The following is a 1,072,005-nucleotide window of genomic DNA, read 5'->3' as shown; positions in this document are numbered from 1 at the left end:
TACTGGTGTATTCTTTTGAGGTTCATGAGATCCTCGTGGCTTATGATCGCTTGGGATCGACATGTTATTGCGGGAATTCGGCAGTCTCTAGGAACTGAATTCCACCAATGGATTGAGTGGCCTGTGTGTGTCATTTGCGATTGACCTAAATTAATGGGGAAACTCATTCAACGTCACATCTGTGCCATGTATATAAAAACAAGACCGTAGCTTCGAATGCGAAAGCAAATAATTATCACAACCATATTTCACCCCGACAATACCAGGCAAGGACCGAGAAAAAGTGTGTTATGTCTACGAGGTGGGGTGTCTAAGTACCTTTTGTATACCTACCTAGGTATTATATGCATATTAAGCCTGTTTAAGCATAAAAATAATTGTATCCGGTGAAATATTGCATCTGCTGGGACACCAATACCCGGTAGGTGTGCCCCGTATATTGAGCGCTTGGCACGGTTAGATATGGAGTATAGACTTCAATCATCTTATTATGGTTCTCTATCAACCCTAACATCAAAGAAGGCAACTCATGCCCTTCCCCTATGCACTAACCCCGTTTTGGTCTAGTACATATTCAGCCCAATCCACCTCGCCCGTGTCAACAGCGCGCTTATTCCTTCAGCCTTTTCACATGCGTTCGGCCCACGAGTTCGGTTATCGGTAACAAATGAGGATAACCATAGGCATATGATCGACAAATTCCAATTATGCCATACCATAGCCCCTTAGCGTCAGCTAGCGGCAAGAGGGAGGTAAATGAAAGGAGAGCTGTTTGATTAGACCTCGAGATATGTAACAACTTTGTTTCCCACTTTTGTCATTTCTGTGCCGTCCCTTTCCGTGCCGTGCCGTTGGTGAATGTAACCGACGCCGTAGTTCTCTCCGTGAAGCCACACCGGTGGAGTAGAAGCTTCCGGCGTGGTTCCCGCCCAAGACATCAAGCCAAATTCAGTGGGCCTGGGCTTGTTAATAGTTTATGATGTTGAGTTGAGTCATATGACAGTAACAGATACTCTGCCAATACCAATTTAGAGACATATTTGCTACTCCGTACTCCGTACTTTGAACTGTTTTCTACGGAGTACTTTTCTACTCATCGGATTTTCGTAACTGCCGCGGTGGAGTTGAGTGGGTACTTCCGACGATCTCAATCACGGCGGCTGTTTCCAGTCTTTTATTGAAACTTTTCCCCGAGGTCCAGTACGGAGTCTTTCCGAGGATAATGCTGAGTTTCACATTATGTATACTTTGTAGAGCTGTCATGCATACTATTCTATGGTTGTTTTCGGAAATTCCCGATGCCGGTAAACCCATTTGAACCATGGTTCACTTGCAGTCGGCCTTGGTCTGGACTCTAACCTTTCCAGGAGTGGGATTCGAAATTTCCAAGGTTATTTTTATGCTTAAACAGGCTTAATATGCATATAATACCTAGGTAGGTATATATCTAATGTCTAATGCTATACACTCTATATAGAATCACCTAATTCTGATCCACAGTAGGGTAATCAGTATAATGGAAGGTGTTGTCCTCAAACGGTCCATAAAACCGAGTTCGGTCATAATGAGCCATGGGGATCTTTTCCTTCAGTCTGTGCACTAAGTCCGGGTTGCTGGTAAAGTATCGGCCATACAACAGAGCATCGTACTTGCCCGATTCCACTACTCCCCAGGAGTTTTGATCGTCCCATCCACCCGCGGAAAAGAACGGGGTGGAGCCGAAGATCTGGCGGAAACGATCAAGAGTCACATCCAACAAGCCCCAGCTTTTGAGGAACTTATCCTTCTCTTCGGCGCCAAAGATTTGTTCAAAACGCTGGGACAGGTTAGCAGTGTACCATTAGATAGATACAAACAAAAAAAAAACATACCGGCTCAATAAAGCTGACATACGACAGCGATGGGAGAGTCTTCTTCAGACCCTCACACAAGTGAGTCCAAGTCTCAATGCGCTGTTCTCCGCGCGCTTGATTGAACATACCAAACGGCGACAATCTAATAGCCAGATTCTGCTCACCAATGGTCTTGGCCACCTGCTCCATCAACTCAAACACAAACTGGCAGCGCTTCTCCGGAGTACCGCCGTAAGCATCGACACGCTTATTGATGTTTGAGCTCAAAAATTGCTCCGGAAGGTAACCATTTCCGCCATGGATCTCCACGCCATCGAACCCAATATCCATGGCAGTCTTCGCGGCAGTGCAATAATCGCCGATAGTTTGCTTGATGTGTTCCACTGTCATTTCGATGGGCGGGTGATTGGCGTAAGGCACGGACTGGGTGGAGCCGACGGGCGGATGCGAATAACATTCCGTCGGCGAATCCCACACAGAGGCCGAGGGGCAAACTGCCGGCGATCCGGTCATCTGAGGGATCGTAGCGCGCCCGGCATGCCACAACTGGCAGAAGATAACCCCTCCCTTTGCATGAACGGCGTCCACGACTCGTTTCCAACCCGCGGCTTGTTCGGAGTTGAAAAGACCGGGTACCCCGGGCATACCATTGCTCTGTGAAAACGAAGTTAAAAATGGAAAATGGAAAATGAAAAATTAAAGTTTGAATAATTGTCATTAGCCGTGCGATTCCAAGGGAATTACTCGGTCCTCCGTACAATATCCGTTCTCATAAAGGGGACCGTGTGCCACCAAATTGGGGTTCGATGCTTACCTCGAGTGATGGTGGAATCCCTTCAGAGATTATCAAGCCACCTTTGGTCGCGCGCTGGGAATAATACTCCACAACCGCATCTCCAGGTATCCAGATACGATTGGGGTGATCCAGGGTGCTGGAAGGATTCAATGGTTCTCCCCGGTTGCGGGTCAAAGGTGCATGGACAACACGATGCTCAAGGGTAATGTTGCCATTTGAAATAGTCAGGGGTTTGAAGAGACCGGAGTCTTTTCCGTTCAAGTAGTGGACGGTCATGTTTTTTTTGGTCTTTCTTTTTGTTTTTTGGTTCTATGCCGTTTTACTATGTAATGAATTATTGAGGAGGGAATTACAGAGAGAAAAGAAGAAAAGAGGGAAAAAAGAGAGAAACCACCACACACAACTCCTTTTTCGCCCTATGTCGATCACTAATTAAAGGCATTGTTGCTGTCAAAACTGTCATAGTGCCTCGGCTAGTTATTATAGGGTTCAACTAAGACCCATTTCTCAATTTGGTAAAACAACGGTGTTAGTGGCGAACCGGTGCAAATTTTTGGATCGGACTAATACGAGGCACTAGAATCGATACTATTTGCCCGGCTGGTTGGCACCTACGACGCTCGTGCATATGGGTGGAGTATAAACTGAGTCTAGTGCCGTCTAGTGTTATTCATGGATCATAGAAGTCCCCCAGAACCATTCAGAAATGAACAATGGCCCGGTGGTGGGGTCTAACGCACCCCCTTGAGCAATCATCACCGTCATGGATCCCGCGCGCCACTGTTCATAGTCGGCAAAGTAGTGGTTCGATAGCTTTCAAGTCCCCGCTAAAGATCGTCTTTTTGCCCATCCTCATTTTCACGATATGAAGTTCTTTATCTTGTCAGGCCCCTGCTCCTTTGGACTGTAGGGGGAGAACTTCACCTTCAAGTCCATCATGACTATCGAAAACCCGACAGATGTCTTGCATACTATCAATACTGTCACACAAGCTCTATGTATTCCAATCGTGACTATTTTCGTAGTATTGCGATTTTATACCCGGTTTCGATTCAAGCAATCCTTAGGGGTTGAAGATCGTGAGTTTGTCCCTTGCAGACATACATTTTTCGGGGATTTTGCTAACCATTCTCTAGTTGCCTGTACAATTGCTTGGGTACGTTGAGCAAGATAATTCAGTGCTTTCTTAGCCAAAACTGACTTTTTGTGCAGTTTCTGTTTATGGGATATTGTGCAATCTCCCTCGTCAGTAGGTGCTATACTTCCCACATGGTAACAACCACATACTTACTCTACTAGTCGGTAAACATGGTGGAGGATATCCAATTACCGAACTCGACACTAAAGAGCAAATCGCATTCAAAAAGTTCTGCTACATTGCGACCATTCTCTACTGTCCGATGGCACTCTTCGTCAAAATCGCCCTCCTAGCCATTCTCACCCGCATCTTCGCTCCCTTCCGCGGCAAAGTCTGGTTCATCTATATCTTCCTCGGCTGCTTATGCTGCTACTACACCGTCGCCCTGATCGTCAAGATTCGCATCTGCGGTCCCATCCCCAGATACTGGCTCGGTGACCAGGTGCCGGGAACCTGCCTGGACCAGACCGCCGCCCTCATCGCCGACTCCGTGATTAGTGTCGTCAGTGACCTTATCATCCTTATTCTCCCATTGCCATTGACATGGTCTTTGCAAATGTCGCGCAATCGAAAGCTTCGCGTGATAGGTCTGCTTGGCGCTGGTGGACTGGCCACCGGATTCAGTCTTTACCGATTGGTCCTGGTGTTGAGAGGTTCAAGTGATGAGGGCCTCATGTTCGTTCGTGTCATCTTGTCCGGGTATGTCATAAACCCCTTCCCTTTCTTGGTCTTTTTCCTTTTTCTAACGTCTAGTAGAAATGCCGAGGGAGGCGTCGGATTGATCTGCGCTTGTCTACCTGTCCTCAACGTCATGTTCGCCCATTACAAGAAGAACTATTCGTCGCAGAAATACTACCAGAACGGCGGCTCGTCCCATCCGTTGAGTGATAGGAGATCGGCTCCGGCTTCCAATGTTGCTGCTGACTGGGACAAGGTGACGAACTTTGGTGACCAAAGCCATCTGATTTCATTTGCCGGTCCTCCAGAGGGCGTCGACTCTGCCGACTCTATCCACAACCAGGATGGCATCAGGAAGACGGTGGCTGTATCACAGACCGTGGAAACACATTAACGGGAGATGCTGTTATCAAATGTCTCATTATTATATACCCACTCATTAATACCCTAATGAATTTTCTTTATGTCCTCTTTCTTCCCCTCCTGTTACCTGCATATTCTGATTTAGGTGTACGTGCATTATTATCACTTATAAAGGTGGTGTATGTCTCATGTCGTTTAGTTGTCTTTGTTGGCATAGATGTATACCCTTTGTATTCCCAGACTATCAAAAACAAATTAATTCCCTCCCTTCTCTTCTTTGTTCGAGGACATCTTCACTCATCAACCATTTTAATATAAGTACCCCAATTTCCCCCAATCTACTCAAATTCATCACCCAGTTAAGCCAAGCCGGTCCTCACCAAAACCATGCCTCCAGTAATCTCATCCTGGCAAGACTACCTCCTACACGAATGCCGCATCTACAAGGCCAACTTGGATACCCAAGCCAATATCCTGCGGTGCGATCCAGATAGTCGAGGTAAGGAGCGCATCAGGGATGTCATTCGCGCGGTGTGGGAAATAGCTATTCGAGCGGATCTAATCATTAACATTGCACTCAGTATGGTTGTTGAGGCTTCCGATAGCGAGATCATTCGTCGGAATACTGCCTTTTGGCACCGTGGACGTGATGGTCATTACAAGTTCGAGAATGTGTTTCTTGGAGTGAAGCTCGACATATGCCCTGTACTATGGACTCTTAACAAGGACCCATGTCAGTGCAGATGTGATTACTTTGCCGGGGGTCTTGAGAGAATCGCAAGGCAGGTTTCATATCACCTGAATGTTTAGATGGTTATCTATAAAATCATTTGTTGCAGAGTGCTTTTTTCCTCCTACCCCCCGTAGAGTCGCCTTTAACCTCAGATATTGTTTCTCTCCGTACCACTTTCTTGGCTGTAAAATTGGTGGATAAAAATAGCAATTCAAAAAAAGAAAATGCAAAAAAGAAATCTCTCCCTCGGGGAATCGAACCCCGGTCTCCCGCGCTTATCGGTATTAATGACAAGCGGAAATCATCACCACTAGACCAAGGAAGATAAGATGGTTGAGTTACTGCTCGACCACTTGGCTGGTTAATGGAAGTATTTGGCCATATTGACTTCATGAACGATCTCTGTCTAAGTATACATCCACGCACAATCCGCCTATGTACAACATTCAAATAACAACTTTGTATACTTAGCTATCATATCTATTTTTAAAATCAATTGTAATTTGTTTAAATATTTACTAAATAGGATATAATTACATTATTATTCCTTCGGGGAAATTTTAAGATGCAAAAAAAACTTCCCCCGAACAAAATCGTGGAATATATATCTACAGTGAGGGTAAATATCAGTTGACGACATTGTATCGAAATAGTGATTATTTCTGGGGAGCCCGCAAAGCAATGCCCTAACCGTATACCAACCCCAATAGACAAAAAGAGTATCATCATCTGAAAGCCGAATTTGGATCAAACAATCCGGAGTTAGACCACAACCCATCCAATCCCGTATCAAACCCAAGGGACCACGACCCATCAATAAAAGGCCATTGAAACATATCAGTTTCGAAGTCATGATGACCACCAGGCGCAGAATTCTCTCTAGCAAGAAAGCTGTTCTCACCACCAAGGCCAGGCGACGACGAAGTCCTTCCACGGACATGAGAGCCGTGTGTATCATGGGATTCAGAGGTTCGTGCCCTAGTCGCATACGCGTCCCTGCTCGGACGAGATCGGATATCACCATATTCATCCAAAGTACCCGCGAGGGCGAATCTCCTGGGACTGTGCATCCCAGCCTCGGAGTGGGTTTGGTTACTCTTGACCATTTCGTAGAATCGATTTGCTTCTTGGACCGTTCGCCACTGGGTATTGTTAGTTGCGGATGTTTGGTTAGATATGTTGTGGAAACACTTACCCAGCTGCGACCGACGGGCCAGAGTTTACTGAGTCGTTCGAGGTAGTCAAGATTTCGACTTTTTTCTTCTTCGGCCCGTCTGAGACCGCCTGGATATCGTTGTGGCGCGATTGTTCCGTACATGTTGATATGAGCAGCGACAAAGACGCTGAAGCCCGAATATGGTGACATGACAGGTGCACCAGAGGCATCTAGTGCATTGAGTATACCTCCGATCTGCTGAGCGACTTCAAATAGCTGTTTGATTGTGTCGGGTTCGCCTTGGGCGTCATCATTTGTGTCGTGGAAAACGTCGGAATGGGGTTTGAGGTTGGATAAGAAGCGGTCCCGGTGGAGAAAAAGGATGCTAAGGGAGATGTAGTTAGTATCGTTATTTGGAATCTGTTAAATAAAAATACATACCTCATGCAATGAACCAGATTGATGTATGCAAACAACTCTCCGTACCCAAGTGCCACGTGCGACTGAACGCTGGTAGCTGGGAACCGAACTGTTACATCCTGAAGAGACCTCCATTCATCCAGTTCCTCCTTGAGGACCTGCCAAGTCAAGAGGAGCGGGGAGGCGGAGTCATTCGAAGACAAAGAAGCCAATGCCCGTCGATGTTCGTTCGCAAATCTTAGGATTCGTACGAATATATCAAATCCCCGAGTAACAATTGTGAGACCATGCTCAATCGTAAGATCCCTTGCTAACAAACAGTCTTTATTCATATCAGCAGGCATCAACCTGCTAGCTGGCGTATGATTAAACGTGAAGTCTCGATCACTGATGGGGAGAGGAACTGAGATCTGGGAGAATGATAGCGCAAAGTGCTGACGGGCTCCGGAGCTCAGCTCGCAGTCTTGCGCAAAGCAGCACCAGTACGTTCGGACCAGCTGTTCGTATTGTGTTTGGGATGCGTGGAACTCCTGAGGATTGTGTTCCATGCTATCATCGGCCATCTTCAGAAGGGATTGAATCATGTATGTCGCCATACCTAATGATTGTCAGATAGTGCTCTACGTCCAACCAGAGATTCGATACATACCGCTATACATCCAAGCTTGATAAGGTCGCCCAGCGCCCCACTCATAAAATGAGAGCATCACAAGGGACTGGGCAAGATAAAGCGAGGGGGCATCGAGCACGCGCTGCGCAAGGTTTTTGCGTGCATAGTCGGCATAGGTTTCTTCTTCTTCGAGTTCATCGCTTTTCATAAACCGTACGCACAAGGAAAGGACCGAGGCCACAAAGACGGAGTCGACCGAGTGGACGTTGGATGATATGTCGGAGATTAAAGAGGGGTAATGAAGAAAATTAGTAATTGGGAACTTCTTTCTGTATGTTTCCACTGCGCTCATGATGGTTGCCGGTGACAGCGCTGCTATGGGATCCTTGGATAAATCTTGAGCCATGGGGGCATTCTCAGGGGTGCTTCTTTCCGCATCTCCAACTACCGGCGATAAGGCGGCTGATGCCTTTCGCTTTTTTGGGGTTTTGGATGAGATAGTATTCCTCCGTGGCCTCTGACTTGAGGCGCGGGGATCTGTCAAATTACATCCTTGGTTCTTGGTCTTCAAGCAACGCTGACAGGGCGGTTGCCCTTCATGGACGCATTTGACTTTTGCTTGTCTGCATAAAACATCAGATAAGATGACACAACTAAGAGTGCCGATAGAAACTTACCGACAAGCGTCGCACGATATTGACAGCCTCATCGAGTGTACATACGGCGAAGAGTGGAGTGGGCCGTGGTAAGAATAAGAAGTGGCTGTCAAGTATCGTGGGGTATTAAGACAAGTTCAAGCCATCGGATCAATGTAGGGGCGCAATCGCACCAATCCAACCATTTATGTTGATTAATTGAACAATTTGCACACACGTTTGAAGGAGCAAGAGTTACGCGGATATCTTAGTATCCGAATCTGGTTAGCGCGATCAGCTGACTTGGATCTATGAAGAATTTCGATATGAATTTTTGAAGAACTTTAAATTCTAGTTATAATTATATTAATATTGGGTGTCTCTATAGTGCTAATGAACCGTATAAAAAACCACCGAAACAGTCAATGGACGAGTCACTTCAAATGTTGGTTGCCACTGTCCACTGTTGCACCCACGCATTGAACTTATCAATTTCACGCTCATCCGTGGCCCACGACGTCACAAGTCGAATCACGGAGTTTCCATCGTCAAGTTGCTCCCAAATATAGAATCGGAACCTTTCATGGAGTGTGCGAACCAAATGCTGGGGAATGGTGACAAACACCTGGTTTGTCTCCGTCTCCGCAGCCAACTTATAACCCAACTTCTCGAAGCTGGTTGAGATCTTCTGAGCCATCTCATTGGCATGTGTGGCTAGTGTGAAGAACAAGTCTGATCGGAAGAGCTCCATGAACTGAACTCCCAGAATACGGCCCTTGGCCAGCAAAGCGCCATGTTGTTTGAGGTGGAAATCGAAACCATCGGCTAGCTCCTTCTTGAGGACGATTGCTTCTCCCATCAGAGCACCGGCTTTGGTGCCACCGATCCAGAAGATATCGGTCATGTCGAAGATCTCCCGTAGAGTGAGATCGTTCTTCTTTGAGCAAATTGCTGCGCCCATTCGTGCTCCGTCCATGAAAAGTAGGAGGTTTGATTGCTTGCAAATGGCGGAGAGGCTGCTCAGCTCACGTTTTGTGTAGACAGTGCCAGTCTCTGTGGCATTAGAGATATAAAGTAGTCGGGGTTTAGCGTAATGAGGGTAGAATTGGTTTTGCTGGAGCGCCTTTTGGAGATTGGTGGGCGTCATCTTGCCATCGACTGCAGGCACGAGGATAAGCTTGTGGCCGGTTGCCTCAATCGCACCTGCCTCTTTGCAGGCAATGTGACCCGAGTCCAGAGTAATAATAGCCTCATAAGGCCTTAGGCAGCTGGCGATTCCAATGAGGTTTGCGGAGGTTCCGCTGGGAACAAAGAAGATACCTGCCTCGTCCTCGGTACAGCCGATCTTGTTTCGGATCAATTGCCGGGCACCGATGCTGTATTCATCATTTCCATAGGAGACTTGTTGTGTGGAGTTTGTTCGCAAAAGAGCTTCAAGGATTTGTGGGTGAGCTCCCTCGCTGTAATCATCCATAAGGCTGTATGGAGGGCATGCCTCATCTTGGCATAAGCTTGTTGAGGGCATAGTGGGTATTAATTGTTTGTGGATTTGGTTGAACACAACAAACAGATTTCCAAGGTTGAACAAGGTTGAGCTTTAAAGAGACAAGTGAGGAAAAGAAAAGAAAAGAATTATTTGAACCAGTACTACATTATAGATAATGGAAAAGAATCTTCGGGAATAATTTTCTCGGGAATGTGGCCACTTTATTCCCGAGATTCGTCAGTCCCGGGAATCCCATGCGGGCATTTCCACTTGCGCAGTTATTCTCAGGTAAATTTGTGGGCCGGGAACATGGGGTAGCACCACTTTACTGCGGCCTCTCCAATTGGTATAAACAGGTCTCAATTGAGATATTTCAAAGATATGTTGTGAGACATTCTTCCAGTTGAGGTAATATCTGATCGAGATTAGTGTCTCTGATCGACACCCGGTTCCGGGCTCCGGGCACTCTGGAATCGACGATCAAAGAGTCTAAAAAGACACACAATGGTCACTTGGGATGCCCCTCACAATACCCCTCATGAGGGGTATTCCGTGAGGGGTATTCCCTTAGACTCTTTTGGATTTGTATCACATTGAGAATAGTTTCGGTGACCGATATGAGAGTTGCTTGCAGTGATAAAAGTATTGCATCAAGTCCGAGAACACCACTATTGCGGTTATATGTAGTCCTTCCCAACACTCAACCCGTGCAGGGTCGCATGGTCGCATGATCGATGCTTTGAAGGCCCAAATCTCATCGTAAACAGTGGGATCCACTCCCCGGTCTTCTAGAATGTTCAAGAATATCAGGTTTCATTTGCTGGTATTAGTAGATATTTCGGGAGAAGGTTCCGTATTTGCCTGCTTATGGAGGTCACTGTCGGCCATGCCAAAGTAAAAGGGATAATGAGAAATATATGAAAAATTATAAGCAACCAGATCTCAGGATTAAATTACTAGGGAACAAGGTTTGAATAATAGGCGACACTAGCGTGTGATAGTCCACCTGGGCATATACAGACTCGGCGAATCAGAACAGCACTCATGCTCGGAGGTCGCCGACGGTTGGGTATGATTGAGGTATTACTTTGTGTTTCATGAGAAGCTGACCTCACGACGATCTTATAAACTCATAAGCCCATAAGCTCACTATAAAACACCACTTATAAGTGGAGCGAGCGCATGAGCCTACCTAATGGGCTGCAACTTGTCATACGCCTTGCGATCCCTTTCGACTCTTTTGCCACCGATCGTACCCAAAACAAAGCTTTTCCATGTATCAAAATAGAATCACACTTGAGGTCTAGTCTGAACAAATCGCGATATATCGCGAAAGCCAAAAACACCCTGATATGGCCGGGTATCTAGCCGATGAAACTAGGAACCAGTACTATATACACATTGGACCAGAATCCACCAAAGACCCGAAAAAAATAATGTACAAAAACTCCCACAAATAATGCAAATAGCGTTTAATGCTTTTGACCAAAGTCAAAGCAATTTAATCCTCATGCGGCGACGCAAGATGCGCCCGCTCGCCTGGTAGCCCGTCTTCCGTAGCAAGACGCTGGTAGACCCGGACACGCCAGCCACGGATGACCATGTAGCATGCCATAACGCCGACAAACACACAAAGAAGCAGAACAAAAGAGAAGATACCGCTAATGCTGCGGATAGCATCGTATGTATGCTTGAGGATTTGGGTGGTCTTCTGTGTTTGGGTATCGACTGCATCCGATGAGGTGCGGTTGGACCCGTTGACCGCATTGTCTTCTGCCGCGCTATCGCTTGCTTGGTACATGGTCGATGGGTCAACCGGAATGGGCGTGGTTGACTTCCCTCTATATCCGACAAACTTCCAGTCGGGGGATTTGCTTCGGTGCATTTCGGACCTGCCTAGGACAGTGCCATTGACATCCACTGCCTCAGCAGATACCCAGTCCAGATATCCACGGGCGATGTACATGGTTTCGAAATCGGATCGGGTGGTCTTGCCGATAAAGACAGGGTCGTGGAACTCGGAGGCTTGTGCGTAGAAACACCACTCTGCGACATCTGTCGCGCCGTTCCAGCTGACCCAGAACGTGGTCACCATGTTGGTTTCGTCGGTGCCGTAGACGGACGCTACCATGTCTGGTGGGGCCGTAGGGCGACCGGTGAATTCGAATTTGTACCCGCGGTAGGAGGAATAGCGTGGGGAGGTGAAGTTGGCAGTCATCAGTAGTTCTCCATCGGCGGCATGTTCGGAAATATACCCCTCTTTGCTCCAGCAGGTGAACACATTGTCATTCGGAAGTAGCTGGGTATTGCCGCGGAGTCTCGAGAGCTGGTGATCGGGGCGGTTGTAGCGACGGATGGCTTTTGCGGTCATGGGCTTCACGCTGGTATCCAACTCGACGAACAGGGATGATGACATATTTTCCTCGTTGAATTCCTCGTCCGAGGCATTGTTCAAAAACGAGATAATATGGTGCGTTCCATTCGACTCGATAAATTTCGCGTCGTGCTGCTTTGAGAAGGTGAAATCTTGCTCGAAATCACTATAATGTCCACCCAATCGCCACATGATGTTTCCATCTATGCAGGAGATGAGGTAGATGGTGTTCGTAAACCGCGATGAGATCAAGAAGTCCCCGATTTCATTCTTGTCAACTGAGTTGATATGCACATAATCCCAACCAGGGTGTCCCTCTACCGGAGAATATGGGGTGTAGTGGACAGTCTCGGGTAAAGGAATGTGATTGTAAGAGTCCCACCACTGGACAACCTCGGCGGTGTTCAGATCGATCTCGGCATACCCGCCGGACTCGAGCCAAGTAGACTCTTTCGGGCGACCAAATTGCTCTAGGGTAATCTCATGAGAAAGGTAGACCGTGACCAGCGCAGTCTTACCGTCGTCCCGGATGTTGAACTCGTGAATGTCAAAGACGCCGAGATCCCTCCGCAAAGGAAGCTTTCGTTGGACTTGATAATCATTGGTTAAGACCAGCCCATATCCGGAGTCTATTTTCGAATCCCACGAGTTTTGCAAGACCATCGAAAGGTGTGGGTCAGGGCCCAGACTGTTGACGACTTTGAAATCGAAGACGTTCCGGTTGTCGAACTGTTGCGAGCCAGTCCAGATGAGGCGCTATTATACCGAAACATGGTCAGCTGTCGGGGTCTGTATCGCGGGGGGCATTGGTGTAAACGCACTCCTTCACCATCGTAGATATGGGGGCCGATCTGATACTGCTCGTACAAGGTGGACGGTGGATCGGGGCCAATGTGTAGGTAGGGAGCGACGAACCAGTAACCGGGGCTAATGCGATCGCGGTTCTCGTACTGGACGTTGAATTTCACTGCCCGAATATCGGGGAGCTGGAGAACACGGTGTTAGCGGGATTAAACAATTTGTAGGATATGGGACACGGACCGTAACGAATGACATGAGATCATCGCTGGAATATTGCGCCAGTGCGGTCTGGCACAGCCATAACAGCAATGAAACGCTCAAAAACAGCATTCTTCAAAAGAGCGTGGTATAAGGAAGTCATTGAAGAAGAGAAAAAGAAAGGGGACCATCGCTGGGGGTCTAGACAAGGTAAGATATGTGCGGATCGAGGGAGACGCCAAGTCCTGTGGGCGAATGGTAGGGGCGGAAGGGCCAGGTAAAGACGGTTATAATTGGATCCTCTGATGTAGCGAAGGGGGTGAAACGTAGAAATTGTGGTGCTTTCTTCCCGTCAGGCTCCATGAAGATCTTCAAGTGGACCTCAAAACCCATGAGGCCTCGTCAGCACTTCTCGGCTGTCGGTAATATTACCGACTATACGGCAACAACATTGGAAATGAAGTATGAAGCTGTTAGCCTTACCCCGTAGACCCCCATTGTTTAGCGCTCTCCAGTTTTATCCAAATAAGCATAATTCCCTGAATCTTTAGTATGACTCCTTCCATACTTGGCATTGCCATAATGGGAAGATCTTCATTTCCCAAGGCTTACCGCCTTGGATACTGCCAGACTGATCCCTATAGATGCTACACACTATGTAGTATATTAATTGATGAAGCAGTCCAACAACGACTATTCTGATTCGTTGACTATTCCATGCTCGTAGATGCCCTGGAAAATCGGTATGAGTAGAAAAACGGCACAAATCATATCTTTTTTATATCCAGCAGGTCTACCCAACCCGAATATTATACAGAGTCAGAAGGTAACCGAACTAACCCTGGGTAGCCAGCGCCCAGAAAAACAGAAAAACATATACTACCCCAGAATGCATGCTATGCAAATCGCTCCAAGGACCAAAAAAGAGAAAACAAAACACGAGCTGTCAACTATCGTAAACAGCCCCTCACTCATCAGGATCACTATAATTCCAAAGCTTCTTCCTCTCCGCAACCCACCAAAGACCAACCTTCTCAGCCTTCTGAGCCCAATCAAAAGCCTCAGGCCCATGCTTGGAATGAACCTCCGCAGCAAGCGAGCTCATAGTCCAGCCGGTGACAGGCTCAAGCTCATACGGGTCCTTACTCAAGTCTGTGAACCGGTACTCGAAGTCATTGTTCAATGGCAGGTTGAGACGCCAGGGCACAGCCGCGGAACCAACACTCAGCATCGAGCCACCGGCATTAATAACACCCATGTTCCAGGCTTCGCGGCCGTTGTGCGAGGTGCGGTATGGCCGGATGAGGGACTGGCCCTCGTACTCGTTCATCAGATCCAGGGAGATTTCTGTGTCGTCTGCGTTGAGGGAGTTGGTGTTCACGAGGAGATCGAGGATTGTCGGGAGGATGGATACGGCGCTGCCGTTGACATTAAGGTGCATGCGGGGTAACAAGGGGTGGTGGAATACTAGGGGTACGCGGAAGTTGCTGATGTGTGGGTTGTGATAGGTTCCTGTGACGGGGCAATCTTCTCCAAATGCTTGGCCGCTGTTTTGTTGGTTAGATGTCAGGTTTGTTGGTTATTTGTGGGTGGTTAATGCACGTACTGGTCTCCCACGAAGACTGTCAAGGTCTCGTCGGCGATCCCGGCTTCTTCGAGCATGCCCATTAGGTCACCGAGCCATGTGTCGACAAAGCGGTTTGCATTGAGAAACCCGTCCATGAGTTCGTGTTGTGATTTGTGGAGATCGCCGAAATATTTATCTCGGTTCCAGCCTTCAGGTGTGCCCCAAGGGTGGTGAGTGGTGCTGGTGAAATGTGAAAGGAAGAGTCTCTTGTTCTGACGAAGCGTTTCGTCGATCAAGTCTTTGATGTAGGGGCGCGCCTCAGTTTCGGCATAACTGTGCCAAGTTAGTATTTACACACGAGGAACAGCCTCGGGGCATTCTGCGGAACATACCCAAAATAGTTGATCTTTTCCATTTCCTCATGGAAATATTTCGCGTCCTCCACATCAATATCTTCCGAGTACAATGTCTGCTTGAAACCGAGCAGATCCATAAGCCGAGTCTGTGCCTGGAACTCCCCGGTGACAGACTGCGCATAGATGGTTTGCCACTCCCGTTCCAGGTGACTGTTGGTGGAATTACCAGAGGCGGTGGAATTCTTGCGTTGGTTGAATAGATCCATGATGTGCATCAAACACGGCTGGTATGGAATGATATCATTTTCATGCATAAAGTCCACCGGAAGCGGTCCAAGACCGCAGTAGTTGACAAGACGCGATTTCGCAGAGAGAGTGCTCCCCGACAATATCCCGTCGAAGCTGAGACCACCTAGTCCGGAATTCGTTGAATTAACCGAGGAACCGAAGCCAGATTCCTCCCCTGTAAGCATTTCTGCCACGGGGGTGATCTGAGACAGTTTGTCACGTAGATCGGCTTCGTCCTCCTCATCGTATAATTCATATGATTCACGGATTTGGTTGTACAAGCGAGAATCGTTTTTGAGGGGAAGAGGTCCTTTCTACCGCTTTCCAAGAACACAAAGACGATGTGGTTGATCGGGATGGCATGGTCCTTCAGAGCCTCCTGCAGAGGACCAAGTGGTTCCAGATCAAGGTTGCTTATCCTCATGGGATCTTGCACGGGATTATAGAAATAGTGTCGCGGTTCCGCTGTCTTGTTCTGGTTTTTAGAATCGGATTCGTTTTCGCCTCTCTTGGACACACTTTGAACGGTCGAGTTAGGCGCCTCCAGACTAATTTCCAAACTAATTCCGTCCGTGTTTGAATTTGAATCGGGATTCACAATCCATCTCTCAAACGCAGCAGGAAGAGGGCCTCGCGCCCAGGCTGGCTTATTATTTCCATAGGCAGTGTTACCCGAGTCATCCAATGTCGGTGCCCACCCCTTATAGTGCCCATTTGCAGGTTCCCGATATTCCTCTGCTAGCAATTCAGGCAGCGGGAAAGTTTCGATGGTCATCCGACGAGCCCGAGAGTGTTCGCCGAGCATGGTGAAGGGGAGAGCCCCCGTCATATGATTGTATGGGATCGACGGCCGGATCAGCCAGAGTCCGATCGTTATTCCAGTGCCCACAAGGGTCCAAAACCGAGGTTTATGCGACACTAAAATCCTCAGATCCGAGGGCCCCGGTAACACGGCGGAAGACTTGGCATCTTCGAGATTGGCGAGGGCACATAGCCAGCGGGTCATGAGATTCCAGATCCCTTGAGCCATAAGCCAGGAAGCCACTGCGATCACTGTTGTAGCGGCAGCCATAGGCACCAGACCGCTCAATATCAAGTTCATTCCCTGCCGACTGGCGCCCACGGACCTGGCTGCATCCCATCGAATTTCGCTGCCGGTTTGAGAATAGAAACTAATTTGCGACGACGTTGCTAATAAATCAATGCATCTGAGGGTGAAAAGTCAATATCGTTGGCCGGCGCATTCAAGGGAAAAAGGTGAACCAACGCGACAATCGCTGAGCCGATAACGGCGGCTACTGACCACCGACCGGTAGTTTTATATAAGAGAATCCATACTGTAATGAATAGAAGAACCTCCTGAATAAAAAAGGTTGGGAAATAAAGGGCCAAAAGGTATAGAGGAAGAGATCGATGTTGGTATATGTGAAGCAACTTGGAGCAGATACCTGCAAGCACCAAAATAGACAAAATCAAGCGCTGCGGATGATGAAAACGAGTGACAATCATAATGGCCTAACGCGAAAAGCGGCCAACATGAGGAAATCTTTCGACACGGACTGTTTTCCAATCCGCATATACTGCACAATATAGGGTGCACAATATAGGGGGGGGGGAAGAAAAGAAAAAAAAAAGGGAAAATACGAGAAAAATAAGGAGAAGAAATTGACTGCTCGCGTGCTCCACAACAGCATACTATCGGAGTTGTGCCATGGGGGCGCCACCTCGATTGGATTATAATTGTGAAATCGTCGGATCATGCGGGTGCACTAGCCAACACACGGTGGACCTGAGTCAGGGGGTCTTTGCTCAGTCCTGGAGATGATGGGTGTTTTGATGTTTTGTGTACATTTCTCTTTTCGATGATCGGCGTTCCGGGGAATATCATTTGTTCAGCCTTAAGAGGTCAAAACATCTTCAAATTACAAGTTCAACATAATCCATGTCGTATGGAACGGAGTGGGCCGGGATTCTGCGTATCCGAGAACGAAAACGAAGAGCCCCGTAGCCCTATAGACAGTTGTGGTTCAGGGGGCCGGGGCCTGCCGGAAGCATTGGATGGAACACTGGAGGCATTGTTAGTGTGGGAGCCAAGGATATATAGTGAAAGTCTTGGCTGATGTGTTTTTTGGGTGTTGCCTGCTCAGCCTTGCCGTACTCGGACCCCGTTGACGACAAACGGCGCCAAGTGCAGCGCCATACAACGCATAAAACACACACCTTGGCACTTTATCAACATATTGGAAGGAAATTACAAGCAGTAAGTAGAGCCATAAAATTGGGTTTTGGTTTGGAATTCAGATATCGAGTCTGTGGGGGTGTTGCTAGCTAGTTATCAATACGAATACGTAGTAAGCCCCATGCTCTCACCAGGCATCACTTTTGTAAATCTCTTAGAGCAAGCACCATCTTCAGATCTTCGTATAGAAGCCCACGCCCCTTAGACCAAGCCAGGAGACCAGCCGTCTTGATCACATTCTTGATCTGGCGACCGTTCAACTGGGACTTGGCCACCTGGTCAAGTTGTTCATCCGTGAAGGCCTCAATGTTCGATGTGCGGGTTAGGAACTGTGTCCAAATCTGGCGCCGGGATTCCGCATCGAGCTCCTTGTAGGCGAGGGAAAGGTGGATCCGAGACTCAAACGCAGGATCGATATTCTGTGTACGGTTGGTGGTCAAGAAGAGAATACCCTGAGGAAAAAGAGAGAAGATCAGTAACATGTCATTTTGCGTATTTTCCCCCGCATCCTCTGGCTTTGATGACCCTGAGCATTGGGGCTTACCTCGTAGTATTCAAGCATTCTCAAGAAGATTGAGACAAGTTCATTGCGATTGAGATTGGTTGAATCACGGGCTTCCATGAAGACATCAGCCTCATCAAGCAACAGAACAGCACCCCACTTGGGAATCAGCTTCAGGATGTCTTTCAATTTTGCTTCGAAGCCTCTGGCGTCAACTCCAAGGTCACCCGCACTCATGATATAAAGAGGAACTCTCATGACCTCAGCAACGCTTTCCGCAGTCAGGGTCTTTCCGACCCCCGGAAGACCGCTAAGCTGCATAATGAACCCTTGGCCTTTTCCCCGAACGACATCGTCAAATTCATCGACTTTCTTGGATTGAGCTTTGGCAACGGCCAAGACCACTTCCTTGAGCCCCTGCTGCTCCCGCGGTAGGACCAGTGAGTCAAAGGCCTTCTCATTCCACTCAATGTCTTTCAATTGATCCACGAGGAACGTACTCCATACTTTATCACTCAAAGAATATCCATAGAGCGTTGGGGTTGCAATGAGGCGCTGTGAATCATCTAGTTCCCCATCAATTTCCCTGTCAACGCCAACGGTGACTGAGACGACCATGTGCGCAAAAAGCTTGTATGCGTCGATGTCGATGATAACGCGACTATTGACATGATGGTTGGTGTCCCTCGAATTTTTATCCCGACTTTTGGAGATTGTGCCGGTCGAAGCCTCTTCATAGGCTTTGAAATGGTACCCCTTGTATGCTTCCCACTTCTTGCCCCGTGCAATCAACAACTCTTGAATAGTATCCTTTTCTGGGTGGTATCTAAGTGGAAAGTATGGCAATGAGGTGATTGGCATCGTGCCCACAAAGCTGGGTATCAGGAAACCGGTATATTTGTATCCGAACTTGCTTCCGTCGAATCCAACGTATTCCATTTCGAGATAATCATTTTCCGATGTTTCATGTTTCGATGATGCTTGTGTGAGCAAATACGCACGTAGAGTTCCACAATTGAAGAAAGAACCACATCTTGAGGTTCCAGGATCGTCCAAACCAAGTTGTGGGTGATGACCCCTTTGGCAACCAGGTCATTCTTGCGGTCAATCACATCCCTGAGCTCCTCGTCCATGATGCGGTAGAACATATCCACATGGGTCTTGGTTGTTGGATCCTGCTCTTCATCTCGCAGTTTGATAATTGTTTCCCATCGATGAACAAAAGGCCGGAAAGGCGATGCGATCTCGAGGCGCTGCAAGGTCGTCGTCACACCAGGATAGTCGTCCAGTGCCCTTTTCAAGAACCCCTTGAGACGCTCGCTTTGCACTATAATGGAGTGGATAGACAAGCTCCTGCGTCCATCATAGCACTTCTTTTTTTCTCACGAGAAGTGCGTATTGTGCTGACTCGGCATCCTCGACGGGATCAGGCAAGTCGATGGGTACCTTTTTGCTCCATGACCTTTTGCCATATGCATCGGGATTTTTCTGGTAGAGTGTGCGGAAATTACAGAGGGTACCTACGGGCTCATACTGGATATCCTTGGCCTCGGGTTTGGTGGTACTACCATCGATGGCTTTGATCATTAGCGTGGTTAGGTGAATGGTAGTCACGCATCAGAAAGGCCATATACTTACCAACTCCATCTGAGATTTCGATCGCCATGATGAATGTAACTGGAGGATTGGAAGGGAAAAAAGAAGATCTGAAATATGAGGGGGGGGTAGAGGGGGTAGAGGGAAAGTTAAGTACTTAGGGAAGGAACCAAGATTGGAAGGAGGGATTACCCTTAGATGTTTGCTCTACGCGTAACCATCCATGAATGTCTTATGCTACTATTACACCTTCTATCAGTAGCTGTCAACTGTTACATGTAAGTATTATTACTGATATTATTTAGTCCATTCATGGATGACTGTTAGGCGTTAATGGCCCAGGTGAACAATAGTCATAGACTTACCAATCCATACCATCGCTTCAATCACTATGCACAGGTCTGGTAAAGAGAACCAGGAAGATCCATAAAAGTGTTGGATAGGCAAGCCGAGGTAGATGGGGGAATGTATAATAATGCCGTATGTTGTGTTTATGTACCTTTTATATGGAGTTGCTATACAAAAGATACCTAATCCTTGCAGGGAAGGTCCTCGGATGTGTTGGCAGGATTATAGAAAGATGATCAAACCACATACTTCATATATGCTTCGTGTAGAGTTCTACGATAAAAAGACCTCGGGATGTTTCACACCTGGACACACTGATTGGTCTTACACCATCCCCGGCCATTGCAGATCCCGATCCACAACATCATACCATATTTATGAGGGGAATCCCCGACATTTATCCCCGGAGGAAGAAAAAAAAGAGAGAATCTTCTATATAATGTTTATGTTCATCAATTCATCAAATGCCTGTCACTATCCAGAAATGTTCTATGTATCACTTATGTTACATTCGCAATGGGCCGCCCAACTCCGAACCCCCCCCCCCGCCAACTCATTCTGTGTGGAAAGCCGTTAGACGAGCCCTAATAACCTCCTCCGAATCCTGCGTGTCTAGCTCACTGAGCACACCTGATCCAACATCATAAATCAAGCCATGAAGCTGAAGTCCCCACTCACGGATAGCATTCAACACAACACTCTTCTGCTTGACAATATTCAAGCCCTCACGAACGTTCAACTCAGCCAGCTTCGACGCCGCCTCATTACTGGGCAATGACTGCAGAAGTTTGAGATTGCGCTCACGCAACCGGCGAAGGGGAAACAGCCACGGGTCCAAAATACCCAGGTTCTTGTTGCCCATGGCGGCCGCGACACCACCGCAGGATGTGTGCCCGCATACCACGACGTGATGGACGCGCAGGTATTGCACGGCGTATTCGACAAGGAGCTAAGGTCGCCCGGGTGGAGGACATTGGCGATGTTGCGGTGTACGAAGACGTCACCGGGTTCGAGACCTAGGAAGGTGGTTTCTGGACAGCGAGAGTCGGAGCACCCGATCCACAGAATCTGCGGTTTTTGGCCCGTGGCGAGGGTAGGGAAGAGGTTGGGGTATTTGCGGGCTGTCTGTGCGGCCCATTCTTTGTCCAGGCGCAGGCCTGCTGCATATCGATCTGCGGGATCCATGTCAGTCTCGGTCTAGTTCTGGGGCTTAGGACGTCCGTCCATGGTCGAGGGTGATGCTGCGCTGGTGCTTTGGTGACTAGCGCAGGAGAATGGTGTGGAGGTTGAGAAGGGCTTGGTAGAAGGCGCTGCCGAGAGAGCGGTCATTCTGCGTGTCACTCGAGACTCAGTCGTGAGCAGGGAACCAGGTAAGTACCTGGAATCCCCCACCCAACAACCGGTACGTCTCACAGAGTTCCGACAAGTCTTGACCGGGTGTAATGAGAGATGAGAGATAAGAAAGAAACTGGGAAAATTTTATGGGAAATTGAATTTCCAAGAACGCGCGCTCACACACTTACCTTCAGACATAATGGAATACTAATTAATTGCGGAGAGAAATACGGAAGAGAGCAAGAAAGAGGGTCTTTTTTAAGCTATATAAACTCCCCAGTGATAGGAGTAAATAAAGAGTGGAGAGGGAAAACGGCGAGTCCCGAGTAATACAGAACGGGCATATTGGCAAATCGGGCTCTTTCGATAACGCCGAGCGATTCCGAACTATCAGGGTCGTATACTACAAGCCACCGTTTTAATGGCTCAATTTAATACATATTTTGCAGAAGGGTTGGAAATGTAAAGGCTTTTTGAAAATCAGAATATCAGAATAAGTACATGAGATCTTTTTTATAGATTTCAAGATGCACCACCACGGCCACCGACACTCAACAGGGTCTTCTTCTGTTCCTCGCTGATCTGAGCAGCAGGTAGAGGGCGGGCCCCCGCGACAGTTGGTGCGGGGAGGAACCCGGTTTGTACTAGATACGAAGCATACAAGCCGACCAATTCCTCGGTCACGCCAGCACCGGCTGATGCGTCAACGCCCGACCAGATAGCATCGGCACGCAGAGCCGTCGCTGCGTTCACATCATCCAATTCTGGTGCCTTGGTGTTGGAGGGAAGGTCTGAAGTAACAAAGTGGTACAGGGGCATACTAAAAAAGGTTAGTGTGAATCCGTCAATGGACCGAAAAAAGGATGAAACTTACAGAGCATGCTGAGACTCCTTGTCATTGTGCTCGCCATCGTTGACATATTGCTCAAGGGAAGTGGACCAAGGCACGTAGTCAACCTGGGGGACATTGTATCCGTAGAGCTCTAGCGCACCAAGGAACTGGTTGAAGCGCAAGCGAGGGTGTCCAGTAACATGGGCGACGTTAACGCCCGTGGAAGGTGGGTGGAAGGCAGTGGCAATGACAATACGAGCCACATGGTCGACAGGGACCATGTTCACGGTGTTGAAGATATTTGGGCGAAGACCAATTTGAATGCAGCCCTTGAGCATACGGATGAGGAAATCATCAGTGTTAGTGGTTCCAGTGACCGAATCACCAAGAACATATCCGGAGCGAATAATAGTTCCCCTCAGGCCTCTGCGGCCGGCCTCTTTGACAAGGTATTCTCCAGCCCATTTGCTTTGGCCGTAACCGGTTCCAAGGCCAACTCTGCTGCCTTCCATATCGTCGTCTTCGCTGATACCATTTCCACCAGCGGCGATGATACGCTCGGATTCTTGGACGTAGTGATCCTTATCCAAAGCACTGGTCGAACTGACGAAAGCAAACTGCTTGGCCTTTCCACTGGCGCACAGCTTGAGGGCATCGATGGTACCCAGAACATTAGCCGGTCTCAGTGTGGCATAGGGGTAGACCCAGTGGACAAGAGCTCCGTTGTGAACCACAGCATCGACACGGTTGGTGAGGTCGTCCCACGTTGTCTGGGAAAGGCCAAACTGCGGCTTTCCAAGATCACCACAGAGGGCTTGCAACTTGTGGGTCCATGCTTCGTCCCAGAAACCATATGCGCGGCAAGTGGAGCGGAGTCGCTCAAGTGCCTGCTCCTCGGACTTTGCCCGAACCAAAGCTACCACCCTGGTGGAAGGAGACTTACGGGTAAGTAGGTCTCGGAGGATATGCGCGCCTAGGAAACCAGTGGCTCCAGTAAGGAACACCGTGGGTTCGCTAGTGAGCATAGCCTCGGTGCGCTGAGGGAATGTCTTGGGCAGTTCATTCACAAGCTTGACAGCATCCTTCGAGTACTCATCATCCGGCTCATTAGTAGCTTGCACAGCTAGAGACTTGTCATCGCTAGTTGCAAATGATTCCATTGCGAGCAGGCGGTCAATCTCGCTAGCAAAGCCCTTGAGGGTCGGGCTGCGGAAGATAGCGTTCATGCTGATGTCAATAACACGCCACTTGCGACGAAGCTCGAAGAACATTTGCTGTGCGAGGATACTGTGGCCACCGAGATCAAAGAAGGAGTCATCCGGTCCAATCATGCGAGATGTCACATTAGGGATGAGCTTGGCCCAGACTTGAGCCAGTGTCTGCTCGGTTTCAGAAAGGGCCTGCACTGCAGACGAGCGGCGGCGGGGCGCAGCGGCGCTCAGCTCTGCAGTGTCTGGGAATGGAAGTGCGGGTTTGTCGACCTTGCCGTTCGGGTTCAGAGGCATGCGCTTAAGGGGAATGATAACGGTTGGCACTGCGTATGTAGGAAGCTTGCTCCGGAGGTGCTCACGAGCATCATCACGGAGAGGACGGAAGCGACGCAACAGGCCAACCATACCCTCAGATTCGGAGTCATCATCGTTAAGGCCCTTGCTCTCCAACCATGAGGCCCACTTGTTCATATCGGGCACAAAGTAGCTGACCAACGTGGGTTCCTCGTCCTTATCTCTTCGCACCAAGGTCACGTTCTCACGGACCAGAGGGTGCTGAGAAAGATGGGTGTCAATCTCTCCAAGCTCAATACGGAAACCACGGATCTTCACTTGGTCGTCGGCGCGGCCAGAGCATTCAACATCTCCAGACGGCGTGTAACGGCCTAGATCACCACTGCGATAAAGGCGATCACGAGGACCAACGTAGAATTCGCGCCAAGGCTCGTTCTTGGATTCGGCTTGATCCTTTTCCGCCCAGACTTCAGGCTTCACAAACCAGTTGGTAAGGAACTTCTTCGCACTCAGTTCCGGGGAACCAAGGTAGCCCTCTGCAAGACCTGCCGCACGGACGTAGATCTCGCCGACCTCTCCAACAGCACAGAGGCGAGTGGGGTCATAGCGGTTGACAACCAGCATCTGCACATCCAACATCCCGCGACCAGCCATAATCACATCCTTCATGTTGTTCAAGTAGCCCTCGTTGCTGGCGTAGCTAGGAATTTCAAAGTAGCTGACAGCACGCTGGGTTTCAGTTGTTCCGTACATGTTCACAATGCTGACATTGGGCGCAAGTCCCTGGAGTGAGCGGCAGTCTCGCTTAATCAGAATATCACCCACAAAGAATGCGTGGTGAAGAGCAGGGAATTGAGCGGAGGCACCACCGACAAGAATTTGACCCATAGCAGGCGTAAGGTGAGTGATGGTGGCACCGTACTTCTGCATCCATTCAGCAAGCTTTTCGTTTTGGATGTCCTCCCGGGCGGGCACCAAGAGTTGAGCACCCAAGAACAATGGAGTGAAAATATCTCTCTGAATAGGATCGTGAGCGATGCCGCTCAGCATAGTGAACTTCTCGTCTGGGGTGAGCTTGAAAGTCTCAGACATCCAAGGGAAATAATAGGCCAGAGAGAAGTGTCGGCCACGAACGCCCTTCGGTCGGCCTTCCGAGCCGGATGTGAAAGACAGGGTGGGAATAGAGTCAGGACCAACGATGACACCAGTAGACTTAGACTTCAATGCAACCTCGTTGGCGAAGACATCTTGACCGTTGACGGATCCACCGGCAAGAGTTCCATCATCGAGTAGGGCAAGCGCAGGAATTTCAGTGCGGAGCTCAAGATTCTCGTCGATGAAAGTACGCACAATGTCCGCAAGTTCACCTGCATCTCTTGTAGCCTTGGCAATGTTCACCAAAGCGCGGGGACGGGCAACATCAAGGTAGATGTTTTGACGTTCCGGAGGATAGGCGGGGTCGATAACCGAGAACGTCGCACCGGCCTTCAAGATTCCCATGACAGCAACCACCAGGTCCACACCACGGTAGGCATAAACCATGACAACCTCTCCTCGCTGAATGCCAGACCGTACGAGATGATGGCCGAGGATGTTGGAAGCCTCGTTGATTTGGCGATAGGTGAACTCGCGGTGAGGGGAGCTGTTCGACTGAGTTTCAACCACACACAACTTGTCTGGGTGGCTTTCAGCATTGGCAGTAAAAATATCGTGGATGGCACCACGGAAGTTAGACCAGTTCAAATTGGATGTTGGGTCGGGCAAGAGTGCGCGCTGATCTTCGGTCATGAAGTCGATATGGCCGATAGCCTCATCTGGGTTGGCAGCAGCATTACTAGCAATACTGGCTAGTTGCTTCAAAACGATAGCAATACGAGCACTCGAGAAGAGACGCTGGTTGTAGTATGCGCCCAGTTCGACCTCAGTTGAACCCGGGGCAACATTCACCACCAAATCAGTAGTATCGAAGGTGTTTGCAGGATAATCCTGCGACGCAGCGGGGGCATCATATGCGGCGAATCGGAAGAGGACCGGTGTGCGTTCGGACTTGGACTTCTCCTGGATATACGAGCGAAGGCTGCCCAAGGGCACGATTTGGGAGGAGCCCTCCTTATATGCCTGCGGGGCTTTTAGCAGTAAACCCTATGGCAAGAAACATACATACATACCTTTTCTACTTTGGCATGGAGCTGGGCAAAAGACTCCGAGGTATCAATGGGCACCCGGATGACGAATGCACGACCATCCTCGTTGGAGTTTGTGCCCACAGCGATGTCCTCATCACCGGTCAATCGCGCTACCAGAATAACGTATGCAGTCAGGAAAGCAGTGAATCCAGATGATGAGCCCGAAAGCTTCTCCTTAGGGAGTTGAAGAGACTCAAAAGCTTCAATGACTCTCTTGCTGTCGGTCTTTTGTGTATCGGGATAATCGCGGGTCAATGGAGAGACAGTCAGGTTGTTCAACCTTTGTGCCCATATCTCCAGGCGGTCCTGCAAAGAGGCCGTTCCTACAGCCATCATTGCAGTATGTTCAAAATAGTTGGAGAATGAAAGATACGATGACTCAATATTAAAATTACCCCCCCATAGTGGAAAAGTCCGATCTCGCCGCTATTTCTGCCAATGAGAATTGAGGCGCTGATTAGCTGTTTTCCCCACATAGTGCTCACCGCCTTGTACATGGTGGGGTGGCGCCGGAGTTGAGGTTTCTCCAGCCCAGAGCGGCACAGATTGGCAGAACTGAGGCGAGGTTGTACATTGTAGGGAGTACAAAGTAGATTGTACCAGGAGGTTTAGTTATTTACCTTTGTCTGACATATCCACTGAATAATTTGTATGATACCTTAAGACCATGCTTGCTGGGCCAGCCATATCTCAGGTGCTGAGATTATAACTACTGTAAAGGTCTGATATCGGTGAAGAGGGCATGTAACTAGATGGAAGTTCAAGGTACATGTATATATGTACAACATAGCATATGCCGGTAGTTTCAAGATATGTATCTATGGTTTAGTGAAACATCACTGGTACACATATCATATTATAAAGCCTTCACGTGGCTCCATTAGTCTAGGTCAATGGTAGGTACCTACAGAAATATATATGTTGGAGTGTTCAATGTTCATGAATCATTGCTATTTCCTTGTAAATGAACACAATATGTATATAGGGAATAAGAGTGTCAATTACCCTAATTGTGTAAAAGAGAGATACTAGCATATCTTGAACATATACCTGCTTTATACATGCTTTATACACCAGAGCTTCTATGTTGTATGTTCACGGACCACCCTTCCGATGAGGTCATATAAGGTTTCCAATTGGCTGAGTCATCATTTGCGTTTCGAGCTCAGGCAACCTTGTAAGGAATCAACATCCCCATCCTAGTCCGAAAGATTATTATCAAGGGGTCGATTTTATATTTGGTACATCATTGAAACCCATAGTGAAATCAATTTAGCCCAAGAGATTCAGTTGGGAGTGTACTGAGTTGCCTTCAAATCTACCGTCATTTTCTTGCCAAGACTGCGTTGGCCAAATCCGGTCTCGTTCGAGGCGGAGTTTCAGGAGAAGCGTCGCGGTTTGAAGCCACACGTGTTTTTTTTTCCCTTCAACTTTTGACGGGCCTCTATACAGGTCCTCTGGTTTGAATGTTGGGAAGATGATTCCTCATAGGAGTACAGCTCTCCTGTCTGTAATCGTTTTTGTCGCGCTTTTGCTATTCATTTTCTCGTCCTCTCCGGTGCCTGATGCCGGCGAGCAATCAGCCACAGGCCCGGCCAAGTTCGTGCCCACACCAAAACTACCTTCATTAAGCAACTTCCACCTGCCCTCGTTCCGCCCTCCCTCCCACGAGCAGCCCGAGGAACAGACCAACAGCACACACGGCGAGTCGAAATGGTACAGCACCCTCGAATGGTTGAACCCATTCTCCTCTGCCATCACCTTGGATGAGAATCGATCCGTCCTCCCTCCCCTCCGCGAACGTCGACCGATCTACACATACTACGATGCGAAGTATAATCCCAACAAATCCAATGGCAAGGATCTCAAGGACTTGCAGAATGCCGATGCGGAATTGCTTCTCGCGTGGCGTCGGGCATGGTTTGCACAAGGATTTAAGCCCGTGGTATTGACTCCGGGCGATGCGATGAATAACCCCAACTATGAAATTGTTCAGAAGTGGAAACTTGCGCCCAAAACACAGAACGAGGTGTTCGCTTGGCTTGCGTGGGGGCACATGGGCACCGGCTTGCTCGCGGACTTCCACTGCTTCCCTATGGCGCGTTATGATGACCCGATGCTCTCATACCTTCGCCGGGGAACTGCCCCAGAGTTAATTACCCGATTTGAAAACCTCAAGAATGGCCTCTACGCGGCGGACAAGTCGCGGATCGATGTGGCTGTTCAGAGCGCAGTTCTGAAGCTCGATGATAAAACCCAGTCCTTTATTGATCTGATTGCACCGGAATCGTTCAAGGTTGAGCCGCCGAGTGCTTTGGCGTTTTATAAATCTGCAGCTATTACCTCTCACTACTCTGCCGTGCATGAAAAGATGACCCAGAACCCTGCGAGTGGTCAACTGGCTCTTGTCCAACTGATCAACTCCCACCTCCACAATCACTTCCATAGCTCCTTCCCCGCCGGACTGGCCGTGCTGAAGCCGTTCCCTCAACACACTACCGCGTTGGTGGAACCTGCTCTTCGGCTGGCAAAGGCTCTTATTCAGTGCCCCGAATCGCCCATTCCCGACTCTTGTCCACCCAATGAACCTGAGTGCCGTCCATGTGGATCTGGGTCTGCAAAGCAACCCATGCGTATCAGCCAGCCTTCGACCTATAAAAACACCACCTTCTTGTTCACCATCGGCACCCTTCCTCACCCCTACACTCTTATCAGTTTGCAGAGGAACTCGGAGGAGATCACCACACCAGAAGTTCGTCGGGAGACCGAGCGCGACGCATGGTTGTCTGAGGTGACCAAGGAACACCTTGGACCCGAATTGGGTTCTTCATACCGGGGAGTGATCTTCAAGCAGGTTGTCGCAGGTGAAGATGCTGTCGGGACTTCTTTGTGGATGACAGTGGAATCTCTCCCTGCCCAGGCAGGCCAGAGTCTCCCCTCAGAACTCTTGGACGAGTTTGAATGGCAGTTTGGTTTCAAGATCCCTCGTGGGGGTAATATTGATCCCGCAACTGAGAATGACAAAGACTCAGCCAAGAGCGCGCAGGATCGCACGCCAAGCGAACAAGGCGTCGGCAAAGAATATGAACTCATCCAGAAGGCCCGTGAGGTAATTAAGAATAAGGAAACGAACCGTATCAACATCAAGGATGTTGTTGAGGCTTGGAACCTTGCAGACACAGAGGTTTGGCGTTTTGTGAAGGCCTATCGGTAAGTTGTTGCTGTCTCAATGTCTCATACACTCTTTGCTAATTCCATCATCATATAGGGCCCGAAGTGTCGTTGAACGAAAGAAGTGGGAAGAGGAAGAGAAAGCCTTTGCAGGATCGAGACCGTGAGCGTGCATTTGCGGGTTACCATTTATGGACCATTTCTTTATATATGTATTGTAGCATATCTTTCTTTCTTTTTTTTTTTTTTTTTGGTTTTGGCGTAATTCAGATATAGAAATTTGACCAAGGCAGATGTTAAAGACTTATTATATACATAGTAATATATACATAGTTACATAGGTAGTTAGTAGTAATCCCAGCAAAACCACTGGGTCCTGGAGGTGCCAAGCCGGAATCCGACGGTCATCCGACTTCCCCCATCGGACAGTGGCGATCCCCGCAAAGATAACAAGGGGCCCACCTGATATCGAATCTAGAGAACTGATCTCATCTGAACTTCCCCTCCTTTGATACTGACTTTTTGCAAGACTTCATTTTAGTAATAAATTTAAGCCCTTGCGGAATTCCTCAATTCGCTATAAAACCCAAGATGCGCACCTGAAGTCGCCCTTGAAAGCCTACCTCTAAATATCGCCACAATCACCACATTTCCACCATGGCGCCGGGAATCCTAGAGACGGACTCCACAGTCGTGGTTGAGAAGCTGACCAGCCTCTCTGCATTGACTGAAGACTGGGATGACACTATTCGGTTCTATCTCAACGGCACCAAGGTCGCGATAGACACGATCAACCCGGAAGTGACTCTACTCGAATACCTGCGGGGTATTGGGTTGACAGGTACAAAGCTTGGATGTGCCGAGGGAGGCTGTGGTGCTTGTACTGTGGTGGGTTTGAGTCAACTATATTGGGTTATGCACCTAGTGCTAACCAGAGGTGTTATCGGTCAATAGGTCGTCTCCCATATCAATCCTACAACGAAGAAAATCTACCATGCATCCGTGAATGCCTGTATTGCTCCACTCGTTAGCATTGACGGTAAACACGTTATCACAGTCGAAGGGATTGGGAGTGTGAAAGATCCCCATGCTATCCAGCAGCGGATTGCGGTCGGTAATGGAAGTCAATGTGGTTTCTGTACTCCTGGAATAGTCATGGTACGCCTATGTGGTCCTTTCGCTTGATTCTGTTTTTTTTTTTTTTGTTTTTTTTTGGAAGGGATGTGAAGTTGACTGATAGCTTCAAGTCTCTTTATGCCCTGCTGCGAAACGACCCGTCTCCCTCGGAACACGATGTTGAAGAAGCCTTCGATGGAAACCTTTGCCGATGCACAGGTTATCGACCTATTCTAGATGCTGCTCAGAGCTTCAACTCAACCAACAACTGCGGAAAGGCCTCTGCCAATGGTGGCTCGGGCTGCTGCATGGAGAAAAAGGGCTCCGGTGGCTGCTGTAAAGGGTCTTCCACCAACAATGGGGAGAACGAGACAGCCGATTACAAGTTTCCTGCGCCGGACTTCAAGCCGTACAGTCCAGACACAGAGTTGATCTTCCCTGCCGCTCTGCGGAAACACGAATACCGACCCTTAGCATATGGTAACAAGAAGAAGAAATGGTACCGACCAGTGACCGTCGCGCAACTGTTGCAGATTAAGAACGTCTACCCAGACGCTAAACTAATTGGTGGAAGCACGGAGACGCAAATTGAGATTAAGTTCAAAGCAATGCGATACGCGGCTTCCGTCTATCTGGGAGATATTCCCGAATTGCGACAATTTACCTTGCACGACGATTGTTTGGAGATTGGTGCAAATGTGTCTTTAACAGACCTCGAACACATCTGTGACCAAGCGGTAGAGAAATACGGTGAAGCCAGAGGCCAGCCTTTCGAAGCGATTAAGAAGCAGTTGCTCTATTTCGCTGGGCGACAGATCCGAAATGTCGCTTCCCCGGCGGGTAACTTGGCCACTGCATCACCAATCTCTGATCTTAACCCGGTTTTGGTAGCCACCAACACTATTCTCGTGGCCAAGTCTCTCGAAGGCGAGACTGAAATTCCAATGACCGAATTCTTCCAGGGATACAGAAAGACTGCCCTCGCCCCGAACGCAATCATCGCTAGCTTGCGCATTCCAGCTGCTAAGGCGCAGGGAGAGCACATGCGAGCCTACAAACAGGCCAAGCGGAAGGATGATGATATCGCAATTGTCAACTCCGCGTTACGGGTGACTCTTTCTGAGACCAATGATGTGGTCAGCGCCAATCTTGTGTTTGGTGGTATGGCAGCTATGACAGTTTCAGCGAAGAATGCCGAGGCATTTTTGGTTGGCAAGAAGTTCACGAACCCCGCAACTCTAGAGGGAGTCATGAGTGCACTGGAGCAGGATTTCAATCTGCCGTTTGGAGTTCCTGGTGGTATGGCCAGTTACCGGAAGTCTTTGGCTTTGGGATTCTTCTACAGATTCTACTACGACGTACTTTCAGGACTCGAGGTCAAGGCTTCGGATTTGGATCCAGACGTTATCGCTGAGATCGAGAGAGAAATTTCCACAGGAGCAAAGGATCTTGAGACCTCCGTCGCCTATCAACAGAAGATTCTTGGACGAGCCACTCCGCACGTTGCAGCGTTGAAACAGACCACAGGAGAGGCTCAATACACAGATGATATTCCTGTTCAACAGAATGAGTTATTCGCCTGCATGCTTCTGTCTACCAAACCTCATGCCAAGATCCTCAGCGTTGACCCGTCCGCTGCATTGGACATCCCAGGTGTTGCGGACTACGTGGACCACACGGATCTTCCTAGCCCTCAGGCAAACTGGTGGGGGCAACCCAAGTCCGATGAGCTTTTCTTCGCTGTCGATGAAGTTACCACAGCTGGTCAACCGATTGGTGTAATCCTGGCAACTTCCGCTAAAATAGCTGAGGAAGGCATGAGGGCTGTCAAGGTTGAATACGAAGACCTCCCCAGTATCCTTACGATGGAAGAGGCCATCGAGGCGGAGTCTTACTTTGAGCACTATCGCTTCATCAAGAATGGTGATACCGAGGAAGCTTTCAAAAAAGCTGACCACATCTTTACCGGAGTTTCGCGAATGGGTGGCCAAGAGCACTTCTACCTGGAAACCCAAGCCTGTGTGGCAATTCCCAAGCCGGAGGATGGTGAAATGGAGATTTGGAGTGGTACCCAGAATCCTACCGAAACGTGAGTAGCGATCTATTCGACTGTGTATCATCACAGAATAAAAGCTAATCGTTTACAGACAAGCCTATGTCGCTCAGGTGACAGGAGTATCTGCGAATAAAATCGTATCGCGTGTGAAGCGACTTGGTGGTGGCTTTGGCGGCAAGGAGTCACGATCTGTTCAGCTGGCTGGTATTTGTGCCGTTGCGGCTACAAAAATGAAGCGACCCGTGCGATGTATGCTCAACCGCGATGAAGATATATTGACTTCCGGTCAGCGTCACCCGTTCCTCTGTCGATGGAAGGTTGGTGTGACCAAAGAAGGAAAGCTCCTTGCGCTCGATGCAGATGTATTCGCCAATGGAGGTCACACGCAAGATTTATCTGGTGCCGTCGTGGAGCGAAGCTTGTCGCACATTGATGGCGTGTATAAAATACCGAATGTCAATGTACGCGGCCGGATTTGCAAAACCAACACTGTTTCAAACACAGCTTTCCGTGGCTTTGGCGGACCACAAGGCCTGTTCTTCGCTGAGTGTTATATATCAGAGATTGCAGATCATCTGGATATTCCGGCCGAAGAGATCCGGGCCATCAATATGTACAAGCCAGATGATACGACACATTTCAACCAGCCTCTCAAAGATTGGTATGTGCCGTTGATGTACAAGCAAGTGATGGAAGAGAGCTCTTACAATGAGCGTCGGAAGGCTGTTGAGAAATACAACGCGCAGCACAAGTGGTCCAAACGTGGAATGGCGATTGTGCCAACCAAGTTCGGTATCTCCTTTACAGCTCTCTTCTTGAACCAAGCAGGAGCTTTGGTTCACATCTACCACGATGGCAGTGTCCTTGTAGCACACGGTGGCGTTGAAATGGGACAAGGCCTCCATACAAAGATGACCATGATCGCCGCGGAAGCGTTGCAAGTGCCGCAGGCGAGCGTCTTCATATCTGAAACCGCAACTAATACAGTGGCAAATACCTCGGCAACCGCTGCTTCAGCAAGCTCCGATCTCAACGGCTATGCCATCTTTAATGCATGTGAACAAATCAACGAGCGTCTACGTCCCTTCCGTGAGAAAATGCCTAACGCCACCATGAAAGAACTTGCCCACGCAGCTTACTTCGACCGCGTCAACCTCTCCGCACAAGGATACTACCGTACCCCCGATATCGGCTACGTATGGGGTGAGAACAGCGGCCAGATGTTCTTCTACTTCACACAAGGAGTTACTGCAGCCGAAGTGCAAATCGACACACTGACAGGTGATTGGACGCCTCTACGCGCCGACATAAAGATGGATGTGGGTCGCAGCATCAACCCCTCAGTGGACTACGGCCAGATTGAAGGCGCCTTTATACAAGGACAAGGCCTCTTCACTACGGAAGAGAGTCTCTGGCACCGTGCCTCTGGTCAGCTATTCACAAAAGGCCCGGGCAACTACAAGATCCCTGGCTTCCGTGATATCCCGCAGATTTTCAACGTGAGTTTGCTTAAGGATGTGGAGTGGGAGAACTTGCGCACCATTCAACGCTCTCGCGGTGTCGGCGAGCCGCCCTTGTTTATGGGTAGTGCGGTCTTCTTTGCTATTCGTGATGCCTTGAAGGCTGCACGTAAGCAGTGGAATGTGAAGGACGTGCTTTTTTTGGAGTCCCCTGCTACCCCTGAGCGTATTCGGATTAGCTGTGCTGATCCGATTATTGAACGGGTGAGAGTTCAGCCAAAGGAGGGAGAGAAGAGTTTCTTTGTTGCCATATAGTGGCTGTGAATTTATGATCGATGATTTGTATGAGAGTATACCATGTCTTGGAGTTTTTGTTTAGTATAGTCAGACAATTAGATTGAAATACTTTCTATCATATTTATACCAATTTGGTAAGAGGCGTTGTATGAAGTGTATTGTACTCTTTATAATGATATTCAATATGGAATGGGAAATTATGATTTTTAAATCAAGTGGCATTCTTGATTCTAAACCAGAAATGCTGTCTTATTGGGAATTATTATGATAGAACACTGGCCCCATATAGAAACAAATGGCCAAGGCAGTACAGTGAGATGGTGGGGATGGCACAAAAAGAGAGAGAGAGAGAGAGAGAGAGAGAGAGTCAGGATGCAGAGCACAGTTCTCTTGCGAAAAGCGAAGATAGAAAACAAGATTAAGGAAGACGGGAATATATCCCCATCATCGTTTTACATCATATTCAACGTAGCTACTTCCCCTCAGATCAGGACCCGAGTCCACCTGCAATGCATGCTCATAATTCCTTTGCCCTGCAAAACCAAGCTTCTCATCACCATATGACGGCTCACTCCGTACAGGTACAGATGGTGCCGCCGCTGTATACTGAGGGACAATGTGTCCATCTCCAGACATATTCCTCGGAATACCAGTGAGTGGAACTTCAGTAAAGCCATTCGGATCTTGGGGTGGTGGTCCACTATTGGGCACAGGATCCAGGATATGACCCTGGCCCCCCTCGCCGCGGTTTTTGTCGCGACTCCAGAAAAGCATCATGGCACGAGTGATACCAATCAAGGCAATGAACACCCAGAGCAGGAGAATGACAGTGGCAATGATGGCTTCGATGCGCACCGCTGCTTCTAGTTTGTTGATCACACTGACGACAACCTCGGAAATTTTGTTGGCCGTCTGGTCGCCTGCATCGGCAAGGAAACTGTCGGAGGGATCGGAGGTGTCATTGATGCTGGAGGCGGCACCGGCGGAGAATGTGTCGTTTGGAAGAGTGGGGAGGGAGATATGTGCGTGCTCAGCTACCCAGTTCAGACCCTTTTGGAGTGCCTCTGCTTTGAGGCCGATGAGGCACTCGTATAGCTCGTAGACAGGTTCTTGTAGAATGGTACCTTTGAAGGTCTCGTTTAGAACGCTGGATGTGTTGTAGATGAAGAAGTTTAGAGTCCCGTTTATGGCGTGCGTGCTGGTGTTGACCCAGCCGAAGACGTTGTGGTTTAGGTCGGTGTCGAGATTAATGATGGCCTTGTTGGTGTCGGTAGCCCAGTCCGTCGAGGCACTTTCCAGTGCATCAACGACCTTGTCTGCGAATTCGCCCACCTCGGCGCTCAGTGCGGGAACAGTTTGTTTTACCGAGTGCAGGAGGAGGTATTGACACAGACAGGAGAATAGTGCCGCTAGTGCAAGAGCCAACACGAAAAGAGCAGGGAGGGATGTTGCGTAGGCAATGGCCCATCGAACGAGAATCTGTCGGCGACTGTTGCTGAAGTGACTTGCTGCCTTGATACCTGCAGCGGCGGTGTATGGCCGTGAGACAATGTAGACAACGTCCATAGGATCATGGGCTTCCTTGCGAACTAGCTGGGAGCGCTCTTTCATTGAGCGCCATCGGCGGATTTCTTGCCACACGATTGGAATGCACACCAATATGGCAGCAATGATCAGGACAGCAATGAATATCTTGCGTGCCTTTAGTGTCAGCTCGGTGACACCGTTAAAGAAATCGTTGATTCCTTTGTTGTCATTGCAGAAGGTCAACTGTGTCTTGGCAGGGACCGGGAGAGCGGACCGATCAAAGCTGTAAGTGCCCAAAGTGCCATTGACCAAATCTCTGACTTCTTTAAAAGGTGTCTCAAAGAGGGTCTTTGTGTAATTTTGGATCTCTTTGAAGTTGGGGAGGACGAGGCTGTCCAATTTTTCAACCGTGCGGTTAACTGACGACGGAAGAGACAAATTCTCCAGCGTAGTAATTGTGCCGTTGAGGTTGATTGGACTAGGATCGTCCGAGAACACGCTAGCCACTTTGTTGATTGTCTCGAGGAATGAGTTCAGTTCGTCTTTGTATTTGTCGACGGTACTCTCAATGTCGCCACTGATTGTCTTGAGAGTTTTGTTGATCCACTCAGTAGCTTCCTTGATCAATTCAATCCCGGCTCCTACTGTGCCGCGGACGGCCATTGTAATGAGACAGGCGTAGGTGGAGTACATCATGTTAATGACAAACCAAAGGATCTCCCCGACGCCCGTGATAGTCATCAACAACACGGATTTCAGGGCAGAAACAGCCTCATCAACTGAGGAAGCCACAAGCTCGTTGGTACCCTTGGATAGGTAGTAGGGCATTGAGGCCATCGCACTACCCATGGATTCCACCGACGTGCATGCAGAGAGAGCCTCACGCTTGGCGGATGCCATGTTGGACTGCAAGTCGCCAACTGCAATCAACACCCGGAAGAGAACAAGCAGCAAAAGTATGGTCCATCGATTGATCCATACTTGTGAAAGTCGAGCTCGCAGACCGAGATAGGGAGTGAGGCCATCTGGATGTAGAGGAATTATCCGCCCCGTGCTTGAATCGTGAGCTCCATAAGGTGGGAGCAGCGGAAAGACTGATCGGCCGGATCGGGTGAATACCATTGTAGCGATTATTTTGCTCGAAAGCGATAGTTGTCGAATGTTTCAGGTGTGATCTCGTCCAGCGAAGACCAGGAATGCTTGGGAGGCGTAATTAAATCAAGAAAAAATATGCAAAGCCTGCAGCAAAGCGGAGAGTCCTTAAAAGAGGATAAAGAGAGCAAAGGAAAAGTCCGGACTAGTGGAGGGACATGGTTGTATATGATTTCTTATAGATGTTGAATGAATGGGGGGATCAATAGATGAATAGACCGGGACTGAGAACAATAGAATCAAAATAAAACAAGGGACAATGAATCTTCAAATATAGTAGCCTGCAAACGTCACTTAAAAATTGTCAGACATCCTGGGCGGCAGCAGACATAACAATAGCCCAATGTCGCTCATAAAGAAGCAGTCTGATGGGCCTTGGCAACCCCGTATAGTCGAGACAGCCCCAATCAGAGTGAACCATAACCATTTCGAAACAAAGAAAATATAAAAATAAAGCCTGAAGACAAGGAGTCTGTGTAATGGTTTGTTTCATGAAGCATCAGAGCGTCTCACTGGCTACTGTGTGTGTCGAAAGCGCCGGAGTGGACAATCGGCCAAATATAGCCACCATGGGCGCTTAGCCGCCCACGACTGAGAGCCAATAGCCGGACAGCGAAAGCTGGTTGATCTAACATCATGCTTGTACAGATATTTTGGTTCCGTGTCATGCGCGTAGACTGCAGCCATGTTGTTTGACATCTGGGGGTTAGTCTTTGTTTTTGGCTGTTGCCGCTTAACTCGAGTGTTCCAGTCTGTGAATCGATTCACCGAAGATCGCACTCGAGTGCAGAGTAAAACTTCCACGAGCACAACTTGGAGTAGTGGGAAGATGACTGATCAAATTAGAATATATTCCATCATGATTACAGGTAATTTAGTAAGTCCGCTAAAGGATGGGGTGCGTGGAAAAAAATACTTGATGCTTAATCGAGTCGTGGTCGCTGGCGCTGAAAGAGCCACATCACGTGACATCCACGAGATCAGAGAGAAACGTGACCACACGTGATCAAACCGCACCCTAACAACTTGCAACTACATGTCTTGAATTATACGTCAAAAAGACCCTCTGGTTCGTAATTAATTCCCTGTGTTGTGTTCATGGCAATTTAAGAGATTATGACTACTCTACTGGCTTTATGTAGTATCTCTTCTTCAGGTGAATTGCTTCAGGTGTGTTTTCTAGAACTTCCACGCAAGAAGGTTGATATAAAGCAGCAATTGCCTTCAATATGAGATCAAATTCCTGAGTCTAGAGCTAAGTAATATTAAAACTAGCTGAAGAAAACGTCGCTCGCAATGTACTTCCTGTTCGTGCGGCGTTCGCGCGGCGTCCTCCAAGCCTCCACGTCAGTTCTGTCGCTTCGTCTTCGATGTAGTTGGGTGGCGAGCAGAAGTGTTGAGCAGAGGCTGATGCCGTCGGATATAGCTCTGCAAATTCCTACTCTTGATAGATCGCATGTTGTGGAATAAATATGAAGTCGGAATCATGGGGGTATTTGTGTGGGGGTGACAAGCAAGCCGTATTGTCGTTTTGATATTTCCAATTGCATGTCAGGGCATTTGCTCAATACGGATATTCCGTATCACGTATTAATCCTTTGGGCACAGAATCCAACGGAAGCTTCCGTCTTAGAGAAGGTCCCAAGGTTCAACTTGAGACTCTTGTCAAGTAAGCGGGACTGGAACTGCAACTTGATGATAACCATAAACCCACAGCACCGGCAGAGCTCATCAAACCTTTTTCATACCTCGATGCTTCACTCAATTTGCCTGACCAGCCTTAAGCAATAACTTTGCTGGGAAAGAGACATGTAAGTATCTTCATTTCTGTCACATTCGCCCGGCCAGTCGCAACTTCCGATCGAAGACCCTGTGGTGGTAGCACGTGCACAGACTGTTTGTCTCATCCATTGTTGTCGAACTGCGATGCTTATCGATGCTTATCGATGCTTGTCCTTTCTTGTTGTCTTCCTTTGTCTCCATCTCTTTCTCATCCCAGTCTCCTTTCTTTCAAACATCTCCTCCCCACACACCCAATAACTTTGGCTCGTGCATCTCACTTTTCATCTCTTTGACTGACAAAAGCCATTGTCCCAAAGAGCACAAAACGCATTTCACCACATGGTGCATGACATAGACGCATGGGCCAAGCTTTGAAACCCCACACAGTAAGTTGTCGCACATCTTCACGCGTTGGGTCATCCCAGATATCCATGGACCTTGGCTGATGGATAAACCAAGACAGCAGCCACAATTGTAGGACCATTTTCCCGGTTTTGAGTGCCCCAAGGACAAGTCATTTGGGCAGAGTCGTGTCTGCTATCGTTCTGTTGACTGATGCATGGTCGGGACAGTACACACAACCTCCCGCGTAAGATCAAATCCCACAGCTTCCAGTGTCCCAAGGACTTCTTGGTAAGTCATTTGTCTTCAAGATGTATCACTTCTTGTTCTGTTGACTAACACATGGTCGGAGCAGTGCAAACAACCTGTCGCATTCAGATCAAAAGCTAACAGCTTGTCACTGTGTTGAAGGCCGATCGTGGTAAGTCATCTCTTGTGAAGACAGATGACCCATCGTGAATTTGACTGATGTATCCTGCAGCGAAATATCTTTGTTGAATACTTCGAGAGCAATCTTGGGTCGAAGAGAACCTTGTGCCGACCGAGGAATATTTGGTACGCTCTTTGTGCATCCTTGATGAGCCTCAACTGACACATCAGAAACTCAGTGAGCAGTAAGAAACTGCTATAGGCTTTTGCCTATCATCAAGTGAGTCTTCTTGTGAACCATGGCATCGGATATCCATGACTCCCAGCTAATGAATAGTCAGCTTCATTCCCATACTTGACAGAGAAAATCAAATACCTCTTTCTTATTTCCACTCGGTATGTCTTCCAACTCTGAAGAAAGGCATAACTCGATGGAGAGTCACTAACAATCCAACAGTTCACCACATCATCCGAAATGCCTACCGTCTTGAGCAAGTTTGCCGATGGTAATGTTCTCCCGCATGACCCCCAACCTGCGTCTGAACAGAGACCCGACGTAAAGTCGGAAGTACACACCCAGCTACCCAGCTCCGATGAGCTCAAAGCTCAGCTATGCCTTGAAAAGGCTCAGTCCTCCGCCACAAAGCAGTACACAACTCGCAGAACGCGAGTGCCAGAACTGCTTAACCCTGTTTCGACCAGTTCTGAGATGGCGCTGCCCGAATCAAGCCAATCCGCAGAGGAACAACCCGGCATGACTCAGTCCAAGTCAGATGATTGGGATGATAAAAAGGCTGGGCTCACTCTGGGCAATGGCCAGTTGAGGCTGAAGATTGAGAACTGGCAGACCCCAGCCCCGACATTTACCGTGGAGAACAATCCCAAGGGCAACCCCAAGGGCAACCTTCAGGGGGCTGTTGAAGGTCCAAGATTGGTATATATTGACTTCACGATTCCCACCAATCACCCAGGTGGCATTCCGGGGACCATGCAATCGATTGAAGCACTCTTCATGTTTCCACAGAAGATTGGCATGAGAAACATCGAGCCAGGTTGTGCAGCGGCTGATCGAGAGTCAAATAATCCAAAGAGAGAGAGCCATTACATCGACTGGACATCCCGCCGGGACACATGCGGCTGCCGAGTAAACTGGATGAAGGCGAAAGAAAAATCGCCAATCATCAAGTTCAAGTTCGTCAGTAGACGGAATGCTAGACGCCAGGAGCAGATGATAGCCACCGTTGATGAGCGTGACCCGTTTTATCAGATGATTTCTGAAAAGGACCCTGTCAGTATACAAACTTCACCATTATTCTTGGAATTTAACTAACATATCATAGAACACTTACGGCCAATACATGGCACTTCCGGTCCGGATTTGGCTGCGCATTCAATGTATGATTGCAGAGACTGGCGACGCTGGCGACAGCAAACTGTTTGGAAAGTTGATTGCCGATCACAATCCCCCTTTTCGAAGGAAGAATAAAGGGAGAATGGCATCAAAGAACATGCCAAACAGAGCCCAAGAATCTTCCACAGCTGAAGAAGGAAGTTCTAAGGACGAAAAGTCCGATGCGTCAGTTGTGCCAAGCACGCGGCAGTCAGTGTTAGGGCAAGAACATACGATGGAGTTAATGGGAAGTCAAGAGTTGACCGAGGAAGAGTTGCTTCATGAAGAGTCTCCACATGAAGAGTCGACCGAGAAAGGGTTGACCAAGAGAGTTTCTACGCTCACTATTGATACCCAGAAGAGCAACAAAAGGTCAAAGGGCAAGGGTAAGCGTAAGGGCAAGCGCATGTCTGGTTTGTCTGGCTCCGACTCAGGAAAGAAGGACGCAGACCACGTCACCGGTCACAGCACAGACTATGTTACAGACCAACGTGACGACCAACATGGTGACAACCGGCGTGTTGACTTACTTTCGGGGGTGCAGGACATCGCTCGACAGGATGTCCCGACTGAGCAGCAGCTTGCGGCAGTTGCTGGCCAACAAACAGTCAATGCCCCCCGATCCCCTACCACCCCCATCACCTCCAATGACTTGACTGCCCCGTTTTCTCCATCATTCGAGACGGCCCGAACCCACCTCTCCCCCCACTCCCCCTCCCCTCATCCTCACTTTCATCTTTCTTCACACCTATGAGCAGCCCATGGAAGAAAGAGGATGAGGGGGAAGGGGGAGTGCAAGTGGAAGAAAGTGAGCCAGCAGAGACTTCAGATGAGCTGTGCTTTACTCCGCGGGGGGATGAGGTAGGGCTTCGGTGTCCTGTCTCGGACAACAGGGACGAGGTGTGGTTTTCTGGTAAGTTACTTACTCTTGATATCGTTATTGATGCAGCTGCTAATTATTATTTAGACCCTGAAGAGTACCTTGGCGGCCACGAGGCGCAGGAGCCAGTCTTGTGTCGAAGTCAGTCTTTTGATGTGGCCAGTCTAGGTATGCAATCGCATTTTACTTGGGTTCTGCTTTGAATAAATGCTAACAAAAAAATTACAGGGCTCTTTAGGGACCAGGAAACCGCATCCTCGTCCCCAACAGCCGACCCTCGATCGCCCTCCCGTGCCTCTTCCGCCTTACCTACCACAGATTCGGCTGGATTTGGGACAGATGCTCCCAGTTCAGATGGCGCCGTTCAGTCAGGTGACCAAAGTCCAGCCGAGTCTAGCCGGTGTGGCAGGAAGAGTGTATACAAACAGAGGAAGCATGACAAACGGATGCGCAGGAAGTTGATAAAGCGTCAGCAAGAGCGCAGCGCGGACACCGAGCGCACCGTTTCAAGTGCTTCCTCTCAGGGCGATGGAGTGGAAGGTCGTTCTCCGTCTCCACCCGAGTCGTTCGAGGATGATGAACCGACTCCCACAGCCAAGCAGTTCGGCAACATCGGAGCCCCAGCCCCTGAAGCACAAATGGACTTCCCCACACTCGGCATTGTCTGCGAGGAGAAAGACTGCCAAGTCCTCTGTGTTTTGGGGGATGGGGTATCCGTTGTTTGCCCTAACTGCGGACCGTTTTCCTTGGTCCGCTACTGCGGCAAGCACCACCTGTGGGGGGATGCCAAGAGGCACTGGCTGAATTGCACGACGCAGCCAGTCCTGGAGCAGCACTTGGCCGGTTTGATTCCGTACGACGATCTCGTGGGTCCACCAATGCTTCCCAGCCTTCACCAGTGGGACAGCCCTGAGCGCCATCGTCAGGCGCTGTGGTTCAGCTCCGCCCGCGACCGAGGTGATTACTTTGTGTTTGCGGAGCTGGACACCCCGGTAAATGCTGCGGACGCTCCAGCCAGTCACGCAGGGCGTGAATGTTCACCTCGAATCGCACAATGTGTGCGATTCGAGGACAAAGAGAAGGACCGGTTCCGCCGGTGCCTGGCAATTTGTCTCTTCGGTAAGTTTATATCACTTTCACTTTCTTGACACTTCCAGCTTCATTTCACTTTCAGTTCCCTTGCACTTTGATATCTTACAACCCTCACAATTTCCTACCTTTTAGATCATATGCTAATACTTCTTCTCTTCCAGCGGCGGTTGAACATCCAGCCCTCGTGGACTATCTTTACCGGCTTGTCCGGGACTGGATGCGGGCTCACAACATGTGGGCCAGTGACAAGGACATGGACAGCATGTTGCGCCGCCAGATGGGACTCGAGATGGGTGGCACCATCGATAAGAGCCGTCTTGGCTTGCGGCATGCTTGTGAGACGGAGTGGGTCGGTGCTGACCGGCGCCACTGCGAGGATCTGACCTGCGCAAGCGAGCGTCGCCCCACGTTGCTCGGTAACCACCGTATGGGGTTGGGCTTCCGGAGAGTGTGCGAAGCCCTCGAATCCAACTATTGGATTCTGAGGGCGCACCGAGCCACCCATCCTTCGGTGAGCGACGTGGTGGCTCGCACGTGCGGGGCAGGTTTCTCGGAGGTCCTTTCAATGGACCGGCGGTTATTCTGCCGTGGCGTCGGTTGGGACGGGGCGGGAACGGGCCCCATGGAGTTGGAGATGCCGTGGCCAGGGTAGGGAGCCGTCCCCTCCCTAGCCCTAATTCTTTGTACCGGGGTCCTGGACCTGGGGTGGCTGGTTTGGAGAGAGATATCATCAGTGCGAATTCGGTGGATGCCCCCCAGGTCCAGGATGCCCATTTATGTATTACGTTTTCGGTGGTGGCGGCGGTTTGGAGGGGAAGTTGATCGCCCCCTCCTTTGTTCATAGAAACAAAGACCGTCGCGTGGTTGTGCGCTTGTCCTACTGTGCCTGGTTCATTGTTTTTAGGTGCTGTAAGTTACATAGCAGTAGCTGTACATGAGTATACTGGTAGATTAATCATGCAAAGGAATATGGATATAAGGAGAATTGGGGTTTGTTACACATATCTTGCATCTTTATATCCAATTTTCTATTGGCATCGTAACACTTCTATGTATATCTTGTCACTTCTCACACATAACAGCCCTGTATATCTTTCTTTACTGGGTGATATACTTCTTCAGACCTCTCAAGCGCTCCTTGGCAGTCTCAAGGACATCATCGTCCTTGCACACCGCAAAGCGGAGATAATCCTCAGCGATGTGGGTGTTGGCATCAGTGTAGAATTCAGTGGGAGGGATAGCAGCTACGCCAACTTCCTGGATGAGGAACCAGCAGAGCTTGAAATCACGAGGACGGCTAGCAACATGGGGCGGGAAGGGATAGTCAGCCGGGAGCTTTACAGAGGCCATGTTGACAAGCACAAAGTATCCACCCTCAGGATCAGAATACTGTAGAGATTGATGTCAGCAAGATCAATATATGACAAAGTAGATTTGATAGTTGGGGGTTTAGTAATCACGTACCGGGATACCAAGCTCATCAAAGACCTCGCAGAACCGCTCAATTTTACCCTTCATGTCTGTGCGGCTCTCGTCCCAGAAGCCCTCTTTCTCGGCCTGCTCGAAAGCAACAGCAGCAGCTTCCTGGAGAGGAGACACACTGCTGTAACAGATACGGGTGTGTGCACCAGCCACGTACTTGATCAGGTGTTCGGGGCCGATGAGGTACCCAACACGCCAACCAGTGGCGTAGAAGGCCTTGCCGGCAGAGCCCACGGTCAAAGTGCGCTCGTACAGCTCTGGGGACAGAGTAGCGATTCTAGTGTAGGGAACGTAGAAGAGGCGGTCGTAGACTTCATCAGATAAGATGATAAGGTTGTACTTGATGCACAGTTCACCGATGCGCTCGAGCTCCTCGCGCGAGAAGACCTTGCCAACAGGGTTGTGCCTAATATACTGTTAGTTGAGACCCCATTTGTCTAATCAAGGCTGCTTACGGTGAGTTCAAGACCTGCTACAGTTAGCTTAAATATCCATTGAAATCTTGGGGTTGTATGCTTACAATCATCTTTGTCTTAGAGTTCATGGCACCCTCGAGCTCCTCAAAGTTAATAGTCCACTCCGATGCAGGAGAGGTCTTGGTGGCACCATCCTTGGGCGGGTGGAGAGGAACATAGCGGATAGTACCGCCGGGCATCTCAATGTTGCTAATATATCTATTCCAAATGAATTAGTATCGCCTCAATCCTCCCGCAATATCGGAGCTGCTTACTGGTCAAAGAAGGGCTCGAAGATAATGACCTCATCACCATCCTCGATGAAGCCCATGAAGGCACTGAGCATGCCTTTTTGGGTCACTTGTCAGCGCCAAATGTCCATTTATGTATAAATTATACTGATATCTCACCTTCATTTGCGCCAGTTGTGATCGAGACCTCGGTCTCGGGGTTTATCTTCTTGCCAAAGAAGGGGGAGTAAGCATCCGCGATAGCCTGTCTGAGGCGGGGGCGACCCTATATTGTATGAGCACTTGTGTAACCATGCGCACATTCGTTGGCGTCCTCTACCTTTGTCGGAGAGTATTGGTTGCATTCCACTCGGTCGAGCGCATCCTTCGCAGCGTCAAGAGCGAACTTGGGAGGGTTATAACCACTGCGCAGAAAATTGCTCGTCAATTCCCATCTCTTGGAGTAATTGGGGGTCAAAATGGGTGACTCACAAGAACCCTTGGCCCATGTTCACAATCGGCTGAACTGGCGAAGCTGCGGCGGCTTCATTGACGATTGACCTTGAATTCAAATTAGTATATATTTCCCAACTTGTTTCCCGGAACTGCATACCAGACATCCTGGCGCTGTCCTGCCACCCGCTTGGCGGGGCGAAATGGATCGGGTCGCGAAGCTGTAGCCGACATCGCTCTTGCGCTGTAACCAGGTCGTAATGTCAAAGGGGCGGAAGGTAGGGTTATAGACCTGCAATTCCGTGATTGAGCGAGTATATTGCGATAAGAGCGGGAGAACATGAGTAATGAAGAAAGTAAGAAGAGGAAGGTCAATATATGGAGGAGTTAGATTTCCCCACCATGGCGTGCTCCGCATTCGGCTCTGACGGCCCTCGGGACTTAGACCAGCTTGTTTTTTTTTATTTTGTTCGGGTCATTCGGAGATTATATAATACTCATATGTACTTATATCTACATATTGACATATAATTTGTACATCTAGGTAGTAGATTCCGTTGTTTGCTCATTTTCAGGCATCAAGGCTTGTTACTTACTAATTAACGCGTTGAACGCGTCGCACCCGCGGGTGGACGTTATCATTTCTACGTTTACCTCACCTTGAAGTTTTTGAGTAACTTAGTGAATGACCAGATCATTCTCCGGTCATCATGGTTTCCTGCCCAATATGCGAAAAATCTGTCTCCCAATTGAAGATCAATGACCACATCGACTCCGGCTGCCAGAGCTTCGTTGAAGAACCGTCGTCATCTCCAGGAGAACCGACTTCCTCCCAGAAGGGACCCGTCCCTAGCATGTTCCAACCTCCGTCCGCGCGCAAAGCTTCTGCCCAATCGAACATCTCCAAGGAGTCACCGTCTCGTCCTACCACGACCCCACGCGCTCTCAACGGCAAGCGATCATTTATTGAGGAAGACGAATCTACACAGGAGCGAGATGGACCAAAGCAACAAAAGGTTGACTCCAAAGAGCCACAAGCAAAACGTCCGAAGATCAACGCCTTCCACAAAGCAGCACCTCTAGCGGAGCGTATGCGACCTAAAACCCTGGAGGAAGTATGCGGCCAAGAACTTGTCGGATCGAACGGCATCCTGCGCGGACTCATCGAACAAGACAGAGTACCGAGTATGATACTGTGGGGCAGCGCGGGGACAGGGAAAACGACAATCGCTCGAGTCATTTCGTCACTGGTGGGCAGCAGATTCGTGGAAATCAACAGCACCAGCAGCGGCGTGGCAGAGTGCAAAAAGATATTTGCCGAAGCTCGTAGTGAGCTGGGGCTCACTGGGAGAAAAACGATTATCTTCTGTGATGAGATCCACCGATTCTCCAAGTCACAACAGGATGTTTTCTTGGGCCCGGTCGAGAGCGGCCAGGTCACACTCATCGGTGCCACAACCGAGAACCCGTCGTTCAAGGTCCAAAATGCACTGCTCTCACGATGCCGGACATTTACTCTTGCGAAGCTCACCGATGAGGATATCACTTCGATCCTTCATCGTGCTCTCCGGGTTGAAGGCCCAAGTTATTCGCCCTCCGAACTAGTGGACGAAGAGCTGGTTCAGTATCTCGCCAGGTTCGCTGATGGAGATGCTCGGACTTCGCTGAATTTGTTGGAGCTAGCCATGGATCTGTCAAAAAGGCCTGGAATGGACAAAGAGGATCTAAAACGATCTCTGACCAAGACGCTCGTGTATGACCGTGCTGGAGATCAGCATTATGACACGATCTCTGCCTTTCACAAGTCAATTCGAGGAAGTGACCCAGATGCAGCGCTCTACTACCTTGCTCGCATGATCCAGTCGGGTGAAGACCCCCTGTATATATCTCGACGGCTGATCGTTGTCGCTTCCGAAGACATTGGCCTGGCCGACAACACCATGTTGTCACTTGCTATATCGACACATTCAGCCGTTGAGAAGATTGGACTCCCAGAAGCACGAATCAATCTGGCACATGCTACCGTTGCGATGGCGCTGTCGAAAAAGAGTACTCGCGCGTACCGTGGCTTGAATAACGTCTCTGCCGCCTTGAACGAGCCAGGAATTGCGGGCTTGGCCATTCCTGTTCATTTGAGGAATGCGCCAACTAAGCTCATGAAGGAGCTGGGCTATGGTGCAGAGTACAAGTACAACCCAAACTATGTCGACGGCAAGGTCCAGCAGGATTACCTACCAGAGCAACTCCTCGGTCGTACCTTCCTGGAGGACTTGGATCTGGGTACGCAGAAAGACCGTGATTTGCACAGTATTTCATATCAAAGAAATTGATTGTCTTCACTGTTTGATCATGTCTTTCTTCTTATACACTACGTCCAGGGGGAAATATGACATGGCAGCATTCCTACTTCCACCGCCCCCGAACCACGGAAACTCCGTACACTAGGTGAACCTTATACCTAACGATGCGCTTTACCGGATTAGGAACCGGCCTCATGGGCCTGGTCGTGCCTGCTTCGCCTCAAGTGACGCCGTTGTGCCTCGCTATGATGTCGAAGCTTCAGCCAAGCTTTGGCCTGGTTATAGACGGTGCTACTAGTCCGCTTTAGGCAACTTTCGAGGTGCCCAGGTGTATCTACTTCTTCCATCTTTACTTCGCATTCCTCATTCTTCACATTATCTACCTTCGCAAAGGATCGACAACTTGTTCAAGCACAGAGAGTCAGTCTGCTATTAGGCTCTGCCCTAGGCCCCTCCTTTCGCTCTCGCTCCTTGCCTGAACATCTTTCAAAATCTCGATCATTCCCATTCCTCTCGTTCATCCTCGAAGCCATGATAGCACAAGCTTCTGCTACACGGCACCAGCCGTCTCCATTCTCTCCTTATCCGAACCGTGGGCGTAAATGTGCGCCACATGCACCGCATACACCGGGCTCCATCTATCTTGTGAGTTCGACCTATCTCTCATATTGCCCTCCTATGTCCCTGTGGTCCTCGTTTTAGGCTTGCGTGTCTCGTGAATTCTTGATACTGACTATCCAGTCTCCCATGTCTTCACCCGCATCAACCATGCCTTACTTTTCCGATCCCAATATGGAACATGCAATGCCACAGACGTGGCAACTGTCATCGACGACATCCATGACACATGAGACCCAGCCCATAGATCCAGACATACTTCAAATGGTCAACGAACTCAACGATGACCCAACAGGCAGCCAGCCTCATGAGCTTGGTAGTCCACCCCAGGATCTGGGTATTATTGGCGGCCCAGTTCGTTTTCATTCGATTATGACGCCTTCCACATTCGAAGATCAACTACAAAACGACCAACTACAAAGCTCCCTATCTCCTGGAAGCTCGAAATCTCAACCCTCAACATGGCCTTCCAGCGCCAATGATTCTTGGTCATCCGCCTCGCCCGAAGATGATTCTGGTGAAACCCAGCCATATGCTGGGCCAGTACGTCCATCTCCGTCTCTCAAAGAGCTTTATCCCGATGGCTTTATCTTCTGGGATCCGGCGGACCCTGCGAAGTCTGACAAAATCCACGAAAAGATTCCCCTTACTCAGGCCGAACTTCGGCGACAGAGAGAAGATACCGCTGCACTTAAGAGAGCTGGTGGCTCATGTATGGTGTGCTATCGGGCCAAGAAGAAGTGTGGAACAACTACACCATGTCCTCCATGCTCTTCTAAGGGTAACCGAATCTGCTTTCGAAGTTGGGGAGATCTGTGCCTGATTGGGCCGCCTACGGGGAACTCTCTTACTATCCTTAGTTTCCCATCCCAAGAGGCGAAAGATAATTTACAACGAATGAGTGAGGAGGTCTTCAATCGCATGGATGCCTTCAAAGCGGTTGTCAATATCCGCAAAACATATGGCGGAAACTGCACTGCATGGAATTGGACAGTAACGGGGTCCAGTATCACACTATCGAGTAAAGCAGAGTGTCCTCTCGATGATTTTCTTACTGGGGTTACCAGTGCCCTCACCCTCGTGGATCTGGTCAAATTTGGAGATCTATACAAACACAGCGAACTCGTCTGGACTGCACTCGGAATGGTGAAGTTGTTTATGGCCATCCAAGGCTTGGCGGAAGCTCGAATCCGTACGTCCTGGTTTGAAAGTACCACCGGGCGCCTCGTCTTATTTTATATTTTGATTCTCTCTTTTCGGAAGCTCGCACAAACGTCCCAGGACTTTTGCCCTGGTTTGTACATTGCTCTGTGTGGGAAGGCCAAGCAGAACAACAGGGAAAACCGGTCACGGAAAGAAAATGTGATCGATCCCGCTTGGATCGCGGCAGCATTATATTACCGAGTTGTATGCGGCTTGCAAGATCTTCAAAAGAACGCAGCCGTTGCGAGAATATTTGGCTCCTTTAGCTGTTATCTGACTGGTGTCCGCGAAAAACTCGAAGATATCCTGCGCAATGTGTCCCCCAAACACGGGGCTATAGGCAAATCCTCCTGTAGGGCGTTTCTTGAGGATGTAGTTCCCAACCTCCCGTCATCTCCAGATGTGGATATGGCGTTCTGGCTCGCAGACTCTGAGGAAATGTCGTCTTCTGTTTTTCGCCGGCAAGACAGTCCCTTTTCGCCACCCGCCTGCCAAATGCAAGCGTTCTTGGCTGATCATTTCCCTCGGCCGGGGCATATGGTGAATCATGTTGAGCCGCACGATGGGGTCTTCCAATCATCGGCGAGTTCTCACAATACGATTACCCAAGAACACGATCCATTTGATGACATGCCCTTTACCGATCAAATTGAACCCTTTGACTCGAATGGTCTGTTGATCCTCAGTAACGACTATGACAATCCATTCGATCCAATGGCTACGAGCTTTGTTGATACGATGCCACTTGATACTACAATGCCACTTTATGGCAATTTCCGACAATCCCTGTACAATTGTTGAAGGCTTTCACACCAACATTCGCTCACCACTATTGCTTTTTGTTACAAATTATCCATGGGAGGAACATATGACACTCGTTTGAAGAAAGACGTTAGCTGCTGGACAGGACGTGAAGTTTTTTTTATGGATTGGGATAGACGTCTAATTGCTTGTGGTTAGCACCAGGTGGTGCTATGTCTAGAAGTTCGCTCACTCGCTCACTCTTCTAGTACAATATAATCAAATTGACTTTTGAATTATCGAAAAGTAACCAAAAGTAGTACATAATTTGGATGATGTCTATAATCTGTAACAAAACCAAAACAGCAAGGCGTTGTCATTCCGCCCGCGTCTGGGCGCGTCTCCAGAATCCTCCCACCGCCAAACACCTCCATCTCTCCACGCATTCTCATGGGCTACGAGCCCCTCCCCAATCAATGCTGAAGAACTCTTGATCCAGCCATCTAATTAAACCTGAACACGCCATTCACCATGGCCTCTGGCCAACCCTTCGCGTCGCGCTCTTACGCCGGCACGAAACTCCCAGAACGCTCGGTAAACACGAACGCAATGCCCTTCAGCGCCTCATCATTCTCACGGCATCGCGGTCTGGGAAACGCCAACCAAGGCGACTTCAACGGGCCCGATGCCCAAAAGCAGATGCAACAGTCTGCGCCCACGCCCGCAACAAACGCGCAGTCCCATGGTCCAGCGCAGGACGCGAATCCGTTGAACAGACTCACGGAAGAGCAGAGGGAAGAGATTAACGAAGCTGTAAGGGATACCCCGATCCATCTATGAAATTACAATTTTCCCCAATTACCATACCCTCCTGCAACCCCCCACCTCTCCCTCTTTCTCCTCTCTCACACACACATTTCCCTCGACGAGTGAAAAGAAAACGAAAAACACAACCCCAAACCAACCCCCATCCAAAATCCCCCAGCTAACCAAACCACCTCACCAAAAGTTCACCCTCTTCGATCTAGACCGCGACCGCCACTTAGACTACCACGAACTCCGCGTCGCCTTCCGCGCCCTGGGCTTCACCCTCAGCAAACAAGAACTAATCTCCCTTCTAACGACCTACGGCGTCCCCCGTCCACAAGTGCAACAACAACAACAAGCCGCCGGTAACCAACATGGCCCCGGTCAACCGCTCACCTCAAACAAAGGCCCTGTCTCGAACCCGCAACACCCGTCCAACCTGCTCATGCCGCTCTCGTCCTTCCAGGCTGTCACGGCGCTGAAGATTCTCGAGCGGGACCCGCGCGACGAGATCCTGCGTGCGTTCGAGCTGTTCGATGAAGGCGCTAAGGGTTTTATTGATCTTGAGGACTTGAGACGTGTTGCGAGGGAATTGGGGGAGACTGGGCTTGAGGAGGAGGAGCTTAGGGCTATGATTGAGGAGTTTGATCTTGAGGGTGTTGGTGGTGTTACGAGGGAGGCTTTTGTTGGGATTTGTTGGCAATGAGTTGATAAATAAGCCAGGTGGGATCACTTGGTCATCCTTGTTGGGGATTGGATAGGTTTGGTCTCTCTAGGAGACTAAGACTTGACTGAGAGTTGATTGTTTGTTGTGCATGGGGTTTTTTTCCTCGGTGTTGGGATTTGAGTTACTTTTCTTGTGTCTGTTTTTCGTTTTACTTATGCTTGTTTTGGGAGTAAGTGTCTCTTTTTGTGTTTATTTTGGGTTAAAATCATACTTCAAATGGATATTCATTCCTCTATACGATATCTACATCTACATCTACATGCTGAGCAGAGCATACTTGCAAAATGGAGATGCGGTATCAATTCATAGCCCAAAGGGCCTCAACGTATCTACTCACGAAAAATGCATACAAAATTCAATAAGACAGTAGCCACAAGAAAAGAAAGAAAGCCCAAAACCCCAGATCGCGGATGATAGCATATTATAAGGATCAAAGGATCGATAATACATGTAACGACATGCGCAATCATCCGCATTGACGCCGATACCCAAATCTCCCCGCAAACCCCAGAAGCACGAATGCAAATAAGATCAGGTTCAATAGAACCCATAAACTAGAATAAAATCAGAAGCAAAGGGGGTGATCATGAGTATCGTGGCGGGGGGCCAGGGGGAGGAGGCACATTCTGGTATCCGACATTCTGGTATCCGCCATTGGGAGGCATATTCTGATATCCGGCATTGCGGTATCCATGCCACTGGTCCATAGGCTGGCGGGCAGTGGGCTGGGGCCCATTGTAGCGGCGGTATGTACCAGGGGGAATAGCCTTGCGGGCCTTCCGCAGCTGTGCGCTGCGCTTGCAGCGACTATAGATACAGAAGAAGATGGCGAGTAGGATAAAGGTGCCGACACCGACACAGATACCAATAACCAGCTTCTCGTGCTGACGGATCCAGCCCAGGGCCGAGGAGCCCTTACATTGACCTGCACTGCAGCGACCGCCGGAGTCGCAGGGTGTACCGTCGAGGTAGTTCTGGTTCATACCAATACATTCCTGGGCACCGATTGAGTGTTGGAGTGAGGGTGCACCGCAGACGAGACTGCAGGAGGGACTATTTGTGTTTTCGCAGGCCCAAGTGTCGTTGGTGTTCAGCAGGGAGCCTATCACCGTTCGACACTGGTAGTCGCGACTTGTGCATTGGCCGCTGGCGCAGCTGAGTTTCTGGCTCTTGTCGCCGCAGCTGGCACCGTCGTCTTTGTATTTGTTGTCGGGACAAGAGCTCGAGGTTCCGCTGCAGGTCTCGGCGATGTCGCATTCGCCGGTGCTGGCGCGGCAGACGGTGTCGGCGGAGGCAAACTGGCATTTGCTGCAACAGCTGTCGTTCGCGTCGTCGCACACGGCACTGTCTTTGAATTTGCAGGTCTTGGCATCGCAGCAGGAGTTGTCGCTGCAGCTTTCTTCGCCGCCGCAGTCGCATTGCTCGTCGGCTTCGACGATGCCGTTGCCGCATTGACTACCGCTGATGGTCACGACGCCACGGTTGTCCGATAAACAAGAGGACTTGATGCTGTTTTTGCCAATGGCAGAGCAGATGTTGCCGACGGTACACTCCGAAAACTTGGTCATCGAGTTTTTGGCATATGGGTTCATGATGTATTCCGCATCGGCATTGCAGGTCGACGAACTCAGCGGACAGCATTGAGATGAGGCATCTAACTTATTGGTGCAGGCGTCTTGGTCGCAGTCGTGCACTGCTCCAAAGGTATGCCCAGTCTCGTGGGCAAACACCTGCCAGGAAGAACCGGAATTGCGAACTACGACGTTCGCACCGGTCACAGAGTTCTCTCCGGAGGTAACCAGGTCGGAGGAGCATAGACGACCCATCCATGAAACTCCAACCTCACTGCTTGTTGGACAGTTTGTCATCAAAGTCCAGTAGGCATTATCATCGGAATTAGATGCACGCCACTTGGAGAATTCATTCAGACGCCAGGTGACATTTCCACCATTGCAATCCACGTTCCATGGGGTAGCAGAGGAGCCCTTGTTGGAGCAGCCTGTCTCGGAGATTGTAAGATTGCGCAAACCAATGGACACATTGAAAGATTCTTCATAGAGACTTGAAGCCGTGTTAACGACGTTGATAACCCAATCCTTGGCGGCCTTTTCGGGGGTGGAGTTGGTGGCCATGAACGATTCGGTGAATTCACAATCCGTTGCAATTCCGATCAAGGCGACTTTCTTCGTTTTAGGACATCCACTGGTATCACCGATGGTCGTTTTCAGATTCACACCACCAGTGTTGCCCGAGACACCGCCAACATCAGACGAAGACTGTCGCTTGCCCAATCCGAACATCGAGTTCAACGAGGCAACACCCCACTGACCATCTGTTTCGTCCATGTCATATCCGAAAATCGAATTGGACAGATCAGCATTGTATCCGAGTTGATCCGCGCCGCAGCCTTCGGATGCGGGAAGCGACCGCTTGAGCTCGGAGTGCTTATAGTGGAACATATCGGAGTCACGGTAGATAATCATCGATTCCCCATCTCTGGGTTCGACGTCGGCATCGATCGGGCGCTTCTTGTCAAGGTAGGTCGATTGCAACTCAATGTGGTGCTTGTCATTGTTGACACTGAAAGCACCTTCAAAGAGAGGCTCTAGACCATCCCTTTTGACGGTGATTCTGGCCCAGCCCACGGGTGTCCATCTCCCCTTTCCGGATCCTACCAGGGCGCGACCTTGGAAGACTTTGTGTTCATGTCGTTGGATCGGCTCGGCACGTTTTATGGTGCCATCGGCGCCGACGTATTGCACGTAAGCGTCCTCGGCCAAGATATCATGATTGGGCTCGAGTTCTAGCTTTATGCGCTTGTCATCTTGGTGTAAGGCGAAGGTGATATCAAAATGTGACAGGTGGTCTATTTGATGTGAAGGAGTGCGAATGATGGCATTATCGATAGGCGTCACCCGTCGAATGGCCTCTGAGGCTTGTGATCGTGCTGGAGATTGTCAGCGGCTAGGCAACGGGGCTAGACAACGGGGCTAGGCAACGGGGGGGTGGCTGGGCAACGCTGGTTGTAAGTGGATATTTACCTTGTGTTTGTTGAAAGAGCGATGAAAATGCACCGATTAAGGGCAAAATAGTAGAAAACCTCATGGCAATATCTCGATCTCAGGGTCCTTTCCCCGGTCTTTGGGAGGGAATAGAGTTTCCAGGGCCCTGAGTGGCAAGGGAAATTTCAGGGTCCACCTAGGGTTTAGAGGGGTTCAAGTAGAGTGGGATATTGAAATAAAAGAGAGAGAGAATCAACGAATGACTAGAAAAGGAATACAAGACAATTCAATCAAGAAAGTGATGAAAGGGAAAGAGGTCAGAGGGATCAGATAATCCGGGCTCAGCCGTACAGGGCTTCAATGCCAAGGGCTTAGGAATCCCCAAACCAGAGGGCTTGGCAAAAAAGTGGACTGAAACAATTCCCAGTTTAATCGGCATTTTAATATAGAGCAATTGGATGACACTGGTTTACTTGGGATTCTTTAGTGGAGAGATAACCTATTTTTATTGCAACATCCAATTATACTGTCTATTACATGCTTGGCATATAAGAGGATCCATGGGCGATACACCGTTGGCATATATATATATCCAAATATGTTAAAATTGTACGGAGTACAAATCTGTACCACATAACATACACAGTCAGGGAAATAAGTTGATCGTCAGGGTCTTTGGTTGCCCTTGATTCATAGTATGTACCTGTACATCCAACACGTAAGTGGCTCAGGACCTAGGCGCTTCCAACCGCTTCGAACCTATTAAAGACCCCCCACGCTTGGCATTTAAGGCTGCCAAATAATACTCCGTAGATCCATGTCTATTTCTCAGAATGATATATCTGATGTGCCAACTGCGCAAAATGTGGAATTGACACCCCACATATAGGACACTCCTCACTCCCCAAGGGTTCATCATCATCCCAGCCATCGTCCGACTGGGACTGTATTTCAGGGGAACCTCCGGACAACCGCGGCACATCAGATGATGACTCGGGTTCCTGCACAGTCCAATCCTTAAGTACTGTCTCCTGCTGTCGAAACATCTTTCCGATATCTCGTCCACTATTTTGTTTCTGATCCCCCGCGGTCTCCACCATATTGGTAACTGCAACGTTCAACAAACTGAGGTTCCACCCAGACTTTTCAGGGTGTAATTTCCGGAACATAGACAAAACACATTCTCGGACCAGTCGCTCGGCCAATGCATCGATATTCTCATCCAAGTTGAAAATAAAGGGTGGTAGGGGCGCTGAGCGAGAGATGCGATTGTAACTGTGCGTACGCACCGTACCCAAGTCTGGCGGAGGTCTTGGCCGGGTCGATAACCGCAGAGTGCGAGGATGAGCACGCCATCTCCCTTGGGGGGCTGTATCATCACTCATATCAAGTAGGTCGGTTCTTACGCGGCGGATCAGACTTCGCGACAGCACCACTAGCTCTCGTCGTACACCCTCGAGCGTATCCAACCGCCCGTAAGAGTCCTCGATGCTGATCTGAGTGGGCACATCGCGACCCTCCAGCACCTCGGAATTATCTACACCATGGAGAATGCTCCACATGCGTATCCCGATCCCTTTCACTGAGCCTGGCCCGCCAAGGATTCTGTCCAGTAAAGGTGGGCCCATGCCAGGGGACTGGCGGACATCCTTGACCGTCACATTCTCGTCGACGCTCTCTTGCCCTATGACATGGGATTGTAGTTTCTGGGAAATGCGAGAACCAATTCCAGGAATCTTCCGGATCTCATGATCATCCAAGAACTTGGACACGTTGCTAGTATTATCTTCTGTTGTAGTATATGGCGGCAGAAGAGTTGTTTGGCCGTTGGGCTTGTGAACATTCCCGACCAATTTTGCCAATAGTTTGGAGGTTGAGATCCCGCCCGTAGCCGTGAAGCCTATTTGATGTTCCAGCTTACTCCGTATATGACCTTGTAAATGAGAGGCAACGAGCAACCTCATTTCCAACGAAGACGGATCAGTCGGAGCGACGAAGGCTTCCTCCATTGCAGGGAAGGTCGACCCCTGAAAGCGAGTCGCGTCGTAAGGAAACCCAACGGTCGGGTCCTTCCGATCAAGATGGAAATACGAATTCGCCAAGTCATTTTGATTCAACACGCCAATGTTGTAGTCAATCATTTCCGTGACGTCGAGAAAGAGCTCGTCAAAGCCGAGTTTTTCGACACGGCCGCCCCAGACCACGGAGCGAGCCAGCAAATAAAGCTCCTTGGAGGCATTTCGGAACTTGGTCAAGTCTTCACCCAGAACTATTACCACATCGGGACAGATGCGTTTGGCATCTTTGATGAGCTGCAACTTGTGCAGACCTCGCCGTCGGGCTTCGTAGTTACAGGTCACCACAATCTGCTTTTGCTGAACTGCCAAGGGAAGTGACCTTAGTTCAGGTTGCTCAACTTCGAAAACAGAGGCATAGAAACAGTCATAATCCTGGATATGGTTAGTCAAAGGATGGTACCTCGGAGTGGGGAGGGTTACCAAGTGGAGGATGATACGACTGTCGTTCCGCACTAGTGGAGTCATGAGCCTTGAGCTGATTCAGCTGTGACCATGCGAGCTCCAAGGTTGATTTTCTGGTGCCTGGCAAAGACCCCAAAGCTGAAAACAGCTGAAAACAGAAACCCCAAGGCAACTTCCAAGGAACCCATATTTGTGGCTGGTGTGTGTGGCGTCAGTGGCTTAGCGTTATTAGCCTTGCTGCCTTGCTGCCTGCGTGGAGTATAGTTCGTTAACTACAGTAACTATGTATTCTTTCAATATCAGGCAGCTCAGCTACAGGCAGCTACAGGCTATTTCAAAGTTGATTGGTTCTTCTTCCAAGGCTGCTTTCTCTCTCCTTTAGACATATCCACCCAAAGAGAGACCCGGTGCTGCCTTATCCTAGTCGATCGGTCAAGCTTTCCTCCGGCATGCCCTGCACGAAATTAAAAATGCCACCTAGGAAGATCGTCGACACCATTAGGTGGAGTTGGATGTCACACTGCCACCCCCAACAATAATAAGATGGATAGTTATAACCAGTGAATCCGGCGCAGTTTCATCTATTTTCTACCAATTATATTCTAGAAGACCCTCTTTGATGCTTGCGGCCATCACGTGTGATATACCACAGTGACAAGGGTTTAGATCGGGCTTTGATGTTGGGGACACCATATGTATCGACCAAGTATGTTGTAGACAAAGGAATAATAGAAGATACTTCAAAGTGGAATTCAACAGAGATTTCTCTACTCCCGTACACATTTTTAGTCTTTGCCACCAAAGTACGTACCCGTATAGATGTAGATCAGAGACCCAGAGACCCAGAGACCCACGGGCCCTGTTCTTTTTATAGATGAGATGTTTTTCTTTTTTTTTTTTTTTTGACTGTGATTTTTAAGAAATAAATTAAAATTGTTCTAGATGAACTATGTTAGTGTTAAATTCCGTGCTCTCCGTGTACTTCATACTCTCCATAACTCGTACCCGTGTAGATTAAATTAGAAAAAAGGTGAAAAATAGTGTGTGGATGGGTGGCGTCGATAGTTTTACACTTTTACGCATCCACTTGAGTCTGGAATGAAAATCTCTGACTCGACTGTTTTTTTAACGGAGTCCTTCGGAGTATATGGGGTACGGAGTACGGAGTATACACCCTATAGAATACATAATGTGTCAAAAGTTAAATGTTTAAGTCTTTAATCTCCCCTTGTGACATGCATCTTTCATCACTTTCATCACATCCAAGCGCTAACCTCCTCTATTCTTAGTTCCAACCCCGCCAAACACATTCCTTGACTTTTTTTTCTTGTTCTTCTCTTTGATGATACACATTTGATCCTTCTAATTCCTCTCTACATTTCCACCATGTCGTGTCTATCGCCAGATGCCACAACGACAATAACCTCCCGACCAAAACTCACCCTCCAAACCTCCGCTCTCCCTCGCACATTTGGCACTTCAACCACCGGCCTATCCTTTTCCTTCGCAGCGGCACCAACTTCATCCCCCACTATTCGAAATACTTTCAAGAACGCCTACGAAGTCGCATCCCCATCCTCCGCAACTTCCCCCACCAAATCCACCCGCTACAACAAACCAACCTCCCCCTTCATCCTCCACCCGAACAATAATCTCTTCAACCACCGAAGCCCGTATCAACTCCCCATCGGAGTGCGCAGCATTCTACGAAACTCCCCACTAGAACCCTCAACGCGCCGACGATCAGGCTCCATCTCAGCGGGCGGCAATGGCCCCAACGGCGCAGGCTCCCGTCGCGTCTTTTTCCCAGCAAAGAAACAAGTCAGCTACCGGTACCCACTGGAAGAAGAGATCCGCACAGAACGCTACACGGCGCAACATCTCGACCTCGTGACGGAGGAGGCAGTGCAAGCCGAGGCAGACACCAACGCCCAATCCCCACCTGAGACACGCCCCGCCCCCTTCCAGAACATCGAAGGCGAAAAAGAGAATTCCGATTCCAGCCCCTCGTTATCAGAGACAAGTACCTCGGATGATACCAGTGCCGATGAAGGCGTGCGCGGGTCCTCTCTCTCCAAAACCGAACGCAAAAAACGCCGCACGGTGCAGATAGAGCGACAGGTTCGCGCGGTGGCTCTGCTAGATGGCTTTGAGGCTGATGGATCCTCTACGCCGCAGACGCCTCGGCAGGGTCGGGCTAAACGTCGGAGGGAGTGGAAATGGACTCTTGGGCCTATCGATCTTGGGCCTGTCGATAAGGCCTCGAACAGTGGATCCGAAAATGTCTCATTGTTGCATGCGGCACAGGTTAATTCTGGGTCTGAGTCTCTCCGAGTATCCACCGACTTTGCGCCCGGTCATTAATTGCAACGTTCATGGTTTTATGGTTGATGCCCTTTTTAGGGGGGGGTTTTCTTTCTCGCCATTTCTTATTTTTTTCTTCTGCATAATAATGGCGATGCATATAATTTACTCACGAATCATGTTGTATAGAGGTGTTGTTTGGGTTTATCCGGTGGTTCTTCGGCGCCTATGCGCTCTTATTTTTCCCCATTGGCTATGGTTTTAGCATCTTATCTTCTATGCATTATATCCCCATGGATCCTTCCGATGTATACATATTGTATGCACTTTTCCCAATTTCATCAGGCACCGCAAAACAAAACAGCGAGTGACCGTCAAAAAGCCAAAATTCACAAATCCAATTCTTAGTCGTTTCCTACCTTTACCAGGGTCTTAGAAGTTTCTTGTTTACGATAGCGGATCTCGCCGGGTGTTTCCAGGTCACGATACATACCAAAACCTGCTTTTTGGCTCCCAAAATATCCTACGGGAAACCTTGTCCTGCACGATTGAATTGGCGATATACCCCGATATTCTTACGATTTTTTGGGAGCCCAGTCAAGATCTTCGTAGTAGTCCGACGGGATATAGGGCCCCTGTCCATAGGATCAATATCGAGGCCCAATTTATGCAGAACAGCAGCAATGCTACCAACGAGACAACCATGAGAGCCGAGTTGAAATATTAAAGACACTGAAATTGTAGTTTGAGCACCCAGAAAAGGTGTAGTAGATGTACACTTAATGTGGGTTTCGCATACAAAAGGTACATGATGGCCATGGGACGTTCAATAACTCGTCGGGGTTAAACGGTAAATAACGGATATTTATTTTATACAGTCGATTGATGCAAATGCAAAATAAAAAACGCCGAGAACAAATAGAGATAATTCATACATCGTCAAGTCTCCGTCTCAACATCTGGCTCACGACCAGTGAGACCACCAACTCCGATCTTCTTCTTCATCTTCTGGAGCGCAAACTTAGCCTCATTTTTGGCGAAAGCAGCATTCCGCGCAGGCTTCCACTGCATGAGACCACGCTGCTGTCGCTGCTCACTGTGTTTATTCGCCCTGTTTACCTGACTGGTACTCATATTGCTCTGTGCCAAAGACGAACTAGCTCCACCACTGCCACTAACCGTCGAGGGTCCCTTAGTCAAAGACTCGAGCTCGTCATCTGAGTCCGAAGTGTCGTCATCATGGTTCTCTCCGCTTTGGAAACTAGCTCGATGAGAAGAAGCTTGACCCTTGAGTGGGGGAGGTGTGTACGGGTCATGACGAGGTTGGTCCCGGCCAGGTTCAGCGACCTTGCGGCCGATGGAATCGGTGAAGGCACGCGGGTCTTGACCAAACGCACCACTCCAATCTTGGCCGTTGTTATCAATCCACCGTTGACGCTCGGCGGGCGAGGCTTGCTTCAAGATGTCCCGTCCGTCGATCAAGGACTGCTCGTGCTTTTCCTGTAATTCTGCGGGAACTTCGATGTTCACGGTGCGGGAACGCACACCCTGTGAAAGACACGCTTCCCAGGTCTCGAAGGTCTCACGGGAGTCGTTGTCAACGACGAAACGCTCGTGCGATTCGTCAATGCCCGGTGAGAACTTGCAGCGGAATTGTAGACGTCCCACTTCTGTCAAGTCTTCAAGTCCAGGTGTTTCCTTGGCCTTCCAGTTCTGCTCCGTGACGTAATTTTGTGTCAAGCGAGCACCCATCTTTGTCGTCCAGATGGGAAGGTCGATGTCTGTTTCCTCGTTATCGACAAGATGTTGGAGCCACAAAACGGCGTATGCTGCTGCGCTTCGCTTGCCCTGGTTGTGGAACTCGAACACAATCGGGGAGCGGTATCGGTGCTTCACGGGCATGCGTAGTGTGTCGCGGAAAGACTCATCGGAGGTATCGAATACCGCGTCATTGCCTTGCATGTGGCATATGTGTCGGGAGAGTTTGCCAACGCTGCCACCGGTGCGTAGCTTGATCTTAGTGTTTCGACCGTAGTCCTTTGCGAGGATAGTTTGTCCTGCAAATTCAAAGGTGCCAACATCCCAGCCAAGCATTGGAGGTGGTAACTTGGTCTCTACATGGCGGAACAAAAGAGAAATACGTATGCGTCCAAATCCAATACCACCATCGAGGGGATACCAGCGGGTCACTTGGGAGCTAGTTTGCAAGATATCGGACAGCTTGAGGGGGACCACGCCAAGAATGGGATCATGCTCGCGATAGCGTTGGTCTCGGACGGTGATGGTCACAACGGCTGAGCGCCAGTCGCGAACAAATCGTTCAGTTCCTGCGTTGAAGATAGGCTTGGAGCTCACAGCCTTTGCACGAGTGCGATAGATCTGAAACATGCTGTTAGTATCTAGAATTTGCAGGTGAGAGGATGTATCTACAGATACGTACCAGTTGATCGTTCAACAAAACCTTGCAGTAACTAGTTGGGAGTTCTTCACCCTCCTCCTCTGTGTTCTCACCGTATGGCTTTGCCGGCTCATACTCCTTGCCCTTGCGGTTCCCATCACTGCCCTTGATATTGGCAAGCTGGAGGTTGACGATCTGGTGCACAACAATGTGCACAATACCGCTAGGCCAGATTGGATCAGGTGGTGTGTGCATAACGGCATCCTCTTCTTCGTTGTTGATGGCCCCCTTTTCGTCTTCGAAAGTCGGATCGCCTTTCAGGTTTTCAGGAAGGTCTTTCTTCTTGCCATCAGTACGCAGCTCAGGGCGGAGTTTTGGTTTCCCAAAGTATCCAACTTCCCAATGCAGCTGACCGGGCATTTCACTGCCCTCATCCATACCCTGAAGCTTCGACACCTGGGGATACATTTTACTGGGATGCTGAAGCATCTCACGGATAGGTAGCTCGACCTTGCCAACAATATCATCCGCAGTGTTGCGGTCAGAGTCCCAGAGCTCAATGCTCAAGTTTTCATCGGCCTTGATCAATTCTGGTGTCACAAGAAGGGCGGTAGTCTCTTCCCAAATTGGATTGAGGTCATCCGTAATCACACGTGTACAATACATGGGCTTGCCGTACTTCGAGAAGGACAGGTTGATGTATGGATCACTGCCACCACCCTCGCTGCCGCGAGTATCCTGTTTACTCAAGCCGACGGCGCGGTGAATGCGAATCCACATCACACCCAGAGCCAAAGTATCTTTGTGGATGTCATCTCCTGTCAACATCATGCCAAGATCCATGGTCATTGACTTGGGGGCTGCGAACATCCCACACGCGGTGCTAATGGCGGAGTTGACAAAGTTGGAAATCAAGGGTAAGTTCAGGAGATTCACTCCCGTTCGAAACATTGGCATGCAGCCAGCCCTGACGTGGGGAATGCCGACCAAAGTGAAAGTCACATCCTTCATGAACGGTGCTTCGGGCATCATTTGGAAGCGCATGCGGACAGTCCCGACAAGTTCAATCAGCTCCACGAATACGGGAAATGGCACACCAAAAAAGCCTCGAACGCCTAGGTAGAAGACCAGTTGCATGTGCATATTGCGTGCTTTTGACGAGGCACTCTGGCCAGTCGGGCTTGCGTGATAGGCAAAGGAGGCTTCCATGTTGTAGTAACTTCCGCCTTCTTCAGCAGCAGCGGCTTCCTGCGGGTCCTTATTCTTTCTATTTTCCTCGTGGATGTTGTCCTTCAAGCCCTGCACATGATCGTCTGGAAGAGCTCTCATGCTCAGAATTCGGAGTGGGTTGCTACCCTGATCGATTTCTGCGATGCGAACATTCTCTACAACCTTGGGTGCAGAGACTTGCATAATATCTTCGATTGTGTCGGCCACGGGTGTCAACATCTCTGGGTTAACGAGTCCCCACATAACGGCGAGGAAACTGTTCATCCACTCGACGGATTCAGGAAGGAGATTCGCAGTGGCCTTTTGAACTGTTAATATTTCTACCCATGAACAAGATCATACATTGGGAAACTTACCATCTGGCCACGAAGCTTCTCACTGCTCCATTCCATCGCTCGACCACTGCGAATCACTTCCTGCATCCACAACCATACTCCACTCGTAACGCATGCGGCTAAGGGAATAAGGCCCCAAAGAGATCCTCCGCACATCCGTCCTAGTATGATTATGGCAATAGGTATCCCAATGCAAAGGGCCGTTGCGCGCTTTTGCAATGAATCGAGCATAGGCTGATACGAGACAGTTGGCGTGGGATGGAACAGAACATTCGTCTTCTCTCCTCGAATGGGAACATCGGAGGTTGTGCCTTCGGCAATGGGATCGGGGGGTGCGGTAATGTCTTGCTTTTCTTTATACTCTGCAAGATCTTGGTCGGCACTTGTTTGGACATCCTGGGATACATCTCAGTAATATGCCCTCCATGGACGGAATTCTATAGACAACTCACCGTGGGTTTTCCAAGATTTGCATTCGGGACCGTCAACTGCGAATGGATTAGACTCCATTCATAATTTGTTAGAGATCATCCCACATACCATTGGATTCTTTACAGCATCCATAGATGTCTCGTCTTGATCTTCAACACCGATGTCCTTGCCTGTAGTCGGGTCTGTAACGGTGTGCATCTTGGCTTCGGAGACTTCGCGTGGCTTATGAGCGACAGCATCTCCATCCTTTTGAGCTGCTTGCTCTAGTGGTGCGCCCGAGGTCTCTTGCGCTTTCGCACGTGCAGCGCTTTCTTTCTTAGCTCTTCGTTCTTCGTCTATCCTGCGATCACGTTCCTTCTTGTCGGCATCGACATGTTCCATAAAGTGACTAATGGTTGGAATGGGATTGGCACCACTCCAATGCTCCCCAACCCGCCGGTTCTGGGGAGACTTAGGCTGCTGACCTGTGGCCATCTTGGAGGTCGGTGAAGTAAAGCAAATGAATTGTCGTTCGGCTTTCTTTTTTATAAGGCTAATTGCTTCTGATTGTACAACGCTGTGGAAGACGAGTACCCCTTCTCAGCATCACCCCGAGAATAGAGAAATTGAGTGAAGAGAATTTAAGAATTGTAGAGAAACATAGGAAATTTCAAGATCGGCGGGATGATGGAAGCTTTCCCCAGAGCTACGTCATTGACCTGGGAAATGGGGCTATGACGATGATACAAGAGATCGACCACCTACCATTGATCTGTCTAATCTAGATTGCCCAATGCGCACACAAATACTGCTATCATCTCCCCACATTATCATGCCTATATTAGATTGGGCCTGGCCAGGGGTTGTTGGTTGTCCATCTCAGCGGAATCCCGGTCTTGGCATTGACAGCTCCCACTTGGTGAGTTGGCACAGCTGTCCATTGGCAATGCAAAGTAAATGCACTGAGTCTGGAACTTTGAATTTCATTCGTTGTTTCTGTTGGATTTTCTCTTATTTGCCATGGCGTGGCTACAGGCTACAGGGGTGGCTTCCAGCTGAATCCGTGTAATATAGCATATGATGTCATCGATCGTGAATAACCAATGGACTTCAATCTATCCATAGATGCATCCTGGACATTTCCTGACCGACGTTCAGCGTACATCGCATTAATTTGCCTTCATTATACCTGCATATCGGATTGAGCAGGAATTATGCTGGTGAATGAGGTTCACAATCACATATGCGGGATATCTTGCGATAATAAGTTGGATAGAGAAGTGGATTGATCGACAAGAAGCGCGTTTCAATGCTGCACTAGGTACTGGATAAAGATAATGATATGTCACGCAGCTGTAAAGACGCGTACATCGAAGTAATGATGAGCACAGGGGTCCACGGGTAGCCTGCCTACGTACGTAGGTGGTACCTAGCCTGTTACAGCGAATTATAAGGCTGATAGCTGTTTGGATCTCCCAGGTCACATGATCTCTCTTTATAATACAAAGTACATACAATCTTCACTTTCTCCCCTCTTCCATAGCTCTACAGCCTACAATATGAATATTATTATACTGCATACTTCATAATTTCATTAATAGTAGTATCTTCAACAGTAGCCATGACCCTGAGAGCCGAAGAGGCTAAAAACTAGTACTCCGTGCAGAAACCGCGTCGGCTATTTCGACTAGCTTTCCTATAATATATCCCGAGGTCTTCGGCCCAAATGAACTTAACTCAATGTGTATTAATACCTTTAGATCGAGCCCTCTGCATCTAACTTGGTATTCAAGGGCTGCCTATCGACACTTAATTTAGGCATTGGTCACGTGGTAATATCAACAGGTCAAAACTGTGATATATTGTTTCATCTACAGCATGCACCTTGGTCCCCGATAAATCAATGAGGTTTGCAACAAAACGAACACGATGCTAACCGAGGCCGAAGGATCTTAGCTCAGATCAAAGGAGAGCGGGAGGTTAGACATATATAGTGGCTGAGAGGTACCACAATTTAAAAGAGAGGTGAAATCAAAAGGGGTTGCCGGATATCCCTCGGTATGGACTATATTATAAGGGGAATCCATGGATGTAGTGAATTGAGGCTTATTTTCAAGTTATGATAGCAATCCATGGGTGCAACGGATATAAAACCCATATTTGAGATCGATGTCCATTTCTATTGGACAGATGTGGTCCACTATACGGATTACTATTGGTCGGGTCTTTTAGGCGACCATTCAGCGTGAAGCATGCATCCATATGGGGCTCGACCTCCCGAGGTCACAACATTATCGACCAAGATTTGGTGTTGAAGGTACTTCATGATCGAATTCATTCAATTGAATTCATTTGTCATGTATAATAAATGGATACTTTGCATTTCAGCCTTGGAATATAGCTCCCACCTAAAAATATGTGACCAACATCAGATGATCCCAGCAACTTCGACACAATCTTTACTAAATCCAGACAACAGTGGGCCGCTATGATCTCGGTACACTAACCAATAGTACCGAATGGTATTCAGTCGGCAGCGTTAGCCTACCAATCACAGGTGCCATTTCCTTTGCCAAAACAGTCTTGTTACAAGCTATACTCCGGCCATCGATAATCCCACCATCGGCAGGGATATTCTTCCCGATTACTTTCTTCCAAGCGTGTTGGTTTGTGTGTTTCACATTTCCTACCCTCGCTTATAACCCATCACTGACAATGAATAGCGGGGCCAGGTCGCAATGAGCCGAAGGCCATCTCTTGGTCACTCTTCGCAGTCTGAACCCCTTCCATCTGTCCAAAATGATAAGGATCCTTCTCCCTACGACACAGCCGAGCTTGAGAATAGAGAGGCCTCGCCTTTGACCCCGCTCGAGTCGACATCGACAGTCTTCGGTGCATACCATCCCTGGAGCACGCCTCGAGTTTCCGGGGAACAGCCAATGAATGCCAAAGTGGCCATTCCCCGACTCGACCTTCCACTTGCAAGCAATAACGGTCGAGTTAGTCGAGCATGTCACAATTGTCGCAAACAGAAGAACAAGTGTTCTGGTCATCGCCCTTCTTGCCTCCGGTGTCAGGAGTCCAACGTTCTTTGCGTCTACGTCGACGGAAAGCGAGAGAGAAACGCTAGGTCTGAGGTTCTCCTAGATGTGGTCGCCCAAAATATTTACCCCAGAACTTAGACAACTTACAGTAATAACGACCCAACTCCAACACTACGAAGCTCTCGTGCGCGAGATCTATCCCAAATTCGACACCGAGCTGGCCAAAGTCGTTGATCAAGCTCTCGGAAAAGTGAGTGAAGACCCCATGGTCCGGCCAACCGAGATTAGACCCCTTGATAAAACTAACAAACTACAGATATCTAGCCTTTCCATGTCATCGCCGACCGTCGCCAAAACACCAGATGAGGCAGACTCGTCAATCCGAACGCCTTGCTACGTCGATCACACCGTGGAGGACTTTAATGGAGACATTTCACTGCAAGCCATTGGATTTGTAGGAGAACATTCGGCAACGGCATGGTTATACAAGCTTAAGTGCTTGATTGGTCAGACAAGTTCCAATTTGGACGGTCAATTCGAGGAATCATCCCGTCCATCGATTTCTTCCTGTGCATTCTTTATGAATGACACCGCAATCCCGCCAATAAACGATCTAGATGTCTTCGCATATCCCTCACAAGCGACCGCCGATGAACTTGTGGACAGATACTTCCAAGTTGCGCACGCCTCCTTCCCCGTCGTCGGCAAAGAAATCTTTCTAAGCCAGTGTCGATCATTCTATTCGAACTCGACGACACTCCCCGGAAAAAAATGGATGGCGCTATTGAATATGGTGTTTGCGATCGCTGCAAGACATTCCGAGCTTTCCGGAGATCAATCTCAGCTAGATCACGACATTCACACGGTGTACTTTTCTCGTGCCTGGCGATTACACACCAGCGAGAGTGTGTTATTGGAGAATCCCAACCTGCAGCAGACACAGGTAGAGGGGCTAATTTCACTTTACTTGCTTTCCATCGGACAGGCCAATAGGTAGGTCGAATACTGCGACTGCGAGCCTTTACTTTAGCCACTGATTTTAGTTTAGGGCATGGAGAAAATGTGGTATTGCAATCCAGTCAGCGGTCGCGATGGGAATCCACCTTCGTAGCGAAAGCTCCAGCATCACGCACGTGTCCAAGGAAACAAGGTATCGGCTATGGTGGGCGTTGTACCTGTTGGACATCCTGCTCTGTGTCATTACTGGACGCATGCCCAGAATGCAGCAGGAACACTGCACGACCCCTTTGCCGGTGCCTTACAAGGAAGAAGATTTCAGGGATGAGCATGTAATGAGGCTTATCTTGGACATTCAATCCAGAGGCCGCCTCATGGCTTCTCTGCTCTCCTACGATCCTTCGACTGAACCGAACGACCCTTTAGCCAATTCGCCTTCTCCGCAATCCATGTCTCAATCTGCCTCCCCCAGCCAGCAGCTCCAGGCTAACGTCTCATTGTACTTACTTTATTCCATTGACCTGGCAGCTGTGATGAGGGAAACAATCGAGATTTTGTATTCCCCTGAAGCGGGACGAAGATCTCGGAGTGACACCGAACTAGCCATGGCATCGCTCAACAGCGCCGCTGACAATTGGTTTGCGCGGCTCCCTCCGACTTATCGTTTCGCAGAGGCCAGAGATGACCGAGCCTTTGTCCGTCAGCGCACGAGTTTGGCTTTCCAATATTATTCGACCAAGCTTGTCATTTCGAAACCTGCCCTTCGTTCTCATATGGCCGGTGAAGACTCTTTCGCTGGCCTTGACATCTCAATGGCAATGGTTTGCCTCAATTCAGCAGGTCAGATGCTTGATCTCTTGCCCAATGAACCAAACATCTCCTGGCTCTTGGGTTGCTCACCTTGGTGGTGTGCTCTCCATTACCTCACGCAAAGCACCATAGTGCTGGTAACGCAGTTGCTCACCCAGAATGGAGCGAGCGCCAGTGAAAGAAACGAGTCATTGGGAAGAGTCGAAAAAGCTCTGCGATGGTTGAGTGAGTGTTCCCCCAAGGATCCATCTTTCAAGCGGGCTTGGGATCACTTTGCGGAGCTCTTGTCATCCCAAGGATTGAAAGTTCCAGAATAAGATCTCTCGTCCTGCTGCCACACCCCTGGTCCTCGTGGGTCCCTTTCCCTTTATTTACTTCACATATATAACAAGAAGTATTACCCACTTCCTCTGCACCGCCCGACGTATCATCCCTCTATTTTATATATATCTATATACGACTTCAAACCCGCAAGCTAGAGTGCGACGCCTTATTGCTTAGACATTCTGCGCAATATGTCATCTTAAAGTGGATATAAACCAGCTATGTAATAAATAGGATGTCGCCAATTGATGTATTCGAGGGTACGCGTCACGGCAGTGATCCTTGGAACTCAGATAACGATCAACAAGGCAATGTCCAAATATTGTCCATTCAAATAATGGTTCGAATACCCACTTCCAAGGTGGGGAATAGGCAGTCTTAGAATATATTGGCCCAGTTCAAAAGTAAAGATGTAATGATAGTTGCCACCTATACAAAGTATGTTGTGGATGGAACACCCGGGGCTCCCATGCAATGACGTCAACGCTCTTGGCCCAAACAGGCTTACATACATAGTCTGATGTCCGACAGCATATTGATACTAAGCCTCAACTATCTCTCTCTTTCTCTCTCTTTGAAACAGAAAGTCTGTAAAGATTATTATACATGTCCGACCAAATGGCCCCGAAATACATTGTAAATTCCCATCCCCTTCTCCCCCAGTGAACCCTACTAACAAATAAGGTAACCTTCCACGACTCAGCTGCGACTGAGGAGATCAATTCCTACATGCACCAAATCCAGGTAGAAGGGGGGTTCGTCACAAACCGATTTCCGGATATGATCGCGAGAGGCTTTTCGTACGTGCCTTTTCCACCGAGACTAAGACTTAACGGGGGCTTTTTACTGATTTATGCTCTAGAGCACATATAACAGATTCAGTCCTTCATAGGCTGGAATCCGACTCTATTATTGATCGTATAACGCCCGATGCTTCTTGAGCTTGTCGTTGTTCATCCCCTCTGCGATACCTGTATAGTTTGATATTCCTTTCTTTATCACTCCTGTATATTACGCACATAATGACATGATGTATACCCAACCGTACACTGTCGTTGTACTTGCTGTATTTAGTAGGTTCAATAAACAATTCTATAAATTCAATCTAATATGAGCAACGATTGAAGTTACATAATATGGATGTCACCCCGGGGCCTGCCCAGGTGGGCATTCTATTGACCTATTAGCTAAGCTGTCCCCGATCTCCAAGGTTATCAACCTAAGCCCAGTTTGGAACAGCGTAGAATATGTTCCCCGCGGTCTAACCCAAATTGCAATTAAAACAGATTGATCTCTTTTATCATTGGTGCATAAACTATTCTACTGCGCGGATTGAAATTACCCCATTCGGATATCGGCTTGACCTGGGTAAAGCCCTAGACCCAATATAGACCTCGGGAGTACGTTGGAATAATCGACGCTAAGCAGCTATGACCAATCACAGCAAGTGAAGACAGTTCTGTCCGCAATTCAAGTTCGATCCTTGGGTCAAAATTGAACGACTCAGCCCTACTGAGCCATAATCTGGGAGGCCCGAGCAGCTGATATGGATCAATATGCCGCGTCGGGCTAGCTTGGGGTGGGGAAATTCAAGTAGGCCGCGAGTGTATTCGATAATGTCATACTATGGGCGTTCTAAATGGGGCTCTGTTGATCGGGGTCCCAGGTACAACTCGCGGGTGAGAGCTAGCTTTAAATTTCTCAGCCTTGGTCAAGAATCTCTGATAAAGGGAAAGTAAAGGATGAAAGAAAGCAATGACATTGACAAAAGGCGAATTAAAGTGGTCTGACCAAAATATCTCAAAAACAGGACTGTTCAAGGCACATCGGATTATTCTAAGAATACCTCGTATAGAAAAAAGGCAAAATGTGACATATCAAAAGACCAAAATGAAGAGGAAAAACAAAAAAACAACAAAAACAGAAAAACAGAAAAAGCAAGGTGTGCATTGAGCACAAAGCTGCTCTACTTGCACACGTCCATCATAGCATCATATCCCAATAATCCCAATTAACATCGTAATCAGCCAAAAACGGAGGTTGAAACGTGAACTCAGAATTGAGAGCCCAAAACTCGGTAGGCGGATCAAAACTCAAGCTGGTATCCGCCCATTGGGCAGTTTCCGCAATCTGCTCGTTAGCATAAACGGGGTCCGAGATCGTGCCCATCCATGAAGATGATGGGTAGTATTGCTCAAGAGTAGTGCTGGGCATAGCTGGCGGCAGCGTACTAAACGCAGCGATATTACTAGTTGAATGATTGAGGATGATACGACGTTCGAGGTATATCGTGCCGAAATAGGGAATATCCAGCTTGATGCGACTAGGCTTTCCATTCTCGTATTGGTTTCCTTCGGATTCGTCAAGTTGCGAGGGTTCGGACCCCATTCCTACCGCCTTGATAAGCTTCAAAACGTGCAACGCGCGAGTTGCAATCTTGTCATGAGAAGTGGTCTTTAGTTGCTCTAGAATAGCCACAACCCGGTCGAGAGCTAGGTAATCCTCTTTGGTGAAGTCATGTGCGCTAGATGGTCTGAGTGCATTGGTAATGATTGTCATTGCCGTAGTGAAGGCTTGGAAATCAAGAACCCTCGACTCAAAGCCGCTTTCGGCGGTGCGTCGGATGTTGACATAGCAAGCGATGATGTTGCGGCAGGCGTGGAGACAGGTTTGCCGATTATAATAATAGAACTCGTCGGTGCTTGACGTTAGGAGGAGAGGAAGGTGTAACCAGGCCATGAGCTGGTAGTACCACATCCGATAGTGAAGGTTTCGGAAACACAAGGACCGCTCGGAACACTTGCCTGGTGGAACACTTTCGGGTGACGCTAAAGCAGGGGGAATGAACGCTTGAAGTTTCTGATCGATGCTCTGTGTCATCAGCAGCATGGCCGGAGTGACCTCTGTGAAGGTCTGATTGCGCTCAATGATTGACCCGGCTATCCGAGCAAGCGGGTTCATAACGGATTCTTGGTGGGGAGGCGAAGTTTGAGAGTCGCTTGGGTTGGATTGATATTGATCTAGTGCCGTATTGGATATAGATCCATGCACTCCAAGAATCAGTGCAAAATGTCTGTCAACTATGAGGATGTGTCTCCAAATGAATGTAGCCCGATGTTGATACGCGGCGCTTTCATTGGGAGCTGGTTCAGCACGGTGGAACCCGATTAGCTGAGCGATGTTGGCAGCTCGACAATTACAGAGCCATGCACTTCGTAACCTCCCGCCGTGGCTGAGGATCAACCCTCGCAGAACCAAGCACTCAAGCCCGTCGATGCAACTGACAATAGAGTCATCAGAGCAGACGAACGTGGAAACACGGTTGACGCATTCTTCAGCTAGGAGACATGGGAGACAGGGAAGCTCAAGAGAGGGCAAATCTAAACCCGAAGGGAGTTGTTGGAGACACAGTGCAATCCACAAGACCGCCTTACCAACCGCGGTTGGGTGGCTATGTGCAAGCTCTTGCACCGAGGACGAAAGCAATGTTTTATCGTAGTCGTCGAATACCTGCACGCGCATGATCCACCAGATACTGCTAGCCTCTGATATAATTTTCAAAGTCTTCTCCGAAGGTATCAAGGCTAAAAGTTCGCGACGCAGTCTCCCCCAGTCGCGGTTGATCGTGGTATATGATGTGAAATCGGACGCAACGGTGTCTGATCGTTGGAAACCTAGCTAATCACTAGTCAGCGCGAGCTAACGGGAACTGCACATCCTTGATCCAAGGTATCACACGAACCACTTGGTTGTCAAAACGAGACAGGAGTGGAGTATTGTCTGCAGATGGTGTCGCGGTCGCTGGAGCCACGATCGGGGGACTCGATTGACTCGATTCGGGACTGGTTTCCACCGAATCTAGGAGTGATTTCGAATCCCGCTGTTGACTGCCCCCACCGCCGACTCGTACCAGAAGCGTTTCCAACAGGTTCTCCACCCGAGCCATCCGCTCGTTCAGATATGTGCGGTCCGACTCGCGGGGATTCTCAGGCTCCGGCAATTCTTGGCTGCGACATGGAAGCCCCCGGGCGAGACATTCTTTGCAACTTTGGTCGCTATCAGAGGCAAAATTGCAGCGGACTTTGCGATGTTTGCCTATTTGTGTAGAAAATGTTGTTAGGGATAAATCAGCCGCTTAGATGCAGGGGCTCTTGTACATACATTGCCAGCAACTGCGGGTCCCCTTTCGGATCTTCTTCCGAGGCTGATCCCCGGCCCGCGACTGTGGATCGTGGGTCGATTGCATCTCGGATGGGGTGGGAATGTCTCACTGCTCAGATAAAACTCGAGTGGTAATAATTCAGAATTCAAATTTATCCCACTTAAGTTGTGCAATCAAGGGTTGAGGGGAAGCCGGGGGGAAAGCCGCGGCGCCCAAGTGGCAACCCGTCAAACAAAGCCCCCCAAGCCTGATCGAGTCAACGCCGTCTGACCGCTTATCTACAACTATAAGAATAATAAATGCAATGTATCTCACTGTCTTCATCGTCGTTCCCTTTTCGCAATTCACTCCGAAAAGGTCTGGTTCAACCATAATGTCATCGCCTTGAACTGTAATCCAGGGGGTAACTTCAAAGCGAAGTCCGTGATTGGTTCAACGTGGAATTCTCGTGGCACAATGCTAATGCTCACGTCGGGAAGTTCAACCTGATGATGACAAACTGTTAGATAACAAGTAAATCTTGTGAAGATCACCTCACCTTCATCTTCTCGGCCATCTCCTGAATCGGATCCAACAGGACTTCGTCTCCTCCCGCGCCAACAAAGATTCTTGAAACGGGAAGGTCCCTCCCCACCAGCCCGCTGGGGCTTTCGCGGGGCAGTTGTACTAATCTTCCACAGTTTGACCCAGAAATATCCGTGCCCAGCTATTCAAAGTCTGAGCCGAAACAATGTCTCTATCCGCATTTCCGCTGGAGCTCGCGTGATTGATTCCGAAGTCAACCCAGGGGAACAACAACATCGTCCCTCTGAGGGGTTCATCGACCGAAAATCTTACCACGATCCCTTGAGGATGTGGGTGAGCGAGATGTGATAGTAGCGCAAGTGCAAGATGGGCGCCTGCCGAGTCCCCTTGAAGAACAATATCTGACGGTCGTTTTCCCAGTGTCTCGATGACATACCGTAGGACTATAACAGCCTGTTGCAACTGACGAGGCCATCGGGCTTGGGGGGCAAGGAATAGGCAAGGAACAGCGCACCGATACCATTTCCATGCTGTTTTATGTCTGCGGAGAGAGCTTCGAGATGGGTAAAGTGACTTGGTAGCGCGGGGAGGCAGTAGGCGCCTCCGGGAAATTAGATAGCCAAATTTTCAGCAGCAGGGTTACCCAGCCAGAACGCCGTTGTACCTTCAGCGAGAACAAGTATGTTGGGTGAGGCTTTTTGCTGGCTCATGTAGGCTTTATAACTTTTCTCAGCAGAAGCGGGGGTAAGAACAAGTCTGCGAGGTGTTGTTAGGATTATTCCTTTGTTAGATCAAGGGCTTTGGATTTATTTGAGTGTTCAGATCTAAACTCACTGAATCTGCTCCATTGATGCATATCGAAAGAGGGCGCGGGTAAAAGACAGTGCAATGTGCTTGTGAGCTGTACCGCCCCCTTTTGACCGCGGAATGGAGCAATGCTGGCAGTACATATTGCAATGACAACTAGATACGTAAGTTGCATGAGATGTCATGTTTGTCAAACCCAGGGATCCCTCATTGGCTGCTTACAGGATTTGACCACTGCAATCCCCAACCCCAACGCTAAGGGAGCCATGGGGCGCGGTGATACATGTATAGTTTCAAAATTGATCGGAAAATATCGGGCACAAATATCGCGACCTGAGAATCCGGACTTTCAGATTTCAGAAAGAAAAAAGACGTTCTGTTGTGTTGGGTTTCGGTGCAGGGAGCTTTGAGTATAGTGTGGCAGATCCGCCGACTCGGCGGAAGGAAGCCTCACCCTGCGCCAATCGGCCAATTTTTGTTCTCTCAGGTTCAGGGTGCACAAAATCAAAGGGGAATCAGAAGTAAATGAGATAGCGACCTCGGAAGAGTTCCAAGGTTATCTTGACTTGATAAATTGATCGGGAGTTCATAGAAAGGGAAGTTGAGATCTGAAAGTGGAAGGAGACAGTCCCAGGGCTGTCTTGAGGCCTGTGTGAACAGATAGCCCCCAGGTCCAATTAAATTATCTTTTCCAGGTGGTATGTGAGTTTGAGATCAGCATTCACTGGCGTTTTGATGCTTTGGCCATTTTTTGAAATTCAATATGTGTCTGTTAAGTCTTATAAAACAACCATCCATCCTAACTAGGGCTGCAAGAGTATGGATATGTGGGAAAATCAACATATAGGATCATTTTGACCCTACATTACAGACTTACCTTCCATATCCTTGATCAATTATAGTTATTTTCAATATTGCGAGTAGGAATAAAACTAGTAGATATTCGCAGATAGGAAAGGAGTACATAACTTGCAGGCACTGCAGCCATTCTAATGGGGTCTACAGGGTACATACTTAATTTGAAGAGAGCAGAAGAAGCAGAACTAGCATGTAAGCAGATGACTGTAATGCAAAATGGAGGCAAATGTATAAGAATTTCACGTTAGAACAGAATAAAAGCACTAGATGCATATTGTGACATGGCGAACAAAGACAGACAAGAGTAAAATACAAATAGCAAGAACAGTGATATACAGTTTGACCCAATCACAAACTCCCAACTCATGGGGACAATTGATTCCGAATTTTCTTTCCTTTAGTCTTTTTATCCCAGATCACTCTACGCTTCCTCGATTCGATGTTTCCGAGGCGGCGCGATGTCGACCTTGTACTACGAGCTGAAGGACTTTGAGTCGGGTGGTAAGTCGGAACTATATGTTGAATCTCCTCAATGGCAAACTGTAACTGCAATGCTTCAAACGAATCATAGATTCTGACGCGTGAAATTCGGCGAGTTCCACGTTTAAAGGCCCCCAAAACCAAATGTGCCACGGTCTGTCCAAGTTTGGTCCCCAGCAGTGCCTCAAATTCCGGGGTTCCAGATACCCAATCACGTATCTGCTCATCCGGCCAAGCGAGGCCATTATATTCGGTATAAAGCTCGTCCCTGACAAACAAACGGGTATCCTTATTGCAAACATCGAGCAGATAGACATACTTCAAGGTATCAATCGGGAAGTGATTCTCGTAAATGGCCTGGCAGACTTCCGACATGTATACACCCTTTGTTCTCTTTATTTCTTCAACAATTAATACCCCAGGCGCAATTAGCCCTTCCCAGGTACTGATCTCCACCTGGTGTTGAGGGTTTAGTGGAGTATCAGATTCAGCTATGTGGATCTTTTCCCACGCCCCACCGGTGGGTCCCATTATTTCGAGGTCTCCAAATTCGTGTTCAATCTGGAGTGGAAGATAAGCAGGCGTGTCCGTGTCTATTTCAAGTTGCTTGAACTTCTCGAGGTCTTTGAATTTCAGCTTAGAAGGTAGAATTGGACATAGTAAAACAGACGGGTCGGTTTCTGGGCATTCGATCCATTGCTGTAGTAATCGGCCAAGGGCTTGTCGCCTACCGTATTTGAGGGTGGGAGGTAGCATTGGAGAGAAGTTAGAAACTTCAAATTGGCATTGGTATGAAGTTTGCTGTAAAAAAGGCGATATCAATCCAAGGCCGTGAAGGGACATTGTAGGTTTCTCTGTGTCAAATTTCGTTGATCAAGGCAAAGTTGATGGATATTAGGGACTTATAGATGTTACGCTTCGTACTAATCTTTGGCCTTTCCACTGAGCGCCTTTAATAGACAATGGACAAAGGGATGGACTCGAAAGAATCGTCGAAACCAAAGGGCTAAATTTAAACCATGCAGTGTTTAAAGAGATATACTATTTGTTTGATTGGACTCGAGTGTGATCATACCTAAATAGTAACATATGCCTTCAAAGACTGCTATCATGGACACTCCATTGTCTTTGACATTTCGTGAGCCATGTGCATGGGAATCCGTGGTTGCTGTCATCGACAATAAAGAGAGTCGAAATGGTAAGCAATGTCAGGGTCCTAAAATAAAATATGAGAACAATGAAGGTTAAGGCTGACGACGGGTCAAAGCCACATTATTAGCTACTAGAATGAGAATAGATTCTCGTGAACACACAATTACGATATGTTAAGATTGCCCCAGTACAACACTCATCAATGTCGATATTTCCAGAACATCCTTAGATGCTAGCAGCTGAAGAGTTTATGGTTAGCGTGATAACCCTTGAAAAATGCGTTTCTTTGTCCAATACTGGTGGTCGGTCATCTCCAGAGCCTGATAATATTACTCGATTCTTTGTCTGTTTGTCATTGCTTTCGACTAATATACTACAGTTTATATTTATTCCAAAGCATCATGGCTAATATTATAGAAGAACAAGATCCCAACAAAAAAGGTACTTCTGCGCAGATGTTGTGGAGCTGAGCGCCATTTTCAGCCATTTCAGCCTCCCCTGCTGATGCTGTATAATAACGTTCTGCCACTCACAGCAACTTCCATGCCGCCCGATATATCTATGAATAATATCTTGATGACCCCAGGGGCCATTACTTAGCCTGAGGCTGAGCCTATCTGGGTCCCAGCCACACTACATAATGTCGGCCACCGGGGTTGGAGAATTGGACGATCTAGTAGAGCCAATGATACGATAGCCCTGAATCATTGGCGACTTATAGGCGCAACATACGATATCATATGTTGTTTTAGTTATTTTAGTTGATACATCGTTTATTTCTTTTGTCTCACGTTGGACATTTCAACCGAACGCTTACAGCTACCTGTTCTCGACATCGGAATACCGCCGGAGGTATAGAACTGGCTAGCGCCTTGTTATACCTCTGCGGTTCCTTCGTACCATGATAGGCAGCTATGGGGAAGCATTCACGTGTCTACATAAACAGCCTCGAGCAGAACGAACGTCATTCCACCCCATCTCTCATCCATCCCACGTGCAATGGCCCGCCAAGCCAAGTTGGCTTGGCGGATGACTGGGGTTGGCTGGACTGGCTTGGCATTCCGTTCCCTTGACTTGGCAAGGAGGTTCAAGCTTCCCAGGTAAACTCGAGGATTACGCACGTGCAAATCTTCCTTGTTTCTTATTCGTTCCCATAAAGAACAGTTACTGTGTAGCGATATCATTGTCTCTAGGCACTAGGATATTTCGGAGATTTGTGCCTCGATATCACTATAGGTTATCTTGGCGGGGGACTCTTGGCAGGCTGCTCGCTTGCAATTAGCTCCAAAGCTCCTTGTACTTAACGGAGGTCCTTTCGCTCTAAGTGCAACTCGGTTCATCACAATCGGCTTATCAAGATGCGCGCCTCTTCAATTTCCGCGCTGGCATGTTTTGTCGCGTTCACGGCTGCCCAGACCTTCCAGCGCCTGGGTGGTTGTCCCGACTTGGGATGTATCTTCCCGCCGGATCAGTATGTAATGTTTCAATTGCGCCTAATTTCAAGCTTCTAATAACTCTTTGCAGGGTTGACTTCCTAGCGGGTCAGTACTTCGACATTCGTCTCGAAGTACACTCCCCTGTCAATGGTTCTGAAGCTCGTGTCGGAGAGCCAGACGAAAACTTTACCTTCACCATCGCCAAGAAGGGCAATGGAAAGGGCAAGGACAGTGCTCCTGTTACTGCAACGGAATACTTCAAGATTGATGAACCCGAGCTAGAGAGGTGGGACTTCACATGGTTTGAAGGTAACAGCTTCCTATCATTCACTTCTTAGGGAGCACAAAAGCTAAAAGAAACAGATCGCTTCGCCGAGGACGCAGAAAAACCTTCCCTCGTCAATGTGACTTCAAAGATCTACAGGAGAATCGCCCTTTATGAGCCCGGCGAATACGAGGCTACTCTGACCTATTACGGGGAACAGAAGACAGTCGCTAACTGGCTTGTTCGTGATCTCCCTACCAAGCGGCGAGCGAAGAATGTCGTCATGTTCGTTGGAGACGGCATGACAACCAACATGATCACTGCAGCACGTCTTATTGCCCACCGCAGCATCAACGGCAAATACCTGACGAAGATGGCATTGGACAAGTTCCCTGTGCTGGGACACCAGATGACACACTCCATGGACTCGTTCATTACCGATTCGGCCAACTCCGCCACGGCTCTTTACACTGGCCACAAGACTACCGTCAATGCTCTGGGTGTCTATGTAGACTCCTCCAGCGACGCCTTTGATGATCCGAAATTCGAGACAATCGCAGAAATATTCCGCCGTCAGCACCCGAAGTCCGGTGTTGGCATTGTGTCAACTGCGTTTTTGGCAGATGCTACTCCTGCTGGATTGGCTGCTCACACTAGCGACCGTGGCGAATATGCCCATGTCATCGGCGCATTCTACGAAGGTCTGAAGGACTACGAGTGGACAAACTGGGATGGCCCCGATGTGCTCCTCGGTGCTGGTGCAGAGGACTTCCTCGAGAGCGAAGAAACCCGTGATTACTACAAACTCTTCGCCGAGAAGGGTTACAACGTTGCCTGGAACAACACCGCTCTGAACAACGCGCCAACTGACGAGAAGCTGCTCGGTGTTTTCCAGAAATCCAACCTCGCTACTTGGCTTGATCGCAACGTCTACCAGTCCAACCTTTACAACCAGAGCAACTACCCCGATGGTTCAGACCGCGACGCAGACGATCTGCCCGGACTCAAGGACATGACTCTCAAGGCGATTGACGTGCTCGACAAGCGCCACCGCAAGGATGGCTGGTTCCTTATGTCCGAGGCCGCCAGCATCGACAAGCAGATGCACACTCTGGATTACGACCGTGCCCTGGGCGAGCTGCTCGAACTCGACGATACCGTGCGCGCAACAATCGAGAAACTCGAGAAATTGGGCCAGCTTGAAGACACCCTCATTGTTGTCACAGCCGACCACGGCCACGGCTTCGATGTCACCGGCTCGGTCGACACCGAGTACATGGAAGCTCAGGAAGACGACCGCAGCAAGCGCAATGCGGTCGGATATTACGAAAACTCCGGCTTGTCGCAGTACACCGTCGCTGGATCTAACGCTTTGCGGTACTCCGAAGGTGTCCACTTCCCTGCTCAATGGGACCCGAGATACACCCTGCACTCCGGTGTTGGTGCCTTCCCTGACCACCGGGAGGATTACCGGGTTCACAGCGAGGGTCCCCGCGAACCTGCTGTGAAGGACGAGAAGAAGGGATACGTTGCTAACTACAAGGATGCGGTTAGTGGTTTCATGGTCGATGGAACCCTCCCCCTTGATGCGGCGCAGGGTGTCCACTCGTTGACCGATGTGCCTGTCTTTGCGCGCGGCCCGTGTCAGGAGCTGTTTGGAGGTGTGTATAGCTCGATTGACATCTTCTTCAACATGGCGGAATGTCTTGGATTGTCAGAGACGAAGCGAAATGGCAAGCCTCCCCATGGTGGAAAAGCATGATTAGTATAATTGGGTACCATTTTGGTGATGGCATCATTTTTTTAAGTAATTTTGAGCCGAATAATTAGAGAGACTTTGCTCAATTTGTATAAGAGAAGAAGAATATGAAATTATGTCGAGAATTCAGATTTCCAATTTTAAGTAATAAACATCCTTTAAAATATCAAGCAACACCTGCAGCATGCGAGGTATACGTGTACAATTGAACAGCAGTCTATATACAATGGCCCAGCCAATTCATGCCATATATCAGTCCATATTTACCAAAGCAAATCTATAAAGCAACCGTTTCCAACACTGGAGACATTTTAAATGTTCGCCATAATAATCGGGTTTAGGTGGCGTTGTTGGCACAGGTCCAGCTAGCCTTGGACGAGCTCTCATTGATGGCCACTCCCGAGACGTAGAGTCCCAATCCACACTAGTCTTGTCAGCCAGGAATTCCGAATTATGCAGAGGGGCAAAACATACAATAGCACAAGCAATTCCAAGAATGATCACGTTGATAATAGTTAGGGTGGTCTTTTTGATTGACGAGAACCAGTTTCCCTTGTTCATCATGAGCCAGAAAATGGCAGGGAGGCCGTCTGTTCTCAGTCAGTAATCCATTTTCCATCAAGATCTTAGGTTCAAAATTCGACTTACAGCTAAACCAGCTTCCAAATAGTGCACTCTGCAGAACAAGTTAGTAGACGCACGGTGATAAATGCTTAGAGAACATACAATCAAACTCAGCAACTCGTTGAACACCGGAATGGACTCGGCGATGATCCACGCAACAGTCCAGGTACTCAGGCCGATCGCAACCCATGTTCCCGTAGCCAGGAGAGTCTTCTGGTGCATGTGGTGCGAGCGCTCGCCGCGGAAGATTCGAACATAGATATACTTGCAAGCAACGTGACCGAAAACAACACCAGCAACAATGACCTATTAAAGATTAGAACAGACTCACAAATCAACCGCAAGGAGACAAGTAACATACCGTTGGGATGGCGAGGCCGTAGGCAATCTTCTTCATCATAGGTCCAGCTGACGAGAGAGCGGGAGATGCGACATCCGGGCCCGCATAGCAGTAGATGACCATGGCGGTCACAACGTACATAGTAGTATCGACAATCTGGAGCATAGCGAGGGCCTTGGGGAAATCGCGGGGATCTTGCATCTCCGACATGATACCGAAGAAAGAGACGTGGGCAATGAAGGCGAAGACGATGTTGGTGACGGCCAAGAAACCTTCCTGGAAGGTCGGGGTAGCGACGATATCGTTCTGAACATCAGCGGGCGCCTGGACACCGATGGAAACCATGGTGACGATGGTGGCGACCAGGATACTGATGGCGGAGATGATGGACATCCAGAAGACTTTCTCTGCCGTGCGTGGGAGGGCCGCAACACAGCTGACGATCAAGCCGACAACTCCGAAGACAATGGTGCAGGTACCGTGGTTCGTGATAGTGTTGAACAGGACCGAGAAGGTGAGAATGTGACTGGCCATCAAGAAGATGATGAACAGCAGCTGGCCGACGAAGAAAATCTCGCGTCCGATGGGGCCTAGAAGAAGCTCACCAGCATCGCCCATGCTGTGGACCTGGGGGTAACGCCGCTTGAACTGGCCCATGGTGTATCCAGTGTACCACGAGATGCCGGACAAGAACATAATAATGAGGAATGCCCTGGGAGATGGTCAGTTTTGTTCCTGCATCATGGAGGCAGACGTTTCCTTACGGGACAATTCCAAGGGTTGCTACTGCGGACGGAAGAGATAGGATACCAAGCGAGATGTTTTCAGCGACCATCACTAGATGAACAGTATTAGAAAGGGGATGCTATTGACTGGGGTTAATGATGGGGTCTCACGCGTTCCAGCTTGCCTGTATAAAAGTCAGAACTTTGCTTTTTGGTGCAACAAACACAGTAAATAGAGTGAGATACTGACCACCATGGCATGATACGATACTTCACTTCCCCAGATTCTTCGTTTCCAAAGGGATCGTCTGTAGGCTCTACCGGATAGGCCTTCTTCTCCATGTCGGTTGACTCATTGTATACTTCGTAGTCCTGAATAGGACGAGGTGCTTCAGGGACGCTCATATTGTTGAATAGTATATGATATGGAAAAGCGAAGAAAAGAAACCGTCCAGGGCGAGAGAAAAAGGCAGCGAAAATCGCTTGTGGAGGCCCAAAAATGAACGGTTGGCCAAGAGCTTTTGCTTGGCGTCCGAAATTATAAAGGTTAATAAAATCTTCTATTACCAGATATGTGCTGGTTGAGAGATGCTCGTGACTGCGGGGAGGGCAATTGTTGCCGAATGACGAACTCGCTCAAACACACACTGGGGGTGTCCGGGGTAAAATGCCAATGAGGTTGCAACTTTGAAGATGGCGTTGAAAAATGCGTTCATGGGTTTGGCTAGCGACACCGTGGGATGCTTACCTAAGCGTATCTTCACCGGTGCGCCTTCCACGTTTGTGGGGTATTCGGCGTCTGGCGAGCCAACCCCGTACACGGTATGCACCCAGGCCAATACATGTTACCGGCCCGGCGTACCCGGCCCGGCGTTGAACAGCCCCCCGGATGCGCCCCCAATATCTCTCTTCAGCGATAACGTTTTTAGAAACTTTTAGTCAAGGTTTTATGTATTGTCCTTAGATTGGGTTTACCCCAAATTTCAACCCCAGATCATACAATTTGCCTCTAAAAGAACCAGTTGTCACGAGAAGCTCGAAAAATTAAAGTAATGGTGCATAAACTAAAGTCCGACTGTGGCGCTTTTAACTTTATTACGAGAGAAGCACTAGAATTTTCTGGAAGCAAGATTCTCACCTATCAGGTCTCAGAGCCCGATCTCGGGAGAGTCAGCCATGGCAGGGGTTGTTGGCCAAAACCCCGGGTCTTGGCGGGTTGGGTTCCTATTCCTGTTTCAAGGGAATCGGGGTCACTCCAGGATTGAATCCCGCATGGAGCCGATCCATTTTCTTAGTTGGGATGCGGGGTGTGGGAATTCCTTTTGGTGTCCAGAGCATACCTCTGCGCTCTTTTCATTAAATCCTTATTCAAAGACCAGCAGACAGTTTGGTGCAGAATTTCTTAATACAAGTACCTTTTGTGTGGTACTACCATACAAAAGGTACTTATGATTAAAATTTCTTCGTAATATTTCTCCACCGCACTATTGTATAGATAAAAAATGAGCGTAATTTCAGAACATATTCAATATATGGTATCATGATTAGAGTACAAGAGATTACTCTAAAGAGAAAGGTGACAGTCGAGGGAACATCAATAGTGTGCACTTTTTTCATCTTCTAGTAGGAAAACACGTTTTGTCTTCTTTTTGGAACTCACAAAGTAGACCCGATTCTTAACATCAACTTATCTTTTGAATATCCTATCTCATAGTTAAGAGATATGAGTTATGAGAAATTTTGATTATAAGTACCTTTTTTATTGTGGTACCATACAAAGGGTACTTACATCAGTAAATTTGCATTGAGCTACTAACGGGTACATTGTCTCCCGTGCGGCCCAACCCGTTATTGGGCTAAGTACCTAGAAACGGTCTAGTAGAGAAGCATAACAAGAAATTGGAGTATTTCAATGTCACCTCGGGCATCCTCGGAAGGGATCATTGTTATATGCGAATAACATTAAATTCTGAATTGACTCTTGTTCAATAGATATCCGAGACATTTGTGCACAAAATTTCAATGTTTGCTCAAATTATGCCGGTTATCCGGCTTACATGAACCCGGCTAGGAATATGCCATTGCCCCTTTATGCACTACTGAGCTAGGCTAGTGAGGAGCCACCGTTTTTGCTACGCAGACGCGTTTGCTTGGTGTGCCATGCTTCCGAATTGCCCGAGGCATGAGTGCGATGCAATGTTGCGTAGCACTTGATAGTACCTAGTATGTTTTGACGCTGATATTGTAGAATTCACTAGCTGTAATAAGTAAGCCTTAACTTGTTAGGTCCCAGAAAAGATGGGAGTCGACAAGTTGAAAGGCCAGGGAGCGACGGGGTTCTCGTACGCTACTCGATAATCGCTAATTAATTACCTTCCCCATCTTCCCCATAATGGGGCACAAATATCAATTTCAAAATGTGGACTTCTTATGCTATGTAAAACAGTCTCGTAATGCTTCGTGAATCAATGTAGCGATATTACACGTAAAAAGAAAGAGAAAAAAAAAACCAGCAGCGACATCGCTGGAACGATACCGTGACCTCCGAGGTATTTTGTTTCAGTCGCAAAAATGAGCTGGAGTCCGCCGACGTACTATCCGCCGACTCGAGCTAATTACCTATTATGGTCCAATGCGAATGATAAGGGACAGTTTATGAGGTGTCACAAGTATTATAAGATCATCTTGCAACTGTAGAGGGGCGGGTCGCGTGACAATGTCGATGTCTACACTTGCATTTTTAACGCATTTTTCATGTCAGTTCCATTCGAAAGTGTTCCTAAATCGTTATTGGTCTCGTGCTTCGAATAAATATGCATCGCGGAGAGGACTGGCTTGTAATGGATGATAGCTGGAGAAGTACGTATGTATATGGAATTGTGACGGACCTTAGCTTATATATATTTTCGTCGGGTGGCCAGACTCCTCATGGGTCAACACATTCAGATAGATCCCACTTACCTTATTTATCTGTGTGACCCCATTAATAGCGAATACATATATACATTCCTCTCTATTGAGAACATTCTCTGAGTAGCATGCTCCAGAATGTTGCACACATCGGCCATACACTAACATTCAATTCCGGATCTGATTCGGATCAAGATGTTATCTCCACGTGGGAACGGTAAGCAACCTTGGAATACAGCAAAACCATGATGGTACAGTATGAATTGGGATAGAAAAATCTAGAAATATACAGAATAATCAACCCCCCGGCCTCATATTCAATGATGTCACTATACTATTCTCGAATCATGAAATTGCCCACCACCAACGTAGCTATCATCGGGGGAAGTCTTTTCGGCCTCTTCCTAACCCTAGCCCTACAAAAAGGCTTCATAACATGCACTATCTATGACATCCGCCCTTGCCCCAAATGCATCGGCGAGCTATCGTAATCTCCCCAAATGCATCGGTCATCCTCGACAAGCTAGACGTTTTCGCCCGCATCCAACCCGAAAGCTACGAGCCCTATGACCTTAACTCCCGTACAGCGGACCGAATACGATGTCGGAAACCGCTCGGGCTATGGCTACTCCGGAGTGCGTGTCTACCACCACGTCGTGATTAGGGAGCTGTCGTCTAGTGGCGCAAGCGCACATTCCCGTTCTCTATAGTAAACAGTGGGTCCAAACCTCTCCCGGGTCGCACATGGGCTTTTGCCAACGGCGGAACATGGGGGGGGGGGCAGGGGGGGGGGGGGGGCAACCTACCCACACAGCGCATATACTATGTATCCACTCTCGTGTTCGCACTCGTGTTCGCAAGGTACTTTACCAAGACATCGTGCTGCAATCCTCCAACGCCGTGGCGTAACAACAGATATACCCACCACCCAAATCTCCCTGGAAACCACGGCGGAGCAGTACAGCCTCCCTGTGATCACAATGAACCAAACCCACGGGGCCTTTATGATGGTTGGTGGTAGCTTGGCAGGGAGGTCGACAGAAAAGGATTTATCGGATCTTGGAGCTCAGTAGGCACTTTGACAAACGGTAAATGCTGGGCATGGGAGAAGAGGGAGAGAATAATGGATTTGACTTGAAGTGGCTGTATCTAGTGAAGATCGAGTGATTGAGCTGGACAAACTGTCAATTGTCAGTTTCGCTTTATTCAAAAGTAATGGAACCATCTCATTTACCTGTTATATTACTTTCTTCAAGATTGGTAGCCTTGGACTAACTACAGCACTGTGTTGAGAAAGGGAACTCTAAAGTTGTTGCCTAGATGGCTCAACTTAGCGTAGGAATCCTTCAAAAAGCCGAGACAGCCATTTTTCAATAGTTTTAACATGTGGTGGAAGCAATTTACTCCTATGTGAAACTTCGTATCGTGATAATTTGCATAACTATACATGCGACCGTCAATCGAGTTTACTCGTACTAAGTCAATTCTTCATCACATGTCCAGAGAGTCCGAGCCGAAGGCAGCTATCTATTCGGCTTAGAACTAGATTATCATGAGCTACATTACGAGTGTCTAAAAAGAAAAAAGATGTAAAGCAGTTCTAACTGGGTCCCAGACGGTGTAGAAATATAGCATGGGCCCAAAAGCGCAGCACCAGCTTCATAAATTCACCTCGCATCGGTTAAGTACAAAGTACATCAAGATATCTTTGTCAATCCTGGCTGCTATTCTCAGACTTCTCACCAAGCAACACTGTCTCCTGCACCGTTTTGGGTGCAGTAATAGTTTAGCTCATCACCTCCGATGTGCTTTCCCTGAGACTCGCAATAGTATAGCAAGTCCTTCTCGTTCAGAAGTGTACAATCGGGGCATGTATCCCATTGCTTGCTACCAGTGTTTCGGTTCTTATAGGCAGTGCATGCCTTTTCAGTCGCAGCTTTGTTGTATACCTCCTATAATGCAGTTAGAATTGCATTCCATAGGGGTATAAATTTCCATCTTGTACTTACCACTCCTTTGGCAGGGATATCGATGCAAACACCTTGAGTGTGCAGGTCGGCGAAAGCACTGCGAAGAATCAGTGTCTGTATCAATGATGTCAATCTGGAGAAGGTCTTACCCAACAGCAAGAGCTGCGATAATAAGTGAAATGGACTTCATCTTGATGGCAATGGTATGGGAGGTAATTATCAGGCTGGATTTGGAGGATTGGGTGGCAGACGTAGATTTAAATGATGCTCGAAATGCCAGAGAAGCGGTACGTTAAAAGGTACTTAGATAGTCCTTCTAAATCCTTCTAAATTGAGTTTACCCGTCTCTCCGCACGTCAGGTCATACAGATCCCCATTGTCGAAATGAGACAATATAAGACATAATTTCCGAGCAATCCCCATCGGAACGATGATCTTTGATCTGCATTTCCCTATTTGACTCCCTGGCACTTTATAATCGCTCCTGTCATTCTGCAAGGTCCCTTAATGCGCAATATGTCTCACAACCAAAACCTACGTGGGTACTATAGAGCTGATTAGGAAGAATTTAGAGTTTAGCTAGCCGTTTAGGTTCTAGGCCACCAGCACGTGGGAACTGTATCTGTCAGGGTTCGCGCTCCGGATCTACAAGATGATTGACGGGTTCAGCTCTTCATTTCAAGTGGCTATCTAGTCGTAAAATGAATTTTAATCCTCATGGTTGATATTACCTTCGTCAACACATTCAAAAATTCCAATACCAAATAGTGTTTCTACGATCTCGCACGGAATCTTCTGGTTGAACTGGATTTGGCCCCCACGGCGTCTCACAGCCCCTTATCAGGATCGGCAAATTTGCCCCACGGCCGTTACACGCCCCAGGTCTCAATTGCCCCGTGGCTTTCTTCAGGACCAATGCATTTGACCAGTAGGATCACTAGTACACAGCCCATGATCTACATACATCATCCTCCGGAGCTCCTGCGGGAACTCAAATTGATTAGCCTGTCGCAATCTCTCCCCATCGTGGCTTGATATCACCAGCATCGGTACATCCCCGGCTATTCCTCGGAAGTATACAGCTGAAACAAGGTGGATTCTGGCGTGACTATGCTGAGATTCTATGGTGATGGTATGTTGTAGATCTGCTGCGGTAATATGGCTCCGTAGGATGGTCTCGTCTAGTTTGACAAAATATACCATCCTTCCGGGGCTGCTGGAAAAGCCGTTGCCTTCCCCGAGAGACTCTAAATAGCGTGTCCTTTCCGTCGCTGAATTTGCGATATCACTTCCCTCAAGACCCATTCTCGGTCAATACCCCCGGACTTTTACCAAACTCCTCCTTGTCGGACATCATGAAGATCGACTTCGTCTTCCTTGCTTCTCTCTGTGCCAACAGTGCATTCGTTTCTGCCCTGCCGGCCGATACAGCCGACACGGCTGTTCTTCTTCTGGAAGATGGCACCACACAGACTATCAACAAGAGAGACCTAGCTGCCCATCTACCTGGAGTCTCTCTGTCTCCACCTACCGATTCTCCCCCGAAGTTCATTGAGACTGGATCCAATGATTCCGCCCCCTCGAGACGTCTGGCTAAGCGCGACGGCGCCCAATTCATCATCCCTCTCCCCGACCAGAAATTCCTCGGCTGGGACCTCTCGATGTCTAGCATCGTGCACGCCAACGAAGCCGATGCTACCGCTGCTATGGCATCAGGTCAAATGATCGCAAACAGCATCACCGTTGGTGCCTCGTATACCGCCACCGTCGAAGGATTCCTTAGTGTCGGTACCACCGTCAGCTACCAGTACACCGAAACTGCTACTCTCACCGGCACGGTCACGATGACAATCCCCAAGAACAAGTGGGGTGCGATTGTTAGCAACCCTTTGACCAACCGCAGAAGCGGATACGTCTTCAGCGGACAGCCCGGAAGTGGACAATATGAACACTTCCAGGCTGATTCTTTCACCCAGGATACTTACAAGTACGGAGCCAACTCCTTGTCCTGGGTCAAGGGTGTTGTTACCACCTGTTTGGGAGACTCATACCCTCTGAAGCGCTGCGTCGGAGAGGGTAGCTTGGAATAAGTCTTCAACCTTTGTGACTTTGTCGGCATTTTCAGGGTTTGAGTCATGGATATTGCCCACGATTTCACTTCACAATATGCCTGTTTGGGCGCAATAAGATGCTCTGGCGGTAGAGGTCTTGATTTCCTGTTATTTTTTATGTTGTATATAGCAGCTGTCTATTTCCAACTGAAGTACTAGTTCCAGCGCAATAAATATCCAGTTCGTGTTAAATATAGTATTGAAACTATGAGAGACTATTTGTCGGATTTCGAACCTAATGTGACTGGAGGTCCCAACAAAACCCCTCCCCCTAGTTTATTTCTCTCTCTCTTTGCATCTAAAATATGAAGACCTGTGGGATTGCCGTCGAAAATGAGCGCTTTCGACACCAAAAACGGGCGCCTTTCCATTCGTAACGTTGGACGTCAAGCTGTTGTTTGATTGCCCACAGCCCTGGAACACCACTATTTTGCACCCGCCTAACATCGTTAGTCGTCCTCCAGCCCTGCCCAGGTGCCCTGGTGATGTTGCGCTCAACTCAAACACTTGTTCCCCCCATTTCCATTAGCTACCAAAATGGGCTTCTGAGGCGAGATTTTGAAGAAAGACCCTTTGGCTTCTAGGCGCAAGTGCCTTTCAAACGATCAGTTTGTTAATGGTGTTGAGATCACCTGATCCTGTTTGACAGAACTGGCAGCTACAAATAGCTTCCCCTCCCTCTTCTTCTTCTTTTCCCCTTACATATAGTGCAGTTAGCTTCAATACAGTCAAATTGCCTGCTCTATCCCCTATGACAGAAATAAGACGTGTACGACAATGTATGCAAAATTGACATGTAAAATTCTCTAACTAACTAAATTGACAAAGTCCGTTGTTTTTCCAATCTGTACGGACATCGATGATTAAGCAATGTATGTATTTTTGTATGGTACCGTTATCATGACGGTCCATTGATTTTCCGGTTTGTATTGACCTGGTAATTTCTACCATGCATCATGCATGGTACTCGACACCCTATTATCTCAAGAAATGAGAGGGAGAGTCGGACCGGGAAGACTTTAATCCGACAATGAAGTCCATTCTCCGCCCCCACACCCGCCCCACCGCTCTTTCGCACGGTCCTCGCGCCGTCATCTAGGAACTGCGCGGGGGAGGCTCTTGTCTCCATCCAAGTACCTCACCCCACTCGGAAAAACCATTTGAGCAGTAAATCATATGAGGCTGCTGACTGTTCAATGCCCGGTATTCCATCAAGTCGCGGCTGTGAGGCGTGTCGTCAACAAAAAAAAAGAAGTGTGATGAATCAACCCCCAAATGTTCGCGGTGCACTCGCCTACAGATTCCATGTGTCGGTAATGGAGCCCGACGCTTCAAGTTCCAATAGCTGAAATTCACCCCCTCAAAACCGAAACAGCGTCCTACTGAGAGGTCAGCCATTATTGTGGCGCCCCCTACAGCCTATAAGGCCGATGGCAGCCAGCCACGAGTCACAAACACTAAAGTTAAACGAGCCTACCATACCAAAGGTAGAACTGAGTGCAATACCTGCAGGTATGTCCCTTCAGGCAGTGCTTAGTGTCCAGCTCTAACTAAGCCACTATCAATAGGACTCAGAATTGCGACGAGGTGAGATTGGAATGCAAGCAGTGTGTTTCTGCTGGCCGTAAGTGTGATAGCTATGCTACTGCACCTGTCTTTGGGCCCCACAAGCCACAGAACCTCCTGGTCCGGGCCCTTCAGATTGTGGCCAATCCCATCTCGCCTCTCCCTAGCACGAACCCCAAGGAACTACGCAGCTTCCGTTTCTTCGTCGATGTGACAGCGCCCTCTCTAGGAGGTGTCTTTGATTCTACATTTTGGAAGACAGAAATTCCTAGAGCTTGCCACCTCGACAGTGCGATCTGGCATGCCATTATTAGCCTCGCGTCAGCTCATGAATCTTCTATATCCACTGTACCTGTTGGCACGTCTACAACGCCTGACAATTTGCATACCCTCCTGCACTATAACCTAGCCGTCAAGGACCTGCTGAAATCGTACTCACCCGAGGGCTGGTGGCTGGTTCTTACCCTTTGCATTCTTTTCACATCCATTTGCTGCTTGGAGAACAAGTACCCTGAGGCACAGATGCATTTCAAGTCTGGGTATCAGATGATCTGCGAGATTGACAAGCCTGACCATTGCCCAAATGGATCTCTGTTGAACAAAGGAGCTCCAAAATGGAACCGGCTGCCAGGCCGAGTACCCATACCAATATCTGTTGCCTCGCTTCGATCCATGCTCGAAGCCTTCGAACTGCAAGATCGAAAGCTCGACGCTGCCAAAGATCAATAGCCTACTACGCCACTTACAAATTTGGTTGGCTTCGATCTCTACCTAGGTAGAGATTTCATGTTAGTCGTCTTCTACGGTGTCTCTAGTGGATGTTCCTTTGGCCGCTGTTACAACCTGCCCCTGGACTGGCGAGTTACAAACTAGGCCAAAAAGATCACTAACTATATATATGAGCATTACGCTCAGATAGACGAGGCTTCGATACATATAGTGCGTGACATGACAACCGCACACGAGGAGAACTATAAAGATTTGATATATCTTCGGGAGGCCTGTCCCTACGGGCGTCCAATTGACGCCTTCGACTACCAAGGTGCACCCACTCTGCATTTCGCGAAGTTATCAAGCTGTTGAATGGATAACGGCCCACAGACTTCAGAGAAAATAAAGACATCATCAAGCTGTTGAACGGATACTCACCCACGTCCCTGGAGAGCAACGAGAATGAACCGCGATACACTGTGTCCTTTTGGTGGCAGAGGATGATGGAGTATTCTACCTACTACCTTCAGCCCGCAGGGATGAAACGGAGCTATGACCACACTAGACCTCTGCATAGCCCACAAATGGGCCCATACCCCCGGCCCAAAGCCCAACCCACAGTGGGCTATGGGCCCAATATTCAAAGCCCAACCCAACCCACAGCCCATTAATGGGGGCCCATAAGGCCCCCATCAAAGCCCATTTCTACGCACAAATACAGTCTTGGCATGCATAAAGTAGCTGATTAATAGCTGTATTTTACGCAAGTTCCAGCCTGTATATTCAGTATTATTATATTATCACCATCAGAAGTACAATATTGTAGGAATTGAGTAGATATTATACTGAATTCAACATCATGATGCCAGATTTCATACAAAATCACCCAAAAAAGATCCAATTTGACCATGAATTCATACTATTATAGCGTACTGAGTATCAGTATGAAGAGATATATATATTATCTAGATTGAACTAGGTGCATCTTTCTGTTGAAGTATAAAACCAAGTATCAAATTCATGTTTTGTAGGTTTACATGACTGAACTTTATACTGACGGATACCTATCTCTCCTTCTTTGTTTCTGCTTTTATAGATAGGTGATATTATAGCTGATCTCGAGGTAATAGAGGTTTAAAAATATATCCTAAGCCATCGGGTGAAATTTTTTGGATCATAATATTGCGAAATAGACCGGGAAATGGGCTGGGAATGGGCTATCTATGGGCTTTTGATGGGCTAAGCCCACTTAATATGCACGATGCAGCCAATCATATACGAGTATTATAATCATACGTTTCAATTCTGACTAGCACTATGATGAATCCTCTGTTTATTGCATCAATTTGCTGTTTAATGCTACTATCAAGATTCAAGAAGTGGCCTTTTGTAATGTATGACCTTGAAGCTATCCCCCTAAAGCCCTATATCCTTCCTACTATACATTTCATACTATACATCTTCATCTTTGAATCAATCTTCATTATTGAATCGTCAACTGATCATGTCGCAAAGCCAGCAAACCGAGTTTGGATCATCTCAGTTCGACCCATTTGAACCTGACCTCGATACTATATCATTTACTACCTCTCACCAGGCATCCAGCAGCTACCACCGTAGTCGTTCATCGTTTCTTCAGCCGTCTATTCCTTCGTCAATTGCCTTAGAAGCAGAACATTTTCAGTGCTTTCAACGAGTTGGTCCTGGTAGAATAGGCACTTATTTTCTTTTCGACGCGATGAATCACAGCAATTGGGTTGATTGGTGGTTACAGACCGACTATGGATCTACCAACACGATGATTCCATGGGACTCCCAGCATGGTTCTGCTTCGGAGACTTGGAAACAGTATGAACAAGTGGCGCATATAGTTTCTGGGAGCCCGAAGGTGATGTGCAAGCGTTGCGGTCTTATCCTTGAGCATCCTTATGGCACTAAGAAACAAACTGGCAACGGTAAGAGTACTGAAAAGGTCAACCGTCATGGTACAACGACTATCACTCGTCATCTGGAAACTGCAGCTTGTAAAAAAGCTACAGGGATACGGAAGCAAAAGGGGGTAATGAGAGGGTTTATTCAATCGGTATATACAGTCCTATCCTTCTTTCATACTACTTACTTATATCAATATCAATATAGGGTCATACCGAAGCGGAAGCATCTTTCTCGCAAGAGGACTGGAACGATCAACTCCTACAATTCATTACCATCAACCGACTCCCATTCCGACTTATCGAAAACCCATCCTTTCGTCTCTTGATTTCGCAATCACAGTTAGCCCCAAGCCCTTTGGATATACCATGCGCTACTACAATTCAACGTCGGCTATCTCTTCGTGTGAAAGAGCGGCAAAAGAATATACTTAGGATGCTACCGGAGCATGCAAGGATCTCAATTGCATTGGATTGTTGGACATCTCCATTTGGGCAAGGATTTATAGCCATTACTGGCTATTTTATCGATGCTGACTGGGTCTACCGCGAGGTGCTACTCGGTTTCAAACCCCTTCATGGAACACATTCCGGTGTGAACCTAAGTACAACTGTCATACAGACGGTTACTCAGCATGAAATTGAGGACCGGATATTTAGATTGACCACTGATAATGCGTCGAATAATAAGACTCTGGTTGATACACTACAGCAATCTTTGCTACAACAATCTTTATCTAATGCACGGGATATCAACATCATCCGCATCCCCTGTCTTACGCATGTGATCCAATTGAGTTTGAACCAGCTACTTGACCGTCTCAAAGCAGTCCCTCAGAATGAGACTACAGAAACCAAATGGACTGAGCAACAAGTTACTCTCGCAAGGGCGAATACAAAAAAACGGGATATCTCGCATACTTTGAAAAGAATACGAGCACTTGCTGTATACATCCGCGCTAGTCCTCAGCGCCGAGATTCATTTATCGCACTTCAACCTTCAGGGCAAGGGATTATGCTTCTCCAAGATGTGAAGACTCGGTGGAATTCAACATATCTTATGCTCCGGCGAGCCAAGAGACTCCGTATCTTTATCATACAATTCTGTGATCAGTTCAATGAGCAAGACTTCGCACTAGATGATGATCAATGGCGTCAGATTGACTATCTTCTTTGTCTTACAAAGCCATTCTTTGATTATACACTTGCTCTCTCAAAGACACGAGATGTGACATCACATCTTGTCTTTGAGATCTATAATTTGCTATTTGAGCATATTGAACGATCAAAAAGACAATTGAAACGAAAGCGAGTTGTATGGAAGCAGCAGATGCTTGCTTCTCTCGATACTAGCTGGTCAAAATTACGCGACTACTACAAGGAGACTGATAAAATGCGAGGGCATATCTATGCAGTTTGTACAATGCTGTCGCCGGATAATAGATTCCAATTCTTTCTTTCTAATGACTGGTCCGACGCTAAAGAGCTACGGGATCAGTATCGAGTAGCATTCCAGGATGCACTTACTCCAATCCAGGAACGTCTTGATAGTGCTAAGGGCCCGCAAGGGTCTTCTACATCGACACCAAGATCAGTTCTTCACAATCTTGTTCGAAGCCAGAAATCTATCCCCAAGTCAAAGCCGGTTGTTGATAAAATAACGCAGTATCTTGATGGCAGTAGGTTGAATCCTTCCGATCACTTATCTAATAGATACTAATGTTGATATAGATATAACTGATTCGGAGCCGCTCTCATTCTGGAAAGAGAATGAATCTCGTTTCCCAGCTATCGCTTCACTTGCACGGGATTATCTTGCAATCCCAGCAACGGGTGCTGGTGTGGAACGTCTGTTTAATACTACGCGCGATATCTGCCATTATCGCCGCGGCTCTTTGAAATCGGGCACCATCGAAGAGCTAATGCTATACCTCTGTACATCTAAGTTTGACCTTGATGTACAGGAAGCGGAGGAATTGAAGCAGTTCTTTACTTCTAATGAGATCGACGCATTGATGGAAGAGAAGGATGAGACGCCGGATGATGTTGAGATTGATGAGATTAGTGATACTGAAGAACAGGGTGATCTATCTGGGGATTTGATAGATATTGATAACTACAGTCTTGACGGAGATGATGATGATGCTGCTGCACCACAATTACCGACTACTCATACTCAGCAGCGTACATCAGGGAGGAAGAGGATGCGAGTTGAGGATGATATGTATGAGCATTATTAATATAATTCAACCACCTAGCATCTATCACTTAATATCTTCTCAATCAATCATATAAGCTTATAAGAAGAAGATGGTTCATGTACGGCTTAGACGGTAATTGGAATACCCAAAAAAACCAGGGAAAAATGCATTACTTATGCAGCTGCGATACATTGGTATGTTTGTATTGTTTGATGAATAATGGGGGCCCATTATGGGCCGAAATGGGCCCTGTGGGCTTTCACTCTGGGCCCATAACCCACCGATGGGCTCGAAGGATGGGCCCAAAGCCCAACCCATTCGTGGGTTGGGTTGGGTTGGGCTATGGGCTTTGTGGGCTATGCAGAGGTCTAGACCACACCATGGACAAATACTTGGAAAAGGATGCGATTTTAGATATCGATGCGATACTAGGCATCGAACGTGATGAGCCCGTTCTTTCCAATTCCACAGAGGACGATGTCTACGGAAATACCGGAGGGGCCTGAGAAACGAACGACAACAGCGGCGAGACCCATGAGCGAGGCCAACAAGGCCAAGCACAGGGAAGAGGTTCGGAATTGGAGTCAAAGAAGGACATCTACGGAAGTCCTGTATGAGACCGCGAATACGGTATTATGTGTATGAACATGAGAAATAAGGAGTGAGGAAAGGGGTGGTGCTAGCATCACTCTTACAGTTGAGCGTATCGCAATGAAGTTGCCAACCACATCCTGCTTGGCGATCTGGTTGCGGTAACTTTAGATTGGGTTTATAGAAATTATAATGGGTTAAAACTATGCTATTTATAACCATACCACGACATAGCGGTGAGTATTATGGGACTTTACAACTAGATAACAGGGGTTGGCTGCGGTGTGGACTTGCATGGTAGTGTCGATCCTGAACTTTATTCGAGCCACTTCCAAGGCCGAAGGAGCGAGTCAATCGAGGTATGAATGAGATGCCTCAGCGCCCAGACTCTCAGCCCCGTAATAATTTACAAGTCCGCGGGAATTTCTGAGGCTAAACATCACAGCAGGAACTTAACGTCATTCGCACTACTCTATAAACGGGAGGTGGCCAGATCAGGGCCCAAAGCGTCCACTCGGTTCCAACCAAAATATAGGGCCATTCTGCCTTGGCCCCATCGCAGTAGAAATATTAACCTTTGGCCAATGACCTAAATATATCTATCGCTTGGCAGACTTGGCATGAGTGCGCGCAACATTCGACCTAATTCGGTTAAGGCATATTGGATATTCCTTTTGTGAGAGTCGAGTGGGTGGCTAAAAATAAACATTATTGTAAGAAGCGGTCACGCCTCGACATCCTTGCTCTTATCCCTGCCATAGTCCAATCGCTCCCATCTCATCACCAACCCGCAGACGAGACAGATGGCACCGCCGGCCACCACTAAATAAAACTCCCGTCCAATCACCGTGGCCACAGCGTCAATCCCACGAGAAAGAACCTCGGGATTGCCGGACTGCCACACCGCTGACGATACCCCGGCGAGGGCCTCACGCAGTTCTGTTTCCGAGTACCCGTTATTTCCAATGGCGTCTGTTAGTAGGTTGTACCCCACATTTTGGAAAATCGAGCCCGCAATCGCCAGGGCAATTGCAATCCCGCCCATCTGTGCCATATTGAACATGACCGCACTATCGACGCGGTCGCGTGGGGTTTTATTTATCACATTCGAGACGCCTACCCCGTGCTGGAAAGAACAGCCCAGACCAACGCCAATAACTGCTTCCAGGCCCAAAACCTGGGATTCGGAGACATGAGGACTAAGTGTGCCGGCCATAGCACCAGCCCCCGCGATGGTCGCAATACCCGCAACGATGTAGATCAGGTTGTAGCGGCCAAAGACCGCGAGCGACGCTCCGACGAGGATGACCACAGCGATGAAAACCAGAACAAAAGGAAGAAGCCGGACAGTTTGCTCCATGGCACTGTGGCCACGAGCGAACGCGAAGAAGAGCGGTGTGTAGTAGAGCGTGATAGCGTACGATGCGCCCGCACATCCGGACGCGATCCAAAGCGGAAGCAGGTCAACCCGACCAAGCAAGTGAATGGGGATAGCGCGTTGCTCAGAAGTTGTGCCAATGCACCAGTATTGTTGGACGATCCATCCAACCAGGACCACCCCGAAAACCACCCAGGTCGCGATAGACGCACCAGAACCCCAGTCCCACACAGGACCGGAGAACTCCAATGCTAGGGCAAATAGTACTGGGGCCGCCATGTTGAAGGCAATGCCGATGGGGTCAATCGCCATCAATCGAGAAACCAACGGAATGTCTGGCCCTAGGTATTTGCGCGGGAGGCAGAGAATGGCACCCGCGAGACTGAGACCCACCCAGGGTAGGTTCATGTAGAAAGCCCACCGCCAGGTGGTGTGTCTGTTTGAGGCGAGAGCGGAGCCGATAGGGCCGCCAATGACCAGACCCACGGCCCATATTGCGCTCAGAAGACCGAATAGACGAGGTGTCTCATCGGGCGTGGCGAAGACGGCGACAAATGTCAGGTTGCTATGTTACTATGAGCTCTATCAGTTTAACAACATCAGAGATCGATCGCAACATACCTTTGGTATACAACAGCACCACCGACACCCATGATGATCCGTCCAACAATGACCGTAGGGAGATTGGGGGCTGCGCCAGCGACAGCAGCACCAGCCATAAAAATCACAAGGCTAGCGATATAAATCCATTTCATGTCGACGCAATACAAAATCTTTCGGGAGAAAGATAGGACAGCAAACACGGCGAGACTGAATGACAGGCTGATCCATGGCAGAAGCGTAATGTTGCCGAAGGCCTTGTAAAGGGCGGGTTGGATGTTGGCCACATTGCTCACATCATAACCTAGAACAATGACTTCGTTAGAACGATGATTTGGGATGCGCGTGGTGTAATGATATATGGGCTCAACCGACCATTAATGAGGGTTGTCAGAACAAGGACTCCAAGCGTTCCCTTCCACTTCCAGTCGGGGATGTGGCTGCGAGGATGAGTCTCAAGGGACGATGAGCTCTCGTTTTTTCCTGAAGATGACATAGCGAGGTTGACCCTGAAATATAGGTCTTGGCAATTAAGGAGTCAATACACAGCAGCAAAAGGTATTAGGCGCCAGGGAAGGGTGATTCTTATAAATAGATACGACCTTTATAGACCGCAAGAGATACAGGGCATGAATCATGGAAGAGATGAGCTCCATCCTTACCCGACGAGGAGCCGCCTAATGTATTTCATATATGGCCTCCCATTGCAGGGCTAATGCAAGATGGGGCCAGGATACTGAGTATCTCGTTCTTTGTACTGGTCAGAATCTATTCTAGATCCGAGCCCACTTATTACCACCTCCACCATGCCCGTACCCGCCCATAAAGACATCTAAGCCGGTGCTGTGGTCGTAAAAGAAATATAACTCGTATCACGTCAGCCCAATTGCTGATCTGCCGAGTTTATGTCTCATCTGCCAGGCGATGGATACGTGGCACCGTAGAGGCACTTTACAGCCTCAACTAAATAATCATGATCAGCATGCCGAGAGAAATGCTGGCCACGCTAAGTTGGAAGTCAGGGTTGGTAGGGCATACCGTATTAGGAAGAATGTGCCGCTCAGTGCAGGTGGGGGCTGTCGGTAAGGCATTCAGCCGTGCCACCATCGTATCTTCCAGCGATCATAGGCCCTTGTCCATGTATGCTAAATTAAGATTCTGCCACGGTGGATTTACTATACAAGTATATCATCGCATTTCTTAATGATGATGAAAATATTAATATTGTTATATTAATATTGCGACAGCATGCTGGTGAATTCACTCCATCTTGCCTACTTTCACCAGTGTTATTTAGTCCTGTATACGCTTTAACATCACCATATAAGATTATTACTTTCTTCTACTTCGTCTCTCACACCATGTCCGAGTCAAAGGCGTATCTCAGCGCCTCCTCTACTGGTACCACAGCGCTTAACAGCCTCTCTAGGCAAATCTGGCTAGTCCTAGCCCTTGTGGTACTCGCCGTTGCAGGGCGTCTGCTTCTCTCCTTCTATTCCACCTGGCATCATGCCCAGAAAGCTCGCAGTATAGGCTGCGGAGAACCCCCTGTCTACCCTGGCCGGGACCCTTTCGGTATTTCCATCCTCCTCGAGACACTTGAAGCAGCCAGGGAGAAGCTGCTCCCACAACTAGCAGAGAAGCGGATGGCATTTCTATCCCGTCAGCATGACAGATACGTTTTTACCTTTCGTATGTGTCAGGCTGGTCGGCAGAACCTGTTCACGGCCGATCCTAAGAATATCCAGGCTATGCTGGCGACTCAGTTCAAGGATTTCGGTTTGGGTGATACGCGTCGTAACGTAGCTGATCCTGTTGTTGGTCATGGAATTGTGAGTGCTTCCCCCGCATCGAAGTATCGTTTTTCTCTTGGGAGTGTGGGGAGGTTCGCTGACTGGACTTAGTTTACTACCGATGGCGAAAGTTGGTCGCGTTCTCGATCACTACTACGGCCTCAGTTTACACGAGATCAGATGAGCAATATTCACAGAGAAGAACGCCATGTTCACAATGCGTTGCGTGCCATTCCGATGCTATCTGATGGCTGGTCCTCTGCGGTGGACATGCAAGCCATCTTCTTTCGTCTTACCCTTGACTCGGCCACAGAGTTCCTGTTCGGTGAAAGCTGTGATAGCCAGATCGCTGCTACGCAAAAGGAAGCGGGACATGCCTCTGATGATACCTTCCTCTACGGGTTTGACCGGTGCATGTGGTATCTCGCCGAGCGACTCCGGTTTGAGCGGCTCTACTGGATCATCAACAATGAAGAGTTTCGGAAGTGTATCAACATTGTGCACTCCTTCGTGGACAAGTACGTTCGCTCTGCTCTAATTCAGGCGCAGCAGGAGGAAGAGAAACCCCAGGACATCGAAAAGGTTTCATCACAGTATATCTTCCTGAAAGCTCTGACTGGTACTACAAAAGACCCGGTCAGGTTGCGCGATGAATCTCTAAACGTCCTCCTGGCAGGCCGTGATACAACTGCTTCTCTACTGAGCTGGTCGATCCTCCTTCTTGCACGACACCCGGACATCTTCGCAAGACTTCGAAACGATATCCTCGAGCAGTTCGGTAGTTACGGTCAACCACGAAACATGGAGTTTGCGTCTTTGAAATCATGCCAGTACCTCCAGCATTTTCTCAAAGAAACCCTTCGTCTCTACCCGATCGTGCCCTTCAACCGCCGTTGCGCGGCAAATGATACCACGCTCCCTTGTGGTGGTGGGAAAGACGGTACCTCCCCGATTTATGTCCGCAAGGGCCGCACAGTCATGTACAGCACTTATGTCCTACACCGTCGAAAGGATATCTGGGGCGAGGATGCAGAAATCTTCAACCCAGACCGGTGGATCGGCCGGAATGTCACTTGGGAGTACATTCCGTTCAATAGGGGACCCAGAACATGCATTGGTCAGCAGTTTGCTTTAATGAGAGCTAGTTATGTGCTAGTGAGATTGTTACAGAGGTTTGATAAGATTGAGGATGTGAACTCTGAGAAGGAGATTCGTTTTGGTGTTTCGCTTACTTCTTGTCCTGCTGATCCGGTGACTGTGAGATTGCATCAGGCAGAGACAGAGGTTTGAATGGTTTGGGCAGGATTGACTGTTTTTATGATTGGGTGTTTGGTGGAATATTTGAGAATGCGTTTATTTTGGGATCTAAGGAATTGTACGTGGTAATTAGATTTGCAGATTATATATGCATTTATACGTACCTAGAATAGGTATACACACACACACACACAATTTATTAACGCCCGGCGGCTAAGCCGAAAGGGCAACTATCTCTGATCTACTTTACATGTCATAATATATATAGTACTGTGTCTCCTCAGAGCCCATACATAAAGCCTTGCAATATATGTCATCTCAGATGTCCGTATCGCAGCGGATCCTCGCGAGTTAGTAATTTTGTTAGTAGGCTGGCTTGAAGGCATTTCTCCAAGTGTTCAACATCCTATTTTCGGCAGTTGAAGCGCGTCTACCATCGGTAACACGAGGTGGTTGGTGGGTTAGAACGGCGAAAGGGGGTGATTTATGTACGTTGGCATGGTCAGGTGGCCTCGAGTCGGCCGGTGGCGATGGCGAATCGTATTGAGGCCCGTACTGCCTCTAAGTTCGGCGTCCACTTCTGATCATCGGAAGGCGACTTTCCTCCTAGGAAGAAGGATATATTTCCACGGTGGGTGTTGGTACATTGTAGTAGTTCCGTCCGGTGCGCCGTCCATTTTTGACATCGAAATAGGAAGTGCTCCACGGTCTCTCTCGCTTGTCCACACGCACACTGGTCCGTGTCTGCTACGTTGATTCGATATAGATATCCATTGAGTCTTGCCATGCCGGTTCGGAGTTGAGCCAGCACGCTCGCTTCTTTCCACGATAATCGGTCATACAGTTGCCGGGTGTGTTTGCCTGGGAGTGCTGCATCAACTCGTTTTGCGTGTCTCCCTATATTCGCTGGTAGGTCATTGTTGGGAACTGCTTGGGACCGTGCAATATTGAGTGTTGTTGACTTCATCCTTGGGACCTGCTTTTGCGGGACAGCATCTTCTTGTGTCGCGGCTCTGGCCTGTTCCTTGGCCAGACCCCGCAGTTTATTGTCTTCACTCGTTGAGATCCACCGGACGTTGATCTGGTTTCCATTTCTCCTCAGTTTTCTCATCAACTTGTACAGTTGGTAGACGAATTCCTGACCTGACTGTTGTCGAGGGTTCCTTAGTGTCAGAGCCGCCGCTTTGTTGCTCGTGAGTAGCGTAATCCGGTAATCCTTCACTCCAACTACCATGTTCAATGCATGTGCCATCGCTGCTAGCTCCGCGGAGAACGGATTTTGCTCTGCTCTTGCACCCAATGTGACGGAAAGGGTCTTCAATCTCAGTTTTCGATACCGAGGTGGCTGCCTCTCGATCGCCACCCCAAATCCGACCAGCTCGTTCCGAGCCGAACTGCTGGTTGCGATCTGCATTAACCCGCCTAGTACGATCGGTGACTGCGGAGTTGCTTCAACGCCAGCCTGTACGCGTGCTTCCCATGGTGCCAATGTGAACGGATTGATGGTTTCTAGTGTTTCCATGTCGATATGCTTGAGCGCATCGGCTACCTGATACAACGGCGAGCGGTGGTATCTTCTGAACTTCCTGATCCGATCTGTATTTCTGCGGAGAGGATTGGTTTCCGGTAGAGTGTGTATGTCCGTCCACATCTTAGCGGCCCGTCTCCAGATTCGAATAGGTATACAGTGATATTCGAAATCAGTTTTACCGCCATTCTCCCTCTCCTTATTTCCCAAGGCTCCACCTCAAGAGTACTAGTCCGTATTAAAAAGCCTTTCCGTAAGTCTTAAACTTGTCCCTGTATTGATGATGAGTCATCGTAAATTACAGTAATCATAGGTCCGATGTCTCAACAGCATCATGAAAGTCTTAGCCCCCTTAGATTTGCTGATATATCCGTTTTCGAATTCTCAATAGAATTAACGAATTCTTTGTCGAAACTAAGTTGTGTGACAGTATATTATTGCCTTTGACTGTAGAGAGAACGTGGCTAGCATAGTCTCAGTAATAGCCTAAGACAGCCTCTCCTTGACTACCCTCGACTAAACAACAATTGGACATCCTTGGATGACCCTCTAACTAAGCATTCCAACAATGTCTACCCCAAGGCACTGTTAAAGATGACAGAAGTTTTGTAATTTTCTGAATGTTTGTTCATTCTCGCTCCCGCTCTCGGTCTCTGTTCCATTTTGACTACGGCCCAAACTTTATTCGGTGGTATGAATTGAATTATTGAGTCAGGAGAACCACGGGTATTGACATGCCACCTTCAAAAAAAACCCCAGATGGTAGGGGCTAAACCGAAAGCTACCGATCTCTTAAAGCATTGATGATCGATCCAAATTTTGCCCTCCACCTCCTATGGGCCAGAGAAAGCAAAAATTCAATCGAACTGCCAAGAGTACCCTCAGATCCGAACATAAATCACAGATGACGTGATTTACCGGAGACTAAAGCAGACGGCCATTGCCACCTGGCTCTCGGCGAGTTAAAAATCAGGTTTGCATCTACTTGTTATGGTAATGCCAAGAGTCCCGCTAAACCCCGCGCTCGAACTCTGCTTGGTCCGCTCCGAAAGGGCTTGGCAACGCCCGTCAAACATCCGGCTCTAGAAAGCGACAACGCTACCGCAAATAAGAATAACAATAAAATGGTTTTTATGTAGCCAGTTGCAACAATATACTTAATGTGGTTGCTCAATCACAGATAATGTTTCAAGATATATTGTTGAATAAAGCCACATACCTCAAGAGATATTTATCTACCAAACCGAATATAGTGCTAAAGAGGATAGCGAAAGAGTGCCTAGACAAACCTTTAATTACACAACCAGTTGATCTAATATTTGCGCCAATTATAGTAGATATGGATTAGGTCTGGCCATTCGTCAGTACCTTGGCTCCATTTCTTTTTTAAAAAAAGGAAACATATAATTATCACTTGGTTGAAACTTTTATACCCTGAGCAGATCAAGGATTTTTGTGATATTTTCTGGTTTTAACCATGAAGTCAACGAGTAAGCCAATTCCGAACATAATTAGCAGCTAGTACATGTTTTTCAGAACCGCGAGCAATGTTTTTTTAGCATTTTCATTTCAGGTTTTCCCCTCCATACAACACAAAGAAGCGAACTCGTATAATTTTACACGGGGCATGAGCTTGGGGCACCGGCTAGAAGATCGATTAGTCTAGTCATAAGCAAGCCAGGGAAAGGGGTTACTTACGGCATCTCCGAGGCTTATCTTCTTCTTTGACCCAGCCCCTTGGGGTGGTATACCAAACTCCAGAATCCTCGTTTCTATAATATTTCTTAGCAAGCTAGTTGAGGTTTGCTGTGGTTCGAAAGACTCACTGGTACCTGCAAAAAGAGGTAAAAGTGGCTCCTAGGAGTGACGTTCCGTTGGAAGGGCTTGAGTCGCAAGGGTACTTGTAATATGGATAGGTTTGCTTGACCTCGCAAGCGTTCTTGTCGTCGTATCCGTGGTCGCCGTGCTTGCCTCCACCCCGCTCCTCAAAGGTATCGGGATGCGGATCCGCAACCGGGGTTGCTACAGCGAGCTGGGTAGCAAGGGGAAGAAGCGCAACAAGTATATAAGATGACGACTTCATATTAGAGAAAAAGATGAAACGTGGAGGATTGAAAATAAAGAAACAAATATAAATGTGGCAAGATAACTGGTACTGTTGTTTGGGTTGTAGGAAAGAACAGTGGTGAAATGTTATTGTCTCTCACAGGAATTAAGTAAATCTTCACTCACTTTATACAAGATCCAGTGGCGAGTCTTGTGGCCTCACAAATACCTTAGTGATCATGAAGTAGGTATTAGTGAGTTTGAAGAAATACAAGAGCAAATGGCTCTGACTGCTTCTCTTTCCGGTGTCTAGACCGACTCAAGCCGTCATTCTATAACGCCAAGGATCTCCTGTAGGAATCTTCGAACCGGTGGAAGGGAGACATGTACGTCAGTAGTGCTCGCAAAACCTACAATTTTAGTACTAGGAGGCTAGTATCCAGAATCAGATCGCGTGGTTATACCACTCGTGATCAACAGAAAGTCGGTATCAAATTATGGCATTACCTAGTGGTGATGAATATCAACATTCCGATAGCGTTTTAGCAGATGTGGTTGAATACATCGGTTGGAAAGCCGATCCTCAATCTCTATTGGCTCGGTACAAGGGTGATCGATGGTTGGAAAGCTTATATTCATATGCGAAGGCTTCTTGCCAAGTGAAAATAGAATCATAACTAGTACTTGGACAACAGTTTGTTTTGGGGTCTAGTTTCACTTCTACTTTTCGCAAATCCTGATATCTAAGGTCAAAGCTTTTCTCATATTCGACAATCTTGATACTATAGGTAGTTACTGTCTCAACAGCTTACGGGTTAGTACGTCGGACAGCTGTAAATAGAAGCCGGGCATGGCTAGGAAGTACAATATAAGCACGAGTAGGTAGCACCATAGCAAGGGGATCTTACGAGCTAGTCAAAATCCCCCTTTGCATTGGTTGTGCTGTTTGCATAAAAGATTCTACGGTATTTAGCTGTTAACGGTGCTATCGATTACTGAGGTGTGGGCTACAATTAGATTGGTGTTTCTCGGCTTGGGACTTGAATTATGTGACAGAAATCGACGTGTATGACCATGTATTGTAAATTGAGATATATAAAATTCTCTAACTAACTAAATTGACAAAATCCGCTGCTTTAACAATCCGTGCGGACATCGCTGATTAAGCAATGTATATACTTTTGTATGGATCCCGTATCATGACGGTCCATCTATTTTCCGGTTTGTAAAGGCCTGGTAATTTCTACCATGTATGATATATAGTACTCGATATATCCCCTAGTTTTTGAAGCTTTTCCGACCTTTAAGAACTGCAACTCTCTAACTGCTTCACAACTGATTCCTTTACCAATCTCTCTTAATTCGACGATTACGGGCGCCCACGGTGTCTACGGGCTATGGGCCTATCGATAACTAGTTAGGGCCTATTTTCCGCTTACGTAAGGCCCATGGGCAATGCCAACCCGCCCGTCCATAGGCGATGTCGCAGTCTAGGTTTGGCTAAATACTATATGTTCGAAAGCTTTGTCAAACATTGCGAAGAGACATATATCTTTTCATCCGCATCAAATCCGCTCAACGCTAAACCCTAATTGATTTCGTGCATACGTCACTTCTTGCACACGCCAATTCTTGCATGCCAAGAATTCAGGACCCCCACGGAATCATCTAGGTGGCTAGGAAGCATACACTTCTATACCCAAGATTGCAAAATCTATTACCGTCGTACTCCGTTGTGATGCTAGCGTCATTAAGTAAAAGTCCATCTAACATTGACCAACCGTTTAGTTGGCTGCCTCGGGAATTTATCCGCTCAAATCCACGAACGGCTTCTGAGAGATGACGACTACAGAGTAAAATTTAGCAGGAGGTTATGGGATCTTTAAGATTTGAACGATACGTAAGGTTTAACTCAAACTTAAAACGTCTTTTTCACGACATAGCCGTTATTCGCAATTAGGATTCCAGGGAGGCGCGCTTCCTCCTGCTGCCAAGTTGAGCCATATTTAGACCGGATACCATAGCGGCAGATCGTATACCCATATTATGGACGAATACGGGGTATATGTCCGGGGGTAAAAAGTCTATTATTTCTCCCAAGTCTCGGATTTATATTCCCTACCTTGGCCAAAGCTGGGCAGCACATTCGGCATTTATGGCCGAACCTTGAAAGGAATCCCAGTCTCAGAGATCGACCCCTAGACTCCTAAACTGATATGGAGACTTATGGAGTCCCTTACATGTACCCCGCATGTAAACTAGTCAAGTTAAATAGAATCCCCGGATTCCCCAGGTTTCCACTAAATTTCCCCACGGGGTTTACTTAGCCTATAACATTACGCCTGTTTTCAACATTTGCACAATATGGAGAAGAAGAGCCTGTCTGATAATGACAATGACACTCCTACTCATGTGGAGACTGCGTCTTTGAACGATGCCCAAATAGGGGATATTCTCTCCCGAGGATCCACCGAGTCCGCCGATGAACACAATCGTGCTCCAGACGGGCAGTTACGTCGCAGCTACACCAAGAGCGGAATTCAGGGACTGTTCTCTTCCAAATATGTATTCTTGTGTGCACTCTTCGCTACCATGGGAGGTATCCTCTTCGGTTATGACCAGGGTGTGGTTTCGATTACGCTTGTGATGCCTCAGTTCCTTGAGCAGTTTCCCGATGTCTCCCCAACTGCCCCTGGAGCTGGATTCAAAAAGGGCCTTATGACTGCTATTCTTGAGTTGGGGGCTTTCATTGGTAACTACTGTGAAACAACTTATCACATTAAGGCCGGGACTAATAAGTCGCAGGTGCTCTGAACCAGGGTTGGATCGCTGACAAGATATCCCGCAAATGGAGCATATTTACTGCTGGCTGTATTTTTCTTATTGGTGCCGCCCTACAGACTGGAGCGGTCTCCTATGCTATGTTGACCGTGGCACGCTTTATAGGAGGCGTCGGCGTGGGAATGTAAGGCCGGAAACCAATTTCCGACGATCTTTGCCCGTCGATCTTTGCCCTCATTCTAATTTCTAAACAGGCTTGCTATGGTCGCCCCGCTTTACATCTCGGAAATTGCTCCTCCTGAGATTCGAGGCACTCTGCTGGTTCTGCAGGAACTGAGCATTGTCACTGGTATTGTCATCGCCTTCTACATTACCTATGGAACGCGCCATATTCCAGGACACTGGTCATGGCGTCTTCCATTCCTGATCCAGATGATCCCAGCTCTCTTCATGGTCGCCGGTGTTTTCATGTTGCCTTATTCTCCTAGGTGGCTGTGTCAGCGTGGTCGAGATGAAGAGGCTCTTCGGACACTTGCCAAGATTCGTGAACTACCCACCAGCGACGAGCGAGTTCTACAGGAATGGTGCGAAATTCGAGCTGAATGCACATATTGCAAGGAGGCATCCGAAAAGAAACACCCCAATCTAATTAACCCTGGATTGTGGAATACCATCAAGCTACAATTGGCATTGTATGTTGATTGTTGGAAAATGCCCATCTATAAACGCACCCAGGTAGCTGTGGGCCTGATGTTTTTCCAACAGTTTGTTGGTATTAACGCTCTCATTGTGAGTCTACACCCCATTGCGTGAAGTTACTGGAAACCTTTCTAACTATTGACGTGTCTAGTATTACTCGCCGACCCTATTCGAAACAATGGGCCTGGACTACGAGATGCAATTGACCATGTCAGGTGTGATGAACATTTGCCAAGTTGTCGCCTGTGTCTGGTCTCTCTGGGGCATGGACCGCTTCGGCCGTCGCAAGCTTCTTCTGGGTGGCGCGTTTTGCATGTTCCTCGCGCATTTCATCATTTCCATTCTGGTTGGAAAATACAATGGAAAATGGACTGATAACACTGCCCCTGGCTGGGCCAGCGTGGCTTTGATTCTTTTCTTTATGTTGTCGTTCGGAGCCACCTGGGGTCCTATCCCGTGGGCAATGCCTGCGGAGATCTTCCCATCTTCCCTTCGTGCCAAAGGATGTGCATTCGGTACCATGTCTAATTGGGGCAACAACTTCATAATTGTGAGTAGCCCCAGTATGCTGAAAGACTGAGCCAGTTGGTTAATTCATTTTAGGGGTTGATTACACCTCCAATGCTCCAGAACATTGGATTTGGTACTTATGTCTTCTTTTGCTGTTTCAGCGCTCTATCCGGGATATGGGTATATTTCCTTGTCCCTGAGACCGCCGGTCGTACTCTGGAACAGATGGACTCTGTGTTCAAAGATAAGTCCACTATTGAGGAAGCTGAACGCCGTGCCGCAATTCTTTCCGGACTCATGGAACGGTCTATGGAGCGACCTACTAGCTCATAGGTTAGTAAAGCAGCGAGAGCGAAGCTATTATATGAGAAGGCTTTCATGAAATACTTTGTAAATTTTCTACATCCCTTTACTGATGTAACAGTAAATAAAGAATTCGGATAGCTTGTAGGACTTTTAACCTAACCCCTGTTTTCGTTCCACATCTCCGCTTCTTGTCCCATTCCCTTCTCTTGCGTGGATAAAAGTCCGATGTGTATGTACGTAGCTTCTTGAACATCTCCCGACCTTAACTGAGGATATTTACGGTAGGACTTCTCACAAGGTGTCTTGGGCAACCTGGATATGCGTGTAAATTGTAGTAATTTAAGAATTGCTAAGCACCAATGAGGGTGATTGGTTTCAAATATTTCGAACAGTCGGTGACATCTCGTCTCCGAGGTATATTTAAATCCGTAATGCGCCAGCTTATGAACATTTCAATCCTCAGACCTCTCCGGTAATTCCTTCTTTTGGCGCCACATCCCACAGAGCAACAACAAGAATGGAATCGTTGCTAGCAAGATGAATGCCACCAGCGTAAATGTCCATCCCCGACCCATTGCTGTCAGCATAGGGTCGATGGCAGCTGAGGCCGCGGCCGAGAAGAAAGACCGCACCAAGTTGTTGGCAGCGGTAGCAGCAGCAGGGTTAGCCGTGTGCAGATCGACCAGCAGGGTAGAGGTGGAGATGAAACCGCCAGTCTGCCCTACACCAATGAAGAACAGAAGCACCTCTGGAGCCGCAAGAGGCGCGCCGTACTTTAAGACCCAGCCAAATGCCAGCACAGTGACACTGGCGAGGACAACGAGGGGAATAGTAACCATACTACGGGCCTTCTCAACGGAGATCGAATCCTCGGCTGTGTCTTGTTCGGAGGCAGTGGAATTGGCGGCTTTGTTGGCAGTCATGCGTCGGTAGTTCCAGTCCAGCAGACGCCCTGTCACAACTGAGGCCACGATAGACCCAGTGCCTAGCGAGATATAGCATAGACCAATCTCAAGCTCGTCTAGGCCGTACTGTGCTGTGTATATCTCCGTGATAGATGAGAGGACTGTCATGTTTCCACCCATAATAATTCCCGTTACCAAAAGAATGATGATGGAATTTGGATGGAACACAAGTATCAAAGGCTTCAAGGGGTTAGGGAACTGGAGCTTGTGCTCAATGGTTTTCTTCGGCGAGTCGCTGCTATCAGGTCGACCAAGACTATCCTTGTCGGAAGGATCCTGCTTGTCCCCATTATGGCAAGAGAAGAGATGAATCAAGGGCCGATTCCACGGCTGTGCAGGAGACGAGCCATCACCAACGACATTTCGGGCTGTTTCGGGGAGAAAGAGGAGGAGAGGCAATAAGAATACACCGGAGGCAATGGTTAGGAACCAGAAAATGGACCGCCAGCCTAGGTATTGGGCTAAAAGACCTCCGATAATCGGACCAATGGCGGGGCCCATAAAATTGCCAGCCATCACAAAACCCATCATCGATCCTCGCTCCTGTTTCGTGCTGATATCGGCAACAGTAGCCGCGGAGAGCGCCACACTGCTGCTGATCCCGGAACTCTGTACGCATCGCAATATAATCAGAGCAGCGTAGCTGTCTTGCAAAGCCAGTCCGATATTTGATGCGATGTAAATCACAAAACAAATTATGTAGGCTGGTCGACGGCCTGTTCTGTCTGCGAAGTCACCGATGAACATGGGCGCGATTCCTTGGAAGATCTGGTGAAGTTATCCACATCCGTTAATATATGGATCTGTATTATTTGTATCAAATGGGGCGTCCTTACCATGTAACTCGTCACCGTCAGGTTGATCATGGATGCTGATACATTGAGGTCACTAGCCAGCGTGTTCAGAGCTGGAAAATAGATCTGGGCCGACAAGGAGGAAAAGAGACCAGCTCCAGCAGCCGTAGCAACAATGTATCTTTTTTTGGCAGTACTGAAGGAGCTGTAGGGTGGAGGCACAGGCTCTGCCAGCGTGGTTTCCGAATTCATTATTGTCCGAATCGTTAGGACCTGTGCAAAATGTTGAGATAGATTGAATGAATTGGATTATTTGGCAATTATGAGGTTCTCCTCGTCCCCTTTTCCACTGATTAATCACAATGAACAACTCATCGTCGACCCAGCAGGCAACACCAAAAAGGCCACAGCATACGGTGACGTCAAATTAGGAGAAGGGTTCCACTGTGAAAGTCGAAAATATGTGGATGATGTGATTGAAAGTCTCGAACACAATGATCGACTACTCAAAAATTATCCGTCGAAGCGCCAAATAATTACCTAGCCGTATTATTTTCGGGGACACACGTAACTTTGCCAATACCGATGGGCGGTTGTCGCGGGAGCCAACGGAGCCCCTGGGAGTTACCTGGGTACTCCGTAGTGGATTAATATTCGGGAACCCCCTGGACCTGGAGATCTGCAGGGTCGTCATCATGGAACCTTTCGGACAAGCTCACATGGCTCCAATAAGCTCATTTGGTTGGTCGTAGGTTCTCCACTGATACACACTGATTCCCTTAAGACCCACATCCTCGGATGCTTGTTGCCCCGTTACAATGACTTATCAGATCGAGAATTTGCGTCGATTTGGATTGTTCTCATGCAAGGTGATCAGGGGACGATTCAATTGGCCTCCTTCATATGCATCATCATTAAACTCAATAGACAAATGTGCGGAGTATCAAACTAAAATAGATATGTTCGAGATCCTGCAGACGATGAAACCCGAAACGCGCATGGCTGATCTTCAATGGCGATATGCTTACTTAGACTCCTAGTCTCAATTATGTGGTGATCTCCAATTTCTGTTGTGTAATGAATTCACCTTTGTGTCCAATTAATCTCCTGAGCCGAAGGCTTGTGCCAACTCAAATTAGACAAGATGCTCGTGAAAATCCACACTTTTCTATTCTATCAAGTCATATTTTATATTTGCGGCAAGTGTAGCAGATCATAGGATCACATCATCGCATATCATTCTCTGTCCACTATCCACTGTCCACTGTACATTGTGCACATGGTCCTCATCAGAGCACAAACTATAGCATTAACATGACGCAAGCTGGGGAGAGTTCCCACGGATGATCACTTAGTGGGTGGCATACAATGCAGAGTGCAGATGCAATTACCTCCGGTACATGTAAATCATGCCTTCTCGGGAGAACGAGAACGTATAGTATAACGTATACTTTGTGCAGATCCATTGTTCACTTAAGCCAGCGATATTTAAATGGACAGGGTCCCTCGAATCAACCCAGCAATTCAATCAAACCAACCGAAACTCCCCGGTCACGCCATTCAAAAGCCTTTCTTTTCCCCAAGTCAGACACCAACAATACCCTGAACACAAAGTCCAGACCAACATCATGGCTACTGAAAACTTTGACTCCGTGCCAACGGTCACTATCATCGGCGCAGGGCCATGCGGCTGTGCCTTTGCAGCGGATTTAGCCAACCGCGGAAAGTCAGTCATGCTATACGCCCATCCCGATCATCGCGGGGGGACGGATATGATCGAAAAGAACAATGGCTGGTTGAACGCAGCTGGAGAGATCAGTGGAAAATTCCAGGTCAAAACCACCAGCGACCTCTATATTGCCATTCGACACTCCCCTTTTATCGTCACCACAGTCCCCTCATATGGACAAGACACCATCTTGACGTTGCTGAGTCAATTCGACCTGCGAAACCATACCCTCATCATCAACGTGGGCAATTTCTTCTACCTCTCCGCCCGCTCGAAGATCAATGCCCATGCCATCCTCGAGACTGACATATCCCCTTACGCCACTCGCATCCAGGGTGACACGGTATTCGTCAAGGGCTGCAAGAAGACTCTGTCAATCTGGGCCGAGCCACCGAACACCACACAGGTCGAGCGACTTGACCCCCAGGCGGAGCTCGGCCTCCGACACAAGGTCGAGATGATCTTTTCTCAGAAGCTAGTGTGGTGTCAGAATCTGCTCGAGGTTGGGTTGAACAATGTCAACCCAGTCGTGCATTGTCCTGCGGCACTCATGAATGCGGGCTGGATCGAGGCCACCAAGGGCGATTTCTACTTCTACGCTCAGGGAATGTCGCCCGCTGTCTCCCGCGTGACTGAAAAGGTGGACAAGGAGCGCCTGGCAATATCCCATGCCTATGGGCTGGAGATCACCCCCATCACGGCATACATGAACCAGAACTATAACAATGATCGGGAATACTCTGACTACCACGACTTTGCTTCAGGTTCTGTGGTACACAACAAGACTAAGAGCTCACCGTCCTCTCTTAATCATCGCTATTTATTGGAGGATGTTCTCTATGGCTTGGTCCCCTGGTATGAACTCGGCCTGAAGTGTGGTTTGGCTTCGCCAACTATCAGAGCACTTATCGAGATGGCTGCAGTTGTTAGTGGCTTTGACTACTTTGAGCACGGAAGGACCTTGAAATCCGCTGGACTTGGTGATGCGACTAAAGATCAAGTGCTTCATGCCTTGGGTGGACCGGTGGATAGTACTTCTAGTGTCCACGCACCCTTGTCAGACTCGCCTATTGGCAATAGGCTGGAGTTGCATGCTCCATTGCAGACGGCTCAAGTCGGGGCGTGATAGTCTTTTCAACATTGTTCGAAGATAATCTCTTCGCGTTTGCAGTTTTGATGCTTTTTTGGATTTTCCTTGCTGTTTATTTTCCTTGTCTGTTCGGCTCCAATTTGCAATGATGATGCCGTGGTCAAAAATTAGAATACATCTACATAAATAAAATGTTGATACTGAATCGTTGACCGCTAGGAACCTTTCTTATGTGGCACTCAGCCAAGTCTCTCCATGCGTGGGTGTACAATCCGGATCAGGGGGATGTCTTCTCTTGGTTTCACACCCAACCCATGAAATGGCGTGTTGATGCTGTGTGGTACAGGTACTTGATAGTTCTTGTAACTAATAGCCAGATGCGGAGAATTTATTTTTTGGGAAGTGAACAGGCGTAGATACATGTAGTAGCCAGAGTATCCAACCGACCATCCAAAACGCGAGCTTTATTGATAAGAAGTAACCCCCACTCGTCAGCCTCCACCCTGTATATGAGGTGCTCTTTGATTTCCCTATAGGATAGGCCCTGCTGGAAGTCTTCTAGGAATTTCAACCACCATTCACGGCCCTAAAACTAGAGAGATATATCAGTTGGGACATGCAGACATGGGACCACCTGTATGCTAATATTCACTTACTCGGCGCTTGCTGAGTCCACTCCATTGCGTCTGTCTTGGTTCCCAGTTTTGCACGTTTTGTGGACAAGCCCGGTTTAAACGGAAGCAAATGAACGGGGCGAATGGCTCTCTCGTAGCCTATCTTCATCCCAATTTTCTCAATCAAGTTTGTTGAAAAAGTGCCCAAGCTAAGCAGGTACGATAGGGTGTCATCAACCCTCTCGGCGTATTGCCCACCTAATAACTATGGTCCCTAGGGACGATCGAATAGCCACCGGCATTACCAACTCCAATGTAAAAGACCGAGCCTCACAAAATCTCATTTACAAATCTTTCCGTCATGCCTGCATCATGATTGTAGAGTCCCCAGTGGTACGGGTCAAAGGGGTTATTGGAGTATTGATCATTTATTCAAGTCTCTGCCACAGTTGAATAGCGACTCGTACGCGCCATATGCCTCTCCGGATCAGAAATCGAGAATTTTGTATTCTTCGTAGGTTGCTTCCTTGCAGGTTTCCAGTGGTGATTTTGTCATTTTGTTGATTGTACTGATGCTCAATCTCATAAATCCGCTTGTTGAGTTACTTGACCATGACATCGAGGTCCGTCGTTTCAGCTTTGATGAGCTCAGCAAAACACTTTGATAGCGTTTGGAGTGTTTGGAGTCAAATGACCGTAGCCAACGACAGACTTCTTTATTTTAGATCCGCCAGGGAAAGAGTTTGATTCGAATGCCTCTAGAGTAGGTTAGGATTCGACACCCGGCGTCGGCTCGGTCTCGGGACCATCACGGGTGACGAAAGGCCCTCGAAGATGAGGGATCAAGCAAAATCATGGTTATAGAAGGTGCAGAAGGATTTGAAAATCGATATAAAGGGTGGGGTGGAAGATGTAAAGTAAATAGAGGGAGATGAAGAAGTGAGAATGAGGTAGCTGCCAGACCTCAAGAATGGAAACCTTTAGGTGAGCACCTTCCCAATTCCATTTTCATCATACTTTGAATCGCTTGTCCCCGCAGGTTCAGTGCATACAGCAAAGTGCAAAGTTCTCCACGGGTCAATATCTACACGAACTACGTTAATACTCTTCACGTGCGTTATGACGTAGCATATCACATCGGTCTCACATTGACATTCAAGAGTGATTTTATGAGGCTGTGCCACGATACTACCAAGTTATTACTGAACATTTGCAACGAACGAAGCCTATGAAAATACTGGTGGCTTGATTACTAGTCGGGTGAGGCACACGTGCGTGTCCGATATTGTGCCACGGGCTGTTTGTTCAACACGATCTGGCTTTCTCCAATCTTCCGCAGAAGCATCTCATGAAAATCCACAATCACCAGACCTTTGGCCTGATTTTCCCTAGACCTCGATGTAATTTCCGGCGAATACATAGAAAGCCACTCTACCAAAAGCGTTGGTGTAGAGAGAGACAAGCAGCTTTCATACAATATATTCGAAGACATCCAAAGGGATTCCGTATTAGTTTTCTAAGTATATAGTACTATGTGGTAGACTAGCGCGGTCTACTGCTATAGGTACCCCCATCACACTCCATATTCTTCGCAGACATGGTCCAATTGTACCAATTCACCTCCTCGTCCATGTCCATGTTGCTATCAGCTTGGTCTTCGGTGGTGAAATCGGTTGATATGCCCTCCTCAGACCACAGCCAAGGTACGACGGCTGGGGTGGCAAGTTGACTGTCAAATTGAGCTTCCGGTGCCAGTGAAAACTGGTTGTGTGATGAAGCGGTGGGATTTTCGCGTCCAAATCCGATTCCTGAACTAGGCGCCAGGCCTGAATCGAAGTTTGTTGGTTCAATGTTTGACATTTCGTACCCGAATTGCCGTCCCTCTGCAGCGAGATACCCTGGCTCAACAATGAGAGCTGGGCAGAGATATTTTTGACCGCGATTAGGATGCACACTTGACTGCGTTGTACCTGGAATGTGTATCAGTGGATCCGGCGGATTGGGAACGGCGAAACCGGGGGCAAGTGAGTGGTGATCCGTTTTATCTGGGTGTGCCACCAGCTGGCGCCATTGGTCAAGGAATAGATCTGCAGAATTTGAACCAGGTGGAAATGGCCCAGTACTCGACGGGAGTGGGGTAACGCAATAGACCTGCTCAAGCTGTTGGACAGCTTCAGAGTCGTTTCTCAGCCGGCCGAACTCCATATCTCGATACTTCCTAGCCTTGGTCATCAGCTTTCGGAGTGGAATCCAGATGCGTAGATTCCTTTCCATGTGTGATTGATTCGGTATTAGCCAGGAACTATGAAGAGCTACCCAGGCTCGTTCAGAAAGAGGCGACCACGGGCGTCGAGAGATCTCTAGCATTATGTAGACAATGGAGTACCAATGGGTATAGGTCTGGAAAACCCAGCGCCAATTTCTACATGCGTGTTCGGTGTTCAGGGCATGATTGTACTCGGCGACCTCGATACTCGAAATCAATAGCTTTGTCCGCAGCTCTTCCGAGAAGTCTTTATTTGGGGAGGAGAACAACAGAGGCAGGTAGATAAGCAGAGTCATCTTGGCCAGAAGAAGCCGAGCGACCGTAACTATCACCCAGTATCTGATGTTCCCTGACTCGGTTGAGTATTGAAGAAAGTCTCGTTCAAGACCTTGGTATATCTGTTGCAACAAGCGACTTTGCTCTTCTAGACTTGGTGCTTCGTCTTTGAACCCATGAGCCATCATCTGCCGCGTAACTTCGCACATGCCGAAGGAGACGCGCGCAACGGACATATCAGTCAGGGCATCGCGAGGTTGGAGCGTCCGCTTTGATTCAGGGTCGAGGTCAGTGTCGTTTAGGTTAAGAGGTATTTTAGTGTCAAAGCTCGCTTTTGTGATTGTGTAATCGGTTCCTTGGTCCTCAGATGCTCTCACATCCAACATGCACAGGGTCCACCAGACTCTTCGTCGCATTTCAATCTCAAATGGGCTGAGATAATCGAAATGGGTTCCATCACGATGTAGTCCCAGAGCTTGACCCATTCGAATTAGCAGTCCTGTCATCATCCACACAAACCTCGGACTGTCATGTCGGCGAGCAAGAGTAAGAAATATTGCAAATGCCTGCACAAGAACCAAGTCTGGTACATTCAGAAAGTCAGCTCTTGCAAGAGCATGTTCGAGGCCTTGGCGATATTTGAGATTAAGCTCGGCTTTGGTGGTTCCGAAATTAAGTAATATCTAAATACACCGAGACGTGAGCCTGAAACTCGCATGTTTGAATCTGTGAGAAAGTTGAACGTCCAAGGATTTGGCTTACATCTTCTTCTTCCATCGAGGTGATAGCAGCGTAGTATATGGCGAACATCAAGGCTTCATTGGCCGGTGTGAGTCCCTTCATTTCACGGCCGCGCCAATCGCGAACCATATTCTTGATAGTGGGAATATGAACGATTTGAAAGATAATGTTCACATTCTCAGAGAACACATCTAGGAGGAACGGAATTTGAGAGGGAAGTGGATGAAGATCGGTTAAAGTAGGAGAAAAAGGACTCAAATTGTGCCCAAACAAGAATCCGTGACGCTCCGCGGGGGTCCGTTCAAGTTCTTGCGTGGAAGGGGTCATGTCCGGCGATGGCTCGTCATCCGAGGTATCAGATTCTCCTAATGGGAGACCACGAGCATCTGCCTTGAGACAATCAAGCTACAAAAGAAATTAGCTAGCCATTCATGCGGTGAAGCAATGCACACAACCCAAGGCCGCATACCTCGTCATTGACCCGAGACCAGAAGCCACTGCTAACGTAGCGGCTTCGGTTGGAATCCTGAAGCACCAGTCTCCCAAACTTATTTTGCACATTAGTAGTATTAATGGAAGACGGGTTCGACTGTCGGTCATGTGCCGAGCTTTCGGGCGAACCGACGCCGGATGATCCTCCGGCAGAGTTAGCTGCTGATTTAGCCTGTTCTAGCTGAACGCGTAGCCCTTAAACCAGGCTTTCAAGGTTGTGAAGTCTCTCCATTACGTCTTCTGCTACTGGTTCAGGTTCCTGGGAGGCCTGTGGATTGGATACCGCGCTGTTGAGGCGGTCGAGATGGCGGGCCCATCTTGGTGGACGTTCTGTTGGTGGACGCACACACGCAATATTTGCGCGACGGCAATTGGAACAAGGCGCTCGCTTGTCGCAGCGGACTTTCCGACTTCGGCATACTACACAACTGCGCAGCTTCAGGGGGGTAGCGTTTTCGTTTCTGCCTGAGGTGTCTAATCTCGCGTTTTTCTCGGCATCCGAGGCCGACACGAGCGCGCCCCCAAGGACCTCGGAGACTGTGACAGGAGGCTCTTCGGACATCTTGCGACCGTTGTAGGCTTGTTCCAGCGAGTTAAACAGGTCCAGCACAACCTTGATTATCCTGATCTCGTTAGGCGAATGGCAAGGTCTGGAAGCGTTGACTGTCTGACTCAGTAGCGTAGATAGAGTGGGATAACCAATTAGAGAACGGCATGTCAGCCTCGATTCTTTACCCTCGGGCCCTCCACCTCATTCGAATACGAGTCGCGAGAAAAGAGCGAGACATATTACATTAGCTCGGATGACTTTCGCTTTCTCTATAGTTCACGACCAAAAATGTATATTATAAATCCTATTGTCCTGTCCAAGATACTTAAAAGAACCCATCTCTACTATCTCTCCCATCGAAATACACCCTTCCAATACCTCGCTACTTGAGCAACCCCAACCTATCTAAACAATGACGTCAAACATCAAGTCCGTTGCATTCATTGGCGCCAGCACCGGCGTTGGCCTTGCCGCCCTCAAACACACTCTCGCTGCCGGGCACAAATGCATCGCGCTGTGCCGTGATCCCTCAAAACTCACAGCCATCTTCCCTTCAGAGTCAACACCAAATCTGAAAGTTATCAAAGGGAATGCACACTATATCTCCGCCGTATCGCAGTGCCTCCAAACCGACGATGGCCGTATCGTCGATGTCATCGTATCCACCATCGGCGCCAAGCCACGTGGAATGACTGTCGATGATCCGGACGTCTGCAAGAAAGGCGCGGCAACTCTCCTAGATGCTCTCGCCCAGCTTCGAAGCACCGGAATCACCGGCACTCCACACATAATCGGTTGCAGTACAGTGGGCTTTTCCCACTTCGGCCGCGATATTCCTATCGTTATGATTCCCATCTACAACCTGTTTGTCAAAGTCCCCGGAGCAGACAAGGTAGTCATGGAAGACCGTTTTGCGCAGAGTGGGGAATCGTTCACAATCATTCGTGCGAGCCATCTTGTTGATGGCGAGTCGGATAAGACTATCCGCGTGGGTATCGAGGATCCTAAGACTGGTCCGGAGTCTAAAGCTGTCGGGTATACTATCTCTCGGGAGGATGCGGGAAGGTGGCTCGCTGAGAACCTTGTCTTGAAGATAGACGCGAAGTATGTGAACAAGAATGTGACTGTTACATATTGATGGAGGTGGTGCTGGAGATGGATGAACTAGCCGAGGAGGTTTTACTATCTGCGATTATGGAAACGTATAACTTAGGAATGATACATTGTAATTAGTGGAATACATCGCAGAGACTCTCAGATACTTATCGAAATCCATACTGTCCGTAGTCTGGTCGCCACATCAGCTCGAACGACCATAAAGACTGGACACACTCGTTTATGGGGTTGAAATAGGACCCTGAACTACGAAGTGATGCAGCACTCACCTATCTTTCGAGGACAATACAAGACGAGCGGCCATCCGCTATGCACTCACCCAGGCAGTCGTTCCCAGAATCACTACCATAACAGTCGCATCCGGAGTTGACCCTCCACAGAAGATAAATTGATGCATGGATTGATTAGCACCTAGTAAATCGAAAGGGAGCTATTCAATAACAAATAACAATCGTGTTGTGCGTTTCGGGGCGCTCAGGCTGTGATCTGCTTGAACTTTTCTTCAGTCAAGTAGCTAACGCAGGATATCTCTTCTGTTTCCCAGGGGTTAAAGATGCACAGGAAGTCGTTCATAATACTATCCGAGATGGAGATCCACCTATTAAAGGAGATAAATTCCCCCGTTTCAAGTTCATAGACATTGCAATATAGTTGGAAACGGTAGAAAGCACGCATCAGTCGTGTCTTTCCCGTTCTGCTCAAAGTCTCCTGAACCTGTGATCCCTTTGTCTTCTCAGTGAGATCACTCAATGTTTCTGTCACATACCATCCCACCAATGGTTGAACAATGGAGCAATAGAATCTGGCCATGGACGTCACCTCTTCTATGCTGAGCACTTTGTGCAGAGGTGAAGACCAGGCTTCAGATTGGATTGGGTGGTAAAATGTGAGGAAATTGTCGATTCCTTGTGCAGTGCGTTGATTTGAAACCTCCATAGAGCTAGACTTGTGAACTGCATAGGCCTCAACAATCACGCTACCCAATGTTACCTCCAGGCTTTGACATAGCAAGAGCCTGCGATCTAGCTGGTATTGATGATAGTAGATGGGAGAGGCTTGTACTAGGCTCCTAAGGTTGTCGATTTCTAGAATCGAAAGAATCTGTCGTCGGATCTCAGATGGTAAGCTTTCGAGTGGCGAAGGGACCGGAGGGGCTTTCGAACCCAGTTCAGTTTCAGCCACTTGAGGCAGGTTGGCCTTTCCATTTTGAGGGACCATTCGGGCCTGGTGAATATTACCTGCTGTTGGTTGAGCTAGACCTAGTGCGAAACGCAGTTTGTAGAACTTTGAGTGCCAAATCGTACGTCTCACTCCAGAGGGAAACCTTCTCTTCCTGCTCGTTTTAGGCTTTTTGAACGAAATGATGGGTAAGAAGTAAACTCAAGGGCGGGAAGAAGTGAATGTGAGGGAGAGAAGAAGTCCACGGGTGAAGAGGTAAAAGAGAGTTCAACCTTAGGTCGCGGTGGCAGTTGCAAGCTGATGCCCATTTGTTCTTTCATTTCTACAAAGTATTTTCGTTGAACACGTACCTTATAATGGGCAAAAGCGCTAACTCGTAACTGCTTCCTACCTCGTATTTGAACAAAGGATCGATGGTACTAGCATATCCACCTACACTTGGGGAAATACTCATCGTGTTGCTTGGCATTGTAGATTGACGAGAACATTCTGTCACTCAGTATCTCGCCGTACTCACAGGGATAACGAACCCTCATATGGATGGCCAAATAGTGATTATTTATCCACAGTTGGTCAAGCTTGTTGTGCTACAGGCTGAGAGGGTCACCAGTAACTAAAGGCGACATTCACCCACCTATATATTAGAGTCTATGATTCCTAACCAAACGCAAACACCTACTAGTTCATATACTACTATAGTATATACTTGTCTTTGTTTCCCAACTAGGTATGCATGCTAAGTATAGTCAGAGTGGTTTAGAATAAATAGGCCCTTGTAATTTTTCGCGTTTAAATACACCAGAAGAGAGTTGGGTTATAAATTGGCCCCTGTGAACTTGCAAGGATAGCAAGGTGAAAAATGCATTGCTTGATCAAAGGTTATGCATAAGCGGCCGACTACTCTTGTAGATATAGATAGGATAGGCAGGGGATCGGCTTGTTTTGATGGTCCGTAGGTGGATGCACGAATAACTGGGGAATAATCCACCATCCTTGCATGCCCTATGAATAAGATGTTGGCGTAGGAATATCGTTTCAGAAACCCGTACATGCAATTCAACTGATGCATACATTGGAGGGTTGGGCGAGGAGAATTCGGAGTTTCAGCTGTTCGTTGAGTTCGGGCTTATGTTTATGATATTTTAATCTATTATTTATATTGTAGAGCCAACCTGTGCGCTCCTAGCATAATCTATATGCTATGTATGTACAATGCGTGTAGTGGAAAAAATGAAAATGAAGCAAAATGCTGCAATATGCATTACGATAAAGCAAGATGGAGCTGTTTTAAGTATCGGTGTTGGCGCAGGTGAAGCTGTTGCTGTTGGAGTTCTTGTTGATAGCTGTGCCGGAAGCATACAACCCAAGAACGCACAGCGCCAAACCGAAGCAGGCAATGCCGATGTTGAGGATGGTCAGGAAGATCTTCCGCGGAGTGGAGAACCACTCGCCGCGGTTGAGGTGGAGCCAGTAGATACCGGAGAGACCGTAGCTGAACCAGGAAGCGAAAAGAGCACTGATCAAACTGTTCAGGTCGCTGAAGACAGGAATGGCCTCAGAGATGATCCACGCAACGACCCAGCAAGCCACACCAAGACCAACCCAGAGACCGACGGAACGCTTGTTGCGTTGATGCATCAGATCTGACTTGGAACAGAGGCGGAAGTAAATGTACTTCAAGCCGATGTGGCCGTTGACGACACCGGCGCCGACAATGGTAGGGATAGCAATGCCGTAGGCAACCTTGCTCATCAGGGGGCCTGCGGACGTGAGGGCAGGGGAATGCACGTCTGTGCCAACGTAGAAGTAAATCACAACGGCGGCGGTCAGGTAGAGGGAGATCTCGAAGCCCTGGAGCATGAACAGGGACTTCTTGAAATCCTGGGGCGATTCCATCTCGGCAATCAAACCGAAGAAAGCGACGTGGGCACAGTAAGCGAAGACGATGTTGGAAACCGCCTGGAATGCAGTGTAAAGGTTGGTCTCGACGGTGGCGTGGATGACACGACCGGGGTGACTTTCGACACCCACGGAAATCATAGTGATCACGACAGCGCACGAGATGCTGAGGAATGATGCAAATGAGATCCAAGTCATACCCTTCATCGTACGGGGGATGGAGAGGACGATCGAGATAACCATACCGACGACACTGAAGACAATGGAGCAGGTGCCGTGGTTGGTGAGGGTGTTCATCATGACGCGGAAGGTGAGGATGTGGCTGCCCATGACGAAAATACAGAAAAGGAACTGGCCAGTACCGAAGAGCTCACGGCCAAACTTGCCTAGCAAGATCTCACCGGCATCACCCAGGTTTTGAATGTGAGGGTACCGTTCGCGGAAGAGGCCAATGTTGTAGCCAGTGTATGTTGCGAGAGATCCGAGGCCGATAATGAGGATGACACCAGGGACGAGGCCCAGGGTAGCGACGGCTGCGGGCAGCGACAACACACCCAGTGAGACTGACTCACAAATCATGAGCAATCCACATTGCCTGAAGACACCTCACGTCAGCATGGTCGATGAAGAGACTCTGTTCCGAATGATACATACCACCACTTCAAGGTTTTGTACTTGATCTCAGCGTACTCCTCATTGCCAAAGGCATCGTGGACCTCGCCAGCCTTGAGCTGGCCCTCCTCTTCGAATTGTGGCACATCCTTCCGTTCAGCGATCTTATCCTGCTCATAAGCAGGTGGTGCTGTGTTGACCTCCATTCTGTGTAGTTGAAAGGCAGAGGAGTGAGAAAGTGTTGAAGAAGATGGGTACAAAAGATGAATTGTAAGATCCCACGAGGAAAGAACAAACCAAAGTGGGCAGTCAGGCAATCTTATTGTTTCCCCGATTTTCTCGCGTGCCAAACTTGGAATTTTGCCCCATGGGACGGAATGGAAAGTTCCACAGAAATTCGATGCAACCTGACGAATTCACCAATGAAGGTTTTAGTTTGGCCCCGAATCCGGAGATCTGGCCACCGACTGACCAATCTTAGTGTCCGGTTTGCCTTGCTGACTCATTCAGATTGGTGATAGAAATTGGTCGCAAAAAGTTAATGCAGCCCCAGTCCACCCCCAGTCCCACCTGGGCCACCTGGTACTACATCGTAGCCTACAAATTGCTTGATCTTTGACACATAGGTACAGTGTCGATCACCATTCCCGTTTTAAGGTTTAGTATTTGTTGGGGAAATTTGTAATTTTGTGTATATATGTATCTAACTAGGTGTTGCGAAATTGTAAGTTGTGGCTTTTTATTTTTATATTGAATAACCTTTTTTTTTTCGGGAGATCATTTTCTTCGCAGGGACTCGGATTCATTCCGGCTGCTCACCTAATGAATTTACCTTCACCGGGTGGCGACTCAAAAGCGCCCCACCCGAACTCCGGAGGAGAGGACCAACTCCGGCGTGTCCACGGGTGGATTCAAATTATGTAGGCTAGTTCAGGCTAGTTCAGGCTAGTTCTGTACCGACATATCAACCCGAGTCTAATATCTTCATCTACGGCTGTCAATGCCACATCAACCTCTACACCTCTTCTAATTCGCCTATTTATCCCCAGATTCCAGATTCCAAAGTATTAGTATCCTGTCTAATAGGTAAAGTTCCACTTCTAAATGGACCAAGCTTTGAGTTTTTGGTTTTGTACCACCTAGGGATGTAATGGCATAAGATAAGCTTAATTCTGATAAGCAACGTGGCTGCCTGATTGATAACCATAGAAAACGTCGATTAGAGCCTTCTGGGACGTATAGGCTCTGTTTTAGACCAGGATATTGACCTTGCTTCCATTCAGGCATGACCTACCATCTATTCGAGGGGTGTTCAGATGAGGCATCAAGTCAATGTATAGTTATTGGTACAAGGATTTCTTGGAGCTGACCTCGGGAACTTTGAACTACCACGCCCTCGCTGTACATAATGAGGATTTCATAAAGAGCGGTACGGATGAATTGGAAAGCAGACTCTGGCAAAAGTCTAGCAGGCGTGGCGAACACACATCTGTGCAGGCCTGAGGCCACGAGTTCATTGCGGATCCACTCCGAGGCCGTTTGTTCCCGAGATCGGTCCACGGTCTCCTGGGGGGCAGTGAAAGCTTAGTAATATCCGTGCAGATGTCCACTGTACCTGCCGTTCTTGGACTAGTGGGGCGAGGAACATTCTTTGGCCCAATATGGATTAGCGTTGACTCTTGTCAGCAACCCCATCAACCTTCCTTTATCGGCAAGTTAACGGCGAGGCATGAACGAGAGGGGGTCTGACCAAGCTCTTTCGGAGTTTGAACTATAATCTCGACATACAAGAAAGAGTCACTATATACCGCGTCGGCAACTTTACTCATCGCTATATGGCATGACTCCACAGCCGCCACCCATCAACCCTTCATCATGGCAGCCGTTGCCACGGCCTCTATCGGACATAGAGCTGGAGGGCATACTGGATGCAAATGAACCATCCCAATGGATGCAAGGGGGGAATTATTTTGATACAAATCCGGATTATGAATTCCAACCATTTCCCTCAGATATCAGTGATGTGGAATGGGCGCAGTGGACTAATTCTGAGTCACACGTCATACCAACTGCCGATGCACAACCTGAACATCAGGATCATGGAGACTTGAAGGGGTTTGAATTTGTATATGACTCTGCCCCGCCTTTAGCAGCAGAATATGTTGGCCCGTCCTTGCCGCAACCAAGTCTCACCAATGTTTCACAGTGGCTTGACGGGGCGTATCGCCCTCCTGTATCATGTTCCTATTGTCGCAAGCATCGGCTGCAATGTTTGATACTTCGCACTACCCCTGCCAATCCAAATCCTAAAAATGCTTGCTCAAGCTGCGTAGCCCTTTTTCGGGAATGCAGCTTAGCAAAGGGAGAAAAACGTCTCCCGTCGGTCTTTGAAACTTTCTCTCCGGTCTTAGGTCATCTCCACGGTGTGCCGGAAGATGCAAACCCATTGTCCGCTCCCACTATAGACAATACCGATGAACGAAAAGAACCAAAACAGTTTCTCAGAAAAGGAGCGAGAGTTCTCCGCGAGTGGTTCTATCAAAATCAAGAATATCCTTATCCAACAGATGCACAAAAGAATCAGATGGCACAAGAGACTGGCTTCTCCCAAAAGCGCATATCAACCTGGTTTGCAAATGCCCGCCGCCGTCAAAAGCAAAAGATTCAGACCGCAGGACTTTCTTCAACATCCCGTACTCGCTCAGGCTCCCCCATGGTCACCAGCACGCTGTCTTCCCTAACCCCCATGGAGCGATGGCAGGCTTCCCCACCAGACGATGAACCTGTTCCAGAAGCGGCAATTCAAAATGCTATCGCCTCTGGGCCGATAGAATTGAGCGATAACATTGACCCGTTCCAGCTCGATGAGTCTACCATGGATTTCTTTAATTTCGACCAGACCTCGTCACATCTGGCATCCTCAGTATCGAGTATTGGGAGCAAGGCATCTGAGACATCCGATAGCACCTCTTCAGCATGGAGCTACCATTCCTCAGCAGACACTGGTTTGCCATTTCCACTGCTCCCCAAACCAACTAAACCCAAACGCATTCGAGGACGGCAACGACCAGCGGTAGACCATAATTATCAATGCACATTCTGTATCCAGTCTTTCAAGAAGAAACACGACTGGGCCCGTCATGAAAAAAGCGTTCATCTCACCCTTGACTCCTGGGTCTGCACTCCAAATCTCAACGACGTTCAACAAGCGTTCGAACTGCAGCTTTCTGAATGCCCCTTCTGCGACGTCCTTTTCCCAACGCCTGCTCATTGGGAAGAGCATGAATTCCAAGTATGTTCTGAGAAGCTTGCCCCAGAGCGTTCATTCAGTCGAAAGGATTATCTATGGCAGCATCTACGCAAATTCCACGGTTGCACAAAAGTCCCCGTGGCTGACCTCGAAGCCTGGCACGGATCGAGCGCCAATGTCGAAAGCCGCTGTGGATTCTGTGGGTGTCCACTGTCTACCTGGTCAGCTCGGGCAGAGCATCTGGCGTGTCATTTCAAGAACGGGTCTCGTATGGATCAATGGGAAGGTGATTGGGGTTTGGATGCATCTGCCTTGAGTGTTTTACGCAACGCTATCCCGCCGTCTCAGCGGGCCGTTGCAAATTTGTCTACTTAGCGTCTAAATACGAATAATGAAATAATGATCACATAATACATGCCATTGAAATACTCATATAACGCTGATCGTTAGCGAAACTACATACCCAAGCTATCCTAGTATGCCGTAGTCTGCCATTCGCGATTGTACCAAGTCCCCATGCCCAAAATAAACAACAGAACACTACCATCCCTCACGACATCCTTGAAAAGCTGCACTACCATTCCCATTCCACCAGACTTCCCGCCAAGCAACACCTTGCCTCCAGTCAACAGCAACTCTCCGGTCACAAAAATCGCAAAGGGATTCTGTGCCGTCGCAGGCTTTGGCGGGGGACTACCGAACAACGCAACCGAAGCCCCAACAATGAACAGCAGGTAAACAGCAACCGCCAAAGCAAAGACAGTGTGCAGCGTCTTCCAAACCCGAGCACGCTTCTGCTCCGCCTCTGTTGGCGGCGTCGCTCCACCCAACATATTGGCGATGAAAGGCGGCACGCCAAGCATTGTTGCGATAGCAGCGGGCGAGAATCCAGGTGCCGGCTGGTTTCCTGCGCCAGCTGCAGGTGCTCCTGGTGGGGCATTGGGGTCACCGCCGGGTATAGCACCCATGAGAGAGTTCAGGAGTTTGATGGTAGGGTCTTCGGCGTCGTTGGGCGGCTGGCCCTGTCCTTGGTCCTGTGCGGATTGTCTCAACATCGCGCGGAAGGCTTCTTGCTGGGCCTGGATGCTATTTGGAGCTTGTGGATCGGGGTGCACGCCCTGGCCTGGTTCCGGTGCGGATTGTCGAAGCATCGAGAAGAACGCTTCCTGCTGCGCGCGGATCGCTTCTGGTGATTGCATGTCTGGTTGAGGCGAGGGTGAGGGTCGGAACTGGGGATTTTGTGGTCCTGGGGAGGGAGATGCGGAGATTTCACGTTGAGGTTGAGGGGATGGGGAGGCTTCTTCACGCTCTGTTGTAGTTGACTTCAGTTAGCATTGTGTGTACAGGCGTGGACGATAAGGTGGCATGTCTGCTTTGCTATCGGGAGCTCCGTGGTTTGAAGCCGGAGATTTGGGTTTCATTTCTTACCAGCTTGTGGCGTGCGTCCACTCAGACTGGTGATTTTGTCCAGGCGCGCTGAGCCTCCTTCCTTGATCTTTGCCTCGCGGCGCTCGCGGCGCACTCGGGCGGATCGCTGTGCTGGTGATTCATCTGCCATCGTTGCAGGATCTTTAAGAAAAGAGATCAAAGTTGCTAGAAATTGGGAAACAACAAGATGGGTGTGCTAGATAGTAGTGATCATAAGTGGGATGTCGTCAGGCGAAGGTGGCCGATCTGGATGTTTGCCGATCGGTGTAGTCCCGTGGCGATAACGAACACCAGCCACAACACTTCCTCAAGAATCAACGACCACGCCTGGCTATCTCCTTAAACCATTCAATTTGTCAAATGCTGCTTTCTTTCAAGCTGCATTCCGCCACCCGGGTTTAATGCTCACTTTACTGGGTGTATCAGGTTAAGTCTACATCAAGCATGACAAGGAGCTTTGCTGGATGACCAGTAGTAGGTATATCTCAGTTGAAATGCAGTTGAAATACAGGGGAAACATTACAAAATCATTTGGGTATGTTCTTCTAACCTATACGTATACAGACGTCTATATTCAATAACAAAAGTCCTGCACGAGCTGAGTAAACACCTTCTCAAACTGTTGAAGACTCTCAACTTCGACCCATTCCTCCTTAGCGTGAAGGCCCTCTCCTGCCGGGCCATACACAATGGATGGGATACCAACAGCGCCGAGCAAGGCCGCATCCGTCCAAAATGGACCAGCCTTGACAGCGGGCTTACTCCCCAGCACGGCAGAGGCACAAGCAACCGCCTGCTGCACGAACGGATGATCAGCTGCCACCTTCTGTGTAGGGCGTGACATCGTAATACGCGGCTCGGCATATTTGAAACGAGGCTTCTGCTCAGCGGTTTCCTTCAGCAGTGCGCTGATGTCTCCTAGTATGGACGCTTCCGTTTGAGCTGGGACAGTGCGGAATTCGACTGTGATAGTACACTTGTCTGGATAGGATGAAGGCTCTTCGCCACCCCGAATTAAGCCACAGTGTAGCGAAGCCTGGCCCAGGAGATCATCGACTGGCAGCTGAGATTGGTACTTCTCCAAAGCCTGTAAGAAGGATCCGGCATACAGGATAGCATCTTCCCCTGATACAGGGTCGGACCCGTGCGCAGCAACTCCCAGGATATCAACTTCCACCCACACGAATCCTTTGTGGGCAGTAAATATCGCAGCTTGGGTTGGCTCGGGAAGTACAGCAGCATCGGCACGCCAGCCAGCCTCAATGACATCCTGCGTTCCCTGTGAGGCATCCTCTTCGTCTGATACTGCAGCCACAATAACATCGCCCCGAGGCATGCGGCCGCTAGCTTTAGTTGCTGCAAGGGCAGCTAAACCTGCAGCCAAACCCCCCTTCATATCGAGGCAGCCCCGGCCAAAGATAACCTCTTTGCCATTATTAGTTCCAATTGATCCGGATAGGGGATCTGCCTCGTAGCTGGAGAGACTAACGGTGTCTATATGGCCGTTGAACATGAGAGACTTGCCACCTCCGCTGCCTCGTAAGATTCCCACAAGGGATGGTCGTCCAGCAACTTTCTCAATCCAGTGATACTCGATGTCTCGATGGGAGAACCAGGCGGCAAGATAGTTTGCGATTTCGGTCTCACCGGCTCCGTCTGCTACAGACAAGGTCGGGTTGGAAGAGTTGATTTGAGTGAGGGTTTGAGTTAATCCCACGGCATCTTCAACAGAGACGTCTTTGGGGACTGGGTACTCGCGTGCACCTTCAGTGCTGAGAAGAATGACCACGGAATCCTTGTTCAGAAGTGACGTAGCCTCCTTTGATGTAGCCAGCTGTCGCAATGCGGCCAATGATGCACCTCCACATGGCCCAGCTGCCACAGACTTGGAAGTCAGATACTGCACAGCGCAGTGGCTCTCATAAGATGAGACGGTGACGCAGGCATCAACCAGGCGCTGCATATCGGGCCAGGCAGTAGAAGATACAGTGCCGCAGTCCATACCATCCATGATCGTGGAAGAAGTTTGAACAGTAACCGGCTTTCCAGCAGTCAAGCTAGAAGATAGACAAGCAGCCGTGTCAGGCTCGACAGCGACGACAGACATAGGTGTGCTCTGCGACTTGCAATGCTTCGCGACCGCATGCGCAAGGCTGCCCACACCAGCAGGGGTAATCATCAGACTACCCGATAGACCAAGCCGAGCAAGTTCATTCTGAACTTCGTGCATCATAGTAGAATATCCCTCCACGATCCACGTAGGAACATCCTCATACCCCTCGAACGCCGTATCCTGAATGAGAAGTACACCCTGTTCCACACGCGTCTCATCCACAGCCTCCTGCACGGCCTGATCATAGTCGCCCTGAACAACAATCAACCGAGCCCCTTCCCCGGCGATAAGATCCCGAGTCCACTGGTTTAAAGACCGAGGAACGAAGATTCGCGCTTCGATACCAAGGAGTCGAGCCATGAACGCAACTGCCCGTCCATGGTTTCCCATCGAGGCTGTTGTCAAGACAATCGAGGCTTCCTTTGCTCGGCTTGAGAGTTCATCGAGCGAGACTGTAGAGGGTAGGCCGAGTTGCCCGGCGATTGCTCGGAAACAGCCCCATGATGCGCCCAAAACTTTGAATGATGGTAGGCCGAACCGGTTGCTCTCGTCTTTCACGAGAACGTGACCAACACCTAGTTCAGTTGCGAGCTCTGGAAGTTGGACTAGTGGAGTTGGGGCATAGTTGGGGAAGGATTGGTGGAATGCTTTTAGGCCTTCGATTTGCGGGGAGGCACTGCGCTCATTTGCTGCCGCGGGGTTGAAGTAGATCGATCTTCGTGATGACATGTTGGTGTACATTCGCATATAATTTATCAGTGCGCAATGCAGGTACTTTATTTAATGTTGTGCCATACTTGATAAGTTGAGCCTTCTAAAGACATCGCGCCTTCTGACGACATGTCGGGTCGAGTGGGGACTCCGCCTTCTCACGACATCAACTCCAATAAATTTGTGGAATTTAGTAAAAGGTTTTACGATTTTTATTCTGTGCGTTCCATTGGGCAGAATTACCTCTCTTGGTTTTGGCACTAGCGCTTATATACAGTTTGGTAGAAATGCACAACAGGCATATGTGAGGTTTCTTATTTCCACATACTTCTTTTTTGTCTCAAAACTTATATTATCAAAGAACATATTCGAATCTAGGTCTGATTTAAAGCCACTCTATTACAACTAACAATGCCGATTACTTTTGCCCTTCAGCCTCTAGCCTAAATTGATCGTAGTGGACAACAGCTTCGAGAAGAGCTTGCGTACCCAGAGCACTGCGACTGTCAGGTTCTGAGAAAATCTCCAAAGAAATGAGAGGGACTTACCAATCCTGTGGACTGCAATATTCAGTCGGATGGTGGCTCACACCATCCCGGCAAGGGACAAAGATCATCGCAGAGGGACAGTGCTTGCTAGTATAAACAGTATCATGGCCCGCACCACTAGTCATGAGCATCGATTTCTCAGGGCCAACCAGCTGATCCGCCGCAGCCTGAATAGACGCCACGCAGTTGTCGTCAAACTTGACAGCCGGCGAGTCCGTATCCAACGTCCAGTCAAAGGACACACCCTTGCCATCTCGCGATGCAATAACATCAAACGCCTTAAGGCATTCGTTCTGCACGGCATGTACCACACTATCCTGCGGGTGTCGGATATCAAGAGTGAAAGTCACTTGCGATGAGACGGTGTTTGTAGACGCGTTCGAGGGAACTCTAATAATACCAGTCGAGGCCAGCGCATCGTGTCGCTTAGCAATATCATGTGAAGCGGCAATCATCCTAGATGATGCAAGCAATGGATCCTGACGGGCGCTAAAAGGTGTCGTTCCAGTGTGCGCATCTTTCCCGTGGACGGTCATAGTCAACCATCTGTATCCCTGGGCACCCCGAACAACACCGATTGATCGGTTATTTTCTGGGAGAAGTGGGCCCTGTTCAATGTGCAGCTCGAAATGGGCTCCCAGGGGGTATCCAGTTGCTGGATCACTAGAACAAGCAATGTCGCCCAGATATCCGTGTCTTTCAAGCTCGGATCGGAGAGTCACACTGGGATCGTGAATGTCGCGCAGGTCCCAGGCTTTTTGGATTGGGATGGCTCCAGCCCAGACACCCGAGGAACACATTGATTTGGGGAATCGGGCACCCTCCTCGCTGTGGATTCTTTGTTAGTAACAATCTAAATGACATGATAAAACAAATTCTGATGCTTACTTGGTCCAGTTGACCACTCCGACATCGTAGTTAGTCTGGAATCCATTTTCCTTCATCGTCCGAAGGATCTCCAGTGCAGCCATGATACCGAGAATACCATCATATCGACCACCCCGAGGCTGGGTGTCGAGATGACTTCCCATTGCGATCATTGGAGCAGCCGAGTTCAACCGGCCTGATTGCCGCGCAAACATATTTCCCATCTGGTCTACAGAAAGAGAGCAGCCCAGTTTCTGGACTTCGGTGGCGAACCACCGACGAACACGGGCATCATCATCATTGAGAGTCAGACGAGCCATCCCTGTATCTGTTGGGTTTCTGTCATAGCGTTAGATTGTTTTCAATGGTTGTGTGCGAAATTGTTACATACTCGCCATAGCGATGCTCAGCACCCCATTCACAAGTCTCGTGCAACGTGTTCCATAAACGCTCCGAATTGATCTTGAGACCCGATGGTGCTTGTAGTCGGGTGGCGGTGGAGAATCGCCGGGCGTTGGAATGAAGGGCGCGTGTTGCGCCTTTTGTGCCGTACATTTTGCGAATAAAGTGACACTAGCCAAACAATTGATCTTCTGACAGAACCTATGTAATTTCAAGCAGAGCGGGGAAGGTGAATGTTTGGAATATTAAAGGGCTTCATTGGGTTAAAAATCGTCTTCTGAAGGCCGTCTAAGACTACTCACTGACAGCGCCTTCTCGCAACAGGTGTGGATACAGTCGCAGGAATGATCGAATTTTCTAATCGGGTATTTTGACTAGAGAGTCGAATAATTGTCAGCTAATTAGAAAGACCTACGGTTATTGGTTCCAAGATCGAACGGCTCATCGCGGGGGCGCCTTCCCGCAACATCTGGGAACCCTAAATCTCTTCCCGGAACTACACCCCTACTAACCCTACAAGAGGTTGGAAATACAACACGTCAAAAATGCACGTAGATGGAGTACTTGTTGAAGCTTTGTTCAAGCAAATTTTTAAACACTGGTTCTCATAATATCAGTACTTCTGTGGACTCACTACATAGCTAGTGCGTAGTTGTAACCACACCACTATAAACCCTAGAATGATCCTATCAACATGCATGAGGTTAATAAATCGCACCTGTGGAGATACCTTGAACAATAAAAAACGAAAATATTTCAATGCGCGATGATGAAATACCATTTGCAGCCTGTTTTTGCCAAGCATATATATATGAGTCTCCAACCGCCAGTGCGCCATAACTGATTTTGTTTGCAGTATACTTTGTAATATGAGTATCTTATGCTTAAATCTTACCCTTGAATTTTTAATAATACCTAGACTAGACTTTCTATTCTAAGATCTATTCTCTGTACTTTTGCATCTTAATCTTGGGTACTATAGCTTTCTATTTAATTTGTATAGTAACTCGTTAAAACAGAGCAATTATTTAGTACACAAAGTATAAAAATGGTATTTAAGGAGAGAATTGAAAGGTTTTGTACGAAGTTGTCTATGGGAAAATGCTATGGCGCACTGGCGGCTGGAGGCTGCCGTATCCCTTACTCCAGTGACAAGAGCTAATATGCAGCATGTGCTGTTCAGGAACTAACAACAGACTTCCCCGATTTCCTCGAGGCGGCTCCTTTCACAATCTGAAAGATGAAAGGGAGGTGGTCGCACCTCCCACCTATATAACCTAATACATTGACCAGCCACCACTTGCACAGATAACCTGTCCCGATACCCATGAGGCATCGGGTCCAGCCAACCACCCCACAATCCTCGCAACCTCCTCCGTTGTGCCAAGGCGCTGCTCGACAGGCGTTGTCGCCTTCTGCATGTCGACGATTTCCTTAGGAATGTTGTCCAGCATATCGCTAGGTACAGGTCCTGGCGCCACAGCATTGACCGTCGTGCCATTCCCGCCCAGCTCGCTGGCCCAGGAGCGCGTGAAGCTTTCGATAGCGGCCTTGGAAGCGCTGTAAAGGCTGACGTCTTTGAAGCCGGCACGCGCTCCCACGGAGCTTAAGTTGATAATACGGCCCTTAGGTGCTAGGTTTGGAACCACAGCCTGCGTCATGAGCATAGAACCTCGCACGTTAAGGTTGAAAACCTTATCGTAATCCTCAAGCGTTATGCTCCGCATATTGTTCACCGTCTCGGTGGCGGCATTATTCACCAAAATGTGGATTTGAAGGTCATCGCTGCCAAAGTAAGTCTTGAGCTGCGTAATGACCTCCTGAGCGCCCGTGGTCATTGACAGGTCAGCCTGGCAGGCCCATGTGATCGGTTTGTGAGGGAGTTGGCTGATCTTAGCCCTAAGCTCCTCGACAAGCAATTTACTGTTGTCTGAGACGTAGGTGATACACACCTGTCTCTCGTTAGCCTTTGAGTTCTCTCCTTTTCCCAAAAATATCAAAGAATGACTGCGCATTACAGCAAATTATTCCTTACATTCGCACCACGGCGGGCAAGCTCCCACGCAATGCCGGCACCGATACCACGGGATGACCCCGTTACTATCGCTAGCTTGCTTTGGAGAGGAAGCGCGAACTGGCTTTCGAGGTCCCCCATTATGTCGGTCGTTAGGGATGATGCTAGTTTGCGAAGAAAAGTGACTCGTTCTGAGGTCTACTGTTCGTTTAACTTTTTCTTATGGAGATGAAAAAGGAGGGGTATCTAATTGAGATTTTTCAAAGGGACTACGATCGGGGCACTAGCATTCTTATAGTCAGTTCGTTTGTTTGTTGCTCAGTGACGTCGTAAAATCGGGGTTCGGTGATAGGGTGTTAACGCCGGGATTGACGCCAAAGAGGGGAGCTTACGCGATAACGCATGGCACCAAACCGGAAGAGGCAATTCACAGGCCCGTTGACACGACAAACTAAACATCAAATTTAAAGTACCCTATATAGATATAAGAAAATAGTGAGATATTAGTATCCCCTTCCCTTTCCACGTCCTGTTCCCCCTTTCTGTTTCAATTTCTTTTCTTTTCTTTTTTTTTTTGCTTTGTCCATTTCCCTCCTATGTCAGATAGATCGTTTTACTCGTAAGTTGATTTAGATAAATATCTCAGACCCAAAGCTAAGATTTCACGCTCACCAACCCAATTTGTATGTTCCAAAAAGGAACATATTACGAAACAGAAAAATAGTCCCTTCGGTAGAAATAGGATCTATATAGTACTTGGAAGGTTGCGTGTATTGGAGACTTGTTGACGATGAGTCATGCTGGCTCTGCGAATAGACAGTGCCGGAGGACTCACCAGGTAATTAGCACCATCGAACATCGCCTCTCAGGTAAACATAATGAGAATATTATATGTAATATCAAATCTAGACACCGGAATCATACTGGGTCACATCATCGCCGTGCACATATTTCGACCAGTTCGAACAGGTAGAGTTTAGCTGAGCATAGTCATACTTGATTTCCGATTGGCGTTCGAGAATTTGGACGGCAAAACCCTCAGACGTGTGCCAGGCAATGTGGCAGTGCATAAGCCAGGCCTATTAAAGAATAGGGTTAGCAGAGTTGATTCGGAAAATTGATCCATTGGATTCTTACACCAGGGTTGTTAGTCTTGATTGCAATGACCAAGTAGCCACTAGCTGGCATCATTGCAACATCACGTCGGGGCGCATTCACAAGCGTGAGAGCGTTGGGGTTTGAAGAGTCAAACTCGCCATACCCGGAGCCCAAGACCCAGAAGTCGTGACCGTGAAGATGCATCGGGTGGTCTTGGGCGAACGGAGAGTGAATGACCATGTACGCCCACTTATCAGCCTCTGGAAGATGGATGACACGCTGCTTCTGGGTCCATGTATTGTTGCCCTCTGCAACTTGAAGTAGGGTGGGGTACTCCCACTGGGTACGGAAAGAAGTCTTGTTCATGGTCCAGAGCAAGGCATTGTCAGTGACCTCGACAGCAACCTTTTCTGATGCATCGTATGTGTAGGTCTCCGAGGCATTGATGGCCAGGTAGGGGATGAGATCAGAAGAAGCTTCATCCGCACAGGAGTCTGTGTAGCTATAGGCGGAGGTAGTGGGATCTGTGGTGGATGTGCTATTGTAGCGAATGATTCCCTTGACATTATCAACCGCATCGGTCTCGGAACAGGATACTTGGGGAATAGCACGTAACCAGAAGTTGCCGCTTGTAAGGTTTTTCGCTGTGACAATAACATCGTATCGCTGCCCCATACCGATACTGAGCTCAGTGGTATTGTAAGGTTGGATTGGAACAAAGTCGGTTGCAATGACCTCAAGGTGGTGGCTGTCAATCATGAAGCGGAAGTGTTGGTCTGCCGCGGCATTGACAAGTCTCAGACGGTATCTGACCGTTGGTTCGAATGAAGTCTCGAACCGCGATCCATTTGTCCCGTAGGTATTTGTTCCGTTGATCAGACCGTTGGGTGCCGTGGGTGGTCCACCAGTAGCGGCTTGGCTGACCAATTCATCTGCCGTTTGCTATAAGGGTCAGTATTCATCAGAACTTTCCAATAAGTATTCGATGAAAGCATTACATACGTGGTACCAATCATTTAAAAAGACGTGTCCAAGATCAACATCGTAGTTGGCAGTAGCAGGGCCATTAATCAAAATACCACCAAATGCTCCGTCCCATGCCTGGACGTAGAAGTGTGAATGGTACCAACCAGTACCGTATTCGACAGCACGCCAGCGGTAAGTCAAGGAGTCACCCGGAGCAATTGGGCATTGTGTGATACTTGGAACACCATCCATACCATCGGTCCAGTTTTGACGGATTCCGTGGAAGTGAAGACCAGTGCCATTGTTTTGGAGTGAATTGGTGAAGTGAACAACTTAATATCAAGGAATTAGTCTGCGGACTTGAGCATTTTTGAGACGGACTTATGTACCAACAGTATCACCCCAGTCAGCAATGATGGTAGGTCCAGGGAAAGATCCATTGATCAGTTGTACAGGCATCTCAATACCATCCGGTGCAGCAGTGGTGTTTTCGATATTGAGCCAATATTCCCGGACCACACCAGTATCAGGAACCTCCTCGTAGTAGTTGGTTGATATATCATATCCATCTTTCCAGCATGATCGATCAGATGCGCTGTTCACGCACGGTGTGTCCCTCGTCGACTTCACTGGTAAGCTTGCACTTAGAGCAGTGCACAACGAGAGAAGAGAAGAAATGAAAAGGCCTCGTAGAAGCATGCTGCTGAGTACACCCGAAAGAGTGTGAAAACAGGTAATAGGATACGCAACTCCAATCTGAAGACACTTGGGTGCAAAGAGAGAAAGAGATTCTAAACCAGCCTCGAGGAAGAACGAGACTCAGAATTGATGATCTAGCTGGCTCGTGATGTTATAAAATTAAAACTGCTAGAAATATATTTTCCGCGCATCAGGATCCTCGTTCCCTGAAAGTGTACGTATGGTAATGCAGAATCAAATGCTCTAGGCTACTACGATCTACCTAACGTCCTTCCCAATATGCTCTACCAAGGATGCCCCAAAAACGAAACCAATACGGGAATGAACGGGATGACTTCTCTTAGCAGCATCTAGCGGGAACAATTAACGCAATAGCAGATATCAAGCCGTGTTTCTCTGGTCTTTTACTATGATAGAAAAAATGATATCCGAAGTTTACGTAGTCAGCGGGGCCTCGGAGGGCGATGATCATCGATCGAAAAATGGTATGTACTCCGTAGTTTACAGAGTAGTATTCCCCGCTGCTAATATTATTTTTAACTTGCGCGTCAAGTGGGGACTTCCTAAGGTTATTTTCAATTGATCGACTCAGGCTTATCGACGGTACAGGAGGGGCCTTTTAAGCATATTTCCGTATCTTAATTTTCAAACTCGCCTTTTCAATCAGTCCTCACTTAACATTTTAAAATCACATTTCTCTTATATTCCCTGGCATAAAGCTCGAGGTATTAGGCTGAGAACTTTTCAACTCAGCTCACTTAATAGGAATTATTGAACAAAAAGTGACAGGGGTTGCGCGGACAGTCAGGTACAAGAAGTCCATACCAGCCGGCCAAAGTGGATCCGAGCCATCGTCAGCTACGCAAAGCAAGCTTTCGGTTGAATGTGGACCCCAAGAGACTTTCCGAAAATATACAGACCAGTCTGGCCTGTCAGCCTTGTGAAAATTGCCTTCGGAGAACAGAATTTGAGAGATCTTGCCTTCATTTAGCAAACTTCGCGGTGGGACACGCTGTATGGAGTACGAGAGATACCTTGGCACGGGGATTCCTCGAATTCGACCCTAGAATACTCCGTACATATAGTCGAATACAGTTACGGATCTTGACGTGGGCCGTGTCCTATATTCTGCTAAATATTTATTAGCGCGCTTCCATGGAGCTGGTCGTGCCTACCATTTTGTAAGGAATTCAAGTGCGCATATTCCAGCCAATTCTTTTGTCACCACTAGACAAGGGCAGCATAATGCACGTACCCAAACTTTTCTACTGTTTCCTCATGCAAGCTTGCTGGAGCTATGCCCTTGCAAGCCCATCTAGCCATGTTAAACGTGCGGCGGAAACAAATGCTACACTCTACGCATACGGAGTGAACGCCTCTTCATGGCCCATTGCTTACGGACTCGATGATGGTATGTGTCTCTGAAAGAATCTTTATTCTGCTTCACTGATACTGATACCATACCCAAGGCCTCTTGTACATTACAGAAACCCCAGACGACAGCGCTGCCAACGTTACCCCCCTAACCTGGGATCTTGCTTCAATCACTGGTGAATGCTGGATTGCCAACGCAACTTTCGTGAATGGCACTGCTGCAGGATCGTTATTCATTGAGCAGAACAACGCCCTCGGCGTTTTGCCATTTACCCGAATCGCATATATCAACGGAACTGTTTCCGGATTTGCTCTGTTCGCCTCGCAATTGGTGTACAACAACAATACTGCGCTTGAAGCTCAATTCTGGGCCAAGTCAACCAACACTTCCGGTGTTTATGGACTTATCTGGACCCCTGATGGAGACACCCCCACTGGTGACTTCCCTGTTGTTTTGAAAGCCTCGGAAGATTATTAGCCGTTGGAAGGAAGTCCAGAGAGTCGTCCTGAATGGAGTATGGTCTATGTGAAGCAAGGTTCATAATCTAGTGAAACCGTGTTTGAACAGACGACATGCCCTCTCCATATTCTTCTGAGGAGAGGAAAGTTTGCTCTTTTGGATAGTTAATACAATAGCAAATTGCTGAATTGCCACCTGATAAGTTAAAATATTAAACAAATTTGGCATTTCACAGTAATCCAATCATAGGCGATCAAGGTTAGACTCAGAAAATAGAGCGAAGAACCCGCAAGGGACCTGCCTTATACCAATTCGCTCCAGGTAGCATATTCGACATTAGGGGGAAGGTCAACATCGAGGGCACCATCACGGATACCGCCAGTAATGTCCATCGGATCAACCGAGACAACCCAACCACCACGGTCAAGCTTCGAGTCTTCTTGACCTTGGTGTGAACCAATCAAAGAACAAACAGTAGCCTAGTTTGAGCTATTTCAACCCTTATCTCGTCGCGTCTTCTTCAAATACAACTTCCGGTTATAAATTTAACCGCGCTCCCCCCTAAAGTGGGCCACGACTCGACATCCTTTCTTTCGCATCTTCAGCATGGCATCGTACAGAAGGTCTTATTCATTCCACATTCGAACTCGGATTCAGAAATTCCCATGAGGTGTAGGCCTTATGGATGAATCGGCATTCTGAGATTTTACCGAGCCTCTCAACGCATCTGTGCCGCGCCACACTACAGCATCATATTCTGTATCTGAAGATCTTGACTCTTGGCAAACGTTGATCACATTCAGACTATGGCTATTTCTGGCGCTAGGCTGGATGAGCTTGTTCCAATATTAATATCTCTTGGCTGAAGTAACGCGAGATGCCGCGTCATTTCCATGACGAACCGACTCAGACATCATTGTCAACATCATCAGCATTGGTATTAAGAGACAAAGGTTCCCGTAATGTTTCCTTGGCTGTCAACTGTAAATCTTATTGTCGTTCCTTTAGGCTCTTCCTGAGCCGCGCTTGATAAAATGCGATTCTCCGCTCTTTTGCTACCGCTGACAGCTACCCTCGTCTTCGCGATCCCCAAGTCGAGCAGCTCGACCACATCGGACAAGCCAACTGTGACCCTCGGTTATACCACCCTTCAAGCTGCTGCTGGAAATGAGACTCTCGGCTACTACAAATACCAGAACATTCGTTTTGCCGCGGTTCCTACAGGTGACCTTCGTTTCGCCAAGCCGCAATGGCCTCCTACCGAGTCTGGCATCAACAATGGCACCACTTATGCGAACGCCGATGTCGATTGCTCCTCGGAGGAAGACTGCCTCTACATGGACGTGTGGGTTCCGGCCAATTCCAAGGGAAAGAAGCTGCCCGTCATGGTTTGGACCTATGGTGGTGGATTCACAGGTGGCTCTAAGTCGGAAAACACCCCCGAGGGTCTCTTCGACCTGTCCAAGGAATTCATTTTCGTGTCTTTCAACTACCGTCTTGGAATCACCGGTATTGCCAACTCTGTGTCCCTCACTCACCAGGGCGCCACGGACAATGTGGCACTGTACGATGTTGAGCATGCCTACAAGTGGGTGAAAAAGTATATCAGCAAATTCGGTGGTAACCCCGAAGATATCACTGCTTTCGGTTTCTCTGCTGGTGGCAGTATGCCCTTGTTTATGATGACTCGTTATGGTGGTCACAACTCACAGCTCTTCAACAAGGCTTACATTACTTCTCCTGGCTTCGTCCCTGGTGCCGGTCACCATCAGGGTGAGACGTTCTACCAGAATGTTTCCACTGCAGTTGGCTGCACCGGTGGTGACTTGACTTGCATGCGCGCGGTCTCCTTCACTAACTTGACTGATGCTGCGACCGATGTCTACGATGCCTATGGCTATCAATTCCAGCCCCGTGTTGACGGTGACTTTGTAGCTGACACCTACGAGTCGCAGCTCTACCAGGGTCGCTTCAACTTTGACGGACCTCTGGTTATTACCCACGAGCAGCATGAGAACAATGGATCGCCAACATCCGGTGTCAATACCACTGCGGATGTAGAGGCTGAGCTTCGCGCCTTCTTCCCGGCTATCACCGACGACGCTGTTGGGGAAATCATGGACGCGTTTCCTGCCTCTGACTACGCTAGCCCTGGCTACCGCTTCGCGGACATGAGACAGTCCTTCGATCTTACTGCGCACAACTATGCTTTGACCTGTGCCCTTGACAACAACACTTGGAACGCCATGGTTGCTCTTGGGCAGTCCACTCATGGTACTGACCAGAACTACTACTGTAAGATTCCCTGTAAAATAGTTAAGTGGTTAGGATGACTGAGGCTAACGTATTACTCAACAACAGGGTACAGCACTTACTCTCTTTCCTCTTCCAGCTCCTCCAGCAGTGCTGATTCTGGAGCTGGTGTCGCTATCAGCGGTAGCTCCTCCGTCAGCTCGACTGTTGCTGTATGTGTTCTTATCTTGATTGCGAAAAGAAAATCCCCCACGACTGACTCATTCTTTCCCTCGCAGCGCAAGATGCAAAAGTATCTCCTTTCCTTCGTCCTCACTGGCAACCCCAACACCAAGTGGTCTAGCGACAAGCTCCACTGGCCTAAGTACGGCAGCGATGCTACCGAGCTGGTTTTCAACACCACCATGTACACCCAGACTGATGACCTGGCCAACATCAAGAGTACGTACTGGAACAAGGCTCTGTGGTACTAGGCGAAGATTGTATCGGATCTGAATACTGAGAGAGTCCTGCTGTTGTTGGAACAACAAAATTTGAACAGGTATTTCTACTTCTGTATACAACCTGTCTCATCGGTACATGATCAAGATGAATACATTCACAATTCGAATATCCACATCTATCTTAAGTGGTGACTTGTGTCTAAATAACCAGCCAAAAGCCCGCACACCCAAATTTGGGTACTGAGAATCGTTTTAAAGAATCTTCTGTAGCACTTGAGGCCTTTCTAAACCTTTGGAGACTTCCAATGGATAGATTTCAAAGTTTCAAAGTACTGATCATAACTTTCCAAACTCCCCACATGTGGTGGGTATGTGTCATGTCACGCACTATATATATACCACTATATCTGAGCATTACGCGATATAGTGGTCTTTTTGGCCTAGTTTGTAACTCGCCAATCCAGGGGCAGGTTGTAACAGTATGGCGATGATTAGCGCCACCAGGGGGTAAAAAACGGTGTTTGACTAAGGTCTCTGTCATGGTAATTCAAGTCTTCTTATTTTCTGCCAGGCAACCACTCGAAATATTGGAAACAGAAGATTCGACAACCTGATGACTATATCGAGTAAATACCGTGGTGAAATAAGCTGGCCTGTCCCGGCAATCGACTTGACCGAATGAATTAAAACAAGACAAGACACGCGCACCCGGAAACAATGATCTAGCCGCGTTCTATTCTTTAATGTCCGATTTGGTTTGCAAGGGTGTCTAGCTTAATAATGCTCCTAATCGTCCTGGCCTGTCTAAAAATCATGCGATCCACGCGTTAGTACGCCGTTAGCCTAGGTATATGTAACGACAGACAAGGGTAGCCGCATGATGGATTTGGCGCTTGTGCGGTTTTAGATGGACCGCACGGGATAGGTTTGCCGCGAAAATACTTTCTCTCAACAAGTTGTACTCCGTACGTCCAGGCCCCTTTCCTAGTGTGTACTCCATAATCGGAATTTGCTTGGATGTTTGTTTTGTTGGGGCAATGTCGAGCAAAAGCATGGAGTTAGCGCGGCCTTTTCTCGGGCTTCTTTCACGCTCTACGGAGTACGGAGGGACTTGTCCCACAATAATCTTTGTTATCGAAAATTCTATTGTGCTTATTGGGCAGTTTGGACTTTTTTCCCCGCTACAATCCAACGATCGTACTATTGTAAATAGTACAAATACAGCTTGATACCCCGTCGGATCGCCCGGTGTAGCGTGCATGGTCTTGGGGGTTCGGGCTGCATCACCTCTCCTTTTTTTTTGTTGGGAAACGAGTGGGAAAAGGTGGACCTTGGACTTTTTTTTTTAGCAAGGCAGCTAAAGGCTAGAGCAGAGCAGTGTGTTTAATTCGTATTCCACTGATCTTCATGGCGCAGTAGTGTACAACAGAGGGGCATCCCGCCGTCAAATGTACGATGCATACGACATCGTAAGGCTTGATACTACCTAACCCGTGCTAAGAGATAGGTTCAACTTCTAAACATTGGAATGTTTCAGATTCAAGGATCATTTCGAATTATTTCCACCAATGCAACTTGGAGAACTGAAAAAAAGGTACAAAGTACAAAGTACATATTGTACTAGTTAAGACTAAAGAAACAAGGGCTGCAAGGTACCCCCCTTTTTGTCCCACAATCATTTTACTCCCCACAATACAATCCAGCATACAAAACGTTGTTCTTTAACATTTGAAAATGATAATAATAATAAAAAACATGGGAACTAAATTAAAACATATTGTAAATACGGAGCGTCGTGACCAGTGGAGCCTACCCATGTGGCTTTGATGTTTGAATATCAATTATTATCCCTTGAATTGCTTCGTATACTTCGTACTACCATATGTATCTATGCACAATGCCAAAGTTTGAGACGACTATCTAGGTAGGATCATCAGATCAACAGCGCCAATAGCGCCAACGCAAAAGGATCATGTAGCTTACTCATCCTGGACCCCACATTCTCCAGTCCCGAAATCGGCGATCCGGTCTCATGATGAGCCTCCATGATGGCGAACTAAGTTATATGGGGGGGGGGGATACTCGGTCCGAAAATCCTGACATCATATCATCATATTATGACATATCAAAGTGAAAGTAACCTCGGGAGTCGTAACATAAAGCAAAAATAATCTGGGGGAAGAAAACAATCTATGCAGAACGGGTATGTACGGAGTCGGAATACGGAGGCCCTCCTCAAATATTCGAATGCGGCATACAAAGTAGAAGGCCTGCATTTGCGGGTCTGGCCTAGGGGAGGACTGCATACGCTTGTATCTTTGAATGTCACTGACTTGCATGTCTCCTGTGGCCCGCCCTCCCCTGGACCGCGACCATCCCCGGACCTTGGCCCTTGGCTAAAGCCAAGGTTACAACCCCCGCCTATTGGACTCGGACAAAGGGTTCGACACGAGAACAATTAGGCCGTGGTCGGTTGAACTAGCGTTTCTTCCCGACTAGAAACCCCCCAATGAGGTGGCGGACATATCTTAGTCAAAATCCTGGAGGGGCAAGCTTACCCCGGAGCAACGGAAGGGACCTTCCAACCCCCGCATGGCCGAACCCAAACTCATATTCTGATGTGATAGTTGCAATGAAATAGCCTCAGGATTGAATTGTAGTGTATTGAGAATGTATCTCATTCAATCCTGATTCGGAGATTGAAGTGGATAATGTAAATGTACATACTAACTATAGGCCGTCTGCGGCTAGACAGAAGTGTAGAGTGGTATTGTATTTGAACTGTAAGGGCGCACGGACCATTCCCAATATGGAAGGGAAGGAAAAGGGAAGTGGCACATCCTCCCGGACTACTAATATTGTCGTGAATCCCCTCTTGCATCTCCTTTTTCTTTTTTCTTCTCTTCTCTAATTACTATACCCTGTTTGATCATCATTATTTATAAAATTATAACCTTCCCGACTCTCAGAGTGAGTTCATTTCCAACCCCCACTATTTGCATTACATAAAAGAGCTCATCCCACCTTGACTCTTCCCCAATTCGGACCTTTCGCAATTCATTTCCTCTGACATCCGATCTCGTGCAGAATATCATATAGTTCCATTCTGCATTCATCCCTCCCATTGGACTCCGCAATCATGTCGGACGGCCCCATTCAGCCTCCCAAGCCCGCAGTGGTAAGAATCACCTCCTAACTGGGATGACCAGACCGGTGTAGCTCCGGTGACCACAGTAGCAAGGGCTAACAGTTGGTGATATAGGTGCATGAAGCACACGCGGTCGACACTTTCCACGTTCCCAAGGCGTTCCACGACAAGCACCCCACCGGCACTCACATCAAGGACATCGAAGAGTACAAGAAGCTTTATGAAGAATCAATTAAGAGCCCCGACACTTTCTGGGCTCGCATGGCCCGCGAGCTCCTCACATTTGACAAGGACTTTGAAACCACACACCACGGCTCCTTCGAGAACGGCGACAATGCCTGGTTCGTCGAGGGTCGGTTGAACGCATCGTTCAACTGTGTCGATCGTCATGCCCTCAAGAACCCAGATAAGGTCGCCATTATCTATGAAGCCGACGAGCCCAGCGAGGGTCGCAAGATCACCTACGGAGAGCTGATGCGCGAGGTGTCCCGGGTTGCCTGGACTCTCAAGGAGCGTGGTGTCAAGAAGGGTGACACGGTCGGCATCTACTTGCCCATGATTCCCGAGGCCGTGATCGCTTTCCTCGCTTGCTCGCGTATTGGTGCTGTGCACTCCGTCGTCTTCGCTGGTTTCTCCTCCGACTCCCTCCGAGACCGTGTCCTGGACGCCGCGTCCAAGGTCGTTATTACCACCGACGAGGGCAAGCGCGGTGGCAAGGTCATCGGCACTAAGAAGATTGTGGACGAGGCTATGAAGCAGTGCCCCGATGTGCACACCGTTCTGGTGTTCAAGCGCACCGGTGCCGAGGTGCCCTGGACCGCGGGCCGTGACATTTGGTGGCACGAGGAGGTCGAGAAGTACCCCAACTACATCGCCCCTGAGCCGGTCAGCTCCGAGGACCCTCTCTTCCTGCTGTACACTTCTGGTTCAACCGGCAAGCCCAAAGGTGTTATGCACACCACTGCAGGCTACCTGCTCGGTGCTGCTATGACTGGAAAGTACGTGTTCGATATCCATGATGATGATCGCTACTTTTGCGGTGGTGATGTCGGTTGGATTACCGGTCACACCTATGTCGTGTACGCCCCTCTATTGCTTGGCTGTGCCACCGTCGTGTTCGAGAGTACCCCCGCCTACCCTAACTTCTCCCGCTACTGGGATGTCATTGACAAGCACGATGTCACACAATTCTACGTTGCACCCACCGCTCTGCGTCTGCTGAAGCGCGCTGGAGATGAGCACATTCACCACAAGATGAGCAGTCTGCGTATTCTTGGATCAGTTGGAGAGCCCATTGCCGCGGAAGTCTGGAAGTGGTACTTCGAGTCTGTCGGCAAGGAAGAAGCTCACATTTGCGACGTTCGTTCCCCTTCCCCCTGGACCTTTTGGAATAACTTCTAATTTTGGGATTTTTAGACATACTGGCAAACTGAGACTGGCTCCAATGTCATCACCCCTCTCGGCGGTATCACCCCCACCAAGCCCGGCAGTGCTTCTCTGCCCTTCTTTGGTATTGAGCCTGCCATTATCGACCCCGTCTCCGGAGAGGAGATTCTTGGCAATGATGTCGAGGGTGTTTTGGCCTTCAAGCAGCCGTGGCCCAGCATGGCCCGCACCGTGTGGGGTGCTCACAAGCGTTACATGGACACTTACTTGAATGTGTACAAGGGTTACTACGTAAGACGCCTCGCAGCCTGACTTTACGGAATTGACACTAACTCATATATAGTTCACTGGAGATGGTGCTGGCCGTGATCACGACGGCTACTACTGGATCCGTGGCCGTGTCGACGATGTCGTCAACGTTTCTGGACACCGTCTGTCCACCGCTGAGATCGAGGCTGCTCTTCTCGAGCACCGTAAGTGAAACCACGGTACATTCCAAACTTCCAACTGAGCCTAGGCTAACTTTGAACAGCTGCTGTTGCTGAGGCTGCTGTCGTTGGTATTGCCGATGAGCTGACCGGCCAGGCTGTCAATGCCTTCGTCGCCCTCAAGGAGGGCAACGGGTCAGAGCAGATCAGCAAGGACCTTGCAATGCAAGTCCGCAAGTCCATCGGTCCCTTCGCCGCCCCCAAGGCCGTCTTCGTCGTGGATGACCTCCCCAAGACCCGCAGTGGCAAGATCATGCGCCGAATCCTGCGGAAGATTCTCAGTGGCGAGGAGGACAGCCTTGGTGATACATCAACGGTAAGCTCACCGCCCCCTCAGCAATATAATACTCGCAATCGTATACTCCGAGCAATAGCTAACGAAATCTTCTTTACAGCTCTCCGACCCCAGTGTTGTGGACAGGATCATCGAAACCGTCCACGCCGCCCGCCAGAAGTAAAGTGAAGGTCTATGAATTTGATGATAATGACGTCGGAGAGCAAAATTCCTAGTGAGATTTTTGGAAGTAGTATTATGGTCTTTTGGAGATTATACACCCCCGACCACGGTCCATTTGGTTCATGGCAAAATTGAACTTGACCTTGCGGGAGGTTTTCTTTTTCTTTTATTTTTTTTTGGCCGGTTTCAGAATCACTACTTGTATTTGAGATTCCCTTGGCTCGCTCAGAAGCGATGTGAATAGTATACTTTTTTTGGGTTTCATATTTAGTTCGTGCACGTTCTCGTGAAGTTTTTGGATATATATGTTTACCGGAGTCAACCTCGATGCGAAGAATTTGCCTGCTGGGTAGCTTGTACTCCGCGGTCAATAGTCTAAAAAACCGAAGAATAAAAACTAAGAGATCTATCTATGAACTTATTGTAGATGACATCCGCCGGTTGCGGCCAAACGTTTTATGTGACTTGCCTCGGGTTAAATCCGGGTATACCGTATATGTAGCATGAGTTCGTGCCCAATAGGGTGTAATCTTTTACCTGCGTTGCCCTGGCTCTCATTGGACGCAATAGGTATGGTATTATGCACTTTACATAGTAAATAATCGCTGTTATTTCGCCGTGTGCCGTACGTCCTTCGCGGTACCTAGGTATCCATCTCAACTCGCTTAATAATGAGTTTAAGCCACAGCGCTGGCTTGCGATTTCTCATGCGGAGAATACGAACCTCGTAGGTTTAGCTTCATGTTGTGCAATTACCAGAGGTAATTTCTTAATAATATCTTTTATCGAATTCTATTTTCAAATGTGGCCTAGAAGATTGACCAAGAAATAGTACTAGCACCGATGAGGCTGACAGTTTTTAGCTGTTTTTATAGTTGCCTCCGGCGCATGGGCGTCCGGCGGTCTACAGTGGCCCTTGAACTGCATGGGACCAGCTGATATGCGCACGTGGTTGTAGCGATCACTCGAAGACTTGAGATGATTGGATGGCGGTCAACTATTCGGAACTGTCATCCTATCGGTTACGAGGTGCTAGACACATATGGGCCTACCTTTTCTCATATCAAAAGTTCTGTGATGATACCAAACAACCATGCCGAGATAAGCGTTGCATGTGAGTTTTCGGTCGAAATTTTTTATTAACTGAAAGACTATTGAGAGGTCTATTGAGAGGTCATGAATATAGCAAGAACAATAAAAAATAAAAAGTTAGAGAAGTCTGGGCTTCAAAGTAGACTCGAGTAAACGGGTATACATCACTGGGGTGGAAAGGTTTCACCTTCGGATCACTTGTGAATGACAATACTCGTCAATCAATAAGATATTTCACCTCGAGCTGCATTGAACAACAATGAGTCACTCGTCAATAAATAGACCGAAGACAAGTCTATTGTCCTTGTTCTGCACCGCATTCATTGGAGAAATCCGATTTAGGCAGCTATCACGTGACGGAACATTGTGACCCGGACCTTACCTAACACAAGTCTCCAGCCCTGGAGCAAACTTAACTCTTCCTTTTCTGTCGCGTCTTCTCCCTCTCTTCTTCATCCCCCCGCGCCCTCCTGCTCGCAATTCTCTTTTCTCTTAATCTGCACTCTCTCGAAACTGCGCGCAATCAACCTATGACTTCGTGAACACCCGACAAACTCCAACCGACATCATGTCTTTCGGATTTGGAGGGTTCGGCCAGAACAACCAAAGCAGCGGCTTTGGCACTGGTACTGGCTCTGGCTCTGGCTTCGGAGCTGGCACCAACACTGGTGGAGGTAGGTCTTTTCTGTTCCATTTTTCAGATGCCCCTTGTGTTTCCTGAGCCTATCCCCAACTTGTCCCCTCCTACTCATGTCCTCGGCTTTTCCCTATCTCGATAACCGGTGCTCCTAATTCCGACCCGCGATGGTGCCACGCGCAAGGCGAAAAATATCAACATACAACCTTCGCCGTGCGATCAAAAACCACCTGCGGACCATTTTGGATGCATTAGCGACACCACAACAAGATAAGGAATGCAAGGGCTTCTTCGAATCCAAGTCTCTCTGACCGCGATCCCCTCCGTCATCTAGGCTTTGGCTCGACAGCATCCCCGTTCGGAGGTGCCTCTACTGGAACTGCAGGCGCCTTCGGCGGTGGCGCTTCCAACACATCGACTGGCTTCGGATCTGGTTCCGGCACTGGCGGAGGTACGTGCTCAAGTTTGAGCTTCGCGCTGCTCTCTCGATTTTTCCTAGCGAGATCCCCCGTCGCATCACACAACCTTGCGATTCAGACGCTCCCGCACTGATCGCGCACGTGGAATATGTGGATTTGCTCTTCGGTCCCCCTGGATCGATCGCTCGTGGCCTTCTCCTGGAGTTGCCACTTACCTGCGACTTACCCACATTTTGGCCGACATGCACCCGAGGACCTCTCTTCATTAATCTGCACTTATTTGATCGCTCCATTGAAGGGTTGGCCATGTTTACTAACTTTTAATTTTCATTAGGATTCGGAACCAATACTACAGCCCAACAACCTAATTCCCTTTTCGGCAGCCAAACTCGCCCCGGTGGATTTGGCACTACCAACACTTCTAACAGCGGATCTCTCTTCGGAGGAGGTACTCAGACTGCTGGCACCACCGGCGGCTTCGGTACTGGTGGAGGATTCGGTTCTACCGGCACCACTGGCGGCTTTGGGGCCACTCCCGCTGCAGCCCCCACGGGTGGAAGCCTTTTCGGTGGCGCCAAGCCCGCGGGCTTTGGCACTTCGGCTACGGGCACTGGCGGATTCGGCACTAGCGGTGGCTTCGGATCTACTGCTGCCCCCACCACAACCCCCAGCACAGGCTTTGGTGGCTCAGGTACTGCCTTCCAAGGAGCTCTACCTAACTGCGAAGGTACTGGCGGCACCCCGTTCAGTCCCTGGAACGAGAAGGATACCAGCTCAGCCAACACCACGAACCACTACCAAAGCATTTGCTTTATGCAACCCTACAATAAATGGTCTTTCGAGGAGCTGCGCCTAGCGGATTACCAACAAGGTCGCCGTTTCGGCAACGGCAGTGGACAAGCCGGTGGGTTTGGCGCTCCTGCTTTCGGCAACGCCACCGCTGGTGGATTTGGTCAGCAAAACACTACAGCTACTCCTGGCGGCTTTGGCGCTAGCACCACTCCCTTTGGAGGGGCTGCCACAACTGCGCCAACCGGCTTCGGTGCAACCCAGACCGCAGGTGGATTCGGCTCCACTGGTTCTAACCCATTGTTCGGCGGAGCGGCCAAACCAGCAACTTCTTTATTCGGCGGTGGAACTACTCCTGCAGCTTCATCCGGAGGGCTCTTTGGTGGAGCCACACAGACCGCTGGTGGCTTTGGAAGCAACACCGCTACTGGAACTGGATCGGCTTTCGGCAACACCGGCGGGTCTATGTTCGGTGCCAACAACCAGCAACAGCAGAACAAGCCCGCATTTGGCGCCGCCGGTGCAACTGGCGGTAGCGCCTTTGGTGGTTTCGGTAATGCCCAAACAACTACTGCCGCGAATCCGTTCGGAGCTTCGACCGCCACAGCTTCACCCTTTGGTGGCGCAACTCAGCAGCCAGCAACAAGTGCCTTCGGTGGTTTCGGTGGTGCAACCCAACAGAACCAAGCTCAAACTCAACCCAAGTCATTGTTTGGCGGTGGTGGATTTGGCGCTGGCACCCAGCAACAGGGAACTGGCACAGGTTTGCTCGGTGGCGCGGCTGGCACTACTCCAGCTGCCGGATCCTCACTCTTCGGTGGAGCCCAGCAGCAGCCCCAGCAGGCGGGTAGCTCGCTCTTCGGTGGTCAGAATCAGCAGCAACCCCAGCAGGCAGGTAGCTCACTCTTCGGTGGTCAGAATCAGCAGCAACAAAAGCCGGGTGGTCTCTTCGGATCCACCCCAGCTCCCGCCCCTGGTGGTTTCTCTGGCTTCGGTGCCTCACAGCCCCAGCCAGCCGCTGGCGGCAGCAGCTTGTTCAACACACAGAACCAACAACAGCAGAAACCCGGTGGTCTCTTTTCCTCGACTACAGGAACTGGCGGCGGCATGTTCGGCGGTGGTCAAACCACCACAGGCCAGGGCGCCGGCTCTTCCCTCTTCGGTGGTCAAAGCCAGCAACCTCAGGCCGGTGGCCTAGGTGTCAGTGCTTTCGGCGCCTCAACGCCCGGACAACAGTCTCAGCCTACCCCTGGTAGCTTCCAAGCATCGCTCCTCGATGGAAACCCATATGGAAGCCAGTCCATCTTCTCTGGTCTTCCTGCCCCTGGTGGATCAGCTCCCGGTCCTCTTGCCACGCCACTGTCTTCCAGCATGAAGCAAAAGCAGCGAACTCCGTTGCCGGTCTACAGGATTACCCCCAACGCTGCCAATCGTCTGATTACCCCTCCGAAGCGTGGATACGGTTTCTCCTACTCTTCCTACGGCTCTCCCTCTGGCAACACTGGTACCCCATCTGGTCTTGGTAACAGCTTGTTGGGTGCTGGTGGCGGCAGTAACAGTCTCCGTGGTAGCGTCAATGGCAGCATTGGCCGTACCTTTAGCAAGAGTTACTCTACCAGCAACCTTCGCAAGACCTTCGACCCAGAGGCGGACAGCATTCTTTCTCCCGGTGCCCTGCAGGCTGGCAGCGTACGTGGTAGCAGCAACCTCAAGCGTCTCACCATCAACCGTGGTCTGAGAAACGAAATATTATCGACCTCTACTCGCACTTCCCCAGCCCCTCGTCTCACCAACGGAGAAGATGCTGCTCAGTCTGCCGACAAGCTGAAGAAAAAGGTTAGCTTCGACTCTAATACCAACGGCCTCAACGGCGCAGACCTTGTTCGCGTTGAAGCTCAAAGTCCCGAACCGTCTGCTGAGGAGCTTGGCTTCCTTCGCTCTGTGCGCAAGAGCGGTAGCCTCAACGGTTTCGATGCCACCGGGACTTCCGACCGTCCTGAGACGGAGTCTGTCCGCCGAGAGCTTGCTGTTGTCCCCGAAAGCGCGCCGCAAACAACCAACGGTGCTACCGTTAAGCGTCTCACATTCATCCCTGGCGGTGACCCACGGCCTGGTGAGTACTGGATGCAGCCTTCTCGTGCCGAGCTTGGCCGATTGAGCCGTGACCAACTCAGACAAGTCGTCGACTTTACCGTTGGACGTCAAAACTGTGGATCTGTCACTTTCAACGGCCCCGTTGATCTGACTTCCCTTGATCTGGACAACCTTTTCTCCAATGTTGTGGATATTGGTCTTCGCAAGATTACTGTCTACCCCGAGGAATCCGTCAAGCCTGCCCGAGGCAAAGGACTTAACGTGCCATCTACCCTCCGGATTGAGAACTCCTGGCCCCGTGGTAGAGATAAGAAGAGCAACTCCCCTGTCACTAGTGGTCCTCTGTTCGACAAACACATCGACCGTCTGCAGAAGGTTGGCGATACTGAGTTCGTTAACTACGAGACTGAGACTGGAACCTGGGTTTTCAAGGTGGCTCACTTCACTACATATGGCCTTGACTACGATGAAGAGGAAGGTGAGAGTCTTGACCAGAGCACCATGAGTGCCCAGGGCCCTGACCACCCTACCCCCAGGGCTCACTTCGACCAGTCCACGAATTTCGATCAGTCCACCACCTTCTCCATTGACGAGTCCTTCGTCGGTTCTATGATTGGTGTTGAAGATGATACATTCGATTTCAAGAAGCGCAAGCTGGTCCCTGGCTCTTTCGCCAACCAGGCCATGCCTGTGGAGGATGATTATTTTTCTGAGGGTGAATCCGAGTCTTTTTTAGAGGAAGGCTCCACGGGTTCGACTACTGAGAACGACGACGATGTCGTCACCGAGAGCCAACAGTCTGGCGATTCGGTAGTTGGATCAGATGAGGCAGATGAAATGGATATGGCGGGTGCCTTTCCGACTCCTCATCGCACCGTGGAGCGGGACGACTACCAGAGCACCAATGGTGATCTGGATACCACTTACCCTATCTCAAAACACTTCGGCAGTCCTGCAAGGCCTCAGCTTGATCTTAGTGGCGACTGGGCTGAGCAGCTGCAGCGCACCATCAGCCCTCGCAAGCAGAATCGTGATGCCTTGCGTGAAATGCAGGCGAACGCTTTCCTTGACCGCAACCTCGTGAACGATGAATCTCCCACGACCACTGCGACAGCCCCTGCAAAGAAAGGTTTCTCGAACAGCATTGATCTTATGAACTCTTTGTTTCAGCAGCCGCGCAAGCAAGCTCCCCCTTCTCCGCTAAAGGCTGCTAAGGCCCCCCCAAAGGGCTTTGAGGTTAGAACTCCTTTCTTATGTTCACACTGATTATCATTCCCTTTGTTTTCCTCTTGTGTCACTGCATCATGTACCTATGGAATTGCACACCACCTGTCAGATAGTTTACCAAATGCGATAACCTGAGCTAAAACCTTTTTCTTCCTTCCAGTGGCCCTACAACAAGCAACCTAAGACCTTTGCTGGCGATACAACACAAATGAGCGAATCTGACGCCGCTTTCCGTGACTCTTTCAAACCTCGCTGGGGTCCCATGGACTCCCTTGTCTGCGCGAAAAACGATATGGAGGACACAATATTGGGGGTGAACCAGACCTGGAAAGAAAGTTTCTCCGTTTTCAGCGAAGAGCGTGATATTGCAGTGATGACTTACAACCAATCTGGCGAGGTATGTTTAGTTGCTTTGTCTGTGTTGATTGTTGGCACTTGGTACTAATGATGATACAGGTCAAGGAAATGCTTGATGTCCAGCGACTTCAGTCCTCTATCCAGCGTGTTGACGGCACTCCTTTCGTTCGTATGGCTAAGGTCGACCTTTCGCAGTTCCCTCTTTCACCGTCTACCCGTTCCCAGTCGGAGGAAGAGCGCTTGGTTTGGCAGCTTCTCAACATTCTTTTTAATGACGATATTGAGGACGACATATCAGCGGGTGTACCGCCGCGTCTACGACAACAATTTGCACACCGGATCAAGAAGGACCGACTCTCACGTCTTTGGGAGGGTATCATTCGTGAAAAGCACTCCCAAAAGCTGGATCTGATTCGCTCCCCTGTGGAACGCGCCGTTCATCTGATTTGTTCACACCGAGTGGAGGAAGCTTGTAAGACACTGATCGAGTGTCAAAATCCCCATCTGGCGACTATAGTCGCACAGATTGGCCGCGATGCTACCTCCCAGGCCGACATCGCGAACCAGATCGATATTTGGCGTGAGACCAATGTCCTCTCAGAGATCACTGAACCCACGCGAGCCCTTTACGAACTTGTCGCAGGAAATGCTCTCCACAGCGAGGGCAAATCGGGCGGTGCGCTTGAAGACCGAGCCTCCACATTTAGCTTCACCGAACGCTTCGATCTAGATTGGTTCCAGGCGTTTGGTCTTCGTCTATGGTATTGCACTGCTGAAGATGAGCCAATTGAGGTGGCTGTTGCCAAGTTCCTTGAGGACTTGGCTTCCGGACAAGAACCCGCCTTCCCACACCCGTCGCACCAGGCCAGTACACATGCAGTCCTGCAGCCTGGCTCTGATACACTTGGCCGCGAATCTCCTCTTTGGGTTTTACTCAAGGCCTTCTCGGTGATTCAAGGCCGCGGCACCCAATCCATTCAATTCCCGGCATCTTTCCTTCCCGAATCCGTCTCCGGTGACCGCCTCTCCAACCGACTCTCCTTCCAGCTACACCACGTTCTCGCTGCGACCGTCGGACAAAACCAGGCCATCAAAATCGACCAACACAAAACCGACCAACTCGTCTGGGATTTCGCTTCTGAACTTAGTGCAGGTGGAAAACTCGACCAAGCACTATTCGTCCTACTGCACCTCTCCCAAGCCAACGACCGCAAGCGCGCCGTCCAAGAAACTCTCGCCCGGTTCGCCGCTCAACTCCCCGAGCCCTTCGCCGCCGACGGCTCCTCCCACCCCGCATGGCAATATTTCGTCACCGAGCTCCAGCTTCCCGAGGCCTGGATCTGGGTTGCCAAGGCCCTGCACGCTCGCGACATCGGCGATTCTGCCCGTGAGGTCGACTGTCTTATTCGCGGCAAGCACTGGAACGACGCCCACGCCACATTCTGTCGCATCGTCGGTCCAAGCACCATCATCGAAGGCGATTACCGTACCCTCGAGGCTCTGGTCTCCGGCTTCGGCGACGGGCCCGAGCGTAAAATGCGCGGCTGGTCTTCTGGCGGCGGTGTCTACGAAGATTTCCTCCGTTTGGTCAACTCCACTAGCGGCCGACGTGATCCAACTCGTCTGAACCGTTTGGTTAATGCTCTTGTTGCAATGGGTGATCGTATCCAGGGATCCAGTCTCGAAGGACTGGAGGAGCGTGTTGCGTTCAAGGAGATGAGCCGGGCTGTCGCCGGCTGGATTACGCACGAGGATGTTCATGTGAGTTCCCTTCTTCCTTTTCCGTTGATATATTGTTTTTGTTCATTGCTGACTTCTATCTTTCTACAGTCTGTTGAATCCTCCGCTGTCCTGGGTCTTCCCTTGACAGGCGATGCTCGTGTGTTGCAGACCGCAGAGATGAGCCGTCGGTACTACGGTGTCATCATGGCGGGTGGTTATTAAGTTTTTTTCAAGGAGATAAAGGAAATCATGTTCCAGTTTGCATATGTTCATTGTGGAATTAGCGGGCACTAACTATCCAAAGCCCAAGCACCTCTGATCTTTTTCTTTTGTTTTGCCTCTTTTTTTTTACTTTTTGCCCCCTGTGTTCTGTCCCCCAAATGATCTCAAATGGTTCCCATGACCTGTATTGTACTCTACCCTATTGCTGAAAAACTACTATTTGAACCAATTCATTCTGTCCTTTTATCTCTCTGGTGTAGACTTTGTAGCAGAATAGAGAAGGTATACTTCGTAGCCATACCTTCGCGATTACTTACAGCTCTGCTCATTCGTTGCAACCCTAAGTATGAGTAAAAGTCAAGCCGCCATGAGTCTACATATTCGATGGACGTTGATTTGATTCAGCAAAAAGATGAAAAGTACATATACGTATGTGTGGATGTGGGTGAATAGGAGAAGCGAGGTTGTGCAGAGGGAAAGTGCCTTCTATGCGGAAGGAGCTATACTTCGCTACTTTGCTACTTCTCTCCTCTTCTTCTCTTTTCTCTCCATGTCTCTCCTATTTATTTTATCCCGCTTGTTATACCTTATTCATCATGGAGCTCCAACAGATGCCAGAAGGAAGTCGTGACGGAAATACCCTGACATTACCTGGTCCCTTCGAGCACGTTCCGGTAGATCACAGCCTCAGGAGAGTCGACAGTGGATATGGCCCTGGTTTGACTGAAGTCCCCGCCGCAGCCCCAGCTACACATGCATCCCCCAGCGATGCCAACAATGTCCATAATCAGCCCGAAGCTGTTGTTGAGGGCTCAGGTCCGCCAGTTACAGAGCCACACATTGAGACCACACAAACAGGACCGGACGATTCCCAGCAATCGTTTTCGGCATTCAGCAAATACGAAAAGTTATTCATCGTGGTCATGGTGACTCTTGCTTCATTCTTCTCCCCTCTTTCCGGCCAAATCTACTACCCCGTCATGCCAACATTGGTACGGAACTACCACCTCACCCCGGAGCTGATCAACCTCTCAGTCACAACATATATGATCTTCCAAGGCCTGGCCCCGAGCTTCATGGGCACATTCGCCGACACTGGGGGAAGACGTCCAGCGTATATCATTGCGTTTGCAGTGTACACCGCTGCCAATATCGGGCTGGCGTTGCAGAACAGTTTCGCAGCGTTGCTTGTCCTCCGCTGTCTCCAGAGTGCAGGGAGCAGTGGCACCGTGGCCTTTGGGTATGGCGTTATAGCGGATATTGCGACTACAGCAGAGCGTGGGAAGTATATTGGCCCCATGGCAGCAGGTGTTATGGTTGCGCCTGCGCTGGGCCCTGTTATCGGTGGTCTTTTGGCCAAATTCCTCGGCTGGCGCAGTGTCTTCTGGTTCCTGGTCATCGTTAGTGGAGGATACTTGGTGTTTTATGTGCTGTCTATGCCAGAGACGGCGCGCAAGATTGTTGGTAATGGCCGTGCAGTACCAAATGAGTGGTGGCGCAGGTCGGTCATCCAATGGTGGTCGAAGAGGCAGGCACAGTCGGATGAGGAAGGGCAAAGCGCAGAAGGATCTCAGCAACAGTCCCCGCATACTAAGAGACTTAGGTTCCCGAATCCTCTCAGGTCCTTTGCCATTCTACTGGAATGGGATGCTTTAATCATCATCTCGTACGTCGGGATTGTGATGTTCTCGAATATCGCTCTGTTGACAAGCACTCCCAATATCTTTGGTCCCCTGTATGGATTCAACGAACTCCAGATTGGTCTCTGCTTTTTGTAAGTTTCAGTTTCTTCTTCTTTTATGATTCCCACCCAGGGTTCCATAGACTAACACAAACTTCCAGGCCCCTCGGAGTAAGCTCTTGCCTCGGCGCAGTCCTATATGGAAAGGTCATTGACTACAATTACAAGCGGATAGCCCAAAAACTCGGAGCCCCGGTAGACCGGAAGAAAGGGGACGACTTGCGCAATTTTCCAATCGAGCGCACTCGCCTGCAAACGGTATTCCCAGCAATGGCCATCGGCGTTGCGGCGTTCATCCCATATGGCTGGGTCCTGCAGCAAAGAGTACACTTAGCTGCCCCGCTAGTACTGCAGTTTATCATAGGATTCTGTTTCGTTGCATCCCTGAACTGCCTCAACACCCTTCTTGTCGACCTGTTCCCAGACAAGCCCGCCACAGCTGCGTCGGCATGCAATTTTGTTCGCTGCTGCCTTAGTGCTGTTGGGGCTGCTGTCATCAGCCAGATGTTGAGTGGCATGGGGTGGGGATGGTGCTTTGTTTTCCTGGGTTTGGTCATGGGTGTCGGAATGGGATTGCTCTGGGTTGAGAATGTGTATGGGATGGGTTGGAGAGAGAAGAGGTTGCTCAAGATCGAACGGAAGAAGATGGAGAAGGAGGCGAGAGCCGCTGAGATTCAGGTCGAGGAAAAGGCTGATGCTGTTGTCACGAGGAACTGACACTCGCCCAAACCAGTGAAGCAAAAGACGGGAGATGATGGTTGTACTATTCCGAGGCGTCAGACTTTGTTTTTACTGCATTCGATCGTCTATTATGAGTACAGGATTCACTTGATGGAAATGGAGAAAATGGGAATATGCTACATAGCCCGAATGAAGACATCAAATGCATCAAATTTGCTACCGACTGTACAATAAAGGGAAACCTAGGCGCGATAGAGGAACACGAGGGGATCGAGCAGAGTAAAGAAAAGAGAAACACCACCCTCCCCGGCCGGACCAGGCAAACAAGAAACAAAAGACATTACCGGCCAGGGAGAGGGAGATATAAAAGAGGTCTAGATGTGATAATCATCCCCGACCTGTTCCTGCTTCTTTTTGAGGGACAACAAAGGGAGAAAAGGGGTTGTAAATGGAAAAAGGAAAGGTGAGAGATGCGTTTACATGCCAGGGGAGATCAGCTTGCCCTCAGCACGGCTGTTGGGGTGCCAACCACCGGCGTAGGGGGCAGCGCCAAGCTCCTTCTCGTACTGGCGGATACGGGCCTCCAGCTCGGGGCGGAAGTGGCGGATCAGACCCTGGATGGGCCAAGCGAAGGCCTCACCCAGAGCACAGATGGTGTGACCCTCGACCTGCTTGGTGAGCTCCTGGAGCATGTCGATTTCGCGCTCGCGGGCATTTCCGGTCTCAAGACGCTGCATCATCTGCATGGTCCATTTGCTGCCCTCACGGCAGGGAGTGCACTGACCGCAAGACTCGTGCTTGTAGAAGGTAGACAGACGGGAGATGGCGCGGACGATATCTGTGGACTTGTCCATGACGATGACGGCAGCTGTACCCAGGCCGGTCTGGGAGTCCTTGAGGGCGTCGAAGTCCATGAGCTGGTTGTCGGCAACGGTCTTGGGGATGACGGGAGTAGATGAGCCACCGGGGATAACGGCGAGCAGGTTGTCCCAACCACCGCGAACACCTCCACAGTGCTTCTCGATCAGCTCGCGCAGCGAGATGGACATCTCCTCCTCGACTGTGACGGGGTTGTTGACGTGACCGGAGATACAGAAAAGCTTGGTACCGGCGTTACGCTCACGACCGAAGGAAGAGAACCAGCTGGCACCACGGCGCATGATGGTCGGTGTGACAGCAACGGTCTCGACGTTGGTGACTGTGCTGGGGCAACCGAACAGACCGACTGCGGCGGGGAAGGGAGGCTTGAGACGGGGCTTGCCGGCCTTACCCTCAATGGACTCGATGAGCGAGGTCTCCTCACCACAAATGTAGGCACCCATTCCTCGGTGAATGTACACGTCGAAGTCGTATCCGGAACCGCAGGCATTCTTGCCGATCAGGCCAGCCGCATAGGCCTCGTTGATAGCGTTCTGGAGAACAGTAGCTTCGTGGTAGAACTCGCCACGGATGTAGATGTAGGCGGCGTTGGCGTTCATAGCACGACCCACCACCAAGCAACCCTCGATCAGCTTCTGGGGGTCCTTGCGCATGATCTCTCGGTCCTTGCAAGTACCGGGCTCACCCTCATCTGCATTGACAACCAGATAACGGGGGCGAGGGTCCTTGTCCCAATCCTTGAAGTTCATGAACGACTGTCGAGTAGCGGGTCAGCCCGGGTATCCCAAAACATTCGTGTTCGTCCGAATTGCGTATAAACCACTTACGTATTTCAATCCTGAAGGGAAACCAGCACCACCACGGCCACGGAGGCCAGATGCCTTGATCTCTGAGATGAGCTATTCATGGCATTAGCAATTGGTAATTCCCCAGCCCGTCAATTGTGCGACAACCCACCCAATCATCACCCTTCAAAATCATATCCTTGGTCCGGTACCAGTCACCATATTTCATTGATGACTTCAAGTCCGCTCCATGGTGTCCGTAAAGGTTGGTGAAGATCCGATCTTGGTCCTTAAGTCCGCCATAGTGCTTCACGGGAGGCGCCTCCGACACAGATGCGAAGGAGCGGGCGGCCGCCCCCTGGGCGCGGAGGGAGCGGGTCGAGAGGTGGGAGAGGGAGGAGGTGGAGGGAGCCGCCGCTCTGGATATCATGATGACGGCGGGGGTGACAATGCGTGGTGAGGGTCAAAGGGTCGTGGAGAAGGAGGGAAGGGAGTCGTGGAGCTCACGGCAATTCCTGCGCTTGCTGAATGATCCGCCTTTGGGCGCAATATGATTGGGTGGTAATACTTCACGTGATTAAGTTGCTGAGTAAGGACTTCTGATTGGGTCATGACGGCCTCAAGTATGTTGTATCACGTGATATATATACATGGCCGCTTTAAGTGGCCTGTTTCTCTAGCATGTGTTCGAATTGCACTTTTCAGTGAATTCTCATGGCTATATCTTCTGTCATTTCTCGTGTTGTTTCGTCTTCAACTCACGAGGGCTAAGGTAATGGACACAAAGCAAGCAGGCTGGACCGTAAATAACTCTTTCATTTCCATCTCTACTTTCTCTTTATTTACTCTTGTGGTACATAGAGACATGCCTGCTTCAACATAGACAGTGATCCCTTCATCTTGAGGATCTCAAATGGCTCAAGAGGGATCATCACCATTTCCGAGCCTGCCACTGTCCATGCCCATTGAAGCCACTCTGAGTCCAGCCACCCACTACCCTCGGAAAGCCAATCAACTCCATCACCGGATGCCCACGAGCTTGGTTGTTCCGCCTTAGTGTATTCTTGGAACTGGCGAAGTGTTTCACTGGCTTCATCCACGCCAGAAGGCCGAGGGTATTGCTCAAGCAGGAAAGTAAACCATCGGTTGAGACGCGGTGACAAACTTTGTCGTGCCTCTGGCGAATTATATGTTGCAACAAGCAAGCAAATAACCGTTGCAAACATAGTCTGTGGATCGGTGGATATACTCGGGACGGCCTGGCTCGCCACTCCGAGGGCGTGCTGGAAGCATGTCTGAGCTGGCTCCTGCATTTCAGCCGGGAGAAGGCCGAAAAGCTCGCCTAATCTGAACAGCTCACCATTTTTGGTGATGAGTGACGGACGCTCCAGGATGCGCACTCGGATCCGGGACATGACATCTTCTGAGAGAAGGCCGGCCGGGACGCGTGCCATTAGTTCATATAGGAGGACCTTCGTATCCTCCCAACTTTCACCACGCTTGTGTTCCCTGCCACGCGCGATTGTCCAAGTAGCGATAACCAAGGCAGCCTGATCTAATGTTATCAGTCCATTGCGGTAGATTTGGGAGTGTGTCTGGTTCAGAGTGGTTGGTTGCAAAGGCAGATGCTCCGCACTGGCTTTCAGGTTTGTGGCATGTGCCATGAGCTCAAAGCTAATCTGAGCGAGAGCAGCATAGATACTATGGCCGTTTCCATATCCTGGGGGAATGCGAATAGAGTCCTCGGTTATCTCAAGCAATTTACGCTCACGTGTGTTGGATTCCATAACCGTCAATGCGTTGAACAATGCCGGTGAGAAGATCGAGTGCTCCATCTTTGTTTCGGGGGCCAGTAGTGGGTAAAAAGGATTGAAGATGTAATAGTGGTCCTCGATATTCTCGGCAACCCGAGGGAACAGTTCTAGCTGGCGAGCCTTGGCTTCGCCGAGCGGGCTGTCGGGCTTCACACCCAGGTGAACAATTCGATAATCGGTTGGGTTGCCGGCAATGCAGAATCCATAGTTTATCAACACTATGTTATAGTCAGTCTTTGTGGTGATTCAGACGTTTGAAGGGATTTGATATCATGCCATAGCAAACCCAATACGTACATTGTTCATTATTACGAGGGCCATAATTGTTGGAAATTTCCTGGCCTGCTGAGTGATCTTCAAGCACAAGAAGGCCAATATCCTTATCACCCGCTCGCCACTCAACCTTTGCCATTGGTCGATGGTTTGGAAGGTCAATGAGTGGAAGCAGCGCGGAGACTCCATCCTCTGGAAGATCGTCAGGCTGAACCGCCCCAGATAGAACCTTGGCCGAGAATGCTCGGGAGGTAATGATAGTTGAAGCCCAGAGATACAGCTCCCTGCATACAAATCAGCATAATGTTTCCTCGGGCTGGATAAAAGGGACAGAATAACAGAATCCCATACTCACCACGTATACTGCTCACAATCCGGGTATCCAATTTCCCCCAATTGAAGATAGCCCGAATCATACTTCTCCTCCCATATCTTAATCCTCTCAACGGCAGCCTCAGGAATGCCAGTACCCTGAATCCAATCTACATCCTCCTCACCAAAGAACAAAGGGGTGGTCAGCTGACCCGGCTGAGGCAGGGTACGAAGATACGGATACCAGAATCCCTCGGCGCCCCGTAGATATTGGCCCATGAGGAAGAAGGCAAAAGTCTCCTCCGGGCCGACCTGATCGATCCATGTCCGCGGGAGGTCAACACCGTGTTTGGGGAATGAGCCCCGTGGTGACTCGTAGCCAATGGCATTGTACCAGGACATTGACAACTCAATTGGAGTGTTGATCACCCGGGTCTCTTTCGGGATGGCTTCTGGCCAGTCTGCTTTCACTTGCAAGTGCACGCCGCGCGAGGCGTCTTGTGCGATGCGCACGCTCTTGTCGATCGTGCCACCATGCTGGATAAACCAGTTCAGTAGATCTGTATGGCCTATTAGACTTGGATCGACTTGTCTGTTTTATTTGTGTTAGATCTGTTTTAATATTCCTGGGTTGCAAATACCTGGGAATGACGTATCTCCAGACTGCACTTACTCGGAGGAAGCTGCCATTTTTGAAGCAGGTGGATTTTATTCGATCTTTATTTTTCTCACAGGTACGACTGTTTGCCACACTGTTATCCAAGAATGAACGGACTTGGGTGTATCGGTCAAAGTCCTGAGGAAAGAATTGATGCGGGATGGTGGGGCCCGCTTTTTTCTCCCAGTCCGTGAGATTCGACGTTCTTATTTACGCATCTTGGAAGAATGATCTATGAAATATGGGCACTTTAAGGCTGATCTACAGGGGTTTTATACTAATTTCTCAAACTAAATCAATTCGCTTCTCCAGACTTCAACTATCGTACACAGGCGAATGCCAACAATCAAAAGCCACGGACTCGTAAGCCGTTCCCAGGCAAGGTAGCATGCGATACATGCAAGGACACAAATAAAACATCAGACCAGAAAGCTCTCCATGCAGAACTTAAGGATCATAAATGCAGAACCCCATGGCTACTCCATCGATGGAAAGTGTATATACAAACGCCATGCCGCGACGGCAACGTAAAAACCCCCACCGTTTCTCCCGGCGGGATGCACCGTCACGGCCACGCAATCAAATGCAAATGAGTCCCTTAGTTCGAGGTCGAGGACTTGCGGCCAGGGACCACAATTTCCACCAATCCATCATCCTCGCCATCACTGCTGTCGTTTTGCTCGTCTTCATAATGGGAGCTCACGGCCCGGGATCGGCGTAAGTTGTTGTATCGGCCGGGGCCCGAGAGGTTGGAGTAACCAAGGGATTCATTGATGATAGCCTCGTCCTCATCGTCGGAGTCCATCATGCCAATGCCACTCGGTCCGACCATCTCGCCCATCTCATCATCGTCGTCATCCTCGACTTCGAGAGGAACACGAACCTGGCGCCTCACGGATTCGGCATGGCCATCACCTTCATCTTCAGATGAGTTGGTCGACAGTGAGTCTGGAGGGCTGAATCCCGATTCTGGGAAGGTAGGTGAGTGTTTGGCATTGGCTGAACCAAAGTCACTATTAGGGAACGCGGAGCTGCCTCCCTCCGCATCATCATCGATCCCTGCAATTACGAATGGGTTGCTCGGCCAGTCTGACTCTCGGTCCCCACTTCCTTCAGCCCCTCCGTCTTCCTCGTCGCCCTCTTCATGTTCTGATGGTTGTTGCTTTTGGGCGGCAAGGCGCGCGGCTAACTGACGGCGTGCCCGGGATGGACCGAGGCTCAATGGAGCAGGTGGTGGGGGTAAGATAGGAATAGGTTGACTGGCTGAACTTGTCAACACCTATTAGAAAGTCATGTTAGTAAATAGGAAATACATTTCATGGCCGATGGTCTGTGAAAGGAACGGGAAAAGTGCAGAAAACCAGTTCAGTACAAAAATGACAAGATTCTCTGGGCTGGGATTTGCAAGGCGTTGTCGGCAGTGAACATCAGCCAACAGGCATAACACCAGTTTGAGTCAAACCCACAGAGATTACAAGAGAGGGACACTGTAAATAGGCAGATAGAGATCCGGAACACCCGCAGGAGGTCAATGCCATCCAAAGAGCGTTAGCGATCAAGCCCTCTACCTGAAACCCCAGCCTGGTTGCCTCCCGCTATAGATTTCGATACATTTAGGGGAGGGGGTATTAAGATCAAAAACCAAGAAGAGAAAGGGAGAATCGAGAAGGGGAATATAACGGGGGATGCACGGTGTCGTTTAAGGATCGTGCCCCGTTATGTCAATCGGGAAGAGGTCACCCACATTGTCAGTGTCGCCTTGATCGGCATTGCCGGAGTCTCTGTCGTCCTGGTCCTCCATTTCTTCATCTTCGTCATCGCTTGAGCTGGCAAAGCCACTCAAAAGAGAGGTGCCACCTCCAAATGTTCCACCGGAAGCACTTCCTTGGCTGAGATCGAAACTCTGGAAGGTTGAGCCACCGATTCCTCCATTCAATCCTGCATCCGCCAGAGCATTGGAGTTAGAGAATCCTTGGCCAGAGTTGGTATTGTTGAGGCTAGTCTGGCGAGACCCAACCGACATATCGGGACGAACGCCGCCGAGAATGGCATTGTCCCGCTCGCGAGTCTCTGACAAAGTCTGTTCGACGTACTCAATCCAGTCAGGATTCAGCACGCTCTCCATAACGGACCGTGAAAGCAACTCTGGCGGATGGCGCTCGCTGAATTTAACGACTTCCTCTGCAACAAGAGTAAGGTGTCCCATGTATCCGAGGCGGATTTGCTTCGTTCGCTGGGTCTCATCACTGCGCTTCTGTCCTTCAACAATTGCGGTGGTGATTCGACCGGTGTCAAATACATTGACAGCGAGTGCCCGGTTGTAGCCACGCTCCATGGGCCCATTGAAGACTTGTTGAATCACATCGTAAACAACATTGTGAAGGAAGTTGTTCCATGGGAAACGGAAGAAGAAGCCCTATCAATGGTTAGCATAGATGTTCACCGTTTTCCAAAAGAAATACCAACCAGTATCGTTGGGACCACTTTGTTCTCCACAAACTGGATCTTCAAGTAATCACCGACAACGGGTCGCCCGTCAGTGTCGAGTTGGATATATTGTTCGGCCGAATCCTCATCGCCTCCGTCGTTCAGAACGCTTGTTTCCTCGGCCTGTGCAGTAACACTCGATGCTTCTTCTGATTGATCGGCAGGGGCCGAGTTTGACTCTGATGCTTGTTCCTTCGAAAAGAGAGGAGCTGGGACATCTTGAGAGACAGAAGCCACATCCTGGTTGTCCTGTTCAGGCTTTTGCTGCTCGCCCTGTGCTTCACTTTCAAGATTCATGCTGCCAACTTGGTCAGGGAGACCAATAGTAGGCGACGAGGGGTCAATGGGTTCGGAGGAACTTTCAGATGGATTTTTGATTTCTTCGGAAGACACCGTTTCTGCTGCTGTGGTTTCCGGGGGAGGAATTTCGCTGACCGTCTCTGTTGGCTGCGAGTCTGCAGTAGTCGTTGTGTCGGCACTCGATTTTGTGCCCACTAAAACACCAGATGCACCAACATCCTCAAATCCTTCTTCTTCGCCCGCGTGTGGCACTTCTGTGGTCTTGATATCTTCCGGGGATCCAGAATCGAAGGCTGAATCGTTTGCGAAATCGGCCGTGGTATCATTACAATCAACTCCGGAATGCTCATCTTGGTGTGGATCGAAAACCCCTTCACGGATCAACCGCTCACGCTCCTCGTCTCTCTGCTTGACGTACTCATCACTGCCTGGTTCATTCAAAAGTCCCATATTACTGCAATGAAGCAGCTCTGCCATCAATTCACACGTCTTGAATCGGTCGAAACCAAGCGGCTCAATTTGCCCACCCCATGCAGAGTTCAACTTTCCTCGCTCAACAGTCTTGAGCTTATTTCCATCATGAATAGTGTGCTGGGAACTTTGAATGAGAGCCATGAACTGGGGAATATGTTTGGCAAAGAGGCGCAGCAACGTTCCAAGGTAAATTGGGTCGTAAGTGGTGAGCATTGTATCGGGTCCGCCAAGGGACTCCGGATCATAGTCGGAATTGTTCTTGCGAATTACCTCAATGACAATACCCACGCCTACGGTCAGGGGATTGCCGCCCTTGAGCATAGCATCGATAAGCTGCTGTACGCACTGGGTCGAGACAAGCTGACGTGTCAAGCTGTTAGGACCAATACATGACTGGTCGTTCGGGCTTGCGTTTGCAGATATAGTAATGATCGCTTTCAGGAAGTCACCTGCTGAGGTTTGAACTGATGCTGGGCGATCGGGCGACAAGAAACACAGAAGGTTGGGGATCAAATCCTGGGATTTGAGCCAGTCGACAGTACCCTGTCCACCCTCTGCTTTCTCGAGACTGATAATTTTCAAGAGAAGATCCATGACCATCGGGTTATCAACATGCTGCAACAATGCCGGGACAATCCCATCGAGCGTCTTGAGGAACTCCAGCATCTCCTCGGTCTTTTTATCAAGCAAAGTCTCGTTTACTTTTGTGAAGTAGCTTGCCTGCAATGAATCAAGAGGTGGGGATCGTCGCAGGAAGCCCCAGAAGTCTTGCAAGTATGAAGGGTTGGCCATCATAGATTCGAGGATGGACCAGGTCTCTGATGAGAGAATCTCACAAGCGATATAAGCATGCTTCAGACGATTCTTCTCAACTTTGTCTAGGTCCTCCGGGTCAAGAATATCCCTCAGCGGATCCCCTTCCTTCTCCTCGTCTGTGTCCGTCTGCTCCGCGGACGCGGCATCACCCTTGTCCTTCTCCGAAGCGTCCTTCGTATCATCTTCATCGTTCTCTTCATCATCACTCACCAAGCTTGGTGCAGTGACATAGTCCATAAGCCGTTTCAAGACATGGTCCTCGCGCAGGTATTCAATGAGTTTCGTATTAAGCTGTTTCAGTTCTTGAATGATTTCGGGCTCGTCTAAGAGTTCTTCGAGAGTGACATCGGGTTTGTCAAGTAGGGTATCGATGGTGGAGATATTCGCATATCCCCCAAAGCGCCAAAACATGATGGAGTATATAGCCGAGGGAAATGATTCATAAAATAGATTCGTTTCGTTCGTCTCCGGGATGTCGTAACGGAGCAGTCTATGGTACAAGGGTTGGTCGAAAGATCGGGTTCCCAGGAGAGGTTGCGCAACAGGCCGATACACCGGCAAGCCAAGCGTGGAGTCCACACAGAGACCAGGTCGCGCAGATTGAGTGGGGTACGTTCGACCGTCACGGCTGATAAATGACTGGAGCTAGAGAGATAATCGATTGAAAAGTGAAGCGGTCTAGCGCTGTGCGAATAGAGAATTATTAGCAATCGGGTTCATACGCTTGCATCACCAGCAGTCCCGATGATGTGTACCCGTGAAGCAGGCCGCCTTCACCGAATGGGTGCGACGGACGGATTTGGAGGATCTGGTCAGGGGGGTTTAAAGGACCTTCTGAACCAGAAGACAGAGCCCTTAATAGATCGTACCTTCAATCTTGAGGGAATGACGAAGAAATAGAGAAATCTGAACCTCCCTGTGGGTTTGGGGAGGGGAAGATGAAGAAATGGGGAGTGGAGTTGGAGAGTCAAAATGAGCAGACTCGACACACAGAGAGTGAGAGAGTGAGACGCTTAGTAGTGACTCAACTCCTGTCCATCAAGGAAGCAGTTGAAGAGAGAAGAGAGGTTCCGCTTCGGGGGAAGCTGTGCTGATCGATTACCGATCCCTGATGGCCACGAGCCCTGTAGAAGCAGGGGCGGAAACACGTATGTAATCACCGCGGGGATAAAAACCTCCAGATAAGAATGAACTACCAGATCCCTGAATATGGGTGACTTTGATGGGAATTATATCTTTATTATGTTCTTTTTTTTAATCTTACTTTATTTATTCCGGTGCTTTTAAATTTCCATCTCATCTCATCATGGGGTCAGCTGCATGAAAATGACGGTGGGTACTGGGTACAATCCTTCCCCGCCAGATTTGTGTGCCAAAGAAAGTATCCAATACCTTCAATGTCCTGTCCCACGTCGTAGCCCAACTTAACTGCCACGGTGAAATACAAGGATCTAGATACTAGCGGATAGTATGTATATTATCTGATGATTCCACTCCATGCCTTTTGCGAAATCTCCTAGCAAACACCTCCTGAGGTGAAAACTTGGGTATAAAAACCATCTGAACTGAAACTTTGAATGAAACTTTGAATGGACTTTACGATCACGTGTATATTGTAGCCTCAGGCACCAAATGACGTTTCCTGTATACAGTTCTGAGCTTGTCTACTTTTCTAATACAACGATCAGGTGCACAATCATAGATCACATCATCTTTGAGGAACCGCTGAAAAGCCGTGTGCATGACCAGCTGAGCGGGGAAGGGTGCCGTATCAACCCTACTAATAGTCGCATCAACATAGTCTATATCAACATTCTTATAGACTGCGCTTGATTTCCATTCATACGCACAAGTATGTATGGTCTAAAATTTAGATGCTAATTGGACTTATTCGGTCAAGGTTCTTATCACTGCCTAGAATGACACTTCATCTGTAATTAGTTACGGGCGACTAAGTATGCCACCGGTTCATAACTCTCTTACTGGTTCATATTGCCAGGCATTAATTTAGATCGTCGTACTATTATAAAGTTGAAACTCGAAATTAATTATATAGTCAAAGGTTATATGTGGAAAAGCTCCTACTAAAGGCTCTGGTTACCGAAGTAGACCAGCAATTGCAGAAACTTTGCCGTATCTGAGCTGTCGATTTCTAGATAAGCGTATGATATATTCTACCTACGTAGGTTTTATATAGAGTGCACTCACGATAATATTGAAGCTTGGTGTGGTAACGGAGATCAATACTCTAGCGTTTCCCGCATTAAATATAAAGAGTTTAGAAAGCATTCGCTAAATACACATCCTAGTAGTGGCCAACGTGAGAGAAGGACTACTAACTCACTTCTCAGGGTGTTTTCCGTTTTCCGTGAGGGTTTAATGTCGGTTCTTGGTTAGTTCTCTATATATTTGTAGGTATCGTACTTGGTTAAACATTCCGGCGTTTCCGTTAGGTCGATAGAATCGCGGCAACCACTCCGAGATTCTAGAAAGGCTTTACATAGAGGGGAGAACTCGGTCAAGTATCTTTATAAGATAAGTACACTGCTAATCCTCTCATCTTTTTTCTTATTTCACTAGACGACCTAGTCATCTAGTTTCGAGATTAATCACTTATTCACATTTTAATTCACGGTTTATAAAACCCACAAAATAAATGTTATAATTATCATTATTAAGCTAGCTAGTATTTATGAATGGCTCCAATTCATAACTTTTACGAGGCTGCGAGAGGTGGAATTGACTACAAGGTGCAATAGGGTCTCGCCTATCACAGCACATCCTTTATATTTCCTTTGCGAAGCTCCTACGGTACATATACAACGCGTTTATAAAGGGAAATGCAGTGAGTTTTTTGTTTTCCAACCACGAACGAATGTATGGAAACGAGAAAAAAACAAGCATTAAAAAAAAATCGCATTCTTAGACCGCGGACGCACTCCTATCAACAACGATACCTAGGTAACCGCAACAGTAACATCAACAGAGCCTGCACCAAGGGTTCCAACGCCTCCGTCCTGTGGGCACGGCGCCACCCGCAGTAGCGGCCGCACTGTAGGTCTTTCCACTCCAGTTAAGGTTTGCGTGGTGCGCCACGTTTGGGGCGAGAAAAGGCGCTGGTGATCTAACAGTGTCCGACAGTGACTACTGTTGTGATGGCATATACCCTTTACTACCAGGCAGCAGCATATTCGTCTAGTCTATCGGGTATAGTTCTGTAGGCGATATGCCGGTGGTCATATATTCCTTCACCGGACGGCTCGTCGTGCCAAAGTACCGGGAATTTAATTGGCACCACACTGACACCCTTTTCCTAGCTCAAATTGCGACTAGTGCCCCTATCACTGCTCTCCAATCCAAGGTTATACATGGAAAGGTCCCCTGCACAGTTTATGCTTTTTGCCGCCTTCGCATACTTCTAAAAAGACTAGCAAAAAGACATACTGTAAATAATTATTACGCAACTACTTAGACAGCTTTCCTAGTCGGTTTGGATAATCTCAATTGGTGTTATTGATTGGTTTAGGACTGACTTACCTTTGTTTCGGATTGCGTTCATACCATCTGATGTCCCTGTAGATCTGCAGATCAGTCCTAGAGGCCCTCACTGTCGGCGCAATACTGGATAGTACTCGGCACTTCGCTACCAAGATTACAACCCCACACCCTGGGGCCAAACGAAAAGGGGCCGCACGAGTTAAAGCTAAGACGGGTTAACTCAAAATGAAAACGGAATGCAATCTCCAAATCCAAAGTCACTGTTGGTCTGCATTAAATTGAGAATTAAAGGCAACTATCAAAAGGACGCGTACGGAGTGTATGAATGTGAGATAAAAAGCTTCCTCCTCAACCACTACTCTGAACTACACTTATATTTCGACTGGATCCTATGAACAATGTATAATGAAGGATGTAGTATCAGAAGCCATAACTTTATTCCAATTACATAATATATTGTGGTACCTAGTTAACTAAGTTCCGCTCTACAACATAAGCACATAAGATGAATTTAACTTTTAACCGTGCAGGGCTCAACCGTGCGGCACAAGCCCGAAAAGGCAATCCGGGTACATAGTCCGCCTCGATTATACCTATGTAGGTAATTCTCCGAACTATCTCCAGTCCAAGTGGGGCAAAATCATGTACAAGACTGGTTCGCCTGCTTGAAACACCGGTAGGGGCTGAGTGTAAATAGTTTAAAGACATAACGAACGATATTACGTCTTACGGTGGATAAATTAATAAAAGAAACCTTGATGTATGTCGTAATGAATCAAATTGTAGTTTCATCTTGATTCCAAGGGTCCATACGTGGACTACATACACATATCAGCGACATGTCAAACTTATAAGAGAGAAACCTCTCGCATGTAGCATTATCAGCACCCAATTATCATTCATTCATTCATCCTTTCTTTCTTCTAGCTCTTGTTCCATCATGTTCACCAGACTTTCGCTCTTTTCTCTTCTTGCCTCGACGCTGGCCGCCGGGTTGTCTTACGACAACATTGACAAGGCTGCCACTCCCCGGGCCAAGGAGCTCCTCAAGTATATCCAGTCTCAGTACGGCTCGCACTACATTTCTGGTCAGCAGGAACTGTCCAGCTTGGAATGGGTGAAGGAGAATATCGGCGTCACTCCGGCCATCCTGGGCACCGACCTCATGAATTACTCGCCCTCTGGCGTTGCCCACGGAAGCAAGGGTGAGACTATCGAGCAAGCCATCAAGTTTGACAAGGAAGGCGGTATCAATGCTCTTGTCTGGCATTGGTATGCCCCGACCTGTTTGCTCGAGACCGAAAAAGAGCCATGGTATAAAGGATTCTACACCGAGGGAACCTGTTTCAATGTAGCCAGTGCTCTTGGCCGCCGCGGGAATGGAACGGACTACCGACTATTGATTCGGGATATCGATGCCATTGCGGTTCAGCTCAAGCGTTTGTCGGATGCAGACGTTCCGATTCTCTTCCGCCCGCTTCACGAGCCGGAAGGTGGATGGTTCTGGTGGGGAGCTCAAGGCCCAGCTCCCTTCAAGAAACTCTGGGACATCGTCTACGACCGCATCACCCGCGTGCACAACATTCACAACATCGTGTGGGTCTGCAACACTGCCGATTCCAAGTGGTACCCCGGAAATGACAAGTGCGATATTGCCACTATTGACTACTATGGCAACGCTGGTGACCACGGTGCTCTCGAAGATAAATTCGACGAGCTGCGAAATGTCACCAAGAGTGAGAGAGTCCTTGCGCTGGCGGAAGTTGGGTCCATCCCTGACCCTGAGCTTCAGGCAAAGGAGAACCTTCCCTGGGCCTACTGGATGGCCTGGAACGACGAGTTCATCAAGGATGGGAAGCACAACTCCCAACAATTCCTGAAGGACACCTACAACAACAAGCGCGTTGTTACCCTCGATGGCACTACAAAGGTTAAGAACTGAAGCGGGCTTAGACCTTAGCCAGGGAATCATAGATCTATGATCTGTGACCATGTTTTGCTAAGCTGTACCACTAGTTGGGTGTGGATTGGGGTTCTTTTCACATGTATTGCACAAAGCTTTATTCAATATTGGCCTTGGATGTCCATTCTTTTGTTTCGATCTTTCTTATTACTGCGCGTGGACGTCGTGGCGCCTATGCATCCCGTGTTTAACCATTATACTTTCTATTGTGATGCATCATGTGAGTGATTACATGTGGCAGGCTTTCTACCTTTGATATTATAGAGAGATAGTTCCTTCCTTTTTAATTCACCTATCTCTCTCATTTTCTACTTCCTTTCCTAAAACGTAACTTCAGTTGTTTCTTTCATGTGATTATTTTACTCGACTAAACCACCATGTTAATCCAACTGGCCAAAATGCTTCGAACATCAGGCGAACTAAAAACTACTTGATTCAAGCGATTTAAGGCGTTTTACATAGGCTGATAGTTTACAAAATACATGTACTTCTTATTGGATTCCAGTATTGATTCATCGGCTCTGCTATTTTACTCTATAATGCACATTTGGATTCTTATAGTTCTGCCTATTGCTTCATCTTTTTACTTTATAATAACTAGCTGAATAGTGGGAAATGGCTGGGAGTATGGCTGCCGAAGACTTAAACTGTACGGCCAATTCTAGATGGATACAGCCAAAACATAGATAAAAACAAAGAAAATAATTCCAAGGTGGTATAATTGTATGGCTGCTACATATAACTACATTTAGGAAACAATGTGCGTATATGATGAAGTAGACATGAAGTAGGAGATAAACAAGCATTGGTCCACTGTGTGGGGAGTGGAGCAACCCCGAATGTACTCCGTACAGTCGGACCGGACGAACGCATCTACCCGTGGCCGCCATCAACAACTAAGATGGCGAATCAGACGCGTTCCAGTTCTATCTACGGAGTAGTAATCTCCACATTAAGCGAAGGTTAGATATACGAAAGTACGGACTGTGCTTAGAAATAACCCCCCTGCTCATTAGAAATCCACCCGAGCTAATTTGGAGTCTGTTCCTTTTGATATCTTCCTTGTGATATCTTCCTTATGATATCTTCCTTATAAGACATAAACCGCAAGCATGAGCCAAATGTTTCTATATCACGAGTATCATATGTTCATCAATGCAAAAGCATGGCGCCCTTTTCAAGCCTCCGCGCCACCCTAACCCAAGCATATCCTCCTGCTCCAGCTTTCACTGAGGCAAACGTCCCCCCAGGCTCGCAAAATGGTCGCGTTTTTATTGTGACAGGTGGGAATGCAGGTATTGGACTTGAGCTGTGCAAGATCCTCTACACCGGCGGAGCAACTGTCTATATGGCTTCTCGATCTCAGGTGAGTCCAGACACTTGTCTTTTGGCTCCCAACTCTCCTAACCATCTTGAACTCGCAGACCAAAGCAGAAGCGGTCATCAAAACGATCACTGAGGCATCGACATCTAAGAATACCAGTGGCGAACTGAAGTTCCTGCATCTGGACCTGAACGATCTCTTGGTCGTCAAAGCAGCAGCAGAAAGCTTCGCGAAGCAGGAGGATAAGCTAGATGTGCTGTGGAACAATGCCGGCACCGGCGCTAACGCCGTCACGATCGGCCAACGCACAGCCCAAGACTTCGAGCCTATGATAGGAATGCACTGTATTGCGACACTTCTTTTTACTAAACTCCTCCTCCCACAGCTGCGCGCCGCCGCCGCCGCCGCTGCTTCCGGCGGGACTGGCAAGACTCGTGTTATCTGGACATCGAGCGCTCTGGCAGAGGCCGGCTCACCACCCAACGGCATAAATTTCGACCTTTTAGACAAAGGAACGAAGGACCGCACTGAGAACTACGGGGCATCCAAAGCGGGCACCTGGATCCTCAGTCGGGAATTTGCTCGTCGATACGCCAAGGATGGAATCATCAGTGTTTGTCTAAACCCGGGCTTCTTGAAAACAGCTTCCTTCAATGGGACCCCTGCAGCCGTCATGTTCGTCTTGAACAAGGTTCTCCTGAGTGATGCGATCTACGGCGCGTACACGGAACTTTATGCTGGACTCTCGCCCGATGTCACGTTAGAAAAGAGCGGTTCGTACATCATTCCCTGGGGCCGGATCCGCCTCAATGAAGCTACTCCGCGACAGGATATCATCAAGGCCGGGGATACCAAGGAGGAAGGGGGTCTGGGTTATGGGAATAAGTTCTGGGCTTGGTGTGAAGGGAAATGGAGCAGTTATGTTTAGGAAATCAACTTGGAGAATGTAGGTTTTTGAATTCAATTCGTTTTTTATTTTCATTTCGTATGAGAAATAGCACTGCTCAATATATATGAACGGATGGGCGGGCATTTGGCCTAGCGGTTGTCGTTGGCAACCATTTGGCACCGCTACTTTGGATCCCCGTCCATCCTCAGTTTGAGTGCCGTTTGATCTCAAGCTGCCGGATCGCCTCCGGGCGATGACTTTTTTATTTTTTATTGGTACTTTTCGATCACAATCCACAAGTTTGTACATGTCATGCGCAAAGACCAAGACGCAACTAGTTTTGAACAATACCCTTGTTAAGTCTAGCTTGTCCTTCCAGAATCCAGACCTAGGTCCGGTAGGAAGCAGGCAGTATCTCTTCTGTAAGCTTATCATACTTAAGCTCAACCAGGAAGATGGCTGAACTTGACAAGGGAGGTTCAGAGCCAAGGCCCCTCGAAAGGATATCAGTTCAGGTGGGCACCCAGGCCACAGGTTCACGCAGCCCCCAAGTGGACCTCCCGGGACCTCGGGAGATCAGTGAGCTTATCTAATAAAGGGTCGTGCTCAGTTTTACTCTGAGGGAAAAGCGGCATGACCTCAGGACCAAAACGGAAAGGGAAAGCCAAGAAGTAGCTCCAGGCAATCCGGTCTACGTACATAACGTATTTACTTACATAGGAAATAATTCAAGACTTCTCGTTTATTCTATACTTTCGCCAGCTCTTCCCAGCTCTATCCCAGCTATTGGTTAATCACCACCTCGGCCCACCCATCGCGGTTTTATTGAGCACTGGCCACGCGCGGTCTGGAATCGCTCTCAAAGTCCGCTGCCTATTTGCCCTCACCCTCACCTTTCAATAATAACCCCCCCCCCCCCCCAACCCACCATCATGAACCGACTATTCGGCACAAAGAGTGCAGGCCCCAAGCCGACTCTTGAAGGCGCTATTGGCAATGTACGATGCCCGCACAAGCCCGATCCAAGGCATCCATCCCCGCCCCTCAAGATAACCCCACTAACAATAGAACAGGTCGACACTCGAGTTTCCAGCATAGATGTCAAACTAGCAGCGCTCAACTCCGAACTCTCCACATACCAAACCAAGATCGCCAAGATGCGCGACGGGCCGGGCAAGAATGCCCTCCGACAGAAAGCGCTCAAGGTCCTTCAGCGACGAAAACAATACGAGGCGCAGCGCGACCAGCTCTCCCAACAATCATGGAACATGGAGCAGGCGGGGATGATGCAGGATAATTTGAAGAATGTGATGACGACGGTGGATGCGATGAAGACCACGACCAAGGAACTCAAGAAGCAGTATGGAAAGGTCGATGTGGATAAGATCGAGCAGATGCAGGATGAGATGGCGGATCTGATGGAGGTCGGGAATGAGATTCAAGAAAGTATCTCCCGGGCCTATGATGTCCCTGAGGATGTCGATGAGGCCGAGTTGGATGCGGAGCTTGAGGCGCTGGGCGAGGAATCCATGTTCGAGAGCAGCATGGGTGAGAGTGCTATGCCGAGCTTCTTACAAGATGAGGTGGCGCCCCCGCAGTTTATTGATGAGCCGCCTGAGCAACATAAGGTCAAGGAGGCCGCCGGCGGACTTGGATAAGATTAATGTTAAAGCGTGCTTTTGTTTAGCGGCAACTAGGTGTTCTTCTCTGTGTCAAGGCACAGGCAGTGGAGTTGATTGGGTGTTTATTTTAACTTGCAATAAGCTACGCTCATATCATATTTTAACCACTCATTCCATCCATGCGTCATACCATAGCAATTAGCATATGCATTTCCATGCTCCATGGATCTGTTTTTGCTGCAATCAGTGACGTGCTAGGTCATTCCTATCGTCCCAGATATGCATCTTCTGTGTCATGCAAAGCATAACTAGAGATTAAGATGCCTTGCCCATACCCACCAGCACCAGCAGAGCCACATTCATCACAACGATGACAACCCACACAAGAACTGTAACCGCCGAAGTGAGTAGGTTATTCCGCATCGGAACTGTCATCACATCAACTTCACCCTCTCGCTCGGAAGGTTCTTCGGTCCGAACGGACATGTAGCGATTGAGACAAGTGAACCAGATAAGTGGCGCTGAAACAAATGGTAAAATAACACTCAAGACAACCTGGCTCGCAGTCAAGGTCTTGTCAAGACCCTCCTTGCCAACAGCCGCAGCAATGATGATGCTGGGAATGATACTGATCGAGCGAGTGATGAGTCTTCGAAGCCATGGTCGAATGGTCCAGTTCAGCATCCCCTCGCTCACCATTTGGCCGGCAATTGTGCAGACAATTCCAGCGGAAATACCCGATAGCAGCAGGGCGAGAGCAAATACCAAGCCGGCAGCTGGTGCGATCGACTTGGAGAGCAAGTCGTGAATTCCGAAGAGGTCGGCATTGCCTCCGTCAGGAACGTCATAGAGAGCCGCACCCGCGACAATTAGGATTGCGCTGTTCACAAATAGGGCGAAAGTAAAAAGTGACAGTGACAACTCAATGATCGAGTACTTCATGCAGCCGCGGATTGCATGGATCGACGGGCGATATTTGACTTCGCCGTCGGCGTTGCCTAGAGGCACTGTAGTCTCCACGTAACCAGAATTGACGTCGAATTCCTTGAGACGGGATTGAACCACGCCGCTACCAAGAAATAGAGAGTGTGGCATAACAGTGGCACCGAGAATTCCACAGCTTTGGTAAAGACTGTAGGTGCGTTAGTAGCTGAGAAATTTTGCGGGGGCAGCGACGAGGCAGATTGAATAGACTTACCCTTCGGATTGAACGATGGCCGAAGATGGCAGGTATCCGCGGAATACTTCGCCAACCGACTGGTCCTTTACGAGAGAGAGCTGAATGCAAAAGCAAACAACAACACCTAACACCAAAGCCATGACAAAGAACTCGAACAGTCGAAGCCCCCACATCTTGCCATTGGGTCGGTAGAAAATGAGAATGAAAAGAACATCCACCAATGTGATAGCACAACCAGCTACCAAGGGGATATGCAACAGTAAGTTCAACGCGATCGCTGATCCAACCACCTTTCAAGTTTGTCAGTACATCGATTCAAATGCTCTGGGCCAAAACGTGACACTCACCTCTGCAATATCAGTTGCGATAATGGCCGCTTCTGCGAGGATATAGAGAATAATCACCATCCATTTCGGAAGATGCTCTCGGCAATTTTCGGCCAGGTTCAGACCAGTCACAGAGCCCAACTTGATACACAGGGACTGCAGAAGGATCGCAAATAGGTTGGAAAGCAGAACGATGAACAACAAGGAGTACTTGAAGTCTGCACCGGCTGCGACATCGGTGGCATAATTTCCGGGGTCGATATAGGCGACAGCGATGAGGAAACCAGGACCGATGAAACGGCTGAATTTAACCAGAGTTTGAGCGCAGTTCAGAGTAGAAGACGTCAAGAAAGTAAAAAAAGGTTGGCGAGGTGATCCGCTGCTCCTCGGGGGTGAATCACCTCCCGGGTCGGCAGCGATCACTTCGCCGCTTGGCACCTTTTCCTTTCCGGGGTCTCGATCTTGCTGACTGTTGGGTCTGTCATCGATGGATAACGGATCATCACCTGCTGCATTTGCAGAATTGGCATGTCTGCGATGGACTCTGGAATTGGCGAGACCATTGAAGTCATTCCGCGTAGTGGTGTCCGGACTGAAGGGCGGTGGGCTTTGATTCCAGCTCGGGTTTTGAAGTGTGTCGTCGGTCCGCGAGGGGCAATTCATGGTTGCAGGCTTGGCTCGGTTGTCTTGGCTCAATTGTCTTGGCTCTGTGGATGTTGATGATTTCTTCAACTAAGCCTTGGATTCTGGGGTGCCAAAGAAGGTCAACATTCAATGGGTAACTTGGGGAAATCCTGAGTCCGAAACCGCCCGATGTTCGTTTCCCGTTCTAGAACAGGAAACCCGTATGGAGTATGTAAACCACACTTGTCTCACTTGAGTTATCGCTTCAAATCCCCGTGATTCTACTCTTCTTGATTTGTGTCTTTTTATGTTAAGGGTTTTGAGGTTTAAGTGCCTTAATGTCTTGCCACCGGAGGTCGCAAACGGTAGATGGAATTCCACACAAACAGTAAACGGTCGGAGTCATACTTGTATGCACAGTCTACATAAAATATGATCAGAAGATCGGGGGGAAGTGGCTTGGGAGTTACTCTACATAAGTGCATGTAAACACAATGTATTTATTCTCAATTAGGCCAGTCCTGCCGGCATCGGCACAGATGAGTTGGATGTTGTGGTTAAGAATAACAAAGAGGAATGACAATTGCAAACTAACATAGGTAAACTCTATAAGAGAAGTGAAATATAGATATTATATTTTTTAAGTAGATGTATCCAGTAATGCCAATATGCCAATATGCCAATCAAGGATCTATCCAATATATCTACGTATAATCCACATACAATCCACCCCGATTCAACAGGAATAACAAAAATAACAATAACAATCAAAACAAAACAAAACAAAACAAAGAAAAAAGAACATGCAAGGACTGTATGCATACCTAAAATAACCCCAAATCCCCCCAAATGAATGGGCAATAAATACAATAATATGCAATATGACATGTCCTGTCTAAGTACATCGAAGGTTAATACCCATGTTCACCGCCAAGTCCCTTGGTTGCCCCTCGCAACCTCTTTACCCGCACGTTGTTTACTCCTCCACCATCAATCCAGCCAACCCCAAGGATCGTCTCACACGCTAAGTCAAGGCAAGTGGATCAATATCTTGATACTCGATGACGGTTGCTGTTGGCAGCAAGGCGCCGTTAATTCTTCAAATTCCCCAGCTTGCCCATCGTCTGATCTTCTCTTTTCCTTCCACCAGGCCTATCTGCTTCCCCGCCTTTTTGTTCTTTGTTGAAATTTAAGGGTTATACTTGACTATCACCCTTTTCCTTTTGTGCCCGCGTTGTTGTTTTATTCTGCGTTTGTTTCCACAGATCCCGTGAGTTCAAACTGCAACTACCCGTTCCCCTCCGCAGGTCTTCATCCACTCCAGCTGCTAACAAGATGTATTTAGTTGCTGGTCAAAGAGGATAGCAATGGCTGCGAGTACCTCTGGTCCCCAAATCTTTGACGATGCGAACCGATCCCCTACCAAACAGTCCATGTTTCGGGCCATAATGTCGTCCAAAACTCATAAACGAAACCAATCAGCCGACGATGCCGTGGCCCCGCGGCCTCTGCAGAGAAGCAAGCCAACCGAGAACATCCCTTTCCCATTCACGGAGGAGCCTGGTTTGATTGCCGGCTACCGCCCGCTCAGTGAGATTGTCCCCAATCGTGATGCGGGCGATCATGGAGTGGCCGGGCCAAAGATGGGTAGCAAGGAAAGCAAAGGTGCCCTACATAAGAAGACCAAGAGTGCTGTCTCATTGAAGTCCCTGAGAAATTACATGGAGCGGAAGGATAGCAAATCGGATGAGACGCCCGAGCAGAATGAGGATCTGTCGCCGAAGAAGGCGAAATCATCCAACAGTCTCTCGGCCATCCTCAAAAGGTCCCAACGGGGAAGAAAGGATGGCTCAAAGCAGAGTCGCGATAAAGAAAACCGCAGCCCGACCGACCTGATTGATAATATGCCATCCCCAGTCTGGTCGCGGGACTCAGCCTCGGTTCACAAAGAGCCCACTGGTCGTTCGAGACCGAACTCGACCGTCGACCTAGGGCGAACCGTGGCGGACGAGGTCTCTCTCTATACGCCCAAGGGCTACGGGCCAAGCCAGCAACGCAACTTCTATGACTACCATCAACCCTCCCTCGCCAAATCGAGCGATTCCAAACCTCGCCCCAAGTCAGACATCCTAACAGGAAACCGCAAAATGAAGGATATTCTGGGGTTGCAGCGCGCACCTTCGGGAGAAAGCGACCCTGTTCGATCTGATAGTGCCTCTTCTAAGAGCAGGGGACCACCGAGTCCACGAAAAACATCCCCGCCTACCATGAAAGAAGAACCCAAGCGGCTTTCTCGTGTACAGGCTGCTATCTCGGCATTTAATGCAAAGGAGCGAGATGCTGAAGTGCATCAGCATCTGAACTCCAAGGACCTCGAAAGCGAGTTCGAGAAGCTGCTGGTTTGTTGACCCGGTCATACTTGATACAATTTGAATTACAAGGCTAACATGTCTTTAGGATGCGAGGAATATCCCTCATAACATGAGAGACAAGATGCGCTCGCTTGATACCAATATCAAGGCCGATTTTATCCAGAAAGATCGGACGGAGAACATCACTCCTCTCAGCACGGGAACCGGTGATAGCCGTCGAGGACGCGGCAAAGAATCCAAAGAAGACTCCCAGCCTCAGGACCGTAAAGGCTCTCGGTCACGATCTAGGAGCCGCGGATTCACCTTCACCAAAGGCCCCTCGTCGCCTGGTAAAAAGTTGCGACGGGATAGTGAAGCATCAAGCCGTCGGCCAAGGTCTGTAGATCTTTCCCAGCCTGTCGGTGTCTACACCACCCTCTCGGCCAATGCTTCAACGGCATCACTTGCTGATGCAGCTGCTGTCGATACCGCGGCGGATCCTTCCGACTTTGTGCATTACTTGAGAGAGATCCAAAAGCCAGAGATGGTTGAAGTGGGAAAGATGCACAAGCTGCGTCTTCTCCTACGGAACGAAACTGTTCATTGGGTCAATGACTTTATCACTGAAGGAGGAATGGACGAGATTGTACAGCTTCTCTACCGAATTATGAAGATGACCTGGCGGTATGTATTCTATTTCCCTCTTCATTCCGATCAGTAACTAACCTGTTTTACAGTGAGGACCATGAAGACACCCTTTTGCACGAGGCATTGCTCTGTCTGAAGGCACTGTGCACTACATCTGTGGCCCTGGCACACCTCGCTTCCATCGAGGAAGAGCTTTTCCCCGCTCTGCTGCATATGCTGTTTGACGAGGAAAAGAAGGGTCCCAGTGAGTTCACCACTCGAGGAATCATTGCAAACCTGCTATTCACGCAGCTCTCCACTGCTCCGGCTGGTGAATTGGCGACCAAGCGCGCCAAACAGATCCTTTCTTATCTGAAGGATCCTGCGCCACCAGTGGATAACCAGCCGCTGGCCTTCATTGCCAACATTTATCAGTCACGACCCTATAGAGTGTGGTGTAAGGAGGTCACCAACGTGACCAAGGAAGTCTTCTGGATTTTCCTTCATCACCTGAATGTGATTCCCCTCCCCAAGTCAGAGGACCTTTTCGGGGAGAAGACACCAGTAGACACTCGTCCTTACAACGAGCGCCACTTCCCAGTCCCTCGTCCTCCTGTTCCGGCTGCCCCATACGTTGGAGGTGTTGAATGGGATGCGACCAACTATCTTGCAGCACATCTCGATCTTGTGAACGGCCTGATTGCCATGCTGCCCACCCCTGATGAGCGAAACCAACTTCGTGATGAGCTCCGTGCATCTGGTTTTGAGAAAGTCATGGGTGGTAGCCTGCGTACTTGCAAAGAGAAGTTCTATTCTTCTGTGCATGATTGCCTGCGAACCTGGGTCGCAGCAGCAGCCGATGATGGCTGGCCTTATACCTTTGTGCGCGAAGGTCCGCCCCGAGCAGGCGAACCTGGCTCGCCCACCAAATCCCCCAAGAAGTCCGCGCCGGGTTCCCCTAGAAAGGGCCTGATCGACGAGCGGCCGCCCAGGCTGGAACTTGCTCTGGACTTCTCGGACAACCGTCCAGCTGCTGGCCCGACTACCCCGTCGAGCGATCTACGCAGCTGGCTTTAAGAACCGGGTGCGCAACCCCCCGGTTCGATTTAACGAATTTCCCATTCCTCTCTTGTCTTTATTTCCTATCTTTTCTTTGGCTTTCACACTATCATGACTCGGCGTTACGGCTGGTCCTCAAGCAGCCCCATCCCAACTTATCTTGTTGGTATTTTTTTGTTTACTTGACCTTTGGAGTTTATTGGTGGTCTGTTATCTCTGACAGGCGTTGGCATTCTTGGTGTTATTGGCATGTTGACTGCATTTCCTTGTCCAGAGAAGTCCTGCGGACATGATGTAATGAAGCCAAATATTGGCACAGGCGACGGAGCAGAAAGCGAGAAAGAGACAGACTGATGATCTTTTCCCTGTCTCTTTCTCCTTCTCTCCATGGTACAGCGACGCCTGTTCTTCCGCAGGATTTCTTCATGACAAATGACCTATGAACAGATATGAGAATTGAATGAATCGACAGTAGTTTTTCTTATTGAATTTTGAGATTTTGAGATTTTCTAGTAGGCCGTAGATGCAAGTAGGGAATCTAGTTGAATATTGTACAAAATATCGATATCAGACACAAATCGACATGAATGTGACTACTAGCTCTGCTCAGACGCCGTATTATCCTTCTGATCCCTTCTCGGGCCAGGAGGCGGTGCACTGGAGAATACAGCCCGGACACCAGCGAAGAATTTCTCCCGAATCTATGAGACGAAATCATGTTAGTCAAGATATAAATGCGCATAATCCCCAAGACAGACAGGGCACTTACCGCATGGAACGCAGTATCATCTGTATCCCACTCCATGAATAGCACGGAATAGATAATGACAACTATAGCATAAAAAGTCAGCATCCTTCTTCGAAATCCATGCACAATATCCACTGCAGGTTTACACCCAATTCATCTCCAATCTCCAATCTCCGTGTAAACCCGCAATCTCAACAAGAAGAAAAACTCACATCCAATAACAACCCACTGCGCCAGCGTAACAGCCTTCATAAACTTCGGCCGGGCATACTTCAGCGCCGCGCGACGACGGTACTTGCGCTCAAGTCGGAACTGGTGTTTCTGCGACAGCTTGGACATATCCGGTGGCCATTGGCGCTTTGGTTGGTAAGGGCTGTAATAGACATCTTCGAAGGAGGGAGGTGATGAGTCGGTTTTGTTTGCGGAGAGGCGGAATGGTGAGGGGTTTTTGGTTGGTGGTGATGCTGCGAAAGCTGTGAATGGAGTCGTGGTGAAGAGGCGGGTGGTGCTTGGGTTCTGTTGGTCCGGTTTTGTGGTTAGTTTTGGGTTTGGATTTTGGGGTTAAGGTATCATTGAAGAGGAGCGAAGAGCGTTTTAGGCTTATGCTTTGGCTCTTGCTCGGGTGTGCGTACAAGGTGCCATGATGGGCGGGTGAGTTGGAGCTTGCAGGATGAGGCGCTTGTTATTGTGCTTGTGGGTGATGCGCACGCTGTTGAGGCGGCGGTTAGGGCGCGTCGGAACATGGGTGGTTATCTGCTTGGTTTGGTTGTATTTTTTGGTCTGGTTGGAGGAGGTATATTGGCTGGTGGTTCTTGGGAATATGGATGGTGGATAGCGAGGTGATTTGGTTATCTTGGTCTATGCTTTTGGCTTATTATTCTTAAATCTGGCCCTATAATATATCCTCCCCTGATAGCTCAGCTGGAAGAGCGCAAGACTGTAATTGCCCTGTTCTGCAAGGAACTTGTTATCTTGAGGTCCCTGGTTCGATCCCGGGTCAGGGGATTATTTTTTATTTCGTTTTTTTGTTTTTTTTTTTCTTTTCATTTGGCTTTCTAGTAAAGATAGGATAATGTAGTTAGTGTAAGAGTAGCCCTACGTGTCTATGTAGGGACATTCTTCCTTGCAAAAGTTCCCTTCGTGAGATAACCGGCCCGCCTAATTGGATTGATTGCCTATGTACAACTCATATCTTTGGAAACCCCCCCCCCCCGACCCGGGATTGTATATGGCTTTCTTTATCTTTCTTACATAGACAAGGTATCTGTATATCCGCAGTTAGAGTCCTTTGCTTTCCTATGCTTTGAGAAAAAATACATCTTGATTTATTTTTATTGGTCCCTGACCTCTAACGAATACTACTGTAGGAAGTGTCAAAATCGAGGTTATAGTACAATGCCGCGCTAGTATACCAAGGATACTTGCCTTCGGCGCCCTGTGCCATATGGGGTAGTTCCTCTATATTTATTTACGCTTTAACGGCCGATGCCACGGATTCGGCTTCGCTGAGGCTGCCCTTCAATCTACCTAAAATCCCAAGCAAGATTAACATTGACCAGTGCCCAATATCTGACGAACCAGTATAATAGTGTTCGGGCATAGTGGCCTCTTTCTCTTTCCATGTGATCATCCTCGTTCTGACGGCCGCATTGATATACTGGTGGTTCAGACCAGATACCTAAGCTCGTGCAAGTTCCGCTTAGTCCTCTTTACCCGCTTGTGTACTTAAAACACGTACGATGTTGGTATATTCCTTAAACGATTTGCTTCCTTGCCTTTTTCTGGTATATCTGAAATTTGTAATATCGCTAATTAGGGAGATCTGAAGAAGGCTTCAAGGGAATATCAACAACCTTAGTCTTCTTGTGTCCCGATATAAGAGGCCGTAGAAGCGATGACCGACCTCTAACAGAGAAGAGACCCGGATCAACCAACCCGGGCTCCCAGTTCATATCTAGTTAAGTGGACATAATGAGCCTCTAACGGAAGAGATAGTATATACTCCGTAGAAATTATATATATACATCTTTTAGGTTACGGGGAACATGGAGGTGCGGATCCACATCCCGTGTAAAATATATATATCCCATACAATCAACCCATTTGAATGGCGGAGTTTCAAAGATAGTATAAAGGTACGAGTAGTATTCTATATCAAATAACCTAGAAGTTCATAGAGACCACGATAAGCGAGGAATAATATTAAAATATTGATAAACAATTATCTGCCTTCTACAAATGATGCTCCCCTATAGGCGTTCTCTTCAAAGCCTTTGGTAATTAATATCAGTAAGTAGAACTAGATCTGTAGTATATTAGAATTTAGGATACTGATCTATGATCTTTGGCTTCTCTTCCTGACTTCTAAAAGGATTTTGAAAAATAATATAAATTGTGTAAAGTTGGTCGACCCACCGGAGACGTAATGTTGAAGACCCGATAGCGGATATACCACTGCCGATCAATTAAAGGTTTAGACCTAAAGATTAGTTACTCCCTACTAGATACCTCCGAGGTTTTAACTATAGAGGCGTATTTCCCGTATAGATGAGTACCTATTAACCACTAGCGAAGTACTGTGATTCGGAAAGGATCGCATGGTTTCTATTTAGTTGGGATATCCAACGGTTAAGTACAGCTAACTACAGGGTGCGAGAGCACCCATGGGCGCCGAAGCGGGCCCGGGCGGGACCGTGGGGTCCCGCATAGAAAATATAAGTGCTAAAAGTGTTAAGTTACATAAGAAAAGGGGCTTCTGGGATCTCATCCTCCCCCACTGAATCGGAAATCGGTCCTCCGTTTCTCTGAGCGGCTCACGTGAGCAAAATCCTGAGCCCAGAAGTCTGTCAAAGAACGGTAGTGTGTGGTCGAACCCGTTCGGGCACGCATAGTCATATACGTGCAAACAAAGGGAATTTCTTGGCAAGTTTTCCTAGAATAGCTTCACAAAGGCCTTTGAGAGACGTTTCATCTTCCCAGAGTCCTATTTTGGGCCATAAAGGGCTTTGTGCAAAGCGAAGGTGTAAAAATAACCCCACGAGGGATCAAAGAGAAGGGTAGCGATATAGTGTAGATAAAGAAGGAGCCTTCAAGGTGCAAAATCGACCTGTTTTGGTCCGTGGGTTGTCTTTGAGGCCCTCACTGTGAGCTTCTATAGATGCGTATACCCCCCTCTGGCAGGTGATTGTTCTTCCTTCCTGTCCTCACTTCTCTCTTCCTCTCTTTCTCTCTTCTCTCTCCCTGTCTCTCTCTGTCTCACTCTGTTTTTTATCAATTTCTAACCTTTTCCTCTCGTTTAGGGTATTTCATTTATCAACAATGAGTCGACGAACGCGTTCTTCGACATTTGACAACGCGCGGGGGACGGAGGAAGCCTTTGCTATAGCTAGACGGAGTCATACGGACTCCATCCCTGAGCCTGGTCGCGTTTCCGAGATTGTGCAGGCTTACTGTGCGGCAGAACCGGGTCCTTTCGACAGAGAACTCACTCTTGCGGCTCGGCTCGAGGCGTGGGCGGTTAAGATGCGGGCCCTTACCGACGATTTGGACCCGTCTGGGCCTATTGACATCTCAGACGTCAGCATCGAAATCGTGGATTCCCTGGAGCGGGGCGTACGTGGTCGTTCATTCGAGAACATGGCCGTTCGGCGCGTTCGAGAAGTGCTGGGTGTGATAGACGCCTTCCCTCTCTCCCCGGCCCCGCCTGAGGCTCTCGGAGCTCTAGGTGGAGGTGCCGCGGCTGGTGGCACTAGTAGTGGTGATGGTGCGGGGAGTGACGATGACGACAACAACGGTGGTGTGGGTGCCGCTTCGGCCGGTAACGATGGTAATGGCGATGCTGGTGACGATGGTGAGGGGGGAGACGGTGGTGATGATAGTGAGGAGGGGGCCGCGACCGGTGATGCGGGTAGAGGCGGTGCCGCGAAGACGGTCGACCCTACGCCCGTTGTCTCTGTCGTGCCCGCTTATGGCAGAGTGGGCAGTTGGTCGCACGTTCTTCTAGCTGCTCCCGCTGGGCTGGCTCGTTCGGCGGCGCAAGTGGATCTTGGTATGTGATTTGTTCTTGCGGCGTTCTCCTGTGGAAGCTAATTGTTCCGTTAGGCACCGGTGTGGACGTTAATGGTTTTCCTATCCTCGCTCGTCTCTCTGCGAGTGCTACCGATCAGTTGTGGTCCCGTGTGGACCCGCAACGCCCTTCACTCGACTGGCGGGTGAATAAGCCTCCTCGTGTTTCCTCGCTCGTGAACGCTCGGGCGGCGCTAGGCCAGCTGATTGGACATGAGGCTCCTTCCGGGGCAGCGTGCGTCCCTTGTTCTCGCGGAAATGGTCCTTTCGTCTCATGTCGTATCGTTTTTCTGCCTAGCTCGGGTTTTCAGTGGTCATTGGCGTGCGCTTGCTGCCAGTATTCGGGCGCCGCTAATAAGTGTTCCCTCCTTGAGTTTCCTTCCGAGCCTATACTTGTCCGTTCGGTTGCTAACGTTTCCAGGTGCCTCCGGCGATTCCTCCGATACACCCCGCTGGGTGTATAGACTTGTTTCCTTGTTCCAGCCGAACAGCATTCTCCTGAAGCACCCCAATTTAGCTCGTCACGAGGCCGCTCGTCAGGCTGCCATAAAGGCTAAGGCCGGCGTTCCCGCCCCGGCCGTGACTAGTGGTGACGACAAGAGTAAGGGCAAGGGTAAGGCTGTTGCGGGACCTTCGACTCCCGGTAAGAAGCGTGCGGCAGAGGAGTCCTCTGCCGAGAAGGAGAAGGCTGGTAAGCGGAAGAAGAAGAAGAAGAAGAAGAAGAAGAAGACCAAGGAGACTCCTGAGCCTCCCAGACGGGTAGATGCGACTCCTCGCTCAGGCCCTGTTTTTGATTCCGTCTTGTATCAGACTCCCCTGGATTGGCCCATGGTATACCGTGCCGAAAACGAGCATTGGTTCATGGACGTTTTTGAGCGACTCCGCGAGGTTCGCGCACGTACTTCCCATGACTATGACGCGATGCGTGCGGTGGCTATCTCGAAAGGATGGTGGTCGCAGGAGGATGAGACTTCTGAGGAGGAAACTGATAGTGGTAGTTCTGCCTCGACCGACATCTTGAATAAGGCCAAGTGATCGTGCGGGTCCCTGGGGTTAGTTACGGTTCTTTCCTGGGGTTTCACGCCCCAATTCTTTGTGCATTAGTTTCTTTCGAGGCTTCGTGCCTCCGTGCTTGCGTTCAAGCGCTGATTCTTGAGCTTTGCCCCTTCTGGGCGGCTCCTTCTGCTGTTTGTAGCAGGTAATGCGATCCTTTCCGAATCACAGTACTATAGCTCATTTTTTGAAGACCATTTGTCACCTCGACGAAGCAAGAGGTGATATCTAAGGTATCAAAGGGTATCGAAGCCCTAGGGAATATATAGGCCTTATAGGTCTCACCGAGGGACACGGGCCGCCACAGCACTAAGCCGTTGCATGAGCGGCCAACATCGGTGGACCTGAGCGCTTAAAGACTGCTTCTGGAAGGGCCAGGCATACTAGAAGGACTAGCTAGCACTGACGTACCACCTGCGGACATTCAAAATACTAGGCACAATTGCCGCTAGTCTGTTGGATACTAATAAGCTGAGGGCCATTAAGGGAGATATAACGGTCGATGGCGGGGCTATATTCTTCCTAGCGACGCTAGTTCTTGTAAGAAAATGAGTTGGTGGAAATCGAGCCCGGTGAAGGGTAGCTGACTTTTCATATATAGCAATCCATTGACTGTGGAATTGCCTTCTAAACCAGCTCGCTAGTAGTAACCTGTAAAGGAAAGATGATGCTCTTACCGGTCAAGGGCGCTAATGAGACAGTCGAGTGGAAGATCTGGGTTCTGAGTACTATCTTGAAAGAACTATACTTGTAGAAAGAGAATGAGACCTTGCTTTATTCTCCCGGTAGACAACTCGGTGGCACTGAGAGCTTTGAGACTGATGTCTTTATAATCGGAGGCGGAAATGCGTAAGAAAGCGAAAAAGCTTCGAACAATATCCATACTAACCTGCCACTTGATATTAAAGGGCTATAGCCTTTGCTGTACGCCTTAAAGCCCTGGGGGTTAAGAGTGTTATGGCTGAGCGCAATGCTTAGATAGGGGACAACTGGACTCTCCGCTATGACTGTATGCATTTCCATGTCCCCACTTCACTGTGCCACTTGCCCTATATGGGTAAGTTTCTCATATCTTAATATCCGACTAAGCGTGACTGATATGAAATCTGGAAACTAGAGCATGACAAGAAGCTTTTAACTCCCTACCGTCTGTCGAAAGAGGATTTGGCTTCCTAGGTACAACGATATGTTAAGGCTTTTAATCTCAATATGATCACTTCGGCACAGATTCAATGGATAGAGTATGATCTATCGACTAAGCGGTGGGTGGTAAAGTTCCAGACTCCTGCTGGTTAACGTACAGTAATCTCTAAATACGTTGTTATGGCCATAGGTATTGGCTCCCAAAAAATGAATATACCATCGATAGTAGATAGCCACCTGTATAAAGGTATCAGCATCTATTCAGAGCAATATAAGAATGCCGAGAAACTGAAGGAGAAAGGAGCGAAGGTGGGTGAAGCCCCACCGAAAAATAAACTGGCGGAATCGAGATTGACCGCGTTACTTCTACTATAGTTAGCTATCATAATTAGCTCCGCCAATACAGCCTTCGATATCCTCAGGGATTGCCACGCCGCAGGACCCCAAACAACAATAAACGTTCGTTCTCCGACGTATATGATCCCAGTGGAGCACCTCGATCACCCAGCCAGCCTAGGTGCCTATAACAGGAGTGTTGAGCGCGCAGATAACATTTTTATGACACTCCCGTCATTCATAGACGCCCAGCTCGCCCGCGGCTTGCTTGCGCTTTTCGCATCACAGGAGCCGGATCGCTACAAAGCTCTGGCGGCAACTGGATTTCCCGTTCTGGACAGCACCAACCCCAAATGTGCTTTGATGCAGAATCTGATTGAGCGTGCTGGTGGGCATTATGTTGATGTGGGCGTTATGTTGATGTGGGCGGTACCAAGATACTGGAAGAAGGCAAGGCTGGTATCAAGGCTAATGTTGAGCCTGTTGCATACACGGCGACGGGGCTGCGGTTTTCGGATGGCAGCCATGTTGACGTGGATGCTGTCATATGGTGTACGGGATTTTCCGATAAAAATGTGCGCGAAACTGCTATTGAGATCCTAGGCAGCTCTGCAAGTCAGGCTTCTAGCAGTTTCCGGAATGATAAGATCGGCGAGGCCAATGGTACGCAGAAGCTCGGCCCTCGCGAGATTGCGGCTCGCATTGAGGCCACATGGGGCATTGATTCCGAGGGCGAGATCCGTGGCTTGTGGAAGAGGCAGTCACGCCTTGATGGCTTTTGGGTTATGGGTGGCTATACACAGCAACATCGGTGGCACTCGGGGACGTTGGCGCTTCAGATCAAAGCTGCGTTGGAGGGTGTTTTGCCGCCGGCTTATCTGGATACGCCCATGTGAAACAATTAATGGGTCTATACTTTTTGTCTTTGACAAGAAATTAAGCCTTTCAAGGTTGTAATTCGGTTGAAGGGGATATTGCTTGAGCCAGGTCGGGCGGTTTTAGATTATAATACTCAAATGGGCCAATCAACCAATCACATCCCCTGATAGCTCAGCTGGAAGAGCGCAAGACTGTAATTGCCCTGTTCTTCAAGGAACTTGTTATCTTGAGGTCCCTGGTTCGATCCCGGGTCAGGGGATCATTTTTTTTTATTTCTTTCCAAGATTTTAGTACTTTTTATAAACCCTGTTGAAACCACCTGGAAGTTCACTCCCAACTGCTATGTTGTTGATATGGCATATCGTAGTGGGGTTATATGTACGGAGTATGTATACCGTACTTGCATTGCAGGTACGTGCACGGGATCTGCATTTTGATGCCTCGGTTCCCATCATATCGCCGTTAATTATGTACTTAGCCTCCAATGCATACAGTACATAAAACGTCTCTGTTTCGTGTTCTTTATTGGCACTCGGTATCTCCGTATCCCTATCTAGAGCTCTTAGCCACCACTTGTAGTCGAGACCAAGCGGCCTCAATATGGCTTGGAACATCCACATGAGCAATGAAACCACGCCCCTGAGGACCATAACCATCTTTATCGTCTCTCAACCTCGGTATTTCGCCCATGATCAGCTCCAAAAACCGACTTTGTGACCACAACTCGGACGGCGGCGACATGTCTGAATACTCAATGGCTCCATCACGGGACAATTGCACTTGGGGCACAAATACTGGGCAACTAACAATCGAGACCGGAGTTTGGGTACCCTCATAAGCCTTCTCAAATGATGCCTTGGTCCTGAGCATCATCGTGGGGTCCTGAATGATAATGCAAGTGGCTGGTGCCTGAAAGCCCGCTTCATCGAGGACTTTGCGAGAGAATGAAGCATTCTGTCCGCAATTCGTAGATTGGGGTTCAAGGAGAATCTGACATCCTTCTTTGGTGATGAGAGATCGATCGAAGAACTCATCTAGAATTCGTTCGAGAACTTTGGCTTCAGGGAGACCCTGGATCTCATCGGCGATGCGTGAATAGACTGGATGGGATTTTACTGCATCATACAGGAGATTGGTCGAGTGCCCGATACCGCCACACAGTACGAGAGCTTTGGTAAGAGATGGTCTTTGCTGAAGAGTCTGAAAGAGGACCTCGGCACTGTGGAGAACGGCTGAGGCGCATATGACAATGCAGTCGACTGAGGATGTGGTGGAGAGATCGGGTAATTGATTGTCGCTGAGAAATTCTGATAGGAGGTTGATATCCGCGACCATAGAGGAGTTTGCGGCCATCGTGTTAGTCCAAAGTAGTTCGTTGTGTGAACAATCACCACCAGACACGTAAGTTTATGATGTAGCACAAAAATAAAAAACTGGAATAAAAAATAATCCCCTGACCCGGGATCGAACCAGGGACCTCAAGATAACAAGTTCCTTGCAGAACAGGGCAATTACAGTCTTGCGCTCTTCCAGCTGAGCTATCAGGGGAGTTGATTGTGATAAGCTCCCTTTTTTGGATTTATGAAGTAGAATACTCCGACAAAAGTGCATGTATGGATTCACCTGTTCCTCATTCGTGGAGACCCATCCTGATGTCGATATCATATCCAGAAGCTCCGGAATAACAGGGTTATGTAAACAACATCTGAAAACATATTGAATATATGAGTAGCTTCGTGCCGAGCTGATCTACTTACATGACGTCGCAAAACATGAGTCCGGGCCATCCCCCACACGCATGTGATATGCGATCCCCCCCCGGGGCCGATTTCACATGCCCCTTGTGATCCACCACTCGGAGATCCCGTGACTGTCATGGATCAACGATGATGCGGCCAAATGGACCTCGGTACTTCCTTAGAATGCGACTACGGCCAGCAACGGTTATCCAAAGGGGAAATATCACCGATTCCACAGGCTTGATTTATAAACCATCGGTTCCCCGGATATCTGGGCTACTTTATTATCCTCACTTTTGCCCTGTTCTTCATCCTCACACCTCTCCCATACCCCCATCACACATTGACGTCATGTCTAACGGTGAGTGCTGTGCATGTGATCACCCATGGCTATGCATTCAACAGAATGCTTGGTTTATGGTTGCTTGTTGGAAGTTATAATCGGAATAGAACTAGCGAGCTAATTTCTATTCATAGCCCAGCAACGTCTCAACCAGGTTTCCTCCCACTTCGGCCCTGGCGGCAAGAAGGGAGCTGCCGCCATCATCGAGAAGCACCCCGATGACATTGTCGTGACATGTGCCCTCCGCACCGCCCTCACCAAGGGTGGCAAGGGTGGCTTCAAGGATACCGCTGGTGCTGACCTGCTTGCCGGTGTCTTCAAGGCTGTTCTGAACAAGAGCGGTGTTGACCCCAGTGCCGTCCAGGACATTGCTGTCGGCTCCGTCCTTGCCCCCGGTGGTGGTGCCACTGAGTTCCGTGCCGCCGCTCTCGTGGCTGGTTTCCCCGAGAGCACCGCCGTCAAGAGCTTGAACCGTCAGTGCTCCAGTGGTCTCCAGGCTATTGCCGATATTGCCAACGCCATTCAGTCTGGCATGATCGATGTCGGCATTGGTGCCGGTGTTGAGAGCATGTCCTCCCAGTACGGGTATGTTTCAAGGCCCCGGAATTCCCTCCTTCGATAATATGGCTAACAAGTTGATACAGACCCGGTGCCGTGACCGAGTTCTCCGACCTCCTCGAGAGCCACCCCGAGTCCGCAAACTGCAAGGTCCCCATGGGTGTTCTATCCGAGAACATGGCCAAGGACCGTGGCGTGACCCGTGCTTCCCAAGATGCTTTCGCCGCTCACTCATACCAAAAGGCCCTTGCCGCCCAGAAGGCCGGTCTCTTCAACGAGGAGATCGCTCCCCTGGACGTGAAGTGGACCGACCCCAAGACCGGCGAGGAGAAGACCATCACCGTTAAGGCTGATGACGGAATCCGCCCGGGTATCACCGCCGAGTCCCTGGGAAAGATTAAGCCCGCCTTTGCCAAGGACGGCTCCATCCACGCCGGTAACGCCTCCCAGATCTCCGACGGTGCCGCCGCCGTCCTCCTCATGAAGCGGTCCACTGCCGAGCGTTTGGGCCAGAAGATTCTCGGCAAGTACGTCGCTGCCAGCGTTGTCGGCGTCAAGCCCCTCCTCATGGGAGTCGGCCCCTGGAAGGCTATCCCCGTTGCACTTGAGAAGGCCGGCATCACCAAGGATGATGTCGACATTTACGAGATCAACGAGGCATTCGCTTCCCAGTGTGTCTGGTGTGTTAATGAGCTCGGCATCCCTGCCGAGAAGGTTAACCCCAAGGGTGGTGCTATTGCTTTCGGTCACCCTCTTGGCTGCACTGGTGCTCGCCAGGTCAGCACATTGTTTACTGAGCTCAAGCGCACAAACAAGAAGATTGGTGTCACCAGCATGTGTATCGGTACCGGTATGGGTATGGCCGCCGTCTGGGTGTCGGAGTAAACGAAATTTATGTTTCGATTGTACATTTGCACAGCGATTTGGCTTTTTGACCCCCCTTTTTTTTTCTCTTTCGGATACACAGATTTCTCGTTATGTATTGAATACTACGAATACCAAAAGATTGGAACTGCACATATATGCTTGGCTACTTTTTTGCTCCTCATTTAATAGGAATATTGCTGTAGCTTCCCCACAGATGCTTCTGTTCACCTAGTCCAGTCTTTCCAATTCGTCGCCTACTATATAATCTGGTTATATGTACTATATACACCCAGCTGAAGGTAGATGATCAGCGGAATTTCTTAAAGGCATCAGTGGCACTCATTCCCTGCGCAACAGCCTCTTTAGCCTGCTCATCCATAGCAGTCAATTTAGGCATGAGCTCAAGCGCTGGACCAAGCAACTCGCGAGGAATGGCAACTACTCCTTCCAAGGGGTCACAGAAGATGATGTCTCCCTATAATGCATTACAATGATTAGACCATGAACTTTGCCATGAAGCAATCAGCGAACAACAATAGACCAACTCACAGGCGAAACAGTAACACCCCCAATTGAGATTGGCACATCACGAGCACCAGCCTTGGCCTCGGCACTGGTACCAACGGTAGAACTAGCACGAGCGAAGATCTATTACCAAGTAACAACGCAATCAGTAACTCTACTGACAAAACCATGAGAGATCAAGACAAACCGGAAGCCCAGTAGCTTTCAATTCCTTCAAGTCCCTGACACGGCCACCCACAACCGTGGCTTTGATCCCGAGGGCTTTCATCCGAGTTGCCATGATCCCGCCCGTCACAGCGCAGTGCTGGTTCTCGGCCTGCTCGATAACGACGATGGATCCGGCGCCGGAAGGATCCGACGCTTGGAATTCGCCGACATAGTCTACCCAGTGCTTACCCGGCGGGAAGCCGTGCTTCTGGGGATTCTCTGTTGCGATTGATGGTGGGCTGGCGTCTTTGGCTAGGAATTTGAATGTTGTTGCCGGGGCTGCAATCTTGGGCATTGTTTCATTCCGTCCTGTTGTGGGGGAGAATGGTACTGACGGGTATATGTTAGTGGGATTATTGGTGTAATATATAGAGGTGTTGGGGAGCGTTGGATTGATGGCTTACCTAGATCTGCGAGGTAGCCTGCTCTTGGTGTGCTGCCCTCGGGCGTCTTTTGTAGCTTGACGAGGGCATCAGATACCTGGATAATTAGAATGTTAGCTGTATTATTTGATGGCTTGTGGAAAAGCAATGTTGGCATACATCACAGGGCGAGTAGTTCTCGGTCAATGTCGCAAGTTGCTCGTTTAGCGTAGCCATTTTGTTCCGATGCGGGGTTTCGCGGTGGGAGGGGCAATATGCTGTTGGATTTGTATAGATAATAGTACTGTACAAAGTAGAATTTAGACAGGAAGTAATAGAGAAATAGGATGAAATGTCCATTCGCTGATCAGTCGAAGCACATGTCCGTAGGTCCGGATATCGGATGAATACTACATCATCGGAGATCTATAACTCGGAGCCTTTAAAAGGCACGTTTCACAAGCTTATTGCTTAATTCTGGGATATTCAGACACAGACTATCATCAAATTCTTATATATACGTTTTACATATTATGTATAAAGCTGTCAATTATATATCTGTAGATAATTCTGTTCTTCACACGGACCATAGCCGAGGTGATGGATAAGAATAACGTGTCTCCCGCATGTACAACTTGCAGGAAACGTGGGGTACCAAGTGATTTTCGGGGAAATATACCTTAAAAGCAAAAAGCAAAGCATAAATATATTGTTTATTACATAGTAGTTACTACTGCAAGTACCGAGATTCGTGTCTTCCATTGCCGATGTTCTACTTTATGGATTATTTTCTCAATTCAAAGCAGGGATTTTGCGATATAGCAGGCTTTTAGAATTTCGAATTGGCCTATTTACGATGCATCTTCGTGAAATTACAATGCAGTACGAGTAATGCTGGAGATAGAAAAAGATACGCTCATTCTACGATATATATATCTCTATACGATAACAACTATAATACGATAACTATATATGGATATATAAATCCGAGCAGGCTGTCTTCAACATAGGAATTGTGCACAGAACAGGGGCATTTTCCTAATATAGCCCGACACTATAAACTGTTGCCGCGGAGGCAGCCTTGGATGTGGGGGAGAATGTGGGGAGCCAAGTCAACATTGGTCATCAACTGGAGGAAACCTTGGAATGGAATAATTCCGATCCTTGACTTTGGTAGCCGTGGATATAGACAGTTCATATATCCCTCGAGAACAGCCCAAACAGCGAGGAACCCCAACAATGGCACATAAACCCACATATACCGATCAACAGCTGGAGTTGTACCTGAACCGCATCGGGTATTCCCACTCCGCTCAATCCGAGAGCAATCTTCTCCAGCATCTCCGCCGGGATATCGAGAACGATGCACTTTCGACGCTATGTCATCTGCAAAGACGACATCTCGCTGCCATTCCATGGGGCAACTCAGGGCTGCATTACTCGCAACATCATACTATCTCTCTGAACCCGCAGAGTCTCTTTGAGAAGATGGTGGAACGGCAGCTAGATGGATACTGCATGGAGAATACGGGAATATTCTTTATTGTATTGCGGTCCCTGGGGTATCTTGTTTACGCCACTGGAGGTAGAGTCAGTCATGCTGCGGCGAAGGGAGTGGATAATGGGTTATATTTGGCAATGTAGGTTCTCCGACAGCTTAGCGTTCTGAGCCTTTGAGCCGAGCTGACACCATTGATCCGGCAGTGGGCATATGGTTTTGATTGTGATAATCGGAGGGGAGAAGTACATGGTACGGCATAAAGATCTACTGAAGCTACCGCATGGACCACATACTAACGGATGAGGACAGGTTGATGTTGGGTTTGGAAACAATTGTGCCACTGCTCCACTATTACTTCAAGAAGGTGCTACTGCTACGGCCATTGCGCCATCCAAGATGCGTATTGTCAGAGAGAGCATTGCCGAGTTTACGGATCCAAGTCAAAAGATCTGGATCTATCAAACAAGATACAACCCCGAGAGCAAGTGGTTGCCACAGATCTGCTTTTCCGAGGTGGAGTTCCTCCCACAGGATTTCGGGGTCATGAACTTCTCCGTCAGCCAGAGCCGGACTAGTTGGTTTACCCAGGTCTTTGTCTGCATGCGAATGATTTTGGATCAAACTGGAACAGAAATCATTGGGCAGTGCGTCATGTCGGGCAAAGAAGTGAAAGAGAGATTGCGCGGGCAAACGGAGATCTTGAAGGTCCTGGAGACTGAAGAGGACCGTGTCAAAGCCCTGGCCAAGTATTTCGATATGCACCTTCGTCAGAGTGAGATCCAAGGTATTCGGGGGATGACCTCGGAGCTCAAGTAGACATGATTGAGCGAACTACTAAGGAAATCCGAGAGAATAAATGATATGGTACAACGTTTCTAGAGAAATTGTAGTGGATATGTATGGTCTCGAAGTAAGAAAGGCGCAGACGTTGAACGTAAAGGAAAAGAGGTTGCAATTTTTGAAACTAGTAGATCCGATTCTCGATCTATGTCTCGGGTCAGCGTTTCTGCACGGAACTGGGAATCAATGGACACGGGATCTGTTATTCGTACCTTCCATGGGTTGCTGACTTCGAATCCGGTGGGCGCTTTGTGGTTGCTGGACTGCCCGCGGAATGACCCTGTGATGCGCTGATCTCTCTCCATCACTATTGTTGATTGTGGTTAGTCTCATATAATTCTTCTCGGACGCTTTTCTACCGGCCGATAAGCTAGTAATCACTCACTTTGCTGTAAAATTGTTAGCCAATGTGCTTTAGCCAAGTTCCGACCGCAGCCGACAAGGATGGAACAACTTACTCTATCCCAGAGGTCCTGGTTCCAGCGCGCCTTCTTGCCATCGTTGGCAAAGCGCTTGACATAGTGAAGACCGTAGCCAGACACGCCAAACATCTGTAGCAATTGGTGAGCTATAGCCCTAGAAGGCATTGACCAATGGGACGTACGGTCATGATAATCCCATAGGGAAGCAGGGCCTCGAAAGGGACACCCATGGCGTGCGGTTGTATGGGTATGTAGGTAATCGGAAAAAGGAGTCAAATTAGAATCAAGAGCCGTAAAGCCTCTTACGGACTGAGGAGAATAGATCGATCGCGGAGAGTGTGGAGGGGAGTGTCTCTTCCTACAGCGACGGGCTTGAGGTCTCCCCCACCCAAAATGGTTTAGCCCCCGCTGACTCAGCACGCTGCAACGACACTCACAGGACAAGGGGCGTGAAGGCCGTTGCAGATCGCATTCGATTGTAAAAGAGACAGGCCTCGGTGTACGGACTGTCCTTCGACGCGTCTGGTACGCTTTTGAATTAAAGATTGCACTGGTTTCTCTTGGGGTGAGTTTCCTCTGTTTTGCGACGCGCTTGCGATGCCTAGCCACTCCAGCGGCGGACTGACACCTCTTGTTTGTTTAGCTTTAACTTTGCGCCTGGAGACTTTGAGCGTCAATCCCGAACGATACTTGTGTTTGTAACAATCTTCGGAACTATTTCAACCAGCCTCGAACCCGTTCTTGATCCAGATGCACCCCCGGATCAGCGCCGACGTCAGCGGGGTGCTTCTGTAACCGGATCGGTTTAAGCTTCTTTCACGAAAAGGATATTTCAGTCAGCCTGAGCGCATACAATAAGCACTGCTGTGCTCAACCTGGCGGTGGCGGTAACTTTCACTATGGCGGCGACGGTGCCGCCAGCAAACGATGAACCGGGCAAACTCGACCCGCCTGTGGACCCGACCGATAGCGACCTAGATGCGGAGGGCGAAGAAGAAACCGACTTGTATGAAATGGATCAGCAGCTTCAAGATGCCGTTCACCGAGCATACACCGGAGAAGTTGATGGGGATGGCCCGGAGGAAGGTGGAAACAACTCAAGCGTCAATGGGTTGAACGGAGAAGACGACGACGACGACGACAATGACGAGGCTGAACCTGTTGGAGCTGTCAAACTACCTGACGACGACGCGGGTTCTGAAGAAGACTATGCGGAGTCTGAGACAGCCGACGCGGATGCCGATCCCGGGTTTGAGGCAAATGACCGTGACGCTTCAGAACCCGAATCAAGTGATCACGAGTCAGAAGCCGAGGACTGGGAAGCTGAGAGCAATGGCGGCGAGGATGTCGAAACTGACATCCGTAGTGGCTCAAACTGCTTGTAAGTGGAAGGGCTCGATGCAGGACCGAGCGCATAATTAGGACGTTAAGGTACTAACAACGGACCAATAGGGTTTGCAGTCAAGACGAGGAACACGATCCAAGTGAAGATTTTGAGGAATGGCTCACTTGTGCTGTATGTGGTGATCACTGTACGTGTCGCTCCGTTTACTCTTTACCCTGATTATGTCGGCCTGTTCGCTGACTCGACATCCCAACAGCTCATCGTCAATGCGCGCGCGAACAAGAGGCATATGATGAAACGGAAGGTACGCAAACATATGGTCATTGACTTCTGTCTCATCACCTTTTACCTCTTTGATGTATTACACGCACTAACATCGCAACATCCAGACCCATGGAGGTGTCCTAGCTGTGTTCACAACAATCTAGAGCCCGACACGATAACAAACCCGGTGACAGAAACCGGACTCGGAGCCTCAGCCCTTCCCAAAGAGCTTCTACCCGCGCACGCTGGCACACACGACGAGGGATTCCATTCTATCTTCAACACAGGCGTCGACGACGAGATGCTCAATAGCTCGCGGTCGCTACGCAAGCGAAAGGCCTCGTCAATCGAGGCCGAAGAACACACACCTGTGCTTCGCAAAAGACTTCGACAAACTTCTTTCCGCTCTGATAACCCAGTTTTGAATGATGCGGCCTTGGAGGGCGGGGATCCCACTGGTGATGGTGATGTCCACTCTCCTGCTCGGACACGTTCTGTACGCGTGCGACGCACTCGTGCAGTGGACCGAGAGCACTGCCGCGTGGTAACTAGGCAATTTGGCAAATTGATTATTGGGTTCCGGCTGGATGAAGCAAAACTGTCTAAAATAACAGGCTCTCAAATCCGCTCCGGACGCAAGAAGAAGAAAGCACCAAAGCCCCCACCTGTGGCTCCAGAACCCCAGGCACATTTCGTTCCCCTTCCCCCAATATCCTACAACTCCATGACTTTGTTCGACCGTGAGACCGACGACGCCAAATCAAAACCATATGGAGGCATTCTGTCCGAAACCGAACAAGATACATCCAGGACACTCCCCACACAATTCGATCGCGACCGATTCGAACAGGCACGCCTGAAAGCCGAAGATGAATGGCAACAGAAAGTGAAGGAAGCAGAACTCAATGGCGAAGCCACTGCGCATGCATCACAAAAGGTCTCTGGCCCTCCTTCAAAGATCAAGTCTATCAACTTCGGTGGCTACGAGATCGAAACCTGGTATGCAGCGCCTTACCCGGAGGAATACAGCCGGAACCGTGTTCTGTACATCTGCGAGTTCTGTCTCAAATACATGAACTCGGACTTCGTCGCCTGGCGCCATAAACTCAAGTGCCCTGCGAAGCATCCCCCCGGTGACGAGATCTATCGTGATCGATCAATCTCAATCTTCGAAGTTGATGGGCGCAAGAACCCGGTGTACTGTCAAAACCTTTGCCTTCTTGCAAAGCTTTTCCTTGGTTCCAAGACTCTTTACTACGACGTTGAGCCATTCTTATTCTATGTTATGACTGAGTTCGACGATCTGGGCTGCCATTTCGTTGGCTACTTCAGTAAAGAAAAACGTCCAAGCTCAGCGAACAACGTTTCCTGCATTCTTACCCTACCCATCCACCAACGCAAAGGCTACGGAAACCTCCTCATCGACTTCTCATACCTCCTTACCCGCATCGAAGGCAAAAATGGATCGCCCGAGAAGCCGCTCTCTGACATGGGTCTGGTGTCGTACCGGAACTACTGGCGATTGATTTTGTCATACCAACTTCGTGATCTGAAGACACCTGTCAGCATTGCAGATCTCTCTGATCGCACTGGAATGACAGCAGATGATATTGTATCTGCCCTGGAAGGACTTCGAGCTCTCGTGCGAGATCCCATCACCAAGACGTACGCCATCCGTCTCGATCACAAATATTACAACGAGGTTATCAGTGGCTGGGAAAGCAAGGGCTACGTCCAGCTCAATCCAGATGCGCTTCTCTGGACACCTTACATTATGGGCCGTAGCAACCAGTCTCATTTCGATCGTGCTCCCATACACACCGTCGCCCCTCGAGATGACCCGGATGAAGATGAAGATGAGACCGAGACAAGAGCGACTGACTATGAGGGCAATGCCCGAATGGTGAACGGGTCGGATCGAGACACTCTCGCAGACTCCGCTGGACCGCCTTCCACATTGGCTCTGCGGCCTAATGGCCCCCACCATTCTACAGCGTTCAACTCTGAACCACCTGCAATCCCCAACCCTGCCGCTGGAATCCCACCATCCCGGTTCGAACTTTGGCCTCCTGTGCCTCCTGCAGCACCACCCAAACGCAGACCTGGTCGCCCATCTGGTAGTACCAAACTCAATAGCATGACAACGACACCCACGGCTGCCCGTACTAACAGCAACGGTCGCGGCAGACCTCGTCGACCATCCGGGCTGGCAACGGCCACTCCTGGAGGCAGCATTCGTCGTGGGAGAAGCTCTATCCTCACAGATTCGCCCGCAGCCGAAGCAACACCTAGCAAGGCCAACGGTCCTGAACTGGAGCAGAGCGAAGTTATTGAGGAAGAAGCTGTCGTTGATGAGGATGTCGAAAACGTGGCTCCTGCACCCAAAGGAGCTGCAGACATGAGCGAAAAAGAACCAGAGCGTGTTAATGGGGATGGTGCCGCCAAGGAACCCGTCAAAACCAATGGCATTGATGCTGCCGAGCCCGAGCCGTCCGAAGACAAGGACACAGAAGCGCCCAGGACCCCCGAGAAGAAGAGCAACTCCATCTCGCGGTCACCTGGAACAGCAATCTCCCGTCGATCCAATGACAACCCCAAGACACCGCGATCAGTCAACCGGAAGGCTTTGGTCGAGAAAGTTCACGTTATGATTCCCGCTGATCCAGGGTCTGCTTCCAAGTCACCAGGCAAAGGCGAGGGTCAAAAGGCCGGGGCCAATACCAATGGCACCGACGCAGATTCAGACGCAGACGCGGATGCGGATGCAGAGATTGACGCCGAGTACGAAGTCGATGGGGATGTCGTGATGCAAACATGATAGTCGTGAAGCTCATGATTCGTGGAAGCTTTTTTTTTGCCTGCAAAGCAAGTTACGCATGTGGACAGGGCGTTTGTTTTAACGAAATTTCTGATTCCTTTATTTCTCCCTTCTCTCTTCTTTCACGTGTCCCCGGGAACTGCATTGTCCCGCCGTTTGATTTAATATTCTTTCTGCATTTTTTTTCTTGTTCAAAGGCTATCTTACGCTAAGTGGGTGCCCAGGGGCGACATGAGTGTTATGCGGCACTCGCCGATCCTCTTTTGTCCATTTACTACTAGTCGCTTTTTCAGGGATTTCATCCAGCACGGAGCAGGGATGGGGGTGTCTGGAGTTTTTGCTTGGGTGTTTTCTTTTCTTTCTCTTTCTATCTAGCTGCGACGAATGAGTACAGTGTGTGATTAGGATATCTTATGTCAATGTATCAATTACTGGGTAGCTCTTTTTCTCTAGTGTAAATATGGAGTAGATCTGTGCCTTGCATACGATATATCCAAGAATGGTGTCATGTCGCGCAGGACATGTTGAAAACGTCGAAAATAGGAGAGATCTGTTAGATAAGATGCCGAAACTGGGAAGATCAGCAATAATGTTTTTTTTTTGTCTAGACCCAATAGCCAATTGTCGTCCCAGCCAAATACGAGGGACAAAGCGTCATACTACAACATAGATCTCGATAGCTGGGGTTGATCTGCGGCTATCTGATGTGTTCCACCAGGGGGGCCTTGCTGCATATCCAACATAAGTAAGAAATACTCCGTATAATCCTTGCAGTAGAACTACAATGGGTTTAGGCGACTGAGAATACACAAAACTATCGAGCAATAATCATGATAGTCACAATCATGCATAAGTCTATCGGGTATTCTACAACGGGAGGATTTCAGACCAACCCGTTTTAGGAAGGTGAGAATTCGGGATACCCGTGAACGGTCCAGACATCAGCTTACCAGATACGGAGTGCGAGTAATACCAACTAGCATCTTAAAGGATCACTAAATCATCAGGAATATACAGGTATCTTACCTCTTCTGGAGTAGTACAATAATAATATAGTAGACATTTAATCTATAGTAGTCCCGACAAAGCTCCGATCGACAAAAGATCGGCGGCCACGGCGCCAACACGGACCGGTCAGCTGTCAGGGAGGGAACACAACCATGGAACGGGCCCCAAACCACCATGGAACCATCACAGGACCAACATTTAAGCATAAACATAGTAGCGCCCACCTAACAGCTCCTAACCACTGGTTCTCAATGGAGATTGCCGCTGTCAAATATGCGCCCTTGGATTGGATTTTAGTTTTGACTGGTGCAATTCGCCAAGTTAATCCCCTAATAAATTCCTCACCGGTTCTCCGTGAGTCTAAAAATTTCCCTATCCCGCCCCGTCTAAGTACCCTCTTCAGTACGGAGTAGTGCTCCATCAGCCCCCCCTTCTTTCCTTTTCCTTCGGTGACTTGGTGCATTCAAGTGCCGAACAGGGGTTCCATTAATTGGCCTTTTTTGGGGGGATTGTTCTCCACGGGGTTCCCTTTTGAGCTTCCTTCCTATTATTTACCGTAGTCAGTAGAACATCCCGGACACTAACAAGTTCCCAGTTTTTTTTCCAATCGGGGCCGCAGTGGATTTCGGCCAGGGTGTGCGCTGTACTTTTAAATTGGGAGAAAAAAATTCGAAAAAATTCGCTTCCTTTTTGGCGGTCACTTTTTAATTTTTCGTTTTTCGCACTCGGAACTTTCTTTTCTTCTTTTCTTTCTTCTTGTCCCTACTTGTTAGCACATGTATCACACCCACCTTTCGTTCAATTATTCCGTCCAATATCTGGACGAGTCATGCTAGTTTCCACAAACTGAATCATGACTCTCCAACAGAGGCAATGGTGGCTTTCTCCCCCGCCATGACCAAGATTAAGAACCAAGATTTGGGACTTCTGCCCTGGCGCTGGGGCCGAATCCCGGAAGTCAAATAGAAGTGACAGGTCGTGCTCCCAGCGCTTGGGCTTGCTTGTCACATAATGATGTGCATCTAGGGCTGTGAGTTTTTTTCGGGCTTATCAACTGCATTCCCAGGAACTTGTCGCCCGGACATAATGCCATGGATAAGAACCACAGCTCAGACCAGGTCAAACCATCAAACAATGCCCATACCCTAGGTGTGTTTTCCCGCTTTCCACCCCTCACTTTTACTTTTTCTTCTCTCTTCCTTATTCGACCCCCCCTTTTTGTCAGCTTGTACTTATCCCGAGATCAGTCAGCGAATCGCAGACGTTGTTTTCTGGAAGCTGGGTATTGGCGCCGGAAAACCCCCACTCAGCGGGTCCCATCTGCTCCAGTCACTTGCCAATAACGATAGTATCACTCTCGCTGCAGGATTGAATATTGGGGCCGGACTTTTGTCGGGCTGATCGGCGTCTGATCGAAATTGATTCTTGCTATCCTCACCCTTGCATATGATCGCTGTTATCAAGCTCCCATGATGTGGAGATAGGTCGTGAACTGTGACAGGAATGCTTGTCATAGTCAACTGCACCTGCAGCCCTCCGTATCACATATTGACAAGCGATGATCATCGCCATGTTACCTCTCCAAACCCGGACCCCGGAATATCTGCATGCAAGTTCAGATTTTGGATGTATGTGTTTTTTTTTTTTTGTTGCGAATACTGCCAAGAAAAGGACCTGATAACGAAGAGGACAAGCGGCCCCTAATGCCGAAGGAGTGTGAAATGCAAGTTCCTCGGAAAGACGCAGCAACCAATGTCTTGGATGCGGGACCCACATCTGCACTGCCGATGCAGCCAAACCTATCTGGAAGGTGACTGAACAGGAGGGGGAAAGTACCGTACATCCTCAGCCGCAAACCGAGGGTCAGCGAGTGTGGCGCAAAGCAGTCCCCGTAGTCCATACTAGAAAGTACCGATTTTTTATTATTATCAACGAACGCCCGATCTGCAAGCTGCAGGACTGCCCCAAACTGGTCTTCGGTATTGGTGTGTTTGTTTTCTTTCTCTTTTCGTTGGCTGATGCATGTTGCCCTGGCCCCATAGCTTGATCGAGGGATTTCCGGCCGATGGAACCAACCAGCGTCAACGCTGGCACCCGACTGCAGTCAACATACAGTAGCTTGCATGGGATCTTGGGTCTGCATGTCTTCGAAATGTGACGCGTCACGAGGAAAGTTCTGCGTTGCAGCGGTGCGTTGTTCGTGGTTGCATCTCCCCCCTTAAACGCCTTGTCCAATTCTCTGCGCGGCCTGGTTTTTCCTTCTCGCTTTTCCTCGACTCAACTCTTTCTTCCCTCTCTCGCTTCCCACTGTCGCATCATGACTCGGCATGTATCGCTTCGTCGTCTCGGATCGGAATAACAGCGCTCTTGGGATTTTACGTGCCACTGCACTCGATCGTGTCTGTGGAGATCAGCTTTCTCATTCATTTTGTCAATCTGTGACTGCGTCGGACCTGGGCCTTCGAATGCGCGTGCGCTGAGTCCTTTGGATCCTTTTCATTTTGGGCTCCGACCTTCGTCGCGTGGCACACGCATCCCTGAAATTGAAGAATTCACGCGCAATATTCGAATATCGGGTTTATCACAACAAGAAGCTTTCAGGACATCAAGAAAAAAAGGTATTGTCTCTTCGAATTTTTTTTGTTTGTTGTTTGGGGAGGAGGTGCCCAACCGAGTGTGGGAGGTCTAGGGCCTTCAGGCATTCTTTGGTTCGGGATGACATAAGGAACCCAACCTTGGAACCATGGTTGGAACCTTCATTGACAAGCGGCCGTTATATCCGCCCTTGTCGGGAAATCCTTGAGCTTCAAAAAAGGAACCGTTTTGATACCGGTTGAACAAACAAGCTAATCATTACAAGATCGAGATCGAGTGTGGAGACCCAGGAACAACCCCCGGACATAGGCGATGCGGCTTGATCGTGCATATCTCCACTTTTGACTGGAATGCTTAGACGCCGGACCAGGGCCCGAGTCCACCTGGCGTTTAGACCAAAACAGTTACGACAAGAAAAACCGGGTCTGATCACCTGCATAACCGGCGCCAACCTTGTGGGTTTTTTACGATCAACCTTGGAAAAAGAGCAACAGACGCGGACTAGCGGACTAGCGGTTCGCCGTTTCTTTCGGACCAACGAGAAAGACCAGAAAGTCAGAACCAGAAGTTTACTGCACATCCGGATCACCATTCGCCCCCTCAACCGTGGGTAGCTGAACCTATTTCCACTTTTTTTCCTTTTCTTTTTTTTTTTTTTTTCTTTTCACAAGGCAGTCACCAACTTGGTCTTGATCCACCTCAGCTGCTCTCGTTTTTGAAGAAATTGCTACTGTGGTAGAATTGGAGGATCTCTTTTGGATTTCTTCTATTTTGGTCCTTTTTTTCCCTTTCTGATTTCCCTTTTTTTTTTTTTTTCCATTAAAATCCTGGATAATTCATTGGGTTAGTTGAATTTTTTTCTTTTTTCTTTTTTTTTTCCCCTTCCCTTTTTTTTTGTGGGATTCTGGAATCTGATTTGTTCAAGACTGGGAGATTTGGACGCCTGTGATCCAATTGATTTTCTGATTTTTTTTTTTCTGAATTTGAATCTTTTTTATCTTTTTTTTTTATTATCTTTTTCTCTTTTGCTCCCCCAATTTATTGATAATAATATTTCTTTTTAGATGCAAAATCTCGGCCGGAATATCTACATTTTATCAGCCGTTATACCATCAAAAAAAGAGATCCGCTTAAGGTTTTTGTCTGGAACCGTGCTCGGTTGGCTCTTTCCGCTTGCAAACTGACGACACCACTCCGTTTTCGTCACTTTCGACACATCCATCTCTCCAACACTCTCTCTATTCTCTGAATTTGTCCTTCATTTTGTCTTGTCTTCCATGGTTGAAAAGTCCCGAGGAAACAGAAAAAAAAAATCATTACCCCACTACAGCTGCCACCCCTCTCCGACGACATCGTGACTCGTCCAGGGTTCTCTCTTCTGTCCTTATCTTCTCTTGACTGGATTTCTTTCGGTCCAAAGACCCGTTCCTTCCCTTTCCCACTCTTTACTTTGTAAACCACAGATCACTTATACCTGGTCTTTGTATTCCCGAGGATCGACCCTTAGTATCTTTGCTGGTTCACTGTCTCTCAAAAGCAACCGCAAATTTGGGCTGGTTCTCTCCACCTTTCCCCCGTTTGTCTGTGACTCTTCGTCTTGATGAGTGCGACATTCTCCGACGCCTCTCTCTCGCGCGAAGCTCAGGGGTGAGTCGTTCTTCCCGTGTCTACTTTGACAGGGTCGCAACTCTTACGCGGTCGTCCAGGGAATCCCACTGACAATGTTGAACAACACCAGTTCTGACTTTGACTTGATCATTCGCCAGCAGCCCAATCGGGCCCGCGTGGCGGGGGGCAAGGAAAAAGGTACGTGGAAGCTCTCTTTCTTTCTCCCTCTCTCTTGTTCCTAGCTAGTCCCCGTGAAGCGGGGAAGCGCGGAACTGACAGAAAAGGAACCGGATCTAATGGCGCCTGCAGAGCGCAAACCTATCGATCCGCCCCCGATCGTCCAGCTCCGGGTGCGAGAGGAGGGGACCTACCTCGCACAGTAAGTGTGCCGTTCACCGTGGCTTTGCGCACGTGGCTGACTTTGGCGCAGGCATTACCTGCAAAGCCCTTACTATTTCATGTGCTGCAGTCTGTACGATGCAACAGAAGAGCGTCCTGTGCCAGTCGCACCGTCGACTGCATTAGCAGGAACCCTAGTTTCGTCACTTCACCGGTTGAAGGATGTGGACAACAGCGGTTAGTTCTGGCTGGTCTTGGAGTGGCGGAGCTTGTTCACTGACGGGCTTTTGTAGATGGTGGGTTTTTCGTCTTTGGAGATCTCTCCGTGAAGATTGAGGGCGAGTTTCGCCTAAAGTTTACCTTGTTCGAGATGCGCAAGTGAGTAGCACGGTCGGGAGCCTAGTCTGGAATTCAATAGCTAACAAAGAGCCAACAGGGACCGTGTCTCCTATTTGAAGACCGTTATTTCAGAACGGTTCACAGGTAAGAATATGTGCCTCGGAGAGAGCTGGCATAGTTGGGTTCTGACAAGCTTGCAGTTTCCCCTCCCAAGAGCTTCCCCGGAATGATGGAGTCAACCCACCTTTCCCGATCATTTGCGGATCAAGGTGTGAAGTTGCGCATTCGGAAGGAGCCTCGGACCATGTTGTACGTGCTACGAACCCATGGGAATGTGAATCCGTGTAGTTAACAACCGCAGGAAACGAACCACACGACCGGATGAGTTCCATCCGCCAGTCCCTACTCGATCCCCGGAGCGTCAGGCGGTGCAGATTCCTCCATCATCTAGCTATGGAGGTTATCCACCCGCGGCCCGAGATTATAGTTACTACGGCCAGCAGCCGCCGGTCAAGCGTCATCGTACCTCGATCGATTATGGCAGGCAGCAGGGCATCTACGATGTGGATGGTCGAATGGCCCGTCAAATGGATCCATATAGCCAGCCAACAGCTGCCATGTACGCTGGTCAGCCAGCAAGCTACCAAACACCTGCCGCCATGCAGACTTACTCTACAGGGCAAGTGGTGCCGGACTATGCGGCGGTTCGTATTCTTAACCCTCCCCTTTGCAGGTTTTGGGAAGTTCTGTGAGCTGACCCCGGTGGACAGATGTACCCAGGCATGCAAGCCTCAGCGGGCATGCAAGCATCAACCGGCATGCAGGGATCAGCCCCCATGTCTCAGATCCCCGATCCTACCGGTCAAAGCCGATCTAGCCAGCAGCAGCAGGCTGCTGTGGGGCAACTGATGGCGATGAACCAGCCTGGCACTCCTGTACGACACCCCTCTGCGAACCAGTGAGAGTGTGGAATAGAACACCTAGCTAAGGACTTTTGGACCCGAGACAGACCCCGGATTCGACTGGAGCGATGATAGCTCAAGGATATGCCCGGTCCGGATACCCCCCTAGCTCGGCCATACTTCCTCCTTTACAGCGGAACCGCGACTATCCCCAAGGGACTAATGGATCCGCGCGAGGTTATTTCGACCAAACCCCTCAGGCGAATACCCCTATTCTTCCATCTCAAATGGTCAACGAAGGCGATCGATTTGGCTCCGTGGCCGGCCCAGCAACCTTTGATCACCCCGACTCCTCGAATGGAACGCCCCAATGATTTGCTTGACGTCCTCGACGTTCTCGCTTTATGCTTATCTTCTCTTTTTTTTCTTTCTTCTGTCTTGATAGACTGGGAGGAGTGTTTCATTATTTTCTTTTTTTATGCTTGATGCTTTAACTGGGTGGCTAAAGGGTTTCTTTTTTTTTATACAGGCGCTGGCGGATATAAAAGGGGGAGGTCTTTCTTTCATGGGATTGGGAGAAAAGTGAGATTATTCTTAAGCCCTTCTTGTATATACAGGCCCTTTTTTAAAAGCAGTCTCACTAGCTACTTGCGAGTGCTGCTTCTCTTCTTTTTTTTTAATTGACGATTTACAAGAATAGTCGGCTTCTTGACTTTGACGATGTAAAGACTTCAATGATCTTAGCCTAAGTTGATATATGAGGGACGTTATATGTAAGGACACCTCCGTGTCTCTTTTAGGTGTCTTTAGGTGTCTGTAGGTGTTTTTTCAGATGTATAGGATACACCGTCTAGAGGATGCTTGATATCTTCACGTACCTTCCTGTTGTTTGCTACCTTCCAGGTTCCCCAACATCTCTTCTACTCTCTACTCCTTTTGTTTTACATCCCCATCTTTCCTCTCTTCTATCAGTTTCTCTTTTTTCATTTCCCCATCTTCATTTCATCTCATGGAGTCCATCATGGAACCCACCATGGACCCTAACGATAGCCCTCTCAGCAACCTCGACGTGTGGTGCGACTGGAGCGGCGTTCCAGAAGAACCAGTGTCCATCACAATCGCCATGGAGGTAACACTGAAAAACCAGGCCTCAAGTCTTCTCTTTGGGTCTCAGTACTGACTGTCGTCTAAATTAAGCTACAAACCTGCGGCCATCCCAACCTCAATTTACCCATCCTCAGCATTCAGTCACCAAACACCGTGAAGATCCCGTCTTGGGTCATCCGGTTGAAGCCTGACTATGCCCACTATGGTGCCGACACTCCGCCTGAGAAGGAGGATTGCCGGCATGGCCTGGAACATAGCGACGAGACCGAGAAATACCCTGCCAAGAATGGCTCTGTTCCTGACTCTGGGAGTGTTGTTGTTCATGATGATCCCCAGGGTGTCTCTCGTCAAACTGTGGATATCTCCGGGATGTACACCAAGGTTGATGGCTCGGGTAGCTCAACCTCTTCTGACCCTCGCAAGAGTCAGGTCGACAGCCTGGGTAGCCAGCACTCCTCCAACCCTCGTAAGAGATCCGCCAAGGCTGCTTCTCTGCCTGACTCAATCGCTCCTGACGATGAGTACCAATGCACCCGGCACAAACTTATGATGACCAAGAGCGACCTGCCGCTGGAACTGGAGCCAGTGTCTGAGGAAAATAGCCCCATCATCGAGAAAATCAGCAGCTTCATTTCCAGTCTAGAGTATATCAACGTCACGCCTGAGAATATCCTCTTGCCTCAAGACTCTGTGCCAGTTTCCCCGAACATTACATCTGAGCATCCTTTGCTAAACGGCAAGGGAGCGACAATTCACAATGTACCTGAATCTGATGAGACTTCTCTCAGCAAGATCGACCTGAGCGGCACAGAACCACTCACCGAAGCGAACTTGCTCCATCGGAATTATGATACACTTTCTACTCGTGGGTGCAACGGAAGCCTCTCTGATACCGAAGATTCGGACAAAGAAAAAGAGGACCTGCTTCTCTCGCTTGAATCCATTGCATCACCATCATTTTTCTCGTGTTCTGGGTTTAATGGACTCCCTCTGTCCCCGACGTCCGCGGAAATTGACAAAGAGCACAACAAGCCTAAACTCATCTTGGACAATTGCATTCTTTACGTGCAGACCCCTTCCAATGTCTACTCTGCGACATACCAAATCGCGATTGCGCTCAAGGTCAGACTGCAGAGAGGAAAATCGAGGGAATGGTGGGAGTTGGTTGTGAATGGACTACCTCGACTCGCCCAATTCGAGTCTGGTTATCTCTACTTCCGAACACCCCCGGGCCAGGGAATGGAGTTCATGACTTCATCATTCAAACGACATACCCTCGTGGAAAGCTGCTTGATGGCCCAGTTTCACGGTGGGAAATGCCTCGTGGTTCCGTTCCGTAAGTGCAACGCAGAAAACTACGGACAACTCAAGGACCACAAAGTCAACACAGTCATACGCGCCGAGGTGGTAGACGCCAGCGATCCATCGTCCTATCTGATTAAATACAATGCTGTTTGCTCCATTGACCTCATCAATCACAACTTCTGGACCGAGAAGTGCAAATTCGACCTCTTTGTGCATGGTGGTCCAGACGGCGAGTTCAACGCCGTTTTTGCAGCAAAAAAGCCTCTGATAAACTCGGTTCGGCTGCAAACAGCGCTAGATGGAATGGGAATCTCGCACATCAATGTCATTAGCGTTCCCCAAGCTCTGGAAATGTTCACGGTGTCGTGGGAAATCACGCTGCCGCGAGGAAAGGCCGTAACCTGGCTGCCATGGATTAAGACCACGCTCAGCTGCCGTGATGTTGAAACTACCCTCCAAGAGGATTACGCCATCTTTAGCCCCAATCATGAAGTGATCTCTCCAAAGCGCCAGAAGGTTGATGTTGATACTGGGAGCCAATTTTCACGTAGCCATCTGGGAGTGCTTTTCGATTTTAAGCCCCCAGTTATGGTAACCCCAGCTCCATATCTCCAACGTGGAGCTCTTCTCAGCCACAAGCCTAAGATCGATGGGTCTCTGTTTGGCAAACCAGCTTCCAAGTCTACAAGTACACAGACTGTTGCGGGAACTCCAGTTGCCGAACCAAAGAAGCCAGGCCGTGCTGTCGGATTGTGGACCCTAATCAAGTTCGTCTTCCAACTGCTTAGTTTCTTGGCATCTGTTCACACCATTTACTGGTCGTACTTGCTGCTGAAACGTGGGTTCCGTCTTGACTCCCGTGTTCTCCCCACTTCGTGCCCGGAAAACGAAGTGTATGTCTATAACCCACTGGACTACGCAGAAAATGTTATCAATGCTGACTTGGAGAAGGAGTTGGAAACTGTCTTGATGGAGTTCAATATCCAGCCTGAGCCCATTCGATTTGAGGTTCAGCCGTCTGTCAACACCACACCTGCCGAAGTCACCCCAATGCCCTTGAGAGACCGTATTGATTACCTCCTCGGATGGCGAGGACCAATTGCGCGGGAGTAATTATTTGGGGAATGGGATTGCTTAATATCGTTACGAAGGAGAATACTGGGATATGAATGAGGTATTGCAGAATGAGACGCAGCCATTGCTGTAGTTAGTAGATAACAAACATAAAGGGAAAAAAGAAATCTATTGATTAAGCCATTGTCCTACTCATTCTTTTTACTATATCTTGTTTTAGAGTTGATAATGTCGGTTTCTATCTAGGTAGTGAGGTATACCAACTAAAATCCCCGATCATGAATATTGCATTATAGATGGGCTTACTTTATAAGCTCTAGCAAGTTGAATCAGTTGAATAACATGGGTAGCTCATCTCGATCTGGCTCTTTATGGACGATAAGCTAGGTTACCAAGTTACAAACTTGGTGTTAATACTGTATCCTGACCTACCCCTGAGTAATGAATTGAAGCCAAATATCAAACCAGAATAGGCCAATGTTGTGTGTGACCTTGGTACTTAGGCGCTATGCAGGTACGCCCCCAAATTAGATTAAGCTCGCCATACAAAGTAATATGACTCGATCGAACCCGCTTCCCCGAAGGATTTATCGTGATCTCATACCGACGCGCGGCATTGGTTTCATCTATTTTGCTACCTACATACTCCGTACATAATATAATCTTATACCTCTTACACCTCGATTATCCCCTTTTCCCACACTCTCTACCTGCTTATCCCTAAAAGATTCCAAGCTTCGCACTCACTATGGTCACCAAGCAAATGTAACCTCATCCCTATCATTCTCAGGGAATCATAAACGCTTACACAGTTTCTAGCGACGTCGATGTTTTGGTTATCGGTGCTGGCCCAACCGGTCTGGGCGCTGCCAAGCGTCTCCAGCAGGTAGTAAGTCAGAATAAATTAAAAGACAAAAATATCGAAAATATTATCCAGCGCAAACTGACGGACCGGTGGAATTTAGAAAAGCGCCTCGTGGTTGATTATTGACTCGAATGAAACCCCCGGTGGTTTGGCTTCTACTGACATTACTTCGGAGGGCTTCGTAAGTCAACTCTGCAGCAAGGGAGTATAAACGCGATCGGATACTAACTGCTATACAGCTGTTCGATGTTGGTGGACACGTCATCTTCTCCCACTACAAGTATTTCGACGACTGCCTCAATGAAGCCCTTCCCAAGGCCGAGGATTGGTACGAGCACCAGCGTGTTTCCTTCGTGCGCTACGATGGTCGTTGGGTCCCTTACCCTTTCCAGAACAACATTTCCGTCTTGTCCAAGGAAGAACAGGTTAAATGCATTACTAGTCTGATGGATGCGGCCCTGGAGGCTCGCGCCCGTCCGGCCAGCAACAAACCTGATAACTTCGACATCTGGAACACCCGTAATGTTGGTGAGCGACTGAACGAGATCTTTATGCGCCCGTACAACTTCAAGGTCTGGGCTCTGCCCCCGAGCAAGATGAACGCTACCTGGCTGGGTGAGCGTGTTGCTGCCCCCAACCTGAAACTGTTGACCAGTAATGTTATCCTGAATAAGGTGGCCGGCAACTGGGGCCCCAATGCTACTTTCAAGTTCCCGGCTGAGGGTGGTACCGGCGGCATCTGGATTGCTGTGGCCAATACCATTGCTAAGGATAAGACCCGCTTTGGTGAGCACGGAACGGTGGTCAGGGTTGATGCCGATGCTAAGAAGGTCTACCTGAAAGACGGTAGGTTTGAACTACACATATATATATCATCGCCAGCCAGCAAGCTAAAGTAGATTGCTAGGAACCGTTGTTCACTACAGATCACTCATCTCGACTATGGCTGTCGACTACTTAGCTGAAGCCATGGCTGATACCAAGCTGAAGCAGCTATGCAAGCCTCTCTTCTACTCCTCGACCAATGTCATCGGTGTCGGTGTTCGTGGCAAGCTCCCTGGACGCATTGGAGACAAGTGCTGGGTATGTTAACCTCAACAAAATATATAAAAAATAGCATCTAACAGCCATAGCTCTACTTCCCCGAGGATAACTGTCCCTTCTACCGAGCCACCATCTTCTCTAACTACTCCCCCAACAATCAGCCGAAGAAAAACACCAAATTACCTACCAAGCAACTTGCTAACGGCGATAAACCCACTTCTTCTGAGCCTAAAGAAGGACCATACTGGTCTATCATGTTGGAGGTCTCGGAGTCGCAGTACAAGCCCGTCAACCACGACACCCTGTTAGCCGACAGCATCCAGGGATTGATCAACACCGAATTGCTTAAGCCCAAGGACGAAATCGTCAGTACGTATGTGCGTCGTTTTGACCATGGTTATCCGACTCCCAGCTTAGAGCGGAACGGTGCTCTGGATGAGATCTTGCCTTACTTGCAGCAGAAGGATATTCTCTCGCGTGGTCGATTCGGTTCGTGGAAGTATGAAGTCGGGAACCAGGATCATAGGTAATTTGGCCAGTCAAAAAAAGAAGAAAAAGATATATATGTCGGCGAATGATGTATGCTAACGGAATGTAGTTTCATGCTGGGCGTCGAAGCTGTTGACCATATCGTCTCTGGTGCTGTCGAGCTCACCTTGGCCTACCCGGACTTTGTTAATAGTCGTGCTAACACTGAGCGTCGCTTAGTGTGAATACTGTTGTCTGGTGAGGGAGATGGTATATCATAATACGAAGCCGCTGGATATCCTAGCGAATTTATATTTAATAATTGGTTGAATTCTCCTAGGCCCTTATTTTTTTTTTTTTCATTTATTTCCTACTATCATTTAAATCCTAGGAATGTACCTCCATTACCAGGAAACTATCAAGCCTTCCACATCATCTTTGTTTTCCTCGGTACGCAGAGAATTGCAGAAGTATGTACAGCAATCGCTACAGTTAGCAGATGACCAGAATAAAAGACGAAGATATATTGTTGAAGCCACTATATACACAGTTATAACCCATTTAAGCCATATCTATACTCCTATACCCCCATCCGATCCAAATAATACCCCAAAATCAACTCAACAGCCCACCTCAAAACAACATCCATCCCTGCGCTCCCACACCCCGGTGCAACCTCAACCCCAACATCAGTCCTAGCCCTAGTCCCATCCCCAATCCTCCGAACAAGCTCAGCCTCCTCCAGAGCCTGACTCCCGTCCTTCTGATCCTCATCCCCATCCTCAGCAATCAACAACCAAGCATGATCCGTCACATACCGCGGCCAAACAACATCATCCACATACCCAGGCGGATCGACCCAGAAATTCTGCGGTGGCCGATCATCCTCAGCTTCAAGATCAATATCCGTTCCTGTCTTTCCATCCCCACCATCTCCCCCGTCTTCAGTACTCTGCACTGGCGGTTCCGGCGCCGGTCCAACAGTCACATACCCACTCCTCCCCTCGCGTCTAGCCTTAACAAGCCCATACGCCGCAGGTAGGAAGAGAGGGAGATTTATAGCGTCATGGACGGAACGGAGGACGTGTTGCTCTTGCTCCGGCGGCGCAAATAGCAAAAAGCCTTCTAAGAATGCAATAGTCGGGCTCTCGGTGCCTTTTCCTGCCGCTTTATTCCGTAGCCGGGAACTGACAGTATCCCTTAGGTCCTGTACGATCTCGTCTGACACACCGGAATCTGTCGCGTCGTTTTGGTCTTCCTTGCTCCGTAGTCGCGGCGGGAGTGTCCCGTTTTCGCGCACGTAGTGTAGTGCTTGCGAGAGGAAGGGGACGTCAATTGCCGAGGCTGTATCCCAGTCTTGGATCTTCTCGCCGGAGGCGGTTGTGGTGTACGGGATTCTAGGGTGCGTGTGTTAGTACGGTGTTTGTGGTTTGGTGTTGGGATTAACGGAGGATTGTCTCGTTTGAGACAGGGTAGGTATATGGATGGCGCTAAAGCAGAGGTGTACGCACTTATCGTCTGGGAAATAGAAATCATCTTCGTGGATTATGAAGGTGTTTAGAGGTGAGTCTTCCGGCTTGAGATTCACCCCGCAGAATACACGCTGCAGTAACCGTGCGAGGGTCGTCTTGCCACTGCTCGAGGGCCCCGAGATCCCTATTACCACGGCTTTTTCGTGAACTGGTTTGCTCATCTTTCTTTCCCTCGATAACTTGGAAGAGATTGGAGAATTGAAGCTTTACAGGCGCCAGGTGAGGGGTGCGATTGTAAGAAAAAGCTTATCTTATCGTTGACCTCATAGATCCAGGCACAAAGCCGCTTTCGTATTTCGTATTTCGTATACATCCATCTATAAAAAGATATCTGAAAGACACCTGGAAAGAGTATCCGGATGCACACATGATATATCAGATTATCAAAGACTTACATCACCAATGACAGAGGCACGACTATTAAGGTTACAAGCCACGGGTCTACCTGATTAGGATCGGAACCTTCAACTTGACTCTATCAAGTCCATTCAACTCTTCTCCCCTTTTGATTTCTCCCTTTCAGAACCACCCACCTTCTTTTTTTATCATCACCATGGGCAGAAGATGGCAGAACCCAGGCGGCTGGGGAGCGAGACACATCCTTGACACCGCCCCGTTCACCTTATGGGACGACCTTAACTGCAAATATCGACCACCAACGAAAGAAGAATACCAGTGGATTGACAACAAGTTCGAATACAGAAGTATCACGATATCCGGTTGGTATATACGCATCGAGACCAATAACCCACCAAACCCAGTTCCTCTCACAGTCGGGTGTAAGCCAGCCATATTTATCGGAATAAACGAAACTTTCCCCCGAGCCCTTGCCAAAGGCACCTTATTCCAACCCACGAATACAAGACCCTTGTCCTCATCTGCACTTGCCACGAATGGAATTCCCAACAGATGTCGACAACGTCACTCTCCTCAAAGCGTTGAAGCCGCTAGCTAATGTACGTGCGGTTGTGTATCTGCCTTTGTGGACTGTGGTCGAGCTTGAATACGGAGATAACCGTGTTTATGAACGGATGTCACTTCCCGGGATTGTTGCTGGACGCACAACTATGTATCATCATGTAGAAGCGCCCTTCTATAGCTTGATGAAGGATCTGACTGCAACCCGACAGCTTGATCTAGCTCAACAAGAAGAACCGCCGCGGAGGTTATTGCAAGGAAAAGATATCAAGCCAGGGTCATGGGCTGAAGTTCGTTGCATGAGCTCGGGCTTAGTGAGCTTGATATCATACGGGAAGTTGCTTCAGAAGCCCGTGTCTGGATACATAGATATTCCTTTTGATCGGTGGCATTCATATAATCTCCAGGCTTGTTGGGGAGTTGGGGACGAAGCTATCTCTGATGGTATCGGTGGCGCACCTATTGTTAGCTGCGAGAATGGTGGAGTTACCGGTTTCTTCCATCTCTTTGATGGGAGGAATTGTCTTAGTGCTCATCTTGATGAGCTGGTAGCTGAGGGATGGGAGGTTGTTTAATGGCTAACCCACTTGGATCACATAGTTTTAGGGTATTCCAGGGTAAATGCTACACATGTGGCTAGTACTGATACTCATATTCTTAGCAGCAGTTTATAGCTAGCTAGCTCCAATGAGATGTTTTTAGCATCTTTCGAGGAATCACATGTTTGAAACCTTAGTCTACTTTATCCTATGTTGCCACGCGTATACTTGGCGTATGACCTAATTCTTTCCCCTCTTGATTTCAATAACCCGTCATTCTTTCTACATGCGTGTGGAGTATAGTGTAAAAAAAATCTGAAATGCCGCTAGAACGCAAAGGTGCAAAGAAATATCATGGCCGGAACGGCCCAAACAACGAGGGCGGCCTCTGAACACCGTCCCCGGTCAAGTCCACCACAGAGTGCATCGGCATGAGTCGCACTGGACCAGATGCTCCAGATGTTCCAGATGCTACAACACAATCCCCGATAACTGTCCCACGCTCCACAAAGCCAGTCTGCGAAGGTCCAGACACAGGGACCCCAGCCTCAGAAGCCGAATTCAACCCGGGAACGGGCTGCAACGGCGCAGGAACCGCATCCACAGCACCCTCACCCATAACCTGGTCATGCTCCGCAAACCCAATCCGTCGCCGCTGGGCCGATGGCCTCTGAACACCAATCGAATCGGAGTCGGCATCGGACTCCAAACCCCGAGGCCGTTTCTGCGCCGATGGCTTGGATGCACGGACCCTCTCTTTATCGGGAATCGGCAATTTATGCCGATCAAATAGCCCGAGTGGATGTGTCAGCGGAGCCATGCCAGCCGAAGCCTCGTCGGACATGGGCAAAAAGGGCTCGTTCTTAATGATGTCGCTCATGGTACTATCTTGAAGCGGGTCATTTCCCGCATGTTTCGTCTCCTCCGCGGTCATATTTTTGCTGCGGTTGAGCATCCGGTATTCGAGGGTGTCGCCTAGGACGAGGGTTTCAACGTAGACTGGTCTTTTCTGGCCGATTCTGTGGGCTCGTTTGATGGCTTGGCTTTCCACGTTACGTTCCCAGATTGGGTTGACGATGTACATCCTTGAGGCTTCGGGGATGTGGAGACCATGCGAGGCTTGTTTGACACTCATCAGTAGAACACGGACCTCTTCGGTTTCGCGGAATTCGCTCAGACTCTCGGTTTTGACATTGGATCCCATACTTGCGGTACTGGCGTATGTGCGGAATTTGACTGCTATTAACTCCAGGCCTTGCTCGACCCAGGAAGCGACGTTGTCGTGTTCATAGAAGATGATTATTTTCTCGGTTTTCTGGAATTTTAGCACTTTGTCTAACAAGTATCGAAGCTTGGCTGATGCTACTCCTTCCAGCTTCGTTTGCTTCAAGGGAGAGGTTTCTGGGAGAGTGCGGAAGTTCAAAGTTTGATCTTTGTCTTTCTTTTTAGTAGTAGCTGTCTGGCTGTGTTGAACTAGCTCCCGACGAACTTTGATACCCTCTCCTGCGAGACCGTCGGCGGGATCAGACATGCGGAGACGGCTCACCACAAATTCTTGCGCGCGACGGGCTTGGGTCATACCCATGAGCAGAGGCTCGTGGTCGGTGTCTGTGGCATCAAGGGCCCACATGTTGCGAGCATGCTCTGGGAAATGCCGAACGAAGACTCCAAGCTCATGCATCTTTTTGAACCCATTCCAGCCGGGGGAATTCATTGCCTTTCGTCCGATCAGGATGCCCTGTTTCAATTGGTTGAAATCTGCCACTGTCATCTTCTCTTGGTTCTTTTCCAGATATTCTAGAGCAATGTCGACAGTGCTTTGGACATTGTCATTGCCAGCCCACCAAAATCCAGCCAGCCGTAAGTTTTGTATCAACTCAGTGAGCCTGTGTTTGTTTTTGTTTTTCTTGTTTGTTTCGTCGCCCTCATAAAACATATAGTCGGGACCTTCACGTTCAGATGTAATGGCGTTGACTGCGAGTGTAAAGAGGAACATGTTGATGTATAGCCTGTCGTAGAAAGTCGGCTCAAGGTAGACCACTTTGTTATACAGCGGTGGAAGAGTGATCTCTTTTTTGACCGTTTCGTACCGGTGTCGCACAACAAGACTCTGGAGGGTCGCACGTAGAGACGGAGATTTTCGAGAAATCCCATCTTTACCTACCGTTTTTGTGTAGCATGCCCATTCTTTAGGATTGTTGGCCCAAGGCATGAGTTTGAAGAAATTATGAACCATATCGCCCAATTTCCTCAAGTCCGGGTCTTCATTGCCCCCCTTTCTGCGGGTTTGAGGGATGGAACCGGCGTAATCGTCGGGTGACGATTCAGTATCATCTGTGCCCACTTCCTGTGAAGCAATGCTAAGTTCCACTCCATACATTTCTGAGAGAGGAGTTCCCGAGATCATCCAGCGGCGTTCAAATTTCAGCTTTCTTAGAAAGTCGACCATTTCCGTTGTTCTACCCGCAAGGTTGTGCCCTTCATCGACGATAACTCGCAACCAGTGAAGATCGAGAATAGGGGCATCCGACTTCTGCGCACGACTGTTGCGGTTTGCTTTCTCTTTGCTGCATCGGCCTTTGGAGAACATCACAATATCAAAGTCCAGAAGGTCGTCTGTTGATGGTGTTGTGTCCTTCGTTCGCAGTACTAGGAGTTTCAGATCGCTAGTGTGAGTAGCGATCTCACGTTCCCAGTGGTCCATCAAGTTTTCCGGGACAATAACGAGTGTACCAGAGCAGAGACGAATGTGCTCCGCCGGCTCGGCGTACCCTGATGTAGACCTTTGATTATCGCGTTTCGCCGGTATCATGTAGGCACCACTCTGGGCCATGCAGGCCTTCCTGCAATTATCATAATTTTTCTTTTTCTTTTCCAGCTGCGAATCAAAAAAGTCCTTCCAGGGCAGGGAAAATCGACCAACAGCAGCAGCGGTCATTTCCATTAATGTTCCAGTCTTGTTCCTGATGGGGTTTTCGAGTGTTTGATACTCCACCGGGATTTGAGGGAAATGTCCCCGCGTAGCCAATATCACAGCAAGGCTGATGAGGGTTTTCCCACATCCCATGGACTCTGCCAAAATCCCTAGTAACAGTCAGTATAGTTCACTAAGATATTCACAAACCAACAATCATTGGGAAAATCAGCGCCAATAATGTAAGCACCTACCTCCACAGGCCTCGGGATACAATATCTTGTCCCTCAGAATGCTCCCAGACTCCTTATTGTAATAGAACTCCAACCCAGTCGGACCTCGCCAAGGCTGGAATCTCGGATCAAGCGCTAACGCCGGCTCTGCCTCCCGCTGCACCATCACAACAGCAGATTCGCGCTGAAACGGATGAAGCTGTGTTTTAAGGCCTCGAACCGAATCGCCAAGCAATGCCTCCATAGAGTCCCGGGAGTGCAAATTTGTTGCGCGATCCAAGTCCAGAGTGGGTTCTTGCAGCGTATTGAATATGTAATACAGGGATTCTTCTTCTTCGCTATCGGGCTGAGTGTTGGCAATTACACCAGCATGGGCATCAACCAAGCTGTTCCATGCTTTGGAGGAGTTGTCGATCATAGACATGATGAGTTTGAGATGGCTTAGGAGAATATTTTCGGTTTCACCTCTTTTCTTTTTTTGAATGGGTTTCTTTTGCTGTGCGTTTGGTAGTACGAAAACTTGTACATTGTTGCTGTCAACAAGAGAGCGTGTTCGAATCCATTCGTGTTTTTCTAGCAGCGCTATCTCGGAGTCTGGGTAGCGGGGCTTGGAGGAGAATTTGCCTAAAACGCCGGCTGGGATATAGCCATCCATATGCGCATCCATTGTCTCTAGGGTATGTGGTTCAAGAGGCTCATCTGTAACATCCGCCTCGAGGGTCTCATTTTTCATCCTTAGGTCGAGCCCACCTGTCACATCTGGGCCGGGAGGCGCATCTAGCGCCTCTGGGTCTTCCCATTTCATATCGGGTTCAGGAGTGGACATGGTACCGAAAAACGGAGGAACCCCTGAAGGTCTGTGGTTCATTTGTATTGGTCTTATAATGGGGCCTGGGGCCCATTGTGCTTGCCCCGACATGGCGAATACCTGTAAGAAGAAACAATATGAGATAGAATCTGGAGAGATATTGGCAGAATAGTGACCGCTTTTGATAAGCGGCTCCGCCCTGTCGGGTTGGGGGTGGATCAAAGAGGGTCCGAGCGCCCACGGGTTGGCTCCTTACGGCAACGTCCTTTTCTTTTTTGACAGGTTTTACAACGTCCATTAATGGCTATATTAACCTCATTAATTACACTGTTATGACTATTAATATTATTCATTAGAAGTACGATGAGCCATCATCAAATTACCACAATCTAATCTATCACACGCCCCAACCAATGAATCCATGACTCCTTAAACAATGCACCAAATCCAAATTCCATTCTCTGCCCAGGCCCCAAACAGGCCCGAGCTTGATCTCGAGCTTACTGGGTCAAAAAGTCCTCAATCTCAAAACCCATCCGCTTAAGCGCCTTCTCCTCCAAGTCTCTTCCAACAATCTTCCTCAGCACAACTGTGCGAGCATCCTGCAGCCGGACCTCAACAGGATTCCCACCCATACGATCCAGCTCCTCCTTACTGCACTCACGAATATAGACCGTGATATCAGGACCCACGCACGCGCGCCACAGCGACGCCATCCACTGCCAGTGATCGAGCGGCGCGTAGGAGTCGCCGATGGGCGTGGAGCAGGCGAATGCGTCAGCCGTGGTGAGCTGGTAGCGCGGGACGAGCGCGATCGGCACACCGTAGTTACTGCCCGTTGTGATGGCGCTTGTCTCGGAGCCATTCTCGCTTGACTGGGCTGGGGAGTGGATGTGCATGTTTGCGGTTTTGGGGATGAGGGTGCGCGGGGAGAGGTTTGGGGCGGGGGTTTCCTCGTCTGTTGTTATAGAGCGGGCGTCGACAGAGCCGGCTCTTGAGGTGGATTTCACGAAGCCGACGACGTCGTCGGAGATCCGGTGCCAGGCTGAGATGGTGTTGAGGTAGTCGACTGTCGCGTCGCCCATCTGGCCTGCTTCTGCGGAGTTGGGGCGGGGTGCTTTGATTTCTGGGCCGTCAAAGACTCGTACGTTATACTTTGCTTCCTTTCTTAGGAGGTTGTTGAGGTATTCGACGGCTGTTTGGACGAGGTCTGGGTCTTGGCCGTCCACGGCGATGACGGGGCCGCGGGCTGGGGGGATGTCGTCGCGGAATGAGGGGAGGAGTGGTGGGGAGATCTTGGCGAGGACTTTGATCTTGTTGAGGAAGGGGATTGTCATGACTGTTGCTTCGACACTGGATCCTTCTTGTGGATAGGGTGTCATGGGAGTCATCACCGGTGTTGTGGTCTGGAGTGGCGGTAGCTTCAGACTGGGGTCCGGGTGTGGCTGGCCCGGGACACTTTGATATGGCCGTTGCGGTTGGAGCATGGGGAGATGACGTGGCGGCATATCAGGACGAGCACTCCACGGGGTCATCGGGTGCGGTGACTCGGGAATGGCACTGCCAGGACTGTGGTCCCGGTAAGAGGGATGTAAAGTTGGCTTGAATGAGCCGTGGGATACTCGGCGACGTTTATTATCGGGAGATCGACCACTGGGTTCCTCCCAGTGTCTTTGGCGAGAACGGGGATCGTGGTCCATCTTTGCCGACTTTGGTACGGGATTGGGGTCCTTTTCGTGGCCTTGGAAGCTTCTTGGCGGCATGGCATTTGGGTGCGGTGATGATACTGAGAAATTTGATGGTGGTCGATACCCAGGCCCACCGCTGGGTGTGAACGGGGTCATGGGGGAAGCGGGTGCATTCATCAATCGACCACCACATCTGTTACAGTGCGATGAACCAGATGGATTGTGCCCAATTCCAGAGGCCGAACTCCGGGCGCTTCCATCCCGACCATACCGCCGAGGCTGGTAGCGGTAGTCAGGGTATTGCTGCTGATGCCGAGCTTTTTCCTCCTGAGGTAATTTGTCAGTGTTTTTGAAATCACATTTTCAGAGATGCCAGTCTTACCTCTGCAAGTGCCTTCCATTTGCTCTTATCATCCTCCGACAGAGATCGCCACTGTTCTCCAATAATCTTGGAGATTTCGGGATTGGCCAAGCCCGGATTGTGAGCGACCACCATGGCCTGATAATGCTGACGATACAGAATAAAAGCTAGAAATTGGACCATTAGCTATGTCCCATGTATTCGAAAGATCAGATCTGGCTAACGAAGACCAAAAAAGAAACAATCGAAAAAAGCCACTTGCCAATCTCTAATGACGGTGCGGACAGTATCGACTCACCATTACGAGGCCGGGGAATTTTCGGATCCGGTTGACAGAGGCAAAACTGCATGGCACTCTCTTTCTGTGATTTGACGGGACTGGTACTGCTGGCGGAAGATGAAGATGACCGATCTGATCTGTCGCGCAATGGCAATTCCTTGGTTGAGATCATGGACCCGACAGGTTTGGCGGAGCCATTTGAGGACATCTTGTGTGCATGTGCATGTGGCTCTTTGGATGCATTTAGGGATATATGTTGATGTGTCCGATGTACTGCTGATCGAGGCTCAGCGTATCTGCCTAAAGGTCCCACTGGACCACCGTCGGCCGGGTGTCTCATGGCCATGGCAGACAATTCTTCGTTCATGACTTTGTGATCGAGTAAATTGCTCGGTCTAGGCAGAGTGGCTTGAGCAGACTCATAGCGTAGAGCAACAGGGTGAGGGAGAACTCGATCGTAAGACATTTATTTAATACTTTTCTCTCTCAATGAAAGGGCTCGAAGGCGAAGTTTGAATGAAAGAAATACCACAAGGGAAAGGTAAAAGGGGAGGGGGGGAAAAGCATAAGCGTTGAAAGAGAAGGCAGAAGTGAATAGGTTTGGAGAGCGACTGGGCCCTAAGAAATAACAAGAAAGAAAGAGGAGGGGGCTAGATGTGAGCAACAAAGAGAATGAATCCAAATGAATCCCACTGAATCAAAATCGGGGGAAAATGGGCAAATAATCCCAATAAGAAATGATTGAAAGACCGGGGAATACCAGGGATTAGGACACAGCGAAGTATAGCGTTTGGACCCAAAAGCCCTAAACAGCGCAGGATTCTTTGTCTGGTGTTTTTTTTTCCTCCCCCAGAATCCCTGTCTAGCGGCTGGTTCTTTGACAATAGCTCCAGATTGCTCTTGATATTTTGACCGAGCCAACCGAGATAAAAAAGAAATTATCACCGAAATCAAAACAATTAAGAAAAATTAAGAAAAGAATTAAGACAAATTGATAGCCAGTGGCTTTTCTTTGTTATACATTCATTCTCATCCTATACTACTACTATGGAGACTTCTTGAAAATCTCAACCGTTATACTCCGTACTTCTAACTGACACGGTACCCTTCAGATTATTAGGTAGCTCCCAAATAGAAAAAAAAAAGGAAAAGAAAAAGAAGCAAAAAAAAAGGAAAAACGAGGTGTCAACTCAAAAAAAAAAAAAACGAACTAAGAAAAATCCCCCTAAAATCCCCCTAAGATCCTCCTAATTTCCCTAATCCTCCTAATTTCCCAAGGGCCAAGGCACTAGAGTCATTGTTTTCTTTGTCTCCGGATGCGGCGACCCGCTTGATCGAGCTGGTCCACGAGGCTCCACTGACCAGTTCCTGGACGTTGATTGGTCGGGGCATTTCCAAAATCAGTTCCCCGTCAAATCCAACAAAGAAATCAGTTTGACTGGAACAAGTTAGACAACTTAGACATATTACATAGGATAAGTTAGATATAGACTTTGGTTTGATTGTCTCATGGCATTGTCACCTGGACTGATCTACGGAGTATATTCTTTTCTATTCATACTCATTATATTCATTCACTATTATGTATAATCATATTTCAAATCAACACTATCTCTCCCACGCCGGGATCCGGGATGATCTCATCGCCGATCTCTCGATCCACCATGTCTACGGAGTAAATACATACGTTACAGTCAAACTCGCTGGGACTCTAAACAATACCACCCTTTCCCCCCCCCCTATTATTTTCTCCTATGTCTCGGGTAATGGGTTGGTCTGGGTCTTCCCGTCAAGTTCCAATAACTCTTCTGCAGGTTCCAGTTAATGGTTTGACATTCGGTACTACCGTGTCCTTCCTTCCAAGGCTGGTTCAGAGTCAAGGGTTCAAATGTTCAGATCCACCCGTGGACCCTTTTTGATTGTCCTGGAACCTGGTCATTGCTCCGCATCAAGTATAGTCGGGTTTGCGTTTGATGCTCGGGTATCGACATCATTTGCTACATGTACGTATAGACCTCCCCGGGCACACACTTGCGAGACGTCATATTTGTCACCGTTCTTTTTTTTTTTTTTTTTTTCGCTGCTCATTTTTGAGTTGTTTGTGTGAAGAATTGGTTTCTCATTGATCTAGACAATGTCTAAGCTGCAAACCCCCGTCGGTTGTGGCGCTTCCCTGATGCTCTCCCTTTGGGTCCCTTGGGTTCAACAAAAATATCAATTTCCATGGTCCATTTCCGCTGCCCAGGAGCCGGTGAGCTAAAAGTCCCAAATGCATTTTTGGTGCCTGAATTCAACAGTGTCACAATCAGCAAAAAATGGGAATGACGACCTGTCGATCCTTCCCCCACCCCACGTTTCTTATAGAAATGGTAGGGAATGACGAAGAAAGAAAAGGGACCACTTACCAGAACAGATACTTATCTGAAATTCTCACACTGTTTCTTCTCCTTTGACATCATGACCTGGAACCCACTCTCAACATAAGGCTCCACGATATCTTCTCACCCAGGGTCCAAGTTCTTCCCTAACCTATTTCCCTCAATGCCCGCCGCATAGGGCTGCCCAGTCACGAATGCGTTCGTCGCAAAAGCAATTGGTATCAAAAAGATACATAGTACCACGACTCCACCCCCTAGCCACCTCGCGGATACTTCCCATCCCACCCTTCCAGGATCCCCACCGAATCCTTGTACCGACCACCTGCAGACCTGAACCCAGGTGGGAAAGTCACATCGACCGTCTGCGTCAAAATGAGTTTCGGCACCGTTGTGCCCCATCGCGCGGGCGTGTTGAGCTGACCAATAACCGTTGCAACACGCCGCTCAACCAATTTGCTTACTGCGTAGTCCTTTGTAACCAAGCTTCAGATATGACCGTGCGGTCCTGACGGGACCGGACCGCTTCCTCGGAAAGTCCATTTGTCGCGGCTGCCTCGCCACTGCTGGAGCTAAGACTTAAAAGTCTACGAGGTGGGTCTAAGGCAGTTGGTCTAGTAGATCGAGTTCTTTGTTGTCGATTACGGCGCCGATGCTCTTGCCTTTTAGGGGACTAATCGCGTTTCGGGTTGTTTCGGTCAGACATGATGCTTGTTTCTCCCGTGTTTATACTTTCCACGGGTGTTATATTGCCATTGAACAAAGCCAGTCAATCCATACCCTTGCCTTGTGACTTGTCGGATTGGTTATCGCTCTGAATCTCCGAATACGACTAATCACTGGTCAAATATGCTAGCTGCATGGAATAAATATGATGCTAAAGGGAGGATATCGGGGAACCTCTGTGACATCAAAAGCCACGAAAATCTTGCAGGCAGAGCGTAGAAACGGTTAAACACGCACGTCGTGGTCACTGAACGGTTAAGTGCCAGAATAGGCCCGGTTGAGTAGTGGCGATCTCAGGTCTTCTTGTTTCGGATATAAAACAAGTCGCCCCAAATACTCTGATGGCAAATTGTAAGTCGAGATATGCTCCCAGGTAGCAAAACCAATGCGATACAATGTAATCAGAAACGAATGTCTTTCATATTCTACGGGGAACCAAATGATTATCCAGCATTACAAAGAATTGGAGATTATGACGAAATCTCCACTCGGACAAGAAGCACCGGCAAGGTCTAGATTGACCGCGTGGCTCGGAAAGAGCCGAGTAGACTAACATCAGACCAGACAAATCAGACTTGCCGGGTTGAACTTCTTTTTACTTGTGGAGCAGACTGGGCCACAATTTCTTGATCTGGTATTTTCTTCCGTATCTAAGCCTCTTGCTGATATTTGGGTTCTCCTGTTCTTTCACATTCTCCAGTCCGAATAGTGGAGATGGGTCTAGACTTACTTACTTGCATCTCTTACAAAAACCCATCACACAAGGTCACGTCCAGTGGCGTTCTGTTTCGCATTGTCTTAGGGATTTGTCATTCTTTCGACCTATTTGCCGTCTGAGACGCAATTGTTTCTCGGTACTATTGATATGCCAAGACATTGTATACTGCAGATCTCTAGAGCGGAGTACCTGTGAGACACGATGTTTCTATTGGAAAATAGATGGATAAGGGATAAAAAAAAGTATGGGGAAAAGATACGATGGAGATTGACGAACTATGTAATCATTTTCTTTTTTCTGGTTGTAACACTGAGAGGAGACATCTAAAAATACATCCAAAACATTGTAGTATTATCTTGAATATGATATTGGAACGTTTCTGATATTGTTTTGAGCAAAATGGATCGTATTTCTGAACCCCTATGTCACCAAGGACAAAGGTCGCATAGGCGGCTGACTATTCCCGTACATGATACCCGGAATGGGATCAGCGGTTAGTTAACCAGTACTTGGTCATTCCTGGGTCTTCATAGTCTGAAGTCGTCCAGGGCTTATCCGCCTATCATCATGAGACAGTGTCTTACAAATCCAGGGGTTGTCTGCTCAATGACCCATGCACTGGCGTTTGCAAGGTCTGATATGCCAATGGTTCAGACCACAGGCCAAGTATAGAGTCAAATATGGTTAGTGGAGGCTGTTAATTTGCAAACGTCGTACGAGGCTCGTGGTGGCTGTCAATGAGTCGCTTGGTGAGACCATGTTCAGTCTTTGATGTGTATAAAAGTTGAAGTTCGGCCGGTCGAGACTGAATCATGACCCGAAACATTCATTCATCATTCCGTTGGTGATTCTAAGTCGGTCGGATTCAAAATTCGCACTGGGAGGTCTTGCATATGAGTAAAGGAGCACTCTGTTGATTCAGGGCGGACGGAAAGCTATAGTTGCTGGCGGCCCTGGATATGTGTTGTGTTTTAGATGCATAGTTGGCGGGGGCGAGTTGCATATGCATCATTGAGAATACAGTTATTTTGGTGTTTTCGGCACTCTGTAGATACCCACACCACAACATTTTATGAACTTGACATAGTTGATGAACGAAGAAAAGAAAATGTCAGGGTGCTGATACCCAGTCACATGACCCGATGAAACCACGCTAAACTCCATTTGGTGACCACAAGCCCTACTTCCCACACGTGACACGTGACTTGCACCTCGCTAAGCCGGCGAACTAAAAAAATCCACAATACAGACTCCTTCGACGACAATCTCACAAATCGACAACACCCGCGCTACCGTCTTGACCGCGCCGCCTCCGTCAAGATGAAGCTCAACGTCTCCTACCCGGCCAATGGGTCCCAGAAAATTATCGAGATCGACGATGAGCGCAAGCTCCGTCCCTTCATGGAGAAGCGCATGGGCACCGAAGTCAGCACTCCCTTATCCTTCATCCTTCCCCGACTCCGACACCAAATCGATGAACAATATATACACACACACATACGACTATGGAGAACGACTGGCTAATTGGGATTTCTTTTGATTAGGTTGCCGGCGATGCTCTCGGTGATGAGTTCAAGGGTTACGTCTTCAAGATTACCGGTGGTAACGACAAGCAGGGTACGCATACAATCTCTCTCCATTCCCAGTGTCGGAACAACAATTCGATGATGGAAAATGGAATCCCAACGCACACAACGAGAACAAAAAAATGCTGACGATTTTAATTTACAGGTTTCCCCATGAAGCAGGGTGGTACGTACACAGCCGCACAACAACCTGGGGAATGATCAAAAAAAATTATATCCCCAGGGATCCAACCACCAAACCGCAGGATACTCATCGAATTTATTTCTACAGTTCTCCTCCCCACCCGTACCCGTCTGCTCCTTGCCGACGGCCACAGCTGCTACCGCCCCCGCCGCACCGGTGAGCGCAAGCGCAAGTCCGTCCGCGGTGCCATCACCGGTCTGGACCTTGCCGTCCTTGCTCTGTCCATCGTCAAGCAGGGCGAGGGTGAGCTCCCCGGTCTCACCGACACCGTTGTCCCCAAGCGTCTCGGCCCCAAGCGTGCCACCAAGATCCGTCGCTTCTTCGGTCTCGACAAGAAGGACGACGTCCGCAAGTTCGTCATCCGCCGTACCGTCACCAAGGAGGGCAAGCAGGATTACACCAAGGCCCCCAAGATCCAGCGTCTGGTTACCCCCCAGCGTCTCCAGCGCAAGCGCCAACGCGTTGCCATCAAGCGCCGCCGTGCTGAGACTGCCCGTGATGCTGCGTAAGACTTCCCCCCTCTTCTTTTTCTATGCTCTGATCAATTTATCCACTGGGTGTATTGGTTTGATTTTTTTGGAGGAAAAAAAAGAAATTTTGAACTAACGGTTACATAGTAACGACTACGCTAAGCTCCTTGCCGGCCGTGTCCACGAGGAGAAGTCCAAGCGTGATGAGCTCCGCAAGCGGAGAGCTTCCTCCATGCGGAAGTAAACTTCCAAACCCGCGGTTTTATGATTTCGTTCTGCGGCGATGGGGTTTAATGGAGGAGCTTCACGTCTCTGGGATGATTTGAGGGGAATTCACAAAAAATGAATCACTCTCAGGGGCGCGGAGGATACATGTCTGATAAAAAGAAAAGGGAACAAGAAAAGAGACGGGGAACAGGTTTCAAAACGTACAAAGCAGGCTGAGTGGTTGATACTCCCTTGTGTTTGGCTACGGTGATTTCGGGCCTTGGGAGTCGCATGCATATCTGTGTTGAACCTACCTTTTTTTGATGACCCTTTTTTTTTTGAATGGAGTGCATGCAAATTTCAATACTCAGTTCTGTCAATTGCTCGAGGCTTTTTTTCTCAAGGAGTAGGCGTAGTTTATATTGGGTATGGGAGTAGTCGATTGTATATCCCCCCTCGATTTATATCCTTCCCCCCCTCTTTGTGGGCTCTTAGGTCTACTCCACTTGGATGAAGTCACTTATATACACTAGTTCAATAATGCCATTACCTTAAATTCCCCCGCTTCCAGGCGCAGTTCCCCCAAGGGTCAGTATATGCACGGGTCACGTGTTATATAAGGTCTGAACACTTAAAAAGGCGTTCGGAATTATGTTTTTCAAGGTTATGATTGCACTTTGAGGTCAATAGTACGTATTGCGAGCAGAGCTATTACAAAGAACTTCCACTATCGGATGTTGTTTCTACTCTAGCTCCGCGACTAGTAGTGCCCAAGTCGTGTGTGTTCTGCTATATAAATTCACATATGTTGTAGGATCACAGCAGCATATCAAATTTAGAAAAAGCTAAGTCAACACAAAGCCATAGCAACAATTCCTCCATTGAAAAAAACACCAAGTCTAATTTTAAACGCTGTGAAACAGCCCTCAGGCTTTGCAATAATCTAAACTAAATAGGAAGTACTCTGCATAAGAGAGTACATACACACATGCACGATGCAACCGAACCCAGCCAAGGATAACCAACTTCCGCCAGAGAGAACCAGCGTAAAACCAACATTTAAACGTTGATCTCTCTCTTCAAAAGAAAAAACATAGTAAACAATAATAAAACACCCGGGGACTAACATCCTCGTCCAGCTAATAAAAAGGGTCATAAAAATCGTATTTTTTTTTGTTTCCCGCTCACTCCACGGTTTCCGCAACCACGCTCGTAGGTAATCTCTAGGACAACCCGTAGATTTGATCCTCTGTCTTGATGTAATAACTCATTCTCTGCCTTTGATTTACCCCACGGTGTGCGAGAACAAGAAGCTAACTGACTCGCCGTTGTGTGTACGACGGCATGCCTCTGCCAGTGTAGGGCTGATATCGATCGTATGGATCTTGTCGCACTGCTCTTGCTTGTCGCCCAATGGGACAGTGTTGCTGACGATAATGCTGAGAGAGAGAGAGAGAGAGTTAGTCAAAAGTGTCCCGAAAACGTAAATCATTCAATATTCCAATGACTCGATGTTGTTATCTGGGCGTGTACATACCGCTTGAGGCAGCTGCCGTTCAGGTTATCAATCGCCTTGCCGGACAGAATACCGTGTACAACGATGGCGTTGACTTCGGTGGCACCGTGCTGCATGACGGTTTCGGCAGCCTTGGCGAGAGTGCCGCAGGTGTCGGCCATATCGTCGACGATGATAGCGATCTTGTCCTTGACATTACCGACAAGGACCATGCGCGAGACCTCGTTGGGACGGGCACGTTCCTTGTGAATAAGCGCGAATTGCAAGTCCAGGCGATCAGCAATGGCAGTAGCACTTAACAGCAATCCAAATTAGCCTTTGAACTACCCCCGTTATATAGATACATGTATAGCATCCAGATAGGCACAACTTACCGCTTGGCACCACCAGCATCCGGGCTGACGATGACACAGTTGCTGACGTCGAGGTTCTCACGGATATACTTGAGCATGCTGGGCTCGGCGTACAGGTTGTCGACGGGGACGTTGAAGAAGCCCTGGATCTGGCTGGCGTGCAGGTCCATGGTGATAACGTGGTTGCAGCCGGCAGTCTGGAGCATGTTGGCCATCAACTTGGCGGTGATGGGAGCACGACTCTTGTCCTTCTTATCTTGGCGGGCATAAGGGAAGTTGGGGATGACGGCTGTGATGCGGCGGGCTGAGGCGGTCTTGCAAGCGTTGATCATGATCAGAAGCTCCATGAGTCCATCGTTGATATCATTGGGTTTCGTGGATTGGAGAATGAAGACTGCGTAACGAGTCATATATATGAGTGGGGGTTCTTGAGATCACGATTAAGGTGGGATGCTCGTACCATCTTCGTCCCGGACGCTCTCTCCGATTGTGACACTAGTTTCTTGGTTGGAGTATTGCAGGACCATAATCTTGGTCAACTCAATACCGAGCCTGATCCATAACTCTAGGATTAGCCGCTGGCCCAGTCTTCCAAGTTTGACCTAGTCGGTTACACATACCGATCAGCAACTAGGTTAGCAAGCTCCGGGTGACTGTTGCCAGTCAGGAGCTTAATGGAGTTGGTAGACATGATGTAGGGCTTTATGAAACAGTAAGAAGAGAGAGATTCAATTCAAAGAAGCACAAAACACACTCTTCTTCAAGATGACCGTGTTCGGCTCAAAAAATCGATTTTCCTCCGCGGCCCCGCATGTCTTTTTTTCTATGCAGTCCCGTGACGGACTCACCGCCTGATGACATAAACCCAACGCCAAGCCCTGGAGCCCTGGGGATCTATATGACCTGCATGTGACATTCTTCTATACTCATAATGACTAGGAAAGAAGTACGCAGCGAATTTGAAGGGAAAAAAAGAAATAAATGCAGCAATTTAAGTACATAAAGAGGGCTCTGAAAAGAACACGGTTGACCTGCACTTCAACCGAATCCCTTACCAGGTGCCTCAGTTTTCATCTTCTCATAAACTAACTTCTCCTCGCTGGCCCATGCCAGCCTTCCATACTCGTACTTTCTCATTCGTCCCCAATAAAAAGAAAATCCCATAAGAATCAAGAGAAACGCCAGGCAATGCTTTGGCTGGATGAAACCATTCCCATGCCGTAGAATAGGATAGTCTAGGCAAACCCGAAGTACTCACTGCCAGTCGTCACGGCCGTGTAAAGGCGTTGACGGAGATCTTCATAACTTTCATACTCGGGAAGATCAAGCTCTGTTAACAATAGTTAGTAAAACGAATTAATGCAGCCAAGAAATGCGGGAAAAAAACTTACGGTTGAAACAGGTATGCGAGCTAGGAAGGCGATCTTTGTGGCCATAATCGCGATGGATGTTGAACTTGCTCACACCGTTCATACCCTCAAGTTCCTTGAAGCCATTGAGGGGAACCTTACTGGTTCCAGTGACGAACTGCAAAAGCTTGGCACGCTCCTCCTTGTCGAATGAGCGGACGGCACGCCAGAACCATTGGATCTGTGAGGAGGAGGCGGAGTAGTTGTGATACTCGGTGTTGTTCTTCCACTCATCCACATCGATCTCAGGAAGACCGGAAATCAAAAGTTCCAGCTCTTGCTCGTTGAAAATGGAGATCAACTCGGGAGGGATGATTTCGTGGAAGCCCTTGAGGAAGTTGTCCAATTGCTCGCGAACAGACTCGACGAGGCGATATTCAACCACGCGCTGAACGTACTCCTCTTTGTTCTCCTGTGTAACGGGAATGTCGTGACCACCGGGCTTTAGGTCGATAACCTGCTTCTCGCCAAAGTCATCGGTTTCAATGGAGAAGGTCTCGGTAATGATATCGGTAATGTCGTTCTCCAGCATCCACAGAAGTGATTTGTAGTAGTCCAGGTCGAGAGTTTCCATATCCTTGATAGACACGGATCGTCCGAGGATATTCTTGTAGACTGCTCGGCTGAAGTGGCAGTCGAGAACACGGCCTTCGTACAAGGCCTTACCAATGATCCGCCCAATGAATTTGAAGAACATGAGATGTTCCGAGTTGACGCCACTAAGGCGGTTGGGGTGGAAGGTAGTCCGATCAGCGGCGACAGGGATGAACAAGGCGTAGTTGGGGTTGAACATGCCACGGGCAAGAACTTGGAACCATTCTCTGGTGACACCACCAGCATCAACACCCTCCTCGCCATGGAATCGTACGTTCAATTTGCCATACTTCAATTCATCGGCGCTCTTGAAGTACAAGGACTTGAAAGAGTCAAGGAAAACCTCAGCTCTGCGCACAGAGAGCTGAAGAGGAGGATGAGGGTGGCGAGGCTCGGCACCGCGGGAGTGAACACGACGGGTAAAGTAGTTGCGCTTGTTGTCGAATTCCAGGACCTTGGGGTTCTTGACCAATAGGGAGAATGTACCGCTCATGAGGCGAGGGTTCTGGCCGACGAGCTCGTTGAGAATCTTGCGATGTTCTTCGGTGAACCGGAAGAAGATATTCTCCATGCTGAGACCAGCATCAGCTGTTGCAGTGCTGTTGACTGACAATTCACGACTGCCACGAGACAGCGGCTGGTCCTTCAGCGTGGTGTTCTTGCAGACGACCATCAATGCCTCAATGAGCGGGAGAAGAATAGTAGCCACGTTCAGCATATTCTCCTTCTGCCGAATGACAGTCAAGCAGTCGCTCAGCTTGTTCCAAAGCGGGCCGAAAGTGGCGCTTTCATAGAGTTTCTTGAGAACATCCTCCTTGGGGGCGGATCCAGGCTCAATATCCTTGGACTTGTCCGCTCGGGCCTGGTCAAATAGATAATCAAGTGCGGTCAGGATACGTAGCAATTTCGCCTGGTCTGAGCTAGCTGGGGAGAACTTCGCTAGAGCAAGGCCTTGCATGTCGGTACCAGTCTTGGCCTGGTGGATATGAGGAAGAAGATCCTCCAAATCACCCAAGATGGTGTCGCTAAGGGCCTGCGCTTGAGCAACCAGTTCATTGCCGATCACGTCTCTAGCTCCAGGAATAGCGGAAAGATTGTTGATGGTGGAAAGTGTATCGCGGAATGTCTTGCCATTGCACTCACGAGCCGCAAGGATGTGGACAACCAGTCGGAAGTTGTGATCCGGAACGACAGGAGGCTCGATGGTTCGCTTCTTGCGCTTCTCGTCTTCAGCGGGCTCCTTGGAATCTTCAGATTTCTTGGCTTCAGCTGAAGTAGCCTCTTCATTCTCTGCGGTCTCTTCGCCAGCGGCTCCAGGGGTTTCCACAGTGGGAAGTGGAGCGTCGGTCATGGATGTGTCCATGCTGGAATCGGCAGCCTCAGCAAGTTGATCGGCGGATGCTTCGATTTGAGGTCTCTCGGGCTTCTTGCCCTTGCCCTCTTCCTGCCGCTCCTTCTCACGACGAAGAAGGACGGTTAGTGGTTGTGTGATGCTGCTAAGGAGGCTAGACAGTTGCTCCATGCAGTTAGGGCTTTCCATTATCAACTTGCGGTCAAGGAGAGAAAGGAGTGCATTCAGAGCGAACTTGTTAGCTCGGTTTTCTTTGCCTTTGCCCTTGCGCAATGACTTGAGTTTACCACCTGAAGCAGAGTCATGCTCCGTCAGGAAGAACCAAGCAATATGAGGGTTGAACTGCGAAAGGAAAGACAGCGCAGCGATACATTGTTGGATGACCATAATTGGGGTCACTTCACTGCTGACGCTCGAAGCAGTCTGGATAGCGAGGGTTCGCTTAGACTGCGGTGTCTTTTGTGTTCCTGGTGCCTTTGCACGCAGAGAAAGATGAGAAAAGCTGCGTTCAATCGCAGTGGAATCAACGCTGCCATCCTGCAAGATCGAAAGAAGAACACTGATCACCTCACTCCGGTTCTGGCGGTTCTCACAAACATTGTGAAGAATATCGTTCAATTGATGGCGAGCATTGCCCTGAAGAGGCATAAACATCAGGCGGAGAAGGGTTGCAACGCCAGCCTTGTCGAGCATTTGAACAATTTGACGTCTCTGCTCTTTCTTCGGTTCTTGGCCTGCAGCAGGTTCAATTCTCTGTCGGTGGTCGATGGCACTCATGTCACCAAACTGGGCCATGCGTCGGCCGCTACCACCCATACCACGGGCTTCGGTCAAGTACTCTGGACCCAAGGTTGCGAGAACATCCTCGGGCTGATCGGCCAGAACAGCCTGGCGTAAAGAGGGATCAAGAGTGGCAAGGAAGCTGACGGCATCCATTTCTTCCGCCGGTTGAGTGCTAGGAGCTGCAGCGCCAGCACCACCAGCAGTGGCCGCCTGTCGTCGCGCGGTCTCACGTTCGCGCCGGCGTCGATCGGCCGCTTCTTGTTGCAGCAATTCTTCGCGGATCTCGGCAGGCAAGGCTTCAAGGAATTCTTGGTTTATCTCAGTATCCTCCTCACCCGCGGCGGCAGCCTGGGATCGATGTTCAGCAAGCTGTTGCATGATGACTTCCTCCCGGAGTTCCTCAGGCAGAGCCTCCAGATACTCCGAATCAATCTCGAGACCGGTGATATCAACTTGGCGGCCTCTGATGTTCGTGTAGACTCGACGAGTAGGTTCAGTGGGCTGGGCTTCGGTTTGAGTAGATGGGCCAGCGGTTTCAGCCGCAATATTGGTTTCTTGGACGTCTTCCATGGGCTCATCAACCCCAGCAGCTTGGCGCTCGGCTTCCTGTTGTTCTTTCTCTGCCTGAAGTCGGGCGTTTTCTTCCTCCTCCTTCTGCTTAAGCTCACGCTGTTTTTCTTCAGCGGCAATGCGATCTTGGCGGTCCTTTTCAGCCCTTTCGGCTTGAACACGTTTGCGTTCCTCTTCCGCGAGCTTCTGGCGCTGCTTCTCCTCCTCGATGGCAGGGGGAACCAAGAGCTTGAGAATGGAGTTGATGACGCGCATGCTCCGCTCAACGTGCTGGTTGCCGAAAATAATGCGGGCCTCTTCTTGCCAGCGGTTTCTGGTGGTACCAAGACCAAATTTGACGGCAGTGTGAGGATCGTCGCCGCGAGTGCGAGCTGGAGGGCCTGCTCCTCGGGGGATTCCAAGCATATCCTGAATACGACCAGGCAGGACTGCCCGTCGGTCGACATGGACATGAATACCATCAGGGCGAGTGACAACACCGAAACCTGGCGCCGCCTGTCCGCCAATGGCTTGCATAATGGCATTCATGAAGCTAATTGGGCTATCCATGGCAACAACTCGGCCACCTGCAGTGTCCATAGCCTGGCCCCAATCGGCGAAAGGATCAGCAGCAGCGCGGGGTGGAATGGCAGGATCTGGGCGGTCAGTCCGGACAAGAAGAGGGTTAATGCCATCGTCGTTGCCGCGGGGTGCGATTTGGGTTCGGTGAACACGGTGGTAAGGCTGGATGGGAACAAGACCGGATGGGCGACCCGGCATGATTTCAGTGACAGTAGCCCAGGCCGGCGGCGGGCCTCCGCGGAAGCGGGATTGGGGATGTCCTCGGGCCATTGGAGGTTCATCGCCTTCCCATCCCCATGGCTCAAGAAGATCATCGTCTTCTGGGCGAGTTAGTAACGATCTGACAAAATCATGGAAAGAGGTGACCTCACCTTCCATATCCCCATAGGATCCTTGTTCCTCATCGAAGTCATCCATGTCCTCGTCAAGTTCATCCATTTCGTCTTCGTCTTCAACTGGACCGGATGTCAGCAAGGCGGGTCGTGGCAGCGGCAGTGGGAGTTGCCTCAGCAGGCTAAGGAAGGACAAACCATCTTCATCGAGATCATCAAGAATTTCTTCGTGAATATCGCCACCTAAGGCATCTCCATGGATATCGTCAACACCAGAACCATTCAGGGCACGGAATAGGTCACCAAGGTGTTGGTCTTCACCTTGGTGTCTAGTGGATTGTCTGATGTCGGCCATTTCATCTTCGAATTGGTTCATCATCTCGACCTCCTCCTCGTCTTCGGTCATTTCTTCGCTTTCCCATTCGTCCTCTTCGCCGTCTTCGAGGCTTTCGTTGTCTCGGTCACCTCCAATTTCTCCGTCATACATGTCATCATGCATGTCCGAATGGTCGTGATCTTCATCTTCATCGTCCTCGTCTTCGTCATCATCTTCATCCAGGATGACTTCGACTGCATCTCCGGAAAGACCTTCGATTGGACCCATACCCTCGTCGTCTTCGTCACTTACGACTTCACCATCATCTTCAGCAACATCCTCGTCGTAGTCCATTTCTTCGTCATATTCATCATCGTACATCTCATCGTCCTCACCCTCAGATTCTTCGGTGCTGCTTTCTTCCTCGTCATGACGAGGCTCTAGCATGCCAAGGGTAGAGTGGCGGAAGAGGTCAGGTGTTTCTTCACGTTCATCTTCCATGTCAGAAACGGAAGTTGCGGATGAGATTTCATCATCTTCGTTATCACCTTGAATAGGGATGTCCGAGTTCTCGCTGAGAAGCACGGCAGTCTGGGTAAGTTTATTCAATGGACGAAGAATATACTTAATGACACGCCTGGAGGATGGGAAGTTCAAGTCGACATCGGCGACCGAAGAAGTGAGCGCGGGGATAAAATTCTTTTCGAACATGGTCTTCGCGAGCTGTCTGGTTGAAGTTGGGAAGCCCGCGTCATTGGTAAAGGAATAACCGCTGAGCATTTTATCGAAGAGGTCAGCAAGAGACATGAGCTTAGAATACTTGGCATCTAGGGGTTCTGTAGAGGCCATAGCATCTTTGTAGGACCGGAGAGCATGCTCCAGCACAAAACGGCGGACAAAAGCAAGCTCAGGCTCATCGTCTTCATACTTTGGATCAGTGCGACGTCTACCAACGCCGCCAAACTCGCCGGTCTTGGTGCAAAGCGCAACAAGCACTTGCATGGTCCATGTAGAGGTGATGCTGCGCTTTTTGAACACCAAAGACTCGTCATGATCCATGGTACCGAGGGGAACGAGCACGTTCAACAAATAGTTCAAGACGCCAGAGCGGGGTTTGGAGGGCGTAGTGGCCAGAGGATCAGCCTTGCGGGAAAAGTTGATGAACTCGACCTTGGTCCGGTTGTAAGAGGATAGAAGCTCCGTCAAGCACTGGAGAAGCAAGCAGCGGTAGATGTAAATCGGATGGTCATCTGCCTTGAATTGGGGCTTCTCTGCCTTCTTGGAACCGCGAGATGCTTGTGCTTCGGCAGTGCTCGCAATTGAAGGTGTTGGCTCTGCTGGTTCGTCCACGGCCATTTCAACATCGGTTTGAGTATCGGATTGGTCAGCAGCTTGCTCTGGGAATTCAGGACCGGCTTCTTTGTCGTCCACATCCTTGTAGGACAGAAGCTCCGAAAGCAGATAATGGATAACACCATCCGGGTTCTCCACAATTGGGGCTTTGAGTTCGGCACCCTTGGTTGGGGTCTTGCCCTTGTCCTCCTTGCTCTTGTCCATGTCTTCGGGGGCAGATGTTTCACCCGAGGCAGATGCTTCGCCTGCTGCAGATGATTCTGGCTTGTGCTCTTCGATGAGGATACCTGGTCTTCCTCGCTTTTGTGGCCGATCTTTGTCGGCCTTCAGTCCAAGAACCTGTGGACGTTGATTGTCATATCGGAGTAACCGCAGCTTTTCATTTGTAACCTCCACAAAGATATCAGGAGCTCTCAGCACGAGGTGATACATATGTCGCACATAGCCGTTCGTGTCAATCTGACGGGTATTCTTGGACTCAAAGTTGGCAACAATTTCACTTCTCATGATCTGCCGAATAGTAGCTTCGTCCTCGACGATATGACGAAGGATCAGCATGAAGGCGCTTTGGAGTTTATCATTTGTAGCACTGGAAAGTTGCTTAACCATCACAAACAATCGCTGAAGGTTTCGCTTTTCACCAAAGCGGGCGGCAATGCTGCGCTCGCGAGTTAGAATGACAAGAACACGGCACATGGAGAGCGCCAGTGTATCATCCTTGCCCACTCGGGGTAGGATCTCGACAAGAGCCTCAAATAGCTGGGTCTTCTCCTCGAGTGAGACAAGGGGATCTTCAAGACGGGCCGGTTCATCACTGCTGGCGTTTGGATCATCAAGATTTGGCATGGTCCAGGAAATCTTGGGAGGCTGACAATCATCAGACAGCAGCTTCTCGAGAATGAGCAGGACATGTCCAACCCAGGGGAAGGTTTCTTGCTCGGCCTTTTCGGGGGTTGGGAGCTTGATAAATCCAAGGAAAGTCGAGAAGCAATCTTTGAGCTCTTCAAGAGTGGCGGTGTACATGTCACGATCTTGAAGGGTCAGCGCGAGAATGTGTGCATAGGCTGCGATCTTTTTGCCAGCTGTCTGGAAGTTCTCCATTTGCAGGGACACTAGCGATTGAACGAGGGTCTCTCCAACGTCTCGACGGAAGTTGACAGGCTCGCTATGCTTCTTAATAGCCGAGGTGATCAAGTCAGATAGCTCGAAAGAGACATCATGGTGTTCGTTTAGAATGTCCAGGGCCCGATCGATCAGGTTTGACCGAATGTTTTGCCTCTCTGCGTCTAGGTCTTCGACTGTGACCATATGGCGACGTTTGACCGGTTCTCCCAGGGAGGCCCCGGTAGCTTCAGATGAGCTTGCTCCGGTACTGCGACTCTCGGGACGACGCTGGCTCGATGATTCGCCTCGATCATCGCTATCCATATCATCATTGTCGTTGAGAACATTGTCCAGAGCTCTCGCCAACCCGTCGTGCATGTCGGAGTCAATATCACCTCCGGGGAAAGGAGAACGTTGCATTGCGTCAGACACGGGTCGCCCGGTTGCTTGAGCCAGAAGCATTTGGAGTGCTGCAGAGCGGTCTAGCGGAGTGGCGCTAGTAAAAGGGTGAACCTCTCCAAGACCAGCATCCTCGAGGGAGTCGATGCCAGAAGCAGACTCGGGTACTCCGGTTTTGATATCGCCGGGGCCCGGGGGAACTCTAGGAGGGGCACGTAGCCACTGCTGCGCCTTGCAGTACTCTTCGGCCGCCATCAAAAGATTGTTGCAACGATAGAGGGCTTCTTTGTTAAGATCAACATCTATGTACCCTTTCTCGAGCAAGGCAGTTGCTCGTTCCGTATGGACGACAAATGGTTTCTTGGGCATCTCTACCAAGATAGGCGGGGTATCTGCTTTACGAGCCGCGCCAGCCTCGTATTCGCCATCCAAGGAGCACCGCATGATATCAATCAACAATCGGACAATTGGACTCGAAGACTGAGTCGCAAAGTCCGAGTTCCACATGTCTTTGGCCATGGGCAAAATCTCCATGCGAAGTTCCACCAAGAGTTGACCTGGCTGGAAGTAATCGGGACGGTCTCGGTCTCGTTCAGGATGAGAAGTCAAGGCTTGTGTTTGGCTAGAGTCCACGATGAATTTCCCAGAGGTGAGGTCTGCGAATAACCCAAGGATGATCTTAATTCCACCATACCCAGATGCAAGTCGATCAGCAAGCTCTTTGTCCTGGTCTGGAATGGACTCCGCAGATGGGAGGGACTTGATGTCGCCCAAGAAGACGTCACAAATGTCCTTCAACACCTTGAGGCCGTTGTTCTTATTGAATGAAACGAGAACTGAAGTCAAGTAGTTTGGACTGGGACGGTCTGTTGAGACTTCATAGAGAAGGTGCGAGAAGTGGGAAAGAATGACAATGAGATATGCGAACCGGTGCTTGGGGCTGTCACTCGAATTGGCAGGGTTGAACTGCAATTGACGAAGAATACCTTCGGCAATGGCGTCTGAGACCAGGATAGCATTCGCCTTCTGTTTCTGGAGCGGATCTGCGCGTCTCTTGCCAATGATACCGAGTCCGAGGTTGTGCAAGAAACCCGTAATCGATGTTGGCAGAGCGCTTAGAAGGTAGCGAAGCGTACGCGCATTCTTGAAAGCTGGACACTGTTCATCAACTTCGGTATCGTCTTCGTTCGGGCCCTGGCCGGGCTGGGCCGGAGCAGTCTCTGGTGCACCAGTGCTCTCCTGTTGAGGTTCGGCGCCAGACGTTGTTGAAGGCTCCTGGGGGTTCCCAGTAACCGGAGTAGCCTTTGACTTCCCAGAGCCATGCTTTTCAGAAGAGGCTTGTGTCGCTTTCAGCCACTTCTCGGGGATGTTCTTCTCCAGCAAAATCCCTTCCCACACGCAAGAAGCAAGAAGGTTGCTCAGTGAGGAGATTAGAGAACAGTATTGGTCCGCAAGATTGGCTTGGGCAAAGATGGAGGTAGATTGGCCAGGGCGAGTTTGGTACAGTGGTGACGCGAAAACCTCCCGAAGGACATCGGTAAGGAGAAGAACGGCATTCAAGTGCCTCACGAAGAATGTGCCAGATTTAGCAGCAGCCGTAGGTTCAAGGGCTGGTTTTTTCGAGTCTGCTGGCTTAATCAATTCCGTAAAGAATCCCGATCCAGTGGGCGCAGTCCAAAAGGCCGAAAGATTATCCACTGCTGCCTGTGCGCGTCGAACGAGGGACGGAAGAACAAGGTGAGGCTTCGTTTCCGCGAGCATGTGAACAAGCACGGTGATCTCTTGGTTGGCGTTGGTGCTGTGGAAATCAAATGCCAAGCTTTGGAGGGTCGCAAGATCCAACAAGAACTCTGTACCGCCAGCGAGGATGAATGATGTGCAGTTCGTCTGGTTCTCGAAGAAAGCACCCAGGAATCGCAAGGCTGGGAACAGGTAGTCCGTAGCCGAGAGACCATGAGCATCCTTATCTTGAGGCTCGAAGTCGGGCCCTGGCGAAGGAAGAACATGATCCAGATCCCCAACAACAAGCTTAGCGCCGTTAGGAAGAGTATTGACGTTGAGCTGGGGAGCACCAAACGAGGCAGGGTCATCTGTGGGTGCATCCACAGCTGTGCCGATCTCTCGGAACAATGAGAAGACATCTCCTAAAAGAGTTGTTTTGCCGTCGGCGTCTTGGGTCCACATCTTTGTGCCCATGCCAAGCTCCCATGCCTTGACTCGCCCCAGAATGTTGACACGAGCAGCCATTACAAGAACAGCAGACATAATAGAGGTCTTCAATGCCGGGTGGTGTCGGACAAGCTCATCAAAGGTCGTGCCTAACGAACGAACCAGTTCTGCGTCATCCTTTAGACACTTGACATGCTCAGGGTTCTCGAAGATCTCGAAGAAGCTTTCCAGTGCATCGGAGGACTGAAAGAGGTCCAAACCAGAGGAGTTCAAGCAGATGGCTCCAAATGCACCAGGGATACAAGCAAGAGCATCAGCTGCCGGCATAATGCCAGGGGCGAGAGGGGTGTTCTGGGGTCTGACGATAGCATACTCACGATCCTTCTGCTTTCCCTCGGACTGGATCGCGGCTTCAGCACTAGGCGGTTGAGTGGCGGCGGGTTCCGCCTCGGTCTCAGCCTCAGCCTCAGTATCGCGGTCTTCGGGCTCCACAGCCGGCGGTTTCTCCAGCACCTTAAGTTCACGGCCCATGACAGCGGCAAGAAGGCTCTTGCTAAGGCCAGCCTCGGCGATGACAGCATAACTAGTAGGCTCATTGTGAATGAAGCTGCTGAGAATGTTGACAGCATTGCTCCAAACATGTGAGCCGAAAACACGAGCATTCTCGAACACAAGCCGAAGAGAAGTCAACAGCTGAGGCGAATCGATCAAGTTTCGCAGAACACGATCAAAGCCTCCGCCATTGTGCTGCATGATATGGTTGACGAAACGGAACATCCAGCGCAGGGTCTGCTGCTGGAAGTAAGGAATTTGATAGTCAATCGAAGGGTTCTTGTATTGAGCAGGGAATCCATCCCCGCGTTTAACCTTTTCAAACGCGGTCTTGGTCTCGTGGTCAATCAAATCAGACATGGCGTCAAAGCCCTTTGCTGTTGTCAGTGTACCCAGTGCATCCCGGACCGCATGCACAAATGTGTCAAGGAACTCCATGATGCGGGAATAGACACGGCGGGATTTTTCAGTCCGCAGATTCAAGATATCAACAAACATGGGAATCAGACCTGCTGCAACCAAGGTCTCCGGTGTACGTGTGCTCGAGCTTGGGAGAGTGCGTAGGAGTGCAAGTAAAGCATCTCGCCACTCATCGTAGTAGGCATCATCCGGGTCGTTGTTCTCAGGGCCTAGTTCATTGACCATTTTACGGGTCAAGAACATGAGAATTCCGTGGTTGACATTGACACTCAAAGCTGCGCAGACGTCAACGGCACGAGCCTTGTGCTTGGCCAACGCATCCAGTGCCTGGATCGCCAAAGTTTGGACAGACCGGGAAACCTCGAGGTCACCACTAGCACCGAGATGAACCACCTCAGCAAGCTGGTAAGCAAGCTGAAGACGCTTTGGCTGTTCTAGATCGGTTTGGAGAACCTTTGATTGGAAGGTACTCTCCGGGTGGACGTGGGCCAGGTTGGTCACTGCCAGTGCCTTGATGGAAAGGATCTGTTCTCGCGTGGCACGCGACCCTGTCAACGCCTTGGCGACTCGAAGCTTTTGGAGCAGCTCATATTTTGATTCAAGGGGCAGATGAGGCAAGTTGGCCGCAAGAAGATCTTCCACCTTTGCAGCTGAAATTTTCGAATAGGAAAGCTCTAGGACTTTGCCCGCTCGTGTGGCCTCTTCTGCCTTCCCACCAGCGATAGCTGGTGATTCATCTCCATTCGAGCCCTGGTTGGAATGAGTGGGGTGTGTCGCACTGCGTCGCAGTGGGGTTGGTGTGGTTGGAATGTGGGAGCCCTGCTCTGTTTGACCAAATTCGGAGGTCGTTCTGACCTGTTCGGGGCCCGAGGGATAGTACAGAACTCGAACATCTCCCCATTCCTCCCAGCCATCACCATCACGCACGAGGGAAACCAGTTCATTGGCGTTGATTTTGGTCTGGGCTGTGGTTTCCTTCCCCTTAGTTGAAACAGCGGGGGATGCGGCAAACGGTGTTTTACTAGCGATGACTGGACGCGGGAAAGGAGCTGCAATCTTCTGCAACTTTTCAAGATCAAGAGCATAGTGGGACTGCAATACGGACTGTTGATGGGTGCCACGCTGGCGAGAGTGGTATCGTTGAGCTAAGCAAAGAGACAGTCGCAATGTAGATTGTAGGAGAGAGAGTGAGGTGGTATTCAACAGGTCACCCAGGCGATCGCTGCTGCTGTACAGGCTGCGGTTTCCACATTTCTCGAGCAAAAGACGAGAGAAATCAAGAACTGCTTCCACAAGCTCTCTATCTCCTTCAGGGCCGTATCCCAGGGCATTTAGTTTAGCATCAACACCCTCTGATGGCTTCTTGCTCTCATCGGCTGAGTATGATTCCTCCAAAACACTTCGGGTGAACAGCTGGGTCTGAGGGCCAGTATTCAGGAAGTATTTCTCCACAGCTGAGGCTAGAATCTCGTCGAATCGGTCTAGGACATTGATCCAATGGTAGAGATCACCACGTGGGAACGGCCATAGCTTAGGGAATGTGTTGAGAAGCGACGGGAGCTCTGGAACGGGAAGACTTGTGGCACGCGCTATGAATTCTTGCAAAAATGGTGACTGTGATAGAAGGAAAATTTTTTAGTTGGGTTGCACATCAGGCCGCCGGAGAGTAACTTACGATTGTAGCCTCATGCTTTTGGCTGGCTACCTTCTTAATTCTCCCCATGATAACGATCGGTGGGCCCGTCAAACATGAGGGAGTTGAGAGATTCCAGGAGGGTTGTCTCCTAGAGAGGGTGGATTGAGAAGGTCGTAAAGACCGGTGTCGCGGAGGAAGCGCGAAGATGCCTTATGACGTTTTTGGTGCTGCTTTGCTGCCTCAACGAAAACCGAATCGACTCGGCGTGATCAACACCTGGGAAATGTCTCACTGTCAATAAAAAGGCAACCCAAAGAGATCCTAAATCGAATTTACCAACCAATCGTGAAGGAATTTGAGTAAGAAAGCTCAACTCGAGAGCTGAGAGGATGAGATATCGGGAAGTCGGTCAAATAAGGGAAAACGGGTGCAGGTCGTTATCCCTCAAAGTCTGACGTAGAGGTAGTGAGAAGGGTATGTCAAAAGGAAAAGATGACAGGAAGGGGGGTTGGTTGATAAAAGAGAAGAGAGAAAGGACGAGCCAACGTGAAGAGAAGCTGGTCTTGCCGGCAGAAGGCAGAAGGGCGGAGCGGCTCTCTGGCTGATTTCCCCCGCTAGGCCTGAGGCATCGACTGTCTTTCCACTTATCTTAGGCAAAAAAAAAGATGAACCTTGGAATTGTTGGATTTTATTATACAGAGGAATACACTGGAATTTACTTGACTACAGTCTCTCAACTACTCTTTTTTTCTAAAATAAAAAAGGATGTGGGACTTCGGATTCAAAGCTCGCTCCAATTTTATTGATGCGCGGTGAACCACATCTCTATGAAAAACGCATGCACACTATACAAACAACCAGCCTTGAACATTATAGAGATCTCTCAAACAAAATTCACATCGTTTGATATTCTCACATATACAATCTTTACTCCCTCCTGGCAGGCAGGTCTCCGTCCCATTGGATTTTCATAGTCATGGGGAATGGAGAGAAGCTACTGTGCTCGGCATCCATATACATGGCGATTCCTCCCAGTCCATCGAGCCTCTTCAAATGGCCTTGGGGCCCGGGGGCACGTCGGACATTATCCAGTCGCCCAAGAACCTTGAGCATAGTGGAAAGTGCAAGAGGGCACATCTTAACGCCAAGGCATTCATGAGGACCGAAGCCAAAGTGAGTGTACAAGCTCATGTCACGGTCAAGACGGACCTTGTCGGGATCGGGGAACGTAACAGGATCGCGGCCTGCAACAACCTATATTTCGTACGGTCTGTTAGTACCTGAATGCCAAGATAGGGAGAGGAAAAGGACATCAAAGGACTTACCAAGTTGCAAATGATCTCCTGGCCAGCTTTCAAAATGACCTTCTTACCGTTATCTTCGACCACCGTTGGCTTGGTGACAAAGCGTGGCAATGCCACCGAGCAGCGGAGTCTCGCTCCTTCCATAAAGCTGTATATAGTTAGTATGGCCTCTTACATTCTAACCGGGATATGAAGAAACTTACTATCGCACAAGAAGCTCATCGGCCTCAGGAGTGTCCTCCCTAGACAAGCGCTGGATCTCAACCAGATGCTCCGCCGCTTCTTCGGAGAGGTAGTAGTCGATGCACTGGGAGAAAAGCTGGCCTTGATTGGCAACCAAAGCACCAGCCGTGGGAAGAATGTGCGACCACACAACGTCCTTAACTGGTAACTTGCTATCGAGCAAGCGTTGGATCATATGGACACCGTATTCACTCAAGATGTCATGGCGGTGTAGGCGGTTTACCAGGTTGGAAATGAATCCAGTCTTGGCAACGAGTTCGACGTTAGCTAGCGTCAACTCGCCCAGTTGCTGTGCAACATTACGAGCAGTCTGGCAAAGTTGGAAAGACTTGGACACGTCAACATCGTAGAAAATAGAAGCGAAGATCACGGCCAGAATCTGGTACAACTCCTGCTCACTGAACACGCCTCTTGGGTTTGATTCTGTCTTGAGAGACAGGGAGAAGACGTTGGCACAGAAGTGAACTTGGGCGAGAACGGCAACATCACGAACGATGTCGATCTGATTGACGCCAGCAACCTTGTAAGAGTTTCGTTCGAGGAGTTTCAGGGTAATGTCCTCGTAGAAAGCCTTCACTTCTGATTCCCACTTGTCACGATGTAGAGCAGCACCAAGCATCTTTCGGGAAGCCGCGTTAGCAGGGAGATCACCCGACAAGGCGAAGTCTCGGCCATAAGGACGGCCGCTATTCTCCATCAAAAATTGAATCTTTTCACCCCACACTACCTTGAACCCTTCTTGGTCTTTCAAGATCTTTTCGCAGGCAGAATGGGAGTTGATGAAGAGGGCCGGAGCTTTATAAAATGGTCGGTCAAAGCTATAGGTTTTAGCCTTACCAAGGCTGGCCAGGATCTTCTTGTTCTCGTCGGGCACAACCATTGGGAAGTGTGCGTAAACAGAGTCACCGCGGAAATGGTTGGGGAAAGCCTTCAGGACCAGTTTGTAGAAGACCTGACCTCCGTCAACGGAGACGTCATTGTTGATCTCATTGTATGCCCAGTTTGTAAGATGCTTCGGTGTGAAATCGACAGTATAGAAGCGATCACCACGAACCAAAGCAACTGCGTCTGAGAGAATGGCCCTGGAGGTTGTAAAATTGGTGCATAGACCACTACCCGGGGTCATAGCCTGTTTGGCCTCTTCGAGAATGAGGCCCGGGTACAACTCAACAAGGTCGGGGTGGTCATAGAAATGCTTAAGCTGGTCCGCAACGTATGGGTCTGAGTTGATTTCTTCAAAGGTTTGATAAGAAGCCAAACCAAAGTACTGACGGAATTCGTTTAAGGTAGCCAAATTCCAAGAGCGTGCCTGCTTGATGCCGAGAACTTCAACCCCTCTGAAAACATCCGGCACATTCAAAGCACCGAAAGCTCCAGCAGGATCCTCAACACCCTCCTCAAAGATCTTGACCAAATCATTATCATCGAATTTCCCATCTGCTTGGCGTTGCAATTTGGCGAAAGGACGTTCTTGAGGATCTGCTGGGAGCTTTGATTCCCATTGGCGAAGACCCCCTGTGAATTCCTGCAAGCTAAGTTGCTTGGGATCTTGTCCATTAAATAGCTCTTTATAAAGATCCTCTGACCATTTTTCGTCCCGAGCCGAGACACAAGAATGCCAGCGATAAACAAGATTGAATTCGGCAGATACTTGGTTTCCGGTAGCCTGGGCAGGCGCCTGGCCGAGCAAGCCATCCTTTATCTCGGCACGGGGATCCAAACTCCACACACTGTCTGTTCGGTTGATGTTGAGAATGGTCCGGACATAGTCCTTTAGAATGATGTTAACATAAAGACCACAAGTAACCAGTCTTGCGGTCTGGAAGAGATCATTATCCCAGGTGGCATAAGCTTCAGCATTTGACTCATCCGGCTTCGTAAAACGTCCACATTCATTGATAGCTGCCAATTGGGTGACAACCGAGTTGTGGAAACGGTTGAACATGATGAGAAGGACACCAACGCCCGGGGGAAATCCCAAAACCCGCTTGGTGGAAAAGCAGTCGGGCTTCAACTTTCCATCCTTGAATGTTCTGACTGTATCCTGTTCTTTCTGGTTGTTACCATAAAGCGGAGACAAGTCCAAATATGAGGATGTCAATGATTTCGTTTGGTCCCTGGGATCCGTTTGGAACAAGTCTAACAACTGTTAGTCTCGATGATTCTGCGATCTCTCATTGCATAGATCTCAACCAATAGACAATAACCTACCATGGATGATAATTGAGGCAAGATAGAATAGCACGCTAGAAATCTTGTTCGGGTGCTCCCTGAAATCCTTCCGGGCCAAGAGACTATCGAAAAGAGCCTCTGGTTCAGGAAGAGCAGCAGGCTGCATAGTCTTTGGTCGAACAGACCGTGCATATGGAGTACCAGCAGCACCAATCTGAGGCCAGAAAGTGTTCTAGGGCTGTTTAGCAGATATTCCCAAAATGTAAGGGGACAATTCCTACGTTTCCAGATCCATCAGCCTTCCGGTATGCCGCATCGCGTCCAAGATAGCTGTATCACCAGTCAGTCACTGCCCGTCATTTTCCACACAGACTAACATGACTCACGAGATAGGCGGGTGCTCCAAATCACCCCACAGTTGGGTGAGGAAGGTATTAGTCAGTTCCTTTCCATTCCGAGATGTCGAAGGCAAGCCAGCAGCAAGCTATAGAGGAGTTAGAGTGAGTACATAGCCAATTCCTCGCTGAAACACAAACCTGAATCACGCGCTCCATGATATAATCTCTGTCATTCACAGCCTCACCAGTTACGGCAGATTTAGCAACCTCCGCCAAAGTTTTGGCATCTTTCAGGTCAAAATGGAGCAGGTCCTTAGCAAGGCCCGTGACAGTTGGCTCTTGTACATAGCTGCCGTCGCCAGTTTGAGTGGGCAAGGGCCGCAAAGCTGCAGTCACAACTTGCTCGATCTGAGCAAGTTTGCTGCTGGAATTGGACTCTTCAGCCATGGTGAATTGACGATATAATACAATGGAATAGTATAGAAATTCAAGTGCGAACTGTGATTAACCCGTTAACTTCAATGTCATAGATTCCAGCCGGGTGGTATTTTGACTAAAGGTTTTAGAAGACTTTGAGCCAGGGCCGAACAGTACAAAGTAGAAGTCGAACAAAAGGAAAACAATCAATAACAATTAATGATGTAGCGATTAGTAGCTTACCGGTATATGTTAAGCAGAGTTGGGTAGGCTGAAGTATCGAGGTAATAAGGTGAGGAGCCAAGGAACAACTCAAAGTCGGTATAGTTATAGGGGAAGCAGCAAAAGAGCAACACAGCAATCACAGGTAGTTAGGGTAGTTAGGAAAAGAAGAAGTGAATCATCATGCGATCATTTCGGCGGAAATGGGATAGGATACATTATTATAAGCTTCCCGTGGGAATCACGGAGTAAGCCGAGAGCCATCAGCCGAGCAGAGCGTACGGCTGAATGCACCTCACATTCTAAAAATCCAGGCGTGCCTCCATTCGTGGTCATTCTCAGCGCAAGGTGGACCTGGGTGAAGAGGAACGCCCCACTGGCTCCGGGCTGCTATGAGCAATTGGATATCTGTGATTCGCACACGCTATACGAACTATCCCCTGTCAAATCTTATGGCATTTTTGCCAATACGATTGCCTAGCTATATTGATAGAATTGATAGACAGGGGCTATATTACCACATTCAATGGTTTAATTTAGTAGCCTCGCAAGAGGATGTGGTCTAAACCGCACACTGTGATTGGAGCAATGACAGCGGCTTAATGGGTCCGAGGATCTGCGACATGTTCAGGCTCTGCAAAAACAATGTTTTCTTGGAGAAAATAGTAATAAATATCAATAACAATAACAATGTAAGGTAGAAATCCCCAATGGCCTTCTGGGGGTTGTCCCAGTTGCGACGTTGATTGGCGGTGCTGTTCGGCCAGACTAACCGTGCAGGACAGAGCTGAGACCTACGGGGTAGACAAGGCGATATCATTCGATCCTGATTTGACGTTACCCATTCTGTATTACAGTAGCTCGTTTTTCTCAGCTCCCACAAACCCCAGCACTGCCTTACAACCCCCATGCCCCACTATTATGCATATTGCGCCTCGTACTCTAGCTACCGAGGGGGACGGGTTGCTTCGGCTGACAGGCAAACTGACTTGGGAGGCCACGGAGTACGGAGTGCATATATAACCTTTGTTGTCCCAGTAGATAATGGCATTCACAGTTGCCTTCTGAAATACTGCATTGAACATGTGCCATTGGCGGACAGGTCGGTCCAATTTCCAAGGTGAAGTGAGTGCAGAAGACATCATCCGGAGCAGAAGCAACAAGACATAGCCATGCGCTAAAAAGAAAGCCAAGACAAAAAGATTCTATGTAGCACCCTGTACAACAGTAAGCTGCCAAGGCAGCCTTAGAAGGCATCCCAGGAATGCACAAATATTGGATAACTATTGGATATTTGGCCTCAGGTGTCAACACGTGACGTCAACCGAGGCCCGACTTGTAGATTGTTGGGACTGCACTTTTTGTTGGCCAATCGCGATTTCAAGTTCCCTTGGTGGTCTCAAATATAAGGTCCATCATCGAAGCATTATATCTTCTTGAGCCAAGTCATCGCCATGGCGGCTGGTAAAGTTACGCTCGTCGTTCAGCCAAGGGGTATGCATACATAGCTCTTGTTTACCCAAAGCTCTCAGCAAGACCACAAAGAGAGTAGTAGCCTGAAAACATCGCTAATCTAAACGCAGGCAAGCCCATCAAGAAGCTCCCCAAGGAAATTGAGATTCCTCTCAATGCCTCCAGTGAAGAATTACACACTGCGCTCTCCGCAGCATCCGGCTGCTCAGTCCACCGGATGAGAATCACCAAGGGCAGTGACCACAGCGTGGTCCCGAACTCGATCAACACGACCATCGAGGACACTGGCATGCGAAACTCAAGCGTGATCTACGTCAAGGATCTCGGTGCGTGTCTATACCCCATATCATGGACAATGCGAATCCAACCCCTAAGATCAGCATACTCTTCCAAACCAACAAAAACTAACATATAGTTCTTCAACGCAACAGGACCCCAAATCGCCTGGCGCACCGTCTTCATCATCGAATATCTCGGCCCCCTCTTGATCCCCGCGCTATTCCTCTTCCCACTTCGACCCCTCCTGTACTTCACCTTCGACAAGCCCCTCCCCTTGCCCTCCGACCTCCAGCTCCTAGTCTGCACGCTCCTCACTGTGCACTTCCTGAAGCGCGAGTTCGAGACAATCTTCGTGCACCGTTTCAGCAGCGCCACCATGCCCGCCCGCAACATCGTCAAGAACAGCGCCCACTACTGGGTTCTGGCCGGTTTCAACATCGCCTACTGGGTGTTCCGCCCGGACGCCACTGCCGCCACCGGTACCCCCAACCAGGCTCTCGTGTACGCTGGACTGGCGCTGTTTGTCTTCGGTGAGCTGGCGAATCTGAATGCGCACTACATCCTGCGTAATCTCCGTCGGCCTGGTACTACTGAGCGCGGCATTCCGTCTGGATTCGGTTTCAGCGTCGTTACCTGCCCCAACTACTTCTTTGAGATTCTGGCTTGGTTGGGTATTTTCCTTGTCAGTCAGTTGAACTGGAGTGTGCTGTTCTTCGTTGTTGTTGGTGGGTTGCAGATGTGGAGCTGGGGTTGGAAGAAGGAGAAGCGCTACCGCAAGGAGTTTGGTGACAAATATAAGAAGAAGCGCGCTGTCATCTTCCCTGGCCTTGCCTAAGAAGTTGGCGGAATGGTCAAGTCCAGGCTTGGTATTTGGCTATCCCATATGCTATGGCAATGGGCTGAGTGACTGAGGAGGTGGAGAAGAGGAAGAAAATTATCGCGAGGCATCAGATTGCCTTTGTTAACGGCTTGACAAAAGTCCCAACAGCTTATCGAGCAACCCTAGTTGTGATGATAAGCGGTATGCGCTAATTACTGATATCATGAGGCGATGTATTATTTTAGTATCGGACATAGTAAAAAATGAATGATTATCATGTTCCTTTTGCAGCTATGCATACCAATTGAAAACAAAAATACGCCATATGTTGAAGTCTCCACGACCAAACGCTGACCAACCCTAAAACAGTACCCGTGAACGAGAGAAAGATCCCAAGCAAAACGCCATTCCCCCCACGTGAAAACGGTGGACTCCTAAATACAAGCGCCACTTCAAGAACAAGGTTCTTGGGCCTCAGGCTGTCTAATCGCTCTGTGTCTTCTTCTCCCATATCTTGTAATATGGCTCTAGTTCGTGAGCACAATCCCGGCCCTCTGTATCTTCACACCCATGGAATTGGATCACAAGATCACCATCCTTGTAGGTACCATCCAAAGAAGCACCCGGAGAGCCATGGCTATAGGAGCTCAGAATGCGCTGAGGGACCAACGCGGCTCGGGCAAGGACAGTTGGGTGCCACTGCATGATGTGATCCTAGCAGAATTTAGGTCAGGATCGAGGCTCTTCAAGCTCTATCTATACAAAGATAGAGTAATGGGGTAAAATATTTGTCTTACCAGTCCATGGGTCTCCGCCTTAGCGAAGTTATAGTTGCGGTAAAGCGGGTCAAACCAGGCGTCTAGGAAGAAACGGGCATACTCTCCATTCTTCAAAATGAAGCTTCCGGGGTTCAAATTTTCGCTGTCTTGGGTGATGATAAGTTCCACGTCCTTTTCCTCCTGGTACGCGAACGTCTTGATAATACTATCTGGCGGCACGATGGGCACATCCCTCATCAGTAAGTCATCCAGACGGCCCTTCTCCAGAATGTGAGACTTGAGGGATTTGGTAGGGTTCATGATTAAAGCATTAGCCGCGAGATGGAAGAAATATGCCGAGCGAGGATATGTAGCCATGGCATGGCGCATGGCCGGTGCAACCGCCCAGCTCATTGGGGCATCGCCAACGGCTTCGTCGTAATCCGATGCACTTGCGAAGAAGTTGGTGTAGCCTGTTCCCGCGTGAGGGTTAGATCAAATTCATTGCGAACGAAGCTCTTCCACAATCTTTCATAGAAATATTTCTTACCATGACGCTTGGCATAATCCTCCCGGTTTGCAACGATCTTTTTGAGACAGCTATCGCTGTACCGTTGACGGTCTAGCAGTGTGACGATTACCACACCAGAAGTACCCACCGGAGCGACAACGGACGTAGAGGTTGATGAATAGAGGTAGCGGAGGAGATAGATAAGGGATAATATTGCGAGTGCCAGAACAGCGGCCGACTTTAATTGTTTCCTGCGATAGGATGACATTCGAGACGAACGCGAGAGAGGTACAGGATGCGGGCTCCGCCGCGGAGGTAACGCGAACTGCATGAAGGCGTGTATTCGTCCCTATTGTGAGATTATACAAACAGGGACAGTATTTCGGTTTAAATCAAATCATAATAAGAGAGAGGGCAATGTCGAAAGTCGAGACTTGAAGAAAGATACTTGAAGATCGACGCGGGTGCGAAGATCCCGAGATGTGGCGTCCGAATGCGGCCCACCTTCTGGCCGCATTCCAACAAACTTCCATTAGAGATCCCGCATCCAGTGCGAATTTATATTTAGGATATTAAAGATAATCAGGAATAAGAAGTGTATTACTTGTTGATTGGCTGAATAGTACAATATTTATTGGACAAGAATTACAAAAAGAAAAACAGAAAAATTGCCTAATATATTTTATAGATCAGCCCTAGTAAATGTCATAGAGACACCCCTTATATACATTGTTAGCTCTTCTATATAGACCCAGATGATTTCTTAGAGTTATGAGAGTCTAAAACAACATTGCTTTTCCTTGCTTCCTAGAACGGAGGAGGGTTCAAGTCCAACCCGTCAACCGTCAACCGGAATTCATCTCTTGAATAGCTTCCCGCAACATCCATATCAAGTCGACCTCGCTCACAATCCTCCAAGTCGATCTCGGAAATCACAAGCCCATTTTCGATGCTGGAGCCATCAGCTGCATCGTCAGTGGAGACTTCCCAAATAGGCTCAGCCACGACTTCACCCAAGGGTCCGACAATGCAGGAGCCACCACGCGAGATATAGCGGTCTGGAGATTCTAAGAGCCCATGAGTCATTTGAACACTTCAGTAAATAATACATCACGTACCTTCAGTAGCTTTAGCCTGATCAGTGATCCAGGATGGTAGCTCATTGTAGCGCACGCACTGATTGCAAGAGAGCACGAAAGTGCGGCCTTCGCCACCAATAGTCCGCAGGAGAGGCAGCCAAGTATCGCGGCTGTCAGCTGTGGGTGCGAGGTAGATGTTCACATTTTGCGAGTAAAGACTTTGACGAAGCAAAGGCATGAAGCTTTCCCAGCAGATAGCGGCGGCAATAGTAAGCTTGACTCCATTGAGCTCGGTAGTGATAGCTTTCAGAGTAGAAGGGGAGCCTTGGGCCCATACAAGACGTTCTGAGCCAGTCTTTTCCAACAGGTTCAGGTCAGCATTAATTTATAAATGTGTTGCATTCAACGCCAAGTCAAATCGACTACGTTTCACAGCAAAAATTAATGACGATGTACTTACTGGCATGACCTTTCTTCTTTTCCCCAGAACACCCCGCAATGGATCGACATATAGCGCGGAGCAGTACATGCTCCCCCCGGCCTTTTCAATCAACCCAGTTGCAATAAAGACACCAGTCTCGCGGGACACCCGCTCGAGGAACTCTCTTGTCCCATCACCACGGTGGTCTCGACCTTGAGCCACAGGGAGCTTGCGCTCCACCCAGTCATCTCCCGCTCCAGCAGGTGTATCACCTAGGTCAACGGCAGCACGGAAGTATTCGACAAATTGGTCCCGGCCATAGGGGGCACGCGCGCCAACAGCAGTTCCAAAGTCACAAGTACGAGGATACCCGCCTAGATAAGCTTCTGGGAAGAGCAGGAGATGGACACCCTTTGAAGCTGCATGCTGGGTGGTTTTCTTGAGAGCGGCGAGAGTCAACTCAAGTGTAGACAGAGTGCGGGCTTGCGCCACAGCAACGGTGATTTTCTGAGGCATTATAGTGTAATCTTCTTTATACTAGTGAAATATTTCGAAGGCGAGGGTTAAAGGGAGTCAAAATAAGTTGTCACCCCTCCGAGCATTTAAACTACTCCATTCGGACTCTTTTCGGAGGCTGAAATGTCCGACGGAATTTGGTATGCCGATGAGCTTGCATGGCAATTTCACCAATATTTTGAACTTAGCCTTGAATCTAATTGGTCAGATATCTCTATAAACACACTCAAATGAAGCCAAAGATAAAATAACGAAGTCTTTCAGCTTTCGTCCTTCTGGTAAATATTTAGTCACGTGGATAGATGGAGCCAAAATGGAACCGGCATCGGACATTTCAGTCCGATACACTCAGTGAGCCACCAAATGCCGAGTCCGAATGGAAAGAAACAAAGTGGCACCTCCTAGAAAGAGACAGAAGGCGCTAGCTTGTCGACGGTGTCGATCACGGAAGCAAAAGGTGAGTGTACTCGATTACGGCCTTAAATCACAGAAAAACCAACCAAAGCCAGTGTACCGGAAGCAGGCCATGTGATAATTGCACAGCAGCGAACAGGGGTAAATATATAATGGCACAAACACAAGTAAAACTTGTCTGATTACATATAGAATGCATCTCAAGTGAGCCAGTGAGCCGAAAGGCTCGTGTTAGTACCGAGTAGGTCAAGTCAACTATTGCACAAGTACCCTGCTAACTGCTTTTATAGATACACCCGAGCACTCGAAGAAAGAATTATAGATCTCGAGTCTCAAATTTCAGATGAGAGGTCAGCAAATCTCTCTGCAAGCCCGAGAGCACGTACACAAGAGTCTCCGCATCAAAGAGGCAATGAAACAGACCATGTTTCTCGGGCTTCTTTTGCGTCAAGGCCACCATACTCTCGCAGTATGCCCCAGGATGGCGCATCGCCAGATTGTATTCCTCTAGGATACTCGGGCCCCGGCCCGTCAGTAGCATTACCAGCCCCCCATACAGTGGAGGGCCTGCCAGATCCTCATGGCCAATGTGGACATTCCAGCCTATTGATTGGCATACTAGCTACTCTCAGAAGTACCGATTCCTCGGGATTCCCCCGAACACAGTCTGAAAGTCCGAATGCCCACCATCTTTCTCAATCCACGGATCGGGTATTACAAGCAGATCGTGTCCCGCGGCTTTCAAATGAAGCATCTGACCGGTTGGTTCAAATATATTTGGAACGAGTCAACCCACGATATCCCTTCCTTCATCTCGCTACTTTTCTTGGTTGGCATGAATCGTGGAAGGCCCATTCGCAGATGGGTAGGGCGAGACATCAGCGGTCTCTATGGAAGGGCTACTTTGTAACCATGGTATGCATCAAATACTCGTTAGTCCGAGTTTATATTAATTTTCGATACACTAGGTGCATGCTGTTGCCCTACTTCTCACACCTCGAGTCTCAGTCGATGACATTGCTACTTCTCAAGTAAGTGCGTATCAAATACTATATCTACGACCAAAGACCAAAGGGAAGGCTAACAATTTAGTCTTTGTACAACACTGCCATGCAATATCTTGCCCACGTTTTCGCGCAACCTGATCCTGTTTTACATGCCCAGGCATATCTCCTTCTGACTCTGCATGCACTTCATTCTCCATCATCACAGATGATTGTCACCATTGTCTCTGCAATGATGAGATATTGTGTCATGGCCCAACTTCACTTAGCTGAGAGTGAGCCGCAGGTGCCGAATCCTGCGTTTTCCTTGGAGGTCCAAACGCGCCGTCGAGTGTTTTGGTCTGCTTATGCTTTGGATCGATTTATAAGTTGGATTTATCACATTCCAAACAATATCATTGATGAACACATTAGCGTGGAGGTAGGCCATTTCTCAATAACCCCACCTTAGGATCTATATCTGGAAAGGACATTGAAGATGCTGACAAGGGTAGCTTTTTTCAAACGTCGGAGACGCAGACCTTCACCACGAAGGATCAGAGGACATCCGCATTCGAATAGAAACACCATCGCAGAAGACACATGTCTCACCAGCCCTTCACCTATTCCGATGCAGACGTATACAATCGCGGATCATCAGCACCATGATGCGGTCTGATTTCAAAGAAATCGATGCCTCAACGACATGGCGAGAACATATGTTGGGCGAATTGGACTCCTGGAGGTCTCAATTACGGCTATTGAGCGATGTTGCCTCCAAAAGCTACACGAGCGATCGATGGGTTGGTATGGCTTATAACTACACGATCCTCCTCTTACACCAGCCAACCAAAGAAAATGTCTGTAATGGCTTTGGGGACCGATCAGTCCCAGCCTGTGTTCAGATCGCTATGACATTTAGGACTTTCCAAAAAGACCGACAGACAGCACAACTATGGCCTGGGGTATGTACTCGAAAACCCGTGTTCCTTCGCATTGACTGACTTAGTCCGGTAATTAGCTCTTGAGCCAAGTCGCCGTAGGTATCACCCTTCTATACTGCTTCTGGGCGACTCCACCTCAACATCAAACCATGGCTTACCGATCACGAGAAGTCCCAGACGCATTACGCGCCTGCTCAACTGCACTGGCCATTCTTGCTGAGCGATGGGTTCAGGCCGAACCTTTGCGCGATGTCTTCGATGTTCTAGCCAAAGAAGTTCCAATATACGGAACGGCAGAGGAAGACCCGCCACCGAGGCGCATTTCGGCGGAGTCTGCTTCCTACATCCAATCCCAGATGCCTCTGCTTACGTCGATCGTCATGCATCGGGGTGTCTTGCGCATGATACGCGAGATGACTACAGAGGATTTTCCTCGGAGTCTAGATGAGGAATTCCACCACCCACTGCCGGCATCGCATGACCAAACTATGCTTGGGAGTTTAGGTGGTCACATGTGCTCCGAGGAGTGTCCATTTTTCCATGAACCAACTCATCCTGGATCGATGGCTGGCATGGGTGCCCAGGCTTTTTCTCCGCTTGAGAACGGGATTAGCAGTGCTTATGAGGTTGACGACGAGTCACTCATGTATCCACTCCTCTTTGGTTCAGCGGAGTTTTGATTTCAGTAGAGTGGGACATTCCCTTTATACAAACTTGTTATCGATTTGGCGTAAAAATATGGTTAGATGAAACGTCTTGACAACATTGAAGTGAACACGAAGTAAGATTGGAGTATAATACAGAAGACCCAATATGCAAATTGAAAAAGAGACCGCACCCAAATTAAAAAGCTGTGGCCATCATTTCCGCCATGAGAAACGAGATAACGTACAAAGATGGCACAAAATCCGTGGTGCCCAAAAAACCGTCCATCGCTCTTCAGGATAGTGATACAAGCGCCTGTTCATTCCCCTCGGCACGCAAGGTCGTACAAGCTGCTCTAACGAGCATACGACTGGGTGCTTCGCGGAGATGCGCGAGGCTTGGTCATTGCGTCAATGTCCAGGTTTTCGATTTTGTTCCTGATTTCCAGCCTGTGGTCCCGCATCCATTTGCCCAATGACGGGGGCTCAGGAACGCGAAAGGCCTTGCGTTGCTTTGCGAATTTCTCCTTAATCGCCGGGGTCTGCATAATCTGGTGTCGAAGGTTCCATCCGAAAGGACCGAGCTCCTTAAGGCGTGTTGGTCGATCAGACAGCAAGTAGTTGTCTAGACCCTTGGCCTTGTAGATTGATCGCAAGGCACGACGAGTGACCTTGATAAACACCGACTCGCCCAGAGCCTCGCTCTCAATCTTCTTTCGGCGCACGTTGGGCTTCCAGCTTCGTCGTGTCTTGCCTGCGTTGCGTCCCTTGGAGATCTTGTTACCGAATCGGATCGAAGCGCCGCCGTAGAGACCGGAGTCAGCCTGCTTGTACCATTGGGATGGTCCATAGGGGTAAACTGGGGCGGTTTCCGGTAGTTTCGGAACTGATTGCGTCGCCGGCGTTGTTGAGAAGGCTCGCTTCGGTGTGGCGATGGAAAGACTGCGGAAGGCCGAAGTCAAAGAGAAGGGGGCGGCCATTGCAGATCTTGTGTGTAGACCTGCCATTGTGTTTGACAGGTATCGGACTCTCGCAGAATGTCGAGAATGCAAAGAGCCGGAAAGTCGTTATAGACAACAGGCGGAGGAGAGGACCAACAGGGAAGAATTTGGGGCAGCTCACCGCCCTGGGGGCGGCGTTCTCATTCGACGATCCCTTGCTCGCGAATTTCGGCCAGAAGCATTATCTCACAGAGAACCATCGCGTTACCTTTCTTTTCTATCTAGGCTATTCCTTTGAAGCTTTGATTTACTTTAACTCCCTTCTTCTCAACCCATTGACCCCTCTTCCATTAATACTTGTGGCTCTACTCGGCCACACCTCTTCCAAATATGGTCCAGATCAGTGAAGTGAAGGGTAACTCGCGCGAGAACAGGACCGCAGCGCATACACACATTCGGGGTCTAGGCTTGCGCTCTGATGGAACTCCGGAGAGCAATGCAGATGGATTTGTGGGACAGGGAGCTGCCCGTGAGGTGAGTGGATAGCAACACTGAACCCACCAGGGTATCTGGCTCGCAGTAACGACAACTAACGATTAAACCATGAGACAGGCATGCGGTGTTGTGGTGGATTTGATTAAGTCAAAGAAGATGGCTGGACGAGCTGTCCTGCTTGCTGGTGGCCCTGGCACTGGAAAGACTGCTCTGGCTCTTGCTGTATCACAGGAGCTGGGAACAAAGGTTCCTTTCTGCCCGATTGTTGGCAGCGAAATCTATTCCGCAGAGGTCAAGAAGACCGAGGCATTGATGGAGAACTTCCGGAGAGCTATTGGTATGCAATGCGACATTAGGGAAAGTGCAACAAGCGTGGATATCCAAGCTAACGTATGACAGGCCTCCGTGTTCGCGAAACAAAGGAAGTTTACGAGGGAGAGGTGACTGAGCTTACCCCGGAGGAGGCCGAGAACCCACTGGGCGGATACGGGCGCACAATTAGCCATTTGATCATCGGATTGAAGTCCGCTAAGGGCTCTAAGAAGCTGCGCCTGGACCCCAGCATCTACGAAGCCATCCAGAAGGAGCGTGTCACAGTCGGAGACGTCATCTACATTGAAGCCAACACCGGCTCATGCAAGCGAGTTGGGCGATCCGATGCCTATGCGACCGAATTCGATCTCGAGGCCGAGGAGTATGTGCCTGTCCCCAAGGGCGAGGTTCACAAGAAGAAGGAGATTGTTCAGGATGTGACCCTTCACGACCTGGATATGGCAAATGCCCGGCCCCAGGGAGGACAAGACGTGATGAGCATGATGGGCCAGCTGATGAAGCCCAAGAAGACGGAAATCACGGACAAATTGCGCCAGGAAATCAACAAGGTTGTCAACCGGTACATTGATCAGGGTGTCGCGGAGTTGGTTCCCGGTGTTCTCTTCATCGATGAGGTACGTGGAGGACATTATGCTGTGAATTATTGGATCTCGTCTCTAACCCCATTTCTTCTCTAGGTGCACATGCTCGACATTGAGTGCTTCACATACTTGAACCGCGCCCTCGAATCGTCCATTTCCCCTATCGTCATCCTCGCCTCCAACCGTGGTCACACCGTTATCCGGGGTACTCACGAAATTAGTGCCGCACACGGTATTCCCCCTGATCTGCTTGCCCGTCTTCTTATCATTCCCACCAACCCCTACGCGCCCGAGGAGATCAAGACTATCATCCGGCTGCGCGCCAAGGTTGAAGGCCTCAATATCACAGAACCTGCCTTAAACAAGGTCTCTGACCATGGCAGCAAGGTCAGTTTGCGGTATGCCTTGCAGCTGTTGGCCCCCGCAAGCATTCTCTCGCGCGTCAACGGCCGCCCCGGCGCAATCGAGGAGGCTGATGTTGCTGAATGCGAGGACCTCTTCCTGGATGCCAAGCGCAGCGCAATCATTGCCGATCAAGACAGCAAGAATTTCCTGTCATAAATGACTATGAGACTTGAGAAAGTTCCATGATGTTGTATACCAAAGTGGTATCTTGGATGTTTATTGAAAAGGCGAATTGTTTTGTGTGGGCCTGGTGTTACGCTAATGCTATGTATCAAATTCTATTTCTAACTTATTGCAACTTCTGGAAGATAAATGGTTGTAGACCCAATGTGTAGATGCAGAGGTCATCGGATGTCGCAAATGCAACCCCGGGATGAATCACGTGTCTCACCGTCACCCGTTCCTGTTCCAGCGTTTGTTAATCCTATCAGCACCTTTGGTTATTTTAAACTATTTTCTCTTTGTATTCCCTAATACTCCGACAAGGCCAGTCCACCTAGTTTGAAGAGTGAAGCCACCCTAACAAGATCCGACCGAACCGCCACTCAGCATTAAACAGCGTCACCCGCCCCAGATAAAGGTGGAGCCTACATCAACACATCAACCACCATTGCAGACAGCAGATCTTCACTTCCACCCAAGCTAAAACATACATCATACAATCACCATGTCAAACCCACTGGACACAGACGCCGGCTCGGAGATGTTCGCCAGCTACGAGAACGAGTTGAAGCTGGTGCAAGCCGATCTGAACCAGAAGCTGGACCAGATCGCCGAGGCAAGCGGCGAGCAACGGAAATCAGCAATCGGCATCGCAACACAAGTCCTCGAAGAAGCAACAGAATTGGTGAGTCTATCAAGCCCCCTCAATCTGTTTTCATGCGCCACAAGAGAACAGCCAACAACCGCAAGAACAACCAAAACTTACCCAATCACTCCTTATCTAGCTCGGCCAAATGCGCATGGAGAAGCAGAACATCCCCTCAGCAGCCCGGTCAAAAGTCAACATCCGCTTCCGCAACTACTCAACCGACATCGACGAGGTCAAGCGCAAGCTCAAGTCCCTCTCGGATGACCGACAAGCACTCTTCGGCGATCGGTACACCGACGAGCCGCAGGATGAGCACCTCGAACAAAGACAGCAGTTGCTTTCCGGTACGGACCGACTAGAGCGCAGCTCCGCACGCTTGCAGCAGAGTCAGCGCATGGCGCTGGAGACGGAGGATATTGCTCGCGGCACGCTCGGCACCCTGCATGAGCAGAGGGAGCAGATCACGAATGCTCGGAATAACTTGCAGCAGAGTGAGGGATACGTTGATACTAGTATCAAAACTTTGAGGGGCATGGCCCGTAGGTACTGACTCCCCTTTGTCTCGTTCTGAACTTGATCTAGACGTGGTTGCTGACCTTTCATGTGTTGTTTAGGATGGCTACCAATCGGATGATCACTATTGCTATCATTACGGTTCTGGTTCTTTTGATTTTCGCTGTCATTTACGGCAAGTTCCATTAGCGCTTGGGTCTTACGCTGGCGTTTGTATACTCGGCCTTATCTTTCATGTCCTTTTATTTTCTGCTCTTACGTCTACACTAGCAAGGCTATTGCCTGTCTCCCTCTCTCTGTCTCTCGCATCTTTGCCATTATGTATGATAGCATCCGGCATGTCTTGATACAGTTAGACCCAAGTCTCTGCTTCAAGCAACCCCGGTCTCTAATACGACGGCTAACAGCCCAAACAAGTTCCAAGTCTTTATTATCAAGTACCAAATAGCTTCAATTGGGGGGGGGGGGGGGGTATCTCATAACGCCAAATAACAGAAGAGAAAAAATATACATATCTCAACACGCTTAGTTCATAATCCTCATCGCCCCAAAAACAGCATTAACAATAACACCCACACAAACAGCAACCCCCTTCCTCCAACTCCAAACCCCCTCCTCTCTGCGCAACCACATTGCACATCCAACAGGCCAAAAGAACCCCATAACAGCCCCCCAAAGCATATCATCTATTGCTCCGCGCGATCCAGATCCAATCCCGCCCTCATCCTCCCCACCCCCACCCCTCCCCACCAAGACCACCCTGCACCTGCGCCGCCGTCGACCCTTCATCCATCCAGCGGTCCTCAAGATCTCGCAGCTGGTCCCCAGTAGGCATAGTATCCGGTGTCCGGGAAACAGACTGCATAGCCAGGAACTGGGAGCGCAGGGCGGTGACCTCAGCGGCCGTGAAGCCCGCCGAGAGGAGACGGTCGAAGCCGCGGGGTGCGGGTGTGGTAGTAGTTGACTGGGACTGGGACTGGGATTGGTATTGGCGGCCAGGTTGCGCAGGTGTGGAGAGGAGAGGCGAGACATCTTTCGCAGGAGATTTCTTGTCTGCGTTGGTTTGCTGCTTCTTCTGTTGTAGAAGGATTGTTGATGACACGCTTGCTTCGTTGGCTAGGTCTGCTTCTGAGAGTGCGATGTCACCGATCGAGCAATGGATGTAGAGGCGTGGGCGGGTATCCCGCACTGCCTGCTTGCCTTTGTCATGGTCGTTTGGGGTCTCGGGTTGGTCTGCTGCGGGGCGAGGGCTCCGGCTGGGTGATGGCGGGAGCTTTAGTGAGACTGCTAAGGCGGTTGTGTCTTCGAGACCGCGGCCGGCGTAGATGAGGCGCAGTCGGTGGGATGATAGTGGTTTGGGGAGTTCGGCTCGGATTAGTTGTTTTAGGCCTGCACCTGTTGTGGTCTCGGGCTCTGGGACGTCTAGTTGGAGGTCGGGGATGGAGGCGGAGAAGCGGACGGTGATGAGGAGCGGGTCGGTGTCTGGTTCGCCTACTCCGTATGGGGAAAGGAAGGGTGAGGCCATATTTTAGGTAAGAGGTAATATTGTGCTTTTATGTGGAATGGATTGAGGCCGCTCTATACAAGCAATGACTGGCGTGGTGCAAGTTGGAGATGCGGTGCTTACCCCATTCCGGGGCCTCGGACCATATCCGTCAGGTGACACAATCTAGACAAGTGCATACATGTGCTATCGCTTTTCTACAATCCTGGAAGACTAATAGGAAGGGAAAACATAGTGTTTCAAGAAAGCAGGTTTAAGGTAAATTTTGTGATTTTTTTTGAGGTAAGTATGTCACATGTCATCATCAATGTCCTTCGGACTAATCTATACACAAAAGATATCACATGGTTGATCTTGCAAGGGTTCAAAAGAATGTCTCCGCGGACAAAAAAAGAAACAAAGGTTCATTGGCTGAGCCTCTAACCTGTCTCATGACATGGCCCGCCAACTTGTAAGCCCACAGGAGCCCACAGCCACCACGGGGCGCAGTAAAAAATGCAGAAAGAAGAAGGGAAGTAGACAAAGGTATCAACTGGATATCAAGCGTATGTACTGAAACAATAGGGTAGTCGTGGAATCCCAAAACCCCCTTTGAAAACGCCGTCCGATGCACCGAGAAGAAAGACGCCGAAAGGTCCCGTATAAAACATATCAAAAGGAATGCTCAAGCTGTGTGCTTAAACATGCTTAAACCATGAAAGATTCGCCGCAGCCACATTCTTCCTCTGTAATCATGAGTCAGTAAACCGAAGCTTGAAAAAATGGTGCAATTTTTGCAGGGGGCCACATACTGATGTTGGGGTTGCGGAAAACAAATCGTCTGCTCAGCTTATCCTCTTGCCAGTCCATTTCACTGCCAATAATACTGAATAGAGCCTTGCTGTCGATGAGGACCTTCACGCCGTCCTGCTCGACTACTTCATCGAATTTTCCTGGCTTCTCCACGTACTCCAGGTGATAGGCGAGGCCAGAGCAGCCACGGTTCTTCACACCCACTCGAATGAACTTCGGTTCCGGCTGCGCCATCAATTTCCGAAGCTGCTCGGTGGCCACCGGGGACAGTTTCATGGCTGCCTTTCTTGCCCGAAGCGGCCGACGGGGCTTCGGGGAAGTCTTGGAAGCGGCCGGAGAAGTCGTAGTCGGTTTCGATTTTTGTGCTTCGCCTTCCCGTAGGCTCACATTGGACAATGTGCTTTGTGATGCGTTCTGGTATGATTTCATGTCGGGAGGAGGGAATTCAGCTGAGATGGACGTGTCGGCGCCGCCGCTGCTTCGAGGAGGCGGGAAGGAGGTTGGGAGTGAATGAGGACGGTAGGCGGTTGCGGTTTGCATGTCCCGCTTGGAGGATAGGTGAGCGTTTCCATATGATGAGAAAGTGCGTAGGCGTCCTACCGAGGGCTTTGCCCATCGGAGGAGTGTGGCGGATGATGTCACAGGACGTTGCATGGCGGTAGAGAAGGTCATGGTCGAGGAGCAAGCAATGTGAAATGGGAGTGAACCTCGACTAAAATTGCTATTGGGTCATAGGATCTTGTGTGAGAAAGATGGTGGAAGGATTGATTAACAAAGTTGAGAAAGAAGAATCAATGACTGTTTTGAGGATTCCCCCGTGGCCCCGAGTTAGTTACGTAAGGTAGTTGCATGACGCAGATTCAGCCAATCAGCGTTGATTAATTTCTACACACCGGCAATTGTAGCAGTGGCGCCATTTCTCAAGGTCCCAGGCTATTTTCGACGGTTGGTAATTATAGACTAATCAAAGGAGCTTACTTTAGCTGAGCCCACTTTGCCCTATATAAATTAATTTAACTACCTTGGTAGAATGACCAACTCAACAACTCAGCATTGCCCAGGTGATTTCCAATGTTGTCATCCAATGCGTTTTTCGGAAGCTGAGTCATCATACACTGGCGGAGAGTTCCGTTCCTCGGAGGGACCTGGCTCACCCCTCATGAGGATGCCACACCTAATGCAGTCATGTGGCGGGGAATAGTATCAAACTGTAGATTATGGGTTAGATAGATCTACCGGTTTAATATACAAATATACTAAAAATTGTTCCATTTTTTTTCTTTCTTTTATCCCAGATTGTAAACACATTGCCAAGTGTAGAGGACATGTGGCTGGATCGGCTGACAAAGTGGCTGGTGTCCCTTTTTCATGAACTTCGAAGCAATTGAATCAACTCGACTTTAATTTAACCTTACTCTTTTGGTTCCCGAGGTCCAATGCTGGCGATCTAACCGTTGCAGATCTTCTTGTCTAATACCATGGACGCCTCACCCCTTACCCAGCAGAGTAGACCCGAGTCCTTCAAACCTAAGATTGTCCAGCTCTATGAGAATCTCTTCAAAGTAGGGATATAAACATCCATGAATGGCTGTGTTTGATATTTACTAACATACTCCTTATAGGCGCCAGATGATGCAGATCCCTCGGAGGGCTTTTGGAGAGAACTCTTTTTGCTACCTCCAGACCGGAGCCAACTGCATGCTATCCTAGACCATTTGAGCCCAGACGATACAATCGGTCTGCAGGTAAGCCATTACAGAAAGTATCTCGGAAAGTAAAGATAGACAGCTAATGCAATTACTAGATCCAAACCCAGCGTTTCTTTGTCCGTGCCATTCGCGAGGCAGCAGCTGGGGTCGCCCCGGCGGATTCTTATGCACTAGATGTAAGAACCCCGTGATCAATATCCGAGACATATTCTCTAACCTTGTTTCACAGACATTGACTGTTTTCTTGACGAGCATCCTGAGCAAGAAATACACAAATCCAAGTTCGGATGTCATCACTGTTCTTGCGGGACTAGACGAAGTGGATCATGTCATTTCCGACTTCGTGGCCGTCTTGGACAGAATCATTCGAAATGGCAGTAGCGGTAAGTCTTTGCCTGTTCTGCTCTTAACCGAGATCGTGGCAGTTGATCCTAATTTTTCCAGTCGATGTGCGGCTCAAGGCCATCAAGACTGCCATTGCCATGACCAGCGGAGCATACAAAACTAGCCTGGTCTCCTATTTTACACACAGGGATCTTTTCCCATCGCTTATGAAGGTTTGATTTAATCGTACTGCTTCTATGTATGCAAATAACTGACAGTTACGAATAGTATGTTTCTGATTCTGATACCCCGCTGCAAGTGTTCGATCCATTCCTCCTTCTGGGGCTATTGGCAAACTACAACAAGTTTGAATTCCAAAATCCCTACCAGCTTCGACTTGATGATTTTGTGAACGAGTCAAATATTGAAAAGGTTGCCAAGGGTGTCGGTCTGGCCTGTAATCGCCTGCGAAACGGCTACATTGCTGTCCAGGATGACATTCCAGAGGGCTGGAGCTTGACCAACACATTGATTTTCTTTGGACTACGAGCTCTCGCTCCTGGTGCCAGGGACAAAGCGAACCCTCCTTCGGCGGAAGAAGCGAAGGCCATGTTTGCTGATCTGTAAGTGCTCTGCGTGGAGAACCCATTGATTCATAACTTACAATCCTGGCAGTCCGGCACAAGAAGCCGCAATTCTAATGGCCACATACGACTTCACAAACGCCAATAAACTCTTTGGTTATCATTTAGTTCATCTGGAACCAGAAAGCAGCGAGGAAGAATCTCCTTTCTCGAGCTTCCTTTCATTGTCCTCCTATCTCCTCCAACATGCATATCGATCCCCGCGGGTCGGGCACTATGCCGAACTAAACCTGTTTACCCTTCGCATCCTAGTCGAAGACCCGACCATCTGCAAGCAAATTTGCAGCGAAGATGTCAAGCGAAAGGTCCGCATCTGTCGACAGAAACAGCCCTACCTCCCCGTAGTCAGCGGAGACCGGGTCCTCGCAACCGTCATCTTTGATATCGCCATCGATACTATTACGCATAACCTTCGCCGGCGCCTTGACGTCAACATCTACAGGTATGAAACAACCCTCCACTCACTGTATTCATTAACCATGAAATAACTAACAAACCTCCCAGCCACACAATCGCAATCACCCTCCGGCTCCTAACCTACCTCTCAAAGAACAAGATCCGCCTCACCTACCACTGGTCCGAGCTCTGGCGGACTCTGCTCTCCCTCATGCGCTTCCTAACAACCTACGCCTCCGATCTAACCAGCAACCCCAAGATCCAAACACTCACGACCTCCCTCGCAGACCTAATCGCGTTCTGCGTCTCGGGCGGCGACACCTTCCTCCCAGACCCAGCCTCCTACGACGACCTCTTCTACAAGCTCGTTGAAACGGGCCCCATCATCTCCAAATTCCGCGATGCATACGCATTGTCCCGCTCCAGTAACGCAGGAGCAGGCGTCTCAGCTTCCAAAACACCCGAGGCAATCTCCCAAAACGAGCTGCACTCAGCAGCCATCGACACCCTCCAATCTGTGTCTACTCACTTCTACACCCTCCTCTTCCATTCGGAGGGCGCGGACGCCGCTGCTGTGACTGCTGCTGCTAGTCCCAAGGCTGATGAGCCTGCGCCGGTGGCGTTGCCGTCAATTAGGAAGAAGAATCTCTCCCCGCGTGAGGTCCACCGTATCATTAAGCAGGGCTATGATACGTTGAGTATTCAGCCGCCTGAGGGTCTAAGTTCTTGGGCTAAGTGGCGTGAGGCGGAGTGGAAGAGTGAGTTGAAGCGTGCGGCGCGATGTGCTGTGGATGATGCTAGGCAACTGGTTGCTTAGGTGTCATTTTGTGGGGATCTTTCTTTTCTTTCTCTACTATCATGGGACTTGATATGGATTCAGGATATCTGTGGGTGGTGCCGGAGAGGTAGATCACTATGTAGGTAGTAGTTGTGGTATCATCGAGTTTTCTATTAAGATATCCAGTTGAGAATTCATATTTTCTTCCTTAGTGTTAAGTCATTATTTGCTTGCATTTTATAACTACCAAGTAATGTCATTGAGATGTCAGAGCTCGATCTCTCAACTACCGGTATATATTGTGACTTCAGAATCCTACGAGAAATATGGAATATTCTACGTCCTTTTTGAGGTTAAGTTAAGCAAAGTATTTTGTATTCCAGGCCCGCAGGCCACGCTTCTTGAATCGAAATTTAAAAAAAAAGAACAAGTCGCTGCTGGAAGAGTGGCCACCCCCACCCCAACGCAGGCAACAAAAAAGACAGAAACCCCCCCCCCCCCCCTTTCCCCTTCCCTCCCCCAAAGAAAAGCTCTCTCTGCACTCAGTGAGTGCTCTCCGCCGGCTGGTAGCTGGTAGCGAAGTACTTCTCAGAGTTCTTGCTCAGCCACATGGACAGCTTGGAGATCTCCTCTCGCAGGCGGTTTGTGGCCTGCATATCCATGTTGGTCTGAGCAATCAACTCAGGCATGGTGCCTACACAAACACAACCATTAGTACAATTCTCAACCCTCACAGTTGAGCTCGAAGTAAGGTGAACCGGAACGGGATACATACTGAACAAGCGGATCAGGTGCTCCGCTCCGTAAACATCGATGGGGCCCTTATCGGCCAGGTCCCCGGTGGCAGCCTCGAACTTCTTGCGCAGCCCGCGGTACTGGGGGCGCTCGTGGCGGTAGAGAAGGATCTTGTCCAGACACTTGTCGAAGTACTCCTGAATCCCGGCAACCACTTCCTCCAGCACGTCCTCGTCTGCCGACGAGCCCGACCGCTTTGGAAGCTCTTCCTCGTGCCAGTCTTGCAGGATCTGGCGGACTGGGTATTTCGCTGGCAGAGCGATCACGCACTGGTTCTTGGTTACTTGCTCCCAATCATCGACAAGTAGGGACTTCAAGTTGTCTGGCATGAGAATTCGGACAGAGGGGCGGATGTTGAAGCTCTCCTCCTATTGAGTATTGTTAGTATGGGGTCATAAATGATATAGTTCATTTTGTGTAATTTTTTTCTTGGTTTTGGTTCCATTGAACCAAATGTAGTAGATGTGGTAATTGCATACCTTTTCGATTTCGCTATCACGGGCTCGCTTGGTGCCACGGCCGGGAACGGAGCCGCGCTCCTCGCTGTCCCGCACAGAGTCACGGTCGGAACCGGCACGCTTCTTAGCGGTGACCTTGGTGTTCTTCAGACGGAAAGAAGCTTCAGCTTCGCGACGCAGATTGTTGGCCAATTCGCGGTTGTCTTCGGTGTGCTTGCGAAGACGGTCCTCCAGGACCCAGTCATCCCAACTGTTCTAATGTTAGCAAATTGTTCCATGAAAATGATCTTGGACATAATGGTTTTTAGAAACAGGTGCAGTAAAAAGCAAGAGGCATTTTTGGGATAACAGAGTGCATAGATCAAGGTCAAATCTTCCGTAGTGGCCCGGGCAAAATTTCCAAGGTTGGAGGGGGAACAATCTCAACACAACAGCCAGAATGCAAAGGAACAGGGGAAGAAATGCAACAAGTCAGACTTACGTATTCTTCCAGCCCTTGTAGTGGACTTGGTATTCAAAGGGGCTCTTCTTGTCGCTGGAGTCCTTGTGGCGAACATCCAGGATCTTGGCATCGTAAAGGATCTCATGGTGGAAGCAGAGGACCTTCTCGTCCTTGCTATACATGGAAATAGGAGCCATTTTTGTCGGAGAAAGATGAAAGATGTGCGTGTCGAGGTTGATATGACAGATTGCAGACCTTCAAGCTCGAAGGTGTAGAGAAGATGTCAGGATGTTTCCTGTCTTGCGGGAAAAGGGTGTGATACAAGCGGCAACAGCCACGATCAGAAGAACGTTGGAAGTCTTCAGGACTCCAACGGATTGTAACACTGCAAGTAGATCTTGCAGGCTTGAGCAAAGACAGTCAAAGAGGAAGATGCACAAATGGCAGTACAGGATGCTTTTGACAGCAAATTTTGATTCAGCCAAGTGGAAGAAGGTGCAAGAAGGAACAAGATTAGATCGGACGAGAGACCAGCTCAGGAACAGTAGAAATAATCAAGACTTTAGAAGAGAGAATGGGTTGGCGTAGTTGGTGATGTAGATGAAGTAGAGTCGAGTGGAAGAAGAAGAAGGAAAACAAGCGAAGATGAGTGGCCCCTTGGAAGAATTAGGCGCGGGCAGCTTATTGTCACCTTTTTACATTGACAACTATTCATACATTTTCTATTTATTACAATAATACAATAGGAACTATTGATCAATTCCCATTCTTCTATTCATTCTGTTTCATATTCTTTTTCGTTCACGTGAATCTGGTCAATTTTGGTTCGCGTCAAACGGGAGGCAGAACTACAACTCCTACACTCGTCAGGGGGAAGATAAGGGAAAACTACTACACTCTTCATATTTGTGTGTACTGTGTGTACTACACACTACATACTCATCATGCCTCCCTCTGAGGAGTCCATCCTCAGCAATTTCCTGCTCTCACCAGCCCCGCTACCAACAATCATGTCACTGCAAAAGTTCACAGAGCTCTTCCCAAAACGTCTGAGAGCCCATCCGCACATCAGGACTTTGTACCGGGAGCTGCAACAGGTCCGAGAACAGGACATGGACCGAGTCAATGAAAGCATCGACAACGAGATCAAACAAGGTGAGAGGCAGAGAGCAGAGCTCCGAAAAGCCATCCTAGCCACTGGAGTCGAAGCCTCAAGTTCTGAAGAGCAGCGCGAGATGGACATGGATCTTCACTTGTTCGGTCAGCCGCCTACTGCTGCACCGGGAGATTATCACTCGGTGGCTAGTCTCCTGGCTGAAATGGAGACGGCCAGCGCTAATATCGAGCATGAAATTGCTGGTATCGATCAAGAGGCTGCGGAGATTTTGGCTCAACTCAATACAACTGTTGGGGATATGAGCGATCTCCGTTACGGCAAATTACAGGGTCCAGCGGGGACTGCTGAAGATGTGGCTGGTGAGGCGATCAAGGGCCTGCAGAACCTCGAGGATGTTTGCTATAAGAGTAGCACTTCTTGAGAGTTATGCTTCTGGCTCATTGTGCATTGTGCATTCTGCATTGTGTCCATTTATTCTTTGCAATTGAGCAAATACCCCCTGAACTATTGGTATGTGGTTTCAATGTTGGTTCTGGCAATTAAAAGACCTTAGCTGACATATCGATATGCAGAAAGAAGGCAAAATATCACGGGCGCTTTAGTGTCGCAATCTTGCTTTCGAGAGCTGTCTGGTAGTTCGCCCATGCATCGAAGTATCGAGCTCTACGTTCTAATCTTGAACTCGTGCTGTGTTGTCACCACTTCCTTCTTCGGAGCTATGCTGCAGGGCAACCAAGCTACCTACTCTCTGCTCTTTGCAACAGCACGAAAATTGTTTTCTTGGAAAGGCCATCTAACTATTACATTCTTACGACACAAGTCCGAATCTGGGCCATGGCCGTGGCCTTGGATGAATGCTTCTATCGCGCCAAAGCTCATGTCCACCAGTCATGCCCAAATCCAAACCATGTAGCAAATCTACATCAACTGTTACCTTTACAATGTTTTAACGCTTGGCTTGATTCTGGACACCAGTTTTAGACCAAGTCTTGACTATCCAGGTTTACTTTGCATGAGACAGAACAAACATAGTGGACTACTGAGAATCCATGCATCTAAAGCCATGTACATATTCTTAATCCCACCAAATCTACAAATCATTAAAAAAAATACGTATATACTATGTGATTGTAATTCCAATAATTAATTGCACGTCCATTTCTGGCGATAAGAAGATGTGGGGAAATACTCTACGCGTGCCGCGTTCGCGTTTTCCTCCTTCAACTCCAATTGAACATCACACTACATCATGCCCTCCATAAAGCTACAGCCACACTGCTCGAGTCCGGCAAAGGCGACTACAATTGCCTCAACTCCGAACAATCCCCTTCCAGCACTCCTTCAAACACCCTCAGGCCTAGCCCTTCTCGAGCTCCAGGGCACAATCAATATCCCCTCAGGGAACGAAGAAGATGACTTAGACTACTCTACATCTACGGGCGATCCGGCCTCCACCTTCGAAACTCCGATCGGAAAACTCATGTTCCCAGACTACTCGATCCACAACCCAGACGACACAAAATGGATGAAGCGCGCTTACATGTATGTCGGCCGGTATCAGCGGATGACTGGGGAAGTTAAAAAGCTGCCGCGGCCAATTGCTGTGCTACAGAAACGCCAGGCGTCGGAGGGCGAGGAACTGGAGGTTGTGGAGATCGTGCGCTATAAGATCTTCTTCAAGAGTCGGCCGGAACCCGTGACCAATGTTTGATTGGGTTGGGTTGAAGGTTTTATTTTCTTACATTGGAATGGAACAAACTGGCGAGGCGGGATCTTCTGGAGATGGCATCTATTGTGTACAACATGTACTGGAGCTGCAGAACTTGGAGGACTTGGGTGAAAGGTTATGACATGCATGGCTGGCCCAACTGAACATGGCCTCGCGCTTTGCTACGGAGAACAGCGGCTTCTCTCCACAACATTGACCTCGTGGTGTGCGAAAACATCAATTCGGCTTCTGTGGGTATACAGGCCTGAATTCGAACCTCCCAAGGTTCACCAAAGAAGGACCCAGCTCTGTTTTACCATAAGGCCAACCCGCACAGACAGCAGAATTACCGGCTCTGCGTGAATGAATGACTTCAGCATTGCCTCATATGTTTATCTTAGATAGCCATCTCTCTCTATTGATCCGGAGATGCGGGCTTGGAATGTGACACGTCTGGGCAGGGATCCCCTCACCAGCATTCTATTTTTCTCCTCAACCCCAACCCAGCTGCCTTCAAGCTCACTCATAAAATACCTTGACCGCAACTTATATCAACACCAAGGGCTGGCAGAGGGATGACATGCGTCTCGGTTCACACCTACGCCGATACCAGCGCAGCCACAATCAACAACAGCACCAACGATGACCATCCCTGAAAATGAAGATATCTTCCCCGCGAAGATGGGGCCCGAATATGTCGGCTTCGATCACATCCATTGGTATGTCGGCAACCCCAAACAAGCCGCCTCGTACTGGATCACTCGCATGGGCTTTCACCCCATTGCATACCGCGGCCCGGAAACCGGCTCGCCCTATCTCGTGAGTTATGTTGTGGCCAACAGCGGCGCTACTTTCGTTCTTACGGGGCCGGTTTGTGGGCCACCGAACGAAGGCTCGGAAGACGGTCTCTTGCGCAAGGCTTCGGATTATGAGCGGACGACATTGGCTGAGATCCATAAGCACTTGACCATACATGGCGACGGGGTCAAGGACGTCGCATTCCGGATCGCGGGCGATATACAAGCTGTATGGAAGCGGGCTGTAGGTAACGGTACTCGCGCCATCACCGAGCCGCGGACGGTTGCTGTCGAGGGGCATGGATGCATCGTCTCTGCAACTGTTGGGACGTACGGGGATACTGTACATTCTTTGGTGAATCGTGAACAGTATTCGGCGAGCGCTCCCTTCTTGCCGGGATATCGATCGCTCGATAGTGAAGATCCGATCACACAGCTTCTCCCACCCATTAATCTTCTCGAGATTGATCACTGTGTCGGGAATCAGTCGTGGGGAGGAGTGGACAGCATTGTCCAATAGTGAGTAGAATCAATGCCATCCTTGTTGGAGTGTCGCTCTAACAAAGGAGCTTTAGTTATGAGGACTGCCTCGACTTCCATCGCTACTGGACAGTCGACGATAAAGATATGTGCAGCGAGTACTCAGCGATGCGATCAATTGTCATCGCTTCACCAAATGAAACCATCAAAATGCCTATGAATGAGCCCGCAGCCGGCAAGAAGAAATCACAGATTGAAGAGTACGCAACCTACCCCTATTCTTTTATTCTTTCTTTCTTTCTTCTCTCCCGCGTCCTCTACTCCCCCACATACCAACCCTTCTAACCTTCGCAGATTCGTCGACTACTACCACGGTGCCGGAGTGCAACACATAGCCTTCCGCACGCACGATATCGTCGCTGCCGTAACGGGGCTCCAAGCGCGTGGTGTCCAGTTCCTCAATGTACCAGCTACATACTATGCGGATCTGCGGAAACGCCTGACACAAGTGTCTTGGACGCTTGGAGCGGATGTAGATGTGCTCGAGCGGCTGAATATCTTGGTTGATTTTGACGAGCGTGGATACCTACTTCAGATCTTCTCCAAACATGTCGGGGATAGGCCGACGGTGTTTATAGAGGTCATTCAGCGGAATTCGTTTGATGGGTTTGGGGCCGGGAATTTCAAGAGTTTGTTCGAGGCTTTTGAAAGGGAGCAGGCTCTGCGTGGGAATCTATGAGCACTAGTGGTTGCTTTGGGGATCTTAGATCATGGAATGATTGAATTGGTATGGGGGAGAAGCGCCATGTTATACCCAATCTAAAGACTTTAGTTAATATTCTGGGAATCATAAGTGAAGCTAATAAGTTCCTCCCTATCCTTGACTATCCCAATTCCGCACACCAAATACCCGCGCGGAAATAGTGCGCTCTCCAACCAACACCAATTCCGCCCTAACTCATAAAACAACGAAAACACTCTCAATTGACGAGATATATGAAAGATATAGAAGAGATAGCCAGATATAGAATCCAATCAAGGTCAGCACTAACCAACCCAGGAGAAAAAAAAAACACGGATTAATTACACAAATCATAAATCAACGGCTCACCTCCGACTCCCGACGGAAGTATCAAGGCAATATCATATTATCCCCACCCCAACCCCGCTATATAAATCCATATAAAGACTTCCCCAGAACCCCGATATCCAATTCCCAGACTCCTAACCCTCCACACAATCAAAACAATGGCCCCTATCGAGCGAATCACCCTCTTCAAGATCCCCAACGAGGCGGATCGCGCCCGCGTACTGGAGCAGTACAAGGTCCTCGCCAAGACCGCTACAAAGGTGAGTGCATATTGTTCTCTTCTATACATCCACAATCCTATTCCTGTGCAGCCCGCGTCGTTCGGCTACGTACATGCATGTACTACCTAGCCATTCGGAAGAGAGCGGAAGGGGAAAGGGACGGGGGTTGTCCGGAACGAAATGCACTTGAGCGGTTATTAACGGATGTTTTTCTTTTTTAGGACGACAAGCCATACATCGTCGCTGCTGCTGTTGGCGCTTCGATCCCCGATCCTCGCAATAAGGGGTACAACTTGTCTGTTAAGACGACATTTGCTTCGATTGATGATATGAAGTACTATGATACCGAGTGTGAGGCCCATAAGGCTCTCAAGGCTTGTGTTGGGCCTGTTAAGGAGGATGTGTTGACGACTTTCTATGAGAATATTTTGTAAAGAATCTTAAAATCTAAAGATATTCGGTTTTTGTGCATGTTTGATCTTTTCGTATAAAGAGAGTATAGAGCTAAGGTAGAGGAGCTAGCACATGCAGAAGCTAGATAATATGGTGAACAAAGTCCATTGATGATGTACATTGCATACGTCTAGTACGCCCTGCCCGAGGATCGGAGATAGACATACACACTAAAGGAAATATAATTCAACAGGTAGCAAAACACCGATGCCTTCCAAAAATGGCATGCTGAGAGCTTGGAGGAGGTCGTAAAAAGGGGGGGGGGTGTGCAAATCATAATATTGGCTCAAAACGGGGGAAAGCAGGCACGGGGAGGGAAATCACGACAAAAGCAAATGACCCGGCCCATAAGCATGGTGCAAATGCGCAGGATAGGACGTGATCGCAGATCCTCACTATCTCTTCTGCGCATTCCAAATATACAGAACCGGATACTGCTATCCGGAGTCAAGGCGTAATAGAAACAACGGTGTGATCAGTCAAGGGCACGACGGAGGTCGCTCCATTTCTGGCGGAGATTCTCGTGGTTCTCGGAAATCTGTTTCGAGTTCGTCAGTCTCGGCATCTCACGCTGAGTATTGAAGGAGATATCTTACCTCTGCCCACTTCATTTTCGTGGCAACCAGCTCCTTCTCCATGTCGGACATGGATTCTTCCATCGCACGGTTCTCGTTTTGCACCTCGATGTTCCGCTTCATTATCCGTTCCATTTCTAGGCGAAGCTTCTCCTCGACTTCGGCCGGCTGCTTGTCGACCACGTTCTTGAGTTCGCTCACCTGGAGTTCCAGCGCCTCTTTGACGTCGCGCAGCTCCTCATTCTCGACCTTGACGTGAACCAACTCGGAGGCCAGTTGCACATGCTCCTTGTCTGATGCTTCGGCACGTTCCTCGAGAAGTCGGACACGCGCACCCTGCGTGCCCACGGTGTGCCGCAAGTGCTCCAGCTCGACTTCACGCTCTTTCTCGGTTCGAGTCTTTTCCTCCCATTCGGCGGTGTACGCGGCAAGCATCTCGGAGGTGAGGGGAATGGCACAGGCGTCCTGCACCATTATGTCGGATCGGTAGATCTCCTTATCGGAGGCACCGGAGCTTCCAAAGAAGCCTGACTCCAGGATCGACGAGGTGGATGGCTGCTTATCGATGTAGGCATCGAACAAACGCTCTTTCAAGAAAGTAGTGAGCACACTCATGTCTTTCATTTCAAGTAGCGCGTCTGCATTTCGTTGCATGATCGCAACGCCGAATTTGAGAATAGTAGTCTCTAGTCCCTCTTCAAAGATCAGGTCGTAGATGCGAAGCACCAGTTGTAGCGGGAAACGGTAGGCGAACAGTGTCAAGAACCACTGGGTGGCGTAGAGCTGAGGAGGAACTCCACGGCGCCGGAGATGGCAGTAGAGAGCGGGTTCTAGGTCTTCTAGAAGTCGCTCGAATTGGTATAGACTACGGTGAAGCCCGGGCATATCCTGAATGAACATGTCTCGTAGAGAGTACTTGTTCATCAGCTTGACCATCATGGCGAAAGCATCGACTTCGTCCATCTGCGTAAAACGTTAGTCAATGAGCTCAGTTAGCTTGATTAAGGGTATACTCACGTTAAACAGCAATGGCATAGCAATAAAGTTCATGCCTTGCGCGTATCCAACTCCCGTATCATACAAGGCATAAGCCTTGCACAGCCCAAAGAGGCCTTCTTGGCTGCCCTGGGAAACAAAGTATTTCGCGTAGCTAGTGCGGGCACCCAGGTCTCGCCTGATGATCTTCTCCAACTTTTGCAGCGCAACGGCGTCTGTCTTTGCTTTCTTCAGACGCTCGGCCTCATTTTCCTTGGGCAACTTATCTGTGTCTCCTTCGTAAGATGGACTAGGGGCAGCACTGCTAGACCGTGATATGGAGCCCGAGTGGTGGGAGCGGACTGAAGAGCGCGACGACGTGCTTTCAGTACCATTTATTGTTCGCCCATCTTTGTCTTGTGGTGTGCCACGCGCCACGAGTTCTCGATAGATGTCCTCCATCTCAGCAGTCTGACAATCCGCCAATATTTGCCAAATCACTCCCCGGATCGTCTGAGGAATACCTCGTTTGATGGCAGCATTCAGTTCCTCTGAGCTTGCCAAGGCCTGGGGCCCATTGTTCACCAGGTGCTGCCACATCTCCCAATCCACCGGGATTGAAGCATCAGCCACAGAACCCGTTCTCCCAGCAGCGACAATCGTCGAAGGTGAAATGTCTCCTGATGCTGCCAAGATACCCTCCTCTCCTTCCTCCGGGATGATAGGGGGGCTAGCCCCAGACTGGCTGATGCTGGCCTGGCCCGATCGCACACTCGTCTGATCGACCTCTGGCGCATGGCTCTCCTCGCGCAGACGCAGCATTTTGAACTGATCCTTCAAGCTATTCCGTCTCGGCTTCTTTGAGCCGACGCTCGAGACGTCATCGCCATCACGAGCAATCTGATCTAGATTGCTGCCGAGGGTCGATACGGAGGTGGCCGTGTTGCGTCGGCTGGCAGAGTGGGGTGGGGATTTGATGTCCTTCGCAGTGGTCGAGGTTGAGCTTCGAGAGAACCACGCAAAGGGGCCACTGGACTTTCTAGGAGGGGCTGGCGGGGGGGCAGGTGGATTCTTGTTCACAGGAGGAGCCGCCCATGGGATTGAGGGCAGACCACCCGACAGACCCATCAACCCTGCGCTTGCCGGAGGAGCGGGATCGTTCTTGGGAGGTAACGGAGGCGGTTCTGGCTTGTCCCCTGTGCCCTGTGGCTTGCCCGTCGGGTCGTCTTCCTTGCTGTTCATCAGGTTCACCTCGTCGAGTGAGGATGATGTTGATAAACGGTGGGATGTGAGTAGAGGCGACTTCTGGAGTGGACTCTGATCGTGATCTTCTTCGTTCTTCTCTACTTCTGTCTGCGTAACCTCGGACCCTTGCTCCGGCTTGTCACCCTGGGTGGGCTCATCGGTCGCGGTATTCACCTCGTCGTTGGTGTCATAGTTATTTTCATCGTTGGTATCCGTTCCTTCATCCTGCTTCTTCCCCTTTCTCTTGTTCTTCTTATTTTTCTTGTTACACTGTCCATCTTGCCCCTCGCCATCCTTCTCCTGGTCATCGACGGTCTCGGTCTTCTTCTCGTCCTGCGATTCAGAAGGGAACGGAGGTTTATCCGTCGATTCCGGAGACATAAGTGAGCCAATTGGAGGACTGTCGGTCAACGATCGGGTGGAAGTGGACTTGGGGATGGTGACGTTGAGGTTGTTGTTCTCCTGGATTTCGGGTGTTTCAAGGGCGTCGTCAAAAGACTCCTATTCAGATGGCGATAAGCTCGTGTCAAGAAAAGCTGGGGGTTTGGAAAGATTCGAGTCTTAACCACTTACCCCTTCGTATTCGGGACTGTGTTTAGGCATAGACATGTCGGCCATAGCTGTTTCGATGACCTCACAACAATCAGAAGATCAAACACTCCATAGGATCGCAAGAAAGCAAAGGCTCAAAAGAGCTAAAGGACAAGAATTGCAAGGGAGTGGAATCCGCGAAAAAAGGAAAAAAAATATGGAATGAGGAAGGAATTGAAGGGATTTGACGAGTTTCAAGTCGAATGGCCAGGTACACTCGCCGCTGATTGGCGCCCCAGGGCGGAACCGACAGGTCGGAGACGTTGGGAATGCATTTGCATATTCTACGATGTGTATGTTGTTATATGTCCAAAGTATTATAATTAGCCGATCTTTATGCATATATATATTATGTTTACTCCGTAGTATGTTTTAATAAGAATGTCTTAACATGGTATTTTGGTTTCTCTAGGAATTCAATGTCTTATGGTGGCACTATATAGTGAGCAAAGGGGTAAACAAATAGTCCAACTGATATGCATAGATAGGTATGGAGCTATTGATTTTTCACAAAGTCTTCTCAAAATCAAGCCATCTTTCTCGTCGCAATGGATCCAGCTTCTTCAATTCTGAGAGCCAGCTCAGAATCTGGTCCCGATCCTCAGAAGACAGGCTGCCTTCCACCTTGGATGCGAGAAGGGTGCACTCAATTAATGCCTGGTAGATGTATTTGCAGTCTTCAGCCCCATCCAGCATCTCCTGGACCTCTTCAATCTCATTTCTAATGTACCCCAGCCGGTCGGATGAGCTCAAATTGGGAGCCAGAGTTCGTTCAGCCATCGACGGGTCAAACACACTCATCAAATTTTGGTGATAAAACCAAAGTGACTGATCATAAGGATCAATAAATGCTTGATGAATGAGAGATAGTTCTAAAAAAAACCCCCAAATTAGCATAAGGCAGACTCCGATAAGACAGGTTAGACCAACCATCATCCAACATTCTTCTCCGATCGTCATCGCTGGCAGATTGCTCATCTAAAAGGGATTGGATAAGCTTTGTCCGGTAATGCCACGCGGAGAAGTTGGAAAGGTTGGCGCCAATCATCTTCTTGGCGTATTCAAATTCCTTCTGAGTCATGCTTGTTGCTTCTTCAGCAGTGCCAAGTTCCTTCAAGGTCTCGACCACGAAGCGTCGATAACCCCACCCGTGGAAATTCCGGCTATCGAGAGTCAACATCTTGCCCACAAGGGCAAGTTCTTGCTGCCAAATTTGCCGGGCCTCGGGAAGAGGTAGTAGACGGCGAGCTTCATCCAACAGCCACAAACGATAGTTCCAGATCCAGTAGCACTTAGGGAAGCTCCGGAGAAGGGGAATCAGGAAATGTAAATCATTTATGATTAACTCTGCGATTGAATGGGCAGCAGTCTCATCGTCCGAACCCCCTGCTTGGGAGAATTGATACTGCAGTACCTGCCGACGGTAGTTCCAGGCTGTGTAGTATTCTGGATTGCTAGACAGCAACTCCGAGATCTTCTTCAATGTCTCGAGTGTGTACTCATGCTCAGCCACCTGTCATGTGTCAGGCTGTGTTTGTACGTGAAATTTATAAGATGACCAACCTTTTTAGATACCAAACGCTCGAGATCCTTGTAATTTTCTATCTTCTGCAGCTCTTGCTGTCGTGCCTCGGCGGACTTCTCAACTGGTTTGTACCGTGGCACACCATGCTATCGCAATCGTCAGCCCGGAACGGTACATCCATGGGGAGTTAATCTCACACTGGGCATTTTCACTTTTTGTTTGACAATAAGAACCAAGTAAAATGTGTTACCTAGGTAGGTTGCTTCGTGTTGATCAGATGCCCGCCAGCTAGAATTATCTCATTGGTGCATGAGGCGGTGGGGTAACTTACGTAAGCCCTTGGAATCCATTTTGTATAGCTTCACGTGATCAGCACTCTTTCTACTTTGGGGACTTGTCTTTGCTTCATCGCCTTTCTCGTCTTGCCGCTATGCCTTCAAAAAGAGGCCTCCTTATACATTCCTTTTATTAGCTCTAGGCCATTACTCGTATACAGCTTATCGACCTGCATCCAGAAACAATGGTAGATATGCAACGTCATTCCTTCGAGGAAACCTCTATAGGAAGTCACAAGCATCCTTTGACTTCACACTCTCGATCCGAGTCTTCCAAGGACAATGGGCCTGTCCAACTGACTGAATTTGCAACCATCAATTTGCCATTCTTTGAAACACCTACTTCTCAATCATTGTCAAAGCCCAAGGCCCAACCTGTTCTGACACCCGTCCCTCGTTCCAAAGAAAATCGGGTGTCATCACCCAAAAGAGGTCGCAGCAGAGTGAGGAACAATGGGAATACAGCAGTAGCACGAAGTTCCTTCCGAAGTCCGATGTCACCTGATAGATTCATCCCAAAGCGAGACTTCGTGGAACCAACATCAACAACCTTTCGTGTGGCCAAGCATCCACAGCGCCTTTCACCTCAGGAGAGACTATTTCGACGACTTCCTCCCGGAGATGATCCATTTCTACCCTCAATCCCGCGTAGGACTTATGTTGCCAACAGACCCCGGCAGCCAACTCGACTCCAGCAGATCCCACATCAACGGCCTCGTCTAGTCACCGAAGGCAATATCACAGGCAACAATGCTGCACACGAATCTTTGAGACAGGTCAGCTCTGGTGCAGTTTGGAACGTGGGTGGGGCTTCTGCAGTCCTCGGCAGTTCCCTTGTTGCAGCTCCTGATGACACGCCAATCACGTCGACAAATGGATCATCAACTGCACCAAACTTCGTGGCTCGGTTCTTACTCAAGAAACCCAAATACAGTGAACAAGAAATCCATGAGTCAAGGCTTGCGCTTGCTTTGGGAATTGACCCAACGACTAGGCAGCTCGGTACTACTTGTTTGCGGTATCTGGATGCTCCCCTCAATCCAGCATCTCCAGACTTTGAGCGCCTCTCTCCATTTGATTGGAAGGACAGTGCTTGGAAGAAAGTTGAAAAGGAGCGTTGTAAGTGTAACTGTAGTTTGCAACAGCCACTCCCTGACCCCACCTTTGGAATGAATTTACCATTTACAGATAAAATATATATGATATTTTAATACAACTTTTGGAAATTGTGAGACTGGCGGTATCCACAGCCTTCTCCGGGGCATCAACTGACTCGATTGTTTCCCAGGGCGCGCATCTCCTGCCAAAAAAGAGATTGTTCCACCAAAGCCTTTTCGAATTCTTGACGCTCCCTTCCTTCGGGACGATTTTTACTGCAGCACTCTTGCATACTCAACAACTTCTGGGATACTGGCTGTGGGCCTGGGCCATCAAGTATATCTCTGGTCTGAAGGCCATGGAGTGGATTATCCCCCCTTTCCAGATCTACACCCCTCAAATTATGTGACCTCCCTATCGTTTTCTTCTGAGGATGGCGAGCGAAGCATCCTTGCAGTGGCCCGGCGATCTGGTCAGTTGTCTCTATGGAGCACATTCGAGAAGCAAGCCCGGTTTGAGATCAGTCATCCCAGTACCCTTACATGCGTGGCATTTAAACCGAAAACATCACGGCGACTTTCAGAACGGTTCATGCATGTGCTAGTCAACGTGGAAGAGATTGTTGTTGGCGATGACTTTGGGAATATCTGGTACTATTCGGTTGAGTGGTCTGACCAAGAAGATCAAGCTAAGTGGAAATGGAACGGGTCCATGACACTTCTTGCGAAGATCTGTGCACACACTCAACAAATCTGTGGACTGGCCTGGTCACCCGACGACAAGTACCTTGCCACGGGCGGTAATGACAACGCCTGTCTTCTCTTTAAACTGGCCGAGATTGTTCCACCGCAGCATTTGAAGTATACGGTCCCACCCATTACGCCCCCGGATTCCCCTAGCAGCTTCAGTCTCGATGTATTTCCATACCTTGCACTAGGCACCGCAAGAAGGCGGTTGTCTCTTAAACGGCCTGCTCTCCCATCGTGGCTTGCTGCTCCGATTAAGCCTCCGGTCACAGCTGCGCTTTTAAACCATGCAGGCACTCTAATTTCCGGTGGTGGGCGAACAATTCTGGTCCCATACGGCCGTCAGAAGCATCGTCTGATGCACTCCGCGGCGGTTAAAGCAATTGCATTTGCGCCATGGCAGTCATCCCTGCTCGCGACGGGGGGAGGTACCAACGACAGAGCTATACACTTCTATCATACCCGGAGCGGAGCCTGTCTCGCAACCATCAATGTCTTTGCGCAGGTGACCAGTCTTATATGGAGCGAAACTCGACGTGAGATCGCCGCTACTTTCGGTTATGCACAGCCAGATCACCCATTTCGAATTGCCGTCTTTGCCTGGCCCAGCTGCGCACAGGTAGCCGTCGTTCCCTGGGGGCCCTATGGAACCACCTGGGACGGCCCCGACACTCGAGTCAGCAACTTCGACTGCGGAAGAGCACTATGGGCAGTACGATATCCAGGGAAAGTCCCTCGTTGCTCGGGTGTATCCTCTAATAGACCGGACAGTCAGCCATCGTCACCCTCATCAGGCCGGAGTCGGTCTACAGAGCGAGGAGCCCCGACCCGGGGCCGCAAGGTCAATGGTCGCAAGGTCGGTGCTCGGATGGTCGCTCCCAAGGAGAAAGAAGGCGGAATGTGGTGCACACGAACAAAGGAGGAGGGATGCATTATTGTCGCGTCTAGCGATCAAACTGTGAAGTTCCATGAGGTCTGGACTGGAAGAAGGACAAGTACTATCTCTGCTTGTGGACTCTTCGGCGGAAGCGACATTCTCGAGGGCCTGGAGGGCATTGAGAAGACTGGTGGTGAAGTCATTCGTTAGTACTCTTTGTCTTCTTGGGTCTGAGTACTAGGTACTCTCACTATCATTAAAGGCCTATATTTTTATTAGTTTAGTGCTACAAAGAGGGAACTTGGGTAAGTTTTATCATTCTTCGTTCTGAGAATTGAATTCTTGCGTTCTTGTTTTCTATAGTACAATTGAGCATTCATCTTCAGAGTCGGAACTTGATTCGGAATCCTCTTTCAGATCCCACTTTCTTCTTCGGTGTCTGAAATCGGTCCATATCCAAAGCGCACTAAGGCTGTGGGATTGGACTGTGTATGTGAGCTCCGGTGTACATTGTTGACTAGGCTCATGGCTAGATGTGATATCTACTGTCGAGTGGAAAAGAAGTTCAACATTCAATATATAACCCCTCCAATCAACCCTAAAATCTCACATTCCAACTAATATTATGCAACCAAATACATTGACCTCTGCATTAGTCCCAGCCTATTACACGAACTATATAGGCTTATAGAACGCTGATCCCACTCCACCTTTCTTCAGCTCCCCAAAACGTATCTCAGTTCTTCGATCTTTTCATTATTATATCTTCTTTTCTCCTAATTACCTCTCCGTCACACAATCCACCCCAATTCCCTCAAAATGCGCCCTCAAACCCTCATCCAATTCATCCTCCCATCCACAATCCTCGCCGAATCCCCCGATACCTCCCTCGGCTCCACCCTCAACGTGACCGTCATCGGCGCGCGCCACAATCGCTCCACCTTAGAGTGCTGGGCTCTCCAGCCGGGATTCCAAAATTCCGATCAACCCGGGCAGGTCGGGACCGCTACGCTGGATCTAGGGAGTACCGGTGGGAACGCGTCGTTTACGGTGTTGCCGGCTGGGTTTGATGGCGGTAGGCATAATGCGCCTGCTTTGCAGTAAGTCATATTATCCTTTTTCTTTTTGATATACATGTCTTTGGCTATTTCAGAATCATTGGTTCTGAATGAGTTGTTCTTTATACATGTTTTTTGGGGTTTGTTTTTATAGGGTCCACAGTTCTTGGCTAATTCCACACTTATAGATGGGTGGTCTTCCTCTCCGGCTTAGCGCATATCACGCTCCCTAACTCGACAACCGAGGCCTGGATTCAAGGTGGCAAGAATGGGGCCATTTTGGCCCTCGACACGGCTGATGTCAGTGCATTGGGTCACTTCACTACCTATCCCTCACAGGATCGGACCACATCCGTGCTGATCCCCCTCGGCGAGAAAGGGGTGCCGGGTCATCGGGTCCTGCATAACGGTCCCTGTCAGGGGGAGGAGTTGCTGGTATAAATATTTGGCTATGCATAAACAAAGTCGTATATAGGATTTATGCGTTTTATTACCTTAATATACATCTAAAAATAACATCCAAACAGCACATCCAGACCTGTACGGTAGCTACTTGAGGAAGAGATATCAAGACACCAAGGTAGAATTCAATAGACATTGATAGAGACGCAGAGGCGCTCGGTAGAGGCACAAGATATCGAAAGCAAAAGATAAAACAAAGAAAAAAAATGAAATGCAGACCCGGTCGGATGCATCGAAAAATAAAAATATGTTCTTTTATAGACCGTTACCCCCTTCTCCCATCTCTAATTCGTACAACTTCAAAGAGACACGCTTATTTCCTGCCGCCCTTGTTCTTCTTGCCGACAGAAGCAGAAGACTTGCTCTTCTTTGATGGCGGGGGCTGCTGCTGAGCAGCATCGTCAGACTCGTCATCTTCCGTGTCGGCAATGAAGTCAACCATGGAGCCATCGCTATCCTCATCATCGTCCTCATCCTCGTTCTCCTCGAGCGATTCCTCAGCATCGGAAGAACCAACAGACTCAGCAGCCTCAATGTCCAAAATAGGCTCTTCGTCATCATCCTCATCGTCACTTCCATCATCCTCGTCATCTTCAGACTCATCGACGCCGTTCATCATTGACTCATCCTCATCGTACGCCTGGTCGCGTATTGACTTCCGCGGCGTCTTGGCCTCGGTCTCACTGTCCTCGAGATCTTCCTGGCCCTCGACGTAGATAACATTATCCTCGTCCTCGCTGTCCATACCCTCATCGCCGCCGCGGATTGATTGCCGCAGTCCCAATTGGGCATCGAGCATGTCGAGCTTGCCCTTGAGGAGCAGGAGGGATGGCAGGCTGGCAGAGCGCTGGTCCATGACCTTGTAGAGGGAAGTCATGCGCTTCAGGAGGTCGGGGTGGCCAGCCAGGGCTCCACCGTGAGCAACGCAGGTCCACTGCACCCAGACGAGAAGGTGGCCGTAGCGGCCAGGCCGGGAGGCGAGGCGCTCAGCGAGTTTTTGAAGCAGAGTCGCGGCAAGAGAAGAGTCGAGACGCTGGATGGTAGTGCGGATGATGGAGGTGTCACCGGTGTGGAAACAAGACTCGAGCATGCCGTTATCGTTGGTCTTGAGCGACTGTGTGAGGACAGTAGCAAGTGAGACACCGGTGGGAATCTGTTGCACTGCAGCCTGGGGCTTGCCGGGAACCAATGCGCCCAGGAGGACGTCGTCGTCAAGCTCGGCCTCGACATCGACTTCCTGGCCTGCGTTTGCGCGTAGGAGTTCTCCGAATGAGGGCTCTGCGCCCTCTTCTTCTTCCTCTTCCTCCTCGGAATCGGATGCGTTCTGCATCTCAACGTCCTCGGTCGCTGCGACTTGCTTGGTGGGCTTTGTCTTCTTCTCGGTGGAAACCTTGGACTTCTTGTTGTCCTCGTCATCGGAGTCCTCATCACTACCAGAGTCGGATGCGTCTGGTTGTGTGTCCTCCATCTCTACATCATCATCGACCAGGTTTCCCTGCTCGACATTCATGCGAGACTCGTCAACACGGGTCTCGCCTGAGCTCTTAACTCCATTCGTTGTGACGGAAGAAAGTGCTGAGCCGGACTTGGTCTTCACCACGGTCTTGATTCCGGTGAAAGAAAGCTCATCAGTGTTCTCATCGAGGAACTTAACACGCTCAAATACAGGAATCACACCACCTTCGGTGTATGCAACCACGAGAGTAGGGCCCTGGAATGATATGGCGGCGACGGGAACGCAGGCGTTCGAGGAGTCGGTGTTGGTGATTTTGAGAGTTGCGTTTGCTTTCTGGGTCATCTGTTTCCGGTTGGCCTTGGCACTGGCAGAGGGCGCACTTTGGGGCTGAACAAATGGCTTCGTGAAGAGTTCGATGCTACCATCTGCGGTGACTGCAGCAAGCACTTGCTTCTCCGGGGCGGCAACACCATCAGTTTGCAAAGTAATGGACGAGACCTCCTGGTCGGCGACAAGGTTGCGAACAAGCTTCTGGGTGGTGGCATCAAATACGTTGACAAAGCGGTCACCATCGGATGCAAGGAATGCACCCACTCCAGCAGACTCGGAAGAGGACGAAATGACGGTGTGGATAGGGTTGCGCATGGCAGGGAACTGAACCGGCTCGTCGGCCTTCTCGGTATCTATTAAGTACGGGGTCTGGGAAGCGCAGATAAGAGGAGGGTTCGAGGGAACGGGGCGGGAGAGAGCAGTGAAGACTGAGGATGCGGGGAGGTGGATTGTCCTATAGGTATATCATTAGTTAGGAGCTCGGTGTAGCCCAGCAAATATCAACACTTACTTGGTGCTTTGTCCGGTGCGCAGGTCCCACTGGACAAGCTTATTGTCACCACCGATACTCCAAGCCTCCTGGGCGGGCCGATCGGCCGTGAACTTGAAGTCCTTGATACCCTTGTCGTGTGCGCCGGTCAAGGTGCCAACCACCTTATCTTCGGATGGAGAGTACATGCGGATATCCGATGTGTTTGTGCCGAATGCAACCACGATATCGCCCTGGTCCAGGCCATCAACAGCCCCATTGACATCGGAGCCGCGCTTGCGCTTCTTTTTCGACTGGTCACGGCCCTTGCCCGAGCCACCGTAGTATCCCCAGTCCAAAGAGGTCACCGTTTCCTTCGGCCCCAGAGCATGCTCACACTGGAGGCGTCCTGTCTGTGTGTCGTGAATGCGAATGTGCTGGCCATCGAGGCCTTGGATAACGGACGCAAACAGGGCCAATTGGTACTCTGACGGGGAGAATGCAGCGCGCAGGATGGACGATTTGCTGCCCGCATATGTCATGCCCGACGCCGGCGATGCGGCGGCCGAGGCGACCTTGGTGGATGGGCGAGTCGTCTTCTTTCCCATCTTGGCTGTAACTTTTTTTTCTTATCGTTTTTTTTTCTCGCAGTCGAGGGTATGGTGGTGTGAAGATAAATATCAATAGATCAGACCCAAATAAAGACAGCAAAGATTCCGATAAGACTCTATTTTTTTCCGCCCCTAAGGAAACAAATGGGGGTTTAGGCTGGTGGTTTCGCAGTTGATCCGGACAGGAAAAAAAATGTTCTGTAGAGCCTTGATGGGCTAGTCCTAAAGGGGTTTAGACTGTCAAAAGTTCTTATCTAATCATATCATCCCGTGATGCTTCAATGTGTACCTACGTGTAGGTACTATCCATAGTTAAGTCCTAGGGTAACTCTGCTACCTATTTAATTCATTTTAGTCAAGGTTTCATAGTGGTTTGTTTTCCACCTTCGTTGAGAACTTTTTTGTTTTTAGCTCTGAGGCTTTTATAATAAGACTCTTTTTTTTTTTTTTTTTTTTGGACGCTTTTGGTTTTATCATCCCTTTGCCGAGCGAAAATATATAATAGACCATTTCAACATATACTTCCTGCAGACATCCCCAGAATCTATTTTGTAAAATTAGACCAAAATCCCAATGAGTTTCAGGTTCTTCGTGTGACCCAAGCCAAATTCGATATACATATACGAGAAACAGGACAGTAGCCAAATAAGAGCACTCGTCTCGTTATGGCGCTCACAGATATGTATACCCGAGCCATCTAAAATGTCCAGCACTAAAACTTTTATGTCGTATACTTTAAAGCATATGGACTCCCATTGGGCAGATCTTTGAGACCAAAAGTACCCCAGGTCCCGAATCATGTGACATACGTATATATGCCTAACCTGTAAGGGTCGAGGTGCAGCTAGCTGCCCATCGATGTAGTAAATGCAAAGTGCTGATTGGAAATTTCCAGGATGCTAAGCGGGGAACCAGGCAGTGACTAGTCTACTATATCATCTATAGGTGTTTCAAGATTCCATAACATGTTCCTTGCGCCGAATATGTACATATCCAAAGGTGATGTTATTGCTTATGTATTTATCAACTTTGGAATGATGTACAATACGTGTACTCATCATGTTATAGTCACGTGAATTCTCGAGTGGTGACGTGACTCAGACCCCCGGCCTAACCCGGATGTAGACAGAACCCTAGGGCTTTGAGTCATCCGAGATATGCGTCCACTGGACTTTGACAGTTTTATAAAACCTGTATAGGGAATTCTGAGATGAAGAAAGCCAAAAGAATAAAGAATAAATAAATAAAGTATATATGAATTTCATTCTATCATCATATATTAACCTCAATACAAGGGAAAGGACAAAGTTATGAAAAGAAAAGAAAAGAAGGAAAAAAAAAAAAGTTCCAGGGGTATAGAACCAATCAAGGGGTAAGAAAGTCATAGAATCGGGACTAGTGTGGCTGGTGGAACTGGGTAAGAGGAGAGTGCAAGGCGGCCGTTTGTACTTAAGGATTCTGGCATCCCCTCCCGACCATTTTTCTGCTTCCGTCCTGGTTTCTCCTATTTTTATTCTCCTGACCGCCCTACAACATAACAAACGCGTCTTCGCGTCATTTCTTCCTTTTAACCGCCTTCATCCCCGAATTCTTATTTTTTTTATTTTTTATTTTTTATTTTATTTTCTATTTTCATAATCCCCTTTTATCCTGATCTTGCCTCAGGCAATCAATCACCCCGGGAACTTTTAGCTCCATATTCTTGGTCTATCCAAGTCATCTAGACCTGGCCTCAATTCTACTACATCACGTGACAGACTTTATACCGCCTTCTTGGCAGTATAAATACCTCGTCTCCGATCGCATTCTCCACTCTTCCTATCTCTCGATCATCTCTGACCTCACTCTTCTTCCCTCCCCCGCCCGTCGCGTTTATTTGCGCCCACACGTTTGATATCAAACCTCATCAACCGTTGAGTCCATACTACGTGACCTTGGTTGCTGCTAGTGTTTGTTCACTCGAGATTGTTTGCACGCGGCAAGATTGTTACGCGGAGAGATCCTACGGGTGTTTTCAGTTGATCACTAGCTTTCAAAACACCTTGCCATAACTCTCACATCTTCAACTCCCTCACTCTTCCCTAACTTGTATTCTTGCTTATCCAACGCGACCCCAATGGCGACTCCGCCTCCCGAGGTTCCTCCTGTCACTAAGGAGGACAAGCCTCAATTGCCTCCATCGCCCACTGGTCATTCTGCACTTGACTTTGCTGCACCCACTAGGTAAGTGAACTAGCTTCATATCTGCTCTGTTCTTGATCTGACTGGCATGACGGTTACGCAGCGCACAAGATGTCGCAGTGAATTCCAGAAGCGACGCATCCGCGGATACCGAGGTTAAATCGCCTGCTCTGAATGGCCACACTCCTGTCGCGCCTTCGAATACCAATGGTACAACCGTTGCCACCTCACCGCCCAAGTCCCCTGAGCATCAGACCCCCCAAGAAATGATCCAAAACAAGACATCTGCTGCGGGATCTGCTCCACCCGCGGAGTCAAAGCCGACCGAAGAAAAGATCAGCACTCCTGCTGCAGCCAGCGCTGCGGCTGAAAGTGTCGTTTCGTCCACCCCACAGGCTGTGGTAAACGCTCCCACATTTCCTGCATCTACAGATGGCCCTAATGACACACCTGAGCCGATGGCCATCGATACCACCCAAGGAGTCTCGACTCCCGTGAAAACCGACCTTCCTCATCATCCTACCCCGGCACCTGCACCTGCACCACCTGCGCTCACCGCGGCGCAGCCCGTTGACCAGGAGATGAAGGACGCATCAGAGGCCCCGCTATCTCCTTCCAAGATTTCCCGACAACGGGATGCTGATCTCAGCGAAGAACCAGCCCCCAAGCGGACCAAGGTCGAGGGTGACGATTCGGTTATTAACTTTCAGGCACCTGGATTCAACTCCCCATCTGCTGCAACACATGGTCCAATCCGCACTACTGATGGCGGACCGGGGCTCACTAAAATGCAACATAAGTTCATTTCAAAGAGTCTCACAAGCCTCAAGCGCATGCACGATGCGCGTTTCTACAAGGAACCTGTGGATGCTGTCAAGTTGAACATTCCGCAATACCACACTATTATCACCCAACCCATGGACCTAGGAACTATGGAAAGGAAGCTCAAGAACAACCAATATTCTTCTCCCCAGGCTGTCGCAGATGACTTTGCACTGATGGTCAATAATACGATGGTCTTTAACGGTGCAGATCACCTGGTCACCCAAGAGGGGATCAAGCTGAAGGCGACATTCGAGAAGCAGATGACTAACCTCCCCAAGCCCGAAGAGGTTGAAGAGAGGAAGCCAAAGAAGAACACTGAGAAGACGTCTGCCGCTCGCCGGGAGCCTCGGACTTCTCTACCAAGTCAGCCCAAGGCTGCTTCTCCCCCGTCTCAGACATTTGCACTTGGACCCGAAGGTCTCCCCGTCATCCGGCGCGATTCCTCCAACCCCGACGGTCGTCCGAAACGGTCCATTCATCCCCCAAAGCGTGACCTTCCGTATTCTACCAAGCCAAAGAAGAAGAAGTTCCAATGGGAGTTGCGCTTCTGCCAGGAAGTCTTGGATGAGCTGCACAAGCAAAAGCACTACAGTTGGGTCATGCCTTTCTATTATCCCGTGGACCCTGTGGCTTTGAACATTCCCACATACCACAGCGTCATCAAGAAGCCCATGGATCTGTCGACTGTTCAATCCAAACTTAAGACCGGCCAGTATGAGAATGCAAAGGAGTTCGAGAACGATGTCCGCCTCATTTTCAAGAATTGCTACCGCTTCAATATCCCCGGTGATCCCACTTACATCTGTGGCCAGCGGGCTGAAGAAATCTTCAGCGCAAAGTGGACCCAGAAGTCGGACTACCTCGAAGCGCATGAGCCACATCCCGAGCAAAACACAGATTCCTCCGATGAAGATAGTGAAGAGGATGCAGAGGAGAGCGAAGAAGACGACGAGAAACTCACCCTGCTTCAGAAGCAGATTGCCGAGATGTCTCGTCAGGTCGAGGCTATTACCAATAAGAAAAAGAAGACACCTCCTTCCTCTAAGAAGGTTGGCAAGACGAAGCTTGCCAAGAAGGATTCCAAGAAAATCAGCTCTGGAAAGCGAGACAAGAAGAGCAAGATCTCTCAACCTGGCAAAACCCGCGCCATCACCTACAGCGAGAAGCAGATCATCTCGAATGGTATCAGTAGTCTTCCTGATAAGAGGATGCAGCAAGCGCTCCAGATCATCCAGAACAATGTTCCTCAACTCAAGGTAAGATTTTCACGCGTTTATTACACAAACAAATTCTAATATATATTTCGCAGGGTACCGATGAGGCCGAAATTGAGTTGGATATCGACGAGCTCCCTAACGATGTCTTGCTCAAGCTGCTCAACTTCGTGAAGAAGCACGTACCGAATCTCATGGATGATGAAGAGGAAGAGGATGTCACCGCCAGCAATGTGGCACCTCCCAAACCCAAGAAGAACAAGCCAATGAGCAAGTTCGAGCAGGAAGCTCAGATCAACATGCTCCAGAACAACCTTTCTCGTTTCCAGGGTGGCGCTCACTCTCCTGATCCAGTGGCCTCGGTTGAACGCAACGAAAGCAGCGATGATGAGTCTGATTCGTCCGAGGAAGAGAGCGAGGAGGAGTAAACATACTCTTCTAACTCAATCTCGCCATTTCCCCCCCATACGGATGATGGCCCTTCACCCTGACTTGCGTTCCAAGCGTCGTTTTTCCCCAGTGCCTCTTTGAACAATTTCTCGCCATATCTTTCTTTTTCAGTCACACCGCTGATCCTGACGGGCTGCTTGCAATGCGCTATGCAATCCCCGCCAGCAACGTCTGTACATACTTTGATTTTGAATACCCCTGCACCCGGCAAGGTTTTTACTGCCACCGACGAACCTTGCGATCAAGATTGGCCGAACAGGATTCTATTCACTTAACCACTTGAATTTCCCTTTCCCTACACCTGAGTGTGCACTTTTCTCCCGTTTCGTTTCACAGCCAGGATAGGTGGATGGGGTTGCTCTATTTCCCCCGACGACGTTGCGGTTGGAAGAGGTGAACCGAAGCTTTGGCTTCAACTTGTATGATTACGAAAGAAACGCGGAAATGCAAAATGAATATGTACTTGTAATAGTAAGGTATCCGATTTTCTATTAAGTATGTAGTTTGAATGTACGGAGTACGAAATATTGTATTGCGAACCACCTCGTTCTCTTATTCCGTCATTGGTCGTGACGCGTCGGGTCTACTTCGGTGTTCGGCGGTGAACTTCCCCAGTTTCTTTGCAACATCAACATGATTCCTCCCTGCGACCCCTCAATTCTTGAGCACAATCCCCAATTCAAACGACTATATGAGAATCTGACAACCTCCCTCCTTGATCCGGATGCCTCAACGCGTGCTCACAGCGCGAGCCCAGCTCGCACAGCTGTGGTGGAAGTAAGTTGTCGACACGCTGTTGCGCAGCACATACTCAACAGACCCAAGCACAAAAAGAGCTCTGACAACACTTTATCACTAGGAGCTGAAGCAATGCCAGACCCAAAATGCGAAAAAGCGAATCAAAGAGCATATGCTCCGGCAATTGGCCTTTGCCCCAGACAGCAACCTACCCGCAGAGGTCAGGACAACCCCCGCCATAGGGCACCAACCCATCGAGAGGAAAACAACATCCCTAACGAACCTAATACATCCAGTGCCACGATAACCTCGCTATAATAACCCTCTACCTAGAGACCCCATCCAGCGCAATCGAAACCACCACCCCAAAGCCAGAAACCGAGACCAAGAAACCAGATGAAGCACTCACCCTCCTAGCACCAGACATCGAAGCCTTCTACACCAATATCCCAGCCTTCATACTGCCCTTATCCAAAACTCTCTCATCCGCCATTCAAGACCTCCGCGCTCTATCAACCGCAAACACAGACCCAGCCACCGGGCCCGACGCAGATGTCCCCACCCCACAGCCCTCGAACCACAATGCACGCGCCCGAGCGCGCGACCGCCGAGTCCGGACCTCGATGGCGCCAGTTCCGCCGCTCTCGTCACAGCTGCAGGCACGGGTGCGCGTGTTGCGCCACACACAGCTGTCCGAGCTGCCAGTCGCTCGGCGGAAGATGGCTGCTACGGCGGCGGAGGTTGTTGCCGTGCGGGCGCGAGTTCTGGAGCGCACCGTTGTGACTCTGGAGCGGGCGAAGCATGGGGCTCTGGCGCGCGCGACGAAAGCTAAGGCGGAGCACTTGGCTGTTGTTGCGCAAGGCGTGGAGGGGAAATTAGAGTATGTTTTGTCTTCCCGGGTTTCAGCTTTCAGTCTTGCTGTTATCCTTTTTGATGGGATTGGTCTTTTAACGATTTGGACAGGGTTACGAAACTGGAGATTGCGACTACGCTTTATACGCCTGAAACACTTGCTGCTCTTGCTCGGTATAGGCAGCATCTCAGGCAGACAAAGGAGCGCTTGCAGCACCGTCGGAAGATGACGATTCAAGAGCTGAGAGCTTACGGTGATGTGGAGGTGTCTGATCCGGCTACCGATATTGACGCGGATGAAGGGTCTTTCGCGGATATTGCTCGCCGGTATGGGGTTTTGGCGAGAGAGGTTGAAGAAGTAAAGATTGAAATTGCAAGATTAGAGAAATGAGCTACGACTACATACCTCAGGTAGTACATAGTATAATTAAGATATTAAGATCCGGCTTCAACACATGCAGTGTTAGATCTGTAGATCAGTAGACCCCGGTAGCCCTAGGGACCTCCTTGGTGACCAGGTAAGAGAGCCCAGCGCGCCCCAACCTCACTTCTTCCTACAGTCCCCAAGCCTAATTGTACAAGTCTGGTTTCTACAGGTTCCATAGAGAAAATGCCAAATGGCCGAGCTTAAAAACCCCGAGGTCTCAGTTCATTATCATTCTCTTGCTGTTTGCTACCTTTCAATCACCGCAATTCATGTTGTCACATACTGCACCCTCATCTATGTCTGGTACTAGGGACGCGAGAAGAACAATAACCGGCCCATACCCTAGAGACCCACGCAATTCTCCCGTAGGATGGTTTTTGACGTCGATGAGCTTTGCCTTTTCTGCATCGATGTCATCGTTCGGTACCTTCTCCTCATTCTCGTCCTTGTTGGGTTTTAGAACGGAAGTGGATGCCTCTTCGTCTTTCTCAGCTCGAAGCATTGTCACGGTATGGTAGTCACCCAATTGTATGATAATTGGGCCACCACTCCGGAGGGAATGAGCTATTCAAACGCGGAAATGCATTCCATGACGGCTATGCCCCTCTAGCTGAAAAAGCCATTGATTTTTTCAAGAAGCTTGGGGGATTGTATTTGAAACGCCAACGCGATTTTGTGGAACGAACAAATCCGGTGGATAGTTGGACAGAGGGGTTTCGTAAATCTAGACCAGAGATGGCGAAATAGAGGACTTCCCTCTGAATCATTGCTCACGGGTCGATGATTCCGTATCCCACATGTCTGGGTAAACGTGCTCATTGCCCAGTTCGTTGCCGCCTCTCTCGCTTCTAACCTCTTCCTCGCAACTGCTTGACGCCTGTGGAGGACTTTGCCGTTGCACAGAGGTGGCTATAGATAAGCTGGTCCTTACCTCAGCCGTACATGACAGGTGTGCTCTTTGGGGACTGCCTTGTCGCTGTCATTGCTGTCATCGCTGTTGATAGGATAGGGCATATTATGTAGCCATTGATGCCCATGAAGCGAATTTGAAGACGATTAGCCAGGAATGACGGGTGCTGTATGAGACTGGTAGATTCAAGTTCGCCAAGATTCAGAGTTCATTAACCCGCCAAGTCTTAAATCCGGGGATGTCCCTGGCTTAACCCCGCGAATCACATGACCGCGCCAAACTTTTTCTGCCCGAAAGAGTCAACGCTACAAGATCTACTCATTCGCCACATTTCTCTTTGAACGTTCTGAGAATTATTCAAAATGGCCGACGACGGACTGAACATCTACGATGAAATCGAGATCGAGGACATGACCTTCGACCCGAATATCCAGATCTATACATACCCTTGCCCATGTGGCGACCGCTTCGAGATCGCGATCGACGATTTGCGCGACGGCGAAGAGATCGCCGTGTGCCCCAGTTGCAGTCTGATGATCCGGGTTATTTTCGACTTGGTATATTTATCCATCACAAAACCAGACGTATGTCGCTTTATGTGATCAGTTGGCTAACTATACACCCTGCGGGGTATCCACAGGCGGATCTTCCTAAAGCCGATGCGCAGAGTACGAGCGGGGTGGCTGTTCAGGCTTGATCGTGCGACAAAAGAGATTATGCAAAATACCCTTGAAATGATTTGAGTCAACCTCAGCCCGAAGTGAAGGATCATGTTGCTGAGTTTTGGAAGTCAACTCGCAGCCGTTCTCATTATTTTGGCGGAAGTGGTTCGAAATATTGGATATTTTGCCATTCTATTGCTAGATGCGACTGCTCGCCATGGACTACATAATGCGCCTCGCCGGGTCAAGTGGTTTTGATCTACCAGACTTCACCCCAAACACCGGATCGCGCGAGCATGTTCTATGTTCTGCTGCAAGTGCGAGTGTCGTCTACCTGCATCTTGCCAAGTGACTCGGTGCCTCTGGGAACTGTTGCTCTCGGTGACTCGCACTAGGGTACCCGCCGTACCTCGCTCAACATCTTTAACGTTCGCTCGGGCTCCGTCGAGTTCGTCTAGTGTGAGTTTTGCCTTGGACAATATCACTTGGCCAGCCAGGCAAGACACCACTTCATTCATCGGGTTGAGACTCTATATTTTGGCTATGTACATGTCGTGTTCATTCAAAAAGAAAGAACAACACTTTGATACTCCCGTTGAATCGGCGATGAGATGGCCCTTTCTTCCGCCTTCGCATTGCGTTCTCGCTACAGACAATCATTCTATACCCACCTAGTGCATTTACCTCAAACGATACCCGCAACTATGCTCCCAAATCATTCGTTCATCCCCCTCCATAGTAAATCTATGAGAAAGTAGCAGCACCAGAAAGATTTCAATGCAACCGCATCATAAAATAAATACTAAACTACAATATGTAACATCCCAAACAAAAGCTGGAACGGCAATGATCTTCTTCTTTCTAGGTAATCGATAGCCCAGCAAGACGGTTCACTCACTCAACAACCTCACTGTAAATATCCTTGGGCAAACGCAAGGTCAACTCAGAGTTCAACAGCTCAGTCAAGTTAGATCCATCACGCAGGTAGATCCACTGCCCATTCACGAAAGGCCGGGAATCCTGCTTCTCATGCATGTAATCGCCCTCGACAATCCAGTCATAACGCTTCGGCCCGGAGATGGGCGAGCTGAGCCAGATCTGCTTGTTGGGTGGTTGCTTGTTGAGTACATAGGTTCCGAGTGCGGGAACGGAGATGTTCAGAACACCAGCCTAGAAGAACAAAGTGGGTTAGTAACTTATTATAATTTATATGTCATGGCAACAGAGGGACTGTGTGTAGGCTGAGAAAGATAGGAAGAAGGAAGATGAAGAAGACTGGGAAAAATATGATATATAGAAAAGAAAAAGAGAAACATACACTGTACTCAGCCTCAACATCCGACCCCTCTTCCTGTGCCTTCTCCAGTTCACTTTGCAGGACGTTGAAATAATGCTCCGCGTACTCGTAGTACTCCTCCGGCGTCAACGGCGAGGGCTCAGTGATATGAGCAGCAGCTCCGGCAACAGAACCCGACTGCGGGTTCGGGGATGGGGGGTTTGCTGATTCTGGGTGAATGCCTTTGCGGATTGCTGGGGATGACTGGAAGGAGCGAGTGAACTGCGAGGCGGAGCTGGGGCGGATGGCGCAAGCCCGGGGAAGCAGAGTTGAAGTTGTGGTTGTTGTGCGGATGGATGGGCGCACGGAGGCGAGCAGAGCTCGGGGGGCTGTGCGGGATAACATTGCTTTATGAAGGTGTTTGGATTGGGATTGTGGAAGATAGTAATTGAAGGTTGGGGGAGCTGTTCTGATGATGGTTGCGGAGAGATGGGATAATTTACATCATCGTTGTTCACCGCCTGCTTCATTAGGTACGATTACGGGCAGTACTTATGATTGGATGGAGGTATAGATGACAGTTGCTTGATGTGGTATTTTATTTACAAACAGTGGACTATAGATCTTGTGTACATATGATGATTTAACTTGTCAAATACTTTGATTGATTTATAGGCATTTGATGGTTGGCCAGGTTGAGGATACACTGGCTTGTGCAATAGGTCTGTCGCCACCGCTGAGACTATAGCATCTAGGAACTTCAAAAAGTAGGAATTGTAGTATATTTTCGAATTTATTTCCTTCATGATAGAGTACTTAAAATTCGGGTTGAAAGATATGTGATATCTGCAAATGAGTTTTGTCACATTTCAATCTAGGGTTAGGAATGACCACTTCGCCTTCCGGTGATGACCTTGGATTGAGGATCTCGGTATAATCCTAGGGGTTTATATTTTTGGGAGTTTAATAGCAGTTCCCCTCATTTCGTAATCTAGGTGATTAGTGAGGCCACAGTACAGAGCTGCATATGCCGTAAATATTTACATGGTACCCACATTTTCGAGTACCTATTTAACGAGTGGTAGACAATGCGAAGACAACAGGCTGAAGTTAGCAAAGGAATGAGAGGTTTAGTGTATGCTGTCGATGGCATAATTGCTCACAACAACGCTGACACGCATGCGGAGAGAATGGAGTGCGCCTAGGCAGGCAGACGTGGAGGCTGCTGCCGCTGTAAATGTCGGAACGGCCATACCAAAGAGCCTGATGACCACAGGAAGGAGATTGGTGTATAATGAAACTGCAAATGCAAAAGATGTACACGAGTGTGCATACTTGTCTGGAATCAACAGAAATAATGTGTCAACAGTGGTACTAGCATCAACACTGATAACGATATTTCCGGCGCCATTAATGATGAGACCAAGGAGACTTGTATCGCGCTCGCCCTCATATTTAGAAACTGAAGGCACAGCAATGGTGAATATCTCATAGGAACACGAGGTAGACTTGTTATATCAACCAGGTATGCATGATCTCGCACTTTCTTGAACCAATGAGTGAGATCCTTTAAGACATCTTCGTATAGGCAGCTAACTATAGCTACCTAAACATGTCATAGAATCATCCGTTGTCTTCGGTATATGCCCAGCGCCATGGGTGCCTGGCGGGCAAGACCACGCGTCACAATCTAAAAATGGTCCTCGATAGTTAGGCTGCTTGATCATTGAGGCCGGAGACTAGCCGAAACTAGTAGGAATAGGATTCTAGAACGACAGTTTGAACACGAGCGGGAAGATCCGGACAGAACAAGATTGGTAAGTCATGAGTGATGAGCCAGCCGTATCTTTCCTATTCATTTTCGGGAATTGTAAGATGTGTACGGAGTACGGAGTACAGCGTACAAAGCCAGCAGGGCTGCGCAGTAGGATGACGTGGGCAGGGCGCCGGAACCTGGGAAAGTGGGACCGGGGCTAGAAGCGAGTCTACGTTGTATGGAGACAAGCCACATTACTTGCCAACGCGGCCAGAACAACCCTAAGAATGCGATATTTTCTTTTTTTTTCTTTTCTCGGAGAAAATTATTATTATAATAATAGTCCGGGAATTAATAGTCCGAAAAAATATGTTGTATAGTCTATAGTCTTGAATGAGAACAAATTTAGAGTCATGGTTCACGTCAGTAGGATCACAAAGAGATCGGTGGAATTTAGTCTGTTTCAGATCAGAGGAACCCTAGTCTTGGTCATGGGAATAGAGTACAGACATGCATATGCCTCGGAACTATGTCCGGGACCTTGCGGTGGAGGCGGGAGGTGACTGAAGTTTGATCTCGTAGCGACCTTGTGATTCTCGCTAGTGGCAACTATTAGTCCAGGGGGAGTTACAATGAAATCAAAGAATGAATGAAACCCGGAGAATTAGTACCAAAGGACACTCCGGATGATACGATTGAAAAAAAAAAAAAACCCCCGAGAAACTGCTTGGCACGTAAACCTTGTGCTATCTGCATTCTGCTGGGTATACGGAGTACTTGTGGACCGACTATGTTTTGACAGCCTATAAGAGAATTAGGAGTAAGAGCATTGATCCCCAGTCATTATTCCAAGGGAATCACTACTCCGTCAGAGGTGGCACAAAGAAACCAGAACCAAAACTGACGAAAAAGAAAATTAGGATACGCCTTTGTTGGAGAACAACGGGTTAAGAACATTCGAATGGGGCGTCAATCATAATGCGATGTACCGGAAGAAACACCGGCGTGTAGTCCGGCAAGGCTTGTCATGGCCGTTTTTCGGCAACAGATCGGCAGGGGTGCTGAAGAGGGGTTGGTTTCAGACCGCGCCCCCTCTTTCTTCTAGCCCTAGAACAACGCCCCCAGTCGACCCAGAAGTAAGGAACATACCGGAATACCGGTGAAAGGGAGAGACGGTCTGGATCTTATGTTGCATGTGAAACATGGCGTCGATCGGGGGTTGGTGTCACTATGAGTGGGCGATTCGATCCATACTGTTTTTATGTGGTGGCGCCTTCATAGTCGGTGTGTCATATTAGTCAGTTTCAGTTGACGCCCATGATTTTGTTGTGATTTGTATGAATCGATGAGTGCGGTTATTTTTTTTTTTTTCTACTTGAATCTGAGCTATTGAATCTTAGTCTTACAATCTCACATACCTTGGAACCAAGTTAAATTAATGTAGTGCAATGTTTGGTGTTTTTATCGTGTTCCTAGGGTTGTGTTCAATAGCACATTGATATGATAGGTTAACCAAAGACCCAGATGACGATGTATCTAGGGTGCGCCTATCAGAGAGGCTCCCCTGACCGGGAGCCAGGGAACTGCGCGGTCGAGTCCATGGTGAACCATTGAATGATGCAATGCCATCCGTGGTACGTTCTTGCCCCCACTGCACTCCAATTTATGTCGGACTTTTGTCATTGGGCTTTAAATCTCCCAAGGTTGTCTCTCATTGCATGCCTTTGTATTCTGCCAGGGGCAAGCCAATTATTGTTCACGCAAAGTTACAGGTACCAGGAACAGAGTTTCAGTGTATTTCCCCGTCACTGCAAGTCAATGTCAAAACTCGATGTAACAAACACCGCTATTGTTACCCCATTATGGTCCAGGCTATTGTGGAGTGGCATACGGATCTTGGCTGTGGAGTTAGACCAGATGGGAACCTACTTGATACCGAAGAACTGAAAGAATTAGTGTCAATTAGCGCCTTGGGGAGTGAATTCTCATTGTAAATGTAAGAAATGTCAGAAAAGACGCTCGGTTCAAGCCAATCACCGTGGTTCGAATTTCTGTCAACGGGCCATGGAGTCCATTCAGATCCATCCCTGCTTTCCCCCGCGCCAATGATATTTTTCATGCAACGTTCGATCTGGCCAGAGGCATGGATATGAGGTAGAACCCGCCTCCTCGGCCCCCAACATCCAATGGCCACTTCCTATCTCCACTCCACCGTGAAGAAATGGAATATCTTCCAGCCAGCGAGTTGGGCTGGTAGGTTTGACACACTGATGCCTGGGGGATTTAAACCCTCCACCTCCCTTGATCTTTCTTTTCTTCTTCTCTCTCTCTCTCCATCCACCCAACTTTCCTTCATTTATTTTCTGGTCTTCTAGTCCTGTGCCGTGCACGGTCTGAGCCTCACTTTCCTTCAAGACTACATTCCTTTTTACAAGGTCGAGAACAGGTTTCTCTCTTTTTCCCTCCTTTTTTTTTACAAGTCCACTCCTTTTGTGACTTATCTTTCCAACTTATTCAAAATGGTCTCTTTCACCAAGCTTTTCACTGCCGGCCTCGTCGCCACTTCGGCTATGGCCGCCCCCATGCAGGCCAAGCGCAGCACCTCCAGCAAGCGCGGTGCCGCCTACAACGATGTCACTACCGTGTCTGCTCTGACCAATGGTGGCACCATCTCGTGGGCCTACAACTGGGCCGGCTCCCTCTCTGGCTCGCTCCCCTCTAACATCGAGTTTGTCCCTATGCTCTGGGGCCCCAAGATGTTCGGTGGCTGGGTGACCGCCATCGAGACCGCTTTGTCCAGCGGCAGCAGCTACATTCTCGGATTCAACGAGCCCGACATGGCTTCGCAGGCTAACATGAGCCCCACCGATGCTGCCAGCTACTACCAGACCTACATCACCCCGTGGTCCGGCAAGGCGAAGCTGATTTCGCCCGCCGTAACCTCCTCTACCGAGACCGGAGTCGGCCTTGACTGGTTCGAGTCTTTCATCGGTAGCTGCAGCAGCTGCGGTATTTCCGGTCTGGCCGTTCACTGGTACGGTGACACTGCCGATGATTTCAAGTCCTTCGTCACCAAGGCCGTTGACACTGCTTCCAAGCACAGCCTGTCTGAGGTCTGGATCACCGAGTTTGCTCTCACCGCTGATATCAACGGCGCTACCGACACCGCTACTACTGCTGCTTTCCTTGACGAGGTTCTCCCTTGGTTGGATGAGCAGACTGGTGTTGCTCGCTACTCTTACTTTATGTGTGCTGAGAACTACTTGCTCTCCGGTAGCACTCTCAACCAGGCTGGCCAAGCTTACGTCTCTGCGTAAGACTGCTTGTTTGACGTGTTGAAAATAACAAAAATAAAAACAACGAAATCACCAAAATAGAGAGCCCGAAGGGGATTCGAGCAATTTACATTTCTTCTTGGGTTCTGCTGGCGATTGATCGCCTTGGGAGGGTCATGTCTGTTCATATTTTCCAAGGAGTTTTTACGCAAATATCCAAAATATCCACCACACCATTTCATTTTATTTTTATTTCAAACCATTCCCCCGTATAAACGTAATTCTGTAGTATTAAGGTGATGAGGTGGCGGGTTGACAATGGCAAATCAGGCCCGCCACAATACATCACTGCAGGCAGATCTAACAATGCGACATTGTTTAGCCTAAAGGTCCCAGTCCCATTGTCTTAATAATAATGCTGAAACTTGAAACCTCGCTTTCAGGTCTATTCTTTGACTCTAATTTAGTGTATACTATCACATCCTATTGTTTGTTTCTTTGTTTCTTTATGTGTCTCTTTCAAGCACTAACAATGCATATTGAAATATCGAGTTTCAAGGCCACAATGTATAACACTTCTTTAGTCACAAAGGGCATTTCCAGTATTAAATAGTGGACATATTCCCCTTGCCGTAGAATTTCTAACCATCCAAGCATCCAAAACATCAAATCAAGCATAATTGCTCAAAGCTAACATGACACTCCAGCAGCCGCCGCCACTCAAAAATTGGCCGCACTCCTTCGACGAGAGATATATATACAGGCGTTTTAACATAGAAGATCGCCCCGACGACCATAAGGTTCTCCACGATTTAGCACAAGAGGTTTTTGATATTGTAGCGGTTGAAGCTCTCAACGATGGCAGAGCTATCACCAACATTTTCCGATCGAGTTATTCACGCACTAAAATCCAATTTGAGTGGCGCAAGCGAATACCGAGGTTACCAGCCGCTGTTAGAAATCACGTCACGGACGCTGATCTTCTCACTGGGGCGCTTTATAAATACCTCAATTGTATTCAAGATGAGTTGCAAAAGGAGTTTGAGAGACAGCTAACGGAAGAACGAGCAGCAAAAGCGGCAGCACAAGCAGCGGGCGCAAAGATGGTAGGTGGAAAGACAGGAGGTGGACAGGCAGCAGGAGGACAGGCAGCGGGACCAAGTACAGCACAGCAGCCATCAGCAAGGTCAGTACAAAAGCAACCAGAACAACCGAAGAAATTCGACTATTGTCGGCCCTACATAGTCCCCAATGGTGATGTCCAGATCATCCGAGCAGATCACCCTGACATGCCAATTGCAATTAGGGTGGGCGACTTTTTAACTGACAGAGGAAATCCACAGGATGTATGCCCAGATGGGGATTGGATCAACATCGCCAATATCAAATTCGAGGTGTTCAGAGAAAACCTCATCCAAGAAGGCTATCTGGTACCCGGGGACACAATCTGGTTACACCATCTCTCTCTGGACCAAATTGATCCTGCGTTGATTGCTAACCCACAGACTGGCGAGGTACGACTGGCATCCTTCAATCTCGCATCTACACTCCTGCGAACTATCCGTGAGCATTGGCCTAAACTTCGAAATCCCTCCCCTGATCCCTATAGAGGTACCAGACGCTCACCTTTGCCTAGACCAAATATGACTATTATCATCCGGACTGGGAACACAACAGGTAAGGACTCCTTTCTAATTCAGTGCGATTGTTAAAAGACATGATGCTAACATTCTTCTTCTATAGGTGGTGCCCTATCTGCTAAACAGCCAGCATTAGCTCGTCCCACTGAAAAAATAGGTGGTAATACACTCGGTCCTAACCGCCGTTCTGAACAGATAGCCCGATATGCCGCCGACAGACACGCCAAAACCAAGCGAAAGAGGGCACAGGCGGATGCAGCAACAGCAGCAGAAACGGCAGCGGAAACTGGAGCAGAAACCGAGGCTGAGATGAATGCTCCAGAGGCCCAGAGAAGAAGGCTAGGGGAAGCACACAAAACTGTCACTGTCCCCGCTGATGGCCCTGCACCTAGTCCTCTTTTCGTCCCTGGAGCTGTCCCTGGCCCTGTCCCAGATCTTAGTCCTGGTCCTACTTTCGCCCCTAGTCCTCTTTTTGCCTTTGTCCCTGGCCTTAGTCCTGGTCCTACTTTCGCCCCCTCCCCTGGTCCTGGTCCTGATCCTGATCCTGGTCCTGATCCTGGCCCTACTTTCGCCCCTGCTGCTGTTGGGCAGCGACAAGAGGAAGGAGGCGACGAAACCTCTTCTTTGTTCAACCTTTTACGTCCTATAATCCTTGAAACGGGACACGGGGGCGATTATGGCCTTGAGCAACAACCCCAGGAAGGGGGTGACGGTGATTCTGCTTTTCAGGGGCCTTTAGACCCTGCAATCTTTACTACTGCAGAACTTACAAGCGAGGATAGAGCCGCCATGCAAACATTCCTCCAGGAGAATCAATGGGCCGAAGGACCGATGGAGGAGGGAGACCCGATGGAGGAGGGAGACCCGATGGAGGAGGATTGAAAGGAGCAATGAGGACAAAAAGGTAAGGAGAGTAAACGAGGTAAGCACCGACATACCTCATTATTATTGTGTTTCTTTAATGTTATACCATGCGAATATTGTATTCCTATCTATCTAAACTGCCATTCTCTGATGCAGAAACAAAACCCATAAAGATAATTCTTCCCCCTTGTAAATATAAAATCCCAAAAGAGTTCTAGATCTCAATGTAACCTGACTTTAAATGAATTCAAAGTCTCGAACTATAGTCTATGTTCCTGTGGATGGTAATTTAGATCTCAAAAGTCACATTTTTGTTTCTCGATTCTGAGTCCGCTTCCGCTGACTTTGAAGCCGTATGCTGTTGTTACTTTCCTTCCGAATATCTTTGCAGGTTGAATTTTTATAGAAGTAGAACCACATAGCTGAGTTCCTTGAGAGACTGTAGTCATTGGGAAGGCAGAAAGACAGACATAACCACGTTGTTGCGATATTTCAAGCGCAGGTAAATGGCTTACTTATTGACCCCGACTCAAACTTATCAACCTACGAAGCATAGAGTCAGCAATCTTCCTCGGAAGGTGAAAGGAATAAGGGCTTACCAGTTCAGCAATGCTAGCATAGGTACCGCACCCGAAAATAATCATGCCCACCAGGAATACCACACCATTCAAAATCGCAGGCTTCAAATTGTGCTTTTCATACCATGCACCCTCTCTCAAAAGCATATACCACATGATTGGTGGGATATAGAAAGACAGACCAGACACGAACAAGGAAGAAATGATAGAAAGCAATTCGGAAAAGATGGGGATGGCCTCAGCAATGATCCAAGCTAGGATGGTAACAACAAACACAAGACTAAGCCATGTGCTCCAACCCTTCGCGGTATTGACGAAGCGAACGACTGAGTCCCGGTATATCTTTCCATGGATATATCGACAGACGACTGTTGTATTGATAGACCCAGAAATGAAGATGACTGGAAGCGCTATGCCGAAGACAACCCTTGAGATGACGGGGCCCGCAGACAGCAAAGCAGGTGATTGCACCTCTTGCCCGACAAAGGCGTAGATGATCGACCCTGTTAGGGTGTAGATAACAATTTGGATACCTCCTAGCCACCATAGCGTTTTGACATAGTCCTCGGGGGTATGCATATCTTCCATGAATGACGGCAGACATCCAGCAAAGGAGTAGGCAAAAACAATATTATTGGTGGCTACAATAGCCGCAGAGAAAGTGAGACCAGGCTTCGGCCAAGCAGACCACGGCGAGAGATCCGCAGAAAGGTCACCCGAACCATTCGAGCTTTGAATACCAGTCGCAATTATCGTAACTCCAATGGCGATGACAATCGACGCGAAATCAATATAGCCCAATATCGCAATCTCCGCAAATGACGGAGGAATAGCGAGCAACATCAGGATTGCAGCAGATGCAACGCTAAAGATAATCGAGCACGAACTGCTCTGGGTAATATTCTGGAATGCAATCGCACCGGTCAAGCAGTGCGACCCAATCACGAAGACAAGAAGAGCAACAAAGCTGCCTACGAAAAGTTTTGATCCCAAATTCCCCAGCAGAAGTTGTCCGACATCTGCATAATGACCAACTTGAGGATACCGCAGCTTGACTTCGCCGATATTGTACCCCGCGTAGATTGCGACGAAGCCGAGTCCGATAGTTAGGATTACGCCTGCGACCATTCCCAGAGCAGCGAATGCAGATGGTAGACCTAGGCTCCCCAGGGCGATCGCCTCGACTATCGAAATGACAGTGAGTCGTTTCCAGCCCAAACGGCGGAATCGGGCATTCCCTTCTAAGATTCCTTGTAACTCAGGGTCCTGATCTTTAGGGAGAGCTTCGCTGGCCATTGTGTCGAGATCTTGTGGGCAGTTTATCGATGAATTGGTGATCTGTATACCAGACTGGCATAGGTGTAAGTGCAGCCCAGGAAAAGGAAATTTAACAGAAAAAAAGAAAAAATCAAAATGAACAAGAAAGGCGGATCAGATAAGATCAAAGAGTTAAAACCGACCGATGGTCGGACCAGCAGAGTGGAGTAACCCCCTCAGCAACATGACACTCTCTACCGAGGATTCTGTACCCTTATGGCTTTATGAAGATAGTCTAGATGTGGAGCACAGTGGAGTCAGTCAACACGACGTTTATCAATCACAGGGATTGAGATACGGGGAGAGACTGGTGATTCGCAAGATTCCTGGCGCTAGATTCGGTTAAACTATACTCTGCAGGAAAAAGATAGGCCGTGTCGGAGCAAGCCGCAAGAACAATGAGACACTGGCGTCCGCTAGGCTTATACTGGATAAGCACCTGAACTTCCAAGGCTGCTAATGAAAATTTCAAGGTCCCAACTCCCGAAGGTTGTACGTAATTGTTTCAGCTCGTGAAGAATATCTCTTACTTCCCAGGTCGTTGATGGGGCAGAGATTTTTTCTTCAGGTGATGTTGGTTTCTACCGCCCTCAAATATGGTACAGGTTTGTTAAGTTTTCTTCTCGTCTCCCGCTTGTCTGTCTGTTCACGGAGCCCTCTTCTCGATGGGTGATAGGAGACAGCCATGTTGTCTTCTGATTCCGAATAGTGAATGAGTAAGCGCTTGATCTCTGATGTGTACAAAAATGGTATCAACAATGAATGCCAAATCCGATAATTGAATGCACAAGGAATAATCGAGGAGCACATCGCTCGTACATGTGAACGAAGGCTTGTAGCCAGGTGGAGGCCCCGCGTGATTACGTGATCAAATTTAAGTTCCAGGGTGCCGAGGTTCCCGACCTCGGCAGGCCAAACTTTCAGAAACCAAGCTAACCAAGATAGGAATAGCTGATTTGTCTATAGCGGCTCTACTCTATACATATTCAGGAACAGCTACACTGGTGTAAACACCAATCTTAAAGCTACGCGTCTGAAACTTGGAAGATATCGAGTAACTATCTAGGTAGAGGGGTGTGTTCCGTGGGATCCGCCAGTGACTATGGAGCCCAAATGCTCAGCCATGACTTTATCAAAAGACTCTCACGAGAACTGGTATTCAATCTTGATGGGCAGCGAGTATATGGTATGAATTTCAGCAACTGGGTAATGCTGATGTCCCTCCATAAGTGTGCACGCACCATTTGCTACAGCCTACGGGACCCTCCGCCTGCGCTGTCTCATGTGAGATGGCGGTCGAGAGGGTTGGAGAGAGGAAGAAGAGAAGAAGAAGAGAAGAGGTAGGAGGGGGGTGGGTGTCCTTTTATACCCCCAACAACCCGTACCTTCCTAAAGTTGACAGTCCCCTTGCACCTTCCCTGGTTGTCAATGTCACATGTATCCATAGGTCGCACCTTCCCACAACACTCTTCGTTTGTATCAGCACGGCCTGCGCGTGAGAAACCTGGGAAATGTCTAATCGCTATCAGCCGATGGTGTTCACGAGCACGCTAGGCAGAGAGTTCTGTAAACCTACGGAAAGGCTTCACAAAATTTATCGCCGACCGTTAGCACTATGAACAAAGGAAATCATCATTTCAGGAACCCTAGAAATCACAGTTGACTGATATCTGCCCTTCTATGTCAGATTGCTCAGGCAACAAGCATAGCTTACTCACTATCGGTAGTATGACATTGGTTCACTGAGCAACACGGGCAGAATGTGACTATCAAAGATATGACAGAGTATAGGTCTATAGAATTGTAGGCAACACTGTTCGAGGAGCGCATAGAGGTAGATAAAACGCTTAAGCAGGGTCAATAATCTCATGAAAAGTCTGCTACTATAGCCTGGATTTCAGGCTTCGAATAACCGCGCATAACGCATATACAGATCAAAGTGAGAGTAGATAGTCATAGTGCTGTATTCAAAAATTACGAACTCGGATTGGTATTTAGACTGACTCCATTGGACGATGTCTCCAAGCAGACATGCATATCCTTTGATGCACTCTCCATTCCCTTGAGAGTCGGATCAGACTTGAACGGAACTGGAGCATCAACATGCACATCCGAGAATAATAAAGCCAAGGGCGATGATTTCCAAATATACTGATTTCTCGTGCGGATGACCGTGACAATAAGAAAGACAACAGTCAGCACCACAAGAGCAATAGGAAGACTCATCCACGGCCATCGCACGTGAACGAAAGACTGGTTCGTCCAAGCTACACCATCGATACTTCCGTCGCAGACCTTTGACCGGGAATGGGTTGTAAGTGAAGATGCTAGGGATTTGAAAAGTGAGTTGATGTCGGCATAGCCTCCTGATTCACCATACAATGCTTCGATGATATCGGATGGCCCATTATCGGACTGCCAAGTTGGCCGCCCTCCAAACGTATAGCCGTTGCCTTGGAGTAAGGGACCCACGGAGTTATGCATCGCTAGCAGGCTCTGCCAGGCGACGTTGTATGTACAGTTTTCGTTAGCTTGATATGGAGGTTGATGTCGTGTCCCGTTCACGTAACAAGTGTCGGGGATCAGTGCAGGGTTTTGGCCCCCGGATTTGGATAACAGATAATTTGTTTTGCTAGTAGTTGGGGTGCGCGTTTCTTCGAACTGACCGTTTTTCACTGATGCGTTGTATGTGTCGACACAGAAGTAGAGCGCGCACTCCGTTGCGGTGATCGGGGGTGGCACCTTGTAGCCGGTAGCGCTGATGGCGGTAAAATTGACAATTAATGGTAGGTTTTGTGCATCCAGCTGAACTAGATCTAGCTCAGTTGATGTATTCATGGTGGTCATTGTCAACCCTGACTTCGTGCTGAAATGTAATTCATTCGGCAGAGTGTAGTTATAGACGAGAGTAGTGTTCAATGGAGGGGGAAGTGAGTAAGGTGCATCTGCATGGACAGACTCGGTGATATTGATGCAGCGACTACAAAACCCAAGAGATTGGTATGGAGAAAAGGTGCAGTTTCCACTGGCACAGTCCATCACGATGGTTTTGCTGTCAGGGCTCTGGCTCTGGAAAATTCCTGTGTATATGGCACCGAGAGTCACGAGGGGCACTTTTTCGGCGCCGGGGGAGGCTCCTGCTCCGATGTCGGTGTACAGACTCGAGTTGCAGATTTGTATTGACGATCGGCCTGGGGTGTGAACAGCCTGTTCGTTGATGGCAATCACTTGCTGGACGAAGGGATCGGTGGCAACCGCGACAACGAGGATAACGCATCCAAAGGTGACCAGGTGTCTGTTAATATTAGCATATTTCTACAGGTATGTATGCACTTCTGCAGGATACCTTTCCCAAAGAATCGACCGAAGCACCTATCAGAACTCACCTAGGCAGGAATCGGAAGAGTACCATCGCCGCCCCTAGTGGGCCCCTACTGGCAGCATCCAACAGCGCCATATCGCTCAGAGTATTTCTCCGAGTAAACCATGACCATTTGAGTTGAGACAATCCTTCCGTGACGGCGAAGGCCATGGCGGCCTTCATGAAAGTGCTCAGCACTGATACCAATGCGTTGAGCGTGATACCATAGGGCCAGTCTGGTATTGGATTTCCATCGTAACTCGCGAGCACAACGATAATCGCAACTAGAAACCCCAAGGATAAGACACAGCTGAGAACTTCTAGGATCCAGTTGGAGCTCCAGCTTCCTAGGGGTGGGGCGGCTTCGGGCTCGGGTGGAGTTAATGGGAGCTCCCTGACATCTCGGAGCCTGTTGAGTTTGATATAGGGAAGTTTGGATCTGTCGTTAGGCCTCATGCTTATGGTACTCGTTCATAACGAGGATTTGGAGGGGCTGACTGGACATGAAACAAAACATGGACTAGTGGAAATAAAAAGGTTGAACGTGTGGCAGTTAGTAGCTTCAGTAGTTAGCAAATCAGGGCTGTGCTGACCTGCAGGATATCGGGGTGGGTTTGCACCAATCATAATTTATTTAGGGGCCATAAGATTGCTGATATATAGAAGAAAGCCCATGGCCGTATGAACCATGTGCATAAATAATGGAACAAGACAGGTAGATACAACACAAAGAGTCATACGGTTGGTTTTGTCATAGCCGACCTCTAATCCCGGAGCAACTCTTCATATATCGGAAGCTTCCAGTCCTTGACGGGATCCGCAGAGAACCTACTGAGAAGATCCAATCTCAAAAAGGCAGCAATTCCCATAAGATGGTTCATGAGAGCAATACCGAATGCCGTGGCCGAAATCCTATCCCAAAGCCCTCCGTCATTGGAAACACCTTCCTGCACCTGGCTCATAAAAGGGCGGAAATTCTGTTCATACGCCTGGAGTGTAGCCACAACAGGGTCTGTCGTATCGGTCCCTTCCACAAAATCCTTCTCAGAAGGTTCACCACAGTGCCTCCCAATCTCTCCAGCCAAGACATAGGCACCAACAATCCCAGAAGTGGTCCCCATTCCTTTCATTGGTGACGGACAATAAGCAGCATCCCCGACGAGCGTGACACGACCGCGAGACCAACAAGCCAACTTGACAAGGCCCATACGCTCACAGTAGAAGTTGTCAGCATCTTTGAGAGATTCCAAGATCTCATCCGATTTCCACCCCGCCCCTTGAAGCATCTCCTTCAATGCTTCCTTTTGCTCCGCAACATTACCCTGCAAACGGTTCTTGAGCTTCTCTGAATCCGCCCGACCGCCGATATATGCCTGAATTTCGTGCGCATTGTGTCTTCGAGTCATGATACCTCGTCCTCCAGGTGCCCTGTACGTTGTAGCAATATACCCTTCCCCATCTTTAATTGGCTGAGGGAAGGTAAAATATCCGACATAGAGACTGTTGAGGGGATGGAATGCGTCGGGGGCTTCGTTTCCGAACATCATCTTTCGAGTGCGCGACCCTTGGCCATCGGCACCAATCACGAGGTCAAAACGGTCTTCGGTGGCATTTGCAAATCGAACGTTGATCGATTTTTCCTTGTCGTTTTCCTCGAAGCTCTCAATTGATGTGCCGAAGATATAGTTGGCCCGGCTCTTTGTTACATCATACATGATTCGACACAGATCGCCTCTCATGATCTCGAAGTTGGTACTAAAGCCCAGATTGACATTTGCAGAATCGTTGGCTGGGAAATAGGCTTGCCGTTTGCCCGCTTTGTTGACCATTTGCATGCCCTGCTCTGGGATGGAATGGGCCTTAAAGGCCTGTTCGAGACCCATGCGCTTCATAACTTCGACTCCGTGGCTGCGTAGATCGATTTGGAGCCCCGAGGCCCGAAGGGAAGGAGAACGCTCGATGATTGTGACGTTGTGGCCTAGCTTTGAGAGCCAGAAGGCGAGAGAATTGCCGGTGATACCTGCGCCGCTGATGAGGATCTTCATTGGTGCCATGGTGCTTCAAACTGTGGGTGGTCGACTTGTCGTAAAACAGAAAGGCAAGGTGGTCTCAGCAAGGAGAAAGGATGTTGGCTCTGAGGAGTTTAAATAGTGAGTCCGGACAAAATATCAGTGTGGAATAGTTGAGGCCGATTATCTCCGCCCCGTGTTAAGACCGCTGCTTCAGCCAATTGTTGAAATCAGAAAAGGTTAGTAATAGCCCAAGGAAGACTTACTCGCGCAGTACGGAGATTATACTAGCATAATTGCGATTAGTTACATATGTAAGTTCTTTTTCCAGTATTACCGAGTTAAGATTGTATATAGAGTGGCAAAACCAACAAAATTACAAGGTCTCCTAGAAGAACAATATACATACATGGCTCAGAAAGAGAATTACTACTGTATGAAGGTATCAAGGAAACCCAGCATCTGGCAAAAGAAAGTCCCAGTCCAAGTCCAAGTCGTATCCAGAATCAGGACCTTCGGACCCATCATCAAGACTCGACCCGGATGCAAATCCAGCATTGTTGGGAATTCCCAATAACGAAGAGTCAGCCTGAGCCAGTAAAAGGCCATGGCAGAATTCAAGGCTGTCTTTCGCACTCCGTGCCATAGACAATTCACAATCGGCGCCCGTTTGCACCGCCTCGACCTTTGCCAAGATCATGCTGAGAAACATATGACCTTTGATATTTGTCTCTCCGTAGCGAATCCGCTCAGAAGAGAGAGTAATCAAGTTATTGACAGAATGCTTGAGAAGCATAATATAGTCGAAGTTGCGGTGCAATGTTCCGTCGATGTGTTGAGCTTCGAGCTGGGCTAGGAGCTCAGTGGCAAGGACAGCCATCGCGCACCAGATACCCTCTCTGAATAAGCCCCCACCGCTGACCATTAGTTTGGAGAAGCCTTCATCTGGTTCAGGCGACATGATAGTCATGGCTGTTTCCAGGCTGACCTTTAATGAGAAGGTAAATAATGGGTTTGTGCGGGCTTTATTTGTAAAGTGACAATGCAGAGGGATCATGAATCGACGCACGAGATAGTCAAGTAAGTTTCGGTGGAATGGCGTGATGCTGGAACTTTGATTCTTCTTCATGAAACTGTGGTATTCCCGAGACGCATTGCTGAGTTCTGAACTCAAGGCAAGGACATCCAAGTAAGAGATTTGTGTGTCCAAACTGGCCAAGAGACGGAGTATCCGGAGGCGGACTGGCAACGATTCAAGCAGCAATATTTGGAATGAGGTAGCGGTGTAATTGCCCTTGGGATGAGGCTGAAGTACCGTGGTAGTTTCGTTAATTTCATCGTCGTTGATATTTGAAGGGGCCTCAGTGTCATACTCGGGGATATTGGCTGGCATGGCCGAATCTAAAGATGACTGCACAGTCATTTCGACAATTGTGGTCCATAGCCTCCTACGAATTTCGGCCTGCAACACAGATATTTTCGAGAGATGCTTGGGATCTCGGTGTAGGTTTATTTGCATGGCTTTGTGGACGAGAGATCCCATGGAGGTCCACACAAGATCAGCGCCGATCGAGAAAATTTGTCGAGCTATAATTGTGAGGCAGTCAATTTGCAGCGCGGAAACACTCAATCGGTCCTTTTCCAGTGGCCCAGAAAGCCATGCCTGAGCAGCATATACCCATCGATGAACCGCTTTTCGGAATCCGATCTCTGTAATTTCCTCCTTTTGCAGACTTGACCCTATGCCAATCACGAGAAGAATTTTAAGGCGTAGCTCATTGGAGGCATTATGCGGATCGTCCCAATATCTTCGGTAATCAGCCCAAAAGGAAGGTATATGAAGTATCCGGTGTGTTGACTCAAAGGATTGCAGATATAAGGTTACCATCATATCTGATATCTCGCGAGACGGGAACTCAAGGCCAAGCTGGGGATTCGATAGTGATCTGCTAGGCCGCCAGGTCTTGATGCTTCTCGCTGTGTGTTTGCATTTTTGAAGTAGATCACCGACTTGAACAAGAAGGGCTTTGGTTTCAGCGCCTTTGAATGTTTTCCCTTCACCTTTTCCAGTAGCCTCGGTATAAAATGCCAGAAAGGGCTCAAACTTGCGACATAATTAGCGGCATGATTTAAAGCGTATGTTAATGCATATCGTACCTCTTTAGCTGTGCCCATCCACATACTCCATCGCATAGCTCTAGTTTTTGTGAAAATCCACTGAAGACCTTCTGGTTGGGACGGGCGGCCAAATATTTCCCGACCCGTCTCGGATAGGTCATGCACAGGTGTTTGTGCCGAAGACTGTTCTAGGCTCTGAACCCGTTGCAAAAGGTCTGTAATGGCCGATTCTGAGTTTTGGACTCGCCTTTGCTGTTCATTATGAATTTGACCAGGAAAAACCGAACCATGATGTGGTGCTCTTGCTGGTGTCGGAGTCCCTGTCGCAATGGTGCGAGGCTCTAATGGTTGGCCATGATCTCTAGATGGTAGGGATTCTCTGAGTGGTTGAACATGTGACGATGGTGAAGGTTGAAGGGTACCCAGTGTTGAGTGTCTTGAGGTGCCTTCTAGAGATTGTAGTGGGGATCTGGTTTGATCGCCGTAAAGTTTGTAGGTACATCGTGTGTGGACGGAGACACAACGCGTGCAAGGGTCATTTCGGTCACAGCGGATTTTGCGACGGCGACACTCAATGCAAGACCGAGCTGGCCTTCGGCGTCGATGGGGTTGAGACTCTTGAGACTCCATGGAGAACTTGTTTGGAACTGATGTTGATAGAAAGAAAGTCCGTGAGAGCGGAGATTTCGGTAAATGAAAATGCCGCGTTATGGCCGCTTATCCCCGTCGACAATCAACCACCGAGAACAACCTTGGAACTTTGTAATAATTGACCAATGAACTGTACTTGAATTCTGTTCTTTGTTCTTACATATTATCCAAAGTCTTGCAGGGTTAATGACCTGCAGGTTCTTTGGTCCTTGACCCCTTGTGCATCGAACCTGCATATCTGTCTCATCTCCGACGGTGTTGCTTGTGCTCCGTCGGACGGATAGGGAACATGTGAAATGTGAAGTGCAACTGGTTTGATTTAAAAAAGAGGAAGATAATGCAATGATCTTTAGTTCATTAATTTATTCAACTTTGATCGATCTATCAAATGGCTCTTCTATCCCTTTTACTCTCGCCATGGACTATGGCCGTGGCCATCCCCGTGTGGTTCGCGTTCTACTACATATACCCCTATTTAGTTTCATACGGGCACTTAAGTCGAGTCCCGGGTCCTTTTGTTGCTAAATTTAGCAACATATGGGTCGGATTAAGTGCCAGACATGGCCAGAAATATGCAGCAGTTGACACGGCGCATCGAAAATATGGCAAAGTCGTCCGTATTGGTTTCAACCATGTGTCTATCGCCGATGAACGGGCTTTGAATGTTGTTTACGGGCACGGAAATGGGTTCCTCAAGGAGTAAGTCATATCTCTTACTAGAATTGAGATTTACTAGTGTTAACGAAACATGTCTAGTCACTATTATGAAGCATTTGTAGCGCGAACCCCAGGCATGTTCAATGTTCGCGACCGCGCCGAACACACACGCAAGCGGAAGATTATATCCCATGCTTTCTCTCCCAGATCAGTCGCTGAGTTTGAGCCGTTCATGGCAGAAAACCTACAGCGATGGATAACCCAGCTGGACCGGATCGCGGCTTCTCGGCCACAACACAATGGGAAGGAATTTGCTCGATATAACGCAATGCCCTGGTTTAGTTACCTTGCTTTTGACATAATCGGAGATTTGGCATTTGGTTCACCATTTGGAATGGTAAACAAGGGAAAAGACGAGACTGAGACGCAGCTCGTGACCGGAGGACCCATTTCATACACCCCGGCAGTCGACGTGTTGAATAGACGAGGCGAGATCTCTTCGACATTGGGCCTTCTTCCAGCTCTACGCCCATGGGCTCGATATCTCCCAGATCCATTTTTTAGCAAGGGCGTAGCGGCCGTGGAGAACCTGACAGGGATTGCTGTCGCCGCTGTCGCATCACGACTGGATGCCGCGGAGAAGGGAATGGTCGATTCGCGCAACGATATTCTTTCGCGCTTACTACAAGCAAAAGATGCCAATGGAAGGCCAATGGAGCGAGATGAACTCATAGCAGAGGCCCTGACGCAGCTTATCGCTGGCTCCGACACAATATCCAACACGGCCTGCGGGATATTTTACTGGATCTTGCATGGAGAACGCAATGCACCGGGCACGATAATTCCCCGACTACAAGAGGAGTTGGACCAAGCAATTGACCCCGAAGCAAAGATCGCATCTTATTCTGAGATCAAAGATCTCCTGTTCCTGCGAAGATGCATTGATGAAGCGATGCGACTTCATTCTACCTCAGCTATTGGTCTGCCACGTTTGGTCGCCGATCATAGCCCCGGTGTCGATTTCGATGGCTTCCACTTCCCCCCTGGAACTGTACTTTCAGTGCCCTCGTACACTATCCATCATATGAAAGATATTTGGGGAGACGACGTCGAAGAATTCAAGCCTGACCGCTGGTTGAACCTGACTGCCCGACAGAAGACTGCTTTCAATCCGTTCTCATATGGCCCCCGGGCATGTGTTGGGCAGAACGTTGCCATTATGGAGCTGCAGCTGATTATTGGAACTTTGTTTCGTCGATATGAGTTCGCGTTGTACCAGCCAATCATGGAGTCACACGAAGGATTCTCGAAGAAGCCCAAGGAGTGCCAGGCAGGCCTTAGATTGAGAGAGTATAATTAACATCCTGGGTTTTTTAAATTTATATATGGAGCTGATAGGGGCGAATGGATCATATTCACAACGGGAAGGAGCAAATCAATATTTATTAATTCAATTCAAATCACATTACCAAAGAACATATCTTCAAGCGATGGAAACTCCTGCTCAATACCCCATTCGTTACAACCCCAGGGATCAGTGACATTTTGCACTGACTGCGGCATGTAAATTTCTGTGCTATTCTCTCCCATCGAAGTCATACAGTCTTCTTGCTCAATCCGATCTGCAACATGTTGCTTCATGATGTTTAGAGACCACCGGCTTACAGGCTCGGCTTTGCCTCCACATTGGATATGCGAGACGGCTTGTTCCATGAGAATGATTATACTACCCACATCATCTAGATGAGCCACAAACTCGGCCAGAGTCACCATTGCAAATGAACAAAGCACGTTTTCGTAAGCAGGGTGGATATAAGTGGTCAAATCTGACATGGAGACAAATAGATTCAAAAGTTGATGCGACTGGCTAACCGCGAACCGCATTAAGGGGAGTGTTGATTCCTCTGGTGTAATTCTAGAGTCGCTCATTTCCTTGGGTTGAGTTTCGCTCATATGTTGGAGTGCGCGACGTGCCAGGATCAAGTAGGCGCAGGAGTATGCAAACCGTAGTGGTTCAGAGGAATCAAGCTCTATAAAAATTGGACTTAGCATTTATGTGAGTCCTGAGATTTGAGATTGCGTACTGTATACGTTCTCCTGGGACTTGCGCAAATTGTCGATTTCGGGCCAAACGGCACTTCCTCTTTGTATCACGTTAGAGCTTATGATTTCCCAAAGGAGTCGGTATAACTTGACTCCAGCTAGTACGAGTTCATCGCGTGCATTGTATGAGGGAAAGTCGAGGACTTTGATGCATTCGTCAAAATACTGGCTGGATATGATCGGTGGACGACCAGAGCCCACCGAAAACCTGAGATCGGTGTTAGATTTTCTTGACATAGATATCGAACGGATCGGAAGTTGGTCATTGTAACGCACTGTAACTGACAGAGACAGATCAAGTTCCACGTCCGCATTATTTCTTGTGCTTGGGCTCGTTCGCTTTCATCGGCGTCGCTTGTGTTTGGAAGCTGCCCAAATGGAGTAGTCATAATTACCCGCATAGCAGCCGTGCCACTGAGGAGCCACGAGGTACCATGATCAGGACCCAAAGTTGGTCGCAGGTCCCACATGGAGAAAATCAATATCGACTGTATTGTGTCGAGCGAGGCGGTGGAAGAAAGATGTGCCTGACCAAGCAGTCCGTGAATATGGCGATACAAAGCTTGATGTGTTGATGACCCATGCAAAGAGGGAGTGATATGAAGACCTGCCAAAATGCAAGTACCAAACAGGAGCGGCGATTTGGTGCGTAGCTGAACGGGGTCTGTACTCATGAATAACCATCGGTTGGATAGTTTCGAGAATCTGGAAAATCAACCTCGGAACAGGTTCCAAAAGAATATTATAGAAAGCATGCTCACCCTTTAAGAAGCATGATAGCAAGTTCCTCGGAAACTATACCGTTGATTATAATGTCTTCAGTGCTATCATCGCTGGACGAGGGTTGTTCATGTAGCGTGATGTTCTGTCGGATCTCTTGGATAAGATTCATGGGTGCATCGCGTGCAGTTCGTTCAATAGTTGATGAAGTTATCTATATTATCCAATCAATTATATTGCCAAGATGAGCTGTAGGTATCCAAAATTTACCCCTGGTCTATTCCGGCAGTCACTATCACTGCGGATAGATAGTGATGCTTGAAGTTGACTCAAGGTAGTTTCCACCGCACAAAGCCTATTTTTTATCAGTATATTGGTCGAGCCTAACAAAGTCGAGCCATAGGAGGGTATACCGTGTATGATACTCATCGCGGCTTGTCACAGAATCCGCCTCCGCGTCCAGCAGCGGTTCGGGATGACTGCGCGAAATGGCCTGGAAAGAGCACCTAATTCTAAAGATGGTCAGATATGAAAGCCCAGTAACCTGATTTCTCAAAATCTGGCTATCTACCGGAGAACATCGCAACGATGACATCGGTCAGAGTTGCCTGTTTCACATCGCGTTTTCAAGCGCCGACATGCCTCGCAGGATCGCGCTTTGCTCGCTTTTGGCTTGCCTGGAGCGTTTCTATTTCGTCTTCGCTTCTTAATACACGGTTCGGGCAAAGGCATAGTCAGGTGATAATTGAAGTTTAGTTAGATGACATGGATCAGAGAGGAACGGAGATGGTGTGTATCCCACTCTTGGAGACGGCGAAACTGTTGGTCTCATGTTTGCCTGCAGATGCGGGCATATGCGCCTTGTTTGTCAGGCTCTTATAAACTGATCGACTATATATGACTACGTAATTATCCCACTTGTGTAACGTCCATTGAAACCACATGCTCTAATATGTATGTTGTTTATGTGGATACCTACACCGCTGGCTTGAATCTCAACCCCCACCTTTGGCCTGCTATCACACTGATAACCTCCACCACTCCACTCGAAGTCTTCAATCAAAATTAAAGTCTTTATCCGATTACATCCACTGTGCTGTCATAGTGGGTGGGCCTAGCGAAAGGCAAAAGACCAAAGTATGGGGAGCTGAACTTTATATCCCCCGTCGGAACAACACAGCAACTTCACTATGGAATATGTTGGGCAACTGAAGATTTTACTCGGATACAACATCCGAGACATTTTCTAAATGATTTCGATTTATCAACTTGTTTAATGAAAAATGCCAAACAAATCACCGCGTAAAATGTGCCAATAGCGCCAAAGACCGAGCAGCCTCATCATCAATATCCAATAAAATACAACCAAACTCCAAGCCTTTTGACACCTTGCCTAACCCAAAGAAAAGAAGATACCCCAGCTTAGACTGTATTCCCTACTGGAGCCCCGAAAAAGTACCCCGTGAGGGTTTTGAACGCTTCGGATATCGACGTCTCGTTGTTCAATTCGTAAAGTTCAGAAGAGCGCATCATAAGAGATTTTGATTTCTGATCAAAATAGGACTCCAATAAACGCGCATGCCTTCCCGCCAATGAGATAAGTAAAATCTGTAGAATACCCCGTTAGCAATTTCAAAAGAAATAATGATATAGGGGAAAGGGAGAAAAGAGAATTACCGGTGCTATTTGATGGTGGACCAAGCGCACTTTGCTCAATTGGCCCAACATCAGGCGAAGGCTGATCAAGATTCCTCCACGGAAACAAGTGTTACCGTCCGCCTCTAAGTCATTGTATATGACTGCTTTGAAATGCGGAAATTCCCTTCCGGCACTATCCATCGTCTCAAAAGCGCCAAATGAGGGGAAGCCAAGTACGGGAGCGCCATACTAATACAAGCCCTTGTAAGGGGTATAGTCGCCAGGACTGTTGAATATCGTTAGACACGATGAACCGATAGACCGACATAGCTCCAAATAGCAGTGGACTTACTCCTTCGAACGCCACGGCCCGTAATCATCGAGATTTAGTTGGTGGAAGGCATAAGAGCTCCAATCAAGGTGGATATTGTATGCAAGAGAGAATGGGTCTGAATGAGCAGGACTATCGGGTGCACAGGCCTCCTTGAGTATCTCATCGCTGGGTTGCGGGAGGTTGGGTCTTGGCGCGGGGCTTGAGCTCTGAGTTTTGATCGAGACTCAGATGGCAGAGGTTGACGTTAAACTCCTTGAGCCATGACGCGTCATGTTTATGCTTTTTAAGGGCTGCTATGGATTCCTCAAGCTCTATCAAGAACCAACGCTGGTCTAGATGGTCGTCTGTTTCGTGGACTTTATTCTTTGAAGGCATGTTTTCGTAGATGAGAGATTTAAAGTTGTATGGCGATCTATAGGTTGGGAGGAGTGGTGGGGTTGGATGAGCATAACTGGATAATAGGCAGATTTATGTTGGAGATATTTGGCTAGTGTGTGAAGGTAAGAGTGGTGGATAGTCAACGTGATGGAACGTGATGAGATGAGTTGCTGAGCGACCAGAAGACTATCAAGCGGCTACCCAGTATGAACAAGCTCATCTAAATATATCCCCTTCTACTCTGTACTCTAAAGCACTTTTTATCAAGCCCATGCACATGCATCATTTTGAACAAAAATCTCTCAAAACCAGTCCTTCTTACTCAATTGTTAGCCTCCCACTTCCTACTTCAACCTTCATTAACCAAAAACCCCTCAAAACTACTCCGTAGTCGCTTTATATCAAGGCATTAGTCGCCATGCTCCATCACACACCAAAGGGTTGGCAAAAGTCGGTAGCCAAACGTGGGCTTCAAGAAACAACACTCCAGGACGAATATGAATTAGTACGGACCGTGGGATACCTCGAGCAAATCGTCTGTAAAAGTGATAGGGACGATTCTATTGGCAATCACCTTGCGAGCCGAAAGGGAGATTAAAGAAGTATAGTTGCACATCACGTCTGTGCCCATGTTGTGAAGGTGATCAACTACCTACTTTTTTTACCTATCTTCCATTCTGTGTGGTTTCTGACATGGTGGTTCTATTCATTATTTGAAAGTGTGTTGTGTCGTATGATTTACTATCTACTGCGTATAGGGCATTTTAATCAACTCCCAAAGGTCTAATTTTCAAGTAAACGAAAGCAAACTGCATTAGCAGCGCTAATCTTACGGTTGATTCAATATTGGGTGTTGGAAATAAATACGAACCAAGTGCAATTCTCAACATCATATATCTATTATTAAAACTATTTATTCGTCGAAATTGCATAGAGCTCCAAATTTCGAAAAGTGTTCAAGGCGAATATACCTCGCGAAGCTGAAGCTCCGGGCACTTGAATTTTGGATCAAGTTCCTTTTCCGACAGGTCAATTGATTGTCCGTGCTGAAGAAACCGAGCAATTTTGACAGCATCCAAGACACCCCGCGAAAGAGTGAAGATCTTATCCATTTCCTCGAGACTGCGCCCGGCGGTCTCGGGAAACAGGTAATAAATAACAGGTATCATCAATGCATTGCAGCCCGCGAAAATGACAAAGTATGTCTGTCCCATGCTGTTGAATGCAATGGGCGTGACAGCAGTGAGTATGATGCTGACCGCCCAATTTATGCTGATGCTAAAGCTGTTGATAGTCGTGCGTAGATGCAAAGGCGCAATCTCCGTGGCGTAGAGGTATGGTATTGCGCCAAACCCGATGATGTAGCTGAAATGAAACAGGAAAATGAAGAAAACAGCACCGCGCATTGCGAGTGGGTTGTCCGCTTGAGTTCCCAGGCCAGCTACTAAAGCCAGACAGATGACGTTTCCGATTGCACTGCCTAGAAGCAAGACACGGCGACCAAGCCTCTCGATTTTGAAAACACAGAAGATCCCACCAATGGGACCGACTAACTGATAAACTGCTGCTAGAACCGTGGATGTTGAATTACCTAATGAAAGGTTGTTTTCGAATATTGCGGTTGCTAATGGGCACAAAATTAGTCAATACGCCATGGGAATAGGGGATAGATGATTCGGGGTACGTACTGTAAAACGTGATGACCGTCGAGCCGGTGAGTTGTAAGAACAACATCGCCAAAGCAGCAATCATGGCTCGGTGGAAAGTTCTTTGTGGGCCCATGTGGAATATTTGTCCAATTGACTTTTCTTCAAACAAGTCCAGTGATATTTGGACATCCTTAATTTTTGCTTCCACGACTTGATCATCGACAGATGTATCTTCGAGAGCTGCCAGGACTTCACTAGCCTCGGAGAGTCGACCTTGTCGGATAAGCCACCTGGGGGATTCCGGTAACAGACAGATGAACACCAGAACCGCGATAGAAAGAAGCATCACAAAAGCGAAAGGAAATCTCCAGGCGACGTTGCCTTGCGTGAATGACATCCCAAAGTCGAGAAAAAGGGCAAGGGCACACCCCAAACCGCTGAATATTCCCTTCATGCCGACGTGAGCACCACGCTTGTTGGCAGGAGATATCTCAGATTGCCAGAGAGGGATTGTGGCTAGTAGAACACCAGTGCCTACACCTAGGATTACCCGAGATGTGACGAGGTGGGCGAGTGAGCCCGCACTAGCCATCAAAACAGCTCCAATGACTTGGACGACTGCTCCTACCATTATTGCGCGTCGGCGGCCAAATAGGTCACCTAGCCATATGCAGGAAAGAGTTCCGAAGAAGCCTCCTATGGTGTAGGAGGCTACAACCAGGCCTTGTATTGTTGACGCATGTGGTTTATTATCAGCTGCAGCAATGTTCATTTCAGGGAACTGTTCCTCGAAGCTCTTCAGTGTCAAGACACCCCCGAGTAGTGATGCATTGTAGCCTATTGTGAGGATTCCAGGCATTAGAACACCCAGAATGGCGACGATATTGAGGCTATTGCCCCGAAGGCCGAGGAAGCGTGGCATGTGTAGGGCTGGATGAGGATCGGTGGGTAATATAATTATGATGGATCGGCAGGATTGGGATCGACACTGATCAACAGATCGACAAAATCTTCTGCAGCCGCTATCAACTTGATGAAATCCCCGAGATTTAAAGAAACTGAGGGCAGTCGAGAACCGGGTATCTCGGCTCGATAGTACTAGGCTCTAGACATTCCATCATGTTGTGCATTATATTCTCATCGCCATAAAATCAAAGTAGGGTGTTTAAGCCACATGACCCAGAAGAGGACATGCAAGGCTAATGGACTCATTCTTCTCGGCTCGCTCTAGAGCCAATGGCTTTCAGTAGCCAGGCCGACAATATCGAGAGGGAAAGAGAAACACAGAACAGAAATGGCCCTTGTGACAGGGCTAAAGAATGTACAGAAAGGGAGAGTAGCAGGAGAGGGAAATGAAGAATTGGTAAATGGCTCGCTCGGTATGGTCGTTGCAGAAAACACCAAAGTCTGGAGTAACTGGCACCCAAGAGCCGACGCAAGGGGAAAGCCCCCATATGAGGGTCTAGACATCTTCAACCCAACGCGCTGAATGTTTGATGTGCTGCAACGTACGGAGTACGTGGTCGTTTATTCGCAGGTTAACCTTCGGCCTGCAATAAAAGAAAAGTAGGGCTGTTGCGTATTGTAGATCACGCATGAAGCATGCGCTGTCAGTTATGGTAGTGAAATAAGATAGCATGAACAGATATATCCCTCGATCACAACATTATTCCGATAAAAGCCCGCCCGGGCCGACCCTAAAGGACTCCGATTTTCTAAGTTCGTATGAAATAGAGCATAAAAGCCCCAAACTTACCCCAAATGCCAAGGGATCAAGAATTTCACATGGAATGATACTCTACAATTGGGTTACAATTCCTCTACGTGGTACCTTCCAAGACTAACCTCTCATTCAGTTTTACCAATTGAAACTACACCTTTTGCCAGAACTCCTTTGGGGAGCAAGGGGATTTCAAATGATTTTGGCAGCGAAGATCGAAGATACACAGGTTGACTCATCCTCTGACTAGTCAGCTTTAACCAAGCTTAACCCTAGAGAGCAATCGCGTTGTACCGATGTCTATAAATGTATAAATATTGCATAAAATCTAACTAGCACTTTTGAAATCTGAGGTAAGGTTAATTGACAAGATATCCAGTAGGATAAGCAAACTCCTTGTGCTTGATGGCTTTACTCGACCATGGAACATCCTCGTTCTTCCATTGTGAGTAAACAGTTTCTCCACCAGCGACCAATTGGTGGATATTACGCCTGGTGCTGTATACCATATTCCAGGCCAGCTCTTCGTGGAATTCAGCCGCGTTGTTGCTCTCGATATCTGAGTCCCGAGAAGCCGAGCCGGCCTTTCTATATGTACCAATTAAGTTGGGAAACGGAGCCCAGCATTCAATCTTGTGACGCCCATTAGCACCTGCGCACAACTCACTCAGGGCATCATCTACCGGCTTATCCAAATGATCAATGGAAAGCGCTGAAACAATTTTTCTAGCACCCTTGGTCGTGACTGCATAGCCAAACATGCAGCAGCCCATTTCAGCGCGGTAAATAAATCGCGTCGAATCCTCAGCCAATTCTGGATATTGTTGCTTCCACTGGTGGGTGGGTCCGCCCCAGGTGGCTCGGTGGTGGGCCCTTGGAACTGTGGGGTCCATGGGGATAGCGTAGAAGCTTGTTTCGTTGGCGTTCGGGCCCGAAGCACATCCACCGATCCAGAGGAGATCCCAATCTATTCCGTAAGGAGCTTCCTGGGATACGAATTTGGTTCCTTTCAAAGAGTGCAGCCCGCGTGCAAATTCCCCAAGCTGGGACTTGAGGTTCACGTCCCAGTCTGCATCATCTTCCATAATCAAAGCAGTCGAATAACCATTGCTTATCACACTGTTGGTTTCCACATCCACACGTTAGCACAGCCTCTGGATAACGGGGATGAAGTATGACTGTACTTGACCAATGCGTTCATGTGCGCACGCCAACATGCCACCACAGTGGGCTTCACGAGTGAGGGATTCAGTCCCTAAGAAAGCATCAGAAGATTATCTGGGGATTATTGAACTGAAAATCGTACATCAGGCATGGCCTTGGGATGTAGATCATCCGGTCGCACTCCATCGAGCCATTCCACCTTGAACCCCGATACCGAGGCTGCCAGTGTCAGGAAATCGCGCTTGTCGGTCCGCTCTTTCATACTGATGGCATAGATATGCTCAAACTAAAAATCGATGTCCAAGTCAGCAATTAAGTCTATAAGATAGTAGGCAAGGTCTCACCCCAAGAGTGTTGTTCTGGATATGTTCAAAGACACTATCGGCCATGTAGTTCCGCGAGAGATCGGGAAGCGAGGGAGACCATGATATATCCCCGAACTTTCTGACAAGCAGTGTGCACAGGATATAAGCAGTAAGAGCCGCTGCCACGGCCACTTGAAGGACGTTTCTCCTAGCGATCATGGTGGGCAGCGTTAAAAATAATGAGGAATGATGAGAATCAAGTCATTCACACCACCTCGGAAAGATTGAAGTCTAAGTAAATGAAAAGCATTGCGATAGAAAATAATTTTTCTTTTTTACATCCCTCGAGTGCCGGAAACAGCTTGCTATGGGTGCATCGCGATCGAGCTTGTCCAAATGCGGATCTGACATACACGTGACAATGTGGATCCGCGGGTGTTCGTTGCCTGATATATAAGGCCTCCGATAGCAGCTTGGCAGCTTATTTACTTTAACCACAATTAACTACCCTCGATCCTATCGTGTGTTAAAGATATATACGCCGAATTCAGGTCAACTCCGTATTTACCTATATGAGGCATAATTCAGCATTGCTTAAACATCTCCAAAGTATCTTTGACCTGGTTTGACGTGTCCCCTTGGCACCCTGCACGTGATACCACAGGGACTCTCATGTTTATTCTCAGGCCTGACGCTCTATCATCTACTTAATCTTGACTCCCAGCCCATGTTTTATCAACGGACTTTGCATAAAACTGGACCAATTATGCAGCTTTACCGTGCTTTCCTCGCTTAAACGAACTTCCTCGCCTGTCCGCATGACCATCTCCTCCTCGTACGCCTGTATAGCCGCGGCACGATCCTCAATGGTGAAATCACCCCGGTTCCAGAATGACTCAATTGCTTTACATGCGGTGTAAGCGTCCTTCATAGCGTGGTTGAGCCCCTGACCACGCTGGAAAGTCATCGGATGAGCAGCATCACCCGCCAGAGTTACCCGGCCCTGACGATTATCCCACTGATGCTCCAACAGACTTGGGTCCCAGTTTCGAAGCTTGGAATACCAGACCTCGTGATCGGGGGGCATCCACTCAAAGACACTGCGCCAGGGGTCGACAAACCGACGGGCCAACTCCTTCTGGTGTGCAACGTGTTCTCGCATGGTTCGTTTATTGACATGGTCGCGTGGTTCTGGGAAGGAGATATAGTGGGCGAAAGTCCAATTTTCCGGGTGGTCGATATCGTCCCCATCATGGAGGCTCAACCAAGCACAATAACCCTCGGGATGAGGACCCACTTGGTACAACGGATGGTGGGGATGGGCACGTAAGAATAGGGCGTGCTCACGCGTATGCTGGGTATAACAGATGGTCGAGGCGAAATCAGTCGGCGTGACTTTGGCAGCTTGTTCTCCAACTAACAGTGTACGTGTAGTCGAATGCGGACCATCGGTGGCAATTAGAAGACTGCCAATGACTTCTGTGCCGTCTGTGAACTTTGCAGTGATATGTTCGCCGGCATCAGAGTAAATAATACCACAAAGGGACTTCCCCCAATGCACGTCGAGGCCTTGGAGAAGCAGCGCCCGGAATTTGTCTCGGCGCAGGCGGTACACTTTGGACGACTGGAGCTCGGCGATCAGAGCTCCATTCTCGCCATTGATCATGGGGAGTGGAGCATTTTATTTAATAGAGACATGCGGGTCAACCTGTGCCTGCTCGAGTCCAGCCAAAATGTCCGCGGGCACGAGGTATTGCAACGGTTCATAGCCCCAGTGCAGTGCTATACTCCAGCTTCGATTGCGACTCGGTTCTTCTTCTTTTTCGAAAATTACAAAAGGGATTCCAGCCTAAAGCATAGTAGTATTGTTAGTGAGGCAGATTTGACATAATTGGTCCTCCAACCTTGTTCAATCCATGGGCCAGAGCGAGACCTGCCGAGCCTAAGGAGATGCCAATTATTAGTCCGAATTCAAAATACAGATCGGGAAAAGGAAGAAGGCTTACCAGCGCCGATGATGATGACTTTTCTATGGCCGCTGATAGCAGATTGAGGTGTGTTAAGAGGGACATGGGTCGTACTGCTCTCTGCTCCCTCGTGTTTGGCTCGCTCCTTAGTTCCGTTCATGATGGTTATTTTCGTACTGATACCAAGGAAGGTAAGATTGCCAAAATCGAACTGCAGTAATATATCAATTCCCCATGGGACCCAAAAGTCTTGGAATTCGATATACGGTACTTTCTACGCTCGACCAAAGCGGGGTTAGAGTAAGCTATGCCGAGAAATACATCCTAGTCTGCGAGCCTTTTGATATCATGAACCACGCCATCTATAGATTTATCCCCCTCATTTCCTGTCATGGTAACTAAACGCTAAATCCAACAAAATTAAAGATAAAAATCAAGAGAAAACAAAAGAACAGGTCTATCTATAAACTATCTATAAGAGAAAATCTCAAACCAAGCCGTAAAACATATTTAGATAGCAACTGGGCCAGCACCCAATCTATCTTTTGGCCCGATACCTTTGTGTCGAACCGCAAACAAACCGATTATCAGCCCCAGCCCAGCTAGACCGACAGAACACCAGAGACCGGTAGCGTATTGCTCCGCGAGACTGTGTCCTTGCTGGATGTCGACAGCATCGGTAACAGCCGCCGAGATAGCCAATGCAACACCAGAGCCAATTTGGAATGCAGTGTTGAGCTGGTTTAGGATGTTAGCATGTAAAGGCTAGATTACAGAAAAGGAAAGACTTACCATTCCACCAGCAAGACTCTTGACTTCGACCGGTACACTGGTGAGTACCACAGTACTCGTTGTGACGAAGATGAAAGACACGGATGAGATACTGATAAGGGATGTGGGAAGGACATTGAGCCAACTGTGAGAGTTAGTATAGTTTATGCAAAGGGAAATGGCGATACGTACAAGCCTGCTTCAGGATTGGAAGTCAAAGCACTCGAGATGGGGGCGACCACAGCCAGAACCAGTCCAGCAATAAGGAGGTGTTTCCCATTCATGAATTCGAGAAGTTTTCCCGTTCCAAGAGAAACAATGAAGCCGATTGCTCCCATGGGCAAGAAGCGAAGTGCGGTATCACCAGCAGAAAGCTTGTCCACTTCCTGTGCCATAAGGACGATATAGTAAATCACGTTTTGGTAGGTACCATAGCCAGCTACTTATAATCAGCATTGCCCGAGGCATAAATTCGGGAAATAGGCAACTTACTGAAACCAATCACCCAAAGACCAGCAAAGTTGCGAATCTTCCACAAGGAAAGCGGCATGATAGGGTTACTGACGTATTTTTCAAAGATTGTGAATCCAACAAGAAGACCAACGGCCAATATAAGCAGCACAATAATGAACGGCTGGTCCCAACCATAGGTTCCACCACTGGAAAGCACGAATTGGAGAAGGATCAGACCAGCTGTCGACATCACTGCGCCAATATAATCCATTCTTTCGTGCTTCTTCTCGGAAGGAACATCGCTTGGAAGGACGATAAAGCCTAGGATTCCCAGGGACCCAGTGATGATGACAATCAGATAGAAGATGTACCTCCAGCCCAACGATGAGGTCAAGAAACCGCCAAAGATGAGACCGGTACAGAACCCTAGGGTCCCCGATGCTCCATAGATCGACAGTGCACGGGTGCGATCAACACCACTGAAGTAGGAGCTGATGATTCCAATAGCCGATGGCACAGTCATCGCAGCTCCAATTCCTTGGATGCCACGGAATACCGTGAGTTGGATAAAGGACTGCCCGAATCCAATGGCTAGGGTCCACACAGAAAGCCAGGCAAGACCCAGACAAAGGATCTTCTTTCGTCCATAGCTGAGTAGGTTAGCATCGTGTCAAGTCTAGAGACAGTGGAAGGAAATATCATACCGATCAGATAAAGCGCCGGCTAACAAAAGGAAGCCACCAAATGACAAAGTGTATGCAGAAATCATCCATTGCAAATCGGTACTAGACACGTCAAAATCCTGTTGAATTGACGACAAGGCAATGTTGGCGCTTGTCATGAAGACATTGTCGAGAAATTGAGAACCGGAGGTGACAAGCAAAATCAAAGACCCTTTCCAAGAACCAAGGCGGCCAAACTGATGCGGGATCTTCTCAAAAATAAGAGCATCCTCGCTGCCAGCCGGGGAAGGAAGCATGTGTGCAGGTGTAACAGCACCCGAGAAGTCCGGACTAGAGATTACATTAGGCTCGATTACTTTTGGGGCTTCCATGGTAGGTGTTTCAGCACCACCATGTGCCTGAAGGCCACGCGGTCGACTGAAATAGTCAACAATGCCCATTATGATTGTGAAAAATAGAATGAAGATGAAAACGGATGGCCAGGGTAGCACTGGCACCTACTTTCATACTAATATACGATTTACTATCAAACTAAAAATCAAAATCTTCAATCGATCCAGTTTAAAAAGTGGAGTGAGGCTTCTCGGATTACCCTTTCGAGCAAGATCTTAGACTGGAGCATGTTCTCTCGGGTTGCCTATTTGAGATAGAAGACCCACGATGAACCCACGAGGAGTGGAGAGGAGAAATCACTGGCCCTGTCATTCGCACATGGGAGATAGTATAGGATTATTATGATTAAAATGTGGCTCTGATAACGCAATACATATGCTTCGTGGCCCTATTGCTCATATTTTAGAAAGCCAACGCATCAGCTGGCGTTCTAAAGATGGCTATCAGTTGAAATCTTCAATCTCCGTAAAAAGAAAACTTAGCGGCAAACGTTATCGGGCCGAGCGCTAGGACCCACGGGATCCCGGTAGGGCTCGTTGGCGAACTCGCCGGTTTTAGGGCTACTTGATGTTTTCCAAAGCTATATGGCCTCGGATATAACACCTATGTAAAATTTAGGTATTATTTAGTCTTCGCTTTATTAAAAATATGCTATATCTCTACTATTTTTGGTACCTGGTCAAAATTTGAGATTCGCCACGCCGATTCTGATTTTTACTCTGCCGCCCCGACAGCTCATCCCACATACATCCATCACCCACAGGCCGTCTTCTAGGCCTGTAGTTCTCCCCGAGTGGGGGACCGGTCTTCTCCGCTGTCGAAAATTTCAAAATCTCCCCGATTTTCCTTTTAGCAGTTTGCATATTCCGCATAAAGTACAGCTCTCTAACCAAGGAGGAATTGCGGTTCCCACGTATCCTATAACGTGACTACTGATAACATATTTCTTCATTTTTACCGAACTTCCAAGGTTGCAACCTTGTCAAATTGATCAACGATGGATAAACTACGGTAACTACGGTATCTACGTAACTACCCCTCCAACCCTCGGATCACCTTTGCCAAGCAAAACGTGAGCAAGAGGAACATTCTCTCCTGCATTGCCAAGCTGATCGCCAGTCAAGCAAAAGCTCTGACCACTTGGGCAGCCATTGATGATTTATAATAATAACTGTTAGATCTACGAAGTAAAATTGGAGTCTCCATGGCATAATAATACCATGTTATAAAATTTGCGGTGCTGGTACTTGGCATGTAACTCTTACTGCGGGTGCTTCACCACATTTCACCTTTTCTTATGTATAATTCGCTATCACCATGTTGTAGTATTATATTACACGCTTCTGCATAGTGGAAAGGACTTAGCTTCGCACCAACCCCTCAATCTACTCTCTCGTTCGCAGTACTTATGAGATGCCTGGCAATCAAGCTAAATAGGGACTATTCATACTACAAAACCCCGAGTCTCTCGACATGAATGAAGCAGAAAGAGCCAGCACTGCTATGCAACAACCTCAAACGAAAAAAAAAAGATAAAATAAAAGGCATAATAGAGCCCGTGAAAAGGTGCAGATATCCGAGGCTCGTCTAATCCGGCTATTGAAGTCTAAATGAATGACGTCAGTATGCAGGCCATGTGCCAAGCATCCAGGGTCACTCCCCAGTGGACACCAGGGGACATCACTCTGGTCTCTTTTACCAATCACAACGACCTCTTGGAGAATACTTCCTCCACATTGGAAGTAGATCGAAGAGGCACCCCACAATGACGTACAATATTATATATCGTCATATCTTTTCTTCTGACAGTCGCGAAATTTCATATAAACTAGCACATATTAGCTTACATATTAGTATATTGGTTGATAGTCACAAAACAACCTTGAAATTTACAGACTTGGGGAACATCGACGATCGCGATTCAGCCTCATCTGCCATGCGCGCCACCCGAACCTTTTGCGGGTAACACATTATCGAGCAGTCATCAAATATTTTCTATCAGCGTCCGACGTCTCTTCTGTCGATATTGGAAGAACCCCGCCTCGGCGCGAAGAAATAGATGACGTTTACTTTCAATCAAAATGTCTCGGCACAGCAGCTGGCCGACCTCCTACCGAACGGCGTCGCCATCCTCACCCACCGATATGAACTGGTCTCCGTGAATCGCCGGTTCCGAGAACTTATACCATGCCCCAGCGTCAATTTCTCCGAGTGTTGGTTACGCTCAGTCCATCCGGACGATTACGAGCGGGTGTCCAATGGGTATCGCGAGGTCGAAACCTCTAAACGGCCGCTACGTCTCGAATACCACACCCGTGACCCGGACTCGATTTGGTGCGTCATGACTTTGGATCGGTTGGATGATAAAGATGTACAATGCTTTAGGCTAGGCGACGGTGGGGTATTCATCTGTACAATCGCAGATATTACCCCGGAGAAAAAGGCTGAGCTCCTACAGAGGCAGGCGGCGGAAGAGGCGCAGGAGCGCAAGAAGCAACAAGAGCGATTCATCGATATGATTAGCCACGAAATTCGCAATCCTCTATCTGCGATAGTTCATTGCACGGAGGATATTCAAGAGGCAATCTATAACAAGAAACCAGAAGAAATCTCAGTCATGGACATCACCGAGGCGGCCGAGACAATCAGTCTCTGCATCAGGCATCAAAAGAAAATCGTCAACGACGTTCTCACCTTTTCGAAACTTGATGCGTCGATGCTGCCGCTGTCGCCACGAAAGGTCCAACCACAGCGACATCTGACCATTCCGATGGCGATCTTCCGACCCGAGCTCCGAAAACACAAAATACATTTCGAATACAAGGCCGATGTTTCCTATGCCGAATGTGACATTGATTGGGTCATGGCAGATCTGGATCGAATGGGTCAGGTCCTCGTCAACATACTCTCGAATGCTATCAAATTCACAGCCCAATCAGAGAGTGAGCGATCGATCCGAGTCTCAGTGGGTGCTTCGGTCGAGCGTCCAACTTCATACCCGCCAAATATTGTCTTCTTCGATTCTAGTGAATCGGCGCTTCGCAGCGATATGACTAGCAATTCCGAATGGGGAAGTGGGGAAGTGGCGTATATCATGGTCTCCGTCAAGGACTCCGGTATTGGGGTCACCGAGGAAGCCCAGAAACGCCTTTTCCAGCGTTTCAACCAAGCAACCCCCAGAACCGAGAGCATCTACGGTGGCTCTGGCCTTGGTCTCAACGTGTGTAGGAAGCTCTGCCACCTCCATGGGGGTGAGATTGGCGTGAGTTCCAAGAAATCTCACGGAAGTACCTTTGGGTTCTTTTTCAGAGTACGCAGAACAACCAACGATGGTGTCGAAGGAGATGAAAGCTTTAGTATTTCTGCAATCGATCAACTGTGCGTTGATATCCAGACACTGGGAAATAGAATGAGCGGTGTCAATCAAACCACGGAAGAGCCCCAGATGTCGGAAAACCCCCCCGAAGATATCGTCGTTGAGGCACAGCCAGGTGGCCCGAAGGACAAAGACACACTCCATACCCATGAGATAGCGCTCCAGGTCGAGAACGATCAGAGCCAACAGGCAAATCAGAAACTAACCGGTGACGGTCAGCGTATTCTGTTGGTTGAGGATAACGTTATCAATAGGCGACTTATCTCGCGCAGGTTGAGTACACTGGGCTTTGAGGTATTGGAAGCTAGCAACGGGAAAGAGGCTGTGGATGCGAATCAAAATGCGTCATTCGACTGCATTCTCATGGATCAGCAGATGCCTGTGATGGATGGCAACTGTGCCACGAGAGCAATTCGTGATACTGAAAAGGAAAGTGAAAGTGGAGGACATGTACCTATTCTGGGGGTCACGGCGAATGTCAGAGACGAACAACAACAGGAAATGATCGATGCTGGAATGGATGATATCATCTATAAGCCTTATGCGACTCATGAGCTTGTTGAAAAGATCAATCGCATGGTTTCAAAGGAAGGCAAGCCATGACGACCTAAGGCGAGGACTGTGAGGACTTTTGCACATTATGGAAGCATGCGAGATATGTATTTGTATAATAGGCTGAGAGAGATAAATATACCAACGTGATAAACACGATCATACAGTCCGAAAGTCCTACAGCCGCCATCACAAAGGGCATCATTCCACCGTGAAAGCCTACAAGACGCGGAAACTCAACTCTATCCCAGGAAATGCAACCAACGCATCTATGAACGTTCCGTAAACACCAACGGGCAACCATCCTGTGTCAAAGGTTAGCACAAGGTACGAGTGAAACAATGCTAGAAGATGGGTTGATAGGGGTACTAACCATGGGAAACAGTGTAGCAAAAACTCGAATCTCCTCTGATTTGTCCGTGGCATGATGCTTCCAGTCAAGTTCCAGCGCCGCTTTCCCTATCATACCAGCCATAGATAGCGGCACGTATTTCTTTGCGAGGCAATCGTGTGGTCCGGCGCCGAATACAAGCCAATTCTTAGTCTTGGACCCGGCATCCCCGGAGATCCAACGTTCGGGATCGAAGTTATCGGGATTAGGGTAAACATTCGGATCATGTAAAGCCGGATAACAGGACGGGATGATCATGGCGCCCTTGGGGACGGTATAGTTAGGCGTGACAGGAAAATTCCTCGTGGCGAGATATGGGACCATAATAACGGGTGGACGGTGGCGCAGAAGCTCCTTGATGACTGCATTGGTGTAGGTGAGCGACTCGAGCATGGGAAGATCGAAAGACTTGTTTTTATCTCCACCGCGAGCGTCCAGGTTTTCTTGACGCAATTTATCGAGCACGTCGGGCCGCTGGGCGAGGATTTGGAATAGCCAAGTCGTGGCACTGCTCGACGCATCCTGAGAAGCAAAGAGGAAAGTAAACAGTGTCTCTCCGATTTCCTCATTTGTGAACTCGCGGATTATGTTCGTTGGCTTCTTGGCGTCTGTCTCCCCTGCGGCGATTCTTTCGTGATATCGCTTGGATTCCATCATATGGAGCACCCAATGGTCTACGATACACGTTGGTGTCGCACCAGTGGCCATGTTTGCTTTGCAGGCAGCCGCGCATTTTGCAAACTCGGCATGGACGGCGTCGGCTGTGCGCTTTCCGAGCCAGGGCTTGGTGAACGGAATGTATAGCGACAGAGGCACGTTGACTAGCTCAAGGGCAGCTGTAGCAAGGTAGAAGTCATCTGCAATCTTCTTGACCGCGGCTTGGGAGATATAATCGCCGAAAAACGTGCGACATGAAAGTGCGCAGTTGATCTCGCGGAACATAGTCATGAATTCCTGTGGTTGTCCTCGATTCGCCTTGCTGGTGGCGACAAACTTGCCGAAGTAATCAGCTAGCACCTTCTCTTGCACCGGCAGGTAAGTAGCCATGGCCTTGTTGGTGAATAGGGGGGTCAGCCCCCTGCGGTACTCGACATGATCTTTACCCTGAAGAAAGACCCATGCTTTGTGACCTAGGATATCCTTTGCGACCGGCACTATACATGGCTCGGCGTATGCGGGCGACTTGAACACTTTGTGGGCTATGTCTCTGTCGGAGGCTAGAACGACGAATCTGTAATAAATTGTGTTAGTTTGGAACATTTTATGGATTCCATAGAGTCCGATCAAACGGTAATAGATGTGGGCCCTTACTTGTGGAAGACAGACACACAGCTGAGTGGTCCACTCGCCCACTGTGCAAGATACCCCTCGAACTTCGGGTGCAGGGCTTGTATAAATGGGCCCATTAACGGAATCTTGAGTGGAGGTCCAACTATAGAGCCTTTTCGTTTGATATACATGACTAGAGGGCATCAGCATGTTCTTATCGTATTGAAAGCTCTCCTTACCTTGATCATAGACTAATATGGCAATTGTAATAATCACTGCGTACTGCCAAAATGACAAGCCCATCAAGTAGGCCAGCAGGTAGCTTTGAGACTGGGCATGGTTGGCAGGCCATATCTGCGGCAGCTCATTCTGAGCGGTGGAGATGTTGGCCATCTCAAACGCCATGTTGGAGCCCATGATGGTAGATGATAAGGGCAAGTTCCCAAACTGTTCCTTTTTTTGAAATGGGCAGAGAATACCTACATAAGTAGGGCATGTTTTCTTAGTAATGGCATGATATGGATGGATACTCCCGAGATATCCACAGCTCAGACATATTACCCGATTAGGACTAGACTCCGATGCCAAGCAGGGGTAAGGCGGGGTCTAGTCCTCTTTTGATTTGGGCTCGGGACATTAACCTGAGGTCCCCATATAACGAAATAATCGCCTGGGAAGTTCAACATTGAACCGATTTTCTGTCACTTACGTTTGCGACGTTCCAACTCTTTGTACCGTGTCGTGGCCTCAAGAGCGGTGTGGGGTTCTAGTTTGAGCTATTCCTAAAGCTAACACGTTCCCCCTTTGGGTGCCCACCAATATTCTTTCAAAATGCGTCAATCTCTCCGCCGGTCCTGTGCTGCATGTGCCAGATCAAAATCCAGCTGCGATCTCCGTACACCGCGCTGTTCCCGCTGTGTCAAGCGGCAAGTCGAGTGCGCCTACGCGAATGAACCCTCGACGGGCCCGGCAACTTCCGGATGGCAGAATCGGGCATCAACAAGCCCGCTAGATGGGCCCGGCACTTTAACTAACTACAAATTCGGGTCTCTTGATCCTTTTGAATCGTATCCACCGACTAGACTTCCCCGGGAACACGTTCAACGTCTGATTTACACCTGTGTGTAGGCCTCCAATGAAGCATTGTCGATGAAAGCCTAGCTTACTTACCCATTTAGTCCTCCACAAGATCGCCTTCCAATACTACCCTCTTGACCTTAATGCGACTTCAAATCCATTTCTGATCTCTTGGTGGCCACTTGCCCTGGGGGATCCTGCACTATTCCACGTCTCTCTACAGACGGCATGTCTCGACGAAGAGTTGTTGGCCCAGAAAGGCTTTCAGACCTCCGAACTTCTCATGGCAGACTCGGTGGCCTTGTTACGACGCAAGGTTGAATATATGTCATTAGCTGTTCAAGACGGGACTATGAATTCAGTCATAACTTTGGCAACCATCGAGGTGAGATACCACCATAAGCACTCTCTTTTCCTACTGTTTTATCATTAGAATCAACCCCTGATTATGTATGACTCTTAGTTCGGGAAAGGAAATATAATGGTCGGCGAAATGCACGTCAATGGATTGAAAAAGCTCGTCGATATGAGAGGTGGCATCAACGCAGTAAGGCAGACAAGCCCGCTTACCGCGAGAATGATCAGCTGGTAAGCCAACCCCTTTGTCACTCATACGATGTATATTGACATGTTACATAGGGTATCGATGCTCATTATGGGTCATCCTCAATTCGAGACCCAAGATGACTTCGGCATCGGAGATGGCATCCCTCCAATCCCGGAATGGCAATTCGACTCGACCGCGCTTGACGATCGGCTATTTGACCTAAGCACCATAGAAGTGGACTATGCCGTTAAGAATGTCTTCAATCGTCTGCGCAATATCTTTCAGCGAGTGCGCAATATACCTTTCCCAGCTACACAACTTCACGACCTTACTTGTTTTGTTATCCACCGACTCCTCCTCTCCGCTCTAGCTACGACAATATCTCTACCATCACCGATGACGGAATCCATTCGCTACGGAATTATACTTTACATGTTCATCGCTCAGGGGCCGACATATTACTCGCATGCAGTCATACTGAATACGATTCTCCTTCGATTTATGGAGAACCTCGAGCATCTTGCGTCAACGCCCCGAGTATATGATTTACTTGATGTGTGGTTTGCTGCGGTCGGTATGGTGGCTTCTGCTGGGACAGCTCATCACCAACAATTCATGAAGAGGGCACGAGATGTAGCCGCCGCTCTACAACTGGAAAGCTTTGGTGACACCCTCATCCACATTAAGAGTGTCTTGTGGTTGGAGAAACCGCAGTGTGAGGATCTCTTTCGATCACACTGGGGCACTATCTTTGATCACACGGATCAATCGGAAGTATCAGACCTCTCCATGTCGGTTTCGCCATACAGCAGTAGCGTGGAATATATATGAAATACAATTTCATTCAACAGTTTCTATGGACAGAGCATAACTTGTGTGGGAAATCCTTGATCACCGAAGTAGTCGTTCGTACGCGAGACTATGATAATGAGCACCACGACCCGATGGCTACGTCTGAAACACAATCTCTACCAAGTGGGCGTTCACTCAGCCCTTGGCTAGTCAGCCCTTTGTGAGGGATATGTTTTGTTCCATGGTGGAGGAAGCGCTACACTCTCTCAGTATGGTTCAAGGCCACAAGTGTGGGGTGTAATGGATCATTCTGGCATCAATCTAACGGCGTGCCACAACTGCACCACTGTGAGGCCCGGCCCCGACCAGCTTTATCGCGCCATTTTTGGCAAGCCCATTGCTATACTATAGCGAATTTAATTTGAGACCGTTTATTATGCAGTCACTTTGGCAGCCCAGATGGAAAGACATGACATGTTTTATATTTCTTTTCCATTAAGCTTCCAAGCGTCCATACCTCAAATACGATCAAACTGTGACCAAGATATATCTATGCGGTCATGTCCCAGAGCCAATCCCTTACCTACAAATGTGTATACATCCTACGCACATATGTAGTAGGGGCAAGGCGCTGATCACACAAACTGAAACCAAAAAGTGCGTGTACAAAACAGCCAACTGTGCGTGTGCAACAAATCCAGCCCCCAAATCATGCCAGTTCAGCGCGGGCCTTAAGATCCCTGTGGAAAATATCGAAATGGGCACGCATTTTCTTTCCAAGCAGAGAAGGACTCATAATGAACGCAAGGAGACCCTTGAGATCCTCACTCTGCGTGAAAACAGTCGAGGCACCCTCATTGGCCGGTTCGATGTGGAATTTATGCAAACCAGCAATGGTAAACACGGGCGGGCCTTGCCAAGCAAACAAGCTCTCGGTGTTCTCCTTTTGTCGTTGAGAGTCTTCAGCTTACTTTTCTTTGTTTGTGTTTGGGGGTAGAGTGTTATTCTCACCTTGACTTCAGCGACGAACTTGAAGTTCTCAATGTTGACTTCGATTTTGTCTCCCGAGGAAAGCTCTTGCGGGGTCTTGGTGGTGTCCTTAAGCTCGATCCCCTTGAGCCATTCCGTGTGCCATTCCGGGTATGCTGAGAAGTTGAGTAGCTAGGGGCGCGATAACTAGTCAGCTTGTTTCGCCAAGAATCCGGGTCTTAGGGCTGGTACATACAATCTCACGCACTTTGGCAGGCGGTGCGGCTATTTCGATTGTGCTTGTGATCATTTTGGCGGTGGTATGGTTAGGGAAGTTGGACGCGCGAGAAAGAGGGGATACAAATAAACGGTGTCAATATCAGGTGAAGTGCGTGGATATAGGACAGTGCATATCCTTACTGCATTCATCGTGTATCCCCACCCGACCTGCAGATAACCTCAACCCTTCTTTGTCTCTCATTCGTTCATGATATCTTTTCCCCTAGTTAAATATGCGACGTCTAGATTAGGCTACATCCAAGAAAAATATATGAATGTTGAAATAAATTGTCTATGTTTTGAGTCTAGCGTCTAATCAACTTCCAAGGTTGCTGCGATATGAAATAAAGTCCAGCCACAATATTATGTAGCAGTCATGAGATGGTCAGGAACAAGTTAATAAAAAAAATCCTCTCTGCGGCCATCCGCCCATGACGAGTCGTATATACATAACAGACATGAAACAAATATATATGCAAATTTCACGTACTTCTAATAATGCACCCGCATGATTCAGATTAAAGCTCAATACTGAGGCTCCATACTGATCCTGCTGACACGCCGGCCATTGTTCTGCTCTCTGTCGGCAGCAAGCGTAGAGGCGAACTTACTCTTCGCGCGAAGCTGCGGTCCCTTCCAGTAGAAAACGTAGATGGGAGTTACAACCAGACAGGAAAGACAAGCCAGAATCGTGGTTGCATATTCAACATGCCACTTGTTGCCGATATTGGTGTACATGGGCGTCGCGTACATGGCCGAGATACCAGCGAGAAGATCACGCGCGAAAGCGTTACCACCCGTCGCAGAAGCAGAGTAGACGCCATAGGAAGCGACCATGTAATCGACAGAGGATAGGTAGATGGCAAAGTTGGCGATACCGACACAGCCGGAGAAAATCATGGATCCGATCCAGTGGACGTTTTTCGAGTCGCCGAAGGATGTCCATGCGAAACCGAATAGACCGATGGGCTCGAGTGGTGCAAGGAAGAGCAGCCACTTGAGACGGCGCTCGGGCGGGATGGCGGCGTCACCATGCCTGAGTCGCAGCTTTTGATCACGCATGAACCATGGGAAGTAACTGAAGTAAGCGATGAAGTAGGCGGCGTTGATGGGAATAACTGCCCACGCTTGTGCGAGGGTACCAAAGCCCCACCCTTGCTCGTAGACGATGGCGAAACTCTCGAGGAAAGTGAAGATCAGAGCGTCGGAGAAACCAGACAGAAGAGACAGACATAGGACGATGGGCTCGCGCAGAAGCATGTAGAATGGACGCGCCCAGATCCTGCCGGCTTCCTTGAGGGAAATACGGGGGCTCTTCATCTCATTGGGTCCGTAGATATTTGGGTCTTCTCCGGTCTTGCGGCGGCGCTTGGCTTCTCTGTCCATGATAATGGTTGAACGACTCTCGGGCATGAAGAAGATGATGATCTGGGTGACTCCTCCGAAGATGAGTTGAATCCAGAAGAACCATTGCCAATCAAGGACTAAATATCAAACACAGGTGTTAGCAATAGGTCGCAAACTGGTACATAGTGACCTCGGGGGAAGGTGGGTTGCTTACATCGCGCAATTGGTCCTCCAATCACACCACCAATACTAGTACCGAGGCATGAAGATAAAACGATGAATGCGAGAGGGAATTGTTGTGTTTCGGGCTCGTAGATATCGGCAATAAGACCGAGAGTGACACTACCACCAGCAGTAGAGAGACCACCCTATATTATGTTAGTTTACCAAATTATCAAGATACTAGCTTGCCGAGGGAGAAACTAACCAATGCACGAGCGACAACAAGACTGCCCCAGTTGGGGGCAAGGGCTGCAGGGAGTTGCCAAATGTTGATCAAGAACATAGAGAGCTGGAGGATAGGCCAGCGACCGAATTCCTCAGACCAAGGAGCCCACAGCTCACAACCAATAGAATAAGTAACCAGGTAAGCCATTTGACCCGTGCGAGCATGTTGTTCGCTAATGTGGAAAGCCTCAGACAAATTTTTGACAGCGGCAGGATAAACCGAGGTGTTGAAGTTCATAGAAACCTGAACGAACGCGACCGCGGCCAGATAGGTCCATTTCTTCCATCGCGGCCAGCAGTATCCTAGGATTTCATAGCAATCTGCTTCCTTTAGCTCGCGCTTTCCGTCGGCGCGTTCGCTCTCTTTTTTTTCCAGCGCGGCGGAGATATCGACGGGGCCGCTAGATTCACTGTCCGTGCCATTGACCGATAGAGGTCTACTTTCGCTATGAACAGCTTCGGTGTCTTGATCTGGGGGAGACATCCTTGCGTGCGGGGGAAGGAGCAAAAGGCGTGAGAGGAAAAAGTTTTGTGGACCTTCTCCAGGTGTTATAAGTACGGAGTCCCTGGGTATGTACGGAGTATGCGCAGACTTTTTTTTTTTTACTTGGGACTCCACGGGCTGAAACCGGATTTATAGTGGATCTACACTGCAGAGTGGTGGCGCCCGTGGCGTGCAACGCCGTACTGAGATTAGATCTAGCGATGATAATTGCTATGATTGGAGATGTGGAACAATGACAGTTATATATATTACAATATATTCAGATGGTCACATTATTTAATGTGTTCATAATATATTCCCAATCATCCTAATATCCTATATGGGAATATCAAAAAAAGAAGAAGAAAAAAAAAAAGCCTTGTGAATTGATCTGCGGCATCCCGAGGTCCCTTCCCTTCTTGGCATTCCCCACATAGCCTGACGTCAGAGCACTCTACCATTGTCCATTTTATGCGTTGGTATTTGGTTATAGAAGGTTCTAACGTTCGGGTGCCACTTATACTCTACCATATCCAAACAATGAGATCTCCGGGAAGTCTTGGCTGAGCTGAGGGAATGTTGCTTTTGACCCTTGAAAGTTGAAGGGTGTTGTACCACTTAGATATATATGTACAGAGTACGCCGTACAGACTCGATTGCTATACAAGATATGAGGGGAAGTAAGAGGCTGAGAATAAGAGACGGGGAAATTGACGTGAAAGCCACGTATGAAGTCATATCTGCGGGTTCCAAGGGTAACATGAAGTTTAGGAACTACGGGGATCCCAAATAACCAATCAGGGAATATCCATGTCAGCCGGGAGATCTTCGGGCATAAACTGAATTCGTTCATAATTGATGCACAGACCTCCACGAGCTCACCTCAGGTTTGTAATCGGGAATCTTGAGTGATTATCACCTCTTGATCCGTGCAAGGTACATTCATAAGTGTAGGTCATTGTTGACTAAACATCGTGCTATACCTAAGGTGGGTAGCGGTGGGCCAAAATGACATCATCATTCTGACTAGGACCAAATAGCGATATCGTCGGTGTGGACCAGTGCGAGCGTGATCTCTTATCGTTGTGGCTATATCAGAGCTAATAATAATAGGGAAGCCTAAAGAGAAAAATAAACATGCCCCAAGTTTTGACGCCTGATAAATAAATAAACATTAAGTCCATATTGATTGGAAAGCTAGACAAGAATCCTTGGAGTGATAACAGAACTGTGGAACTAGAAATATGTATTTGATAAGTGTTAGCATGTTCAGATATTCCGAATTAGCAATCCAGGCAAAGAAAGGGGCAGATACTGAAAAAGGGGATGGACGAAAACAGTCAAGTTGGTCAGTCAAGTTGGTCACTGCACCCGCCCGTAATGTGATGCATGTGATAAGGATGTGTTCTTTCTGAACGCGACCCTTGACAAAATGTACGCACGCAGGGCTTATGGGATCCTCCAACCCATCTTATCTACGCCCTTGCAATGTTAAACTCGTTTCATCATGCCTTCTATCGCAGATTGTTGATATAACCAGGTTCCGATGTTGAAAATGCGCGCGTCTGGCGCGCATTTTCAACATCTGTTCAGCCCTGGTCGCATGCAACCTCTGTCACGCAAGGAACCTCCACGTTAGACTGTGATGAGGATAGCCTTTATCGCTACACATCGGGACGCTGGCTTTGGAATGAGAAGGAGCAGCTTTCTCGTCGCTATGTTAAGTTCAACCTAGCAGAACTCGTCAAGATCGCGACCCAGGCGACAGGGTCTATGTCCTGCGTCGAAGTACAGAAGCTTCCAGAGGGGAACTTTAACAAGGACTTTCTTCTTACGATGAACGATGGGAAAGAAGTGATTGCAAAGCTCCCCAATCCTAATGCCGGACCGCAATACTTTACCACAGCTAGTGAGGTGGCGACAATGGACTATGTGAGGGTTGCTTGACTTTGTGTTGCTAAGACTATATACCCAATTTCTAGGTTCGGAATGTCCTCAACATTCCAGCCCCGATAGTGTACGCTTGGAGCCCCTCCACCGACGATATCGGAGCCGAGTATATTATAATGGAGAAGAGCCAGGGAGTGGAACTTGGCAAACTGTGGAATGATATACCAGGTCCTGAAAAACTTGATATTGCTCAACAACTCGCTAGATTTGAGAAAGCACTCATATCCACTCGATTTCCCATGTATGGAAGCCTGTATTATGCCGATAACCTGCCTAATATCCATTCAAATCAGATTATTGAGCTTGCGGGTGAAAGGAGTACTGTCGGTGTGGAATTTGCTGTTGGTCCAACAACGAATCGAACGTTCTTCGATGATGGCAGAAATGCCGTTGAAGTTCACCGAGGGCCCTGTAAGTGTCTTCCTCGTTGGAAAACCGTCCTAACATGTGTTCTCTAATAGGGCATCTATTGAGGATTACGTTCTTTCTCGTGCCCACCACGAACTTGCTTGTCTACAGACCTTTACACATTTCCCACGTCAGCAAGGACTCTTTTATGGGCCTGGTCAATACCAACCTACCGCTCATCGCAAGAGGGAGAAGAGACACTGTGGAATTACCTCAAGGTTGCTCAATATTTATCACCGAAAGACAAAGAAATATCCGAGCCGGCTCTATGGCACCCCGACTTACATGGGGATAACATCTTCGTGAACCCGGATCGGCCAACAGAGATTCTCTCTATTGTTGATTGGCAGGCAGTGAACCTATCACCCCTATTTCTTCAAGCGCGTCATCCAGCCATGATTGAATTTGAGGGGCCAATTCCGGAGGGACTACAATCTATCAGTCTGCCCGAGAATTTCGATGAGCTCAGCGCGGAAGAGCAGCTTGAGGCGAAGAAGCTTCGTGCTGCTCAGTCTCTCTACAAGCTTTATACTATCCAAATGATGCAGGATTATCCTGAGATTGCAGCAGCATTGCGGTTCAGAGATTCACTCCCTGGCCAAATCACGGGCCTTTCAGGCTCTCTCTTCAGTGGCGGCGAACCAATTGTTCAAGGCATGCTCATAAGACTACAAGAAAAATGGGCGATTTATATAGGGTCTTCCGTGCCTTGCCCACTTTCCTTTATCGAGGAGGATAAACAAAAGCAAAAGGAGGACGAGAAAAAGTGGGCGAGTGGTGTTGTACTAATGGAGGAGTTCCTAGATCAAGTCGGTGCATACAGAGGATGGGACGGCTGCGTGAACCACAGTAGCTACGAATACTATTAGCTACGAGTACTATAAAGTGCGATTGGAAAAATGCCGGCATGAATTCTTGGATTCTCAATGCGCGACAAACGAAGAGATAAGTCAGTGGGAAGCAGTGTGGCCATTCATGGGCAAATGAAGAGGTCGCATAGGTACTGTTTGTTGCTCCCACTCATCTAAACTATACATGTTTTCTTCTTTCCTAAAACAGAACCTTCAACGCGTCAAGTTCTTCATTGCCAGCACAGTGCCCCACCAACTACAGTGATCTCTCGACAATTCCAGTACTTACCCACGCCCACCTATGCTGACCCCAGTTTGTACACAGGCAGCATGGATCGGAGTGATCTTTCAACTTTCTCCAAGTCCATTTGTGGTTTCATTTCGGAGGTGATGTCTCTGGCAAACGTTCGTTGAGAGGCCGCGGCAAGGTCAGACAAAATATCCATCACCTATCAAACCTTGCACGAAACCTTACAACGTCACGAGACATTGATTCGCGAGCGGTGGACGAAAAAAGACTCGGCAGCAGAGACTAAAGATATGCTAATTGCCTGGCCGAATATGCCAGTAATGCATCGCCCGGACTTCCAAGCTTTCGCCGACCATAACAAAAGTATCATATACCGGGACTCTTACATCTGGCCTTACATAAACCAGGAGAAGCTCCTGACCACCAAGACGCTGCCCATGCTGCTGAACTCACGAAATCGCCACCACCCTTCGAATTTTACGGCCGTCGACTTCGGTGCTACGAATATGGGCAGGGTCAGCAATGCAGTTGGGCTCATCTTTCTGGATAACCATACGATGATTATGAACCGCCTGACAGAGAATATCAAAGACTATGGGAGGCTTGTGGCTTGGAGCGAAAAACCCAGATTCCTTTGAATGGATGACAAAACAAAAAAGCAGTGCATTCCTGGACAGGGACTGCTGATACTGGAAATACAAGAGCGACTTTTGACCTTCTTGTTGAAGTGCTGCACGCAGCTTCTCCATGATATCCCCGAGTCCACCTTGACCAGTGACTCCTTCCCTGTTTTACCAGAACCGCCCCTTAAACCCGAAAGTGAGATAAGCGGTTTCAAGTCTTTGGGTGTGATGGCTGCAGAAGCCCCATACCGCGTCCCAGCACAACTGGATCTTGGCCTTGTCGAGTCACTGCTCGCCACAAAGGCGTCGACTGCAGAAGATCACGTGTGGGCTTTGCGCGAGGATCCCGATTATTTTTTTAGGACACTGCAAGAGGCCAGGGACCATCGTCAGGAGACGTTGAAAGATCTCTATGGAAATATCCACCCGCTTATGAACCGTGATCGGTCGGAACTCTGGGCACACATTATTGGCTCTGTTGTCTCGAAAGCGTACCTTGACCTAGAGCTGTTCTCCGAAGTTAGTAGCTAAGCTAAGAAGTTGGTCTCGTTACAAAAACAGTATGTTGACGAGATCTCGCCTTCAAGAGGTTTGCCGGAGGAGTATCTACACACATTGCTTCGGTTCCATTGTTACCTCCACCTTGGGGCCACAGAACCATTATCTAATCTCCAATGTGGAGTTGCGGCCTCCCCGCCTTTGCGGAAATACTTCGCTCGCCTGCCACCCGACGCCCAGTCGACAGATATCTCGGTCGTGCTCAAGTGCCGCTACAAGATGGGAAAGGTGGAGAACAGAGTGCTTTGGCTACTTCGCACTCTGTCTAAGAATAGCTCTTGCTTGGCTTTGGTTGGTATGCCTCTGATTGTCGACGAGCTAGAGCGACTCCTCCAATCAGACCCAAGAGCGCGGGACCTACTCTCTTCATACGTCACCATGGTCCTTGGTGACATCTCCATTATTTCCCAGTGTTTACACCAGTTGGAGATTTATTACCCGTGGGCCCGGGAATTTGCCATTGAACTTTCTAATCGTGAGGAAAACTTTGAGCAGGACTATGTAGAGTGGACCAAATCATGGGCACAGATCCTCGAGGGCCTTCGTGATACAACCGTCCTCACTCGAGCCTCGCGGCTCGGCGACCCTTCAGGCGGGAAATTTACCTATCCCGTCGAAAGGCGTCGTACTAAGGAGAGCGTGGCGGCGCTGCGCAACGCTGAAGCCCACCTGGATGCTTTCTGGGCCGATAATGACCGGGTTATGGTCAGTTTCAGCGATCAATCGAGTAGCATTGCTGTGCGGAGTCTCCTCTCCCAGCAGCGCATCTTAAAGCGCACTACATAGTGGATTGAGCCGATAAAGCCTTCGACTGTCGGAACTGCGGGTATTAACGGAAAAGGCAGCATCGATACCTACTTTTCACACAATCCTACTTCTAAAGTCTCTTCCAATGTTTCGACAAAATCACTCGATGTTGCAGAACCCAGAAGGAAAGTCAAAACCCGTGGAATACCTCAGCACCCCATAGCCATTACAGAAGCGGAAATTCTCACAAGACCCGATACTGCTGGTCGTGAACCCACCCTTTTTGTTGATGGTCGTGCGCTCAAGGTCTTCCGAACAATACTTTTTAACCCTACCCGGGAGAAGTCCCATGGAATGACCTTTTGCATGCAATGACTTCAGTTTGGTTCACGGCGATGAAGCTCTACGGGTCGGCCTGGCAGTTTCAGCCGACCAGGCTGGATTTCCAGAGGAGTATCCAATTTCATGAGCCCGATCCGCGGGCGAAACTCCCATTCAGAGTTGCTCGACTTTACGGCCGCATGCTGAACAGACGTATGGTTGGGACGGCTATATGTTTGCCTTGGCCGAGAAGTGAGTTAGGGATGAGAAGTGAAAGTTAGCTAAGAAGTGAAATTTAATGAAATCTTCAATGACAAATACTTGTTATCGAGATGGTAACCATAAACCTGAAATATCAATTAAAAGGAAATACAAGAGCACAAGGGGTTAGAAGCCTTAGACTAGAGATATTGCTTGCGCCCTGCAAGGAAAAGGAGGAGAATATCTCTATGACAACTTTCGAAGTTTTTGTTCGCAGGAATATTGGCGAATTCCTACTATTGCGAGAAGCTCATCGTTGCTGAATATCTTGTCCCGAGCAGTCATATAGGACCACAGTCACCCAGGAAGATGTACTGGAACTTAATGCCAAACAATACACCCTTAAACACGATGGTCCCGTTCCAGCCGATGTAATTACTTTCATTGCCGCTCATGGAGTTGGTCTGCCGAAGGTGACCTTTTCTTTAACCCGATGCCTCATTTGACATCCTTAAAGCTTGGGGACAAAAACGGAATGAGCCGCTGTGGGACGAGCTGTGGGAACAAGCTGCTAGCTTCCATATTCGTGGCTTAGAGTGGGATAGAAAACAAGGATCAGCTCAGTATGGATTGTATATAATCACCGTTTTATTCTTGAAAATCACTACAAATTCAACAATTTCCTAGATACATTGATTGATTTCGCGTGGGACCTCTTCTTGATGACCAACCATTTTCGTGAGCAAATGTCATGTCCTCTAGTCGGAATTGCCCACAGCTCTGGCGGAAATATCATGTTAATCATGAATTGACTTCTCCCAACCTTCAGTACCAACATAACAGGCTACTGATAATTTTTCCAGGACAAATCAGGCTTGCGTACACCCATGTATGTAGGTAAGAATAGCCCCCAAGTCTTGGCAGCGATCTTTACAGGTTCCATGGTTAGGTCATGGTTAGCGCATTCGAAATTTTCGGTTATGTGGGGCCGGATGGCGGGCGGCCCCACCCAACTCGCCCGCACATTGTCCAGGCCCCCGTACAGACCCGATATTGACTTACAAATGATTTAGATTCTCATCATTCTTGGAGAGGCACTCTGGGGCTATATTTGGGTGAGAGATTGTAATCCCTCTTCATATTAGGACTCGCTCTAGCATTGGATGGATAGTAGTACTCGAGAGATCATAGAACGTTACAACCATTAGTGCTGAGTCTGGTAAGGCTTGTCTTGACGTTTTTTTCTTGCGTCGTATCGCGCCTCTACACCGACAATCCATATACATCCTAGGCTCTGTATTGATTGGTCAGTTCTCTAACCCCTGCTAGCATGGTATAGTTCCGGACCAGGCTCATTACGGAGAACTCCGTACTCCGTACTCAGGTATGTGCTCAGGCAGCATAGTAAACTAGTTGTTGTGGGGCGTGGATTATCAACAAATCCTTCGCTAAGCGTGTTACTGTTAGAGCCTTCCAAGGTTAAAAGGACACCCGTCCCCTGCCCCTCTGACTTTCTTCGGGAATTATCCCCCCAATCCCAATACATATTAGTTTTTTATTTTTATTTCTATTTTTTATTTCTTTTGGTTTACTTGCATTATGGTCGAAATTCAGGACTATACAAAGGCTCTAGAGGTGCTCAAAGAGTATCCTGGGGATGGCCTCCACGTCGATACTCTCCTCGACTCGGATAGTCATGGAGCCTTGACCTACAATGACTTTCTCGTTTTGCCCGGTTCTATCAGTAAGGCAACCAACCATGGCTTAGTGGTAGTTGTCTCTAATCTTCCGAACAGCTTTCCCGGCATCTGATGTTTCTTTGGAAACCAAAGTAACCCGGCGTTTCACCATCAAGGCCCCTCTCCTGTCTTCTCCCATGGACACTGTGACCGAACACAACATGGCCATTCATATGGCTCTTCTGGGCGGTTTGGGTGTTATCCACAATAACTGCCCTCCAGACGAGCAGGCCGAGATGGTGAGGAAAGTGAAACGCTATGAAAATGGCTTCATCCAGGACCCTATTGTTCTGTCCCCGGACACGACAGTCGGAGAGGCAAAGGAACTGAAGACTAAATGGGGATTTGGCGGATTCCCCGTGACTGGTTAGTTGGGTTTCTCCTAGGATTTTGTCTTTCGCGCTTTGTTTTGTTTGGTGGTTCTTACCTTATTCCGTTCACAGAAAAGGGAACACTCCATTCGAAGCTTCTCGGCATCGTCACTAGCAGAGACATCCAGTTCCACAGGAACCCCGAGGATCCAGTCAGGGCTGTTATGGCGACAGACCTCGTCACCGCACCCGCAGGCACCACCCTCACCGAAGCCAACGAAGTCCTCCGGAGTTCGAAGAAGGGCAAGCTGCCAATCGTGGATAAGGATGGATCCCTGATTTCCCTACTCTCCCGGAGTGACTTGATGAAAAACATTCACTATCCTCTTGCGTCGAAGCTTCCATCCAAGCAGCTACTCTGCGCTGCGGCCGTGAGCACGCACGACGCGGATAAGGTCCGTCTCCAGAAGCTCGTCGACGCGGGTCTGGATATTGTAGTCGTCGATAGCAGCCAGGGCCACAGCAAGTTCCAGATTGCCATGATCAAATACATCAAGCAAACCTTCCCCGATATCGACGTTATTGCGGGTAACATTGTTACCCGGGAGCAAGCCGCGGCGCTGATTGCTGCCGGTGCGGATGGTCTACGGATCGGTATGGGTAGTGGCTCGGCGTGCATCACGCAAGAAGTCATGGCCGCTGGTCGTCCTCAGGCCGCCGCCGTGCGCAGTGTGTCTGCCTTTGCCGCTCGCTTTGGTGTCCCTACCATTGCCGATGGTGGTGTCCAGAACCTGGGCCACATTGTGAAAGGACTTGCGCTAGGTGCCTCGGCAGTTATGATGGGAAGCTTGCTTGCCGGTACCACTGAGTCTCCTGGTGAGTACTTTGTGAGCAATGAAGGACAGTTGGTCAAGGCCTTCCGTGGTATGGGAAGTATTGCTGTCATGGAAGACAAGAGCAAGAGTGGTGCTGGCAATAATGCCGGTGCTTCGCGGTACTTCTCCGAGAATGATAAGGTCAAGGTTGCACAGGGTGTTGCGGGCTCCGTGATTGATCGTGGCTCTATTACTCAGTTTGTCCCTTACCTTGTTGCTGGTGTGCAGCATTCTCTCCAGGATATCGGTGTCCAGAATCTTGATGCCCTGCGTGACGGGGTGAACAAGGGATCGGTTCGCTTTGAGATGAGAAGCGCGAGTGCACAGACTGAGGGTAATGTCCATGGCTTACACACTCACGAGAAGAAGTTGTACTCTTCTTGAATATGGGACCTGTGCTTTCCTCGCATGTTGCCTGGAGTTCCTTCTATCTCATAAATCACCAAAAGTTCAAAATTTAGTTAGTATACTCATATATATCTACGTTTGGCAAATTTATCATCTCTTGAAGACCTTGAAAGATACGAGTTAGTTACAAGAACCTTTCACGTTAAGTACCTTACATATAGTGTTTTCATACAAAAGATACTTATGTCTTGAAATTTGCACTAGACGCGTGATGCGGCCCAACCCCTGGGCAATAGGGGTTGGTTGGGCTATGCGACTCACCCAATAAAAGCTGAGTTTGTTTCTAATAAGAACCTTTTAGGCAGCTATTGTGGCGCAGGTTGCTATTACAGCCCTGGCACTTACAGACCTTGACCAGGTCCATTGGACTGCAGAAGCAGCCTTTGTGCTCAGCTTGATAGCTGGAAGCCTGTCTGTCTTTTATTATTGCTTGGTTCAACAAAGAATGAGTGGCCTTTTTACTACCGACGATATCAAAGACTTTTTCGGCAAGCCTAGCAGTTCTCAACGACTTCATAACCTGGAGCAAGATATGGATAAAATGATATCAACTATACGGAAGAACGATATCGGCGATGAATCAACCGTGAGACACAAAAGAATGGAAGAGCTTGAGTCAATGATAAAGGAGTTCAAGAGCAAAAATCGATGGAAGTCTGCTTCCTTCCATTCTATATTGATGATCAAGGCACCTACCCTTCTTTTGAGATACGCACTAGCCTCCTTTGTCATTGGAATTGGTATCTACCTTGGGTGTTTAGCGTTTAACGACATAGGCTCCCAAAAGCCTCGGAATTCCTACCGTGCAATCTTTATTGTCTATATTGCGACCAGCTTTCTCGGCCTTCTGATATATTACGTGCCCTACATATTAAAGGAATTGGAGCTGTCGCCAGCACGTCGCCACGCACAAATTATAACCAATAAATTTACGAAACTAGACCCGGAAGAAACGGAGCTTCTTAATCGCATCGGAGCTCTCCTGAATTCAGATGAGCAGGAAATTCACGAAGAAGGCGGGTCTGGAGAGCGCTATACTAGTCATGCTCTACGTAATGAATGAGAGAAAAGCTCGTCAGACGAGTGAAGTGCTCTGGTTGATACTTGGGATACTAATTGCCGGAAACAATTCATTTTACTAAATGTACTAGTAGCTATGATGGTATAATTGAACCGTAATCTATCAGTACGCATTAACAATCCCTTATTTTTGTATCCCCTATTCGGGATGGATTTGATAGCTTAAGGAGGATTGCGAGGGAACGCACAAAAGGGAGGATAAGCCTCGAGTCTTTAGTATTTCATCCCCCCCCCCCCAAAATTAACGAATCATGGTCAACACGGCCAAACTTGAGCTCTACATCGCACCGGGACGGTTATAGCTCTCTTGGCGCTTTTTACCTAACAATGGAGTTCTTGAGAAGTGACTATTTTAATCCTTTTTCTATAGTAAATATAAATACGGTTGGAGGTTACGTTTTATTCTATTTTAAGAAGATCATATGTAAACGATGGTAATTCCATAATTATAGTCGCTATTAAGTTGAATTACGTTATAATTTCCCCTTGTTTTAACTATAAGGTAAGAACTATAGGGTAAGGAGAGATCGCCTAGAAAGTCATTCTGAGCTCCACTATGTGTCTATTCGATTACCTTCTCTCGCAATGGATGTTCCCACTCAACCGATGCCAAGAATGGTTCATCAACATGAATATACTTCAATACCAACGATTTCCGAATCTTTTTGGCGGCAAGTGAGTTCACCGTCCAGGTCAACAACCAATCGTACGACAGAACATAGCGACTCATAAAGTGAGAGAACCAATTTGCCCAGGCATGCATGCGGGAAAGGTAAAGGGACTGATCCCCGTCGGACTTCACAGGAGCTGATCGGGTCTGCTGATAGTCTGCGAACATCTTACTCAGAATGACTAGATCCGGCAAATCATTCTCGGTTCTCGTTTCCAGTATCTCATGAAGCCCGTTGCACAAAGCCACCACATCCTGGATCCCATTGTTAAGGCCGCGTCCCGCGTTAGGCGTAAATTTATGACAAGCATCTCCAGCCAAAACAATTCGCCATCCCATCGGTCAGACGAGTAGCATACACGTCCTTAACCTTTAACTTGTCGGTTACCGGAAAACCAGCAAATTTAGCTGCAAAGGCTTGTCGATCTCCCTCTGTATAGTCCACGCGCGACGTCGTCGGCTCAGGCAGTCTCTCGTAAAGAAAGATCCACCCCCGCTCCCGACCGGCTAAGAACATGGTTGACATATCCTGGGACTGTGTATCGGTGGCTTGTCCACAGTCGCCGACCCGAGGAAAGCTGCACCACATGCATTTGTAGAGAGCCGGGAAGGGGACGGCCGCATCCCAATCACGCTGAGGGACTTCCTCCAGCGCTTGTTCGCGCATTATTCGACGAGTCTTGCTGTGTACGCCGTCTGCTCCAATGACAATAGATCCGTCGTAAGTGCTTCCATCGGTGCAAGTCACACGCACTCCGGTCTTATCGGATTCGATGGAATCTACTTTCTTATTCAGAAGGTAACGATCCTTCGCCGCTGTGGGCAAGCTCTCGAACAGAGTTTCAATGAGCTGGGCGCGATGAAATGCGACTGGCGCAGTTCCGTGGCTGATAAGAGGTGATTAGTATAGATCTCTTTTTACGAATAGATGAGAATCGTAGAGCGGATTAGTTATCAAATACATCAGGGAAAACTTACTTCGTTTTCAGGACTTGGAAGATTGCTTGAGAGTTAACAAATTGATGTCCATCTCGTGTCATAGACTGCGTGTGCTGAAGCTCTCCTCCTATCTTCAACAGTCTTTCCAGAACTCCCAACTGATGCATGATTCTGAGACTCGGCGAAGATAAAACAAGGCTAGCACCTTGATCCAGAACCGCAGAGCTCCTCGATTCAAGGATTAGGAAGTCAATGCCTGCGTGGTGAAGGGCGTGGGCGGCGGTTAGACCGACAGGGCCACCGCCGACGACAATGACTTTAAATGATTTAGGTACCATTGAGTTGGCTTATATTTTCAGGGTACGAGGCCAAAGGGTATGAGGGAAAAAAAACTGTATAGAATAATGTACATCACGAACGGTCCTTGTTACTTGGACAGGGCTTTATAGTTTTTTTGGGGTTTCTTTTTACTTTTAAATATACTTTTATAGATCCACGGGGCCAACGGAAGAAACATATCCGGTTTACTCAGCGGAAGTACCCCCGGACCTACCTAGTTACCTAGGTCTGGGACGGGTAGCACGTCAGCGTCAAACCCCGCTGAGTCATCAGCTAGCGTCCCTTTTGGTGAGGCTTTGCATCAGAATCGTGATCATAAATATACCTGCCTAATGATCGGACTCGTTCTTACAGCTGACAATTGTGATTGGACCCTAGAAGCCGGCCATTCGAGAAGCCGAGACCTCGGGAGGGTACTCTGCTCCCTCCCGGTGAGTCAACCTTTGGGTACTATATACAGAGGTCAACACGGCTTAGTTTCCAACTTGGCCATGTCGTATTCGTGACCATTTTTGCCCAGTAAAGGTTACTCTCTTCGGAACCCTTTTATCTGACCTGCCGTAAAGGGGGGGGTTACTCACGATGACGGATAAAGTGGATACATTTAGTATTGGCACAGGAAGAGATGTGAAATGCCCATCTTGATATATAATGATGAAGTCCGAGGAAATGAACTATCATATTTCAGTGATGCAGTGGCTTTATTGTCTAGTACGACGCATTTGACAGGGCCTTTTGTGATAGAGGCTGTCCCTCTTTGGTGTTTGTCCCTTGTCCGGTTTCGCAATGTTCTGTCGCGCAGAATACGTACAATATAGCCATTGTACTGCGGCCCTATGGCCTCATCTGACTGGCATTATATGGTACATTATCTCGGAAATATTTCCAATGTCTGCTCTGCGAAGAACAACTACAACCCAACAAAACTTGAACATCGGCAAAGCAAGGTAAACGCACTGGGGTGTGACAAATACGAGTCTGCACGGTCATCTTGATCTCCACCCTGTTCTCTCCTTGGCTCTTTCCTTCTCCCTGTCTGCTCCTCTCCAACCTTTCGAGATTTATCATTACAAACTTCGTTCCACTAACTCCTGAGAATTGCACTCAAAATTCGATTGTCTCATTGGTACTACGCGGCTGTCCATACCCCGGGCCCGCGTATCAGGGGGAAGTGCTTACCCCGCCGAGCAAGGTCATCATGCACTGAGATAGACACTGGACATAACCGGCATCACCATTTTAATCACACAGCTATCTGCATCTTACAATTCTCTCCCACACGTTACATGACACATACGACCATAGGGTGTGGAAAACAGGGCTTCCCGTCCGCTCAGCCGTACTTAAGCCACACGCCGGTGAGTTAGTAGTTGGGTGGGTGACCACCAGCGAATCCTCACTGTTGTATGTTTTTGTTTTTTTTCGCCCGTTCTTTCGTTTGATTATCTATCATGAAATTTTATTTTGTAAATGTTGGCCACTATTTACTTTCTTAGATAGTGAAATCTTAGATAGGGTAATCCCCTGGTGTATGTTGCATGCGTGTAGCCTGGGGCCACGAGAATATACATAGTTACATACAACATTGTATATACAGAGAAGAATTAAAAATCGTTCTAAACTCAATTATGGCATTGAAAATTATATGACATATCTACATGTATGTATCTCCTCTATAACTACTGAATAGTTGATCATCAACCCTAAACCCTCTATCCTCACAACCTCCAGTACCTCCAGTACTTCCGACAACTACTACTCAGGCCACCGTTTACGAAAGTGCTCCTGTTGGTCACGGAACCGCCTTGTATGGAATGAGTACGCATTCCACGCTGGGTTACTCATTTGGTTGCAACGATAGCGGAATGAATAAGGAGTAAAGAAAGTATGGGCTCTGGTATCCTGTGTCAAAAGGCATTACAGGCACGTCAAAGAATATAGAAAGCTGGTTGATGTTGTAATAAAATTATCATTTCTGTGATCATGTTCACTATCTGGTTCTTGTAAAAGAGAATTTTCACAGAAGAAGATTTTAGATGTCAGCGTTTCTACACAAGTCAAGACAGCACTGAAGACAAGAGCTTCTTCGCAGGACATTCGCCTCTACATAAGATGCCAGTGCAAAGTAACGAAGAGCATCTACGTCATCCACAGCATGTATGCTAGTCTGTAAGCTAGGATGTGAAGGTATACTATCTTGCGCGTCTGAGTCCGAGTCCTCTCCGACCTCGCACCAGGGAAGTAGTATACGATGCAAATATATCTGTACCTTTGAGTGGAGCCCGGCAATCATGGGGACATCTTTCGAGCAAATTTGAATATCTCAAAGCAAGAAGGATGTTCAAAGCGTCGATTTGAGCAACAGCACGGCCGCTTGTGTCGATCAAAATCAATCTCACGTGGAGCGCTCTGTGATCTTGAACAGTTGAATCCCAAGATAATTTAAAATCTCTGAAAAGATTGACAGGCTGAAAGACTTCCGGCCAAGTGGGTAGATTTTTTGGACTTACAACCGCCCAGAATATGGAGATGCATTGATTTGTATGGTGCCAAAAGCTTTATATGGTTTAGAGCTCCGCAAAGCCCATAAAGCCTATAGCTCAGCCCAACCCAACCCGTAAATGGGCTGAGCTTTGGGCCCTACCTTCGGGCCCACCGGTAGGCTATATGCCTAAGGAGAAGCCCACTGCGGGTTAATGGGCCCCCAGATAGGCCCCAAACAGTATAAATATACTGAGAATTCAGAAGTTGAACCCCCATACTTATATAGCTACTGTCATTATAAATTCCAAAAATTTAAACTCTATATAATAAGTAGAAGGTAAGAATATAGGGGTTTTGGCCTGTGAGCGCTATGGGCCTTCGTAGTCTCGGGTTTACCGCTCCCTCGCAGCCACAGCTCCGGATTTCAATCACCCTGGGAGCTTTTTTTCAGTCGATTGGATGCTCTCTGATTACTCAGTGATACTCAGTGTCCAATCTGTGAGCAACACTTAGCCCACCTCAGACTATATCCAGAAGGGATTAGCTCCTATAGGGTCGTTTATACTACGATAGTTAGTTCGTTGGTACTGGTATCGCTTGCTGCTGCTTGTATTTCAGAATAACTAATTTTCGGTATTCAGGCCTCTCTGGTTCCAGTCCCTCGCCGTCGGGCTCAGGTGTATTACCGGCATCGTTGACTGTCGTGACTTCATTGATGAATTGGGTGAGTTGATTCCCGGGGCTATACTGTTGAGTGTTGCACCGCACACGGCTTCATGGACGCCACACACTTTAACAAGAACTGCCTCTGCGAGATAATTGACCTTGGAGCTGATCACAACTCAAGATAGCTTGACTCGGTTTTTACCCAAAGCACGATTCATGGAATCATTTATTGGCCTATCGGATCTTCGAGAGATCGCCGGGACATTGAAATACTTGATGTGGTAGACTCGTCCGATCTACAGATTTCGCTCTCTTTGGCTCCAATGATGTAACACCCAGTCAGGGCTCATTCATTTAGAAAGGCGACTCGAATGATTTGGGAGTGCCGGTCTGGACAAAGCTTGTGTAATAGTTCTGCATGATCTCGGCGACCGTAAACGTTGGTAACCGTCAAAGGGCGATTTGACAGAAAGTCTATGGCTGAGCCAGCAGCTTGTATGCATGTTTTGTCAACTCCCAGATAAAAGTTGCATTTTATCGTTCAACATTTTGCCTCTGGGTAGCGTCACTGTCAAATCATGAACACTCAAGCACTTTCATTTATTCTCGACAATTGGAATCTGATTACTGAGAGTTATTACAATCGCGTAGCTCCAACTACTGCACCGACTTCCGAATCTCTGGCTTGTCATCCTCTTTTTCTTTCATGAAACCAGCAAAGAAGTGGGCCATCTGCCCGTAGTCATCCACCTCTCCGACCCAACTGACATACTGATCAGGACGAATAATCACGCTGGCACCGCGGCTTGGATCAATTCCATAATTGGCATAAGCCTGTCCATGGCCCTCGTGGTAAGACTCCTCATCGCTGTAGACTTTCCAATAGTCCCATCCCATGTCGCCGTGATGAGGGTGGAACGGCTCTGGAAGATCCAAAAGCTCGATGCTCGTTCGTGGCCCCGAGTGAACAGTCAGAACCTCGATCACGCTATCGATCGGCTTTCCAGGTGGTGTGAAGCGACGGAGGAACGAGTCCGGAGCTCCCAGCGACTTACCCAGACTCTTGTAGCGTTGCATGTTCTGAATGTCGGTAAGTCGTCCGGGGAAAACGATCATTCGCCAGCGACCGTTGCTCTTTAGCAATTCTTGGAGGTGCCACGGTCGGGCATCGGCGTGATTCAACACTTTGAAGCTAGGAATGCGCTTGCCGATATCGATCTTGGTGGCCAGCTGGGGCTTGCTAATTGCTCGACGCTCTTGGGTGCCCAAAATGTCGTTGTCGTTGCTTTGAGCTGCGGTTTCGTCCTCCTTTGCGACGAGGACACTGGCGTCATAGTTGACAGCTGTAGTGATAAAGATTAGTATTTGATTTGCCCCGAGTCGCATGGATAACTTACCGATACCACTGGCGAATTCGTTTCCTTTTTCGAATGCCTTTTTGAATTCTTCCATGTTGACACCCTCTTCGTCCATGATGTCCTTGGTCGGGCGTCCGGAGAAAAGTCGCGAGAAGCGATGATCGAAAGCGATTAGCTTCTGGGCAATATCCCTTCTCTCAGACTCGTAGGTTGAGAGAATGGACGGGTCACTAAGGCCCTTGACCACATGCGCGAGCTTCCATCCCAAGTTATACGCTGTTGTAACTGTTAGCGTTTATATATGAGTCTCGGGAATGATAGACTTACTATCCTGCATACTAACGTTCATACCCTGACCAGCCTTAGGAGAGTGCGTATGGACAGCATCGCCGGCTAAGAAGACACGATCACGCAGCGAAAAGTGGTTGCCTACACGCTGGCCAATCTGGTAGGCAGTCCACCAGTCGCAATACGCGTAATCGAGCTTATAGGGGTGTAGAATGCGTTGGGCAGACTGTAGGATAATCTTAGGAGTGATCCAGGATCGGTCTGCTTTACCGCCCTTCTTCTGATATTCTGTCGCCTGGAGCTGGATATAGAGTCGGACCAATTTGTTCTCACGCGGAATGACCATCACACTGCCTGCGTTTGCCGAGTGAATAGCGCATCGGTGGCGGATATCGGGAAAGTCGGTGATAGGGACAATGTCGAGCACTCCCCAGACATAGTCGGTCGAGTCACCTTCTAAGCTGAAACCGCATTGCTGACGTACCCAGGAGTGAGCTCCGTCACAGCCGACCATGAATTTGGCCTTAATGTGCTCTTCTTGGTTGGCGTTTGACGTGGCTTCTATCGACTTAATAAGGTCCTCGGTGTTATCGGCGACTAAGTTGCTTCGGAACAGGCCATCTGCGATAGCCGTCTGCTGACCATCGGCAGACTTCTGATGCTGCTGCCGCTGCTCAGGTGTGGATTCTTCACCGGACAGGGTTCGAAGCGTCACGTTGATAGGGTAATCTTCGAAATCTCCTACTTTGGCCTCATCGAAATCAAAGGCGATCGGTAACACACCGCGTTCCACGGCGATGTCACTATGCTCCTTGATTGAATCAAGGAAGAAGCGCTCGATGCGACCCTGGTGGAGCACGACCTGTTGGAAACGACTAATTCCAGGAATGGTGTCTGGAATGCGATCATAACGGGAGAGTTGGCCGTTGTCATCGGGGTTCCACAGGCAAATCTCGACCATGTGATTCGCTTCACGCCAAGCGCGATGACCAAAATCAAACGAGTCGAAAATCTCCAGAGTGCGGCATTGCAGACCATCTGCCTGACCGTTGAAGATCTGGGCTCCAGTTAGCATACAGCTTGCAGCGGCAAGGGGAAGAAAGTACCTTTGAGCCTCGCTTGTCCACGATGCGAGTTTTAATGTCAAAGCGACTTAGCCAGTTCGCCAGCATCAGCCCCGCGGGCCCGGCACCGACAATGAGAACATCCACATGGTCCTCTTTCGCTGCGATAGTGTGCGTCATGATATTTTCAGGTGAGGTTGTTGGGATAAGAAGCCCAAATGTGATGTTGCCATGAGACCTCTGAAGGACAAAGGGCATTTATATGCTCATGGGCTCCCCTTTCAGGTTCGGGGATTGTTATCGGATATTGTGGGGATTGCGGGGAAAGCAACACTATTGCTTTCCCCCCAGATTCCGGGGATTGCGATGCCCTGATTGGAACAGGCTCTGTCTCCTCGGAGCCCGAAAAGTTTTAAGGTTGGGTTGTTCGGAGGCGCAAAGTTTATAATTCGCGTCCGATCCGATCACTTTCTCCGATTTCCGAAGTCCAGGAAAGTCAGAATCATGCTCGAAGGCCTGGAGTTCATAAATAAAATACCTCAGCAAATAGATATTGAGATTATTTTATCAAGGCATTCTAGTTCAAATCCAAATCTAACTCCAGATACAGCCAGTCACCATGGCGCACCGCTTCGATCCCAACTTTACCGACCATGTCATTGATTCGATGGGCCCCAAAACTCCACCTCGCTTACGCCAGCTCATGGCCGGCTTGATCCGACATGTCCATGATTTTGCGCGCGAGAATGAGCTTACGATCGATGAGTGGATGGCTGGCGTTCAGTTAATGAATTGGGCCGGCCAGATGAGCGATCACAAGCGCAACGAAGGACAGCTCGTTTGCGATGTCATTGGTCTTGAATCGTAGGTATATCCTTATATCCCTACCATCTTTACGGTCGCACCACTCACACCAATACAATAGTCTTGTCGATGAAATCACCTTCACACTAGCAGACGAAGCTAAAGATGCGCCAACTGCCACCGCGATCCTGGGCCCATTCTTCCGTCCGGATACTCCGTATCGCAAGAATGGAGATGATATCGTCCTTAATAAGCCCGGCGATGGGGAAATGTCGTTCATGCACGGTCGCGTAACGAACTTTTCGACGCAAATGCCCCTAGCGGGTACAACCGTCGAAGTTTGGCAGGCGTCAACGAACGGATTATACGAACAACAGGACTCGGAACAAACCGAGTTCAACTTACGAGGCAAGTTCCAGACGGACCAGGACGGCGCTTATTCCTTCTACTGCTTGCGACCGACGCCTTATCCCGTCCCAGACGATGGTTTGTACTCCCTTGCCTGAATTGGACGTATATACAGGGGTAACGAAAATCCCGATCTATAGGACCTGCGGGCAAGCTTCTTCAATTGATGGACCGTCACCCTTTCCGCCCGGCCCATATCCATATCCTTGTATGTCTTGATCTTCCGACTGGAACTATATTCTAACAGAGACTAGGTGACGAACGAAGGATATCGTCCTTTGACTACACAGATCTTCGATCGAAGCGATAAATATCTCGAGAATGATTCTGTCTTTGCGGTCAAAGATTCGTTGATTGTGGACTTTGTGGAGCGTCAAGGGGACGAACGCGCAGGGCTTGAACTTAGATACGACATAAAATTAGTTGAAATCTGAATGAGTGGAATAGGGAGTGCAACATAGTGGGGGCTTTGGGAACCAATTGAGGATTTGCAAGTGTAATAATACATTCGTTCATTGATCAGCTGCGCTTCTACATCGGATGAGGTAGAATTTGTATCTGCTTTGTCAACCCCCACAACCCCCAGCACTCTCTCGCTCAAGGCCACACTTCTTCTCCGGCGTATCTGCTTGTGCAGTGATGGCACTACCAAGTAGCCCTCCACCAGGCGCGTCCCGTCGCCGAAAAGCCTGCGAGAACAGCAAGTGATGAAAGGAAAAATGCGATGGTCTCCAGCCGTGTGGTCGATGCCGCAGTCAGAGAGTCGAGGAGCTGCAGAAAAAGACCCATTTGAATGGCCTTAGTTTTGTTATATTATTTCATTCGATGTATTTTAGCGTATGTGGACATAATGGTGGTCACCTGGGCAGCACCGCCACAGGGGAATTTGCTGAACCGAAGATGATCATCATCAATAGCACATGACTATCTACGAACCACGCAACTCTAAATATCTTCACCTGGAAGTGATGTCCGAAACTCCGGAAGACAAGGGAGGAGGGGGGGGGGGGGGCGCCTTGCATTTCCCCAGGTTTCGGGGACCCCCCTTCACAAGGTTCCGAATCCGAGTCCGAAGGATATAGTCACGTCGGATTAAGCCTATCTGAGCACGCAGAGGCTGGGAATTACCCCGGGTACCATCGTTGAGCTCCCGTCGGAACAGCTAGCATACCCCAGAGTTTTGCATTTCCTGGGGTTCAGGATGTTTACCTATATTACCCCCCCCGGTTTCCTCTGTCAATGGATCAAATTCCATTTCTTCATTCCCTCTTATTCCCTATATCTTGACCACCGAACATTTTCAAATATCATGGGGTCCATCTCTGACGACGGCATCTTGGATGCGCTCATTGTGGGCGCGGGCTTTGGAGGTGTCTACCAACTCAAGCAACTTCGTGACAATGGCTTCAACGTGAAACTTGTCGACTCTGCATCGGACTTTGGTGGTGTCTGGTACTGGAACCGATATCCCGGTGCCCGCGTGGATAGTACAGTGCCACACTACGAATTTTCTGACCCTGGATTATGGAAAGACTGGTCATGGAAGCAGCGTTTCCCTGGTAGCCAGGAACTACGGGATTACTTCTCCTTCACGGCCGACAGATGGGACTTGAGAATAGACACGGAATTCAACACATTCGTCTCGTCAGCCGTATTCGATGAAGAGAAGAATCACTGGAACATCACGAGCTCAGCTGGAAAGAAGTTCACGGCTCGGTACTTCCTGCTCAACACCGGTTTTTCGGCCAAGAGACACATTCCCAACTGGAAGGGTATCGACAAGTTCAAAGGCACATGGGTTCATCCTTCATACTGGCCCAAGGAAGAGCCTGATCTTCGCGGTAAAAAGGTCGCTGTCATCGGGACTGGCTCTACAGGTGTGCAGCTCGCTCAGGAGCTCAGTCAAGTGGCGGGGGAATTCGTTCTCTTCCAGAGAACTCCCAATCTGGCCTTGCCTATGAAGCAGATCAACTTCAAGAAAGGGGAGCAAGATTTACCTCGCAAAGATTATCCCCACTTGTTCGAAAACCGCCGGAATAGCTTCGGTGGCTTCAGCTTCAACTTCACTGCGCGCTCCACGTTTGATGATCCCCCCGAGAAGCGAAAGGAGGTGTATGAAGAGCTCTGGAAACACGGTGACTTCCACTTCTGGCTTGCCACCTATCAGGATATGCTTTTCACCAAGGAGGCAAACAAAGAGGCCTATGATTTCTGGAAATCGAAGGTGAGAGCGCGACTCTCGGATTCCCGTCTTCGAGACATCCTGGCTCCCGAGATTCAGCCCCACGGCTTCGGTTGCAAACGCATTTCCCTAGAGAATGGCTTCTACGAGATTTTCAACCAGCCAAAAGTGTCGCTTGTGGACGTCAACTCCACGCCGATCGTTGAGGTCACCGAGCGAGGAATCAAGACAACCGAGAAGGAATGGGAATTCGATTACGTCGTCTGCGCGACTGGCTTCGACGCCGTGACCGGTGGTCTGCTGCAGATGGGCATCCAAGGCAAGGAGGGTCAGCTTTTGACGGATAAGTGGAAGCATGGCACACAGACGTACCTGGGTATGGCCGTGTCGGGCTTCCCGAACATGTTCTTCACCTACGGACCCCAGGCACCCACCGCGCTCTGCAATGGTCCAACATGCGCAGAATACCAAGGAGACTTTATCGTCGGAATGATGAATTATATGAGGGAGCAAGGCCTCAAGCGCGTCGAGCCTGGCGTTCAAGCCGAACAGGCATGGGGTGAAGATGTCCGCAAGTTTGCTTATTCTTCATTGCTGCCGGAGACGAACTCGGTAAGTTGCTCCTGCTAAAAAAATTTGTGAAATTCCTTTTTCTGACTGGGTTTTCTTCTAGTGGTATATGGGAACCAATATCCCCGGCAAAGTTCGGGAGCCTCTCATCTACTTAGGTGGTGTTCCAAATTACTATGGCGGTCTTAATAAATGCTTGAAGGGAGGATTCGCCGAGTTTGAAAAGGCGTAGGCCTTCTTTTTCTTTATGCACATGTGAGCTACGAGGTTTTCAATATTATGTACTAGTTATGAATGCATGCCGTTTTTTTTCTTCTCCTTTATGGAGGTTATAAGTTATGGAAAGCCGACCGATATGGAGGTGAACGTTCAATGTTTGCCCAAGAGCCTGGACCTTCGGAACCTCTAAGGTTTCTTCCGCACATGCACCTGGGCACAAAGTGCTTATGAATAATTGGACCTTTTTAGACCTCGAGGAGATACAAAAGCAAATGACTTTGAAAGAATAGCTCGTCGTGAATTAACGTAGAGTTGTATTCATTCTGAACTATCAGCTCCCAATCGGTTAACAGTTATCTAAATCAGAAAAGCGTAGCTATCATTCATTTCGGAGTTATAAAGCTCGACAAAACCAAGAACATTTTCAGCGTGATAGAATCCACTGAATAGCAGAAACGGTGTTGTGACTAAACACAGACCACTCGGGAAGAGTGTTGAAGAACCAAAAACAATGAGGCATGCCGTTGTAGAGATCCTCCTGAACACTCACCCCAGCATCTTTTAAAGCAGCTGCCAGGACTTTACCGTCATCCCGCAGGGGATCACATTCTGCAGTCGAGATATACACGGGCGGGAACTTGCCCAATACGGTATCATCAAGCAACATGAAGCTGCTAGCGTCTTCAGGCGTTGCACGCACTTGCTGGAGAAACTGTGACATGACGGACCGAGTAAGGACCGGAGCACCCTCCCCGAACTCCTTGTATGAGTTGTGGGCTGCTTGGAATTTTGCGGGGATGTTGTCCGGGTGAACCGTGACGGGGCTGACGGCAACAACACCAGCAAGAGCGGTCGCAGGCACCTTGGATTTGCCGGTCACAATCTGTCGCGCAGAAAGAAGAGCCAGCGTCGCACCAGCCGAAGTGCCAATGGTGAAGAGACGGCTTGCATCGGCGCCAAGAGAGCTCGCATTCGCAAACGCCTAGGGATTTTTTTTAGCAAGAGACGCAAATGGAGCCATTATGATTATCTACCCATTCGATAATAGTCATCGTGTCTTTCAGCTGCGCGGGATGCTCATGCTCCGGAGCGAGACGATAGTCGACGCTGATGAGAATTGTGCCAGCCTTTTCGGCAAATTCTCGACACAGGAAATCCTCGGCGTCAAGGTCACCGAGAATGTATCCGCCGCCATGCGTGAAGACCCCGAGCGGCAGAGGGCCCGATGTCGTACCGGATTGAGGTGTATAAATGCGATATCCAACACCTTGGGCGTTGCCATTTGTCACTACTACCGCGTCCGTGGGAGCTAGGTAGCCCGGGGAAAGGGCCGCAAACAGACCCGCGAATTGGGCACGGATATTGGAGACGTCTCCCTGGAGGGCAACTCTACCACCAGTCGCGGCCTCTAACTAATAACAGCGATCTAGATCAGTATATGGAGGAACAGCCCTATTCGGGAAGCGAAAACTCACCTGGAGCCAGGATTCCGCGTAACGGTCAGCCATGATTGAGCTATGTAGATGAATATTTGGTATTTAGATAGATAGCTGAAAATAATATAATAAATAATGACAGGCAAGTTAAAATGAAGTTCCAACTATTGTATATTCCATCGCTTTGGTCCTTCGGAAATCCTTTCGGACTTGGGGAAATTAGGGTTTGCGGGGTTTTGAAGTTCCATTTCGGAGACCAAAGGGAGTCGAGTCTCCCTAAACGGGGGGCTATCGGAGTGGCAAATTTCCTTCGGGCAGCGCTTCGGAGTACGCATTGAACATGATCACACTAACGATCTGTTGTGTTTGTAAAGTTCCGGGAAAAGAGTGGTGAAGCATTGTTTATCTCCGACCTATTTTCCCTTCTGCCCTGGAAGTGGGGAAGATGGAACTTGTGCGACGATACACAGACTTTCAGACATTGCGGCAGAAGCATGTGTTACATAGATCTGAACAACCGGTAATTGCAACGTCAATGATAGTGAAATACCAGACAATAAAACCGATCAAAAGCTTTCGTTCTCAAGTATATTATAATATTCTAAAACAGATGCGCAAGGTGGAAAGTGTGTAAAGGCTCTATGTCAAGCCAAATGGGAGCTCTCCCGACTCAATACCTGGTTCCCAGGCCGGACCCGGAGTGCCATTGCAAAACAGTTGGCTCCAGATGGGATTGTTCTCCTCAATCTGGAGATTATTTGTGAACTCCAATGACTGGAGCCGGTCCAATTCATGGAGTCCTTCGTTTCCCGGACTGATACCCCTGCAAGAAGACAGGTTCTGTGGCAAGGATGGCGCAGAAGACAACGAACGGACCTCGCCGAGGGAAGGTTTCACGTCACCAAATAGGCCCTCAACCAGGGCTTTTTGATGATTCAGCCGGCGTTCACATCTTCGTTTCACAAATTCATCACAAGCATTGCGAAGATCTTGCAAAATATGAAGGCACCACCTTGCCAGTGTGTCACCGGCCTGGAAACGGTCCAGTAGTTCCTCAGCCAAACGCATCGTACGGTTTAGAGGGAAAAAACGGTCCAGATCCGCGAAAAACCCTAGACCTAGCAGAAGCGCCGAATTAAAGACTGAATTGACTATATAGGGTAGCCGTTTCGGTATTTCGTCCAGGCGTAGGAAGCCCTGTAGGAGGTCGATGGTAAGGACGGCCGAGTTCACAGAAGCATGAGCCAACAGAGTATCAGAATGTGATGTTGATGGTGATAATACGTCATCCCCGATAGTCGATGGTAGTGGATTGGTATCATTGGCACTGTGCCTCTGGGCCATATCTATTAAATATGGGCGAGTGACCAGCATTATCGTCCAGTAATACGCCTCCTTGAGGTGGCAGAGTCCGATGTTTGGTTTATTGGATCCATAATAGACGCCGACATGTTCCTCTGGGGGAATTCGATCTGCCTCGAGACCCTCTCGAAAATGAGAAGCCCATTCCCGATGATGTCTACTGACATGCTGCAACACAGCAGGAGAGACTTCCTGCTTAGTGTAGATTTCAGAGAGAATCTTCTCAAAAATATAGCATAGATCAGTGGACGCAGAGTACTCCTGCTTTAACATAGTGTCGCGACTCTCTGTTGTGGATGGCTGTTGACCAAGGCATGTACTTAGGAACAGATCCAACACTCGCAAAACCTTCCATACCCGCTCGCGTCTAGACTTCTCCGCCGCCGAGAACAGAATCGAAATATCTGCTCGGTGAATGCCTAACGAATGAGCCGTCCGGATGGCCACGCCGAGATGCATGCTGGCTGCAGTGGGACGTGTCGCGTTGAGAAGATACGCGGCAATAAGGCAATATATCTGTACTGTGGAAATATTGGCGGACTCGAGGTGCTGTGCCGATGCCAGGTAGCGCCCGTACGTGAAATATGCGTCTGCTTGCGTATCGCGATCTTGGGGCCCGCACTGAGCTCCAATTGCTAGTACAAGGAAATTGATGCAACTTGTGGCATCGGCGGCGGCAGGTCGCTCTAGCCACGGAATGATCTCCGTCGCCAATTCTTCATATCCGAAGAGATCAAGGACGCAACTTGTGGCGCTCGCATACCATCTAAGATAATAATAGGTGTCTGTTTTTGAGGGCCGCGGAGGCTCTATGCTCGCCTGGATCCAGTTGATCGGCACGCTGGGATCTTCATCGACAATGTCATTCTCTGGGGGCTCTTCCGCGAAGTGGTTGGGTCCTAGCGCGTTATAGGCGACCTTACGGATGCACTGCAGCAAAGACAAATTGGCGGAGGGCCCGAGGAAAATATATGCTCCCTGATGATTGCGAACTAACCGAGACGTGTGAGACACCGTGGAACCTAGTGAGGATGAAATCGAGAGATGGCTGGAGATCGTCGTGAGAGAGGGAGATCTCGAATCGAAGGTTGGTTCCTTGCAGGAATCCGGAAGTCCAGGGCCATATGCAGCTGCAGGAGTATCATAGTTGCCATTGCCATCGGGTTCTGAGCCTGTGGAGACTGAATCCCTCCTGCTTTGCGACGGCGGCTGACGTGGATGACAAACAAGAGGGCGCTGTTGACATTCACCCTCGACCCTTCGCCTGCGACATCTGCCACATGGCTGCACACCATCGCACCTTTCCTTCCGTCGCCTGCAATTTTCGCAGGCTTTTCGGCGACGGAAAGAACCTTTTTGTGGAACGAGGCTGGCTGGTAGTGACATAGAGGCCTGTGTTGCTTCACCGAACATACTACCTAACGTATATCATGAATGATACCGCCCATGGTGAAGCAAGGAAAAAGATTTGCATCTTCTTAAGCTTCGTCCATGGCTGGAAAGTGTGCGGGGTCGATGATGGTGGCGCTTATTTTACATACGTAACGTAGTTGATGATATACATTACGGTACGGCTAGTGGCAGGCGGGGAATGGAAACCGGGGTATATTCCCCACAAAGGTCTCTCTCATCCATTCATCCGAGTGGTGTTCACCAACTCATTGCCCAGGTGGCCGGCTTCACTTAGTCACCAGATGGTAATCAAACCTTAGACCTTGGAACGTATTGCACTAGTCAGCTGGCCACACTAGTGAGCTAGCCACCCCATCAAAAACTCCATTACTACGCGTCTCTTCTAAATTCTAACACACACCATGCCATTAATACACAGTCAGAAACGTTCGAAGCACCAGATCGCGACGGTAGGAATCCTATTAGCTATGAAAGCTATAAAAAATCAACCAAAGCTATCTATACGCCAAGAGTCAACACTATATAATGTACCCAAGCTACTACTTTCAAAGTAAGAGTTACCTATAAAGATACTTTATAGTTATAAATATTAGAGTATTATCTTATTTGATTAACTAGTATAGTACGACTAGAGACTCTAGAATTAGCTCTATAGTTTAGCGAGAGAAGTGGTTTATTATCGTTACCTACTAAACACTGATTCCTTTTGTTGCCTTAATATAGGGAAGGGTTTGTTACGATATATTTTTATGAGGTTATTCGCAGAAGGATGCCTTAGGCATGCAGTGTCTGGCAGAGCGGTAACCTTTCGTGTTCCGCCTGCCTCTCGCCAAGGAAATCCTGTAAAGACGTGACTTCATTTCCCTTTTTGTTACACCCGGTTTTGCCGATTCACCCATCCATCCGGGGAAGGCTGTATATAATGAAGGGTCATAGAGAAAACTTGAGGGTTCCTCAAGAAACAGTCTTTGACTTTCATAACAGTTTTGTTGACTTCCATTCTCTTACCTGACTGACAGGCATCTACCCTGACTAGTAGTATATTCTTACAGGGTTCTAGATCTTCAAGGAAATCCATCTAATCGCCCTCGCTCTAGTAGTAGTCTAAAGCCGGATTAGGGTATCGCCGGGCTAGTAAGTGAAGTATTCCGAGGGGTTTTCCTAGGAGTATAGGCTAAAATAGTAAAATAGTGGATTAATTGAATAGCCGCACTGTGAGATTTTTTAGATAGGATCGAGACCGCTAAGACGAACGGTTACGTTAACTGCGCCCGTCCGTTTTTGATAGGAAGGGTTACACGTAATAGGATTAGCGTATCGCATTTTATTAATATTACTTACTTAGCCCGCTTATCCCTAACTAGTTACACTCAGTGAGCACTTAGTAACTAATCAAATCAGAGTGCTTAACTAGATAATGATCAGTGAGTAGTTAGTTACCGCCAGTCCAGGGGCAGGTTGTAACTATGTGAGGTATAGATAATATCGTTTACCGTGTGGTTTATTACGATATGATAGAATATTTGGATAATCTAGACCTACTAATAGCTGCACACTAAGCGTTGAAAGCATCAGAAAGAGCTATGTTACCTCTAGTTAATGGGTTGTTTGATATACAATCTCGTTCCCCAGTCCCATATTTCTCGTGTGTCGGTGGGAGCCTCGTCCTGTGGGGCAAGTCGGTCCGGCCGGACCGCGACTAGGTTACATCCATACCTAGGGTATGATGACATTTGCCGAGGTCTAAATAGGTCCTGATAAATGTTTGATTAACCCAATTCCGCCAGACACTCGGATTAAAGACATCTCCATCCATACCGCCGTGGCACGATGACCGTGCAAAATCTTCCAACCGTCCGAATCGTGGAAGTAGGACCCCGAGATGGGCTACAGAACATTCGGGATTACATCCCTACATCGACAAAACTGGAATTAATCAGGAGGCTAAAAGAGACGGGGCTGGGTACTATTGAGTTAACATCTATTGTTTCGCCTAGAATTATTCCACAGTTCGCGGATTCTCGGGATGTGCTCGGAGATGAGTGGGTTAGGAGGATGGGTGGGAAGGATTTGAGGTTTCCTGTTTTGGTGCCAACTGTTCGAGCGTTGGACATTGCGGTTCAATATGGGGTTAAAGAGATTGCTGTTTTTGTCAGTGCTACTGAGGGGTTCAGTAGGGCCAATATCAACTGCTCTGTTGAGCAGGGTATAGAGAGGGCCAGGAATATTGCTTCTTTGGCATTAAAATCAAATATTGCTGTTCGAGGGTGAGTGAGTACACTTACAGTTTCTCAGAATTATCATCCTGACAGCCGCAGTTATGTCTCATGCCTATTCCTCGACCCATACGACGGACCAACGCAACCAGCGTCCGTGCTCCGCTGCGTGAAAGAACTACTCGATGCAGGATGTCATGAAGTCAGCCTAGGCGACACGCTAGGCGTTGCCTCCTCGTCAAATGTACGCAGCCTCATAAGCTTCCTTTTTGACAATGACATTCCGCGCGAGAAACTCGCAGGGCACTTCCACGACACATACGGTCAAGCCGCAGCAAACGTGTGGGAAGCATACAACTGCGGGCTGCGAGTTTTCGACTCAAGCATAGCGGGTCTTGGTGGCTGTCCTTTTGCGCCTGGAGCCAAAGGCAATGTAGCCACAGAAGACCTGGTTTATATGTTCCACAATGCGGGTATCAACACTGGTGTCGATCTATCGAAGCTCGTTGATACTGGAGTTTGGATATCAGAACAGCTTACAAAGACGACTGGCAGTCGAGCTGGAATCGGCGGGGTCGCGAGCGAGTTCAACTGAAGCATTTTGTGCCTCGACTCATATTTAACTTCAATACACTCTGGTAGAGAGTCATCTTCGGATGTCACCCGAAGCGCGTCTTATCGACTGGTTTGAGGGGGAGACTGAGCTGGAGGGTCAGTCATCGGCTAGGTGTTTCACCACAGGCAATCGTTCAATGGTGTTACTCAGGCTTTCATGGAGTCATAGGACGCCGAGCTTTGGTGACGGCGTCCAAGGTGAGAATCGTTGCACCGAGGGTTCTACACCATGAAATCACCCATCACCAAAGCTCTGGCATGGCTGTATACAAATTTCAAGAGGTCGTCGGTGTTTCGGAGTCAGCCGGTCACATCCAATTACTCACCATCATCGCCTTGCTGAGCGGCCTGAGGGTTTCGGGTTAGACTGTGGGATTCTCACTCGGTGCTCCCCCCGAGTCTCACACTTTCTATTACGCACTCACCCTTCTCAACCTATGTGGTACTAAACATATTAATTAATTCCAAGTCAATTGTATTATATAGTTCTGTCCCACACACAACCTAACATATACGACCATAGGGTGTGGAAAACAGGGCTTCCCGTCCGCTCAGCCGTACTTAAGCCACATATTCTGCACAGTCAATACTCAATTTGCCCTCAGCACTTAAGCGGCACTCTAGGGCGAATGCAAGTGATATGGGTGAGAAATCTTGAGACTGGGGTGAGAGAGGTGAGAGCGGGGTGACAATTCTCACCCTTGGGGTGATAGGGTCAACTTACTTAGTTACAGATTCAGCTCGCTTTGACATAATGAGAATAATTCTCTCCCACTATGTGTTATGCAAGTTCTGCCGGACCTTTGAGATTCTGTTAGGATCGCATGGTTTCTATTGGGTAGTACTAAGCTATAACTGACTAACGAACTAACTAGTTATATAACTAGATTTAATTATATAATCGCTAAGCACTCGCTTGTTCTAACTGCCTATTCACTTATTAGTTCCAAGGTTATATACTCTCTAGTTAACGTAACCGGTAAGCGAGCCCGCCATATAAGCCAGCCGGTCACCCAACCCAAAACGCGTCCATGATTTAGCACATAGTTAGTTCAGCCACCCACTATGCCATCAATTCGCTCCCAATCCTCTAGAAATTCAATAGAGCAAGAGGGTAGGATTCTGTTAGCTATCTAGGCTTTCAAGAATAAAGAAATCTCTATAATTCGCGAAGTGGCGCGCCGTTTTAATGTACCACGTTCAACGCTTTGAGACCGATTACGGGGTTACCAAAATCGCGCGATTTCTCGCGCAAATTTATCTAAATTGACGGAAATTGAGGAGAAATCTCTTAAAAAATGGATTCTTTCTATAGGTCTACGTGGAGCTCCCCCCTGTCCTTCTACTATTCGAGAAATAGCGAATCTTCTTCTCGAATAACGTAGAACTACCCCGGTTATTCCGGTTAGTGAGAAATAGGTATACAACTTTATGAAATGGTATCCTCTACTCTCCTCCTAATTTTTAAGACGCTATAATCATAAACGTACGAAATATAAAGACCCGAAAGTTATTAGAGAGTGGTTAATCTTATCTAAAAAATAATTCTTTAATTTGGAATGGAATGATATGACTGACCGCCTCCGGATCCCAACCGTCTTGGCCCACATATGACCCAGATAAGAGCCTCACCCTCTACTTTAGGCTTCGATCCACCTTCCAATCGACTCTCTCCCACCCTGCTCGATCTAACTGAAAAGGGCTCAAATATCACACCAAAGCTCCTCGGATACAAGATCAGTACTCAGGATCGCTCAGGGCTAGTTCCGGGTGGCTTCATCATATGGCTTGTTTGGGAAATTGTTCCGGGGCTACGCCTTGGCGATGGTGACGGCGCTGGTCCATTTTGGGGTCTTGAAAGCCACGAAAGACAGCAAGTCCGTGTATCCCTTCTTAACGCTCTTGTGTAAGTTCGATATTCCTTCTCTCTCTATCACTGAATCTAATTATTATTAATGTTTTAGCAAGCTGAAGGAGCATGGGTGGTACCCGAGCGTGGGTAGGGCAAGAAGTCTTGTTTGGCACCGAGACACTCAAACACTGTATGCGAACCACGTTATCTTAGCTTACTTACTGATTCAATATAGCTACTTCATCGGTCGCTTCAGCAAGACCATGGAGGGTGAACCCAGACGTTTGGCTGAGCCTGCCCAACGGATCGCGACTTTTGAGCTTGCTTTACCGGACGCTCCAGTCAGATGGAAAGACTGGGATAAGGATACTTCACGCTGGAAATGGTAGCTAAGGAGGAAGTAGAATGTTCCGTTCGGCCTCACATTGATCTTTGCTTTTCTATGCCAGGAAACAATACAATCATATAATTGACGGACGTGGCGAACTAGATGGTCCCCATTAGGCGTTACGCGTCCAAACCTGGTTCCGCATGCCTGTGCCTGTGTTAAAAGCTGAGTCTGCGAGGGCTGGCAATCCAACATGATAAAGACTCTGACAAAATGACACTGTTCTACCCGATGTGCTTCCTCTGTCGCGATGGTAAATTACTGGAAAATACTCCAGTCCCCATACTCGACCGACATCTGCCTTTCGCAGGAAGGTTGTTTGCCCGTACGTGGTTAAGAATCCATATTTTAGGCGTGCCTCAAGCATGTATCGCGCAATTTGGCCTATAAGTATATGTTAGTAAGGATCTCTTCCTATCAATAGCTTATAATACTGACCTAGTGCGTGCCTCAACGTTTGTTCTGTGTCACCATTCTCAATATTATTCAATAAACCACCCTACCGGCAAAAGATACCATGGCAACCTCAGCCTCTTACAGTGCGGCTAGCCTCCTACTCGAACCCCTTCCTGATCTCGATATTTCCTCTCGCCGTACGACCAGGCACGCGTTGCACCAGATACACTTCGTTGGAGCCCTGCAACTATAGGCCAACTTTGAGGTAGATGTTACGAATACATATAACGGCTAAGCCTGGGACCCGCGGGCTGTAGCTTCCAGCTTGACGGGCAATTCTCTCACCGGCTCAGTCCATGAAGAGCAAGTTTTAGTGTCTGACGAGCGCGGTATACAAGGTCGACTTGAGGGACGAGCGGGACAGTTCTGGGAGCTATCTTTAGGGCTCATGTGGGCACTTGGGTCCTGAGAATCATTCAATGGACACAGATATCAACAATAGATCAAGCGATCAGGTCAAGAGGCTAGAGGGAAGTGCGAAGCAACTGCAGATGGAGCTCCAATGGGAGCAGATATATCCCATTCACCGACTATGTCTGATCAAGAGAACTTCCCAACCTCTCCACGTGTGTCCCGCACAACATGGAAACATGCGACCCCATCGTTTGCCAGTTGTGCGACAAGCCCATACTCCCAGTCGAGATACCCTTGCATATCCTTGCGAGCGTTACTTGTTCCTTCATACGGCCTTTTATACACGTCGATCGGCTGCGAAAGCCACCGCGATTCTGTCTCGAGGGGATGGCCGGCAGCTACCCAGGCACTTGTCCCTCCCACCAAATACAAAACGTCTCGGGAGACTGACTTGCGTGCATCGTCAATATTCATGGCGGCAACGTCACCATCGTCCGAGGTCAGCACGATAGGGCCGTCACCGTTGATAGCTCTCAAATCTCGGGTAAGTTCGGGTCCAGAAGCAAACCATGCGCCCGGAATGTGGCCCTTGCGGTAGGATGGACTGCGGGCGAGATCAACGAGAGTCGCGCCTGTGAGATTTTGAAGGTCATTGATTGTGATAGCGCCCTCATTTGAAGAATTCCATGAAGGGGCTTTGGGCGACGGAAGTTCATCAGGCACTTTGGATTGTTCTTCAAAAACATACACCTCCCATCCGAGCTGTACGAGCCAGCTGGCTGTCATACGCGCTCGCACACCGTCTGTGTCGTATAGAACAATTCGAGCTCCTCGAACACCGACCCATTCGTCGGTCGCTTGTACTAATTGACCACCAGGGGCATTAAAGAAGCCGGCTGGGTGTCCAAGGGCGTACTCCTCCGGGTCTCTCACGTCCAGCAGGTAAAGAGTCCGATCTTCCAACTCCGCGGTAAATCGAGTGAGCTGGTCACCATCAATAAAAGAGACGCCGACGTGATTCGCCCATGATTCTGCGTACTGCCGCGCCTTTTGTGATGCGTCCGCTGAAGGACTTGGAATACGTTCCGTCTTTTTGGTCTCCAGCTCCAAGCCTTCTAGCGTCCATCCGATCGTCCCATTTCGGAGGGCGACCACTTTATTCGGGATCCGAGAGTTGATCAAAGATTGGGTTCCAACAATACTCCGCGTTCGACCTGCGCAGTTAACAACGACTGTGGTTTCCGGAGAGGGTACAGCCTCAAAAAAGCGATACAGAAGTTCTCCACCCGGACAGCTTCGGCCACGAGGGATGCTCATAGTATTGTATTCCACAAAACGTCTGGCATCCAAGACAACCACATCAGCTTCACTCTCCAGGACATCCTTGACATCCCGCGCGGATAAGGATGGGGTGTGGTTGATGGATTCGACAAGCTCGCCAAACGCCTTCGATGGCACATTGACATCGCGATAAACCTCACCAACGAGGGCGTAACCAGAAAGCCCGCCTTTCAAGATGGAAACATCCCGATACCCAAGAGCTAATATCCGTGCGGTAGCCCGATCTGCATAACCTTCGCCATCGTCGTAGACAACAATCGGGGCCGACAATCGAGGAACTAACGGAGGCAACTTCTTCTCGATCTCTGAGACTGGCACACTTAGTGCGAATATAGGATGTGACTCGGAATAGGGGCCTTCTTCGCGGACGTCGAGGAGGGCAATTTCACGTTGATTTACCCAATGCTGGCGCAAGTCGCGTGCGGTTATAGATTTTGCCATTTCGCTGCTCAGATCCCAGGATAAATAATTCTCTGATCATTTGAAATTGAGAAGGAAAGAACCGATCGAAATAACGACGGAGCGATCTTCCACGATATCTCGGGTGTTTTTTTCTCGGAGGTTTTTGAATGAACCCGCAACCCACGACAGCCCCAAACATTGATATTCAGAAGCACACGCAATCCTGGCGCTTTTATTATTCTCTACTGATACATTTCATCATAATTTTTGATTTTGAATCATGAATGGAATCTGTTGCTCAAGAGGCTGCTGTACCCCGCTCGAGGCTCGGTTGACGCCATCTCAGCGCAGGATGACCAATCGTGCGATTCCACCTGGTGGACATCAACTCCCCGACCTCGGGCCTTGTCTTGCTTGTTAGATCAAACTGACACATTCAACAGAGTATGAACCCCACTCGACAACGAAATTCCTGCGAAGCATGCCGTAAGCCGAGCCGTCCTTCAGTCCCTTGAATGTATAGCTAATGATAAAATAGGGGCACGGAAGCTCAGATGCTCAGGCGAAAAGAGCGGTTGCTCTCGTTGCCGAGGATTAACATTGACTTGTAAATTCAAAGACAAAGGAGCACCCGGAAGGCCGAGAAAACGTGCACGACAAGAAGAGCCAGACCATGATCTGCCGGACGGAGAGGAGCAAATAGGATCGTCAAGCTCCTCTCACTTCTCGCCTGTCGTTTCTCAGTCGCCTTTTGGTCCTCATGAAGCCGGCAATATGCTAATGGCGGCCGGTGAATTCGACTCATTACCATACGAGCTATCCGGGAACTGCGGATTCGATTCCTCCCACTGGGAGATGCTCGGGAACGGCGATATGTGTTCCTTTCCCCTTGGGTTATTGCAGACATCCCGCCAGAACACATTACACGACCCCGAAAGACCTCCAATAGCCTTAGATCCATACATCTCTCCCATGTCGTTCTCACAGTCTTGTAAATGCGACGAAGAAGTCTCCGATCTAGTTCGGAACCTGAGCCGCGCGAATATGTCACACGATATCATTCCGATGCTTCGAACAGGCGTGTCCCTCACAGAGCGGCTACTGATCTGCCCTATGTGCTATGATGTGTCCAAGCCGCCCCGAGTAACGGTTCAAAACGTCCTTCTCATCGGCCAGCTCATGTTCGAAGTAACAACGGGCTACCAAAAGTACATCCGCTGGCTGGATAAACACTGCACTGAGCTAGATGCCAGGAATGAGACTAGAACCGTCTATCTTGACTCCGGGCTTGGAGTCCCGTCAGAACTGAATTTACAAATCGGCGGCGAGAAACTCAGAGATCTCGTCGTGCATGGCCTCCAGACAGATGCCGAACGGCTTTTGGTGTTGGGCAAACAGTTTGCCCAGCGACAACGCAATCGGCATATGGTGGGCCATGAAACTTGTCCTAATTCTGAAGGTCGTTGTCGGAGCAAGGAGGATGCTGTTAATCACGACCCGCTCGATCTTTGCCCGCATGATCCAGTAGCGCGGAAGTTGGTTCCGTGTTTCCGTATCGTTGATGAGGTTCGCGGGATGATCAAGCAAGTTGCAGATGCCGTTGTGTGATACCCGTTGTTTATAACATATTCTTTTAAGTGTGGCCCTGAAGATTATAAAGGGCCGACATTACATTCATTGTTTCTTTCGGTGGCCCTAGCTATCTCTTATGTCTTTCTACATATCATCTTGAACGAGAAGCCAACAAAACAGTATTAATTTAATCAGTGTTATCTAACCCTTACATGTTGACCCCACGCCGTGGCAACCATTCACTTTAGGCTTTCCACAAGACGAAGGCAATTTCCCAAGCCGGCAAAAGCATGAAGATGTGATTTCAACATCTGCCTCCACAAGAGCAAGCGAAAGTTGTTTGTTGATAATATTTGCCTCCGCATGACGACCCAAGAGTTGAAGGCACTCGTGATAGCCATGCAAAGCCCAAACGTTATTCGGGTGTTGATGGGCACGTTTAGGTGTCGGGCAGAGTCCCAAATCTTCAGCATAAGCCTGTGCAGCCTGTTCAACTCTGCCCTGTTCCAATGAGAGGGCTGCATATGGATGCCGAGCTGGAAGCATCCACCCCCACGGCTCTGCGAAAGGCAGCTCGTCTTCCAGAGTAATCGCTTCCCGTAATCTGGAAAATGCTTCGTCATAATCGCCTCTTCGATACTCAATTTCGCCATCCAACATGGCGGATGCAACTTTGAGAATGTCGGTGATTTTGTTGGGGAAGTCGAGACGTGTGGGAGGGACAAGTGTGGAAGCAATCTTGAACAGTTCCCGTTCTTTGTCGGCTTCCTCAAGCTGAGACGTGGCCGCATACGCGATGGCCTTTCCATAGTGTCTCATAACATTCGTTACACAATATAGATCCTTATCTTCGAGTGGGTCGAGCTTCTTGAGTTCTTCCCACATGCCAAAGCGAATGAGCACATGGACTCTGACAGCCTTGAAAAATTCCATCCAATTTGCAAGTGCAGGTGTTTCGACCCGGAGGATTTCTTCCGTGATAGTCGCCTCCATTCGATCTGTGGCGGACAACGCCGCCTTAGATTTCCCACCAAGCATCGCAGCGTAGATGAGAGAGTGATAGTCATGCAGACGGTAGTAGCTATAGAATGTCAAGCCGCCATTCTGTTCAAAGTATCTATCATCTGCGAGAGTCGCTTTCAGATTGTATTCCACAGCGCGACGATAATCGCCCACAAGAACATCGATATGAGCAGGCATGTGGAAGGTGTGGCCTGTATCGGGGAAGATTTCCCGGATCATCTCTGCTGCCGGCAGAGCAGCCTCAGGAGTCGCCGACATTTCCATCAAGTGGATATACATGTGCGCGGGACCAGGATGGAGTTCGACATTCAGCATCTTCAGAGCGCGATCAAGCAGATCTTTCACTTCGAAAACCGGGGATGATGCTATCGGGAGCCCCGTGGAGGCATCGTATAACTTTCGCGGAGCACAATTCATCAATGCATCGGCGAAGAGTGTGATAATGTCGAAATCTTCGCGACCGAAATTTATATAGACCTCTCTCATGGCATCGGCGTACGCTCGGCTACATCCGGCAAGATCCCTACTTGGATCATCGTTGGGGTAACGTTCTGCAAGAGCCTTGATGAGCGCTTGCTCCCACTCTGATGCATTGTTTGCCCGCCTCAGCGCTTCTTGGGAAAATATATAACACTGCTTGATCGCATTTAGTCGATCTCTTTGATCGAACAGTGCCCATGTCTTGTTGTAATTGGAGCCTGAGCAGAATGATATTCCCCAATAGGCCATGGCGCAATTCTGGTCGTGCGCAATTGCTTGCTTGTAGCAGGTGATTGCTTCATCGTGATTAAAGCAATATGTCCAGACAAGTGCCCTGTTGATCCATATCTGGGCTTCCTGGGAACTCGTGCTGACCTCGCGACCAAATGTGCCCAAATCAAAGTAGGGGTCGCTGGAAGCCCTTGCAGGTGGCTGGGCGTCAGCAATGTTCATTGTGCAAGCTAGATGGGCCGAGGAATAACTGTGCTGTGTCAGAAATCGTTCTGCGAATAAGAAATAATGTCGAATCTAAAATAGCACATGAAGAAGTTCCCACAAATTATGAGGGGTATGTATGGAGTCGGAGGGTTTTTATTAGCGGCGGTTAGATCGCTCGATTTTGATTTGCCTCTCGGACCTTTTTTTTTAGAAGCGCAGGGTGCGGAGTAATTGAACGTTGGGGTAAATAACATCATTTTCATATAATATCGATTTTAATGAAGAACTTTGTGTTATGGATTTATTCAGTTGGGTTTTGTCATGAAAGGTCCGGGTTTGGACTTTGGTCTATGGGCTAGAACTTGTATACAGGGTGGCCGCAACATATCTAGACTTCTCTGTAGATTTCCCCTCTAACGATTCTTCAAGTCATTATCCACAACATCCTCCAAGATAGTCTCGCCTCTTTTTTCAGCCGCAAGTTTAGCTAGCTTCAACCGTCTTGTGTCACGCTCCGTTTCCTGAGTTACCCACCATGTTATCACGGTCAAAATCGCGCAGGCACCCACAAGACCCATGGCCACAGAGAAGGGCACTGTGTAGTCTGGTGCATATTTGCTTTGGAACAACTGCGGGCCAATGGCACCACCGATCTGGCCGTAGCTGTTGACGAATCCGATAGAGAAGGCAGATCCCGTAGCCCGGGAGGTTGTTTGTACGCGCCACGGCCTATCACGTTATGAGCTATACATGAACATATCGATCGGGGTAGGATATAGAAAACTAACCACATGACAGGATACCATCCTGAAGTCAAGGCATTTCCGATCAGCGTTACCGCGTAAATTGCACCGTTACTTGGGTGGGCAACAAAGACGCCGTAGCAGACTAAGATGATGAGAAGGAAGGTGAGCGGGTACAATGGCCGGGGAATCCGGCTGCGATCTGCTGTAATTCCTGTGACCGCAATAAACAGGAGACCGCAGACCGTGATAGGGATATTGAGGAGTTGGGCTTGAGCGATGCTCCTGATAGACTGTCAGCAATGCCCGTTGAAGTCATCCTTGTCTTTCCGACTGAATGCGGAAGGATATACAACTTACGTGTAACCGAGGTTGGCGATGACTGTTGATTGGTAGAAAGTGACACCGTTGGTTCCAACAGTAAAGGTAGCCCAAATGGCCGTAAACAGCCATAGCCTGCGATCTTTCAGTGAGTCGATAACTTCACGTAGCTGAAAGTGTTGCTCGCTTGCACGAGGAGCATTAGATGGTAGTCGAGCCTGAATAAACTTCTTCTCCCGTTCAGTCAACCATTTGGCTGTCTCGGGAACTATATCGCATTTTCTCATGTTAGCCTGTGTGTTGTGAGAGCGAAAAAGGACCCTTACAGTCTGGGAGCAACAACCAAATCACAACCGAGAAAAGAACGGTCGCAATGCCTTCTGAAAGGAACAACCTAGAATAACTTTAGCACGTATTGAAGAAGAGGAGTGGATATAAAATTTACTTACCATTGCCATCCAGAAAGACCCCCTGCGCCAGATACGGTGTCGAACGCATAGGCAAGAAGACCACCGAAAATACCAGAAATATTTCCGCAAATGTCTTTATATTAATTGTAAGCAAAGTTTCATGCAGCGCGAGTTGATTTGGGAGCAGATCTTGTGCAGCTTACAAAAGTAGAGTAGTCGCAAGGACATCTCGTCCGGGCGATACCAGTAAGTCATCTGGAGAATAACACCGGGAAACTGTCCAGCCTCGGCCTGTTGCGGGGTTAGTGTGTTTTATTCTGAAATAATGAGACTTATCGGAGCCGTAGCTTACTACACCTAGCAAGAACCGTGTCGCATATAAGCCGCCCTTATTCTTCACCGCAGCATTGCACATGAGAGCGATCCCCCAACTCAGCATAATCCTTGACTGCCATTTTGAAGGAGAGCATCTCTTGAGCAGTAAATTTGAGGGTGCTTCTAACACAATGTATGGGACCTAGGACGTTCGTGATTAGCGATATGCCTCGGCCACTAAGTCAGGACTTCATCAAAATCTTACATAGTAAAGGACATTCACAAGATTGTACTCGTTGGATGTAATTCCAAGCTGCGTCATGATATTCTGATCCGTTCCCTTGTTCATGATCCGGGCATTGGATGCCTGTGAGGCTATAAGTTCTTCTGTCACATACGGGTATCCTGGAAGGGGTGTTAGTACGCACATTGTTGCTGTCCAGGTTCTTGAACATAAATATGAGTGAACAAAGTGTCATCAACCGCCAGTCAATCTTGCGTAGTAACTTTTTCTCTTCTGCCGCCGTGAGCAATGTCCGACCACTCATAAGCTCTGGGTCGTAGCCATCGATGCTTTCCTGGCTGGATGAGGCTTCAGCGAGAGCTTCACCACGTCTGGCAAAATGGAGATCATGAACGGCATTGCTTTCACTGGTGGAAGTAATATCAGTGGCTGTGGTTTTACCCAAGTCTTTGGATGAAGTGCGCCCATGTTCTTCGTCTGCCATTGTCGCAATGTTGCTTTCGGCAGTACAGTGTTAAAAGATCACTGTTGATAGTACGGTTAAACGCGAGCAGCCATTACTAGATCTCAACGTCTCTCCTTTATCAGTTCGGAAACCCTCCGAAAAACATTATCGAAGCTTAGACCAAGCTCCAAACCTAGCACAACAAATATTGTATCATAGTCCACAAGTATTGCAATTGACATGGCCTAGGCCATACTATTATTGAGTTTGTAGGTATAAAATCTACTCAATTGGGTTTAATATAGAGGGCGACAGTCTATTCGAATATTTCGGGAACAATCCGTTATTTTTCTCCAATTATTCTCTCCCGGCGGGAATTCAGTCAGGTCCAGTAGTTAATATATTCTAATTAAGCACTTTTACTGAATAAAGCATTAGTCATTTTGCAGGATCTTCCAATATAATACCTGAAAATAATCTAAATGCAGTGAAGTCGTGATTTACGGCAGAGTTCCTGATCACGCAAACGGAGGATATCATGATGAGATCTGAAATCCCACGTGGCGCAAAGTGGAGATCCACCTACATTCGCACTCATAACCTTTTTCACTTTGTATACCTACGTAGGTATCAACCTTGCGGGTTGTTAATGGAATGGATCTTGAAATTGCCCGATTGGAATAGATCAATAATACGATCAAATGTCAGTCCCGAGACTGCCGTAAAGCCAAAGATATCGCGATATTGATAAACCCCCCATCTCTCCTATATAGTGACGCGATTGTCTCCAGAATAAAACCACTGTGATTGTGTTAATTTTGCATATTTTGTCCAAATCCCTTGCATAAACTATGGCAACTTTGACTCAACCTCCACCCCCCGTTCCTACAGGATCTGATATCCCGACATACAGTCAGGTTCCAGAGACTTCTTTTGATCGTAAGTTTTTCGCATCCTCCATTCATGCTGTACCGTATAGTCGTGGAAATTGACAGCTCATATACTTGGAATAACATGGCTAATGTGCAATTTGTATATAGTGGACTGGGCGGACCTCGCCACCTTGGATCTATCTCTGTTTGACCAGCCCGGCGGCAAAGACCAGTTAGCCAAGCAGCTCTTCGATGCTATCCAGAACATAGGTCAGTAGTATATGGTTCAAACCCCCTACTTTTTACACCTGTAATACTTACTTAGATTCAGGCTTCTTTTATATTACCAACTTCGGTCTCTCGCAGGAAGATGTTGATCGGCAGTTCTCTATTGGCAAGGAGATATTCAAGCTCCCAGTAGAAGAGAAACTCAAGTTTCGTGCGGAGCTTGAGAAAGGCGGTTACAATGGCTATAAGCCAATGGGTCTGCGAGTAAGTTGAAAATCGATAATATACGGCAAACAAAAGATCATCTCTAATATATCAGCTTAGGAAATCAGTCCGGGTGTTTATGACAACACAGAAATCTACAACATACCCAAATTTATCCCAGCTCTCGAGCTTCCCCAACCGGACATTGTAAATCGCAATCGTCCCATCATCGAGGGCTTCGCACGCCATATTCATGACCAAATTGTGGCCAAACTTCTCACGCTCTTCGCAATCATCCTCGAGCTACCAGAAGACTATTTCCTGAAGGTCCATCGCTACGATGAGAAGAGCGACTGCCACCTACGGTATATGAAGTACCACCAACGTACAGCGGAAGAAAATGAGAAGGCCGCCGGGATTTGGTCCAAGGGTCATACCGACTTTGGCAGCTTGACTTTGCTATTCCGCCAACCCGTTGCTGCACTACAGGTTCGCACGCCGGAGGGCGAGTGGAAGTGGGTCAAGCCGTATCCCGGCAGCATTACGGTTAATCTTGCGGACTCACTCCATTTCCTCACCAATGGTTTCCTCAAAAGCAGCATTCACCGTGTAGTTGCACCGCCGCCGGATCAGAGGAACGTAGACCGTCTTGGTGTTTTGTACTTTGTTCGACCGGAGGATAGCCTCGAGCTGCGGCCGGTTGTAAGTGAAGTGCTGCATCGTCTGGGGTATGATCAGACGATCGATAATAGTGCGGTTGGTATCACTGCTGGTGAGTGGGTGAAGGCAAGAGTCGCCAAGGGAGTTGACAAAGGTGTGGCTCGGAGTGAAGTCGGAGATCAACCTATTATTGGAGGTGTGATAGCTAAATATTATGATTAGAGATTATGTACATATTTATGTTTTATGTGCTTTTATGTCACCGCAGATGAGTCCGGTCGTGGCTTCCTCGAAGGCGTCAACCTTTTGAGAAAGGAGCGGCCTTGGCCCAAAATAATTTCTTCCATCTCCCTGCTCACTTCTCTCCAACCTTGTCGACTCCCTTTGTCCAATATCATCCCAATCCCAAAAGGCACTCTCCGCTTCATTTTGGCAATGGCCAACTCTATCCCCTCGTGCCGCTAATGAGTGGCACGATCGCGAGATTGGGGACATTTGAGTACCAACTTGAGCGAACTTGATTCATTCGGCATCCAAAATGACCGAATGGAGGCTTTATGTGCACAGGCTCCAAGCGTACGTCGCCAGTATTTACAAGAGAACAAGACACCTTGCTAATCGTAGAAGTGGGTGCTTTTCCTCTTGTGATACAGTCCCAAGTTAAGATTCGCGCATTCTGTCAGCACTCGACTTAAAACCCATACCACCAAGCAGTTCCTCTACCACTCTCTTACATCCCTGCTTTAGGAGTCGTTAGAACAAGCACACCTCGAGACCGACATGCAAGAGGCCGCAGAAATGGTTGCATGGATCATGCACGACAACACCGGATGATTTTTCACTTTCATTCGTAAGTCAGATTAGTACGTATCTTATCAAACATGTTATTCTAACCAGTTTTTATAGACACCTGCTTATATCACAAGACCACCACGAGATATTCCTGACAGCTTGTCCTGGTACCACGTCTCCGGTTACTACCAGTGCGTTATTCGACCGCGGGACACTTCGCCCGCCAATGATTTCTCGAAATCACCTGATTGACGACCCCTGAGCGTTACGCCACGTTGAGATCCCCGCAGGGATGGTGGTGGATCAATCGTTGCATCACGGCCACCCCAACCGTCAACCAAACCTGCAGTCGTCGAACCATAACTGAGATTCTATTGCTCGACGGTTGCAAACGGGATACAAGCACTGTTGGACGACCAATCCTTAGGGTGTCTGTAATCCTAATGTCAACTTATGCCGCTCGCCCCTAAGGGATTACAGGACAGTATTTGACCGCTAGGCCAAAAGATCATAAGGACAAATATAACATCTCGTTTGCCTCTGTAGCGGTATAGATATTATGCCGCATCTCCCGAAGGCTCCAAATACTGATTTTCTGTACCCGCCTGGCTGGGCCCTTGAGTCGAGGTATACGCTCAAAAAGGGAGCCAAAGACTTCGTCCGACATGCAGGTAAACCAGCGGCCGATTTATTAGTCGGACTCCCGAAATTCCCGATTCAACCAGCCTTGACTTTGATCAGACGGCACCACGGCGTACAAAAACAGATATATCAAGTACCCGAAAGGAGAGGACTGATCTATCGGTCCAAATCTTTATAACAAAATCCGAGATTCAATTCAGATGGCGACAATTATCCTGACCGACAGCTAGTAGGTCACAGGAATGCCCGCGCCTCCCGTCCGGTTCCTTGCTGCCGCCGCAGAAGTTGAAGTACCCGAGTCAAGTTCCCACCTCTGGACCTCTGGTCGGCGATAGGGCGAAACCGAGGTCGTTGTCTTCTTTCATATCACCAAATGTGGGTTGATTTCTGATGGCTCAATCCTTTTACAACTCGCACCTTTATTTCTCGTCTATCCTTGTGCCTTTGTGGATGTCCATCTTGGACGTAACCTTGGTTTGCTCGAGACTCCGAGAAGTTATAGCGATAAACGAGAGTAGTGCACATGATCAGACATGATCATGTCTGTCTTCGCTGGGGACCTAACATATAGCACAAATGTTTACTCCATGGGTGACCCATGTCAATGTACATCAATGTCTAATGAGTTGCCGCTGTGCTAGAGAGTAAGAAAGTAGCTAGTTACTATGGCTTTAAATATTGACTCCCGCTAAAGCTTTAGATGACGAATTAGATCTTTTGCCAATTGAATACCCCCTAAGTTGCGAAAATATCGCCTTTGAAAGAATCAGAGTTGTTCATATTTTGAGGTGTGTTCGTACGAAGTATAGCGGCATCCAATACTTGTGGCTTCACATATATTCCCCTTTCTCAAAGTTCGGCTTGCATAATATCAAATGACGCATCTCCCTCAATGGTCTCACGGCCAGCAAGGAATGTCTCCCATCTCTTCGCGTTAAGGATTGGAGCCGTAATATAAGGTTCCATTGCGTCCAGGCCATCCAAGAGCTCACCCAGTCGTGGCAGAAGAGCATCAGCTGCGTTGCATTCCATTTCAAACTGATCTGCTCGACTAAGGCCCAGATTCTCGACGTACCAACTAGAGTCGGTCTTGACCACACCAGCTTCGTACAGAGCAAGTAGATCGGAATCAACTCCCCCATCGACCGCAGCCTCATATCCCATGCGATGGCCTATTGCTAGGACTATGGAACGGCAGTGAGGGAGCATGCGATTGTTGTACGCCTCGCTTCTGTGCCCTTCATGGATACTGCTCTGGAGCTTGCGCAGGTCTGCAATGTAACCTTCTTCATGTTTTGCCATTAATGTATTTGGCTTGGTGGCTTTGGGGATTTCATATCGACCAATGAGGATTTCAGTCGCTAGGCCTATGATGTCTTAGTCATATGATATGTAGATGCTAGATTTCAGGGGACATTACGAATGGAAAGAACCAGGATTTCCCCTTCTGCGATACCATTGCATCGATTGAGAGCCTACACCGGATTGTCAGTACTTCATATTGAGCGATCTTTTGGTTGTTCTCGAATTATCTCACCTCCATCTCCACCAGCTGATTGTGCATAAACACTCCCTGGGCACCACACCGCCCAAGAAGATTTCCAAAGCTCTTCTGGGTGTACTGCAGCATGGCACCCTTGAAGATAACTGCGAGCCCATGTCTGACAGAAAAGTCAAGTGAAGTATCAGAGAATTTGGTTGTAATCCAATTTGCAAACGGTTCCATAACTGCAGTCTCCGCTAGGGTGTGCAGGATGGGCAGCTGCTGGGTACGAAATGAGATGATTGGCTTCGGAGATCCTTCAGGACCAACAACTGTTCGACGGAGGCTGTACTTCCCCACTATGAATGCGGCACATCTCAGACCGGGTATCGCCGATAGGCTCAGAGCCAGTGTTCCAAATCCTAGACGATTAGTTGCCATCAGGAATTGAGTTCACATGTTAGCGGGCTTTCTGGGACTGCCTAACATGGCCGTTGATGGGAGGCGGACTTGGTTGAATGAAGTGATGGAGTGGTCGAGAGTTCGTCCACAGGCGATGGGAGGGAGTAATCTGGACATCTTTAGTTGGGTTGAAATATTTTCTTTGTGGTTTTCCCTCTCACGCACGTTGATGTTACCCCATTACACATCTTTTTCCCATCGCCAAGTGCAACTATGAAGGGGCGAATCCCTCGATCGTCGTCTCCAACCATAAGGCGTGCGAAGACGATAGCAATGCGAGGGATTCCGGCTATCGGCATTGATGGCGGCATAAATCTGGACATATTAGTATACTATTCCTCATGCTTTTATTGGGCTTTTGCTTACTTTGCTGCTCCAGGGGTGGGACTGTGGAGAACAAAACTCCCATCGGACTGCAACGTCGCAGTGGTCTCAAGGCTTCGTGCATCACAGCCATGGTCAACCTCGTTGAGCATAAAACAAGCACTATAAGGTGATGAGCGAGCAGATTCTCTAAACTGGTATTGGTAGATGAATCATACCAAACATCAAAATTCAGAATTTTCTGCATCACAGGTTGTAGATCCGGCCTCTTCATAGCATAAGGGGCGATGGTGCCAGCAACCAGATTGTATTGAATCGAAAAGATAATGTGAGCCACAATATCCCGGATGATTATTGCATCCATATGAGATTCCCAGAACTTGGGAGTGAGACGAAGGATGTCGTCGATAGTGAGCCCTATAATCTTGTTAATCCCGGTCCACTGACTTCATGCTATATAACTAACCATGGTGTCTGCCTATCGATCTGGCTCGGTAGTAAGAACGTTCCAGACTTTCATTGCTTGGTGCTTCATATCCATTCGACTGAAATAGAGGAGTAGATAAAAGCCGGACGGTTGAGTCTGTTGGGATTTGCATGCTGGAAGGTGGGAAGGAAAATAATCCAAATGATGAACTGATCTAAAATATAAACGGATATATGTGTGATTAGAGACTTTATATACAATGAACATTCTAGGTACAATATATCGAACAAGTCCTAAACTCTAATGCGCCACCATCTGCGATCGCATCTAGTTCAAGTCATGCCAACTTGCATATCGCCCAGATTCTTAGTGCGTTAGTAACTTCAGCTATTACCCTTGTTACCAGCCAGCCACAACACCTTCCTCCCTGCAACATAGTGGCACCGTAGGTCATCTGTCCAACCAATGTGGTGTTTTGTCACAAGGGGTATTTTCGTCCTAAGTGCGAAAGGCCCTTAAACATATTGCCTATCGCTGTATGTAGGGCCCACTATTTGGCGATACACAAGCGTTGTATGAGGCATTAACATAAAGGAGCTAGGTAGCTCGGTGCTAAGCAGATGGGCATCCTTCTACGCACGCTGAGTTACGGAATACCCGGCTTGCAAGTAATGTATTGTGACTGGTATAGGCCCACTTATTCCCAGTTTAAATATCAAATTGCAAGTTAGTGCTCACTCCAGCCACGTATACCCGCTCAGCTACAGTATCGGAAAGTAACAGAATAACAGGGTACCAGAGCAGCAGCGCAGCAGCATATTAATCCACATATCTGTCAAAGATCCCAAAGGACGCAGATAGGATGCTAATCTGCCTATATGAATTCCATCTCACATTTAAGAATTAACTCCGATCAGCGCCGCTCCGTGTAACCCCATTCATGCCAAGCACATCACCGATGGGTCCCGAGGTCTTCAGTAGATCATGCAAACTTTCATACATAAATTTGTTTACTATGAAGACGAAAAGTGTGTGTTCAAACGTGATTAGGCTCCTCTGAGATTAAAAAAAAATCCACATCGAGTTTATATTGAGCCCTTCGGTATCACCATATCTGCGCTATCATAAGGATCACCATATCTGCGCTATCATAAGGTCAAACAGAGGTATCCCAAAGTAGACTGCGACATCGCCCGTCCATGGGCCCCTAGGAGGGGCCCAAGGCCCATGGGCACGCCCATGATGGGCATTGCCCAAGTGCCCATGCTTGTATAAAGTCACCCAAAATGGACGTATGACCTACTGACTAAGGGCAATGCCTAGCTGGTAAGGACAGGTAACATCATGCAAAAAGGAGCAGTTGATTAACTTGGAAGAGCTAGCTCGATATGCAAGGGTCATTCTTCTCAGCTTTCAGGTCATTCGGCCAGCCTTCACGGATGCAACATGCATCATACATTATACATAGGGTTCAATAAGTCTTTACCCACTACCCCCACTTCGTAAATCACCCCAACAACCACCCGTCTTTTTTTTCTCTCTCCTACACCTCCCCATAGCATTGACGCAGGATGCACTAGGTTTACGACGTATAAAAAAAGGTGAACTATCTCTATCCTAACGCTCAGCTATTATTTATAGTTACTAGAGCGGTACTACGCAGTCGAAGCTAGCCCTTGATTTTATATACCCGTAAAACTATCTATAATACAATCAAACGCTTCTAATAATACTAGAGTCTAAATTTAAGACCTCGTACCGGCTGTCTAAGGATCTTTAGTAATCGAACTCGTTATTTGATTTATATTCTAGCCTATCGGTATCCTTTTTAGACCTATAAAGAGCTAAGTACTACTATACCTAGTTATCCTTCTCGCTTGTTTATTATTAATATTTTAAGGCTAATCGGTCTTATTAAATATAGGATAAAGAGGAAAATCCCGATCGGAAGATATTTAGCTCGCTAACGATACCGTTTTATTCGATGATAGTACTATATATAGTTAGGAAATAATATTTAAATTTCATTCCCAGATGGTGTATCAAGTTTACCTCAATTGGACTGGAGACCAGTACAATGGTCGAGAAATTCTCATCTTCCCAAGCAGACTCTATGCGGATGAATTTTACAACCGGTGTATCACGACCACAGCTACTGGGACTGTCAGTCTGCTCGATGATATCGTGAGATACAGTCCTCAGTCCTGGACGTTCACCAAGGCTACAGAAGAATCTCGCCCTTTCTATTTCATTGAATCAAATGCCAAGGACCTCATTCCGACTATCATGGCTGCTCGAATCAGTGGATACGACAACAACCATGCCACTAGCGCCATGCCAATCATTCCCAACGATGCAACATCCGACGTGGAATATGTGTCAGGTGGTGCTTATTATATCCGCACCAAGTCCACGCCCCACTTGTACTAGTTCCTCCAAAACCAAGACTATGGAACAATCACTCTTGATTCCAGAAGGGCAACCAGGTTTCAAATCAATCGAGACGACTCAGCCAAGCCTTCACACGCACCGGCAAACGATCGTCGAGTTCTTGAAAGAAAGGACGATATCCAACTGGTTGCACTGAACCAGAGTGGAACTCAACCCTTCGGTGTCTCCGGGGATTCTGTGTCGACTGCTGTAGCTTCCTTCCGGTTCGCTTTCGGTAGCTTTTACAATAGAGACTTCGGAGTTAATTGGAGTGCTACGTCCAATCACACCGGGGACCCAGCTCTGGCTTACAAAGTCCAATATGCCGGTCAGGAGTGGGAGCCTGTGAACTAGGATCGAGACTAAGGCATAGCCATATTTAATCCCTTTGATTCAACATCTTTAGGTTCTGTGAATGTGGCTGATCACAGCAAATATTACCGTGCACGATTGTTTATTTCTTGCGTTCTTAAATTGAAGTTCAGAGGCTAGTAGCAATTCAGATTTATTGATACCACTCTCTTGGGGAGCCTTGTATGAAATTCTATAGCTAACCATAAGCGTTTTCTCTTCTGTGGGGGATGCTAATTGACCGTGAGCACATGTGATAAATATCATAAGCGACTAAGAGAGTATTGGGCTTCAAAATTCCCTCCGAGAACACGACGGCTGCGGCAGCATCAGGGGAATGAATCACCAGACAGCAGGGGGTCGGGCGGCGACGGCAGGAACTATACGGGAGCCCTGAGCATTTGAAATCTCCGAAATAAGTTGCCGTCAGATGCATAGCCGTCTGACACATGGCTTTCTCGCTATCTATGTACAGGGGTAGACTAAAGGTTCTAAAAGTTCTGAGACTTTGGCAGAAAAATCCAATAATGATGGTATTCATAACAACCATCTCTTTTCCCCAGCTTGGGCTCAGACATAGCCAATGAACATCTAAGGCTGGTACGTAGAGGAATTATATACAGAAACAAAACAACCCCCAAGTTCAATACATAATGGTGAATCAAGCACTAATGAGAGCTTGCCGGCCCGTTAAACTTTAGCAAGGGTAACGCGCAATGCCCGAAGGGATAAGCTCGTCGCATCCCCATCATGATCAATTGCGAACTCAAACTCTGGGAGACCAACGTTGCCATACACCATAGAATCAAGCAGCATCCAGGAGAGGCAGGAGCCAACAATGGGCCCAGCATCTTCCGAGACATCAAGGCTATAGATAACAGCCAAGAAGGAGATCCGCCCCGGAGTCTCAAGACCACTAGGCTGTAGACGAATGCCTATCGCAGAGCGATCTGTCACTCCTTGCAGAGTCATCAAAGACTTGATCATGTCGACCGAGTTGCTCGTCCATGCTGAGACTACCAAACCAGGCCCATCATCGGCCGTGATGGTGATGGAGGAATTGGAGGAGCCGCTTGTCAAGGCATATGTGCCCCCAAAGCGTTCAAGAGCTTGGTCTTTGGCTACTTCATCGAGCGCTGGAAGCATAATATCGGCCATCATCTCCGCGATGGTAGATGTCATCGCGTGTGAGTTCTCACCGGCGACTAGAACCGTGAAGCCAGTATTATGATCTGGTGAAAGGGCGACAGTACTGGAGTACAGTCCGATATCCCCAGCCTTGGTGTATAGGTCAACCCGACGAGGTGTCAAAAATGTATAAATTTCCCAGGGGGCGCCCACGGAATGTTGCAGGGATGATGTGTGTGCTACGGGCTTCATCCACCTCCTTGTCACGGCAGGGTCAACAAGGGCGCTGGAAAGAACGGCACGGCCGAATGTGGCCATATCCTTTGCTGAAGAGAAAATGTTTCCAGCACTAGTAATGTGTAAGCTAGGGGTACATGAAACGGCTTATTAGCACTCACGGAGATTCATCGCCGGACTCATAATTAAACCAACTGAAAGTCTCATTGTAGGGAATCACTGCAAAGCTGGGGTCCGGTACATAAAGGCTGGACCTAGTCAAATTGAGTGGCTTGATAAGACGGTCTAGTAATATGTCTTCGTAGTCGGCTTTTCCGATTGACTCCAATACATAGCCTAGAATTTGATATCCTGCGTTCGAGTATATCGGTGTCTGTGAGGTCGAAGTCAAGGGATCTAATAGACCACGTTAGGGGCATATCCAGATTCAGCGAAATCACCCTACTCACGCGTTTTTAAAATGCCGCGAAAAAATTCTTGAAAACATTCCCTCCGTCAGCCAAACAATTCGAGCGATAATGTAAGCAAACACAATTGACTTACCTTCCCTATCGCACGTATCCTTACTCCCACAAGGCAGTTGCTCATTTTTTGAAAGCGAAGGGAAACCCAGGCTTTGAAGAAGGTCCGACTGGAATCCAAGGTCTCCAAATGCATCTAGAATCCAAGGTCAGTTTCCTTTCATATTGCGCATTTGGGTCATCGGGGTATTATTCTCATACAGTCTCTTGTAAGGCCCGCTTGGTGACTAGCCAGTTCGCCAATAGTCACATCTCTCCATTGCAAATAATTAATTTTGTCCTTTGTTTGTGCTGTGCTATACCTTGTTTGCAGCTCAGGCACGTATTTCGAAACAGGTTCGTGGAAGTACCGTGTTCCTCCCAAGGTCATGAAGAGAAACATAGTCCACAGCTTTGATATGCTGCCAATGCGGAACACGGTATTCTCGTCTACCTCTTGAACCCCCACAGATCCCACTTTAATTGGATCGTCTGTGTGGTAGAAACCGAAGGCGGAGTCGTCCTCCTCGCTGCTGAAGACTTGCACTGCGAAAGATATAGAAGGCAGACTTCCATCCTCAATGGCACCATTCAGCTTTGAGGTCAGCTCCTCAGCTTTGCTGAGAAACGTGGGATCTTCTGACAGAGCGGTAGGGGCAGGGAAAGCCGGTCCCAGAAGAGGACACCCAGTTGTTTTGATGGCTTGGGCTGAGAGGGCCAGTGCCGATAAAGTCCACAACACGCGCATTATAAAAAGACGATCAATACGTTGACCAGTCGATAGATGTGTACAGATCTGAAACGTCTAAAGCCGGGGGATTGATCCCCATATATAGGTCCAACCTTAAATTTCCAGTACAAAAGAGTGGACATAACTGACTTCCTATTTGGGCTCTAGGGATGCCTTGGGTTACACCCGGCAATCGTACTTTTGAGTAGTCTGGAATACTTGAATACTTTGGCGCCGCCGTCAAACTCAATTAAACTCATACACGTTGACAGAATCACCTACAGGCAATTACACACAGACAACCCCAATATCGGGATCAAAGTTCGGGGCAATGAGCCCCACATAGTTAGTCCGCGCACTGCCCCGATACTAAGCAATCCTAGTCGTCCTAGCGATCATAGCCCTCCAAGCCGTCCATTGATTTGTAGATGATTTTCACCGCTCAGTCGGGACATTTATTTTCGTTGTGAGATACGCACAATAGCTTAGAGCTACCTCTTAGTTGCATGAGGTGGTTTGTCCTTGATCCGTCATTGGCCGCATCACCTAATTAGTTCTCGCACGCGATGTGCTACTTCTATTTAGTCGGGCCTAGGGACCTTGGCAGATGAGAGTTCTTTGTTTGATTTTGTATGGAGTACATAGTAGTTGTAATGGTCCACGGCTAGCGCGGGGCAAATCCCCAAATTTTAACACCTTCTCTTTCGCTCCATTTCGCTCTCGCATCCGATTCCCTACTTTTGTCAACACCTCCTTCGGCTTTAAATGTCAAGCTCGTAGTTCTAAGACATTCCCCTTCCCCACTTGGCACCTATTGCTGGAGATAAACAAGGATACGCCCTGCGGTAGTCCCTACCAAGAAACCGATCTCAAGTACCGAGACAATCACAAAATCACCCACTCACACTCTTTCCCATAATTACAGTTTTTCGCGGGGGCAGCTATTCTAGTTTTCAATATGGCAGTCTCCCAGGCTTGGCGGGCTTATTTGTTTCGTTTTGTAAATTCTTGGGCGTTTTATGGTATGTGCATATTTTAACAACATTCAGCAAGAAAACTAACTCATCGCTATCCACGGATGGCCAACTGGAACAAATTTTCTCTGAATTTGTGGCACTCGGAGTCCGTGGTCGTCAGGTACTTCAATCTTGACCCCTGCAACTCCTATAGCAAAAAGACAAGAGCTATTGGATCGTGTTCGTCAGCCAAGCACTTGAGCGTCTGTTGGGTGATTGTCCCCATTGGCTTCGTGCCTGCCATGAGCCTTCTCTTCCTCCGATGGCTCTTGGGTGTGGTTCAAAGTCATGTTAAAGGCAAGTTAGGTCGGCCTGCCATTTGCAACGACTCATCGTTATATGAGTTAGCTTCCAACTGGGAGAAGACTTTTCTTCGCCTGCCACAGCTGCTGGATAATACATGCACTGTTGCAAAATACGAAGAGGATTCACAACAGTCCTTACAAGCTGTGGTTGAGGCTGAAGCTTTTGATGCACAGGTAGCGTAAGAAAGCGAAGAAGGATGCAAACCCATGGCTGGGATTTTAACCAGACTACCACATGCAGCTAGTCATGCAACGCCTTCTCGTTTATGCAACAACGCCTGCTTCCGAGGGCCCCGCTTCAAGGACAGTTCTTGTGGTATAGAACTGGAGGATTCATCGGACATTGCCAGTATCTCCAATCCCATACTCAACGAATTTTAATGCTGGCCCAATGCGCAGATTGGCCACTCTTATGAGTGGGGTGAGCCCTGAGGACCTCCCTATAGTGAGGATGATGGGGAAACTTCTGAGTAGCAAATTCGGCTTAGTGGACCTCGAGAGTAGTCTAAAATATCAACCCTTTGTAGCCTAATGCTGCAACTGAGACGGATGTGCCAGGCTAATGAGAAAGCTAGAGATTCAAGAATCTCATTATTATGACACAAAGCCTCCTCGCAGCACTTTCGATGGCGCACAACGCGATTTGTCTCACTGCAAGGTTTGTGAAGTAGAACCTTCTGGGCCCTACTCACAATCAGCAGGTATACTGCATTATTTAGGTGGGTTTACCCAGTCCTTTTATCCCATCTCTTCTTCTCGAAAATCTAACTGGATTAAATCGAAGAAGCCAAATTTATTCCAATCTTATTTCAGGGAAGAGAGATGCCAAGCGCAGAGTAGTGAATCAGTTCTGACATCTAAATCAGCTTCCACCTGGCGCAGATTAATAGATTCTTCATACCTGGCGGTATGTAAGCGCCATCCATGGTTTACTCCGGACCTTCCGCACCCACGACCCCTCCCCATAAGCTGTAATATATATATAGCCTTGAGAATAAGAATATTGTACGGCGTAAAGACATAAATAACATTTAGACTACTAACAAAACAAAAAGGTAAAAAATGGGGCTCAGCCGGGAATCGAACCCGGGACCTCATCTAAATTAGGTAATTTCTTTTGAAATCAGAGATTTCTCCCGAAAGATGAATTATCCCACTAAACCACTGAGCCGCATAGCGGATGTTTTGACACTTCTGCTATCATCCCGCAGGCCCCGGAACTACTAATGCAGACAACACCAGGATGTCAACAACCACAACTATATGCAGGTCCACTATAAAATACCAACCTGCATAACCTTGCATCTTCCTAAATTCTTAATTTTAAGGATCTATATTTCTCGAAACCTACATTTGCTAGTCCCTAATGTCTTAGAACAGCACCCCCACCTAACGGCATATACCGATCTCAGCTGTTCACAGGAAGACAAGTCGAATTTTATTAACAAAATATTTTACTAAGAAACGGATCACTTAATCGTTTATAGTACCGCAAATACCAGCAAACCCATAATATCTAAAACGAACGGTTGCTCTTCATAGCACCGGGGAAGTCATCTTGAAGCGCCTCCCATAGCGGCTTCCCTCCAATCTGAAGATCTTGGAATGCTGGACAAGTAAAGTTGAGTAAAGGCACAGCGAGGATATTAGTGACAAACTCCAACGGCTTAGCTACGGTCGAGTATATCCCAGCAAGCGCGTTGGGGCTGGCGAACTTCAACACTTCAGTCACGAAGCACAGCAAGTTATTATCCTTCAGCAGGCCAGCCAAGTTCAAGACACCACCTGTCAAGTCCCCTAGATCAACTCCAGCAAAGCTGTCTACTTCGCCCGTATTGCCTCCAATACTGTATTCAGATTATTGTTAGAAACTGCTCGATATGGGGAAGGAAACTAACATGGGCTCTTACCTGCCAAGCTCCGGATATCTCGATATGAAGCCAATGACATCCACATTGAGTGAGATGAGTCCGTAGTCCACTGGCGTCTTGTACCAGTTTTCGGGAATCCTTTCCCATCCTTCGCGGTAGGTCAGATTATGTTCCGGGCCGTAAATGCCATAGAAATTCCGGAGGTGGCTCTTAGCTAAGATGGGCGTTAGCAAATCTCACATTACCAGTCGCATTCAACGGTATATTACACCAACTTACTGAGTGTTCCCTCTGGATTTTCAGTCGAGTGATTTCGAAACAGCCGACCTGCGAAAATGTAACCGGCGTTGCGCGCAATGAGCCCAGTCACAGGTCCGTAGTAGAAATCCGGGTTTGTATGGATAGTTTGATCCATACGGATCTTTGCGCGTTCGGCCATGAGACTCATATCGTAAGTGCCGTCGGAAGACATATTATACCAAGTCATGAACTTGTCCATGTTCAGTGTCCAGCTGTTGCCCGTAACGTAGAGATCGTCTCGCGTGTTGGAGGAGTCTGCTTCGATAAAGTTGTGTGAGCCGATCAGGCCCTGGGGTTCGCCTGCAGATAATGTTAGCGGTCGACAAATATCTGCAACCAAGTGAAGATGCTCTAACCCAGAACACCGCCCAAGTTATTTAGAAGGTTGTTAACGCCAGTATCGGGACCCCCGATAGAGAAACTGGGATCGAGAGACAGCACGTCCCCAGTCCAGACAGTACCCATGATCGCGAGGACGGTAGCCAAATCAACACCCATGCCATAGACTATAGAATAAACGTCAGAATATGCGGCATCAGTACTTTGATGGGGTAATCATACCTTTGTTGATCGCGGCAATCACATTTACGAACTTCTCACGTTTAGCTTAGGAGTTCACGCCAGTTGCACAGGAATAACCTACCGATACTACACCGCTGCGCGGAATGTATCCATGGTTTGCCAGCGCATTGAGACCTGGACAGGGGCCTCGCTGGTCACCATTCTCGAAGTCTGGGGGTTGAAATGTATGTTCACCGGTAACTAGAGGCATTTCGTTACAAATTGTGACGGGGTAAGAGGAATTGTGTGGCGTACTATCAACAGGCGATTTCATCAAACTGAATAGAAACCGCTTTTCATGTTCCGTCTTCGGCTTGCCTTGGTCCTGGTTGTTTGCGTATGGGCAAGGCTTGTGCATGCCTTGATGTCCTGAGTGGCCATCATGGCCGTTCATCGACCCCGGGAAGGCTGATACTAGATTAATAAGCGACAGTGGCCAGAGCAACAGCCCTGTAGTGAAGATGCGCATGATGAACGAATGTGTTGGTCCTCCACTAGAAATCCCAGTTTCCCCTTGGGGTCGAAGGAATGTTCATGTAACGAGTGAATGACGAACACTGTTCTAGAATAATGGAATAATGTCTCCCTTAGATATTCCGCGACAATTACGTGCCTCGGTAAATCTTCGAGTTGTACACATGCTGATAAATGATAATCCCCTGAATGGCCCGTCCTAGCGCCGGAGTCCACTATACAATATAATCAATTACGCCCCAAAAGGAGTACATCATGGGAACAATTCGGCAGCTGTATGGTAGTCGTATTGCCGCTGCGAATAGCACGGCACAGACCCCTAATTTCTGTAGGAGTATGGTCGTCCGTTTGGCTATATCGCGGGTGGATTATGGATATATTTGTATGTTGATGTTGATCGGACCTGAATTGGGAATGTTGGAACACTCTTGTGGCGGACACGGATCTTGGCGCACGCCTCTCGGCGAAGTCAAATCTTAGTTCAATGACAGCGCCGATCACAGTCCTGGGTTTTTAAGCTACATATGCGTCAAAAGGTGGGTGTAGATCGTAAATATCGAAGCGGTCTTTCCCTCATGCAGCAGGACTGTAGACCCGCTACGGATAATATTCGGATGTTCTCCATGGGGTCTAACCGGCAATGGGCCAGAATAGCCTTTTTTTCGGAGCCTGTCCCGCTTGTGGGTCTTCCTAGAGACGACTAGGGTCAATTATAGGAATGGAACGCAGAAACCCGTTCCGAGTGGGTAAAGTGTCAAAATCCGAAGTTAAATCATCGACTTGTCAAGCTCTTTGGTTTGCTGAATGAACACTAGACCGTTATTTGCGGCCCCTAAAATGCCTAGAGAGGACCAACAGCTGGGGAAAGCCTCGTACAAGTGCAGATCCCAATTTTCTAAATCAGCCACCATGTCCACGACACCTTTTCGATGGATCCCAAAAGACGTCCAAGATTACTGGTTGGATGGCTGTATGGAAAGTGCTTGTGCGGAGTACCTGTGTCTTTTACGTCAGGAGCTTCTAAAGCTGTAGACTAATTCCAAGCCACGATGTGGTGCTTGGCAGGGAGCTGAAACAGTGCCCGAAATGCTGATAACGGCAGATCTGGCACCCAAACACCTAAATAAGTGGATATGTAAGTTTCCAGCGAGGACGAACGCGGCCCTTAAACTTAGGGTGTTCATACGCTAATAGTCCCAACAGAGAGGCAGAACAACTCTTATATCCTAGCCAAGGGATCGTCATGAATCTCATAAGATTAGATTCTCCTGGCTCGCCTGATCAAATTCGGCCCATGTCTTCTCTGTCAGTCTCTTGATCGAATGCATCCTTCCCTGCAAACTTCACCATGCGTTTGTTCAGTACAGCAGCCCTCGTGGCCGCCTTGTTCGCAACAACTGTGATAGCAGGGATAGAACAGTTGGCGGCCGTTTTACCCTCGTGTGCGGTAGGTAGTGCGGTCCTTTTGTCCCTCTTTTGGCGCGAATCCATAACACTAACCCTTCGAAGCTGGAATGTATGATGACTTCGGTGTCACAATCGTCCTGCGAGACAACCGACCAGGCATGTCTATGCAATGATGCACAGTACACAGCTGTTCTCCAGAAATGTGTTGTTTCTAGCTGCACAATTCAAGAATCTCTAAGTGAGTTAATGGTTTCATCTTTCATCCCACTGGTTATCACTACTAACATACACAAGCTACAAAAAACGTAACAACATCGGCGTGCGGGGTCCCTATCCGGGACCACACAAAGATTGTTTCTTATGCAGGGGTTGGAGGTGGAATTGTAGCCCTTATCGCTTTCATTCTCCGGATGCTGGCTCGATTGAGCTGCTGTGGTGGCATCTTTGGCGCGGATGATTGGACGATGATATTAACAATGGTATATACCACCTTCCCCTTTGCTCGAACCGAATTTTGTTCTCACTGGAAAATTACAGGCTTTTCTCATTCCACTTTCAGCACTCTCGGTCGTCTGTATGGTTGCCTTTGCAGTTGGTTAAACGCACGTTCACTCGACTAACCGTTATGTATAGTGGCAAATGCAGGTTTAGGAAAGGATATGTGGACCCTTCCTTTCGACAATATCACCCATATTCTTTATGTGAGTACTACTATACCCCCTGGCTTCATGCTATTGCCAAGGCAAATTTGTCTAATTACGCTAGGTCTATTTTTGGGATGAATTGCTCTATCTGAGCATTCTCCCGCTGACCAAAATATCAATTTGCTGTTTCTACCTTCGTATCTTCCCTGATCGGACGTTCCGGACAGCAACTTACGTGGCAATTGCATTGAACATGTGCTACTGGATTGCCTTTATCTTGATCTCAGTGTTCCAGTGTCGACCTCTACCCGGGGCGTGGCACCGCTGGTATGAAGAGGAGAACTATAAGTGCAACCATATCAACGCACAGGGCTGGGCAGCGGCAGTGCTCAACATGGTCCTTGATATAGTTGTCATGGTGCTGCCACTGCGCCAGCTATACCGTTTAAACCTTTCAGTGAAACGGAAATCATATGTGATATGCATGTTTAGCCTGGGTATTTTGTATGCTTCCCTTCTAGCCTGTCCCGCAATTTCATGGACTAACTCATGAGCTCAGTGTCACCCTTGTCAGCATCCTGCGGCTGAATTCACTCATTCACTTTGCTTCCACCACTAACCTAACATGTGAGTATTCCTTCTCTCTCTCTTTCCTCTTTCGATATGTGCAATTTTATTGACATCTGTAAGGGGATTACGTGACAGTTGGGTATTGGAGTACTATTGAATGCGATGTTGGCGTTATATGTGCATGCCTGCCTGCCATTAGATCCTTACTACGTCGTGTATCCCCCGGACTCTTTGGCGATACTGAGCCTGCCAAATCATCATATGCTATGAACTCTCATTCCCGTGGGAATGGGTCTCAATTCGCGGGTATCCCTGGACAGAGCAAGAGTGCTGATCGGCAATTTTACCCACTTGATGAGGTGGACACCTCTGATGAAGCGCGGCTACATCACCCCCACCCGGTGTAGTTTAAGGGTTGAGATGGGGGTGCCTTTTTATGTGGGGAAATTTCTTTAGTTGTCTCCATTTCATTTCTGTTTTCGTATTTATTTGTTTATTACTGGGTCTTACAAAAGAGATAAGACGTTTCTCTTTAATGTTTTTAAATATGTATTCAGCATAATCAAGCATGATAAAAACTCTAGTTATTCACAAGTGTGATACTTGCTTTTAATGTTAGATTAACCCCATATAATATAAGAGGATATTTCAGCCGGCGTTAATGAAATAGGAGCAAAGCAACATAGCATCGCTACATCCCCGATTCTACAACAACAATAAGGGGCTTTAGCTTTCAGGCACGGAGTAATCCTTTACATGCCTTTTAACCGAAGAGTGGAGCAATTCCCAGGTGGCTAGCTTTGGGGTCTCACATCCAGTATAAATATCAAATCCTGATCTAGTTACTCCGTAATTTCCCCGATAATGTGGCTTAGCAGTACGGAGTACAACATATCTAATCCGTATGTCCCCCGGAACTCTAAAATGGGGGGCGTATCTTCACCGTTAGATTGGCGGCTGTTCAGTACGATCGGCATGTCAAACGGCATATAGAAGACGCTAGGAGGTCGGCACGAATGGACAAGATCTAGAACGTATTGATTGGCCGGCCAGTCCCACAAGCCAAAGGTATCAACGTCTATCTCTATTTTGCCAAGACACGGCTGCTCTTAGACCTAGTTCAATACGAGTGAGAGCCATTCCTATGTACAGAATAGTCTGTTACCAGGCTGCATTGGCGTCGTGTCGCGGGATGGATGCCCATTCATGATACAGGCTAATTGGAAAGTGGAAGCTTATGTCGATCACTTTGTAAAGAAACCGAAGGAATGTACTCAGTAGCACGGCCAAAGATTGTATTAAGGATGCTCGCGGTGCTTTTGCTTCTATGGCGATCTGATAATAGAGCCAGGAGAAGGGGTTTGTGGGCATTCATATATCCCAAATTGCTCGTTTTTCGTTTGCTTGGGATTTCTTCTTGGCTTCTTTTTTGTTTTGCTTCTGGAGTACTCATTCTTTCTCTTTCGTCATGCGTCTTGCTGCAGTAGTTGGACTACTGTCCACCTTTTCAGTTGCCTTGGCTTCGTATGTGCACCTTCAGTCCCTGCTCAGACCTTAGTGACACAGAGGACTAACGCCATAATACAGTGATCATGGACCAAATCATCGATATCATGAAACGCACAAGCGGTCTTCGGATAACGGCAATTCCGCCACGAAGTATGATTATGTCATTGTTGGCTCTGGCGCTGGAGGTGGCCCTGTAGCGGCACGATTGGCTATTGCAGGATACAAAGTGCTTCTTCTAGAGGCAGGAGATGACCAGGGGAATGCGACCCAGCAAATTGTTCCCGCGCTGCAACTCCAGTCCACTGAGTACGAGCCGATGAGATGGGATTATTTTGTGAACCATTACTCGAACTTGACTCGTCAAAAAGAAGACAGCAAGATGACTTACCGGACAACTGCCGGTGATCTCCATGTTGGAAACAATGCGCCCAATGGCTCCGAGCCTTTGGGGATTCTATACCCTCGAGCAGGTACTTTGGGTGGATGCTCTGCTCACAATGCCATGATGTAGGCCATATCTTCTGCTGATGCGCACATGGCTATCATATGCTGACCGGTACCTTGATAGCACTATCTACCCGTACGAAAATGACTGGGAGCAACTGGCCAGTCTCACTGGCAATGATTCATGGTCTGCCTCAAATATGCGACAATACTTTCAGAGACTAGAGCGCAACCAATATCTTCCCAGCAGCATATTGGGCCACGGATTTGACGGATGGCTTACAACGAGTCTTACAGACTTGCGTCTCGTCATTGAAGACCAAAAGCTTCTGTCCTTGATCCTGGCCGGTGCGACCGCCGCGGGTCAAACACTGTTGGGTAAATTGATCACTACGGTCACGGGCCTTGCAGGAGTCCTACTACGTGACCTAAACAACCCCCTTCCCTCGCGCGACTACGAGGAGGGTCCATACCAAGTTCCTCTCGCGGTGGACGTTCCTGAGTACAAGCGTACAGGTCCTCGAGAATTCCTCATGAAGACAGTCAACGCTGTGAGCTCCGATGGTTCGCGAAAATATCACCTTGATATCCAGTTGAACACCCTGGTAACGAAGCTTCGGTTCGACACCACTGGAGCTAAGCCACGGGCTACCGGGGTTGACTATCTTCAGGGGCAGAGTCTCTATCGTGCGGACCCCCGGGCTTCCCGGACATCGTCTAATGGGACACCAGGCAGCGTTAGCGCTGCTCGTGAAGTGATCCTGGCTGCAGGCTCATTCAACACTCCCCAGCTGCTGAAGCTGAGTGGCATTGGTCCAAAGGAGGAGTTGTCCAAGCTTGGAATTTCAACTCTAGTAGATCTCCCCGGCGTCGGTCGCAATCTTCAGGACCGATATGAGACGGGCACAGTGGGCAAGTCACCTACCGATTTCGTCCTCACATCCAAGTGTACCTTTTTGTATTCTCTTCCCGACCCATGTCTGGAACAATATGAGAACGACCCCCTCTTCAAAGGCACATATACCACCAATGGAATTGCCATCGCCATCATTCGCAAGTCTTCTGTCGCAGAGGATGAACCCGACCTATTGATCTCAGGAGCACCCGTCAACTTCCCTGGCTATTACCCTAACTACTCTTACGAGGGTCTCAAAGATGCCCAGCACTGGACCTGGATTACATTGAAGTCTCGCTCCCGCAACAATGCTGGCACGGTTGAGCTCCGATCTACTGATCCGCGTGACACGCCCCTTATCAACTTCCACTCGTTCGATACCGGAGTGACCACAGATGGTGCAGATGATAAGGACCTTCAGGCTGTATACGAAGCAATGCAATTCTCCCGCACAATCTTCGATGACCTTATTCCCCTCGATGGCGGATTTGAAGAGGTCTGGCCGGGTCCCAATGTCACTACCGAGAGTGAGATGAAAGACTTCATTAAGCAAGAGGCATGGGGCCACCATGCCTGCTGTACTGCTGCTATCGGAGAAGATGGAAATCCTGAGGCTGTGCTAGATGGTGACTTCCGTGTTCGTGGTGTTGATGGCCTACGTGTTGTTGATGCTTCGGTCTTTCCCAAAATTCCGGGGTACTATATCGCCCTGCCCATCTATATGATCAGTGAGAAGGCTGCCGAGGTTATCATTGCCGATGCTGTATGATACTAGTACTGGTACTTGGTTTGCAAACTTCATGGCTTGTTTATTTTTTGGCCATCTGTGACTGTGTCCGTCTTCCATCCTTGTATAAGTTCTTGACTTGAATATTTTCTGATGAGTTCCTAAAAGCATATAGGCCTCAAGCCGTTGTACAAAGCATACCTATTAATAATTGTATTTGTTTTTTTTTTTTTTTTCTTTCCTTCGAAATAATAGGATAGTATATGGACAATGCTAAGCTTAAAAGGCATCCCATTTGTATGAGCGACGCGACTAATGCCTACTTTTTTGAACACAATTTTATCTACCATAGCAGGGATCTAGGATATTATGGTAGCAAAATGAGAATTTCTATGTATAAAAGGTTCCAAAAACTAGATACTAACACCAGTAGATGCAATTACGTCGAATTATAGATCATGCAGCTGTAGCCAAGGCAATAGGCGCAGCAATAACAGGTTCAATCTCAAATCGCATCTGCGGCGCGATCGAATTGCACCAAGTGACAATACGAGTGATCTTCATCGTGCCCCTGGGGAATGAAGAAAGAATAAGACAAGCCGCGGCTTTACCCAACTTCGTCCCGAGGAGCTCTTGATACTCAGCACTACCATGTTTAAAAACCATACAATCAACATTCTGTGCCTGTGACCATATGACACCCCATCTGGGGTATAGCTCATGACGTATATATGGAGCTGTTTCTTCATTCCCGATGTCAGTAAAGATAACATGTCTCAGAGTTTTCAAGTTAAAATCAAGCAGATATTGGGCTCGAGCAACCTCATTCCAATGAGGACCGTCTTCTCTACAAATTCTCTCAGCAATAAGAACTCCACGAGCAACCCGATGTTCAAATTCATTAGCTTCGAGCGTGTTTTCCCCCGGGTCCCGTCGAAGGTGTGTGTAGCGCCACCGCGGACCGCCGCGAGCGATATTCATCGATTCGACATCTCCACCTTCTAGTGCCATTGGCTCGACGGTGAAGTACGATTCATTGACTGTCCAAGGCCTTGGTTGAGCTTCGTCGGTCATATCCTCTATAGCTAATGTTGCTGGTTGAATTCGGCACCCTGGCGCTTGAGAATCGTCGATCCATGCTTGGTATTGTGCTCCTATATTTCTGTACCTAGTGACATCCTTCACTGTCGGTTCGACTCCGGTCCTCACTCTCCCGGTTGAGGTGTCGGCCGAGCCTTCAAGACGCTGGCGCTTGCTGCTGGCGCTACTATCCCTCGATCCATAAAGACCTCTGTTTTCAGCATCGGCTTGAGCTTGGTCATCTAGAGAACGCCGACGCCTCCTGTCACTAGAATCGCTCGGCCATTCCTGGCTAGTAGTTTCGGTTTCTTCGGACTCTGGCGCGCCTTCGTACATTTCTTCGTCGCCATCATCGTCGTACATTTCTTCGTCATCATCTTGGTTCAGATCAAGGCTGTCTTCATCAGCTCCATTATAGTCATCTTCGTCGGTATTGTATTCACCTGCACTCACGAAAAGAGAGCTTTCTCCTGATTCTGGGAATGATTCATATTGGGACTCACTGAGACCGGCATCACTCATCTCGGGAGTAATGCCCGTGTGTGAATTTCTTGTTGCGACAGAATAAAAGTCACCACCAGATGAAATCTCGTTGGAATCAGTATCACTTACCTCGGGCGGGCTGTCTGTGTGACGATTTCTTGATGAGAGGGAATATGGGTCATCACCAGATGCAGAGTCATCGTCGAGATTTGTCTCACTCATCGCGGGTGATATTCCTATGTGAGAACCGTCGTCGGACACGGTAACCTCGCTGGGTGGGGGAGCTGGGGGATACTCATCATCACTGCTATACTCATATTCACTGCTGTCTTCACCTTCACTGCCGGCTTGGGATTGGTTAGCTGGAGCTGCGCCTCTGACTACGTTCGTAGGAAGTGGTTGACGTAGGGCGCGGTTTGATGCTATTTCCCGTAGGCGGTTAGGTTGGGCTCCAGAAGAGTCGCTGTCGTCGTCACAATCGCACCGGCGTCTTGGAAAACACAACAGCGAGTGGCGAATCCTCTTCAACATTGTACTGGTATTTTGGTATAACTAAGACAATTGAAGTTAAATTTAATGAAGTGTTAGTGTTGGATAATGTGCTTGGAATGAAGAGCATGAGACATGCAGAAGGGGGTTATATAGGTAACTTTGGACATTTGAATGACCTTTGTTGAAGTTATAGTTAGCCTCATCGTGATCAAACACAAAATTTACCAGAAATAGGATCAAAGAAAATAAAAATAAAAGATGAACAATCAACAACAGCCCGACGACGTGGACAAGGAAGTGATCCAAACATAGCCTTGGAAGACAAAGAGACTCGAAGTGGAGCGGATATCCTTGAGAAAACCATTGGAATGAGAATGTGTCAATGACAATGATAATGACATGGTATAGTAATTTAAAGATAGTAAGCTTGAAAGTCGAGAGGGTTGCAAGAATAGAAGACAAAAAACTTAACTTGAGGTTCATTTTAAGAGTGTTGCCAATACCATCTTTTGCATCAACTGGACAATCTCATTGTGTGGACGAAATGTACAAGTATATCATCCTACCATGGTGAAAGAGGCACTATGTTGGATCGCCAAAATCGAGGCGATTTTAGACTATAGGGTGTTCGAGGGTGACAGGTTCTTAGGAGAAATTATATCTACTTAGTGTTTATACGATATCTCAAGGGGAATAATAGAAGTAGTAAAATTTTGAAATTCCTGACAGGCTCAATATGATGGCCTCATCTATTTGGAGTTGTACTCTAGTACAACCCATTCAATCATCATCGTCAGATATAGTATATACAGTTCGCAAAGTATCAACAAATTCAATCTATATTTAAGCATTCTCCTTCTGCTCAATGGCACCCTTCTCCTCGGTCCGCATCCAAGCATCCACCTCAGCAGCCTCACCCTGGGGCAGGTGACGAGCCATGGAGACAATATCCCACGGAGTCTGTGCATCGCGGAAGACATGGTTCAGAGCCTCCAGGTTGCGGTTCATAGTCTCGGGGAAGAAGAAGTAAACCGAGATTGGAATGCAGGCAGAAATGACAGCGTACACGATGTAGTACCTGTATCCAATGGTGTCGAGCGCGACGGGGGTGATCATGACAACCACGAAGTTCCACAGCCAGTGGTTACCAGTGGAGATGGCGGACATGGCGACACGGAGACGCATAGGAGCGACTTCGGTACAGTAGAGGAAGTTACCGCCGAGGAAGCCGACGGGGTAGAAGGAGTTGAAAAGGAAGATGAAGACGGCCGAAACAATCGACGCCTTCTGGTTGTCCTTGAAGCTGTTGGTGATGGCGAGGACAATCATACAGACAGACATACCAGTACCGCTGATCATGAAAATCTTTCGGCGGCCGAGTCGATCGATGGCGAAGAAGGAAATGAAGCTGCAAATGAACTTCCAAGTCATAGCACACGAAGACAGAATGCGAGCCAGGTCGCTGCTCATGTTCAGGTTCTCTTCGAAGATTGTTGACACGTATGTCGAGATCAGGTTACCACCACACATCTGCTGGAAGAATTGCAGTGAGACGCACAGACAGAACCGGTATAGAAGGCGCTCATCATCAGGCTTGCTGAAGCTGAAGATATCCATAAGGGAGGTGCTGTTAACCGTACTCTCGAGCGAGGTCTCAATGCTGGCAATTTCGACGCGGACGGTCTCATCCCCGTCAGGCAGACCCTTGTAGGCGGCGAGACTGCTGGTAGCCTCTTCAATGCGACCAACTCGCACGAGCCATCGAGGAGACTCGGGAAGCAAAAAGACCGAGAACACGACAACGAGGGAGAAGAATAGGGAAATGGCCAAGGGAATACGCCACTGCAGTGCGCCGGGGACTTTGCTCAAGCCAAAATCAATCCAGTTACAGAGAACGTAACCCAAACAGATACAGATACCGTCCACAACAACGTGTTGTCCACGATGTTTGGCCGACGTGCACTCTGACTGCCAGACAGGAACGGCAACACTCAGTTGACCGACACCGAGACCGAGGATAACACGGCCGACAATGAATTGTGGCAATCCATAAGCCGCGGTCTGCAGCACTTGGCCGATGATAGTAAGGATAGCACCCAAGAAAATGGTCTTGCGGCGACCGAGGCGGTCACCAAGGAATGTACACGACAAGGCTCCGAATAGAGCACCGAGCTGGAAGGACCCGATCACGGTACCCTTACCTGTGGAGTGTTGTGCGCGTTCGGCACCCGTGGTGTTGATTGTGTCGATTTCCGGGAAAACACTGACCCAGCTCTGCAATGTAGCCAGAGGGCCCAAGCCAGACTGGTTGTAACCGAAGACGATGAAGGCCGGTGCTACGATGAGCAATGCCTGCGCTACGCTCAGCGCCTTTCCTCGGAATAAGCTGACCATGTTGGAGTGTGTGTAGAGAAGGTCACTCTGAGGGATGAGAGAAACAAAGAGAAAAAAAGGGCGGGTCTCTCCATGAGTTTATACCCTGCTTCGGTCAACCTCCTCGTGGAGACCCCGCATCAGAAAAATTAATACATACTGTACTCGGTACAGTATTCTGTACCTGTGGGCTGGATAATTCCACTGTGGATAAATATATCCACCACGGTGCCACTTTTTTTGTCAAATTTCGACAAATGTCCGGCTGTGACTCGGTCATATCGCCGACTCCACGGGGTAGGTTTGGTCCCGGTGTGCAAGGATCCCGCCCCTTTGCCACTCCCGAGTGAAAGACCACTTTGATCCATGGGCTTAGGGCCGAAAATCAAAGTTAAGTGGCGGGCCCGGGGGGGGGGATGATCTCGCTGACTGTCGAAAATTGATTGGAGGAAATGCCGAAAATCGGAGCACAGACGGGGTTCCGATCCCACCTGGGCATCTCGCTCATATTACCAAATCTGGAATGAAGAGAGGGTAGGGGCAAAACCTGTTTGGGGGAATTTATTTTCCGACGAGTGCCGGGCATTAAATTTCAGAAATTTCCCACCTGGGCAGTTGTTCGGTTTGGTTCCTGGCCACTCATTGCCTAACTCGGGCCGGTCTCGGCATTCATAGGTCAAGAAAAGGCTTGAGCTAGCCCTAAAGGCTTGTCCACTTCTGCCAAGCGCCAAGATATCAACGAATCTAACCTGGGGATGCCGAGGGGAAATGCAATGCACCCCACCATCTCGGTCACTCTCCGGATTTGCCCGTATTGCCGTACACTGTTTCTTATATATTCAAATCGTGGGGGATTGTGTCATTGGAACGTCGACGAAAAAGAAAAGGAAGTCATTCTCGTTAAGCGAGCCACCTTGTCCTTGACGATGTACATCGCATTCTTCGCTGGTGGATCCCTTCCCGCGTTCTCCGAGAGATGTCCGAAAAGTATTGTTGAGAAAGACTCGGTCAAGATGACACACCTCCACACCGTGGACGTATTGGGCTCACCCGCAGTCAGAGATTTCAATATTATTTGCGGGGTCTAGCGGATGTCTATGATAAGAGTAAAAAAGTTGACCAATAACTAAATGGATGTATTGAACAAACGTATGTCAGCGGCTTTTGTAAGGGCCAGATTGAAAGAACATGCTCGCATCTACACCGCATAGCATAGAGGCTCAACCACCCTAACCTAGGGATCTTCTCGGCCTTTCTCTCCCGTGGTGCCCTGATACACTGCGGTTGTTTGCATCTATCACTTCCAATCCTTGATCAGACCAGACCATAGACCCCCATCCGACCCCCATCCGACCCCCATCCGGGGTCATATTGCAAATTTTTATTCATGGATAGCATCGGCAAAAACTTTACATCGGTTAGGCGCGGAGTACATACAACTTTTCGTCTGAGAATCCCCGATCTCGGGAATCCTGCCCAGCTGAGCTCTAAAGGATTGATATTATTTTATTAATAATATTCGAATTGACCCTAGAAGCGAATTGCCTGCTAAATTAAGCGCGTCATATCCATGTGCCTTTGTGCGCGTGACCCAGTTTCCCGCCCCCAATAGACTACGACATTTGAAGTTCGACCTTCCCTCGCAATTCAAAAAGTTTACATTTCAATTCGATAATTGAATGTAGTTATCTTACCCTCGTGTCTCAACTCATCTGTGATCAACATCCGAAACAATATCACCTACTACAAGCTCCTCGGTCTTCTCTGGAAGATACACTTTGCCCGAATTGCGAACCCGAGAGCCAAGGTATTATTAGTATCCCGGGCCTCTTGATGAGGGTCTCTGCCAAGGCACATATAATGTATGTTGTACGTAGTAAATTTGGTATATTATTACCTTGGGTAACACCATAGCCATTCTGGCCACTCGGTTAAAATATTATTTTAAGAAAAATTGGATTTTGGCGAGGCATAGGAAACCTCTTTCCGAGAATCAAAATCCACAGTCTCAAGAAGGCTAGAACCACTTCCAAGGTTCAAACTCTATATAAACTTTGATCGCATACTTTATTCTCCTACAACACACAACACACAACACACAACAGACAGTACATATGTAGCTTATATTGACAGAAATTTCACACTCACGTTGTTAGAAGGAAATCAACCAAAAATATATTACTACCTAAAACAAACAGTCGATCTATTTAAAGAAAAAATTAAGACCAAAAAAAGCAAGACCATCAGCTACAGGATTCAACTGTGCACACGAATATAACAGCTAGCATGTGTACAGGAGGAAGAGATACCACGTGGTATACCGTTTGGGCTGACACCTTGACCTGTCGGGGAAACTGACATCTAGACAAGAATTGCTGCCCAGTTCTGCACTGCGAGGCTTGAATTATGACCGGATGGGTGGATCCTGGGATCTGAGGCTCACCGGACAACTTTCTCGACATTATCTCCGGTCTTAAAATTGATACTCATTTCGGCTCTCTACTGATTGAGATTGAGTATGTAAGATCATCAGGAAGATCTATTTGGCTACTTGGAGCTGGAAATTCTTGACAATTACCTTGCCTGACCAGCTCAGTCATGGCAATATCTAGTTCAGCTATCTCTACTTGGCCTCACTTAGCTTCATTATAGATATATACTCGGCGGCATCATCAACTATATTTGCACTGTTATATTAGCTAGACCCTGGTGAACCCCCTATAACCATCATGTAGGCCTTGACCGCCTGCTGTATCTCTACTATCGCGGCCTCATATGCCTGGATTATTAGTATAGGGCCCCATGGTTCCCTCCACTTGCTAGAAAACTGAGGCCAGGCCCAGAAGGAATTGCAGATTGATATCTAATGCCATATTCTAACTTAGTTTTAAATTTGAACAAACAAGGGAGGTTACATATTATAATCTCATTTTCATGTGTTTTCATAAGCCCGAGACAGCAGGCAGAATAAAAGGCGGTCGGTAATGGGCGAATTGTAGTTTGTCTTCACTGCTGAATGACCTCACCTTGACAATTAATTTCCCACTCGTCTTTCCCCTACCACCCGAGTTCACGTTGTCGCAAATCACAATGGACCCGCAAGAAGATGTTGTGCCAACCGAATCCCTGTTTCGCCCAGCAAAAAAGCGCAAGTTCATGCGACGACGTCCCGATCATGACACCCCAGACACCCAAGAGGCCGATAACCAAAATGACAATCATGGCGCGTCACAAGCTCCTGCGAGCAATAATATCCGGCGTCCACGCGCAGTTAGAAGGGGCGGCATTGGATTTTCTACCGCATCACGACTAGGAGATGATCAGGGCCAGCAACTAGCGCTAGTACCAGCGGCCGGAGAAACCGAGGATGAGAAGATACGAGCAATGAATGAACGTTTCACAGGATATACTGGTCAGACAGTGGATGTTGACAAGCACATGTACGAATCCTTTGCTACAACTGATCGTCCAATTCGTTTGATGTGGGCTAACGAGATAAGGATGGCATTCATAGATTCCGAGATGGCTAAGCGCTACCAGCCTGAACCAAAAGTGGATCATTCAGGTTCCAACCAACCAACGCAAGAGGAAGTCGCCGGGTTGCAGTCGCTGCCTGGACATCAGACACGCGAACCTGCATCGCTAGGCAAACTCCATGAAATCGACCTCGGCCACGAAGCCACATTACGAAACATCGCGCGGACAGAAGCTGCGACTCGACAAATGGAGAAGGGAGAGTTGTCGACATCAGTGGATCATGCTGCGTCAGAGACGGGTCGCCCTGGCCCAGACGGCAAGTCATGGCGCAATCGCAAACAGAGGACAGAAGCGGACATCGCAAGAGATCGTCTTGTAGAGGAGGTCCTACGTGAGAGCAAATGTGCGTGCCATTTCAAAGTGAAATCCTATACGATCTGTGTCTTTGCTAACACTAGCTGTTATAGTGGAAATTTATGATGAACACGAGGAGGAAACACATCTTGATGACCAACAGGCTGCTGATGACCGAGTTGCTGAGCAATTTAGGCGAGACTTTATGGATGCGATGCAGTCTCGGCGTCGGACTCGGCCTGCAGCAAAGCCAGTGGCCAATGTTGAAGCGCCTCGGGGTCCGAAGCTTGGAGGCAGTCGCAGTGCAAGAGCTGCAATGCGGGAAAAAGAAGCACAGGCGGGAAAGAAATGATTGTTTCTCTCATCCAAAACGGCTTGTTTCCCTTGATATGTCTTTTACTCGATATGCATACGATACCATAATGATTTTTGCGCCAATGCTATTTCTGGTGTCCTTTTCAAAGGGCTACCGACCAAGTACATGCACTGCTTTCAACCGCGGGTGATCTGCGATTTGCGGCCAATTACATGTATACTTCTGGTCCCAAATATTAAGATGGAGTAGAACTATTGTAGTAGTATCTTCGGTATAAGGTTTAGGGTATTATTTCAAGCTAATTAGGTATGTAGTTCACAAAATTTTACATTTCCAAGGACATCGGTGGACTATTTTTTGGTATATATATATATCCAAAGACATACTAGGTGGTTGATGCAGCTACTTCGATAGCTAAATGTTACCTTGTCCATTGCTTTTGCCCAAGCCTTGGAGCAGAATATAAGGGCAATAAGATATAAAAATCGAGTACGAGAAAAGAAGGGCAAAGGAAATGATTACTATCTTGTTTATTGGGTACATCTTGTCCGGTATAGAACCTTTTTGCTTCGTTTCGAAATATAGTAAACTGCCTCCCCAGTTTATCTTTACTATCTTGTACAGCCTATTCTTTTCAAATACCCCATGTATCTCCAATATTTACAGATGTAACTATCAAAAAGATGCGAATTAGGAGGGTGATATCCGTGGATCTGAAGCTATGGTGAGTCAGCACAGCTGTTGACCACGAATGACTAAGCCAGATCTTGAACTGCCCGTTTGGGTGCTAAAGCCAAAGCTACACCCGCACCAAAAAGACCCGCCCTTCTCCTGCCTCCAACCAGCCCCTCTGATTGTCCGTCCGATACGCATGGTCACGTCTTGATTTGTCTTCAGGCGACTTAATCCAAAATATCCACATACCCCTTGTGACAGCTACGACTCCCTTCCCAGATACACCCGCACAACTTTCGCGATGAACCCTTCCAACCCACCTCAAGCTGCTGAGTACGGTGGAGGTAAGTGATCCCAGATATGCCATTCCAATCGCGCCTGCCGTTGCGATCCCAAAGAACGCTTGACCCTTATTCACTGCGCAAGATGCTAATTATCGCACGACTACAGATGAGGTGTCTGCTATTGTCCTAGACCCGGGATACTCAACCACTCGCGCGGGCTTTGCCGGTGAAGATGCTCCAAAGTCACTGATCCCAACCTACTACGGAAAATACAACGCCGACGGCCAAGAGAAACTCGTATTTGGCGACGACGTCTTCGTTACCCCACGACCCGGTCTGTCCATCCACAACCCGATTGGCAAGGATGGAATCGTCGAGGATTGGGATATGGCAGAGAAGGTATGGGAGCACTCATTTATGTCGCGACTCACCGGCACGAAAGCGGGTAACCCCTTCCAAAACGGATTAAACGATGTTTCCGCAGACGAGCTCCCTACGGAAATGGAGATGGAGTCAGAGGAGAAGCCCTTGTCGGACAGCCCATTGTTGATGACAGAGCCTGGATGGAACCCAGCGAAGGCACGCGAAAAGACCATTGAAATCGCAATGGAGAAATGGGATACCCCGGCCTTTTATCTCGCGCGCACTGGTGTTCTTGCGGCGTACGTATCCCAGGCCCACTGATTATGATATGCCTACCATTTACTGACCCAATTCCATATGCAGTTTCGCTTCCGGCAAGGCATCCGCCCTTGTTATTGACATTGGAGCTTCCAACATCTCTGTTACCCCGATCCACGATGGCATGATTCTGAAACGGGGCGTGCAGCACTCTCCGTTGGGCGGTGATTACATCTCGTCGCAGATCAAGGCAATCTTCAAGGCCAACTCCCCACAACCCATCACAATCACGCCGCATTACCTTATCAGCTCGAAGTCGGCTGTCGAAGCTGGCCAACCACCCCAAGCGAAATACAAGACCTTCCCCGCCGACAAGGCACCCGATGCGTCGTACCGTGCTCTTCTTGAGGAGCGCACACTGTCCGAGTTCAAGGAATGTGTCGTTCAGGTTTGGCCCGGACCCACAAGGCTCTCAGCTCCTAGCCCCACGGGCGTCTCCAACGAAGATATGGCTAGAACTACCCCCGGTCGCCCATTCGAGTTCCCCGATGGGTACAACCAAGTCTTCGGTGTCGACCGTTTCCGCGCCGTGGAATCTCTCTTCGATGCCAAGGCTGCCATTCCAGACCCCGACTCGTCTTTCCCTCCCCCAACACCCGCCCAGACTATCCCAGAGCTCGTCAAGGCTTCTTTGGCCGGTGTTGACGTCGACCTCCGCCCGCACCTGCTGGCTAATGTCGTTGTTACCGGTGGATCCAGTCTGCTTTATGGATTCACTGATCGTCTGAACCACGAACTGATGCAGATATTCCCTGGCCCCAGGGTGCGTGTCACTGCTCCCGGTAACACCTCCGAGCGACGCTTCGGCTCCTGGATTGGAGGAAGTATCCTGGCTAGTTTGGGAACTTTCCACCAAATGTGGATCTCCAAGAAAGAGTACGAAGAGCATGGGCCGAACATTGTGGAGAAGCGTTGCAAATGATCCCATGTCTTCGCATTTCACTCGTGTCGGTTTCGTTTTTGATGTTTATGGGCGTTACTGCGCTATCTTGGGCGCTTGAAAGGGGGTTTTGAGCAACTCCGGATCTGGCCTGTCTGCAAGGAAGGACCTACAAAACTGATCTAGATATTTTGTGTACGACTAATGCCACTTGATTTGATTTGTCTGAGAATAATATGCGAGGCATAAAGGTGCACAGCAGTGTACCTCAACTATGTAAAGACATGGCGTAGTAACAAGTCCTAGTAATGATATCGGAACGATTTTGAATATAATTATTTTTCCGACTTTCGTATAATCATCCACAATATGTATTTAATCCGAGATGTCCATTGGTGGGGATGCTTTATTCTTCTGCATCGATGTGTTGGCAGCCAACACATCAATGCCGGGGTGGTCCGTGTTTGGTTTATTTATATTAGCCATCCCTGCCCAGGTGGACTGTCTGACAATTTCTTCCCCCGCGAGCATTGCCAAAATACTCTAATACACATCAATTCAGAAAAGCGACCAAGGGGGAAAAAAGATAAAGAAACAAAACTGGGATCAAACGAAGCGCACATGACCATTAACATACATCATCATCATGAATACTCGAATTCATGAGCACAAGAAAAGAAAACAAGACTACATCAACATCGTTACATCCGAGGCTGCGGGCCAAACACGCTAGAGTCTACAGGATATGAACACAATCAAAATGCGAGACAGTCAAGGGTATGAAAATGAAAACGAAAGGGATATCGCGAGTCGAGGTCAAAGGTCAAAGCAGGCAGACACACAAGGGGCAGTATCCTCATCGGTTAGCTCGGGCAATGAGCCAGTGGAGGACAGCGTCAAGATTGGTTTCCTCCTTGGCGCTGATACCATAACAGCTTACTTCGCGATGAGTGATGGATTTCAGATCCATGGCCTCGATGATCTCATCAACAGACAGCTTGTCTGGAAGATCGGACTTGTTCCCGAGGATCAGGAGAGGGATACTATCCAGTGTGGGCTTTTTCATCAGGTCGTGGAGTTCTTCTGTCGCTACTGGGAGTGCGGCGCGGTCTGCCGCATCCACAATATACCTTTATTGACATTGGTTAGTATGCTGGAAGGGAGAGACGACCCAAGAAATTAGGAAAAAATAAGCCAGTCTTACACGATCGCGTTGACGCCCCGACAATACCGTTCCCACATCGGCCGAAATCGAGGTTGGCCGCCCAGATCCCAGCTGCGGGGATATATTAGCGCCGCTGTGCTTGATCGGGAAGGACGAACATACCATTTCAATGTCACATGGCCTTTCTGCACTCTTTTCGTGTTGAATCCGATTGTCGGGATGGAGCTATAAGGAGTTAGAAACTGGCTGGGACGGAATGATCTCAGATGTGAGATCATCTATAACATACTCAATAGTGAACTCTCCACCCTATTCCCTGTTAGCAACCGGGACTCATAACCTTGGAAGGAGTTATCAAATCGACTTACCGCCAACACACGCAGCAGAGAAGACTTGCCAGCATTCTGAAGACCGATCATGGTGACATCCATCTCGCTGGCCCTATATGGAGTTCAGCATGGCTTCATCTGCGGGGACGGGCCGTGGTCTCCCGAGAACTGCATCTATCAAACGGCCCACTTACCAGAACATCCTCAGAAGCCAGTCATAGATAGCACGAAATATGCCGGCCATAAGGAAGGGAGCGGAATATGAATATGAAAATGAAAATGAAAAAAAGGAGAGAAGAGAAAAAGTGAGAGTATAGTTGAATAGAACTAAAAAAAAAGTAAAGCCAGTAGAAAGATTAGGAGCTGAGAAGTTGCCTTGTGTGTGGAAAAAGCTCAGGATGACAAAAGCCAGAGAGTGGGGTCAACCTTGTAACTGCGCAACAGGTTGATATTCTTGATATTCTGGGATTTCTGGATTTGGTGAAGAGATAAAAGGTAAAGAGGGAAAAACAGAAGAAAAGAAAAAAAAAAAGAGCAAGATCGTCACACCGTAACAAGAGATCAACCTAGAAACAACAATTTAAAAAGGCCTATTATTAGAGGGAAAGATGTTTTTAAGGGGATAACCGCCGGCAGATATCAATAGAAAAGGATATTCAAGGATATTGAATCTACTATTTCTTCTCCATGGAGAATTGAGCGATCTACCTACACACATGACCCGAGGGCGCTTAGGCTCTATTGGCTTCAAAATGGAGGGGGGTGAACGGCGTTGTGCAGCATATCCAGCCCGTGTGGCGTTACAAAAATTTCCACATTTCTGGGTCGTTGGTGTTGCAAGTTTAATGCAGCTAGAGTTTACCAGGATTAGGGGTTCAAGAGCATGTCAGGAACTGGCAGTTGAACTAAAGTTTTAGTATGTTGTAGGGATATGAACGGGATGAACGGCAACCTCTCGAATGTCGAACTTTCCGGATATTGAAGCCTCAATTTGGCCTCAGGCCACAATGCATATCACCACGTGAGGATAAGCATCCGGCTCCACCCTCGAAAAATTTCCCCAAGCAGAACAGACCTCTCGTCTTCGTTTGGCAGCTGCCATTGTCGGTTCAATTCCTGTGGTCTAGTGGCTGATATAATATTGGGCGGAGGAATCGAACCGATACTGTCGCGCTTTTATCTTTACATTGACGGTCGCATTTATTGTGCCGTTCAGTCTTTCTTTTTCTATACCGCATCAACCGGCTTTTGAGAGCTGCGAATTTCCATCATGGCGCCCGCAGCCACAGAAACCCAGTGGTCAGTCGAATACGACACCCTGCGCCGGGAGAACCTGTTCAAGAATCCTCCCACGGATCACACGGCTTATCCATCGCTGGCCGAGTCGATTCGACCGCATATCGATTCCTTCAATGCTCTCTTTGACGACAGCAAGATTCTGGAGGCAGGATTGAAGGATATCGGCACCAAGACCTTCCTCGATGGTGAACTCGAAACCTACGAGCAGAAGAAGGCCCGTCAAGCAGAAGGCGTTCGCCCGCCGAAGCGGAATCGCTTGAACGTCCGCGTGCGTGAAATCTTCCTCGAAAAGCCTACCCTGCCCCCCACCAACAAGTACACCACCCGAAACCGTGAAATCTACCCCTCGGAATGCAGAGAGCGTCATTCGACGTACCGTGGTAAGCTCCGCGCTCGCCTCGAGTACCAGGTCAACAATGGAGACTGGATGGAGTCTGTCCGCGAGCTCGGTAATGTCCCGATTATGGTGCGCACCAACCGGTGTCATCTCGAGAAGGCTACTCCCGATGAGCTTGTTCGACACAATGAAGAATCGGAGGAACTGGGCGGTTTCTACATCGTCAACGGTAACGAGAAGCTCATTCGTATGCTGGTCGTCGGCAAGCGCAACTACCCCATGTCCATCATTCGTGGTTCTTTCGTCAAGCGTGGTCAGACCTACACAAAGTTCGGTGTTCAAATACGATCGGTCCGTCCCGATCAGACTTCGCAGACCAACGTGCTTCACTATCTCTCCGATGGAAATGTCACCTTCCGTTTCTCATGGCGTAAGAATGAATACCTTATCCCCGTGATGATGATTCTCAAGGCACTTGCCGAGACCAACGACCGCGAGATCTTCGAGGCTATTGTCGGTGGTGCTTCCTCCAAGGGCATGAACAACACTTTCGTCACAGACCGTGTCGAGCTTTTGTTGAGAACCTACCACGCCTACCAGAAGCACAGCCAGTACGATTGCCGGTCCCACCTGGGCAAGGCTTTCCGACCTGTGCTCGGAGTCCCCGCTGACATGCCCGACGAGGAAGTTGGCACAGAGTTCCTCCGCAAGGTTGTTCTCCCCCATCTTGGAAATGAGAATGTCACCGAGGCTCAAGATTGGGACAAGTTCAAGTTGATCACCTTCATGATCCGCAAGCTTTACTCTACAGTCGCAGGAGACTGTGCACCTGACAATCCCGATGCCGTCTCCAACCAAGAAATTCTGCTTGGTGGCTTCCTTTACGGAATGATTCTCAAGGAACGTATCGAGGAGTGGCTCCGTTCATTTGGTCCCATTGCCCGAGACTGGTCCATCCGAAACAACGGCGCAAAGTTCACGGATGAAGCATTCGAACGAGATTTCCTCTCCAAGATCGTTAAGCGGTCAAACGAGAATATTGGTAATGCGCTCGAGTACTTCCTCTCCACCGGTAACTTGGTCAGTCCCACGGGTCTTGATTTGCAACAAACTTCAGGTTACACCGTCATTGCAGAGAAGATTAACTTCTACCGTTTCATCAGTCACTTCCGCATGATTCACCGTGGTAGTTTCTTCGCTCAGTTGAAGACTACCACTGTCCGCAAACTGCTACCAGAAAGTTGGGGTTTCCTTTGCCCCGTTCACACTCCTGATGGATCGCCTTGCGGTCTGCTCAACCATTTGTCGCACAAGTGTTTAATTTCTACGGATAACCTGGATGTATCTCATCTGCCCCGGACTCTGGTTCAGCTTGGTGTCAAGTCTGAGTCTTCCGTGGCCCTGGATGAGAGCGTAGTCGTCCAATTGGATGGCCGAATCATTGGTTACTGCTCGCCCAAGCAGGCCCAGAGAATCGCCGATACCATCCGGTACTGGAAGGTCGAAGGCAAAAACAACATCCCTCGTGAATTGGAAATTGGATATATTCCCAACTCAAGCGGCGGTCAATACCCAGGTGTCTACATGTTCTCCCAATCAGCGAGAATGTACCGCCCCGTTAAGTATCTGGCGCTGGATAAGCTGGATTACGTCGGACCATTCGAGCAGCCCTTCATGGAGATTGCCTGTGTGGAATCTGACCTGATCCCCGGTCTTTCGACCCACATTGAGTTCACGCCCACGAACATCCTCTCTATCGTCGCGAACATGACCCCCTTCTCCGACTACAACCAATCTCCGCGTAACATGTACCAGTGTCAGATGAGCAAACAAACCATGGGTACGCCAGGTACCTCGATTGCCCACCGTACCGACAACAAGTTGTACCGCATCCAAACGGGTCAAACGCCAATTGTGCGGCCACCTCTCTACAACGCCTACGGTCTGGACAACTTCCCCAACGGTATGAACGCAGTTGTGGCTATTATCTCCTACACCGGTTACGACATGGACGACGCTATGATTATCAACAAGTCCGCACACGAACGTGGCTTCGGTCACGGTACAGTCTACAAGACCAAGGTCGTCACTCTAGCCGATAACGACTCCCGACGGACCAAGTCCAAGCGTGAGGTCACCAAGCTGTTTGGATTCGCCCCCGGCGACGAGGTCAAAGAGCAGGTGCGCAACATCATCGACGAGGATGGAATGCCGCACTTGGGTGCTCGCGTCAAGGAAGGTGACAAGATCGCTGCCTGGCACAATGTCCGCTTCGACCCTGCCTCCGACTCGTACGTCAATGTCGATGGAGTCACCCACTACATGAAATACAAGGATGCCGAAGAAGGTTACGTCGACAGCATCCGTATTATGGGTTCCGAGTCTGGCAACGAGCCCGCTCAATCGCTCAGCGTCAAGTACCGTATTCCCCGAAAGCCCGTCATTGGTGACAAGTTCTCCTCTCGTCACGGTCAGAAGGGTGTTTTGTCTCAACTCTGGCCTGCGGTCGACATGCCCTTCTCCGAGAGCGGCATGCAGCCCGATCTGATCATCAACCCTCACGCTTTCCCCTCCCGTAAGTTCCCATTGCTCTTAACAACAAAGGTATACATTCATCTAACATCTCACCAGGTATGACAATCGCTCAAATGATCGAGTCCATGGCCGGGAAAGCTGGTGCCATGCACGGTCTCCCACAAGACTCTACTCCCTTCCAATTCTCCGAAGAAAACACCGCAACCGATTACTTCGGCGAGCAGCTCCGCAAAGCCGGCTACAACTACTACGGTAACGAGCCGTTGTACAGTGGTGTCACGGGCCGCGAGTTCTCCGCCGACATCTACATGGGTCTGGTCTACTACCAGCGTCTGCGTCACATGGTGAACGACAAGTTCCAAGTGCGTACTACTGGTCCCGTCAACGCGCTCACGGGCCAGCCCGTGAAGGGTCGTGCGAAGGGTGGTGGTATCCGTGTCGGAGAGATGGAGCGTGATTCGCTCATTGCTCACGGTGCGGCCTTCTTGCTGCAGGATCGTCTCATGAACTGCTCCGACGCCCAGCACACCTGGATCTGTCGCTGCTGTGGTTCCTTCCTGTCCACGCAGGTTGCTGTCTCCGGCTCATCCCGCTCCCGCACTGCTATCAACCCTGGTGCTGCTGCTGCCGCTGCCAAGGCTGCTCCTAACCAGCAGAGCACCAATGCTCATGCTGTTGCTGCTATTGGTGCTGTTGGTGGTGTCAATGGTGTTGTGCGTTGCCGTCGTTGTGCCCGTGAGGCTACCTTCGATGACTCCCGGGCTGAGGTCTGGGAGGACGGTAATGGACACCGCTACGTCGGTGGTGACAATGTTACTATCGTTGCTGTGCCTGGTGTGCTGCGGTACTTGGATGTCGAGTTGGCGGCTATGGGTATCAGGATGAAGTTCTTGGTGGATAACTGATATATTGGTCTCTGACTGGGGATCTCAAAAATTGTTTCCTTGTTTCAATGTCATAGGTGGCGTATACCTGGTTTAATGATTATACTCATCTGCTTCTTGTCTTATTTATTTTTTGCAAATATTCCTTTGTGTACGAACAGCATTTCCTACCAAAATCAGAAGTGTTATAAGAGAATGGTCTTCGTATGGGCTACTGCCAGCTATAATCTTGACAAGATATCCCATGCTGTTATTACTTTTACTGCTACATCTTTTCTCTCGTTGGTAATCTCCTTAAAATGAGCCTTGAATTTGCCAGAAACATGTAAAGTAGGGTCCCGCATGGTCACCTGCCACAACCAGTAACCCCGAGAGGTAAAAAAAGGCAAGAGCGAACAGCCATCCATTTTGGGAAGGTACCTGGGATGTGAACATATAAAAGGCCTCCCCCCACCCTTCCACCTCTTCTCTTCTTCTTCTTCTTCTTCTCTTCTTCCTCTCCCCAACCCTCTCGACCGCCATCTCACATGAGACAGCGCAGGCGGGGGGTCCCGTAGGCTGTAGCACATGGTGCGTGCACACTTATGGAGGGACATCAGCATTACCCAGTTGCTGAAAGTCATACCATATACTCGCTGCCCATCAAGATTGAATACCAGTTCTCGTGATAGTCTTTTGATAAAGTCATGGCTGAGCATTTGGGCTCCATAGTCACTGGCGGATCCCACGGAACACACCCCTAGTTAGTTCGTTCAACTTTACAAAGGGATTCAAGGATCTCAGGATTTAGTTATAACATAAAATATTCATTTCACTGATAAGTGTCATACTACATGTCAATCTCGCTATACTTCCAATCCTTCTTCCAGATATTATACTTCACATATTAACTTCAAACCGAGCCTTTCTCCTCCTCAAGCTCACTCTGCACCAAACCGGTCTTCGCAGACGGGAACTCCCTTGTGCGCACCTTGTTCTCAAACAGAACATCCAACTCAGCATAAGAGCGGCCCTTGGGCTCAGGAAGTCTGAAGAACGACCAAACAAAACAGAGAATGCACAGTCCACCCCAGAAGAATCCAGACTTCCCCCTCCAATTCCACGCATCCACATTCAGCATATAAGGAATAATAATACCAGTCACCAGATTGAGCACGTTATACGTATTCCTCGCCAGCACAACCGTCTTAGTGCGAAGTCTCGACGACGGCATCTCCGAAACCAGCGAGAAACACACCGGCCCGATAGTCGAATCATAGATGAAGGTATACACAAGCAACATGGATCCCGTCGCCCACGAGAGTGAGCTAGTCGCCGGCGCAATCGACACAAATCCAATGACAAACAGGATAACAGCCAAGATCGCCAGACCACCCACATACAGCGTGCGACGACCAAAGTACGTCATAAACAGCCACGAGCTAAACGTACCAACAACACCAATCGCATACTGCGCCAGCGACATCGTAAACGACTGCGAGTCCGCCAGTCCAGCACGCTGGTAGAATACAGTCGAGTAGCCCATCAGACCGCTACCACACAGACTCTGCACTGCCCAGACACAGCACGCGATCTCCGTGCGTCGCAGATCAGTCCCCTTAAAGCAGTCCATATAAGAAGCACCAGTCTCGGTCTGCTGCTCCATGGCATTCGTATACACAATCATGGAGACAGTTTCCTCAGCGCTGAAATTGGGGTCTGCGCGCGTGAGCCGCTTCACAGACTTGATAGCGTCTTCGCGTCTGTCCTTCCGCACAAGCCACCACGGACTCTCGGGTGCGAGGTACACTCCAATGAAAATCGGTACCGGCCACACCCACTGGATGGCGAAGGGGATACGGTATGCCCACTGGTCGGTGTGTTCGACAAGGCCCTTCAGCACGCCTGAGGCGATGAGCTGTCCGAAGACCCAGCACAGGTTGACGTAGGTGGTGAGATAGGCGCGCAGAGCGACGGGGCATACCTCTGAAGCGTATGTGACTGTGAGAGTCTGGTAGACGCCCAGGGGGATACCCATGAGGAACTCGCCAGCGACGAGGGTCTGGACGTTTGGCGCGAAGAAGAGGATGAAGATGAAGCCGACGGTTGTGGCGAGACAAGTCATTAGGGTTTTGCGGTATCCGTAGCGTTCGGAGACGATACCGTTCACGAAGAGGCCTAGGATCTGGCCGACGCTCATTGCGTTTGTTAGGCCTGCCTGCCAGGAGGCGGCGAGGCCGTATTTCCCGTCTGACATGAGTTCGCCGTATTTCATGTTGAAGGCTGGGAAGGCGAAGAATGAGCCGATCAGGACTACATCGTAGCCTTCCATGATGATGGCGCAGGAGAGGAGAAGGGACCAGGCTACGGCTTTGGGGTAGAGCTTGAGGGCTTCCATGGCGGTCATGTTGTGCTCTTTTTCGATGGCGGCGTGGGCTTCGGTGGTGGTTTGGAGGTCTGAGTAGACTGACAGGCCATGGCCTGCTGGTTCGATTGGGTCGGCATGTCGCTCGACATGGTCGCTGGCTTGCTTTTCAGAAGCCATTGCTGGGATGGGGGTTGCCAATGGTGACTCCGAGGATGATTCCAGATTGTTACTCGATGTGAACCGGACTGGATAGAAGAGAAGTATTTCATGCGGGCGTCGTTGGTCATTTATATACAAAATTGTGCTAATGGTCGTCGATGGTCGTCCATAATGAGCGAGGATGGGACCGGGGTTCCATTGGCCCACTCGTCCGTCGAGTTTAATCCTTGCTTAGTTCCTGCAACAAGCGAGAAGAGTGGCGTGAGAAGACTTTCCCCGGTTTTATCTGCACGGGGTAGGCTTGGGTTAGCCCACTATCCCCGGATTTTCTGGGGGGTGTCGTGATTGGACTGATGTCGGGCCGGGCAGGGATGAAGAAGGATATTTTCTTCTCATTGGCCTTTTCGTCCAGCCGTGCTTCGTATTGGCCGTTTTAGGGCTGTCGCTTCCCCCGATCCAGTTAGAGGGAGCCGGGGGAAGACGCGAGTTTGATTGGTGAGATGTCGGCCCGACTTGCACCCTTTTTCCCCTCATTTCTGGTCGATTGAACTAACGGAGGTCAGTTAGGCCCGGAAAGAGAGACGAATCGGCATACGTACTCTCGGCATTTCACATGGTCAGACATTTGGTCTGTTCGGTATGTTTTCCGGGTCGTGGGATTAAGTGGAATTCAGTGAAATTTAGTAGAAATAAGTGGGAATCCCTATAATACTGAAACAGCCCCCAACTTTCGTCCAGCATTAAGAAACCCCGCGGGCAAATGAGTGGCACAGAGCGTTCCTGATAATGACTGTCGGCCCGACATTCAGTCAATGAGAGCATTGGCCCTCCCTACATGATATCGGACTGCGTTGTCGAGTCTTGGAGAAGTACTTAGTGCAATGATTATCTAAAATCGAATGCTTTAGGCATATATATATGGCCTCCTCGCTTTCTCCTATTTTGGGCTTTTATTTTCTCTTCTATTACCATTTCTTGCATTGCAATCCATTACATCCACCATGTCTCCCGCTATAATTAGCGAAAAGTGGTGGAAAAATTCCATCATCTACCAAATCTACCCCGCCAGCTTCAAAGATTCCAATGGCGATGGTATTGGCGACATCCCTGGGATTATCTCGTCCCTCGATTACATCACAAGCCTTGGTGTAGATGTGATTTGGCTGTGTCCCATGTACGACAGCCCGCAGATTGACATGGGTTATGATGTTGCCGACTACCAAAGCGTGTATGGCCCATACGGTACTGTCCAGGACATGGAGACCCTCATCGATGCATGCCACAAGCGAGGACTTCGAATCATTCTGGACCTAGTGGTGAATCACACTTCAGACCAGCACAAATGGTTCAAAGAGTCCCGATCTTCAAAGACAGACCCCAAGCGCGACTGGTACATCTGGAAGCCAGCGACATACGACGCCGATGGGAATCGTCAGCCACCAAACAACTGGCGCAGTATTTTCGGAGGCAGTGCGTGGGAATGGGACGAGCCAACACAAGAATATTATCTCCATCTCTTCTGTGTTGAACAGCCCGATGTCAATTGGGAGAATCCTGAGACTCGTCAAGCAGTCTACGAGGAGGCGATGGAATTCTGGCTGCAGAAGGGCGTGGATGGTTTCCGCGTTGATACGGTCAACATGTACAGCAAGCACCCCGAGTATCCCAATGCTCCCATCCTTGATCCAAAGTCTGACACACAACCTGCTTTCTCGCTGTTCTGCAACGGTCCTCGCATTCACGAGTACATGCGCGAGATGAATGACGTGCTTTCCAAATATGATGCCATGACCGTTGGCGAACTGCCAAACACACATACCGTGGAGGGTGTTCTGCGCTATGTCTCAGCAGCTGAGAAGCAGCTGAGCATGGTTTTCCAATTCGATATTGTGGAACTCGGCCATGGCAAGGATTATAAGTTCCTGACCACTTTGCCGGGCTGGAACCTACGAGAACTGAAGACTGCCGTACAGAGCACACAAGATATCATCAAGGGCACCGATGCATGGACCACAGTGTTCATGGAAAACCACGACCAAGGCCGCTCTGTGAGTCGGTTCGGCTCTGATAAGACACCTGGATTGAGGGTTCGGTCTGCGAAGATGCTTGCCATGATGCAGGGCACACTTTCCGGCACGCAGTTTATCTACCAGGGTCAGGAGATCGGAATGGTAAATGCACCCCGGGAGTGGACGATTGACGAATACAAAGACATCGATAGCACCAACTACTATCGAATGATAAGCAAAATGTCTGGCGACGACCCAGCCGCGTTGAGCGTGGTCATGGACTCGCTGCAGCATTTGGCGAGAGATCATTCCAGACTTCCCATGCAGTGGAGTGCTGAGGCCAATGCCGGCTTTTCGCCAGCCTCATCGGCAAAGCCGTGGATGCGCCCGAACGACAATTACCCCGAGATCAATGTGGAGCTCCAGGAGAAAGACTCATCTTCTGTGCTTTCCTTCTGGAAATACATGAATGCGCTGCGCAAGGAGTATGCCGATCTTCTGGTCTTTGGAGAGTTTGAGACCATCGACGAGCCAAATCAAAGTGTCTTCACCTATACCAAGAAAAATCACAACCAGACCCTTTTGGTGGTTCTCAACTTCTCGGATACAACACAGAAGTTTGAGAAACCAGCCTCTGTGAAGAGTGAAGATTGGAAATTGTTGGCTAGCAATGTAGATGGGCACAATGAGGACTTACAGGCGTTTGAGGGTAGAGTGTTTTTGGTTTAGGGCTGAGATATACTACTGGTTAGATAGCCCATACTCAAATTGGTTTAGACATCATTACGGCAGATTACAATCGATTGTCCTTTATGAATGATTCGAGTCAGATCTTTCTATCCAATCTTCTACGTAAACTACATGTATGTATGATATACCTGGTCTGAAGACACTGTACACCCCAGTTTCACCCCGGATCACCCCGGATTCCCCGGGTTTATTAAGCTTTTAATTAATGCATATATGTATGAATTAGGCCTACCTAGGTAAGTCGCACATGTTAATTTCTCATCGCTCCCAACGACCAACTTCAGTCATACGGAGAACAACCCGGTGGCGCTACGCTGAAAGAGTCCTAAGCGCCAAGCCTCCACTCTTCAACGTCCAACGCGGGGAAAAGAAGTACATATTTCAACTAAACATCATTCTACCCCTGATCCTTGAAGTCCTTGAATTTGAAGAAGAAATGACTAGTCCAACTTCCCAGTCGCGAGTGCCAAAAGCATGCGACCCATGTAACCGCCGCAAAGTTCGCTGCAACGGCCAGCAAAGATGCCAACAATGCGAGCACCTGGATCTCATGTGCACATACACAGAGAACCGTTTATTGCGATCAAGAAAACACTCACTACGCCGAGGAACTGTCATTTCAAAATATAAGAGCGCCAACCCCAAAACCACTACTCTGACACCACTTCTCTCTCCACCAACAGCTTCACCCTCACCCCAACTACCAACCTCGTACTTTGAAAGTCTACTCCCAGCCTACATGTCCTATGTATACCCCTTCAGTCCAATAATTACCGAGACAGAAGTGCGCGAGTCACTCATAAAAATGAACACGGAAAGAGAGCACGCAGCCTTCATCTACGCCTTCACCGCAGTAACACTGGACCTAACGCGCTCTTCTCAATTCACCACCAAATCCAGCCCCCAACCAGCTTCAACACAAATAACCGACCTAATGCGCCAGTCCGTGGAAACCCAACAACCACTAGTAATAGGCTTCCGGCCCTCAATCCTACGCGCCACAACAAGCATCTTCATCCAGATGTGCGCTATGAGTCTGGGCCACTACGATCTGGGTTTCTTCCACCTCCGCGAAGCAATCAGCATGATCCAGATGCTTCGCATCAGCGACAAGACCGTCAACGCAAGCCTCACGACGGCTGAGCGAGCCCGCCGCCAACGACTATACTGGCAATGCTTCATCCACGAGCGATTCATGTCGATCGTGAATTTCTCTCCGGTGACACTACCCCCGCACACGCAGTACCCAGAAGAAGACACCTTCTTAGGCACAGAGATCCAACAGGGCTGGACGCAGGTGATCAAGACGTTCTGCATGCTTGACGCGTCGTTTATCAGTTTATGGATTGGCGACCGGACGCAGGTGACTGCGTCCTGGGTTGAGCGGAAACACCGCGAGCTGGATGATGCGTTATGGGAGGTTGAAGTTTCAGCGCTGTCGGAGCTGCAGCAGGCGGATTTGGTTATTACGCGACAGTGGATGCGGACGTTGTTGTGGCAGATGGCTATGTCGAATTGTTTGCTTAGTTCGCATGCGTCGTGTCCGTCGTTGGAACTGGAGATGCCGTTGAGATTGTCGAGTCAGCTCAGGCAGTTTTTGACGAAGATCTCGCAGAATACGATTCGGGTGCATGGATCGTCGATGATTAGCAAGTTGTTGGAGATTGTTAATACTATTGCTGATGTGGTGATTCATGTGCCGCAGGCGACGAGGGAGGAGACGACGAGTCGGATTGATGATATTGTTTTTATGCAGGGGGTTGTGCTTTCTTTTCATAATTTGCAGGTTATGCCGAAGGATATTCTGTTGGATAAGTTTCGAGTGATTAGGGGGAGATTTCCGCATATTGAAGTGGCTATGAAATTGGCTGTTTAGTTGGAGATTAGAGATATTCTGTGAAGGGGACAGGGGAAAGACAGACCTACTACTAATGGGAGATGGATATAAGTTGAAACTAACGTTAACACTCGAAAGCTAAGCATAATTCAATGACATACATCAATAATATACCTAGAATCTGAAGGCCCACTGACTGCATTCTTCAATGTAAGGTTCGCCCCGACAAACTCATAGGGACTGAGAAGGTGGTTTGCGTCACCGATGAACATCACACCCTCCAGACCTTCATCGTTTTCGAAGGCGTCCTTTGTGGTTGCGGATCTAACAAAGTCTAAAGCGAGGGCGAAAGATAGGGCAGCGAAACTTCCGCCGGCGACGACGATGCGCTTAGGAACTGGGCAGGATGCGGCGTCATCTTGGAAAGAGGATGCTGAGTATAGGAATTTGCGACGGTGAGGCAATTTAAAGGGCAGAAATATTTAGGCAACCTAGAACTAAGTTCCAGGATCTCCAAATAGGTCTTCATTTGGGCTCATAGATAGCTCGAACTATTTTATATCGAAGTTTCTATTATGGCCCATCGAGAATCTATTAAAAGCATCTATATATTACGTAGAAGTACGAACACACACGCCTTCATAAGCTATAATAAGACCGGAATTCCAAAATCCGAAATCTCATGCTGCAGTTAAGTTAGGTATGTGGTCTACAGTTATCTCAGAGTAATAGTATATCGCAAATGACGATTGTTAACAGCCACCACTAAATTTAGCTTTCCAATATAACATTTCATGGTGCTATACAATCAAATAAGGAATTTCCCATTCATAGTTTCTGCAACTTTACATGTGCTATATCGTAGTTATACCGTAACAAGTCCCCAGAACCCTTTCTAACGGGCCGAGGATCTCTTGATCTCTTGACCCACTATGATTCGGCCTTTTTGCCTAAAGTCAGCAAGAGTGTACCGTCTACATTTCCCTTATTTCTACAGTCCCTCGTCTTATCCAATTACTGGCCTTGTACGATGTATATGTAGGAAGAATGGAAAAAACGAGAAAGGGGGAACCGGTCTTTCGGGCATTGAGGAAGTTTGACGGCGTATTATGTTAAACCTCTAAAGGCAAAACCAACCAGAAAAGGTAATTCATAGGTCCTCAGTTTACATACAGAAATTCATTCCTCTAACCCGTTTACAACGCAGATGTCACGTTGGAGAACTCGCCCTTCTGGAGCTTCGTGTCCCAGAAGATAGGGTTCATGTCATCGAATCCGTGGTGCACCCATCCCTCTTCCTTGACGTGGTACAGGTTAATGAAACCACCGGAGTAGGCATCACGGTGCATGGCAGCCAGAATGGCTCGGCGGCCGAGGTTCAATGCCTCCTCTTCAGTCAGCTCGTATTTGTACTCAGCGTCCAGCACACCGTAAGCGAATGTCTGACCGGATCCAACACAGAACAGGTTACCGGGGAGACGGGTGCCGTCGGAGTCAATGTAGTACAGGGCGGGTCCTTCTTGGGGCGTCATCTAGAGCTCATTGTCAGTTTCCGAACCTCGTGGCTATGAATGAATGTATAGGACGTACTCCTGCTAACATAGTTCCCATGCTAAGTCCGTATCCCTTGTAGGCGTAAGTGAGGTTGGCAAGAATCTTAGACGCGGCCGCAACAGTGATACGGCGCTTGTGTCGGATTTCTAGATAGAAATTCATCAGCAATGTCCTTCCACCGCCTGCAAATATCAAGAATCGAGCTGAGCTTACCATGCAGAGTGCACTGCTGACTCAAATACCGCAACCAATATTGACAATCCTAGCAATTCGCAACAACCATCAGCAACCAACGTCCATCACACCATCACTCGTCATCATCACTTGCGGTCCAAACTTACAGCTGCACCACCGGCCATCGTTCCCAGGAGACCTGGCGTCGGCTCGTTCGACTTCTTGTCCTCGCCCCGACTCAACCGCGATACGGGAATGACCTTCTTGACTGTCTGACTGGCAATCCAGTTGCCGGCTGTTGCTCGCGAATCGGTACACACGATCTAACCCAATATATCCATTAGCCCAACATGCTCCACAATCAAGAAAACCATGGTATAACCGAAATATAGGAAAACGTACGATACCGCCCTGGAACCGGAAGGCCAGGGTTGTTGTGCCGTGAGCGAGCTTGATAGGACAGCTGGGATTGGAGTGGTCATCGGTCATGGCACGCAGGAAAGCAGAGTGCTAGATAGAAGAAATCAGCATAAGTCCATTATTCCGCTTGCTTCAATCATAGATAGGTTCTGGCGAGCGATTCTCTTAGACTTAGCTGTGATGACGGCGCAGCTTAGGTTGACGTCAGGATAGACGTACATCCCCCGACCAAACCGCCATCCAAATCAAAGAGAATCTGCCCCCGGTATTCATCGGGAACTCACGTTGTCGACAGGAGGAAGGCTGAATTTCAGTGAGAGCGGAGGGACGCTCGCAGTGAGGTCCTGCTGCTCTTGCTCTGAGTACATCTCATTCTGATGAGGAGGGCGCGAGTATTGGGCAACAAGTTTATCCATTGTGTGCTGATGTAAGAGAAAATAATGAGAAAATTAGAAAAAAGATGCTGGAAAGACGTGAAAGGGATTCTGGTGAGACAGGCAGGTGATGGTTGAAGCTCCGCTGGAGCTCGGGGTTTCCGCGTCACTCTGGCGCCTGCGGTCACGTGCATCCTCTACAAATCGCGATACGGAGTATTCATTTGGTATCATTTTTAGGAGAAATTGGAAGAAATTGGAAGAGAAAAAAAATAAAACAAACGACGAATTAATGAATTAACGAATTAGCGAATTAAACTTGTACAATACACAATTTGCATATTTCCTGAGTATAGACCCCCCATGTTCAGTGCCAGCCAACGCCTTTCCCGAAAACACCTCTCAACGTTTGGTGCCCAATCTGAAGCGAAGAACCGAATTTACACATAACAGCTGAAGTATGTCCGTATCAAACTAAAAAGGAGACCACTAGACCTCGGAGAAGGATTGAAAAGATCACGCAGGCGATGGCTCAACCACCATCTTCGCGGGCAGAGCACCGCTACCCACTGGTTCGGTGAAACCCTCAGTCACAGAGACATTCTCGAGAACATCGGACTGACGCTCCGACGCATCATCGATTCCATTGACACCGGCACCGCTGACACCACTGACACCGTTTGCGTGAACTGGAGACTCCCGGCCCGCGGCGGTGTTGATAGGCTGAACGCTAGGTTCCCATTGACGGAGATCATTCTCAGCATCCTCGAGGATCTGGCGAGCCAAGGGCTCATGGTCATACGCCTGGCGTGCATCACCAGGAACAACGGGGGTGTCGTCAATGTAGTTGAGCAGGCGACGAGCATGGCGGGCCAGAATGGTCTGCTTCTCGGCGCGCTCAATAACAGCCGCCAGGTGGATATCATAGGCCTCCTTTAGCTTTTGGCGAGTCTGCAGATGATATTAACGTTAGCCAGTTCAAACTAACCTCACACACCACACAAAAGATAGACGAAATCAGAATCAAACCTACGATGTTAGACAGCTGTGCCTCAGCAACCAAGTTCTGAGCCTCAGCTCGGACAAGCTCATGTTCCAGCGTGACCAGACGCTGGCTCGAAGGATCCTTGTACTTGAGCTTGGCAATCTCGTCAGTGACCTTCTGGCGCTGCTCTCGCGATGGCTGCACCGAGGCCTCCATGTTGCGAATCTCCTTCAGGATACCACGGTAGTCCTCGAGGTTCTGCGCAAAGCTGTCTTCCTGTTCACCGATCTCAGCAAGCAGGACACCGAGCTTGTCGGAGATGTCGGAGACATTGTCGTCTTCAGTCGCCTCGCCCCATTCAGAGAGCTGGGCGGCGATCGAGGTGCGCTCACGACCGGCAGCTTCGTGGGCGCCGATGGCGGTGTTCTCGCTCTTGATCAGCTTGGTCATCTTGCGGCTGAGCTCCGGCGCTTGCATCCCACGGAAGGTGGAGATGCTAAACCGCTGCCGGGGGGGCTCTCTGCGCGAGCGAAATGAGAGGTTGCGATTCCTAGACTTTAGTTTAGCCAAAGTGATGTGTTGATAATGTATAGGATACATACATATTGTTTCTTGTATGTAGATATAGTCAATACAAGTTAGGGTTATGGTAGAGGGGATATGTTAAGATGAGAAACCGAGAAAACTGAATCTGGGGGAGGTTATGATAAGTCGGCAGCGCCTTCCTATAGATGACGATGGTGACGAACCCTATTTCTCTCCTCGTCTCTTTTCTTTGCCAGAGGAAGTGCAGTCCCGGTGGCTGACGTCATGAACGGGGATGGGCGGATGTCAAGTTGAGCTGTTCATCCACGCACCTTTCCGATTGCGGACATTTCAAGCTTAACGTTGTAGAATAGTCATGAGTGGTGATGGTCTTTAAGTCTCTTGAGTTATATGTATCATGGTATCATGAAAATATCTAAGGTTGATCGTCATTCTCCACTCTTGGCTTATATTAACGTACTAGCAGTACTAGATCTGCAGACTGATTAGTTAATTATGATATTATATCCATAGATATTACATCCATGCACTTCATAGGTATATAATCATACACAAGGCATTAGTGGTGCCCTTTTCCCTTTTGATTTTCAGATTTTGAATATGCGGCACAACTGCTACCTTCCTAATTGGGAAACATCTCATTCGATTATGCCTAAAGTGGAAGATGAGGTGAAAAATAGGGATTAAATTCATGAGAGATCCCACCCTCTATCCTCTCAATTAGAGGCAACTAAAAAAAAAGAAGTTCGCAGGGCCAGAGGAAGCAGAATTCCTCCTAGCCAATCCTATGGTACACAACCAGCTAATCCTGCATAAAATCCAGACCCCCGAACAGCAAGCCGCAACGCCCGAAACAGACCAGAATGACTGATCCGCAGAATCATTCGTTAAAAAAAAAGAAACTTTCATGTGAAAAGATCTCGGGGCCAGACTAGGAAATGTCGTCCGCATCAGGGTTATGCGAGTGTTCATTGTCAGATGCATGGAATGCATCGCCAAACGCCGAGTTATCCAGATCTGGCAAGTCAAGACCATCGTTCTGCTCGCTATAAGCCGCCAAGGCGTCTCCGGCACTGTCGATGTTGGTAAAGTCGAAATCTTCACCGATCGGGCCATGGTCTTTGCTCTCGTTGTTTACCATTACCCAGTCGTTGGCCTGGCCATTGGTACCAGCGTGAAGCTGGTCGCCCAAATCCATGTCAACATCACCAGACATATCAGCGCCGTGGATTGGTTGTCCATTGACAGAAACACTTGAGACTGCGCCCACGCCCACGCCCGGGCTGCCAAATTGGTTGAGTAGGTGGGAGTCATCGTCCATGACCATATCATTGGTAAATGTCTCAGGCTCGTCCTTGTGTTCAGGTTCAATCTTCTCCAATAAACCGCCCTTCTCGACACAGGATACCTTGGGCTCGGCAACGATTTGCTTATTCCAGGCAGTCTCAACTTCCCGGACTATCTCGTCAACCCTGTATTTGGCCTTATCTTCGATGTAATCCAATTGCGGGGTTTCATCCTCTGTTGGGATAACCACTCGACCCTCCAGCCTCCAAATTTCTGGGCCCTTTTCGGTAGGGTCGGCCGCCGACTCTCGGAGGCGCAACTCGGCATCCTTAAGCAAGGAGCTTCGGTTGAAACGTTGCATCCGGCGAGCATGCTGTTTCTTCAAGTTTTCGATTTCGGCGGTCATGTCCGCCACCTTTTTAGAGACCCGCTCAGCAAACTCCTCTGCCTTGGCTGGCTCCATCTTGTTAGCCTGTGGGGCGTCGCCCGCCTCCTGGCCTTCTCCCCCAGAGGTTCCAACAGGAGCATCGAAGAAGCCTGCAGTAAGAGATTCGAGCTCTCCCTTTCGGCCCAGACCCAAAGAAACTGGTGTGATTTGTGAGACGCTGTATGGCGACGCGAAGATTTCCTCCATCCACTCGTGATGTTGCTGGTATCGCATCTTGCTGACATCGCGCGGCGTTAAAAGATCCATAGCGTCACCACTAGATACATCCTCATCTTCAATAGCAAAATCGGCTGTTGCAGAAGCGAGGGCAGCCGACGGCGCACGGTGTCCGCGCGGCCCTTTGGCTACGGGTGCATTGGGCGCGACTGCACCTGGATGACCCTGGGGAGGGTAGAAACCAGGTCCACGAGGCGCAGCAGCTGGGTAAGCACCTGGTTGTGCGAAGTTCTGCTGGGCCATTTGAGGGAAGTTGATCACTGGCCAGCTGTTGCGATCATGAAGCAAAAAGTCCTTGCGGGCCAATTGACCTTGGCTCTGGAGGAAGCGGCGCTGGCCCATCATACCCTGGATTTGCGGTGTAAGTTGGATTCGGTTTGCAGGGGCATGGTCCTGAGGCGCCGCGCGGGTGTAGTGCACAATCCACAGTGATGGATCGGGCTGGGGTGCATTGGGTACTTTGGACGAGGTAATGCGGTAGCGCTTGCGGCAGTGTGTTGCCATGGGCTCATTGGGAGGGTGGAAACCGCTTCGGTGAAGGTACATCTCAACAGTCTGTGTCCTCACATATTAGAATAAAATCCACGTGGAGGAAGGTAAGCTTCATTGCAGGAGGCATACATAGCCGCGAGATTCAAAGGTAAAGGCCTGTTCCTGGTCGGCCCAGATATACCCATCACTAGCAAAATTATTGCCTAGGTGGTTTTGCGGTTGCCATGTAAGCATGACAGTTCCATCCGGGGGACCATCGAGGAATGTCCAATGCATTGGCTGGGATTGGCAGATCCGGGGTGCGCTCGTCAGATATTCGACGGCGGTCTCGGAGGGCATCATGTGCATGCTAGGGTATCGGTTGCGCGAAACCAGGTGCATGTGGGGGAGCTATCATAATTGCGACAAGGTTAGAGTGGGGGGTTACAGATCATGGGGCAATCGATATAGAAGGTGTTGGGGTCTTACCAGCTGCCCCGGGATGCGTGTGGCCGGGTCATCCATATTGGCGCTTGATTGCCAAGTGCAATCAACTTTGGGAAGGTATGAGTAAATTAGGTTCAAATCAAGCCAGGAAATTGGGATGCGATGGAAGTAGACAAGGCGAGAGCAATGAAGGATGGAGGTGTTCAGTGAACGCGACACTACGCGGGAGATTTTTGATACGGTATCCGATATCAACCTAATCTGCATAACACCTGAATTTACAGGCACCAGTTATTTTTACCTAACTATTGTCGTTCGAAATTCATTCAGTCATTCAATCATTAATTCTTGTATTTCTATAGAAGTAGACAATAGATAATGAATGAATAATTCTCCTCAATCTCAATAAGGAATTTCCCAAATTGGATGTTGACAGATGGGAAAAAAGGCGTGCTCTACACCTTTTTCTGCATTATAACCCTCTCTCTTTTAAATAGACAAATAGATACACCAGTCAAGATCAAGATACACAAATGGTACGATATACTCTTTCACCCTTGAAAGGAAATATATATACAAAGTGCTGCCCCAGCCTCGGCCTTTCACACCAAAGCGGCAGCTCTCCACCTAAGCTTTTGCCAATTCCTCCGCATTATGTTCTCCAGTCTCCAACTTCTCCACTCAAAATCCCCTTCAGCCATCCCAGTGACCAATAAATATCAATAGTTTCTGCAGTCCTACCAATCCAAGCTGAGCTGGCCATTAGTTCCTATGTGATGTAGTACGCCTCTGCCGATCTTGGCTTTTTTTTCCCCCTTTCACCCCGCGAATAAGTATGCCTCCACCCTTTTCTCTCTTCTCTCTTATTTTCACATTAAGACCAGTATTCTATTATCCATTGTGACATCTGACATCTTCAATCCACCATGGGCTTCTTGGAAAGGCAGGAGCTGCCAGATGATGTAATCCAAACAGCCCCTGATGAAGATGTTGAGAAGATTGCCGTGCCCGCTCACGAGGAGAAACCACCCGCTGTAACCTTGCCGGCTATTGATCCCGAGCTAGAGCGGAGAGTGGTAAGGAAACTGGACTGGCGTGTTCCAACATTATTGGGATTTTTCTGTATGCAAACTCCAGGCCATTAAACGAACTTATGCTCTAATCGTGTATTTCTGGGATATCTAGATCTCCTCGCTTTCCTCGACCGAAGTAATATCGGGTTCGTCCGCAACAGCATCTTTGGACCTGCACGCAGAATAGCACATCCGCTGACAATCTAAACCATAGCAATGCTAAAATCGCCGGCATGGAAGAGGACCTCGGCCTCGATGGAAAAAGCTATGCCTGGCTCTTGACAATCTTCTATATTTCATACACATTGTTTGAATTCCAAGCACTGATGTGGAAGATTGTCAAACCGCATCAATGGGCTGCCTTCGTGGTGTTCTCCTGGTATGAATCCTACGTGCAATGCTGTCGATTAGCCGAGATGGCAAATGTATATGAGTCTATGGATTATGAACTGACGAATGATGGAAAGGGGTTTGATGGCAACTTGTCAGACAGCGGTCAGCAATTGGCAAGGCATGATGGCGCTTCGGTTCCTGATGGGCGCCTTCGAGGCTGGCTTCGGTCCCGGTGTGCCCTATCTGCTGTCGTTCTTCTACCGTCGCCATGAGCTGGGTCTCCGTTGCGGTCTGTTTCTGTCTGCCGCGCCGCTGGCAAATACATTCGCCGGTGCCCTGGCGTATGGTATTACTTCGGGACATGCTGCGTTAGCAAATTGGCGATTGCTGTTTCTGGTTGAGGGTCTTCCGGTCTGCGCGGCTGCCGTGTTGGCGTGGTTCTACTTGCCAGATAGCCCGCTGGACGCGAAGTTCCTGACCGAGGAAGAGAAGGATGTTGCGCGTGCCCGTGCACTTCAGCAATCCGGCGAACAAAATCGCACGGGCAAGATCCAATGGAAGGAATTAGCCATGACGTTGCTCGATGTGAAAGCGTGGCTTACAGCAGTAAGTCAAACATAATCACCATTGTATCCTTGTGTATATTGTACGGGGAACTTACTCAAGCTGAACCGCGTACCTAGTTGATGTACTTCAGCTGTAACGTCAGTTTCTCGTCTCTCCCCGTGTTTCTACCTACCATTCTCAGGGAGATGGGCTTCACGGCCATCAACGCTCAGGGGCTCACTGCACCTCCGTTCTTTGCCTCATTCCTGGCGACGATCGCGACCACCTGGGTGGCGGATCGCATCCAGCAGCGTGGATTGACGATCGCGGCTTTGTCATTGGTTGGTGGCGTGGGGTACATCCTTTGCGCGACTTGCACATCAGTGGGTGTGCGATACTTTGGTGTGTTCTTGGCGGCCTGTGGAGTTTTCCCCTCGATCGCCAACATCCTGCCATGGGTTCTGAGTGAGTCATTTCCTTTTCTGGTCATTAGAGTTTCTTCTTGTGTAAAGACCTTTTATTGACTGAACGTGTTACGTTGTGTGTTGTGCAGACAACCAGGGCTCCGATACTCGCCGTGGTGGAGGTATTATCCTGTTAAACGTGATCGGCCAGTGTGGTCCTTTCCTGGGCACCAATATTTTCCCAGATGAACAAGCCCCAAGGTATGTAAAGGGTATGGCAATCTGTGCTGCTTTTATGTTCTTCACTACATTCCTGGCTTTGTGTCTGCGTGTGCTTCTGGTATGGGAGAACCGGCGCCTTGACAAGAAGTATGGGCCTCGTATTGATGAAGACCCAACAAAATGTGTGGATGGCCCGGTAGCGGAGGATAATTATGGTGCCAATTATCGTTTTGTGTTGTGATTTTTTTGTATTTAGCAGAGATCACTGTATATACTCTTGCGTTTGCTTGCGTTTTCTTGCGTTCTCATATATATGCCCCAGCTGAAGGCTGTGATGACTATGATGTCAGAAAGCCCTCATAGGCTCTTTGAAGAGAAAATGAAATTTATTTCCGTTGAATTCACGAATACACTTAGCAACTTCAGGTGGATCTCATTTCAAATAATAATTGCTCCCATTCTGTGACCCTGGTAATTTGGCCCCATCCTAGTCGCCCATACAAAGTACATCCGATGTACCAAGAGCCACGCAAACACCCAATCTATACATCCAGACAAGCTGAACACCAGTCATTCCACAGTATAAGAGTTCTGGATCAATGTACTATGTTACTACCTGATAGTATTCAAGAATTTACTATGTAGTTTACGTATATACAAACGGTTGTACTCACTGGAAACCTAGTCCGTGGGGCAAAGTAAGAAAGACCGGGGCAGAACGCTCCGGCCACTCGTGAAGCAACAAGCTAGAAAAGCTAGAAACGTCACTTTGAGAGCGATTTAATTCGTGCAACATAGCTCACCGGGGAGCTCACCGGAAAACCGGAGAGAGTCGGAGCATTATGACATCTCGATAGGTGGGATGGTGGGGTATGACTGTTGGCATATAAGGTTGAGATCCCCGCTGTGCTTTTTTCCCTTCTTCTTCTTCTCTTCATCATTCCATTCACGAATTTACATTACAACAGTAACTATCTACTACCATATCTACTTGTTATACCATCAGGGCTGACTCTCGTTTAGATCCCAAACGGACAAGTACATACTGCCCTTCCTTTGGGAGCCATGGATACTCTTTGGCTGGGCACATTATCCCTCAGGGATCAAGGTATCTCAGGTAACTTCTGGGTATGAGCCGGTGTTCGTTCTTGCGTCGGTGGTGAATCCAATGTCTCCAGATATCAGATTCATCTTCGGCGTGGGTTCGTTCTGAGATTATACGGCCTTTAACTTGATCTGGATAATACCAGCGAAAGGATCATGCCCTTCCCCCTCCCTCTCCCCCAAAATAGAGTAGACAAACTAACCAAGGCTCAAAGTCATATCTTCGACTTGATCTCTGAACCATTATGTCTCCTCCCGCTGCCATGTTTGAGTCTGCTACTGTTGCCCCTACCGGCATCAAGGGCAAGGTCATCGTCCCCGAGTCGGTGACCACCACCCTGACCGGCCAGGGCCAGTCCAACCTCCTTGAGCAGTTCGGCAACAAGTGGGATGAGTTCAAGTTCGCCCCTATCCGCGAGAGCCAAGTCTCGCGCGCCATGACCCGACGCTACTTCCAGGATCTGGACAACTACGCCGAGAGCGATGTTGTCATCGTCGGCGCTGGTTCCTGTGGTCTGAGCACTGCCTATGTGCTCGCCAAGGCCCGTCCAGACCTGAAGATTGCCATCGTGGAGGCCTCCGTGTCACCCGGTTAGTCTTGTCCCATGCGAGCAGACTATCACACACTCTCTCGTAGACCTCCACCACAAAACCAACACAGCATCACTAACAAACATATTGTATAGGCGGTGGTGCCTGGCTAGGTGGTCAGCTCTTCAGTGCCATGATCCTCCGACGCCCCGCAGACGCCTTCCTGACCGAGCTCGGCGTGCCCTTCGAGGAAGAGCCCACCAACCCTAACTTCGTGGTCGTCAAGCACGCCTCGCTGTTCACGTCGACGCTCCTGTCCAAGGTCCTCGCCTTCCCCAACGTGAAGCTCTTCAACGCGACCTGCGTTGAAGATCTGATCACCCGCCCAGACGGCGACGACATCCGCCTCGCTGGTGTCGTCGTCAACTGGACCCTCGTCACCCTCCATCACGACGACCACTCCTGCATGGACCCCAACACTATCAACGCCCCTGTCATCGTCAGTACCACTGGCCACGACGGGCCATTCGGCGCTTTCTGCGCTAAGCGTCTCGTCTCCATGAACGCTATTGAGAAGCTGGGTGGCATGCGTGGTCTTGACATGAACGCGGCTGAGGACGCTATTGTTAAGAACACCCGTGAGGTCGCTAAGGGTCTCATCATTGGTGGTATGGAGCTGTCTGAGATCGACGGCTTCAACCGTATGGGCCCCACCTTCGGCGCTATGGTTATGAGTGGTGTTAAGGCCGCCGAGGAGACTCTGCGTGTCTTTGAGACCCGTAAGCGCGAGTGTGCTGAGTAAATTCGCCCGCTCTTGTGCTAGCTCGCTTTGTCGTTTCTGCTTGTTTCTTGTTTGATGCTGGTGGACTCAATGGAGGTTTATGCAGCTTTGATGATGATGATTTCTTGACAAATGCACTTCACACTCGTTTCGTGAAAATACTCTTCCATTTGAATCCGTAGACAAGTTCTGTATTACTGTATCTCGAGAAGTTGATCTTGCTTTCAAATTATGAATTAGTTTTGCCAGTTGAGGATAATACTAGCCGCGCATATGTTATACTACACTTTCGTAACCTAATATAAACAGATAGATAAGCCACGCAATCCAGCCACACCTCCCACGTATAATCAATCTCTTTCCACAAACCAGCTTGTAAGAAAAAAATAATCAATCATCCTTCTGCTCTCTCGCCGTTTCTTCTGATGCAGTACCCGCACTGGCCTCGGCGGCAACCACCAAGCTCCTAGCGTTGCTCACCTCCCACTCAAATTCTTTCAAGGCACGTAACTCACCCGACATGAACAGTCCACCGATCAAACCATCCAAAATGCCAGCGCCAAAGTTGAGCGTGCTGACCAAGACGAGGATGAATCCGATGTACGTGCGGCTGCCAACCCACCACACACCAACCATGCAACCAATAGAAACCACAATAGACACTAGGAAATGCGCCAGCCGCCAGCGGCGCTGAGAGCGTTCACGGGCCACGTATTTGTGGATGATTTCAATGATGTGGTCGTATGTGTCTGGAGAAAGGGCGGCATTGGGGGAGACGGGCTTTGAAGTTGTTTTATGCAATGCAGGAGAATCAGGAGAGGTTGGGGCAGACTCTACGGAGTGAGGAGGGTATGCTGGTGCCGAAGAACGGGTGATGACAGCCTCGACGGCGAAGTGGTCGCTCAGCGAGCAGAGAAGAGTGGGATGGCGCTGTGTCATGGAGATTTGAACTGACTGAACTGACCAGCTAGACGGCGGGAATGAAGGCGGGTAACCACCGTCGCCGATGAAGATATAATCCAGACGTTTGCCGCGCGGGTCTGAGGTATCTTTGTCAATGACAATATCCTCACCCTTGACTAGACGCTTGCGCATCTCCTCAGTCCAGCGCCAGGTATTGAATGACCCGTCGCATGTAGCTCCATTCTCGGCAAGATTGAACTCGGCGGTGGGAATAGGCCGATTCCGTGCTTTTTCTACTGGATCAATTGCTGCCGCCAGAGATGAGTCCGGATGCAGCTCACGCCAGGCGTCGCGGACAGGGCTCTGCGCGGTGATGAGACGGTGCGCGAAAGAGGAAGGCAGCATGTTGAAGTCACCAAGACCAATGACTAGATGACCACGTTCCGCAGCGCCGCGCATTAACTTAGCGATCTCCCATGCCTGCGCGGTCCGGTGACAGAGATAGGAGTCGTTCGGTTCACGCTCATACGGCGCATGTAGGTGAGTGCAGAACACCTCGGCGACGTCAGCGGTACCAGGACCGAACCGAACACGTGCGCTGGCCACACCCTTTCCCACGAACCAATCTCCTCTGAAGAATGCTGTTGGTCGGCCATTCAATGGGTAGCCGAACATGCTGCTTTCCTCGATGGGCCATTTTGACAGAATCGCCAATCCCGCGCCAAATATGCCCCCGTAATAGAATTTTCCATACGGTAGGATGTGTCGAGTCTGATCGCGAATGCTTTCATAATCCTTTTGGGTCCAACATTCTTGCAGTCCGACTATCTCTGGCGGCGGGTTGGCTACTGCCAACTGCCGCCCAATCTCCGACATGCGTTCATGGCGGTACTTGGCGATGTATTTGAGACCCCAGCAATTGAAAGTGAGAATGCGAATGTCACTTGGAGCTTTGGAGGGGATAGAGCTAGCCATTGGGCCTGGTATTGACCAGAATGAGCCTTTGAAAGCTAAATTTAGGGCTATTGGTCGATCAGGAAGAGCTCAATAAGATGCTAAACAAAGATCGATGTTGTTCCACCTGACAGTCCACGAGGGTGCCAGTTAGTATGACGCAGCCAACAAAAGTTGCCCTTGGACTCACCGCTCGCAAAATACCACACCGCCTTGATATTATGCGTCGCGACGCGTCCGATTAATTTTCATATCGGGGCTCGAGTTTGGTGATTGTTGACATATTCTCGGCGCATTTGCTTCTGTTTCTTTGGATGTTTTACGCATCCCTCTTGTACAATGGATCCTCAGCCTCGCCGCCGGGACCCTCGCGCCCAATCTCCCGCCGAGTCTTCCTCCGATGAACTCGCCGCCGGGTCCGACCATGACGAAGCCGAACGCCGTCGCGCCAGCTGGACTATACAGAAGGGCTTCACCCCACTTCGCCCCAAGAAGTCCGGCCGCTTGTACAGCGAGTCCGAAAGCCCCGACGAGCTAGCTGTGGATGCCGATGAGTATTGGCGTTCCTCACGCATGCGCAACCGTCGCCGAAGCGCTTCGCCGATCAACCGCACTACCATCCATGACGACCATTCGCAGGGCGGCTCGGATGATCATGTGGAAGGCGACGTGACTGGCTCCGACGAGAACCAGGCTGCCGACGCTGATGACTGGTCTGACCGTTCTGCAACGCCTGTTGCTGCTCCGCCACCTCCCAAGCCCGAGCATCTGGACTACAAGGAGAAGTTCGTTATGCGCGGCCACCTCCGCGGAGTGTCGGCTGTTCAATTCTCGCCTGATTGTACTATGATCGCTAGTGCTGGTATGTTTTATACTTATGATCTAGCTACTACGTGACTTGTAAACTGACTTTGCACAACAGGCGCCGACGCAGCTGTCAGGGTCTGGGACACTGCGAGTGGTAGACTCATCCACGTCTTTGAGGGACATCTAGCTGGTATTTCTACCCTTGCTTGGACCCCAGACGGTGGCTGGATTGCGACTGGTTCCGATGACAAAACTATTCGCTTCTGGAACGTGAACACTGTAAGAAACCTATCCATTATTTTATGTCCTCAAACCTTTTACTAATACTTTGATGCAGCTCAAACCTCACACCAAGGTCTTTGATGGTCATCAGAACTATGTGTATCAAATTGCTTTCACGCCCAAGGGCAACATCCTTGTCAGTGGCTCCTACGACGAGGCCGTGTTTATGTGGGATGTTCGCCGAGCCCAGGTTATGCGATCCCTTCCTGCTCATTCCGACCCTGTTGCCGGTATTGATGTTGTGCATGATGGAACGCTCATTGTGTCGTGCGCTCTGGATGGACTTATTCGTATCTGGGACACTCACAGCGGCCAGTGTCTCCGCACCCTGGTTATGGAAGACAACCCGCCTGCAACATGCGTCAAGTTCTCCCCCAACGGCAAGTACGTCTTGGCCTGGACCCTGGATGGCTGCATTCGGATGTGGAGCTACGTTGAGAGTCGTGTCGTTAAGACTTTCCAAGGCCATGTCAACGATAAGTACAGCTTGTCGGGATGCTTCGGTACTTATGGACCCCGCAATGTGACCTACGACCAGCCTCTGTGTTTCGCTGTCAGCGGCAGTGAGGATGGTTCTATCCTCTTCTGGGATATTGTGAGCAAGCAAATTCTGCAGCGCCTTACTGGTCACTCGGGTGCCGTGCTTTGTGTTCATACGGGTACACTGAACGGCAAACGTATGGTTGTGAGCTGCGGAGTGGACAAGACTGTTCGTTTGTGGGAAGAGGTCGATGAGAATGCCACTGGATCTGACGATGATGTGTCCAGCGATGGTGTTACCCCTACCCCTGAGTCTCACTCGCAGAAAAGCACCCCCACGCTTGATGCAGATGGTGACAATGCTATGGCTGATACTTCTGCTGTGCCTTCCACTACTGCCACCCCGGCAGAAGATGTGATAATGGCATAAGCTGATCTTTGTCATTTATCTAACGATTTTTCTTTCTTTGCATAGGCGATTGCTTTTCGGGAAAAGGAAAATACCCCGGCGTATGGTGTTGTTCTCATATGGACAATTTGTGTTTCCCTGCTGTTTTGTCGGCATGGGCTTTTTATTCTTACGATGCAACCTCATCTGATTGATAACTTCATCTGATTGATACTTGCATTGGATCCCAACATGTGACATATCAAGCGAGTGTAATTATCCAGAGTCTGATAATTCAATATTTCACTCCTCACATTGAGCAGCAGAGCTTAGTCTGTCTTTGAATTGGTAAAATAATTACATATTCTAGGTGGCCCTACCCTTCCTGCGCTAGCATTCAATTCCCTGTTTGATTATAGGGAGCGGAAGGGAGACCAAAGACTACAACCTTGAAAGGAAGTCAGACTTATAAGACATGAACATAGTGTTTGCGACAAACATATTGACTAAAATGAAAGAATGACTACATTTGCACCTCAAAATAAAGACGAACCCCATGGAGTAAGTATGTCGATACTTGTCTTGTCCATGCTAAGTCCCGTTAGGCGACTATTTATAGAACAAATCCGAAGCCCTACTTGGCCCCTGTTATCTTTCCCTCCATCTAAAATGCCCCAGGAACTATTTAGGTAGGTGCATCCAAGAGAAGAGGTAATGAAGCACCGCTCATTTGTAACCATTTCTGGAACCCAAGGCAAGGATCTAACAATACTCATGTCATATTCTATTCTTGGGTCCGCAGAAGCTACAAAAATAACTCCATGCTCGTATTTAAGCAAAACACTTACCCCAAATGGCTATGATTTACCCAGATCTTCGGCCTGACCACATAGTATGATCCATTTTCCGTCTTAGGACCATGAACGGGTCTATTCTGCTAGCATGTTGCCTGCAATTTCTTACACTTTATATCTGAGACAATTAGCATGATACAAACAAACCGCCCAAAAACAATAACCTGACAAAGGCTCCCGGAATCAAGAATTTATGTATGCTACTGGATTCAATGCTGATAATATAGTAATATTGAAGTGAACACTCTTTAGATGTTTCTACTCCGTATGTAAATGCAAGTTGGGACCAATTGTCCACAATGTGACATTGAGGCCATATAATAGCTTGCAAAAAACCAATCCTACAACAAAAGTTTCATTCCAATTCCCGTATGTCCCATATAACTTATATTTGTCATGACACGCTGAATAAATTTGGTTGGATAATGGAGCAAGTAGCCCCAAATGAACGCACAACGCCGAAAATCACAGGGTATCTCTTTCAACAATTCGTCTAATTGCCGACGATTTGACTCGCCGTAGCAGACGCAGGATCTGACTCGCTGGGTAGTAGACCAGACCCAAAATTACCAGCCCAGCCAGCGGGAGGTGTGGCATATGACTGAACAGGTTGAGCCCCATCAACTTGGTTGGTAGCTCCTTTCCCAGCCAAAGAAGACCGACCAGGCGTCTGTGTCTTCCTCAGCCCATCGTCATTCAAAAACCGACGAAGCGACTCCTTGCCAACTTTATAATCAACCACCACAAGCAGTTCATCGTATGTAACTTGCGGATTCGCATGGAAAGCCTCACGGATTCGAGCTCGATCTTCCTCCTTCAGTTTTGACGGTCGGCCAGAGCGGGCTTGTGAGTGGTTATTGACACGATTGCTCTCTCGGAGAATGGTTGATTTGATGGTCGAGAGGGGAATATGTGGGTATTCATTCTGGATCTGTTTGTAGGTCCATTTGGCTGTGGTTCTGAGCACACAGAGCCGGGTGCGAAGGAATGGATCGAGTTCGGCCCCACGTCGACGAGATTTTTTCTCGGGTTTATCTGGGGTCTCGGGCTTCTCGAGCCCCTCGGGCCCCATGGTAGCGAGCTTGTGCCTGAGGAGAGAGGTGATGAGGGGTGGAATGGGAGTCTTTGTTGGTCACGATGTAGCAGGCGGTATGGATGGCACATTTTCTGCCGAGTGCTCGGCTCTCACAGGAAGGTAGTACAGTCAGTACGGAGGACCTAGGACCTACGCAGTATGTCTCTCTCATTTCTGTCTCTGTTGTACAAATCACAGGTTACACATGGTCGTTTGTAAGAATTATGCTTAACATCACGAATATTCTGTTGTTTGCGAATTATTGGTTATTTCAACGGTTGGCAATAACTGTAAGAGGAAACGAGACATTGAAACATATATTGTAGCATGATCTTAGACATTATCTCGAGCTTAGATACGGAATACATATTTAATATTAAAGTCATCAAAGTCTTATGTTGCCGTGTTTAGGTGAAACACAGTGCTGGATAAGTAGTATGTTGTAGGCTATGCTTACAATATTTGAATCGTTGAGGAGTGTAAGAGAAGTATCTACGATTTATCTTTGATCTTTACTCTATACTTCGTATTTAACTCTCAAGTAGGAAGTCTTTCATGTTGCTTTCATTAAGATTTTCTTGGTGGACCTTTTCCTGGGGATGGGCCCCTATTTTGTAGTTGCTCCATTTAATATCATCTAAGGGTTTGTTCGGTTCACTGGTAAACAATTAACCTGAAACCAAGAAATGAATCCATATTTGCAAAGTTTTCACGGATTACTCCGTAGCTACATGTATAATTATTCTCTAGCAGCAGGGTAGTATTGACTCTATGAATTATATATAGACAACGAGTAAGCATAGTGGGAGGCTGTCATCGTGATAATCATAATAATTGAGGTGTGCTATAGGCTGTCAGAAGAGACAAGAATAGAATATCTGTGATTTAGGGCGGCACCCCAGCGCTTGGCCATGTCTCACATTGATGATCGGACCATAGGGTGAACCCACATAGGTCTCAAATTTTATGTTTTACACCTTCATAGTTTCTGAGATGTGTATGCAGTGCACACAGAAGAAATGTGATTCCTATGTTGTTTGTAGTGCTCTGGACTCGATTGGTCGCGTGCATCATAACAAGATTTTTTTACCAAGAACATTATGTGTCCATTAGAAGCCTGTAAGGGGCCCACCGAGTAAGTCTAGAACTGGGATTGTGCGAGGATCTTTGATCGGCATTTCAGTCATGCTTGAGCCCTGCAGCTTTTTGTTCTCATCGGGGCTTGTGTGTGCGACACCCCGCGAGGGGCACACGTCATACATAAGCTGTAATAGGGATGTTCGATTCACAACATATGAAGAAGCGGACCATGGATACTCAAGTTTCGGCTCTGCAGGTACCGTCGAGTGCCTTGGGTGAACTCGCGTGATATATTTTTAAATTAATTTGAATGGTCGAATCATAATTCGCAAGCACTACGGAGTAGAGGTAATTGACATCCCGTGTGGCTGGTGTGGCGTTATTTAGGGAAATTCCTCGATTGGTATGCGTTTCCATGGGTGGGCGACCGGGAGAACTTTTAGTGCTATCTCCTTTGGGCTGATTCTTGGGCTGGTACCATGGTAACTCAAGTGGCAAACCTAGGATCTGATCTGGAGGAAAGCTTTAAATTCCCGTTATGAGCTTCAAACTGTTGGTGTATATATACCTCAACTCCTTTTAATTCATACGGGAGTAGACAATATTTTGGGTAAAATAATAAATATAATGAAATTAAAGTATAAATACCAAGTCTAATGGAAATAGTAACATACCGAGTGGGAGGTCTAGACTGAAACGGGGTCAGGAGCCAATCAGTCCCAAATTCAGGGGCCAAGTTTAGACTAATCGTAAAGTCGTGTAATCTACGGTCGAGACTTTCCTCCCTCTCTTTTCTTCTTTTCACAGATCATCGCATTGCGAGAGGGGGAAATTCCATTCACTAATCTCCAATCGCTTCCTCTCTCCAACCACCCTCGTTCAATTGTCTCTCGTTATTTACAGTTCCTGGTTACTCGAAAACCAGTGTCTCACAATCCCACCTCGTCCTCGCGACCCTTTCGACTCATTCATTATTATTGATCTTTGGATTTCTTTTCTATAGCGGGTTGATCCTGCCTTTTGCTTTTTGCTTTTTTTCCCCCTGTGACTTACCCACAGTCGCTCCATATATCGTTGCCAACCCGTCCGATCATCGCGCCAATCGATCCCTACATCCTGGATGAATACGCGCCTCCTTGGTTCAAACTGTTAGATTCAGATTGGTATATCGTATAGAACATAAATTGTGCTTGGCCAACATGCAGAACTTCGTCTGGGCTCTGCTAGGCCTGGCCATTGTGCCTCAAGCCCTGGCAGCCGACACCCTATCCACGAGCGGATTCAACCTGTGCATGACCGATTCCGCTATCAATGTCCAAAAGATGGATGTTACCTACACTCGCTCTACTGGAGTAGTTGTCTTCGACGTGGCTGGTACCAACGCGATGGAACAGAATGTGTCGGCGTCTATCACCGTCACTGCCTATGGCAACGAACTCTACAGCAAAGAATTTGATCCCTGCGGCACGGAAATTCATGTCGACCAACTTTGCCCCGTTCCCAAGGGTACTTTCAAGGCCAGCGGATCCATGGACGTTCCGTCTCAATACGCTAGCCAGATCCCTGGTATCGCATTCAACATCCCCGACTTGGATGGTCAGGCAAAGCTTGTGCTTAAGTCCAAGGGAGCCCAGAAGAACGTGGCGTGCATCGAGTCCGGACTGACCAACGGCCACACCACCAACGTCGGCGCCGTCAAATATGCCTCGGCAGGCATTGCGGCGGGCGCTCTAGCACTGACCGGTGTCTCTGCCATCGGCTCGGCGGGAACTGTTGGATCACCGTCTTCCAGCCCTGGATTTGGCGATGTAATGGGCTGGTTCCATTCCATGGCCACCAATGGCATGCTCAGTGTTGCCTACCCCCAAGTCTATCGCAGCTTCTCCTCGAACTTTATGTGGAGTACTGGTATGATCCCTTGGCCTGGCCTGCTGCAGTCTATCGATAAATTTCGGGCGTCCACAGGTGGTAACTTGACCACGGAGAGCTATGACTACCTGAAGAATTCCTCCACGACCCAAAGCAGCTCGTCATCCACCAACACAACGAAACGAAGCTGGGATTACACCATCGAATTCGGCACGATGGTTGCTCGCTCAGTTGACGCCTCTGCCGATGCTAGTGTTTCGAACAGCTCTTCGAGCAGCGACGAAGGTACATCCTCAAGCACGGTTAACAGCCTGAAGCAAGTCGCTCAGGAACTGATGGTTCCTTCTGCCGACGTCTTCATGACTGTTCTCCTGATTTTCGCCATCGTCATCGCTGTGGTTGTCGTCGGTATTCTTTTAATGAAGGTCATCCTGGAACTGTGGGCGCTGTATGGCAACTTCCCCAACAAGCTAGCCGACTTCCGGAAGGATTATTGGGGATTGATGGCGCGCACAATCACCAACATGATTCTCGTGCTATACAGTATCTGGGTGTTATACTGTGTCTACCAACTCCGAAAGGGTGACTCGTGGGCAGCAAAGCTGCTGGCTGCTATCACCCTTTCTCTCTTCACAGCACTTCTTCTTTTCTTCGCTATTCGCATTGTCTACATGGCTCGCAAGTACAAGAAGGCCGAGGGAGATGTCGACAGTTTGTACGAGGACAAGGAAACTTGGAAAAAATACAGTCTATTCTACGATAACTACAAGAAGGACTTCTGGTGGATCTTCATTCCCGTCATTGTGTACGCATTGGTCAAGGGCTGCATCATCGCCGGTGGCGAGGGCCACGGTCTGTTCCAAAGCGCCGGCCAGCTCGCCTGCGAAATCCTTCTGTTGGGACTCCTAGTGTGGAGCCGTCCGTATGCCACCAAGGCGTCAATGGGAATCAACATCGCCGTCCAGGTCGTCCGTGTTCTGTCCATTGCTTGCGTCCTGGTCTTCGTTGAAGAACTCGGTCTTTCCCAAACAACAAAGACCGTTACTGGAATTGTTCTCATTGTCGTGCAGTCCACCCTCACTGCAGTCCTCGCCATCCTCATCGCAGTCAACGCCTTCATCACCTGTTGCCGCGAGAACCCGCATGCTAAGCGGAGAAGAGAAGCTGGTAAGTCAAAGCTACCTTGTGATCCAACTCCCATCCCAACATGTGCACATACTGACGATTCCTTTCTTATAGAAAAAGCAAACCGCGACATCGATGACCTGACCCCCTTGGACGCTCGAGACTCCCTCCTGATGGACCACCCACAGCGCAAGCAATACGCCGAGATGAACAACTTCAACTTCACCGGCCCTTACGAGTCTTACCGAGATGAGCCCAAGCGAGCCAGATCACCTGGCAGTAACGAACGCGATGGCCTAGTCCGCAATGACTATGGCGTCGCGCACGGGCGCAGCACAAGCCCCGAGAGCCACCACTCGCGAAGCTCTATCGAAGGCCGTCGTCCCACAGCTCCGGGATACGGAATGGCATATTAAAAAAAAAGAAACAAAAAAGAACAAAAAACAATCAACGAAAGCGTCACAGACTTGATATGACGTTACAATTCTTCTTGCTTCTCTCTATATTTTTACCTCCCTACTCGACAATCTTAGATCGGGCGCGCTGTGGCTTGGGAGTTACTTTTTTTTTGACGACTTTTTAGCGTGCTTGAAAATGGCGGCTGGGCATTTCTTGATCTTCCCGCCTTTAGATGCATCTTCTTGTGTGATATCACTTCCATTCTTTTATTCATCTTGTCTCTATACATACCTCATTCATTACCATGTTTACCATCTATCATTTATATTACCGCTTGCAATTGATGAGCATTTCTTCCATATTCAGACTTTTAATCTTGTTCATAGTCTTATAATCCTGGCAAATTGTATATATTACAACTAAATAATCTCGAGGAATATATATATCTATCCTCTTGGGAAACGGTTCTAGGAACAGTCCGAGGTTGAGGTCGAGTATTCCATCCTTCTTCAAATAAAGGATTTGAACACAATCGCTTATAGTTTTGAATGCTATATAACTTGTAATCCTATGATTCTCCAGTTAAGACAGGTCTGACGAGACAGAAATGTTGAATTGCATGGTGAAAGCGAGATAGATGGATACATAGACAGGGCAACCAGCATTGCGGAAAGTCAACTTGCTGAACAAGCTTGTGAAAATCACTCCTTTGTAATTCAATCCTTAGATAGCATGTCAGAAGTTGAATGCTTACATTATAAGCCCAAGCAAACCTTCATATGGATATCTGTGAACTGGACAATCGCCAAGTCACGTGGATTGCGTGGCCCTATCTAGAAGACGGCCCATGTAATTGATTTGATCATAACACCATAAAACTGACTATTCTGAGCTCAAAAATACGAGGAAATTTATGCAAAAGTAGATATAAATCCCAAGCAGCAATTTGACACATACGCGATAGCTCTATGTGACTTGGTGGAGGCCTGTCGCGCTTGTTCCCAGTCATAGTTAGTTACCATGGCTGGGGAGCCTCGTAGCCCCTGCAGCTTGTATTTAGAACTTTTAAGTATCCAACACCGAAAGCCCGCAAGAGAGCCAGCACCGAAAAACCGCAACACATCCAACAACGAATACCCTACGCCCTACGCCCTAAGTCCTACACCCTGCCGCCTACGGGACCATCTACAAATAACTCCTTGAGCACTTTCGACTTTTGATTGTGAGGCTAACATCACAACAAAAAAGTAGTGTATCACCGAGCTCGAACGAAGGCTGAAGACTCGCTGTCACCGAATACCGATCGATTTCCCCTCCCGCTTAGCACAGATAACCCCGACTCAAGCTTTCCAAGGCTGATTCTCGAACCTCGCCACTCGCGAACAAAAGCACGAAAGCACCGCACCAGATAACCTTGAAGTGAAGTCGAAGAATAGGGGCACCGCCAATACAACCAGCTCAGGGGTTTCCATTTCGCCTTGGCTGGCGGCCACGCAATTATCAATCCCCGAGGCCCAAAATCGCTGGCCTCAGGTAAAAAAAAAAGACTTAAAAAACACATGAAAGAAACGAAGTCGTATCTGAAACGAGAAGACACTAGATGCTAGATAGGTCACTCGAAGGAACCACGAGCAGATTAGCGCTGGTAGGGGTGGTAAGTGCGGTGTCCACCTCGGCCGCCACCACGGTAGTTCGCACCAGGCTTGCCGGCGTTACGGGGTCCAGTTGGAGCATTAGCGGGAGCAGTACTCTGGGGCTGAGGAGTGGTTCCTGTTTGAGAGAAGTGTTAGTTAGTGCGAGCCAATAAAAATCGGAATGGAATTGGGATGAAAGAGGCACAATATGCAAAGACTCGTAAGAATCACATACCACTACCCGAACTTCCATTGCGTCTCATACCTGCTGGTCCAGTCGGGACGTGAGGCTGAGGAACTTCATCGTACATGCCCTCCCACGAAGTTGGGCCACCCTGCTGCTGGTAAGGAGAGAAACCGCGAGGATCCATGGAGCGGTTAATCTGCTGCTGTTCGTACTTCTGCTGCTCGAAGGCAATCTGCTCGGTCGCATTGTATCCAGGTCCGGTCTGTCCTCTGGCTGCGTTTGGGGTTCCGTTGTTGTAGTTGGCGGCCATAGCGGCGGCGTGGGGCACAGGGCTGGCGGCATCGCTGCCTGGACCAACGGGGGTATTGGTTTGGTTGGGCTGCATCATAGCGGGGTTCATCATGTTGGGCATGGCCTGCTGAGAGCCAGGGCTCTGAGGGCCGGGGCTCATAGCACCTTGCTGCTGGCCACCCATCTGTTGTTGCTGTTGCTGCTGACGCATCTGCATCTGCTGCATCTGCTGCATCTGTGCGATCATAGCGGGGTTCATGTTCATAGCGCCGCCCATGTTCATACCGGGCATTCCTCCCTGACCGGCGGCCATCTGATGCTGAAGCATGGTGAAGTATTGTTGCATGCGTTGCCAGTATTGAGCCATCATTTGAGGAGTCATCGAACTACTACCTTGTCCTTGCTGAGGGGCTTGCTGCTGCTGACCTCCATCGTTCTGGTTCTGGTCGCGGTATCCTCCGTTGCGGTGGCCGCCTCCTCCACGTTGATCGTTGTTCTCACGCAAGTTGCCGCGGGGCTGTGCCTTTTTGACCTCAATTGGCTTGCCCAGAATCTCAAGAGGACGGGAAAGAGCCTTCTCAACAGCAGCATCACCGTCGAAAGTGACGAAACCGAATCCGCGGGGACGTCCGGTGTCCTTGTCCATCATAAGAGTGGCATCCACAACACGGCCGAACTGCATAAAGAATTGCTTAAAGTCCTGCTCAGTAGCCTCCTGGCTAACACCACCAACGAAAATCTTCGAAGTCTTCTCCTGTTCGTCGCGGGGAATAGCACGCTTGGGATCAATCTTCGATATTGGTTAGCAACATTTCACGTTGTCTAATTGTCCCAATTGCGGGGGTAGCTCTTACAATCTTTCCATCCAGATAATGCTCCTTCACCATCACAGTATTGACAGTCTTGGCGTCACGGAAAGTCAAAAACCCAAAGCCACGAGAGCGTCCAGTGGCACTATCCCGCATGACAGTGCACTCCTGAACCTCACCGAATTGAGAGAAATAGTCACGGAGGGACTCTAAATGAAGATCAAGATATGTCAGCCAGATGACGCGTCTTCTGCGTAGAAAAGATATATTTACCGTCTGTAGTTTCCCAGTTCAGACCACCGATGAACATCTTTCTAGTAAGCGAATTGTCATTGGTTAGCGGATTGTCATTGACCAGCGCAGCTTCAGCGAAAATATGACGAATTGAATATCCAGGGATATCACATTCAATGAACGGCATGATGAAAATAATGAATGTGGGAAAACATGATAGCGGGGGAGGGTAGAGGAAGTGAATCAAGGTGCAAAGGTGGGTGGGGAGGTATTGCTATTCATGGGCTATTCGACTGTGAGAAAAGCCTCGCTATTCTGGGCACAACTGCCCTCGAACAAGCAGGGCACGTGCTAGGTCGGTACATAATCTTTGAACCTCGTAGCCACGTCAATGTATACTTGGATGGTCTTGAGCAATTTTGATGTTCATGATCAGGATTTAACGTCAAGCCCACTGGTTTACATGGGCCTGGATGCAGAATTCATGTCCTCCTCTTTCTGGATTGCTCAAGCCAGAGACAGGCGAGATGGGAAGCGTGGAGGTGCAAGTATTTCAGTCGTAAAAAGTGAATTGTCACTGTCTGTCTGTCTGACTCGTGAAAACCTTTGCCTTGTCTAACACAGAGTCTCAAGCTAGATAGCTACTTCTTGCTCTGCCCTATCAAGGTATATCGACAGGAAACTATATAGTATCGGCTGTACTATATATGAATCGTTTGTGACAAAGGTCCGTGGGTGGCGTGTGGCTGATTTGCGCAAGCAATTGTCTTGACCAAGGGCTCCAGGGGATTGTATGTATGTGCGTTTTGAGCCTCTGCTTGATTCCGTGGGGCGAATGTCGGAGTATCCCAACATATGATCTGTAGATCACCTTTGGTAGACGTGGATGGTTGTGCGATAGGGTTCTTCGAACAGACTGGTTGATTGGTCGCCGAGCCCGCATTTTGTTTTCCCTCCTTTCCAAGGTTGAAACGCGCGCGTCGCCCACCAACCGGCGAAATTTTCCTCAAACAGCCCACTGTCCACAGCCCAGAGAAATCTTAACCCGTAGCTAGGAGACTCCTCCCTGCACCCAGAATTGTAGTCGAACCCATGAATAGCAATTGACGCCACCTAGGCTTGTATCGGCGAGGTAAAGCCCGAAACCAGACAGATACATGCGATTGGGGTAGAGTTCGAACATAAGATGTAAAAGAAACACAGTTAGTGGACTTACCCGTCTTCTTTGATTCCTGTTCCGTGAGACTCGGGCTCGACAGGAGGGGGTGCCTGGGTAGTGGCAGGGGCGCCATAAGCGTTTCCGGAGCCATTGTGATAACCCGGGTCAAACTCCGACGACTGGGCAGGGTGCGATTCATATGTGGCAACAGGAGCAGGTGCGAAATCCTGCCCAGCAGATTCTCCAGCAGGAGCAAGGTTGGTCGCGTCTAGATCAGTAGGCTTCGGCGCCTCAACTGCTGCAGTGGTGCGATTGGTGGAATCGTCAGCATCGTAGCTAAAATGAGAAAGTCCAATTAGAATTTCATCACTCAATTTCAGGGCGAAGTAGAAAACATACAGATCAGCAAAGAGATCATCTCCATCCTCTGGATCAGCCATGATGAGATAGTGAGCGGTGAATAAAGCGATAACAGAGGTAGTCACGGGAACACGTGTAACCCTAGTAAATCAGAGTAGAGTAAAAACAAAAGTAACGAGAAGAGTAGAAAATGTGAGAACAAGCGAAGAAGTTGTTCAGAAGTCCAGGACCGCGGGAATCCCCAAGCGGAGCGCTTACATAATGCGTTGTTCTTCACGCCGGACTCGGGATGAAAGCTAGACATTTTGTATCTATACAACATTAGAACCTACGAATTTGCTTTGATTTGCCTTTCATTTCGAGTCTATTCCTCTCAAATATGCTCCATTGATCTTCTATTCAATCCCTACATGGCCTGGCTGCAGGATATACCACATTCATTCTATTACAGTGCCACCCCGCACGTGTATTAGACTCCCGCATGAGCACACCACTTTCGGAATCCCCACACGATGGCGAACAAGAAAGGCCAGCAGGTATGTCTATCTTCCTAGCTCTGAGGCTATCTTGAATGCTTCTGTGACATTGAGCTAACTGGATCGCCAGGAAATGGTCCAGGTTGGTCCGTATCTTGTCCCTCCCCTTGCATTTTAATCGCAGCTATAGCTTACATGGTCTTTCTCGCCATTTCACAGATAAGTCGGAGTAAGTGAAAGCTTTATATGCACTTTTCTACAGCTATAAAAACAGCTGCCAGGTCTGTTTAATGCTAATATCCTTTGAAGACGTGCCGAATCGCCCTTCTGGGCTGGCCGAAATACGTCTTCAAACCAGGGATCATCGAAGTTCTATGGCTCGAATACTGTTGTTGGCGCATCATACTCACATGCCAATATTGTACAGTATGTTAGCAATGCATCTTACAGATATAGCAATTGATCGGAAACGATGACTGACAAGTGTCTTCTTTCGCAGACCTACCTCCTCCCACTCAGCCCCAAGAACACCACCGAAGCCATCGACGACAAATTCTGCATCAAACTTGTCTCGCAAGTCAGGAAACCTAGTCGCCTCACCTCCCCGGCAACCTTACCCCGGAATTATGACTGAAGGGGTCGACGAGTGGAGCCGTGACCCCACGGAAGAAGATGAAGATGATGATGATGACGACGAGATTGTGTACGATGATGATGAAGATGAATTCGGACTCCCTAGTCTTGCTAGTATGAGGCGGAAAAGATCTGCACCTTTGAAAGCTCAGAATATTGATTTCAGTGGTGGGGCAGCTGGAAACTCCTCGACACTTGGGTATGGGTTAGCAGCTGCAAACAGGCTGCGCGCGAATAGCGCAGATATTGCGGAAGAGCGTGGTGCCCCACTGTATCCAACTGCTCGCAAGGGGGATGGGAAGATCCTTCGGCCTCAATACAAGGACATCCTACAAGGTATGTATGAGTTGGATGGCTGAAAAAAAGTAGGATCATGCTGACATTTATAGACCCTGCTAATGCTTTGAATCTCATCAACCACTCCGCACCTCCTATAGATGCTTCACCCAAGGAGAGGGACATCCATTCGAGTCGCATTACACGAATTAACAAGTTCAAGCGCATCTTGCAAGCAAGTACGGTATCTCCCACCGAGCTGCGGGATCTCGCATGGTCAGGTGTCCCTGAGGAGGTGCGGCCAATGACTTGGCAACTTCTCCTTGGCTACCTTCCTACAAATAGTGAGCGCCGTATCTCCACCCTGGAACGGAAGCGCAAGGAGTACCTTGACGGAGTCCGGCAGGCCTTTGACCGTGGTAGTGGGACAAGCTCTGCAAACCCCCCTTCAACTAAGGGCCGCGGCAGAGGACTTGATGAGGCGGTTTGGCACCAGATTAGCATTGATGTTCCACGCACCAGTCCCCACATTCCGCTTTACGGCTATGAAGCTACCCAGCGGTCTTTGGAACGCATCCTTTATCTTTGGGCCATCCGACACCCAGCAAGTGGCTATGTTCAAGGTATTAATGATCTGGTCACACCATTCTGGCAGGTCTTCCTGGGCGTTTACATAACCGATCTAAACGTTGAAGAAGGCATGGACCCAGGTCAATTGCCTCGGAGTGTGTTAGACGCGGTGGAAGCGGACACTTTTTGGTGTCTGACAAAGCTACTAGACGGTATCCAGGACAACTACATTTATGCTCAGCCTGGCATTCACCGACAGGTCAGGGCACTACGAGACTTGACAGTGCGCATCGATGCAGCACTCGCAAAGCATCTGGAGCAAGAAGGTGTAGAATTTATGCAATTTAGTTTCCGATGGATGAACTGCTTGCTCATGCGGGAAATGAGCATCAAAAACACGATACGCATGTGGGACACGTACATGGTACGTTTTCCCTCAGGAGACTGTTTTGTATGATACTGATCGTCATTCTAGGCCGAGGAGCAGGGCTTCTCTAGATTCCACCTTTATGTTTGCGCCGCATTCTTGGTCAAATGGACAGATCAATTGGTCAAGATGGATTTCCAGGTACGATTTTGTAATCGAATATCGCCATTATTAACATGAACTAACGTTCTCGCAGGAGGTTATGATGTTCCTCCAGGCATTACCAACGAAGGGTTGGACCGAGAAAGACATTGAACTCTTACTCAGCGAAGCATTTATCTGGCAGAGTCTGTTTCAAGACTCACGTGCTCACCTCCGGCCTGCTGGTGATGAACCTCCTGAAAATGGTATCTTTTATTGATAGTAATCATAATTCATGATCCGAATTCTCAACTTCTATTTTCGGATGCTTTTCCCCCAGGGCAGACATGGTCTTTCTCGCTCAGTTGAAATGGATGCCCTTTTGGTTGAATGCCCACAGCAGCTTCAAGAAATCATTCTCATCACACATTCTCGCGCGCCTATCCCCGAGCCCAGTGTCATCCTCCAGGACCTGGCGCACCTTCTCACGAACTAGCTCTGCAACCTTGCCACGCTTCTTGCGCGAAGCTCCGCTCTTGAGTGCTGCTTCGAGGCGGGCATTTGTGCTCTCTTTGAAGAAATCAGGAACATCGTCATCGTCCATCTCCATGACCTCGTCGGCTGGTTCCTCGACAGCCTCTTCCTCTTCCTGCTCCTCGCCCATGTCAATTGCCATGGCATCGTCATTGGCGACTTCAACTGGGCCATCCTCCACAGGAATGTCATGTTGCGCACACCATGTCCGATAGTTTGCCTCTAGCAATTCCATGATGCTTGTCGTACCAATGAAACTGGACCGGAGAGTCTTGTTCTTCCGTACGAAAACAATTCGCAAAAGACCATCCCACTCCTCGTAGTTGATCTGTGGCCGTGGGTTCTTGGGGACCATTCGAATAACGCTTGACTCGACCTGCGGCGGTGGCTTGAAGTTGTTCTTGCCAACCTTCATGATATGATCAATCTTGGCCCACATTTGAGCATTGACTGAAAGTCGACTGTAAAGTTTGTCGCCGGGCTTGGCGAATAAACGCAGAGCGAATTCGCGTTGGAACCTGTATGGAAGGTTAACATGTAAGCTTTCAATTACACAGAACGGCTCTGAAAACTTCCAGCCTTGATGACGGGGACTTACATGAGTACGCAGGAACGAGGCGCCGGAGATGTAGCGAGGAGCTTGAATGTGAGAGGAGAAGAGATCTTGACTCTGTTAGACTTGGGAAGAACCTTGGGAAAAATATCTGGAGTTGTATGTACCTGGTAGGGAGTATTACTGATGCAGACATCGAAGTATGGGAGCTCCGTCTTCATGACATCTCCAAGAATGACCTCCAGGCGCTTTTGGTATGGGGTGGACTGGAAGCGTTTGGTGACTTCTGCAGCCATACGAGGATCCAATTCCACGGCAATGCATTTCTTTGCCTTTTCCAGAATCTTGGCTGTCAAGTTACCAGTACCGGGACCAATTTCGAGGACGATCTGTTGATTCACACTATTAGTGTTTGTCAAGCCAATCCATGTCTTTTGTAACTCACATCGCTTTGCTTGAGCTCGGCCTTTTCCACAATTGCAGCTAGATTCCCAATCTATTAGCTACAGTAGATATAATGCAGTGAAAGCTAGTCCCTACCAGCAATACCAGGGTTCTTCAGAACGTGCTGGCCAATATCAGTGTTCATCTTGAAGATGCTGTGAGCAGCTTTTGTTTTGGCAGCAGCATCTGATAGACCCTGTGAAGCGGCGCTATTGCGCTTCGGCTTGTTAACTTTGGGCATCTTGGAGTAATGAGCCTCTGGAATTTGACAGTTATCCAAAGAGACGAGAGAAAACGTGCGGCAACAAAGCACATGGACTTCAATGTGGGCGGGAACTTTTTTTACGATAAGATTGTCGGCGCCGGAATTACAATTATCCGAGCCCGCCTTCGCCTTCTGCGCCGGCGATGTCGAACCCTTTGACTTGTGTTGTGCCCAACATGGCGTCTGGACAAAAGAATTTCCTAGATCAGGGCGCGCCTGAGAACTACGTCGCTGGTCTAGGTCGTGGTGCGACTGGTTTCACCACTCGCTCCGATCTTGGCCCGGCGCGTGAAGGACCTACGCCCGAGCAGATCCAGGCTGCTCTAACCAAGAGAGCTCAGCTTCTAGGAGCTGCTGCACCCACTGCCTACGGGGCCACTACTCGCGAGAAAGGTGGAAAAGAGGAAGATAAGGAGGAGGAAGATGAGCGGTTCCAGGATCCCGACAACGAGGTCGGACTGTTCGCATATGGACAGTTCGACCAAGAAGACGACGAGGCAGACCGCATCTACCAAGAGGTAGATGAGAAGATGGACAAGCGCCGGAGAGCTCGCAGGTTAGTCATATCCCTCCCACCCCCCCTCCGAAACCATTTGTTTATCGGGTCAGCCCCGGTTGTTTGGACAGAGTACCGACTTGAATCGCTCGCCACCTACAGGGAAGCTCGAGAGAAAGCCGAACAAGAAGAATACGAACGCAATAACCCCAAGATCCAACACCAATTTGCCGATCTGAAACGCACACTCGCCTCGGTATCCGAAGAAGACTGGGCCAACCTCCCGGAAGTTGGAGATTTGACGGGCAAGAATCGGCGAGATAAACAGAATGCCCGACAGCGCCACTACGCCGTTCCGGATAGTGTGATTGCTGGCGCGAGAGACTCAGCTCAATATGGTACGACAATCGCCGAAGACGGCACGGAAACGGCTATCGACCAAGGAGAAAGCGCCGACGGCACCATGACAAACTTCGCAGATATCGGTGCGGCGCGTGATAAAGTGCTGAAGGTCCGACTTGACCAGGCTGCGCTAGGGTCATCCGGTGATAAATCCGGGACTGCTACGAATATCGACCCCAAGGGTTACCTCACCAGCTTGACACAATCAGAAGCCAAGGCAGGTGAAGTCGAGGTGGGCGATATCAAGCGAGTTCGTACCCTATTGGAATCCGTCACCAAGACCAATCCTAAACATGCTCCTGGTTGGATTGCCCTAGCTCGTCTGGAGGAGCTTGCTGGCCGGATTGTCGCCGCTAGGACTCTTATCGCTAAAGGCTGTGAGCTCTGCCCCAAAAGCGAAGATGCATGGCTAGAAAATATTCGACTCAATGAAGGCCACAACGCCAAGGTCATCGCAGCGAATGCTATCAAGAACAATGACCGTTCCACAAGACTGTGGACTGAGGCTATGAGATTAGAAACGGACACCCGTGCCAAGAAGAATGTTCTTCGACAAGCTATTTTGCACATTCCCCAATCGGTGCAAATTTGGAAAGAAGCTGTCAATCTAGAAGACGATCCCGCCGATGCGCGCTTGCTGTTGGCAAAGGCTGTTGAAATCATTCCGCTGTCAATCGAGTTGTGGCTTGCCCTTGCTCGCCTTGAAACCCCCGAAAATGCACAAAAAGTCTTGAACGCTGCCCGCAAGGCTGTTCCTACTAGCTACGAAATCTGGATTGCTGCAGCTCGACTCCAGGAGCAGATGGGTACATTCGCCAAGGTCAATGTCATGAAGCGTGCTATTCAGTCTCTAGCCCGAGAGAACGCCATGCTGAAGAGAGAGGAATGGATCACCGAAGCCGAGAAATGCGAAAGCGAGGGCGCTGTGCTTACATGTGGTGGTATCATCCAAGAGACTCTCGGATGGGGCCTGGATGAGGATGATGACCGAAAAGATATCTGGATGGACGACGCAAAGGCCAGTATTGCCCGTGGTAACTATGAAACGGCCCGGGCAATTTACGCTTACGCCCTGCGGGTCTTTGTGAACCGCCGATCAATCTGGCTTGCGGCAGCGGATCTGGAGCGCAACCACGGCACCAAGGAAGCTCTCTGGCAGGTCCTGGAAAAGGCAGTCGAAGCGTGCCCCCAGAGCGAGGAGCTCTGGCTCCTCCTTGCCAAGGAGAAATGGCAGTCTGAAGATATTGACGGTGCTCGACGAGTCCTCGGTCGTGCCTTCAACCAAAACCCCAACAACGAAGATATCTGGCTGGCTGCTGTCAAGCTAGAGGCCGACGCCAAAAAGACCGACCAAGCCCGAGAGCTTCTGGCCACTGCCCGCCGTGAGGCCGGCACAGATCGCGTGTGGACCAAAAGCGTTTCTTTCGAGCGGCAGCTCGGTAACATCGACGACGCTTTGGATCTAGTCAACCAAGGCCTGCAACTCTTCCCGAAGGCTGACAAGCTCTGGATGATCAAGGGCCAAATTTACGAAGCGCAGAACAAGTTCCCACAGGCGCGCGAGGCATACGGAACAGGCACCCGAGCCTGCCCCAAGTCTGTTGCGCTGTGGCTACTCGCTTCCCGACTGGAAGAAAAAGCGGGCGCCGTCGTCCGGGCTCGATCCGTCCTCGACCGAGCCCGTTTGGCTGTCCCCAAGAGCGCAGAGCTCTGGACTGAAAGTGTGCGCGTTGAACGTCGCGCCAATAACATCGCCCAGGCCAAGGTCCTCATGGCGCGCGCGATCCAGGAAGTCCCAACATCGGGACTTCTGTGGAGCGAAAGTATCTGGTATCTCGAGCCCCGCGCTCAGCGTAAGGCACGCAGTCTGGAAGCTATCAAGAAGGTCGAGAACGACCCAATTCTGTTCATCACTGTCGCGCGCATCTTCTGGGGCGAGCGTCGGTTGGAGAAGGCCATGACCTGGTTTGAGAAGGCTATCGTCTTGGATAGTGATTACGGTGATGGCTGGGCTTGGTATTACAAGTTCCTTATGCAGCATGGCACTGAGGTTAGTTATCCCCATCTCCCCCCCTTTTTTAATTCATTCCTTGGGCTCTGTGTTATCTTTGGAATATCCCGCTAATATCTATATGTTACAGGAAAAACGAGCAGATGTCGTGTCGAAGTGCATCTCGATGGAACCCAAGCACGGTGAGATCTGGCAGTCCATCGCGAAGGACCCGGCCAATGCCCACAAGACTACCGAGGAGATTTTGAAGCTTGTCGCAAATACAATCAACTAGCTGGCATGTTCTTTGCGGGTGTGTAATCTACAGGCGTTTCGGGGGCAAACCGCCCATGGAATTCAATCTTCGACAGGGATTTGTCTCTGTTAGACTCATGTCTAAAAAGTCCAGAGTTCTAATATGTAACAATGTAATAACTTCTCAAGATAACCAAGTTATAAAGTAGAATTCCTGGGTATAGAACAAGCTTGACCTCATCTTCCAAACAGGGGTCATGGCTATTCAGCTTTTTAGTTTCTTTGTCTTCTCTGAGCTTTCCCTTCATCCTCCAGATGTCGACCGCTTCGCCTTGTCCCTTAAGAAGTGATACTGTACATGACCATAATAGGGAGAAGGTGAAACATAGGGGACAAGGCAGAGGCGATCGAGAACGGATAAGACAATATCTTCAAACTCCAAATTCGTATGCAAATCGTGTGGCGTCACAAAATAGTGACAACCTCCCTTGGTAGTACCCAGACGCCGTGAGCCACCATCCAAAACCGTGAGTATAGCAAAAAAAGAGCAAAAAAGCATGTAATGTAGCATGTATGAAACGTGGAAAAAAAGACAACGGGGGTATAAAATTCTCATGCGGCCATGGACAGACACTCGTCGAGTAAAGAGCTCAACTGATCTCGATCACCAAGCGTGCCGCCTTCCCAGTCTAGCAGAGAACCGTCTTCGTCTTCATCTTCGTCCAAGTCCATCTCGTCTTCGGGTTTGATTTCCTGATGTGGCTCACCAACGCCGTTCTCCAACCGCTCGTGTCTTTCAGTCTCGAGTTCGTCTTCGAAGTACCCGTTCATGATCTGGTCTACAATGAGTGGCATGTGGCCGAGGACACCACCGCCCAGCTCCAAAGTTAACCGCAGATCTCTGACGCCCAATGGTTTTCGAATGTTGGCCTCTCTCGCTTCAACGGGGAGTAGACCTGTGGCGGCATCCTTCACAATTTCTCCACGTGTGTATGCGAGCTCTTCGACTTCCAGTTGGTGTCGGTATTGACGCATCATCATGTTGTTGATTGTACCGGACGGGCCATTCGAACGGGTGCGCGAGAATACCGCGGACAAAACTTCCTTCACGAAAGTTTCCGTCGCGATTGCCATGAACTCAGCGCATGGCAGCCCAGCACCGCTGGGTAGAGATTCCTCGTAACATATGGGGACCATGCGGGCATGGATGGATTCGGCATCGGGGAATTCGCCTGTTTCTGCGGCGAGGGGCTGGGCATATCGTTTTCGGATTTCCAGTTCCCAGTCTGCAATGGAGGAGGATGGTTAGGGATTATTTCCTGATAGGGGACCACGGGAACGGAGAGGATATCTCGAGTTCGACGCGAAGGGTTTCGCCTTACTAGTTTTGTTCAGCCCGCCTGCACTTGCGGGAACCTGGCTAGGCAATTTGAATTGCTTAGCTAGATGGCTTTCTTCTAGCTCTGTGGGTACCGTCTCATTGGGATCTCGCTGGTGATCATTAGCTGTCGGTTCTGGGGAGAAGGTATTCGTCATCGTTTGCGACTACATACCTCTGGGATTCCCTTTATGCGCCGACGGTCCCTCGGAGGTAATTTCATAACCTCCGTCTTCAATCTTTGTTCCGCAGCATCTCCGGAGACGGGTTTTGACACCGTTGATGGTTTATCATTGGCCGATACCCAGTTTGCGACGCCATGATCGGGGAGGTCTCGCGTGAGGTTTCCGATGAGCGCGCATACGAAGTTGTTATGTAGATGTTCATTTTTAGGATCGGCGTATAGGAAGTAGTCGACTCGTGATGAGTATTCGCTCTGGTTGTAATGTCCTATCGGAAAACAAGAGGTCAGGAGGTGATCGAACCGAGGTCAACGCGTAGGATGGAAGGGGGAGCAGTCTGCGCGGAGCTCAAGCAATCGCTCTCCGAGGAAATTATTGCGCATCATGACATACCTAGTAAGAACAGAGCTGTGGACTCTTTATACTCGGCCCACTTGTCTCCGATGGCGGCCTTCAGGTCCGTGTAGGCATGCTCGAGCTCTAGCCGCGGCACCGATATCAGAGCTCTGGAGGTCTTTGCGGATACTGAGCCATTGGGCACGGCGCCCTTTGGATTTGAGATAGAGTCACTGCGACTCAAAGCCGCCGGATCAATCTGCATGGTTGCTGAACTCGCGAGAGCGCGACGGGCGACGCCGAAGGGCAGGGAATATTGGCACCTACGCCTTCATCAAGGAGGATTCTAGGGGTTCAAACTAGAATAGAGGAAGAGAGGATGTTGTCATAAGAGAACCTGATGAATTGAAGATGAAAATTGATGGAGTGAAAGAGATGGCGATGGGTTTGGGTGGAAGGGGAGGTTCCGACTTGCGGTTCCCCGCCAGACGCCAGAAACGGATACATCGATGTGCGCCAAACTTAGCAGCGTGGCCTTGAATGTTTACATATATTTCTCTACATTGGAATTTTAGATGCTTTTCAAATTGATTAGCTAGATTTTCAAGCTAGCTGCACTACATCTTCACTTAATACTCCAAATAGTTGTCCGATCTCCGCAATGATCTCCGTGATCTCATTCGATAATTGGCCTGTCACCAAAACTAGAAGTACAAGGGTCAGTATATTGTACTGGATATAACCAGAAACCAAAGAAATACTCACTATATGCATAAAGCAAAGCACAGTCCTCATCTGTGGTTTGTTGAGATGCTTCACGATCCAAGCGATAGCGATAGATGCGAGCAAGCAAGCGGTCTCTGGCATGCTCAATGCTAGGAAGCACATCGCTCAAAGGGTACTCGAGTTTCATTGATGAAGCAATCACTAGAAGATAATCAGCACTGCATCAAGGGAAGGGAAGTTACAGGAGGACTGACCTGATAATAGATGGCTCACGCGAGCAGACAGCTGTTGCCGTTCTAATTTTGTGTATTGAAGAAGGCTGATTTCACCTTCAGTGGCCACATCATTCTTCATCAGCTCGATGTTCATAGTGTGGAAAGAGTTCACCATGCTGCGTGTACGGCGAACAATATTGGCATAAGAGGCTTCAGGGAATGCACTCTTCAATTCAAATTCGGAGCCCGCCGCAGCTTGAAGAGTCTCCAACCGAGACAAAAATCTTTCAATCTCCAGCTTCTCTCGGGGCGTCATGTATAAAACAGACCTTTCACCTTTAGCCATAATGGATAAGGGATCGCGTTTCCAAACAAGACTAAGGTGCAGCCAGATAAGACTTAGGCTCTCCTTGAGCCTACGTCTTGCGCTGATGGGCCAGATCATTCGAGTGATGATGATTCCCCAAATACATCCAGACAATACAGCAACAACTCGATGAAGTGCAATTTCGGTCATGATTGGATTAGAACCACCTTCGTCTTCGTCCAAATTTGCCGCCTTCTGGGAGAGGGAATAGCCGTATAGCACGGAGAGGTTGTACGTGAGCATGATGAACCGGCCCATGGGCCCATTCCCACGAACAATAGTGATGTATCCAGTCCAGACTGCCATTATCCATCCCAAGAACGCAAGAGCAAATACATTTCCAGCGGTGATGTTCCATGCTAGGATAGCAGCGACTGCCCCCAAACAAGTACCAAGAAACCGGGCATACCCTGTCGTGTTCGAGGCCCCGATTGTCATTGAGCAAACCAGCATGTAGGACAAGAGACCCCATTCTCCCCGCCAACGTCCATAGAACGGACGAGTTGAAGGAAGGAAAGCAGGCAGGGCGTAGAGTGCAGCTCCTGCCCCAACCTTGATCGCGTATTTTGTATCATCTCGTCGGAAGAACCCAAGACATTTCCATAAACGGTAACCGAGTCTTTGTTTAGTTGTATCATGTACTGAGGGGCCTTTTTGTGTTTGAACATTGACAGGGAGTCTATCATGTGCAATCAAGCCGTCTGATGCGTGCCTAGCATGTCCATGGAGGTGCTGCCCAGTAGCGGGTGAATTGGAAGGTCTGAAATCTGCTTCTGTAGGTAGTTAGCATCATATCCACGTCTCAACGATTGGTATGTGGAGGTATACGTACCAGCATCAGAAGAGGATATTTTAGTGGTCTCCGTGTTTTTTGACCACTGCCAGACTTTTAGCCATGACCAGGTTCGCCCATTAGGCCGCTCTTCGACTTCCAACTGCAGCTCATCTAAAATGGAAAGCATCTCTCGGAGCTGCTCACCAAATTCGAGGAGGGAAAAGCTGAAATGGCCACAGCTGGCTGAGACCTCCTCAAGATCGGCTTCGGCTTCGCGTGTCTTCAATTTCATGGTTTCCTTTTGTTGATACAACGCCGCGAGTGTGTTCTCGCGCGATTCTTTGTAAAGATCAAGCGCCCGGTCAAGACTGATTCGCAAACGACCATTCACTGAGACTTTGTAGTTCGGTGCAGGCCCAAATGGAATCTCCTTGAAGATTTCTTTCAACGTAAAGGCCAACGATCGCTGTTTCGAGTCAGTCTTGAATGTACCGAACACTTATCGAGTTCCAACTTACCATTGCAGGACCCAGATGAGAGATGAATATAGTGAAGACATCTGCTGGAAGAAGTGCGGGTCTGGGTGTTGATTCAGCACTTCCAAGATGGTGGGAACCGCCGGGAGATAATTCCTCCTCTGGTCGCTCAACAATAGGCTCCAGAAACGACCCATCGGGGAATGACCAGGATCGCTCGAGGGGCGTGAAATAGTCCACATGAGTCGAGCTAGACTGCTGATCTTCCGGAGAGGCAGATTCACGCGCGATAGTCTCACGAATCAAACTGAACTGGAGGGAAGCTGCATTACGCAGTCCTCCCATGTTATGGGTGATATCTTGCACCCAGCGGACGAGGTTCTTTTCGAGCCTGTACTCTTTTTCGGTGCCTGCCACATAGTGCTCAAGTTTAGCTTCTCGGACGAGCCTGTCCAGTTGGCTATAGGCCTTGCGGTGCCTCGCCTCTGCATCAAGGAACTCGGCCGATACAAGGACCTCCTCAGTCCCGCTCAAGAAGCTTTCCGTGATAAGTGCCATCATGAGAGCTAATGTATCAGTCACCGTGACGAGGTTCGAGCGTAGCTTTTTACGCGCAGATATGGGGAAGACGAAAAAGGATACAACCATGACCGCGAATACGCCCATCAGGACCATCTTCAAGACTTGGAAGATCTTGGCAAGAGACAAGTCGCCGCTTTGCACAGAACCCTCCTTGGTCAAAAGGGTGATTGTTGACAGCGCAGTGAGTGAACAGGCAACGTTCACTAGAGGATCTCCCAGTCGTTGCTTGGTCCAACCGACAAAGCCAAGGCCACCGCCACAAAATACTATCAGAACCATCGCATGGCCAAGGGCAGGCGATTCCAATGTGTCCTGGAAAAACATCTCCACGAACATGCTGGTAATAGTCAAGAAGGTAGAATAGCAGAAGGCCAGGAACGCGCAAATCAAGGCCTTGAACATCGCACCCTGGGATCTGGCAGGGTGAAAGTAGACCGTGACTGTAGCCACCATGTGTTTCCCATCCTGATGACCCAGCATGGCCGAGATCGCGGGGATAAAAGTTGCGAGAGATCCGACCAAATACGCAAGACTGTACTTCAAGACCCCGATTCCCGGTTCTGACCTAACGAACTGATTTGTCTGCGTCCATTTTTCATGTATACGGCGCGTGAGCGCGTCGAGGTACCCCTCATAATGTTGGATCTCGTTTGTGAGCAGCCCGCGCCTTTCCTCGGTGTCGTCGGAGATGGGTGTGGAGTTTCGGAGGTTAACGAGGCCTTTCAGGCGCTGGCCTGTTTTCGGGAGAACAAATGTAGCCTGGCGGAGCTTCACCGACAATTAGTATCTCTCAAGTCAGAAAATGCGAGAGCACATACCGTTGGGCGCGAGCGGCGGGAGCTGCTGGGAGTTCCCGACGGCATCTTTTAGGTTTCACGTACTTCGCGTGGACTCAGGGCGTTGTACAAGCCCCATGGCACATGTTTTGATGACTCGCCCTTTCTCCGCTATTTAAGAAGACGTCAGAGGGTTGTGCGGAGGTGCAGAGAGCTATGCAGGTGAATTTGTTGGCAACGATTGGAAGGTAATTACGGCCACTTCCAACTGTCATTGCCACGCACCTCTTTGTTTTGCTTTTTGCTTTTGTCTACAACTTGGGCGACTTGGGCGACTTGATATTAATAGATTTGATTCTCCATACTTTCAAATCTCTTTGATTAACAAAGAAAAGGTCAAGCTCGATCTTTATAATTTCGCAGCAAAATACAGCCACAGCTACTTCACAATTATTTCAAGCCTTCCACTTTCCACACCTTCACCGCTGCATCAGCACCAGCTGAGATGATCTTGGATCCTCCTGCCACCCACCCGACGCCATGGACGCCCTCCTTGTGAGCATTCTGTAACTCAATCCAATCGCCTGGCTTAGCCAAGCTCCAAACAAAGATGTTTGTGTCCAGCGATCCACTCACAACGTGTGAGCCGGCCTCGTTCCAGGCAAGTGATGTGATTCGTGCAGTATGCGCCGTCCAGCGGTCCGTCACCAGGCTGCCATCGGAAACCTTGAAAACCAGGACACGTCCCCGCAAGTCACCCACGGCCAAGTGTGAGGCGTCAGGGGAGAAGGCAAGAGCAGAGATTGCATTGCGAGAGGCATTGATGTCTGCCCGGGGAGAAAGCCGAGAGCTGGAGATGGCACAAATCTGAACAGATCCATTCTCACCTCCAACGGCTGCCTGAGAACCGTGTGCGGCTACAGTTGTAGCTGCAAAGTCTGTCTTGTATTCTCCGGTCTTCTTGCCATCCTGGAAGATCTCGACGGTTTCAGCTTCGCCAACAAGCACGGTCGTGCCACCAGACGCAACGCCCTTAGGCTGTCCATTGAGCTTTGAAGCGCTGCCAGTGTATGTTTTTGCAGCGGCATCGACAGAACGGAGGGTGTCGTCCCAGCCGACACTGTAAATTCTACCGCTTCCCTCTGATGTGGTTGCAAGCCCGGCGACGTAACCGGGGTGGGCATCCCCTTCGATCTCCTCAGCCTTGCCTGAGGCTACGTCCCAGTTGCAGACTCTTCCGTCAAAGCTGCCTGTCCATAAAGTTTCCTTGTTATCCACAGTAGTCTGTGCCAAGGAGGTGATGCTCTTCTGGTGACCCGAGACAACCTGGCGGGGTTCGGGGGTTCCCTCGACCAGGTAGTTCAAGTCTCCACTGAGAGACAAACTGATAAGCAGGTTATCACTTCTGCCTGGGGGCCAGACCACGCCGACTTGGTGGTCTCGAACAGCCATAGCACCCTCCTCTCCCAAGGTCCAAGTCTGTGTTGCTTTGCCAGCTTCCACATCCCAGATCTTGACAGTCCGGTCTGCACTCGCAGTAACGAACTTTCGTGAGTCCTTGGCCCAGGATACACCAAAGATACTGCCATTGTGTTCTCCTTCGCCGATTTGACCCTTGGTCTCGCCAGTCTTGCCGTCGTAGAGCCAGATCTTCCGGTCTGCGCCAACACTGACTAAGTGCGAACCATCCGGGCTAAAGCCAACTCCGTAGATATAGTTTGAGTGCTTATCAGCAATTCCGTTGTTGAACTTGAACGGCGCTCCGTGGTAGAAGACCGTCTTCTTGTCGTCACCAGCAGTGGCGGCACGCAGAGGCCGCTGCTGCCTAATTGACACGGTGTTGAGCTGTTGGGTATGGCCGTGGATCTCTCCAACGGTGTTTCCACTATCCCAAGTAATACAGTGGCCATATCTCTGCTTGCCATCGCCGACGGCAATAATACGCTGGGAGTCGCCGTCCCAGGCCAAATCGTTAATTCGACCATTAACAATGCTGTATTCACCCTTGGTGATTCCTTCGCCGACACAATCCCATACCCTCACGATTCCAGCAGCGTCACCACTTGCAACGTAGAAACCGGAGGGGGCGAAGCGTGCGACAGTTGTCTGCGCCTTGTGTTCGGTGTACTGCCTAGCGACTGCGGGGTCATCGATTGAACGCAGGAAGATGGATTTGTTGGACTATAATTGCTTGCGTCAGAACAAGGCAGTGTTATTGTAGAGATTCTTAGAATCACATACTGCATAGGCCAATCGCTCGCCTTTAGAATCAGAAGAGAGCTGGGTGGGCTGGCCGCGGGTGGTGGAGGGGCTAGGAGCCCAAATGGACTCTTTGAATATGTCAGGATAATAAAAGATAATATGAGGCTGTCAGGTTCTCACCATTCGTAAGTGACATTGCTAAGGTCTGCACTCTCAACCAGAGGAGTTGGGAGAAAGCAGAGGGAAGTCCGTTAGTCCACTGTTTATTGACTGACGTACCCGGGCCACAATAGCGGGGAACACAGCCACGCCTTGTCTACATAAAACAAGCATTTGAGAATATGTAGGAAAGAGAAATATCATGGTCAACACATACACTATATATCTGGTAGCTCCAAATATTCTAGCACAAAGGACGTTGAAAGTCGTAGCTCTCAATAAAATCAATGCATAGCGCTAAGAGTAATAATACACTAAGTCGTGGCCCTTCCACCAGACACCGGCCTGTACTTGTACAAGGAAATCTCCCCAAATCTGTTTAGAATCCCAAAAACAATGACTCCAAAGTAGTATGTTCGGCTTAGAAACCTCCAGGGCCCTCCATACGTGCCCGCATCTCGGCTGCGAGGATTTCAGGGTGTCGGTGGACACTAGGCATAAGACCCATGCCGATGGCTCTCCGGAGCGCCTTAGCAATTTTGCGCTGGTTGACAGGTCGGAGACCGGTGATGGATCGGGGCTTGATACGGCCCATGCTGGTCATATATTCAGACATGACGGAGAAGTTCTGTAATAACAAAAGAGCCAACAGTTAGTTGCTGCTAATCATGATATATACTCCATCAAAACAATGGTTCCATTGGCTCGAGGACTCCGTACCTTGTACAAATCCATAGGATTGAGGTTCAATGCATCGAAAGCATCTGTCTGAGGGTTCTGGCGCTTTCCCCATTTCTTCATCTCGGCCGGGCTAAGATCGTGAGGGGAGTAGACGTCTCCAGCCTTAAAGTCACGGGTTTGATATCTCTCAAGGGCTCGGCTCTCGCCTTGCGCCTTCTGGTCCTCGAGGAACTTCAGGCGACTGGGTAAACGGCGCCGTTGAACCACTTGGGAGGCTATCGCAACACATTAGTCGCTGATCACACTCAAATAAATGTGTTCCATATCACCAAATGGGACAACAAATAGATCATCTGGGTGTATCGGGTCCATCACATACTCTGTGAGCTTGTGGCGCGCTGGGAAGTGAAAGCGCTCATGGCAGCGGTAGAGCTCCAGCGACAGAGCGACAGGCCAACATTGGCTGTGGTCGCGGCATTGCGCAGCAATGACGACGAGGAAAAGAGGTTCAAAGACATCTTGACCTTTCAATCCCTGATTAGTTGTAGATGTTGAAGACGGTGATAGGGAGACCGGGCAACGCGGAGATGAGATCTTTTTTTGCCAAGCCTTCTTCCGCCTCCAGGTCTCTCCGCGTCGCGAACCCCCATTTTTCATGATTCCATGCGGATTGCGAGTCAACTTGGGACTACACGTTTTTTTATCCAATTCCTCTTCCTTAATTTGAGCTATAAGCTCACCCCACATCATCCATAATGCAGTCCCATCTCACGAGACGGGTCTTCCGGGCCATTATCAACAACGAACCACTTCGGTTCTCCCAATGCCATCGAAATCGTCTATTGCACACAATCACTCCTGCCCGTGTACGACCTGCTATGTCGAGTCTCCCTTATACATCACGACGCAACCTCTTTGTCTTCAGCTCGGACCCCGAGCGGTCACAATCTACTTTGCCCTCTGAAAAGGGCCTGAAACCAATGGCTGACTTGATGAGGGCACTCAAAGATAGAAGCAGAACTCCTCCGAGTGATATTCTTGCAAAGGCATTCCAAACTTTTTTCACAATGCGGCTTGAGACACCAATGCTCATCAGTCATTTCCAAGCCCGCGCGCTGATCGTCACCTTCAAACATCTAAGGGCCCAGCAGAACGAGATGGAGGAAGAAGACTGGCAGAATATTTTCTCGACTGAGAACCTCGAAAAAGTGTTAGATGTACTCTCTGAGTCTGGCTGTGCCCCACAGGCTCGCGAGGTTGTCATGAACCTTGCCCGATACGCATATCAAGAACTAAACCTCGATCACGGATTTGGTCCAGGGAAGATCAGCCGGCCGGCCCTTGCTCTCTATATCAATATCTTGGCTATGAATGGCAATCCGGAGGATGCTAGACATACCTTATTGAAGTTTTGGGGTCAAATGAGCAAGGCTGTCCCGTCACCCTGGCTCACAATTATGAAAGGATTTGCCATGAAGGACGATCTGCGACAGGTGCGGAAGATTGTTGATGAATGGGGAAACCACGGCAACAAGTTTGACCAAGCCTCGCATGGAGAGATCGTTAGATTTCTCGTTGACCACGGTCAGTGGAAAGCGGCTCAAACTGTCTACGACTCTCCAATTGCCGGTAACTCAGAACCCTCCATGGCTGCGAGAGAGGCTCTCATCAAATATTATCTGTTGAATTCGCGGGTAGAGGCGGCGGAGGAGATCTTCAAGTCTCTCCCCAATGAGCCCACCGAAGACACTGCTGGCATAATTTTGCTCTGGGAAGCAGCAAAGGGGAGCAATGCTTCTGCTCTTGCGCAAAAGGTCCATGCATGGATTGCGAAGGATTCTCAACTCAAGGGCTCCATCAACATTGACCTTGTCAATAACCTTATTCAGTATGCAAATGCGACGCAGAACCCCCAGTTGGCTTCTGATTTCATGGCGCTGGCAGGCCAGTGGGGTCTCACCCCAGATAGCCAAACTCATATCTTAGAACTGGAGTCGCGCATCCAGGCCGGCGATGTCGATGAGAGTTTGAAGATCATTGAAGAGAAGGTTGACGCGACTTTCCTCACAAGCCACAACCTACCAATTGCAAACAAGCTCATCACGATGCTCTGTCGATCCGAGAAAAAGGACGCCTTATTCGACCAAATATCCTCCCTCCTAGACCCGCTTTTCCAAGAGAACGTGCGTCTAGAATCTGCGACCATTGCTGCATTGACACACATGCTCCTTTACCGCAACGACCTCGAGGCTGTTTCAGAGTTGCTACGTCCACGACTAGGCAGCTACAGCGACGAACAGAAGATGCCGGTGCGCGACGCGCTCGCCGAGTACATTACAGACAAAAGCCAGTCCGATACAGACGTGTGGAATGCATACGAACTTCTGAAGATCGCATTCCCGGAAACGTGGGTCTCAGTCCGCACCAAAATCATGACCTCCTTCTTCAACCGGAAGCGCAGTGATCTTGCCGTCTTGGTATTTGGACATATGCGTCAAGCCGACGAACCCGGTCGACGCCCCAAGGCAGACACTTATGCGCGCTGTTTCCAGGGCCTGGCTCGCACGGCAGATGGGACCAACCTGGAACTTGTGCACAACATGTTGAAACTAGATCTTGAAGTGGATCTCAACACAAGAATCCTAAATGGTCTGATGATGGCATATGCCGCGTGCGAGATGCCAGAAAAAAGCATGGAAATTTTCAAACGGATTCTTCAGTCGGAGGAAGGCCCTTGTCACAAGACTATCACGATTTTCTTCAAGGTCTGCGAGAAGCATCACAATGGTGCCCAGGAAGCTATCAAGATGATGGGTAAGGTTAAGAAGCTGGAGATCACTGCGAACCGCCCGCTCTATTCGGCGTATATGGAGGCCTTGGCAGCGCAATGCGAGTTTGATCTGGCCGTTGAGGCTATCAACAACATGGAAGCTGAGATTGGGCTCCCTCCTACAAGCAATACGTGAGTACATATTCATTCGCTCTCTATGTTCTGATCGCTAATATATGTCCTAGCATCGGGTTGTTCTACAACGCTATCCCGTACCAATATTGGAAGGATGAGGTGGAGAAATGGGCGAGTGAGAAGTATCCCGAGCATTGGGAGCATTTGATGACGATTAAACGCACCGATCAAGAGGAAGGGCTGGAGTTTGACGGCATCTCAAATGAAGTGTCGGTGTAATAATTTTTGTATTTAAATAGCAAGCCAATGTATCATAGTCCCATAAAAGCACCGAGAAATCGTACTGTTTGAAAATCCCCTTCCCTATCGGTGGTGCCTGCAGGCAATGGGGTGCTCGCGGCGGATATCGGGACCTTTTGGGATATAGCGACATGCTGGGCAACGAAAACAAAGTCGGCGAAAAGGGAGCGACAAATATCATAAGAGTAGACATGTAATAAAGATAGGTCAATACATCTTTAGATATTCATCATGCCTAAACTCTGGGTTAATATGGTCTTTAGTGTTCTTTTAAATAAATATATCCCCCCCCCCTCTCGCATACATATATAGTTCCTTTCTCCACGCAACAATGTTTTCTGGGATTCTCCCAGTCTCTGCGCCCCTAACCTTGGAAGCTAGAAACAATTCGATGTGATTTCCCCCACAAGTCATAATCCGCCTTTTGAACTGCATGAAATCAGCTCCCAAAGGGGGGCCAGACCAGGCGGTTGTTTGCCTTGTTTCAGCCGCATATTCTCGGAAGAAACCCTGTTCCATCAGATCATTCAACAGCGTGGGACTCCAGTGATATTGAGAAATCGGGATGAGCCATTTGGCGCTTTGGACTGGTCAACAGCGCTAGTATTCCCAGCCCATTCCACACGGTCTATTAATTCGCCATCACAGGGAATTCATTGGGCTGGGGCGCATGTATGTAGCACTGATTAGCGCCGAGGCGCTCCCACCAGCTACGGTCAGCTGGGATTAATAAGTGCTGATGGTTTTGCTTTTTATTGCTTCTCACTGAAGATATATCTTCACCAAAGTGCAGCTGGCGTGGTTTAATCCCAGTTTTCGCGAGTTTCTTTTTTTGATGCTATAGAACACTCGGGCACTATGGCTGAGTCTTTCGTACGCCCGCCCACTGGCTTGACTCGTTCGAGGACACTTATCGATCTGGAAGACTTGGCTGCGCAAACTGGTCGTGGCAGAAGACAGATTCGGCAAAGGCACCAGGATCTCGCTAGCAGGATAACTAGAGTTTTTGTGAGCCACCTCCCCCAAACAAAACCGCTTCTTCAGAACGACAATAGCTAAAACGCAAAGTCCCCACGCGATTCCAATTTTGATGAGATACTTAAGATTATCTCTGACGAGGAGACCCTGAAGAAGGACTACCTGAAAATCACCGGACGACCCAACCTAGGCCTAGTTGAACAAACCTTCACGTATAAAGCGACTGATGCGGAAGAGCTTACATTTGAGAGAAAGGATACCTGGTCCGCGTGCTTTGAGCGGTTACGCTCTGCTGCAGAGAAAAATGAGAATGAGTTGGAAATCTGCCTCGTTACCTCCGACACTACGCATCTTGGCCGCACGTTTTCCTTTATTCACAGAATCTTCTTTGTCGGCCATGATCGTTTTCAACAAGCTTATTCCCTGACGAGTCAAATAGCCATCCGTATTCTCCACAACCAGTGGAAATTCAGTGATCAAATAATGGCTAGCATTACCGAAAGCCTATGTCCAAAGGAGGGTTCTCTCTCGGCATGGCAACCAAAGCTGCCATTTCAACGTACAGTACCTGGTCGATCCAAGCTCTTATTCCTGTACTAACTAGGCATGAAAGGTAAAACAGCGCAAATAGAAGGCTCCGCCCAGGTGCCATTGACGTTTGCGTTCAAATGGATTGATGCTCCGTACTACGCGACGGACCTTTCAGTTTACGTGCTTCGGCCATATGGAAGATACCCCCAAGTAAAGACATTGGAGGTGATTTTAACCTCGACGCAATATGACCAGACTCGACGGGCGATTGTGGTTGTCAACTCTCACAACACCCTAGCGGAGTTACGCCACTTGCTCCCCCAAATATTTCAACATGAAGTTTCCGGGCTTCCTTATATATTGCGGCTCTTCCGAGCTTTCTGTGCTAAAACCACCGATGAGACCGCCACTTTTCTAACAAAGACATGGGACGATATCAATTATATGGTGAGCATTACTACCCGCGACAACCAACCCTGTACTGGGGCTGATTTGTCTAGGCTTACGAAGGACGGCTTCGGCCCTCTGGAAGCAAGATGAAATATCTTCGGCATCTAGAAGACTGCCACCATGTCGCTAAAGATTGCTGTCAAAAAAACCGATGTACCCTTCAGGTGCTGCTCGACCAAGTTAACTTGATTCAAGGACCACGCACTAATGACGAGACAAACCTAATTAATGAGCTTGAAATAGCGAGGAATGATCTAGAGTACCTCCATGACGAAATTGAGTCCTCGTTGCAAAGAATACCGGATGTATGTCGAGACATTCGCGAGCAATTGGATTTTGTCCAAATACGTCGAACAAACATCTTGGGCATTCTCGCTGGACTATACCTACCACTTGCGTTTGTGACCGTGAGTTCTTGATATGGCCCCCTTGGATTCATTTATTCTGATTCATTCAATTCCAGAGTTTCCTAGGTATGAATCTTGAACAATACACGCAACTTCAACCATCTTGGCGCAATGTCACCAGGACCAACCCGGACAACATCACCACCTCCCATTCCGAGATTGTGGACTCGGGAGCCAACCAAGCATGGTCTTTGGAATTATTTTTCGAGATTGAAGTGCCACTTATGGTTGGCACAATACTTATACCCCTTGTCATCGGAAGCATCATTCGAGCGTTCCTGCGAGCGATTGGACATGGAAGAACTTGGTGGCGTCTTATAGTTGCTTCTTTGGTTGTCTGGTCAGTTACCATCACTTTGAAGAGCTTCAGTGCCTCGATCGCTAACGGCCGTTGCCGCAGTTATTGCACCCTCTCATCCCTATATGATACTTCACGGCGGGGCCGTTGATGTTTATACCGTTCTATTTGTTTATATTGCTCAATCTTACCATGTCTATCCAAGGGAAGAAGAAAAATTGGACTTCCCTCATCTACTGGTACATGAACACGTGCTTCATGGCAGTGGTTACGCTTTCTCCGGTGGATGATAAAGGTGCAGCGATCATGGGAGCCATCTATGGAATTTCTCTTTTCGTTGCCTGGTGGCTGAAGCCGGATTTGTATTACAGATGGGACCAAGGAAGAAGGTATAAATCGAAGGAAAGCTGATAAACCAGCGTCCGGCGATTGTTTCCCTGTTCTATGCAACTTCTTAGCTTGGATATAGGGGCCCAAATTAGAAAATATCTTCCGAGATTGGGAGGCCAAGTCTTTTAGTTCAGAGTCAATGGAAAGAATCCAAGTCCTTGCCATCGCAATTGCGGGTCTAGTCCTAGATGGACGATACGATAGCGAGGGTAGAAATATAAAATTTCCTTACAGATATCAAGGATCCCTGGCTATACAAAAAAAGTGCCCAGACGGGTTGAGCACAAATGAACCGACGTTGCTGCAAATCCACAGAACACAAACAATGAGCCATCGAGATATTTTAGCTATGGCAATAGATAAGACCAGACTAGAATTGAAGAAAGCTATATTAAACCCAGACCAAGTATCGAGAGCACCTGGAAAAAGAAAAACGAACATCAGGAAAGAACATCCGATCATTCTCCTCCCTAACCACATCTCCATCAATGATTTCAATCCGTCTGTCTTGACTATAGACTATCCCTCAGTGAACCTAGAAAACACATCCGTCGTCGCAGTGGCATATTCCCTCTCAATCGTAGCCCGAATGATCTCATTGCGTACCACGGGTCGACAAGAATAGTCTTTGGCACAGTAAAGGAACCCGTTATGATATCCACTGACCGGATCACTATCCACTGGACCCTCTCCCGGCTGGAAGTCAAATGCCCACAGCAGCTTAGCAATGGCCAGGAACATATTGCGTTCGGCTAGGTGGATGCCAGGACAGATCCGGCGCCCGACCCCGTAGCCGTAGTGATCGCGACGCTCCCATGTTCCTGCCACATAGTCTGGAGCCAATTGAGAATGTTTGGCAAAGCGTTCGGGGATGAAAGCAGTTGGGTCATCGGGTTGAGACGGATCCATGTGTATTCCCCAGGTGTTGACTAAGACTGTTGTGCCTTTGGGGAGGAATTTGCCATCGACCCAGTCATCTGGCATAGAGGTTAGAAGATGATAATGATTTGGAAGGAAGGGCAACGAAGGAAAAAAACAATAGCCCTACCCTGTCCCAGTGCATGGGGAAAACAGAGTGGAAGTATAGGCCTCCACCGGTGACCTTCCTTGACAATCATATTGATATAAGGAAGTCGCTCAAAGTCCTCCCAAACAGGCGACCGGTTGTAGCCGACCACAGCATCAATCTCAGCCTGCGCCTTTCGTTGAACATCGGGGTTCTGGATCAATGCTTGCACAATAGCTAAGGTGAGACTGGAGGTGGTGTCTGACCCCCCTTCCATCAGAACACCGCCGATAAAAGCCAGTTGGTGCCAGGGGAGATTATGTTTCTCCTGGCTATCCAAGACCTTGTCCATAAAAGTACCATTGTTGTGGCCCTCTTCCCGTCGCTTGATCACCTTGTTCAAGATGTTGACGTAGAGGGTCTCCATCTGCACACCGATGGACTTGGCCCGGTCGATATAGTTGTTAAACATCCATTGTGGCAACAGTTTCAACCATGGGAATAAGTCTACTGGTGGTGTTGCGCCGGTTTCCATGACTTGCGACCATTCCTCCATAAGTTTATAAAGCCGTTGCATGTTCGATCCCTTCCGGTTCGCCGTGCGGATTCCGAATACTGTGGTGATAGGTGTTTAGGGGTTATTCACACAGTGAATCCATTTTGGGAGACATACCGATCGAGTTGGTGATACTGTTACTGTACCGCTTGGGATGGGCCATATGGTGCTCCGGGTCGATCATGTAGTCTCGCACGAGCTGTATAGCTTCGGCGTTGACGATTTCGGTTTGGTGGTTTTCCACCATTGTCTCCATGAAGTGCTGGTGAACCAGTCGTCGGAAGGTGCGCCACTGGTCGCCATAATGCATGACCAGTAGGTGATTGCCCTTGGTGATGAGATCGTGCGACACAAAGGAGTGGGGCCGGTGGCTGTAGATGCCGCTCTTGCGATCGAGGACTTCTTTGACTAGTCGGCGATCGGTGATGACGGCCATATTGCCATTTCCGATCTTGAGCATGTATAACCCACCATACTGGGCGGCCCATTCGGTGAATCTGAACCCCGCAAGACAATGGCGGTGAGAATTTCCTGCGTGCTTCGAAGGAGAAGGGGGAGGTCATTTGACATACTTGATATGGGTGTACTTCTTTGCGATCTGGTGAATGTTTCCAATAAAGGGTAGAGTAGGTGGTCCTACTCCAGATGAGTAAATCCACTCTCAGTCTATCTTGAAGCTGAATACTCACCGGTGGGCATGGTGTTAATTCGATGACCGTAGGTGAAGGCATATCGCACGAGCACGATGACTGGCAACAATACCAGGAGGGATAGCAATGATGGTTCCATAGTTAAGGAGATTTGTCCGGGTTGAATCCTTTGGGCGCTTGGGTTTCTTCTACATGGAGATGAGTGTGGGGTATGCTGACTTATAGATCGAAGGCAAGGGGGCCATGCCCAAGGTACAAAGTACATAATGGGATTAGTTGCGATCGCCAAAGAAACTGCCCAGGTGGGTTACCCATAGGAGTGTGCCACAGGTAATATTCCACTTAGAATTAGCTCGAATCTACCCCGAGAGACAATTCTAGAGTTAGCTGAGGGAAGGAATTTCATATCCCAAACAAGGGCTATTAACAATCTTTATTATTCGAGGCTCTGATGTCATGAACTAGGAGACACAGGAGACTGGGGCCCTCTATCTGAAGGGTGGAATTCATGGTCATCTGGTAGTGAGAATTTATGTCTGACATAGAGTCAAGAAGAATGACTGCATCATCCAGGAGGAAAGCTATCGATTCTGATTGTCTGGGTGCTAGGTGGAACATCAAGTTCTTAGGACTTGCTTAGGTGAGGCTAACAAAGTCGTCCCAATTTAGCATTCACAGACATATTGACCATACGTTGGTAGTTTCCTCGATGGGATAATACGTTGGAAGCAAATCGTTTTACTATTATATCCGTACTGTGCTTTATAAACAATCATTAGATGATTAGCAATATAGTTTCACGAGCATCGGCCCCAACACTCGTCCAATAGGTTCTCGTGTACAGCTAGAATTGACCCCATTTCAGAGCTTTGCTTTATCCAGATCCCCCTTCAACCGCGGAAACAACTCCAAAGCTGCCCCGCTGTCTACCTGTCGCTTGATCTCTTCCGGCAGCTCATACGCCCCCAAAAAGTCTGTGAAGCGTTGGATTGCGTCCTGCGGCGCATTTGGGAAGTCACTGCCGAAGAGCACATGGCCCGGTGTAGCGAACTCGAACAACGCCTTCAACGTGACCGGGTTTGATGAGATGGCGGTGTCAAAATAGAAGGTCCGGGCAGCCTCCACCAACTCTTCAGTCGACAGACCGAGCGTGCGTGGCATCAAGGGTAGCATAGTAGCCGCCCGGTGGATTAGGTATGGCAAGGTTCCACCCGCGTGGGAGAGGATGATCTTGCATCCCGGGTAGTCTTGCAAAATGCCACTTGTCAGCAGATCCATGGCGGCCCGGCCAGTCTCATGCGGGTAGTCGAACATGGGCTGTGGTAACCAGGTGTTGATGAGCTGCGTATCGACTGGATGGGTTGGATGTATGAAGACCACGGCACTGCGGCGGCTAAGATCAGCCCAGATAGGTCGAAAGGCTGCATGTCCTAGGTAATTAGAGCCCTTGCCGTAGCGGGTGAACAGTGTGACTCCATCCGCACGGAGAGTGGTGCAGGCGTAGTCAATTCCCTTCAACACGGCCGCTGTATCGAACAGAGAGGGGACTGAGGCGAAGAAACCATATTGGCGCGGCTGAGCGTCCCGAATGGCGGCCGCGTATTCATTACAGCTGCGCGCTAGGGCGGCAGCTTTGGTAGGATCAGGCTCGATGCCTGGTCCCGGTGCGGTGACGGAGAGAATGGTGGTAGTCACCTTCATCCGTCGTGCCATATCTTGGTCTAGCTCCAGCGTCCAGGGTGGCGTATACCAGCCTGAAGGATCACCACCCGCACGATCTAGGGCTATTAAAGGTTAACCAATGGGGACCCGTTTTAACATGCGTGAGACTGACCTTCACGCATGGCTGGAGGATAGAAATGGTGGTGCACATCGATTTTCGCCATCATGGAAATTATGATAGCCTTTGAAAATCAGTACTGGGCATTTCTTCCTCAAATACAGATCCCTGCCAAGCATGCCATGCGACTGACTACATGGGGTCTTCCCCTTTGCATCCAGCGACCGTACCACCCTGATTAGCGATCATCATGATACTAGAGAAGGACCTTGAACGCGGATCAACGGTGCCGGGTGAGTTTTGCAGGGGTTATGGAATACTCCGAAGAAAGGGCAACATCGAGAGAGGAGAAATACGGTGTGTGCTTACGGAATATGCACGCATATGTGCGCTTCAAAGTGAAGGTCTTCATTTATGGGCGCTTAGTCTTCTTATCACCCTATCCTGCTGCTTCCAAAAGAGGAAATATCCCTCCGAAACTCCTTTGGGGTGATCGTCTTCCCTGCAGCAACACTTTGTCCTTCCGCTATAGCGCTTGATCTCGACCGGGCCTTGGCGGTGCCACCTTCAGGTGCTCGCCGAATACCCAGATGACTAGCCAGAGGTATAGTTCCTGACCATGGGTGGATATTTCGGCTATTAGAGAAACGACAATCCCAGTGACGGCTTAATTAGACATCGCTTGCAGTCTCGCTCTCTACGCCGCGCTCGCGGGGAAATGTCACAACCTCGTCGCCTAATGCCGGCGTGCCATTGGTTATCAACCCCAACTGGCTCACTGATTCCGTGGATATTGAACTCGTGGCGGCAACTTTCAAGCGGACGCGCGACTTCTTTAATATCACTATAAGCACATTCTCATTGGTCCTGAACACTTCCCTCGCTCTCAGGTCGCTACGGATGCGGAAATTCTGGATCATGCCCGGAAGAGCTTTGATATCATCTTCCATGACTCCTGTACCTGCGCGATGGGCTTGACAAATAACACCCAGGCGGTGGTTGACTCCAAAGCTCGAGTCATTACCGCTGACGCCCTGCGAGTTGAGAATGCCTCGGACTTGTTGTTCCTACCACCAGGTCGCCCCGGGTCTACGATTTGTAGGTCTTTATCATCCGTTACACATACATTTCTTCAAATACGAAGTGGAAGTAAATACTCAATTTATCACGCCTTTCACACCTTTCACGCTCCATCCTATGCAGATTTCACACCTTCCCACCTTCCACACTCCCCCCTATGCAAATACTACCAACATGACAAGCATAATGGGATCTGTCCCTAATATGCCTTCTCATTCCTCACTACATGGTGATGACGGCACGGAACCGCACACTTCCCTCCATCATAGCCTCTGTAGAAAATAGGAAAGCATGTCAGAGAAAATAAACCAATCAACAAAGGAAGAATATATCATACCGAATGCTTCGTTGCACTGTTCCAAAGGGAATTCCTTTACCAGACAATCGATGCCATGTAAGTCGGCAAACGCGATGGCTTCCTCGGAATCGGTGGCATGCCCACTGGGCCAGCTCCAGATGGATTTGCCCTTTCCAACCTGAAATGTGGTTAGCATTTTCATCATTCTAATCCTCCGATCATCTCTTCCGTTTTTTTTTCTGTCTGGTTTTCCGATAGTAAAATCCCACTTACCAACATCCCAGTGTGCACCTCAATACCGCCAACAACTACTATTGTCAGCTTTCCAACCAAAGGCCTAAACACTCAAATGCTTTAAAACCACCCAAGAAAAGCTTACTAGACAGAATCAACAACTTTCCCATAACACCGAGGCCCTGAATCAGCGGATTAATAATCTCCGGCACAGGTGCCGTAGACACGATCAACGAAGCGCTACCCAATTTCTGCAAAGCAGCGACGGGATCCTCTTTACTCGTGTCAATATACTCATGCGCCCCCAACTTCCGTGCAAATTCCTCCTTTGTGGAGTCTCGCGAGAGCGCCACGACACGGTAGCCAAACTTGTTCGCATACTGGAGCGCCAGATGACCGAGTCCGCCCAGACCCTGGATGGCGACCACTTCACCGGGGGGGATGTTCATTTTGCGCATCGAGTTGAACACCGTGACACCGGCACAGAGCATAGGTGCGTATTCGGCGGCATTGACATGGTCGGGAATGTGCACAGCGACTTCGCGGCGGATGAGACAATATTCGGCGTCTACCGGGGTGGGTGGGGTCAGGTTAGCATTGAGATATTATTCCATTAACTGAAATAGTGATACATCATGGAAGAAGGGAGAGAAGTAAAGAAAGGGCAAAGACATACAGCCGCCATTTCGGGAAATGCCGTTGACCTGCCCGTTATCGCACATCTGGAAGAAGCCCTTCTTGCATGCCCCGCAGGTACCTGTCCAGTGTTTCATGCATCAGTATAGTCTCGTCAAGGAACCAGCCCTTTTGAAGACCGTACCATCGTGCCCGCCGTGCCATGCACCTCCAATCCGATCTCCTTCCTTCCAAACGGTTTCGCCCTCCCCAACGGCTGCCACGCGTCCGATGATCTCATGACCGGGGACGAGGGGACTGTATAAGAACTGGAGATTAGGCAAAACGTCGTTTATTCTATGATGGGATAACTCACAATCCTCCTCCCATGAGATTCGTTTGCGCAAAGTGGTCCGAATGACACACGCCGCAGGCTTCGACTTTGACCAGAATCTCGTCGCGCTTGGGGAGATTCAGTGTAACCTCTTCTATGGTTAGGGTCCCGCCTTGTTCCTTGAAGGCTGCCTGCTTGTAGGTGCTGGGAATCGAGGAAGCCATGGTGTGTATTTTACTGAAGAATTGATAGATGCGCGAAGTACTTTGTTTCTTCAACGTCAGTGAGGTGTGAGGGGATGGAGATATAAGGACTATAGTTATATATATATGTTTATTTGATTTGATCTATCTTTACTACTAGGTAAGATATGGAGTCGGAGTTTTGGAGATCAGTCTATCCCAAAGTCAAAGTAACTAACAAATGTTGCAGTTGATTATAAACCCTGTAAGGTGGATACCTTGGGCTTTATCAGCCGCAGCTTGACGTGGGGATTTATCGGCCGTTGAGACTATACTATCTCCTATCTCCGGAAGATATTTTGATTCCACTGGCTGGGCAAAATTATGATTTATAAACAAAAGAAAACGAAGCACATACCTAGAGGCAGACCTCGCTCAAAAGGGACAAGAAGAAAAGAAACCCCATTACCAAATACATCCCAGTGACGGATCCAAAGGGAGTATTCCGTCTGCCATTGGTGCTCCCCCTCGCCGTGGAACGATTCTAGAACCGACGACGAGGCAACAGGCAGGAAGCAACCATGTACAGAGCACCCGCCGAAATCGCCATTACGTAGACATCACTGATCGAACTCACAATCACCTTCAGCGCTGCCGTCTTCAATGCTGGGGGCAGCCGCTCCATCAGAGTACTCTGGGCGCCGGCAACGGCACCTTGGATGTCAGCCTGCGAATATCCCCTATCGGCTAACAGAGAAGTGAGCCCGCTGAGGGTCTTGGTCTGGAAAATGGCACTTGCGATGGCCAATCCCAGCAGCTGACTCTGGCCCTGGCCGATGTTCATGAACTGGAGACACTCAGCCACGCGGTCGGGGGTCACAATGGCCGGACCCACCGCGTAAGCGGCCTGCGTGGTAGTCATTCCAAGTCCCATCAGGATGGAGTACCCGTAGACGTTGGCGGGGCTGGTATCCAATTTCACAGTGTACATCAACACAGCTCCAATGAGCATGAAGACACCGCTCAACAGGTACCAGATGATAAAGTAGCCGGTCTTGGGCATGACATAACCGCACAGTAGAATAGTAGCCACGTAGAAGCAGACGAAAGGCAGCAAACGCACCGCCGACATGATACCGGAGTCGCCGTGGACAAACTGGAAGTAGAGTGGGATATAATAAACTGCCACAAAGAGGGCGGCACCACCACAAGCCATGATGACATAGAGGAGGATCATCGTGGGGTCTCGCAAGAACTCGCCGGGGAACAATCGGTCCTTTTTGGTGGTCCCCACACAGAAATACTGGCTGGCGAAGAAGGCAATAGTGCAGACGGCGGACACCACGTACAGCGCGATATTCCGTCCATCCGTCCAGGACCATTCGACACCGCCAAATACGATGAACAAGATGATGGAGATGTGCATTCCTGCAGAAAGGATGGTTCCCACCCAGTCTAACTCCACAAGTTTCTTGAGGAAGCTGCGGCCTTCGCCTGCTGGGCGTGGTAGGGAGGGCAGGAGGAATACATAGATGGGTGACATAACTCCAAAGATGACCAGATTGAGATAGAATGACTGTCCACTGCAGTTAGTATACTCGGCCGGAGAAATGCGAAATGGATTCCACGTACCCATCGCCATGTGGCCGAACTATCGGAAAAGGCACCGCCAATGATGGGACCCAAAATACAGCCAGTACCGTAGATTAATCCAACCAAGCCCACATACACTGGCTGCTCCGTGGGGGTGGTTAGGATGGTAATCAGATTCAGATTTCTAGGTCATAATAGTTAGTGCTCTGTATCTCGTTCTGCTTTGCCTGCCACGATACAACTTACCCCAGATACATGCCCGCTCCTCCGGCTCCCGCCCACACGCGTCCGACAATGATGGCATTCATACTAGGTGCAGCACCACAGAGGGCACTGCCAGCGGCAAACATGGTCAGACAGCCAAGGAAGAGCCATTTCGTATCGAAGATAGCGTAAGCTTTGCCTAGCGGGAGAATGAAAACAACCGATCCCAAGGTAAAACCCACGCCGAGCCAACCCAGCCGCGTGTACTCGTTAAAGTCACCTGCGATGGGAGCCTGGATATCTGCCACAATGGTATTATCCAGGCCATAGAGCAGGTTTGCAGAGAAAACGGCAATACAGACGAGTAGCCAGCGGAAACCTACGATTTCCCGGCCCGGGGCTGCATCCTTCTCGGCCTCCTCAGCTTTGATCGGGGTTGATTCGTCCACGCGGTCCGGGGTTTGACTTTCGAGCACGCTCTCACTTGGCGTCGAAACGTCTATACTCATGGCGGGAAATGAACCGAGCGGTATTTAGTCAAGTGTTTGAAGGTCCACGGGTTCAGCTATCTAGGTACCTGCCCAATGGAGTCGTAATAAGGTGGAAATGATAGGCAGAAATATAGATATTCGCTGGAGGACGCCGGCAAAAGTATTGATGTCCATATTGCCCGACTGTGGGTGGTTATTTAAATATTAGCAGTGCTGGAAGAGGATATTTTGGTGACAATGCATTTCTTCTTTGGGACATTCATCTTTGTCAGTTGGTGATCTGACCAATCGTAGCTTACCATTTGACTGACCAACTCCGAATCTCCTTTGGGAATCCGAGTGGGGTCTCGGGAATTCCCGAGCTTACCCAATCATTTGCGGAAATGGCCAGATGGACCCGCCTATAAAATTAAATTAAGTGGGTCTGGCTGGACCTGCATCTATGGATCGGCACTGGAATTTCTAATCGTTTCCAAGATTTTTAAGGTCGGAAAAGCTAACTTGCCTCGCTCGACCGGTCAGCAACTATGTTCAAAGCACAGAAATGCACAACCAGAGTTTGAACTCTCTCCCATTCATCACTTCTCGCTATGCTGGCGACACAGTGGAGCTTCTCTCTCTCATGACATCGACATATCTCCGCGAGATATGCGAAGCGCTTGCCTAGTATATGGAAAGCTCGCCAGCAATAGGTGTCAACTTGGCAGCAATATCGGCGAGTCGAAAGAGGCGCGAGTCCTTTGCAGCTAGGATGTTCATGGTTGAGCCGTAGGTATTTGTTAATGAGACCGATTCTTATTTCTTGTGGCAGTATGACTCGGAGTATCCTTGTCCTGCTGGCTGTTCGAGGACGACTAGTGGCTCTAGTTGCACAGTTTCCTCTATTTGGTATTTAATATTGTATATCGTGGGCTGTCTTTACGTTACATGCACATGAAGCCAAAAACTGGATTCAATCAGAATTTATTTCGCCGAGTTATAATTTGAAGGCTTGTCTGACCTGCATTTCCCCCAAGAAACACTAGTTTCCATTAAAAAAAGGTCCGCTATTCAGTCACTGCGCCCATTGAGCTGTCGGGCGAATCCCTTGGTATCATCAATAGTAGCCTGCCCACTCTGAATGAGGGATCTCAGTTCATTCGCCAATGCAGGTGCCCGCTCTGCCTCTGGTATTTCTCCTTCATTGACTACCACGGCGTGGAAGTCTAACACTATGCCTTCTATCTGGTTATCAATTTCTTCTTGTAGTGATTTGAGGCTTTCGGCCATGATTCCACCGTAGACATTCTTGGCATGTGAAGAGTATTTGGAAAATAACCTGGAGTTTCTCAAGTGGTCTTCCATGTGACTCTTTCGCCGTTTGTCACAACCTGGTCCTAATATACGGTTAATGACTAAAGATGATGTTGCCAAGATGAATCTTCGCGTACCTCCCTCACTGTTACAATGATTATAACATGGCTCCATGAGCATCGAGATAAATGAATCAGTGTGATGCTCTAGCATGTCTCGCTTGGTAATTCTGAGAGATTGTTAGACCCGTTGCCTCGCTCTATGTTCAAGTGAAGTTTGCCATACTGTGTCTTTAGGATGAGGCTTCTCATCTCATTCTTGATGCGTGTATTGATATTCTCTCGTCTATGTCCCATGTTGACAATGATGTTTTGCAGCGCGTGGGGCGCAAGATGCTGATGCTCTGCAAATATGCAGGATATTAGAACGAAACATTAAAAAATGAGTGTTTTCAAAAGAGAATGACGACTTGCCTTGGATCTTGGAACGTAGTAGTTGAAATGACAGGTCAACCCCATCAGTCAAAATTTCAATTCCTGACTCCAGCCAGTCCATTATGTCTTCCCAAGCGGGATCCAATGCTTCACGAGTTCGCTGCGTGAATTGCTCATTCCAGGGCCGCTCATTACTTTGTGCTTCCGTCCTCCACGTACCATAGTGTCGACAGAATGCAGCGTATGAGCCGGGGTGCCACTAAAAGATCATTCAGTAATGTGCGACATATTTTTCAAAATATCTTTCAAAAAGTGAGAATTACCTTTACCCAGCGCTGACTGATGTTGAGGCTTTCTTGTTTCCACTGGGCTCGAGACGTATCTGTTTTATGAAGACGTCAGAGCTAGCGAAGGTAAGGAGAGGTGATTCTGCTTACCGATACAGAAGATAATAGAATTGTCAAAACGCTCTCTTAAGTCTCGAAACATGCAAGCTACATGGTCTTCCGACGATTGAAAATCCTGTTAAATATCAGAAAAAGAAGCATGAGCCATTCAAAGCATTCTTGTTTCTAGGCATACCCGACGAAGAGCATCTTGAGATTCATTCAGAATACGGCGAAGTTGGGCAGCCTTTTCTGCAGTGACCGGGTCTGTACCAGAAAGGGCCCATTGACGAATTGAGCCCACCATTGCCGGGACTTCATCTTCTAAGAAAGCTGTTGTTGCGCGCATTTGAGCTTCAGCTGGGACTAGCTGGCAATAGCGGCGCAGCTCTCGTATACCAGTCAGCTCGAGATACCTATCTGCCTGGGTTGGGTCGCTGTTCCGATGTTCAGAGTACAGTGTGTTGCTGACACAAAATACCTGGATGTCGTCATATTTCCTGCGAAGCTCGCGTGAAACGTTGAGGTTTCGCCGGTTGATGAGGAAGCGCGTAATGCTGCGTTACAAGTTAGTGTTAAAGTTGGTATAATTAATGATCAAGGCATTGACTTACTCAAAGTCCAATTCGTCTATCTGGTCACTGTCCTGGAGTCAACGTAGGTCATGGCAATGAGGGAAAGCGATAGTCACCTGAGTTCCGACTCCTTCAGTGACCATTGGAGCCGATCGTCTCCCTGTGATTTTATTCTTTGCGACTTAGCCTTCACCTTTTGGGCATTGACCTCCCCGAGCTCTTTGTTCATTTCCCGGACGCGTCGGCCATCTGGCCCTTGTTCACGGGAGACCTCTTCTGGTGAAACATCCTATAGATACAGTCAGAAGGACTTGTGCAGGAATAAATGGGTGAGCTTAGAGAAACTATACACACCTCTGAGTTTGTGCAAATAATTCTTCGAGGCTGATCCCGTCTACACCTTCTCATGATGTCACCAACAGATTCGTCAGTCCCAGCTCGAGAGATGTTTGCCACAATAAAAACCTCATCGCATTGATGAGCAAGGTATCTCTCAGTTGCTCGCACTCTTGCAAAATTGAGATCTCGGAGTCCTATAAGGTATTAGTCAAGGCTAATATGTGAACCTCTATATAGTTCCAACACATACCAGGCAGATCAGTCAAAACCAATCCAGTCCTTAAGATAGGTGAACTGAGATATACCCTACAAAAGCATCAGATTAAAGCTCATTATAGAAGACAATGCTCAGCGAACCTAATCAATTTGATAAAAGGCCATAATGCAGGGCCACCACCCTCCGGGTTATCAGCAGCAAGATGGTCGAGAATAGATTTACATTCTTCGACGTCACCGGCAATGACTGAGTATTCGAGCGCATCAGACCCACCTTGTCTGTTTATTAAGCCGGCGTATGCCCAGCCTTCCAGCAGCGCAAGGATCTCAGAGTGTGCACCCTCAGACTCATCTGATAAGAACTCAATTGTAAGTCTTGGCTGAGTCTTGAAAAGCGAGTGAAGTGTTTCCCATGATTTAACAGCTGCATCTTGGCATTTTCGTTGTTCCTCGATTGTCTGAAGCTCCCTGTAGATGGAACTAACGTAGTATTTTCGGAAGTCTAGCAGGAGATGCTCAAGTAAGTTTCCCCTTTCCTCTCTGTTCATGAACTCTGCTTCGATGCTAAATGGACCGGTATGGTTTTGATTGGTGTGACGGAATTCCGTCACCACACAGGTGCAGGCTGATCCCTCTCTGCTCTGAAATTTGGTGTCAGTGAAAGGAATTTCAGGGTAAACGGAGAACCGAAATGAGAGCATTCACATACGGATCGTGCTATCTTCTGGTCAAGTAGTGAGTTGATCAGCGAACTCTTGCCTGTAACAACATTAGAGACGGTACCCAAATATGAGAATGCTCGAAAATTTCCATACCAACTCCAGAGTCTCCAATAAAGCCCACAGTACGTGTGACCGGATACTGGAATCTGCTCATCTTTTCGGTATGCTTATACAGAGTGTACAAGCTCGTCGATTGATCTTGTGTCAATTCCGAAAGACGCATTGCGCTGGCGAGACTGGCCAGGTGGCCCTTAACGGCTTTCAGTCCATCCTGAAGCCTATTATTGTAGATTGGGGCTGGGGGAAGAGTTTCGTCCCGGATATCATTGGATATGGTCTCGTTCTCGTCCTCATTCTCATGAGATGAAGTAACCGCTGGAGTACTGCCACTACCTGCTGGAAAAGTTCTGGGAACTTGTACGTCTTCGGTATGCACAGAAGCAGCTACAGATTGTAGGCCTGAGCTACTCAATCCCCTACCGACGTGGCTGGTACTTAATGACCGAGAGGCGTTTTCTCCGGTACTTCGCCTCGGACGGCAAGGGTGTATGCGTCTCGGCCTTGGACTTGGGGAGGCATTGTGTTGATCAGCATACGTGGATGGTGACCGACCGGGACTCAATCGCGAATTTGGTGAGTTTCGTCGAGGGGTAGTGACTGATAATGTTTGATCTGGCTGCAGGTTTTGAAAGAGACTTATCAGTGGTTGAGCTACGGGCAAGGTTCTGGGTATGCCCGAGGCTTGCCGAATTGGCAAACCTCTCTCACTGCCACTACCGTCTTGAGACGAGGTGGGTGTGAGTATTCTTCCCGACTCAGAAGCAGTAGCGAAGGTGCCTCCCGATAAAGGGACACTCATTTTGATTGAAATCGGTTGAGTCTCTTGTCAACTACGTTCTTGGGATCATGTGGTTTATTAGGTGAAATCTTTGTGATAAAAGGCTAGCATCCCCTGGCGCCTATTTCCAACACTTGTAACACTGGTGCCCCGCCCCCTCCCCTCTTCATGCACGATGCTGCGCCCTCAGTTGGCGCTGTTTTAGTCGCGGATCACAATATTTGGCTACCTTAGGCCTAGGGCTTCACTTGAACTTGGGCCCTTCTTAAGATAATCAAAACAAACAGCCGTATTTATTTTGGTAATTTCGCGTAGCGAACAGATGCTACAATCAGTTCGATAAATTTGTAGGTCCCTTGGGCCACTTTTAGCCCCCACGAGTTGGGTGGCGCGCGTGCATTTCATCCCTGTAACAAAAGGCCGCGAACTCTTAAGTGCATTGTTAGTAACCAATAGATTCCATGAAACTTGAAACATCAGGTATCTTGGCTGTTGTCATTGGAAATGGGAGTTTTCAGTTCAGTGGGTTGCTCCGTAGGGGGTAATTTGTTTTCAAATACTTTTTTACGAGGTCTGATTACCGAAAAACATGTGCTTTCGCTCAACGTGTTTTGACTTAGCCAGCATAATACTGGTTTTGTCCTCTTGATGATCCGAAGAAGTAAAACTATAGTTTTGAGCCGCGCAATGGCCTGGAACACCCGGAAGTCTTCTCCAGGAACCGAACTCAATTAATATTTATTGGAGGAAAGTTGGGATCATCGTTACAAAAGAAGCTAAGGGTCGAATGATTTCGGAACAGTCGGAAAGTGGACCCTTGCTCTACGAAAGCTGATATGGAAATAGTCAAATAAGAAGTGATCAGCCAAGTGCAAAATTCCGAAGTGATGGATTGATAAACTTCTCCCTATCCAAACGACGAGACGAAAAAGGGAAATTGAATGCCAGTGCGCCTACGTTGGTGTACTTATCTGGGAATGGGTGCAACGGCATATCACAAAGTTCGGCGGTAATTCCTCGCGCGTGACAGTCATAGGCGTCTCGGCCGGTGGAGGCTCGACCAAGATGCAACTGACTACCTACGGACGCGCCATTTGCCCCCCAGGGGCTTTCTCTGGGAGACGACGGGTTGTATGTCAAGCCAACCCTGACCAATACAGACCGGTGTACTTATTGGCAGCAGGTCGAATTTTGATGAACTAGCCAAGGGAACTGAACAGCTACCTCGACACCGTTGTGTTGGATCGTATTTTAGCATATTTTAACTTAAAATTAATGATGATTATACGCCTATCATATGACCCTATCTAGTAGAGACCACTGATTGTTTGAGTATAGGCTATTGAAGAAACCTGTAACACTCGTCAGGGCATATCATGTTGAGAATCGTATTTAACTCTCATTAACTACCACGGAGTTAGGGTTGTTTGAACCCCAACCCTAATCCTAACCCTACCTGGTCTGTATACCTTCTTCAGTGTCATCCTAGCAATATATTTCCCAACGAGATAGCTTTCATTAAATCGCACAATGACTCTCGTACTGTGGAATCTAAACTGACACCCGAAACTATGTATCTACTTTTTTTACTACCAAACAAGAAAGCAACACCCCGAACAAAGCCCTCTTCTATACATGTAGCCTGAGGCTGCAGTAGAGTAGAGTGCATCTTCCATCAATGACGGGGCGTTTTGGTGAGATAGGTCATCATCAGAACCATGGTGAAATTGAATGCGATAAAGCAGATGAAAACGCCAATATTGCGATGCCGATGGGAAAATTGATAGCCATATTGTTGAAACTACTGAATGATTAGTTTCCAGACTAGATTTGTTGCCTTGACTTCCTCTGTTCTGATAAGAACTACTTACGTATGATTGTCCGTCGCGATACCGGCAATATTGACACTCCATCGTGCTTTCTGGATTGAGCAGATATCCCGTCGCGGCTTTCAGGAAATCGTGAGCATACTGGCCACAGCTTGTGCCATTTGCCGCGTAGAAGATTGAAACCTCCGACTCCTTGCATCGTATAGGCAAATCTTGCAACGCATCCACAGTGACGCCCTCACCCAGGTAGAAGAGGGGAGAGATATTGTAAAACCAACGCCAACCTGAGGGGGTTACGGGCTTTGGTGAAAGCGTCCCGGCGAAGGTATTGCAGAACATGAAGAAGAATCCATTGGCGGCAAAGGCTGCCTCGATGTTGGGCATCAGGGATGCGCACAGCTGAGCTAGACTGGTGGCGAAGACACCAAAGAGCTCGTACATAAGAAAACTGTACCCTGCGCGCGAAGGGGTGGTGAAATAGCCAACGGGGAAGTACCACAGCAGCCAATAGACCAACGAACTGAGAAATGTGAATGGCAATTCCACGATAAACGTGGATAAGACAAACGCCAGCCAGTGGTAGGTCAAACTCTCTCGCTCCCGGTGGACAAAAATATCCCGCAAGGTCACAAAGCGCGGCTGCACCTGCAGTCCCAGTGGGGGGCCCACAATGAATGACATGAAGGCAGAAAAGACCCGATTGTACGCCCCTCGCTCCGTGTTTGGGGACTGTAGGTACGTTAGAGAGTTGAGGAGGGAATTTCCAACGCTCATCCAGAGCTTCGACGTGACATAATCCGGTTCTCTCCAGTAATACAGCCACGTTCGTTGAACAACCACCCACAGTTGCACATGGAACGGTACTGAGTACATCGACTGTTGCTCTAGCTGCGGTGCGTGCTCATCAGCGGGGACCAAGCTTTGTTCCGTTTTCTCTCGCTCCTTGGCCTGTTGGCTGTCACGCCAGAGACCAGTCCAATCCATATGGGCGTCGTTGCGAGATCCAGCCCCAATAACCGCCAGGAAATACTCTGCCGGATTCTCCTCTAGGCTGCAGGGGCGACTCCGTGGGTGAAAATACTGGATTGCCTCCTGGCAGCGTGTTCCCAGAGGACCGTCATAGACCAAGTTGCCTCCGCGGCTTAGCAGATACAACTTGTCAAACTGGTCGATGAGCTCGGCTGCCGGTTGATGGATCGTGCACAGAATGGCTTGGCCCGAGTCCGCTAGACGACGAAGCAAGCGAGCGATCAACATGGCAGATTGGCCATCGAGACCCGAAGTTGGTTTATTTAGGAAGAGGACTTCTGGTTTCGATGCCATCTCCACACCAATACTAACTTTCTTCCGCTGTTCGAGATTAAGTCCCGCCCCTGGGACACCAATCAAGGCATCTGCGATATGTTCCATACCCAACCACTGAATCATCTTCTCGACGTAGGCATTCTTGTCTGCCACAGAGATAGACTCTGGGCGTCGAAGTCGCGCTGTCATTTGCAATGCCTCGCGCACGGTTTGAGTGGGAAGATGAATATCCTACTGTTGCACGTATCCCATTCTACTTCGGAAGAACGTGGGAAGCACTTGACCGTTAAGCGCTAGTGTTCCTGTGAGATTCCCGATGGTGGAATGACCGGCGAGTGCGTTCAGGAGGGTAGTCTTCCCGGCACCCGAGACACCCATCAGAGCCTTGAGTTGGCCACTCTTGACCGAACCACTCAGATTGTTTAGCAGACGTTGATCGCCCTCCTTACCTTTAATGTCGAGAGAGAGATTGGTCCATGCAAGATTCTGGCTCTTGTCGGGATCCTGATGTTCTTGCGATTGATGCGCGTCATTGCTTTGGCCAACCGATGTCTCTAAACTTTCATTTCCGCGGTCCGATCCTGTTTCGCTATCGATTTTATCACGGCGACGTACTCCCCGTGGGCCTTTATTGTAGAACACGGTAGCTAATTGACCGGCGGGTGTTTTCAGCATCTCCATCCCGATCCTGTTTAAACTGTAGTGTCAGTCGTAAAGTTTTCCATGAACAAGATGCTAGCCCATGGTGACTTACCCAGAGCAAAAGGCAAAGAAAGCAAATAAGGCCGTGTTAATCCCTACATTTCGCCAGAGGTGGGAGGGTTTGAATCTGTACTGGGCATGAATGTACGATGCCCCGGACGGGAGACGATCTCCAGGTTGCAATCCCACTACCGCACAAACCTGATGGGCCATGTTGGTCTATCCTAGCCCCGATGGGACCCGATCCGAGGCACTGCACTGGTAGCTCAGGTCTTTAAATTCGTTCACCATCACCGACTCAAATGCATAATATAACGGCTGTCACATATTAGCATGATTTGAGCATGATTTGTCCAAACCCTATGACACGGTCTCCACTTACATTTAGATATCTCAACTAACCGAGCCATACTTGCATCTGTGGTGGGGGCACGTAGAGCCCCGTATAGAGGACATACATGTTGAAGAAAATTCCCACCGGGAGTACAGCCCGATGCATGTTGGGAGAGAAGATGGCCACCGAGCGAAAGAACATCGACAGGGCAAGATGCTCTATGTAGATAATCATGAACCAGGTGAAGAAATTACCAGCCGTCCGTTGGAAGCCTGTCAAAAAATATAAGGGAATATTATAGCAGATGGCCGCCACCTTCCACACAACGTCTGTGGTAACCAAGCCAAGCGCGTAGGCAATCGGTCGAGATATCTGGTATCGTTTCTGCTTTAGAATGAGCTGTCGCTGAGCAAACCCATTACCAAATTCAGCCATGGACTGCAGAGCTGGGACCAGGACCGAGTATAATAAAGCAGACGCGAAAATGAACAGGGAATCAGTCGACCGCTTCTGGTTTCGGAACAATGTGCCCAACACCAGACTTTGGACGACTATAGTGGCGAGCTCCACCGCCCACAAGCTGTAATCACTAGTGACGATACGAAATTGCCGGCCTGCACAGTACCAAATCTGATGCCAGATAGATAGAGCAAATGCCGATGTTTTGACGAGGGGATTGGGGTGGGCTTGGGATTGCTCCTTAGCCACCTGCACCGAATTTTGCATTTCCTGGTAGATGGAACTTGCAATAAACGCACGCTCAAACTCCTCCGCCGTTCGTGGGACCTGGTTTTCCCTATTTTCCTGTGCTCGTCGCACGTCTGGATCAGCAGACATCACATTGAGAAAGTCGGCCACGGTAGTGGTTGATAAGCACTCAAACCCGAGATCTTCAAAATATGCCTTTGCATCCTGGACTGGACCGTAGTAGATCTGACGGCCAGAGTTGATCACCAGGACTTTGTCAAAGTAGGTGACAATTGCATCACTTGCTTGATACACGCTCATCGCGACGACACATCGACTTTGTGTCGTCCACTCACGCATCATCTCCATGAATTCGACCGCCGTGGAAGAATCCAGTCCATGGGTTGGATTATCCAGGCAGATCAGGCTGTGAGGATGTGTAAGTCAATGGATTTTCATTGGTACACAAATGAGCACAAGATATCACCTACCGAGCACAGGTGGCCAGGGCCTCCGCCAAAGACACCCGCCTTCGCTCTCCGCCACTGACTCCGAATCTTCGCATCTCCCACCTTGGTATTCAGGACATTTTCCAGACCAACTAGCTTGGCCAGCTGTGCCACCATCGTGTCAATTTCCCGGGCCGAGACTTGGGGGCCGCAACGTGCTCTAGTCGCAAAGCGCAGGGTCTCTGCCACTGTCAAGGTAGGAAAGTGGTCATCAGATTCGGCTAAGGGAGACCTTTCTGTCAATATGTGTCCAACAAGCACCAAATAGCAAGATTCGAGGACTAACCGCAAAAGAGAATATCTTGGGGCCGCTGCTTCATCACATCTAGCAGCGGATGACCACCGAGAGTGAGTTCTCTCTGGATCTCCTTGTATTCATCCCACAGGCCCGACAGTGTCTTCAGGAAGGTTGTACACCCACTACCCGGTTTACCTATTACCAATAACATTTCTCCGGGGTCGATTGTACCTGAGAATCCGCTGAGGATGGGTCGGGAATATTGCTTCCTTTGTCTGTTTTGCAGAGGACTCAACAAGCCAAAGGCCGACTGGGCCGCCGACGTGACGGTGGGTGCATCTTGCGACTATTACCTGTTAACAGCGATACCTTCAATTGAGATCAGCGGTACTCACTCCGGTTCCGCTTCCGACTGCTGATATCTTGTCGAAGACCACCCCAGTGTCGTCGGGAATGGTGGCCTGGCGAATTTCAAGGAAGTTCCTAACACTGTCTGCAATCGATTCCCCTGCTGCTGCAGTTTGGGACAATTTCGAGGACGACTCGTCGGTTTCAGCCTCAGACTTCTGCATGGGTGCCTTTGTCTTGTCTAACGACGGATGGTAATTATCTACCATTATGAGGATAGGAAGCGCTGCAAGACTATCACAACCCCTTCATTAATCATGGAAGAATCACATTGCGGACTAGAAAAGTGGAAATTGACGGGTTCAAAAGGAAAATAGAAACGATAGTCCATCTCCTGTTACCTCCTTTCGCTGTCCAATCTAGATATATGGTGGTTCCCCAAAGGAGTTTCGGAGTCTCGAGACAGTCCCAATCGGGCAAGTGTTCTGGGCTCACTTCCGACTTGTGGCCCAAGGGAGAATGCTAAGGTGGATGGCCTAGTGTATCTCTCAAATGGTCTGAGAGCCAATGGTTATTTCTAACTTATAAAGCGCAATGCTGCAAACTCCGAACGGGGCCAAAACATTTTATCGCCGTCTTCACGTCGCTTTTATCTATTTTCTACTCGTTCCCACCTACATTCACATTCCAATTACAATTTCGAAATTCATTCGAAGATTACGGTGCTCACAACTGGTATCAAAGGCACCCATGTGCTTATCACAGGTAAGAAGGATAAGAAAACAGATTAAGCTACGTGCAAGTAACGCGGGAACTAGGAGGTACACGGGGTATGGGAGAAGCAATGGTGCATAAATTCCTCCAGGAGGAAGCAAATGTATCCTACTGTGCCCGGACCGTCACCAATACTGAGTATGATGACTTCTATCCGACGCTCGCTGAGGGAAATACCGCCCGCGCCGTGGGCACGGCATTCAATGTTGCTAGCAAAGACGTTCTCGTCAAGTGGGTCGAGAGCTCTGCTGAGCGCCTCGGACGAATTGATGTGATTATAGCTAATGGTGATTGCTTTCCCTGACATCTCCTGGTTCAAATGCACACTAACCAGCCGCAGCGTCGCCAATGCATATGGAAGGCGAGACGGACCACTGGGAGAGCAGTTTCGCGATCGATGTCATGGGCTTCGTCGAGCTGGTCAGGGCGGCCACCCCGTACTTGGAAAAATCCCCCCTGGCATCCATCATCGTGCAGAGCTCCTTCATGGGGCTGGAATTCTACCGCTCCCCTCCGGCGGCCTACGGGCCCTGCAAGGCAGCGCAGCTGCAGCATGTCCAAGAATTGTCCCACTTTCTGGGACCGAAGGGCATCTTCGGGTCAATGCCATCTCGCCGGGGCCAATCCTTTGCAAGGGCGGTCCTTGGGAGCTTTATTCAAAGACCAACCCGGAATGGGTGGAGGAACAGCGACTGAAGATTCCTCTTAAACGGCTGGGCTGCCCGACGGAGGTAGCGGCCGTTGCAGTGTTCCTAGCTAGTCCTCTGGCCAGCTTCGTGACGGGCACGAACATGTTAGTCGATGGTGGAATTCATGTTGGCACGCAGTTTTAGAGTCTAGAACACAGAATGAGACCAGTGAACCATATTTGAAGCTCGGCTTGATTGTTATGTCAAAAGAAGATCATCGCTCTGACCAACGATATCCTGCCAATCCAGTTGGTTGCTTCCAGATCCCTGGGCTCGACACTCCCATATCTCCTCCAGAACACCCAACGCTCGTTGTATATTCTGGAAATTGCGTTTCTTTGCCATGAGGCTTAGTCGAATACGGATCGTATCCATGTGGGAACTGTGTGTTGCCTCGGCTCCCACCAAGAACAGAGGGAAAAGAAGGGCAGATTCGGGAACATCATCCAGAGGAATGTTGGCCACGTATTGCAGAGTTGTAGAAACCCCCACCTCAATTTTTGAGTACAGAGCAAAGGTGGCATTCTCCTGTTGCTCCCAGTGGGTATCATCGTGCACGAGCTTCAAACTGCGCAAGGTCTGGCGGTAGAGGTGAATCAAGGCAGCGCAGCGATATGCGTATGCTAGTGATTCTAAAGTTTGCAATGTGTCTGGTGGGCACCTCCAGTTCTTTATCTTCTGCTCGATTGCTGACCACGAATTTGTCGTGTCTGGAATTTCCTCATCTGATGAGAGGTAACCATATGCGAAACTCGAGCCGTGGTGGCAACTGATCTCAGAGATAAAGATTAATATCTCAGAACCAACTCCTAGATAGGTATCAACAACATCTGTGATTTCTTCCAAGTAATTCCCCGGGATCAAAGGAGGTTTTCTGAGAGTGACACTGCCCAGAATATCGTGGTACGCGAAATTTCGTAGTACCCACCGCCCTTCTGGGCTTTGCTTCAGAGCTTCGGGCCCACAAAGCACAAGCCCATCCACGCCGACTGTTGATCGAGAAGATTCAATAATTTGCTGCACGCCTATAAGATGCTTGTACCACTTGGTGTGATCTCCAAGGCACACTTCGGATGTTAGAAGGACAAGGCTAGCCGCTGCGTTTGTCTCCCGACTGGCAATATCCTCTGAGATTAATGCCTTTGCTAATGCGCGGAGGGAAGTGGCTCTCGCCTCTAGAGCCGTTATATGATAGGCATTGTCATAAAAGGAGAGGTGGCCCGATGACCAGGCGACCAAGGCATCTGCTAGGGCGGGGGATTCTACCGCCATTGGGAGGAAGTCTAGATGGAGTTTAGCTTTGGGATTATTTCTTGGCTATATGACATGGAACATACCAGAAATAAAGGAGTTGTACTGTTGGCTTACTGTTAGGAGCTCGGCCAGGACGTCGATGTAAAATTTCATTGCATATCGTCGCTTGGAGGATTCGGCCATTCCGGATGCATGCAGAGAAAGCGAATTGAGCGAAGGATCTGAGGGCCTAGCTAAAGGTAGACTAGTTTGCTCATATTGAGCCTCATCCTGCCCGAGAGATGTCCTTGGACGAGGTAATATCCGGAGAGCAGGCTCGCGGACACACTCGAGGTTAAGGCGTTTGCATGCTCCACAAACAGGAAAGATATTTTGAATACATTTTTTGTGTCTGTTTTCGCATTAATAGAGGTTCTGCCAACAATTGCATTCCTTAGGTCCGGGATACCTATATCGACAGGTCAAGCAGCCAGTCTTGTCGTGTTTGGAGCCGTTTCGCCGTTTCACATTCTGAGCACTATCAGGCATGATAGTATAAAGATGAACAATAGTTCCAGTATATGGTGCTTCTGTGCAAAATGCTCTTGTACTATCTCACATCTGCATTCGTGATACTAGTACCAGATAAGACTGGGATAACAAGAATTGTTGTCATTGGGTGTTGTCATAGGGGCCTCGGGACATCAGCCTCGAGCGGGGCGTTGACAAATCATCCCTCCCGTCCACGGGTGCCGCTGTGTATCTTTCGTACAGTAATTACCAGTTGATTACCACTAGAACCCGTTTCGTCCTGAAAGCCCTAATGGCAACAAGAGTACGTGTAGGAATTACGTGCGGAGCGTAATGCAAGCTTATTTGTATTCAAATAGATTACTAAAGAAACTCGGTTCAAGAACAACTAATCAGCGGTAGTGATGAGCAACTGCTCTACGTACTACGTACGCGGCCGATGAACAGATAAACTGAACTTGGTTGCAATTCAACAACAGAAAGTAAAGCGATAAATAGTGTCGATTTCACCATGAAAACACACTGGGCCTGGCGGCTATATTCTGTGCCAGTCGAGCTATATCAAGGCATTCGGATAACAACTTTCCCCGTATGCGTTGCACTCCACAAATGCTCATATGCATCCCTCGTCCTTCCGAAATCAAAAACACTGTCAATCACAGGCCGAATAGACTTGGCTTGGAAACATTCCAGCATATCCTGCAACTGCTCCTTGGAGCCAACCACCACACCACGCACAATGCACAACCTATCCAACGCCAGGAATGCAGCGTCCGGGCCACGGAGATCTTTGCCAGCGCCCAAGGGATCCGGGTTTGTGATATGCCCGATACAATGTATAAGGCCGTGCATTGCGATGGCATCAAAGGATGCCTGTAATGTGAGAGTCCCGCCAACTTCAATGATATGGTCGACACCATGCCCGTTTGTGATTCTCTTGGCTTCAGCCGCCCAATCTGGGTTCTGTCGGTAATTGATTGTGTGTGTTGCGCCGAGTTGTTTTGCCTTCAACAACTTATCATCGGATGACGAGGTGACAATGGTTGTTGCACCAGCTGCATGGGCAATCTGCAATCCAAATGTCGATACTCCTCCCGTGCCCTGCAAAAGGACAGTTTGGCCTGGTCGAATAGGGACCAAACCGTAGAGCGCGTTCCAAGCAGTGAGGGCTGCACATGGCAAGCAAGATGCTTCTTCGAACGAGAGGTAGTCTGGGATGTGAACGACTCCAGTCTTTGGAAATATGAAGTATTCGCCCAGTAGACCTTGGATTTCACCTCCGAGTTGGGACAAGAGCGTTTGCGCATTAAGTCGGCCGGCTATGTGGTCTTGGGTGAAATTGGCAAGAACCCGGTCGCCGACTTTCCATTCAGTGACGCCTTCACCAACTTCTTCCACGATACCTATAGATTCGTTAGACCACAGTCTATAAATTCAATGGTAGGTAAAGGATCATACCGGCTCCATCACTACCAGGAACAAGAGCATCAGGCCCAGGGAAAGGGTAAGTTCCCATAGCAATAATACCATCTCTCCAGTTCAGGGAGACTGCTTTAATTCGAACTAGTATCTGACCGTACTTGGGAGCCGTTTTGGGGACATCACAAAGGACCAAGCTATCAAATCCGGTCTTGTCGGGGAGAAAATATTGCTTAAAAGTTGACTGGGCCATTTCACTGAACACTCGAGAGAAACAATAGAGGAGCTGGTGTACGTCTTCTAACATTGCAAGAAACCTGATATTTATACATCTAAGTTGTCGAGAACTACAATTTGATTACGCCAATTACGCCCATCACGCCCCGCCCATTGCGCCAATTACGCCGATTACGCCGAACACGCCAAACACCCCCACACTCCACGGCTAGTACAAACATCTGGTTTGGTATTTAAATGGAGGAGCCATCGAGTAATCTATATTCCTACTAGCCTGCAACATCTAGATTATTCTGCGAGCCGTTTTTGTGAGATCCCATTGACATGTACATATCTATCAAACTGATGATTTAAGCTACCATTTTACATTGAACTGCCAAACGTTTAAAGGGAGGCATCATATAATGTTGAATTGTAATAACAGTACTATATAAATATGTACTATAAATCAGTTATCGATCTAGTTTATCTTTCTATTTCTCTCCACCTAGCAGGGCCCGCTGCTGGTTAGATACTATGTATCGATTAGAGTTAGACACGGCGGTACTCTAAGTCGAACAAAATGTAAAATCAGCACAAAGAATCAACAGTGAATGAAAAAGTAAAAGGTTAATCATAAGTTGGTGGTCCAGGAATCCATGACCATCGCACTCGCATGCAGCCACTGGGCTTCAGTGCCGATGACCATGTCAGCAGATGTGGCCGAGGGCATCGATAGAGACTCTGTCGTCCCTAAAGAAGGAGATGGTTCTGGTAATGATCCAATAGGCATCATTTCCATTAAGTGCATGCGTGCTTCAAAATTAGGCACTGGCTGATGTTGTGATACCTCCAGGCTGGTCGGTGGCAGCGCCCGCTTGAGTGGGTTGGGCCGGAACTCCGGTTGGCCGGGGGTGAGGAACGAAGTTTGGTTCGACGGCGGCCTAGGATTCTGGGCCCTGGTAGACGCGGCATGGCTGGCACGCGGTGCTTGTCTCCGGGTGAGACCTTGTTGGACTGTTTTGAGGAGTCGATCGGCCTGGCAACTGACTTCGCGCACGACCTCCGCCGCGTTTTTGGCTGCCACGAAGTGATCGCTCACGAGATCCAGCGTGCGAATCGCCGTCTGCAGCGACTTGCGGGCAGAAGGAGTCGGTGGGCAGACTGAGTTGGCGAGCACAAATCCTAGGGTACACAGGATGGCATCCCACTGGTACTGGAAGATGGGTGACCAGCCGCGCAGCAGATCTGTCTCGGAGAGCACTTGGTTGAGGATACTGGTGATCGCCATAGCGTGGTTCAGACAGGATATATTGTAACCGTCGGTCAGTGGGGTCACAGAGGAGCTCACAGGGGGGAATCGGATAAAGGGCCGCAGTGTCGATATGACAAGATGGTGGTAGTGGAGCTCCAGCAGGAGGCGTTGGCGCTGCAGCCAGAGCGGGCTATACGGAGACAGATTCAGCGCATCCCGATTGGTGGAGAATGGTTCCCCGCCCCCCTTGCGAGGATTACATAGTGACTGTGGCACATTTTGAACCCAGTTATGAATGGCCGTCATCTCCTGTCCGAGAAACTCGGCCAAAGTCTCGAGGAGGCGCGGGTCATCATATAGATCCTTGGCTTTATCCCCGTTCAGCAACTGGGAGCATTTCCGGTGCAATGCTGTCTGCACGCCCTGGACGAGAAATACGAGCTTCGTGCACTGGACATGGAAGCTAAGCCAGCTGATGTCCTCATGATTCGTGAGAAGAACTGTGCCAGATAGCTGGGCGTGCACGCGATCATCTCCGGGTAGCCCGCAGCTCACATGCGACATCTGAATGAGTGGCGGCCGACCCAGGGTCATTGAGAGCTGGCTGTCAATCCGATAGAGCGTCCACCAAATTCGGCGCTGTAACTCCTGCTGTTCGGGGGAGGTCCCGTCCAGCGGGCGGATATGCAGCCGCAGCGCGTGGGCGATTCGCAGTGTGGCACCTAGGTTAATATGCGCCGTATTCAACAGGGAAGTGTTGTACAAGTACACAATCGAATAGATGTGGCTCTGCACAAGCATGATGGTTGGATTTTCGAGCTCACTCTGCAGCAGCCTCTGGGCCCTCTGGTAGTAAGTTCGACTGGCTAGATTCGCGTGCTTGGCCTGCCATCCAGCATCCGAATCTCCCTGCTGGTTGTCATCACTGACGAAGAACGTGCTGCTGTACTGCATACAGACTGCCAACAGCACATCTACTAAGGCTGATGGCTTCCGGGAAGACATTCCATCCGTGGAACTTGACCATAATGAGTCATAATGTTGCTGAAACTCGCGTTCATCGAGGATGGGGTATACACAATGAAAGGACTGCCAGAGCAGATTGAGAAAGTGTTCCTCTTGTGACCGGGTCAGATCCTCGGCCTCCTCGGTTCCGTCTGGGAGCTGATCCGCCTGGCTGGCTGGGCTTGCATCCCATCGAGACGGTTGGTGGGTTGGGGCAACATAATGAAAGCGTGCAATGCATGCTTCCAGCTTCGAATCTTCTATTGGCTGATCGAGTGTTTGGGATAGATAGCGACTGATTCGGGAGACAAAATATGAGGACGACAAAGGCCCATAGTGGATCTGCCTTGTCTGCTGGAGGCCTTGCCATCCTTCTGTGGTATTGGTGAGCTCTGCAAAATCGAACGCGGTGTGGGCCGCATCCGACACTGGTGGCGTCGCAAACCCCGTCTGTGCTTGGATTTGCGCTCCATCTTTGAGTTTCGCGATCTGATCCTGAAGGTCCTTGACTTTATTTCGTAACCGTTGCATCTCTCTATCGATACGGATCAGCGGGCCATTTACATTCATCCCGATGTGATCCTGAGGGAGATGTAGGTTGGTTTCCTACCGGTTTGCAGCCGGGAGCGAGGTGGCCTCCTGTGGCTTTGTGTTGCTGCAAGAGGCTCCTCGATTCAGGCAGTTCTGACATGGCTGCTTGTCATCGCATCTGACGCGATTGAGCCGACACCAGTCGCAGGCCCGAGCGACCTGGTTGCGCTTTGGTCGTGGAGCTGTAATAGGCGTGGCCGATCTGTCACGGGAGGCGTCGATCGTGGTATTGAAGTTGGCGGAGAAAGTGGAGTACATGACGGAGGCGTGGGGTGGGAGGACAAAACAAATCAGATATCCATTCAGACCAGCTTCATTCGACTCCAAATGGCGGTCGGAACCTTAAAAGGAATTTCCCTCTGGACTACTCGAGAACTTGACGGGGAGGGGGAGGGGAGGGGAGCGGTAGATCGCGCAAAGGGAAAAAGAGTCGTGCAGGAGTCGTGTTGGCGGTGGATGCCTGAGGTTGCAGATCTTGGCCTAGGCAAACTGACAAAAGTACATGCAAAAGCAGGGATGACGGGCTACCCCTGCACAGCATGAGACTTGCATACCAAAAAGGGAATAAGAAACGAGAAGCAGAGCGGGATGCTACCTACCTACCTGCTAGTGTGTTATCTCGTCAGCTCCAGGGCTATTATCCGTGAATCCTTGGCTGAATTCGCCACATCACTTTGTTCGAATAATAAGCGAGTGTGATTCTATCATTGGTCCAAAGTCAGTTAGATAAGATAGGTAATAGACCTTAGATCCTTCTAACTACCAAGGTTGCAGTGAACAGGGAATCCAATCCTGCTACTTCGTATAGATGAGAGAGACTTTTATGAACCTACGATCTTGCCCAGCTTTTCCAAGTATTAATCAAAAAGCTTGGCTTTATTTTGGTAGAATATACAACAGTTGCATATGTAGGTTCGACGTCTATATTGCCATAGAGGTAAAGAATGCACTAGTACTATAAAAAATATATAATCCCGGTCAATACAGATCGCAGGCAAAACCTACATCATTTATGCATTGATGGTGAAGAAATAGATTGATTAAGCGGAAGAAACATACATAAATGACCCTGAATAAAAGAATAAATAATACAATAAATTAAATCAAATGAAACCCTAACGTGAGTCCTATTATGCTATTTACCTACCATCTAGCGCTAAGGGATTCTCCACGTTCACAGCATACTCACCCCCACGTCCTACCTACGCAGGCATCATGAACTCCTACCACACCTCAAAGGCGTGCTAGGACGATCACCTTATCTCAAAAATTAGCTCCAAACTGTGAAGGAACCGGAGTGGCGTCCGCTGTTCCGCTGCTCTTCTGGGCGACATGCATCGGCTGCAGAAAACGGAGTTGCCATTATGCCATTCCTTATAGTACAATATGCATTAGTGTACAGGGATGAAGATCCTATTTTACTAGATTTGGTGAAGGGTCCGAATTTCTTATTCCAGGTACGATGTAGTAGCCATATAGGAAGACTAATATACATCCGTGCACAACTAGACTATAATTTCACGTGAGACCGGAACAAACACTCAGTTTACGGAACACAGGGTTGCCTAGCCGCTTACTTAGGGCTTACTTGGGGCTTTCTAGGGGCTATGGACTAAAGCCATACGCTGCTGGAAGTAAAGTAGCTAATTTATTGAGGCATGGGATGTACGATGGATGTCAAGAAACGGGATGCCGCACCAATCGGGGACTTTAACTAAATTGAATATATCCACATGAAAAACATACTAGATTAATTGTACGGATACGGATGATCTGATCTGCATAGAAATAGGGATTTGAAGCAGAGCTGACATATATACAACATAGTAGCGTCAATATTTTCACCGAGCCTTGGCAAAGAAACGCCCTATGGAGAGGGGGAGAGGGGTTGATGATCACATTCTAGTGCACATCCTCTAATCTAACTAATCAAATTGAGTGAGAACCTCTTGCGCCTCGGCAAGTTCCCGCATAATGGTGTCCCGCTTCTTCGGAGAGCGAGGACGAATGGCACAGCCATAATCCTCGGGGCAATGAAGAAACCCTCTACTAGCGCCGGAGTGAGCTGAAATATCATTGTCGCTAGCGGGGGGGTTGAGGAACTCAAAGGCCCAGAACAGCTTGGCAACACCGATGATCAAGTTGCGTTCCGCCAAGTGGATGCCCGGACAGACGCACCGGCCCGCCCCGTAACCCAGGTGGTCTCGGTGTTCGGATCCTGCGTAACCCGACGCCAAGGCTGGCGAAGTATTCAGGCTCAACATGCTCTGGTTCCTCCCATTGCTCACTATCATGGTACATGCCATAGACATTGAGAACGATGCTTGGTCCTTGCGGAATGAGCTTACCATCGACGTGGCCATCTAAGGGTCGTTAGCTGATATATTTAGGTTTGACTGCACATTATCCGTGATGACTGGCTTGGCAGGAGAGAAAATATCCGATTTAACCGACTTTCAGCGACGGCATGAGGGAACACCCAAAGGGCTGCCGGGACGCCACCGGTGGGACCCTTTGATGATCATGTTGATATAGGCCACTTTGGACCAGTCAAACCAAACCGGGGAACAGTCATAGCTGATAATGGAGTGGATTTATGTATGTGTCCTGCAATACCACTCTATTAGCTTTCCCGCTTGAGCAGATTAGAACGAAATACCCGATCAGCATACTGTGTTGGATTTTCCCATTCGACCAAAAGGCCTACAATTGCAGTAGTCGAGGATCTTTCTAGCATTTTCAACATACTTAGCCTGCACTTCTGGATACTCACTCATGGCCTGGATGATGGTCAATATAAGCGAGGTATCGGAGCCTGTTTCTATCAGAACACATCCTAGGAATCTTAGCTCATGCTCAGAGAGCGGGGTTCGTTCTATTGTATGCAGAACCCGATCCATAAAAGAGTCGCGCTGAATATTCAGTTGGCGGTGCTCCTTCACCTTATTCAGTACAGTCTGGTACAGTGACTGTATTAGATCCCCCACTACACCCGCCCGGATTTGCCAGTTGCCCAGCAGACATTGTGGTACATAGCGCAGCAGAGCAAACGAGTGGACATGCTAGATGGCGGCACTTCATGTACTCGTCGTGGACGGCTTTAGTGCGAATACCAAAGACAAGCGACTTGGTGATGCTGTTAGCTGTTACTGTGCCGCTTGGGATGCAGCATGTGATCCTCTGGTATGGTCAGATATTCATGTAACATCTGTTTGGCCTCCGCTTCTTGCACCTTCCAGTGCTCGCGCTCGCAGTATGAAATGATGTATTTCTTTACATAACATGCGTAATTGCTACCCCTACTGCATTTGGAGGATATGGTCGCTAATGACGATGGTGTTGTAATGTCATTTGAAGGTGAAAAGACCGCATATTCCCTATCCCACTGGGAAAACCTACGCGAATCACATAGCATGCTACCCGAGTACATCACAACTGGTTTGATCGTTACTGGAATGTGCATCGGACTTTGGAACCTGCAGTTCGTTTCTAAAAAGTGCAAGGGTTGGAGGACCTGTGCACCTGTTAAATGTGACGTTCCACTTGTTTATTGCAATTACATACCGGCCAGGAGTTCTGAGACTCCATTTCCTACACGAAGGAGATATGAGGCCAGAAAAAAATGCGCTGGCACTGCTAAAAAGTATTGCTAGAAGATGAGTTGGTGCGAGCTGTAGGAGATCCATGTTGATAGATGGCGCTATCGCCTCAAAGACGGATGTAGCTCATTATGCTTCAACAACTAACAGAAATGTCTGCCTAAAAAGAAATGAAAAATACGGGAAAATATCAAAAACGGTCCTCGTCTGCCCGACAAGGAGAACAAAGGAAAGAAACTAACTCCGTTCCCATGAGGCCTGCCCTTCTCAGAGCCCCTATCCCCATCTATTTCGCACAATCAAAAAAGTCTATAGAGCAATCTGAACTGGCATCTCCATCCTCAGAGTCAGAGTCCTCAATCAACCCCTCTTTCAGCAGCACAGCCTTCATGTTCCTCAGATCAAACTGAACACGTTTGTTCACAACCTTGATGTCTGCATACGCGGTCACTGCCGCCGCAGGGTCACTCATGTGGTGCACGGCAGGCTCTTGGAGCGGTGAATGATACCACGCGTAGTCATACGAAGGTCCTTGGCGGGGTTTCACGACGTATGAGGCCGGGAGGGGACAATCGGTGTTCTTTTGCTTTGCGGAAGCAGGTGTGCTTGTGGGGTTCCGTTTCTTCGTGGTGGAATGTACCGCGTCTCCGGCCGAGGTTGAGTATGCAGTATCACCAGGCTGACTATTTTTTTCAAGCGCAAGTAGAGCCTGTGTTTCTATTTCCTGTTTCGTTTTCTCCATCTTGAGAAGGTCTAAACCAGGGGGGCTGGGGAATAGGAGAAACCCGGAAAATAGTGCTGATGTGTGGAGAAAGAGGAAACTATACAGGGAGGAGGAGGGGAGACTATTAATATAGCTATGTAGAAGCAAACTCTCCCTCAATTCTCGTTTGCTTCCTTTGTTGTAGCCTGTACTACAGCTGTTCTGCTATTCTGTCACTAATATACACAATTTCCATCACCGGTGGTAGCATCCCAGGAGGTTTCTTGTGAGTTGGGCTAGAAATGCCCCACGAAGGCCCCTAGATAGTCAGTGAGACTAATTTGGCCGGCCTCGGTAGAATCCGGTTCCGGCTTGCAATCACCAAGAGCCCATTCCTTCTTCAACTGATTCAACCACGCCTTAAACTACATCTCCTCGCCGTTAACCAGGATGCCGCCGCCAGAAATCTCTCCTATCTTCGGGGGAATGGAGATGAAATACTCAACATGCTGGGAAATACATCTCTTCTTGTGCATCACACCCTCCTCTATTTTTACGCGGTCCGGACACAATTGTTCCAAACTGATGGGGCAGGTAGAAGACCCATTCCGGGTGGGTAACCGCATGTTGGAGGACTGGCTACTACTAAGGTGGGGAGAAAGCAGAGGAAGAATCATGATGTATTCAACCTAGCAATCCAAGGTTTACATATCCTGGTAAACTCGTCTGAACAAGACTCAGTCTGCCAGCAAACAACCATGCATGGGATGCTCCAATGCTACCCTTCAATTTGGGGTTCGCACATGATTGTGAGTCAAAAACGATTCATCGTACCAGTCTGTCTTGGGAAAGAAGCAAGCAAGGGATATTTTGTGACCATAGGTAAATTAGCCTTGACCGAAGCGCTTTCGGGATTTTCGGCCCAGTTGAAGCCACATCTCTGAAGAAGTTTGTCCCATGAAGCGGTGTAGGTTAAATAAGATTCATGTTAATTTCTATCACGCTTTGGCACAATCAGAGGACCCGTATAGCAAACCTGTTCAGGAAATGGCATCTTGATAGGATTTCACATGATACCAAGATTGATGTTTACGCTCGAAAAGTACGTTATTTCGGCCTCAATATGTGTACGTGAAGGTAAAGTTAGTAGGTAAACAAGATTGGTAGGCTACCCGAGCTGTACGGGGTAGTTGGACCCTCGAATGCCCGCTTCATGCTTCCTGTATCTGGGGTGAATTTCTGTTCGTCTAGTATGAGCTTATTGCTTATTGACTGATCTCTGCGCTCTGCCAGCTTTGGACAATATGGATAACAGGTATGATGTCGTGGAATCAACCTGTTCTGGCACCATGTTGCGGATTGCAACGATGCTTAAGAATAGTCTCGTGTTCTCTCCACAACTTCGTCCTGTTCAATGTCCGTAGACACCGCACCAGCGCCCGCTTCATCATGCCAGAGCCGAATGGGTGAGGTGGGCGTGGTTCCCATCAAGGGAGTGATTCCTATCAGGGGAGTGATTCTCGTCAGGGGATAGGCGGGAAGGTACTTCTCCTTCCCATTACCACCCGCGCCCGCTCCACCATTATCCACCTTTCACTTCTTGTCAACTGCCCTGCTGCCACCTCAGGCCGGAGGCACAGCCGAATACGACTCACGCAATATAGAGCTGTCCTGCAAAAAGGTTCAGCTCTATCCGGAGCGCATCGGGAATATCGACAGCACCTGCACCCTCTGATATGTTGTGCAGAGAGAGTTTGTCGAGCGAATCGAACGCAAAACTCCGCCATGGTGCATACTGGTGGAGGGTCACTGTTATTGGTTGCTTCATCACTGGAAGAATGCAGCGAGCCTCGTAAGGACTGATTCTTATCATTTGTGTAACTTTCTGGCGTTGCCGAGTGATGGAGGTTGAGCTTGTCAAAATCCCCGTACTTCTCGCTGGAATGAATCCATGACCTTCCGTGGTTCTCGCACCAACACCAGCACCAGCTAGTCCAACATCCTTCTTTTCGCCCTTCCGACTTCATAGTCATCTTTCGGGTTGTTCTTGCGACCCTTGCCACTTTTGGGTAACTGAAATCATGAAGCAATAGAGAGGGGGACAAAAGTTGGTTCTTCTTCAAAGATAGGGGAACAATGGCGTTCGCAGCTCGGGCTGCGGTTCATTCAAATTGCTGGAAACTTCTTGCTGTGGACGCCCAGCTTCGGGAGCTGCCTACCTACATCTGTAGGTAGTGAGCCTTGGTGTGAAAGAGTTGCTCTTTGTCCAGTCTGTTATTTTCGCTGTCCTGGTGGTTGCATATGGGGCTGATGGACTTGTCTTGGTCGTTTTGGTATCAAGCCACATCATATTTTCAGTGCCTCCTTGTATCGCGTCTTTCGGTGCTTCCACTTTTCTCAATTGTCGCAGCTGTCCGCAATCTTTCACTTGGTTAGAGGCGCCGCCTACTCGGGATAATGATTTGCAATTCAATGCATTCGATAACTTTTCATCGGTGGTGTATTAGTTTAAATAACAGAAACCACAGGGTTGGAACAGTTCGTAAAGTGCCTTGATATCGGTTTTCTTCATTCGACTTACATTTGACGCGTCATTCCCTTCGCTTCCTAGTGCCATACCTCTGGTAGTATGCACTTCTCAGTCCTATCTTTGGGATGTCGTCGAGATCCAAAACATTACATTTCGTCTGGGCATTATTTTAGACGATGCACCTCGAAACCACATCATCCCTCACGGTGTTAATTTTGAAATGAGAGGCGGCGACGTTGTGAGGTTCAAGCTGTTTTTGAATTGTTAGAGACTTGCTAACGGGCTTTAGCTGGACACATTAACACTTGCGCGTATCCAGTTCATGCTCTTTTTGAGCTCCGAGGTAATCAGAAAATGAAGTTGGTTGACACTTCTTACCCTTCTTCCTTAATCGCTGATCGCCTCCCAAGAGGATGATGGTATTTCCGCTGCAATATTTCATTTCACGTCAGCGTATGACACCAGAGAAATCACCGGGTGTCTTACTATAGCCAGTCCCAGCTGACTTGAAGATATCTCCAGCCTGCGCGTTCCCATTCGCTGTTTTAGATAGTTAGAAATATGACTTACGTTTAGGCTTCTCACTTCGTATTTGCACCTTACCTGTTGGGGGAAACAGCGACGTCTCCTTTCTTCTCGCATCAGATATCTCTCTCTTGATAACTTCCCCCCGCGGGACTATATATAGCACACCTCCCTCCTTCACCCCAGTATTTGCGAAATGGAATTCGTCAACAATGTGGTGTGAAGATCACTTCTACTCGTTCCGATTGGCGGAAGGGATTAGCTATATCCTTGGATTTTAAATGATATGCCATCGTAGGCTGTGAACTCACCTGAAGGGATGGTGGAGACATCAAGGTCACGCCTGGTCCAGGAATCAACTTCAATCAACCCGAAGACTGGTGGGTTGTGGGGTCCTTCAGTCAATGGTCTTGCTGAGAGACGGGTGTAAGAGAAAGTACGAACATGGTTTAAAGAGGCAGTGATAAGTTAAATAAGCAGCCCGTGGTTTTTCATGTCTGGTTTGATGCCAGAATGTTGGAAGTTGATGAATGGGAAGTTAGACAATGGTGCTCAGGATATATATGGAGCTGTTGGGAGATCTGATGAAGTATGTTAAAGAAATGATTGGCTATGAAAGAAGAATTCATGTGACCAGTAGATAAACAGGAATGACAAACAGGTTTCAATATTTTATAGAGCAAAGAACACCAGTGCACTTCCATCAATGGACTGAATGATATGGATGTCTTACGAACCCACCTCCACCCCGCCAAGTCCGGATGATTAGCCAATTCAGCCCCCAAGTCCCTAGCCCCCCGGGGGCCAACTTCATTTTAATATTCTAAGATATTCTAAATACCCTCATTTACCCACCTATACCTATCTAAATTCTACTAACCACCTAACAAATCGCCTCCAAAATGGCTTCGGGTCTAATCCTAAACCCCCACCTCCTCCTCCAAACCCTCCCATTAGCAACAAGCACGGGAACCCTCGCGCACGCGCTACTAGAACTGACAACAACCACGGGCTTCCTCCCCTCGCTCCAACCCACTTCCGACAAAGTTCTACCAAAATGGTACTCCCACGTCTTCAATCGCGCAGTATGGACAGTACTCGCCCTGAACCTGGGCACGATAACCTCAGCCGTCGGCACGCTCTTCTTGAACCGCTATTACCCACGCAAGCCGCTGCAGACGACGGCGTTTTACTGGATCGGACTGGCAGGTGCGATCGGACATTTGGTTTTCGTGCCGTTTGTCGCCGGCCCGGTTAAGAGGATTGTGGATGATGTTGGTGCTAAGGAGGATTTGGGGGAGAGTGGGGTTGGCGCGTCGGTTGATATGGCGCGTTGGGTGGGGATTCATCGGGTTCGGATGGTTGTTGCGGATTTACCGGCTTGGATTGCTTTTTTGGGTGCTGTTTTGACCTTGTGATTTTGATTTTTGGGTATTGGTATTTAAATTGGTGTTAATGTTAATAGTGTATATTGTGATGTGTTAAGATGTGTACTAGTATGTCTGTTTGTGTAGATAGAACGCTTTCTCCACCCCTCTAAAATACCAACACGCTAATGCAAATGATACAGTATAAAACAAACAAAATATATCGCTAGATCAAAGAAATATATGTAGACGCCGCCGGAATCTACAGACTGAAGATCCCACTCCTCTTCTTCCCATGCGGGTAAACAATCAAAGCGGAGATAAACAGCCCAACGGAAATACCAATAGCTGTCTGGATCATACCATATCCCAGTGAGGTAAGCGAGGTATTAGATGTCGTACTAGTAGTACTAGAGGCCTTCCCAGATGCAACAGCCTCGGCGTACTCCAATCCAGAAATAATCGACCCACTAGACGCAAGACCCGACGGGACGAGGGTAAAGATACCAGGAATAATAGCAGCAGCGGCATGACCATGCCACAAGCGACTATACAGATTGGCCAGTAGGCCAATGGTGAATGCGCCAACCGTATTAGCGACCTGATTTGATCCGAGCTTCTTCGTGCTAAAGTAATTCGTGACATAGCCACAAACACCCATGAAGATCGTAATGGGCAACTGTTTCGGCTTGGACTGATTAATCAGTGCAGCGAAGAGACAGAATAGCGCAACGAAGGGGAAGTGCTGGATATATTCGTTCCCCCAGACCTCCGGTAGATTCGAACATGTCGACTCCTTCGTAGCGTTGCGGTCCATTAGCCCGTAGATTGTCGTGCCGACCGTAACGCCGTACCCGAGGAAGAGAGAGTAGATAATCGTGAAGACGAGACGGATTGAACCCGCGTTCATCTGGTGAGACTGTAGCTCAAGACTACTGCTTAGCACGGCGAAGCCCGGTAAGATCATTGCGATGGAGGACTGCGCCATGGCCGAGAAGCAGAAGACGCGCTCGCCGTTGTGTTGGATGCTGCCGAACGCGCGTGCGATGAAGGAGGTGAGGACCGCGGCGATGACTTCTAGTACGTTGGAGTAGGTTGCTGAGTTTGGCGCGACGACGTACTGCATGAAGCCTACTAGACAGCCTAGTACGAATATTATGGGTAGGTCGACGGGGCGGGCGCTGAAGGCGTATGGGCCGACGGCGACGCTGGCACAGCCGGTTAGGAAGATGAGGAGCCAGCGGTTGTAGCGTGGTTTGCGTTGCATGATCTCATCTAGATCATGGGTTGCTTGTTCGACGCCGATGACGTCGTGGACGACACTTTTGAGGATGTTGTGTGTCTCTGCGAGACGGGAGAGGTCTAGACCCTGCACTACGCGGATGATCTTTACCTCCGCGGTGCGGGTTAGCTGGTCGTCGAAGGACATGAACATGCATCCCGGGATGTACATGAATTGGGCTTTGATGTCCAGTACGTTGGAGGTCATCATCATGTACTCTTCGAGGCGATGGGTGGGAGCGCCGTATTTCATTAGAGCACGACACAGCTGCATGATGTACTGTTGGCGGGCGAGGATGGCGGCAATGTGGACGGTGAGCTTGATGTTCTTCTTGCTTTTGCCCTTTTTCTTCTTTCGTTCTTTGGGATTCACGGGTGAGGGACCCGTGGCTCCGGGGACCCCGACCCGACCCAAATCCATGGATGCATTGATGAGGGAGGAAGTATAGCTGTGGGTTGGTTTGCTGGGGTGACTGCCGTTGTACCATTTCAATTTCTCTTTCTTTCCACTCGGTGTCACTGTGCCGGATGGTGGGGTGCTTTCTGTATCTGGGTCTGTTTCTGAAGTTGTAGAGACAACACTCATCCGGCTTGCAGCGTGGAGGTTGTTAGCGTATACACGGAGCAATTGTGACAGAAGTCCTCCGGGTGGACTGCCGGGTGTTGCCGTCCCATCTGGAGTTCCTGGGGTTGTCGAACCGGAACGCGGTTCTTCGATGCGTGGAGGCCGTGCCTCGAACTGTGGCCCCATTCGTTCCACCAAGAGCCGAGCTTGCGAATCGTTGTCTGTTCCTGGGAGCCGGGCTTCTTCATCGGCTGCCTGGCGGGCCTCGAATCCTCGGATATCGTCTGTTGCTCCATAGTACTCTGGTAACATCGGCGAATCCAAGCCATCAGCCTCCCTTTCGTGAGGTCGGCCGAGCTTCTCGGCGATCGTTGCAGCCCGATTTCGAACCCGCTGGCTTGCCGTCCGCCATCTTTGGGAATTCGAGATACTAGGCTTCAGGCTAGTTTCGTCTAGGTGAAGGGTTTCTGTGTTGGTATCGGCATTGTGGTCCTTGTCTTCAGCTCGGTCCCTTTCGGGTATCTCCGCAGAAGGATGACGGATCGGCGGAAACTTCTCCTGCGCCTCCGACATGGCGGGGCCCGGCAAACTTCAATTCTTTCGGAAGTTGGCGGAAGTGTAGTGACTTTTGTCCTTTCAGATATAGGATGAATAGGAAGTATCAGAGTAGGACCTCTTTCAGCGGACCCCCACAGCAAAGACTTATGTGGCAACGGTCTACCTACAACATAGGTAGTAACAGAGGGCCCCCACAGACGGTCGGAAATGATATATTGAGAAGAGAGAAAAGGAAATCGGGGAAAGTGAGTTCCTTTTGTCCTGAAATGAGGAGAACCCGGTACCCAGGTGTATAGCGTCCAGGGTTCGTTTCGCTAGATAATGCCTGAAAGCCTGATTTTGGCCTGATTTACGCCTTGACCATGCCTGATATTAGACCGCTTTTAGGCCTCAATATACACTGTACTGTAAACCATTCGGCATGGAACAACTATTATGCCCGGTATATAGAAAAATGAAGCGTTTCATCCAATTCATATAGCTCTATTTCCGGGGTGGTTTACAATCGCAACTTTCAATTGAAGCTTTTGATCCCATATAAAATTCAAATGTCTCCATTTCTGGGGTGGTTTACTTTTCAAATGAAGGCTTTGATCCCATACGAAAACTCAACGGCAGAACCAGGGTACATTGCTTAATAAGGGATCTGTAATGGTATTTCAGGTATCTTTATTTTTCTGCCAGGCCAAAATCAGGCTTTCAGGCATTAATCTAGTGAAACGAACCCTGGACGCTATACACCTGGGTAAGAACCTGGTCTAATTTGAAGGCTCCACTCCACGTAATGCAATTTATGCATTGAAGCATAGCAAGATTTGTTCCTGGCCTGACCCAATTAGGAACAGGAACAGAACATATCCCAGTCTCTGATAGGCTGATTGAATTTATATGTGACACCTTCAAGGAACTACTACCCCGGTGACACCTGACATCTCACATAAAAATAAATAAAAATAAAAATAAAAACAAGCTTCTCATTCAGCCACTAACCCACACTAACTTCCATTTCTTGCTGATCTCTACATAGCATTTTCTATTAACACATTAGCACGGTTATACTAACTACTTGCATAGGTTTCTTAAATTTTTCATCATTTTCAAAATATCCCGTATAAAAAGCAGAATTTTTCCTTAGTCTGGACTCTAGACTGCGCCTCCCCAGGGCTATTATTAGCATATGGACCATGGTTCCACCTGAAGAATCAAGATGGTCATGCTGGGGATTCTAAATAGGCCTAGAGACGCTAAGAGATTCTAACCAAATGAAATATGCAATATTGAATTAGTTATAGGTATGGTATAATAATGTTCGAAATCAGTTTCACCTCTGTTCTTCCTAATCCGTATTAGGGGCCGTCACTATGTAGATGTCGCACCTTAGGATTACGTTAATTGTAGCTGTCTGCCCTTCTATCTTTTAATAATGATACCCCTTAGCCATATTAAATTGCACTATTCTGTCAGATTCATTATAGTAGTAGATTTTGTCATATAAATGACTTTCGAATACTACTAGTATGGTGTAATGGTATTAAACCCCGGAAAATCCTCGGGTCGCCAAAATAACGACATGTTAAGCTTGGTCAGTAGATTCTGCCACCTGGGCAGGGCACCAGGCTGGGCAAAACATTTACTACACAAGTGCCAGACCCGCAAGAGATTTTACCAGCGCTATGTGTGAAGCAGCGCGTCGAGAGCCATAGAAGTTGGGAAATTGCTATTTAGGACCTTTGATTCTCTGAATTTTCAGATTACAGGAAACATTTATTCTGTCCCAAGAGTTCACTTATTCCTCTCCTTCTCCTCTGGTGACAGCTCAAAGACACCCTCCGTGGCAGAGTCCACACTGGGCAAGATGACATTTCCGACCAAACGCTTATCGTCGGATTGCATTGTCGAGTAAAGCTTCAGCTTCGTATTCAGTTCATCGCGGATCATGCAGTCTTCGAATTTCCAGCTGGCAGAAAGTGCATCCAGTTCTTCGAAAGACTTGTCGCGGAAGTAGTCTGTCCATTCTGGGATCATGTACTCGGCCATGGTGATAACGCGAATGCCCCGGAAGACATGCATGTTCATCCGCCACTGCCACGGATACTTCTTCCCATATTGCGAAGGGACGTTGTCCTCAAACCATTTGTGAAGTGGCCCAAACAGCCCTTCCTGAAGATGGGCATCGTCGTAAGCCCACGAATCCACCGCCAGCTGTCGCTTTTTCTCGATAATAGGGTGCAGAAGCTTGATCCAAGGTGTATTGGACTGAATATGCACAAGGTCCATAGTGTTCAGATCCTTGTAGGTCCATATGCTCCAAGCTTCTCCATGGGAAAGAAAATCACAGTTAACGGGATGGCTCTGTGCGTATGATTATGATGGTAGTACTTACCAATGGAGTCAGCGGTGTAGATCTCAAGCTACTTCTCTAGAATGCTGTACCGCTCCTAATTATGGACTTCCCTATCTGAATTTGTTTCTTCCTTTTTGTATATAGGGCCAAATTCTCCATTCCAGATAGGGACATTGTTCTTCTTCATAAATTCCACTTTACGGTCATACATCTATCGGCATTGCGACCTATATGACATCTCATAGAATTAGGGTGTTTATAGGATTCTAATTAGCCCTAGAGATGCTAAGAGATTCTAACTAAAGAAAACATTCTATATTATTATAGGTATAGTACAGTCAAATTCGAAATCGGTTTTATCTCTATTCTCCTAGAGCCCTTAAGTTGCGCTAATCCGCTAATCCGTATTAGAGGATTTTTCGGCCCCCATATACAACGTACCTTTGATTACATTAATCGTGTCTCCTAGAGGTCTAGTCTAGAATAATCCTACCCTTCTATCATTTAATGACAGCCTAGCCGTATTGCATAATACGGTTCTGTCCAATTAGTTAATTACAATAGATTTTGTCATACAAATAACTCCAAGGTTATACGCCTGGCCCCCCACAGCCTCTACCAATATACAGGCTTCGTCCCAGCACTTTTCAAATGGCGACTGAATATCCAGTCTCGTATTTAAGCTGGAACGACAACGGGCCCGCCTCCATCGTTCTCATCCACGGCGCTTTCGTGACTGGCAGTTGGTGGGACCTCGTCGTCCCCCATCTCTCAACCAAATATCACATTTTGGCCCCCGACCTGCCAGGCCACGGCCAATCGACCCAACAAGAATTCTCAGTTCAGTCCACCGCAGATTTACTGGCACAACTTATTCGCGACAAGGCGATTGGCTCGCACGCACACGTTATAGGACACAGTCTAGGCGCTCGAGTAGCCATCCAGATTGCATGTACCTATCCCGACCTAGTGCAATCAGTATTTGTATCGGGATTCATGTCAATTCCTCGCACCGTCTTCACACCTTACATTCCCCGTGCGATGTGGGCGATGCAGCATGTCGAAAACCTCATACCGAGGTCGGTGATTAGATGGGCTATGGACGGCACCGATATTCCTCATAACACAAGTACTACCACGCTCAAGCTTTGTCGGCAAATTGCGACTCCTTCGCCTGAATTGCAATGGCCGGAGCCTTGGGCTGCGAGGACTTTGATTGTGGTTGCTGCAAAGGGAGGTCTAGTACCCAGTGGCGATAGCAAGGAGGTTGGTCTTCGGTTAATGAAGACTGGTCGCGAGGGAAATCCTGAGACGATTGCTTACTTCCATTCGGAAATGCGACATCCGTGGAATCGGCAAAATCCGAAGCTCTTTGCGGATACTGCCAAGGCGTGGATTGAAGGGGAAGATATTCCTGATGGTTTTGAAAAGCTTGTGCTTGGATAATATGGGGGACAAGGTTGTCCGCTAAGTTAGTATCATAGATAGATAGGCTTGAGGGGCATGTTATTTGTGTGGTAAATCCAGTTAAGTAACTAGCGAGTCAAGTCTGGGTTGGTAGAGAACTATAGTATGGCAGGTCAATAAGCAAGGAGGCCATGTGATATACGATACCATACATGGAGTCTAAAATTACCTACTTTAAAGATCGATTCTTTCGAGTCTTCCTTTTCCCGCTTGGGGTTCTGCCGGTTTAAAACTCCCCCAAAATAGGATTATATAATACAAAAATAAGACCTTAACTATACAATCCAAAATGCCAAGACCACTCACTGTTTTGTAAACCTTTGTAATTTGTAAGGATTTGCTCTCCGCTTATCCTTACAAATTAATGAAGTGTCACTGTATAAGTATGACCCCCCAATATAGTTGAATAGTTTAAGCAATCAAGTTAATGTTTACTGTAGTCCCCTGAAGTGGACTCCATCTCTTTCATCATTCAACGAACTGTCCAATCTAGAACCTACCTACCTAGGTAGATCGCCAAGAGATCTACGATAATCTAAGCCGATCGAAGGTACCTCGGTAAATCAGTGAATGTGCTATATCCGTTATGTCCGTAGGGAAACCTAAGACGCATTAGAGTTGCTTCAATCTTACTATTTATATACTACGTAGGTCACTTGGGGATTATAAGACTCAAAATTGAAAGATACTGTACAGCCCCTATTTATTCTACCGTTTATATATATCGCAATCCTAATTGGTGACCTCAGTGCTGTCATCTCTACAGCTATCCGACACTCCCGACCCCACATCAACATCATCATGCCTCTCCAACTCTTCCTAGTTCTCTACAATCTACACAATCTACTTTATAAACCAACAATATCTACATAAAACCATCCACAAAGCCACAAGACTAAACCCCATGCCCGTCTCCAAATCAAAATCAAAATCCAACCCCCTCACATCCCCCGCAACACCGATAGCCCTCCACCCCCACCACCTCCTCTCCCCACCCGCAGACCTCCTAACCAACACCGCAACAACCCTAACAATAACACCAACCCAAGAAACCAAACCCTCCTCTCCCGCCTTCACAGTCGACCGCATCCGCGCACACGAAGCCCCAGACAGCCCAGACCGCACCGTCCTCCTCTATACCGTGTACGGGAAACCATGGCCGAACACAAGTCGGGTGATCTGCGACACCGAAGGCGTGCCGGTTCTCGTATTGCGACGGGCTTGGTTATCGCGGAAATGGAATGCGAGACTTCCTGATCAGAATCAAGATTTATTGGTTGCTTCTGTGCCGTGGACTGCCGATGGACCTGGGTCGAGGGTTGGGGTTGGGGGTGGTGGGTTTAGGCTTGAAGTGCGGTTTTCGAATGCGCTTGCGGTTAGGGAGGGGTCTGGGATTGTAGGAGGAGTTGGGGTTGATGTGTCTGGTGCTGACGAGCCGCCGCCTTATAGTGCTGTTTCTGGGGTTGGGGGTGGGAGTGGCAGTGGGAGTGCTCGTTGTGAGGGGAATGCGGGGATGCTACTGGACTCCCAGAAAGTACATCCACCACCCCCCAATTCACATTCTGGGAGTCCAATAGCTTCAACGCCGAGGCATATACAACATACCAACTCTCCATCCATTCTCCCCTCCTACGACTCTGTCCGTCGAGACTCGCCTAATCCTCTACGAGATCTGCTTGATGCACTCGAGCCGCCGCTGGAGCCGGCGCCGGCTGCATTGTTTCCTGCGTCTGCATCTGCATTACGAAATGCCAGTTCCAGTTCCAGTTCCGGTCCTGCTGATGCAGATGCCCATGCAGCCCCCGGCTCAAAAGTGGAGTTAAAAGTGATGCATCAAGCTGCCTCGGGCACAGGTGTGATGATGGGTAACCAGAAGATCATGCATATCACGCGACACAATTCGATGGACTACAGTAAATCTAAAATGAAATTGAGGCCGAGGTGGGGGGTCGAGGTTTCCGAAGGTGTTGATTTGTTACTGGTGAGTTTTCTTTTTGTTTTATTAGGAGCTGTGGGCTTCCCACGGGTGTTGGTCCTATTGATATGATATTCTGACATCCCACGTAGGCAGTGAATATCGTGTTGGTTATGGCTGAGTCTGTGTCATCTCAGAATAGATGGAAGTAGGCATTGTTCAATGGAGTTGATTGGTGTAACATGATGAAATTTGCATAGAGTTATGTAGGACTAGACTGCCTGTTTCCAATGGGTAAGAATTTTTGATTCTAAAGGATCATCTTGCCCAAACAGCCTTCTCTTCTCTCGCTCGCCAAACTTTTTAAACCATACATTCGTCAGGGGAACAAATCTTCTTTTGTTCCGTATTAAGTATTTCGTTGACTCCAGGAAGTCTTTCTCATCAAAAAGGAAAAGCAAAGATAATGTCAAAGCAGTGTCAAAACCAGCACTTTCGCACTAGGAATATCTAATTCCAAAAGCTTACAACTGAAGCTTAGCCATGCGCTTGGTCATGAAGTCGAAGAAGGAGAACTGGCTGGGCTGGTTGCCGTACTCGTACACGAAACGGCTAGCCAGGTAGCTGCCGAAGATGGCACGGAGGTAGTTCTCAGGGACCTAGGATTGATTAGCGGCGGTTCAAAAAAATAAGATAGACAAGAAAGAGGGGAGACATACACGTTCCATGATGGTTTTCAGACCGATCTTCCCCAACAGACGACGGGGCAGAGCGTCGCCAAGAACAGAGCGACGGAGCGCAACATTGTCCCAGAGCTCGGTCATCTGAAGTTCCTCATCAAGCTTGGTGATGGCCAAGCTGAGACGGTCACTGAGTACACTGCGAAGCACACCAGTCTGCTGGTGTTCGCGCCAGATGGCCTCGAACTCGAGAGCGGCGTTCGACTGGATGACATCCTGCACGTCACGGACGTATTCTTTGTAGAAGTCGGGAACGGTGCCGTCCTCACGGACGCACATGTTCTCGACGAACTCCTCGTCGTTGAAAGACAGCGAGGCGAGGACTTCCAGGGAGGAAGATGTCACACCACCCTTGTTAGCAGAGGCATCCTTGTACAGGATGCAGCCAGCCTTCTCGAGGCGCAGCTTAGCGTCCTGGGTGATGAACAGGTTGGCACCTTCGACGATGAAGGGGATGATGGCCTTGTTGTCTTTGATGAGCTTGCCGACGGATGCAAGATCGATGGACTCGGGGCGGCCACCACAGGGCACGAACACGTCGAACTTCTCCTGTGAGCGCAGGTGGTATGTGTTACGGAAGATCATGCCGTTGTGGACGACCTCGCCGCTGGGGAGCTTGACGTTCTTCTCGTCGACCAGGACGCGGTAGCCCTCGGGGGACAGCTTGGTCATGTCAAACTGTGAGATCATCGCGCGCTTCTTAGCCAGGCGGAGGAGCTCTTCGTGGTTAAGACCGTTCGGGTCGTAGATCACACCGGCTCCATCAACAATGGCGCCGTACTTCTCGTTGGAGAGCAGAATCTCGTTGGATCCAAGATCGCCGTCGGGACCACCGGTCTGCAGCTTGAGCTGTGTAGAGGGGTCGATGTTCAGCTTGCGCTGAATTCCGAGCACGTACTGGCGGACGGAAAGAGTGGTCATGCCGTAAGCGTCGTGGGGAATACCACCCAGCTTGGGGCTCTTTCCAGTGAAGAACGACTTCCACCAGGGAGCGCCACGGCCGCGAGCGTGTTCGGTGGCCCAGTTGACGAGCTCAGCGGTGTTCTCGTCAGGACCCATGAAGAGGATCTCGTCCTTGCCGTGCAGGTCAACAATCGGATCCTTGATACCGGGGCTGACGGGGGGCAGGAGCAGATCGAGAATGCTGTCAATGTACTTCTCGAAGGCGACCCGCGCCTTGTCCTGGTGGTCAGCATCCAAGAGGATGACACCCTTGGCACCGCCTTCGGGGATATCCTTGTTCTTGCGCTGTTGGGTATTGGCCAAGTTGTAGTTCTCATCGAACAACGAACGAGCGTTGATGTTGTATGCTTCACCGTTTCGACTCTTGACGATACGGATACCACCACGAGCAATATCACGGAACCGCAGGTGGAAACCGCGGAACTCGGAGCTGATGACCAGGAACATGCCGTAGAGGGGCTGGGGGTATTCGTGTTCTGGCAAGAAGTCCGGCTTCAAGCGGAAGCTGAGAGCCACCTTGGTCGGGGTGAAGAAGTTGGTCTTGAGGATGGAGGCGTTGAACACGCGGAAGGAGGTCATAACCATCTCGTCGTGCTCGTTGAGGGCGGTGCCACGGATGAGCTGCTTCAGCTTGGCGCCATCGAGGACCTCGTCGACCTGCAGACGCAGATAACTGAGGGTGGGGAGGAAGTCATCACCAGACTCCTGGGTCTGAACGTAGTGGGTGTTGGCGAAGTCAAGGTAGAGCTTGTGGATCAGCTCGGGGTATTTGTTGATAATCTCAAAGATGTAATCAGCAGTGAATGTCTCCGTACGCAGACGCTTCTTGATCTTTGAAAGCAACTCCGCGTGCACACTGTTGTTGCTGTCCAAAAGAGCAGCCAACGAAGTGTATTCTGAACCCAGACGGTTAAGGAACTGTTGTACGAACACCCATGCGCAGTGAGCGTAGATTGTCTCCTGCAAGCTCAGACGACCAGTGGCGAAGTGACCCTGGAAGCGGTTCTGAGGGATACAGTACAAGAGAGAGACCTCCTTCATGATCTGGTGGATAGCAGCCTCAATGGGAGGGAACTTGGCTGAGATCTCGGAGTTATCTGAGGGACGCAGGTAGAGCGAAATCACAGTGATTCCGTTGGAGAAATTCTCCAGGTACTTGCGCGAGCTGGTCAAGCGGTAGTAGTGGTACAAATCCGACAGGGCACTGAACAAGCCCATAGCGGATCCCTGGCGGTACGCAATGACCAGACGCTTTTCCCGGCTTCCCTCGATCTCGAACATCTCGATGACGGGACCGGAGCGACCAACGGCTGTGGTGATGATTTCCTGGTAAATCGCCTTGGTGTTGGGGGTGGCCTTCTGCAGGAAACGCTTCTCGCCAATGATATCGATGTTGGTTTCATTCGGTGAGGGGTTGGGGTTGGCAAACAGGCACTTGTACACGAAGTAGCAGCGGAGCTGCTGGCCGTTGTCGCCTGGCAGTGTGCTAGGCGAGCGGAAAGTCTCCACACGGTAGCTGTTGGCACCCTTGGAGTGGTTGACGTACTTCTCGTCGATGCGCTGCTCGTAGCGTGGACCATCGACAGAAACCGCACCGGGCCTGCTGGTATCGATGTAGACAGCATGGTCCTCGGCCTCTTTGTCCAGACGAATCTCCAACTGTTTATCATCGCGAGCATAGGCGGCGACTTTGGCGGCGTAGAGGGACAGGATCTGGGTCACAATGGCATCCACAGACTCGGTTTGGAAGTATGTATCGTCAATGCCAAGCTTGTTATAGAACCAGGTGGTTTCGGAGATGACGAAGTCACTTGGGAAGAAGCCCTTCTCCTCCAATATGTCCATAACTGCTGGGAATTAGCCAATTGTATCATCTCGATATCATCAGTCAATTCCACTGACCTTGTTCCATCTGCTTCTGCTTGCCCTCGAAGGTAGCCGCGATATAGCCCGGGTCCTCCTCGGGGAGCACACGGTGCGGGGTACCGGGAATCCCCAAGTGAGTGGGCTGCGGGGACGGTTGTCGCAAAGCACTTCCAACGGCATGATCTAAGTGCTTGTTGTGGGGGGGAAAGCGTTGGAAACCGATGGGGGTGCCGGAGCCGGAGCTTCCATCCTGGCTCGCAAAGAGCTTAGGCTGAGGGCGAGAAGGCAAGCTCGCGCCAATGCTATTGGGAGTCTCCGACTGTGGGGTAGAAGCGGGAGACGACATGATGTAGTATGTGAGGAAAATCTCTTAACACGTAAGAGCGAGAAGATGAAAGAAGCTGTATTAAGTCAATTAGTAGCTGAGATGAATCATCGAGTCGGCACGTGTGGAGATGAGATAAGGCGACACAAAGAATGTTCTTATCTCAACCAGGTAAAGTTGAGATAACAAGCAAGGAGAGACAAGAAGGAGAAGAAGACTTACTGGCAAATACAATGATCACCGATCGTCGCCATGGACTGAAGGTGATGAGAAAAGGGAAAGATGGTTTTTTGGATGAGAGGAACCAGAAAATCCGGGGAACCCTAGTCCTTTTATACAGAAACCTGATTGTTAACCTTGACAACTCTTAATAGTAATTATCTCTATTAATCCCATATTTTAATCTCTATTATCTCTATTAATATATTAATACATACTTAAAATTGATTTCTATTATTATTACATGTCCCGCAACCCCCCCTTGACCAGTTATAGCCGATGGTAGGCGGGAGGTTCTACCGTATAGAGGTCTCGAAGCCCATTGCGATCCGCAGTTCCACTTTGGTCCACCCCAAAACGCTCATTCTCTGTCCACTTTTGACTAAGAAGCGGCGATACATTGCACGCTGATTGGAGCTTATCGCCCCTCCTTCCGAGCTCAAGCCGATAGAAAATCCCGCTGCGTCATGCGGGCCGATATGAGGGAAAAAAATTGCCTCAAATCCTGGAACGTGGCTGAGGCGAACTAGTTTACAGGAACAGGGGCAAAGAGAGGTGAGCGGGTGACCTGCAAGAGACTTGAACCTGAAAAAGGAATAGTCACCTGAGATGTCTTACTAAAGGGCATGGACGATGGACGATGTATACAGGAGGACCTTGGAATGATGCGATCTCTATCGAACATCGTGGAATGCAATGTGTCATGGAGAACCCACTCGACTCACTCGACTGGGATAAGAAACTTCGGGGGGTTTTTTGGTTATGCTAAATGCCTCATTCTCAATGTTCCAGCCCGAATTACCCCCCCAGATCGCATCGTGATCGCCTACCCTACTCATTTAGATCCACTGGTGGCTGTCTCGGTCCGGGGGATTTGCGCCATTGGGAGATAGTTTGACGAGTTTGACACGTTTGGCCAAGGCCAATTGCAATTTGATGCGATCTTTGCGAATGTCACCGGGCCGGTGATCGAAGGGCCGGTGACAAACAATAATATCTCTCTCTCCATGTGTATGTCATATATCTCCAACCGGAGGGGCTCTCTAGGGCTGGTACCTGGATGACTTGCGGGGTAAAACATAACCATCACCTTCTACACAGTGCACAGTCTGCAGTTGTACATCGTTATTCGTTAGAAATGGCGCATTGGGACCTCTTTACCCCAACAACTATATCGTCTACATTTTTTTTACGCATCCCAAGAAATTCATGGCGGGGCCTTTACGTGATAGCGGACTCTCGGCGGGCCTGCGATTGGAAGGGTCCGCCGGCCACCGAGATATGAAGTAATTGCTGTCCTCTAGGGGAAATGATATTCCGTTCCCGTGACGTAAAAATGATAAGCCTCAGGCATTGGAATCGCAATTTTCGCTCGAGTCTGAAGACCCAGGAGACCACTCCCGCTCGGGTAGCCTTCCGATCCCCCAGGTTTTCTTCAATTTACTTGGATTTACCTAGTTTGCTTGACACATAGAAAGTCTTCCCCATGTTTCCGAAGGTTTCCCAAGGTTTCCCAAGGTTTCCTGGTGATTGATTGGTCTTACCATCTGACACGAGCTCGGACGCCAAGTTCACAGCTATCTGGATATATTTTCACCGGTGTTGGCAGTTAAGGGGAAGCTTGTGCAGTCAACTTCCAAGATAGGACACGGGGCACTAGCAGGTCAGAAGATCATCTAGAAGATAGTCAGCTTGCATTTTTGAAAGCATATTCTCTGCAAGGTTGGAAGTGGCATAGAGTTCAGGGTTGCAGCTCCAAAGTAGGTCTCGTTCCTGAAGGATCGTGACAAGCCCAAGGGATACTTATAATTAGATAAAGATCTTCGAAGACGTGCAAGGGCCGGAATAGAACCCGATTCCAAATCTAACAATTCGTCAGGGCTAATCTGTAGATCGGGCACCCTTCCCAGCAGAGCAAAGAGTCGATTATCTGGTCTCGATCTTTTCCGATCGAAGTATCCCCTGCGTATCGATCGCATCAGCCCTGTGTTCGCCCTATCATACATATATGGACTTGGCTGGAGGGGTACACCAGGGTACTTATGGTAGGTATGCCCAAGACTGCCTACTACCAAGTCTAGCACCTACAAGGGTAACCCCGTCTGTTGATAAGGCAGACAAGTTAACCTGAGGTGTTGGGTAGACCAACATTGATTCAAATATGTATATTCAAGTAGTCCGAATAGCTAGTAGCCCATAATCACGTCAGCTCATAACCATGCATCCATGATGCATGGGATGTGTTGTACATCTTGTACCTGACGAATCCATCCCACAGTTAGCGCCACAAATGTCGAAAATGGTGTATCTAACAACACACTGGGCAGCCAGCTCATCACACCCGCTCTCTGGCCCTATCTCTACAATCTATCGCAAGTACATGGTCAAAGGTATCTCTAAACGAGCGGTGAAAGGGACAAGTCACCACGCCGAGAGCTTATCTTACGTGGTCACCAACGGACGAAAAGAATGTTATGATCTACGACATTTCACGGGGTACATGGTGCACCTCGATACGCAAGTATATTAGACATAGCGCAGAAGTTCCTGATACCACAATATGATACTCCGTAGCATATTAATGTTACTATTATTATAAGCAGATACTACGGGGAAGCCCATCCGCGATCTAGAGGTCCAAAATTCCCGAGAAATGCGCCTTAGATCACCGTCGGAGACCCGGTACCCAGGAAATCAGGAAATTAGAATCTGTGGAATGGACATTCTGGAGATTTTAGAGTAACACTCCCCCCTTTCCCCCAGATAACTATCCATTTGTGAGTACGTATGTACCAGTGGAGTGGAGCGCATTGCATATTGAAAATAGTCAAATCGCTACGGTGGCCCCTTGAATCCGGGGGAGAAGAATTGTGGAGTTCCCTATTCGGACGTCGATCAACGGTTGAACGGTGAAGAGGATTTTGGTACTTTTGTAGCTCAACGTTTGTGCCCCTGAATTAACCAAGGAGGTGACGGTGAATCATTGGAAAAAAATCTAACCCCGGGTCATGGATCGTATCCCTGGGTTGGGCATCGTAAACCCTTTGGCATCGACTCCGTATACGATGTAAACACATCTCAAACAAAGGATTTGATATGCGCCTCAAACTGTTTCGGCCCCTGGCATGGTCCACTACTCTCCCTTGTGATTTACCTGAAGTTCCGAAAATATTACAGGTTTATTTGTGGCGCTATGCGATATACTATTTCATACAAGTTTTATCGTGTGTTGGATTGGACTTATACTATAGGCGGGTCTACCGGTACTTGAGCTGCCCCTTTTATCACATACAACCCGACCCAAGTGCCTTTGGGCAATCTTATCAATTTTTAGAAGATCGTCCTGATTAACAATGCACCTCGGGAAACGGTGAGCACGACAAAAGAGAAAAAACTCCTGATTTGAGTGCTTTCAATAGACGGTGAAAATGGAAACGCCTCCAAAGTCGGATGATACCTTTTCCCCAGCAGAGCACAACATACAACAATATATATATATAACATATATTTCAGATCATATCAAATAATAGTTCCGATACCTGTCGCCACCCCCAAGCCGCCCCCCTACACCGCAACGGAGAAATCCCTTCCATAACCCCGGCAATCTGGTCGCTGGGCCCCAGTTTTTGTTCTCGAAAGGATCGCCCGTATCCGCTCTCGTGCCGAGGTCAACAGCGAGTTTCCTCCGGGAAGCGCTAGAAGGCGTAGAATCATAGAAAAAAACCCTTAAACTAGCACTAATTCATTAGTTTTAAATAGAGCCTTGCCGATTCAACCTGTTTAATCGGCTTTCGCTAGCTGTTCCCGTCTTCCAAGCTAGTTGTTTCTATGGCAAATAATGTCAAATAACACAACACATAATATCAATTGATTCATCGATTCTCACCCCCTGGGTCCTCTCCCCCACACTAACGCGTCAGGCCCCGTTTCCTTTGTTTTTTATTTCTCCCCGACAGGCTTTCCGGGTTGGGCTCCCGCTGTTCCGATGGGGAATGTTCCCCATCCCTACCTCGATAACTGGGTTATTGGGCGGTTTAGAATGAGGCGAATAGGCTTGGCGGGCAGATCTCTAGGGAGTAAGCATTAGGCCTGGCCAGGTATGCGTGTACTGGGTACTTTCGTGCTTCCCCAGGGAATGTACTCCTCCACACTTTTACGGGATGGCTTTTTTTTTTGGATTTGATTATATGTTTTAGGGTGTCTCATATCTTATTATTATATTATTATTTATTGATAGGAGAAAAAAAATATAAACCACCCGTTGACCCTGAAATCGTCTTACCTTTTTTCTAGTTCTGTTCATACTCCTGTGAAATTATTTTCAAATACTATATATATCAAGCACTGTCAACAGCTTTGCTATCATCGTTCACTTTGGTCGTCTTCAAGCCTTCTACCGGAGCAATACTATCACTGCAATAATCAAGCTAATTGAGCCTCTTCACAACCATCGTCACAACTACACCCTATCATCCCAACAACCACAACTCACTTCTCGCCTCCCATCAACACCTATTACTATTACATCTCGCAAATACCCGAACTCAATAATCCCTTTGATCCTTGTACGTATAACTCCCGTCATCACTTGCCACATCACATCGCTCCCTCCGACCCGATCCACCGAAACCGGGCCTCGGGCAACTTCGGAGCCACAAGCTTCCATCTATACCGGAGCATATGCCAAATCCAAGTACAAAGCACAAGCACTCTGCACAAACAGAAAGCTGACCTTCAACCTTGTGAATATAGCTCCAAGAATAATCCAGCCTTATACATTCCTCAAATTCCAGCCGAGGTTGTCGATCAATTTCATACTTTCCTCAAGTATAAAATCCAACAAACCAACAACTTCATTCTTCAACATATTTAAAACACCCAAAATTCAAGAGTCCTACTCTATCCTCTCAACCTCTACACCTTCAATCAATAAATCAAGAATTCCAAATCCAATACAATGGCCACCGTCGCAACCAAGACCGCAACCCCCGTCATGCCTCCCTCCTTCTCAATGTCGCAGGACATCTCCCGCGCCATGACAGCCTCAAACCAAAAGACAGAAAAGAACCGCTCAATCCTCATCGACGGCATGCCTCCCGCGCCTCCACCATCGCCCGTCGCCTTCTCCAAGGGCAAGGCTTGCTACAATAATATCCCCAGCTTGAGTCTGGAGTGATTCAACCTTTTCTTCTTTTCTCGGTTTCGGGTTTCGCTCTCGCCATCCTTCTTCAATACCTCTTCTTCTTGGCCTTCCCAAGAAGAAAATGTTGTACCATCATCTAATATTCTCTGATAATGGTCTTGCGCATTTGGACTTTTGGGACTGTTTGGCGGATTCGCCCTGTCCTGTCCGTTGTTCTCTCTCTTCCCTTTTTTTTTTTCTATTCGTTCTTGACTTGATATCCGCGATGCTTGTTAGCCTTATGTCTTTCTCTTTTCGTCATTCTCTTTGTCTTTCTTTTTGCTTGTCGCCTATTGGATTTAGCGTGTTGCATGGCGGCGCGGACATTTATTTATCTGGTTCTGGTTTTGCGCGATGGGACGCCTTTAAAAGTCTGGGGAATTGGTGTTTTAATTTTGGGTTTCCCTGGGCTTTCCAAATCAGAAATGAAAATTGGATATTATTATTATATACTACTTTGTATACCTTTGTGTGTGACCTTGATAGGGACAATCCACACCCTTTTTTGTTCATGATTATTGCCCGGTATATATTAAGCACCGACTCTATTGTATTACCTTCAATAGCTTTGCTACTACAACTATACTTGCTGCAAAATAAAACCAAAGCAGTCCAGTATTTGGACTCGATTTCGGGAAGTCGAAGATACGGTGTGACCATGACTCACATAATGGTTGCTAGAACAGTTGCTAGAACACTACTTTCGTGCGTGGGAAATACAAAGTACCAAATACATAGTACGAAATAAACAGCCTAGAACCTGTAGCCCGACGCGAGCAACGAACCATCTGCTTGGTGCATGTGAAGATCTGCCGATCCCGACGTCACCAGTCTCGCATTGAGGAAGGAGATGGGGGTCGCACAACCTGCTGTGTTCTATGGAGACGTTCTAGATGCCAAAAGGGGAGCACTGGATACAGGATACAATTGGTTCAAAGGACAATCTATTATGTCTTATCATGGTTTGCGTGATCGGTGATTTTCTAGGGGGAACAAGGATTTCATTCCTGCATTGGGTTTGTGGATGACGTTACCCTCTAGATCCACCTAGACACTCAAGTGGGCTCTTTTTAGCGGAATTTGTAGCTAAGATGGTTCCATCGATGGGCTGTTCCCCTAGCCAAGCTGGGTGGGGCTTATCTCCAATGATTGCTTGTTTTGGGACGATTGTCCCAGGTTATGATGCCATTCCTCCGATATCGTAGAAAGAGAAAGTCAGTGGTGTCTCTCCATCATGAAAGTGTAGCCTCTTTACTTCCAGCAAGGGTATCAATATCTCTTCATCGGCTCCTCGGTCCCCGGCACTTCCACGTGACAATACAAGTCGGCTACGTAGCAATAGCGTAGAGACTACAACGCAGATCCAGTGAGATTCCGAAATCCGGTGGCTTGCTCAGGCTCCGGATGGTGGACTCGAAAGACACAGGGTCTAGACCTAGACCCGAATTCTGTGTCGAGGTCAGCACACTGTCGATCCGCACATTCATGAAGTAAGATCATCGCTGTCAGACGTTAACTCCAAGTCGGAATCAGACTCCGCCTCTGCCTCATTAGGATTGAGCCCTTGAATCAGCATTTCAAGAGTCGCCTTGGCCTCCAAGTCCCCTCTCGAAGCACGTTCGTTCAGCTGCTCGATCTCAGCAAGCTGCGCCTCGGTACGGGCCCAGCCTTGCTGTCTGTCTGTCATATTCACCTGCCGACGTGTACTCATGACCGTGCGAACGGTATCTCCCTCTCCCCTGGCGTTTTTGATCCGTTGCAACCTATGGAGGAACTGTGCCTGGTGGGACGGCGCTGCGGGACGACGGGGTACGCCGAGGGGTTCGGCGCCCTGAGAAGTCGCGGGATCGACGGTAGAAGCTGTAGCTGAGGGTCCCTCAGCAGGGCCTTGGGCCTGTGTTGGCCCTGCGCTGGGAGCGAGCTGTGCTTTCCGACCGAGGATCTTCACGCTATTCGCGGCCACAAGCTCGTAGGAGGGTCCACGGTGTAGCGGTTGAGGGAAGTGGTTGTCCGGGTCGGTTTCTGCGTCTGGACTAGCGAAGACTAGTTCAGTGCCAATTTGATCGGCCCAGGAGCAACTAAACATTTGGTTGTGGTATGAGATGATTGGGTTGCTCGTGTGGAGGTCGAGAATTTGGATTCGTTCGTTCGGGAGATTGCCTGTCTCGGCACTCTCGATCGGAGGATAAGCTTCGCTTGGAAACCCTTGGCTCATGTCATCTGCAGGGTTCTGTGTATCCTCCAGAGACGTTGCTTCTTTTGGACGGCGGCGTGGAGGGCGCACTGGGCCATGGTGGGCAGTCAGGTCCAGGTTGAGATAAAAGCTCTATTTAATTGATTAGCGATATTGAGAGAAACTAGGGTTAACTATTCTCACCTCAGTCTCTGTGCCATATTCATATTCATACTCCTCATCTTCGGAGTCGACCATTGTATCCATGATGAAATGCAAGCCAAGGTCTGGGATGATAATCCATGGATGGTCTGGAACGAAAAGCGCAGATAAGATAAAGATGAGTCAGCTTTCTGCAAACGCCCGCGGGCCCCGTGAGATGGCTGATCTTCCCCTCTTTTCCCAATTGGGACAAAATCAACATCGACCTGGTGGCAAATATGGCCAACATGTGCATTTCTGGATGTTTCAATTGGAGGGGAGGGGAGTGATCCCTACAGAATTGACTTTTTTTCTTTTTTCGGCCACAATACGTAAAAAAAGATTAGAAATCATATTGGAAGTACATCCATATACTAAGATTATAGTTACAATCTTGTCTAGAACCAAGTAGTGTGATGCCCAGCCCTTCAGCCTTATGAAAAATAAAAAAAAGCCCACTATCTCACCGCAACAACTCTTAGACAATGAGAATGGGATCATCAGTTTGTAAGTTCCGTCGCTTCCGCTCCGGCTCTGGACGGATACGCCCTATGCACTCGGTATATGGCATCCGGCTTGGCTATGACTTTTGTGCATTTCCGCTTGCTCCCGGTCTGACGAGTTCAAAATATTGATTCTTGTCGCTCTTTCCTTTTATTTTTTTTTCCCTTTTTGGAACTTCTTGATTGGGATATATTCTAGGACTCGGAACACCGGGAGTTCGCTAACAAAGGGACCTGCGTGTTTTTTATATAGGTAACCCCGCGGTCCTGTTGTGCGTCCTCCTTGTCCCAACTCTCGTTATCTCTCGTCCCACCATAGTTCCTGGGGAATGCCCGACCGCTGCAGCCCTACCACTCGAATCCCACTGCATTGAATCCCTAGCCTCGACTGCAATTCCCGAAATCGCAGTCTATGAACATACCCCACATAGTTGTTCGGCCCTGACAGTCTATGTCGACTCGCTCCAGCAGATGACCCGGAAGGCCAAGGCAACAATTGCCGTGCTCTCGACCCTAATCGCTTATGTATCCATCAACAGCATAATCCACGTACTCCGGCCGGCTGCTTTTGTCTGGTCTGCGGAGGACTGGGAGGAGCGGAGCTGGATCGCGAGCTCGCGCTCGTGGTTCGACCGCAAATCCTGCCGATGGCTCGGCATCTGTGGTGCAGCCCATTTACAAACCGTACACGGCGAATTCGGACATCGCGATCCAGCGGAGTGGGGAAATGCGCAAGATGCCGAGCCAGAGGCACCATGGCGGTCCTTTTGGCTTAGCGGGGCCAGTGAGTCCGAGTGGGATGCCGAAGAGCGGGCTCGGCGGCAGATCCCGGACTACGTTTTCCACTATGCCCCACTCGTTCACCTTTATTCTGGCGAGCAGTTCTGGCCGGGAGACATCGCAGAGCACTTGCATCATACTACTCCGACCCTGAATTACACTCCGATTCAGGCCCAATGGGACCATCCGACGCTGGCCGATCTGGATGAATTGAACAAGTGGGGGCCGAGACACGTTTTCTTGACGAGCAATGATGATGTACAAACGCGTCCACCATGGCTGGAGGGTGACAGGAATATCCCGCAAACAGATGGGAACCGCAAGGAAGAATCCTGGGCTGATTGGGATGGTCGAGTCGATGGTGAAATTCCTGGTGACACGGAGGAAGATCGTGCCAAGTGGTACGATTTTCACCAATTGCAACAAGAGGCTGCAGATGCACACGAATCAAACACCGATGAAAATTCTCAAGCTCAGCAAATACTCAAAGAGGAGATTCGCAAACGCTACGGTGGAGAGGAGATCTACGATGGTGGTGCCGGTGGTCGAAGCGATGCCCCTGCAATCCTGGTGGTGATGGACAAAGGCAATGGAATCGTCGATGCGTTCTGGTTCTACTTTTACAGCTTCAACCTCGGTAACACTGTTGTCAACGTGCGGTTCGGCAATCACGTCGGCGACTGGGAGCATTGTCTAGTGCGATTCCACAATGGCAAACCAAAAGCGCTCTTCTTCAGCGCCCACCAAGGCGGCGAGGCGTATAGCTACGAAGCCGTTGAGAAGATCGGACAACGGGTAAGGACTCAAATAACACAAGTAGCAAGTATAACTTGACTAACTTTACCTTATCAGCCCGTGATTTACTCTGCCGAGGGCAGCCATGCCATGTACGCCACGGCCGGAGTGCACGAGTACCTTCTCCCCTGGGGTCTGCTGCACGATGTAACCGACCGCGGTCCACTATGGGATCCCCTCCTCAACTCGCAGGCCTATACCTATGACTTCGACAGCCAGAATCTGCGAGCCTCCACCTTCAGCCCCTCTGCCCCAACGGAATGGTTCCATTATAGGGGCCACTGGGGTGACAAGTTCTACCCACTAGGCGATAATCGTCAGTATCGATTTGCAGGCCAATACCACTTCGTGAACGGTCCCCTCGGCCCGAAGTTCAAACATCTCAACCGCCACAAGGTGTGTCAGGGCCCCGATCGTTCTCCCTGCATCATCAAGAACTATGTCGAGCAAGGGAAGCGGCCTCAACGATGGGGCGCAAGCAGACCAGGAGAGTAACTTTTTACGGAGATCCTTTCAAACTTGGAATCTCTTAACTCTCGCTCATCTGTTACGGTTACGAATTATCTACCCATGTCCCCTTGTCGTCGGAATCTTCTCAAACCACACCCATTTATACCCAACCCCAAATTTAGCAAAACACCCCGGAGATGATACTTGCTGAAATATCTTTTATTTTCTTTTCCTGTGCTTTTATCTTTGATGTTTACCCCAGATACCCCCTTTGTTACTGAAAATCCTTAACCAAGGCCAACAGTATAGAACTCTCTCACGAATGAGATCATGACCCTTCATTTGATTTGACACGGCTTGCATGTGCTATGGCGTGTTTACTGGCTTTTATTCCCACCCTACTCTTTATCTTTCGGATCCCGGGCGTTCTGCGTGTTTATTGCTCTTTGCTAGAAAGCTACGAACAATCTCAAAAAAACGATTGGCCTATTACGAAAGTACCATTGCGTTTATATTTGGGTAAAGCTTAGGCGCTATATCCCTTTTTAAAAATCTACTGCTGTAGAAAGATGTTTGGATGATGCTTAGTATGCAGGCCAAGGCAGCGGTTGAGATCCAGCCCTAACTCTATATCAACCATAAAGACCACCTGGATTTACAGCTGCAACAGTACAACAGAATGAAAAGCATGTTCCACTATTGGGGTAGTAAATATATGACAAGAAAACATAAATATTTTATTCAGTACGGGACCTCTATCCCCGAATCTCCCAGAGTCGGATACCACCTTGCTCATTACCAACAGCCAACTGCTCCGAGTTCGGTGAGATAGCCACCGAGGAAATGCGACCCAATGGCGTATTGGAAGTAGGCCAGTTACGGTATACCGTGCAGGTAGGAAGGTGAACTAAAAGAAACACCGTTAGCAAAGAACACACAAAAGCACAAGTAGAGTGAGAAAACATACCAAGACGCAAAGCATCACGCTTCCACCGACTCGCCATAACCATCATCTGCCCATCAGGCGCAAAGACCAAATGGCTAATGGGGGTAGTGAGCTGATCAAGCACACGCACGGGGTCAGGGTTACGCGGGATACCCGACTGAGCGGGAGAATCCTTCTCAGCAGCCGAAGCATTCGCATACGCAGCGGCCCATTCACGACGATCATAAACGTTAACAATACCACTGGAAGAACCAATCGCAACCCAACGATCTCCACCAAGCTGAGTCCGGCCCGAGCGACCACCAAGACTGAGAACCGTCGTGCCGACAGCACCGGCATCGACCCAGCGCGCAACAACACGGCCGACACGTCCATCCCACTCAGAGACCTCACCGTTCTTCGACACGACTGTCATACCCTCGCCGTCAGACCACCAGGCGAAGTCTGCGACACCGCCGCGGCCGTCGACGCGCACCTGTGCGATCCACTGCGCGGTGTTGGCGTCCAGGACGTTGATCAGACCGCCGCCCTTGCGGGCTGTGCCGACTAGGCCGACGAAGCGGCCGCATGGAGAGAGCTTGAAGCGCTCCATGGACTTTTGCTCTTCCTTTCGGTCGGAGGAGCCGTTGACTTTGTCCACTTTGCCGGTGTCCAGGTCCCAGATGTGGAAGTAGCGTCGGCGGCCTGAGGCGAAGATTTTGTTGCCTGTGGGTGCGGCGAAGGCGGACGTGTGGATTGGTGTGCGCTTGATGTGCAGGGAGGTGAGGAGGGGATTTGGTGCGGGTGCGGAGGGAGAGATGTGGTGCAGGAAAAGGGTAGAGGCTGGTCCGGAGGAGAGCAGGAGCGGGTAGTGCGGGTGGAAGGTCAGGGAGTCGACGGAGGAGGGTTGGGATTTGCCGATGTCCTTCAGTCTCTGGATGTCGATGACTTCCTGGCGCAGCTTGCGCTTTGTGTTGGAGCGCGCGTTGTCTTCTATGCGCGTCAGGTCGGAGGCGTTTTGGAGGAGCTTGGCTAGAGGCTGCATGGAGAGGTTCTCGTTCTCGTCATCCGAGTCGATTTCCTCATCGCTGCCTGAGTCCGAGTCCGTCTTGCGGCGCTTGAGCTCAGGCGTGGCCCACTCCGGTGTCGGGTGCAGGCGTGTGAACTGTCTGCGCAGTCGTCGGACGTATTCCTTGCCGCTGACTACATCTTCGGCTTCGGTGTTGCGCAGTTTGCGCAGTCTGGCTTGGCTTGCTAGCGACACGGCGAGGCGCTCGTCGTCGCTATCGTACCATACTGCGGGTTCATCTTCTTCTTCGTCGTCCTCGGCGTCCGACGGGGTTTCCGGGGATGGGATAAAATCAGTGGTGGGAGGTGCACCAGAGTCAAGGAAGAAAAGCTAGATTAAAACAAAACTGTTAGATCGAAATCCAGAGATCTGTAAACGCATGGGAGTGGAGTCGCATACATCTGAATCGGCTAGAGCAGCCAAATCCTGGCCCTCGCCTTCCTCGGCATCCTCGCTAGCATCGCTCTCATCATCACTTTGCAAAGTGAGAGCCATACCAGCTTCGCGGTCCTGCTGGTTCTTCAATGCGCCCATGAACCCCTCATCGTCGCCAAAAAGCATACGCTCTAGCTTCTTCTCCGCCTCATCTTTCTCGGGCACATCGTCCTCATCCGAGCTGGTTTCGTCGTCCATCTCGACATCTGAGTCCTGCGGGCGGATATCGGCCGTAGTGTTCTCGAACGGAGACCGGGTGGTCGTCCGCTTGGACTTTTCTTTTAGCCCTACGTTAGGCATGGTGGTTGGTGTGAGGATATCTGCCAATCAAGCACAGCTGCTTGTAGACTCGGTCACCGAATTGATACTTGAATGCAATAATGCAATTCTAGGCTGCGAATGTTCCTCAGGCGGAGCTTGAATATTTTTCTTCTTTGATTTTTCCAGAATGGGCAGATGAGAGCGGTGTGGAAGGCGGCATATATTATTGCCTTGGATTTAAGGCGACAACTCAGGATGCCATCCAAATAACCTTGGAAGCTCCAAGACACTCATTTGACCTCTTTTTCGTCCTCTTTAGAAGAAATTGACGAGAAGAGCCATAGCAAGAGACAAAGAGTGAATTTTCTCACATGAAGAAGGTGGCAAGTGACATAATATTTCATTGGATGCCTGAGGTTCGATTACGAGTAACTAATAACTACAACAGTTATCCAAATGCACAACCTACATAGATGCATGCACATAGATAGCAGGGGAAACGGTGTTAATCATATTTATATTCAAGAGCGAAAATCATATACACGTTAAAGACTACTAGCAACACCACACATTGAAAACAAAGCAGGTATGAAATTTCCAAAGTCAGAACACAAAGCAATATTTAACGATGTGTTACACTAGCTTTCGAGTCATGTTCATCAGTACTGCTACCCGAGCTCGGAGGTTCATATGGAGGAACAGGATTGTGATCCTCAGGAAGTAAATGCTCGGATTCCTGGAGAGCGTCTGCAGTAGCCTTCGGTTGCGATGTGGTTCTCGGAGATTTCCCGGGCTCTTCATCATCAGAGTCAGTTGAATATGACTCGTCCAGGCCAGCAAGAAGAGCCTCCCGGCGGTGAGCATCATCGTCTGTGGTAGCATCTCCAATCGTGTCATCCACTGCGTATTGCGAGACTGGTTTCTTGATAAATATGTCGATGATATAATACTGGATGGCGTTCATGATGACGGGGAAAAGAAGCATGACGAAGAAGATCTGGACAGCGGCGTTGCCTTCTGTCCACCTTAGAGCCCAGTCCCCGACCTTGACAATGAAAGGTAAGAGCTCGATGAGGAAGAACACGCATATCTTCATGCCGAGCAGGCCCATGAAATAAACGATGGCCTGTTTGAGCCACCATGTTACGCGTGGGGGTTGGCCATAATTGCCCGACTCTATCGATTCTGGGGGGTTTGCAAGAGGTGTGTAGGATACCAAATGGTTGAGAACACGGAGAAGGAGAATCAGAATGGGGATACCGAGGGTAGTCTGTTGTATCTGTTAGCCAGAAGCTCCTCAAAAAGAGATCAAAGCAAGATCAGGAGAAACGCACGTCGATCCCCAGGTTTAGTAAGTAGAATGAGCATGGGTTCGGCTTGTATGAGCTTCGAATCTCCAGTTGGCCCGCAGAAAACATCGACATGACCAGATTCAGCATGTGAAGCATCACAGATCCGAAGACTTGTTTTGAGACGTCGAAGGCCCATATCTTCAACGGGCGCTGCGGTCGTTCTCTCCATCTCTTATAGACTAGAGATAATAATGCGAGGCCACCAAGAGCGATCTGAACAAACACAGAGAATGGGCCAAGCAGCTTGCATTCTCCTCCTTCGCCATTTGGATCCTGCCCTGGGCTTGAAGAATTTGTTTCATGATAGTTTAGTGTTTGTGCACCAGAGGGAGTTGGAGTGGTGACCGCGATGAGTGTGGTCGTCGCTATCGAAGCCAACGAGCTGGTCGCGGTGTCCATCATTTCTTAGTCTGGTAAAACCAGAAAGATAGTGAGGGATCTCAGTTGGAACGTGACATATGCTGGAAACCAGATGGAATAGTAACCCCAGGGCCTTGGAACCTTGGAAGGTTTATCAAAGGCGGAGACAGCCGGACGTCATACGCGTGACATCGAAGTGGGTGGCAATGAACCAGATGAGCGGATAAGTAGGAACAAGCCTGAACTTGTAAAAAGTAGTTCCTTTCTGATGAGGATAGAAAAAAAACACAGGATATGGAAAAATAATAAGGGTCAAGTGAAAGGGAGTTTGCAGGGTGCTGCGCCCTAGGCGGTGTCAGGGTCCCCGCAGCGGGATCGACAAGGCCGATAGCATTTCCCTTCCAGGGTTTGGATGGCAGTACGGCTATTTTAAGGGTCTTTAGTCTTGGCATGATATTCTTATTTTACTATCTACTTGGATCTTTGATTTTGATCTGTTTTATATACATAGTCCAAGTCGATGCCAAGCTTAAAAATCCCCTGCAGAAGAGTGGGTACCTCTCAGTGATGCGCCAGCCTTACCTAGATAGATAGACCCTAGTTTTAGCTTGATGTCGTGTATCCAGATGACACAAAGCTCGAACAAAGCTCGAAAACATCTCAAGACTCGACTACTTTGTCACTTCCAGTAGTGTGGCACACGCAGAAACCTTCGCACCTAGCATCTAGCTATAGCACACAGAATGTTGGAGCAAAGTGGAGGGTCGAATTGACGAAGAGAGTAATAGTAGTAATGGTTAAATAGAATAAACATAAGAAGAAATCAGATCTCGCCGGCGTGTTGTTCGCACGATCATTTCTGGGTCAATATATGACGACCAGAACCAGCCTCGCCCACCATCATACCCTCTGAAATAAGAAAAAAAAAACCCAGGGAATAAAACGCCGGAAACCCCTCAACCAAGCCGCGGTTGAATAGTATAGCCGTTGCAATACCATGCACAGCTAAATGCTAGCAGAGGGAAGAGAAAAAGAATTCGTCACATCATTCTATCCCGTGTTGCTGTTTGAGCCGTTCTAAATTCTCCTGCCTTTCCGTAATGTCCTCTTTCGTACGGACCATCTTCTCTGGCTGATGATACAAGACTATAGATGACACCCAAAGTTAGTCATCTCCAAATAGTCTCAGGTGCTCATTGGATCCATATGCAATACGTACCAACCAAGTATCTGTTCTGGAAGTTGAACCCATTGAGCTTATCGCATGCCTGTTTGGCGTCGTGAACGTCTTCGTAGACAACGAATGCGGTTCCTTTGGAGGTATTGGCGATACCCTGGCGAATTTGACTGCAAACGAAATGATATTAGATCGGGTTCTGACACACGAGACCATGGGTGGCTATTACCGAATGGGGCCAAATTTGCCAAACAGGTCGAACAGTTGCTCCGCTGTTACGTTGTAGCTATTGAGAAAGATATCAGCGATCTGGTCGCGATTGTAAAGGGCGAGTTGCAGGTTTGATCTGCCGGAGAAGCGAGCCGGAGCAAAGCAGCGAAATGATCAGGTACATACTTGAGGTTCTTGACGAAGAGAATCCTGTAAAAGAAGAAGAAAAAGGTTAGCGCTAGTCACTTCTAAATGTCAGGGATCTGCTAGACCCAACGATCAAGCAGTTGATGGCGAAATGGCACTTCTGTCGACGATCGGGGGAGGGGCATGGAAAAAGTATTCTCACGTACCGATTGGCTTCGGGGGCGAGCTTTCGGCTCATTCTCAGAGGCGAGAGAGTCCTGGAAGATGTTGAATGAAAGTGTTGACAAGAAAGATACGCAAGGTATCAGTTGCAGTGTTGGAATAGCGAAGAGGCAGAAGATCCGAGCAAGGCGCAAGGACAACCACGAGGTTTGTCTTGGCAGTGCGCTTACTTATCGCGGCTTAGTGGCAGTTGGTTCTTAAACCGTATGTGACCAGGTCATGTGATTGATATGAGTGTGGTGATCGGCCAAACTTTGCACGTGATGGTATCGTGATGGTATCGGACTGTATCATCAAGACAGACGCTCTCGGCGTTGCCAACTTCTTTTGGACTACAGAGAATTGAGCATCCGGGAGGGAAACAACCAAGTGAACACAATCGCATGTTATAATGAGTACCTTTTGATGTTGATCTCTTAGATATACAATTCAAATCCTTTAAAGTAAAAAGTGCTAGCAGGACACAACGTAATGTGGCAGCCCGCAGCTGTACCGTATACATACCTTCAAAGTTGCTACTACTCGACTCCCGCTTCCTCCTTTGCCCCAACACCTCGCGCTCATCCGCTTCTCTCTCGCTTTCGGCGCTTCATCCATTCGCATATTTGTCATTTCCCATCCAGTTGACAGGAAACGATTCCTGGCTACTGGACCTCATTCGATTCCCTTCCCTACCTGCCCGCAGGTTGCGGCGCGACTCTCGGCGCCTTTGTCCTCCCGCCGCTCGATTCGAACCCCCTCAACGCTCCGCGACCACCGTCGACCACCTACTTCGCCCTCAATCTTTCATCAAATATCAATCATAAACTTGCGGTCCGTCGTGCGCATGCTCTCCTGCCAGGAATGACATTCCCTTCGCCTGCGCCGGCCTCTCGCTAGCCCGTGTGGTCCAGTATCCCCGCTTTGCACCCACCTACCGCAAGCGCATCTTTTCGCACCTCCGACACTCCATCTTTAATTTTTCCTTCACCTACACTTTCACTGGGTTGCGAAAATGATGAGCGCGGCATCATTCGCGAATCCCATCGGCGGCCGCCCGCCGCAGTACCGTACTCCGTCCCCTCCTCTACGCGCTGTCGAACCTATCACTCCATCCGCACCCTCGGATTTTCACTCCTCTTGGGTCAACCGCGGCCCTACTCGAGCTGCCAGTCTCGATCGCGATCAGCGTCCTTCAAATCACAATCGACATGTCGCCGCAGAAGGTGGTTCACACCAGCGATCGGGCCATGGCCGCTCAAGCTCGACCATCGACACACTTGCGACGATCGCCCTCGCAACCAGTCCTACCTTCGCATCACTCCCTCCCAATCCGCCTTCCCCCGACCTTCGGTCGACAATTCCCTTATTTCCACCCGACTCCGCAGAGTCTGAACGACCGGCGAAGCGGGCACGGTCGGCGAGAAATCCGTCGCCCTACCGCCCGCGGCCAGGAATGCTGACAGAAAACCCACACCCAGCTGGGCTTGAAAGCATGACAACCGATGCAGAGCTTTTACTCAATCTCGCGCGGCCTACCAATTTCCACCCGGGCAACCACACTAAACGAGTCAGCATCGACGAGACCTACCACCATTATACAGGCGATGCAATTCGTCAATCTCGAGTTGGGTTTGCTGCCATTGGACATCCTGACCAGGGCGATGTCAAGATGAATCACAATTCCGAGGATGTACCTTATGCCCGCATGCGCTCTCGCTCTGACGGGTCAGCCTTCATATCTCGTCCTGCGATCCGTGGAATTCGTCCAACTACTAGCTCTGGCACTTTCCCGCCAATCGTTTGGGAGGATGAACACGAAGGCAAAGCTTGGCATCCACCAGCTGATACGCCTCATCATACTGCTTATGGAGCTCATCCTCCGGCCGATCCCCAAGAACCTCAATTCCCCCCAAAGCCCCTGCCCATTCCACCAAAAGTGGAAGAGGAAGAGGGCGATACCAATCAAGCAATCTGCGGGGCATGTCATTTAGTGCGCATCCCAGTTGAGACCGAGGAACAGGACGAAGACACGTGGATCAGTTGCGATGGATGCAAACGATGGTTCCATATCGTTTGCGCCGGCTTCAAGAATGATCGAGAGGTTCGCACAGTCGACAAGTTTATCTGTCGTCAATGTCGATCAGTTCATGGCCAAACAACTTTCGTACGCAAGTCCTCGCGGGCCCGGACAGCTATTGACTACGCAGGCCTGAACCAAGGCCTCGTCAAAGCTGCCACTGACTCGTTGGAACATCACTATCTTGAGCCCATTCGACAAGGGAAGATCCGCTTTCAACCTGAGAATTTCCCCCGAATGAAGCCTGAGCTGGTCACAGCAGAATACTTCGAACGAGGAAATGGGTGGACGGAGCCTATTGTGATACCTGCCTGCTGGAACTCCTGCGAGCCCGTTTCCTCGGAGAATCCAGACTTTGAATCTCTAGTACAGGAGGCTTCGTCTCAAGAGATGTTCGATGATCTTCTTGAGAACCACCCAGAGCAAGAGACCCATATTGAAGAAACAGTCGATTGTGGCCAAGACCGTTTGGGTATGATCATTCCGCGGGGTCTCACCGTCCGTGCTGTAGCAGAGCTTTACGGGCCTGAAGAAAGGGTTGAAGTGATCGATGTCAAGTCTCAGCAAGGAGAGGACAAAAGGTGGAACATGCAGAAATGGGCCGATTACTACGAAAGCAATGAGTCGGACAAGCCTGTCCGGAATGTCATCAGCTTGGAGGTATCTCAGAGCAAACTTGGCAGGCTCATCCGGCGACCGAAGGTTGTGCGTGACTTGGATCTGCAAGATGCTGTGTGGCCCGAGGAACTGAAGGCAATTGGCGAATATCCCAAAGTTCAGTTCTACTGCCTGATGTCTGTTGCCGACTGCTATACCGACTTTCACATCGACTTTGGAGGATCTTCGGTGTACTACCATATCCTGAAGGGCAAGAAGACTTTCTTCTTCATTCCTCCCAAAGACAAACACCTCAAAAAGTACGAGGAGTGGTGCAACTCTCCCGCCCAGGACTCGATTTTCCTTGGAAACCAGACCAAGGAGTGCTACCGTGTGGATCTCTCCGAGGGAGACACCATGCTGATTCCGTCCGGCTGGATTCACGCAGTTTGGACCCCAGAAAACAGTTTGGTTATTGGTGGCAACTTCTTGACCAAACTGAACTATGGGATGCAAATCAAGATACTCAACATCGAAAAGGAAACCAAAGTCCCCAAGAAGTTCCGATACCCTTTCTTCCAAAAGATCCAGTGGTATACGGCTCAAAAATATCTGGAGGATGACCCCGTCCCGCAAAATGTGATGGAAGCATTCATGCAAGATGAGAACTATCGGTTCCACCGTCAGTATCCAATCTACTACGAGTTTGGAGAACGCGCCAACCAGGAACCTCCGGGTTCTCCCCATCACAATGCACGGTTTTATTCGCAGGCGGAGTTGGAGGGCTTACTTGAGTTAACTAAGTATTTGCTACGGACTGCTCTCATTGCGGGTGGCTATACCGTTGATGGAGTTGTTTCCATAGATGTTCGAAACGCAGTCAGACGCTCCATTCCCAAAGGCACGGGAGATCCCGTGGACATGATCAGGAAATTCGGAATTTGGGTCGCCTGGAAGCGTGGTAACGAAAAGGCGCCACTCTGGACTCGACCTGGCATCATCGAAAGCAATCCCAAGGTTTCTATTGCGGACAAGAAGCCTGCAGGACGCCCAAGCCGCCGATCTGAACGTAACGTCGACAACCAACGCACCTATGCCGAGAGACAAGCGGTTCAGTGGCCTTCAGAAGAGGCCCCTGCAACTCCAAATCCCCCATCCAGCAGCCTTGCTTATGCGCAGTCTGATGGAAGTGCAACACCTGCGCCATTATTCAGCGTTGCTCCAGAAACGAACATCAAAGATATTACTACACCCAAGCCCCGGACTGTGCAACGAGCCTCAGGTCTTGGTCCCAAGCGAGTTGCATGTGACGCCTGTCGCAAACGACGCATCCGATGCCGACACAAAGATGAACCCGGTGATATGGTGCTCAACGGGCAAGTCGCTGTCAATGCCTTCACACCGGGCTCCGGGGTGAGCACCCCATCCTCCTTGGCACAAGATGCTGTCTCTGCTTTGAATTCTTTGGCAGCGATTGCGTCGCAAACTGGGTTCCAAAACAATGCGCATCTTGTTGACCTGGAACGATTCGAGAGCTCGGCACGGTTTCAATCAGCGGTTATGGGCAACTCCACGATAGCTGCGAATCGTCTCATTGATGTGAGCCCTGACGGAGCCAATGGAGGAAAAAAGGGCCGCAGCAAGGCATGCGATGATTGTCGGAAGAGCAAGGTTTGTGATCCTCCCCCCCCCCCAACCCAAAAAGCTTCTTTTACTCCTTTTCATTTTACTAACCTGAGACCAGCGCCGTTGCATTCACGATGAGTACGGCCGGATAGATCCAATCAAGGCTCAGGAACGCTCTAAACCTCGTGCGAATGCTTCCGCCAAACGAGCACGCCCTGCCGAAGAGGATGACATGCCTTCCATGGCCAAAAAAACGAAGCAGGAAAGCACATCGCCCATGACACAGCCTGCTACATTCTTCGATCATGATGGCGACGAACTGATGGGGCAAGACGACCTGATGGATGCTTATGATCACGAGCCTTTTAGTCAAATTGACTCAGCTAAGCATCTGCCTGAGGCAGATCAGGCACCTCAAAATCAAGCATTGTATGCATCACCACCTGCTTTCCAGGCTGAGTCAGTGGATGCAAAGGAATTAAACTCTGTGTCTGTGTCTTCATCCAAGCCAAATACCTCCTTGGTATCACCGCCCACGTCGCTGGCCGACGAAATGGATGGGGTCCAAGAGGGAGAGGCCGTACAGTCTGTGGAAGGGGAAGTGTCAACTGCTCTCCACACACCCAACTCCAGTTCTCGACATTCGTCTCGCCAACCTCGACACGTCGATCGGTTCGCACCCGATGCAACTACAGCCCGGGCTCCGAAGCCGGCAGCACGAGCCACATCTTCCACGATCGGGGCACGCAAGACCACTCCTGTTCCAGTATCGACAAGAAAGCCTTCATCACGTCCCTCATCTTCACATGCGAAGAAAAGCTCTCCGATGTATGAAAGGCACTTCCATCGACACGCCCCTACATCGTTATCTCCGCGTCAGCACAAGCATACTCAACACCTCACTGGGGACGAAGATGCAGACGAGGAAAGTCTTCGTTTGATACGAGAGCTCCAGGAACAAGAATTTGGTCTGCGGAAACGATCAACCAGGGTTTAGTCTCGCAGAGGGGACGATTGGTACAGATGGGAGAAGTAGAATGGATTCTGCTTTATGTTTTTCTTGTTATTCGGGATATCAATTTACCAAGGGTTCGGGATGGGAGATCCGGTGTTTTCTTTTCTTTTTTCTTTTCTTCTTTCTTTTTCAAGAATCACGTTTTCATGTTATTTCTGGCGTTTTCTGGGTCTGGGAGAACTGGGGAGTTTTGTCTTTTGGCTTTTGATATCAATTGTCGTTTGCATCAGGTTCTTTCTTTGTCAATCTGCCTTGCTTTGCTTTCTAGGTCTGATTTCACTTTTTTCCCTAGTTTCTTTATTCTATTTTATTCCCTGTGGATTGTTTGTTTCATGTCGGGACCTCTTCACAACCAACACTTTGCTTGATAATCGTTTGTTGGGCCTTCTCTCCTCCCTTCGGCTGCGCACAGCAATGAGGCATTTTCTGCAAGTCTCGTATATGTACTTCTTTCGTTTGTCTAACACAATCTGCGTGGTTTACCCTTATGCATATATTAGCTATAGGGCTATGTAGCAATTTGTTGAATCTACGTTCTTTGATATGTTTGCTATTGGGTTTTCATGTCGGTTGCTGCCCGATGATATGTGGCTGTTACTTGTCTGTAAAGGTTTATCTATTGATTCGACTTTCATTGCCATATCCAGCCCCTCCAAATCGAAATTCCAAGCAGGTGCTACATATTTTGGCTTATACGTAGCGAATAGCCGAAGCCTACCGGTGCGTCGGAGATTGGTGTTTTCCAATCACATGTCCTTGGAGAGAGAGATATTTCCAATTGACCTACATCTAACAATGTAGAGAATACTGGACCCATATTCTGGAATGATCGAATGCAGCCTATATGCCGGATATAATATAGTAAGCGCTGGTTAAACCCCTGTATTCCCCTCCCCCACAATGCAGCCTAGACAACACAAAGATATGATACGTGATAACACATTACCAACTGCATGACATCGTATTCAACATAATCTCCGGGTATGTAGAGCCGAGATCGATCCACTACATCGCCACCACACACCATACCACTTCCCGCTATGCATCGAGAACACCCTTCCCCTTCCCCTCTACTCCCCAAAATCCAGGATATCCAACCCCAGCTTGGCTAGGTTAAGACAGAGACCGTTGCCGGTTCAGTAGTCCGCAGCACTAGTGGTATAGTATCTGTCATCGCCTCAGCCGAGCTACTCCAAAGCAGAGAGTACAAGCCGTCCGCGCCAGTTTGTCTCGCATAAAAGTTGGCCCCGGTCACAGTGACTAGGACGTAGCTCCCGTACGTATACCACACGTTGCTAAGCCTAGTTGTGTTGGATTGCTCTCTCGCGGGTGTACCGGTGAATCCGACTGGATTGGAGTCCGTATTTCCTCGGTCTAGACACAGCATGTTGGTATTGGTCGAGAGGGTAGTGGAATCATCGGTGGAACTGGTGCTGTTACTGGGGTGTGCAACGAAGGTGTTTCCAGTGGAGGCGGTGACTATTATATGTACATGGTTAGATGTAGATCTGTGGATTCTTGTGGTTTGCCCATGGGGTAAAGATCTTCAGTTCTTACAGTTGATTGGGGTCATTGCGGCCATTGTGGTTGTGTCTACTTTGGACTCATCTGCAACTTGAGCAGTACCTATCAAAGTGATATGAATCAGTTAAGTCTGCTGATTTTGGTGGTTTGGGGGGTGGATTTGATACCGTTCCTATAGAAGACGGGCAGTCCGCTAATGCCTGGGCCATATGCATACAGCTTGAAGGGCTCGGTTGTCCTTGACTGTCGCTTCTCAAGTGGGTGCGCAGAGCAGACTAGCCCAAAGGCTAGAAGAAAAATAGAAAGAAATAACATCTTGCGATAAACAAGTCATACAATATGTTGGAAGGGGGTGTACACGGCAGTGTGTCAGGATTAAGCAAAACTTATAGAACAGAAAGGAGTCACGAGGGCATAGTCGATGAGATAACAGTTGGTTTAATTAGAAGCAGGCAGCACATTAGGAATTATCCAATGACATGTGTGGTTCTCATTACTGGTCCCTCTCTTTATTTCCTAAGATTGTGATCCAAGCCTCCTTTTGTGATTTGGACTGGTACGAGCTGACGATGATACGTAATTTGCAACCTCATTCCCATGATCCCAGTCAAGGAGAAATACCCCCGTTGTCATCATCTGGCTGTGTTCCATGTTGAAATGCAGATCCCGACTATTACATCCCCAATGGTCAGATCAATCATCCACTCACCATGCATGCGCTGCGTCAAGACTCCCACGATAATCGACAATCCTAGACAGACCAGCTGAAATCTCTATAAAAAAAAACGGAAACAATATGCGAGATAGCAATATTAATTCGCAAGCCACACACGTGGGGCACTCGTATAATCTGAGGCTGAAACGGGTTACACAAAGATAAAACAGGACAACGCGTCGGGGAGCATAACCCAAATACAAGCCCTGCGAACCGATCTGACTGCGATCGAACTAGAAAATAAGATCTCCCGATGTTCAATCTCCGTCATTGGCTCTCTTTGCAAGCTTTTGATTTGACAATCCGAGACACACAGCCCTAGTTGCATGGAATATCCACGCTCTCCATCTTCTCGATAGTACTCTTACGAGAGACAGGCAGTAGCGAACACCTGCAGACTCAAAACGGCCAGTGCGCACGTAGTATGATGGACAGCGCCACGATCCAGCCGCTGGGAAGCCCCCCGAGCCGAGAATATTCCTACGGTTAGAATGGCAGATGGTCTACGGGGCGCCTTGATCTTACTACCCGGATATCCACTAAGAACATAGCCTCAACACCCCAGTAGAACAATGAAGATGACACTTCGCCATGCCCATTCGTCTGTCGGGTCGCCTTGTGTATCACAAGATCCTGTTTCCCATGGCATCACCGGTAAGGCTGCCCGGCCTATCCTAGTGAGGAGGTACGAATGCAGGACACCTCGTGAAAAGAGACATGGCGTTCTTGATCCTGGTCAAACCTCCCCTTGTCATGCTGTAGGATTCTGATATATAAGATACCGGCTTAAATAGAGGACAGTTCTCTTGTGTATCAGCAAGTCTCATTTGTTTTCTTATACTCGAATTCTTTTGGGTTTCAGTCTTGAAATCTCTATATAGAGCTTTATTCATAATCCAAAGAGAATTGAGCGCTATAAAAGTGCCCTACGTGGGTAAATCTGGCAGCCATGAAGTTTCAAGCTCTTCTACTCCTGACATTTAGCCTGAGTGCTTCTGTCGCGGCCATTCCACATGATCCTGTCGATTCAGTGAATATCCAACCACAATACCACAGACCCACGACAACCAGTACCAAACCAAGAACCACCACCAAGATCAACAAACCGACAGGAACACCCTGTGCAGGCAACACTTCCCGAACCCGGTCTAAATGGTGCCAATACGACATCAACACCGACTACACCCAGATAGTACCAAATACAGGCGTAACCTGGGAGTACTGGCTCAACCTCGAAGAGCTAGAAGCCGCACCAGATGGATTCAGCCGACCAGTAATGGCCGTTAACGGGACAATCCCGGGCCCAACGATCTTCGCTGACTGGGGCGACTGGGTCGTGATCCACGTCACGAACAGCCTCCACAAATCCCAGAATGGAACGAGTATCCACTGGCACGGGATCAGACAGAACTTCACGAACGGCAACGACGGCGTTGTCTCCATCACGCAATGTCCCACAGCACCAGGCTCAACCATAACCTATAAATGGCGGGCTGCGCAGTACGGGTCATCGTGGTACCATTCGCACATTGGATTACAGGCGTGGGAAGGTGTGTTTGGCGGGATTGTGATCAATGGCCCTGCTACGGCGAACTACGAGGTCGATAAGGGCAATCTGTTCCTGACGGACTGGTCGCATCCCACTGTTGATGAGTTGTATTTGGAGGCTCAGACGGTTGGACCGCCGACTTTGGATACTGGCTTGATTAACGGGACGAATGTCTTTGGGAATGGGACGAATTCTACGGGCACGCGGTTCCAGATGAAAGTTAATCAGGGGTCTTCGTATCGACTGAGGATTGTTAATTCGGCTGTTGATACGCACTGGAAGTTTATGATTGATAATCATACTCTTACTGTTATTTCGGCGGACTTTGTACCGATCAGACCATATACAGCGAATTATATCGACATCGGAATGGGTATGTGGTGTTTATTTTTTGGATATCAAACCCCCAGCCCTAACACCAACCCTCCTCCTCTTCCAAACAGGGAAAAAAAAGCAACAACTAACAAAAAGGAATCCCCAGGCCAACGCTACGATGTAATCGTAACAGCAAACCAACGCCAAATCTCCGACTCATTCTGGATCCGCGCAATTCCCCAAGAAGCATGCTCCGAAAACGCAAACCCAGACGACATAAGAGGAATAATGTACTACGACAACCGCCCAAGCACACCAACAACAAACGCCTTCACCTTCCTAGACGAATGTATCGACGAGCCCGTCACCAGCCTCGTACCACAAGTTTCCAAAACCGTCTCAGCAGCAGACTGGAACAACCTAACAGACGTGACACTGGGACGCAACAGCGCGAATCTCTTCCGGTGGTACCTCAACAGCACAACAATGCAAGTCCTCTGGGAAGACCCTACATTACTACAACTCTTCAACGACGAAAACACACCCAACTTCACAGAATCGAGTGGCGTGATTGAGCTGCCGCGGGCGCACGAGTGGGTGTATCTCATGATCAACACGAGTTTCCCGGTGTCGCATCCTATACATTTACACGGACATGATTTCTTTGTTTTGGCGCAGGGGTCGAATCCGTGGAATGGGAGTGTTGCGACTGATAACCCGCCGCGGAGGGATACGGCTATGTTAAATGGGAATGGGTTTTTGCTTATTGCGTTTGAGACCGATAATCCTGGGGCGTGGCTTATGCATTGTCATATTGGGTGGCATACGGATGAAGGGTTTGCGTTGCAGTTTTTGGAGAGGGAGGATGAGATTGAGCCGTTGATTGATCGGCAGGCTCTTGGGAAGAATTGTGATTCTTGGAATGCTTATGATGCGGCTTTTAATATTGATCAAGAGGATTCGGGTGTTTAGGGGATATGGGTATGTGAGCATGTGGTTCTAGATGGGTTTAGTCATTATATAGGTGTGCTTCGTATGTAGGTAGGTCGTGTTCTGATGTTTTATATCTTTGATTGATCATGTATTGATCATTTTTATCTTCTTTCTTTGTTATACACATATACAACTTGATAGTGAGGACCAACAATAAATATCAAGTAGGTCCTCCCGTCCAAATGAAAATTGCCGGGGAATACTGCTGGTATCATGAAGATGCGTACCTGAGAGACATGCCGGATGAAGTCTGTCTCCCATTAACTCTTCTTCGCAATCATCACAAAATCCGTTGCCAGGGTCAAGTTGAGCACCCGGCCTTCAAAAACAGCCTAACGCGAAGGTGTGAAATGCAGGCTCGGGCATTTCTGAACGGGTGAATGGCTCTAGATTCGAGAATCATATATGCGAGCAAGTGAAATACATTGGTGACTGGACAAGGATCATCGCATTGACAAGCAAACACATGGGAAGTAGTCGAGAAAAAAAGCTCAAATGGGGGGGGGGGGGGGGCGGCATACGCCCGGCCTTCTTCTGGATCTAGCCATTTCAGCTAGAGATTCATCCGAAGGTTTCCTAAATAGAGATTCCAAGCTTGTCAGTAACAATTATTGTATTGTAGTTATCCAGGTTCAACTTACTGCTTTTCACGGTACCGATCCAAACTATACAAGCCATGATGCCAGCAATGACAAGTAGCACAAGCCCAGTCATTATGACGATAGCAACGTAAAAACGGTTATTTTTCAGGTGCTGTAGCGAAGGGCAAGTGGTTGCGCATCCCAGACGCCGCATAACCCAGGCATACAGCTCCCGGGGTATATGGCTTCACAATAAACCGAGGTGTCTGTCAAGGGCGGTGATTCTCAGTCCAGGTTATTGCCATGCTCCAGCATATACGGAGTACCAGGACCACTCTACTGTCTCACTGGTGATACACACACAGCCTATAGATATCATGTAAACAAGTGTCATACTCGTAGACACAGTAGATGGTGGAGAACATACCTCGCCCCATTTGATTGCGTTATTCGGCACCGATTCGTCCTCCCAGGGATTCTTATCGGCCCATTTCCCTTCGACAAGGTAAATGGGGGGGGATCCCCCAGTTGACGTGGGCCGAGTTCGCCGCTTTCATACATCCACGTCTGTATGTGCCCAATTTCTGTTGGAAGATAATCTATCGGTAGGATGCTTTCTGTGGGTTGCAGGATGAAGGAGGTAGGACATACCGGACTAAGCACCGGCTGTGTATCCTGTGACCCTTCCATTTTGGAGAGTGGACAAGAGGAAGGAGGAGGAGATGTGGATGCTGAGGCTAACTTTTGATGCATTGAGGGTGGCTCCTACTTCAACTCGATGGTTCTACCTATGTAGGTATGTGCTATATGTTATTATCGTGATATATATGGCTTTCTGCTTTGCGCAGGAACACGATTTTTATTTTTGATATTGTTTGCAATTCACCATGTTCTATAGTATAGTGACGACAAATCTGCCTATTCGGGTAACAGAGCTTCGGGGTTTTATACCGCTTGCATTCTTGTTTTTTTCTCCCGCAAGTTGTTAACACTTCTTTAGCAGTCGATTCAAAATAGTAAGTATGTTGTAGAGATGGGGAGAGAAGGAAGCAAGAAGTAAGGACTGCGAAGTGCACACCATGGATGCAATCATGTATGACTAAGCGAGGTTGGATTCCATGGATTTTTGAAACAAAGGAGAGAACGATGGCGTATGACAATGCAGATCTGACACAGAATGTTATGCCTTATGCTTGAATCACACATGCTGGTGCCTATTTATCTATCTATAGATATAAGTAGGAAAGAAGGGGAGACAACAGATGATCAAGACCATATGATACTGGCTACAGTACATAGTTACCAAGGGAATAATAGCACTATGGATATTCTATTCACGAGCCTTCCAAGGCTAACATACACAGAATCGATATATCGTTAAATCTTTCGTCAAGCCCCCCGAATCAGATGGTACCGCAATTTTTTTTAAAAAGAAAAGGATATACTCCAACCCATCGGTAAGGGTTTGTCTTGTCGTGGATCAGATAATAGTAATAGTCACCATCACCACTACAAAACCAGTCCCACTCAAAGCAGGGTCTTCATGTCATCCATGTTACGGACACCAACGAGGTTGCCGGCCTTGACACGCTTGAGTGTCAGGGCAGCAATCAGGGCAGCACCAACACCGGAACCATCCTCAGCAGCCATGATGGAAACCTTGTCCTTCTCGGTAGGGGCCCAGTCGAGGATCTCGCGCAGGGCCTGGGCACCACGCTCCTTGAAGAGGGGGTACTTGGTGAAGACCGAGCCGTCAGCACCGACGTGGCAAGACTCGATGTTCTTCTTGGTGCAGATAGCGGCGACTCCGCACGAGGACAGACGAGCGGCACGGGTACCGATCAGCTCGGCGAGACGGCGGATAAGCTCCAGCTCCGGCTCGGTAGGGCGGATGTTCAACTTGCTGTCAAAGAGATCCAAGGTCTCGGTGAGGTTCTCATAGGGGTCCTCTTCGATGTGGGCGAGGAAGGAGGCATCGAGCAGGTAGGGCTTGCGGAGCTGGGTGACGTCCTGGCCGTTGAAGATCAGACCGGGGCGGTTGTCGACCAGGTCAATTAGTGCGAGACGGAAGATCTCGCCGAGGTAGAGACCAGCGGTCATCTTCTCGAAGGCTTGCTGGCCAGGGCGGGGGGAGTCGCGATCGATGATGTCATCGTATTTGGTGAGGGGCAGGACCACGTGCTCATTGTCGAAGGCTCCGTATTCGCAGTTGATGGCGACGGGCATGTCGGCGGGCAGGTTCATGTGGGCCAGCTTGGGTATGGATCCTGCGTTCTCCATGTATGCGGCGTTGACGCCGGTGCCGAAGATGCAGCCAATCTTCATGGCGGAGTCGGTGTAAGAGGAAGCAATGAGGGTACCGGTGGTATCGTTGATAAGGGCTGCAACTTTAATGGGAAGACCCTGTAGCCTTGTAAGTCTTCTGAACCTGCATGGGGAGGGTGGCACCATCCCAAGGGTAAACATACCCGCTTCTTCAAGATCTCCTCCAGAGGGGGAACGACATCCTTGCCCTCGACACCGTCAATGTCGAAGCCCTTGGTCCAGCGCTGCAGAATACCGTGATCGATGTACTCCTGGGTGGCGGGGTAGGAGAAAGTGAAACCAAGAGGCAGCTTGGTGAGGTTTTCTCCAGTGTGGTGGGTCTCGACGAATTGCTGCAAGCAGTCGGCGATGTACTCCCACAACTCTTCGGCGGTTCCAGTCCGCAGCTCCTCGGGCATCTTATACTTGGATTGTGTGATATCGAACGCGCCCTTCTCCTCAGTCAAGGTAATCTCGCAAACACGTAGGTTGGTGCCGCCCATATCGAGGGCCAGGTAGGTACCCCGCTCATGTCCATCGGGGAAGTCCAGGACCCAGGTAACGTTCATGGGCTATTTGCTAGGTCAGTGGATGTTAAGGTCGGGATAATGATGCCGTTCTCACAATGTTGCCACCCTCAACGCTCAGACCTATTTTTTGTTAGCGATGCATATAATCGGACAGCTGCAGATAAGTGGTCTCACCCTTCTCGAGCTCCTTGACGAAGTGGTTCACAATCTCCTTCAGCTTGGAGCGATCGACGGTGAAAGCCTTCTCGAATTCCTTAATGGGCTCCAACAAGTTCTGGGGCAGTTCGTGCATGGACCCTGTACAACATAGTTAGATTAGGAATATCGCCAGGGATTGGAAGAGCCTCACCCTTCCGGGAATGCGGGTGCTTAGGGCCAAGTCCAACCATGATGAATATGAAGTATATGGGAAGAAAATAAGAGAAGAAAGTAGGAGGAAAAAAAGTGGGAGGGGGGGAGAATGACGATATGGAGAATATAACGTGGGGCAAGTGTAGATGTCTTGTTTTGGACTGTCGGAGAGAAACTGAGAAAGTCAATTGGGGCTAAGGTGGGCTGATGGGACTTAAGGGGGAGTGTGTTTTTTTTTTTATTAATTAGGAGACATCTTTGGACTAATAAATATTCTATTATTCTAGTTGAATGTTATAAAAATAGTATAAATCCTCACTAATTGAGGAATATTAGTTATTTCAGTCCTCAATCAGGTATGTTCCAACTGCAAACGTTATGATCGGCGAGATTAATCTCTTGGCACGTGGACTATCTCATACGTTATCCCTACTCCGTACGGAGTACATAGCTCCTAAATATCTACAACATACTCCATATATGTACATAATACACTGTAATAAAAGAACATCTCTCCTATTTCTGTCTTATTCTGCATATTAAAGTCAATTCATGAAAATCATCTCAATGTGACAGCTTACGCGCCAAATGGGGAAAAACATGGTCGAGATCCTCAGATTGGCGGTGTGCCTTGTCGTGTGACTCCAGCTTTTCGCGTACTTTATTCTGATACGCATCTGTCAACCCCAGAGTTCGATCGACCTCCTCCGTTAGTCGGTCCACTTCGTCCTGCAGCCGTTCGTCTCGCGTCTGTAGCGGGGCATTCTCCTCCGCTCTTTTCTGCGGGTCTGGATTGGTTTCCTCCCACAGCGCCTCCAATTCTTCTCCCCATCCCATAGCCTTTGCAAACTTGCGCACACCAGCATCACAGTCCCCAATCACCAACACATCATCACTCCGCGATCCAAGGCCACCGACACGTTCCATGTTGATGAGCACGCGAGGCACACCCGGGCTAACAAAGGAAGGCAGACTGGCAAATGGCTGGACGGATAGACTAGTTCCCATGACAATGCAGAGATCGGCTTCTTCTGGCAGAGACCGGCTATCGAAGAAGTCGGATGGTAGAGCTTCGCCGAAGAACACAATGTCCGGCTTGACTAGGCCGTTGCACTTGTGGCAGTGGGGTACGTCGCCCTTGGATACCATCTGATGCATCTCGTCGTCCGGGAAGGTCTCCTTGCATTCAATGCAGCGCTGTGACGCGAAACTGCCATGGGCCTCGACGATCTTCTCGCCTGGCACACCTGCCTGGCGCTCGAGGCAGTCAATGTTTTGAGTAAAATGCTTCAAGAGCATCCCTTTGTTGTAAAGTAGTTTCACAAATGAGTGCACGATGGTCGGGCGATAGCGTCCGGGATAAAGCTCGTGCGCCAGCGCATAGAAAGGCTTGGGATTCTGCCGGAAGAAACTAATATCAAAGACTGCCTCGGGTTCTGGTAGATCTAGATTTGCCAGGTTGGCGTAGATTCCAGTGTCAGGTGAGCGAAAGTCTGGGATGCCTGCTGAAGTGCTGATGCCCGCTCCCACCTGCATTTGGTTAGCTTCGACGCACTGTTTTCTGGAGATTCACGTTGCATACCATCACCACAACTTTCTTCACATTATGCTGTTTAACATATTTGGCCACCGCCTCGATGTTGCGTGCCTCAAGCACCGTGGGGGATGTGGATTCATCCACCTGGGTCGATGATTCGTTGCCCATGGTGCGCCGGTTTGGACGTCTAGGTTTGCGACGTCCGATGATGGCGGCTGAGGGCTTGACAGATAAAAAGTCAAATCTTGAGACTTTTTAATGAAAGTCGCTAAAAGAGCAGCAGAGAAGGTTAACAGAAAAAAAAAAAAAAAAAAAGGGAAGGGAAACAGAAAAAGAGCAATTGATATGGGATCGCGCGCGTGGGGTAAAAATGACGTCGGCCTGATTCACAACGACATTAAAACACACCAGATAAAAGGACAAACAAAATACAAAGAAAGGGGTTCAGGACAAGGATGGCAGGTTTTATTTGTTCTAACAATTTGGAGTCTCAAACTCCCGTTGGTCTTGACGTAGCACCGTAACTTCAAGCTCGAAGCTGTAAAACCCACTCTCACCGCCTGCAACCCCCCTACAACTGGCGTGGCATCAACAAACCAACTTGCGACAACCAATGGCGCCCAGAATGGCTGCAACCTCCAATGGGCATAATGCCATGTCCCAAAGCCCTCCAGGCATCAATGCCTCCCCCACAGAGATATCTCCTCAGCCACAGCCCGACATATTCAACGCCAGCTCCGTCGCCGAGATCAAAGCCACGTTGTCCCACCTACACACCCAAGAAGCGTCTGTGACCGCCCGCCTCGATGCCCTAGTAACATCCCAGAAAGACCTCTCCCGTGAGCTAGGCAGGCTGGACCTGATGCGCGCCAACATCGGAACCCACGCAAGCACAACCCGCTCCATCAGCCATGGAATGCTCTCCGAAGCCGCCGGTACCGCCGACCGAATCTCCAGTGCAGTCCGCCGGCTGGATCTCGAGCAGGCACGGGTGAAAGCCACGCTTGAGGTTGTCGAGCAGGTTGCCGAGCTCAAGGCGTGTGCGCTAGGCGTGGCAGGGTCGATGGGCGCACCCCAGGACTGGGAGAAAGCCGCTAGCTTCCTACACCGTGCAGCTCAGATCCCGGCTTCAGTCGTCAATGGCGCATTTGCCGCGGAGATGGTTCCTACGGCTGAAGTGCCAGACCCCCCAAGTGTGACGCTTGATAACGCGGCGGAGTCGCTATGCGGGCTGTTCCTGCGTGAGTTTGAGAAGGCGGTTAAGGAGAATGATGGGGCCAAGATTACGCGGTTCTTCAAGCTATTCCCGCTTATTGGTCGCTCTGAGGTTGGACTCGATGTTTATGGTCGTTATGTGTGCCAGGGCGTTGCGGCCAAGGCTCGGGCTAACCTTAACGGGGCTACCGGGGGTGCTCAGACTAAGGATGGGTTCTTCTATGCCAATGCGCTTACCAAGCTGTTTGAGCATATTGCGCAGATTATTGATGGTCATGGCGGACTCGTTGAGCACCACTATGGTCCCCGTAAGATGGGACGAGTGATCGAACGGCTCCAGGTCGAGGCTGATGTACAGGGTGGTATCATTCTTGATACTTGGAGCGACGAGCGACATGTGGATCGCAAATTGATGGATATCAAATCCTATGCTTTCACTTTCTTGGTGCAGAGCTTCCTGCCCGCGCAGCGACCAGGCCCGGCTCAGTCACAATCCCCTGCCATGGGGGCGAGCACTGCTGCCGATGAGGAGGGGGTAGATATGAAAGAGATCGATGGTGTCTTGAATGAAATGGCTATCATGTTGGGCCGGTGGTCATTGTACTGTCGGTTCCTGGCTGACACATGTAATGTGAGTTGTTACCTCTGCAATACCAATACCAATACTAACAACTTCTCTAGTCTTCTGGTGAGGGTGAAGCGGACGACGACAAGCGATTTGAGCTTCCCAGCTTCTTGCGAGAGTCACCTCTGGCCCAAAAGATTAATGACCGTCTCGTGTCCCCCTTCAACGCAATGACAACCTTCTTCTTCCGCCGTTCCGTTGAAAAGGCTTTCCAGCTAGACGAGTCCCCATCGGGTCTCACGCTGAACCCCCAGCGTCCACTGAAAGCCGACCCACCACACATCACCTCAGCCATCGACGACATAATGTACATCGTCAACAAAGTCATCCAGCAGTCACTCGCAACTTCCCAAGATGCAGTCGTGACAAACGTAGTCCCGACACTATCCCGCGTCCTAGGCTCCGATTTCATCGGCATGACACAGCGCAAGATGCGCGACGAGTGCTACCCACGCTCAATACAAGGCGGCCAACCCGCCGAACAAACGACAATCTCCTTCCTAGTCCAAATCAACAACCTCGACCTAGGAGTCGACTACATCCGACGAATCGTACAAAACAACACGGGCTCAAAACCCGACACCACAACCACCGAAGCCACCTCCCACCTCCTCACAATCTTCGCCAGCCCAAGCACCGCCAAAAAAGTGCACCAAACCCTCCAAACCCTCTCAACAACCTTCGAAAGCAAAGTAACCGACCTCCTAACAGACGGAATCCAAGTAATCTTCAACAACACCATAAAATCCCGTCTCCGCCCAATCCTCGCAGACGCATTCCGAGACATCGAATACGCACCAAACCCCAACACCCTCGAACCAGACAATCCAAACTCATCCTTCGACAACAAAGAACTCGTCAAACCGCGCTTCACATCCTTATGGAACGACCTATTAACGCCATTCGCGCGGATACTGACACCATCCGCCTTCGACCGCGTCCTCGGCGTGACGATCGCGTATCTAGCCCGTCTACTGGAAAAGAGACTTTGGTCTTACGGGTCTCGGATTAACGCGCTTGGCGCCGCGCGACTTGAGAGGGATGTTGCTGGGCTTGTTGGCGCTGCTGTTGATGTTGGGTATGTTGCTGGTGCCCCGGGGAGATATAAATATCGCGAATTCTTTGCGCGGTGTGTGCAGATGACGCTTGTTATGGGGATGGATGAGGATGAGTGGGATGAGGTTCGGAGGGGTGGGGTTGCGGCGGAGGTTGTTGAGAAGCTTGGGAGGGAGGATTTGATTAGGGTTAGGGGGATGGTTAGGAGGTAGGAGAGAAGTGAAGTGAAGTCTTTTGTTTTAGGGTTGATTGTTTTGATGGGGAGATTTTGTGTAGATTGTTTTTGTTCATTTGACTGGTTTTCTTTTGTTTCGATTCTGATTTTATGTTTGTGTTGTTCGGCTTTGGCATTTTCTATTATATCGAGTTCTAGACTGTATGTAGACTCGCAACGGACATGTTATTTTTCATATTTACATATCCACATATCCACATATCCACATATCTACATCCACCTACATAGAGATGAGCTTTAATAATAAAAAAAGTCTTAGATAATAAATAAATTTGTAAATCAGGCTGTCTCGCTCTATAATGCAGACGCAAAACCAGAAAACATAGACAAAAAAGCAAGGTATTTCCCTCGCAATTCAATGAAGCACGAAGCAGTTTGTGTACACGTACAAAACCCAGTTTAATATCCCCGGACCATTACCAGGCCATTAAAAAGAAACAAAGAACCATGGAGCGCCAGGCCAAATAAGACCATAATTCAAGTTGCTTTTCCCGAGGGAGGTGTAGTTTGGTTTGAAGGTGAGGTATGTTTGGTAGCGCGGGAGGTGATGGGGAAGGTGAATAGGAGTGTGAGATGTTGGATGGTATGTGAAGTCGGTGGTATAGAGTTGGTTGTAGAGGTGATCGAGGAAAGGTCGAAGGGTGGGTTTGTTGGAGGTATAGCAAAAGCCCCAGGCTTTTTATTGCAAAAAAGGAAGCACGCTCAAGGGATATCGAGATAAAGCGAAAACGCGAAGAAAATCAAAGCTTGCTGGACGAAATGGCGTATGCGAAATTTATGCCATGCAAAAGAGGAGGGAAAATGAGTTTGAAAAAGAAAAAAAAGGCAAGAAGCAGGAGAATGGAGTGGAACTGATTAGTTCTCCGTCTTCTCTTGGACCGGTCTTAGCACAACGGGCTCAGCACCCTGTGCCTCGGCAGGATGCTGCTCAGCAGCCTGACGAGGAGCAGGAGCGATCTTGATTTCGTGCAGACCGATGTCACCTTCGCTGCCACCGCGGCTGCTCTGGCTGATCTCGCCATTGGGCGAGTGGCCCTCGAGCATCACCTCGCGCGGGGAGCTACCGAGCATCATCTCGCTGTGTTCGCCGATGCCGTAGCGCTGCGCGGCGGGAACCTGGTGGCCGTCTGCGAGCTGGTCGTGGTTCTGTGGGGTCCAGGCGAGGTAATCACGGCGGACCTCGACGTAGTCGTAGGCGAACTCGCCAAGCTGGTCGTCATCCATACCGAGGAGCTCTGCTTCCTCAGAGGCGCGCAGGTTCAGGCCGGGGATGGCGTTGATTCCGTAGGCGATAATGGCGGACATGACGAAGGAGTAGGAGGCGGTAGCGACGATGTAGGCGATTTGAATATACAGTTGCTTGTAGTTGTGGATAACCCAGCCACCAACGCCGGTGCCGGTGTTCACACCGTCCAGACCAACAATAGCGTCATCACCGAAAAAGGCGTTGAAAAGTAGACCGACAATTCCAGCGATTCCGTGCTCTGCCAACACATCCATAGAGTCGTCGATTCGGATCCAGTACTTGATCTTAGTGGAGTAATTGCAAACGATACCAGTCACAATTCCGAGAATAACACTGGCCCAGGGAGAGATAAATCCGGAGGCGGGTGTTGCAGCAACCAGTCCTGAGATGGTACCGGAACACCAGCCGACCATCGACCACTTGCGAGCCAGACGCCAATCGAGGAGGACCCAAGTGATGGCTGCAAAGGCGGCAGTCAGATTGGTGTTCCAGGAAGCCATGGTTGCGCGCAGGTTAGCTCCGAACGAGGAACCACCGTTGAAACCGAGCCAGCCGAACCAGAGGAAGACTGTGCCGAGAAGGATGAGAGAGACGTTGTGTGGGCGGAAGTTGAGCATCATGCGTTCCTGTCGGCGACCAAGGACCATCGAGTAGGCCAGGGCTGTGAAACCGGAACCAATTTCGACGGGACCACCACCGGCGTAATCCAACACGCCGTACTTGAATGCCCAACCGTTGACGTTCCAGACCCAGCAGGCTAGGGGACAGTAAACAATAGTAGCCCAGATGAAGACGAAAACCATGGCAGGGAGAAGCCGACCGCGTTCAGCAACAGCACCCATAACGATAGCTGCAGTAACACCACAGAATTGCATCTAGAGATTAACAATTAGCACCCTGAGAACCAACAAAAAAGAAAAACCAAATCAGTGATTTCCCAATGTTCAATCGTACCTGATAGAATGCATAGAGCAAGTTAGGAACCAATGGAGAACCAGGACTGGGATCAGCCAATGTGTTCATTAAACCGAAGTTGCGCATGTTGCCGATATAACCATTGGTCGCAGTCGGGGAGAAAGCCAGTGAATAACCCCAGAAATACCATTGGAAGGTCACGACCGACAAGGAAGCCATACAAGCCCAGATCATACTAAGGGCAGACTTTCGGCGCGCCAATCCCGAGTAGAGAAAGCCCAGACCAGGGATCATGACCATGACCATGGCCGAGGCCACGATGATATAGGCCTGGTCGCCTGATTGAAACCATTTGTTCACATTTTCGGTGCCTATAAATGAGGGAATCAATGTTAGACCATTATTCCCTTAACAAGATAGAATAGACGCATACGGGAATCGCCGCCCAAATCTGCGTTGGTCGAAAGGTCGTAGTTGGAAGGAGCTCCGATCCAGTTGTAGGAAGCATAGTCCGGGGCGTACGGGGCTTTCCCGCTAAACGCCATTGTTCAAGGAGCTCGAAGATTTGAAGGATCGTAAGATTGAGGGATAATAACGAAAGTGTCGAATGTCGAGTGGAGAGGGAAGAAAGGAAAAAAATAAGGATGTTCCAGAAGTTAAGGAAAAGAGAAGAATTCGCCACGAATATAAAAATAAGGAAACCCGAACTCTTCTGAACCAAAAATCCAAAGATAAGTCGGATCGACACTGGTGGGTCAAATCAAATGGTAAGCAGAAAAAAAAAGCAATCCACACTTCCCAAATATTCTCTCCTTCACTAGTCCAAAAATCACTGCCTAGCACCGAAAAGTTAAAAGAGGATGAAACAGTTTCCCCGTAAAAGAAATATTTGGTAGGAAGGCGCGGCTGGGGGGGAGAAAATCGGATTGCAAAAAGAAAAAAAAAAAAAAGAAAAAAGTGGTTAAAGTGGTCTTGGGTCAGAGATTGTGACAATAGCAATGGGATAATCCCGATAATACTATATCCCTCTCTCTCTCTCTCTCTCTCTGTCTCTGGCTCTCTCCGTGTTTTCAAGTCTTGGAAATATATAAACTTTTCATTTGATTTCTGTATACATCAATTAACATAATAACACAATTGCTATGACCCTCGTCATCCGGCGTAGATGGCCGCAAGATAGGGTGGCAAGGGATGATAAGTATGGGGTTGTCCCCTGCCAATAGTTCAAGTCTTGGCCTTTTGAGGGATATACCTGCTCTCACATTGGGGAGATTACATGTAGATTATGATCCCATGTACCAATGTCCAGGTGACTCAACTCCGGGGAATAGTTCCTGGGGTTTCGGGGGAAGTAGATTCCACAGCCTCCGCGGACATGGGTCTACTTCTTATATATAGCTATATATTCTTCAGAAATGAACTCCTTCATCTAAATCAGAAATAGATAGCTTATCATAAGTATCCTGCAGTGAACCCCTCTCTTTTTTGCCAAGGGCATACGGAGTATACCTATGTTCATAGGGAGGATAGAGTCGGAGTTCCATATTCTAGAGATATCGGAAGAGAAACAAGGGAGCTTATCTTCTCTTTCGGATATCAGAGCTTCAAATTCCATAAAATTCCTATCGGCCACCAGCAATTGGACGAGTGACGCTGTATTCTGGTGGATGTGATTGGCTACAGATAAAGTCCAACTTGCCACTTGCACTAAGTGGGTCCAGACCGTAAGCTAAGCCTTTCCCTTTTTGTATTAGCGTATCGAAGTGGGAATGCGCCCAACGATTGGCGACAGATAAGGTCTCCCCGTTTCGCCTCTTCGATTTCTCTTGGCTTTCCGTTTTCTCCCGATGACCCGGGTCCGGCAGGCATCTTCCTACACTTTAATTTTCTTCGCCGTGTTCGGATCCTTAGCACCGATGCCGGAGTTTTAACCCTATCTCCAGAGTACTCGATGTCCTCGATGTAAACTGGGATGTGCTATTCAAATATTCAAATTCGATCCGGAGTAAGAAGGGGGAACATTGTCATATTTACGTGTTTCTGTTGATCTTCTATCTGGATGTTCTACGGAGTAGGAAGAAAATACCTTATTTCCCTTATCAGTGACTTTCTGCAGTGTCAGCTAGGTGATCCACTCCCAGGGTCTTCAGCCTCCATCTAAGCCGAGACAATTCTCCATACATTTTGCACTTGGGGTATTTATAGCGATGCTATTTTGGAAAATTCTCATGTCTTTGAGTATAGAGTAGACTCTCACGGAGTATAGCTTGATTATATATAGGCTACGGAGTATGTATATGTACAACCCATTATACCTCGCTTATGGGAATTGCCTGGAATCCAAAATATGCAAAGCACGCACAGTATATATATTGCTTCAAAGACACGCTACAATCCTCACAAACCCCAACCATACCCTCAACACCAAAGCAAAAACCAAACCCCAGGGCACCACTACTATTACAATGATACTAAATAACGAACACAAACACTTAACTTGGATTAACGATTATAAGACTAGTCCGCCGTATATGCGGCCTTCTCATCTCATGTTTTTTCCATAGTCCTCACAGAGGTCTTTTTTTTTAGATACCTTCTCCCCTTTCGAATACTTACCTCTTCTCCATTTCCCAAGGCTTCAATTGAATCCCTCCCTAGCTAGACAGCAATAGGCTTAAAATGTGCGACTTTTCGATACACCCTTAGGTAGATACCTACCTAGCTAGATAACCTAGAATGAATCTACCAATGAGATGCAGAAAGACTGTCCAAAGTGGGTCCCCCTTTGGCTTCGCTTAGAGCGCACATTTTGACCGACAGACCATAACAGCACGGCCGGCTGGCCCAATGGCAAGGCGCTTGACTACGAATCAAGAGATTGCAGGTTCGATCCCTGCGTCGGTCATCTCTTTTTTTCTATCCCAAAAGATATATCACCAAAGAATATTGTTTTTGCTCCACGGGCAAGGGAATCAATCACACCTAGGTGGTTCAATTCTTCCTCGATCACAGTTCATAACGATGTTTTGCGGAGGTTCTACCTACTTTAATCTATGAATTATGTAGAAAGAATCGGAGAAGGCACTGGGGGAGACAATAATGGCCTGGATAACCACATAAAAGGCCATCTTGTCATATTAGCCCTAAGTGGCTTCAAGTCTAGATCATGATAATGTATCGAATGGTTGTCTTGTACCTGGGTTCAAGTGAATGTCAGAAAATAGTCGTTGACCTCAATCTCCAAGCCTGCTTTATACTATCTACTACATTCTTAACATTATACACACACCTCTTATATTAGTTTTATTTTCCGCGGCAAAATGATCGATTTACACTAGCAAAAATGAGAAATTAATCTTGATCAAAGATAAAGAACGCTTCGGCCAACAAGCTCTATCCTAAGCGAACAAAATAGTATTAAATTGATCGGATCGTTGAAAGAAGCCTCATTCATCTCTTTGTCGGAATGTTTCTCGAAAAGAGCTTCCCTAGTATTTCAAGCGAAGAACCACAGGCATGGGTCTACTAAATAAAGTAAGGATCATCTTCCTTTGTTTTATACTACGAAAGCCAAGTCTTTTTTCTGGTTGGCTCGAGCTCCGAATATTTTCTTTCATATACCCCAACTAACCAAGTTCCCTTGAAGGCAAACATGGGAATGAAAGAAATCCCTGTTTTAATGCTATTGTGGGCATGTATTTCTTTGCATAGCCCCTCGGCCCCCTGATATGACGAATGATCAAGGAAAGGTATCCCCCAGGACTCAGAGGTAAATTCCAATTGGTACCAGCCGCACGATGACAAAAAGGGAGTATCTTTCCGCTAAACAGACATTCTCAAAAGGAGACATTGATGAAATGGTGCCAAAACCCTTTGATTGCCAAAAAATTCCGGCCCTTGAAAGTCACTCGAAATAAATTCCCCGCGTCTCTTTATACTTCCCTAGCTTATGGTCTCTGCCCTATAATTGCAAAAAAGAAAAAACAAAAAGTCAGCCGGAAACTTGAAACCAAATTGAGACTGGCAAAATTACCAAAGCTTCCACGAAGGCACCCATGAATTCTTTTTCATTGGCAAAAAAATCGGGGGTGTTCTGAGTGCTCCGGGTCAAATACCTGGGCAAGTTCGTCGTCGATCCAGAGTACCCAATCAGAATCACCCTGAATCAACATGTTTCGGGGATAAGGATCAAGGTGTACAATCCTAGCCTCGTGGATTTCAATTAGGAGCTGATGGAGCTTGCGAGCTCTTTCCTCTGTGTAGTTAGAGATATCAAACATGTTCACATCAGGAATATATTCCATCAGGACACCATTTGGGCGAGCCTGGGGATCAAGACCCCGAGGAAAAGTTGCATCATAGAATTCCTTGAGGTGAGGTTGCCAGCCCTTCGCCTCGGGGTCAATATTCTCAAGCACTCCATAGAAGCCAGGCACAGACCCTCGTTCGCAAAAGCCTCGAGCCTTCAATCGACTGTATGCGCGGCTCTCATTTTTGAAAAGGTCGATAGAACGGAATGGTGGGTGGATCTTCTCCCATCTATAAGGAGGGAACTACCAGGTCTGTTAGCTATCGCAGGCGTGCGGTGTGACTTCCTCACTTACCACTTTGAGCACGCAGTCTTTGTCTTGCCAGCGGGCTCGGCACAGAAAGGCCCTATCCGTCTGTTTGATGACCTCAACGAGTTCCACGTCGGCAATGTCAATATTGGGTGCATTATAATCCATAATCCGAAGACATATTGGTTCCAAGGCAAGAGGTCTTGAAGCCAGGTGCAATAGTGAAAGAGAGACCGGAAGGGATATATAGTGATGGCTGTCTTTCAAGGAGAAGGCAGCAGGACATGGCAGAATGGGGCCGATTGTAGGAATCACAATTCCATCTCTTCCTACGTGCATCTCGTATAAGACCCGGAGCTCACAGTTGGGCTTGGCTTATGGTATCTGGGAATGATGGCTGCGAATGACAATATATACCGCGCCCGCTGGTGATATCGCGGCCTCGGCCAGTGTTGCAATTCTCCGAAAGAGTATGCATGGGTATCTCATCTATACGGTCTAGGAATGTGGGACTGGGAAGAATTGCTGAGCAGTGTGTCTATATAGTAGGAAGACTGTCGAGAAACCAAGGGAATGAAATGATTTTTCTTTATTAACACATCTCTATCTAAATTCCTAGAATATCCTAGACAGGACTACTAAGAGGTTTTATAACTAGAATTCCAGTTAGTGGGGGATGAGTAACCCTAACGTTGTGATCTATGCAAGATGAGTATACATAATTTTGGTTTTATCAAATGGTAAAAGCATCTAACAAGACAAGAATATTCGGCCGCTTATGCGGCCTTGCCATGTCTTTTTGTTGGTCTTTTGGATGCTCTTTTTAGGTGTATACGAAGACGGTAAAAAAAGCATATTCTGTGCAAGAGAGTTCTCTATGTATAACCTTTGACATCTACCTAAAAAACCACCAACACAGACCACCAAGAGATAAGCCGCCGACTACATGGGAAAACACAGCATATATGCCGACAACCGACAATTCTATTATGTATATGGGGGATATCAATCCAAATATGATAAACTACACACGCCTATGCCATAGACACCTCTAAAATCGTAACAGGCCATCCGAACCGTACACTCGTTGTATCGGTATATCAGACATTGACGCTATAACCGGAACCCACACCACGCCGACGACGGATCGCATGCAGATACTTACGGCCTTCATCCACCCAGAACACCGAACTGGCAATGAAGACCAGCTTGACCAACGACCCGAAGCCGAGAGCCTCGGTCTGGAAGATGCGCTGCAGGAAGGGCAGGTAGATCACGCAGGCCTGGCCGGCCAAGGATCCAAGAACAGCGTAATTGAACATCTTGTTTCCGAACAGAGGCATTTCACCGCGCAGGACGGACTTACCCTCGCTGCGGCAGGTCAACGCGTTGAACATGTCGAATAGAACAAAGCAGGTGAATGTCATGGTGGTGTCGTGCGCGGTGACGACGCGGGAGCGCTTCTCGACTGGGCTGCCGTCGGTGATATCGCCCATCTCGTGGATGTAGATTGACAATGTACCAATCATGATGACCATGGCTGAAGTGAGGACGCGCTGGATCAGGGGTTTTGTCAGAACACGGGCGGTCTTGGGTCGTGGTGGGCGGTTCATGATGGTAGGATCGACGGGCTCGACACCTAGGGACTGGGCGGGCGGGCCATCCATGAGAATATCTGTAATAATTGTTAGAGAAATACAGGGGATGGATCAGGTGCAGGAGTACTCACTGATCCACAATATCTGCATAGCATTCAGCGGATTCTTGAAGCCAAGAGTGGTGCTCAGCAGTACAAGACTGAGTGCAGCCACGCTGGTACTAAGCTGGAACGTAATGAAGTTCTGGATGTTATAGAAGATGCCCTTGCCCTGTTCAATTGCCCGCAAGATAGTCGAGAAATCGTCGTCCGTCAGAATCATGTCTGCTGCCTCCTTGGCAACGTCGGTGCCGAGCTTGCCCATGGAAATACCTATGTCGGCTTTCTTCAGAGCGGGCGCATCGTTGACACCATCGCCGGTCATGGCAACCACATCTCCGCGGGCTTGAAGTGCTGTCACAATTTTCATCTTGTGGTCTGGGCTCGTACGGGCAAAGATCGAGACCGTTGAGATCGCCTGGGAAAGTTCGGCAGCAGTCATGCGATCGAGTTCATCACCCCCGATGACTGAGCGTGAATGCGGGGAATCACTGACTGGCATCCCAAGCTTCTTCGCTATAGCCACAGCTGTTGTCTCGGCGTCGCCAGTAATCATGATGATTCTGACACCACCAGTCATCAAGCGTCGAATGGATTTGTGAACATCTTTACGGGGCGGGTCATTCATACCCACAAGTCCAGCGAAGACCAAGCCGTTGTATCGCTCGTCATCATCACCATGAACAATTTTCGGGGATGACCGACTGCCAAAGCCTCTGCCACCTCTAGATGTATCACGGACAACTCCACTGGCAAAAGCGAGGACCCTAAGACCCTCTGAGGCCATATTCTCTGCCGCTTCCCGGATAATTTTGCGACGGGGTTCGTCTAGGATTACTTCCCGACCATCCTTGGTGAGATAGGTATCCGATCGCGCTAGGACCTGTTCGAGAGCACCCTTGATATAGGCAACATGGGGACCTCCATTTGAACCACCAGAATCGCCGATAACAACACCCATCCATTTCCGCTCGGAGCTGAACGGGGTCTCGTGGACACGAGCGCTGATACGATCGCGAACATCATCTTCTCCCAGAGTATCCATTAGATCCAAGATTGCCACATCGGTGGGTTGACCCACCCATCGACTCTTGGCAGCAGCCGAATCACTGTTGATGGTCGAAGAAAGTACTGCCGCAGAAGATGCGCTGGCGGGCGAGTTTGCGTGCATCCGTGACAAACGAGAGTTGTTTGCAATATTACCAACGCGAAGGATTGTCTGCGCTGCAGGACCAGAAGGAATCACCGAGGTCGTTTCTCTTTGCACCTCGAATGGCTCTGGACAGTCGAAATGCCACATTTTGGTAACTGTCATGTGGTTGAGAGTGAGAGTTCCAGTCTTGTCCGAGCAGACGACATTGACAGAGCCAAGAGTTTCAACGCTGGGGAGTCTCCGCATGATCGCCCCCCTCTTAGCCATGCGCAGGACGCCGAGAGCGAGTGTGACAGTGACAATGATAGGCAAGCCTTCCGGGATCGCTGCGACGGCCAGCGACACACCGATTGTGAACATTTCGAGAATCTTACGACCTTGGATAAGACCGATGACTACGATCAATCCAATGACACCGAAAGAGATATAACTCAGCTCCTGGCCCAAACGATCCATAGATAGTTGCAAGGGTGTTCGAGGGCTCTCGATTTCTTGTAGCGAAGCTGATATACTACCAAACTCCGTCTTGGCGCCGGTCGAGATAACGATACCCTGACCGTAACCTGAGCGGACTAGTGTACCCATGAAGGCAACGTTGTGCTGCTCGTTCAACCGAATGTCAGCGCCAACAGCACCGGTAGCCGGTGCATCATAGAACGGAGACCGAGGGGGTTCTATTCCTTTTGGCGCTGGAGTGGTCCCACCAGATGCGGTGCGCAGAGCCTCCGCATACTTCGCCACAGGCTCGTTCTCTCCGGTCAAGTTCGACTCATCAATGCTGAGATCTGTTGCAGCGGTGATTCGAATATCGGCGGGAATACGGTCTCCGGTAGTGAAAAGAACCAAATCTCCGGGCACAAGTTCATTCGCGGGGACAGTTGAAGAAGCCTTGACCGCGGCAGACGCCGAGCCTGGGCTTTTGCTCCGAATTTCATCCATTTCTATAGATGAACCCACGGGTGACGTACCACCATTCTCAGTTGCCATGGAGGAAGCTGTTGGAAGATCTCGGATCAAATGGGCATAATGGGGTACAAGTCGGCTCAATGCTTCCAACGACTTCTCCGACCGATACTCTTGAACAAAGCCAACAGTCACAACAATTGTTACCGCAAGAGTAATGCTGATGGCATCGTCGTAGTTGCCCATCACAAAAGAGATTCCAGCAGAGCCGAGGAGGAGGAGAATCAGCGTCTCCTTGAACTGTTTAAGGAACCGCAGCCAGAGGGGTTCTGGCTCATCGTGGGGAAGCTCGTTCGGTCCATCTCTAGCCAAGCGTATCTCTGCCTCGGCGGGTGTCAGGCCGTGTAAAAGGGAGGTCCGCAGTCGCTCGGCAGTTTCATGAGGCTCGAGCCACGAGTACGTTGAGGTCGACGCCTAGAAAACAAGACCATGTGTTAGAAACTCCGTTGTCTAGGGGCGCCGAGAAGTGGAGCAAGGATATAGCACACGTAGTACATCAATCAAGCAAGTATACTTACCGACGATGGAGCATTTGGCGGTCCGGTCATATGTGTTGTGGAGGGGGGCCGAAGAAAGTCGGCGTTTGATGCATTATGCAAAGGCAATGAAGGTGTTGCGGACCTTGACATTGCTCATGCTTTGGGGGATGAATTGTGAAAGACAAGAAAATAAGACTTTAGATATCCTGAAAAGAAATTTTCATCCCGTCTCGATAAGAATTGACTATGCTTCGACAATTCACGTTAGTTGCGATCTGGCAGCAGCTTCACACGGGGGCGGCTAGACTAACGGCTAGATTTGCGGAGTTGGCGCAAGTCGGCCGACAACAAACAAGGGACGGAAAGATGACTTGAGACCAAAAATCCAATTCGAGGGAGCCTTTTGCTATAATCCAAACCGTAAAATGAGTCCATTCAGAGTATCGATTCCACTTAGAAGAGGCTAGGTCCCATGATGATGCTTTACCCGTTGTGGCCTAGCTATTTCGGGTAGGGAGTTTATCCGGATACTACATTTAGACTAGCGCAACATATCACGTGTAGGGCAGAGCATAGGATGTACTCCATAAGAGCAATGATTTATATAAGAGTTTTCTATGGTTTTCTGAGAAATATTTTGGGAAATTTTATTCACGATTTCTTTTATCTTTATCTGGATCCTAAACCATGTACGGAGTAGTTTATTTGCTGATAAAACTCATTCTTGTAGTACTTCGCCCTTCGTACTGCTCTGGTATTCCTTTGTGTACCCTACACGTGACTCGACATTCCCAGCCCCCTCAATTACATCAGCAAAAATCCCGCCCAGGCCACAGCTGCCGCCTGATATTCCCACCGACGCGCATCTTCCCGTTCCTCCTTGGTTTCTCAGCCAACTCCAAGATATCCCTCGCGCGCACATACCCTTCCCATCTTCATCGTCTTCGATGTCTTGAATTCACGCGATCAAGTGATAAACTTTTTATCCTTTTAGTCACATATCTATCTTTTCATACGATTACCGAGTGCGAGTCTTCGCACAAGTCATTGTTTTCCCGGCTTCAGCGCGTCGTCCATCTGCACCTCACCCCCGCGCCGGGCGGGTCCTTTCCCCTATTGGATTTGGCGAAAGAAATTTTGCCGTTGTAAAGTATATCGTTGCGACAAACACATCATGTTCTATTCCGAGACTCTCCTGTCGAAAACCGGGCCGTTGGCTCGCGTTTGGCTGTCGGCTAATATCGAACGCAAACTTTCGAAGTCGCATATCCTGCAGTCGGATATCGAGAGCAGTGTCAATGCTATTGTTGATCAGGGTCAGGCCCCTATGGCTCTGCGATTGAGTGGCCAATTGCTGCTCGGTGTAGTTCGAATTTACAGCCGCAAGGCTCGCTACCTCCTCGACGATTGCAATGAAGCTCTGATGAAAATTAAAATGGTACGCACTCTTTTGAATCAGTAGTGATTTGGTTCAGTCTAACCATATACCAGGCTTTCCGTCTCACAAACAACAATGACTTGACTTCGACTGTCGTCGCCCCAGGTGGCATTACTCTTCCCGATGTACTCACTGAATCTGATCTTTTCACCAACCTCGATACCTCTCTGCTCTTCCCTCAAACCCTCGACCTGGAGCCTGCTGAAAAGCGCCCTGGTGGCATGGATTTTGGAAGCCAATTCCTCCCAGACAGTAGCTTCCGCCGCTCTGTTTCTCAGGAACCCGCACGCCTTGAAGACCCTTCCCTTGTTGATCTTGACTTGGGCGAGGATGAATTACCCCTTGGAAATGACCCGACTATGGAAATTGGTCGAGATGCTCCCGCGCCTCGCCCCGTGGAGGAGGATCTTTTCAATGACGCCGGAAAATTCAACGACGACGACGATCTTGGACTGGACCTTGGAGATGATGACGCTCTCGACAAGATGGACCTTGGCGATGATGTCCACGACAATCTGAATGACCTACTCCCAGATGCCCCCATGGACTTCAACAACGATGACGACTTTGGCGGTGGTGGCGAGACGCCCCGTGCTGCCGACAACCGATTCGACCGTGACTCCGAAAGCCCCCTTTCCGATGCTGGTTCTGATCAAATGAATCAACTGGAAGAGGAATTCAACCGAGATGTATCTGCAACACCCGATGCCGTTAGCGCCCAGCAGGGTCAGCGCACCAAGCGCCAGAAACTTATGGGACTCGACAAGGAAGTCGCAATCTCCAGCTCTAAGATCAAGGACCAGCAAAATGATCGTTCTTCGATTTTGAAGCCCGCGTCATTCTTGCCTCGCGACCCCGTCCTGCTCACCCTTATGACCCGTCAGCAGAATGGCAACTTTGTGTCTAGTGTGTTTGGCGAGGACCGTGGGCGCGGATGGGCACCCGAGCTGCGCGGCATGCTCTCTTTGGATTCTGTCAAGAAGGCCGGTGAGCTGAAGCGCAAGCGCGACAGTGGCATTTCCGATATGGATGTGGCTGCCGTCGACGTTCCTGCCCTGGAGCTTGGTGACGACGAAGCCATCGTCCCGATCGACGAGGGCATTGCTCTCGATACGACTATGAACCTGCGCTCTGAAATTGAATTCCCTGGAGATGACGAAGACCATGTTTTGCACCTGAGTGATGACGAAGGCAACAACCAGCCCATGGACGAACTGGACGATACTATGGCGCACCCCGTGGATACCGAGCCGGTCTCAATGGGCACCAAGCACGCTGTGCATATTCTCCGCGAGAAGCTTGGTAGCTCAACCACCCAGCAGAAGCAGAGCGTGTTGTTCCAAGATCTCCTTCCCGAGCAGCGGTCTAGCAAGGCCGATGCCACAAAAATGTTCTTCGAAGTCTTGGTGCTGGCCACGAAAGATGCTGTTAAGGTCGACCAGGGAGCTAAATCTATTGGTGGCCCCCTCAAGATCGCTGGCAAGCAGGCACTCTGGGGCTCTTGGGCCGAGGAGAACGCTTCTGGTGCCATGAGCCAGCTTAGCCAGGCTCTGTAGAGGGTGTGTCCTCTTGACCAAAATTTCTGGGATCTATTGGCGCATCTTTCTCTTCTTGTACAGCTCAACTTTGGGATGGAATATCTCGATTTGAGATCAGGTGTTTTCTTTGGGGATAGCGTTCAATTGAATGACTATCAGGAGTTTAGGGCTGGCTTGGAGACATAGGACCTTGGTTACTGTTGGGGTTTTTGTTTGGGCATCTGGTCCCTTGGGAGCGTTGATAAATTGATTTTGTTGCGTAGTAGTGTTAGCTCTAGCTTAATTGAACATATCTCTATCTCAAACAGGTTTTATTTTTGTCTAGACCGTGGATCGGAGAATTATGTGGCTCTTACCACATGGTGCAACGTTCCCACGTGTTTATGTTCTTGGCGCCCGATAACAGCCAAATGTTCCAGTTAAAAGACGATGCGTATTGTAGAATTTAGGTAGAATCTAGATATAATTATCCACGTTAGAATTATACTTGGCGGGATCACTCCCGAGGTCGGCTTCGAGAAAGCGGAATTAGGACCCCGTGAACTAGTTTATCCCCGGGATCGCCTTGATTGATCAGCTCGGACTTTTGATTTCCATTTTAGACGCTAAGAACATTTTCCCTTCTCTTTCAAGATACTGACTCACATATCCACCAGTCAATACATATACCTAGGCAGCTCCAGACCGTTCGTTTTGTTTTCCATGACTTCATCGCTAAAACAAAACAAACCAGATGAGCAAGTCTGACGTTTGACCGCCGTATGCCAATTGACCATGTCTCCGTCAAGTACAGACATATCACAACCGGACCTCGGCGAAGAAAAAGCCCACCTTGACCCCGAAAGACACTCTAGCGATAAGAGCGACAACGGATTCGACCGCACCAAGTCCGAGGACGTAACTTATGCCCCGATAAGCTCCCCGGGTCCCCACAATGAAGGCAGCGCACCACTCCAGAAACAGCGCTCGAATGCGTCTAAATCAGTCACATCCAGGTCCCTGGAACGCAGCTGGTCATTGAACGACGGCGTCAGCATTGGCGGCCATGAAGTCGACGAGGCCGCGGTGGCGAACGAGGATGATGCATATACTGTGGGCTGGGAGGAGAACGATCCTATGAATCCGCGCAATATGAGCAAGGCCCGACGGTGGTTGGTTGTCATTATTGTCTCAATGGGTTCACTTTGCGTGTGAGTATACGGCCGGTTTCGTCTCGCTTTCTCTACATCGCATAGATGCTGACCTACTGCGTGTAGGACTTGTGCCTCTTCGATCTATACTACGACATATGCCCAATTGATGAGTGAATTTGGGTGTTCGCAAGAAGTTGCGACGCTTGGATTATCTTTCTTTATTTGGGGTCTTGGTTCGTACCGATATTGTCGTCTTTCGCGGGCCGGACTGTACTGACTCTTTTCGATTTACTTATAGGCATTGGACCACTATTTCTTAGCCCATTATCAGAGGTAAGAAAAAAGTTTCACAGAGAGATAATTGAGTTACTGATCTGATTTTTGCTTAGTTTTATGGCCGGAGAAACATTTATATTTGTTCTTTCAGCCTGTTCCTCGTTTGGATCATTCCATGCGCATTAGCTAAGAATACCCAGACCATGATTATCGCTCGGTTCTTCAGTGGACTGTCAGGCAGTGCCTTTTTGAGTGTTGCTGGAGGTACTGTCGGTGATATGTTTGATCGCCATGAGCTTGCATTCCCCATGATGCTCTACACTGCGAGCCCTTTCGTGGGACCTGAAGTCGGGCCTCTGGTTGGTGGCTTCATCAATGCATTTACCACATGGTATGTTTTCATATTGAATTCTGGTATCGATTGAAGCTTATACCCCCGCAGGCGTTGGACGTTTTATGTGCTCCTGATATGGGCGGGAGTGATGCTCGCCTCGATAATATTCCTAGTTCCGGAGACCTATCACCCAGTGTATGTATCCCCAGATCCTGGAACGGTTGCAACGCTAACCATGTTCTAGACTTTTGCGGCGTAAAGCGGAGAAGCTGCGCCAGGAAACCGGGGACGAGCGATGGAAAGCTCCGATCGAAAAGTTGCAGCGTTCTGTGAGCCAGACCGTGCTGCTCTCCATGAAAAGACCAGTTCTGCTATTAGTATTGGAGCCAATGTGTCTATGCCTTTGCATTTTCTCGGCTATCCTGTTGGGTATTCTGTACCTCTTCTTTGGTGCTTTCCAGCTAGTCTTTTCGGAAGTTTTCGGGCTAGTAATATGGCAGCGTGGGTTGTGTTTCCTTGGTTTGTTTGTCGGCATGGTTATAGCCATTTTGTCAGATCCATTCTGGCGCCGAAACTACGTTCGCCTGGAGCGTAACCATGAGAAAGCCACGAAAAAGCTCGATGACTTCCAACCGGAGTGGCGACTGCCCCCAGGTAAGCTTGCCAGCAAATTGTTCAGGTGCCAAGGTTCCAAGAAATCAATGGCTGACTTTGACGGAATAGCGATCCTGGGAGGACCCTTGGTTACTATAGGACTTTTCATTTTTGCTTGGACAATCTACCCTAATGTCCATTGGATTGCGCCTATCATTGGCAGTGCTGTTTTTGGTGCAGGGTAAGATCAACGTTGCAATCTCACCTAGCTGGACGACCATCTATTGGTATGATGCTAATGGATTGTGTTACTGTTAGGACAATCCTAGTCTACTCGGGCATTTTCACATTCCTAGTCGATGCGTATCCAACTTTTGCTGCCAGCGCTCTGGCAGCGAACAGCTTCACTCGCTCATCCTTTGGAGGCATATTTCCACTGTTTGGAATGCAAAGTAAGTTTGTCTGCACTGTCTCGGCGCAGCGACAAGAATTGGAAGTCCGTGCTTTCCATGCAGTGCATCTTTACGATGTGGGTCGATGCGTTCTATTCTGAACAGGCCGATCTGTAGCTCTTCCTCAATGCTTGACACCTATGTTCTTGCCTGCACACAGTTGAGACGTAATGATTATGGCTAACCGTCATGCAGTGTACCACAACCTTGGATATAACTGGGCAACTTCCTTGTTAGCGTTCCTGACCCTTGTCATGACCCCTTTCCCGTAAGTGCTGATTTTGACGTACTTGATTTACTCTTACGTTATGACCTACCAATCTACTATTCCAGTTGCATGTGGCCCTGGCGACAGAGAACTCAACATAAGCTGTTCTGTCCACTGTTGTACTGACGTTCATAATAGGTACCTATTCTTCCGGTATGGCAGCTGGATCCGAAGTAAGAGCCGATTCGCGAAATCCCAGGCGTGATCGATCCTTCCGTGCACATATAATACCCGTACATACATTAATCTTAAGCGGGTTGGCTGCTGGCTGGATTGCTCCTTTACGAGGGGAGCCACATGTCTACCCTCGGTGCCATATCAACGGTTTACCAACCGGTTTCATCTGAATACGGTGTGCCGTAGGCGATGAACACGGCATCCCATGACCGGATATTGGGAACCTCCTGGGCTGAGACGTTTTGGCTTGGGGATGGGTCAGCACCTGGCCTGCAACCAGAGATCAAGACCTAACGCCTGCAGCTGCTGTACCGTCTGCAGTTCAAAAGCCAATGCAGAAAACCATAGTCAATAATACGCATGATCGGCAAGGATATATGCTTCATATTCTAGCTCTACTTGATTCCATTTGTAAACAATCTTGCATATTCGATCTGGCGGTTCCTGACCCCAGGCAGACCATGAATCCTTTGATAATACTAGCGTGCTTGACACAGGGATAAATAGATCCCACTCCAAGAATAGAAATTGGACGGACCTGGCCCGGGCTTTAATTCTCCGACGGCAACCCCCAGTCTGTCGGGCCAGTTGTGAAGCATACGAGCGTCATGTGGTCTTGGAATACAGTCACAGGCAATCATCCCCAACCAACTTCCCCCCCGGCTACAGACAGACATGAGAATCTCTTCTTCGGAGTATAGCAACCGTCATAGCTGAGCGATATATTGAGAGCCTTCTAGCCTCGGCAGAGCCAACCCCAGCCCAGCCTCGGAACAAAACGGGTCGGAGCACGATGCCGAGAACCGTGGAAGGTCTGGAGCGGGGTTTCTCGGAATCAATTCGCCTGTGGCAGAAGAATAATGACTCAATTGGAGATACTTGCATTCAACGTTCATGGGTAATTCAAAAGAGAGAACAAGGTCTACAATCGACCTGGTTCCTGCACGTGCGCAATTACCCCCCGCGGGGTTACTAATAGTATAGGTCATCCGGTATGCGCGGAACCCGATCTGGTGCAGGATTCCAATACAGCCAATCAGAGTCCCTGAACGCGCTTAAATTACCTGTTGTTTCCGGTAATGTTGTGAAAGATGTAATACTTGGCAAAATCAAATGCCGGGCCTCCAGTGACCGTTGCCCTGAACGTCAGCATGTGAGTATGATGTACATATATATAGCTTTTTAGTTGTTTTTATGGAAGATGTTGAAGGATAATATTACTCTACGTTCTAGAAATTCATGATCAGAGATAGCTATTAAATTAAATCACGCCCAACGAAGGATTAATAGGTTGGGTAGCAAAAAAAAAAAAAAAATAAAAGCCCAGTAAAATTAATTAGGTAAAATAGTGGCTGTTTTACGAAGTATAGCCAGCCCTGCCCAGGTGCGCCTTTTTAGAAGTGCGAAATATAGCGCGAAAATTCTAAAAGAAATTGGGAAATAAATATAGGAAAAAAAATAGAAAAAAATATATATTAAAAAATTGTATTCCGTCACTCACGCGAGTCTCATTTAGTCCTTTACCAATCCTTTACAATTGGACTGTGTCGTGTTAACCTTAGGAAGTGTCTTGCTTAGACACCTAGTCACGGGAACACTCTGATCGAGAGCCCTTCTTGGGAGTCATCCATTTCTTCTTCGACCTTCCCCGCGAATAATATTTGCCTCAACTTTCATTTCTTTATTTCTCTAGCTTCTCGGCCTCGTATCGGCACGGCTCTCGCGTTTGGAGAGAAATTCATATCTTCCCCGCAGCCGAACGAACTCGTCCACCTCTCCACTCCCAGTTCAGCCCCGAACCGTTACGGGATTTTTCTGTCAGCTTTGCGCCAATTTCTCTCCATCTACAACCCACATTGAAATCGTTCAATGTGTCAGATCATCGTACATCCGTCGCATCTCCAGTCGATTGTCCCCCGTTACACCCGTGACTCGACTCGCCGTGATTCCGGTTCCGATTCCCCGCCAACTGTAGTCGCAAACGCGCGATTATAGGAACCACGGACTGGAGACCCCTCCGACCTTCGAGAGGTGACTTGGGTGGATTTCAAGTCTCAACACGGACGATCAGCAATTTGCGATCGTTCTTTTTTTTCTCTGTCACAAGCTGGACTGAATCTTGTGCACGTGGATCCGCTGGCCCGCCGAGATCGCAGCGCGGATGGTATCATCGGTATTGTCGCCACCACGATTTGTTTCTTTAGATAAACACAGCAAGGCACGGAAAGTGGTTTAATCGGTTTGAAGCACCGCTTTACCTCACTTTTGTGGACGTGTCCATAGATCACCGTTCTCGGGATACATGCCGAAATGAACATGGAAGCCAAGCACGGCTCCCCGGTTCCTGCACGGGACTACAGTGGGGATCGCGACTCCGCTGATATCACGGAACACGAACAATCGGACGTAAAGCCCAAGACTAATGGCGATAGCAAAGCGGACCGCAAAGCAGCCAATGCCAAGGATCCCTCCCGACCGCGACGGAAGAAGGCCCGACGAGCTTGCTTTGCATGCCAACGAGCTCATTTGACTTGTGGTATGATGATAGATTGATCACAGCCCTTGTTAGATATCTGACTAATATATATTGGATTTAGGCGACGAACGACCGTGTCAACGTTGCATCAAACGTGGGCTTCAAGATGCTTGCCATGATGGTGTTCGCAAAAAGGCCAAGTATCTCCATGATGCTCCCGATGGGGCGTTGATGCCAGCTGTTAGCAGCAGCAACAACACCAATCTATACAACAACACGCTCCGCAATAATCTGCCTATATCTAGAAATGGCACAAATGCTGTCAACTCCAACCAGCAACACAGCCAACATAGTCAACAACACAGCCATCAACATAACCAACAATCAACCAATCCCTCGAATAACAACTTTTACCCTACACCCCAGACGCAGGCATCATCTTACAATCCCTATCAAGAATCCTCCATGAGCCAAAGCCCGTTTACCACGCAATCACCCGTTTCACCCACTTTTAACATGAAAAACAGCACCAATGGTCGAAACCCGAGCCTTTCATCGACTCTAAACCAGCAGCCTACCCCAGGTGCCCTCTCTGGGGATACAAGTCAGTCTCAAAATCCTCTTGCAGGGCCATTTTTTGATCCTAGTGATCCAGCGCTCTTCAACTTCGATCTATCGAGCATGAACTTCGAAAATCGATACGGTGCTCTGGAATTCGGCATGCTTGGGCATATGGCCACCGGGGCGGCCGGTGACTCTCCGACCGATTCCGCAGGACAGCGAGGGTCGATCGGCCGCAGTGGGTCTGCCCAGTTCTCCACACCAGCTCCTGGGTTTGGAGAAAGCCCAGGGAATCAACCTTTCATGTTCGGTGATCCTCTCCTAAATGAATGGTCGACCGGGCCGGCCTCGGGCCAGCATGTGAATGTCGGCGGTGTGTATGGCCCAAATGCCATGCTCCCCGAACACATGAAAGCAAATGCACCACATGCATTTGCGATTGAAAGTGGACCAGCAAGCTTCACTAGCCCTGGCTCGGCCCCAAGCCCGAATATTGCAACGGCTGCATTCGATGACGGCCCATTCAATAATATCGCTCCTGCTCCCAAGTCCAACAGCCTGGTGCCGAATGGACAACGCCAAGTGACGTCAGCATCGATCTTGAAGCACCCAAATCTGCAGGTTGGTCCTAAACGGCGCCACCGCAATCCTTCCTCAATATACGAAAGCGTGAAGGAGCCCTATGCTTACACAAGTGGCTTCCACAATCTGACTGCTTTCATCCAACGTCGCTTTTCGCCGCAAAAGACCGTGCGAATTGCCAAGGCGCTTGCATCTATTCGACCCTCTTTTATCGCAACTACTAAGACCCTTAATCGAGATGATCTTATTTTCATGGAAAAATGCTTCCAACGAACTCTCTGGGAGTACGAGGATTTCATCAACGCATGTGGAACGCCGACTATCGTCTGCCGACGCACTGGCGAGATCGCCGCCGTAGGCAAGGAGTTCAGCATCCTAACCGGATGGAAGAAAGACGTGCTTCTAGGAAAAGAGGCAAATCTCAACGTCAACACCGGTGGTTCGGGCGTACCCCAGTCCGGAACAACGTCACGCGGTAGCTTTACACCGCGCGGTACAACATTAGAGAATTCTGGCACTGGACGCCCCCAGCCGGTATTCTTGGCCGAACTTCTCGACGATGACAGTGTCGTAGAGTTCTACGAGGACTTTGCGCGTCTGGCATTCGGCGATTCTCGTGGCAGTGTCATGACTCGGTGCAAGCTGCTCAAATATAAGACCAAGGAGGACATGGAGGTTGCACAGTCCGATGATAACGGAAAGTGGAGCAACCACCTCCGCAAGGGTGGCATTGCTGGCGAGGCTGGTATGAACCAGCTCGGTTTCAAGGACGGAAAGGTCGAATGCGCGTACTGCTGGACAGTGAAACGCGATGTGTTCGATATCCCGATGCTCATTGTGATGAATGTAAGTCTCTAAGGTCATACAATCTTTCAGATTTGTGCTTATGCTAACCCGCTCTCTTCTAGTTCTTGCCATGCATTTGATTTGATTTTTTTTTTGGATTTGTTACCTGCTCTTGTTTCAGATTACCCTTTCATACCCTTGACAGAGCCTAACATTAGGCTTGTCTTCTTTTCTTCTGTCGTTCTACCTGGTACATATTTCCTGGTTCTGGGATTGTATGATTTCCTTTGATGTTGATTTCATTCGGGCCACTGGCCGACGGGGTCTTTTTTTGTTCTATGTTCTCGTATATATGTTATGCTTATTGGATTCCTGGAATCAATTCCAGGATTGTGGATATGCTTTTCTTGTTTTATTTTCCTTTTGCGGCGCTCAAAAGGGACAAAAAATGATATCTCTGGGACGGGATCGTTACTGTATGAGCATAATGCCATGATATTGAGTGGGGTCATTTCTGACCTCGTTGAGCCCTGGACCATCCATGAATCTAAATTTAAACAAAGAAATAAGCTTAACTCAACCTTCAATCCAACCTTGGAATTGCATGTGAATTGACGCCTGATAGACAAGGCACCTAATTAGGTATCCTTATCGCGATAACCCCCACCACACCAGGTTCGGTCATATTCAGACACACTCAACGCCAGCATCACGCCAAGCCATTGCTAAATCACACAATCAGTACACCCCAGACGAAACGACACTCTTCACAGATCTGTCTGTGCCAATATCCACGCTTCACCATACCCCCACCCGAACATAATCATGTCCAAGCCGCGCGATCCGGTAGCTGGGCCCGACTCCCCAGAGCCTCCTTTCCCCATAAGACTGTCAGGCCCAGTAATCAAGGGATTTGGCCGTGGGAGCAAAGACGTAAGTCCATGAATCTGGGAACGCAACCTCGTTGCTAGACTCGCACAGCGCAACAGGCACAACAAACTTACCGCTGACTCGCTTTTCCGGATGACTACAGCTCGGAATCCCCACCGCCAACATCCCCGCCGATGACCTATCCGAGAAGCACCCCGAGCTGACAACCGGCGTCTACTATGGCGTTGTAGCACTCGACCCGAAAACATATCACCATGAGACATCCGAGGGCAGCACATCCACAGCGGTGGTTCTGCCTGCTGTATTGAGTATCGGATATAACCCTTTCTATAAGAACACCGTGCGATCTGTGGTATGTGATGTGATATATAATAAGCCACACGAAATGCCGCCAAATGTTGAAACCCGCATTTTGGTGGGGTATCGGTATCGATATCAGACTGACGCGGTTGCTCAATTCAGGAAATCCATATCATGCCCGCTCTCACGGAACCATCGCCCACCGCTGCGGGACAGGAGGGTCATACTAAATTCAATCGTTTGCCTGATTTCTATAAAACGCGACTCAACCTGCTGATTCTGGGTTATATCCGGCCGGAGTTTGATTATGTCTCGCTGGAGGCGTTGGTGGAGGATATTCGGGTGGATTGTGAGGTTGCGCGGGAGAGTCTGCTGCGCGAGGCTTACAAGTGTTATCTTGTTGACGATGGTAAGACATCTGGGAAAGTCAGCGAGGATCGTGCGTGGTTGGTGAGCTTTGATTAAGTGGGGTCGGATATGGATATCATGCCATTCGGGGGTTGGTAAAATGATTATCCTGCATTGCGATTGTTCTTATTCTTACATAGTGCAGATCAGATCATTTCGCTGTATAGACATAGAGGAAGCATATATTTGTTGACATGTTATCTGATTCTACTCGGTGCATCTCCCAAGCATGAAGATGTGGCCAGGTGCAGTTTAGGGGGATTTCTCTTACTTTCACCTATTCAAAATACATAGACCGATAAAATTAATTTACCTTATGTCCTTTATACCTTCCTGGTCATATTTTTGGATCCTCGGCGTGTTCGATAAGCTGGCCGTTGCAATGTTTTATATCGTTGTGTCAACTGCTTTTATAGAAATTGTTCCCTCCACCTAAGGTTGGAAACATATACACTGTGTAGCTTCTACTATAACGTAGCAATCTAAAGAGAAGAGAATAACCTGGTGCCAGTTGATAGGAAAGTTAAAACGGAGCCGAAAAGATCCCAAGAGTGAGTATGAATTGAGGTGTGATCAATACGGCACAAATGATGGACCGGATTCTTCACGGCGACGTTCTGATTTTTCTTCCCAGTTATTTGATCGACAGGGCAGGGGTTTGGTGGGAGTTACTTTCTTGTGTCCGACGGTATTCTTGATGGGGGCACCAACAACCTTTGCGTTCTTGGATCCGGTAAGCCCAGGATCAGCAAGAACCAACAGCTTGACACATGGATCAATGCTAGAATTCTTTCAGGCGATGACACGAGTTGAAGGGACTCAGACTTGACTATAGCCTAGGAGGGGTGTGCATCACACTCGTGATCCTTCAACAAGTTAAGACCAATAAAACACAGTCAAAAAGACCCACATAGTACAACGTCATTATAGAATCTCGAAGGAAAAAGAGTCATGGCATAGTGCAGGGGCTTCGTTAATATTTTCTATATATTTTCAGTTCACTTATCATTTAAACTCCGCGACAACGTAGGGAGTTGAACGGCGATGGCACGTGACTGTCACGCAACGCGTAGTATAGACCAGTGTAATGATATGGTTGTTTTTACTCTACCACCTTCATCGAGCTTGCGTGAATAAAAAAAAAAATAGGTAGCTTCTCTTTGATTGAGCGTGTCATCCTTAGTGCAGGGGCCATGCTAATCTTCTCTGTATATTTTCATTTGACCATATGCCCCGAAGGGCGGAATACCTCTGCGTTCGGTTCCATAGTTATAACCTCACTTTGAGGCATAAGCATACCGCCTTCTTCTTTAGACAGGGGAATTATCCTATGGCAGAATCATACCGCCTACCAGCTTGGTCTTGACGTTAATTACCTGCAACATGGGTTAGACCTCCGCAAAGCCTACAAATGGGCCTGGATCCCGGGCCCAAAGCCCATCAATAGGGGCCCATCAAGGCCCCCATCAAAGCCCATTATTACGCATGACTACGGTCTAGGCATATATAAAATAGCTGATCAATAGCGGTTTTTTTACGTATGTTCCAGCCTGTATATACTACATAGTACACAGATATCGAGGAGCTAATGCTATACCTCTGTATATCCAGGTTTGATCTTAAGGTGTAGGAAGCGGAGGAATTTAAGCAGTTATTTACTTTTAATGAGATCTAGGCATTAATGAAAGAGAAGGACAAGATGCTAGATAATATTGAGATTGATGTGGATGCTAATTGAGTTTGATGCGTGCTGTTGTTCCTTTGGAAGGTGCTTTTGCTTGAACTTGATGGCTCATGTAGAAGCAAAATTGGTCTCAGTTATTTTGAAGCTTGGTGCGTGTCTTGACTGTAGCACTGGGGAATGCATACCACCAGTCCGCACGTCAACCTCGCCCGGGGCCCCCACTACAACCAACCGCCCGCGCGTCAACCTTCCCGGGCCGCCAAGATAGCCGAGCGGGGCCTGCCAATGCCCCATCAGGCCCCACTCGGTGTGGGCATGATGCCTCGCGCTGGGCAAACATAATCCTCCTCCAGCACCAGTCCCGCCCGAATGCCAATGTCCTGGGGTCGAGCAACCAGAGACTTTGGGTGATGGGGATAGCTTCAATGTACAGTACACGGTATAGAGCGGTGTGGTACGCCGTTTAATATGTATTGGGCATAATTCAGGCATATTAAGACATCAGCCCTACAAAATCAGGCATTTGGCCGCTATACCTCTTTGCATGTACTGTTATGTATTTCTTTCTTTCTTTTTTTTTTTTTTTCCAAAAATTCTGTCATCAAATGTGCGCCTAGGCCACTAGTTTCCTTTTTCTTCCCTCAGAATAGACCAAACTGCCCACATAGAATAGAATGGTCTGTACTCGATGACGTCACCCAAGAACCCTAAGCATTGGCATTGTAATACCAAGAACAGCAATCCGAGCAATCCGAACTCCAAGCTGATATTCCCACATATAAACATGGATACATGCCCCCCTAATTTAATTTAATCAACCATCCCAAATTCAGACCATGGTCAACGTATTCCAACGCCTCACTCGACGTCGAGCCCAAAGCTCCGGCAGTAACCCAGCAGACATAGACGCAGATTCTACGGGCCCTAATTCCGCAGCATCTCATCCGCACGGAATACAGCGGACAGTGAGCACGAGCTCCCGTAACCACAGCTGGCGATATGAAGAGCCAGCACCCCGACACCTACTCCTGATTTCCGACACCGTGGCGTTCGATACTCACGTAGTCCACCGCTTCCAGGCAGAAGGCTTCGATGTGATCTATATCCCATTCCTCGGCAGCGGGAATGAAGAGAAGGACGCAAAAGCACTGACGAAGGCCGTGCATGACAAAGAAGACGAACTCGAGAATGGAGAGCGGTATGCGATAGTCGGTACGTCTTCTATTCCACTTTCTTTGTCTATTATGTACAAGCTTCCGCTATTCGAAGCAGATACCTCATTCCTTGCAATATATAACAGAAATCCGACTAACCTTATACTCCCAGCATATCACCGACCCGCCTACCTCCTCCTAGCTTTGCACCACACAGTATCAAGCAACACAAACCCATTCCCACACCTATGCGCCTTGATAGCCTACTATCCCCTCTCCTCGACAGACCAATTCACCTACAGGGAAAAAGAAAACTGCGAAGTGCCAGGCTGCTCAGACACAAGTTCAATTTTCGGTCCAGCCTGCAAGTCAACATATCTCCCAATCCAAATCCACATCCCAGGCCCACGAGTCCAGCCCTGCGCGCTGTGGCCATGGATCGGTATTAGTGTCACAGAAGGCGACGTCACATACAAGAAAAAACATCGCTGCTATGTGTACACGTACCCGGGGTCCAGAGCCGGGTTTGCAGAGCGGGAAATCGCAGAAGAGAAAGAAGGCGAGGTGGATTCGCAATTGAACGTCGACGATGAGATCAGCTCGCAATTGGCGTGGAGTCGGGTGATGGGATGTCTGCGCCGCTCGTTTAATATCGGGAGTCATTGGGCTGTTACTAATATTGAGACTGTTTGGGAAGAGTATTGGGATCGTGTGGTTGGTGAGCTGGAGTTGCGGAAACGGCATCTTGAAGGTTCTGGCTCTGAGCCCGCGGTTGCGATGTTGACTGGTCATGGCCATTATGGTGAATTGGGATGTCCCGCTGGTGAGGTTTTTGTCAAGTGTATTCCTACCGATGCTGGAGGTGAGTTTTTCTTTTTTTTTTCTTTTCCCCCTTTTATTTTATCTACGATACGGTTCGGGGATTTACTGATTGTATATTGCAGGCTCTGATATCTCAACCTTGAGAGATTTCTTCGCTCATGCGTATATCCCTGCTGGGCCGGTTGATCAGGGTGTCCGTCTTTTGTCGCGCACTGTAGGTGTGGATCGCATCGTGGATGAGATGTTGTTTTCCTGTCAACATACTGCTGAGATTCCATGGTTGTTACCTGGTGTTCCACCAACCAATCGAGATATCAAGGTAATTGTCGTCGTGGTGGCAAGCTTCAGTGCCAGTCAGATTACCCGCCAGAGTCTTTATTGGGATCAGGCTGGTGTGCTTGTGCAGGTTGGATTGTTGGATCCGGGACTTGTGCCGACGACAAAAGCCGCTAAAGGATATTGAGTGCTAGGTGGTGTTTTAACCTGTTTTTCTGTCTTGTAGATGACTGCATGGAGGTCAATAGGGACCACCAGGATAATAGACATACTCATAACCAGCATCGTCTTTCTATTTATCTTGGTATCTGTCCATATAGCTTTTGGGGCAGCACCCTGTTCAACCGCTTCAAGAAGCCGAGAGGAGCTTAAGGTCCTAAGGATGTGTAGTTGGCAAAGCCATCCGGTCGCTTTGACTGGGTCGACTCGAATGGCGCTGTAGAAGGGCCACTATTCAGGCTCTCTATGTCTGAATTAGGCTGAGTGGATCCTCAATTAGTGTAGGGAAAGGCAGGGTGGGAAAGAAACCATAGGTTAAATTGAGTTAATGGCTGAGATAGAGAGAAGGAAGAAGCAAAATCAAACTAGGTGGGGAGCAAAGGTCCTATCTGTCTTAGACAGCCTTGCTGCCTCAGCAATTAGATAGATGGGTTTACTATTTGGCAATTATCTCTTAAATTCCGAGTAACTATATAGTTGAATACTTTGGAAATTAGTATGTATATTTGTTCAAATCTCCAGGAATAAACAATTGTACTAAAATTTCTTTTTTTCTTTTTAACAAAAAATATAAAAATTATAAAAAATAAAAACTAGAGGCTCTGCTTTTGATTACATTGAGTACTAATCAGGGGCAGGTCTAAATTGCCCAGGGGTCGCTAGTCTAGACCTCGACAGATCTGGTTCGTGGCACCTAAAAGTACCCGGGGAAAGCGATCGTCATGCACAGCACGAAGCATTGGGAGCGTTAAGTGTGCGCCGTCACCAGTTAATGGACAGGGGCAGGTGGAGACTAGCATATGTAGGCGCCACTATGATTGGCTTCAAAGTCAGGCGTGCATATTGACAGACTTGCGCTCCAATGATAGACGATGTCTAAAAAAATCACCAAAAGAGGCAGTTATGTCTACATTTGGAAAACATAAAAACATATATTTACTCTACTTTCTACCTTCCAGAAAACATCCACTTTCGATTTTCTCTTCCCCTTCTCAAGTTTTTACTTGATCACCCTTTTGTTGCAATTGCAAGCTTCTTGCCTCTAGTGTCTTCTACACCACGCTTCCCGATGCAATGGGTCTTTCCGTCGAAGCTATTATCGCAATCATGGCATTATTTGTCGCTTTGATCCAACCTTTATGCGCTCTTTGGAAATACATCTCGAAACAGAATTCCAAGCGAGGTATGTCTAAGATTATGGTTTCTGTTCACTGGCTTACTCTCCGTTTCTTTAGAGACTCTACCAAAATATAACACCCAACTCACCTCATCTCCACGCATTTCGCAAGATCCAAGATGGCCTCATGATAGACACGGTATGACCTACCCAAGCATGGGATGCATCCATAAGACATGTGGCTAATCTATACCTCGTATGCTCTAGATAATCCCCCGGGACTATACAAAGCACGGAAGTGGGAGTGGGAATATCATACATAGCTATGGGCGACGAAATATTCCACCTGGGACTTAATTATTGTTGGTTTATGAATTGTTGGGTTATCTGATTAACCCTGATGTTTCAAGGTGTCTCCTTATTGTACGGGGTATGGTAGTAAGGGCTATATGTAGCGCGGAAAGTGTCGTATATAGAATTAGAAGCAGCGCCGCCCTAAAAAAAAGAGTATTGATTTCATTTTTATAGGGTTCAAGATCAATTGTAGGTCGGCCACCTGTTACAGCGAGGTGTAAAATATGTATACAAAAGATGAAATTAGCGCGAAGTATACAAATGGTATACGTGCGTCGAGAAGGCGGTGATGCATGGAATTTTATGTGATATATCACCTTTCCCTCACCTCCCTCCATCTCTTCCCTCCATTCCCTCCATTCCCTCCATCTCTTCCCTCCTCAATCTATGTTTTTATTTTTATTTTCGGGTTAGCTTATACATATGATCCAATATGGGGGACAGCCCGAAAGTGTTTAGCGTCCCTCGTTTTACGTTAATCGTTATCACTAGCTCCGTTTCTCCCCAATCGGAACCGCTAAAAAGAGACTTGACGAACTCGAAGGATCTAGAAGCAAAAGCTGACACCTAGTCTGAAAACACGTAAGATTAAATAGACTTATATAACTAGTTAGATCAGATTCAATATATAGGAAATAAAGCTAGATAAGAGTAAGAACCGGTAATAGACTAAAAACTTATAAACTCAGCCCTAAAAGCCAAGCCCCGTGGGACCAACGTTCTCTACCATGGTAGACAACTGTCACTACGAATAAGTCTTGGCACCTTTGGTCCCAGGTGTGTTAACTAACACTTTTGCGAAATGTTCTTACATCATCCTACAACTTGTAGGCAAGCTGGACGGTACAGAAATCCCAATCCGGAGGCAAGACTGAAGCAAGATCCTCGTGATGAGCGCTTTCAGACGCCACTCACCTGAAGCGTCCACGAGGCGCTGCTTGTGACACCTATTGCATCATGTCGATGTCATACATATAATAACAATCATTACGATCAGTATCCGTCGGGCTTCGTCAATCATGCGAAGACGGATGAATATGTCTCGGGCTTCGTCGAATCATGCAAAGACGGATGAATATGTCGCGTATGATGTCGAATTTCTTCCCAAAACTGGTGGTAGCCCGGCAACACCGCGCTCTCGGCGCTCTCGGCGCTCTAAGAAACAAATGGTTATTCCATCCTTCGTCCTATGCCCCATTCCAGCCGCCCCTTTTGCAAGCTGGAATCAGACAGACCAGGTATATTTCGACAGGACAATCCCAAACTAGAGGAAACAGCCATGCAGGATACATCTCATCAAGATATTTTCTTGCTCTATCTGCATCAATCGTGTTCAGTGTGCTCGTATATTTTCGACACCAGGGCACACTCAAGATGGACTCGGCCAAGACCGAGCAAGCAAGCGGGTCAGACCCAATCCTGGCGCCTCAAGCAAATGAAGCGTCGCAATTACACTCGGGCCCTTGCAATACCTCCGAAGAACGATGCAAAGACATCTCAAACCTCCCGAGAGAGAAAGCAGTGCTCACATCTGCACCAAATGTCCCTCCATCGATTACTCGAAACCACCCTGTTCTCCTCGAGGTGCCGTTGATAACTTCCACCAAAGTGAAACAATTGACTAGTCAATACAAGTACGAGCAATGGAATTTCAATGGCACTGTCCCTGGCCCGTTCATACGAGCTCGAGTCGGCGATGTCGTGGAGATATCACTGACGAACCGTGACGAAACCGGGAACCCGCACAACATCGACTGCCATGCAATTCAGGGACCGGGGGGTGGTTCTGCACTGACAACAGCAGAAGAAGGCCAGACCAAGACCGCGAGGGTTCGGCTCCAATGGCCAGGTCTTTATGTGTACCATTGTGCAGCAGCACCGGTACCAGTGCATATTGCCAACGGCATGTATGGGCTCATGTATGTGCAACCAGCCGAAGGGGATCTCGCTCCGGTAGATCGCGAGTACTATGTGATGCAGAGCGAGTTTTATCACGAGGCGCCGGAAATCGAGGACAACGGAAAACCGTCGTCGACAGTGGAGTTTTCGTATCCCAATGCGATTCGAGAGGAGCCAAGTGTCGTTGTCTTCAATGGACATGAGTCCGCGTTGACAAGAGATAAGCCCCTCAAAGCTTCTGTGGATGAGAGAGTTCGCATATTTTTTGGGAATGCAGGGCCAAACCTTACGAGTTCGTTTCATGTCATTGGGAGTAACTTTGAGAAGGTCTATCGCGATGGCGACGTTGTTAGCCCCCCTGGACAGTTTGCTTCGACCGTTAGTGTTCCCCCGGGCGGTTCTACGGTCGTTGATATGAAAATGCAGGTTCCTGGGACGTATACGCTTGTGGACCATGCCATATTTCGTCTTGAGAAAGGTGCTGTGGGATATATGAATGTAGCCGGGGAACCAAGGACTGATATATACCAAAGCGAAGAGCCACCTGCTCCTTGTGTTGGCTGCAAATTACATCCTTAATATTGTGATTTTTTGAATTCACAATTTGTTGTTCAATTGATGAAAATATTCTTCCAGTGGATCAATGACGGTCAACTTTATAGATGTCCATGATATATATGTTGCCCATACGTGATGTTGAGTGTCTGACAAAGAAATTATTTTACCTAGTGCTGTACGCAGGCGTAGGCAAAGGTTGTTAAAAATTGGTTCAAGATAGCGAGCTATCGAAACTAAAGTCTGACTGACATCTTGGCGTGGATGGAAAGTAAGCTGATGTATCCCCACGCCGAGATATGATTTGCTGGTAGAAGCAATGTAGACTATCAATACTCCGTATCGTAACTTAGTGACTCATCCAGGGTAGAGGGTAACTATATTTGGTCATCTTTTTCCCGCTTTTAACTTAACCTCAAGCACATCTTCACTCCACCCTTTTCCCCAACATGGCGAACAACCAATCCGCAGAAGAGATTATCAAGCTATTGAATCTCTCCCCACACCCAGAAAAGGGATACTACGTTGAGACCTTTCGCGACCGCAATTCATCAAACAATCGCTCACATAGCACCTGCATTTATTACCTTCTCGAGGGAAAAAGTGGCCTCTCGCAATGGCACCGTGTTCTCGATGGCGCCGAGGTATGGCATTACTACGCTGGCGCCCCTATGCAACTCTCACTATCCTGGAATGATGGAACACCCATCCGGGACACGATTCTAGGGATTGATTTTGCAGCGGTAAGTTATTTTTCTATTGTATATTTCTCTATTATGTGTATCACGGCCACTTGACAATGCTTAATTTCTATACAGGGCCAGCAGCCTCAAAAGGTTGTTGAACGCCAAGAGTGGCAGCATGCTCGAAGCCTAGGGCCTTGGACACTAGTTGGTTGCACGGTTGCACCGGCCTTCTTATTTGAGTCGTTTGAGATGGCTGAAGCGGGATGGGAGCCTCGCTCGGACCAAGATATTAAAGATGAGTGAGAAGCGATTCGGGGATTTGATGATCTGCCAGACGAAATGGAAGCAGCGGGATGGATAGATAGGAAGTTCCGCCTAACGGGACGTCAAACGCTGTTGAGATTACTTTTCTATCCAGTTACCCTCTTATCAAATTTATCTTGCAATTGTCTCCGAGTCACTGCGCTGGTCAGATCAAGTCCCTCGGAAGGCATCAACGTCATCCGAAGATTTTGGCACCAAGAGCAGGGTGGCCAAGTTTCCATCTGCCAGACTTGATAAGAATATTAGGGCAATGGGTTTCTACGTTACTTAACAGGCCTACATCACTCTTTTACATCCTATAATGGGTAAGATCTAGGTGACTTAACAATGTAAGTACAGGTGCTAAACAAATCATCATATCATAATTTACATATATATCAAGGAAACTAAACAACACTCATCACCACATGGCGGGCAGCTTTTGACCCTCATCCGGCACGCTGAAATACCCTCTATTTGCCAGGTGCCGCTGAAGTTCCCGAAACTTGCTGGTTTTAGCCCTCTTTTCAAACAGGATATCAATCTCCAAGTAACTTAACCCAAATGTCTCCGGGAGTCGCAGGTAGCACCAAATGAAACACACGGCGCTAAATCCCAGAAAGAAGAAGCACGATTTGCCCTTCCAATCCCATGCTGTGGGATTCAGCATTCGTGGGGTAATGACATTGGTCACGATAGAAGCCACATTATAAACGATACGGGCGAGGATAACACTCTTGATGCGCAGCCGGGTGCAAGGGATCTCCGCAACGAGCACATAACATATAGGCCCAATGCTGGTGTTGTATATGAACGCGAGGAGGGTAATGAGACCCCCAAGAGCCCATGACTGGGCATTTGTTGTAGGTAGACACCCGATACCACCTGCAACCGTGAGAATAGCCATTGAGACCGCGAGGCCAATGAGGTAGATCCTACGGCGCCCGGCTCGCCTCATCCAGAACCACGACAGGATCGCGCCAATTATAGCTATGCCGTACATACCGATAGCAAGGGTGAATGAATTTTGAACGCTGAGACCGGCTTGTTGATAGAAATACGCTGCGTAAGTCCCCGAGCTGGAGAAGGAAGCTTGCTGTGTAATCCAGATCATGCAGGCGATCTCCGTGCGCCGGAGATTAATCCCCTTAAAGCAGTCCAAGTATGTAATTTGACCGTTGCCCAGATGTTTTTCCGTCTCATTGGTATGTGTCATCATCGCTACCACCTCGTCCACGTTGAAAGCGTCGTGTGCTGTGGTAAGGCGTAGTAACGTCCTTCTGGCCTCCTCAGGCCGCTCCTTGCGAATCAGCCACCCTAATGGCAGCGTAAGATTCAAATATTTGATAGAAGAATTGAGTTAGGGGAACACCTCATACCTGGGGACTCGGGTGCGAAATAAACTCCGATTATAATCGGAACGGCCAAGACCCACTGTAAGGCAAGTGGCATGCGATATGCCCACTCCGTTTCATTTCCTGCTTGGCTGCGAACTACTCCAACAGCACAGAGCTGTCCCATCAACCAACAAATGTTCATACTGCTCAGAATATATGCCCGAAGTGCAACTGGCATCACCTCTGCCGCATACGTTGTGGCTAAGGTCTGAAAGATTCCCCACGGAATCCCACATAGAACCTGGCCGGCTAAGAACATCTGGACATTCACGGCGAAGAAAGGCAAGAATATAAAACAACACAAAGAGACCAAGGCCGTCAGTATTGTCCGGCGATAGCCGAACCGGTCTGCGAGGAAGCCGTTCATAAATAACCCGATGATTTGGCCTACCACAGCCGCAGAGGTCAGGCCCGATTGCCACTTGGAGGAAATTTCAAAGTTTCCCGGTTGGGATGGGTCTGGGGCTCCATATTTCTGATTGAAGACCGGGAATGTAAAGAAACTGACGAGAAGTGTCGTGTCGTAGCCTTCCATAATGATCGTTGACGAGAGGACAATTGACCATAATATTGCCTTTGGGTAAAGTTGACAACCGGTGAGCAGTGACATCTTTCGCTCCGCTCTAGTGGCTGCTCTGGCACCCGATGACAGCGGTTGTAGGCTGGGGATGCGGGCCGACAGATCGGAAAAGATGTCCTCATCGTGGGAATTTGACCCCCGTTCCAGGGGAATCTTATCAAAGGAGATTTCCGTTAGGTCATGGCGAGCTTTGGATGCCATCTGGTGGCACAGAGGAGGGTTTGTGAAAGGATGATTCCAAAATATCCGGTTTGGCCTTTATTCAAGAATTGTTGGTATCATTATTGAATTGAAGGGGCGGAAGTTCATTGGAAATGGAAAGGGGGAAAGATTTGGGATTTTTCCCCAATGGTCACTTGGTATCAGGGCTGGCACACGTTGTTGACTCTCCGGGTAACACGGTTTGATCAGCGAAAGCGTGATAATTGGATATGATATGAGTGGGGAGTCTTCGTCTTCCCCGGTTCTCTGAGGAAGAGGGTTTATCGACCGGGGCTAGACATCTTTAGACCTCACTAGAGACCTCCCTAGTCCTCGCTAAAGTCTGGTCTTTGTGGAGTAAACCCATGTGAAGGTTCTAAGTTTTCCCCAGAGTTCCCCTCCGGAATGAACGGGTGTCCCGTGCCTAAGGTAGTTAGCGTCGTATTCTTCTGTGTTTCTTCTGTGTTTCTTCTGTCTTCCTATTTTAACAGAACTACTTTCGCTTTCTCCTGTGACTCGAGGTATTGAGAACTGCCCAACACTTTCAAACTTGATCCTTCCTCGACTTGACTAAATGGAAAACTTACCAATTGAAGCCACAGGTTGGCAGATTTCCTATTCTAACTAGCAGAGACCGGGGAATTTTCGGCGCTTGATTCAATCCAATCCCTTTATTACTTATTGAGAAGTTCGCTCCGAAACATTGTTGACTCTATGATACAAATGGGGTGCTAAAAGGAGGCTTCCATTACTTGAAAGACACGCTAGAATCGCGGTCTTTAACAGGCTTTTCGAGCAGCGAAACTGGGACGTTGCTCACTCGCATAAGATTATATTCAGTGACGAATTTAGCATTGATGATTCCCGCTCAATCACCAAGGCGGGAAGTAATGAAATGTCTTCGTAAACACATATAATAAGAGCATGGGAAACAGTGAAATACTCTATCCGGGGCTAAAAATCTGCTAGTCTAGCAGAATACACCTTCAAGCTCACGTCAACTCCGAATCCCAGCTGCCATTATAACATAGTCTCACTCCCAAACCTAATGGTCTCGCACATGACGCATGGCCGACGGTCACATATCGCCGTTGAAAATGTTTTAGTTGGGATACGACGCCTAGCAGTTACCCAGAACCAAACGCTGGAGACGCAACAAGGTGCTCAACGGGAAACGGTGTTATACTTCACCTACATCAATAACTCCAACATCAGTCTCATCTCCGGAGGTGTGATTGTTTTATACCGAGAATGTCACGGAGTCTCCCATTGCGCCTATCCAATTTCCTATTTGGGCCAATAGTGGGCGGGGCTGAAGGATGTAGGAGCTCCGCAGAGATCCGATTTAATTAAGGACCCATTTAATCAAGTACCGAGTTGAGCTCCTTTTTACCCCCCACATTATTATAGTGTATAGTTGTTTTTACCCTATGGACTACCCCATGATATCTTTGTTATTTAGATAACTTTGTCAATATCCTTCTCCGGTCAAATATTGACTTGTACTATCTACTTTCGAGTCCAATTGTAATACCGCCTCATGTTTACTCCTTTGAGCTATTGTCAGATATCTCGGAGCCAAGATCCTACTTGAAACGGCCCGGTTTCATTGAGGAAAGATTTACGTGAACTGGGATGAGCACTCGATTCCAGATCAGGAAATGATCCGGGCATAGACAGGAAACGCAATGTCGCGTATTCCAAGTCAACAAGGAGAATAAGCGATATTCTCACAGTACCCTTATGGGGTGCCTCCAAGTGACGTGATCTTTTCCTATTCCCACACGGTCGTGAAAGAGCATCCCGATCACCCCCATTCCTGTTGCTTAAGCTATATAAAATATCTGGATATAAGAAGGAGCTGCTGTCCTCCACTTTCTTCCTCCATCAAAATCAAAGCCGTCTGTCTCATCAAAAACAGTCAAACCACAAAGCCTTCTTATCCATTATATTGCAAGATGCAGCTCCTCTCTCTCGTCAGTCTCATGGCACTTGTGCCGGCAGTGTTCTCATCTCCAGTGACCGAATTCAAGAATATCGCGGTCCGAGCTGATGATCGGGGCACCGAAACCATTGCTGGCCTGGGAGCCCGCAAGCAGGCGGTGGTTGACGCTGGCGGCAACACCCGTGACCTCGCGATTGCAATGCTGGAGACGACGACAATGACCACCGATTACACCTATGGTATGTACAGGTAGTAACCAGATTGTGAAACGAGTAGGGTGTTAACAATCATACCTACAGGTGACGGAAAGAGTGGTGATGCCACCAACTTCGGTGTCTTCAAGCAGAATTGGTACATCTTGCGACACTCTGCATCCGAATTCCTCGGACAGACTGTTGCCGATGTTGATAATGGCGCAATCCTCAAGTAAGTTCTCTGGCTTATAGACTACCACGATCATGTTGGCTGATACTCGCTAGCTCCGATCTGGGCAAAGATATCCAAGCCCGCCACGAGGGTGAGGAACACTACGGATATGAAACCTGGTTCAGTGGCCACCGCAACGGAGAAAGTGGTGTCAACAACCCCGGCACGGCTGATATCAATGGTGAGTTTTCCTATTCCATGAATCGCTTGACTTATTCTCACATCGTGGATAGCGTACATCGATGCTGTGGCATGGATTCAACAGCAGATTGAGAGCGATGAGAAGTATCAGTCTGATGATACTCGGTTCTGGGTTGATGTCCAGGCCATTTAGGGTGCCTGAGAAAGCATAACATTCCCTGCCCCCCTCAGGTTAGGGTGACAAGGGACACATTTGACTTAGCTCCTCTGGAGATTTCACTTCTTACACTCGTCTGGTCATATCACTTTCTGCAACTTTATCGCAAAAATACGATTGTTTATCGAGGAGCCGTTCCTACAGTATAGAAAGGAGCATTATCATAAACAGGTTCCATTTTGTTGGGCTTTCAGGTAACCCAGCTGTATCGCCTAATAAGCTCTGAGGTCGGCATATTACGACTATAAATGAAGAGCTATTACCCTACAGTGGACCTCAGCCCTATGGGTTGAAGGAACTGTTGCAATTAATCAGCCAAAACAGCGACGCCTGCTCGATTTTACTCATTAAAAAGTGGCCAGGAGTGAAGACTAAAACGGAAAGGTAAAGGTATACCTGAAATTCGATGTATTTGTACAGTAGTCCGAAGAGCCTTACTTCAGATATCAACGTTATTAGTCCTAGGGTCCTGTCACAGCTACACAATTACAGCCCCAATAGGCCCCGCAGCTCAACCAATTCCTTGCTCACACCTCCAGCGCTAGCCAATGTTTTACGGCTCGCCTCCTGAGCAATAGGAATGACATCCTCAACGCGCACGGAAGAGTCCTTAGCCAATCCAGCCACCACGACACCTAGCAGCGTATCACCTGCCGCATTGACACTGACAATGTCATCAGCACCTAGAATAGCAGCAGGCGGGAACAGACGCATGTAAACACCACCGAAAGGCACATCCGACGCAGGCGACGCGCGGGAAAGAATATACGGCGCAGACTCCGGATCCGTAAGACGGGGATCTCCAGGTGGCAGAAGCTGAGTGAGTAGAGCACCCGCACCACCAAGCTTGGTAACGATACAGGGAATGAAAGGAAGCAGCTGAACAGTCTGCTGCGGAAGGCCCTCATCGACGAGAGACAGCGAAGTGACTGCAATGAGACGCTCACGCGAGCCTGCCGGAGACATATTCATCGTGTTAATGATATGCCACCATTCCGCAGACTCGAAAAGAGAAGATTCCCGCGCAGCAGTGTACATAGCCGCCAGCTCGAGACGGTTCGGACACGCAAGACTGATAGCATTATCTGGCACAGTCTGATTGGTACCGATAGTTGCGCCGGTGCTGTTTGCACCGCTGCCGAACAGACGTCGGGATTTGGCTGTTGAAACGGGTTCGAAGGCTACGCGTGCGCCGTGTTTGCGTGCTACAGCACTCCACTTGGCCATTACTTCGGGCCGCCAGTTGGCATCGATAACGACCCAGTTTGGCTTTGTGCGTTCGAGGAGAGGTTCCCAGAAGCCGTCGAAGTCGAGTTGAGATTCGGGTAGCTCGACGATGCCCATGTCGGCCATGGCTACTAGGAGGTCCTTTTTGACGTCGTTGATTGCGATGTATTGTGCTGTGCGGGTGGATGGCGTCGCTGGGAGGACTTGAATGCCTGCGGTGCTGAGGCCTTCTTTTTCAAGGGTTGATAGTGCGGCGCGGCCGCTGAGATCGTCTGCAACGACGCTGCAGAAGAGCACATCGCTACCGACGTAGTTGGCGGCAACGGCAACGTTGTGGCCAACGCCGCCTAGGCTTTGGCCGATAACTGCTGGGTTGGAGGTGTGCGGTACTGGTGCAACCTGTGTGGGTTCGTCTCCGAATGGAGTGTAGTCGCAGGATAGATCGATGGCTAGTGAGCCGGCTACCACGACATCTGCCTTTAGGGTCGGGGTAATGGGTGCCTCGGTGATGGCTGGTTTCGGGATATCTTCAACTTGACTTGGCAAAGCTACACCTGGGATTGATGGCATGTGTCTAGAGGGAAGGAGATCTCCGAACTTAGCATTGATTGAATCTCGTATCTCGTATCTAGAAACAAAACTCACCGAGACCCTGTTCCTAGGTCAGCTTGTTCAAGCTTGGCAAGTTCCACAGCTACTAGGGTTGCACGCTTGACATTGGATTCAACCAACGCCCGGTTAGCGACTACGCTCTTTCCACCGCTTAGTTCCTTGATCTTAGCAAGCACAAATGGCGTGTTGTCACTGCCGTTATAACCCTCTACATGGGAAAGGCGGATAGCTTCTTCAATGACAAGATCCATCTCGGCTTTAGGGATTGAGTGCTCCAGGGGGACGGGGTTGGCGAAGTGGATTCCGGAGGCTACTGGAAGCTTTGATTGCGCATCTGGAGATTCTGTCAACGGGAGTGTAGCTTTCAACGCATGGGGTAAACTTACAAACTATGGCAGCAGCTTCAGCTTCATTTTGAATAACTCGGGGACTGCGGATGCCGCTCTCTCGTGTAAAGAAAGCAGGGAAGTCAACGGGGCCATCTCGGCCATCAGCAAATGTACCCACGCAGACACCTTCGGTCTCCAGGTATTCGAGCGTTCGAGGAATGTCCAAGAAACTCTTGCATCCAGAGCTGATCACCGTCACCGGGGTTCTTCCAAGCTCAGTAAGATCGGCTATAATCATTTGTTAATACCTGGGGATTCTGGGTTTGTTTCCACAGGCTTCCCTACCAGAGATATCCATTGAGTTTTCTCCTCCGCGATGCACACCACCTAGAGCAAGTCAGATGGGCTACATTTTCGATTGAACTTTGATCGTTGGATTTACCTAGTCCACCAGTACCAAAGATCTTGATACCAGCTAGTTCTGACAGGATCATAGTGCCCGAGATTGTAGTACCGCCATACATAGGCTTACCAACCATGCCCTATTATATATCAGTTTCAGTCCTCTGAGCCATTGCAAAAACAACTCACCATGCCACAGATATACCCGAGATCTCTACGAGACACTTTCAGAGCGCTCTTATCTTGAGCTGTCGAGGCCAGCTCGATAAGCTCTTCCGTACTCAGGCCAACTTTGGCCACACCACCAAGGATTCCTATAGTCGCAGGAACTCCACCATTGGCTCTCACAACAGACTCCAACAAGGCGGCGAGAGCAATATTATCGGGATAAGGGAAACCTACAGCCGATCAGTCTTGGCTTCCCCGCTTTTGAGCGAAGCTCTTCAATCCCAGGAATGAACAGGGAAAGACTCACCGTGTGTATAGATTGTCGTCTCGAGTGAGACGACTGGTTTCCCTGTAGCAACTGCATCACGCACCTCTTCTGACACCTTAAAGAACTTGCTCTGGGCAAGACCATGATAACGACGAGCAGACGACAGTTGCGTTCCCTTCAAACAGCCAGACTTTAGAGCAGCTCGAGATGCGAACATCGTGCGTGACAACATGATGATAGCTGAAAAGAAGATTCAGCTATACCTCCAGCCAATTTGAACCTGCACGTCAAGTATGCAAGAAATAAAGAAGCAAGATGAGGAGAAGCTCCCGAGATCAACTAGGCCCTTATCAGTGATAAGCCGGAGTGCGCGATGTGGCCGCTTCGGCGACCCTATTATACAATGGGGACCACGTATCATCAGCTTCGCAAGCTTCCCAAGGTTCATCGACCAGACACATTCACAACTTGGATTCTTGAACCTTTTGAATCTTGGAGAAATTGTGTCCTCCAGGTATTCATAATGAGGTTTTTCACCGCCACGGTGCTCGGGCTGCTCGCGCCCAGCCTGTGCGCCGCAACCAACCTTACTACGCCTAGTCGATTGGATCTTCCGTCCGGCTTCAAACCACCGCAGGTTTTCAGAAACACAAATCTGGTTCGGAATACCAATTTGGAAAAGAGCTATGTGCGGGAAACAGTCAATGTTGTTGTGGAGAATGTCGACAACAAGCCTCAGAACGACTACTACATCCCCTTCTCTGCTGAGGTGTTCGACCGTATTGGAGGCTTCGAAGTGAGGGATAAGAAGGCCCCCGAGAAGGGACGTTTCGACGTGGACTATACTGAAGCTGTATCATCCGAGTGAGTATCAATTGGGAAGCCAATGGCCATGCCAGGGGTCTAGCCTTGTACTCGGCGAGGCACATACAATGTGACACCAATTCTAACATCGATTGAAACAGCGGCAACCAATACTTCGTCATTCACCTTCCCGAGCCTCTAGCCCCGAAGTCGCAGATTACCCTTGGAATCTCGTACTCGGTGCTTTCCTCTCTCAGCCCGCTTCCCGCGACCATTGGACAGGCGGACAAGCAATACCTCACCTACTCCTTCTCCGCCTACATGCCATCCGCCTACACGACGGATACCCAAAAGACCAAGTTGAAGTTCCCCAGCACCAATGTGCCGGATTACACAACCACTGATGGTCTCAAGCCCGGCTCGGACCCCGAGCGCAAGGGCGCGACATACACCTACGGCCCATATAACACAGCCAAGGTGGCCCCGGGCACCGATCACCCAATTACTGTCCGTTACGAGTTCACTAAGCCCGTAATCACCGTGAATCTTTTGGAGCGTGACTTGGAAGTCTCACACTGGGGCGGCAACCTTGCAACCGAGGAACGGTACTGGCTCCGCAACAACGGCTCAGAGCTGACCAAGCAGTTCTCACGTGTCGAGTGGACTTTCACCAGCTACCAGAAAGCGCCTACTTCTGCGGTCCGTGAGCTGACATATCCGCTTCTTCCCGGCTCTGTCGACCCTTACTTCATTGATGATATCGGCAATGTCTCGACCAGCCGCTACCGTCCAAGCGTTGGTAAGAGCGCGGGTAGCTTGGAGCTGAAGCCCCGCTACCCTATCTTCGGAGGCTGGAACTATAGCTTCCGCATTGGATGGAACAACGACCTTGCTTCGTTCCTGCGCCGTGCCGCGGGTGTCGACTCCGACTCCTATGTCCTCAAGGCCCCGCTCATTGAGGGACCTAAGATGGCCGAAGGTATCCAGTATGAGCGCGTGATTGTGCGTGTTGTTCTCCCCGAAGGTGCTCACAATGTCCGCTTCGAGATCCTCGAGGGAGCCAACAGCAATGGCCTTCCTGGTGCGAACCACATTCACGCTCACGTGAGCTCTCTCAAGACTTATATGGATACCCTGGGCCGGACCACCTTGACCCTGGAGGTTGATAATCTGACCGACGAAGCGCGTGACTCCAAGTTCGTGGTACGTATTGATTTGTATTGTCACTTGTTTATTTCGCACTTATGCTAACTTGCCATTAGGTTACATACGATCACTCCATGATTGATGCCCTACGCAAGCCTTTGACTATCTTCGCGGGGCTGCTCACAGTCTTTGTCGCTGCCTGGGGCATTGGAAAGATTGATGTCAGCATCAAGAAGCGGTGAACTGCGTGAAATGGATTCATATTGATATCATATTGTCACTTTTCTATAGTCGTGTCCAAGAGATCTCACCAATCGACTTGTATGTTTACAATGTTTTCAGCTTTCCTTCCAACGTTCCTTCCAAAGTCCATGTAATCTTGAAGTTAGGGTCGCTCCTTCCTCTGAACGTACTTGCCTACTTGGGCATACACTATCAGATCGCAATTGTAAACAAACCTCCATATTGACTCAGGTATTACCTCGTGCTCGCTCCTCTGCGATTTATCATCCTCTTTCCTTCACTCCCTGCGCGTCCCATCCTCTGCAACCATGCTTCAAATAAAAGAATCACCGGGTAAACCTCGTCCACCTCCCGTGGACGACAACACCACGCAAGACTCGCCATCCAAAGCAAACCTGACTGGCACGCGCGACCGCCTCGGCCCAGTGATGCTCTTCATCGCCCGAGCCTCGAACCTGACCGACCACAGCTACCCAAACGCAACCGTGACCACCAAACAAATGCACGAATACCTCCGCTCACTTCTGGTGATCACCGTCGCCGAGCACCGCAAGCGATTTGGTGTCCTAGGTCTCCGTCCCCACAAGGTGCAGACAATCATCCAACCCGCCCCGAACCGAATCCCAGGCATCAGTCGAATCGGCAAGTTTCTCGCAATGGCCCTCGAAGAAGCCCGCGAGTCCAAGACTGAGTGCATCTTCGTCCTGCATGGCTGGGATGGCTGGACAACCGACAAGGCGACCATCACTGACCTGTGCGAGCCATTCCGCGACGTCCCTTTCTCCATCCATGTTTATGCCAACCGCGGCACGCCTCGTGAGTTCTTTGAAGTTAACGGTCACAAGGTCAATGCGTACATCAAACACAGGGTTGCTGCCGATGATCCGGCTATTGTTGGTGATCGTTCGACCGCGCTTTTCATTCGCATGCTGGAGGTTCTGCCTCGCTTGAATTATGAGAAGTACTACCCTGTTGTTTCGGATGCGGAAAAGGATACCCTTGCCAAGTACGATAAGCGGATTTCTGGGATTTACGAGCATGATGAATACGAGGATCGTCCAAAGGTTGAAGGTGCAAAGCCCGAGACACCAAGGCCCGGCGTTTAATATGGCATCGGTAAGTACGAACAATAATACCCGGTTTGTCTTTACCAATGGATTTTGACTTTATTCTTCTCGTGTAGCTTGATACTTTCCAGAAGGATCTAGGAAGGATGACATTGATTCATGGAAGCGAGGTTGGAGAGGCTCTGGGATGTTAACAAGTCGGAGGCCATCAATTAGCAAGCAGCTAGTCCAATACGAAATCTTTATCAAACTCTTTATTGCACACGATAATTTGGGTACATATGTATGTCAGGTAATCTTCCAGTAAATGACCGCGTACGGTTTGTCAAATTAGACTGAGGTAGTAATTGTACAGAAGAGCAAGATATTGTGGTCATGACGCAGAAGAAAAAAAAAGCAAACTACCTAATGCCTAATGCCATCCATTGACCGTACCCGTCCCAGCAAGAAGTTCATCAAGCTCATCTTTTCGGCTCTTGTACAAATCCTGAGCCTCCCGCTCACGCCGCATAACGAACGATACCGCTTCGCGGAGTCTCTCAAGTCGCCGGGTCACAGCTGTTTCCTCAGAGATCTGGAGTGTGCGGAAAGCGTCTAGCTCATTTTCAGCTGCGGGCAAAGCAGCACCAGCCTCCAGAATCTTTGACCGCAGCGTCTTGGCACGGTTCTGGTATCCGCCGTAGTGCAACGACAGCTTCTTTTCGAGCTTGTTTCCACGCTCAGCAGTAGCAAAGAGGGATGTTTGAACAGTGTCAAAGGCCGCAACCATGCGTTGTTCTTCCTGGAAGGCATCCTGCTCATCATCCTCGTAATTCTCAAGACCGGGCAGAGACCTGGCGCGAGCTGATGACCAGCCGTCGTCGAATTTCTCTTGCCATTCCGACTGCTGTGCTTCAGCAGAGGCAATCTCTGCGGCAATAGACGCTCGTGCTGCGTCCAATAACCGGTCATCCAACTGACTCAACTTTGGTGCTTGGCCCTTGATCTGCGCGTCGGGGACGGGGAATTTGCGAGAGTCATGTGCAATCAGGATGGCAGCTTCGTTGGCGATCAGGCCTTCGATGGTGCCGGTGGCCTGGGAGGCACGTTGCAACAAAGCGTTTAGATCAAGAACAGCGGGACGAGGCAGGCCTCGCTGGTAAACTTGTGATTGACGCTTGAATTCAGCCTTGGCGGCCTTCTCTCGTGCCTCGTTGTTACGGCGATCACGCTCAGCCGCATCCTCTTCGCTGATCTCCTCAGATATGGTGGGCTCAGTGGTCTCAGATGGAGCATCAAATTCCCACTCGGATTCTTTGGGCTTGGGAAGCGAGGCCAGCTTGCTGCGCATCTGTTCGCGAACGAACTTCTCGTGCATTTTAATGTCTCGGGGTGTGCTGCCAATGAGCTGACTACCCTCTCCCTCCCGGTTCAAAGACAGATGGTCTCGTGGGGTGTGCAAGGGCGTAGCACCGGCTCCAATTCCAGGCATAGGTGTTGCACCCATGCCATTCGCCTGGCGGAATGGCGTGGCCATGGGGTTGGGGGTGACAATCGCTTGCCGCCGAGGAGCAATCCCATCAAATCCAGTTGATGAGCTGCCCTCGTGGAGAGGTGTGTTATCCCCTCCCAGGAGGGAAGACTGAGTTTCAGTCAAAGCTCGAATGTTCTTGATTTCGTTTGCAATGCGATCCTCCTCGGGGGCAGCTCGCGGGGTTCTGATGGGAGTCCCTCCAATCATAGTCGAGTAATCTCCAAGGAGTTCCCGGGTGCCTGCGTCATCGTAGCCCATTCGACTAGCTTTCTCCCCAGCCATTCCCATCTTGACAACATGTTCCAGTTCGCTTTCGCTGACCTGCGGTGCTGGCAAGTTCAATCCCCGTCGCTTGTTGCTCTGTTCAGCCTCGCGAATCTTCTGCATTTGTCCTGCTCGTGCAGCTGCAGCAGAGGCGGCCGAGGTGCTGCCTTTATCGTTCTTGCGCTTCTTGCGCTCCGCATCATCGTCTTGGTCACCCTTTCTTTTATTTGCGAGTTGCTGCTTCCGAGGATCAAATGCTTCTCGTTGGCGTTCATTCTGATCTTTCTCTTCAATTGTATCGTAGAATCCAGGGGCGGCTGGCTTTTCGAATGGAATGTCTGCATTGTAATCCATCTGGCCGGGCTTCCGCGTGACGACCTTGACGTTGATACCAGCATTCTTGAGTTCGCGACGCTTCTGGAGAACGGCCAGTCGACGTGACTCTTCTAATTGACGCTCTCGGGCCTTACGTTTGGCCTTTTTACCCTGTGTGTTGGCAAGACGAGCACGCGCTTCGCTCAGCATTTCTTTCTCGTCTTCATCCAGATCGATCGTATCGGGACGGGCAGGCTTGGACTCAGGGTCGGGATCGAGTTCACCGGGTCTAAAAAGAATCAGCAACACGAACATCATGGCCTTTCACAAAAAAGTTCACGTACCGTAGGCGGCGAACATCGTCCGCACTGGGGGCGGCGCTCTCCTCGCCAGGTCCTCCCAGACCGAGCTCGTCATTTTCGCGAGATTCGGCCTCGTCCAAAAGTTTCTGGTAGCGTTCGAGACATTGTGTGGCAGTGCGCCCGACGATGGGAGCAATTGTGCGCCATTGCGTGGGCATCAGCTTTGCAAGGTGGAGCAGTTTCTCATCCTCTTCCCGCGACCATTCGACCTTGCGAATACCCGGGTCCAACCATTCAATCCAGCGCGCCTTGCATTGCTTTGGGGTTTTCCGTGCGAGCAGAGAGGAGACTCGAGCCCACTGGTTGAGACCATATTTGGATACCTGCGATCGAGTCAGTTTTTGCTTTATCAAACGTTGGCTATGGGGGTTCCCGGTGAGTCAAAAATAACGTACAGCTGCCCGAAGCACTTCATCCTCAATGTTGGTCCTAATAGAATGTTAGCGACCAAACCTCGTGGGCGGATTCCAACAGTGACACTTACCAGACACCTCCTTTGACGACAGGCATGGCGTGTGATCGCGCTGAGCGCAGTATCAAACCTTCAAAAATCGATAGTAAAAGATCAAGGGTGCCACCAGAAAGATGGAGAATGACAACCCACTGGCGTATAGGGAGTTCACGCGCCGTAAGTGATGACAGCTTGAAGCGGAAGAAAAGCGAGTTCGCAACCAAGCGCGGTAAACGTGGTAGCCGCGATCCACCGCCCCCGCGCGTGCTGAGATAAGCAGATCCAGAAATTTTTTGGACCGGAAAAAAAGATAAGCCAATATTTTCGTACTATCATCGTTGACTGTCTGTCTCTGTTGTTTTCCACAATGTCGACCTCAGTGGATGCCCCCAAGCAATTCAAGCAAGCTTCCCGTAAGGGCAAGAAGGCGTGGCGCAAGAATGTCGATATCACCGCCGTGCAGGAGGGTTTGCGCGATCTGAAGGACGCCGAGATCACAGGGTAGGCCTATCTTTGCTCCTTTTTCTTTTTTTTTTTTTTTGGCTCCTTACTTTCAAACTGAGATTCTAATACTCTTTGCCTGCTAGTGGTCTTGTCTCGGAAAAGCCTTCCGACGAGCTTTTTGTTCTCGATACTGTCGGTAATGAAGATGTGCGCAAGTCTATCGCCAAAAAGCAAAAGAAGCCCCTCAAGTCAGACGAGATCCTTGCCCAGCGGTCAATGATCCCCGCCCTGGACGGCCGGAAGCGTGTAAACCCGAACGTCACCGACGGAGTCATTGAGCCGAAGACGAAGAAGCCCAAGAGCGACTGGGTTAGCAAAAAGGAATATCTCCGCTTGAAGCAAGTAGCAAAGGAGGGAAACCCTCTGGGCAAGAAGACCGAAAATGACTTCTACGATCCGTGGGCGGAGGATGCCGAACCCACGCTCACGTACGACGACCCTCGCTTTGATTTCCTGCAGAAGCCCAAGCCCAAGGTTGAGCCGGTCACATTAAAACATGCACCGATCTCACTTGCTGCCAACGGAAAGCCCATCCCCTCTGTTAAGATGCCTCACGCCGGAACCAGTTACAACCCTGTGTTCGAAGAGTGGGACAAACTATTGGAAACACATGGTGCCAAGGCAGTCGAGGCTGAGAAGCTGCGGTTAGAAGAAGAGGCCAAGGAAGCTGAGAAGCAGCGTCTGATTGAGGAGGCCCAGAACGACAACGGCGAGGTGAAGTCGGATGACGAGAGTGCCTGGGAGGGCTTCGAAAGCGAGTACGAGAAGTCCGAGTGGCTGAACAAGAAGCGTCCCGAGCGGAAGTCCAAGACACAGCGCAACAAGGTCATCCGACGCAAGGCAGCAGAGGGGAAAGCGAAGTGGGAGGCAGCGCGGATAAAGAGAGATGAACAGGCCCAGCATATTCTCAAGATCACCGAGCAAATCCAGCAACGGGAGCTCGAGGGTGAGAATCAGTCAGATGCGGATGATTCTGAAGACGGTGATGACATTGCCCTCCGCAGGAAGACCTTCGGTGGCAAGAAAGCGTACGTTTTTGTTCATTTTCATATATCGATGTTGCGGCTAACAAGTTATTGCAGTGTACCCGAGCAGCCATTGGAGCTGGTGCTTCCTGATGAGCTGCAGGATTCTCTACGTCTCTTGAAGCCGGAAGGCAATCTCTTGGATGACCGATTCCGAACATTGATCGTTCAGGGTAAGCTCGAGTCCCGCACACCAATTACCCAGGCACGCAAGGCCAGACGACAGATCACGGAGAAGTGGGCTGCGAAGGATTTCAAGACTGGGTACGAATGATTTTGCATATTCCCTCTAAAAGCGCGTGCATTTTGTTATCTGGACATATAATGTGGTCCTAAGGTTAGATGAGTTAGGATCAGGTTTCATTTCAATACTTTTCAAGCACTTAAACCAGAGTAATCATTCTATTTGTAATAATTGTATATATATCGTATATAAATTGTACATAGTATTGACCTATCGACAACATAGTCCAAGTATAAAGTCCAGTCGCTACCTGGTCAACTATCAACCCCAAAATAAAAAAGTGGGTCCCGAAAATTTACTTGCTTATCGTCTTTTTTTATCTTTCCCATCTTCTCTCTCACCACCAGAACACAGAATGGACAAGACAGCGCTTTCCAGTAATTGGAAGAAGCTGCAGGCGACGTTGAAGAAAGATCCTACTGTCAAGCGCAAGCCCTCCGACCGCGAATCCGGAGATGGCATCGTGAAGAAACGCAAGTTGACAGAGAAGCAAAAGCCATATAACCAAGACGCCAAACCAACCCTCAAGCGCAAGAGAATGTCTGATAAGAAAGAGACTGGCGATTCAGCCGCTGTACCCGCTAAGGTCGAGACGAGTTCGCGTCACAAGGAAAATGAAGGCCGTTCATCAACGTAAGTGCTAGATCACCGATCATACAGCCATATTCTTTGGACTGTCCCTTTACTATCAGCTACTAACTATCCACCTCCAGCGCCGATCTAGGAAAATATGTCGCAATGGATTGTGAAATGGTGGGCGTCGGACCAAACCCCGACAGCGACTCTGCACTTGCCCGCGTCAGTGTGGTGAACTTCAACGGCGACCAAATATACGACTCCTACGTGCGCCCGAAGGAGATGGTCACGGACTGGCGCACGCATGTGAGCGGGATTGCCCCGAAGCACATGGTGGAGGCACGAACCCTTGAGCACGTCCAAAAAGAAATTGCAGATATCATGAAGGACCGTATTCTCGTCGGTCATGCCGTCAGCAATGATTTGGACGCTCTCCTCCTCAGTCATCCCAAGCGCGATATCCGAGACACGAGCAAGCACGCGCCATATCGGAGGATCGCGGGTGGTGGATCACCACGGTTGAAGATGTTGGCTGAGGAGTTCTTGGGAATCACGATCCAGGAAGGATCGCATTCTAGTGTGGAAGATGCTCGGGCTACGATGGCTTTGTATCGTCGGGAGAAGGATGCGTTTGAGCGGGAGCACTTGAAGAAGTGGCCCGCTCGCATGATTGCCGACACTAGGGGAGAAGGGCGAGGGCCAGAAAAAGAAGAAGAAGAAGAAGACCACACGCAAGCGCTGATGTGGTTGAATATTCGATATAGCTTTCGAAGAGACATGCTTAGATACTCTGTACATGTATACCCCGATCATTGCCAATTGAAGTTTTGCATTATCACGAGAATTTAGAAGTTTCTATTTTTTTATTTTACTTTCACGACTTCAAATGCATTGAAACATCTATAATGTACTTGTAGAGATAACTAGTTAAGTAGATATTTGTAGTCGTCGAATTTCCACTTAACGCGGAGAACGGAAGAACGCGTCGCGCCTCACCTCCAATCTTTTGCAAGAATCAGCGCAACCACCCAGACCGCAGAACCAAGGCAATACCTCTCCGGTTACAAAGTTCAACAACATAAGAAAAGACTGGCAACCAATTAATCCTACCAAATATCCCGGATTACACCGTTACTGCCCCGCTAGCCTTCAGACCCGTCCTCTACGAAGAGCAACCGACACAATGCCCGACATGTACGCCATCCAGCCAGCGAGCTCACAATCCGAAAAGAAAGTCTCGACTCTGCAATGCACACCTAATATCATTCCATGCCGGATTCACCACGACGGGCCAATTGATTCCTTGGATCGGTATTGGACAGTGAAAGACGAAAAGGGTATGCAAGACAAACAGCTCTGGCTAGAGAAATCCAGATGGACCAATGTACACACAAAAGCTAACATCTCTTTTATATCCAGATAATACACTAACGGCGCATTTCCGCGGACGCAAACTTCGAGGTCGGCGCGTCGCCCTTCCTGATGGCTATCAAGGTACGAGAGAACGCCCAAATAAGCTCCCCAAAAGTATGCAAACTGCAATTGAATTATGATTGGCTAACTCTATACCATTGGATATATATAGGTGTAGTCGCAACACCCACAGACCGCGTGTTACCCGCAACTCAACGGGCAGACAGTGACGGCGTTGAGGATGCAGAGACTGAGCCCGAGGAACCGGTGAAGATTATGGAGATGCAGTCAACCTTTGATGAGTTTGTAGTATGGGGACATGAGGCTCTTCCTGCGGCAGATGACACTTTTGTCAAGGGAGTGGAGGAGTGGCTGCAGTTTGCGGACGCGGTATGTTTTTCCCCTCTAATCCTAATCTATCTGGGGGATTCTTTTTTCTTGGTTCGTTTCTAATTGTCTATTAGATGCATACAACCCCAACATCAGTAACGAATGGAAAGGAGTCTGCTGCTGCTTGAGGAAGGCTTGTTGGGTTAGGATGGAGTTGATGGAGGCTTTTTGTGGAATCTAGGTTGTATATCAATGCATCTAATAGCATAATTTTGTGATATATACTTAATTTTGCTTGAAACTGAGTACTGAAAACTCCTTATAATCTTTATCAAATAAGAACTATGTGTTGAAGAAGGCTTGAGAGCAACTGTCTATGGCTCAATGGATACACTTAGGGCTCAATGTACCAGAATATCAAAGCTACAGTATTATATAGATAAGTTCTAACAATAAACTGAAGTATCAAGGCATTGCAACAACACCATCTCATAGATCTACACCAAAACGATAAGCCTGACCGCCCCACCCGATAAAGCTGGATAAATCATACAAAAAAACATCTTGAACCTCCCTACAACCCAGCATTAAGCCTCTAAACATGGCCGACTCCCCAGAAACCTCGGACCTCGCCCCAGAGGCCCTAATCACCAAATTCCAAGTGACCAAGCTCCTCAAACAAGGTCCGCCTCACCCACCCCTCACCCCGCAACCAAAAGACTAAAAAAAACCCCCCTCCAGACCAAAACGGCCGAAGAATCGCCCTCCTAGGCACAATCGACAACACACAAGGCATCCTAGTAGCCGAACGAGCCGCCTTCGCAACCGAATCCCTAGCAATCCTCCAAGCCTTCCACGCCGCAATCACTCGAATCAACAACCTAGGCGACAACGACATCTACCGATGGTACCTCGCCTCCTCAGGCGGCCACAACAACGACCCAACACCCGCCGAAGCAGCCAACCCACAACAAGACCTGAAACTCAACCTCATCTGGCCCTGCACCGCCCGACACATCAAGAAATACTCGGACCAGCAGCTGCGCATGGTAACCGAGACGGCGGAGATATACCGCACGCACGTGCGGCCGTACATGCACGCGAAGCGCGAGGAGGGACAGCTGGGCTGGGTGTTTAATATTCTGGAAGGAAGGACGGAGCAGGAAGATGTGATTTTGCGGGATGAGGGACACGGGCCTGAAGATGGGTTTTTGATGTTGCCTGATTTGAATTGGGATCGGAAGAGTTTGGGGTCGTTGCATTTGTTGGCTTTGGTGGAGAGGAGGGATATTTGGAGTTTGAGGGATTTGAAGAGGAGTTTTGTGCCTTGGTTGAAGTATTTGAGGGAGAGGGTGCTTGAGGCTACGGTTTCTATGTATCCTGGTTTGGAGGAGGATCAGATTAAGCTTTATGTTCATTGTGAGTTGTTTGGGGGATTACATTGTGTTGCATTGTGTTGCACTGGATATTCGGTGAGGGGAGTGTTTTTTGCTGACTTTGAATACCACAGACCAACCGACTTACTACCATTTCCATATCCATGTTGTCAATGTTATGCTCGAAGCTGGTGCAACGCAGGCAACGGGTAAGGCTTTTGGATTGGAGAACTTGATCTCGCAGCTTGAGACTTTGTCTGGAGATGGGGATCCTAGTCTGGCTGATGTTGATTTGACATACTCCCTGGGTGAGGCTAGTGAGCTGTGGACGGATATTTTCCTGCCTTTGAAGCAGGGAAAGCAGCCTGGTCGATAGAGGGGGAGTTGTTTTTGAGGCTATATCAGATACATATTGACCAAAAAGGCTCTAATGACTGAATGAATCAAATACAACACCTGCAACGCTATAGATCTAACCAGAAAGCATTACAGTATACAAATCCTGAAAACAACGAAAAAGTTAATGGAAATAAGGTATTAGTATATACATTTTAAAGTCATATCTACACGTTGTTCAATCATACATGTTCCCGCACAATGATCCGTTCAGCGTCATCCCTTTCCGTGGAAGTCTGCGTAACCTCAAATGTGCGATGAATCCCCAACCCCAGATCAGGCAATCGAGGCGAAGGCCGATCAATAGTCAACCTCTCCTCACTGCTACTCGGGCTCGTGGAATAGGTGGTGTCTTGAGGATCTCTCTGACTCTGGATAGTCGTGACAGTGACGGCAAGCTTATCCGGTCTCAAGCGAGACTGCCCGCTGTCGTCCAGCGAGCCTAAAGGAAAAGGTCGGTTTTCAGGTCCTCCCAACGGGCGCGAGGCAGACCGTGAGCGTCCGCCGGGAAATCCAGATGAGTAGTATGGGTCTGAGTGGGAGCCGGTCCAGATGCGGAGGAGGGGTCGGAGGGTTGCGAGACTACCGGCTGTGATGCCTAGGCCTGCTTCGACGTTGGACCAGATGGCGATCTGGTATGTTGCGTCTATAATGACGGGGTTGGTTAGATTTCTTCATGTCTTGGTGTATTATTTGGAGAGGGTAAGGGACATACAGAGGAAGTCGGGGTCATAGAATGTTGCGACGAAGGGGACACGGACGATAACCGCGGATGAAGCACTATGGAATCTCTTGTTAGTGATCTGGAAGAATGGAAACCCCGAGATGAAAAAAAAAAAAAACATACATGCAAGCCATGCTTAAGATTCCCATAACGGCGATCTTGGTCTGGCGCTTCATGTGAAGTTTGCGGACGAGGAAGATGGGCAAGATGCCGACGGTGAAATCACACAATGCGGCAAATCCACTGTAAATGTAGGTCATGATAACGATGATCTTCATATCCATACATTTCCCTATAATAGTAGGATCGTGGGCCAGCTTTGTCCAGAAGTATTCCAGTGGCCTGCACTGGAGGAGCATGAGGAACATGAAAACCAGGCCGGCGATGACAGTCAAGGCCATGACGGTATAGAGGGTCCAGATGTGGAGGGGTCTGATAGTGATGCGCATTAAGAAGATGCAGACGGAGATCTTGCATCCAACCGAGGCGAAGCAGTAGGCGATTTCGCAAAGCCACCAGTATTTCATTGCGGTGAGGCGATTTTCGACAGTGAGGTTTTCCAGCTTATGACCTGTACCATAAATCGAGCCTCCGATCATGGTTCCACAGAACATGGCATACCATAGCTGTGGTAGATTGAGTTTGTTAGATTTCTGGTTATAAACTCCACAAGAACAGGTTCGGGAAGATCGGGAAGGATTCAAGATTGAACATACCAATGCTATTACCATAACCCCATCATCCCATCCAAATGCCTTTACGATCCAACCGCGCACATAGATGCGCAGCATCACCGTGATGGTGGCGATAGGCAGGAAGACCGCGGCGACGGTCTGAACCGCCGTCTTTCTTTGCTGTTCATCGGTCATATCGGCAGAGGTTTGACATGCCGAGAAGGATTCATATGTGTGGGGGAGAAGGATTCTTAATAAGTACGTTCTCCTGTCACGACCCGCTAAAACCTACAAAACACAGGGGCAAACATCGAAGAACTAGAGCCTTTTAGCCCTTGACCGGCCCAAAATGGAGTCTTTGGTTGACCCAAGAAATCAACGCTAAGCTAGCCCTGAGATGATCGACGACACGGCACACCTCAAGAGGTTTATCCAGGATCAATTGGATTTGAATAGGAGCTAGAATGTATTCCCCCATCAAGTCATGCAAAACATCTAGGATATATTAATTAACAATATATGATTGTAAAGTGTTTTAAATATTAAAAGTACCCCATGCCATGTGGGAGTGAGACAAGAAAACGGACATTCGGCATAAGGAATTCCACTAGGGTTTCAGGAGGGCCGATTTGGGCAGTTTTCGGCAGAGTCGTCAAAGCTACCATGCCGTTGGGTTCTAGACAGTGTAGCTTGATTTTTGACTTCCCCCCCGTTCCCATAATTTTTTGTTTTTTTTTACGAGCTCCGGAATTGACACGGGAACTTAGTGTGCCAATCCAGTTACTACTAGTGGACACTAGATGTTTTCAGAAAGACTGGCCACTCTTTTATCCGGTCTGTTAAAGCAAGCAAAATGGCGATCATGATCAGTCCGACGCTAACGGCCTCCACTAGTGTCTTCAAGGAAACAATGGCTTTCTCCGGTATCCTCAGGTATCCTCAGGTATCCGCCTAACTAGGCATTTAGCGTGTGGCTTTGTCATGGCCCTGTTATCGCCCACTCTTACTTGTTCACATTTCCCCAACAGCGGGGACTAGCAGTGCCTCGGTAATTAAAGTTCTCCTTTTGGGACGTTGAGCGAGGTAAATCTTGATTTTATAGCAGGTCAATGCGGAAGTGTCAAATTTTAACTTACATAGGAGGTTTCTGTTGCTATTAATACGTTACATACGGAGTAGGTAGGGATGAACGTATGGCCCACGTGAAAATGGCAAACGACAAACTGCAAACAATGTTCTGCCTGAAACAACCTTATTTCTCAGGTTTCCAAAGTTATTGCTTAGTTACTCCAATTGCAAGTACAACCCAAGACAGATACATAATTCTCATGTTTCATATTAATTCAGTTCATCTATCTCTTTTTCAACTCAAACATAAGAGGACTACGGAGTATATCCAACTATCAAAGTGCAATTAAAGTACGATCAAATCCAATTTAAGCAGCAATTAAAGCAATTAATATCGGCCCCCATAGAAAACGTGGAAACGGACCCCGCAATCCTTCGATCCTTCCCCCCTCTCAAACCTCACCTTAGCCCAAAGACATACAACATCACCATAACCATAACCATAACCATAATCACCCAAACCACCAAATAATCACAACACCATGGCACACGTCGATGTCCCAACCACCCAAAAGGCCTTCGTGCCACTAGGTCCGCCCTCACCTCATCCCCCATCCCCCATCCCCAAACCCCAAACTAACCCCTCACCAGAAAACAACCCAGAAGTAATGTCCCACCTAGTCCACCAACTAGGCCTAGCCCCAACCCTAGGCTTCACCGATGTATTCTCCATCGACGAGCCAGACCTCCTAGCCTTCGTCCCACGCCCCTCCCAAGCCCTCCTCCTCGTCTTCCCCGTCTCGCAAACCTACGAAGCCTCCCGCGAAAGCGAAGACTCCTCCAAACCAACATACACAGGCTCCGGGCCCTCCGAGCCCGTAATGTGGTTCAAGCAGACAATCCGGAACGCATGTGGACTGATCGGACTTCTGCACGCGGTTTCAAACGGCGAGGCCCGGAAACATGTCATCCCCGGCTCGGATTTGGATACCTTGCTCCGTGAAGCTGAGGGACTGGAGCCGATCCAGCGTGCGGATCTGCTGTATGATAGTAAGGCGCTGGAGAGTGCGCATGCTGGTGCGGCGAAACTGGGGGATACGGCGGCGCCGGCGGCGGAGGATAATGTCGATTTGCATTTTGTTGCTTTTGTTAGGGGGGTTGATGGGACGCTTTGGGAGTTGGATGGGAGGAGGAAGGGGCCTTTGGCGAGGGGGGTTCTTGAGGAGGGGGAGGATGCGCTTAGTGAGGCGGCGTTGGAGTTGGGGGTTCGGAGGTTTTTGAAGATGGAGGCACAGGGTGGGAATCCGGATTTGAGGTTTAGTTTGGTTAGTTTGGGGCCTTTGTTTGATTAGAGTAGGAGGAATTGGGGATGAATTTGTTCTTTTCGGGGGTGTTTCTGGATCTGGTATTCGGATACATGGGATGTCTTTTTGAGCTGTGCCTTGAAGGCAATAGTATGTTATCAAGTACATTTAATAATATGTGTCTGTGTCTGACATTCCGCCGAAAGAATAGTTATGATATATCCGAACTGTGATATTTCAAATATTGCACACATTTTTGCTTTTCAATCCCAATGCCGACTCTCTTCGAGACTAAAAAGGTCAACCCAGTAGGCTACCTCTTCTCATGCTCGGTGATATCAACAGTAGAAGAAATAACAGAATCCGTATTAGGAGTATCGGCTGTCTTCTCGCCGATCTCCTCTTCGGGGACCAACTGCTCATTTTGCGGGACAGAGTTGCCCTGTTTACCAATTGTCAAGAATGGCACCAAAAGCAAAGATGCTCCCGAAGCTGCAGCCGCAAACCAATAAACCGAGAGATAAGGCCGAATCGCAGGCGTGGAGGCGGTCATACTAAGAGCGACCGAGCTCTGCACAGAAGTAGCAATACCAACGCCCAGGTTGCTACACAACTTGATGACGGTGTTGAAGATACCGCCGGCGACGGATTGCTGGGATGGCGGGAGGGTGGACATGACGTACATCTAGATGAAGTTAGTCCATACTCCCAAAGACAAGGAATGGGAATGACGCGGGGTGTTAAATGTACATTTGTGACGTTGAATTGGATGTCAGCACCAACAACGACAAGAACTAGCCCTGGAAAAATAAATGCCCAATAGCTAGATTCCTGCTTCATGAAGCTTAGGATAAGGAACGCGGCTGTATACGCCAGTGCTCCGATGCCGGTTAATATTTTGTTGCTTATGCGGTGCAATACCAGACCGCAGACAACGTTGACCAACACTCCGCTGACAACCATTGGGAGTAGCTGGACGGTAATCTCAAGGGCAGACAGATGTTTCAGGTTTTGAAGGTAGAGGGAAAGGAAAAAGCTGACGGCCGAGAACCCCATGAAGCCAAGGGAGCAAGTTCCAATGAGCTGAACAGTTAGTTTCGATATATATCTTGGAAAGTGAGCACACATACAAGAGAGAAGTTACGATCTCGCCAGACCCAGAGAGGCATGAGAGGGTTTGTAGCAACAGATTGCCAATACAGAAACACCACGAGCAGGAAAAATCCCACAATAAACAGAGCAAGGACGTATCCCGTTTTCCAACCATCTGGAGCATCTCCAGCCAGCCTATATATAAAAAATAGTCAAGTCAGCGGATATCCCAAGAAGACATGTATACAATTCACCAGGGAAAAAGAAAACATACGAAAGCGAACTCGAAAAGAACGCAAACCCAACAACAACCAACCCCATCCCAAGAAGATCAAACTGCTTCAAAGCCTGAACACTCAAAGGCGTCCTAGCAAACCCATCAGCCGGCACCGTCCAGACAGTCAAAACGGTAAAGATAGCATAAACAACGGCAAGAGCCCAAAAGGAAGCACGCCAGTTATACAAATGCGCCGCGACACCAGAGATGATCATGCCGCCGACAAAGCCCAGCGGATTTCCCGCGCTGAAGCAAGCAAAGGCAAGGTTCTTGCGTTTTGAGGGTTTCTCGTAAGTAGCGCCTAGAGCGCCGACCGCGGGTGGGACGACTGCGGCTGCGAATAAACCTAAAACCCCAGAGAAGACATCCATGTAGATGGCGTTTGTTGCGAAGCCGGCGATTAGTAGGGAGATGGTGAAACCGCCCATACCGATTATGAAGAGGACTTTGCGTCCGAACATGTCGGCTAGCTTTCCAAAGGTGAGTAAGAAGGCACCGCTTGTGAGGCTGTTGTGGTTGAGTGCATGGTTAGTTGGTGTATAATATACATGGTGTGTGACGTCCACGGGTATGTTGTATGATGTATGACATATATGGGGATGGGAAGAGATAAAGATCAAGATCAGATCAGATCAGATCGAGGGAAACTCAAATTAAGTAGAAAAATGTGGGGAGAACGTACGAAGCACCGGCATTGATCCAAGTGATTTCAGCAGAATTCATATGTAAATCCTTGCCAATTGATGCGGTTACTCCCACAATACAGCCCTGGAAGAATGATTGCTGGCCAATGGCCATCGTGGCAGTTAAGACGAAGAGAACTTCTTGAAATGTGCTGTTGAAACATTTTGGACGTTCCGAAATATCGACCGCTGCATCATTGGCACCGTTTTCTTGATCTTTCGCCATTTCTGGAAGATCTTCCACGGAATTTGGAAAATTCTGTCTATTTCAATGAGGCTGAATTCGTTCGGCAGGTTTAGGGGGTTACACACGTCAATCTAAGCGAGAGACGTTTTCCCACGTTTTCTGAAAGAAGATATATATTGCAATAGAAATTGGAGCCATTTTATTACTTATTGAGTGTTGCATTCGCAATTCGAATCAAAAAATATGAAAATCTTTTGTCAGCGCGGAAGGCCGCCGCGCTGATCGTGGGATTTGGCCCCCTGGAAGGAATAAGGAAGCGGTGTGCTAGCTCATAGGACTGCTCCGATGTATACACCTGGGCATGTATGTACAAATATGCAAGCACCACATACATCATATACAACCTGCACCAAGTATGTATCATCCATGGATGACCTCGTACACATAAGTGCTGAGTCAATAGGCAAACCCCGCTTATTCAATAGACAGCATCGGAAATCACCCAACGTAACGCATCTGGCCGACCTAAAAACATGATTTGCATGGTTATGCACATTCATGTAGGTCTGCATCCCTCTCACCCCCAGGATCAACCCAGCACTCACGAGCGTTGAACCGGAGAACCTCATTACCAGCAGCCCACCAACCAGCCGTCAAGTTGCGCGCAAATACCTCGAGAGCAGAATACTCCTGGAGTTGACCATTCTCCGTGAAAAACACATCCTCAAAAATGGATTTTAAGTTCGGTTTTCGAGAATGCAAGTCCGGAACCGCAGCGATGACCCGTCTCATCGTAATGGCCTCACTCACCCGTGTCAGATCATCAATCTGAGACAAGGGCGGTGTATTGTCAGCGTTACCGTTACCGTTGACATTGGCATCATGACCACTCTTGCGGCCAATGACAAGGATCTCATACGGTTTTCGCCAAAGACCATCCAGTGCTGAAATCGGTTGTCCGTCCCACGTGGTCTTGACCCAGATCCACTCCTCGCAGATAGAAAAGCCCGCGCCGGCCAAGGCCCCGTATGCTGCTCGCCGGGCCTTTTCTGCATTCGTGATCCATATCGCCGCTATAGACTGTTCGCTTTGGATCGGGGGTTCCGAGTAGGGTTCAGATGGATGTAGCCGCTGCTTTGTTTTCGGGTCGTGCGAGTGTACACAGAGTATATCCCGTAACCCTTCGGTAAGCACATCCATCTCGGAATAGTGATGTGTTTGGTAGTGCTTACTGCGTCGCACGGATTTGTTTGGCCAGGGCGGGTCCATGAGGATGAAATTGAATTTCTGGTGATGGGGCAGTCCGGGGATGGGGTAGTTATTAGATGTAGATGGACGGTCGACTTCGGCTTCAAATAGAGGTAGTGTGCAAAGCACAAAGCTCGACTCCGGTGGGACGATATATTCACAAGGAGGATTTGTTTCATCACCGTGCCCGCTTCCAACCCTGATTATTGCGGGCTCTGGTGATGGATTTTTGGTAATGGCAAGATCTGATAAGGCCTCAAAGTCATTCGGTGAGGTAGTCGATAGAATCATTGGCGGTTCATTTTTGGTCGAGACATGGCCATTTGACACAGAATCCAAGGGCGTATAATCGTTTCCCCTCCGGCGCTTCCGTGGATGCTGATTCGGGGCTGTGCTGTCATGAAGTTCAGATTCACTAGGTACAGCTCGAGCCTCGCACCATCGGCGATAATGGGAAAATCCAGCCTTGATAGCTTCGAGGGAATCCCTTACGAGTGGCAGTATCAGTTCCGAGTGGAACCGCCTCTCAGAGATAGGAATGGTGTCGAGGAGCCTGGCGAGAGCAGCGGGCTTTTTAGGCTCAGTAGAGGGGAATGGCTCTTTTATAGGTGAGCATGAAAGGAGGTTCAGTGTCTTTCTGTGTATGCTCTTTTCTGTTCCTGAACCGGATTCTGGGGCTGGTTGTTGGCGTGGTGTTGGTCTCCCTTCTTGCGCGAGCGCAATTGAATGTGGGATGTCGAGTAGGTATATATTTGTATCCTGGAAGAGAAGGGCAGTCTCCTCTTGGGTACTATTGCTCATTTCTGATCTTGTATCTCTCTTGTTGGTGATGTGGAAATGAGCGACGGATTGCACCGGGTAGTTGTGGAGGTTTCAGCTCTCAGCCTCATATAAATTCAACATCGGAGGGATTTTGATATAAAATTGATTCTTTTCATTTCGATTGAATTCGATTTATTTACATTCAGCACGATACAATCTCTTTCCACATCTGCATCAATTCACTATGCTCCACTAGGCAGCCAAAACCTCGATCTTAAAACAATAGACAGAAGAGAAAAAAAGGCCTACCGTAAGATCACAAAGATACAAGGTCATTCAAAAACGCTGAAGATACAAAACTGGGCCTCCACCCAGAAGAGACACAAGACTTTTTCACCACCGATTCCCCATGCATCCAGTTCCTCTCCCCGGTCCGATTCTCCCCTGCCGGCGATCCAGCGTCCGATCAGGGCGAAGAGATAGGACAGTGAAATCACAACACATAGCTAGATAAACCCGCTTGGTCTCCATGAGAAACTTCAAATATGAGAAAAAAATAGAAGATAAGATGATCAAGAAAATTTATACATGTAGATGGGAAGGCAGATCGATTAGAAATCATACGCGAAGATGGCATCAACGCTGGGCGCAAAAAGGCATGTACGTTAGTATTGCCGCATTACACGGTTTAGGGTCGATCCGAGAATGAACTCACCCGTCCACGTCGGCCTCCGCCCGACTGCCCCTGCACAGGCTGCGCCTGGGGGTAGTATTGCGGAGGGTATTGATACATCTGGGCAGGGTTGCCAACGGGGCTGAACTGTTGGTAGTTGTTCTGGGGAAGCATCTGGTTCGGTCCGGTGGACAGCGGGGGAGCCTGCTGCGGTTGCATAGATCGCAGGTTATCCACGGCAGGCGAGCCAGCTGGGTAGCCATAGTTGGCGCCTGGCATGCCAGGATAGCCCGTGGAAACGCCGCGAGCCTGTGCCGCGAGGAAGGCTTGGTATTGCAGTTGTTGCTGGCTCAGCGGTTCCTGGCTGTATCCGCCTGCACCGCCAAGACCGTTCAAGTGGTTTCCGAGTCCGTTGCTAGAGTATGGATCGAGGGGCGGGGGGTTGGACTGGTCGGCGGAGATAGGACGGTTGTCGGGGTTCTGTCCAAACGCGTTGGGAGTAAATTGCCCATTATACTGTCTGTCCATGGCAGGTTGGGCTGGGTAGCCTGTGCTTCCGTGGCGAGAGGATTGGCGGTGTTGCGGTTTCTCCGGGGTGGGGTGCTCACGTCCGTGGTGATGCTCCCGACCGCTACCTCGCGAGGAGAGGCCGACTTCATCCATCAGACGCTTATAGCCTTGGCTTGGGGAAGCTTTGAGCTTTGTGAGAACCTTGGACACGTTCTTCACGACTTCAGTCCGCATAGACTCGTCAAAGAACGGGGTGGTCAAGACCTTGAAGATCAGAGTCGCACCAGATGTCTGGTCGCTCAGGATCTTCTCCAAAACTTCATCGCCGGGACTGAAGAAGAGTGCCTTCAGAACAATGTCGCGAGCATCCGGCTCGTTGCGCTGGTTGATCACCTTGAGAACAGTCAAGTAGGCAACCTTGTGGGTGCAGAGGTGAACAAGGTGAGGCACGAGTCTCGGGGCCAACACTGTTCGGCGGTGAGGGAAAGTGCACGTATCAAGGAACCAAGTCAGCAAAAGAGCTCCGTTGGCATTAGTAGCCAACTGCACACTGTGGAGAGCGATAGCAGATGCAAGCATCCGCTGCTGATCCTTGGTGGCATGGTGGCTTTCGAGACAGGCTCGCATCGCTCGGGCGCCGAAACGTCCCTGGGCGATTTCCCACATGCGGCTGAGCATAGACTCAAAGATAAAGCTATTGAAGGGGTTGGCAAATCGCAGGCAGCACTGCAAGACATAGTTTCCATACTGATCCAAGAAAAGAGGAACAGTGTAAGGACGGAGAGCATCAACAATCAACTGCATCTGCCCAGGAGTCTTCGCGACATCAATGATCTTCTGTGCAGCCCAAGTTCCATTCTTATGAACACCAATTTCGGAGAGATGGGGTGCAATGTGAGACAGCATCTGCTCCTTGGTAGATTCGGAGCAGAATTCAAACAGTTTCTGAACCACGGTGTTGCCCAAGTAATCGGAGGCTAGCTCTGCAACTTCAGGAAGCATGGCCTCGGCAGTCTCCTCAATCTCTTGGATCGAGCATGCGCCATTATCAATGCGCTTCCGGATGTCACGGAGACGAGGGGCGTCGAACATCCGGGACTGGCTCGTTTCCTGGACCGAGGGGATCTCATCCTCGAAAGCCTTGAACGCGATGGAAGTCTGGATGCTTGCCGTGATGTTCTTCAAGTCATCTTCACTTGCGCCGAATTCTTGCACGATTTGAACCATCTCAGGCAACAGATCAGCCAGAGCTGGAATCTGAGGGATAACGTTAGCGTTGTCCGCTCGATCCGCCCCATCTGCCGTTGCAAGATTTGATCTGAAGTTTTGGTCAGGAGTTGGAGACGACTGGATGCCATTTGCACCAGGAGTACCGGTGGCTGATGCACCGGGAACCTTGGCATAACCAATTCTAACGGGGCCTGCGCCTGGGAAAATCTCTTTGCCATTGAGCAGCGACTTGGCTTGCACGGCGCTGTCAAGGCGATCAAAGTTGACAAATCCGCAGTTCTTGTGGGTTAGAACACGAGTAGACTCGATCTTTCCATACATGCCAAAGATGGCCTCTAGTGACGTGACAGTAGTGGAGACGGGAATGCTACCAATCCAAAGTGCCCGGGTAGGCCCATCCTGGTTGTTCTCATCTGCCATTTCGCCGGCCTGTCGGCCACCCATGGCTGGAATACCGTTACCGCCAAGATGCATCAGTTGAACTGCCTCGGACAATTCGTCATATTCACCGTTCTCGGGGATCTGCAGGTCAGCAGCACTGAAGCTGTTGTCGAGGCGGGAAGGTGTGGCAAGGTAGTTGCGGATGGATGATCGCTGGGGAGGTGCCTCCAAAATGCCAGCAGTTCGCGCCCGGGGTCTGCTAACAGAGGCATGGCTGGCGAAAGCCTGGACAGCGAGATTATGCTGGTGAATCTGGGCCTGTGTGGCGGCAAGTTGCGCCGCAGTTGCAGCAGCGGTTGGCGTCATATTGCCGGAGGGAAGTTGGGAGTAACGGCTCTCATATTCAAGATCCTCGTCATCCGCGTACTTCTCCTTAGCATTGACGGAGTATGATCGGAATCGATTATTGTTCTTCATCATCGCCAACTCAGCCAGGAGTGGCGGCAGCGCAGAAGCTTGCTGTTGCTGCTGCTGCTGCTGCTGCATCAAAGCTTCCATCGAGGGACGTGCAAGAGAGGACATTCCCTGTTGGGGGGTCTCAGCAAGCCCCAAGTAATCCAAGGTCTTCACATCGGTGTCCGCAAGTCCATCCCTCGAGAAAGCAGAGTGGCTGGGCGAAGTCGGCCCCTCCGAAGATCGAATGCTGGTTAAAGTTGTGGCCCTCTCACGACCCGTCGACCAGTTGGTTGAAAACAACGATGGGCCGAAGGGGCCGCCACCTCCCAAGAAGTTGCTTCTTTGTGGCATCGAACCAGCTCGAAGGCGAGATAGCGACGCCGGGTTGGGCACACTGGTTGTACTCGCGATCTTGGAACTTGTATCTATGCCGGAAACGCCGGGAGGCCTAAAGGGACTAGTTGAGGGTGTTGGCCGTGAAGTCTGCGGCATATAAGGCTGCTGGAGATCCATCTCATTCAGTGTGCCCATTGGAGGGAAACGAGATGGAACTGTGCCAGCGCGAGCCCGGCGACCAGGGCTGTCCATTGAGCCATTGGTCGTAGGCATCAAATCGGGAAAGCTATCTTGACTCGGCGATTCGGGAATATTCTCGCGGAGCGGGGTTGAATGGCCGCTAGTAGGAGGTCCCCAAATACTAGGAGAGATGCCTTCTTGGGCTTGAATTTCACGGGCTCTGCGAGAAGAGTCAAGATGTCAGCCAATTGTCGCGTTTTCATGTCCCATAGGAAGCAAACCTACCGCTTCGTGTATAGACGTGATGCTAAATCATGAGAAGGGGAGCCAGCCCCCGGCCTCGAACTGCCAATGGACCCCGGGGAAGGTCCAAACGGCATTCTTGGGTTCCCAGACCCGGCCAGTTCACTGGGAGAGCTGCGCCCCGTCGAGGTACCCGACATGGGTTGGGTGGTTGGGATGTAATTGAAATTCATCTGACCGTCAGGTCGCGAAACCGGCAACATTATGGATTATCACTTTATGCCTTCAGCGAGGCAGTGCCCGAATCTCTTCGAAAGTATGACCTCCGCGCGAATGCCAAAACGGAGTAAAGTCGGAAATTAAATGTAGCTCGATCGTTCAGAAGTGTGGGACAGTAATCATGGGATAAAAATGGAGTGAAAGATCGAGGACACTAGAAACCGAACTCGAAATTAGTTGATGTTCGAAATATGTGTGTTGCTATCGGGAGGTCGCAAAGTGGGAGGGGTCGACAAAGCAATTCCACACAGTTGAGATGGATTATGGGAATATTTCGTACCGAGTCCGATGCTTTCCAAGTGCAACCACCACTGTGTAGTGTCGAGAGTCTTTGATGATAATCTCACCGTTTGCTTGGGGTGTATGACAATCTGCGGGTGCCCCAAAACAATCGAGTTGAGCTAAAGAAAAAAAAAAAAAAGACAAGTCCTTTTCTATGGTCGTCAAAGGCTCAAAAACACGGCGAATTCACAAGGATGGTCTGGCACAAAGTGCGTCAAGTGAGAAATAAAGGATGGAAAGGATGATCCGGGTCCAAAGGGATCGAGGTGGCTGGAAGTTGAGTTAGTGTTGCGCTCGCGAGAGTGTCATTCAACACTAACCGAGAGTTGAATTCACCCTAAGAATGCAGAAAGCCAAAGGAAAAAAAAAAAGAGAGGTGAGAAAGAAGTCAAAGGGAGGATGAGAAGGGGAGATGAAAAGAAGGAGAAGAGATGTTGGGGAGCTGGCCGGATGCCCGAGGAAGATGGCTGTGGTTGGTGGAGGGCCCTCCTTCAGCTTCACCCACAATTTGATTGTTGATTCAGATGAACTTTGGGTTCAAATATGGATGACTGAATGATTGAATGTAATTGGATCCATTTACGCTATGACTCTTATGGTTGGTTTCATTTTCTATTGATTTCTGGCATATTCAAGGTACATAAGTACCTAGACGGATATCCAGAAGTACTCCCATAATGCGTCTTGCGTACATTCAAACATCCGAACATCCAAACGGGAATAAATATCGGGAATCGGCATCCTCCAGGCGTTTGGCAATGGCACAGCCCCATCGATGTCATTGATTTCAGGCAGACTCCATTCTGGTTAGACATGGGGATGTATCAACAAATCTAAAAAGAGGTATATATCCATGGATGTTTAGTACAGATACAAGACGTTTATAACCCCAGCATTCCCTCCAGAAAGTTCAATTCAAGGTTCTGTCGGAAGAAAAGCGTTCATGGCATGACCACGAAAAGAGAGACAAGAGTGGAAACGAAAAAAAAGCCCCGCATTCCAGTGCGTCATGTCTCGACGCTTGAGTCCTTGACAGGATATAGACAAAGCAGGCTCATCGCGAATGCAAAGATATCGTCCTGGAGTATGGGATATGACACAATTGGTCATGTAAGGAGAACATTGAATTGACTGAGGGGTTGAAACCATGAGACCACAAAACACTGTGTTTTGGGTGCGCGCAAGGGATATGGGTCAGGTACGTGTCCTCGTTCTTGTTTCCTACCAGAGGCGTCAGGCCTAGAGCCCTTTCGGGCTGGTCAATAGTGGCTGTGTTAGGAGACGTAACTAGGCCAGGCTTGATCTGTCGACTGCTAGCTAGCTTGAAGACCTCCAGGGAGCTTTCTGGATCTTCAAGGTGTTCGCCAAGCTTCCAGAGGGATTCGGTATGGCGGAAGAACCGGGAGGTTCATGGCATCGTGATACGTAATAAGATGGATTGTCACTTCTAGCATACTAGTTGAAGTAGTATCAGTCACTATGCAATGGAGGTAGGACCAAATGAACTATCAGAGAAACCTTGTGTCGTTGCTTCAAGGTCGATGTACTTTGTAAACACGTTAGTCAAGACCATTGGTCAGACCATTTCTGCGCGCCTGAGGCACCAACTTTTCTTTCGCGCCACTACCTGTTCAAGCCACTCTCCTTACAACTTGCCCGCAACGGTATCTTTTCATCTCTTCAACTGCTCATATTTAAACGTGTGGCAGAGTCCACATTCTATATGTTATAGTTATCCAATTTTGTGCTGATCATTCATACGCGATTCAAGCCTAGTTTGTCGCGCGCGCGTCCCCCTCTCGCGTCCGATGCTTAATCGTCCACTTTAAGGCACCTGCCACCCCAGTAACACCATGACCGGTATTATGGAAGAAGACCCATCGTCTGGGCTTCAATCGTCGGAGGAAGAGGAGATGCCCGTGGAGTCATTGGTCAAAGGGCGCGCGAAACGAAGTACCGCAGGACTGCACATGTCTGCCCTTCTTGAGGCCGCTGCGGATGACGACTTGGCGCTTCTCTTTGAAGAAGTCGAAGACGATAATGAGTTTGCGGATGTGTTAGACCCCGACGCAGAGGATGAGTTGCTTGAATCGTCGGATGAGGATGAAGACCAAGGGCCAAATGCACAGAACGACTACGAGGGCGAACAGAAACTACAAAAAGACGAGCGCAAGAAGCGCAGAGCCCAGAATGACCTCCGATTCCAGACCTTGCGCAAACGAGTCAAGATCGATCCGACCGCCCCATCCGCCATGTCCGCCGCTCCTCGTCCGAAGAAAAAGTCGGAGCGTATCTCGTGGATTCCTACTGTGGAGGATGGGCCTACTCGGCAATCATCGCGTCGACAGACCATGGTCAACAAGGAGCTTACGCATGCTCGTCTCAAGGACAGCCAGGAGAAACGAGTTCGCATCATCGCTACAATGAAGGAGGCAGAGAAGCGGAAGGCCCATCTGAAACCGAAGGAGATGACCCAGGAAGATCATCTTGCGGAGGCTGCAAGAGTGGAACGGCTGAATAGCAAAAGTTTGAACCGCTGGGAGCTATCGGAAAAAAGAAAGGCGGACGAAAGACGAGCGAGGATCGAAGCACTACAAAATCGCCGTCTAGATGGTCCGGTGATTTCCTACTGGAGTGGTGTGGCTACATGGACGAACGGACGTCTCACAAGAGTGGGCAAGATCGACATCAAACCAAGGGCAGATAAGGAGGAATCGAGGAAGAAAAAGAAAGAGAAGGAAGACAAGGAGAAGGCTGCGGCAGAGGCAAAGGCCTTGGGATCTGCAACCATTGTTAGACCCGCCTCTGTCTCTACCACAGGTACATCACAACCGCCACCAGACTTCCATGCAGTTTCTGCTCCCACGAATCCAACAAATCCCGCTCTACCTCCTCTCACCTCCACATTAGACCAAAAGACGCCTGAAAACAAGCCACCCGAAAATGCCGCTGCTCCGGCTGCAGAGAATACAGAAATTCCCGTGGTGTCTTCTGGGGCGATCGTCAGCCAACCAGATTTAAACTCTTCAGAGACGAAGACCATCACGACACCTCCTGCCGAGCAGAGCAAGGACAATGCTGCGGAAAGCAAAGCTCCAGAGGTTGACGCAAATACACCAGTACCACCCTCTGAGCAAGATCAATCCATCGCCACCGAAAGGCAGTCCTCAGAGTCGTCTAAACAATCGGACAGAAATATGTTTGCTGTGGAAATTCCAGCGTCTCGTCATGGATTAGATTCTGCGGGCAATGGCCCTACTCAAAAATTACCTGAACCGTCCCCCACCAAGAATGACGATGCTATGGATATTGATCAACCTCCAGCGGCTGCAGCGGCTGCAGATTCTACCAAGATTGATCAAAAGATTCCAGAATCAGCAGACCAGGCAAGCTTGGCCACTCCGCAGGTTGCTGGTGCCCAACCGACTTCCATAGAGACGCCTACATCACATGCAGCGGGGACGGTTGTACGAGAACCGCCAGTGGACGAGTCTCGGCCAGTTGAATCCACCACTGCTATCAGCCCTGGGATTGCACTGGCCCTTAAAGCCTCGCCGGCCACCGCAGCGCCTGGTCAAGCCACGGTGCCCGAAAACGCCCCAGTCCAGAGCCTAAACCAACCCTCCACATTACAGTCCGAATCACAATTATCAAATGGAATGGTGAAGGAACCCACACAAACACCACAACCCGAGATTCCAGAACCCCCTCCAGTGATCGAGCATACGGGGCGCTGTCTCACGATCTTGGAAAACTTTGATTATGCGACCGCCAACCATCGCAAATACAGCATGTACTTCAACGCCAAGAAACCTGCTCGTTTGACCAGTACGTATCATTTCGCTTCATTCTTAGGAATCTGTTAAGGCTAACCTTACACAACAGAAATCTCGTCATCGCTTTGTGTCATCACCTCATTGCCTTCGCGTTACCGCGATCCAGACACCGCTCTTCCTTACGCCAATTCATACGCATATGGCCAAATCCGCCGTCTGCTGTCGGAAGGGTATATCTGGAGTTCGATGCTTGGATGCTTTGTCGGCCCGGCCGAGGCTGCCCGCGGAGTGCCTGAGCGTTTTACAGGCAAGCCGGGTCCAGGTACAGTACAACTGCAGACCGATAAGGCTGAGGGCCAGGCCGGGTCTATTACAGGGAAAAGCATAGACAGAATGGCTCTCAACAGCGAGGTTCCCTCGACGCCTACCCCGGCCGCGACTCGCGCAGCGCCTCCAGAGCCAATGGAGATTGATAAAGCATGAGTGATTATTTGTACGATATTTAGTAGATACCCAGATAGAATCGAGACCTAATGGCCCCAAACGTCAGCATCACCTCTACTCCACATTAATGGACTTTGTCTAAGACCCTACAGACTTTTCCACGTCAAAGGTTCACTCTCCTATGATGTATTCTATGTTGACAGATGTCACCGGCCCCACTGTAAAAAAAAATCAATCTCGAATTCGCCCTGTGGTATTTTATACCCCGATCTGGCTCATCCAAGGAACGAATTCGGGATCCGGCGGAAAGCAAACGGGAAAGAGGAAAAAAGACCACAAACAAACTCCTAATATAAGAAGGTTATCTTCAGATGTAAACAAGTTGAAGAATATCTTCCGGGAATTGTTCTCGAAAGCCCCGGTTTTCTCCATAGACCCGAAACACGGAAGATCGACGATTAGCAGCCCTCGAGGTCTGGAGTGATGCCTAGGCAGTCCCACATATCTCTGACGAGGCCCCTGCCTCACTATATCGTAATAGGTAGACGTGTCCAGGGTGTGTGTCAGTGTATGTGGCACTTAATATACTATCCCCACAGAGATTCTCGATTGTTCGATCGATTTTGGTTGTCGCCGTAGCCGGCAGTTATTCTTTACCATGTATGGAGTATTATCTTTGACTATACTTTGTACAAGGGTTAAAAAAAAAATTAAGGTATGTTTTATGTAAATAATGGGCGATGATGTATTTCATACCCACCAGTTCACGCCATCTGGGTCTTTATATGAAATTTAAAGTCGTCGAGGCAGTTATGGCGTCATTTTATAGAATGTAGTTTTTCTTCCATGGTATATGATATATGGTATGTACAACATGTATACAAGTTATTAGGTTGTAGATTGTGAGGAATGTCTATCGATCACGCCAGATCCGATCCCCTCCGGAGATATGGTCCCTGCGCTACTGCATGCATATACTTGGAAAGTGTACATCTGTGCGTTGAGGACTATCTGAGAAAATGCAACATCCCTAATGAAGTGAAGAAGTAGTGGAGAATTGATCATGACAGATCAGATCCCAAGAAATGGAAACATGCCATAGAACAAAAATACCCAAATACAAAGACCGACTATTTATGGACAGCCCTAAAGGTGCTCGTCACAAGTGACTCAGCTGGTCTAGATCGGGGGATTGCGTGTCGAGGGGCAAGTACCCTGGGAGTACCTGGTAAGTACCCGGGAAGTACCCGAGCAGTTCTCTTGTGCTGGGAATATACCTATAAACACAGTCGGGAGTGACTTACCGGGTACTTGGTGTCGAATTATGTTTCAGAGAGTCTAGACGTGATCGTCTCATCCTACCGCAACAGCACGTTTCTCTTTCTCTTCTTCTTCTCTTCAGGGTTGTTTTTCCACCCATCCACTTTATATTTTTATGTTTATATATATATTCCAATCCATTCCCCTCTTTTTTTTAAATTACTTCCTTCTGTGACACTCTTCACTTTCTTCGGTCTCAAGTGCAACTTTATAGACTTTACAGACATTTCCCCTTTGGTATGTCACGCCTTATCTCTATAATCCACCTTATCTCTCCCCACTCACAGGCTAAAGATAGCCCGTTGCATCAAATGCTCGTGTGTGTGTCAGATGCTAACACCTTATCAGCATCTACTTTTCTTCACCCCACGTTTCTCAATTATACATACTCCGGGATTTCTTCTATTTTCTCAAAAGCATTTTGTATTCCCAATTGCACCGACTCGGCACATTCCAGTTGAAATCAATACTTTGGACACAAATCCCTCAGTCTGTGCTCCCCCAGGGGTCCTTGTGCTCCACACTGCCCAAGTGGCTCCAGTCTCGGCGATAGAATCTTCTTGATAAGATAGTGAGGCATTTGAAAGCCTTCACCGCCACCCATGACTCAAACAGCCCCCTTTCAACGCCGCTCCCCTTCCTCTCCTCATGCCTCCAAGTCCAAGTCTACTCGTCCAGCTTTACATCGACGGGGGACATCCGGTGCCAACGTCTCAATCTCCAAATTGGGCTCGGGACAAAAGGGAGCGAGCAAACCACCAACGTCTACGGACGATATCGAATTTGACATGGCCAGTTTCTTGAACTTTTGGTATGTGATCAACCCAAAGCTCTTATCTTTGAATCCTGCAGGGATCATTTCCCTCACATGCCTGTTGCCGTCATTTGTGTTCCATACACCGGTCTTTTGTTCAATGGACATAAAGCTGACCCAATTCCAGTGCCATGTGTGAGAACCAAATTACCGTTCCCAACAACACTTTGTTATATTGTAGCGAAAGGTATGTAACAATTCCTCCCTCGGCCTATATTTAGAGCCATTGATATCCTCTTCTTTCCTCTCTTTCCTCTCTCCCAATTCTTTGTTTGGGACCTGCATTCATTACATATCTTGGTACTCGAATACTTATCATTTCCTTTCATCTATATAGTTGCCGCCGCAAAGACTCCTGCAAACCACTCTCAGCATCACTCCCATCCATGTCCTCAATGTCTTCCAACACTACACCTCCCACATCTCCCCCTCTCTCTCCACGCACAATCGTGGCCCCATTGACCCCAACCAGGGTGCCAAGCCACTCCATCCCTACCATGCGGATACCCAGCCACGTGCATGATGCCAAGTCAGATCTTGACCCCACCGAATGGAAGCCCGTATTAACGCGCAACGCCTCATCCCTGGCCTCCTCCGACGCATGGAACTATCTCTCCCAGTTCCACCGCGGCAACGGCGAGCCCATGCTCTCCCGACCCACCGTCCAACGCAGCAGCTCCAGCCTCCCCGCCCTGGCCGGAGGTGTGGCTCACAGCCACAGTCACGTGCCCAGTCTGACGAACACCCCGTCGACCGTGGCTTCGTCTTTCAGCAGCACCGCCTCCGACTACCTGGGTAGCATGTACGAGGCTCGTCCTCTGCCCCCTCGTCACAACCCGTACTTCTCCGGTACGAGCGTGACCAAGGGCGTCGAGCTGGTCGTTCCGCACATCGCTTCTGCGCATGAGGATCTCGGCCCGATCGGTGTTTCGGACAGTGGCTCTATCTTCCCGGCCAGCAGTGCTGTGTGGGAAGATAGTTCGTATGAGAAACGCTCTGCTCCTATTTGCATGGCGCGGGGTATTGGCGGCCGGCCCGTCGAGACTTGCGTGAAGAACTGAATTGAACAAAGAAAAAATGGACTTCTTTGCTGTCTCGTAAAATCAGATGAGCTTTTGTTTCTTTTTCGGTTTATTTCTCGCGCCCCCGTGTCCGTTTCTTTTCTTTTTTTCTTTGAATTCTGGGTCTGAGCGAGGTGTGGCTCTTCAGCGTCGAAAATGATATGATCTGATGGATTTTGCTTCTTATTTATTTATTCCCTACTATCTATCCGAGCGAATATAGACTTTCTTAATGCGGATATCTCTGGTATCTAGATCAAATGAACCTTTTGAAATTATTTTCATCTCTCTCTCTCCACCAAGATTCAGTAAATTAAGCAATGTTAGTCTAGTTCTTTAATTCAAGCTTATTTATTTGTGGATACATCTACCAGATCTAAGGTGCTTATCTACTGTACAGATGTACTATATGCACGTAATGTACTATGTAGTTGGGTTCAGGCTGATAGGCCGGTGGCGTAAATTAGGGCTAGTCAATCTCAGCACCGGTGAAGGTTTCATATGCTAGACTACACACTCCTATCCTACTACATCTAATGAATCAAGGCACAACAAAAAGAAATAAATATCTTCTAAGAAAGGCGGGCAATACTAAAATACCGACCAAGAACCTCACAAAGAAGCATAAGAATCGAAACAATAGAGGAACGTCCTGAAACCTTCGAAATCCATCTCATCTATCATCTCTCTGATAAATAAACCCATCTCTCACAATCGAATATCTAGGCCCAAACCCTAGAAATCAGAAGTAAAGCAGCACATATAGCACCCCTTAGCCGGCTTATAGACAGCCGAAGACTAGGAATAAAAGTATTAGTAAACCAAGATATACACAGGAAAAGAAAGAAAAAGAAAGAGAAAAAAAAAACTCACATAAGGCTTCGCACACTTCGCCTGACTCTCCTCCTCAAAACACCTCCCAACACAGAAAGTATTCCCCTCATCCTTCCCAAACTTCGAGTTCGTGAACAGCGGAGGCGGCGCAACCTGCGAACCAGGTTTCAGCGAGTTGATCGGTGCAACATCGCCCGATGCTCCGGCCGAGTCATCCTCGTCCTCTGAACCGAAGGGGGGTACCTGGAACCGAGATGAGTCCCGGGACTGGTCTTGGTTGGATTCCGGGTGCTGAGGAGCAGGAGCACGAGCAGGAGCCTGCTGGACTGGCTGTGTAGCAAGTGGTTTGGAGACAGCTGGGGTTGGGTAGTTGTATTCGTATGAAGGTTCTGGGGCCTGATACGGGGCAACGAATGCCTGGGAAGGGCGCACGACGAATGTACTGTGGATCGGAGTTGGCGATGATGCTGGGGCTTGGATTGGGGTGTGAGGACTCGGGACGGGGTTTTCATAGTCGTCGTGGTTGGCGTCGTAGTTGCCGTAGTTGCCATTGTAGTCGGGGCTGTAGTTCTGGCCCTGGTTCTGGTTTTGGCTTTGGCCGTTGTTCGCGCCATTGAGGCTTTTGAGGTATTCTAACTCCTCTGGGCTTGGGCCGTATTGTGCCGAAGCGAGAGAGGCGCTGAGCAGGAGAAGGGTGGAAAGATGCATGTTTAAATAGGTCTTCTGTTTTCTTTGTTGCTGCTGTATTTTGTTTCTTTTCTCTGTGTTTTTAGGTATATAGATTGCGGCTGGTTGTCGATTGTTGGCGTTGGTTGGCGTTGGTTGTCGGATGTCGGAGGCGAAGGTACAATCAACGCGCGGGATCAGGGCTAGTTATTAGTATTTCACGCGTACATGGGGAATGGAGGGTTGTTTTTAGGTGTTGCGCTGGTGGCATTTTTGGGTGGCTGTGGAATGTGGAATTTGTCTACATTGGCATGCACAGCATAACTCTTATATGATATGTATAGTGTATAAATTAGGTAAGGTGAGGTTGTCGAATTGAGTAATTAGTCTATTGGTTTGTGTAGCTAGTAGTTAATTATTGTTCTTGTATTTGATTCTGACCTGGCCAGGGGTATGGACTTGGCTCATGATAGCTGCATATCAACATTCGCGGAAGTGGGTTGATAAATAGGACAACCGGGGGTCCCTTGATTAGTATCACTAGGATTTAAGACACGTGCGTAGATTGACACAATATATATCGGAGATTGTATGTTGGAAATAAAGTCCACATCCGTGTACCTAGGTAGCCGTGTTATGATATGTTGGTAAGGTAGTAAGGTTATTAGAGACCATGGTACAATAAACTTAACCTAAAATCCATGTCAAATCGTCAGGTCATCTGCCCAGTGGCAGCCCTGGGAGCCCTGGGACATCGGGACCTGTCATGTTCACGTAAGGATTTTACGTAAGGCATCCAGGTTTCCAACCTTGTTTCCAAGTTTCCCACAGGTTGTTGCATCAGGTTGCAGCAGGGTTGATGCTCTCAGAGGCTGACATGAGGCTGGAAAGTTGGGTAACTCAGGGTTATGATGAGCTACTGACTCACAGTCTTCCCCTCATCGATGTAGGTACCTAGGTAGCGTAGACTCTTGCTGGGTTATGTTCTATGTTTTGTCAGCAAGAGGATATTAGGTATCCATGGATACTAGCCTGTCTATTTCCCCTTGATCGAGCTGTGGATCTGAAGAACAAATTCGCCCAAAGAAAACAGAAAACAGAAAACAGAAAACACCATGCAAAGAGACAACATTGGAAACCACCTAGGTAGACCAACTAGTCCACGGAACATTAGGTGCCACTGACGCATGGTTACTCATCAAGCATTTACCGCCATATTCTTTGGAGGTTCCACTGCACATAGAAACGGGGTTCCCATACCAAGAGCAATATCAAGAGCCTCCATATCCTGCTGTTCGTGTTAGTTCCGCCACTGCATTGGTGGCCAGTAGTGAGACTCCGACGCTGAAGAAGACCGGTCATGGCCCGATCACAGGATATTCTCTCGACGCTTCACATCCATAAGAACTTCTTAACACACCCTTCCACCTTCGCATATCCGCGGAGCACGGTCCGGACTCCAAACCCCTCGTTAGCCATCAATATACATTATAGAACGCAAGTCTGACGCTCATTGCGTATTCCAATGTTGGTGTTGGTGGAGCCCCTCCAATAGCCTCGCCGGGAACTATTTTCCTCGTTGTGGGTGGATCCAATTGGACGGGGTGAATGATAGGGCTTTCCCTTCCAAGTTGTCCTTCCATTTCCTTGGGAAAGCAGACTTCGTACCTTTCTTATGGTGGCCGCTCGTGTCCTGTCAGGGAGAAGTGGCAACTAAAGTCTCGAGACGATGACATCGCTGGGTGACAGGGATCCTTCCAATATTACCTCCAAGTGATGTCGAAGGGGTCAAGCCTTCGGCTTCGAAGCCGGTAGACCTCGCACCTGCTTTCTCACTCAAGTCTCATATCTATCCTGTCCATGATACATCACTGTTACCGACAAGAAAGCCTCATATTGACGAGAAAACGACCACAGGAAACTGCCCCGGTCATGCATCTGACCAAATGGGGCAACTGCCTACCTTGGAAGGTTCCAAGGTTACCGACCGTGTTGTGTACTGACTGACCTGGACAGATCGGATGTCACCCACAAGCTACAGCGGATGGTGACAGCGTTGCTTGTTCTCAGGGTTCCTGAAAAACACGACGACACGTTTTTTTGTGCTGTGCACAGAGCCACCGTCGACCCCGATCACGACCCCCGTCGAAAGCCCAACACCAAAGCAACCTTCGACTTGGCCCGGATGAAACGGCCTCGAATCACCGATCGATGCTCCCATTATTGCGTATGGCTCAGATGATCACGGCGTTCTTGTATTCCGTGACGATGAGACCCCATGCTCAAGTTAACATCCGACCCGAAGACGGTCATCAAACATGGACTTTTCCGTGTCTTGCAAGATCAATAGACATCATGCCCCTTGGCCTGAACCGACCTGAAACCACATATGCTTCATCGCTGATGTACAAAGATGACCCACGACACCGTCCGCGAAGAAGAGTTTGGTGACGGTGCCCATGGCCCCGTACTGCACTACCGGTCACTTACTTTCGTTCCCATCCCCATACCCGTTCCCGTTCAGTTCCGCGAAACGCCTCCATCAAGCCCACATGCCCCATAAATACCCCGCAAATATCCTGGAGGTGATGGAAAGTGAGATGTTCCACCGGACTCAAGACACGCTATACTGCGGCATTAAGGACGTGTTTCGTATGGCCAATAATCGAAGGCGTTGGTGTGAAGAACTGGTGCCACATCATGCTCGCAGAGAAGGACATAGGAGCCAGGGGTTGGGTTGGGTTGGTATATAATACCAAAACCAACGGCAGACTCTGCATCAAATGGTGGTTCCATGTCAACCTCCCCGAGTTGTGGTATTCAATCCAATACCCAGGCACCACTGCCAACTGAATATTATCATGAAGTGTTGGTGAATCGGTCCTTCCATCTACCCGCGTCCACGACCCTCATAGCCGGACGGCCATGTCATTATAACCCTTGCTCTGGTTTAAACGGCCAGCAATCGATGCCTAGACAGTCTCACAAGACATTCAAGGCGTGATTCTCAAGTTTCAAAGCCTTCGGAGGTCGTGGTACCGGGAACGAAATCTTCAGGATCATGCAATCGATGCCTGGGGCGAAGAGCCAGTCGTGCTCTTTATAAGTCGCGGTCGAGGATACGGCAATGTATACAGTGTGAATATGGAGGATTCGATTGTCAAAAAGACAAGGAGAGGGAGCAGGGGGCTTGAAGTATCTCGACGTTGGAGAAAGGGAATGCGGCGCTAACAAAGGGTCCTAAACGGAAAGAGCGAGTCAGTATGCGGTTTCTGTGAAAGCTGAATGCTGTTTAGACAAGACCGAAAGAACTTCACCTCTTCAATATGTTTCCTTGGGGGTGAAAGAAAACAGAACCCAGTCCCAGGGATACCCAATAAACCTGTTCGGGTTGCGCGAGTTGACGAGACAACGTTTCTGCAGATCGTCCACAACCAGTATTCACAGCTTCGGCTTCGAGATATAGTGGAAGGTTCGTCTGAGCGAGTTATCGAGAGATGGAGGGTCGAATTTCATCTTTACTAAAGACACTTGCAGTTAGTTTAATCGCAAATAGTTCGAGTCCACTTGGAGAGTCCAGCCGTCCCAATTGGCTCCCGTGTCCCGGGGTCTATCTGGAATAGTGGAACAGAAGTGGTGCAAAGCGTTGTCACTGCACTCGACAAACAAACTACTTTGAACAGAAAGCCCAAAGTTGCCACGGATGCAAGAAACGAATATCTTTCGCCTCTTTGGAATCAAGGATCTATCCGGAGGGAGATATCGGCAATCCAAATACACATGCGAGTACACAAATCCGAATACATGGCCTCCAAATTCGCATCATTTTTCCAGAAAACCACCGACCAGGACCAAAGCTCAAAGTTCAAAAACCCAGCGAAAAAAAAAAATGATCAAAAGACATGAGCTTAGGTTGGGCCAAATATGATGCTTGAATGTTTCTCTATGGAGAAAACTACGATTGACGATTGGCTGGCACTTTTCTCCGGCTGATTCGAAGGTCGTCACAATCGTGAACAACTACAATGCAATTCTTCTTTGATTTTTTTTTTGGAGATATCTTTTCTTTATTCTAACTCTGGAAATTATCCAGTGATTGTTAAACCGATACAACCTGGAGAGCTCTAACTTGGAAGTATACCATTTATATTTCGTTTCCTATCCCTGTTTGGGGTTCGGCTTAGTACCTAAGGTATCCCCTCCCGGGCCTTTAGGTACCTTCAACTGCCTGCCCTTTAAAAGGTCCCAGCTTTCTCTTTTTGATCTCGAGTTCCATCTTCGAATCCCATCTCCCCGGCCTTTCTACAAATTCTATGTATAAGACTATCTTCCTCCAAGTTGGGTGACACTTGCCTATAAACACGTATGGCCGACCGCTCTGTCCCCCCACCCCTCATATCTTGTCAATACTCATACTTCGCCCTCTTAAGCCCTTTCATCCTTTAGAACCTGTCGATTTATCCCCCACTCCAAATGGCCAGTAGTCCGGTTGCTAACTGCTAAGAGGTTGTGATATTCTATAGGTAGACACAGGTCGGATACCAGGAATCCTTCTTGATCAGCTTCGAGCAACGATAGCCCAGACCATCCCCAAAGTCATTTCCCACATAGGAACAGAACCCTTCCCTCTGACAGCACAACCCTGACCCAGTCCCAAACCCCAAGATGCCAAATCTCAACGCAGCAAACTCCATCAATGGCCAAGGAGGCCAAGGAGACCGCAACGAAGTCCGGCAGACTGAGTCGACAAGCGAGAATGCAGCACGGTGAGTAGTCATCTTTCCCCGATCCACCCCGAATTGCAAAAGAGACCTTCCCTCCATTCTATCTCTCTCTTTCTCTTTTCCCCCAAACGCATCTCCCCCTCGTAAACAAAAAAACACCCTTCCGACAACCCTTAAATGATCGAAAGCTGAGATCTAGTGACCTCCCCACCCAGCCTGAACAGCGAACACAACAACGACTCACATGAGCGCCGCCAGCAGATCCTCCAGCAGGAACTCGACTTGAACTACTACCGGAAGTTCCTGGAAGATTTGGTCGCCGTCATGCGTGAGGCTCATAGCGATTCTGTCGCTCAGCTTGTTTCGCTTATTCGCTCCGGGGCGTCGAAGGAGGAGATCCACAACACCCTTCAACGCGTCCAGGATGACAGCTGAACAGAGCTGGATGGAGCTGAACGTCACACTCTTCGGTATTCGACTTTGCAATGAGAACCTGCGCCGTGGTTCGTGGCTTTGGGTGATTTGCTTTGTTGATTTCTTGGAGCGTGGCCCAGTGAATTGAACCTTGGGAATGGGGGGTCGGCATAATCGTGAACTATTCATGCATGTTGATGACTTCTAAACGAACAATCATGAGAGTGCCCTTCTTTGTTTGTTTTTTTTTTTTTTTTGGCCTAGGTCTTGGGAAGACATAAGACAAATCAAATCCTGCAAGTCCGGTGGTAATCGATATAGCTAGCTCCCCCACGCTTTGGTTTTTCTGGGCCATCTATGTTCGTTTCTGGGGTAGTTTGCCCTATGTGATTTGATTATATGGTGTGTCGTGTTCTGTCACATGTCATATCGCCCTAGTATTATCCGGGGGGTATGCATGAATAGGGTTATTGAAGAGGAGAAGAAAAATGACGATGTGCCCGACTCAAAACGAGCAAGAAAGAAAAAGAAAAAGAAAAAGAAAAGCACTTGTACTTGTACTCAGTGACAATGACAGGAGGCGATGCTGAACCAACAGCTATCATCTCGTTGATATGGGAACGTTGATATGCCTCAAGACGTCCAGGATGTCAAGCTGCAAAATACATACCATACCCCGGTATCAGAAGTGAGAAACGACCAGTGACAGCACAGCTTGCCACTAACCCAAACTTGTGTGGGACCCGATGCAAGCCAATCAACCAGTACACGACAAATTGTCATCCCCGTCAATGGGACGAAAGAACATCGGAACGAGGATGAAAAATGATGCGAACATCAAGTTCGACACCTTACCTCAAAGAACGCGATAGGGACGTGTCCCGGGGTGGTGTGGATTGTGCCGAAATTGAGTATCTGTCTCTATGGGGGCGAGAGTTGCGGTCAAAACGAAAAGAAAGCGGAGGGGAGAGGTAAGTCGACGTTGCGCTCGTCTATACGATGAACATGAACCACCTCCCCCCGTCCAAAAAAACAAAAAAAAACGGGAACACCGATCGATTCTCTGCTCCCTTGGACATTGGAAACGGAAATATCCTATAGAGACCTAGGGCTGCTTAGTGGTTTCTTGGAAGGGCCTCGAGTGGAATGGCAACGCTTGTGGGCTTACGGATTCTATCTCCGTGCGGTTTCGAGCAATGGAAGCACAGGATGTAGTGGATCACCCTTGCGCGCTTCTTTTTCTGTAGACGCCTCATCTTCTCTCTTACGCATTGCTAGAGATGTCCTCTCAAGGCTTTGGTCTGTTTTGAAAAGAGGTACTAACCCCATCTCAGAGATCGAATTGAGGTTCAGCCTTGCTCTGTCCGTTTCTGTTACCTGTACGGAGTAGACGGGGAGAGACCCAGACCTCTCTTCGTCTCTCACTCCCTCTCCTAGAGGCAAGAGTGACAATAGTTCCAAGAGTCTTCAAGTCTCTGTCCTTTTCTTTTGAATGGAAAGTCCATACTAACCCATCTTCCATTGTTGACTGTGGGAGATGATGAGAAGAGGTGAACCAGGGAGAGGGTTTCCCGCGACCCGAGACGCCTACAGTAGGACGACACCGCGCCGATTCGATACCCCGTGACCATAACCAGACTTCGTCGAATTCGAACTCGATTCCGATCTTTTTCTATACACAAAATGACAATCCCATCCCCTATCCTCGATCACTGCCATGCCGTAACAATACCCGTCCCCTACTGATCGCAACCCTGGTTCGCAGCAGGCTAGCATCACCAGCATCATCAGATCAGACAACTGGATTCCATCGATGGGTTTAGTTGTTGTAGCTGGAAGACAAATGCAAAAAAAGCCAAATGCAACGCCAGCGTCAATCTAACACCAAACCCGACGCCGACGCCGACGCCGACGCCAAACTCGACGTCAACGCCCAAGCCAACGCCAACGCCAACACTAAAGCCAACGGCAATGCCCAAGCCAAAGAACGTCAAATCCAACACGAACACCAAATTCAACATCAATATCAAATTCACCTTCACCTTCACCTTCCCTTCCTTCACCGATCAGGGGGCGATGGGAGAGGCAGAACGCACAACAGATCGTGTCACGCCGCGCGTGAACAGTCATGTTGTGAATCTAGCTAAACATCTATGCAGACGGGACTCGGTTTGAGGCTGTATGCGCATGCATGCTCCCGTTTTGGATGGTTTTGGAATCCCAGGTGACAGAGTCTTGGGCTGGGCTTCAACGGCAACGGCAACGGCAACGGATTTGGGAGCTGGGATCCTTGGGGTTGGAAACTATATTCTGGGAAATCTTATAAGTCGAAGACTGCTCATGGGTGGACTATACATATGTCAGAGGAGGGAATAGAAGACCTCAGGACTTGGTATTGTTCAAGGGCTGTAGTGTGTTAGTGTACAGTGGGGTATATCAGGTCCACGGGTTAAAGAATCTTGCAGTGGCAGGCCTAGGTCGGTATCCATATTTTCAAGGAGACAGGTCAAATCTACGTGAATACTGCGTACCTGGGTACGTAACATAGAAAATAGAAACAGAATCATTCTTATTGATCTGGAGGAAATCTCATTCTTCATCCAATGTAGCACCCATGCCACATTCCCGTACCTATCGTGATCATGCTTACATATAACTTTTGTTTTGGACATATCTAAGGAGTGCAACGGCCAGTGTACCGGGGGTACAGTGAGCAGTCACGGACGGTATAACGAGCGCACAGCCAGGCCAAGAAACGCTCGAGACCAAGACCGTAGCCACCGTGAGGGGAGGTACCATACCTATTGTTCGAATGTTAGTATGGACGAATAGACGATGTAAGAAAAACAAAGGCAAGATATCAAAACTTACTTGCGCTGGTCAGTGTACCAGTAGTATGGCGAGGGGTCCATGCCCTCGTGCTTGTAGGCGGCCATCAGCTCATCCCAGTTGTCCATTCTCATACTGCCTCCAACAATCTCGCCAACACCGGGCATGAGCACATCGACACTCTCAGTGACACGGCGGTCCTCGGGAGCCTTCTTCATGTAGAAGGCCTTGATATCGGCGGGGAAGTGAGTCAGGAAGATGGGCTGGTTGATGATATCGGTCATGCGACGCTCAGCAGCCTCGGCAATATCATCACCGAACTGGTGGGGCTGGCCCTCCTCGTTGGGGATTTCGTGCTCGATCAACCACTGGATAGCATCGTCGTACTTCATGCGACGGAAAGGACGGGACGGGGGCTTGAAGTCCGGGTTGAGCTGCTTGATATATCCAGCGATCTCGGGCTCAGCCAGAGTGTAGTCAATCACGCGGCAGATGACATCCTCGAGGTGGTCGAGCAGATCAGTGAAAGTGATGAAGTCCAACTCGGCTTCGATGTGCGTGTACTCAGACAAGTGGCGACGGGTCAGGGACTTCTCGGCACGGAAAGATGGGCACACACAGTACACATCACCCAGGGAGGGGAGACATGTCTCGAGGTACAGCTGCGAGGACTGGGTCAGGTAGGCGTTCTCGCCGTAGTAATCGAATCCGAACAAAGTGCTGCCACCCTCGACCTGGGTCTGCACCATGGCGGGAGGGGTCACCTCCAGCATGCGGGTCTCCTCGAAGGCCTTGCGGAAAGCACGCAGAGTAGCGGCGCGCACCTTCATGACGGAGGAGGAGGTCTCACCGCGCAGAACCAAGTGGCGGTTGTCGTAGAGAGTCTGCGGGTCGGCGTCCGGCGCCACACGCGTGGTAATAGCCTCCTTGTCACCAGCGGCCTTGCCGATGATCTCGAAGAAGTCGGCGTGCAGCTCGCGGTCGTTGGGCGCGTGCTGCTTGGGGGGCACGGCGCGCATCTCACCGTGGATGGACATGGAGGTTTCGAGGGTGAGGGTCATGATGTCGTAGGTCTTGACCATGTCGCCGGTCAGGACACACTGCAGGTACCCGTAGCCGTCGGTGAGAGTGATGAAAACGACATCCTTCTGGGCGCGGGCACGGTGAACTCGGCCCAGAACGCGGACTCGGGTGCCAGCCTCCTCGGACTCGGGGGTGCGCAGCTTGATGATGGCCGGGTCAGTGACGTCCAGACGAACGCGCACGGGCTTGGGAAGCGAGGTGTCCTCCTTGATCACGACCTTCTTGGCGTCCTCAAGGACCTTCTGGCGCTTGTCGGCCTCGGCCTTCTCGCGGATGGCCAGTTCCTGTTCCTTGGCGGCCTTCTTCTTGCGCTGCTCCCAGAGGTTGTTGGCCTTCTTCATTGCCGACTTGGTAGCGGGCTTCCACTCCAACTTGGCTGCGGGGTCGACATCCTCACCGGCGGCATCGGTCTGGGACTTGCGTGTGAGGTACTGAATGCCTTCGGTGGTGGGGGGGTGTTCCACGTAGGCGTGGACGAGGGTCTTGTAGGGAGCGGTCTCGGTGCCGGTGGCGGGGGACTCGTCTCTACCGACGTCTTCGTCGATGTAGATGTTGGTGGACGCCATGGTGTTTGGTCTAGTCCTTGTAGACCGAGGCTGTAATCGAGTTGCGGAAGAGTTCTGTGGGAGCGATAATTAATATAGGGTCGAATCTGTGAGTCATACACTGCAAGGCTAAAAGAATCCAGGTAGGACAGATTAGAATGTGACAAAGAGCCGACCTTACCTGATAACGCAGAGAATGGAACTCTTATCTCTTCCCAATTGCAAGTTGTCCAAGGGAGGAATCGCACATTGAGGTAGAGGGGTAAATTTCCGATAGATGCGGGATTCCCCACGGGTGCCTGAGGCATTCATCAAACTGTATATCTCGGATATGGTTCGGAGTGTATATATTTTTTGGGTTGTGATCCAAGGCAGACTTGATTTATTCAAAAGTATCTAATATCAAACACGGATTCCAATCTGATTTGAATGTATTCATCTATATTATTCTATTGCTCTCGCCCACAAGATGTAGAGTATATATATATATATATATATGCTTATAGTATATAGTATACCAAGGGATATCCCACTTAATTGAAACAGATCAACATTTTAAACTCATTCGCGAGTTGAGTCAGAACCTTACCTAGGCAGATTTCCCCTATTGTGCTCATGACAGAGCTGACATGGGATATTGCAGTTTCAAGGTAGTCATTGGATCGATATATAAAGGAGGTCACGGGACATGGACTCCTAGTATGTCCCCGGAGAGGCTACGGAGATTAAAAGAAGAGTATTTAAAAGACGTCCTCTCGGTAGTACCATCTGGTACTCCATACAATTTCTATTAATCTCATGAACATGTCAGGGGTAGGGGATTGAGTCCTGATCCAGTTCTGCAGGAGCCACGGGAACTCGAAGTTTGGGGAACCCAAACAGTTTTATATTTTATATTCTTATATTCTTATACGGGGTATATATATGTTATATATGTTATATTGATCATTATATTTTATATTGAATATGTAACATAAATATACAATCCAATAGAGGACAACTGCATATCTATCTCCTATAAATCCAATATCAAGAATATACTGAAGTTAGTCCCGCCCCCCTTAACCCACTCTCCTCCTATTATCTCTCTTCCCCTTTTTAATGTTTTTTTTTTCCTTTCCATACCTTACCTGGATTCACTTCCTTGCCTTTCATTCCTTTTCTCTACGCTCTTTTTTTAACCCTTTTTATTTCTGTTTCTTCTATTTATTTTTTTAAGGATTATTTTCTAATTTTTTTTGGTAAAAAAAAAAAACTAGTCCAAGCCTGTCAACTGTAAACTCTTCCCCCAATTTCCCCCCAGTCTTACCCCCTTTTTTTTTTTTCTTCAGGTGTTTTTTTTTTCCCTTTTGGATTTCCTAGCCTCTTTGAGCTAATGATTTTTGTTTGTAGTCTTGGATCTTGAACTTGGATTCTTGTTCTCTCTCCTCTCTCAGGAAGCTGGATATACTGGTTTTGCATGGGGGATTGACATATATATAAGTGGCATTCTCTAAGAGAAGAGAAAGAAAAGGACAGGTTTGTCTTCTATCCCCATTCCCCAATTTCACCCTGATTGAATGAAACATTCCAATTGACTTTGGGAACTTCATTTAGACACGTCTCCATTTGAAGAGCTTCGTCTTTTTTTTTTTTTTGATAATATTCCTTCTTCTCCACCCGACTCCTCCCTATTTTTCCCTCTTGGCTGTGGAGTCATCTCCTGAATGGTGATCTGATACTCCTCCCTTTATTTTTTATTTTTTTATTTTTTTTCCCTTTCTCCTCCTCAGAGCCTCTCAGTCTGGTAGTCAGGGCCTCTTATCCCCGACTAAGACTAGGTTCTTGTCTTTGGACAAGTGTTGGATCTATCTCGCCATGCAAGCCTCGGATGTATCGAACATCCCGAATAATTCGCGTCTAATCCCTCCTGGGTCTAAATACGCGTTGAACGGTGACACTGGATTTTCCCACGGAGCTTACAACAACAACCACCCCAACCCTATCCAAGGATTCTCGGATCGAAACGCTCGTCGCGCCAATATCCCCGCTATAAACACTGCCGCCGGCCAACACTCCGATATGGCATCCGGCTTCGATATGAACTATACCCCCCTTCTTCCCTCCCAGCTGCTAGTAGGCAGTCCTTTCCAACCAGGAACTCCCTCGGCTTTTGCTTCGCCTCAGTTTGCCAATTTTGGTGGCTTCCCGCAAGCGAATGGCAATGGACACGCCCAAAACAACCAGAACCATATGCACAGCCCAACGCAAGGAATGCAGAACCACGGTTTGTATGGAATGATGTCACCTGATGGCATGGGTGCCTCACAAATGATGGGACCTCAATCGCCAATCAATGGTCTTGGAGGTATGGGCAATGCGGCTCTGGGTAGCCCCCAAGCTTCCGTGGCCCCGGGCATGTTGTCAGGCACTAGCCGTACCGTGTATCTTGGAAATATCCCGGCTGAAACATCTGCCGAGGAGATTTTAAATCACGTGCGTAGTGGTCAAATTGAGTCGGTGCGCCTGCTCCCTGATAAGAACTGTGCCTTTATCTCCTTTTTGGATAGCAGCTCCGCCACTCATTTCCATTCAGATGCCATCTTGAAGAAGTTGGCCATCAAAGGAAATGATATCAAGGTCGGTTGGGGCAAGCCTTCACAGGTCCCCACCTCAGTCGCCCTGGCTGTGCAACAGTCGGGCGCGTCGCGTAATGTTTACCTTGGAAACTTGCCCGAGGAGACATCCGAGGATGATCTGCGGGAGGATCTGGGCAAATTTGGGCCCATTGATACCGTGAAGATCGTGAAGGAGAAGGCGATTGGATTCGTCCATTTCCTGTCGATCAGTAATGCCATGAAGGCCGTCACCCAGCTCCCCCAGGAGCAGCAATGGCAAGCGCCAAAGCGGGTGTTCTACGGCAAGGACCGTTGTGCGTATGTGTCCAAGACTCAGCAGCAAAATGCTGCGCAGTTCCTTGGAATCGCACCCGGATATGCGCACGTTCTGAACACCGCAGATCGTGATCTGATTTCTAATGCGCTTGCGCAGCAGTCTGTTGCCGCGGCCGCCGTCGCAACGACAGCCGGCGGTGTTAACAATCTGGGCAACCGCACCATCTACCTTGGAAATATTCACCCCGAAACTACTATCGAAGAGATCTGCAACGTCGTGCGCGGAGGCTTGCTGCACCATGTCCGATATATCCCAGATAAGCACATCTGCTTCGTTACATTTATCGATCCCACCTCGGCCGCCTCCTTCTACGCCCTGAGCAATCTGCAGGGGCTGATGATCCACAACCGACGCCTGAAGATTGGATGGGGCAAACACTCCGGCCCTCTCCCACCCGCCATTGCGTTAGCAGTCAGCGGTGGTGCATCACGCAATGTCTATATTGGTAACTTGGACGAGGCCTGGACGGAGGAACGCCTTCGCCAGGACTTCTCGGAGTACGGTGAGATCGAGTTGGTGAACACACTGCGCGAGAAGAGCTGTGCATTTGTCAACTTCACAAACATCGCCAATGCCATCAAGGCTATTGAGGGAATGCGCAATCGGGAGGACTACCGGCGATTCAAGATCAACTTCGGCAAGGACCGCTGCGGAAACCCACCGCGTCAAGCCGGAAACACCCAGAACGGACAGCAGAACCGCAACGGAACCGGCATGGAAGGCCAGTCACCACCATCCGTTCTCAACGGATTCCAGCAGAACCTCAGCCAGTCTGGCTCCCAGTCCAGCCCGACTCGCCCTGCCCTTTCCCCAGCATCGGGATCTACCGGCTCCCAAAATGGACAGCACCGCCACCCGCTGCAGAACGTGACCTCTCCCTCTGGAGTTTTGAATGTCGGCTCGAGCAATCCCCTGACCATGTACCTGAACCAGATGTCTGCTCATCAGGCACAGGATCAAGAGAACCAACTCAACGACTCTATGGCCCTCTCTAGCTTGCAGTCCCAGTCACAGCAGTCGCTGTACAACAGCGTCAGCAACGGCGACATGTCAAATGGACACATGGACCCACCTATGCACCAGCACAAGTCCACCAACAGCTACCTGAGTGTGGCAAATGGATCAGGACACGGTCACCACGCAAGCACTAGCAGCCTTAGCGTGCCCCGTGCTTCGCACTCACGGGCTGTCAGCTTGCCCTCATTCTCCCAGGAGCCCTTTGGACCTGTCTCTGGTCAACCCAGCCACACTCGCGCAGGTGCGGCCCACCAGCCTCAAAGCAGCTTCTCCAGCTTCTCTGCCCTTGGTGGACTGAACCACTCAGGATTTGGCCTGGCCATTCAAAACGAAAACTCTCTGCCCGGCTGGGCTGAAGAGGAGATCGGAGCCAAATAATTATCTGCGCACACTCCAAAGGATTCAGCCTTGGACTCATTGTCCTCGGTGAACCTAATGCCACATTATTCTCTCTTCTTACATATAGTCCCTTCTTGATTGTCATGTCTTTCCTCCCCCCATTTTGATTTGATTCGTTTCTTGTATTGGTCATAATCTCTTTTCCACTTTGGACTCTTTGCCATTCACTTTCAACCCTTGTCTTTTCTTTACTTTTTTTTTTGGATTTTTTGGATTTTCCCCCTTCGTCCGGACATATTCCGTTCGCAATGATTTTATATTCCCCTATTAATCCTTTTCACGCCACCTTTGCTTCTTTTACCACCTTGTATTGCTAGCTGGCCTTGAGTCTCTTCCTTCTTTCATCTTTGACTTTTTTCTATCTCTTTATTTTGATTGGGGGCTGTGAGTACGCTGCATGTTTCACTGGATGATGACCATGGAGAGGGACGAGCGTGGCGGCGATTACCACGTTGCATAGCGACTACTTTCGATTTTGGTCCTATTGGCTTTTATTGCTAGCAGAAAAATGGCCATCTTCCCACCACACTTGAAACATTAGTTAGAAATGTAAATGATCATCTATCCATAATAGAAATCAGCTAGATTTTACACATGAAAACGATGGATCAAGACACATGTCTTTCTATTGTATTGTCTTATTGGATTCATATTACATGTAGATACAACCAGTCTCTTATTTTTGATTTGTTTTCCCTCATTTTGCTCATGTAGATAGATATCTGCCGCTGACATCTTCAATATTCAGACCACGTGACTGATAAAACCAAATCGGGTAAAGATCGGACACATCAAATTGGATGCTTCAAACCACCTCATCCATTCGTCTCTCCTCCACAACCCCAAGAAAGCCATTGCAAAATCTGCGTTATCTTTGCATTATGGCGCTTCCACCAGAGCAAATCAACATCAAGCGTCGGCGCGAGGAAGAGCCGGTCGAGACCCTATGTAAGAGAACAATCCCCTTGTTTTTTGCCCCGCAATATATACCCCTTTAAAGAGATACATAATACCATGGAAGTGGTTATCACTCGAGATGAAAATTTGACCGGCACATTAACAACAGACACTGACTTGCTCCGCAGTCATTCAATCCGCACTCCACCAAACCAAGCGGCGCTTCACAGACTTCGTCTTCCACAGAGTCACTCTGAAAGCCAGCGAGAGCGCGAGTGGAGATGCATCCCCAAGTCCACCAACAACGCCAGCTGTGCAGCGGCTCCTGCGGAGCCCGCGCTCAGTAAGCAGTCTTCATGTAAACCGGCGCGCGCCAGCATCCTCGATGGGCGTGCCCATGGTGCGGGCCACCTCACCAGGAGCGGAATTCCGCGAAGCGCAGCGCGTTGCAAATGCACGCAAAGAAGCGGAAGAAAAGCACCGACGTGCTGTTTACGGGGGGCCTTCTCCTTTCACTGATCTACTGCCCAGCTCTGATGTCTCCCACCAACCCGTGGTGCGTGACAGCAGCCCAGCATCAGTGGAGACATCCTCCAGCCGCGCGCAGGCCCTGCGTCGCTTCCAGATCTCGCGCTCAAATCTCGACTCACTAAGAAGTTCCCCTGGTGGAATCCAGAAGCGACGCACTGGTCCTGCTCCAGGTGTGGCTGTGCTCGTCGAGCAGCTGCAGCGGAATGCGCACTCGCGCAAGGCATCAATGGTCTCGGATCTGGTTGCGGAGGCACGGTCTCTCTCGTTAAAGCCCAAGGAACTTGTCCAGGACATCGACGCCAGACCCCCGTCACCAGTTAAGCCACGCAAACGCCCTGTCGTTAACCAGGCCGAGAAACGGTGGCGCGAGGAGCGCAAGGGTGCCATCTCGGCTGCGAAGCAGCATCTATCAGATACCTTGGAGAAATCTGCTCAGACACAGCAGAGGAGCTGGGATCAGGAGTCTGAACGCCTGGCCCATGATTTGGAGCAGGTCGCGCTGGAGCTCGAGCGCGAGACTAACCAAGACCATGGCATGGACATCGATGTCCCTGGCAAACCGGCCCCTCCTCCGCCTGCATCTTTACAGCATGCTTTCAGCGCAGCTCCTAAGCCCCCGTTGAAACATCAGCCCCGGCAGCCCAAGGGACCGAGAGTCGCACCTACGCCACCGCAGCCTGCGGAGCAAATTGAACAGGCTGTAGAGGAAGATGACGAAGGTGACTATGTTTACGATGTATACGTCCGGCGTCCACTATCGGAAGCTGAGATGCTGAAGAATCCACTCGCTGAATACGAGTCCGACCAGCAGCAAAAGGATATCGCCAAGGCTCAGCCTGGAGTCGGTGTTATTGTCATTACCGCTGAGGACGAGGAGTACTGGGACGATTTTATCGAAGATGACGAGGAGGAGTGGGATAGTGAGGATGCGGACTCTAATGGTATGTGATGCTTTCCCTCCCTTTGCCTCCTCTTTGCCCTTTACTTGCCCTATTCATTCCCAACCCATAGACGTCCGCTAACACTCTTCGACTACAGCTGAAAACCACCCCGGCAATGATTACCCAGATGAAGAAGTGTCGTCTGATGAAGACGAAGACTTTGACTTTGACGATTCAGCGAGCGAGGATGGCGGGACTGGGTACATGTCTCGCTACCGTGGGCACGTAGACTCGGATGAAGACTACTGATTCCTGATTTGGTTGTTTATGGCTAGCATCAAACTAGCCCGCTATGCGACACTGCCCTTTTCCCACCTCTCTATCTTTGTTCTTGCTTTAGCAGAGCTCCGTTGATCGGGCGTTTGCTTTGATTTACCTCGGATACCTCAAGTTAATATTTCCATCAAATAAACCAAGCTTCGTTCGTACTTTCTTACCTGCTGCGGCTACTAAGAGTCAAGACTTGATCAAGTAACTAAAATAATACATTGGGAGCACCAGCTAGAGACGGGGAAAAGGTGGCTGGGACTAATATTGAAACGCCTAGCTCAAGATATCTATATGCTACCCACAGTGTCTACATGCCCGCAACTGAAAGAGGAAACTGGTATATCAAGTAGGGGTAAACGAGCGCTGCATAGATGTTTAACGGTATATGATCCCCAGATTAGACATGTCGTATACCTGTCTCCTTCCTAAACCATTAACCTACCATATCCAACACCCATGTAGTGTCGGTGAAATAAAGAATTATCCCCGAACCGAACAATATCCCCGAAACAAAGAACCAAGATGAAAGAAAGCCCCCTCCCCCCACCGCCGACCCTGCATTGAAATTGAAACATGAAACGAAGCCACTAACTACAACCTATTCAAAGTACCACCTTTCTATCCAGTATCCCCAGCCGCGAAGGGATGCATACATACAAGATAGGCCTTGGCAACCAGTAGCACCAAAAGCCCCATCCAACAGCGTCAAAAAAACAACCCTAACTTAACCCATGTCTCCCCACTACAACCACACCCCCCATTTACCAATTCCATACCTATCCCCGAGCACCATTCCACCCAAATCCCGCCCCCTCCCACCAAAACCGCAAAAAAAGTATATCCAAAAGCACTCTCCGTAAATGAACCTCGTTCAAGGGGTGTCGTCGGAATAACTCCCTGCATGGAAAGTGTGTCAGGCAATCGAAGTTAAAACCGCACGAAGAGGGTGTGTGTGTGGGCCAACGTTCAATTCTCCGATCTACCCCGGGGGAACCAACCAGGGGGCACGGGTTGTGTTGGGGGGGGGGGGGGGCGGTGCGGCTTTTCGTTTGTTTAATGTCGAGATAGGAAGGAGTTAGTTATCGTGCCACGTGGGTTAGGTTTTTTGGTGCGATGCAGTCATCCTAAGATGTGATGAGATTTAGGGATGGGCCGGGGGCCGGCGTATTGCGGGGTAGATATGCAGATGAAGTCATTTGGAGGGTGTACTGGGCGGGTAGAGAGGTGTTGGTGTTGTTGGTTTGTTGAGAGATGGTTATTGCTTTGATGATTGCGTTGGTGATGATGATTGTTGTTGAGTCAGGTGTTCAGATATACATGTCGGTGTGTCGATCTTGTATCTAGTGCTTGATAGCTATAGAGTTCATTGGCTAGAGAATATATTTACTGTTGGTCATTTCGAAGGTTATTTCTCCAGTTGGCTGGTTTTATGACGATTTACAGTGATCATCTATATTAACTATAGTTATTGTATACATCCTTGTATACATCCATGTAGTGTACATCTTGCTACGGAGTACTCCGTCCAGACCGGAGTTTGGCGTAGCTAAAGACCGAGATATTCTTCGCTGTACGAATCAGTCTACCTGCATACCCCGAAACAGTGAACTCTGCATGCTGCAGGAGATCTATCCTATAGCGGTCACTAGTGTAGCGCGCTATAAGTTGTTGGGCGCAATAACCTAGTAGCCAACCCAACAAACGACAAACAACTTCTATTTGACATGAAATAGAATTCAATAAATAGTTTTTATAGTTGCACTTTCACGTGCACGCGCGTTCCAACGGCGCTTGAGAAATGTATAATAGCCTTTCAGGCAAGGCTGCATATCAGTCTACATGCGGACACTCAAAACATTTAAGACAAGGCTACCAAACCCCACTACCACCTGCAGAAATAGCCCCATGCCTACCGGGAAACGCGGCCTAACACATGCAAAGTGTCGAAGATCATAAAAAGAAAGATAAAATTCGGCACGAAACCGGGAAGATCCCGGTGCACGATGCCAGATGTCTCGTAATCTTCACGCATTTACCTTTTATGTACCTTCAGACGACCGGAAAGATCGACTGAAGAATACTTAGGTACTTCTCCGTGTTCTCCGGTTTCAATAAACCCACATTGATATTATTCACGTTTCGGCTACCCCGAAGTATTTCCATGGGTTGAAACAAAACTATGTTATAGCTCGGACTTGTTCCATGGTTCACTTTCATATATTGCAATCTAATATCTCAATTCTGGTTGGGCGGATATAACAGGCGAGACTCTTTGTGAAGATGTGAGGCTCTGCAAAAGGAAATTCAAAAATAAAAAATAAAAATAAAAAACTGTCACGCTAAAGGTAATTTACTAATCCACGAAAAAGATATTACCTGTAATGCCATTACATAGTACAAACTACAAAGTAAAATACAAGTACGGATCATTTTACCCCGAAATCCTTCAGCCCTTTCGTTGATTCACTGATGTACTCCCTGTGTACTCCGTACTCCGTCTGCACGTCTCCAAACATGAAATCAACCGTGCAACGTCCTGACTCGCAAAAGAATTTGTGAGAAAGACCGACGTCACTCCCGAAGAGAATCCGCTTTATTCAAATCTTTGCCCCCCGGCTGCAATGGTCCAATGGGAACATTAACTATCGAAGGCTGTTGCCAAACAGAGTCAAGATATGCGAGTTGTCGTCAGGTTCATGTGCTCGGGGACTCTTGAGGTATCCGCTATTAGTTGGGCTTGAATATCCTGCAGCGGTCGGAGGAACATCGGAGAGGATAATTTGACCCATTAACTAGGATACACTTGGTATCTATGTGATGTTGCAGTCTTTGAAGCGATCCTTGAAGACTCATATCTATAGTTGCACTGAATTAACCTGACGATCAATGCCAAGTCTGCTATACGATAGTGCCCGATTATACTTTGGCAGGTGCTAATAATATTCGAAGGGTAAATGGACCTGCCAAAGTGGGTGTGTATGGAGTCGAATGGATCCTCTGTAGTTTGGTACTTCGTACTCTGTACGGGAGTACATATAGTATGATGATTATACTTCAAGCTTATTATTACTCGTTCTGAATTTGACCCGGAACTCGGAGAAATTCATGAAATCATGAAGGGAAAAAAAGGCTATCTAACGACCTGCTAAACTAGGTATAGTTCCTTGATGCAATCAGTGGCAATCAGTGTCTGATGTCTGTCTCCTTCAAAAACAAATACGACATCAAACCTCAAAGCTGAGACGAAATACTACACACCAAAGACCATAGTGCGCCCCCTCTCCCCACCCCCTTCCTTTCGAACCACTCACCACTCAGACGAATCCCGAAGCGACACATTCCGAAGACCAATATCCGACACCCAACAGGCTCGCGAATTCAATCCATCAGCTGAAACATCGAAGTGCAGAAATAGCTCACGCCAGAAGGCCCGATCCCGGAGCTAATGACCCGGGTCTCTGGCTTCGGTGTGATGATGGCAGCATTAGTGCTTCGCCTTGTCGTCCATGCCCGGGGGCTGATTGGTGTGGCTGGGGCAAGAAGTACTACGCACGTGCGGGCATTGACTTGATCGGTGTACTCACCGATGGTTTATAAAGGACGCCGTGCATTTGACTGTTTACTGCTTTAGGGAATCCCAAAGGGGGTGTACAATGTCCGAATGTCAACGCGCGTGCATTCAACCCATGATCGCCGCGGTCGCTCATGATCATAAGTCGTGGAAGGTGATGCTATTGTTGTTAGTACTCTTGTTCATTCTGACGAATGGGAGATGATTCTAACTGTTGGTTTCTTGGACTTTTTTTTTCCACTTTTCTTGTTTTTTGGGGCTTATTTTTTTTTTTTTTGCTTTTCGAAGGATCCTCCATGTCACATCTGCCCATACGCCATCCACAGAGACACACACATACACACACCCTGGTCACCCCCTTCTTTCCTAACCCAAACCCACATCACATCCAATCCAAGCAGTGTTCAGAACACCTTGCAGTGAAAATCTCTTTCTCGTTAAATCATAGGCTGTAGTACATCGTAGATATGGCGACATCCCATCGTTTCACTGTATATCCTTCGATCGGGTGCTATGTAACAGATTCCGTGCCAGATCAGGCCGCCAGTGCTGATTGGAACCCACTGTGGGAAATTTGATATTCTACGGGATCTAGTGTGTATTCACAGGAACCAGGGTGCCTTTTGCAATACATTATCCCATAGTAATCTTCCAGAGAAAAAGAGACGATCGGCCAGAATTATCCTATCTGGATCTGACATTGACATTGTTCTCCACATGATGGGTGAACTTTGCATATACGCCCTATCAAATCACAATGCGATACGGCTATGTTTAACCGGCAGTTTGTGAGCCGATTTAATTTAAGGTCTAGAGACTGGTCTACGCTACTCTGTACAATATGTATATAACTATGTATGCTCATACGACCGTACTGCACAGACCAAAGTTGAACCAGACAGATCGTGTTCTCTAGGGCTGAAGAGTTGTCTGCAAATCAGAAATGGAAAAAACAAAAACAAAAATAAAAATAAAAATAAAAATCGGGTTCGTATATTGTACAATATATTGTATGTGTAACCATCTACTACATATATACCCGTGGATCTCCGGGTAAATTATGCACACCTGGGAGGCCTAAGATAAGGCAAACCTCCCCCCTACACAATCACGAGATTCTAGAACAATAACCAGGACCAAGCTAACGATAACGTAAGACGAAAAGAAGAAATAGATCATCCAAAAAGGAAAAATAAGCACAGCCTCCGTGAGTTCGTGACGAAATCCCACGTGTCACTAGTGCTTATGAGTATGTACTCCTCACCTCTCCACAGCCAGGATCAAGTGGCTTCTTGGCTTAGGGGGCGGACAATGGTGACTATGACACCTAGGATCGGGATTATACACTCCAAAATTATGCCGCGCAATATACGGAGTACATTGTACTCCATCTTGATAGCTACTAACCCCCAGGAAGGGAAAGGTAGGCGAGAAACAAATAACCTTGGCACATAAACTGGAGTTATACCCACTATTCCCCGTCGTGAAGAAGATCGGCAAGGGAAAAATAGACATCCAATAGTGGACTGGGGATTATAGTATTATTGAAGGACGGGAAGACATCATGCAATAGATATTTTTTTCCTTTTGATTCTAGAATTCAATAGAGAGTTTCTTGTGGATATCCCGCGTAGCGGATTGGTGCGTTTTGACAATTCTTGTATATTAATGTCAATATCATGACTGATGTTACCCACGCGGAACAATGTGCCATATACATAAGGAGTACGAAGTACGGAGTACGGTTTAGAGTCAAGCTGGTTGATAGGTAATATCACACATATTCATACTCCGTAGCCTTACCATCATTATCCTAATGTGTACTAGCGTGATCCACTATTTGATCAGTAAGGCGTAATTAACGTAATGGAAATATAAAATACAGTGACATCTAAGACAGCTTATGTATGTACAACAAAAAAGCTAACCTTGTATTTTAGTATTTTCGGCCGGAGATTCTCATTCGCTGCTTCGCTTATCATTTTTTATGATTTGCGCGTTGATCGATTCTAAAAGCGTAATCCGGAGTCTAATCCGTTTATGGAGTACGGTCCTTTGAACTGAACTGGTAATTTATTTTTTCAGACTCAGAAAATTGGAAAAAAATTCCGCCATAATTCCGCATTCCGCCTTCTCTCTTTGTCCTTGCATTTTCCGCAAACCCTCCAGACCCTCTTCATGACTTGCCGAAAAGTTAGATCTCCTTCAGACAAAGGTGACAGAAAGTGACAGAGTACGGAGTACTCCATACCCACCTCACCCTAAACTGGATATGGAAAAAGGAGCTGGAAGCACTAGTACGGATACAGGATATTGAGCTAGCTTGGCATGTCATTTTCTCTATTTATGATTCGTGAGGCGGACATCCCGTACCTGGTCCAATAATACAATGTTGCAGGGATATATTAAATTAGTATGATGCTAACATGACGATATTGAATATCTAACCCCGAGTGCCGAGCTAGCACAGACACAACCAAAAACAGGAACATGATCGAGTCCAATTTCATTGCGGGTGAGCAACGATGGATCGAACCGTGCAGGATTGGGCCGACCCCCGTTTAATCGTTTTTAGTGGGAAGGATGGCGTGGGGTCCAAGAAGCGGAGATATGCGGATTTAAGACCTTCCACTAATATGTATTGCACATCAACCATAGTCTAGTCTATCTGCATCTATTGTATTAAATGTGGAAGTGTATTGCGGACACGAGTATGTATACTCTAGTTATAACTAGTTAACTACTACTCCGTACATGTAGTAAAAACACTTAGTTATGTATGGGATATACAGCTAATGCTTATACTAATGTAGGCGTCGTGTCTAGCGCGAGAGAAATCCTGCATTGGTACCATGCGGCTGAGATATACACCGAATCTGCGTGGGTGAAAAGGTAGAAGCTGAAGTTGCCCCCCCCCCCCCCCCCCCCCCCCTCCCCGTATGTAGTTAGATAGGCGGCCTCGGATCCGAATCGGAAGGCCGAGAGGAGTTACGGGGTGCGCTCAGATGGGATTTAGTTGCTTATTAATTCATATTTTTCCCTGACAAATTCTCACCTTAATGGATTCTAAGGTTTGAAGTAGAATAGCCAAGAGATAGTTCGTTGGAGATTACCCGAGAGACCCATGATCTGATGTTGCAACACTGGCGTCCGGCTTTTACGCCTTTAGCGGGCCCCAACTGCCAACAGCCAACAGCGCACAGCCAACAACAGCCAACACTTTGCGGCATTACCGGGGGTTTCGGGATGGTCGCTCTTGCATGCAGGAGGTCACTGTCAGGTGTTCTCGCGCCAATGCAGGATTCTCAATGTGCTCAGCACTTGTTTTTAGTTCAATCGGTAACTTGTTGGCTAGTTGGCTAGTCGGTTAGTTGGTTAGCTGTATAGGTATGTGGCCAGCAATGTAACCAATATACAGAGTGCAACGTGCATGCTTCACTAATCCAAATTAAGCACCATTCTGCGGTCTTAAACGCTCAAGTCCAGTAAAAGTATCATGCCACGCGTTCTTAGATCTGACAGTTCGGCGTAGTTCGGAGGATCGACTCCGATCCTTGGTTCGCCTCGAGAACTATCTGAGCCTCAATAAGCCCGATCCATGGTTGGACAATGAGGGGTTTTGAGACCTCTGAAGTAGGAATTATCCCTAGCTGGAAAATATTTGGAATCTCCTCGGGAATGTACCAGGCAATATAGGTATCATTGTAAACCGGCTTCTACATGCGTCAAGGGGGAGTACCTACTTATACAGAGTACAGATAGAATTACAGATTGGAGAACATTTTGTCTGGTCCGTTGTGGGGGAAGAGGAAATCTAGCTATCCCCTCTTCCTCTCTAGGCAACGATTCTTCCCGCTCTAAGCCCGCTCTAAGATTGTGGGTTCCCCCGAGTGTTGCGCAGTCACTGCGCGTCTCCGGTCCAGGGCCCATCCAAGACATGTTGGATCCTGATATCCCTACCATGCAGCATCCATGGTGCATTTTTCGGAAATTTGCGCATCAAACGAGTCATTTTTACCCTTGTCGGGGTTACCCCGTTTCAAATGTGGGAATTGGAGACTTTCAGGAAATGAGCTCGAGAGGAGAGTCCAGAACTAAATGGATTCTAGATCGAGGTCGGAAAAGGCCCCCAATTAAACTACAATGGCTCATATCTAACAACCTTGCAACATGCACAAGCATTCTCGGATAACATACTAAGAAACTGGGACCCGATATTACCCAATTAATTGCGTGCTTTGGTCGTGGGGCAGTCGGCGGCTATCGCTAACGTTTAGCACCAGGACATAGCGTTCTTAGGTTGCTCACTTGGGCCGGGTGCAGAAAGACCTGGAGAAACAGACAAGAATTTGGAATTTCACAAACTCTGCATATACTAGATTCTCATAATTGAGAAGCTAGAAACAAAGAAAACCAAAAAGAAAAAAAAAAAAAAATAACAAAGAGAGAAAAAGTACAAAAAAAGGGGAGTTTCGACACATCTGATCTACGCGGCTCAGACAAAGAAAAAGAAAATATGAAATCATTAGATATTTAACGATAGGAGAAGATAATTGGTTAGATACATATGAATTTTGGACCAATCTGCCCACGTTATGAAATTTAAATGAAATTTAAATTTAAATATATCAATTTGTTTTTATTTTATTATTATTTTAGTTTGGACGCCCTAGCTGATGGTTGGCCGTTAGAGTGCCAGGGCATGCCAATCATGCACAACATGACTCGCGCGAATGTGACGATAATTAAACTTGAAAATTACCATGTTCTTTTGCTGCAACCGTGGATTGAGCACCGGCGATATATCACTATTCAGGAAGGAGATGATCAATGGGTCGCAGGCGGGGGGTCAAGCGCGATGCATACTATCTGCATATACGGTTTTAGTGTACCACTTTGCGACGTTGTCTGATGGGGTTCCAAAAAGTGAATATGAGGGAAAATGTAACCACTCGGGACTAGTATTGTACTAAATGTACTAAAACCATTTATATTACCACTATAACCTCACGTGATTGAAACGGGCTGCGGCTACGCGACTGACGAACGCCAGAAGTATTGTGATTGGACTTGGTGGAGAGCGGCAGACAAAGAAGCCAGAGTGGGGGACGAGGGGGAAAGGCTGGTTTTAGCCCCGGGGGGAGCCATGTTGATCCGATCTGCACGGAATCGGGGGCTTCAGGGACTAGGATTGCCTGTGAGGAGAGGCTTGCCAAGGGGGGTCTCGGAAGTAACGGGCCATACAGAACGGATGGATGACGCCCTAATTGAGTATGGATTTCACGCTTGCGCAAGTTGACTGCGCCGCAGAGATACGATCACAACGCTTCTGCCTTTTCTTGTTGTCTTTCTTTTTCCTGTTTTGTTCGTTTCTGGTCAATTTGAAGAGATTGCGTGGATCAATGTCTTCGAGTGATTAGAACATATTTATATACCTGATACAATGATTATACCTAGGAATACCTAGGAATACCTATGAATACCTACATCTACCCTATATCATATACTTTTACCTTTTTTTACTTTTTTTTACTTTTTTTTACTTTTTTTTTCTCAAATAGAATAGTCTAAACGGTAAAACCGTGAAGAAAATCCAAGGAAACCGTTGGCGGCTGCAGATGACTGACGATCGGCCTGGTCAAGGCGCAGATCGAGGGCAAAAATGGCGCAGAGGAAAAATATTATCACGCGAGTAACATCATATGTAGTAAACAGGGGCGGGTCCAGAAGTGGGCATGTATCGGTACGGATTTGATATTCTGTTTGAGGTAATGCAAGTTGACTGCGCGGGAAATCCGCTTTTCTGTATCGGCTGCTGCCGAGTTGACGCTGGAGCTCATTATTGGATTTCCCCAATTCCCCCCGCGTCCGGTGTTTGGAACAAAAAAACAAACCATGGTTCGGTATATCTCAGTCAAAATTTATGATGAGTACAAGTACCCCCAAGTAATTATGTATAGGAATATAGGAATATAGGAATCTCGGAAGCGCCGTAAAAAGCCCTGAAGAGGATAGAGGAGAGGAAAACTATGTGCCACGGTCAAGGATCTCATCCCTCTTACCTCATAATGCGCCTGGCAACCTGGGAAAGACAGATGTGTTGGCAGTGCCAAATTGAGCTTGCATTAGCTCCTCACGCTCATTCGTCCCGGCATCCCAGGGCCATGGCGTACGTCGCAACAGATGACTTTTGCGTCTACCAATAGACGCCGCGCGTTTGTGTTGGTTTTTTTTTTCTTTCCCTCTTTAATTTCTGCACTCTTCCCCCTCCCCCCTCCCACATCCATGACCCTCGAGAAAAAAAAAAACAAAAAAACACAGTCAACACCTGACTGTATCAATTAGTCTATCCACTTCTCACACACATGAACGGGTACTTAGTAGCGTTGGACAGCGCAAATGAAACACTGTCACCAAAACAGATAATGCACACACGATTTCATTTCTTCGTTTCTTCATCTCTTCATCTGTTTATATCTATTTCTATTTCGATTTCGATTTTTATATTAACTCACATGTGTCCCCAAAGTTGAATCTCAATCGAGCCTATCACCTAACCGCTCATGCAGTAGCAAGGCTGCATCCTGTACAGAGATAATGAATTTATCGCTGGGAAATCGTTCAATTACCCTCGAATGTTCTCGGATAACTACTTTTTGATATCGGTTCGACAGCAAACCAAATCCGGGATTTGTCATTCATAAACTTCGCCTTGGCGCTAAGATTGCGAAAGGCTAAAGGTAAATTGTAATTTTGGTTACCGCGTGGCCCCCGTTTTTTTTGTAACTTGCATATATACAATACAGAGAAAAGAAAAAAAGGAAAAAGAAAAAAAAAAAAAGAAAAGAAAAATTCGAAGATCGACCAGATTGTGTCATAAAGCTAGAGGAGCTATCAAACGGTATAGCCAAAATTGCCGCCAAACTTTGCTATACAAAGAAAAAGAAGGACTCGAAAAAAAAGAGAAAAAGGGTAGGAATCGGAGTAGACCGAAGCCATTGCCACATCAAAAGATATCACATTAAATTCGTGGCGAAAATAATAATATTAATCAACTTCCATACGGTCTCTCCACTAACACCGAACACGGAGCAACAGTCCGGTTCACCGGTCCATTTAATTCCCTTTATTATTATTTTAATATTTATACATTATACATTACATATTATATATATTATATTTTTATTATTTCGAATAGCAGTCTCTCTGGGGGTGGAACCGAACCTCCAAAAAAAAAAAGGACCCCTGTTAGCCCAAGGAGCCTTGTGTATCCGCGGTACACAACTATACAGGGGGGCCAAAGGAACACAACCAGACCCAGGCAGTCGGTTCAGTGCACCCAACAGCGCTGTTAGTCTGAGAACTATTTTATTTATTTTTGGGGGGGGGAATTTCCGAATCCTTTTTTTTCGCTCTCATTTAAGACCAAGTTGTATTCCAGTGTCTTTTCTTTTTTTTTTTTTTAGAGTTCCGAGATCTATAAACCTTGCCCGTTACCCCAAAGGCATATTATACTTCCTTACTTTCTGTACTTCACATCATCCATTGGCTCTCTGATATAGAACCTCTATATCCCCACATCTATTATCAGACCTGGTCTGAGCATACTGGGGGTTCCAAAGCTTGGTCTCTATAAATTTCATCTTCAGCCAAAACTTCATACGTACTGGCAACACCCAAAAAAAAAAAACGATCCCCAAAATGGCAACACACACAGAATCATACTCAACACTGCCATCAGCTCGTCAAAGCAAAATGAAAATCGACGCCTTACTCAACCCAGGCGATGGAGAAATCTCTCCACGAACTCAACACGCCTCAATCCCACCATCCCACCGTCACAGCTACCACCAACAACAACCTTCACCAAGCTTCCCCCCAAGCCCAAACTACTGGTACAACCGCTCCTACCACGACACCAGCCCAGGCGCACTCTCAAGCACAACAACGGCAACAACCCAGAGCACCAGCACAAACGCCAGTCACCACAGCGTAAACCCCTCTCAATCCCACCAGATGTTCTTCACCTACCGCCCCTCAGCAAACAGCGCAAACGCACACCGCGCAAGCGCAAGCACAAACCAAAGCTCGTTGTCCGCGCCTTCTTCGCCGGACCCTTACCATTCCCGCGAGCGCTACTCAAGCGTCTCGAGCTCGTCCTCGACGAACGGCGACCGTCGTCGTCCTCCCCGTCCAAAGTACGAGGAAGAGGAAATGTACTTCATCTGGTACCACCGTGTCGATCTGTGTCAGGAGTGGAAGGAGGTCCGGGAGGCTTTCAATCGTCAGTTCCCGGACCGTCAGAGACGTGGATTCCAGGGTATCCAGTGCAAGTTTTATCGCTTCATTAAGGAGAAGAAGTGTCCGACTCTGCGGGAGCAGAGGCGGATGCGGGATGGGGAGTTCCTGAGAGAGGGGGCTACCACTGCGCTTGCTGGGGATCATGGGGCGGCGCCCAAGTTTGGGGTTAGGGAATATACTAATGTTTGGTATCCTTGGATGAGGAAGGAGGGGGATGTTGCGTTGCGACGGTGATTTTCTTTGTTTTTTTCTTTCTTGGGAGGTCAATTTGTGTTCTACTGTCTTTGTTTTTGCGTGGGTCGGTCTTCGTCTTTATTTAAGATACCTTCTGTTCAGCGTGGGAGGTCTACTTGTCTTTTTGATGTTCTCTCGTTGTTCAAATCTTCCACCAGGGTTCCTGTCTTTTCGTTTTTTTGTCTTTCGACACTCTCACTTCCTACACCCTTTCAACCTTGGAAGTTTGTTTCTTGGGTATAATATCTACAATACGTCGTATGGAGCAATCCATACTAACTGTGAGAATCACACTTCAGATTTAGATCTAGATATTATATTATGATATTTCTATAAAGACTCGTTGAATTCGAATTAAAATCTTTTCCTTTCTAGTCAGTTATTCGGTATGACGAATCACACATAATCTCTTGCATATCTAAGATTACCCTCTCTGCATTATTGTTCAACCACATCCACATCCCCAGATAATAACCCTTGCTTTTTTGTCCTTGAGGTATGCATTTATGCATTCCAAATCCCAACGCACATGGTCCTTCCTCACCTTCGATATTCGACTCAGCCCGGGCCTCATCTGACCTTCCAACCCAGGAAGGATAGCCGGAATAACCGTTGAATTCAACCCGTTGAGATCATAGATCATAGATCATTAGATTATACATATCATACCAAGCACCCAAGCATCGCATCTGCTTGGTATTTGTTACATATGCAGCACCAACCACCCACAGCCGTTGTGTGATCCCCACTAGACCAAAAGAATATTTTACTTGGGATTCCGAACTCCGTTCTCCGTACGGAGTATACAACCCGCTAATCAGCACAGCCGGCCGGACCGTGCTAAGAAAAGAACTTAGTTATCCACAGCTCGGCCAATCCATCAGATCTGTCGATCGTGGGGGTCCTGATCCTTCACGCCATATTTCGTCTAAGTACTCCATATCCGTACTAAGTACTAAGTATGAAGATCAGGTTCTGTGGATTCTCTACTCTGTACGGGCTTGGCCATTTCTGCTACATTAAGGGGGGTGGGTACTTTTATTTTATTTTTGCAACACCCTCGTATTCTCTTTCCTATCTTCCATTCTTCGGTCTACAGTGTATGCAAAAACGCAAGAACGGCGGAGCAATGTACCTGTATGGATTAGTACTTCCCATTGGAGCTTTCCAAGACCGAGGCTACAGGCATGCTAGGGGCTTAGGCGAAAAGATCGTATTGTTAGTTCATTGTTCCTTGATACTTAGGTACAATTCAATATATGTCTTGGGGGCCAGTTGCCATGCTTTCAATCGGGTAATCAATGGTGTCGTTTGATATAGAGTGATTAGTTACTCCATAGTTAACCAATATATAGATGTGTATTAAGGATAATCATTTTGGATTCTACAATCTATATATGTACTAATAGTTGATATTCTCAGCGACAAGTCTGACAATAATAGACAGACCAAAACAGAATTGACATGTCGCGCTTCGGCATTTGCTTTCTTTGCTTTTGTTTTTTGGCTATTGTCTCCTTTTTGATCTTATCTCCTTATTGTCCTAGTTCGATAACTATGGATTGTAAAATAGAGATCGTCGAAAAACGAAAAAAGAAAACATGAATGTAAATGGGGCCAATCCTGCCAATTCCTAGCGTGTCCAGTTTCAGGGATTCACCCGTGGGCTCCATGAGTTCTTTTTTTTTTTTCTCTGACAGAAAGATAAATTCCGATCTGATGTCTCAGCCTCATTATTTTTAGACATTGTTGGATGGTTGTTATTCCGGGCTGTGGGGCTACGAACGTAATAAGGGGGCCGATATGGAAGGGAGGTGTGTTGAGTACGTTGTTACTGTACCCATATGAAATGCAAAAATATGTTATTATGTGTAATAGTAGTCTATAACGAAGAAGAATCTATCAACTGCCGAGGCTTTGTTATTTAGATAGTATGATAGTATGATAGTATGTTGTAGTACGGGTGATATATAGGTGATTGGTGGCTTCCCAGGGGAAAATTCAGGCGGAAATGTATTTTGGCCATTGTATGTTTTGTATAATACGATCTAGCTGTATCAAGCGAATTGTGGATTTATGGAGATTTTCATATTTCTATTCTACTATTGCACCATTTCTATACTCGGTGTACGATATAGGTAACATGAAGTGTAGAAGTGTAGAACCAAAAAAGACTGGGCTCTGCAATATAGAAGTGACACAGCCTATTGTGTGACAGTGCTGCGACACAGGAACCAATTCGAACGGAATAATACTGCATATGGGGCAATTTGCATGTATGTTTCAAAGGTTGGACTGGCCTGGATTGGCATTCTAGTACAGCAAAGTGGTGTATAATGTATGTATAATGTATATTGTTATTGTTATTGTACTCTGTATACGGAGTACATACGAATATACTACAATACCAATTCATCCCAGAAGAAAATTAAAATTTAGACAATTCAAAAGCTATCCACCTCGGTTCGACATCCCCGGCACTACAATTCGCACTAAATTCCCAAAACTCCACAATAAGCTCCAATCGACCACTATCCCTCTTTCGCACTGTCGAATTTCATCAGCACTAATATGGAAAGGGCAAGAGGGGCACTACAAATGCCGATATGCTTTGTGACTAATCTTACAATCGGCCAATTAAGTAGGGCTTATTTATTATGTATATGCTTCTTTGGCGTAATTGTGTTCTTTGGTGTCGGATATTTTCTTGAGACGGCATTGAGGTTGTGCGCGGGTGTACTGCGTAGGGATCTAGGTTGTACGGCTAAGGTTGTGTCCACAGGTGTATGTCGGGCATCGTCATGGTTGACCTGCATGTCGATGTTGGATTGCTCCTACTGTAGCAGCTGCTGTACACCGTATATGGGAGTTTCTACAATCTTTGGTGGCTCCTGTGTTCCCATCAAATCCTCAATTGGATGTTAACTTGTATTTCAATGATTGGACTACGCTAGATAGAATTATGTCCCAACAAAAGGAAGAATCACTAACTGAAGACCCATCGAAAACAAATAGCAAGATCTGAATTCAGAAGTGTTCGCTTTTAGCTCCATATCTCCTTCACTGTGATCAAATCAAATAGCCATAATGACTATCGACGCCGTCGGGGCTGTCGATGGATATGGAGTTCATATCCAACTACTCCACGGCGAATATTGCAGAGAACATCAAGTTGGGCTCATCCATGAAGTGGAATCCCTCAGAAAGAGCGCATCTGGTGGAATAATTAGTCAGTAAAGAACTCACGTGGTGGGACTGTAAACCGGTAACCTACGGGTCAACTTCGAAGCTGGCAATGCAGTCGTACGCTCCCTCCTTGATGCTTTGCAAGAAGTCCCAACCGTCGTGGAGGTCATAGAAGAAGACGTGAACATCAACACCAGCCTTAAAAAGACAAGTTAGTAGGATCAAAAAACATAGAGATACTGGCATCTAAACTTACCTCAGCCTGCTTGATCATAATATGATCAAAGCTTTTGCTGCCCCAGACAGGGCTAGCGGCAATGCCCAAGATGTTCTCGTTGTCGCTGGTATTAAATCCAGCTGGAAGACCAGAGAGACAAACGACGCGGGACGCTCCCTCTTCGACGCGGATCGAAAGCTCAGCGTTGTCCGGCAGACCCTCCTCTGGCATGGTAACGGAAATAATGAGGTCGTCGTCACCATCCTTCAACTTGATGCCGTCGGAGTGGTTCTCATGGTATTTGACGCAGTCGTCTTGCTCAACAAACTGCACAATGACTTCGCCGTTCTCACTCCAAGCGCGCTCGATAGCACCACCGTAGACAAGCTGTAGGATGCTAGAGATATTCGCCCACTCAGGAAGATTTCCGAAAACGATTCGACGAGGAGGTCCAGCAGGTGCAACCTTGGACGCCATTTGCTTCTGCAATTGAAGAAAACGGAATTGCTTCATGAAATCAGCGGGGGCAGTAAGACCTCTGGTCTGCTTGGGAGAGCCAGTGGACCCCTTGTCTCCGGTGGACTCGAGTTTCTGGGATGCCTTGGAACTAGCAGTAGAGTCGTTGTCTGCATCCTTGCTTTCGGTGCCAGCTTTGGCAGGAGTTGCCTTCTTAGGTCCAGTAGTCGCCTTGCGAGGAGTACTCTTCACAGGCGCATGAGCGACTTCACCCTTGGGCCCAGGGGCCTTGGCAGGAACAAATGGCTTAGCGCGAGGATCAATACCAGAAGACTTCTGAGCGTCGGGGGTACGCAAAGTGGTGACACGAGAAGGGGCATCCTTCAGAGTGGCAACGGGGGCACACGAGTCAGGCACACGAGAAGCAAGAGCTTTCTTGTCCTATGAAAGATCAGTGTGAGACAAAAGTAACAAAGAGACATGAATGTTATTCTCGAGGGTGGTGGGAGTTGAAGGGGTCGATGGAAAAAAAAGGAAGCGAGTCAAACAAAGAAGCACATGAACATATAGTGGGGAAGATCGAGGTGTGGACGGAGTGTGGATGGGGTGTGGATGGAGGGAAGAGTGCGACATACCCTGTTGAGCTTTATGGCATTCTCAATATCCTTCGAGGCATGATAGAGCTTGGTGGGGTTGTCCATCTCCGGCTGGGTGGAACGATGAGCCTTGAGGCGAGCTGACACTGTCTGTACGCCAGCAAGGCGATCGGCGCGAGCCTGCTTGCGAATAGCAGCAGGGGCATGCATGCTTTCCTCCAGGCTGATCATGTCGCAGTTGGAGATCACGTCGTAGATGACCTTGGTGGTGATATGAATATCAGCCTGTCTGTCGAGAGTGATTGGAGCAAGACCGTTAGGTCCAATAACCTTAGGTTTCTCCATGATGCAACGAAAAAAGAAATCAGGATGAGGTGGAGAAGAGGAAGAGAAGAAGAGGAGGAAAACAAAACAATTTATTTTGGGAAGTTGGACGCGCGTAGAATGTTTTGGGATGGTTGTGTCTTTGACTTGGGAAGGCACGACTGTTGCCTCGGGGGGAAGGAGCAGTCAACTTCATCTATACTAGTATAACTAGTATAACTAGTCCTACTACTGTGGAATACTATGAATGTTACTATATTTCTCATTCCTCCAAGACCAAGTCTGAAGATCCAGACATGGACATCAAGATATAATCGCCCAGGTATATATCATATACTCTTAACATGTTCAATTAGAACAGGTCTCTAGAAAGACACACTGTTCTCACGATATCTAACAAAGAAATCACCCAGTGTGAACAAACACTACTCTTGATTGCAATCTTCTGGAGACTACTTGTGCTTTCATCGGCCTGTCTCGCTGTGTTTTAGATGAATCTTGTTCATCAGGCTACCAAACACCAGAAGAATGGTTGTGATACCTTTTGAGCGCGCATGTAGCTTCAGCTACTCTTATCTGCAATATAAAACCTTGTAGGTAAATATCAACGGAGATTTTATTGCCCTCCCGAGTTAGTTTTATATCCCTAACATTCCCTCTTCGCGCCACTATCTTACCTCATGATCTTGCTATAGCCTCGCTGTTATGTGTCAATCTCACGTCCATGTTCTTTTGCCTCACAAACCACGCATTAACAATCTCCCATTCTGCACTAGGATCATTGAATTCAATCTAAAGGAGTCCCAGTTAGTGTCAGATCCCAAATCTCGGTTCAAAAGCCGTGGTCTCACCTTGTATCTTAGAAATAGCGACGGAATCAACTTATATATCTCAAGCAAACTGATATTCTTGCCAATGCAAGTCCTCGGTCCAGCCCCGAAAGTAAATGTCGCACGCATCATCTTCTGTTTCCTGTCTTGGAAACTGGTCTCAGACTCAGTATCCATCTTAAGCCACCGCTCTGGGACAAACGACTCAACACCCTCCCCAAAGATGTGGCTCCGATGTACTATCCATGGATTGGCACCAACTATCGTCCCAGCCGGCAGAAATGGTCCACCACCAGGAAGCTGAAGTCCCTCGGCGGGAACGACCCGCTCAAGCATCAATCCCACAGCCGGGTGAAGGCGTAATGCTTCTTTAATGACTGCATCGAGGTAAGGGAGTTGCTCTTGGCTTTGTTTCCACGAGACAGGTAAAGAGATCCGATTTTCTTCCAAGGCGGTGGTGAGCTCCTGCTGCAGTTTTGTACTTGCTCGCGGGTTCTTAAGGGTGTAATAAAGAATGGCTCGGAGAGAAATCGCCGTTGTGTCGGAGCCAGCATTCATGTTGCTGATCGTGTATGAGAAGACTTGGTTATCGCTCACAATATTCGGGTGCTCATTTCTCGCTTCCAAAAAGCGATCTAGAAAGTCCTTTTGCTTGTTGGCCACTGGTGATGTGCTTTTCTGGTTCAATCGTTCGTCCAGTCTTGCCCGAGCAAAGCGAGCCACAGCTCCAGTTGAACCCCCTCCGAAAAGACTTTTGAGAGGGTTCTTGATGAAAAGGTAGTCGAGCCATGGCATCTGCCCAATCTATCCCTCAATCTCATTAGCTGTGAAGTCAATTATCTGATGCACCACAATGCCAACCTTTCCGGAATAGTCGAGCATATGCTCCAACGCGACGATGATTCCGTCGATATCTTTCCCTTTCTCGAGGAACCCAAGTGGCTTACTGAAAGTCAATTCTCCGATGACATCAAATGCATCTTTTTGAGCCATGTTAGCTCCTATTCTCATGTCTCATGGGAAGAAAGAGACTACTTACAGTATTGTAGCCACGCAGCAATATCGCAGACTTTTGCTTCAGCTACAACCTCATCCAGTTTCCCAAATAAGGTATGAATGGTCTTATCCACAAAAGGCTCGAACTCAGTCAGGGTACTCATTGAGTAAGCTGATGAGATAGGCCTTTTAATAGCAGCATGGAAAACTTCATCGGTTGTAGTAAATAGTGTAGGCGTCGGTCTGCCTTTGGCAAGCTGCTGCTGAACAGAGTAGAAATTTGTCTTGCGAATGTTAGCAAAAGGGTCAATTAGCTTCTTGTAATTGAACTCACTTTTTGGTATCCCTTATTAATCCCATATATGGTTTTCAAAGCATCCAAATTCCGCACGCTGACCACGTTGGGTCCTAGTCGAACATAGTCCCCATGTTTTTGGTGAAGGTTGTAAAGGGTCACTTCTGCGCGACCATTCGCCACATCGATGAACCTCCAGAGGTTTGTTAACTTAGCCAGTAATGGTCCGGGGATTGACGTTACTCCTGGTTTGAGATAATTGCGAGTGAAGTGAAATAAGGTAAGAGTGACAAGGATGGCTGGTAGATGTGACCAGATTGAGATCAATGCTTCTGAGATGATAGCCATGGTGAAGTCCACAGGTATTGCCTGCTAGTGTGTTAGTATACCTAATTACTAGGCATACTGTTTATGTATACACCTTCGATTGGTGAAATGCGGGGAAATGCGGGGAAATGGGAGAATTCCGCTCTTGTAGCTACCTAGGTACCCGCGGAATGAGCCTCGCCTAAAGAGTATAGCCGTAGTAACTTAGGAGCGTACCTACATGGATATGTATCTTCATATGTAGGTGGTACCAGAGGATGACTGCATGTAGCAATGTTGCCCAGGTGAGCGGATCCGGAATAGTGGTGGTACAGGCTGGTGGCTCCAAAAGCGGCCATTTTTGTCAACGCCACAGGTGCTCAGAGATATAAACATTGGTCCACATATTATTCATTTATCTAACGCTCCTAAAGCTCTCTCCAACAAAACTATCAATACACCAAAGACACCAAAGGATAAGTAAATCTATATAACAAGAATGGGTAGAGTGGGTATTTGATTCCAGAACATTAAAGCTTCATCGGCGGGACAGGAATACTCTCGAATCCTTTCTGTCCGGGCTTACGGTTTTCAACAATAACTTGAAGACCGCGGCGACCACAAAAGCCGTCATTGCCCGCAACTCGATCAACAACTTGGAAAGAGCCGCCACCGTCGTGTGCAGCATTCGGAACCCACACATTCTCCTGCACAGTTTGGCCGGGGACTTCCGTGCGACGGGGATTGTGCCAAGGCAGACCGACAAGGTGGTTTCCAAGGTTATGGAGGAACGCGTACAGCCCCTCGAAGCGGCGGGTGATTCCCAGCCAAGAGAGGGTGCGGTGGTCATAAGCAGTTCGCACGAAGGGGTTCATGTAGATGCCCGTATCGGTTATCTCGTCGACGTTGGTTGGCGGGTCTTGGATGTCCGCGTGGATGAGGCAGCATTCGGACGCCTCCCAGAAGAGATCGTGTCCGGAGCGGAAACGAGCTGGGTTGGGGGTTGTAGGCGGCGGTGAGTCCTTTTGGAAGTGTTTGGCATCAAATGCCACCATTCCGCCCCAGCAGCTGCGAACACGCACTGCGTCTTTGCCGGCCAGGACATCGCTTCGGCTCTCGCCTTTGCCGGATGTAGTGAACCAGGGGTAGAAGGGGAGACCCATGCTGTAACCTTCAAGATCGCGGGTGGCATATGTGTCGTAGAATTTGATGGGGTTGTCGAAGTCTACAGCGCAGGCTGCACGGTATTGGGCAACACCCTCTTCGTTGGCGTTTGTTGAGAATAAGAGCTGAGGGACCTCGGAGGGGTGGAAGAGGATATCGTTCAGATATAGTAGCTTATCGAATTTCAGCTCCGGGTGGTCGGTCAATGGCTGTAGTGCTCGGTTCCGAGCCTGGGCCAGATATTCGATGCGCTTGATTCGCTTTGATCCACCGGGAATGGTCACAGTCGGCATACTCTTCAGGTCCAGGTGTTTTTCAGACACAATTGATTTCTGGCACTGCACTTTCTCCTCTAACGCGCGCAATGCGCGCTCTCCCTCCTCACCGCTGTCGTTCTCGTAGATACTCAGGAACACATTATCAGGTCCAAGCAAATCAATCAACTCCAGGAGTTGTGTTCCCCATTGGCCCTGGGCAAGCTTGCCACCACCATCATACAGACTTGCTGCAATAAAGACCTTCTCTTGGCGGGGATTGCCTCGTCCGGGATATGAGCTTTCGAGTACTGATTTGCGGAGAGTAGAGTAATGCGCGGGCAGGTGGGTATATGATGGGAAAAGCACCGAGGTGAAAAGCGCGAGTACAAAGACGATGCCGGCGACAACGGGGAGGTAGCAACAGCGGCGAATACAGAAACGTCGAGAACAGCTCGGTCGTGGTGTGCCTGCGAGGGCCGGTCTGGAAGGATTGTTCAGGCGGCGATAACCTGCTGATGCCGAAGAGAGAAAACGGGACAGCCAGGGCAGTTGGCGTTTGCCAAATTTGGTTGAAGAAGGGACTTGGGCTTCAAAATCGGCCTCGTCGAGGTTGAACGTCCCCTGCGAGTCAACTGAGGACCGTGAGGCAAGCTCCCATTCATCGGGATGGAGTAGTCGCGCAGTCATGGTGGATCGTGTCACCAAATAGGCAAACACCCTTGGGACTATCTTCAACTGCAAATTGATCCAATAAGATGGCCCGTTGCAGCCATTATTGGTGATAATGAAGAGCAACCTGTTTGGTGATTTCGCCCGCGCTGGCCCCATAGAGACCTTACATCATCAATATAATCACGTGATACTAACAAGTATATGATAGATGTACAACACGAAGATCAAATATTTCTGGGCTTAAATGAATATGATAGTAGATAGGGAGATAAAACACCGAACAACAGGTTTAGACGGAGACCCTCCTTGTATATCTCATCATTTGGATGACTCCAGTAGAAACAAATGTGTAACGTGATTTTCCGATGGAGGTTCCGATATGTAGTGACGTAGCTGTAGTCGGGGCACCCGTGGACAGCCAGTTCTGTTCGCGCCCAGATGAAATCATTTATCTTTCCATTCAGTCTCTGTGTTCACTTACTTCGAACTGCCCAATTCCACACTTAATCTACTCACTTGTTCGAATATCTGCGGCGTGTGACTGAACATACTTCATCTGTGATCATACTGTTTCCCCGCATTCCACAGCCCACCATGTCGCAATCGCAATTCAAATTCGTCAACTCAGATGCCGAAGTCCCAGGCAGTGGTAGTCCTCCCCCAGAGTTTACCATCAACGCGCCAGCTTCCACAGATATATGGGCCAAGCCGCCCTCCACAACCCGCTTCTCAGCCCCGATCTTGTACAAGTCTGTGTCGCTGAAGTCATTCAAGCGGATCCGTGTCGCCTTCAATGCCCTTTGGGAGAAGAACTATGACCAGGGCGGCATAATCCTTGTCCTGAATACCGCCGATGGTGGTCAGAAGTGGGTGAAGAGCGGTATTGAACTCACTCACGGCAGACCTCACCTCAGCGTTGTCGCCAAAGACAACTGGGCGGACTGGAGCTTGCTTCCGGTACCCTCGCGCGGTGGTGCAGCAACTCTTGAGTTGGTCAAGGAAAAGGACAATAGTCTGTGGATCTATCTTGTTGAGGGTTTGCAGAAGTCCCCTATCCGGGAGGTCACTTGGGTCTTTGCGGAGGAGAATGTGAAGGACTTCTGGGTTGGTGTCTATGCTGCCCGGCCATCAAACGAGGGTGGGGAGTTGCTTGTCAATTTTGGTCATTTGATTATAGAGGAGTAGATTAGTGGGATGTTGTTAGTTATATGCCCCCAATAAGTAGATGGCGATGGCCACTGCGAACAATGACGATATATGATGAATAGGATAACTGGAATGAAGTAAAAGTAAGACTGCTTTTGACCATACATTGCAATGGAGCACAGTAGAACATTCACAATCTATTCAGGTAGAAATAAAGATACCGGCTTGCTGCAGACATACTACGGCTCCACAGAGTTTCAGGTCCACCTCTGCGCCAAAGATGACTGACATGGTGCAGATCAGTCGATGTGCGAATAGGTTCCAATAAATTTGATTACTTTTCAGATTTATTGTTCGATCTTTGTCATGATAGATGATTAGCCATGCTGGCGCACTTGTGGTTACTAGGTGCATTATCGCAGCAATTAATGTTGATTTACACATGAGGACAAATGTTAGGCTTTACAAGTAACTAGTTAGTTAGTACATTGTGCGTATTAGTTAAATTACTTGTGAGTTTAGCTTTATCAGATGGGACTTACAACATAAGTACTGTGTCGGGTGTCTACCTACCTTGTACTTCAGGACCTCTACTTAGTTATATGTGGCTATATACGTAGACTTTAGGATCCTCTTTCTGTCCATGTTCTTATTTTGATATCAATGCAATGTTGTCCTAGATTTATACCCCCGTTAGAGACCATAAGCCTACACCTTCCTAACCGGAGTTATCTGATCCTATTATACGGAGTACCTAGTGCGGTGTAATCCCGACAATCGGGTGAATGCGCCGCACAAGACCTATTTCGGATGCCGAGGTCACACCAGTCGCGTGTTAATATGACACAAGTGGAGAAAAAGTAAATTAGAGATTCCTTCCATTGCTTCCGTTCTTCCGTTCCTTTTCCAAATTCCCCTTTCCACTACAAAGGATATCAGATATTGTTCATTAAATGGAGAACGGAAAATGATATAACCCTGGTCAAGTGACCGGGTCCGTCATTCCGGCAGTGATCTGATGGGTTTTCCTTAGATCGAAGTCAACTGACAGGGTAGCAATGCATGTTGCTGCCAGATAGTGGAGACATTTTTAATATATTATGTAGCTATGCAGTTAGTTCCCTTGATTAAAAAATTGAAAAGAGTGAACTCCCATAATTACATAAATAATTACATAGAACCGAAGATCAAAAAATAAGGAAGATCAAATTTCCATCTTATCTGATGAGGTGAACCAGGGTAAAAGTGACTTGGCAGTACCAAAGACTCAGCTCATGCCACCAAGTGAACATATGTATTCCGCGGGTAGCCCCTCTGATTTGTATCCCCGTGTCCCCCGAAACTCCACCTTCTATTTTTTTTTTTAATTTTCTTCTTTGACACATCTTTACCTTTCGGGGAAAAATATATACTGGGAAGCACCTGGGCATTTCCAACATCCCAGAATGATGACTGGGTTATGACTGTGACACTGTTTCTTAAACTGTCTTGGTGCATCATCCTGGAATGCAAGAGATGACCTGAGATCGGACCTCAGCCTCTCACCTCACCTCTCTACCACCACAGACCCCATCAACGTGCATAAGTGCGACCGACGATCGGGATTGGTGTCATTTTGCGCAGAAAACCCAAGACTTGCAGACCTAAAATCTTCAAGGTCTGCTTTCCCCTTACATTTGGGCGTCTCCCTCCGAAGCACGGCGGATCTACCCATCCGCCAATCTGCCCCATATCTGCCTACTGGATCCTTCTTACTACTTACAATAGCCCTTCATGGGTTGACCCACGAGGCAAGCGCGCTTCACCTTTTTTTTACATATCGCGCCCCATATTTATTTCCTTCTTGTCGTGGCCTAACCCGGTCTCTGATTCGCTGTTGACATCTCGTGTTGTCGTTTCTTTTTCCCGGTGGACCTGACTGGCTCGGGTTACCTGAAGAGCGCCGAAAGTACTTACTTATTAGAGCAGGCTTTCATCCCTTTTATGTGATACGCCTGCCGCTACTTACGTCTGATGTCGCATGAACTCTTTTTTTTTTTTTGATGACCTATTTTCCGCTTTATCGCCGCTTTTAAGATCACCGTCTTTTGTATATGGTTTCTACCAATCCCAGGCCGAACTCTCTTACCGGTTATTCTTATATGGACGCTGTCCATTAGAGAATACTCCCGTTCAAAACGTATACGATCTTCGTGGTAACCGTGCATCGGTCACGAGATGCCACTTCTCGATCCACGCTCAGGACCGTCCTACGGCACTATCGAACACGAAAACGCCGGAATGGAGCATGAAAGGGATCAACTGTTGCAGGAAGACTACGAGATTGAGGGCCAGTCCAGTGGACTGTCTACACCCGATGAAGTGCAGGAGGGAGTTCAAAAGATTGAGGCCATCAATCTGACTTGGACAACCAAGTCTTTAATGGTAGCCTACGTTAGGTTCGTGTGGCTTGCAGTCCCGTGCTTTTGCTGAACTCTTGCTGACTTGGCGCGAAGTATATTCCTCATGGCATTCTGCACATCGCTGGAAGGTCAAACTGTGATGTCGCTGTCTGCATATGCGACGAGTGCATTCAGTAAACATGCGTTGATCTCGACCGTCCTCGTTATCCAAAATGTGGTCAATGGTGAGAGTTTACTACCCCGCTTCAAAGCAATGAGCGGCTGCTAATCGTTCATCGATCTCTAGCCGTCATTAAACCCCCTATGGCTAAGATCGCCGACGTATTCGGTCGCTTCGAGGCTTTCTGTTTGAGCATCCTTATATACATTCTGGGATATATCCAAATGGCCGGCTCCACCAACGTCCAGACCTACGCCTCTGCCCAAATCTTCTACTCCGCCGGCTCGACCGGCTTGCAGATCCTCCAACAAGTCTTCATTGCCGACAGTAGTGACTTGCTGAACCGTGCCTTCCTCACCCTTCTGCCCCAATTCCCATTCTTGGTTACGGTCTGGCTCGGACCGACCATTGCGGATGCGGTGCTGCGCACTAGTTCATGGCGATGGGGTTATGGAATGTGGGCTATTATCCTGCCTGCATCCTTCCTGCCACTCGCCCTCACGCTGCTCTCCAACCAACGCAAGGCCCAGAGATTGAATTTGATCAAAAAGCGGACTAGAAGACGGACGAACTTGGTTAGCGTCATACGTCGGACCTGGTACGATTTGGACGTGGGCGGACTAGGCCTTTTGTCTGCTGCCGTCACATTAATTTTGGTGCCTTTGACTCTTGCAGCCAGCGCAAAGAACGGATGGAAGAATGTCAGTATTTTGGTCATGATCGCGCTTGGTGTTGTTTGCCTGTGTCTGCTACCGTTCTGGGAGTCTTCACGGAAATTGGCTCCCAAACCTCTATTATCTTTACACCTCCTCAAGCAGAGAACTGCTCTTGCGGGGTGTGCATTGGCGTTCTGGTATTTTAGTAAGTTGATAAATTCTCTCGACATCCCAGGTGCCGTTGCTAACCTAAACTAGTGGCCTTCTACTTTTCTGTTCAGCCTTATCTCTATTCCTACCTACAGGTGGTACATGGGTACGAAGTCGCCACTGCGGGCCGCATAACCCAGACATTTTCTTTCACCTCAACCATTGCCGCATTCAGCGTATCACTTCTTATCAAGTATACCCGACGATACCGCATCTATATTACGATCGGATGTGTTGTGTACATGACCGGCCTAGTCCTGATGCTTCTGTGTCGAGGACAATCAGCTTCGCACTTCCAAGTCCTCGGCACACAGATCATAGTCGGCATCGGTGGCGGTCTGATCAATGTGCCCGTCCAACTGGGCGTTCAAGCATCTGCCAGCCACCAGGAAGTCGCAGCAGCCACTGCGATGTTCCTAACCTCCATGGAAATGGGTGGTGCAGTCGGCGCCGCTATCTCAGGGGCTGTTTGGTCCTCTGCCATCCCACACAAGCTTCTTCAATACCTTCCCGAGGAAAGTAAGGGCCAAGCTGCTGAAATCTTCGGCAAGCTGACCACCGCTCTGTCGTATCCAATGGGATCTCCAACTCGCATTGCTATCAACCGTGCGTACCAAGAGACCATGAACCGGCTGCTGACGCTGGCTGTCATTGCCACCCTCCCTCTCATTCCGTTGAGTCTTCTTATGGTCAACTACAAACTTGACAAGGTAAGTCGCCAAATAGTGCTTTCCGGTGATCTCTTCTGACTTCATTATAGATGGGCTACGGTAGCCCCAAACATCAGAGCGACCCGGCTCCAGTTGAGAGAGAGGCAGAGCCCAACTTGGTTGACGGACACTCCAAACGAACATAAACCCCAGTATCCCTGTGTGCATTCACCGCGCACGACAATTACGATCTTACGAACTGAACCTTTTTGTGTGGCTTTTTTATGACTTAATTTTTTTTTCTATTGCATCTCGACACAAACCATCAAGCGGCGTTTTCGGTTGTTTGAGCAAGGTACAATACATCCTCGGTATATTCTGTTCATCCGGACTGGTTGACGCGCCAGTCCATCATCTGCATTCGGCGTTATTATTTATGTATTCATGGGGTTGGATGTATCTATCTTTCCAAGACTGTGACAGTTCAATAGACCTAGATAGGTATCAATCCCGAAAATTTGAATACCCAAGCGGTAGAGAAAGACCTGCCCTACTACACTGCACTGAACATCGTAGTACTTTGTATCGTCGACAAATATATGAAACCTTACCGACTCCGGGCCATAACCCATAACCCGGTCAAGCATAATCCATACCCAACGTACTCTGCCGGGCTCAACCCACCTTACATCAAACTTCCACCAAAACGAAGCGATTATTCCGATCCGGCCGGCTTGCCGCTCTAAGACCCTCGAGCTGTAACATGTTTCTCTCCTACGGTTACAGCCTAGTGGGTTTCATTTCCCTGCAACGGTCAGGAATAGAGTTAGTAGCCCCTGTTTTCCACACTAGACAAGGTACTTTGCATTGCTTATACCAGCTCATATCCCAGTCTAGTCCAGTTCAAACTTCACGCATCGCGGCCTTATATCCACCGCCTATCCGTCAATGCGGGAAGGATTTGGATTTGGATTTGAATTTGACTCTATTTGAAATCTCCAAAACCCAACTAGATTTGTAAATATTGAATTTTGTCTTTCCTTTTTTCTTTTCATTTTACTAACCCCCCTCCTCTCTCCCCTTATCCAAACCCCAGTCCTTATTCAGCTCGTATACCACGTATATTACCCATGCATGTACCTGCATATATATGCATGCATGCATACCAGATACCGCAACGGAAGGGCTTAGGGATACATGAGATACGAATTGACCCTGCTTGGCCCCCCTGGCATGTGCATGTGCTTACTGTAAATGTATACTCCGTATGGAGGACGCGCAGACTGCAATATCCGGATATAAAGTCAGACCGTCAGCTGTCGGCCATCAACCATCAGCACTGTGTATACTTGGTTAGTAATGTGAGTCACCTAGCTGGGCAATGACCTCAGCCACGCTGTGAAGGCGAAAGTTGTGGAGAGATTGGATCTGGATCTGGCTGACGGGAACAAGCCACTTACGAATAACGGGGTAGGTAAGAATTAGAGTGTTCTGGATTGGATTTGGAGTGTATGGAGTGTACGGAGTGTACTGAGAGTATTATGGATTATTATGGTATCCAACTAGGTCCTAGATCTCAGACGTAAAACGGCGGGTTGCAAAAGGGGAGATTTAGGGCCGAGGGGAGACGGGAGACCGGGAACCCGTAAATGGTGAAACGGGATTGAAATTGGGGACTTTTTTTTATTAACTTGCTTTTTTTCTCTTTTTTTTTTTTTTCTGTGTCACGGGAAAAGGGAAAAGGGTGAAAGAAATGAGTTGACTCGAAGAGAAAAGGGGGTAAATACTCCGGTAATCTCTCCTTTTGTTCCTCGACGGCATTTTAGACGCTTATCTTATAAGACTTATACTTGGTATTATTGGGGTAATAGGTGTTTAGTACTTCCGTACGGAGTACATATCCATGGATGTAACTAGATAGATTGGTAGACATGTTGGGTTTTAGTTTAAGAATGTGATCCTCCTATAGAGAGATCAGGTTCGAGTCTAGAGATCACAGCGCTTAGCCGACAGCGGTTGGCCGTTGATTATAGAGTATTTATAGTATTTTATAGTATTTATAGTATTTTTTTTTATGGGAGGTCGAGGGAGAGATGAGGAGATGAGGAGAGATAATGATACCGTTCTCTTGGCAGTAAATGAATGACACAAGAGAGATCATATTAATCCATGGAGATGATGATCATATATAATTGTACTCCGTTTTTAAAAAAATAGTATAAAAAGATCTATTTCTTTTATATATCTAAAATATTCCTAATAAATACCATCGAGACTGTTAATCAAGCGAAGAGCTGTACAGACCGTGTATCGAGACTAGCACCGTGTCTAGACTCCATACTCTGCGGGTTGCCCCATTCAATCCAGACCACAGCTTCTTCCTCCCTTTTTGTCTCCCACACTCTTCTTCTCTATCACTCTTACATCAATACTTCTCATTAATTCAAAATGGTCGTCGCTACCATCAAGTACGCTATCCCCATTTCGCTTCATCCCTCCTTGCCGAGGCGAAAACCCCCCCCCTCCAGATCTCATGGCTAACCCCAACCCAGATGTGTCGTGGTGGGGGACGGTGCAGTAGGAAAGACCTGTCTGCTCATCTCATACACAACGAACAAGTTCCCTTCGGAATATGTCCCCACCGTCTTTGACAACTACGCCGTGACCGTGATGTAAGTCATCCTCCGAAAAACCCCCTCCCCCGAGAAAAAAAATTATATGTCAGTCCAACCTCAAAGAAACACTTCTGACCGATCGATCTCCAAATTCAGGATCGGCGATGAGCCTTACACCCTGGGACTGTTCGATACCGCCGGTCAAGAGGATTACGACCGCCTGCGCCCGCTCTCTTACCCACAGACTGACGTGTTCTTGGTCTGCTTCTCCGTCACCTCACCTGCCTCATTCGAGAACGTCCGCGAAAAGTGGTTCCCCGAAGTCCACCACCACTGCCCCGGTGTTCCCTGCCTGATCGTCGGTACCCAGACCGATTTGCGCGACGATGCTGGAGTCCGGGATAAGCTCGCCCGTCAGAAGATGTCCCCCATCCGCAAGGAAGACGGTGACCGGATGGCGAAGGAACTTGGCGCTGTTAAATACGTCGAGTGTTCTGCCCTGACACAGTATAAGCTCAAGGATGTCTTTGATGAGGTACACCGAATCTTCCACCTTTTTTTTTTGCTGCCCGATATCTCCACACCGCTACTGACACGTTATTCTTTCTACTTTCTAGGCTATTGTCGCGGCACTCGAACCCGCGCCTAAGAAGAAGTCAAGGGGCTGCCGCTTGCTGTGAACTTATCCTTCACGGACTTACCGCAACAGGTTGGTCCGAGTGCGACGGATATGTTGCACTTGGGTTGATGCCTAGTTGACGCGCGCCTCGAAGCTACGATGGAATGAACCTGTTTATTTCTCTTTTTTCTACTCTTTCACGTTCTATTGGGCGGCAAATATTTCTGGCTGGACTTTGTTTTCTGGGATATCCAAATTCAGCGACAAAAAAAGGGGAGGGGGAGTGTGGTCTTGTATTATGGCTAGCGATGCTATCTGAAGCGTTCCATATCTACGTTTTCCAGTTGAAAATGGCTTCTGTGCTTTTTCTTGATCCCCTTTTTTCTCTTATTTTTGTTTCTGTTCGCATATCCCAGTTCGAGCTCTAGCCTCTCTAATTTGCTGTGTCCCTTGTCTTTTGGTTCTGCTTCTTCTTTTCTTCTTGCTTCGCCTGGCTGCGTCTATCTGCCGTCTTCAACGACCTGGTCTTGAGTTACTATTGGTACTCGTCTCCTTCTCACCTTTCAATTTCCCCGATCCTCCACCCTCATTCCTCTCCTTCACGAACTATAGCGACAGCAATTTTGACCTTCTTCTCCCCTTTTTGTCGCGTCGACTACACTCCCCGCATCCTACCTATTACCTTCTCCGCACCCGGCTCTTTCACCTCTTTGACCGTCTCTCTCGGCGTTGGACGTCAGGGCGTCGTGTTTTGGCTTTTGGCTGGTGGACGGTTTCCGTCACTGTGATCACTCCCCCCATATCCCCCTATGCCCTGTCCTTTTTCTTTTTCACGTGCTATTTATGTACCCCCCCAGCTTTGCGAACAACCCGGACTATGATATTGAGCTTGCTGTACCCTTCTCTTGCAGATCCGGCTTCTCTTCGTTTTTTTCCCCCGTCTCTATGTGATTTCGCCTGTTCCAATCTGATCTACTTTCGCCATTACTCTCTATGCGCGCGCTCTCGATACAAGCATATCCGTTCATGTTCTTTCTGCGATCTTTTGCAGTCTTTCGAGTTATGTCTCACTGAAGAGCTACGTTATTTCTGGTTCTTAGACAGTCGCAGATAATGGACTCCAATTCAATCAGTTCTATCAAGTTATTTTGGGATTGAGAGTATATTTGTTACTAAGCTTGTAGTATTTTGATATTGTATTTCTGAGCTCCAAGTCTCTGATATCATAGGCTGAGTTCACCTAGGCCTAAGGTCGACTGTGTCATGACATCACTCCAGTTTACAAACATCAAGACATCATTCAAGGAATTATATGGTCATTCATTCTTCACTTCATTCCACATGCATCTCGTAGACCTTATCCAAAAACTCAAAGCTCATCCTTGCCCTCCTTCTCCTGAGCTCCCTCCTTCTCCATCCACCCATACCATCCACCAAGCTCCTCGTCAACACCAGACTTAACAAGACTAGTAATAATCTCAAAAGCAACCTGCGCCGCCGCAAGAGCAGTAGTCTCCCCCTTATTATCATAAGCCGGCGAAACCTCCACAATATCCGCACCCACAATATTCAACTTCTCAAGTCCACGCAGAATCCGAATAAACTCACGCGTAGTCCAACCACCAGGCTCAGGAGTTCCAGTTCCCGGCGCGGTCGACGGATCCAAAACATCAATATCAACCGAAAGATAAACAGGCTGCTCGGGATCAATCCCCGTACGAGCAAGAATAGTCTCAACAATACCCATAGGCCCAAGCTCATCAATATCATCAGCATGAATCCGAATAAATCCCTGCTCAGGACCCGGGTTCGTGTAATCCCCAGCATCAACACCAGTAAGACGAGTCCGGAGTCCAGCATGCGCAGAAGTAGAATTACAAATAAGTCCCTCCCGACTCGCCTTGTGGAAAAATGAACCGTGGTTAAACTGCGTCTGCTCCGATTGCCAGTACGCGCTGTATCGCACGGGGTTCCAGGTGTCGAGGTGCGCATCGAAGTGCACAACTGTGATGGGTTTCTGGTAGATCTTGTGCAGAGCGCGTAGAGCTGGCAATGCAACACTGTGGTCGCCACCAAGCGTTACGAGCTTCGGGTGCTTCGCGCCGATCCCGTTCGACTTGGGTGCTTTGTTCACGATGCTGCGTGAGCCAAGCTCAAGGAAGGCTTCGTACATCTGGCGCTCGGCTAGCCCGTTGTCGAAGGGGGTAATGGGGATGTCGCCGCAGTCCGTGATCTTAGCCCATGATTGGTAGGGGTTTAGTCCGGCGCGCGTGTTGTAGCTTGTTGGGGCCATCTGGCGCGCGCTGGCGGCGCGGATTGCGCGGGGTCCAAAGCGGGCTCCTGTGAGGGGTTTTGTTAGTATTGCGTTTTGACTGGCATTTGGATGGGGATTGCTTTCGTACCTGGTCGGTAGCTGACGGCTGTATCGAACGGTGCGCCAATGATGGCGATGTCGTAGTGCTCATCGGGCTCGATAAGACACTTGACGGGCTTCAGGTGGGCAAAGCTGGCAATGCCAGAGAAGGACCACTGGATAGTTATATGTTAGTAATTGTTCGAATCTCATTTCTTGCATATTGCAGTACTGCAGTATTATCATACCTCCTGATCCCACTTCTTGAGTAATTCCGCCCGCTCATGTTCGGGGACTACCTCGCCGTTATCGTGGTGCGCGCAAGAGGCCGCAGAACCGGCCAAGGCCAGTGTAAGGAAGGTTTTCCAAGCAGGCATGGCTGAAGTTATTTGGGAAGTAAAAAGGAAAAGTTTGAAATGAAGATATTTATTGTTTTTTCTACATGTCTCTTGTCTCGTCAAGTTTCCTGAAGCAGTAGTGTTGTAAAGGGAAAGACGAACAGATAGGGTCCCCGATCGTGCAGACTTTCCCTTCTTGGCTGTGGCCCGCTTTTCGGTTTTCTTTCTTTTGACAACTCCTCAGCTTTGATACAAAGCTACAATGCAATGCGGCGAGTTGTTGTAACCGGTCTTGGAGCGGTGACACCGCTAGGTGTAGGTGAGTTACTTTCTTTATTTTTTGGTTGTTCTTGTTGTTCTGTTAGCATTCATAGCTCCAAGGTCGTTCTTGGAGCTCATCTGGACATGTTATCGGGTACAATGCATGCAATTACGCAATTCCACAATTCCATCTGTCAGCCAAGCAAATCCCTGCGAGTGTGCTCTACCCATGTCTGATTGTCCGGGAGTCTATGCGTGATATCCGATATCCCCGGACTCTGGGCTCTGGGCTCTGGGCTCTCGAGCTCCCTCTACATTCCCCACTTCTCGTTCCGGAAGGGGAAGGTTGTGACAGCCAATGACGGAGGGCATACAGACCAGTGCGGGACACTTGACGATAAGAGACAGTACCCGCTGTATACTGGGTTTCACTTTACGTGCTTGATTGTACTTTGTTTGGTATCTGTGAATGCTACTGTGACTAACACTGTGCTTGGTTGCAGGCGTTCGGCGTACATGGAAACGTCTGCTAGATGGCCATTGTGGCATTGTTAATGTAAAAGATCGCGATGAGCGCTATGCTGAGCAGCCCTGTCAGGTGGCTGCTGTTGTGCCAGAGGGCAGTCGCAAGAATGGGGGGTGGACTGCCTCAGAATGGTTGAATCGAGTTGTACGTCTTTTTCAACTAACTTCAATTTTTGATTTGTTTTATGTTTGCAATGCTGATAATTTGGGTGGATAGGAGGAGCGGAAGATGGCCACGTTTGCGCAATATGCCATGGCGGCGACAGAAGAGGCGCTTCAAGATGCAGAGTGGAAACCCGAGCCTTTTGAGCATAGGGAGGCGACGGTATGTGTGGGGATATGTGCTTGTTTGACGGCTATACTAACCATCTTGATAGGGAGTCTGCCTAGGGTCAGGCATTGGCAATTTTGATGAGATCTACAACACAGTTATTGCCTACGATAAGGGGGTAATGTTCTTCCATCGTACATGGACTTGGGGAAACCTACAACTAACTTGTTTCACAGGGCTACAAGAAGGTCAATCCGCTGTTCGTGCCAAAGCTGCTGATCAACCTCGGCGCTGGCCATATATCTATGAAGTATGGGTTCATGGGTCCGAGCCATTCCGCAACGACAGCTTGCACGACTGGTGCCCATTCCATTGGCGATGCAGCCCGGTTCATTGCCTGCGGTGATGCTGATGTGATGGTCGCCGGTGGTGCCGAGTCATGTATCCATCCTTTGGCCATTGGTGGCTTTGGGCGTGCAAGAAGTCTATCGACAGGATTCAATGACACTCCAGAGAAAGCGTCGCGCCCGTTCGATGCCGACCGTGCAGGCTTTGTGGTTGGCGAAGGCGCAGCTGTGATGATTCTAGAGGTATGTCTCCTGCCTTTTGTGCACATACTGCTACTCGATACTGATGTCTCAAATATAGGAGCTAGAACATGCCCTCGCGAGAGGGGCGCGGATCTATGCAGAACTCAAAGGATATGGCTGCTCCAGCGATGCATACCATATGACCTCGCCTAAGGAAAATGGCGAAGGCGCGTTTATGGCTATGAAAAAGGCGCTTAAGCAGGCTCAGTTACGCCCTGCTGCAGTTGACTATGTCAATGCACATGCAACTTCGACCATTGTTGGCGACGCTGCTGAGAACGCTGCTATAAAAGCACTTCTACTTGGCCCTGATGGCAAAGATAAGGCTGCTGATGTGAACGTTAGCAGCACAAAGGGTGCCCTCGGTCATCTGCTTGGTGGTGCTGGTGCTATAGAAGCTTTGATCAGTGTACTTGCAATCCACGAGGTGAGTTGCAGCTGTGCACTGCACATACTGTCCTAGAGTTTGTACTAACAAAGAACAGAATACCATGCCACCTACTATCAACCTAGACCGCTTGGCTGATGGGTTTGATTGCAACTATGCGCCAAAAGATCCCCAGTCACGACAGATTGATGTTGTCTTGACAAATAGCTTTGGCTTCGGTGGTACAAACAGTAGCCTTTGCTTTGCACAGTATTCATAATCTTGTTTCTAGCATACGATGTACAATATTTATGTTTCAGCTACAACATAGCTATGTATTTTTAGGGCCAGAAGCTTGGCATGTACTGATTTGCCCAAAACAATCGCTGCCTGATTGATCTCATTGACCAACAATGTACTATATTAAGATATAGGTTGAAAGGACATCAATACTCCCACCCATTGGCCATTCTCAACACTAAACTGAAAATGTTATGCCCAAAGCATAATAGAGGCCAAAATGCTTATTCAATAGATCAATAGATGGCACGTGACCGATCCTAATGCGGAGCCCCAGCCCGACCTTGACTCCGGAGACCGAATTCATTCCTTGATAACCAACCCCCACGCCATTTCAAAGGCTTTCCGAGTGACAAGAAAGCGTTCTGTCTCTCGGTACTCTCTCAGTTTGCGCTCACCATGGCGAATAATGGTGACCCCGGTCAAGGTACGCAATACCTGGCTCCTGTCAAAAGCGCAAAACACCTGGAATATTTTGACATCAAGCTCGGCGCATCTAAAATCTATGAATGGTCTGAGCTAATTCTATGTTTGTTGACAGGACGGGGAAGTCTGGTTGATGCATCCGGGTACACCTTCACGGACAAGGATACCAAACCCGGCAAGATCAAGGTGAAGAAGACATCCAAGGCGTCCACCAAGAAAAAGGCAGATGGTACAGCTCCTTGGACATGCTTCCACAGGCATTGAAGATACTAACAAACACACAGAGGCCAAAGATGGCCCCATCGATACCTCCCCTACCGCATCTCCCCTCCCCACCCTCGACAGCAAAGTCGTCTCCGTGTTCCCGACCGGCAAGCCGCGTGAAGATGACCTCCTCGAAACCGTAATCTGCAAGCATTGCAAACGACCCACTCTCAAGCAAACCGCAGCGGATCATGTCCGCGGCTGCTTGAAGGCTAAGCAGGAGAAGGCGCGCAAGAAGAAGGAAGCCCGCGATGCGGCCAATCGCCTGAAGGCCGGCGATGATAGAGACGACGACGGCCCCGACAAGGCCGACGGAGAAACTCACAACATGGGCCAGAAGAGCGCCAAGAAGAGCGCTACTAAGGGCACCGAGGATGGCAACAAGAAGGGCAAAAAGCGCAAGGCTGACGAGGACGACAGCAAGGAGTCAAAGAAAAAGAAGAAGAAGGACGAGCCCAAACAAAAGACGGCCAAGCCGAAGGGTCCTGTCGATGTGGAAAAACAGTGTGGTGTTACTCTCCCCAACGGCGCGCAGTGCGCGCGTTCCCTGACCTGCAAGAGCCATTCGATGGGTGCTAAGCGCTCGGTTCCTGGCCGGACACTGCCGTATGATATGCTTCTCCAGCAGTATCAGAAGAAGAACCAGGCTCGCCAGCAGAGTAAGTTCACTATTATCTTGTTTATGCTCCGTATAGATCACGAGATGACTAACCCGTTCGAACTACAGAGGCTGCTATCGATGCCAACGCTCCTCTCCAGGAAGATATCGAGAACACCGGTCCTATTGACTCAGACGAAGAAAGAGATGCCGTCATGGCCGCCATTGCCCGTTCTGCACCCCAACCCCTCGTTCGTCACCCCATCATCACCACCAAGTCGAAGTACCGATATGTCCGCATCAAGGAGCAGATGTCTCATGCCATGGGAGTTCGGAACGGCGGTGGACTTTTCTCCAACGACGACAGCCAACCCCTTTTTGGTGGGATTCTTTTCTCGACTGTCGCAGCTGATTTGGACTCCTCGTCTGTTGACGCCAATGGAGAGGCTGATGTCTCCGCTGGTGGAATGGACGCAGGCAAGAGATCCTCTATTTCCGGTAACCGCAAAACTCCGGTCACTGGGGCCTCTTGATTGACATCTCGGTCGACTTCCGCATATCAGGCGATGATTTATGACGACTCTCTTTTCGTTTATGGTTGGGTTTGAGCTTTAACTGCCTGTACTGGATACTGGATGTTGGCGTTCATGGGTGCAGGACTACTGACCATCGCACCATTCTTCTTCGATTTCTTCGCATCTTTTTCGTTCTTCGATTTCCCTGGATAGGCCATGGGTACAGGCTGGTTCTGTCTGCTTTGAAAGGTCACGATATGATACCCCGGCTGGCGTGATATGTATATTTGAAGTTTCGAGAGCAGTTGCAATTGAATACTTTCCACTTTATTGAGTTCTGTCTGGTATGTCTGTAAGCATACATACTATATGTAGTCATCTAGGACATTCTAATGAATGCGCTATGTAGGATCACCTAGCTCTATACCCCAGGCAGTGAAGCTATTCAGATTACGTGATATGTGCCTGAGGCATCAGGACATCTCTTAGGCCATTCCGTTCGCCGATCATGCATTGTCTTTGAAACCTAACAGCATGAGCAAAGCGAGCCATACTAATATAACCCTTGGGTGAGCTTCTTTATTCATTCACTTCAAAGCCACCTGCAGCTGAAAAGCATCTGGTTTATATTGTCGCGATTGCGGGCGAGCGCCCTTCGCATTCGCTATCACTCCACCAAGCTCTCCGAGTCTTATTGACCGCAACTCAACCCCCCTCTCACCTCTTGAGGGAAGTCTGAACCTTTCAAACTCATTCTTGAGTTTCTTATACCATTAGTCCCACCCCTCTGAACCTTCGATCCTTCACAATGGGCCACGCTGTCCCCGATCTAGACGCGATAGGCATCAAAGCCGAGCATGATCTAGCTGATCAGTTTCGCCGCGAAGTCGCCAAACTCCTCGGGCGCAACAATCTCAACTTCCCTGGAGCACAACCGGTCAGCTTCTCGTCGCGACACCTCGGCGAGCTGCAACGGGAGGACTACTTTGTCTGCGAAAAGACCGACGGCATCCGCTGCTTGATGTACTTTGCGCGCGGAGATCCCGACTCAGACATGCCAGAGATTCACTATCTGATCGATCGCAAGAACGACTACCGTTATGTACCCGGCCTACACTTCCCCCTACCGAACGACGAAAGTTTCCAGGGATACCACGTCGACACCCTGGTTGACGGCGAGCTTGTCAACGACACCTACGAGGATGGGACCACGCAGTTGAAATATCTGGTCTTTGACTGTCTGGTGCTGGATGGACAAAGCTTGATGCATCGTACCCTGGACAAGCGGCTGGCGTACTTCAAGGAAAAGGTGCTCAGGCCATACAACGCCATGTACCGCAAATTCCCGGAGGAGAAAAACCACCGCCCCTTCGCAGTCGAGGACAAATCCACACAATTCAGTTACGGTATCGAGATGATGTTCCGCGAAATTATCCCCAAGGTCAAGCGCATCCACGGCAACGATGGTCTCATCTTCACTTGCCGCAGTACTCCGTACCGCATCGGCACCGACGAGCACATTCTCAAATGGAAGCCACCCCAAGAGAACACCGTTGATTTCCGCATGCGCCTCGAGTTTCCCACGCTCGAGCCAGATACCGAGGATGAGGCTGAGGGTATCACCCAACCCTACGTGGACTACGACGCTATCCCGACCTGCCACCTGTTCGTCATGCTCAGTGCTGGCGAGTACCGTCTTTTTGGAGAGATGTTCCTTGAGCCGAAGGAATGGGAAGATCTCAAAGCCATGCGCATTCCTCTTGATGATACTATTGTTGAGTGTGCCAAAGATACGGAAGGACGCTGGCGCTTCTATCGTATTCGTGATGACAAGAACGATGCAAACCACATCTCCACTGTTGAAAAGGTTCTTGAGAGTATCGAGGACCGGGTCACTGAAGACGATCTCATCCGTCTTGCTCCCGTTATCAAAACAGCTTGGAAGCAGCGTCAGCAAAACATGGCTGCCGGGGATGAGGAGAAAAAACGGAGAGCCCAGGCTATGCCACCGTCGGCGAATCCGAATGGTGTCAAACGGAAATTTGAAGGGTGATGAGAAAGAGGTGTGTAGCCTTCTGGTTACATATGACTTCTTTCTCGGCTTCTCTTCATCTCCGATTCATTGCAAGGCGCTTGGCGTTGGTTTGGGCTTTGTATTTTATCTACAAGATCATGGCATGGCAACATGGAAGGGGATGCAAATCCCGAAAACAGGAGACGGTGTTTATGGCATTATCATTTGGATTGGATCAAGCAATGAAAAATATTTACTCCCTCTCTCTCGTAATCTACTTAAATCTTCAGCAAAAATATTTGTATAGCAAGTCCTGTATAGATTCGGAATGCCCGATGCGGAACAGCTTACATAACAACCTCCCAGTTTGCTCCCTTTCCCGCATCATTTCCCCCATCATCAAATGACCACGGTATCTGCTCGATTCCATCATTCCCATCTCTGATATTGCTTCAGTCCCTACTGCCAGTCCAACAAGATGGGCGTCCGAGATTCCCACGGGGAGACGACGGGGACGCCCGACCCCGTTGACAAAGGGTTCGCCACACTCAACACCATCAGGTATGTCGCTATTTATGCCTGGAATAATTAGCCTTGGGGTTTTTATGTCTACTTTTATCGGTCGCAAATGCTAACTAGCCTCATAGAATCGGTGTGAAGGCCATGGTGCAGAAGGTTCGTTTTGACCGTGTCGCAGATTTTGGTGATCGTGTCACGTGATTATCAATCAGAGTGGCCATCCTCCAACTTAGGCTTTGATACTGACTATTCTATATAGGACGGAGAACTGCGAAAAGCTGAAATTCTGTCCATTCGACAGCGGAAGGATGGCCCTTCCTTTTAGTAAGTTTGCCTCTGTTGATATCATGTATGTGCTTTTTGAATTGGTACTGATATAGATCCCAGCGTACACTATGTCGATTTCAACAAGCGTCTTGATGGTAAGTTCCCACTCCAGCAAGTGCACTGACTCGCGTTGAATTTTCTCTGACTTCTCTTTCTAGAATGGGTTGCGGCTGCTCGCATCGATCTCTCTCAAGAAGTTGAATGGCCCCAGCCAGACAAGGCTGATAAGAAGAAGACCGCTGCTGCCAGCAAAGCAGCGCCTAGCAAGAATGTGGGTGCGAATAAGCGTGCCCGGGCTGACAGCCGCGACTTGTCACAAACACCCGACATATTGTCTGGCAAGAACGTGAATGTCGGCAAGATATCACGGCCCTCGAAGGCTGGAGGGAAAGAAAACCTCGGTGTTGATACACCTGGGGGAGACACCTCGTTGTTCCCATCTGAGGCTGTGTCCACAGTCGGCACGCCAAAGGCCACTGAGTCAGAAGACTTCGAGATGGCAGATGCTGCAGCGGAAAGCAAATCAGTAAAAGAAGATCAAGTCCAAACGGCAACGGGCGAGGTTATAACACGCGGGGAGGAAATCGAGCGACTCCGCACAGGTGGTAGTATGACACAGAACCCGACGGAGATCCATCGCGTGCGAAACTTGACCCGTCTCCAGATGGGCAAGTACGACGTCGAGCCGTGGTACTTCTCACCGTACCCGGATTCCTTCTCGGACGTCGACCTTGTCTACATCGACGAGTTTTGCCTCAGCTACTTCGACAATAAGCGTGCATTCGAGCGTCATCGCGCAAAATGCACGTTGACCCACCCACCTGGTAATGAGATCTACCGCGACGACTATATCTCCTTCTTTGAAGTCGATGGCCGTCGCCAGCGTACCTGGTGCCGGAATCTGTGTCTCCTGAGTAAGCTCTTCCTCGACCACAAGACACTTTACTACGATGTCGACCCGTTCCTGTTCTACTGCATGACCACGCGCGATGAGACAGGTTGCCACTTCGTCGGCTACTTCTCCAAGGAGAAGGATTCTGCTGAAGGGTATAACTTGGCGTGTATTATGACTTTGCCACAATACCAGCGCCGCGGCTTCGGTCGTCTGCTCATCTCGTTCAGTTACGAGCTTAGCAAGCGCGAAGGCAAGCTCGGCTCCCCTGAGAAGCCACTCAGTGATCTGGGTCTACTTGGTTATCGACAGTACTGGCGCGAGACGCTAGTTGAGTTACTGATCGAGCCAAACCGAGAAGCTATAAGTGAGAACGAGCTTGCGGTGCTCACTTCCATGACTGAGAAGGATGTTCACGAGACTCTGGTTGTATTCAACATGCTCCGATACCACGTAAGTTTGATTTTCCACGTGTTTACTAAACTACAGCACATAGATTTGCTAACTCTCTTTGCAGAAGGGTAATTGGGTCATTGTACTCACGGATCACGTCGTGGAAGAACACGAAAAGCGTCTCAAGAAGGAGGAGATCAAGGGCGCGCGCAAAATCGACCCTGCCCGTCTTCAGTGGAAGCCTCCTGTCTTCGCTGCTTCCAGCCGGACCTGGAACTGGTGAGAGGGGATTTTTGTGCTTACTTTCCTTTTGTTAAATTTCCTGCGAGCTGATTTAAATATGCGTGGTTATCTAATGGATATTCGGGCTTGGTTTTGGGGCGTTATGGACGTTGAAACGAAGTTCATCTTCGGACGTGTGGTATCACAGATGCCACCATGCCTGTTGACTCGGTTGTTTTGACATTGCGGTTGATCTGGGCGGCGTATTCGAGAGACAAGGCGTTTTTTTTCTTGGGCCTTAGAAGGGCTTTCCTCGGTTGATACCTATCATTTGTGTAAATTATTTGACTCTCTTCTACTTATTCTAAGTTTTTTCTTAATTAAAAGCCTTTCATTACTCGAATATCAAATCGTCAAGATCATATTCTCCATTCTTGCTGCACAATGTATATCCCTGACAAACCTGGTCAAAGCTCCCGGGAACAAGAGAGCTCCCAGGGCCAAGATGTACGTGCCTAGCGATTCTGATGTCCTAAGAAATTCTCATTGAGCACTCTGTGGAAGTAGTACATTGACGGGGAATACTGATTCGGGGGATGAAGGCACACTGCAGCAAGACAGGCTTCTTTACCTATGTTAAGAGCTGGAGACTACATCTACACTGGTCAAAGAACATGGAATTGTGTAACAATGGAATTCTCTTCGTAAGTATCGGTGCGGATTTGCTGAATACTCGGCAACATGGGGCAATGTGATACTGCTAGGTCGGAACAAGCATGCACCACTCGGGAAATGATCGCGCAAACAGGACGTTTAATCGGCAGACGATGGTCATCCACACATAGAAAGCCAAAAGAAAGGCCGCAGTCCTGAATGCGTCGGGGGAGGGGACACAATATGCGAGAAATCGAAAATCACAAGTACATGAGAAACGCAAATGCGTGAAGGGGGGTAGAGGAAGGATCTGAATTGTGGGCCCGGCTCCAGAAAAGAGTAACGGGGTGGGCGGCAACAAGAGTCGAAAACAAATGTTGATTAGGAGTTGGCGAGAATGACCCCCAGGTTCTCGCCTCCGAGACAATATGAACCAGAAAGAAGATGCCGGAAACGCTTCAAGATAAACCATTTGATTGCAAGACCGAAACTTCTTAACGAGAAGTGGGCGGTTCTGGGCTCCAGCCCGACCGCTGACGGGGTTGCTGCCGTGGGACGGTGTTAGAGGTAGGCTTCTTGTTGCCATTACCAGAAATTTCGCCAGACTTGTTGATTCCCTTGCGGGGTCGGAGGTTGGCGTTAGAATTGCGGCCTCGAGGCGGGCCAGACTTGCGTTGGATGAGCACAGCTTTGGGCTCAGAGCCGCCTGGGAGTAGAACCGACGCGCGAGTATTCCCATGATTGTCCCGATCATTGTGACCAACCAGGAACGGCTGAATGGTCTGCGCTTGGACCGGCTTGAAGTTCTTTCCACGGGTTCGCTCTGACGGACGAGTTGCGCTCCAAGCATTCTGGGGCGCCATATTCGGCACACGAACGGCAGGCAGCGAGCCTGGTTCGCGGTCTTCAAACATCTCATCCTGTTCATTGACTTGTCGAACGGCGAAATCGCCATCGCCAGCCTGTGAGCTAATCTTGGTCTGGGGAATAGAAACAGATACGGCAGTAGCATGGACAGGAAGAGGTTCCTTGGTAGCTGATGTCACAGCTAAGACACTCTTCTTCTGCGTAGGGGTGGTCTTGCCGAAAAGTCCATTGATCTTATCCTGCCACGACAGTGCTGAGGAAGAAGGAGGCACCACGTTACGCGGTGGCGCAGCTGCCATAGATGCAAATGTTGGCGGGGGCGCCGGGGCACCAATGGCCTTTGGGGGCAGCTTAACAACGGGCTTGGGAGGCTTAGGGGCCGGAAGATTAACGTGGGGTCGCTTCGCGTCTCCGTAATAGGCAGGGTGGCTAACTTCCTCGGGGGGAGGAGGCGAAGGACTGCTGCGCTCCTTCTCAGCGACCTGGCGCTTCGACTGTTCAGATGCCGGGGGGAAGAACCGGGAGCTCCTGGTAGAAACGTTACCAGCTGGACGAACGCCGATGTCAGACACGTTGAGACTGTCCATGGGAGTATCGAGAGTTGTGAGAGGGTTGGATTGCTGGTTGACGGCCGCCTTGGCCTTCGCGATATCATCCTCGTTATTAACTACTCTTTCGGTGACCCGGGTGACGACTCGTCTGCCGTCTTCAGTAGCACGGGTCTTCTTCCAAGTCTCACTGAAAGCCACGGGCGCAGGTGGAGGGGCTGGGGCTCCCTTCTGTCTTTCATTAAGTCGCTTGAGGAACTCCTTCGCGTTCTGAGATTCTTTCTCCAAGGCGTTCTCGTGGAAGTTATTCCAGTCGTTGATGGCACGAGCATTCCGTGTGCTCGGCGGTCCGATTGGGCTGGGGCGTCCAATTGGATTGAGGGTTTCAAATGAGGGGTGACGTGCCTCAGGTGACGGCAGAGAATCAGCTGTCTCCTTAGGAGTAGAAAACTTGGGAGCTGTAGGCATATTTGATGAATCTAAGCCGAGTTGGCCTAGAGGGTTTTCACGTGATGTAAAAGTCCCTAAAGGTTGGTCGAAGATGCCGTTACCGAGAGTTGGAGTGCGGTCACTGCCAAACGGTTTCCACAGATTTTTCGCGGATGTAGATGGCACAGCAATATTAGGATGAGACCACGGCGATGTAGAAGTTAAATTGCCTTGCCACTGAGTACCGTGCTCGTCGAGTTTTGGATCAGATGCCTTGGTTTGGACAGGTGAGTGAGGTTCAGGTTTGAGGTGTGAGGTAGATGAAGGTGCAGAGTCACGATGGGGTTCTTGGTGGGGCGATGAGACACGTCGGTTGAGATGTTTGCTCTCAGATGTCCGGTCATGCGCACCAACGAGTTTCTTGACAGAGTCGGGATGATGCACTTTCATCATACCATACTGTTTTGGTTCCCGATTGGGTTCTGGAACAGGAGGTTTGGGTGGTGAAGAAATAGAGTGGATGGGTTGGATAGGAATTTGGGAAGGGGTGTGGGGAGGATGAAGAGGGTGGGAGTGAGGTTGGGGTTGAGGTTGAGGTTGAAGAGAGGGGGGGTTGCGCGTTTCGGGAGCTTTCTTCTCTGGCGCAGGACCCATTGCGGCGAGACGTTGCCTAATCCTCTCCTTTTTAGCCGCTTCCTCTTTCTCCTCCTGTTCGATTCTTCGTTGCCGCGCCTCTAGACGTTTCTCTTTCATAATCCGCTCTTGCAGAGCAACAGGGTCCTCCTGAGGTTCTTGCGAAACTTGAGGAGCTTGAGGAACCGCTGGCTGTGTTTCCACAGGAGACATAACTACCTCAACAGCTGGACGTGCTGTACCATTTGGACCAGACGGAGCAGTCTCGTCTTTGCCATGGTGCTGCTCGTGACCCATTATTGCTGAATCACCTAGGCCGTTCACTTGAGAGCCTCTTCGGGCATCATTATATCTCGGGGGGGATCAAATCGACCGACTGACATCTTACGGCCAAATCCTCCGCTTCCTCCGCTCACGTTTGATGATGTGCGACGACGACCACCCCAGCCCATGCCATCCTGATGGCTAGACCTGTGCGTCTGGAATGCAGCAGATGGCTCTGCCGGTCCACTGGGATGATCGTTTGGTCTCTGCAAAACCGCAGGAGCACGGGGGTGTTGGTCATGACGCCAGGATCCTCTCCTGGTTTCTGCTACCGGCTCGTACTGGGAAGATCGAGGATTGAAAAGCTGAGGCAAGTCTGACTGATCTTTCCATGCACGGTTGAAATCATCAGCTGCAATCTCCTTGGGTGGTGCCATTGGGGCATGGTGACCGTCATCTCTCTGGGGGTACCTCACGGGCATGCGTTGCTGGTGAGGCTGAACCGGGGCATTCACCGGAGACACTCTTTCGACAGGAGGTAGAGCGGCCCAAGGAGACTTGGATGGCGGTGCTGGGCTTGTAGAGCTAGATGGAACGTTGTCATTTGTACCGTTAGAAGAAGCACTCGCAGTTCTCGCTTGCCGTTCAGCGTTCGCTCCAACCTTGAGTACCATAGCCCGGGATCCCATTGATATAGCCGGCTTCGGCGCAACCTTGACAGGCTCCTTCACGATGCTCGGCTCTACGGGCGGTAGCTCTTTCTCTTTGGGCTCCCGATGACTAGGAGCCGGCGGGGGTTCAGTGTGAGGTTGAGTAAGATTGACCTTAGTTCCATCTGTCCACTCAATCGTCTCAGGGGCCCAATCATCTTCATCGTCATCAATATCCGCCCACTTTGCTTCAGAGCTAACAGCCCCGTCTTCTTGGATACGAGAAGTCATATGAATTCCGTATTGTTGTTTCAGTTCTTCGTCGGTCAAGTGCTTCGGAGGAGCGGGCACAACAGCTATACAGATATCAAAGTCAGTTTAAGTGATTCCACTGTAAAAGAATAACCAATACATACGTCTGTTCTTATTCCACACTTGATTTGGATCAGGCCCTGATCCACCAGGCTTGCCTCCAGCTGCTCCAGTCTTCGAAAACGAATCACGCATGCCGAGTGTAGTCTTCGCAACCAAGCGCGGTCGAGAGCTTGGCTGTGGGGTACCGAGTGGTGTTGTAGAGGTAGGCGCTAAACAAGTCAGAACCAACTATGATAAATGTTTAACAAAGAACATACCTTTCTCGGGCACCTTAGGCGGTGCTGGAGCCCCCGGGACCTTATTTACCGAAAACTTGGCAAATGAGACTGGCTTGAATCCTGCTGATTTTTTGACTGAACCACTGTGAGTTGGGTTCTTGCCATCTGATCGGCTCGCATCCGATTCCGAACCACCTTGTGATGCTGTATCTTCTCCGCCATCCGATGCCGAGGCCAATCCATTAAGTTCAAGAACTCGAGTCGCAACAACTCCGGCGCCCTGCTTAGAATTATCCTGCGTCTATATTAGCAAGTGCCTTGGAGCGCGTCCAGAAGCGATGCTCACCGTCGTCGAGCCTCCAGCGTCCTTGTCACCGGCGGCTTTTTCTCCCCGCGAGTCAAGAGTGTTCGTTCTCTCATGGTTTTGCTGATCATTCAAGTTTGAGTTGTTCGATGTAGTGGTCATTGCGATATGTTCGGTCTTCCCTGCGTCCCCTCCAGCAGATAGATTGTCGTTGGTGCTCGCAGGAACGTCGGAAGGCGAAGGCTCGCCGCCCGACAGGGTCTGATCTACCACATCGCGGTTGATCTGCTCTGCCATAACAATACTTGATTCTGTTCCATACAATAATTGCGACCATGTAAGCCAAGTGCCCTGACAGTGGGGAGATAGTTCCGGGGACGTAATCGGTAGTTGCAGATCGAACATGCCAGATTCCAAAGAAGACATACCTATCGTCAGATACCAAGGATCGCCACAGTTGCACTGGTTCCTTGACTGGTTGCACCCTGAATATATGGGATATCACAACCAGCGATAGTATCGACCAACTCTCTCGGATGTTGATGAGAAAGCCCGTGTGAGGTTGGGCTCGATGTGGAGCGAACGACCGCGGAATCGATAGGCGCGTGTGTCTTGGGAAATCCGCAGCCCAAGAGGTCCCAGGATGGGATTAGGGCAAAGAGGGAGGGAGTATGCGTAAGGACGGTTGATGATACAAAGATAGGGAGGATGATACGAGATTCAAGAGTCAACTCGGGTTGAAGCTGAGGGTCGCTGCTTTCGGTTTAGCGTGGCCCGTCCGAAAGTTGTGAAGTCTGCCCACACACCTTGAGATCTATCTCTTCGAAAGCGCTGGTTTTTTGACGTTTTGATCAGTTTAAACGATGATTTCGTTGGGTGCTGTCGTTACTTGTAAATGGTAAATTGTCCGGACGTCGTTTATTTTGGTGTGAAGTTTGTATGTGATAAAAAACTATGGAAAGAGCCCGTCACTCAAGCTTCTATGTTATGTGTTATACTTCCAAATCTGCTACAACTACGACAGAATGACAAAGTATAGTAAATATGAATATTGAAACACAGTGAGATTCTAAGATTCTCCCTTAAACCACAGTTTTTCCCTGGAACTAGGACAGAGGATCCAGTATATACATCAATCCTCCACCTATTTGATTGAAAGGGAAAGCTTAGTGGGGGTGGTTCTTGTGGTGACCTAGTCAAAAAGAAGATAAAGTCAGTGATGTCCCAACTATAAAGACGGTACATAAGCAGTTTAATTGCCGGAAAACACATACGCAGGTGGAAGTAGTACTCCATGCTGTAACCCAGGATCAGGATACCGCCAATAGCGTGGATGAGGGCTGTATCAACATTAGTACCTGTATCAATACAAGGGGACAAGTGAAGAATACGTACGAACACCGGAGGCGTTCTTGCCGTTGAAGTAGCGGGCCTGGTAGCGACCGATGAGGCCGGTAGGCTTGACAGCAGCGGCAGGGCCACGGGGAAGGCCAGCGTAGAAGGTCACAACACGCTCCATGCGGGCGGCATCCTGGGCGGCACCGATGGCCTTAATTGAGAATATGTCAGTTATGAAGGCGGAAGAAAGACAACATTTTAATCAAATCGCGGGCTTCACGAAAAAGGCTTCGGGGCGGGACGGGTGCGGAAGGGATGCACTCAGTCGAAGATGGCAGCGCGTAGGTAACTCACGTTAGGGGAGGCGACCTGGAGGAACAATTAGCATCATTTCAGGAGTCGGAGGACTACGGATAGTCATCAATGGGGGTGCTCTTACCTTGGGGGGGATCAAGGTCGAGAGACCTCGGCGGGCAATGTAGCTCATCTTGTCTAGGCTGAATGGGGTCAGAAATTGGTCGCACTAAATAGAGCGGCTCTCAATGAGCATTCGTAGGGTGGTAGAGACGTGGACTTACGTTGATTCGCGACGCAAGTGAACCAAAGAAAGCTGATGGAGGAGGAAGGAGGAACAAACCGAGCCCTGCGGGTGTTCGGCTTGCCAAGCCCGGCTAAACCCGATTCGGTGGTGTCGTGACCTGCCTGTAATTCGCAACCAAACCACACTTGAAGGGAGTCCTCACTGGCAACGACCATTCCCCGCATCCAAAAAGACACAATGTCGCTCTTCAGAATCGGGGGTGCTGCTGGCCTTCGGGTCAACCGACTTTCTGTGCCTGTCAACGCCCGTTTCCTCTCCAACGCCCCCAAGGGAGTTCCTTCCGTGAAGACCACCACCGCGGATGCTCCCACCACGCCTCCCAAGGACAGCTCCCTGATCACCAAGGAGACTCCCTCCGAGGCTATGACCCGTCACCAGCCGGATTATGAGGCCACAATTGACCACGGCACCTCGTACGACATCCCCCTCTGGTTCCGTCGCAGATCTTTTCACTAACCCTTCGGCTTCAATTAAGGCAATTTTCCCCGGTGCCCAAGCGTGTGATGGATGGTAGCGAGCCCGGCGACACTCTCCCCGCGGCCGTCCTCTCCGGAGCCCCTACCGATCTCCAGGCCCGCAATGTCCGGTACGTTAGACAAATTTCGAGCAGTATCACCTAGCTCTCACATACTAACCCATGACTCTCACAGTATCTACCGTCCTACCAAGGCCGCAACACAGTCCGGTACCTGGCACCAGCACCACTGGCGCATGGATTGGGATATCTTGCAGCGGGGTCACCGTTGGGAGAACTCCCTCATGGGCTGGCAATCGTCTGCCGATAGCATGCAGGGCACCAACCTGAAGTTCAAGTCGAAGGAAGACGCTATCGCTTTTGCCCAGAAGCAGGGTTACGAATACTTTGTCCAGGAGCCGAACGAGCGCCGCTTCGTGCCCAAGTCCTATGCCAACAACTTCGTCCACGAGCCCAAGAAGATCAGACATATCAAGACCAAATGATTTGACTTCGCGCTGTATTATGTACATATTTGCCAGTTTACCACTCGAACTCAATTTCAAGCACTTCCAGATGTCGCGTTCTAATATAGGTCATCTCTAGACTTCATGGGTTAGGGCTAACAACTACGAGTCAACTACCATTCAACCACCGGGAGCAGAAGGGAACGATGTCAATTATACTTCTGTGTGGTGACATAATAATATGATTTTTTTGAAAGGTCTGCAGATGTATATCCCTCATGTTGCGTTTGTAAAATCCATGTTCAAATTAATGTGTCCACCTTTAATGTAACTACGGCATCACGACCCTCTATGTTCATTATATCAATTAGACAGCATATTCAAGCTTCATTTAAATAGCATCGTCTCTGCGAGAGTATAAGCCCAGAATGGGAAGTCTCTAGATGTGTAATATAAGGCTTCCAGTCAAGAAATCGAGTTCTAGTCCAGTGGCATTGTACTGTGAGATGAGCATAGATGAGTGAGGGTCTACCTGTAGGCATAGCGCAACATTATTACTTGGCTTGCTCAATTTTTATTTTTAGTTTATAGTATTGAACAAAAGTTGCTTAGGAAATTCTATCAACCAATGCTTGTAGCTCCAACCGTCCGATATTGCTCGAAACAGCTATGCTCGGATCTCGATGTGCTCTTTATAGAATCATACAGCCACTGGGTTTGTTGCATCAGCATGGTTCTACAAGCAACAATTGCTAAAGGCTATAAAGTAGGGCTAGTTTTAGTTCTGTGGCGCTTCGAACTGATCCATTCAAGCTTCTATTTCAATATTAACTGTATATATTAGGACGTAGATTTCTCGCAATATGTGTATAGCAAGTGTGCAGGCATATATTTAGTTTTTTTAGTCAGTTTTTATTTTAAAGCCCAAGGGTCTCACTAGAATACACAAGTAGAGAAAACCAACTAACTATATATACTAAGATCAGCGCTCCCATCTACGAGACCCCACATACTCAACCCTTAAACATACAACGATACATGATTATTTAAATGTAAGGGTAGTTTAACCCGCAATTAGCAATAAATTATGGCTTGGGCTTACACCGGAAGCATTGAAGACAATAACGTACGAGCAAAAAAAAACCCCTGCGTAACTAAAGCCTGAATGGGCCCCGCCACCCCCCACTCTAAAAATTGATAAGATCAAAAAGATTAACAACTTTTCTTTTTCACCTCTATACTCCCCTGTCCAACTACACCCCTCAAAATGGCCTCTGAAACCGATAATACCGTTCCTACTCTCCGCAAGGTGCTGGTCTCCGAATCTGAGCCACTTGCTCGCCGCTTCCGCGCTCTTTTCTCCCTTAAACATCTGGCCTGTCTACAGCCCACCACAGACCAGACCCTCCCCGCCATCGAAGCGATCGCCGCGGGTTTCGCGTCACCTTCAGCTCTGCTTAAGCATGAGCTTGCCTACTGCCTCGGCCAAACTAAAAACTTCGAATCCGTCGCATACCTGCAGCATGTGGTGAAGGATACCGAGGAGGATGCGATGTGTCGCCATGAGGCCGCCGAGGCGCTGGGTGCTCTTGGATACGCGGATAGCTTGGACATCCTCAAGAGACTGAGGGATGATACAAATGAACTGGATATCATTCGCGAGACTTGCGACATCGCTGTGGACCGAATCCAGTGGGAGAACTCAGAAGAGCGCAAGGCCGAGAAATTGAAGCCTAGGTACGATCTGCGCAGGAGATTATATACCACAAAGAGAAATGCTGACATTGAGATCTTCTGATTTACAGTGATTTCACTTCTATCGACCCTGCTCCACCTATGCCCCTAGAGGCCAGCGCCGAACCCTGCATCCCAGACCTGGAAAAGACACTGCTTGACACAAAGCTCCCTCTGTTCCAAAGATACCGTGCGATGTTCGGTCTGCGCGACCTTGCCTCGCCCCCAGATCTTCCAGCAGCAGTCGACGCCGTCAATGCGTTGGCCAAGGGCCTCAAGGACCCCTCTGCTCTCTTCCGCCACGAGGTTGCCTTTGTGTTCGGACAACTCTGCCACCCTGCCTCAATCCCTAGTCTCACAGCCTCGCTGAGTGACCTGTCGGAAGTAGGAATGGTGCGACACGAAGCGGCTGAGGCCCTCGGCAGCCTGGGCGAGGAGGATGGTGTAGAGGAGACCTTGAAGAAATTCTTGAATGACCCCGACCAGGTGGTCAGGGACAGTGTCATTGTTGCTCTTGACATGGCAGAGTTCGAGAAGAATGGCGAAACCCAATATGCGCTGATCCCGGATAGCGCTGCACCCGTTGCTGCATGATGGATGTCTTGCAAAAAAAAAAAAAAAAAATTGTCTCGTGACGGTCGTGATTTTAATACTCTTGTCCCGCTAGTTATACAGCCTTTCTCCAAAAATAGACTTTTCCCCACATCTTTTGTACAATCTGTGTTTCCAAGATTAATTGTTGGAGGTTTCCCTGTCGAAGTAATCAGTAATTGTCGGGCATGCATAATTATGTGCTTTCGAGGTGGGTGGGCATACTTGAATCCGCAGACACATCTGTAGAACACGGTACTTCCTTCATCGGCACTGCGCAGTTGCACTGTAGTGTAGAACATCTCCTTCCTCCCACATTCGTTACATGTACGATCAATGATAGCCTCAGTCTTCCGGTCCTCTGCTGACAGGGTCTGGACTGCCGATCGTTTGGCTCTCAGTGCTGAGGGGAATGCGGAGGGCTTGGACTCGGACACGGTTGTTTGGGGGATTGTATCTGCAAATCGAAGGTTAGAAATGAATTCTCTAGTAGCCTGGTAAGAGATTAGAAAGGTTTGTATTCACCCACCTTTATTCCGAGTGCCGCAGACATCACAGTGCAGAATCGCATCCGCATTGCCAGTAGATTCTCGTAGGAGATTACCGCAATCCGTGCAGAAAATTAAGGAACCGATGACAGACATGTTGATGGAGTGTAAAATGAACTTGACGGTCTGAAAGCTGCAGAAGACCAACGGTGTAAGCAGAGTGACAACGAATCGGACCTTATGCAGCGAATAATCTATGCAACTTTTTTTTGACGCACGAGCCTCTAGATAAGCGGTCACAGGCGGCAGTAGGGGTGCCGTCACCCATACGGAATTCATGAACGCATTTGATCGTAGTTCAGTTCATTTTCTTTCAGATTCTGGTCTTTTCATTACTTAAATGATCTAGGGATGTCATAAGGCGCCTGCCTTCTTTGCCATGTCTCTACCAAGAGCATGTCAACTTTATGACTCGCGCCTACTTCTTTTGACTTAACCTTGACCATGGACCATAATGGACAACCCGCCGTGCAGGTGGTCATCAACGGCCATGATCAGATGCCACCATATGGCTCCAATATGCAGTTTCAGAATCAAAGGCCGCTATCTGTGGATGAAGCGCTGCAGTACTCATCCATGTCCAGCGCGCCTGTCTTTGGTCTCGGTTCGTCTGTTTTCTTTATCTCTTCAATTCTACTCAATTTACTGATGGCTTGTATGCACAGACTGTATCCTACGCCCCGATGTTGGTCGACCTTCAAATACCACTTCTATAAACCATGTCCTCCAAGAAGGCCGCAAAACACTGGGTGAACTTGACACGGAAATGCAATCTGGACAGGATGATTCTAGTCGCTTAGAAACGTCTCGAGAATATATTCAACAGTTGCTGGATGGAGACCAGCTGACAGAATTGTAAGGAAAACCGAAGTCTCTCAAGCGCAGTTAACTCATTTGGATTTCATAGCAAATTCAAGCTTCCTCGGGTTCCTTCGCGAAGTCAACAGCTACGCCCAAATGATCCTGATAGTGCTACTTCCGGTCGCAATAGCCTTGGTTCCTTCGCACGGATGATGCTTAACTCTACAGACATTGCATTCAGATGTAAGCCCTAAGATGTCACAGAAGTCTGTACCTGGTTAATTGACTGACCGATCACAGATCCCGAAGCACCCCCAAAGACAAAACCCGAAAATAAAGACCCCATCCCGAAGACGGCTGCTTCATTGAATCAGCGCGCATACGCTGCGAACAAATCGAACTCGGCGTCTTTTTCAGCCTCTTTTGAGCAGAATCGTCCTCCTTCATCGAGCCAACTATCCGTCGTTATTCCAATCAAAACCGTACCTCAACATAGCGATTACGCAAATGCGCAGAAGCTTCAATTGAAATCCCATGACCAAGACACTATGGCGGCGGTGCGACTCAGGGACCAAAAAGAGGAAGCAGATGCAGCTTTGCAAAAGCTTCAAGATCTTCTTCACGAGGTTTTTGAAGCAGAAGACCAAATTGAACCCGATACTTCGACTCCCCCAACTTCTGATACACCAAATCCCATTTTCGTAAACCCAACATCTCTAGAGGTGCATGGGTTGATACTATCATCTGATGCTCATACTCGCCTCCAGAAAGCGCTCCGGAAAGTTGCAGGGTTTGATCGACTCCAGGACATACCGTCTGATTATCTCAACCGCATTCAAAAACTGTGCGAAAAGCCAATCATTGCTGCACAGTCTCTCGACATAGGTTTAGGCGATTCACCCAGTGAGCTTGAGTCCCAGGAGTGGCTGAGTAAGATCGAGGATGAGTTGAATGCACTATTTGCAATCGGAACGCTGCTGCAGACGATGTCTGGGCGTCAGACTGAGCGAGATCTTTGTCCAGAAGATCTCATCGAGGCCATTCCCACCGTTCTCAATCAACTATTTGATCATTGCATTATTCCCGCGGTGGAATCGCGTCCTGGTGGTAAAGACGGCCAGCATTTTCACTTCTTCTCGGCCCAGAAGCGGATCATTGGCACTCTTGTTCACCAGAGCAAGAAAGTTCTCACTCTTTTTGCAGAATTTTTGTCTCGCATCGATGTCTCCGAAGGGACGATCACGGCCGCGGAATTCTTTGCTGCAAAGCTAATATTTGTGGAAAATGCACACAATGACAAAGACTCCGCTTTAGGATATCAGAAGTATGAGCCTGCGAGACGTGGTGCAATGGATGTGCTTGCAAAGGTGTTTTCCAAATACCCTGAGCAGCGACCCTTCATTCTGGATGAGATTCTGGTCTCATTGGAGAAACTTCCCACCACACGGCAGAATGCTCGACAGTTCAAAGTTGCAGATGGAAAAAATATCCAGCTACTCACCGCACTAGTCCTGCAGCTTGTTCAGACAACTGCGTTGGAGACACCTTCGCGATCAAAGACCAAACGTCGAATCAAAGAACAAGACAATGACGATGACGACGACCTTATGGGCGATGGCGAGAACCATGCCAACGGTGAGTCTGATGACGACGAGTCAGACGAATCGTTGGAACGCCTAGCGAACAAGGCCAACCGACTCTACGATAATGCTATGCGCTCCGCACAATACATCGTGAACTTCATTGTTCAGCGTGCTATGAACTCGACGAAAACTGGTGACCAGCCATACCGCAATATTCTGGACCTTTTTACCCAGGATTTAATCAATGTACTGGGCTCGGCTGATTGGCCTGCTGCAGAGCTGCTTCTCCGGATCTTGACCTTGCGCATGATTCAAATCACCGAACAAGATAAAAGCGCGGCTACTGCGAAGAGCATGGCACTTGAGCTTCTTGGCTGGATGGGTTCTGCTATCTCAGATCTGATAGCAACCGCTCAGCACATGCTCCCAGCTCTGGAAGATTCCGACAGTGAATTGACTGATTATCTCAAGCAACAATTTGAAGAATTTTCTTCTGGTGCACTGCATCACCAAGACATCATCACACCGACAGGTCCGTATAGGATTGCACTCGAGCACCTTTTGCAAGACAAGAATTCCGACAATTGGCAATTGACCAGCGCACGGGGCTACTACTTGGCTCAATGGGCCAAAACAGCCTGTGCCCTATATTACAACCCCGAAGACCAGGAAGAAATCACACATGACGAGGTGACTGATGATTTGGTTACTCTTTTAACAAGATCCTTCTCAGACCCGCGTTGGTTAGAGACCCACAAAGAATTCGACAAAATTCCCAACGTGCATGGCAAATTTGCCTATATCCTCACAGTCTTGAATTCCAACTTCGGCAAAGCATTCGACACCATTCTCAAAGTTCTTTTGGCCTCTTTCCTTGGTGACTCGGCCAAGGTTCGCAGCCGCAGCTTGAAAAGTGTCATCTACATGCTCGAAAAAGACCCGAACCTTCTTGATAGAGATCCTTCCGTTTTGCGCGTAATACACCGGTGTACGACAGACGCCTCGCCCATGGTTCGAGACTCTGCATTACAGCTGATCGGACAATGCATTGGGCTGAAGCCTAAGCTCGAAGAAGAAGGATGCCGAAGCATTTTGGCCTGTGCAGCCGATCAAACAGCCGGTGTCCGGAAACGTTGCATTGGGCTTTTGAAGGAACTTTACCACAAAACGTCTCGAAAGGAATTGAAGCTGGCTATTCTTGACAGTTTCCTCCAACGCACAGGCGATCTTGAGGAGAGTGTGGCATCCTTGGCTCGCCAAACCTTCGAAGAAATATGGCTCGTTCCATTCCATGAATCCATTGACTCCTCGTCCGAGGGGCCAAAATTGAAAATGGCTCTCGGAGAGCAGGTAGGCCTCATCGTTGGCCTGACCGAGCGTAGTGAAGCTGCTTTGGAGTCCCTTAGCGTCTGTTTGAAAGCTGTCCTTTCGGACAAATCCAAGTCCGCGGCATTGAACTTCAAAGTTTGCAAGGCGATGGTCTCTACTATGTTCCAGAGACTGGTGGAGGATTCAGATGGATCCAGCAAGGAATTCCAGCAAGCTCTTTTACAGACGATCACCGTCTTTGCCAAGTCGAATGCGAAGTTGTTTACCCCGGATCAGCTGGAAGCTCTACATCCTTACATCGGACACCTTTCTACGGCAGATGACCTTTTCATATTCCGATCGGTTGTGGTTATCTATCGTTGCGTCCTGCCATTCTTATCCTCGTCCCACAACACTCTTCTGAAGGAAGTTCAGAATGACCTTTTCAAGAGTGTTGCCAAGCTCGCCCGTTCAGAGTTGAACGAAGTCATGGCTTGTTTGTGGACCATCAACGGTGTCCTGCAAAATACGAACAGACTGGTGAAATTGACAGTTTCTGTACTAAAGCCATTGCAACAGTATAAGAGTGTTGATCTCTCCTCAACTGCACATGCTGCAATCCTGGCCCGTGCCAAGAGTTATATTCGTATTGCAGGTTGTGTTGGGCGGCATTGCGATCTTGAAAAGTATGCATCTCATTTCAAGGGTGAATTCCCCACCTGGGGCGGTGGCTCGGTTGCAGGGCTGATGGTTGACTCCATTATTCCCTTCACTGCATCAAACTCGCCCTTTGAGTTGAGAGTCATGGCCCTCGAAAGCCTGGGATCTATATGCCAGTCTTGGCCTGGCCAATTCGGCAGAGAACGCACACGGCAGACTTTCGCTCAGGCTTTCAAAGAAGATGCCCCAAGCCTACAAAACATCGTTCTCCGATCATTTGCAGACTTCTTTGCCATCCATGAAGGCAAGTCCGAAAAGGCCGTCATGCCAACTGCAGAAGCCGCCGCCCAGGAAGACACCACCAGATTGGGTGGTTCTTTGAGAGCTAGCGACAATGATGGTGCTGCTGCTTTGATCGCCCAACACTTCCTCTCAAACATGCTTCAGGTGGCACAATCGCGCCAGGATACTTATTCACTGACTGCCATTGAACTCATTGCGAGTATTAATAGGCAGGGCTTGGTGCATCCAAAGGAATGTGCGGGTGTTCTCGTCTCCCTAGAGACTTCTACCGTTCCTGCAATTGCGAAAATCGCGTTCGACACGCACAAAATGCTCCACCAACAATACGAATCCATGTTTGAGCGCGAATACATGCGGGCTGTGCAAGAGGCGTTCTATTACCAGCGTGATATTGTTGGCGACTCCAATGGCGCTACTGCTCGGCCTTACGTCTCGAAGCTCGCACCGTTGTTCGAGATTGTCAAAATCAGCAACAGCCGTTACCAGAAGAAGTTCCTCGCAAACCTTTGCTCCAAGATCAACTTCGAACCGAAGAAATTGGATATAACTGGCAACCCCCCAGAACATCTTCTCCTAGCACGCTTCATCTCCCAAAACCTGGCCTTCTTTGACTACGGTCAATTGGCTGAAGTGGTGCCAACCATTGCGTGTATGGAGCGTATCGTTTCTTCGACTGGCACTATCATTGCGCACGCGATTGAGACGGACATACCCTCCACCCCGATTGGTCCGCCCCAGTTAGATGCTTCAAACGACATGATGCTAGGGTTTGCGCCTGAGATGCCTCAATCAACAATTATACCGCGGCAAGCCAACCCTGCGACATTGAGATTGTTGGCAACTGCTGCTGCATCATTGTCAATGCTTTGGGAAGCTCGAACCCACCTTCGTCGTCTCTACGGAGTCAATGCCCACAACAAGAACAAAGAAGGGAAACCTGTAACGAAAGAGCTCAATAAAACTGCCACGAAGGTACATGGTGTGACCGGTGACAAGTTCTGGGAAGCCATTGCCAGAAATATGACAGCTCTAGACAGCGAGGAAGCGATGCATCAAAAATGTCGAGAATTTGCCACTCTACTCTCCATCGACGAAGAGTTCAGGGTGGATGGAGACGAGGACGCGGAAGGGGACAGCCTAGACGCTACCGGAGATGTCGATGAAACGGTGGCTCGGCCCATGAAGCGCAAGAGCTCCGTCTCTAGCTCAAACCTCAGCAAGCGCCCTAAGAGCCGGAAGAGTTCAACTGGAAGGAAGAAGTCCAGCGCTGAGCCGGACGAGGATCTGGATTGGGACTGATTTCACGTATCCACGTCATCCATCATCATACAGGAGATTTTTTTTTTTATTTGCATGTCAAGCGAGGTCGGCGTTTATTTATTTTCCTCTGCACATGAAGCATTCCACGGGGAATGACCTTTTTATTTTTATTTCCGAGACCGAAATGGGTGGTTATGTTTACACTCTTTTTCATACATACTCTGAGCTTTTGAGGCTTTCCTCAAGCTCGGCCCGATATCCACTCCCATTAATTATGGGTATATAATAGAATTCCACGGATTCATTTCCATTGGTACACAAAAAGAGAGACTTATCTAGATATAGTTGTCGGTGAATCTACAAATGGAGCACGGAGCTGTCGTATGAGTTCAAAGTTTTGATGCCGGGTTCCCGAGTAGCTCCTGTCACGTGACTATCCTTAAGATGACGTCGCCGGTGATAGTTGGCGTCGTATCCTGTCCTGGGTTCCTGACTTTTGTGAGATAGACTCTTTTTGGCTTAGATTGCTTCAAGGTCGCTCGTTATTTGAGTGCACGGGAACGGATCATGAGCTGCTTCGTCTCTTGTTTCCATCCCTGAACATCCTCTACACAAGCTCCCCTCCCTGTTATGACAATGCTAAACGCGATGTTGCGCCGGACCCGTGCGGACGGCGCCGCACTGAAGTCTATGGGGTCATTACCAGGCCGAATTAATGTCTCGAAGGCATTATTTACATCCCGCCAACCTCTGTCCCGTTCCATACACACTGCTCGTCGCCGACCAGCCCCCCAATGGCGAGCCTTGGCGCCGGTCTCCATGCCGATCCGATTCAAATCAGAACTCGCAGCTAAGGTCGCACCTTTGAAACAATCCCGTGCTATCATTGCTATACGCAAGGTCTTTACATTCTGCGGGTTCTTCATCGTCACCACCAGCGCTGTGGTCGTCGCTTTCTTTATCTACGATGCTAGTACATACCACGAAGGTGGCAGCGGAATGGATATCCCAGTCTCGGAATTAGCTCTTAATCCTCGACTCGGAGGCCCGAAGAACTTGCCTATCGCCGATGTGCTCGTTGGCGACTATGACTCGGAGGCTATGCTTCAACAGAAGGATAAGCCTCGTCTGGTTATCCTGGGAACGGGTTGGGGTAGCATCGCCCTCCTCAAGAACTTGAACCCTGCCGATTACCATGTTACTGTGGTTTCCCCTACTAACTATTTCCTGTTTACTCCCATGCTACCTTCTGCTACGGTTGGAACTTTGGGTCTTCGGTCGCTGGTTGAGCCTGTCCGGCGCATTATTGACCGGGTTAATGGTCACTTCCTCAAGGCTTCCGCGGTCGATGTCGATTTCTCTGCGAAGCTGGTGGAGGTATCCCAGGTTGGTCAAGATGGTCAGACAAAGAACTTCTATCTGCCATACGACAAGCTTGTTGTCGGAGTCGGTATGTTGTGCCAAAGAATAAGCAGGTTCAAGTTCAAAAGTATTGACGTTTCTGTGTACTAGGTTGTGTAACAAACCCACACGGTGTGAAGGGCCTTGAAAACTGTAACTTTTTGAAGACCATTGATGATGCTCGTCAAATCAAGAACAAGGTTCTAGAGAATATGGAGTTAGCGTGTCTCCCCACCACCTCTGATGAAGAGCGCAGACGCCTTCTATCCTTTGTCATATGTGGAGGTGGGCCAACGGGTGTTGAATTTGCTGCCGAGCTGTTCGATCTCTTAAATGAAGATCTGCTTCATTCTTTCCCTCGCATTGTACGAAACGAGATGTCTGTCCACATTATCCAAAGCCGAACTCACATCCTGAACACTTATGACGAAGCACTCTCTAAATATGCCGAGGTATGTTTTCTCCACATCGAAAGTTCCCTTGGTTCTGGTACTAACGCATTGTAGGGTCGATTCACTCGCGATGGCGTTGAGGTGTTGACCAACGCCCGTGTCAAGGAAGTGCGTGGCGATCGGGTTCTTTTCTCCCAGGTGGAAGACGGCAAGACCGTTGTAAAAGAAATTCCAACTGGATTCTGCTTGTGGTCTACTGGAGTCGGTTAGTGCACTAACGCCATCGCCTAATATACCAGCTCTTAACAGCCACTAACATCCCTTTAGCCCGAGCCGAGATCTCGGAAACACTCTCTAACAACCTGGAAGGCCAAAACAACAAGCACGCTCTCGAAACCGACTCCCATCTCCGCGTGATTGGCGCTCCCTTAGGTGACGTCTACGCAATCGGCGACTGCTCAACAGTCCAGAACAATATCGCAGACAACATCATCAGGTTCCTCCGCACCGTTGCCTGGGAGAAAGGCCGCGACCCTGAGAAAGTGCACCTCACTTTCTCCGAATGGACCGAATTTGCTACTCGTGTTAAGAGACGCTTCCCGCAAGCCTCGAACCACCTCCGTCGCCTGGATCTGCTCTTCGAGCAGTACGACAAGGACCACTCCGGCACTCTCGACTACGGCGAGCTGTCCGAGCTCCTGCACCAAATTGACACCAAGCTCACGTCCCTGCCTGCCACTGCCCAACGCGCCAACCAGCAGGGCGTGTACCTGGGCCGTAAACTGACCAAGATTGCCGCCGCGCTTCCCGGTCTCAAGGCCAACGAAATCGACTACGGTGACCTTGACGAGGCTGTCTACAAGGCATTCAAGTATAGACACCTCGGAAGCTTGGCGTACATCAGCAACGCCGCTGTCTTTGACTTTGGTGGTATGAGCTTTAGTGGCGGTGTCATTGCTATGTACCTTTGGCGTAGTATCTACTTCGCTGAGAGTGTTAGCTTCCGCACGCGGTGTATGCTGGCCATGGATTGGGCTAAGAGAGCGTTCTTTGGAAGAGGTATGTCTTTTATTTCCTTATTACTTCTCTATCAATGTTTGTGTTTTGCTAATACTTCATTCTCCAGATCTCATGAGCTTCTAAGGAAGCCAATGTTACTTTTCAGTTGTGTTCTGTCATTAGTTCATCTAACTAGAGACATTTGCTAGAGACCTTTGTGATTGATCTTTATTTTCGATATTCGGCAGGCGTGAGTCCGGAGCCATTTTGTTTGTTTTTAAAACTCGCTTATAGATCTTTCTTTTGTTGCTTCTTTATCAGTTTTCATAGCCACGCTTGATTTATATTTGTGGTTGGATTTTATGGTGTTGAACAACTGTCTTTCTCCCTCCACTGGCTGATACTGCATACATGGTATTGTTCGTGTCCATTATACCAATACCTTTTTCAAATAGTATAATCAAGTGATAACTGTGCCAAATGCCCAATACACCTACCGGGTATTGGTGCGCCCAGCAGATGCAATATCTAGAGGTTAAGTAGTTATCTTTTGTATGACTTACCCATACAAAAGGTACTTATGTACCCGTTAGGTATAGCACACTTTTTCTCGGCCCTCGAACTAGCTAAAGTAATAGAAAGTGTACGAATGTATAACTAGTGCTATTATATCTTAATTAATTTAATGGTAGTACTAATTCTTGGTATCTAATATGGAATAAGAGTAATTATTTAGAAATCACACTATAGTTATATAATGGTTAGATGCCTAGATAATTTCTTTATTTCAGTACACTTAATATTCCTTACCAGAATTTGGTTAAATAATATTAACTTCACACTATATATATCTTCTTACATCTGCCCTAACTAGTTCGAGGGCCGGGAAAAAGTGTTCTATACCTAACGGGCGCCTAAGTACCTTTGTATGGGTAAGTCATACAAAATATACTTAACCTCTAGATATTGCATCTGCCGGGCGCACCAATACCCGGTAGGTGTATTGGGCGCTTCGCACGGTTATTATGCTATAGAACTACCGTGTTTAGGATGAAGGTACGTGACCATGATTCAAAATTAAAAAGCCATTTGTATTGGAAAGGGGCCGAAACGCCCATATTGGAGCTAGCGAAATACCATCGCCTGAACACCTACAAATATGGATCCAAGACGCCGCGCTAGAAGAGCAAAGAAGAAAAAAAAAAAGATAAATCTGCCGTGACAGCACAGGAGAAATCTGACTGACAATCAAGGCCAGCTTGAGAGAAAAGTGGGATCAAGAGATCATTGGATCAATGTCACTGTTGTTCGACATCAAAGTGTCACGAATGTTAGTAGCAAGGTCATTACTGTTACTGTTGTCGTGAGAATCGCCGACCAAGCCAATGTCCAGGGTATCTGGAATGTCTTTTTTGGCCTCTCGTGCCTTTTGCTCGGCGTATGCCCGAGTTTTCACAAGATTGCGCAGCCGGGCCTCTTTACGAGCACCCTGATTCTGCAGAATGGCCTCGTTGACTCGGGTGGCGATTTCTTTACGAAGTGCAGGGTCCAGGAGCGACGCAAGCGAAGGGGCCAGTTTATCACTGGGGAAAATCAGAAGGGCAAGGGTCCGCTCGAGATCGGCCAAGAACTGAGGGTTTGTAGGAGCGCGTGGTGCAAGTTGAGCCGTCGCAAAATCCAAGGCAGGAGTAATATCGCTACCGGGGGTGTCCATGCAGGTACGGATCAACTCAACCAGCTGCAGACGCAGGAGGGCGAAATGCAAGGATGGGTCTTCGTCAAGGACCTATTGAAGTCTTGTTAGCCATGGCACTTGACATGAAATGTGTGATATGCTGGTAAGATTCAATATTTGGCAGTTGCTCATACTGAGGACTGAAGATGTTTGTTTTTCTGCAAATGTCCCGGAAGGGAGTTTAAGAGTGGTGCATGAAACTTGGTATAATCATAGCAAGTGGGGCCAAGGGGTGTGAAGTAGACTAGTGGGGGAAAATTCTTACCTGAGGATTTAGCTCGTTGATCTTTTCAACTGCCGCCTGGATATCACCAGAGTGAATCGCAGTGCGAATTTCAACCCGCTCTTGGATGGCTTCAAGATCCGTTCTGAGTTGAATGTTGGCCTCCACTGCGAATTTCTTCGCAGCAGCGGGATAGCCGTTGGTGATGAGGTAATCCATGACCAAATAGTTGATATCACTGCATTATAATTGTCAGTAACCATTGATTCAACGGATGAGTGAAAATTTTGCAGTGGTGACGTGAATCAGAAGGATAAGTCAAATTTGTTTCTCCTCACATGTTTTCAGAGAGATTCCCAACTTAATTTCAAGAACATCATGTCACGGCAGTGGGCAGGTGGGGGTGGATGAGAGAGATAACTCACGTTTTGGACGGCTTAACATCCTCGAGCTTCCGCTCGAAGTGATGCCAAGTAGGCGTCGCAGTCGAGGGAGTGCGAGACATCTGCATAGTGTTAAAATGCCAGCAACCACGGGTGTCAAGCCGAGAAGCATACAAGATTAGCAGACATTATGAGCTGGATAGCCAGTCTTGAATCTGATCTGAAGCTATCCGTAAAGCTGGAAGTCAACCCAAGAGACGACGGCCATGGGGAAAGGCAAATCGCTTTGTGGGAGAAGACCGGGTTGGATGAGGAAGAGAAAAGGAATTGAAAAGCTCGCGGCGGAAGAAGTAGCTTAAGCGAAAGTAATACGCTAGCCCCAAACGGGTGCTTATATAATACCCGCTTATGAAGCACGTGAGCAGCCACAACAATCTTGGAACCTTCCAGGAAATGAACCTCTACTAACCCGCTTTGGGACTAGAGCTTAGGTAATTATTGTGGGCCCCCGCCTGGGCAGCTTTCAAGGTTATCACAATCGATATCAGAGGGGTGGAGAGGGGAAACTACCTACAGCGTTGTATGTCGCATACATAGCCATGGAATCAATTTCACCTTTATATTCTTTGCCCACCGAAGTGCGGTACTCTCCCCCATGGCAGGACTTGAGCATTATTGGCATTGCTGGCAGCTCTGGCTCCGGTAAGAGTTCTGTGGCAATGGAGATTGTCAGGTCTTTGAACTTGCCGTGGGTGGTGATCCTTGTAATGGTACTGCTTGTGGACTGTGGTACATCTAAATCGAGACCTTGTTGTTCTAATATATTCCCTGCAGGACTCTTTCTACAAGACCTTGACTCCCGAGCAACATCACAAGGCCCATGCAAATGAGTATGACTTCGACTGCCCGGAATCGATTGACTTTGATATTCTGGTGGAGACCCTCCGTGATCTGAAGAAAGGGTAAATTTATTGTTCTTCCAGGAGTCCTTATTTTTTTGACCTGACTGGATGCCACAGAAAGAAAGCGAACATCCCAGTTTACTCATTTTCTGACCACCAGCGGCAGCCCAATACGACCACCCTCTACTCCCCTCGTGTGATTATTCTCGAGGGAATCTTGGCGCTCCATGATCCTAGAATCGTCGAGATGTTGGATGTGAAGGTATTATAGCTACTTCGCTATCCTTTGCTTATCGGTGCTAATTCGATGCCCTAGATCTTCGTTGAAGCAGATATGGATGTGTGCTTAGGTCGCAGGAGTCAGTTGCCTCGATCGTGCTACCTTAATCCCACTGACAATATATAGTCTTGCGCGACGTCCGTGAGCGAGGGCGTGACATTGAAGGAATCATCAAACAATGGTTTGAATTTGTGAAGCCTTCTTATACTCGATTTGTGGAGCCTCAACGCCCTATTTCAGGTTGGTATATGAGTTTGCGAAGCGTTAGAGACTTTTTTGTTAACTTTAAATCTTAGACATCATTATCCCGCGTGGTATTGAGAACACGACCGCTATCGGTATGCAGTCCCCTGGATCTGCTGGTTTTGAGAGCTGTACACTGATTGACTTAGACATGGTGGTCAAACACATTCAACGCAAGCTGCAGGAGAAATCCGATAATCACACCGAAGCGCTTCGCAAACTGGGGTTGGTTGCAGCAGCAGTTGAGCTGCCTTCAAATGTGCATGTCTTGCCCTCGACACCGCAGTTTGTTGGTATGAACACTATTCTGCAGAGCCCAGAAACTGAGCAAGAGGATTTCATTTTCTACTTTGATCGACTGGTTTCGATCTTGATTGAAAAGTACTGTGCTCCCTCTCAATATGGACCCTATCATTACTTCACTGACATCACTATCCCAGGGCCTTGGATATGACATCGTATGTATCCGCAAATGTGGAAACACCACAAGGGAGCACATACCTCGGTTTGCATCCCAAGGGTACCGTATCAGCCGTGGCTATCTTGCGGGGAGGCTCTTGTATGGAGACCGCACTTAAGCGATCTATTCCCGACTGTCTTACTGGTCGTGTGCTCATCCAAACTAACGAGAGCAATGAGGAGCCAGAGTTGCATTACTTGAAACTTCCCTCGCAGATTGAGGAGCATGCGACTGTCATACTAATTGACTCTCAAATGTCCAGTGGAGGTGCTGCACTTATGGCTGTTCGCGTCTTGATTGATCATGGGGTGGAACAAGGGAGGATCGTTTTCGTAACTTGCGCGGCAGGTGAACGGGGCCTCAAGAGGCTTACTGCCGTGTACCCCAGGATCAATGTGATTGTTGGGCGCATCGAAGAAGAGGGAGAACCGCGGTGGATAGAAAAGCGGTACTTTGGATGTTGAAATGTTTCCTCACTTGTTGTTCCTCTTAAGTATATATATTGATCTGCTCACTATGATTTATTTCTGAGACCAAGCATTGCATTACCATGATTGACACTTAGCAAGGACATGTCTACACAGACCTTGCATATTTACTGAAATATAAGCAAATATCATTACAATTTATGTTGTCAAGTTGTCTTGCATGACAGTGGCCCCGAGAAAGTAAAAGAAATAGACTTGGCCGTTTTGAGAATGCATATACCTGACCGCCCTGACTTCGGCGGGCAGAAAAAAGAAATAATTTATCGGTCTCGACTATTTTCACTTGCGGGATCCGACGATCTCTATTGATACTCAGGCATTAGAAATATTTTCTTGTGTGCTTGTAGTGTGCAAAGTGAAATTTCTTAGCGCTCACAATGGCAGGCTCAGACAAGAAAAAGTCTAAGGCCGGCAAGCCCAAAGGCGAAGTCGGTCCAGCGATCAGTACGTGCAGTGGAAGCTTAACGCTTATTTTCAGGAAACCCCATGACCATGATTACTGACTCTTTGTGTCGCTGTAGCGGATCCTCGATTCGCCAACATCCAGACCGATCCCCGCTACCGCCTTCCTAGCAAACGCCAGACTCATGTCAAACTCGATAAGCGCTTTGCGCATGTGCTTGACGATAAGGATTTCTCTAGCAACGCTCCTGTCGATCGCTATGGACGAAAACTCAGAAAAGATGACACCAAGGAAAAATTGAAGCAATTTTACCAGGTGGACGAGGACGAGGACGAGGAAGAGGATGACGACAGTGCCGACGACGACGAAGAAGTCCAGAAAGAATTGAAACGGGTCAACGCTGCCTCCTATGACCCTGCCCGTGATGGTGGCTTCGAGTCCTCGTCATCTGAAGAAGAAAGCTCCAGCGAAGAGGAAGACGAGGCGGAAGACGATGTGATCGAGTTCCCTGACCAGCAACGGTCCGACGTGCCGATTGGCGAAGTGACGAATCGGATAGCTGTCGTCAACCTCGATTGGGAAAACATTCGTGCAGAGGACTTGATGGCAGTCTTTTCCAGTTTCCTTCCGTCTGGAGGGCGGGTGTTGAACGTCACAGTCTACCCCAGCGAATTCGGAAAGGAGCGCATGGAGAGGGAGGAGGTTGAAGGTCCCCCGAAAGAGATTTTTGCTTCTGGGAAGAAAAAGAACACCAGCGAGGATTCCGAAGAGGAGGAACTTGACTCTGATGAGGAGGAGGAGGAAATTAAGAAGTCCATGCTGAAGGCTGATGACGGCGAAGAATTCAACTCTACACAGCTACGGCGTTACCAGCTCGACCGACTGCGGTATTACTACGCCATTGTCCAATTTTCTTCAAAAGAGGTTGCCAAGCATGTCTACGATTTGGTGGATGGTGCCGAATACCTTTCTAGTGCCAACTTCTTCGATCTGCGCTTCGTACCTGAGGACACTGACTTCTCCGATGACAAGTCTCGGGACGAGTGTTCCCGGATTCCTGATGGCTACAAACCTACCGAGTTTGTGACGGATGCTTTGCAGCACAGCAAGGTCAAATTGACATGGGACGCGGATGACAAAACAAGAAAAGAAGCCCAGGCACGTGCCTTCCGAGGCTCACGACAGGACATTGACGAGAACGACCTGAAAGCCTACCTCGGTAGCGATAGTTCTGAGAACGAAGATTCAGATGACGAGGACGGAGGCGTCGAAGTTGTCGATAATACTGCAGGAGAAGCTACGACCACCAAGCTGTCCAAAAAAGAGGCCGAGAGACAGCGCATGCGTGCGTTGCTGGGTCTGAGCGCCGAGCCTACCCGCACCAAAGCGGAACGCCCCGTCGGCGAGATGGAGGTTACTTTCACATCGGGCTTGGCTGGTGGCCATGGCAAGGATACCATCTTCGAAAATGAACCGGAGATCGAAGAAAGCACAATTGACAAGTACGTGCGGAAGGAGCGTGAGCGTAAAAAGCGCCGAAAGGAGAAACTCAAGGCCCCCAAGCCATCTGGAGAGGAGGGCGCTGCAGCGGACAGCGAAGACAGCGAAGCTGCTCCAGCCGAGGTGCCACAGCAAGAGGAAGAAGAAATGGGATTCAATGATCCCTTCTTTGATGACCCTGATGGAAAGGCTACAGCGGGTTCTCGACGCAAGGAGGAGAGGCGCAAGAAGCGTGAGGAGCGTGCTGCCGAGGAAGCCGCGTCAGCTGCCCAACGGGCCGAGTTGGAGCTGCTGATGGTAGATGACGAAAAGGTCAACATCAAACACTTCGACATGAACGAGATTGAAAAGGCCGAGAAACAGGCCCGGAAGAAGGGCAAGGGCAAGAAGAGCAAGAAGGTGGAATCTGCTCAGGCAGATGACTTCCAAGTCAACGTCAGCGACCCCCGTTTCTCACGTCTGTACGACACTCATGATTTCGCCATCGATCCTACCAACCCCCGGTTCAAGTCGACTTCCGGTATGAAGGCCTTGTTGGACGAGGGCCGTAAGCGCCGACGTACCGGTGATGACGCGGAGACTGAGGCTCCAGCAGAGAGCCGGGATGTCAAGAAGAAGCAGAAGAAGTCCTCCAAGGAGTCTAGTTCCGAAGAGTTGAAGCGATTGGTGGCAAAAGTCAAGCGTTCTCATTGAGAGTATAGTGCTGAAATGATTTGGAAGTTAATGTACACTGGAGTTCAATGAAAGGAATTGAACTGCGAAATATGATCTCTTTTACACATGTACATTGGCAATATGAAACTAGATACTAGTAACATTCTGTCTAGAATAACTGACTGTCAATGTGACGTCTCGTGTCAACTTACTATGATGGGAAACGGAAGCGGAAACACGGGAAAGGACCAGTTGAAGGGCAAAACCACGTGGACAGAACAACTTCAGCCTGAAGAGGATCCCTTTCCGCTAGGGTCGGGGTATTTACAAACATGATTACAGGGGCCTATCGAGAGGCGTGGTATCCGGGGTTGCAGGCATGATGCTTGTATCACACGAGGTGTGAGTGACGGTGTAGAGATGGCATGTGCCCATCATGAGTAATATTTGGGAGATAACCCATTTCCCTCCAATCCAAAATTCATATCCGTCTCAAATCACACAAATCAGCGCCCCTCGAGTAACACGATTCCTTGCAAACCCGACTATGCGGTGACACGAGGACGGTAGAGAATAGCGACATGATGGCTTGTAGTAGTGATTGGTATACGTATCATTGGACGCAGTTCCGATATTCGGCAGTACTTGGTCAAGTTAGGCTATTCCTAGGTCCGAACCGTGTACCGCGTGATGATTTCCAGGGCTGCATCCATCAGAGTCAGAGCATTAGATCTGTGAGAGAAGACCAAAATGTCACTATCCCTTACCGTAGATCATGAGGCTGAGATCATGTGACTTTATTCACCGCCCTTTCGCGTTCCCTCTCCACTGCCCCCCCGGGTGGTTTCTCTGTTCAAGGAACTGGGTCCCTTAAGAAGCTCTGGGATTATTTCATTTGACTTCCTGGTTTTCTACACAATTCTGATCAGACTGTGGAGTCCTCGTGGGTGCAAAGCCAACTCCTGACTCCTAATTGCTGATCCAAGCCCCACTGCTGCACCTCATCCCACCTTCCACTTCCTCCCCTCATAACTCTGGATATTCTCAATTCCCTTCCTAGTTTGATGATGATTCTTGCTTCGTTGAATTAAGCTATGGGTGGATGCAGCCTAGATATTCCTAGCTGCTTGATACCCATCGTTACACTGCGTGAATTCGACCGGCCCGTTTTATTTTCCCTGCATCCCCAAGTACCTGTTCTCTCTGCGGGTTTCCCCCGTTCTCATTCACCATGCTTGGCCGACTCTTGAGTACCGCTGCGTCGACTCTGAACCCGGCGGCATACTCTGGACGAAGCAATGGAACGCCTCTTGAGTCTGTGACTGAAGAGGAACATACCTCCGGTCTTCTTTTCCCCGACGCCAGCCTCCTTCGACGTTCCAATACCCATGCCTTCCCATTGCAGACAACCTTCAATTCCCCGAATGCCTCGACCGCTGGTGCATACGATGATCGTGGGGGAATGGAATTGGACGCAATGAAAGATTTTCGTGTGATTGTTGCACAAAATGCATTGGGTGACCGAGATGCATGTGTCTTACTTGACACTCGTGCGTCCGATTCTTCCCCCGCCGGTCTTGGAATCGACCCACAAGGCAACGACCAGCCCGGTCTTAGACATACTCGGGCGGCCTCAAGTCTTTCTCGTGGAACACGTCGCACTCTTCTCACCCAATCCTCCCTCGTCGAATCGAGTCCCCTCTCCGCCGCTGCAGATGCACGCAGGTCGTCACCAGTCGGCCCGGGTGCTTTTTCCCGGGCCCGAGGCCGTAGCTCTACACTGGCACCACCGGGAACATGGCATGATCCTGGCCTATCGCGACACTCCTCTGATTCCAATGATACCGGCCTTCTGAACTGCATCTTCGGTAGCAGCGCCTTCAGTTACCGGGGGTCGTCTACAAAAATGCACATAATTTCCGCCGATGAAAGCCCGGCAACTGGGGTGAGTGCATCACCTGCTGCCCGCAGTCCACTTTCCCGGGCCTATACCACAGGGAGTCCATCGGCGCCGATAGGAGTAGCTCGAGGAGTGGATGACAAGCCACCTGCCAAAGTCACAGTTCTCTTGACTCGCATGTTTAGCGTGAATCTTCCCGAAGGAGCGGAAGCATCAGCCGAGCGACATGACTATGCCAGTGCTCTCTACCAAGAGTCATTGCCCGAGATGGAGTTCCCATTCCCGGATGTTTCTAAACGCAAGAAAATCAAGGAGAAGAAAACACCCATGTACGCGGTTGCAATTACGATTCAGATCCCCTTGCTGCCACGCAACACCGGACGTCCTGTATCAAGATTTAGTACTCCAGGCCCAGACTCTCCTCGGCCAGGGTTTTCAAGCTCGTTGGATTCTGATCACCGTTGGCCGGGTGCATTTTTTGATGATAGCCTATCTTCTGCCTCGCCCCCGGCTAGCCTGGATGAGCGTTTGGACTTGTTAGTTGATCATTGGGACGTCATTACTCGTACACTCTCCCACCTCGAAAGACTTGTTCGCAACGAAATTCTCTTTCTTCTGAAGAAGGTGGACTCTTTATCCGGGCCACACCCAAAGCCTGCGAAGCCTCCCAATATGCAGCGGACCAACCAGACCATTGTGCATTTACCTGCCAACATTCTATCGGTTAATTCAAAGCTCAAAGAAGAAGCCATTCGCAGCTCCCGCCGGATAAGCCTTGCTCTTCAAACCCCATATGTGGTCACTGGACAAAGTCGTTGGGGCGTTTGGCGGGAGGAAGGACGCTCGATTGTCCGTGGTCTGGGCGACAAAGAGCAAAACTTCTTTTTCTTAGTGGTTCTCACAGCATTTTTGGGAAATCACACCGAGTGGCTCAATAGCCTTGGCCCGGAGTGGTATCGTCGTCGCCATAACCAGCAACACAAAGCTCAGCAGGATGGCGAACTCGTTCTTGCAAACAGAACAGTCATTATATGCCCAGATAAGATGACTGCTCGTCGGCTCGTGTTCTTACTAGCCGCTTTCTTGCCCTCCAAACAACGCTTGGAGCCGTTACCTTCCCCTCTTAGACCTGGTACATCGGCCTCAATGCGTGCTGTCTCTCAAAGCCCACCGACTGTGCCTGTCCTCCGCCAGGAGTCTCTTCGGAGAGCGATCGAACGACGAGCTCGTGCTCAACGAATGATCATGGGAGATAGCGATCACCACCAGAGATCAGTGAGCGTTTCGTCTCAGGAGACGGCCCAGCGGTCAATAGATGGAGTTGAAATAACCCCGCCGGCCGAACATCCGGCCTCGGCCCGCAGAGGATCTGATGCTCGCTCCATTAAACCCCCTGGCGCAAACATCCACCCAAAGGATGCTCGGGTTATGAATACGAGCGGAGCAACTACTTCTATGACCACTCAGAGCAGCACTGTTCCTGTTCCCCATTTTACTTCTCAGCCGAGCCATTCTACCCAGGCTGGAACAGAGCGCAGCACAGCCGAAGGCAACGATAGTCTGGCATCAGAGACTCTACTGAAGAGCCTCCAACGAAGTGACAGCTCTACAGTGAGCACAAACGGCAGTCTTTCCTCGGCTGGAGGCCGCTGGGGAGGTCTTTTCTCCGGTCTTTGGAGCTCCCGTCAAGGCTCATCTACCGAAAGCAGCGAGCCATATTCCTCATCTGAAGCTCGCAGAAGGTCCACCTCTGCGATATCTGGTCCTGCTAGGCGCGGGTCAACCACTTTGACTCAAATGGTCAAGGAAGTCACAGAACATGAGGATGAGCACCGGCCCGAAACAGCTCCCAGTGGAAACATCTCAATTCCAAGTGCTTCTGCTACCGCTCCTCACAACACTGAGGCTGCCTCGCCAGAGCCATCATCGCTCACCAGCCAAGTTCGGGAGTCGCCTTTGAAGTTGTCAGTCCGAGCAGAGGAAGGCGTGGTGGATGTTGACCTTCCACTTCCTGGTTTCATGTCACTTTCTTCGTCCGGCGATTCGACTATTGCCTCGCCAAAAAAGACTCGAACGTCCATCACCAGCATGGATGCAGTTGCTTCTACGCACAGCAGTGGCTCCGGATTTCCCGGTACTATGAAGGATAGCGATGGACCGACTTCCCATGTGGCTGGTTGGTTGAAATCTTTCCATCAAGATTTCTCGCTCCAAGCGGTCCGACCTTATGCTTCTCTTGAAGCAGAAATCAAACAGGCAATGCGGGCTGAACCCTCCCCATACATCCCCTCTACATCTGATGTTGACGGATCAGAGAAATGGGTAGATGTTGCAACGACTTTGATTGCAGATACTAAGGCTTCTACAGTGAAACGACTCCGCTTGCGACGCAAGATTATAGTGGGTCACAGCTCTGGGGCTCCTCATACACCTCCTTCGCCTGCCAGCGCTACCCCCCGTGGATCTACTGGAGGTGCCTCGGCCTCGCAATTCACAAACTTCTTTTCTGGACATGAGAAACCCCCTCACTGCCCCTCCGCCGATGAGCGGGACCAGAGCTTCGTGGAAGAGCGGTTCGTCGAAGAGCCTGTGATGGACCTTGACGGAGTTCTAGTTGATGCTGTCGAGCGTGTCTTGGGACAGAGCGGTTACTCATCAATGGCACAGTCACGTGCCCCTTCGCCTAACCGTGCTCGTAGAGCTGAAGACAAAGGCCCCTCTTCTAGAGGCGATGAAGCCCCTCCCCCTGAGGTGCCTCGTGGTGAATGCCGCAAGATGGTGCTCGGGGCCCTCGAAGAAGTTGTCCGCCTTGTCACCGCCGAGCACTGCCGTGAAGATGTGGACAGCACACTAGGGATTGCTGACCGCGAGCGGAGAAGAGCACTAGCAGGTGCTGATAATACATTGCGTGAAGGAATCCGAAAGTGGCTCCTTGACGTCGAAGAAGTTTGGTGATTCCACTTTACCAAGCTTTGATTTCTTTACGTTTGCTGATTGCATATCCATGCATATTACACTCATGCATTGTTCTTTTTTCATTCCCCTGCCCAATAGTTCGTGATTTGGTCTCGCCTCATATGGCAGCAGACCTGAGCTTCGAGTTTTTGATTATCTTTCTCTTCTTTGCCTTTTCTTGGTTTTTTTTTTTTTTTTTTTTCGGCTTTGCCTCTTGCATTGCGACCTGTTTTGAATATGATACCCACCCACTTCATACTGAAGTTTAGTTCTGCCTGTGGGGGCTCTTCCCCTACGTTTTTAATATGAGTTTTGACCAATCCGACACCAAATGACATAAGTTCCATGAAGTTCATTCTCTATTTAATACGAATCTAGGCAAGGTAAACTAATTTCACACTGTGACCACTCGCTTCAACCTTTCCATCTTCAGTAGGAGTAACTCGGACAGTCTTCAATATCTCATCTGACTGAGCCGAGTTGACAATTTCGACCGTAGTCTCAGCCCGCAGACGCCCATTGATCAGCAACTCAACCCCCTCCAAGGCATCATCGTCAGGGGCCTTGATCGTAGGATTGGTGACAGTAACAGAGCCGGGACGGATCAAAATGGGCATGGTATCAAAGCCATGAGTCTCCGTGTACCAACGACCGGACTCATAAGACTTGGAATGGTCAAACCACGAGATCCATTTTCCAGCCTCATCATCCGGAGACCGAGGCACATAGAAAGTAACCTCACCCTCCTCGGTAAACACCGGTGCAACCAGCAAATTGGGGCCAAACAGATACTGCGTATCAATAGCATATGTGTTAAGATCCTCAGGGAACTCCAAGAAAAGCGGCCTCATAAGCGGCGTGCCGTTTCCATGGCCCTTCAGCGCCTCCTGCAGAATATAAGGAGTAAGCAAGATCTTGCGTTTAACGCAGTCCCGCAGCACATCGGAGCAATCCTCTCCATAGATCCACGGCACACGGAACGAAGACGATCCATGCAGACGCGAGTGCGTAGACAGCAGACCAAATTGCACCCACCGCTTATACAGCGCTGGTGGCGGTGTACCCTCGAAACCACCGATATCAGACGCCCAGAAGATATATCCAGACAGCATCAGGCTAAGTCCACCGCGAAGCGACTCAGCCATAGCCTCGAATGTGCTCTCGCAGTCGCCGCCCCAGTGAACTGGGTATGCTTGTCCGCCTGGTGCGGTACTGCGCGCGAAGAGGAGACCCTGATTGCGTCCGACGCGGTTGCTGAGTGTCTCATACACGATCTTGTTGTAGAGAAGGGCGTAGTAGTTGTGCATGCGCTCGGGGTCGGCGCCGTTGTGGTATTGGACGCCTTTGACTGGGATGCGCTCGGCAAAGTCGGTCTTGAAGCTGTCGACGCCCATCTCCGCTAGTCGCTCCAGGTGTGCGTTGTACCACTTGCTGGCGGCGGGATTCGTGAAGTCCACCACTGCCATACCGGCTTGCCACAAGTCCCATTGCCACACTGAGCCGTCGGTGCGCTATGAATTATTAGGGGGGTTTTTTTCCCTTCTGGTATCATTCTATTGTGTGCCAACATACCTTGATAAAGTATCCGTTCTTCTTGCCCTCTTCAAACAGTGGCGATGCCTGGGCGATGTACGGGTTGATCCAGACACTGATGCGGAGACCGCGCTCCTTGAGACGCTTGAGGTATCCAAGCGCGTCCGGGAACATCTCTGAGTCGAAGTCGAAGTCACACCACTGATAGGACTTCATCCAGAAGCAATCGAAATGGAAGACGCCCAGGGGGATATCGCGGTCACGGAACCCATCAAGGAATCCAGTGACGGTTTCTTCGTCGTAGTTGGTCGTGAAACCTTTAAAACACTGTCAGTTTCTTTTATTCATTGCAAAGCAAATTATATCCCGAACTCACTAGTAGTAAGCCAGAGGTTATAACTCCATGATGGAACCAAGGCCGGCCTGCCGGTCAAAGCAGTGTACCGATTCAGAATGTCCTTTGGCGTAGCTCCATACACAACAAAGTACTCAATCTCCTCGCCAGGCACAGAGATATTGACGCGAGTAGTGCGCTCAGACTGTACCTCCAGACTAACCTTGCCAGGATGATTGACGAAAACACCATATCCCTTGGAGCTGATATAGAAGGGGATATTCTTGTAGGCCAACTCGGAAGAGGTACCGCCATCCTCGTTCCAGATATCGACCGTCTGTCCGTTCTTGGCCAGAGGCCCGAACCGCTCTCCAAGGCCGTAGACCTTTTCGCCAACGCCGAGGTCAAGTCCTGCGAGCATATATCCCTGGCGCTCGGCGAACATGCCGTCCTCATAGCGATGTTTCTCAGTGCGCTGGTCGCGCACATATCCGATAGAGCGGAAGGATTGGCCTGTCAGTTTCTTACCGGCTGGAGACTGAAATTCTAGGGCCAGTTCATTGGCGGAGGTGTTCAGAGCCAGGTTGAGTGACCCGCTTGTGTAGTTAAGTTTCTTTTCGGTCTTGTCGTGCTGGATCTTGGTGTGTCCGGTGGTCTTGTTCAGGTGGTAGTGAGGACCGTTGTCATTTTGGCCCGCCCTGGATGCTGTTAGTGGTTGCAAACACGCTGGAGCCCTTGGGGTAGTTACCAGTGAACAAGCTTCACGCCGATGATTCCCTCCACTGGCGAGGTGAGCATTGCGGAGACAGTTGCTGTATACTTTTGTTAAATTTTGAGTTTCTATATCAAGGGATGATTGAAAACGCACGCGAATTGAGAGTGTGTCCTCGGTGTGCCTGGAACTTGTTCAACAGTAGATTGACCGAGTCGTCTTCAATTGAAAATCGCTCCACGTTGCTCATCCAGTCGATGCTCACGCCGTCCTATATGATCCGATTGTGTGTCAGTATTCATTCCGTGCCAACTTCATCAATTAGACGCGATTTGAATTACCCGTAGGAGCCACATCCCCTCGGTGAACTTCATCTTCAGAGGAAAAGGCAGGTAAATCCCAATCGAGTTCCTTGTCCTTGGAATCAGTTCTGTATAAGCTACCCCAGAGATATCTGGTGGTTATTTTTCAGCTTTGGATAGAAGAGAAAAGTAGAATAGAAGAAGGAAGTGAATGACAGAGAGGGCAGTCAAGCTCCTTTTGTTTTACGCCATGCCATGGGGAAAGCTAGACCTGCTTCATTTGGCACGGTGTATCCTCCGCGACGGCCTGATTCTGGATAGCGCATTCGCTAGCAGTAGAGCTCCGCTATTTTCTAGAGCTCGGGGTAGCACATAAGGCGGGGCAAAACCTCGGGGATTTGGGGATACCGTAAGATCGGGATATTGACCAACCAGAGCGTGTCGGCTGAATGGTTGATATCAGGCTAAAATGCTTGGTGGCTTGCTTTAGCCTGGATGAGGGGCTGTATTAATATGAAGACTGGATGGGTTTCTATTCCCCCCAAATCAATATCGAAATTGTAAAATCTGTACGGAAGTACGTGGGTTTCGAATAAAATAAAGTCCTTTGTTTCACGGCCACTTGTGTTTCACACAAAAAAAACAAGAACATAGCTAATATCGCATTTCACTTGGGTACAAAATCATCAGAGCGTCAAATGGGTATCTTCGAATGGTTAGATCAAGGGTCGTAAGCTGCCACTCCTAGGGCTTGCATTGTAGCTGAGACTTTCCCCTCGAGCCCTGGCCCGTGTAACTTCCGGTGACATCAGTCCCTCACGCGACTCGCGGGTGATCCGGGATGGTAATCCTGGCGGCGGTGAGATATGATGACTGACTACGCTGGCAGGAAGCTCAAGCGACGGGATCGATGCATCCATTAGATTTGTGGTAGTCGATTCCACCTTCGTAGATAACGGCCGAGCATGTGACTCCGAGTAGAACTGCTCTAGTTGGGCTGCATCGCCGCAGAACTCAGCCAGGCCGTTAAGAATGTTTTCCGGTGCGCGGTACAGGTTAGCCGAGTCGATGCTTGCTGATCCGGATGGGGTAAGTGGGCTGCCGATGCTGCCAATGTCATGAACGGGCCGAGTAATTGGAGAAAGCCGGGGTGAGACACGGTCAAGCCCATCGTGATTTGCTGCACGGCCCCGGAAGTCGGACCGATTGTGGTTCTCAAAACGGCCTGCGTCTCGAGTCGCGGTGCTGCGGGTACTCACCAGCCGATTGGCAAGGAGGAGGAAATCGCCTTCGTCGGTGATCTGCGCGAGAATGCTTCCGGTTCGGTGAATAAATTGTGGGTAAATGTAATCGGGCTTTCCCCAGGAGTAGGATACTTCAACGTCTGCGGGGAATGCAGAGGAGGCTTCGAAGTCCAGTACAAAATCAAACTTCCGCAATATGGCCTTCTGGTAGTACAGGCGATCCGGTGGACCCGGTTGCGCAAACGACGCATTGTTGAACACTGTGTGCAGTGGTCCCTTGGGTGGTGGGACCTTGAGTTTGATTTCGTAGGGTTTTCGGAATGGCTGCGTTTTGTCGATAGCACATGCTTCGGCGATCGGCACCTGTACTAATTTCAGCCCGAATTTGTCGGCAGTCGAGGCCCAAGAAAGCACGGTATCTTCAATCAACTTGGGTGTTGTGCTCATCCAGTTGAGTTCGATATGGAAGCAATTCTCGGGGTTATGTAGCCGGTCCCAGTGAAGATCAATCACTTCCGGCCGATTCGACCGCTTGCGTGGATCAACGTCGAATTTCATAGATTTGGACAGCATGATCGCGACCTTGTTCTTCGCCTTGGAGGGAGTGTTGGGGGTCTGTGGTATACGCTCGTCGATGCTGTCTGATCGAGCTTTGAGACTGGCGGGAGAGTCCTTGGCAGTCCCGATGGCGGGTGTTGACGGCATCGATTTGTCTGGTCTCAGCTGAGGGAACCAGCTTCCCCGGGACTCTGGACGAGTGACACGATAATCGGCACAGACTTGATAGAAATAATTGCCATCTCGGAAATTGTGTCTCTTCTCTACGTGTTGGAACAACCCATGATCGATTAACTCGTTGCCAAATTTGACTGCTTGTTCACGGGTATCGATATCACGTATGTTTTGCAACAACCAGGTTGTGAATTCAAATCCGATAAAGCAATTGTAGTGCAACCTCCAATGCCACCGTCGGTCCATCATCCGGACACCCTTTTCGCCTTGGATAATTTGCGCCAATGACATAAGACTGATGCTGGATCTGTCCAACAGTTCTGACTCGGGTAGGAGCTGAGCAGGGGCATTGTCGAGCCCTGGATCTGTGAGCAGCAAACGGTCCAGCTCTGCGGTAACGATCTCAGATGGATTGCGCGTTTGGTACATGATGTTCAAAGGATTCTGATCTCGCTTGGGATTTGACTTCTCGAAAAGCTTTTCCTCGGGCGAGACGTATTTGTACCGTTGCCAGATATGGGTTAGTTGGCTGATCCCAAGCAAATGGATTTCTTCCTCGTTATCCTCATGGGAATTCTGCAAATTTCGCCGAGAATTGGCATGAAGTTGGAGCGGAATTAAGACGTAACGGACTCGCCAGAAATGCAGCTGCTGGGTCGGGTTTTGGAGATGATCTCGATGACCAGCCACATAATTATCGGCATAGTTCCAGTTGTACTCTTCTGAGGTTGGATCCAGCTTGATATCTTTCACTTCATATTCCGCGCTCAATATTGTTTTCATCGCCGGTTGATAGAGAGTAAAGGTAGGTTTCTTGGGAGAAGTGACCACCGCAGAGTTTTGATGCGTAAAGCGGGTCACTTCAACTTCTCCCCCTTGGATGCAGACAAGGCGGTGGATCGTGTTACCCTTGGATAGAAACATTGTGAGCCCATCGCGCTCTAGACCTCGGAAGTCGAAGACGTTCAAGGATTCAAGGGCGGGCTGCGCGGACACTTCGGCTACGTGCTTTCCAATAATGATTTGGAAGCCATGAGAAAGCCGCAGCGAGATCATTTCTCGTAAAAGTACTCCACGTGTCTTTGGTGCGTCAATGCCTTCAGAATCTTCATTTGGAAAGACACGATATGGTGTCTGTAGATAGTCCGAAGCAAGCTCACTGGCTGTTGGGAATTCCTCCGTCGTCAATGGAAGCACTGCCGGAGACTTTAAGCTCTTCCACTTTACAACCGCCACATGCGGAGGGCGAGGATACGCATGTTGCCAACGGCCAAACCAACTAGTATCCCGCAGCACATCTTTAGGGGTGTTGCAAGGATTGACAGATCGGACCCATGGAGACAAGGCTTTGCTCGGGGAGTTGCGCACATGTAGCTCTCGTGGACTATGGTTCAGAGTGATTTCGATCTTGTGATCGTTCGGATGATCTTCACCATGGTCCCGACCGACTTCATGCGCTGGCGTTTCTACCAACAGTGATCCATGGGGGCCCACCTGCTCTGGCGTTTCGGATTCCTTTGATGGATTTTTGGGAGGCATTTTGATGGAAATCGGCTTAGCTGGAGTCTGGGAAGGCTTGGAGGGTGTTGAAGACGGCGAAAGTACCCCGAGGACTGACGTGGTCGATGCTGTTTCTGACGGGCTCAAAGAAGCAATGCTCCTTGCATCGGAAATTGACGCGGCAGGAGTTCTTTGGTTTGTCATGGGCATGGCACTGGCATGTTCCACATTGACCCCTGTGCTTGCCACGGCTCTCGGTGGAGTAGCGCTTAAGCCTCGAAGCGCAAAGCTAATCGTCCGGGAAATCCGTGAGGCCATTGGCGCCGGCGTCTTTTTCAACGCGGGTTTGATGGGGGACATGCTATTGCCCGAGCTTGGGCTTCTTGGTGTAGTCATATTCGAGTCAATTCTTCGAGGCCCAGAGTGCAAAGAATCATTCTCGTCTGCTGGATTCGTTTCATGATGGCGGAGGCGCGTGATGGAGCGAGCAGATAACCGTTCATGTACTCCGCCCCCAGCAGCCTGAACTTCTGATTCACTGGGTCGCTTTGCCTTGGGCGCTTTGGTGGCCTGGCGTCGTTTCGGAGAGACGGTGAAAATGTTTTCATCGTATTGGTCCATCCAAGACATCACTGCCTTGCGTGAACTCTGCGTATCTCGAGTTTGCGACTCATTTTGGCCCGCCGCGTTTTGAATAAACGATCCCGGGCGAAGACTATCGCTAAGTTGTCCTTTGAAAGATGAAGGATTCGCGAAACGAGTTTTAGGAGGAGCACGACTACCTGAACTGTAACCGGGCCAAGATCCACGAGGTCTTGTTCCACCGCGGCCTTCAGTAAGGTAGGGGATTGTGATGTTTGCTTGTTCACTTTCCATGACCCCCATCATTTGGATCTCATACATACGCACTCGTGGCGTAAACGCCTTTGATGGCCGAGTGACAGTAAGAGAGATAGGCGCATTGGGGTCTTTTTTCAAGATTCGCCGGGCCTCTCGGTATGTTTCAGGGTTCCAATAGGAGATGTCAAGCCAATGAGGAATACCAAAGCTCCAGTCTTTGGCTTGAGGTGTTGCCCGTTCCCTCATTCTAGTTGCAGACAGGTATGAGCTTGGAGAAAGATATGATGATCTGCTCACAACGCTTGAAAGGGAATGATGGATCTCAGAAGACATCATATCCCTGTTAACTCCACTGGATCCAGGCCCTCCCGAATCCCCAGGATGTTGTTCCACTGGCTCCCGGTATTTGAAGAGTGGCACAGAATGAAGAGGCATCGGACTCAAACAGACCAAGTCAATTGCTATGCCTCGGTTCGCAAGGGCTTCTGTTGTAGAAGCTAAGGACTCGTAGGAGACCTCAAAAACGCCGCTACCGGGGGTGATGACAATGATCGAGGTCCCAGTGTGGACCATGTCTCGATCGATATGATCGAAAGCTAGGTGAGCAGAAGCGAGATGAATGGCCTCTAGAATATTTCCTCGTAGAGCTGAACTTGGGTGCCCGGCAATGGTGGCCATGTTTGGCTTGGAAGAGCTCCTGATACCACTGCTAGATACAGCATCAATGTCGTCTGGTTTCAAGATTGACACATCTCGCAAAAAGGTCCTGAATTCCCTTTTCAGCTCGTCTAGGATGGTTGTCCAATAGCCGCTTGCCATATCATTCACTACCACACGGTAGAAATCTCGAGTCGGAACTTTGTTTGGCCCAGACTTGCTGTTGAAGTTCCCGGCGCTGAGTTTAGGTTGACTTGAATGGGTGGGTTTATCATATTCGACTCGGGTGAACAGCACAATGGTCACCAAATGTTTTGCATCCGAACTAGCCCATCTCTTGAAGAGCTCCGGTAGGAAACCATTGATAACTCGACTGAAGAGGATGTCACCAGTCCCCTCCGAGTCGAAGTTCCACATTTCCTTCGACATTTGGATGAATAGGACATATTTGGCGGACTCGCTTCGGAAAATAGGGATCGTTTTTGGCGAGAAATATCCAGAAAGGGATTTCTTCTCTCGGATAAAGATGTTCTTGACAGTGGCTTTGATGCTCCCCATAAACATGATCTTTTGCCCTTTGTATATGATTTTATCTGATAATTCCGACATGACTAGTCTCCACATGTCCGATCGGACCATGTATTGATCGCGAAAGGCGATGTCGACATGAGATGCCGCACATTGCTCTCGATCCACAATCGACAATAGAACCTGTGTTCTATTTTTGAAACCAAAGATGTTGGCAATGTTGTTTGTCACTGAAATTTCTAATTGAGGATTCCGAGCCTTGGTTTCTGGTGGTAAGGCCTTCACCACAAATAGACAACGGCTCTGAAGTGGAGTCTTGAATTTCGACGTGCTATCCGCTTGAGACGCCGCGTTGAGTTCGGCATGACTCTCGCGACCAGCTTTCGAAGCTGCATCGGGCTTTAAGGTGGAATATCCAGCATCGCCAGATACCCGCATAGGCAGGATCTCGACAACATCCCCAACTTGCACCTCAGTTTCGCCGAAAGCCGATGGATTCAACAAGATTTCTTCACGTGAAAACGTCTCATCATGCACCCAAAGCGTGCATTGATGTCGTATCCAGCTTGCCGAGGATAACCTGACAGTCCGATCATCTGTGGCTTGGTCGTGGTCGTGGTCACGGTTCGAAGTCTCCAGTGAGTGGGTGGAGCTGCTCTCCAAGCTCGCCGCGCTCACTTGCCTCAAGTGCGACCGCCGCATGGGCCCGCGCAAAGACATTTCTGTATCCCTTTATGCTTGCATTTCACTGCAATTAGTTAATTCAAATATCAGAATACGTTCATGAGTTCTTGCGAGAGATAACCTTTGCAAAGGGGAGATACCAAGATCACGTGAACTGACTTGATCACATGATATTTATGCCTGAGGCAAACTATACACCTCAATCCATGGAGCATACAATAACAGCCGTTAATTTCCAGGTATCATATAAATTAAATCAATTAATTCGATGAACAATAAGTTCTTTGCTCTCCCGAGAACCCATTAGGAAACAATAACGAAAATGGTTGAATTCTGGTGGAAAACTAGTTCTGAGCCCTAAACCGCATGTTTCTAGAGCTAGCCCTGAGTGTACGGAGTAAAGCAAACATGGATGCACGACTATTCCAGCCGATAGGGTGGCACATATTTTGTTTCCTGACTGTAGACACAAAAAAATTGAAACTTGATTTTATAGCCTACACTATGATGGGTAGATTATCTCTCGGGTTGGGCTGGATTCATAACAATGGTCAGTTGTAGAACCGAACAATTCGTTGAGACCGATAAAGTCATCAAAGAAAAACCCTGTGCCTATGACGTTTCAAGATCTTTCTATGCCCTTTTGTACCGGCGGCTTTTGCGTTGGGGAAATTTGACAAATTCGACCATAATATGTTAAGACGAGTGCCGGCTTACATGTCAGGACAGAGCTTGGGAGGGGCGCCTGGCAGATCAGGCCACAACCCAGGATGGAGAGCAGATCGTTAGCAGATAGTTTTGGAAGCTTATCTCCTCCAATACAACTCTCTCCTCTCTCTGGCCCCTCGCCTTGTAGACTCAACATAACATCATCATAATCCGGTCAAGTGTATGCCCGGGCGGCAATGAACCGACAAAAGTCATAGAAGTAGAAGAAGATCCCTGGAAAGAAGAAAGTCCAGCGAGCATCGTACATACTAAATAGTGTATAGTAGCACATGCCAGTAGCAAAAAGTATGATTGCGTCGCGCACGGCGCAGTTTGTGATTACTGTAGGTGCGATTGAACCCACCGATTGTAGACTCATATGCTATGCTATGCCTTTTGGAATCGGTAATTGTATAACAAATCAAGTCCTTGGTGTTGTAATCACATAGACACGCACACCAAACCCCCTGGAAGTGGAATACCCAGCATGATACCCCACTTAGTGCCAGCTTGATGCAAGAGGCAAATCTAAGCCCCCAATCTCCTTTTTTGATGTTTGGCATGGCTCTCCGCCTGCGCCAAAGAGGAATGGAAAGATTGTCTTGTGAGTTCACGTGTACTCCGTACTTGGTCGTGATTCCCTTGAGCAGGGTAAGACATGGCTTGATTTCCGCAATCCGCTTGATTTTCCATGGCGCAATTGGCGCAATTGATAGGCTGGGATCGACAATTCGAATTTTGCCTGAATCACAGGGGCGGAGAAGCTGCCCAGGCGATATTGATCTCTTTGATAGGAGCCTAATTGGTTCGGATGACATTCGGAGTTGATTTCCGGGTTGCCCCCGAGTCTTTGTTTATCGCCTCCGCCCAATTTGAACGACACTTCTTTGTTACCCCTAACGCAGAGCTTGAGGGAGATTTTTTTTTTCAATTCGTCTCTAGGATTTCCCTAAAAGAATGACTCTGAACGATGGCCAGTGGATTTGCACGTGTTGCACTCACAGGAAAAGCAAGAGCAACGGGCGCATTGCTCCCAAGTCCATCCCTGTCCTCACATCCTAAAACACCCTGCGGAGCCGAAATTATAACTGCTACTACCTGCCGAGAATGTCTCGTGTATATTTCATACTCGATGGTCAAAGTTGGTCGTTGAGGCTTAGTTCATGCACCGATGCATTGTCACGGGAGCTGACCGTACCGTGAAACCCTGGCGATCAAAGCTTAGCGCCTCGAAATTAACCGAAATCACGAGGCGCGATTGAAACCTCTCTCATGGAAGTGAGAAAGCCTGTTTTTCGTTCTGGTTTGATGTCGCCGGTCATGATGATGATGGCCATTTTCTTGCATCAGAGCTCTCACGGTGTGATCTAGTCAGGTGGTGGGTCAACCTTGGTTCGACAGTGTCACAGAATCGCCCATGCTTTCAACATACCTCCAACATGCCTCCAATAAGGCTTGAGGTCACTCTCATAGCCTCGTGGCTCATCAAAACTGTATAGCACAGCTTGCAGTGGGGTGTAAACGCCAAGACCGATGCTTTCGTTCGTTTGTGTCATCTCTCTTGCCTGGTCTAAATGCTCATTTCAGAGTTTCAGTTCTCAAAATGCCTGGCAGGTCACAGGCAGTGCTAGCAGTGCTGCCTATCGCGCATTACTAGAAGCTCGAGCATTGGAGCCAGAAAAAAGAGTATGGTTGGGCGAAGACTTCTTGATGAGCATTGTCCAACTATACAGAGGTCCGGTCCTTTGGGTCCGTGCCGTAATTTTGCCACCAGAGTTGGAATCAGTGCCCTCTGCTCTTCCCTCGAAGGTCTATCGTGTGCTTGGATTGCTCTCTTCGCTGCAATGCCGCAGACATCCGGCCGCTGATTGTCTACCGCAGGATCGCGCAATCACATATGACCCGTCGACTCGCTGGTATACAAGAGTTCCGGAAATCCAACAAAAGCCACTTCCATCAATAAGGTCATGATTATTTGTCGTCTTGTTTGCCTCTGGGGTATGGATGAGCGTGTCGGCATTGGTGGATTTTCTGTTTTGCTGGAGAACGAGTACCAACCCACCGAAACCGAGGCAAGTCGGAAGGGCAAGAAAACGATTTGATTGAGAGAAAAAGCATCGACATTTTACATTAGTCATGCCTTGTTACAAGCATCAGTTTTTCCGGGGCCTGAAACAGCAACGATTCTCTTGCAAACTTTCCCAAGAGCCTTGAAGGTAGAGGAAATCCGATGGATAGTCCTGCTGCATGTGGTATCTGGTTCTGATCACCAAGACAATGTTGTCTTATGAAATGGATTCATGGTGTATCCTGCTAGGTCCTCGAGCAAAGATGGTCGTTTGAATGCCAAGCTATCATCGATATTTGGAATACGGGTGATCCTCGGACCGAAAGAGGGCGATACGACTCGGAACGTCCCACGTCACGACTGACCTGTCCCTAGTACAGGGAGAGAGTCAGTCTCTCGTGGCATATCATCGAGCAGGCTTCATACGGAAAATCGTATCCTGGGTGCTTCAAACACAAGGGAAACCCCGAGAGAAAGGCTTGTACAGACCACATACGCCAATGTTCCTGCGATACAGCATATCCATATTCACAGGAAGGGTTGACAATGACCATTCTCGTGTTTAAAAATACCAAAGTGCAGAGCAAAGCGCTTATTGGCTTTAGCGCTGCTCTTAGTGGAAACCCGGCAAAGACCTCCAGCATACCAGAGAGCCCCATTTCGGTTGAAACCCCACTTGTGAATATACCCACAGCAGGGGGATCTACTATGTTGTATGTTGTATGTTGTTTGTTGTATGTTGTACTTTGTATTTTTTTTTTTTGACTTTTTGGTTTTTATTATTGAACTCTTGTGCAAGGGGGATAATTGTTCCTCAGTTCTGACAGTGTGGCTTATGAGTTGATGTTCCGCTAGGGCTCTAGCGTCTCGCGTCTGGCGCAAAACCCTTTCTATGATCAAACCCTTCCTGATCAGATCCCTTCGAAGATTATATCAACGATATCAACGATATGAGTGAGAACTTTGGTACCCCATATTCCGAATATCCGAACGTGGAAAATGAAATCAATTATGACTGGACCGTGCCTGGGTACCCGCAACCTTCTCCCTTCGAGTTCAATCCCGACACTATCCCTCTCCATGATAACCGTGATATCCGTGATTATCCTACAAGCGACCGCGTGAATGCTAAGGTGGCTATCCCCCGAAACGCACAACCCAGTAGTTGGACTAGCAGTGGTCGAGTCAGTCGGGCTTGTGAAAATTGCCGTGAACAAAAGGCCAAATGTAGTGGCCATCGTCCAACCTGTCATCGATGCCTAGATGCCGGTGTCCCGTGCTCCTATGGCGATCGTAAAAAGGAGAGGATGGTGAAGTTGGTAACCTTTTCGCTTAGTTTTCAATGCTTTTTTTCTCTAACATGTGATAGGCAGCTGAACGATCTAACCACACGAGTTGAAACCTTTGATGCTTTGCTCCGCGGTCTTTATCCCAAACTCGATGCCTCGTTGGCCCAACAGGTCGATCAAACATTGAGGGAGCTAAATGCACGCACTCCGCTCACCCAAGCCAATCACTCTACCCCTATCCCTGCCTTATTCACCAACCCATCAAGCCACATCAACCAATCAGTGCTTTCTTCCCGTGCAGATGATAGTTCCATATCTATTTCCTCGGGGACTGTAGACTACACTGAAGAGGACTTCAACCGTGATGAGAAAGTACAGGCGACGGGATTTGTGGGCGAACATTCGGAGATGGTATGGTTGTACAGACTCAAACGCGACCTTGACCATAAAAGTTTGAAAGGAATCAAAAAGACCACCAAACGCCCTTCGATCTCTTCCGTGAACTACTTCCAAGATGACTCGGAAATGTTGTTTCAGGACGATATCGACCTCGCACGCCGGCCTCCACAACAAATCTCTAACAGGCTCGTTGAGACCTACTTTCACGTCGTTCATCCTACTTTTCCGATTATTGGAAAAGCAATATTTCTAAACCAGTACCGATCCTTCTATGCGAATCCGAACGTGCGACCTGGGAAACGATGGATTATAGTGTTGAACCTGGTGTTTGCCATTGCGACCAGACATACCTTCCTTGCCGATCAACCCCAACCGCATTGCGAAGACCATCGGACTTATTTTGCAAGGGCATGGAAGCTGAATGTAGGTAGCGTGTTGCACCATCATCCCGACTTGCAACAGGCACAGGTGGAGGGCTTGGCTGCTTTTTACCTCCTATCGGTGGGCCAAGTTAACAGGTTGGTCTTTCCTTTTCATCCCTTATCTATCTCTATTTCTTTGTGATTTACATCTGACCTGTCGGACTTCTTCATCTAGGTCATGGAGACTCATTGGAATTGCGATTCGATCGGCGGTGACCATGGGTCTCAATATTCGAAGCGAGAGCGAGAGCATCGCCCACTTTTCGAAAGAACTTCGATATCGGGTTTGGTGGGCGCTTTTTATGTTGGATATTGTGTTATGTGAGATGACAGGCCGTCCACCTGGCACCGGGGATATTTTTTGCTCTACGCCCCTCCCTGTACCCTTCGCAGAGGAGGATTTCTGGGATAAACATGCGCAAGTTATTACCGATCAAAGGACTCGAAATGCCCTTTTCGCCTCTTTAATCTCCGATACCATGGCAGCTTCACCAGAAGAGAGTGCGACTCTAAGGACACCGGAACAGAATGGGCTAGGCAAGGGGAAACAAGAAGACAGGGCCAGTCAGACGGACACAGAGAATCTGACACCCAACTCCTCTCTGTACTTTTTGTATGCAGTGGACTTAGCTCATCTCTTACGGGAGGCTATTAATACTCTGTATGCTCCTAGGACAATGCGGCAGTCATGGCATGATATCGAAACCGCCATTCCCACGCTAAACAACCATGCTGACAACTGGTTGTCTCGTCTCCCGGCGGAGTTTAATTTCACAACGCCAGACACAACCCATCAATTTCTACAGCAGCGTGTTGGTCTTGCTTTTCGATTCTACGCCACCAAGCTGATAATCTTGCAACCCTGTATCCGCCGTCTATTCCAGCAATCTGAAGCAAGCTCCCCGGGAACAGTGTGTGATCAGATGGCAGCCTTGTGTGTTCAGATGGCAGGTCAAATGCTCGAACTGTTGCCTGAGGACCCAGACTCGACTTGGCTGTATGTCGTCGCTCCATGGTGGTGTATCCTGCATAATATCATGCAGTCGACTACCATTCTCCTCACCGAGCTCCTCACTCGCACCCATGTAGGCACCGCCAAGGCTGTTGATATCACTAAGAAGATCAACAAAGCAACTCGCTTCTTGAAAGAGATGTCGGCCAAAGACCTTTCTTCCAAGCGAGCCTGGCTTGTCTGCATGGACCTTCTTTCACGACATGGATCGAAGTTTGGGTTCGATGTTGACACCGAATTCTAAGCACTCGCATTCTCCAACGTGTCTCATGTCTCATGTAGTTATGGAAATTTGATTTATACCCTGACTTGATTGGTGGGGGAGGTGGCCTTGAGCGATGCATTTGCCCTTGCCTGATGTCTTTAACGACATATACGATGCAACTTATTATATCCATCATGCGTCCCTTGCCATGCTGGAAATGCTTGTTCACCTGACGTCTCAATTATGATTTCGGTTTATCTTCATCAATACGTTTCCATCAATACGTTTCGCTAAGTTGGCTGTGTTTTATTATAACAGTCTTCTGTCGTGTCATAGTATTGTGTCTTGCATTTGCTCACAAGAATACCATCTTTAAGCATTAGAGCGTCGAGTCGCTCAGCTCAGAGCAAAGCAACCAGGTCTAAAACGTGCATATCATTATTGATGACTCATTTGCCCTGATTAACCCCGGTCAAAACTCATGGCATGTATATAGATTCTCTGCCTCGTTGAAGAATGTATCAACAGGGTGCAACAGCCCAAGGTCGATATCTGACTGCGCCAGGAAATCTTGCATGGTCGGCTCTAGAAACGCCATTTCGGTCGTGTACCCGCTGACGGTATCCCTCAAGGGATATGTATATGCATCGATGCCATGGCTGTGGACAGGCTGGGTGGCAGAAGCAAGGATATCATGTGTTGTGGGTATTAACGACGGTGGAGGTATAGATGCCGACACCGATGCCGATGTAGATGTGGGTGGGTTCAGCGGCAAAGCGTCCAAAAAAGGAGTAGTAGCCGTTGCCAAATCAGACGAAGGCCCAGACAAAGCTAGCGCACCAGCCCCGGAGCGATTAGCATTAGCGTTGGTATTAGCAACCACTCCTCCACCAGCAGCCAGATCAGCACTCCCCTCGCCCCGCCTCAAACCCCGATACGCAGCCAGGCAAACCTTCACCTGCTCGAGGTTATGATAGAATTCCGCCGCAGCCAGATTCCCATTCTCGGTCATGGAGCGTAGTAGATCTAGCGCGGAGTCAAATCCCGTCATATCAGTCGGACTGCCGATCGGGACAAAGCTGGACATTGCCAAGATCAACGCGGAGGAAAAGAGGTAGTGGGCGTGGAAATAACCGAAGGTCGGCATGGATCCGTTGATCCACCGTGTCAAGATCATGGAATGGGAGTGCCGCGCTGCATGGATACATGCTTCGCTTAGGGTCAGAACGGGCTGGGAAACGGACACTTCTTCGCCGCTTTCAGCCTCGGTCCCACCGATATTATTCGTGGTATCGGGCCGGGGTTTGCTTTTTTTGCTTAGTGTCATTAGGAGGTGCAGTAGCGTTGGGCGCGTAGTTAGGATCACACATTGGTTGAAGGACATATGGAGGGAGACGATGGGTTTTTTGCTCGATTCCAGGTCTTCCATGTTCAGTCTGAGGGATTCGGGGAGTGTTTCTACCCAGTGTTTCAGGGCTTTGAGGATTTTCTGAACGCGCTGTAGGAAGGTCTCTTGGTATTTTCGCCGGCTGTAAAGTTTGGTGATTGTCTCACCGACTATGCGTGCCAGCTTGATGTTGGCGGTCATGTAGTCTGAGTCGGAGAGTTCTTCTTCGTGTCGCCAGCGCGGGGAGATGGTTGAGGGCATGTCGACATGGATATCCTCGTCGAGGATTTGCATTGGGAGACCCATTTTGGATCCCCACATCCGGTCGAAGATGTAGATTGTCCACCATATTTGGATGCGGTGTTGGCGCTCCACTGGGTCGATGACCTGTGATTCTAGGATATTGTGATTCAAGCCGATGGTCAACCCCATCCGCATGGCATTTCCGATCAGCACGTACGCCGAATGACGCCGGTTGAGATAGTATGAAAAAAGAGACTTAGGATATGGTAAGTACTGTGATGTCCAACAATAGTACATGCTGAGCCACATACCAACAATAGCAGGGTTTCCAAGTGTGTAACACTGGTTCTCTCCGGTAGGATCTGGACTAACCCCATTGATCGAGCAAAGTACGACGTGCCCGGTACCCTAGAGCCGGAATTTGGCTCAGACCGGATTGAATACGCCTGGCCAAAAGCGAACAAGGCGAAGAATTTACACTTGCTAGCCGCGCAGTCAAAGTCTTGTGTCCTGTAGATCTCCTCCAGTTTATCTAACGTCGACTTGCGCATCATGAGGTGGTACAGATGCCCAATCTGGTGGATTGCTATTCGGACCAACAACCGAGCATGGTGGAGACTCGGCCACTGGATATCGGATTCGTTTGCTGCGGCTATTGTCTCTTCGCGCTCATACTGTGTTCGGGGAATATGTGGCATTGCACTATTCCCCGACAAGAAACGCCGAAAGCGTGTTGCGAATGCTGAACATGCTGCCTCGCCGATGTAGATGGGCGGCGAAGAGGGATCATACCGGTGGAACCAAGCACGATCTCCAATCAATGGATTTTGAATTCCTGTTCCATCAGGGGCATCTGCTGTTCTGGAAGGGCCTCTGTTCTACATATCAGCATGTTGCAGGTCATCTTTAGGAAGTCAAGGGATGTCCACCTCTGCACCGGGTCATTGGTCTCGGCAACCTGAGCCGAGGTGATCGACCGTTCCTTGAGCCGCTGATTCTCGGCGAGGATCTGATCTAAATAGCTAATTGGAGAACAATGTTTTAGCTTCTGGCCTGACACGTGTAATAGACAAGCTTTTTGAAAGGCTTGGTCTAATAATAGGATGCGGCTTGATTGCATACTTCTCGCTAACTTTCACCTGGCGATCCCGAGTAGCATAAGTACATTCATCAGCGAGTCCAACGGTGCAACATTTGCTACACGGTTGATCCCCAGAGCACTTGATTTTATGCGAGTGGCATCTTCGACAGCTGTTGATACCATACGTCAGTGCTCGGTGGCTTCGGCGTGAGGTATATGCAGGTGGAATGCGCACGCAACAAATTTCCTTTTTTGGGACTCCCGACCTTCCTGCTCTTGCTCTTCTGTAAGAGCACGTCTTTTTCGCGCCATCTGATAATTCCCCCCCTTTTCGTTATTCTCGGGCTTTTTAGATTGTGCAAAAAATGAAAATCGCCGGATGCGGTCGGAGATTTGAAGGTCTTTGCCGATCATTCGGCAATATTGGGCTCTGGCCGAGGTATGGCTGACTAATCAATTTGCTGGTCCACACCCGGGCAGCAACCTTGATGGCCCAACCTTGAAAGTGTGGGCCTAATATGTTGTATACCGGCCGGCATAAGTAGGAATGAAGAAAGTGTGTTTGAATGTCTTGAAAATTATTTTTGAGTCTCTATATGGTTAAGTCTATGTATTATATTTCAGGAAATCATTGAGTCATGTCTGTCTATCGCGATCTATATAAACCAACTCTATCATGCAGGCATTTCATATCGCCTCGTATGCAACAACATAAATCAAAGTTGGAAAAAAAGCGTCGTTTTGTTGTGGTCAAGACTTCGCATCGAGGTTGAACTTCCTTTCAGACCATCGCTGCATATCAATGCCCCATTTTGTGATAGCAAGCACAAGGAAGCCACCTATTATAGCGAAGAATACACCTGAATAAATCGTTAGATATGTCCCCTTCATAATCTCATCGAGAGAACTCACAGATTGTAAATGTCCATCCTACCCCGATCGCGCTGATTAACGGCTCGACGACCGCCGTCGCTCCGGCAGCAAAGATATACTGCACTACATACTTTGCGCTGATGACCTCCGAACGAACATGCGGTATAGCCTCTGCCAGATATATGGTTAGCTCGGGATACTTGTATATGAAATAGATAGCACTCACCAGCCGTATATGTATTCAGTCCATTGAAAGAACCCATAAGCCCTACGCCTGCAAAGAAAGCGGCGATAATTGGCACAACCATACCACCTACTTCTTCCTCTAAGGTCCAGCCGTAGATTAATGTTGCAACTGGGAGGACCCCAAAAAGGGTGGCAATACCACTGTTCAATCGGTCCTGAGGTAGGCGTACCCCGTCTCGTTTGATAATCCATTTCTTCACGGCGTGGTCGGACAGCTTCCCACCGACCACACTACCGACCAGAAAGCCTATTCCTGGGGAGAGATAGAATAGGCCGCTGATGAGGGGAGATGTCAGGTTGAACCGTGGATTGAAGATTGAGCGGGCTGAGGTGAGAATCGTGTATTGGAACGTGGCAAGGAGACCACATGTGAGGCACTGTTGCCTGTTAGTCAATCACTGGACAAGGTGCAAACAACTTCAGTACTGGAAGATGATGCTTACTGCAAAAAAGACATTGGGATACACGAAGTGACGGAAGACGCGCATTGGGTTGAACATGCCCATAACAGTGCAAAACTTCAAGGGTTTCTCGGAGTCCCGTTTCTTTTCCTGGATACTTGGCACAAAAAGAAGAGACAAGACGAGGCCGAGTAAAGTCATCGCGAACTGAAGCCAGTAAATAATGCGCCATTGCGCAAATGTGACGATGATGCCGCCGATACAGGGACCTAATTGAACAATTAACCACTTAGATCCGACGACACTCATAGAAATAGTGATAGTTTAAACATACCAATTGCAGGCCCACTAACAGATCCAACCATAAAGCAGCCGACAGCCGTTCCACGCACAGTCTATCAACCCCCGTCAGTAACCAGCAGACCATCGGAATAAAACTAACATACCGGTTCAAAGATATCTGCAAGAATAGTCTGCCCAGCAACCATGAAGAAGGTACCTGTAAAGCCTCCCAAAATGCGCATTGCAATAAACATATGCAAATTGATCGCCGCGGCGGTACCGGCCGAGCATGCACAAAGCACAAGGATAGCTGCATTATAGGCATTGCGACGCCCGAATAGGTTGGTGATAGGACCCCAAATAAAAGACGAAAAGCCCATGGCAATTAGAACACCGGCATTGGTAACATTGAGAATCTCCGATGTAGTAGAAAACTCGGTAGCGATCTCCGGGGTTGCGGGCAATAGTGAGGTACTGGAGAATGTGACAGCCAGTGTCATCCAGCTAACGACAAAAAGGATGAGGCATTTGCGCCATGTCGGGATACCATAGGCGTTTGAGAGCTGCGGTTTTAGGGCCAGGTCGTCTTCTGATTCCGAGTCGTGGGGAGAATCGACCTGTGGGGTTGGTTTTTGGGACTCAAGGTCTGGTCTGGATTTCATGATTGGGTGTTGAGGGGGATTAGATGGTATATAGCGGATGTAAAAGGTTGATTGATGATTTCCTCATGTCTAAAGTAGTGAAATGATGTACACAGAAAATAATTTAACAGGATTCGGTGGACATTTTGTATGAAAAGACCCCTCGGCGTGTTGAGGTTGTCGCCGAAGCCTGGGTTTTTCGCGCGTGGAGCTTTTTCCTCCGATGTGGATCGATCGGATAGGGCAATCGGCATCGCTGGCCGACATCTGCATTTTGCATATGAAGATGTGAGTCACGTCAAATCGATCGGGGATAACGGGATAACAGGATAGCAGTAGTAATGCCAATGATTGTGACTATGTGAGGTTGAAGTTTATGTGCTATTTCTGGGTTGGTTCCCTGAAATATCAGGTGTTTATTTTTATCCCGTCCACCTCAGCACCGATTCGACAGCACACAAATCCAAGATAGTCTTCAATATAATTGCTCATAGTCTGTTCTAGATGCAGAATATGTTGGGGATGATTCTCGTGCTTTATAGACTTGCTCCATGTTACGCACCAAACAGCCCACAACTGACCCGAGGGCCAAGCTGACGCGTCCCCACGCAAGCTTTACCCTGCTCGTACAAGAAGATCGGCGACGAGCTTGGCAAAATTAAAGCTTGCAATCTAGCCCGCCAAGATATCTTGTATCGCAGGGCTGTAAAAAAAAAAGGGGAGACATTAACACAAAAACGCAAGGGATAGCGAAAGACACACCCCAACTCTTGGGAAAGGCACTTGGTCTATAACGACATAATATAAGTCAGCTATGGACCACCAAGAAGCAAAAGAAGCCGATGCATCCCCTTCCTTTTTACCCCCAGTGGAAAAGCACCATGCAGCTCACCTTGTCTTGGTCCCCCGGCCTAGTGCTGACCCCCGGGACCCTCTGGTATGGCAGTAGACCCTCGAACATCATTTTCATTGAAACTGAACTGATCAAATCCTTCCAGAACTGGCCTATCACTCGCAAATATGTATTACTGGCCGTGTTATGTCTCGCATCTTTCTCCGGTGCCATCGCGCCTTTATCGGGACAGCTTAATCTGGCTGATCAGGAGAAACTGTACAACAAGACGAAGCTGGAAGAGTCCTATGCGGTAAGTCTACAACTCCACTTTCTTCGGAACTTTGAAATCCGCACGGTTATTAAATCGAGTAGCACCCATCTAACATCCCCTAGAATTCAGCCGCCCTAGCTGGCATGGCCGCGGGCCCATTTTTCTTTGCCCCGATATCTCACATGCTCGGTCGCAGCTCCGTGATCTTCTGGTGTGTGCTATTTACGCTAGTATGCCAGATCTGGGGCGCCGTCATGACCGACCCTGGGAACTATGTCCCATATGTGATCTCCCGGCTCTTTGCTGGCTTCTTCGGTGCCGTGCCTACAGTGCTCGGCCCTCGCATCGTGACCGATATGTTTTTCTTGCATCAGCGTGGCCGTGCTTTTACTGCTCTGCATATGGCGTTTTTATTCGGAACGATTGCCGGTCCGACATTCTCGGGTTTTGTTTCTGCGCACTCGTTTTTTCCCGTTGAGTTCTGGTGGACGGTCGGTCTGCTGGGGTTCACGCTTGTCTGTTGTTTCTGTTTCCTCGAGGAAACTGGATTCGATCGTGAATGCTTTGAAAGGAACCCGGATGTTCCAGCTGGAATTCTGGCTAATAGACTCGCTACTTTCTTCTTCGGGCAGAGGGTTGTCTTGCCGACTACCTGGAAAGAAACGGTATGTACAGGGAAAGCCCGATGCTGCATGCCATATCATGAGAACTAAGTTCGATTTAACATCGATCGAACAGGCCAAAGTCGGAATCACCCCCTTTTTAATTGGAATGTGCCCTGTGACGATCATCATGGGAATATTCACACTAATCTCCTTTGGATTTTACGTGGGCGTCAACGCACTCACGCCGGTATGGCTCCAGAAACCCATCTCCGAAGGTGGCTACGGGTTCTCATTGGAGCAAAATGCGGCATTCACATTCTGCCATTGGATTGGTATCATCGTCGTCCAATTCTATGGTCACTATCTGAACGACCGGCTGCCTCTGGCACTAGCACGACGGTACAACGGCGGTGTCTGGAAGCCCGAGTATCGACTGCATGTCCTATGGCTTCCTAGTCTTGTGATCAACCCTATTGGCCTAGGGATCTTTGGTGCCGCTTTGCAATATCATTTGCACTACATGGTTCTCGCGCTGGCTGTTTTTATTGTGACTGTTGGGTCGCTGGCCAGTGTTCCCGTCACAGTGAATTATGTTGTCGAGTGCTTTACGCGGTATCCAGCTGAGGCAGGTATTGTTATTGGTGCTTATCGCATTGTCTATGGATTGACCATTAGTTTCTATATCAATCCTTGGGTTGAGGCTGTTGATGTTGGCTGGGTTTATGGTATGATGGCTTTCTTTGCGGTGTTCTCCTACATGTTTGTTATGTTGCTCATGTGGAAGGGACATGCTATTCGCAAGATTCAATTTTCGAGCCTTGGATCTAGCGAGGAAGGCGAACAGTTAGTAGGTAAATAGCTGAACTACCAGGTGGGCTGGGGAAACAGGCCATTATGCTTCACTTGGTGGTGCGATTGTTGATTCGCCGTGGCGCATATAATCAACAATCTATACGCAAAACTCAGAGCCTTGCAAATATACTACTAAAATAAAAGCCGTTGGGAGAAAATATCTTGAATAAATGGTTACAGGTGAGGGGAAAATGTATCTGACCAGAAGAGAGGACATTAGACAATAATGCCTCCACCACAGGACATCGAAGTGAGAAGTTGAGACTGTAAGATCAAATAATTGTTAAGTTACCTCTCACCTCTCACCTCTCTTCCTCTCTTTCCCTCTTTCGTCTCTTCCATCCACCACACTGTGACAGTGCGACAGCACCTCTTCCTCGGTAGGGTACCTTTGTTATCTTCTTAGTCTACCACAACATGGAAGTCATCAAAGAAGCCTTTGCAAAATGCAAGGCCAAAAACCGCGTTGCCTTGATCACCTACGTGACAGCTGGCTATCCCACCGTTAGCGAAACACCGGACATCATGATGTCCCTGCAAGCCGGAGGTGCAGGTATGTATTATTTACTCCCGTCTCTTTTGTGAGACATGTACCATCCCATATTTGACACCAGCTAATTATAACCCCTGATTAGACATCATCGAACTTGGAATTCCCTTCGCCGCCCACCCCATGACTGAAAGTCCAACCATCCAGCAGGCCAATGACAAGGCCCTCGAGAACGGTGTGCAACTCTCACAAATCCTGCAGATGGTCAAGTCAGCCCGTAAACGAGGTCTGGCTGTCCCCGTGCTGCTAGTGGGGTACTACAACCCCGTGCGTGAATATCCGTACGGAGAGGATAAGCTACTTCGAGACTGCAAGGCTGCTGGTGTAGACGGGCTCATCATTGTCGATCTTTCTCCCGAGGACGCGGTGCGGTTCCATGGCCTGTGCAAATCCAAAGGGTCTGTATATCCATCTTTCAGGCTTATATTTGCATTCGGCTAATCCAGATCCCAGACTATCGTACATCCCCCTTGTTGCTCCTTCTACCCAGAATGCTCATAGGGAGATGCTTTGCAACATCGCTAACTCATTTGTTTGTATCGTATCTAGTATGGGAGTTAGCGGAACTCATGAGAACCCGTATGGGCGTACGGGATATCTGCTCCAGCGTGTGCATGATTGCACTGGGAACTCAGTCCCAGTAGCTGTCGGATTCGGTATCAACACCCGACAAGATTTTATTGATATTGCTCGTGTCGCTGAAGGAGTCGTCATCGGCTGCCCAATCGTCTACGTACTGGGAAATGCGGCTCCTGGAACTGGTGCTCAGAAGGTCAAGGAGTATTGTCTTCGAGTTGCTGGACGCACTGAGGATCAAATTGTCATACCAGAAAGAAAGCAAGCTAACCAACCCATGTCTTCCACTACCATCTACCTTTCCTATGATGGCGCAGGTGATAAACCCGCAGAAACCGACACGGTCCCCAATTTCAGAGACACACACACTAGCTTGAGAGACTCCGGCGTTCAATACATCCCAGGATCCCTCACGGAAGGCCTCACAGAGCTAGAAAACGGCTTCAACGCAGCAAACGCAGACCCAGCCTTCGGGGCCGAAATCGACTCCTACGCCGCATACGCCAACCGACCCTCCCCCCTCCACCTAGCCTCACGCCTATCAGCGTACGCAGGCGGAGCAAACATCTGGCTGAAACGCGAAGACCTGAACCACACAGGCAGTCACAAGATTACCAACGCGCTAGGCCAAATCCTTCTGGCGCGACGACTCGGCAAAACCTCCATAATCGCCGAAACAGGCGTTGGCGAACACGGCATCGCGACAGCAACTCTATGCGCGCAATTCGGCATGAAATGCACCATCTTTATGGGCTCCGAGGACTTCGAAAGCGAAACTTTGGCTGTTATGCAAATGCGCATCCTCGGCGCGGCGATTGTCACCGTTGATGCCATGTACGGCGGCGGAAAGGGTACCGTCCGCGACGCAGTCAATGCGGCCTTCCTTGTCTGGAGGGAGGAGCTGCAGACCACGCATTTTGTTATCGGCTCGACGTTTGGCCCGCACCCGTATCCGACTATCGTGCGCACGTTTCAGACTGTCATTGGCACAGAGACTCGAGCCCAGTTTACCGCGATGAATGGTGGTAGACTGCCTGATGCGGTTGTTGCTTGTGTTGGTGGTGGATCGAATGCTGTTGGTCTGTTCTACCCCTTCCTTGATGATTCATCTGTTGCTCTTATTGGCGTTGAGGGGGGTCGTGGGTTCATGGCGGGTCCGGTTGAGGAGTCCATTGGTATCGTGCACGGTTTGTCGACTTCTTTAGCTTGGAACGAGGATGATGGGGAGAATGGCAAAACACATTTTGTCTCTGCTGGGCTTGATTATCCTGGTATTGGACCTGAGTTGGCGAGTTGGAGGGAGTCTGGTCGGGCTGTCATTGCTCCGACAACTGATGCGGAGGTCCTGATAGCTTTTTCGGTGCTCAGTCAGCATGAGGGAGTCATGCTTGCGCTTGAGAGTTCTCATGCTGTTGCTGCGGGTGTGCGTGCTGCGAAGGAGTTGGGGCCTGGGCACAATGTTGTTATTTGCCTTAGCGGACGGGGGGACAAGGATGTGGAGACTGTGGCTCATATCTTGTCTGCTATCAGAGTTGCTGATGCCTAAGGGTTTCTGTTGACTAGGTGGAACAGATTTGTGAATTGAAGTCTGAATTGTAAGGTCTTTTGACCTTTGCCCGATTGACCTTAAATCGGCAGTTGAAAATGGCTAGCATGTCCGATACAAAATGAAAAACTCTTGAGAATCGTGAGAAGACCAGCTGTCGTAATAGTAAATGGAAATAATCCAGGGTTCAGTGCAAAGTACCACATCAGGTAGGAAGATCATTTTCTTCCCAGACTTTGATCTTAAGAAACGCGATAGACATGTTTAGCGTGAGAATAAATACTAATTGGTTATAATTGGTTAATGGTTGAACTGACGATGTATGGCCATTCGATTCCTCGCTATCTATGGACTATAGCCCCCAGTTTGGGCTTTGGACGTCATGAAACTATGAGATGAAACGGAAAATCGACAAATTTCCTCCTACGATATTTCCCACGAGAAGGAGATCAACCCTGGAAACACCCCCCCCCTCTAGTAATCTATATCCACTCCTCGATGAGGACAGTGTCTTGGTTCTCTAAACCTCTAACAATGCGGGCTGTACTGGGATGGTGACCTCTCTAGTCGTTCTCACTTTGTCATTTTGGCCATACCAGTATCGATCGGTTCGGAAACTAGAATGTAGAAACCCGTCATTGGGTTAGCATAAAGGGAAAGTATAAGAAGCGTAGCACAACAAACCTCCAATTCAAATTTGCCAAAGCCACATTCTGGACTCCTGAAAGATACAACTGTACTTGACGGTCAATATGCTCCTCCCAGAAGGGAAGCTTAGCAAAATTGCGATACCAGTCACGATAACGCGACTGAAGTAAATCTCCGGATTTTTCAAATGCGACTTGGAGCGGATATCCCTGTAGCAAGTATGCAGTCACAAGGTTGTGTTGTTCGTCAAGGTCCTTTAGTGTTATTAGATATTTCCTTCTGAAAAATTCGTATATCAACCGACCTGCTCCTTGAAATACGAGACAATGTCATTCTGGCTATATGATTGGGTTAGAAAAGGGATGGACACTGGAAATAAAGGGATTCGTACATCCAAACAATGTCGGTGATGATAACCCGAAGCTCTTCTATAACAGGGTGACCAATCACCTCGTCCGGCAAGTCAAGGTCAGATGCATATCTATCATTCATTTGTAAGCTTGTAGATCTCCTAAGGCCTAGCGAGAGTGTAGTATAACCCACTCAACCAACGCAAAGATGGGGGTTGTGCATATCAGTCCTCGTCGCATGTTGGTCAGTTCGTCGACATCTGCTATGTTGCCAGATGGTTGAAGATTGACCTGCTTTAGATTGGCCTGGCAAAATTCATTCATATATTTTGCAAACCGCTTCTGAACACCTTAACTCAATGTAAGCGGGTGGAGATTGGAGATAGAAAGGAAAATAACTATTGTACCTTTGGGTACCTTTTTTGCCATTAGTTAAAACGGGATTTGGAACAGCTGGATAGATCAATGCTCACCTCTGATACCTGTTGCCATATCAGTTGGAATGCCTTGAGTAGAGGCTCTTCGGGCTCTTCCAGACCCCCTTCCATAACAGAGATCAGGCCATCAATCATTCTTTGGGCCATGACTGAATCATTTTTCAATGCACCATTATCAAAGGCTATTGATATGTCAGTCACTCATTGATTGGATATCTATTATTATAGCTTATTGGTCCTTACCATCATCAAAAGGAAATATCTGCATATGCAAAGTCAGCACATGCTGGAGCAAAAAAGGAAAAGATTTATAATGTACCCAATTACCCCAGTCACATAAGAGACGCAGCTTGGTTTCATCTGCAAAAGGAATGACCACTGCACAGAAAAATCCGAAATCTAGACTATGAAGAGTATTCGACTGGCTCGGGCTAAACCCGCAGACTCTGTGCCTAGTTATTCCAACTGTCGGTAGGTTATAAGTACACTAGAGGCACATACCTTGAGAGCCATGACTCTGATTCCTCTCGGACCTTGTCAATGTGAGGATTGACTTTGGCGGAAGAAGCCATAAATGACACGAACATATCAGGTATGAAGATCGACATGGTAACTTGAAGGAATGAGTCTAAAATATCGATAGATTGGATCGTAGCATCAGCCAGCTTGCGGGATGAACTGGACAGAAGTATTGATGGGATTCCCCCGATTCTTATCTGTTCCAAATCTGTGGATGGCATAATTTAGCCTCAGTACCGATTGCAGAGCCCTTCCTAGATTTTAAGTTTCTGTTGTAGTACAAAGGGTGCTCTCAAATACTGCCTAGCTACGATCTTACTGGTGACAGATTGTTCTGCATAAAGCCATTCTGGATTCTACCTTTTAGGCTGTTGTCTCTCGGGTTTTAACTGGCAACCATGAGGAGTGAACTGCGGTCCTAACCAAATACGTTATTTGGCGCATAATATGATAGAAATTTACTTTTCTATATGTAATAGACTTTTTAAATATGGACATAGATACTCTGTAGTGTCATTTAAAAAAAAAGCAAAAGCATGAATTATCAGGGTTAGATTGTCACGATTAATCAGACTATCAATTAATCCTACTTACTATATGACATCTGCCAGATATAGTAGCTTAGCTTACTAAAGACCTTTAACACGAATATGCTCATACTCTTACCAATTATCCTGTACCCTATTTGTCGGAGAATATTTCCCGCTGCATGCTATCGCGTCACCCACCCTGCTTAAGCGAGATGAAGTAAAGTTTAGGTGATACAGAAGAATTCGCATTAGGATCATCCCTTGAAAGCAAAGACGAGTGAGTTGTTTGCACACATACCACAAATACTAGAAATATTGGGGAATTCTTTGTTCAAAGGACACATAGCTACGCTACGATGTAAACGATTTCAAGGCTGACCCTAAGTGCTCCAAACATTAGCGACAATGCTCGCAAATATGCTTCGACGCTATAATAATCAGCCATTTGAATGACATTATCACAGAAAGGCCTCTAACTCTATTCATTTACTCTTGCATTCCGACCAGTGATCGGGCTTGATGCAATACAGATCAGTATTTCTCTCGTCTTCGCCAAAGTGAAATACACACGAGATCATGTAATAGATATTGTTTTACATTCGGGTCAGTTGAAAGTCCTCGATCAAATCACCGAAGCCTCCGACAATGAGTTCAAACATCAGAGATGCCATTTTCTTTCCATCGTCGTACATCAAGCGGTGATCATAAAAAAAGAAAAATGGGCAGGAGCTTGATTGGCGACAAGACGTCTGAGGAAGTCGATCTCGAACAAAGTGGGGATATAAATGCTCTCCAAAGATATCGTTTCGTTCTTCACTGGAACAATTACAGGACTCGCCCTCCTTCTTTCTCGCGCAAACTCCTCTTTGTGGAGGAAGACCTCCGAGAAGTTGTTCAAGAAGAGATTTCTATCAAAGAGGGGCTCGATGCCTTGAATGTCAAATACTGGCTCTTGGAGCAAATTTGGTGGCATCATCGGTCCTGTCTAGAAGACGGATTTCAATTAAGAGTGTTTCAGCTATGGCGGTCCCATCCTAAATGGTATATGCACCGTGTGCTTGTTGAAGATTGTGCTGGCCGACAAGGATGCTGTGCTCGTGAATGTGGCTGCTGTCTTAATCGTAAGACCACGCGTACACTTGGAGTTGGACATTTTACAGTTGAATGTGGGTGCTGTCGTAGAGCTCGAGGCTTTAACTTTTTTGAAGAAGACAAGAGATTATTGAAAGAACGATGCCGTGAGGAAATAACCAATATTACTAGGCATCGGCTCACGCGAGTAGCAATATGGGGACTTGTCGGCGGTAGCTATGATAGCCCGTTTGATCTGATTGATGCGCCACCAAGTTATGACGCCAAAGACAAGGCTGTCACAAAAGAGGAAGGATAAAACGGCTGATTGGGTTCAATATATGGATATTGCTGTATCCTAATCACTGCCTATGTAAGTATACATATGAATTGCTATTGCTTGACTCGATGAAGCTCTGACATCACATTATAGCCTCGCACCTTCCCTACCATTGCTTTCCATGTAGTCTACAAAACACTTCCGTGGCGCATGTAGGAACTTCACATTCAAATAATTCTGAAACATACTACATAATCAAAATGTCTTTTTATACCGTTTTTCTATCTCCTTTTTTTCTCCCGCGTGCTGGCCGGTAAGTTTGGAATCCTTTTGGGGCTTCTTTTGGGAACTCTTTCTGACATGTTTTATAGCGCCGATACGAAAAGGCGCCGGCAACGACAATGAAAGTTGGGTCGGCGAGCTCATTCGTTTGGCCTCTAAGAAAAGCCCACAAACCATGGCCTCCATCATGCTTACAGTGGTGGGAGGGATGCTGCTGTGCCAATTTGGGCGGCAGCTCCTCTCCCTGTTTTGTTGGGCTGTCCGGCAGGAGATTTCGAGGTATGCTACCTGGTCGCTATGTGAGATTAGTTGGAATAGCACGTTGACATATGATGTAGGCGACGGTGGGGCGGCCAGCAGGAGAAAGGTGGTCAACATAATGGGGTCAGCAGAACGGGGGACAGCAGAATGGGGGACAGGGGAGGTTTGATCTCTCTCTCTCCGTCTTCTGACATATTTTCTAGATGCGAGGCAATTTTCCACTCTCAAGAAAAGCAAATTGGAGAAGAGCTGGATGGCGGATAGAAGTTGACCTTCACATCATTCCACAAGCATACATACACCGTACCGTCTCTTATTGCCAAATCTGGCTTGTAAGTTCGATCCCCTTTTTTGTTTTGCGCTCTTTCTGACACGTTTGCTTTTAGCCCCAGTTCCCCTCGCCCACAGGGGCAACGACGACTCCGTCATCGTAGAGATTCTGCGCCTGGCCGCTGAGAAGGGCGTAGATACCGCCCTCAAAATCGGCAGCGTTGTCCTACTGTTCCATTTTTTGAGGGACCTGTTCACCTTTTTCTTTAGGTGGGGCCGCGTGGAGGTCATACGGTATGTCACTTGGTTTCTATATTGGCTCTGTATCAACAACGTTCTGACCGTTGAATCTGTGGTATAGTGCCCGCGGATTTGCCGCTGTCACTGATTGAACCCGCGGGGGGGGGACTCTGTCTTGGGCAAGAAGACTGGGCCTCCATTATAATTATGACTGGGAGGGAATCCGGCCTCCACCTGTAAATAGCCAGCCCGGCCATTTGTAAATATTAAACAGGGGCCCAAAACTCCCATCATTATGCAAACGTCCACATACGTATATGTATAGCCGATATAGTCATGTAAGCTCACCAATCAAGATGATTTCGTAGCAACCGGAGGGTGCTTGATCTCGTATAGCCACCGATTGGCTTCTCTGGATAAGGCAGATATAAAGAAGAGATTTAGATACCTCCTTGTAGATAGTGGCAGTTGACTGTGATTGGGCTGTTATTGAACTGATATTGAACTGAGAGGGAACTGAGAGGGAACTGAGAGGGAACTGAAATATAGGGAATGCCTACGATAACTCGGTGTCCTACCTGCTTTGTCGTGTAGGAGATTATGACAAAATGGTGTCTTGTTGCAAAACATCCTTTCAACCCTTACGCTTGCTGGTAAATTGGCCTTATCTTTTAGCTTCTGTTTTTGACCTCAAGGTGGGTTTCGTCGGTCAGGCTGCCGCGCACGACAACGACGCCATAGTACAGATTAAGTAGGGAGTGTGGGGGTGTAAGAACGTGGGGGTGTGGGGTGTGGGGGTACTTCCAAACCTTATCAGACCCCCCGTTATCGAAGCGGAGACCAGTACGGAGTACTAGCCTCGACGAAAGCCTGGCTTGATTTTCTTGCACTTTCTCGACATTGTAGTTAGTAGCTGTATCATGAGGTTGATGTTTCTCGTTTCGTTGGTGAATATTCTTCATGTTTGTATGGCTCTATATGTATCTTGTATTTAGCCTTGCCAGAGCCGGCAGGATATCGAAAACCTAGTTTTCCAATGTGACGGCATGGCGTGGTTTGGGGTCACCATCTACAACCGGACAAGTTTCCAAATCGGGAAGATACGGTATGCCGACTAAAGCCGAAGTGACCCCTCGTTTATTCCCATTAACCGACAACCCTTATATTCTCGAGGGTGGCGAGCAACATTACCTTCCTTACCTCTACTATCGTTCACGTTCACAATGACCAGAATATCCAACGCAGATGAACGCCCTACCCGGGCTAACAAGTCCCAGAACGAGGAGGCACTCTCAATGGAATCACTCAAAAGCCTTGACGAGTTCGAATCCCTCGCCACAAAACAAATAAGCAAAAGAGCTTGGTCCTTCAACTACGCGGGCGCTGGAGACCTGATCTCCAAAAGTTTGGACCAAGAAGTCTACCGTTCAATCCTCCTCCGGCCACGCGTCCTCGTCAACGTCAAAGAATGCGACCTGTCGACGACAATCATCGGCGAGAGAGTCGGTCTACCTATTTTCGTATCGCCTATGGCAATGGCCCGGTTAGCGCATCCGACAGGCGAAGCTGGCATTTCAGCCGCATGTGGAGTGTTCCGTGCCATGCATATGATCTCGAATAATGCGTCGATGACTCCCGAGGAGATTGTCGCGGGAGCCGCACCTGAGCAGGTCTTTGGGTTCCAGCTTTATGTCCAGACAGATCGCACCGAGAGCGAGGCTGTCCTGGCGAGGATCAATAAGCTGCCCGCGATTAAGTGCATTGTCCTCACCGTCGACGAGCCCGTCCAAGGGAAGCATGAGCTCGGGCCAAGAGGATTGGAACTATACGACGATGCGCAGACCGAGGTTCCAATTCAACCAGAAGAGTTATCCCAACCAAGCACAGATGTTAAAGTGGCCATCACATCAGTCTCCGGACCGGCTTCTGATGCTGAATGGGAGATTACGCTACAATGGCTCGCGAAGCACACCTCGCTACCGATAATCATAAAAGGCATTCAGACCTACGAGGATGCTGAGGTTGCTGCTACGTATGCTCACGTAAAAGGCATCGTCTTGTCGAACCACGGGGGACGTGTCCTTGATACTGCGCCGCCAGCTATTCACACCCTACTCGAAATCCGCAAATACTGCCCAGGGGTTCTGGAGAAGCTGGATGTGATGGTCGATGGGGGTATTCGACGCGGGACAGATGTTGTGAAAGCGCTGTGTCTGGGTGCGAGGGCAGTGGGTATTGGCCGACCAGCGTTCTGGGGTCTTGGTGCCGGTGGTATCGCTGGGGTTGAGAGGACGCTCCAGAGTGAGTGCTTCATTTCCGCGCCTATTGTAGGCAGTGTTTAGTGGTGCTGATTTTTCTTTTTCAAAAGTTCTAGCACAGGAAACGAGAACTTGCATGAGCTTGTTAGGTGCGCGGAGAGTCGCAGATCTGGGAATACGCCATGTAAGTCTAAGTCGTCCTTGGTCACACATGTTCTTAGGGCTAACGATTATCTTACAGGTTAATGCGAGAATCGTAGAGCAGCAGATTTACAACACGGATTCGATTTGAATAAGGCTTGAAAAGAAAAGCGACACTAAAGTGTAGCTACAATATATTTCACCTGTATCTCGCCATTCTTCTTCCATCTGAATACCTGATATAGCTCGTCTAGGCCCATTGAGTACCTCGGTACGTTCCCCGACTAAGTTTAGCAAATGTATACAAACTCATCATTCTCCCTATCCGTCAAATCCATAAACAAATTCCCACTAAGCTGTTCGAACATGGCCGCTTTTCATTGAAGATTACATCCTAACATCTACAACTCTTCACTTCAACATACTTCTTTTTCATAAGCCCTACCTGACAGGTTATTTCCTTATCGTCTATCCTTCGGCTTTATCTCCTACTTGATGTGTTTTTTTCTTCGCCTCGTGGCCTTCCACTCCGCCCAGTAAAATATTTTCCCTCTTCATCCTTTCTATCTCTTTCCATCTATCTTCAGTCCTCATTCAGCCCATTTTCATCATTCTCATCATTCTCATTTTTCCCCAGCCACCCAGGTCTCATTCAGCCTCCACGTTCTGTGGTTATATTCAACTTCGAAGGTTTCCCGACTTCCTTCATCCAATGCGGCTCCATTGAATCACTCCGCCTTACGGCTCCTTGCTATCACAGTTACTATCATACAGAGTTTCGCTAAGGGCCTCTTGAGTCACCTTCCTTTCCAGCTCACACCGCCCTACTTGACTACATGCCATACGCCATCACTGATCCCGGATGGCATTCGTTCGACGTATACCTTCATGCATTTTGTTCAACGCATACATACATGTCTTGCCCTCCCTTCCCATCCATATTTATATCATAATTGTAATTGGGCCCGGCCCCCTTTCCTAAGACAGAACTCCTCCCGGTTCAACTATTGGCAGGGGAAGTAGTGTCATTTCCACGGGCATTATACCATATATTCAACGGTCAGAACGTTATTGATACAGAGCCAATATAGAGACCAAGAAACATACCGCGAGACCCCCAAACGCCCCCACTAAAAGAAAAAAATAAATAAGTCCCTCAAAAAAGGGAACAATAGACCAAAGCCGCCGATTTTGAGGGCGGTTACTGCGCCCTTCTCAATGGCTAGGCGCAGAAGTTTCACGACAACAGAGTTATCGTTCCCCCTATGGGTGAGGGGAATTGGGGCTAAAAAGAGACGTGTCAGAAAGGGGTCTGGGAAAACACCAGGAAAAACACCAAACTTACCAGCCAAGGCAGAGCCACAAAAGAAGATTTAAAAAAAAACGATTAACAGAGTCATGTTGTTGACATTACTAATGTTTTTGAAATGATGCGAACGTGAAGTTCCTACGTGGACTCCGAAACCGTTTTGTACACGGGGGAGGGGGGCAATAGCTTACAAGGAAGGTACGAGATTGTAATTGTTCGTAGGGAAGGAGCCTGCAATGTGATGTAAGAGCTTAATCGGGTAGGTACATTCGTCAATATATAGCAATAGTATGGTGAGCAAGATACAACAATATCCATAGATCAAACGCTCTTCTTTGATACCTTTCTTCTAGACAGGGATAATAATGCTACCACTTTTGCTCTAGAAGCCAGTATTTAGCATTCAAAATACTAAGTCTCTCTTTAGTATCTTTGTTCAAGGCAAGTCCGTCTTTGATAGATATCTCTTCTTGAACAACTTCCCGGGCATCTTCCTCTATAAAGAGAAGCTTATACGAGATAAAAGGGGGCCCAAGATTGTCTCTTTTGACTTGGTCAAAGTATTGACACAAGCGATATCTTTGGAGAATATTTATATCGCCAGATCGTTCAAGGCCGACTTCCCAATAGTTTTTATCACCCCTTAGTGCCCCGAGTGCTTTTCTGTGTGCTCGATCATGGTTCGGCTTCCTTTCACGATGGGGGAAAGAAATCGGCATCTCGAATGTTGGAACGTGTTAACTGAATTTGAGGACGAAGAATGTTTCTTAAGGGTTTGTGCTTGGTCTAATTAAATCCATCAAGAGTAATGTCATTGCGAGGAAAGCGTCAAAAGATGACTAACAAGAACAAGGACTTACTATGAAGCAACTAGCATCAGGCTAAGCATCAAGAATGGGATGAGTGGGAAGAGGTCAACGGATGAACTCAAAGACGGTCATTGTGTATCAGTGGTAGTGTATCAGTGGTGAAGATGTCGAGAGGTGAAGATGCCGTATTCGCGGCCGATTACTCTTGTTTCATTGTAGCTAGAGCCATGTGGACACCCTTGTTCACAATTTTAGAAAGAAGAATTTAAATTATTATCGCACTGAGAAAGAAGTGCAGATTTTAAATGCATTCTATCAATGATTCATCCGACTGAATAATATGTCTCCGGGGTCGAGCTCGTGAATTGATAAGCGAGGGGAGTACGATCAATGTAAAGTTGGGAACCTTCTCAAATGCTAATTTTGAGCCGAATCAATCGGGTGTCAAGTTGACTTCTGGGTTTGCCCAGTAAGGATATCGTAGACACAAAAACGAACCTATTAGCAACACTAGAAGGCCCTAGCGGAATGCTTACTGCTTATGGAGGCAGTATCTAACTGCTCGCTTAGTATTCTCAGAATCAAAAACCTGAGTATAATTTAACTGTTCAAACCATAGCAGCCTAAGCCTATGTCTAATCCAGGGCTACACCTGAAAACATCCCAGTAGACTGATTAGTTATGCGAGGCAGCAATTGCAAGAATATGAGGGCGGTCACAGTTTCACCGCCAGTTTATATCACGTTGACCATTGCGCTGAACCATCGCATTGCTGTAATTTCATGTTGTTTTTGTCTCCAGTATATTTCTCTTTGATCTCCCTTAGGTTCCTCCGTCGGCTGCCTCTTGAAACGGTCTTATGCCGGGGCCTGTATCAGCGATATTGTCTGTGAGAAACCCTGGCGATGAGTCTCTAGGTGAGTTTCACCTAGCCGAGACTCACGCGCTAACTTCGCCGGAATGGCAAGACTTATACCGGAAACGAAGATCATTGAACAATTTGGGAGCATACAATGACTGTTCATAAGTTTTAACACCCCTTTTAGCCCCACCCATATACCGCCTTCCGTTATCGCCTATACCGCCTATTTAAGATGAACTAATAGACCTCATATCTCTCGAGTTCAACTCACATTCCTGGATATTTTGATATATTTTCTTAGTATGATGCGTATCCGTGTGTAGACAATCATTAAAAGCCAGAGATCTTAATGTACAACGATATTACAGAAAATATTTTGACCGCCAGAATATTATATAATCAAGATGGTGTGGGGCCGGGGTGTTAAAACTTATGAACAGTCACTCACTGTACACTAGTATCACATTTAACATATATTTAGGGCCGAGGACGTTGCGATACATCGTTGTAGTATTACCGATGACACTAGGAGGGGTCCATTGCCGAGAGTACCCCTGAATCTCTTGGCGAACGCCGATCACGTCTCCACTTCAAATGGGCTTTCAGTCGACGTAGGAGGCTGGTGCTCAATAGTGTATATAGTAGTGGAATCAAAATCTTTTGCGTCCCTGGATCTCGCTGCCCGGTGGGCCGCTAGTTTAGTCTCGATACTCCTATTATGCTGTACGCCATGACTAATGTGGATTCGTGTGCGACTTGTTGGATCTCTGAGATCTGTGGGAAAAAAAAAACTCTTCCTGTGAAATGCTAAGAAAAGTCGCGTATTCGGAAACAGGGTAGCACTATGCTGATTGGCCACTGCATCTCGGGCTATATATTACCTCGCTTGTAGGATGGATTCATTTAGATTAACTTTAGATTTAGTTAGTTACTCCATAGGTTCATTTAATTTCATCTTTTCAGACCTACGACAAGGCTTGCCGATGGAATGAAAAAAGATGAACTAATTAACTCCAAGCCCTCATGGATAATGGATCTGTTAGGCGTATAAATATCTAAGTAACCTCTTTCTCTCTTCCACTCATCAGTACGTCCATTTGTCCTTTTTTCAGTCACTCTTTACACGATACCATAGTCGCTCTTTACAATGCAATTTACTTTCGCCCTTTTCACCGCAGCTGCGCTGCTGACCCCTGTCTATTCCAATGAAATCACCCCGATGAGCCGCCGCGAGACTGGCCTCAAGCTCGAATCATGCACTACCAGCCAACAGGCCATAGTCGAAGCCGCCATTCAACGCGCCGCCTCTCTCGCCAAGGCCGCCGCTGACGCCGCTATCAATGGCGACGCTAGCATCTTCGAAGAGTACTTCCGCACTACCGACACCGCATCCCGCCAGGAGGTCGCCGCCCGCTACGAGGCCATCGCCAACGAGGCCTCTAACCTCAGCAGCGGCAAGGTGACCTACAACTGCGGCAATGGCACAACACAGAGCGAGTGTGGCGGCAGCGGTCCCCTCGCCTACGCTGTCTCTGCCCAGAACAGGATCGTCAACTGCCCGGACTGGTATAAGATTGTACCCGTGATCGACAACTGCGGTGGCACTGATCAGGGCCTCGCCATGGTCCACGAGCTCTCGCATATAAACGACGTCTACAGCCCGCCCACCCAAGACTTCGCGTACAAGTACAACGACCTCGTCGAGCTTCCCAAGGAGCAAGCTGTCCTGAACGCCGACACCTACAACCTCTACGCTGGTGGTGAGTTTTGCTTTATTCCCCTGCCCCATCATGACATGCAACTCGCTAACTGACTGCATCATCCAGCCATCGATCTTGACTGCCAGATTGGTGAGAGCAAGGGCGTTGTACTCCCGGATTGGATGGTCACTGAGATCTTGAATAACAACAGTAATTAGATACCTATTTGTACACATCATTGTCTAATTCTGCTAGATAGATGCTATGGGAATTACATTTGCTGTCTCAAATTAGTTCGTTGTCATTAGGTTTTGCTAAATCTAGGGCTTTGTTGCTTTGTGGTGCGGAAAGGAGCAACGGCAAGCCAATTATATTCCTATCTTAGGTCCTCATTATCCTTTCTCCAGGAGTAGGTATGCAGGACCCCCGCTTGCGAAAGGCGCACGAGTAGACTTCGGCACAACCCAACCCAACCCAAAACCTATTGGGAACCCATTGGGGCCCCGATATAGTGTAAACCAGCCAAATAGGCTGCTAGCGTGTGACTGTATAATTTAAACATTTTATACCTCTAATATTGGGATTTCGTCTTCCCACCTTCCATCGTTCGAGAAATATATTTACCCAAAGGAATAAAATACAGGCAACAGACCTAGGTACGATAACTCTGCACTAAGTGACAAGTTAGCATATTCCAAGGTTCATAGATACTGACAAATAGATAGCTGACAAACCAAACGTCCATGATGGCGTCCCCAACCAACAAGCACCAATTAGTCAATACCGTGCTCCAAGATTTGGTGCCGTTGGTACAACAGAAGAAACGTCAGGCTTCTAGGCCAGGCTTCTAGGCAAGGCGTGCAATTGAGTGCGAATGGAAGTGGAGGTTGACAGCTTATACCGCCTTGTCAGAATGCCGCTTCGAAGAGAGCCAGTCTTACAACTCAACAGTAAGAACTATTGGGATCACCTGATCCTATTTGTCAGGACTGGCAGCTACAAATAGCTTCCTCTCCCTCTTCTTCTTATTTCCCCCTTCGGCAGTTAGTAGCTTCAATGCAGTCAGATTACCTACTCTCTCTTCTCCTCGTTTCTCATCAAGAACCTCAAGAGGAGCCACCCAAACAGCAGCCAGTTTGACCGCAAAATCGGGGCCCACAAAACAAATATCGAGGCGCTCGCTGGTAGGACAAGCCATTGGGGAATTGGTGGACGAGAATAACTGCTGCGATAGCTACGCCAAGCTGGATGGCAAGTTTGCCAACTGTGTCCGGGTGCCCGGAATGGCAGCCTGACCGGGTTGCCACTACTTCCAGTAGGGCTTCAGGTGCAGCTTCGCAGAGGACGCAAAGGAAGGCAGCAAATCGATCCTAAGGAAGCGAGGCCTCGAAGCCATGCTTGAAGAGATGAGCGACCTTTACGACCTCGAGTGAAAGAAGTTGAAGCAGGGATGAAGCTCTTGATGATATCATTACTGAAAAGCGTGGTCTGGTAAAGGCTATCGTGGAGGAAGCCGAAGGGGTTGGGTACATTTGAAAATCAATCCCTAGTAGGGACATTGCAATGAGCATATATGCACTTCAATCGGGTCTTAGAAGAACCATTTATACAGCTCAAATACTCGTATTCTGTTATCCTCACCTACACATAAAATGATACATACGACCATAGGGTGTGGAAAACAGGGCTTCCCGTCCGCTCAGCCGTACTTAAGCCACACGCCGGTGAGTTAGTAGTTGGGTGGGTGACCACCAGCGAATCCTCACTGTTGTATGTTTTTGTTTTTGTTACATTCAATCTATTTTGGTCTCGAAATTTGGTGGGGAGGGAGGTGTTGGAGGTTATAGTATAACAAGAATAGTCGGCGGCCTATGCGGCCTTTTGTCTTTTTGGTGGTCTTTTTAGATGTCTTTTAAGTGTATATAAAGGCGGCCAAAAAAAGCATACTCCGTGCAACATACTTTTCTATGTTGTATGTATAACTTTTGAAAATAGTCGGCTAGCTAATTTTGTCACTTCTGGTCCTTGACAGTGACGATGTATGACGTGTATTTAATATCAAGAATCCGACCTCGGAGATTAGTACATAGTCCGGCAACAACCGTAGAAAGTCTAACGCTTAAAACTTGGCGCCGATATCAAGATATTAATATAACATCGGTCTAATATATTTATCCCATCCTCCGGGCGAAAAACATTTAGCCGCAACCCTCATGGCATACCCGAGGAACGGCATAAAGTCCGTCAAAAACACCCGCGGTCCGCGCATAACCGACGACTGCACATGTGGATACTAGTATCCGTCGGTATTTGCTCAGGGCTACAGTAGTGACGCCTACCGAGTAATTTAGATTAGGTTTACGTTGAGAAGAACCCAAATGAAGAGTAACAAAAACAGCCATGAAGGCAGATAAATTGACCCAAAAGAATTGCAGTGTGCAAGACAGACAAGTTCAACGCCTAGGTTATCATAACGCATCTCCAAAAAGACCATACCTCGACTTTTGAAAGGTCGGAAGAGGATACATAAAAACATAAGAACCGACACGGAGAAAATAGATCAAAGTCGAAAAAACCCGGGCACACTGCCAGGTTTCCGTGCCATCCCAAATTTCGCTCGAAACAAACCAAAAACCAATAGAAAGAAAATGAAAACCGTTTGACGATAAATAAATAATCAAACCCGAGTTTCACGGCCACCTTGGCTGGAAACCTCGGGCAACGCCTTGCACGCATTTTGAACAGCATAACCCAAACAAAGAAAAAAAAAAGCATGTTGCAAGTAAACAATATCAAGAAATCAAAAACAAGAAGAAACACGAGGTCGCGCGCACTGGGTATAGGTGAAAATCAATCTTCGTGATCCCGTTTTCGGTTCCCGGTCTGGGCCAATACATGGGATGGCCAGACCAGGAAAGGAAATGATTGGATTTGGAGTTCAATTCGCCTCCCTTCGGTTACTCGGGGCATTTTTCGCAGACTTGGATATCCCATTTTTTGAGTCGCCGGCGATCATAGATAAAAGAGAGAGACAAAGAGATGATCGTACAGTACGTAACACGTAACGGACGAGATAAGTCGTAAAGAGTAATAATACAATGAAGCACGGCGATTGGTGCCATTGCTTCGATGGGCGCCGGCCGAAGAGGTGCAACAGAGATAATGGCTCTCTGGTGGGAACTCTAGCGGCTGAATGGGGACCAGACCGTGCTCAGCCAACCGGCGGGAATACCGATCTCAGAAGGCGCGAGCATGGACAGCTGACCCCATTCAGACCCATCTAGGAAGGCGAGGACATCGTCTCCGCCGAGACTCGTTGATAGTAAGTTTGAGTCTGGGAATTCGGTTGAGGTCAGAGGCGGGGAGGGGGCCAATTGGGTGACGGATCCCGGTGGGGGGAGCACAGGGATGGCGTGTGGGGCGGCTGCGTTGATGGGAGGGAGGGATTGAGAGTACGGCGGGGGAGGGGCCTGTGGGCGGGCCGGGAGCCAGGTGTTGATAGGATTCAGGCGGTTGCCTGTTGCCGTCAAATACTGGGAGGGGGGCTGTGTAGGTGCGGATAGAGAGGGGAAGCTGGGAGACGAAGTGGTGTACATCGGGCCGTCTGGGTGATGTTGCTGAAGAGATGGGAGAGAGTACGGGGATCCGGATGGCATTTGGCGGCTGTTGGGAAGTGGTAGGCTAGGACGGCGATCACCTTCGTGTCCAGGTAGCGACAGACCGGGGCTATTAACCGGAACCCATGACTCGCGACGGCCACCGGCACCGTCGAGCATCTGGTCACCGGGATCACCGGTTTCACTCCTGACGGCGTTGCTTCCAGCGTCACTCATGTTGGTGCGCTCGTACATAGACTCGCTGGCTGCGGGCACTGCGATACCGTCATCGTCCATCCCAGGCTCTGTCAACTGGTCCTCGATGCTTCCAAAGTCGAGGAAAAGCTTTTCGAGCAACTTGAATTCCTCAAGGCCACCACCAGCGCCGCCTTCGCGAAGGGGGCGAATCCCATTGAGGCCGTGGTCAGAGGCATCCGACATGCTATCCAGGCGATTCCGTGAAACCCGGCGGAAATCACGCTTGACTTTGGAGAAGTAGCTGTGAAGGCGGTTCAGGGTGCGGAACCAGCCCATCGCCATCTTCAAACGAGGCCGCATCTCCCGAATGATATCCAAGGCTTTGCGTGCTTGTGCTACACCGAGCTGGTGGCTATCATGGCTAGCAGGGGGCGGCTTAGTTCCCATCAATCCATCCGGATCCATGTGTGGGAAATGTGTTCCATAAACACCGACAAAAGCGGCATTGTAGACAGCAAATCCGACCAACGGGTTCTCAACAAGAGCACCGCGGGCTTGACAGGTGGCCACAAGGTCGATCATCTGACGCGCTGCCTTGAAGAGTTCACGAGCACTATCCCGCCAGAAACCGTCAGGTGGGCCATTGACCTTGTCGACAGCGAACAATGGCTCGTCCAGGGGACCAGAAGGCTCATTGCAGCGGATAGGTAGGAATGGGATATAGGCACGGTGGAGGACAATGACTGATAGGAAGTAGACAACATGCATCACGGTATATGAAGCCAGAGTGGTCTTGTACATGATATGTGTGTCGGTATTTCGCAAGGAATATTGCAGGTTGCGAGAAAGACTATCCTGGAACTCGTTCAACTGCAGACGGAGGGAGGCGAAGCGGGATTCAGGATGCCAGGGGGGATATTGCTCTGTGCGTCGACCGCCGGCGCAAGACCACTTGGCGATACTTCCCCAGATACGAATGATGCGAATAACTCGGCTGAGGACCGACTCCTCGGCTCCAACCTCCCATCGATCAACCTCCTCCTCGCTCGAGTCCTTGCGGCGAGAGATAGGTGACCAGGGCTTGTTATCTGGAGTTCCATTAGGTCCTGGAAGCTTTTCTTCGCCAAAGCCTCCTATACTTTGGCGGATGCTGGGGATTTGCATGCTTTGGGAACCAAAGCTCTGCGGGCGCCGAACAGTCGGTTCGTTAAGTCGGGCCGTTCGAACCCGCTCGCCGAAAGCAAAAGCATTGTCACTCGGAAGCTGAATTCCGAGTTCCTTAACTCGGACCATCCGAGGCCGGTACTTTCCACTGCTGAGGCATCGGTCGAGGATAAAACAGGCCCAAAATGTCCGGCGTTTGGTCTCTTGCGCAATGATATCATCGGAGGTCGGCTCCCTGAGCTCTACACGCCGGGGCAGACCAAAATGATCTGTCTCGGTTTTGAAGCCGGGGGATGAGCGCGAAGGATCTCGTGCCGGGAATTCATTCTCAAGTTCAAAGGGCAGACCCATGGCCTGTGCAAGCCGGATGGCCATACCCACGTAGACCCAGGCACTCTTACCTCGGCACATCCCCCACTCGTGCAAGGCTAACATCAATAGCGCCTGTACACGCGCAAGATCTGGTTGAGCGAGGCAAGCACCATCTAAGCCGGCCAGCCGGCTGCGTAGGGCTGCGGCATAGTATTCCGATGCGGCAAGTGGGTTCGAAGAATGACTAGGCGAGGCTGGTGAGTGAGCTGCGGCCAACGGAGGGTGAAAGCGAGCAGTCAGGGCCAGTACACCGAGCGGGATCAGTGACGAAGACGGGTCTGCCTTGTATATGGGATTCCGGGGATCTTGTCCATCGAAGGTCGCGGGAGGAGGAGCGGGAGACGAGAGCTGTCGAATCTGGCTGAGAAAGGTCGCGGGATGTAGGAAAGGTAGAAGAGTCGCAAAATGCGATTGGAAGAGATCGAAGACAGCCTCCCAAACTTTTGTTGTAAGTATCGAGGAATCAAGCGCATCCACACCAAGCTTGGAACCAGCCGATGAGCCGGACATGCCTACCACCTTGCGTGAACGATGTCGTTTCGGACCATCCCAGTCTCCATTTCGATCTTCACCTTCCGCCAGGGTAGCCAGATCTCGTTTGGCATTGCTCACTCCGATTGCCGGGGTTGGGTAGACACATTCGCGCCCGGATGATTCACACGCGCGGCAGGTTGTATCGATACCGGCATTGACGCACTTGATTTTACTGCGCCGGCATCGAGCGCAAGCGATACTGGACCGCATGATGTATTGGATAGACCCGAGGTCTGCAGATACCCGACAAGTCGATTTGTGCCAATCGCAATTCTCCCATTTACCGTCGGTATTAGGGTCAAACGTAAGTTATCTTTTGCGGGGGAAGAATCTCGGGGATTTAAGCCAAGGGAGGTTCTCTTTCTCAACGGTCAGCATTGCATATGCTTGGAACTAGTTTGGGGGGATACTTACTAGATATCCAAGGCTAGGTGAAAGGAAAAGGAAGTAAAGAGAACGAAAGAGGGAAAGGGCCAAGGGAGAAGAATAACGGAGTTGGCGGAGTGTGGGGGAAACTCAAAGAGTCGGGGCACCGGACCGGGAGAAACACAAGTCGGGAGGGAACGGGGAATGTTTCTCGACCGGGGAAATAGAGAGAGAAGGGAAATAAAAAAACGAAGTCAAAAACAGAAGAAGGGAAAAATGGGGAAAATAATAATAAAAAATAAAAAATAAAAAAAAGAAAATGGAGAAAATGGAGAAAAAAAGAAAATTATGAGAGCCGCTGAAATTGCGGAGGGCCCAAAGTATGCAAGGACGCGCTTTTTCGTGGAGGTGGAGCCCCCCAGTTTTCCTGCCGATTTAGTTCCGTATTGGACTTATACTTATACCACACTTATTATGTATAGAAATACAAAATATATAAAATATATATAAAAATATATAAAAATATAACTAGATACAAATACATATCTCAGGTTCCAATCCCTCATTTTTCTAATATACACCATGTATACCATCTCGGCACGGGAAATACTCTTGAGGCCTGAGCGGCCTACATAGAGAGCAGAGAACATACCCCAAATTCTGACCCTCTGATCTCATGATCGTCATTTCGCATCTCTACCCGACTCGGGCTCAGGTCACGGTCCGAAAATAAGAAAAGAAAAAAAGAAAAAAAGCAATATGGTCTGTCAAGTAGGACAGTGTCTTCACTACTGGACCAAATCCAGATTTAAAGTACACCAACTGGCTGGAATAACAATACCCGTCCACTCGCCGGCCGATTGTTTTCCGGCCACTTTCCGGAATTTCTCCTCCATATTGGGCCGTGAGGATGAAATCTGGGGGATCGGTGGATTTGGGACATCATACGTACACTGTCGTACACCCTAGTTCCATACCCGCCTAGAACTCTATGCCGACAAGGGTACAAAAGTACCCTTCACCTCTCTACCTAGGCTATTGACCAGATCTTCCCCGTGGCAGCTGATGTCCGATCGGCATTTGTCTGGGCGGGAATCCATACACCGTCTCTTCCCGCGTCGGGAACGCCAGAATAGGCAAGCGAGAAAAGAGTGCACAGAGGGGGGGGAACATTCTCGGAGAGTACAGCGAGAAATCCAGAATTGGGGAGTCATAAGAAAAAAAAGAACGGAAATCCGAACTCCACAGGATTGCCCAGAAATACCAGTGGACCGGACCATAAGGCTTTTTCTTCCCACATGGTATTTTCTTTTCTTTTTTTTCCCCTAAGAGGGGTATCTCGGCCCATTTGGATCCCTCGGGTATAGCCTCGTCCCCAGAACATGGATAACCTGCCCATCCACGCAGCCTATCAATCTGGGGGAGAAGGGGGTATAGCATCCAATCACCGATTTCCAGGACCAACCCTGGTCGGGGGCTCCCCGCAAAGAAAGCGAGATCTAGGATCTTCACAGGAGTTACATTGAAAAAGTTACCCTTCTGATTGGTGTCGGCTATGAACCTTCTCATCTACCACCCCCGTATTCGACGGACTCCGTGTGACGTTCCTACAATGGGGGCTGGTGGTTGTGTTTCCCCCGCTTGCCACCCGTCACAGGTGGAAGAGTCGGGAAAGGGATCAGGTCGCTCGGCAGAGGGTTGAATGAGTTGCCATCCCTTCGGAAGAACACGCATATTTCACGGGATGGGGAATTGGACTGACTCGACCCAGCCCTTACCTCCGTGCTTCTGCTGCCATCCGTATATTCTTATTTTCACAATTTGTATCCTTGTAGAAGTACAAACAGGCCGAGGCCGACTGCATGATCCAGAGGTGTTTTTTTTTTTTTTTTTTTTTTGGTTTCATCCCTTACGGAATCCATGGGAATCCAAACCTGGTGTAGTTCCGAGGTTATACACATGCTCAGGAATGTCACACATCGGAAAAGTTCATACACCGAGTTTTTCCTCCCGGTCACATTTCGGCCCCGTCCGATTCAGCGATTGGACCGCGGCCTCCGAGGCACAAGCGATTGGACCCCGGATAACCCCGCATTTACTTTATATTAGGTAAGAAGTTCGAGTTTATTTTTTGGGGGGGGGGGGGGGGGTTTATAAAGTATGGAGTAGTATTCGATCGAATATATATATTATCTAGTAAGCGAGACTAGAGTAGTATTTTATATTATATACCTAGGTAGTAACCTTAGAAGAGGGCACCAATGGTCATGTGCCCAATATTTCCCTTGCCACAGAGTGTAAATCTCCGACCTCTTTTATATTTTGTACCCCGGTGGATAATAGTGGGGAAGCTTAAAAAGGAAATTGAACAGTTTTCATGACACTTGATTAACATTGCATACCCCGTACTCATTGGTACTCTGTACGGAGCACTCCGTACTCTCTGTGCATACGGAGTACAGTCCTTTCACATTCTTGGCTTTTACCCCACATATGGAGTAACCTCTCAGGTGACAAAAATTAATAAAGGAAACTTCCTTGTCCATCTTTTTCTTCTCACCTTTCCAAACTTGATATTATCCGAGACATCCCGTGCCGCGCACCGGATTCCCGTTCGATTTTGTAAAAAAAAAAAAGCAAGAAAGAAATTAGTCCAATCCAATTCATAATACTAAGCCTCCAGCGCCATAGTGTCTTTAAATAATATTTCGTTCCCAAAAATCGACCTGACGGGATCAAATCTTCTTATTTTCCCCTGTCCCATCTCGGCGCGGAGCAGTTGCCGACAGCTAATTCGGCACGTGGTTCATACTAATTTGATGATATCACCACACACAAAACATGATATTTTAGTGTTGGATACTAGCCCAAATTTCTTAGTTTCTTAATTTTTTTTTCTTCCAAGCTAAATGCTTCCAGAAAAGGAATCCCAAACCCGGGGAGATCCCGGATTTTACGATTCCGTCCGGAGTCTCCGTAGTAAAAACGAAAAGGATTCGAAAAGAACAGGCCAGGAACCCAACCTCCCCACATCGGCTCGGTTAGAACATCGAACATCGGTGGGATACCGAGTCTCCCGAGTCCGGATTTGGATAGCCTACCGGTGCATGGGACTTTTTGCCCGGTAATTCCCCGATGGCTAAATGGCGGAGAACTGTGCCTTAATATACTGTGATAATTAGCATAATTGCGCCCTGCTTACTCGTGCGCATCTGCTGACTTCCCACGGTTTCTGAGTTTGTCGGGGATTCAATCCCGAGAGGCCAAGCCCCTACTCGGGGGTAACTTACCGGGTTAGTCAGATTTGCTTTTTAGCCTAATCTGAATCGATCTGGTCCGCATTTTTTAATATGGATTATTGTGGAATGATATTATGATATTATGGAACCACAAGTCAATTTTATCTATAAAGGGTCGGAGAAACGAAATAAAATGCGTCGAACATGAAATGCACCGCCGTAGTGGGTATATTATGAGCGATCATAATAAAATCCAAACCACCCAAAACAAACCAAAACCAAATAAACATGATATAGAGAAGAAGAATAACCAAAAAGAGTCCACAGGATGGTAAATTAGAAGATCGATATCGTATCGTCAACGAGGACCCAGCCCGATGACTATAATGAGTGTAAGGGTTTAAACGAAGAACCTAGAGACGCAATCAGTAAGGGATGTGGACACTTGTCAACCATCGGGAAGAACCACATACCAAGCTGCAAGAGCGATTATCAGATACATCATCATCAACAAGACACCCTCGAGCCAGTGAGACTTTCCGTCGCCGATGAGGTAGTTTACCTATGAAACAACAGTCAGTATAAATGAGATCCCCTCCTCGCCCTAAACAAAATCCACTTACCAAAAGAACAGACATGAATAGCACAACCACCTGGAATCCATCGAAGTTGAGAGTCTGTCGTAGTCGCAGTCAGTACTAGCGTCTAATTCAAATTGCGTTTTTATAGGGCTCATCCATACCATGCCGTCCTCACCAATAATCCACCCAAGAACAACAATCAGCGGCAACACAAGCAGCGCAATCTGCATGCTAGATCCGACAGCAACACCAATCGCAAGATCCATCTTATCCTTGCATGCCACTGTCACCGCCGTAGCGTGCTCAGCCGCATTACCAACGATAGGCAGAAGGATCAACCCAACAAACGTCTCGCGAATGTCACCGGTAGCGGTCAAAGCATCGATGGATTCAACCTGCATAGAAAAATGAGCATGTTGCAACACACAAAAAGAAGACCTAGAACAGATCGGAGAGAAAACTACAAATACATACCATGAACTCAGCACACACAGCAACAAACGCAGTCGAGATAATCAGCGTAAGAATGGCAGTCATAACAGACAGCTGCGGCTCTTCAGTTTCCTCCTCGACTTCCTCCATCTGCATGTGGTCGGGACTCTGCCCGACCAATGGCGCGGCGGTCATTTTACCGATCTGGGCAATACCCCGACTGGCATCGCCTTCGCCAATCTTCGCGTGTCGCCGTTCGACCTTCTCACTGGGTCGGTTGTAAATCTCGGCGTGCGACTTCAGCTGGAAGAAGAGGTAGCAGCCGTACACGATTAGAAGCAGGACACTGGTGCCTGTGGTGTGGTGTGAGTAAGAAAATAGGCAACGCGATAGACACAGACAGGATAGAACGTACCTCGCGACAGAGCAGCTGTTCCGTCTACTTTCTCAACTATAATTAATATTCTTGTTAGCTGTCGTGTCGAGGGTCCTGGGATGGAGTCATAACTGACTGTCAGACCACTTGTGGTAGGCAGTGGGGATGATCAAACTGCTAACAGCTAATGCGAGCATACTCGCGGCTGTCTGGGCAACTGTTACGTTGAAATTTTGCTCTATGCGAGGGATACCGCCGAGGAAAAAGCACATGCCCATCACCAGGAGCAGGTTGGACAAAATACTTCCGATTAGTGAGGTCTGCACGATGAGGGTCTTGCCCTGGACCAGTGCGATGATTGCGACGATCAGTTCGACGGCGTTACTATATGGGTTAGAAATGTTGCTATGGAAGGGGATAACGGGAGTGTGAAGCATACCCGAATGAGGCATTCAGCAGACCACCGATTGTTTCACTCGTGCTAGAATATATATAAGTATAGGTCAAAGAAAATCAGATACATTGCAGCATACCGAATGGCAATCTCTTCAGTTGCGAAACTGAGCATGGCAGCAAGGGGACTAGTAGATGCCCGTTAGTCATAACATCCTCGACAATTGCCGACGGTATGAATCGCTTACATGATAGCAATGAAGTTAACCACGAAGACCGCAATCGGATTGGCTCCAACGGCATAAAGCGCAACTGCACAAAAATAGAATTAGCACATGCACTTTCCATATATGAACAGCCAACAAGAAGAGCAAAACATACTTCCAACAGGCGCAGCAATCAAAAGCACATTGATCCACGAGTTCAAGATAGTAGCCCTTAACTGCGATGCAAAAGTGAAGCTCTTATTACTCGAAAGCGACTTCTTATCCTCCCACTCATCATCATCATGACGATGCTTAAACTTGCCCAAAATACCACCCTTCCGCTGACGCGCCTGCGCTTGCGCCGATCCAACAGTGTCGGAGTCAACCCCGCGCACCGATGAGACATTGATTGGATCCTGGCTAGCCATGGATGGTTCAGGCGGAGACTTGTGTGTTTCATGCTCGCCGCCGGCGAACTCCGGCGGGAATGTGTTCGAGTACTCTGGGACGGTGATGCCGTCGTTCATTTCCTGTCGACGTTGCTGGTCTGCTGGGAGGTCGTCCAAGGTTTGGGCGTGGGATAGTCCATCCTCGAGCTGCATGGAGTTCGATCGAGTGGGCCTGTTTTGCATGCGCTTTTGGAATGGGTTGAAGGAGGGGCCGTACCATGCTGATGTGCGGGCCGCGTGGCGAATTTTATCTAGTTGTATTCTTAGTATGGCTGGCCAGTTGAGAGGTTGAGGATTCATAGATGTTGGACTTACGCATGACGGTGGTGGATTGATATGAGTTTCTGTGGATAAATAGGGTTGTGAGTAAGCGTGGTCTTGCGGGATGTATTTAAATATCAAATGAAAGGGCAAAGCCACAGCGATTGGGTGAAACCAGAGCAGTAGTGAGCCTTGGAGGTTATATTTGGCTCAAAATAACACGCGCCACAGAGCGTGGCTTGGATCTGCGACGCCTAGGACGGATGCCTATCGAGACGAGCTGAGGGAACACGTACTTACTAACAAGTTCGAGATGTGGGTAGCTCAGCTGGTTCACAGGCTGAGGCGATTACGGCAGTTTAAGCGCTAGATGTGGATTTGCCTCAAAATACAGCCACAGCAGAATGATGAATGGCGGATCCGTGATGTTCAAAGGGGATCCAAAAATGGAACGCGCACAGGGGAACGGTGAGAACCACGCGCAAAGCAAGGGGTAGGCTGGAAGTCAACAAAGACTTAACGAGTGACAATTATGAAACGACGGTGAAGAAGAGAGCAAAAGGAGTGACTCGAAAATGAAGGGATAGAAATTGCCTGGTAACAATTTCCTGGGTGTTTTCAGGAAACAAACTTCGAGAAGACTTGAAAAACACAGCCACACTGATGGTGCGTACCTAGGTAATGGTATAGTGTGTATAGTGGAGTAAATACTATATAAGCTTGGCGTCTAGAGAAAAAGAAAAAAAAAACAAAGCTCGGGTCGCGAGACTTGTTGGTATAAGGTGTAGTTGGTAGTTGGCAAAGAACCGTTCAGAATAAGTATTTGTTTCAAGCCCAATTTTATAAATCCTTGCGCAGACTGCGTCAGATATCGTGAAATCGTGAATGTTGATGCGCTGGATCCATGAAACTCCAGCGCCACTCAAAACCTTGGAACCGAAAGCTTCGTCAGTGGAAGCTTTGTTCTCTATGCTTGGGTGACTTGGCATAAACTTGTTTCTTTGAGATCGGCCATTCTGCAGTCTTCAAATAGCATGGTCACACCGCATCTGTTGAATTCCTTCGGGCATTCCTGCAGATGTTGACATACGATGTAGCGGTGCAATCGTGGCACGGAGACCAGGCCACAAATATGGGTCTTCCGTTTATTGGGAGCAAATTTCATCCAACGCAAATTGTGTAGGGGGTTTTGACCCGCTCTTGGCAGTGTTTGGATCAATCAAATCTCGAATATCGATTTCCACAACACGCTTTAAACGCCACAACCCCCTATTCCTTTTTGTCACGGTGTTGCTTCCCCAAGCCAGATGCATGATGAAACAATCACGTGTTGATTTTCAAGGTGTCGGTTGTTGGTTGGTGCCCGTGGAAGCGCTGGGCAGCGCCAGGCCTCCCGTGGTCACCTAAGCAGGTGCCCTCGGCCCTGGGGAGCCCTTAGGGTGTTATGGGAGGGGACACGCTCCCCCCAACAAGGGATTGTAATCCTATCGTAAGACATCCCGAGGTCAATATTGACACTTGTTATAGGCTGACTCTTCGTGATGAGATCATGATCAATGATCAAATAGGCCTCGGGCAGATAGTGTGGGCTTCAGTGGCTTGCACTCGCTCTTTGACCCTACCAAAGTAAATGGCCGTCATCATTCCCGAGGAGATATATATCCATGAACACTCGGTTCACTCAGCTGCACTGCCGACGTAGTTGGTTGTCATCTTCCCAGTTCTGTTGCGTTGGTGCCTGTGCCATAAGGTCTGCGGTCGGGTAGTTGCTGAAGCGAAGTGTAGAACGAGGCAGAGTGAGGAGGCAGAGTAAAAAGAAAGTCAAAAGCCTCAAGAGTGACCAATGTGTTAAGAATTTCACCAAAAAGGAAAAGAAAAGTTCAGCCCTATGGATTTGGGGGAATGTTAAAGAGCCCCGAAAATAGTTGTTGCCTACCTCGCGCTAGCCGCTTCGAGTCATCCTGAGCTCTCCACTTGGGCAGGGCTAAACAGGGCTGGAGGGCTTTGTGTCTATGAACTTCATTTGAAATCTCTCTGGTTCAGATTGTTCGCATTATCTTTGAAATAGAGGATAAATCTCACTTCTTGAATCTTTGCTTATTGGAACTTGTGGAGAGCCCCCCCATACCTGCCAGCTAGTAATATGCGTGGATGAAAGCGCTTAGGCTTATGCTCACAGACTACCTAGACACCTAGTTACCTAGGTAAGTATGTCTCCATCTTTCCGTATTGCCCATCCCTAATTGAATTAGGCTGCGAAACTACGACGCCCCAAGCTTTGGCTGATGACGCGGGGTGAAAGGGGGCTTTTTTCTCCTGGAATCGAGCATTGCAAGAAAATTTTCGCAGCCAAATGGATGGAATCTGCTCCTAGGATGATATGATGTTGCGAATCTCGGAGGTCTTATACACTAACCAGTTTTGGTCATTGATTAGCCCGTAGCTCTTGCTCCCCGTCTGATAGCACGAACGAGCATCGTTTACAAGACACTTATCAAATGCCTATCTACCATCTCCAACGGTGTGGGTGCGAGCATCACACACAATAATATGCCCAGGCATACTGGTTTGATCCCACTTCCGGCTATAACGGCACCGAGTCGAATAAACCTATTCTGGACTTTGGGCATGACGTATATTTTGCTGCGCTCGATCGGTCCATTACAAGGGCGTAGATCACAGTATCAATCAATGTACGGGATAGAGGCCCTGTACAAAGTACGTGCTGTATATATGTATTTAACGGCCATGTTCAATGTGTACCCTGGTTTAAACGGGAAAGGGAGATCAGTCTCTATTGGACCGTCGAGAAAAAAGTAAGCATCTACCCTGTACCATGTAAAAAAAGAGTTTTGTCTCAGCCCCAATGGCCAGAAAATATCTCATACAACATCCTGATAATGGAGCAAAGAATCCACCCGGACTCCATACCAAGCGGGTTATTCAGTCGCCACAAAGCTTGGTAGAGCAAAATATGTACGATGAAGCCCCGAATGGGAAGGGACTGACTTTCTCGTACCCCGTATACAGATGCTCAAACCGGACCCGCTTTTGACGTGATCTATGATATTCAGGGGTGCAGCTACCCCTGAGCTGCACTGCCTGGTCCTGGCCTCGAATGGGATGGTCTGCGTTTGGCTCTATGCTGTCCTCCGTAGGTTGTCTTTTTTTTCTTTCTTCTTTTTTAGAAAAATACCCGGGTTATGCAATTATCCCTACATAGTTTACAACATAGAGAAGAGGGCTATGATAGCCTAACGGGTGGAAATATCGGTGCCTACGGAGTACTCTGCCGTCTGATCGTCCCTGTAAATTTGAGGATGTGATGGATATCGATAGTTTTTGTCCTGGGTGAAGATGAGATGAATAGAAAGTTACTGGATTGTACAATATACGTAACATACTTCGTACAATGGCTAATCATAGCATTGAGGGATCCAAGAATACCTAAGGTTATATATTCAATGTTGAACAGTTGTCCGCACCCTCTAAGCCTTTTCCCGCCTTTTTTTACGGCCTACATATGCATATTGAAAAGGGAAAGAAGATATCTAAGAAAAATTCATATAAAAAAAAAAAACTAACTACGGATAAGATATAATAATAAGGCCGCACAACAGCCGGCTATTTTTGTCACAAATCATAGATACCACTCGTAAAGTGAGACATTGGGCCAAAATGTCCCAGAAGTAGTGCCTACTCGGAGCACAAACTCTTTAGGGCGAATATTTTGATACCGATCCTACCATGAGGCCTGTATTTCTGTTTTAACTGACACAATTGACAAGCCTTAGCCAAGGATGCCCAGAATTCATACCGAACGACGTCATAGCATTGATCGCCCTTGGCAACGAACAAGCTTTCATGTTGAATATCTTGTCCATTATACAACATTGTATGTTGTTACACCTTGCGAGCCGTGTTTGAAGGAGCAACAAGATACATACGGAGTCGATTAATACCAAAAAATGAATGTGAGATTCCATACCCTCCAGTCAGGGTTCACCAGGGTCCTTAGTGCAGCATCGGCCGTCCACGGGTTTACTAGCGCATACGCTTGTTTCAGGGGCAGTGGCAAATAAGCAAAGGATGTAACGGAAAAGGCTTGAAAGAAGGGAATAGTGGAGGAGAGTGGAGGGAGAGTGGAGGATTAGTGGAGGACCAGCGCAGGGACAGTGGGGAGATGTGGGAGAGAGGTGGAGTATCAGGGCCAATGGCTGGGGGAATATCAACTTCTTCCACTTTGTTTCTCTTTATATTGCCAATCATATCTTTCATTTGATTTACTGAAAACAAATATAGAATAATAATATAATATGATGATATGCAACCCGGTATACCCACATGAATGCGCGTACACAACCCCTTGGGTCCTCCACTTCCCCCTTCTAGGGTCTCTTTTCTTCTCCCTTTCCTACCACCTAACGTACATTTTTCTCTTTCTTTTTCTTATTTACATTCGCTATCCTTACAGACGGTGTGTACCCGTCAGACATTCTTTAGGATTTCATTTTCCTTGCACAATGAAGGCCTCTATCATCGCTGGTCTCTCCCTTCTGGGAGCGGCCATGGCTGCCGATGTCCCCTCTATTGAGATTAAGGGCAAGAAGTTCTTCTACTCCAACAACGGCACCGAATTTTTCATCCGTGGTGTTGCCTACCAGCCCAACTTCACTGGTCGCAACGGTGCTTCCGGCACCGACTCATACACCGACCCGCTGGCCATCGACAGCTGCAAGCGCGATATTCCCTACCTGACCCAACTGCGCACTAACGTTGTACGTACCTACGCCGTCGACCCCAGCAAGGACCACGATGAGTGTATGACCGCCCTCGCCAATGCCGGTATCTACCTCATCACCGATCTGTCCTCGCCCGGCGAATCCATCGTATCCGACGACCCTACCTGGAACTCGGATCTCTTCACTCGCTACTCCCAGGTCGTCGATGCCTTCGCCAAGTACCCCAACGTCATCGGCTTCTTCGCCGGAAACGAAGTCGCCAACAAGGTCAACAACACCAACTCCATGGCATACGTCAAGGCCGCCGTCCGCGACATGAAGTCCTACATCAAGCAGAAGAAGTACCGCACCTCCCTCGCCGTCGGTTATGCCACCGATGACGATGCCACCGTCCGCGAAGCCGTCTCCAACTACCTGATCTGCGACGAAGCCGCCGACTCCATCGACTTCTTCGGCTACAACATCTACGAGTGGTGCGGCGACTCCTCCTTCAAGGAGTCCGGCTACGAAGAGCGTACCAAGGAATTCGCAGACTACCCCGTCCCCGCCTTCTTCTCCGAGTACGGCTGCAACGAAGTCCGTCCCCGCAAGTTCACCGACGTCCCCGTCCTGTACAGCGACAAGATGACCGACGTCTGGTCCGGCGGTATCGTCTACATGTACTACGAAGAAGCCAACAAATACGGTCTCGTCTCCGCCTCCGGCGACAACGTCAAAACCCTTCCTGACTTCAGCAACCTCTCCAAGCAAATGGCCTCGGCCACCCCGACCGGCGTGCAATCTGACAAGTACAGCGTCTCCACCACTGTCGGCCGTAGCTGTCCCACCATCGGCTCGGACTGGAACGCCGCTAGCAAGCTGCCTCCTTCGCCCAACGCTGACCTCTGCGAGTGCATGTACAACTCCCTCGAGTGTGCCCCCAACTCCGATATCACCGACAAGCAGGTCGGAACTACCTTCAGCTATCTCGGTGGCGAGGCCGGTGTCATGAACGGAGTCGCGTCCAATGGTACTTCCGGTACCTACGGTGCTTACTCCATGTGCTCGGCTAAGCAGCGTCTGGCCTGGGCTATGAACGTCTACTACCAGAAGAACAAGGGCAAGGCTGGTAGCGAGGCTTGTGGCTTCAATGGTGTCGCTAAGACCAAGAAGTCTACCTCTGCCTCTGGCTCCTGTGCTACTCAGATGAGTGCTGCTGGCTCGGCTGGTACTGGTGCCGTCAGTGGTGGTCTTGCTGCTAGCACTGGTGCTGCTGCTTCTGGCTCTGCCTCTGCTGGTGGTGCTACCTCCTCTGGTATTGCTGCTGGTACTGTCCCCCAGGCTGTGCACATTGGTGTCTGGCAGGCCGGTGCTTATGCCGTCGCTGCTGTTGCCTCTGGTGCCTTCATGATCATGCTGTAAATTGGTTGATTTATTTGCATATTCATGATTTAGACTTGGTTTTTTTGGTTGTTTTTTTTTTGGACTTTCTTACATAGCCCCCTCCAAATTGGAATTGTGGGATTTGCTTTTTTTTTCTGTAACATTGTTTATACATACTCTTTATTTAAACTGCTAGCGGGTGTTCTATTATCCCGGATACTACTTCAAAATCCACTGATGAAATATTTCAAACAAATCTTCCTTTTCTAGCTTTGTATTGGTAACTACTACATAGTTGTTGGTATGAATTGGCCACTTTATATATGAATTCTATTAAAATACAAAGCGATAACTATCAACTACTTGATTGGCTATGGATTTCGTGTTGTCATTGAGCCATGTTGATAGCTCAGAGAATAAGACGATTGGCTTGAACATGTCCAGGTGACGTCCTCCAATTTTCCTGGGTCTCACTTTGCTTTTTTTTTTTTTTTTTGAAGCGCTCGAGCATCTCTCTTTTCCATGTAAAATTGAGCACGCTCATCGAGAGAAGGTGATCCCCGGGACCACAAGGTGTCTACTCCACATACCAACGATTGGAAAGTTGCTCCCGAAGTATATCGAACCTTATGTCAATGTAATTATTAAGATTCACGGTGGTCTATCTAAACATCATAGACCTCCATGGCTATATTCCCCCCCCCACGAAAATTGTAGCTCAAATAAACACACCCAAAAAAAAACAACTCATCCCAACCAAATCTGACAGGCCTCTCCAAAGAGTGAGATCCATTCCAATATACAAGTACATACATATAGTGAGGTAAATTTTATCTACCAGCTATCTTTATGCCGTATTTTCTCCTAGGTATATCCACTCCTCAGGACGCATGTAAAGAAAATGTAAAACAACGCTCACAAGACGCAACATGTAACTTTTTCGCCAAAATCAACAGCGATTAGTTGGCGTCCTCAGGGAAGTACTCCTTGAGGGTTTCGAGGACACCCTTTTCAGAGATGTCTTTCATGGCCTTCTCCATCTCATCGGTGAAGCGCTTGTATCCGCGCAAGTCGTCACCGAAGAGACTCTTGATTTGGAGCAGCCCGTGGGGGCCCGTGTCATCCCCAGCTGCAGCCAGGAGCTCATCAAGCATGGGGTCAACGACCGTGAATTTCGCGCCGTGGTCATCAACACCTCGGATATATATGAACCAAGAGGCCGCGACGAAACACAGGCGGCGGAAGGGGTAATCACGTTTCTCTTCCTTGCTCGCCATGATCGCCTCGGCAATCGATGGCATGATGAACTGTGGGATCTTGCCGGAGGCATTGAGGCAGACGCGAGGCAGCTGGTCCATGATTGTGGAGTTGGAGAAGCGCTTCATGAGCGTTTTGCAATAGTCGTCGATGTTGACGCCGGGAATATCGGGCAAGTGCGGCTTCACCTCCTCCTGCATCATCTCCCACACCAACTTGCGCAGCTGTGGGTTGTTCATGACTTCGTGGACGTATTTGAAGCCTGCCAGTTGACCCGGGTATCCGATGGCCGAGTGGCTGCCATTAAGCAGACGGAGCTTGTGCTTCTCGAACTGCTCTACATCGTGGACGTTCTTGACAACCTGGACACCAACCTTCTCGAAGTCTGGACGGCCGTTGGAGAACTGGTCCTCGATAACCCATTGCATGAAGGGCTCTGTGACGACGGGCCATGCGTCCTGAATTCCAAAGTCCGTTGCTAGTGTATCTTTGTCATTCTGTGATGTCTGAGGGGTGATGCGGTCGACCATGGCGTTGGGGAAGGCGCCTTTCTCGGCAATCCAATCCGCGATCTTGGGGTTGTGCAAGCGCGCGAATGACACTAGCATGTTGCGTGTGATGGAGCCATTCTTCTGCATGTTATCGCACGACATGACGGTGAAGGGGTCGCGTTGTTCATCGTAGCGTTTTGCCAGGGCAGCGTAGAGGAAGCCGAAGGTTGTGGACGGGGCGTTCACGTTTTTGAGGTCGGCCTCGATATCGGGGTGGTCACTTATCAGCTCGTGTGTGTTTTCGTTGTAGTAGTAACCGCTCTCGGTGATGGTGAGCGACACAATACGGGTGTCAGGGTGAGCCATCTTGTCGATGACGGCTTTGCGGTTGTCCGGAGCAAAGAGGTAGGAATTAATGCATCCAACAACGTGGGCAAAGCTTCCTTTGTCAGAGCGTTCCATGACGGTGTAGAGGTTGTCCTGCTCTCTCAGGACATCACGCATGCTAGCATCGAAGGGTTGCAAGCCAACGCCGCAGATTGCGTAGTCAGTCTCGTCATGCTTCTCCATCAATTGGTCGACGTAGACGGCCAGGTGAGCTCTGTGGAAGCCGCCGACACCGACGTGGACGATTCCCTCCTTAACTGGGACATTGCGAGTGCGATTGACCTCACGGTGGATTGGGATTTGGATCTTTCCTTTGCCTAGCTTCCCAATGGCTGCCAGGTTCTTGGTGCTGAGCTTTAGGGCTGCCATTGTGATCAGAGGAATTGGAAAAAAAGGAGTGAGCTTGAAAAAAAGATGAAAGGTTTGCGGCTAAATCGACCAGCATGCGAGGGTGACCGCTGGTTTTGACCGCTGATCCTGGAAAATGTGCTGGGCGAATATTACATCATGTGGACTCAAACCGCCACCCCTGAAGGTGTCCACCTTCCTGCGACTGCAAAGAGCCATATGGAATAATCCTTTTGCCATCTGATTAGTTTGTTTTTGGTAGTGGACCAGTCTGTTCCCAGCTTTGGAAAGTTGTGACCGTCTAATAATAAAAAGCGCCTTGCGTCAGAGCTATCCGCTTCCGATCTCGGGGCCGAGAACGTTCTTTTACCGATGGCACTGGCCCCTTTCGGGAATTTTGTTAGTCTCTCGGGAATGTTTTGAAAGGTTAAGACGACCTTGAAAGACATGGCATGGGGTTTCCCTGTACGGAGTAGAGCTGAAGAATGAAAACTCTGACGGACTGAAAAGTACAGTCTCAATATACAGATCCCATCTGTGAGATCATAGCTGAAATGGGAAAGCCCCACCCGAGACAATCCGGTATGGAGTTGCCACTTTTGATTTTTTTGAATTTGGAATGAAGGGATCGGATCTAAGTCAATACCAGCCACCTCCTTTCATCTTCACTGGTAAGATGGCCGAGTTGGTCTAAGGCGCCAGGTTAAGGTATACCTTGACTCTACAACTAGCAATAGTTTCCTGGTCTCGCAAGAGGCGTGGGTTCGAATCCCACTCTTATCATGTCTTTTTTGTTTTTGTTTTTTGGTTCTTGGTTTTGTGCTTATTTTCTTTTCCTATACGAACGAGGATTGATTATAATTTTTATTAAAGGTCTTTGTAGATTAATACACTCTCTAATTCCAATTCTTCTTTTTTCTTTTTTTTTCCTTCCGTCATACATAGGCACAACTCCAAATCTATGTATGCGGGACTAGACAACCAATCCGGGGTAATGTAAGAATCAGCTGGAAGCGCCCTCAACGATGAGAGCATAAGCGCAAGGGTCCCAAAACGTGCGATAAAATACAGATACAATGATCCATTGGCAAGCACAATCTCAAGGATTGTGACGGGAGAATTCGGATCCCCCAGGCTCGTCATGCACGAAGGGAGCAGTTTCTTTCCCGCAAGCCACACAGCGATCAGAGGCCCTTGAGCAACAACCAGTGGGATGAAGGATGATGAAATTGCAATTAAAGTGAAAACTCGCCACGCTATCTTTTCAGCTTCTGTAGGGAAGGTGAAATTCCATCTATAAATTTTGAGTATCTGCCCTGGCCAGACCGAGGTATAGATATATATATCATTTACCCAGCAACATGAATCCCACTAAAATAAATAGCAATGAACGTGGCAAAGACAGCAGTTAAAGCTTTCCCGCCATGAGATAATCGGATTGCACTATCTTCACTAGGAGAAGGAAACCGCGCCGGTCCATCGGCAAAGAAAAAAGTGAAACGCCCCGAGCTATCCCTTGGGGCGGGCGGAGGTGTACTCTCAGAAAGAAGACCTCGTAGGTGAACCCAGCTCTCCGGACTTCCTCCGGGATATTGTCTCGACTATATCGCAAGGGTATGTTGATTGTGGTAGCCATATCCTTGGGCTTGTTCCACAAGAAGCCATAAAGAAACAATCCACAGGCGACATACGCGACCGTCCCAAGCTCAAGCGGCGATATGGACAGCGATTAAGCCGCCCGTGTTACAATATTGCACATCGCCCAGAGGCTTTGTAAAACCGTAAACACCATACCTAGGGCATCAACCTTCGCTCAGTCTTGGATATCCTCATCATGAAAATCAGAGCAAGTAATCATCCCAGCTCGGATAAACACCAGTATATTCCTCGGTGTGACGGTATACACCCAGTCGTCCTGCGTCTGTAAAGCCAAACCCCCCATTTTGACACAATACCCCTGAGTGATACCCCAAGAGGGCACCGGCTGTCTTTGGACCTCGTCCTTTGGCTCATTCACCAAAGACTGAGCAGAATTGCAAGAAGTAGCTATACTCCTCGCCGCAAACATCTCCACTACTGTGCCCCAAGCTATCACTTCGGGACAGAGGACGGTTAGCAGCCATAGGAAGATTTTGACGGCGTTGCGCTGGACTCCATTCCAACTACGGGGTGGGACATTGACGCGGAGAACAGTCCACGTGCAGGCGAGGATCGTAGAAAAGCATGTCCACACTATCGTCCATGTTGATCGGGAGTTGTCATCAAATTGCCAGCCTTCGAGGTTAGTGTTCGTGCTGGCTTGCGAAGACTGCGCGAGCAGACAAATACTCAGGAGTAGAAACATTGGAGGGCATTCTTATAGAAAGCTGCCAAAAAAGGGGGAAATTTGCAAATATTAAAATAATCATATGCAGCGAAGAAGTGGGGGGCTTTAGCGTTGCTCCGATCTAGGGCTTATGTAGTAGGGAATAGTGTTATGCAGGTCTCAGCATTGAAACTAAGGCTATGTGGAAGATGTCATGGTTCTATGACCCCGCTCTCCCGATTTCTGGACTAAACAATTTAGAATTGTTGGTTGGATTGTCGGCCCGAGCCGACAGTGTTGAACCATGGAAAGCTTCTGCTATTGTGACGGATCTGGAAGGCGGTATTGTGGCTGTCTATGAAAGACACCCACCTAGTCAGTCAATACTCTCCACGAAGACAACCACCTATCCTCGTTCAGTCAACCAATATCCTTTGACCTGTGGACCCCTTTTATTCTTTATTCCGCAACGCCATGTGGCGGAGCAGCCTCGGATGAGGGGTTTCCGTCCCCAGCGCGCCATCTAGGTAGTATGTCACTTTTCTGGACCGTCTCGCTGTAAAACAATAGCTCCAATTTGCCTATAACTATACAGTCTAGCGAAATAACTATGTCCTATGAGGGAGGTATTCACAACCAGAGGTCATGACCCACATCCACCCGCCATGTAATATAAAACCTCAAGCCCCACTTTGACTTCAAGGATTAATCAAATCTGCCGCCCGCTCTGCAACCGCATAAACAGTAGCCTGAATATTGCCACTAGGCTCAAGCGGGAAGATACTAGCATCGACAACCCTCAAATTATTCGTTCCATAAACCTTCAACTCAGAATCAACAACGCCCCCAATCTCCCTCGGCAACATAGCACACGAGCCCGCGGGGTGGAAACACGTATACAAGCGATCCTTAACGACATCCTTCACGTGGTCCAGATCACTCAAATCGGTCGTACTCTCAGGCATGCGTTTCCCGGCCTTGAGCAGAGTAGAGAATGGCGCAGTCTCAGCAATACGGCCCACGAACTGCAACTGCCGAGCCATGATCTCTAGATCGAGCGGGTGTGAGAGCAGGTTGGGGTCGTAAGTGGGCTTATCTTCACTATTTCCGGAGGAAATATGGACCGAACCGCGCGAGAATGGGTGGTTGTGCAGCACCATGACGGCGATGTAGTTCTCCGGGAGAGATTTGACCAGCACGTCGGCGAGTGTTGTTTTGCCTGGGTTCATGTGGAGTTGGGCAGGGAGGAAGAGGTAGTGCGAGGATGGGTCATCGCTTTGGAGGAGCATCTTGCGGATATGAGAATACTGCCCTTGCAGGTTGGCTGGGGTGTTCTCGTTGTCGAGGTATTTGGAGAGCAAGGCCTCGATTTGTTCTTTCGGCACGGCACCAGTTCCATCCATCAAGGGGAGATAGGCCATGCTGAGGGGCATGCCTGCCAGCGGGCCTCCGTGTGTCTCCTCGTAGAGCTTGATGAGTGCCTGAACGACGTTTGCATCGCGTAGGATATCGCCCGAGACCTGGTCATCGGCGACCTCAAAGTTGATGCTCGTGATGGCATGGTCTTGAAGATTCTCGCCCACGGCCGGGTTGTCAATAATTACCGGGATGCCATGGGTTTGGAGAAGATCTGCACGGCCGATGCCCGAGAGCTCGAGCAATTGAGGGGAATTCAGGCTGCCTGCGCAGAGAATCACTTCTTTCTTTGCCTTGATCTCGTATGAACTGTCTTTAGTCTTGACCTGCACACCTGTGGCGATAACCTCTCCATCTTGTTGAGTGAGGAGGATTCGCTCAACCATTGTCTCTGCAAGAAGTCGCAGGTTCGGCCGCGCCGCGACCTCGGGGGAGTAGTATGCTGCTGCGTACCCTCTTCTCCCCGTCTCGGCATCGACGCTTAGCGGAGAAGTAAAAGCGCCCAGTTTGTCGCCATCAAGAGGATCGGCCTCTGTTTCCCAGCCCAATTGCGCAAATGTCTCGTTCCAGGCTTTGTTGAACGGCCCATACACATCTGGTAGAGATACGGGGACAGGACCATCACATCCTTGGTTATCGACTTTCATGTACCGGCTTGTGCCGAGTAGTTCTGCCGTCGCCTCGCTGGGCGCGGCGTACGAGTGGAATTTGCGAAGATAGGGGGCCATATCCTCGGCGCCCCACCCATCATTTCCCAGCGCCTGCCATGCAGCAAAATTTGATGCGGTAGGGTATACAACTGCAGAGAAATTCAATGCGGAGGATCCGCCGACGACGCGACCGCGTGGCTGGCCGATCTGGCGGTTTTTTGCGTGGATCTATTCATGAATTAGCTTCAGATACGAGAAGACGATGTCGAGGGCGGACATACTTGCGGAACACTCATGTAATCCCAATCAAAGTCTGGGTTGCCATACATCGTGCCTAAAAATCCAGGGGTCTCGATGCGAGGATCGCCCATCCGATTGGCGCCAGCTTCAATGAGGAGAACCTTGATGGAGACATCTTGGCTTAGACGATTTGCCAAAACAAGACCGCCGATTCCTGCGCCGATGATAATGTAGTCGTAGTCATCCATCTTGCAGCTTAACAATCTTTAATTACTATGGAGGGGAAGTGATGATGATAGAAATATTTTGGGAGGATCTAGAGTGGACTGACTACTGATTGACTGACGGCGGATACGCGGCACTTACGGAGTACGATATTCCTAAATGTTGTTAGTTTCAAGTTAGCTGTTACATACGTTGCTAGCTTCACACTTAGTAATTTGCTCAAAAAATCGCTTATACCCACCCCTTAGTGAGGTTAGTATCCACCCTAGAGACAAGTGAGGTGGTATACGAAGTATTATTTGTTCATAAGCGAGCCAATGGATACAAAAGAGGAAATGGGATTTGCAAGTTTGACTTGGCTTCGACTAGTTGAACTAGTTGATACTCTTTCCAATGACAGTCGATTTCTTCAGCCTTCAAGTCTTAGTCCGGTAAATTAGTTTCGGCCTAAAAAAAAACGGCCCGCTATGAAGATCCATAATCTCCTGCTGATCTTTTTATCTGGTCAATTAACAGTTAGTCTGAAACTCTAATGTGCAGTACTTTGTATAGTACGGAGTAGATGGACACAAGCGGGTTTGTTACCCGGGCACTGACAGCTATTCACGGCTCTTAAAGTTTCTTCACCTTTTATATTTTACAAAGTATATATACAGAGTACCAAAAATTCAGACTTGACGAATGGGAAAATGCAATTCTATAATGTCTTCGCCTTCCCCATCGTGCGCGACCAGCTCATCGCCAACACAATCTTCGTCGCACTTGCCACTATCCTGGTAATATTGCGTGGCGTCTCCCGACGAATTCGAAAAAACCATATAGGATGGGACGATGCATGCTGCGTCGCAGGGCTGTTTCACACATATGGAATGCTCGCAATGCATTTCCACTATGCTCGTGTCGGGATGCGACACCACATCACGACTATCCCCCCGAGAATGCCGTGTTGATTGCCAAAATGCTCATGGTCTACCAAATCGTCTACTACAACGCCATGGTCCTGGCTAAATTCTCCTATCTCGCCTTCTACCTGCGGATCTTTGTGTCGAGGGAATTCCGCATCCTGACGTGGGTCTGTATGGGCTGTGCGGGTGCGTACTGGACGGGGAGTATGCTCCAGATTTTCCTAATCTGCACACCCTTCGAAAGGAATTGGAACCCGACACTGCCTGGTCATTGTGCAAGTCAGAATGTGGCATTTTCGACAATTGGAGCTTTTAACCTTCTCACCGATGTGATGATCATGGCATTACCAATTCGCTTTGTCTGGAAATTGCAAATGTCTCTTGCGACTAAGCTGGCAGTGATTGGAATCTTTGGACTGGGTATCTTGTACGTTTTTCGCTCTCCTTTTTCCCCCAGGGTCCCCATCCCAAAATTTTAATCAATATCACACAGTATTTCCTCCATCACCATCATCCGAATCCGTGTCCTCACCTCGGTCGATTTCACCGATTTGTCCTACTCGATGATCTGGGCTGCCTTCTGGAGTGTCACGGAGCCCGCTCTTGCCATTTCAAATTCCTGCGCGCCCATGCTCCGACCGATTCTTAAGGCCGCTTTCCCGTCCTTGTTCTCTAGTGTCCGTGTTCCATACTCGACACAGCCGTCGACGGGACCCGTCCTGAGCAAGAATAGTACGGCGAAACGGGTGCATGGAATAGATGAGATGGATAGTGAGTTTCCGCTCACGCAATTGGACCAGAGACCTGGATCGGCGGATGGAGAGTCGTTGAATGATCAGTCGCAGGATGGTCGCTTGCACTATACGAGATATCAAGCCTCTAGGTCTGTCATTGGGACACCTAAAGGGTTCTCATAAAATTGCACACTATCAATCAAATTTCCTTTCTACATTTTCTTTCGGTCTTCTTGATAATAGTGCCTATTTTGTCTTCAAACCACCCCACGCTCCCTGCGCCGATGGAGTATGTATTCTCTCTTCAAGTTAGTGCGCATAGTGGTATGTGATGCGGAGACTTGACGGCCTATCGGATGTTTTAGTGTGCGTCGAGCAAAAGGTTCGAGCGGGGTTGGATGGTATGATCTGTGACATTCAGCGCTGTAGAGCAGCGTGGAAGTCAGAAATTGGCAGCATAAGATGCCGTGATGACGTGATGACGTGATGACCGATGAGGTCGAGATTTGACTGCTGCACCGAAAAAAAGCTATGTGGGGGGATATTCCTAGCCTAACGCCCAAGTCACCGGGCTCTCAATCAATCGCGTTTTGTGTGCTATCGTTTCGCTCTCAATATATTTTTTCTCTCACTTTAGATACCTTTCAATTTACAGGTATTATGTTCAAGCTTCAAATAGTTTGAGTGATAACCGTGCCAAGCGCCCAATCCCAGATCCCCTGGTATTAACCCTGGTGTGCTAGTTACAATAGATCATGATTCTTCTTCTGCTTTCTTCCCTCCGTAGTAGTCCTCCAATAGGTACAGTTTGTTCAAGTTCTAGCACACTCTATAGGCAAAGATGCCTATTCGGTCGGATTTAATCGAAACATGGAGATAAAGGAAGATAATTCGCCCCGATTTACCTAACACATCCATGGCCCCAATTGATCATAGGCCACCGATGCCGATCGATTTCAGCGCCGAGTGATCCTTCCTGCCCAAGTGGTAATATTATTAGGAGTTGGTTTGTAATGCTCACAGACCCAGTAGGTCATGGCAGCAAGGTCATTTCCCTCCAAATCCCACGCGAGCATGGACTTACGCTCCGGCATATCTCGTCATGCATTTTTGTGACCTAGGGTCGACAGAGTCAGTCCCCGTCAGTGTCAATAGCGGCGGCTTTGATTCTACCCAGGAGGAGCTATAGTTATATGTCTCAGCTAGAGCACGTCGATGTCGATATGATGTTTTGATCATTGATGGCCCCGGACAAGGGATATTTCAATGAGACGGACCAGAAACTGAATTTCCCAGGCCAGGCACCGAAAGGTGCATACATCCATGGATGTGATACGTCCCGTTCTCGACTGGATGTAGACCTTGGATGAATCGAGCTATGATAATCATTTCTGTGTTGTTTGCCCCTCCTACAAGACCATCTCCCAAAGCAAAAAGGGCCACGGAAATGATGATAGGCCATCTCTAGCCGAAGATATTCGAAATTTGACCGAACATAGGCTGAAGGATAGTTTGACTAACAAAGTACCCATTGACCACCCAAACGTATCGCAACTTGGAGTGTATAATATTGGAGATTGTGGGTAGTACTGTTGAAAGTACTGTGGAGTCGAGAGCACTCAACTGGCTCGAAATGCATAGATCGGGAAAGATGGGCCCAAACCGCCGCCCGTAACCCCTCTTGATTGGCGTCAGCCTTATTACTTTGTACTTACAGTTATAAATGTATAGTTCAGCTTCGGCGAGGTATACCTAATACCCAAACTGGGCAAACCCTACAGAACGGTTGCTACTGAAGCGAGAAGAAAAAAACTACGAAAGAAAATGTTTACGCAAATAAGAAAATGTGAAGGCAGAACAATAGATGCCTGGTGACCGCGAACAGTATGTATGCATCAGTGTGTTGAGAAACGAAGTCTCCCTGGGATGTGGGTTGTTATTTGGGTATTGGGGATGGTGGCTCGCTTGGGGCGGCGGCTCGCTTGCGAAATAGATTAACCAGAAGCGAACAGACCCCTAAATGATGTAGAAAGTTCAATTGTTTCCCTTACATTTGATAAAATGAATTTCATATCAGCTTGAAGGCCGAGAATCTTGTAAAGTTAACACATACCCGGTCGTCTCACCTAAAAGGATTAAAAAATGCGGAACTCCAACCTTTTCGCGGAATAAGCACATTAAACAAGGAAATACCTCAAGCCACATTGGAAGTCACTGGTTTCCGCCACCACTAACGTATTTCTTCCCTCAAACTTTTAGGTAATGGTAGATTATCCTATGGGTTAGTCTCCATATGCGGCCCTAGGTTTGTCCGAGGAAAGGGTCTCACAATGGGGCGTAAAATGGGGTCAATGACACGTACTCCAAATTTGAGCGGTAAGTCTCGAGAAGTTCAATTGGCCAAGTATGGAACCACCTTCCGAAAGAGATTGAAAAGCCCCCACCCCCAGATAATTAGTGGAGATATCCCCGAGAAGATGAGGGATTTGAGAGGCAAAGCGACGTAGTGAGTTTCCCCGCATTAAGAAAAAGTGGGTAGACCTCGGGAGGTTGGACTAAAACGTGTTGTGGGGAAAATGTCCATGATGATCCCAAATCCGGAAATACTACTATCTCACACTTCATCGTAATTCAGATAAATATTTCATAGATCAAGATAAACAGATGATTGACTAAAGAAAAAAAAAAGATGAAACTAATTACAAGCCAAAGATAAACAGTCAAGCCTTTTATCTCTGCATGGGTGGCGTGTCGGAACGGCTCACCCGATCTCAAGATCCCCCTGAGCGCCCCTGATGCCTGAAACCTTGGCTGATGGCGATAAACACCGCACCGGTCTGGGCAGACCGGGCAGACCGGGAAATCTAAACTTAACCGGGATAGAAGGTTTAAAGGGCCTCATCCCCGCCCTAATTACCATTATCTGCATTTTGCAATTATTCCACTATGGCAGAGAAGCAGCAAGAGAAACAATTAAGTCCTGTCCCTTCACGTGAAGGGGAGGTCCTTGAGGCTCAACATGATGCCGTTTTTGGAGAAATCACCGAAGAAGGTCCGAATTATCGCGATGTATGTTGCCTAACCTTGTAACCCTTTTCGGTGCCGTGTACTAATCACTCTATACAATGTAGGTAGGATGGCTAGGAACAACCGTCTTGATGATGAAAACCCAAATTGGTCTCGGTGTCCTTTCAATCCCCGTCGCCTTCGATTCATTAGGCATAGTTCCTGGCGTAATATGCCTATGTGCTATTGCAGCCATCACAACATGGTCCGACTACATAATCGGTGTCTTCAAACTTCGACATCGCGAGGTTTACGGTATTGACGATGTGGGCGAGCTGTTACTCGGCCCCACGGGAAGAATCCTACTCGGAGGTGCATTCGTTCTCTGTGAGTTGAATCCTAAAAAAAAAACAATACGCGAAGTCATAAGAGTCAATTACTGACCCACGATAGGGTGGGTTTTCGTCGCCGGCTCGGGAATGCTAGGACTCTCTATCGGTCTCAATGCTGTCTCCGACCACGCCGTTTGCACGGCGGTCTATGTTGCCATTGCTGCTATTATAGCATGCATACTCGGTAGTATTCAGACATTAGGTCGTCTCTCTTGGCTCGCCTGGATTGGTCTGTTCTCTATCTTGACTTCAAGTAAGTATTTCTCTCGTGCTCCTTTACGCCTAATCTAACCTGATCGTCCTAGTCATGATCGTCACTGTCGCCGTTGGTATTCAACCTCGCCCAACAGCCGCACCAACAGACGCTGTCTGGGTTTCTGACTTCAAAATTGTCAACAATCCAGACTTCACCGAAGCCATGACAGCTATATCTACCATCGTGTTTGCGTACGCCGGTACTCCAGCATTCTTCTCTATTGCAGCAGAGATGCGGGAGCCCCGTCATTTCAACCGATCGCTGTTCCTCTGCCAGGGAGTTGTCACGGTGTTCTATCTTGTGATCGGTATTGTTATCTACTACTACTGTGGATCATACGTTTCATCCCCTGCTCTTGGCTCTGCTGGTCCAGTTGTCAAGAAAGTGAGCTATGGGTTTGCTCTGCCAGGCCTGTTGGTCAGCACATTGCTATTCATTCACGTATGATTTTCTATTGATAACAGAAATCGTCTACCTAAGCTAACAGCTATCTAGATCACTGGAAAATATGTCTTCGTCCGCATCCTACATGGTTCCCGCCATTTGGCATCCAACACTATCACTCACTGGGTGGTCTGGCTTAGCTGCACTATCGGTACTGCTTTGGTCGCTTATATCATTGCTAGCGCTATTCCCGTGTTCAGTGATCTCGTCTCGCTTGTGGGCGCTTTACTGGGTACTCCCATGTGCTTCCAGCCAATGGGTGGTATGTGGCTGTATGACAACTGGAGCCGTAAAGAGGGTCGCCGGTCGCCCAGATGGATGTTCATGGTCGGATGGTGCTTCTTCATCATAATAGCTGGAACTTTCTTGATGATCGGAGGTACTTATGGATCTGTTGTCAGCATTATCAAAAGCTACGAGAAGTCCGGAGGTTCAGCTGCCTGGTCTTGCGCCGACAATTCCGCTTAGATAGTGGCATTGAATTCTTTTTTTGAAGCCTGCATGGATACCAGCAAGATTAATAATACCAGGAAATATTCCATACAGACATTATCAAGCTAGAGGGTTTAATCCATATTATTCTGTGGATGATCACTAAGCTATCACAAAGCGACAAGAAGGTTCATGGTATGCCTCATTTATTCCTAGCCAGCGAAGCCGAAACCTCTTCAAGTTGCGTGTATAAGGTCCATACGCTCAAGTGCACGAATTGCAAAGTCTCGTAAAGTATCAAGATCGAGGAACAGGGGGCCGTTAGGATTATCACACCCTGACCCAAGAAGATCACGTCGTTTGATGACGAGTTGTTGGTCGACGGTCGTAGAATCAGAGTGGAAAATGACCTATGAACCAAGAAGTAAGTAAGTGAGCCCAAAATGAAATCAAAGTGAGTTCAAAGTGAGAGAAGTAAAAGTGAGAAGTGAGAGCAAGATCTAGTGGTAAGAGGTACTATTCTTGATGAGAAATGATGAATTTTTAATAAGTGAAATATAAATCGAATATCTTTAACGCTTGTCGAATCTTCGATCCACCACCGATTTTGTACTTCCAATTAAAAATGTCATAGACACTAGCGGCCTTATCGTTCGGAAGGAGGAGGACATTGTACCGAGCAAGGTGGTAGATGAACTGCGATCTATCGAAATTGTTAGCATATACCCACAATAAAAGAATTTGAGAGACTTACGTGAAGTCTCTACATCCGACGGTATCCAAACACACGGAGTAAAAGTCACAGGGAGTCAAGTTAACCTTCTTAGCGACATTGATAAAGTGTCTAACGGTCCTTTGGCCCTTCACAGGGAGCTTGTGAGAAATACAGGCCATTCTGTGGGGTCCTGCGAATACCTCACGTTGTTCGCGTACTGGTAGACTTCTGCAACACCGGAAATACGATTTCCAGTGAGCCTCGACCATTTGATGATAATGACGATTTTGATGTTGCCATCACCTCCAACCAGCAAGAGATGAAGAGACCACAGTAATGATGAAAACTGCGGTTGTTGGATGAGTGAGAGAGATGCAGAGAGATGTTGTAAGAAGAAAACTCTGCGTGGGGTTGCTAGTAGATGACTAGCAAACAAACAAATACCATCTGATGATGGTTCAACCCCCCCCCCCCCCCCCAAGGTGGACTTTCCTTGGCAGAAATCTCTGCGCAGTCTCCTACGTAGGAGATACCGACGAGACACTGCTTACCACCTGGGTAGATCCTAGCCACGTAGCTATTGATCTGCAGTTGAGGCTATTCCCAGGTCCTAAAAAGGCAATTCCTGGGGCTTGGCAGGGTGTGACAGCTCAACTGATTTGAATGGGTTGTCGTAGGCGAGACAACCCCTGTACTTCGTGTTGTACAGAAGAAACCGAGGATATTGACAGATTGTTAAATTAAATCAATAAAGAGCTCCCCGGGCTCATAACCTGTTGAGATCTACAGGCTAGTAAATGAAGTCACAATAGATGTATTATTTTGTATGAAGATAATTGTAGAGAACATGGAGGAAAGAGAGATCTAAACTACTACTACCATGGGACCAGATAATGTGACCGTGAAAAATATCAAACACGTTGATTTCTGCTGCTATCACATGAAAGAATGACACACTCTGCAGATAAAGTCACTGCTAAGCGCAAGGGTTTGGAGGCCTTGTCACAAAGAAGTGCGAAACAATGCACGAGAACATGAACAATGTAAAAAGCTGATAAAACGAGCACAGATACTTCATATTTGTCTTTGAGTTCCTACTATACATAAAAGGTTACCAACGAAAGCTGAGTTCAAAAGAGGTGATTCTCAGTTGCTATCCAACACAATAACCTCCGCCTCTACTTCCCCGACACTCTCCACGCGGAGCGCATCTCCAGCATTTACCATTGTAACAAAGGCCCCATCGCCCTCCTCAAGAACGGCATCCTCCCTACCATCGATCATAACCTTAGACTTGCCCTGTTTAGTCATGGGTAGGTGAATGTAAACATTCCGCTTCTTCCTAGACTCGACAGCTTCTCCGGCGCCAATAGTCCACTTAAATGTCGAGGCCGGCTCAATAATTCCAGCCCCCATGACGAAATCAGCATGAATGGGGATAGTACCGGGAATTTTGGGCACGGCAGCATCTTCCTGTGCTGGGGTAGCTTCGGGTCCCGCAGCAAGCGGGGATAAAATAGGAACAAATGCTTTGCGCTTTGCTTCCTCGCCAAATGTCATAGTATGGTACTGTGGCTTAAGGCTCTGCTTCCAGGGAAGTGCCCAAATTTGAAGGAAGTGAACCGACTTATTGGATTCGTTCTGCTCCGAGTGTGCGATTCCTATCTCATATCAGCTTCAATTGACTATTGGGTAAATTGGAGGTTCGAGAGACTTACCCGTTCCGCCCGTGGTGAACTGTACGTCTCCCCGCTTCATTCGGTAAAATTGTTTCCCTTGCTCCCCCTCGGAGCCCTTCTTAATCATGCTATCCCGGTGCGTGAGCTCACCATTGAGGATGTAGCTGAAGATTTCTGCATCGCGATGCGGGTGCGTTGGGAATCCATTGCGTGCTGCAACCCGGTCCTCATTTAGAACGCGCAGACTTCCAAAATTCTGGAATCGGTGATCGTAATAGCTGGCGAAGCTGAAAGTATGGAAAGATTTGAGCCAGCCGCCATGTTCAGCGTATCCACGTTCACTGGATCGGCGGAGAGCAATCTTGGCGTGGGCAAGTGGGTTCGACATTGTTTTAGTTTTAGGTCGGTCAAATAATAGCACAATTGAAATGTGATTGAGGTTATTCTTTTTTGTGATTAGAAAAAAAAATCAGACGTGGGTCCGAGGGTTTATATAGCTTAAGATCAAGTCGTCTAGACGGCTCAAGAACCTTGGAAATCCATCTCATCGGGATTATGGAATCATTATCCATCATCAATAAGAGTAGCACTAGTCCTAAATAGGTATAGAATTGTATGTAATCACTGACATTTGGTTGGGAATTTCTGAGTCATCCACCCATAACCTCAGGCATCTATAATTTATCGAATTGTGGTTCTTCTCATAATACGGATAGCTCGCAAGAACTAATGGCAACTCATTAAGGAAAGCTCGTCGGCTCAGTCGGGATCATCCTTGCCCTCGAGCGCATGATGTAAACAATAAAAACAGGGTACGTCTGCGTCGCGTGTATAGAGCGAGCTCGCCCCTCTCTTTCGTGAATCGCATCGAGCGCCGCGGGTTGAAGGAAGTCTTGCACTAGCTGAGTTACCTCAACACTGCCTATCTGTAGCTGTGTCGGGCTCGAGCTTAGGGAATCATTCCGTAGCTTACGGATTCGTGTCTCAACGTCGTCGAGGAAGCTGTGGGCAGTCTCGCCATCTCCAACGTGAAGTGTGACCGCGCCGATCTGCTCGCGCGCCTGCTCTGTGGCTCCGCCGTATCGGAAGGTGGTGGTGGAAGCTGGGGTTGTGAGGCTGAAGCGTTCGATGGTGTCGTTCTCGGGTCGCAGATGAAGAACATGGATTGTGGCACCAAACTTGCCAATAATAAGGAGCGCAGAAGGAGTGGTGGAGGGAGTGAATGAGCTTTTAAAATGGGCAACCATGATTATGTGAGTTGAAGATTGTTAAATGAAGAGATATTGATTCTTGATTTATTTGTGACTTGCCAAATGTCATGAAATAAACCTATGGAGCACACTCATGTCGCGATCACCAACATTTAACCGCGTTTTCCCCCAACAACAAAAATGGAATTGTCAAGAAAAGAAACCTAAGTAATCTTGCCTTTCTAAGCTGACCCAAAACGACCCAAATCTAAGTGCCTGAGCTACCGCAAATATCTACTTCATGTAACTCTGAGTCGGTGGCTCAAAGGAATGAATGGCATCACAGCGCGATATCAAGCCTAAATCGCGGGAATTCACTAATAACCAGCCCAATTACCGAGGCCAGGGGATTCTTATATAGGTCAGCGTGTGCGCACATTTAGTTAAATACTCAAGCACTTGTTCTACTCCCTTCCGGGATGCCTCACTCGTTGCCTTACCAAAACCAGGAAAGAGAGACCGAAGCTACCCCCCGAGCATACAGACTAATCTCTCTCCTATCAGTTCCGGGGAAAAGCCACGAGCGCCTAATAGCCCGAAGAATGGCTTAGGTTGCTATTAAAGTCTTCCAACCTCAGCAATTCGGAGCTAGACCACTACATTTTGCAACGGACTTAAGCCGCAGCTTTGATCTATGATGTTGAGGAGGCGGCAAGGGGATTTTCCTCGACGAATCAGAAAATTAAAAAAAAAAACATACAACAGTGAGGATTCGCTGGTGGTCACCCACCCAACTACTAACTCACCGGCGTGTGGCTTAAGTACGGCTGAGCGGACGGGAAGCCCTGTTTTCCACACCCTATGGTCGTATGTGTTATGATATGTGTAGAATAGAATGATATAGGACTTTTTGTTAGGGGTGACAATCCTTGGGGGTGGCACGACCGATGCACTGACCCTCCATGTCCGGGGTCTGCTAAGGGACATTGAACGTAGGTTGAATAGCAGCGTTCGATCTGAAACACTTAATTGCTTGGCAGCTGCATACAGCCATCCTAGCTATACCAAATCTGTGAAACCCTTTGATAAACTTAGCGCGGGCTATCCCGAAACGCTGACGAGCATAGCTTAACCTAGTAGTTAGGTGGGTGACCACTAAGTCCCTACTGTTGTATGTTATTTTTGGTGTTATTGTTGTCTGTTCTTTTGCTTTTTCTTTCTGGTTGTGTATGAATACAGCGCTGTGTTTGTAGCTATTCGGGTTGGTATGCATAGGCCTGTCGCTATACACTGTCATCGATAGAAACTATATCTTGTAGAATAAATTAGCATGGCAGTTCCATGGATGGTTGCTGAAGAGGCTTAGATAACCTAGAACTGACTATTTTGCCGCCATTTCCCGTCTGTGCCTGTATTTCCCAATGTGCATGTATCAGCCCCCCATGTGATTTGGCGCTAATCATCTCAGCCCCCCTCAGTGGCTCAGCCCCCGCAATGTCTAATGTCGGTCCTTCATGTCTCAAGTCCCCCATGGACCCGATATCTGCAATCGGGTTTGCTTCGGCAATTGTTCAAATTCTAGGCGCACTTACTTCAACTATTCATGGCCTCTATGAACTACATGGGAAGTTCAGCGATGCCGACTTTACAATCCACTCGCTTATTCAGGAGCTGAGCTGTATCCAGACAGCACTCACGAGTCTGAAGGAATGGCATCGGCTCAGTTCTTCCGATGTGATGGTATCGGAGGAATTCAATGAACAGCTCGTTACAGCCATGGGTGGCTGCCGAATCATCATGGAGGTTCTGTCTGAAGATGTGATGAATTTGGTTCGTGGCAGTCGCAATGACGGTACAGTTGGATTTAGATTGCGCATTAGAGTCATTTGGAAAGAAGATATTATGAAAGGACACCAGGAGAAACTACATGCGCAAGTGATGGCATTGCAGCTATTACTCCAAGTCTGCCAGTGGTGAGAATATCTCCTCATGTCTGGAAACTACACAGAAGCTTATAAACCTTCAAGTCATACATCACAAGAACAGGTCCGCTTGTTGAGACAGGCAACGACTCGTCGCATCATGCGCAGGGTTCGCGACGACACCGAAACACTAGTATCCGCACGGAGTCAGGCTACATCCAGCGCGGCAAGCATCTCGCAGAACAGCAGTTTCACAGCCAGTGACCGAGTTTTCGATTTCAATGATGCTCTCGCAGATTTGCCGGTATATCGCAGTTCAACCCAGCAACTCGTACCATCAATCAGGGCCTCTATTAGCCAGACCGACAGCAATAGTGGCCGAAGTGCATTCACGGATGAAGGCTATGCAGACACCCCTACGCGCAATAGCAGCGTTCCAAGGCCATCAGTTGATGCTACTCCACCCCGCCAATATCATCTTCTCTTGCCTACTAGTCCATCGGCGCCAGTACATCCAGCTCACAAGAGGGCAACATCCTACCAAGATGCACCGCGTCCAAGCTTGCAAAATATTCCCCGGAGCAAGTCAGATACTAAGACATCGAAGACACCTGAGAGATCTGCCTCTAACCTTGAAAGGATATCTTCTCTACTTCGCTTGAATACCTCTAGTCGTCTAAATCTTGCCTCTTTGTCTTCCAAGGGCTCACCGAAAATAGGCAATGGCACAGCTTTTACAAGAGTGAAGCCTAGACGAGAGCAAAATCCCCATATCAGCATTGATCTAACCGGCGCGGATGCTGCGTCTATTCCACAGATTGTGAAGGCCGCCCAAGCCGGTTCCCAAGGTGAGGTAGCACGGCTCATCGAATATGGCGTTAACATTGAAGAGCGACATAAAGCATCAGGTCGAAATGCATTGCTTGTTGCTGCGCACTGCGGAAAAGATGACGTTGTTGAGCTTTTGATTCGATATCATACTCGACTAGATGTGACCGATGGGTCTGGCTGGACCGCACTTCATCTTGCAGCTTCGCGTGGTCATTGCGGTGTCATAAGCTTACTCATGGAGGAGAGCAACATTGCTGAAGTTCCAAACTATCAAGGCCGTACAGCACTGCGAATTGCCGTTGACCGAAGTCAGCACGAAGCCCTGAAAATGCTGCTTATGCATAATGCAAAGGTCAACACTCGTGCTGAGAATCAAATGACTACTTTGCACACTGCAGCAAAGCAGGGCGATGCTGAAATTGTGCACATGCTTGTGTCGAATGGCGCTGATATCGAGGCCAAGGACGCTATTATGATGTCGGCATTACACTATGCATGCGAAGCAGGCCATGTCGAAACCATTGCAGTGCTTCTGGTCCACAAAGCTAATATAGAAGCTGCCGGTCGTGATCGCAAGACACCATTGATATGTGCTGCCGAAGCAGGCCGGTCACAGGCTGTCGACTTCCTATTGAAATCTAAACCAAAGGCTTCGTCAAGTGGTACGGATGACACCGGGATGACTGCCCTGCATTGGGCTGCGTACAATGGCCACGAAGAAACAGTGGGAATTCTCAGTCAGAAGAAAGGATCTCTGGCTAAGGTTAATGCAATGGGACGAACAGCTTTGCACTTATCCGTTATTCGGACCCAATTTGCTGTCGTTGAGCCATTACTACGCAAGGGTGCCGACCTCAACAGCCAATGCGCAACAGGTCTTACTCCGCTTCATTATGCCTGTATGGCAGACAGTATTGAGATAGCGACGCTGTTACTCTTAGAAGGCGCTGACATTGAAGCGCCGGAATATCAGCACCAGCAAAGACCTTTGCATATCGCAGCAGCGCGGAGCTCAATACACCTTCTGGATCTTCTTTGTGACAAAGGAGCTTCTTTAGATGCCCGGGACAGCGTCGGAGACCGGCCGTTAAGTGTAGCATGTCGCTGTGGACATGTGGCTGCAGTACAAAAGCTGTTGGATCGAGGATCTCCTCTCTACCAGAAGCACCAAGCTACGTCACGCAATGACTCTCCTCTATGCTTGGCTGCTATGGCAGGCCACCTACCCGTGGTCTCACTGCTGTTAGAGCGTGGGGCCTCGGCATCCAAAAAGGACGAGGGCGGCTGGCAGCCTTTCCGCTACGCGGCATATCATGGCCATCTGGATGTTCTTCAGGCGCTCTTGGCTCGCACTAGGATACCCGACATGGATGTGCCAGATATCATTCGCATGCCGGAGACAATTGGGTTCTCGCCAGATGCCACTATCTCTGAGGGCTGCAAGGCTCGGGTGGGAGAACTTCTCAACCAGGCTTTGGCGGACTCTGGTCTGATGCCTCCAAGTCATACCCCAAGTATGCTCCAGAATGTGAATCAGGGGAATTATCCCGCTCAATATTCACAGTCCTCCATCTCATCCAATTCACGAGACCGCGAAAGCTTTTTGCCTCAGGAGCTACCTGCAACTCTAGAGCATGGTCTGCCTAGCAGTCGTTCAACAACTCCTGAGCGTGGTTACCGGGCTGACCCTCCACAGTCCATCGACCCCTTGTTGCATATTCGTATGCGACCCGGGGAGCAAATTTCACCGCTAGTAAACGCGCAAATTGCTTCCGTTCGCAATGACTCTCGTGGGGTATCTCCTATACGTCAACCCGAACAGGATCCTACTAGGAGGATTCTTAGTCGGCCTCCAGCCAGAGAAGAATCACCGGTGTCGGCCACCTTCATTCCTCGACCAATCCCTGTCTTTTCCTCTCAAATCCCCCAGGGATCTTCGGGGATACCGTCTCGCGCCTCGAGGGCTGGAGGCTCTGCCGCTGGAAATACGCCAGTACAGTCACATAAGCATATTCAAGAGAGTCGCATTCCTAGAACAATTCTTCCTCGGCGTGAAAGTGACTTTCCGACTCCGAAGCCCGAAGAGCCGTCTGAACGTACTCAAGATACCGTTGGTGATCCCTTAGACTCGGATTCGGACTCGATATCTTCAGTATACACGGCACCTGAAGGGGATATGGATGCGGATGCTGTCTCGAGGATGAATGATCGAAGCGGGTCGTATGAAATGACTGCATAAATACCATCATAGAAATTCCAGATGGTGTAATTGCTTGAAAGTGTCGATAACCCCAAAATACGATTTGCAACTGTGCCTTAAAGAAACGTAGCGCTAATGCTACATGTTTCCGGTATACTGCTTCGAGATTGTATCACGAGTGGCTAAACCGGAAGCCTCAAGGTCAAATCAGATATGCCTACTAAGTGAGTACTTGGATCCTGACAAATTTTCACTTCGTTCTCACCTCCTCTCACCTATATATATATACCACTCACCCCTAAAGTAGGAACAAAAACATACAACAGTGAGGATTCGCTGGTGGTCACCCACCCAACTACTAACTCACCGGCGTGTGGCTTAAGTACGGCTGAGCGGACGGGAAGCCCTGTTTTCCACACCCTATGGTCGTATGTATCAGATCATGTTTGCGAGCGGACTATAGAATAATATTAGAATAAATGTATTCGGTGAGCGAACTGCCTGCGCAGTCCGATACGCATATTAAATTCGATAAATTATAACTAGATATCTCAACAATACTTGCCTGTACGAATTCTTTCTTATAGCCTAATGTTTTTATATAATACCTTGCCACTTTAGGGAGTTTCGGGAAATATAAGGAAGTTAATACGGAGATATATCTATTGACAGGATTTAAAAGATATAATTTTTGATACCCTCTTTCGCCATTGAGCTTGATTCATGATATCCGTTCTTCTCAATCAACTGCTAGACCCTAAAATAGACTAGTGGCTGGGAGACATCAGAGACAGTACTTCAAACTTGGTCTAAACTCATACCTATTTGGATAATATATATCGATACATATATGCCCTACCTCGGAAACTTAGAAAACTCCATGTGAAGCGTCACACCCGAAACTTGAAGGAAAGAGTTTAGAGATGTTACCTAGGTAGCTGTACGTACCATTTTTCCTCTGCCGGGTGGGGCTTTCCTATCTTAGCTGCCGCCGCTTTTACGAGGGCGCTCAGAGTCAGGCTCACTGAGTAAATTTCAGTCCGGGCTCAGACTCAGTGAGTGTAATTCTTCTACCAACTTAGGCCACAACTCCTAAGTGATTACATAAGATGCATTTTACCACTCGGCCAAAAGATCATAGCAACAATCAGAACATCTGATTGTTACTGCAGTGGTATATATACTAGGCCCTAAGCTCTGCTCGGGACCACACCGCCTGCATCGCGTTTCAATATCGATCCGTTCTACCATCCAGTTAGCGCCCATCATGGAACCACGAACGCCACCCAGTCCTACTGGGTGGAGGAGACAGAACGCATAAGTATTACCAAGTTCGATGCTGGGGTTTTCAACATCCAACCAAGCGAAGTTGACGCGATGGACCCACAGCAACGGGTCCTCATGGAGGTTGTGTATGACAGTCTTTGTGCTGCAGGCCAACCCATGGAGAACCTCAAAGGATCTAATACTGCCATTTACGTTGGTATGATGTCCGATGACTGGAACACCATGGTAACCCGTGACTAGGAGACCCTACCCCGATACACCGCCACGGGTTTGGAACGGGGCATCATGGCAAACCGTGTCTCATACTTCTTTGATTGGCATGGCCCGAGCATGACTCTTGACACTGCGTGATCAAGTAGTCTGGTTGCTTTGGATCTGGCCGTGCAAATTGTGCGCAGTGGCAAGTCCAATGTTGCCGTCGCAGCAAGAACAAACCTGATTCTGAGTCCTGGTGAGTATTGTACGATCCCTATACGATCGACAATAAATTGATCCTGTCAGCAATGTACATCTCGGAAAGTAACCTTGGTATGCTTTCCCCCAACGGCCGTTGTGCTATGTGGGATACCGCAGCCGATGGATATGCTCGTGGCGAGGGCGTGGCTGCCGTCATCGTGAAAACACTTTCTCAGGCACTTGCCGACAACGATCCGATCGAGTGTATTATTCGTGAGGTTGCCGTCAACCAGGATGGTAAGACCTCTGGCCTGACGGTGCCCTGTAACGTGGCGCAGACTGCCTTGATCCGCGACTGCTATTCCCGGGCTGGACTCGATCCCGTCAACAACCTCCAAGACAGACCCCAATTCTTCCACGCCCATGGCACTGGTACCCAGGCCGGCGATCCACAGGAAGCAGAGGCCATCTCAAATTCTCTCTTCCCTGTCGGATCTCCTGCCGCCCAGGATGCGGAGAACTTGTTTGTCGGTTCAATCAAGACGGTTATCGGCCATACCGAGAGCACAGCCGGCCTCGCCAACGTTATCAGCACATCACTTGCCATGCGGAATGGTGTCATTCCACCGAACATGCACTTCAAAAATTTGAGTGATCGCGTCGTACCCTTCTTCGATCACTTGAAGATACCTACATCTCCAACCCCCTGGGCTATCAATCATGGCCAGACGCGAAGAGCAAGCGTGAACAGGTTAGTTCTTCGCTAAACACTTATATCAACATCATATTGACAATTCCTTTACTTGCAGCTTCGGCTTCGGTGACACAAATGCTCACTGCATTCTGGAAGAATACACCCAAAGACGTGAAAAGGTCACCTCTTCGATCAATCAGACTTTTGCTCCTCTAGTCTTCTCAGCGGCCTCTGAACTGGCGTTGCGGCAAATGATTTCTGATCATCTCGAATATCTCAAAGATCACCCAGATGTTCCGATTCTGGACTTTGCTTACACCCTGCAAGACCGTCGCTCAACGTTGCCATACCGGAAGGACATTTTTGCTCCAACAGTCAAGGATGCAATTGTTGCACTTGAAGCTTTGGGTGCCACCGATGCAGAAACTGAAGGCATGAACACTCGATTCAAAAGCCTCAACGGATCCACAAAGCTGTTGGGGATATTCACTGGCCAAGGCGCACAATGACCGCGAATGGGAGCTCGCCTCATTGAGTCGTCTCCGTTTGCTGCGTCGCGTATTGCCGAGTTGGACGATGCTCTCCAGACCATCACTTACGCTGAAGACCGACCCAGTTGGACAATTCATGAGGAGCTTCTCGCATCGAAAGAAAGTTCTCGGCTTGCGGAAGGAGCTCTGTCGCAACCCCTCTGCTCGGCTGTGCAGATTCTCCTGGTTGATATTCTTCGAGCAGCCGGAATCACATTTACAGCTGTAGTTGGTCACTCATCGGGTGAGATTGGAGCTGCTTATGCTGCCGGTATTCTCTCTGCGAAGGATGCGGTCAGAATAGCATACTTCCGGGGTATGCATGCCAAACTAGCTGCCAGTCCCAGCCCCAATGCTCCCCGCGGTGCTATGATAGCAGTCGCCGAATCCCCAGATGCGGCTCGGGTGATTTGTGCCAATGATTTCCAGGGGCACTTGCAGCTTGCAGCAATCAATTCCAGCTTCAGTGTCACGCTAAGTGGAGATGAAGATGCCATTGACGCAGCTGAAAGCCTTTTGAAGGCGAAGGGCATGTTTGCTCGCAATCTGAAAGTTGACACAGCCTACCACAGTGCTCACATGGCTTCCTGCGCCGACCTATACTACGACTCGCTTCAGAAATGCAATATTCAGCCCTTGCCGCAATCAGCAGAGGCCGCACCTATATGGTATTCAAGCGTTTACAACGGGGGGGTCATATATCAATCTCGTGTGACGAACCAATATTGGGTTGACAATATGTGTCAGACTGTTCTTTTTGCTGATGCCCTAGTGGAGGCAGTGAAAAACAATGGTCCTTTCGATATTGCCATTGAGGTCGGTCCCCATCCTGCTCTTTCAGAACGGACGTCAGCTGTTCTCTCGCATTGTTCCCGACCGCGAGAGGAATGACAGATATAACTCCCAGCGACGTAATATCCTAACTCCCGCTAACCTATCTAATGGAAACGTCGAATTAGTTGGCGTTGGACATAGTAACGAGCAGTCTATTAAGCTTCGTTACGTCTCACCTTTAGCTGTGACCGACTCGCCGGCAACAGCAACGCGTACGCTTCGAGTCACTCACTCCCTTTTGTAAAGCGTCGCTGTCGGAGCTGGAGGCTTTGTTCGTGTTTGCGCTGGTGTTGATTTAGCAACTCAGAAGCATGTTCTGGCTCTGACTGATTCGAGCCAGTCCATTGTTCAAGTCCTAAAGGACATTTTCATCCCCGTACCTACACATATGATCCCTTCTAAACTCGTGATTGCAGGCGCTCAACTTATCGCTGACCGTCTTTTGTCTCTCACCTCCCGAGGAAGCACGCTGATAATCAACGAGCCCGATCTCATCGTTCAGACGGCGATTCGCGCGAAAGCCTCCGCCAAAACTATCCAGGTCGTGTGCGTCACGTCCAGTACCACCAACAGTCAAATCAATCAATGTGTATACCTTGATCCTAGCTCGCCAGTTCATGTTGTTCAATCTTTGGTGGGAAAATGCTCCGTGTTTGTGCACTTCTCGCGCCGCGCGGCTTCCGACGCTATACGTGATCTAATTGTGGCAAACCTGTCTTCGTCTTGTCTCAAAATCACCGAGGAGTGTTGGTCAGTCATAAGGTCGATACACTGTCATCTCTAGGCGATTTGGCAAACGTACTCGAGGAATCATTCTCTGACGATACTCTTGACCTTCCATCGGTTGAAGTGTTTGACCTAGCTGATGTTACTTCACACAAGGCAATTAGGGAGACCTTAGCTGTGGTAGACTGGGCGAACTCTCAGTCTGCGCTGGCTATGGTGCAGTCCATTGACTCCCAGCCAATCTTCAGAAGCGACCGATCCTATCTCTTTGTCGGCATGACTGGCGAACTTGGCCAATCGCTCGCCAGGTGGATGATCACTCACGGAGCCCGCTTCATCGTTCTCACAAGCCGCAGACCTGCAGTCAACGCTCGCTTTGTTAACGATATGTTTACTCGATACGAAGCCGTTGTCAAAACGGTTCCGTTGGACATCACCTCTCCAGAATCGCTGCAGTCCGTGCTTACTTCGATGGCCGCAGCACTTCCGCCCATCGCTGGTGTTATAAACGGAGCCATTGTTTTGGACGACGAACCCTTTGCGAACATGTTATTCGAGTAGTTTTCCCGGGTGACGAAACCCAAGGTTCTGGGAACGCAACTGCTTGATGAAGCTTTCCATAAAACCGATCTCGAATTTTTCATCGTCGCCTCCAGTATCTCGTCGGTCATCGGGTGGAGTGGACAAAGTAACTACATAGCCGCCAATGAGTTTATGACGTCACTCGTAAATAAACGACGCAAGCGCGGTGTGGCTGGATCGATAATGAACATTCCTACGGTTCTTGGCGTGGGATATGATGGCGCGATTCGATAATGAGAGCCTCTTGCTAAAGCTCATCTCTCGCCTCATAGGCAAGAGAAATTCCCAACTTGACTTTTTGCTACCTACCTAGGAACTGAGGTAGGTCTGTCATTTCATCACAATTCTTTACATATTCCAAGGTTGTACTACATATCATCCCGGTGCCTCTCCCAGATTACCCGAAATGAACACAACTAATACGGCCGCATACGCTGCCGCAGCACCATACACTTCCGCCCTCCTAGCATTCGTCAACAGCGCAATGCTCAAAGCAAACAGAAATGTGTAGCCAACTACCAGCCCCAGTTTCGTAGCTGGATCACGAACAACGTAAAGACTGACAATGGCAGCAACCAACAGGATAGCAGCCGATAGCATACTGATCGCCGCAACAATATTTATAATATGCTGTCCTTTGTAGATTGTCGTATAATCAAGAGGATCAATTGCTTTGTGCGTTTTGAGAGGCCAGTGATCCTGGAGAAGCGTTGAGAGAACATCTTCCTCGGGCTTTCGGAGGGCAACTAGATCATCCGCCTCTTCCAGCATATCCTTAGCTCTCCCTCCTATGATCGGGGCTGGTGGTAACGATGGGCCTTTCCAGCCGCCGCCTTGAATATACTCGCGGTAAGCGGAAAGAACACGATTGCTCGGCCCCGCTAGTTCGGCAATTCTGGATTGTCGCAGCAGTGCTTCCTCTGGGGGTTCAAGGTTAGCTCCACCATGACTTCCAGGGGCTCAAAACTTACCATACTCTTTTATCTTTAGCGAAAGCTCATTCACTTTATCTAGACGTTCTTTTTCCGGCCTTTGGGGGTCAGCAGCCAGCTGCGTGAGTGTCTCCCATCGTCGTGAGGCCTGTCGCGCGTCGAGGTCGGTACACCGTGCTTTGCGGTCGAGTTCGTCTATTTCAAGCTCCAGTTGGATAAGCTGGCTTTGTAAATGAAGTAGATTACGTGCGCTTAGTCGTCTGAATCTGCGAAATACCAATGTTTCGCCATCGGGGTCTCGTCCGATCCAGGCAGCAAGCGCGGGGTAACCGTCGCGAACATCCCCAAGCTCTATACCGTTTGTTTTGAGAGCTGCGGTCATATCGCTAACTTGATGTGGTGATATAACGATAAATTCTCTTCAAATAACTCCTTTTGCTTCACATTTGTTCTCTCGGGGCCATCGGTCCAGGCACCAGAACCACATGTACCTTGCCTCCCTGTCAGCACGCCCAATGTGGCTGTGCTAGACTTCCTCGTTGCTGATTTCCGCATTTCTCTACTTTCTTCCATATCTTTGTATCATCCGAATAAAGTGAAAATTCTCTGATTCGGGTTGCGCCATTCAGAATATCGAGTTGCGGAAACCCCCATTCATCACCATGGAGGCGAACCACGAGTATCCTCCCTGGTATCATGTTCCCGATAAAGCCTTGCATCCACGGCTCATCGATCTTCTGACATTCTCTCCTATAGGGCACGGGAAAAGCGAACCGATATAAATACCGATTCAACACCCACGACGTCAAGTCCACACGTAGAATCAACGTCGGACTCGACCAAAACGCTTCTGGATTTCGACCCAAACTTTCCGTTGCACAATGGCAAACTTGTTCCACCGGATCTGTGGCTGCTTCAAAAGCGCAATGATCAACTCGAAAAATTGCGTCTGCGCGAGGTGTCACGGAAGTCAGACATCGAACGATACCGGATGCTTAACAGGATCTACCATAAAGGGTTGACCAACGTGCTCGATGATTATAAGGTAAGGCGTTTGAAATCAATATCGCACTCGATGGAAATACTTGAGGACTATGATTCAAGATCGAATACACACGAGGAAGTGTTCGCAGATTTCCGTCGGTACCAAATTGCCAACAGGATCTACCAACAACGAATAGACCAGCATCGAGATAACGATTCCGATTATTCGCTGCAACATTCACAACATAGTCGGCCAGATCTAGCGATGAGAAGCATCCTGGAAGGCCAAATTGAATCATTGCGTCTACGCGAGGAACACCTAAAAGCAGATATCGAAAAGAACTATACGCTCACTAGGTTCACCCAAAAATTGAACGCAGACCTCGAAAAGTCTCGGAGAATCCGGCAGTCTTACCAAGAAATGATAAACCGATCCTCCTATGATCGGTTCTCGCGCTCTCTGCCAGAAAGCGGTAAGCTACCAGAGCTAGAGCCGCAAAACACATGTCCAGATGGTCGCGGGGTGCGCATTTTTGAAATACCTTGTCAAGTCGGAGACCATTCTACCAACGCGCTTGGTGATTATGCAGCGAAGCGCAACTTTATCAACGAGAAGTATGCCCTTAGTCTGGGTCTACCAGTCCATCGGGAAAACATTTGCAAAGTCACCATCGGTAGTGGGAAACAAGTGGTGACTGCGGGAACCGCGACTGTGCGATTCCGGTTCAGTGAGGAAAGCAGCGTGCACAACGTTATCTTCCATCTCCTTCCTAACTGCATTCACAATGTGATCCTTGGAAAACAGTTCCTGAAACTCACCAAAACCTTTTCGAAAACCGAGAACTTTTGCCGTCGCGTGAAAGAGAGGCTAGTCCGCGGTATCTCGCAATTTCATTTACTATATCTTGGGGATTCCGCTCCAATGTTTGAGGGCTCCGTCAATGGTCGAGTGCAGTCTGCACTCGCTGACTCCGGGTCAAAGGTTTTGATCATGGATGAGGCCTATGCGAGATCCATTGGTGCGCATATTCAAACTGGGCTTGATCATCAAACAAGTCTGAGATTTGCTGATGGTTCGATTGCGGACACGGCCGGTATGGCCTACAATGTCGAATGGCGGTTTGGCCATGATCACCAAGGCGTATCATACGAGCTCGACTTTCATATTTTGAAAAATGCCCCTGCGAATGTTATCTTGAGTGATACTTTCCTCTTCGATACCCAAGCGTTCTCGGAATACCATCATTATTTGATAGACAGCGATGACGACTATGATGATGGCGATAAGCGTGTCTTTCTCTTTGCAATTGATTTTGACAAAAGAAGAAAACAAACGAAAGGTACCACATTGCGCTTGCCGCCAATACTGATTTTCTGACGGTCATACCTAGTGAATGTGACCTCCTATTCTCTTTCCGATCTGCAATATCTAGAGCTAGTTCACCGCGGCGAACAGGCAGACCGAATCTCCGCACTTCCGGGGCCCGAAAGGGTGATAGCGCAAGCCACCGAGGATGAGCGATGTGCTCAGGTGGACCAGGCGTTCGTAGATGTGCGGACAGGGAATCAACCGCAGAGCCTGCAGTTGCTTGCGGACTCAATTTTGTCGCAGATGCAATTGAATCTGTCTTCTGCTGTCCCGACCGAGACTCGAATTCTTGGGTCGAATCAAACAGTCAAAAAGATGTTCTTGAGACTGTCCATTGGATGGAAACGCGGGGCGAAGATAACCAGCCCATGCTAAGGGCCTTGGATGTTCAAACAATGCGTGTTGTTTTCGTATGATCTTTCGTATGTCATTTTCGTTGTTGTTTTCGTTGTTATATTGAGTTATATTGAGTCCAGTGAAGGCCATGTTTGGGATATACATCATGCTATGGATGTTTTGACTTTTTTCGGGCAGGCATTGTGCCTAGGTAGCAGAATTATAAGATTGATGTTCGATATTACCTCGATGGGGAAGCCAGTTGATCTCATCTAGTTGAGTAATGTTGATAACGTGGTCAACCTGACTTCTTACCTAAGCACACAATAGCGGGTCCCTCAGACTTTTAGTCGTAATTTTCAGTTGCCAATACACTGTTTTGCCTTTTCCCTGTAATTAAGTGTAAACTATCACTGCTATGTACCTTGGTCTTTTGTAAGTCTGAGTTTTCCATCAATTTATGTGATAATAGGTTGTTTACATTATTTTAGCACTAGTATCTCTAAATGAAAGCCATTAATTACTGCACATGACTATGTTTCAAATTTTTAATATCTTAATATTAATGTAATCTCGAAAATATACGAAACATTTTCTATACCTACCCATGACGGTTACCATGAATTCTTCAAATCTTCAAATTAATAATCTTGAAGCTTAATTTATTCTGGTTTATTCTGAACTAAGGAAAGAATAGCTAGTTCCAAGGTTTGGTAGAGAAACATTTGAATAAGGTAGGTGCCCCCCTAGGTATATACGCTTTGTAGTAAGTAGCTTTGAGTTGAGACTCAATTGCCAATACGTGTATTTGTATGTAAAACGGTAACAAAAGAATGCCAAGAGAAAGCCACATGAATATCCACATGTTATGGATCATATTTTCTCGTGCAGTAGTCACTCCACTGCTTCACTGTTTTTGACAAAAAAGTAATTCAATGATTGGCACTACTCCAAATTGAACCGAGGACTCCTGAGTTATTGAATGTGGTTAACCACAATCAGACGTAATGACCACTTTACTATAGCACCATTGGATGATGGAGGAGCCACTTTTTACCATCTACAAGCGTGTGGCCAATGTTGCAGCAGACATTAGATAAGCATTCTGATTTACAAACATCTTCATTATGTTTTTAAAAAAGAGCACCAGTCAACAATGCTATTAGTCTGAACATGTTATTAGCGCCGGCGTCAAGTACCAAAGATAACCCAACTTACCAATTTGATTAAGTTGTTCCATTATTCCCGTATAGCAAGTACAGCGTTAACGATGAATGATAGCTTATGAGGTAGGATTTGGTAGTTCAATTGGCTCTATATGTAAAGATCAGGATGATAGCTTCTAGGATAGGAAGCGACATTGATGAGCTCGAAATCCACAATGTTGATTCTGACTCTGGCGACTCCTTTATGAATCTGGATGATAGTGTTAGCATCGAGACCCTAATCGCGGCCTATCACTCTATCGCTAAGTGTTGGGACCGCGAAATGCTCGTCGCTGCGCGACGCATCCCTTCATTGGTAAGCGCGATAAATCAGAATCGAGGATCACCACTGCAAAATCTTCTGCCGCTCAATCTCTTTGATGATCTTACGTATAGGTCATCTGGCCTTAGCTTCTTCCCGCTATCCACGTTGCAGGAATGGGAGACTTATCTCAAGGAACTTACTAAGGTTGTTGAATATGGCCATGTGCAAGATGCTGTCATGGGACTGGCTTATAAGCTGGATGACTTCAATTTGGATATTGTTGATAGTCTTGGAGCCCATCCTTAGTGGTCCGGAAGCGATCGCTACCCTGCCTGACCATCGGTGCTATGTTGACGGCATTTACACGCCTATCTCTCTAACTTCACTCGTTTGTGCAAGTATTCCCTTGGATACTAAACAGCGACTGGTCGTCGAGAAAGTGTTGGGAGAAGCACTAAGCTGGGAAGATCATCCTTACGATGCGCAACGAAGATATCAAATCAAGATGGTAGCATTCAGCGGATTATCAAGTCTGGGGAAAAGAAGAAGAAAACAATCTAAATGGAGGTTTTTTTTATATCACCTCCAACCCGGTACCTCCTATCTCGGTAGCATCCTCCTAGGTATCACCGTATCTTCCATCTCGAGGCCGACTAAGAGGCAGCCTATCATCACAGAGTTCTGAAACTTGACATCCAATTTCGTACTAGAGTGGTGATTTTCTGGTAGATATTCTGAACCAGAATTATTGGCATGCATAAAAAGCCGAAGAAAATGAACCATGTTGGTATACGTTCACGGGAACAGAAGATCATTTGAGCGAGGTGGCTTAGTTAAGGTTTTGGGCAGGGACGGGATTATGAGGCGTAAGAGAATGTGTAGTTGGAGGATTTATAGATAGAAGGAGATCGGAGAAAAATATGAGGGTGAAGAGGTTGAGCCCAAATATTTTTCATGTACTGTATGTCCTCTGTACTTTTGAGTCTGTTAAGACAATATCTGTGGGAAGTGAAGATTGTTGCCTAATGTCGAGATCATGTGATTTAATGATGGACCTGGAGAGAACCTCTTCTTCCTCTGTCCTTCCTTCATCAATATTACTTCGTGCTATTGCTGCTTCCTTGTCTGTCAAGACCTAAGCTAGCCGATATAAGTTAAACTAGAGGCGTGAAAGGTAAGACATAAAAAAGCGCGGAGGAGCGAAGGCTAAGCGCAGTGAGGACTCCGCAAGTCCGCGGATCACCGACGCATAGCGTGAAAGTAAATAGCAGTATGTTAGGCCAATGAGAGAATTGTACAACGGAGGACGAGCCAGTCATGGATAGGAAAGTACAGAGAAGTTGGCGATTAGGGCCCCAAAAGGAATAAATGAATGCGAATATACCGCATGTTCATATTCGTGTTAAGTATTGCGGTGGTCAAAGCTTATGGCGGGACTAGAGATACACATTTAAATAAATGGGATTCCCACTACTGACAGTATAATACGTACATGGCCTCGCGAGATAACTATACCTACAAGGGCTAAATATAGTACATGTAAGGGACACGCGATAACATATAACCTGTTATGCGCTACGCATATGTTGCACATTTGCATGTTTGTGTGTTTGATATGATGTTTTGCACTACATCATAGGTTTGCCTTTCTCACGATCTCATTGGTTTAGGCGTAACTTCTCTAGTAACAAGCATAGACATCAATTGTTGAACTAATACAGCCTGGTGAAAACCATTGATTCAGAGAAAATTGAGCCAGTCGTGGATTTATCTGAGCTATTTTTCCTCTTGCTAAGTCGCGGGTCATCCTCAGCATAAAGCTGTTCACGAACGTGGCTGAGGATGTCATCACAGGTTCTGAAATCTCCCGTTGGAGTCCCTGCTTCACACATTGATGAGGCCTTTCATATGACATGTTTCAATCTGTAATGAGAGTTCTCCTTCTGTCTCAAAGTACATGCTTGGCTAAAAACTAGCCTGTAATCCTGAGCTCTAGTAGTCTAGTAGGCTCCTGGGAGCGCGTGATGGTCCACCAACCTCATCTGGCGGAAAGGATTGACGCTATACACTCAGAAAAGGCCCTCGAATATGTGTGCTGATCAGAAAGAAGAAGTATCGAACTTATCCATGTCTTTGCTGCATTGGACATGAATTCCCTCGTTCTGTTCTGTTACAGGACAATATTGTAGACTCCCCAATTAAGCTCGCACTCTCCATCGCAGTACCAGAGGTCCAAGCCCGAAGGGTCATTATAAGGCAAATTAATAAAAAGATCCTGGGAGCAAGCAAAGCTGAAGGGAGAGGTCGACAGGCCTGGAGCGAACGGTCGCATTGACGACGCAAATCTTGTTTCTTATGGGACAATGGGGATGGGTGATTTAGAGAGAAATGTCGCACGTGATGGGACTAGCGTGTTGCATTTTATTGATGTAGCTTACTCAGGCGCTCACCCTTAGGCTCAGGTATTGCCCAGTAAGCAGGTTAGATTGCTAGTGTAATGCTCAGTAAGCGGATCCGTTGTACTCAGTGAGCAAAAAGCGGCAAGGGCTGAGCACTAAAACGGAAAGGGCACGCTGAGAAGTGGCAGAGGAAATCAAGTACGTAGGTATAGGTAAGCAAGCGCCCAGGAACTCTATTGATCCTCGGAACTAAATACGGCTACTCCCAAGCGCTCATGAATAAGCCAAAATATACTCCAGGGCTCTTATGGGCCTTTGCATTCAGCCAGCGACCGAATCTTAGATAGCCCCACGAGGAGACTAAATACCCAGAATTCCATATAAAGATCCACCACATGTGTTACACATAGTTCAATGATACTTCCTTTTTACCGGTGGAAAACGGCAGTGTGTAAACATCGTTAATTAATAACAATAGTCGCTCTCTTACATTTAATTTCTTAGTAAGTACGTACGAACCTTTTAAATGTTTTGATACACCTTCTCAACTGACTTCCGAGATGAGGGTCGATCTTGAAGTGCCGTTTTCACCATATATCACCATTCAACAAAAAGGAAAATATCTAGGACATTACCCTAAAGATTGGGTACTCATCTAACTCCTTCGCTGGCACAATGTTGAACGAAACATACGAGTCAATGTTCTCCGGCTCCAGTGCCACCATCGCCAGCGCCGCATTCTTCTGTCTAGTGCTCACGAGAAAGCTACCTTCCGGTAGTCTTAGTTCGCGCTCGCTGGTCTGTGTTGTGGCGGTCACACGAAATGCACCCTCGTAGTAGGATTTGTCCACCTCGGTCGATAAGATAGTTAGCACCTGAACGGTACCCTCAAACGGCTTGTCCAGCGTCTCTACTTCCAAACCGGCGACTTTCAGACGCTCGGCGAGGCCGGCCCATGCGACAGGGATAAGGTAGGCTTCAGGGCGGGATCGAGTGAGGTTGGCAAAGGAGGGGGTCGTTGATGCGAAGCGTACGGGGGGGTGGACCACGCTGCCGTTCTGAATGTCGACCATAGTGAAGGGGCGGATTACAGTCTTGCTGTAGTCAGTGATAATAATATCGCTGTCCGACTCTATAAAATCTTCAACGCCGTCCTCGACGGTCTTAAAAACCTTGTCGGCATTATCGGCAGCGGTTTGGACAATACTGCCCAGCATGGTCAGACCGGCGGCAGTTCGGCGCTGGAACTCCTGGTCGGCGATACCAATGCCGCGCATCTCAAGAAGGAAGACGATCGCTTGGGTTAGGCCCATAGCATTACGACCAATCTTGCCGTCAGTGCCCGCCTCGGCGAAGTCGGCGACGAATTTGGAATCAGAAGCAGAGGAGCCGGTAACGTATGGCTCAGCGCGGAGACCAGCAGCTTCCATATCGTCGGCAATATTTTTAGCGAAGAGCTCCTCAGAGAGTTTGCGGATGCTCTCGTTGATATTGAGGTTCTTTGCGGCCGAGTACAAACCGTCGGAGCCGTGGACGTACTGCCCCTCGCCAAAAGGCGTCCCAGCAGAATACTCGTGCATGTCGACTATAACATGGGGGTTAAAGTCGTTCATGAGCTGTTTTATATCACGCGTCTGCTGGCAATCAAGCTTGATATGGTCGCGGTTGGGGTCATAGTTGGTCGCTAGAGTGCGCTGGAAGTAGAAAACGCCGTCGGGATTATACCTCGGCAAGATGACGAGCTCGAGCTTGTCGAGAATTGAGGCAGCCCACTCCCGGTCGTCGTTGAATTTGCCCAGGATGGCCTGTGTGGTCTCATCGCCTGCGGCCTCGTTGCCATGAACAGCGCCCTGGATCCACACGCGCACCTTGGAGGCGGAGTCATCGCGATGGAGGGAGCTGCTGCGGCCGGTAGAAAGATGGACGTAGGGGAGAGAGCGGTACTCTTCCGAGGTGAAGTTAGCGGTGCGATATGTCATGTAATGATTCCGGTCAGCAACTTTCTCGAGGAAGGCCTCTGATCATATGTCAGTCTCAATTTCCTAATGCGCATCTTCAATGGTAGACTCACCCATGTCATCTTGAGAAGACGACCCTTGAGTGCCATTAGTGAACCCAGGAAGCCGGACATTGGGTGTCAGAAAAGCTGGGGACAAGAGCTTAATATCATCGACGTCCTCAAAAGCACCGGCAACTATTTCAGTGTCTTTGATGACAGGAACATGATTATATCCATACGTAACGGCGCTCACCACAGAGGTGAGGCCAAGCAAAAGGCCTGTAGAGGCGGTTGTTCTCATCTTAACGTTTGACCCTTTCTGCAGAAGTTTTCGCGTGACACTAGTAATGACCCGACAAAAGAGGGAGGACAAGATTTGAACGCTTCAGAGCAGATCCTTCATCTCTTATATACTCCCCTGCGCCAACTGCGGCCGTCGCAACCCGTTAGATTGGAGTTCTGTTTCCGGAATTTGTAATAAATCCTACCAAACTCTACTTGTTTCCTTCCGCATCCCCTCATCTCTCGATTTCCCCGCTGTATTCTTACTTTTGCCAAGTCTCAACGCCCAGCTGAGAGAGGCAATGTTTGGGAGGATCCTTGCGCAAATAGAGGGCGCGGTAGCCGTGAGAGCAGGCCAGTATAGCAAGACGCCTAAAAGAGTTTGGAGACGCATTTCAAGAAAGTTGGGTGCTTGTTGTTTTGGGTGGATATACGAAAAGAAATGATTAATTATAGATAAATTGACTCTGCCGTCTTTATCACTTTCAAACGGTGTGCTTTGAAGGTAATTAATGCTAGCACCGGATGTATCGGAGTTGAAGAGTAATTGAACACGCGAAGGACGGAGTCATAAAATTCCAGCATTACTCGGACATGCGAGACGCGGTAAGTGGGGAGGGGAAATGGAGAGGGGAAAGGGGGAGCTTGGAGCTTGGCTGAGAGGGGATGACTTGCCAATTGTATGGATGTGACTGGCGGTATCGGCAAGTGCAATCTTGGCACAATCCAGTTATATGAAGCATCTTGTAAGACGATTGCATGACCGTTCCTCAGATACAAGACGAATGCCAAGTGTTATAGCATGGCACAGGCGACAACAGACAAAGAGTAAGATGGAAACATTTATCAACACAACAGTGTGCTTGGCTGCACCTTAGACAAAGACGATGGATGTTTATATATTAAATGGGATTTGACTAAATCATTGTACCTCACTCTGGTCACACTAACAATACATCCGTTCCCTATATGGAAACAGCCTGTAAGTCAGGAGCAGAGGTGGATATCTAGTGGTTAAAAGCAAAAGGTAGGTAGATTTGCCTACAGAAATAAGCGCTGTATGGTCATTTTTAACAGAGCTTTGCAAGCATACTTCTCACAGCCGTGCAGCGTCAAGCGCCGGCTCTTGGTTGGTAGAGTCGAGGAAATCTAATTGCAACCCACCTTCAGGTTATATCACGTTAAACGTGGTCAAGCTACTTCCGGATAAAGGGACGGAAATCGCAGCTGCGAACAATAAAAGCCTAATGCCCCTACATAGCGCCTCACTTAGCGGCCATCTCGAGGTGGTCAAGTTACTTCTCAAGAACGGTGCGGCTCCCAAGAAAGCGAACGAGGGCGTAGCCACACCGCTAACTACTGCTGCACCAGGAGGCTATTTGAAGCTAGCGAGCTTACCTAGGGGATTGAATAGAATGTCATAGATAGATACTGTTGTAGTGGAATACTACAAGATAGAGAGATGATAAAGAAAGAAGAAGTTGTTAATTTGTCAAACTAGTTAGTAAATCAGGGTTTAAATACCCTGTCTATGAAAAACCATCCGAAGACCGCTCAGTCAGGCAAACATATATGCCTGCATGTTCAACAGGTACGAAGAACAAAACCTGGAAAGTATAGAAGATAGTGTGTATTATACTTGTATTCAGTTGCATACAACACTTGTGGTAATAGGGTCAATCTTTTAATCTTATACACCTGTATAGCACTTTGGACGTCATTTTGAATTGTTTAAGGTCATTCAATATCCTTTACAATCAGAAGTGCAGATAAGTTAGCTCTGGCCTTTTCCCGTATTCTTCTGCTGTCTACCTAGAAAACTTAAAAGGAGGCGGGAATATCTACAAAAACAGGGATCTAAAAAGACTACCATAAATATAACCTAAAAAGTCTTGTAAAAGACCTATAAAAATGCATTATGAGAAGGCTACTATATGGGCTACTAAAAAATACTTGCTGAGACCGCATAAGTGGCCGGCTATTCTTATCTCATATTAAAAGACGTTTCGTATCAAAATATCAAAATATCTCCACAATTTCTATACGTATGTAAAAAACTGGAGCAGCAAGCCAGACAAATGTGAATTTTCTACCGTTCCGCTAGAGCTCCGTAAATATATCTCACAGTCAAGTCCTCACGGTCCTTCTTACTCGGTGGAAGTAGTTCAAGCCCCAAGACTTCACACCGCACCTGGATTTGTTTCACTGGGATTGTCTCAATATGAATCATCTATGCTTCGTATGACAAACACGAAAAGATTGTGGAATTTGGGTTGAAGAGCCAAGAGTCACTTGGTTTCGTTATCAAAGGTGGAAATATTCCGCGTGTATCAGATGCTCCATTATCAGAGTAGGTGTATATACCCAGCGGGGGCGCACAGTTATATAACTCTCCGCGCGATATACCGAAACATATAGTGATATTTGGCTCGAAGGGATTTGTTTGGAATAGAATAGATAGCAGTTAGATGCGTTTTAACCCTAAATCGTTCGTTTTTACGTAGTATCAAGACCTTAGCGTTTTGGGTAGCTTGGTTTTTACTCGTCGATCGATATAGCCACCGCCCGAGGAAGGCTGAATACAAATAAAGCAGATCGATATCGATTTATGCCGGAAGACGACCTTATCAAACATAAATCTTAGCGATCAGTCTTCGGGGCGAGGGTTTGTATAATGTTTAATTCTAGATGACGATCTACCGAACATAGTAGCCCCAAGTATTAGGAATATCTATTCATATCCTTAGATACTTCTCCAGCACCTAGAATTTAAGCCTATAATACTAGTATTCATCCGATAAAAACCCCCTTATTCGAATCCGAAAGTCTGGCCCTATTGTTTGAGGCGAGGTTTGGGGGCTTTGAATTAAGCGGTTAGAGAACTAGAACCGTTTCCGAAGTCCCTCCACGAGTCAAAGTCCAAGCAGGTATTGGATAGACCAGCCAAACCCAGGACCCTGACTGTAAGGCCTACTGGTTCCATGACTGGTATAGTTCAGATAATCTGAAAGGCAGGAGTGTAGGGAAAGTTAAGGCCTGCTGTGATTGTGTTTGTCGTGCTGGGAGAGAAAGGACACGCCAGGGGCGTGCAGGATATTTAGGTTTAAAATAGTGGTGTTCAGGGCATCCAGGTTCAGGGGCTGAATGGGCTGAAGAAGTACAGGGACGACAACAAGGACCTGCCGAACGGATCAAAAGAAAGAGCAAAAAAACAAAACATACAACAGTGAGGATTCGCTGGTGGTCACCCACCCAACTACTAACTCACCGGCGTGTGGCTTAAGTACGGCTGAGCGGACGGGAAGCCCTGTTTTCCACACCCTATGGTCGTATGTATTGTGTTACGTGTGGAAGAAAATAATAGAGTCAACGCTGAAATAGGCATATAAAAAGGATAAGTGCGCTACAGACAGGACTCACAGGGGGAGAAGGCGAGAATCGCCATTTGGCTTTGGCGGCGCGGCCCGAATTCCCATGTGCTTCCCATAGGCATAAAACTATATCAGTAGCCAATGACGAAGAGGGTACTTAATTTAGTGTCACTGCGTATGACAAAAGTTCCTTGCATCTGTCTCTCAGAGCCTATCAAAAGCCGCTGGGAACCAAAAGGGGTCTGATAACCCCTCTTTTAATCCCGACGCAAACACAGCCCCGAGATAGTGTTATACTATGCCTCATAGTGTCAATGTTCATTGGTATCCGTCCTCAGGCATCTCTCATTCAATACCTTAGCGCTGTCTAGTTTCTATTCTGGGGGCTGCGCCACGCTGTTGTGGCAGAGAACCCTGTCATGTCTACTGGGATACTTGCAAGGCTCAATGTGCAGCTTGAAGCAATTAATACAAATGGCTCTGCTCCAGATGCTATAAATTAATCGAACAGAACCCCTCCATACCTAACAGTATATTCCGATTGATTATTTTTAAATTCCCCAAATTCCATAAATTCATGATGCCTTCACGATATTCTCATGTCGCAACTTTCCCCATGGCTCCTCTATCCGAGATCATCGAACTCGAACCGGAGGAAGAACCTTGGTGTGCCGGTTACGCTCCTTCGCAGGGTCGTCGTTGTCACATGCGTACAAATGCACGCGGTCGCCGTTCGGCAATGATACTTCTCAACGAGGGTACCAAAAACCTTCAAGCCGGTCGGAACATCGATATACTGCTGGAGGATTTAGCTCCTCATGTTTTATGCACAAGGTTCCACCAGAACCAAACTTCGGATCTCGTGCGTCGTTGGAAAAGACAAGTCCGTACATATCTCGATTCGCAGATTGTTTCAACGCCATATACACGGCCAGCGAGAACATCACCCCGAATGATCTCAGAGACTGCTGCCGCAGAAATGGAGGAGAGAATTGCCGTTCTTCAGCAAAGACTCCGTGAGGCCAAGGAAGAGGTCAGACGCCTTGAGGCTGCTCAATCCGTCCTACCGAGTACTACAAACACTAGCCATCACGAGGGAAGAAACACGAGCACGGTCGTTAATTCCAGCAGCAGGGGAAGCGCATCGACCGGGAATACTCCAGTGCATCATGTTAACGAACCATTGAGAAGAGGCTCGACGGAATCTTCTACCAATCAGTCAGCAATCACAGTACCTCGGCCTGCCCAAGCCCAGGCCAGCCCTCAAACAAGCGGTATTTCTGTTTCGAGTCCAAGACCAGTGAACACACCAACTGTGGCTCGCGCCTTCAGTAGAATTGGTAACACGACCAGCCAGGATGAAACACCCCAGTCAATTCGCCGTGAGGTTGAAGGAGAATGTGGTATATGTTTGTGCGATTTGCATGGTTCCCAAGATGGGGACTTGGACGAAGAAGAGGAGAGCGAAAGCAGTGGTGACGACGACCACGATGACGAGGATGATTATGATGATTCTGATTCTGATTCTGATGACGATGACGATGCTGAGAATAATGATGCGGATGATCATGAACACCTTAAAGAATTGGTTTGGTGCAAGGCGCGCTGTGGAGTTAACTTCCACAAACAATGCATCGACCAATGGCTAGAAACAGACCACGCTTCCACATGTCCAACATGTAGGAGCAATTGGGAACACTGAATGGGTATGCCGTTTTTGCGTTATGAAATGATGCCTTTGATATGAATTATCGTTTAATGAACTACACACGGACCAATGAACTTCCTATTTTTCAGATTAATCAGAGATAGAGCTGCTGTTATATGTGATGTTCATCAGCGTACATACCTGAGCAAATTGAAACCCTGATAAAACAAATGCACAAATCCCCTTTTAGATAGACGGTTGCATCTGGGATAGTGCAGTAAGCAGTAGCTGACCTGAGAGTTGGCCCTGGCCTGAGCCTGGTGTAGGGCTTCCATTTACTGAGAAGCTCGCTTTTGAATAAAATTTACAGAACCTGCGTCTTCTAGTACAGTACACATGACGCCTAGAGAGTAGAATCCCCAGTTTTTGATATTTGGAAATGATTAATTCTGGTGGTGGGTTGCAGCATGTCCAACTGTCACGATCTGCGACGGCGCATCAGATAGCAACACGGCCAAAGTGGGGGACGGAGAAGTCTAGTGCTTTGATAAAAACTTCGAACTTCTTCAAGAGATCTATCGAGGACTATGCAAATGTTTTGGTAGACTTCATATAGATGGCGAATGAATCAACCCTCTAGTAAGCTAGGTGTAGTGAGTAAAGAGATACAAACTAATCCAGCAGAATTATATACAAGATCTTTGTATTTGATCAATAATCGATTAAATATACATATGCACAGAATAATGAATGGCTTCACAGCAAGAGCACCGAGCACATTTCCATCCAACGGAATCAGAAAGCTCCCAACTTCACACATATAAGCACATCTGAATCAATTAAGAGCTGGCCTCAAGCTCGCTCAGAATCTCATCAGCAGCCTTCTCGGCAACCATGTAAGTAGACACAGCGGTGAAGGTACCGGGGATCTTGGGGTAAACGGAAGCATCAACAACACGAAGACCAGAGACACCGCGGACACGGAATTTGGAGTCCAAGACAGCCCGTGGGTCATCATCAGCGCCAATGGGGCAAGTGCAGGAGGCATGGTGGCCCCAAGCGCCATCCTTGATGTAATCCTTGACATCCTCCTTGGACTGGACATCAGCGCCGGGGAGAACCTCGGTGACGTTGACGAGCTGGCGCTTGAACGCGTCACGGGCAAGCTCGATAGCTTCATAGAGAGCAGTGAGATCGGCATCGTAGTCGCCGACACCGGTGTCGAAGTAGTTGAAGGTGATCTTAGGCATGTCAAGGGGATCAGCGGACTGAAGAGCGACGGTACCAGCGGAGTTGCGGGGGTGAGCCTTGAGAATAGCCCAGGTGAACCAGTCGTGTTCGTCAGTCGCGTTGATGCTGTAATCGGGGAAGTAACCACGGAAGTTGACCGGACCACCGAATTCGAAGATATCGAAGTCATCGCCGGCTGTGGAACTTTTGTACAGCATAGTGGCGGCAAGACCGGGGGATGAGTAGATGCCGCGGTCACCAAGGATAGGAGATTCCCAGTCATTGATGCAAGGGTCGTCCTGGTCGCGAATGCTAAAGGTGCACTTGTCCAAGCAGGAGAAGTCCTCCTCGATCTTGCCCTGGACGGAGATTTCATAGTGGTCCTGTAGGTTGGTGCCGACACCGGGGAGATCCTTGATGACCTTGATACCGAACTTCTTGAGTTCCTCGGCGGGTCCGATACCACTCAGCTTAAGGATCTGAGGAGAGTTGTATACTCCGCCGGCAACGATGACTTCACGAGAAGCAGTGGCGGAACCGGGGGTACCGGGAAGGGCAGATTTGGACATAGGGCTGGCTTTGTAGAGGTGCTCGCCGTCGAGGAACTCCACACCGGTGGCGCGGGGAGGGGTTTCGGTCTCATCAAAGGTCACCTTAGTGACGTGGGTGTTCATACGGACATCAAGAGGGTACTTCTTTGAGCCATCGTCGTTCTTGGCATCGCGCACAGCAATGATAAACTCGCGGGGACCATTGCGGTGGGCGTCATCGGTGGCAATAGGGATCTGGTAGTAGCCGGGCTTGGTGTCACGGGTCTTCTTATCAGCATTGGCATCGCCAAGTAGTAGGGTGCCAATGTTCATAATGCTGTTGGTCAAGTTACCAAGCGCAAAGGCACCACCGGTGAGCATGCTCAGAAGCTGGGTATCCTTCAACACAATGCTAAGGGGCGCGGTTTCGGTCGACAACCAGCCGTCGTAACCGTGGCCCTTGGCTGCAGGAAGGGAGTACCCATTGTTCTCCAGCTTAGTGAAGTATTTGCGCATGTTGTCGGGTGTCCAAGAGTTATCGCCGGTGATAGTCTCAATGTACTCAAAGTCAGACTGGTGTGGGTAGACTGCAATCAAGGCGTTGTGGGCAGTGCAACCACCAAGGGTACCTGTACGAGGGTAGAGGGTTCCCTTCAAGGTCGAGCCCTCTGGAGGGTTCAGACCGGTGTATATCCCGCCATCAGGCGTGTCGTAGCTAGCCTTCCAATCCCGAGCCTGACGCTCCTCATCTTCGTAGTGGTGAACGAAGAAATTCCAGGAAAGCTTCTCGTCTTCAGAGGCTCTGGCGGAGTAGGCAGGGATGGTGTAGTTGTAGTTTTCACCCTGATCATCACCAGCCTCAAGGAGCAGTGTCTTGTGGCCGGCCAGAGCGAGGCGGGCAGCCAGAGGACCACCACCAGCACCGGAACCCACAACCACATATTCATAACCAGTGATGTTAACGGCTTTGGCCAGGCCGGACGTGGCAACCAGCAGGCCAAAGATATAAGAAAGAATCATATTGACAAAGAATGACTATGAGTGAGTTGGCCTTCCAAAAGAGAAATCCTGCCAGCTTTTATGCTCCGTTTTCCCCCTGAACAATGGGGATTGTCCCCGTTGTTCTCTATTTTTACAAAAGCCGTTGAAGACGAGGCCGGCGTGCCGCGGCTGTCACTAGTTCATGGCGATCTACCCGCAGACAGTTGGGCCTAGTACTTTTCCAGGAACAATTCCCGAACGATCATCGGTAGTTTAATTTGTACTTGGTATGTACTGCATATGTACACCCCTGCTGATCCTTAAAACGGATCCACATTATTTCGGAGGTTTCTCCTTTCCAGAATCAAGCTTGAGTGTCAGTTCGCTTTGCCAAGGCAATGCGGTGAGTTCCCTGTAAACGAGGTTCACTATAATCCCTGTGATTCGGAGGTTCAATACTGTGGCGTTTCAGATCTGAACAAAAAGAGTTCAGTCAATCGAAGATACTAGAGATGGGGAGAGAAGGATGAGAACTGGAGGGACAACTGGAGGGTAAAACCCTGGACGTCGCAAACCCCACATCTGCAAACAATGCAAACAAAAAACCGTTTTAGCATGTGACAATGGATGTGACAAGGATATCGGAACAACTATATCATTCCTTCCGAACCTAATCGATCCTTTCAGCTTTCTATTTACGAGAATTTAGTAGATTGTGAGAAGAATTAAAACTAATTATTTCTAGAATTTTTGTGGTATGTGTGAATACATCTCGTATAGCATTCCTATTGTTTTTTTGTCCAAGGAATATGGTCACCCTAGGCCTTAAACAGGAAGAAGATCCCCTGGCAACACAAACAACACAAACAGCATGGCCCGTGACGAACTTTACACGGTGTGTATTCGGATCAGCGACTGCATGACCTTGGCTATAATCGAAGAAATGTCAGCTTCGCTGTATTGAAGGTCATGCACTTGTATAATGTGTGTATGGCTGTTGGGAAGGACTCGATAGCTATTAACTAGAGGATTCGAGAAAAACATTACCAAATGAGCCAACCTACCACGAGGGGCCTCGCGCGACGGAAGCCCGGGCGTGTGAACCGGACCAAAGGCATTGTGAGACTGGTCTCGCCGTGTCAGTGGGGTGTTGCGAGCATCAGGGGGGTCTAGGAGACGTCCGGGTTGCCGGCGAGAGCAGTAGCGAGTCCAAGTGCCCCCGTGGCGGCACCATGGAGAGCACCGCGGCCACCACGGGGAACACCACGTCCACTATTCTCACGGCCAGCGCCCCCAGTACCAGTAGAAATTGCAACCACGAGCTAGTTAGGTCATACACATCAGATCTTATGTTCACTTGCACCATCCCAGAAGAAGACCGGTTTGGATCAAGGGATAAATAAAGCAGGGGGGTATCTAACATCAATCTGCGCGCGTGGAAAGCTCCGCTACACGGGCGGCGTAGTCGTCCGCGGCTTTCGCTGCTTCCTGCTAGATTCAATATGAGTGTCAGTCCTCAAATGTCTGGGAGGTCAAGCTTTGTGGAAAGAAAATCGATCGTCGACTGTGCGTCAACTGTGCGATGTGTAACAACTGCTGAATCGACAGAAACAGTAACAATCCCCTGCGAAGATCTCCGTGAGACACATACACAGCATCCACAAGAGCAAACGAGGTCCAAGGAAGTAGATAGTGCGATGCAACAAGCACGACTAAATATGGACTCGCCTTTCTTAGCCGGTATCGCTTCTCCTTTCGCCGCCTACACTGGCGCTTTGTGAGACCGCTGGTACTAGACCCAGAGCCAACAGGAGGGGGATTGGGACGAGGCGGGAAACCATTGCGGACAGCATTCATCTTTTTCCTTTTGAAAAGGAAGGCGATAAGGAGAAAAGAAGAAAGGAGGCAAACAAGGAGAGCTTTCATTTGGTTGTGCATTTGGTCGTGGGGGGAGAGAAAGGAAGAGAATCTTGGAAGTTCACTAAGCGAGGAGCGGTCCCTTCCATCTACGTGATCTTGTCTCAACGCAATCACCTGCCCATAACTTTAGAAGGCCAATGTTCATCCATGAGGACAATGACGTGTCAAATTCTGGCTGGTGGGCTCTCCTTTTCAAGTAACTTATAACCAAACTTCATTCGAGCATTCAATAATATTCTTCTTGGGGCTGTCGCTTGTTATGTAGCCAGTGAGTCCGTATGACAGTCAAAATTGATCATACTCGGGATTTGTCTTAGTTACTCTGAAGTTAGCAATTTATTTTACTAGCACCTCGTCAACTTAAACTCGGAAGAGCGGCCCATATTGGGCGTCGGGGAATTTCCCTGTGATGTAAGAGGATGAAGATCAACTGACTACAAAGACGACAAGGGCTGAGAAAGGTTACACTGGCACAAATTTGTTTAGTCTATCGGCGAAATAGATGGCCATCCGTAGGGGAGCTTCCAATGTATTCTGTGCCTAGATGTAACATGTCATTGGGCCGTAGACCTTGAGTCTCGACTGATCTTCAGGTATGCGCAGACATGGTCGACTCTGACTATTTATACGTCATTGCAGCGCTGCATCACTTGAAATCTGCGCTATACAAGTAGGTTGCCAAAGTTTGTCGTGGCATGAGTGTCCGACTTCCTGTGGGAATACGGAACATCGTCACATACACAGAGAAAACTATATACTTCCGTCATGGAAGGCAATAACGGACGGCACTATATGTATATAGAAATTTAGGTCGTAGCCTAGAAGAGTCCACCATAGGGAAAGTAAATAAATTCCCAAACTAAATATCCACCCCGATCCGAGTATATCTTCGGAGAAACATTGGAACAGCATGTAGATCACATCATACCTCCGGTACGTCCATTGGTGAAGGAAGGCTAGAAACTACGTACACACCTCCAGTGTTGACCTAGTCCGCTTTGATCTGAGTTACGAGTAATTGTCTTCTTAAAAGAGTAAAGTAGGAAAGTAACAAAGGGAATCTATCCTACACTAATTTAGTCGACGGCTCTCGCGATAAACCGTGAATTCCAGTGGATTTAACCTTTGGAAGGACATACTAGTATAATTTAGGAAGGAGAAAGTCGGCCTGACTCGACAACTGAATAAGGCATAGTAGCAATCCCTTGGGCAACATATAATGGGCAGCCATCCTCCCCTTCCTTTCTATTAATTTTGCATCCTACAACTACCCTAACCATCTGCTATCCAATACCCCCATCACCTTCACCCATCCTTTTTATCATTTATCATTACTGTTCTACGACTTGATGGTAAAAGCCCCCTTCCACTGAGTTTTAGGATGAAGAACGCAAGGCACTCATTGCCTTGAGCTCATTGCACGCACATTTCAGGGCAACCCTGAGCGGGGTCTGATACTATCGGGGTCCAACCTACATAAGCAAACTAGCAACCTTCAGGTAAGAGCACCTCGTCTGTATTTGGCAGACGACCCCCTTTCCAGATAGATCGTCCCCCGTCTCCCTTGGAGATTAAGTATACTCACCAGAATCTAGATGGAAGTATATTCTTATGAGTTATGACAGTTATGACAGTTATGAGTTATGAGTGCTTTTTGTCGCGTTTTCGGTGTGTGGGCACCAGTGTCTCACCACACCTTGGCAGCACGCGCTTGATCAACACATCTAACCACGCAAGCCATCCGACCAAGGGTCAGTTTGGGATGACCGCAATGATGCGGAGGTGACGACCGAGTGGCCGAGTTCAAACTTCGAAGCGTCGACGGTGACGTGATGGTCATCGAGGTATCCGTCCGAGGAGTCAGTTTGAGGTGGCCGGAAAGATGCGGTGGTGACGGCCAAAGGGCCGAGTGAAAGTTTTGTATCGTCGACGGTGACGTGATGGATATCGAGCCGACCGAGAGATCGGTTTGAAGTGGCCGCAGCGACGCGGTGGTGACGGCCGAGTGGCCGAGTGAAAACTTCGAATCGCCAACGGAGACGTGATGGACATCGAGCGAGTCTGAACCTTGATTACACCGAGCATACAAGTTCGCCAGCCTGTTGCGGACATTGGGCTTCCAGTGAAGCTTGACTTGCGTTGCTACGATGCAATGCAGAGGGCCAGTGCCCCAGAGGCCACCGGAGACCCTAACCCCAACTGAGATCTTGCAAGACGTGTGTCTGCAATGCCCGACTCGCAGCGACCCCGACCCCGATCCCGACCCCGACCATGACCCTGACCCTGACCCTGACTGAGATTATCCAACGACGAACGGGTTAGCTCCAAGGAGGAGTAACCCGACCGGTCTTCGCGGAAGACCGGGGTCTCTTGGGACTGCAATGGGCGTCCCAGGGGATCCAACAGCCGCGAGCTTGGACCTCTACGTGGTGCTGTTGACTAGTAGCCTTTTGGTGAAGCCAACGCAAGCTCATGTTCTTAATTCACTTTCGTTCATCCTTGCAGTATCCTGCCACTACTAGACTGGCCATCCCTCAGAGTAGATAGGAGGGACTAGAGACGTTCCTACACCATAGATACCTGCAATCTAGTCAGATTATTGGCGTACAGTTTGGCTCAAAACTGAGACGAAAATGGACGTAAATGTTTATGTATCTTTAATGGTACCTCTTGCACCTCTTGCATCTTCGATGAACTCCCAGGTCCGGTTATTTCCAGACTAAGCCGCCACATACAAGGCATGCATCGTTGAGGAAGTCTGAGCTCTCTCTGTTCCACAGTCATTGAATCATTCTCTCTTCTCTCACTAGCTTCGCCGTTGAATACTGCAATCATCTAGAAGTGGAACTGTCCACTGTGAGATTGCTTAGTCTCAAAGGATAGCGTTTACTTGTGGGCTAGTCCTTAGTCCCTATTGTCATGGAATAGACGGAGAATCAACTTCCGTCGCCCGTCAGCCTCTTTGGAATATCCAATAAACGGTCGGCATTATTTGAACTTTGTTGCTTCTCCGGTTTATTCCAGGGTTGTGAGATGAAATTACCAAGGTTCTTGGCGTTTGAGGGCCGTGTTGGTTATGATAATTTTCATAGAACTAGGATAGTAGTATACATAAATGGCGAACCTAGGTGGATCAAATGGACTAAATACCTACTAAATGAATACCTCCTAGACGCACAAAAGGTATAACAAAATCACGAAAGGGAATGTTTTAAAAGCCAAACTACAAAGTATTCCTGCCAAGATGAAGAATATAACGTCTTCCTTTTACCCCGCAATGTCGGTACAATAGAGGCCGACAACTAGATGAGGCTATAAATCAACTCCAGTTTGACGAGTTGGCATAATTTCTAACATCCCAAAAGACAATTGGCACAACACCATCAATATGCGACTGTTGTCAGCTTTTCTGGCTACCCTTTTGGCTGTATCAGCAAAATGTAAATACATTGTCCCTGGGGGTAGATGGCGTGACACAGATGGGAACTTCATCAATGCACACGGTGCCGGAATTACCTTCGACCAGAAGTCCGGCCTTTTCTGGTGGTTCGGCGAGCATAAGACAGAAGAGGAGCCAGAAGGCGGAGGCGTCTCTGTTTATAGTTCGGAGGATCTGAGTACCTGGAGATCGGGGGGACTGGCCCTAGGTAACTCTCCATCACCGTGCTGGAGATCAATCAATAACCTAACATGTACAGCTCCTATCAAAGGACACCCATATATCGCTCCTGGTGGCGTGATCCAACGACCTAAAGTGGCTTACAGCGCCGAGACTGAGGATTATCATGTGTGCATGGAGACCTCCCTCAATGTTTTGCTTTCCAAGGCTAATTAAATAGATGTGGTGGCATGCAGACAATTCGACGTACGGGCTCCTTCTCCAAGGCCACGCGGTATCCTCCACAATCGGTGGGCCATACAATTTCGTTGACGCAACAGCGCCCCTTGGAAACTGGTCCCAGGATTTCGGCTTGTTCACTGACTACAAGGACGGCCGATCATATGCCCTCTACTCGAATGGAGATAGCCGAGATGGACGAGATGTGTATATCTCAAGCATGAATAATAACCTCACGGCCCTCGAAAAGGTCGTGTACCGATTTCCAAAATTCGATCTTGAGGCTCCTACTATCATGCAAACAGAGAAGAGCTATTGGGCACTTATGAGCCACAAAACTGGATATAGACCAAATAGTAAGATATCTGGTTCATGGCGATGTATGAATTGTTTGGCTAACCTTTCAGACGTGGTGGCATTTCGGGCTGACTCACTCAGCGGTCCCTGGTCGCAGCCGTTTATCGTCGCACCATTAAATACGCGGACTTTCAACTCGCAGTCTGGATACACGCTCAGAATCGAGGGTACAAAAAGGACAACGCACCTATACATCGGAGATCAATGGGACTCCAATTCTGTCTGGGACAGTCGTTATATCTGGTTGCCAATTCAGAATAATGAGTCTAAGAAGACTCTTGAGTTGGAGTGGCACGATGTTTACGATCTTGACGTGTACGTGTGCTGTCTTCTGCCTTTACCATGTGATCCATACCAACTGAATTTAGGAAAACCGGGGACTGGAAACCTGTCAAGGGAATAACCTACTCTGCGAAAGAAGCAAAGACGCACGGTGATACATATAAGCAGGAGGCTGTGAGTATAGTTATAACATTTTAGGCATTGGACTATCTGTGGCTAATATGATTTGCTGAAAGAACTTTGCTACCGATGGCGTTATTCTCACTGGAATATACGGAAATGACAGCACTGTTACGTTTGAAAATATCGAGGGATCTGGAAAGCCGCAATGGGTGTCATTCTACTATCAAAGTGCGTCGACTGTTCTTAATTTCAGTCTCCCTGCACGATACTAACATTATGATTAGACACCGACGACTTGGGTTTCGGCGACCAACGTAAGTAGACTTCAACATATTGCCTAGGGCTAAATTGTGGTTCTGATATTCTAATACGTTCAATAGCTGGAGGTACCCCGGACAGAATCGGTGGTTCATGGCAGCTACGTCGAATTAGTAGCGTGGTGGTCAACGGAGACCCTTCGAGCGTGCAGACTCTATACCAACGAGATACACACAAAGGTGTCATTCTCTCCACTCCCCTGCAGCTGACACTAAACAAGGGGAAGAAGAATACCATCACAGTCGGGGGACTATGTAACGGGTTTGATTACAAGGGTGCGGATTTGGATCGGATAGTTGTGTATCCTACTGAGGGATAATATTGGAGATATCTATGTGAGAATGTCAGTCAGGACAATCAATTAGAAAGCTCCTGACATATAATCACAAAGAAGTGTTTGGCCACAGTCATTGTGTTCCTTCTCAGGTTGGGTTATATATATTCGCTAGTCAGCCTCAATTTTCTCTCAAAATTCAATCATTATTTTCCTTCCTCGGTCTCTCGCTCCATCCCGGGCGCGCATAGATCCCTATGCTCAGGAAATTTGAAATTTGGCAGGACACCTTATTTTCCACCCTGTCTATTGCCCACTCACCTCTCTCACCCGCGACGTTAAACTCTCCAAGATTCCTAAATTTATTTTACTCTATTATTCTGTGCCACATGTAAGATGATACATACGACCATAGGGTGTGGAAAACAGGGCTTCCCGTCCGCTCAGCCGTACTTAAGCCACACGCCGGTGAGTTAGTAGTTGGGTGGGTGACCACCAGCGAATCCTCACTGTTGTATGTTTTTTGCGTTTTTGTTTTGATTACTGCTTGCTCATTTTGTCGGTTGGTCATTCATAATTACTAGAGTCTCGGATTCGATCTAGTGTATGTACGAAAATCCAATATTCATACCGGATTTTAATCTAGCGCCACTAGCTTGTAATTCTTGTGTTATGTGTTTGCGCCAGAGAAGAGCGAAGATATCAACCAATAAACGTAAGAGTCCCAGAGAGGTTAGAGGTCTATCTGTCTGGTACACCATTTGCGATCCACCGCCTATACAAAGTGATTTGTTGTAAATGGCATTTCAACAGAGATGGCTGGATGATTACTCAAGTTCATTGAGAATTGTTACTCGTATCATCAAGTCCATAGAATTGTTACTTGGACACACGGAGAAGAACAGATAATTTTGGTTATGCGATTTATAATCTCACTAAAAGGTAGTAGCGCTCGTATATCAACTGCTGTCGGATAATCCACGATAATTTACCAATATCCACCAGGTCTGTAGGCTGTAAGGGTAGGTTAGCAGGGTTTACAACCACTTCATACGCCTCGCAGCGTAACTCCCACCACCCACAACGCCTGTAACGCCTGTGAAAGCAATCAAGGTTCCATATCCACTCCCATAACCGTACCCAGCGTTCCCCTCCCACGGCAACCCCTTGATAAGACCCTCACTAAGGGGCCCGGAAACCAAATTCCCGATGCCCCTTCCGGCCGCAAGACAGGCAAAGACCATGCTTGACTCAGCGGAGGGTTTGTTGTGGACCACCTCGCGCATAATACCAGGCCAGGTACTGGTGTATGAGCCCGCGAAGAGACCGTATACGATCGAGAAGATGAACAGAGGAGCGAGGGACATAGAGAAGCCCCAGATGAGAAAAATGCCGATAGAGGATCCGACAGTTGAAATGAGGATGCAAAGCGTCACATCGAGTTTGTCGATGATGGCGCCCATAAGTACGCAGCCGACGACGGAAGCCAAGTTGAAGAGGATAACAGTCAGTGCTTGGAGGGAGGTCGAGGCACCGATCATGCCTGCGTAGGTCGGGAGGTAGATAGACGGCAAGAAAAAACCGAGCGCCTCTACAGTATTGCAAAACTCGAAGATGGCAAAGGTGGATGTAAACATGAACCGGAAATTCGGGGCAGGCGGACTGGGTCGGTTATTTGGGATAGGCACACGCGGTTTGACAAAGTAGACCAGCGGTGCGGTGAGAATAAACAACACGACTGCAAAGCCACGTAGGGTAATCCGGAACCCGTACTTGCCCAGCAGCTGTTCCATGACGATAGGGAGAACAACACCGCCGATTCCAGTGCCGGCCCACATGACACCAACGCGAGGCCCTTTCGTCGGTCAAACCACTCTTCCATTAGGAGGATACATGGGGCGTAGGCGATGCTGCCGCCGAGCGCATAGAATATCCCTTGAGTTACAATGAGGTGATTGGTGTTTGTGGCAAGGGAGCTCAGGCCGAGAGCCGCACACATTAGTAGAACACCTAGGGCGCAGCCAAAGCGTTGATATTTGGGCCATTGTCTGTAGGCGGCGAACACAAGAGGGAGGTCGAGATACATGATTCCCTGCGGATAGAAGTTAGCTCGCGTCGGGTTGTAACATGAAATATTCAATTTTACCATAGCGCAGGTTCCAACGACGGCAATATTACCGGAGTCCTTGAACTGGGGTATATCGCTGTAATACGCTTGGAAGACACCGAAGGTGAAGGCGAACCCCCAGACGAGAGCCTCCATAACGAAGCACGCAGCGAGGAACAGCCAGGCATTCATTCCACCATCCATGGGCGGGAGTTGCGTCTCATAGTGAACATTTGACATAACAGTGCCGCCTCTTATTCCCTCGGCCGGAGTCCGTAGCCCCTTTTCAGGCTCGTTTGTCGAGTGTGAGCCCGTAACTTCCTCCATTCTCAGAGCCGAGGTCGACCACGAGTAAAGAAAGAATAAGTAGGGAAATATTGCCCTAGTAGATGAAGCTTTTAAATAGTGTGATGGCTATAAAATTTAGTAAACCTCCAGCCCACTATAACATACATTTTGTAGGAAGCTTTCGGGGGCCAATTTGAACAAATATAAGCTGCCAAGCCATATGGAGAAATCACCCACAGGGCGTGAAGTGATCTAGGTTGAGGCATTGACTGGGCCAATCAGAGGTAGTTGACAAGGCGCTAATGTGGCAAGGTATCCACCAGGGCACTAGTGACTCTTAGTAACCATGGAAGACACCCGTGGACTGGACCTAGAGTGTGCAGGCTAACTCCATGGATAACTCCAGAGCTACCTAGCTTCGAGAAAACATCTGGAAGCTTCTTCCATGACGACATTGTTTCTCCTAAGACTTACCTAGGTAGGTAACAGGAAGTTGATCGTTCTTGCTGTGACCTCGGTGTTCCGAATGCCGCTTACTAATACCAAGGCGCCCGCCCATAGGGCGGGCGGGCCGATAGCATATTACATAGGTAGATGTACCTGTTGAGAGCATGCACATTTTGTCTGCAGAGAGAGCCATGTCATTTATTTTCGCCTGCTGCGGTATTAACACCTCCCTTGGGTTGATCACATCTGAATTACCATTCCCAAGCTGCGGATAGCAGTAGATACTCTTGGATTCTCATATGATTGCTCAGTTGTCCGTGCGGGTATAACTACTGCTTTCAAGGTTGCTGGAGTACCTGGCTAAGTCAACCGGAAACTGGAGATCTTCAGTCCCGGCCCTTGGCGAGCCTTAGTTAGTGCTAATGATCTATGTAGGTAGAGGCCTACCGGGGTACGGAGCCAGGCTCGTCCGCTCCGTATCCATCCATTCCCTTGAGATCCGGCTTAATACGTCTCCGCATGAGCCATATATATTTGAGAATGACCCCAAGCAAGTAAGTATTCAAATCAAGCAGGGTTTTTTCAAAGATCCAGAGGTCAGCATTGTCAAAATCAGCCATGAAGCGAGAAGAAGACACAGGAATCTCCATTCTCGTCGTTGGGGGTGGCATTGCGGGTCTATCATTCGCTATTGAGGCTCATCGCAAGGGTCACAATGTCCGGGTAATCGAACGGCGACCTCGCGGAGAGACCTTCGGTAAGCACAGAACAGAAGAGAGCTGGCAGTGGACTTCCTCCCACTGGACAGGAACCCCCAAAATCGAACGTATGGCTGACCAAGTGACGCATGGATTCTTGATGCAGGCGAAATGATCGTAATTACGACTCCAGCTCTCCACACCCCAAAGAAATGGCCGGGCTTCATGGAGCGGGCGAGGCAAGAGGGGGTTGCTCCAGTGCTCAATATGAAGAAATTCGATGGCACACTGATCGGGACCTTCCCAATTGGCGACCCCAAGGACCTTTCCCTAGCTATCTACCGATTAAAGCTGCATAATGTTCTCCACGAGTATGTCTCGCAGCTCGGAATACCGGTCGAGTTCTCCGCGGCGGCTGCGGATTTCTTCGAGGGAGAGGACCATGGCGGTGTGATCATGTCTGACGGCCGCAGGCTCACGGCAGACGTAGTGGTGGCTGCTGATGGAGTTGGCACCAAATCATGGGCATCGGTGGTCGGCAGCAAAGACGCCCCCATTAGCTCGGGATTCATCCTGTATCGAGTCACCTTCCCCGCGGCACCGGCGCTCGAGAACCCCGTCATCGCGAAGGAACTTGAAGGGTTCAGGGACCGTGCATTCTTACATGCTGGTCCCGGGGCGCATGTGGTTACTTGCAAGTCGGAAAACGAAATTTGTTGGATGCTCACTCGTAGGGTATGTTCCCCCACACGTCAAGTCTCCGCTATCTGATATGACACTAATGTCACCCAGGAGGACGGCGGTGATGACGAAGAAGATTGGGCCAAGACCACGTCGATCGACAAGGCTCTCAAGGCCATTGAGGGCTGGGAACCCTTTATGACTGAGCTTATCAAGGCGACACCAAATCACACCGTTCTTGAATGGAAGCTGGTTTGGCGTAACCCTCAACCGCGGTGGGCGTCACCCGGCGGCCGCATTGTCCAAATTGGTGATGCCGCACACCCATTTCTGCCAACATCGGCTAGCGGTGGAACAATGGCCATGGAAGATGCGTACTCCCTGGCCGCATGCTTGCAAATAGCCGGGAAGAACGATGTGTCCCTCGCAACGAAGGTGCACAACCACTTGAGGTATGTAATAACCCATGAAGCTAAGAATTGGTAGCTAGTCCTGGGTTGAATAGAGGCAGAAGAACGCTATGTGTTACAGAGACTGATCATACACGCTCCTATGATAGGTTCGAACGGGTCTCTTGCGCTCAGAAGCTAGGATTCAAGAACCGCGAGTTATTTCATAACACTGATTGGGATGCAGTTGCCAAGAACCCGGAGGTTATGGGCAGGATGGTCGGAAACTGGCTGGTCCACCACGACCCAGCGCAGTATGCAAATGAAAACTACGCTAAATGTGCGGAGCACCTTCTCAGGGGTGCACCATTCGAGAACACGAATTCTGTTCCTGGCTACAAGTACAAGCCGTGGACTGTGCGGGAGCTCCTGGACGCTTCGGAGAGTGGCAACCCTGTTCATGATGAAGGAGACTGGTCCTAGATCGAAAGTGAGCTTGTCACAATAAAGTAGACACTACAATTGATAGACAAGATATACCTCAGGATTTTTATGCCACTGATGCGGCATCTTAAAATGGTAGATCACAGGAGCATTCTCGTTTGGAAAGAATTTTGCTGTAGCTTCAAATTAAGGATACTCATGACCACGAGCTGCCTTGAACTCTATATAGGCCACTATATACCGGAAGTCTAATAAAAATATACTCTTGCACTCCTAACAGTAAAGGGGTGGTAATCAAAAGGCTAGGTGACAATGTATATGTAGCAGAGTGTATATTACAAGATACATAGTGACATGCTACTAAATGTCACCAAAGAAACCATCTCAAAGAAAAATGTTATCAGATGACTTTTCTTAGCGCACCGATGTTTGCCGTCTCACTCGAGGAAGGACTAACCTTCCGTGGGAGAGAATGCGATTCTCTCCGTCAAACCTCTGTAAAAGCCTATCACCACCCTCATGGCGCATTGGGGGAATAGTTCCGGCAGTATTCACAGAGCCAATCTCAAGAGTGAGAGTCTGCCTCTTGTCAAACAAATATGCTGTCGGGTACAGGGGGACGAGCACATCGTAGACTTTGCCCGAAACAATGCTTGATTTGGGAGCAGCAGCCTGACTGAGAACACGCTCGTATCTGAATTTATTCGCAGCTTCGTCGCGGTGGGAGAGACGGAAATTAACCCTTGCGAAATTGTTCATCGGCTCACCGTGGTTGCCAAGAAGAGTAATTGTGTTTCCGTTCCTGTCAATTGCACGGAGATAGATGAAAAGATCCAGGTCCTTCGCTTTCGCGCTAACCTCAAGCTCAAGATACGGTGATCCGAGTATCTCAAATGAATCGGAAAAAGCTGATTCAAGTGAGAAACTTATAGTTTCCTTGCGGCCCTGATAAGTGAAGGCCGTCTGTGCACTCAGGTTTGCTCAAGCAAAGTTGATTTTCAGGGCACAAGTAGAAGCTAACATCTTCCGCATCTGGAGGAGGAAAAGCAATTTCATTTTCGCGCCACAACGTTTCATTCCCGTGGTGCTGAAGAAGCCTGATCCGCGGAACATTTAGCATTCCGTTATCAGACCTTTCGAAGAGGAAAAAGCCCAGGAACTTCTTCTGCAATTTAATGTGCTCTGGTTCATAGAAGGCGGCCAGATGGTTGCCAATGTGCATTTCCAACCACTTGTGCTTAGATGAGACACCGTTGTAGGCTCGAATATTCCCTGGCAGGTGGAGTTCCGGGTCATTCCAGTTACCTGCAAGGTATATAGGTACCTCGATATCAGATAGTTTGCGGACTTTGTCAAAGATAGCCCAGACTCCTTCCGTGGGGTATTCGGTTGTCGTCAACAACTCGGGGTAGTCCACACGGTTGGCGGTAAGTTCTTCTTCCTCAAGTGAACCATCTTGCTTCCCAGCCTGAAATGGGACGACAAGGTTATTGTACCAATGAGACTGGAAATTGTTGCTGTAGATGCCTCCTCGCCGGGCGGCTTGGTACATACTGCAAGCAGATTCGTACGACACGATGCAAGTCAAGTGGGGTGGCCTCTGCATTGCAGCCCAGTATCCCACCATTCCGTAGTAGCTGATGCCAGAAAAAGCAACCTTGCCTGTTGACCACGACTGGGAAGCAGCCCATTCAACTACATCGTAAAGATCTTGCCACATAGAAGTTAGTTTTCTTCTTTCCTCGGCATCACCGGAAAGAGGAATTACCTTGCCCTTCAGCGTCTGCTTGGATCTTCAGCGATCTTTCCAGACCAAAGGGATCCAGCTTCCCTTGACTGCCTCCAATACCACGCGAATCGACCCGGAGAAGGGCGTATCCGTACTCCCTGCACTGGTTACATTATCAGCCTGGTAAATAAATGAATTGATATAAAGGCCGAATTAGCTACGCACCCATATGGTAGGCTCACACAACTCGAAGCAGGCGTCCGGGCCCAGCGGTTTGATATGTTTGTACATCTCGGCATAGATTGGTGTTTGCGGCAACCCGAATGTAGCAGCATGATTATCCTTGCCATAAGGACCCATGCTGCAAATGACAGGAACTTTTGTGCTATCCTGGGATGCAGAGAATGGCAAGAAAAGATCGGCACATAATTCAATCCCGTCCCGCATGGGAATGTAAGCATGCTTGATGCGGGTATATCCTTCCACATCAGACTGAGTACTTAAATACTTCGGACGGTTATTCTGGGTTGGAATCATAGTGAAGAAATTGGAATCAATAGGACGATATAATCAAAGTACTGAGGAGCACAGTTAAAGTTATGATCTAGGTTGACGAAAAGGGATTACCTTTGGCCTGTATTTGCACCATGCGTGTGAAATATATATACCAAGAAGTCCGACATATAACAATATTGATCAGGAGTCATGCTACGATCTATATCATGGAAGCAGTTTTCTTGCGGCATAGTGTCATGGTAGTGGGGAACCGCGGGGTGTTGAGAATACCAACGTTATTCGAAGTGGGATAACGACGATTTTAGATTGATATCCTCTATATATCACTCATCCGGAAAAGCCCGCGCCCAATCTTCTGAAATAGAAGCCCTTGGGGAGCTTTACAGGAGCATTAATAAGCGGGACTCGGGTGTGTCCCGTTGTCAATTGTCTCAGGTCGTTCCACAATGACTGACCAATACCAATGTTCTGACTCTGTATGGCTTTTGTAGTATTGCTCCGGTGTCGGACCGTGAAAATATTACTTAGAGACGTTGGCTATATATAGGATATAAGGTGTAGTTATACCTCACCCATAGTGTCTATGATCTCTCTTGAAGGGCGCCTTGAGTATAGTGAGTGAGGGTGTGCATAGGACCTTCGGTCCCCACTTCGTTATTGGCAGGATTTGATGGAACCCTTCCAAGTATCTGGTACGATCTGAGTTAAAGACACGGGCAATGCAGATAATCCAGAAGATAGAAGTGAGAAGAAGGCAAGGGATTCAGGTGCGATTACGTACGAAATCAAGAAAATGTAGAAGTTAACGAGACACCATTAAATTATACATTAAAATGTCTCTTACATAAAGTATCTTGTTACCACCTTCGTACACATGAAAGGTCCTCTAAAAAGAACTTCCAAGACAGAGTATCTCACATTTAGGACTACTCGGAGACCCTGGTACAGGGAAAGGGAACAGAACATAAGTGAGGTGCTGGGCTGCCGGAACATCTAGAACATTTCGAATCTTAATCTCTAGCTAGGCACAGTATTTGGATATATCACTGCAGCGGATGTTTCAGGGCCAACTTTCCGAAACCTCGGCCATGGCTTCCTAATCTTTGTAGCTCTTCAAGTGCACCTTCGGCCTTACCCGCATAAATATCCACTACCTCCAAGTGAAAGCGAGTCCCGTAGTTTTGAACAGCCCATTGAAGCACACTCCATGAGCGCCAGTGGTCATCTGGCCGAGCTGGAATCGTAATCGGGTGTGGAACACTGGGCAATTTAAGTGTAACGTCCTCTGCCGTAGTCGCAAAGGGCATCAGGATTTTAGAGTCCTGTTCATGAACCACCGACGCCAGTATCGCATCTTGCGAAGCACATGTTGCTACTTGTTGCGCAGAACCTCCCACAGTATCAAAGCCATAAGATATTCCGTCACACTGATAGTTCTTCAACGTGGACTTGATATCTGATATCACGGTAGGCGATTTGTAGTCAAAGCAGTGGGTTGCACCTAATTTGGATAGAACTGAATGCCTCTGTGGCGAGGCCGTGACAAAAATAGGAAAAATCCCACTAGCCCGAGCAAACTGCAGAGCGCATATCCCGACGCTACTAGAAGCTCCCCAGATAAGAAGTGGGTTGATGGCTTTCTGATTTCGAGGTGATTCGTCTGATGCGTCTTGAGGCAGTGTAAACTTGAAAAAGTTGTATAATGCATCAGCTGCAGTCATAGCCACCACAGATAGACAGGCGGCATGCTCTAGTGGGAGACTTGAAGGAACCGAGAAAGTCATCCACTCAGGAGAAACCATGTAGGTTTGGTGTGACCCGTACTTCAGCGGTCGGCCTAACCCTGTCGGGGTGCAGCCAGCTACAGTTTCTCCAACTTTGAAAGCTGAATTAGCGGATGCCTGCAGGACTTTCCCGCAAAAATCATACCCAAGGCATACAGGGTAGATTCCCAGCAAGTTGGCATGTTTAACGTCTGCTGGGTTTGCACCTGAGAAAATTGTCTCAATCAAAAGCTCTCCATTGCTTGGGCTGTGCATTCCGATGTCCCGATGGACCCCCAAGGCAAGATTCTCATCGACATGGAGAGATGTGTTCGTGGGTCTGGTAGGCATGAGGATGATATCGAAGAAAATCGTTCAAGAGCAAGAGGAAAGAACGGGGGTAGCAAAAAAATGATAAGGGCCAGATATGTTTGTCGTTCAATAAACCAAGAAAGGACAGAGAAAGGTATGTGATCTGTTGAATTCAAGATTAGAGGTCCAAGTTGATTGCTCCCTCATCTTATATGTGCACCCAACCTATACAGCAACCTGCGAACTTGAAACCTTCCACCCCGCCATCCCCCACTTAATCCCACCTTATCGACCTTCAGTCTGCCTACATTTCCTTTTCGCGGTTATTTTGAAAATGCGCACCATGTTCATGCCACAAAATTCGGATTCCCGGAAGCAGTTGTGAACAGTCTTCCGCTTAGTCACGGTTTTTTTTCTCCCTCTACCTCAACGCAATTTGTCGTGCATCTTCCCTTTTCGTTGGTTCTCCCAGATACATGGGGTTCTATAGGTCTGGTTTGAGATGCACTGTCATATAAGAGTAACATTCAGGGAATAACAACAGCAAACTAACCCAGAGATGTATATTGCCCAATAATATTCCACTCCTGGTCGGTTAAAAGGGTTAGTGCGGTAGTCGCCCGACTTAAGGTGATTCTCACCCGGATTCTCACTCTGTCCGTTGCGTACTCACCTTTCTCATCCTAAACTCCCAATTGATTTTTAATCGATTGCTTTTATCATCCTCTCCTACACACAAGATGACACATACGACCATAGGGTGTGGAAAACAGGGCTTCCCGTCCGCTCAGCCGTACTTAAGCCACACGCCGGTGAGTTAGTAGTTGGGTGGGTGACCACCAGCGAATCCTCACTGTTGTATGTTTTTGTCATTTTTTGTGTATATCTTTGGTGACTTCATGTAGGAGGAGACGGGGTCGAAGGAAAGATTAGGTTGACTGACCTGTTATCATAATTCATTCAATGCTTGACCAATTGCAGTGGCTCCCTATATCCTTAATACTTTGTGAGGCGATCTTGTTTGAACCATGTACAAGGAGCAAAGACATGCCAAACAAAAGATATGGACCGTCTAGAATAAATCTATGTGTATATCTATCCCCTGGGTTTACATTGTCCGCGCCAACACTCCAATCTAGACCTGCAGTCATCATATAAAAGCGTATAGCTGCACCGTGATGCTTTCCCCTCAATATACGTACTCAAAATTCGGGTTTTGTTTATCAGTCAAATCAGCGAAGGCCGTGGAATCGGCCATGAGCTCAGACTCGCCTCTCTCCCGTAATTCGTCGCGCATCTTCTCCTTTCGTCGGTTCTCCCAGATAAAGGCGTAGCGGAACACAAAGAAAAGCATGAGCTCAAGGCAGTTGGCAACCAGCAGAGAGCCAATTCCCAAGGGGTATGCCGGCGCTTGCTCAGATTTGTAAAAGAAGGGACTAGCAATGTTGCCAATGCATGCTCCAAACCATATCATACCGGATACGATCATTTTCTTGGACTGCCCACCGGTATTGGAGGTAACAAGGGAAAGGGATATCACGAAGGAGGCTTGATATGACCCAGTGAGATAGCTGGATATTGGGTGATTAATCAGTTACTGCCTTTTAATCAAAAACATCAGTTAGATAGACTTACAAGCAGATCAGTCGGCCGACGTATGCATTGTCGGGGGCAAGCAAGAAACCGAGGGCGCCCGCAATAGTCGGGACCATGAACAGTGCGCAGACTAGGGTACGGCTATTCTTCGGCATGTATTGGTTGGCGTATCCTCCAAGTACAATCCAAATGACCACGATTACTCCCTGGGGTATACCAAGAAGTGCCGTATTGAGTGTATCGAATCCGAGACCTTGGATGACCAAAGTGGAGAAGTTGGAGATTCCACCGTTTGGAACGTTGGCAAGGAAGCCCAAGATGGTGAATAGCCAAGTCTTATAATCGAGATACGCCTCTTTGACCTGACCCCAGTTAATTTTCCGTCCTTCAACACCGGTTTGATTGGATCGCAGTCGCGCAATCATCATGAGCTTCTCATCACGACTGAAGCCCCAGAATGTTGCTGGCGAGTTAGGCAATAGTAGACCCAGTGCAATTCCCCAGGCAGCGCAAACAGCGCCGATGATGAGGAACTCGTAGCGCCAGGATTGAAGACCACCTTTGATATTGCCGATTCCGTAACCTAAATAGCACAATAAGCATCTGCTACTCAATCCAGTGCAACAATGAATGACACCTACCAATAAGACCGCCGCCGGCGATACCAATTCCATTCCATAAATAGTATGCCGAAATACGCCAAGGTTGCTCGGCACGAGTATAGTATGTAGAGACGACAAGCATGAATGCAGGGTCAGCAATGGCCTCAAACGCGCCGGAAATGATCCGGAGTGCTGCAAGTGTGGCGAAGTTATGTGATGCAGCCTCGCACATGAGAATCACGCCCCACATGAAGATGTTAAAGGCGAGATACCAAGCCATCCGGCTGCGTTGCATGAGGAGGTTAGACGGGATTGCCCAAACTAACCATCCAAAGTAGAAGATACTTGACAGCCACGAGTATTCTGAACCGGACAGATTCAGGTCATCTTTGATGCCAAAGATTGCTGCGTACGAAAGTGTTGTCTTGTCGACATACTGTTAGAAACGAGTGGTGTTAGTTGTGACATAAACAGAGCGAGCTTGAGACGACCAACATACGTAGAAGAAGTAGCATATACCAAGAAGTGGAATGAGGTGCATGTCGAGCTTTCGTTTCAACCTCTTTTCTGCCTCTTTGTCGATGGCCTCATCATTAGGATATCTCTGAATTGCTTCAAGATATAATTCACTATCCTCTCCTTGGTTGATTTTGTCTGCCACCGATACCTTGAGGTTCTCCTCTATGTGTTGGACATCATGTCCGCTTTGCGGCTCGAGGGTTTCCTTCTTGTCCGCCATACTGAAGTGCCAGGTTTCTTATTCAAGGTCGGTATCAATCGGTGTAATCAGTGGAAGAGGTATTAAAGAATGACGATTTACCAGTAGCAACATATAGGATGACCAGCGTAATATAAAGGCATTTCTTGAAAAGCCGGCAATCGGCAATGCAAGTTGGGCTCCACAGCCATTGGTGGAATAAATTTCGCGGGGATGTGGGATTACCGCAAGATTTGGGGTCAAGTCACTAGGGCGACTCTGCTTGATTGTGTACACTGTGACGAACTATCTGTATGGAACATGGAGTGATTTGACAGCTTGCAGGTTTGATATATTTTTTTGAGTTTGTGCTTGTGCTATTCAAGGCGAATACTTGTGATCATGAGAGTAGAATATAAATTATTGTCGCTAGCTTTTCAAGCTGTAGCGAAGTCGGACAATCTCCGAGTATTGATGCCAAAAATGGTTATAATACGAAAGCTGACGATGTCATTCCTCCTCATACCCATTCCCGGGGTTATCCGGCGATGGAGTACATATTACAGCTATGTGCCCAGCTAGGATATTTAAAAGATATCGGAATAGGTGTATGTTTATCGGTAAGTATATTCATAGCATATGGAGGTAGAAAACGCGCATATGCGGCCTTGAGCTGCTATAGGCGGCCACAATGTGATACATACAAAGATCTGAATTCTGCGCCTATGCGGTTAGGACCTCTTAGGTTTCCCATTGTGGATCGGGTGCAATATATACATATATCTGTGGGGGAATGGGGGAATTGTGCCGGAAAAGGCAACGTGGGGGTCGGGGTATTCCCCAGGTGGGGGGCTGCCGAGCATTGGTAATATGTAATGACCGGGAATAATTGCCGAGCAATAGCTTCGTGCAGCCACAATATCCATAATGAACCTTTTTAGAAATTGGTGGCAGAGATCGGCATATGAATCAGCCCTTCGGCGTTTGGGTGCTTCCAATAGTCACATGAACTGGAAACCATAGTATTAAGCGATCCACCCGATATACCATAAAATGGGTCTGAAGGATTCAACAAGATCACTAGGGAATTCAGCAGACCGAGGAAGTTGCCTTTTATCCCTGTCCTGGGCCGTTTCTAAGGTTTCCAAGCTTTCCAAGTTTGCCTCAGAAAGTAAGCCAGCCAACCCGGGGCCCTGCCCAGAGCTGCCCAGAGATGGGGCCCAGTGGCCGGTCTTCACCAAAAAACCAACCCCTTTATCCCAGTCTCTTGGCGAGAGCTGAGTAGAGGCTTATCTCGCTCAAATATTTCGCACTTTTGGGTCACCTTTAGATCGGCCATATATACGGAATAGTTGTATCAATATGACAGAAATCTTTCTTAGATCATACCGGGGGTGGGGTGGGGTGGGGGGGGGGGGGGGGGGGTCACATCTCCCTAGGCACCAGAGATATCGAGTTACGGTCCTAACCCTGACTGATGAAGAGAAAAACTGGCAAGGAGATCGAGAGGTAGAGATAGGACCGACTCCCTTTAATCTATACGACATGCTTCTTCGGTTGCTCAGGGGCCAGGGCACACAAGCTTCTAAATTGAGTGACTAAACGGCCTGATTCGGGTGTTGCAAGACACTCTTCTTTCTTCTGATGCAACCAACCCTCAAGGGTCCATTGAGTTAAGATGTCTGGAGCCTCCCAATGTCTGATCTCAGACATTATATTTGTTGTTTATTGTCCGCGAGCCTAGAAAAGGCTCGACCAAGAGCACGTGATGTTATGGATATTGCTGCCTTATCTGTCAGGCCAGAAAACAATTTCTGCACGTGCTTATGAGGGTGGAAACTTCTTTTCCTCTTCTTTTTTTCTTTCTACTTGATAGACAGACATGTGATTCCAGGGACCTAAACTTTAGCCCCATAAGTCTATATATATCCTACCAGCCAAGTATGTATACGGTCGGGAATAGAGTGAAGATCCCGCATTTTATGCATCCCCGTAGCTTCTATGTCGGGAATAGACTTACAAAACTAGAGGTTTAGCAAGGGAATTGATAGGGACACCCCAACTTTTGTTAAGGACACCCCATATTATGTAATTTGAATTATTAGATAATATAAAATATCATGTGATATGTATCTGAAATACCCTTATTCTCTCCATTATTTACACAGTACACGACCTTCGTGTATGCCCAACTATACCGCATGCAGTACATTTTGATGGTGCTTTTTTCCTCTTCTGTATAGGCTCTTCAACTTTCTTTTGCTCTATCTCATCCCGCTTACGCTTCTTAGGCTTCGGCAATGGAACCAGGGGCTCTAAGAGTGGAAGATGCTCTAATATGTTCTCTGTATCACAAAGGCCAATTCGCCAGAACGGGTGGATATCTGATAATGGAATAGCTGCATTACCCTCTAGTAAAGTAGCAATCTGATGTGCGCAAGGTAGACCCATCGTTCTTGAGAATGTATTTGTACAGGGAGGTATAGGAGCTATTTCTGTAGCTCTTTTAGCCTTTGAAACTTGCTCACTAATTCGTCGGATTGAATATCGAGAGGTCCTAGTCATGATATTAGTATAAAGCTGTTGTGATGGTACTATTACCTTTTCAATTTGATCTCTTATAAGGTCATATTCAAGCGTAGTATGTTGGGCTTGTAAAGCTTGTGAAATCCTTTTAAATACAAGTAACATATCCCCTGTTGAAGCTCCTATATGCTTTTTTAAAAAGGTATGCGAGCCTTCAACTCGGGATGTCGCAGAATTACCTAGGTGTAGGTATTGTTGTGTCCACGTAACTATAAATTTCTCTTTATAAATTAGCTATGTATCTTTAATATATCGAAGGGGTAGGGGGGAGGATTGATATTGCTTTTCAAATTCTAAAAGCCTTATATTATAGATATCCTCGGTACTAGAATAGATTAGCTGAATCCACGATTTGAGAAATTCTTGATGCTTATTATTCGTATCGAAATACTGCTTTGTATTTTGTGTCACATTTTTATTAATATGCTATATACAAAGTAAATACGGATATCTAGGGCATACAACCCTAAGTGCACCTAATAGAGCGAGATCTCGATCAGTATAAAGAACTGGTTTAAAGGGTAGGGTATTTAGGAAGGAGAAAAAGGTCTTTAAAGCCCAAATATAGCTCTCTTCTTATTCTGCATAAAGCAGAATGTAATACTAAATGTCGAATTTGAGGGTGATATGCCAATGATATGTAATAAAGGCATCTGATATCGATTCGTTTTATAAGTACAATCTAGTACGAAAACCCTATTATACTTATTAGCATACTTGATTGATTCTGGATACGCAAACATAAAAAAGAGGATATGGCCTTCGTGATCCTGCTTAATAGCATATTTCCAATAATCTTCCTATAGAGTTTTAATCAGAAGCTCAAGGGGAGTACTATTACCAAGCTTTTGTCTTCGTAAAGCACTTCGTGCATTATAGATATCCCTAGGGGTAACTAGGGTATTAGGATGCTCTCTTTTAATTAGAGCAAGGATATCACGGGGCTTCGATCCAACCTCAGACATATGAAGGATAATTTGAAGCTGCTCCTCTGTGAATTTGCGAGCTATAGGGTGACCTATCATATTATTAGTGGTATGATTATGACTAGGGTTACGTACCTTCAATTCCCACGTCTCACTATTTGGAATTCTTCTTCCATATAGTCTAAATGGACAACTAATTCGACGTGTAGTTGTTAATCGTCGATTTGCCCCATCTGGCGCATTGATTCGATCATAGTAGGTGCCACCACGATCACAACCTAGGCATATATTTCGATTCGCATTTGATCGTATAGTAGTGATAGCATAGCCGTGGGAGAGAGCATGCTGACGTACAGAGGCCATTAGTAGCTCTCTACTATCAAAGATCTGCTCTTTAGGGGGCTCCATATCTGATAAATCTGAGAGGTAGAGATCTAAAGAGCTGAGAGAATTAGGGGGCGGAGCTAGGGGATTTATACTAGACTATGGTATAGGCATTTAGAATGATGTTGCTATGGTAATTCTAATACAGATCACATGATATTTTATATTATCTAATAATTCAAATTACATAATTTGGGGTGTTCTTAACAAAAGTTGGGGTGTCCCTATCAATTCCCGTTTAGCAAGGCTTATAAATATCAGCTATACTTTGTACAAGACGAGTGCACAAGCATCAAAATTAGATTAATATCGTTTTCGCCCCGAATTTAGTCGAATCTCGTTGTTCATATGACTATGGAGACTCTTGTTATTTCTTGCTCTCTGCACTGCAGTAGACACCACGTGCATTATTTTTTTTAAGTGCAAGAAACGTACATCCCTTCAGGAATTCAGAATCAGCAATCAAGTGTGTAAATTAACCAATTTAACGATATTCTCTGGAAACCCAACCGAGCCGTCATGTTGTTACACGTGCACACTAAGCCGAGTCGGCCAATAAATAACCTCCGATATCCAAACCACCCGTCGCCGAAAGTTGATCCATCTCCGAATTTTCGCTCTCTAGTTTATCTGCCCTAAACCCAAACTGCTGTAGTGGATTTTTGTGCTGAACGAAACGCGTAGATTAAGGTGATAATGCATAAAAACGATCTGCAGGATGAACGACGTGCGTTACATTTCGGGCATGATTGGCCCTGATTGCATTCCATCGAACGCGAATACGTGATGTTTATGGTACCTGAGCCGAGGCACAAAAATATATATAGAGCTGAATCAAGAAGCTTTTGTGACAGAATGCTGAGATCTTGAATTCTGTAAATAAACTACATTATTCAGTCATGGGTGGAATTTCATCGTTCAAATCGCTGCCCCTTGTGGCTAGCTGCGCCTTTGCTGGTGTGAAATATCCCGAGATTCCGACGGATTTGACTACACCATTCCAACAGCGATTGACAGTCTATGGACCTGATGGTAAAAAAGCTGCGAGATATAGTGAATTTGAATGAGGGCTTACATACTCGTCTTTAGCTGTGTCTGTTGGTTGGAACACCTATGGTCAGCTGGAACAGAGTTGCGTTAGTTATGGCTTGTCAGAGAGCAACCTGAACACCAAAGCTTGCTCGTCTTCGTCTACCACCTACGACCCCTCCCGGACGTGGTCCAATGTCGCTGTCCTAACAGGCCTGACACCTGCAACAACCTACTACTATAAGATCGAGTCCACCAACTCGACCGTAGGCCATTTCCTCAGCCCTCGCACGCCTGGCGATAAAACTGCGTTCAACATGGATGTGGTCATTGATCTAGGTGTCTACGGCAAAAACGGCTTCACATCTAAAAGTGCCAAGAAGGACACCATTCCAGTGGTCGAGCCAGAACTAAACCACACCACAATCGGTCGCCTCGCGAAAACGATCGACGACTACGAGCTTGTCATCCACCCAGGAGACTTCGGTTATGCCGACGACTGGTATCTCAAATTCGCCAACTTGTTCGATGGCAAAGAAGCCTATGAGGCTATCATCGAACAATTCTACGACCAACTCGCACCAATTGCAGGCCGCAAGCCCTACATGGCCAGTCCAGGAAACCACGAAGCAGACTGTTCCGAGATTCCATACTTGAACGGCCTCTGCCCCAAGGGCCAAAACAACTTCACTGAATTCATGCACCGTTACGAGAAAACTATGCCGCAGTCTTATGTTTCCTCATCATCCAACACAACAGCCCAAACCCTGGCCCGAACGGCCCGCAACCTTTCAAACCCGCCATTCTGGTATTCCTTCGAATATGGCATGGCCCATGTTGTAATGATCGATACCGAAACAGATTTCCCCAATGCACCAAGCGGCCAAGATGGCTCCGCCAAGCTGAACGGTGGGCCATTCGGCACTCCGAACCAGCAGCTCGATTTCCTCAAGGCTGATCTCGCCTCCGTCGACCGCTCTGTCACGCCCTGGTTAATCGTCGCTGGACACAGACCGTGGTACTCAACAGGAGGATCGTCGAACATCTGCGGTCCCTGCCAGGAGGCGTTCGAAGGCTTGTTTTACAAATACGGCGTTGACCTCGGTGTATTTGGCCATGTACACAACTCGCAGCGATTTGCGCCCGTTGTTAACGGTACCGCGGATCCCAATGGCATGAAAGACCCTAAGGCGCCCATGTATATTGTTGCTGGTGGCCCGGGTAATATTGAGGGTCTGAGCTCCATTGGCAGCAAGCCTGATTATACGGAGTTTGCCTATGCCGATGACTATAGCTACAGCACGCTTAGGTTTTTGGATGAGCAGCACTTGCAGGTTGACTTTGTGAGGTCTTCTACTGGCGAGATCGTGGATTCTAGTACTTTGTACAAGGAGCATACGACGGATTTTGTGGACCAGTGATAGAAGACTGGGGATGATATATATGTCGCGTGTGACAAGCTAAGTTTGTGTTAATGAAATGGGGTGTATTTTAATATTTCTATTTCAATATTTGTAACATCAGGGAAAATATGTAATATGAACATTCACTCTGGCCATTAAAAATTAGCCCAATTCTATAAGAAAACTACTATGCACAGAAAGAAATCAGAAAAAGTGGAAAACGCCGTTAATACCAATGTCCTCACATGCCATCCAATATCCACAAAATTCCATCCCATAATTATATACACCTTGGCCAATATCTATATTTCATATTCATCAAGGGTCTAAAATAACTGATTATACAAGTACAACATCTCATGTTATATGCCGTTCTTATCGCTGCGATAATCGACTCCTCCATTCCTTCGGGGGTGTCGTCGAGGCACCCGCGCCGGACCCCTCTTCGAGGGTCCATGGCTCACTTTGCACGACAGTCTCTGAGACCACAGTAATATCCCTCGAAGAAGGCTCAGACTGGGCGAGAATATGTTCATCACTGCCCCAGGCGGAAGTTTGCATATGAGTTGGCGCAGCAGCGTTCGTCTTACTCTTCTTGGTATCGCCTTCGCCGCGGTTTGTCAAGGTCTTTATACCTCGACTGGAGAGCTGGTATGGATGTCCTGATGTCTTCCCCGAGGAACTGAAGACGTGGGAGAGACCAATCTTCCTGAAACCCTTGCGGATAAGTGGTTGGATGATGGGCAGGTTGGAGACAACAATTGAGACGAAAGTCTCACGACAGGCCCATTTAGAGCCAGATACAGCGCCATCGGGGGTGGCCTATAGTATATATGTCAGATATGTGGCAAGTGATAGGTATGCGTGTTCCTGCATAGGTATGTTATTATTGCATGGTACATACCCTCATAATCGTAGCGGCCCGAATAACACCCGCTATCATGACAAAGGTAGCACCAGAGAAGAGAACCATAAGAGGGATCTTTCGTTTCAGGTTGAGGTTAACAGTCCAGAGAAGGGGGAGCGGGATTGAGAGAAGGTAGATGTCCGTGAGAATGTTGAGTATCACGACAACGAAAACATAAACACGTGAGTGAGTTGGCTGACATATATCTGTGCAAATATAGTAAGATAAGAATGCCATTATATCTGATAGCGGTGGAACTCACTACCGGGGTCAGGATAAATCTGCCAAAACGCATGGAATGGCTGGCATGACAGTAGGAGGGACAATGCTGTTGCGATATATGTCACACCTAAGATAATATATCCCACCCGAACTCGCGTGGGGAGGTGTTGGAGGCCAGTCCTGTAATATGCTTAGCGCATTGGTTCATTATATTCAAGTTGATGTGTGAAGCGCACGTCAATCGAGAGTAGAAGACTGCCAAGCTGAATTTGACTAGCCAAAGAATAGCCACGTATAATGACCATCCAATGATCTGGATTTTGGACCCAGCAACACGGTGGGACCACTCAGTCGAATTGGGGTCGAGTGTTGCCCGCTGCTCAGGTGTCATGTAACTGTTGGTCAGGCCCTCGAATTTGGCACCGACGAGGTACGCCGCTACTGTTTCGAGGACAAAGAAGACCTGTGAAAGAACATTATGTTAATTGTAACTTCTTTCAATGGTGGTTAGAAGACAGTCGAAACAACGTACTCCTGCCAATGGCATAAGATAATCATCAAGTTGGAAATTGGCCGGCCCAACGAGCTTCCACCGTACACCGACACGCACTAAGATTATAACTAGAGCCAGGGACAACAATGTCCATGCCTCGGCGTTACCGGCCATTCTTGCAAGTCCTTAGCAAAACAGAGCACAAAATAACGGAAGATGAACGCGGGAGTTGGAAGGAATTAAAAAGAAAAAGATCCAGCCAGACCGGCCCACTGGGAATTCTCAGAACGTAAAGGTTTAGTACGAAGTATCATGTAACGTTATCCAACTAGTTTGTCAGGCTAAGTACATAGTACGAGTACACGAGTACCTCGTGGTAGTCAACCCCCTGGAAGATCATCCATGTAAATTTGCGTCAGTTCCACCCTGACCCCACCGGATCCACCCCGCTTAAGACCTCCATGGGAGGGGCGGACTGTATAATTGGTGCGGGCCCGACGATCCGTGTGCCCGACACGGGAGGCACCTACGGGCATGTCCCGACCCTCGGTCGTCGCTGCGAAACCGTTACAAGACGTTGTGGGGATCTGTTACGAGCCAATATCCAAGGTTATCATTGGGCAATTCATGAAGTAGCTTGTTCAAGACGTTATTCGGATTCGGCTTCAAGAATACTTTAGACTACCACATTGGGAATAGATCCCCCCTCCCCCCTCCCCCCCTATTGTCATCTCCGCTGTTCTCCGATGGGAAATCACGTATTTATTTATTCTTCCCTCCATCCTAAGATTTTCAAACTCAAGTTGGTTCATTGCTGTTTGTATTTTTGGTTGATTTCACCTCTATCCGACATCTGCACCGCCTCACCACGTCATTGCGCAATATGTCCACCTTTGACTTTATCGTCGTCGGGAGTGAGTGATCTTCATCGAGCCCTAACTTCGTTGGGCCTTACCCCCACCACGGGCCTCATTATCGCAAATGGAAATATCCAACCTTGATGATAATACCTAATCCCCCTCTCCGAAAACAAAGCAACCAACCACCCACCCAATCCACAAAATCAAACCCATCTAACGAATCTCACAGCTGGCCCGTCGGGTTGTGCCCTCGCCGCTGGCCTCGCTAATTCGACCGCCAAACCCCGCGTCCTCCTCCTCGAGGCAGGTGACAACAAGGATGATCGCAATCTTCGCATCGACGGCCAGCGATGGCTCACCTTCCAGGATCAGTCAATGAATTGGGGATTTACGACCACTCCGCAGGCAGATTGTAACAACCGTGAGATCGACTACAGCCGTGGCCGGTGCATGGGCGGCTCGAGCTCCATCAATTTCGGCGTGTATAGTGTCGGCGCGCGCGACGATTACCAGGAGTGGGCGAGAATTGTTGGCGATGAGACTTTTGCGTGGGGAGGTGTTCAGCAAAAGTTTAAGGACCTGGAGACGTTCCACCGGGAGATTCCCGAGGGCATAGATAGAAAATATGTGGATCCGAAGATGGAAAACCACGGAACTGAGGGCCCCTTGCATGTGGGCTTTGCACGGGAGTGGGAACGGGATTTAACAGATGTCTTGGATGTCTTCGAGCAAGCTGGGTTCCCGTTGAATCCAGATCATAATTCAGGAAATCCGATTGGTATGTCGGTGCTGATTAGCTCGGCGCATAAGGGATTGCGCTCAACCGCAGGAGATTTGGTCAAGGAGAAACTGGATAATTTGACTATTATTACTGGTGCCCCAGTACAGCGTGTCCTCCTGGAGGGCAAAATGGCTGTGGGCATTGAGTCGAACGGGAATAAATGTGAAGATGCGACCTACCCTTCCTGCGAGTCAACCAGATACTAATAGTTGCGAACAGACTACGCCTCAAAGGAAGTCATTCTATCCGCCGGCTCGCTAAACGATCCCCGCATCCTGATGCACTCAGGCATAGGCCCCGCCGCCCAACTCCAACAATATGAAATCCCCATCGTCCATGACGTACCCGCCATCGGCCAGGGGCTCCGTGATCATTGCTTCGTGCCGATGGTTAACACTCGCACAGCAACCAGCACAGACCGAAAAGCCTTTTATGGCGACAAAGCCGCCATGGATGCCGCGCAGAAGCAATGGGAAGAAGACGGCACAGGCCCTTGGGCCAAATTTGCCTGCGAGTTGGGCATTGGCTGGTTCAAGCTCACCGAGCAGCTTGTTTCTACGCCGGAATTCAAGGCCCTCCCCGCAGACGAACAGAAGTATCTTTTACAGGAAACCGTGCCCCACTACGAGGTCCTCACCCATTTCCCCGTTCACTGGGTGATTCCTGATTTCCCGACCGAGGCATTGAACTACTCCTGTCTGCTCGTCTTTTTGTTCAATGCACAGACTCGCGGAGAAGTCACATTGCAATCATCCGATCCTGACTCTCCGCTCTCTTTTAACCCTAAGTTCCTGGCCCATCCGTTCGACCGCCGACTGGCGATCGAGGCCTTGCGGGACTCGTTCCGTGTCGCCAAGCATGAATCCTACACAAAGGACAACGTGGCGGAGCTAGCAATGCCTAAGGGTGAGTCAGACGAGGATCTACTCGAATACTGGCGGCAGAACATCTCATCGAGCTGGCACATGACTGGAACCGTGAAGATGGGCATGGAGCACGATGTGGATGCAGTTGTGGATCCCGATTTCAGGGTGAAAGGTATCAAGAATCTGCGTGTTGCGGATATGTCAGTTGTGCCGGTGTTAGTGAATGCGCATGTGCAGGCCGTTGCGTATGTCACTGGCGCAATTTGTGCCGAGAAGTTGGTGAGGGAGTATAAACTTTCTTAGACTCAAATTTTCTAACAGTGTAGGTGGGCACTGGCTGGTACAAATTCCCACTCTATGGAAATGGTACATTTTATATTTTATTCTTATATCAAAGGTGCGTACGGAGTAGAAATAACAGAGACTCACACAGATATTTTGGCTAGTCTCATTGTTATCATAGCACTTCGGCATCCGCATAGAATTTTGAAACTATTGGAGGATCAAGCAGGATGTTGATTAAGAACTTTGTTGATATTGATATCGATGTTATTGGAGGAAATGTTTCCAATTGTCTCTCTGTGAAACGAGGTTCCATTTTGTGGAAAGCCAAACTTGGAAAATGGTGTTTTCTTTTTTTTCTTTGTTATCAAAAAGTGGAGAATCTGCCAAGGTTTCTGGGTGCCGGTAAACTTAAAAAAATTATAATTATTCGGGTTCCAGCTCGGGGATACTAATTAACTTGGGAACATTATTGTTGTAATATACAGTGGGGCAACATAAATACATACTGTAGATTATACCGGGTACTAACTACTTATATCAAGGAGGTATATGTGTGCACTAGCGTGGTCCCGGCGAATTACCAATTGAGTAAGTGGTATGAAGTTGTACGTCGTAGGAAGTCTACGCGTATGCACATCAAATCCACTTAAAATCAAAGGATCGTCAGGGAGCAAACGCTTCGAAACCTTTTGGGTTTCTAAAAGGGTTCTAAACTAGTGAGCTTGGCATTTAGGGTTATCCTCGAATGACCAACATTATATAATTTTGCTTTGGGGTTTCTCCTATGTACTCAAATTCACTAATATCTAAGCGAATCAACTCAGGAGCACAAATTCATTGAAATTATCGAGGTTGACAAACAAGTGGGGTTGACTGTACCCACCTATATGTACACGTAGTGGGGCCAGTAGGCGATCTAAGAATTCTCAATAATACATTGTACTTATCGGTTAAGCACAGTACGAAGTAGTCTGCCCACGAGTACATGTTTTGTAGGTTCATTATAAGAGTAGGGAGTTCAATCATAGTCTGTACCCGAGTGCCTAACCTAGCAAATAGTACGGAGTATGAGAACTCCCAATCCGCGTTGCCTATTTATTAGACTGTGACAAACCCCGTATGTTGTATGTGTCGAAAACCCCCACCGAGCAACGAACCCAGGGCCCGTTGTGCGGGCTCGCCCCGTTAGGCCTATGAAACCCAACTTTGCACAAAGTTCAGGTCTTGGCAGTCATAAAACCGCTAATTGGTCCTGATAAAATACTTTTATTTACCATTGTTCTATGCTGTAGTCACATCACCTCTTTCAAAACGTGAAACTACATCACATAGGAAATCTAAGGAAATTATTTTCAATAGCGATAAAGCACACATTATGGAGAAGAAGCCAAGTCATGTGCCTTACATAGTGCCTTGTGCCATCAAATCCGGTGTAAACAGTCCAGCAAACAGCAAAGACCGATTAGGGCTACCTACCCTACACTTGCCTATATATGCAGGTCACTGTAGAACACCATAGGCTATCCAAATTATGACATATTATTCCCTCTAATTCCACAGATTGCATATCACAGATCTTGCATTTCAAGTCGCCTGTTATACATATACCCTTCCATTCTATTCGTGACATATACAACATAAATTGTATTATTGTGGCTTCATTTACTTGCCCATAGATCTCAACAGGTTACGAGCCCGGGGAAGCTCGTTATTGATTAGATTTAACAATCTGTCAATATCCTCGGCTCTGTACTTTACGAAGTACAGGGGCTGTCTCGCCTACGATAACCCATTCAAATCAGTTGAGCTGTCACATCCTGCCAAGCCTCGGGAATTACCTTTTTAGGATCTGTGAATAGCTTGAACTATAGATCGATAGCCACGTGGCTAGGATCTGCTTAGGTGGTACGCAGTGTCTCGCCTCTCCTAAATAGGGGACTGCGCAGAGATTTCTGCCAGGCAAGTCCACCTAGTCTTCCGCACGACCCATTATGACTGCTAAGACCCCCTTTTATGTCCAAACTGGGTAGAACTGGGCCTACAAGGGGTTTTCTGGGGCCCCAGTCACTGGGTCTGGGTTGGGTTCTGGGTCGAGACCCTCGACCCAAAATGGGTCGTGCGGAAGTCTAAGTCCACCTGGGAGGGGGGGGTGGTGAACCATCATCGGATGGTATTTGTTTGCTAGTCATATAGCAACCCCGTGCAGGGTTTTCTTCTTCTCTCTACACCTCTATCACCCGTCCCATAACTACAGTTTTTATTATTACTGAGTTTTCTTTATCTTTCTTTCGACGTTGCCGTCGTTTACTAGTTTAGGCCGTGCCTACTAGGAGGGATCTTCATCCCATCTTTTAGCCTTATGGCTAGGGATTATCAATATCCCATTTCTTAGCATTGCTGCCGCTTCTTTTTAGTCATTATTGACTACCTAGCATCGCTGCCGCCGTTTACAGTCTCGGCATTGACTATAACCCTCTCCACATTATGCCTACCCGTCGAAAATCGACCGTCGACTTCTACAATATCGGCAATGACTAAATCGCGGGGTCTCGCTAACCCTAAGCTTACCGACTTTGTCGCTCTCCTTGTCAGAGAATCGAACTGGGACCAATGGAAGCAGCTGCTGGAGATTGCCTTGAATGGCAAGGATTTTACATTCTGGGGAATGCTCACTGGGGTTGAGAAATGTCTACGGGATCTTACTAGCCCTGCTTCTGCACCTAATCTACGATTTTTCGTCGATTTGTGAATCAATTAGGCCTACGGCCGGAGAAAGTTGATTCTCGACATGTCAAGAAGTGATTTTTGCAGCATTTTTATGCTCTGAATAGCTTCATTTTTCGGAGGAAAGTACTATTGGGGGTGGTTTTTTAATCGATCTATGTGCCAATGATCGTGGGGGGGGGGGGGGTGTTTGATATCGTTCCCTGTTACATGATCTGGTCCCATGGTAGTAGTAGCTTAGAACTCTCTTTCCTCCATGTTCTGTACAACTATCTTCACCCAATACAACGTACATTGTGGCTTCATTTACTTGACTATAGATCTCAACAGGTATAATATCAATGAGTATCGAGGTCTATGGAATTACGCACAGGAGCTGCAGGCAAAGCTAAACAAACGTGTTGCAGAGTGTGATGGGCTAGTCTCTCTGAGGTTGCTTACATGATTCGCAATATCGCTATTCTGAAAAGCGAAAACTTATATATACATGAATGAACTATCACAGCTTCTTGGGCGCCTCGGACTTCACACCGAGCCCAGCGATCACCGAAGGCCGCGATTTCAACCTGTTTAGCCATGCATGAACATTGGAAAAGTCCTTCTCCAAATCAACCTTGTCGCCTGCCGCCCAAGGCACAACTTCAAACCACGAAACAAAAACAAGATCCGCATAACTGCACTTATCACCCACCAGGTACTCGCGGTCCTGCAAGACTCCATTCAGTACACCCGACACACGGCGGATCTCATTGATGTAACGATCAACGGCAGACTGCAGCTGTTCTTGATGATGTATCTTGAACCACACAGCCTGACCGAAATACGGGCCCTGTCCCGATGCCTGGAGATGGAGCCATTGTTTGGCATGGTATAACTCTGGGGTATCGGCTTGGAAGCTGATCACTTTGTTCTTGTCATATTTCTCGACCAAATATTCGATAATTGCTCCAGATTCCCACAGAGTAATTCCTGTGTTAGGATCTTCAATCGCGGGGACTCTTCCGTTGGGGTTGATCTTTTCATAGGCAGGCTGTTTCATCTCCGGAAATTCGAGGAGCTTAATTTCGTATGGAATGTTGAGTTCTTCGAGAACCATCACCACCTTTTTAGGGTTGGGGCCTGCGTGGTGGCCGTAGAGGATGATAGACTTCATGTTTGGTAGGGGAGGATAATTGGTAGGAATTGTGTAGATGTAGTAGGTTGAAGTTGGTGAGTTTTGACAGTCTCAGCAATTCAATGTGGTTAATTTATTCTTAACCCGCATTCTATATACTATACTTCGGTCTCGCCCTCGGGGTTGGATTATACAAAGGACCGAAGCTGACAAGAACCTTGGCTGATTCTAACTTGGGTTCAACCGTGGTACGATTGAGCGATGTCAGTAGATTGGCCAGTTGCCTTCCAGTGGAGCCCAAAACCTTATTCGCGGATTAGTGTTCAGAGCCGCGCTGTGTCATTCTTCGCTCTTCGGTTCTCGGGGCCGTTTCTGGCAATACGACCTTCCAAGTGATTCGATCTTGGCAACGCCTTAGGATTTTTTTTTTCTCCTCTACATATATATATCACCTTTTAAATTTCCAAAGTGACACATTTCACAAATCTACTCCGAAAATTGACTACATCACCATGTCTACCAATAACATCGCATTCACCGCCCCCATTAACCCTGCTGGTGCGAGCCCAACGCTCCATCAAGACCAAATTTGGGCGGGGCTTCGCTTGAAAATCCGATCTGCAGAAACCTTCGTTCCGAAAGCCATCCAATCAACCACTGTGATCTCCGACTCAATAGATCCAACCACGGGGAACGAAGTCACTGTTCGCGAGGTCGTTTTTGTCGAAGATCAGCGCAAAGTCCAGGAGACCGTCACAGCATATGAGCCTTCCAGGGCCGTCTTCATCCAGCCTGATGGTAGCACCATTGTCAATGTGGTTAGCGAGGACGCTGACGGGGAACTCCACATGACCTATACCTTTGAATGGAGACATCCTGGTGCCTCCAAGGAGGAACTTGCGGCATTTTTGGAGAAGGAGAAGAAAATGAGCCGGATGGCTGTGGAGGGGACGATTACTGTTCTGCGGGAGTTGGCCAAGAATGGGAAGATCTGAGAGTCAACAAGTTGTATTTATCTGGTTTTTGAAGTTTGTCATATGATACATGGATTGAGTTCTCTTGGATGATTATGAAGTACATAGTTATATACTTCCTGCGAGGTAGTAAGACTAACTAGATACTAATACTAGTGCATCAATTATAATTCGGCATTGACTGTTCTCCACTGTGGTCACATGTAAACGCAGGTAGTAGATACATAGTCAACCATATACTAGATCTTGACTCAAGTTAGAAACTAACAAACTCATCTCTGATGAGACATCTTGATAGTTCCATCCTACTCTACTACAACAAGCAAAAGTGGAACCCGTCGGCATTGAGGGTCGCTACTGATCTCGGCATTGGCTACAGCCCCGATGGGACCGATCTGTCAGCGAGGCGGGGCTCGCAAGCCCCGACTCTCCGACTCGTGCTACATTGCATGCGTTGTGTTTTTGGTCACCTTTTGAAGAACCCCAGCGTGACCATCAAGGGTTATTTCGTGACCCAAGTAAACTTCCCGCGACCCTCCTTGCATTCCCCAGAATTAGCATCACCCGAGGTTAATTAGAAGATAAAAAGGCCCCGCAAACTTTTGCCAAAGGGAACAATGTGGTTACCTCGGTGACCCCAACCTCATGATTAACGGTCAAAAGTCGCTAATCGATGCTCATGAAACCCGAGGGAGTCGGTCGTTATGTGGCAAGTGACTATAGCGTAGACTTAATGAAGCTAGAGCTTGGACAGCTTCCCGCGAAGGACCCCATAAAGCACGTTCATGAATATCCAAAGAACAAGAACTTCCAAGGAGTCTACGTCTTGATTGGTATTTTCGTGAAAACTTTCTTCACTACTTTCTTCCACTCGTAGAATGCGAAGGGATTATAGTTCTCATATTGGGGCTCTGGCGAAGAAAAGTGGGAGTCAACAAGCTACGACAGTACGGCCGAGTTCGTCGCAGCCGTCGCCTAAGATCCTGTTGTACAATTGGGTTCATCACACACATAAACATAAACAGCAACGGGGAAATAAAAGCCCTCTAGAATAGTCAGATTAAATAGTGGCAGTACAAATTATGCACGTACTACTGAGCTCCTTTTTTTATTGTGGCATAGATACCTGTAGTGATGATGTCATTTGGCCGGAAATCTTCCTTATATAAAGGGATTTCGCTCCCCCCCCCCCCCCAAAAGTCTCAATTTTTATTTACTTCTGATACGTGTTCCAGAATGCCAAGATCAATTGCAATCATTGCCGGTGCAGGGCCAGGAACCGGTAGCGCCATTGCCCGCCGGTTCGCCAAGGCCTACCCAGTAGTACTTCTTGCTCGATCGCAATCATCCCTTGACCCTTTGATTGCTCAAATTACGCAAAGCGGTGGCTCTGCCATTGGTGTCCCTACGGATGTCAGCAACTCCGCCAGCATGATTTCGACAATGGACCAAGTCAAGGCCAAGTTTGGTTCTGATGTGACAATCGCCGCCGCCATTTACAACGTGGCGAGCAAGTTCACGAGAAAGCCCTTCCTGGAACAAAGCCAGGAAGACTTCCTCGGCAGTCTTGAGCCATCCGTTAAGGGTGCTTTCAACTTTGCCCAAGCTACACTGCCCCTAATGCTCAATCCCGAAAAGGGACAATCTCCACCCACTCTCATTTTCACCGGTACCGGATCCTTTTTCCTAATTTGTGTATTAAAATATTTCCTTACTGATTCGGATAGGCGCAACGGCTGCAATGAAAGGTGGCTCCGGGCTTTCCGGGTTTGCGATGAGCAAGTTTGGAATCCGTGCTATGTCCCAATCTCTTGCGCGTGAATTCGGCCCCAAGGGTGTTCATGTCTCACATGCGATCATTGATGGCGTCATTAACACCGAGAAGACTAAGGGTTATCTTGATGATGTTCCAGATGGAAAAATTGATCCTGAAGGGGTAAGTGAAATTAGATCTCACTGCCGTCAATCCTCATACTAACCAACAATCACAGATTGCGGAATCTTACTGGTTTTTGCACTCCCAGCCTAGGACTTCGTTTACCCACGAAATCGATCTCAGACCGTATGTAGAGACCTGGTAGTAGACTAGAGATCGAATAGGACGATTTTCTTTACAATTGGTTATTCTTGATTAAGAGTGATATAGGCATAGAGCAATCAATGGAAAGCGTATATAGCTAGAGCTTGATATATTTATTCTGTGCCAAATTAGGATTTAAAATTTCAAATAAAAATACAAAAATAAATATAAAATCTATAGTAGTGAGAAACCCGAGTGACATATCATCAACCCAAGCCAGCGCCAACGACAGTATCCCCCACAATTAACATAATGCCGTATCTAGTTGGATAGATGCCCAACCGATCGACATATTCCAATTACCCCCATCCCCCAGCAAGTTGACAAACACTCACGCTTTGTTCTTGTGCTCTCGGAAGAAATCCTCGACCTTTGTCCAAGTCACGTCGGGATATCGGTTATTATCGAGTGGGTCGAGTTTCCCGGCCCCAGAAAACATGTTCGCCATATACTGCATGCCCTGCCAAGCAGGGAACACATCATTCTCGCCACCAAACAGACGCATAACCCGGATCATGAACTCCATGGATCCCACGGTGCCCATCCAGCCGGGCTTGTATGGCACACCTTCGACATTGCTCTGTGCCTGGGCGATATCCTTCACAGTGACAGTGTCACTAGCGATGCGAAGGAAATTGGGCGTAGGGTTGGGGTCTGCGGCCACAGCAGCGGTATACGCAGCCGTGTCCACCATGGTGGTGAAATCAAGTAGCTGAGTAGTCTTCCCGATATAGGCGACCTTACGGCTCTTGTGGTTGATCATCGGCGAGTCGCCGACCATGAGATCCATGAACCCGCCGTTGAGGATACTCGTCCATTTGATACCGGACTTTCTCAACTGGGCATGAAACTCACGGCGTAGATCAAGGTTGCGGTTGGATCCAGGCTTTGTCTTGGTGAAGTCCAAGGAGAAGTCCGAAGGGATGAATCTCGGCACCTTGGCAGCTACAGAAGCCTCGAGGAGCTTGCTCTGAACACCGTGCATAACATCCCTCAACCCCTGGAGCGTAGACACAACACACATGGCTCCATCCAGTTCGCGGGTGAGAGCCGGGACCGCGGAGAGATCCACCGCGGCGATGGTCACGCCGGCGTCGCGGAGCCTCTGGGTACGGGAGGGATCGGTGTTGGGGCGGACGAGCGCTTTCACAGCCACGCCTCGTTTGATCAGTGCCATTGCAACAAGTTGGCCTAGACCACCAGCAGCACCGGCGACGGCGACAAATGGTGAAGTCATTTTGTTTCTCTTCGACCAGGTACGATAAATTTCGAAGTAATGATCAAGCGTAAGAAGGGAGATAGATATTTCTGGGAATTATTGAAAGCATTCTAAGAGCGAAAGAGCTTTTTTTTATCTTTATCAATAATTCTAAGCTACTCGATTGCGACGCAAAATTTGCCTTTGAATTCTCATCAATTCCAAAGGGGCTCGCTGTTAAGTTAGTCATGGTGGTGGTTCGGGATTGAGATGAACCCCGGGCACCCGAAGTGGGCACCTTGATAAATAGAAATCTCTTGGAAGATAAAATATAGAAATCGATGCAGAATCTGATTATATCAACTCGGCCTATCGCCTTTATGCGATTACCGATTTACCAATCCCGTTCTCAGTTCCTATATCAAGTACCCAGGACCTGGATTCAAAGACCTGGCATTACATTACAAAATAGGCATACAAGAACCAAAGTACCCACAAGAATCATCCCGGCTATCTATCAACTTTCCTACTCCACAATGACCGGTCAATCCTCCGATCTTCCGCCCCTAAGCGACCATGAATTTAAGCTATACAACCGCATGGCAGATAAGATGCAGGGATTGGTGCGTACCCGGTCCGCAGCGTTTATACTTTAAAAATATGGTGCTAATTAACTCCACAGCATCAATGGTTTCGAATGCGATGGAACATAATATACGACGTGGCAGAATCATCACGACGCCCCGCCGGTATGTCTATCAAGAGCTACCTCAACATGTGTTTGGAATTTTGTGAAAATCTCGAGACACACCACAAGATTGAAGAGGTAAGAGTTCATAGAACCAAGTCCCACTTGAGTATACTTGACTCAGTTGAGTAACAATTTTGCAGGTCCGCGTCTTTCCATATCTCGCTCAGCGCATGCCTGCTTTTGCCAACAAGGATGAGTTGATTAAGCAGCATAAAGTGATTCATAAAGGTCTCGAAAGATTCGAGTCGCATGTTCGCAATTGTCTGCGAGGTAATGCTGATCTACGATGGGATGAGATTAAAGACATCTTGGACTCGTTTGGAACGACACTCTGGAACCATTTGGACGATGAGGTCAGGGAACTGGGAGCTGAACAGACTCGGAAGTACTGGTCAAAGGAGGAAATGATGAGAATGCCGATGTAAATGGGTTATATTATTGTATTATTGTATTATTGTATTCCAGCACTAATAAGAACCGTCTTCAAAGGCATACAATATGCGAAAGGGACTATCCTAAGTAGAGATCTTTGCATTAGCTTCTCATTAATTATCTACGAGAAGATAACTTTTCGTTCACACCGTGCGCGATCTTATACTATATGATCAGCACATACCGGCACTCGTAATTTTCACAGTAATTTTGGTGGCGAGGGTCTGTAACTATGGTAATCATATTACATAGCCGCCGTTACATATAGTCGGGGCTCGGCATTGCCCTTGAGGCCGATATATTTAGGGAGGGTTCACCCAGACCTGTACCACCACCATTGACAAACATCTCCCCGTTCTATCTTATATCACTCTACAATCATAAGTAGATTCAGGGGGAAATTTCCATGTCACTTCCGATCAAAAATATCATGAAGCCTATCCCCATTATAGTGTGCGGCAAGTCTGCGCACGTCGCCGTTGGCGTGAAGGAAGGCATCAGACCAGCATATGAGGGTGAGATATTGGCTCCAGATAGTGTTGTTTTAATTACTGCAAATAGCTGACCAACCGCAAGCGCTTCATATCGTTCAATCTTTGGAAGCTGGGGTGAGGGACATTCCATCCCTTTTGGAAGGACTCGCGCCTCCGTCCAAAGAGTGGGCAAACCTTGGAACCCAGGAGTACGGAAAAAAAGCCGCAGCAGTTGTTGCTGGAGGTGGATACAACGATGCAGACTTCGAGCAGCTACGAAAGGCTGGCGAGGGAAAAAGCAGTATACCGTGGCTGCGTCACGACATAAGCAAGGAGATTGACCCAAGGCAACCTAGGCCCAAAGCTGGGATTGAGTATGGCGAGCAGCTTGCAAAGAAGTTAGTGAAGTGCTTACAAGGTTTGGAAAAAGATGAAAAGATGGACAAGGATGGCGTATATTGGTTCTAGGCAATATTATGCAGCAATCTCTCTCTCTCATTTCTCTCTATCTCCGCGGATCGAGACAATGCTGGGTGGGTTAGTAGGGGATAAGTCTTTCATAGAATTTACACTCGACGATGTATCATTCGTAGTCATTCTCCATCCCTGGGCAGTTGCTGCATTCTAGGAATCCACAGAGCACATCGAAGGCACTTTGGAAACAGAATGTCTGAGAAAGAGCTCTACATTTACCAGCGCTGAGTACTCGGTGTCGAATACAGAGTGCTGGGGCAGCTCTGTAATCGAGAGAAATACATCCGGACGCAAAGATTCTAGTTCGTACAAAAGGTTTGAGTTTGCTGAGTTCACCGATGACATCTGTAGAAGAGGCCAAGCGTACGTACCAAGAAGTCTGTTGGTGGGAGGGATGTGCTTGGAACTGGAGGATGGAGTCGCTGGTGCAGATCTTCTCTGAATCTTTCATCAATCTGACTTCGTTTGGATTCAACATCGGGGGTGGGGGAATCGGTCACATCTGAGGCCACAAAACTAAACCATTGTTTCGGAGGAAGTCTTCTTTGTGGAATGGAGCTACCTCTACAGGATCTAGTGGATAGTCCTCCTCGTTAACAAAATTTGGTCCCGGGCTCCTCCTGGAACTGGCCGGGAGAGACCAAGAGCACTGGATCAAGAGCGCCGGAGTCAAACTCAAAAGCGAAGTGCTCCTCTGAGCCATGTCGAGAATTCCGAATCCCAACTTGTATCGCAAAACGTCTCGTCATAGATATGGCTCGTGTCGGTCGGGTTTGGGTTGAAGGTAGTCAGGGTAGGATGGATCGTCTTGCTACCATGGAACAACCCTACTGTCTCCTCCAAGTGGGTTTGATGGAGCGTGTAGCTTTGAGGATAGGTTGGATGTGACTGAGATGAATCACTCACACTGGGCTGAGCATAAAGGGTTTGCCCTGAAGCAAAGTGAATGGGTGGTCGGGAGGTAGGGGGTATAGAAACGGCCTCGGCCATGCTTGTTGAGCTGGGCCGAGGTGTTTCGATGTCGTTGATCGAAGCATGACGCGCTCGAATGTGTCTAGTGAGACTATCGCTATAGTGCTCGCCACACAGTTAATAATAATGGGATCATTGGGTAACACATACTTGCGACCAAACAGCTTGCCACAACTTTCGCAAGCGAACGGCTTCTCCCGGGTGTGAGATCGCAGATGTCTGGTCAAATTCCTTTTTGGAAAACACTTTAGAGCACAGTGAGCAGACATGATTGTGTCTTGACTCTCTCGTATCAGACATAATGAGGTGTCGTGTGTAGCAGAGAAGGTGTTCACGATGTGGCCTCCATATTTTGTCAGCCGCCGCTCTTCGGCATTCTGTTTATGCCGAGCACCAAACTCCTCTAGAAACTATTTCTATTTTTATTTTCGTCTCGATATATATCAATGTCAATAACGATGAGCCAAACGATCTCCAAGTTTCTTTCTTTTTCAAAATGGCAGACAAAAAGCTAAAGGACAACCTGTCGCGTGTCAAAGCTCCCTCTCCTCTCGGCAAGTCGATCTTTGTTGGGCTTCGTTTGACGGATGCAGTTTGGCAATATGCCTTTCTCCATCGTGGTTGGGCATCTCAGCTAGTCCAACGGCTTGGTGGAACGTCTCTACAGGTTCTGCATGCCTCCAGTGGCCGACTGAACCCTTACTACCAGCTCCTTGTTGTCATGGCCCTCGGCAGTGGTTTGAAGCAAGCATTTCATATGGCCTTGATCTCAGAGCAAGAGCTTTCTAGTGGGTTAGGCTTTGGTATAGGGCTCTTTAACACTGTCTTCAACTCGACAAACATCCTTCTTTCCGTCTGGTCCCTCACCTCCCAATCGCCTTCCTCCGACGCTTCCTCCGACGCTTCGCTTCGTATCCAACCCACGGCTTCGGTAGCCATCGGTATTTGCGCTTACACTGTCGGCATCTTGACGGAATTGATATCGGAACTACAGCGCCGTCGCTTCAAAAAAGACCCGAATAACAAAGGAAAGCCGTATGGAGGCGGACTGTTCTCGCTCGCAACAAACGTTAATTACGGTGCTTATACCTTGTGGCGTGCTGGATTTGCATTAGCAACTGGAGGCTGGGCCTGGGGACTATTCAACTTCTCCTTTTTCTTCTACGATTTTGCGACTCGTGGAGTCCCTGTCCTTGACGAGTATTGCACTCAGAGAGTATGCTTGTTCTTTCCCCTTGGTTTTATTACCGCATCCTCTTGTTTAATTACTTACCACCCAATTATTAGTATGGAGAACCTTGGACCGATATCAAAACACGCGTTCATTACCGCTTGTTACCGTGGATATATTAGAAAATACCAGGAAGAATAGGGGATCGAATGGGTCAGGCTTAGTTGTGTATACTCGAGGGTATATAAATTAGATAAGAATATCGAGGTAATTCTTGTGTCTATGTTATTTCTTTTTGTAGTAATCAGTATCTCAGTTCGATTATAGGTGATATCTACATGTACCTAACTAACCTTTGAACCTATTGAGGGAATCGGAGGTGAAGATCCCCGGGCTCTAACCCTGAAGGGCTCCCTGAATAATTACATAATCAAAAACCGGGGGGCACAAACGTCATGAAACAGATTATTGAAAGAATTATAGCTTGCCGTTGCAAAACATCTTGAACCCTCCTGAATTCCAAGATTCAAATCATGATGATTACCAAATGGTTCAACCGGCAAATCCTGTGAACTCCAATCTTCCTCGTGAAGGAGTATCGACCTTAACCAATCGCAGTTGCAATGCCTGCAATCGTAGGAAGGTCAGATGCAACAAGAAATCTCCGTGCGATAACTGCGTGAGGCTCGGATTTGAATGTGATTTCCCACCACCTGGGCGGAAGGCCCGGACTAGGCCGACAAAATCATCCAAGGCTGAGTTGATCTCGCGATTAAGCCTATTGGAGCGGGAAGTCCAGAGGTTAGGCGCGCAAAAGGTCACGGCCGATATCCCTGTGCACAGCCTGGAAGATCAGGACATCGACAAGAGCCCGGAGAGCAGCCGTACTGCACCTTCACGGCCATCGAAGACCCCTGCCCGTGGAGAAGCGGAGGCTGAAGAGGAGGGAACCGGGATTCATGGGAGTCAGATTGTACCAGAGCTGGACCCCAGCACATCGGAAAGTACGCTGGGACACCAGTTTGGGCGGTTGGTCATCGACAGAAACAATGGGACAAGCCGGTATGTGGACCATCGGGTTCTGACGGATCTGGGAGATCAGGTAAATCGTGTCCCTTCTTTTTTACTACAGATTAACCCGGTTGAGGGTTTACAAACAACTTGCTGAATCCCTTTCGTGTTTGTCTTTAAAGATCAAGGAACTCCGTGATGCTTTCGAGCGCCCATCATCGCCGACACCATCATCCGAGGATGAAGATACTTTATCTCCAGGTTCTACCGCGGCATACTCGGAAACACATAGCCCTTTCATATTCGGCTACCGTTCTTCGCTTTCTTCGCTACACGAATACCATCCGTCGCCCGCCATGAGCCATCTACTTTTGAATGTCTTCGAAGAGAACATAGCACCCATTATCATGATTATTCACAAGCCAGCGTTGAGGAGCCTTATCCAAACATCATGGACAAATCACGAGGAGCTTGATAAAAGCTCCGAGGCATTGGTCTTTTCTGTGTACTTCGCTGCAGTCTCGAGCATGACGCCAGAACAATGCCTCATCCAGTTAGGGGAAGACCATGCTGTCGTGGTCAAACGATACCGCTTCGCTGTCGAGCAGGCACTAGCGCGCGCAGGTTTATTCCACACCCACAAACTGCTTGTGTTGCAAGCAGCGGTCCTCTTTTTGACCTGTGCTTGTAATCCAAAGGACACTCAATTCGTGTGGACCATGATAGCTGTGGTTACCCGGCTTGGGCTTGGTTTAGGGCTACATCGTGACGGCACCCACTTCGGCCTCAGTCCCTACGAAACCGAAATGCGGCGCCGAGTCTGGTGGTACATTTATCTATTGGATGTTCAATCATGCGAGTTCCAAGCAACGAGTCCTCAGATTCGGGAAGGGGACTACGATACGCGATTGCCGTTGAATATAAACGATGACGACCTGTCTCCGCATTCGGTGGATACTCCTGAAGAACGGATCGGCTTTACGGAAATGACACTAACCCTAGTCCGCTGTGAGATTCTAATCTCCCGTCGCAAGTCTATGCAGATGACATGCCTAGGGCCTGATAGCCCGAACATCTTGTTCAAGAACCGCAATCTTGCAATAGATGAGTCCAAACGGCTCCTTGAGGAAAGATATCTCCAATTTTGTGACCTCAGCATCCCTATCCATTGGGTCGCAGCAACAATTGCACGAGTTGCACTTGCACGGCTATGGCTTGTCTCCCATTTCTCACTCCTAACCGCGCAAGGCTTTGAAGCAAACAATTGGCCCGACCGATGCGAGGTTCTCATCTTAACGGCCATCGAGGTCCTTGAGTTCGTCTATTTGCTTGAGACCAATGTGAACACCGCCAAATGGTCCTGGCTGTTCCAGGGATATGTTCAATGGCAAGCCTTTGCGTTTGTTCTATCGGAACTCTGTGTGCGCCCGGGCTCCTCGTTGTCCGATCGTGCGTGGGCGGCTGTAGACCGGGTTTGGCAGCGGTGGAATGCGACAAGGACTCACAAGGATGGGTTGATCATGCAATCACTCGAACGTCTGATGAAACGGGCTTCTGCGAGCCGGACTCGTCAGCTCATTGGGTCGGACCTGGCTCCTTCCATTGAGTCCAACCTGACCGACATGGAAATCGCGGACTCAGCGATGATGGACCAATTAGAGGACCTACCTGGGGATCTGATGGCTGTGGATGCTGCATCTTTGGACCTTTTTAGGGACGCGGTGACAAATTTGGGTCTATAACGAAGCCGTGGGAAATCCACTGGCTGGATCATGACAGCGAAGGAAAGATGAATACCTGGAACTGGTTGGCTTTTGCCCGGTGCCTCGGGGCTGTTTAGAATCCCGACTGCACTCCACATCTATGGCCAATTCCGAGGTCCCCCCATCTATGTTGTACTAAATTGAAATACATTTTCCTCACTATAACGCCATTGAATTCATAAAGATAGCTACATGTATGTATGTCTTCTATGTCCTAGGCTCCTACTCTGTATCCCGTAGATATTTCACATTTTCGCGGGCCTCAATTGGCCTCCAAATCTAGCTTACGAAGATATCATCGAAGATATAAACAAATTTTCCTGTCATCAAAGGTCTACCTATCAAACTAATCTCGAAGTGCTAGCCGATTGCTCCTGATTGGTGTGAGAGATCTTCCTGCCTTAGTGCCTTATATTCAAGGATCCAAGGCTGTAAATTTTTGGCCTAAGGCATGATATATGAATACGTCATCGCTGATTCTCAGAGCGTCCGCTCGGTGCTCGGGACTGACCACAAACCCGGGGTTGATGACGGAACAACTAGTTTATCTCCCGTGGATCTTGCTTCACAAGGGGTGACAACATGATTACTATACCAGAAATTTAGGCTAGATGCCTAGTGAGCTTTTACTAAGGTATTGCCACCTTTTCGGGTGTCCGGGGTCCCGAGTTCTTCGGCCTTCAAGGTTACTGCATGATTTTACTAAGGTGGTCGGTTTTGACCTGATGCCGAGCTTATTCACTGTGTCTTTGCTTCGAGAGCCCTCATTCGCCTGTGGCCAAATTTAAGATTCAGAGCTGAACATTGAAATTATAAAAGCTTCCTCGATTCCTCGACAATCTGGAATATATCATCAACTCAGACTTCATTACTACATTCCTCTGCCTCAGATCACTCAATTTTTTCCCTCTTCTCAAAGCAAATTTATCAATCCTTCGCCATGTCCAAGGTCATTACTGTTTTCGGTGCCACCGGTAACCAGGGTGGTTCCGTTATCGACGCCATTCTCGCCGATCCCAAGCTCTCCAAGGAATTCAAGATCCGGGGTATCACCCGCGACACCACCAAGAAAACCGCACAGGACCTCGTCAAGCGTGGTGTCGATGTTGTCTCGGTAAGCTTGCATTTTTATTTTTATTTTTATTGCTTTCCATTTCATTTCCTTGCTCCTCATGAAATAATCATAGAATCATCATGGGTAGAGACTAACATTCCAACAGGCTGATCTGGACTCCGTCGACTCTCTCACAGCGGCGCTGAAGGGATCCCACACTGTCTTCCTCGTCACCAACTACTGGGAGACTATGAATGCCGACGTCGAGTACTCTCAGGGCAAGAATGTCACCGATGTCGCCAAGGCCGTTGGTGTTTCTCACTTGATCTTCTCATCTCTCCACCATGTCACCGAGGAGACTAAGGGCCGTCTCACCAATGTTCCTCACTTCGATAGCAAGGCCAATATCGAAAAGTACATTCGTGCTTCGGGCGTCGGATGTAGCTTTGTCCTTCCAGGTTACTATATGAGCAACTTCACCCAGATGCTCGTCCGTGCCGAGGATGGCTCATACCAGCTCTTCTACCCCGTTGGAAAGCAAGCTAAGTTCCCTCTCTTCGATGCTGCCCAGGATACAGGTAAGACCTCTTCTTGATTCTTCCTACTTTTTGATATACATTAACTCACATATCCCCTAGGTCTCTTCGTGAGAGCTGCCCTCAAGCACGGCGACCAGCTGAAGAACAAGCAAATTTTGGCCGCTGCCAAGTACTACACCCCTGATGAGATTGTGGACACCTTCTCCAAGGTTACTGGAAAGAAGGCCGTCTTTATCCAAGTCTCTCCCGAGCAATACAAGGCCTCCCTGCCTGCTGCTATGGCCGATGAGTACCTCGACAACCAGCTGTTTGTGGAGGAGCCTGGCTACTACCTTGGAGAGCCCCTCGAGCCCAGCCTCAGCCTTCTCGATGGCAAGCCTACTACCTGGGAGGAGTTTGTGAAGAAGAACATCTCCGCTTGGAAATAGGTCACCCGGAACGAGTGGTCGCTTTAAATAAGAATTATCACTTCAAATGAGAGTTTGATATTGATTCATATATATTTATCGTTTCAAATGAAACTTTTCGCTGCCAAATTTGCTCAAGTGTGGTTTAAACATTTAAGTCATGGTTGTTTAGAAATTCAGATTTATCAAACACGTGTCTAATCGTAATCCCTTTTTAGTAATTCTGCACCGGACATGGAAATTGTATACTCACGCCCCGTAGTATCACCCGTTGCTTGTAGACGAGTTCCTCTTCCATTGCGATGCGTGACATGCGACTAGACGCACCATGACTGAGTCCGAGGCCCTCATTGATGACGGCCGACTGATAGTATAGTTAATCTAAATCCATGTATACAATCTCCAACGCGGCATTCAAGACTTTGCGAGTCATTGGTGACCCCCTCTAGTCCTCCCATACAAGAACGGTGCCAGTCAGCTTCTTAGCGGATCCGACAAGAGAAACCCTGACGTTTGGCGATGTGATCATGTCTAGATAGGGCTGAAGATCAAGGGCCCAATAGAAAAAAGACCTTCATTAGGATTCTTTACATAACTTTAAGATCCATTGTTAGCTTTGGATTGATTGTAAGGCGATATGTAGATCGTAACAGATATAACATATTAATTTCCGAGAAGCAGATATCAAATTACGGGCTAAATAATGATAATACCAAGGTAATTTAACACGAATGTGTCGCAGGTAGAAAAAGAGTGTTCACAAACTCAATGTTAGCAACCCGGTCACTCCGGCGAGCACGGTAATTCTTCTACGTGCCAACAACCCAGTCAGTATCTTGTTGCTTCTGGCTAGGTTGCTCCTTTGTCCCGGGTTGCTTTCCCTGGTGGTGTGGCCATCCCCAAATGTGGTGCTTCTTCGGAGTCGCAACATTATCTGTATGATCTTGTTATTATATAGCAGATAAAGAAAAACAAAGTGATATTGTACCATTTGCTACACCAGCGAAAGCCTCATTAGCGTGAGATTGAGGCTGAGCAGACTCGGACTTTTGATTCTGCGGCTCTTGCTCGGGAGGCTTTGCCGCGCTAGGGGCATCAGGAGATGTAGGGACATCCGCTGAGTCGGTTGAGGATCGACGACGGAACGCGTCAGATGCTCTACGGATGAAGTCCGACATGGTGGATATAAACGTTTGTGATAATGTTTGTTATATGGTTCGACGATATTTCTTCTTATCCGTCCGGAGGAAAATGACGATAAGAATTTATGTTCCCTCAAGCCCTCTATATAGTTAAAGTTATAGCAAGGCGAATGATGTCATATGGCCCCATTAGTACGAAGATCTCATGATCACTCTGTCATTATATTACTCATAATGGCTATTAGGTATATTGAACGGTAGATGAGGTCATGACGTGCGACAACCTCGGTGCCAAAGGAGTTCTAATTCGTGTTCCGTAGTAATTTTATCACGGAGGTTAGGAGTGAGTTTCGTATTTATATGCCTATTAGGTTTAATAGGCCAGTAGATGGGTTCGTAGAACCATGGTTGGGAATTGAAGAAGGTCACTTGAGTTCCTCCTGATTTCACTTTCCCGTGGCCATTTGTTCATTGGTGCTGGACGCAATCATAACGGTCCCTAGAAATAATGACTTCCATTCTATAGACCTATTGCAGTACGAGCATTATCTTCTCCCCGCAAGACACCATTACTGTGTAACAATCTGAAAATCGAAACTATGTAGGCACCTAATTTATGTAGATCGTTATAAATTACACACGCCTCGAGACTGTTGCCCGTTGAAATTCATGTTTTCATCATGTCATATCAGTTAGAGGGTTGCATGCCATCGAAAATACAATCCATGGATATATGATCGTACAGTCAGATTTGTGTCACTATATCCAATAACCTTGGAAGAGAGTTATGAACCGGTTGGACACTTCGTCGTTGTTGCCTCAGGCAGCAATAATAAACAAACCATGCAAATTCGCTCGGGAGCATAAATGGACCCACCCACCCTGGCTCTTATGAAGCTTCATAAGCTTCATCCCACTTTATCAGCTTCACGCACCTTTATTTTGTCTGTCTCTTACTTACTAGGAACGTCTTACCAGTATGTCACCCCGCAATCTAAGGTCGAAAATCTAGGGCCAGTGAAATTGACTCGTGGTCAACCGCGACACCCCGAAGAAGCTGAAGTACACAACTTCAGACTTGGCTCCACTGAATATATCCATGGTATGCTATCCAGGACCGCACTTACAGTTACTCGGACCTTACCGATTCTTCGCGTACGCATCCCGGAGTATCGCTAAGTACGATTAGGCTCTGGTTAAAGATTGAGTATGTGACGCCCCTCGCGATTTAAACGCTTTTGCTAATAATCCACTTACCAAGCGAAGAATATGAGTTTTACAAGGTTGATGATATTCGCGCACCTGGTTATCCATTTACCTGGGGACGGTACCCGCTGAGCCTAGAAGGATTCTGCGTTCGAGATCACGACTCCCAGGAAACACTCCATCCCCATCTACAGGTGACCATTTTCAACTTCGACTCCCCTGACGAGGATAGCATACTCGCGAGCGAGCTTTCAGCGTTAGTGCAGATTATTGGCATCCGGTCCCGTCAGCCGACCTTCTCGGGGACTCCTAATATTGCTGCCTTGTTAATCTCCTTTTTTGGCGCTCGTCAAGTACGTGTTATTCAAGCCTTCTATTTTAACGGAAATTGGAAGGACGAAGAGAAGGAGAAAGACGGGGAGCCTAAGCTCACGGTGACGCTAGAGAAGGCAATAGAGCTTGCCGGCGAGAACAAAAACAAGAGCGAGGAACGTATGGACGATATCATTCGATGGATGGCGTGCAACCCAAGCTTTCTAAAGGGCAAGAAGGCCTAGGGCCTTTCTAGGTAATCCACATATGTAGTTTTGCCAATGATTTCCTATTTTAGCTGCAAAAATCTGCAAAGTAATCAGATAGAATACTGTTATTTACAGGTGTACGAGTGTCCCTACTTTCAATGTCAAATAATGTCGTTTTTTATATGATATGGTCTATAATAGAGTGAACGAATGGTTGAAGTATATATCAGTTTAATCATAGGATTCTATAAGCACCCTAATTTCTGATAGCCCTCAAAAAGCAATACTAGCTAAATAACCATATATTCTGACGGCCGTTATTAGAAATCTAGTAAAGCAGCCTACGGGCGACTGAGTATGCCACCGGTTCATAACTCTCTCATTAGATATTACCTCACCGCCACTTTCATCGCCGGAGGCATATACAACAAGACAAGAACTGTAATCGGCCCCTTATAAGGCCATCTTAGGTTCTTCTTAGTTGTCTTTTGAGCTGTCGTTTGAGCTGTCTTTTGGGATACCTTTTGGATGTCTTTTTAGATATCTTTTGAGCTATCTTTTTTAGATATATACGAGGGCGGTTAAAAATCATATTCTATATAAGAGACTTTTCTACATATAACCTTAGACTATATAATTAGTCTCCGATCCCTGGCCGGGATATACCTTTGCATACTTGTAAAGTGAGTGTCTAAATCAATGCCTGGCAATATGAACCAATGAGAGAGTTATGAACCAATGGCATACTTAGTCGTAGTAGCCTAAAGAAATTATTTCACGTACGTCAAAAATAGAAATAAACGTTCTGCGAGTTCCTCCGAACTGTTTCCGTAACGATTCCGTAGCGAATCCGAGCCCAAGGGCGTTCCACCACCACCCGAACTCCCTCCGTTGCAGAGTAGATCCTGAATTTACTTCTCAGTGGCATTATATCGGCCTTGATAACGTTAAAATACAGTCATGATATCCACAAGTCTTTCTTCTCTTGAAAACCCATACCAATGATGTCGGCTTCTAGTGGCGGGACCCTAACATATCCAATGACCTTGGGGTGGTATAGTGCAATCCAAGTACGTAGAAGACCTACTTACTGATGAATATCATGGTAAATTCCGATCCTAAATCAAAAGAAGAGACATATAAAGAAGGCTATACTCGACTCTCGCCATGGTGATATTTTCCTAAATAAGTCCACGCCTTTTCCGCCGTCCACGTCATATCTACATACATTTTATATATCAACAATATCCATTACCACCTCCCTCTCCTCATACTCCTCTCCTACCTATATCTTCAATATGGGTGTTAAACCCAGAACCGACCGCCCCGTCGCAGTTATCGGCGGCGGCGTCCTTGGCCGCCGCATCGCCTGTGTCTTCATCGCTGCTGGATACCATGTCCACATCCGGGATCCCTCGCCGATGGCTCTCCGCGACACGGCAAATTACATCGATCGCCATAAAGCCGAGTTCTCGTTGATGCCGCGCATTCACAAGGCACGCGAAGAAGATAAGGAGGGAAAGGCGGATGGACCTAAGAAGGAGGCCGCCATTTCCCAGGTTGATCTCGAGTCGTATACTTCCGCGCCCTACGGTAACTGCAAGACTTTCACCGAGCTCGAGCCCGCCATTTCCAATGCTTGGTTGATTGTCGAGGCTGTGCCTGAGGTGCTGCAGTTGAAGATTCATGTTTTGGGGGAATTGGATAAGTATGCTCCGGCCGATTGTTACATCGGCTCCAACAGCTCCTCGATGAAGTCAACCTTGATGCTTGTTAAGGTCTCTCCCAAGCGCCAGCGCAAGGTCTTCAATATCCACTTCGCTATGCCTCCTTCTATCCGCATGGTCGAGCTGATGACCTGTGGTAAGACCGATCCCGAGATCTTCCCTTACTTGGAGACCGTCTTGGGTGAGTGTGGCATGTTGCCAGTGACAGCTCGCCGCGAATCGACGGGGTATGCATTATTCTTCTCAAAACAGAAAGAAAATCCATATATCAGCACAGACTGACCCAACCCTTATATAGATTCATCTTCAACCGCATCTGGGCAGCAGTCAAGCGCGAAATCATGCAAATTCTCTCCGAAGGCGTCAGCGACCCCAGCGAAATCGACTTACTCTGGGAACACATGTTCAGGAACGGCCCTCTCCCATGCCAACTGATGGACCAAGTCGGCCTCGACACCGTTGCCTTCATCGAAGAGAACTACATCCAAGAGAGAGGTCTTCCCTCCGTCTCAACCGTCGACTGGCTACGCAAGGAATACATCGAACAAAACCGCCTCGGCAAGAAGAGCGAAAAGGGTGGCCTCTACCCCCCGCTCGCGAAATCCGCTTCCGCAGAAGCAACCCCAGCAAACCCGCACAGCGCGGCGAAAGACATCTACCTGCTGGATTCCGGGCTCGGTGGAAATGCCAAGGATGTCTCGCAGGTGCACTCCAATGGCAAAATTCTGCGTCTCAATCTCGCAACACAGAAACTCACCCCCGCCGTTGTCAGTCTGAACATGCCCGATGGTATCGACGTGTCATTGGAGACGCAGCGCGTCTTTTGGTCGAGTATGGGCCGCAACCCGGCAGCCTGTGATGGCTCCGTCTGGTCTGCTGATTTCGAGGGCGGCGATATGATGTGTATTGTCCCCGTTGGAGGGATACACACCCCCAAGCAGCTCGCTGTTATCGAGTCGCGGAAACAGATTTACTTCTGTGACCGTGAGGGCACAAGCGTCCATCGCTGTGATTATGATGGTAGTAACCATGTTATCCTGGTCCAACGCCGTGTGGATCCTGGTACCAATTTGTTGGAGCAGATGACGCTTTGGTGTGTGGGTGTTGCTGTCGATGCTGAGCGCGGTCTCTTGTACTGGACGCAGAAGGGGCCTTGCAAGGCTGGTCGTGGTCAGATCTTCTGCGCTGGCTTAGATATTTCTGAGGGTGAGACTGCCGAGAATCGGACTGATATCCGGTGTCTGTGGAATAACCTCCCGGAGCCTATTGATATTGAGTTGGATGGCGAGAGTCGGACTCTGTACTGGACGGATCGTGGTGAACACCCTTTCGGCTGCACGCTGAACCGCGCGTATGTTGGTGGTGAGGAGATGGATTTCCAAAAGGTTATTCTGGCACGTCACTTTCATGAACCTATTGGCTTGAAGTTGGATAAGGCGAGCAACATTGTGTATGTGGCTGACCTGGGTGGTAGCTTGTACTCAGTGTCATTAGATGATGGGGTCAAGACTGAGCTTGTGCGCAATGATGCTTGCTATACTGGGTTGACACTTGTTTAAAAAAACAGTTATGTGAATTATGTACAGAATCGATTTCCTTTCGGTCTACCCCCCTATTCTAGTAATGAAGAAACCCCCACGCAACATGGGATGAATGTAAGCTAAGAAAGTCAGAAATAGTACATTGCATAGTATGTTGCAGTTGCATTTGAAATATTATTATTATTATGCATGTACTCTGTATTCTCGCTTTATGACGATGTGGCTGGGAAGAATAGCTCCGATCATACCCAATTGCCCCCTTAGCCCTAATTAATTCATTAATTCCCGCTATATCTCCGTCTTACTATATGAAACTAGTCTGCATATAAGCACAATATGCACAACCGAAACAGACTAAAGCAATACAACATAAAGACAATGTCACCCTTTCTCCCCTCTTCCCCCTCGATCCATTCCTGCACAGGGACCGCCGATCATCGCGTCTCTCACATTCCCCCCATCGTACGGAGCACATCTACTACATCGACTATTTACATACAATCCCATCCCACATCAAATCTCATAGGTAGCAACAACTTACCAATTCCGCCAAAATGCACCTTCAAACCCTCCTTCCCGTCCTATCCGCCATAGGAACAACATCAGCAGCAATTGCCTCCAAACCAGCCCACCTCTGGGCAACCCACTACAATGGCAACGTCTACAGCCTAACGCTGAAAAACGATAACCTTTCCCTATCACAAACCCTCAACACCTGCGGTGACATGCCAAGTTGGCTTACCCTAGATGCGCACACCCGCACTGTCTACTGCTCCGACGAGGATGGCACGGCCGATGCTTCCACGCACGGCTCGCTGATGGCCTTGCATGTCAAACCAGACGGCACACTGCGCGAAGGCGCTGTCGCAAAGACTGTCGGTGGGGGCGTGAATAGTGTGATCTATGAGTCGGATGACGGAAAGAAGTTTATTGCAATTGCGCATTAGTAAGTTTTTTTTTGTTTTTGTTTTTCCTTTACTTCCTACCTACATTCCTTTCCGAGATTAAGGTTTTGCCTTGCGTTGGTCATGATTATGGTGAATGTGGGCCTGTGCTAACAATCTAATAGCGGAGGATCGGCCATCTCAACCTTCGCCTTGCCCATCAAACAAAACCAACCGGCCCTACAAGCCTTCCATTTCAACTTGACCAGACCGGGCAAAGTCGCCCAGCAGGACTCCCCACACCCACACGAAGTCTTCCTCGACCCGACGGGCTCGTTCATCCTCAGTCCGGACCTGGGCGCGGACCTGCTGCGCGTGTACGCAATCCAAGATGGCCCGTCGGGAAAGCTCTCGGAGTGTCCGAGCCTGAACATTACCTACGGTAGCGGCCCACGGCACGGTGTTTTCTGGACAGATGGCACTGACCGGTCGGCTGGGGTTGGGTCGACGCATTCGCGGAAGGTGGCGGCTGTCGGCGAGACGATGTTGTATCTTGCTAACGAGATCGGGGGTACGATAATGGTGTTTGATGTTTCGTATTCGAGGTCTGGCTGTCTGTCTTTCGAGAAGACGCAAACCATGGTGCCGTATCCCGGGGGTGTTATGCCCGAGGGTGCGACGCCGGCTGGGATTAGTAGGATCGGGAATGAGGTCTATGTTTCGATTCGGACTGATCAGGGGTTCAAGCCCAATGATTCAATCGTTGTGCTTGATCGGTCGCCGGTGGATGGGTCGGTGGAGTTGCGAGACTCGTTTTCCGCATTTGGGAAGGTGCCGCGAACTTTTGTGATTAATCGGGCCGGGAATCTGGTTGCCATTGGGAATCAGGCTTCTGCGACGGTTGCGATTGTGCGTCGGGATCCGGAGACTGGAAATCTGGGTGAGGAGGTTGCTTCTCTACAGGTTGGTGAGCCCGGAAAGGTGGGGACTGCGGAGGGTCTCAGCAGTGTCATCTGGGATGAGTGAATTGGTAGTTATATAAATCAAGAATTGGATGGCGGGAGAGGACAGGCTGCCTCCCACAGCCACAGCTCTCTTCTATAAACAGCGCGGAATGAAATCATTGCAGTACAAGTTCGCATCACATGAAAGACTTGAAAAAGCATCAAAAGCATATACCTCATGATCAAAAGAGTATGTCCACATGAACCGGAATGCGGAGAGAAAAGAAAATGTAGACCTTGAATGTTGAAGACCAGCTTCTTCGGAGTTTTGACTGTCGGAAACCTGCACCGAAAAGACCTGGCCTGGAAAAAGCAACTCCCGCAATATCGTCTGGATGATGGATCCTACCAGATCGCAGTAAAAAAAAAAATCCCCCCCAAAAAATCAGAAAAGCCGATGGAATGATGAAGAATAAATAACAATGTAAGAATGAACGTGGATCAAACATCAATCGTAAAATGCGTAAAGCCAAAAATGTAGGCTGTCTTATTGAAGTCGTTCACTTGATGTCGATTTGGAAGGCCTTCCATTTGCCTCCGACCGTTCGACATCGCGGACATCCGCGAGGACCAGGGTAACTTGTTGGTCCGTGTGACGGGGCATTATTTAATGGGCCATTCCCCGGAGTTCGGAATGAAGCGGGCGGACTTGAGATGAACATGCCCACGCAATCGCGGCAGACTCCACAGATGCACTCCGTACAGGCATAGCATTCGTTCAGTGCCGAGGGTCGTTTGCACTGAGCGCAAAACACCTGAACCTCTCTGTTGCGGAAAGATGCCGGAGTAGGATTGGAGAATCGGTGTTGTTGGCGCTGGGAAATGGACGGGATAAGATTCATAACTGGGCTGGAATCAGAGTTTATGGATGGCGCGACTCCCGAAACCGATGATGCAAAATTTCTGCCGGATGCTGAAGACATAGAATCGAGCGATGATTCAATTGATGGGAATGGTTCCAAGTCGCTCTCACGGCCGCGGTGGTTCTCGTATGGTGGTGGGGTCAATGATTTGTGCAAAGGCGAGGCGGCATATGAATGCGGTGGGAATGGCCGATGTGAAGAGATAGGAGGCAATCCTGCAGATTGGAAAGCGGGTGGTAGCGAGGATCGATTTTTCACTCCAGAGGGAGCAGACGTCACATTGGAAAGTAGTGGGGCAATCGTTGGAGACCGACCAGCCTAAATTTGGCGCATCAGCACTGAAAAAAAAAGAGAGTCCAAAATTGCATTCAAACTCACCTCTGAATAGGGCTCATCGTCTACTTCGGTTGCTGACGTCGCGGCTTCAATCAAATCCTCCCAGCGCTTGCCTTGCGCCCAGGCCGCGGTTTGTGGCTCTGCTGAAAGGGCTTTACGGTCACCGAGGCTTGGTCGCCGCCCGAATTCTTTTGACTTGGGGCGATCTTGCTTGGGTTTACGGGCAGATTGGGTGATGGAGGATTTGCGCGGGCGGCAAAACTTGTCTCTCCGCTGGATTGGCGGTAATGTGGATGAGCGACCGGGTGGGGAGTGATTGAGGATGGATGGAAGAAGCTCGCGGGGACGAGGCGTAAACGGTGGAAGAGATTCCTGCTTGAAATGGTCGCGGAGTGGGGGAAGTTCAATAGCTCCACGCAGGCGAGGATGACTCAAGTCGGTATCCGAATGGGTATCCTGGGGAAATGCGGGTCAGTGCCACTGTGGAGAGACGCAGGCCTCGAAGCCCACAACAGTCTGGAGTGACAAACCATGTCTGTATCCCAGTCCGAGGCTAGTCGATGGTGGTGCAGTTGTGCCAGAGCAACCGCCGCAGTCGCCGCGGCTGGGTGGGGTTCATCCAGAGCTCGAGGGGTAGCCGGGGAACCGTCAGCGACATAGATGTCCCTTTCCGGTGCCACATCTGTGGGTAGCGGTCAGTTATATTTAGCGAGAAAGCAGGGCAATCAAGGAAAGAAACTCACCGTGGGGTCGCCGGGGTTGAGCGGGTTCGGGAGGTGACAGCTGCACCCGTTGCTCGAGCGGGGTGTTCACCATCATCAGGAAGCTCTCCTCGGTAGCCGGGAGCTTCGGAATGTAATGGTTCGGATGCGCACGTCGAATGTGCTCCTGCATGGAGCGATAGCGTTTTTCCTAGAGCACCAACCGGATTAGTTTCAAGTCGAACTCCAGAGTTGTACGGGTATAGCTTTCACGAGCAAGATGATAGGTGGGGGTTCGAGGGCAAGTACTCACACCGAGGCATCGTTTGCGACAATTGGAATTATCGTTGTTCTTCAAGGGACAGACCACCTCATTATTGGCATCGGTTACCGAGAAAGAGCTAGTCAGTGAGCTTCGAGGAGGCATGGTGCATATGTTTCATCCGAGAGATAAAAAAAAGGAGGGGCGAATAAAGAGGTCAGCCAAGCACAGACAGGGTTTATGTGAGAACAATAGACAAAAATGCAGTTCAACATGCTCTGGTAAAAGAGAAGAAGGGAAGAATTGGAAAATGGTAAAAAAAAAGAGGAAAAGGATGAGAGGGCGGCTCATACATTCAGAGGTTACTTGGGGAAGGGCTTGTGGGAGAGTGCACACTGGGGGTATTACGGGTAATTACGCAGACTTCGCCTTATTCTATTTTTTGCCCCGTTCTTGTTCTTGGGTTTTTTTTTTATTTTGTATTTTTTTTTTCTATAGCTAAATTCTAGTTCTGGTACAGTTCGAATTAATTCTATGAATTCTAGTCAGGAACAGCTTTATTCTAACCTTTTATATATTGTAGTTTTACTCTAGTTAACTATGAGCTCGCATACGTGGCTATCGTTCCCTATCGAGTATCGATAACCAAAAAGAGGGGCGTGCAGCTTTGAGCTTCCCTTGTAAAAATCCCCATTGTTGGAATGTTCCACGCTACATAGTATTACTGATACTATTAGTCCGTACTCCGTACTGATACTTTTTTTTAAAAAAAAGGGAGAGAAAAAAAAATTGAGGGGAAAAGAAAAAAGAAAAAGAGACGAAACCGTACGGTACTGGTATTTAAATACCGAATAGCACGGCTTTTCGGAAACCCCGGTGGAACGCCGAGCTTCTAGCGATTTTCATTGCCTTTACTTTTTTCATTTTTGATGTGACATCCTTAGATGCTTCTAAAGCTTTATTCAGACGATCATTAAAACACATCAACCTAGGTAGCATACAAACATAATTCACAGCTTCGGGCGAAAGGAAAAAAAAAAAAAAAAAAGATTATGTCGCGATAGGCGCTATCAGCGGCCCCTCCGAAGCTCTCCCCAGCTCCTGAGCTTCATTCCAGAAGGGAGAGAAGCTCCGGGTGGCGAACTAGCGCCACGTTACAGTGTAATATTACGTGTAGTATTATTGGTTTCCACGGTTGGTTAATTGTTCTAATTTTATAGAACGTATACATATTGTGTGTGTACTCCGTATGTACCTATTCTAAGATCGAACATACGATAAGTACCCCGTATAAAGTATATACATAGTAGTAATGCAGAGCAAAGAAGGGGCCTCGGGGAGGTGTACGCAAGCACTGATAGTGCTCAGGTATAAGCAAGCGCGTGACTTACGCCCTGAGCATATTCACCCTTATATATGTTGTACATCTCTCGAATATTTCTCAAGTACCTATCCCAGCTCCGATCTCCTCCGTTTACCCTTAACTCTAATCGAATAAAGGCACAGCTTTCCAGATTACTTGAATGCCTAAATACCAAAATACCCCAAAATACCCCTAATACCCTGTATAACCAACTACCGATGAAGAGCATCCCAAAGCAGCCTGATTGGCCCCCAATCCCCACCGAGTCACCAATTACCTCCATCCTCATTGGTGCAACTTTCACGCCATCCCGGTTCTGGGTGGCCGTGCAGGGGGGATCAACGGAAAAGTCTGAGATTTCAAGTTCGAGGGTTTTGGTTTTGGTATTGGTATTCTGTACTCCATAGGTACGTATATAACTAGTAATATCTGACAATAATATATGTAATATATGTATAGTACCTATAATATAGCTGTTATCAGACTTATACACTATCTATCCGTCCACGGGTACACTGGAAATGTCAAGCATGTCACACTCCACTTAATTTGCCAAGGTGGAGAGCTTGTAAGTCGAGACTTTCATTGCCGTAGGCGATGGGCTAACTACTAACAGTATATCTGATCTTAGAATTCATCTAAAGTCTAGCTTTCATGCAGTCTATAATAAGTACTCCATGCATGGTATAGATCCAAGAACTATGATCATTGTACTCCGTACTTAATTCTATTTCCATCCTTGTACTGCACTGATCCCTTCCTGCAGACCAACATACCACGTCTCAGCCATGCAGGGTCCAACATCATGGTAACCCAGTGTGTCGCCACTTAAGGGGTGGCTGAGAGCTGAGCACGAACTATAATTGTACGCAAATCCGATTCGTGTTCCATGCTTAGCATCATCCGAAACCCTTGCCGCGCGGTTTGCCTTGCAAGGGATTCAACCTGAACAAACTCGCTCAACTGCAGAATGCTAAAATACGGGAATGCAGAAACCAGCTTGCACACAAAGTCCCCAACAACGGATCGAAAAACGTACATGTAGTTCTCCAGTCGATACCGCTAAAGACCATACACATCCAAGCATCGTACCATCTCACCCCGACCGTAAACCCCCCCCCGGCCCAATCAATCCAGCGGAGGCGTCATAATACCAGTACCACCACCACACTCCATCAAGTTCCCATCCTCCCCAGCGAAGAACAGCAAAACCGCTTCAGCAGCAGCTTTAGCATCATCATCCTCCTCCTCCAAACCAGGAATGCGCGAGCGATAAATCTGCTCCTGATACTCTGCCACAACAGCCGCCGACCAACCCCCGCGACGCCCAAATTCGTGCATCAGCTCCCCATTGGCAAAGGTATCAAATTCAAAGTGACCCTGGTACGTCAGAACCCGGCCGGGGTTATAAAGACCCTGGATAGCACACTGCGCACTACTCCCAATACTAGACCACGGGGCCGGCAGCGAGACCCCCACCTGGTCCGCGGCAGCTTCAATCTCGGGGGTCGGTACAACTACATCGCCGTGGATGAGCTGGATGCGGAATGGGTTCTGAGCTGTAGCGCGCGCAAGAGGCGGGAAGCGCGCAGCGAAGGCGGGTTGGAGGGTGATGGGCTGGATGCCCATTTCGAAGCCGGCGGGGGACTGCGCGACATGGAATGTTGATGTTGGTGGACTGTTAGGGTTTGCTTTGGTGCTGAGGAGGGATTGGGCGATTATCTGATGTCCGAAACAGGAACCGAAGAGCTTTATGTTTGGGTAATGGGCGTGCACTGTTTGGATGTAGGATTGCATTGCATGGATCCAGGGTTTGTCTTCATAGGCTGAGGATGCTGAACCCGTGATTAGGATTGCATCTATTGGACTCAATGGCCCGCCGGCGTGAAGCTCGGCTGGGGACTGGGGGTTGGTCCGTAGGGTCTCCAGAGGAGGTAGGGACCCGCCTACGGCATCAAAGGCCGTTACATGGACGGCGAGAGGTCCTTTTTTGAGGGTTTCTGATATTTTGTTCAGACGCTGAGCGGCTGCTTGTAGCAGGACGCGGAATTGCGAGCTGTATAAACCTCGCGCTTTGTATACTGAGAGGCATGGGATGTCGGCATCTAGCACGGCCACATGGATCTTGTGTTGAGCCATAGGCTTGGATATCCTCTATTCAAATGAATGTAAAGTTCTAAACGAAAGAATATGATATGCGAGTCTACAAATATGAAAATTGAAGTTGCCAAAGGGCGTTCGCATCCCCACTCCCGATAAGGATTTGAGTAATCTGGTGGGGCATCCCAAAGAGGAAAGCGAATCCTTGTCTGTAGAAGATCTGAGGATCCATGGATAACATCAGGAACATCAGGAACATCAAAAGAGACAGAGTCATGGAAATAGTTAGATTAAATGGAGGCCTTGATGGAGACAGTGAAAAGGGAAGGAAAGGGAAAAATAGGTTGAAATAATGCATTCAAAGATCCTGAAGAAGTAAAAAAAGTAAAAGTTCAAGAGAGCAAGAACAACTTACAATATTCGAAGGTAGCTATATAAGAAGAAAAGTGCTTAGAGATATATCGATGGGTATAGCGTGAATTATCAATTGCGACAGAAGAGAGTTGTGTGGTTAACCAAGGGAACAGGATTACCATGAGCTCCTCCAAGCCCTAAGACCAACCCATATTTAAGGTAGAACGTGAAGAAAACTTAAACCTCTCGCCCGATAGATTATTCACATGTATGAGAGGTCTAAGATTGACGGATGAGATCTGCCTAGAGTACTTCTTCTTTTGGATCTCATCAACCCGACTAGCCGGTTCATGCACGACGTGCACGACGTACACGACTTGCCGGTACGGTTGTGCTAGAGGATAATGGATAACCTTAGTCTATCGGCCGAGACTGTGACTGGTTGAATGTTTGAGATGTGCAATGTATATTTTAAACATATAGTATGTGAATATATATACATTACTAGAATCCTCTACCTTGCCCTTATTTCAACGTGAAGAGCTATATCACTACTTTACAACTAATCAATTTACTATATACCTATCTCTAATGACTACTCATGAACTATCTCATCTCAACTATCTCAAATATCTCCCATTATCACCCAATCTCTCCCAATATACGTGATCCCCCACTGTCATCACAACATCCAACCCCGCAAATTGCGCCATCCCGGCCCTTGAACCTCCAATCAGCTTCATTTGTTTAGTAGCGGCACTCATTCCGCTATACAAGAAAATCCAAAGAAAAGACCAAGAAAAGACTAAGAATCCTCTTGCGTAAAATTATCGGATCTCGTCACGCCATATAATCCACTACATTGCTCACCACCTGCATAGATCGGATAAAATATAAATAAACCAACGACCCTGCATTTTAGTGCTTCAATCTGTACATCATATTCCCCTCGGTAATAACTGTCCACCATGGCTCCCGCTGCTACATCCTCTCTCCCAACTGCCCCTCACGACCTCGTGGGGCCCATCTCATGGGATCGATTCCCCGATGGACTAAAAACCACCGGCCAACATCCCCCACTATACGACCACATCATCCCCTTCGACAAGTTTCCCAAACAAATCGACGGCCCAACAGTCTGGAAGGCCGAGGACTACCGCGAGAACCCAGAAAAATGGACGCACGTCTTCACCCAGGACCAGATCGATGAGCTGAGCACAGCATCGGATGCTTTCCTCGCATCCAAGACCCCGCTGACCGGAATCTCAAAGGTGAGAGAGAATATCACAGTTCATATCTAGAAATCTATAAAACAGAAACTAATCATCCTGTCAATAGACCAACTTCAAACTCCCCAACCTAGCCGCCTACCTGCACGACCTGCGCGCAGACCTCATCGACGGCAAGGGCTTCATCCTCTTCAAGGGCTTCCCCGTCGAGAAATGGGGCAACCACAAGTCCGCCGTGGCATACATGGGTCTCGGCACATATCTCGGCTACTTCGTCAGCCAGAACAGCCGCGGCCACGTTCTCGGCCACGTCAAGGATCTCGGCGAGGACTCGACCCAGATTGACAAAGTGCGCATCTACCGCACCAATGCTCGGTGAGTTTCGTCTCTCTCCAATAAATACACAAAACACAAAAACGAACAATCAACTAACACCCCCTTCCCAGCCAATACTTCCACGCCGATGACTCCGACATCGTCGGCCTCCTCTGCATCGCCAAGGCCCTCGAAGGCGGCGAATCAGACCTCGTCTCCTCCCACCACGTCTACAACACCCTCGCCACAGAACGCCCAGACGTCCTCAAGACCCTCACTGAACCAATCTGGTACTTCGACCGCAAGGGCGAGACAAGTAAGGGGCAGGAAGATTACATCCGCACCAGCGTGATCTACCTCGAGCGCGGCGAGAACGCCCGTGTCTACACAAAGTAAGCCCCATCAGCACCCTCCATCTCCAATCATCAGTATCTAACAATAATACCAGATGGGACCCATACTACGTCCGCTCCCTCGGTCGCTTCAGTGACGCAGGAATTATCCCCCCGCTGTCAGACGCACAGCAAGAAGCCCTGCGCGTGCTGGAAGAAACCTGTGTGCGCTTGTCTCTGCACATGATCCTCGATATCGGTGATATTCAGTTCTTGTCGAATGCGCACGTTCTGCATGCCCGCACCGCATACACGGATCATGCACCCCCTGCCCCCCGTCGCCACCTTATGCGTCTTTGGTTGGCGACGCCTGAGAATGAGGGTGGCTGGAAGTTGCCTTTCTGGGATAGTAATGAGAAGAAGAGAGGTGGAATTCAGGTTGATGACCAGGCTCCTGTTGCTCTTTTGGATGCCGAGTAAGATTTGATTTGCTTTGGTTATGGTTATAGATTTTAAATGATACCTTTTTACTTCCTTCTTCATTTCTTTTCTGGGTTGTTTGGGGCTGGGTTGGCATTTAGTAGGGTTGTTGTATACATAAATAGGAAGGCCGTGAGCTTCTTCCATATCATCGCGGTATACCGGTGGCTTCAATAACATTTAATCGTGCCCCTGGAGACATTTGGAGACAACTGAATCCCTTCGTTCCTAATAAGTAATTATAATTTGACGCCTCTACCGTGCCTCCAGTCTTGGTTTTTCTTTGTTTTCTGGTGACACCTCTTATCCTATCACTACTATAAGAATAGTCGGCCGTGTACGCAGATCCCTTTGACTCAAGATGATATCCGAAACGTTATATTTGACACTGTGTTTGAGAAAGTCCTCAGATGTCCCTTTGTATCTAGGAAAAGCAAGAAAATAAAGATCAAAGTGACAGCAAGACATGCATCTGGCTGAGTGGCAGGCCACTTCACTTGGGCCAGCCCTACGTCTCTTCTGTGATTGTTCCATGGCTCCATGGCACGAAGAAAGAGAGTGAAATCGCTTCTTACAAAGTGGCATTGCGGTGATTCTGTCCATCAGGCAGAGCAGCATATGAGTAACTTGCTGCGAGAATACCCTGTTCTGCACGACTGGCTCAGGTCACATCTTCTTGTCCACAGCGTATATTGCATGCCGATTTGAAGGCGGCCATCACCTTGAGGATCATTTGAGGCATTGCTTGAACCGCGGAGAGAGTCTCGGAGTTGACTGGATGTGGTGAATTGGCGTTTACAGATTGCTCGGGGCCTTTTTGCTGAGTCTAAGGGTCATTATGAGTTTTTTTCACCATCTAAGGCAAGCCGTTTCGACAGATTGGCAGACATGTTTCGCACCGGTATTCTCTGTGCAACTATGCTTTGGCGCTTATCTTCCGCGGTCCAAGCTTAGCAACAATCCGTGCATATTCAAAGCGAGATCGTGGAGAGGAATCGCCAGAGCGTGTCTCGGAAATGACTAGAACCGGGACCAAATACTCTTATAGAAGCCCTCATCACTTGTTGTAAACTCCGATTTTGATCCCACATGGAAGGAATCCAAGGTTGCGTAGAGAATGAGATGAGTGAAAGGTGAATCAGGATAAGAAGCCTCTGAGTGGCTATTGGGCTGTGAGGAGAAAGGAAAGACGTGAGGAATCGGAGGTGACAGGAGCTGAACGGGGCTGAGAGAGCTATCCAAGTTAGGAAAGGAAAGAGGTATCATTGCATGTTAGACCCTTCTGAGAATAGGAATATCGCCATGGTTGCCTTCTTGCCAGCACCATCACAGTCCCCGTCTTAGCTTACGGGGTATAACTCTCTCTTTCTCTCTTCTCCCCCTCCCGTTTGTCTCTTCTTTCTTACTTTGCACCGATCTTGCACATCTTGGTTCTTGTTGTCCAGGCCTGAGGGCACTGATCGGATAATTGATGCGGTCCAGTTAAGTCTGAAACTAGGTTGGGGGCTCGGTCCTAGTTTTGGTTTAAGGATTGTGGGGGACTGGCAAGTCAAATTGCTTGAAGAGTGGAAATTGTGTCTGAAGAATGTGAGTAAAGATGGCTTATGAGAGGGATGAGGAAGATAGAAAGAAGGCGGGCGCGTTAGAGAAATGCGAAGAGGAAGCCGAAGACCCTCCGTTGTATGGATTTACCTAATTGGTCCCATCTATCATTCATAAATCATATTCTTTCAAGGGTATTCTTATACATCGGTTCCAGCAACGCCAAAAGAAGAAAAAAAACAGCTCACACGCGACAGACGCCTGGCTGATGCTAATGCAGGATCTTGTAATTACCGCCGTTAACAATCTCTAACTTGCCCTTTGAAACCATACCACCCAAGAACTCGCGCAACTCTTCGTTGCTGAACGGGAATCCGCCTGGAACGGCTATCTTCAACATCATGACAATACGGGTCAGAGCCATAGGTCCTTGATTCGTAAGCATGCCCACGATGAACTGCCAATGTACATTCATTTTCTCCATGGCAGCCGCCTCGGCGGATTCCTTTGCTGCTGCGGCCGCCGCCGCTTCAGCCGCAGCCGCTGCGTTGGCCGTGTCGCCTGCTTCGCTATCCGAGGCATCGCTGAAGTCGCCAGCTGCGTGCGCATGGTGTTCCTCGTCTTCTGTGGGGAGAATTTCCAACACGCGGAAGGTATCGCGGTGGACCTCGGTGAGGATGCGCTTGCTGACCCAGAAGAGACAGGCGCTGCGTACAAGGGGAGGTGTCATCTCGAGCTCGTCGGCGAGTTCCGGGATTGATTTTGTGGCGGGTTCGCTTGAGTCGGACTGGAAGGCATAGATTACGGTTGCTTGCCAGGTTGTCACTTCGTCTTTAAAGGTGTGGTTCTCTAACTCCAGCTCGACGGCGACCTGGCCCAGGGCGTTGCGCCACATGAGCTTACGCGAGTCCTTGCGCCTTTCGAAGCAGGTTGCGTACCGCTCTTGCAGTTTGGTGATTTCATCGGGGACCTTGAATTCTTGTTCTTGGAACTCCGGCCAGAAGAAGCGTGATAGAATCTTGGCGTGAAGTTTTCCGACGCCTGCTTGCTTCCGATATCCGGACAATATCTGGTCATTCCGCACGGTGAGATCGAGACGTCGTGAGTCGGAGATATCTTTCAGCATCACCTCGCATGCCTGTAGTGCCGAATCGCCGAATCGGACCTTCAGAAGCTCCAGTACTGTAATCTCTTGGTCGTAGTTCTGGCGTTTCTGGATAAGACGGTCTGCAAGAAGAGTCTGCATTTCCTTCACGAAGGTCTCCTTCGAGTCGAACAAGCTAACCAGACTGTCAATGACATCTGCACTCTTCGATTTTTTGTAATCAGGAGCGGCATCAACTGGATCAGGCACCCAGTACAAATCGTCATAGTCTAGCTCACTCCGATTATTTTGCATGGAATGCTGGTGGACCTTGGTCAGCTCTGCCGCCAGCTCTGACAAGGTGTCGCCGGTAGCTGTCGGTCCGTCGGCTGTCGCGGGGTCCGCCAATAGACCACTAACAATCACCTTGACAGTGTCATCGCGGTCCCTCAAGTATCGCCGGATTGGTCGAGCGATACGATCTAGCAGAACACCTTTGGGGTCCAAAATATGAAATGCTCGAATGATCGAGATGTAAACCTGCAGGATCTCGACTGTAGAAGCACCGGGATGCAACAATCGCTGGAGCAAGTTAATAGAAAAGAAATGCGTCACGTATAATCGTGCTCCAGACGAGTTGTTTGTGAAACGTCGCAGATCCTCCACCGCCCCGCTGCTTGCAGGCCAATCAACAACCACATCGAAAAGCTCGCTGACTCGAAGCTTTCCCAGCCGGGCAATACCCATCGCTCGCCACTTTTCCACGTCGCGCAAGCTCACTTCCATTGCCCCAGATTGGGTTCCAACGGGGTCAGAATGGATGATGTCCAGAACCTGCACAGCGAGCCGTGCATAAACGTTTTCAACCCATTGTTCCAGGTGCTGCGGCGCGGTTGAGGGCGACTCCCATTCGCCGGCGTAAGCGGCACGAATGAAGTCTCCCATCATGATATTCATCACATTGGCGAACACCTTCTGGGCCTGGTCTCCGCCGAGCCCGACAAGCTGCAGTCCGTTGAGAAACGCCAAAAGTCGATCCCGGGCAATGGTCACGCAGCCAATTTCGCCCTTGAGCATCATATGTGCCTGGGCTTCAGGTGATTCTTGTCTCCAATTTTTGTACGAGACAGAGTATGCGCGTTCCATCTCCGTTCCATCGAGACTCATTCTGTCCGCATCGGAATCCTCGTCCAGGGTATCAATGCCTAAGATAATCACAGCATCTTGCGTAAGCTCTCTGGCGAGAAGTGGTGAAATCTTTTTCCAGGGTAGACTGTATTGAACCACCGTATGAAAGGCACGCTGTAGTTGAGCCAAGAACCCTCCTTGGTGGGGAGCAGCTATTAAAGGAAGCAGATAGTGGACGACGGGAGCGAGATAAATTCGACGCGCAAGCTGTAAGCAGTCCACGATTGTCCGGAGCAGACCTTCTTCCCCCGGGGACTTTAACAACTATAAGACCGTTAGCACGGACCGACCCACCAAATTCAAATGACGCACAGCGTCCATACCTTAGATAGCCCAGTCCGAAGATTGACCAAGAAATGCCTCCTAATATCATTCCCATACCATTCAAACAATGTCCACGGAGAAGTTCGCATAAGATACTCCAGCGCCTCGGCCGTCTCCTTCGACGGAGGGCTGAGCCGGTTCCATTCTTTCAATACTTGACTTCCATCGGTATTCCGGAAGTTGTAAAGCAAGTCGAATCCCAGATTGGGTACAGATAGAAACTCTTTCGCCGTCTGCCGCGCCTGGTTCAATGTGTCTTCCTCTGGGGATGCAGCGTCCGTCAATCCCCCAATCGTCGCGAATGAGGTTGATTGCGAGTCTGCTTTAAAGGTTGACGAGGAGTCGACTGATTCTTCGAATGACGCGACTGGGGTCCGCTCGCGTTGGGAATCCGAGGTTGACTTCGGTGGATGAGCTTCGAGAGACGCGGGGGAGAAGACGGAGCCGCAGACGCGCCTACGTCCCACATTGAGGGGTACGGTTGAGAGCATTTTGATCAAGGGACATCGGGCATTGTGAGATGCAGCTGGTGTTTTTGGTTGCTGCTCCGGTCGTGTTCGATGGTTGTCTTCTGTTATGTTGCGACGGAGTTCAATGTTTGGATTGTATGGTGGTCACGTGGATGCTTTGAAGCTTCAACTCCGATTCTGTTTAGTTACTTTGCTTTGTACGGTCGATAGAATAGGTTTGAAATGTTATTGTTAATGGATGTATTCAAAGAGAAGGAGGATCTTAGGTTCCTGCCAACATCAAATTCAAGCGCGAGCTACTGTAAATTGCACCATCTACATAGTATGGGGTATCGCTCCGAAACAAACAGACAAGAGGGCATGCGTATATACGCGTTCAAATCCAAAATCAAATCCAAAATCCAAGCCAGATCCTAGCCAAGGCATGCAAAAGGTCGACATAGAGTTTGTATCACCATGAACGCGTCCTACGCATTCGTTGAGGGGTCCGGGACCTGGTAAACATGCAGTGTGCAACCATGTTCCACCAAGCTGAGAGTGTAGATATTCCGAAGCAAGGTATATGTGTATCCTTGAGTGCCAAGTGTCCCTCAAGACTTAGTATCATCAACCTTCTCCCACTCGCTATCGGTGCTTCCATACCCGGACCCCTCACCACCAGTGCTGGGCCGCTTCTTCGGATCGCGAGCTGTGGGCAGCAACCCGGACGTTACACTCCCGGTCGCGACAGCACTAGACTTATCATCTGTCTTCTTGACATCGAGGGCTTCGGTCTCCGTATCGCTGTCGGCGCTTTCTCCCACAGCGGGACTTTTCCGCGTCTTCGCGTCACCCCTCTCAGACTCTTGTTTTTCTTTTTCAGCCTCCTGCGCCTGCTGGGCAAGTCGCACCTCAGCAGCGAACCAGTTGATCGACCACCATAGTCCAGCACTAATGATGGATAAGGCGACGAAGTGGAGGCTATAGGTGGCTAGGAGGAGGGCGAGGAAGATAAGCTGGAGTGCGGCGAAGGTGACGTTGGTCGCGATCAAGAGGGTTGGGGTGGGTCCTGGGGTAAAGATGCTAGACCACAGGTCTTCCATGAAGGAAGCCATGATTTTCAAAAAAATGAAGTTTGGGAAATCCGAAGGGTTGCAGAGGGGAGGGGTCGGGAACTGGAATCCGTGAGGGGGAAAATGGTTACCGGAATGGACACCAAGGGGACGACACCGAGGGACACCGCTTAGGCAAAAGTGGACAACGAATTCCGATGGAGCAGGTCAAAAAGGTGGATTTGGGAATTCTCGTTCTCCCCCGTGGGGAATCTGTTGTGGATATTATGATATTATCTAGAATGGTAGGTACTATTCTGCTTTGTTCTTTGCTATATTGTATCTATTATTATTAATTCAGTCAGATGAATCCCATGTCTTACTACACCATCACGGGATAGATCGGCTTATAGTCACTTGACTTTCCGAATGCATGTCCGGCCCGAAGTGCCCAGAGGAGAACTTGGCAGGTTTCGTCTGGAGCATCCCGTGTGGTGGTCTGTCTGTGGTGACATTGCTACTTGGATTACGGAGTACGGAGTAGATATATATATATAGGCACAAATAGAAAACACAAGATCAGTTTATATCAACATTGAATGGAGTTGTATAGATAGGTACTTGTAATGGTATGTCTATGATTCAAACCAAAACGGATCTATATTTCCTACAATGTTGCAGGAATGAGCCTGTCCATCATCCACATAATTTGACCTATGCCTATTTCGTCTACATACCCGGTCTGGCTAGATATAGAGTTATATGGCTGAAAGCCTTATTTCTCAAAGGCCGAGTATAGACCCAAGAGGAAGTTGAAACGTCTATGAGCTATGCCAATAGCCGCGCCAATGGACGACGTGCTATTATGTCGCTTCTCCGTGTTTTCCCCACAATCGCAATAGCGCCGATCTTCCCCAAACCCGCTGGCCGAACCGTCTACGACTCCGTCATTTACCCCGACTTCCATCACACACCTTGGTCCTCATTGGCTTGCCTGACCGGGGACCCCCCCCCGACTTCCTATCGGTCCCGATTTACGGAGGGAACAGACCCCGGTATACCACCCACAGCAAGGTAACTGGGGGAAAATGGGAAAATGGGTATAAATATCCCCGGAGTGCCTCCGGAGGTAGGGTTTGAATATCAGAGTGTTTGCCGGTTCAATCAAGGAATACAAGAACTTTTAATCTTCAAGTTTCTTTAACTTGCTTCTCAATCTCCATTCAAAATGGCTGATGATATCCCCGCTACGAAAAAACTATCCAATGATCCAACGGTAGAAGGCTTCTCTCACCATGCCGACGACATTTCCTCAGACCGCGAGCCTTATGGCCCACCCGGTCTGCGCGGTCTCGCAGCTAACCCGTTCGTGGTCCTGTGTGCCGCCTGCTCGACGTTGGGTGGTTTGCTCTTTGGTTATGATCAAGGTGTTGTGTCCGTGATTCTGGTCATGGATCAGTTCTTGACGGAATTCCCGAGGATAGACGAGGGTAATCCGGGCTCAGGCTTTGCAAAAGGATTGTTGACGGCAATGATTGAGCTAGGCGCTTTGATTGGTGCTTTCAACCAGGGCTGGATTGCGGACAAGATCTCACGACGGTATTCAATTCTCGTCGCTGTTGCTATCTTCACTCTTGGCTCGGTGCTCCAGACGGCTGCCTATGGTTATCCTATGTTGACGGTGGCTCGGCTGATTGGTGGTGTCGGAATCGGAATGTTGTCTATGGTTGCACCATTGTACATCTCCGAAATCAGTATGTCTTCCTACTCGGAGGGTTCTTTTTTTTTTAACCTTCCTCACACATGTGATATAAAATGCTGATTCCAGTCTCTTTTACTAGGTCCCCCCGAATGCCGTGGAACCCTCTTGGTTCTTGAAGAATGGTGCATTGTCCTCGGCATTGTGATTGCCTTTTGGATTACCTATGGCACACAATACATGGTTGGTGAATGGGCCTGGCGTCTCCCCTTCCTGCTCCAATTGATCCCGGGTTTTGTCCTCGCCGCCGGTGTATACGCTCTTCCATTCTCGCCCCGTTGGTTGGCTTCAAAGGGTCGTGATGAGGAAGCTCTTGATAGTCTTTGCAGACTCCGTTCCCTGCCAGCCTCCGACAGACGCATTCGCCAGGAGCTTATGGATATCCAGGCCGAAGTGCGCTTCCACCAGCAAATGAACAGGGAAAATCACCCAGATTTACAAGGTGGTGATACAAAGAGCTCCATTCTACAGGAGCTTTCGTCGTGGGCCGATTGCTTCAGGAAGGGCTGCTGGCGTCGTACTCACATCGGTATTGGACTAGGATTCTTCCAACAGGTGGGTTTTTTGTATGTCAAGATAGAACCAACACATGCTAACTAGATGGATAGTTCATCGGTATCAACGCTCTTATTTACTACTCTCCAACCCTCTTTGCGACCATGGGTCTCGACAAGAGCATGCAACTTATCATGTCCGGCGTTCTCAACGTTGTACAGTTGGTAGGTGTCACTACCAGTATCTGGACCATGGACGTTGTCGGTCGTCGCAAGTTGCTTCTAGGTGGCGCAGCTCTCATGGCCATATCCCACATTATCATTGCTGCTTTGGTCGGGATTTATTCTGTTGATTGGCCGTCCCACAAAGCAGAAGGGTGGACCAGTGTTGCATTCCTACTATTCTACATGCTTGCCTTTGGAGCTACCTGGGGTCCTATCCCGTGGGCTATGCCTTCAGGTACGTATTTCTTTATCCTTTCATCATGTTCACCAGGCATCAATCTGACATATCTAGAAATCTTCCCTTCTTCCCTTCGTGCCAAGGGTGTTGCTCTTTCAACTTGCTCCAACTGGCTCAACAACTTTATCATTGTAAGTTTCTCATTTCCATTCTCTGGTCACTCAATGTGCCAAGCGTACTAATTATTTTTGAAGGGCCTCATCACCCCGCCTCTTGTCCAAGACACGGGATACGGTGCTTACGTCTTCTTTGCCGTCTTTTGCTTGCTCGCCGGAGTGTGGACTTACTTCTTTGTGCCAGAGACCAAGGGCCGAACCCTCGAGCAGATGGACCATGTGTTCAAAGACAATTCTAGCGAAGAAGAAAAGGCTAAGAGGCGTGTGATCGAGACCGAGCTGATTCGTGCCCAGTATGAGAATGTGCACCAGGAGTTCGCATGAACTAATCTGCCTTTCCATGAACATATCAATTGAACACTAGCGTACCCTATCAGATACCCATTGTTTCACCTTACTTAGCATAAACAAGGCAATCCTACGATATTATGACTTACATGAGTGAAAAGCAAAGTAATTGATCATCAACCCATTATTCCAGTAGCTGTAGCACAATGTACCGCTCTCGGTGTTAAGCAAGCTCTCGAGTGTCCCTCGGTAGGATGTAGGATTACAATGGATAGGCATGTACCGTAGTGACAGTGACCCATTCAACCTTAGAAACCCCCAAAAAACGTGCCATTCTGAGGTTGACAAATAGCCTTAGTGCTAAGCTAAAACAGCCATGGTATCTCGTTAACTTTCTGTTCCCCCTTAAAACGCCGCAAATGGTCCAACACCTGCGCATATAGAATGCAAGCCAAGATAAGATCACAAAACACCATGGCGCGCCTTGAAAATGGATACTTTTTCGTCGTAAAATAGAATCTCCTGTAGCCGGTACCGAATCCGCGAAGCACCCTGTTCTTCGTCGGGTTCGGTGTCGTAGTCATCCGGGTCACTGGAGAGGAGATCTGTGTCAGCTGCCCCTGAGCCATCTTCCTCGGAATCATCACTGCCTTCATTGGATGCGTGGTTGGGGTTAGCCCACCCTTCATCCTCATCTTCGCTATGCGCTGGAGAATGATCAATCGTGGGGTGGTCGTCAAAATCTAGTGGGTTATCGTCGTGTCTTGCTTCAAGAATTTGAAAGCATTTGAGGTGGAGACCAATGTAGGCAATCTTCAGGTCTGGACGTATGCTGACAATGTCCAAAACTTGCAGCGCAAGCTCTTTCAGGTCGCGGTGGACGGTGTGGTGAATGTGAGGTAGATACAAAGCACGAAGCTGGGGCATATTCGGCAATCTCTGGAGGAAGAAATGCTGCGGAGTCATCATTAGCACAAGGCCCCCGAGGTCAAAATATTCAATGCTTCTCTTACCCAATCGCGATAGTGCATCGCCATTCCCAGCTCTTTCAACTGCGGCATCTTTCCACTCGTGACAAATAATACCATGTCGTGGTTGAACATCCACTTGTGCCACCGCGTGCCTGAATATCCGGTGCCAATGATACGGTCAGTGGCATCAATCAGCACCTTTCGCAGACTCTGCCTGTGCTTTCGCAGAATATGCCTATAGATAGCGTCGATCTGCACAGCAGATTCGTGACCTGGAGCTTCATGCAAATAAACACTTTCCAGGGTATTCGGAGCCAGAGCATCCTTGATAAACAGTATAAGATAAGGCGAAACGGTGTCCGTGCGAATGTGTTTCAAGTTTAGTGAGTATTCACCTGAGCTGGCACTCGCTCGACGCTCTGCGTCCTGTGGGCGTTTCGTTGGCAACGCAGGAGGAGCATACTTGCGACGGAGAGCCCTCCACAGCTTTTCATGATCCTCGCATCGCATGATGGTGAGGGTGGTCAGTCCAGTCCAGTCAACAGCCGGCAGTAGTGTCGGCACAGAAAGAGGTACACGTTCCAGCTCGAGTACTTTGAGATAAAGCATCTCAGAGTCAGGTCTATCGGAAGGTGACGGTGAGCATGCACTCCGGTTGGGTAAACCAGAGCTTGGTGGGGGCTTCTTGTCCTTAGTGCTGGGAGACTGTTGCTCGCCATTTGTAGTCAATGGAGGTGAGCTCTCGGTAGAGTTTGGTGACTTGCTTATCGGATTATCAGATGGCAACGACTTCTCGTCAGAGCAAGCGATGATAGCATTGTCCTGCTTGTTGTCAAGATGCTGCTGTGTCAAGATCCCAAGTACGCCATTGGCTCTAGGCCAACTCGTTGAACCATCAGAGTCCTTCCCACACAGCAGCCACGCACTCATATGGGCCTTTTCGGCAATACCAATTCGAAGTTCAGACAGACGATGACGAGACCGCTCAATGAGAAGTGCCAGCTCCTCCACATAAGCGGGTTCATCTATGTCAAGAACAGCCACGCTCTTGAGTGGAGGCAATACCGACAAAGAAGGATGTTCCACGTGTTTGTATTTCTGGAAGAGCTTCGTTGCCGCTGCTGACGAACTGCGTAGAGCATTCTCTGAATTGTCATGCCACCGCACCCAAACGCGCTCCAGGCGACAATCGTGACCTGGCCGCTCTGCCAATGAGGCAAGCGCCAGCCAAATTTCACGGACTACTCCAGTCGGCATATCCCAAATAAAGGCTTCAAGATTCACCATTCGTGCAACTGCTAAAGCGACCAGCGTCCCTAGCATCTTACCCACTTCTTTGGTCACCGAGTATTCTTGTACCCAGCTGAGCGGGCCATTTCCAATAGAGAATGTGCGGGTATACTGTGCATAGTGATTGCCTCGTCTCGACCGGAAGCGAACTCCGTTGCTCCCAGGGTCCGAGTCCGGCTGATGGTGGAGGTTATCGCAACCACACTTCACACAACTATTTTTAACTTGGTCAGATGAAGACAGCGGCAGCTGATTGAATACATCCTCGCCCATGACCAATGTGGAAAGACCATATGACAGAGCATCCACCCCCGAGTAGTCGTCTGTTGATGGATTCAGCGACTCGGGCCAGACGATATCGAAACGGGAGTACATGTGCGGAATAGCTAGGGAATGAAGAGCAGAGCAAGTAAGAGCGAGTTGGGTCAGGTCAGTCGTATGGGTCACCTATATTGTACATTAGAACTGTAAGCTATCTATTCACGATTCTGCGGGGAAGACCTGTGTTACCTCTTTGATAATCTCTTTCAAAATGTCCAAAGGTAAGTCCAGCAGCTGCAGAGGTTTGTTGGCCATTTCCAGTTCTGGGGGGGGTTGATTTGGGCCTTCGGTGCGGGGAGTTGTTGGAGTCGCGTCCTGTTCGGAGGATTGATCCAAGCCCTCTTGCTCCAAACGTAGCTTCCCCAAAGCCAGTGTCAGATTTTGCTTAGCAGCACCTTCAAGCTCCTTAGAGACAGTACTTGGGCTGGAAACAAAGTCCTCTTCATCCGATGACAAGGCGAGATCGGCGTTAGGCTTATCAGCCCAATCCAAGCTGGCGCCTGCCATTAGACAAGTGGGGATTCCTGTAAGATCACGGGGGTAATAAGGCACGATGGGTTGGAGAAGAACATCTCCAGCTAGAAGCTGAAGAGAAGCACACCCCGGCAGTTCCTTTATTCAGATATGTTTGTTTTGCACAAAGACAGCACAAAGATGATAATAAAGGGAATCTGGGGTAGCCGTCTGGGAGCTGCCGGGTGATCATCTGGTTATGTAAGCATTTGTCTCCCAAGGTTCGCTCCAGGGATCATCAGTGATGGCTACATTTACTATATTGACTAGTTATATTAACTATACTAACTATAAATTATGACTGAAATAACAAAAAGAAACAAATTTGTATTCTGTTTTCTAACTGTAAACAAAAATTATAGAAGTGCATCGAACAATTTTTTTTTTCCAAAAAGACAACAAGTATCATAGTCAGTCTATAGTTAGCTGTCACCGATTGAGCGAGAGATGACTTCTAGTCACCAACTCGTCCAATTCTTCCCAAATTAATTGCAGCACTGATACAGGCCAGGTGACTGAAAGCCTGTGGGGAGTTGCCCATCTGCTCACCAGAAATGGCCACTTCTTCAGAAAACATTCCCAGGTGATTCGCGTAGGACAGGATGTTATCAAAGTGCGAAAGTGCGAGTTTCCAGATATTTGGAATAGGCACATCATATTTGGCAGCCTTAAGTTCCAATTTCAGCCTTGATTAGCATTGTTCGTTCATTTTAGGGGTAGTCCCATAAAACTTACACGAGCCATGGCTTCAACAAGCCAGAAGGTTACCATGATAAAGGCACCCTCGCCTCCTGTCATACCTGTGTAACGTAGGTATCAGCACTTGTTCCAGATTCTTAATAACTTAATCTAAATGGCACAAGAGATGCCTACCATCGTTGGCTTTCTGGTGGTCATATCGGAACACCATCTTAGCGCTGGACAAACCCTCCTTCTCGGGGCTTTGCAAAATCCTCCTCAGCGTGCTGATAAATCGCGGATCATTGGGCGCAACGAAGAAGACCAAAGGTGCAATCAAGATAGATGCATCTAGGACCTCGGGACTCTCATAACTCTGACAGAAATGGCCACGCTCTTCGTTGTACCCCTTGGTCATGATTTCATCGTACATCTCGTCACGGACCCTGATCCAGTCAAAGCGATCGGGGCATGGCAGGCTAGCACGCTTCTCCGCAAGGCGGATTCCGCGATCCAGGGCCACCCACATCATGATCTTCGAATAGATAAAGTTTTGGATCTGGCCACGCGATTCCCAAATGGACATATCCTTCTGGTTCCGAACACCGACGACATAGTTGATCATACGACGGATAGAGTTCCATTGGTCATAGGTGATGGGGTTGCCGTGCTTGTTGTACAGATAGATACTGTCCAACAATTCACCGTAGATGTCCAGCTGCGTGTGGAAGACGGCAGCATTGCCAATGCGAACAGGCTTGCTGCTTTTGTACCCTTCGAGGTGGTCCAGTTCCACCTCTGGGATGTCATACTCGCCCCGGATAGTGAACATCAGTGGCAAGAAGGGCTTTTTGCTGTTGGGATCAAGGTCTTGGGAAGCATGCGGGAAGACGCGCTCGAAGATGAAGTTGACATACGCTTCCGCTTCTTGGCTGTATCCCATTTTGAGAAAGACATACAGCGTGAAGGCTGTGTCACGCACCCAGGAGTACCGATAATCCCAGTTCCTGGCGCCTCCCACATTTTCGGGAAGCGAGAAGGTGGGTGCCGCGATAATTGCACCCGTCGGTTTGTAGGTTAACAGCTTCAGAATGAGGAGACTGCGCTCGACTGTCTCTCGGTAATGACCGCGGAAGGCACACTTGCGTGTCCAATCGGTCCAATAGTCGGAAGTTTCCTCCTCCATTTTCAAGAGGTAGGCAGCCATGGTGGCCGAGCTGGGGACAGCCTTCTCGGGACTGTGCAACACCAGATGAATGGTCTGACCCTCCGACAGCCGGATCCAGGCTACCAATCCGCGGCCACGGAGGCCATCTCGTTCTTCCAATTTCAAAGACGCCGAGGGGTAACCAATCTTATCTGGCTCCCGTGAATCGGCAAAGATCTCCAGTTGCAGCCGCTCTGTCTCACTCTCAAAGTGGACGGTCTGCAGCCGGTGCTTGGACATGTCATCTTCCAGCTTTGCGCGGGTGTTGTGCGATTCTCGCGCATAATTAAAAGCTGGGAACAGCTGCACTTGCAATTCCATGGAGCCACGGCTACACTCCAACTTTCTGACCAGGCCCGAGTGCTGCAGTCCAGACTTGAAGCGATTGGTGCCCGGTTCATTGCAAGGACAGTATCCTGACAGCAACCGGGACGACTGCGCACCCTTTTTAGGTGTGACGGGGAAGTAGTCCAGCAATGTTGCAACGCCATCCTCGTTGGTCCACCTGGTTTCAAGCAGGTTCGAGTATGGAAGATACCGCTGCTTGCTGTGGGCATCCACCACCGTCTTGTAGGGCTTCACGGAGAAGAACCCTCCTTTCTTGTCGTCTAGCAGGCGACAGAAAACGGTAGGAGAGTCAAAGACTGGCCAGCACATGTAATCCAAACTACCGGCCTTGCTGATCAGGGCACAGGTGTGCATGTCTCCGATCAGGCCGTAGTCCTCAATGGCATTGTACGCAGGTTCACTCATGATGGCAAGGCGAGTAAACTAGTTAAAGAAAATCGGTGAAACTTTTGATGAAGATCAAATGCTATTTTGAAGCATCGACCTAAAGAAGATGGGAGAGCAGAAGATGATAAAGAAGGAGAAGAGGGAAAAATTGAAAGCAAAAGAGGTATAGACGCAATGCCTCCCATTGTCACTTGTCATCCGCATCCTCCGACATATATTATTCCCGGAACTTGTGGGAGACACCACGACATGACGATGAGAATGGTTAAATCTGAGGTCATGGCTATGCTGGGTGGGTATAGGGCTGCTCCTTCATGGGAGATAGATAACCTTGACGAGTTTGACCAGAGACAGATTGTCGTTTCACCAATAGACTCATATTGAGACTAATGAATACCTGGCCTTTTCTGTCAACAAGCCGTGTCAAATCTGAGGCCGAGGTAAGTAAAATGATCAATGGAAGTTGGGCTTTCATATACAACTCCAAGTCAAGGCCGGAGATTTCAGTCCACCAATGAGAATCAAAACCAGGGAAGATCTCTCAGACGTGTCAAACCGCTCGAACCAGTTCAAATATCGGGGAAATATTGAAATATCCAAATATCCAAATATCCCAAATTAATTTCCCTTGACCCCGGATCGACCGGACAGTGGAGAATCCGATATAAAATGTGTAACCAATGAGAAAGGGTTAAGGGGGAAAAGGTGAGAAAGGAGAAGAGAGGTGAAGAGGAAATGAACATACATCACCGCCCTTCAATTCTTCAATTTTTGCCATTTGAATTCCTTTGAACTCCAATTTGACCCTTTTACTCTCATTTTCATTCCTTTTTTTTCATTTCTTTTTCTTGTTTCTGACCCTTCAATTCCTTGGCACATCCAAAGGGGGTTTCCCTTATCAACCGGATCCCTCCCCTCTTTAATTTCTTTGTCAGCGTATTCCCCTGTCAACTTTCCCCCCGAGGCTTTTGCCCTCGTGCACTGTTGTGTGACGAACTGGTTCCATCCACGTTAATGGAGATACATCTCACTTCCGCTCTTTTACTTTCTACCTCGTAACTGTCCCAGTTATTAGAATGGGGCTCTCCGCCGGCGCCCATCACCGTCGGCGAAGCTCCATGCTTACCGGGACAGGGCGAGCCTCACAACCAATTTCGACAGAGCGCAGAGATGACACACTCTGGTCGCACGGAGATGGAGGGAATAACAAACGCGAAGAACAAGAACCTTTGACCGCCGAAGATGACACTGATGCGTCCGATGTTTTATCCACCGCAGAGACTCTGGAGTTAGACCCGATGAGTTCGGATGATGACCAATATGACGAGGAAACCGGACTCACATCACATCAAAAACGTCAGCGACGTCGACGGCGAAAGCAGCGCCGCAAGTTGGATGCTCGGATCGCAGATGTCAAGGGCCAGGGTTCCATTCGCGAGATTCTGTCAGACAGAAACGTTGTCAAGAAGCTACTAATCAACGGCGGGCTAATCCTGCTGTGGTATTTCTTCTCCCTGTCCATTTCAATAGTGAGTGGTTATTTGCAAGTCGTATTGAAAATCGATAAATGTACTAACAATTGTCGTGTTTGCAGTACAACAAATGGATGTTCTCCGAGAACGATATCGTCTTTCCTTTCCCTCTTTTCACCACGAGCTTACACATGGCTGTCCAATTCTCTCTCTCTGTTATAATACTCTGGATCTTCCCATCGCTTCGCCCGCGGCAACCGACAGTGTCTGCAGCTGCATCTCCCATCGATGGCCCCGATGAACCACAGCCCATCATGACCAAGTTATTCTACTTCACTCGCCTCGTTCCGTGTGGTGCAGCAACCTCGCTTGATGTTGGTCTCGGGAATATGTCCTTGAAGTTCATCTCCCTTACTTTTTTAACCATGTGCAAATCATCTGCACTTGCCTTCGTCCTGTTATTCGCCTTCCTTTTCCGTCTCGAGACACCTTCGACAAAATTAATCATCATCATTGCCACAATGACAGTAGGTGTTGTGATGATGGTCGCTGGAGAGACAGCTTTCAATGCGCTTGGCTTCGCACTCGTCATTGCGTCTGCCTTCTTCTCGGGCTTCCGATGGGGTCTGACACAGATTCTCTTACTTCGCCACCCGGCTACTTCAAATCCATTCTCAACTCTCTTTCTCCTGACTCCCATCATGTTCCTTTCCCTTATCACCATCGCGCTATCTATCGAGGGTCCTCATGAGATTTACCAAGGATACCTCGCGCTCGCCAGCAAACATGGGAACCTATTTGGCTCGTTCCTTCTGATTTTCCCTGGAGTACTTGCATTCTGCATGATTTCCTCTGAATTTGCGCTTCTGAAGCGTTCCTCGGTTGTCACACTGAGTATCTGCGGTATCTTCAAGGAAGTAGTCACAATTAGCGCCGCAGGCATTATCTTCCACGATAAGCTCACAACGGTTAATGTGACCGGTTTGGTCGTCACCATCAGCAGCATTGCAGCGTACAACTACATGAAGATTTCAGGGATGCGCAGCGAGCTACCGGAAGATGATTCATCGAGTCGCGAGTCGAGTCCTGCATCTGACACCGACGAAGGTGAGCATAGCAGTGGCGATCCGGGGGATTATCGCCGAGTTGCCCATCAGGACTCCAGCATCATTAGCCCTGCACCGGGTGGTTACCTCAACGATGATTACCAATCATCATCATCAGCCGGTGACCAACGGCGCTCATTCCGAGTGCGCTCCAGTGGTGCCAGGCGCGGTCTCTCAATCTCGACTTCTATCATTCTGGAAGATGATGGCCCGCCTTCTCCTCTTAAATCAGCACCTGCGACTATCACTACAATGGCCGAGGCAGGGTTCCCTCACTTACATGCCCCCGACCGCGAAGCGTCGCCGGGCGTGCATTCGAGCTCGTCTGTTTCGCCCGTTCGGAACCAAAATTTCACCCAGCACTAGCATTTTACACTCATTCTTAACTACTCCTCTCTTATCTTCTTTTACCTATATTGCACATGCATGTGATACTTTTTATGTCGCCTATACTCTCTTTGATGTTGGAGGGTCTGTGACCTACTCGAAGAGAACCTAGTGTGGCTCTTAGAATCGCATGTCTACTCTTCACAGATATGAATTGGTCGAACTCTGGATTGACCAGAACACGATTTTCTATTTCTGTTCGCATGAAGGGGGGTTGTTTGGATTTTGGCTTTGGCTTAACTGATACCATCAATTGAATTTCCTACTTTCAACGGCTATATAAACGTTTCATCTTTGCTGATTTGTATTTTGAGACCTTTGAGTTGTTGCTACGATCTTGTTCTTCATTATTATTCAGTCTGAAAAATGATATAGGAAGTACACAGAAACCTAGCAAGTATTTTTCATTGTACTGCCAAACTTTTACTCTGAGCTCAAGAAAGAATGCACATCTACTCCTTCGTAGCACCACCCTTCATCATGTCCATAAGACTCTTCTGTCCCTTGGCTTTTCCGGGTCCCTTGGCTTTCTTTTTCTCGTCCGCCTCGAGCTTACGCTCATACTGATCCTGGTGTTTCTCGCGCTCCGCACGACCCTCCTCTGAAAGGCGAGCCTCAAGAGCCCGGAACTCTTCGCCCTCAGGGTCCATACCAATCAGCGACTCAAGTAGTTTAATCTCGCCCGCCCATACACCCGGGTCGGGAACAGCAGCTGCACCCGCACCAGCGGGTCTCTTGGGACCCTTCTTTGGCTGTTTCTTCTTCCCAGAGTCGCTATCACTGCCATCAGCTGCATCGTCCCCAGTAGCTACATTCTGTCCTGGGACACGGTCAATAGGCGTCTCAAGGACCATAGGCAGCCCCTCAAACCGTGGCTCGTTCATGACATTGTGGAACGCGCGCAGACCTAGGAATCCCGTGCCGATATTGGCGTGGAGGTCGCGCTTGCTTCCGCGCGGTGCCTTTGAGTCATTGAGATGAAGCGCTCGGAGGAATTGGATTCCGATTAGCTCGTCGAATTCGGCGAGGAAGGCTTTGAATCCGGCCGGGGATGTCAAATCGTAGCCGGCTGCGAAGCTGTGGCACGTGTCGACGCAGATGCCGATACGGGAGTGGTGCTCTTTCGGGATTAGAGCTAGCAAGTCGCAGAATTCGGACAGTGCGCCGCCAATTGAGTTGCCATGGCCGCACATTGTTTCCAGGACGGGAACTACGGTCGTTGTTTCGGTGATAGCTTGGACTAACATCTCTGCCAGGCGGGCAAGTGCTTCGGGAAGAGGTGTCTGATTGGTACTTCCGGGGCTTAGAGGTGTTAGTATGGGCTGAGATGGTTGGCAGACAGTCGACTCACTGGAAGTTGTAAAGCGTAATTCCAAGTGCCTCGCACCGGCGGAGGTCATCCAGGAAGGAGGTGTATGCTTGCTTGGATTTGGCTTTATCATCTTGTGCCAGATTGACAAGGTATGAGCCATGAGGGAGAACGTGTCTGGGCAGTAGCTGTCAGTGATCCATTCGGGTCCAATCAGATCGGGGAATATTCACTTGGCTGCATCATAACCCTTTTCTGCGCAAAGTTTACGGAATTGATCGCGATGGTCGTCCTGGAGAGCTGGATTTTCCCATTTGCGCTGTGACTTCAAGAACAAGGCGAATGCATTTCCTCTAATTGTAAGATTAGACCCAATTTCAAACTGAGATGTACTTGGAAGACCCTCAAACTTACCCAATGTTCTCACTATTATGTATGGAATTAAAGATACCTGCTCGATAAGCATTAAGTTATTATCGAATTGAGACGATGAGATGCCGAGAACACTGACCTTTTGCAGCACTGACGTGAGCGCCGACGAACATACGCAGACCCTTAGTCCGCGGTGCCAAAGGCATACTCTCAAGTTCTTGGTCTTTCTTAGACTTTCTCGCCTTTTTAGGTTTGACGTCTTCGTTGGACTCCTTCTTAACTGGGGCCTTTTTAACTGGAGCCTTCTTTTTTTTCTCCTTGGCAGTATCAACCAGAGGTTTGTCGTCGGCCTCTTTTTTCACTGCAGGAGTAGATTCTTCGGCCTCCGACTCTGAGGCTTCTGGAGAAGAGAGTTCTTTCAAATTCGTAGTGGATTTTTGTCGTTTGGATCGTCTCGGTGGCGAGAGCTCAGATGTTCCATTGCTGAGATTCCGTTTATGGTTGACCTTGGATCCAGAGTCTTCGCGCGCTGGCGACTCAGAATCTTGGCAACACATAGCACTCAAAGTGTCACACTGTAGAGCCTCTTGAGCTGAGTGGGTACCCTGATCGAAGACCCGAAGAAGTTGATATTGCCAAGCCTCGTGGATCAAGATAGGACCTTACACACTCTGAAGACTCACAATGACCGGAATACGGATGAAGTATGTGGTCATAAAATCAAATTGAGCTTGTGGAATAGCTTAACTTGAGTATTCTATCCTCTGATGCTGTCGATGAGAGTATAACGCAAGGAACCCAAGGAAGAAGTAAGAGCCACGTGACTGTCTCCCGGGCAACAGTCATGTGATGTTTATCGATAACCAAAGAATCTCCTTGCAGCCCCGCCAGAGTTATGATTTGCCCTATTTGAACTTTTGGTCTTCGACAGAATCTGGGATCTGTGTGATCTCATCTCATCTGTCGTTGTCGCTAACATGGCAGCCTCTGACGACTTGGTCGATTTCGATATCATCGAAGCACAAAAGGAAAACGTCCAATCACTCCCCGGTGGTCGATCAGCTAGAGAACTCGCCCGGATATTTTCAGCCGGCAGCAATGGCGACAAGATCCCCTCCCCATCACCAAATGGCACCAGGACCATCAACGATGCTATGCGCCAAGAATTCGAAAGTGAATTGCAGTCGATAGGAGAATCGGATGATCCGCTCGATGTTTATGACCGTTATGTCAAATGGACCCTGAACGCGTATCCGTCCGCACAAGCGACCGCAGAATCCGGCCTTCTCCCCTTATTGGAACGGGCAACGAAGTCATTCCTTTCATCATCACACTACAGGAACGACCCTCGGTATCTACGATTATGGCTTCATTATGTTCGACTCTTCTCCGATGCCCCACGCGAAACCTTTGCATTCCTTGCGCGTCATCAAATCGGTGAAAGTCTGGCTCTTTTCTATGAGGAATTTGCCGGGTGGCTAGAGGGTGCTGGTCGGTGGTCACAAGCCGATGAGGTATACAGGCTCGGTATGGACCGTGAGGCGCGACCAGTCGAGAGATTGGCACGGAAGTACAGCGAGTTTCAGTTCCGATACGACCAGCGTCCGCAAGATACCGGGCCCTCGTCGCCTGCTTTGCCAACTGTCCGTCCCGCGCTGGCCGCCAAGATGAACCCGTTCGCAACATCAGATGCCTCTGCTGACCCACAAGCTTCACGGCCCCCGCCTCAGACGGGCGGTGCTGCAAAAACCAAGTCCGGAAAGCCTAAGATGGCCATTTTCTCGGACGCTGACTCTGCTGCGCCGGGCCCCGCAACTGGAGGATCGACAAAGGGATGGGAAAGCATTGGGTCGATTCGGGACCGCAAGAAGGAGAACGAAGTGGAGGCAAAGCCATGGGCAGGAGAAACATTGAAGGTTGGGAAGAAAGCAGCGCCAGCACAAAAGATGGCCATCTTCCGGGACGAGGTGAGTTCCCATTCCAGGATGCCCTTTCCCTCTTCAGACCTCCACATATTTACGATCACAGGACTAATTGCTGGCATGAACCTATGGTGTTTTATTATGTATTCAGTCCAATCCAGATCTTCCTTCCAAAGAACCAATGCCACCCAAAGAAGTACCCGAACATCACGTAAGGGAAGCGATTAACCCGCGGACCGGCCGACGCGAACGTGTATTTGTCGACCTGGAATCTGTATACCCTGACCGCACCAACCCTGCACATGAGATGAGCTTTGAAGAGCTCAGGGCGATCAAGCGTGGTTGGATGGGCAAGAATTGGCGGCAACAAAAGGAGCCCTTACAACAAATCTCTGGGAACGCAGGCAGTACTGAGTCCCTACTGGGGAAATATCATTCGTCAGAGGAATTGCCGGAGCATCTAGGTCAAAATCTCACCGCAGCTAGTCACGCTCAATCTCAATATCAAGACGATGGCCATGGAGGCAAATCTGGCAAAGCGAGTCGCACCAAGATCAAAGGGGAAACAACACAAACACAAACAGGTGGGTAGCTCCAGTTTTCTTTTCTTTGGGCAGGTTAAGCTCACACCTGTGCAGTCAAAATGAAGTTTGACTCCCCGTCCAATAACAAAAAGGTCCGGCGAAAGAGTACTCGGGAGCCGACAATGACCATGCACACTCGTGCAGCGACAGATGAGATCTATAGCATTTTCAATCAGCCATTGAAGGCAGAGACTGAAGAAGACGCAGATAGCTTCTGCGGTAGCGATTACGAAGATGACGACTGCGCCAGCGCTGGAGATAGTACAGGGACAGGCCACATATCAGCGGCCTCGAGCGACTTTGGGGACGAGACCCAAACGTTCCACAAATCCTACGATGACACCGACTATGCTAACACCACACGAGCTGAGAGCGTCGATGGCGATGGCAGCGATTGGACAGAGTTCAATCCAGATCGTGATATTCCGGATATTGAAAATTCTGAAATCACTTCACATTCTGTCGTCAGTGATGGAGTGGAAGGTAGCTCGACACAAGGAACACCGGAGAGGAAAGGATTCATACCAGAAATGCCCGAGGACTATGCTCCTCCATGGGGGACCTACCGTGACCCTGCGATCATGGCCCAAAACCGCCTTCCTTTTATGACACCTATCGTGGAGCGAACGGAATCCATTCCTTCTTTGACGGCCGCTCGAAACAGCATTTATAACGCGAAAACGCCTTCGAAACCTCGATCACCGGCCGGTAACCTTCTGCTTTCCAGTCCACTGGGAACAAACACACCGTACCAAGGAGATCATACTGTTGGGTCTACAGTCGATGTACCATTCAGTCCCATGGCCTTCAAGGCCCTCGCACCCAAACTTCGGAGACGGGAACCAATAATTAGGGATGCGCAGTGCAATCCGACTGACAAGGGAATTCGCAACACGATTCTCAATTCCCTGGAAAAGCCACTTGCAACATACACGGGTTACCACGGTCATGTTGAAGATAGCAACTATGCTTCCATGATCCAGAAATTCGTCAAAACTAACACCAGGCGATCGAAGAGTGGCGGGGATGATGCATTTGACACCCCTATCCTCGAATTCCCAGGAGCGGAACGAAGCTACATTATCAGACGTGAGCTAGGAGCTGGTGCATATGCCCCCGTCTATCTCGCCGAGAGTGTCGACAGTCTTGAATCCTACGACCCCGACTCCGACGATAGCACAAGCCCTAACGGCAAAACTTCCCAACTGAGGAAATCGAACGCTTATGAGACTCCCCGATTCCCCTTCGAAGCCGTCAAGGTCGAAAACGGACCATCAAGCGCGTGGGAGTTTTACATGATTCGCACAGCGTATAGCCGCTTACGACAATCTACGGATTATTCTCGCGCCAGCGATAGCATTGTTCGCGCACATGAACTGCATGTCCACCAACGTGAAAGTTTCCTAGTGGAGGACTATCGAGGACAAGGCACCATACTCGACCTTGTCAACATCGTCCGCAATGAAGCCATCAACTCCAACCATACCTCTGAAGGCGGTCTCGAGGAAGTCCTAGCAATGTTCTTCTCTGTCGAGCTGTTCCGCACTGTAGAAGCACTCCACGCCAACGGTGTCCTCCACGGCGACATCAAAGCCGACAACTGCCTCGTCCGCCTAGACGACCACAATCACAACGAACCACCCTCCAAGGCCCTCTCCCTGCTCGACCTGGGTGCCGATGAAACCGCCTTTGATCCCCACGAAAGTACCCACTACTCCCCAAGCGGCTCCCATGGCTGGCAAAATAGGGGCCTAGCTCTGATTGACTTCGGCCGCAGCATCGACATGCAAGCCTTCTCGCCAGCCGTCCAATTCATCGCCGACTGGGAAACCGGTACGCATGAGTGCAACGAGATCCGTGAGATGCGCCCCTGGACCCACCATATCGATCTGTACGGTATTGCCGGCGTGATTCACGTCCTGCTATTTGGCAAATACGTCGAATCAACTGCCATCGATGGCAGCGACGGCAACCCATCATCTCGCACCTATCGCATCCGCGAGTCCCTAAAACGATACTGGGACCGGGAACTCTGGGCTGGTGTCTTCGATCTCTTGCTGAACCCTGGCGCTGAGCGCTGGCAGCGCATCGAGCGCGAGAACGGAGTCGATGCGAGTCTGTCCTCCGCGCCTATTCTGCCTGTCTTGCATTCCATGCGGCATGTTCGTCGCGGCATGGAGGAGTGGCTCCTTGCCAATGCTGAGAAGAAGGGACTTGCTCTTCAGATTCGGAAGATTGAGGTTCTCCTTGCGGAGCGGAAGAAGAAATTGGAGAAATGATTATTTTCTTTCACCCGCTTCTTTGTTGTGTCGAATTGCCTCATTGCAGATATCTTTATAACTTATACCCCCATTTTATTCTTGTTACCTGTTGCTTCTTATTTTGATTCTGGTTAATATGCTTGTCTGATCTGTAGATAGTATCTGATATTGATTCTTCATCACACTAAGGCCGGCTATTCATTGACCATCCAAGTATATTGTGCTCCTCTTGCTCACTTGTCTCATTTGTTGGACTGTGGCATCAAGTATAGCAAACCAAGGGTGGGCGGAAAATATAAAACAGCTGGCACGATTCGTAACATGTGTTCCAGGACCGAGGAGTATAGGGGATCTGCTCCAGAATCCAGGTACGAAGTTACCAGCAATCGGTGACCTACAACCGAAAAAAGGGATAAAAATGGAAAAGGTGATAATTCAATTGGCGGGATCAGTTCGATCAAACAAAGCCATTGCTCTAAAAGATCAACCCACGCAGAAAGATAAATCAGAAGAAAAATAGATAAACGGCCAAACTCTCACAAGCTCCAGAGGAAGATCACAAAGATCCAGCAAAAAAGGCTCTGAAAAAAAAAGATAGACATCCATACGCCATGAGACGCAGAAGAGGCAGGAAAAAAGACCGGAGAAAAAAGACACGCGATTATCCGGATGCAAACCCAATAAGGCTCGCCACAAGGGGAATCATGGAGCGCGAGTTGAATCAAATGGAGAATCGGAAGCATGGGGTAAATCGTGGATCACCAATCGAGAAGGGGAAATATCCGGGGAAATATCCGGGGAAATCAGCTTCAAGATTGAGATCATGGATGCAAATTAAGAAGAAATGGGGATCGCTGGCAAAAGAAAACCAAACACCTCGCTTGCGTATCAGGGATGTCGTTGGTCAACTGCAATATTCATGCGCGTTCGTTTCGTTTCAGTTCGTCTATGTACTTGCATATGTATCGTTGCACATTCGCTTTTTGGGGGGGGGGGTGCGTTGCCATCTATGTTGACTGACGATGGTCAACATAGAGACAGGGAGTCGTTTCCATGTGTGATGGGTAATTCGAAAAGCGACCATTATCAAGTCGGGTAGCATCTCCAGGATGACATTGGGGGAAAGGTATGTTGTCACATGTAGGAGATGCAGGGGATGAACGACTAGACAAGGTCTGGGAAAAGAAGATAAAAGAGAATATGTAAGGAGCGTGGGTCGCAAAAAATAGCGAATGGTTGCTGATTGGTGACAGCAGATATGGGGTTTCGAGTTGTTTTCAACTTTTTTTGGGTGTATTTGAGTTTTGTTCGAGGTGAAACCCCGTTGGAAGAAAAGGAAATGAGGTTGTGAGTGAATGAATGATGAAACTGTGCTGGTTTCACCGAGTAAAATGTGCCAGAACCACACACACACACACACACACACACACAAGGTGGTAGTTGGTACAAGACCAACGAGGTCAATGTTCGTAGGCAGATAACCAACAGCCAGGTGCCGATGTACTGTGTGCGGGTTTCGACCAAATGGAAAATGGAAAGACCCATCACTTTGTTTTTGTTTTTTTTTTTTTTCTCTTTTTGTGTTTTTTTTTTGTCATTGGGGTTTCAATATTGCGATGTTGAAGGTTGAGCGTGATGAAAACATCTCAAACGTATCGTTACAGTCGTGGATAGTGTTGCTGTCATAAAAAGAAAAGGCTGGAAATGCAAGGGCCGTACCAGGGCCCTGTCGGTATCTCGTTCAAGTCATAATGCAAAGGGGATAAAATCTCGCAGAAATCGACGCCACGATGAAACGGATACTTGGAAATTCGACAGCAAAAGGGGTGCAACTTAGTTGCGTGTAAAAGGCATATTCAAGATTTGCCGGCGGATGCGCTCAGCATCAGAAAGGCCGTCCTCTGAGGCATTGTACGGCAAAGTATCCGGTGCTTTATCCTGTACTTGAGCCGGAGAAACCTGCATGGGAGAAGTACTGTCATGAGGTCTGACATATGAAGGACCACCGCTCGAGAATGGATCAGACAGTGCAGGTGCTTGTCTGATGACTCGCTTCGGGGCTTCGCGACGCTTGTGTCCTCCTTCGATCCGGAAGGGTGAGCCAAGGCGTTTGATGTTCTCGCCAAGGTCCAACAATGGGTTCATGGGGGGTTTCAGAATGGGAGTCGTCTCTTCGGGTTCAATTGGGCCTGAGTTGAGGGACGAGGGCGGAGAAAAGAGTTGGTCCATATCTCTGGGATTGACAGCGCTAGTGGTAGCTCCACGATTGCGAATGCGGACCCGACCATGGCCCATGTCTTGGAACTTGTTTTCACGAACATAGTCCTCCAAGCGACGTTCAACTTCTTGGTCGGAAGGATTCTTCTGTTCCCTGGATACGCTCGCGAAGACATCATCAGTATCAGGCAAAGACTGGTCGAAATACGTGTTGCGTCGAGGACGATAACCCGGAACATGAACGGTCCCACGTCGGGCAGTGGGATCATGAACCTGGCGATTTGATCCACCGGGGCCCCAAGTGCTGTACACGAATGGAGATCCCAGACGAGGAATGCTAGGAGCAGATTCCACACGAAGATGCTGACTAGGAGTCTTGGCCACTGGTGGCTCGACATGAGCAGACACGGGGTTGTTAAACCAGTCGGTAGTCAACGGCAAGTCTTGTGTAACCTGAGAAAGTGGAGTCGGTTCGGAGGGTGTGACAAGAGAAACGCCAAGGTCACGAGTAGTGTAGGCCGAATTATCAGCGAAGTCTTTAACGCGGGTATCCGTAGGAGGGCCGAACATCTCCGTGGCAGGCTCGGGAGTGCGAGACTGCATGATCCGCTGATAGTGGGGAGAAATTGAGAATTTGCGTCGACATAACATTTTGAGGCGTCGTCGAGTCTTGGAATCAGACTTGGGCCAAGCTGGCTGCGACTCTTCGTCCATAGCCTTGGGTGTAGAAATTTCAATGGGTTCAACAGACTTGATCGAGACAGATTCAATAATGCGACTGCTTTTTTGGGACCATGTCTTCTTGGCGCGTCTCGCAACACGCGAGGTAACTCCCAGAGGGGGGATACTGCCAGGGGTCATCTTGAATGGGGTCATAGTAGGATCCTGGAGGTAAATTTGATAGGTATTCCACAAGTGGGTATCCATCTCACGAGTCCAGGACTTCTTGGACACTTTGACATTCGCCGACTGTTTCTGAGGTCGCGAAGGCGACTCAATCTCAGGTTCTTTAGACATCTCCAAGGGGAAGTATGAGTCAAACAAATCGCTCTCGACACTGGTGAAACTTCCTACAGATGGTCGCGATGCGAAAGTTTCAATGGATTCAATTGAAGAATTTGACAAATTCGAACAGACCGAGTCTGGGCGCTTGATGCTGTTTGGGCCAGGTGTCTGGTCCCACGATGGCCACGGGTTACCCGTGTCGCAGGAATCAAAAGGTGTGCCGCGGATCTGCGCAGGTGGCGTCTTAAAATCCATTCGCGCGCGAGGAGGCGCAAGATATCCCTCGTCATTGGCGAAATCACGGAATGAAGGCGCCTCCAATTCAGTCGATTGGGGCAATTCAATCGAAGGCAGTGGAACATCGGAGCCGTGGAATTGGAACATGTCCATGTCCATGCGAGCGCAAACATTGGTACCCGCGCGAGCCCGAACTCTAGGTAGACGGCCACTAGATATCGAGTGACGGGGTGGTGGAGGTACATTCATAGTGGTGCGAGGGCGCTCGGGAGTCTTGGGTTCGTTGTCGCCGAGGGAGAACGTGAAGTTCTTGGGCAGAGTGCGCGAAAGTTGACGTTGAGCCATACTGGCGATCTTGCGGTCTTGCGAACCGCAGAATGGGGTCAATGCGACTGCTAGGAAGAACTCGAGGACGTGTCGGGGGGGGGGAAGTTGAGAGTAGATGAGTACGGCGCGAATTCGAGTCGAAGCGCGCAGCGTCGCGTCAATGTCGTGAATCGTGAAGGGGAGAAAAAGGAAAAAATTGCAACGAGGGCAAGAGATGCAAGAGTAACGTGAGAATAGAAGGGGAAAAAAAACCGAGGTCTCGGTCGCGATGTGCTTCCTGAGGAATGCGGCAACTTGAAATCGGGGATCACCAGATCACATCTGCGGCTCCATCCCGTTCGAGTAGTAGGGAATGAAGGATTTCGTCATTACCCGGAAAAAAATAACACACAAAAGAAAAGAACGTCCTCCTCAAACGGAGAAAGAGTACGAGAAAATATCTCGCGATAATGGTGGAAAGGGTTGGTAGAGAGAGAGGAGAGAGAGAGAAGGAAGAAGAGGAAGAAGATGGGGGATTGGGCGTAGGGTGAGGCGGGAGTGAGAGGGGGGTACTTGGTACCTGTGCTCCCCGTGGTGAACTGCCCACTGAACTTGGTACCCTGTACTTAGTGGACTTTGGCCCACTGCGAAAATCTTATGCGTTGTTAACTAAAAAAAAAATATCTTATAACATCAAGTACAGAGTATGAAGTCTTCAATTGATTCTCTCATTTCTCTCTCTTCTTGACAGATGTTTTTGTTTAGATTTTCCTCGAGTCTTTCCTATATAGAATGGCTGTGGACACATCCGGGCCTTGCTTGATGCATGCACTGTGGACAAATAATTTAACCACAGGACTTTGAAGGGAACCACCTTGGGAGGCAAGGACACCTTGAGCAAATAAGGTGTTTTTTTGGCTCTAGGGTTTGTAGGTATTAATAACTATATAGGCTGTACGGAGTACAGCTTACAGCTTACTCTGTACTCCGTGTTGTAGACCTCATAAATGAGGGGGGCTGGTGTTTGAGATCAGGTACCATGTATGGAGTACGGAGTACTCAGAGTCCTATGTATGGACGTATGGTAGATCGAGTCTCCATCTTCAAGACATTGTCTCCAGCCGTTCACTTCATAGCTGCAAGGGCTTGTACAGAACAGAACGGAGAACGGCCAGCCTGCGTATAGAAGTGCAGCAGATGGTCGTCTGCACTGATATTCTTCAGCTCATTTTTCCTTTTTTTTTTCAACTTCCAATCATATAGTTGCAGCCAAGCCTTGAAAAGTAAAAGCTTTCATAGTGAATTGGTTTGTTGCGTTCAAAGAAACAGAAAACCAGCTTGGTACGGGTACCTGGGTACCGTAGATCAGCGGTCACATTTTCTCATTGTGCGGTCTGGATCTCTGGAGCCCTGGAGCCCGAGCTACCCAAAGAGACCGGGCCAAAGAAAGACCCATATAACCCCATTGGGACGGGTGGTGGAGGGTGGTAGAGGCGTTGCGGTTGGAGAAGCTTCACGTTCATCTTTCTCCACTGACGCGTGACGCGTCCAACACACGTGTTGAAATATTACTGTAAACTGAGTGTATAGTGACTGTATATTTACCAGTCACGTGGTGTATTAACCTGTGAACCCTAAAAGGAACTCGACTTTGTATACTCCGTAGATGTGGATATGTACATGTTCCTCGAGCCATAGATGCCAAGATACACTAGACCTTCTTAAGCAAGAAATAAAAATAGGAATTTTCCAGTTTTTTATAAATACGGATACTTACGGAGTTAAGTTACGTTACATGCGTGAAAGCAGGAGCCGCTCGGCGATTTGTTAGCGCAGGTGCCGCAAAACAGTATACGAATGAAATTGAAGAGTAATCGTAACCTCTCCAGGTGTTACAGCAAGTAGTAGTAGTAGTAGTAGTAGTAGTAGTAGTAGTAGTAGTAGATATCATTTACACTGGGCTGAATTGTATTGAAAGGCAGTACATTCGACCCTGCGGCGGGGCTAATTGGCCTGTGGAATGCGATCGCCCTAACTACAGAAAAATATAAACAGAATGAGCAACATCAACCAGGAAAGCATCGTTTGTTCATTATGCGAGTTCACGCGGATCAGTTCTTGCTCATTCCGAAGCATACACGTCAGTACGCTTTGTCAATCTTGCCTAAAACAGTGCAGTTCAGAACCGCAACTTGATTCCCAGAAAATGACTTCAGGCCCCCAGCCGCATTCGTACTCAGGCCAATAGCATTCTTACCCAGGCCCCCAATCGGCCTGCTTTGAGAATCATGCGACCGATTGTAGCTACTACTTATATGAAAGACCCTTCTTCCTAAGCTCACGCAAGCTTTACCCTTTTTTCAAGCCCCAATGTACGCCCTACAACGGTTATTCTACGGATTCCCCGAACCGGCTCCACACAAACGAAGCAAGCCCGTCGAGGTGCTTTGCTTAGGCTTACCACGCACCGGAACCGAGTCATTAAGCGTGGCCTTGCGAACTCTGGGCCTGCCAGCATATCATGGCTGGGACTTGGTCTTCGAGCCAGATGGCAGCAAGTTGCAACACTGTACAGATCTAGTGCGGCGGAAATACAACGGTGCTCGCGATGGCGACGTGCAGATTACCAGCGAGGAGTTCGACATTCTCATCGGTGATAACCAGGCTGTGGTTGACTCCTTGTCCATTTTATTTGCTCCCGAGCTGCTCGCCGCCTACCCAGACGCCAAAGTGATCCTCAACGTGCGTCCCGATATAAACGCCTGGTACCGCAGCATCGACAAAACCATCGTCCAAGGGGTCGATCAATCATGGACTATGTGGGGGATGCAGTGGTTCTCCGCGGAGTTTCATTGGCTGTACAATCTTTACTTAAGGTATGGATATCCAGGCGTATTTCACAGTGTCACCACCACAGATGGTATCCAGCGAAACGCCAAGTGGGTCTATCGCGACCACTGCAACATGGTTCGTGGTATGGTGCCTAGGGATAAGTTGCTTGAGTGGTCTGTCGAGGATGGCTGGGAGCCGCTTTGCAAGGTATGATTTGGAAGAATCTGGATTTTTCTCAAAACTATGGCTGATGACAGAGATAGTTTCTCGACAAGCCTGTTCCCGACGAGCCCTTCCCCCGAACTAATACTCCAGGAAGTTACACGGAGCGCGCAGATGAACTCGTCAAAATGCGCCTCGTTCAATGTCTGCGCAACTTGACTATCACCGCCGTGACTCTAGGCGGGATTACCACTGCCGTTGTAATGTGGTGGCAGGGACGGATCCCAGAGGCTACAAGGCTAAGCGATCTCCTCGGGCGATTCACTAAAATGACCTAAAATCAATATATGGAATGGAATTTCAATTATAGCGTTAAAAGATGTCAATTTTATCCATACTTTCCAGACCACTCCAGGCATGTAATTTCACTTCAAGTTGGGTTCGACAAAGAATCTTTATGTGTAGGTGGTGAATCTGATTTCGATCCATCCTGTACAATATATAGGGTAAAAAGCCTCAAACAAAGGCCGTTGGCCAAAAATCTCCCAGATAGTACAGGCAAGTGTCCAAATGTCGGAGGCAAAAGAGAGGAGCTCATCAGAGAACCTGGCCTCAGGTGGCTGGAGGATAGGGAGGGTCTTGTGCGGATTGAAATATTCTCCAAAGTCGTTAGTGATGATCTTCTCCTCCCCTAAAATAATATCATCGCTACAAGCGCCAAACCAACTGGGAACGTATACATTAGCTGGTACGCCCTCCGACAATAGATTTCCATCAATACGAATAACAGCCTCTAGCTTGGGCTCTCCGAATCTTTCGTATAAGTCTGACGTTGGAAAACGATCAATTGCTTTGGGAAACTGGACTAGAATGTTGCCTAGATAAAGGTCTGAAGCAGTCAATTATGCAATCCAGCTGCAATTATCTATATGCATCACATACCGCCGCGTACAATATCTTCACTATAAAGAAACGCGACTCCACGGATGAGTTAGGCAACAATTGACTACGCGTCCTTCGGTCGAAAAAGACCGAACGACGAAGCCTCTTTCGCATCGAAAAGACTCATTCGTGCCGGTAGAGTGACGAGACATCTATGCTTTCCATTAGGACCGATAGCCTAGAATTGCTCGATAAGAGGTGGGTGGAATAGTTTCTCGTCCCGGTCTAGATAGCGAATTTCCAAGATAATATAGTCAACGTGTGGCCAGGCCCTACAGAGCTAGACGAGGCCCTAGAGATTGGCTGCAGCCATTTTCTACAAGGCTCAAATTTTAAGTTGCAAATTGCTATTATATTCAAGGACCGATACTTGCTACGGTGTAGATCTAGAACCCAAATGACACTTCTTTTATCAACTTTTTCACTACAGATCTTTAATATCAAACATTCAGTGTTCGGGGAACAACGAAAGAGTGTGAAATAGCATCCTACCTCGATATTTAAGGCTACGTGTATCTTAGTTACTCGACCCGCTCAATTTTTAACTCTATGAAAAATGCCATTATTGCACGGGCTACTGTTAAGGTGAGTAATAACGAATGAGGAAGCAAAAGTTCTCTACCCGCTATGGATCAACGTACCGTGCTGAAAATGACCTTAGAATACTATGCTTTATAGTAAAGAAGGACAAGCAGCTTGGGCCACTTAGACTGGCTTTTATTAGGCTATTAAATATCAGTTCGATGTTCATGAGGCGTTTGCTACTGCGTCCCTATATTCTGTTTCAGTGCTGGCTTATGCCGTCGACTTCTTGTACCACGAAGGCTTTCTGTGCTATCGAGTCAAAAATCAAATTCGTTTGCTGGATGTATATAATGCGTGCTAGAAGAGCGTGTTCTAGATCTTAACTATGTGATCCGTCGTATCATCGGAATTCAATATAATTTTTTAGACGTGGGAGAATAAACCACCCTCCTACGGTTTAGTTGCGGGATCTTGATCCTTCTGTCTAACTAAGCCAATTCGAATGAGGGTGATCTGGTCGCGATTGATTTATAGCCCCGCCTAGACTAGACTCGACCGAGACGTTTGCTTCTCTACGAACTAGTCTTCTGGGTTCTCCTGGGATCTAATTTTTGTCCGTTATACCAGTCTATATATCTGGTGTGGCACGTTCATATCTGTCAATGGCCGATAGGCCGTATAATATGGCCCCACTGTGTATTTGCCTTCCAGGTGGAGGCACAACAACCAGGATCGACCGCCAAATTGATGACACCAGCCTTTCGTTAAGGGGACAACTTTCAAGAGTGCTAGGTGAACGACTGCATTTGGATGGTGCTAGCGTGGTGCATTTTATTAAGGTGACCTACTGACTTAGCTGCTCTCTCACTTTTGCTCAGGCTGCTCAGGTGACGCCCAGCTAGTCCTTGAGCTTATGTAATATTCATGTGATGCTCAGTGAGCGGGTCTAGTGATTATATAATACTCAGGGGCGTGCTCAGTTTTACTCAGTGAGCAAAGGGCGGCAAGGGGTGAGCACTAAAACGGAAAGGGAAATCCAACTTGCCCGGCCTAAAATCCGGTGTATATGTATATCTGAATGCTACAGACTACAAAGTATATGGGTGACTTAATGCACTGTTAAACATTCCACATTGAATTTCAGTTTCTGAATTATCCAATTCAGAGATCCATTCTCAACAGATTTAGTACCCAGATCTCATCTCGCTTACAATGGATAGCCACAGTATACCCGCAGAACTGTGGGCCAGATGCCAATCAACTCCACTTTCGAGGAGCCAAGTCATATCTACCTCGAAGACTTGGACTTGGACCTTTTTCAAATTCGATAATATTCGAAAATTCAGCTTATCCCACAACTTGTAAATAACATCATATTTCCGTGGTGACAAAAAACCCACAAAACCTAGCGAGTATCCAATATGTATAGCACACAAAGGGGGATAAGGGCTGCTTACATCCATCCACTACTCTCCTAGGAAACCTAGGTCAACCTCCGACTTACGCGACCGGAACAGAATCTGAACTCGCGGGTCGGTGATAGACTCAACCCCATTTTCAATGTTTGGAGGTCGACTGCCGCTCTGCAATTTCCAATCGTACTTCAGAAGCAAATGAAGGAGCAAGATTTTGGTTTCACTGGCAGCGAAGAACCGGCCCGGGCAGGCATGGACACCATGGCCGAAGACGAAGTGCTCACTTGTCGTCGCGACAAATTGATGCTTGTGTTCGTTGCCGGGCTGCTTGCGTTTGTTGCAAAACCGGTAACCATCATAAGTGGCAGCATTAGGGTAGATAGTGTCATCTTCCAGTATTTTCGTTGAAACGAACATGTTGGCGCCTTTGGGGATCACAGTTCCATCGGAGAGTACAATTTGCTTCAGGGCGAGGCGGTTCATGGAGGCTGTTGTGGAGTGTCAACAAGTCATTCTTTCAAGAAAGACAAAAAAGAAAGTGGGTTGAATGAATAAATAAAAAATCGAATGAACATCAAAAGAGGACCAAAAGAAAGTGGATAACTTACTCAAGGAGAGTGGGTTAGTACGCTGCGATTCCTTCATCACACTGTCCATCAACTTCAACTTGAGCAGACTAGTCTTCTTCAGAACTCCATCCTCAGCAGCAACCGCGCGAATCTCATCACGTAGCGGCTGGATATACTCCGGGTACGCCGCGAGGTCATATATGACATTGGTTAACAAGTTTGACGTAGTATGGATAGCCGCCAGTGCCAATCCAACCTGTGCACAGGACTGATCAAAAGTCATGTTATTTCGAGCTTCGGCGGTTTCACGATACCAGTCCAGAGCATCAGGTTCACGGGGTGGATCATCTGCGAGGAGCTTGCCCGCGCGGATCAACGCTCGCCTGTCTATCTCGCGACTAATGATGGAGCGGGCCATTTCCAAGTGTGTGCGTAGCTTCTGGGTAGAGGGCAAGAACCAGTGGACGATCGGATGAAGAATGGACGGCCATTCTCGTAGATCGCGCATAGCCATAAACGCATCGATGGCATAATTTACAGAGACATCAATCCACTCATCGTCGTGGGAGATGGTTTCTCCAACAAATATCAAAGAGGAGAGGCGGGCTACCATGTACGGGATCTTGTGCGCGATGTGGTAAGGCTTCCATTCTGGCAAAATCAGAAGCGTCAGTGGGAGTATTCAATGCAAATGGGGTGCTTTAGCATACCATCGGTGGGGGGCAAGTGTTCGTTCAATATCGCACCTGACTCCTTTGAGAGCCGAAGTGAAATGGACCCTGTGTAAATGGGAAAGATAAGTCAATCCTGTCAGTTAAGTGAGATCCTAGGTGTCTATATGTAAAGACATACCGAGCGCCTGGGTCAAACTGGTCCGCACGATCTCCACAGTAGCTTTTAAAGCAGTACCATTATGAAATGGTCCAAATCCAGGAATGCGATCATTAAAAAATGTCTATACGCAAGTTAGCCATGGTCACCAATTATTTCCGGCTTCATAGCCTGCCTTTTTGATCGAGTCATCAAAACTCAGATCTGGGTTGCTCTTGATTTCATCGACAAACTTCGGGTGCAATACAACTATCGGGCTTGTGGCTCCGATGATCTGAAAAACATTGACTCCCTGGGAAGGCCTATTAGCATATTTGAGGGCAGAGAATGCTGGCTTTGATCTTTATTGAGACTCACCTTTGCAAAGCCTTCGGTAATCAGTTGACGACATGACCGAGTGAAGCGTTGCCGGGCCTTTTTGTTGGTAAGCTCCCACCAGGTCTTTCCAACCAAAGGAATGTGCCTATGTGGAATCCCGTTTGCTATATCTGCCCATACACTTGTTATGAACACCGCCACTAGGGCGATGCACACACTCTGTACAACATAGGGAGTGTTGAGTAATTCAGTGATGACTGCCATGGTCAAGGTCAAGGTCAAGGCTGAAAAGGGGAAGAGGGGACAATAGAAGCGACACCCTGAATTTCTAAGATCTGATATTCTCCGAGGACCTACTCATTTATAATAGTTACCGAGCCATTGGCCAGTCAGGGAAACTCCATTTTCCCCTCAACCGACCTTGGACTGGATATTCAAACCAGGGGGGCCCACGTAGGGTATCAAATGCTGTCCAGTTGAACCGAACCGAGCCAAAGCCAATTGGAAAGTTACAGGTCCAATAAATCCTAAGCGACCAATTCTTTTGACCCAGAACGTCAAAGCTCCGATCAACAATATTCTTGGCCTACATCGATGTACACCTAGCCTGAAATGCGAGAACGAGAGCCAAATTAAGCGATCCTTACCCGAACAGGCAATTCTTGAGTGAGGGTTTCTATTCCGCCTGGACCCACTTGCATATGCAGATGTTTTCCAATCTATAAGCGTTCCAATGATAATAGAGGCCTGCAAATTCTGCAAGTTGAACGGTAGAATCATTGAAGGGGAAACCAGCTCTGTACTCCGTCGTACAAGAATAAGAAAGTCTCGGTAGCCTAGCACCAGAAAGGTTCTTTTTTGGGGGGGGGGGGGGGGAAGACCAGATGAAGACTTAGCAAGTAGCACTAACAAAATATTTAATATCTAAGAATCTAAGAATCTAACAAGCTACTAACTAGATATCATACATAAGCCTCAAATATGAAGCCCGTAACTGGTCACCACTTTATATAGTTTAACGGAATTAGGCTAGTAAGATCCATGGGTTGCATTCCGCCAAGACCCCGCATTCGTCTGTGTGTCTTCCAAGGTTCGTTTTCCCCGCTTGCAAGTCATCTTCTTCTCAACTTCACCTCAAGAATAACTGTGAATATGGGTGATTTCGGGACTACTGCTCCATATACACTCTCCACTCCTGTCGGCAACAGCCCGCTACAACCCTCGGCCTCGCCTAATGAGATATCCGTCCTAATAACAGGCTTTGGGGTAAGTGATCTGCACTTTCGGATGCTGTTAGTATCCGACCCGAAACTAACTGTGTAACCAGCCCTTCAAGACCAACCTTGTGAATGCGTCATATCTGATCGCTTCCTCCCTTCCATCATCTTTCCTTTTCCCATCACCTAAAGGTCACGACTCGGACCCACGTCGCGTTTCACTCCATGTGCATCCCACTCCGATCCCAGTGGCATATGCCACTGTTCGAGAGGCTCTTCCATTAATTCTGGAGGAGTTTGCGGCATCTCATGGTGGTCGCAGACCTGATCTCATTATTCATATCGGCATTGCAGCTCCACGGCAATATTACTCCGTCGAAAGTTTAGCTCACCGAGATGACTATAACATCACCGATGTCAATGGTCGCCCCGGTTATGTGGACGGCGAGAGGCGATGGAAAGAGCTGGGTCTGCCACCGATACTAACACCAGGGCGTGCTGCAGATGATCCCTCCTCTGCTTCGCCCTACCAACCCGACGACCAGTTCCTGGAGACGTGGCGTTCGTTTGCTCCCGAGTCGGATCTCCGGATCTCTCAAGATGCGGGCCACTACCTGTGTGACTTCATTTTCTACACCAGCATGTCTTTGGCCCAATTACAGGGCCAAGACCGCAATGTTCTGTTCCTCCATGTCCCTGGGGCATCTAAGGATGCGAATATCGAGCAAGGTCAGGTTGTCACACTCGCCCTAATTAAGGCAATGGTCGCGTGTTGGCTTGATAAGAAGCATCCGGCATAACCAGATCGCATCAGAGTCAACTTTATCTTGGGCATATACCCCCTTCAGGTGGTCCACCTAGGTACATGTTGTTGGTTTTGTTTTATATCCGGTATTTGGCTTCAAGGATTGCTTTTCCTGGACTTGTCTGCATTTCTAGTTTCCTTTCCCTTGGGATTTTGTGGATTTTATACGCGCACGGTGTTTACATGTGGTGTACCATGTGTCTAATTCATACCTCTAGGTTTTTCTATTATTGGACCTAAGGCAGCTACCATATATAAAATCACAGGATAAGGCACGGCATATCAACAAAGCACTATAATGGCAAACTGAATGTGTCACATCCTCTTACTCTAAGCACCTCAAAATTAAGAGTCATAACATCATATGAAAGGCGGCACCCCGTGGCAAAACTGACTTTATCACATCGGTGGCTTCCAGGACTGTATAACCCGAACATCTTCTCAAAACAGCAAACATGCTTCAGTTGCACAACATGGCGTCAGCAGTAATATTAGGCCTCGTACTCCTAATTCCAATTCTCCTGATTACTCGCTTCGCAGGATGGCCCAATTCAGTCCAATCGCCAACCAAACTTCTCCGCATATGGCCCCGCCCCAAACAATCCAGCGAGATCATCTCGTTGCGCATGTACCCCATTAAATCTTGTCGAGGCCTAGAAGTCCAATCAACAGTCCTAAAACAGCATGGTCTTGACCTTGACCGCCGCTGGATGCTCATCGACTCATCTTCAAATACTTTCCTAACAATCCGCCAAATCCCCGATATGACACGCATCCGCACCGCCCTAAGTGTCGACGGCGACGAGTTGGTCGTGAGTATCCCAAACCCCGAAGCAAATGAATCCAGCCAAGACCAAGACCATCAATTCCACACAATCCGCATCCCTTCCCATCCATCCCCACAATGGCTAGCGGAAAATACAAATCTGGGCCCCGCCCACATCTGGGACACGGAGACAGACGGGTACAGGTACAGCGATGAAATCAATGCCCCCTTCTCTGCCTTCCTGCGACGTGACGTCGCCCTCGTCTACAAGGGCCCAACCCCACGCGTGCTGAAGGGTAACGGCGCCCCGCGTCGTCTCGGCCGCGTCCAGACAACCGGCTTTCCGGATGTGCACCCGATATTGATTGCTTCGGAATCTTCGCTGGCAGAGCTCAATGTTCGTCTGGGAAAGGTGGGTGTGGACCCGATTACTGTCGAGCGGTTCCGTCCGAATATCGTTGTACGCGGAGGCGCGCCATGGAGTGAGGATTCGTGGAAGTTGGTTCGCATTACTGGTCGGGAGCCTAGCGGTATTTCTGGTGGTTCTGCTGGTTATGGCAAGGCTGTTATCCAGTCCCCGCTTGATCTAGATATTGTGGCTCGCTGTGCGCGTTGTCAGGTGCCTAATGTCGATCCAACTACGGCGCTCAAGAACAAGAAGCAGCCGTGGGATACGCTTGTTTCGTACCGTAGGGTCGACGAGGGAATTAAGTACAAACCTTGTTTCGGGATGTTGAGTGCGCCGCGTAATGAGGGCGCTATTGAGGTTGGGATGAAGCTGGAGGTTTTGGAGGAGACGACTAAGCATCGATACCTTACTGGTTTCTAGGGGGGGATTCAATGACTCATTGTGATCTGAATAGAATATGGCAATGTAAGATTAGAAGTTGAATGGCGTGAAAATATATATATAGAGAGAGTTACATATATTTCTCATTCTCCATTCTCCATGATATATTTTGGAAATATGTACATAGACATCTCTTTTCCAAACTTGATATTATCCTTCTAGAAGGTTGAACACAACCTTTCAAACTGATGCTTGATCAATGGCATAACATCGGTTATAAAAGTCCTCATCTCTAACAGTAATATTGACATCTTCAGCGAGAAGGGAATCTACTGCGGTTTCGAAATGATAGATGCCGGACTTTGTCACTCTGGGAGCATGATAGAGTTCATTCGCCAGATAGCAAGATGTAAAAGGTACAAACCAGCCCTGTCAGGTTGATTTATAAGACTAGGGCACTTTCGGATTAGGTGCGTAAGTGTGGTATCAATAGGCGGTGGTAAATTTGTCCAAGCGCAATCGGTATAGATGAACAGCAGGCGAAGGTCATTTCCCCCATAATTTTCAACTACCAGTAGATTGGCTCCATGTGAGATCGAAAACGAGAGAAAGGTTGGGCCAGTGCAAGTCTTCGAGTTCTTGGCTTCAAATTCCCTCCACGGGTTGTTTGGTTGAGGGTAGGGGTTTTCGTGGATTCCAGTGTCATAGTCTATTATATAAGACCACAGATACCACTTGTTGCAGCATCCGCGACCACTATACTCCGACACGCAGCAAGAAATGGTGTGTGACCCTGGGGATCTTGTCGCTCGGAATCCATCATATCCCGCAGAACGTTGAGTATAGGCTGGACGAACATGCCGTCCTCAAGTGCACGAATGACACTGCACATATATCTATATATGCGATAGATCTGATTCAAAAATAAGATGGTGGACTACATAAAACCGTTGAATAAACATGATAATGACATTGACATTGAAAACTAGCGACATATCATACTCGCAATCTCTATACAAAAGAACCCATCCTCACTTCAACTGCTTGCTCGCAGAAACACACCAGTTATTCCACTCTGAAAAGAACGACGGCTGCACATGACACTTGGTGCTCATGAGTTGATCCTTGCGAGTAGCAGCATAAACATCCACAACACCCGCAATGGCATCCTTATCATGCGCAACAAGAACCTTGGTAACAAGCAAACTAGCCTGGCTGCAAGCAGTCGCATGGCCCATAGGTCCACTGTGGCTAGCCTCCTTATGAACAGACCGGAGCAGCTCCCAGAGCGCCTCCGCCTGTGCATCGTCCTCGATCTTCGGGAGCGAATTGCCCTTGCACACCTTCGTGTACTCGCGCAGCACTCCGTTGGCCTTGGTGGCGATCTGCTTCACGCTAGTCCGGCGAGATAGTCGGAGCAACGGCAGGAGGATATCCAGTGCGAGGGGGCGGGTGTGGCTCTTCTTTACAAATATCTCTAGCAGGTCTAGGACGCGGTTCTTGAAGTTCACCATGTTCTCGCGTGCGTCTTTCTTGTCTTTGCGGTGGGAGGTTTCTTGGCGACGCGCACGGAATACTTGCACCAGTTTGTCGTCTAGTTCGTCCATCTCATCGTCGTTCATGTCGGCATCGGAGTCGGACTCATCTTCGTCTGCGCGGTGGGAGCCGAGAGCTGCGGCTAGTTTGGCTTCGAAGGCGGCGACTTCCTGGGAGTCTTCTTCGTTGTCTTCTTCTTCCTCCTCCTCCTCGTCGTCGTCCGAGTCGGAGCCGGAGCCGGAGCCGCCGGCTTCGACGACCTCGACATCGCTGTCAAGCTCATCCTCGTCGACATCCATCATCTCCTCATCGTCATCTTCTCCTTCTTCCTCGCCTTCGTCGTCTTGCTCTTCAAACATCTCTTGTTGTCCGGCAAGACTCTCCTTGGCCTCAAGAATCTAGGTCTAGTTAGAAAATGCATGTCTGCCAAAAAGTTGAGGCTACATACCGAGGTCAAAGATTCCAATCCGTTCTCGGTGATCTGGTTGGCAAATGCGCCAAACACCTGCTCACTCATACGACGGAAAAGCTGCGATTGCTTGGATGCGAAACTGAGAAGGATCTCAACCAACGCATCCGAGGCATCGCCGGCGTCTTCCGTTTTGGTCTCCTTGTCGCCCAGGAACTTGGTATAGCAGAACTCCAGCTCATCAAGCATGGATACCGCGTCTGCGTCTCCGTTGTACACCTGCATGATAGTCATAGAGTAAAGCAGCTTAAATGCGGCCATGCCCTTCTCTTTCTTCTCCTATGTGGTAGTCAGTATAAGCGGCCAAAAGACCGACGAGGGGGGGATCATACCCTGCTGGACAGCTTCTTCAGAGATTTAAAAGCAGCCTTCACTGATTCTGACAGCTTCTCATCGATAGCAATGATGAACTTGCCGAATTCGCCCGACTTGGCTGCATCGCGAATCTGCTTCACCACAGCATATGGGAGCGTAGCAGCAAACTTTTGGTTGGAAATAAGGCTGTTTAAGCAGGAGTTGATTCGATTGCGCAGGAGTTCTTGTGTTGCCGATGAGAGAGGAGGCTCAGGGGCAGTGGAGCCCTTGGCCGTATCCATGAAGTACGCAAAGCGCACGAAAATGGACAGAATCTGCTCAAGGCTTGCTTGGAGGTCTTCGGCGTCGTCTTCATTGGCAGAAGCCTTGGAGCGCACAATTGTCAACAGGAGTCCAGCGACAAATTGACGGTTGGATGCGGCGGTTTTCTCCTCGGTTGTGCTGGGGTTTTGAATAAGTTGTTCGAAGAATGGGACAATCTCTTCCAATGCCTCGAAGTTGGCTTCGGCAACAATCTTCTCAACCGTCTTGGTCTTTGTAGCCTGGTCGAAGTTCAGCGTGCCGCTGGTTCCCATCAAGCCACGGATGGCCGCAGCTGCGAATTCGGGTTCCTTGGACACGCGGGTCTGGATTGCCTTGGCCACTTTAACGGCCATTCGGTGCAAGTACCGGTCCTCCACGGCGAGCTGGTTCGTCAAGCATCGCATAAGATTCTTGGTGAAAATCTGAGAGGCCTGCTGCGGAGCACCATCGTTCAGAATTCTGTTGAAAAGAAGGAAGCCCCAGTATTTGCGCTCGTCCGAGGACGCAGCAGCAAACAAACCATCTATAAAGAGATTTTTTGTCAGTTCCATATGTATCATGTATCATCCAATCGCTAGATAGGTACTCACTGTCCACAACCTCGGTCCAGAAATCAGCGAAGGTCATACGAGACTTCTTCGACTTATCCTTAGCCTCAACGCTGGTCCGAGACAGAACCGCATCCCAGGCGAAGTGAAGCTTGTTGTTCCAGACGCCAGAGGACTTCGCAGTGTTCACCTTAGTCTCACCGTCGCTGGCCGCAGCACCCGATTCCTTCATGATCTTCGACATGATGCTGCGCTCCTTCGTATCCAGGGGATCATCATGCTTCCAGACCTTGCTCGGGAAGGTAGCATTGGGGAACATATCCTTCGCCGCCAACCAGATAGCAACACCCTCGGGCGACCGGGCGAGGTCGCGCACGCAGAGCTGTTCCAGCGCCGACTGGATGTACTTAGGTTCCATCTGACGCACGGCCAGGTCGTAGACACACTGGTAAATAATCCACCCACACTCTTCGCGGATCCATGGCTTCTTCTGTGCAAGCTCGAAAACAAGATCGACGACCTGGGTCCATTGCTCGAAGGGCACGGTGGGTTGGAACAGGACGGAGGATTTGATGATCGCTTCAGCGCCGAAAAGACGGCCGAAAAGGTGGTCGCGTTGTTCCTATATGAAACGAAAGGATATCCCAGTTAGCGCATGCGACGTTTTAAAATCATGTGTGGCCACCAACCTGTCCCGACTCGCTGCCATAGGAACTGGACTGAGACTCCCAGAGGTTCAGTGCATCCGAGAAGGTGAAGCGTGATGTCTCTCTCGGCGATGAGAAGACCTGTGTCAGAATCTCTGTCAAGGCAATTGAGAATCCGATTCGAGCAGCTTTGCGGCTACTGCAGAGACCGCGGAAGAGCCTCGATAGCACCTTCTTGATCTGTTCATCGGCAGGGTTCTGGTCTGGAGTGAATTGTGACACTAGGGCTTGAGCAGCCTTGAGTCGGATATCATCTTTTTCACTAGCGAGATCCTCGTAGAGTTCCACCAGCTTCACGTCGACATTGTGAGGTTCGCGGCGGCGCTTCTTTGAACCGGCGAAGGGGGGGCCCATTGCTGAGACTGGGGAGATTTTGATACGGCGAATAGGTGTGAGGTTCAATTAGCGATCAAACTATTCGTTCTTAGGCCTTGATAATGGAGATCTGCAAACCAAAGGCACGTTCAACACTCCTTGCGGCCGTTCAAGTTGCTCAGAAAAATTCATGCTTTAGCCTATTTGGGGCTAGCGTGGTCCGATAAGCCGATAAGGATTTTGATGCTCCAAGAGACCGGGGTTGAACGGCCAAATGACCTCTTTAAAAATGGAAAATTTTTTTTTCCTTAGAGGCTTCAGGAGGATATCTGGAACCCATGATTTATTGATCATCTTAAGAAATCAAGAGTAGTGGCGTGAAGTTATATCAATAGGTTCAAGACGTCTATATATATTGTAGGATCTGACCACTCTCCGCAAAAACTTCAAGACCTCCAACAAAGCCAATTTTCATCTGCTCATAGCAATTCTGAAGGAAGATTCAAAATCACTAAGTCAAATGCTATGTATCCAGCCTACGATTCTAGCCAAGAAAAAAAAAAAAAAAAAAAAAGAATCCAGCCCCAAGGCCACAAGACTGTCTCCAAGTATACGGAGTACTCCGCGGAATACTCCGTATCTCAAACGTAGCCCCTGGAAGCCACAGCAAAGATACCTCAAAAACCACGCAACATATCGGGCGCGACAACATGCAACCAATGTTTCAATAGACGGAAGAGCATGGTGTATTCGAAGCTGTCAGAGAGACCGGGATCCAAAAGAAGGACTGATTCAGGGGTAATGACGAATCTCAAAAACGAGATCAGGTTCCAGACCATTCAACCTCAAACCACCAGTCCAGACCAGACGCAGAACTATCCTGTTGTCAAAGGCAACCGGGAAACCAACATCCATTTATACAATCGCATGTCGCCGAGGATAATCCGCTAATTGCGCTGGATCCGAGCTTCAGGATCCGGGCTCCGCTTGCGCTGATTTCACGGATGCACCGACCCGCCCGGGGGGCTGATCTGTATACGAGTAGGCCGAACAAAGCGTCATTTCTTGGTATGTTGTGGGTAGCAAAAAGTAGGAATCATGCATCGAACTATCAATTTGGCGCGGGCGAGACCATTTTGATATCTGACAGAATCAATATTATGGAGCTTGGAAGAAAATTACCTCTGTATCAGAATTGATGTGTTGGAACGGATGGGATCGTCTGCCGTGGATCTGCATGGTTTAAGTAGTTTTTAGTTTTAGGTAGTCGTCGTGCTGGTAACAAACATGTGGGAATGGATTTCGTGGGAATTGCCCAGGTGGTTTTGATGTAGGCGGATGGGTCTCGGAGTGAATAATATATGGAGTCCAGCGTCTTGGTGGGCCTGGGAGTCCTGGCAACCGTTGTGATAGATGTAGAGTCGGGTGTCAGATTTTGACACGTTTTCAGGGGCTTGCCTGATTATGCCACTATCACCGTATTGGACAGCTTTGCGTGACTTGGGAGGTTGTACGGAGTACAGAGGTTCGGAGTGAAATTTGGTTGAGTACTAGGATTGGGGAGTGTACACGGTGTTTAAGTAAAGACGGGGTTGGCGACAGGTTTAGCTTAAGGTGGTCTGCATACAGGTTGGAATTTTTTTTTTAGTAAAAAAAAAAATATATATATATATATATATTATATTGATCAAGAGAGGTATTCTGTGCGACAAAAGAAAGTCTAGACCGGTAAAAAAAGATTGTAGAATATACCAGTCCAGCGGCGCCTAGGTAAGCCTCTTGACCTATCACGGGTGTATTTGACAGAGATACCACAATCGGAGCTGTGTAATGTGGGGAGTCATCAGCTTCCAAATATGGAGTAGGGCGTCGCTAATACGTGATAGCACGCTTGAGAGAGGGGAGCTGACAGGCACGAAGCCGATGAGGCGCGCATAAATGACCGGGGGTACCAATAGCGGCGCTGATCGGGGACTCCGAGCCGGGAGAATAATAATTTGACAAATATAGAAAAGATCAGGGGAAATACATCGGGGTAAGGGTATTTCCAGTACTGAAGGAATGGTATGATACCCCAAATACGGAGTACAGAGAGAGAGGTTTCCAGTTTGAGGAAATCTCTGGAATATCTCTGTTGATGTCATGCGTGATCACGGGATAACGCATTAAAAGTCCTTGGAAGCTTTGCTTTGTTTATTTGAAGCTTGACCCATCCATGGATATATCAACAACATCGTGACATCACATTGGACAATAAGAGGGTAAAATCTTGAGAGAGGGGAAAGGTCTGGCCCTAACCATGCAGGGAATATCGGGAACACGAGGAATGTGATGAACCCCGCAGCGAAGAAGTCGGCTGGAGAGCTGACATGACTGGCCCCATCGCACATGGCGTTGTGATGCAATTGACCGGTCACATCATCGGGGTGCTCTCCGACCCCACCTTAGCTGCGACTCTGCAGCCGTGGCGCAGTGAGATAGTTAGATCGGGGCAATTGGGCTGATACGGTCAGCATTTCAGAGAGTTTGGCATCTGCAAGCGCCTGGAAAGAGGACGCTGATTCGTGAACGCCTGTTCCAGTGTTATGGTCAACACATCAACACACATCAAAACAACGCGATCAGAGACATCCCCCGAGGGTTTCAAGACGGAGTCTGCCAACTTCCAAGGCTAATAATGGATATCTATGATTAGCACATCAGGTTTGCAATGTGCACGGAGCACAGATAGGTTGATGTTCAGTAGATATGACGTAGCATGACGGGCCAATAGAATCCCCCGAACGCGTCGTGGGAGTTGCACACCGCATCGTCGGCCACGGAGGAGAGTTGTGTAACAATGCCTTTGAGAGATGGATATACATATTCCGTAGAGGGCAACCAGTTGTAAACAAATCGAAAGGACCAGGGATTGATGCATGTCGGATCGGATATACCAGGATGGCCCAGCGAAGGTTCACGAGATGGTCTAGAGTAGCACACCATGGGGTACTCCGTACATTGGTGAATCATGAGCCGAGTGTCCACTATGACTGGGCCACACTAAAGCCGACTCCAGCGGCTAGTAGTTTCATATGCCATGCTTTGTACAAAGTAAAAAAAAAAACTAAGGTAGCAAATCTGAGATCTTGCTGTGTACCCCGTAGCGAACATCGCATCTGATAACCCAAAGGGGACAGAACAGAGATCTGTGTTGATAAACTTGTTCAAGGTGTGAACGAACCATGATTTTCACGTCGGTTCCCAGGGTTGTCGTGGTCGTCGCATGAGTTTTGACCCCGGGTCATCCTTACTGGTATTAGTAGTAGCCCTAGCTCAAGAGCGGCAATTGAGATGGGATTGAGATGCAATTGAGATGCAATTGCTTTCGTTGTTGGTAAAGCGCGCGCCAAAGGCCATCAGAGATGAAGGTTTCAATAGAACTACCCTTAGGCAATTAATGTATATTGAAGTCAAACATCCTACCAAGGGGGATGGAAGGGATGCGCGACATTGGAGACCATCGTGAACCCTTGATCAACAAGAATGCCCAAGCAAGGGCAGCACGGGTATGTATGAGTAGAGCACTATAGCATCTTCAATTTCCAGAGGAAGAATGAGATTATCTACCATTCCTTACTCAATACTACGTTGTACGTTCCGATGGTGAAGCGATTGAATGGCCATCTCTAATTCTTTTGTATACCACTTTGTACTCCATACTTCGCACCACCGATAGAGATTCCAACCTCTGATCGGCTCTTGATATCGCCTAATGGGGGCTAGATAGTGCGAACTCTTTTGTTCATTTCGGAGATGAGGAGATCTTGAGATTCCACGCCTCTGCCGTGTGGCCAATCAATACCTCGGTAAGATAGATGATCACAGGGCTTCTTATCGGGCTAGTAGAGTCGATCGAGCACTAGGCATATTAGCATAGTAACAGAGGATATTAGCACTATAATTGAGAATGGATCTAGTTTTTCCAGTCGGGGCATTTAGGATGAATTGAAGTATATCATGACGTTATGTCAAAGCAATAAAGAAGCCGTTCTCAATCGAAGCGCCCTTGCTTCCTCATCACTTGCTTCCCATCACTTGCAGAAGCTTTAAAATTTTTTTTTCTCCCGAAGACCAGGAAAAGTGGATATCTTTTTTTTTTTTTTTTGCATTAGACTCGATCTCTTGGGCTCCGTTTTTTTTTTTTTTTTTCAGCTCACCTGTGGTTCACACACAGGTGACGGACACACACGGGAAAGAAAAAGTTTTTTGGTGGATACTCTTTTGTAACTCAGTGAAGAATAGTAGATATTTACTCCGTACTCCGTCGCAGAAAGGTAAGTAATAAATACAGAGACAATCCTCCTTCCATAGAGCAGGGGAGTGAAAGCTAAACCCAAGACATACCTAGTATAGTACCATGTACTCCGTACTCCGTACTCCGGAAGAAAATAGGTGATGAGCTCTGATAGGCGCTGGGTTGCTGCGGCAAGGGAGCCCCGGGCAACCAAAAAGATAAAAAAAGTATTTGACCCCTAGCCAGAGCATGGGGAGTGTCTATCCTTTACTCTGTCTGGTTACTACCATTTACTATAGTATTGCATACCTATTTCCCCATACAACATAGATATTATACGTATACGTATATATATATGTATATATATATATTTAAATTCATTTTGGTATTTACCATACCGGTTCCTTATACAGGTCTCTCTACAGAGTATACATACCTTGGATTACTAGATATGTACTATAAATTACCTCCCATTACCTCGAATTACCCTTTAATCATTACCATACCCCAATTTAACCCAAATTTAAATATTAAAATTTCCCGATTACCTTGGAAAATCGGAGCCGCAGTAATATTCAATTACTCAATTTACCCAATTTACTCAATTACTTTTGTACATTCGGAGATCCTCCCCACCTGCGTTGCCCATTGCAACAAGCCCATCCCTTCAGCTTCACGGTTTCTTTCTTCAAACCGCTTTATTCCTACTTCTTCTTCTTCTTGTTAACTACTCTCGACATCCCTCAACATTGGGGAGCTTCAATCTTGGTTTTCTATTGTCGACAAATCCATATCATATTCTGGGCCTTTCCCCTCAGTCCTGCAGCACCCACGAGCTTCCCCCGACCCCTCCAATCACGAACATAGTCACCAAATTCACCAGATTCACCCCCCCTCTAAAAACCTCCGAATGCTTGCTATGGACCGATAAATCCTGTGACTTGACAAAATACAACTCTCGCCGTTGGTGGTTAGGGTCTGGGACCTAGGATTTTTTTTTCCGGAACTGGTTGTCACGGCGATCGTGGGGACCCATAACGTTGAAATTGCAAACGTGGAGACCTGCGTTGAGACTTTTTTTCTTTTTTGAACCTCAGTTTGTAGGACCTAGTACTGGGTAGACATCTGTGGTCAGGGCCTGATTGCCTCTGTTCCATCTGTTCCGGTTGCTTTCCCAGACAAACTGTACCACGTCGGCTTTGTGGTCCAGTTGCGATTCGTCGACCATGGAACACTCTTCACCTCTCGCTGCTATGCAGCCTCCATCAGTTATGTTCGGTCATTGCTTTCGTTCAGAGGCATCAACTTCTTATCCTCTGGGTTCAATGTCCGGGTTCGGTGGGAACCCGTTCAATTTCAAGGAATTGTCTATGAAGAAGTCTAGTTCGGACTACTTCAACATGAAACCCATTCGAGGATCTTCCCCCACAGCCAGCTTGGCTGCTGATCTTTCTCAGAACTTCCATATTGACCAGAGGTATGTGGAGGGTTTCCATGGGTCGTTTCATCGTCAAAGGGACAAAGCCCGGCTAACTCTATATTTAGTCCTCAATTAGCCACACCCCGGCGGTCTTTGTTCACGGCAAGTATGCTCGGTCAAACCAATGGACGTGGTAAGTAAAGACCACAATGGAAGGGTGGAGTAGTGACTGATCCGTTATATAGACGATGTGATGACCACCCCCCCGCTCCCATCATCTTCTCCAGCTCCGGCTATGGACGTGATGGAAATGTCTCCACTGCCTCACAAGCCGGCGTTTTTTGTGACTGCCGAGATCGAGATACAGTCTCCGACGCCCGGGGGTAGTCCTATGGGATCACCAATGGGATCTCCGCTACCTAGCCCTCTGCAGGCGTCTCCCATGGAGTCTCCTCTATGCCCACCTGAGTAAGTGCACGTGATACTCAGCCAGCCACCATATCAGCGCCGCTAACATGAATTTCTATCTGACAGGAGGAAGCGGCCCACTTTCCTGCGTCCTAGTCTGGCCAGGAGTAAGGCTCAGTCTTTCCAACTTGGACTGACCCGGCCTGCACCGGAGAGTAAAGCACCACCCTTCCGATTTGGCACTGGAGCCAAGACATCTCTCAGCACGTCTACTTCTCTGGAAGATATGTTTGGGGACTCGCCTCCCCATGAGCGTCCAATCTCTCGCAATAGTTCTTCCACTCACCTGGCGCCGCCCCGTATGCGGCCAGCACTCCATCATGCCCGTAGCAGCGGCTCGCCCGCTCCCAGTTCAATCCGCAAAACCTCTCATTCTTTGATGCGTCCCCGCAAGCAATGCCGACGATCATTGAGTATGTTTGAGAACCCAGCAGATGTTATTGCCGATAAAGAGGCCAAGGTAGCGACAAATACACCCGTCCAGTCCATTAGTGACATTTCGAGCCCGCCCAGCATGAAGCTGCCTCACTTCATCCCTGAGGATCGCGCGGACTCTCTGCCTCGCATCGACAAGAGCACTCTTCTGGAACTCATTAACGGCAAGTTCAATGATCAATTCGACAACATTCTCATCATCGACTGCCGCTTCGAGTACGAGTATGAGGGGGGCCACATCACCGGCGCATTGAACTATAACGACAAGGAGCGTCTCGCCGGTGAACTCTTCAGTGCCCCCCAGGCCCGCACTGCGCTGGTCTTGCACTGCGAGTACTCTGCCCACCGGGCTCCCATCATGGCCAAGTACCTGCGTCACCATGATCGCGCCATCAATGTTGATACTTACCCTCACCTGTCATACCCAGATATGTACATTCTAGATGGTGGATACAGTTCATTCTTTGCTGAACATCGCTCTTTCTGTTTCCCTCAGAACTATGTCGAAATGAGTGCCAAGGAGCACGAATTTGCCTGCGAGCGTGGACTTGGCAAGGTCAAGCAGCGCTCCAAGCTGAACCGCGCCCAAACTTTTGCCTTTGGTGAACAATCACCTCAAATGGAGGACAGCCCAACTGGACGTTGCCGACTTGGCGACAACGAGCGAAACCGCTACCTAAGCTCTCCATTTTCTCAAAGCCCAGTCCCTGCCCGCACCCCCGGCCGCCGGATGCTTTCCTACTAAATCGACTCGCCAGTACCTTTCCTATTTTGATGCTTTACATTTTCTTGCATCTCATATTTCTTTTTTTTTGTTCGTCTTGTCCTTGGAGCGTGGTGTTCGGCTGATGCATTCCAAGATGCTTTATGGCGGCTTTTTTTTTTTTTTTCTTTTCTTTTGCTCAACTTCTCTCGACCATTTCCGTCCTGCTGAGGTCTGATTTGTGTTGGCGTGCTGGATCACCTGCGCTCTTCACCCTTTCCCTACCTCATTGATATCTGCTATCAGTATCGTCCTCTCCTTTGCTCACCCTGTTTCCCTCATGGGTTCCTGCTCTCTCCAATATTTCCTTTGCGTGGCCTGTTGCCACACCTCTCTATGACCATCGCCCACGATCTTCCCTGGGCAACTGACTCTTATGACCCATTTGGATCTGAGTGTCCCCTTTCATATGTCTATTTAACGACCTCGCAACTTCGAACCCGGAAATGCGCACGAAGACGGCCTATCCTCGCCAGATTTCCATTTTCTCATACCTCGTGGGTCTCCGCGAAAACAATACCCCCTCAACGACGATCTTCTTCAAACATTCTGCCAACACTTTGGCATGTCCATTTCTCCCCGAACATTCTTTTGACACCATTATCGCCCTTTAATCCACAATTTGGTCCTTCTCTGTACAGACTTTCTACTGTGGATCAATCGTCATTCCACGCTGTACCAAATTTGCATCTTGATGCTTCAACGCCAGTCATATTGGCTCAATTCTTCCGGAGCATTTGTATTTCAATGCAATGTCCGCTAATATTCCCCTTTGCACTGTGTCATTGGGGTAGGAGGATATTGATGTAATATCGCATCAAGAGTGATTTTACAGCTGTACATAACGAGAATTGCCTGTGTATTACAGACGATTTCTCTCTGGATGTGTTTCCTGGGCGCTTTTAATTGAGTCTGGAAAGGGTAATCGGAGGAGACAACCAGTTCACAAATGTTTGATTTTTCCTTTTGTGAGAATGAAAAAAAACAATTTCAAAATACCTTCATTTCCATCTCCTTAAAAATAAAAAGTAGAAGAAAGAAACGATCGACAGAATGCGTTAATGAGGATTGTCGTTTCAGGTGCTTCTGATGAACGTGATAGGTGGAAAGCGGGGAGAACTATGGGGGCGAGTGGAATGTTCGTGTCAGCCCTCCGTCTCTCCCTTTGCTCTCCTCGAAACTGCTGTTTCAGCAATTTCACCTCACTTTCCTTCAAGGCTCGTTCAAGACTCCTTCAACGCTCTTTTGACGCTCTTTTCAAGTGTTGGGTCTCTTCTCGTTCTGAGACCCTGCATTGTTTCGTTCCTTGGATCCCCGCTCTAGGGTCTCACTCTATCTCCAGTCTTTATCAAATGTTCTATTTTGGTAACTTGCTGCCTGTTCGATCCACCTTGAGCTAGCATCTATTTTGCTACATCTTCACTTGATATTGAATATACTGTCCACGGCTGTGACTTGAAATCTACTTTGTACTCTATCATCTCTACTATCGCTACACTCGGTATCGCGCCCCCTCACTACCTCCGCGCCCGGGCACGATTGTACACACAGTTCAATCACACTGAACAGAGTCTACTTTCACACTGGAAGGCTCTTGTCGAAGGCTGTTCCGCAGCCATTGGCAATCGGATGATTCCTTTTCTCTCGTCTTGTGCACCCGCTATTCATTTCCAAGATGAGTCCAGCAAATATTACACTATGGGTTCGAGACACCGCGAGTGATCTCGAGTCGGTTCCAGACACCTTTTCCAGCTGGGACAAATGTATGGCTAAAACCTACTGCAAGTGAGTTCTTCCTGAGCGATGTGCGCCCTCCTTTCCCATTTGCGCATGACCTGGCACGATGCTAATTAATTGGCGCAAGGTGGCCCGTCATCGTTGGTATCATCATTGGCTCAGTAGTTCTACTCGCCGTATTAGGTTGCATCTTCAATTGTCTCTGTTGTGGCTATCAATGCTGCAAGTGCTGTTGTAGCTGTTGCTGTCCATCAGGCAGGCGCAGAAACAAAACGCCTAAACACTTTGATGACCCTCCGTTCCATCAGCCTCCACCACCAGCTCCAAATCCGGTCTATCAAGCGCCACCAGCTCCACCTTCATTCCGCGGTGCGCAGCAGACTGCGCCTCAGACTGCGCCTCAGACTGCGCATTTCGACGCGCCCAAGTCTCCGGCCGCTCATGTCAATGAGGACGCCCTGCCTGAGATGCCTACCTGGGCTGGTGCCGTTGACAAGCATGTTGAAGACCCGCATCACCATGACGATGTCGAAATGGAGCCATTGAATCCCCCGGACCGAAAGCAGGGTGCTGGCACACCTGGTGCCGCTTACTCTGACTATTCACCCAACCCAGCCATGGGCGCAGCCGCGGCGGGATACAGAGGATTTGGACCTACAGATCCGCGGGCACGACGGTCTCCCGGCCCGGGAGCAACATTGAATCCCGTTCAAGACCCCTATGGCCGACGTTCGCCGGGCATGCCTTCCTCTGGAGCAACGATTGATCCTTATGGGAGAAGGTCCCCAGGCCCGGCGGCACTCAGTGCTGTCCAGGATCCATACGGACGACGTTCCCCCGGCCCAGCAGCAGCGTTGGCTGCGACTCAAGATCCGTACGGGCGTCGCTCGCCCGGTATGTCGCCTTCAGCCGCAGCAGCTGGCTATGGTGCCGCAGCGCACGACCCCTATGGTTCGCGGTCTCCCGGCGGAGCAGTCCACAACCCTTACGACCAGCAACCATACCAAGACTCCTATAATGACCACTCTTACGGCGCAGGCAATGGCTACCACGCTGTGACCGCACCCTCGCCCGTGGCTGCATACAAGCCGCACACCAACTATAGCCCCGTGCCAATGGCCTTCTCCCCCTCCTCGGAGATAGACCATTCCGCAGCCGCGGCCCCAACACCAGGCTTCCAGCGCCAGCCATCTTTCGGCTCTAGCCAGTATCCCCCATCATACACGTCCCAGCCTCCATACCGCGGCTTCGCCCCCGGTGCCCCTTCTTCGCCCCCTCCTGCTTTCTCGGCTCCTTCGCCTTCAGAGTACACTACCTATAACCCCCACGCCATCACCCCCATTCCCGAACCCGACAATACCAGACCTCCGAGTCTGTTGCAGAGCGGGAAAAGACCTACCGTCAATGCTTCTAGCAACTTTTGAGTATGACCCTCGTGGATCGAGGCGGTTTCATGAACAGGACGTTTTCTTTCTTTTCCTTCTTTTTCATCCGCCTTTTTTTTTTTTTTTTTTTTTTGATACCATTCTGAGGCTGTATTGTCTTACTTCATCTTACAAACTTACATACCATGACCACGGGCTAAATTTGGGCTTTAAATAAAAATGGTTCTTTTCTTTCACCATTTCACTCACTTGCCACTTGCACTCTTTTGCATCCTCAGGTGGGCTTTGATAGACTCGCTTGATACCCCTGTATGGCAGACTTTTGAGGACAATGCGCGGTTTTGCCTAGCAGGAAATATCCCACCTTTGATTCATCTTGATATAATGGATGATCCCCCGAGTCATGATGGGTTATAGATTGTTGATTGGGGTATGTTGGGTTTGTACTATGTATACCCAGTAGGGTAAACCACTTCACTGGCTTCATGCTGGTATGAATCTGGCGTTAAGCTTCGAAAGGTTCGCGATCTGGGTTTAGCACTGTTAGGCTGCGATGGGAGGCCCAGGCATCTTAGCAATAGCCCAGCAGTCCTAGACCTGGCAGCAGGGTTTTGGACATGTCAGCGTCGAGCATCCGAGCACAGCCCAACATTGGCATCGGCGCATTGTCGCACAGCTTTCTTGATGTTTCCATTTCCAGCCAAAACAGTTTGGGAAGACACGTTAATATGAGTATCTCTTATATGCGTTCTGTGTGGAGTCTGTAAAATTTGTGAATTTTGGTTTCAATTTTGAACTTATTTGTCACATTTCATCGTACTTTACACAAAGGGGGAGCTTTCCGAAGACGCTCCCCGTCAAAAGATCCCTTGATCACCATACCTACCACACCGCACATTTGTCATGTATGAATCTGAAAAAGAGGAAGAAACTTGTCGATCTCAAATTCACTCCTCGGTCTCCATGGCGAAATCATGTTTCTTGAAAGCCTCCTTGAAAGCATCCGCGTCCACCGTCTCCTCTTCGTCCGTTTGCACACAGTCCTTCCAGTTAATACGATCATCCAGATAGAGCACCTTACCCATAACCCGACGACCAAATTGCAAATCAAATCGGTTCTCCGGCAGGATTTTCATAATGATAACATTCTCTTCTCCAGATTCAGTCTTCCACACGCCTTTGTGCTCAGGTGCAGACCAATTATCGGGTTCGGCTTCGGTTTCAGTGCTGGGCGTAGGCGTAGGTGTCCAAATGAAGACTCGGAAATAATCAATCATATGGTGATTGTGCATTTCGTCGGGATTCGGCACGGTCTTGAACGTCGAATATTCCAGGTTCGACGCTTCCTTCTTGAATGCCATTTCCACAAGCCGGGAGCGGATTTTCTCCACTGGCATCGGCAGGAATTGCCAATGTGTGTGGATACCGTTTGAGCGGCTGACTTCCCATGTGACAGCACCAAGCTTGCCACCTGATCGCTCGTTCAGCATTTGGTGCAGGGATTCGCGGTACCGTTGCATCTCGGTGAAGGTCGAGGCTCGGGTGGCCGGATCGAAAATTAGGTCGATGGTCGGGCAGTGTTCGAAGGGGATGATGAGCATATGGCCTGGGAAGCCTAGGGAGGGGTAGAAGTTGCTTGAGGGCAAAGGTCCTTTGGCAGTGGTCATATAGCTGTCATTGCCGATTGAGGTGATGAGATGAGTGGCGATGTTGGGGTTCGAGAGGCAGAAGAAACAATTCTCTGGGCCTGGCGGAGGGGCACGTTCTTTGTGTCGGCGCTGGTGGCCCGGGTCTCTATCTCTGTCGGAAGGGGCGTAGCGCTGGTATGATTCATTTTGGCTTGGAAGCATTTTTCGCCTGCTTTGTGCCGCCGACCAAGGGCAGATGGTGGAGCCTGGGGGGATACTGCTTGGGAAAGGTGCTGTTGGGTCCAAGGTAAAGGCATAAATAGCATTTTTCGTCGAACCGAAAGTAGGCAATGAAATAAACCGAGTGAGTGGGTAGGCATCTTGACCCTCCTCCGTTGGCATGTGAAAGAAGGGTTCACGCTCGAAGAAAGCAGCGTCTGACCGGGAAAAGTGATAACGGGGTTTCAGGGTCGCGCAGACATCAGCAACGCATTGCAATTCAGCCGGCACGGTCTCTTTATCCCCGGAAACCTCGCAGCTAGATCCTAGACGAACATCCTTCGGCCATTGATTGGTAATAAGAATGTCGGTTTTGTGAATCCCGAACAGTGCACGAGCATCGGATCCACTGTATGTCGGCTGGAACTTGCCGCTAGCATTGCTCTCGGGTTTGGACCTACCCTCTGCCTCTCCCATGGTTCCACCGAGAGCGACAATACGGATACCATCTGTTGTCTTCAAGGTTCCTCGCTTTCCCAGGAAGAACAAGTTGGGGCACACTTCATCAGTTGCTTCAATCTTTTCGACCACTTGAGGGGGGAGTGGTCGGTTACCAAGGGTGAAGTAGGTTGGGCATGCCACAGTGATATTCCCCTGTATCAAGGCGGTAATATCTTGGAGCTCGTCTTCAGTCGAACCATCACCGAAGAGATCGCCAAGAATGATCGCAAAGGAGAAATCCTGCTTTGGCTGCAGCTTGGCTAGCTTAGTGAACACGGGCCGTATCTGGCCGTTCAAGCTGCCAATGACAATACTACGTATGGATTGGGTTAGTGACTGGAATATATGCAGACCTGAACATACATACCATTTGGGAGCCATTTTGGGCTCTATCTTGGTGGTAGGTTGAGTTGGCAAAGGGAAAAGATGGAATTTTTTGATGAAAATTGATAAGGAGATGGTGGAAAGGTTGAAAATAGGAAGGCGAGAGACCCCAAAAGGGATGAGGTTTTTTTTTTCCAAATACCCAAACTGTCCAAAGGTGCCACCAGAGATCAACTACATGCGACTAGACGCAGGATAGAACATCTCGGGTTCTTGAAAGCAGGAGCTTGGGCCACCTTATCAACACGTGATGTGCATAGATATCTGCTTCGGAATAACGAAATCCCGTCCCGAAGAACTTTTTTGTATTCCATGCGGATCAGCCAAAAAAAAAGTGACCAGTACCTTTCTCACGAACAGTGCTGCTCGTCAGACCCGTCAAGATGGTGGGGACAGGCTCAAAACTAAAGCCTGTTAGGCGCCTGAAAACGGGCACCGAAACCACAAAAAACCATCGATTCGAGGGCTTTTCATCACGAATCACCAAGCTCAAAATCGACCCGATCCACCGCGTGCGCCGCGCCAGTTTCGGCGAAGATGAGGACGAAACATCCTCTTATTTCCGAGCGGCCCTCGATCACTGGTTCGAGATGAACCTTTCAGACAATTTTACACAATTCGTACGGCGTGTCAACCCTCTTTCCGAGAGCTTTGCGCAAGTTCTGTATCATGAAGAGAAGATCATGGGTCTATTGGTGGAATTCATCGAGAAGAGAGACCAGCTCTCCATGGAGCCGCTATTGAGCTTGCTTGCGCAGTTTGCTCGGGATCTGGGCGTCAAGTTCGAAAAACATTTTGCTACGGCAGTGACACTAGTGTCATCCGTTGCGGCAACACATCCCGATATTGAGGTCGTTGAATGGAGTTTCACCTGTCTTGCATGGATCTTCAAATTCCTTTCTCGTCTGTTAGTGCCCGACCTGCGACAGCTGCTGAGTATCATGACTCCATATCTCGGAAAAGAACGACAAAAGCCATTTGTGGCGAGGTTTGCCGCGGAGTCGATGTCGTTCCTTATCAGAAAGGCCGGCCTTGTTTATTATAAAAACAAAGCACCCCTCGAGACCGCTGTCTCATTCCTCTTCGACGATATCTCGAAAGCGGCCGACGACAACAAGGATACCGAGAACTACAGGGAAGGACTGATGACCATGTTCTCCGATGCTATCAGGGGAGTCAACAACGGGCTTCACTCCAATGGCATGGATATCCTCAGTTGTGTTCTAAGTCAGATCCCGCCGACTAGTGAAAATCACAATGATCCTGCAGAAGTTATATTTGGTCTGGTCGTCAGTCTTGTCCACGCCACGACTCCCGATACCTTCGGACCCATCCTCGACACGGTCAAGGCTTATATCGAAGATCGCTCAAAATCAACCCCGAATCCCAATCTCTCGGAGTGCTGCCGTATAATGTTCCTACTTGTGACAACTCGCAAGGGTGTCAGAATCCAAAACTGGAAGATCGTTCATCAGATTCAAGTGTCCCTGCTTCAGCAGGTGTCGGCGTCTGATGTATCGTCAGAAACGATATCACAGATCCTTACAAGCGTCGCATACGCCCTTCAAATGTCCCCCATGGATGAGTTGCTACCTTTCCTTCGCTCTATTATGGACCTGGTGTCCACAGGCCAGCTTTCCAAATATTTCCTATTCTTCTGCGCAACATTCTCGGAGTGGGGATCAGAGCGATTCCAGAGCTTGCTTCTTTCGCCTTTCCAGAAGTTTATCAACTCATCATGGCAAAAGTCAGAGTGGGAGACTTGTTTCACCCTGCTACGTCTGCATGAGGCTGGTTGCATCACCCCCGAGACCTCGCAACCTGGTTACATTTCCTGCCCAGATGCCTTCAAATCTCGCATCACTGATTCATTGGAGTACCCCACAAAAGATGAAGCCTTCTTGAATGCGCTGGTGAAGCTTCCAACCGCTATCTCTTTGTTTGCAGATTCTGCTACATTGACCAAGATGGTTTCTAAGTTGCACAGTAACCTCCTATCGGCGTTCCAGGATGGTGCAGCTGAAGGCAATAACGGCCAGACGAAGGGCCTGGTGTTTTTCCTTGGTCAAGGATTCAAGACGTATGTCGAACTCGCTAACAAAGTTGGAGAGCTTGACTCGAATCTCTTGAAACCGATTATCGCCACTGCTACAAAATTCTCCCGCCTGCCTGTCTTTTTGGAGGGTGCACTTGCTTTCATTTCCTCTCTCCCAGAGTCCGCGGACCTCGAACATCCCACCCTGGAAGACTTTGCTCAAGATTTAATTGTGAACCTGGCAAGCCCGTCGCACAGGCTGAGGCTAGTATCTCTTCAGCTTCTACGGGAATTAATTGTTCGCATTGCCAAAGACGACCCCTCGCCCGTGGAATTGGCCATCGAAGTCGAAGAGAGTCCGCTGACAATGGACTCCGTGAGAACCATATCTATGCATATCCGCAAACTTGCGATTCTCTACCCCCAAATTGCTTCCCGCAGGTGGATGGCCACCCTGGTCCCTTACTTCTGCTTTGGACTGTTCTCAAAGAAGTTGGCCCCACTGTGGGATGACTCTGCTGCTGCATTGAAGACTATTAGCGAAAATCCCCAGGGAGAGAAGATTGTGTCCGATTTGTCCATCCAGTGGCTGTCAGAACGGGATTCCGAAGCGCCCAGCGACGCTCCAGCAGAAGACGACGAAAACTCTTTCGTCAAGAGCCACTTCAAGTGTTACAATGTTGCAAAGGTCGAAAAAGTACTCGCTGCAAATACCAAGGGCACAGAGGATCCTTATCATGTCCTATCTCAACAATTCAACCAGGACCACACAGTCGCGAACATCCTCCCAGCCTCCCCGCGAACCCATGCACTTCGTGTCTTGAACGCTGCACCGGGCGTTGCCGAGAAACGCTCGCGCCAGATTGTACCATTGTTCTTGTCCTGGGCATTGCGTGAGGACCAAGATGACGCGCCCCCAACTGGCGAGGCGAAAATCGAAGATATCGAGACTGATGATGTGCAAGTGCGTTGGGGATTCCGGGATCGATTGTCCATGCTTGCTTTGTTTGCGCGGTTCCTCAACCCCATTGTGTTGTTCAAGGCCCCCGAGGTTCATGCGGCAGTCCTAGGACTTCTGTGTCATGGTAACTCTGACCTACAGAAACATGCGCTCAATGTCCTTTTCACTTGGAAAGATCCGAATGTGCGCCCGTATCAAGAAAACCTACTTAATCTCTTGGATGAGGCCAGATTCAAGGATGAACTTGCCGTGTTCGTGCATGTTGGCAACGAAGAAAGTCTAATTCAACAAGAGCACCGCGCTGTTCTCCTCCCCGTGGTCCTTCGGCTACTCTATGGTCGAATGATCTCTAAGGCTGGCTCGGCCGCCGCTGGCCAAGCCGGCAGACGAAAGACCATTCTGCGAACTATCTCGCACCTCTCAGAACACGACTTTGGACTTTTCATGCAGCTGTCCTTTGGCCCTCTTGCAGGCGTCCACGTTGTCAAAGACAACGATGAGTGCGATCAGACTGCCTTCCAGGAAGAGTTGACCACCCCAAGAAGACAGCTGGGTCTGCTTAAGCTGATTGATACTGTCTTCGAGACACTTCAAACCCGGATGACTGAATTTGCATCGCAGACGATGGATGTGGTTGTCTACTGTTTGGTACGAGCATGCCGGGCGATTTACAACGAGGGTAGCGATCGCCCTGATGAACGCCTCATGCCTGTGCTCCAAAATATTCGTTCTGCGTGTATTCGCTGTCTCAATTTGGTCTTCTCGATTGTTCCCAACCACGATTGGACCCCCTACGTCCGTATCATCTTCAAGGAGATGATTGACAGCAGACTGGACCAGTTCCCTATTGAGACAGCACAGGGTGTTTCAGGCCTTCTACGATTGTTCTCCACCTGGGCCGCTGCCCCAAGGTCAACGTTCTACTTGGTGCAGCACAATGACAAGGTCTTGACTAAGGTGATTGACTGTCTCGCGGTCGAGTCTGCCCGCGATGAAGTGAAGAACTTTATCTTGGATGAGGTTCTCATACCGCTGGTTGAGCAGTCTACGGGCAAAAAGTTGCAGGAAACTGAAGAGATGCCTGACTTCCCAGCTGAGCAAATTAAATCCGAAGTACTCTCCCCCTACCTGGAGCACGCCCTCTTCCATCTCGGCCGTCTTCTCAAGAGAGGTCCCTCGAAGCCCGTTCTTTACTCCGGAGTCAATGCTCTTTCCCTGATCGCCCCCTGCGTCGAATCCTCCAAAGAGACTGCCAGTCTTGTCGGAATTACGACGTATATGCTTCGTCAGCCCGCAGATCGTGTCAGCCCCAGAACCAAGTCTGGTTTGCTGAAAATTCTCGAGCACTTTTTGCCCTTGTGGGACCCCAAGGAAGATCCCGAGCTTGCCCAACAAGTGTTTGATGCGGTGTGCTCGATGTTCGACTACTTTAAGGATGATGCGAACAGAGAAGTACTGGCCCGGGTTTTTGGTGCTCTTGCTACGCACGACGAGAACCTCAAAATTGTTGCCGACTTGTGCGCAGATCTAAACTCTCGCTCAACTAAAAGGCTCGAGCCCGATTATGCGAGACGTTTGCAGGCTTTCAGAATAGTCAGCGACGAGCTGTCTCAAACTTTGAGCGCGAAGCAGTGGAAACCTCTCCTCTACAACATGCTTTTCCATTTGAGGGATGAAGATGAGCTTGCTATCCGATCTAGCGCCTCCTTTGGTTTGAGACGATTCATCGACAGGGCATCCACGGAACCAGACACAGACTTTGAGGCACTCATCAATGATGTTCTCTTCCCCTCTTTGCAATACGGCATTCGGCAGAAGTCCGAACTTATTCGCTCTGAAGTTGTCGCTGTCATTGGCTACTTCGTCAAACTCAATCCCACTAGGCCCTCTGTGCAGGACATGCACGTTCTTCTCGTCGGTGATGATGAGGAGGCCTCTTTCTTCACCAACATTCTCCACATCCAACAGCATCGCCGGCAACGTGCTTTGCGACGTCTGGCTGGAGACGCAGCTCAAGGCAGCATTCAGGCTACGAATCTGGGCACCATTTTCATTCCCCTCATTGAGCATTTCATCTTCGAGGATGCCGCTGATGAAAATGCCCACAACCTGATTGCCGAAGGTGTTGCTACCCTTGGTGTTCTTTCCGAATGGCTGGAATGGGGTCAGTTCCGAGCAAACTTCCGGAGATACCGCAGCTACATGACAAGCAAGCCTGAAAAGGAGAAGAACATCCTCAGACTGCTCGGCCGCATGTCCGATGCGCTGTCTAGTGCTATGAACCGAAAGAAGGGGACAGAAAACCAGACCGATGATGAAGTTGACAAGATGGATGTTGTCGAGCAGCCCATGTGCACGCTTGCCAAGACTGTTCCTTCTCTTGCAAAGGTCTCAACGGAATTGACCACCAACTTCATTCCTTTCCTGACCAAGTACATCCACCACAAGCAGGAGAAGGAGATGAGTATGCGTCTGCCAGCTTCGATTACCACTGTCAAGCTTCTCAAGATTCTCCCCGAAGAAGAACTGGCCATCCGTCTTCCTCCGGTCCTGCTGGATGTCTGCACAACCCTCAAGAGTAAAGCACAGGATTCCCGTGACACTGCACGTAAAACACTCAATGAGCTCGCTCTCCTTTTGGGTCCTGTCTATTTCGGCTACATCCTCAAGGAACTTCGAAACGTTCTCGCACGAGGCTACCAGCTTCACGTTCTATCATTCACCGTTCATTCCATGCTTGTCACAACCACTGATCACTTCAAGCAAGGAGATTTGGATTACTGTTTGAAAGAACTGGTTGCGGTTGTGATGGACGATACCTTTGGCACAGTCGGCCAAGAAAAGGACGCTGAAGGATACACCAGCAAAATGCAGGAGGTCAAGAGCAGCAAGAGCTACGACTCCATGGAACTTCTTGCTAAGGTCTCCACTATCAGCCAATTGTCAAACCTGGTTAGGCCTCTGCAGGCACTCCTACGCGAAAAGCTCAATTCGAAGCTCGTCAACAAGCTTGATGAGCTCATGCGAAGAATCAGCATCGGTCTTCTGAGAAACCCTGACGCCGAAAGTCGCGACATGTTGGTCTTCTGTTACGAGGTCATCAAAGAGGCCTATCGGGACAATGCCCCAGATGCGGGTCCAGCTCCACCCAAGACCAGGTACGAGGAACGGTTCTTGATCCGATTGCAAGGAGCCAAGCGGGGCGAACACAGGGGTACAACATCTTCTCATGTCTACAAGTTGACCCGATTCTCGCTGGATGTGCTTCGTGCTATCCTCAGCAAGTTCAATTCGGTCTTGACAGCTTCTAACTTGTCGGGCTTCATTCCTATCATTGGTGACGCGCTTGTTCAGGCTCAGGAGGAAGTGAAGGTTTCTGCTCTCCGTTTGCTCTCCACGATCATCAAGCTTCCGCTGCCAGAGATCGACGAGAACTCACACGTTTATTTCACCGAAGCAGTCAAACTTGTTAAGGAGTCTCCTAGCACCAACTCGGAAGCCGCACAGGCCTCCCTAAAGTTGATTTCCTCCATGCTGCGTGAACGAAAGGACACCAAGCTCCGCGACGGACATCTTGCATACTTGCTCAAACGTCTGGCCTCCGACATTGAGGAGCCGGATCGCCAAGGTGTGACTTTCAACTTCATCCGCGCCGTCATGTCCCGGAAGCTCGTCGTTCCCGAAATGTATGAGCTTATGGACAACATCGCGACCATGATGGTGACGAACCAGACTCGGTCTGCCCGGGATCTTGCCCGTGGTACCTACGTCCATTTCCTGATTGAGTACCCGCAGGCAAAGAGTCGCTGGGCCAAACAGCTCGCTTTCTTCGCAAAGAACCTGGACTACAAGCATCAGTCGGGACGACAATCAGTCATGGAGGCGATGCACGCGCTCCTTTCAAAGACTGGCCCAGAATTAGCACAGGATATCATCAGCACCTTCTTCCTACCTATCGTTCTTGCTATGGCGAATGACGAGTCGCCGGAATGCCGCGAGTTGGCGGGTACATTGCTAGGAGAGTTCTTCAACCGTGCCGATCGGGAGCAGATGAAGACTATCCTTACTCCCCTTCGGTCGTGGTTGGAGCAGACCAACAACATGGCTCTATGCAGTATTGGATTGCAGGCCATGCGGATCTACTTCGAGGCCGAGCAGACCGAGAAGGATAAACAGGCTCGTTTCGTCATTGACATCCTCCCCGGCTTAATGCAGCCCGTTCTTAATGACCATGAGAATGGCAATTGGGAGGCTCTTTACTACGCCCTGCAACTTTTCACAAAGCTTTGCAAGACGGCTTCCACACTTGCTCTGAGCCCGGAATGCGCTTCTATCTGGACTTCTGTCCAAGAGTGCTTGTTCTTCCCCCACGCATGGGTCAAGACTTGTGCTGCAAACCTCATAGGCTCGTGGATGGCTGATCTGGCCAAGACGAATGCCGCTACTGGTTACGCTTCCCTTCCCTTGACTGGAAGTTCCGGTCTCGCCATGGACAAGCCGGCTATGCTGCAGCTTCTTCGTGCCAGTCTCCGCAGTCTGCGCACCCCGGGCATTGCCGAGGAACTGGCCATGCAAAGTGTACGCAACACAGTCTTCCTCGCACGTTGCTGTTCCCAGAACGGGCTCGAACTTCCAAAGCTGGCAAGCGAGGATGTTGAATCCGAAGATGAAGACGAGGATGAGGATGCTGGCAGTGAAGCTGAAGGGGAAGCAAGGGAGGAAACCAAGATGGAATACAACAGATCTGCCATCCACTACATCTTCAAGCAGGTCTCCTCCCTTTTGCGGCGGGAAACTATCTCCGGCCGAGCAACCGCCCTCATCCCTAAGACAGCCGCTATCACACTCCTTGCCGCGCTCATCCGCCACATCGAGGTTGAGCAGATCCGTCCTTCTCTGCGCGTCATTCTCATTCCCCTGCAGCATCTGACGGATCCCTCGATCCCGGCCCCACGCTCCTCGGATGAGACCTTCCAAAACACATACAAGTCGCTCGTCTCCAACTGCCACGAGGTTTTGGATCTTCTCCAGAAGAAACTCGGCACCACCGAGTATGTGGAGCAGATCTCTAGGGTCCAGGCGGCTATCAAGGAACGTCGTGAAGGAAGACGGGCCAAGCGTCGCATCGACGCTGTTGCTGACCCCGAGAAGCACGGACGTGACAAGATGAAGAAGAACGAGCGGAAGAGAGACAAGCGCCGTGAGAAGGGCTTGGAGCACCGTGGAAAGAGACGCGGTTGGTAGAGGATTTGGCATCTATTTGCATTTCTCATGAAATGGTGTTATTGGCATACAAAAAATTGGGCGTTTTGGTGGAATGGATGACTATATTATACTTGCATTGTATATACCTTTTCAGAACAATTTGATGTCTTCTGTACAGATCTTATCTTCTCTTTTAGTCTTTTTAAATATCGAGTTTTCCATGAAATTAAGGGGGTTAACTGAGAATTCAGTCAAAGTGATTTCTAATATACAAAGTCCCCAATATATCCTTTTTCTCGTCGATGCTTGGATCCTGCCATGCTGAGAGTAGAGAGTCTTTCATAATATACACGCCCAACGAGACAAACTAAACATCTCGTATGCACCAAATCCACCAAGAATCCATGCAGAAGCCTCACTTCAAATGGACTCAAGTCGACTTATCATCATTGGGTGCTCCTAGGATCTCCTCACCCTTCAAGTCATAACTCTTCACAGACCCATCCTCCCAGAATTCCAGGTTACCCTCGGTGTGGCCGTGGGTCAATGTCTGACCCTTCTCTTTCAGGATATCTTCCAGGGTGGTTTTCTCTTCAAAGAAGACACCAAGGTGATCACTCATAACATGGCGCGAGGTGCATGAGGGGCATTGAATGAGGACAGTTCCACGGTGGTAGCCTTGCTTGGACATGCGGTGCGCTGAGCGATGACCACACGGCTTGCAGGTGAATTCAATGCGGTAGGCTTCCTCATTCTTGCGACGCTCCTGGTTCTGTGCTTCCCATTCAGCCTCTTGCTCGGCCTGGCTCTTGGGTGATTCGGTGAGAGGGCGAGGAGCACGGGAGTTGTATCGGAGTTGGGTCTGAGCGAAGATTCGTTGCGAGCGAGGGAGAAGAGATGATGGGCGAGCTGAGTGTAGAGAGAGGGATTGTGTTGAGAGGAAACGTGAGGATTGTGTGCGCGCAACAGCAGTGTATGACTGCGCTTGCGACACAAGGGCGTTTAATGGACGGAGACCTGAGGTGAAAGAGCGCATGATGATAGTATGTGAAGGTATTTAGAAGCTGACAGAGAAAGAAGATCAAAGATAGTAGAGATATTTGTAACTCGAAGAGAAACTCAGGGAAGAAGAGAAAAAAAAGAAGAAACAGTGAAATGACGATGCTCGGTCAGCGACAGGCGGAACTTTAGAATTTCCGGGGTTGGCCTCCGCGGAGAGAAGAGCGCAGTTCTCCTTCACCTTTTTTTTTTAACTTGAGATCCTTATTTCCTCACTTTCTCTTGGTTTTACTGTTGCCTTCAAGATGGCTGCAATGAGGGCTCGTCACAAGATTCGAGCTCCCCGAAGGGTTCGTTGACACCGCGGGGTCAAAACTATGAAGCTATCCAACTAACTATACTTCTAGGGAGTCTCCCATGCCAATACTGAAGATTTCGATTCTATATGGACAGTCCTCTCATCGTCCTTGACTGAAATTAATACTAAAAATGCCTCAACCCTGGCATTCGAAGAGATCTACCGCCATGCCTACAAGATCGTGTTGATGATGCGAGCTTCCGATCTCTACGAGCAAGTCAAACAACTGGAGCAAGACTGGCTGAAAACCAATGTCCGAACCCTCGTCGTCGATTCAATTTCTTCGAGCCTAGTGCGTGCGCAAAAATCCACCGATGCGCAGGACCAGTCGAGTGAGAGAAGGGAAGCGGGGGAGAAGTTTCTCACAGTCCTGAAGGATGCTTGGGAAGATCATCAATTAGGCATGGGCATGGTTACCGACGTTCTGATGTATATGGTGAGTTTGTTACGCTCCAAGGTATTGCTACAATGTTCTAACTTCTTACCCAGGACCGTATGGTAGCAAGCCGTACCCATCCACCCATCTACGTTGCCTGCATGGCTCTATTCCGTGACCATATTCTACGAGCTCCCGTCCGTACCGGCTCTGCTTTGACTGTTATGGATGTGCTCGAATCCACGATACTATTTATGGTCCAACTGGAACGTTCTGGACACATTATTGAGCGGCCGCTCATTCGGCATTGCATCCAAATGTTGGAGGGCCTCTACGAAACTGCCACGGAGGAGGAGAGCTCAAAGCTTTATCTGACTGAGTTTGAACCAGCTTTTCTCAAAACGAGTAAGGAGTTCTACCGGGCAGAAGGGCAACGACTGTTAGAAATGGGGGATGCTGCCACGTTTTGCCGACTCGCATCCCAGCGGATCACTGAAGAGGAGGAACGATGCCGTTATATGTTGTCAGACACGACGGAGTCGAAGGTCCTTGAGTTGCTTGACGAGCAGCTAATCCGGAACAATATTGAAGAAGTCGTCAATCTCGAAGGAACCGGTGTCCGGCGCATGCTAGACCACGATCAGTTGGATGGGCTACGGAATGTTTACATGCTCAATAAAAGAGTGGACAAAAAGAAGCAAGCTTTGACAAACATGGTCAACAAGCGGATTGTGGAAATGGGCAAAGAGATCAATACTTCGTCTATACTCTTACCACAGGCCCCAACCCCATCGGCAGAGAAAGATGGCGAAAAAGAGAAAAAGCCCGAGAAGGGGAAGGACAGAGAAAGGCCTCAGAATCAGCAAACAGTGTCAGCAATCCGCTGGGTCGATGACATTCTCGGCCTGAAGCGGAAATTCGATGACATTTGGGAGAATGCCTTCGCCTCCGACCAGGGCATGCAGAGCTCAATTGGGGCTAGCTTCGCCAACTTCATCAACATGAACTCGCGCAACTCGGAATATCTGTCTCTCTTTTTTGATGAAAACTTGAAGAAGGGCATTAAGGGAAAGACAGAAAGCGAGGTAGATGTTCTCCTTGACAACGGCATCACACTGCTGCGCTACATCAAGGACAAGGATCTATTTGAGACCTATTATAAGAAGCATCTATCACGCCGTCTTTTGATGAAACGCTCTGTCAGCATGGATGCAGAGAGGCAAATGATTTCCAAAATGAAGTTGGAGGTCGGCAATCAGTTCACTCAACGCATTGAGTCCATGTTCAAGGACATGACCATCTCCGAAGATCTTACCACCAATTACAAGGAGCACATTGCGCGCAATGGTGATCCCGACCAGAAACCTGTGGACCTGGAGATCAACGTTCTCACCAGTACCATGTGGCCGATGGAGATAATGGCAAGCAAAGAGGGAACAGTCCAATTGCCTTGCATTTTCCCACGGGAGATTGATACACTGAAGCAAAGCTTTGAGAGGTTTTATCTCGACAAGCACAGCGGCCGCAAACTGTCGTGGCAAGCCAGCATGGGCACTGGCGATCTTCGGGCCACTTTCGTACGCTCCAGTGGAAAAGTCCAGCGCTATGAACTCAACGTGTCAACATATGCCATGGTCATCCTGCTATTATTCAACGACATCGCAGACGGCGAAGCTTTCACATATGACGAAATTAAAACTCGCACCCGGATCCAAGACCACGACCTAATCCGCAACTTGCAATCGCTCGCCGTTGCCCCAAAGACTCGGGTTCTGAAGAAAGATCCTATGAGCAAGGAGGTCAAACCCACCGACCGCTTCCTTTTCAACCATGATTTCCACAGCCCCTTTGTGAAAGTGCGTATCGGAGTTGTCAGCGGCGGTGCGAACAAGGTCGAGAATCAAGATCAACGCAAGGTCACTGAAAAGAAGATGAATGACGAGCGCAATGGTACTATCGAAGCTGCCGTCGTCCGCATTATGAAGTATGTCTCTTTCTCCATATCTCCCTCGTATATGATCTGACCAACTAACCTCTGCCAGACAACGCAAAACGCTTACTCATTCTCAACTAATGACTGAAACCCTTTCGCAACTTTCCGCTCGCTTTGTTCCAGATGTGAACATGATCAAGCGTCGTATCGAGAGTCTGATTGACCGCGAATACCTGGAGCGAGTCTCCGAAGAGCCGCCCACCTACGGGTATGTCGCATAAAGTCAGACCATCTCAGTGATCATGGCAAGCTGCCTTCTATCTGGACTACTCCTTTGCTCTGGTTTCTTATGATTTTATGACCTGGGATGTCCTCGCATCTCGGTGTTTGTGTTTCTTTTCTTTTTTTTTTTTTTTTTTCAGTGCGTTTCTCTGGGCTTAGCGATTGGCGTCTTTTAAGGGATTGAAATGAAATTCACCGAAGACCATCTGATTTGATGATTTGATGTCTACTGACAGCCAGGCCAATGGACACTACCTTAGCAGGACTTTGCATAGTATGTCTCATATCTCCACCAACTGCCTAGATCATAGAAATAAGACAATATATCATAAAAGAAACATCCCAATAACGCCACTCCGCTATGATGAAGTCGAATATCAAACCCAGTCCAAAAGGACTCAAAAAAAAGAAAAGAAATCACAATAATTCCACCTCCCCTCTCCCCCAAGCCCCCTTAACCCCTTCCCATCTCACAACCCAAACATCCCCCATCCGCATCGTAACCCCCGTCTCATATTGCTCCTCCTCCCCACCAACAACAACAGGAACCTCGGCCCCAAGACACCGAACAAAAACAACCTCCCGCAATTCCGGCCCCTGGATCATACTCGTTCCACCGGCATTATCATCTAACCGCCTCAGCTGCCGCGGGAACGCCCCCATAAACGACCCCGCGTAGTGGCCCGCTAGGAGCGTCTGATGTGCATGCAGGAAGGATGATTCCGGTTCCGACAGCGGGGCCAGATCTGTCAACTCTGATATATCCGGTACCGAGTCCTCGGGCTGCTGGTTTGGGTTCTGCGAAGAAGCGGTTGATTGTGTTTGCGAGGCGAGGGGGTTTTTATTGCGCGAGGCGAGCAGGACTAGGTAGTGCATGCTGTATTTTGTTATCTTGGCTAGTCGGGCTCGTAAAAGACTGCGCACTATGTATTGGCTGCGGGCGAGGTCGGTTTGGAGGATTGAGAGGCGGAGGTTGAGGTTGGGGTTGTGCGTGTTTGCGGTTGTTGGGAGGGTTGTGTCTGACGATGCGGCCAGATCTTCGATTGTTTCGATCTGTAGATGTCGGGATTGTAATTAGCAATCTGTTTTTTTTTTAGGGAGCATTGCTGTGTAGCTGCTGTGTACCTGTATCCGCACGCGGTCCATTATGCGCTCCATCAGTGGCGCCGGCCATGGTAGTACCTCCGACACAGCACGTTCGGCTACCCAAAAGCGCGTGAGGAGCTGGTGGTCCAGCGCTGCAGACTCTGGACTAGCGCCTGGACCGCGGTCCACTGATGCAAGAATATCGTCAATATCCATTTGGAGGTTGTCGCATTGAGGAAAATGCAGGGCGGAGCGGGATGTAGGGCGGAGATGGGGTGCCTGAGGCACTGATCCGCTATATCAAAACCGGGCGACAAATTACACGATATCCCAATATGAATCAATTAGAGCTAGTCAAGTTTGGATAGATGGTGTAATTCTAATTAGGATCATTTCATTCAAATCCATTTGGCCGTTCAAGATATATCATTAAGAGAGAAACAATGTACGGGAAACTTCAGAACTTCATAAACCCCGAGTTCCATTCTTTCAGGGATCTCAGGCTGCACACCAAATGCTTGAATTTTAGCTGAACTTCAGTTAAATGTGACATGGGGAACATAAGGAAGCATTAAGTAGTAAAAGAAAAAAGAATAAAAAAAAAGAATAAAACATCCACCCATGCGGGTATGCGATCAAATCAAAAAGAGGCCATGTTTCGCAGTTGACAACGCCGTAAACCATTAACTTCCGGCACATTTATCGAGAGACATGCAATATTGGAAGACCTTCAAAGCCATGGTGATTAAGCTTTGGTAAGATGCGTAAAGTTTAGTCCTTGTTGCCATTGGGCGGCGGGCCAGGGGGCGGCGCATATCCGTGAGCACCGTACGCATTCGGAGGCTGTTGCAACTCGATGCCTTGCTGCTGTGGTGGTGCACTTTGCGCACCAAAGTAGCCATGATGCTGAGGGTTCGGGCTGTATTGTGGGGGCGCATTTTGCTGGTAGTAAGGGTCACCATAGGGAGGTTGCTGGTAGATGGGTTGATTTGGCGGAGGAGGACCCGGGGGAGGAGCCATCCACCCGGTTCCTGTGAGAGGGCGTTGACCATGAGTTCGGCGGCGGCGTGCGTTGAAGCATCTAGAACAAGGCTTAGTTAGGATCGAGAGGTATCGCATGGAAGGCAAGGGTAAGACTCACGCGAAACTGAAGAAAAGTAGGAAGGCTACACCGACGATGACGGCGAATGCTACCCAGCGACCCCAAGAGTCCCAGGTAGAATAGCAGTCATCACTTCCATAGTAACCGGAGCTGTGAGGGATCAGTGAAATGTCTCCAGGTTATCATATTATCATAGTACTTACCAGTATCGAGGGTATATGACTGGCATGGCTAATTATGAGAAGAGATAAAAAGTGAAGAATCCGAAATCCGAGAGAGAAGAATGTAACGAAAGATGTGAGATGTTCGACGTCAATGGGGCTGGTATGAAAGCGGTGGGTCCCTTGGCACTTTAGGCTGCAGTTTCGGGGGAGAAGGTACTGTGACTTGTCTGTCCACCCTATTTTGTATGGTGAGATTGGTACTGGTACTTGATACTGGAAATCCAGAAAATTGTATTCCGTTGAAGAAAGCAAATTCCTGCAAAGAGTAGAATGAGGAAGATTTTATTAAATAAAATAGAAAAAGAAAGAAGAAGAAGCAAAGTGAAAGAAAATGGGGAGACAGGGGTGGCGCAGTTGGGGCGCAGGGCTGACGCTATCATACCTCGGCAGGAGAGAGTATACGTATTCTTATACTCCGTATTCTTATAGTCTTATATTCTTATTCTTATATTCTTATATTCTTATATTCTTATATTCTTCTATTCTTCTATTCTTCTATTCTTCTATTAAATATTAAATATTAAATATCAACTCAATACGCACATGGCTGTGCATGTTAGGTGTAATTCTCTATAATTTTATATCTCTATATCTCTATATCTCTACTACTATTGAATCCCAAGTTGGTGATCTCCTACTCAAGCTTATGCACAGTCGATCAATGTAGATCGATGTTCCAATGCAATCTGTATACTAAAATCAGCAATTATAAATATCCAAAATCCATCTGATTAACTAACCGGTGAAATGGATGGCGGCACAGCCGGCAACGCGGTGATACTCGACCCGAGTTCACTTTTTAAATCCAAACTCGCCTCTCTCTCACCTACCCCATTAGCGTCCTCATGTGTCATATGCACCGAGAGAACATGGATCCGGGGTGACATGTCAGGTTTCGTTTTGAACGAATAGGTAGGTAATACGTCGAATGTCTCCTGTACCCAGGACATCTGCCTGTCCAGGTCCGGCCTGGAGACGGTGCCGTTGCCCTGATTTTCCAGGGTAGTAGAAGACTTGGTTCGGAAGATGCTGCTGGGCCACTCTTTCGTCTTGGCGATCGGGAGTGTACAGCACGCGTTCTTGGATACGTTATCCCAGGCCTCGACCACGCGATCCGTCTTGAGGAACTGGGATATCTGTTCCTTCATGGTTTCTCGGCCATTCGTGAGTTGGTGGTGGGCTTCCTGTCGCGCTTGTGTGGGTGATTTGACGGTGGATTGTCCGGTTCGAGGGCGTGGGGTGGTGCAGAATGCCCGGAGTTGTTCTATGGAGATGTTGCGTGAGAGTCGTGAGGGTTGGGAAGGTGCTGTTTTCGGTCGACCTTGGCCCAAGTCGATTTTCTCGCTGGCAGATCGTTTTGGTAGTAGGAAGGGCCTGGAGAGCCTGCGCTTGAGCCTTCCGGATGTCGATGGAAGGGGAGGTGGTGGTTCGTTGCTGGCGCCTGCGCTGGCTTCTGCTATAAGAGCACTGCATGATTTGGCCCGACTCATGATCCTGCGCCGAAGGCCATCGCTCGGGATGGGTTGGTCGGCGGGGGTGTCAGTTCGATCTTTAGCTGCAGCAGGGGGGCTCTGAAACTGCTTGAAAGCGGTTGGTGTCCTCTTTGGTTTCAACAATGGATCACGAGGAAGAGGTTTTTCTGATGCCGGCCGTTCTCTATCAAAGAGTCTTTGTTTGACTGACTTGTTTCGATTTGCAGTCTTGCTGCTCTGTTTAATAAACGATCGCTGTGTGATAGTTAGCTAGAATTGAACCCTCCCAGATCAAGGCCGGTGACCTCACCACATCCTTTCTACTCGCTATCCCCACCCGTCGCTGCATTTCTGTAGTCGCCAAGCCAAGTTGGGCCAGGGCCTTTTGAAGAGCAGTGCCCCGTCGACGAAGTTTTGAGAGGGCGACAATCCAGCCCTCCATGTTATCCACCATGGCCTGGTGAAAAGCTTGGAGACTCTCGGACTTGAAGCACCCCTCATCTGTAAGTTTGCGGAAGTAAAACCACAGGGCACCCAAGGCCTCCTTTGCCTTTTGCAGGTCCTTGAGTGAGTCTGTGATGGCAAGGGTGAATCGATCAATGGAATGTTCGATCTGATCGTTATAGGCGACAACCGATAGCCGGAAATTGCGGTCTTCCAACATTTCATCGAAGACATCGAGATTTCTCAGCGGTAGACCGAGATACTGAATTCGAGTGCGAACGTCTAGTCGGACGATCAAAAAGTCTTCGGTGGTCCTTTCCAACACGCCATCCAACTCATTCACATGTTTCTGTAGAATCTTCATGACCGAGACTTCGGATTTTGCCAGGTTCTTGGATAGGAGGTGGACTCCGAAGATCATTTGGGAAACCAATTTCCAAAACGGATGATATCTGGATGCTTGGGTTAGTTCGGGTTTTTTGTCTCATACTCGACGGAGTATGAGTTTTCTCACTTTTCAGAGGCCCTTTGGCGCCATTTTCGCCCACACAGCCGCTCGTATTCATCATTCTCTAATAGATCGCGCCGCCGTGTTTGTGCGTCAATGTTGACAACCCATTTAGTTAATGAACCATCGGTCGTTTCCACGATTGATTCTTCAAACGCGCCCTGGAGTTGGGGAATGGGATGGGATGGGTAAGGAGTGGATGTTCTCGGAACTGGTTGCTCGTTCTCAACATCCTCGGGCGTGTGAAGGGGAGTCTCCGTAGAACCCATGATCTATCACACGTGCACGGTCGACGTTTCCAAGTATATATCATATATGTAGACCGTCTCCAAAGTCACGGTTGCACACTTTAGATATAAGAACTTCTCAGTTGCCAATCAGACAATAAATTTTTTTTTTGAGGCTTTGATATAGTTGGCCCCCCTATCCATTTATAAAATCACAATCGCAACCAGCCTAAAGTGGCTTTGGTCATGGTGAAGATGGGCTGGACTGGGGATGGCTGGTGTCAGGATCATGCAAGGGTATTACTTTTGATATGGGATCAGAAGAGATAGTAAATCAATAGAAGTGGATCTGACTTACTTTGAATACTCTGATGTCTGCTGTTTGATGTCCTTGGGAAGTCTGGAGACGGTTTTTCACCAGTGAAACACCCAATTTACATGTAAACAGGGAGCATTGGAGCCCCTTTCAACTCGAGAACGTGTGTATCGGGGGAAGATGCCGCGAGAGGAAATGACTACAATCATTTGAATTTCTTTGTCCTTATTATGGGGCTGTTATTACGTGTAGCCAGGGGGTCAACGCCCGTCTTTGTTCGGTATATTTTCCACTTATTCCCACTTGACACACCAATCTAACCAATCATCATCGATCAATGCATCGTGGAAATGAATCCAATCAACTGGGGCTGGGACGATCGGGGAGTCTGAGACCGCACCTAATTTCGGATCAATGGTTGTTCCGGTTTTAGTTCCAGGGGCCCTATAATCTCCCTCTATGTTCGCCCTCAAGGGCTCCCTGCAACGTAGGCACATCCTTTAAATGTTGGTGTGAAAACGTGGCGAAGATAATACGAGACTTGGGTACATATGCATGATCTGGCCGATATGGCGGAGATGACGTTAGGGAAGTTCGTAATCACCTATCACCCTCTTAGTATTTTTGGTTTTTTAAAGAAAAGAGGAAATAGGAAATAGGAAATGATAGGCAGAAATTCTAACCATTCAAGTGAGATCGGCAACTCTACGGAGTAGAAGCAGTCGATTTGAAAATCCGATGCCAGTGGAGTATACAGAGTACGGAGTACAACATAAATACGATTGTGGGATTTTCAAGTGCCTCAGGCTTCTACACATATGTCCTCATATATACGGAGTAGTTTAAATAGAAACATCTCACATACGGAGTACACCATATGATATAATTATATATAGTTCCATGTTACGCATTTAGTACATATACTACCTAACTAGGTAACTATCATGCTTTGTGTGTTTGCTTAGTCATCTATATTGTAAGGAAGGTTGGTTTGCATGTTTACTATGTTCCAAGGTTGTAGTCCGTGGTTATTCACTTCTCTTCTTCCCATCTTCATTTTGAATTGGCTGCACTTCTTTGTAGAAAGACCTGATAAGCGTTTGGTTGGTTGACTGTACAATTCCTTTTTCAAGTCCATCAACTGGCCTGTTTGGGGCTTATATCCAAGACCCTTCCTACTTAAGAATCACAGCCACAACGATGTAGCCCTATAAATATATAAATATCGCTTATTGTGACAATCTACAGTCTGACCTATATTATTGCTACTCGAGGCCTGTTCCTATTGGAGTGCAGGCAACACCACGTTGATATCAGCGCTATTAATGATCATTTCATAGAACACCTATGGATAAAAGATATGTATAATCTTTTTCCAACCAAAACAAAAAGTCCATACAACATAAACACACCAACACAGCACGTCATCCTAGTTTTCTTTGCCAAAGGCGACAATCCTTGTCTCGTTAGAGGCTATAGCTCTTGGCACCAAGGCACAGTCTAGCGCCGTCGATCTTTCCCCTCAACCCCCCAACTCCCAGTCGAATAAATGAGCCTCCAACAACTTTAGGTGGAGCTTTTACTCTTTTCCCCTCGTAAAAACGATGCTACCTTCCCCCGGAGCTCCAACGGAGATCGATCGAATGCTCCGTTTGACATTTCACCGACCTTTCCCCTAATCATTGCGTGAACTGCTTATCATATATATATGCGATTAACTAGTTTATTTCCCCCTCTTCTGGGACTATAAGTATCCCCGCAAGCCCCCGGTAAATCTGTACTTGTAACGGTCCCCAGATAAGCCCATTATGCGTATCTCCCACTGGATTCCATTACTGCCGGCTGTAGCGGCACTCGCGGTGCCATCGGATGATAGCTTAGAAGCCTTCTTCCGTCGTCAGCTGCCCGAGCACCCAACAGATGTCAAGACTATAAAGACGGCTAATAATGTCACCATTCGCTATAAAGAGCCTGGCAAAGAGGGTGTGTGTGAAACTACCCCGGGTGTCAACTCTTATGCGGGTTATGTGGACCTCTCACCCACAGAGCACACTTTCTTCTGGTTCTTCGAGGCTCGCCATGATCCTGAAAATGCGCCAATCACCTTGTGGCTAAATGGTGGACCGGGTAGTGACTCTTTGATTGGATTGTTCGAGGAATTGGGTCCTTGTGGTGTCAACAAGAATAATGAATCTTATATCAACAAGAACTCGTGGAATGAGGTCTCAAATATGCTATTCCTCTCTCAGCCACTGGGTGTTGGTATGAATATCCTTCAATTATTTTCTACTCTCTTTCTAACCATCGAACTAATATAATCACAGGTTTCTCCTACGCTGAGAAAGCGGCCGGCACCCTTAACCCCATCACCGGTTCATATGAAGACCCATCATTTGCAGGGATCGATGGTCGCTATCCAGTCATCAACGCTACCGCAATTGATACAACTGTACTTGCTGCCAAAGCTACCTGGGAGGTCCTGCAGGGATTCCTAGGTGGTCTCCCCAAGCTGGACTCGAAAATCAAGTCGAAGAGCTTCAATCTATGGACCGAAAGCTATGGAGGGTGAGTTCGCTCTGTTTTTTGAAATGTCTGTTGATGTATCTGATTACTGACTTCTTTTAGACATTATGGCCCTGCCGTAAGTCAACCGCCTGTCTAACTCATATTAGGTCCGCTCAAGTTCTAACATTAGCAAGTTCTTCGATCACTTCTATGAAGAGAACCTTAAGATTGCCAACGGCACCCAGGATGGTATTCAACTCGACTTCAACACCTTGGGGATCATCAATGGTATCATCGATGAAGGAATTCAAGCCAAGTACTACCCTGAATTTGCCGTGAACAACAGCTATGGCATTAAGGCTGTAAGTCTTCAAAAGGTACCATGATATGGGCTCACACTAACAAAGAATATATAGATCAATGAGACAGTTTACAACTACATGAAATTTGCCAATGAAATGCCAAACGGCTGCCAGGACCAAATCGCAACCTGCAAGCTCACAAACCGCACTTCGGTATCCGACCTCGCACTTTGCGCCGAGGCAGCCAACATGTGCCGAGACAACGTCGGTATGTAGACCGTGCCTATATACCCCTACATATAACATCTACGTAAAATAACTGACAAAATTCCCCAATCCCAGAGAGCCCATACTACGTGTTTAGCGGCCGAGGCACCTACGACATCCGCCATCCGAGCAACGACCCAACCCCAGAAAGCTACTACCAAAACTACCTCGCCAAAGACTCGGTATTGAACGCCCTAGGTGTCGATGTAAACTACACGCAATCCAACAACGAAGTCTACTTCGCCTTCCAGCAAACCGGCGACTTTGTCTGGCCCAACTTCCTCGAAGACCTGGAAGACATCCTCTCCCGCCCCGTCCGCGTCGCCCTCATCTACGGCGATGCAGATTACATCTGCAACTGGTTCGGCGGTGAGGCCATCTCCCTCGCGGCAAAATACGAGCACAGCAGGCAGTTCCAGAAGGCGGGCTATGCGCCCTTCCTCGTCGATGGTGTCGAGTATGGCGAGACGAGGGAATATGGTAATTTCTCTTTCACCCGTGTCTATGAGGCTGGTCATGAGGTGCCGTACTATCAGCCAGAGGCTGCATTGCAGCTGTTTAACCGTACTCTAAATGGGTGGGAATTGCCCAAGGGAGAAAAGAAGTTGAAGCAGAATGCTGGCTCATCTGGGCCCAAGTCGGCGACTCATACCCAGTCTTCAGTACCGTTGCCTACGGCGACCAAGGCTTCTAGGTTTGGCGAGTTGCATTGAGTGAGGTCCATGGCTGGACCTGATTGAATACTATCAATATTCAAAAGCATTGTGGTTTGAGATTTACATTATGTACGTACGCATTTACCATAACCATAGCAGACCTAAAGCATACCCTCCCGAATGAGAGCCACTGGCGCCTTGAAAGTAGAGCCACCCCGAATAATGTACAAGATCATTAAAGAAAACGGAATTGACTGACATTAAGTATTCGTCGAGTATGGTCCTCACGACCCGTGGTGCAGTTGGGGACCGGGATTTCCGCGAGTATGAAAAAAAAAAAAAAAAAAGAAGCCAGCACGCCTCGTAAATGCAGGTATTTCGTCACAATGTAGTGAGAATAAAGAAGGTGATTAAATCAAATATTAACCGCGTGGTGATACATATCATCGGCGGGGATTGAGTCCCTCGACAATTCATTATTGGGTGGTAGTCTCCTCATGAGGGTCGCGGAGAGTCTCGGTAGGAGTGTGGGTTTCGGTATGAGGCTTATCCATCTCAGACATTTCATTGGTATGGCCCATGACTTCGGCGGCGGTTTCATCAGAGAATCGCAGATCGTCCTCGACGGCAGTGCTATCCTTGACCTTGAAGAAAATCACAGGAGAGGCAAAAAGCATACTACCAACGAGGATACCCCAGCAAGAGGCGAATTCGGTCATGTATGCGGTCTCCTGTGCATCCAGGCTAGGCGTGTTGTTAGCTATAGAAAGGGCAGAGGGGGAAAAAAAAGCAGGGGTTGCTTACCTCCACATTCCAGCAGCGCCAGCAGACTGGATGCCCTTGTAGAAACCAGCAAAATTGGCCAACTTGCGGCTGTTGTTGGAGAGAGAACCCATGTACCAATAAGTGCAGGTCTGGAAAGCAGCGTCATAGAAGCCGTAGAACATGTACAGGAACATGGGTCCAATATAATCGCTGTCGGTGAAATCCGTGTCGAGATCCTTGGTTTCCCTAGTATAGCGCTTTTGGAATGCATATCCTCCACCCCAGATGCCCATGGTGATCGCGAGCAGAACGCCAAAGTTGAGCTTGGCGCGCCACGGACGCGAGAGACCCTTCAAATCCAACAACTTGCCGAAGACAAACGCACCCACCATCTGCATCAGCCAGTACAGAAGACTGTTCAGGGCTCGAGTGCGCACATTGAAATAGGCGAGATTGACTGCGTTGAAGTGGTACGCGTAGAACCAGTTGCTGGCCAGAAACATGGGAAACATCATGATAATGTACGAATCGTGGATAAGTGTCTCCCAAAGACCCAAGAACTCGGACTTCCAGGTTGGGTTCTTGATCACAATCACGCGCGAGCCGTCCTTGCGCTGGACGTGCTTGCAATCCACGAGACACCAGCAGAGAACGAAGCCAATGGCCATTAGAACAAGGAAGGCAATGTAGGTGCCATTGTTCACATTGCCGGCAGTCGAGTGCATGTTTTGGCCGAGAGGGACCTGTTGATATATCAATATGTTAGTTTGGGGGAGTTTCAAGGTGTGCAAATCAACATACCAAGCTACCAATGACACCCCCCAGGTTGAAAATCACCCAGAAGATAGCAATGTACTTTCCCTTCTCATGCTCATGTGGATAACTCAACATGACCGCACCCTGGGCACACCACAGCAGACCAGCACAGACACCTAGCAAGGCTCCGGCGGAAATGAGGAAGCCCGCATTTTGGTTGATGTTGTACGAGAGAAGCGCAGCCACGTAGAGGAAGTATCCGAAGCCACCCAGGGAGAGGGTGAGTCGCAGACCAATGCGATTGGCAATGGAGCCGGCGAAGAAACCGACTACTGCGAAGGTACTGTATAGTGCAGTATTGGCGTTGTTCACATCGTGGGTGTTAACCTGACCGCCACCACCGAGACCACTGACGGCGTTGAACATGCCAGGACATAAAAAGCAGACAAATGATACCAGATATAGTTGCATCTCCGGTGAGGCAAAGTAAGGAGCCTCCCACTTGCCAATCTTGAATAGTGGCTTGTACATCCACGCGGGGCCTCTTACCGCTTGGTCCACACCTGACTCGGGGTCCGGAGCAGACATCGAGGCAGCCATCGTCGCATATTCTTCTGTTGGCCTCTCGGCCTGTTTCTCTTTTTCTTGCTTCTCTGGTTCAGTCATGGTTGTAGGAAACAAGATCTACAGGGGGAGAGAAAAAAAAGAAAAAGAAAAAGAAAATAATAGCAATCAACAAGCGAGCCAAGGGGCTCGAGGAATGTTCTCCACGTGGAACAAACAAGCTGAAGAATGGTGAAGAATGTAGATTGATCTCTTTGCCAAGGCACGTTCTGAAATAGGAAAGGGGGTATCTTTTTTTTCCTTCCCTTTTCTTAAAAAAAGGAAGCTAAGGCTATTTCAGTACGGAGTAGACTAATTAATATAACTGAGTCACGATTTGGGCTTATCTTGGGGATCCATTTTTTTTTTCCAATGTGACATACATGACTGATGTCAGATGATTGAGGGATAAGAAACGATGGAGTCATTGATCATTTGGAGACAAATCAGTAAAGAGAATATTAATATTATACAACATAGGGGGGAACCTTTTGAGGATGTTCACTTTTGCAAATGCGACGGAGAAAGAGAGATGTTGCGTTGCATCGAACCCGCATGCGGGTACGTCGCATGCGGGGATATGTAAGATATGATACGGTATTGTCAACGGGTTCTGTAATTTACAGGCCGAGTATTTCTCTGTACGGAGCTATACAATTTTATACAATTTTAAAATACTAGTACTATAAGGGTATGTGGGTATGTATACAATGTATACTATGGTCTATACCACATCGGCATGCCGAATGTCACACAGTCTACTGTTACATCATTATGGGATCTTTATGTACTTGGATTTTCCCCTTCTCCCTCGGTCTATTTTCTTTCCCATCATCTGATCTGATCTGATCTAACAACATTCATAATGCCGGGCAAGACTTCTACCCCGCGCATTACCAAGTTCACCAACTGTCGCCTGGTGTGCGGCTTGAACTTGGTCGAGCAAGATCTCTGGATTGACTCTCTGACCGGAAAGATCCTGAAGGATCAAGAGGCTTTCTATGGATTGCACCTGACTCCCGACAATATCATCGACCTCGGCGGTCGTATCATTGCCCCGGGTATGATCGATGTCCAGTTGAATGGTGCCCATGGCTTTGATTTCTCCGTACCCTGTGAGACAAAAGAGAAATACGACGAGGGTTTGCGCGTGGTGAACCGTGGATTGGCCCGAACCGGTGTTACTTCCTACCTGCCGACACTCGTGAGCTCCACTCCCGAGGTATACTGGAAGGTAAGCAAAGCGCAAGCTGCTCTAAGCAACTCGAACTTCTCCCCAAACAAGAAAAGAAAAGAAAAGAAATATTAATTCTGTATTCTTTCAGGTCCTCCCCTCCCTCGGCCCAACAGCAGGAACCCATACCCCCGAAGACGGTGCCGAGTCACTGGGTGCACACGCCGAAGGCCCTTTCATCAGCCCTGGCCGCAACGGTATCCACAAGCCCGAAGTACTGCGCGCCGCGGAAACCTTCGACGACCTCGTCTACTGCTACGGTGCCGACAATATGGGCAGCGCCAGCCCAATCAAGATGATTACAGCCGCCCCCGAAGTCGGCAACATGATGGCCCACATTCCCGAAATCGCCAAGCGTAACATCATCTACGCAATCGGCCACTCCGACTCAACCTACGAGCAGGGTGTTGCAGCCACGCACAAGGGTGCCCGTATGATCACCCACCTATTCAATGCCATGCGGCCCTTCTACCACCGCAACCCAGGTATTTTCGGTCTGCTGGGACAGAGTGAGCGCCGCAGGCCGTTTTACGGTGTTATCGCCGACGGCATCCATTTGCATCCCACTTCCATCAAGATCGCGTACAATGCGCACCCGGATGGGTTGATCTTGGTTACCGATGCTATGCGTCTCTGTGGTCTGCCTGACGGTGTCTATGAGTGGACCAATGGGGAGCGGATTGTCAAGACCGGTGCACGGTTGACGCTGGAGGGCTCTGACAAGATTGCTGGATCTTCAGCTACCCTGATCGAGTGTGTTAACAACTTCCGTCGTTGGTCGGGTGCGTCGACGGCTGCGGCTATCAATGCCGTCACCGCTACCCCGGCGCGTCTGCTTGGCTTGCAGGGTGTCAAGGGGTCGTTGCAAAGTGGTGCTGATGCCGATCTCATCGTGTTGGGTGAGAGTGAGGATCCCTTCACTGGGCCGACCTTGACGGTTGATCAAGTGTGGAAGCTAGGTGCTAAGATCCATGATATTGACAAGGCGGCCACCATGGGGGTATGAGGTCGTTTTCGATCTTGGATGCGATCTGTTTCTTTTCGGGTGTTCTTCGATTGTTGTTTTTTTTTTTTCCTTTTTCGGCCATATGTTCAACAGCTCTTCCATCTTGTGGTTACAGGCGTTTTGAGGTTATGGTTTTGCATTGAGCATAGAATGCAAGCGCATGGTCACAGTGCCAGCTCCATCTTCAGTTCGAATTATTGTTTAGATTTTCAATTTCCAATTTCCAGTTTCAAAAAAAAAAAAAAACTAAAATTCAAAAGAACCTTATCCTCGGATATCAAGTTTATCCAAGATCAATTGTATATGTGTCAAGATAAATAAAAGATCCAGGTCTGTCTCGCAGACACTGGGAGAACCAGAATTCGGAAAGATGCCCGCATTCAAAGGCGATCCCTCCGCGACTCTGACGGAGCTATGCGCCGCTCGCTCATATGCTATAATAAAACCAAAATAAGACCAAAATGAAGAAGTAACTTTTACATGCATATCAGATCTTTGACGCGTAATAAGCCCCTGCTTTACAGACGGGGCTGGTTGCGAGACCAACCGGCCTCGCCAGCGATCAGCTCAGCAGCACGCTCACCAATGGTCAGGACCGTCAGCATAGGGTTGATGCTAGGCATATCGGGGAAGACACCGGCATCGGCAATGCGGATGCCCTTCAGGCCGCGGACCTTCAGGGTGGGGTCCACAACCGCCATGGGGTCGGTGGCAACGTTACCCATCTTGGTAGTACCAGCGGGGTGGTACACGGTGTGGGCGACACGACGGCCGTACTCGGACAGCTCCTCGTCAGTCTGCACCTTGGGGCCGGGGGCAACCTCGCGCTTGATCCACTCCTTGAAGGGAGACTGCTTGGCAATCTCACGAGCGGCCTTGAGACCTGCCACGATGGTGGCGGCGTCGTAGCCCTCGGGGTCGGTGAAGTAGCGAAAGTCCAGCGAAGGCTTCACGGAGGGGTCGGCGGAGGTCAAGAAGAGACGACCGCGGGAGCGGGGGCGGGGGATGTTGGGGGTCATGCAGAAGGCGTTCACGGGCTCGTCGTAGCCGAGACGAGTGGTGTTAAGGGTGAACGGAATCTGGTAGCAGTGCATCATCACGTCGGCGATCTTGCCATCGAATCCAGCGGCGTCAGGCAGCTCGCGGCGCAAGAAGATACCGGCGTCAGAGTCCATGGTGGTCATGTTATGATCCACGGGGCTGTTGAGCTCCCACATGATGATACTCTCGGGGTGGTCCAGCAGGTTCTCACCAACACCGGGGAGATCCTTCACAACGGGAATGCCAAGTGCGGACAGCTGCTCACGGGGACCAAGACCAGAGAGCATCATCAGACGAGGGGTGTCGACAGCTCCGGCACACAGAACGGTCTCCTTCTTAGCACGGAGAGTGTGCTTCACACCGGACTGGAGAGTAACATCAACACCGGTCACGGTATCACCCTCGATGTTGACCTTGTTAACCCAAGCGTTGGTGAGAATGGTCAAGTTCGGACGCTTCTCATCACCACGGAGAATGGGGTGGATGTAGGCGACACTGGCACTGCTGCGGCGGCCGTCATCGGGGTTGTAGGAGATGTTGAAGAAGCCGACACCCTCGGTCAGCTCACCGGTCTTGCGGATGTCATCGTTGAAGTTCTCAATGACAGGGATTTCCATGGCGCTAGAGCAGGCCTGGATCCAGTCCTTGCACAGCTGGTTACGGTGGCGGGCATGCACTGGTTGGATAGTGTTGCGCAGGTTATCAATGATGCGGGTGAAGGTCTCAAAGTCCCAGCCCTTGCAACCCTTGGAAACCCATTGACGACAATCATACTCGAAGGGACGGAAAGAGATGAGCGTGTTGTGGCTAGAGCAACCACCTAGGACCTTTGCGCGGGAGTGACGGATATTACTGTTACCTAAGGATAGTCAGCACAAGCTTATTTAGAATTTAAGGAAATCGTCTCCTTACCCATGGGCTGCTCGGTGGTACCATAGTCGTAGTCAAGCTCTCCTCCAAGCAGGCTGAGCCATTCCTTCAAGTTCAGAACGCGGTCATCCATGAAATCACTGGGACCTCCCTCAATAACCAGAGTCCGCTTGTTAGGGAGGTACTCAGCCAGGCGTGCCGCAATCACACAGCCGGCGGTACCGCCGCCAACGACAATATAGTCGTAGCTGTTAACATCGAGGGCGGGGAGCTCGTTAGTGGTGGCCATGTTGAATACCGGGGGATGGATAAAGTGTGTAGTGAGGAGAAGATTGGAGAGGATTGGAGAAGATTGGAGAAGAAGGGACTGCCTTTTTCTAAAAGAGAATTTTCCAAGTAGCTCGGAGGGGAGGGTGGTCTGATCGGGAGAAAGGCCTTTTTTGACCCAATCTCTAGCGATTACCCAGCTTCCTTCAATTCTCTCTTTTTTTTTTTTTTTTTTTTTTTTTTGCCGTTAGACTGAACCTTTGAAGGACTCTGAGTGGTGGCGATCATTAGAAGTGGAGAGAGAAGTCAGATAATTGGCCCAAATAATAAGGTGCTCCACTGTCCACTGTCCACTCTAAACGGCCAACCTGGGAAGTGTATCAGAAGTATCAGCCCTTTATCGGCATCCCTATAATTCCAATTTCAATCTAAATCTTGATATGAGGTCTGGAGAAAAGAGAAGAGGCCAGGATAGGAATTCCCGTCCGATACTAGTTTCAAGAATATATATATATATATAGAGAGAGAGAGAGATAGATAGAGAGTACGTAACTCTTTGAGCTTCATGGCTAAGATATGCCATTCTTAGTATGAAATTCCCGGGGGGGATATTCAAACCATAGAGAGCAAGAAGAAATCCCAAAGCTAACCCCGCGCAGAACTTTGTTCAGCCATTTTTCAGCCACCGTCAGCCGCTGACCGGATGGCGTATTTAGTACTTGGCCGTTACGTATAAATTATGCGTGGCAGCGGAGTACCGAGTACATCGGAGTACCTAATCTCCCCCGGGCCTAACCTCGGAAACTCGGGTTTTACGTCGGAGAAACTATAAGGCGGTGTGGATTATTCCGTATCAACTTCTCTTATCTTTTTGTTCCGATTATAATCTTCTACCTATAGCTAAGCTTGGAATTCATATATACACATTTTTTCAATCATGTCTCTCCCCTTCCCACCTCGTCAACTGTATTACAACGGTAAGGCCCAAGCTGCCACCTCCGAGAAGTCATTCCAAACTATCAATCCCGCCACTGCAACTCCGTTGGCCGACATTGAAATTGCCTCCAATGCGGACGTCGATGCCGCCATTACCGCTGCCGATCGTGCATTCCCCTCGTGGGCGCAGACCCCACTAATTGCTCGCGCCCGAATTCTTCACAAGGCCGCTGCTCTGCTACGGGAACGGAACGATGAAATTGCACGTATCGAGACTTTGGATTCCGGCAAGGCCTTTACGGAGACTAGTACCGTCGACGTCACGACGGGTGCCGATGTTTTGGAGTACTATGCCAACTTCATTGGTGGTGGTGGTCTGAACGGCGAGACGACTCAACTCCGCGAGGACGCCTGGGTATACACTAAGAAGTCCCCTCTGGGGGTGTGTGCCGGCATTGGTGCTTGGAACTACCCCATCCAGATGTAAGCTCTTTCCTGCATTTTCGACTGAGAAATAAAATAACCCCCCCCCCCCCCCCCCAAAAAAAGGCTGACCTAGATACTTAGTGCCCTCTGGAAATCTGCTGCCTGTTTGGCCGCCGGTAACACAATGATCTATAAACCCAGTGAATACACCCCGCTTCACGGTCAGACCCTCGCAGAAATCTACACCGAGGCCGGCCTCCCCGACGGTGTCTTCAACGTGATTAACGGTGCCGGTGATGTCGGTGCCTACCTGACCGGTCACCCACTCATCGCCAAGGTCTCTTTCACCGGCCAAGTGGCAACCGGTATGAAGGTCGCAGGCGCCGCTTCGGGCAGCATGAAATACGTAACAATGGAGCTGGGTGGCAAGAGCCCCTTGATTGTCTGCCCGGATGCTGATCTGGAGAGTGCCGTTGATGGTGCCATGATGGCCAACTTCTACAGCACAGGTCAGGTCTGCACCAATGGCACCCGGGTCTTCGTCCCGCGCACCATGAAGGCTGCTTTTGAGAAGAGCCTGCTCGAGAAGGTTCAATATGTGCGGGCTGGCCCGCTCTTTGACGAGCAGACCAATTTCGGTCCCCTTAGCTCCAAAGCCCACTACGACAAGGTCGTTGAATACATTCGCCATGGTATTGAGTCTGATCGCGCCACCCTACTCTGTGGTGGTGTCGAGAAGCCCTCGGTTCCCAAGGACCTGCAGGCCGGTTTCTGGGTCAAGCCCACCGTCTTCACTGACTGCATTGACTCCATGAGAATCGTGAAGGAGGAGATCTTCGGTCCCGTTATGTCCGTCTTGTACTATGACACCGTCGAGGAGGCCGTGCGACGCGCTAACACCACTGAGCTCGGTCTCGCTGCTGGTGTCTTCACGAAGGATCTGAACCAGGCTCACCGCATCATTGACCAGCTGCAGGCTGGTATTACCTGGGTGAACACGTGGGGCGAGAGCCCTGCTGAGATGGCCGTCGGTGGCTGGAAGAAGAGCGGTCTGGGTGTGGAGAATGGTCGTCGCGGTATTGAGGCTTGGCTGCAAAACAAGAGCACCCTGGTTGATATGAGCGGTGCCGTGGTCAGTGTCTTCGCCAAGCTATAATGTTAATGTATCATGCAATGTACTCAAAAGCAAGGAGCATAAAATGTACAGAATATAGAACGATTTGAGCGCCAATTTAAGGAAGTATTTTAGCTCTTTTTACATCTTCATTCTGTTACTCGCGCATCTACATATGTATATTTCCCTACTGAAGGCACCGACAAGATCTCAGCACTCTTAACGATCATAAATATAGGATATGCTGAACGACATCACGCTACACAAGCACGTATAAATTTTGAAACCCACAATTAATTGTACACAGCTTGAATTATCCATAGCTAAAATCTTTTGATAAGATCACTTGACTCCTAAAAAAACGGCACCGCATCTATCGCAAATAATCGAAATGACCAGCGAAACCCGTAAGCCAAAGCAGTAAAAGAGACCATGCAGATATGATTTGCAAAGGCAGAACCCATATTTCCTTTCTCCCGTAAAAAAAAAAAAAAAAAAGCAAAGCAAAAAGAATTTAAATCGAAAAGAAAAAAAGACACCCCGAATGAAAATGCCACGAGTTTGAGAGGTGTTCACCATCAGAGTGTAGTAATTCTTGTGCCCATGCGGTCAAAGATAAGGTCGCTCTTCAGTGCACCGTCAATACCGCCAATGGCCGAGTCGACCAGGCGCGAGGACATGCTATCCGGGGTGAGCTCATCATCCTCCAGTGAGCGGCGTTGCAGCTCAGTGTTGATACGAAGATCCTTAGGCACCTTCTCGGGGGTGCCATCGGGAGTAGGCTGCTGGGACGTGGGCGTCTTAGTTGGGAGTGGGGCTGGGACATAAGTCCGAGGACGGTAAACGAGAGCCGGTCCCTGGGTGCGAGCATCGGTGCCGGCCTGCTCGATCGATTCGAAGTACCGCACAGTCTTGACCTTGAGTTCGAGAGTGGCGTCGCGATCGCAGACGACGAGCGGGTGCTGGTGCAGCTGCAGAGCGGAGAGGGTCCACATGTGGTTTACGCCATCCTCGAGGCCCTTCTGCACGGCAAAAGCCTTGTGCGCTCCGGTGGCCACAATCACCACTTCCCGGGAATCCATGATAGTCTGAATACCAACAGTCATAGCCATGCGGGGCACCTTGTCCGTATCGCCGCCAAAAAAGCGGGAGTTTGCCAGGATGGTGTCGTAGGCCAGTGTCTTGACGCGCGTGCGGCTGCTCAGCGAGGAGCCTGGCTCGTTGAAGGCGATATGGCCGTCTGGTCCAACTCCACCCAAGAAGAGCTCGATGCCACCATAGTGGGCGATCCGTGCCTCGAAAGATGCACACTCGGCTACAAGATCGGTCGCGGTACCGTCCAGGATGTTAATGTTCTGCGGTGGGATGTCCACGTGGGAAAAGAAGTGCTTGTACATGAAGCTGTGGTAGGACTCGGGGTGATCGCGAGGCAGACCGACGTATTCATCCTATATTGGGTGTTAGTGGGTTGTTGTGTTTTGCTCGTGATCTTTGCTGCGCATACCATGTTGAAAGTCACGACATTCTTGAAGGAGATCTCGCCGGCGCGATGACGCTGCACGAGGATCTTGTAGATGAGCTCAGGGCTACTACCAGTAGGCACACCAAGCACGAACGGCTGCTCGGGTGTCGGATTGAACGCCTTGATACGGCCTAAGATGGAAGAGTTAGTCTCAGCATGGGTTACGCGCATCAGGGCGAGGATCGGAATTTCAGCTTACTGATGATGTAGTCTGCAATATAAACAGACACCTCACAAGGATCTTCTCTGATAATGACACGCCTATACCGAGAAGCCAGCAGGTTAGTATCGAGGGCAGAATGCGATATATAGAAGATGTCACGAACATAATTACGTCAGTGTTTGGATTGGTTGTAGGGCTAAGAAGTATGGGAGAAGAAGAAGAAAGGGAAGGAGAAGTTCTATCTAAGGGAAAGAAAAGAGAACATTAAGGGAACAGAGACCATATGGGTTACAGTGTGGAGTGTACGACAGTGACAGATGAGAAGGTCGTATAGAGAGAGAGCCACGTGCAATATCCCCTCTATGCCTCAGATAGGAACTGACGTCGGGTTACCGCACAAGGAAGTGTTCAGATAGCCCATTGACTTCATTCCGATTCCACGGTTTCTATCAAGGTCCACTCGGGTGTATTCCATGTGGTCCAACAATCAAGCCAAAGAGTGTGACACCGGGGGAAAAAAAGGAAATAGGCATTCTGATTGGAGTATGGAGCTCCATATTGTGCATGGTGTGTCTGAAGGTTCCATTTGCGAAGTGTAGGAGTTGCATCCGGTGATGTCGGTAAAAAGCTGGACAGATTGACATATAGAGTGGCTCAGTGCAACCCTACGGATATGTACGATCGTGGTAGCATTGTAGCTGTTGTAAGGTATTGGTATTGGAGATGTCACATGACCATGGAATTACATCCGGATTACAGTTACATACAGGTCACATGATGACATACTGTGGATATGATACCCAGGTAGTTCCAAGGTTACTACTTTGTACATACATTATGTACATACACATAATGCCCAGGTGTACAGATGGATATACATAGTAATAGTTAAATATGTAATATGTAATATGTATATAATAATGTATATTATAATCATATAATCATATACATAACTAATATACACAACTAATACATAGTAGAATATGCCAAGAGATATCCCGTGACCCTCCTCAGCGGGGGAACTAAGCTCCTATCTCCCCTTATCTCTTTAGTCCCAGTTCCTTTCCCCGACATTTGCGGCTCTGGGGGAAAAGACAAAGCTCCCGAGGTCCAAATTTTGACTCCTGCAACCTTTTTACCCCTTGTCACCTGACGCGTGCACTGGCTTCATATTTCTTACCTGTCAGACGTTTGCGGCCACATCTTGAATCTCTCGATACTGCACCCTCTGCATCCTACCTTTCTGGGCCGCTGCAGGCATTCCTCCTCGGGCCATGGCCCGGAAAGAGGATATGCTGCCCCCAGGTTGGGAGGACCTAGATAGGTATGTCGATCTCCTTTTTCGCTTGGCTCATCCCCTATCGGCGTTAATCCTCGTCCCTCCCCCCTCCCCCCAAATCTACCTGTCGGGGTATCCCCCTTCACTGTGGAACGTAGTTGCCAATCAATCCGGGGAGGGTATTTTAGATTATTTCCACTTTAGGAAATATGACACCTCGGGCGCGCTGACATGGCACAGGCAGATGGGTCAGCTCTTTATGATGGGCTTTGATGGAACTTCAGTCAATCCACAGATTCGATCACTCATTGAGAATTATCACTTGGGTGCCGTGCTGCTATCTGCCAAAAATCTAAAATGTATCTTTTCAAAAGGACCCTCCATCGCCAGTAAAATTTGGACAGTCACTGACGGATTTACAGCGGCCGAGGATACAACCAGATTGGTTCTGGAATTACAGACCATTGCGCGTGATGCAGGCCATCTCGTTCCATTACTAATTGCCTTGGATCAGGAGAATGGTGGTGTCAACAGTTTATATGATGAGATATATATTCGCCAATTCCCTAGTACCATGGGCATTGCAGCCACTGGGTCCAAATCTTTGGCCCACGAGGTGGCTGTCGCGACAGCACAGGAACTCAAGGCCGTCGGGGTCAATTGGATCTTAGGGCCTGTTTTGGATGTTTTGACCAATGTGCGAAATCAACCATTAGGCGTTCGTACCGCCGGCGACGATCCCCAAGAGGCGTCTCAATACGGTGTCCAGTTCATGAGGGGTTATCAAGAAGCAGGTTTAGTAACCTGTGGAAAACACTTTCCATCCTATGGTAATTTGGAATTTCTCGGCTCCCAGACGGATGTCCCAATTATTAGGGAATCTCTGGAGCAACTCAGTCTCAGCGCGCTTGTGCCCTTTCGCAATGCTATAACTCAAGGCTTGGACGCTATGATGGTCGGAGGTGTTTCATTATCATCTGCTGGGATGAACGTGATGCACGCCTGCCTGAGTGATCAGGTGGTCGACGAGCTCTTGAGAAAAGATCTCCAGTTTCAAGGGGTGGTCGTTTCCGAATGCTTGGAAATGGAGGCGCTCACACATAACATTGGAGTAGGAGGTGGCACAGTCATGGCCAAGAACGCCGGCTGCGATATCATCCTTTTATGTCGATCATTCCCCGTCCAGCAAGAAGCCATCAATGGGTTGAAACTTGGCGTGGAGAACGGTATCATCGGCCGTCAGCGAATTGAACAATCGTTGCGCCGCGTTTTAGATTTGAAGGCGCGGTGTACTTCGTGGGAACAGGCACTGAACCCTCCGGGGCTTTCTTCACTTACACAGATGCAACCCTCGCATACCAACCTTTCCACCCGAGCCTACAACTCTTCCATCACAGTGATGAGAGATAAGAATAATTTACTTCCGTTGTCCAATGTCATCGAGGCAGACGAGGAACTTTTGCTTCTGACTCCGCTGGTCAAGCCACTCCCAACGTCCGCGGTTTCTCTCTCGGTCGCGGAGTCTGCGCATGGGTCACTGGATCCATTATCTTCCGAACGGACCTCCTCGATTCTGAGTGGCGAGGGGGTCTTCAAAGAACTTGGACGATCACTCTCGCGGCAGAGGAATGGGCGCGTGTTGCACACCTCCTATACTTCCAACGGCGTGCGTCCCATCCACGAAGACCTCATCCAAAGAGCGAGTGCTGTAGTCGTTGTCACGGCAGATGCAAATCGCAATCTATATCAGCAAGGGTTCTCAAAACACGTCTCCATGGTCTGCCAATCGCAGTATACCTCATCCGGTGAACGCCGCGAGAGGCCATTGATTGTGGTGGCCGTTAGCTCGCCCTATGATTTTGCCATGGATTCATCCATTGGTACTTATATATGCACGTATGACTTCACGGAAACAGCCCTTCAAGCATTGGTCAAGGTCTTGTATGGCGACTTGACACCCTCAGCGGCCCTGCCTGGCTCCATTGGTCGAACGCAGAAGATTCATCAGTCTCGACAGCACTGGCTTGTCGAAAATTGGAACGAGGATCGCGACTCTTTCGCGTTGGATGCTCTGCTCGAGACTATCCGTGCCGACTGTGCACTAGGCCAGCCATCAGAACTTCTTGGAGCTACCGCTAGCAGCTTCTTGCTACGAAAGGAGGATGTTGACGAAGCCCATTTCGTTGTCCGGAACAGTAGCACGCAGGCCCTCTATGGGTTCTGTGCGACCTACTTCTTTCGATCAACAGGCACCGGTGTGCTTGCATGTCTCATCGTAGACCCCTCCCGAAGGAAACTATCAATCGGACATTCTCTTCACAGCCGCGCGATTCGGACTTTACTTCAACGGAGCGGGATGAAACGCTTCCAGCTAGGATCCCGATTACCAGGGATCTACCTTGGCATTCCGACCGTCAACCCTGTTGAGCGCAAGCGGCTACGGCAATGGTTCGCGAACATGGGGTGGAACATCAGACTTTCGCGACCAGTGTGCAGCGTGATCCTCCGCAACCTGTCGACATGGGTGCCGCCCGAAGGACTTACGGCGACCCTGCAAAGTGCCGAGGTCACATACGACCTCGTGTATGGCTGGGACTTTGCGCCCGCGATCCTCGATCACATTAAAACATATGCGCGACAGGGCGTGGCCGATATCTACCGCATGGCTCTGGGTGGCGCGCCTAACTGCGGGATCATTCGGGCCAAGCGGCCCTCCGACGGGGTCATCCTCGGGAGTATCGTGATCTACAATGAGCGATCTGCCTTGGCGGAACACATGCCCATGCTGCGCGCCACCCAGGCTTCTGTCGGAGGCATTTCATCTCCGGTCATTTCTCCTTGCGGTGAAGATTACTCCACGGTGATGCAGGGCCTGATCCTGCTGGCTATCAAACAGATCCGGAAGTTGAGTGCTAATGCCGTGATTATGGACTGTGTACGTTCTTCGCTTCCTTTGTATTTCCTGCATTTATCCTCTAACAAAAGATAGGTCGACGGTGACAGTAACTTTGACAATCTCTCCACGATGGGCTTCACTATGCTCCACAGCTTTGAGGAAGTGAACTGTGACGCCGCTACGTGGACGATGATGCATACGTAGTCGAAGAGATCAGACTTGATTCGATTCCCCTTTTCATTTGCTCTTTGTACTCTTTTCGGTTCTGTTTTCCTCACGTCTATGATATCCATATCGCATTGGGTTTGGTATTTATTTTATCCTATTTTCTTTCTTTCTTTGTTTCTTTCTTCTTCTTTTTCTTTCAATTGGATCTGGTCCATTTTCTTTGTTTCACACGATCCGGTAACGGTTTCTTCCGAGGAGTTTCTTTTCATACATATTCAGATTCATTTTGGGGGGCACTTGGTCTGAGGTAGGACGGAAAGTTTGTCCTGGCGTCATTTGGTCCAATCAAATAAATACATCTATGATCACAGGGTTCCCACTGGCGATCAACAGAGATATATATATGTTGTATATCTGTATTATAGCAGAATGTACTCTGTAAATGTGGAATAATCTATGGGTAGTGGGGATTCGGGTTGAATGAATTGACTTAAAATGGATTCATGTACTCCGTACTCCGTATATCCGTATGTACTTTGTACTTCTTACCTAGACTAGTCCGTCGGCTACAGTTATGCAAAGACTTAGATTAATTTACGGGCAATATTAATTCCAATCACCTTTTAGCTTTCAGAAGGCATCACGATTAAATCCGAGATCTTACTGGACCGGAAGTCCGTTGGAGCTCGACCTTGGCTAAACTATAGATGTACTTCAAACAATGCACTTCTAACTTCAGGGTTTTACGGGGGGAAATTGGGGGAAATTGTGGGAATGGTGGGCTTAGAAACGGAACTCCGCTTTGGCGCCGGGCAGAAGCCAAGCATCCACTTTTTTTTGGGGGTCAAAAAGGGAAAAAAGGAAAAACACAGGGTCTGTGTTAGGAGTGTAGTATTTTGTCTTAGTCTTTGTTTTTGTTTATCTTTTGTTTTATCCTTTTTTTTTTACGATGTGACATTAGAAGGGAATTAGTATATAAAGAAGAACTCTTCTTCTCTCTTACTTTAGTTGTTATCTATATCTTCCACTCCGTATAGAATCCAAAGATTCAAACCAAACAGGTTTCTCGGGCCTCGGGGCCTAACTTTGACCCGGGCCAATGAGTTTTCTGCGTTCAGAGTTTGAACCAATTTAGTTTTCTGTTTGCGTTAAAAATCCCTCAGTTGTACAAGCGGAGCTTCTTTTTTTTTCTTGGGCTGAAGCTGAACTGGTCTCCTAGAGGTCTCCTAGAGGTCTCTACATTCCTAATCTACGATTCCAGGAATGTTACAGAGATATTCCTCAGAATATAAGTGGTACATGGCCCACGCATGCTCATCCTACATGTATGAAGCTTTTCGGGATCTCAAGCCCAAACCCCAAGGATAGATTGAGACCGTTGAAGGAGCTTCCAACCTTGGAACCTTGGAACATTAAACCTTGGAACGAGCCCATAGTCAACCATGGATAGCTCCCGTGGTCAGAACCTTGGTATACATTTGTAGGCTGCATCGGGAAACGCGCCGGAAGAAGAATGGAAAAAGGAAAAGGAAAAAGAAAAAAAAGGAGATCATTTCGGTAATAATCAAAACGGGTAAATGCACATACTCTTCATTGGTTCACATGCGAAAACGAGGAAGCTTCTCTCGCCACTCAATCTCCCAGTCTCTCTTACCGTCTGACATCCCCCCTGGACCATCCTGTATCTCCTTCCATAATGGATTTTGTCTGATTGAAATCTAGAGAATTTCCCCAGGTTATTAAGACAGCTCAAAAAAAAAAAAAAAAAAAAAAGGTGCACATGTACCGTGGGTAGGGAACTATACATACTGCACTAAGAAAGCATATGAAGTATGAAATTTGAACCTTGGAACTTTGAACGGAGTAGATCCACGGACATCGCCGGACCTGAGACCAAACAGCTCAACTGTTTAGGCTACCGAGGCACTTATCGTTCACAATATTACATGCATGATAGCATTGCAGATTGCAGATTATTATTACCGTTTTCAGAGGGGCGCTAATAACCAAAGTACAGGGTCCAGCAGAGTACCGGGGGGGGGGGGGCACCGGTTTCTGATCCAATGCGCCGCATATTCTGATTGGATGCCGGTTGGCCTGCAGGTCAGACGGCCGATGATGATCATCCTTGAGGCGAATGTGATCGCATTGTTGAGATGTAAAAAGGGAATTATGTGTAGATATATTGTAGAAAGCAAGCTTACATATGTAGACAATTATATATTCATTCAGACTTTATCCAGTAGACATACGAAAGTAACAACCTTTTCGGTACTCATCACTCCAATATTATGAATTATATTATTAATATGTGGCGTTTTCAGGAGGGGGGGGAGTCGACCCGAAGCAGCAGTACCTTAATAGGCAGGTGGGTATTCGTTAAAGGGAATTTAATATTTTTAGATTATACAGACTATTTGTATCAGAATTGCCATACAAAAGTAATGGAAGTGATTGTACTCCGTATATAATATCAACATCCGTTGATCTTCAGGGCCCAGCGAGAGAGATGATTGCCGAGAGCCGGCGATCAAGTCTTACCCCATCAGTGCTGAGGGATTTGCATGTTTAATTGTTATTGGATATGAGTGTCTGAGATACTCCGTACTACGTATTAAAAATTATTTTAAAAGAAATGATATTTAATAATTAATATTAAATATTAAACATAATTTCTTTTAAAATCATTTTATCTATAAACCTACCTAGGTATAAACCTATAAATTATATCGGTTATATAAATCTCTAATCTATAAATTATATGAATTATATGAATTATCTATAAAAATAAAATAAAAGCTGACTCAGCGCTGCGTTCGTTCTCCGCAAAAACCGCGGCTCCACTATTCCCCGAATCCGTTGATCGTTTGGGTGCAGAAGGTCGAGATTCCTCTCTTTCTCTCACACACTCACTCTCTCTCTCTCTCCCCAGTGATTTGTTTCTTTCTCTTTAGGGACACACTTTAATACCTCTCGATACCCTTTATATCCACTATAATTCTGACATTTCCATTTCCGTCTCAAATGTCCTCTCCGCCTGCACTCCCGCCTTAGCCTATCTTTCCGCTCCGTTGCTTGCAGCATTCCCCAGGTCTTGTCTACTCATCCTTGGGCCTCTCTTCCTCTGACCTCTTTCTCTTACCCTTTTCCTCTCCTCTTTTACTTTATTCCTTTCCTCTCCTCTTTCTCTCACTGTCTTTATATAAGAGGCAATTCTATACCTATTCCTCCCCCGCATCGTCTACGAGTGTGCCTCCGTATCGCATAAGCTCTTACCATGGAGGGCTTCGATACTATGGCGATGCCGCCATATTTGGCTAGTCCCTTGTCACTTGGGAATTTGCAGAGTACCGACTATCTCAATGCCATGTCTGGCCTGGATCTACCAGATCACCGGTCCAACTTCGATTCCGAGACCTTTGTTAGGTGATTAGATCTCCAAGTGGGACGAGAGGGGTGGATCATCCACTCCCGCTCGACGGTTGAAATTGGTTCTTTTTGCTAATTTGATATACAATAGTGAGGATCTCGCTAACTTCGCGCCTCCTAATTTGTCACATCAACTGAGACGTTTCTCTTCCGCATACGATGACCCTTTCACCGAGATGGTGGCGCCCTTCGACCCAGCGCCCCAGGAACAACCCCAGGACTCGTCGATCGACCACAACAACAAGCTGTTAAGCTTTTCGCCACCGGTATATCACTTCACACTCCTCGACTATTCCATGTGCCGAATCTCCTTATCGGTGGCGGCACAGTTGCACGGGATGTTCTTTCTCGCCGAGTCCCCCTATACAACATCCCCTTCGGAAAATGCCCCGCCACAACAAGGTGCCGAGTTGACGTGTTATCGTCGCAATCTGTTCCAAATTACCGGTTCGGTAACTTTGCCCCGCGGGATGCGCTATATCATGACCGACCAAGGCGACCGAATTCCCATCCTCGCACAGGAACTCACCGTATCAGCCACCGAATCCGTGGAAGGAAACCCGGTGAAAATTATCTCGGTGCCATGGAAGACCCCCTCGGCGGCCGCCGCTAATTCTGGCGCGGTACCCGAGGAGAACAACCCTAGCACTGGCGCTAAGATCGAGAAGGAGCCTCCCCCAATTCCCTTGGACATCATGGCGGGTCAGGATTTGGATTCAGAATACGCAACCTTCCCTATCACCTGGAAGCGTCTACAATTCCGTGTCGCGACCGCCAACAACGGTCGCCGAAAGGAGCTACAGCAACACTTCGTCGTTCGCCTCAAGGTGGTCGCGACTTTATCCACTGGTGCGAAGATCCCCATCTCGGAGGTGCAGTCAGGTCCTGTCATCGTTCGTGGTCGCAGCCCACGCAACTTCCAGTCACGCAAAGATCTACCCCTTAGCGGGAGTGCTGCCGCGTCGCGCAAGAATGCCCAGGCCAACTCCTCGAATTCCGTTATGAACCGCACACCAACAAGCGATTCCGTCCCGCGTCGTGCCAGCGTGACTCCCGCCAAGACGAAGCCAGCCGCCCAGAGCAGCTCTCCTGAAACAACGTCCGTTCCCCCGCCGAGCATTATGCAGCAGACCAAAGCAACTCCGGATTGGACCCCCATCCCACAGTCCGCATCAAACAATGTCATGTCTCATGCCCCCAAGTCCATGTTCCGTCACTCCAGCCCGGAGCAACTCTCTCAGGCCGACTCACATCGCCGCGTCAGTTCCACAACAGCGGCCGCTGCACCGATCAATTTGTCGTTACTAGACGAGGAAGAAGGCAGTGACCCTAATCTCCATCTTGACCAAAAGATGGTGTCCCCTTTCGCTGCCGAGTTGTCACATCAACGATCGCTAAGTCTCGACCAATCTGCGCCCCCGTCTAAGATGCGCAAGCTCTCTCATGCTGTCTCTCAAACCCCCTCGCGGAGCGTTGCTTCATCCATGCCGTTGCTAGAGACTGCCAATTTGCCCCAGTCATTCGCGTCATCGCTCCCCTTTCCGAACGAAAGCACTGATCTTCTCTACGAATACTTCCCCCTCGGGATGGATGACTGGCAAGCCCCTGTCGATGCTGTCTACCGACCACATGTAGTGCATCACACCAACATGCCGGAGATGAAATTCGTGGCCTCTAGAGGCCGGAGCAAACGGTACTTTGCCGCAGAAGACGTGTTCTAAACATCCCCCAGTACTGGGAGGTTGGTTTAGTGGCGCTGGGGGGTGTCTGTCTCTTCCTTCTCGCATCTGCATTGTCACACTGGGATGAGGTGTTTCTTGAATTTTTTTGGTGGGGGGGGGGGGGGGGGGGTTGTCACTGCTTTTTTTTTAGATTTGGCTCTGTGTTTGTCCATAAAACACAAAGTACGAAACATGGTTGATTCCAAACTGACATGTCGAATGTGTTACTGATGTTGATGCTCAGTCGGGGGCATGGATGGTTTCAAGGATCTGATTCTAATCTTTGAATTCGAATCGTGCAAGGCGAAAATGGCGAATGTGGCGTGCTTGGGCGTTTTGACTTGATTTACTCGGTTGTTTTGGTTGGATTTTACATGTCGGAATTGGGTGGGGATGGGTTTTGGGATGTACTTGGATTACCCACGTTGGGACTGGGATTGGGATTGGCACTGGGGTCTGTTTTTGTTTTGTTTTTGTTTTTTCTTTTCTCTCTCTCTTCTGTTTTTGTCTCCTTTTTGGATGTGGTTTAGTGGTTTGGTTATATCCCATTGTGTTATGATATCACGCTATTTACTTGATCGTGATGGGGCTTCTTTGGTGCAGCGGGAACCCTTCAGCTATGTTCTCGTGGCCATACCATATATTGAAATCCCATATTGGGCTGCCCAATTACTTCTCTTTTATCTTCCGAAGAACGTAGACATGATAGAATCAAATTGCAAGAGTAAGCTCACTCAGTGAGTCGATTTTTGTCATTTCCTTCTAATGCACCGAAAAGGCGTTCCCAGCATCATAGATATCCGAGTCCATCACCGCCAATAGTCTCCAGATCAGCCTTGATCTCCCACTCCGTCGCGCCAACCCGGCCCGCAATCTCAGCCTGACGCTGCTTGCCCATATTCAGCCATAGACGCAATAGATTGCCATCAATCATACCACGGCCAGCAGCGCCGTCGCTTTCTATAGCCCGGAAAGCACGCGGGTTCAGACCGGCAGGATGGTCGACGGTGTTGATCAACTGAGACTGTAATGCTGATAGTCGACGGTATGACTCCTCGGCAACCGACGTCACAAGCGCCAAAGACCCATTTTGCGAAGCGATGAGAACCTGGTGTTTGGCGAAGGTCTCATCCACGTCCATTGCTTCTTCGGATGACTCGGTGAGCTCCGATGAAACTGCCGTGCGAGGTAGAAGAGTGACTGATGATGCAAAGTTGCCAGTGTAGAATTTGCTTCGGCTGAGGAGTCGATCGCCGTTGGAGGATTTGGGGTCTTCCGGGTCGTATTGCAGGACGTGCAGGTTGCAATCGCTGTCAGCGACTAGCATGTACAGCTTGTTCCCGTCCGGGAGGAAGTCGGCTGCCACCACCTCCAGGTACTCGGGGTCTTTGCCGAAGAGTGTCATTCTATATGGCTCCTCTGAGTAGCCGGCGAACCAGAGTCCCTTCACGGCGTCTCCTAGGATAACCATGCCGGTGCCCTTGAGCTCTTTGGCGACATTGACGTAGCATTGCATGTCCATAAATGCAACGGGAAGAAGGCTCCCATCTTCCTTGAGACCTCGGACCATGCACTTCTGTCCCTGGGCTACGATTATGAACCCTTGGCCACCGATGCCAGACAGCGCGGTCACTGCACCCTTCACTAACTCCTTGCCAATCAGCTTGAGTTTGCGGCCTGTCTCCGGCTTTTCGGGATCTGGGGCCACTTTGATCACATCAAAGACATAGATCGTCCCACGAGCTGGCATATCTTCCCCCTTAGCAATGGCGGTCCCGACCACGATTAGATCCCTCCGCTCGTGTGTATTCTCCGAAACCTCAATATTCACGTTTTTCACCGCTGTCACCTGCTCATCGGGATCCAGAGGGTAACTAGAAATATCAGTATTCGGAACTGTCACATCTTGAGTTTATGGGTGAGTTTGGGGGAGGATTTACCTGTCAATAATAGTCCATGTCTTTGGACTGACGACCTTGATGCTGCTTTCGGGGATTTTCGGACAGAAGGATAGCTCTTGAGATTTAAATTAGCACAGCATGATGGGAAAACGCTTGAAGCAATCACGAACCTTCATTCCGCCACTCAGGGTGCAAATCATCACCCTCCGGCAACTTGAAGTCACCTTGGCGGCTTGTGCCGAGAACATAAGTCTCAGAAGAGGTCGAGTAGGCCAAGAAATCGACTTGCTCTTCAATCGGAACTTTGCGCAATGTCCACGGATAGTCAAATTGAGTTTGAGAAGGTAGTTGACAAGCCCGGAGACAGCTCTATAAAGACAGAATTAGTAAATGGAGATAGCATCACAGCGGTGAACGAAAAGTCTCACCTGGGAATCAACGTAAATGAACCCCTTTTCACAGCCAGTGTCGGCCGAATCAAAGGAACTTAGCCAACGTGTAAAGCCTCCTCTAAGACGAATGATGTGTGGTGAGCTCTTTGCAGTCTTAAATACAAAGCTTGATGAGGCTCCTGGCATAAAGATGGTGCTAAACCCTGAGACATTAGGAAGAACCCTCAGGGGTCTCAACCGCTGTTGCTTCTGTATTTGAGAGGATACTTCCTCTGAAGGGGTTTTTGGTAGAACATGATTTGACTCTCGGAATAATTGCAAGCGACGAGACGATCCATGACCAGCATTTGCCGGGACTAGGCTTGGTTTATAGAACTCTAGATCGTCATTTGCAGTTCGAACCTAGAATTCTTGAGTTAGAGATCAGAAAAGTCATTGACAAAAGGTTTCTTACGATCAGATAAGGTGAAAGGCTAGAACTATCACCAAGATTGGCAACAACAAATTCTGTCAGTGTCTCCCGATTATTAGATCGTTTGGGCGGCTCGGTCGACAATACGGGTGGTAAGCAGTCGACGCCTTCAATGATCGCGATCAACTTCATGTCAGAAAGTCGGAAGATCTGTAATATAAGTCAGAACCAATGCCTAAATCTTCTTTTTGCGACCGCCTACCGATAGCTTATACTCCAAATTCAATAGGAATAGAAGCACCTCGCCTTCTGAAAAGTCCTTCGACGATGAGCCTGCAACGCTGAATGACTCTGAATTATCGTGATAAAGGCATCCGGAGCGCCATTGTGACGAGCTAATCTCATTTGAAAGCGGAACTTCATCGAGGTCACCACTTTCATCCGCCTGCAGAAGCAATACTGATGAATCATCCCGAATAATCACAAGATAAGGATCAATAAAGCTGGCGCTCACAGCCACGCGCTCATCACTGGTGTCTTCATCCCAAACGGGGTAAATCTGTGACAATCCCAGGTCTGTAAAGTTTCACCATTAGCTTATGCAATGCTTGCCAGCAGGCTGAAGTAGAATGTACCTATGTCGTAGCTTCGGACTTCATTTCGCAGAACCTGAACTAGACGAGTATCGCCTGCCAAAGATCCAATATCAACCGTGCAATCTTCGTTTGGGTTGAATTCTGGTGCTTTGGAAGGGCTCAAGCTTTGTTCTTCCACGACGAAGACCTCGTTCACCTCCTGCTCCGAATCCGTAGGCCGAGAGATAACCACATATTGACGAGAGGGGTTGTCTGTGCTGGAAGGCCCTCTCCTTTTTTGGACGCTGGCTGACCAAACACCATCCGCGTCATCGACTTTCAGAGACATGGTAGTCAAAGGATCAATTTCGCGCTTGATGACTACCAAGCCACCGCCTCTGTCTGAGCCCTGAGATGCCACCAACTCCAGTTCTGCGGCAACAGTTTCACTTGCAGTTTGGTTTTTCCGATTCGTATTCGAGAAAGTTTTGCCCAAAGTGATGTCCCTTAATGGACCAATGCTAGGAAGTTGATCGTTCAGTCGAAAGTTATAAAATTCGGGGGTTGAGTTATCAGTTCCCATGCGATTATCGACTTGTGTCGTCCCAGGCGCCGAGGAATAAAGGTCATCATCCTCCATCTGGTCATCATCATCCGACAGACCATCCAGACCATCCGCTGTTTGTTTCGACTCAAGCCGAGCTTTTTTAGTAGAGGCGGATGAATGCGACCATTCTAGGAGCACCGAGTCGGCATCTTCACTGCCGATGAAAACGTTTCCATCCCCGAGACAAGTGGAGCAGGAGGCGGCCGACTTCAAAATATCCCCACCTGCATGCGCCGGAAGGGAGTGAACAGTGATACCGGAGACAGACCGACCATCAAGTTTGAATTTGATCAATGCCATGTCGCCGGATGCAAGTGCTAGGAGGAGGTCACCGCTATCACCACCAAGTCGCTCAACCACGCAGCCTTCGAGGCGGAACGCCAAGTCCGATTGATCGGTCATTGAAAATGAAGAAACCTGCCTTGAAAACTCATTAACTCCCACCGCATTGGTTTTACCGGCTTGGTCCACATGAACAATTTCATTTGAGCCAAGAAGCAAGGCACCTCCTACGGGAAGTGGGAGTGCCACGACTTTGAACAGATCACTAGGAAGACGAGATACCGAAAGAAGGGTGGTAGAAGCTCGCTGCTCAAGGTCCAGTGTAAACACGGCGTAGAATATCACATCCTTTCTTTCATGGAGAAGGGCAGTAGAGGTTGCGACTTGAGAATATAAAATCCCAAACGTCGGCTCCCTGTATTCGTATAAGAACGCAAGACTTATGGGGTGTAGCAATGAAGGATCCAAGGCAGTCAATGGCAGGACAAAAGACGAGGAGTAGGGTGTTTGGTGTATTGGCCCTTCTTTGCTATTCTCAATCTGTGCTCCTCCACCAGAGTTCTGATTTGGGCGTTCTCCGTCAAGCTCCGAATCGTAGTCATCCATCACCAAGTCATCACCCGCCTGATGAAAGGGCAAAATCGCAAGGTTGCGAATTCCAAAGTTGTACACCGCGCATCTACTGCTTGGGTCAACGCTCAGAATGCTCCCACACCGGCTCAGGTCAGGCACCCAGGGGCTGCGGGTCAGGTCATCCCGCTCGTAGTAATGGATAGAAATTGTTGAGATTCCATGACGCTCAGGGTCCCACTCAATCAAGCTAAGCTTGGCGTTGCGGACTGCAATCAAGATGGCTTCTCCGCCACTCTTGGTGTTCAAGATTTTGACTCGGCTTAAATCAGTCACGGTTCCGGATAGCGGGTATTCTTTTTCCAATACTAATTTCGTTTCTGGTTGAGAAAATTGCAAATCATGGGGCTCTGAGTTTTCCTTCTGTGGTTGAGAGGAGACCACCTTAACGAGAGAGAACACTTGCAATAGAGAGGTTCTGATAACAATCAAATTGCTTGCGGTGGCTGAGGTGAAAGGAACTGCCAAAGCATGGGTGACCCCCGTGGGGGGTAATAGCTCTGTGTAGCACTGCATTTGGAGACTTTGTCCACCGTCAAAGCTCGCGAAAGGCTTGATACTGCTAGGAAACCGCCAATGAGCTAAATTGTGTTTTTGATATGGCCTGAGATGCACATTGCAATTGTAAACCTAGGGGCAGAAAAACCGAGAATGTGAAGCCTTCCAAATACCAAGACAGATGGCACAAAGCAAGGTTTTAAAATAGACACGAGAAGCGATCAAGATCAAAATCAAAGATTGATCTCTGCCTTGTGCAGTCAAGTTTGTAGCTCCTTTGAAGCGGAATCAAAGCGGAGATGGGAGCGGGTCAGCTGACTGGTCTGGCAGAATTGCGCGGTCAATATATTCTGCTGGATAAATCCTACCGCCCTTTGCTGCATATGCCTCAAAACGGGTTAGCGTCAAAGCAATCAATGACGACATAGGCAATCGCCAGCTCCGGGCGAGATCATTTTTCTTGATTTGATGTTATTGTAAGTCTCATTCCTGGCATCATTCCTTCAGTATTTACTAGGAGTATTAATGCAGGCCCCACAACCAATGTGCACAGTGTGAACTGCTCTCCTTCAATATGGCACTCCTTCAGACTTCCCTCATCTGGGCTGTGTATGGGGTGGTGGTAGCCATTCTACTGGCAGTGGCGTCGGTGTTTATCTATGTCTACCAAACTCCTCGCGACCGCTCTCCTTCAGTCACTCTCACTTGCATCATTTCAATTACTAGTCTTCTTGCAACAGTGCTCTTGCTGCCTGTCGATGTCGCTTTGGTATCATCCACTACGTCGTCCAAGTTAGGCCAGCGAAAGGACTGGGCAACACAGGATGTGGTGGACAGAATCACTTATTCCTTGACCATCATCTATTATCTTCTCTACTCCTTGGATGCCCTGCTCTGTCTGCTCGTTATCCCCTTTACATATTTCTGGTATGAGGAATATGATGAAGTTGCGACCGAGGAAGGGGTCCAAACTTTGGGCCAACGAGTTTGGGGTGCCCTGAAATACACACTTTCATTCGTTGCAGTCATCGTGATCTTATTCCTGGTTGGTTTCTTCGTTCCAGTGTCGCAGGGAAAGGATGATATGGATCTGGATTACTTCCGGCGCTTACTGACTGAAAACCGTGAGTATTCGAATATTCTGGTGTTAGAACAGAACTGTGAAGCTGACGTAATTCTGAAAAGATGGCGAGCGTGCTCTCACTTTTGCTCTTGGTCTGTTGATGACGATTGGACTTTGTCTTTATGTCTTATACACATCCGTGGGACTGGCCCTTCTGCCAATCAGCCTGATCAAGACTGCACCATCAATCTCTAGTGCTACCCTACGAGCGAGCACTACGCAACAACTTGACATAAACCAAGAGCGGCAACGGCAGCTCGAGGGACGATGTGCCGGAGATCCCGAGCTTCTGTCTTCCAAGGACCGCCGAGAACTTGATACACTGGTGCGGGAAGAGAGGACCCTGATCCGGCGCCAGCGTCTAGCGGAAGAATCCCAAGGCGGAGGCCGCAGCTGGTTGATAAGGGCATGGTACAAAATCGGGGCAGTGTTCCGGCCCTTCAAGCTCCTGGGAGGCATCTTGCTGCTATTCATTGCTTTCCTCACGTGGGTATCCATGCTCTTGACAGCAATTGACAAAGCAAAGAACTCGATTTGCAAGCATCGTTGTGGATACATCCTCGCATATGTCAACATCTTTAACCCCGTCAACTGGGCACTTGTCAAATCTGCCAGGTTCTTCCCCATTGATTACGCTATATTTACCGCACTTGTATTGTTATTCTTCTGCAGTTCTGTGGTTGGAATCGCTGTGGTTGGAATCCGCTTCCTATGGATAAGGATTTTCCAAATCAGAAACGGCCACACATCTCCCCAGGCTCTACTCATCGCCACCGCCATGTTGATGCTGATCATTTTAGCCCTGAATTATTCCATTTCGATGGTAGTCGCCCCCCAGTATTCCACATTCGGCCCACAGACATTCTGTGACCGCGCGCCGGGAAGCTTCATCGGCAGGCCAGATTGCTCAAACAACAAAGAACTTATCAAGCCATGCTCAGAGTTGGCGGAAAATCCTGCAGCGCAGCAAGTTTGCACACCCAGTGTCGTGAGCACATTCTTGAACCGGGTCACCCTGAACTACCCATTCTTTGGAGTGGTGTTCTTTTGGGCTCAGTTCTTCTTCCTTGGTAAGTCTAAATCTTGCTGTGTTCCTATCAGAATCCCATTTTCGTATTGATCTAACACCAACACCACAGGCATATATCTGATTGTCTTTGTTACCTCCCTTCTCCGTTCGCCTCAGTTGGACGAAGCGCAACTCGATGAAGATGCGGAGGAAGCCGAAGAAGAAGGCTTATTGGCCAATACTGGTAGACGCTTCAATGCCAGCTGGCAAGACATCACAGGGAGAGCTGCCCGGAGTGAACGCTCTCGGGGCTAATCATTGAGGTCTTGCAAATTATGATGACTACCTAGGTAGAGCTCAGAGCCTCATAATCACCGAGATTGCAGGCAACAGAATTACAAGTTGACAATCATGGTTTGCTATGTTCCTAAAAGTTCCATTTGAATGACTCCCAAGGGTTTCAACCGTGTTTTTCTTTACTTGTAGTACACTTTTTAGGGGGAGGGGGGTTAATTTTTCTTTTTAAGCCATCATATAAGGGAGTAAATACATGATGGATGGCTTCCTGCATACTGATTCCATTCCCGTCTTGGAAGATCGATTCTCACATAGAAGGGAATGGGTAACATAAACTCATAACTCATAAATGTCGTGTCAATCATGTGATTAAATCTTCATTTGATCGTTCAGCAAGGCGAGAGCATTTTGGAAAGCCTTCACTACTTCCGCATCTTCAGACAGATGAGCGACCAGACCTTGTTTTCAAGTCAAATGGACAAAAGGGGACTTACAATGCTTCTTTTTGTTTTCCACGGTGACTTCTGAATTTTGAACGTGCTGCATTTGGGTCTTGAACCTGTAGAGGATTGATTATTCGTTCATCTACATCTTAGGCCAAAGCTGGATTGATCGAACCTTTTCAAAGCCCTGTTCTCATCTTGCGAAACGGTGGTTTCGGACCATGCGATGAAAACCTACCGGTTGCTCAGACATGAAATTGCAGGTAAAATGTGGTTCTAAAACTTACTTCAAGAAGCTTGGCTGTTTCAACACGAAGATTCTCTTCGACTCGGCCGTGTTCCTCCATCGCATCGGCATATTTGCCCTGCAGCTGTTCCCAGTTGCAGTCTTCGAGTCCTTGTGTCAACCTAGAGACAAGTGGAATCTCATCCTTAATGGATGTAGGTGTAAGAGCTTCGACTGGTGATTGGGGGCTTTTGTTCTCTTGGAAGCTCCCACTGCCTGGAGGGCTTTTGCTTCCTTGATTGACACGGGGTGACATTGCCCCCGGTCGAGGGATTTTGCTGGTCTTGTTTGGTGTTGACTGCATACTAGATTGGCTGACTTGGTATGATCATGTGTCAGAACAGAGCCATATCAAAACCAATGATTCAGTAGAATTTGGACTCACTGTTGTTTTGGTGGATGTTATCCCAAATGAGCGATAAGATTGCGATAACGGAGTGTCAGGTGACGTCGACAAGTGCATGTGCACATCATCCCGTCTTGTCTTTTCTTTTCTTCTCTTCCCTCCTCTAAAGAAAGATTGGCTAAAGGTGATGTCTTGAGGCCGGTCATATCCTTTATATCAACATATTATTTGAGTCATGTGGGATTTGCATCTCTTTGATGACCCCTTCTCACTCCTCTATATGGTTCTCGGCGACTCAAGTAGCTCCCATAATTATCCTGGAACGCAACATGGAAATGCCCCTTACGCTCCCAAAGAACAGCTGAAAATTAAATCGAATTGTCTGCGATGAGCTGTTCTATATGCTCACGTGCCCCTCATTCCCGCCTTTCTTTCCACTGTCCGACATGTGCTCGCAATCAGCTATATCAACTACGAATCGACAGCACGCAAGTTCTTCTAGACAAAGAAGTCCTTGGGAAGCAAATCGAGACCGCTGTGACATGTGGTAGCTCCTGGGATAAGCTTTTCCCGCATGAACAAGAGCTGCTCGATACGGACAAAGCTTGCTCTCCTCGCTGGGTCCTCCAAACGATAAGCACTCGACATGCAGTGTCTTTGGCAAAGAGAGAATTGGCTTCCCATCAGCTCGAGGCTTTGAAATTAGAGGTCGAAGCCAAAAAGACCGAGATTGCCAAGCGAAAGGAGGCCCTAGTACGCAGACGGTCAGATGCTGAATCTGCCAAATTTCAACTAGAAGAGCGGGAAACTGGAATCCTGGCGGGCGTTCAAAATACCAGCAAACGAGTGGAACACGTTTGGCATTCTCTCCATAGCAAAACGGCGGAGTCACGTATTTATCTTTGTCGAGAAGTCGCCAATCTATATGGCCTGCGGAAGGCTACGAAGAAGGGCCAAGGTCGGGAGACATATGTGCTTGGATGTGGTTTTATCGTTGACTTGAGGGATATGAATGGTAAGTTTTCACTATCACTTCTAAGCAGTTGTTCATCTCGTGGCATACTAACAGGGCGGGTACAGGTATTCCACATGAACAGATATCCACGTCCTTTTCTAACATCGCTCATCTTTTGATCATTGTCTCGCACTATCTTTCCTTGAGACTTCCCGCCGAAATTACACTGCCTCACAAAAACTATCCTGTGCCTACGATCTACACCCTCTCAGCATCATATCGCTCGCGCAACGGTCACGATGGAGCTGATTACCAGGCATCATCCAGTCCAGCTGCATCAAGGACAGTGGACCCGCGCACCTACACACCACACCCACGGCCTCTCTTCATTGATAAGCCACTACCCCGGTTAGCGAAGGAGGATCCCGCAACATATGCCTTCTTTCTTGAAGGGGCCACCCTCCTGGCATGGAATGTTGCATGGTTATGTCGAACTCAAGGGATAAACCTCTCATCAGACTCCTGGGAGGAAGTCTGCGATATCGGGAAGAGCTTGTGGCAACTGCTAGTTGCTCCGCCAGCCCATCCTTCAACTTTGATGCGAGCCTTTGCCGGTCGAGACACGCAGGCACAAATGAAATCTGCCGAAGACTCTCCCAGAACCACGATTCAGCGGACAACATCTTTTCCCATGTTGGGTCACTATTCTCATGGCACGGCGCATTCTTTCCTGGGAGCATCGGAAGGAGTTGAATTCATGCGAATGTGGAAACTCCCAACCCCAACCAAGATTGTGGATAAACTGAAGTCCAATCTTCTAGGGGAAATGGCCAGTGCGGAATGGGAATTGTTAGAAGAAAAAGAATGGGATGATACGGCCATAGAGTCCCCTCGGCCATCTGTTTCGCAAAGCCCCAAGGAGGTTGCCCCGGGCTCTCAATCCGGATCGGTGGAAAGAGACAACAGAACTTCACAAACACGTTCTGGGAGGACTCCAGGCCATGAGAATGCCTCTTCCCCGCGGCCCAAAGGTACCAAAGGTACCAAAGGATGGACTAAGGTAGCAGGTAGAGGTCATGGATCAGTGTAATATTTATTCCGTCTATTACATCTCCCCGAGGTCACTTCAATAAATCACAGGACTCGTATTGCCCACGTGGGAGGGGCCTTCCAAGGCTTGGGAGGTCTTCAGCATGACTAAGCGAAGGGGGTGGCCGGAGTCAAGACTCACTTTATCATGTGTCCGAACAAACCACCCTGGTCTGGCCTTGTTATTTTGTTGGGTTCTGTTTTTAAGATAATACTTATACTTGTGATATTAGCTTCCTAGCTGATTTATCATTTTGTGCAATCTCATCTTTGTCTTAACTCAATTGCGTGACTTTCCGTTCCCCGGCCTACAAACATTCATTCCCCTCTCCAACTGGGGATGTAGTTACAGCTCAACAGGTTTGAGACGATAACAAAAATGCAGAATGCCCAAGACTGGCAGACTGCAAATGATTTACCCTCAGGTTAGCAATCTCTACGAATTGATTCATGAGCTATTTCTAACTATCTTGCGAGCAGACTTGAAGCGTGCCCTCTCCGCAATTTCAGAAATCCCCGATGCTCTCTTGCGAGCAGAACTCCTTCGGCGCGATGGAGCTTCAGATGACACGCCGGCATGCGGATCCAAACAGCGGGGGGCCTATAACACTGCGTTGCATGTTATGGCACTGTTCCTCATCCTTGGGCTGAGTACATTCGGTATGCACTGGCTTCTCTCAGATCTCTCAAGTTGACCACTGCTAATGTTGAAACTGCAATAGCTTGCTCTTTTCCGGTTCTAGCGCGCCGTTTCCCTCGTCTTCCGATCCCCCGTCGGTTCCTCTTTATATCGAGACATTTTGGAACAGGTGTATTGATTGCGACGGCATTCGTCCATCTGCTCCCCACAGCATTTGTCTCTCTGACTGATCCATGTCTCCCTCGATTTTGGAGTCAAACATATCGTGCCATGCCAGGGTTTGTTGCAATGATATCGGTCTTTGCAGTCGTTATTGTGGAAATGTTCTTCGCGATGAAAGGTGCAAAGCATGTGCATGGAAGCGAATATGATAATCTCATTGGCGAGGTTGGGCATGACTCAAGCAGTGATGGGGGAAATCCAGATCTCGATTACTCGAGGCTAGAGGCCCGGCAGGTTTCGGATAATATCAATCTAGGTAGTATGGGGCACAACTCCAAGTTGCGAACGACAAGAGCTTCCGGTTCGTCCCATGAATCGGACCGTCTTCGCCTGGCGAACTCATCACCGGATAAAGAGGACGATGGGGATGACCTTGATGGGCTGGATGACTACATGGACGACGACGGACTCATCAGTGGACAGGCAGCCCATTCTGCGCAGTCACAGTCTGTCCACCAGCATCGATCCCGTACGAGCGAAAGCCACCGACAGCAGACTGAGACAGAAGGGCCGATCCAGAATCCACAACGTCAGCTTCTGCAATGCCTCCTCTTAGAAGCTGGAATTTTGTTTCACAGCATCTTTATCGGCATGGCGCTTAGTGTTGCGACTGGCACTTCCTTTGTCGTCCTGTTGATTGCAATCAGTTTTCATCAGACCTTTGAAGGTTTCGCCCTGGGGTCTCGGATCGCGTCGCTCATCCCAGATCTCTTTGCACCGAATTCCATGAAACCATGGCTCATGTCACTGGCGTACGGAACGACAACCCCCTTTGGTCAAGCTATTGGTTTGGTTCTACACAATTTCTACGATCCTGCCAGCGCAACAGGTCTGCTGATGGTTGGCATCACCAATGCCATTAGCAGTGGTCTTTTGCTCTTCGCGGGTCTAGTGGAACTCCTTGCCGAGGACTTCTTGAGTGAATCAAGTTATGAGACCCTCAAGGGCAGACGACGTGTTGAGGCTTGTGTGTCTGTTGCCTGCGGTGCTCTCCTCATGGCATTCGTCGGAGCCTTTGCTTGAAAGCATTAATTATTGGGGATTATCGGTTATAATGTCTGATAGATTTAACGAAGCGAGCGGTCTTTCCTTTCTCTAAAAGTGTACCAAATTTAATACTCTTCATTTCAGGAATTAATTGTGGATATGTGGATATATACTAGATCTCCGGGAGGTTCTCATGAAACACATGAAACACATGAAATCCACTTGGGGGGACTTTGGTTAGATTTGGGTCTTTTTTTTACTAAAAGTTCGACTCACTAAAAGTTGACATAGAATCGGTTACCTATACTCCGTATGGAGTACTGATATTGCAACCGTAATCCACAAATAGCGGAGGTCCAGGAATTATGTACTTATACACTTATATATAGTAGTCACTCTGCCCAGGTAAGAAGCCCCGGAGTATAACCTCGATAGCCTAATATCATCCACATGTCCATACCATCTAGGACCTCAGCCATGAGACCTAAAACCGAAAAGACAACGAGAACATTGAGACAGCTAAGACCTCCTAAAATCGGTTCTAGGGAGAGGAATATGAACAAATGGTGCCGCCCAGGATTCCCGTAACCAATGAGTCGAAATATGGATGGTAATAGAATACGAGAGAGGGCCTTAACGTTGAAATGCTGGAAGATCGGCCCTCAAAGCTGACTTGGTCTTCATCTGAGACCAATGTGAAGCAACAAGTGGAAAGCAGGATATAAACACACAAGGATATCTCATTAGCTATTCTAGATACCGAGAAAATGGTACTGATACTGCGAATATTCGTCGCTGCAGGATGGGGTATGTCTGCAGAAAACCACCGAGTATCTTCCCCGTCAAAAATGAACTTGGTATTTCACATGCAAAGATCGAAGGTCGTTTCACATCTCCGTTTTTTTTTCGTTAACAGAGTTTACTCTTTAAATGGACTCAATTACCAGGGCACTAGCACCGCCGCCACCGTTACAGATGCCGACGCAGCCAAGCTTGCCACCCTTGGCGCTTAAGACACCGAGGAGGGTAGACACAATACGGGCACCACTGGCACCGAGAGGGTGTCCAATGGCGACTGCACCGCCGTGGATGTTGACCTTGTCCTCGGAGAGACCGAGGAGCTTCAGATTGGCAAGAGCCACAACACTGAAGGCCTCGTTGATCTCAAAGGCATCGATGGAGTCCTGGGTCACACCGGCGTGCTTGAGGGCCTTGGGGATAGCCAAAGCAGGAGCAGTGGTGAACTTGCTAGGCTTATGCGCAGCATCACCCCAACCCAGGATCTTGGCAATAGGCTTGAGGCCGAGCTCCTTCACCTTAGCCTCGGAAACCAAGACAACGGCGGCAGAACCGTCGTTCAGGGGCGAAGAGTTGGGAGCGGTCACGGTTCCAGTGCCGGGGATGAAGGCGGGCTTCATGGCGCGGAGCTTCTCGGGGTTGAGCTATAAGCGAGGAATGGTCAGTCAAAAGTCACAATACCCTAATGCAGAAAAGAAGCGGTACTCACGTTCTTGGGCTCATCATCTTGGGAAACAGTCACACCAGGCTTGCCACGGAAACCGGGGATTTCAATAGGGGCAATCTCGTAGTCGAAAGCACCGGCCTTCTGGGCAGCCTGGGCCTTCTCATAGCTGCGGATAGCATAGTCATCCTGTTGGGCACGGTTGAAGCCATGCTCCTCGGCGCATTCCTCGGCCGCAACACCCATAAGATCCTGTTTGCCGTAGGCATCAGTCAAACCATCCTTCTGGATACCGTCAACCAGGGTCTGGCTGCCAAACTTGGTACCGCTGCGAGAGGTTTGCAGGTAGTGAGGGGTGTTCGACATGGACTCAGCTCCACCAGCGACAACAACATCGGCATTTCCGGTCATGATAGTCTGGGCACCGAGGATGATGGCCTTCAGGCCAGAAGCGCAGACCTTGTTGACAGTGGTGCAGACGGTAGATTCGCTAAGACCAGCACCGATGGCGCACTGTCTGGCGGGGTTCTGTCCAACACTATAAACGAAAATATCAGTCTCAATTGCAGTATAAAATGTAGCAAAGACAACTTACCCAGCAGACAAGACGTTACCGAAGAAGACCTCTTCGACATCAGAGGCATTGATGCCCTCAGCCCGTTCGACAGCAGCTACAAATTATTATTAGCATTGAAGATGGGTGCGGTATAGTTTGGGTGATATTTTGTACCCTTGATGGCATGTGCACCAAGCTGGGGAGCAGTCAAGCTGGAGAGAGAGCTATAGTAACCAATGTCAGATTAGTCTTCAGGGGGAAAAAGAAGAATACAGGAATGCTCACCCCAGGAAAGAGCCCACGGGAGTACGGGCAGTCGAAACAATGTAGACGGGAGGAAGAGAAGACATGGTTAAAAAAAAAGGGGGGGGGTGGAAGTAGATGAGATACAATGAATATACAGAGAGAATAGAGAGAAGTAAAGAAAGAAGCAAGAGATCAAAGAGGGAGGGGCATCTATAAGAGTAAATTGTATGAGTGGGGAGTGAGGAGCTGTACGGTGTAGGCACGAGTACTCAGAAAAGACGCTCGGACCAAGTGAAAGTTGAGATCCTCAACTTCTCCGGCATCACGCGTTTGGAGCTACTGGTCCCTCTTTTTTTTTTTTTTACCACACGTTCACGTTCTCTGTAATTCATTATGGATGACCTCTATGATGAGTATGTCGTTTTTTTCTTCTTTTAAAACCCTCTAAATCCATGACCTTGCTAATTGTGCCTAGGTTTGGTAACTACATTGGTGATGCGGAATCCGACGAGGAGCATCATGAAGATGTCCAACCTCAAGCCTTCAAGTTCGATGAGGCGTTCGATGATGAAGAAGAGGAGGAAGTTAATGATCAACAGTTGATGGAAGTCGATGGTATGTCGACATGTCTTATTCACAGTCTGCAATCTTGCTAATATCGCATCTTCTTCCGCAGAGGGTCCTTCGAATGCGGTCATATTGCACGAAGACAAGCAATACTACCCTAGCGCACAACAAACCTATGGCGAGGATGTCGAAACTATGGTCCAGGAGGAAGATGCCCAGCCATTATCAGAGCCCATCATTGCCCCCGTCCAGCAGAAGAAATTTGCGATTGCAGAGACCGAACTCCCACCCGTACACTTCTCTCGGGAGTTCATGTCCGATCTGCTGAACTTCCCATCACAGATAAGGAATATTGCAATCGTCGGTCACCTGCACCATGGAAAGACTGCTTTCATGGATATGTTGGTCAAACAGACGCACGACCTAACAGAGCGACTGGAGAAGCGCACAGGGCGGAAGAGAGAAGAACAACTGCGATACACCGATGTTCATTTCCTAGAGAGAGAGCGCGGTCTCTCAATCAAGTCGGCACCGATGAGTCTCGTTCTCCCAAGCACCAAAGGCAAATCTCACCTGCTCAACCTCCTTGATACCCCCGGGCACGTGAATTTTGTCGATGAGGTGGCTGCCTCTATCCGCCTAGCTGATGGTGTGGTCCTGGTTGTGGATGTTGTGGAAGGTGTTCAGGCCAACACTGAGCAAATTATCAAGCACGCAGTATTGGAAGATCTCCCCTTGACCTTAGTCGTCAACAAGATGGATCGCCTCATTCTTGAGCTCAAGCTTCCTCCCAATGATGCCTACTTCAAGTTGAAGCATGTGATCGAAGAGGTCAATACGATTATCGAGAACATTTTGCCAGGGCAAGGCGAACGACGACGACTGAGCCCCGAAAAGGGCAATGTTGGATTCGCCTCAAGCTCGATGAACTGGTGCTTCACATTGCAGTCATTTGCCCGAATGTACGCAGACAACTACCCGAGCTTGGACTCGACAGAATTTGCTGCGCGACTTTGGGGAGACATCTTCTACAATCCCCAGAGCCGAAAGTTCACACGCAAAGGAGTGGAGGAGAACGCGAAGCGGTCATTCGTCAAGTTTGTCTTGGAGCCGATCTACAAGCTCTACTCTCACACACTAAGCGAAAGCCCCGAGGATTTGAAACAGACTCTGGCTAGCGTTGGCGTCAACTTGAAGCCATCTCAACTCAAGACCGATGCTAAGGAGTTACTCAGTCTAGTCTGCGAGAAATTCTTTGGACCAGCCACTGGCTTTGTGGACATGGTTGTTCAGCACGTTCCTTCCCCGGTGGAAGGTGCCCAGAGAATATTGGAGCGATACTACACTGGGCCTGTGGATACCAAGGTTGGAGCCTCAATGGTCGCTTGTGATCAAGACGGACCTCTGGTTATCCATGTCACCAAACTCTTCAGCAGTACCGACGCCGGAAGCTTCTACTCCTTCGGAAGAATTATGAGTGGCACAGCGCGGCCAGGTCAGCAGGTCCGTGTTCTCGGCGAGGGCTACACGCCAGAAGATGAGGAAGACATGGTGGTAGCAACCATCTCCGACACGTGGATTGCGGAAACGCGTTACAACATCTCGACCAACGGTGTCCCTGCCGGAAACTGGGTTCTTCTGGGTGGCGTCGACAACTCCATTGTCAAGACTGCGACGTTGATGCCTCTGAAACTCGAAGATGACGAGGAGGCGTACATCTTCCGCCCGATTCGGCACATGACTGAATCAGTGTTTAAAGTTGCCGTTGAGCCGGTCAATCCATCAGAACTCCCCAAAATGTTGGATGGATTGCGGAAAATCAACAAGAGCTACCCCCTCATCTCCACCAAGGTTGAGGAATCTGGCGAGCATGTGGTTCTAGGAACTGGCGAGCTATACATGGACTGTGTGCTCCATGACCTCCGAAAACTATACTCGGAGATGGAGATCAAGGTCTCCGACCCCGTTACACGCTTCTGTGAGACCGTGGTGGAAACCTCTGCCATCATGTGCTACTCAATCACTCCGAATAAGAAGAATAAAATCACCATGATTGCGGAGCCTTTAGATGATGGGATTGCAGAGGATATTGAAAGTGGTAAAGTCAGTATCAAGGACCCTATTCGGAAGGTTGCTCGATACTTTGAGGACAATTATGATTGGGATAAGCTTGCAGCGCGAAGCATCTGGGCGTTTGGACCGGATGAAATGGGCCCCAATATTCTTCAAGATGACACTTTACCCTCTCAGGTGGATAAGAAGCTTCTCGGTACTGTTAGGGACTCTATCACCCAAGGCTTCAGCTGGGGTACACGGGAAGGCCCTCTTTGCGAAGAACGTAAGTTTTTTTTAACTCCCTCCCCTCTTATCCTCCAATGATCTCGCAGTTTCGGCGCAGATGATGAATGTGATGCTAATTGAAGTTCAGCTATTCGAAACACAAAGTTCAGACTCACAGATGTGTCCCTGGCCGATCAGGCTATCTACCGCGGTGGAGGCCAGATCATCCCTACAGCCCGTCGTGCTGTATACTCATCGTTCCTTATGGCATCCCCGCGTCTCATGGAGCCGATCTATTCTGTCACAATGACAGGACCTGCAGACTCTGTGGCTTCGGTGTACACGGTCTTGTCCCGCCGAAGAGGTCACGTCCTGTCAGATGGTCCCATTGCAGGAACGCCGCTTTACTCCGTACGTGGTTTGATCCCAGTGATTGACTCGTTTGGATTTGAGACCGATCTCCGCATTCACACCCAAGGTCAAGCTATGGTAAATCTTGCGTTTGATAAGTGGAGTGTGGTTCCCGGTGATCCCCTGGACCGTGATGTCAAGCTTAAGCCCTTGGAGATGGCCCCTGCCATGGCCACGGCCCGGGACTTTGTCTTGAAAACACGGAGACGCAAGGGTCTGGCCGAAGATGTTACTGTGAGTAAATTCTTGGAGCCGGAACTTTGGAAGGGTTTGAAGGAAAGTGGTGTGCTGGACTCATGATCTCAAACTTTTCACTACACATGTACGCAAAAATAGGGTTGGCTACAGGCGAAGGGGAGTCCTTTGGTCCGGTGTCAACAATCTTAAGTGGTAGGAAAGTTCATATGTACTTTTTAATACTCATTTCAAATGCAAGTCATTCAAACTCTAGAGAGTTGTTCGTCGTAGGCGGTCGTCACACACACACGAGAGGGCCTGGTCTATTTGCCGGTGATAGGTACCTGGGTATTTTGCATCACCAATGCAATCAGACCCCGCTTATAGTACAAAGTGAGGGTTTGAAATTTCAGTGGCAAGTCTCCATCATTTTGGCAATGACCCCCATCAACGCGCCATTCTCCAAGGCCGCGGCAACCCGCTCCTTATCGGCGAGCTGCTTATTGACTTCATCTCCGGTACTGTGTGTACCTTCCTTGATACGCACATCCATTCGGAATCTTGAGGGGAGAGACTGTTCCAAACGAACGCGGACGCCAAGACCAATGACGGTTGCCAGACTGCAGTGAGTGATGGTAGGTGTGATAAGCACGGTGACGGTTTGCAGAGGTGAATCAGGGACGTCGGGAAGTGTTGGCTTGATCGCAATATCTGGGAGAGATACCACGGCTAATTCACCGAGGGAGATGGGGTGTTCCGGGTCGGAGATCGACGAGATGAGATCTGATCATTTTAGTGTACTGAGCTAGGCAATCATCTCCGGGGATATATGGGACTTCTTTTTCCCCCCCTCTAGAGATGCATGAGAGAGCCTTACCATATATTTCCTGTTCATCAATGGGCTCCTCCAGCAAGTTGTCATCCTCTGAGTCCGATGACGGGGCACTCTCGAAGTCTACTGGGGCGAGGGGAAGGGCGGATGTGAAGATACCAGCATATTCGGACTTGCGAGTGGTGGTGGGTCGCAACCGCGTGGGGAGATCAGCAGCGTTGAGGATCGTGGGGTTTGAATTTTGCACTTCCGCCATGATGGAATAGGGGGGGGGGGGGGGTACAAGGACCAGGGTAGAGAGTGTAGTCACAGGGTATGTGGTCAAGTGTGGCCAAGATGAGGGGGAGGAAAATTGCGATAACGTTTATCAGGTTCACGTGCAAGTCCTCGGTAAGGACTCCGTACGGAGTACGGAGTAGTACAGATATGTATATATGTATTATATATATTATATTATATTAATAGTATTACATGTATATACTTATAGAATTATATATGCAGTTATCCCCCCTAATAGTAGGGATATTATTAATCAGTCTATACCTAACTAGTTAACTAGTTACCTAGGTACCTAGGTACTATCTCATAATCGGACTAAGCTTAACTCCGTACGTTCTCCGTATGTAACCTGACAATCCCAGCGGCTCGGGATGATCGACAAGCCGAGTTTAAAATCGTTTTTTTTTTTTTTCTTTTTTTTTTTTTTTTTTTGTCCGAAGTCTCCCCGGCAATTTTGACCTAATTCTTCAAGGTTTCGTAGAACGTGTCTTTTCCGAATACGGAGTAATTGAGTTTCAAACTACTTTAGAGTGGAATTTGTATATATTTTTGACATGATTCTATGAGTTATAGATATACTCCGTACATCATACAATACATACATACATATGTAGTATGTACTCCCTGTACTCCGTATAACTCCATACTTCCCTCTCCATCTAAATACCTATATACATAATAATAATCATAATAATCATAGCATAAAACTCATGGGTTGCCTAGGTAGGTACTACTGATTCACTAAGGTAACAGTATCACTCTTAAGTGGAGACATTCTCATCCCTTATTCACCAACTACTATAGAACCCGACCTTATATATACACCTACGTTGTATGTTTTTACTCAAAAATCAACTGGAATAATTCCTTGATGGTTCTAGAATCGATCTAGGAATAGATCTCAATCTAATATAAGATAATAATATAGAAAATCACCAATATATCCGGATCGCCCCTCCACCGGCAAATCCACAACAGCGGGCGCTATTGGATCCTCTTCCACACTTGGCAGTACCTCCCACCCCTCAGCTTCGGATCTTCCCTCTCTCTCTCTTTCTCTCCCTCTCTCACACAAGCTCTAATTTTTCCCCTTTTCTTCTTTTTCTTCCCCTCTCCCAAAGATTCTTAAATTACAGCTCATTCGCCAATGTCTCCATGTCTCCACTTATGATGGGTTGCTCTTCCTAATGCTTCGCGCTTCTTTCACATCTTCTCTCCCAATTGAGATGCAATGCGCCAGGCTCGTTGATTCGAATGTGGAGTACTTTGCAACATTGATATTGATGGATATGCACCCGAAACCCTCCTACTTGCCCGAATTGTAAGCAGCTACCTTTGGCGCACTCTCCATATCTTATGCGAACTTGTTTAATCTAAATTATATGTGTGGGAACCGATGCTAATTCGCCTTGTACTTATTACAGCAATCAACTATCTATCCACCACATCCATTCGAGCTCCAAGACAACCTGATTTTCGTTCTGTGTCTAGCCTAGCGCAGTTGATATACATTGCATTCGGTTTGCCGAGAGCGCAAATCTTCCAATCCACAGCCGCCTTACAAAACACCTGCACGTTTGGGGACCTTTGCGACTTCTGCCGATCAAATTTCCAGAGCCTCGGCAAGTTGGTCGTTGCCTTTGGACAACCTGGGGTCATTGAAAACGTCTCCAATCCTTGATGCGACCATAACCGTTGTCGGTTCCCGATTAATCTGCTTGGCCCTCGAGACTACTGCGGCATCCCACGATCCCGCATTTGCTCTTCATTCATCCTTATCGTCGCTCGGCGCAGTTGAATCACTCGCGACAAATCCCCTTCTCGCGGAGCGAGGTTTGACCTCTGCCTTCTCTTCTACACACCGACAAACGTCCTTCAATTTCCCGAGGCAGGTCCTTGTGGATAGAACTTCCAGAACAGTCTTTTTTTCTTCTTCTTTCTTTCCTTTTTTTGATACCCTGATAGTCGCTGAGTTACCTCTACCGTCACACTTTACGCCGTTTTCCAAACCCGACACTTTTTATCGACCCAGCAAGCATGCAAGGTTATTCATTCGCGCCCCCATCGGGCCCCCCAAGAGAAGGCCAGAAAAGTATGTCCCTCATCATCTATTCCTTACATGTTGGACTAACCATTCATCGGTGTTAGACTATGTATTTGTTGATGAGCATAACCGCCATAAGAGGCTGAAAGGTATGAAAAGCGTCCATCACAAGCCAACAAATACTGACAAGTCGTTTAGTGATGCGAGCCTGTAATGGTTGCCGGAAAAGGAAAATCAAGTGTGACGCAGCCACGACAAATACGTGGCCTTGTTCTGCGTGCACTCGTCTAAAGCTGGTTTGTGTCCCTCCGACCATTGGACAAGATGGAGACTTTCTCCCTGATGGCCAGGGCGAGTCTACTCTAGAGACTGGAGGACCCTCCAATGCAGCTGAGGGCTCTCATACATTTTCAGCGGCCCCGGTCTTCAAGGACAACAGTCAATCAACCATGAACACTATCCCCCACTATGATCAAATGAGCATGTATTCCCAATTCGTCCCTCAGGCTCAACCCAGCATCTACAACGATCTTCAGTCACCACCAATGGCAATGTCACATCAAACTTTTCAACAGCCTCAAATGTTTCCCGGGCCGCAAACTCCGTCGATGGGATCAGATCGGAATGTGTATGTTGATAACGATCAGTCAACTGCAGAAAACCTCAGTGATGTACTAGGGGAGTTAAAGATTGACGAGAGTGGGATTGGTATGGGACATTGTTTTTCTACGGATTTTCCCGCGACTAATGGCTAACACCCCACCTTCTTCGATAGCCCCGTACATTAGAAGGCAACGCACCGATCGAATTGAGCCCGATGCCCCTGTCCAGGACGAGGTTGAAGAGCAATTTCCACCTCTCAGAACCGGTTCGGGTGTGACCATTCGAATTCCCCCTGAGCTCATGCCTGCCGAAGATGACGTTATGACTTATTTCAAGATCTACTTTGATGAGATACACCCCTATGTTCCTGTCGTATCTCGTGCCCATCTGTACTATCAATGGCAGCATGATCGCCATTCCATCTCTCCTCTTCTCCTCGAGGCCCTCTTTGCCTGTGCGGGCCGTTTATCTGATGAGCCCGCAGAAGGCGCCCAGTGGCTTGCCTTGGCCAATAGTGAGTCCATGCTGCAAATTCGTCCACCCCATCTTCAAAAAAGCTGACATCTCTTAGGGCACGAGACTAGCTTTATGGATGTGCCACGTTTGAGTACTATCCAAGCATTACTTCTGCTACTAAAAGCAAGGGAATCTTTGCCAAAGAAAGGGTACTATTATCGGTCCTGGCAAACTGTCAAGACTATTGTCTCAATGGCGAAAGATTTGGACATCCACGAACATTACAGCAATCATGCCGAAGGCAAGCCGTGTGGACTCAGTCCAATTGAATGCTTGGTACACACCAGAGTGTGGCAGGCTCTCTTGGTGGTTGAGGTGATGATCGGTGGGCCCCAAGGTAAGTCTATTCTGTCCCATCATCTGTAAAAAAAAAAAAAAAAGTAGCTTCTGATCAAAGTAGGCCGCTCGGATTACGGGGTCGATCCTGAAACAGTGGACATGCGTCCGACACTAGATATCAGAGGTCTCGATCATTACGAGCTCGACCGCTCAAGACAATACGCCCATTTTGTTCGCAACGCACATCACATCCGCATCATTACAGATATCTATCACAAAGTTAAGAAGCAAAAGGACTGGGGTGCAGATGCCCGATTTGTACAAAACAACCCGCTTTTCGCAGACTGGCTTCGCAATCTTCCTCCAGATTTACAGGTCAATTATCCTGCCGATGGTTCTCCGCCGTGGCTTCCATCTCATTTTGTGGGCAATATGCATTCTCATTGCCACCTCGCCATTATTATGTTACATCGCCCTCAGCTTTTCGCTTCTCAATCTTTTGCAGCCGGTGGTGAATGGAAGATCCATATGTCACTGTGTTACTCCTCGGCAAAAAGCCTTTGTCGACTACAAGAAGCCATCTTGCAAAGGTTCGGGCTATCTGGCCTACTTTACATGCAAAGAGGCATCAATTTTGCCATTTATTGTATCCTGACTTGTACGATGCTGCACCTGGTAAGCACTCAACAATATATGGGATTTTCTTTTTTCCCCCATAGCAAAACCATTCTAATCCGAGCAGGTTGCAATTACCTCCCCCGACCCTGAGTTCAATTCAGATGCCCGTGAATTTTTCACCCGTCATATGAGAATTCTCGAGACGTGCTCCACCGCCTGGCCCATGGCCGAGATTCAAGCTCAGATCGATTCATTAAGACTGGCTTTCTCCGCCGACATGCATCGTCCTTTCGAGTTGAAGCCTAGTTTCCCATACGGGAGTCCCTCAGAACCCTACCATCCTAGTCCACCTATGGATGCGCACTACCATCCGCACTTGAATCAACTCCAATCCAGAGTGCGTTACAATCCGCTTCCAGTAACCCCTCCGATTTCGACTGGTGCTGAAGACTCGAAGTCCGACGCATCTTCTCAGATACAATCCCTCGGAATGGTTGCCCATCAGCCTCCAACAACTCACCCTCTAGATGCCCCTTCGGTCGATGAAACCCATTGGGACCCGACCCGAATCATCACGTACGTACTGGATTTCTCGACAACTCGACTATCGCTTGGTCTCTTACTAATCTCTCGCTCTAGTCAATGGGACATGGCTTTCTCTGTCAATCCCTCTACCGTCAGCGCAAACTCCCCGCCAATGCCTATAAACAATTCAGTACCGGGTGTACAAAATGTTATGAACTCCCAATACCCCGTCCAGTACGAGACACCCAACAAAGTGCCCTCTGTCGCGTCTACCCAGTCTCTCTCGCCTCCCCAGTTCCAGGCCCCCCCAGTTGTGTTTTCAGCACGAGACTGGCAGCAAAGTGTTGCTAGTGTGTATGATCCACAAGGTCTGAAACGGCGATGGAATTACCCAGTTGATGTTAGCCCCGACAATATATCCAAACGCCAACGAGGATGAGACGCACAAGTACACAAATCATCTACCATCTTCCAGGGTTGTCTCTGTCCCATTCAGTCGCCCGATTCTTCTTTTTTTTGGCCTGCTAGCTTTTATCCAACTATCCCAGGCAACCATTGCCATTGTCACCCTATATTACCTATTTTCTTTTTCTTTTTGGTAAAATCTTTATCTGTTCTTCTTTTTGCATTACAAGCGCCAGTGGACATATGCATGGCTCAACGAGAAAAAGTTTGAGGGCAGAGATGTCCAAACATCGTGACATCTCTGACCGGCCGGGATGATGATTGATGCATGAATCCCGTTGTACATCACCAGCTTGCTTTGATTGGTCTCCTGGGAACTAAATTTAGAAAAGAATTGACAGTTGTGGAAAAGACACTATTTAGATCGCTGGACATGCCAGTAGAGCAGTGGCAAGGTAGCACTTGTCTTATGTGGAAGGGATGTTCAGTTCATCCTCGGTGTATGTGTTGCATTCCGTGTCCATTTTTTTAAGCTACAGTATCTGATCAAAGCAAACAAGTCTTCGAATATGCCAAAAGAGAGAGGGGCCACTTAAAGCATCAGGTTTGGTCAAGATGTCCCATAGGTGTGATCTGGATGAACAAAGTAGTATGCGTTGTTTTCTGTTTCGTCGAGAAGATATTTCAATGCGCCATTTCGCTTTTCCAGTATTAATCAACGTCCTAGTCAATGGATCACCATAGGCGAAATGGTGAGATATGCTGGGATATCAGTAGATATTGGCAGAGGGGAAACCCATATCATATAAATGTCATGACCATCTGACGCTTGAAAAGCACCACGCTCTATTATTATTCGATCACTCGCGGTAATACGAGGAGGATGGTGTGTGATGATGCATTGATGTATGGGGCTGGTGTTGTGTTTTCATCGCCAAAGATCCTACACTATTTGTTTCTTGTTAATGACGAATGATATGACCCAAAGAAAAAAAAAAGTCAAGGGCCAATAAACACATGTAAGCATATCACGATTGGGTCATGTACCTCATATCCAAGTGTTGTGGTATGGAATAAGTCGTTCCAACATGCAACGGTGATCTAGGGGCTCGAGATCACGGGATAGACAGTCAACCACGCCGACTAATGCCTATCCTTTCTTCCCGGGTCCGAACAATCCTAGCCTTGTCACCTGGGAGTGGTTTCAGCTCATCGCTGGGGTCAAGGTTCGCATTGGAGGACCCTTTTGCGTGCTGTTCTGGGTGTTTGTTTTCTTCAGACAGTTTGCGAAGTCTGGCTTCTTCAAAGGCAGCAATGTCCTCAGAGGTTATAGCAATAGCCGTGGGCTTTCGACGAAGCATTTTGGCAATTAGAAGGTATTGCAATGAATCAAAAGGAAGACTTAACGATGGCTGTGTTTACTTGGGAGAGGAGCCCAGAGGAAGGCGGTGCATCACGTGACTGCAATTCTTCATTCAATCTTTCCGCGTCAAACAGCATCGAGTCTCTTTACCAAAAACGTTCTAGTGACACGACCTGGTTGATTCAGAACACAATATGTTTCGGCCACAGCTGAGGCAGATCTCGCTGCACTGTGAGCGGGCAAAATTCGGTCTTTCTACACCTGCTCGCCAGTTCTCCTGTACTCGTACAGTGGCCGCCGAAGATCAAACCCAGCCATCCGGTAGGTACATCCAAGAGGACATTGAGCAAGATAAATACGGTTGTGCAATTGTGCCGTGAAATTTGGTTTGGGAATTTGAATTCTAACACTCGCCCATTAGACAACCGTAAACCCAATACCCGCCCTTCATCGGCTACACCTTCCAACCGGCCTCGCAATCCTAATGGCCCTCCAGCTCGCACCAACCAGTCCCAAGCTCGTCCTCCTCGAGTGATTGATGCTAGATCTTTTGCGGCGGCGCGAGCTAGCGGTGGAGAGCAACCTAAGATTATCCGCAGCCCGAGATCACGCAACGTTCGAGGCGGCAACCAACCCCCAAATCGCAAACCCAAACCCTCCGCCAAAGCTGCCAAAGCCGCCAAGGGTAACCGAAATGGCAAACGCAGGAACGCAAAATCTTCCGAGAATGACGAGGGCGAAGATGCCGAAGCGGCGGCTATCGACGAAGTTCTGCAGGAGCAAATCATCAAATCCCGGCCAACCCCTATTCGCTATGAGCCCCAGGAGGTTAGCTACTCTACTTTGAAAAAGACCTGGCCTTCGATTCCCACAGACGTGAACTCACGTTCGGCTGCCATCTACGAAAAGCTTTCCGGCCTGGGCGGCCGCGTTGCCGATGGCTATATCCCGCCCCATGAGCTTGGAAGACGCCTATGGAAGGGCCAGAGCGTTCTGTTCAACAACGATAATGAGAAGGCTGAGGCTTTGGAAGAGACCAAGCGACTGGCTCAGCTTCGTGCCGATCGAATTTCACAGCGCAAGGGTGACCTTGTGGAGCCTCGAAATGTCGAGTTTAGTCCCTTCGACGCAAAAACCACCAAGTCTCTCATGGCAACGTTCGTCCAGGGTAACTACCCCACGTGTGAAGTTGGGAAAGATGGGCATGCTGTATTGGGAGAGGTGTTGAAGAACCTCCGGAATAACGGGACCTACCAGACAACCGGGAAGACCTCACAGTTCATGGCCAAGATTGAATCTCTTGTCTCTGCTGGCCGCAAGACCAAGAGCGCCTAAGGATATCCGAACTAGTGCCAAGAAGTGATTTGTATTATATTTTGTTTCGTTGATCGGGTTCGTTTTCTCCATGTTCTCCCCATATCTTCCCCAATTATGCCTATGTCTGTACCTAGATTTACAAAGTCGTATTTTACAAAACGCCCACTGCCATAGGCTATACTCTTTTTTCCCCCGTTATTTCCCTTTGCTTGCGAATTGGGCTTCTTATGCCTGTTCCAATGTCTTCTTGGCCGCTTCAAATGCATCCTTCACCTCCTTTTGGCCCTGCTCTGTAACCTTCTCCATCTGATCGTGAGCCTTGCGCACGTCATCTGGTCGAGCGAGTTTCTTCTTCTGCATATCCTGGAGACGTTTATGCATGGCACCCCTAGAGTCACGTACGACACCGGCAGCCTTTTCGAATGCTTGCTTGGCAGCTTGGACGTTCTTGTCCCGGGATTCTTTTGTAGGCGGTGGGATAGGAATATTAAGCTGAAGAGCGTTGTGAGGATCGGGCTGAGGGGTCAAGGAGAGGTTTGAGGAGACGATAGCTGAAGTCAGAGGTTTCAAGTGCTGCTCAAAATGTATTAGAGTTGGTTCATTGGGACAGCAATAGCAGGCTCACGCCGCTACAAGAAAGAAGCTCAAAAAACAAAAACAAAAACAAAACCAGAGTGGTCGAGCATCATGAACTTACATCCTCTTCGGCCGCCAAAAGAGTAACCATCCGTCCTCCCTTGGGCACAACCTGCGCCAGATCTCCCAATTTGGCCGAATCTTTGCTGTCTTTGCTCAGCTGGACTCTCAAACTTTCTAGGACTGTAGTGTTGAACCGTCCTCCTGCGCGAAGTTTGGACAGATCATCTTTTAGCCGAGCAATAGCTGTGGAAATGCCATTGTGTAATTGGGAAAGATCGAAGGGATCTTCGGAAGGAGCACTAGAGCTTTCCTCAGGCTCAGAGGCAGAACCAGAAGCTTTCTTGGCCTTGTCCTTTTTCTTGTATAGGGCAGGCGAATTGGCAAACTCACGCCGATTGAGAGGAGTGGCGCGCTGGGTTCGGGGTAGGAGACATAATGGTCGAAAGACCTGAGTCCCTTGAGGACGTGCAACAAGACGAGGGTAAAACGAGCGAATTGACTGGGTTATAATGTGTTGCATGGTGGAAGCGATTGTTGTTAAAAGTTGAAGAGCGGAGGTGCACATTTCAGAGGTATCTCTCTCACGTTACCCGGTCTTCCGCCTCACGGCCAAAAAAAAAAGTCACTATATATCAACGATGTAGAACTACCAAATACAAATATTCCAAGTATTACAACGAGAGGAGGATCATCACAATGTCATTAAATTGCAGATGGCGAACTTCGTCTACAAAAAACAAAACAAATCATACTTTTCAAGAAAAGAAAACTGCGCCCAAGTTGCCCGGCTTCATAAACAAAGCGTGACAGAGACCAACTCTGCCCAAGGTCTACATGGTGCAGATTCCCTGAGAAGCAGAGTCCCGGGAAAGAGGAAAATTCGTTGGCCATAAGTCTATGTTCATGTCTTCCCATGTATGCATTTACCGTGTGGCCATAGCCTTGGTAATCAGACGCTTGAGAGCAAGCTCCTTCTTCTTGAGGTCCTCGGGGGTGGAGTCCTCAACCTCGAGCTGGGCCATGGCGTCGCTGAGAGCAGACTCAATACGCTCCTTGTTGCCGCGCTTGAGCTTCATGGACATACCAGGGTCGGAGACAATCTCCTCGACACGGGAGATGTAAGACTCGAGCTGCTGGCGAGACTCGAAACGCTTGGTGAAAGCCTCATCGCTGGTCTTGAACTTGGCAGCATCTAAAAATTGTCGGGTCAGCGTGTGGTCATAAGATTACAGTCTGCAGGAGAAACATACCGTCAACCATCTGGTCGATCTCGGAGCTGGAAAGCTTGCCAACAGCGTTGGAGATAGTGATGTTGGCAGTGCGGCCAGAGGTCTTCTCAGTGGCGGTAACCTTCAGGATACCGTTGACATCAACCTCGAAGACACACTCGAGAGCGGCCTCACCGGCGCGCATGGGAGGAAGGGGAGCAAGAGTGAACTCGCCCAGGGAGGTGTTGTCAGCACAGTTGGTACGCTCACCCTGGTAGACGGGGAACTGGACAGTGCTCTGGTTGTCGACAACGGTGGTGAAGGTGCGCTTCTTGATAGTGGGGACAGTCTGGCCACGGTTGACAACGGGGGCGAAGATGTTGCCCTCCATGGCAACACCAAGGGAAAGAGGAACAACGTCAAGAAGGAGCAGATCGGCGGTCTCAGCAGAGGTGGCCTTGCCGGAGAGGATACCGGCCTGAACGGCAGCACCGTACGCAACAGCCTCATCGGGGTTGATGCTCTATAGAAAAAGAAGAACCAAGGTAAGTAACTGGGGGTTGACGTTAGATCAAATGGTGCGGTCTTGTCTTACCTTCTCGAGCTTCTTGCCATCGAAGAAGTCGCTCAGGAGCTTCTGGATACGAGGAATACGGGTGGAGCCACCAACAAGGACGATCTCGTCAACCTTGTTCTTAGGCATGCCAGAGTCCTTGAGGACCTGCTGGACGGGGTCGAGGGTGCCAGAGAAAGCCTTGGCGTTAAGGTCTTCGAAACGGGCACGGGTGATGGAGGAGTTGAGGTCCTCACCGTCGAAGAGAGAGTCAATCTCGACGGTGGTCTGGGTAGCGTTGGACAGGGTACGCTTAGCACGCTCGCAAGCAGTGCGGAGACGACGGAGAGCACGAGCATCACCGGAGAGATCCTTGCCAGTCTTGCGCTGGAACTCCTTCTTGAAGTGCTCAAGGAGGTTAGTGTCGAAATCCTGACCACCAAGGTGAGTGTCACCAGCGGTGGCCTTGACAGTGAAGACACCACCCTGGATGTTCAGCAGGGACACATCGAAGGTACCACCACCGAGATCGTAGATGAGGACGTTACGCTCCTTCTCAGACTTGCCGGCGCCGAGACCGTAGGCGATAGCGGCAGCAGTAGGCTCGTTGATAATACGGAGAACGTTCAGACCAGCGATGGCACCGGCATCCTTGGTGGCCTGACGCTGGTTGTCGTTGAAGTAGGCGGGCACGGTGATGACAGCCTTCTCAACCTTCTTGCCGAGCTTGATCTCAGCGACCTCTTTCATCTGCCCCAACTAGTCAGCGAACAAATCCCACTAAGGTGAAATATATATTTTCCCATACCTTCATGAGGACCATGGAGGAGATCTCCTGGGGAGAGAAGACCTTGGTCTCGTTGAGGTACTCAACCTGGACGACGGGGTTGCCACCCTGGTCGATGACCTTGAAGGGCCAGGACTCAACATCCTTCTTGACGATGGGGTCCTCGAAGCGGCGACCGATCAGACGCCTGTTCCATTTGAGTTAGAACGAATTTGGAATTGTGGAGAATGCGCACATCTCGAATTGATAGACTGCGCAAGAATTTTTTTTTTCCAATAACTCACTTGATATCGAAGACAGTGTTGGCAGGGTTCATGGCGGCCTGGTTCTTGGCGGCATCACCAATCAGACGCTCCTTGTCGGTGAAAGAGACGAAGGAGGGGGTAGTGTAACTACCCTGGTCGTTGGCAACTGATCAAATGGTCAGTATTTCTGAGAAAAATCGAATTTTGAGGGAGGAAAGCGTACTGATCTCGACATTGGTACCCTCGTAGTTGGCAACACAAGAGTAGGTAGTACCTAAAGAAAGAGAAAAAAGGCAATTAGCAGCTGTGCGATCGAATTTAGTAGAGCAAAAACGCACCAAGATCGATGCCGACGGCACCGTCGTAAACCTCAGAATCGGCCATTATGAAATTGTAGATGTGATTTTGAGGGAGGGATGGGAAGAGGGATGGTGGGGGAGAGAGGAAATTTTTTTTTATCAAGCCGAGTGCATATTTTAGTCGGAGCCACAAAAAAAAACCAGAAAATTTTTCGGGAGCGGTGAGTCACGTGATACCGGTTATTCTTAGTAATAATACCGAGTATATTACATACTTCATACATCATGTACTGTAACTTAACTATTGTACATTAGTTAACTATAACTAACTAGTTAGTTATGTATGCTACGTAGATGTTTGCATGCCTAAAAGATACAAAAATTATACAATTCGCTATCCTAATTACCCATATCGCTCATATTGTACTCTGTACTTCCCGAGGTACATCACTTTCAACTATCAATATCCATTGGATCATCGTATAAATCTTCCGAAACCTTGTTCTCTCTAGCGCGTGCTCGAGATTCAAGAATTGCTCTTCGAACATTATCTTTTTCCTTGGGAACCGTGAGGGAAGATGGTTCCGTATAAAGAACGAGTTCTTTACCTGAGGGTTTCGGGTCGGATAGAACGGATTGAGGGACTGAAAGCACTTTCTGCACGAATGGTGAAAACACCAAACCAGGAGAGTCGGCTTCCATTAATTCTTGATCCAGGTTGTGAATATAAGTCGTATGCTTAGTATCATCCAAGATCATTGCATCATTCGGGGAGAGAGCTCTTGGTTATGCTGATTATATTGGTCATGTTGGTTATGCTGGATATGTTGGATGTGCTCGAGATGCCCCTTGAGTTTGGTCCGAGCGGAGATTGGCACGCTATTATCTACAAATATGTTAACTTGACAACTTCCACAACCTTCAATTTCAATTTCAATTGCCTACCTATTCGTAGGTGTCCAAATCTCTTCGTTAACGGTTGCGCGCCATCGGGGTCAGCTTCGGCCGGGCGCTTCTTCCCGTGACCTTCCTCACCCGCCATCCACTTTGCCGCTCTCTGTCTCTCTCTCTCTGTCTCTCTGTCTGTCTCTCTTGGGTATTGCGCAAGTGATATTAAAAAAAAAACAACAGCAGGAGGAATAAGAAGAAGAGATCAAAGGTGGTTGAACTTTCTAAGTGCACAGATCGGGGGGGGTCAAGTTCGTTGCTCGATGCGGGTTTCTGGGGTGGTGACGAACGGGGAACGGGCCTTGACTCATCTCTTTCGCAGAAATCAACCCAGAACATTCTCTTCTTGCTTTGTTCACTCTCTGTCAACCAACCCTCCCACATTCGACAGGATGACTTCTCTCGGTTCAGAGTGGACTGCTCAGCGAGTCCGAGATACCTTTTTAGATTATTTTAAACAAAATGGCCATACATTCGGTGGGTTGAACCCCATTCTCTTTTTTTTACCCTACCCCTCCACCCCCGCCAACGACATGAACTGACCTGAGGTTATTCTTGTATACAGTCCCTTCTTCCCCCGTCGCTCCTCTGTCGGATCCGACCCTTCTTTTCACCAATGCGGGAATGAACCAGTTCAAGTCCATCTTCCTGGGCACCGTTGACGCCTCGTCGGAATTTGGAAAGATGAAGCGCGCAACGAACTCGCAAAAGGTATTGGATATTTCCCACAAACAAAAATTCGATTTGGAACTGTTGCTGATACAATTGGATAGTGTCTCCGTGCCGGTGGCAAACATAACGTGGGTGTGCCGTGATAAACCTTAAAAGAGGGATCTTGGAGGGGCTTTGGTCCACTGACTGACCTGAGACAGGATCTGGATGATGTTGGCAAGGATAGCTATCACCATGTCAGTATTGAAACCCCATTTCTATTATTCAACAGAAGAAATGCTGACAGAATCTCTAGACCTTCTTTGAGATGCTCGGCAACTGGAGTTTTGGCGACTACTTCAAGAAAGAAGCTATCACTTATTCGTGGACCCTGTTGACAGAAGTCTATGGGCTAGACCCGGATCGCCTCTACGTTACTTACTTTGAGGGTAATGAAGCCGGTGGATTGGAACCGGATCTGGAAGCTAAAGAGCTATGGAAATCGGTGGGCGTTCCTGAATCCCACATTCTTCCTGGAGATATGAAAGACAACTTCTGGGAAATGGGTGACCAAGGCCCATGTGGACCTTGCAGTGAAGTGCACTATGATCGGATCGGTGGGCGCAACGCTGCTCACCTCGTCAATGAAGACGACCCAAATGTGTTGGAAATCTGGAACAACGTCTTCATCCAATATAACCGCGAGCCGGATAGCTCTTTGAGATCCCTGCCCAACAAACATGTCGATACGGGAATGGGCTTCGAAAGACTGGTGTCAATTCTCCAGGACAAACCTTCCAACTACGATACCGACGTCTTCACTCCGATCTTCCAGGCTATCCAGAATACCACTGGGGCCCGGGAATACCGCGGTCACTTTGGCGCCGAGGATGCCGATGGAATTGACACGGCCTACCGTGTTGTTGCAGACCACGTGCGGACTTTGATGTTCGCTATCTCGGATGGTGTCATTCCCAACAACGAGGGCCGTGGCTATGTGATTCGCCGTGTCCTACGCCGCGGAGCTCGCTATGCCCGGAAATATTTCCAGGTCGATATCGGGAATTTCTTCGCTAAGCTAGTGCCGACTGTTGTGGATCAATTGGGTGAAATGTTCCCTGAACTCAAGCGCAAGCAGCAAGACGTGATCGAAATCTTGGACGAGGAAGAGTTGTCATTTGCCAAGACCTTGGATAGAGGTGAACGGCAATTTGAGCAATACGCCCAGCAGGCCAAAGTTAAGGGCACCGATATGCTCCATGGCGCCGATGTTTGGAGACTGTACGACACCTTTGGCTTCCCTGTTGACCTGACTCGGATTATGGCGGAGGAACGTGGCCTCCGCATTGATGATGTTGAGTTTGAAGAGGCTCGCTTGAAGGCGAAGGAAGCCAGCAAGGGTCAAAAGAAGGCCGCGGAGAACACGGTTAAGCTTGATGTTCATGATCTAGGCAAGCTGGAGAAAATGAACGACGTACAAAAGACGGATGATTCGCCTAAATATGGCCGAGGTAACATCACTTCTCACGTCAAGGCTATCTACCATGGGAAAACTTTCCACAATAACACCGACGATGTTCCCGAGGGGGCACAGCTTGGCGTCATTCTCGACTGTACGAACTTCTATGCCGAACAGGGTGGTCAGGAAAACGATACAGGCAAAATCATCATTGACGGACAAGCGGAGCTTGAAGTTGGCGATGTGCAATCTTATGCCGGATACGTTCTACACACTGGCTTCATGAAATACGGATCATTTGCTGTCGGAGATTCTGTCATTTGCGAGTATGACGAGCTCCGACGCTGGCCCATCCGGAATAACCATACCGGAACCCATATCCTGAATTTCGCCCTGAAGGAGATCCTGGGCGATGGTGTTGATCAGAAGGGTTCCCTGGTGGCCGCCGAGAAGCTCCGATTTGACTTCTCCCACAAGAGCGCAATCTCTGACGCCGAGCTCGAGAAGATCGAAGCCAAGGCGACCGAGTATATCCGACAGAACTGTGCTGTTTACTCCCAAGAAGTTCCGCTCGCTACTGCCCAGCAAATTTCCGGCGTTAGGGCCATATTCGGTGAGACTTACCCTGATCCTGTTCGTGTCGTCTCTGTCGGTGTGGAATTGGAGGAAATCCTGCAGAATGTCAAGGATCCCCGTTGGCAGGAAGTCAGCATTGAGTTCTGTGGTGGAACTCATGTGCAGAAGACAGGCGACATCAAGGATTTGATCATTCTGGAGGAGAATGGCATTGCCAAGGGAATTCGCCGAATTATTGCCGTCACTGGAGAGGATGCACATGAGGTGCAGAGAGTTGCCGAGGAATTCGGACAACGCCTTGATCGGCTGAATGCGTTGCCTTTGGGCTCCAAAAAGGAGCAGGAGGCTAAGCAAGTCCAGGTGGATCTCAACCAGCTTGCAATCTCCGCCGTCCAAAAGGCCAAGTTCCGCGAACGTTTTGCCAAGATCAATAAGCAGGTCCTCGATGGCCAAAAGGCCCAACAAAAACTGGAATCGAAGAAAGCAGTCGACGCTATCACCTCCTATTTCGAAGCTCCGGAAAATCAAGACAAGTCGTGGCTTGTGGTCCAGCTTCCGATTTCTGCCAATGCCAAGGCTGTCAGTGAATCTCTCAACCATGTCAAATCAAAGATGCAGGGCAAGAGTGTGTATCTCTTGGCGGCCGACTCTGAACAAGGTCGGGTTTCACACGGATGTTACATCTCTCAGGTGAGTAACAGGATACATCAATCTTGCCTTTCTTGGCTTTAGGGGGGGGGAGCAACTAAAACATTACTTATGGATTATTATACTGATTTTGGACACAGGGACTGAGTGACCAAGGTGCTTCGGCAAGCGACTGGGCAGCCGTCGTCTCTGGCGCCGTGGGAGGAAAAGCAGGAGGAAAGGGGCCTACGTCCATTGGTAACGGTACCAATGCTGACAAGGTCGAGGAGGCTATTTCACTGGCTGCGGATTATCTGAATAAGTTCAAGCTCTAGATTTGAGGACAGGATTCTGTGAAGTCCCTTTTTTTTTTTTTGGTTCGGAGATATCATGTCTGTGCCGATCACTATGAAATATCCCAAAGAGCCCTGGTTACTAAAGCCATAAGAAATTGATATATTTCCATGATTCAACCTCTTTTCTTGCAATCATAGGAGCTATGGATTTGTACGCTGTTTCCCGGATATCCCAGATATCATCTCATTTGCGTAATTAGTATTACATCTCTCCACATTGCACAATAGTTACATCTTGGTTGGGCTTGTCTTTAGTAGTACGGGTGTGTTCCAGCATCTTAACAATGTCTATCCCATCAATCACCTGGCCAAAGACCACATGCTTGTTGTTCAAGAATGGTGTGGCCGTGGTTGTTATAAAGAATTGGCAACCATTGGTATTTGGGCCCGAATTCTGTTGTTGTTAGTGAGAAGTCCTGAGTAAAGTCCTAGGCATTCCCCTTAGTGAGGTGTTCAGACTTACAGCCATACTTAATAAACCAGCACGGTCATGTGTGAGAGTGAAATTTTCATCGGCAAATTTCGAGGTGCCGTAGATGGTACATGACCCCGTCCCATCGCCATTGATGAAATCTCCACCCTGGATCATGAAATCTTTGATCTGAAGCAAGCATTAGTTCTGTATCGATATCCAGAGGTAGACCACATACCACTCGATGAAATTTGCTTCCCTTGTAGCCCTGGGGCTGTCCCTTGGAGTTCTTGGTCTCACCGGTGCAGAACTGGCGGAAATTCTCTGCAGTTCGTGGAGTGACATTGGCGAACAACTCCATCTTCACTCGCCCTAGGGACTCGCCTGTATATGATTATATTACTTAGCAGAAGTTCATGTGGGGATGACTACTCAGATGCCTGGACCAAAGCATGCCAATAAAGCCCACTTACCTCCAAGGGCAATATCAAAGAAAACCACTGGATTAGCTTCAGCCATAGTCATAGTGGAACTGGATGTGTGCAGATGTGATGAAGAGGGAAGTTTGCATTTGGATAGATCTCTGATGTTCCCTTAGGTGAACCAGGGGTTTTCGGGGGAGGTACGGAGCGGTGTAACGGCCATATGAGACTTTTTATTTAGTTCGCCTTTTGTTGGGATATTATACATGTCTGTGTCTATATTCTAGTTTCTAGCTATCTATATATGTATTACATTGCAGGACCGTCTTCTTCTTTCACTTTAGATACGAAGTAATCTTTTTTTTTATTTTTTTTACAAGGGAGAATTACATACGGAGTACGGAGTACTACAACCTCTCTTGCCTACATAATACCATATATACTCTGTAGGTAGTATTCAGACCGAATCTATAATAATTGACATTTCATATATCAGACTTCGCTCGAGGCTATTGTTTCCAAATTGTGGGGTTTACACTAAATATTATATATGATGCTACTCTGTAACTATGTACTAGTTATGTACTATGTACATGTACATGGATGTGACTAGCTAACTAAACCCATGCAATAATATGCAATACACAACCATTTGAAAAGAAATAGAATAAAAAAACTAGGGGGTTTGGCCTCATCCCCTGAATGTATTCAGAAGTACCTTACACATCTCATATACCTAACCCCTGTGAAACCCTGTGAAATTCGATGTATCTGAGACTTTTAAAAAGTACAAAGTCCCGTGATTTCCAGCCTCAGGCGTCAGTCTCTGCCCGCATGCATCCTTAAATCAGGACTGGCCTCCATCCTGCTTTGATCCACTTTCTATCTCTCTATCTCTCCATCTCCCCATCTCTACATCTCTACATCTCTCCATCTCTCCATCTCCCTCTCCCGTCTCTCTATTCCCCTTGTTCTTCTATCTCTCTTCACCTCGCTTAGGTCTCTTCTACTCATTTCTACCGATAATGATATGAGATCGACTCCCGGCATTCACCTTCTCTTCGCAGGAAGTTCTGTGTGTTCTGCTGACGGTCGATCATCTATCACAGGCCATCAAGTTTAATCTTCAAATATTCAGTCGCATGGGATACATACCCTTGGATTGTTCACATCCACTTTCTCGTCGTCTTGGACTTAATCTGCTGGAGTCTACCCCGAAATTTATCTACAGGGTTGCCCTGTACACACAACCCGAGGCATGAAGGATCGACACTGGGGCAACTGAGACTCCAACAATAATCAAGTGACCGCGTTTTGAGTGAGATCGGGGTCATTTTCCATATTCAATTGTAGTCGGAATGTCTTCAACACCAACATCAACCTCTAGCAGTGCTGCCACCACTACTGCTAGTAGCAGCGGAGAGGGTTCGGGTTCAAATAATCCTACAAGTTCACCTTTATTATTCTTCGTCGCTCTTGGATTTGGGGTTGTGTTCACAAATCTATGGTATGTCGCTTCATGCTCCCTCTGTCCAGACCAGCGAGCGAGCCTTCCAGTGTTCCAGGGATGACATCTAACGGTTATCGCAGGATCATCGTCGGAGTCAAGTACTGCTTTCGATATAGCCAACGAAACCGTCAGCTCCGCAGTGAGGAAGCGGGAGAGCCCATAGACTTGGTCACTATGCCACGACCTCATCGCAGGAGAAGGGAGAAAAGGCTAATGACAATGGATGAAGTCAACGGGCGGTTTCCACTAATCAAGTACAAAGTGTGGAGATCAACTCGCGCCAACCAGGGTCTTCCAACAGAAGGGGGTATCACCGCTCCGAATAGTAGACCCCAGAGCCTAAAAGATGAAAGTGATATCGTGACAACAGCGGCTGGAGTCCACACAGCGGCAATATCACCATCCACCGAGGGCCATGGACGAGTGGGTTCCAATGATACATCACAAATCCCCATTCAAGAGCTGCAAGATGGCCCTCCGGTGCAGGCTTTGGAGGAGAAGGGCCCGTCAGTATCTGGGATGCCTTCTGCTCAACAATCCAGTGGTGCAGGTATCCAGAAAGAGAAATGGCAGCATTCTTTGACCAACGAAAACATGAACATTAATCTTGAGGACCATGATGGTGATGCCTACATTCGTAATGCTGTTCCTGCTGATCTTCTGCCCAACCCTGGCGATTCTTGCGCGATTTGCCTAGATACCATTGAGGACGATGATGATATCCGGGGACTTGCGTGTGGACATGCTTTCCATGCCTCATGCGTCGACCCCTGGCTGACTAGTAGAAGGGCATGTTGCCCTCTGTGCAAAGCCGATTACTATGTCCCCAAACCCCGTGCACAGGCCGAATCACAGCCTGTCACAGATCGCCAGGGTCGTCGTACAGCCTCGACCCACCCGGATGCAATTCTCAGACCTCCTCGAGTCGCTTGGACTGGCGGCAGGGCAAATAGATTTCGGGTCCAGATGGGCTTGCCTAGCCGAATATTTCAATCGACATCGCCAGAGGAAAGAGACACATCTCCAACCCGAGAACAGCGTGTGCGGAGTGGGCGAGATCAACCTTTGGACTCAGTCCATGCCTCGGATTCTTCGAGTCAATCTGCCTGGTCTCGATTGATTCCCACTCGGCTCCGCCAGTTTCCCATCCATTTTCCCTTTTCGGGAAGACAACCACCTGCAGTTAGGACTTCGCCTGTGGATCCGCTGCCTTCAGAAGGACGCACACCTCGTCAAGTCGAAGCTGGTACCACATGATAGATCTTTGACTGCTATCCTTTTCATACCCCATCACGATTTGACTAATCTGCAAAATATTTTTTTGTCGGAGCCACATCTGGAATGTTGGCTGGAGTTTTATTTTCCTTGTTTATGAGTTGATATGTGTAATTTATCGTTTTCTTTTGCGCAACTTGGACTGGGGCGCATGTGGATCATAGGGACCTTGTTCTTGTTTCTTCTTTCGGCTGGAGATTTACGAATTGTCTCTTGTCTCCCTCTCACCCTATTTCAAGTTATGAGGAGGAACCTTGTTCTATGGTGCTTCTGGCCGCCACTGCCCACCCCCCCAATTCTTGGTCCATTTAGCAGGCTGAATGGGTTGTGCATTGGTTAAATATCTATCTATCTCTTGGTGCGCAACACCGGATTACATACATACAAAGTATTATTTTGTACATGCTATACAATACATTCTTTTGGTATAGCCCCATGCCCTCTAAAATAGTTTGCACCACCTTACATGTATGTACTGCTTGCTGTATAGATCTGGAAGTTCCCCCTTGATGTAGTGTAGGGAAGGGGTAATCAGAAACAAAGCAAAGTAAAACTTGCCTAAAGACTTGAGGGATGAATGAGGAAAAGAACATGAAGCCCTGACCCCCAAAAGGACAGCAAAAAAACAAAACCAAAAAAAACCGCACCCTAACACCTACACGGCTTTCCATATAATCACTCACATCTGAGACTTAGGACCTCCTACACCAGCACTGATAACACTGGGTAGCTCCTGTGAGCCCATACTGAAAAGCATTCCAATCGCACTACCAACCAGAATGATGGCAAGCAGACTAACACCCGCAACAAGGAAGAAAGGTGAGCTGATGTCTTTTTTCTGGCAAGCCGATCCACCCCACTGAATAGTCTTGGTGGTGCCATCGCTATTCTGAACAACACTTTGTTTGCATTGGCATGCATAACAATTTCCTGTCGTTCCCTCAACGCCCGAACCGTATTTCAGATAGCAGGAACCGTGTCCAGAGCAATTATTGGTAGATTCGGCGCACGATGAGTTTGAAGCATGACAGACAGGCGCTAGTGTCGACCGCAGCGCAGAATTCTGCGCCGACCTCCTGAAGGCATTTTGTTGGGTGACTGGTGCCGATGATGGTTTCGCACCTTGGCGGCTGAGTCCTTCTGATTTGACACCAGGGGGTAGAACAACAGTCGTGATTTCCCGGTTGCTGGTTGATGCCATTTTAGCTAGGTGAAGAAGCAATCCCTCTAGGAGCTTGGTTCTAAGAAGAGAATCACCAGACGCATTCTGCAATTGGTGGTGTGGAATTAGAAATCATTCACTAGTTAGGTAGGGGCAACTTGATACCTTGAAGGACAACTTCAAAGCCGAATCCTTGTGATCCTTGCTTATCCAGGATTCCACTGAATCAATCAGTGGCAGCGAGTCACGGGAAAGCAAATCAGACCCATCGGCAAACATGGGGTCCCTAGATAGGCATTCCTTGGGAGTCTGGTATAATTGAAAAATTAGCGAGGGAATGTGAAGTCATTAAAGTTGGCTTTGCTACCTGGGATGTCGATGATGTAGCCCTGCTAGCATTGCTGGAGTATGTACAGGTCTGTCCACGGTCCCCTTTCGCAGTGGGGCTGCTTTCAACAAAGGATTCCAGGAGATCAAATCCGATAAAGGGCGAGGAAATTTGTGGAATATGAAGATGGTTTGGTTGGGCTTTTTGCATGACAAGAGCTGCATGACATTAGTTAGATTCTAGTCAAGTGTGAGTCTGCTTCCACTTACCAACTTCCTGGTCGACCCCTTCCAGAATCAAGATGCTTTTCTTAAGAGCAATCCCCCCAGCAGCTCCCCCAAAGAGAGTGAAATCATCTTGAGCGAACTGATTCAAGTGGTGCACAGTGTCTGCATCCACCATTCCGAGGACCGATGCTACAGAGGACTTCATACGAAGCTCCAAAACAAGCCGGGCCTCATCTTCTGATATTGTTTGTTGTTGGAGACTACCAGATAAAGAGGTTGCAGTCTTAGAAGGAAAGGTGAAGATTGTAGCATCCAGTGCATTTGCTTGCAATGCACCTGTTAATGCCAGGGCAAGGAAGGCAGACACCCAGCGCATATTGCTAAAATCGGGAGGGCCGGAGATAAGGGCAAGACTATTTTGGCAGACGTGGCGATGCCCACATCAAGATTCTCCTCTGGGGGTATCTGGAGATTTGTTGGGTACAACGGCGAGGAGTCAAGGACAGAATACCATTTGGTTACGGACGACTTGGGGGCATCCGATAAGATATCACCTAAGGTGTCACGTGGTCTAGTATGTACCTCGACTAGTTACCTGGGGAGTTAAACTAGTTATTTACTTGTACCTGTAACACCCATGTCATGGATTTTATGGCCCATGACTCTGTTCTGGTAGTAATACTATTGATCCTGAGAGTCATCAAAGGCAGCTAATTATCATGGATATGTACACACGTATGTATCGTGTACATATAACTATGGTACCTACTGAGGTATAGGGCCGGGCCTGCACCGCCGCATGTTACATAATCCACCAAACCGCCGAGCCCGTTGCCATTGACAAACTCGCAACACAAATCCTCGTGCATATCAGGCCTCAAGGATTCTGTCCATTCCTTTTTTTCTAAATTGAGATGATACTCTAGTGAGAATCATTGTAGGGATTGGCTTTTCCCAATGCTCCGGCTCAGGTATCTGCTTCGAAGTCCTCACGCACGCTCGTCTCTCTTCAGTCCTACACACGCTCGTTCCAACTTGTCAACCCCAGAAAATGTGCGACATGTGAGGTTTAGGCGGCCTTGGATTAGGTAAGGAACCATGTTTGAAGTCAACCAGGCTTTGGTTAGACTGACGCAGAATTCCCTCAGATCGTTCATATCAAAATGTCTTCTGTATGGCACCGCATTCCACCTCTGGAGCACATTCGTGCTAGTACGATTTGACGACGATACCGACGATGCCGATATAACCCCTGTGGCCAACTCTGAGGAGATAGCCTCGCGTGAAACCTCCTTAGGAAGCGGCGAAACCACCGGGAAAGAGGTCGAAAACGAGAGTATGCTGTTCATACCGCTTGCCTGGTCTCGGTTGCAACAAGGCGAGCTATATGCTACATCGGATCCGGAGTGGCAAGAATTTGTGAAGTTATCCAAGGATCGGAAGAAGCTTCAGAAGCTTAGGGGTAAGAAATCGATTCAATCCCCGCTCATCATCATTCGCTTACGAGTCTAGATGAACTTGCCACAATCGTTCTAGATAATGCGGGGAGGCAGATGTCACAGATACTCGGGGAGCCTCTCTCCCTCACCGGATTCTGGCTTGTTCATCAATTTCCAAACCGTGCCCCTCCTGGATATGTGCGATCGGGGTATGTGCTCCTACTCTCTAAAACCTCGGTTCTTATACTGATAGTAGACAGGGTGGAGATTAAGAACGACAGTATATCATGGGTCGCAAAGCCAATGGACCCCGAGATAGGTGATAGGTTACAGACCTTCATGAAACCAGTTCATGTTGCTCTAGCAATCAGAGATGCGTATCTAGTACTATTACTAAGGCAACTGGATCGTTTCAAGAAACCTGCAGGGGAGTCACTAGATGCATTTGATTTCTTGAATGATTCTTCTGCCGCGCCCGGTGACAAGGGAGGGAACTGGATTGGCCGAAAAGATCAATCTGAACTACAACCACCCCTGACCGATGGGCTCAAGGAAAACATGCCGCCTAATACCGAGAATCCCAACTACCATCCATCCTCCCTTATATCTTTGTTACAGCGGTTGCCATTACCAGACCTCGGCCCAGGTTCAGATCTACACTTGGCGTCACAGGCATTCAAATTACGATTGAACCATGAACGGGCCCAGACACCAGGGTCTGCTCGCCGAGGATCTTTCTTTATCACGGGTCCAGTTGGGTTGAAGGGGCCTAATGGGTTTTGTCGATTTGAGGTGAGAGGCGAGTATGATCCAGCAAAACGTGAATGGCGAACTGTGGAAATGACGCTCAAGGATCTGAACATGAGGAGACAGAAGGCATTAGGACGTTGATCACATATACCCAGAATTTTGAAGAGTTCTCATGTTAGGGCCTAAAGCATATCGGTCTCCTTTCAGTTCCACAGAATGTGTATTGAGTTCAAGGCCCTCCATCTTGCCCTCTGTATGAATGCTATACTATGTAGATACATACTTTCCACTGTCATTCAAGGAACCGACCTAAATTCGAAACCACTCCTACATTTGTGTATAAGCAGCCATGGATATGAGGGTTATTAATACTCTGTGCCCGTGAATTGCCTAGGTGTTCATATCGTAGGAATTGAAAGGAAGTTACTTGATTTGCTAACCATTAGTGAAAATGCCCAAGCAAGCAACTAAAGCTGAAACCCGAATAGCCAAGGACATCTAGTAGATGGTTCAGGTATGCATCTATCTGTCTGCCCCCTTTTGCAAACACTTGGTTTGTTTTCCCCTCCAACATCGGCTAGAGGAACCAAGCAGAGAAGGTCCATGTCTCGCCCACAGTATTCTTCCAAGGTAACCTGACTAGGGATAGTATTTCAAGATGCTCACATCAAGTTCAGGGAGTGGAGAAGCGCAGCAGTAGCAGCCTCGCCGCTGTCCAGTAAGGAGAATGACTGGCCAAAAACGGGATTTGATGATCACGCTAGCATAGTCCAGGCAACCGTAACAGGACAGACGTTGGTCTTCCGTATGAGATAATAGAGAGAAGGGGGGGAGAGAGAGACAGCCTAGTCTAGCGTGTTAATGAAATGCCGGACAAGGAGAAAATGAAACTTGGTCTCATTCCAGAACTTCAATCATGAAGCTTTTGTGAACGCTAATGAGGAATATTGCGAACGCGCGTGTGCCCACCATGAACGAACATAAAGGAACATAAAGCAATGTCTTTCTCAACTGCTCATATTTCCAAGCACAACGTCGCCAATCAATGACTAACCTATTGTTGCAGAGGAGGCTGGTAGTTAAGAGGGCGCCTGTAAGACAGTCAGTGACACAGCCAAGGGAGGAGCTCGCAAATAACCGACTTGAACAATAAGATATGAGGTTCGGGTTCGTGCACCTCGTAATGCTCCCATCCCAAGCTCTGCGCGCGCACATTGTTAGAACTAGAACCCATGCACATCCTCGAATTATGTTCAACATACTTGTGTAATACCCAGGGCTCGCCATTCCTCCTCCCAAAGCAGTTTCAGAGTTCCCTTGGAGCTGTCGAAGTAGTCTGTGGGGATTTTTTTGAGCATATTCTTTGGGAGCTGCACATGGCGATATTCGAATTTGTCATCGTTGTATCTATATGGAGTCAATGGAAAGTCTATCACAATGGCATGAGGTCCTCACCTTGCTGAGTAGTGAATAGAGTCCACAAATTCATCAAGCTTCTCGCGCTCCGTCTCCAAGAGGAGACGGGGCTTCTTGTTGCGCCTAGCTGGGTCGATGTCCATTGGGATAGTAGATTGAGAAGGTCTCTCAGCTATACAAATTGTCAATATCAGCCTCTTTCATGTGTTGTAGTAACAAGGCCAATAGATAAGTAGCCTGGGGATGTGGCTCACAATGTGGCTGAATGATTATCGCATGTAGCGACAACTGAAACGTACACTCACAGGACTCCTGTAGGGGCCCTAGGGTTGTGTAGGATGACTTGATATTGGGGAATCAAAGTACCGAGAATGGATTATCAGGTGAGAGTAAGAGTGTGTGACGCGATAGAGAAAAAGAGTAGGTGTAAGTTGTAGAAACAACAATCACCGGACTTGTTTTGCGGGACTCGGGAAAATAGTGGGGGGGAGGGAAACAACCATTTTTGAGTGCCTCAGGTGTCAATCCAATCGCGACTGTTTTAATCACGTGATTAAGATCAAGTTATGCATGCACAATACGTAATTGGTACCAAAGTTACTGCTGTGTAAAAGACCGTACATGAGATTTCAAGTTGTTGTTTCAACAGATACTACCTGGGTACTGTGTACTATGGGAGTACACATACCAATTGAAATATTTAATTGTTGATAGCTGTAATTAGGGTATCAATTAGGACCATTTTGTACTACTCTACCTATGTACATACTAGTTATGTATGTAAGTATATGTACGGAGTAACTGAGGTCTGTATGTACGAACACCTGGATCCACCAGTCTTACTTAAGCCGAGATGACCCCGTGGACGCGTCTGCAACACGTCCCGAGATGAGGAATGTCTATGCGGATATCTCCCTTTGCCATACTCTCTCTTATCACTACTTGTAAATTCTTTCAACCAATTTGACCCTCTGTTTATTAAATTTGTATTTCCAGTTCACCTGTGGTCCTTCAGTCACAGATTACTATCTTCAATGTGTGACTCGACTCGCGACTCGGGACGTTATCAGAAGTAATCCAAGATGACCTCAAAACGACGGGCGGCTGCCGCAGCTTCCCCAGATATGAAGTTTCGTAGAACGAAACGCCAAAAGGTATCCGTAAGTATCAGTTTGTTGCATCAATGCATATTGATTGGCCCTTGACACTTGAATGGAGGACAATTGCAACATTGTGAATATGGCAATTCGACCTACGCTATTCAAATGTCTATTTACTACCCTAAATCACTTCTTTGCGCATATGGACCGGATCGCATATTTCAATCGCTAATTCAAGCTATCGTGCGTGTGATAGGACGATGATCTCATGGTTCCCGAGTCCAATCGTGCGTCGTCGCATCTGGACTCAGAGCCACCAGAGGAAGCAGATCGAACCCCGGAGTCGCAGGCCGAGTCTGAGGCGGATTTTGAAGGTGATAGTCTTCAAACTGCACAGGACAAGATTATGTCCGAGTTGACCCGGCTCAAGGATTCGGAGTAGGTATCACTGATCCTGGTCTTTTGCGTAAGGCTGATGACCCGGACTAGTGGCGAGGACGTTTCTTACCCGTTCATTGGGAAACCAGACCGGAATCTGTACCGGGATTATTATGAGATCATTCAACATCCCGTGTCCTTACGGAGTATCCAAAAGAGAGTTCGTGGTACAGACAGCAGGAAGAATTCATCCAAAACCACCGCATATCCTACATGGCAGTCCTTCGAAGAGGAGGTCAGCTATGTATGGCGAAATGCTAGGGAGTATAACGAAGACGACAGTGATATCTCTATTCTCGCTGGAGTTTTGGAGGTAAGCCGATACCGCAATGCTCTTGCCATCCGTCCCGTTCGGCATGCTGACATTGGAGACCTAGAATCACTTCCACCGACGGGTTGCAGAAGCTAAAAAGCTTGTTCCGAATCCCCTTGAGGTACATCGAACCCTTGAGATGCCTCGCATCAAATTGAAAGCGGGCACTACCATGCCCCCAATGGCGCAGAGGTTAACCTTGAAAATGCCTGGGCAGAGCTCCGATACACTATCCAAAAACGATGGACACCCCTCAGATGTCACATTCAAGAACGAATCCCAAGGCAATACGCAAGAAATTGCCGGGGCTGGATTACCAGCAGGTCAAGAAATCAATAGGTCTCCTCGAGAATTCTCTCTTGGGCAATTCGACAGCCCCAGGTCAAGCACCATAACCACACCATCTGGTTCAGAGCAACAACAGAACAGTTCCATGAGTGCGCAGGGCTTACTGGACTCGATGTCAAGCGCAGCCACCGTGACAATATCCACTTCGCAAAATCCCCCCAATGCGTCTTTTGATGTCTCTTCGGATGTCCCTCGACATTCATCTTCCGGTTCAGGTACGTTGCGCTTAGTAGACATTTTGTCGCCTAGTCAGCTCCCAGCGCTTGCTAACCCCTTGCCAGCCCATTACCAGCCCCATTTCGGCTACTCGCCCATGGATTCGCTTCGAAGGCGATCAGGCCAAGGTTTGACTCCCACTGAGATTTGCGGGACTCTCGGCTAACTAAAGCCAGACCCAAGGATGGCTTTGATTAGTAATATTCGGATTCTTACACATACCTCTTTGTCGTTGCAACCGGACTTCTGCCTAGATATCCCCCCTTCGTCGCTTGTTTCACAACAGAATATCACAGTCCATCTTCCTCCGTCGCATAGTGTACTGACAGTCAGGCCTCGTTTAGCGGCTAGTACTTCCCAGCGACAGGTAAAGATCGTTGCACTCACGGGTATACAGCGCCTTCATTCATCTGGAGATGCAGCTACACTTTCATATGATGTCCATCTGCACCCTGGCATGACAAAGGTTGACTTGCAAGCTATTGCTGGGCCGGCCAGAGGAGTCCCGAAATCCGGCCCCCCTGGGTCGGATGTTGATTATGAACGTGTCACTCTATTCTTTAATCTGCTACGTTAACAATTATGTCGAATAAATAGTGTTTGTTTATCGAAGGGGTGATAATATGTCCTAGCTAGACTGCGCCAAAACCCGCAAACCCGCAAACCCGAAAAAACCCAACCCGCAAATGGGTCGGGTTTCGGGTCGACTTTCATAACCCGCAATGGGTTTCGGGTTAGCTTGGGTAACCCGCGCGGGTTTGCGGGTTACCCATACGGGTTACTAAACAGTGCAAACATAGGAAGAGTCGTATCTACATAAATTGTGCATTTCTTACCTATATCTTATTGTATTTCCTTTTTACCTTAAGAGGGTAAAAGCTCCTACAGCCCGCTCTAATTCCAATGTACCACTACTATTTCTAACGGCTATCAGAAATTCCTTATACGTGAAAAGCCACTTTAGCCTATACTGTTTCTGACCGCGGTCAGAAATCAAGCCTAAAACCTCCCTCGACTGCTACTATTATACTATATTTCCTATATATACTTAGATTGTAAATAACACAGTTATCAATTTGAAGCTAATGGTATTCCTATTTATCGTTATCCTGCCTTATTCGTTTCCGGGATCTAACAAATCCACGTACCTGAGTATTCCCTTCCTTAGGTATAGGTAGTGGGGCATCACACTCTGGTTCTTAATCATCGTTACTAGTTGATAGAGTAGGCTGCTCGGTCTCCCCTCTATTACTGATCTCTACTATTATCCCATCTTCCTTATTATCGCTAATCGGATTAAACTCGTATGTATAAAGACCATCATTCTACTCTTCGTTAGCTGTCTCGACCTTATCGCGAGAGAAGAATTCCTTCAGAAACGTATACTCGGCTTCTTCGAAGTCAAACCTCGATATACATAGGTATATCATAAGATCCTAAATAGTGTCGGCGTTAAGTCTACCTCGGCGGTAGTGACAAATATCCCGAGCAGAGTTAAACAGCCTTTCGACACCCGCGCCGGTTACTAGTAGACCTGGCTTTGAACCTCCCCGCGGTGCGAAGCTCCAGAACCTGCACCTCCAAGGGCACCGCCAAGGAACCTCAATTTTACATAAATATGCATAAATCATGACTTATAAGCAGAATATTTTCTTTTCGGGGTGGTTTATACATATAATTTTCTTGGCGGGTTGAAGGTCTGGATTTTGGCACCTCCTTGGCGTCTTGGCGGGTCGAAATGGAGGTGCAAAGCCAGGTCTAGTTGGGTCTGGGTTGGGTCTGGGTTTTACTGGGTCGTGTGGAAGACTAAAGCCTTCTCAGTATCCTTATAGTAAGTTATAAGCTTCTGTTCTCTAGCCTTTAAAGTATAAAGTATCGCCTTTTTCTAAGGAACCTTCTTCTGATATAGGCGCTTCTAGGAGTCTTTAAAATGTCTAAACAGTCTGTTATATACCTCGAACACGTAATAAATAGTGATATCCTTAACCTTAGATAGTCCGACTGTCTAAATATAAAAAGGTTTTGTAATATAAAGTAGGTATTTAACCTACCGCTACTCTTATATAGACTGCGGCACGATCCACAATATCCGCGGATATCCACAATCCATATCCGCAAACTGCGGATATGGATATTTTTTGATATCCAAGATCCGCAGCCTTGCGGATTTGGATATGGACCTCATATCCATTGGATATCTGCGGATATCCAATGGATATCAAACAATACAAACATGCCTAGACTCGTGACCTCAAGGGGTGTGCATTATTATTATACATTCCTGTGTATTTTTCGTGTAATACTTGGTACTCGAGGTTATTGAATATCACCAGGTAAACCGTAAGTATAATTTCTGACCTCGGTCAGAAATTATGGGTAGAAGGTAAAGTACTGTTCTACTCACAGTAGTATACAATTGGAATCTCTGACCACGGTCAGAAATTCAGTCTATGCATTTTTTGGGGGGTTTATGAATTTGAATCTTCTAGGCCCTATTTGCTATTCATAGATCTAACTGGAAGCCATCTGGTAACCTTGGCTGTTTTCGAATCCGCCCTGAACGGCCTAGCATACTCCCATCGACCGGCATCTCTGGAAGCTTATCATCCTCTTCAACAGCCTCGCATGGTCGTTTTTGAGGTTGTTTTCCTTTTGCCCGTCTACGTCGCTCAGCACTATCATCATCCGAGTCATTATCACCGCTCTCAGTGTGCTGGGTAGCCTCGAGTCCAGTCTCTTGATCCTCCTCCTCGTTATCACTGATAGGCTCCAAGACCTCAAGCTGTGGTAATGATCTCCGGGTTTGATCTAGCAAAGCAGCTTCACCTTGGGATAGATGCTCTTTGATAATCCCTAGCTCCTCTTGCCGAAGATCAAAGTTGGTAGCAAACTGATGTAGCATCAGGCCACGGATTGTACTCGGCTTCAATTGACCACGACGGTAATAACAGATGTCACGAGCACAGTTGAATAGTCGTTCAACACCAGCACCACTAGCAGGGATAGATAGAATGTCCCTTGCCATCCTAGCTAGGGTCGGGAAGCTCTTCTCATGTTCCTTCCAGAAAAGTCGAGGTTTCTGTCGCTCAATTCCACGAGCAAGATATCGTGCAATCTCGTCGTCATCTGGTTTTGCAAGCTCTTCCAATGGCTGGTTCTGGGATGCACAAGCAGCATCAAGATCACAGTCATCATTCTCATCAATAGCTACTCCAGAAGTCTCCAGTGCTGCTGGGTCATTGGTATCATAGGTAAGCATCTTCCTATATCGATCAAACTCTCGGCTTAGGACCTCTTGATAACGATTCACATAATCAATATCACCCTGCCAATCAGTCGAGGAAAAGTACCGGAGCTTCTTTGATGGAGAGAAGATTGTTGCTAGAGCATAGATGTCACCATAAGGCTCGTAGTCGGTGGCAGTGTAGTACTTGGAGAGCTTTTTCTTTGCTGTTTGGAGTGCCCGCAACATCCGTTTCTTCCAGATCACACCTTTATTCTTAAGCTTCGCCTCGGCTGCATCGAGATGGGAGAAAAGCTTATTATAGATGCTGTAGATATTGTGTGCGGTAATATCCTTTGTCTTTGACAGCATCATCGTGAAATCAAAGAAGGGCTTTGTCAGAAGAAGAAGATACTCGACTTGACGCCACTCTTCTGGATCGAGCTTGAAATAAAGATATTGATGATCAGTACAATACTGATCATAGAATGGCTGGAGCTTCTTGGCCCGGTTGAGCATCAAAAATGTTGAATTCCATCGTGTCCGAATATCTTGGATTGGAATCAATGCAGGCTCCGGCTGAAGGGCTATAAATGCCTCCCGACGTTGTGGGCTTGCATTAATAAAGACTGCTAGTCCTCGGATCTTCCATACTTTTATTAGTCTAGCTATTATAAGGATCTAGGGGTAGAAGATATACCTTTTTTAATGTATCTGTGATCTGGATACCGCCGGAGGTATTGCGCTTATTCTGGAAGGAGTGGGTTTTTTCCTCAGACCACTCTAACTCGATCTCTTTGTTGCTTAGCACTGCCTTAAGCTTCCCAAGAAGCTCATTCAGACTCAGCTGGATCACATGCGCGATGCATGGGACACGGAAGATTGAGATATCTGATGAATGCTGAGACTGAAGGTGGTCCTGGATACTCTGCATCAAAGTATTGTTGTTGGTTGCGTTGTCTGTAGTCACTAACAGGACACGATCCGAGATACCATGCTCTGTTAGGATCTGGGTCACAGTTTTACTGAGATTTTCACCAGTGTGGGAGCCATAGAGAGGCTCAAAGCCTAGAAGAACCTCACAGTAATCCCAGTTATGATCGATAAAGTAACCAGTGATAGCCATAAAGGCCTGCTGGAAAGGAGAAGTCCAGCAATCCAAGGCTATTGATAGCCGACACCCCTCTGGAAGTCTCTGTAGAATCCCCTTCTGGTTATTCTGGATTGTTATATCGAGATGACGTCGAATGGTTCGTGCTGATGGAATTGTAAGTTTAGTGGATGATTGTTGAGCAACCTCTAACATGCGGTGGAATTGGGGGTGTTCGATCACTCGAAAGGGCAGATGTGCAGTCGAAATGAATCTCAGAATAGCATCGGAGAGATGGTCTTGGGTGAATGATATGCTAGTAGTACCTGGCTAGATCAAAGTACTCAATATTAGCTGCTAAATTATAAAGAACTTGACTACTGTAGTAATGCCAGTTAAGTGCCCTGGTTAACATACCATTCTTTTGAGAAGCTGGTCGATTCTTGGGCCACTTTTTTTTGAACATGCTCCAGTTTTGAGGTGTACTGTCATAGGCGAAGAACCAGCACGCCGGAATCTTAGATGGCCAATCGTACAGAGACATGCCTTGCACATAACCTTCGGCTTTCCATTTTTGTCATTTGCAACCTGGTAGAAGCTATCCCAGATATCCGATTTGCTTTTTGATTCCCATCGAATTGTGTTCCTAACATCAGACTGAGATCCATACTCAGTTGTAAGCCACCAACTAACGAATTTATTGCGTAAGTCCTCCATATCATCACACATAGAATCAGATGGATATAAAACCCAGTGCTTTTAAAGGGGAGGTCCGACGCGAGTAAGGGATAAGGGCGTAAGGGTTAAACAAGTTAAACGAGTCGGCGATATCGATAGGACTAGTGTTTGGATACCCAAAAAATCGGAGAAGTTGTCAGGGTAAATCCGATCAGAAGCTAAATCCACATCTGAATTAGTGAACGAGAACTGTGATTGAGACATTAAGAAGTTAACAATTATAATATATAGTATAGTAGGGTGCTTAAAAGAATAGAGAGGCTTACATCTGAAGTAGTAGAGGTTTTCAGGGGTAAAGTAAGCGTACTAGGATATTCTAACTTAGACTTACTTTTGATGTGGTTTACCTAAATGATTGGCTGTATTGTATATTAGTGCGGATAATTGGAGGATATCCTACGGATTTTGAGGATATCTTGAGGATATTGAGGATATCTTGCGGATATTTTGTGGATATTTTGTGGATATCCACAAGATATCCGCAAGACCTCGAAACTCGCAAAGTCCGCATTTCAAGAACTTCTATCTCGGATTTCTCAAGTTCTAGTAGTCAGAACAAATTGAAAAAATAATCAGTAGATAGCTAGGACTCTCGGCTTTTATTTAAGCCTAAGGTTGAAATAATTCATCCAATAATAAAGGTTTTGATTTTCCATGTTCTGTTTCTTACGAAGTTTATCATTGTTAACAGTAGTTAAATATATATTTCTATATATAACTTATAACAAAATCGTCAATCTACAGCCATATTTACAACAAAACGTCGGACTAAGAAAACTACGACACTACCTACAAATACTATATAAGGAGACCTTCGATACATATCTATTTCCTAAAATTTCAAAGGGCCGACCGTTGATTAAAGGGGTTGGTTCTGTCAGGACCAAACATGCGTTTATTTCAACGGTAAGGAAATATTGGTAAGCTGCATTAAGATCATGTGACAGGCTACAAGGGGGAAAGTAAGCGAGAGTTATGCTAGTGCGGATATCCAAGGATATCCGCATTGCGGATATGGATATCAACTCATATCCGCAGTGCGGATGTGGATATCAACTCATATCCAATATCCGCAAATTGCGGATATAAGGATCGATCTGATATCCATTGGAGCGGATATGCCGCAGTCTACTCTTATATACTTAGTTGGAACCGAAGCTAGTTATATAGAGTATAGTACCTATTAATAGACTGCGGCATATCCGCTCCAATGGATATCAGATCGATCCTTATATCCGCAATTTGCGGATATTGGATATGAGTTGATATCCACATCCGCACTGCGGATATGAGTTGATATCCATATCCGCACTAGTATAACTCTCGCTTGCTTTCCCCCTTATAGCCTATCATATGATCTTAATACAGCTTACCAATATTTCCTTACCGTTGAAATAAACGTATGTTTGGTCCTGACAGAACCAACCCCTTTAATCAACGGTCGGCCCTTTAAAATTTTAGGAAATAGATATGTATCGAAGGTCTCCTTATACAGTATTTGTAGGTAGTGTCGTAGTTTTCTTAGTCCGACGTTTTATTATAAAGATAGCCGTAGATTGACGATTTTATTATAAGTTATATATAGAAATATATATTTAACTACTATTAACAATAATAAACTTCGTAAGAAACAGAACATAGAAAATCAAAACCTTTATTATTAGATAAATTCTTTTAACCTTAGGCTTAAATAAAAGCCGAGAGTCCTAGCTATCTACTAATTATTTTTTTAATTTGTTCTGACTACTAGAACTTAAGAAATCCGAGATAGAAGTTCTTAAAATACGGACTTTACGAGTTTCGAGGTCTTGCGGATATCTTATAGATATCCACAAAATATCCACAAAATATCCGTAAGATATCCTCAATATCCTCAATATCCTCAAGATATCCTCCAATTATCCGTACTAATATATAATACGGCTAATCATTTAGATAAACTATATTAAAAGTAAGTCTAAGTTAGAATATCCTAGTACGCTTACTTTACCCCTAAAAACCTCTACTACTTTAGATATAAGCCTCTCTATTCTTTTAAACACCCTACTATACTATATATTATAATTGTTAACTTCTTAATATCTTAATCATAGTTCTTATTCACTAATTTAGATATAGATTTAGCTTCTAATCGGATTTACCCTAATAACTTCTCCGATTTTTTGGGTATCTAAATATTAGTTCTATCGATATCGCCGACTCGTTTAACTCGTTTAACCCTTACGCCCTTATCCCTTACTCGCGTCGGACCTCCCCTTTAAAAGTACTAGGTTTTATATCTATCTAATTCTATATATAATAATATAGAGGACTTACGTAATAAATTCGTTAGTTAGTAGCTTATAACTAAGTATAGATCTCAGTCTGATATTAAGAATACAATTTAATAGGAATTAAAAAGCAAATCGGATATCTAGGATAGCTTCTACTAGGTTATAAATAATAAAAATAGAAAGCCGAAGGTTATATATAAGATATATCTCTATACAATTAGCTATCTAAGATTCCGGCGTACTAGTTCTTCGCCTATAATAGTATATCTCAAAACTAGAGTATATTTAAAAAAAAGTGGCCTAAGAATCGACTAGCTTCTCAAAAGAATAGTATATTAACTAGGGCACTTAACTAGCATTACTATAATAGTTAAGTTCTTTATAATTTAGTAGCTAATATTGAGTACTTTAATCTAGCTAGGTACTACTAGTATATTATTCACCTAAGACTATCTCTCCGATATTATTCTAAGATTTATTTCGACTATATATCTACCCTTTCGAGTAATCGAACACCCCTAATTCCACTATATATTAGAGGTTACTTAACAATTATCTATTAAACTTACAATTCTATTAGTACGAACCATTCGACGTTATCTCGATATAATAATCCAGAATAACTAGAAGGGGATTCTACAGAGACTTCTAGAGGGGTATCGGCTATTAATAGCCTTAGATTACTAGACTTCTCCTTTCCAACAGGCCTTTATAGCTATCACTAGTTACTTTATCGATTATAACTAGGATTACTATAAGGTTCTTCTAGGCTTTAAGCCTCTCTATAGCCCCTATACTAGTAAAAATCTCAGTAAAACCGTGACCTAGATCCTAATAGAGTATAGTATCTCGGATCGTATCCTATTAGTGATTACAGATAACGTAACTAACAACAATACTTTAATATAGAGTATCTAAGACTACCTTTAGTCTTAGCATTTATTAGATATCTCAATCTTCCGTATCCTATATATCGCGTATATAATCTAGCTAAGTCTAAATAAGCTTCTTAGGAAGCTTAAGGTAGTACCAAATAATAAGGAGATCGAGTTAGAGTAATCCGAGGAAAAAACCCACTTCTTCTAGAATAAGCGTAATACCTCCGGCAGTATCTAGATCACAAATATATTAAAAAAGGTATATCTTCTACCTCTAGATCCTTATAATAGCTAGACTAATAAAAGTATAGAAGATCCGAGGACTAATAGTCTTTATTAATATAAGCCTATAACATCGGGAGGTATTTATAGCCCTTTAGCCGGAGCCTATATTAATTCTAATCTAAGATATTCGGATATAATAGAATTTAACATTTTTAATACTTAACCGGGCTAAGAAGCTCCAACTATTCTATAATTAGTATTATACTAATTATCAATATCTTTATTTTAAGCTCGATCTAGAAGAGTAGCGTTAAGTTAAGTATCTTCTTCTTCTAATAAAGCCCTTCTTTAATTTCATAATAATACTATTAAAGATAAAGGATATTACTATATATAATATCTACAGTATCTATAATAAGCTTTTCTCCTATCTCAATATAGCCGAGGCAAAGCTTAAGAATAAAGGTATAATCTAGAAGAAACGGATATTATAAACACTCTAAATAGTAAAGAAAAAGCTCTCTAAGTACTATACTACCACCGACTACGAGCCTTATAGTAATATCTATACTCTAGTAATAATCTTCTCTCTATTAAAGAAGCTCCGGTACTTTTCCTCGACTAATTAGTAGGGTAATATTAATTATATAAATCGTTATTAAGAGGTCCTAAGCCGAGAGTTTGATCGATATAGGAAGATACTTACCTATAATACTAATAACCTAGTAGCACTAGAGTCTTCTAGAATAGCTATTAATAAGAATAATAACTATAATCTTGATACTACTTATATATCCTAAAACTAGCTATTAGAAGAGCTTATAAAACTAGATAACGATGAGATTATACGATATCTTATAGAATTAAGCGACAGAAACCTCGACTTTTCTAGAAGGAATATAAGAAGAGCTTCCCGACCCTAGCTAGGATAGTAAGGGACATTCTATCTATCCCTACTAGTAGTACTAGTATTAAACGACTATTCAACTATACTCGTGATATCTATTATTACCATCGTAGTTAATTGAAGCCGAGTACAATCTGTGGCCTAATACTATATTAGTTTGCTACCAACTTTAATCTTTAGTAAGAGGAGCTAGGGATTATTAAAAAATATCTATCCTAAGGTAAAGCTGCTTTACTAGATCAAACCTAGAGATCATTACCATAGCGTAAGGTCTTAGAGCCTATTAGTGATAACGAGGAGGAGGATTAAAAGACTAGACTCGAGGCTACCTAGCACACTAAAAGCAATAATAATAACTCGGATAATAATAGTACTAAGCGACGTAGACGGGTAAAAGGAAAATAACCTTAAAAACGACTATACAAAGCTATTAAAGAGGATAATAAGCTTCTAGAGATACCGGTCGATAGGAGTATACTAGGCCGTTTAGGGCGGATTCGAAAATAGCCAAGATTACTAGATAGCTTCCAGTTAGATCTATAAATAGCAAATAGGGCCTAGAAGATTTAAATTCATAAACCCCCTAAAAAATGTATAGACTAAATTTCTAACTATAGTCAGAGATTCTAATTATATACTACTATAAGTAGAATGTATTTAACCTTCTACCTATAATTTCTAACCTCGGTCAGAAATTATACTTACGGTTTACCTAGTGATGTTCAATAACCTCGAGTACCAAGTATTACACGAAAAATACACAGGAATATATAATAATAATACACCCCTTAAGGTCACGAGTCTAGGCATGTTTGTATTGTTTGATATCCATTGGATATCCGCAGATAGACCTGGCTTTGAACCGCCCATAGGTTCCAAATCTCAGAACCTGAACCTAACCTCTTGAGGTTAGGTTCTAAACTTTTTAACCTGAACCTAACCTTAACCTCAAGGAGGGTCGTTGAGGTTCAACCTCATGAACCTACATGAACCTGCATATACATAATTTTTCGACGCTTTTCCTCTTTTGGCTGCATAAACTTTTATAGCTGTTTCGTTGATCTGGCGGTATTTATCTGATTACTCTGTCAACGTGGTGAATTATGAAGAAATAATTATTTAGAAGTAAACAGAAGGCACAGTCATTAATAAATTACAAGTAATATTCGATGATATCGACGTGGTAGGTGGTCAATAGAGGTCATCAGCGAAATTGCATATAAAGATGCAGATATATATATTCTGAACACTATAGCCTATGTGTATCTTCACCAACAGAACTACAATTTATCAAGAAAACCACTAGGATATAGTTGAAATCCCATTATTTTTATATCAATCAAATCGTTATACCTCCCTCTATGAATTCGTCTTAGAGGATTCGGGTTAAATTATCTATATATATCATAAAGCTAGTTTAAAGGTTCTTATTATTGGACTTAGCCAATTTTAATAAGACGATTTTCCTAACTCGAGGTTAACCTCTAGGTTCTATGCGGGTAAGTTAGGTTAAATTCTAGGTTCTTTACGGACAAATAAGGTTAACTTTTAGGTTCTATGCGGGTAAGTGAGGTTCTCTTCTAAAATAATCTACCATAATAGCCAATTAGATATAGGTCGATGGATATAAAAGACGATAGATCAATTCTAGTGCGTAGAATAGGGTCAAACGGATCCCCTAGGAATATCGCGCATCTTTTCAAAAGAACTAATAAGTGAGTTCCTTATTCTCTTCCTCCTTAACAATTATACCCTCTACTAGCTTGCTAAATCTATTATATCTCAGCCCTCTGGCGCTTACGCGTCGTCTAGCTTCGATACCACGGACAGTTTACTATTCGACGCGCTCTAATACCTTCTCCCTAACGATTCACTATCCTAACGCGAAAGCTAGAGCTAAATACTATCCGAAGGCCAACTTGACTCAGTTCTAGACCTTCTAGACTATTAATCTCGCGTAGTATATCGGGTCCTAAGTACCCTACCGCGAATTAAGCCTAATCGTATTAACGAATTTATTATCTGTATACCCGAAATGACAGCGGAATTTGTAAAGTAGTGGCTTGATACTAGCTATAGCAAGTCGAAACGGATCAACTGGGATACAAACCTAATAAATCGTCGAGCAGAGTGCTAGAAAGGGTTCTAATAAGTTGCAAATGCTGAAGATAGCAAGCTAGGCGTTATGTGTAATAAGTGCTGTATAGTTCTTACGTATCCTACTACGAATCATACTAGAACGTTATCGATGCAGAAACATCTTAACGGTCTAAGGTGCCGAAAGTAACTACCGAAGAGGGGTACTAGTAGTATCTAATAATTGCTTAGTGACGCGGTATATTCTCTATAGTCTAAATCCTATATTTATACTAACAATGAATTTACTATTAAATAGGCCGAGAAAAGACCAGCGCCTACCTTTACCTAATAAGTATAGGAGCAGATGCTTCTTAATCTTATCACTATATCGAATTTACCCTTTCTATTCGTCGAGTATTAAAAATTCTGTGACCTCTTTTCCTTCGTACGGCTAGTACCCGAGCTACCTAGCTTTCTATCGAGAAAGGTGATTCGCGAGCGCCTCCGGGGTTTCGTACTATAATATTAATAAGAGACACTACAATTACTCCTATCTAGAGCAAAGCTATTACTCGTACTTAACTGTTGGACTTTATTATTCTATGACGCGTTTATAGCTATAATAGGATACTTCCTAGATAACGAATGGGAGTATCGCGAGGTCCTCCTTAGTTTTAAGCCACTTTCTGGAACTTATTCTGGCTTAAATCTGGGTAAAGTTATTCTCTAGATTCTACAGAAGTATAGAATCACGGATCGTATACTAGCGGTAATAACTGATAATGCGTCTAATAATAAGACGCTTATAGCCGCGATTAATAATATAATCCGGGAACTATAACTAAATACGGATTTAACGATTATTTAAGTGCCCTGCCTTACTTATATTATCCAATTGAGTCTAGTTGAATTACTTAGTAAAATCAAGGCCTCGCTAAAAAATGATAATACTGAATTACAATGGTCTGAGGATCGTGTTCGATCGCTTCGTACGCGCTAGTAGAAGCGAGATATCGCTAATACCCTAAATAAGGTATACTTCTAGTGGATAATATTCTATATATTTGATATACTAACTATTATTATAGGTTCGAGGTCTTATAGTCTTTATTAATAGAAGTCCTTAACGTAAAGAAGGGTTTCTAAAGCTCGAGTCTAATAGGTAAAAGCTTATCCTAATCTAAGACGTCTATACGCGATAGAATTTAACGTTTCTTATGCTTCGCCGGGCGAGAAGGCTTCGTATTATATTCGACGAGTACTGTTCTATCTCGTTCTTTAACTAACCCTATTTTATATTAAGTGCGGAGGGGTGGCGGCAAATCGACTATCTACTTTATATTCTCTAGCCCTTTTTTATATATACTACCCTAGTCTACTAGACTAATAACTCGAGTATTTATCTTATCTTTAGTATTTATAATAGGCTCTTTAATTATCTTAAAAGATCGATATATTAGCTTCGTCGTAAGAAAGTTGCCTAGAAACAGCTAATGCTTTCCTCCCTTAAGGCTGTAAAAGATAAGCTGTTAAAGTACTACGGTTAAATAGATCTTATTAAAGGTGATCTCTATACTATTAGAACGATCCTAGATCTATCTAATAAAATAGAGTTCTTTTTAATAAGTGATTGGGCCCTAGATGATATAGGAAGAGACTATAAAAAGGAATACCGTCGGAGTCTCTAGTCCCTTTTTGAGAAATACCGCCTTCGTATACTATTAAATATATCACTGTCTGATAGTTCATTATTCCTAGCTAAATTAGCGCTCGAGAGGATGATTAAGGGCGATTCCGTATAACGATTAACTAGTAGTCCGTAGCAGGATGAGCTTACTATGTACCTCTAGAGTGGTAAGTAAGGAAATCTTCGATATAAAGTATAATACTAATCTTCTTAGCTACTATTAATAAATCCGCTCAGATCTTCTAGAGAAACCACGAGAGGGAGTTCCCTATCCTTATAAGTATTACTCGTGATATAATGTCTATCCTAGCGACTGGTACCGGTGTTAAGCGTCTTTTTAACTCTACCCGGGATATTTGCTACTATCGCCGGGGGTTGTTAAGCCTAGAGACTATCCGTGATATTATATTATATATATGTATAATAAGATTTGATACTAAGGAGGAGTAGCGGTAGATTCTCTAAGAATATCTTTCAGAGTAAGAGATCGCAGCTACGTCTGAAGAGCTTTATATTGAAACATATTGTGCCGAAGCTATCAGTGACACTGAGGAAGATATCGAAATGCACCTTAATACCCCGGCCGTAGTACCACTCTCAGCCGTTGCCGCCGGAAAGCGGCCGGCTATTAATTCTAACGATGAGGAAGACCCTGATACCGATAACATTACGGATCCAGAAGAGACCTCGGAATTACCCTTACCTGATACGTAGCAGCGTGTATCAGGCAGAATGCGGAAGAGGTCGAGACTGTTGGATGGGTATATAGTTTAACAGTTCAAGTCTTAAGAACCTTGTATTCTAGATATAATATAGAAAACTGATATTTGAAATCCCTATCGAAGATAAAGCTACAATATGCAATGTTAGACATATAGTGTCCTTCTGTAAGGCTATAAAGTACAAAAATTTTGGTTTACAGTTACAATGCAATACAGCCTGTTTCTACATAATTTATGCAACTGAGCCCGAGTCACGTTTTTTTAGCTGTTTGTCATGTTTGTTTAACCTGAGGTTCACCCGCGGGTGAACCTGATGAGGTTCGGTCCTCGGATGGAACCTCCCTCAGGTTCCAAAACCCAGAACCTGACCCGCCCAAATGGAGGTTCAGGTTAGGTTCTTCAGGTTCACCCGCGGGTAAGTGCCAGGTCTATCCGCAGATATCCAATGGATATAAGGTCTATATCCATATCCGCAAACTACGGATATGGATATTTTTTGATATCCAAGATCCGTAGCCTTGCGGATATGGATTGTAGATATCCGCGGATATTGTGGATCGTGCCGCAGTCTAGTTAGTACTTCCCTTTCTAGCTAATGTTTCGAATAGTCTTTAAGATAGCTATAAAGCGAAGACTTATATATATTATACTAGGAGGAAATAGTATCATTAAGCTGAATCTAACCTAACCATTCTAGGCCTTCAAAAACTTAAGCTTATACTAGGGAGTAAGAATGGTACCTATAGCGTATAAGCTACTATAGGCTTCCTCTGTTAATTAGTAGTATACCGAAAGCTTTTCCCTTCTAGCTTCAAGAGCCGCTAGCATAGCCTTCTTCCAGGGCACCTTCTTACGACGAAGTCGGGCCTAGCATTGCTCAAAATATATAAATAGCCGGTTATATACTATAAACATATTATGAATGGTTGTTATCTTAATCTTTAATAGACCGACCGTCCACTTATAGAAAGGCTTTATAATACAGAGTAGGTAATCGATTTGGCGCCACTCCCCTTTACTAAGGTAGAACTTAGGGCGCTAGTGCTCTATACAATACCGCTAGAATATTGTCTAAAGGCGCTTAGCACGCTAGAGTATAAGATATATAGAATTCCACCGAGTATAGATATCTTAGATTAGAGCCAGCTTTATTCCGTCGCTCTAGAGATTCAGAAAGGCCTCCCGTCGCTATAGGCTAGCATTGATAAATACAGCAAAAGCGCGAACCTATAATCATAATTAATATAAGATACCTTTATAGAGGTTAGATATATACCTTTATAAGTATATAAATAATTCCCTTCTATAGCTTTACTTGCTAAAGATATCTCTTTAATATAATTTATATTACTAATATAATTAAAATAGGATAATACTATCTAAGAGCTATTCTCTAAAATAGCTTAGAAGGATAATCTATTATAGTTTATTATAATTAATCGACTTCCCTTTTACCTGATTAAATATCTAATATTTCGACAGATAATATTATAAGTATACTTAGCTCTAAGCCTCCCATCTATCCCCTTTACTAATATAATTTAATATCGACTATATACTCGTATTAAAGAATACTAATACTCTATACTTAAACTACTTCTAGTAGATATAAAAATCTCAATTATATTAGATTGCTAGACTTTACTATTCGGATAAGTATTTATAGTAATTACTAGCTATTTTATTAATATTAATTAGTCCTACCGGGAGGTACTTCTTAGGTTTAAACCCCTCGAAGGTATTTATAGTACTAATCTAAGTAGTATTCTCTTAGAGATACTAATTATAATATTTAAGATTATATATTTAGGTTAACTATAGATAATATATCGAAAAATAAAACCCTTATTAACTCGCTATAATAGGCCTTACTGAGGGATATTTATATTATCCGAATACCCTATCTTATATATATTATCTAATTAAGCCTAAACTAACTTTTTAATCGCTTAAAAGTAGTCCCTTAGAATAATATAACTAAGACTAAATAGTCTAATCGCTAATTAATACTCGCGAAAGTAAATACCTGAGGTAAATACTATAGTATATCTTATATTTTAAATAAAGTATAGTATCTTACTATTTATATCCGGGCTAGTCCCTAATATCGCGAAGAATTTATTAGTCTTTAGCCCTTAGAGTAGGTACTTATACTACTTTAAGATATAAAGACTAGATAGAACTTAACATTTCTTATACTTCGCCGGGTAAAGAGGCTCTATAATTTCTTTAGTATATTCTATTAGACTATAACTATAAGGAGATAGTACTTAATAACGATAAATAGCGCTAGATCGATTATCTTCTCTATCTTATAAAGCTATTCTATAAATATACTCTTATACTTTTAAAGACTCGAGATATAACTATATATCTAGTATTCTAGATCTATAATATATTATTTAAATACCTTAAGGAGACTATTAAGTAGCTTTAACGAAAGTATATCCTATAGAAATAATAGATACTTTCCTCCCTTAAGGCTAGTCGATTAAAGCTTAATAAGTACTATTCGTAGATAGATTATAATTATAATTATATTTATATAATTAATACGATACTAGCGCTAGATAATAGGTTTTAATTATTTCTTACTAATAATTAGATAAAGGAATAATATAATAAATATCGAGTCTTATTCTAAGATAATCTTTTACTTTACTAAGAGCGTTAAGCTATTAGTTAAGGCCTAGTAGTCTCTTCTCCCGGATTAAGGCTAAGTATACCTTTTTATAATCTACTTCGCCTAAAGAAACCTAAAGCGAAGCCGGTTAGTAATAAGATAACCTAGTATCTTAATAGTAGTAAGTTATACTCTTCTTCTACTCTTGTTTTAATAAATATCGGTTACGAACTTTGTATAGATATTATTAATTCTAAGCCGCTACTCTTTTAGCGAGAGAACTATAGCCGTTTTCCTATAATTACTTCGCTTATATAGGATATTCTTATAATTCTAGTAACTAATATAGATATAGAACGATTATTTAATATTACTTATAATATTTACTATTATTACTACAATTATATAAAGACTAAGACTATTAAAGAGTTAATACTATTCCTTTATATATGAAGATTTAACCTTAAATTATATAAGGTAAAGGAGCCTAAACAATTCTTCTCCCTAAATAAGATCGAAGTATTAAGAGAGGAAAAGGACGATAAGCTTAATAATATTAAATTTAAAGAGATTAGTAATATAGAAGAATAGCTTAAGAGTTCTAAGGGTTTAATTAATATTAATAATAATAATACTAGTAATAATAATACTAGCGATCCTCTATTACTAAGTTATAGTACTTAGCTATATATATTAGGGAGGAAAAGAAAGTATATAGATGATAATATATAGTTATCAGTCTTATTAGTTTATACTAGAATTAATCACAATATATTAATATATACTTAAACGAATCAATGATTTCTTGAATTTGAATTGAACGATATAATCGAAATACTCAAAATTACTAGGAATTCCTATATTATTTGTGCAGTCACGAGAAATTGGCATGTTTGTATTGTTTGGTCGAAGGGGGAGGGGCTCGCCCCCCCCTTCGAGCTGTGGGCCCAAACCAAAAGCCCGAAGCCCGCTGCGAGCTTTGGAAACAGGCCCGAAACCCGACCCTTTTGAGGGTCGAGCCGGGTCGGGTTTCGGGCTTTTCGAGCTTTGCAGAAGTCTATTCTTGTTACGAGCCAGTTCTTTAATAAAAGAGTACATCAATTCAAGAATACTAAGTTTAAAGAGAGAAAAAGAAAAGAAGAAAGGGGATTCGTCAGATCTGAAGTTTTGTGGGTCCTGTCTCGGACGAGTCGGACCTCACAAAAAAGAATGCAAACAATAAATCTCCACGCTTCACAAATAACAAACGATCCTAAGCAGCTAATTATAGTAGAACTCTAAATTGTTATATAACCCCCGACTAAAAATATATTTAGTTCCTAAATACTGGTTTCTTGTTATTAATATAGTCTTCGAGAATTCTATCTTCTCGTACTATATTATTCTATTCCTATAGACGTAATAGAGGGTAGACTTCGCCATAAACCGCAATTGGGGCCCCAAAAAACCCATTTATAACCCATTTTTGTATAAAATCAAGGTCTTGGCATATATAATTCTGCTTATTTATCACTATAAATTACTGTTTTTTAACCTTATATTAGGTACTCTTCTAACTATTACCTTGAATAGGCTATAAAACATTCGAATTTTATATTGCTTTATAGATATTATTAAAATTTAGTTATAGTTATATTATTTAGCCTTTTTTGCTATTAGTTTTATAAAAATAGTATATTAAATTAAGTATTATAATATTTTATATATCTTACTAGAGAGATATATATTTGATATAGTATAAGCTAAGTGATTTTCCTCGAAGTAAAAGCTAGGGTTCTATAGTTTATGATTTCCCTTATTATTATACCTTAATTAGTATTATTTAATAGGGAATTCTATAGTTTAAAATTAAGTATTATTTTTAACTAGAAGGTACTAAAGGTAAGGCTATATATAAGTTTAAAGCTGCTATTTTGATAATTATATATAGTTACGAAGTATTAAGAAGAGTTAGTAGTTTTTTACGGGTTATAGATAGGTTATTACGGTTTATATACGGTTTATAGTGGTTTATTACGGTTTATAGTGGTTTGTAGTGGTTTATTACGATTTATAGTAGAGCTTAACCTACTTAGTTAACTAATTAGTACTAAGATATAGGTTAGAAACGCGATATATTAACTAATTCTTCTTTCTCCTATTTATCGGTCGCGTTTATAAGGATCTAAAGCTTTTCTATAGGTATTTTTTCCTCCGTTCTATTATTTTCCCCTTATATTTTACCTTCTATAACTTATTATATCTTAAACTTAGTAGTTAACCTTCTCTTCGTCTATCTATAATAGTGATTTAGACAATCTTATTCTATATAATTATTTTACTCCCGATTTCTTAGAGAGCTAGGAGACTCTACTAACCGAGGATTTTCTCCGACCGGCTATTCCTTTCTTAATTCTATCGTACTTAACCCGTATTAGCTCTAATCGCGTAAAAAACTATCTTCTTTATAACAGGATAGTTTATAACGAATAGGTAAGCTAATAGCTTAAAACTAGCTTTAGGAAAAAGTATAATATACCCTAGGACGTAATATATTAATCTACTACTTAGAATAATTTCTAATAAGTAGTAAATATCTCGGATAGAGCACTAAAATTTATATATAAGCGCTATAGTTAGATTCTTAAGTATCTAAACTTTATCTAAGAGACTAAGGATAGAAGAAAATCGCGTTAAGGAACCTCGATTATAAAAATATATCTTAAAACTATAGTTTATATTAAGGCCTTATAGGGTTAGAAATCGGATATTACTCGGTTTTTATAAAAGGTATATATCTAGATATTCTATATAATTATAATTACTTAGGCTCTAATTACTATAAGTAGAATATACCGGACGTCGAAGAATTCTCTTAGGAACGCTAGGAGTAGGGCCTTCTTACCTTTATTACGGATATATAGCTTCCCTTTTAGCTAGTTAAATATCCCGTATTTTATAAATTGATTTAGTAAGCCTAATCCGCCCCTCTTACACTATCTATCCCCTTAGTAAAGATATTATAGCGCCGGCTTAAGGCCTCTATATAAGACTAATAAGAAGGGATCTTACGAACACTTCCTTAAGGTATAAGGATATCTATTACCCTTAATTACTAGACCTCACCCTTTATATATAGGCCTTTATAGCTATTACCGGCTACTTTATTAATATAGACTAGAGATACCGTAAGGTTCTTCTTAGGTTTAAACCACTTTATAGATCGTATACTAGTATAAATCTAAGTATCGTCCTCCTTAATATCTTAAAATAGTATAAGATTAAGGACCGAGTCTTTATAGTTATAACAGATAATATATTAAACAACTAAACAATAGTTAATACCTTAAAAGAGTCTATATCTAAAGACGTTACTCTTATTCGGGTTCTATACCTTATATATATGATTCAGCTTAGTCTAAATAAGCTGCTTAGTTATATTAAGGCTTGCCTGTTTAATAAATTAACAGATACGCGATAGGATAAGCAGAGATTACTATCTACATATACTAATTCGTGGAAGATTAATATTACTTATACACTTTCGAAGGTAATATATATTCCTTAATTCTCTTAATATATATTACTAACTATTATTACTATTAGATTCGAAATCTTACTATTTATATAAACGTAAGCCCTTAACGCCGAGAGACATTCTACAACCTATAAAGCGATACTATTAAGATTATGCCTTTATAGGATATAAAAACGCGTTGGAACTTAACATTCCTAATGCTTCGACGTATAAAGCGCCTACAGCCAATCTTCCAGCCTTTCTGTGATAAGTATGAGCGAGCTGATATAGCGCTTAGTAATAAAGAATGGCGTTAGGTTGATTACCTTCTCTTTCTCACCCAGCCGTTCTTCGATTTTACAGTTAAACTCTCGAAGACACGTGACGCTATAACATACCATATCTTCCTAATTTATAACAAGCTATTTGAATACCTTAAGAAATCAATCTCCCAGCTTACTAGGAAACGAACTAGCTGGAAGCGATAGATATTATAGGCCTTATAAGTATCCCGGAAGAAGCTTAGTTAGTACTACTCTAAGACTAATAATATTTAGGGATATCTATATACAATTAGTATAATACTTAATCCTATCTATAAGTTCTAATTCTTTTAAACTAACGATTAGGATAATAATTAGCGAGTAATATACCGATAAAGTCTAGAAGATCACCTATCTCTATATAAAGAGCGCCTAAATCTCTAGCTAAATTCTTCCGAAACGCCTTTATTAATAGGATTATAGTCCTATTTTATCTCTATATTAAAACCTAACTATCTATATCTTACAGTTTCGGGTAATAAGATTATATAGTACTTAGATAGTAGTATATCCTTACCTCTGCTTTTACCCTTTATTCTATTAAACTAACTAATCTAGCTACTATTAATATAGCCCCATTAGAGTTCTAAAGGACTAATATACCTCGCTTCCCTACTCTTTTAGCTCTCGCTTAGAATATTCTCTTAATCCCTACTACTAGTACTAGTATTAAACGATTATTTAATACCGCTCGGGATATCTATTACTACCGCCGTACTACGGCGGCCGTAGTAGGCTATATATATCTACAATCTAGGAATTAATAATATATCTATATATATCGAAGTTCGATAAAGAAGAATAGGACTCGGTATTATTATAGGAGTTCTTTATACGGGACAAGATTAAAGAAGCTAAGGAAGAGAAGGGGATTATATCTAATATAGTTAATATTAATCTAATTAGTAATATAGAGGAAGGTACTAGTTATAAAGAAGGGTAGGATATAACGTATTCGGTAAGCGAATGGATCACGCAAGCCAGTGGATCAGCTAGCCCAACCTACTAAATTCAAATCGATTTTTCTCAACCAAAACGCCATTAAATTAAATCAACTAACTAACTGGTCTATCTGGACATGTTTCTCTTCTATGCCCTGGCAATATGCATATTCCACACCCCCGAGGGGGGCGCGTACGTGGCTGAATAGTCGATTCTTAATGGAGATTGAATGGAGAAAGCACTGCATGTATTATCTTGATCTGGCGCATCCCGAGGAGAGAGAGGGAGAGGAGAGAGAAGCTATCTGCATGTTCTATCACATGGTGATGCCTCAGGCATCCAACAATTCTCTATGTATGCCGGGGCCGGGGGCACCTCCTCCTGTTGCTGCATAATTAATGCAGAGGCTTCTTGAACTGAAAGGCCTTCTTCGGTAGGTATATGCCTCCGAGATCTAGTACGCTTTTGCTTCTGCTTCTCGTTGGCGGCGCGTAATTCCTTGATTTCTTGCGCTTGTAGAATATGACTTTGTATCTGGAGTTGGAAGCCTTTTATAAGCTGGTTTAATGTACGATCTGACGGGCTAGGTGGACTTCGAGATCTTATACGAAGTAGAGCTTTAATTGACGAAGCCTGTCGACGTAGATCTTTCTCTATAGCTGGTGTTTTTGGTGTAAAATTCCGACTTGATTCGCTCCCCCGACTAGGGGGGGGGGTTGGAGTATGAAGCCGAATATTAAGCTTTGAAATCACTCTTTCCGGGTTAAAAGGGACTAGACCAGCTGCTCCGAAGCTATTTTTAATAGTCTCCGATTTAAAGGCTTCAATTCGTACGAAGGGGTATACTTCGACTCTTCGAGGAAGTTAAGTTTGTTAATATAGTTAATCCCGTTCCGTATCTTAATTTTAACTATCCGACCGTAGGCACGTTTTAATACCGTAAAACAGCCGATATCTAGAGATTATAAAAGATAGGATAAATAAGCTAATATATAAATTAGTATTATCTTATTTTACAAATTTCGTTAAATTAAGATATTAAATAACTTCCGTAGCAATTAAGAATTAAAAGCTAGTATACCCCCTTTATATATAAAGTACTAGGAATAAAGAGCCTCTCGAGCTAATAAAACCTAATTTTATTAGAGATCTAGCCGTTAAGACTAACTTCGAAGCGCTAATCCTCCGGGGGGCCTTTAAACTATAATTTAATAAAGACTTTAGCTTGAAAAATCACATACGGAGGAAGGGCCTAACTAGAAGCATTTATATAATCAATTGTAGTTACCTACTCTCTATTTCTGTTATAAAAGTGCTCGCCGACCGTAGTATTCACTCCTCGTTATAACCTTCGTAGTTACCGTTAACCCCATCGCGAAACCGGTCTCATCAAAGTTATAGACATCGTTAGGGTCGATTCCAAATTGAAGGATTGTCTTTTGAACTAGATCAAACCACTCCCTAATGATTTTCGAGTCTTCACATTTCGCTCGCTCGTAGTTATACCGTTTCGAGAATCGGGAGGAGAGAAGAGGACGTCGTTTAACGAATTTTGTAACCCAATTTTTGGCCGACTGAAAGAAGCGGGGTGGTTCCACGCTTTTGAAGAAGGAGGTCTGCCATTTCTCGTACTATAGAGGGCCGGGGGGCTGCTCCACGTAGATCCATAGAGAGAATCCATTTTTTAAGAGATTCCTCTTCAATCTGGGTCAATTTCTGTAGGCTAACGCGAGAAATCGCGTGGTTTTGTATACCATAGAGGCGTGTAGCGAGAGTTGAATTCGGTATATTAAATCGGCGGGCGGTTTCACGAATTGAAGAGATTTCTCGATTCTTAAAAGCCTGGATAGCTAGTAAGATCCTACCCTCTTGCTCTATTGAATTTTTAGAGCTCCGGGGGCGTATTGGTGGCATGGTGGGTGGTGGAAGAAGAAGAAAGGGGTTAAATTAATTGACGCGTTTTGGGTGGGTGTCCAGCTATGGGGTGTGTCCAGCAATGGGGTGAAATACGTTAGATCTAAAGTTAATTATAATATTATGTTTAAAGTAGAAGTATAGTCTAAATATTATCCTCTCTATAAGCTATTATTAAAGGAGTTAAAAGTAGTAAAGAAATATATTCTTAAGAACTTAGAATAAGGATTTATTATTCTAAGTTCCTCTCTATATATATTACTAATCCTATTGTAAAGAAACTAAGTAGAGGACTATATTTCCATATTAACTTTAGAAGATTAAATATAATTATAAAGAAAGACTATTACCTCCTATCTCTAATAAAGTAATTTAATAGATAAATAAGGTAAAGATCTATATAAAGCTTAATATCTAGTAAGGATTCTATCGGATCCGGTTAACGCCTAAAGTAGAGGATCTTATTATATTTTATATAAGATATAGATCTTTTAAGTATAAAGTAATACTATTTAGATTAATAAATAGTCTAGTAAAATTCTAGAGATTTATAAACGATATACTCCGAGAGCATCTAAATAAATATATGATCGCCTTTATAGATAATATCTTAATCTATAGTAAGAATATTAAAGATTATAAATAATAGGTTAAGGAAGTACTCTACTATCTATAAGCGGTAGGACTATAAGTTATATTATAGAAATCCGAGTTTTTAGTTAAGAAGATTAAGTTCTTAGATTTTATTATAAGTATAGATAGTATTATTATCGATCTAGCGAAGATATAAGTAGTCTAATTATAGTTAGTACTAACTATAGTAAAAGGAGTATAATATATTTTATATACGAGCTAGATACCCTAGACTATATAGTAAAAGCGATAAATTATAATATAATATTTTAACAACTAACCGGCCCCTGTAATTTTTTTTTCAAAAATTATGGACACTCGCAAGCGAGGGTCCGCCACCCATATGCAACATACCACCCAAATGCAACTTTTTTTTAAATCCTACATTTTTACTTTGATTACCTACCACCCCACCAATCATGCCTCAATCCAATGAAGAAATAGAGCAGCAGATTCAGCTAGCAATGGACTCTCTCTCTGAGCAATCTAAACCCAATATCGCGAAAACTGCGCGAGAATTCGCGGTCCCTGTGCATCGACTACGCCGGCGATGGAAGGGTGGAAAATCGCTTTTTCAACGACAACCCAATGGCAGGAAGCTTAGTTCTGCACAGGAAAAGGCATTATGTGAATATATTGATTACTTTGACGCGGTCGGAGCATCAATAAATCGCCGCCAAATAGCTATTGCAGCTAATTCAATTCTTGAAGAGGACCATCATCATAATACGGAACCACCACCACAAATTGGCGACCACTGGCTACAACGTTTTCTTAAACGTAACCCGACTACTATGTACGACGGCGGCGAGCTCTTGATGTTGAAAGAAGCGCCGCTCTTGACAAATCGGTAGTTCAAAGGTGGTTTGAAGACTATGAACGTATAGTCACTGAGCACGGGATATGCTATCAAGATATCTATAATTTTGATGAAACTGGCTTTCAAATTGGTGTCGGCCGGGATCAATTCATTATTACTAGGCATCCAAAAAAGAAGCTATTCAATGGATCTGTTACAAATCGTGAATCTATTACGGTTTTAGAGGCTGTTTCAGCCGATGGTTTTGCCTGCCCTCCACTTATTATTTTAAGTGCAAAGCAAGCTTTACTACGCTGGTTCGATCATATTAAAGAGGAGGAACATATAGCCGTTACCGACACCGGCTATATTAATGATCAATTGGCATATCAATGGATTCAGCTCTTTCATAAATGGACAATTGGCCGTACAGTTGGTGGAAAGCGCCTTGTTTTATGCGATCGTTTTGGATCTCATTTAACTCGTGAATTTATCCAATTTTGTGAGAAGAATAATATCATCTTATTGTTCTTACTATCGCATACAAGCCATATATTACAGCCTCTCGATGTCGGCGTGTTTAGCGTTTATAAACACTGGCATAGTGAGGCTGTTGAAGCGGCTACAATGACTGGATGCCGCCGATTTTCAAAGGATGAATTCCTATATTCAATTGGGGAAATCCGGCGAAAAACCTTCAAACCGCATACAATTAAGCTTGGATTTAAATTAACAGGCCTTTGGCCTATTAATTCTAAGCTTATTACCGATGAATTGGAGTCATATAATCCATATTATGACAATCGATCTCGGTCAAATACACCGTCAACTACCTCACAAAACACTGAGTTTAGCACTCCAAAAACTGCTGAAAAAGTGAGAAGGATTAGCCTACGGCTTAATCAATACAATCCTACAACTCAGCGCTTTAAAGAAGGGTTAGCGAAGCTTGTAAAGGGTGCTGAAGCACAGGCTACCTTAGCCCTCCAGCTACAGCGGGAATTCGACCAAACACAAGCTATTATGGGGGCTCGCCACGCTAGATATGATGCATCTCGTCGTTATTTACAGATCACCGGCATCATCAATTCAAACCAAGTGAAAGCAATGAAGAGAAAGGAGTATAAATTGACGGAAAAGGCGGATCAAGAGAAAACGAAGCGGAAGTGGAAGGTGTTGATCGAAATCAGGAAGTATGGCAGAGCCAAAAAAAGTGGAAAAGCTCTATAATTTTGTATACTAGTAGTAAATTAGTTAATTGATTTATTCCCTATTTTTAATTAATTAATTTACTGTATTATGTTGTAGAAAATAGAGGTTGAGGTTAAATGTATGAAAAAAAGTTGCATTTGGGTGGTATGTTGCATATGGGTGGCGGACCCTCGCTTGCGAGGGTCCGTAATTTTTGAAAAAAAATTACAGGGGCCGGTTAATATCTTTATTTAATTTTATTACTTATCGATAGTAATTAATAAGTATTTTTAGTATTATTTATCAATTTTAGATAAATTGAGAACTTATATTATTATAGTATTAAAAAATATACCTAAATTCTAGAAATATATATATCTTAGTCACTAATTTATTAAGTTTATCTAAACTCTAATAAGTGGTTAGATATTATATAAATAACTGTTATTAAATTATTAAATTATAGTTTATAGCTTTTACTATATATTTCAGGGTATCCAGCTCGCTTATATATCTAGCTCGTATATAAAATATATTAGTTATTTCTTAGCTTTTATAACTTTTATTAATAATTTATCTAAAGATATAGTATAATCTTGAAATTATTATATCGACTAATAAGATAAAACGTTTCTTTCGAATAGTTAGTTATATATAAAGAAGCTTTCCGATACTTAAAGTAGAAGTTATTACTAGCTAATTCTTTAGAGTAACAGAGTATATTTAACGAAAATACTAAGTATAGAGAAAGGAAGAAAAGAGGAAGAGAGGAGATAAGTCTAATAGGACCTTTATAGGGTCCTAGACAAATAATAAACAAACTATATAAATATCTATCGAAGTCGGAATCTAACAGTAGAATACTCCCTCGTACCTCTTCTAGATCGTAATATACTCTCCGACTAAAATTTATATTTAGTCTCTAAATACTAGCTTATTATCGTTAATATAGTCTTTAAGAACTCGGTCCTCTTCGTTAGTATCGAGCTATTGTTATAAATATATAGGGGGGCCGGGTTTCGTAGGGTACTATATATAGAATTCTTATACTTTCCTTAGTATATACTTTATATTACCGGTAGGATACTATTATAAATCGAGGTTATATCCTAACTACTATACTCTATATTATAGCTTCCGGTAATACGTCCTAGCGTCTAGGATCTTTTCGACTTCCTATTCGTCCGTCTCCCCGACCTATATTAGCTAAGGAGGGTCTATATACTATCCTTCTAGAGGTTTTATCGTCGCTACCTTCTGTATATAACTTACTTAGATAGGGTATACTTGAATCGCTTTAGGTAGATCTATCTTATAAGAGTTACCTACTTTCTTAATAATCTTATATAGTCTACTAGCTAGATAAAAAAGCTTTTTATTAGGTCGATTTTAAAGCTAGTCCTTTATTATAATAAATACGGAGTCGCCGACCCCGAAATCCTCTCCCCTCCGATATTTATTTGCCTATTAAATCTATAATTACTATAACTTTATAATCTACTCTTTTATTTAAGTCTAGATCTCTTATAGATTTAAGAGTATCCGGATTACTTCCTATTCGTTCGGTATTAATATTCTTTAATCCTTTTAATTAAAGGTTATTATAGGTTTATAACCTCGCTCTATAAAGAATAGAGATTTCTTTATTATATCTTGGAGAATAATTAATACTATAAAGTTAACTATTAATAGGAATTTAGACTAGTTATCTTAATTCTATTTTATATATAGGTATAATCTTTAAGCTATATATTAATTTATAATCTTACTCTATATATCTATTTAGGGATAATATATTATTAGTAGTTTTCTCTTAATTCTAAGGATCTTATAGAACTTAGTCTAGAATTCTAAGATAAACTATCCTCCGTGATCTAATATAATTATCTCTAAGATTCCTAAGATTTAGATAATATAATTAATAAATAATTAAACTATCTACTTAGTCTTTATCTCCTTCTAGTATAAAATAGAGATTAGTCTCTTATTTAAACGATTAATAACTATAAAAAACTATATTATATCTATAATAATCCTTTAGGAACGGGCGGAAATCTATAGAGAGATATTACTAAGATCGCTTTAGAATTAATAGAGGTTATAGTAATCTAGGTATATAATCTCTCTATATCTTTATGCGCTTATAGATTAAGTAATTATTAATATATCGCTTTATATCGGTAACCTATCTATACTAATAGTATCTTATTATAACTAGCTTCTTTATTTTTTCGACTCTAGGATAGGCTATTAAAGGCTATTAATATATTTCGTCGAGTAACCGAGCTCGGAGATCTCTATTATCCGGTACTTTAAATCGTTCTTTATAAAAGAGTAATCTATCCTATATTATTTATTAGGAACTATTTCCTACTTATACTATCTAACGGAATTTATCTAATTCTAAACTTTAACGATTAGATTTTTAAACTCTCTTAATAACTTTAATAATCTCTAGTTCTTTAGATTAAACTAGAGCTAGGTAAGCTAGTAGTACTCCGTTTAGATAAGCCTTTAGTAATATTATAATATTTCGACTCTTATCTATATAAAAAGTATCTTTTCTTAATAGAGCGTTAGTAATAACTTTCCTTTTATTAAGCTAATATTTAATTATAGAGTAGAACTATAATAAGAACTTACTCTATCTTATTTACCGCTAGTTTATCTATCGAGTTATTATAAAGTATCCTAACGACTAGTAGTCAGTAAGGATCTTAAAATAATCCTTTTATAATAATCCTTCGAGCTTAAGTCGCTATTCTTATAATATATAGATAATTACTAGGAATTCTTTATCTCGGACTTCGTAATTTAATTCGGCCTACTATATTATCTTCGAGTAGAACGCTACTAGATACTAGAAATCTTCTTTTTATTTATAGTACTAGGTAAGTACTACGAGGACTCTATCTAATATATCTATCTTAACTCTAATCTATCGAGTTAGATTATAGTAGCGGAGAACAAGTATATTAACTAGATTTTATTTTAAATATATAAAAGCTTTTTCGTATTTTATTAACTATTTAAAGAGAATACCTTACCTTATTAACCGATATAATAACTTTAAGATTATACTAACGTATTTCACCACCGAACCGGTCACACCACCGAGCCGGCCACCCCACCCGAAACGCGTCCATTAATTTACCCCCTTCTTCTTCAACCACCTACCATGCCACCAATTCGCTCTCAATCCTCTAGAAATTTAGTGGAACAAGAGGGTAGGATCTTATTAGCTATTCAGGCCTTTAAGAATCAAGAAATCTCTTCAATTCGCGAATTGGCGCGCCGTTTTAATATACCACGTTCAACACTTCAAGATCGACTACGTGGCCACCAGTAACGCGCGAATTCTCGCGCCAATTCATCTAAATTGACTGGAATTGAAGAGGAATCTCTTGAAAAATGGATTCTCTCTATAGATCTACGTAGAGCAGCCCCCGGCCCTCTATAGTACGAGAAATAGCGGATCTTCTTCTTTAAAAGCGTAGAACTACTCCGGTTCTTTCGGTCGGCTAAAATTAGGTTACGAAATTCGTAAAACGACCCCCTCTCCTTCCTTCTTAATTCTCGAAATAGTAGTATAATTATAAATATATAAAATATAAAGACCCTAAAATTATTAGGGAGTAGTTCGATTTAGTTTAAAAGACGATCCTTTAATTTAGAATCGACTCTAACAATATCTATAACTTTAATAAGACCGGTTTTATAATAGGATCAACTATAACTATAAAATTTATTATAAGAGGTAAATACTATAGTCGGAAGCCGGTTTTATAGCCTAGAAATATAAATAGATAATAGTAGTTAAATATATAAATACTTTTAGATAGGTACTTCCTATATATATAATATTTAAAAATAAAGTCTTTATTAAATTATAGTTTAATAGCCTTCTAGAGGATTAGCGCTTCGAAGTTAGTCCTAATAGGCTGCTAGACCTTCGATAAAATTAGACTTTATTAGCTTAAGAAGCTCTTTATTCCTAGTACTTTATAAATAAAAGGGGTATACCGGGTTTTAATTCTTAATAGCTGTAGAAGTTATTTAACGCCTAAATCTAACGAAATTTATAAGTAAAATAAGGTAATACTAACCTATATACTAGTATATTTATCTTATCCTTTATACCCTCTAGATATTAGTTATTTTATAGTATTAAAATATACCTATAATCGGATAGTTAAAATTAAGATATAGAACGGGATTAATTATATTAATCAACTTAACTTATATTTTATATAATAATCATTATATAAAAGTATACCCTTTTACAGGAATTAAAGCTTTTAAATCAGAGACGATTAAGAATAGCTTCGGAGTAGCTAGTTTAGTCCCTTTTAACCTAGAAAGAGCGATTTTAAAGCTTAATATTCGGCTTTAAACCCTAACCCCCTTAGCTAGCCGGGGTAGTAAATTAAACCGGAACTTTACTCTAAAAACCCCTTTTGTAGAGAAATAACTACGTTATTACGCTTTATCAATTAAAGCTTTACTTTATACAAGGTCTCGAAGCCCGCCTAGCCCGTTAGATCGTATATTAAACTAGCTTATAAAAGGCTTCCGTCTTATTATATAAGATACTATCCTACTCGCTAAAGAAAATAAGGAATTACGCGCCGTTAATAAGAAGCAGAAGTGAAAGCGTACTAGATCCTAGAGGCAAATACCTACCGAAGAAGGCCTTTCAGTTTAAGAAGCCTCTACATTAATTATACAGCAACAAGAAGCAATTAAAGCATCTCCCCCCGGCCCTAGTATGCCTAGAGAATCGACTATTTAGTCATATACGCCCCCCCCCCCCCCGGGGGGTGTAGAATATACATACAGATTGCTAGGGCATAGAAGAGAAACATGTCCAGATAGACCAGTTAGTTAGTTGATTTGATTGAATGGCGTTTTGGTTGAGATAAATGCATTTGAAATTAATACATTTGGGTGGGATGGCCACTCGGGGGTAGTGGCCGCTCGGTAGTAAAATACTTTAGCTAGTTTCTTTTTCGGATAGTTATTTAAGTTATATATCCTTACTCCTTATAATTAAAGTATCGATCTTCACTTATTAAAGTATCTTATTTAAAGTTCGAGAGACTACTAAGATTAGAGCTTCCTTTATATTTTATATAAAGAGTATATGTTAGTTTTATAATTATTCCTATATTACTAACAATAGTAGTAATGGATTATATATAGGAATTAGTTTTTACCTCTTACTAGAGGTTAATATCATAAGATAGTTATACTCCAGTAGAACTAAAAGAACCCTTTAAAGGTTATAGTATCCTAATTAACTACCTATATAATCTAACTCTCAAGTTAGTATAGTAGTTTCGAATATAAGTTACGTTTCCGGTTTTAATTATAGTAGCTTCTTTAGTAAGCTATATAAACTTAGGAAGGAAATCGGTAAAACTATCCTTTAGCTTTATTATTAGTTTATAATATATAGTATAGGCTGCGGTATCTTAATTCGGATTTATAAAAATAGTCTTTAGATAGATAATTATATTTTTAGTATCTACGTAGGGGTTACTTAAGTCGGAACTTATTTAAGGTATAATATATAGCTAAGCGTTTCCTTTACAATAGCTCTATATATAGAGCTTATTATAAACTAGTAATAGGCAATAGTCTATATTTATTTTAAGCTTCTATTAGATTATAGTTTCCTAAGTTTTAAATCGGACTTCTTTACTATCGCTAAATATTAAAACGTTAGGTATCTTCGTAGTCTTTCGGTTTATAGTAGCCTCTATAATCGGTATACTAATATAGTTCCGGTTTAGGAGCTAATATATAAGATCTCTATAATCTCGATAAAGTCTTAGTAAGTAATTATCTTATTACGTTCGATTTTAAGGTTCTTAATTATAAAATCGGTTTTATTTCTATAAACTTAAAGGACTATAACTTTGTTCTTAATTTCCTAGTTCTTCTCCTTCAATCTCTTATATTAACGAACGAGCTTATAGAATCGCTTCTTATTAGGGTCTTCTATAGTCGGTTATATATGGAGGATAATCCTTCTCTAGCGTTATTATTATTATTATTATTAGGTTTATTAAGTTCTTTAGTCTTAACTAGTCTTATCGGTTTAGTAATCGGGGTCTTCGGTTCGGGAGTATTTATTATATACCTAGGAATTTCTTTATTATTAGGCGAAGTAGTAATCGGCTGCTTACTACGGTTCGTCGGTATTATTTAGTCCTAACTATTCTAATTAGTCGGACTTAATTCGGATCAAGTCAAGTCTTAGCTTATACGATACTAAGGAGCGGGAAGTAGGGATAAAGCGGGATTAGAACTAATCATAATAATAGTCCGTATAGTTGTACTACTTTAGTAGAAATTGAGAATAGCACTTAATATTATATTACTAGCTAGTTTTCAAGTAAAAGAGTATATTTAAACGAGAATATTAAGTATAGAGGGGGAGAAGAAAAAAAGGGAAAAGAATCCCTAAGATAGGAACCTTTATAGGGTCCTATTACCTCAGATAAACAATATAAACTTCTATAGAAGGCCGAAGTATATAGTAGAAACTATTCGGCTTTACCGCTCTCGATAGAAAGGACAGTCCAGTCCAATCTAGATCGTTACACTCTCTATATTATATTTAGATCGAATACTATAACTAATATAAAGATAGCCTTCGCTATCTTAATAGCTAGTATTACTACTCTCTTTTCCTTTATAGATATCTATTATAGATCTCTCCTAATATAGATTTTTACATTAAATTTCTTAAGTACGCTGTCGGTATTATATTTATATATAAAAACCTACTTTACTTGTAGACTTATACACTTTTATTATTTAGGATTAGAACCTATAAGGTCTCTTTTTTCTTTAATGTCTTAATTTCGAGCTATTATAAAGTATTTAGTGAGTTTATAGCTTTTTATCTATATCTAGTTCTTTAGTAGTAATAGAAGATAATCTCTATAAAACTTAGTTTCGACTCTCTTATTTATACCTACAGTAAATATAGAGTAGGCTAGATAGATTATCCAGAGAGAGGTATATAATAGGAATCGGATCTAGTAACGATAATACTTCTCGGGGTATTAGAATCGATTGAATCGATAGATTTAAAGATAATAAGATAATTTATAGCGATAATAATAATCTTTATGCTAGAGTATATTATCTCTTTTAGCCTATTAGGAAGCTCCTTAGTATACTATCTACTTACTCCTTTAGTCTAATAATAGACTATAAGATAGGTAAGCTAGATACTATTTTTCAAACTACTTATAATATAATTAATATAACTATAATATAAAGATTATATTAATTTGAATATATAATTCATTAAATATTTAAATGTAATATTAATATTGCAATATAAATCTAATAAAATTATCTAATAATACAATTAAATATAACATTAACTAATATTGTATTATAAATAGAATAAAATCATTATAAGATAGTTACATTTAAATTAATTATAATCTTACAATATAATTATAAAAAATATAACTACATTCAAATTCTATAATATAGGGTCATAATCCTAGTATATTTAGTTTTTTATCCTTTATAGCTTTTTCTTTCTAAATTAATTAATTTATATTACTTATTCTTCCTGATCTTTTTCCCTATACTCTCTAAGAGGTTATAAGCCCGGCTTATTCAGTTATTTCTAAATTATTATCTCTTTGAATTTCCTCTTTATAAGAAAGGCTTATTTAAACCTTTCTTCCTTTTTTTCAAAATTGATCCCTACCGAAACACTAAATTACAACTCTCTATATATATCGACAGTATTATATACAGAATGATAGCCTCTCTCGATGAAATCCAAATTTAAAGCTAAAAGGATCTAAAAACTACTTAATCTAGTCGATTAGAGTAAAAGTCGTCCTTATAAAAGAAGAGATTATTAGTACAATTCGTTAAGTAAATACTACTAGTAGTAAGAATAATAGAGCTCTCTCTATTATTTAACTCCTATATAATAATAGCCTACTTCTATATATAACGGATATTATAGATATAAAGTATACCAAGGATAAATTATAAGAAATCTATTACCTAGAAGGTTTTACTACTGAATATTTGATATTAAAACAATTCTTTAATACTTAATTAGATAATTTTTATACTATAGAAGAATATCTAAATAAGATTAAAATACTAGTAGATAATCCTACTAGCAAGGATATTACTCTACTAAGTAGGTACTAGGTAATTTTAAAGGGTTTCGATATAAATATAACTAGAAGTTTATATATTTAATTAGTAAATAAATATATCTATTATCTTTTATATAAAGATAATAGATATATGATAATATAAGATATTACATTATATTTATAGATAGAAAATCTAGATATATATAGATATTCCTTTTATATAATAAAAAAAAAGCTTATAATTTATTTATTAAACTAAAGAATTAAATCGAAAATAATAAAAATATAACCGGGTCGTCGAACTGCGGCCACCGCCTTCGCGGTGTCCGGGTTCCCGGGTCTAATTGCATCCCGGGTCTAATTGCATTTTTTCCCAACCACCTATTTTTAAAAATTCACTACACCCTCAATTCTTCATATTATGTCTCCAGATTTGGAAGATAGTATTACCAATGCCTTAATAGCTTGCTATGCTAAAACGAAGCCAAGCATCAAGGCCATCGCTGAGGAATTCGGTATTAGCTACGGCATATTAAGAGGACGGCTTAAAGGTCGGAAGTCTCGAAACGACCGTACCTCACCCAACAAAGCATTGGAAACCGAGCAAGAAAAGGCATTAATTCTATGGATCGATACCTTAGATCAGGCTTATTCTCCACCATCTGCTGCTCAAATTCAATGTGCTGCGCTACAAATTATCCGGCGTCATAACCCCTCTCGGACACTCGGTAAAAACTGGGCTTACGACTTTATCGCTCGTCTACCACCACGCTTTGAGCACCTTACCCAAAAACCAATAGAGAAAGTACGGTTTCAGGCTGCAGAACCTGGCTATATTGTCACTTGGTACGATCGTCTGCAAATTACGCTCAAAAGCTACAATATTAGCCCGAGAAATCTATATAATTTCGACGAAACCGGGTTTCGAATTGGCGAAGGGAAGGCTCAAAAGGTTGTTTCAGCCCGGGGCAATTCATACAATAGTACCGGTGGTCAAGCCGAATCGCTTACCGGTATTGAATGTGTCTCAGCTACGGGTTGGGTTATGCCGCCATGGTTTTGAGTGAAGGGACAATTCCATATGGAAAGTTGGTTTATCGACACCAATTTACCAGACAACTACACAATTTGTCCAACCCCAAATGGCTGGACTGATGAAATCATTAGTTTTGCATGGCTCCAGGTATTCGATGAATTTACATCATTGCGTATTAAAAAGGGGGAATATCGTCTTCTTTTAATGGATAATCATGGTTCACATTTGACCTATGATTTCATTGAATTTTGTTGGACAAAACGCATTATTCCTTACTGCTTTATTCCACATACAACACATGGTTGCCAACCTCTCGATGATACACCTTTCTCGGTCTTAAAGCATTACTATAAACAATACAACAACGAGACTGCTTTTTGGGGTGGTGATACGAAACACAAAGCCAATTTCTTCGCGGGTATTCATGATATACGTACACGATCATTAACCGAGCGGACAATTCGACACGGGTTCCGAGAAACTGGAATTTGGCCTATCAATTCAGACAAAGGTCTTGAAAAATTGAAGTTGACAGACAATGATCTTCCCGAAATGCCGGGGTTTATAGTTCATGATATTATGTCTGGAACGACACCACCCCCACCATCAAGTTCACTACCAAATTCACCACCTACGACCGTTCAAAAGCTCCGAAAAGCGAGTAGTAAGGTCGTGAAGCATATACAAAACGATGCTACAATTTCTCCGAAGGTACGGGATAGTCTTTCTCGCATTTTAGAAGGTGGACTCGCTCTTGCCGAGGTTGGTGCTCAATTCGCGGAGGACAATGTTCGCATTTTACGACGGAAAAAGCAGTCCAATACTGCTAAAACAAAGCGTAGGCTGCCTGAACTAGGCCCTCGTTTAGTAAAGGACTGCAAAAAACACATCTCCGACCGTGCCGACCGAGAAAGACTACAGATATTCAACAGATCTAAGAAAGCCTGGCGGGAAGCAGCTATTTTGAAAGCGATTGACGACGGCGACATTGAAAACCCGGGTGATATTGAGGATGATGATGGTGCAGAAATGGCCCGGGAATGGATAGATGATCTTTATTGTGTTGATTTAGAAGGTGATGCTATTTAAATTCAATGAATTAGTTGGTGTTGGTGGACAAAATTGCAATTAGACCCAGGAACCCGGGCACCGCGAAGGCGGTGGCCGCAGTTCGACGACCCGGTTATATAAATAAGAAATTTAAAATTATATCTATAAAGTATATAGTATGATTTATAAATTAAGCCCTATATATACTAAAAAACCTAATGGTCTAATTAAAAGGATTAATTTAGCTTTACTAAATAAAGTTAGATCTATATCAATTCAATTAGATATACCTAATTATTTATAGGGAAAAGCTCTAAAAATATAATAGAATACCTTATAAACCTCTAAATTTTAAATCTCTATATAAATTATATAATAATATAAAACTATATATTAAAAGTATTAAAATATAGGGATCAACTTCTTATTACTCTACTAATAAATATAAAACTAAATTAGAACCTAGGAAAAATAAAGCTATTTCAATAGGCTATAATAATATAAATTATTGTAAATTATAAGATTTAAATAAATATAGGACTATCTAGTCTAAAAATATAAAATAATTATATATAGTTAATAAAACTAAGATATTTAGATATAAAGCTAGATAGATAATATAAGGCTTTTATTAACGTTTTAGTATTAATTTTTCAGAAACATTTTCTACTCTATATAGAATAGAGATCTAGTATATGATTTTAATATATTATATTAACAACATTCTAGCTATCTATAAAGATATTAATTATATGAGATAATTAATAATATAATTAAAGTCTTATATTAAAATCGAAAATAAATAACTATATATAAACTAAAAAGAATATATAACTGAATTACTAATAAAATTTAATATATTTAATAATAAACATTATAAACCTATAAAAATACCTCCATAACCTAGTCTAAAACTAATTAAAGATGTTACGATCTGGAAGAGGTGCGGGGGAGGATTCTGCCATTAGATTCCGACTTCGATGGATGTTTGCATGGTTTGTTTGTTGATTCGTCTAGGACCCACAAAGGTCCTGTCAGACTTGTCTCCTCTCTTCTTCTTTTCTTCCCTTCTTTGTACTTAGTATTTTCGTTTAATATACTCTTTACTTTAAAGAATTGGCTGGTAATATAATACTAA

The 1,072,005-nt window shown here is 48.2% G+C and overlaps 390 protein-coding genes across 390 annotated transcripts in view; 192 read left to right on the top strand and 198 right to left on the bottom strand.

Moving 5' to 3' along the window:
• The window catches only part of N7455_012076 (Zn(II)2Cys6 transcription factor domain-containing protein), a gene marked incomplete at its 3' end in the record, with an annotated part of 1,427 nt that extends 1,283 nt beyond the window's left edge, over positions 1–144 (top strand). The window contains exon 2 of the mRNA XM_065606812.1: positions 1–144. This exon is cut by the window's left edge and continues 1,044 nt beyond it. Within this exon, the coding sequence (XP_065459978.1) occupies positions 1–144 (144 nt within the window).
• A 1,339-nt stretch (positions 145–1,483) lies between these two features.
• Positions 1,484–2,925, bottom strand: N7455_012075 (alkene reductase; the record flags this gene model as incomplete). The annotated part of the gene is made up of 3 exons (XM_040960849.2): positions 1,484–1,816; positions 1,872–2,507; positions 2,668–2,925. 3 exons carry the CDS (start codon positions 2,923–2,925, stop codon positions 1,484–1,486), a joined length of 1,227 nt encoding a protein of 408 aa, XP_040808737.2.
• A 661-nt stretch (positions 2,926–3,586) lies between these two features.
• Positions 3,587–4,859, top strand: N7455_012074 (uncharacterized protein; the record flags this gene model as incomplete). The annotated part of the gene is made up of 5 exons (XM_040960859.2): positions 3,587–3,728; positions 3,786–3,805; positions 3,862–3,898; positions 3,949–4,486; positions 4,544–4,859. 5 exons carry the CDS (start codon positions 3,587–3,589, stop codon positions 4,857–4,859), a joined length of 1,053 nt encoding a protein of 350 aa, XP_040808743.2.
• A 356-nt stretch (positions 4,860–5,215) lies between these two features.
• On the top strand, positions 5,216–5,638 carry N7455_012073 (uncharacterized protein; the record flags this gene model as incomplete). The annotated part of the gene is made up of 1 exon (XM_040960863.2): positions 5,216–5,638. One exon carries the CDS (start codon positions 5,216–5,218, stop codon positions 5,636–5,638), a length of 423 nt encoding a protein of 140 aa, XP_040808684.2.
• A 648-nt stretch (positions 5,639–6,286) lies between these two features.
• On the bottom strand, positions 6,287–8,456 carry N7455_012072 (transcription factor domain-containing protein; the record flags this gene model as incomplete). Its single annotated transcript, XM_040960824.2, has 5 exons — positions 6,287–6,703; positions 6,757–7,102; positions 7,159–7,735; positions 7,787–8,370; positions 8,425–8,456. The coding sequence occupies 5 exons, from the start codon at positions 8,454–8,456 to the stop codon at positions 6,287–6,289; spliced, it is 1,956 nt and encodes a 651-aa protein (XP_040808697.2).
• Positions 8,457–8,821: 365 nt separating this feature from the next.
• On the bottom strand, positions 8,822–9,907 carry N7455_012071 (threonine aldolase family protein; the record flags this gene model as incomplete). The annotated part of the gene is made up of 1 exon (XM_040960855.2): positions 8,822–9,907. The coding sequence occupies one exon, from the start codon at positions 9,905–9,907 to the stop codon at positions 8,822–8,824; it is 1,086 nt and encodes a 361-aa protein (XP_040808739.2).
• Positions 9,908–11,174: 1,267 nt separating this feature from the next.
• On the bottom strand, positions 11,175–13,793 carry N7455_012070 (uncharacterized protein). The gene is made up of 4 exons (XM_040960829.2): positions 13,725–13,793; positions 13,284–13,610; positions 13,064–13,228; positions 11,175–12,998 (listed from the first exon to the last, which is right to left on the bottom strand). Exons 2-4 carry the CDS (start codon positions 13,371–13,373, stop codon positions 11,370–11,372), a joined length of 1,884 nt encoding a protein of 627 aa, XP_040808715.2. The 5' UTR covers positions 13,374–13,610; positions 13,725–13,793; the 3' UTR covers positions 11,175–11,369.
• Positions 13,794–14,208: 415 nt separating this feature from the next.
• N7455_012069 (uncharacterized protein) lies at positions 14,209–16,524 on the bottom strand (the record flags this gene model as incomplete). The annotated part of the gene is made up of 4 exons (XM_065606811.1): positions 14,209–14,788; positions 14,848–15,141; positions 15,201–15,655; positions 15,718–16,524. The coding sequence occupies 4 exons, from the start codon at positions 16,522–16,524 to the stop codon at positions 14,209–14,211; spliced, it is 2,136 nt and encodes a 711-aa protein (XP_065459977.1).
• A 1,304-nt stretch (positions 16,525–17,828) lies between these two features.
• On the bottom strand, positions 17,829–19,859 carry N7455_012068 (ATP-binding protein; the record flags this gene model as incomplete). The annotated part of the gene is given in 5 exon segments (XM_065606810.1): positions 17,829–18,143; positions 18,236–19,173; positions 19,191–19,566; positions 19,580–19,770; positions 19,832–19,859. The coding sequence occupies 5 exon segments, from the start codon at positions 19,857–19,859 to the stop codon at positions 17,829–17,831; spliced, it is 1,848 nt and encodes a 615-aa protein (XP_065459976.1).
• Positions 19,860–20,690: 831 nt separating this feature from the next.
• On the bottom strand, positions 20,691–21,322 carry N7455_012067 (Carbonic anhydrase; the record flags this gene model as incomplete). The annotated part of the gene is made up of 2 exons (XM_065606809.1): positions 20,691–20,915; positions 20,942–21,322. 2 exons carry the CDS (start codon positions 21,320–21,322, stop codon positions 20,691–20,693), a joined length of 606 nt encoding a protein of 201 aa, XP_065459975.1.
• A 672-nt stretch (positions 21,323–21,994) lies between these two features.
• On the bottom strand, positions 21,995–26,331 carry aarA (L-aminoadipate-semialdehyde dehydrogenase; the record flags this gene model as incomplete). The annotated part of the gene is made up of 3 exons (XM_040960844.2): positions 21,995–22,292; positions 22,347–25,927; positions 25,978–26,331. 3 exons carry the CDS (start codon positions 26,329–26,331, stop codon positions 21,995–21,997), a joined length of 4,233 nt encoding a protein of 1,410 aa, XP_040808705.2.
• An 883-nt stretch (positions 26,332–27,214) lies between these two features.
• On the top strand, positions 27,215–29,418 carry N7455_012065 (uncharacterized protein). The gene is made up of 2 exons (XM_040960864.2): positions 27,215–29,205; positions 29,264–29,418. Exons 1-2 carry the CDS (start codon positions 27,473–27,475, stop codon positions 29,331–29,333), a joined length of 1,803 nt encoding a protein of 600 aa, XP_040808710.1. The 5' UTR covers positions 27,215–27,472; the 3' UTR covers positions 29,334–29,418.
• A 405-nt stretch (positions 29,419–29,823) lies between these two features.
• Positions 29,824–34,113, top strand: N7455_012064 (putative xanthine dehydrogenase HxA; the record flags this gene model as incomplete). Its single annotated transcript, XM_040960835.2, has 4 exons — positions 29,824–30,054; positions 30,121–30,324; positions 30,414–32,371; positions 32,430–34,113. The coding sequence occupies 4 exons, from the start codon at positions 29,824–29,826 to the stop codon at positions 34,111–34,113; spliced, it is 4,077 nt and encodes a 1,358-aa protein (XP_040808703.2).
• A 426-nt stretch (positions 34,114–34,539) lies between these two features.
• Positions 34,540–36,522, bottom strand: prm1 (pheromone-regulated protein PRM1; the record flags this gene model as incomplete). Its single annotated transcript, XM_040960873.2, has 1 exon — positions 34,540–36,522. The coding sequence occupies one exon, from the start codon at positions 36,520–36,522 to the stop codon at positions 34,540–34,542; it is 1,983 nt and encodes a 660-aa protein (XP_040808713.2).
• A 3,220-nt stretch (positions 36,523–39,742) lies between these two features.
• On the top strand, positions 39,743–43,281 carry N7455_012062 (uncharacterized protein; the record flags this gene model as incomplete). Its single annotated transcript, XM_065606808.1, has 6 exons — positions 39,743–40,555; positions 40,608–41,320; positions 41,416–41,570; positions 41,625–41,705; positions 41,766–42,656; positions 42,791–43,281. 6 exons carry the CDS (start codon positions 39,743–39,745, stop codon positions 43,279–43,281), a joined length of 3,144 nt encoding a protein of 1,047 aa, XP_065459974.1.
• Positions 43,282–43,727: 446 nt separating this feature from the next.
• On the bottom strand, positions 43,728–45,483 carry N7455_012061 (kynurenine--oxoglutarate transaminase; the record flags this gene model as incomplete). The annotated part of the gene is made up of 9 exons (XM_040960831.2): positions 43,728–44,018; positions 44,094–44,517; positions 44,567–44,580; positions 44,632–44,785; positions 44,842–44,914; positions 44,977–45,082; positions 45,137–45,221; positions 45,289–45,357; positions 45,410–45,483. 9 exons carry the CDS (start codon positions 45,481–45,483, stop codon positions 43,728–43,730), a joined length of 1,290 nt encoding a protein of 429 aa, XP_040808698.2.
• A 476-nt stretch (positions 45,484–45,959) lies between these two features.
• N7455_012060 (ssDNA-dependent ATPase MGS1) lies at positions 45,960–47,579 on the top strand (the record flags this gene model as incomplete). The annotated part of the gene is made up of 1 exon (XM_040960843.2): positions 45,960–47,579. The coding sequence occupies one exon, from the start codon at positions 45,960–45,962 to the stop codon at positions 47,577–47,579; it is 1,620 nt and encodes a 539-aa protein (XP_040808712.2).
• Positions 47,580–48,080: 501 nt separating this feature from the next.
• Positions 48,081–50,171, top strand: N7455_012059 (uncharacterized protein; the record flags this gene model as incomplete). Its single annotated transcript, XM_040960818.2, has 2 exons — positions 48,081–48,194; positions 48,291–50,171. 2 exons carry the CDS (start codon positions 48,081–48,083, stop codon positions 50,169–50,171), a joined length of 1,995 nt encoding a protein of 664 aa, XP_040808731.2.
• Positions 50,172–50,642: 471 nt separating this feature from the next.
• Positions 50,643–51,624, top strand: cdc31 (putative cell division control protein Cdc31; the record flags this gene model as incomplete). The annotated part of the gene is made up of 2 exons (XM_065606807.1): positions 50,643–50,924; positions 51,097–51,624. 2 exons carry the CDS (start codon positions 50,643–50,645, stop codon positions 51,622–51,624), a joined length of 810 nt encoding a protein of 269 aa, XP_065459973.1.
• Positions 51,625–52,229: 605 nt separating this feature from the next.
• admB (uncharacterized protein) lies at positions 52,230–57,190 on the bottom strand (the record flags this gene model as incomplete). Its single annotated transcript, XM_040960857.2, has 3 exons — positions 52,230–54,592; positions 55,549–57,097; positions 57,146–57,190. 3 exons carry the CDS (start codon positions 57,188–57,190, stop codon positions 52,230–52,232), a joined length of 3,957 nt encoding a protein of 1,318 aa, XP_040808687.2.
• A 1,323-nt stretch (positions 57,191–58,513) lies between these two features.
• N7455_012056 (uncharacterized protein) lies at positions 58,514–59,491 on the top strand (the record flags this gene model as incomplete). Its single annotated transcript, XM_040960826.2, has 1 exon — positions 58,514–59,491. The coding sequence occupies one exon, from the start codon at positions 58,514–58,516 to the stop codon at positions 59,489–59,491; it is 978 nt and encodes a 325-aa protein (XP_040808736.2).
• Positions 59,492–60,370: 879 nt separating this feature from the next.
• On the bottom strand, positions 60,371–64,300 carry N7455_012055 (C2 domain protein; the record flags this gene model as incomplete). Its single annotated transcript, XM_040960825.2, has 5 exons — positions 60,371–61,810; positions 61,872–63,359; positions 63,416–63,790; positions 63,847–63,882; positions 63,935–64,300. The coding sequence occupies 5 exons, from the start codon at positions 64,298–64,300 to the stop codon at positions 60,371–60,373; spliced, it is 3,705 nt and encodes a 1,234-aa protein (XP_040808732.2).
• Positions 64,301–66,366: 2,066 nt separating this feature from the next.
• On the top strand, positions 66,367–68,933 carry N7455_012054 (uncharacterized protein; the record flags this gene model as incomplete). Its single annotated transcript, XM_040960860.2, has 5 exons — positions 66,367–66,475; positions 66,529–66,935; positions 66,988–67,099; positions 67,166–67,842; positions 67,898–68,933. The coding sequence occupies exons 2-5, from the start codon at positions 66,544–66,546 to the stop codon at positions 68,931–68,933; spliced, it is 2,217 nt and encodes a 738-aa protein (XP_040808735.2). The 5' UTR covers positions 66,367–66,475; positions 66,529–66,543.
• Positions 68,934–69,558: 625 nt separating this feature from the next.
• On the top strand, positions 69,559–69,881 carry N7455_012053 (uncharacterized protein; the record flags this gene model as incomplete). Its single annotated transcript, XM_065606806.1, has 3 exons — positions 69,559–69,576; positions 69,625–69,740; positions 69,803–69,881. The coding sequence occupies 3 exons, from the start codon at positions 69,559–69,561 to the stop codon at positions 69,879–69,881; spliced, it is 213 nt and encodes a 70-aa protein (XP_065459972.1).
• A 1,042-nt stretch (positions 69,882–70,923) lies between these two features.
• Positions 70,924–73,267, bottom strand: N7455_012052 (uncharacterized protein; the record flags this gene model as incomplete). The annotated part of the gene is made up of 3 exons (XM_040960865.2): positions 73,102–73,267; positions 72,683–73,035; positions 70,924–72,618 (listed from the first exon to the last, which is right to left on the bottom strand). Exons 1-3 carry the CDS (start codon positions 73,184–73,186, stop codon positions 70,924–70,926), a joined length of 2,133 nt encoding a protein of 710 aa, XP_040808709.2. The 5' UTR covers positions 73,187–73,267.
• Positions 73,268–73,446: 179 nt separating this feature from the next.
• N7455_012051 (Alpha/beta hydrolase fold-3) lies at positions 73,447–74,619 on the bottom strand (the record flags this gene model as incomplete). Its single annotated transcript, XM_065606805.1, has 5 exons — positions 73,447–73,601; positions 73,641–73,768; positions 74,072–74,228; positions 74,271–74,383; positions 74,462–74,619. 5 exons carry the CDS (start codon positions 74,617–74,619, stop codon positions 73,447–73,449), a joined length of 711 nt encoding a protein of 236 aa, XP_065459971.1.
• A 1,036-nt stretch (positions 74,620–75,655) lies between these two features.
• N7455_012050 (uncharacterized protein) lies at positions 75,656–76,528 on the bottom strand (the record flags this gene model as incomplete). The annotated part of the gene is made up of 1 exon (XM_040960832.2): positions 75,656–76,528. The coding sequence occupies one exon, from the start codon at positions 76,526–76,528 to the stop codon at positions 75,656–75,658; it is 873 nt and encodes a 290-aa protein (XP_040808707.2).
• A 1,754-nt stretch (positions 76,529–78,282) lies between these two features.
• On the top strand, positions 78,283–80,387 carry N7455_012049 (alkaline phosphatase; the record flags this gene model as incomplete). Its single annotated transcript, XM_040960856.2, has 3 exons — positions 78,283–78,395; positions 78,449–78,669; positions 78,724–80,387. The coding sequence occupies 3 exons, from the start codon at positions 78,283–78,285 to the stop codon at positions 80,385–80,387; spliced, it is 1,998 nt and encodes a 665-aa protein (XP_040808689.2).
• Positions 80,388–80,721: 334 nt separating this feature from the next.
• Positions 80,722–82,478, bottom strand: N7455_012048 (uncharacterized protein; the record flags this gene model as incomplete). The annotated part of the gene is made up of 8 exons (XM_040960872.2): positions 80,722–80,808; positions 80,859–80,974; positions 81,033–81,060; positions 81,111–81,314; positions 81,370–82,060; positions 82,113–82,185; positions 82,245–82,258; positions 82,324–82,478. 8 exons carry the CDS (start codon positions 82,476–82,478, stop codon positions 80,722–80,724), a joined length of 1,368 nt encoding a protein of 455 aa, XP_040808726.1.
• A 288-nt stretch (positions 82,479–82,766) lies between these two features.
• Positions 82,767–83,012, top strand: N7455_012047 (uncharacterized protein; the record flags this gene model as incomplete). Its single annotated transcript, XM_065606804.1, has 1 exon — positions 82,767–83,012. The coding sequence occupies one exon, from the start codon at positions 82,767–82,769 to the stop codon at positions 83,010–83,012; it is 246 nt and encodes an 81-aa protein (XP_065459970.1).
• Positions 83,013–86,722: 3,710 nt separating this feature from the next.
• N7455_012046 (uncharacterized protein) lies at positions 86,723–87,143 on the bottom strand (the record flags this gene model as incomplete). The annotated part of the gene is made up of 3 exons (XM_040960851.2): positions 86,723–86,935; positions 86,993–87,050; positions 87,103–87,143. 3 exons carry the CDS (start codon positions 87,141–87,143, stop codon positions 86,723–86,725), a joined length of 312 nt encoding a protein of 103 aa, XP_040808711.2.
• A 1,165-nt stretch (positions 87,144–88,308) lies between these two features.
• On the top strand, positions 88,309–89,043 carry N7455_012045 (uncharacterized protein; the record flags this gene model as incomplete). Its single annotated transcript, XM_040960836.2, has 1 exon — positions 88,309–89,043. The coding sequence occupies one exon, from the start codon at positions 88,309–88,311 to the stop codon at positions 89,041–89,043; it is 735 nt and encodes a 244-aa protein (XP_040808716.2).
• Positions 89,044–90,494: 1,451 nt separating this feature from the next.
• N7455_012044 (uncharacterized protein) lies at positions 90,495–91,359 on the top strand (the record flags this gene model as incomplete). The annotated part of the gene is made up of 3 exons (XM_065606803.1): positions 90,495–90,576; positions 90,633–90,651; positions 90,702–91,359. The coding sequence occupies 3 exons, from the start codon at positions 90,495–90,497 to the stop codon at positions 91,357–91,359; spliced, it is 759 nt and encodes a 252-aa protein (XP_065459969.1).
• A 5,429-nt stretch (positions 91,360–96,788) lies between these two features.
• N7455_012043 (uncharacterized protein) lies at positions 96,789–98,538 on the bottom strand (the record flags this gene model as incomplete). The annotated part of the gene is made up of 3 exons (XM_040960814.2): positions 96,789–98,007; positions 98,064–98,346; positions 98,418–98,538. The coding sequence occupies 3 exons, from the start codon at positions 98,536–98,538 to the stop codon at positions 96,789–96,791; spliced, it is 1,623 nt and encodes a 540-aa protein (XP_040808727.2).
• Positions 98,539–99,403: 865 nt separating this feature from the next.
• On the top strand, positions 99,404–101,125 carry N7455_012042 (cytochrome P450; the record flags this gene model as incomplete). Its single annotated transcript, XM_040960839.2, has 2 exons — positions 99,404–99,874; positions 99,947–101,125. 2 exons carry the CDS (start codon positions 99,404–99,406, stop codon positions 101,123–101,125), a joined length of 1,650 nt encoding a protein of 549 aa, XP_040808700.2.
• Positions 101,126–104,236: 3,111 nt separating this feature from the next.
• On the bottom strand, positions 104,237–104,703 carry N7455_012041 (uncharacterized protein; the record flags this gene model as incomplete). The annotated part of the gene is made up of 3 exons (XM_040960815.2): positions 104,237–104,265; positions 104,319–104,392; positions 104,447–104,703. 3 exons carry the CDS (start codon positions 104,701–104,703, stop codon positions 104,237–104,239), a joined length of 360 nt encoding a protein of 119 aa, XP_040808719.2.
• A 2,327-nt stretch (positions 104,704–107,030) lies between these two features.
• On the top strand, positions 107,031–108,989 carry N7455_012040 (sugar porter family MFS transporter; the record flags this gene model as incomplete). The annotated part of the gene is made up of 5 exons (XM_040953960.2): positions 107,031–107,418; positions 107,472–107,631; positions 107,702–108,236; positions 108,298–108,696; positions 108,750–108,989. 5 exons carry the CDS (start codon positions 107,031–107,033, stop codon positions 108,987–108,989), a joined length of 1,722 nt encoding a protein of 573 aa, XP_040815588.2.
• A 425-nt stretch (positions 108,990–109,414) lies between these two features.
• Positions 109,415–110,973, bottom strand: N7455_012039 (uncharacterized protein; the record flags this gene model as incomplete). Its single annotated transcript, XM_040953885.2, has 2 exons — positions 109,415–110,695; positions 110,764–110,973. 2 exons carry the CDS (start codon positions 110,971–110,973, stop codon positions 109,415–109,417), a joined length of 1,491 nt encoding a protein of 496 aa, XP_040815602.2.
• Positions 110,974–112,349: 1,376 nt separating this feature from the next.
• On the top strand, positions 112,350–113,576 carry N7455_012038 (NAD/NADP octopine/nopaline dehydrogenase family protein; the record flags this gene model as incomplete). The annotated part of the gene is made up of 1 exon (XM_040953852.2): positions 112,350–113,576. The coding sequence occupies one exon, from the start codon at positions 112,350–112,352 to the stop codon at positions 113,574–113,576; it is 1,227 nt and encodes a 408-aa protein (XP_040815803.2).
• Positions 113,577–115,696: 2,120 nt separating this feature from the next.
• Positions 115,697–118,491, bottom strand: N7455_012037 (Zn(II)2Cys6 transcription factor; the record flags this gene model as incomplete). The annotated part of the gene is made up of 4 exons (XM_065606802.1): positions 115,697–117,379; positions 117,459–117,842; positions 117,907–118,110; positions 118,165–118,491. The coding sequence occupies 4 exons, from the start codon at positions 118,489–118,491 to the stop codon at positions 115,697–115,699; spliced, it is 2,598 nt and encodes an 865-aa protein (XP_065459968.1).
• Positions 118,492–118,891: 400 nt separating this feature from the next.
• On the top strand, positions 118,892–119,651 carry N7455_012036 (NAD(P)-dependent oxidoreductase; the record flags this gene model as incomplete). The annotated part of the gene is made up of 1 exon (XM_040953946.2): positions 118,892–119,651. One exon carries the CDS (start codon positions 118,892–118,894, stop codon positions 119,615–119,617), a length of 726 nt encoding a protein of 241 aa, XP_040815675.2. The 3' UTR covers positions 119,618–119,651.
• A 418-nt stretch (positions 119,652–120,069) lies between these two features.
• Positions 120,070–120,813, bottom strand: N7455_012035 (uncharacterized protein; the record flags this gene model as incomplete). Its single annotated transcript, XM_065606801.1, has 1 exon — positions 120,070–120,813. One exon carries the CDS (start codon positions 120,811–120,813, stop codon positions 120,070–120,072), a length of 744 nt encoding a protein of 247 aa, XP_065459967.1.
• A 1,248-nt stretch (positions 120,814–122,061) lies between these two features.
• On the bottom strand, positions 122,062–123,491 carry N7455_012034 (uncharacterized protein; the record flags this gene model as incomplete). Its single annotated transcript, XM_040953851.2, has 2 exons — positions 122,062–123,268; positions 123,328–123,491. 2 exons carry the CDS (start codon positions 123,489–123,491, stop codon positions 122,062–122,064), a joined length of 1,371 nt encoding a protein of 456 aa, XP_040815586.1.
• A 1,634-nt stretch (positions 123,492–125,125) lies between these two features.
• On the top strand, positions 125,126–126,910 carry N7455_012033 (homeobox domain-containing protein; the record flags this gene model as incomplete). Its single annotated transcript, XM_040953833.2, has 1 exon — positions 125,126–126,910. One exon carries the CDS (start codon positions 125,126–125,128, stop codon positions 126,908–126,910), a length of 1,785 nt encoding a protein of 594 aa, XP_040815786.2.
• Positions 126,911–126,942: 32 nt separating this feature from the next.
• On the bottom strand, positions 126,943–128,157 carry N7455_012032 (uncharacterized protein). Its single transcript, XM_040953966.2, has 2 exons — positions 127,964–128,157; positions 126,943–127,844 (listed from the first exon to the last, which is right to left on the bottom strand). Exons 1-2 carry the CDS (start codon positions 128,091–128,093, stop codon positions 127,009–127,011), a joined length of 966 nt encoding a protein of 321 aa, XP_040815632.1. The 5' UTR covers positions 128,094–128,157; the 3' UTR covers positions 126,943–127,008.
• Positions 128,158–128,537: 380 nt separating this feature from the next.
• Positions 128,538–130,805, bottom strand: N7455_012031 (putative diaminopropionate ammonia-lyase; the record flags this gene model as incomplete). The annotated part of the gene is made up of 1 exon (XM_040953821.2): positions 128,538–130,805. The coding sequence occupies one exon, from the start codon at positions 130,803–130,805 to the stop codon at positions 128,538–128,540; it is 2,268 nt and encodes a 755-aa protein (XP_040815764.2).
• Positions 130,806–131,205: 400 nt separating this feature from the next.
• N7455_012030 (M20 family metallo-hydrolase) lies at positions 131,206–132,757 on the bottom strand (the record flags this gene model as incomplete). The annotated part of the gene is made up of 4 exons (XM_040953972.2): positions 131,206–131,284; positions 131,336–132,163; positions 132,224–132,541; positions 132,594–132,757. The coding sequence occupies 4 exons, from the start codon at positions 132,755–132,757 to the stop codon at positions 131,206–131,208; spliced, it is 1,389 nt and encodes a 462-aa protein (XP_040815581.2).
• A 1,124-nt stretch (positions 132,758–133,881) lies between these two features.
• Positions 133,882–134,759, bottom strand: N7455_012029 (SDR family NAD(P)-dependent oxidoreductase; the record flags this gene model as incomplete). Its single annotated transcript, XM_040953831.2, has 2 exons — positions 133,882–134,556; positions 134,640–134,759. The coding sequence occupies 2 exons, from the start codon at positions 134,757–134,759 to the stop codon at positions 133,882–133,884; spliced, it is 795 nt and encodes a 264-aa protein (XP_040815589.2).
• A 764-nt stretch (positions 134,760–135,523) lies between these two features.
• On the bottom strand, positions 135,524–137,381 carry N7455_012028 (multicopper oxidase; the record flags this gene model as incomplete). Its single annotated transcript, XM_040953889.2, has 4 exons — positions 135,524–135,697; positions 135,756–136,658; positions 136,719–137,014; positions 137,072–137,381. 4 exons carry the CDS (start codon positions 137,379–137,381, stop codon positions 135,524–135,526), a joined length of 1,683 nt encoding a protein of 560 aa, XP_040815795.2.
• Positions 137,382–138,626: 1,245 nt separating this feature from the next.
• On the top strand, positions 138,627–139,233 carry N7455_012027 (uncharacterized protein; the record flags this gene model as incomplete). Its single annotated transcript, XM_040953982.2, has 2 exons — positions 138,627–138,792; positions 138,851–139,233. 2 exons carry the CDS (start codon positions 138,627–138,629, stop codon positions 139,231–139,233), a joined length of 549 nt encoding a protein of 182 aa, XP_040815700.2.
• A 1,016-nt stretch (positions 139,234–140,249) lies between these two features.
• N7455_012026 (uncharacterized protein) lies at positions 140,250–141,941 on the top strand (the record flags this gene model as incomplete). Its single annotated transcript, XM_040953865.2, has 3 exons — positions 140,250–141,510; positions 141,577–141,680; positions 141,747–141,941. The coding sequence occupies 3 exons, from the start codon at positions 140,250–140,252 to the stop codon at positions 141,939–141,941; spliced, it is 1,560 nt and encodes a 519-aa protein (XP_040815757.2).
• Positions 141,942–144,816: 2,875 nt separating this feature from the next.
• N7455_012025 (acetate--CoA ligase) lies at positions 144,817–147,470 on the top strand. The gene is made up of 7 exons (XM_040953748.2): positions 144,817–144,881; positions 144,999–145,089; positions 145,174–146,418; positions 146,476–146,736; positions 146,789–146,918; positions 146,978–147,249; positions 147,329–147,470. The coding sequence occupies exons 2-7, from the start codon at positions 145,051–145,053 to the stop codon at positions 147,389–147,391; spliced, it is 2,010 nt and encodes a 669-aa protein (XP_040815732.1). The 5' UTR covers positions 144,817–144,881; positions 144,999–145,050; the 3' UTR covers positions 147,392–147,470.
• A 1,580-nt stretch (positions 147,471–149,050) lies between these two features.
• N7455_012024 (uncharacterized protein) lies at positions 149,051–155,949 on the top strand (the record flags this gene model as incomplete). The annotated part of the gene is made up of 6 exons (XM_040953903.2): positions 149,051–149,156; positions 149,454–149,570; positions 149,873–153,657; positions 153,809–154,045; positions 154,105–155,766; positions 155,836–155,949. The coding sequence occupies 6 exons, from the start codon at positions 149,051–149,053 to the stop codon at positions 155,947–155,949; spliced, it is 6,021 nt and encodes a 2,006-aa protein (XP_040815713.2).
• Positions 155,950–156,117: 168 nt separating this feature from the next.
• Positions 156,118–158,407, top strand: N7455_012023 (putative MFS transporter; the record flags this gene model as incomplete). Its single annotated transcript, XM_040953785.2, has 3 exons — positions 156,118–156,186; positions 156,561–157,723; positions 157,792–158,407. The coding sequence occupies 3 exons, from the start codon at positions 156,118–156,120 to the stop codon at positions 158,405–158,407; spliced, it is 1,848 nt and encodes a 615-aa protein (XP_040815569.2).
• Positions 158,408–158,561: 154 nt separating this feature from the next.
• Positions 158,562–160,540, bottom strand: N7455_012022 (NADH-quinone oxidoreductase subunit NuoF). Its single transcript, XM_040953745.2, has 3 exons — positions 160,208–160,540; positions 160,078–160,149; positions 158,562–160,005 (listed from the first exon to the last, which is right to left on the bottom strand). Exons 1-3 carry the CDS (start codon positions 160,463–160,465, stop codon positions 158,848–158,850), a joined length of 1,488 nt encoding a protein of 495 aa, XP_040815668.1. The 5' UTR covers positions 160,466–160,540; the 3' UTR covers positions 158,562–158,847.
• A 337-nt stretch (positions 160,541–160,877) lies between these two features.
• Positions 160,878–163,124, bottom strand: N7455_012021 (SET domain protein; the record flags this gene model as incomplete). The annotated part of the gene is made up of 4 exons (XM_040953861.2): positions 160,878–162,067; positions 162,147–162,406; positions 162,478–163,026; positions 163,108–163,124. The coding sequence occupies 4 exons, from the start codon at positions 163,122–163,124 to the stop codon at positions 160,878–160,880; spliced, it is 2,016 nt and encodes a 671-aa protein (XP_040815574.2).
• A 566-nt stretch (positions 163,125–163,690) lies between these two features.
• Positions 163,691–167,580, bottom strand: N7455_012020 (SAPS family protein; the record flags this gene model as incomplete). Its single annotated transcript, XM_040953849.2, has 3 exons — positions 163,691–164,371; positions 164,837–165,508; positions 165,559–167,580. 3 exons carry the CDS (start codon positions 167,578–167,580, stop codon positions 163,691–163,693), a joined length of 3,375 nt encoding a protein of 1,124 aa, XP_040815769.2.
• Positions 167,581–171,607: 4,027 nt separating this feature from the next.
• N7455_012019 (uncharacterized protein) lies at positions 171,608–172,609 on the top strand (the record flags this gene model as incomplete). The annotated part of the gene is made up of 1 exon (XM_040953975.2): positions 171,608–172,609. The coding sequence occupies one exon, from the start codon at positions 171,608–171,610 to the stop codon at positions 172,607–172,609; it is 1,002 nt and encodes a 333-aa protein (XP_040815708.2).
• A 1,186-nt stretch (positions 172,610–173,795) lies between these two features.
• On the top strand, positions 173,796–174,882 carry N7455_012018 (uncharacterized protein; the record flags this gene model as incomplete). Its single annotated transcript, XM_040953797.2, has 2 exons — positions 173,796–173,996; positions 174,055–174,882. The coding sequence occupies 2 exons, from the start codon at positions 173,796–173,798 to the stop codon at positions 174,880–174,882; spliced, it is 1,029 nt and encodes a 342-aa protein (XP_040815824.2).
• Positions 174,883–175,775: 893 nt separating this feature from the next.
• On the top strand, positions 175,776–176,501 carry N7455_012017 (putative SNF7 family protein (Cta1); the record flags this gene model as incomplete). Its single annotated transcript, XM_040953961.2, has 2 exons — positions 175,776–175,841; positions 175,917–176,501. The coding sequence occupies 2 exons, from the start codon at positions 175,776–175,778 to the stop codon at positions 176,499–176,501; spliced, it is 651 nt and encodes a 216-aa protein (XP_040815719.1).
• A 279-nt stretch (positions 176,502–176,780) lies between these two features.
• On the bottom strand, positions 176,781–178,741 carry N7455_012016 (NRAMP family metal ion transporter; the record flags this gene model as incomplete). Its single annotated transcript, XM_040953964.2, has 3 exons — positions 177,993–178,741; positions 177,664–177,935; positions 176,781–177,597 (listed from the first exon to the last, which is right to left on the bottom strand). The coding sequence occupies exons 1-3, from the start codon at positions 178,632–178,634 to the stop codon at positions 176,781–176,783; spliced, it is 1,731 nt and encodes a 576-aa protein (XP_040815755.2). The 5' UTR covers positions 178,635–178,741.
• Positions 178,742–179,656: 915 nt separating this feature from the next.
• On the top strand, positions 179,657–179,960 carry N7455_012015 (uncharacterized protein; the record flags this gene model as incomplete). The annotated part of the gene is made up of 2 exons (XM_065606800.1): positions 179,657–179,769; positions 179,861–179,960. 2 exons carry the CDS (start codon positions 179,657–179,659, stop codon positions 179,958–179,960), a joined length of 213 nt encoding a protein of 70 aa, XP_065459966.1.
• Positions 179,961–179,962: 2 nt separating this feature from the next.
• On the top strand, positions 179,963–182,794 carry N7455_012014 (uncharacterized protein; the record flags this gene model as incomplete). The annotated part of the gene is made up of 3 exons (XM_040953786.2): positions 179,963–180,994; positions 181,053–181,630; positions 181,684–182,794. 3 exons carry the CDS (start codon positions 179,963–179,965, stop codon positions 182,648–182,650), a joined length of 2,577 nt encoding a protein of 858 aa, XP_040815727.2. The 3' UTR covers positions 182,651–182,794.
• Positions 182,795–183,228: 434 nt separating this feature from the next.
• On the bottom strand, positions 183,229–184,123 carry N7455_012013 (uncharacterized protein; the record flags this gene model as incomplete). The annotated part of the gene is made up of 4 exons (XM_040953826.2): positions 183,229–183,333; positions 183,402–183,463; positions 183,593–183,896; positions 184,013–184,123. 4 exons carry the CDS (start codon positions 184,121–184,123, stop codon positions 183,229–183,231), a joined length of 582 nt encoding a protein of 193 aa, XP_040815640.2.
• A 2,575-nt stretch (positions 184,124–186,698) lies between these two features.
• N7455_012012 (uncharacterized protein) lies at positions 186,699–188,480 on the top strand (the record flags this gene model as incomplete). The annotated part of the gene is made up of 3 exons (XM_065606799.1): positions 186,699–187,428; positions 187,482–187,706; positions 187,867–188,480. The coding sequence occupies 3 exons, from the start codon at positions 186,699–186,701 to the stop codon at positions 188,478–188,480; spliced, it is 1,569 nt and encodes a 522-aa protein (XP_065459965.1).
• A 1,638-nt stretch (positions 188,481–190,118) lies between these two features.
• Positions 190,119–190,873, top strand: N7455_012011 (uncharacterized protein; the record flags this gene model as incomplete). The annotated part of the gene is made up of 2 exons (XM_065606798.1): positions 190,119–190,365; positions 190,425–190,873. 2 exons carry the CDS (start codon positions 190,119–190,121, stop codon positions 190,871–190,873), a joined length of 696 nt encoding a protein of 231 aa, XP_065459964.1.
• A 532-nt stretch (positions 190,874–191,405) lies between these two features.
• Positions 191,406–192,209, bottom strand: N7455_012010 (YdcF family protein; the record flags this gene model as incomplete). Its single annotated transcript, XM_040953881.2, has 1 exon — positions 191,406–192,209. The coding sequence occupies one exon, from the start codon at positions 192,207–192,209 to the stop codon at positions 191,406–191,408; it is 804 nt and encodes a 267-aa protein (XP_040815768.2).
• A 533-nt stretch (positions 192,210–192,742) lies between these two features.
• N7455_012009 (3-ketoacyl-coA thiolase peroxisomal A precursor) lies at positions 192,743–194,528 on the top strand (the record flags this gene model as incomplete). Its single annotated transcript, XM_040953777.2, has 3 exons — positions 192,743–192,956; positions 193,073–193,523; positions 193,583–194,528. The coding sequence occupies 3 exons, from the start codon at positions 192,743–192,745 to the stop codon at positions 194,379–194,381; spliced, it is 1,464 nt and encodes a 487-aa protein (XP_040815714.2). The 3' UTR covers positions 194,382–194,528.
• A 39-nt stretch (positions 194,529–194,567) lies between these two features.
• Positions 194,568–195,789, bottom strand: N7455_012008 (RraA family protein). Its single transcript, XM_040953726.2, has 5 exons — positions 195,638–195,789; positions 195,500–195,575; positions 195,076–195,425; positions 194,913–195,011; positions 194,568–194,838 (listed from the first exon to the last, which is right to left on the bottom strand). The coding sequence occupies exons 1-5, from the start codon at positions 195,692–195,694 to the stop codon at positions 194,671–194,673; spliced, it is 750 nt and encodes a 249-aa protein (XP_040815580.2). The 5' UTR covers positions 195,695–195,789; the 3' UTR covers positions 194,568–194,670.
• Positions 195,790–196,696: 907 nt separating this feature from the next.
• Positions 196,697–197,774, top strand: N7455_012007 (arylamine N-acetyltransferase family protein; the record flags this gene model as incomplete). The annotated part of the gene is made up of 3 exons (XM_040953918.2): positions 196,697–197,097; positions 197,162–197,207; positions 197,268–197,774. The coding sequence occupies 3 exons, from the start codon at positions 196,697–196,699 to the stop codon at positions 197,772–197,774; spliced, it is 954 nt and encodes a 317-aa protein (XP_040815627.2).
• Positions 197,775–197,922: 148 nt separating this feature from the next.
• On the bottom strand, positions 197,923–198,450 carry N7455_012006 (NADH dehydrogenase [ubiquinone] 1 alpha subcomplex subunit 1; the record flags this gene model as incomplete). The annotated part of the gene is made up of 5 exons (XM_065606797.1): positions 197,923–197,943; positions 198,011–198,105; positions 198,184–198,187; positions 198,257–198,349; positions 198,403–198,450. 5 exons carry the CDS (start codon positions 198,448–198,450, stop codon positions 197,923–197,925), a joined length of 261 nt encoding a protein of 86 aa, XP_065459963.1.
• A 669-nt stretch (positions 198,451–199,119) lies between these two features.
• Positions 199,120–202,647, top strand: N7455_012005 (uncharacterized protein; the record flags this gene model as incomplete). Its single annotated transcript, XM_040953744.2, has 4 exons — positions 199,120–199,601; positions 199,673–199,752; positions 199,822–199,869; positions 199,955–202,647. The coding sequence occupies 4 exons, from the start codon at positions 199,120–199,122 to the stop codon at positions 202,645–202,647; spliced, it is 3,303 nt and encodes a 1,100-aa protein (XP_040815718.2).
• Positions 202,648–204,746: 2,099 nt separating this feature from the next.
• N7455_012004 (uncharacterized protein) lies at positions 204,747–205,056 on the top strand (the record flags this gene model as incomplete). Its single annotated transcript, XM_065606796.1, has 2 exons — positions 204,747–204,804; positions 204,881–205,056. The coding sequence occupies 2 exons, from the start codon at positions 204,747–204,749 to the stop codon at positions 205,054–205,056; spliced, it is 234 nt and encodes a 77-aa protein (XP_065459962.1).
• Positions 205,057–207,850: 2,794 nt separating this feature from the next.
• Positions 207,851–209,812, top strand: vosA (the record flags this gene model as incomplete). The annotated part of the gene is made up of 10 exons (XM_040953884.2): positions 207,851–207,897; positions 207,989–208,056; positions 208,168–208,237; positions 208,289–208,434; positions 208,491–208,575; positions 208,634–208,680; positions 208,737–208,845; positions 208,898–209,240; positions 209,307–209,471; positions 209,546–209,812. The coding sequence occupies 10 exons, from the start codon at positions 207,851–207,853 to the stop codon at positions 209,810–209,812; spliced, it is 1,347 nt and encodes a 448-aa protein (XP_040815601.1).
• Positions 209,813–210,447: 635 nt separating this feature from the next.
• Positions 210,448–212,963, top strand: N7455_012002 (uncharacterized protein; the record flags this gene model as incomplete). Its single annotated transcript, XM_040953914.2, has 2 exons — positions 210,448–210,567; positions 210,636–212,963. The coding sequence occupies 2 exons, from the start codon at positions 210,448–210,450 to the stop codon at positions 212,961–212,963; spliced, it is 2,448 nt and encodes an 815-aa protein (XP_040815790.2).
• A 709-nt stretch (positions 212,964–213,672) lies between these two features.
• On the top strand, positions 213,673–215,546 carry N7455_012001 (protoporphyrinogen/coproporphyrinogen oxidase; the record flags this gene model as incomplete). Its single annotated transcript, XM_065606795.1, has 7 exons — positions 213,673–213,689; positions 213,744–213,813; positions 213,890–213,970; positions 214,029–214,635; positions 214,697–214,872; positions 214,923–215,359; positions 215,432–215,546. 7 exons carry the CDS (start codon positions 213,673–213,675, stop codon positions 215,544–215,546), a joined length of 1,503 nt encoding a protein of 500 aa, XP_065459961.1.
• Positions 215,547–215,881: 335 nt separating this feature from the next.
• Positions 215,882–216,994, bottom strand: N7455_012000 (ribosylnicotinamide kinase; the record flags this gene model as incomplete). The annotated part of the gene is made up of 2 exons (XM_040953812.2): positions 215,882–216,698; positions 216,813–216,994. The coding sequence occupies 2 exons, from the start codon at positions 216,992–216,994 to the stop codon at positions 215,882–215,884; spliced, it is 999 nt and encodes a 332-aa protein (XP_040815594.2).
• Positions 216,995–217,386: 392 nt separating this feature from the next.
• Positions 217,387–218,326, top strand: N7455_011999 (uncharacterized protein; the record flags this gene model as incomplete). The annotated part of the gene is made up of 2 exons (XM_065606794.1): positions 217,387–217,612; positions 217,743–218,326. 2 exons carry the CDS (start codon positions 217,387–217,389, stop codon positions 218,324–218,326), a joined length of 810 nt encoding a protein of 269 aa, XP_065459960.1.
• Positions 218,327–218,642: 316 nt separating this feature from the next.
• N7455_011998 (uncharacterized protein) lies at positions 218,643–222,263 on the bottom strand (the record flags this gene model as incomplete). Its single annotated transcript, XM_065606793.1, has 2 exons — positions 218,643–221,374; positions 221,459–222,263. The coding sequence occupies 2 exons, from the start codon at positions 222,261–222,263 to the stop codon at positions 218,643–218,645; spliced, it is 3,537 nt and encodes a 1,178-aa protein (XP_065459959.1).
• A 482-nt stretch (positions 222,264–222,745) lies between these two features.
• On the bottom strand, positions 222,746–224,782 carry N7455_011997 (putative HMG box transcriptional regulator; the record flags this gene model as incomplete). Its single annotated transcript, XM_040953770.2, has 3 exons — positions 222,746–224,260; positions 224,316–224,461; positions 224,593–224,782. The coding sequence occupies 3 exons, from the start codon at positions 224,780–224,782 to the stop codon at positions 222,746–222,748; spliced, it is 1,851 nt and encodes a 616-aa protein (XP_040815694.2).
• A 2,424-nt stretch (positions 224,783–227,206) lies between these two features.
• N7455_011996 (uncharacterized protein) lies at positions 227,207–227,492 on the bottom strand (the record flags this gene model as incomplete). The annotated part of the gene is given in 2 exon segments (XM_065606792.1): positions 227,207–227,412; positions 227,432–227,492. The coding sequence occupies 2 exon segments, from the start codon at positions 227,490–227,492 to the stop codon at positions 227,207–227,209; spliced, it is 267 nt and encodes an 88-aa protein (XP_065459958.1).
• Positions 227,493–229,713: 2,221 nt separating this feature from the next.
• On the top strand, positions 229,714–230,877 carry N7455_011995 (40S ribosomal protein eS6; the record flags this gene model as incomplete). The annotated part of the gene is made up of 5 exons (XM_040953779.1): positions 229,714–229,818; positions 229,938–230,010; positions 230,125–230,145; positions 230,251–230,668; positions 230,781–230,877. 5 exons carry the CDS (start codon positions 229,714–229,716, stop codon positions 230,875–230,877), a joined length of 714 nt encoding a protein of 237 aa, XP_040815817.1.
• A 1,248-nt stretch (positions 230,878–232,125) lies between these two features.
• On the bottom strand, positions 232,126–233,400 carry N7455_011994 (ribose-phosphate diphosphokinase; the record flags this gene model as incomplete). Its single annotated transcript, XM_040953864.1, has 5 exons — positions 232,126–232,279; positions 232,378–232,650; positions 232,731–233,103; positions 233,170–233,261; positions 233,330–233,400. The coding sequence occupies 5 exons, from the start codon at positions 233,398–233,400 to the stop codon at positions 232,126–232,128; spliced, it is 963 nt and encodes a 320-aa protein (XP_040815741.1).
• Positions 233,401–233,944: 544 nt separating this feature from the next.
• Positions 233,945–246,345, bottom strand: tom1 (E3 ubiquitin-protein ligase TOM1; the record flags this gene model as incomplete). Its single annotated transcript, XM_065606791.1, has 5 exons — positions 233,945–234,039; positions 234,101–238,294; positions 238,349–238,432; positions 238,508–246,236; positions 246,298–246,345. 5 exons carry the CDS (start codon positions 246,343–246,345, stop codon positions 233,945–233,947), a joined length of 12,150 nt encoding a protein of 4,049 aa, XP_065459957.1.
• A 357-nt stretch (positions 246,346–246,702) lies between these two features.
• N7455_011992 (uncharacterized protein) lies at positions 246,703–247,129 on the bottom strand (the record flags this gene model as incomplete). The annotated part of the gene is made up of 2 exons (XM_065606790.1): positions 246,703–246,966; positions 247,103–247,129. The coding sequence occupies 2 exons, from the start codon at positions 247,127–247,129 to the stop codon at positions 246,703–246,705; spliced, it is 291 nt and encodes a 96-aa protein (XP_065459956.1).
• Positions 247,130–247,185: 56 nt separating this feature from the next.
• N7455_011991 (peroxidase/cytochrome P450 family protein) lies at positions 247,186–250,762 on the bottom strand (the record flags this gene model as incomplete). Its single annotated transcript, XM_040953976.2, has 7 exons — positions 247,186–247,512; positions 247,584–247,710; positions 247,766–249,944; positions 250,017–250,209; positions 250,259–250,307; positions 250,364–250,461; positions 250,514–250,762. 7 exons carry the CDS (start codon positions 250,760–250,762, stop codon positions 247,186–247,188), a joined length of 3,222 nt encoding a protein of 1,073 aa, XP_040815642.2.
• A 1,562-nt stretch (positions 250,763–252,324) lies between these two features.
• On the top strand, positions 252,325–253,541 carry N7455_011990 (trans-2-enoyl-CoA reductase (NADPH) TSC13; the record flags this gene model as incomplete). Its single annotated transcript, XM_040953750.2, has 3 exons — positions 252,325–252,448; positions 252,538–252,753; positions 252,859–253,541. The coding sequence occupies exons 1-3, from the start codon at positions 252,409–252,411 to the stop codon at positions 253,539–253,541; spliced, it is 939 nt and encodes a 312-aa protein (XP_040815609.1). The 5' UTR covers positions 252,325–252,408.
• A 344-nt stretch (positions 253,542–253,885) lies between these two features.
• Positions 253,886–255,249, bottom strand: N7455_011989 (putative alpha-1,6-mannosyltransferase subunit). Its single transcript, XM_040953806.2, has 3 exons — positions 254,835–255,249; positions 254,324–254,757; positions 253,886–254,240 (listed from the first exon to the last, which is right to left on the bottom strand). Exons 1-3 carry the CDS (start codon positions 255,124–255,126, stop codon positions 254,010–254,012), a joined length of 957 nt encoding a protein of 318 aa, XP_040815777.2. The 5' UTR covers positions 255,127–255,249; the 3' UTR covers positions 253,886–254,009.
• A 353-nt stretch (positions 255,250–255,602) lies between these two features.
• On the bottom strand, positions 255,603–256,811 carry N7455_011988 (carbon-nitrogen hydrolase family protein; the record flags this gene model as incomplete). Its single annotated transcript, XM_040953955.2, has 3 exons — positions 255,603–255,862; positions 255,914–256,229; positions 256,335–256,811. The coding sequence occupies 3 exons, from the start codon at positions 256,809–256,811 to the stop codon at positions 255,603–255,605; spliced, it is 1,053 nt and encodes a 350-aa protein (XP_040815828.1).
• Positions 256,812–257,187: 376 nt separating this feature from the next.
• Positions 257,188–259,832, top strand: N7455_011987 (uncharacterized protein; the record flags this gene model as incomplete). The annotated part of the gene is made up of 8 exons (XM_040953971.2): positions 257,188–257,268; positions 257,321–257,366; positions 257,418–257,466; positions 257,516–258,140; positions 258,194–258,256; positions 258,318–258,650; positions 258,724–259,173; positions 259,230–259,832. 8 exons carry the CDS (start codon positions 257,188–257,190, stop codon positions 259,830–259,832), a joined length of 2,250 nt encoding a protein of 749 aa, XP_040815657.2.
• A 320-nt stretch (positions 259,833–260,152) lies between these two features.
• On the bottom strand, positions 260,153–260,803 carry N7455_011986 (mitochondrial 54S ribosomal protein bL28m; the record flags this gene model as incomplete). The annotated part of the gene is made up of 1 exon (XM_040953941.2): positions 260,153–260,803. One exon carries the CDS (start codon positions 260,801–260,803, stop codon positions 260,153–260,155), a length of 651 nt encoding a protein of 216 aa, XP_040815738.2.
• Positions 260,804–261,127: 324 nt separating this feature from the next.
• On the top strand, positions 261,128–262,707 carry rvb1 (RuvB family ATP-dependent DNA helicase pontin; the record flags this gene model as incomplete). The annotated part of the gene is made up of 4 exons (XM_040953870.2): positions 261,128–261,271; positions 261,350–261,569; positions 261,632–262,179; positions 262,243–262,707. The coding sequence occupies 4 exons, from the start codon at positions 261,128–261,130 to the stop codon at positions 262,705–262,707; spliced, it is 1,377 nt and encodes a 458-aa protein (XP_040815696.1).
• A 511-nt stretch (positions 262,708–263,218) lies between these two features.
• On the top strand, positions 263,219–264,064 carry N7455_011984 (v-SNARE protein VTI1; the record flags this gene model as incomplete). The annotated part of the gene is made up of 3 exons (XM_040953887.1): positions 263,219–263,398; positions 263,499–263,905; positions 263,977–264,064. 3 exons carry the CDS (start codon positions 263,219–263,221, stop codon positions 264,062–264,064), a joined length of 675 nt encoding a protein of 224 aa, XP_040815723.1.
• Positions 264,065–264,596: 532 nt separating this feature from the next.
• Positions 264,597–265,400, bottom strand: N7455_011983 (DSC3 family protein; the record flags this gene model as incomplete). The annotated part of the gene is made up of 1 exon (XM_040953830.2): positions 264,597–265,400. One exon carries the CDS (start codon positions 265,398–265,400, stop codon positions 264,597–264,599), a length of 804 nt encoding a protein of 267 aa, XP_040815655.2.
• A 250-nt stretch (positions 265,401–265,650) lies between these two features.
• On the bottom strand, positions 265,651–266,938 carry isa1 (Fe-binding Fe/S cluster assembly protein ISA1). Its single transcript, XM_040953774.2, has 2 exons — positions 266,171–266,938; positions 265,651–266,104 (listed from the first exon to the last, which is right to left on the bottom strand). The coding sequence occupies exons 1-2, from the start codon at positions 266,841–266,843 to the stop codon at positions 266,067–266,069; spliced, it is 711 nt and encodes a 236-aa protein (XP_040815667.1). The 5' UTR covers positions 266,844–266,938; the 3' UTR covers positions 265,651–266,066.
• A 711-nt stretch (positions 266,939–267,649) lies between these two features.
• Positions 267,650–270,061, top strand: N7455_011981 (ARMH3 family protein; the record flags this gene model as incomplete). Its single annotated transcript, XM_040953766.2, has 8 exons — positions 267,650–267,733; positions 267,794–267,916; positions 267,976–268,056; positions 268,110–268,263; positions 268,325–268,437; positions 268,493–268,827; positions 268,880–269,290; positions 269,353–270,061. 8 exons carry the CDS (start codon positions 267,650–267,652, stop codon positions 270,059–270,061), a joined length of 2,010 nt encoding a protein of 669 aa, XP_040815595.2.
• Positions 270,062–270,551: 490 nt separating this feature from the next.
• N7455_011980 (uncharacterized protein) lies at positions 270,552–272,324 on the bottom strand. The gene is made up of 4 exons (XM_040953793.2): positions 271,757–272,324; positions 271,297–271,525; positions 270,798–271,185; positions 270,552–270,716 (listed from the first exon to the last, which is right to left on the bottom strand). Exons 1-4 carry the CDS (start codon positions 271,912–271,914, stop codon positions 270,565–270,567), a joined length of 927 nt encoding a protein of 308 aa, XP_040815758.2. The 5' UTR covers positions 271,915–272,324; the 3' UTR covers positions 270,552–270,564.
• A 337-nt stretch (positions 272,325–272,661) lies between these two features.
• Positions 272,662–273,255, top strand: N7455_011979 (Cnl2/NKP2 family protein; the record flags this gene model as incomplete). The annotated part of the gene is made up of 1 exon (XM_040953930.2): positions 272,662–273,255. The coding sequence occupies one exon, from the start codon at positions 272,662–272,664 to the stop codon at positions 273,253–273,255; it is 594 nt and encodes a 197-aa protein (XP_040815793.2).
• An 828-nt stretch (positions 273,256–274,083) lies between these two features.
• Positions 274,084–274,545, top strand: N7455_011978 (Ctf8 family protein; the record flags this gene model as incomplete). Its single annotated transcript, XM_040953814.2, has 1 exon — positions 274,084–274,545. The coding sequence occupies one exon, from the start codon at positions 274,084–274,086 to the stop codon at positions 274,543–274,545; it is 462 nt and encodes a 153-aa protein (XP_040815665.2).
• A 639-nt stretch (positions 274,546–275,184) lies between these two features.
• On the top strand, positions 275,185–276,558 carry N7455_011977 (4-hydroxyphenylpyruvate dioxygenase family protein; the record flags this gene model as incomplete). The annotated part of the gene is made up of 3 exons (XM_040953962.2): positions 275,185–275,858; positions 275,915–276,079; positions 276,174–276,558. 3 exons carry the CDS (start codon positions 275,185–275,187, stop codon positions 276,556–276,558), a joined length of 1,224 nt encoding a protein of 407 aa, XP_040815816.2.
• A 461-nt stretch (positions 276,559–277,019) lies between these two features.
• Positions 277,020–277,601, top strand: N7455_011976 (Dabb family protein; the record flags this gene model as incomplete). The annotated part of the gene is made up of 2 exons (XM_040953755.2): positions 277,020–277,169; positions 277,352–277,601. Coding segments are annotated over 2 exons (363 nt in total), but the record flags the coding sequence as incomplete, so codon positions are not given.
• A 457-nt stretch (positions 277,602–278,058) lies between these two features.
• N7455_011975 (putative GTPase activating protein (Gyp5)) lies at positions 278,059–280,996 on the bottom strand (the record flags this gene model as incomplete). Its single annotated transcript, XM_040953953.2, has 4 exons — positions 278,059–278,121; positions 278,180–279,121; positions 279,176–280,879; positions 280,952–280,996. The coding sequence occupies 4 exons, from the start codon at positions 280,994–280,996 to the stop codon at positions 278,059–278,061; spliced, it is 2,754 nt and encodes a 917-aa protein (XP_040815724.2).
• Positions 280,997–281,476: 480 nt separating this feature from the next.
• Positions 281,477–282,700, bottom strand: N7455_011974 (Rab geranylgeranyltransferase BET4; the record flags this gene model as incomplete). Its single annotated transcript, XM_040953844.1, has 4 exons — positions 281,477–281,841; positions 281,900–282,482; positions 282,533–282,640; positions 282,692–282,700. 4 exons carry the CDS (start codon positions 282,698–282,700, stop codon positions 281,477–281,479), a joined length of 1,065 nt encoding a protein of 354 aa, XP_040815582.1.
• Positions 282,701–282,887: 187 nt separating this feature from the next.
• On the top strand, positions 282,888–285,760 carry N7455_011973 (WD40 repeat domain-containing protein; the record flags this gene model as incomplete). The annotated part of the gene is made up of 2 exons (XM_040953740.2): positions 282,888–283,948; positions 284,118–285,760. Exons 1-2 carry the CDS (start codon positions 283,015–283,017, stop codon positions 285,758–285,760), a joined length of 2,577 nt encoding a protein of 858 aa, XP_040815783.2. The 5' UTR covers positions 282,888–283,014.
• A 411-nt stretch (positions 285,761–286,171) lies between these two features.
• Positions 286,172–287,104, top strand: N7455_011972 (uncharacterized protein). Its single transcript, XM_040953859.2, has 2 exons — positions 286,172–286,650; positions 286,797–287,104. Exons 1-2 carry the CDS (start codon positions 286,370–286,372, stop codon positions 287,047–287,049), a joined length of 534 nt encoding a protein of 177 aa, XP_040815680.1. The 5' UTR covers positions 286,172–286,369; the 3' UTR covers positions 287,050–287,104.
• Positions 287,105–287,383: 279 nt separating this feature from the next.
• N7455_011971 (WD40 repeat domain-containing protein) lies at positions 287,384–289,933 on the bottom strand (the record flags this gene model as incomplete). The annotated part of the gene is made up of 2 exons (XM_040953950.2): positions 287,384–289,310; positions 289,368–289,933. 2 exons carry the CDS (start codon positions 289,931–289,933, stop codon positions 287,384–287,386), a joined length of 2,493 nt encoding a protein of 830 aa, XP_040815699.2.
• Positions 289,934–292,052: 2,119 nt separating this feature from the next.
• N7455_011970 (putative transcription regulator BDF1) lies at positions 292,053–294,584 on the top strand (the record flags this gene model as incomplete). The annotated part of the gene is made up of 3 exons (XM_040953775.2): positions 292,053–292,159; positions 292,221–294,198; positions 294,252–294,584. 3 exons carry the CDS (start codon positions 292,053–292,055, stop codon positions 294,582–294,584), a joined length of 2,418 nt encoding a protein of 805 aa, XP_040815781.2.
• A 655-nt stretch (positions 294,585–295,239) lies between these two features.
• N7455_011969 (uncharacterized protein) lies at positions 295,240–296,587 on the top strand (the record flags this gene model as incomplete). Its single annotated transcript, XM_040953899.2, has 4 exons — positions 295,240–295,383; positions 295,466–295,564; positions 295,641–296,224; positions 296,308–296,587. The coding sequence occupies 4 exons, from the start codon at positions 295,240–295,242 to the stop codon at positions 296,585–296,587; spliced, it is 1,107 nt and encodes a 368-aa protein (XP_040815692.2).
• A 289-nt stretch (positions 296,588–296,876) lies between these two features.
• On the bottom strand, positions 296,877–297,125 carry N7455_011968 (uncharacterized protein; the record flags this gene model as incomplete). The annotated part of the gene is made up of 1 exon (XM_040953917.2): positions 296,877–297,125. One exon carries the CDS (start codon positions 297,123–297,125, stop codon positions 296,877–296,879), a length of 249 nt encoding a protein of 82 aa, XP_040815756.2.
• A 261-nt stretch (positions 297,126–297,386) lies between these two features.
• Positions 297,387–297,637, bottom strand: N7455_011967 (uncharacterized protein; the record flags this gene model as incomplete). Its single annotated transcript, XM_065606789.1, has 2 exons — positions 297,387–297,500; positions 297,566–297,637. 2 exons carry the CDS (start codon positions 297,635–297,637, stop codon positions 297,387–297,389), a joined length of 186 nt encoding a protein of 61 aa, XP_065459955.1.
• A 258-nt stretch (positions 297,638–297,895) lies between these two features.
• Positions 297,896–298,230, top strand: dph3 (CSL family zinc fnger-containing protein; the record flags this gene model as incomplete). Its single annotated transcript, XM_040953813.2, has 2 exons — positions 297,896–298,090; positions 298,174–298,230. 2 exons carry the CDS (start codon positions 297,896–297,898, stop codon positions 298,228–298,230), a joined length of 252 nt encoding a protein of 83 aa, XP_040815650.1.
• Positions 298,231–299,089: 859 nt separating this feature from the next.
• Positions 299,090–299,876, bottom strand: N7455_011965 (frataxin family protein; the record flags this gene model as incomplete). Its single annotated transcript, XM_040953798.1, has 2 exons — positions 299,090–299,365; positions 299,514–299,876. 2 exons carry the CDS (start codon positions 299,874–299,876, stop codon positions 299,090–299,092), a joined length of 639 nt encoding a protein of 212 aa, XP_040815637.1.
• A 3,870-nt stretch (positions 299,877–303,746) lies between these two features.
• Positions 303,747–304,544, top strand: N7455_011964 (glycoside hydrolase family 128 protein; the record flags this gene model as incomplete). The annotated part of the gene is made up of 1 exon (XM_040953934.2): positions 303,747–304,544. One exon carries the CDS (start codon positions 303,747–303,749, stop codon positions 304,542–304,544), a length of 798 nt encoding a protein of 265 aa, XP_040815748.2.
• Positions 304,545–305,197: 653 nt separating this feature from the next.
• N7455_011963 (uncharacterized protein) lies at positions 305,198–307,024 on the top strand (the record flags this gene model as incomplete). The annotated part of the gene is made up of 2 exons (XM_040953855.2): positions 305,198–306,179; positions 306,246–307,024. The coding sequence occupies 2 exons, from the start codon at positions 305,198–305,200 to the stop codon at positions 307,022–307,024; spliced, it is 1,761 nt and encodes a 586-aa protein (XP_040815725.2).
• A 474-nt stretch (positions 307,025–307,498) lies between these two features.
• Positions 307,499–308,880, bottom strand: N7455_011962 (uncharacterized protein; the record flags this gene model as incomplete). Its single annotated transcript, XM_040953970.2, has 2 exons — positions 307,499–307,549; positions 307,606–308,880. 2 exons carry the CDS (start codon positions 308,878–308,880, stop codon positions 307,499–307,501), a joined length of 1,326 nt encoding a protein of 441 aa, XP_040815641.1.
• Positions 308,881–310,875: 1,995 nt separating this feature from the next.
• Positions 310,876–312,718, bottom strand: N7455_011961 (DUF3176 domain-containing protein; the record flags this gene model as incomplete). The annotated part of the gene is made up of 2 exons (XM_040953784.2): positions 310,876–312,196; positions 312,288–312,718. 2 exons carry the CDS (start codon positions 312,716–312,718, stop codon positions 310,876–310,878), a joined length of 1,752 nt encoding a protein of 583 aa, XP_040815745.2.
• Positions 312,719–313,026: 308 nt separating this feature from the next.
• On the bottom strand, positions 313,027–314,316 carry N7455_011960 (putative FAD-binding monooxygenase; the record flags this gene model as incomplete). Its single annotated transcript, XM_040953940.2, has 1 exon — positions 313,027–314,316. One exon carries the CDS (start codon positions 314,314–314,316, stop codon positions 313,027–313,029), a length of 1,290 nt encoding a protein of 429 aa, XP_040815670.2.
• A 400-nt stretch (positions 314,317–314,716) lies between these two features.
• N7455_011959 (fungal specific transcription factor domain-containing protein) lies at positions 314,717–316,550 on the bottom strand (the record flags this gene model as incomplete). Its single annotated transcript, XM_065606788.1, has 2 exons — positions 314,717–316,375; positions 316,455–316,550. 2 exons carry the CDS (start codon positions 316,548–316,550, stop codon positions 314,717–314,719), a joined length of 1,755 nt encoding a protein of 584 aa, XP_065459954.1.
• Positions 316,551–317,428: 878 nt separating this feature from the next.
• Positions 317,429–319,057, top strand: N7455_011958 (cytochrome P450; the record flags this gene model as incomplete). The annotated part of the gene is made up of 2 exons (XM_040953968.2): positions 317,429–317,739; positions 317,797–319,057. 2 exons carry the CDS (start codon positions 317,429–317,431, stop codon positions 319,055–319,057), a joined length of 1,572 nt encoding a protein of 523 aa, XP_040815687.2.
• Positions 319,058–319,152: 95 nt separating this feature from the next.
• Positions 319,153–320,692, bottom strand: N7455_011957 (fungal specific transcription factor domain-containing protein; the record flags this gene model as incomplete). Its single annotated transcript, XM_040953742.2, has 4 exons — positions 319,153–319,727; positions 319,782–320,008; positions 320,077–320,505; positions 320,562–320,692. The coding sequence occupies 4 exons, from the start codon at positions 320,690–320,692 to the stop codon at positions 319,153–319,155; spliced, it is 1,362 nt and encodes a 453-aa protein (XP_040815672.2).
• A 1,814-nt stretch (positions 320,693–322,506) lies between these two features.
• N7455_011956 (uncharacterized protein) lies at positions 322,507–322,867 on the bottom strand (the record flags this gene model as incomplete). The annotated part of the gene is made up of 2 exons (XM_065606787.1): positions 322,507–322,698; positions 322,736–322,867. 2 exons carry the CDS (start codon positions 322,865–322,867, stop codon positions 322,507–322,509), a joined length of 324 nt encoding a protein of 107 aa, XP_065459953.1.
• Positions 322,868–323,826: 959 nt separating this feature from the next.
• Positions 323,827–325,441, bottom strand: N7455_011955 (sugar porter family MFS transporter; the record flags this gene model as incomplete). Its single annotated transcript, XM_040953840.2, has 2 exons — positions 323,827–324,494; positions 324,559–325,441. 2 exons carry the CDS (start codon positions 325,439–325,441, stop codon positions 323,827–323,829), a joined length of 1,551 nt encoding a protein of 516 aa, XP_040815597.2.
• Positions 325,442–326,598: 1,157 nt separating this feature from the next.
• N7455_011954 (uncharacterized protein) lies at positions 326,599–327,927 on the bottom strand (the record flags this gene model as incomplete). The annotated part of the gene is made up of 4 exons (XM_040953954.2): positions 326,599–327,358; positions 327,424–327,494; positions 327,546–327,689; positions 327,748–327,927. 4 exons carry the CDS (start codon positions 327,925–327,927, stop codon positions 326,599–326,601), a joined length of 1,155 nt encoding a protein of 384 aa, XP_040815585.2.
• A 484-nt stretch (positions 327,928–328,411) lies between these two features.
• Positions 328,412–329,374, bottom strand: N7455_011953 (FAD-dependent oxidoreductase; the record flags this gene model as incomplete). Its single annotated transcript, XM_065606786.1, has 1 exon — positions 328,412–329,374. One exon carries the CDS (start codon positions 329,372–329,374, stop codon positions 328,412–328,414), a length of 963 nt encoding a protein of 320 aa, XP_065459952.1.
• A 15-nt stretch (positions 329,375–329,389) lies between these two features.
• On the bottom strand, positions 329,390–329,835 carry N7455_011952 (uncharacterized protein; the record flags this gene model as incomplete). Its single annotated transcript, XM_040953980.2, has 3 exons — positions 329,390–329,557; positions 329,613–329,650; positions 329,715–329,835. 3 exons carry the CDS (start codon positions 329,833–329,835, stop codon positions 329,390–329,392), a joined length of 327 nt encoding a protein of 108 aa, XP_040815652.2.
• Positions 329,836–330,185: 350 nt separating this feature from the next.
• On the bottom strand, positions 330,186–332,022 carry N7455_011951 (MFS transporter; the record flags this gene model as incomplete). Its single annotated transcript, XM_040953836.2, has 5 exons — positions 330,186–330,413; positions 330,468–330,591; positions 330,639–330,885; positions 330,939–331,549; positions 331,604–332,022. The coding sequence occupies 5 exons, from the start codon at positions 332,020–332,022 to the stop codon at positions 330,186–330,188; spliced, it is 1,629 nt and encodes a 542-aa protein (XP_040815763.2).
• A 2,012-nt stretch (positions 332,023–334,034) lies between these two features.
• Positions 334,035–335,954, top strand: N7455_011950 (PAS domain-containing hybrid sensor histidine kinase/response regulator; the record flags this gene model as incomplete). Its single annotated transcript, XM_040953916.2, has 1 exon — positions 334,035–335,954. One exon carries the CDS (start codon positions 334,035–334,037, stop codon positions 335,952–335,954), a length of 1,920 nt encoding a protein of 639 aa, XP_040815784.2.
• Positions 335,955–336,172: 218 nt separating this feature from the next.
• On the bottom strand, positions 336,173–337,980 carry N7455_011949 (uncharacterized protein; the record flags this gene model as incomplete). Its single annotated transcript, XM_040953781.2, has 4 exons — positions 336,173–336,208; positions 336,277–337,525; positions 337,606–337,756; positions 337,803–337,980. 4 exons carry the CDS (start codon positions 337,978–337,980, stop codon positions 336,173–336,175), a joined length of 1,614 nt encoding a protein of 537 aa, XP_040815620.2.
• Positions 337,981–338,394: 414 nt separating this feature from the next.
• On the top strand, positions 338,395–340,018 carry N7455_011948 (Zn(II)2Cys6 transcription factor; the record flags this gene model as incomplete). Its single annotated transcript, XM_040953734.2, has 4 exons — positions 338,395–338,683; positions 338,742–339,025; positions 339,104–339,228; positions 339,280–340,018. The coding sequence occupies 4 exons, from the start codon at positions 338,395–338,397 to the stop codon at positions 340,016–340,018; spliced, it is 1,437 nt and encodes a 478-aa protein (XP_040815673.2).
• Positions 340,019–340,609: 591 nt separating this feature from the next.
• On the bottom strand, positions 340,610–341,270 carry N7455_011947 (SRPBCC domain-containing protein). The gene is made up of 3 exons (XM_040953790.2): positions 341,205–341,270; positions 340,991–341,140; positions 340,610–340,922 (listed from the first exon to the last, which is right to left on the bottom strand). The coding sequence occupies exons 1-3, from the start codon at positions 341,256–341,258 to the stop codon at positions 340,689–340,691; spliced, it is 438 nt and encodes a 145-aa protein (XP_040815731.2). The 5' UTR covers positions 341,259–341,270; the 3' UTR covers positions 340,610–340,688.
• Positions 341,271–341,752: 482 nt separating this feature from the next.
• Positions 341,753–343,505, bottom strand: N7455_011946 (uncharacterized protein; the record flags this gene model as incomplete). The annotated part of the gene is made up of 3 exons (XM_040953863.2): positions 341,753–342,711; positions 342,789–342,942; positions 343,002–343,505. The coding sequence occupies 3 exons, from the start codon at positions 343,503–343,505 to the stop codon at positions 341,753–341,755; spliced, it is 1,617 nt and encodes a 538-aa protein (XP_040815577.2).
• A 1,507-nt stretch (positions 343,506–345,012) lies between these two features.
• On the top strand, positions 345,013–346,732 carry N7455_011945 (aminoglycoside phosphotransferase family protein; the record flags this gene model as incomplete). The annotated part of the gene is given in 4 exon segments (XM_065606785.1): positions 345,013–345,031; positions 345,046–345,437; positions 345,488–345,866; positions 345,975–346,732. 4 exon segments carry the CDS (start codon positions 345,013–345,015, stop codon positions 346,730–346,732), a joined length of 1,548 nt encoding a protein of 515 aa, XP_065459951.1.
• A 552-nt stretch (positions 346,733–347,284) lies between these two features.
• On the top strand, positions 347,285–348,931 carry N7455_011944 (uncharacterized protein; the record flags this gene model as incomplete). Its single annotated transcript, XM_065606784.1, has 3 exons — positions 347,285–347,479; positions 347,627–348,106; positions 348,149–348,931. 3 exons carry the CDS (start codon positions 347,285–347,287, stop codon positions 348,929–348,931), a joined length of 1,458 nt encoding a protein of 485 aa, XP_065459950.1.
• Positions 348,932–350,959: 2,028 nt separating this feature from the next.
• Positions 350,960–352,839, top strand: N7455_011943 (uncharacterized protein). The gene is made up of 3 exons (XM_040953736.2): positions 350,960–351,158; positions 351,211–351,519; positions 351,597–352,839. Exons 1-3 carry the CDS (start codon positions 351,014–351,016, stop codon positions 352,721–352,723), a joined length of 1,581 nt encoding a protein of 526 aa, XP_040815825.2. The 5' UTR covers positions 350,960–351,013; the 3' UTR covers positions 352,724–352,839.
• Positions 352,840–353,192: 353 nt separating this feature from the next.
• N7455_011942 (uncharacterized protein) lies at positions 353,193–353,810 on the top strand (the record flags this gene model as incomplete). Its single annotated transcript, XM_065606783.1, has 1 exon — positions 353,193–353,810. The coding sequence occupies one exon, from the start codon at positions 353,193–353,195 to the stop codon at positions 353,808–353,810; it is 618 nt and encodes a 205-aa protein (XP_065459949.1).
• Positions 353,811–354,389: 579 nt separating this feature from the next.
• On the bottom strand, positions 354,390–355,774 carry N7455_011941 (FAD-dependent oxidoreductase; the record flags this gene model as incomplete). The annotated part of the gene is given in 3 exon segments (XM_065606782.1): positions 354,390–354,808; positions 354,822–355,384; positions 355,476–355,774. 3 exon segments carry the CDS (start codon positions 355,772–355,774, stop codon positions 354,390–354,392), a joined length of 1,281 nt encoding a protein of 426 aa, XP_065459948.1.
• Positions 355,775–359,582: 3,808 nt separating this feature from the next.
• N7455_011940 (uncharacterized protein) lies at positions 359,583–361,815 on the bottom strand (the record flags this gene model as incomplete). Its single annotated transcript, XM_040953730.2, has 4 exons — positions 359,583–360,268; positions 360,323–360,559; positions 360,611–361,628; positions 361,678–361,815. The coding sequence occupies 4 exons, from the start codon at positions 361,813–361,815 to the stop codon at positions 359,583–359,585; spliced, it is 2,079 nt and encodes a 692-aa protein (XP_040815587.2).
• A 439-nt stretch (positions 361,816–362,254) lies between these two features.
• On the top strand, positions 362,255–363,281 carry N7455_011939 (intradiol ring-cleavage dioxygenase; the record flags this gene model as incomplete). The annotated part of the gene is made up of 4 exons (XM_040953795.2): positions 362,255–362,499; positions 362,561–362,925; positions 362,988–363,055; positions 363,102–363,281. 4 exons carry the CDS (start codon positions 362,255–362,257, stop codon positions 363,279–363,281), a joined length of 858 nt encoding a protein of 285 aa, XP_040815743.2.
• Positions 363,282–364,156: 875 nt separating this feature from the next.
• Positions 364,157–365,831, top strand: N7455_011938 (flavin-containing monooxygenase; the record flags this gene model as incomplete). The annotated part of the gene is made up of 2 exons (XM_040953787.2): positions 364,157–365,641; positions 365,703–365,831. 2 exons carry the CDS (start codon positions 364,157–364,159, stop codon positions 365,829–365,831), a joined length of 1,614 nt encoding a protein of 537 aa, XP_040815830.2.
• Positions 365,832–366,242: 411 nt separating this feature from the next.
• N7455_011937 (alpha/beta hydrolase) lies at positions 366,243–367,326 on the bottom strand (the record flags this gene model as incomplete). The annotated part of the gene is made up of 3 exons (XM_040953837.2): positions 366,243–366,800; positions 366,853–367,230; positions 367,294–367,326. 3 exons carry the CDS (start codon positions 367,324–367,326, stop codon positions 366,243–366,245), a joined length of 969 nt encoding a protein of 322 aa, XP_040815801.2.
• A 567-nt stretch (positions 367,327–367,893) lies between these two features.
• N7455_011936 (uncharacterized protein) lies at positions 367,894–370,029 on the bottom strand (the record flags this gene model as incomplete). The annotated part of the gene is made up of 1 exon (XM_040953944.2): positions 367,894–370,029. The coding sequence occupies one exon, from the start codon at positions 370,027–370,029 to the stop codon at positions 367,894–367,896; it is 2,136 nt and encodes a 711-aa protein (XP_040815591.2).
• A 1,830-nt stretch (positions 370,030–371,859) lies between these two features.
• N7455_011935 (hydroxymethylglutaryl-CoA lyase) lies at positions 371,860–372,840 on the top strand (the record flags this gene model as incomplete). Its single annotated transcript, XM_040953901.2, has 2 exons — positions 371,860–372,296; positions 372,348–372,840. 2 exons carry the CDS (start codon positions 371,860–371,862, stop codon positions 372,838–372,840), a joined length of 930 nt encoding a protein of 309 aa, XP_040815704.2.
• Positions 372,841–374,470: 1,630 nt separating this feature from the next.
• On the top strand, positions 374,471–375,101 carry N7455_011934 (uncharacterized protein; the record flags this gene model as incomplete). The annotated part of the gene is made up of 3 exons (XM_065606781.1): positions 374,471–374,766; positions 374,825–374,902; positions 374,948–375,101. The coding sequence occupies 3 exons, from the start codon at positions 374,471–374,473 to the stop codon at positions 375,099–375,101; spliced, it is 528 nt and encodes a 175-aa protein (XP_065459947.1).
• Positions 375,102–376,096: 995 nt separating this feature from the next.
• N7455_011933 (uncharacterized protein) lies at positions 376,097–377,692 on the bottom strand (the record flags this gene model as incomplete). The annotated part of the gene is made up of 1 exon (XM_040953983.2): positions 376,097–377,692. The coding sequence occupies one exon, from the start codon at positions 377,690–377,692 to the stop codon at positions 376,097–376,099; it is 1,596 nt and encodes a 531-aa protein (XP_040815681.2).
• A 407-nt stretch (positions 377,693–378,099) lies between these two features.
• N7455_011932 (Zn(II)2Cys6 transcription factor domain-containing protein) lies at positions 378,100–379,261 on the top strand (the record flags this gene model as incomplete). The annotated part of the gene is made up of 2 exons (XM_040953756.2): positions 378,100–378,139; positions 378,192–379,261. The coding sequence occupies 2 exons, from the start codon at positions 378,100–378,102 to the stop codon at positions 379,259–379,261; spliced, it is 1,110 nt and encodes a 369-aa protein (XP_040815615.2).
• Positions 379,262–379,426: 165 nt separating this feature from the next.
• N7455_011931 (tetratricopeptide repeat protein) lies at positions 379,427–381,181 on the bottom strand (the record flags this gene model as incomplete). Its single annotated transcript, XM_040953834.2, has 1 exon — positions 379,427–381,181. One exon carries the CDS (start codon positions 381,179–381,181, stop codon positions 379,427–379,429), a length of 1,755 nt encoding a protein of 584 aa, XP_040815796.2.
• A 398-nt stretch (positions 381,182–381,579) lies between these two features.
• Positions 381,580–383,683, bottom strand: N7455_011930 (uncharacterized protein; the record flags this gene model as incomplete). Its single annotated transcript, XM_040953945.2, has 9 exons — positions 381,580–381,895; positions 381,955–382,194; positions 382,270–382,498; positions 382,557–382,624; positions 382,680–382,773; positions 382,844–382,931; positions 382,993–383,157; positions 383,221–383,322; positions 383,384–383,683. The coding sequence occupies 9 exons, from the start codon at positions 383,681–383,683 to the stop codon at positions 381,580–381,582; spliced, it is 1,602 nt and encodes a 533-aa protein (XP_040815798.1).
• Positions 383,684–384,495: 812 nt separating this feature from the next.
• On the top strand, positions 384,496–385,830 carry N7455_011929 (uncharacterized protein; the record flags this gene model as incomplete). Its single annotated transcript, XM_040953893.2, has 4 exons — positions 384,496–384,583; positions 384,685–384,786; positions 384,848–385,008; positions 385,069–385,830. The coding sequence occupies 4 exons, from the start codon at positions 384,496–384,498 to the stop codon at positions 385,828–385,830; spliced, it is 1,113 nt and encodes a 370-aa protein (XP_040815633.2).
• Positions 385,831–387,891: 2,061 nt separating this feature from the next.
• On the bottom strand, positions 387,892–389,910 carry N7455_011928 (uncharacterized protein; the record flags this gene model as incomplete). The annotated part of the gene is made up of 8 exons (XM_065606780.1): positions 387,892–388,409; positions 388,463–388,517; positions 388,580–388,947; positions 389,005–389,096; positions 389,153–389,302; positions 389,354–389,473; positions 389,530–389,728; positions 389,778–389,910. The coding sequence occupies 8 exons, from the start codon at positions 389,908–389,910 to the stop codon at positions 387,892–387,894; spliced, it is 1,635 nt and encodes a 544-aa protein (XP_065459946.1).
• Positions 389,911–391,772: 1,862 nt separating this feature from the next.
• On the top strand, positions 391,773–392,522 carry N7455_011927 (uncharacterized protein; the record flags this gene model as incomplete). The annotated part of the gene is made up of 2 exons (XM_065606779.1): positions 391,773–392,161; positions 392,213–392,522. 2 exons carry the CDS (start codon positions 391,773–391,775, stop codon positions 392,520–392,522), a joined length of 699 nt encoding a protein of 232 aa, XP_065459945.1.
• Positions 392,523–393,209: 687 nt separating this feature from the next.
• On the bottom strand, positions 393,210–395,132 carry N7455_011926 (serine hydrolase domain-containing protein; the record flags this gene model as incomplete). The annotated part of the gene is made up of 4 exons (XM_040953723.2): positions 393,210–393,996; positions 394,046–394,280; positions 394,428–394,541; positions 394,607–395,132. The coding sequence occupies 4 exons, from the start codon at positions 395,130–395,132 to the stop codon at positions 393,210–393,212; spliced, it is 1,662 nt and encodes a 553-aa protein (XP_040815829.2).
• Positions 395,133–397,951: 2,819 nt separating this feature from the next.
• On the bottom strand, positions 397,952–399,636 carry N7455_011925 (peroxidase family protein; the record flags this gene model as incomplete). Its single annotated transcript, XM_040953915.2, has 7 exons — positions 397,952–398,282; positions 398,346–398,520; positions 398,586–398,906; positions 398,963–399,112; positions 399,168–399,198; positions 399,250–399,368; positions 399,423–399,636. The coding sequence occupies 7 exons, from the start codon at positions 399,634–399,636 to the stop codon at positions 397,952–397,954; spliced, it is 1,341 nt and encodes a 446-aa protein (XP_040815778.2).
• A 1,353-nt stretch (positions 399,637–400,989) lies between these two features.
• Positions 400,990–402,669, top strand: N7455_011924 (CFEM domain-containing protein; the record flags this gene model as incomplete). The annotated part of the gene is made up of 8 exons (XM_040953820.2): positions 400,990–401,088; positions 401,151–401,286; positions 401,343–401,527; positions 401,586–401,622; positions 401,682–401,749; positions 401,814–402,196; positions 402,252–402,319; positions 402,383–402,669. 8 exons carry the CDS (start codon positions 400,990–400,992, stop codon positions 402,667–402,669), a joined length of 1,263 nt encoding a protein of 420 aa, XP_040815711.2.
• A 1,061-nt stretch (positions 402,670–403,730) lies between these two features.
• N7455_011923 (GMC family oxidoreductase) lies at positions 403,731–405,879 on the top strand (the record flags this gene model as incomplete). The annotated part of the gene is made up of 3 exons (XM_040953931.2): positions 403,731–403,786; positions 403,850–404,278; positions 404,340–405,879. The coding sequence occupies 3 exons, from the start codon at positions 403,731–403,733 to the stop codon at positions 405,877–405,879; spliced, it is 2,025 nt and encodes a 674-aa protein (XP_040815716.2).
• Positions 405,880–406,293: 414 nt separating this feature from the next.
• On the bottom strand, positions 406,294–407,931 carry N7455_011922 (uncharacterized protein; the record flags this gene model as incomplete). The annotated part of the gene is made up of 1 exon (XM_040953827.2): positions 406,294–407,931. The coding sequence occupies one exon, from the start codon at positions 407,929–407,931 to the stop codon at positions 406,294–406,296; it is 1,638 nt and encodes a 545-aa protein (XP_040815766.2).
• An 804-nt stretch (positions 407,932–408,735) lies between these two features.
• Positions 408,736–410,286, bottom strand: N7455_011921 (sugar porter family MFS transporter; the record flags this gene model as incomplete). Its single annotated transcript, XM_040953890.2, has 1 exon — positions 408,736–410,286. The coding sequence occupies one exon, from the start codon at positions 410,284–410,286 to the stop codon at positions 408,736–408,738; it is 1,551 nt and encodes a 516-aa protein (XP_040815809.2).
• Positions 410,287–413,355: 3,069 nt separating this feature from the next.
• Positions 413,356–414,448, top strand: N7455_011920 (telomere length and silencing 1 family protein; the record flags this gene model as incomplete). Its single annotated transcript, XM_065606778.1, has 3 exons — positions 413,356–413,705; positions 413,766–414,145; positions 414,210–414,448. 3 exons carry the CDS (start codon positions 413,356–413,358, stop codon positions 414,446–414,448), a joined length of 969 nt encoding a protein of 322 aa, XP_065459944.1.
• A 940-nt stretch (positions 414,449–415,388) lies between these two features.
• Positions 415,389–416,974, top strand: N7455_011919 (actin family protein; the record flags this gene model as incomplete). Its single annotated transcript, XM_040953967.2, has 3 exons — positions 415,389–415,431; positions 415,538–416,033; positions 416,098–416,974. The coding sequence occupies 3 exons, from the start codon at positions 415,389–415,391 to the stop codon at positions 416,972–416,974; spliced, it is 1,416 nt and encodes a 471-aa protein (XP_040815634.2).
• Positions 416,975–417,788: 814 nt separating this feature from the next.
• On the bottom strand, positions 417,789–418,670 carry N7455_011918 (ADP-ribosylation factor-like protein; the record flags this gene model as incomplete). Its single annotated transcript, XM_040953922.2, has 6 exons — positions 417,789–418,062; positions 418,137–418,208; positions 418,260–418,322; positions 418,387–418,406; positions 418,466–418,538; positions 418,621–418,670. The coding sequence occupies 6 exons, from the start codon at positions 418,668–418,670 to the stop codon at positions 417,789–417,791; spliced, it is 552 nt and encodes a 183-aa protein (XP_040815767.2).
• Positions 418,671–419,696: 1,026 nt separating this feature from the next.
• N7455_011917 (DNA-directed RNA polymerase I core subunit RPA135) lies at positions 419,697–423,502 on the top strand (the record flags this gene model as incomplete). The annotated part of the gene is made up of 2 exons (XM_040953728.2): positions 419,697–422,637; positions 422,694–423,502. The coding sequence occupies 2 exons, from the start codon at positions 419,697–419,699 to the stop codon at positions 423,500–423,502; spliced, it is 3,750 nt and encodes a 1,249-aa protein (XP_040815638.1).
• An 871-nt stretch (positions 423,503–424,373) lies between these two features.
• On the bottom strand, positions 424,374–426,005 carry N7455_011916 (MFS maltose permease MalP; the record flags this gene model as incomplete). Its single annotated transcript, XM_040953789.2, has 1 exon — positions 424,374–426,005. One exon carries the CDS (start codon positions 426,003–426,005, stop codon positions 424,374–424,376), a length of 1,632 nt encoding a protein of 543 aa, XP_040815737.2.
• A 983-nt stretch (positions 426,006–426,988) lies between these two features.
• N7455_011915 (glycoside hydrolase family 13 protein) lies at positions 426,989–428,725 on the top strand (the record flags this gene model as incomplete). Its single annotated transcript, XM_040953979.2, has 1 exon — positions 426,989–428,725. One exon carries the CDS (start codon positions 426,989–426,991, stop codon positions 428,723–428,725), a length of 1,737 nt encoding a protein of 578 aa, XP_040815666.2.
• Positions 428,726–429,182: 457 nt separating this feature from the next.
• N7455_011914 (Zn(II)2Cys6 transcription factor) lies at positions 429,183–430,622 on the top strand (the record flags this gene model as incomplete). Its single annotated transcript, XM_065606777.1, has 1 exon — positions 429,183–430,622. One exon carries the CDS (start codon positions 429,183–429,185, stop codon positions 430,620–430,622), a length of 1,440 nt encoding a protein of 479 aa, XP_065459943.1.
• A 1,157-nt stretch (positions 430,623–431,779) lies between these two features.
• On the bottom strand, positions 431,780–433,147 carry pre2 (proteasome core particle subunit beta 5; the record flags this gene model as incomplete). The annotated part of the gene is made up of 6 exons (XM_040953928.2): positions 431,780–432,115; positions 432,174–432,283; positions 432,351–432,399; positions 432,479–432,634; positions 432,714–432,821; positions 433,016–433,147. 6 exons carry the CDS (start codon positions 433,145–433,147, stop codon positions 431,780–431,782), a joined length of 891 nt encoding a protein of 296 aa, XP_040815616.1.
• Positions 433,148–433,621: 474 nt separating this feature from the next.
• On the bottom strand, positions 433,622–435,047 carry N7455_011912 (Eisosome component PIL1/LSP1 family protein; the record flags this gene model as incomplete). The annotated part of the gene is made up of 4 exons (XM_040953908.2): positions 434,840–435,047; positions 434,693–434,781; positions 434,139–434,640; positions 433,622–434,056 (listed from the first exon to the last, which is right to left on the bottom strand). Coding segments are annotated over exons 2-4 (939 nt in total). The 5' UTR covers positions 434,695–434,781; positions 434,840–435,047.
• Positions 435,048–435,567: 520 nt separating this feature from the next.
• Positions 435,568–437,583, bottom strand: N7455_011911 (uncharacterized protein; the record flags this gene model as incomplete). The annotated part of the gene is made up of 3 exons (XM_040953978.2): positions 435,568–437,142; positions 437,209–437,469; positions 437,548–437,583. The coding sequence occupies 3 exons, from the start codon at positions 437,581–437,583 to the stop codon at positions 435,568–435,570; spliced, it is 1,872 nt and encodes a 623-aa protein (XP_040815827.2).
• An 848-nt stretch (positions 437,584–438,431) lies between these two features.
• On the top strand, positions 438,432–440,324 carry N7455_011910 (putative MFS transporter; the record flags this gene model as incomplete). The annotated part of the gene is made up of 6 exons (XM_040953800.2): positions 438,432–438,627; positions 438,691–438,724; positions 438,793–438,957; positions 439,046–439,517; positions 439,595–439,922; positions 440,011–440,324. 6 exons carry the CDS (start codon positions 438,432–438,434, stop codon positions 440,322–440,324), a joined length of 1,509 nt encoding a protein of 502 aa, XP_040815812.1.
• A 621-nt stretch (positions 440,325–440,945) lies between these two features.
• On the top strand, positions 440,946–441,296 carry N7455_011909 (uncharacterized protein; the record flags this gene model as incomplete). The annotated part of the gene is made up of 2 exons (XM_065606776.1): positions 440,946–441,076; positions 441,107–441,296. 2 exons carry the CDS (start codon positions 440,946–440,948, stop codon positions 441,294–441,296), a joined length of 321 nt encoding a protein of 106 aa, XP_065459942.1.
• A 136-nt stretch (positions 441,297–441,432) lies between these two features.
• Positions 441,433–442,520, top strand: thiA (thiamine thiazole synthase; the record flags this gene model as incomplete). The annotated part of the gene is made up of 2 exons (XM_040953981.2): positions 441,433–441,778; positions 441,874–442,520. The coding sequence occupies 2 exons, from the start codon at positions 441,433–441,435 to the stop codon at positions 442,518–442,520; spliced, it is 993 nt and encodes a 330-aa protein (XP_040815606.1).
• Positions 442,521–442,889: 369 nt separating this feature from the next.
• On the bottom strand, positions 442,890–444,377 carry N7455_011907 (inositol phosphosphingolipid phospholipase; the record flags this gene model as incomplete). The annotated part of the gene is made up of 1 exon (XM_040953741.2): positions 442,890–444,377. One exon carries the CDS (start codon positions 444,375–444,377, stop codon positions 442,890–442,892), a length of 1,488 nt encoding a protein of 495 aa, XP_040815671.2.
• Positions 444,378–444,695: 318 nt separating this feature from the next.
• On the top strand, positions 444,696–446,512 carry N7455_011906 (WD40 repeat domain-containing protein; the record flags this gene model as incomplete). The annotated part of the gene is made up of 3 exons (XM_040953828.2): positions 444,696–445,218; positions 445,279–445,442; positions 445,501–446,512. The coding sequence occupies 3 exons, from the start codon at positions 444,696–444,698 to the stop codon at positions 446,353–446,355; spliced, it is 1,542 nt and encodes a 513-aa protein (XP_040815765.2). The 3' UTR covers positions 446,356–446,512.
• Positions 446,513–447,660: 1,148 nt separating this feature from the next.
• N7455_011905 (helix-turn-helix domain-containing protein) lies at positions 447,661–448,239 on the bottom strand (the record flags this gene model as incomplete). Its single annotated transcript, XM_040953876.1, has 1 exon — positions 447,661–448,239. One exon carries the CDS (start codon positions 448,237–448,239, stop codon positions 447,661–447,663), a length of 579 nt encoding a protein of 192 aa, XP_040815797.1.
• A 2,282-nt stretch (positions 448,240–450,521) lies between these two features.
• On the top strand, positions 450,522–452,732 carry N7455_011904 (transient receptor potential ion channel family protein; the record flags this gene model as incomplete). The annotated part of the gene is made up of 2 exons (XM_040953888.2): positions 450,522–452,358; positions 452,431–452,732. 2 exons carry the CDS (start codon positions 450,522–450,524, stop codon positions 452,730–452,732), a joined length of 2,139 nt encoding a protein of 712 aa, XP_040815658.2.
• Positions 452,733–454,041: 1,309 nt separating this feature from the next.
• On the bottom strand, positions 454,042–457,585 carry N7455_011903 (uncharacterized protein). The gene is made up of 6 exons (XM_040953765.2): positions 457,429–457,585; positions 457,087–457,365; positions 455,910–455,950; positions 455,682–455,845; positions 454,585–455,617; positions 454,042–454,485 (listed from the first exon to the last, which is right to left on the bottom strand). The coding sequence occupies exons 1-6, from the start codon at positions 457,467–457,469 to the stop codon at positions 454,352–454,354; spliced, it is 1,692 nt and encodes a 563-aa protein (XP_040815628.2). The 5' UTR covers positions 457,470–457,585; the 3' UTR covers positions 454,042–454,351.
• Positions 457,586–457,901: 316 nt separating this feature from the next.
• On the top strand, positions 457,902–460,132 carry N7455_011902 (GTPase-activating protein GYP1; the record flags this gene model as incomplete). Its single annotated transcript, XM_040953783.2, has 8 exons — positions 457,902–457,925; positions 457,996–458,011; positions 458,085–458,094; positions 458,175–458,291; positions 458,365–458,834; positions 458,888–459,768; positions 459,820–459,912; positions 459,968–460,132. The coding sequence occupies 8 exons, from the start codon at positions 457,902–457,904 to the stop codon at positions 460,130–460,132; spliced, it is 1,776 nt and encodes a 591-aa protein (XP_040815614.1).
• An 81-nt stretch (positions 460,133–460,213) lies between these two features.
• N7455_011901 (dimethyladenosine transferase) lies at positions 460,214–461,624 on the bottom strand (the record flags this gene model as incomplete). The annotated part of the gene is made up of 5 exons (XM_040953892.2): positions 460,214–460,904; positions 460,985–461,049; positions 461,107–461,328; positions 461,385–461,422; positions 461,480–461,624. 5 exons carry the CDS (start codon positions 461,622–461,624, stop codon positions 460,214–460,216), a joined length of 1,161 nt encoding a protein of 386 aa, XP_040815742.2.
• A 200-nt stretch (positions 461,625–461,824) lies between these two features.
• N7455_011900 (U4/U6-U5 snRNP complex subunit PRP6) lies at positions 461,825–464,831 on the top strand (the record flags this gene model as incomplete). Its single annotated transcript, XM_040953909.2, has 3 exons — positions 461,825–462,204; positions 462,307–464,596; positions 464,688–464,831. The coding sequence occupies 3 exons, from the start codon at positions 461,825–461,827 to the stop codon at positions 464,829–464,831; spliced, it is 2,814 nt and encodes a 937-aa protein (XP_040815761.2).
• A 572-nt stretch (positions 464,832–465,403) lies between these two features.
• Positions 465,404–466,952, bottom strand: N7455_011899 (TADA1 family protein; the record flags this gene model as incomplete). Its single annotated transcript, XM_040953977.2, has 4 exons — positions 465,404–466,077; positions 466,174–466,282; positions 466,345–466,619; positions 466,745–466,952. The coding sequence occupies 4 exons, from the start codon at positions 466,950–466,952 to the stop codon at positions 465,404–465,406; spliced, it is 1,266 nt and encodes a 421-aa protein (XP_040815572.1).
• Positions 466,953–467,290: 338 nt separating this feature from the next.
• On the bottom strand, positions 467,291–470,691 carry N7455_011898 (FUSC family protein; the record flags this gene model as incomplete). The annotated part of the gene is made up of 6 exons (XM_040953846.2): positions 467,291–467,391; positions 467,453–467,614; positions 467,668–468,768; positions 468,828–469,236; positions 469,289–470,596; positions 470,647–470,691. 6 exons carry the CDS (start codon positions 470,689–470,691, stop codon positions 467,291–467,293), a joined length of 3,126 nt encoding a protein of 1,041 aa, XP_040815715.2.
• A 363-nt stretch (positions 470,692–471,054) lies between these two features.
• Positions 471,055–473,002, bottom strand: N7455_011897 (WD40 repeat domain-containing protein; the record flags this gene model as incomplete). Its single annotated transcript, XM_040953937.2, has 3 exons — positions 471,055–472,785; positions 472,846–472,934; positions 472,987–473,002. The coding sequence occupies 3 exons, from the start codon at positions 473,000–473,002 to the stop codon at positions 471,055–471,057; spliced, it is 1,836 nt and encodes a 611-aa protein (XP_040815579.1).
• A 384-nt stretch (positions 473,003–473,386) lies between these two features.
• Positions 473,387–474,164, bottom strand: N7455_011896 (mitochondrial 37S ribosomal protein bS18m; the record flags this gene model as incomplete). Its single annotated transcript, XM_040953794.1, has 3 exons — positions 473,387–473,593; positions 473,686–473,921; positions 474,026–474,164. The coding sequence occupies 3 exons, from the start codon at positions 474,162–474,164 to the stop codon at positions 473,387–473,389; spliced, it is 582 nt and encodes a 193-aa protein (XP_040815596.1).
• A 237-nt stretch (positions 474,165–474,401) lies between these two features.
• N7455_011895 (uncharacterized protein) lies at positions 474,402–476,830 on the top strand (the record flags this gene model as incomplete). The annotated part of the gene is made up of 2 exons (XM_040953757.2): positions 474,402–476,608; positions 476,662–476,830. 2 exons carry the CDS (start codon positions 474,402–474,404, stop codon positions 476,828–476,830), a joined length of 2,376 nt encoding a protein of 791 aa, XP_040815753.2.
• Positions 476,831–477,709: 879 nt separating this feature from the next.
• On the top strand, positions 477,710–479,666 carry N7455_011894 (uncharacterized protein; the record flags this gene model as incomplete). The annotated part of the gene is made up of 5 exons (XM_040953956.2): positions 477,710–477,859; positions 477,920–478,388; positions 478,443–478,807; positions 478,861–479,217; positions 479,274–479,666. 5 exons carry the CDS (start codon positions 477,710–477,712, stop codon positions 479,664–479,666), a joined length of 1,734 nt encoding a protein of 577 aa, XP_040815818.2.
• A 758-nt stretch (positions 479,667–480,424) lies between these two features.
• On the bottom strand, positions 480,425–482,256 carry N7455_011893 (cytochrome P450; the record flags this gene model as incomplete). Its single annotated transcript, XM_065606775.1, has 5 exons — positions 480,425–480,882; positions 480,954–481,526; positions 481,585–481,964; positions 482,040–482,103; positions 482,157–482,256. 5 exons carry the CDS (start codon positions 482,254–482,256, stop codon positions 480,425–480,427), a joined length of 1,575 nt encoding a protein of 524 aa, XP_065459941.1.
• Positions 482,257–482,978: 722 nt separating this feature from the next.
• Positions 482,979–484,006, bottom strand: N7455_011892 (amidohydrolase family protein; the record flags this gene model as incomplete). The annotated part of the gene is made up of 2 exons (XM_040953758.2): positions 482,979–483,901; positions 483,952–484,006. 2 exons carry the CDS (start codon positions 484,004–484,006, stop codon positions 482,979–482,981), a joined length of 978 nt encoding a protein of 325 aa, XP_040815703.2.
• Positions 484,007–484,568: 562 nt separating this feature from the next.
• N7455_011891 (uncharacterized protein) lies at positions 484,569–484,847 on the bottom strand (the record flags this gene model as incomplete). The annotated part of the gene is made up of 1 exon (XM_065606774.1): positions 484,569–484,847. The coding sequence occupies one exon, from the start codon at positions 484,845–484,847 to the stop codon at positions 484,569–484,571; it is 279 nt and encodes a 92-aa protein (XP_065459940.1).
• Positions 484,848–485,199: 352 nt separating this feature from the next.
• On the bottom strand, positions 485,200–486,682 carry N7455_011890 (uncharacterized protein; the record flags this gene model as incomplete). Its single annotated transcript, XM_040953902.2, has 7 exons — positions 485,200–485,249; positions 485,315–485,453; positions 485,549–485,583; positions 485,655–486,077; positions 486,186–486,266; positions 486,330–486,442; positions 486,501–486,682. The coding sequence occupies 7 exons, from the start codon at positions 486,680–486,682 to the stop codon at positions 485,200–485,202; spliced, it is 1,023 nt and encodes a 340-aa protein (XP_040815705.2).
• A 502-nt stretch (positions 486,683–487,184) lies between these two features.
• On the bottom strand, positions 487,185–488,946 carry N7455_011889 (MDR family MFS transporter; the record flags this gene model as incomplete). The annotated part of the gene is made up of 3 exons (XM_040953817.2): positions 487,185–488,216; positions 488,273–488,417; positions 488,480–488,946. 3 exons carry the CDS (start codon positions 488,944–488,946, stop codon positions 487,185–487,187), a joined length of 1,644 nt encoding a protein of 547 aa, XP_040815823.2.
• A 1,025-nt stretch (positions 488,947–489,971) lies between these two features.
• Positions 489,972–493,752, bottom strand: N7455_011888 (uncharacterized protein; the record flags this gene model as incomplete). Its single annotated transcript, XM_065606773.1, has 14 exons — positions 489,972–490,304; positions 490,359–490,450; positions 490,507–490,624; positions 490,875–490,914; positions 490,979–491,037; positions 491,093–491,177; positions 491,238–491,598; positions 491,656–491,682; positions 491,733–491,905; positions 491,971–492,149; positions 492,206–492,261; positions 492,313–492,812; positions 492,881–492,930; positions 492,987–493,752. 14 exons carry the CDS (start codon positions 493,750–493,752, stop codon positions 489,979–489,981), a joined length of 2,832 nt encoding a protein of 943 aa, XP_065459939.1. The 3' UTR covers positions 489,972–489,978.
• Positions 493,753–495,406: 1,654 nt separating this feature from the next.
• N7455_011887 (uncharacterized protein) lies at positions 495,407–499,952 on the bottom strand (the record flags this gene model as incomplete). The annotated part of the gene is made up of 8 exons (XM_065606772.1): positions 495,407–495,532; positions 495,603–497,096; positions 497,145–497,553; positions 497,620–497,755; positions 497,970–499,015; positions 499,054–499,333; positions 499,384–499,681; positions 499,731–499,952. The coding sequence occupies 8 exons, from the start codon at positions 499,950–499,952 to the stop codon at positions 495,407–495,409; spliced, it is 4,011 nt and encodes a 1,336-aa protein (XP_065459938.1).
• Positions 499,953–500,527: 575 nt separating this feature from the next.
• N7455_011886 (uncharacterized protein) lies at positions 500,528–501,153 on the top strand (the record flags this gene model as incomplete). Its single annotated transcript, XM_040953932.2, has 2 exons — positions 500,528–500,744; positions 500,798–501,153. 2 exons carry the CDS (start codon positions 500,528–500,530, stop codon positions 501,151–501,153), a joined length of 573 nt encoding a protein of 190 aa, XP_040815625.2.
• Positions 501,154–501,344: 191 nt separating this feature from the next.
• Positions 501,345–502,583, bottom strand: N7455_011885 (fungal specific transcription factor domain-containing protein; the record flags this gene model as incomplete). The annotated part of the gene is made up of 2 exons (XM_065606771.1): positions 501,345–502,429; positions 502,484–502,583. The coding sequence occupies 2 exons, from the start codon at positions 502,581–502,583 to the stop codon at positions 501,345–501,347; spliced, it is 1,185 nt and encodes a 394-aa protein (XP_065459937.1).
• An 888-nt stretch (positions 502,584–503,471) lies between these two features.
• On the bottom strand, positions 503,472–504,582 carry N7455_011884 (zinc-dependent alcohol dehydrogenase family protein; the record flags this gene model as incomplete). Its single annotated transcript, XM_040953952.2, has 2 exons — positions 503,472–504,313; positions 504,369–504,582. The coding sequence occupies 2 exons, from the start codon at positions 504,580–504,582 to the stop codon at positions 503,472–503,474; spliced, it is 1,056 nt and encodes a 351-aa protein (XP_040815653.2).
• A 597-nt stretch (positions 504,583–505,179) lies between these two features.
• N7455_011883 (Zn(II)2Cys6 transcription factor) lies at positions 505,180–507,654 on the bottom strand (the record flags this gene model as incomplete). The annotated part of the gene is made up of 2 exons (XM_040953869.2): positions 505,180–507,340; positions 507,416–507,654. The coding sequence occupies 2 exons, from the start codon at positions 507,652–507,654 to the stop codon at positions 505,180–505,182; spliced, it is 2,400 nt and encodes a 799-aa protein (XP_040815833.2).
• Positions 507,655–509,321: 1,667 nt separating this feature from the next.
• Positions 509,322–509,690, bottom strand: N7455_011882 (Cytochrome P450; the record flags this gene model as incomplete). The annotated part of the gene is made up of 1 exon (XM_065606770.1): positions 509,322–509,690. One exon carries the CDS (start codon positions 509,688–509,690, stop codon positions 509,322–509,324), a length of 369 nt encoding a protein of 122 aa, XP_065459936.1.
• A 1,591-nt stretch (positions 509,691–511,281) lies between these two features.
• Positions 511,282–511,737, bottom strand: N7455_011881 (uncharacterized protein; the record flags this gene model as incomplete). Its single annotated transcript, XM_040953904.2, has 1 exon — positions 511,282–511,737. The coding sequence occupies one exon, from the start codon at positions 511,735–511,737 to the stop codon at positions 511,282–511,284; it is 456 nt and encodes a 151-aa protein (XP_040815651.2).
• Positions 511,738–512,123: 386 nt separating this feature from the next.
• N7455_011880 (uncharacterized protein) lies at positions 512,124–512,324 on the bottom strand (the record flags this gene model as incomplete). The annotated part of the gene is made up of 1 exon (XM_040953759.2): positions 512,124–512,324. The coding sequence occupies one exon, from the start codon at positions 512,322–512,324 to the stop codon at positions 512,124–512,126; it is 201 nt and encodes a 66-aa protein (XP_040815691.2).
• Positions 512,325–515,655: 3,331 nt separating this feature from the next.
• N7455_011879 (putative integral membrane protein) lies at positions 515,656–516,171 on the top strand (the record flags this gene model as incomplete). Its single annotated transcript, XM_040953816.2, has 1 exon — positions 515,656–516,171. One exon carries the CDS (start codon positions 515,656–515,658, stop codon positions 516,169–516,171), a length of 516 nt encoding a protein of 171 aa, XP_040815832.2.
• Positions 516,172–516,382: 211 nt separating this feature from the next.
• On the bottom strand, positions 516,383–518,539 carry N7455_011878 (threonine/serine exporter family protein; the record flags this gene model as incomplete). Its single annotated transcript, XM_040953912.2, has 1 exon — positions 516,383–518,539. One exon carries the CDS (start codon positions 518,537–518,539, stop codon positions 516,383–516,385), a length of 2,157 nt encoding a protein of 718 aa, XP_040815649.2.
• A 1,767-nt stretch (positions 518,540–520,306) lies between these two features.
• On the bottom strand, positions 520,307–520,801 carry N7455_011877 (uncharacterized protein; the record flags this gene model as incomplete). The annotated part of the gene is made up of 1 exon (XM_065606769.1): positions 520,307–520,801. One exon carries the CDS (start codon positions 520,799–520,801, stop codon positions 520,307–520,309), a length of 495 nt encoding a protein of 164 aa, XP_065459935.1.
• A 718-nt stretch (positions 520,802–521,519) lies between these two features.
• On the top strand, positions 521,520–522,314 carry N7455_011876 (uncharacterized protein; the record flags this gene model as incomplete). Its single annotated transcript, XM_040953986.2, has 1 exon — positions 521,520–522,314. One exon carries the CDS (start codon positions 521,520–521,522, stop codon positions 522,312–522,314), a length of 795 nt encoding a protein of 264 aa, XP_040815826.2.
• A 925-nt stretch (positions 522,315–523,239) lies between these two features.
• N7455_011875 (uncharacterized protein) lies at positions 523,240–524,462 on the top strand (the record flags this gene model as incomplete). Its single annotated transcript, XM_040953839.2, has 2 exons — positions 523,240–524,316; positions 524,403–524,462. The coding sequence occupies 2 exons, from the start codon at positions 523,240–523,242 to the stop codon at positions 524,460–524,462; spliced, it is 1,137 nt and encodes a 378-aa protein (XP_040815631.2).
• A 312-nt stretch (positions 524,463–524,774) lies between these two features.
• On the bottom strand, positions 524,775–528,165 carry N7455_011874 (glutamate dehydrogenase (NAD(+)); the record flags this gene model as incomplete). The annotated part of the gene is made up of 3 exons (XM_040953933.2): positions 524,775–524,909; positions 524,970–527,800; positions 527,856–528,165. 3 exons carry the CDS (start codon positions 528,163–528,165, stop codon positions 524,775–524,777), a joined length of 3,276 nt encoding a protein of 1,091 aa, XP_040815686.2.
• Positions 528,166–533,320: 5,155 nt separating this feature from the next.
• N7455_011873 (uncharacterized protein) lies at positions 533,321–533,539 on the top strand (the record flags this gene model as incomplete). Its single annotated transcript, XM_040953791.2, has 1 exon — positions 533,321–533,539. One exon carries the CDS (start codon positions 533,321–533,323, stop codon positions 533,537–533,539), a length of 219 nt encoding a protein of 72 aa, XP_040815635.2.
• Positions 533,540–535,028: 1,489 nt separating this feature from the next.
• N7455_011872 (TFIIIC subunit 6 family protein) lies at positions 535,029–535,985 on the bottom strand (the record flags this gene model as incomplete). The annotated part of the gene is made up of 2 exons (XM_040953803.2): positions 535,029–535,871; positions 535,923–535,985. 2 exons carry the CDS (start codon positions 535,983–535,985, stop codon positions 535,029–535,031), a joined length of 906 nt encoding a protein of 301 aa, XP_040815676.2.
• Positions 535,986–536,410: 425 nt separating this feature from the next.
• On the top strand, positions 536,411–538,492 carry N7455_011871 (uncharacterized protein; the record flags this gene model as incomplete). Its single annotated transcript, XM_040953921.2, has 3 exons — positions 536,411–536,426; positions 536,676–537,997; positions 538,055–538,492. 3 exons carry the CDS (start codon positions 536,411–536,413, stop codon positions 538,490–538,492), a joined length of 1,776 nt encoding a protein of 591 aa, XP_040815814.2.
• A 710-nt stretch (positions 538,493–539,202) lies between these two features.
• N7455_011870 (WD40 repeat domain-containing protein) lies at positions 539,203–541,176 on the bottom strand (the record flags this gene model as incomplete). The annotated part of the gene is made up of 3 exons (XM_040953924.2): positions 539,203–539,354; positions 539,415–540,771; positions 540,841–541,176. 3 exons carry the CDS (start codon positions 541,174–541,176, stop codon positions 539,203–539,205), a joined length of 1,845 nt encoding a protein of 614 aa, XP_040815806.1.
• A 499-nt stretch (positions 541,177–541,675) lies between these two features.
• On the bottom strand, positions 541,676–542,891 carry N7455_011869 (STIMATE family protein; the record flags this gene model as incomplete). Its single annotated transcript, XM_040953809.2, has 2 exons — positions 541,676–542,407; positions 542,472–542,891. 2 exons carry the CDS (start codon positions 542,889–542,891, stop codon positions 541,760–541,762), a joined length of 1,068 nt encoding a protein of 355 aa, XP_040815611.2. The 3' UTR covers positions 541,676–541,759.
• A 696-nt stretch (positions 542,892–543,587) lies between these two features.
• On the bottom strand, positions 543,588–544,740 carry N7455_011868 (putative pre-mRNA branch site protein p14). The gene is made up of 5 exons (XM_040953762.2): positions 544,590–544,740; positions 544,423–544,446; positions 544,256–544,312; positions 544,069–544,196; positions 543,588–543,995 (listed from the first exon to the last, which is right to left on the bottom strand). Exons 1-5 carry the CDS (start codon positions 544,619–544,621, stop codon positions 543,895–543,897), a joined length of 342 nt encoding a protein of 113 aa, XP_040815706.1. The 5' UTR covers positions 544,622–544,740; the 3' UTR covers positions 543,588–543,894.
• Positions 544,741–545,599: 859 nt separating this feature from the next.
• On the top strand, positions 545,600–550,014 carry jhd1 ([Histone H3]-lysine-36 demethylase; the record flags this gene model as incomplete). The annotated part of the gene is made up of 2 exons (XM_040953862.2): positions 545,600–548,932; positions 549,006–550,014. The coding sequence occupies 2 exons, from the start codon at positions 545,600–545,602 to the stop codon at positions 549,882–549,884; spliced, it is 4,212 nt and encodes a 1,403-aa protein (XP_040815807.2). The 3' UTR covers positions 549,885–550,014.
• Positions 550,015–551,010: 996 nt separating this feature from the next.
• Positions 551,011–551,741, bottom strand: N7455_011866 (uncharacterized protein; the record flags this gene model as incomplete). The annotated part of the gene is made up of 2 exons (XM_065606768.1): positions 551,011–551,381; positions 551,594–551,741. 2 exons carry the CDS (start codon positions 551,739–551,741, stop codon positions 551,011–551,013), a joined length of 519 nt encoding a protein of 172 aa, XP_065459934.1.
• Positions 551,742–553,090: 1,349 nt separating this feature from the next.
• On the top strand, positions 553,091–554,977 carry N7455_011865 (uncharacterized protein; the record flags this gene model as incomplete). Its single annotated transcript, XM_040953749.2, has 2 exons — positions 553,091–554,063; positions 554,172–554,977. 2 exons carry the CDS (start codon positions 553,091–553,093, stop codon positions 554,975–554,977), a joined length of 1,779 nt encoding a protein of 592 aa, XP_040815775.2.
• A 938-nt stretch (positions 554,978–555,915) lies between these two features.
• N7455_011864 (uncharacterized protein) lies at positions 555,916–556,269 on the bottom strand (the record flags this gene model as incomplete). Its single annotated transcript, XM_065606767.1, has 3 exons — positions 555,916–555,945; positions 556,007–556,129; positions 556,231–556,269. 3 exons carry the CDS (start codon positions 556,267–556,269, stop codon positions 555,916–555,918), a joined length of 192 nt encoding a protein of 63 aa, XP_065459933.1.
• An 837-nt stretch (positions 556,270–557,106) lies between these two features.
• Positions 557,107–558,802, bottom strand: N7455_011863 (putative hexokinase Kxk; the record flags this gene model as incomplete). The annotated part of the gene is made up of 5 exons (XM_040953805.2): positions 557,107–557,982; positions 558,048–558,455; positions 558,508–558,533; positions 558,588–558,710; positions 558,763–558,802. The coding sequence occupies 5 exons, from the start codon at positions 558,800–558,802 to the stop codon at positions 557,107–557,109; spliced, it is 1,473 nt and encodes a 490-aa protein (XP_040815690.1).
• A 526-nt stretch (positions 558,803–559,328) lies between these two features.
• N7455_011862 (SIR2 family NAD-dependent protein deacylase) lies at positions 559,329–560,469 on the bottom strand (the record flags this gene model as incomplete). The annotated part of the gene is made up of 2 exons (XM_040953769.2): positions 559,329–560,294; positions 560,347–560,469. The coding sequence occupies 2 exons, from the start codon at positions 560,467–560,469 to the stop codon at positions 559,329–559,331; spliced, it is 1,089 nt and encodes a 362-aa protein (XP_040815701.2).
• A 445-nt stretch (positions 560,470–560,914) lies between these two features.
• On the top strand, positions 560,915–563,409 carry N7455_011861 (Golgi transport complex subunit COG4; the record flags this gene model as incomplete). Its single annotated transcript, XM_040953767.2, has 2 exons — positions 560,915–562,147; positions 562,198–563,409. The coding sequence occupies 2 exons, from the start codon at positions 560,915–560,917 to the stop codon at positions 563,407–563,409; spliced, it is 2,445 nt and encodes an 814-aa protein (XP_040815612.2).
• An 878-nt stretch (positions 563,410–564,287) lies between these two features.
• N7455_011860 (ammonium transporter) lies at positions 564,288–566,138 on the bottom strand (the record flags this gene model as incomplete). Its single annotated transcript, XM_040953822.2, has 3 exons — positions 564,288–565,553; positions 565,633–565,964; positions 566,027–566,138. 3 exons carry the CDS (start codon positions 566,136–566,138, stop codon positions 564,288–564,290), a joined length of 1,710 nt encoding a protein of 569 aa, XP_040815603.1.
• Positions 566,139–569,660: 3,522 nt separating this feature from the next.
• On the bottom strand, positions 569,661–570,320 carry N7455_011859 (uncharacterized protein; the record flags this gene model as incomplete). Its single annotated transcript, XM_040953729.2, has 2 exons — positions 569,661–570,146; positions 570,198–570,320. 2 exons carry the CDS (start codon positions 570,318–570,320, stop codon positions 569,661–569,663), a joined length of 609 nt encoding a protein of 202 aa, XP_040815770.2.
• Positions 570,321–571,252: 932 nt separating this feature from the next.
• Positions 571,253–574,512, bottom strand: pmr1 (Ca(2+)/Mn(2+)-transporting P-type ATPase PMR1; the record flags this gene model as incomplete). The annotated part of the gene is made up of 3 exons (XM_040953913.2): positions 571,253–571,827; positions 571,882–574,378; positions 574,483–574,512. 3 exons carry the CDS (start codon positions 574,510–574,512, stop codon positions 571,253–571,255), a joined length of 3,102 nt encoding a protein of 1,033 aa, XP_040815685.1.
• A 795-nt stretch (positions 574,513–575,307) lies between these two features.
• N7455_011857 (kleisin alpha) lies at positions 575,308–577,726 on the top strand. The gene is made up of 2 exons (XM_040953772.2): positions 575,308–575,881; positions 575,935–577,726. Exons 1-2 carry the CDS (start codon positions 575,618–575,620, stop codon positions 577,435–577,437), a joined length of 1,767 nt encoding a protein of 588 aa, XP_040815709.2. The 5' UTR covers positions 575,308–575,617; the 3' UTR covers positions 577,438–577,726.
• A 467-nt stretch (positions 577,727–578,193) lies between these two features.
• Positions 578,194–580,681, top strand: N7455_011856 (MFS transporter; the record flags this gene model as incomplete). The annotated part of the gene is made up of 10 exons (XM_040953920.2): positions 578,194–578,609; positions 578,676–578,785; positions 578,851–578,885; positions 578,942–579,219; positions 579,271–579,357; positions 579,407–579,816; positions 579,886–579,997; positions 580,075–580,208; positions 580,404–580,476; positions 580,615–580,681. 10 exons carry the CDS (start codon positions 578,194–578,196, stop codon positions 580,679–580,681), a joined length of 1,722 nt encoding a protein of 573 aa, XP_040815810.2.
• Positions 580,682–582,963: 2,282 nt separating this feature from the next.
• Positions 582,964–585,198, top strand: N7455_011855 (Zn(II)2Cys6 transcription factor domain-containing protein; the record flags this gene model as incomplete). Its single annotated transcript, XM_040953938.2, has 3 exons — positions 582,964–583,189; positions 583,251–585,118; positions 585,181–585,198. The coding sequence occupies 3 exons, from the start codon at positions 582,964–582,966 to the stop codon at positions 585,196–585,198; spliced, it is 2,112 nt and encodes a 703-aa protein (XP_040815762.1).
• A 685-nt stretch (positions 585,199–585,883) lies between these two features.
• Positions 585,884–586,714, top strand: fmn1 (riboflavin kinase; the record flags this gene model as incomplete). The annotated part of the gene is made up of 3 exons (XM_040953825.2): positions 585,884–585,991; positions 586,092–586,301; positions 586,412–586,714. 3 exons carry the CDS (start codon positions 585,884–585,886, stop codon positions 586,712–586,714), a joined length of 621 nt encoding a protein of 206 aa, XP_040815771.2.
• A 2,463-nt stretch (positions 586,715–589,177) lies between these two features.
• On the top strand, positions 589,178–590,780 carry N7455_011853 (dienelactone hydrolase; the record flags this gene model as incomplete). Its single annotated transcript, XM_040953897.2, has 3 exons — positions 589,178–589,553; positions 589,668–590,357; positions 590,440–590,780. 3 exons carry the CDS (start codon positions 589,178–589,180, stop codon positions 590,778–590,780), a joined length of 1,407 nt encoding a protein of 468 aa, XP_040815733.2.
• A 2,877-nt stretch (positions 590,781–593,657) lies between these two features.
• Positions 593,658–594,761, top strand: N7455_011852 (putative multicopper oxidase; the record flags this gene model as incomplete). Its single annotated transcript, XM_040953725.2, has 1 exon — positions 593,658–594,761. The coding sequence occupies one exon, from the start codon at positions 593,658–593,660 to the stop codon at positions 594,759–594,761; it is 1,104 nt and encodes a 367-aa protein (XP_040815834.2).
• A 425-nt stretch (positions 594,762–595,186) lies between these two features.
• N7455_011851 (cupin domain-containing protein) lies at positions 595,187–595,726 on the top strand (the record flags this gene model as incomplete). The annotated part of the gene is made up of 2 exons (XM_040953838.2): positions 595,187–595,480; positions 595,556–595,726. The coding sequence occupies 2 exons, from the start codon at positions 595,187–595,189 to the stop codon at positions 595,724–595,726; spliced, it is 465 nt and encodes a 154-aa protein (XP_040815791.2).
• A 421-nt stretch (positions 595,727–596,147) lies between these two features.
• Positions 596,148–597,904, bottom strand: N7455_011850 (putative MFS sugar transporter; the record flags this gene model as incomplete). The annotated part of the gene is made up of 2 exons (XM_040953858.2): positions 596,148–597,043; positions 597,106–597,904. The coding sequence occupies 2 exons, from the start codon at positions 597,902–597,904 to the stop codon at positions 596,148–596,150; spliced, it is 1,695 nt and encodes a 564-aa protein (XP_040815804.2).
• Positions 597,905–599,862: 1,958 nt separating this feature from the next.
• Positions 599,863–600,609, top strand: N7455_011849 (uncharacterized protein; the record flags this gene model as incomplete). The annotated part of the gene is made up of 4 exons (XM_040953753.2): positions 599,863–600,088; positions 600,149–600,275; positions 600,329–600,456; positions 600,509–600,609. 4 exons carry the CDS (start codon positions 599,863–599,865, stop codon positions 600,607–600,609), a joined length of 582 nt encoding a protein of 193 aa, XP_040815663.2.
• Positions 600,610–601,119: 510 nt separating this feature from the next.
• N7455_011848 (pseudouridine-5'-phosphate glycosidase/carbohydrate kinase family protein) lies at positions 601,120–603,900 on the bottom strand (the record flags this gene model as incomplete). The annotated part of the gene is made up of 7 exons (XM_040953974.2): positions 603,679–603,900; positions 603,393–603,601; positions 603,244–603,343; positions 603,147–603,188; positions 602,859–603,089; positions 602,506–602,806; positions 601,120–602,434 (listed from the first exon to the last, which is right to left on the bottom strand). Exons 1-7 carry the CDS (start codon positions 603,869–603,871, stop codon positions 601,120–601,122), a joined length of 2,391 nt encoding a protein of 796 aa, XP_040815607.2. The 5' UTR covers positions 603,872–603,900.
• Positions 603,901–604,042: 142 nt separating this feature from the next.
• On the top strand, positions 604,043–605,831 carry N7455_011847 (dolichyl-diphosphooligosaccharide--protein glycotransferase subunit OST1; the record flags this gene model as incomplete). Its single annotated transcript, XM_040953850.2, has 3 exons — positions 604,043–604,503; positions 604,605–605,646; positions 605,706–605,831. 3 exons carry the CDS (start codon positions 604,043–604,045, stop codon positions 605,829–605,831), a joined length of 1,629 nt encoding a protein of 542 aa, XP_040815664.2.
• Positions 605,832–606,140: 309 nt separating this feature from the next.
• N7455_011846 (uncharacterized protein) lies at positions 606,141–606,938 on the top strand (the record flags this gene model as incomplete). Its single annotated transcript, XM_040953959.2, has 1 exon — positions 606,141–606,938. One exon carries the CDS (start codon positions 606,141–606,143, stop codon positions 606,936–606,938), a length of 798 nt encoding a protein of 265 aa, XP_040815608.2.
• Positions 606,939–607,311: 373 nt separating this feature from the next.
• Positions 607,312–609,987, bottom strand: cef1 (putative cell division control protein (Cdc5); the record flags this gene model as incomplete). The annotated part of the gene is made up of 4 exons (XM_040953823.2): positions 609,838–609,987; positions 609,749–609,782; positions 609,336–609,676; positions 607,312–609,280 (listed from the first exon to the last, which is right to left on the bottom strand). Exons 1-4 carry the CDS (start codon positions 609,861–609,863, stop codon positions 607,312–607,314), a joined length of 2,370 nt encoding a protein of 789 aa, XP_040815802.2. The 5' UTR covers positions 609,864–609,987.
• A 184-nt stretch (positions 609,988–610,171) lies between these two features.
• On the top strand, positions 610,172–611,607 carry N7455_011844 (ribosome biogenesis protein NOP53; the record flags this gene model as incomplete). The annotated part of the gene is made up of 3 exons (XM_040953807.2): positions 610,172–610,305; positions 610,392–611,336; positions 611,391–611,607. The coding sequence occupies 3 exons, from the start codon at positions 610,172–610,174 to the stop codon at positions 611,605–611,607; spliced, it is 1,296 nt and encodes a 431-aa protein (XP_040815702.1).
• Positions 611,608–611,932: 325 nt separating this feature from the next.
• On the top strand, positions 611,933–614,084 carry rex4 (putative 3'-5' exonuclease; the record flags this gene model as incomplete). The annotated part of the gene is made up of 6 exons (XM_065606766.1): positions 611,933–612,210; positions 612,291–612,896; positions 613,300–613,490; positions 613,573–613,647; positions 613,739–613,956; positions 614,031–614,084. The coding sequence occupies 6 exons, from the start codon at positions 611,933–611,935 to the stop codon at positions 614,082–614,084; spliced, it is 1,422 nt and encodes a 473-aa protein (XP_065459932.1).
• Positions 614,085–614,497: 413 nt separating this feature from the next.
• N7455_011842 (putative mRNA decapping hydrolase) lies at positions 614,498–615,648 on the top strand (the record flags this gene model as incomplete). The annotated part of the gene is made up of 3 exons (XM_040953732.2): positions 614,498–614,579; positions 614,638–615,315; positions 615,407–615,648. 3 exons carry the CDS (start codon positions 614,498–614,500, stop codon positions 615,646–615,648), a joined length of 1,002 nt encoding a protein of 333 aa, XP_040815746.2.
• Positions 615,649–615,850: 202 nt separating this feature from the next.
• Positions 615,851–617,261, bottom strand: N7455_011841 (putative integral membrane protein; the record flags this gene model as incomplete). Its single annotated transcript, XM_040953969.2, has 4 exons — positions 615,851–616,314; positions 616,384–616,448; positions 616,516–617,018; positions 617,109–617,261. 4 exons carry the CDS (start codon positions 617,259–617,261, stop codon positions 615,851–615,853), a joined length of 1,185 nt encoding a protein of 394 aa, XP_040815619.2.
• A 1,415-nt stretch (positions 617,262–618,676) lies between these two features.
• N7455_011840 (ubiquitin carboxyl-terminal hydrolase) lies at positions 618,677–619,486 on the top strand (the record flags this gene model as incomplete). Its single annotated transcript, XM_040953957.2, has 2 exons — positions 618,677–618,725; positions 618,786–619,486. 2 exons carry the CDS (start codon positions 618,677–618,679, stop codon positions 619,484–619,486), a joined length of 750 nt encoding a protein of 249 aa, XP_040815573.2.
• Positions 619,487–619,751: 265 nt separating this feature from the next.
• On the bottom strand, positions 619,752–621,716 carry N7455_011839 (uncharacterized protein; the record flags this gene model as incomplete). The annotated part of the gene is made up of 5 exons (XM_040953848.2): positions 619,752–620,123; positions 620,189–620,521; positions 620,569–620,725; positions 620,805–621,314; positions 621,490–621,716. The coding sequence occupies 5 exons, from the start codon at positions 621,714–621,716 to the stop codon at positions 619,752–619,754; spliced, it is 1,599 nt and encodes a 532-aa protein (XP_040815623.2).
• A 507-nt stretch (positions 621,717–622,223) lies between these two features.
• Positions 622,224–623,726, bottom strand: N7455_011838 (MT-A70 family; the record flags this gene model as incomplete). The annotated part of the gene is made up of 1 exon (XM_040953737.2): positions 622,224–623,726. The coding sequence occupies one exon, from the start codon at positions 623,724–623,726 to the stop codon at positions 622,224–622,226; it is 1,503 nt and encodes a 500-aa protein (XP_040815754.2).
• Positions 623,727–624,375: 649 nt separating this feature from the next.
• On the bottom strand, positions 624,376–627,896 carry N7455_011837 (putative RNA binding protein Jsn1; the record flags this gene model as incomplete). The annotated part of the gene is made up of 2 exons (XM_040953882.2): positions 624,376–627,673; positions 627,739–627,896. 2 exons carry the CDS (start codon positions 627,894–627,896, stop codon positions 624,376–624,378), a joined length of 3,456 nt encoding a protein of 1,151 aa, XP_040815776.2.
• A 482-nt stretch (positions 627,897–628,378) lies between these two features.
• On the bottom strand, positions 628,379–628,785 carry N7455_011836 (uncharacterized protein; the record flags this gene model as incomplete). Its single annotated transcript, XM_065606765.1, has 2 exons — positions 628,379–628,527; positions 628,574–628,785. Coding segments are annotated over 2 exons (321 nt in total), but the record flags the coding sequence as incomplete, so codon positions are not given.
• A 1,325-nt stretch (positions 628,786–630,110) lies between these two features.
• N7455_011835 (putative signal transducer) lies at positions 630,111–632,516 on the top strand (the record flags this gene model as incomplete). The annotated part of the gene is made up of 2 exons (XM_040953835.2): positions 630,111–632,085; positions 632,143–632,516. 2 exons carry the CDS (start codon positions 630,111–630,113, stop codon positions 632,514–632,516), a joined length of 2,349 nt encoding a protein of 782 aa, XP_040815575.2.
• A 1,456-nt stretch (positions 632,517–633,972) lies between these two features.
• Positions 633,973–635,731, top strand: N7455_011834 (uncharacterized protein). The gene is made up of 4 exons (XM_040953948.2): positions 633,973–634,034; positions 634,146–634,608; positions 634,739–634,798; positions 634,949–635,731. The coding sequence occupies exons 2-4, from the start codon at positions 634,400–634,402 to the stop codon at positions 635,670–635,672; spliced, it is 993 nt and encodes a 330-aa protein (XP_040815831.2). The 5' UTR covers positions 633,973–634,034; positions 634,146–634,399; the 3' UTR covers positions 635,673–635,731.
• Positions 635,732–636,295: 564 nt separating this feature from the next.
• N7455_011833 (uncharacterized protein) lies at positions 636,296–637,214 on the bottom strand (the record flags this gene model as incomplete). The annotated part of the gene is made up of 2 exons (XM_040953760.2): positions 636,296–636,470; positions 636,546–637,214. 2 exons carry the CDS (start codon positions 637,212–637,214, stop codon positions 636,408–636,410), a joined length of 732 nt encoding a protein of 243 aa, XP_040815622.2. The 3' UTR covers positions 636,296–636,407.
• A 4,623-nt stretch (positions 637,215–641,837) lies between these two features.
• N7455_011832 (uncharacterized protein) lies at positions 641,838–642,331 on the top strand (the record flags this gene model as incomplete). The annotated part of the gene is made up of 2 exons (XM_040953943.2): positions 641,838–641,938; positions 642,112–642,331. The coding sequence occupies 2 exons, from the start codon at positions 641,838–641,840 to the stop codon at positions 642,329–642,331; spliced, it is 321 nt and encodes a 106-aa protein (XP_040815734.2).
• Positions 642,332–644,169: 1,838 nt separating this feature from the next.
• On the top strand, positions 644,170–644,636 carry N7455_011831 (uncharacterized protein; the record flags this gene model as incomplete). The annotated part of the gene is made up of 2 exons (XM_065606764.1): positions 644,170–644,443; positions 644,470–644,636. The coding sequence occupies 2 exons, from the start codon at positions 644,170–644,172 to the stop codon at positions 644,634–644,636; spliced, it is 441 nt and encodes a 146-aa protein (XP_065459930.1).
• Positions 644,637–644,909: 273 nt separating this feature from the next.
• On the bottom strand, positions 644,910–646,788 carry N7455_011830 (asparagine--tRNA ligase DED81; the record flags this gene model as incomplete). The annotated part of the gene is made up of 2 exons (XM_040953973.2): positions 644,910–645,111; positions 645,182–646,788. The coding sequence occupies 2 exons, from the start codon at positions 646,786–646,788 to the stop codon at positions 644,985–644,987; spliced, it is 1,734 nt and encodes a 577-aa protein (XP_040815750.1). The 3' UTR covers positions 644,910–644,984.
• Positions 646,789–648,624: 1,836 nt separating this feature from the next.
• Positions 648,625–651,096, top strand: N7455_011829 (putative differentiation regulator (Nrd1); the record flags this gene model as incomplete). Its single annotated transcript, XM_040953819.2, has 1 exon — positions 648,625–651,096. One exon carries the CDS (start codon positions 648,625–648,627, stop codon positions 651,094–651,096), a length of 2,472 nt encoding a protein of 823 aa, XP_040815744.1.
• Positions 651,097–651,998: 902 nt separating this feature from the next.
• N7455_011828 (uncharacterized protein) lies at positions 651,999–653,735 on the top strand (the record flags this gene model as incomplete). The annotated part of the gene is made up of 3 exons (XM_040953883.2): positions 651,999–652,065; positions 652,203–653,486; positions 653,584–653,735. The coding sequence occupies 3 exons, from the start codon at positions 651,999–652,001 to the stop codon at positions 653,733–653,735; spliced, it is 1,503 nt and encodes a 500-aa protein (XP_040815677.2).
• Positions 653,736–665,028: 11,293 nt separating this feature from the next.
• N7455_011827 (uncharacterized protein) lies at positions 665,029–665,862 on the top strand (the record flags this gene model as incomplete). The annotated part of the gene is made up of 1 exon (XM_040953731.2): positions 665,029–665,862. One exon carries the CDS (start codon positions 665,029–665,031, stop codon positions 665,860–665,862), a length of 834 nt encoding a protein of 277 aa, XP_040815720.1.
• Positions 665,863–669,000: 3,138 nt separating this feature from the next.
• Positions 669,001–670,662, bottom strand: N7455_011826 (uncharacterized protein; the record flags this gene model as incomplete). The annotated part of the gene is made up of 4 exons (XM_040953942.2): positions 669,001–669,076; positions 669,137–669,246; positions 669,305–670,162; positions 670,357–670,662. The coding sequence occupies 4 exons, from the start codon at positions 670,660–670,662 to the stop codon at positions 669,001–669,003; spliced, it is 1,350 nt and encodes a 449-aa protein (XP_040815710.2).
• Positions 670,663–671,319: 657 nt separating this feature from the next.
• On the bottom strand, positions 671,320–673,110 carry N7455_011825 (cytochrome P450; the record flags this gene model as incomplete). Its single annotated transcript, XM_040953860.2, has 5 exons — positions 671,320–671,433; positions 671,493–672,275; positions 672,333–672,451; positions 672,511–672,751; positions 672,802–673,110. The coding sequence occupies 5 exons, from the start codon at positions 673,108–673,110 to the stop codon at positions 671,320–671,322; spliced, it is 1,566 nt and encodes a 521-aa protein (XP_040815659.2).
• Positions 673,111–673,598: 488 nt separating this feature from the next.
• On the bottom strand, positions 673,599–675,176 carry N7455_011824 (glycosyltransferase family 69 protein; the record flags this gene model as incomplete). Its single annotated transcript, XM_040953747.2, has 1 exon — positions 673,599–675,176. One exon carries the CDS (start codon positions 675,174–675,176, stop codon positions 673,599–673,601), a length of 1,578 nt encoding a protein of 525 aa, XP_040815571.2.
• A 579-nt stretch (positions 675,177–675,755) lies between these two features.
• On the top strand, positions 675,756–676,346 carry N7455_011823 (uncharacterized protein; the record flags this gene model as incomplete). Its single annotated transcript, XM_040953907.2, has 1 exon — positions 675,756–676,346. One exon carries the CDS (start codon positions 675,756–675,758, stop codon positions 676,344–676,346), a length of 591 nt encoding a protein of 196 aa, XP_040815693.2.
• Positions 676,347–678,524: 2,178 nt separating this feature from the next.
• Positions 678,525–680,591, top strand: mirC (siderochrome-iron transporter MirC; the record flags this gene model as incomplete). Its single annotated transcript, XM_040953771.2, has 5 exons — positions 678,525–678,745; positions 678,803–678,933; positions 678,996–679,730; positions 679,784–680,445; positions 680,496–680,591. 5 exons carry the CDS (start codon positions 678,525–678,527, stop codon positions 680,589–680,591), a joined length of 1,845 nt encoding a protein of 614 aa, XP_040815695.2.
• Positions 680,592–682,833: 2,242 nt separating this feature from the next.
• On the top strand, positions 682,834–683,680 carry cdc42 (Rho family GTPase CDC42; the record flags this gene model as incomplete). The annotated part of the gene is made up of 4 exons (XM_040953947.1): positions 682,834–682,853; positions 682,938–683,057; positions 683,157–683,535; positions 683,618–683,680. The coding sequence occupies 4 exons, from the start codon at positions 682,834–682,836 to the stop codon at positions 683,678–683,680; spliced, it is 582 nt and encodes a 193-aa protein (XP_040815788.1).
• Positions 683,681–684,988: 1,308 nt separating this feature from the next.
• On the bottom strand, positions 684,989–686,417 carry N7455_011820 (agmatinase; the record flags this gene model as incomplete). Its single annotated transcript, XM_040953911.2, has 3 exons — positions 686,221–686,417; positions 686,022–686,148; positions 684,989–685,959 (listed from the first exon to the last, which is right to left on the bottom strand). The coding sequence occupies exons 1-3, from the start codon at positions 686,347–686,349 to the stop codon at positions 684,989–684,991; spliced, it is 1,227 nt and encodes a 408-aa protein (XP_040815682.1). The 5' UTR covers positions 686,350–686,417.
• A 160-nt stretch (positions 686,418–686,577) lies between these two features.
• On the top strand, positions 686,578–688,604 carry N7455_011819 (putative beta-ketoacyl synthase (Cem1); the record flags this gene model as incomplete). Its single annotated transcript, XM_040953802.2, has 7 exons — positions 686,578–686,629; positions 687,075–687,241; positions 687,314–687,421; positions 687,474–687,545; positions 687,604–687,957; positions 688,016–688,384; positions 688,443–688,604. 7 exons carry the CDS (start codon positions 686,578–686,580, stop codon positions 688,602–688,604), a joined length of 1,284 nt encoding a protein of 427 aa, XP_040815646.2.
• Positions 688,605–689,023: 419 nt separating this feature from the next.
• Positions 689,024–690,445, top strand: N7455_011818 (deubiquitination module subunit SGF73; the record flags this gene model as incomplete). The annotated part of the gene is made up of 4 exons (XM_040953985.2): positions 689,024–689,051; positions 689,166–689,279; positions 689,335–689,973; positions 690,042–690,445. 4 exons carry the CDS (start codon positions 689,024–689,026, stop codon positions 690,443–690,445), a joined length of 1,185 nt encoding a protein of 394 aa, XP_040815660.2.
• Positions 690,446–691,235: 790 nt separating this feature from the next.
• Positions 691,236–692,480, top strand: N7455_011817 (mRNA guanylyltransferase; the record flags this gene model as incomplete). Its single annotated transcript, XM_040953843.1, has 1 exon — positions 691,236–692,480. One exon carries the CDS (start codon positions 691,236–691,238, stop codon positions 692,478–692,480), a length of 1,245 nt encoding a protein of 414 aa, XP_040815736.1.
• A 439-nt stretch (positions 692,481–692,919) lies between these two features.
• On the top strand, positions 692,920–694,855 carry N7455_011816 (NuA4 histone acetyltransferase complex catalytic subunit ESA1; the record flags this gene model as incomplete). The annotated part of the gene is made up of 6 exons (XM_040953829.2): positions 692,920–693,002; positions 693,089–693,116; positions 693,220–693,284; positions 693,348–693,382; positions 693,446–694,632; positions 694,697–694,855. The coding sequence occupies 6 exons, from the start codon at positions 692,920–692,922 to the stop codon at positions 694,853–694,855; spliced, it is 1,557 nt and encodes a 518-aa protein (XP_040815584.1).
• A 1,087-nt stretch (positions 694,856–695,942) lies between these two features.
• Positions 695,943–698,222, bottom strand: N7455_011815 (uncharacterized protein; the record flags this gene model as incomplete). The annotated part of the gene is made up of 1 exon (XM_065606763.1): positions 695,943–698,222. One exon carries the CDS (start codon positions 698,220–698,222, stop codon positions 695,943–695,945), a length of 2,280 nt encoding a protein of 759 aa, XP_065459929.1.
• Positions 698,223–698,245: 23 nt separating this feature from the next.
• On the bottom strand, positions 698,246–700,033 carry N7455_011814 (uncharacterized protein; the record flags this gene model as incomplete). Its single annotated transcript, XM_040953752.2, has 4 exons — positions 698,246–699,195; positions 699,256–699,423; positions 699,472–699,727; positions 699,779–700,033. 4 exons carry the CDS (start codon positions 700,031–700,033, stop codon positions 698,246–698,248), a joined length of 1,629 nt encoding a protein of 542 aa, XP_040815662.2.
• An 869-nt stretch (positions 700,034–700,902) lies between these two features.
• Positions 700,903–701,830, bottom strand: N7455_011813 (F1F0 ATP synthase subunit f; the record flags this gene model as incomplete). The annotated part of the gene is made up of 7 exons (XM_040953880.2): positions 700,903–700,928; positions 701,011–701,076; positions 701,132–701,285; positions 701,429–701,443; positions 701,514–701,571; positions 701,653–701,776; positions 701,818–701,830. The coding sequence occupies 7 exons, from the start codon at positions 701,828–701,830 to the stop codon at positions 700,903–700,905; spliced, it is 456 nt and encodes a 151-aa protein (XP_040815698.2).
• Positions 701,831–701,852: 22 nt separating this feature from the next.
• Positions 701,853–702,635, top strand: N7455_011812 (ETC complex I subunit; the record flags this gene model as incomplete). Its single annotated transcript, XM_040953875.2, has 3 exons — positions 701,853–702,088; positions 702,151–702,261; positions 702,326–702,635. The coding sequence occupies 3 exons, from the start codon at positions 701,853–701,855 to the stop codon at positions 702,633–702,635; spliced, it is 657 nt and encodes a 218-aa protein (XP_040815639.2).
• A 1,228-nt stretch (positions 702,636–703,863) lies between these two features.
• N7455_011811 (deoxyhypusine monooxygenase) lies at positions 703,864–704,924 on the top strand (the record flags this gene model as incomplete). Its single annotated transcript, XM_040953743.2, has 2 exons — positions 703,864–704,333; positions 704,402–704,924. 2 exons carry the CDS (start codon positions 703,864–703,866, stop codon positions 704,922–704,924), a joined length of 993 nt encoding a protein of 330 aa, XP_040815730.2.
• Positions 704,925–705,062: 138 nt separating this feature from the next.
• Positions 705,063–705,565, bottom strand: N7455_011810 (DNA-directed RNA polymerase I core subunit RPA12; the record flags this gene model as incomplete). Its single annotated transcript, XM_040953724.2, has 3 exons — positions 705,063–705,081; positions 705,147–705,378; positions 705,451–705,565. 3 exons carry the CDS (start codon positions 705,563–705,565, stop codon positions 705,063–705,065), a joined length of 366 nt encoding a protein of 121 aa, XP_040815726.1.
• Positions 705,566–705,913: 348 nt separating this feature from the next.
• Positions 705,914–711,423, top strand: N7455_011809 (putative sister chromatid cohesion protein Mis4; the record flags this gene model as incomplete). The annotated part of the gene is made up of 4 exons (XM_040953987.2): positions 705,914–706,073; positions 706,135–706,324; positions 706,377–706,513; positions 706,571–711,423. The coding sequence occupies 4 exons, from the start codon at positions 705,914–705,916 to the stop codon at positions 711,421–711,423; spliced, it is 5,340 nt and encodes a 1,779-aa protein (XP_040815598.2).
• Positions 711,424–711,871: 448 nt separating this feature from the next.
• On the top strand, positions 711,872–714,367 carry N7455_011808 (putative NADH-ubiquinone oxidoreductase 64 kDa subunit). The gene is made up of 5 exons (XM_040953739.2): positions 711,872–712,834; positions 712,897–713,237; positions 713,292–713,442; positions 713,505–714,236; positions 714,304–714,367. Exons 1-5 carry the CDS (start codon positions 712,015–712,017, stop codon positions 714,318–714,320), a joined length of 2,061 nt encoding a protein of 686 aa, XP_040815645.2. The 5' UTR covers positions 711,872–712,014; the 3' UTR covers positions 714,321–714,367.
• A 1,085-nt stretch (positions 714,368–715,452) lies between these two features.
• On the bottom strand, positions 715,453–716,706 carry N7455_011807 (glucose-induced degradation complex GID8; the record flags this gene model as incomplete). The annotated part of the gene is made up of 4 exons (XM_040953939.2): positions 715,453–715,962; positions 716,177–716,372; positions 716,560–716,639; positions 716,692–716,706. The coding sequence occupies 4 exons, from the start codon at positions 716,704–716,706 to the stop codon at positions 715,453–715,455; spliced, it is 801 nt and encodes a 266-aa protein (XP_040815626.2).
• A 410-nt stretch (positions 716,707–717,116) lies between these two features.
• Positions 717,117–718,866, top strand: N7455_011806 (uridine kinase family protein; the record flags this gene model as incomplete). Its single annotated transcript, XM_040953895.2, has 8 exons — positions 717,117–717,287; positions 717,352–717,479; positions 717,537–717,681; positions 717,736–717,778; positions 717,826–717,939; positions 717,996–718,037; positions 718,092–718,323; positions 718,383–718,866. The coding sequence occupies 8 exons, from the start codon at positions 717,117–717,119 to the stop codon at positions 718,864–718,866; spliced, it is 1,359 nt and encodes a 452-aa protein (XP_040815811.1).
• A 401-nt stretch (positions 718,867–719,267) lies between these two features.
• Positions 719,268–721,486, top strand: N7455_011805 (pre-rRNA-processing protein ESF1; the record flags this gene model as incomplete). Its single annotated transcript, XM_040953796.2, has 2 exons — positions 719,268–719,334; positions 719,412–721,486. The coding sequence occupies 2 exons, from the start codon at positions 719,268–719,270 to the stop codon at positions 721,484–721,486; spliced, it is 2,142 nt and encodes a 713-aa protein (XP_040815613.2).
• A 1,192-nt stretch (positions 721,487–722,678) lies between these two features.
• On the top strand, positions 722,679–726,302 carry N7455_011804 (uncharacterized protein; the record flags this gene model as incomplete). The annotated part of the gene is made up of 1 exon (XM_040953776.2): positions 722,679–726,302. One exon carries the CDS (start codon positions 722,679–722,681, stop codon positions 726,300–726,302), a length of 3,624 nt encoding a protein of 1,207 aa, XP_040815636.2.
• Positions 726,303–726,676: 374 nt separating this feature from the next.
• N7455_011803 (putative sugar hydrolase) lies at positions 726,677–729,255 on the bottom strand (the record flags this gene model as incomplete). The annotated part of the gene is made up of 6 exons (XM_040953792.2): positions 726,677–727,813; positions 727,875–728,152; positions 728,212–728,867; positions 728,918–728,981; positions 729,038–729,152; positions 729,223–729,255. The coding sequence occupies 6 exons, from the start codon at positions 729,253–729,255 to the stop codon at positions 726,677–726,679; spliced, it is 2,283 nt and encodes a 760-aa protein (XP_040815751.2).
• Positions 729,256–729,899: 644 nt separating this feature from the next.
• On the bottom strand, positions 729,900–735,404 carry iml1 (GTPase-activating protein IML1; the record flags this gene model as incomplete). Its single annotated transcript, XM_040953782.2, has 1 exon — positions 729,900–735,404. The coding sequence occupies one exon, from the start codon at positions 735,402–735,404 to the stop codon at positions 729,900–729,902; it is 5,505 nt and encodes a 1,834-aa protein (XP_040815599.2).
• A 3,690-nt stretch (positions 735,405–739,094) lies between these two features.
• Positions 739,095–741,510, top strand: N7455_011801 (putative C6 transcription factor; the record flags this gene model as incomplete). Its single annotated transcript, XM_065606762.1, has 3 exons — positions 739,095–739,459; positions 739,514–740,350; positions 740,430–741,510. The coding sequence occupies 3 exons, from the start codon at positions 739,095–739,097 to the stop codon at positions 741,508–741,510; spliced, it is 2,283 nt and encodes a 760-aa protein (XP_065459928.1).
• Positions 741,511–741,943: 433 nt separating this feature from the next.
• Positions 741,944–744,596, bottom strand: N7455_011800 (transcription factor domain-containing protein; the record flags this gene model as incomplete). The annotated part of the gene is made up of 4 exons (XM_065606761.1): positions 741,944–743,356; positions 743,413–743,974; positions 744,031–744,123; positions 744,418–744,596. The coding sequence occupies 4 exons, from the start codon at positions 744,594–744,596 to the stop codon at positions 741,944–741,946; spliced, it is 2,247 nt and encodes a 748-aa protein (XP_065459927.1).
• Positions 744,597–744,932: 336 nt separating this feature from the next.
• N7455_011799 (putative MFS transporter) lies at positions 744,933–746,646 on the bottom strand (the record flags this gene model as incomplete). The annotated part of the gene is made up of 6 exons (XM_040953868.2): positions 744,933–745,042; positions 745,095–745,226; positions 745,282–745,678; positions 745,745–745,971; positions 746,037–746,097; positions 746,149–746,646. The coding sequence occupies 6 exons, from the start codon at positions 746,644–746,646 to the stop codon at positions 744,933–744,935; spliced, it is 1,425 nt and encodes a 474-aa protein (XP_040815739.2).
• Positions 746,647–747,506: 860 nt separating this feature from the next.
• On the top strand, positions 747,507–751,860 carry N7455_011798 (uncharacterized protein; the record flags this gene model as incomplete). The annotated part of the gene is made up of 6 exons (XM_040953878.2): positions 747,507–747,770; positions 747,854–748,396; positions 748,470–749,183; positions 749,573–749,741; positions 749,824–750,136; positions 750,192–751,860. 6 exons carry the CDS (start codon positions 747,507–747,509, stop codon positions 751,858–751,860), a joined length of 3,672 nt encoding a protein of 1,223 aa, XP_040815820.2.
• A 520-nt stretch (positions 751,861–752,380) lies between these two features.
• On the bottom strand, positions 752,381–753,903 carry N7455_011797 (terpene synthase family protein; the record flags this gene model as incomplete). The annotated part of the gene is made up of 10 exons (XM_040953804.2): positions 752,381–752,477; positions 752,545–752,762; positions 752,813–752,846; positions 752,900–752,989; positions 753,052–753,208; positions 753,266–753,275; positions 753,332–753,477; positions 753,539–753,557; positions 753,615–753,741; positions 753,797–753,903. 10 exons carry the CDS (start codon positions 753,901–753,903, stop codon positions 752,381–752,383), a joined length of 1,005 nt encoding a protein of 334 aa, XP_040815689.2.
• A 1,159-nt stretch (positions 753,904–755,062) lies between these two features.
• On the top strand, positions 755,063–756,900 carry N7455_011796 (uncharacterized protein; the record flags this gene model as incomplete). Its single annotated transcript, XM_065606760.1, has 5 exons — positions 755,063–755,465; positions 756,067–756,256; positions 756,316–756,344; positions 756,625–756,802; positions 756,870–756,900. 5 exons carry the CDS (start codon positions 755,063–755,065, stop codon positions 756,898–756,900), a joined length of 831 nt encoding a protein of 276 aa, XP_065459926.1.
• Positions 756,901–757,971: 1,071 nt separating this feature from the next.
• Positions 757,972–759,090, top strand: N7455_011795 (uncharacterized protein; the record flags this gene model as incomplete). The annotated part of the gene is made up of 1 exon (XM_040953799.2): positions 757,972–759,090. The coding sequence occupies one exon, from the start codon at positions 757,972–757,974 to the stop codon at positions 759,088–759,090; it is 1,119 nt and encodes a 372-aa protein (XP_040815624.2).
• Positions 759,091–763,274: 4,184 nt separating this feature from the next.
• On the top strand, positions 763,275–764,045 carry N7455_011794 (M35 family metalloendopeptidase; the record flags this gene model as incomplete). The annotated part of the gene is made up of 2 exons (XM_040959509.2): positions 763,275–763,887; positions 763,954–764,045. 2 exons carry the CDS (start codon positions 763,275–763,277, stop codon positions 764,043–764,045), a joined length of 705 nt encoding a protein of 234 aa, XP_040810048.2.
• Positions 764,046–764,548: 503 nt separating this feature from the next.
• On the top strand, positions 764,549–765,363 carry N7455_011793 (uncharacterized protein; the record flags this gene model as incomplete). The annotated part of the gene is given in 4 exon segments (XM_065606759.1): positions 764,549–764,652; positions 765,002–765,101; positions 765,147–765,256; positions 765,276–765,363. Coding segments are annotated over 4 exon segments (402 nt in total), but the record flags the coding sequence as incomplete, so codon positions are not given.
• Positions 765,364–767,009: 1,646 nt separating this feature from the next.
• Positions 767,010–769,901, bottom strand: N7455_011792 (putative C6 transcription factor; the record flags this gene model as incomplete). Its single annotated transcript, XM_040953951.2, has 1 exon — positions 767,010–769,901. One exon carries the CDS (start codon positions 769,899–769,901, stop codon positions 767,010–767,012), a length of 2,892 nt encoding a protein of 963 aa, XP_040815735.1.
• Positions 769,902–773,617: 3,716 nt separating this feature from the next.
• N7455_011791 (hydrogen/calcium exchanger domain-containing protein) lies at positions 773,618–776,115 on the bottom strand. Its single transcript, XM_040953811.2, has 12 exons — positions 776,049–776,115; positions 775,460–775,984; positions 775,327–775,390; positions 775,219–775,266; positions 775,125–775,166; positions 774,822–775,069; positions 774,725–774,760; positions 774,352–774,662; positions 774,039–774,272; positions 773,920–773,973; positions 773,770–773,858; positions 773,618–773,709 (listed from the first exon to the last, which is right to left on the bottom strand). The coding sequence occupies exons 1-12, from the start codon at positions 776,050–776,052 to the stop codon at positions 773,697–773,699; spliced, it is 1,668 nt and encodes a 555-aa protein (XP_040815593.2). The 5' UTR covers positions 776,053–776,115; the 3' UTR covers positions 773,618–773,696.
• Positions 776,116–780,517: 4,402 nt separating this feature from the next.
• Positions 780,518–782,137, top strand: N7455_011790 (glycoside hydrolase family 72 protein; the record flags this gene model as incomplete). The annotated part of the gene is made up of 1 exon (XM_040953768.2): positions 780,518–782,137. The coding sequence occupies one exon, from the start codon at positions 780,518–780,520 to the stop codon at positions 782,135–782,137; it is 1,620 nt and encodes a 539-aa protein (XP_040815821.1).
• A 920-nt stretch (positions 782,138–783,057) lies between these two features.
• N7455_011789 (mannitol dehydrogenase family protein) lies at positions 783,058–784,602 on the bottom strand (the record flags this gene model as incomplete). The annotated part of the gene is made up of 1 exon (XM_040953929.2): positions 783,058–784,602. One exon carries the CDS (start codon positions 784,600–784,602, stop codon positions 783,058–783,060), a length of 1,545 nt encoding a protein of 514 aa, XP_040815752.1.
• Positions 784,603–785,246: 644 nt separating this feature from the next.
• On the bottom strand, positions 785,247–785,944 carry N7455_011788 (uncharacterized protein; the record flags this gene model as incomplete). Its single annotated transcript, XM_065606758.1, has 3 exons — positions 785,247–785,367; positions 785,531–785,897; positions 785,935–785,944. The coding sequence occupies 3 exons, from the start codon at positions 785,942–785,944 to the stop codon at positions 785,247–785,249; spliced, it is 498 nt and encodes a 165-aa protein (XP_065459924.1).
• A 450-nt stretch (positions 785,945–786,394) lies between these two features.
• Positions 786,395–786,925, bottom strand: N7455_011787 (uncharacterized protein; the record flags this gene model as incomplete). The annotated part of the gene is made up of 1 exon (XM_065606757.1): positions 786,395–786,925. The coding sequence occupies one exon, from the start codon at positions 786,923–786,925 to the stop codon at positions 786,395–786,397; it is 531 nt and encodes a 176-aa protein (XP_065459923.1).
• Positions 786,926–787,515: 590 nt separating this feature from the next.
• On the bottom strand, positions 787,516–789,476 carry N7455_011786 (GMC family oxidoreductase). The gene is made up of 2 exons (XM_040953856.2): positions 789,234–789,476; positions 787,516–789,180 (listed from the first exon to the last, which is right to left on the bottom strand). The coding sequence occupies exons 1-2, from the start codon at positions 789,438–789,440 to the stop codon at positions 787,585–787,587; spliced, it is 1,803 nt and encodes a 600-aa protein (XP_040815605.2). The 5' UTR covers positions 789,441–789,476; the 3' UTR covers positions 787,516–787,584.
• A 764-nt stretch (positions 789,477–790,240) lies between these two features.
• On the top strand, positions 790,241–791,239 carry N7455_011785 (uncharacterized protein; the record flags this gene model as incomplete). The annotated part of the gene is made up of 2 exons (XM_040953751.2): positions 790,241–790,749; positions 790,816–791,239. 2 exons carry the CDS (start codon positions 790,241–790,243, stop codon positions 791,237–791,239), a joined length of 933 nt encoding a protein of 310 aa, XP_040815749.2.
• Positions 791,240–794,002: 2,763 nt separating this feature from the next.
• Positions 794,003–795,622, top strand: N7455_011784 (uncharacterized protein; the record flags this gene model as incomplete). The annotated part of the gene is made up of 5 exons (XM_040953871.2): positions 794,003–794,125; positions 794,188–794,449; positions 794,516–794,707; positions 794,760–795,151; positions 795,206–795,622. 5 exons carry the CDS (start codon positions 794,003–794,005, stop codon positions 795,620–795,622), a joined length of 1,386 nt encoding a protein of 461 aa, XP_040815799.2.
• Positions 795,623–796,129: 507 nt separating this feature from the next.
• Positions 796,130–796,480, bottom strand: N7455_011783 (uncharacterized protein; the record flags this gene model as incomplete). Its single annotated transcript, XM_040953738.2, has 2 exons — positions 796,130–796,289; positions 796,341–796,480. The coding sequence occupies 2 exons, from the start codon at positions 796,478–796,480 to the stop codon at positions 796,130–796,132; spliced, it is 300 nt and encodes a 99-aa protein (XP_040815644.1).
• Positions 796,481–797,447: 967 nt separating this feature from the next.
• On the bottom strand, positions 797,448–798,368 carry N7455_011782 (pirin family protein; the record flags this gene model as incomplete). Its single annotated transcript, XM_040953778.2, has 2 exons — positions 797,448–797,962; positions 798,020–798,368. 2 exons carry the CDS (start codon positions 798,366–798,368, stop codon positions 797,448–797,450), a joined length of 864 nt encoding a protein of 287 aa, XP_040815722.1.
• A 352-nt stretch (positions 798,369–798,720) lies between these two features.
• N7455_011781 (uncharacterized protein) lies at positions 798,721–799,227 on the bottom strand (the record flags this gene model as incomplete). Its single annotated transcript, XM_040953900.2, has 1 exon — positions 798,721–799,227. One exon carries the CDS (start codon positions 799,225–799,227, stop codon positions 798,721–798,723), a length of 507 nt encoding a protein of 168 aa, XP_040815773.2.
• A 1,437-nt stretch (positions 799,228–800,664) lies between these two features.
• On the top strand, positions 800,665–804,162 carry N7455_011780 (ankyrin repeat protein; the record flags this gene model as incomplete). Its single annotated transcript, XM_040953780.2, has 2 exons — positions 800,665–801,143; positions 801,198–804,162. The coding sequence occupies 2 exons, from the start codon at positions 800,665–800,667 to the stop codon at positions 804,160–804,162; spliced, it is 3,444 nt and encodes a 1,147-aa protein (XP_040815747.2).
• A 1,338-nt stretch (positions 804,163–805,500) lies between these two features.
• N7455_011779 (uncharacterized protein) lies at positions 805,501–809,151 on the top strand (the record flags this gene model as incomplete). The annotated part of the gene is made up of 9 exons (XM_065606756.1): positions 805,501–805,606; positions 805,651–805,678; positions 805,770–805,861; positions 805,912–806,557; positions 806,616–806,908; positions 807,023–807,846; positions 808,205–808,410; positions 808,471–808,610; positions 808,649–809,151. The coding sequence occupies 9 exons, from the start codon at positions 805,501–805,503 to the stop codon at positions 809,149–809,151; spliced, it is 2,838 nt and encodes a 945-aa protein (XP_065459922.1).
• Positions 809,152–809,547: 396 nt separating this feature from the next.
• Positions 809,548–810,486, bottom strand: N7455_011778 (uncharacterized protein; the record flags this gene model as incomplete). The annotated part of the gene is made up of 2 exons (XM_065606755.1): positions 809,548–810,092; positions 810,144–810,486. The coding sequence occupies 2 exons, from the start codon at positions 810,484–810,486 to the stop codon at positions 809,548–809,550; spliced, it is 888 nt and encodes a 295-aa protein (XP_065459921.1).
• Positions 810,487–810,766: 280 nt separating this feature from the next.
• On the top strand, positions 810,767–812,832 carry N7455_011777 (retropepsin-like aspartic protease; the record flags this gene model as incomplete). Its single annotated transcript, XM_065606754.1, has 3 exons — positions 810,767–810,795; positions 810,861–812,428; positions 812,480–812,832. The coding sequence occupies 3 exons, from the start codon at positions 810,767–810,769 to the stop codon at positions 812,830–812,832; spliced, it is 1,950 nt and encodes a 649-aa protein (XP_065459920.1).
• Positions 812,833–814,125: 1,293 nt separating this feature from the next.
• N7455_011776 (uncharacterized protein) lies at positions 814,126–814,569 on the top strand (the record flags this gene model as incomplete). The annotated part of the gene is made up of 1 exon (XM_065606753.1): positions 814,126–814,569. One exon carries the CDS (start codon positions 814,126–814,128, stop codon positions 814,567–814,569), a length of 444 nt encoding a protein of 147 aa, XP_065459919.1.
• A 2,716-nt stretch (positions 814,570–817,285) lies between these two features.
• Positions 817,286–818,962, bottom strand: N7455_011775 (M14 family metallopeptidase; the record flags this gene model as incomplete). The annotated part of the gene is made up of 2 exons (XM_040953857.2): positions 817,286–818,679; positions 818,734–818,962. 2 exons carry the CDS (start codon positions 818,960–818,962, stop codon positions 817,286–817,288), a joined length of 1,623 nt encoding a protein of 540 aa, XP_040815578.2.
• A 3,932-nt stretch (positions 818,963–822,894) lies between these two features.
• N7455_011774 (uncharacterized protein) lies at positions 822,895–824,016 on the top strand (the record flags this gene model as incomplete). The annotated part of the gene is made up of 1 exon (XM_040953898.2): positions 822,895–824,016. The coding sequence occupies one exon, from the start codon at positions 822,895–822,897 to the stop codon at positions 824,014–824,016; it is 1,122 nt and encodes a 373-aa protein (XP_040815707.2).
• A 785-nt stretch (positions 824,017–824,801) lies between these two features.
• Positions 824,802–826,742, bottom strand: N7455_011773 (GMC family oxidoreductase; the record flags this gene model as incomplete). Its single annotated transcript, XM_040953963.2, has 1 exon — positions 824,802–826,742. The coding sequence occupies one exon, from the start codon at positions 826,740–826,742 to the stop codon at positions 824,802–824,804; it is 1,941 nt and encodes a 646-aa protein (XP_040815808.1).
• Positions 826,743–828,205: 1,463 nt separating this feature from the next.
• N7455_011772 (uncharacterized protein) lies at positions 828,206–828,484 on the top strand (the record flags this gene model as incomplete). Its single annotated transcript, XM_065606752.1, has 1 exon — positions 828,206–828,484. One exon carries the CDS (start codon positions 828,206–828,208, stop codon positions 828,482–828,484), a length of 279 nt encoding a protein of 92 aa, XP_065459918.1.
• A 1,863-nt stretch (positions 828,485–830,347) lies between these two features.
• Positions 830,348–830,735, bottom strand: N7455_011771 (uncharacterized protein; the record flags this gene model as incomplete). The annotated part of the gene is made up of 2 exons (XM_065606751.1): positions 830,348–830,643; positions 830,711–830,735. 2 exons carry the CDS (start codon positions 830,733–830,735, stop codon positions 830,348–830,350), a joined length of 321 nt encoding a protein of 106 aa, XP_065459917.1.
• Positions 830,736–832,011: 1,276 nt separating this feature from the next.
• On the top strand, positions 832,012–833,908 carry N7455_011770 (uncharacterized protein; the record flags this gene model as incomplete). The annotated part of the gene is made up of 8 exons (XM_040953754.2): positions 832,012–832,270; positions 832,322–832,410; positions 832,463–832,817; positions 832,869–833,133; positions 833,187–833,274; positions 833,337–833,451; positions 833,508–833,537; positions 833,604–833,908. The coding sequence occupies 8 exons, from the start codon at positions 832,012–832,014 to the stop codon at positions 833,858–833,860; spliced, it is 1,458 nt and encodes a 485-aa protein (XP_040815792.2). The 3' UTR covers positions 833,861–833,908.
• A 944-nt stretch (positions 833,909–834,852) lies between these two features.
• Positions 834,853–836,249, bottom strand: N7455_011769 (uncharacterized protein; the record flags this gene model as incomplete). Its single annotated transcript, XM_065606750.1, has 3 exons — positions 834,853–835,670; positions 835,709–835,907; positions 835,962–836,249. 3 exons carry the CDS (start codon positions 836,247–836,249, stop codon positions 834,853–834,855), a joined length of 1,305 nt encoding a protein of 434 aa, XP_065459916.1.
• A 1,026-nt stretch (positions 836,250–837,275) lies between these two features.
• Positions 837,276–838,908, top strand: N7455_011768 (FAD-dependent oxidoreductase; the record flags this gene model as incomplete). The annotated part of the gene is made up of 4 exons (XM_040953872.2): positions 837,276–837,414; positions 837,522–838,090; positions 838,148–838,488; positions 838,596–838,908. 4 exons carry the CDS (start codon positions 837,276–837,278, stop codon positions 838,906–838,908), a joined length of 1,362 nt encoding a protein of 453 aa, XP_040815782.2.
• A 375-nt stretch (positions 838,909–839,283) lies between these two features.
• On the bottom strand, positions 839,284–841,135 carry N7455_011767 (uncharacterized protein; the record flags this gene model as incomplete). The annotated part of the gene is made up of 4 exons (XM_065606749.1): positions 839,284–839,832; positions 839,891–840,579; positions 840,638–840,761; positions 840,824–841,135. The coding sequence occupies 4 exons, from the start codon at positions 841,133–841,135 to the stop codon at positions 839,284–839,286; spliced, it is 1,674 nt and encodes a 557-aa protein (XP_065459915.1).
• Positions 841,136–842,157: 1,022 nt separating this feature from the next.
• Positions 842,158–843,228, bottom strand: N7455_011766 (zinc-binding alcohol dehydrogenase family protein; the record flags this gene model as incomplete). The annotated part of the gene is made up of 1 exon (XM_040953896.2): positions 842,158–843,228. The coding sequence occupies one exon, from the start codon at positions 843,226–843,228 to the stop codon at positions 842,158–842,160; it is 1,071 nt and encodes a 356-aa protein (XP_040815822.2).
• A 1,150-nt stretch (positions 843,229–844,378) lies between these two features.
• On the bottom strand, positions 844,379–846,126 carry N7455_011765 (uncharacterized protein; the record flags this gene model as incomplete). The annotated part of the gene is made up of 4 exons (XM_040953818.2): positions 844,379–844,760; positions 844,825–845,368; positions 845,427–845,823; positions 845,887–846,126. The coding sequence occupies 4 exons, from the start codon at positions 846,124–846,126 to the stop codon at positions 844,379–844,381; spliced, it is 1,563 nt and encodes a 520-aa protein (XP_040815576.2).
• A 4,753-nt stretch (positions 846,127–850,879) lies between these two features.
• On the top strand, positions 850,880–852,430 carry N7455_011764 (purple acid phosphatase family protein; the record flags this gene model as incomplete). The annotated part of the gene is made up of 2 exons (XM_040960415.2): positions 850,880–851,012; positions 851,070–852,430. 2 exons carry the CDS (start codon positions 850,880–850,882, stop codon positions 852,428–852,430), a joined length of 1,494 nt encoding a protein of 497 aa, XP_040809162.2.
• Positions 852,431–852,787: 357 nt separating this feature from the next.
• N7455_011763 (uncharacterized protein) lies at positions 852,788–854,208 on the bottom strand (the record flags this gene model as incomplete). The annotated part of the gene is made up of 5 exons (XM_040960388.2): positions 852,788–853,234; positions 853,317–853,525; positions 853,582–853,721; positions 853,778–854,004; positions 854,074–854,208. The coding sequence occupies 5 exons, from the start codon at positions 854,206–854,208 to the stop codon at positions 852,788–852,790; spliced, it is 1,158 nt and encodes a 385-aa protein (XP_040809177.1).
• A 709-nt stretch (positions 854,209–854,917) lies between these two features.
• On the top strand, positions 854,918–856,844 carry N7455_011762 (GMC family oxidoreductase; the record flags this gene model as incomplete). The annotated part of the gene is made up of 3 exons (XM_040960380.2): positions 854,918–854,948; positions 855,124–855,837; positions 855,895–856,844. The coding sequence occupies 3 exons, from the start codon at positions 854,918–854,920 to the stop codon at positions 856,842–856,844; spliced, it is 1,695 nt and encodes a 564-aa protein (XP_040809149.2).
• A 2,512-nt stretch (positions 856,845–859,356) lies between these two features.
• N7455_011761 (uncharacterized protein) lies at positions 859,357–859,575 on the top strand (the record flags this gene model as incomplete). Its single annotated transcript, XM_065606748.1, has 1 exon — positions 859,357–859,575. The coding sequence occupies one exon, from the start codon at positions 859,357–859,359 to the stop codon at positions 859,573–859,575; it is 219 nt and encodes a 72-aa protein (XP_065459914.1).
• A 474-nt stretch (positions 859,576–860,049) lies between these two features.
• Positions 860,050–860,703, bottom strand: N7455_011760 (glutathione S-transferase family protein; the record flags this gene model as incomplete). The annotated part of the gene is made up of 1 exon (XM_040960375.2): positions 860,050–860,703. One exon carries the CDS (start codon positions 860,701–860,703, stop codon positions 860,050–860,052), a length of 654 nt encoding a protein of 217 aa, XP_040809148.2.
• A 473-nt stretch (positions 860,704–861,176) lies between these two features.
• Positions 861,177–861,659, top strand: N7455_011759 (SRPBCC family protein; the record flags this gene model as incomplete). Its single annotated transcript, XM_040960418.2, has 1 exon — positions 861,177–861,659. The coding sequence occupies one exon, from the start codon at positions 861,177–861,179 to the stop codon at positions 861,657–861,659; it is 483 nt and encodes a 160-aa protein (XP_040809184.1).
• Positions 861,660–862,311: 652 nt separating this feature from the next.
• Positions 862,312–862,617, top strand: N7455_011758 (Short-chain dehydrogenase/reductase SDR; the record flags this gene model as incomplete). The annotated part of the gene is made up of 2 exons (XM_065606747.1): positions 862,312–862,479; positions 862,534–862,617. The coding sequence occupies 2 exons, from the start codon at positions 862,312–862,314 to the stop codon at positions 862,615–862,617; spliced, it is 252 nt and encodes an 83-aa protein (XP_065459913.1).
• Positions 862,618–862,874: 257 nt separating this feature from the next.
• N7455_011757 (uncharacterized protein) lies at positions 862,875–863,719 on the top strand (the record flags this gene model as incomplete). Its single annotated transcript, XM_040960374.2, has 3 exons — positions 862,875–863,307; positions 863,366–863,574; positions 863,630–863,719. The coding sequence occupies 3 exons, from the start codon at positions 862,875–862,877 to the stop codon at positions 863,717–863,719; spliced, it is 732 nt and encodes a 243-aa protein (XP_040809181.2).
• Positions 863,720–864,049: 330 nt separating this feature from the next.
• N7455_011756 (uncharacterized protein) lies at positions 864,050–864,955 on the bottom strand (the record flags this gene model as incomplete). Its single annotated transcript, XM_040960410.2, has 1 exon — positions 864,050–864,955. One exon carries the CDS (start codon positions 864,953–864,955, stop codon positions 864,050–864,052), a length of 906 nt encoding a protein of 301 aa, XP_040809158.2.
• Positions 864,956–865,452: 497 nt separating this feature from the next.
• Positions 865,453–866,092, top strand: N7455_011755 (hemerythrin domain-containing protein; the record flags this gene model as incomplete). Its single annotated transcript, XM_040960409.2, has 3 exons — positions 865,453–865,539; positions 865,599–865,742; positions 865,808–866,092. The coding sequence occupies 3 exons, from the start codon at positions 865,453–865,455 to the stop codon at positions 866,090–866,092; spliced, it is 516 nt and encodes a 171-aa protein (XP_040809199.1).
• Positions 866,093–866,431: 339 nt separating this feature from the next.
• N7455_011754 (uncharacterized protein) lies at positions 866,432–867,040 on the top strand (the record flags this gene model as incomplete). Its single annotated transcript, XM_040960368.2, has 2 exons — positions 866,432–866,614; positions 866,676–867,040. Exons 1-2 carry the CDS (start codon positions 866,506–866,508, stop codon positions 867,038–867,040), a joined length of 474 nt encoding a protein of 157 aa, XP_040809159.2. The 5' UTR covers positions 866,432–866,505.
• A 681-nt stretch (positions 867,041–867,721) lies between these two features.
• N7455_011753 (uncharacterized protein) lies at positions 867,722–868,036 on the bottom strand (the record flags this gene model as incomplete). Its single annotated transcript, XM_065606746.1, has 1 exon — positions 867,722–868,036. One exon carries the CDS (start codon positions 868,034–868,036, stop codon positions 867,722–867,724), a length of 315 nt encoding a protein of 104 aa, XP_065459912.1.
• A 478-nt stretch (positions 868,037–868,514) lies between these two features.
• Positions 868,515–869,371, top strand: N7455_011752 (uncharacterized protein; the record flags this gene model as incomplete). Its single annotated transcript, XM_065606745.1, has 2 exons — positions 868,515–869,234; positions 869,306–869,371. 2 exons carry the CDS (start codon positions 868,515–868,517, stop codon positions 869,369–869,371), a joined length of 786 nt encoding a protein of 261 aa, XP_065459911.1.
• A 365-nt stretch (positions 869,372–869,736) lies between these two features.
• Positions 869,737–871,942, top strand: N7455_011751 (Zn(II)2Cys6 transcription factor; the record flags this gene model as incomplete). The annotated part of the gene is made up of 2 exons (XM_040960405.2): positions 869,737–870,291; positions 870,383–871,942. 2 exons carry the CDS (start codon positions 869,737–869,739, stop codon positions 871,940–871,942), a joined length of 2,115 nt encoding a protein of 704 aa, XP_040809161.2.
• Positions 871,943–872,903: 961 nt separating this feature from the next.
• Positions 872,904–873,984, top strand: N7455_011750 (NmrA/HSCARG family protein; the record flags this gene model as incomplete). The annotated part of the gene is made up of 3 exons (XM_040960358.2): positions 872,904–873,077; positions 873,184–873,595; positions 873,656–873,984. 3 exons carry the CDS (start codon positions 872,904–872,906, stop codon positions 873,982–873,984), a joined length of 915 nt encoding a protein of 304 aa, XP_040809178.2.
• A 788-nt stretch (positions 873,985–874,772) lies between these two features.
• N7455_011749 (uncharacterized protein) lies at positions 874,773–875,141 on the bottom strand (the record flags this gene model as incomplete). Its single annotated transcript, XM_040960366.2, has 2 exons — positions 874,773–874,897; positions 874,952–875,141. 2 exons carry the CDS (start codon positions 875,139–875,141, stop codon positions 874,773–874,775), a joined length of 315 nt encoding a protein of 104 aa, XP_040809141.1.
• An 831-nt stretch (positions 875,142–875,972) lies between these two features.
• Positions 875,973–876,868, top strand: N7455_011748 (uncharacterized protein; the record flags this gene model as incomplete). Its single annotated transcript, XM_065606744.1, has 3 exons — positions 875,973–876,082; positions 876,295–876,312; positions 876,367–876,868. 3 exons carry the CDS (start codon positions 875,973–875,975, stop codon positions 876,866–876,868), a joined length of 630 nt encoding a protein of 209 aa, XP_065459910.1.
• Positions 876,869–878,130: 1,262 nt separating this feature from the next.
• Positions 878,131–880,118, top strand: N7455_011747 (uncharacterized protein; the record flags this gene model as incomplete). The annotated part of the gene is made up of 2 exons (XM_040960411.2): positions 878,131–878,786; positions 878,858–880,118. The coding sequence occupies 2 exons, from the start codon at positions 878,131–878,133 to the stop codon at positions 880,116–880,118; spliced, it is 1,917 nt and encodes a 638-aa protein (XP_040809144.2).
• A 536-nt stretch (positions 880,119–880,654) lies between these two features.
• N7455_011746 (lactonase family protein) lies at positions 880,655–882,010 on the top strand (the record flags this gene model as incomplete). The annotated part of the gene is made up of 2 exons (XM_040960383.2): positions 880,655–881,046; positions 881,170–882,010. The coding sequence occupies 2 exons, from the start codon at positions 880,655–880,657 to the stop codon at positions 882,008–882,010; spliced, it is 1,233 nt and encodes a 410-aa protein (XP_040809180.2).
• Positions 882,011–882,358: 348 nt separating this feature from the next.
• On the bottom strand, positions 882,359–884,497 carry rfeD (uncharacterized protein). The gene is made up of 5 exons (XM_040960401.2): positions 884,202–884,497; positions 883,931–884,099; positions 883,718–883,869; positions 883,230–883,643; positions 882,359–883,169 (listed from the first exon to the last, which is right to left on the bottom strand). Exons 1-5 carry the CDS (start codon positions 884,313–884,315, stop codon positions 882,489–882,491), a joined length of 1,530 nt encoding a protein of 509 aa, XP_040809154.1. The 5' UTR covers positions 884,316–884,497; the 3' UTR covers positions 882,359–882,488.
• A 2,144-nt stretch (positions 884,498–886,641) lies between these two features.
• Positions 886,642–887,652, bottom strand: N7455_011744 (type 1 glutamine amidotransferase; the record flags this gene model as incomplete). Its single annotated transcript, XM_040960393.2, has 1 exon — positions 886,642–887,652. One exon carries the CDS (start codon positions 887,650–887,652, stop codon positions 886,642–886,644), a length of 1,011 nt encoding a protein of 336 aa, XP_040809196.2.
• Positions 887,653–888,935: 1,283 nt separating this feature from the next.
• On the top strand, positions 888,936–890,323 carry N7455_011743 (TauD/TfdA family dioxygenase; the record flags this gene model as incomplete). The annotated part of the gene is made up of 4 exons (XM_040960369.1): positions 888,936–889,238; positions 889,306–889,571; positions 889,643–889,903; positions 889,960–890,323. 4 exons carry the CDS (start codon positions 888,936–888,938, stop codon positions 890,321–890,323), a joined length of 1,194 nt encoding a protein of 397 aa, XP_040809192.1.
• Positions 890,324–892,136: 1,813 nt separating this feature from the next.
• Positions 892,137–894,952, bottom strand: N7455_011742 (anaphase promoting complex subunit 2; the record flags this gene model as incomplete). The annotated part of the gene is made up of 2 exons (XM_040960357.2): positions 892,137–894,401; positions 894,461–894,952. The coding sequence occupies 2 exons, from the start codon at positions 894,950–894,952 to the stop codon at positions 892,137–892,139; spliced, it is 2,757 nt and encodes a 918-aa protein (XP_040809174.2).
• A 569-nt stretch (positions 894,953–895,521) lies between these two features.
• Positions 895,522–896,025, bottom strand: N7455_011741 (V-type ATPase assembly factor PKR1; the record flags this gene model as incomplete). The annotated part of the gene is made up of 1 exon (XM_040960397.2): positions 895,522–896,025. The coding sequence occupies one exon, from the start codon at positions 896,023–896,025 to the stop codon at positions 895,522–895,524; it is 504 nt and encodes a 167-aa protein (XP_040809166.2).
• Positions 896,026–897,190: 1,165 nt separating this feature from the next.
• Positions 897,191–899,118, top strand: N7455_011740 (uncharacterized protein; the record flags this gene model as incomplete). Its single annotated transcript, XM_040960379.2, has 5 exons — positions 897,191–897,716; positions 897,804–898,276; positions 898,330–898,675; positions 898,733–898,809; positions 898,873–899,118. 5 exons carry the CDS (start codon positions 897,191–897,193, stop codon positions 899,116–899,118), a joined length of 1,668 nt encoding a protein of 555 aa, XP_040809168.1.
• Positions 899,119–899,544: 426 nt separating this feature from the next.
• Positions 899,545–902,171, bottom strand: N7455_011739 (uncharacterized protein; the record flags this gene model as incomplete). Its single annotated transcript, XM_040960363.2, has 3 exons — positions 899,545–900,036; positions 900,096–901,790; positions 901,854–902,171. The coding sequence occupies 3 exons, from the start codon at positions 902,169–902,171 to the stop codon at positions 899,545–899,547; spliced, it is 2,505 nt and encodes an 834-aa protein (XP_040809175.2).
• Positions 902,172–902,631: 460 nt separating this feature from the next.
• On the bottom strand, positions 902,632–904,815 carry N7455_011738 (glycoside hydrolase family 15 protein; the record flags this gene model as incomplete). The annotated part of the gene is made up of 3 exons (XM_040960396.2): positions 902,632–902,844; positions 902,913–902,977; positions 903,051–904,815. The coding sequence occupies 3 exons, from the start codon at positions 904,813–904,815 to the stop codon at positions 902,632–902,634; spliced, it is 2,043 nt and encodes a 680-aa protein (XP_040809150.2).
• A 231-nt stretch (positions 904,816–905,046) lies between these two features.
• On the top strand, positions 905,047–905,315 carry N7455_011737 (uncharacterized protein; the record flags this gene model as incomplete). Its single annotated transcript, XM_065606743.1, has 2 exons — positions 905,047–905,135; positions 905,183–905,315. 2 exons carry the CDS (start codon positions 905,047–905,049, stop codon positions 905,313–905,315), a joined length of 222 nt encoding a protein of 73 aa, XP_065459909.1.
• Positions 905,316–905,873: 558 nt separating this feature from the next.
• Positions 905,874–907,741, top strand: N7455_011736 (putative nucleotide-sugar transporter; the record flags this gene model as incomplete). Its single annotated transcript, XM_040960367.2, has 2 exons — positions 905,874–906,326; positions 906,392–907,741. 2 exons carry the CDS (start codon positions 905,874–905,876, stop codon positions 907,739–907,741), a joined length of 1,803 nt encoding a protein of 600 aa, XP_040809139.2.
• A 473-nt stretch (positions 907,742–908,214) lies between these two features.
• N7455_011735 (DNA-(apurinic or apyrimidinic site) lyase APN1) lies at positions 908,215–910,000 on the bottom strand (the record flags this gene model as incomplete). The annotated part of the gene is made up of 5 exons (XM_040960370.2): positions 908,215–909,064; positions 909,114–909,248; positions 909,305–909,424; positions 909,486–909,522; positions 909,583–910,000. The coding sequence occupies 5 exons, from the start codon at positions 909,998–910,000 to the stop codon at positions 908,215–908,217; spliced, it is 1,560 nt and encodes a 519-aa protein (XP_040809146.2).
• Positions 910,001–910,127: 127 nt separating this feature from the next.
• On the top strand, positions 910,128–914,228 carry N7455_011734 (putative checkpoint protein kinase (SldA); the record flags this gene model as incomplete). Its single annotated transcript, XM_040960402.2, has 4 exons — positions 910,128–910,147; positions 910,375–911,410; positions 911,517–911,949; positions 912,004–914,228. 4 exons carry the CDS (start codon positions 910,128–910,130, stop codon positions 914,226–914,228), a joined length of 3,714 nt encoding a protein of 1,237 aa, XP_040809153.2.
• A 1,815-nt stretch (positions 914,229–916,043) lies between these two features.
• On the bottom strand, positions 916,044–918,014 carry N7455_011733 (uncharacterized protein; the record flags this gene model as incomplete). Its single annotated transcript, XM_040960391.2, has 1 exon — positions 916,044–918,014. One exon carries the CDS (start codon positions 918,012–918,014, stop codon positions 916,044–916,046), a length of 1,971 nt encoding a protein of 656 aa, XP_040809185.2.
• A 2,331-nt stretch (positions 918,015–920,345) lies between these two features.
• On the top strand, positions 920,346–921,307 carry N7455_011732 (sulfotransferase family protein; the record flags this gene model as incomplete). Its single annotated transcript, XM_040960384.2, has 2 exons — positions 920,346–921,014; positions 921,071–921,307. The coding sequence occupies 2 exons, from the start codon at positions 920,346–920,348 to the stop codon at positions 921,305–921,307; spliced, it is 906 nt and encodes a 301-aa protein (XP_040809169.2).
• A 117-nt stretch (positions 921,308–921,424) lies between these two features.
• Positions 921,425–922,025, bottom strand: N7455_011731 (uncharacterized protein; the record flags this gene model as incomplete). Its single annotated transcript, XM_065606742.1, has 2 exons — positions 921,425–921,829; positions 921,912–922,025. The coding sequence occupies 2 exons, from the start codon at positions 922,023–922,025 to the stop codon at positions 921,425–921,427; spliced, it is 519 nt and encodes a 172-aa protein (XP_065459908.1).
• Positions 922,026–923,902: 1,877 nt separating this feature from the next.
• On the bottom strand, positions 923,903–925,833 carry N7455_011730 (cytochrome P450; the record flags this gene model as incomplete). The annotated part of the gene is made up of 6 exons (XM_065606741.1): positions 923,903–924,339; positions 924,460–925,071; positions 925,131–925,199; positions 925,273–925,375; positions 925,427–925,543; positions 925,609–925,833. The coding sequence occupies 6 exons, from the start codon at positions 925,831–925,833 to the stop codon at positions 923,903–923,905; spliced, it is 1,563 nt and encodes a 520-aa protein (XP_065459907.1).
• Positions 925,834–926,698: 865 nt separating this feature from the next.
• N7455_011729 (putative pyroglutamyl peptidase type I) lies at positions 926,699–927,586 on the top strand (the record flags this gene model as incomplete). Its single annotated transcript, XM_040960419.2, has 2 exons — positions 926,699–926,835; positions 926,897–927,586. The coding sequence occupies exons 1-2, from the start codon at positions 926,722–926,724 to the stop codon at positions 927,584–927,586; spliced, it is 804 nt and encodes a 267-aa protein (XP_040809173.1). The 5' UTR covers positions 926,699–926,721.
• Positions 927,587–928,046: 460 nt separating this feature from the next.
• Positions 928,047–929,186, top strand: N7455_011728 (MOSC domain-containing protein; the record flags this gene model as incomplete). The annotated part of the gene is made up of 1 exon (XM_040960378.2): positions 928,047–929,186. One exon carries the CDS (start codon positions 928,047–928,049, stop codon positions 929,184–929,186), a length of 1,140 nt encoding a protein of 379 aa, XP_040809190.2.
• Positions 929,187–930,178: 992 nt separating this feature from the next.
• Positions 930,179–933,379, bottom strand: N7455_011727 (DNA-directed DNA polymerase POL5; the record flags this gene model as incomplete). The annotated part of the gene is made up of 5 exons (XM_040960406.2): positions 930,179–931,081; positions 931,132–931,431; positions 931,485–932,293; positions 932,361–932,940; positions 933,008–933,379. 5 exons carry the CDS (start codon positions 933,377–933,379, stop codon positions 930,179–930,181), a joined length of 2,964 nt encoding a protein of 987 aa, XP_040809137.2.
• Positions 933,380–938,842: 5,463 nt separating this feature from the next.
• On the top strand, positions 938,843–940,684 carry nimT (putative tyrosine protein phosphatase MIH1; the record flags this gene model as incomplete). The annotated part of the gene is made up of 4 exons (XM_040960414.2): positions 938,843–939,093; positions 939,162–939,229; positions 939,282–939,504; positions 939,571–940,684. The coding sequence occupies 4 exons, from the start codon at positions 938,843–938,845 to the stop codon at positions 940,682–940,684; spliced, it is 1,656 nt and encodes a 551-aa protein (XP_040809164.2).
• Positions 940,685–942,249: 1,565 nt separating this feature from the next.
• Positions 942,250–943,863, top strand: N7455_011725 (uncharacterized protein; the record flags this gene model as incomplete). Its single annotated transcript, XM_065606740.1, has 2 exons — positions 942,250–942,487; positions 942,567–943,863. The coding sequence occupies exons 1-2, from the start codon at positions 942,378–942,380 to the stop codon at positions 943,861–943,863; spliced, it is 1,407 nt and encodes a 468-aa protein (XP_065459906.1). The 5' UTR covers positions 942,250–942,377.
• Positions 943,864–944,771: 908 nt separating this feature from the next.
• On the bottom strand, positions 944,772–946,553 carry N7455_011724 (CwfJ domain protein; the record flags this gene model as incomplete). Its single annotated transcript, XM_040960381.2, has 2 exons — positions 944,772–946,485; positions 946,540–946,553. 2 exons carry the CDS (start codon positions 946,551–946,553, stop codon positions 944,772–944,774), a joined length of 1,728 nt encoding a protein of 575 aa, XP_040809171.2.
• A 386-nt stretch (positions 946,554–946,939) lies between these two features.
• On the top strand, positions 946,940–954,796 carry N7455_011723 (uncharacterized protein; the record flags this gene model as incomplete). The annotated part of the gene is made up of 1 exon (XM_040960365.2): positions 946,940–954,796. One exon carries the CDS (start codon positions 946,940–946,942, stop codon positions 954,794–954,796), a length of 7,857 nt encoding a protein of 2,618 aa, XP_040809167.2.
• A 391-nt stretch (positions 954,797–955,187) lies between these two features.
• On the bottom strand, positions 955,188–955,793 carry N7455_011722 (DNL-type zinc finger protein; the record flags this gene model as incomplete). Its single annotated transcript, XM_040960359.2, has 1 exon — positions 955,188–955,793. The coding sequence occupies one exon, from the start codon at positions 955,791–955,793 to the stop codon at positions 955,188–955,190; it is 606 nt and encodes a 201-aa protein (XP_040809189.2).
• A 268-nt stretch (positions 955,794–956,061) lies between these two features.
• N7455_011721 (cullin family protein) lies at positions 956,062–958,704 on the top strand (the record flags this gene model as incomplete). The annotated part of the gene is made up of 4 exons (XM_040960404.2): positions 956,062–956,106; positions 956,164–956,550; positions 956,604–958,474; positions 958,533–958,704. The coding sequence occupies 4 exons, from the start codon at positions 956,062–956,064 to the stop codon at positions 958,702–958,704; spliced, it is 2,475 nt and encodes an 824-aa protein (XP_040809145.2).
• Positions 958,705–959,122: 418 nt separating this feature from the next.
• sld5 (putative GINS DNA replication complex subunit Sld5) lies at positions 959,123–960,007 on the bottom strand (the record flags this gene model as incomplete). The annotated part of the gene is made up of 2 exons (XM_040960390.2): positions 959,123–959,758; positions 959,831–960,007. The coding sequence occupies 2 exons, from the start codon at positions 960,005–960,007 to the stop codon at positions 959,123–959,125; spliced, it is 813 nt and encodes a 270-aa protein (XP_040809157.1).
• Positions 960,008–960,562: 555 nt separating this feature from the next.
• On the bottom strand, positions 960,563–961,122 carry N7455_011719 (resistance to Congo red protein; the record flags this gene model as incomplete). Its single annotated transcript, XM_040960360.1, has 3 exons — positions 960,563–960,872; positions 960,933–961,043; positions 961,097–961,122. 3 exons carry the CDS (start codon positions 961,120–961,122, stop codon positions 960,563–960,565), a joined length of 447 nt encoding a protein of 148 aa, XP_040809163.1.
• Positions 961,123–961,848: 726 nt separating this feature from the next.
• On the bottom strand, positions 961,849–963,810 carry N7455_011718 (uncharacterized protein; the record flags this gene model as incomplete). Its single annotated transcript, XM_040960392.2, has 3 exons — positions 961,849–962,844; positions 962,900–963,485; positions 963,548–963,810. 3 exons carry the CDS (start codon positions 963,808–963,810, stop codon positions 961,849–961,851), a joined length of 1,845 nt encoding a protein of 614 aa, XP_040809170.2.
• A 2,082-nt stretch (positions 963,811–965,892) lies between these two features.
• Positions 965,893–967,871, top strand: N7455_011717 (uncharacterized protein; the record flags this gene model as incomplete). The annotated part of the gene is made up of 6 exons (XM_040960362.2): positions 965,893–966,346; positions 966,409–966,649; positions 966,710–966,725; positions 966,784–966,951; positions 967,006–967,159; positions 967,234–967,871. The coding sequence occupies 6 exons, from the start codon at positions 965,893–965,895 to the stop codon at positions 967,869–967,871; spliced, it is 1,671 nt and encodes a 556-aa protein (XP_040809201.2).
• A 419-nt stretch (positions 967,872–968,290) lies between these two features.
• Positions 968,291–970,001, bottom strand: N7455_011716 (unc-93 family MFS transporter; the record flags this gene model as incomplete). The annotated part of the gene is made up of 3 exons (XM_040960355.1): positions 968,291–968,558; positions 968,619–969,322; positions 969,381–970,001. 3 exons carry the CDS (start codon positions 969,999–970,001, stop codon positions 968,291–968,293), a joined length of 1,593 nt encoding a protein of 530 aa, XP_040809156.1.
• A 756-nt stretch (positions 970,002–970,757) lies between these two features.
• On the top strand, positions 970,758–972,178 carry N7455_011715 (N-acetylglucosamine-6-phosphate deacetylase; the record flags this gene model as incomplete). The annotated part of the gene is made up of 2 exons (XM_040960417.2): positions 970,758–971,172; positions 971,264–972,178. The coding sequence occupies exons 1-2, from the start codon at positions 970,804–970,806 to the stop codon at positions 972,176–972,178; spliced, it is 1,284 nt and encodes a 427-aa protein (XP_040809182.2). The 5' UTR covers positions 970,758–970,803.
• Positions 972,179–972,696: 518 nt separating this feature from the next.
• Positions 972,697–974,378, bottom strand: N7455_011714 (GMC family oxidoreductase; the record flags this gene model as incomplete). The annotated part of the gene is made up of 2 exons (XM_040960371.2): positions 972,697–974,078; positions 974,132–974,378. The coding sequence occupies 2 exons, from the start codon at positions 974,376–974,378 to the stop codon at positions 972,697–972,699; spliced, it is 1,629 nt and encodes a 542-aa protein (XP_040809202.1).
• Positions 974,379–975,293: 915 nt separating this feature from the next.
• Positions 975,294–976,874, top strand: N7455_011713 (betaine-aldehyde dehydrogenase; the record flags this gene model as incomplete). Its single annotated transcript, XM_040960356.2, has 2 exons — positions 975,294–975,775; positions 975,860–976,874. 2 exons carry the CDS (start codon positions 975,294–975,296, stop codon positions 976,872–976,874), a joined length of 1,497 nt encoding a protein of 498 aa, XP_040809179.2.
• Positions 976,875–977,410: 536 nt separating this feature from the next.
• Positions 977,411–979,720, bottom strand: N7455_011712 (uncharacterized protein; the record flags this gene model as incomplete). Its single annotated transcript, XM_065606739.1, has 5 exons — positions 977,411–978,280; positions 978,337–978,485; positions 978,554–978,615; positions 978,681–978,713; positions 979,698–979,720. The coding sequence occupies 5 exons, from the start codon at positions 979,718–979,720 to the stop codon at positions 977,411–977,413; spliced, it is 1,137 nt and encodes a 378-aa protein (XP_065459905.1).
• Positions 979,721–979,791: 71 nt separating this feature from the next.
• N7455_011711 (putative beta-N-acetylglucosaminidase) lies at positions 979,792–982,896 on the top strand (the record flags this gene model as incomplete). The annotated part of the gene is made up of 4 exons (XM_065606738.1): positions 979,792–979,841; positions 980,037–980,155; positions 980,219–982,731; positions 982,786–982,896. The coding sequence occupies 4 exons, from the start codon at positions 979,792–979,794 to the stop codon at positions 982,894–982,896; spliced, it is 2,793 nt and encodes a 930-aa protein (XP_065459904.1).
• A 3,241-nt stretch (positions 982,897–986,137) lies between these two features.
• Positions 986,138–988,010, top strand: N7455_011710 (uncharacterized protein; the record flags this gene model as incomplete). Its single annotated transcript, XM_040960382.2, has 2 exons — positions 986,138–986,286; positions 986,381–988,010. 2 exons carry the CDS (start codon positions 986,138–986,140, stop codon positions 988,008–988,010), a joined length of 1,779 nt encoding a protein of 592 aa, XP_040809183.2.
• Positions 988,011–988,751: 741 nt separating this feature from the next.
• N7455_011709 (cleavage/polyadenylation factor CFT1) lies at positions 988,752–993,325 on the bottom strand (the record flags this gene model as incomplete). Its single annotated transcript, XM_040960407.2, has 7 exons — positions 988,752–989,884; positions 989,951–990,026; positions 990,082–990,280; positions 990,340–990,705; positions 990,758–990,925; positions 990,978–991,291; positions 991,351–993,325. 7 exons carry the CDS (start codon positions 993,323–993,325, stop codon positions 988,801–988,803), a joined length of 4,182 nt encoding a protein of 1,393 aa, XP_040809152.2. The 3' UTR covers positions 988,752–988,800.
• A 556-nt stretch (positions 993,326–993,881) lies between these two features.
• On the top strand, positions 993,882–995,754 carry N7455_011708 (uncharacterized protein; the record flags this gene model as incomplete). The annotated part of the gene is made up of 3 exons (XM_040960373.2): positions 993,882–994,431; positions 994,493–995,500; positions 995,570–995,754. 3 exons carry the CDS (start codon positions 993,882–993,884, stop codon positions 995,752–995,754), a joined length of 1,743 nt encoding a protein of 580 aa, XP_040809198.1.
• Positions 995,755–996,105: 351 nt separating this feature from the next.
• Positions 996,106–996,769, bottom strand: N7455_011707 (uncharacterized protein; the record flags this gene model as incomplete). Its single annotated transcript, XM_040960400.2, has 4 exons — positions 996,106–996,170; positions 996,231–996,295; positions 996,355–996,413; positions 996,467–996,769. 4 exons carry the CDS (start codon positions 996,767–996,769, stop codon positions 996,106–996,108), a joined length of 492 nt encoding a protein of 163 aa, XP_040809203.2.
• Positions 996,770–997,198: 429 nt separating this feature from the next.
• Positions 997,199–998,856, top strand: N7455_011706 (Atg14 domain-containing protein; the record flags this gene model as incomplete). The annotated part of the gene is made up of 2 exons (XM_065606737.1): positions 997,199–997,826; positions 997,892–998,856. 2 exons carry the CDS (start codon positions 997,199–997,201, stop codon positions 998,854–998,856), a joined length of 1,593 nt encoding a protein of 530 aa, XP_065459903.1.
• Positions 998,857–999,234: 378 nt separating this feature from the next.
• N7455_011705 (putative ZIP family zinc transporter) lies at positions 999,235–1,000,740 on the top strand (the record flags this gene model as incomplete). The annotated part of the gene is made up of 3 exons (XM_065606736.1): positions 999,235–999,280; positions 999,336–999,515; positions 999,578–1,000,740. The coding sequence occupies 3 exons, from the start codon at positions 999,235–999,237 to the stop codon at positions 1,000,738–1,000,740; spliced, it is 1,389 nt and encodes a 462-aa protein (XP_065459902.1).
• Positions 1,000,741–1,001,630: 890 nt separating this feature from the next.
• On the bottom strand, positions 1,001,631–1,003,072 carry erg10B (acetyl-CoA C-acetyltransferase; the record flags this gene model as incomplete). Its single annotated transcript, XM_040960372.1, has 5 exons — positions 1,001,631–1,002,146; positions 1,002,212–1,002,704; positions 1,002,762–1,002,837; positions 1,002,897–1,002,946; positions 1,003,008–1,003,072. 5 exons carry the CDS (start codon positions 1,003,070–1,003,072, stop codon positions 1,001,631–1,001,633), a joined length of 1,200 nt encoding a protein of 399 aa, XP_040809151.1.
• Positions 1,003,073–1,003,361: 289 nt separating this feature from the next.
• On the top strand, positions 1,003,362–1,006,526 carry N7455_011703 (U5 snRNP component Snu114, putative; the record flags this gene model as incomplete). Its single annotated transcript, XM_040960399.2, has 4 exons — positions 1,003,362–1,003,381; positions 1,003,444–1,003,583; positions 1,003,645–1,005,873; positions 1,005,964–1,006,526. The coding sequence occupies 4 exons, from the start codon at positions 1,003,362–1,003,364 to the stop codon at positions 1,006,524–1,006,526; spliced, it is 2,952 nt and encodes a 983-aa protein (XP_040809160.2).
• A 97-nt stretch (positions 1,006,527–1,006,623) lies between these two features.
• On the bottom strand, positions 1,006,624–1,007,531 carry N7455_011702 (iron-sulfur cluster assembly protein CIA2). Its single transcript, XM_040960395.2, has 2 exons — positions 1,007,281–1,007,531; positions 1,006,624–1,007,186 (listed from the first exon to the last, which is right to left on the bottom strand). The coding sequence occupies exons 1-2, from the start codon at positions 1,007,489–1,007,491 to the stop codon at positions 1,006,813–1,006,815; spliced, it is 585 nt and encodes a 194-aa protein (XP_040809143.1). The 5' UTR covers positions 1,007,492–1,007,531; the 3' UTR covers positions 1,006,624–1,006,812.
• A 1,997-nt stretch (positions 1,007,532–1,009,528) lies between these two features.
• N7455_011701 (Zn(II)2Cys6 transcription factor) lies at positions 1,009,529–1,012,686 on the top strand. Its single transcript, XM_040960354.2, has 8 exons — positions 1,009,529–1,009,606; positions 1,009,663–1,009,707; positions 1,009,757–1,010,266; positions 1,010,334–1,010,675; positions 1,010,733–1,011,014; positions 1,011,078–1,011,631; positions 1,011,699–1,012,150; positions 1,012,214–1,012,686. The coding sequence occupies exons 1-8, from the start codon at positions 1,009,552–1,009,554 to the stop codon at positions 1,012,536–1,012,538; spliced, it is 2,565 nt and encodes an 854-aa protein (XP_040809165.2). The 5' UTR covers positions 1,009,529–1,009,551; the 3' UTR covers positions 1,012,539–1,012,686.
• Positions 1,012,687–1,013,634: 948 nt separating this feature from the next.
• N7455_011700 (CDC26 family anaphase-promoting complex subunit) lies at positions 1,013,635–1,013,865 on the bottom strand (the record flags this gene model as incomplete). Its single annotated transcript, XM_065606735.1, has 1 exon — positions 1,013,635–1,013,865. One exon carries the CDS (start codon positions 1,013,863–1,013,865, stop codon positions 1,013,635–1,013,637), a length of 231 nt encoding a protein of 76 aa, XP_065459901.1.
• A 196-nt stretch (positions 1,013,866–1,014,061) lies between these two features.
• Positions 1,014,062–1,015,202, top strand: N7455_011699 (uncharacterized protein; the record flags this gene model as incomplete). The annotated part of the gene is made up of 2 exons (XM_040960389.1): positions 1,014,062–1,014,188; positions 1,014,289–1,015,202. 2 exons carry the CDS (start codon positions 1,014,062–1,014,064, stop codon positions 1,015,200–1,015,202), a joined length of 1,041 nt encoding a protein of 346 aa, XP_040809197.1.
• A 207-nt stretch (positions 1,015,203–1,015,409) lies between these two features.
• N7455_011698 (ribosome-recycling factor) lies at positions 1,015,410–1,016,388 on the bottom strand (the record flags this gene model as incomplete). The annotated part of the gene is made up of 2 exons (XM_040960353.2): positions 1,015,410–1,015,757; positions 1,015,882–1,016,388. The coding sequence occupies 2 exons, from the start codon at positions 1,016,386–1,016,388 to the stop codon at positions 1,015,410–1,015,412; spliced, it is 855 nt and encodes a 284-aa protein (XP_040809200.2).
• A 358-nt stretch (positions 1,016,389–1,016,746) lies between these two features.
• Positions 1,016,747–1,019,000, bottom strand: hscA (putative Hsp70 chaperone (HscA); the record flags this gene model as incomplete). The annotated part of the gene is made up of 7 exons (XM_040960416.2): positions 1,016,747–1,017,015; positions 1,017,074–1,017,554; positions 1,017,627–1,018,334; positions 1,018,393–1,018,558; positions 1,018,656–1,018,782; positions 1,018,840–1,018,890; positions 1,018,955–1,019,000. The coding sequence occupies 7 exons, from the start codon at positions 1,018,998–1,019,000 to the stop codon at positions 1,016,747–1,016,749; spliced, it is 1,848 nt and encodes a 615-aa protein (XP_040809155.1).
• A 670-nt stretch (positions 1,019,001–1,019,670) lies between these two features.
• N7455_011696 (uncharacterized protein) lies at positions 1,019,671–1,019,957 on the bottom strand (the record flags this gene model as incomplete). The annotated part of the gene is made up of 2 exons (XM_065606734.1): positions 1,019,671–1,019,801; positions 1,019,861–1,019,957. The coding sequence occupies 2 exons, from the start codon at positions 1,019,955–1,019,957 to the stop codon at positions 1,019,671–1,019,673; spliced, it is 228 nt and encodes a 75-aa protein (XP_065459900.1).
• A 169-nt stretch (positions 1,019,958–1,020,126) lies between these two features.
• N7455_011695 (alanine--tRNA ligase) lies at positions 1,020,127–1,023,511 on the top strand (the record flags this gene model as incomplete). The annotated part of the gene is made up of 6 exons (XM_040960420.2): positions 1,020,127–1,020,340; positions 1,020,429–1,020,574; positions 1,020,637–1,020,663; positions 1,020,736–1,020,771; positions 1,020,831–1,023,239; positions 1,023,338–1,023,511. The coding sequence occupies 6 exons, from the start codon at positions 1,020,127–1,020,129 to the stop codon at positions 1,023,509–1,023,511; spliced, it is 3,006 nt and encodes a 1,001-aa protein (XP_040809195.2).
• Positions 1,023,512–1,023,734: 223 nt separating this feature from the next.
• cyp3 (putative peptidyl-prolyl cis-trans isomerase) lies at positions 1,023,735–1,024,469 on the bottom strand (the record flags this gene model as incomplete). Its single annotated transcript, XM_040960385.2, has 4 exons — positions 1,023,735–1,023,926; positions 1,023,996–1,024,133; positions 1,024,183–1,024,328; positions 1,024,418–1,024,469. The coding sequence occupies 4 exons, from the start codon at positions 1,024,467–1,024,469 to the stop codon at positions 1,023,735–1,023,737; spliced, it is 528 nt and encodes a 175-aa protein (XP_040809138.2).
• An 860-nt stretch (positions 1,024,470–1,025,329) lies between these two features.
• Positions 1,025,330–1,027,190, top strand: N7455_011693 (E3 ubiquitin-protein ligase RNF103). The gene is made up of 2 exons (XM_040960386.2): positions 1,025,330–1,025,873; positions 1,025,957–1,027,190. Exons 1-2 carry the CDS (start codon positions 1,025,725–1,025,727, stop codon positions 1,027,131–1,027,133), a joined length of 1,326 nt encoding a protein of 441 aa, XP_040809186.2. The 5' UTR covers positions 1,025,330–1,025,724; the 3' UTR covers positions 1,027,134–1,027,190.
• Positions 1,027,191–1,027,830: 640 nt separating this feature from the next.
• Positions 1,027,831–1,029,244, bottom strand: N7455_011692 (DUF3844 domain-containing protein; the record flags this gene model as incomplete). The annotated part of the gene is made up of 4 exons (XM_040960408.2): positions 1,027,831–1,028,418; positions 1,028,479–1,028,622; positions 1,028,681–1,028,859; positions 1,028,911–1,029,244. The coding sequence occupies 4 exons, from the start codon at positions 1,029,242–1,029,244 to the stop codon at positions 1,027,831–1,027,833; spliced, it is 1,245 nt and encodes a 414-aa protein (XP_040809194.2).
• A 581-nt stretch (positions 1,029,245–1,029,825) lies between these two features.
• N7455_011691 (uncharacterized protein) lies at positions 1,029,826–1,031,198 on the top strand (the record flags this gene model as incomplete). Its single annotated transcript, XM_040960412.2, has 4 exons — positions 1,029,826–1,029,956; positions 1,030,017–1,030,330; positions 1,030,381–1,030,516; positions 1,030,568–1,031,198. The coding sequence occupies 4 exons, from the start codon at positions 1,029,826–1,029,828 to the stop codon at positions 1,031,196–1,031,198; spliced, it is 1,212 nt and encodes a 403-aa protein (XP_040809191.2).
• A 913-nt stretch (positions 1,031,199–1,032,111) lies between these two features.
• N7455_011690 (cyclin-dependent protein kinase regulatory subunit CKS1) lies at positions 1,032,112–1,032,616 on the bottom strand (the record flags this gene model as incomplete). Its single annotated transcript, XM_040960403.1, has 4 exons — positions 1,032,112–1,032,148; positions 1,032,200–1,032,258; positions 1,032,320–1,032,464; positions 1,032,513–1,032,616. The coding sequence occupies 4 exons, from the start codon at positions 1,032,614–1,032,616 to the stop codon at positions 1,032,112–1,032,114; spliced, it is 345 nt and encodes a 114-aa protein (XP_040809142.1).
• Positions 1,032,617–1,033,555: 939 nt separating this feature from the next.
• N7455_011689 (bromodomain-containing protein) lies at positions 1,033,556–1,035,465 on the top strand (the record flags this gene model as incomplete). Its single annotated transcript, XM_065606733.1, has 7 exons — positions 1,033,556–1,033,633; positions 1,033,830–1,034,011; positions 1,034,063–1,034,324; positions 1,034,389–1,034,445; positions 1,034,542–1,034,887; positions 1,034,954–1,035,016; positions 1,035,065–1,035,465. The coding sequence occupies 7 exons, from the start codon at positions 1,033,556–1,033,558 to the stop codon at positions 1,035,463–1,035,465; spliced, it is 1,389 nt and encodes a 462-aa protein (XP_065459899.1).
• A 23,595-nt stretch (positions 1,035,466–1,059,060) lies between these two features.
• Positions 1,059,061–1,060,670, top strand: N7455_011688 (DNA-binding domain-containing protein; the record flags this gene model as incomplete). The annotated part of the gene is given in 3 exon segments (XM_040962686.2): positions 1,059,061–1,059,491; positions 1,059,503–1,059,791; positions 1,060,095–1,060,670. 3 exon segments carry the CDS (start codon positions 1,059,061–1,059,063, stop codon positions 1,060,668–1,060,670), a joined length of 1,296 nt encoding a protein of 431 aa, XP_040806871.2.
• Positions 1,060,671–1,070,396: 9,726 nt separating this feature from the next.
• On the top strand, positions 1,070,397–1,070,906 carry N7455_011687 (uncharacterized protein; the record flags this gene model as incomplete). Its single annotated transcript, XM_065606732.1, has 1 exon — positions 1,070,397–1,070,906. The coding sequence occupies one exon, from the start codon at positions 1,070,397–1,070,399 to the stop codon at positions 1,070,904–1,070,906; it is 510 nt and encodes a 169-aa protein (XP_065459898.1).
• Between the last annotated feature and the right edge of the window lie 1,099 nt (positions 1,070,907–1,072,005).

Source organism: Penicillium solitum, assembly GCF_028829755.1.
Source record: "Penicillium solitum strain IBT 25940 chromosome Unknown utg000009l_segment0_segment0, whole genome shotgun sequence".
Classification (NCBI taxonomy): Eukaryota; Fungi; Ascomycota; class Eurotiomycetes; order Eurotiales; family Aspergillaceae; genus Penicillium; species Penicillium solitum.
Note: the sequence above shows the minus strand (reverse complement) of the source record. Positions and strands in the feature narration are given on the sequence as shown.

Bases quoted from the DNA above. Each gene is read 5' to 3' on its own strand.
- N7455_012032 (XM_040953966.2), bottom strand. From the start codon at position 128,093: ATGGCAGATGAATCACCAGCACAGCGATCCGCCCGAGTGCGCCGCGAG. The intron at 127,845-127,963 runs GTAAGAAATGAA...CAACTACAACAG, and splicing joins TGGACGCACGCCACAAGCTG to AGCGTGAAGAAGCCTCCCCA.
- isa1 (XM_040953774.2), bottom strand. From the start codon at position 266,843: ATGACCTTCTCTACCGCCATGCAACGTCCTGTGACATCATCCGCCACA. The intron at 266,105-266,170 runs GTATGTGGCCCC...TCATGATTACAG, and splicing joins TTTCCGCAACCCCAACATCA to AGGAAGAATGTGGCTGCGGC.
- N7455_011989 (XM_040953806.2), bottom strand. From the start codon at position 255,126: ATGCAGTTCGCGTTACCTCCGCGGCGGAGCCCGCATCCTGTACCTCTC. The intron at 254,758-254,834 runs GTAAGAAATATT...ACGCGGGAACAG, and splicing joins GGATTATGCCAAGCGTCATG to GCTACACCAACTTCTTCGCA. The intron at 254,241-254,323 runs GTAAGACAAATA...AAATTCTGCTAG, and splicing joins AGGCGGAGACCCATGGACTG to GATCACATCATGCAGTGGCA.
- rfeD (XM_040960401.2), bottom strand. From the start codon at position 884,315: ATGCCTCCTCGAAGCTCACTGACTAGCTCTTTCTCGGTAACCGATGCC. The intron at 884,100-884,201 runs GTGAGTACTTGC...TTGGTGCTCTAG, and splicing joins GTCGCAAACGATGCCTCGGT to GAAAAACGCTATCGCTCCAT. The intron at 883,870-883,930 runs GTGAGTTTCTTT...CGCTACCCACAG, and splicing joins TCAACCCCGGCGACCCCACG to ATGTGGCACCGGAAAGGGAC.
- N7455_012065 (XM_040960864.2), top strand. From the start codon at position 27,473: ATGATTCCTCATAGGAGTACAGCTCTCCTGTCTGTAATCGTTTTTGTC. The intron at 29,206-29,263 runs GTAAGTTGTTGC...ATCATCATATAG, and splicing joins CGTTTTGTGAAGGCCTATCG to GGCCCGAAGTGTCGTTGAAC.
- N7455_011701 (XM_040960354.2), top strand. From the start codon at position 1,009,552: ATGCAAGGTTATTCATTCGCGCCCCCATCGGGCCCCCCAAGAGAAGGC. The intron at 1,009,708-1,009,756 runs GTATGAAAAGCG...CAAGTCGTTTAG, and splicing joins CCGCCATAAGAGGCTGAAAG to TGATGCGAGCCTGTAATGGT. The intron at 1,011,015-1,011,077 runs GTAAGTCTATTC...TGATCAAAGTAG, and splicing joins GATGATCGGTGGGCCCCAAG to GCCGCTCGGATTACGGGGTC.
- N7455_011693 (XM_040960386.2), top strand. From the start codon at position 1,025,725: ATGTCTTCAACACCAACATCAACCTCTAGCAGTGCTGCCACCACTACT. The intron at 1,025,874-1,025,956 runs GTATGTCGCTTC...CGGTTATCGCAG, and splicing joins GTTGTGTTCACAAATCTATG to GATCATCGTCGGAGTCAAGT.
- N7455_012022 (XM_040953745.2), bottom strand. From the start codon at position 160,465: ATGATATCCAGAGCGGCGGCTCCCTCCACCTCCTCCCTCTCCCACCTC. The intron at 160,150-160,207 runs GTGGGTTGTCGC...TGCCATGAATAG, and splicing joins TTTTGAAGGGTGATGATTGG to CTCATCTCAGAGATCAAGGC. The intron at 160,006-160,077 runs GTAAGTGGTTTA...GCTACTCGACAG, and splicing joins TCCCTTCAGGATTGAAATAC to TCGTTCATGAACTTCAAGGA.
- N7455_012070 (XM_040960829.2), bottom strand. From the start codon at position 13,373: ATGCTGTTTTTGAGCGTTTCATTGCTGTTATGGCTGTGCCAGACCGCA. The intron at 13,229-13,283 runs GTCCGTGTCCCA...CGTGTTCTCCAG, and splicing joins ATCTCATGTCATTCGTTACG to CTCCCCGATATTCGGGCAGT. The intron at 12,999-13,063 runs GTGCGTTTACAC...TCGGTATAATAG, and splicing joins ATATCTACGATGGTGAAGGA to CGCCTCATCTGGACTGGCTC.
- N7455_011980 (XM_040953793.2), bottom strand. From the start codon at position 271,914: ATGGCTCCTATTTCCATGTATAGCAAGGACGAGAAGGTCCTCTGCTTC. The intron at 271,186-271,296 runs GTATGCAATTAC...AATACTCAATAG, and splicing joins GTGATAGCGAAATCGAAAAG to GAGGAGAGCTTCAACATCCG. The intron at 270,717-270,797 runs GTATGTATCCCG...GTGTTTGTGTAG, and splicing joins GCACCTGATCCGCTTGTTCA to GCACCATGCCTGAGTTGATT.
- N7455_011972 (XM_040953859.2), top strand. From the start codon at position 286,370: ATGCGCCCTCAAACCCTCATCCAATTCATCCTCCCATCCACAATCCTC. The intron at 286,651-286,796 runs GTAAGTCATATT...CCACACTTATAG, and splicing joins CATAATGCGCCTGCTTTGCA to ATGGGTGGTCTTCCTCTCCG.
- N7455_012008 (XM_040953726.2), bottom strand. From the start codon at position 195,694: ATGGCTACGCTAAACGAGCAACTTGCGACATTGACCGAGAACTACTCG. The intron at 195,576-195,637 runs GTATGCCAACAT...CTAATTATCCAG, and splicing joins AGAACTACTCGCCCTGTGAT to GTATCTGATGCCCTCGTCAA. The intron at 195,012-195,075 runs GTTTGTCTTGAT...ACTTGGTAATAG, and splicing joins TGAAAGCTACTGGGCTTCCG to ATCTTCGCTCGTGCTAGTTC.
- N7455_011808 (XM_040953739.2), top strand. From the start codon at position 712,015: ATGACAATGCTAAACGCGATGTTGCGCCGGACCCGTGCGGACGGCGCC. The intron at 712,835-712,896 runs GTATGTTGTGCC...TCTGTGTACTAG, and splicing joins CAAGCTTGTTGTCGGAGTCG to GTTGTGTAACAAACCCACAC. The intron at 713,443-713,504 runs GTTAGTGCACTA...ACATCCCTTTAG, and splicing joins CTTGTGGTCTACTGGAGTCG to CCCGAGCCGAGATCTCGGAA.
- N7455_011868 (XM_040953762.2), bottom strand. From the start codon at position 544,621: ATGAGCCGAAAGCTCGCCCCCGAAGCCAATCG. The intron at 544,313-544,422 runs GTATGTACCTGA...CTTTCTCAATAG, and splicing joins CTCTTCGTCAAGAACCTCAA to CTACAACGTAACAGCGGAGC. The intron at 543,996-544,068 runs GTACGTATTGCA...TGTCATCTATAG, and splicing joins CCAGAACAGATACTTGGTTG to TCTTGTATCATCAGCCAGAG.
- N7455_011791 (XM_040953811.2), bottom strand. The intron at 775,391-775,459 runs GTATGTTTTGCT...ATTTTTGTGCAG, and splicing joins GATTGCTGCGCCTGTTGGAA to TTGCGCTTTATGCCGTTGGA. The intron at 774,761-774,821 runs GTCAGTTATGAC...TATTAATTATAG, and splicing joins CTACCACAAGTGGTCTGACA to TTGAGAAAGTAGACGGAACA.
- N7455_011786 (XM_040953856.2), bottom strand. From the start codon at position 789,440: ATGGATGACTACGACTACATTATCATCGGCGCAGGAATCGGCGGTCTT. The intron at 789,181-789,233 runs GTATGTCCGCCC...ATTCATGAATAG, and splicing joins ATTACATGAGTGTTCCGCAA to ATCCACGCAAAAAACCGCCA.
- N7455_012025 (XM_040953748.2), top strand. From the start codon at position 145,051: ATGTCGGACGGCCCCATTCAGCCTCCCAAGCCCGCAGTG. The intron at 146,419-146,475 runs GTTCGTTCCCCT...TGGGATTTTTAG, and splicing joins AAGAAGCTCACATTTGCGAC to ACATACTGGCAAACTGAGAC. The intron at 146,919-146,977 runs GTAAGTGAAACC...AACTTTGAACAG, and splicing joins GGCTGCTCTTCTCGAGCACC to CTGCTGTTGCTGAGGCTGCT.
- N7455_011702 (XM_040960395.2), bottom strand. From the start codon at position 1,007,491: ATGGCGGAAGTGCAAAATTCAAACCCCACGATCCTCAACGCTGCTGAT. The intron at 1,007,187-1,007,280 runs GTAAGGCTCTCT...TAAAATGATCAG, and splicing joins TGATGAACAGGAAATATATG to ATCTCATCTCGTCGATCTCC.
- N7455_011947 (XM_040953790.2), bottom strand. From the start codon at position 341,258: ATGATCACAAGCACAATCGAAATAGCCGCACCGCCTGCCAAAGTGCGT. The intron at 341,141-341,204 runs GTATGTACCAGC...TCGCGCCCCTAG, and splicing joins CTGCCAAAGTGCGTGAGATT to CTACTCAACTTCTCAGCATA. The intron at 340,923-340,990 runs GTGAGAATAACA...CAACGACAAAAG, and splicing joins AGTTCGTCGCTGAAGTCAAG to GAGAACACCGAGAGCTTGTT.
- N7455_011857 (XM_040953772.2), top strand. From the start codon at position 575,618: ATGTTCTATTCCGAGACTCTCCTGTCGAAAACCGGGCCGTTGGCTCGC. The intron at 575,882-575,934 runs GTACGCACTCTT...ACCATATACCAG, and splicing joins CTCTGATGAAAATTAAAATG to GCTTTCCGTCTCACAAACAA.
- N7455_011903 (XM_040953765.2), bottom strand. From the start codon at position 457,469: ATGGCTGATCCAGAGGATGGAGATGATCTCTTTGCTGATCT. The intron at 457,366-457,428 runs GTATGTTTTCTA...TTCTCATTTTAG, and splicing joins GATGATCTCTTTGCTGATCT to CTACGATGCTGACGATTCCA. The intron at 455,951-457,086 runs GTAAGTCCACTA...TTCGCTTACTAG, and splicing joins ACAGGAATCAAAGAAGACGG to AAAGATGTTCATCGGTGGTC.
- N7455_011943 (XM_040953736.2), top strand. From the start codon at position 351,014: ATGGTCGAAATTCAGGACTATACAAAGGCTCTAGAGGTGCTCAAAGAG. The intron at 351,159-351,210 runs GTAAGGCAACCA...TCTTCCGAACAG, and splicing joins CGTTTTGCCCGGTTCTATCA to CTTTCCCGGCATCTGATGTT. The intron at 351,520-351,596 runs GTTAGTTGGGTT...TTCCGTTCACAG, and splicing joins TGGCGGATTCCCCGTGACTG to AAAAGGGAACACTCCATTCG.
- N7455_011834 (XM_040953948.2), top strand. From the start codon at position 634,400: ATGACTCAAACAGCCCCCTTTCAACGCCGCTCCCCTTCCTCTCCTCAT. The intron at 634,609-634,738 runs GTATGTGATCAA...ACCCAATTCCAG, and splicing joins GCCAGTTTCTTGAACTTTTG to TGCCATGTGTGAGAACCAAA. The intron at 634,799-634,948 runs GTATGTAACAAT...TCATCTATATAG, and splicing joins TTGTTATATTGTAGCGAAAG to TTGCCGCCGCAAAGACTCCT.